We start from the raw sequence: 1,153,433 nt of genomic DNA on the forward strand, positions 1-1,153,433 counted from the left end.
GTGAAATCTAAAAATTCAAACTGTTACTAGAAATGAACGCTTCAACATAGAAGAATGAAATTTGGGGAACCAAGTCGCCTTAGTGTACTGATCATTACCTGAAAGTATCATCCAGTTTGGGTGAAAAAATATTTGCTGAGATTTCTGGAGATTCGTAATTTTTGGAAGCTTGGCAACCCCTTCCCATGAAAGTGTTTCTCGCCAGTCACTGCTTAGGGCTACATCAAGAGGAAACAAAACGTAGAGATAGAACGTGAAACTACTTTGTTGTGTCAAGTTTCAAGAAGCTAGCACAAACCGTGTTGGATTTAGAGTTCCAAATACATCTATCAATATAGGAGAAAACAGAGTGAAATCTAAAAATTCAAACTGTTACTGGAAATGAACGCTTCAACATAGAAGAACGAAATTTGGGGAACCAAGTCGCCTTAGTGTACTGATCATTACCTGAAAGTATCATCCAGTTTGGGTGAAAAAATATTTGCTGAGATTTCTGGAGATTCGTAATTTTTGGAAGCTTGGCAACCCCTTCCCATGAAAGTGTTTCTCGCCAGTCACTGCTTAGGGCTACATCAAGAGGAAACAAAATGTAGAGACAGAACGTGAAACTACTTTGTTGTGTCAAGTTTCAAGAAGCTAGCACAAACCGTGTTGGATTTAGAGTTCCAAATACATCTATCAATATAGGAGAAAACAGAGTGAAATCTAAAAATTCAAACTGTTACAGGAAATGAACGCTTCAACATAGAAGAATGAAATTTGGGGAACCACGTCGCCTTAGTGTACTGATCATTACCTGAAAGTATCATCCAGTTTGGGTGGAAAAATATTTGCTGAGATTTCTGGAGATTCGTAATTTTTGGAAGCTTGGCAACCCCTTTCCATGAAAGTGTTTCTCGCCAGTCACTGCTTAGGGCTACATCAAGAGGAAACAAAACATAGAGATAGAACGTGAAACTAATTTGTTGTGTCAAGTTTCAAGAAGCTAGCACAAACCGTGTTCGATTTAGAGTTCCAAATACATCTATCAATATAGGAGAAAACAGAGTGAAACCTAAAAATTCAAACTGTTACTAAAAATGAACGCTTCAACATAGAAGAACGAAATTTGGGGAACCACGTCGCTTTAGGGTACTGATCATTACCTGAAAGTATCATCCAGTTTGGGTGAAAAAATATTTGCTGAGATTTCTGGAGATTCGTAATTTTTGGAAGCTTGGCAACCCCTTCCCATGATAGTGTTTCTCGCCAGTCACTGCTTAGGGCTACATCAAGAGGAAACAAAACGTAGAGATTGAACGTGAAACTACATTGTTGTGTCAAGTTTCAAGAAGCTAGCACAAACCGTGTTGGATTTAGAGTTCCAAATACAGCTATCAATATAGGAGAAAACAGAGTGAAACCTAAAAATTCAAACTGTTACTGGAAATGAACGCTTCAACATAGAAGAACGAAATTTGGGGAACCAAGTCGCCTTAGTGTACTGATCATTACCTGAAAGTATCATCCAGTTTGGGTGAAAAAATATTTGCTGAGATTTCTGGAGATTCGTAATTTTTGGAAGCTTGGCAACCCTTCCCATGAAAGTGTTTCTCGCCAGTCACTGCTTAGGGCTACATCAAGAGGAAACAAAACGTAGAGAAAGAACGTGAAACTACTTTGTTGTGTCAAGTTTCAAGAAGCTAGCACAAACCGTGTTGGATTTGGAGTTCCAAATACATCTATCAATATAGGAGAAAAGAGAGTGAAATCTAAAAATTCAAACTGTTACTGGAAATGAACGCTTCAACATAGAAGAATGAAATTTGGGGAACCAAGTCGCCTTAGTGTACTGATCATTACCTGAAAGTATCATCCAGTTTGGGTGAAAAAATATTTGCTGAAATTTCTGGAGATTCGTAATTTTTGGAAGCTTGGCAACCCCTTCCCATGAAAGTGTTTCTCGCCAGTCACTGCTTAGGGCTACATCAAGAGGAAACAAAACGTAGAGATAGAACGTGAAACTACTTTGTTGTGTCAAGTTTCAAGAAGCTAGCACAAACCGTGTTCGATTTGGAGTTCCAAATACATCTATCAATATAGTAGAAAACAGAGTGAAACCTGAAAATTCAAACTGTTACTGGAAATGAACGCTTCAACATAGAAGAACGAAATTTGGGGAACCACGTCGCCTTAGGGTACTGATCATTACCTGAAAGTATCATCCAGTTTGGGTGAAAAAATATTTGCTGAGATTTCTGGAGATTCGTAATTTTAGGAAGCTTGGCAACCCCTTCCCATGAAAGTGTTTCTCGCCAGTCACTGCTTAGGGCTACATCAAGAGGAAACAAAACGTAGAGATAGAACGTGAAACTACTTTGTTGTGTCAAGTTTCAAGAAGCTAGCACAAACCGTGTTGGATTTAGAGTTCCAAATACATCTATCAATATAGGAGAAAACAGAGTGAAAACTAAAAATTCAAACTGTTACTGGAAATGAACGCTTCAACATAGAAGAACGAAATTTGGGGAACCAAGTCGCCTTAGTGTACTGATCATTACCTGAAAGTATCATCCAGTTTGGGTGAAAAAATATTTGCTGAGATTTCTGGAGATTCGTAATTTTTGGGAGCTTGGCAACCCCTTCCCATGAAAGTGTTTCTCGCCAGTCACTGCTTAGGGCTACATCAAGAGGAAACAAAATGTAGAGAAAAAATGTGAAACTACTTTGTTGTGTCAAGTTTCAAGAAGCTAGCACAAACCGTGTTGGATTTAGAGTTCCAAACACATCTATCAATATAGGAGAAAAGAGAGTGAAATCTAAAAATTCAAACTGTTACTAGAAATGAACGCTTCAACATAGAAGAATGAAATTTGGGGAACCACGTAGCCTTAGTGTACTGATCATTACCTGAAAGTATCATCCAGTTTGGGTGAAAAAATATTTGCTGAGATTTCTGGAGATTCGTAATTTTTGGAAGCTTGGCAACCCCTTCCCATGAAAGTGTTTCTCGCCAGTCACTGCTTAGGGCTACATCAAGAGGAAACAAAACGTAGAGATAGAACGTGAAACTACTTTGTTGTGTCAAGTTTCAAGAAGCTAGCACAAACCGTGTTGGATTTAGAGTTCCAAATACATCTATCAATATAGGAGAAAAGAGAGTGAAATCTAAAAATTCAAACTGTTACTGGAAATGAACGGTTCAACATAGAAGAACGAAATTTGGGGAACCAAGTCGCCTTAGTGTACTGATCATTACCTGAAAGTATCATCCAGTTTGGGTGAAAAAATATTTGCTGAGATTTCTGGAGATTCGTAATTTTTGGAAGCTTGGCAACCCCTTCCCATGAAAGTGTTTCTCGCCAGTCACTGCTTAGGGCTACATCAAGAGGAAACAAAACATAGAGATAGAACGTGAAACTACTTTGTTGTGTCAAGTTTCAAGAAGCTAGCACAAACCGTGTTGGATTTAGAGTTCCAAATACATCTATCAATATAGGAGAAAACAGAGTGAAATCTAAAAATTCAAACTGTTACTGGAAATGAACGCTTCAACATAGAAGAATGAAATTTGGGGAACCAAGTCGCCTTAGTGTACTGATCATTACCTGAAAGTATCATCCAGTTTGGGTGAAAAAATATTTGCTGAGATTTCTGGAGATTCGTAATTTTTGGAAGCTTGGCAACCCCTTCCCATGAAAGTGTTTCTCGCCAGTCACTGCTTAGGGCTACATCAAGAGGAAACAAAATGTAGAGACAGAACGTGAAACTACTTTGTTGTGTCAAGTTTCAAGAAGCTAGCACAAACCGTGTTCGATTTAGAGTTCCAAATACATCTATCAATATAGGAGAAAACAGAGTGAGACCTAAAAATTCAAACTGTTACTGGAAATGAACGCTTCAACATAGAAGAACGAAATTTGGGGAACCACATCGCCTTAGTGTACTGATCATTACCTGAAAGTATCATCCAGTTTGGGTGAAAAAATATTTGCTGAGATTTCTGGAGATTCGTAATTTTTGGAAGCTTGGCAACCCCTTCCCATGAAAGTGTTTCTCGCCAGTCAATGCTTAGGGCTACATCAAGAGGAAACAAAACGTAGAGATTGAACGTGAAACTACATTCTTGTGTCAAGTTTCAAGAAGCTAGCACAAACCGTGTTGGATTTAGAGTTCCAAATACATCTATCAATATAGGAGAAAACAGAGTGAAACCTAAAAATTCAAACTGTTACTGGAAATGAACGCTTCAACATAGAAGAACGAAATTTGGGGAACCAAGTCGCCTTAGGGTACTGATCATTACCTGAAAGTATCATCCAGTTTGGGTGAAAAAATATTTGCTGAGATTTCTGGAGATTCGTAATTTTTGGAAGCTTGGCAACCCCTTCCCATGAAAGTGTTTCTCGCCAGTCAATGCTTAGGGCTACATCAAGAGGAAACAAAACGTAGAGATAGAACGTGAAACTACTTTGTTGTGTCAAGTTTCAAGAAGCTAGCACAAACCGTGTTGGATTTAGAGTTCCAAACACATCTATCAATATAGAGAAAAGAGAGTGAAATCTAAAAATTCAAACTGTTACTAGAAATGAACGCTTCAACATAGAAGAATGAAATTTGGGGAACCACGTCGCCTTAGTGTACTGATCATTACCTGAAAGTATCATCCAGTTTGGGTGAAAAAATATTTGCTGAGATTTCTGGAGATTCGTAATTTTTGGAAGCTTGGCAACCCCTTCCCATGAAAGTGTTTCTCGCCAGTCACTGCTTAGGGCTACATCAAGAGGAAACAAAACGTAGAGAAAGAACGTGAAACTACTTTGTTGTGTCAAGTTTCAAGAAGCTAGCACAAACCGTGTTGGATTTGGAGTTCCAAATACATCTATCAATATAGGAGAAAAGAGAGTGAAATCTAAAAATTCAAACTGTTACTGGAAATGAACGCTTCAACATAGAAGAATGAAATTTGGGGAACCAAGTCGCCTTAGTGTACTGATCATTACCTGAAAGTATCATCCAGTTTGGGTGAAAAAATATTTGCTGAAATTTCTGGAGATTCGTAATTTTTGGAAGCTTGGCAACCCCTTCCCATGAAAGTGTTTCTCGCCAGTCACTGCTTAGGGCTACATCAAGAGGAAACAAAACGTAGAGATAGAACGTGAAACTACTTTGTTGTGTCAAGTTTCAAGAAGCTAGCACAAACCGTGTTCGATTTGGAGTTCCAAATACATCTATCAATATAGGAGAAAACAGAGTGAAACCTGAAAATTCAAACTGTTACTGGAAATGAACGCTTCAACATAGAAGAACGAAATTTGGGGAACCACGTCGCCTTAGGGTACTGATCATTACCTGAAAGTATCATCCAGTTTGGGTGAAAAAATATTTGCTGAGATTTCTGGAGATTCGTAATTTTAGGAAGCTTGGCAACCCCTTCCCATGAAAGTGTTTCTCGCCAGTCACTGCTTAGGGCTACATCAAGAGGAAACAAAACGTAGAGATAGAACGTGAAACTACTTTGTTGTGTCAAGTTTCAAGAAGCTAGCACAAACCGTGTTGGATTTAGAGTTCCAAATACATCTATCAATATAGGAGAAAACAGAGTGAAAACTAAAAATTCAAACTGTTACTGGAAATGAACGCTTCAACATAGAAGAACGAAATTTGGGGAACCAAGTCGCCTTAGTGTACTGATCATTACCTGAAAGTATCATCCAGTTTGGGTGAAAAAATATTTGCTGAGATTTCTGGAGATTCGTAATTTTTGGGAGCTTGGCAACCCCTTCCCATGAAAGTGTTTCTCGCCAGTCACTGCTTAGGGCTACATCAAGAGGAAACAAAATGTAGAGAAAGAATGTGAAACTACTTTGTTGTGTCAAGTTTCAAGAAGCTAGCACAAACCGTGTTGGATTTAGAGTTCCAAACACATCTATCAATATAGGAGAAAAGAGAGTGAAATCTAAAAATTCAAACTGTTACTAGAAATGAACGCTTCAACATAGAAGAATGAAATTTGGGGAACCACGTAGCCTTAGTGTACTGATCATTACCTGAAAGTATCATCCAGTTTGGGTGAAAAAATATTTGCTGAGATTTCTGGAGATTCGTAATTTTTGGAAGCTTGGCAACCCCTTCCCATGAAAGTGTTTCTCGCCAGTCACTGCTTAGGGCTACATCAAGAGGAAACAAAACGTAGAGATAGAACGTGAAACTACTTTGTTGTGTCAAGTTTCAAGAAGCTAGCACAAACCGTGTTGGATTTAGAGTTCCAAATACATCTATCAATATAGGAGAAAAGAGAGTGAAATCTAAAAATTCAAACTGTTACTGGAAATGAACGGTTCAACATAGAAGAACGAAATTTGGGGAACCAAGTCGCCTTAGTGTACTGATCATTACCTGAAAGTATCATCCAGTTTGGGTGAAAAAATATTTGCTGAGATTTCTGGAGATTCGTAATTTTTGGAAGCTTGGCAACCCCTTCCCATGAAAGTGTTTCTCGCCAGTCACTGCTTAGGGCTACATCAAGAGGAAACAAAACGTAGAGATAGAACGTGAAACTACTTTGTTGTGTCAAGTTTCAAGAAGCTAGCACAAACCGTGTTGGATTTAGAGTTCCAAATACATCTATCAATATAGGAGAAAACAGAGTGAAATCTAAAAATTCAAACTGTTACTGGAAATGAACGCTTCAACATAGAAGAATGAAATTTGGGGAACCAAGTCGCCTTAGTGTACTGATCATTACCTGAAAGTATCATCCAGTTTGGGTGAAAAAATATTTGCTGAGATTTCTGGAGATTCGTAATTTTTGGAAGCTTGGCAACCCCTTCCCATGAAAGTGTTTCTCGCCAGTCACTGCTTAGGGCTACATCAAGAGGAAACAAAATGTAGAGACAGAACGTGAAACTACTTTGTTGTGTCAAGTTTCAAGAAGCTAGCACAAACCGTGTTCGATTTAGAGTTCCAAATACATCTATCAATATAGGAGAAAACAGAGTGAGACCTAAAAATTCAAACTGTTACTGGAAATGAACGCTTCAACATAGAAGAACGAAATTTGGGGAACCACATCGCCTTAGTGTACTGATCATTACCTGAAAGTATCATCCAGTTTGGGTGAAAAAATATTTGCTGAGATTTCTGGAGATTCGTAATTTTTGGAAGCTTGGCAACCCCTTCCCATGAAAGTGTTTCTCGCCAGTCAATGCTTAGGGCTACATCAAGAGGAAACAAAACGTAGAGATTGAACGTGAAACTACATTCTTGTGTCAAGTTTCAAGAAGCTAGCACAAACCGTGTTGGATTTAGAGTTCCAAATACATCTATCAATATAGGAGAAAACAGAGTGAAACCTAAAAATTCAAACTGTTACTGGAAATGAACGCTTCAACATAGAAGAACGAAATTTGGGGAACCAAGTCGCCTTAGGGTACTGATCATTACCTGAAAGTATCATCCAGTTTGGGTGAAAAAATATTTGCTGAGATTTCTGGAGATTCGTAATTTTTGGAAGCTTGGCAACCCCTTCCCATGAAAGTGTTTCTCGCCAGTCAATGCTTAGGGCTACATCAAGAGGAAACAAAACGTAGAGATAGAACGTGAAACTACTTTGTTGTGTCAAGTTTCAAGAAGCTAGCACAAACCGTGTTGGATTTAGAGTTCCAAACACATCTATCAATATAGAGAAAAGAGAGTGAAATCTAAAAATTCAAACTGTTACTAGAAATGAACGCTTCAACATAGAAGAATGAAATTTGGGGAACCACGTCGCCTTAGTGTACTGATCATTACCTGAAAGTATCATCCAGTTTGGGTGAAAAAATATTTGCTGAGATTTCTGGAGATTCGTAATTTTTGGAAGCTTGGCAACCCCTTCCCATGAAAGTGTTTCTCGCCAGTCACTGCTTAGGGCTACATCAAGAGGAAACAAAACGTAGAGAAAGAACGTGAAACAACTTTGTTGTGTCAAGTTTCAAGAAGCTAGCACAAACCGTGTTGGATTTAGAGTTCCAAATACATCTATCAATATAGGAGAAAAGAGAGTGAAATCTAAAAATTCAAACTGTTACTGGAAATGAACGGTTCAACATAGAAGAACGAAATTTGGGGAACCAAGTCGCCTTAGTGTACTGATCATTACCTGAAAGTATCATCCAGTTTGGGTGAAAAAATATTTGCTGAGATTTCTGGAGATTCGTAATTTTTGGAAGCTTGGCAACCCCTTCCCATGAAAGTGTTTCTCGCCAGTCACTGCTTAGGGCTACATCAAGAGGAAACAAAACGTAGAGATAGAACGTGAAACTACTTTGTTGTGTCAAGTTTCAAGAAGCTAGCACAAACCGTGTTGGATTTAGAGTTCCAAATACATCTATCAATATAGGAGAAAACAGAGTGAAATCTAAAAATTCAAACTGTTACTGGAAATGAACGCTTCAACATAGAAGAATGAAATTTGGGGAACCAAGTCGCCTTAGTGTACTGATCATTACCTGAAAGTATCATCCAGTTTGGGTGAAAAAATATTTGCTGAGATTTCTGGAGATTCGTAATTTTTGGAAGCTTGGCAACCCCTTCCCATGAAAGTGTTTCTCGCCAGTCACTGCTTAGGGCTACATCAAGAGGAAACAAAATGTAGAGACAGAACGAGAAACTACTTTGTTGTGTCAAGTTTCAAGAAGTGAGCACAAACCGTGTTCGATTTAGAGTTCCAAATACATCTATCAATATAGGAGAAAACAGAGTGAGACCTAAAAATTCAAACTGTTACTGGAAATGAACGCTTCAACATAGAAGAACGAAATTTGGGGAACCACATCGCCTTAGTGTACTGATCATTACCTGAAAGTATCATCCAGTTTGGGTGAAAAAATATTTGCTGAGATTTCTGGAGATTCGTAATTTTTGGAAGCTTGGCAACCCCTTCCCATGAAAGTGTTTCTCGCCAGTCAATGCTTAGGGCTACATCAAGAGGAAACAAAACGTAGAGATTGAACGTGAAACTACATTCTTGTGTCAAGTTTCAAGAAGCTAGCACAAACCGTGTTGGATTTAGAGTTCCAAATACATCTATCAATATAGGAGAAAACAGAGTGAAACCTAAAAATTCAAACTGTTACAGGAAATGAACGCTTCAACATAGAAGAACGAAATTTGGGGAACCAAGTCGCCTTAGGGTACTGATCATTACCTGAAAGTATCATCCAGTTTGGGTGAAAAAATATTTGCTGAGATTTCTGGAGATTCGTAATTTTTGGAAGCTTGGCAACCCCTTCCCATGAAAGTGTTTCTCGCCAGTCAATGCTTAGGGCTACATCAAGAGGAAACAAAACGTAGAGATAGAACGTGAAACTACTTTGTTGTGTCAAGTTTCAAGAAGCTAGCACAAACCGTGTTGGATTTAGAGTTCCAAATACATCTATCAATATAGGAGAAAAGAGAGTGAAACCTAAAAATTCAATCTGTTACTGGAAACGAAAGCTTCAACATAGAAGAACGAAATTTGGGGAACCAAGTCGCCTTAGTGTACTGATCATTACCTGAAAGTATCATCCAGTTTGGGTGAAAAAATATTTGCTGAGATTTCTGGAGATTCGTAATTTTTGGAAGCTTGGCAACCCCTTCCCATGAAAGTGTTTCTCGCCAGTCACTGCTTAGGGCTACATCAAGAGGAAAGAACAAATAGAGAAAGAACGTGAAACTACTTTGTTGTGTCAAGTTTCAAGAAGCTAGCACAAACCGTGTTGGATTTAGAGTTCCAAACACATCTATCAATATAGGAGAAAAGAGAGTGAAATCTAAAAATTCAAACTGTTACTAGAAATGAACGCTTCAACATAGAAGAATGAAATTTGGGGAACCAAGTCGCCTTAGTGTACTGATCATTACCTGAAAGTATCATCCAGTTTGGGTGAAAAAAATATTTGCTGAGATTTCTGGAGATTCGTAATTTTTGGAAGCTTGGCAACCCCTTCCCATGAAAGTGTTTCTCGCCAGTCACTGCTTAGGGCTACATCAAGAGGAAACAAAACGTAGAGAAAGAACGTGAAACTACTTTGTTGTGTCAAGTTTCAAGAAGCTAGCACAAACCGTGTTGTATTTAGAGTTCCAAATACATCTATCAATATAGGAGAAAACAGAGTGAAATCTAAAAATTCAAACTGTTACTGGAAATGAACGGTTCAACATAGAAGAACGAAATTTGGGGAACCAAGTCGCCTTAGTGTACTGATCATTACCTGAAAGTATCATCCAGTTTGGGTGAAAAAATATTTGCTGAGATTTCTGGAGATTCGTAATTTTTGGAAGCTTGGCAACCCCTTCCCATGAAAGTGTTTCTCGCCAGTCACTGCTTAGGGCTACATCAAGAGGAAACAAAACGTAGAGATAGAACGTGAAACTACTTTGTTGTGTCAAGTTTCAAGAAGCTAGCACAAACCGTGTTGGATTTAGAGTTCCAAATACATCTATCAATATAGGAGAAAACAGAGTGAAATCTAAAAATTCAAACTGTTACTGGAAATGAACGCTTCAACATAGAAGAATAAAATTTGGGGAACCACGTCGCCTTAGTGTACTGATCATTACCTGAAAGTATCATCCAGTTTGGGTGAAAAAATATTTGCTGAGATTTCTGGAGATTCGTAATTTTTGGAAGCTTGGCAACCCCTTCCCATGAAAGTGTTTCTCGCCAGTCACTGCTTAGGGCTACATCAAGAGGAAACAAAATGTAGAGACAGAACGTGAAACTACTTTGTTGTGTCAAGTTTCAAGAAGCTAGCACAAACCGTGTTCGATTTAGAGTTCCAAATACATCTATCAATATAGGAGAAAACAGAGTGAGACCTAAAAATTCAAACTCTTACTGGAAATGAACGCTTCAACATAGAAGAACGAAATTTGGGGAACCACATCGCCTTAGTGTACTGATCATTACCTGAAAGTATCATCCAGTTTGGGTGAAAAAATATTTGCTGAGATTTCTGGAGATTCGTAATTTTTGGAAGCTTGGCAACCCCTTCCCATGAAAGTGTTTCTCGCCAGTCAATGCTTAGGGCTACATCAAGAGGAAACAAAATGTAGAGATTGAACGTGAAACTACATTGTTGTGTCAAGTTTCAAGAAGCTAGCACAAACCGTGTTGGATTTAGAGTTCCAAATACATCTATCAATATAGGAGAAAACAGAGTGAAAACTAAAAATTCAAACTGTTACTGGAAATGAACGCTTCAACATAGAAGAACGAAATTTGGGGAACCAAGTCGCCTTAGTGTACTGATCATTACCTGAAAGTATCATCCAGTTTGGGTGAAAAAATATTTGCTGAGATTTCTGGAGATTCGTAATTTTTGGGAGCTTGGCAACCCCTTCCCATGAAAGTGTTTCTCGCCAGTCACTGCTTAGGGCTACATCAAGAGGAAACAAAACGTAGAGATTGAACGTGAAACTACATTGTTGTGTCAAGTTTCAAGAAGCTAGCACAAACCGTGTTGGATTTAGAGTTCCAAATACATCTATCAATATAGGAGAAAACAGAGTGAAAACTAAAAATTCAAACTGTTACTGGAAATGAACGCTTCAACATAGAAGAACGAAATTTGGGGAACCAAGTCGCCTTAGTGTACTGATCATTACCTGAAAGTATCATCCAGTTTGGGTGAAAAAATATTTGCTGAGATTTCTGGAGATTCGTAATTTTTGGGAGCTTGGCAACCCCTTCCCATGAAAGTGTTTCTCGCCAGTCACTGCTTAGGGCTACATCAAGAGGAAACAAAACGTAGAGAAAGAACGTGAAACTACTTTGTTGTGTCAAGTTTCAAGAAGCTAGCACAAACCGTGTTGGATTTAGAGTTCCAAACACATCTATCAATATAGGAGAAAAGAGAGTGAAATCTAAAAATTCAAACTGTTACTAGAAATGAACGCTTCAACATAGAAGAATGAAATTTGGGGAACCACGTCGCCCTAGTGTACTGATCATTACCTGAAAGTATCATCCAGTTTGGGTGAAAAAATATTTGCTGAGATTTCTGGAGATTCGTAATTTTTGGAAGCTTGGCAACCCCTTCCCATGAAAGTGTTTCTCGCCAGTCACTGCTTAGGGCTACATCAAGAGGAAACAAAACGTAGAGATAGAACGTGAAACTACTTTGTTGTGTCAAGTTTCAAGAAGCTAGCACAAACCGTGTTGGATTTAGAGTTCCAAATACATCTATCAATATAGGAGAAAACAGAGTGAAATCTAAAAATTCAAACTGTTAATGGAAATGAACGCTTCAACATAGAAGAATAAAATTTGGGGAACCACGTCGCCTTAGTGTACTGATCATTACCTGAAAGTATCATCCAGTTTGGGTGAAAAAATATTTGCTGAGATTTCTGGAGATTCGTAATTTTTGGAAGCTTGGCAACCCCTTCCCATGAAAGTGTTTCTCGCCAGTCACTGCTTAGGGCTACATCAAGAGGAAACAAAATGTAGAGACAGAACGTGAAACTACTTTGTTGTGTCAAGTTTCAAGAAGCTAGCACAAACCGTGTTCGATTTAGAGTTCCAAATACATCTATCAATATAGGAGAAAACAGAGTGAGACCTAAAAATTCAAACTCTTACTGGAAATGAACGCTTCAACATAGAAGAACGAAATTTGGGGAACCACATCGCCTTAGTGTACTGATCATTACCTGAAAGTATCATCCAGTTTGGGTGAAAAAATATTTGCTGAGATTTCTGGAGATTCGTAATTTTTGGAAGCTTGGCAACCCCTTACCATGAAAGTGTTTCTCGCCAGTCAATGCTTAGGGCTACATCAAGAGGAAACAAAACGTAGAGATTGAACGTGAAACTACATTGTTGTGTCAAGTTTCAAGAAGCTAGCACAAACCGTGTTGGATTTAGAGTTCCAAATACATCTATCAATATAGGAGAAAACAGAGTGAGACCTAAAAATTCAAACTGTTACTGGAAATGAACGCTTCAACATAGAAGAACGAAATTTGGGGAACCAAGTCGCCTTAGGGTACTGATCATTACCTGAAAGTATCATCCAGTTTGGGTGAAAAAATATTTGCTGAGATTTCTGGAGATTCGTAATTTTTGGAAGCTTGGCAACCCCTTCCCATGAAAGTGTTTCTCGCCAGTCAATGCTTAGGGCTACATCAAGAGGAAACAAAACGTAGAGATTGAACTTGAAACTACATTGTTGTGTCAAGTTTCAAGAAGCTAGCACAAACCGTGTTGGATTTAGAGTTCCAAATACATCTATCAATATAGGAGAAAACAGAGTGAAACCTAAAAATTCAAACTGTTACTGAAAATGAACGCTTCAACATAGAAGAACAAAATTTGGGGAACCAAGTCGCCTTAGGGTACTGATCATTACCTGAAAGTATCATCCAGTTTGGGTGAAAAAATATTTGCTGAGATTTCTGGAGATTCGTAATTTTTGGAAGCTTGGCAACCCCTTCCCATGAAAGTGTTTCTCGCCAGTCAATGCTTAGGGCTACATCAAGAGGAAACAAAATGTAGAGATTGAACTTGAAACTACATTGTTGTGTCAAGTTTCAAGAAGCTAGCACAAACCGTGTTGGATTTAGAGTTCCAAATACATCTATCAATATAGGAGAAAACAGAGTGAAACCTAAAAATTCAATCTGTTACTGGAAACGAAAGCTTCAACATAGAAGAACGAAATTTGGGGAACCAAGTCGCCTTAGTGTACTGATCATTACCTGAAAATATCATCCAGTTTGGGTGAAAAAATATTTGCTGAGATTTCTGGAGATTCGTAATTTTTGGAAGCTTGGCAACCCCTTCCCATGAAAGTGTTTCTCGCCAGTCACTGCTTAGGGCTACATCAAGAGGAAAGAAAACATAGAGAAAGAACGTGAAACTACTTTGTTGTGTCAAGTTTCAAGAAGCTAGCACAAACCGTGTTGGATTTAGAGTTCCAAACACATCCATCAATATAGGAGAAAAGAGAGTGAAATCTAAAAATTCAAACTGTTACTAGAAATGAACGCTTCAACATAGAAGAATGAAATTTGGGGAACCAAGTCGCCTTAGTGTACTGATCATTACCTGAAAGTATCATCCAGTTTGGGTGAAAAAATATTTGCTGAGATTTCTGGAGATTCGTAATTTTTGGAAGCTTGGCAACCCCTTCCCATGAAAGTGTTTCTCGCCAGTCACTGCTTAGGGCTACATCAAGAGGAAACAAAACGTAGAGAAAGAACGTGAAACTACTTTGTTGTGTCAAGTTTCAAGAAGCTAGCACAAACCGTGTTGTATTTAGACTTCCAAATACATCTATCAATATAGGAGAAAACAGAGTGAAATCTAAAAATTCAAACTGTTACTGGAAATGAACGGTTCAACATAGAAGAACGAAATTTGGGGAACCAAGTCGCCTTAGTGTACTGATCATTACCTGAAAGTATCATCCAGTATGGGTGAAAAAATATTTGCTGAGATTTCTGGAGATTCGTAATTTTTGGAAGCTTGGCAACCCCTTCCCATGAAAGTGTTTCTCGCCAGTCACTGCTTAGGGCTACATCAAGAGGAAACAAAATGTAGAGATAGAACGTGAAACTACTTTGTTGTGTCAAGTTTCAAGAAGCTAGCACAAACCGTGTTGGATTTAGAGTTCCAAATACATCTATCAATATAGGAGAAAACAGAGTGAAATCTAAAAATTCAAACTGTTACTGGAAATGAACGCTTCAACATAGAAGAATGAAATTTGGGGAACCACGTCGCCTTAGTGTACTGATCATTACCTGAAAGTATCATCCAGTTTGGGTGAAAAAATATTTGCTGAGATTTCTGGAGATTCGTAATTTTTGGAAGCTTGGCAACCCCTTCCCATGAAAGTGTTTCTCGCCAGTCACTGCTTAGGGCTACATCAAGAGGAAACAAAACGTAGAGATAGAACGTGAAACTACTTTGTTGTGTCAAGTTTCAAGAAGCTAGCACAAACCGTGTTCGATTTAGAGTTCCAAATACATCTATCAATATAGGAGAAAATAGAGTGAGACCTAAAAATTCAAACTGTTACTGGAAATGAACGCTTCAACATAGAAGAACGAAATTTGGGGAACCACGTCGCCTTAGTGTACTGATCATTACCTGAAAGTATCATCCAGTTTGGGTGAAAAAATATTTGCTGAGATTTCTGGAGATTCGTAATTTTTGGAAGCTTGGCAACCCCTTCCCATGAAAGTGTTTCTCGCCAGTCAATGCTTAGGGCTACATCAAGAGGAAACAAAACGTAGAGATTGAACTTGAAACTACATTGTTGTGTCAAGTTTCAAGAAGCTAGCACAAACCATGTTGGATTTAGAGTTCCAAATACATCTATCAATATAGGAGAAAACAGAGTGAAAACTAAAAATTCAAACTGTTACTGGAAATGAACGCTTCAACATAGAAGAACGAAATTTGGGGAACCAAGTCGCCTTAGTGTACTGATCATTACCTGAAAGTATCATCCAGTTTGGGTGAAAAAATATTTGCTGAGATTTCTGGAGATTCGTAATTTTTGGGAGCTTGGCAACCCCTTCCCATGAAAGTGTTTCTCGCCAGTCACTGCTTAGGGCTACATCAAGAGGAAACAAAACGTAGAGAAAGAACGTGAAACTACTTTGTTGTGTCAAGTTTCAAGAAGCTAGCACAAACCGTGTTGGATTTAGAGATCCAAATACATCTATCAATATAGGAGAAAAGAGAGTGAAATCTAAAAATTCAAACTGTTACTGGAAATGAACGGTTCAACATAGAAGAACGAAATTTGGGGAACCAAGTCGCCTTAGTGTACTGATCATTACCTGAAAGTATCATCCAGTTTGGGTGAAAAAATATTTGCTGAGATTTCTGGAGATTCGTAATTTTTGGAAGCTTGGCAACCCCTTCCCATGAAAGTGTTTCTCGCCAGTCACTGCTTAGGGCTACATCAAGAGGAAACAAAACGTAGAGATAGAACGTGAAACTACTTTGTTGTGTCAAGTTTCAAGAAGCTAGCACAAACCGTGTTGGATTTAGAGTTCCAAATACATCTATCAATATAGGAGAAAACAGAGTGAAAACTAAAAATTCAAACTGTTACTGGAAATGAACGCTTCAACATAGAAGAACGAAATTTGGGGAACCAAGTCGCCTTAGTGTACTGATCATTACCTGAAAGTATCATCCAGTTTGGGTGAAAAAATATTTGCTGAGATTTCTGGAGATTCGTAATTTTTGGGAGCTTGGCAACCCCTTCCCATGAAAGTGTTTCTCGCCAGTCACTGCTTAGGGCTACATCAAGAGGAAACAAAATGTAGAGAAAGAATGTGAAACTACTTTGTTGTGTCAAGTTTCAAGAAGCTAGCACAAACCGTGTTGGATTTAGAGTTCCAAACACATCTATCAATATAGGAGAAAAGAGAGTGAAATCTAAAAATTCAAACTGTTACTAGAAATGAACGCTTCAACATAGAAGAATGAAATTTGGGGAACCACGTAGCCTTAGTGTACTGATCATTACCTGAAAGTATCATCCAGTTTGGGTGAAAAAATATTTGCTGAGATTTCTGGAGATTCGTAATTTTTGGAAGCTTGGCAACCCCTTCCCATGAAAGTGTTTCTCGCCAGTCACTGCTTAGGGCTACATCAAGAGGAAACAAAACGTAGAGATAGAACGTGAAACTACTTTGTTGTGTCAAGTTTCAAGAAGCTAGCACAAACCGTGTTGGATTTAGAGTTCCAAATACATCTATCAATATAGGAGAAAAGAGAGTGAAATCTAAAAATTCAAACTGTTACTGGAAATGAACGGTTCAACATAGAAGAACGAAATTTGGGGAACCAAGTCGCCTTAGTGTACTGATCATTACCTGAAAGTATCATCCAGTTTGGGTGAAAAAATATTTGCTGAGATTTCTGGAGATTCGTAATTTTTGGAAGCTTGGCAACCCCTTCCCATGAAAGTGTTTCTCGCCAGTCACTGCTTAGGGCTACATCAAGAGGAAACAAAACGTAGAGATAGAACGTGAAACTACTTTGTTGTGTCAAGTTTCAAGAAGCTAGCACAAACCGTGTTGGATTTAGAGTTCCAAATACATCTATCAATATAGGAGAAAACAGAGTGAAATCTAAAAATTCAAACTGTTACTGGAAATGAACGCTTCAACATAGAAGAATGAAATTTGGGGAACCAAGTCGCCTTAGTGTACTGATCATTACCTGAAAGTATCATCCAGTTTGGGTGAAAAAATATTTGCTGAGATTTCTGGAGATTCGTAATTTTTGGAAGCTTGGCAACCCCTTCCCATGAAAGTGTTTCTCGCCAGTCACTGCTTAGGGCTACATCAAGAGGAAACAAAATGTAGAGACAGAACGTGAAACTACTTTGTTGTGTCAAGTTTCAAGAAGCTAGCACAAACCGTGTTCGATTTAGAGTTCCAAATACATCTATCAATATAGGAGAAAACAGAGTGAGACCTAAAAATTCAAACTGTTACTGGAAATGAACGCTTCAACATAGAAGAACGAAATTTGGGGAACCACATCGCCTTAGTGTACTGATCATTACCTGAAAGTATCATCCAGTTTGGGTGAAAAAATATTTGCTGAGATTTCTGGAGATTCGTAATTTTTGGAAGCTTGGCAACCCCTTCCCATGAAAGTGTTTCTCGCCAGTCAATGCTTAGGGCTACATCAAGAGGAAACAAAACGTAGAGATTGAACGTGAAACTACATTCTTGTGTCAAGTTTCAAGAAGCTAGCACAAACCGTGTTGGATTTAGAGTTCCAAATACATCTATCAATATAGGAGAAAACAGAGTGAAACCTAAAAATTCAAACTGTTACTGGAAATGAACGCTTCAACATAGAAGAACGAAATTTGGGGAACCAAGTCGCCTTAGGGTACTGATCATTACCTGAAAGTATCATCCAGTTTGGGTGAAAAAATATTTGCTGAGATTTCTGGAGATTCGTAATTTTTGGAAGCTTGGCAACCCCTTCCCATGAAAGTGTTTCTCGCCAGTCAATGCTTAGGGCTACATCAAGAGGAAACAAAACGTAGAGATAGAACGTGAAACTACTTTGTTGTGTCAAGTTTCAAGAAGCTAGCACAAACCGTGTTGGATTTAGAGTTCCAAACACATCTATCAATATAGAGAAAAGAGAGTGAAATCTAAAAATTCAAACTGTTACTAGAAATGAACGCTTCAACATAGAAGAATGAAATTTGGGGAACCACGTCGCCTTAGTGTACTGATCATTACCTGAAAGTATCATCCAGTTTGGGTGAAAAAATATTTGCTGAGATTTCTGGAGATTCGTAATTTTTGGAAGCTTGGCAACCCCTTCCCATGAAAGTGTTTCTCGCCAGTCACTGCTTAGGGCTACATCAAGAGGAAACAAAACGTAGAGAAAGAACGTGAAACTACTTTGTTGTGTCAAGTTTCAAGAAGCTAGCACAAACCGTGTTGGATTTAGAGTTCCAAATACATCTATCAATATAGGAGAAAAGAGAGTGAAATCTAAAAATTCAAACTGTTACTGGAAATGAACGGTTCAACATAGAAGAACGAAATTTGGGGAACCAAGTCGCCTTAGTGTACTGATCATTACCTGAAAGTATCATCCAGTTTGGGTGAAAAAATATTTGCTGAGATTTCTGGAGATTCGTAATTTTTGGAAGCTTGGCAACCCCTTCCCATGAAAGTGTTTCTCGCCAGTCACTGCTTAGGGCTACATCAAGAGGAAACAAAACGTAGAGATAGAACGTGAAACTACTTTGTTGTGTCAAGTTTCAAGAAGCTAGCACAAACCGTGTTGGATTTAGAGTTCCAAATACATCTATCAATATAGGAGAAAACAGAGTGAAATCTAAAAATTCAAACTGTTACTGGAAATGAACGCTTCAACATAGAAGAATGAAATTTGGGGAACCAAGTCGCCTTAGTGTACTGATCATTACCTGAAAGTATCATCCAGTTTGGGTGAAAAAATATTTGCTGAGATTTCTGGAGATTCGTAATTTTTGGAAGCTTGGCAACCCCTTCCCATGAAAGTGTTTCTCGCCAGTCACTGCTTAGGGCTACATCAAGAGGAAACAAAATGTAGAGACAGAACGTGAAACTACTTTGTTGTGTCAAGTTTCAAGAAGTGAGCACAAACCGTGTTCGATTTAGAGTTCCAAATACATCTATCAATATAGGAGAAAACAGAGTGAGACCTAAAAATTCAAACTGTTACTGGAAATGAACGCTTCAACATAGAAGAACGAAATTTGGGGAACCACATCGCCTTAGTGTACTGATCATTACCTGAAAGTATCATCCAGTTTGGGTGAAAAAATATTTGCTGAGATTTCTGGAGATTCGTAATTTTTGGAAGCTTGGCAACCCCTTCCCATGAAAGTGTTTCTCGCCAGTCAATGCTTAGGGCTACATCAAGAGGAAACAAAACGTAGAGATTGAACGTGAAACTACATTCTTGTGTCAAGTTTCAAGAAGCTAGCACAAACCGTGTTGGATTTAGAGTTCCAAATACATCTATCAATATAGGAGAAAACAGAGTGAAACCTAAAAATTCAAACTGTTACAGGAAATGAACGCTTCAACATAGAAGAACGAAATTTGGGGAACCAAGTCGCCTTAGGGTACTGATCATTACCTGAAAGTATCATCCAGTTTGGGTGAAAAAATATTTGCTGAGATTTCTGGAGATTCGTAATTTTTGGAAGCTTGGCAACCCCTTCCCATGAAAGTGTTTCTCGCCAGTCAATGCTTAGGGCTACATCAAGAGGAAACAAAACGTAGAGATAGAACGTGAAACTACTTTGTTGTGTCAAGTTTCAAGAAGCTAGCACAAACCGTGTTGGATTTAGAGTTCCAAATACATCTATCAATATAGGAGAAAAGAGAGTGAAACCTAAAAATTCAATCTGTTACTGGAAACGAAAGCTTCAACATAGAAGAACGAAATTTGGGGAACCAAGTCGCCTTAGTGTACTGATCATTACCTGAAAGTATCATCCAGTTTGGGTGAAAAAATATTTGCTGAGATTTCTGGAGATTCGTAATTTTTGGAAGCTTGGCAACCCCTTCCCATGAAAGTGTTTCTCGCCAGTCACTGCTTAGGGCTACATCAAGAGGAAAGAACAAATAGAGAAAGAACGTGAAACTACTTTGTTGTGTCAAGTTTCAAGAAGCTAGCACAAACCGTGTTGGATTTAGAGTTCCAAACACATCTATCAATATAGGAGAAAAGAGAGTGAAATCTAAAAATTCAAACTGTTACTAGAAATGAACGCTTCAACATAGAAGAATGAAATTTGGGGAACCAAGTCGCCTTAGTGTACTGATCATTACCTGAAAGTATCATCCAGTTTGGGTGAAAAAAATATTTGCTGAGATTTCTGGAGATTCGTAATTTTTGGAAGCTTGGCAACCCCTTCCCATGAAAGTGTTTCTCGCCAGTCACTGCTTAGGGCTACATCAAGAGGAAACAAAACGTAGAGAAAGAACGTGAAACTACTTTGTTGTGTCAAGTTTCAAGAAGCTAGCACAAACCGTGTTGTATTTAGAGTTCCAAATACATCTATCAATATAGGAGAAAACAGAGTGAAATCTAAAAATTCAAACTGTTACTGGAAATGAACGGTTCAACATAGAAGAACGAAATTTGGGGAACCAAGTCGCCTTAGTGTACTGATCATTACCTGAAAGTATCATCCAGTTTGGGTGAAAAAATATTTGCTGAGATTTCTGGAGATTCGTAATTTTTGGAAGCTTGGCAACCCCTTCCCATGAAAGTGTTTCTCGCCAGTCACTGCTTAGGGCTACATCAAGAGGAAACAAAACGTAGAGATAGAACGTGAAACTACTTTGTTGTGTCAAGTTTCAAGAAGCTAGCACAAACCGTGTTGGATTTAGAGTTCCAAATACATCTATCAATATAGGAGAAAACAGAGTGAAATCTAAAAATTCAAACTGTTACTGGAAATGAACGCTTCAACATAGAAGAATAAAATTTGGGGAACCACGTCGCCTTAGTGTACTGATCATTACCTGAAAGTATCATCCAGTTTGGGTGAAAAAATATTTGCTGAGATTTCTGGAGATTCGTAATTTTTGGAAGCTTGGCAACCCCTTCCCATGAAAGTGTTTCTCGCCAGTCACTGCTTAGGGCTACATCAAGAGGAAACAAAATGTAGAGACAGAACGTGAAACTACTTTGTTGTGTCAAGTTTCAAGAAGCTAGCACAAACCGTGTTCGATTTAGAGTTCCAAATACATCTATCAATATAGGAGAAAACAGAGTGAGACCTAAAAATTCAAACTCTTACTGGAAATGAACGCTTCAACATAGAAGAACGAAATTTGGGGAACCACATCGCCTTAGTGTACTGATCATTACCTGAAAGTATCATCCAGTTTGGGTGAAAAAATATTTGCTGAGATTTCTGGAGATTCGTAATTTTTGGAAGCTTGGCAACCCCTTCCCATGAAAGTGTTTCTCGCCAGTCAATGCTTAGGGCTACATCAAGAGGAAACAAAACGTAGAGATTGAACGTGAAACTACATTGTTGTGTCAAGTTTCAAGAAGCTAGCACAAACCGTGTTGGATTTAGAGTTCCAAATACATCTATCAATATAGGAGAAAACAGAGTGAAAACTAAAAATTCAAACTGTTACTGGAAATGAACGCTTCAACATAGAAGAACGAAATTTGGGGAACCAAGTCGCCTTAGTGTACTGATCATTACCTGAAAGTATCATCCAGTTTGGGTGAAAAAATATTTGCTGAGATTTCTGGAGATTCGTAATTTTTGGGAGCTTGGCAACCCCTTCCCATGAAAGTGTTTCTCGCCAGTCACTGCTTAGGGCTACATCAAGAGGAAACAAAACGTAGAGATTGAACGTGAAACTACATTGTTGTGTCAAGTTTCAAGAAGCTAGCACAAACCGTGTTGGATTTAGAGTTCCAAATACATCTATCAATATAGGAGAAAACAGAGTGAAAACTAAAAATTCAAACTGTTACTGGAAATGAACGCTTCAACATAGAAGAACGAAATTTGGGGAACCAAGTCGCCTTAGTGTACTGATCATTACCTGAAAGTATCATCCAGTTTGGGTGAAAAAATATTTGCTGAGATTTCTGGAGATTCGTAATTTTGGGGAGCTTGGCAACCCCTTCCCATGAAAGTGTTTCTCGCCAGTCACTGCTTAGGGCTACATCAAGAGGAAACAAAACGTAGAGAAAGAACGTGAAACTACTTTGTTGTGTCAAGTTTCAAGAAGCTAGCACAAACCGTGTTGGATTTAGAGTTCCAAACACATCTATCAATATAGGAGAAAAGAGAGTGAAATCTAAAAATTCAAACTGTTACTAGAAATGAACGCTTCAACATAGAAGAATGAAATTTGGGGAACCACGTCGCCCTAGTGTACTGATCATTACCTGAAAGTATCATCCAGTTTGGGTGAAAAAATATTTGCTGAGATTTCTGGAGATTCGTAATTTTTGGAAGCTTGGCAACCCCTTCCCATGAAAGTGTTTCTCGCCAGTCACTGCTTAGGGCTACATCAAGAGGAAACAAAACGTAGAGATAGAACGTGAAACTACTTTGTTGTGTCAAGTTTCAAGAAGCTAGCACAAACCGTGTTGGATTTAGAGTTCCAAATACATCTATCAATATAGGAGAAAACAGAGTGAAATCTAAAAATTCAAACTGTTAATGGAAATGAACGCTTCAACATAGAAGAATAAAATTTGGGGAACCACGTCGCCTTAGTGTACTGATCATTACCTGAAAGTATCATCCAGTTTGGGTGAAAAAATATTTGCTGAGATTTCTGGAGATTCGTAATTTTTGGAAGCTTGGCAACCCCTTCCCATGAAAGTGTTTCTCGCCAGTCACTGCTTAGGGCTACATCAAGAGGAAACAAAATGTAGAGACAGAACGTGAAACTACTTTGTTGTGTCAAGTTTCAAGAAGCTAGCACAAACCGTGTTCGATTTAGAGTTCCAAATACATCTATCAATATAGGAGAAAACAGAGTGAGACCTAAAAATTCAAACTCTTACTGGAAATGAACGCTTCAACATAGAAGAACGAAATTTGGGGAACCACATCGCCTTAGTGTACTGATCATTACCTGAAAGTATCATCCAGTTTGGGTGAAAAAATATTTGCTGAGATTTCTGGAGATTCGTAATTTTTGGAAGCTTGGCAACCCCTTACCATGAAAGTGTTTCTCGCCAGTCAATGCTTAGGGCTACATCAAGAGGAAACAAAACGTAGAGATTGAACGTGAAACTACATTGTTGTGTCAAGTTTCAAGAAGCTAGCACAAACCGTGTTGGATTTAGAGTTCCAAATACATCTATCAATATAGGAGAAAACAGAGTGAGACCTAAAAATTCAAACTGTTACTGGAAATGAACGCTTCAACATAGAAGAACGAAATTTGGGGAACCAAGTCGCCTTAGGGTACTGATCATTACCTGAAAGTATCATCCAGTTTGGGTGAAAAAATATTTGCTGAGATTTCTGGAGATTCGTAATTTTTGGAAGCTTGGCAACCCCGTCCCATGAAAGTGTTTCTCGCCAGTCACTGCTTAGGGCTACATCAAGAGGAAACAAAACGTAGAGATTGAACTTGAAACTACATTGTTGTGTCAAGTTTCAAGAAGCTAGCACAAACCGTGTTGGATTTAGAGTTCCAAATACATCTATCAATATAGGAGAAAACAGAGTGAAACCTAAAAATTCAAACTGTTACTGAAAATGAACGCTTCAACATAGAAGAACAAAATTTGGGGAACCAAGTCGCCTTAGGGTACTGATCATTACCTGAAAGTATCATCCAGTTTGGGTGAAAAAATATTTGCTGAGATTTCTGGAGATTCGTAATTTTTGGAAGCTTGGCAACCCCTTCCCATGAAAGTGTTTCTCGCCAGTCAATGCTTAGGGCTACATCAAGAGGAAACAAAATGTAGAGATTGAACTTGAAACTACATTGTTGTGTCAAGTTTCAAGAAGCTAGCACAAACCGTGTTGGATTTAGAGTTCCAAATACATCTATCAATATAGGAGAAAACAGAGTGAAACCTAAAAATTCAATCTGTTACTGGAAACGAAAGCTTCAACATAGAAGAACGAAATTTGGGGAACCAAGTCGCCTTAGTGTACTGATCATTACCTGAAAATATCATCCAGTTTGGGTGAAAAAATATTTGCTGAGATTTCTGGAGATTCGTAATTTTTGGAAGCTTGGCAACCCCTTCCCATGAAAGTGTTTCTCGCCAGTCACTGCTTAGGGCTACATCAAGAGGAAAGAAAACATAGAGAAAGAACGTGAAACTACTTTGTTGTGTCAAGTTTCAAGAAGCTAGCACAAACCGTGTTGGATTTAGAGTTCCAAACACATCCATCAATATAGGAGAAAAGAGAGTGAAATCTAAAAATTCAAACTGTTACTAGAAATGAACGCTTCAACATAGAAGAATGAAATTTGGGGAACCAAGTCGCCTTAGTGTACTGATCATTACCTGAAAGTATCATCCAGTTTGGGTGAAAAAATATTTGCTGAGATTTCTGGAGATTCGTAATTTTTGGAAGCTTGGCAACCCCTTCCCATGAAAGTGTTTCTCGCCAGTCACTGCTTAGGGCTACATCAAGAGGAAACAAAACGTAGAGAAAGAACGTGAAACTACTTTGTTGTGTCAAGTTTCAAGAAGCTAGCACAAACCGTGTTGTATTTAGACTTCCAAATACATCTATCAATATAGGAGAAAACAGAGTGAAATCTAAAAATTCAAACTGTTACTGGAAATGAACGGTTCAACATAGAAGAACGAAATTTGGGGAACCAAGTCGCCTTAGTGTACTGATCATTACCTGAAAGTATCATCCAGTATGGGTGAAAAAATATTTGCTGAGATTTCTGGAGATTCGTAATTTTTGGAAGCTTGGCAACCCCTTCCCATGAAAGTGTTTCTCGCCAGTCACTGCTTAGGGCTACATCAAGAGGAAACAAAATGTAGAGATAGAACGTGAAACTACTTTGTTGTGTCAAGTTTCAAGAAGCTAGCACAAACCGTGTTGGATTTAGAGTTCCAAATACATCTATCAATATAGGAGAAAACAGAGTGAAATCTAAAAATTCAAACTGTTACTGGAAATGAACGCTTCAACATAGAAGAATGAAATTTGGGGAACCACGTCGCCTTAGTGTACTGATCATTACCTGAAAGTATCATCCAGTTTGGGTGAAAAAATATTTGCTGAGATTTCTGGAGATTCGTAATTTTTGGAAGCTTGGCAACCCCTTCCCATGAAAGTGTTTCTCGCCAGTCACTGCTTAGGGCTACATCAAGAGGAAACAAAACGTAGAGATAGAACGTGAAACTACTTTGTTGTGTCAAGTTTCAAGAAGCTAGCACAAACCGTGTTCGATTTAGAGTTCCAAATACATCTATCAATATAGGAGAAAATAGAGTGAGACCTAAAAATTCAAACTGTTACTGGAAATGAACGCTTCAACATAGAAGAACGAAATTTGGGGAACCACGTCGCCTTAGTGTACTGATCATTACCTGAAAGTATCATCCAGTTTGGGTGAAAAAATATTTGCTGAGATTTCTGGAGATTCGTAATTTTTGGAAGCTTGGCAACCCCTTCCCATGAAAGTGTTTCTCGCCAGTCAATGCTTAGGGCTACATCAAGAGGAAACAAAACGTAGAGATTGAACTTGAAACTACATTGTTGTGTCAAGTTTCAAGAAGCTAGCACAAACTGTGTTGGATTTAGAGTTCCAAATACATCTATCAATATAGGAGAAAACAGAGTGAAACCTAAAAATTCAAACTGTTACTGAAAATGAACGCTTCAACATAGAAGAACAAAATTTGGGGAACCAAGTCGCCTTAGGGTACTGATCATTACCTGAAAGTATCATCCAGTTTGGGTGAAAAAATATTTGCTGAGATTTCTGGAGATTCGTAATTTTTGGAAGCTTGGCAACCCCTTCCCATGAAAGTGTTTCTCGCCAGTCAATGCTTAGGGCTACATCAAGAGGAAACAAAATGTAGAGATTGAACTTGAAACTACATTGTTGTGTCAAGTTTCAAGAAGCTAGCACAAACCGTGTTGGATTTAGAGTTCCAAATACATCTATCAATATAGGAGAAAACAGAGTGAAACCTAAAAATTCAATCTGTTACTGGAAACGAAAGCTTCAACATAGAAGAACGAAATTTGGGGAACCAAGTCGCCTTAGTGTACTGATCATTACCTGAAAATATCATCCAGTTTGGGTGAAAAAATATTTGCTGAGATTTCTGGAGATTCGTAATTTTTGGAAGCTTGGCAACCCCTTCCCATGAAAGTGTTTCTCGCCAGTCACTGCTTAGGGCTACATCAAGAGGAAAGAAAACATAGAGAAAGAACGTGAAACTACTTTGTTGTGTCAAGTTTCAAGAAGCTAGCACAAACCGTGTTGGATTTAGAGTTCCAAACACATCCATCAATATAGGAGAAAAGAGAGTGAAATCTAAAAATTCAAACTGTTACTAGAAATGAACGCTTCAACATAGAAGAATGAAATTTGGGGAACCAAGTCGCCTTAGTGTACTGATCATTACCTGAAAGTATCATCCAGTTTGGGTGAAAAAATATTTGCTGAGATTTCTGGAGATTCGTAATTTTTGGAAGCTTGGCAACCCCTTCCCATGAAAGTGTTTCTCGCCAGTCACTGCTTAGGGCTACATCAAGAGGAAACAAAACGTAGAGAAAGAACGTGAAACTACTTTGTTGTGTCAAGTTTCAAGAAGCTAGCACAAACCGTGTTGTATTTAGACTTCCAAATACATCTATCAATATAGGAGAAAACAGAGTGAAATCTAAAAATTCAAACTGTTACTGGAAATGAACGGTTCAACATAGAAGAACGAAATTTGGGGAACCAAGTCGCCTTAGTGTACTGATCATTACCTGAAAGTATCATCCAGTATGGGTGAAAAAATATTTGCTGAGATTTCTGGAGATTCGTAATTTTTGGAAGCTTGGCAACCCCTTCCCATGAAAGTGTTTCTCGCCAGTCACTGCTTAGGGCTACATCAAGAGGAAACAAAATGTAGAGATAGAACGTGAAACTACTTTGTTGTGTCAAGTTTCAAGAAGCTAGCACAAACCGTGTTGGATTTAGAGTTCCAAATACATCTATCAATATAGGAGAAAACAGAGTGAAATCTAAAAATTCAAACTGTTACTGGAAATGAACGCTTCAACATAGAAGAATGAAATTTGGGGAACCACGTCGCCTTAGTGTACTGATCATTACCTGAAAGTATCATCCAGTTTGGGTGAAAAAATATTTGCTGAGATTTCTGGAGATTCGTAATTTTTGGAAGCTTGGCAACCCCTTCCCATGAAAGTGTTTCTCGCCAGTCACTGCTTAGGGCTACATCAAGAGGAAACAAAACGTAGAGATAGAACGTGAAACTACTTTGTTGTGTCAAGTTTCAAGAAGCTAGCACAAACCGTGTTCGATTTAGAGTTCCAAATACATCTATCAATATAGGAGAAAATAGAGTGAGACCTAAAAATTCAAACTGTTACTGGAAATGAACGCTTCAACATAGAAGAACGAAATTTGGGGAACCACGTCGCCTTAGTGTACTGATCATTACCTGAAAGTATCATCCAGTTTGGGTGAAAAAATATTTGCTGAGATTTCTGGAGATTCGTAATTTTTGGAAGCTTGGCAACCCCTTCCCATGAAAGTGTTTCTCGCCAGTCACTGCTTAGGGCTACATCAAGAGGAAACAAAACGTAGAGATAGAACGTGAAACTACTTTGTTGTGTCAAGTTTCAAGAAGCTAGCACAAACCGTGTTCGATTTAGAGTTCCAAATACATCTATCAATATAGGAGAAAATAGAGTGAGACCTAAAAATTCAAACTGTTACTGGAAATGAACGCTTCAACATAGAAGAACGAAATTTGGGGAACCACGTCGCCTTAGTGTACTGATCATTACCTGAAAGTATCATCCAGTTTGGGTGAAAAAATATTTGCTGAGATTTCTGGAGATTCGTAATTTTTGGAAGCTTGGCAACCCCTTCCCATGAAAGTGTTTCTCGCCAGTCAATGCTTAGGGCTACATCAAGAGGAAACAAAACGTAGAGATTGAACTTGAAACTACATTGTTGTGTCAAGTTTCAAGAAGCTAGCACAAACCATGTTGGATTTAGAGTTCCAAATACATCTATCAATATAGGAGAAAACAGAGTGAAAACTAAAAATTCAAACTGTTACTGGAAATGAACGCTTCAACATAGAAGAACGAAATTTGGGGAACCAAGTCGCCTTAGTGTACTGATCATTACCTGAAAGTATCATCCAGTTTGGGTGAAAAAATATTTGCTGAGATTTCTGGAGATTCGTAATTTTTGGGAGCTTGGCAACCCCTTCCCATGAAAGTGTTTCTCGCCAGTCACTGCTTAGGGCTACATCAAGAGGAAACAAAACGTAGAGAAAGAACGTGAAACTACTTTGTTGTGTCAAGTTTCAAGAAGCTAGCACAAACCGTGTTGGATTTAGAGATCCAAATACATCTATCAATATAGGAGAAAAGAGAGTGAAATCTAAAAATTCAAACTGTTACTGGAAATGAACGGTTCAACATAGAAGAACGAAATTTGGGGAACCAAGTCGCCTTAGTGTACTGATCATTACCTGAAAGTATCATCCAGTTTGGGTGAAAAAATATTTGCTGAGATTTCTGGAGATTCGTAATTTTTGGAAGCTTGGCAACCCCTTCCCATGAAAGTGTTTCTCGCCAGTCACTGCTTAGGGCTACATCAAGAGGAAACAAAACGTAGAGATAGAACGTGAAACTACTTTGTTGTGTCAAGTTTCAAGAAGCTAGCACAAACCGTGTTGGATTTAGAGTTCCAAATACAGCTATCAATATAGGAGAAAACAGATTGAAATCTAAAAATTCAAACTGTTACAGGAAATGAACGCTTCAACATAGAAGAATGAAATTTGGGGAACCACGTCGCCTTAGTGTACTGATCATTACCTGAAAGTATCATCCTGTTTGGGTGAAAAAATATTTGCTGAGATTTCTGGAGATTCGTAATTTTTGGAAGCTTGGCAACCCCTTTCCATGAAAGTGTTTCTCGCCAGTCACTGCTTAGGGCTACATCAAGAGGAAACAAAACATAGAGATAGAACATGAAACTACTTTGTTGTGTCAAGTTTCAAGAAGCTAGCACAAACCGTGTTGGATTTAGAGTTCCAAATACATCTATCAATATAGGAGAAAACAGAGTGAAACCTAAAAATTCAAACTGTTACTGGAAATGAACGCTTCAACATAGAAGAACGAAATTTGGGGAACCACGTCGCCTTAGGGTACTGATCATTACCTGAAAGTATCATCCAGTTTGGGTGAAAAAATATTTGCTGAGATTTCTGGAGATTCGTAATTTTTGGAAGCTTGGCAACCCCTTCCCATGAAAGTGTTTCTCGCCAGTCACTGCTTAGGGCTACATCAAGAGGAAACAAAACGTAGAGATTGAACGTGAAACTACATTGTTGTGTCAAGTTTCAAGAAGCTAGCACAAACCGTGTTGGATTTAGAGTTCCAAATACAGCTATCAATATAGGAGAAAACAGAGTGAAACCTAAAAATTCAAACTGTTACTGGAAATGAACGCTTCAACATAGAAGAACGAAATTTGGGGAACCAAGTCGCCTTAGTGTACTGATCATTACCTGAAAGTATCATCCAGTTTGGGTGAAAAAATATTTGCTGAGATTTCTGGAGATTCGTAATTTTTGGAAGCTTGGCAACCCCTTCCCATGAAAGTGTTTCTCGCCAGTCACTGCTTAGGGCTACATCAAGAGGAAACAAAACGTAGAGAAAGAACGTGAAACTACTTTGTTGTGTCAAGTTTCAAGAAGCTAGCACAAACCGTGTTGGATTTGGAGTTCCAAATACATCTATCAATATAGGAGAAAAGAGAGTGAAATCTAAAAATTCAAATTGTTACTGGAAATGAACGCTTCAACATAGAAGAATGAAATTTGGGGAACCACGTCGCCTTAGTGTACTGATCATTACCTGAAAGTATCATCCAGTTTGGGTGAAAAAATATTTGCTGAGATTTCTGGAGATTCGTAATTTTTGGAAGCTTGGCAACCCCTTTCCATGAAAGTGTTTCTCGCCAGTCACTGCTTAGGGCTACATCAAGAGGAAACAAAACGTAGAGAAAGAACGTGAAACTACTTTGTTGTGTCAAGTTTCAAGAAGCTAGCACAAACCGTGTTGGATTTAGAGTTCCAAATACATCTATCAATATAGGAGAAAAGAGAGTGAAATCTAAAAATTCAAACTGTTACTGGAAATGAACGGTTCAACATAGAAGAACGAAATTTGGGGAACCAAGTCGCCTTAGTGTACTGATCATTACCTGAAAGTATCATCCAGTATGGGTGAAAAAATATTTGCTGAGATTTCTGGAGATTCGTAATTTTTGGAAGCTTAGCAACCCCTTCCCATGAAAGTGTTTCTCGCCAGTCACTGCTTAGGGCTACATCAAGAGGAAACAAAACGTAGAGATAGAACGTGAAACTACTTTGTTGTGTCAAGTTTCAAGAAGCTAGCACAAACCGTGTTGGATTTAGAGTTCCAAATACATCTATCAATATAGGAGAAAACAGAGTGAAATCTAAAAATTCAAACTGTTACTGGAAATGAACGCTTCAACATAGAAGAATGAAATTTGGGGAACCACGTCGCCTTAGTGTACTGATCATTACCTGAAAGTATCATCCAGTTTGGGTGAAAAAATATTTGCTGAGATTTCTGGAGATTCGTAATTTTTGGAAGCTTGGCAACCCCTTTCCATGAAAGTGTTTCTCGCCAGTCACTGCTTAGGGCTACATCAAGAGGAAACAAAACATAGAGATAGAACGTGAAAATAATTTGTTGTGTCAAGTTTCAAGAAGCTAGCACAAACGGTGTAGGATTTAGAGTTCCAAATACATCTATCAATATAGGAGAAAACAGAGTGAAACCAAATATTCAAACTGTTACTGGAAATGAACGCTTCAACATAGAAGAACGAAATTTGGGGAACCACGTCGCCTTAGGGTACTGATCATTACCTGAAAGTATCATCCAGTTTGGGTGAAAAAATATTTGCTGAGATTTCTGGAGATTCGTAATTTTTGGAAGCTTGGCAACCCCTTCCCATGAAAGTGTTTCTCGCCAGTCACTGCTTAGGGCTACATCAAGAGGAAACAAAACGTAGAGATTGAACGTGAAACTACATTGTTGTGTCAAGTTTCAAGAAGCTAGCACAAACCGTGTTGGATTTAGAGTTCCAAATACAGCTATCAATATAGGAGAAAACAGAGTGAAACCTAAAAATTCAAACTGTTACTGGAAATGAACGCTTCAACATAGAAGAACGAAATTTGGGGAACCAAGTCGCCTTAGTGTACTGATCATTACCTGAAAGTATCATCCAGTTTGGGTGAAAAAATATTTGCTGAGATTTCTGGAGATTCGTAATTTTTGGAAGCTTGGCAACCCTTCCCATGAAAGTGTTTCTCGCCAGTCACTGCTTAGGGCTACATCAAGAGGAAACAAAACGTAGAGAAAGAACGTGAAACTACTTTGTTGTGTCAAGTTTCAAGAAGCTAGCACAAACCGTGTTGGATTTGGAGTTCCAAATACATCTATCAATATAGGAGAAAAGAGAGTGAAATCTAAAAATTCAAACTGTTACTGGAAATGAACGCTTCAACATAGAAGAATGAAATTTGGGGAACCAAGTCGCCTTAGTGTACTATCATTACCTGAAAGTATCATCCAGTTTGGGTGAAAAAATATTTGCTGAAATTTCTGGAGATTCGTAATTTTTGGAAGCTTGGCAACCCCTTCCCATGAAAGTGTTTCTCGCCAGTCACTGCTTAGGGCTACATCAAGAGGAAACAAAACGTAGAGATAGAACGTGAAACTACTTTGTTGTGTCAAGTTTCAAGAAGCTAGCACAAACCGTGTTCGATTTGGAGTTCCAAATACATCTATCAATATAGGAGAAAACAGAGTGAAACCTGAAAATTCAAACTGTTACTGGAAATGAACGCTTCAACATAGAAGAACGAAATTAGGGGAACCACGTCGCCTTAGGGTACTGATCATTGCCTGAAAGTATCATCCAGTTTGGGTGAAAAAATATTTGCTGAGATTTCTGGAGATTCGTAATTTTTGGAAGCTTGGCAACCCCTTCCCATGAAAGTGTTTCTCGCCAGTCACTGCTTAGGGCTACATCAAGAGGAAACAAAACGTAGAGATTGAACATGAAACACATTGTTGTGTCAAGTTTCAAGAAGCTAGCACAAACCGTGTTGGATTTAGAGTTCCAAATACATCTATCAATATAGGAGAAAACAGAGTGAAATCTAAAAATTCAAACTGTTACTGGAAATGAACGCTTCAACATAGAAGAATGAAATTTGGGGAACCAAGTCGCCTTAGTGTACTGATCATTACCTGAAAGTATCATCCAGTTTGGGTGAAAAAATATTTGCTGAGATTTCTGGAGATTCGTAATTTTTGGAAGCTTGGCAACCCCTTCCCATGAAAGTGTTTCTCGCCAGTCACTGCTTAGGGCTACATCAAGAGGAAACAAAATGTAGAGATAGAACGTGAAACTACTTTGTTGTGTCAAGTTTCAAGAAGCTAGCACAAACCGTGTTCGATTTAGAGTTCCAAATACATCTATCAATATAGGAGAAAACAGATTGAGACCTAAAAATTCAAACTGTTATTGGAAATGAACGCTTCAACATAGAAGAACGAAATTTGGGGAACCACGTCGCCTTAGTGTACTGATCATTACCTGAAAGTATCATCCAGTTTGGGTGAAAAAATATTTGCTGAGATTTCTGGAGATTCGTAATTTTTGGAAGCTTGGCAACCCCTTCCCATGAAAGTGTTTCTCGCCAGTCAATGCTTAGGGCTACATCAAGAGGAAACAAAACGTAGAGATTGAACTTGAAACTACATTGTTGTGTCAAGTTTCAAGAAGCTAGCACAAACCATGTTGGATTTAGAGTTCCAAATACATCTATCAATATAGGAGAAAACAGAGTGAAACCTAAAAATTCAAACTGTTACTGGAAATGAACGCTTCAACATAGAAGAACGAAATTTGGGGAACCAAGTCGCCTTAGTGTACTGATCATTACCTGAAAGTATCATCCAGTTTGTGTGAAAAAATATTTGCTGAGATTTCTGGAGATTCGTAATTTTGGAAGCTTGGCAACCCCTTCCCATGAAAGTGTTTCTCGCCAGTCACTGCTTAGGGCTACATCAAGAGGAAACAAAACGTAGAGATAGAACGTGAAACTATTTTGTTGTGTCAAGTTTCAAGAAGCTAGCACAAACCATGTTGGATTTAGGGTTCCAAATACATCTATCAATATAGGAGAAAACAGAGTGAAACCTAAAAATTCAAACTGTTACTGGAAATGAAAGCTTCAACATAGAAGAACGAAATTTGGGGAACCACGTCGCCTTAGGGTACTGATCATTACCTGAAAGTATCATCCAGTTTGGGTGAAAAAATATTTGCTGAGATTTCTGGAGATTCGTAATTTTTGGAAGCTTGGCAACCCCTTCCCATGAAAGTGTTTCTCGCCAGTCACTGCTTAGGGCTACATCAAGAGGAAACAAAACGTAGAGATTGAACGTGAAACTACATTGTTGTGTCAAGTTTCAAGAAGCTAGCACAAACCGTGTTGGATTTAGAGTTCCAAATACAGCTATCAATATAGGAGAAAACAGAGTGAAACCTAAAAATTCAAACTGTTACTGGAAATGAACGCTTCAACATAGAAGAACGAAATTTGGGGAACCAAGTCGCCTTAGTGTACTGATCATTACCTGAAAGTATCATCCAGTTTGGGTGAAAAAATATTTGCTGAGATTTCTGGAGATTCGTAATTTTTGGAAGCTTGGCAACCCTTCCCATGAAAGTGTTTCTCGCCAGTCACTGCTTAGGGCTACATCAAGAGGAAACAAAACGTAGAGAAAGAACGTGAAACTACTTTGTTGTGTCAAGTTTCAAGAAGCTAGCACAAACCGTGTTGGATTTGGAGTTCCAAATACATCTATCAATATAGGAGAAAAGAGAGTGAAATCTAAAAATTCAAACTGTTACTGGAAATGAACGCTTCAACATAGAAGAATGAAATTTGGGGAACCAAGTCGCCTTAGTGTACTGATCATTACCTGAAAGTATCATCCAGTTTGGGTGAAAAAATATTTGCTGAAATTTCTGGAGATTCGTAATTTTTGGAAGCTTGGCAACCCCTTCCCATGAAAGTGTTTCTCGCCAGTCACTGCTTAGGGCTACATCAAGAGGAAACAAAACGTAGAGATAGAACGTGAAACTACTTTGTTGTGTCAAGTTTCAAGAAGCTAGCACAAACCGTGTTCGATTTGGAGTTCCAAATACATCTATCAATATAGGAGAAAACAGAGTGAAACCTGAAAATTCAAACTGTTACTGGAAATGAACGCTTCAACATAGAAGAACGAAATTAGGGGAACCACGTCGCCTTAGGGTACTGATCATTGCCTGAAAGTATCATCCAGTTTGGGTGAAAAAATATTTGCTGAGATTTCTGGAGATTCGTAATTTTTGGAAGCTTGCAACCCCTTCCCATGAAAGTGTTTCTCGCCAGTCACTGCTTAGGGCTACATCAAGAGGAAACAAAACGTAGAGATTGAACATGAAACACATTGTTGTGTCAAGTTTCAAGAAGCTAGCACAAACCGTGTTGGATTTAGAGTTCCAAATACATCTATCAATATAGGAGAAAACAGAGTGAAATCTAAAAATTCAAACTGTTACTGGAAATGAACGCTTCAACATAGAAGAATGAAATTTGGGGAACCAAGTCGCCTTAGTGTACTGATCATTACCTGAAAGTATCATCCAGTTTGGGTGAAAAAATATTTGCTGAGATTTCTGGAGATTCGTAATTTTTGGAAGCTTGGCAACCCCTTCCCATGAAAGTGTTTCTCGCCAGTCACTGCTTAGGGCTACATCAAGAGGAAACAAAATGTAGAGATAGAACGTGAAACTACTTTGTTGTGTCAAGTTTCAAGAAGCTAGCACAAACCGTGTTCGATTTAGAGTTCCAAATACATCTATCAATATAGGAGAAAACAGATTGAGACCTAAAAATTCAAACTGTTATTGGAAATGAACGCTTCAACATAGAAGAACGAAATTTGGGGAACCACGTCGCCTTAGTGTACTGATCATTACCTGAAAGTATCATCCAGTTTGGGTGAAAAAATATTTGCTGAGATTTCTGGAGATTCGTAATTTTTGGAAGCTTGGCAACCCCTTCCCATGAAAGTGTTTCTCGCCAGTCAATGCTTAGGGCTACATCAAGAGGAAACAAAACGTAGAGATTGAACTTGAAACTACATTGTTGTGTCAAGTTTCAAGAAGCTAGCACAAACCATGTTGGATTTAGAGTTCCAAATACATCTATCAATATAGGAGAAAACAGAGTGAAACCTAAAAATTCAAACTGTTACTGGAAATGAACGCTTCAACATAGAAGAACGAAATTTGGGGAACCAAGTCGCCTTAGTGTACTGATCATTACCTGAAAGTATCATCCAGTTTGTGTGAAAAAATATTTGCTGAGATTTCTGGAGATTCGTAATTTTGGAAGCTTGGCAACCCCTTCCCATGAAAGTGTTTCTCGCCAGTCACTGCTTAGGGCTACATCAAGAGGAAACAAAACGTAGAGATAGAACGTGAAACTATTTTGTTGTGTCAAGTTTCAAGAAGCTAGCACAAACCATGTTGGATTTAGGGTTCCAAATACATCTATCAATATAGGAGAAAACAGAGTGAAACCTAAAAATTCAAACTGTTACTGGAAATGAAAGCTTCAACATAGAAGAACGAAATTTGGGGAACCAAGTCGCCTTAGTGTACTGATCATTACCTGAAAGTATCATCCAGTTTGGGTGAAAAAATATTTGCTGAGATTTCTGGAGATTCGTAATTTTTGGAAGCTTGGCAACCCCTTCCCATGAAAGTGTTTCTCGCCAGTCACTGCTTAGGGCTACATCAAGAGGAAACAAAACATAGAGGAAGAACGTGAAACTACTTTGTTGTGTCAAGTTTCAAGAAGCTAGCACAAACCGTGTTGGATTTAGAGTTCCAAATACATCTATCAATATAGGAGAAAACAGAGTGAAACCTAAAAATTCAAACTGTTACTGGAAATGAACGCTTCAACATAGAAGAATGAAATTTGGGGAACCAAGTCGCCTTAGTGTACTGATCATTACCTGAAAGTCTCATCCAGTTTGGGTGAAAAAATATTTGCTGAGATTTCTGGAGATTCGTAATTTTTGGAAGCTTGGCAACCCCTTCCCATGAAAGTGTTTCTCGCCAGTCACTGCTTAGGGCTACATCAAGAGGAAACAAAACGTAGAGATAGAACGTGAAACTACTTTGTTGTGTCAAGTTTCAAGAAGCTAGCACAAACCGTGTTGGATTTAGAGTTCCAAATACATCTATCAATATAGGAGAAAAGAGAGTGAAATCTAAAAATTCAAACTGTTACTGGAAATGAACGCTTCAACATAGAAGAATGAAATTTGGGGAACCAAGTCGCCTTAGTGTACTGATCATTACCTGAAAGTATCATCCAGTTTGGGTGAAAAAATATTTGCTGAGATTTCTGGAGATTCGTAATTTTTGGAAGCTTGGCAACCCCTTCCCATGTAAGTGTTTCTCGCCAGTCACTGCTTAGGGCTACATCAAGAGGAAACAAAACGTAGAGATAGAACGTGAAACTACTTTGTTGTGTCAAGTTTCAAGAAGCTAGCACAAACCGTGTTCGATTTAGAGTTCCAAATACATCTATCAATATAGTAGAAAACAGAGTGAAACCTAAAAATTCAAACTGTTACTGGAAATGAACGCTTCAACATAGAAGAACGAAATTTGGGGAACCACGTCGCCTTAGGGTACTGATCATTACCTGAAAGTATCATCCAGTTTGGGTGAAAAAATATTTGCTGAGATTTCTGGAGATTCGTAATTTTTGGAAGCTTGGCAACCCCTTCCCATGATAGTGTTTCTCGCCAGTCACTGCTTAGGGCTACATCAAGAGGAAACAAAACGTAGAGATTGAACGTGAAACTACATTGTTGTGTGAAGTTTCAAGAAGCTAGCACAAACCGTGTTGGATTTAGAGTTCCAAATACATCTATCAATATAGGAGAAAACAGAGTGAAACCTAAAAATTCAAACTGTTACTGGAAATGAACGCTTCAACATAGAAGAACGAAATTTGGGGAACCAAGTCGCCTTAGTGTACTGATCATTACCTGAAAGTATCATCCAGTTTGGGTGAAAAAATATTTGCTGAGATTTCTGGAGATTCATAATTTTTGGAAGCTTGGCAACCCCTTCCCATGAAAGTGTTTCTCGCCAGTCACTGCTTAGGGCTACATCAAGAGGAAACAAAACGTAGAGATAGAACGTGAAACTACTTTGCTGTGTCAAGTTTCAAGAAGCTAGCACAAACCGTGTTGGATTTAGAGTTCCAAATACATCTATCAATATAGGAGAAAACAGAGTGAAATCTAAAAATTCAAACTGTTACTGGAAATGAACGCTTCAACATAGAAGAATGAAATTTGGGGAACCAAGTCGCCTTAGTGTACTGATCATTACCTGAAAGTATCATCCATTTTGGGTGAAAAAATATTTGCTGAGATTTCTGGAGATTCGTAATTTTTGGAAGCTTGGCAACCCCTTCCCATGAAAGTGTTTCTCGCCAGTCAATGCTTAGGGCTACATCAAGAGGAAACAAAACGTAGAGATTGAACGTGAAACTACATTGTTGTGTCAAGTTTCAAGAAGCTAGCACAAACCGTGTTGGATTTAGAGTTCCAAATACATCTATCAATATAGGAGAAAACAGAGTGAAACCTAAAAATTCAATCTGTTATTGGAAATGAACGCTTCAACATAGAAGAACGAAATTTGGGGAACCAAGTCGCCTTAGTGTACTGATCATTACCTGAAAGTATCATCCAGTTTGGGTGAAAAAATATTTGCTGAGATTTCTGGAGATTCGTAATTTTTGGAAGCTTGGCAACCCCTTCCCATGAAAGTGTTTCTCGCCAGTCACTGCTTAGGGCTACATCAAGAGGAAACAAAACGTAGAGATAGAACGTGAAACTACTTTGTTGTGTCAAGTTTCAAGAAGCTAGCACAAACCATGTTGGATTTAGAGTTCCAAATACATCTATCAATATAGGAGAAAACAGAGTGAAACCTAAAAATTCAAACTGTTACTGGAAATGAAAGCTTCAACATAGAAGAACGAAATTTGGGGAACCAAGTCGCCTTAGTGTACTGATCATTACCTAAAAGTATCATCCAGTTTGGGTGAAAAAATATTTGCTGAGATTTCTGGAGATTCGTAATTTTTGGAAGCTTGGCAACCCCTTCCCATGAAAGTGTTTCTCGCCAGTCACTGCTTAGGGCTACATCAAGAGGAAAGAAAACATAGAGAAAGAACGTGAAACTACTTTGTTCTGTCAAGTTTCAAGAAGCTAGCACAAACCGTGTTGGATTTAGAGTTCCAAACATATCTATCAATATAGGAGAAAAGAGAGTGAATTCTAAAAATTCAAACTGTTACTAGAAATGAACGCTTCAACATAGAAGAATGAAATTTGGGGAACCAAGTCGCCTTAGTGTACTGATCATTACCTGAAAGTATCATCCAGTTTGGGTGAAAAAATATTTGCTGAGATTTCTGGAGATTCGTAATTTTTGGAAGCTTGGCAACCCCTTCCCATGAAAGTGTTTCTCGCCAGTCACTGCTTAGGGCTACATCAAGAGGAAACAAAACGTAGAGAAAGAACGTGAAACTACTTTGTTGTGTCAAGTTTCAAGAAGCTAGCACAAACCGTGTTGGATTTAGAGTTCCAAATACATCTATCAATATAGGAGAAAACAGAGTGAAATCTAAAAATTCAAACTGTTACTGGAAATGAACGGTTCAACATAAAAGAACGAAATTTGGGGAACCAAGTCGCCTTAGTGTACTGATCATTACCTGAAAGTATCATCCAGTTTGGGTGAAAAAATATTTGCTGAGATTTCTGGAGATTCGTAATTTTTGGAAGCTTGGCAACCCCTTCCCATGAAAGTGTTTCTCGCCAGTCACTGCTTAGGGCTACATCAAGAGGAAACAAAACGTAGAGATAGAACGTGAAACTACTTTGTTGTGTCAAGTTTCAAGAAGCTAGCACAAACCGTGTTGGATTTAGAGTTCCAAATACATCTATCAATATAGGAGAAAACAGAGTGAAATCTAAAAATTCAAACTGTTACTGGAAATGAACGCTTCAACATAGAAGAATGAAATTTGGGGAACCACGTCGCCTTAGTGTACTGATCATTACCTGAAAGTATCATCCAGTTTGGGTGAAAAAATATTTGCTGAGATTTTTGGAGATTCGTAATTTTTGGAAGCTTGGCAACCCCTTCCCATGAAAGTGTTTCTCGCCAGTTACTGCTTAGGGCTACATCAAGAGGAAACAAAACGTAGAGATAGAACGTGAAACTACTTTGTTGTGTCAAGTTTCAAGAAGCTAGCACAAACCGTGTTCGATTTAGAGTTCCAAATACATCTATCAATATAGGAGAAAATAGAGTGAGACCTAAAAATTCAAACTGTTACTGGAAATGAACGCTTCAACATAGAAGAACGAAATTTGGGGAACCACGTCGCCTTAGTGTACTGATCATTACCTGAAAGTATCATCCAGTTTGGGTGAAAAAATATTTGCTGAGATTTCTGGAGATTCGTAATTTTTGGAAGCTTGGCAACCCCTTCCCATGAAAGTGTTTCTCGCCAGTCAATGCTTAGGGCTACATCAAGAGGAAATAAAACGTAGAGATTGAACTTGAAACTACATTGTTGTGTCAAGTTTCAAGAAGCTAGCACAAACCATGTTGGATTTAGAGTTCCAAATACATCTATCAATATAGGAGAAAACAGAGTGAAAACTAAAAATTCAAACTGTTACTGGAAATGAACGCTTCAACATAGAAGAACGAAATTTGGGGAACCAAGTCGCCTTAGTGTACTGATCATTACCTGAAAGTATCATCCAGTTTGGGTGAAAAAATATTTGCTGAGATTTCTGGAGATTCGTAATTTTTGGGAGCTTGGCAACCCCTTCCCATGAAAGTGTTTCTCGCCAGTCACTGCTTAGGGCTACATCAAGAGGAAACAAAATGTAGAGAAAGAACGTGAAACTACTTTGTTGTGTCAAGTTTCAAGAAGCTAGCACAAACCGTGTTGGATTTAGAGTTCCAAACACATCTACCAATATAGGAGAAAAGAGAGTGAAATCTAAAAATTCAAACTGTTACTAGAAATGAACGCTTCAACATAGAAGAATGAAATTTGGGGAACCACGTCGCCTTAGTGTACTGATCATTACCTGAAAGTATCATCCAGTTTGGGTGAAAAAATATTTGCTGAGATTTCTGGAGATTCGTAATTTTTGGAAGCTTGGCAACCCCTTCCCATGAAAGTGTTTCTCGCCAGTCACTGCTTAGGGCTACATCAAGAGGAAACAAAACGTAGAGAAAGAACGTGAAACTACTTTGTTGTGTCAAGTTTCAAGAAGCTAGCACAAAACGTGTTGGATTTAGAGTTCCAAATACATCTATCAATATAGGAGAAAAGAGAGTGAAATCTAAAAATTCAAACTGTTACTGGAAATGAACGGTTCAACATAGAAGAACGAAATTTGGGGAACCAAGTCGCCTTAGTGTACTGATCATTACCTGAAAGTATCATCCAGTTTGGGTGAAAAAATATTTGCTGAAATTTCTGGAGATTCGTAATTTTTGGAAGCTTGGCAACCCGTTCCCATGAAAGTGTTTCTCGCCAGTCACTGCTTAGGGCTACATCAAGAGGAAACAAAACGTAGAGATAGAACGTGAAACTACTTTGTTGTGTCAAGTTTCAAGAAGCTAGCACAAACCGTGTTGGATTTAGAGTTCCAAATACATCTATCAATATAGGAGAAAACAGAGTGAAACCTAAAAATTCAAACTGTTACTGGAAATGAACGCTTCAACATAGAAGAACGAAATTTGGGGAACCACGTCGCCTTAGGGTACTGATCATTACCTGAAAGTATCATCCAGTTTGGGTGAAAAAATATTTGCTGAGATTTCTGGAGATTCGTAATTTTTGGAAGCTTGGCAACCCCTTCCCATGAAAGTGTTTCTCGCCAGTCACTGCTTAGGGCTACATCAAGAGGAAACAAAACGTAGAGATTGAACGTGAAACTACATTGTTGTGTCAAGTTTCAAGAAGCTAGCACAAACCGTGTTGGATTTAGAGTTCCAAATACAGCTATCAATATAGGAGAAAACAGAGTGAAACCTAAAAATTCAAACTGTTACTGGAAATGAATGCTTCAACATAGAAGAACGAAATTTGGGGAACCAAGTCGCCTTAGTGTACTGATCATTACCTGAAAGTATCATCCAGTTTGGGTGAAAAAATATTTGCTGAGATTTCTGGAGATTCGTAATTTTTGGAAGCTTGGCAAACCCTTCCCATGAAAGTGTTTCTCGCCAGTCACTGCTTAGGGCTACATCAAGAGGAAACAAAACGTAGAGAAAGAACGTCAAACTACTTTGTTGTGTCAAGTTTCAAGAAGCTAGCACAAACCGTGTTGGATTTGGAGTTCCAAATACATCTATCAATATAGGAGAAAAGAGAGTGAAATCTAAAAATTCAAACTGTTACTGGAAATGAAAGCTTCAACATAGAAGAATGAAATTTGGGGAACCACGTCGCCTTAGTTTACTGATCATTACCTGAAAGTATCATCCAGTTTGGGTGAAAAAATATTTGCTGAGATTTCTGGAGATTCGTAATTTTTGGAAGCTTGGCAACCCCTTTCCATGAAAGTGTTTCTCGCCAGTCACTGCTTAAGGCTACATCAAGAGGAAACACAACGTAGAGAAAGAACCTGAAACTACTTTGTTGTGTCAAGTTTCAAGAAGCTAGCACAAACCGTGTTGGATTTAGAGTTCCAAATACATCTATCAATATAGGAGAAAACAGAGTGAAATCTAAAAATTCAAACTGTTACTGGAAATGAACGCTTCAACATAGAAGAATGAAATTTGGGGAACCACGTCGCCTTAGTGTACTGATCATTACCTGAAAGTATCATCCAGTTTGGGTGAAAAAATATTTGCTGAGATTTCTGGAGATTCGTAATTTTTGGAAGCTTGGCAACCCCTTTCCATGAAAGTGTTTCTCGCCAGTCACTGCTTAGGGCTACATCAAGAGGAAACAAAACGTAGAGATAGAACGTGAAACTAATTTGTTGTGTCAAGTTTCAAGAAGCTAGCACAAACCGTGTTGGATTCAGAGTTCCAAATACATCTATCAATATAGGAGAAAACAGAGTGAAACCTAAAAATTCAAACTGTTACTGGAAATGAACGCTTCAACATAGAAGAATGAAATTTGGGGAACCACGTCGCCTTAGGGTACTGATCATTACCTGAAAGTATCATCCACTTTGGGTGAAAAAATATTTGCTGAGATTTCTGGAGATTCGTAATTTTTGGAAGCTTGGCATCCCCTTCCCATGAAAGTGTTTCTCGCCAGTCAATGCTTAGGGCTACATCAAGAGGAAACAAAACGTAGAGATTGAACTTGAAACTACATTGTTGTGTCAAGTTTCAAGAAGCTAGCACAAACCGTGTTGGATTTAGAGTTCCAAATACATCTATCAATATAGGAGAAAACAGAGTGAAACCTAAAAATTCAATCTGTTACTGGAAATGAACGCTTTAACATAGAAGAACGAAATTTGGGGAACCAAGTCGCCTTAGTGTACTGATCATTACTTGAAAGTATCATCCAGTTTGGGTGAAAAAATATTTGCTGAGATTTCTGGAGATTCGTAATTTTTGGAAGCTTGGCAACCCCTTCTCATGAAAGTGTTTCTCGCCAGTCACTGCTTAGGGCTACATCAAGAGGAAACAAAACGTAGAGATTGAACTTGAAACTACATTGTTGTGTCAAGTTTCAAGAAGCTAGCACAAACCATGTTGGATTTAGAGTTCCAAATACATCTATCAATATAGGAGAAAACAGAGTGAAACCTAAAAATTCAAACTGTTACTGGAAATGAACGCTTCAACATAGAAGAACGAAATTTGGGGAACCAAGTCGCCTTAGTGTACTGATCATTACCTGAAAGTATCATCCAGTTTGGGTGAAAAAATATTTGCTGAGATTTCTGGAGATTCGTAATTTTTGGAAGCTTGGCAACCCCTTCCCATGAAAGTGTTTCTCGCCAGTCACTGCTTAGGGCTACATCAAGAGGAAAGAAAACATAGAGAAAGAACGTGAAACTACTTTGTTGTGTCAAGTTTCAAGAAGCTAGCACAAACCGTGTTGGATTTAGAGTTCCAAACACATCTATCAATATAGGAGAAAAGAGAGTGAAATCTAAAAATTCAAACTGTTACTAGAAATGAACGCTTCAACATAGAAGAATGAAATTTGGGGAACCAAGTCGCCTTAGTGTACTGATCATTACCTGAAAGTATCATCCAGTTTGGGTGAAAAAATATTTGCTGAGATTTCTGGAGATTCGTAATTTTTGGAAGCTTGGCAACCCCTTCCCATGAAAGTGTTTCTCGCCAGTCACTGCTTAGGGCTACATCAAGAGGAAACAAAACGTAGAGAAAGAACGTGAAACTACTTTGTTGTGTCAAGTTTCAAGAAGCTAGCACAAACCGTGTTGTATTTAGAGTTCCAAATACATCTATCAATATAGGAGAAAACAGAGTGAAATCTAAAAATTCAAACTGTTACTGGAAATGAACGGTTCAACATAGAAGAACGAAATTTGGGGAACCAAGTCGCCTTAGTGTACTGATCATTACCTGAAAGTATCATCCAGTTTGGGTGAAAAAATATTTGCTGAGATTTCTGGAGATTCGTAATTTTTGGAAGCTTGGCAACCCCTTCCCATGAAAGTGTTTCTCGCCAGTCACTGCTTAGGGCTACATCAAGAGGAAACAAAACGTAGAGATAGAACGTGAAACTACTTTGTTGTGTCAAGTTTCAAGAAGCTAGCACAAACCGTGTTGGATTTAGAGTTCCAAATACATCTATCAATATAGGAGAAAACAGAGTGAAATCTAAAATTTCAAACTGTTACTGGAAATGAACGCTTCAACATAGAAGAATGAAATTTGGGGAACCACGTCGCCTTAGTGTACTGATCATTACCTGAAAGTATCATCCAGTTTGGGTGAAAAAATATTTGCTGAGATTTCTGGAGATTCGTAATTTTTGGAAGCTTGGCAACCCCTTCCCATGAAAGTGTTTCTCGCCAGTCACTGCTTAGGGCTACATCAAGAGGAAACAAAACGTAGAGATAGAACGTGAAACTACTTTGTTGTGTCAAGTTTCAAGAAGATAGCACAAACCGTGTTCGATTTAGAGTTCCAAATACATCTATCAATATAGGAGAAAATAGAGTGAGACCTAAAAATTCAAACTGTTACTGGAAATGAACGCTTCAACATAGAAGAACGAAATTTGGGGAACCACGTCGCCTTAGTGTACTGATCATTACCTGAAAGTATCATCCAGTTTGGGTGAAAAAATATTTGCTGAGATTTCTGGAGATTCGTAATTTTGGAAGCTTGGCAACCCCTTCCCATGAAAGTGTTTCTCGCCAGTCACTGCTTAGGGCTACATCAAGAGGAAACAAAACATAGAGATAGAACGTGAAACTAATTTGTTGTGTCAAGTTTCAAGAAGCTAGCACAAACCGTGTTGGATTCAGAGTTCCAAATACATCTATCAATATAGGAGAAAACAGAGTGAAACCTAAAAATTCAAACTGTTACTGGAAATGAACGCTTCAACATAGAAGAACGAAATTTGGGGAACCACGTCGCCTTAGGGTACTGATCATTACCTGAAAGTATCATCCAGTTTGGGTGAAAAAATATTTGCTGAGATTTCTGGAGATTCGTAATTTTTGGAAGCTTGGCAACCCCTTCCCATGAAAGTGTTTCTCGCCAGTCACTGCTTAGGGCTACATCAAGAGGAAACAAAACGTAGAGATTGAACGTGAAACTACATTGTTGTGTCAAGTTTCAAGAAGCTAGCACAAACCGTGTTGGATTTAGAGTTCCAAATACAGCTATCAATATAGGAGAAAACAGAGTGAAACCTAAAAATTCAAACTGTTACTGGAAATGAATGCTTCAACATAGAAGAACGAAATTTGGGGAACCAAGTCGCCTTAGTGTACTGATCATTACCTGAAAGTATCATCCAGTTTGGGTGAAAAAATATTTGCTGAGATTTCTGGAGATTCGTAATTTTTGGAAGCTTGGCAACCCCTTCCCATGAAAGTGTTTCTCGCCAGTCACTGCTTAGGGCTACATCAAGAGGAAACAAAACGTAGAGAAAGAACGTCAAACTACTTTGTTGTGTCAAGTTTCAAGAAGCTAGCACAAACCGTGTTGGATTTGGAGTTCCAAATACATCTATCAATATAGGAGAAAAGAGAGTGAAATCTAAAAATTCAAACTGTTACTGGAAATGAAAGCTTCAACATAGAAGAATGAAATTTGGGGAACCACGTCGCCTTAGTTTACTGATCATTACCTGAAAGTATCATCCAGTTTGGGTGAAAAAATATTTGCTGAGATTTCTGGAGATTCGTAATTTTTGGAAGCTTGGCAACCCCTTTCCATGAAAGTGTTTCTCGCCAGTCACTGCTTAAGGCTACATCAAGAGGAAACACAACGTAGAGAAAGAACCTGAAACTACTTTGTTGTGTCAAGTTTCAAGAAGCTAGCACAAACCGTGTTGGATTTAGAGTTCCAAATACATCTATCAATATAGGAGAAAACAGAGTGAAACCTAAAAATTCAAACTGTTACTGGAAATGAACGCTTCAACATAGAAGAATGAAATTTGGGGAACCACGTCGCCTTAGTGTACTGATCATTACCTGAAAGTATCATCCAGTTTGGGTGAAAAAATATTTGCTGAGATTTCTGGAGATTCGTAATTTTTGGAAGCTTGGCAACCCCTTTCCATGAAAGTGTTTCTCGCCAGTCACTGCTTAGGGCTACATCAAGAGGAAACAAAACGTAGAGATAGAACGTGAAACTAATTTGTTGTGTCAAGTTTCAAGAAGCTAGCACAAACCGTGTTGGATTCAGAGTTCCAAATACATCTATCAATATAGGAGAAAACAGAGTGAAACCTAAAAATTCAAACTGTTACTGGAAATGAACGCTTCAACATAGAAGAACGAAATTTGGGGAACCACGTCGCCTTAGGGTACTGATCATTACCTGAAAGTATCATCCAGTTTGGGTGAAAAAATATTTGCTGAGATTTCTGGAGATTCGTAATTTTTGGAAGCTTGGCAACCCCTTCCCATGAAAGTGTTTCTCGCCAGTCACTGCTTAGGGCTACATCAAGAGGAAACAAAACGTAGAGATTGAACGTGAAACTACATTGTTGTGTCAAGTTTCAAGAAGCTAGCACAAACCGTGTTGGATTTAGAGTTCCAAATACAGCTATCAATATAGGAGAAAACAGAGTGAAACCTAAAAATTCAAACTGTTACTGGAAATGAACGCTTCAACATAGAAGAACGAAATTTGGGGAACCAAGTCGCCTTAGTGTACTGATCATTACCTGAAAGTATCATCCAGTTTGGGTGAAAAAATATTTGCTGAGATTTCTGGAGATTCGTAATTTTTGGAAGCTTGGCAACCCCTTCCCATGAAAGTGTTTCTCGCCAGTCACTGCTTAGGGCTACATCAAGAGGAAACAAAGCGTAGAGAAAGAACGTGAAACTACTTTGTTGTGTCAAGTTTCAAGAAGCTAGCACAAACCGTGTTGGATTTGGAATTCCAAATACATCTATCAATATAGGAGAAAAGAGAGTGAAATCTAAAAATTCAAACTGTTACTGGAAATGAACGCTTCAACATAGAAGAATGAAATTTGGGGAACCAAGTCGCCTTAGTGTACTGATCATTACCTGAAAGTATCATCCAGTTTGGGTGAAAAAATATTTGCTGAAATTTCTGGAGATTCGTAATTTTTGGAAGCTTGGCAACCCCTTCCCATGAAAGTGTTTCTCGCCAGTCACTGCTTAGGGCTACATCAAGAGGAAACAAAACGTAGAGATAGAACGTGAAACTACTTTGTTGTGTCAAGTTTCAAGAAGCTAGCACAAACCGTGTTCGATTTAGAGTTCCAAATACATCTATCAATATAGGAGAAAACAGAGTGAAACCTGAAAATTCAAACTGTTACTGGAAATGAACGCTTCAACATAGAAGAATGAAATTTGGGGAACCACGTCGCCTTAGGGTACTGATCATTACCTGAAAGTATCATCCACTTTGGGTGAAAAAATATTTGCTGAGATTTCTGGAGATTCGTAATTTTTGGAAGCTTGGCATCCCCTTCCCATGAAAGTGTTTCTCGCCAGTCACTGCTTAGGGCTACATCAAGAGGAAACAAAACGTAGAGATTGAACGTGAAACTACATTGTTGTGTCAAGTTTCAAGAAGCTAGCACAAACCGTGTTGGATTTAGAGTTCCAAATACAGCTATCAATATAGGAGAAAACAGAGTGAAACCTAAAAATTCAAACTGTTACTGGAAATGAATGCTTCAACATAGAAGAACGAAATTTGGGGAACCAAGTCGCCTTAGTGTACTGATCATTACCTGAAAGTATCATCCAGTTTGGGTGAAAAAATATTTGCTGAGATTTCTGGAGATTCGTAATTTTTGGAAGCTTGGCAACCCCTTCCCATGAAAGTGTTTCTCGCCAGTCACTGCTTAGGGCTACATCAAGAGGAAACAAAACGTAGAGAAAGAACGTCAAACTACTTTGTTGTGTCAAGTTTCAAGAAGCTAGCACAAACCGTGTTGGATTTGGAGTTCCAAATACATCTATCAATATAGGAGAAAAGAGAGTGAAATCTAAAAATTCAAACTGTTACTGGAAATGAAAGCTTCAACATAGAAGAATGAAATTTGGGGAACCACGTCGCCTTAGTTTACTGATCATTACCTGAAAGTATCATCCAGTTTGGGTGAAAAAATATTTGCTGAGATTTCTGGAGATTCGTAATTTTTGGAAGCTTGGCAACCCCTTTCCATGAAAGTGTTTCTCGCCAGTCACTGCTTAAGGCTACATCAAGAGGAAACACAACGTAGAGAAAGAACCTGAAACTACTTTGTTGTGTCAAGTTTCAAGAAGCTAGCACAAACCGTGTTGGATTTAGAGTTCCAAATACATCTATCAATATAGGAGAAAACAGAGTGAAACCTAAAAATTCAAACTGTTACTGGAAATGAACGCTTCAACATAGAAGAATGAAATTTGGGGAACCACGTCGCCTTAGTGTACTGATCATTACCTGAAAGTATCATCCAGTTTGGGTGAAAAAATATTTGCTGAGATTTCTGGAGATTCGTAATTTTTGGAAGCTTGGCAACCCCTTTCCATGAAAGTGTTTCTCGCCAGTCACTGCTTAGGGCTACATCAAGAGGAAACAAAACGTAGAGATAGAACGTGAAACTAATTTGTTGTGTCAAGTTTCAAGAAGCTAGCACAAACCGTGTTGGATTCAGAGTTCCAAATACATCTATCAATATAGGAGAAAACAGAGTGAAACCTAAAAATTCAAACTGTTACTGGAAATGAACGCTTCAACATAGAAGAACGAAATTTGGGGAACCACGTCGCCTTAGGGTACTGATCATTACCTGAAAGTATCATCCAGTTTGGGTGAAAAAATATTTGCTGAGATTTCTGGAGATTCGTAATTTTTGGAAGCTTGGCAACCCCTTCCCATGAAAGTGTTTCTCGCCAGTCACTGCTTAGGGCTACATCAAGAGGAAACAAAACGTAGAGATTGAACGTGAAACTACATTGTTGTGTCAAGTTTCAAGAAGCTAGCACAAACCGTGTTGGATTTAGAGTTCCAAATACAGCTATCAATATAGGAGAAAACAGAGTGAAACCTAAAAATTCAAACTGTTACTGGAAATGAACGCTTCAACATAGAAGAACGAAATTTGGGGAACCAAGTCGCCTTAGTGTACTGATCATTACCTGAAAGTATCATCCAGTTTGGGTGAAAAAATATTTGCTGAGATTTCTGGAGATTCGTAATTTTTGGAAGCTTGGCAACCCCTTCCCATGAAAGTGTTTCTCGCCAGTCACTGCTTAGGGCTACATCAAGAGGAAACAAAGCGTAGAGAAAGAACGTGAAACTACTTTGTTGTGTCAAGTTTCAAGAAGCTAGCACAAACCGTGTTGGATTTGGAATTCCAAATACATCTATCAATATAGGAGAAAAGAGAGTGAAATCTAAAAATTCAAACTGTTACTGGAAATGAACGCTTCAACATAGAAGAATGAAATTTGGGGAACCAAGTCGCCTTAGTGTACTGATCATTACCTGAAAGTATCATCCAGTTTGGGTGAAAAAATATTTGCTGAAATTTCTGGAGATTCGTAATTTTTGGAAGCTTGGCAACCCCTTCCCATGAAAGTGTTTCTCGCCAGTCACTGCTTAGGGCTACATCAAGAGGAAACAAAACGTAGAGATAGAACGTGAAACTACTTTGTTGTGTCAAGTTTCAAGAAGCTAGCACAAACCGTGTTCGATTTAGAGTTCCAAATACATCTATCAATATAGGAGAAAACAGAGTGAAACCTGAAAATTCAAACTGTTACTGGAAATGAACGCTTCAACATAGAAGAATGAAATTTGGGGAACCACGTCGCCTTAGGGTACTGATCATTACCTGAAAGTATCATCCACTTTGGGTGAAAAAATATTTGCTGAGATTTCTGGAGATTCGTAATTTTTGGAAGCTTGGCATCCCCTTCCCATGAAAGTGTTTCTCGCCAGTCAATGCTTAGGGCTACATCAAGAGGAAACAAAACGTAGAGATTGAACTTGAAACTACATTGTTGTGTCAAGTTTCAAGAAGCTAGCACAAACCGTGTTGGATTTAGAGTTCCAAATACATCTATCAATATAGGAGAAAACAGAGTGAAACCTAAAAATTCAATCTGTTACTGGAAATGAACGCTTTAACATAGAAGAACGAAATTTGGGGAACCAAGTCGCCTTAGTGTACTGATCATTACTTGAAAGTATCATCCAGTTTGGGTGAAAAAATATTTGCTGAGATTTCTGGAGATTCGTAATTTTTGGAAGCTTGGCAACCCCTTCTCATGAAAGTGTTTCTCGCCAGTCACTGCTTAGGGCTACATCAAGAGGAAACAAAACGTAGAGATTGAACTTGAAACTACATTGTTGTGTCAAGTTTCAAGAAGCTAGCACAAACCATGTTGGATTTAGAGTTCCAAATACATCTATCAATATAGGAGAAAACAGAGTGAAACCTAAAAATTCAAACTGTTACTGGAAATGAACGCTTCAACATAGAAGAACGAAATTTGGGGAACCAAGTCGCCTTAGTGTACTGATCATTACCTGAAAGTATCATCCAGTTTGGGTGAAAAAATATTTGCTGAGATTTCTGGAGATTCGTAATTTTTGGAAGCTTGGCAACCCCTTCCCATGAAAGTGTTTCTCGCCAGTCACTGCTTAGGGCTACATCAAGAGGAAACAAAACGTAGAGATTGAACGTGAAACTACATTGTTGTGTCAAGTTTCAAGAAGCTAGCACAAACCGTGTTGGATTTAGAGTTCCAAATACAGCTATCAATATAGGAGAAAACAGAGTGAAACCTAAAAATTCAAACTGTTACTGGAAATGAATGCTTCAACATAGAAGAACGAAATTTGGGGAACCAAGTCGCCTTAGTGTACTGATCATTACCTGAAAGTATCATCCAGTTTGGGTGAAAAAATATTTGCTGAGATTTCTGGAGATTCGTAATTTTTGGAAGCTTGGCAACCCCTTCCCATGAAAGTGTTTCTCGCCAGTCACTGCTTAGGGCTACATCAAGAGGAAACAAAACGTAGAGAAAGAACGTCAAACTACTTTGTTGTGTCAAGTTTCAAGAAGCTAGCACAAACCGTGTTGGATTTGGAGTTCCAAATACATCTATCAATATAGGAGAAAAGAGAGTGAAATCTAAAAATTCAAACTGTTACTGGAAATGAAAGCTTCAACATAGAAGAATGAAATTTGGGGAACCACGTCGCCTTAGTTTACTGATCATTACCTGAAAGTATCATCCAGTTTGGGTGAAAAAATATTTGCTGAGATTTCTGGAGATTCGTAATTTTTGGAAGCTTGGCAACCCCTTTCCATGAAAGTGTTTCTCGCCAGTCACTGCTTAAGGCTACATCAAGAGGAAACACAACGTAGAGAAAGAACCTGAAACTACTTTGTTGTGTCAAGTTTCAAGAAGCTAGCACAAACCGTGTTGGATTTAGAGTTCCAAATACATCTATCAATATAGGAGAAAACAGAGTGAAACCTAAAAATTCAAACTGTTACTGGAAATGAACGCTTCAACATAGAAGAATGAAATTTGGGGAACCACGTCGCCTTAGTGTACTGATCATTACCTGAAAGTATCATCCAGTTTGGGTGAAAAAATATTTGCTGAGATTTCTGGAGATTCGTAATTTTTGGAAGCTTGGCAACCCCTTTCCATGAAAGTGTTTCTCGCCAGTCACTGCTTAGGGCTACATCAAGAGGAAACAAAACGTAGAGATAGAACGTGAAACTAATTTGTTGTGTCAAGTTTCAAGAAGCTAGCACAAACCGTGTTGGATTCAGAGTTCCAAATACATCTATCAATATAGGAGAAAACAGAGTGAAACCTAAAAATTCAAACTGTTACTGGAAATGAACGCTTCAACATAGAAGAACGAAATTTGGGGAACCACGTCGCCTTAGGGTACTGATCATTACCTGAAAGTATCATCCAGTTTGGGTGAAAAAATATTTGCTGAGATTTCTGGAGATTCGTAATTTTTGGAAGCTTGGCAACCCCTTCCCATGAAAGTGTTTCTCGCCAGTCACTGCTTAGGGCTACATCAAGAGGAAACAAAACGTAGAGATTGAACGTGAAACTACATTGTTGTGTCAAGTTTCAAGAAGCTAGCACAAACCGTGTTGGATTTAGAGTTCCAAATACAGCTATCAATATAGGAGAAAACAGAGTGAAACCTAAAAATTCAAACTGTTACTGGAAATGAACGCTTCAACATAGAAGAACGAAATTTGGGGAACCAAGTCGCCTTAGTGTACTGATCATTACCTGAAAGTATCATCCAGTTTGGGTGAAAAAATATTTGCTGAGATTTCTGGAGATTCGTAATTTTTGGAAGCTTGGCAACCCCTTCCCATGAAAGTGTTTCTCGCCAGTCACTGCTTAGGGCTACATCAAGAGGAAACAAAGCGTAGAGAAAGAACGTGAAACTACTTTGTTGTGTCAAGTTTCAAGAAGCTAGCACAAACCGTGTTGGATTTGGAATTCCAAATACATCTATCAATATAGGAGAAAAGAGAGTGAAATCTAAAAATTCAAACTGTTACTGGAAATGAACGCTTCAACATAGAAGAATGAAATTTGGGGAACCACGTCGCCTTAGGGTACTGATCATTACCTGAAAGTATCATCCACTTTGGGTGAAAAAATATTTGCTGAGATTTCTGGAGATTCGTAATTTTTGGAAGCTTGGCATCCCCTTCCCATGAAAGTGTTTCTCGCCAGTCAATGCTTAGGGCTACATCAAGAGGAAACAAAACGTAGAGATTGAACTTGAAACTACATTGTTGTGTCAAGTTTCAAGAAGCTAGCACAAACCGTGTTGGATTTAGAGTTCCAAATACATCTATCAATATAGGAGAAAACAGAGTGAAACCTAAAAATTCAATCTGTTACTGGAAATGAACGCTTTAACATAGAAGAACGAAATTTGGGGAACCAAGTCGCCTTAGTGTACTGATCATTACTTGAAAGTATCATCCAGTTTGGGTGAAAAAATATTTGCTGAGATTTCTGGAGATTCGTAATTTTTGGAAGCTTGGCAACCCCTTCTCATGAAAGTGTTTCTCGCCAGTCACTGCTTAGGGCTACATCAAGAGGAAACAAAACGTAGAGATTGAACTTGAAACTACATTGTTGTGTCAAGTTTCAAGAAGCTAGCACAAACCATGTTGGATTTAGAGTTCCAAATACATCTATCAATATAGGAGAAAACAGAGTGAAACCTAAAAATTCAAACTGTTACTGGAAATGAACGCTTCAACATAGAAGAACGAAATTTGGGGAACCAAGTCGCCTTAGTGTACTGATCATTACCTGAAAGTATCATCCAGTTTGGGTGAAAAAATATTTGCTGAGATTTCTGGAGATTCGTAATTTTTGGAAGCTTGGCAACCCCTTCCCATGAAAGTGTTTCTCGCCAGTCACTGCTTAGGGCTACATCAAGAGGAAAGAAAACATAGAGAAAGAACGTGAAACTACTTTGTTGTGTCAAGTTTCAAGAAGCTAGCACAAACCGTGTTGGATTTAGAGTTCCAAACACATCTATCAATATAGGAGAAAAGAGAGTGAAATCTAAAAATTCAAACTGTTACTAGAAATGAACGCTTCAACATAGAAGAATGAAATTTGGGGAACCAAGTCGCCTTAGTGTACTGATCATTACCTGAAAGTATCATCCAGTTTGGGTGAAAAAATATTTGCTGAGATTTCTGGAGATTCGTAATTTTTGGAAGCTTGGCAACCCCTTCCCATGAAAGTGTTTCTCGCCAGTCACTGCTTAGGGCTACATCAAGAGGAAACAAAACGTAGAGAAAGAACGTGAAACTACTTTGTTGTGTCAAGTTTCAAGAAGCTAGCACAAACCGTGTTGTATTTAGAGTTCCAAATACATCTATCAATATAGGAGAAAACAGAGTGAAATCGAAAAATTCAAACTGTTACTGGAAATGAACGGTTCAACATAGAAGAACGAAATTTGGGGAACCAAGTCGCCTTAGTGTACTGATCATTACCTGAAAGTATCATCCAGTTTGGGTGAAAAAATATTTGCTGAGATTTCTGGAGATTCGTAATTTTTGGAAGCTTGGCAACCCCTTCCCATGAAAGTGTTTCTCGCCAGTCACTGCTTAGGGCTACATCAAGAGGAAACAAAACGTAGAGATAGAACGTGAAACTACTTTGTTGTGTCAAGTTTCAAGAAGCTAGCACAAACCGTGTTGGATTTAGAGTTCCAAATACATCTATCAATATAGGAGAAAACAGAGTGAAATCTAAAATTTCAAACTGTTACTGGAAATGAACGCTTCAACATAGAAGAATGAAATTTGGGGAACCACGTCGCCTTAGTGTACTGATCATTACCTGAAAGTATCATCCAGTTTGGGTGAAAAAATATTTGCTGAGATTTCTGGAGATTCGTAATTTTTGGAAGCTTGGCAACCCCTTCCCATGAAAGTGTTTCTCGCCAGTCACTGCTTAGGGCTACATCAAGAGGAAACAAAACGTAGAGATAGAACGTGAAACTACTTTGTTGTGTCAAGTTTCAAGAAGATAGCACAAACCGTGTTCGATTTAGAGTTCCAAATACATCTATCAATATAGGAGAAAATAGAGTGAGACCTAAAAATTCAAACTGTTACTGGAAATGAACGCTTCAACATAGAAGAACGAAATTTGGGGAACCACGTCGCCTTAGTGTACTGATCATTACCTGAAAGTATCATCCAGTTTGGGTGAAAAAATATTTGCTGAGATTTCTGGAGATTCGTAATTTTGGAAGCTTGGCAACCCCTTCCCATGAAAGTGTTTCTCGCCAGTCACTGCTTAGGGCTACATCAAGAGGAAACAAAACATAGAGATAGAACGTGAAACTAATTTGTTGTGTCAAGTTTCAAGAAGCTAGCACAAACCGTGTTGGATTCAGAGTTCCAAATACATCTATCAATATAGGAGAAAACAGAGTGAAACCTAAAAATTCAAACTGTTACTGGAAATGAACGCTTCAACATAGAAGAACGAAATTTGGGGAACCACGTTGCCTTAGGGTACTGATCATTACCTGAAAGTATCATCCAGTTTGGGTGAAAAAATATTTGCTGAGATTTCTGGAGATTCGTAATTTTTGGAAGCTTGGCAACCCCTTCCCATGAAAGTGTTTCTCGCCAGTCACTGCTTAGGGCTACATCAAGAGGAAACAAAACGTAGAGATTGAACGTGAAACTACATTGTTGTGTCAAGTTTCAAGAAGCTAGCACAAACCGTGTTGGATTTAGAGTTCCAAATACAGCTATCAATATAGGAGAAAACAGAGTGAAACCTAAAAATTCAAACTGTTACTGGAAATGAACGCTTCAACATAGAAGAACGAAATTTGGGGAACCAAGTCGCCTTAGTGTACTGATCATTACCTGAAAGTATCATCCAGTTTGGGTGAAAAAATATTTGCTGAGATTTCTGGAGATTCGTAATTTTTGGAAGCTTGGCAACCCCTTCCCATGAAAGTGTTTCTCGCCAGTCACTGCTTAGGGCTACATCAAGAGGAAACAAAACGTAGAGATAGAACGTGAAACTACTTTGTTGTGTCAAGTTTCAAGAAGCTAGCACAAACCGTGTTGGATTTAGAGTTCCAAATACATCTATCAATATAGGAGAAAACAGAGTGAAATCTAAAATTTCAAACTGTTACTGGAAATGAACGCTTCAACATAGAAGAATGAAATTTGGGGAACCACGTCGCCTTAGTGTACTGATCATTACCTGAAAGTATCATCCAGTTTGGGTGAAAAAATATTTGCTGAGATTTCTGGAGATTCGTAATTTTTGGAAGCTTGGCAACCCCTTCCCATGAAAGTGTTTCTCGCCAGTCACTGCTTAGGGCTACATCAAGAGGAAACAAAACGTAGAGATAGAACGTGAAACTACTTTGTTGTGTCAAGTTTCAAGAAGATAGCACAAACCGTGTTCGATTTAGAGTTCCAAATACATCTATCAATATAGGAGAAAATAGAGTGAGACCTAAAAATTCAAACTGTTACTGGAAATGAACGCTTCAACATAGAAGAACGAAATTTGGGGAACCACGTCGCCTTAGTGTACTGATCATTACCTGAAAGTATCATCCAGTTTGGGTGAAAAAATATTTGCTGAGATTTCTGGAGATTCGTAATTTTGGAAGCTTGGCAACCCCTTCCCATGAAAGTGTTTCTCGCCAGTCACTGCTTAGGGCTACATCAAGAGGAAACAAAACATAGAGATAGAACGTGAAACTAATTTGTTGTGTCAAGTTTCAAGAAGCTAGCACAAACCGTGTTGGATTCAGAGTTCCAAATACATCTATCAATATAGGAGAAAACAGAGTGAAACCTAAAAATTCAAACTGTTACTGGAAATGAACGCTTCAACATAGAAGAACGAAATTTGGGGAACCACGTCGCCTTAGGGTACTGATCATTACCTGAAAGTATCATCCAGTTTGGGTGAAAAAATATTTGCTGAGATTTCTGGAGATTCGTAATTTTTGGAAGCTTGGCAACCCCTTCCCATGAAAGTGTTTCTCGCCAGTCACTGCTTAGGGCTACATCAAGAGGAAACAAAACGTAGAGATTGAACGTGAAACTACATTGTTGTGTCAAGTTTCAAGAAGCTAGCAGAAACCGTGTTGGATTTAGAGTTCCAAATACAGCTATCAATATAGGAGAAAACAGAGTGAAACCTAAAAATTCAAACTGTTACTGGAAATGAACGCTTCAACATAGAAGAACGAAATTTGGGGAACCAAGTCGCCTTAGTGTACTGATCATTACCTGAAAGTATCATCCAGTTTGGGTGAAAAAATATTTGCTGAGATTTCTGGAGATTCGTAATTTTTGGAAGCTTGGCAACCCCTTCCCATGAAAGTGTTTCTCGCCAGTCACTGCTTAGGGCTACATCAAGAGGAAACAAAACGTAGATAAAGAACGTGAAACTACTTTGTTGTGTCAAGTTTCAAGAAGCTAGCACAAACCGTGTTGGATTTGGAGTTCCAAATACATCTATCAATATAGGAGAAAAGAGAGTGAAATCTAAAAATTCAAACTGTTACTGGAAATGAACGCTTCAACATAGAAGAATGAAATTTGGGGAACCAAGTCGCCTTAGTGTACTGATCATTACCTGAAAGTATCATCCAGTTTGGGTGAAAAAATATTTGCTGAAATTTCTGGAGATTCGTAATTTTTGGAAGCTTGGCAACCCCTTCCCATGAAAGTGTTTCTCGCCAGTCACTGCTTAGGGCTACATCAAGAGGAAACAAAACGTAGAGATAGAACGTGAAACTACTTTGTTGTGTCAAGTTTCAAGAAGCTAGCACAAACCGTGTTCGATTTAGAGTTCCAAATACATCTATCAATATAGGAGAAAACAGAGTGAAACCTGAAAATTCAAACTGTTACTGGAAATGAACGCTTCAACATAGAAGAATGAAATTTGGGGAACCACGTCGCCTTAGGGTACTGATCATTACCTGAAAGTATCATCCAGTTTGGGTGAAAAAATATTTGCTGAGATTTCTGGAGATTCGTAATTTTTGGAAGCTTGGCCTCCCCTTCCCATGAAAGTGTTTCTCGCCAGTCAATGCTTAGGGCTACATCAAGAGGAAACAAAACGTAGAGATTGAACTTGAAACTACATTGTTGTGTCAAGTTTCAAGAAGCTAGCACAAACCGTGTTGGATTTAGAGTTCCAAATACATCTATCAATATAGGAGAAAACAGAGTGAAACCTAAAAATTCAATCTGTTACTGGAAATGAACGCTTCAACATAGAAGAACGAAATTTGGGGAACCAAGTCGCCTTAGTGTACTGATCATTACTTGAAAGTATCATCCAGTTTGGGTGAAAAAATATTTGCTGAGATTTCTGGAGATTCGTAATTTTTGGAAGCTTGGCAACCCCTTCTCATGAAAGTGTTTCTCGCCAGTCACTGCTTAGGGCTACATCAAGAGGAAACAAAACGTAGAGATTGAACTTGAAACTACATTTTTGTGTCAAGTTTCAAGAAGCTAGCACAAACCATGTTGGATTTAGAGTTCCAAATACATCTATCAATATAGGAGAAAACAGAGTGAAACCTAAAAATTCAAACTGTTACTGGAAATGAACGCTTCAACATAGAAGAACGAAATTTGGGGAACCAAGTCGCCTTAGTGTACTGATCATTACCTGAAAGTATCATCCAGTTTGGGTGAAAAAATATTTGCTGAGATTTCTGGAGATTCGTAATTTTTGGAAGCTTGGCAACCCCTTCCCATGAAAGTGTTTCTCGCCAGTCACTGCTTAGGGCTACATCAAGAGGAAAGAAAACATAGAGAAAGAACGTGAAACTACTTTGTTGTGTCAAGTTTCAAGAAGCTAGCACAAACCGTGTTGGATTTAGAGTTCCAAACACATCTATCAATATAGGAGAAAAGAGAGTGAAATCTAAAAATTCAAACTGTTACTAGAAATGAACGCTTCAACATAGAAGAATGAAATTTGGGGAACCAAGTCGCCTTAGTGTACTGATCATTACCTGAAAGTATCATCCAGTTTGGGTGAAAAAATATTTGCTGAGATTTCTGGAGATTCGTAATTTTTGGAAGCTTGGCAACCCCTTCCCATGAAAGTGTTTCTCGCCAGTCACTGCTTAGGGCTACATCAAGAGGAAACAAAACGTAGAGAAAGAACGTGAAACTACTTTGTTGTGTCAAGTTTCAAGAAGCTAGCACAAACCGTGTTGTATTTAGAGTTCCAAATACATCTATCAATATAGGAGAAAACAGAGTGAAATCGAAAAATTCAAACTGTTACTGGAAATGAACGGTTCAACATAGAAGAACGAAATTTGGGGAACCAAGTCGCCTTAGTGTACTGATCATTACCTGAAAGTATCATCCAGTTTGGGTGAAAAAATATTTGCTGAGATTTCTGGAGATTCGTAATTTTTGGAAGCTTGGCAACCCCTTCCCATGAAAGTGTTTCTCGCCAGTCACTGCTTAGGGCTACATCAAGAGGAAACAAAACGTAGAGATAGAACGTGAAACTACTTAGTTGTGTCAAGTTTCAAGAAGCTAGCACAAACCGTGTTGGATTTAGAGTTCCAAATACATCTATCAATATAGGAGAAAACAGAGTGAAATCTAAAATTTCAAACTGTTACTGGAAATGAACGCTTCAACATAGAAGAATGAAATTTGGGGAACCACGTCGCCTTAGTGTACTGATCATTACCTGAAAGTATCATCCAGTTTGGGTGAAAAAATATTTGCTGAGATTTCTGGAGATTCGTAATTTTTGGAAGCTTGGCAACCCCTTCCCATGAAAGTGTTTCTCGCCAGTCACTGCTTAGGGCTACATCAAGAGGAAACAAAACGTAGAGATAGAACGTGAAACTACTTTGTTGTGTCAAGTTTCAAGAAGATAGCACAAACCGTGTTCGATTTAGAGTTCCAAATACATCTATCAATATAGGAGAAAATAGAGTGAGACCTAAAAATTCAAACTGTTACTGGAAATGAACGCTTCAACATAGAAGAACGAAATTTGGGGAACCACGTCGCCTTAGTGTACTGATCATTACCTGAAAGTATCATCCAGTTTGGGTGAAAAAATATTTGCTGAGATTTCTGGAGATTCGTAATTTTTGGAAGCTTGGCAACCCCTTCCCATGAAAGTGTTTCTCGCCAGTCACTGCTTAGGGCTACATCAAGAGGAAACAAAACGTAGAGATTGAACTTCAAACTACATTGTTGTGTCAAGTTTCAAGAAGCTAGCACAAACCATGTTGGATTTAGAGTTCCAAATACATCTATCAATATAGGAGAAAACAGAGTGAAAACTAAAAATTCAAACTGTTACTGGAAATGACGCTTCAACATAGAAGAACGAAATTTGGGGAACCAAGTCGCCTTAGTGTACTGATCATTACCTGAAAGTATCATCCAGTTTGGGTGAAAAAATATTTGCTGAGATTTCTGGAGATTCGTAATTTTTGGGAGCTTGGCAACCCCTTCCCATGAAAGTGTTTCTCGCCAGTCACTGCTTAGGGCTACATCAAGAGGAAACAAAACGTAGAGAAAGAACGTGAAACTACTTTGTTGTGTCAAGTTTCAAGAAGCTAGCACAAACCGTGTTGGATTTAGAGTTCCAAACACATCTATCAATATAGGAGAAAAGAGAGTGAAATCTAAAAATTCAAACTGTTACTAGAAATGAACGCTTCAACATAGAAGAATGAAATTTGGGGAACCACGTCGCCTTAGTGTACTGATCATTACCTGAAAGTATCATCCAGTTTGGGTGAAAAAATATTTGCTGAGATTTCTGGAGATTCGTAATTTTTGGAAGCTTGGCAACCCCTTCCGATGAAAGTGTTTCTCGCCAGTCACTGCTTAGGGCTACATCAAGAGGAAACAAAACGTAGAGATAGAACGTGAAACTACTTTGTTGTGTCAAGTTTCAAGAAGCTAGCACAAACCGTGTTGTATTATAGTTCCAAATACATCTATCAATATAGGAGAAAACAGAGTGAAACCTAAAAATTCAAACTGTTACTGGAAATAAACGCTTCAACATAGAAGAACGAAATTTGGGGAACCAAGTCGCCTTAGTGTACTGATCATTACCTGAAAGTATCATCCAGTTTGGGTGAAAAAATATTTGCTGAGATTTCTGGAGATTCGTAATTTTTGGAAGCTTGGCAACCCCTTCCCATGAAAGTTTTCTCGCCAGTCACTGCTTAGGGCTACATCAAGAGGAAACAAAACGTAGAGATAGAACGTGAAACTACTTTGTTGTGTCAAGTTTCAAGAAGCTAGCACAAACCGTGTTGGATTAAGAGTTCCATATACATCTATCAATATAGGAGAAAACAGAGTGAAACCTAAAAATTCAAACTGTTACTGGAAATGAACGCTTCAACATAGAAGAATGAAATTTGGGGAACCACGTCGCCTTAGTGTACTGATCATTACCTGAAAGTATCATCCAGTTTGGGTGAAAAAATATTTGCTGAGATTTCTGTAGATTCGTAATTTTTGGAAGCTTGGCAACCCCTTGCCATGAAAGTGTTTCTCGCCAGTCACTGCTTAGGGCTACATCAAGAGGAAACAAAACGTAGAGATAGAACTTGAAACTACTTTGTTGTGACAAGTTTCAAGAAGCTAGCACAAACCGTGTTGGATTAAGAGTTCCATATACATCTATCAATATAGGAGAAAACAGAGTGAAATCTAAAAATTCAAACTGTTACTGGAAATGAATGCTTCAAAATAGAAGAATGAAATTTGGGGAACCAAGTCGCCTTAGTGTACTGATCATTACCTGAAAGTATCATCCATTATGGGTGAAAAAATATTTGCTGAGATTTCTGGAGATTCGTAATTTTTGGAAGCTTGGCAACCCCTTCCCATGAAAGTGTTTCTCGCCAGTCACTGCCTAGGGCTACATCAAGAGGAAACAAAACGTAGAGGTAGAACGTGAAACTACTTTGTTGTGTCAAGTTTCAAGAAGCTAGCACAAACCGTGTTCGATTTAGAGTTCCAAATACATCTATCAATATAGGAGAAAACAGAGTGAGACCTAAAAATTCAAACTGTTACTGGAAATGAACGCTTCAACATAGAAGAACGAAATTTGGGGAACCACGTCGCCTTAGTGTACTGATCATTACCTGAAAGTATCATCCAGTTTGGGTGAAAAAATATTTGCTGAGATTTCTGGAGATTCGTAATTTTTGGAAGCTTGGCAACCCCTTCCCATGAAAGTGTTTCTCGCCAGTCACTGCTTAGGGCTACATCAAGAGGAAACAAAACGTAGAGATAGAACGTGAAACTACTTTGTTGTGTGAAGTTTCAAGAAGCTAGCACAAACCGTGTTCTATTTAGAGTTCCAAATACATCTATCAATATAGGAGAAAACAGAGTGAAACCTAAAAATTCAATCTGTTACTGGAAATGAAGGCTTCAACATAGAAGAACGAAATTTGGGGAACCAAGTCGCCTTAGTGTACTGATCATTACTTGAAAGTATCATCCAGTTTGGGTGAAAAAATATTTGCTGAGATTTCTGGAGATTCGTAATTTTTGGAAGCTTGGCAACCCCTTCTCATGAAAGTGTTTCTCGCCAGTCACTGCTTAGGGCTACATCAAGAGGAAACAAAACGTAGAGATTGAACTTGAAACTACATTGTTGTGTCAAGTTTCAAGAAGCTAGCACAAACCATGTTGGATTTAGAGTTCCAAATACATCTATCAATATAGGAGAAAACAGAGTGAAAACTAAAAATTCAAACTGTTACTGGAAATGACTCTTCAACATAGAAGAACGAAATTTGGGGAACCAAGTCGCCTTAGTGTACTGATCATTACCTGAAAGTATCATCCAGTTTGGGTGAAAAAATATTTGCTGAGATTTCTGGAGATTCGTAATTTTTGGGAGCTTGGCAACCCCTTCCCATGAAAGTGTTTCTCGCCAGTCACTGCTTAGGGCTACATCAAGAGGAAACAAAACGTAGAGAAAGAACGTGAAACTACTTTGTTGTGTCAAGTTTCAAGAAGCTAGCACAAACCCTGTTGGATTTAGAGTTCCAAACACATCTATCAATATAGGAGAAAACAGAGTGAAATCTAAAAATTCAAACTGTTACTAGAAATGAACGCTTCAACATAGAAGAATGAAATTTGGGGAACCACGTCGCCTTAGTGTACTGATCATTACCTGAAAGTATCATCCAGTTTGGGTGAAAAAATATTTGCTGAGATTTCTGGAGATTCGTAATTTTTGGAAGCTTGGCAACCCCTTCCGTTGAAAGTGTTTCTCGCCAGTCACTGCTTAGGGCTACATCAAGAGGAAACAAAACGTAGAGATAGAACGTGAAACTACTTTGTTGTGTCAAGTTTCAAGAAGCTAGCACAAACCGTGTTGGATTTAGAGTTCCAAATACATCTATCAATATAGGAGAAAACAGAGTGAAACCTAAAAATTCAAACTGTTACTGGAAATAAACGCTTCAACATAGAAGAACGAAATTTGGGGAACCAAGTCGCCTTAGTGTACTGATCATTACCTGAAAGTATCATCCAGTTTGGGTGAAAAAATATTTGCTGAGATTTCTGGAGATTCGTAATTTTTGGAAGCTTGGAAACCCCTTCCCATGAAAGTGTTTCATGCCAGTCACTGCTTAGGGCTACATCAAGAGGAAACAAAACGTAGAGATAGAACGTGAAACTACTTTGTTGTGTCAAGTTTCAAGAAGCTAGCACAAACCGTGTTGGATTTAGAGTTCCAAATACATCTATCAATATAGGAGAAAACAGAGTGAAACCTAAAATTTCAAACTGTTACTGGAAATGAACGCTTCAACATAGAAGAACGAAATTTGGGGAACCAAGTCGCCTTAGTGTACTGATCATTACCTGAAAGTATCATCCAGTTTGGGTGAAAAAATATTTGCTGAGATTTCTGGAGATTCGTAATTTTTGGAAGCTTGGCAACCCCTTCCCATGAAAGTGTTTCTCGCCAGTCACTGCTTAGGGCTACATCAAGAGGAAACAAAACGTAGAGATAGAACGTGAAACTACTTTGTTGTGTCAAGTTTCAAGAAGCTAGCACAAACCGTGTTTGATTTAGAGTTCCAAATATATCTATCAATATAGGAGAAAACAGAGTGAAATCTAAAAATTCAAACTGTTACTGGAAATGAACGCTTCAACATAGAAGAATGAAATTTGGGGAACCATGTCGCCTTAGTGTACTGATCATTACCTGAAAGTATCATCCAGTTTGGGTGAAAAAATATTTGCTGAGATTTCTGTAGATTCGTAATTTTTGGAAGCTTGGCAACCCCTTCCCATGAAAGTTTTTCTCGCCAGTCACTGCTTAGGGCTATATCAAGAGGAAACACAACGTAGAGATAGAACGTGAAACTACTTTGTTGTGTCAAGTTTCAAGAAGCTAACACAAACTGTGTTGGATTAAGTGTTCCATATACATCTATCAATATAGGAGAAAACAGAGTGAAACCTAAAAATTCAAACTGATACTGGAAATGAACGCTTCAACATAGAAGAACGAAATTTGGGGAACCAAGTCGCCTTAGTGTACTGATCATTACCTGAAAGTATCATCCAGTTTGGGTGAAAAAATATTCGCTGAGATTTCTGGAGATTCGTAATTTTTGGAAGCTTGGCAACCCCTTTCCATGAAAGTGTTTCTCGCCAGTCACTGCTTAGGGCTACATCAAGAGGAAACAAAACGTAGAGATAGAACGTGAAACTAGTTTGTTGTGTCAAGTTTCAAGAAGCTAGCACAAACCGTGTTGGATTTAGAGTTCCAAATACATCTATCAATATAGGAGAAAACAGAGTGAAACCTAAAAATTCCAACTGTTACTGGAAATGAACGCTTCAACATAGAAGAACAAAATTTGGGGAACCACGTCACCTTAGGGTACTGATCATTACCTGAAAGTATCATCCAGTTTGGGTGAAAAAATATTTGCTGAGATTTCTGGAGATTCGTAATTTTTGGAAGCTTGGCAACCCCTTCCCATGAAAGTGTTTCTCGCCAGTCACTGCTTAGGGCTACATCAAGAGGAAACAAAACGTAGAGATTGAACGTGAAACTACATTGTTGTGTCAAGTTTCAAGAAGCTAGCACAAACCGTGTTGGATTTAGAGTTCCAAATACATCTATCAATATAGGAGAAAACAGAGTGAAACCTAAAAATTCAAACTGTTACTGGAAATGAACGCTTCAACATAGAAGAACGAAATTTGGGGAAGCAAGTCGCCTTAGTGTACTGATCATAACCTGAAAGTATCATCCAGTTTGGGTGAAAAAATATTTGCTGAGATTTCTGGAGATTCGTAATTTTTGGAAGCTTGGCAACCCCTTCCCATGAAAGTGTTTCTCGCCAGTCACTGCTTAGGGCTACATCAAGAGGAAACAAAACGTAGAGAAAGAACGTGAAACTACTTTGTTGTGTCAAGTTTCAAGAAGCTAGCACAAACCGTGTTGGATTTAGTGTTCCAAATACATCTATCAATATAGGAGAAAAAAGAGTGAAACCTAAAAATTCAAACTGTTACTGGAAATGAACGCTTCAAAATAGAAGAACGAAATTTAGGGAACCACGTCGACTTAGTGTACTGATAATTACCTGAAAGTATCATCCAGTTTGGGTGAAAAAATATTTGCTGAGATTTCTGGAGATTCGTAATTTTTGGAAGCTTGGCAACCCCTTCCCATGAAAGTGTTTCTCGCCAGTCACTGCTTAGGGCTACATCAAGAGGAAACAAAACGTAGAGAGAGAACGTGAAACTACTTTGTTGTGTCAAGTTTCATGAAGCTAGCACAAACCGTGTTGGATTTAGAGTTCCAAATACGTCTATCAATATAGGAGAAAACAGAAAGAAACCTAAAAATTCAAACTGTTACTGGAAATGAACGCTTCAACATAGAAGAACGAAATTTGGGGAACCACGTCGCCTTAGTGTACTGATCATTACCTGAAAGTATCATCCAGTTTGGGTGAAAAAATGTTTGCTGAGATTTCTGGAGATTCGTAATTTTTGGAAGCTTGGCAACCCCTTTCCATGAAAGTGTTTCTCGCCAGTCACTGCTTAGGGCTACATCAAGAGGAAACTAAACGTAGAGATAGAATGTGAAACTACTTTGTTGTGTCAAGTTTCAAGAAGCTAGCACAAACCGTGTTGGATTTAGAGTTCCAAATACATCTATCAATATAGGAGAAAACAGAGTGAAACCTAAAATTTCAAACTGTTACTGGAAATGAACGCTTCAACATAGAAGAATGAAATTTGGGGAACCACGTCGCCTTAGTGTACTGATCATTACCTGAAAGTATCATCCAGTTTGGGTGAAAAAATATTTGCTGAGATTTCTGGAGATTCGTAATTTTTGGAAGCTTGGCAACCCCTTTCCATGAAAGTGTTTCTCGCCAGTCACTGCTTAGGGCTACATCAAGAGGAAACAAAACGTAGAGAAAGAACGTGAAACTACTTTGTTGTGTCAAGTTTCAAGAAGCTAGCACAAACCGTGTTGGATTTAGAGTTCCAAATACATCTATCAATATAGGAGAAAAGAGAGTGAAATCTAAAAATTCAAACTGTTACTGGAAATGAACGGTTCAACATAGAAGAACGAAATTTGGGGAACCAAGTCGCCTTAGTGTACTGATCATTACCTGAAAGTATCATCCAGTATGGGTGAAAAAATATTTGCTGAGATTTCTGGATATTCGTAATTTTTGGAAGCTTAGCAACCCCTTCCCATGAAAGTGTTTCTCGCCAGTCACTGCTTAGGGCTACATCAAGAGGAAACAAAACGTAGAGATAGAACGTGAAACTACTTTGTTGTGTCAAGTTTCAAGAAGCTAGCACAAACCGTGTTGGATTTAGAGTTCCAAATACATCTATCAATATAGGAGAAAACAGAGTGAAATCTAAAAATTCAAACTGTTACTGGAAATGAACGCTTCAACATAGAAGAATGAAATTTGGGGAACCACGTCGCCTTAGTGTACTGATCATTACCTGAAAGTATCATCCAGTTTGGGTGAAAAAATATTTGCTGAGATTTCTGGAGATTCGTAATTTTTGGAAGCTTGGCAACCCCTTTCCATTAAAGTGTTTCTCGCCAGTCACTGCTTAGGGCTACATCAAGAGGAAACAAAACATAGAGATAGAACGTGAAACTAATTTGTTGTGTCAAGTTTCAAGAAGCTAGCACAAACGGTGTTGGATTTAGAGTTCCAAATACATCTATCAATATAGGAGAAAACAGAGTGAAACCAAATATTCAAACTGTTACTGGAAATGAACGCTTCAACATAGAAGAACGAAATTTGGGGAACCACGTCGCCTTAGGGTACTGATCATTACCTGAAAGTATCATCCAGTTTGGGTGAAAAAATATTTGCTGAGATTTCTGGAGATTCGTAATTTTTGGAAGCTTGGCAAACCCTTCCCATGAAAGTGTTTCTCGCCAGTCACTGCTTAGGGCTACATCAAGAGGAAACAAAACGTAGAGATTGAACGTGAAACTACATTGTTGTGTCAAGTTTCAAGAAGCTAGCACAAACCGTGTTGGATTTAGAGTTCCAAATACAGCTATCAATATAGGAGAAAACAGAGTGAAACCTAAAAATTCAAACTGTTACTGGAAATGAACGCTTCAACATAGAAGAACGAAATTTGGGGAACCAAGTCGCCTTAGTGTACTGATCATTACCTGAAAGTATCATCCAGTTTGGGTGAAAAAATATTTGCTGAAATTTCTGGAGATTCGTAATTTTTGGAAGCTTGGCAACCCCTTCCCATGAAAGTGTTTCTCGCCAGTCACTGCTTAGGGCTACATCAAGAGGAAACAAAACGTAGAGATAGAACGTGAAACTACTTTGTTGTGTCAAGTTTCAAGAAGCTAGCACAAACCGTGTTCGATTTGGAGTTCCAAATACCTCTATCAATATAGGAGAAAACAGAGTGAAACCTGAAAATTCAAACTGTTACTGGAAATGAACGCTTCAACATAGAAGAACGAAATTAGGGGAACCACGTCGCCTTAGGGTACTGATCATTGCCTGAAAGTATCATCCAGTTTGGGTGAAAAAATATTTGCTGAGATTTCTGGAGATTCGTAATTTTTGGAAGCTTGGCAACCCCTTCCCATGAAAGTGTTTCTCGCCAGTCACTGCTTAGGGCTACATCAAGAGGAAACAAAACGTAGAGATTGAACATGAAACACATTGTTGTGTCAAGTTTCAAGAAGCTAGCACAAACCGTGTTGGATTTAGAGTTCCAAATACATCTATCAATATAGGAGAAAACAGAGTGAAATCTAAAAATTCAAACTGTTACTGGAAATGAACGCTTCAACATAGAAGAATGAAATTTGGGGAACCAAGTCGCCTTAGTGTACTGATCATTACCTGAAAGTATCATCCAGTTTGGGTGAAAAAATATTTGCTGAGATTTCTGGAGATTCGTAATTTTTGGAAGCTTGGCAACCCCTTCCCATGAAAGTGTTTCTCGCCAGTCACTGCTTAGGGCTACATCAAGAGGAAACAAAATGTAGAGATAGAACGTGAAACTACTTTGTTGTGTCAAGTTTCAAGAAGCTAGCACAAACCGTGTTCGATTTAGAGTTCCAAATACATCTATCAATATAGGAGAAAACAGATTGAGACCTAAAAATTCAAACTGTTATTGGAAATGAACGCTTCAACATAGAAGAACGAAATTTGGGGAACCACGTCGCCTTAGTGTACTGATCATTACCTGAAAGTATCATCCAGTTTGGGTGAAAAAATATTTGCTGAGATTTCTGGAGATTCGTAATTTTTGGAAGCTTGGCAACCCCTTCCCATGAAAGTGTTTCTCGCCAGTCAATGCTTAGGGCTACATCAAGAGGAAACAAAACGTAGAGATTGAACTTGAAACTACATTGTTGTGTCAAGTTTCAAGAAGCTAGCACAAACCATGTTGGATTTAGAGTTCCAAATACATCTATCAATATAGGAGAAAACAGAGTGAAACCTAAAAATTCAAACTGTTACTGGAAATGAACGCTTCAACATAGAAGAACGAAATTTGGGGAACCAAGTCGCCTTAGTGTACTGATCATTACCTGAAAGTATCATCCAGTTTGTGTGAAAAAATATTTGCTGAGATTTCTGGAGATTCGTAATTTTGGAAGCTTGGCAACCCCTTCCCATGAAAGTGTTTCTCGCCAGTCACTGCTTAGGGCTACATCAAGAGGAAACAAAACGTAGAGATAGAACGTGAAACTATTTTGTTGTGTCAAGTTTCAAGAAGCTAGCACAAACCATGTTGGATTTAGGGTTCCAAATACATCTATCAATATAGGAGAAAACAGAGTGAAACCTAAAAATTCAAACTGTTACTGGAAATGAAAGCTTCAACATAGAAGAACGAAATTTGGGGAACCAAGTCGCCTTAGTGTACTGATCATTACCTGAAAGTATCATCCAGTTTGGGTGAAAAAATATTTGCTGAGATTTCTGGAGATTCGTAATTTTTGGAAGCTTGGCAACCCCTTCCCATGAAAGTGTTTCTCGCCAGTCACTGCTTAGGGCTACATCAAGAGGAAACAAAACATAGAGGAAGAACGTGAAACTACTTTGTTGTGTCAAGTTTCAAGAAGCTAGCACAAACCGTGTTGGATTTAGAGTTCCAAATACATCTATCAATATAGGAGAAAACAGAGTGAAACCTAAAAATTCAAACTGTTACTGGAAATGAACGCTTCAACATAGAAGAATGAAATTTGGGGAACCAAGTTGCCTTAGTGTACTGATCATTACCTGAAAGTCTCATCCAGTTTGGGTGAAAAAATATTTGCTGAGATTTCTGGGGATTCGTAATTTTTGGAAGCTTGGCAACCCCTTCCCATGAAAGTGTTTCTCGCCAGTCACTGCTTAGGGCTACATCAAGAGGAAACAAAACGTAGAGAAAGAACGTGAAACTACTTTGTTGTGTCAAGTTTCAAGAAGCTAGCACAAACCGTGTTGTATTTAGAGTTCCAAATACATCTATCAATATAGGAGAAAACAGAGTGAAATCTAAAAATTCAAACTGTTACTGGAAATGAACGGTTCAACATAGAAGAACGAAATTTGGGGAACCAAGTCGCCTTAGTGTACTGATCATTACCTGAAAGTATCATCCAGTTTGGGTGAAAAAATATTTGCTGAGATTTCTGGAGATTCGTAATTTTTGGAAGCTTGGCAACCCCTTCCCATGAAAGTGTTTCTCGCCAGTCACTGCTTAGGGCTACATCAAGAGGAAACAAAACGTAGAGATAGAACGTGAAACTACTTTGTTGTGTCAAGTTTCAAGAAGCTAGCACAAACCGTGTTGGATTTAGAGTTCCAAATACATCTATCAATATAGGAGAAAACAGAGTGAAATCTAAAATTTCAAACTGTTACTGGAAATGAACGCTTCAACATAGAAGAATGAAATTTGGGGAACCACGTCGCCTTAGTGTACTGATCATTACCTGAAAGTATCATCCAGTTTGGGTGAAAAAATATTTGCTGAGATTTCTGGAGATTCGTAATTTTTGGAAGCTTGGCAACCCCTTCCCATGAAAGTGTTTCTCGCCAGTCACTGCTTAGGGCTACATCAAGAGGAAACAAAACGTAGAGATAGAACGTGAAACTACTTTGTTGTGTCAAGTTTCAAGAAGATAGCACAAACCGTGTTCGATTTAGAGTTCCAAATACATCTATCAATATAGGAGAAAATAGAGTGAGACCTAAAAATTCAAACTGTTACTGGAAATGAACGCTTCAACATAGAAGAACGAAATTTGGGGAACCACGTCGCCTTAGTGTACTGATCATTACCTGAAAGTATCATCCAGTTTGGGTGAAAAAATATTTGCTGAGATTTCTGGAGATTCGTAATTTTGGAAGCTTGGCAACCCCTTCCCATGAAAGTGTTTCTCGCCAGTCACTGCTTAGGGCTACATCAAGAGGAAACAAAACATAGAGATAGAACGTGAAACTAATTTGTTGTGTCAAGTTTCAAGAAGCTAGCACAAACCGTGTTGGATTCAGAGTTCCAAATACATCTATCAATATAGGAGAAAACAGAGTGAAACCTAAAAATTCAAACTGTTACTGGAAATGAACGCTTCAACATAGAAGAACGAAATTTGGGGAACCACGTTGCCTTAGGGTACTGATCATTACCTGAAAGTATCATCCAGTTTGGGTGAAAAAATATTTGCTGAGATTTCTGGAGATTCGTAATTTTTGGAAGCTTGGCAACCCCTTCCCATGAAAGTGTTTCTCGCCAGTCACTGCTTAGGGCTACATCAAGAGGAAACAAAACGTAGAGATTGAACGTGAAACTACATTGTTGTGTCAAGTTTCAAGAAGCTAGCACAAACCGTGTTGGATTTAGAGTTCCAAATACAGCTATCAATATAGGAGAAAACAGAGTGAAACCTAAAAATTCAAACTGTTACTGGAAATGAACGCTTCAACATAGAAGAACGAAATTTGGGGAACCAAGTCGCCTTAGTGTACTGATCATTACCTGAAAGTATCATCCAGTTTGGGTGAAAAAATATTTGCTGAGATTTCTGGAGATTCGTAATTTTTGGAAGCTTGGCAACCCCTTCCCATGAAAGTGTTTCTCGCCAGTCACTGCTTAGGGCTACATCAAGAGGAAACAAAACGTAGAGATAGAACGTGAAACTACTTTGTTGTGTCAAGTTTCAAGAAGCTAGCACAAACCGTGTTGGATTTAGAGTTCCAAATACATCTATCAATATAGGAGAAAACAGAGTGAAATCTAAAATTTCAAACTGTTACTGGAAATGAACGCTTCAACATAGAAGAATGAAATTTGGGGAACCACGTCGCCTTAGTGTACTGATCATTACCTGAAAGTATCATCCAGTTTGGGTGAAAAAATATTTGCTGAGATTTCTGGAGATTCGTAATTTTTGGAAGCTTGGCAACCCCTTCCCATGAAAGTGTTTCTCGCCAGTCACTGCTTAGGGCTACATCAAGAGGAAACAAAACGTAGAGATAGAACGTGAAACTACTTTGTTGTGTCAAGTTTCAAGAAGATAGCACAAACCGTGTTCGATTTAGAGTTCCAAATACATCTATCAATATAGGAGAAAATAGAGTGAGACCTAAAAATTCAAACTGTTACTGGAAATGAACGCTTCAACATAGAAGAACGAAATTTGGGGAACCACGTCGCCTTAGTGTACTGATCATTACCTGAAAGTATCATCCAGTTTGGGTGAAAAAATATTTGCTGAGATTTCTGGAGATTCGTAATTTTGGAAGCTTGGCAACCCCTTCCCATGAAAGTGTTTCTCGCCAGTCACTGCTTAGGGCTACATCAAGAGGAAACAAAACATAGAGATAGAACGTGAAACTAATTTGTTGTGTCAAGTTTCAAGAAGCTAGCACAAACCGTGTTGGATTCAGAGTTCCAAATACATCTATCAATATAGGAGAAAACAGAGTGAAACCTAAAAATTCAAACTGTTACTGGAAATGAACGCTTCAACATAGAAGAACGAAATTTGGGGAACCACGTCGCCTTAGGGTACTGATCATTACCTGAAAGTATCATCCAGTTTGGGTGAAAAAATATTTGCTGAGATTTCTGGAGATTCGTAATTTTTGGAAGCTTGGCAACCCCTTCCCATGAAAGTGTTTCTCGCCAGTCACTGCTTAGGGCTACATCAAGAGGAAACAAAACGTAGAGATTGAACGTGAAACTACATTGTTGTGTCAAGTTTCAAGAAGCTAGCAGAAACCGTGTTGGATTTAGAGTTCCAAATACAGCTATCAATATAGGAGAAAACAGAGTGAAACCTAAAAATTCAAACTGTTACTGGAAATGAACGCTTCAACATAGAAGAACGAAATTTGGGGAACCAAGTCGCCTTAGTGTACTGATCATTACCTGAAAGTATCATCCAGTTTGGGTGAAAAAATATTTGCTGAGATTTCTGGAGATTCGTAATTTTTGGAAGCTTGGCAACCCCTTCCCATGAAAGTGTTTCTCGCCAGTCACTGCTTAGGGCTACATCAAGAGGAAACAAAACGTAGATAAAGAACGTGAAACTACTTTGTTGTGTCAAGTTTCAAGAAGCTAGCACAAACCGTGTTGGATTTGGAGTTCCAAATACATCTATCAATATAGGAGAAAAGAGAGTGAAATCTAAAAATTCAAACTGTTACTGGAAATGAACGCTTCAACATAGAAGAATGAAATTTGGGGAACCAAGTCGCCTTAGTGTACTGATCATTACCTGAAAGTATCATCCAGTTTGGGTGAAAAAATATTTGCTGAAATTTCTGGAGATTCGTAATTTTTGGAAGCTTGGCAACCCCTTCCCATGAAAGTGTTTCTCGCCAGTCACTGCTTAGGGCTACATCAAGAGGAAACAAAACGTAGAGATAGAACGTGAAACTACTTTGTTGTGTCAAGTTTCAAGAAGCTAGCACAAACCGTGTTCGATTTAGAGTTCCAAATACATCTATCAATATAGGAGAAAACAGAGTGAAACCTGAAAATTCAAACTGTTACTGGAAATGAACGCTTCAACATAGAAGAATGAAATTTGGGGAACCACGTCGCCTTAGGGTACTGATCATTACCTGAAAGTATCATCCAGTTTGGGTGAAAAAATATTTGCTGAGATTTCTGGAGATTCGTAATTTTTGGAAGCTTGGCCTCCCCTTCCCATGAAAGTGTTTCTCGCCAGTCAATGCTTAGGGCTACATCAAGAGGAAACAAAACGTAGAGATTGAACTTGAAACTACATTGTTGTGTCAAGTTTCAAGAAGCTAGCACAAACCGTGTTGGATTTAGAGTTCCAAATACATCTATCAATATAGGAGAAAACAGAGTGAAACCTAAAAATTCAATCTGTTACTGGAAATGAACGCTTCAACATAGAAGAACGAAATTTGGGGAACCAAGTCGCCTTAGTGTACTGATCATTACTTGAAAGTATCATCCAGTTTGGGTGAAAAAATATTTGCTGAGATTTCTGGAGATTCGTAATTTTTGGAAGCTTGGCAACCCCTTCTCATGAAAGTGTTTCTCGCCAGTCACTGCTTAGGGCTACATCAAGAGGAAACAAAACGTAGAGATTGAACTTGAAACTACATTTTTGTGTCAAGTTTCAAGAAGCTAGCACAAACCATGTTGGATTTAGAGTTCCAAATACATCTATCAATATAGGAGAAAACAGAGTGAAACCTAAAAATTCAAACTGTTACTGGAAATGAACGCTTCAACATAGAAGAACGAAATTTGGGGAACCAAGTCGCCTTAGTGTACTGATCATTACCTGAAAGTATCATCCAGTTTGGGTGAAAAAATATTTGCTGAGATTTCTGGAGATTCGTAATTTTTGGAAGCTTGGCAACCCCTTCCCATGAAAGTGTTTCTCGCCAGTCACTGCTTAGGGCTACATCAAGAGGAAAGAAAACATAGAGAAAGAACGTGAAACTACTTTGTTGTGTCAAGTTTCAAGAAGCTAGCACAAACCGTGTTGGATTTAGAGTTCCAAACACATCTATCAATATAGGAGAAAAGAGAGTGAAATCTAAAAATTCAAACTGTTACTAGAAATGAACGCTTCAACATAGAAGAATGAAATTTGGGGAACCAAGTCGCCTTAGTGTACTGATCATTACCTGAAAGTATCATCCAGTTTGGGTGAAAAAATATTTGCTGAGATTTCTGGAGATTCGTAATTTTTGGAAGCTTGGCAACCCCTTCCCATGAAAGTGTTTCTCGCCAGTCACTGCTTAGGGCTACATCAAGAGGAAACAAAACGTAGAGAAAGAACGTGAAACTACTTTGTTGTGTCAAGTTTCAAGAAGCTAGCACAAACCGTGTTGTATTTAGAGTTCCAAATACATCTATCAATATAGGAGAAAACAGAGTGAAATCGAAAAATTCAAACTGTTACTGGAAATGAACGGTTCAACATAGAAGAACGAAATTTGGGGAACCAAGTCGCCTTAGTGTACTGATCATTACCTGAAAGTATCATCCAGTTTGGGTGAAAAAATATTTGCTGAGATTTCTGGAGATTCGTAATTTTTGGAAGCTTGGCAACCCCTTCCCATGAAAGTGTTTCTCGCCAGTCACTGCTTAGGGCTACATCAAGAGGAAACAAAACGTAGAGATAGAACGTGAAACTACTTAGTTGTGTCAAGTTTCAAGAAGCTAGCACAAACCGTGTTGGATTTAGAGTTCCAAATACATCTATCAATATAGGAGAAAACAGAGTGAAATCTAAAATTTCAAACTGTTACTGGAAATGAACGCTTCAACATAGAAGAATGAAATTTGGGGAACCACGTCGCCTTAGTGTACTGATCATTACCTGAAAGTATCATCCAGTTTGGGTGAAAAAATATTTGCTGAGATTTCTGGAGATTCGTAATTTTTGGAAGCTTGGCAACCCCTTCCCATGAAAGTGTTTCTCGCCAGTCACTGCTTAGGGCTACATCAAGAGGAAACAAAACGTAGAGATAGAACGTGAAACTACTTTGTTGTGTCAAGTTTCAAGAAGATAGCACAAACCGTGTTCGATTTAGAGTTCCAAATACATCTATCAATATAGGAGAAAATAGAGTGAGACCTAAAAATTCAAACTGTTACTGGAAATGAACGCTTCAACATAGAAGAACGAAATTTGGGGAACCACGTCGCCTTAGTGTACTGATCATTACCTGAAAGTATCATCCAGTTTGGGTGAAAAAATATTTGCTGAGATTTCTGGAGATTCGTAATTTTTGGAAGCTTGGCAACCCCTTCCCATGAAAGTGTTTCTCGCCAGTCACTGCTTAGGGCTACATCAAGAGGAAACAAAACGTAGAGATTGAACTTCAAACTACATTGTTGTGTCAAGTTTCAAGAAGCTAGCACAAACCATGTTGGATTTAGAGTTCCAAATACATCTATCAATATAGGAGAAAACAGAGTGAAAACTAAAAATTCAAACTGTTACTGGAAATGACGCTTCAACATAGAAGAACGAAATTTGGGGAACCAAGTCGCCTTAGTGTACTGATCATTACCTGAAAGTATCATCCAGTTTGGGTGAAAAAATATTTGCTGAGATTTCTGGAGATTCGTAATTTTTGGGAGCTTGGCAACCCCTTCCCATGAAAGTGTTTCTCGCCAGTCACTGCTTAGGGCTACATCAAGAGGAAACAAAACGTAGAGAAAGAACGTGAAACTACTTTGTTGTGTCAAGTTTCAAGAAGCTAGCACAAACCGTGTTGGATTTAGAGTTCCAAACACATCTATCAATATAGGAGAAAAGAGAGTGAAATCTAAAAATTCAAACTGTTACTAGAAATGAACGCTTCAACATAGAAGAATGAAATTTGGGGAACCACGTCGCCTTAGTGTACTGATCATTACCTGAAAGTATCATCCAGTTTGGGTGAAAAAATATTTGCTGAGATTTCTGGAGATTCGTAATTTTTGGAAGCTTGGCAACCCCTTCCGATGAAAGTGTTTCTCGCCAGTCACTGCTTAGGGCTACATCAAGAGGAAACAAAACGTAGAGATAGAACGTGAAACTACTTTGTTGTGTCAAGTTTCAAGAAGCTAGCACAAACCGTGTTGTATTATAGTTCCAAATACATCTATCAATATAGGAGAAAACAGAGTGAAACCTAAAAATTCAAACTGTTACTGGAAATAAACGCTTCAACATAGAAGAACGAAATTTGGGGAACCAAGTCGCCTTAGTGTACTGATCATTACCTGAAAGTATCATCCAGTTTGGGTGAAAAAATATTTGCTGAGATTTCTGGAGATTCGTAATTTTTGGAAGCTTGGCAACCCCTTCCCATGAAAGTTTTCTCGCCAGTCACTGCTTAGGGCTACATCAAGAGGAAACAAAACGTAGAGATAGAACGTGAAACTACTTTGTTGTGTCAAGTTTCAAGAAGCTAGCACAAACCGTGTTGGATTAAGAGTTCCATATACATCTATCAATATAGGAGAAAACAGAGTGAAACCTAAAAATTCAAACTGTTACTGGAAATGAACGCTTCAACATAGAAGAATGAAATTTGGGGAACCACGTCGCCTTAGTGTACTGATCATTACCTGAAAGTATCATCCAGTTTGGGTGAAAAAATATTTGCTGAGATTTCTGTAGATTCGTAATTTTTGGAAGCTTGGCAACCCCTTGCCATGAAAGTGTTTCTCGCCAGTCACTGCTTAGGGCTACATCAAGAGGAAACAAAACGTAGAGATAGAACTTGAAACTACTTTGTTGTGACAAGTTTCAAGAAGCTAGCACAAACCGTGTTGGATTAAGAGTTCCATATACATCTATCAATATAGGAGAAAACAGAGTGAAATCTAAAAATTCAAACTGTTACTGGAAATGAATGCTTCAAAATAGAAGAATGAAATTTGGGGAACCAAGTCGCCTTAGTGTACTGATCATTACCTGAAAGTATCATCCATTATGGGTGAAAAAATATTTGCTGAGATTTCTGGAGATTCGTAATTTTTGGAAGCTTGGCAACCCCTTCCCATGAAAGTGTTTCTCGCCAGTCACTGCCTAGGGCTACATCAAGAGGAAACAAAACGTAGAGGTAGAACGTGAAACTACTTTGTTGTGTCAAGTTTCAAGAAGCTAGCACAAACCGTGTTCGATTTAGAGTTCCAAATACATCTATCAATATAGGAGAAAACAGAGTGAGACCTAAAAATTCAAACTGTTACTGGAAATGAACGCTTCAACATAGAAGAACGAAATTTGGGGAACCACGTCGCCTTAGTGTACTGATCATTACCTGAAAGTATCATCCAGTTTGGGTGAAAAAATATTTGCTGAGATTTCTGGAGATTCGTAATTTTTGGAAGCTTGGCAACCCCTTCCCATGAAAGTGTTTCTCGCCAGTCACTGCTTAGGGCTACATCAAGAGGAAACAAAACGTAGAGATAGAACGTGAAACTACTTTGTTGTGTGAAGTTTCAAGAAGCTAGCACAAACCGTGTTCTATTTAGAGTTCCAAATACATCTATCAATATAGGAGAAAACAGAGTGAAACCTAAAAATTCAATCTGTTACTGGAAATGAAGGCTTCAACATAGAAGAACGAAATTTGGGGAACCAAGTCGCCTTAGTGTACTGATCATTACTTGAAAGTATCATCCAGTTTGGGTGAAAAAATATTTGCTGAGATTTCTGGAGATTCGTAATTTTTGGAAGCTTGGCAACCCCTTCTCATGAAAGTGTTTCTCGCCAGTCACTGCTTAGGGCTACATCAAGAGGAAACAAAACGTAGAGATTGAACTTGAAACTACATTGTTGTGTCAAGTTTCAAGAAGCTAGCACAAACCATGTTGGATTTAGAGTTCCAAATACATCTATCAATATAGGAGAAAACAGAGTGAAAACTAAAAATTCAAACTGTTACTGGAAATGACTCTTCAACATAGAAGAACGAAATTTGGGGAACCAAGTCGCCTTAGTGTACTGATCATTACCTGAAAGTATCATCCAGTTTGGGTGAAAAAATATTTGCTGAGATTTCTGGAGATTCGTAATTTTTGGGAGCTTGGCAACCCCTTCCCATGAAAGTGTTTCTCGCCAGTCACTGCTTAGGGCTACATCAAGAGGAAACAAAACGTAGAGAAAGAACGTGAAACTACTTTGTTGTGTCAAGTTTCAAGAAGCTAGCACAAACCCTGTTGGATTTAGAGTTCCAAACACATCTATCAATATAGGAGAAAACAGAGTGAAATCTAAAAATTCAAACTGTTACTAGAAATGAACGCTTCAACATAGAAGAATGAAATTTGGGGAACCACGTCGCCTTAGTGTACTGATCATTACCTGAAAGTATCATCCAGTTTGGGTGAAAAAATATTTGCTGAGATTTCTGGAGATTCGTAATTTTTGGAAGCTTGGCAACCCCTTCCGTTGAAAGTGTTTCTCGCCAGTCACTGCTTAGGGCTACATCAAGAGGAAACAAAACGTAGAGATAGAACGTGAAACTACTTTGTTGTGTCAAGTTTCAAGAAGCTAGCACAAACCGTGTTGGATTTAGAGTTCCAAATACATCTATCAATATAGGAGAAAACAGAGTGAAACCTAAAAATTCAAACTGTTACTGGAAATAAACGCTTCAACATAGAAGAACGAAATTTGGGGAACCAAGTCGCCTTAGTGTACTGATCATTACCTGAAAGTATCATCCAGTTTGGGTGAAAAAATATTTGCTGAGATTTCTGGAGATTCGTAATTTTTGGAAGCTTGGAAACCCCTTCCCATGAAAGTGTTTCATGCCAGTCACTGCTTAGGGCTACATCAAGAGGAAACAAAACGTAGAGATAGAACGTGAAACTACTTTGTTGTGTCAAGTTTCAAGAAGCTAGCACAAACCGTGTTGGATTTAGAGTTCCAAATACATCTATCAATATAGGAGAAAACAGAGTGAAACCTAAAATTTCAAACTGTTACTGGAAATGAACGCTTCAACATAGAAGAACGAAATTTGGGGAACCAAGTCGCCTTAGTGTACTGATCATTACCTGAAAGTATCATCCAGTTTGGGTGAAAAAATATTTGCTGAGATTTCTGGAGATTCGTAATTTTTGGAAGCTTGGCAACCCCTTCCCATGAAAGTGTTTCTCGCCAGTCACTGCTTAGGGCTACATCAAGAGGAAACAAAACGTAGAGATAGAACGTGAAACTACTTTGTTGTGTCAAGTTTCAAGAAGCTAGCACAAACCATGTTGGATTTAGAGTTCCAAATATATCTATCAATATAGGAGAAAACAGAGTGAAATCTAAAAATTCAAACTGTTACTGGAAATGAACGCTTCAACATAGAAGAATGAAATTTGGGGAACCATGTCGCCTTAGTGTACTGATCATTACCTGAAAGTATCATCCAGTTTGGGTGAAAAAATATTTGCTGAGATTTCTGTAGATTCGTAATTTTTGGAAGCTTGGCAACCCCTTCCCATGAAAGTTTTTCTCGCCAGTCACTGCTTAGGGCTATATCAAGAGGAAACACAACGTAGAGATAGAACGTGAAACTACTTTGTTGTGTCAAGTTTCAAGAAGCTAACACAAACTGTGTTGGATTAAGTGTTCCATATACATCTATCAATATAGGAGAAAACAGAGTGAAACCTAAAAATTCAAACTGATACTGGAAATGAACGCTTCAACATAGAAGAACGAAATTTGGGGAACCAAGTCGCCTTAGTGTACTGATCATTACCTGAAAGTATCATCCAGTTTGGGTGAAAAAATATTCGCTGAGATTTCTGGAGATTCGTAATTTTTGGAAGCTTGGCAACCCCTTTCCATGAAAGTGTTTCTCGCCAGTCACTGCTTAGGGCTACATCAAGAGGAAACAAAACGTAGAGATAGAACGTGAAACTAGTTTGTTGTGTCAAGTTTCAAGAAGCTAGCACAAACCGTGTTGGATTTAGAGTTCCAAATACATCTATCAATATAGGAGAAAACAGAGTGAAACCTAAAAATTCCAACTGTTACTGGAAATGAACGCTTCAACATAGAAGAACAAAATTTGGGGAACCACGTCACCTTAGGGTACTGATCATTACCTGAAAGTATCATCCAGTTTGGGTGAAAAAATATTTGCTGAGATTTCTGGAGATTCGTAATTTTTGGAAGCTTGGCAACCCCTTCCCATGAAAGTGTTTCTCGCCAGTCACTGCTTAGGGCTACATCAAGAGGAAACAAAACGTAGAGATTGAACGTGAAACTACATTGTTGTGTCAAGTTTCAAGAAGCTAGCACAAACCGTGTTGGATTTAGAGTTCCAAATACATCTATCAATATAGGAGAAAACAGAGTGAAACCTAAAAATTCAAACTGTTACTGGAAATGAACGCTTCAACATAGAAGAACGAAATTTGGGGAAGCAAGTCGCCTTAGTGTACTGATCATAACCTGAAAGTATCATCCAGTTTGGGTGAAAAAATATTTGCTGAGATTTCTGGAGATTCGTAATTTTTGGAAGCTTGGCAACCCCTTCCCATGAAAGTGTTTCTCGCCAGTCACTGCTTAGGGCTACATCAAGAGGAAACAAAACGTAGAGAAAGAACGTGAAACTACTTTGTTGTGTCAAGTTTCAAGAAGCTAGCACAAACCGTGTTGGATTTAGTGTTCCAAATACATCTATCAATATAGGAGAAAAAAGAGTGAAACCTAAAAATTCAAACTGTTACTGGAAATGAACGCTTCAAAATAGAAGAACGAAATTTAGGGAACCACGTCGACTTAGTGTACTGATAATTACCTGAAAGTATCATCCAGTTTGGGTGAAAAAATATTTGCTGAGATTTCTGGAGATTCGTAATTTTTGGAAGCTTGGCAACCCCTTCCCATGAAAGTGTTTCTCGCCAGTCAATGCTTAGGGCTACATCAAGAGGAAACAAAACGTAGAGAGAGAACGTGAAACTACTTTGTTGTGTCAAGTTTCATGAAGCTAGCACAAACCGTGTTGGATTTAGAGTTCCAAATACGTCTATCAATATAGGAGAAAACAGAAAGAAACCTAAAAATTCAAACTGTTACTGGAAATGAACGCTTCAACATAGAAGAACGAAATTTGGGGAACCACGTCGCCTTAGTGTACTGATCATTACCTGAAAGTATCATCCAGTTTGGGTGAAAAAATGTTTGCTGAGATTTCTGGAGATTCGTAATTTTTGGAAGCTTGGCAACCCCTTTCCATGAAAGTGTTTCTCGCCAGTCACTGCTTAGGGCTACATCAAGAGGAAACTAAACGTAGAGATAGAATGTGAAACTACTTTGTTGTGTCAAGTTTCAAGAAGCTAGCACAAACCGTGTTGGATTTAGAGTTCCAAATACATCTATCAATATAGGAGAAAACAGAGTGAAACCTAAAATTTCAAACTGTTACTGGAAATGAACGCTTCAACATAGAAGAATGAAATTTGGGGAACCACGTCGCCTTAGTGTACTGATCATTACCTGAAAGTATCATCCAGTTTGGGTGAAAAAATATTTGCTGAGATTTCTGGAGATTCGTAATTTTTGGAAGCTTGGCAACCCCTTTCCATGAAAGTGTTTCTCGCCAGTCCCTGCTTAGGGCTACATCAAGAGGAAACAAAACGTAGAGAAAGAACGTGAAACTACTTTGTTGTGTCAAGTTTCAAGAAGCTAGCACAAACCGTGTTGGATTTAGAGTTCCAAATACATCTATCAATATAGGAGAAAAGAGAGTGAAATCTAAAAATTCAAACTGTTACTGGAAATGAACGGTTCAACATAGAAGAACGAAATTTGGGGAACCAAGTCGCCTTAGTGTACTGATCATTACCTGAAAGTATCATCCAGTATGGGTGAAAAAATATTTGCTGAGATTTCTGGATATTCGTAATTTTTGGAAGCTTAGCAACCCCTTCCCATGAAAGTGTTTCTCGCCAGTCACTGCTTAGGGCTACATCAAGAGGAAACAAAACGTAGAGATAGAACGTGAAACTACTTTGTTGTGTCAAGTTTCAAGAAGCTAGCACAAACCGTGTTGGATTTAGAGTTCCAAATACATCTATCAATATAGGAGAAAACAGAGTGAAATCTAAAAATTCAAACTGTTACTGGAAATGAACGCTTCAACATAGAAGAATGAAATTTGGGGAACCACGTCGCCTTAGTGTACTGATCATTACCTGAAAGTATCATCCAGTTTGGGTGAAAAAATATTTGCTGAGATTTCTGGAGATTCGTAATTTTTGGAAGCTTGGCAACCCCTTTCCATTAAAGTGTTTCTCGCCAGTCACTGCTTAGGGCTACATCAAGAGGAAACAAAACATAGAGATAGAACGTGAAACTAATTTGTTGTGTCAAGTTTCAAGAAGCTAGCACAAACGGTGTTGGATTTAGAGTTCCAAATACATCTATCAATATAGGAGAAAACAGAGTGAAACCAAATATTCAAACTGTTACTGGAAATGAACGCTTCAACATAGAAGAACGAAATTTGGGGAACCACGTCGCCTTAGGGTACTGATCATTACCTGAAAGTATCATCCAGTTTGGGTGAAAAAATATTTGCTGAGATTTCTGGAGATTCGTAATTTTTGGAAGCTTGGCAAACCCTTCCCATGAAAGTGTTTCTCGCCAGTCACTGCTTAGGGCTACATCAAGAGGAAACAAAACGTAGAGATTGAACGTGAAACTACATTGTTGTGTCAAGTTTCAAGAAGCTAGCACAAACCGTGTTGGATTTAGAGTTCCAAATACAGCTATCAATATAGGAGAAAACAGAGTGAAACCTAAAAATTCAAACTGTTACTGGAAATGAACGCTTCAACATAGAAGAACGAAATTTGGGGAACCAAGTCGCCTTAGTGTACTGATCATTACCTGAAAGTATCATCCAGTTTGGGTGAAAAAATATTTGCTGAAATTTCTGGAGATTCGTAATTTTTGGAAGCTTGGCAACCCCTTCCCATGAAAGTGTTTCTCGCCAGTCACTGCTTAGGGCTACATCAAGAGGAAACAAAACGTAGAGATAGAACGTGAAACTACTTTGTTGTGTCAAGTTTCAAGAAGCTAGCACAAACCGTGTTCGATTTGGAGTTCCAAATACCTCTATCAATATAGGAGAAAACAGAGTGAAACCTGAAAATTCAAACTGTTACTGGAAATGAACGCTTCAACATAGAAGAACGAAATTAGGGGAACCACGTCGCCTTAGGGTACTGATCATTGCCTGAAAGTATCATCCAGTTTGGGTGAAAAAATATTTGCTGAGATTTCTGGAGATTCGTAATTTTTGGAAGCTTGGCAACCCCTTCCCATGAAAGTGTTTCTCGCCAGTCACTGCTTAGGGCTACATCAAGAGGAAACAAAACGTAGAGATTGAACATGAAACACATTGTTGTGTCAAGTTTCAAGAAGCTAGCACAAACCGTGTTGGATTTAGAGTTCCAAATACATCTATCAATATAGGAGAAAACAGAGTGAAATCTAAAAATTCAAACTGTTACTGGAAATGAACGCTTCAACATAGAAGAATGAAATTTGGGGAACCAAGTCGCCTTAGTGTACTGATCATTACCTGAAAGTATCATCCAGTTTGGGTGAAAAAATATTTGCTGAGATTTCTGGAGATTCGTAATTTTTGGAAGCTTGGCAACCCCTTCCCATGAAAGTGTTTCTCGCCAGTCACTGCTTAGGGCTACATCAAGAGGAAACAAAATGTAGAGATAGAACGTGAAACTACTTTGTTGTGTCAAGTTTCAAGAAGCTAGCACAAACCGTGTTCGATTTAGAGTTCCAAATACATCTATCAATATAGGAGAAAACAGATTGAGACCTAAAAATTCAAACTGTTATTGGAAATGAACGCTTCAACATAGAAGAACGAAATTTGGGGAACCACGTCGCCTTAGTGTACTGATCATTACCTGAAAGTATCATCCAGTTTGGGTGAAAAAATATTTGCTGAGATTTCTGGAGATTCGTAATTTTTGGAAGCTTGGCAACCCCTTCCCATGAAAGTGTTTCTCGCCAGTCAATGCTTAGGGCTACATCAAGAGGAAACAAAACGTAGAGATTGAACTTGAAACTACATTGTTGTGTCAAGTTTCAAGAAGCTAGCACAAACCATGTTGGATTTAGAGTTCCAAATACATCTATCAATATAGGAGAAAACAGAGTGAAACCTAAAAATTCAAACTGTTACTGGAAATGAACGCTTCAACATAGAAGAACGAAATTTGGGGAACCAAGTCGCCTTAGTGTACTGATCATTACCTGAAAGTATCATCCAGTTTGTGTGAAAAAATATTTGCTGAGATTTCTGGAGATTCGTAATTTTGGAAGCTTGGCAACCCCTTCCCATGAAAGTGTTTCTCGCCAGTCACTGCTTAGGGCTACATCAAGAGGAAACAAAACGTAGAGATAGAACGTGAAACTATTTTGTTGTGTCAAGTTTCAAGAAGCTAGCACAAACCATGTTGGATTTAGGGTTCCAAATACATCTATCAATATAGGAGAAAACAGAGTGAAACCTAAAAATTCAAACTGTTACTGGAAATGAAAGCTTCAACATAGAAGAACGAAATTTGGGGAACCAAGTCGCCTTAGTGTACTGATCATTACCTGAAAGTATCATCCAGTTTGGGTGAAAAAATATTTGCTGAGATTTCTGGAGATTCGTAATTTTTGGAAGCTTGGCAACCCCTTCCCATGAAAGTGTTTCTCGCCAGTCACTGCTTAGGGCTACATCAAGAGGAAACAAAACATAGAGGAAGAACGTGAAACTACTTTGTTGTGTCAAGTTTCAAGAAGCTAGCACAAACCGTGTTGGATTTAGAGTTCCAAATACATCTATCAATATAGGAGAAAACAGAGTGAAACCTAAAAATTCAAACTGTTACTGGAAATGAACGCTTCAACATAGAAGAATGAAATTTGGGGAACCAAGTTGCCTTAGTGTACTGATCATTACCTGAAAGTCTCATCCAGTTTGGGTGAAAAAATATTTGCTGAGATTTCTGGGGATTCGTAATTTTTGGAAGCTTGGCAACCCCTTCCCATGAAAGTGTTTCTCGCCAGTCACTGCTTAGGGCTACATCAAGAGGAAACAAAACGTAGAGATAGAACGTGAAACTACTTTGTTGTGTCAAGTTTCAAGAAGCTAGCACAAACCGTGTTGGATTTAGAGTTCCAAATACATCTATCAATATAGGAGAAAAGAGAGTGAAATCTAAAAATTCAAACTGTTACTGGAAATGAACGCTTCAACATAGAAGAATGAAATTTGGGGAACCAAGTCGCCTTAGTGTACTGATCATTACCTGAAAGTATCATCCAGTTTGGGTGAAAAAATATTTGCTGAGATTTCTGGAGATTCGTAATTTTTGGAAGCTTGGCAACCCCTTCCCATGTAAGTGTTTCTCGCCAGTCACTGCTTAGGGCTACATCAAGAGGAAACAAAACGTAGAGATAGAACGTGAAACTACTTTGTTGTGTCAAGTTTCAAGAAGCTAGCACAAACCGTGTTCGATTTAGAGTTCCAAATACATCTATCAATATAGGAGAAAACAGAGTGAAACCTAAAAATTCAAACTGTTACTGGAAATGAACGCTTCAACATAGAAGAACGAAATTTGGGGAACCACGTCGCCTTAGGGTACTGATCATTACCTGAAAGTATCATCCAGTTTGGGTGAAAAAATATTTGCTGAGATTTCTGGAGATTCGTAATTTTTGGAAGCTTGGCAACCCCTTCCCATGAAAGTGTTTCTCGCCAGTCACTGCTTAGGGCTACATCAAGAGGAAACAAAACGTAGAGATTGAACGTGAAACTACATTGTTGTGTGAAGTTTCAAGAAGCTAGCACAAACCGTGTTGGATTTAGAGTTCCAAATACATCTATCAATATAGGAGAAAACAGAGTGAAACCTAAAAATTCAAACTGTTACTGGAAATGAACGCTTCAACATAGAAGAACGAAATTTGGGGAACCAAGTCGCCTTAGTGTACTGATCATTACCAGAAAGTATCATCCAGTTTGGGTGAAAAAATATTTGCTGAGATTTCTGGAGATTCATAATTTTTGGAAGCTTGGCAACCCCTTCCCATGAAAGTGTTTCTCGCCAGTCACTGCTTAGGGCTACATCAAGAGGAAACAAAACGTAGAGATAGAACGTGAAACTACTTTGTTGTGTCAAGTTTCAAGAAGCTAGCACAAACCGTGTTCGATTTAGAGTTCCAAATACATCTATCAATATAGGAGAAAACAGAGTGAAACCTAAAAATTCAAACTGTTACTGGAAATGAACGCTTCAACATAGAAGAACGAAATTTGGGGAACCACGTCGCCTTAGGGTACTGATCATTACCTGAAAGTATCATCCAGTTTGGGTGAAAAAATATTTGCTGAGATTTCTGGAGATTCGTAATTTTTGGAAGCTTGGCAACCCCTTCCCATGAAAGTGTTTCTCGCCAGTCACTGCTTAGGGCTACATCAAGAGGAAACAAAACGTAGAGATTGAACGTGAAACACATTGTTGTGTCAAGTTTCAAGAAGCTAGCAAAAACCGTGTTGGATTTAGAGTTCCAAATACATCTATCAATATAGGAGAAAACAGAGTAAAACCTAAAAATTCAAACTGTTACTGGAAATGAACGCTTCAACATAGAAGAACGAAATTTGGGGAACCAAGTCGCCTTAGTGTACTGATCATTACCTGAAAGTATCATCCAGTTTGGGTGAAAAAATATTTGCTGAGATTTCTGGAGATTCATAATTTTTGGAAGCTTGGCAACCCCTTCCCATGAAAGTGTTTCTCGCCAGTCACTGCTTAGGGCTACATCAAGAGGAAACAAAACGTAGAGATAGAACGTGAAACTACTTTGCTGTGTCAAGTTTCAAGAAGCTAGCACAAACCGTGTTGGATTTAGAGTTCCAAATACATCTATCAATATAGGAGAAAACAGAGTGAAATCTAAAAATTCAAACTGTTACTGGAAATGAACGCTTCAACATAGAAGAATGAAATTTGGGGAACCAAGTCGCCTTAGTGTACTGATCATTACCTGAAAGTATCATCCATTTTGGGTGAAAAAATATTTGCTGAGATTTCTGGAGATTCGTAATTTTTGGAAGCTTGGCAACCCCTTCCCATGAAAGTGTTTCTCGCCAGTCAATGCTTAGGGCTACATCAAGAGGAAACAAAACGTAGAGATTGAACGTGAAACTACATTGTTGTGTCAAGTTTCAAGAAGCTAGCACAAACCGTGTTGGATTTAGAGTTCCAAATACATCTATCAATATAGGAGAAAACAGAGTGAAACCTAAAAATTCAATCTGTTATTGGAAATGAACGCTTCAACATAGAAGAACGAAATTTGGGGAACCAAGTCGCCTTAGTGTACTGATCATTACCTGAAAGTATCATCCAGTTTGGGTGAAAAAATATTTGCTGAGATTTCTGGAGATTCGTAATTTTTGGAAGCTTGGCAACCCCTTCCCATGAAAGTGTTTCTCGCCAGTCACTGCTTAGGGCTACATCAAGAGGAAACAAAACGTAGAGATAGAACATGAAACTACTTTGTTGTGTCAAGTTTCAAGAAGCTAGCACAAACCATGTTGGATTTAGAGTTCCAAATACATCTATCAATATAGGAGAAAACAGAGTGAAACCTAAAAATTCAAACTGTTACTGGAAATGAAAGCTTCAACATAGAAGAACGAAATTTGGGGAACCAAGTCGCCTTAGTGTACTGATCATTACCTGAAAGTATCATCCAGTTTGGGTGAAAAAATATTTGCTGAGATTTCTGGAGATTCGTAATTTTTGGAAGCTTGGCAACCCCTTCCCATGAAAGTGTTTCTCGCCAGTCACTGCTTAGGGCTACATCAAGAGGAAAGAAAACATAGAGAAAGAACGTGAAACTACTTTGTTCTGTCAAGTTTCAAGAAGCTAGCACAAACCGTGTTGGATTTAGAGTTCCAAACACATCTATCAATATAGGAGAAAAGAGAGTGAATTCTAAAAATTCAAACTGTTACTAGAAATGAACGCTTCAACATAGAAGAATGAAATTTGGGGAACCAAGTCGCCTTAGTGTACTGATCATTACCTGAAAGTATCATCCAGTTTGGGTGAAAAAATATTTGCTGAGATTTCTGGAGATTCGTAATTTTTGGAAGCTTGGCAACCCCTTCCCATGAAAGTGTTTCTCGCCAGTCACTGCTTAGGGCTACATCAAGAGGAAACAAAACGTAGAGAAAGAACGTGAAACTACTTTGTTGTGTCAAGTTTCAAGAAGCTAGCACAAACCGTGTTGGATTTAGAGTTCCAAATACATCTATCAATATAGGAGAAAACAGAGTGAAATCTAAAAATTCAAACTGTTACTGGAAATGAACGGTTCAACATAAAAGAACGAAATTTGGGGAACCAAGTCGCCTTAGTGTACTGATCATTACCTGAAAGTATCATCCAGTTTGGGTGAAAAAATATTTGCTGAGATTTCTGGAGATTCGTAATTTTTGGAAGCTTGGCAACCCCTTCCCATGAAAGTGTTTCTCGCCAGTCACTGCTTAGGGCTACATCAAGAGGAAACAAAACGTAGAGATAGAACGTGAAACTACTTTGTTGTGTCAAGTTTCAAGAAGCTAGCACAAACCGTGTTGGATTTAGAGTTCCAAATACATCTATCAATATAGGAGAAAACAGAGTGAAATCTAAAAATTCAAACTGTTACTGGAAATGAACGCTTCAACATAGAAGAATGAAATTTGGGGAACCACGTCGCCTTAGTGTACTGATCATTACCTGAAAGTATCATCCAGTTTGGGTGAAAAAATATTTGCTGAGATTTTTGGAGATTCGTAATTTTTGGAAGCTTGGCAACCCCTTCCCATGAAAGTGTTTCTCGCCAGTTACTGCTTAGGGCTACATCAAGAGGAAACAAAACGTAGAGGTAGAACGTGAAACTACTTTGTTGTGTCAAGTTTCAAGAAGCTAGCACAAACCGTGTTCGATTTAGAGTTCCAAATACATCTATCAATATAGGAGAAAATAGAGTGAGACCTAAAAATTCAAACTGTTACTGGAAATGAACACTTCAACATAGAAGAACGAAATTTGGGGAACCACGTCGCCTTAGTGTACTGATCATTACCTGAAAGTATCATCCAGTTTGGGTGAAAAAATATTTGCTGAGATTTCTGGAGATTCGTAATTTTTGGAAGCTTGGCAACCCCTTCCCATGAAAGTGTTTCTCGCCAGTCAATGCTTAGGGCTACATCAAGAGGAAATAAAACGTAGAGATTGAACTTGAAACTACATTGTTGTGTCAAGTTTCAAGAAGCTAGCACAAACCATGTTGGATTTAGAGTTCCAAATACATCTATCAATATAGGAGAAAACAGAGTGAAAACTAAAAATTCAAACTGTTACTGGAAATGAACGCTTCAACATAGAAGAACGAAATTTGGGGAACCAAGTCGCCTTAGTGTACTGATCATTACCTGAAAGTATCATCCAGTTTGGGTGAAAAAATATTTGCTGAGATTTCTGGAGATTCGTAATTTTTGGGAGCTTGGCAACCCCTTCCCATGAAAGTGTTTCTCGCCAGTCACTGCTTAGGGCTACATCTTAGGAAACAAAATGTAGAGAAAGAACGTGAAACTACTTTGTTGTGTCAAGTTTCAAGAAGCTAGCACAAACCGTGTTGGATTTAGAGTTCCAAACACATCTACCAATATAGGAGAAAAGAGAGTGAAATCTAAAAATTCAAACTGTTACTAGAAATGAACGCTTCAACATAGAAGAATGAAATTTGGGGAACCACGTCGCCTTAGTGTACTGATCATTACCTGAAAGTATCATCCAGTTTGGGTGAAAAAATATTTGCTGAGATTTCTGGAGATTCGTAATTTTTGGAAGCTTGGCAACCCCTTCCCATGAAAGTGTTTCTCGCCAGTCACTGCTTAGGGCTACATCAAGAGGAAACAAAACGTAGAGAAAGAACGTGAAACTACTTTGTTGTGTCAAGTTTCAAGAAGCTAGCACAAAACGTGTTGGATTTAGAGTTCCAAATACATCTATCAATATAGGAGAAAAGAGAGTGAAATCTAAAAATTCAAACTGTTACTGGAAATGAACGGTTCAACATAGAAGAACGAAATTTGGGGAACCAAGTCGCCTTAGTGTACTGATCATTACCTGAAAGTATCATCCAGTTTGGGTGAAAAAATATTTGCTGAAATTTCTGGAGATTCGTAATTTTTGGAAGCTTGGCAACCCGTTCCCATGAAAGTGTTTCTCGCCAGTCACTGCTTAGGGCTACATCAAGAGGAAACAAAACGTAGAGATAGAACGTGAAACTACTTTGTTGTGTCAAGTTTCAAGAAGCTAGCACAAACCGTGTTGGATTTAGAGTTCCAAATACATCTATCAATATAGGAGAAAACAGAGTGAAACCTAAAAATTCAAACTGTTACTGGAAATGAACGCTTCAACATAGAAGAACGAAATTTGGGGAACCACGTCGCCTTAGGGTACTGATCATTACCTGAAAGTATCATCCAGTTTGGGTGAAAAAATATTTGCTGAGATTTCTGGAGATTCGTAATTTTTGGAAGCTTGGCAACCCCTTCCCATGAAAGTGTTTCTCGCCAGTCACTGCTTAGGGCTACATCAAGAGGAAACAAAACGTAGAGATTGAACGTGAAACTACATTGTTGTGTCAAGTTTCAAGAAGCTAGCACAAACCGTGTTGGATTTAGAGTTCCAAATACAGCTATCAATATAGGAGAAAACAGAGTGAAACCTAAAAATTCAAACTGTTACTGGAAATGAATGCTTCAACATAGAAGAACGAAATTTGGGGAACCAAGTCGCCTTAGTGTACTGATCATTACCTGAAAGTATCATCCAGTTTGGGTGAAAAAATATTTGCTGAGATTTCTGGAGATTCGTAATTTTTGGAAGCTTGGCAACCCCTTCCCATGAAAGTGTTTCTCGCCAGTCACTGCTTAGGGCTACATCAAGAGGAAACAAAACGTAGAGAAAGAACGTCAAACTACTTTGTTGTGTCAAGTTTCAAGAAGCTAGCACAAACCGTGTTGGATTTGGAGTTCCAAATACATCTATCAATATAGGAGAAAAGAGAGTGAAATCTAAAAATTCAAACTGTTACTGGAAATGAAAGCTTCAACATAGAAGAATGAAATTTGGGGAACCACGTCGCCTTAGTTTACTGATCATTACCTGAAAGTATCATCCAGTTTGGGTGAAAAAATATTTGCTGAGATTTCTGGAGATTCGTAATTTTTGGAAGCTTGGCAACCCCTTTCCATGAAAGTGTTTCTCGCCAGTCACTGCTTAAGGCTACATCAAGAGGAAACACAACGTAGAGAAAGAACCTGAAACTACTTTGTTGTGTCAAGTTTCAAGAAGCTAGCACAAACCGTGTTGGATTTAGAGTTCCAAATACATCTATCAATATAGGAGAAAACAGAGTGAAATCTAAAAATTCAAACTGTTACTGGAAATGAACGCTTCAACATAGAAGAATGAAATTTGGGGAACCACGTCGCCTTAGTGTACTGATCATTACCTGAAAGTATCATCCAGTTTGGGTGAAAAAATATTTGCTGAGATTTCTGGAGATTCGTAATTTTTGGAAGCTTGGCAACCCCTTTCCATGAAAGTGTTTCTCGCCAGTCACTGCTTAGGGCTACATCAAGAGGAAACAAAACGTAGAGATAGAACGTGAAACTAATTTGTTGTGTCAAGTTTCAAGAAGCTAGCACAAACCGTGTTGGATTCAGAGTTCCAAATACATCTATCAATATAGGAGAAAACAGAGTGAAACCTAAAAATTCAAACTGTTACTGGAAATGAACGCTTCAACATAGAAGAACGAAATTTGGGGAACCACGTCGCCTTAGGGTACTGATCATTACCTGAAAGTATCATCCAGTTTGGGTGAAAAAATATTTGCTGAGATTTCTGGAGATTCGTAATTTTTGGAAGCTTGGCAACCCCTTCCCATGAAAGTGTTTCTCGCCAGTCACTGCTTAGGGCTACATCAAGAGGAAACAAAACGTAGAGATTGAACGTGAAACTACATTGTTGTGTCAAGTTTCAAGAAGCTAGCACAAACCGTGTTGGATTTAGAGTTCCAAATACAGCTATCAATATAGGAGAAAACAGAGTGAAACCTAAAAATTCAAACTGTTACTGGAAATGAACGCTTCAACATAGAAGAACGAAATTTGGGGAACCAAGTCGCCTTAGTGTACTGATCATTACCTGAAAGTATCATCCAGTTTGGGTGAAAAAATATTTGCTGAGATTTCTGGAGATTCGTAATTTTTGGAAGCTTGGCAACCCCTTCCCATGAAAGTGTTTCTCGCCAGTCACTGCTTAGGGCTACATCAAGAGGAAACAAAGCGTAGAGAAAGAACGTGAAACTACTTTGTTGTGTCAAGTTTCAAGAAGCTAGCACAAACCGTGTTGGATTTGGAATTCCAAATACATCTATCAATATAGGAGAAAAGAGAGTGAAATCTAAAAATTCAAACTGTTACTGGAAATGAACGCTTCAACATAGAAGAATGAAATTTGGGGAACCAAGTCGCCTTAGTGTACTGATCATTACCTGAAAGTATCATCCAGTTTGGGGGAAAAAATATTTGCTGAAATTTCTGGAGATTCGTAATTTTTGGAAGCTTGGCAACCCCTTCCCATGAAAGTGTTTCTCGCCAGTCACTGCTTAGGGCTACATCAAGAGGAAACAAAACGTAGAGATAGAACGTGAAACTACTTTGTTGTGTCAAGTTTCAAGAAGCTAGCACAAACCGTGTTCGATTTAGAGTTCCAAATACATCTATCAATATAGGAGAAAACAGAGTGAAACCTGAAAATTCAAACTGTTACTGGAAATGAACGCTTCAACATAGAAGAATGAAATTTGGGGAACCACGTCGCCTTAGGGTACTGATCATTACCTGAAAGTATCATCCAGTTTGGGTGAAAAAATATTTGCTGAGATTTCTGGAGATTCGTAATTTTTGGAAGCTTGGCAACCCCTTCCCATGAAAGTGTTTCTCGCCAGTCAATGCTTAGGGCTACATCAAGAGGAAACAAAACGGAGAGAGAGAACGTGAAACTACTTTGTTGTGTCAAGTTTCATGAAGCTAGCACAAACCGTGTTGGATTTAGAGTTCCAAATACGTCTATCAATATAGGAGAAAACAGAAAGAAACCTAAAAATTCAAACTGTTACTGGAAATGAACGCTTCAACATAGAAGAACGAAATTTGGGGAACCACGTCGCCTTAGTGTACTGATCATTACCTGAAAGTATCATCCAGTTTGGGTGAAAAAATGTTTGCTGAGATTTCTGGAGATTCGTAATTTTTGGAAGCTTGGCAACCCCTTTCCATGAAAGTGTTTCTCGCCAGTCACTGCTTAGGGCTACATCAAGAGGAAACTAAACGTAGAGATAGAATGTGAAACTACTTTGTTGTGTCAAGTTTCAAGAAGCTAGCACAAACCGTGTTGGATTTAGAGTTCCAAATACATCTATCAATATAGGAGAAAACAGAGTGAAACCTAAAAATTCAAACTGTTACTGGAAATGAACGCTTCAACATAGAAGAACGAAATTTGGGGAACCAAGTCGCCTTAGTGTACTGATCATTACCTGAAAGTATCATCCAGTTTGGGTGAAAAAATATTTGCTGAGATTTCTGGAGATTCGTAATTTTTGGAAGCTTGGCAACCCCTTCCCATGAAAGTGTTTCTCGCCAGTCACTGCTTAGGGCTACATCAAGAGGAAACAAAACGTAGAGATAGAACGTGAAACTACTTTGTTGTGTCAAGTTTCAAGAAGCTAGCACAAACCGTGTTCGATTTAGAGTTCCAAATACATCTATCAATATAGGAGAAAACAGAGTGAAACCTAAAAATTCAAACTGTTACTGGAAATGAACGCTTCAACATAGAAGAACGAAATTTGGGGAACCACGTCACCTTAGGGTACTGATCATTACCTGAAAGTATCATCCAGTTTGGGTGAAAAAATATTTGCTGAGATTTCTGGAGATTCGTAATTTTTGGAAGCTTGGCAACCCCTTCCCATGAAAGTGTTTCTCGCCAGTCACTGCTTAGGGCTACATCAAGAGGAAACAAAACGTAGAGATAGAACGTGAAACTACTTTGTTGTGTCAAGTTTCAAGAAGCTAGCACAAACCGTGTTGGATTTAGAGTTCCAAATACAGCTATCAATATAGGAGAAAACAGATTGAAATCTAAAAATTCAAACTGTTACAGGAAATGAACGCTTCAACATAGAAGAATGAAATTTGGGGAACCACGTCGCCTTAGTGTACTGATCATTACCTGAAAGTATCATCCTGTTTGGGTGAAAAAATATTTGCTGAGATTTCTGGAGATTCGTAATTTTTGGAAGCTTGGCAACCCCTTTCCATGAAAGTGTTTCTCGCCAGTCACTGCTTAGGGCTACATCAAGAGGAAACAAAACATAGAGATAGAACGTGAAACTACTTTGTTGTGTCAAGTTTCAAGAAGCTAGCACAAACCGTGTTGGATTTAGAGTTCCAAATACATCTATCAATATAGGAGAAAACAGAGTGAAACCTAAAAATTCAAACTGTTACTGGAAATGAACGCTTCAACATAGAAGAACGAAATTTGGGGAACCACGTCGCCTTAGGGTACTGATCATTACCTGAAAGTATCATCCAGTTTGGGTGAAAAAATATTTGCTGAGATTTCTGGAGATTCGTAATTTTTGGAAGCTTGGCAACCCCTTCCCATGAAAGTGTTTCTCGCCAGTCACTGCTTAGGGCTACATCAAGAGGAAACAAAACGTAGAGATTGAACGTGAAACTACATTGTTGTGTCAAGTTTCAAGAAGCTAGCACAAACCGTGTTGGATTTAGAGTTCCAAATACAGCTATCAATATAGGAGAAAACAGAGTGAAACCTAAAAATTCAAACTGTTACTGGAAATGAACGCTTCAACATAGAAGAACGAAATTTGGGGAACCAAGTCGCCTTAGTGTACTGATCATTACCTGAAAGTATCATCCAGTTTGGGTGAAAAAATATTTGCTGAGATTTCTGGAGATTCGTAATTTTTTAAGCTTGGCAACCCCTTCCCATGAAAGTGTTTCTCGCCAGTCACTGCTTAGGGCTACATCAAGAGGAAACAAAACGTAGAGAAAGAACGTGAAACTACTTTGTTGTGTCAAGTTTCAAGAAGCTAGCACAAACCGTGTTGGATTTGGAGTTCCAAATACATCTATCAATATAGGAGAAAAGAGAGTGAAATCTAAAAATTCAAATTGTTACTGGAAATGAACGCTTCAACATAGAAGAATGAAATTTGGGGAACCACGTCGCCTTAGTGTACTGATCATTACCTGAAAGTATCATCCAGTTTGGGTGAAAAAATATTTGCTGAGATTTCTGGAGATTCGTAATTTTTGGAAGCTTGGCAACCCCTTTCCATGAAAGTGTTTCTCGCCAGTCACTGCTTAGGGCTACATCAAGAGGAAACAAAACGTAGAGAAAGAACGTGAAACTACTTTGTTGTGTCAAGTTTCAAGAAGCTAGCACAAACCGTGTTGGATTTAGAGTTCCAAATACATCTATCAATATAGGAGAAAAGAGAGTGAAATCTAAAAATTCAAACTGTTACTGGAAATGAACGGTTCAACATAGAAGAACGAAATTTGGGGAACCAAGTCGCCTTAGTGTACTGATCATTACCTGAAAGTATCATCCAGTATGGGTGAAAAAATATTTGCTGAGATTTCTGGATATTCGTAATTTTTGGAAGCTTAGCAACCCCTTCCCATGAAAGTGTTTCTCGCCAGTCACTGCTTAGGGCTACATCAAGAGGAAACAAAACGTAGAGATAGAACGTGAAACTACTTTGTTGTGTCAAGTTTCAAGAAGCTAGCACAAACCGTGTTGGATTTAGAGTTCCAAATACATCTATCAATATAGGAGAAAACAGAGTGAAATCTAAAAATTCAAACTGTTACTGGAAATGAACGCTTCAACATAGAAGAATGAAATTTGGGGAACCACGTCGCCTTAGTGTACTGATCATTACCTGAAAGTATCATCCAGTTTGGGTGAAAAAATATTTGCTGAGATTTCTGGAGATTCGTAATTTTTGGAAGCTTGGCAACCCCTTTCCATTAAAGTGTTTCTCGCCAGTCACTGCTTAGGGCTACATCAAGAGGAAACAAAACATAGAGATAGAACGTGAAACTAATTTGTTGTGTCAAGTTTCAAGAAGCTAGCACAAACGGTGTTGGATTTAGAGTTCCAAATACATCTATCAATATAGGAGAAAACAGAGTGAAACCAAATATTCAAACTGTTACTGGAAATGAACGCTTCAACATAGAAGAACGAAATTTGGGGAACCACGTCGCCTTAGGGTACTGATCATTACCTGAAAGTATCATCCAGTTTGGGTGAAAAAATATTTGCTGAGATTTCTGGAGATTCGTAATTTTTGGAAGCTTGGCAACCCCTTCCCATGAAAGTGTTTCTCGCCAGTCACTGCTTAGGGCTACATCAAGAGGAAACAAAACGTAGAGATTGAACGTGAAACTACATTGTTGTGTCAAGTTTCAAGAAGCTAGCACAAACCGTGTTGGATTTAGAGTTCCAAATACAGCTATCAATATAGGAGAAAACAGAGTGAAACCTAAAAATTCAAACTGTTACTGGAAATGAACGCTTCAACATAGAAGAACGAAATTTGGGGAACCAAGTCGCCTTAGTGTACTGATCATTACCTGAAAGTATCATCCAGTTTGGGTGAAAAAATATTTGCTGAGATTTCTGGAGATTCGTAATTTTTGGAAGCTTGGCAACCCTTCCCATGAAAGTGTTTCTCGCCAGTCACTGCTTAGGGCTACATCAAGAGGAAACAAAACGTAGAGAAAGAACGTGAAACTACTTTGTTGTGTCAAGTTTCAAGAAGCTAGCACAAACCGTGTTGGATTTGGAGTTCCAAATACATCTATCAATATAGGAGAAAAGAGAGTGAAATCTAAAAATTCAAACTGTTACTGGAAATGAACGCTTCAACATAGAAGAATGAAATTTGGGGAACCAAGTCGCCTTAGTGTACTGATCATTACCTGAAAGTATCATCCAGTTTGGGTGAAAAAATATTTGCTGAAATTTCTGGAGATTCGTAATTTTTGGAAGCTTGGCAACCCCTTCCCATGAAAGTGTTTCTCGCCAGTCACTGCTTAGGGCTACATCAAGAGGAAACAAAACGTAGAGATAGAACGTGAAACTACTTTGTTGTGTCAAGTTTCAAGAAGCTAGCACAAACCGTGTTCGATTTAGAGTTCCAAATACATCTATCAATATAGGAGAAAACAGATTGAGACCTAAAAATTCAAACTGTTATTGGAAATGAACGCTTCAACATAGAAGAACGAAATTTGGGGAACCACGTCGCCTTAGTGTACTGATCATTACCTGAAAGTATCATCCAGTTTGGGTGAAAAAATATTTGCTGAGATTTCTGGAGATTCGTAATTTTTGGAAGCTTGGCAACCCCTTCCCATGAAAGTGTTTCTCGCCAGTCAATGCTTAGGGCTACATCAAGAGGAAACAAAACGTAGAGATTGAACTTGAAACTACATTGTTGTGTCAAGTTTCAAGAAGCTAGCACAAACCATGTTGGATTTAGAGTTCCAAATACATCTATCAATATAGGAGAAAACAGAGTGAAACCTAAAAATTCAAACTGTTACTGGAAATGAACGCTTCAACATAGAAGAACGAAATTTGGGGAACCAAGTCGCCTTAGTGTACTGATCATTACCTGAAAGTATCATCCAGTTTGTGTGAAAAAATATTTGCTGAGATTTCTGGAGATTCGTAATTTTGGAAGCTTGGCAACCCCTTCCCATGAAAGTGTTTCTCGCCAGTCACTGCTTAGGGCTACATCAAGAGGAAACAAAACGTAGAGATAGAACGTGAAACTATTTTGTTGTGTCAAGTTTCAAGAAGCTAGCACAAACCATGTTGGATTTAGGGTTCCAAATACATCTATCAATATAGGAGAAAACAGAGTGAAACCTAAAAATTCAAACTGTTACTGGAAATGAAAGCTTCAACATAGAAGAACGAAATTTGGGGAACCAAGTCGCCTTAGTGTACTGATCATTACCTGAAAGTATCATCCAGTTTGGGTGAAAAAATATTTGCTGAGATTTCTGGAGATTCGTAATTTTTGGAAGCTTGGCAACCCCTTCCCATGAAAGTGTTTCTCGCCAGTCACTGCTTAGGGCTACATCAAGAGGAAACAAAACATAGAGGAAGAACGTGAAACTACTTTGCTGTGTCAAGTTTCAAGAAGCTAGCACAAACCGTGTTGGATTTAGAGTTCCAAATACATCTATCAATATAGGAGAAAACAGAGTGAAACCTAAAAATTCAAACTGTTACTGGAAATGAACGCTTCAACATAGAAGAACGAAATTTGGGGAACCAAGTCGCCTTAGTGTACTGATCATTACCAGAAAGTATCATCCAGTTTGGGTGAAAAAATATTTGCTGAGATTTCTGGAGATTCATAATTTTTGGAAGCTTGGCAACCCCTTCCCATGAAAGTGTTTCTCGCCAGTCACTGCTTAGGGCTACATCAAGAGGAAACAAAACGTAGAGATAGAACGTGAAACTACTTTGTTGTGTCAAGTTTCAAGAAGCTAGCACAAACCGTGTTCGATTTAGAGTTCCAAATACATCTATCAATATAGGAGAAAACAGAGTGAAACCTAAAAATTCAAACTGTTACTGGAAATGAACGCTTCAACATAGAAGAACGAAATTTGGGGAACCACGTCGCCTTAGGGTACTGATCATTACCTGAAAGTATCATCCAGTTTGGGTGAAAAAATATTTGCTGAGATTTCTGGAGATTCGTAATTTTTGGAAGCTTGGCAACCCCTTCCCATGAAAGTGTTTCTCGCCAGTCACTGCTTAGGGCTACATCAAGAGGAAACAAAACGTAGAGATTGAACGTGAAACACATTGTTGTGTCAAGTTTCAAGAAGCTAGCAAAAACCGTGTTGGATTTAGAGTTCCAAATACATCTATCAATATAGGAGAAAACAGAGTAAAACCTAAAAATTCAAACTGTTACTGGAAATGAACGCTTCAACATAGAAGAACGAAATTTGGGGAACCAAGTCGCCTTAGTGTACTGATCATTACCTGAAAGTATCATCCAGTTTGGGTGAAAAAATATTTGCTGAGATTTCTGGAGATTCATAATTTTTGGAAGCTTGGCAACCCCTTCCCATGAAAGTGTTTCTCGCCAGTCACTGCTTAGGGCTACATCAAGAGGAAACAAAACGTAGAGATAGAACGTGAAACTACTTTGCTGTGTCAAGTTTCAAGAAGCTAGCACAAACCGTGTTGGATTTAGAGTTCCAAATACATCTATCAATATAGGAGAAAACAGAGTGAAATCTAAAAATTCAAACTGTTACTGGAAATGAACGCTTCAACATAGAAGAATGAAATTTGGGGAACCAAGTCGCCTTAGTGTACTGATCATTACCTGAAAGTATCATCCATTTTGGGTGAAAAAATATTTGCTGAGATTTCTGGAGATTCGTAATTTTTGGAAGCTTGGCAACCCCTTCCCATGAAAGTGTTTCTCGCCAGTCAATGCTTAGGGCTACATCAAGAGGAAACAAAACGTAGAGATTGAACGTGAAACTACATTGTTGTGTCAAGTTTCAAGAAGCTAGCACAAACCGTGTTGGATTTAGAGTTCCAAATACATCTATCAATATAGGAGAAAACAGAGTGAAACCTAAAAATTCAATCTGTTATTGGAAATGAACGCTTCAACATAGAAGAACGAAATTTGGGGAACCAAGTCGCCTTAGTGTACTGATCATTACCTGAAAGTATCATCCAGTTTGGGTGAAAAAATATTTGCTGAGATTTCTGGAGATTCGTAATTTTTGGAAGCTTGGCAACCCCTTCCCATGAAAGTGTTTCTCGCCAGTCACTGCTTAGGGCTACATCAAGAGGAAACAAAACGTAGAGATAGAACGTGAAACTACTTTGTTGTGTCAAGTTTCAAGAAGCTAGCACAAACCATGTTGGATTTAGAGTTCCAAATACATCTATCAATATAGGAGAAAACAGAGTGAAACCTAAAAATTCAAACTGTTACTGGAAATGAAAGCTTCAACATAGAAGAACGAAATTTGGGGAACCAAGTCGCCTTAGTGTACTGATCATTACCTGAAAGTATCATCCAGTTTGGGTGAAAAAATATTTGCTGAGATTTCTGGAGATTCGTAATTTTTGGAAGCTTGGCAACCCCTTCCCATGAAAGTGTTTCTCGCCAGTCACTGCTTAGGGCTACATCAAGAGGAAAGAAAACATAGAGAAAGAACGTGAAACTACTTTGTTCTGTCAAGTTTCAAGAAGCTAGCACAAACCGTGTTGGATTTAGAGTTCCAAACACATCTATCAATATAGGAGAAAAGAGAGTGAATTCTAAAAATTCAAACTGTTACTAGAAATGAACGCTTCAACATAGAAGAATGAAATTTGGGGAACCAAGTCGCCTTAGTGTACTGATCATTACCTGAAAGTATCATCCAGTTTGGGTGAAAAAATATTTGCTGAGATTTCTGGAGATTCGTAATTTTTGGAAGCTTGGCAACCCCTTCCCATGAAAGTGTTTCTCGCCAGTCACTGCTTAGGGCTACATCAAGAGGAAACAAAACGTAGAGAAAGAACGTGAAACTACTTTGTTGTGTCAAGTTTCAAGAAGCTAGCACAAACCGTGTTGGATTTAGAGTTCCAAATACATCTATCAATATAGGAGAAAACAGAGTGAAATCTAAAAATTCAAACTGTTACTGGAAATGAACGGTTCAACATAAAAGAACGAAATTTGGGGAACCAAGTCGCCTTAGTGTACTGATCATTACCTGAAAGTATCATCCAGTTTGGGTGAAAAAATATTTGCTGAGATTTCTGGAGATTCGTAATTTTTGGAAGCTTGGCAACCCCTTCCCATGAAAGTGTTTCTCGCCAGTCACTGCTTAGGGCTACATCAAGAGGAAACAAAACGTAGAGATAGAACGTGAAACTACTTTGTTGTGTCAAGTTTCAAGAAGCTAGCACAAACCGTGTTGGATTTAGAGTTCCAAATACATCTATCAATATAGGAGAAAACAGAGTGAAATCTAAAAATTCAATCTGTTACTGGAAATGAACGCTTCAACATAGAAGAATGAAATTTGGGGAACCACGTCGCCTTAGTGTACTGATCATTACCTGAAAGTATCATCCAGTTTGGGTGAAAAAATATTTGCTGAGATTTTTGGAGATTCGTAATTTTTGGAAGCTTGGCAACCCCTTCCCATGAAAGTGTTTCTCGCCAGTTACTGCTTAGGGCTACATCAAGAGGAAACAAAACGTAGAGATAGAACGTGAAACTACTTTGTTGTGTCAAGTTTCAAGAAGCTAGCACAAACCGTGTTCGATTTAGAGTTCCAAATACATCTATCAATATAGGAGAAAATAGAGTGAGACCTAAAAATTCAAACTGTTACTGGAAATGAACACTTCAACATAGAAGAACGAAATTTGGGGAACCACGTCGCCTTAGTGTACTGATCATTACCTGAAAGTATCATCCAGTTTGGGTGAAAAAATATTTGCTGAGATTTCTGGAGATTCGTAATTTTTGGAAGCTTGGCAACCCCTTCCCATGAAAGTGTTTCTCGCCAGTCAATGCTTAGGGCTACATCAAGAGGAAATAAAACGTAGAGATTGAACTTGAAACTACATTGTTGTGTCAAGTTTCAAGAAGCTAGCACAAACCATGTTGGATTTAGAGTTCCAAATACATCTATCAATATAGGAGAAAACAGAGTGAAAACTAAAAATTCAAACTGTTACTGGAAATGAACGCTTCAACATAGAAGAACGAAATTTGGGGAACCAAGTCGCCTTAGTGTACTGATCATTACCTGAAAGTATCATCCAGTTTGGGTGAAAAAATATTTGCTGAGATTTCTGGAGATTCGTAATTTTTGGGAGCTTGGCAACCCCTTCCCATGAAAGTGTTTCTCGCCAGTCACTGCTTAGGGCTACATCAAGAGGAAACAAAATGTAGAGAAAGAACGTGAAACTACTTTGTTGTGTCAAGTTTCAAGAAGCTAGCACAAACCGTGTTGGATTTAGAGTTCCAAACACATCTACCAATATAGGAGAAAAGAGAGTGAAATCTAAAAATTCAAACTGTTACTAGAAATGAACGCTTCAACATAGAAGAATGAAATTTGGGGAACCACGTCGCCTTAGTGTACTGATCATTACCTGAAAGTATCATCCAGTTTGGGTGAAAAAATATTTGCTGAGATTTCTGGAGATTCGTAATTTTTGGAAGCTTGGCAACCCCTTCCCATGAAAGTGTTTCTCGCCAGTCACTGCTTAGGGCTACATCAAGAGGAAACAAAACGTAGAGATAGAACGTGAAACTACTTTGTTGTGTCAAGTTTCAAGAAGCTAGCACAAACCGTGTTGGATTTAGAGTTCCAAATACATCTATCAATATAGGAGAAAACAGAGTGAAACCTAAAAATTCAAACTGTTACTGGAAATGAACGCTTCAACATAGAAGAACGAAATTTGGGGAACCACGTCGCCTTAGGGTACTGATCATTACCTGAAAGTATCATCCAGTTTGGGTGAAAAAATATTTGCTGAGATTTCTGGAGATTCGTAATTTTTGGAAGCTTGGCAACCCCTTCCCATGAAAGTGTTTCTCGCCAGTCACTGCTTAGGGCTACATCAAGAGGAAACAAAACGTAGAGATTGAACGTGAAACTACATTGTTGTGTCAAGTTTCAAGAAGCTAGCACAAACCGTGTTGGATTTAGAGTTCCAAATACAGCTATCAATATAGGAGAAAACAGAGTGAAACCTAAAAATTCAAACTGTTACTGGAAATGAATGCTTCAACATAGAAGAACGAAATTTGGGGAACCAAGTCGCCTTAGTGTACTGATCATTACCTGAAAGTATCATCCAGTTTGGGTGAAAAAATATTTGCTGAGATTTCTGGAGATTCGTAATTTTTGGAAGCTTGGCAACCCCTTCCCATGAAAGTGTTTCTCGCCAGTCACTGCTTAGGGCTACATCAAGAGGAAACAAAACGTAGAGAAAGAACGTCAAACTACTTTGTTGTGTCAAGTTTCAAGAAGCTAGCACAAACCGTGTTGGATTTGGAGTTCCAAATACATCTATCAATATAGGAGAAAAGAGAGTGAAATCTAAAAATTCAAACTGTTACTGGAAATGAAAGCTTCAACATAGAAGAATGAAATTTGGGGAACCACGTCGCCTTAGTTTACTGATCATTACCTGAAAGTATCATCCAGTTTGGGTGAAAAAATATTTGCTGAGATTTCTGGAGATTCGTAATTTTTGGAAGCTTGGCAACCCCTTTCCATGAAAGTGTTTCTCGCCAGTCACTGCTTAAGGCTACATCAAGAGGAAACACAACGTAGAGAAAGAACCTGAAACTACTTTGTTGTGTCAAGTTTCAAGAAGCTAGCACAAACCGTGTTGGATTTAGAGTTCCAAATACATCTATCAATATAGGAGAAAACAGAGTGAAATCTAAAAATTCAAACTGTTACTGGAAATGAACGCTTCAACATAGAAGAATGAAATTTGGGGAACCACGTCGCCTTAGTGTACTGATCATTACCTGAAAGTATCATCCAGTTTGGGTGAAAAAATATTTGCTGAGATTTCTGGAGATTCGTAATTTTTGGAAGCTTGGCAACCCCTTTCCATGAAAGTGTTTCTCGCCAGTCACTGCTTAGGGCTACATCAAGAGGAAACAAAACGTAGAGATAGAACGTGAAACTAATTTGTTGTGTCAAGTTTCAAGAAGCTAGCACAAACCGTGTTGGATTCAGAGTTCCAAATACATCTATCAATATAGGAGAAAACAGAGTGAAACCTAAAAATTCAAACTGTTACTGGAAATGAACGCTTCAACATAGAAGAACGAAATTTGGGGAACCACGTCGCCTTAGGGTACTGATCATTACCTGAAAGTATCATCCAGTTTGGGTGAAAAAATATTTGCTGAGATTTCTGGAGATTCGTAATTTTTGGAAGCTTGGCAACCCCTTCCCATGAAAGTGTTTCTCGCCAGTCACTGCTTAGGGCTACATCAAGAGGAAACAAAACGTAGAGATTGAACGTGAAACTACATTGTTGTGTCAAGTTTCAAGAAGCTAGCACAAACCGTGTTGGATTTAGAGTTCCAAATACAGCTATCAATATAGGAGAAAACAGAGTGAAACCTAAAAATTCAAACTGTTACTGGAAATGAACGCTTCAACATAGAAGAACGAAATTTGGGGAACCAAGTCGCCTTAGTGTACTGATCATTACCTGAAAGTATCATCCAGTTTGGGTGAAAAAATATTTGCTGAGATTTCTGGAGATTCGTAATTTTTGGAAGCTTGGCAACCCCTTCCCATGAAAGTGTTTCTCGCCAGTCACTGCTTAGGGCTACATCAAGAGGAAACAAAGCGTAGAGAAAGAACGTGAAACTACTTTGTTGTGTCAAGTTTCAAGAAGCTAGCACAAACCGTGTTGGATTTGGAATTCCAAATACATCTATCAATATAGGAGAAAAGAGAGTGAAATCTAAAAATTCAAACTGTTACTGGAAATGAACGCTTCAATATAGAAGAATGAAATTTGGGGAACCAAGTCGCCTTAGTGTACTGATCATTACCTGAAAGTATCATCCAGTTTGGGTGAAAAAATATTTGCTGAAATTTCTGGAGATTCGTAATTTTTGGAAGCTTGGCAACCCCTTCCCATGAAAGTGTTTCTCGCCAGTCACTGCTTAGGGCTACATCAAGAGGAAACAAAACGTAGAGATAGAACGTGAAACTACTTTGTTGTGTCAAGTTTCAAGAAGCTAGCACAAACCGTGTTCGATTTAGAGTTCCAAATACATCTATCAATATAGGAGAAAACAGAGTGAAACCTGAAAATTCAAACTGTTACTGGAAATGAACGCTTCAACATAGAAGAATGAAATTTGGGGAACCACGTCGCCTTAGGGTACTGATCATTACCTGAAAGTATCATCCAGTTTGGGTGAAAAAATATTTGCTGAGATTTCTGGAGATTCGTAATTTTTGGAAGCTTGGCCTCCCCTTCCCATGAAAGTGTTTCTCGCCAGTCAATGCTTAGGGCTACATCAAGAGGAAACAAAACGTAGAGATTGAACTTGAAACTACATTGTTGTGTCAAGTTTCAAGAAGCTAGCACAAACCGTGTTGGATTTAGAGTTCCAAATACATCTATCAATATAGGAGAAAACAGAGTGAAACCTAAAAATTCAATCTGTTACTGGAAATGAACGCTTCAACATAGAAGAACGAAATTTGGGGAACCAAGTCGCCTTAGTGTACTGATCATTACTTGAAAGTATCATCCAGTTTGGGTGAAAAAATATTTGCTGAGATTTCTGGAGATTCGTAATTTTTGGTAGCTTGGCAACCCCTTCTCATGAAAGTGTTTCTCGCCAGTCACTGCTTAGGGCTACATCAAGAGGAAACAAAACGTAGAGATTGAACTTGAAACTACATTGTTGTGTCAAGTTTCAAGAAGCTAGCACAAACCATGTTGGATTTAGAGTTCCAAATACATCTATCAATATAGGAGAAAACAGAGTGAAACCTAAAAATTCAAACTGTTACTGGAAATGAACGCTTCAACATAGAAGAACGAAATTTGGGGAACCAAGTCGCCTTAGTGTACTGATCATTACCTGAAAGTATCATCCAGTTTGGGTGAAAAAATATTTGCTGAGATTTCTGGAGATTCGTAATTTTTGGAAGCTTGGCAACCCCTTCCCATGAAAGTGTTTCTCGCCAGTCACTGCTTAGGGCTACATCAAGAGGAAAGAAAACATAGAGAAAGAACGTGAAACTACTTTGTTGTGTCAAGTTTCAAGAAGCTAGCACAAACCGTGTTGGATTTAGAGTTCCAAACACATCTATCAATATAGGAGAAAAGAGAGTGAAATCTAAAAATTCAAACTGTTACTAGAAATGAACGCTTCAACATAGAAGAATGAAATTTGGGGAACCAAGTCGCCTTAGTGTACTGATCATTACCTGAAAGTATCATCCAGTTTGGGTGAAAAAATATTTGCTGAGATTTCTGGAGATTCGTAATTTTTGGAAGCTTGGCAACCCCTTCCCATGAAAGTGTTTCTCGCCAGTCACTGCTTAGGGCTACATCAAGAGGAAACAAAACGTAGAGAAAGAACGTGAAACTACTTTGTTGTGTCAAGTTTCAAGAAGCTAGCACAAACCGTGTTGTATTTAGAGTTCCAAATACATCTATCAATATAGGAGAAAACAGAGTGAAATCTAAAAATTCAAACTGTTACTGGAAATGAACGGTTCAACATAGAAGAACGAAATTTGGGGAACCAAGTCGCCTTAGTGTACTGATCATTACCTGAAAGTATCATCCAGTTTGGGTGAAAAAATATTTGCTGAGATTTCTGGAGATTCGTAATTTTTGGAAGCTTGGCAACCCCTTCCCATGAAAGGGTTTCTCGCCAGTCACTGCTTAGGGCTACATCAAGAGGAAACAAAACGTAGAGATAGAACGTGAAACTACTTTGTTGTGTCAAGTTTCAAGAAGCTAGCACAAACCGTGTTGGATTTAGAGTTCCAAATACATCTATCAATATAGGAGAAAACAGAGTGAAATCTAAAATTTCAAACTGTTACTGGAAATGAACGCTTCAACATAGAAGAATGAAATTTGGGGAACCACGTCGCCTTAGTGTACTGATCATTACCTGAAAGTATCATCCAGTTTGGGTGAAAAAATATTTGCTGAGATTTCTGGAGATTCGTAATTTTTGGAAGCTTGGCAACCCCTTCCCATGAAAGTGTTTCTCGCCAGTCACTGCTTAGGGCTACATCAAGAGGAAACAAAACGTAGAGATAGAACGTGAAACTACTTTGTTGTGTCAAGTTTCAAGAAGATAGCACAAACCGTGTTCGATTTAGAGTTCCAAATACATCTATCAATATAGGAGAAAATAGAGTGAGACCTAAAAATTCAAACTGTTACTGGAAATGAACGCTTCAACATAGAAGAACGAAATTTGGGGAACCACGTCGCCTTAGTGTACTGATCATTACCTGAAAGTATCATCCAGTTTGGGTGAAAAAATATTTGCTGAGATTTCTGGAGATTCGTAATTTTGGAAGCTTGGCAACCCCTTCCCATGAAAGTGTTTCTCGCCAGTCACTGCTTAGGGCTACATCAAGAGGAAACAAAACATAGAGATAGAACGTGAAACTAATTTGTTGTGTCAAGTTTCAAGAAGCTAGCACAAACCGTGTTGGATTCAGAGTTCCAAATACATCTATCAATATAGGAGAAAACAGAGTGAAACCTAAAAATTCAAACTGTTACTGGAAATGAACGCTTCAACATAGAAGAACGAAAATGGGGAACCACGTCGCCTTAGGGTACTGATCATTACCTGAAAGTATCATCCAGTTTGGGTGAAAAAATATTTGCTGAGATTTCTGGAGATTCGTAATTTTTGGAAGCTTGGCAACCCCTTCCCATGAAAGTGTTTCTCGCCAGTCACTGCTTAGGGCTACATCAAGAGGAAACAAAACGTAGAGATTGAACGTGAAACTACATTGTTGTGTCAAGTTTCAAGAAGCTAGCACAAACCGTGTTGGATTTAGAGTTCCAAATACAGCTATCAATATAGGAGAAAACAGAGTGAAACCTAAAAATTCAAACTGTTACTGGAAATGAACGCTTCAACATAGAAGAACGAAATTTGGGGAACCAAGTCGCCTTAGTGTACTGATCATTACCTGAAAGTATCATCCAGTTTGGGTGAAAAAATATTTGCTGAGATTTCTGGAGATTCGTAATTTTTGGAAGCTTGGCAACCCCTTCCCATGAAAGTGTTTCTCGCCAGTCACTGCTTAGGGCTACATCAAGAGGAAACAAAACGTAGAGAAAGAACGTGAAACTACTTTGTTGTGTCAAGTTTCAAGAAGCTAGCACAAACCGTGTTGGATTTGGAGTTCCAAATACATCTATCAATATAGGAGAAAAGAGAGTGAAATCTAAAAATTCAAACTGTTACTGGAAATGAACGCTTCAACATAGAAGAATGAAATTTGGGGAACCAAGTCGCCTTAGTGTACTGATCATTACCTGAAAGTATCATCCAGTTTGGGTGAAAAAATATTGCTGAAATTTCTGGAGATTCGTAATTTTTGGAAGCTTGGCAACCCCTTCCCATGAAAGTGTTTCTCGCCAGTCACTGCTTAGGGCTACATCAAGAGGAAACAAAACGTAGAGATAGAACGTGAAACTACTTTGTTGTGTCAAGTTTCAAGAAGCTAGCACAAACCGTGTTCGATTTAGAGTTCCAAATACATCTATCAATATAGGAGAAAACAGAGTGAAACCTGAAAATTCAAACTGTTACTGGAAATGAACGCTTCAACATAGAAGAATGAAATTTGGGGAACCACGTCGCCTTAGGGTACTGATCATTACCTGAAAGTATCATCCAGTTTGGGTGAAAAAATATTTGCTGAGATTTCTGGAGATTCGTAATTTTTGGAAGCTTGGCCTCCCCTTCCCATGAAAGTGTTTCTCGCCAGTCAATGCTTAGGGCTACATCAAGAGGAAACAAAACGTAGAGATTGAACTTGAAACTACATTGTTGTGTCAAGTTTCAAGAAGCTAGCACAAACCGTGTTGGATTTAGAGTTCCAAATACATCTATCAATATAGGAGAAAACAGAGTGAAACCTAAAAATTCAATCTGTTACTGGAAATGAACGCTTCAACATAGAAGAACGAAATTTGGGGAACCAAGTCGCCTTAGTGTACTGATCATTACTTGAAAGTATCATCCAGTTTGGGTGAAAAAATATTTGCTGAGATTTCTGGAGATTCGTAATTTTTGGAAGCTTGGCAACCCCTTCTCATGAAAGTGTTTCTCGCCAGTCACTGCTTAGGGCTACATCAAGAGGAAACAAAACGTAGAGATTGAACTTGAAACTACATTGTTGTGTCAAGTTTCAAGAAGCTAGCACAAACCATGTTGGATTTAGAGTTCCAAATACATCTATCAATATAGGAGAAAACAGAGTGAAACCTAAAAATTCAAACTGTTACTGGAAATGAACGCTTCAACATAGAAGAACGAAATTTGGGGAACCAAGTCGCCTTAGTGTACTGATCATTACCTGAAAGTATCATCCAGTTTGGGTGAAAAAATATTTGCTGAGATTTCTGGAGATTCGTAATTTTTGGAAGCTTGGCAACCCCTTCCCATGAAAGTGTTTCTCGCCAGTCACTGCTTAGGGCTACATCAAGAGGAAAGAAAACATAGAGAAAGAACGTGAAACTACTTTGTTGTGTCAAGTTTCAAGAAGCTAGCACAAACCGTGTTGGATTTAGAGTTCCAAACACATCTATCAATATAGGAGAAAAGAGAGTGAAATCTAAAAATTCAAACTGTTACTAGAAATGAACGCTTCAACATAGAAGAATGAAATTTGGGGAACCAAGTCGCCTTAGTGTACTGATCATTACCTGAAAGTATCATCCAGTTTGGGTGAAAAAATATTTGCTGAGATTTCTGGAGATTCGTAATTTTTGGAAGCTTGGCAACCCCTTCCCATGAAAGTGTTTCTCGCCAGTCACTGCTTAGGGCTACATCAAGAGGAAACAAAACGTAGAGAAAGAACGTGAAACTACTTTGTTGTGTCAAGTTTCAAGAAGCTAGCACAAACCGTGTTGTATTTAGAGTTCCAAATACATCTATCAATATAGGAGAAAACAGAGTGAAATCTAAAAATTCAAACTGTTACTGGAAATGAACGGTTCAACATAGAAGAACGAAATTTGGGGAACCAAGTCGCCTTAGTGTACTGATCATTACCTGAAAGTATCATCCAGTTTGGGTGAAAAAATATTTGCTGAGATTTCTGGAGATTCGTAATTTTTGGAAGCTTGGCAACCCCTTCCCATGAAAGTGTTTCTCGCCAGTCACTGCTTAGGGCTACATCAAGAGGAAACAAAACGTAGAGATAGAACGTGAAACTACTTTGTTGTGTCAAGTTTCAAGAAGCTAGCACAAACCGTGTTGGATTTAGAGTTCCAAATACATCTATCAATATAGGAGAAAACAGAGTGAAATCTAAAATTTCAAACTGTTACTGGAAATGAACGCTTCAACATAGAAGAATGAAATTTGGGGAACCACGTCGCCTTAGTGTACTGATCATTACCTGAAAGTATCATCCAGTTTGGGTGAAAAAATATTTGCTGAGATTTCTGGAGATTCGTAATTTTTGGAAGCTTGGCAACCCCTTCCCATGAAAGTGTTTCTCGCCAGTCACTGCTTAGGGCTACATCAAGAGGAAACAAAACGTAGAGATAGAACGTGAAACTACTTTGTTGTGTCAAGTTTCAAGAAGATAGCACAAACCGTGTTCGATTTAGAGTTCCAAATACATCTATCAATATAGGAGAAAATAGAGTGAGACCTAAAAATTCAAACTGTTACTGGAAATGAACGCTTCAACATAGAAGAACGAAATTTGGGGAACCACGTCGCCTTAGTGTACTGATCATTACCTGAAAGTATCATCCAGTTTGGGTGAAAAAATATTTGCTGAGATTTCTGGAGATACGTAATTTTTGGAAGCTTGGCAACCCCTTCCCATGAAAGTGTTTCTCGCCAGTCACTGCTTAGGGCTACATCAAGAGGAAACAAAACGTAGAGATTGAACTTCAAACTACATTGTTGTGTCAAGTTTCAAGAAGCTAGCACAAACCATGTTGGATTTAGAGTTCCAAATACATCTATCAATATAGGAGAAAACAGAGTGAAAACTAAAAATTCAAACTGTTACTGGAAATGACGCTTCAACATAGAAGAACGAAATTTGGGGAACCAAGTCGCCTTAGTGTACTGATCATTACCTGAAAGTATCATCCAGTTTGGGTGAAAAAATATTTGCTGAGATTTCTGGAGATTCGTAATTTTTGGGAGCTTGGCAACCCCTTCCCATGAAAGTGTTTCTCGCCAGTCACTGCTTAGGGCTACATCAAGAGGAAACAAAACGTAGAGAAAGAACGTGAAACTACTTTGTTGTGTCAAGTTTCAAGAAGCTAGCACAAACCGTGTTGGATTTAGAGTTCCAAACACATCTATCAATATAGGAGAAAAGAGAGTGAAATCTAAAAATTCAAACTGTTACTAGAAATGAACGCTTCAACATAGAAGAATGAAATTTGGGGAACCACGTCGCCTTAGTGTACTGATCATTACCTGAAAGTATCATCCAGTTTGGGTGAAAAAATATTTGCTGAGATTTCTGGAGATTCGTAATTTTTGGAAGCTTGGCAACCCCTTCCGATGAAAGTGTTTCTCGCCAGTCACTGCTTAGGGATACATCAAGAGGAAACAAAACGTAGAGATAGAACGTGAAACTACTTTGTTGTGTCAAGTTTCAAGAAGCTAGCACAAACCGTGTTGTATTATAGTTCCAAATACATCTATCAATATAGGAGAAAACAGAGTGAAACCTAAAAATTCAAACTGTTACTGGAAATAAACGCTTCAACATAGAAGAACGAAATTTGGGGAACCAAGTCGCCTTAGTGTACTGATCATTACCTGAAAGTATCATCCAGTTTGGGTGAAAAAATATTTGCTGAGATTTCTGGAGATTCGTAATTTTTGGAAGCTTGGCAACCCCTTCCCATGAAAGTTTTCTCGCCAGTCACTGCTTAGGGCTACATCAAGAGGAAACAAAACGTAGAGATAGAACGTGAAACTACTTTGTTGTGTCAAGTTTCAAGAAGCTAGCACAAACCGTGTTGGATTAAGAGTTCCATATACATCTATCAATATAGGAGAAAACAGAGTGAAACCTAAAAATTCAAACTGTTACTGGAAATGAACGCTTCAACATAGAAGAATGAAATTTGGGGAACCACGTCGCCTTAGTGTACTGATCATTACCTGAAAGTATCATCCAGTTTGAGTGAAAAAATATTTGCTGAGATTTCTGTAGATTCGTAATTTTTGGAAGCTTGGCAACCCCTTGCCATGAAAGTGTTTCTCGCCAGTCACTGCTTAGGGCTACATCAAGAGGAAACAAAACGTAGAGATAGAACTTGAAACTACTTTGTTGTGACAAGTTTCAAGAAGCTAGCACAAACCGTGTTGGATTAAGAGTTCCATATACATCTATCAATATAGGAGAAAACAGAGTGAAATCTAAAAATTCAAACTGTTACTGGAAATGAATGCTTCAAAATAGAAGAATGAAATTTGGGGAACCAAGTCGCCTTAGTGTACTGATCATTACCTGAAAGTATCATCCATTATGGGTGAAAAAATATTTGCTGAGATTTCTGGAGATTCGTAATTTTTGGAAGCTTGGCAACCCCTTCCCATGAAAGTGTTTCTCGCCAGTCACTGCCTAGGGCTACATCAAGAGGAAACAAAACGTAGAGGTAGAACGTGAAACTACTTTGTTGTGTCAAGTTTCAAGAAGCTAGCACAAACCGTGTTCGATTTAGAGTTCCAAATACATCTATCAATATAGGAGAAAACAGAGTGAGACCTAAAAATTCAAACTGTTACTGGAAATGAACGCTTCAACATAGAAGAACGAAATTTGGGGAACCACGTCGCCTTAGTGTACTGATCATTACCTGAAAGTATCATCCAGTTTGGGTGAAAAAATATTTGCTGAGATTTCTGGAGATTCGTAATTTTTGGAAGCTTGGCAACCCCTTCCCATGAAAGTGTTTCTCGCCAGTCACTGCTTAGGGCTACATCAAGAGGAAACAAAACGTAGAGATAGAACGTGAAACTACTTTGTTGTGTCAAGTTTCAAGAAGCTAGCACAAACCGTGTTGGATTAAGAGTTCCATATACATCTATCAATATAGGAGAAAACAGAGTGAAACCTAAAAATTCAAACTGTTACTGGAAATGAACGCTTCAACATAGAAGAATGAAATTTGGGGAACCACGTCGCCTTAGTGTACTGATCATTACCTGAAAGTATCATCCAGTTTGAGTGAAAAAATATTTGCTGAGATTTCTGTAGATTCGTAATTTTTGGAAGCTTGGCAACCCCTTGCCATGAAAGTGTTTCTCGCCAGTCACTGCTTAGGGCTACATCAAGAGGAAACAAAACGTAGAGATAGAACTTGAAACTACTTTGTTGTGACAAGTTTCAAGAAGCTAGCACAAACCGTGTTGGATTAAGAGTTCCATATACATCTATCAATATAGGAGAAAACAGAGTGAAATCTAAAAATTCAAACTGTTACTGGAAATGAATGCTTCAAAATAGAAGAATGAAATTTGGGGAACCAAGTCGCCTTAGTGTACTGATCATTACCTGAAAGTATCATCCATTATGGGTGAAAAAATATTTGCTGAGATTTCTGGAGATTCGTAATTTTTGGAAGCTTGGCAACCCCTTCCCATGAAAGTGTTTCTCGCCAGTCACTGCCTAGGGCTACATCAAGAGGAAACAAAACGTAGAGGTAGAACGTGAAACTACTTTGTTGTGTCAAGTTTCAAGAAGCTAGCACAAACCGTGTTCGATTTAGAGTTCCAAATACATCTATCAATATAGGAGAAAACAGAGTGAGACCTAAAAATTCAAACTGTTACTGGAAATGAACGCTTCAACATAGAAGAACGAAATTTGGGGAACCACGTCGCCTTAGTGTACTGATCATTACCTGAAAGTATCATCCAGTTTGGGTGAAAAAATATTTGCTGAGATTTCTGGAGATTCGTAATTTTTGGAAGCTTGGCAACCCCTTCCCATGAAAGTGTTTCTCGCCAGTCACTGCTTAGGGCTACATCAAGAGGAAACAAAACGTAGAGATAGAACGTGAAACTACTTTGTTGTGTCAAGTTTCAAGAAGCTAGCACAAACCGTGTTCTATTTAGAGTTCCAAATACATCTATCAATATAGGAGAAAACAGAGTGAAACCTAAAAATTCAATCTGTTACTGGAAATGAAGGCTTCAACATAGAAGAACGAAATTTGGGGAACCAAGTCGCCTTAGTGTACTGATCATTACTTGAAAGTATCATCCAGTTTGGGTGAAAAAATATTTGCTGAGATTTCTGGAGATTCGTAATTTTTGGAAGCTTGGCAACCCCTTCTCATGAAAGTGTTTCTCGCCAGTCACTGCTTAGGGCTACATCAAGAGGAAACAAAACGTAGAGATTGAACTTGAAACTACATTGTTGTGTCAAGTTTCAAGAAGCTAGCACAAACCATGTTGGATTTAGAGTTCCAAATACATCTATCAATATAGGAGAAAACAGAGTGAAAACTAAAAATTCAAACTGTTACTGGAAATGACGCTTCAACATAGAAGAACGAAATTTGGGGAACCAAGTCGCCTTAGTGTACTGATCATTACCTGAAAGTATCATCCAGTTTGGGTGAAAAAATATTTGCTGAGATTTCTGGAGATTCGTAATTTTTGGGAGCTTGGCAACCCCTTCCCATGAAAGTGTTTCTCGCCAGTCACTGCTTAGGGCTACATCAAGAGGAAACAAAACGTAGAGAAAGAACGTGAAACTACTTTGTTGTGTCAAGTTTCAAGAAGCTAGCACAAACCCTGTTGGATTTAGAGTTCCAAACACATCTATCAATATAGGAGAAAACAGAGTGAAATCTAAAAATTCAAACTGTTACTAGAAATGAACGCTTCAACATAGAAGAATGAAATTTGGGGAACCACGTCGCCTTAGTGTACTGATCATTACCTGAAAGTATCATCCAGTTTGGGTGAAAAAATATTTGCTGAGATTTCTGGAGATTCGTAATTTTTGGAAGCTTGGCAACCCCTTCCGTTGAAAGTGTTTCTCGCCAGTCACTGCTTAGGGCTACATCAAGAGGAAACAAAACGTAGAGATAGAACGTGAAACTACTTTGTTGTGTCATGTTTCAAGAAGCTAGCACAAACCGTGTTGGATTTAGAGTTCCAAATACATCTATCAATATAGGAGAAAACAGAGTGAAACCTAAAAATTCAAACTGTTACTGGAAATAAACGCTTCAACATAGAAGAACGAAATTTGGGGAACCAAGTCGCCTTAGTGTACTGATCATTACCTGAAAGTATCATCCAGTTTGGGTGAAAAAATATTTGCTGAGATTTCTGGAGATTCGTAATTTTTGGAAGCTTGGAAACCCCTTCCCATGAAAGTGTTTCATGCCAGTCACTGCTTAGGGCTACATCAAGAGGAAACAAAACGTAGAGATAGAACGTGAAACTACTTTGTTGTGTCAAGTTTCAAGAAGCTAGCACAAACCGTGTTGGATTTAGAGTTCCAAATACATCTATCAATATAGGAGAAAACAGAGTGAAACCTAAAATTTCAAACTGTTACTGCAAATGAACGCTTCAACATAGAAGAACGAAATTTGGGGAACCAAGTCGCCTTAGTGTACTGATCATTACCTGAAAGTATCATCCAGTTTGGGTGAAAAAATATTTGCTGAGATTTCTGGAGATTCGTAATTTTTGGAAGCTTGGCAACCCCTTCCCATGAAAGTGTTTCTCGCCAGTCACTGCTTAGGGCTACATCAAGAGGAAACAAAACGTAGAGATAGAACGTGAAACTACTTTGTTGTGTCAAGTTTCAAGAAGCTAGCACAAACCGTGTTTGATTTAGAGTTCCAAATATATCTATCAATATAGGAGAAAACAGAGTGAAATCTAAAAATTCAAACTGTTACTGGAAATGAACGCTTCAACATAGAAGAATGAAATTTGGGGAACCATGTCGCCTTAGTGTACTGATCATTACCTGAAAGTATCATCCAGTTTGGGTGAAAAAATATTTGCTGAGATTTCTGTAGATTCGTAATTTTTGGAAGCTTGGCAACCCCTTCCCATGAAAGTTTTTCTCGCCAGTCACTGCTTAGGGCTATATCAAGAGGAAACACAACGTAGAGATAGAACGTGAAACTACTTTGTTGTGTCAAGTTTCAAGAAGCTAACACAAACTGTGTTGGATTAAGTGTTCCATATACATCTATCAATATAGGAGAAAACAGAGTGAAACCTAAAAATTCAAACTGATACTGGAAATGAACGCTTCAACATAGAAGAACGAAATTTGGGGAACCAAGTCGCCTTAGTGTACTGATCATTACCTGAAAGTATCATCCAGTTTGGGTGAAAAAATATTCGCTGAGATTTCTGGAGATTCGTAATTTTTGGAAGCTTGGCAACCCCTTTCCATGAAAGTGTTTCTCGCCAGTCACTGCTTAGGGCTACATCAAGAGGAAACAAAACATAGAGATAGAACGTGAAACTAGTTTGTTGTGTCAAGTTTCAAGAAGCTAGCACAAACCGTGTTGGATTTAGAGTTCCAAATACATCTATCAATATAGGAGAAAACAGAGTGAAACCTAAAAATTCAAACTGTTACTGGAAATGAACGCTTCAACATAGAAGAACAAAATTTGGGGAACCACGTCACCTTAGGGTACTGATCATTACCTGAAAGTATCATCCAGTTTGGGTGAAAAAATATTTGCTGAGATTTCTGGAGATTCGTAATTTTTGGAAGCTTGGCAACCCCTTCCCATGAAAGTGTTTCTCGCCAGTCACTGCTTAGGGCTACATCAAGAGGAAACAAAACGTAGAGATTGAACGTGAAACTACATTGTTGTGTCAAGTTTCAAGAAGCTAGCACAAACCGTGTTGGATTTAGAGTTCCAAATACATCTATCAATATAGGAGAAAACAGAGTGAAACCTAAAAATTCAAACTGTTACTGGAAATGAACGCTTCAACATAGAAGAACGAAATTTGGGGAACCAAGTCGCCTTAGTGTACTGATCATTACCTGAAAGTATCATCCAGTTTGGGTGAAAAAATATTTGCTGAGATTTCTGGAGATTCGTAATTTTTGGAAGCTTGGCAACCCCTTCCCATGAAAGTTTTTCTCGCCAGTCACTGCTTAGGGCTATATCAAGAGGAAACACAACGTAGAGATAGAACGTGAAACTACTTTGTTGTGTCAAGTTTCAAGAAGCTAGCACAAACTGTGTTGGATTAAGTGTTCCATATACATCTATCAATATAGGAGAAAACAGAGTGAAACCTAAAAATTCAAACTGTTACTGGAAATGAACGCTTCAACATAGAAGAACGAAATTTGGGGAACCAAGTCGCCTTAGTGTACTGATCATTACCTGAAAGTATCATCCAGTTTGGGTGAAAAAATATTTGCTGAGATTTCTGGAGATTCGTAATTTTTGGAAGCTTGGCAACCCCTTCCCATGAAAGTGTTTCTCGCCAGTCACTGCTTAGGGCTACATCAAGAGGAAACAAAACGTAGAGATAGAACGTGAAACTATTTTGTTGTGTCAAGTTTCAAGAAGCTAGCACAAACCGTGTTCGATTTAGAGTTCCAAATACATCTATCAATGTAGGAGAAAACAGAGTGAAACCTAAAAATTCAAACTGTTACTGGAAATGAACGCTTCAACATAGAAGAACGAAATTTGGGGAACCACGTCACCTTAGGGTACTGATCATTACCTGAAAGTATCATCCAGTTTGGGTGAAAAAATATTTGCTGAGATTTCTGGAGATTCGTAATTTTTGGAAGCTTGGCAACCCCTTCCCATGAAAGTGTTTCTCGCCAGTCACTGCTTAGGGCTACATCAAGAGGAAACAAAACGTAGAGATTGAACGTGAAACTACATTGTTGTGTCAAGTTTCAAGAAGCTAGCACAAACCGTGTTGGATTTAGAGTTCCAAATACATCTATCAATATAGGAGAAAACAGAGTGAAACCTAAAAATTCAAACTGTTACTGGAAATGAACGCTTCAACATAGAAGAACGAAATTTGGGGAACCAAGTCGCCTTAGTGTACTGATCATAACCTGAAAGTATCATCCAGTTTGGGTGAAAAAATATTTGCTGAGATTTCTGGAGATTCGTAATTTTTGGAAGCTTGGCAACCCCTTCCCATGAAAGTGTTTCTCGCCAGTCACTGCTTAGGGCTACATCAAGAGGAAACAAAACGTAGAGAAAGAACGTGAAACTACTTTGTTGTGTCAAGTTTCAAGAAGCTAGCACAAACCGTGTTGGATTTAGAGTTCCAAATACATCTATCAATATAGGAGAAAACAGAGTGAAACCTAAAAATTCAAACTGTTACTGGAAATGAACGCTTCAAAATAGAAGAACGAAATTTAGGGAACCACGTCGACTTAGTGTACTGATAATTACCTGAAAGTATCATCCAGTTTGGGTGAAAAAATATTTGCTGAGATTTCTGGAGATTCGTAATTTTTGGAAGCTTGGCAACCCCTTCCCATGAAAGTGTTTCTCGCCAGTCAATGCTTAGGGCTACATCAAGAGGAAACAAAACGTAGAGAGAGAACGTGAAACTACTTTGTTGTGTCAAGTTTCATGAAGCTAGCACAAACCGTGTTGGATTTAGAGTTCCAAATACGTCTATCAATATAGGAGAAAACAGAAAGAAACCTAAAAATTCAAACTGTTACTGGAAATGAACGCTTCAACATAGAAGAACGAAATTTGGGGAACCACGTCGCCTTAGTGTACTGATCATTACCTGAAAGTATCATCCAGTTTGGGTGAAAAAATGTTTGCTGAGATTTCTGGAGATTCGTAATTTTTGGAAGCTTGGCAACCCCTTTCCATGAAAGTGTTTCTCGCCAGTCACTGCTTAGGGCTACATCAAGAGGAAACTAAACGTAGAGATAGAATGTGAAACTACTTTGTTGTGTCAAGTTTCAAGAAGCTAGCACAAACCGTGTTGGATTTAGAGTTCCAAATACATCTATCAATATAGGAGAAAACAGAGTGAAACCTAAAAATTCAAACTGTTACTGGAAATGAACGCTTCAACATAGAAGAACGAAATTTGGGGAACCAAGTCGCCTTAGTGTACTGATCATTACCTGAAAGTATCATCCAGTTTGGGTGAAAAAATATTTGCTGAGATTTCTGGAGATTCGTAATTTTTGGAAGCTTGGCAACCCCTTCCCATGAAAGTGTTTCTCGCCAGTCACTGCTTAGGGCTACATCAAGAGGAAACAAAACGTAGAGATAGAACGTGAAACTACTTTGTTGTGTCAAGTTTCAAGAAGCTAGCACAAACCGTGTTCGATTTAGAGTTCCAAATACATCTATCAATATAGGAGAAAACAGAGTGAAACCTAAAAATTCAAACTGTTACTGGAAATGAACGCTTCAACATAGAAGAACGAAATTTGGGGAACCACGTCACCTTAGGGTACTGATCATTACCTGAAAGTATCATCCAGTTTGGGTGAAAAAATATTTGCTGAGATTTCTGGAGATTCGTAATTTTTGGAAGCTTGGCAACCCCTTCCCATGAAAGTGTTTCTCGCCAGTCACTGCTTAGGGCTACATCAAGAGGAAACAAAACGTAGAGATAGAACGTGAAACTACTTTGTTGTGTCAAGTTTCAAGAAGCTAGCACAAACCATGTTGGATTTAGAGTTCCAAATACATCTATCATTATAGGAGAAAACAGAGTGAAACCTAAAAATTCAAACTGTTACTGGAAATGAACGCTTCAACATAGAAGAACGAAATTTGGGGAACCAAGTCGCCTTAGTGTACTGATCATTACCTGAAAGTATCATCCAGTTTGGGTGAAAAAATATTTGCTGAGATTTCTGGAGATTCGTAATTTTTGGAAGCTTGGCAACCCCTTCCCATGAAAGTGTTTCTCGCCAGTCACTGCTTAGGGCTACATCAAGAGGAAACAAAACGTAGAGAAAGAACGTGAAACTACTTTGTTGTGTCAAGTTTCAAGAAGCTAGCACAAACCGTGTTGGATTTAGAGTTCCAAATACATCTATCAATATAGGAGAAAACAGAGTGAAACCTAAAAATTCAAACTGTTACTGGAAATGAACGCTTCAAAATAGAAGAACGAAATTTGGGGAACCACGTCGCCTTAGTGTACTGATCATTACCTGAAAGTATCATCCAGTTTGGGTGAAAAAATATTTGCTGAGATTTTTGGAGATTCGTAATTTTTGGAAGCTTGGCAACCCCTTCCCATGAAAGTGTTTCTCGCCAGTCAATGCTTAGGGCTACATCAAGAGGAAACAAAACGTAGAGATTGAACTTGAAACTACATTGTTGTGTCAAGTTTCAAGAAGCTAGCACAAACCGTGTTGGATTTAGAGTTCCAAATACATCTATCAATATAGGAGAAAACAGAGTGAAACCTAAAAATTCAAACTGTTACTGGAAAAGAACGCTTCAACATAGAAGAACGAAATTTGGGGAACCAAGTCGCCTTAGTGTACTGATCATTACCTGAAAGTATCATCCAGTTTGGGTGAAAAAATATTTGCTGAGATTTCTGGAGATTCGTAATTTTTGGAAGCTTGGCAACCCCTTCCCATGAAAGTGTTTCTCGCCAGTCACTGCTTAGGGCTACATCAAGAGGAAACAAAACGTAGAGATAGAACGTGAAACTACTTTGTTGTGTCAAGTTTCAAGAAGCTAGCACAAACCATGTTCGATTTAGAGTTCCAAATACATCTATCAATATAGGAGAAAACAGAGTGAAACCTGAAAATTCAAACTGTTACTGGAAATGAACGCTTCAACATAGAAGAACGAAATTTGGGGAACCACGTCGCCTTAGGGTACTGATCATTACCTGAAAGTATCATCCAGTTTGGGTGAAAAAACGTTTGCTGAGATTTCTGGATATTCGTAATTTTTGGAAGCTTGGCAACCCCTTCCCATGAAAGTGTTTCTCGCCAGTCACTGCTTGGGGCTATATCAAGAGGAAACAAAACGTAGAGATTGAACGTGAAACACATTATTGTGTCAAGTTTCAAGAAGCTAGCACAAACCGTGTTGGATTTAGAGTTCCAAATACATCTATCAATATAGGAGAAAACAAAGTAAAACCTAAAAATTCAAACTGTTACTGGAAATGAACGCTTCAACATAGAAGAACGAAATTTGGGGAACCAAGTCGCCTTAGTGTACTGATCATTACCTGAAAGTATCATCCAGTTTGGGTGAAAAAATATTTGCTGAGATTTCTGGAGATTCGTAATTTTTGGAAGCTTGGCAACCCCTTCCCATGAAAGTGTTTCTCGCCAGTCACTGCTTAGGGCTACATCAAGAGGAAACTAAACGTAGAGATAGAACGTGAAACTACTTTGTTGTGTCAAGTTTCAAGAAGCTAGCACAAACCGTGTTCGATTTAGAGTTCCAAATACATCTATCAATATAGGAGAAAACAGAGTGAAACCTGAAAATTCAAACTGTTACTGGAAATGAACGCTTCAACATAGAAGAACGAAATTTGGGGAACCACGTCGCCTTAGAGTACTGATCATTACCTGAAAGTATCATCCAGTTTGGGTGAAAAAACATTTGCTGAGATTTCTGGAGATTCGTAATTTTTGGAAGCTTGGCAACCCCTTCCCATGAAAGTGTTTCTCGCCAGTCACTGCTTGGGGCTACATCAAGAGGAAACAAAACGTAGAGATTGAACGTGAAACACATTATTGTGTCAAGTTTCAAGAAGCTAGCACAAACCGTGTTGGATTTAGAGTTCCAAATACATCTATCAATATAGGAGAAAACAGAGTAAAACCTAAAAATTCAAACTGTTACTGGAAATGAACGCTTCAACATAGAAGAACGAAATTTGGGGAACCAAGTCGCCTTAGTGTACTGATCATTACCTGAAAGTATCATCCAGTTTGGGTGAAAAAATATTTGCTGAGATTTCTGAAGATTCGTAATTTTTGGAAGCTTGGCAACCCCTTCCCATGAAAGTGTTTCTAGCCAGTCACTGCTTAGGGCTACATCAAGAGGAAACAAAACGTAGAGATAGAACGTGAAACTACTTTGTTGTGTCAAGTTTCAAGAAGCTAGCACAAACCGTGTTGGATTTAGAGTTCCAAATACATCTATCAATATAGGAGAAAACAGAGTGAAATCTAAAAATTCAAACTGTTACTGGAAATGAACGCTTCAACAGAGAAGAATGAAATTTTGGGAACCAAGTCGCCTTAGTGTACTGATCATTACCTGAAAGTATCATCCAGTTTGGGTGAAAAAATGTTTGCTGAGATTTCTGGAGATTCGTAATTTTTGGAAGCTTGGCAACCCCTTTCCATGAAAGTGTTTCTCGCCAGTCACTGCTTAGGGCTACATCAAGAGGAAACTAAACGTAGAGATAGAACGTGAAACTACTTTGTTGTGTCAAGTTTCAAGAAGCTAGCACAAACCGTGTTGGATTTAGAGTTCCAAATACATCTATCAATATAGGAGAAAACAGAGTGAAACCTAAAAATTCAAACTGTTACTGGAAATGAACGCTTCAACATAGAAGAACGAAATTTGGGGAACCAAGTCGCCTTAGTGTACTGATCATTACCTGAAAGTATCATCCAGTTTGGGTGAAAAAATATTTGCTGAGATTTCTGGAGATTCGTAATTTTTGGAAGCTTGGCAACCCCTTCCCATGAAAGTGTTTCTCGCCAGTCACTGCTTAGGGCTACATCAAGAGGAAACAAAACGTAGAGATAGAACGTGAAACTACTTTGTTGTGTCAAGTTTCAAGAAGCTAGCAAAAACCGTGTTCGATTTAGAGTTCCAAATACATCTATCAATATAGGAGAAAACAGAGTGAAACCTAAAAATTCAAACTGTTACTGGAAATGAACGCTTCAACATAGAAGAACGAAATTTGGGGAACCACGTCACCTTAGGGTACTGATCATTACCTGAAAGTATCATCCAGTTTGGGTGAAAAAATATTTGCTGAGATTTCTGGAGATTCGTAATTTTTGGAAGCTTGGCAACCCCTTCCCATGAAAGTGTTTCTCGCCAGTCACTGCTTAGGGCTACATCAAGAGGAAACAAAACGTAGAGATAGAACGTGAAACTACTTTGTTGTGTCAAGTTTCAAGAAGCTAGCACAAACCGTGTTTGATTTAGAGTTCCAAATACATCTATCAATATAGGAGAAAACAGAGTGAAATCTAAAAATTCAAACTGTTACTGGAAATGAACGCTTCAACATAGAAGAATGAAATTTGGGGAACCACGTCGCCTTAGTGTACTGATCATTACCTGAAAGTATCATCCAGTTTGGGTGAAAAAATATTTGCTGAGATTTCTGTAGATTCGTAATTTTTGGAAGCTTGGCAACCCCTTCCCATGAAAGTGTTTTTCGCCAGTCACTGCTTAGGGCTATATCAAGAGGAAACACAACGTAGAGATAGAACGTGAAACTACTTTGTTGTGTCAAGTTTCAAGAAGCTTGCACAAACTGTGTTGGATTAAGTGTTCCATATACATCTATCAATATAGGAGAAAACAGAGTGAAACCTAAAAATTCAAACTGATACTGGAAATGAACGCTTCAACATAGAAGAACGAAATTTGGGGAACCAAGTCGCCTTAGTGTACTGATCATTACCTGAAAGTATCATCCAGTTTGGGTTAAAAAATATTTGCTGAGATTTCTGGAGATTCGTAATTTTTGGAAGCTTGGCAACCCCTTCCCATGAAAGTGTTTCTCGCCAGTCACTGCTTAGGGCTACATCAAGAGGAAACAAAACGTAGAGATAGAACGTGAAACTACTTTGTTGTGTCAAGTTTCAAGAAGCTAGCACAAACCGTGTTTGATTTAGAGTTCCAAATACATCTATCAATATAGGAGAAAACAGAGTGAAATCTAAAAATTCAAACTGTTACTGGAAATGAACGCTTCAACATAGAAGAATGAAATTTGGGGAACCAAGTCGCCTTAGTGTACTGATCATTACCTGAAAGTATCATCCAGTTTGGGTGAAAAAATATTTGCTGAGATTTCTGGAGATTCGTAATTTTTGGAAGCTTGGCAACCCCTTCCCATGAAAGTTTTTCTCGCCAGTCACTGCTTAGGGCTATATCAAGAGGAAACACAACGTAGAGATAGAACGTGAAACTACTTTGTTGTGTCAAGTTTCAAGAAGCTAGCACAAACTGTGTTGGATTAAGTGTTCCATATACATCTATCAATATAGGAGAAAACAGAGTGAACCCTAAAAATTCAAACTGATACTGGAAATGAACGCTTCAACATAGAAGAACGAAATTTGGGGAACCAAGTCGCCTTAGTGTACTGATCATTACCTGAAAGTATCATCCAGTTTGGGTGAAAAAATATTCGCTGAGATTTCTGGAGATTCGTAATTTTTGGAAGCTTGGCAACCCCTTTCCATGAAAGTGTTTCTCGCCAGTCACTGCTTAGGGCTACATCAAGAGGAAACAAAACGTAGAGATAGAACGTGAAACTAGTTTGTTGTGTCAAGTTTCAAGAAGCTAGCACAAACCGTGTTGGATTTAGAGTTCCAAATACATCTATCAATATAGGAGAAAACAGAGTGAAACCTGAAAATTCAAACTGTTACTGGAAATGAATGCTTCAACATAGAAGAACGAAATTTGGGGAACTATGTCGCCTTAGTGTACTGATCATTATCTGAAAGTATCATCCAGTTTGGGTGAAAAAATATTTGCTGAGATTTCTGGAGATTCGTAATTTTTAGAAGCTTGGCAACCCCTTTCCATGAAAGTGTTTCTCGCCAGTCACTGCTTAGGGCTACATCAAGAGGAAACAAAACGTAGAGATAGAACGTGAAACTACTTTGTTGTGTCAAGTTTCAAGAAGCTAGCACAAACCGTGTTGGATTTAGAGTTCCAAATACATCTATCAATATAGGAGAAAACAGAGTGAAACCTGAAAATTCAAACTGTTACTGGAAATGAATGCTTCAACATAGAAGAACGAAATTTGGGGAACTATGTCGCCTTAGTGTACTGATCATTATCTGAAAGTATCATCCAGTTTGGGTGAAAAAATATTTGCTGAGATTTCTGGAGATTCGTAATTTTTAGAAGCTTGGCAACCCCTTTCCATGAAAGTTTTTCTCGCCAGTCACTGCTTAGGGCTACATCAAGAGGAAACAAAACGTAGAGATAGAACGTGAAACTACTTTGTTGTGTCAAGTTTCAAGAAGCTAGCACAAACCGTGTTGGATTTAGAGTTCCAAATACGTCTATCAATATAGGAGAAAACAGAAAGAAACCTAAAAATTCAAACTGTTACTAGAAATGAACGCTTCAACATAGAAGAACGAAATTTGGGGAACCACGTCGCCTTAGTGTACTGATCATTACCTGAAAGTATCATCCAGTTTGGGTGAAAAAATGTTTGCTGAGATTTCTGGAGATTCGTAATTTTTGGAAGCTTGGCAACCCCTTTCCATGAAAGTGTTTCTCGCCAGTCACTGCTTAGGGCTACATCAAGAGGAAACTAAACGTAGAGATAGAACGTGAAACTACTTTGTTGTGTCAAGTTTCAAGAAGCTAGCACAAACCGTGTTGGATTTAGAGTTCCAAATACATCTATCAATATAGGAGAAAACAGAGTGAAACCTAAAAATTCAAACTGTTACTGGAAATGAACGCTTCAACATAGAAGAACGAAATTTGGGGAACCAAGTCGCCTTAGTGTACTGATCATTACCTGAAAGTATCATCCAGTTTGGGTGAAAAAATATTTGCTGAGATTTCTGGAGATTCGTAATTTTTGGAAGCTTGGCAACCCCTTCCCATGAAAGTGTTTCTCGCCAGTCACTGCTTAGGGCTACATCAAGAGGAAACAAAACGTAGAGATAGAACGTGAAACTACTTTGTTGTGTCAAGTTTCAAGAAGCTAGCACAAACCGTGTTCGATTTAGAGTTCCAAATACATCTATCAATATAGGAGAAAACAGAGTGAAACCTAAAAATTCAAACTGTTACTGGAAATGAACGCTTCAACATAGAAGAACGAAATTTGGGGAACCACGTCACCTTAGGGTACTGATCATTACCTGAAAGTATCATCCAGTTTGGGTGAAAAAATATTTGCTGAGATTTCTGGAGATTCGTAATTTTTGGAAGCTTGGCAACCCCTTCCCATGAAAGTGTTTCTCGCCAGTCACTGCTTAGGGCTACATCAAGAGGAAACAAAACGTAGAGATTGAACGTGAAACTACATTGTTGTGTCAAGTTTCAAGAAGCTAGCACAAACCGTGTTGGATTTAGAGTTCCAAATACATCTATCAATATAGGAGAAAACAGAGTGAAACCTAAAAATTCAAACTGTTACTGGAAATGAACGCTTCAACATAGAAGAACGAAATTTGGGGAACCAAGTCGCCTTAGTGTACTGATCATAACCTGAAAGTATCATCCAGTTTGGGTGAAAAAATATTTGCTGAGATTTCTGGAGATTCGTAATTTTTGGAAGCTTGGCAACCCCTTCCCATGAAAGTGTTTCTCGCCAGTCACTGCTTAGGGCTACATCAAGAGGAAACAAAACGTAGAGATAGAACGTGAAACTACTTTGTTGTGTCAAGTTTCAAGAAGCTAGCACAAACCATGTTGGATTTAGAGTTCCAAATACATCTATCAATATAGGAGAAAACAGAGTGAAACCTAAAAATTCAAACTGATACTGGAAATGAACGCTTCAACATAGAAGAACGAAATTTGGGGAACCAAGTCGCCTTAGTGTACTGATCATTACCTGAAAGTATCATCCAGTTTGGGTGAAAAAATGTTTGCTGAGATTTCTGGAGATTCGTAATTTTTGGAAGCTTGGCAACCCCTTTCCATGAAAGTGTTTCTCGCCAGTCACTGCTTAGGGCTACATCAAGAGGAAACTAAACGTAGAGATAGAACGTGAAACTACTTTGTTGTGTCAAGTTTCAAGAAGCTAGCACAAACCGTGTTGGATTTAGAGTTCCAAATACATCTATCAATATAGGAGAAAACAGAGTGAAACCTAAAAATTCAAACTGTTACTGGAAATGAACGCTTCAACATAGAAGAACGAAATTTGGGGAACCAAGTCGCCTTAGTGTACTGATCATTACCTGAAAGTATCATCCAGTTTGGGTGAAAAAATATTTGCTGAGATTTCTGGAGATTCGTAATTTTTGGAAGCTTGGCAACCCCTTCCCATGAAAGTGTTTCTCGCCAGTCACTGCTTAGGGCTACATCAAGAGGAAACAAAACGTAGAGATAGAACGTGAAACTACTTTGTTGTGTCAAGTTTCAAGAAGCTAGCACAAACCGTGTTCGATTTAGAGTTCCAAATACATCTATCAATATAGGAGAAAACAGAGTGAAACCTAAAAATTCAAACTGTTACTGGAAATGAACGCTTCAACATAGAAGAACGAAATTTGGGGAACCACGTCACCTTAGGGTACTGATCATTACCTGAAAGTATCATCCAGTTTGGGTGAAAAAATATTTGCTGAGATTTCTGGAGATTCGTAATTTTTGGAAGCTTGGCAACCCCTTCCCATGAAAGTTTTTCTCGCCAGTCACTGCTTAGGGCTATATCAAGAGGAAACACAACGTAGAGATAGAACGTGAAACTACTTTGTTGTGTCAAGTTTCAAGAAGCTAGCACAAACCATGTTGGATTTAGAGTTCCAAATACATCTATCAATATAGGAGAAAAACAGAGTGAAACCTAAAAATTCAAACTGATACTGGAAATGAACGCTTCAACATAGAAGAACGAAATTTGGGGAACCAAGTCGCCTTAGTGTACTGATCATTACCTGAAAGTATCATCCAGTTTGGGTGAAAAAATATTCGCTGAGATTTCTGGAGATTCGTAATTTTTGGAAGCTTGGCAACCCCTTTCCATGAAAGTGTTTCTCGCCAGTCACTGCTTAGGGCTACATCAAGAGGAAACAAAACGTAGAGATAGAACGTGAAACTAGTTTGTTGTGTCAAGTTTCAAGAAGCTAGCACAAACCGTGTTGGATTTAGAGTTCCAAATACATCTATCAATATAGGAGAAAACAGAGTGAAACCTGAAAATTCAAACTGTTACTGGAAATGAATGCTTCAACATAGAAGAACGAAATTTGGGGAACTATGTCGCCTTAGTGTACTGATCATTATCTGAAAGTATCATCCAGTTTGGGTGAAAAAATATTTGCTGAGATTTCTGGAGATTCGTAATTTTTAGAAGCTTGGCAACCCCTTTCCATGAAAGTGTTTCTCGCCAGTCACTGCTTAGGGCTACATCAAGAGGACACAAAACGTAGAGATAGAACGTGAAACTACTTTGTTGTGTCAAGTTTCAAGAAGCTAGCACAAACCGTGTTGGATTTAGAGTTCCAAATACGTCTATCAATATAGGAGAAAACAGAAAAAAACCTAAAAATTCAAACTGTTACTAGAAATGAACGCTTCAACATAGAAGAACGAAATTTGGGGAACCACGTCGCCTTAGTGTACTGATCATTACCTGAAAGTATCATCCAGTTTGGGTGAAAAAATGTTTGCTGAGATTTCTGGAGATTCGTAATTTTTGGAAGCTTGGCAACCCCTTTCCATGAAAGTGTTTCTCGCCAGTCACTGCTTAGGGCTACATCAAGAGGAAACTAAACGTAGAGATAGAACGTGAAACTACTTTGTTGTGTCAAGTTTCAAGAAGCTAGCACAAACCGTGTTGGATTTAGAGTTCCAAATACATCTATCAATATAGGAGAAAACAGAGTGAAACCTAAAAATTCAAACTGTTACTGGAAATGAACGCTTCAACATAGAAGAACGAAATTTGGGGAACCAAGTCGCCTTAGTGTACTGATCATTACCTGAAAGTATCATCCAGTTTGGGTGAAAAAATATTTGCTGAGATTTCTGGAGATTCGTAATTTTTGGAAGCTTGGCAACCCCTTCCCATGAAAGTGTTTCTCGCCAGTCACTGCTTAGGGCTACATCAAGAGGAAACAAAACGTAGAGATAGAACGTGAAACTACTTTGTTGTGTCAAGTTTCAAGAAGCTAGCACAAACCGTGTTGGATTTAGAGTTCCAAATACATCTATCAATATAGGAGAAAACAGAGTGAAACCTAAAAATTCAAACTGTTACTGGAAATGAACGCTTCAACATAGAAGAACGAAATTTGGGGAACCAAGTCGCCTTAGTGTACTGATCATTACCTGAAAGTATCATCCAGTTTGGGTGAAAAAATATTTGCTGAGATTTCTGGAGATTCGTAATTTTTGGAAGCTTGGCAACCCCTTCCCATGAAAGTGTTTCTCGCCAGTCACTGCTTAGGGCTACATCAAGAGGAAACAAAACGTAGAGATAGAACGTGAAACTACTTTGTTGTGTCAAGTTTCAAGAAGCTAGCACAAACCGTGTTGGATTTAGAGTTCCAAATACATCTATCAATATAGGAGAAAACAGAGTGAAACCTAAAAATTCAAACTGTTACTGGAAATGAACGCTTCAACATAGAAGAACGAAATTTGGGGAACCAAGTCGCCTTAGTGTACTGATCATAACCTGAAAGTATCATCCAGTTTGGGTGAAAAAATATTTGCTGAGATTTCTGGAGATTCGTAATTTTTGGAAGCTTGGCAACCCCTTCCCATGAAAGTGTTTCTCGCCAGTCACTGCTTAGGGCTACATCAAGAGGAAACAAAACGTAGAGATAGAACGTGAAACTACTTTGTTGTGTCAAGTTTCAAGAAGCTAGCACAAACCATGTTGGATTTAGAGTTCCAAATACATCTATCAATATAGGAGAAAACAGAGTGAAACCTAAAAATTCAAACTGTTACTGGAAATGAACGCTTCAACATAGAAGAACGAAATTTGGGGAACCAAGTCGCCTTAGTGTACTGATCATTACCTGAAAGTATCATCCAGTTTGGGTGAAAAAATATTTGCTGAGATTTCTGGAGATTCGTAATTTTTGGAAGCTTGGCAACCCCTTTCCATGAAAGTGTTTCTCGCCAGTCACTGCTTAGGGCTACATCAAGAGGAAACTAAACGTAGAGATAGAACGTGAAACTACTTTGTTGTGTCAAGTTTCAAGAAGCTAGCACAAACCGTGTTGGATTTAGAGTTCCAAATACATCTATCAATATAGGAGAAAACAGAGTGAAACCTAAAAATTCAAACTGTTACTGGAAATGAACGCTTCAACATAGAAGAACGAAATTTGGGGAACCAAGTCGCCTTAGTGTACTGATCATTACCTGAAAGTATCATCCAGTTTGGGTGAAAAAATATTTGCTGAGATTTCTGGAGATTCGTAATTTTTGGAAGCTTGGCAACCCCTTCCCATGTAAGTGTTTCTCGCCAGTCACTGCTTAGGGCTACATCAAGAGGAAACAAAACGTAGAGATAGAACGTGAAACTACTTTGTTGTGTCAAGTTTCAAGAAGGTAGCACAAACCGTGTTCGATTTAGAGTTCCAAATACATCTATCAATATAGGAGAAAACAGAGTGAAACCTAAAAATTCAAACTGTTACTGGAAATGAACGCTTCAACATAGAAGAACGAAATTTGGGGAACCACGTCACCTTAGGGTACTGATCATTACCTGAAAGTATCATCCAGTTTGGGTGAAAAAATATTTGCTGAGATTTCTGGAGATTCGTAATTTTTGGAAGCTTGGCAACCCCTTCCCATGAAAGTGTTTCTCGCCAGTCACTGCCTAGGGCTACATCAAGAGGAAACAAAACGTAGAGATAGAACGTGAAACTACTTTGTTGTGTCAAGTTTCAAGAAGCTAGCACAAACCGTGTTCGATTTAGAGTTCCAAATACATCTATCAATATAGGAGAAAACAGAGTGAGACCTAAAAATTCAAACTGTTACTGGAAATGAACGCTTCAACATAGAAGAAGGAAATTTGGGGAACCACGTCGCCTTAGTGTAATGATCATTACCTGAAAGTATCATCCAGTTTGGGTGAAAAAATATTTGCTGAGATTTCTGGAGATTCGTAATTTTTGGAATCTTGGCAACCCCTTCCCATGAAAGTGTTTCTCGCCAGTCAATGCTTAGGGCTACATCAAGAGGAAACAAAACGTAGAGATTGAACGTGAAACTACATTGTTGTGTCAAGTTTCAAGAAGCTAGCACAAACCGTGTTGGATTTAGAGTTCCAAATACATCTATCAATATAGGAGAAAACAGAGTGAAACCTAAAAATTCAAACTGTTACTGGAAATGAACGCTTCAACATAGAAGAACGAAATTTGGGGAACCAAGTCGCCTTAGTGTACTGATCATTACCTGAAAGTATCATCCAGTTTGGGTGAAAAAATATTTGCTGAGATTTCTGGAGATTCGTAATTTTTGGAAGCTTGGCAACCCCTTCCCATGTAAGTGTTTCTCGCCAGTCACTGCTTAGGGCTACATCAAGAGGAAACAAAACGTAGAGATAGAACGTGAAACTACTTTGTTGTGTCAAGTTTCAAGAAAATTCAAACTGTTACTGGAAATGAACGCTTCAACATAGAAGAACGAAATTTGGGGAACCACGTCACCTTAGGGTACTGATCATTACCTGAAAGTATCATCCAGTTTGGGTGAAAAAATATTTGCTGAGATTTCTGGAGATTCGTAATTTTTGGAAGCTTGGCAACCCCTTCCCATGAAAGTGTTTCTCGCCAGTCACTGCTTAGGGCTACATCAAGAGGAAACAAAACGTAGAGATAGAACGTGAAACTACTTTGTTGTGTCAAGTTTCAAGAAGCTAGCACAAACCGTGTTGGATTTAGAGTTCCAAATACATCTATCAATATAGGAGAAAACAGAGTGAAACCTAAAAATTCAAACTGTTACTGGAAATGAACGCTTCAACATAGAAGAACGAAATTTGGGGAACCAAGTCGCCTTAGTGTACTGATCATTACCTGAAAGTATCATCCAGTTTGGGTGAAAAAATATTTGCTGAGATTTCTGGAGATTCGTAATTTTTGGAAGCTTGGCAACCCCTTCCCATGTAAGTGTTTCTCGCCAGTCACTGCTTAGGGCTACATCAAGAGGAAACAAAACGTAGAGATAGAACGTGAAACTACTTTGTTGTGTCAAGTTTCAAGAAAATTCAAACTGTTACTGGAAATGAACGCTTCAACATAGAAGAACGAAATTTGGGGAACCACGTCACCTTAGGGTACTGATCATTACCTGAAAGTATCATCCAGTTTGGGTGAAAAAATATTTGCTGAGATTTCTGGAGATTCGTAATTTTTGGAAGCTTGGCAACCCCTTCCCATGAAAGTGTTTCTCGCCAGTCACTGCTTAGGGCTACATCAAGAGGAAACAAAACGTAGAGATAGAACGTGAAACTACTTTGTTGTGTCAAGTTTCAAGAAGCTAGCACAAACCATGTTGGATTTAGAGTTCCAAATACATCTATCATTATAGGAGAAAACAGAGTGAAACCTAAAAATTCAAACTGTTACTGGAAATGAACGCTTCAACATAGAAGAACGAAATTTGGGGAACCAAGTCGCCTTAGTGTACTGATCATTACCTGAAAGTATCATCCAGTTTGGGTGAAAAAATATTTGCTGAGATTTCTGGAGATTCGTAATTTTTGGAAGCTTGGCAACCCCTTCCCATGAAAGTGTTTCTCGCCAGTCACTGCTTAGGGCTACATCAAGAGGAAACAAAACGTAGAGAAAGAACGTGAAACTACTTTGTTGTGTCAAGTTTCAAGAAGCTAGCACAAACCGTGTTGGATTTAGAGTTCCAAATACATCTATCAATATAGGAGAAAACAGAGTAAAACCTAAAAATTCAAACTGTTACTGGAAATGAACGCTTCAACATAGAAGAATGAAATTTGGGGAACCAAGTCGCCTTAGTGTACTGATCATTACCTGAAAGTATCATCCAGTTTGGGTGAAAAAATATTTGCTGATATTTCTGGAGATTCGTAATTTTTGGAAGCTTGGCAACCCCTTCCCATGAAAGTGTTTCTCGCCAGTCACTGCCTAGGGCTACATCAAGAGGAAACAAAACGTAGAGATAGAACGTGAAACTACTTTGTTGTGTCAAGTTTCAAGAAGCTAGCACAAACCGTGTTCGATTTAGAGTTCCAAATACATCTATCAATATAGGAGAAAACAGAGTGAGACCTAAAAATTCAAACTGTTACTGGAAATGAACGCTTCAACATAGAAGAAGGAAATTTGGGGAACCACGTCGCCTTAGTGTAATGATCATTACCTGAAAGTATCATCCAGTTTGGGTGAAAAAATATTTGCTGAGATTTCTGGAGATTCGTAATTTTTGGAATCTTGGCAACCCCTTCCCATGAAAGTGTTTCTCGCCAGTCAATGCTTAGGGCTACATCAAGAGGAAACAAAACGTAGAGATTGAACGTGAAACTACATTGTTGTGTCAAGTTTCAAGAAGCTAGCACAAACCGTGTTGGATTTAGAGTTCCAAATACATCTATCAATATAGGAGAAAACAGAGTGAAACCTAAAAATTCAAACTGTTACTGGAAATGAACGCTTCAACATAGAAGAACGAAATTTGGGGAACCAAGTCGCCTTAGTGTACTGATCATTACCTGAAAGTATCATCCAGTTTGGGTGAAAAAATATTTGCTGAGATTTCTGGAGATTCGTAATTTTTGGAAGCTTGGCAACCCCTTCCCATGAAAGTGTTTCTCGCCAGTCACTGCTTAGGGCTACATCAAGAGGAAACAAAACGTAGAGATAGAACGTGAAACTACTTTGTTGTGTCAAGTTTCAAGAAGCTAGCACAAACCGTGTTGGATTTAGAGTTCCAAATACATCTATCAATATAGGAGAAAACAGAGTTAAATCTAAAAATTCAAACTGTTACTGGAAATGAACGCTTCAACATAGAAGAATGAAAGTTGGGGAACCAAGTCGCCTTAGTGTACTGATCATTACCTGAAAGTATCATCCAGTTTGGGTGAAAAAATATTTGCTGAGATTTCTGGAGATTCGTAATTTTTGGAAGCTTGGCAACCCATTCCCATGAAAGTGTTTCTCGCCAGTCACTGCTTAGGGCTACATCAAGAGGAAACAAAACGTAGAGATAGAACGTGAAACTACTTTGTTGTGTCAAGTTTCAAGAAGCTAGCACAAACCGTGTTCGATTTAGAGTTCCAAATATATCTATCAATATAGGAGAAAACAGAGTGAGACCTAAAAATTCAAACTGTTACTGGAAATGAACGCTTCAACATAGAAGAACGAAATTTGGGGAACCACGTCGCCTTAGTGTACTGATCATTACCTGAAAGTATCATCCAGTTTGGGTGAAAAAATATTTGCTGAGATTTCTGGAGATTCGTAATTTTTGGAAGCTTGGCAACCCCTTCCCATGAAAGTGTTTCTCGCCAGTCAATGCTTAGGGCTACATCAAGAGGAAACAAAACGTAGAGATTAAACTTGAAACTATATTGTTGTGTCAAGTTTCAAGAAGCTAGCACAAACCGTGTTGGATTTGGAGTTCCAAATACATCTATCAATATAGGAGAAAACAGAGTGAAACCTAAAAATTCAATCTGTTACTGGAAATGAACGCTTCAACATAGAAGAACGAAATTTGGGGAACCAAGTCGCCTTAGTGTACTGATCATTACCTGAAAGTATCATCCAGTTTGGGTGAAAAAATATTTGCTGAGATTTCTGGAGATTCGTAATTTTTGGAAGCTTGGCAACCCCTTCCCATGAAAGTGTTTCTCGCCAGTCACTGCTTAGGGCTACATCAAGAGGAAACAAAACCTAGAGATAGAACGTGAAACTACTTTGTTGTGTCAAGTTTCAAGAAGCTAGCACAAACCATGTTGGATTTAGAGTTCCAAATACATCTATCAATATAGGAGAAAACAGAGTGAAACCTAAAAATTCAAACTGTTACTGGAAATGAACGCTTCAACATAGAAGAACGAAATTTGGGGAACCAAGTCGCCTTAGTGTACTGATCATTACCTGAAAGTATCATCCAGTTTGGGTGAAAAAATATTTGCTGAGATTTCTGGAGATTCGTAATTTTTGGAAGCTTGGCAACCCCTTCCCATGAAAGTGTTTCTCGCCAGTGACTGCTTAGGGCTACATCAAGAGGAAAGAAAACGTAGAGAAAGAACGTGAAACTACTTTGTTGTGTCAAGTTTCAAGAAGCTAGCACAAACCGTGTTGGATTTAGAGTTCCAAACACATCTATCAATATAGGAGAAAAGAGAGTGAAATCTAAAAATTCAAACTGTTACTGGAAATGAACGCTTCAACATAGAAGAATGAAATTTTGGGAACCAAGTCGCCTTAGTGTACTGATCATTACCTGAAAGTATCATCATTTTGGGTGAAAAAATATTTGCTGAGATTTCTGGAGATTCGTAATTTTTGGAAGCTTGGCAACCCCTTCCCATGAAAGTGTTTCTCGCCAGTCACTGCCTAGGGCTACATCAAGAGGAAACAAAACGTAGAGATAGAACGTGAAACTACTTTGTTGTTTCAAGTTTCAAGAAGCTAGCACAAACCGTGTTCGATTTAGAGTTCCAAATACATCTATCAATATAGGAGAAAACAGAGTGAGACCTAAAAATTCAAACTGTTACTGGAAATGAACGCTTCAACATAGAAGAAGGAAATTTGGGGAACCACGTCGCCTTAGTGTAATGATCATTACCTGAAAGTATCATCCAGTTTGGGTGAAAAAATATTTGCTGAGATTTCTGGAGATTCGTAATTTTTGGAATCTTGGCAACCCCTTCCCATGAAAGTGTTTCTCGCCAGTCAATGCTTAGGGCTACATCAAGAGGAAACAAAACGTAGAGATTGAACGTGAAACTACATTGTTGTGTCAAGTTTCAAGAAGCTAGCACAAACCGTGTTGGATTTAGAGTTCCAAATACATCTATCAATATAGGAGAAAACAGAGTGAAACTTAAAAATTCAAACTGTTACTGGAAATGAACGCTTCAACATAGAAGAACGAAATTTGGGGAACCAAGTCGCCTTAGTGTACTGATCATTACCTGAAAGTATCATCCAGTTTGGGTGAAAAAATATTTGCTGAGATTTCTGGAGATTCGTAATTTTTGGAAGCTTGGCAACCCCTTCCCATGAAAGTGTTTCTCGCCAGTCACTGCTTAGGGCTACATCAAGAGGAAACAAAACGTAGAGATAGAACGTGAAACTACTTTGTTGTGTCAAGTTTCAAGAAGCTAGCACAAACCGTGTTTGATTTAGAGTTCCAAATACATCTATCAATATAGGAGAAAACAGAGTGAAATCTAAAAATTCAAACTGTTACTGGAAATGAACGCTTCAACATAGAAGAATGAAATTTGGGGAACCAAGTCGCCTTAGTGTACTGATCATTACCTGAAAGTATCATCCAGTTTGGGTGAAAAAATATTTGCTGAGATTTCTGGAGATTCGTAATTTTTGGAAGCTTGGCAACCCCTTCCCATGAAAGTGTTTCTCGCCAGTCACTGCTTAGGGCTACATCAAGAGGAAACAAAACGTAGAGATAGAACGTGAAACTACTTTGTTGTGTCAAGTTTCAAGAAGCTAGCACAAACCGTGTTCGATTTAGAGTTCCAAATACATCTATCAATATAGGAGAAAACAGAGTTAAATCTAAAAATTCAAACTGTTACTGGAAATGAACGCTTCAACATAGAAGAATGAAATTTGGGGAACCAAGTCGCCTTAGTGTACTGATCATTACCTGAAAGTATCATCCAGTTTGGGTGAAAAAATATTTGCTGAGATTTCTGGAGATTCGTAATTTTTGGAAGCTTGGCAACCCCTTCCCATGAAAGTGTTTCTCGCCAGTCACTGCTTAGGGCTACATCAAGAGGAAACAAAATGTAGAGATAGAACGTGAAACTACTTTGTTGTGTCAAGTTTCAAGAAGCTAGCACAAACCGTGTTCGATTTAGAGTTCCAAATACATCTATCAATATAGGAGAAAACAGAGTGAGACCTAAAATTTCAAACTGTTACTGGAAATGAACGCTTCAACATAGAAGAACGAAATTTGGGGAACCACGTCGCCTTAGTGTACTGATCATTACCTGAAAGTATCATCCAGTTTGGGTGAAAAAATATTTGCTGAGATTTCTGGAGATTCGTAATTTTTGGAAGCTTGGCAACCCCTTCCCGTGAAAGTGTTTCTCGCCAGTCAATGCTTAGGGCTACATCAAGAGGAAACAAAACGTAGAGATTGAACTTGAAACTACATTGTTGTGTCAAGTTTCAAGAAGCTAGCACAAACCGTGTTGGATTTGGAGTTCCAAATACATCTATCAATATAGGAGAAAACAGAGTGAAACCTAAAAATTCAATCTGTTACTGGAAATGAACGCTTCAACATAGAAGAACGAAATTTGGGGAACCAAGTCGCCTTAGTGTACTGATCATTACCTGAAAGTATCATCCAGTTTGTGTGAAAAAATATTTGCTGAGATTTCTGGAGATTCGTAATTTTTGGAAGCTTGGCAACCCCTTCCCATGAAAGTGTTTCTCGCCAGTCACTGCTTAGGGCTACATCAAGAGGAAACAAAACGTAGAGATAGAACGTGAAACTACTTTGTTGTGTCAAGTTTCAAGAAGCTAGCTCAAACCATGTTGGATTTAGAGTTCCAAATACATCTATCAATATAGGAGAAAACAGAGTGAAACCTAAAAATTCAAACTGTTACTGGAAATGAACGCTTCAACATAGAAGAACGAAATTTGGGTTCCAAGTCGCCTTAGTGTACTGATCATTACCTGAAAGTATCATCCAGTTTGGGTGAAAAAATATTTGCTGAGATTTCTGGAGATTCGTAATTTTTGGAAGCTTGGCAACCCCTTCCCATGAAAGTGTTTCTCGCCAGTGACTGCTTAGGGCTACATCAAGAGGAAAGAAAACGTAGAGAAAGAACGTGAAACTACTTTGTTGTGTCAAGTTTCAAGAAGCTAGCACAAACCGTGTTGGATTTAGAGTTCCAAACACATCTATCAATATAGGAGAAAAGAGAGTGAAATCTAAAAATTCAAACTGTTACTAGAAATGAACGCTTCAACATAGAAGAATGAAATTTGGGGAACCACGTCGCCTTAGTGTACTGATCATTACCTGAAAGTATCATCCAGTTTGGGTGAAAAAATATTTGCTGAGATTTCTGGAGATTCGTAATTTTTGGAAGCTTGGCAACCCCTTTCCATGAAAGTGTTTCTCGCCAGTCACTGCTTAGGGCTACATCAAGAGGAAACAAAACGTAGAGAAAGAACGTGAAACTACTTTGTTGTGTCAAGTTTCAAGAAGCTAGCACAAACCGTGTTCGATTTAGAGTTCCAAATATATCTATCAATATAGGAGAAAACAGAGTGAGACCTAAAAATTCAAACTGTTACTGGAAATGAACGCTTCAACATAGAAGAACGAAATTTGGGGAACCACGTCGCCTTAGTGTACTGATCATTACCTGAAAGTATCATCCAGTTTGGGTGAAAAAATATTTGCTGAGATTTCTGGAGATTCGTAATTTTTGGAAGCTTGGCAACCCCTTCCCATGAAAGTGTTTCTCGCCAGTCACTGCTTAGGGCTACATCAAGAGGAAACAAAACGTAGAGATAGAACATGAAACTACTTTGTTGTGTCAAGTTTCAAGAAGCTAGCACAAACCGTGTTGGATTTAGAGTTCCAAATACATCTATCAATATAGGAGAAAACAGAGTGAAATCTAAAAATTCAAACTGTTACAGGAAATGAACGCTTCAACATAGAAGAATGAAATTTGGGGAACCACGTCGCCTTAGTGTACTGATCATTACCTGAAAGTATCATCCAGTTTGGGTGAAAAAATATTTGCTGAGATTTCTGGAGATTCGTAATTTTTGGAAGCTTGGCAACCCCTTTTCATGAAAGTGTTTCTCGCCAGTCACTGCTTAGGGCTACATCAAGAGGAAATAAAACATAGAGATAGAACGTGAAACTAATTTGTTGTGTCAAGTTTCAAGAAGCTAGCACAAACCGTGTTGGATTTAGAGTTCCAAATACATCTATCAATATAGGAGAAAACAGAGTGAAACCTAAAAATTCAAACTGTTACTGGAAATGAACGCTTCAACATAGAAGAACGAAATTTGGGGAACCACGTTACCTTAGGGTACTGATCATTACCTGAAAGTATCATCCAGTTTGGGTGAAAAAATATTTGCTGAGATTTCTGGAGATTCGTAATTTTTGGAAGCTTGGCAACCCCTTTCCATGAAAGTGTTTCTCGCCAGTCACTGCTTAGGGCTACATCAAGAGGAAAAAAAACATAGAGAAAGAACGTGAAACTGCTTTATTTTGTCAAGTTTCAAGAAGCTAGCACAAACCGTGTTGGATTTAGAGTTCCAAATACATTTATCAATATAGGAGAAAACAGAGTGAAACCTAAAAATTTAAACTGTTACTGAAATGAACGCTTCACCATAGAAGAACGAAATTTGGGGAACCAAGTCGGCTTAGTGTACTGACCATTACCTAAAAGTATCATCCAGTTTGGGTGAAAAAATATTTGCTGAGATTTCTGGAGATTCGTAATTTTTGGAAGCTTGGCAACCCCTTTCCATGAAAGTGTTTCTTGCCAGTCACTGCTTAGGGCTACATCAAGAGGAAACAAAACGTAGAGAAAGAACGTGAAACTACTTTGTTGTGTCAAGTTTCAAGAAGCTAGCACAAACCGTGTTGGATTTAGGGTTCCAAATACATCTATCAATATAGGAGAAAAGAGAGTGAAATCTAAAAATTCAAACTGTTACTGGAAATGACCGGTTCAACATAGAAGAACGAAATTTGGGGAACCAAGTCGCCTTAGTGTACTGATCATTACCTGAAAGTATCATCCAGTTTGGGTGAAAAAATATTTGCTGAGATTTCTGGAGATTCGTAATTTTTGGAAGCTTGGCAACCCCTTCCCATGAACGTGTTTCTCGCCAGTCACTGCTTAGGGCTACATCAAGAGGAAACAAAACGTAGAGATAGAACGTGAAACTACTTTGTTGTGTCAAGTTTCAAGAAGCTAGCACAAACCGTGTTGGATTTAGAGTTCCAAATACATCTATCAATATAGGAGAAAACAGAGTGAAATCTAAAAATTCAAACTGTTACTGGAAATGAACGCTTCAACATAGAAGAATGAAATTTGGGGAACCACGTCGCCTTAGGGTACTGATCATTACCTGAAAGTATCATCCAGTTTGGGTGAAAAAATATTTGCTGAGATTTCTGGAGATTCGTAATTTTTGGAAGCTTGGCAACCCCTTTCCATGAAAGTGTTTCTCGCCAGTCACTGCTTAGGGCTACATCAAGAGGAAAAAAAACATAGAGAAAGAACGTGAAACTGCTTTATTTTGTCAAGTTTCAAGAAGCTAGCACAAACCGTGTTGGATTTAGAGTTCCAAATACATTTATCAATATAGGAGAAAACAGAGTGAAACCTAAAAATTTAAACTGTTACTGGAAATGAACGCTTCACCATAGAAGAACGAACTTTGGGGAACCAAGTCGGCTTAGTGTACTGACCATTACCTAAAAGTATCATCCAGTTTGGGTGAAAAAATATTTGCTGAGATTTCTGGAGATTCGTAATTTTTGGAAGCTTGGCAACCCCTTTCCATGAAAGTGTTTCTCGCCAGTCACTGCTTAGGGCTACATCAAGAGGAAACAAAACGTAGAGAAAGAACGTGAAACTACTTTGTTGTGTCAAGTTTCAAGAAGCTAGCACAAACCGTGTTGGATTTAGGGTTCCAAATACATCTATCAATATAGGAGAAAAGAGAGTGAAATCTAAAAATTCAAACTGTTACTGGAAATGACCGGTTCAACATAGAAGAACGAAATTTGGGGAACCAAGTCGCCTTAGTGTACTGATCATTACCTGAAAGTATCATCCAGTTTGGGTGAAAAAATATTTGCTGAGATTTCTGGAGATTCGTAATTTTTGGAAGCTTGGCAACCCCTTCCCATGAAAGTGTTTCTCGCCAGTCACTGCTTAGGGCTACATCAAGAGGAAACAAAACGTAGAGATAGAACGTGAAACTACTTTGTTGTGTCAAGTTTCAAGAAGCTAGCACAAACCGTGTTGGATTTATAGTTCCAAATACATCTATCAATATAGGAGAAAACAGAGTGAAATCTAAAAATTCAAACTGTTACTGGAAATGAACGCTTCAACATAGAAGAATGAAATTTGGGGAACCACGTCGCCTTAGTGTACTGATCATTACCTGAAAGTATCATCCAGTTTGGGTGAAAAAATATTTGCTGAGATTTCTGGAGATTCGTAATTTTTGGAAGCTTGGCAACACCTTTCCATGAAAGTGTTTCTCGCCAGTCACTGCTTAGGGCTACATCAAGAGGAAACAAAACATAGAGATAGAACGTGAAACTAATTTGTTGTGTCAAGTTTCAAGAAGCTAGCACAAACCGTGTTGGATTTAGAGTTCCAAATACATCTATCAATATAGGAGAAAACAGAGTGAAACCTAAAAATTCAAACTATTACTGGAAATGAACGCTTCAACATAGAAGAACGAAATTTGGGGAACCACGTCGCCTTAGGGTACTGATCATTACCTGAAAGTATCATCCAGTTTGGGTGAAAAAATATTTGCTGAGATTTCTGGAGATTCGTAATTTTTGGAAGCTTGGCAACCCCTTCCCATGAAAGTGTTTCTCGCCAGTCACTGCTTAGGGCTACAACAAGGGGAAACAAAACATAGAGAAAGAACGTGAAACTACTTTGTTGTGTCAAGTTTCAAGAAGCTAGCACAAACCGTGTTGGATTTGGAGTTCCAAATACATCTATCAATATAGGAGAAAAGAGTGAAATCTAAAAATTCAAACTGTTACTGGAAATGAACGCTTCAACATAGAAGAATGAAATTTGGGGAACCAAGTCGCCTTAGTCTACTGATCATTACCTGAAAGTATCATCCAGTTTGGGTGAAAAAATATTTGCTGAAATTTCTGGAGATTCGTAATTTTTGGAAGCTTGGCAACCCTTTCCCATGAAAGTGTTTCTCGCCAGTCACTGCTTAGGGCTACATCAAGAGGAAACAAAACGTAGAGAAAGAACGTGAAACTACTTTGTTGTGTCAAGTTTCAAGAAGCTAGCACAAACCGTGTTGGATTTAGGGTTCCAAATACATCTATCAATATAGGAGAAAAGAGAGTGAAATCTAAAAATTCAAACTGTTACTGGAAATGACCGGTTCAACATAGAAGAACGAAATTTGGGGAACCAAGTCGCCTTAGTGTACTGATCATTACCTGAAAGTATCATCCAGTTTGGGTGAAAAAATATTTGCTGAGATTTCTGGAGATTCGTAATTTTTGGAAGCTTGGCAACCCCTTCCCATGAAAGTGTTTCTCGCCAGTCACTGCTTAGGGCTACATCAAGAGGAAACAAAACGTAGAGATAGAACGTGAAACTACTTTGTTGTGTCAAGTTTCAAGAAGCTAGCACAAACCGTGTTGGATTTAGAGTTCCAAATACATCTATCAATATAGGAGAAAACAGAGTGAAATCTAAAAATTCAAACTGTTACTGGAAATGAACGCTTCAACATAGAAGAATGAAATTTGGGGAACCACGTCGCCTTAGGGTACTGATCATTACCTGAAAGTATCATCCAGTTTGGGTGAAAAAATATTTGCTGAGATTTCTGGAGATTCGTAATTTTTGGAAGCTTGGCAACCCCTTTCCATGAAAGTGTTTCTCGCCAGTCACTGCTTAGGGCTACATCAAGAGGAAACAAAACATAGAGATAGAACGTGAAACTAATTTGTTGTGTCAAGTTTCAAGAAGCTAGCACAAACCGTGTTGGATTTAGAGTTCCAAATACATCTATCAATATAGGAGAAAACAGAGTGAAACCTAAAAATTCAAACTATTACTGGAAATGAACGCTTCAACATAGAAGAACGAAATTTGGGGAACCACGTCGCCTTAGGGTACTGATCATTACCTGAAAGTATCATCCAGTTTGGGTGAAAAAATATTTGCTTAGATTTCTGGAGATTCGTAATTTTTGGAAGCTTGGCAACCCCTTCCCATGAAAGTGTTTCTCGCCAGTCACTGCTTAGGGCTACAACAAGAGGAAACAAAACATAGAGAAAGAACGTGAAACTACTTTGTTGTGTCAAGTTTCAAGAAGCTAGCACAAACCGTGTTGGATTTGGAGTTCCAAATACATCTATCAATATAGGAGAAAAGAGAGTGAAATCTAAAAATTCAAACTGTTACTGGAAATGAACTCTTCAACATAGAAGAATGAAATTTGGGGAACCAAGTCGCCTTAGTCTACTGATCATTACCTGAAAGTATCATCCAGTTTGGGTGAAAAAATATTTGCTGAAATTTCTGGAGATTCGTAATTTTTGGAAGCTTGGCAACCCCTTCCCATGAAAGTGTTTCTCGCCAGTCACTGCTTAGGGCTACATCAAGAGGAAACAAAACGTAGAGATAGAACGTGAAACTACTTTGTTGTGTCAAGTTTCAAGAAGCTAGCACAAACCGTGTTCGATTTAGAGTTCCAAATACATCTATCAATATAGGAGAAAACAGAGTGAAACCTGAAAATTCAAACTGTTACTGGAAATGAACGCTTCAACATAGAAGAACGAAATTTGGGGAACCACGTCGCCTTAGTGTACTGATCATTACCTGAAAGTATCATCCAGTTTGGGTGAAAAAATATTTGCTGAGATTTCTGGAGATTCGTAATTTTTGGAAGCTTGGCAACCCCTTCCCATGAAAGTGTTTCTCGCCAGTCACTGCTTAGGGCTACATCAAGAGGAAAGAAAACATAGAGAAAGAATGTGAAACTACTTTGTTGTGTCAAGTTTCAAGAAGCTAGCACAAACCGTGTTGGATTTAGAGTTCCAAACACATCTATCAATATAGGAGAAAAGAGAGTGAAATCTAAAAATTCAAACTGTTACTAGAAATGAACGCTTCAACATAGAAGAATGAAATTTGGGGAACCAAGTCGCCTTAGTGTACTGATCATTACCTGAAAGTATCATCCAGTTTGGGTGAAAAAATATTTGCTGAGATTTCTGGAGATTCGTAATGTTTGGAAGCTTGGCAACCCCTTCCCATGAAAGTGTTTCTCGCCAGTCACTGCTTAGGGCTACATCAAGAGGAAACAAAACGTAGAGATAGAACGTGAAACTACTTTGTTGTGTCAAGTTTCAAGAAGCTAGCACAAACCGTGTTGGATTTAGAGTTCCAAATACATCTATCAATATAGGAGAAAACAGAGTGAAATCTAAAAATTCAAACTGTTACTGGAAATGAACGCTTCAACATAGAAGAATGAAATTTGGGGAACCAAGTCGCCTTAGTGTACTGATCATTACCTGAAAGTATCATCCATTTTGGGTGAAAAAATATTTGCTGAGATTTCTGGAGATTCGTAATTTTTGGAAGCTTGGCAACCCCTTCCCATGAAAGTGTTTCTCGCCAGTCACTGCTTAGGGCTACATCAAGAGGAAACAAAATGTAGAGATAGAACGTGAAACTACTTTGTTGTGTCAAGTTTCAAGAAGCTAGCACAAACCGTGTTCGATTTAGAGTTCCAAATACATCTATCAATATAGGAGAAAACAGAGTGAGACCTAAAAATTCAAACTGTTACTGGAAATGAACGCTTCAACATAGAAGAACGAAATTTGGGGAACCAAGTCGCCTTAGTGTACTGATCATTACCTGAAAGTATCATCCAGTTTGGGTGAAAAAATATTTGCTGAGATTTCTGGAGATTCGTAATTTTTGGAAGCTTGGCAACCCCTCCCCATGAAAGTGTTTCTCGCCAGTCACTGCTTAGGGCTACATCAAGAGGAAAGAAAACATAGAGAAAGAATGTGAAACTACTTTGTTGTGCCAAGTTTCAAGAAGCTAGCACAAACCGTGTTGGATTTAGAGTTCCAAACACATCTATCAATATAGGAGAAAAGAGAGTGAAATCTAAAAATTCAAACTGTTACTAGAAATTAACGCTTCAACATAGAAGAATGAAATTTGGGGAACCAAGTCGCCTTAGTGTACTGATCATTACCTGAAAGTATCATCCAGTTTGGGTGAAAAAATATTTGCTGAGATTTCTGGAGATTCGTAATTTTTGGAAGCTTGGCAACCCCTTCCCATGAAAGTGTTTCTCGCCAGTCACTGCTTAGGGCTACATCAAGAGGAAACAAAACGTAGAGATAGAACGTGAAACTACTTTGTTGTGTCAAGTTTCAAGAAGCTAGCACAAACCGTGTTGGATTTAGAGTTCCAAATACATCTATCAATATAGGAGAAAACAGAGTGAAATCTAAAAATTCAAACTGTTACTGGAAATGAACGCTTCAACATAGAAGAATGAAATTTGGGGAACCAAGTCGCCTTAGTGTACTGATCATTACCTGAAAGTATCATCCATTTTGGGTGAAAAAATATTTGCTGAGATTTCTGGAGATTCGTAATTTTTGGAAGCTTGGCAACCCCTTCCCATGAAAGTGTTTCTCGCCAGTCACTGATTAGGGCTACATCAAGAGGAAACAAAATGTAGAGATAGAACGTGAAACTACTTTGTTGTGTCAAGTTTCAAGAAGCTAGCACAAACCGTGTTCGATTTAGAGTTCCAAATACATCTATCAATATAGGAGAAAACAGAGTGAGACCTAAAAATTCAAACTGTTACTGGAAATGAACGCTTCAACATAGAAGAACGAAATTTGGGGAACCACGTCGCCTTAGTGTACTGATCATTACCTGAAAGTATCATCCAGTTTGGGTGAAAAAATATTTGCTGAGATTTCTGGAGATTCGTAATTTTTGGAAGCTTGGCAACCCCTTCCCATGAAAGTGTTTCTCGCCAGTCAATGCTTAGGGTTACATCAAGAGGAAACAAAACGTAGAGGTTGAACTTGAAACTACATTGTTGTGTCAAGTTTCAAGAAGCTAGCACAAACCGTGTTGGATTTAGTGTTCCAAATACATCTATCAATATAGGAGAAAACAGAGTGAAACCTAAAAATTCAATCTGTTACTGGAAATGAACGCTTCAACATAGAAGAACGAAATTTGGGGAACCAAGTCGCCTTAGTGTACTGATCATTACCTGAAAGTATCATCCAGTTTGGGTGAAAAAATATTTGCTGAGATTTCTGGAGATTCGTAATTTTTGGAAGCTTGGCAACCCCTTCCCATGAAAGTGTTTCTCGCCAGTCACTGCTTAGGGCTACATCAAGAGGAAACAAAACGTAGAGATAGAACGTGAAACTATTTTGTTGTGTCAAGTTTCAAGAAGCTAGCACAAACCATGTTGGATTTAGAGTTCCAAATACATCTATCAATATAGGAGAAAACAGAGTGAAACCTAAAAATTCAAACTGTTACTGGAAATGAAAGCTTCAACATAGAAGAACGAAATTTGGGGAACCAAGTCGCCTTAGTGTACTGATCATTACCTGAAAGTATCATCCAGTTTGGGTGAAAAAATATTTGCTGAGATTTCTGGAGATTCGTAATTTTTGGAAGCTTGGCAACCCCTTCCCATGAAAGTGTTTCTCGCCAGTCACTGCTTAGGGCTACATCAAGAGGAAAGAAAACATAGAGGAAGAACGTGAAACTACTTTGTTGTGTCAAGTTTCAAGAAGCTAGCAGAAACCGTGTTGGATTTAGAGTTCCAAATACATCTATCAATATAGTAGAAAAGAGAGTGAAATCTAAAAATTCAAACTGTTACTAGAAATGAACGCTTCAACATAGAAGAATGAAATTTGGGGAACCAAGTCGCCTTAGTGTACTGATCATTACCTGAAAGTCTCATCCAGTTTGGGTGAAAAAATATTTGCTGAGATTTCTGGAGATTCGTAATTTTTGGAAGCTTGGCAACCCCTTCCCATGAAAGTGTTTCTCGCCAGTCACTGCTTAGGGCTACATCAAGAGGAAACAAAACATAGAGAAAGAACGTGAAACTACTTTGTTGTGTCAAGTTTCAAGAAGCTAGCACAAACCGTGTTGGATTTAGAGTTCCAAATACATCTATCAATATAGGAGAAAAGAGAGTGAAATCTAAAAATTCAAACTGTTACTGGAAATGAACGCTTCAACATAGAAGAATGAAATTTGGGGAACCAAGTCGCCTTAGTGTACTGATCATTACCTGAAAGTATCATCCAGTTTGGGTGAAAAAATATTTGCTGAGATTTCTGGAGATTCGTAATTTTTGGAAGCTTGGCAACCCCTTCCCATGAAAGTGTTTCTCGCCAGTCACTGCTTAGTGCTACATCAAGAGGAAACAAAACGTAGAGATAGAACGTGAAACTACTTTGTTGTGTCAAGTTTCAAAAAGCTAGCACAAACCGTGTTCGATTTAGAGTTCCAAATACATCTATCAATATAGGAGAAAACAGAGTGAAACCTAAAAATTCAAACTGTTACTGGAAATGAACGCTTCAACATAGAAGAACGAAATTTGGGGAACCACGTCGCCTTAGGGTACTGATCATTACCTGAAAGTATCATCCAGTTTGGGTGAAAAAATATTTGCTGAGATTTCTGGAGATTCGTAATTTTTGGAAGCTTGGCAACCCCTTCCCATGAAAGTGTTTCTCGCCAGTCACTGCTTAGGGCTACATCAAGAGGAAAGAAAACATAGAGGAAGAACGTGAAACTACTTTGTTGTGTCAAGTTTCAAGAAGCTAGCACAAACCGTGTTGGATTTAGAGTTCCAAATACATCTATCAATATAGGAGAAAACAGAGTGAAATCTAAAAATTCAAACTGTTACTGGAAATGAACGCTACAACATAGAAGAATGAAATTTGGGGAACCAAGTCGCCTTAGTGTACTGATCATTACCTGAAAGTATCATCCAGTTTGGGTGAAAAAATATTTGCTGAGATTTCTGGAGATTCGTAATTTTTGGAAGCTTGGCAACCCCTTCCCATGAAAGTGTTTCTCGCCAGTCACTGCTTAGGGCTACATCAAGAGGAAACAAAATGTAGAGATAGAACGTGAAACTACTTTGTTGTGTCAAGTTTCAAGAAGCTAGCACAAACCGTGTTCGATTTAGAGTTCCAAATACATCTATCAATATAGGAGAAAACAGAGTGAGACCTAAAAATTCAAACTGTTACTGGAAATGAACGCTTCAACATAGAAGAACGAAATTTGGGGAACCACGTCGCCTTAGTGTACTGATCATTACCTGAAAGTATCATCCAGTTTGGGTGAAAAAATATTTGCTGAGATTTCTGGAGATTCGTAATTTTTGGAAGCTTGGCAACCCCTTCCCATGAAAGTGTTTCTCGCCAGTCAATGCTTAGGGCTACATCAAGAGGAAACAAAACGTAGAGATTGAACTTGAAACTACATTGTTGTGTCAAGTTTCAAGAAGCTAGCACAAACCATGTTGGATTTAGAATTCCAAATACATCTATCAATATAGGAGAAAACAGAGTGAAACCTAAAAATTCAAACTGTTACTGGAAATGAACGCTTCAACATAGAAGAACGAAATTTGGGGAACCAAGTCGCCTTAGTGTACTGATCATTACCTGAAAGTATCATCCAGTTTGGGTGAAAAAAAATTTGCTGAGATTTCTGGAGATTCGTAATTTTGGAAGCTTGGCAACCCCTTCCCATGAAAGTGTTTCTCGCCAGTCACTGCTTAGGGCTACATCAAGAGGAAACAAAACGTAGAGATAGAACGTGAAACTACTTTGTTGTGTCAAGTTTCAAGAAGCTAGCACAAACCATGTTGGATTTAGAGTTCCAAATACATCTATAAATATAGGAGAAAACAGAGTGAAACCTAAAAATTCAAACTGTTACTGGAAATGAACGCTTCAACATAGAAGAACGAAATTTGGGGAACCAAGTCGCCTTAGTGTACTGATCATTACCTGAAAGTATCATCCAGTTTGGGTGAAAAAATATTTGCTGAGATTTCTGGAGATTCGTAATTTTTGGAAGCTTGGCAACCCCTTCCCATGAAAGTGTTTCTCGCCAGTCACTGCTTAGGGCTACATCAAGAGGAAAGAAAACATAGAGAAAGAACGTGAAACTACTTTGTTGTGTCAAGTTTCAAGAAGCTAGCACAAACCGTGTTGCATTTAGAGTTCCAAACACATCTATCAATATAGGAGAAAAGAGAGTGAAATCTAAAAATTCAAACTGTTACTAGAAATGAACGCTTCAACATAGAAGAATGAAATTTGGGGAACCAAGTCGCCTTAGTGTACTGATCATTACCTGAAAGTATCATCCAGTTTGGGTGAAAAAATATTTGCTGAGATTTCTGGAGATTCGTAATTTTTGGAAGCTTGGCAACACCTTCCCATGAAAGTGTTTCTCGCCAGTCACTGCTTAGGGCTACGTCAAGAGGAAACAAAACGTAGAGATAGAACGTGAAACTACTTTGTTGTGTCAAGTTTCAAGAAGCTAGCACAAACCGTGTTGGATTTAGAGTTCCAAATACATCTATCAATATAGGAGAAAACAGAGTGAAATCTAAAAATTCAAACTGTTACTGGAAATGAACGCTTCAACATAGAAGAACGAAATTTGGGGAACCAAGTCGCCTTAGTGTACTGATCATTACCTGAAAGTATCATCCATTTTGGGTGAAAAAATATTTGCTGAGATTTCTGGAGATTCGTAATTTTTGGAAGCTTGGCAACCCCTTCCCATGAAAGTGTTTCTCGCCAGTCACTGCTTAGGGCTACATCAAGAGGAAACAAAATGTAGAGATAGAACGTGAAACTACTTTGTTGTGTCAAGTTTCAAGAAGCTAGCACAAACCGTGTTCGATTTAGAGTTCCAAACACATCTATCAATATAGGAGAAAACAGAGTGAGACCTAAAAATTCAAACTGTTACTGGAAATGAACGCTTCAACATAGAAAACGAAATTTGGGGAACCACGTCGCCTTAGTGTACTGATCATTACCTGAAAGTATCATCCAATTTGGGTGAAAAAATATTTGCTGAGATTTCTGGAGATTCGTAATTTTTGGAAGCTTGGCAACCCCTTCCCATAAAAGTGTTTCTCGCCAGTCACTGCTTAGGGCTACATCAAGAGGAAAGAAAACATAGAGGAAGAACGTGAAACTACTTTGTTGTGTCAAGTTTCAAGAAGCTAGCACAAACCGTGTTCGATTTAGAGTTCCAAATACATCTATCAATATAGGAGAAAACAGAGTGAGACCTAAAAATTCAAACTGTTACTGGAAATGAACGCTTCAACATAGAAGAACGAAATTTGGGGAACCACGTCGCCTTAGTGTACTGATCATTACCTGAAAGTATCATCCAGTTTGGGTGAAAAAATATTTGCTGAGATTTCTGGAGATTCGTAATTTTTGGAAGCTTGGCAACCCCTCCCCATGAAAGTGTTTCTCGCCAGTCAATGCTTAGGGCTACATCAAGAGGAAACAAAACATAGAGATTGAACTTGAAACTACATTGTTGTGTCAAGTTTCAAGAAGCTAGCACAAACCGTGTTGGATTTAGTGTTCCAAATACATCTATCAATATAGGAGAAAACAGAGTGAAACCTAAAAATTCAATCTGTTACTGGAAATGAACGCTTCAACATAGAAGAACGAAATTTGGGGAACCAAGTCGCCTTAGTGTACTGATCATTACCTGAAAGTATCATCCAGTTTGGGTGAAAAAATATTTGCTGAGATTTCTGGAGATTCGTAATTTTTGGAAGCTTGGCAACCCCTTCCCATGAAAGTGTTTCTCGCCAGTCACTGCTTAGGGCTACATCAAGAGGAAACAAAACGTAGAGATAGAACGTGAAACTATTTTGTTGTGTCAAGTTTCAAGAAGCTAGCACAAACCATGTTGGATTTAGAGTTCCAAATACATCTATCAATATAGGAGAAAACAGAGTGAAACCTAAAAATTCAAACTGTTACTGGAAATGAACGCTTCAACATAGAAGAACGAAATTTGGGGAACCAAGTCGCCTTAGTGTACTGATCATTACCTGAAAGTATCATCCAGTTTGGGTGAAAAAATATTTGCTGAGATTTCTGGAGATTCGTAATTTTTGGAAGCTTGGCAACCCCTTCCCATGAAAGTGTTTCTCGCCAGTCACTGCTTAGGGCTACATCAAGAGGAAAGAAAACATAGAGGAAGAACGTGAAACTACTTTGTTGTGTCAAGTTTCAAGAAGCTAGCAGAAACCGTGTTGGATTTAGAGTTCCAAATACATCTATCAATATAGGAGAAAAGACAGTGAAATCTAAAAATTCAAACTGTTACTAGAAATGAACGCTTCAACATAGAAGAATGAAATTTGGGGAACCAAGTCGCCTTAGTGTACTGATCATTACCTGAAAGTCTCATCCAGTTTGGGTGAAAAAATATTTGCTGAGATTTCTGGAGATTCGTAATTTTTGGAAGCTTGGCAACCCCTTCCCATGAAAGTGTTTCTCGCCAGTCACTGCTTAGGGCTACATCAAGAGGAAACAAAACGTAGAGAAAGAACGTGAAACTACTTTGTTGTGTCAAGTTTCAAGAAGCTAGCACAAACCGTGTTGGATTTAGAGTTCCAAATACATCTATCAATATAGGAGAAAAGAGAGTGAAATCTAAAAATTCAAACTGTTACTGGAAATGAACGCTTCAACATAGAAGAATGAAATTTGGGGAACCAAGTCGCCTTAGTGTACTGATCATTACCTGAAAGTATCATCCAGTTTGGGTGAAAAAATATTTGCTGAGATTTCTGGAGATTCGTAATTTTTGGAAGCTTGGCAACCCCTTCCGATGAAAGTGTTTCTCGCCAGTCACTGCTTAGGGCTACATCAAGAGGAAACAAAACGTAGAGATAGAACGTGAAACTACTTTGTTGTGTCAAGTTTCAAGAAGCTAGCACAAACCGTGTTCGATTTAGAGTTCCAAATACATCTATCAATATAGGAGAAAACAGAGTGAAACCTAAAAATTCAAACTGTTACTGGAAATGAACGCTTCAACATAGAAGAACGAAATTTGGGGAACCACGTCGCCTTAGGGTACTGATCATTACCTGAAAGTATCATCCAGTTTGGGTGAAAAAATATTTGCTGAGATTTCTGGAGATTCGTAATTTTTGGAAGCTTGGCAACCCCTTCCCATGAAAGTGTTTCTCGCCAGTCACTGCTTAGGGCTACATCAAGAGGAAACAAAACGTAGAGATTGAACGTGAAACTACATTGTTGTGTGAAGTTTCAAGAAGCTAGCACAAACCGTGTTGGATTTAGGGTTCCAAATACATCTATCAATATAGGAGAAAACAGAGTGAAACCTAAAAATTCAAACTGTTACTGGAAATGAACGCTTCAACATAGAAGAACGAAATTTGGGGAACCAAGTCGCCTTAGTGTACTGATCATTACCTGAAAGTATCATCCAGTTTGGGTGAAAAAATATTTGCTGAGATTTCTGGAGATTCATAATTTTTGGAAGCTTGGCAACCCCTTCCCATGAAAGTGTTTCTCGCCAGTCACTGCTTAGGGCTACATCAAGAGGAAACAAAACATAGAGAAAGAACGTGAAACTACTTTGTTGTGTCAAGTTTCAAGAAGCTAGCACAAACCGTGTTGGATTTAGAGTTCCAAATACATCTATCAATATAGGAGAAAAGAGAGTGAAATCTAAAAATTCAAACTGTTACTGGAAATGAACGCTTCAACATAGAAGAACGAAATTTGGGGAACCAAGTCGCCTTAGTGTACTGATCATTACCTGAAAGTATCATCCAGTTTGGGTGAAAAAATATTTGCTCAAATTTCTGGAGATTCATAATTTTTGGAAGCTTGGCAACCCCTTCCCATGAAAGTGTTTCTCGCCAGTCACTGCTTAGGGCTACATCAAGAGGAAACAAAACGTAGAGATAGAACGTGAAACTACTTTGTTGTGTCAAGTTTCAAGAAGCTAGCACAAACCGTGTTCGATTTAGAGTTCCAAATACATCTATCAATATAGGAGAAAACAGAGTGAAACCTAAAAATTCAAACTGTTACTGGAAATGAACGCTTCAACATAGAAGAACGAAATTTGGGGAACCACGTTGCCTTAGGGTACTGATCATTTCCTGAAAGTATCATCCAGTTTGGGTGAAAAAATATTTGCTGAGATTTCTGGAGATTCGTAATTTTTGGAAGCTTGGCAACCCCTTCCCATGAAAGTGTTTCTCGCCAGTCACTGCTTAGGGCTACATCAAGAGGAAACAAAACGTAGAGATTGAACGTGAAACACATTGTTGTGTCAAGTTTCAAGAAGCTAGCACAAACCGTGTTGGATTTAGAGTTCCAAATACATCTATAAATATAGGAGAAAACAGAGTAAAATCTAAAAATTCAAACTGTTACTGGAAATGAACGCTTCAACATAGAAGAACGAAATTTGGGGAACCAAGTCGCCTTAGTGTACTGATCATTACCTGAAAGTATCATCCAGTTTGGGTGAAAAAATATTTGCTGAGATTTCTGGAGATTCGTAATTTTTGGAAGCTTGGCAACCCCTTCCCATGAAAGTGTTTCTCGCCAGTCACTGCTTAGGGCTACATCAAGAGGAAACAAAACTTAGAGATAGAACATGAAACTACTTTGTTCTGTCAAGTTTCAAGAAGCTAGCACAAACCGTGTTGGATTTAGAGTTCCAAATACATCTATCAATATAGGAGAAAACAGAGTGAAATCTAAAAATTCAAACTGTTACTGGAAATGAACGCTTCAACATAGAAAAATGAAATTTGGGGAACCAAGTCGCCTTAGTGTACTGATCATTACCTGAAAGTATCATCCATTTTGGGTGAAAAAATATTTGCTGAGATTTCTGGAGATTCGTAATTTTTGGAAGCTTGGCAACCCCTTCCCATAAAAGTGTTTCTCGCCAGTCACTCCTTAGGGCTACATCAAGAGGAAACAAAACGTAGAGATAGAACGTGAAACTACTTTGTTGTGTCAAGTTTCAAGAAGCTAGCACAAACCGTGTTCGATTTAGAGTTCCAAATACATCTATCAATATAGGAGAAAACAGAGTGAGACCTAAAAATTCAAACTGTTACTGGAAATGAACGCTTCAACATAGAAGAACGAAATTTGGGGAACCACGTCGCCTTAGTGTACTGATCATTACCTGAAAGTATCATCCAGTTTGGGTGAAAAAATATTTGCTGAGATTTCTGGAGATTCGTAATTTTTGGAAGCTTGGCAACCCCTTCCCATGAAAGTGTTTCTCGCCACTCAATGCTTAGGGCTACATCAAGAGGAAACAAAACGTAGAGATTGATCGTGAAACTACATTGTTGTGTCAAGTTTCAAGAAGCTAGCACAAACCGTGTTGGATTTAGAGTTCCAAATACATCTATCAATATAGGAAAAAACAGAGTGAAACCTAAAAATTCAAACTGTTACTATAAATGAACGCTTCAACATAGAAGAACGAAATTTGGGGAACCAAGTCACCTTAGTGTACTGATCATTACCTGAAAGTATCATCCAGTTTGGGTGAAAAAATATTTGCTGAGATTTCTGGAGATTCGTAATTTTTGGAAGCTTGGCAACGCCTTCCCATGAAAGTGTTTCTCGCCAGTCACTGCTTAGGGCTACATCAAGAGGAAACAAAACGTAGAGATAGAACGTGAAACTACTTTGTTGTGTCAAGTTTGAAGAAGCTAGCACAAACCGTGTTGGATTTAGAGTTCCAAATACATCTATCAATATAGGAGAAAACAGAGTGAAATCTAAAAATTCAAACTGTTACTGGAAATGAACGCTTCAACATAGAAGAATGAAATTTGGGGAACCAAGTCGCCTTAGTGTACTGATCATTACATGAAAGAATCATCCAGTTTGGGTGAAAAAATATTTGCTGAGATTTCTGGAGATTCGTAATTTTTGGAAGCTTGGCAACCCCTTTCCATGAAAGTGTTTCTCGCCAGTCACTGCTTAGGGCTACATCAAGAGGAAACAAAACGTAGAGATTGAACGTGAAACTACTTTGTTGTGTCAAGTTTCAAGAAGCTAGCACAAACCGTGTTGGATTTAGAGTTCCAAATACATCTATCAATATAGGAGAAAACAGAGTGAAACCTAAAAATTCAAACTGTTACTGGAAATGAACGCTTCAACATAGAAGAACGAAATTTGGGGAACCAAGTCGCCTTAGTGTACTGATCATTACCTGAAAGTATCATCCAGTTTGGGTGAAAAAATATTTGCTGAGATTTCTGGAGATTCGTAATTTTTGGAAGCTTGGCAACCCCTTCCCATGAAAGTGTTTCTCGCCAGTCACTGCTTAGGGCTACATCAAGAGGAAAGAAACATAGAGAAAGAACGTGAAACTACTTTGTTGTGTCAAGTTTCAAGAAGCTAGCACAAACCGTGTTGGATTTAGAGTTCCAAATACATCTATCAATATAGGAGAAAACAGAGTGAAATCTAAAAATTCAAACTGTTACTGGAAATGAACGCTTCAACATAGAAGAATTAAATTTGGGGAACCAAGTCGCCTTAGTGTACTGATCATTACCTGAAAGTATCATCCAGTTTGGGTGAAAAAATATTTGCTGAGATTTCTGGAGATTCGTAATTTTTGGAAGCTTGGCAACCCCTTCCCATGAAAGTGTTTCTCGCCAGTCACTGCTTAGGGCTACATCAAGAGGAAACAAAATGTAGAGATAGAACTTGAAACTACTTTGTTGTGTCAAGTTTCAAGAAGCTAGCACAAACCGTGTTCGATTTAGAGTTCCAAATACATCTATCAATATAGGAGAAAACAGAGTGAGACCTAAAAATTCAAACTGTTACTGGAAATGAACACTTCAACATAGAAGAACGAAATTTGGGGAACCACATCGCCTTAGTGTACTGATCATTACCTGAAAGTATCATCCAGTTTGGGTGAAAAAAATATTTGCTGAGATTTCTGGAGATTCGTAATTTTTGGAAGCTTGGCAACCCCTTCCCATGAAAGTGTTTCTCGCCAGTCAATGCTTAGGGCTACATCAAGAGGAAACAAAACGTAGAGATTGAACGTGAATCTACATTGTTGTGTCAAGTTTCAAGAAGCTAGCACAAACCGTGTTGGATTTAGAGTTCCAAATACATCTATCAATATAGGAGAAAACAGAGTGAAACCTAAAAATTCAAACTGTTACTGGAAATGAACGCTTCAACATAGAAGAACGAAATTTGGGGAACCAAGTCGCCTTAGTGTACTGATCATTACCTGAAAGTATCATCCAGTTTGGGTGAAAAAATATTTGCTGAGATTTCTGGAGATTCGTAATTTTTGGAAGCTTGGCAACCCCTTCCCATGAAAGTGTTTCTCGCCAGTCAATGCTTAGGGCTACATCAAGAGGAAACAAAACGTAGAGATTGAACTTGAAACTACATTGTTGTGTCAAGTTTCAAGAAGCTAGCACAAACCGTGTTGGATTTAGAGTTCCAAATACATCTATCAATATAGGAGAAAACAGAGTGAAACCTAAAAATTCAATCTGTTACTGGAAATGAACGCTTCAACATAGAAGAACGAAATTTGGGGAACCAAGTCGCCTTAGTGTACTGATCATTACCTGAAAGTATCATCCAGTTTCGGTGAAAAAATATTTGCTGAGATTTCTGGAGATTCGTAATTTTTGGAAGCTTGGCAACCCCTACCCATGAAAGTGTTTCTCGCCAGTCACTGCTTAGGGCTACATCAAGAGGAAAGAAAACATAGAGAAAGAACGTGAAACTACTTTGTTGTGTCAAGTTTCAAGAAGCTAGCACAAACCATGTTGGATTTAGAGTTCCAAATACATCTATCAATATAGGAGAAAACAGAGTGAGACCTAAAAATTCAAACTGTTACTGGAAATGAACGCTTCAACATAGAAGAACGAAATTTGGGGAACCACATCGCCTTAGTGTACTGATCATTACCTGAAAGTATCATCCAGTTTGGGTGAAAAAATATTTGCTGAGATTTCTGGAGATTCGTAATTTTTGGAAGCTTGGCAACCCCTTCCCATGAAAGTGTTTCTCGCCAGTCAATGCTTAGGGCTACATCAAGAGGAAACAAAATGTAGAGATAGAACGTGAAACTACTTTGTTGTGTCAAGTTTCAAGAAGCTAGCAGAAACCGTGTTGGATTTAGAGTTCCAAACACATCTATCAATATAGGAGAAAAGAGAGTGAAATCTAAAAATTCAAACTGTTACTAGAAATGAATGCTTCAACATAGAAGAATGAAATTTGGGGAACCAAGTCGCCTTAGTGTACTGATCATTACCTGAAAGTCTCATCCAGTTTGGGTGAAAAAATATTTGCTGAGATTTCTGGAGATTCGTAATTTTTGGAAGCTTGGCAACCCCTTCCCATGAAAGTGTTTTTCGCCAGTCACTGCTTAGGGCTACATCAAGAGGAAACAAAACGTAGAGAAAGAACGTGAAACTACTTTGTTGTGTCAAGTTTCAAGAAGCTAGCACAAACCGTGTTGGATTTAGAGTTCCAAATACATCTATCAATATAGGAGAAAACAGAGTGAGACCTAAAAATTCAAACTGTTACTGGAAATGAACACTTCAACATAGAAGAACGAAATTTGGGGAACCACATCGCCTTAGTGTACTGATCATTACCTGAAAGTATCATCCAGTTTGGGTGAAAAAAATATTTGCTGAGATTTCTGGAGATTCGTAATTTTTGGAAGCTTGGAAACCCCTTCCCATGAAAGTGTTTCTCGCCAGTCAATGCTTAGGGCTACATCAAGAGGAAACAAAACGTAGAGATTGAACGTGAATCTACATTGTTGTGTCAAGTTTCAAGAAGCTAGCACAAACCGTGTTGGATTTAGAGTTCCAAATACATCTATCAATATAGGAGAAAACAGAGTGAAACCTAAAAATTCAAACTGTTACTGGAAATGAACGCTTCAACATAGAAGAACGAAATTTGGGGAACCAAGTCGCCTTAGTGTACTGATCATTACCTGAAAGTATCATCCAGTTTGGGTGAAAAAATATTTGCTGAGATTTCTGGAGATTCGTAATTTTTGGAAGCTTGGCAACCCCTTCCCATGAAAGTGTTTCTCGCCAGTCAATGCTTAGGGCTACATCAAGAGGAAACAAAACGTAGAGATTGAACTTGAAACTACATTGTTGTGTCAAGTTTCAAGAAGCTAGCACAAACCGTGTTGGATTTAGAGTTCCAAATACATCTATCAATATAGGAGAAAACAGAGTGAAACCTAAAAATTCAATCTGTTACTGGAAATGAACGCTTCAACATAGAAGAACGAAATTTGGGGAACCAAGTCGCCTTAGTGTACTGATCATTACCTGAAAGTATCATCCAGTTTCGGTGAAAAAATATTTGCTGAGATTTCTGGAGATTCGTAATTTTTGGAAGCTTGGCAACCCCTACCCATGAAAGTGTTTCTCGCCAGTCACTGCTTAGGGCTACATCAAGAGGAAAGAAAACATAGAGAAAGAACGTGAAACTACTTTGTTGTGTCAAGTTTCAAGAAGCTAGCACAAACCATGTTGGATTTAGAGTTCCAAATACATCTATCAATATAGGAGAAAACAGAGTGAGACCTAAAAATTCAAACTGTTACTGGAAATGAACGCTTCAACATAGAAGAACGAAATTTGGGGAACCACATCGCCTTAGTGTACTGATCATTACCTGAAAGTATCATCCAGTTTGGGTGAAAAAATATTTGCTGAGATTTCTGGAGATTCGTAATTTTTGGAAGCTTGGCAACCCCTTCCCATGAAAGTGTTTCTCGCCAGTCAATGCTTAGGGCTACATCAAGAGGAAACAAAATGTAGAGATAGAACGTGAAACTACTTTGTTGTGTCAAGTTTCAAGAAGCTAGCACAAACCGTGTTGGATTTAGAGTTCCAAACACATCTATCAATATAGGAGAAAAGAGAGTGAAATCTAAAAATTCAAACTGTTACTAGAAATGAATGCTTCAACATAGAAGAATGAAATTTGGGGAACCAAGTCGCCTTAGTGTACTGATCATTACCTGAAAGTCTCATCCAGTTTGGGTGAAAAAATATTTGCTGAGATTTCTGGAGATTCGTAATTTTTGGAAGCTTGGCAACCCCTTCCCATGAAAGTGTTTTTCGCCAGTCACTGCTTAGGGCTACATCAAGAGGAAACAAAACGTAGAGAAAGAACGTGAAACTACTTTGTTGTGTCAAGTTTCAAGAAGCTAGCACAAACCGTGTTGGATTTAGAGTTCCAAATACATCTATCAATATAGGAGAAAAGAGAGTGAAATCTAAAAATTCAAACTGTTACTGGAAATGAACGCTTCAACATAGAAGAATGAAATTTGGGGAACCAAGTCGCCTTAGTGTACTGATCATTACCTGAAAGTATCATCCAGTTTGGGTGAAAAAATATTTGCTGAGATTTCTGGAGATTCGTAATTTTTGGAAGCTTGGCAACCCCTTCCCATGAAAGTGTTTCTCGCCAGTCACTGCTTAGGGCTACATCAAGAGGAAACAAAACGTAGAGATAGAACGTGAAACTACTTTGTTGTGTCAAGTTTCAAGAAGCTAGCACAAACTGTGTTGGATTTAGAGTTCCAAATACATCTATCAATATAGGAGAAAACAGAGTGAAATCTAAAAATTCAAACTGTTACTGGAAATGAACGCTTCAACATAGAAGAATGAAATTTGGGGAACCAAGTCGCCTTAGTGTACTGATCATTACCTGAAAGTATCATCCAGTTTGGGTGAAAAAATATTTGCTGAGATTTCTGGAGATTCGTAATTTTTGGAAGCTTGGCAACCCCTTCCCATGAAAGTGTTTCTCGCCAGTCACTGCTTAGGGCTACATCAATAGGAAACAAAACGTAGAGATTGAACGTGAAACTACTTTGTTGTGTCAAGTTTCAAGAAGCTAGCACAAACCGTGTTGGATTGAGAGTTCCAAATACATCTATCAATATAGGAGAAAACAGAGTGAAACCTAAAAATTCAAACTGTTACTGGAAATGAACGCTTCAACATAGAAGAACGAAATTTGGGGAACCAAGTCGCCTTAGTGTACTGATCATTACCTGAAAGTATCATCCAGTTTGGGTGAAAAAATATTTGCTGAGATTTCTGGAGATTCGTAATTTTTGGAAGCCTGGCAACCCCTTCCCATGAAAGTGTTTCTCGCCAGTCACCGCTTAGGGCTACATCAAGAGGAAACAAAACGTAGAGATAGAACGTGAAACTACTTTGTTGTGTCAAGTTTCAAGAAGCTAGCACAAACCGTGTTGGATTGAGAGTTCCAAATACATCTATCACTATAGGAGAAAACAGAGTGAAACCTAAAAATTCAAACTGTTACTGGAAATGAACGCTTCAACATAGAAGAACGAACTTTGGGGAACCAAGTCGCCTTAGTGTACTGATCATTACCTGAAAGTATCATCCAGTTTGGGTGAAAAAATATTTGCTGAGATTTCTGGAGATTCGTAATTTTTGGAAGCTTGGCAACCCCTTCCCATGAAAGTGTTTCTCGCCAGTCACTGCTTAGGGCTACATCAAGAGGAAACAAAGCGTAGAGATAGAACGTGAAACTACTTTGTTGTGTCAAGTTTCAAGAAGCTAGCACAAACCGTGTTGGATTTAGAGTTTCAAATACATCTATCACTATAGGAGAAAACAGAGTGAAACCTAAAAATTGAAACTCTTACTGGAAATGAACGCTTCAACATAGAAGAACGAAATTTGGGGAACCAAGTTGCCTTAGTGTACTGATCATTACCTGAAAGTATCATCCAGTTTGGGTGAAAAAATATTTGCTGAGATTTCTGAGATTCGTAATTTTTGGAAGCTTGGCAACCCCTTCCCATGAAAGTGTTTCTCGCCAGTCACTGCTTAGGGCTACATCAAGAGGAAACAAAACGTAGAGATAGAACGTGAAACTACTTTGTTGTGTCAAGTTTCAAGAAGCTAGCACAAACCGTGTTGGATTTAGAGTTCCAAATACATCTATCACTATAGGAGAAAACAGAGTGAAACCTAAAAATTCAAACTGTTACTGGAAATGAACGCTTCAACATAGAAGAACGAAATTTGGGGAACCAAGTCGCCTTAGTGTACTGATCATTACCTGAAAGTATCATCCAGTTTGGGTGAAAAAATATTTGCTGAAATTTCTGAGATTCGTAATTTTTGGAAGCTTGGCAACCCCTTCCCATGAAAGTGTTTCTCGCCAGTCACTGCTTAGGGCTACATCAAGAGGAAACAAAACGTAGAGATAGAACGTGAAACTACTTTGTTGTGTCAAGTTTCAAGAAGCTAGCACAAACCGTGTTGGATTGAGAGTTCCAAATACATCTATCAATATAGGAGAAAACAGAGTGAAACCTAAAAATTCAAACTGTTACTGAAAATGAACGCTTCAACATAGAAGAACGAAATTTGGGGAACCAAGTCGCCTTAGTGTACTGATCATTACCTGAAAGTATCATCCAGTTTGGGTGAAAAAATATTTGCTGAGATTTCTGAGATTCGTAATTTTTGGAAGCTTGGCAACCCCTTCCCATGAAAGTGTTTCTCGCCAGTCAATGCTTAGGGCTACATCAAGAGGAAACAAAACGTAGAGATTGAACGTGAATCTACATTGTTGTGTCAAGTTTCAAGAAGCTAGCACAAACCGTGTTGGATTTAGAGTTCCAAATACATCTATCAATATAGGAGAAAACAGAGTGAAACCTAAAAATTCAAACTGTTACTGGAAATGAACGCTTCAACATAGAAGAACGAAATTTGGGGAACCAAGTCGCCTTAGTGTACTGATCATTACCTGAAAGTATCATCCAGTTTGGGTGAAAAAATATTTGCTGAGATTTCTGGAGATTCGTAATTTTTGGAAGCTTGGCAACCCCTTCCCATGAAAGTGTTTCTCGCCAGTCAATGCTTAGGGCTACATCAAGAGGAAACAAAACGTAGAGATTGAACTTGAAACTACATTGTTGTGTCAAGTTTCAAGAAGCTAGCACAAACCGTGTTGGATTTAGAGTTCCAAATACATCTATCAATATAGGAGAAAACAGAGTGAAACCTAAAAATTCAATCTGTTACTGGAAATGAACGCTTCAACATAGAAGAACGAAATTTGGGGAACCAAGTCGCCTTAGTGTACTGATCATTACCTGAAAGTATCATCCAGTTTCGGTGAAAAAATATTTGCTGAGATTTCTGGAGATTCGTAATTTTTGGAAGCTTGGCAACCCCTACCCATGAAAGTGTTTCTCGCCAGTCACTGCTTAGGGCTACATCAAGAGGAAAGAAAACATAGAGAAAGAACGTGAAACTACTTTGTTGTGTCAAGTTTCAAGAAGCTAGCACAAACCATGTTGGATTTAGAGTTCCAAATACATCTATCAATATAGGAGAAAACAGAGTGAGACCTAAAAATTCAAACTGTTACTGGAAATGAACGCTTCAACATAGAAGAACGAAATTTGGGGAACCAAGTCGCCTTAGTGTACTGATCATTACTTGAAAGTATCATCCAGTTTGGGTGAGAAAATATTTGCTGAGATTTCTGGAGATTCGTAATTTTTGGAAGCATGGCAACCCCTTCCCATGAAAGTGTTTCTCGCCAGTCACTGCTTAGGGCTACATCAAGAGGAAACAAAATGTAGAGATAGAACGTGAAACTACTTTGTTGTGTCAAGTTTCAAGAAGCTAGCACAAACCGTGTTGGATTTAGAGTTCCAAATACATCTATCAATATAGGAGAAAACAGAGTGAAACCTAAAAATTCAAACTGTTACTGGAAATGAACGCTTCAACATAGAAGAACGAAATTTGGGGAACCAAGTCGCCTTAGTGTACTGATCATTACCTGAAAGTATCATCCAGTTTGGGTGAAAAAATATTTGCTGAGATTTCTGGAGATTCGTAATTTTTGGAAGCTTGGCAACCCCTTCCCATGAAAGTGTTTCTCGCCAGTCACTGCTTAGGGCTACATCAAGAGGAAACAAAACGTAGAGATAGAACGTGAAACTACTTTGTTGTGTCAAGTTTCAAGAAGCTAGCACAAACCGTGTTGGATTGAGAGTTCCAAATACATCTATCACTATAGGAGAAAACAGAGTGAAACCTAAAAATTCAAACTGTTACTGGAAATGAACGCTTCAACATAGAAGAACGAAATTTGGGGAACCAAGTCGCCTTAGTGTACTGATCATTACCTGAAAGTATCATCCAGTTTGGGTGAAAAAATATTTGCTGAGATTTCTGGAGATTCGTAATTTTTGGAAGCTTGGCAACCCCTTCCCATGAAAGTTTCTCGCCAGTCACTGCTTAGGGCTACATCAAGAGGAAACAAAGCGTAGAGATAGAACGTGAAACTACTTTGTTGTGTCAAGTTTCAAGAAGCTAGCACAAACCGTGTTGGATTTAGAGTTTCAAATACATCTATCACTATAGGAGAAAACAGAGTGAAACCTAAAAATTGAAACTGTTACTGGAAATGAACGCTTCAACATAGAAGAACGAAATTTGGGGAACCAAGTCGCCTTAGTGTACTGATCATTACCTGAAAGTATCATCCAGTTTGGGTGAAAAAATATTTGCTGAGATTTCTGAGATTCGTAATTTTTGGAAGCTTGGCAACCCCTTTCCATGAAAGTGTTTCTCGCCAGTCACTGCTTAGGGCTACATCAAGAGGAAACAAAACGTAGAGATAGAACGTGAAACTACTTTGTTGTGTCAAGTTTCAAGAAGCTAGCACAAACCGTGTTGGATTTAGAGTTCCAAATACATCTATCAATATAGGAGAAAACAGAGTGAAACCTAAAAATTCAAACTGTTACTGAAAATGAACGCTTCAACATAGAAGAACGAAATTTGGGGAACCAAGTCGCCTTAGTGTACTGATCATTACCTGAAAGTATCATCCAGTTTGGGTGAAAAAATATTTGCTGAGATTTCTGGAGATTCGTAATTTTTGGAAGCTTGGCAACCCCTTCCCATGAAAGTGTTTCTCGCCAGTCACTGCTTAGGGCTACATCAAGAGGAAACAAAACGTAGAGATAGAACGTGAAACTACTTTGTTGTGTCAAGTTTCAAGAAGCTAGCACAAACCGTTTTGGATTTAGAGTTCCAAATACATCTATCAATATAGGAGAAAACAGAGTGAAACCTAAAAATTCAAACTGTTACTGGAAATGAACGCTTCAACATAGAAGAACGAAATTTGGGGAACCAAGGCGCCTTAGTGTACTGATTATTACCTGAAAGTATCATCCAGTTTGGGTGAAAAAATATTTGCTGAGATTTCTGGAGATTCGTAATTTTTGGAAGCTTGGCAACCCCTTCCCATGAAAGTGTTTCTCGCCAGTCACTGCTTAGGGCTACATCAAGAGGAAACAAAACGTAGAGAAAGAACATGAAACTACTTTGTTGTGTCAAGTTTCAAGAAGCTAGCACAAACCGTGTTGGATTTAGAGTTCCAAATACATCTATCAATATAGGAGAAAACAGAGTGAAACCTAAAAATTCAAACTGTTACTGGAAATGAACGCTTCAACATAGAAGAACGAAATTTGGGGAACCAAGTCGCCTTAGTGTACTGATCATTACCTGAAAGTATCATCCAGTTTGGGTGAAAAAATATTTTGAGATTTCTGGAGATTCGTAATTTTTGGAAGCTTGGCAACCCCTTCCCATGAAAGTTTCTCGCCAGTCACTGCTTAGGGCTACATTAAGAGGAAACAAAACATAGAGATAGAACGTGAAACTACTTTGTTGTGTCAAGTTTCAAGAAGCTAGCACAAACCGTGTTGGATTTAGAGTTCCAAATATATCTATCAATATAGGAGAAAACAGAGTGAAACCTAAAAATTCAAACTGTTACTGGAAATGAACGCTTCAACATAGAAGAACGAAATTTGGGGAACCAAGTCGCCTTAGTGTTCTGATCATTACCTGAAAGTATCATCCAGTTTGGGTGAAAAAATATTTGCTGAGATTTCTGGCGATTCGTAATTTTTGGAAGCTTGGCAACCCCTTCCCGTGAAAGGGTTTCTCGCCAGTCACTGCTTAGGGCTACATCAAGAGGAAACAAAACGTAGACATAGAACGTGAAACTACTTTGTTGTGTCAAGTTTCAAGAAGCTAGCACAAACCGTGTTGGGTTTAGAGTTCCAAATACATCTATCAATATAGGAGAAAACAGAGTGAAACCTAAAAATTCAAACTGTTACTGGAAATGAACGCTTCAACATAGAAGAACGAAATTTGGGGAACCAAGTCGCCTTAGTGTACTGATCATTACCTGAAAGTATCATCCAGTTTGGGTGAAAAAATATTTGCTGAGATTTCTGGAGATTCGTAATTTTTGGAAGCTTGGCAACCCCTTCCCATGAAAGTGTTTCTCGCCAGTCACTGCTTAGGGCTACATCAAGAGGAAACAAAACGTAGAGACAGAACGTGAAACTACTTTGTTGTGTCAAGTTTCAAGAAGCTAGCACAAACCATGTTGGATTGAGAGTTCCAAATACATCTATCAATATAGGAGAAAACAGAGTGAAACCTAAAAATTCAAACTGTTACTGGAAATGAACGCTTCAACATAGAAGAACGAAATTTGGGGAAACAAGTCGCCTTAGTGTACTGATCATTACCTGAAAGTATCATCCAGTTTGGGTGAAAAAATATTTGCTGAGATTTGTGGAGATTCGTAATTTTTGGAAGCTTGGCAACCCCTTCCCATGAAAGGGTTTCTCGCCAGTCACTGCTTAGGGCTACATCAAGAGGAAACAAAACGTAGAGATAGAACGTGAAACTACTTTGTTGTGTCAAGTTTCAAGAAGCTAGCACAAACCGTGTTGGATTTAGAGTTCCAAATACATCTATCAATATAGGAGAAAACAGAGTGAAACCTAAAAATTCAAACTGTTACTGGAAATGAACGCTTCAACATAGAAGAACGAAATTTGGGGAACCAAGTCGCCTTAGTGTACTGATCATTACCTGAAAGTATCATCCAGTTTGGGTGAAAAAATATTTGCTGAGATTTCTGGAGATTCGTAATTTTTGGAAGCTTGGCAACCCCTTCCCATGAAAGTGTTTCTCGCCAGTCACTGCTTAGGGCTACATCAAGAGGAAACAAAACGTAGAGATAGAACGTGAAACTACTTTGTTGTGTCAAGTTTCAAGAAGCTAGCACAAACCATGTTGGATTGAGAGTTGCAAATACATCTATCAATATAGGAGAAAACAGAGTGAAACCTAAAAATTCAAACTGTTACTGGAAATGAACGCTTCAACATAGAAGAACGAAATTTGGGGAACCAAGTCGCCTTAGTGTACTGATCATTACCTGAAAGTATCATCCAGTTTGGGTGAAAAAATATTTGCTGAGATTTCTGGAGATTCGTAATTTTTGGAAGCTTGGCAACCCCTTCCCATGAAAGGGTTTCTCGCCAGTCACTGCTTAGGGCTACATCAAGAGGAAACAAAGCGTAGAGATAGAACGTGAAACTACTTTGTTGTGTCAAGTTTCAAGAAGCTAGCACAAACCGTGTTGGATTTAGAGTTTCAAATACATCTATCACTATACGAGAAAACAGAGTGAAACCTAAAAACTCAAACTGTTACTGGAAATGAACGCTTCAACATAGAAGAACGAAATTTGGGGAACCAAGTCGCCTTAGTGTACTGATCATTACCTGAAATTATCATCCAGTTTGGGTGAAAAAATATTTGCTGAGATTTCTGAGATTCGTAATTTTTGGAAGCTTGGCAACCCCTTCCCATGAAAGTGTTTCTCGCCAGTCACTGCTTAGGGCTACATTAAGAGGAAACAAAACGTAGAGATAGAACGTGAAACTACTTTGTTGTGTCAAGTTTCAAGAAGCTAGCACAAACCGTGTTGGATTGAGAGTTCCAAATACATCTATCAATATATGAGAAAACAGAGTGAAACCTAAAAATTCAAACTGTTACTGGAAATGAACGCTTCAACATAGAAGAACGAAATTTGGGGAACCAAGTCGCCTTAGTGTACTGATCATTACTTGAAAGTATCATCCAGTTTGGGTGAAAAAATATTTGCTGAGATTTCTGGAGATTCGTAATTTTTGGAAGCTTGGCAACCCCTTCCCATGAAAGTGTTTCTCGCCAGTCACTGCTTAGGGCTACATCAAGAGGAAACAAAACGTAGAGATAGAACGTGAAACTACTTTGTTGTGTCAAGTTTCAAGAAGCTAGCACAAACCGTGTTGGATTTAGAGTTCCAAATACATCTATCAATATAGGAGAAAACAGAGTGAAACCTAAAAATTCAAACTGTTACTGGAAATGAACGCTTCAACATAGAAGAACGAAATTTGGGGAACCAAGTCGCCTTAGTGTACTGATCATTACCTGAAAGTATCATCCAGTTTGGGTGAAAAAATATTTGGTGAGATTTCTGGAGATTCGTAATTTTTGGAAGCTTGGCAACCCCTTCCCATGAAAGTGTTTCTCGCCAGTCACTGCTTAGGGCTACATCAAGAGGAAACAAAACGTAGAGATAGAACGTGAAACTACTTTGTTGTGTCAAGTTTCAAGAAGCTAGCACAAACCGTGTTGGATTTAGAGTTCCAAATATATCTATCAATATAGGAGAAAACAGAGTGAAACCTAAAAATTCAAACTGTTACTGGAAATGAACGCTTCAACATAGAAGAACGAAATTTGGGGAACCAAGTCGCCTTAGTGTACTGATCATTACCTGAAAGTATCATCCAGTATGGGTGAAAAAATATTTGCTGAGATTTCTGGAGATTCGTAATTTTTGGAAGCTTGGCAACCCCTTTTCATGAAAGTGTTTCTCGCCAGTCACTGCTTAGGGCTACATCAAGAGGAAACAAAACGTAGAGATAGAACGTGAAACTACTTTGTTGTGTCAAGTTTCAAGAAGCTAGCACAAACTGTGTTGGATTGAGAGTTCCAAATACATCTATCACTATAGGAGAAAACAGAGTGAAACCTAAAAATTCAAACTGTTACTGGAAATGAACGCTTCAAAATAGAAGAACGAAATTTGGGGAACCAAGTCGCCTTAGTGTACTGATCATTACCTGAAAGTATCATCCAGTATGGGTGAAAAAATATTTGCTGAGATTTCTGGAGATTCGTAATTTTTGGAAGCTTGGCAACCCCTTCCCATGAAAGTGTTTCTCGCCAGTCACTGCTTAGGGCTACATCAAGAGGAAACAAAACGTAGAGATAGAACGTGAAACTACTTTGTTGTGTCAAGTTTCAAGAAGCTAGCTCAAACCGTGTTGGATTGAGAGTTCCAAATACATCTATCAATATAGGAGAAAACAGAGTGAAACCTAAAAATTCAAACTGTTACTGGAAATGAACGCTTCAACATAGAAGAATGAAATTTGGGGAACTAAGTCGCCTTAGTGTACTGATCATTACTTGAAAGTATCATCCAGTTTAGGTGAAAAAATATTTGCTGAGATTTCTGGAGATTCGTAATTTTTGGAAGCTTGGCAACCCCTTCCCATGAAAGTGTTTCTCGCCAGTCACTGCTTAGGGCTACATCAAGAGGAAACAAAATGTAGAGATAGAACGTGAAACTACTTTGTTGTGTCAAGTTTCAAGAAGCTAGCACAAACCGTGTTGGATTTAGAGTTCCAAATACATCTATCAATATAGGAGAAAACAGAGTGAAACCTAAAAATTCAAACTGTTACTGGAAATGAACGCTTCAACATAGAAGAACGAAATTTGGGGAACCAAGTCGCCTTAGTGTACTGATCATTACCTGAAAGTATCATCCAGTTTGGGTGAAAAAATATTTGCTGAGATTTCTGGAGATTCGTAATTTTTGGAAGCTTGGCAACCCCTTCCCATGAAAGTGTTTCTCGCCAGTCACTGCTTAGGGCTACATCAAGAGGAAACAAAACGTAGAGATAGAACGTGAAACTACTTTGTTGTGTCAAGTTTCAAGAAGCTAGCACAAACCATGTTGGATTTAGAGTTCCAAATACATCTATCAATATAGGAGAAAACAGAGTGAAACCTAAAAATTCAAACTGTTACTGGAAATGAACGCTTCAACATAGAAGAACGAAATTTGGGGAACCAAGTCGCCTTAGTGTACTGATCATTACTTGAAAGTATCATCCAGTTTGGGTGAAAAAATATTTGCTGAGATTTCTGGAGATTCGTAATTTTTGGAAGCTTGGCAACCCCTTCCCATGAAAGTGTTTCTCGCCAGTCACTGCTTAGGGCTACATCAAGAGGAAACAAAACGTAGAGATAGAACGTGAAACTACTTTGTTGTGTCAAGTTTCAAGAAGCTAGCACAAACCGTGTTGGATTGAGAGTTCCAAATACATCTATCAATATAGGAGAAAACAGAGTGAAACCTAAAAATTCAAACTGTTACTGGAAATGAACGCTTCAACATAGAAGAACGAAATTTGGGGAACCAAGTCGCCTTAGTGTACTGATCATTACTTGAAAGTATCATCCAGTTTGGGTGAAAAAATATTTGCTGAGATTTGTGGAGATTCGTAATTTTTGGAAGCTTGGCAACCCCTTCCCATAAAAGTGTATCTCGCCAGTCACTGCTTAGGGCTACATCAAGAGGAAACAAAACGTAGACATAGAACGTGAAACTACATTGTTGTGTCAAGTTTCAAGAAGCTAGCACAAACCGTGTTGGATTGAGAGTTCCAAATACATCTATCAATATAGGAGAAAGCAGAGTGAAACCTAAAAATTCAAACTGTTACTGGAAATGAACGCTTCAACATAGAAGAACGAAATTTGGGGAACCAAGTCGCCTTAGTGTACTGATCATTACTTGAAAGTATCATCCAGTTTGGGTGAAAAAATATTTGCTGAGATTTGTGGAGATTCGTAATTTTTGGAAGCTTGGCAACCCCTTCCCATAAAAGTGTTTCTCGCCAGTCACTGCTTAGGGCTACATCAAGAGGAAACAAAATGTAGAGATAGAACGTGAAAGTACTTTGTTGTGTCAAGTTTCAAGAAGCTAGCACAAACCGTGTTGGATTTAGAGTTCCAAATACATCTATCACTATAGGAGAAAACAGAGTGAAACCTAAAAATTCAAACTGTTACTGGAAATGAACGCTTCAACATAGAAGAACGAAATTTGGGGAATCAAGTCGCCTTAGTGTACTGATCATTCCCTGAAAGTATCATCAAGAGTGGGTGAAAAAATATTTGCTGAGATTTCTGGAGATTCGTAATTTTTGGAAGCTTGGCAACCCCTTCCCATGAAAGTGTTTCTCGCCAGTCACTGCTTAAGGCTACATCAAGAGGAAACAAAACGTAGAGATAGAACGTGAAACTACTTTGTTGTGTCAAGTTTCAAGAAGCTAGCAGAAACCGTGTTGGATTTAGAGTTCCAAATACATCTATCAATATAGGAGAAAACAGAGTGAAACCTAAAAATTCAAACACTTACTGGAAATGAACGCTTCAACATAGAAGAACGAAATTTGGGGAACCAAGTCGCCTTAGTGTACTGATCATTACCTGAAAGTATCATCCAGTTTGGGTGAAAAAATATTTGCTGAGATTTCTGGAGATTCGTAATTTTTGGAAGCTTGGCAACCCCTTCCCATGAAAGTGTTTCTCGCCAGTCACTGCTTAGGGCTACATCAAGAGGAAACAAAGCGTTGAGATAGAACGTGAAACTACTTTGTTGTGTCAAGTTTCAAGAAGCTAGCACAAACCGTGTTGGATTTAGAGTTTCAAATACATCTATCACTATAGGAGAAAACAGAGTGAAACCTAAAAATTCAAACTGTTACTGGAAATGAACGCTTCAACATAGAAGAACGAAATTTGGGGAACCAAGTCGCCTTAGTGTACTGATCATTACCTGAAAGTATCATCCAGTTTGGGTGAAAAAATATTTGCTGAGATTTCTGAGATTCGTAATTTTTGGAAGCTTGGCAACCCCTTCCCATGAAAGTGTTTCTCGCCAGTCACTGCTTAGGGCTACATCAAGAGGAAACAAAACGTAGAGATAGAACGTGAAACTACTTTGTTGTGTCAAGTTTCAAGAAGCTAGCACAAACCGTGTTGGATTGAGAGTTCCAAATACATCTATCAATATAGGAGAAAACAGAGTGAAACCTAAAAATTCAAACGGTTACTGGAAATGAACGCTTCAACATAGAAGAACAAAATTTGGGGAACCAAGTCGCCTTAGTGTACTGATCATTACTTGAAAGTATCATCCAGTTTGGGTGAAAAAATATTTGCTGAGATTTCTGGAGATTCGTAATTTTTGGAAGCTTGGCAACCCCTTCCCATGAAAGTGTTTCTCGCCAGTCTCTGCTTAGGGCTACATCAAGAGGAAACAAAATGTAGAGATAGAACCTGAAACTACTTTGTTGTGTCAAGTTTCAAGAAGCTAGCACAAACCGTGTTGGATTTAGAGTTCCAAATACATCTATCAATATAGGAGAAAACAGAGTGAAACCTAAAAATTCAAACTGTTACTGGTAATGAACGCTTCAACATAGAAGAACGAAATTTGGGGAACCAAGTCGCCTTATTGTACTGATCATTACCTGAAAGTATCATCCAGTTTGGGTGAAAAAATATTTGCTGAGATTTCTGGAGATTCGTAATTTTTGGAAGCTTGGCAACCCCTTCCCATGAAAGTGTTTCTCGCCAGTCACTGCTTAGGGCTACATCAAGAGGAAACAAACGTAGAGATAGAACGTGAAACTACTTTGTTGTGTCAAGTTTCAAGAAGCTAGCACAAACCGTGTTGGATTGAGAGTTCCAAATACATCTATCACTATAGGAGAAAACAGAGTGAAACCTAAAAATTCAAACTGCTACTGGAAATGAACGCTTCAACATAGAAGAACAAAATTTGGGGAACCAAGTCGCCTTAGTGTACTGATCATTACCTGAAAGTATCATCCAGTTTGGGTGAAAAAATATTTGCTGAGATTTCTGGAGATTCGTAATTTTTGGAAGCTTGGCAACCCCTTCCCATGAAAGTGTTTCTCGCCAGTCACTGCTTAGGGCTACATCAAGAGGAAACAAAACGTAGAGATAGAACGTGAAACTACTTTGTTGTGTCAAGTTTCAAGAAGCTAGCACAAACCGTGTTGGATTGAGAGTTCCAAATACATCTATCAATATAGGAGAAAACAGAGTGAAACCTAAAAATTCAAACTGTTACTGGAAATGAACGCTTCAACATAGAAGAACGAAATTTGGGGAACCAAGTCGCCTTAGTGTACTGATCATTACCTGAAAGTATCATCCAGTTTGGGTGAAAAAATATTTGCTGAGATTTCTGGAGATTCGTAATTTTTGGAAGCTTGGCAACCCCTTCCCATGAAAGTGTTTCTCGCCATTCACTGCTTAGGGCTACATCAAGAGGAAACAAAACGTAGAGATAGAACGTGAAACTACTTTGTTGTGTCAAGTTTCAAGAAGCTAGCACAAACCGTGTTGGATTTAGAGTTCCAAATATATCTATCAATATAGGAGAAAACAGAGTGAAACCTAAAAATTCAAACTGTTACTGGAAATGAACGCTTCAACATAGAAGAACGAAATATGGGGAACCAAGTCGCCTTAGTGTACTGATCATTACCTGAAAGTATCATCCAGTATGGGTGAAAAAATATTTGCTGAGATTTCTGGAGATTCGTAATTTTTGAAAGCTTGGCAACCCCTTTTCATGAAAGTGTTTCTCGCCAGTCACTGCTTAGGGCTACATCAAGAGGAAACAAAACGTAGAGATAGAACGTGAAACTACTTTGTTGTGTCAAGTTTCAAGAAGCTAGCACAAACTGTGTTGGATTGAGAGTTCCAAATACATCTATCACTATAGGAGAAAACAGAGTGAAACCTAAAAATTCAAACTGTTACTGGAAATGAACGCTTCAACATAGAAGAACGAAATTTGGGGAACCAAGTCGCCTTAGTGTACTGATCATTACCTGAAAGTATCATCCAGTATGGGTGAAAAAATATTTGCTGAGATTTCTGGAGATTCGTAATTTTTGGAAGCTTGGCAACCCCTTCCCATGAAAGTGTTTCTCGCCAGTCACTGCTTAGGGCTACATCAAGAGGAAACAAAACGTAGAGATAGAACGTGAAACTACTTTGTTGTGTCAAGTTTCAAGAAGCTAGCACAAACCGTGTTGGATTGAGAGTTCCAAATACATCTATCAATATAGGAGAAAACAGAGTGAAACCTAAAAATTCAAACTGTTACTGGAAATGAACGCTTCAACATAGAAGAATGAAATTTGGGGAACCAAGTCGCCTTAGTGTACTGATCATTACTTGAAAGTATCATCCAGTTTAGGTGAAAAAATATTTGCTGAGATTTCTGGAGATTCGTAATTTTTGGAAGCTTGGCAACCCCTTCCCATGAAAGTGTTTCTCGCCAGTCACTGCTTAGGGCTACATCAAGAGGAAACAAAATGTAGAGATAGAACGTGAAACTACTTTGTTGTGTCAAGTTTCAAGAAGCTAGCACAAACCGTGTTGGATTTAGAGTTCCAAATACATCTATCACTATAGGAGAAAACAGAGTGAAACCTAAAAATTCAAACTGTTACTGGAAATGAACGCTTCAACATAGAAGAACGAAATTTGGGGAACCAAGTCGCCTTAGTGTACTGATCATTACCTGAAAGTATCATCCAGTTTGGGTGAAAAAATATTTGCTGAGATTTCTGGAGATTCGTAATTTTTGGAAGCTTGGCAACCCCTTCCCATGAAAGTGTTTCTCGCCAGTCACTGCTTAGGGCTACATCTAGAGGAAACAAAACGTAGAGATAGAACGTGAAACTACTTTGTTGTGTCAAGTTTCAAGAAGCTAGCACAAACCATGTTGGATTTAGAGTTCCAAATACATCTATCAATATAGGAGAAAACAGAGTGAAACCTAAAAATTCAAACTGTTACTGGAAATGAACGCTTCAACATAGAAGAACGAAATTTGGGGAACCAAGTCGCCTTAGTGTACTGATCATTACTTGAAAGTATCATCCAGTTTGGGTGAAAAAATATTTGCTGAGATTTCTGGAGATTCGTAATTTTTGGAAGCTTGGCAACCCCTTCCCATGAAAGTGTTTCTCGCCAGTCACTGCTTAGGGCTACATCAAGAGGAAACAAAACGTAGAGATAGAACGTGAAACTACTTTGTTGTGTCAAGTTTCAAGAAGCTAGCACAAACCGTGTTGGATTTAGAGTTTCAAATACATCTATCAATATAGGAGAAAACAGAGTGAAACCTAAAAATTCAAACTGTTACTGGAAATGAACGCTTCAACATAGAAGAACGAAATTTGGGGAACCAAGTCGCCTTAGTGTTCTGATCATTACTTGAAAGTATCATCCAGTTTGGGTGAAAAAATATTTGCTGAGATTTGTGGAGATTCGTAATTTTTGGAAGCTTGGCAACCCCTTCCCATAAAAGTGTTTCTCGCCAGTCACTGCTTAGGGCTACATCAAGAGGAAACAAAACGTAGACATAGAACGTGAAACTACATTGTTGTGTCAAGTTTCAAGAAGCTAGCACAAACCGTGTTGGATTGAGAGTTCCAAATACATCTATCAATATAGGAGAAAACAGAGTGAAACCTAAAAATTCAAACTGTTACTGGAAATGAACGCTTCAACATAGAAGAACGAAATTTGGGGAACCAAGTCGCCTTAGTGTACTGATCATTACTTGAAAGTATCATCCAGTTTGGGTGAAAAAATATTTGCTGAGATTTGTGGAGATTCGTAATTTTTGGAAGCTTGGCAACCCCTTCCCATAAAAGTGTTTCTCGCCAGTCACTGCTTAGGGCTACATCAAGAGGAAACAAAATGTAGAGATAGAACGTGAAAGTACTTTGTTGTGTCAAGTTTCAAGAAGCTAGCACAAACCGTGTTGGATTTAGAGTTCCAAATACATCTATCACTATAGGAGAAAACAGAGTGAAACCTAAAAATTCAAACTGTTACTGGAAATGAACGCTTCAACATAGAAGAACGAAATTTGGGGAACCAAGTCGCCTTAGTGTACTGATCATTACCTGAAAGTATCATCAAGAGTGGGTGAAAAAATATTTGCTGAGATTTCTGGAGATTCGTAATTTTTGGAAGCTTGGCAACCCCTTCCCATGAAAGTGTTTCTCGCCAGTCACTGCTTAAGGCTACATCAAGAGGAAACAAAACGTAGAGATAGAACGTGAAACTACTTTGTTGTGTCAAGTTTCAAGAAGCTAGCAGAAACCGTGTTGGATTTAGAGTTCCAAATACATCTATCAATATAGGAGAAAACAGAGTGAAACCTAAAAATTCAAACAGTTACTGGAAATGAACGCTTCAACATAGAAGAACGAAATTTGGGGAACCAAGTCGCCTTAGTGTACTGATCATTACCTGAAAGTATCATCCAGTTTGGGTGAAAAAATATTTGCTGAGATTTCTGGAGATTCGTAATTTTTGGAAGCTTGGCAACCCCTTCCCATGAAAGTGTTTCTCGCCAGTCACTGCTTAGGGCTACATCAAGAGGAAGCAAAGCGTTGAGATAGAACGTGAAACTACTTTGTTGTGTCAAGTTTCAAGAAGCTAGCACAAACCGTGTTGGATTTAGAGTTTCAAATACATCTATCACTATAGGAGAAAACAGAGTGAAACCTAAAAATTCAAACTGTTACTGGAAATGAACGCTTCAACATAGAAGAACGAAATTTGGGGAACCAAGTCGCCTTAGTGTACTGATCATTACCTGAAAGTATCATCCAGTTTGGGTGAAAAAATATTTGCTGAGATTTCTGAGATTCGTAATTTTTGGAAGCTTGGCAACCCCTTCCCATGAAAGTGTTTCTCGCCAGTCACTGCTTAGGGCTACATCAAGAGGAAACAAAACGTAGAGATAGAACGTGAAACTACTTTGTTGTGTCAAGTTTCAAGAAGCTAGCACAAACCGTGTTGGATTGAGAGTTCCAAATACATCTATCAATATAGGAGAAAACAGAGTGAAACCTAAAAATTCAAACTGTTACTGGAAATGAACGCTTCAACATAGAATAACGAAATTTGGGGAACCAAGTCGCCTTAGTGTACTGATCATTACCTGAAAGTATCATCCAGTTTGGGTGAAAAAATATTTGCTGAGATTTCTGGAGATTCGTAATTTTTGGAAGCTTGGCAACCCCTTCCCATGAAAGTGTTTCTCGCCAGTCACTGCTTAGGGCTACATCAAGAGGAAACAAACGTAGAGATAGAACGTGAATCTACTTTGTTGTGTCAAGTTTCAAGAAGCTAGCACAAACCGTGTTGGATTGAGAGTTCCAAATACATCTATCACTATAGGAGAAAACAGAGTGAAACCTAAAAATTCAAACTGTTACTGGAAATGAACGCTTCAACATAGAAGAACAAAATTTGGGGAACCAAGTCGCCTTAGTGTACTGATCATTACCTGAATGTATCATCCAGTTTGGGTGAAAAAATATTTGCTGAGATATCTGGAGATTCGTAATTTTTGGAAGCTTGGCAACCCCTTCCCATGAAAGTGTTTCTCGCCAGTCACTGCTTAGGGCTACATCAAGAGGAAACAAAACGTAGAGATAGAACGTGAAACTACTTTGTTGTGTCAAGTTTCAAGAAGCTAGCACAAACCGTGTTGGATTGAGAGTTCCAAATACATCTATCAATATAGGAGAAAACAGAGTGAAACGTAAAAATTCAAACTGTTACTGGAAATGAACGCTTCAACATAGAAGAACGAAATTTGGGGAACCAAGTCGCCTTAGTGTACTGATCATTACCTGAAAGTATCATCCAGTTTGGGTGAAAACATATTTGCTGAGATTTCTGGAGATTCGTAATTTTTGGAAGCTTGGCAACCACTTCCCATGAAAGTGTTTCTCGCCAGTCACTGCTTAGGGCTACATCAAGAGGAAACAAAACGTAGAGATAGAACGTGAAACTACTTTGTTGTGTCAAGTTTCAAGAAGCTAGCACAAACCATGTTGGATTGAGAGTTCCAAATACATCAATCAATATAGGAGAAAACAGAGTGAAACCTAAAAATTCAAACTGTTACTGGAAATGAACGCTTCAACATAGAAGAACGAAATTTGGGGAACCAAGTCGCCTTAGTGTACTGATCATTACCTGAAAGTATCATCCAGTTTGGGTTAAAAAATATTTGCTGAGATTTCTGGAGATTCGTAATTTTTGGAAGCTTGGCAACCCCTTCCCATGAAAGTGTTTCTCGCCAGTCACTGCTTAGGGCTACATCAAGACGAAACAAAGCGTAGAGATAGAACATGAAACTACTTTGTTGTGTCAAGTTTCAAGAAGCTAGCACAAACCGTGTTGGATTTAGAGTTTCAAATACATCTATCACTATAGGAGAAAACAGAGTTAAACCTAAAAATTCAAACTGTTACTGGAAATGAACGCTTCAACATAGAAGAACGAAATTTGGGGAACCAAGTCGCCTTAGTGTACTGATCATTACCTGAAAGTATCATCCAGTTTGGGTGAAAAAATATTTGCTGAGATTTCTGGAGATTCGTAATTTTTGGAAGCTTGGCAACCCCTTCCCATGAAAGTGTTTCTCGCCAGTCACTGCTTAGGGCTACATCAAGAGGAAACAAACGTAGAGATAGAACGTGAATCTACTTTGTTGTGTCAAGTTTCAAGAAGCTAGCACAAACCGTGTTGGATTGAGAGTTCCAAATACATCTATCACTATAGGAGAAAACAGAGTGAAACCTAAAAATTCAAACTGTTACTGGAAATGAACGCTTCAACATAGAAGAACAAAATTTGGGGAACCAAGTCGCCTTAGTGTACTGATCATTACCTGAATGTATCATCCAGTTTGGGTGAAAAAATATTTGCTGAGATATCTGGAGATTCGTAATTTTTGGAAGCTTGGCAACCCCTTCCCATGAAAGTGTTTCTCGCCAGTCACTGCTTAGGGCTACATCAAGAGGAAACAAAACGTAGAGATAGAACGTGAAACTACTTTGTTGTGTCAAGTTTCAAGAAGCTAGCACAAACCGTGTTGGATTGAGAGTTCCAAATACATCTATCAATATAGGAGAAAACAGAGTGAAACGTAAAAATTCAAACTGTTACTGGAAATGAACGCTTCAACATAGAAGAACGAAATTTGGGGAACCAAGTCGCCTTAGTGTACTGATCATTACCTGAAAGTATCATCCAGTTTGGGTGAAAACATATTTGCTGAGATTTCTGGAGATTCGTAATTTTTGGAAGCTTGGCAACCACTTCCCATGAAAGTGTTTCTCGCCAGTCACTGCTTAGGGCTACATCAAGAGGAAACAAAACGTAGAGATAGAACGTGAAACTACTTTGTTGTGTCAAGTTTCAAGAAGCTAGCACAAACCATGTTGGATTGAGAGTTCCAAATACATCAATCAATATAGGAGAAAACAGAGTGAAACCTAAAAATTCAAACTGTTACTGGAAATGAACGCTTCAACATAGAAGAACGAAATTTGGGGAACCAAGTCGCCTTAGTGTACTGATCATTACCTGAAAGTATCATCCAGTTTGGGTTAAAAAATATTTGCTGAGATTTCTGGAGATTCGTAATTTTTGGAAGCTTGGCAACCCCTTCCCATGAAAGTGTTTCTCGCCAGTCACTGCTTAGGGCTACATCAAGACGAAACAAAGCGTAGAGATAGAACATGAAACTACTTTGTTGTGTCAAGTTTCAAGAAGCTAGCACAAACCGTGTTGGATTTAGAGTTTCAAATACATCTATCACTATAGGAGAAAACAGAGTTAAACCTAAAAATTCAAACTGTTACTGGAAATGAACGCTTCAACATAGAAGAACGAAATTTGGGGAACCAAGTCGCCTTAGTGTACTGATCATTACCTGAAAGTATCATCCAGTTTGGGTGAAAAAATATTTGCTGAGATTTCTGGAGATTCGTAATTTTTGGAAGCTTGGCAACCCCTTCCCATGAAAGTGTTTCTCGCCAGTCACTGCTTAGGGCTACATCAAGAGGAAACAAAACGTAGAGATAGAACGTGAAACTACTTTGTTCTGTCAAGTTTCAAGAAGCTAGCACAAACCGTGTTGGATTTAGAGTTCCAAATACATCTATCAATATAGGAGAAAACAGAGTGAAACCTAAAAATTCAAACTGTTACTGGAAATGAACGCTTCAACATAGAAGAACGAATTTGGGGAACCAAGTCGCCTTAGTGTACTGATCATTACCTGAAAGTATCATCCAGTTTGGGTGAAAAAATATTTGCTGAGATTTCTGGAGATTCGTAATTTTTGGAAGCTTGGCAACCCCTTCCCATGAAAGTGTTTCTCGCCAGTCACTGTTTAGGGCTACATCAAGAGGAAACAAAACGTAGAGATAGAACGTGAAACTACTTTGTTTTGTCAAGTTTCAAGAAGCTAGCACAAACCGTGTTGGATTTAGAGTTCCAAATACATCTATCAATATAGGAGACAACAGAGTGAAACCTAAAAATTCGAACTGTTACTGGAAATGAACGCTTCAACATAGACAACGAAATTTGGGGAACCAAGTCGCCTTAGTGTACTGATCATTACCTGAAAGTATCATCCAGTTTGGGTGAAAACATATTTGCTGAGATTTCTGGAGATTCGTAATTTTTGGAAGCTTGGCAACCCCTTCCCATGAAAGTGTTTCTCGCCAGTCACTGCTTAGGGCTACATCAAGAGGAAACAAACGTAGAGAGAACGTGAAACTACTTTGTTGTGTCAAGTTTCAAGAAGCTAGCACAAACCGTGTTGGATTGAGAGTTCCAAATACATCTATCACTATAGGAGAAAACAGAGTGAAACCTAAAAATTCAAACTGTTACTGGAAATGAACGCTTCAACATAGAAGAACAAAATTTGGGGAACCAAGTCGCCTTAGTGTACTGATCATTACCTGAAAGTATCATCCAGTTTGGGTGAAAAAATATTTGCTGAGATTTCTGGAGATTCGTAATTTTTGGAAGCTTGGCAACCCCTTCCCATGAAAGTGTTTCTCGCCAGTCACTGCTTAGGGCTACATCAAGAGGAAACAAAACGTAGAGATAGAACGTGAAACTACTTTGTTGTGTCAAGTTTCAAGAAGCTAGCACAAACCGTGTTGGATTGAGAGTTCCAAATACATCTATCAATATAGGAGAAAACAGAGTGAAACCTAAAAATTCAAACTGTTACTGGAAATGAACGCTTCAACATAGAAGAACGAAATTTGGGGAACCAAGTCGCCTTAGTGTACTGATCATTACCTGAAAGTATCATCCAGTTTGGGTGAAAAAATATTTGCTGAGATTTCTGAGATTCGTAATTTTTGGAAGCTTGGCAACCCCTTCCCATGAAAGTGTTTCTCACCAGTCACTGCTTAGGGCTACATCAAGAGGAAACAAAACGTAGAGATAGAACGTGAAACTACTTTGTTGTGTCAAGTTTCAAGAAGCTAGCACAAACCGTGTTGGATTGAGAGTTCCAAATACATCTATCAATATAGGAGAAAACAGAGTGAAACCTAAAAATTCAAACTGTTACTGGAAATGAACGCTTCAACATAGAAGAACAAAATTTGGGGAAACAAGTCGCCTTAGTGTACTGATCATTACTTGAAAGTATCATCCAGTTTGGGTGAAAAAATATTTGCTGTGATTTCTGGAGATTCGTAATTTTTGGAAGCTTGGCAACCCCTTCCCATGAAAGTGTTTCTCGCCAGTCTCTGCTTAGGGCTACATCAAGAGGAAACAAAATGTAGAGATAGAACGTGAAACTACTTTGTTGTGTCAAGTTTCAAGAAGCTAGCACAAACCGTGTTGGATTTAGAGTTCCAAATACATCTATCAATATAGGAGAAAACAGAGTGAAACCTAAAAATTCAAACTGTTACTGGAAATGAACGCTTCAACATAGAAGAACGAAATTTGGGGAACCAAGTCGCCTTAGTGTACTGATCATTACCTGAAAGTATCATCCAGTTTGGGTTAAAAAATATTTGCTGAGATTTCTGGAGATTCGTAATTTTTGGAAGCTTGGAAACCCCTTCCCATGAAAGTGTTTCTCGCCAGTCACTGCTTAGGGCTACATCAAGACGAAACAAAGCGTAGAGATAGAACATGAAACTACTTTTTTGTGTCAAGTTTCAAGAAGCTAGCACAAACCGTGTTGGATTTAGAGTTTCAAATACATCTATCACTATAGGAGAAAACAGAGTGAAACCTAAAAATTCAAACTGTTACTGGAAATGAACGCTTCAACATAGAAGAACGAAATTTGGGGAACCAAGTCGCCTTAGTGTACTGATCATTACCTGAAAGTATCATCCAGTTTGGGTGAAAACATATTTGCTGAGATTTCTGGAGATTCGTAATTTTTGGAAGCTTGGCAACCCCTTCCCTTGAAAGTGTTTCTCGCCAGTCACTGCTTAGGGCTACATCAAGAGGAAACAAAACGTAGAGATAGAACGTGAAACTACTTTGTTGTGTCAAGTTTCAAGAAGCTAGCACAAACCCTGTTGGATTTAGAGTTCCAAATACATCTATCAATATAGGAGAAAACAGAGTGAAACCTAAAAATTCAAACTGTTACTGGAAATGAACGCTTCAACATAGAAGAACGAATTTGGGGAACCAAGTCGCCTTAGTGTACTGATCATTACCTGAAAGTATCATCCAGTTTGGGTGAAAACATATTTGCTGAGATTTCTGGAGATTCGTAATTTTTGGAAGCTTGGCAACCCCTTCCCATGAAAGTGTTTCTCGCCAGTCACTGTTTAGGGCTACATCAAGAGGAAACAAAACGTAGAGATAGAACGTGAAACTACTTTGTTGTGTCAAGTTTCAAGAAGCTAGCACAAACCGTGTTGGATTTAGAGTTCCAAATACATCTATCAATATAGGAGAAAACAGAGTGAAACCTAAAAATTCAAACTGTTACTGGAAATGAACGCTTCAACATAGAAGAACGAAATTTGGGGAACCAAGTTGCCTTAGTGTACTGATCATTACCTGAAAGTATCATCCAGTTTGGGTGAAAAAATATTTGCTGAGATTTCTGGAGATTCGTAATTTTTGGAAGCTTGGCAACCCCGTTCCATGTAAGTGTTTCTCGCCAGTCACTGCTTAGGGCTACATCAAGAGGAAACAAAATGTAGAGATAGAACGTGAAACTACTTTGTTGTGTCAAGTTTCAAGAAGCTAGCACAAACCGTGTTGGATTTAGAGTTCCAAATACATCTATCAATATAGGAGAAAACAGAGTGAAACGTAAAAATTCAAACTGTTACTGGAAATGAACGCTTCAACATAGAAGAACGAAATTTGGGGAACCAAGTCGCCTTAGTGTTCTTATCATTACCTGAAAGTATCATCCAGTTTGGGTGAAAAAATATTTGCTGAGATTTCTGGAGATTCGAATTTTTTGGAAGCTTGGCAACCCCTTCCCATGAAAGGGTTTCTCGCCAGTCACTGCTTAGGGCTACATCAAGAGGAAACAAAACGTAGAGATAGAACGTGAAACTACTTTGTTGTGTCAAGTTTCAAGAAGCTAGCACAAACCGTGTTGGATTTAGAGTTCCAAATACATCTATCAATATAGGAGAAAACAGAGTGAAACCTAAAAATTCAAACTGTTACTGGAAATGAACGCTTCAACATAGAAGAACGAAATTTGGGGAACCAAGTCGCCTTAGTGTACTGATCATTACCTGAAAGTATCATCCAGTTTGGGTGAAAAAATATTTGCTGAGATTTCTGGAGATTCGTAATTTTTGGAAGCTTGGCAACCCCTTTTCATGAAAGTGTTTCTCGCCAGTCACTGCTTAGGGCTACATCAAGAGGAAACAAAACGTAGAGATAGAACGTGAAACTACTTTTTTGTGTCAAGTTTCAAGAAGCTAGCACAAACCGTGTTGGATTTAGAGTTCCAAATACATCTATCAATATAGGAGAAAACAGAGTGAAACCTAAAAATTCAAACTGTTACTGGAAATGAACGCTTCAACATAGAAGAACGAAATTTGGGGAACCAAGTCGCCTTAGTGTACTGATCATTACCTGAAAGTATCATCCAGTTTGGGTGAAAACATATTTGCTGAGATTTCTGGAGATTCGTAATTTTTGGAAGCTTGGCAACCCCTTTTCATGAAAGTGTTTCTCGCCAGTCACTGCTTAGGGCTACATCAAGAGGAAACAAAACGTAGAGATAGAACGTGAAACTACTTTGTTGTGTCAAGTTTCAAGAAGCTAGCACAAACCATGTTGGATTTAGAGTTCCAAATACATCTATCAATATAGGAGAAAACAGAGTGAAACGTAAAAATTCAAACTGTTACTGGAAATGAACGCTTCAACATAGAAGAACGAAATTTGGGGAACCAAGTCGCCTTAGTGTACTGATCATTACCTGAAAGTATCATCCAGTTTGGGTGAAAAAATATTTGCTGAGATTTCTGGAGATTCGTAATTTGTGGAAGCTTGGCAACCCCTTCCCATGAAAGTGTTTCTCGCCAGTCACTGCTTAGGGCTACATCAAGAGGAAACAAAACGTAGAGATAGAACTTGAAACTACTTTGTTGTGTCAAGTTTCAAGAAGCTAGCACAAACCGTGTTGGATTTAGAGTTCCAAATACATCTATCAATATAGGAGAAAACAGAGTGAAACGTAAAAATTCAAACTGTTACTGGAAATGAACGCTTCAACATAGAAGAACGAAATTTGGGGAACCAAGTCGCCTTAGTGTTCTTATCATTACCTGAAAGTATCATCCAGTTTGGGTGAAAAAATATTTGCTGAGATTTCTGGAGATTCGAATTTTTTGGAAGCTTGGCAACCCCTTCCCATGAAAGGGTTTCTCGCCAGTCACTGCTTAGGGCTACATCAAGAGGAAACAAAACGTAGAGATAGAACGTGAAACTACTTTGTTGTGTCAAGTTTCAAGAAGCTAGCACAAACCGTGTTGGATTTAGAGTTCCAAATACATCTATCAATATAGGAGAAAACAGAGTGAAACCTAAAAATTCAAACTGTTACTGGAAATGAACGCTTCAACATAGAAGAACGAAATTTGGGGAACCAAGTCGCCTTAGTGTACTGATCATTACCTGAAAGTATCATCCAGTTTGGGTGAAAAAATATTTGCTGAGATTTCTGGAGATTCGTAATTTTTGGAAGCTTGGCAACCCCTTTTCATGAAAGTGTTTCTCGCCAGTCACTGCTTAGGGCTACATCAAGAGGAAACAAAACGTAGAGATAGAACGTGAAACTACTTTTTTGTGTCAAGTTTCAAGAAGCTAGCACAAACCGTGTTGGATTTAGAGTTCCAAATACATCTATCAATATAGGAGAAAACAGAGTGAAACCTAAAAATTCAAACTGTTACTGGAAATGAACGCTTCAACATAGAAGAACGAAATTTGGGGAACCAAGTCGCCTTAGTGTACTGATCATTACCTGAAAGTATCATCCAGTTTGGGTGAAAACATATTTGCTGAGATTTCTGGAGATTCGTAATTTTTGGAAGCTTGGCAACCCCTTTTCATGAAAGTGTTTCTCGCCAGTCACTGCTTAGGGCTACATCAAGAGGAAACAAAACGTAGAGATAGAACGTGAAACTACTTTGTTGTGTCAAGTTTCAAGAAGCTAGCACAAACCATGTTGGATTTAGAGTTCCAAATACATCTATCAATATAGGAGAAAACAGAGTGAAACGTAAAAATTCAAACTGTTACTGGAAATGAACGCTTCAACATAGAAGAACGAAATTTGGGGAACCAAGTCGCCTTAGTGTACTGATCATTACCTGAAAGTATCATCCAGTTTGGGTGAAAAAATATTTGCTGAGATTTCTGGAGATTCGTAATTTGTGGAAGCTTGGCAACCCCTTCCCATGAAAGTGTTTCTCGCCAGTCACTGCTTAGGGCTACATCAAGAGGAAACAAAACGTAGAGATAGAACTTGAAACTACTTTGTTGTGTCAAGTTTCAAGAAGCTAGCACAAACCGTGTTGGATTTAGAGTTCCAAATACATCTATCAATATAGGAGAAAACAGCGTGAAACCTAAAAATTCAAACTGTTACTGGAAATGAACGCTTCAACATAGAAGAACGAAATTTGGGGAACCAAGTCGCCTTAGTGTACTGATCATTACCTGAAAGTATCATCCAGTTTGGGTGAAAAAATATTTGCTGAGATTTCTGGAGATTCGTAATTTTTGGAAGCTTGGCAACCCCTTCCCATGAAAGTGTTTCTCGCCAGTCACTGCTTAGGGCTACATCAAGAGGAAACAAAACGTAGAGATAGAACGTGAAACTACTTTGTTGTGTCAAGTTTCAAGAAGCTAGCACAAACCGTGTTGGATTTAGAGTTCCAAATACATCTATCAATATAATAGAAAACAGAGTGAAACCTAAAAATTCAAACTGTTACTGGAAATGAACGCTTCAACATAGAAGAACGTAATTTGGGAAACCAAATCGCCTTAGTGTCCTGATCATTACCTGAAAGTATCATCCAGTTTGGGTGAAAAAATATTTGCTGAGATTTCTGGAGATTCGTAATTTTTGGAAGCTTGGCAACCTCGTTCCATGAAAGGGTTTCTCGCCAGTCCTGCTTAGGGCTACATCAAGAGGAAACAAAACGTAGAGATAGAACGTGAAACTACTTTGTTCTGTCAAGTTTCAAGAAGCTAGCACAAACCGTGTTGGATTTAGAGTTCCAAATACATCTATCAATATAGGAGAAAACAGCGTGAAACCTAAAAATTCAAACTGTTACTGGAAATGAACGCTTCAACATAGAAGAACGAAATTTGGGGAACCAAGTCGCCTTAGTGTACTGATCATTACCTGAAAGTATCATCCAGTTTGGGTGAAAAAATATTTGCTGAGATTTCTGGAGATTCGTAATTTTTGGAAGCTTGGCAACCCCTTCCCATGAAAGTGTTTCTCGCCAGTCACTGCTTAGGGCTACATCAAGAGGAAACAAAACGTAGAGATAGAACGTGAAACTACTTTGTTGTGTCAAGATTCAAGAAGCTAGCACAAACCGTGTTGGATTTAGAGTTCCAAATACATCTATCAATATAATAGAAAACAGAGTGAAACCTAAAAATTCAAACTGTTACTGGAAATGAACGCTTCAACATAGAAGAACGTAATTTGGGAAACCAAATCACCTTAGTGTCCTGATCATTACCTGAAAGTATCATCCAGTTTGGGTGAAAAAATATTTGCTGAGATTTCTGGAGATTCGTAATTTTTGGAAGCTTGGCAACCCCGTTCCATGAAAGGGTTTCTCGCCAGTCCTGCTTAGGGCTACATCAAGAGGAAACAAAACGTAGAGATAGAACGTGAAACTACTTTGTTGTGTCAAGTTTCAACAAGCTAGCACAAACCGTGTTGGATTTAGATTTTCAAATACATCTATCAATATAGGAGAAAACAGCGTGAAACCTAAAAATTCAAACTGTTACTGGAAATGAACGCTTCAACATAGAAGAACGAAATTTGGGGAACCAAGTCGCCTTAGTGTACTGATCATTACCTGAAAGTATCATCCAGTTTGGGTGAAAAAATATTTGCTGAGATTTCTGGAGATTCGTAATTTTTGGAAGCTTGGCAACCCCTTCCCATGAAAGTGTTTCTCGCCAGTCACTGCTTAGGGCTACATCAAGAGGAAACAAAACGTAGAGATAGAACGTGAAACTACTTTGTTGTGTCAAGTTTCAAGAAGCTAGCACAAACCGTGTTGGATTTAGAGTTCCAAATACATCTATCAATATAATAGAAAACAGAGTGAAACCTAAAAATTCAAACTGTTACTGGAAATGAACGCTTCAACATAGAAGAACGTAATTTGGGAAACCAAATCGCCTTAGTGTCCTGATCATTACCTGAAAGTATCATCCAGTTTGGGTGAAAAAATATTTGCTGAGATTTCTGGAGATTCGTAATTTTTGGAAGCTTGGCAACCCCGTTCCATGAAAGGGTTTCTCGCCAGTCCTGCTTAGGGCTACATCAAGAGGAAACAAAACGTAGAGATAGAACGTGAAACTACTTTGTTGTGTCAAGTTTCAAGAAGCTAGCACAAACCGTGTTGGATTTAGAGTTCCAAATACATCTATCAATATAGGAGAAAACAGAGTGAAACCTAAAAATTCAAACTGTTACTGGAAAAGAACGCTTCAACATAGAAGAACGAAATTTGGGGAACCAAGTCGCCTTAGTGTACTGATCATTACCTGAAAGTATCATCCAGTTTGGGTGAAAAAATATTTGCTGAGATTTCTGGAGATTCGTAATTTTTGGAAGCTTGGCAACCCCGTTCTATGAAAGGGTTTCTCGCCAGTCACTGCTTAGGGCTACATCAAGAGGAAACAAAACGTAGAGATAGAACGTGAAACTACTTTGTTGTGTCAAGTTTCAAGAAGCTAGCACAAACCGTGTTGGATTTAGAGTTCCAAATACATCTATCAATGTAGGAGAAAACAGAGTGAAACCTAAAAATTCAAACTGTTACTGGAAATGAACGCTTCAACATAGAAGAACGAAATTTGGGGAACCAAGTCGCCTTAGTGTACTGATCATTACCTGAAAGTATCATCCAGTTTGGGTGAAAACATATTTGCTGAGATTTCTGGAGATTCGTAATTTTTGGAAGCTTGGCAACCCCTTCCCATGAAAGTGTTTCTCGCCAGTCACTGCTTAGGGCTACATCAAGAGGAAACAAAACGTAGAGATAGAACGTGAAACTACTTTGTTGTGTCAAGTTTCAAGAAGCTAGCACAAACCATGTTGGATTTAGAGTTCCAAATACATCTATCAATATAGGAGAAAACAGAGTGAAACGTAAAAATTCAAACTGTTACTGGAAATGAACGCTTCAACATAGAAGAACGAAATTTGGGGAACCAAGTCGCCTTAGTGTACTGATCATTACCTGAAAGTATCATCCAGTTTGGGTGAAAAAATATTTGCTGAGATTTCTGGAGATTCGTAATTTGTGGAAGCTTGGCAACCCCTTCCCATGAAAGTGTTTCTCGCCAGTCACTGCTTAGGGCTACATCAAGAGGAAACAAAACGTAGAGATAGAACTTGAAACTACTTTGTTGTGTCAAGTTTCAAGAAGCTAGCACAAACCGTGTTGGATTTAGAGTTCCAAATACATCTATCAATATAGGAGAAAACAGCGTGAAACCTAAAAATTCAAACTGTTACTGGAAATGAACGCTTCAACATAGAAGAACGAAATTTGGGGAACCAAGTCGCCTTAGTGTACTGATCATTACCTGAAAGTATCATCCAGTTTGGGTGAAAAAATATTTGCTGAGATTTCTGGAGATTCGTAATTTTTGGAAGCTTGGCAACCCCTTCCCATGAAAGTGTTTCTCGCCAGTCACTGCTTAGGGCTACATCAAGAGGAAACAAAACGTAGAGATAGAACGTGAAACTACTTTGTTGTGTCAAGTTTCAAGAAGCTAGCACAAACCGTGTTGGATTTAGAGTTCCAAATACATCTATCAATATAATAGAAAACAGAGTGAAACCTAAAAATTCAAACTGTTACTGGAAATGAACGCTTCAACATAGAAGAACGTAATTTGGGAAACCAAATCGCCTTAGTGTCCTGATCATTACCTGAAAGTATCATCCAGTTTGGGTGAAAAAATATTTGCTGAGATTTCTGGAGATTCGTAATTTTTGGAAGCTTGGCAACCTCGTTCCATGAAAGGGTTTCTCGCCAGTCCTGCTTTGGGCTACATCAAGAGGAAACAAAACGTAGAGATAGAACGTGAAACTACTTTGTTGTGTCAAGTTTCAAGAAGCTAGCACAAACCGTGTTGGATTTAGAGTTCCAAATACATCTATCAATATAGGAGAAAACAGCGTGAAACCTAAAAATTCAAACTGTTACTGGAAATGAACGCTTCAACATAGAAGAACGAAATTTGGGGAACCAAGTCGCCTTAGTGTACTGATCATTACCTGAAAGTATCATCCAGTTTGGGTGAAAAAATATTTGCTGAGATTTCTGGAGATCGTAATTTTTGGAAGCTTGGCAACCCCTTCCCATGAAAGTGTTTCTCGCCAGTCACTGCTTAGGGCTACATCAAGAGGAAACAAAACGTAGAGATAGAACGTGAAACTACTTTGTTGTGTCAAGTTTCAAGAAGCTAGCACAAACCGTGTTGGATTTAGAGTTCCAAATACATCTATCAATATAATAGAAAACAGAGTGAAACCTAAAAATTCAAACTGTTACTGGAAATGAACGCTTCAACATAGAAGAACGTAATTTGGGAAACCAAATCGCCTTAGTGTCCTGATCATTACCTGAAAGTATCATCCAGTTTGGGTGAAAAAATATTTGCTGAGATTTCTGGAGATTCGTAATTTTTGGAAGCTTGGCAACCCCGTTCCATGAAAGGGTTTCTCGCCAGTCCTGCTTAGGGCTACATCAAGAGGAAACAAAACGTAGAGATAGAACGTGAAACTACATTGTTGTGTCAAGTTTCAAGAAGCTAGCACAAACCGTGTTGGATTTAGAGTTCCAAATACATCTATCAATATAGGAGAAAACAGAGTGAAACCTAAAAATTCAAACTGTTACTGGAAATGAACGCTTCAACATAGAAGAACGAAATTTGGGGAACCAAGTCGCCTTAGTGTACTGATCATTACCTGAAAGTATCATCCAGTTTGGGTGAAAAAATATTTGCTGAGATTTCTGGAGATTCGTAATTTTTGGAAGCTTGGCAACCCCGTTCAATGAAAGGGTTTCTCGCCAGTCACTGCTTAGGGCTACATTAAGAGGAAACAAAACGTAGAGATAGAACGTGAAACTACTTTGTTGTGTCAAGTTTCAAGAAGCTAGCACAAACCGTGTTGGATTTAGAGTTCCAAATACATCTATCAATATAGGAGAAAACAGAGTGAAACCTAAAAATTCAAACTGTTACTGGAAATGAACGCTTCAACATAGAAGAACGAAATTTGGGGAACCAAGTCACCTTAGTGTACTGATCATTACCTGAAAGTATCATCCAGTTTGGGTGAAAAAATATTTGCTGAGATTTCTGGAGATTCATAATTTTTGGAAGCTTGGCAACCCCTTCCCATGAAAGTGTTTCTCGCCAGTCACTGCTTAGGGCTACATCAAGAGGAAACAAAACATAGAGATAGAACGTGAAACTACATTGTTGTGTCAAGTTTCAAGAAGCTAGCACAAACCGTGTTGGATTTAGAGTTCCAAATACATCTATCAATATAGGAGAAAACAGAGTGAAACCTAAAATTTCAAACTGCTACTGGAAATTAACGCTTCAACATGGAAGAACGAAATTTGGGGAACCAAGTCGCCTTAGTGTACTGATCATTACCTGAAAGTATCATCCAGTTTGGGTGAAAACATATTTGCTGAGATTTCTGGAGATTCGTGATTTTTGGAAGCTTGGCAACCCCTTCCCATGAAAGTGTTTCTCGCCAGTCACTGCTTAGGGCTACATCAAGAGGAAACAAAACGTAGAGATAGAACGTGAAACTACTTTGTTGTGTCAAGTTTCAAGAAGCTAGCACAAACCGTGTTGGATTTAGAGTTCCAAATACATCTATCAATATAGGAGAAAACAGCGTGAAAACTAAAAATTCAAACTGTTACTAGAAATGAACGCTTCAACATAGAAGAACGAAATTTGGGGAACCAAGTCGCCTTAGTGTACTGATCATTACCTGAAAGTATCATCCAGTTTGGGTGAAAAAATATTTGCTGAGATTTCTGGAGATTCGTAATTTTTGGAAGCTTGGCATCCCCTTCCCATGAAAGTGTTTCTCGCCAGTCACTGCTTAGGGCTACATCAAGAGGAAACAAAACGTAGAGATAGAACGTGAAACTACTTTGTTGTGTCAAGTTTCAAGAAGCTAGCACAAACCGTGTTGGATTTAGTGTTCCAAATACATCTATCAATATAGGAGAAAACAGAGTGAAACCTAAAAATTCAAACTGTTACTGGAAATGAACGCTTCAACATAGAAGAATGAAATTTGGGGAACCATGTCGCCTTAGTGTACTGATCATTACCTGAAAGTATCATCCAGTTTGGGTGAAAAAATATTTGCTGAGATTTCTGGAGATTCGTAATTTTTGGAAGCTTGGCAACCCTTTCCCATGAAAGTGTTTCTCGCCAGTCACTGCTTAGGGCTACATCAAGAGGAAACAAAACGTAGAGATAGAACGTGAAACTACTTTGTTGTGTCAAGTTTCAAGAAGCTAGCACAAACCGTGTTGGATTTAGAGTTCCAAATACATCTATCAATATAGGAGAAAACAGCGTGAAACCTAAAAATTCAAACTGTTACTGGAAATGAACGCTTCAACATAGAAGAACAAAATTTGGGAAACCAAATCGCCTTAGTGTACTGATCATTACCTGAAAGTATCATCGAGTTTGGGTGAAAAAATATTTGCTGAGATTTCTGGAGATTCGTAATTTTTGGAAGCTTGGCAACCCCTTCCCATGAAAGTGTTTCTCGCCAGTCACTGCTTAGGGCTACATCAAGAGGAAACAAAACGTAGAGATAGAACTTGAAACTACTTTGTTGTGTCAAGTTTCAAGAAGCTAGCACAAACCGTGTTGGATTTAGAGTTCCAAATACATCTATCAATATAGGAGAAAACAGCGTGAAACCTAAAAATTCAAACTGTTACTAGAAATGAACGCTTCAACATAGAAGAACGAAATTTGGGGAACCAAGTCGCCTTAGTGTACTGATCATTACCTGAAAGTATCATCCAGTTTGGGTGAAAAAATATTTGCTGAGATTTCTGGAGATTCGTAATTTTTGGAAGCTTGGCAACCCCTTCCCATGAAAGTGTTTCTCGCCAGTCACTGCTTAGGGCTACATCAAGAGGAAACAAAACGTAGAGATAGAACGTGAAACTACTTTGTTGTGTCAAGTTTCAAGAAGCTAGCACAAACCGTGTTGGATTTAGAGTTCCAAATACATCTATCAATATAGGAGAAAACAGCGTGAAAACTAAAAATTCAAACTGTTACTAGAAATGAACGCTTCAACATAGAAGAACGAAATTTGGGGAACCAAGTCGCCTTAGTGTACTGATCATTACCTGAAAGTATCATCCAGTTTGGGTGAAAAAATATTTGCTGAGATTTCTGGAGATTCGTAATTTTTGGAAGCTTGGCATCCCCTTCCCATGAAAGTGTTTCTCGCCAGTCACTGCTTAGGGCTACATCAAGAGGAAACAAAACGTAGAGATAGAACGTGAAACTACTTTGTTGTGTCAAGTTTCAAGAAGCTAGCACAAACCGTGTTGGATTTAGTGTTCCAAATACATCTATCAATATAGGAGAAAACAGAGTGAAACCTAAAAATTCAAACTGTTACTGGAAATGAACGCTTCAACATAGAAGAACGAAATTTGGGGAACCAAGTCGCCTTAGTGTACTGATCATTACCTGAAAGTATCATCCAGTTTGGGTGAAAAAATATTTGCTTAGATTTCTGGAGATTCGTAATTTTTGGAAGCTTGGCAACCCTTTCCCATGAAAGTGTTTCTCGCCAGTCACTGCTTAGGGCTACATCAAGAGGAAACAAAACGTAGAGATAGAACGTGAAACTACTTTGTTGTGTCAAGTTTCAAGAAGCTAGCACAAACTGTGTTGGATTTAGAGTTCCAAATACATCTATCAATATAGTAGAAAACAGAGTGAAACCTAAAAATTCAAACTTTTACTGGAAATGAACGCTTCAACATAGAAGAACGTAATTTGGGAAACCAAATCGCCTTAGTGTACTGATCATTACCTGAAAGTATCATCCAGTTTGGGTGAAAAAATATTTGCTGAGATTTCTGGAGATTCGTAATTTTTGGAAGCTTGGCAACCCCGTTCCATGAAAGGGTTTCTCGCCAGTCCTGCTTAGGGCTACATCAAGAGGAAACAAAACGTAGAGATAGAACGTGAAACTACTTTGTTGTGTCAAGTTTCAAGAAGCTATCACAAACCGTGTTGGATGTAGAGTTCCAAATACATCTATCAATATATGAGAAAACAGAATGAAACCTAAAAATTCAAACTGTTACTGGAAATGAACGCTTCAACATAGAAGAACGAAATTTGGGGAACCACGTCGCCTTAGTGTACTGATCATTACCTGAAAGTATCATCCAGTTTGGGTGAAAAAATATTTGCTGTGATTCTGGAGATTCGTAATTTTTGGAAGCTTGGCAACCCCATCCAATGAAAGTGTTTCTCGCCAGTCACTGCTTAGGTCTACATCAAGAGGAAACAAAACGTAGAGATAGAACGTGAAACTACTTTGTTGTGTCAAGTTTCAAGAAGCTAGCACAAACCGTGTTGGATTTAGAGTTCCAAATACATCTATCAATATAGGAGAAAACAGCGTGAAACCTAAAAATTCAAACTGTTACTGGAAATGAACGCTTCAACATAGAAGAACAAAATTTGGGAAACCAAATTGCCTTAGTGTACTGATCATTACCTGAAAGTATCATCCAGTTTGGGTGAAAAAATATTTGCTGAGATTTCTGGAGATTCGTAATTTTTGGAAGCTTGGCAACCCCTTCCCATGAAAGTGTTTCTCGCCAGTCACTGCTTAGGGCTACATCAAGAGGAAACAAAACGTAGAGATAGAACTTGAAACTACTTTGTTGTGTCAAGTTTCAAGAAGCTAGCACAAACCGTGTTGGATTTAGAGTTCCAAATACATCTATCAATATAGGAGAAAACAGCGTGAAACCTAAAAATTCAAACTGTTACTAGAAATAAACGCTTCAACATAGAAGAACGAAATTTGGGGAACCAAGTCGCCTTAGTGTACTGATCATTACCTGAAAGTATCATCCAGTATGGGTGAAAAAATATTTGCTGAGATTTCTGCAGATTCATAATTTTTGGAAGCTTGGCAACCCCGTCCCATGAAAGTGTTTCTCGCCAGTCACTGCTTAGGGCTACATCAAGAGGAAAAAAAACATAGAGATAGAACGTGAAACTATTTTGTTGTGTCAAGATTCAAGAAGCTAGCACAAACCGTGTTGGATTTAGAGTTCCAAATACATCTATCAATATAGGAGAAAACAGAGTGAAACCTAAAAATTCAAACTGCTACTGGAAATGAACGCTTCAACATGGAAGAACGAAATTTGGGGAACCAAGTCGCCTTAGTGTACTGATCATTACCTGAAAGTATCATCCAGTTTGGGTGAAAAAATATTTGCTGAGATTTCTGGAGATTCGTAATTTTTGGAAGCTTGGCAACCCCTTCCCATGAAAGTGTTTCTCGCCAGTCACTGCATAGGGCTACATCAAGAGGAAACAAAACGTAGAGATAGAACGTGAAACTACTTTGTTGTGTCAAGTTTCAAGAAGCTAGCACAAACCGTGTTGGATTTAGAGTTCCAAATACATCTATCAATATAGGAGAAAACAGAGTGAAACCTAAAAATTCAAACTCTTACTGGAAATAAACGCTTCAACATAGAAGAACGAAATTTGGGGAACCAAGTCGCCTTAGTGTACTGATCATTACCTGAAAGTATCATCCAGTTTGGGTGAAAAAATATTTGCTGAGATTTCTGGAGATTCGTAATTTTTGGAAGCTTGGCAACCCCTTCCCATGAAAGGGTTTCTCGCCAGTCACTGCTTAGGGCTACATCAAGAGGAAACAAAACGTAGAGATAGAACGTGAAACTACTTTGTTGTGTCAAGTTTCAAGAAGCTAGCACAAACCGTGTTGGATTTAGAGTTCCAAATACATCTATCAATATAGGAGAAAACAGAGTGAAACCTAAAAATTTAAACTGTTACTGGAAATGAACGCTTCAACATAGAAGAACGAAATTTCGGGAACCAAGTCGCCTTAGTGTACTGATCATTACCTGAAAGTATCATCCAGTTTGGGTGAAAAAATATTTGCTGAGTTTTCTGGAGATTCGTAATTTTGGAAAGTGTGGCAACCCCTTCCCATGAAAGGGTTTCTCGCCAGTCACTGCTTAGGGCTACATCAAGAGGAAACAAAACGTAGAGATAGAACGTGAAACTACTTTGTTGTGTCAAGTTTCAAGAAGCTAGCACAAACCGTGTTGGATTTAGAGTTCCAAATACATCTATCAATATAGGAGAAAACAGAGTGAAACCTAAAAATTTAAACTGTTACTGGAAATGAACGCTTCAACATAGAAGAACGAAATTTCGGGAACCAAGTCGCCTTAGTGTACTGATCATTACCTGAAAGTATCATCCAGTTTGGGTGAAAAAATATTTGCTGAGTTTTCTGGAGATTCGTAATTTTGGAAAGTGTGGCAACCCCTTCCCATGAAAGTGTTTCTCGCCAGTCCTGCTTAGGGCTACATCAAGAGGAAACAAAACGTAGAGATAGAACGTGAAACTACTTTGTTCTGTCAAGTTTCAAGAAGCTAGCACAAACCGTGTTGGATTTAGAGTTCCAAATACATCTATCAATATAGGAGAAAATAGAGTGAAACCTAAAAATTCAAACTGTTACTGGAAATGAACGCTTCAACATAGAAGAACGAAATTTGGGGAACCAAGTCGCCTTAGTGTACTGATCATTACCTGAAAGTATCATCCAGTTTAGGTGAAAACATATTTGCTGAGATTTCTGGAGATTCGTAATTTTTGGAAGCTTGGCAACCCCTTCCCATGAAAGTGTTTCTCGCCAGTCACTGCTTAGGGCTACATCAAGAGGAAACAAAACACAGAGATAGAACGTGAAACTACTTTGTTGTGTCAAGTTTCAAGAAGCTAGCACAAACCGTGTTGGATTTAGAGTTCCAAATACATCTATCAATATAGGAGAAAACAGAGTGAAACCTAAAAATTCAAACTGTTACTGGAAATGAACGCTTCAACATAGAAGAACGAAATTTGGGGAACCAAGTCGCCTTAGTGTACTGATCATTACCTGAAAGTATCATCCAGTTTGGGTGAAAAAATATTTGCTGAGATTTCTGGAGATTCGTAATTTTTGGAAGCTTGGCAACCCCTTCCCATGAAAGTGTTTCTCGCCAGTCACTGCTTAGGGCTACATCAAGAGGAAACAAAACGTAGAGATAGAACGTGAAACTACTTTGTTGTGTCAAGTTTCAAGAAGCTAGCACAAACCGTGTTAGATTGAGAGTTCCAAATACATCTATCAATATAGGAGAAAACAGCGTGAAACCTAAAAATTCAAACTGTTACTGGAAATGAACGCTTCAACATAGAAGAACAAAATTTGGGAAACCAAATCGCCTTAGTGTACTGATCATTACCTGAAAGTATCATCCAGTTTGGGTGAAAAAATATTTGCTGAGATTTCTGGAGATTCGTAATTTTTGGAACCTTGGCAACCCCTTCCCATGAAAGTGTTTCTCGCCAGTCACTGCTTAGGACTACATCAAGAGGAAACAAAACGTAGAGATAGAACGTGAAACTACTTTGTTGTGTCAAGTTTCAAGAAGCTGGCACAAACCGTGTTGGATTTAGAGTTCCAAATACATCTATCAATATAGGAGAAAACAGAGTGAAACCTAAAAATTCAAACTGTTACTGGAAATGAACGCTTCAACATAGAAGAACGAAATTTGGGGAACCAAGTCGCCTTAGTGTACTGATCATTACCTGAAAGTATCATCCAGTTTGGGTGAAAAAATATTTGCTGAGATTTCTGGAGATTCGTAATTTTTGGAAGCTTGGCAACCCCTTCCCATGAAAGTGTTTCTCGCCAGTCACTGCTTAGGGCTACATCAAGAGGAAACAAAACGTAGAGATAGAACGTGAAACTACTTTGTTGTGTCAAGTTTCAAGAAGCTAGCACAAACCGTGTTGGATATAGAGTTCCAAATACATCTATCAATATAGGAGAAAACAGCGTGAAACCTAAAAATTCAAACTGTTACTGGAAATGAACGCTTCAACATGGAAGAACGAAATTTGGGGAACCAAGTCGCCTTAGTGTACTGATCATTACCTGAAAGTATCATCCAGTTTGGGTGAAAACATATTTGCTGAGATTTCTGGAGATTCGTAATTTTTGGAAGCTTGGCAACCCCTTCCCATGAAAGTGTTTCTCGCCAGTCACTGCTTAGGGCTACATCAAGAGGAAACAAAACACAGAGATAGATCTTGAAACTACTTTGTTATGTCAAGTTTCAAGAAGCTAGCACAAACCGTGTTGGATTTAGAGTTCCAAATACATCTATCAATATAGGAGAAAACAGCGTGAAACCTAAAAATTCAAACTGTTACTGGAAATGAACGCTTCAACATAGAAGAACGAAATTTGGGGAACCAAGTTGCCTTAGTGTACTGATCATTACCTGAAAGTATCATCCAGTTTGGGTGAAAAAATATTGCTGAGATTTCTGGAGATTCGTAATTTTTGGAAGCTTGGCAACCCCTTCCCATGAAAGGGTTTCTCGCCAGTCACTGCTTAGGGCTACATCAAGAGGAAACAATACGTAGAGATAGAACGTGAAACTACTTTGTTGTGTCAAGTTTCAAGAAGCTAGCACAAACCGTGTTGGATTTAGAGTTCCAAATACATCTATCAATATAGGAGAAAACAGAGTGAAACCTAAAAATTCAAACTGTTACTGGAAATGAACGCTTCAACATAGAAGAACGAAATTTGGGGAACCAAGTCGCCTTAGTGTACTGATCATTACCTGAAAGTATCATCCAGTTTGGGTGAAAAAATATTTGCTGAGATTTCTGGAGATTCGTAATTTTTGGAAGATTGGCAACCCCTTCCCATGAAAGTGTTTCTCGCCAGTCACTGCTTAGGGCTACATCAAGAGGAAACAAAACATAGAGATAGAACGTGAAACTACTTTGTTGTGTCAAGTTTCAAGAAGCTAGCACAAACCGTGTTGGATTTAGAGTTCCAAATACATCTATCAATATAGGAGAAAACAGAGTGAAACCTAAAAATTCAAACTGTTACTGGAAATGAACGCTTCAACATAGAAGAACGAAATTTGGGGAACCAAGTCGCCTTAGTGTACTGATCATTACCTGAAAGTATCATCCAGTTTGGGTGAAAAAATATTTGCTGAGATTTCTGGAGATTCGTAATTTTTGGAAGCTTGGCAACCCCTTCCCATGAAAGTGTTTCTCGCCAGTCACTGCTTAGGGCTACATCAAGAGGAAACAAAACGTAGAGATAGAACGTGAAACTACTTTGTTGTGTCAAGTTTCAAGAAGCTAGCACAATCCATGTTGGATTTAGAGTTCCAAATACATCTATCAATATAGGAGAAAACAGAGTGAAACCTAAAAATTCAAACTGTTACTGGAAATGAACGCTTCAACATAGAAGAACGAAATTTGGGGAACCAAGTCGCCTTAGTGTACTGATCATTACCTGAAAGTATCATCCAGTTTGGGTGAAAAAATATTTGCTGAGATTTCTGGAGATTCGTAATTTTTGGAAGCTTGGCAACCCCTTCCCATGAAAGTGTTTCTCGCCAGTCACTGCTTAGGGCTACATCAAGAGGAAACAAAACGTAGAGATAGAACTTGAAACTACTTTGTTGTGTCAAGTTTCAAGAAGCTAGCACAAACCGTGTTGGATTTAGAGTTCCAAATACATCTATCAATATAGGAGAAAACAGCGTGAAACCTAAAAATTCAAACTGTTACTGGAAATGAACACTTCAACATAGAAGAACGAAATTTGGGGAACCAAGTTGCCTTAGTGTACTGATCATTACCTGAAAGTATCATCCAGTTTGGGTGAAAAAATATTTGCTGAGATTTCTGGAGATTCGTAATTTTTGGAAGCTTGGCAACCCCTTCCCATGAAAGTGTTTCTCGCCAGTCACTGCTTAGGGCTACATCAAGAGGAAACAAAACGTAGAGATAGAACGTGAAACTACTTTGTTGTGTCAAGTTTCAAGAAGCTAGCACAAACCGTGTTGGATTTAGAGTTCCAAATACATCTATCAATATAGGAGAAAACAGAGTGAAACCTAAAAATTCAAACTGTTACTGGAAATGAACGCTTCAACATAGAAGAATGAAATTTGGGGAACCAAGTCGCCTTAGTGTACTGATCATTACCTGAAAGTATCATCCAGTTTGGGTGAAAAAATATTTGCTGAGATTTCTGGAGATTCGTAATTTTTGGAAGCTTGGCAACCCCTTCCCATGAAAGTGTTTCTTGCCAGTCACTGCTTAGGGCTACATCAAGAGGAAACAAAATGTAGAGATAGAACGTGAAACTACTTTGTTGTGTCAAGTTTCAAGAAGCTAGCACAAACCGTGTTGGATTTAGAGTTCCAAATACATCTATCAATATAGTAGAAAACAGAGTGAAACCTAAAAATTCAAACTGTTACTGGAAATGAACGCTTCAACATAGAAGAACGTAATTTGGGAAACCAAATCGCCTTAGTGTACTGATCATTACCTGAAAGTATCATCCAGTTTGGGTGAAAAAATATTTGCTGAGATTTCTGGAGATTCGTAATTTTTGGAAGCTTGGCAACCCCGTTCCATGAAAGGGTTTCTCGCCAGTCCTGCTTAGGGCTACATCAAGAGGAAACAAAACGTAGAGATAGAACATGAAACTACTTTGTTGTGTCAAGTTTCAAGAAGCTAGCACAAACCGTGTTGGATTTAGAGTTCCAAATACATCTATCAATATAGGAGAAAACAGAGTGAAACCTAAAAATTCAAACTGTTACTGGAAATGAACGCTTCAACATAGAAGAACGAAATTTGGGGAACCAAGTCGCCTTAGTGTACTGATCATTACCTGAAAGTATCATCCAGTTTGGGTGAAAAAATATTTGCTGAGATTTCTGGAGATTCGTAATTTTTGGAAGCTTGGCAACCCCTTCCCATGAAAGTGTTTCTCGCCAGTCACTGCTTAGGGCTACATCAAGAGGAAACAAAATGTAGAGATAGAACGTGAAACTACTTTGTTGTGTCAAGTTTCAAGAAGCTAGCACAAACCGTGTTGGATTTAGTGTTCCAAATACATCTATCAATATAGGAGAAAACAGAGTGAAACCTAAAAATTCAAACTGTTACTGGAAATGAACGCTTCAACATAGAAGAATGAAATTTGGGGAACCAAGTCACCTTAGTGTACTGATCATTACCTGAAAGTATCATCCAGTTTGGGTGAAAAAATATTTGCTGAGATTTCTGGAGATTCGTAATTTTTGGAAGCTTGGCAACCCCTTCCCATGAAAGTGTTTCTCGCCAGTCACTGCTTAGGGCTACATCAAGAGGAAACAAAACGTAGAGATAGAACGTGAAACTACTTTGTTGTGTCAAGTTTCAAGAAGCTAGCACAAACCGTGTTGGATTTAGAGTTCCAAATACATCTATCAATATAGTAGAAAACAGAGTGAAACCTAAAAATTCAAACTGCTACTGGAAATGAACGCTTCAACATAGAAGAACGAAATATGGGGAACCAAGTCGCCTTAGTGTACTGATCATTACCTGAAAGTATCATCCAGTTTGGGTGAAAAAATATTTGCTGAGATTTCTGGAGATTCGTAATTTTTGGAACCTTGGCAACCCCTTCCCATGAAAGTGTTTGACGCCAGTCACTGCTTAGGGCAACATCAAGAGGAAACAAAACGTAGAGATAGAACGTGAAACTACTTTGTTTTGTCAAGTTTCAAGAAGCTAGCACAAACCGTGTTGGATTTAGAGTTCCAAATACATCTATCAATATATGGGAAAACAGAGTGAAACCTAAAAATTCAAACTGTTACTGGAAATGAACGCTTCAACATAGAAGAACGAAATTTGGGGAACCAAGTCGCCTTAGTGTACTGATCATTACCTGAAAGTATCATCCAGTTTGGGTGAAAAAATATTTGCTGAGATTTCTGGAGATTCGTAATTTTTGGAAGCTTGGCAACCCCTTCCCATGAAAGTGTTTCTCGCCATCACTGCTTAGGGCTACATCAAGAGGAAACAAAACGTAGAGATAGAACGTGAAACTACTTTGTTGTGTCAAGTTTCAAGAAGCTAGCACAATCCATGTTGGATTTAGAGTTCCAAATACATCTATCAATATAGGAGAAAACAGAGTGAAACCTAAAAATTCAAACTGTTACTGGAAATGAACGCTTCAACATAGAAGAACGAAATTTGGGGAACCAAGTCGCCTTAGTGTACTGATCATTACCTGAAAGTATCATCCAGTTTGGGTGAAAAAATATTTGCTGAGATTTCTGGAGATTCGTAATTTTTGGAAGCTTGGCAACCCCGTTCCATGAAAGGGTTTCTCGCCAGTCCTGCTTAGGGCTACATCAAGAGGAAACAAAACGTAGAGATAGAACGTGAAACTACTTTGTTGTGTCAAGTTTCAAGAAGCTAGCACAAACCGTGTTGGATTTAGAGTTCCAAATACATCTATCAATATAGGAGAAAACAGAGTGAAACCTAAAAATTCAAACTGTTACTGGAAATGAACGCTTCAACATAGAAGAACGAAATTTGGGGAACCAAGTCGCCTTAGTGTACTGATCATTACCTGAAAGTATCATCCAGTTTGGGTGAAAAAATATTTGCTGAGATTTCTGGAGATTCGTAATTTTTGGAAGCTTGGCAACCCCTTCCCATGAAAGTGTTTCTCGCCAGTCACTGCTTAGGGCTACATCAAGAGGAAAAAAACGTAGAGATAGAACGTGAAACTACTTTGTTGTGTCAAGTTTCAAGAAGCTAGCACAATCCATGTTGGATATAGAGTTCCAAATACATCTATCAATATAGGAGAAAACAGAGTGAAACCTAAAAATTCAAACTGTTACTGGAAATGAACGCTTCAACATAGAAGAACGAAATTTGGGGAACCAAGTCACCTTAGTGTACTGATCATTACCTGAAAGTATCATCCAGTTTGGGTGAAAAAATATTTGCTGAGATTTCTGGAGATTCGTAATTTTTGGAAGCTTGGCAACCCCTTCCCATGAAAGTGTTTCTCGCCAGTCACTGCTTAGGGCTACATCAAGAGGAAACAAAATGTAGAGATAGAACGTGAAACTACTTTGTTGTGTCAAGTTTCAAGAAGCTAGCACAAACCGTGTTGGATTTAGTGTTCCAAATACATCTATCAATATAGGAGAAAACAGAGTGAAACCTAAAAATTCAAACTGTTACTGGAAATGAACGCTTCAACATAGAAGAATGAAATTTGGGGAACCAAGTCACCTTAGTGTACTGATCATTACCTGAAAGTATCATCCAGTTTGGGTGAAAAAATATTTGCTGAGATTTCTGGAGATTCGTAATTTTTGGAAGCTTGGCAACCCCTTCCCATGAAAGTGTTTCTCGCCAGTCACTGCTTAGGGCTACATCAAGAGGAAACAAAACGTAGAGATAGAACGTGAAACTACTTTGTTGTGTCAAGTTTCAAGAAGCTAGCACAAACCGTGTTGGATTTAGAGTTCCAAATACATCTATCAATATAGTAGAAAACAGAGTGAAACCTAAAAATTCAAACTGCTACTGGAAATGAACGCTTCAACATAGAAGAACGAAATATGGGGAACCAAGTCGCCTTAGTGTACTGATCATTACCTGAAAGTATCATCCAGTTTGGGTGAAAAAATATTTGCTGAGATTACTGGAGATTCGTAATTTTTGGAACCTTGGCAACCCCTTCCCATGAAAGTGTTTGACGCCAGTCACTGCTTAGGGCAACATCAAGAAGAAACAAAACGTAGAGATAGAACGTGAAACTACTTTGTTTTGTCAAGTTTCAAGAAGCTAGCACAAACCGTGTTGGATTTAGAGTTCCAAATACATCTATCAATATATGGGAAAACAGAGTGAAACCTAAAAATTCAAACTGTTACTGGAAATGAACGCTTCAACATAGAAGAACGAAATTTGGGGAACCAAGTCACCTTAGTGTACTGATCATTACCTGAAAGTATCATCCAGTTTGGGTGAAAAAATATTTGCTGAGATTTCTGGAGATTCGTAATTTTTGGAAGCTTGGCAACCCCTTCCCATGAAAGTGTTTCTCGCCAGTCACTGCTTAGGGCTACATCAAGAGGAAACAAAACGTAGAGATAGAACGTGAAACTACTTTGTTGTGTCAAGTTTCAAGAAGCTAGCTCAAACCGTGTTGGATTTAGTGTTCCAAATACATCTATCAATATAGGAGAAAACAGAGTGAAACCTAAAAATTCAAACTGTTACTGGAAATGAACGCTTCAACATAGAAGAATGAAATTTGGGGAACCAAGTCGCCTTAGTGTACTGATCATTACCTGAAAGTATCATCCAGTTTGGGTGAAAAAATATTTGCTGAGATTTCTGGAGATTCGTAATTTTTGGAAGCTTGGCAACCCCTTCCCATGAAAGTGTTTCTTGCCAGTCACTGCTTAGGGCTACATCAAGAGGAAACAAAACGTAGAGATAGAACGTGAAACTACTTTGTTGTGTCAAGTTTCAAGAAGCTAGCACAAACCGTGTTGGATTTAGAGTTCCAAATACATCTATCAATATAGTAGAAAACAGAGTGAAACCTAAAAATTCAAACTGTTACTGGAAATGAACGCTTCAACATAGAAGAACGTAATTTGGGAAACCAAATCGCCTTAGTGTACTCATCATTACCTGAAAGTATCATCCAGTTTGGGTGAAAAAATATTTGCTGAGATTTCTGGAGATTCGTAATTTTTGGAAGCTTGGCAACCCCGTTCCATGAAAGGGTTTCTCGCCAGTCCTGCTTAGGGCTACATCAAGAGGAAACAAAACGTAGAGATAGAACGTGAAACTACTTTGTTGTGTCAAGTTTCAAGAAGCTAGCACAAACCGTGTTGGATTTAGAGTTCCAAATACATCTATCAATATAGGAGAAAACAGAGTGAAACCTAAAAATTCAAACTGTTACTGGAAATGAACGCTTCAACATAGAAGAACGAAATTTGGGGAACCAAGTCGCCTTAGTGTACTGATCATTACCTGAAAGTATCATCCAGTTTGGGTGAAAAAATATTTGCTGAGATTTCTGGAGATTCGTAATTTTTGGAAGCTTGGCAACCCCTTCCCATGAAAGTGTTTCTCGCCAGTCACTGCTTAGGGCTACATCAAGAGGAAAAAAACGTAGAGATAGAACGTGAAACTACTTTGTTGTGTCAAGTTTCAAGAAGCTAGCACAATCCATGTTGGATTTAGAGTTCCAAATACATCTATCAATATAGGAGAAAACAGAGTGAAACCTAAAAATTCAAACTGTTACTGGAAATGAACGCTTCAACATAGAAGAACGAAATTTGGGGAACCAAGTCGCCTTAGTGTACTGATCATTACCTGAAAGTATCATCCAGTTTGGGTGAAAAAATATTTGCTGAGATTTCTGGAGATTCGTAATTTTTGGAAGCTTGGCAACCCCTTCCCATGAAAGTGTTTCTCGCCAGTCACTGCTTAGGGCTACATCAAGAGGAAACAAAACGTAGAGATAGAACGTGAAAGTACTTTGTTGTGTCAAGTTTCAAGAAGCTAGCACAAACCGTGTTGGATTTAGAGTTCCAAATACATCTATCAATATAGGAGAAAACAGAGTGAAACCTAAAAATTCAAACTGTTACTGGAAATGAACGCTTCAACATAGAAGAACAAAATTTGGGAAACCAAATCGCCTTAGTGTACTGATCATTACCTGAAAGTATCATCCAGTTTGGGTAAAAAAATATTTGCTGAGATTTCTGGAGATTCGTAATTTTTGGAAGCTTGGCAACCCCTTCCCATGAAAGTGTTTCACGCCAGTCACTGCTTAGGGCTACATCAAGAGGAAACAAAACGTAGAGATAGAACGAGAAACTACTTTGTAGTGTCACGTTTCAAGAAGCTAGCACAAACCGTGTTGTATTTAGAGTTCCAAATACATCTATCAATATAGGAGAAAACAGAGTGAAACCTAAAAATTCAAACTGTTACAGGAAATGAACGCTTCAACATAGAAGAACGAAATTTGGGGAACCATGTCGCCTCAGTGTACTGATCATTAACTGAAAGTATCATCAGTTTGGGTGAAAAAATATTTGCTGAGATTTCTGGAGATTCGTAATTTTTGGAAGCTTGGCAACCCCTTCCCATGAAAGTGTTTCTCGCCAGTCACTGCTTAGGGATACGTCAAGAGGAAACAAAACGTAGAGATAGAACGTGAAACTACTTTGTTGTGTCAAGTTTCAAGAAGCTAGCACAAACCGTGTTGGATTTAGAGTTCCAAATACATCTATCAATATAGGAGAAAACAGAGTGAAACCTAAAAATTCAAACTTTTACTGGAAATGAACGCTTCAACATAGAAGAACGAAATATGGGGAACCAAGTCGCCTTAGTGTACTGATCATTACCTGAAAGTATCATCCAGTTTGGGTGAAAAAATATTTGCTGAGATTTCTGGAGATTCGTAATTTTTGGAACCTTGGCAACCCCTTCCCATGAAAGTGTTTGACGCCAGTCACTGCTTAGGGCAACATCAAGAGGAAACAAAACGTAGAGATAGAACGTGAAACTACTTTGTTTTGTCAAGTTTCAAGAAGCTAGCACAAACCGTGTTGGATTTAGAGTTCCAAATACATCTATCAATATATGGGAAAACAGAGTGAAACCTAAAAATTCAAACTGTTACTGGAAATGAACGCTTCAACATAGAAGAACGAAATTTGGGGAACCAAGTCGCCTTAGTGTAATGATCATTACCTGAAAGTATCATCCAGTTTGGGTGAAAAAATATTTGCTGAGATTTCTGGAGATTCGTAATTTTTCGAAGCTTGGCAACCCCTTCCCATGAAAGTGTTTCTCGCCAGTCACTGCTTAGGGCTACGTCAAGAGGAAACAAAACGTAGAGATAGAACGTGAAACTACTTTGTTGTGTCAAGTTTCAAGAAGCTAGCACAAACCGTGTTGGATTTAGAGTTCCAAATACATCTATCAATATAGGAGAAAACAGAGTGAAACCTAAAAATTCAAACTGTTACTGGAAATGAACGCTTCAACAAAGAAGAACGAAATTTGGGGAACCACGTCGCCTTAGTGTACTGATCATTACCTGAAAGTATCATCCAGTTTGGGTGAAAAAATATTTGCTGAGATTTCTGGAGATTCGTAATTTTTGGAAGCTTGACAACCCCTTCCCATGAAAGTGTTTCTCGCCAGTCACTGCTTAGGGCTACATCAAGAGGAAACAAAACGTAGAGATAGAACATGAAACTACATTGTTGTGTCAAGTTTCAAGAAGCTAGCACAAACCGTGTTGGATTTAGAGTTCCAAATACATCTATCAATATAGGAGAAAATAGAGTGAAACCTAAAAATTCAAACTGTTACTGGAAATGAACGCTTCAACATAGAAGAACGAAATTTGGGGAACCACGTCGCCTTAGTGTACTGATCATTAACTCAAAGTATCATCCAGGTTGGGTGAAAAAATATTTGCTGAGATTTCTGGAGATTCGTAATTTTTGGAAGCTTGGCAACCCCGTTCCATGAAAGTGTTTCTCTCCAGTCACTGCTTAGGGCTACATCAAGAGGAAACAAAACACAGAGATAAAACGTGAAACTACTTTGTTGTGTCAAGTTTCAAGAAGCTAGCACAAACCGTGTTGGATTTAGAGTTCCAAATACATCTATCAATATAGGAGAAAACAGAGTGAAACCTAAAAATTCAAACTGTTACTGGAAATGAACGCTTCAACATAGAAGAACGAAATATGGGGAACCAAGTCGCCTTAGTGTACTGATCATTACCTGAAAGTATCATCCAGTTTGGGTGAAAAAAATATTTGCTGAGATTTCTGGAGATTCGTAATTTTTGGAACCTTGGCAACCCCTTCCCATGAAAGTGTTTGACGCCAGTCACTGCTTAGGGCAACATCAAGAGGAAACAAAACGTAGAGATAGAACGTGAAACTACTTTGTTTTGTCAAGTTTCAAGAAGCTAGCACAAACCGTGTTGGATTTAGAGTTCCAAATACATCTATCAATATGGCAGAAAACAGAGTGAAACCTAAAAATTCAAACTGTTACTGGAAATGAACGCTTCAATATAGAAGAACGAAATTTGGGGAACCACGTCACCTTAGTGTACTGATCATTACCTGAAAGTATCATCCAGTTTGGGTGAAAAAATATTTGCTGAGATTTCTGGAGATTCGTAATTTTTCGAAGCTTGGCAACCCCGTTCCATGAAAGTGTTTCTCGCCAGTCACTGCTTAGGGCTACATCAAGAGGAAACAAAACATAGAGATAGAACGTGAAACTACTTTGTTGTGTCAAGTTTCAAGAAGCTAGCACAAACCGTGTTGGATTTAGAGTTCCAAATACATCTATCAATATAGGAAAAAACGGAGTGAAACCTAAAAATTCAAACTGTTACTGGAAATGAACGCTTCAACATAGAAGAACGAAATTTGGGGAACCACGTCGCCTTAGTGTACTGATCATTACCTGAAAGTATCATCCAGTTTGGGTGAAAATATATTTGCTGAGATTTCTGGAGATTCGTAAGTTTTGGAAGCTTGGCAACCCCTTCCCATGAAAGTGTTTCTCGCCAGTCACTACTTAGGGCTACGTCAAGAGGAAACAAAACGTAGAGATAGAACGTGAAACTACTTTGTTGTGTCAAGTTTCAAGAAGCTAGCACAAACCGTGTTGGATTTAGAGTTCCAAATACATCTATCAATATAGGAGAAAACAGAGTGAAACCTAAAAATTCAAACTGTTACTGGAAATGAACGCTTCAACAAAGAAGAACGAAATTTGGGGAACCACGTCGCCTTAGTGTACTGATCATTACCTGAAAGTATCATCCAGTTTGGGTGAAAAAATATTTGCTGAGATTTCTGGAGATTCGTAATTTTTCGAAGCTTGGCAACCCCTTCCCATGAAAGTGTTTCTCGCCAGTCACTGCTTAGGGCTACATCAAGAGGAAACAAAACGTAGAGATAGAATGTGAAACTACTTTGTTGTGTCAAGTTTCAAGAAGCTAGCACAAACCGTGTTGGATTTAGAGTTCCAAATACATCTATCAATATATGGGAAAACAGAGTGAAACCTAAAAATTCAAACTGTTACTGGAAATGAACGCTTCAACATAGAAGAACGAAATTTGGGGAACCACGTCGCCTTAGTGTACTGATCATTACCTGAAAGTATCATCCAGTTTGGGTGAAAAAATATTTGCTGAGATTTCTGGAGATTCGTAATTTTTGGAAGCTTGGCAACCCCTTCCCATGAAAGTGTTTCTCGCCAGTCACTGCTTAGGGCTACATCAAGAGGAAACAAAACGTAGAGATAGAACGTGAAACTACTTTGTTGTGTCAAGTTTCAAGAAGCTAGCACAAACCGTGTTGGATTTAGAGTTCCAAATACATCTACCAATATAGGAGAAAACAGAGTGAAACCTAAAAATTCAAACTGTTACTGGAAATGAATGCTTCAACATAGAAGAACGAAATTTGGAGAACCAAGTCGCCTTAGTGTACTGATCATTACCTGAAAGTATCATCCAGTTTGGGTCAAAAAATATTTGCTGAGATTTCTGGAGATTCGTAATTTTTGGAAGCTTGGCAACCCCTTCCCATGAAAGTGTTTCTCGCCAGTCACTGCTTAGGGCTACATCAAGAGCAAACAAAACGTAGAGATACAACGTGAAACTACTTTGTTGTGTCAAGTTTCAAGAAGCTAGCACAAACCGTGTTGGATTTAGAGTTCCAAATACCTCTATCAATATAGGAGAAAACAGAGTGAAACCTTAAAATTCAAACTGTTACTGGAAATGAATGCTTCAACATAGAAGAACGAAATTTGGGGAACCAAGTCGCCTTAGTGTACTGATCATTAACTGAAAGTATCATCCAGTTTGGGTGAAAAAATATTTGCTGAGATTTCTGGAGATTCGTAATTTTTGGAAGCTTGGCAACCCCTTCCCATGAAAGTGTTTCTCGCCAGTCACTGCTTAGGACTACATCAAGAGGAAACAAAACGTAGAGATACAAAGTGTAACTACTTTGTTGTGTCAATTTTCAAGAAGCTAGCACAAACCGTGTTGGATTTAGAGTTCCAAATACCTCTATCAATATAGGAGAAAACAGAGTGAAACCTAAAAATTCAAACTGTTACTGGAAATGAACGCTTCAACATAGAAGAACGAAATTTGGGGAACCAAGTCGCCTTAGTGCACTGATCATTACCTGAAAGTATCATCCAGTTTGGGTGAAAAAATATTTGCTGAGATTTCTGGAGATTCGTAATTTTTGGAAGCTTGGCAACCCCTTCCCATGAAAGTGTTTCTCGCCAGTCACTGCTTAGGGCTACATCAAGAGGAAACAAAACGTAGAGATAGAACGTGAAACTACTTCGTTGTGTCAAGTTTCAAGAAGCTAGCACAAACCGTGTTTTATTTAGAGTTCCAAATACATCTATCAATATAGGAGAAAACAGAGTGAAACCTAAAAATTCAAACTGATACTGGAAATGAATGCTTCAACATAGAAGAACGAAATTTGGGGAACCAAGTCGCCTTAGTGTACTGATCATTACCTGAAAGTATCATCCAGTTTGGGTGAAAAAATATTTGCTGAGATTTCTGGAGATTCGTAATTTTTGGAAGCTTGGCAACCCCTTCCCATGAAAGTGTTTCTCGCCAGTCACTGCTTAGGGCTACATCAAGAGGAAACAAAACGTAGAGATAGAACGTGAAACTACATTGTTGTGTCAAGTTTCAAGAAGCTAGCACAAACCCTGTTGGATTTAGAGTTCCAAATACATCTATCAATATAGGAGAAAACAGAGTGAAACCTAAAAATTCAAACTGTTACTGGAAATGAACGCTTCAACATAGAACAACGAAATTTGGGGAACCAAGTCGCCTTCGTGTACTGATCATTACCTGAACGTATCATCCAGTTTGGGTGAAAAAATATTTGCTGAGATTTCTGGAGATTCGTAATTTTTGGAAGCTTGGCAGTCCCTTCCCATGAAAGTGTTTCTCGCCAGTCACTGCTTAGGGCTACATCAAGAGGAAACAAATCATAGAGATAGAACGTGAAACTACTTTGTTGTGTCAATTTTCAAGAAGCTAGCACAAACCGTGTTGGATTTAGAGTTCCAAATACATCTATCAATATAGGAGAAAACAGAGTGAAAAATAAAAATTCAAACTGTTACTGGAAATGAACGCTTCAACATAGAAGAACGAAATTTGGGGAACCCAGTCGCCTTAGTGTACTGATCATTACCTGAAAGTATCATCCAGTTTGGGTGAAAGAATATTTGCTGAGATTTCTGGAGATTCGTAATTTTTGGAAGCATGGCAACCCCTTCCCATGAAAGTGTTTCACGCAAGTCACTGCTTAGGGCTACATCAAGAGGAAACAAAACGTAGAGATAGAACGTGAAACTATTTTGTTGTGTCAAGTTTCAAGTAGCTAGCACAAACCGGGTTGGATTTAGAGTTCCAAATACATCTATCAATATAGGAGAAAACAGAGTGAAACCTAAAAATTCAAACTGTTACTGGAAATGAACGCTTCAACATAGAAGAACGAAATTTGGGGAACAAAGTCTCCTTAGTGTACTGATCATTACCTGAAAGTATCATCCAGTTTGGGTGAAAACATATTTGCTGAGATTTCTGGAGATTCGTAATTTTTGGAAGCTTGGCAATCCCTTCCCATGAAAGTGTTTCACGCCAGTCACTGCTTACGGCAATATCAAGAGGAAACAAAACGCAGAGATAGAACGTGAAACTACTTTGTTTTGTCAAGTTTCAAGAAGCTAGCACAAACCGTGTTGGATTTAGAGTTCCAAATACATCTATCAATATATGGGAAAACAGAGTGAAACCTAAAAATTCAAACTGTTACTGGAAATGAACGCTTCAACATAGAAGAACGAAATTTGGGGAACCAAGTCGCCTTAGTGTACTGATCATTACCTGAAAGTATCATCCAGTTTGGGTGAAAAAATATTTGCTGAGATTTCTGGAGATTCGTAATTTTTGGAAGCTTGGCAACCCCTTCCCATGAAAGTGTTTCTCGCCAGTCACTGCTTAGGGCTACATCAAGAGGAAACAAAACGTAGAGATAGAACGTGAAACTACTTTGTTGTGTCAAGTTTCAAGAAGCTAGCACAATCCATGTTGGATTTAGAGTTCCAAATACATCTATCAATATAGGAGAAAACAGAGTGAAACCTAAAAATTCAAACTGTTACTGGAAATGAACGCTTCAACATAGAAGAACGAAATTTGGGGAACCAAGTCGCCTTAGTGTACTGATCATTACCTGAAAGTATCATCCAGTTTGGGTGAAAAAATATTTGCTGAGATTTCTGGAGATTCGTAATTTTTGGAAGCTTGGCAACCCCTTCCCATGAAAGTGTTTCTCGCCAGTCACTGCTTAGGGCTACATCAAGAGGAAACAAAACGTAGAGATAGAACGTGAAAGTACTTTGTTGTGTCAAGTTTCAAGAAGCTAGCACAAACCGTGTTGGATTTAGAGTTCCAAATACATCTATCAATATAGGAGAAAACAGAGTGAAACCTAAAAATTCAAACTGTTACTGGAAATGAACGCTTCAACATAGAAGAACAAAATTTGGGAAACCAAATCGCCTTAGTGTACTGATCATTACCTGAAAGTATCATCCAGTTTGGGTAAAAAAATATTTGCTGAGATTTCTGGAGATTCGTAATTTTTGGAAGCTTGGCAACCCCTTCCCATGAAAGTGTTTCACGCCAGTCACTGCTTAGGGCTACATCAAGAGGAAACAAAACGTAGAGATAGAACGAGAAACTACTTTGTAGTGTCATGTTTCAAGAAGCTAGCACAAACCGTGTTGTATTTAGAGTTCCAAATACATCTATCAATATAGGAGAAAACAGAGTGAAACCTAAAAATTCAAACTGTTACAGGAAATGAACGCTTCAACATAGAAGAACGAAATTTGGGGAACCATGTCGCCTTAGTGTACTGATCATTAACTGAAAGTATCATCAGTTTGGGTGAAAAAATATTTGCTGAGATTTCTGGAGATTCGTAATTTTTGGAAGCTTGGCAACCCCTTCCCATGAAAGTGTTTCTCGCCAGTCACTGCTTAGGGATACGTCAAGAGGAAACAAAACGTAGAGATAGAACGTGAAACTACTTTGTTGTGTCAAGTTTCAAGAAGCTAGCACAAACCGTGTTGGATTTAGAGTTCCAAATACATCTATCAATATAGGAGAAAACAGAGTGAAACCTAAAAATTCAAACTGTTACTGGAAATGAACGCTTCAACATAGAAGAACGAAATATGGGGAACCAAGTCGCCTTAGTGTACTGATCATTACCTGAAAGTATCATCCAGTTTGGGTGAAAAAATATTTGCTGAGATTTCTGGAGATTCGTAATTTTTGGAACCTTGGCAACCCCTTCCCATGAAAGTGTTTGACGCCAGTCACTGCTTAGGGCAACATCAAGAGGAAACAAAACGTAGAGATAGAACGTGAAACTACTTTGTTTTGTCAAGTTTCAAGAAGCTAGCACAAACCGTGTTGGATTTAGAGTTCCAAATACATCTATCAATATATGGGAAAACAGAGTGAAACCTAAAAATTCAAACTGTTACTGGAAATGAACGCTTCAACATAGAAGAACGAAATTTGGGGAACCAAGTCGCCTTAGTGTAATGATCATTACCTGAAAGTATCATCCAGTTTGGGTGAAAAAATATTTGCTGAGATTTCTGGAGATTTGTAATTTTTCGAAGCTTGGCAACCCCTTCCCATGAAAGTGTTTCTCGCCAGTCACTGCTTAGGGCTACGTCAAGAGGAAACAAAACGTAGAGATAGAACGTGAAACTACTTTGTTGTGTCAAGTTTCAAGAAGCTAGCACAAACCGTGTTGGATTTAGAGTTCCAAATACATCTATCAATATAGGAGAAAACAGAGTGAAACCTAAAAATTCAAACTGTTACTGGAAATGAACGCTTCAACAAAGAAGAACGAAATTTGGGGAACCACGTCGCCTTAGTGTACTGATCATTACCTGAAAGTATCATCCAGTTTGGGTGAAAAAATATTTGCTGAGATTTCTGGAGATTCGTAATTTTTGGAAGCTTGACAACCCCTTCCCATGAAAGTGTTTCTCGCCAGTCACTGCTTAGGGCTACATCAAGAGGAAACAAAACGTAGAGATAGAACATGAAACTACATTGTTGTGTCAAGTTTCAAGAAGCTAGCACAAACCGTGTTGGATTTAGAGTTCCAAATACATCTATCAATATAGGAGAAAACAGAGTGAAACCTAAAAATTCAAACTGTTACTGGAAATGAACGCTTCAACATAGAAGAACGAAATTTGGGGAACCACGTCGCCTTAGTGTACTGATCATTAACTCAAAGTATCATCCAGGTTGGGTGAAAAAATATTTGCTGAGATTTCTGGAGATTCGTAATTTTTGGAAGCTTGGCAACCCCGTTCCATGAAAGTGTTTCTCTCCAGTCACTGCTTAGGGCTACATCAAGAGGAAACAAAACACAGAGATAAAACGTGAAACTACTTTGTTGTGTCAAGTTTCAAGAAGCTAGCACAAACCGTGTTGGATTTAGAGTTCCAAATACATCTATCAATATAGGAGAAAACAGAGTGAAACCTAAAAATTCAAACTGTTACTGGAAATGAACGCTTCAACATAGAAGAACGAAATATGGGGAACCAAGTCGCCTTAGTGTACTGATCATTACCTGAAAGTATCATCCAGTTTGGGTGAAAAAAATATTTGCTGAGATTTCTGGAGATTCGTAATTTTTGGAACCTTGGCAACCCCTTCCCATGAAAGTGTTTGACGCCAGTCACTGCTTAGGGCAACATCAAGAGGAAACAAAACGTAGAGATAGAACGTGAAACTACTTTGTTTTGTCAAGTTTCAAGAAGCTAGCACAAACCGTGTTGGATTTAGAGTTCCAAATACATCTATCAATATGGCAGAAAACAGAGTGAAACCTAAAAATTCAAACTGTTACTGGAAATGAACGCTTCAATATAGAAGAACGAAATTTGGGGAACCACGTCACCTTAGTGTACTGATCATTACCTGAAAGTATCATCCAGTTTGGGTGAAAAAATATTTGCTGAGATTTCTGGAGATTCGTAATTTTTCGAAGCTTGGCAACCCCGTTCCATGAAAGTGTTTCTCGCCAGTCACTGCTTAGGGCTACATCAAGAGGAAACAAAACATAGAGATAGAACGTGAAACTACTTTGTTGTGTCAAGTTTCAAGAAGCTAGCACAAACCGTGTTGGATTTAGAGTTCCAAATACATCTATCAATATAGGAAAAAACGGAGTGAAACCTAAAAATTCAAACTGTTACTGGAAATGAACGCTTCAACATAGAAGAACGAAATTTGGGGAACCACGTCGCCTTAGTGTACTGATCATTACCTGAAAGTATCATCCAGTTTGGGTGAAAATATATTTGCTGAGATTTCTGGAGATTCGTAAGTTTTGGAAGCTTGGCAACCCCTTCCCATGAAAGTGTTTCTCGCCAGTCACTGCTTAGGGCTACGTCAAGAGGAAACAAAACGTAGAGATAGAACGTGAAACTACTTTGTTGTGTCAAGTTTCAAGAAGCTAGCACAAACCGTGTTGGATTTAGAGTTCCAAATACATCTATCAATATAGGAGAAAACAGAGTGAAACCTAAAAATTCAAACTGTTACTGGAAATGAACGCTTCAACAAAGAAGAACGAAATTTGGGGAACCACGTCGCCTTAGTGTACTGATCATTACCTGAAAGTATCATCCAGTTTGGGTGAAAAAATATTTGCTGAGATTTCTGGAGATTCGTAATTTTTCGAAGCTTGGCAACCCCTTCCCATGAAAGTGTTTCTCGCCAGTCACTGCTTAGGGCTACATCAAGAGGAAACAAAACGTAGAGATAGAATGTGAAACTACTTTGTTGTGTCAAGTTTCAAGAAGCTAGCACAAACCGTGTTGGATTTAGAGTTCCAAATACATCTATCAATATATGGGAAAACAGAGTGAAACCTAAAAATTCAAACTGTTACTGGAAATGAACGCTTCAACATAGAAGAACGAAATTTGGGGAACCACGTCGCCTTAGTGTACTGATCATTACCTGAAAGTATCATCCAGTTTGGGTGAAAAAATATTTGCTGAGATTTCTGGAGATTCGTAATTTTTGGAAGCTTGGCAACCCCTTCCCATGAAAGTCTTTCTCGCCAGTCACTGCTTAGGGCTACATCAAGAGGAAACAAAACGTAGAGATAGAACGTGAAACTACTTTGTTGTGTCAAGTTTCAAGAAGCTAGCACAAACCGTGTTGGATTTAGAGTTCCAAATACATCTACCAATATAGGAGAAAACAGAGTGAAACCTAAAAATTCAAACTGTTACTGGAAATGAATGCTTCAACATAGAAGAACGAAATTTGGAGAACCAAGTCGCCTTAGTGTACTGATCATTACCTGAAAGTATCATCCAGTTTGGGTCAAAAAATATTTGCTGAGATTTCTGGAGATTCGTAATTTTTGGAAGCTTGGCAACCCCTTCCCATGAAAGTGTTTCTCGCCAGTCACTGCTTAGGGCTACATCAAGAGCAAACAAAACGTAGAGATACAACGTGAAACTACTTTGTTGTGTCAAGTTTCAAGAAGCTAGCACAAACCGTGTTGGATTTAGAGTTCCAAATACCTCTATCAATATAGGAGAAAACAGAGTGAAACCTTAAAATTCAAACTGTTACTGGAAATGAATGCTTCAACATAGAAGAACGAAATTTGGGGAACCAAGTCGCCTTAGTGTACTGATCATTAACTGAAAGTATCATCCAGTTTGGGTGAAAAAATATTTGCTGAGATTTCTGGAGATTCGTAATTTTTGGAAGCTTGGCAACCCCTTCCCATGAAAGTGTTTCTCGCCAGTCACTGCTTAGGACTACATCAAGAGGAAACAAAACGTAGAGATACAAAGTGTAACTACTTTGTTGTGTCAATTTTCAAGAAGCTAGCACAAACCGTGTTGGATTTAGAGTTCCAAATACCTCTATCAATATAGGAGAAAACAGAGTGAAACCTAAAAATTCAAACTGTTACTGGAAATGAACGCTTCAACATAGAAGAACGAAATTTGGGGAACCAAGTCGCCTTAGTGCACTGATCATTACCTGAAAGTATCATCCAGTTTGGGTGAAAAAATATTTGCTGAGATTTCTGGAGATTCGTAATTTTTGGAAGCTTGGCAACCCCTTCCCATGAAAGTGTTTCTCGCCAGTCACTGCTTAGGGCTACATCAAGAGGAAACAAAACGTAGAGATAGAACGTGAAACTACTTCGTTGTGTCAAGTTTCAAGAAGCTAGCACAAACCGTCTTTTATTTAGAGTTCCAAATACATCTATCAATATAGGAGAAAACAGAGTGAAACCTAAAAATTCAAACTGATACTGGAAATGAATGCTTCAACATAGAAGAACGAAATTTGGGGAACCAAGTCGCCTTAGTGTACTGATCATTACCTGAAAGTATCATCCAGTTTGGGTGAAAAAATATTTGCTGAGATTTCTGGAGATTCGTAATTTTTGGAAGCTTGGCAACCCCTTCCCATGAAAGTGTTTCTCGCCAGTCACTGCTTAGGGCTACATCAAGAGGAAACAAAACGTAGAGATAGAACGTGAAACTACATTGTTGTGTCAAGTTTCAAGAAGCTAGCACAAACCCTGTTGGATTTAGAGTTCCAAATACATCTATCAATATAGGAGAAAACAGAGTGAAACCTAAAAATTCAAACTGTTACTGGAAATGAACGCTTCAACATAGAACAACGAAATTTGGGGAACCAAGTCGCCTTCGTGTACTGATCATTACCTGAACGTATCATCCAGTTTGGGTGAAAAAATATTTGCTGAGATTTCTGGAGATTCGTAATTTTTGGAAGCTTGGCAGTCCCTTCCCATGAAAGTGTTTCTCGCCAGTCACTGCTTAGGGCTACATCAAGAGGAAACAAATCATAGAGATAGAACGTGAAACTACTTTGTTGTGTCAATTTTCAAGAAGCTAGCACAAACCGTGTTGGATTTAGAGTTCCAAATACATCTATCAATATAGGAGAAAACAGAGTGAAAAATAAAAATTCAAACTGTTACTGGAAATGAACGCTTCAACATAGAAGAACGAAATTTGGGGAACCCAGTCGCCTTAGTGTACTGATCATTACCTGAAAGTATCATCCAGTTTGGGTGAAAGAATATTTGCTGAGATTTCTGGAGATTCGTAATTTTTGGAAGCATGGCAACCCCTTCCCATGAAAGTGTTTCACGCAAGTCACTGCTTAGGGCTACATCAAGAGGAAACAAAACGTAGAGATAGAACGTGAAACTATTTTGTTGTGTCAAGTTTCAAGTAGCTAGCACAAACCGGGTTGGATTTAGAGTTCCAAATACATCTATCAATATAGGAGAAAACAGAGTGAAACCTAAAAATTCAAACTGTTACTGGAAATGAACGCTTCAACATAGAAGAACGAAATTTGGGGAACAAAGTCTCCTTAGTGTACTGATCATTACCTGAAAGTATCATCCAGTTTGGGTGAAAACATATTTGCTGAGATTTCTGGAGATTCGTAATTTTTGGAAGCTTGGCAATCCCTTCCCATGAAAGTGTTTCACGCCAGTCACTGCTTAGGGCAATATCAAGAGGAAACAAAACGCAGAGATAGAACGTGAAACTACTTTGTTTTGTCAAGTTTCAAGAAGCTAGCACAAACCGTGTTGGATTTAGAGTTCCAAATACATCTATCAATATATGGGAAAACAGAGTGAAACCTAAAAATTCAAACTGTTACTGGAAATGAACGCTTCAACATAGAAGAACGAAATTTGGGGAACCAAGTCGCCTTAGTGTACTGATCATTACCTGAAAGTATCATCCAGTTTGGGTGAAAAAATATTTGCTGAGATTTCTGGAGATTCGTAATTTTTGGAAGCTTGGCAACCCCTTCCCATGAAAGTGTTTCTCGCCAGTCACTGCTTAGGGCTACATCAAGAGGAAACAAAACGTAGAGATAGAACGTGAAACTACTTTGTTGTGTCAAGTTTCAAGAAGCTAGCACAATCCATGTTGGATTTAGAGTTCCAAATACATCTATCAATATAGGAGAAAACAGAGTGAAACCTAAAAATTCAAACTGTTACTGGAAATGAACGCTTCAACATAGAAGAACGAAATTTGGGGAACCAAGTCGCCTTAGTGTACTGATCATTACCTGAAAGTATCATCCAGTTTGGGTGAAAAAATATTTGCTGAGATTTCTGGAGATTCGTAATTTTTGGAAGCTTGGCAACCCCTTCCCATGAAAGTGTTTCTCGCCAGTCACTGCTTAGGGCTACATCAAGAGGAAACAAAACGTAGAGATAGAACGTGAAAGTACTTTGTTGTGTCAAGTTTCAAGAAGCTAGCACAAACCGTGTTGGATTTAGAGTTCCAAATACATCTATCAATATAGGAGAAAACAGAGTGAAACCTAAAAATTCAAACTGTTACTGGAAATGAACGCTTCAACATAGAAGAACAAAATTTGGGAAACCAAATCGCCTTAGTGTACTGATCATTACCTGAAAGTATCATCCAGTTTGGGTAAAAAAATATTTGCTGAGATTTCTGGAGATTCGTAATTTTTGGAAGCTTGGCAACCCCTTCCCATGAAAGTGTTTCACGCCAGTCACTGCTTAGGGCTACATCAAGAGGAAACAAAACGTAGAGATAGAACGAGAAACTACTTTGTAGTGTCACGTTTCAAGAAGCTAGCACAAACCGTGTTGTATTTAGAGTTCCAAATACATCTATCAATATAGGAGAAAACAGAGTGAAACCTAAAAATTCAAACTGTTACAGGAAATGAACGCTTCAACATAGAAGAACGAAATTTGGGGAACCATGTCGCCTTAGTGTACTGATCATTAACTGAAAGTATCATCAGTTTGGGTGAAAAAATATTTGCTGAGATTTCTGGAGATACGTAATTTTTGGAAGCTTGGCAACCCCTTCCCATGAAAGTGTTTCTCGCCAGTCACTGCTTAGGGATACGTCAAGAGGAAACAAAACGTAGAGATAGAACGTGAAACTACTTTGTTGTGTCAAGTTTCAAGAAGCTAGCACAAACCGTGTTGGATTTAGAGTTCCAAATACATCTATCAATATAGGAGAAAACAGAGTGAAACCTAAAAATTCAAACTGTTACTGGAAATGAATGCTTCAACAAAGAAGAACGAAATTTGGGGAACCACGTCGCCTTAGTGTACTGATCATTACCTGAAAGTATCATCCAGTTTGGGTGAAAAAATATTTGCTGAGATTTCTGGAGATTCGTAATTTTTGGAAGCTTGACAACCCCTTCCCATGAAAGTGTTTCTCGCCAGTCACTGCTTAGGGCTACATCAAGAGGAAACAAAACGTAGAGATAGAACATGAAACTACATTGTTGTGTCAAGTTTCAAGAAGCTAGCACAAACCGTGTTGGATTTAGAGTTCCAAATACATCTATCAATATAGGAGAAAACAGAGTGAAACCTAAAAATTCAAACTGTTACTGGAAATGAACGCTTCAACATAGAAGAACGAAATTTGGGGAACCACGTCGCCTTAGTGTACTGATCATTAACTCAAAGTATCATCCAGGTTGGGTGAAAAAATATTTGCTGAGATTTCTGGAGATTCGTAATTTTTGGAAGCTTGGCAACCCCGTTCCATGAAAGTGTTTCTCTCCAGTCACTGCTTAGGGCTACATCAAGAGGAAACAAAACACAGAGATAAAACGTGAAACTACTTTGTTGTGTCAAGTTTCAAGAAGCTAGCACAAACCGTGTTGGATTTAGAGTTCCAAATACATCTATCAATATAGGAGAAAACAGAGTGAAACCTAAAAATTCAAACTGTTACTGGAAATGAACGCTTCAACATAGAAGAACGAAATATGGGGAACCAAGTCGCCTTAGTGTACTGATCATTACCTGAAAGTATCATCCAGTTTGGGTGAAAAAAATATTTGCTGAGATTTCTGGAGATTCGTAATTTTTGGAACCTTGGCAACCCCTTCCCATGAAAGTGTTTGACGCCAGTCACTGCTTAGGGCAACATCAAGAGGAAACAAAACGTAGAGATAGAACGTGAAACTACTTTGTTTTGTCAAGTTTCAAGAAGCTAGCACAAACCGTGTTGGATTTAGAGTTCCAAATACATCTATCAATATGGCAGAAAACAGAGTGAAACCTAAAAATTCAAACTGTTACTGGAAATGAACGCTTCAATATAGAAGAACGAAATTTGGGGAACCACGTCACCTTAGTGTACTGATCATTACCTGAAAGTATCATCCAGTTTGGGTGAAAAAATATTTGCTGAGATTTCTGGAGATTCGTAATTTTACGAAGCTTGGCAACCCCGTTCCATGAAAGTGTTTCTCGCCAGTCACTGCTTAGGGCTACATCAAGAGGAAACAAAACATAGAGATAGAACGTGAAACTACTTTGTTGTGTCAAGTTTCAAGAAGCTAGCACAAACCGTGTTGGATTTAGAGTTCCAAATACATCTATCAATATAGGAAAAAACGGAGTGAAACCTAAAAATTCAAACTGTTACTGGAAATGAACGCTTCAACATAGAAGAACGAAATTTGGGGAACCACGTCGCCTTAGTGTACTGATCATTACCTGAAAGTATCATCCAGTTTGGGTGAAAATATATTTGCTGAGATTTCTGGAGATTCGTAATTTTTGGAAGCTTGGCAACCCCTTCCCATGAAAGTGTTTCTCGCCAGTCACTGCTTAGGGCTACGTCAAGAGGAAACAAAACGTAGAGATAGAACGTGAAACTACTTTGTTGTGTCAAGTTTCAAGAAGCTAGCACAAACCGTGTTGGATTTAGAGTTCCAAATACATCTATCAATATAGGAGAAAACAGAGTGAAACCTAAAAATTCAAACTGTTACTGGAAATGAACGCTTCAACAAAGAAGAACGAAATTTGGGGAACCACGTCGCCTTAGTGTACTGATCATTACCTGAAAGTATCATCCAGTTTGGGTGAAAAAATATTTGCTGAGATTTCTGGAGATTCGTAATTTTTCGAAGCTTGGCAACCCCTTCCCATGAAAGTGTTTCTCGCCAGTCACTGCTTAGGGCTACATCAAGAGGAAACAAAACGTAGAGATAGAATGTGAAACTACTTTGTTGTGTCAAGTTTCAAGAAGCTAGCACAAACCGTGTTGGATTTAGAGTTCCAAATACATCTATCAATATATGGGAAAACAGAGTGAAACCTAAAAATTCAAACTGTTACTGGAAATGAACGCTTCAACATAGAAGAACGAAATTTGGGGAACCACGTCGCCTTAGTGTACTGATCATTACCTGAAAGTATCATCCAGTTTGGGTGAAAAAATATTTGCTGAGATTTCTGGAGATTCGTAATTTTTGGAAGCTTGGCAACCCCTTCCCATGAAAGTGTTTCTCGCCAGTCACTGCTTAGGGCTACATCAAGAGGAAACAAAACGTAGAGATAGAACGTGAAACTACTTCGTTGTGTCAAGTTTCAAGAAGCTAGCACAAACCGTGTTTTATTTAGAGTTCCAAATACATCTATCAATATAGGAGAAAACAGAGTGAAACCTAAAAATTCAAACTGATACTGGAAATGAATGCTTCAACATAGAAGAACGAAATTTGGGGAACCAAGTCGCCTTAGTGTACTGATCATTACCTGAAAGTATCATCCAGTTTGGGTGAAAAAATATTTGCTGAGATTTCTGGAGATTCGTAATTTTTGGAAGCTTGGCAACCCCTTCCCATGAAAGTGTTTCTCGCCAGTCACTGCTTAGGGCTACATCAAGAGGAAACAAAACGTAGAGATAGAATGTGAAACTACTTTGTTGTGTCAAGTTTCAAGAAGCTAGCACAAACCGTGTTGGATTTAGAGTTCCAAATACATCTATCAATATATGGGAAAACAGAGTGAAACCTAAAAATTCAAACTGTTACTGGAAATGAACGCTTCAACATAGAAGAACGAAATTTGGGGAACCACGTCGCCTTAGTGTACTGATCATTACCTGAAAGTATCATCCAGTTTGGGTGAAAAAATATTTGCTGAGATTTCTGGAGATTCGTAATTTTTGGAAGCTTGGCAACCCCTTCCCATGAAAGTGTTTCTCGCCAGTCACTGCTTAGGGCTACATCAAGAGGAAACAAAACGTAGAGATAGAACGTGAAACTACTTCGTTGTGTCAAGTTTCAAGAAGCTAGCACAAACCGTGTTTTATTTAGAGTTCCAAATACATCTATCAATATAGGAGAAAACAGAGTGAAACCTAAAAATTCAAACTGATACTGGAAATGAATGCTTCAACATAGAAGAACGAAATTTGGGGAACCACGTCGCCTTAGTGTACTGATCATTACCTGAAAGTATCATCCAGTTTGGGTGAAAAAATATTTGCTGAGATTTCTGGAGATTCGTAATTTTTGGAAGCTTGGCAACCCCTTCCCATGAAAGTGTTTCTCGCCAGTCACTGCTTAGGGCTACATCAAGAGGAAACAAAACGTAGAGATAGAACGTGAAACTACATTGTTGTGTCAAGTTTCAAGAAGCTAGCACAAACCCTGTTGGATTTAGAGTTCCAAATACATCTATCAATATAGGAGAAAACAGAGTGAAACCTAAAAATTCAAACTGTTACTGGAAATGAACGCTTCAACATAGAACAACGTAATTTGGGGAACCAAGTCGCCTTCGTGTACTGATCATTACCTGAACGTATCATCCAGTTTGGGTGAAAAAATATTTGCTGAGATTTCTGGAGATTCGTAATTTTTGGAAGCTTGGCAGTCCCTTCCCATGAAAGTGTTTCTCGCCAGTCACTGCTTAGGGCTACATCAAGAGGAAACAAATCATAGAGATAGAACGTGAAACTACTTTGTTGTGTCAATTTTCAAGAAGCTAGCACAAACCGTGTTGGATTTAGAGTTCCAAATACATCTATCAATATAGGAGAAAACAGAGTGAAAAATAAAAATTCAAACTGTTACTGGAAATGAACGCTTCAACATAGAAGAACGAAATTTGGGGAACCCAGTCGCCTTAGTGTACTGATCATTACCTGAAAGTATCATCCAGTTTGGGTGAAAGAATATTTGCTGAGATTTCTGGAGATTCGTAATTTTTGGAAGCATGGCAACCCCTTCCCATGAAAGTGTTTCACGCAAGTCACTGCTTAGGGCTACATCAAGAGGAAACAAAACGTAGAGATAGAACGTGAAACTATTTTGTTGTGTCAAGTTTCAAGTAGCTAGCACAAACCGGGTTGGATTTAGAGTTCCAAATACATCTATCAATATAGGAGAAAACAGAGTGAAACCTAAAAATTCAAACTGTTACTGGAAATGAACGCTTCAACATAGAAGAACGAAATTTGGGGAACAAAGTCTCCTTAGTGTACTGATCATTACCTGAAAGTATCATCCAGTTTGGGTGAAAACATATTTGCTGAGATTTCTGGAGATTCGTAATTTTTGGAAGCTTGGCAATCCCTTCCCATGAAAGTGTTTCACGCCAGTCACTGCTTAGGGCAATATCAAGAGGAAACAAAACGCAGAGATAGAACGTGAAACTACTTTGTTTTGTCAAGTTTCAAGAAGCTAGCACAAACCGTGTTGGATTTAGAGTTCCAAATACATCTATCAATATATGGGAAAACAGAGTGAAACCTAAAAATTCAAACTGTTACTGGAAATGAACGCTTCAACATAGAAGAACAAAATTTGGGGAACCAAGTCGCCTTAGTGTACTGATCATTACCTGAAAGTATCATCCAGTTTGGGTGAAAAAATATTTGCTGAGATTTCTGGAGATTCGTAATTTTTGGAAGCTTGGCAACCCCTTCCCATGAAAGTGTTTCTCGCCAGTCACTGCTTAGGGCTACATCAAGAGGAAACAAAACGTAGAGATAGAACGTGAAACTACTTTGTTGTGTCAAGTTTCAAGAAGCTAGCACAATCCATGTTGGATTTAGAGTTCCAAATACATCTATCAATATAGGAGAAAACAGAGTGAAACCTAAAAATTCAAACTGTTACTGGAAATGAACGCTTCAACATAGAAGAACGAAATTTGGGGAACCAAGTCGCCTTAGTGTACTGATCATTACCTGAAAGTATCATCCAGTTTGGGTGAAAAAATATTTGCTGAGATTTCTGGAGATTCGTAATTTTTGGAAGCTTGGCAACCCCTTCCCATGAAAGTGTTTCTCGCCAGTCACTGCTTAGGGCTACATCAAGAGGAAACAAAACGTAGAGATAGAACGTGAAAGTACTTTGTTGTGTCAAGTTTCAAGAAGCTAGCACAAACCGTGTTGGATTTAGAGTTCCAAATACATCTATCAATATAGGAGAAAACAGAGTGAAACCTAAAAATTCAAACTGTTACTGGAAATGAACGCTTCAACATAGAAGAACAAAATTTGGGAAACCAAATCGCCTTAGTGTACTGATCATTACCTGAAAGTATCATCCAGTTTGGGTAAAAAAATATTTGCTGAGATTTCTGGAGATTCGTAATTTTTGGAAGCTTGGCAACCCCTTCCCATGAAAGTGTTTCACGCCAGTCACTGCTTAGGGCTACATCAAGAGGAAACAAAACGTAGAGATAGAACGAGAAACTACTTTGTAGTGTCACGTTTCAAGAAGCTAGCACAAACCGTGTTGTATTTAGAGTTCCAAATACATCTATCAATATAGGAGAAAACAGAGTGAAACCTAAAAATTCAAACTGTTACAGGAAATGAACGCTTCAACATAGAAGAACGAAATTTGGGGAACCATGTCGCCTTAGTGTACTGATCATTAACTGAAAGTATCATCAGTTTGGGTGAAAAAATATTTGCTGAGATTTCTGGAGATTTGTAATTTTTGGAAGCTTGGCAACCCCTTCCCATGAAAGTGTTTCTCGCCAGTCACTGCTTAGGGATACGTCAAGAGGAAACAAAACGTAGAGATAGAACGTGAAACTACTTTGTTGTGTCAAGTTTCAAGAAGCTAGCACAAACCGTGTTGGATTTAGAGTTCCAAATACATCTATCAATATAGGAGAAAACAGAGTGAAACCTAAAAATTCAAACTGTTACTGGAAATGAACGCTTCAACATAGAAGAACGAAATATGGGGAACCAAGTCGCCTTAGTGTACTGATCATTACCTGAAAGTATCATCCAGTTTGGGTGAAAAAATATTTGCTGAGATTTCTGGAGATTCGTAATTTTTGGAACCTTGGCAACCCCTTCCCATGAAAGTGTTTGACGCCAGTCACTGCTTAGGGCAACATCAAGAGGAAACAAAACGTAGAGATAGAACGTGAAACTACTTTGTTTTGTCAAGTTTCAAGAAGCTAGCACAAACCGTGTTGGATTTAGAGTTCCAAATACATCTATCAATATATGGGAATACAGAGTGAAACCTAAAAATTCAAACTGTTACTGGAAATGAACGCTTCAACATAGAAGAACGAAATTTGGGGAACCAAGTCGCCTTAGTGTAATGATCATTACCTGAAAGTATCATCCAGTTTGGGTGAAAAAATATTTGCTGAGATTTCTGGAGATTCGTAATTTTTCGAAGCTTGGCAACCCCTTCCCATGAAAGTGTTTCTCGCCAGTCACTGCTTAGGGCTACGTCAAGAGGAAACAAAACGTAGAGATAGAACGTGAAACTACTTTGTTGTGTCAAGTTTCAAGAAGCTAGCACAAACCGTGTTGGATTTAGAGTTCCAAATACATCTATCAATATAGGAGAAAACAGAGTGAAACCTAAAAATTCAAACTGTTACTGGAAATGAACGCTTCAACAAAGAAGAACGAAATTTGGGGAACCACGTCGCCTTAGTGTACTGATCATTACCTGAAAGTATCATCCAGTTTGGGTGAAAAAATATTTGCTGAGATTTCTGGAGATTCGTAATTTTTGGAAGCTTGACAACCCCTTCCCATGAAAGTGTTTCTCGCCAGTCACTGCTTAGGGCTACATCAAGAGGAAACAAAACGTAGAGATAGAACATGAAACTACATTGTTGTGTCAAGTTTCAAGAAGCTAGCACAAACCGTGTTGGATTTAGAGTTCCAAATACATCTATCAATATAGGAGAAAACAGAGTGAAAAATAAAAATTCAAACTGTTACTGGAAATGAACGCTTCAACATAGAAGAACGAAATTTGGGGAACCCAGTCGCCTTAGTGTACTGATCATTACCTGAAAGTATCATCCAGTTTGGGTGAAAGAATATTTGCTGAGATTTCTGGAGATTCGTAATTTTTGGAAGCATGGCAACCCCTTCCCATGAAAGTGTTTCACGCAAGTCACTGCTTAGGGCTACATCAAGAGGAAACAAAACGTAGAGATAGAACGTGAAACTATTTTGTTGTGTCAAGTTTCAAGTAGCTAGCACAAACCGGGTTGGATTTAGAGTTCCAAATACATCTATCAATATAGGAGAAAACAGAGTGAAACCTAAAAATTCAAACTGTTACTGGAAATGAACGCTTCAACATAGAAGAACGAAATTTGGGGAACAAAGTCTCCTTAGTGTACTGATCATTACCTGAAAGTATCATCCAGTTTGGGTGAAAACATATTTGCTGAGATTTCTGGAGATTCGTAATTTTTGGAAGCTTGGCAATCCCTTCCCATGAAAGTGTTTCACGCCAGTCACTGCTTAGGGCAATATCAAGAGGAAACAAAACGCAGAGATAGAACGTGAAACTACTTTGTTTTGTCAAGTTTCAAGAAGCTAGCACAAACCGTGTTGGATTTAGAGTTCCAAATACATCTATCAATATATGGGAAAACAGAGTGAAACCTAAAAATTCAAACTGTTACTGGAAATGAACGCTTCAACATAGAAGAACGAAATTTGGGGAACCAAGTCGCCTTAGTGTACTGATCATTACCTGAAAGTATCATCCAGTTTGGGTGAAAAAATATTTGCTGAGATTTCTGGAGATTCGTAATTTTTGGAAGCTTGGCAACCCCTTCCCATGAAAGTGTTTCTCGCCAGTCACTGCTTAGGGCTACATCAAGAGGAAACAAAACGTAGAGATAGAACGTGAAACTACTTTGTTGTGTCAAGTTTCAAGAAGCTAGCACAATCCATGTTGGATTTAGAGTTCCAAATACATCTATCAATATAGGAGAAAACAGAGTGAAACCTAAAAATTCAAACTGTTACTGGAAATGAACGCTTCAACATAGAAGAACGAAATTTGGGGAACCAAGTCGCCTTAGTGTACTGATCATTACCTGAAAGTATCATCCAGTTTGGGTGAAAAAATATTTGCTGAGATTTCTGGAGATTCGTAATTTTTGGAAGCTTGGCAACCCCTTCCCATGAAAGTGTTTCTCGCCAGTCACTGCTTAGGGCTACATCAAGAGGAAACAAAACGTAGAGATAGAACGTGAAAGTACTTTGTTGTGTCAAGTTTCAAGAAGCTAGCACAAACCGTGTTGGATTTAGAGTTCCAAATACATCTATCAATATAGGAGAAAACAGAGTGAAACCTAAAAATTCAAACTGTTACTGGAAATGAACGCTTCAACATAGAAGAACAAAATTTGGGAAACCAAATCGCCTTAGTGTACTGATCATTACCTGAAAGTATCATCCAGTTTGGGTAAAAAAATATTTGCTGAGATTTCTGGAGATTCGTAATTTTTGGAAGCTTGGCAACCCCTTCCCATGAAAGTGTTTCACGCCAGTCACTGCTTAGGGCTACATCAAGAGGAAACAAAACGTAGAGATAGAACGAGAAACTACTTTGTAGTGTCACGTTTCAAGAAGCTAGCACAAACCGTGTTGTATTTAGAGTTCCAAATACATCTATCAATATAGGAGAAAACAGAGTGAAACCTAAAAATTCAAACTGTTACAGGAAATGAACGCTTCAACATAGAAGAACGAAATTTGGGGAACCATGTCGCCTTAGTGTACTGATCATTAACTGAAAGTATCATCAGTTTGGGTGAAAAAATATTTGCTGAGATTTCTGGAGATTCGTAATTTTTGGAAGCTTGGCAACCCCTTCCCATGAAAGTGTTTCTCGCCAGTCACTGCTTAGGGATACGTCAAGAGGAAACAAAACGTAGAGATAGAACGTGAAACTACTTTGTTGTGTCAAGTTTCAAGAAGCTAGCACAAACCGTGTTGGATTTAGAGTTCCAAATACATCTATCAATATAGGAGAAAACAGAGTGAAACCTAAAAATTCAAACTGTTACTGGAAATGAACGCTTCAACATAGAAGAACGAAATATGGGGAACCAAGTCGCCTTAGTGTACTGATCATTACCTGAAAGTATCATCCAGTTTGGGTGAAAAAATATTTGCTGAGATTTCTGGAGATTCGTAATTTTTGGAACCTTGGCAACCCCTTCCCATGAAAGTGTTTGACGCCAGTCACTGCTTAGGGCAACATCAAGAGGAAACAAAACGTAGAGATAGAACGTGAAACTACTTTGTTTTGTCAAGTTTCAAGAAGCTAGCACAAACCGTGTTGGATTTAGAGTTCCAAATACATCTATCAATATATGGGAAAACAGAGTGAAACCTAAAAATTCAAACTGTTACTGGAAATGAACGCTTCAACATAGAAGAACGAAATTTGGGGAACCAACTCGCCTTAGTGTAATGATCATTACCTGAAAGTATCATCCAGTTTGGGTGAAAAAATATTTGCTGAGATTTCTGGAGATTCGTAATTTTTCGAAGCTTGGCAACCCCTTCCCATGAAAGTGTTTCTCGCCAGTCACTGCTTAGGGCTACGTCAAGAGGAAACAAAACGTAGAGATAGAACGTGAAACTACTTTGTTGTGTCAAGTTTCAAGAAGCTAGCACAAACCGTGTTGGATTTAGAGTTCCAAATACATCTATCAATATAGGAGAAAACAGAGTGAAACCTAAAAATTCAAACTGTTACTGGAAATGAACGCTTCAACAAAGAAGAACGAAATTTGGGGAACCACGTCGCCTTAGTGTACTGATCATTACCTGAAAGTATCATCCAGTTTGGGTGAAAAAATATTTGCTGAGATTTCTGGAGATTCGTAATTTTTGGAAGCTTGACAACCCCTTCCCATGAAAGTGTTTCTCGCCAGTCACTGCTTAGGGCTACATCAAGAGGAAACAAAACGTAGAGATAGAACATGAAACTACATTGTTGTGTCAAGTTTCAAGAAGCTAGCACAAACCGTGTTGGATTTAGAGTTCCAAATACATCTATCAATATAGGAGAAAACAGAGTGAAACCTAAAAATTCAAACTGTTACTGGAAATGAACGCTTCAACATAGAAGAACGAAATTTGGGGAACCACGTCGCCTTAGTGTACTGATCATTAACTCAAAGTATCATCCAGGTTGGGTGAAAAAATATTTGCTGAGATTTCTGGAGATTCGTAATTTTTGGAAGCTTGGCAACCCCGTTCCATGAAAGTGTTTCTCTCCAGTCACTGCTTAGGGCTACATCAAGAGGAAACAAAACACAGAGATAAAACGTGAAACTACTTTGTTGTGTCAAGTTTCAAGAAGCTAGCACAAACCGTGTTGGATTTAGAGTTCCAAATACATCTATCAATATAGGAGAAAACAGAGTGAAACCTAAAAATTCAAACTGTTACTGGAAATGAACGCTTCAACATAGAAGAACGAAATATGGGGAACCAAGTCGCCTTAGTGTACTGATCATTACCTGAAAGTATCATCCAGTTTGGGTGAAAAAAATATTTGCTGAGATTTCTGGAGATTCGTAATTTTTGGAACCTTGGCAACCCCTTCCCATGAAAGTGTTTGACGCCAGTCACTGCTTAGGGCAACATCAAGAGGAAACAAAACGTAGAGATAGAACGTGAAACTTCTTTGTTTTGTCAAGTTTCAAGAAGCTAGCACAAACCGTGTTGGATTTAGAGTTCCAAATACATCTATCAATATGGCAGAAAACAGAGTGAAACCTAAAAATTCAAACTGTTACTGGAAATGAACGCTTCAATATAGAAGAACGAAATTTGGGGAACCACGTCACCTTAGTGTACTGATCATTACCTGAAAGTATCATCCAGTTTGGGTGAAAAAATATTTGCTGAGATTTCTGGAGATTCGTAATTTTTCGAAGCTTGGCAACCCCGTTCCATGAAAGTGTTTCTCGCCAGTCACTGCTTAGGGCTACATCAAGAGGAAACAAAACATAGAGATAGAACGTGAAACTACTTTGTTGTGTCAAGTTTCAAGAAGCTAGCACAAACCGTGTTGGATTTAGAGTTCCAAATACATCTATCAATATAGGAAAAAACGGAGTGAAACCTAAAAATTCAAACTGTTACTGGAAATGAACGCTTCAACATAGAAGAACGAAATTTGGGGAACCACGTCGCCTTAGTGTACTGATCATTACCTGAAAGTATCATCCAGTTTGGGTGAAAATATATTTGCTGAGATTTCTGGAGATTCGTAATTTTTGGAAGCTTGGCAACCCCTTCCCATGAAAGTGTTTGACGCCAGTCACTGCTTAGGGCAACATCAAGAGGAAACAAAACGTAGAGATAGAACGTGAAACTACTTTGTTTTGTCAAGTTTCAAGAAGCTAGCACAAACCGTGTTGGATTTAGAGTTCCAAATACATCTATCAATATATGGGAAAACAGAGTGAAACCTAAAAATTCAAACTGTTACTGGAAATGAACGCTTCAACATAGAAGAACGAAATTTGGGGAACCAAGTCGCCTTAGTGTAATGATCATTACCTGAAAGTATCATCCAGTTTGGGTGAAAAAATATTTGCTGAGATTTCTGGAGATTCGTAATTTTTCGAAGCTTGGCAACCCCTTCCCATGAAAGTGTTTCTCGCCAGTCACTGCTTAGGGCTACGTCAAGAGGAAACAAAACGTAGAGATAGAACGTGAAACTACTTTGTTGTGTCAAGTTTCAAGAAGCTAGCACAAACCGTGTTGGATTTAGAGTTCCAAATACATCTATCAATATAGGAGAAAACAGAGTGAAACCTAAAAATTCAAACTGTTACTGGAAATGAACGCTTCAACAAAGAAGAACGAAATTTGGGGAACCACGTCGCCTTAGTGTACTGATCATTACCTGAAAGTATCATCCAGTTTGGGTGAAAAAATATTTGCTGAGATTTCTGGAGATTCGTAATTTTTGGAAGCTTGACAACCCCTTCCCATGAAAGTGTTTCTCGCCAGTCACTGCTTAGGGCTACATCAAGAGGAAACAAAACGTAGAGATAGAACATGAAACTACATTGTTGTGTCAAGTTTCAAGAAGCTAGCACAAACCGTGTTGGATTTAGAGTTCCAAATACATCTATCAATATAGGAGAAAACAGAGTGAAACCTAAAAATTCAAACTGTTACTGGAAATGAACGCTTCAACATAGAAGAACGAAATTTGGGGAACCACGTCGCCTTAGTGTACTGATCATTAACTCAAAGTATCATCCAGGTTGGGTGAAAAAATATTTGCTGAGATTTCTGGAGATTCGTAATTTTTGGAAGCTTGGCAACCCCGTTCCATGAAAGTGTTTCTCTCCAGTCACTGCTTAGGGCTACATCAAGAGGAAACAAAACACAGAGATAAAACGTGAAACTACTTTGTTGTGTCAAGTTTCAAGAAGCTAGCACAAACCGTGTTGGATTTAGAGTTCCAAATACATCTATCAATATAGGAGAAAACAGAGTGAAACCTAAAAATTCAAACTGTTACTGGAAATGAACGCTTCAACATAGAAGAACGAAATATGGGGAACCAAGTCGCCTTAGTGTACTGATCATTACCTGAAAGTATCATCCAGTTTGGGTGAAAAAAATATTTGCTGAGATTTCTGGAGATTCGTAATTTTTGGAACCTTGGCAACCCCTTCCCATGAAAGTGTTTGACGCCAGTCACTGCTTAGGGCAACATCAAGAGGAAACAAAACGTAGAGATAGAACGTGAAACTACTTTGTTTTGTCAAGTTTCAAGAAGCTAGCACAAACCGTGTTGGATTTAGAGTTCCAAATACATCTATCAATATGGCAGAAAACAGAGTGAAACCTAAAAATTCAAACTGTTACTGGAAATGAACGCTTCAATATAGAAGAACGAAATTTGGGGAACCACGTCACCTTAGTGTACTGATCATTACCTGAAAGTATCATCCAGTTTGGGTGAAAAAATATTTGCTGAGATTTCTGGAGATTCGTAATTTTTCGAAGCTTGGCAACCCCGTTCCATGAAAGTGTTTCTCGCCAGTCACTGCTTAGGGCTACATCAAGAGGAAACAAAACATAGAGATAGAACGTGAAACTACTTTGTTGTGTCAAGTTTCAAGAAGCTAGCACAAACCGTGTTGGATTTAGAGTTCCAAATACATCTATCAATATAGGAAAAAACGGAGTGAAACCTAAAAATTCAAACTGTTACTGGAAATGAACGCTTCAACATAGAAGAACGAAATTTGGGGAACCACGTCGCCTTAGTGTACTGATCATTACCTGAAAGTATCATCCAGTTTGGGTGAAAATATATTTGCTGAGATTTCTGGAGATTCGTAATTTTTGGAAGCTTGGCAACCCCTTCCCATGAAAGTGTTTCTCGCCAGTCACTGCTTAGGGCTACGTCAAGAGGAAACAAAACGTAGAGATAGAACGTGAAACTACTTTGTTGTGTCAAGTTTCAAGAAGCTAGCACAAACCGTGTTGGATTTAGAGTTCCAAATACATCTATCAATATAGGAGAAAACAGAGTGAAACCTAAAAATTCAAACTGTTACTGGAAATGAACACTTCAACAAAGAAGAACGAAATTTGGGGAACCACGTCGCCTTAGTGTACTGATCATTACCTGAAAGTATCATCCAGTTTGGGTGAAAAAATATTTGCTGAGATTTCTGGAGATTCGTAATTTTTCGAAGCTTGGCAACCCCTTCCCATGAAAGTGTTTCTCGCCAGTCACTGCTTAGGGCTACATCAAGAGGAAACAAAACGTAGAGATAGAATGTGAAACTACTTTGTTGTGTCAAGTTTCAAGAAGCTAGCACAAACCGTGTTGGATTTAGAGTTCCAAATACATCTATCAATATATGGGAAAACAGAGTGAAACCTAAAAATTCAAACTGTTACTGGAAATGAACGCTTCAACATAGAAGAACGAAATTTGGGGAACCACGTCGCCTTAGTGTACTGATCATTACCTGAAAGTATCATCCAGTTTGGGTGAAAAAATATTTGCTGAGATTTCTGGAGATTCGTAATTTTTGGAAGCTTGGCAACCCCTTCCCATGAAAGTGTTTCTCGCCAGTCACTGCTTAGGGCTACATCAAGAGGAAACAAAACGTAGAGATAGAACGTGAAACTACTTTGTTGTGTCAAGTTTCAAGAAGCTAGCACAAACCGTGTTGGATTTAGAGTTCCAAATACATCTACCAATATAGGAGAAAACAGAGTGAAACCTAAAAATTCAAACTGTTACTGGAAATGAATGCTTCAACATAGAAGAACGAAATTTGGAGAACCAAGTCGCCTTAGTGTACTGATCATTACCTGAAAGTATCATCCAGTTTGGGTCAAAAAATATTTGCTGAGATTTCTGGAGATTCGTAATTTTTGGAAGCTTGGCAACCCCTTCCCATGAAAGTGTTTCTCGCCAGTCACTGCTTAGGGCTACATCAAGAGCAAACAAAACGTAGAGATACAACGTGAAACTACTTTGTTGTGTCAAGTTTCAAGAAGCTAGCACAAACCGTGTTGGATTTAGAGTTCCAAATACCTCTATCAATATAGGAGAAAACAGAGTGAAACCTTAAAATTCAAACTGTTACTGGAAATGAATGCTTCAACATAGAAGAACGAAATTTGGGGAACCAAGTCGCCTTAGTGTACTGATCATTAACTGAAAGTATCATCCAGTTTGGGTGAAAAAATATTTGCTGAGATTTCTGGAGATTCGTAATTTTTGGAAGCTTGGCAACCCCTTCCCATGAAAGTGTTTCTCGCCAGTCACTGCTTAGGACTACATCAAGAGGAAACAAAACGTAGAGATACAAAGTGTAACTACTTTGTTGTGTCAATTTTCAAGAAGCTAGCACAAACCGTGTTGGATTTAGAGTTCCAAATACCTCTATCAATATAGGAGAAAACAGAGTGAAACCTAAAAATTCAAACTGTTACTGGAAATGAACGCTTCAACATAGAAGAACGAAATTTGGGGAACCAAGTCGCCTTAGTGCACTGATCATTACCTGAAAGTATCATCCAGTTTGGGTGAAAAAATATTTGCTGAGATTTCTGGAGATTCGTAATTTTTGGAAGCTTGGCAACCCCTTCCCATGAAAGTGTTTCTCGCCAGTCACTGCTTAGGGCTACATCAAGAGGAAACAAAACGTAGAGATTGAACGTGAAACACATTGTTGTGTCAAGTTTCAAGAAGCTAGCACAAACCGTGTTGGATTTAGAGTTCCAAATACATCTATCAATATAGGAGAAAACAGAGTGAAACCTAAAAATTCAAACTGATACTGCAAATGAATGCTTCAACATAGAAGAACGAAATTTGGGGAACCAAGTCGCCTTAGTGTACTGATCATTACCTGAAAGTATCATCCAGTTTGGGTGAAAAAATATTTGCTGAGATTTCTGGAGATTCGTAATTTTTGGAAGCTTGGCAACCCCTTCCCATGAAAGTGTTTCTCGCCAGTCACTGCTTAGGGCTACATCAAGAGGAAACAAAACGTAGAGATAGAACGTGAAACTACATTGTTGTGTCAAGTTTCAAGAAGCTAGCACAAACCCTGTTGGATTTAGAGTTCCAAATACATCTATCAATATAGGAGAAAACAGAGTGAAACCTAAAAATTCAAACTGTTACTGGAAATGAACGCTTCAACATAGAACAACGAAATTTGGGGAACCAAGTCGCCTTCGTGTACTGATCATTACCTGAACGTATCATCCAGTTTGGGTGAAAAAATATTTGCTGAGATTTCTGGAGATTCGTAATTTTTGGAAGCTTGGCAGTCCCTTCCCATGAAAGTGTTTCTCGCCAATCACTGCTTAGGGCTACATCAAGAGGAAACAAATCATAGAGATAGAACGTGAAACTACTTTGTTGTGTCAATTTTCAAGAAGCTAGCACAAACCGTGTTGGATTTAGAGTTCCAAATACATCTATCAATATAGGAGAAAACAGAGTGAAAAATAAAAATTCAAACTGTTACTGGAAATGAACGCTTCAACATAGGTGAACGAAATTTGGGGAACCCAGTCGCCTTAGTGTACTGATCATTACCTGAAAGTATCATCCAGTTTGGGTGAAAGAATATTTGCTGAGATTTCTGGAGATTCGTAATTTTTGGAAGCATGGCAACCCCTTCCCATGAAAGTGTTTCACGCAAGTCACTGCTTAGGGCTACATCAAGAGGAAACAAAACGTAGAGATAGAACGTGAAACTATTTTGTTGTGTCAAGTTTCAAGTAGCTAGCACAAACCGGGTTGGATTTAGTGTTCCAAATACATCTATCAATATAGGAGAAAACAGAGTGAAACCTAAAAATTCAAACTGTTACTGGAAATGAACGCTTCAACATAGAAGAACGAAATTTGGGGAACAAAGTCTCCTTAGTGTACTGATCATTACCTGAAAGTATCATCCAGTTTGGGTGAAAACATATTTGCTGAGATTTCTGGAGATTCGTAATTTTTGGAAGCTTGGCAATCCCTTCCCATGAAAGTGTTTCACGCCAGTCACTGCTTAGGGCAATATCAAGAGGAAACAAAACGCAGAGATAGAACGTGAAACTACTTTGTTTTGTCAAGTTTCAAGAAGCTAGCACAATCCGTGTTGGATTTAGAGTTCCAAATACATCTATCAATATAGCAGAAAACAGAGTGAAACCTAAAAATTCAAACTCTTACTGGGACTGAACGCTTCAATATAGAAGAACGAAATTTGGGGAACCACGTCGCCTTAGTGTACTGATCATTACCTGAAAGTATCATCCAGTTTGGGTGAAAAAATATTTGCTGAGATTTCTGGAGATTCGTAATTTTTGGAAGCTTGGCAACCCCGTTCCATGAAAGTGTTTCTCGCCAGTCACTGCTTAGGGCTACATCAAGTGGAAACAAAACATAGAGATAGAACGTGAAACTACTTTGTTGTGTCAAGTTTCAAGAAGCTAGCACAAACCGTGTTGGATTTGGAGTTCCAAATACATCTATCAATATAGGAGAAAACAGAGTGAAACCTAAAAATTCAAACTGTTACTGGAAATGAACGCTTCAACATAGAAGAACGAAATTTGGGGAACCCAGTCGCGTTCGTGTACTGATCATTACCTGAACGTATCATCCAGTTTGGGTGAAAAAATATTTGCTGAGATTTCTGGAGATTCGTAATTTTTGGAAGCTTGGCAACCCCTTCCCATGTAAGTGTTTCTCGCCAGTCACTGCTTAGGGCTACATCAAGAGGAAACAAAACGTAGAGATAGAACGTGAAACTACTTTGTTGTGTCAAGTTTCAAGAAGCTACCTCAAACCGTGTTGGATTTAGAGTTCCAAATACATCTATCAATATAGGAGAAAACAGAGTGAAACCTAAAAATTCAAACTGTTACTGGAAATGAACGCTTCAACATAGAAGAACGAAATTTGGGGAACCAAGTCGCCTTAGTGTACTGATCATTACCTGAAAGTATCATCCAGTTTGGGTCAAAAAATATTTGCTGAGATTTCTGGAGATTCGTCATTTTTGGAAGCTTGGCAACCCCTTCCCATGAAAGTGTTTCATGCCAGTCACTGCTTAGGGCTACATCAAGAGGAAACAAAACGTAGAGATAGAATGTGAAACTACTTTGTTGTGTCAAGTTTCAAGAAGCTAGCACAAACCGTGTTGGATTTAGAGTTCCATATACATCTATCAATATAGCAGAAAACAGAGTGAAACCTAAAAATTAAAACTGTTACTGGAAATGAACGCTTCATCATAGAAGAACGAAATTTGGGGAACCCAGTCGCCTTAGTGTACTGATCATTACCTGAAAGTATCATCCAGTTTGGGTGAAAAAATATTTGCTGAGATTTCTGGAGATTCGTAATTTTTAAGCTTGACAACCCCTTCCCATGAAAGTGTTTCTCGCCAGTCACTGCTTAGGGCTACATCAAGAGGAAACAAAACGTAGAGATAGAACATGAAACTACTTTGTTGTGTCAAGTTTCAAGAAGCTAGCACAAACCGTGTTGGATTTAGAGTTCCAAATACCTCTATCAATATAGGAGAAAACAGATTGAAACGTAAAAATTCAAACTGTTACTGGAAATGAACGCTACAACATAGAAGAACGAAATTTGGGGAACCACGTCGCCTTAGTGTACTGATCATTACCTGAAAGTATCATCCAGTTTGGGTGAAAAAATATTTGCTGAGATTTCTGGAGATTCGTAATTTTTGGAAGCTTGGCAACCCCTTTCCATGAAAGTGTTTCTCGCCAGTCACTGCTTAGGGCTACATCAAGAGGAAACAAAACGTAGAGATAGAACGTGAAACTACTTTGTTGTGTCAAGTTTCAAGAAGCTAGCACAAACCGTGTTGGATTTAGAGTTCCAAATACCTCTATCAATATAGGAGAAAACAGAGTGAAACCTAAAAATTCAAACTGTTACTGGAAATGAACGCTTCAACATAGAAGAACGAAATTTGGGGAACCCAGTCGCCGTAGTGTACTTATCATTACCTGAACGTATCACCCAGTTTGGGTGAAAAAATATTTGCTGAGATTTCTGGAGATTCGTAATTTTTGGAAGCTTGGCAACCCCTTCCCATAAAAGTGTTTCTCGCCAGTCACTGCTTAGGGCTACATCAAGAGGAAACAAAACGTAGAGATAGAACGTGAAACTACTTTGTTGTGTCAAGTTTCAAGAAGCTAGCACAAACCGTGTTTGATTTAGAGTTCCAAATACATCTATCAATATAGGAGAAAACAGAGTGAAACCTAAAAATTCAAACTGATACTGGAAATGAACGCTTCAACATAGAAGAACGAAATTTGGGGAACCAAGTCGCCTTAGTGTACTGATCATTACCTGAAAGTATCATCCAGTTTGGGTGAAAAAATATTTGCTGAGATTTCTGGAGATTCGTAATTTTTGGAAGCTTGGCAACCCCTTCCCATGAAAGTGTTTCTCGCCAGTCACTGCTTAGGGCTACATCAAGAGGAAACAAAACGTAGAGATAGAACGTGAAACTACTTTGTTGTGTCAAGTTTCAAGAAGCTAGCACAAACTGTGTTGGATTTAGAGTTCCAAATACCTCTATCAATATAGGAGAAAACAGAGTGAAACCTAAAAATTCAAACTGTTACTGGAAATGAACGCTTCAACATAGAAGAACGAAATTTGGGGAACCAAGTCGCCTTAGTGTACTGATCATTACCTGAAAGTATCATCCAGTTTGGGTGAAAAAATATTTGCTGAGATTTCTGGAGATTCGTAATTTTTGGAAGCTTGGCAACCCCTTCAATGAAAGTGTTTCTCGCCAGTCACTGCTTAGGGCTACATCAAGAGGAAACAAAACGTAGAGATAGAACGTGAAACTACTTTGTTGTGTCAAGTTTCAAGAAGCTAGCACAAACCCTGTTGGATTTAGAGTTCCAAATACATCTATCAATATAGGAGAAAACAGAGTGAAACCTAAAAATTCAAACTGTTACTGGAAATGAACGCGTCAACATAGAAGAACGAAATTTGGGGAACCAAGTCGCCTTCGTGTACTGATCATTACCTGAACGTATCATCCAGTTTGGGTGAAAAAATATTTGCTGAGATTTCTGGAGGTTCGTAATTTTTGGAAGCTTGGCAGTCCCTTCCCATGAAAGTGTTTCTCGCCAGTCACTGCTTAGGGCTACATCAAGAGGAAACAAATCATAGAGATAGAACGTGAAACTACTTTTTTGTGTCAATTTTCAAGAAGCTAGCACAAACCGTGTTGGATTTAGAGTTCCAAATACATCTATCAATATAGGAGAAAACAGAGTGAAAAATAAAAATTCAAACTGTTACTGGAAATGAACGCTTCAACATAGAAGAACGAAATTTGGGGAACCCAGTCGCCTTAGTGTACTGATCATTATTTGAAAGTATCATCCAGTTTGGGTGAAAAAATATTTGCTGAGATTTCTGGAGATTCGTAATTTTTGGAAGCATGGCAACCCCTTCCCATGAAAGTGTTTCACGCAAGTCACTGCTTAGGGCTACATCAAGAGGAAACAAAACGTAGAGATAGAACGTGAAACTATTTTGTTGTGTCAAGTTTCAAGAAGCTAGCACAAACCGGGTTGGATTTAGAGTTCCAAATACATCTATCAATATAGGAGAAAACAGAGTGAAACCTAAAAATTCAAACTGTTACTGGAATAGAACGCTTCAACATAGAAGAACGAAATTTGGGGAACAAAGTCTCCTTAGTGTACTGATCATTACCTGAAAGTATCATCCAGTTTGGGTGAAAAAATATTTGCTGAGATTTCTGGAGATTCGTAATTTTTGGAAGCTTGGCAATCCCTTCCCATGAAAGTGTTTCACGCCAGTCACTGCTTAGGGCAATATCAAGAGGAAACAAAACACAGAGATAGAACGTGAAACTACTTTGTTTTGTCAAGTTTCAAGAAGCTAGCACAAACCGTGTTGGATTTAGAGTTCCAAATACATCTATCAATATAGCAGAAAACAGAGTGAAACCTAAAAATTCAAACTGTTACTGGAACTGAACGCTTCAATATAGAAGAACGAAATTTGGAGAACCACGTCGCATTAGTGTACTGATCATTATCTGAAAGTATCATCCAGTTTGGGTGAAAAAATATTTGCTGAGATTTCTGGAGATTCGTAATTTTTGGAAGCTTGGCAACCCCTTCCCATGAAAGTGTTTCACGCCAGTCACTGCTTAGGGCTACATCAAGAGGAAACAAAACGTAGAGATAGAATGTGAAACTACTTTGTTGTGTCAAGTTTCAAGAAGCTAGCACAAACCGTGTTGGATTCAGAGTTCCATATACATCTATCAATATAGCAGAAAACAGAGTGAAACCTAAAAATTCAAACTGTTACTGGAAATGAACGCTTCAACATAGAAGAACGAAATTTGGGGAACACAGTCGCCTTAGTGTACTGATCATTACCTGAAAGTATCATCCAGTTTGGGTGGAAAAATATTTGCTGAGATTTCTGGAGATTCGTAATTTTTGGAAGCTTGACAACCCCTTCCCATGAAAGTGTTTCTCGCCAGTCACTGCTTAGGGCTACATCAAGAGGAAACAAAACGTAGAGATAGAACATGAAACTACTTTGTTGTGTCAAGTTTCAAGAAGCTAGCACAAACCGTGTTGGATTTAGAGTTCCAAATACATCTATCAATATAGGAGAAAACAGAGTGAAACCTAAAAATTCAAACTGTTACTGGAAATGAACGCTTCAACATAGAAGAACGAAATTTGGGGAACCAAGTCACGTTAGTGTACTGATCATTACCTGAAAGTATCATCCAGTTTGGGTGAAAAAATATTTGCTGAGATTTTGGGAGATTCGTAATTTTTGGAAGCTTGGCAACCCCTTCCCATGAAAGTGTTTTTCGCCAGTCACTGCTTAGGGCTACATCAAGAGGAAACAAAACATAGAGATAGAACGTGAAACTACTTTGCTGTGTGAAGTTTCAAGAAGCTAGCACAAACCGTGTTGGATTTAGAGTTCCAAATACATCTATCAATATAGGAGAAAACAGAGTGAAACCTAAAAATTCAAACTGTTACTGGAAATGAACGCTTCAACATAGAAGAATGAAAATTGGGGAACCAAGTCGCCTTAGTGTACTGATCATTACCTGAAAGTATCATCCAGTTTGGGTGAAAAAATATTTGCTGAGATTTCTGGAGATTCGTAATTTTTGGAAGCTTGGCAATCCCTTCCCATGAAATTGTTTCACGCCAGTCACTGCTTAGGGCAATATCAAGAGGAAACAAAACGCAGAGATAGAACGTGAATCTACTTTGTTTTGTCAAGTTTCAAGAAGCTAGCACAAACCGTGTTGGATTTAGATTTCCAAATACATCTATCAATATAGCAGAAAACAGAGTGAAACCTAAAAATTCAAACAGTTACTGGAACTGAACGCTTCAATATAGAAGAACGAAATTTGGGGAACCACGTCGCCTTAGTGTACTGATCATTACCTGAAAGTATCATCCAGTTTGGGTGAAAAAATATTTGCTGAGATTTCTGGAGATTCGTAATTTTTGGAAGCTTGGCAACCCCGTTCCATGAAAGTGTTTCTCGCCAGTCACTGCTTAGGGCTACAACAAGAGGAAAAAAAACGTAGAGATAGAACGTGAAACTACTTTGTTGTGTCAAGTTTCAAGAAGCTAGCACAAACCGTGTTGGATTTAGAGTTCCAAGTACATCTATCAATATAGGAGAAAACAGAGTGAAACCTAAAAATTCAAACTGTTACTGGAAATGAACGCTTCAACATAGAAGAACGAAATTTGGGGAACCCAGTCGCCTGAGTGTACTGATCATTACCTGAACGTATCATCCAGTTTGGGTGAAAAAGTATTTGCTGAGATTTCTGGAGATTCGTAATTTTTGGAAGCTTGGCAACCCCTTCCCATGAAAGTGTTTCTCGCCAGTCACTGCTTAGGGCTACATCAAGAGGAAACAAAACGTAGAGATAGAACGTGAAACTACTTTGTTGTGTCAAGTTTCAAGAAGCTAGCTCAAACCGTGTTGGATTTAGAGTTCAAAATACATCTATCAATATAGGAGAAAACAGAGTGAAACCTAAAAATTCAAACTGTTACTGGAAATGAACGCTTCAACATAGAAGAACGAAATTTGGGGAACCCAGTCGCCTTAGTGTACTGATCATTACCTGAAAGTATCATCCAGTTTGGGTGAAAAAATATTTGCTGAGATTTCTGGAGATTCGTAATTTTTGGAAGCTTGGCAATCCCTTCCCATGAAAGTGTTTCACGCCAGTCACTGCTTAGGGCAATATCAAGAGGAAACAAAACACAGAGATAGAACGTGAAACTACTTTGTTTTGTCAAGTTTCAAGAAGCTAGCACAAACCGTGTTGGATTTAGAGTTCCAAATACATCAATCAATATAGCAGAAAACAGAGTGAAACCTAAAAATTCAAACTGTTACTGGAACTGAACGCTTCAATATAGAAGAACGAAATTTGGGGAACCACGTCGCATTAGTGTACTGATCATTATCTGAAAGTATCATCCAGTTTGGGTGAAAAAATATTTGCTGAGATTTCTGGAGATTCGTAATTTTTGGAAGCTTGGCAACCCCTTCCCATGAAAGTGTTTCACGCCAGTCACTGCTTAGGGCTGCATCAAGAGGAAACAAAACGTAGAGATAGAATGTGAAACTACTTTGTTGTGTCAAGTTTCAAGAAGCTAGCACAAACCGTGTTGGATTTAGAGTTCCATATACATCTATCAATATAGCAGAAAACAGAGTGAAACCTAAAAATTCAAACTGTTACTGGAAATGAACGCTTCAACATAGAAGAACGAAATTTGGGGAACCCAGTCGCCTTAGTGTACTGATCATTACCTGAAAGTATCATCCAGTTTGGGTGGAAAAATATTTGCTGAGATTTCTGGAGATTCGTAATTTTTGGAAGCTTGACAACCCCTTCCCATGAAAGTGTTTCTCGCCAGTCACTGCTTAGGGCTACATCAAGAGGAAACAAAACGTAGAGATAGAACATGAAACTACTTTGTTGTGTCAAGTTTCAAGAAGCTAGCACAAACCGTGTTGGATTTAGAGTTCCAAATACATCTATCAATATAGGAGAAAACAGAGTGAAACCTAAAAATTCAAACTGTTACTGGAAATGAACGCTTCAACATAGAAGAACGAAATTTGGGGAACCAAGTCACGTTAGTGTACTGATCATTACCTGAAAGTATCATCCAGTTTGGGTGAAAAAATATTTGCTGAGATTTTGGGAGATTCGTAATTTTTGGAAGCTTGGCAACCCCTTCCCATGAAAGTGTTTTTCGCCAGTCACTGCTTAGGGCTACATCAAGAGGAAACAAAACATAGAGATAGAACGTGAAACTACTTTGCTGTGTCAAGTTTCAAGAAGCTAGCACAAACCGTGTTGGATTTAGAGTTCCATATACATCTATCAATATAGCAGAAAACAGAGTGAAACCTAAAAATTCAAACTGTTACTGGAAATGAACGCTTCAACATAGAAGAATGAAAATTGGGGAACCAAGTCGCCTTAGTGTACTGATCATTACCTGAAAGTATCATCCAGTTTGGGTGAAAAAATATTTGCTGAGATTTCTGGAGATTCGTAATTTTTGGAAGCTTGGCAATCCCTTCCCATGAAATTGTTTCACGCCAGTCACTGCTTAGGGCAATATCAAGAGGAAACAAAACGCAGAGATAGAACGTGAATCTACTTTGTTTTGTCAAGTTTCAAGAAGCTAGCACAAACCGTGTTGGATTTAGAGTTCCAAATACCTCTATCAATATAGGAGAAAACAGAGTGAAACCTTAAAATTCAAACTGTTACTGGAAATGAATGCTTCAACATAGAAGAACGAAATTTGGGGAACCAAGTCGCCTTAGTGTACTGATCATTAACTGAAAGTATCATCCAGTTTGGGTGAAAAAATATTTGCTGAGATTTCTGGAGATTCGTAATTTTTGGAAGCTTGGCAACCCCTTCCCATGAAAGTGTTTCTCGCCAGTCACTGCTTAGGACTACATCAAGAGGAAACAAAACGTAGAGATACAAAGTGTAACTACTTTGTTGTGTCAATTTTCAAGAAGCTAGCACAAACCGTGTTGGATTTAGAGTTCCAAATACCTCTATCAATATAGGAGAAAACAGAGTGAAACCTAAAAATTCAAACTGTTACTGGAAATGAACGCTTCAACATAGAAGAACGAAATTTGGGGAACCAAGTCGCCTTAGTGCACTGATCATTACCTGAAAGTATCATCCAGTTTGGGTGAAAAAATATTTGCTGAGATTTCTGGAGATTCGTAATTTTTGGAAGCTTGGCAACCCCTTCCCATGAAAGTGTTTCTCGCCAGTCACTGCTTAGGGCTACATCAAGAGGAAACAAAACGTAGAGATAGAACGTGAAACTACTTCGTTGTGTCAAGTTTCAAGAAGCTAGCACAAACCGTGTTTTATTTAGAGTTCCAAATACATCTATCAATATAGGAGAAAACAGAGTGAAACCTAAAAATTCAAACTGATACTGGAAATGAATGCTTCAACATAGAAGAACGAAATTTGGGGAACCAAGTCGCCTTAGTGTACTGATCATTACCTGAAAGTATCATCCAGTTTGGGTGAAAAAATATTTGCTGAGATTTCTGGAGATTCGTAATTTTTGGAAGCTTGGCAACCCCTTCCCATGAAAGTGTTTCTCGCCAGTCACTGCTTAGGGCTACATCAAGAGGAAACAAAACGTAGAGATAGAACGTGAAACTACATTGTTGTGTCAAGTTTCAAGAAGCTAGCACAAACCCTGTTGGATTTAGAGTTCCAAATACATCTATCAATATAGGAGAAAACAGAGTGAAACCTAAAAATTCAAACTGTTACTGGAAATGAACGCTTCAACATAGAACAACGAAATTTGGGGAACCAAGTCGCCTTCGTGTACTGATCATTACCTGAACGTATCATCCAGTTTGGGTGAAAAAATATTTGCTGAGATTTCTGGAGATTCGTAATTTTTGGAAGCTTGGCAGTCCCTTCCCATGAAAGTGTTTCTCGCCAGTCACTGCTTAGGGCTACATCAAGAGGAAACAAATCATAGAGATAGAACGTGAAACTACTTTGTTGTGTCAATTTTCAAGAAGCTAGCACAAACCGTGTTGGATTTAGAGTTCCAAATACATCTATCAATATAGGAGAAAACAGAGTGAAAAATAAAAATTCAAACTGTTACTGGAAATGAACGCTTCAACATAGAAGAACGAAATTTGGGGAACCCAGTCGCCTTAGTGTACTGATCATTACCTGAAAGTATCATCCAGTTTGGGTGAAAGAATATTTGCTGAGATTTCTGGAGATTCGTAATTTTTGGAAGCATGGCAACCCCTTCCCATGAAAGTGTTTCACGCAAGTCACTGCTTAGGGCTACATCAAGAGGAAACAAAACGTAGAGATAGAACGTGAAACTATTTTGTTGTGTCAAGTTTCAAGTAGCTAGCACAAACCGGGTTGGATTTAGAGTTCCAAATACATCTATCAATATAGGAGAAAACAGAGTGAAACCTAAAAATTCAAACTGTTACTGGAAATGAACGCTTCAACATAGAAGAACGAAATTTGGGGAACAAAGTCTCCTTAGTGTACTGATCATTACCTGAAAGTATCATCCAGTTTGGGTGAAAACATATTTGCTGAGATTTCTGGAGATTCGTAATTTTTGGAAGCTTGGCAATCCCTTCCCATGAAAGTGTTTCACGCCAGTCACTGCTTAGGGCAATATCAAGAGGAAACAAAACGCAGAGATAGAACGTGAAACTACTTTGTTTTGTCAAGTTTCAAGAAGCTAGCACAATCCGTGTTGGATTTAGAGTTCCAAATACATCTATCAATATAGCAGAAAACAGAGTGAAACCTAAAAATTCAAACTCTTACTGGGACTGAACGCTTCAATATAGAAGAACGAAATTTGGGGAACCACGTCGCCTTAGTGTACTGATCATTACCTGAAAGTATCATCCAGTTTGGGTGAAAAAATATTTGCTGAGATTTCTGGAGATTCGTAATTTTTGGAAGCTTGGCAACCCCGTTCCATGAAAGTGTTTCTCGCCAGTCACTGCTTAGGGCTACATCAAGAGGAAACAAAACATAGAGATAGAACGTGAAACTACTTTGTTGTGTCAAGTTTCAAGAAGCTAGCACAAACCGTGTTGGATTTAGAGTTCCAAATACATCTATCAATATAGGAGAAAACAGAGTGAAACCTAAAAATTCAAACTGTTACTGGAAATGAACGCTTCAACATAGAAGAACGAAATTTGGGGAACCCAGTCGCGTTCGTGTACTGATCATTACCTGAACGTATCATCCAGTTTGGGTGAAAAAATATTTGCTGAGATTTCTGGAGATTCGTAATTTTTGGAAGCTTGGCAACCCCTTCCCATGTAAGTGTTTCTCGCCAGTCACTGCTTAGGGCTACATCAAGAGGAAACAAAACGTAGAGATAGAACGTGAAACTACTTTGTTGTGTCAAGTTTCAAGAAGCTACCTCAAACCGTGTTGGATTTAGAGTTCCAAATACATCTATCAATATAGGAGAAAACAGAGTGAAACCTAAAAATTCAAACTGTTACTGGAAATGAACGCTTCAACATAGAAGAACGAAATTTGGGGAACCAAGTCGCCTTAGTGTACTGATCATTACCTGAAAGTATCATCCAGTTTGGGTCAAAAAATATTTGCTGAGATTTCTGGAGATTCGTCATTTTTGGAAGCTTGGCAACCCCTTCCCATGAAAGTGTTTCATGCCAGTCACTGCTTAGGGCTACATCAAGAGGAAACAAAACGTAGAGATAGAATGTGAAACTACTTTGTTGTGTCAAGTTTCAAGAAGCTAGCACAAACCGTGTTGGATTTAGAGTTCCATATACATCTATCAATATAGCAGAAAACAGAGTGAAACCTAAAAATTAAAACTGTTACTGGAAATGAACGCTTCAACATAGAAGAACGAAATTTGGGGAACCCAGTCGCCTTAGTGTACTGATCATTACCTGAAAGTATCATCCAGTTTGGGTGAAAAAATATTTGCTGAGATTTCTGGAGATTCGTAATTTTTAAGCTTGACAACCCCTTCCCATGAAAGTGTTTCTCGCCAGTCACTGCTTAGGGCTACATCAAGAGGAAACAAAACGTAGAGATAGAACATGAAACTACTTTGTTGTGTCAAGTTTCAAGAAGCTAGCACAAACCGTGTTGGATTTAGAGTTCCAAATACCTCTATCAATATAGGAGAAAACAGATTGAAACGTAAAAATTCAAACTGTTACTGGAAATGAACGCTACAACATAGAAGAACGAAATTTGGGGAACCACGTCGCCTTAGTGTACTGATCATTACCTGAAAGTATCATCCAGTTTGGGTGAAAAAATATTTGCTGAGATTTCTGGAGATTCGTAATTTTTGGAAGCTTGGCAACCCCTTTCCATGAAAGTGTTTCTCGCCAGTCACTGCTTAGGGCTACATCAAGAGGAAACAAAACGTAGAGATAGAACGTGAAACTACTTTGTTGTGTCAAGTTTCAAGAAGCTAGCACAAACCGTGTTGGATTTAGAATTCCAAATACCTCTATCAATATAGGAGAAAACAGAGTGAAACCTAAAAATTCAAACTGTTACTGGAAATGAACGCTTCAACATAGAAGAACGAAATTTGGGGAATCCAGTCGCCGTAGTGTACTTATCATTACCTGAACGTATCACCCAGTTTGGGTGAAAAAATATTTGCTGAGATTTCTGGAGATTCGTAATTTTTGGAAGCTTGGCAACCCCTTCCCATAAAAGTGTTTCTCGCCAGTCACTGCTTAGGGCTACATCAAGAGGAAACAAAACGTAGAGATAGAACGTGAAACTACTTTGTTGTGTCAAGTTTCAAGAAGCTAGCACAAACCGTGTTTGATTTAGAGTTCCAAATACATCTATCAATATAGGAGAAAACAGAGTGAAACCTAAAAATTCAAACTGATACTGGAAATGAACGCTTCAACATAGAAGAACGAAATTTGGGGAACCAAGTCGCCTTAGTGTACTGATCATTACCTGAAAGTATCATCCAGTTTGGGTGAAAAAATATTTGCTGAGATTTCTGGAGATTCGTAATTTTTGGAAGCTTGGCAACCCCTTCCCATGAAAGTGTTTCTCGCCAGTCACTGCTTAGGGCTACATCAAGAGGAAACAAAACGTAGAGATAGAACGTGAAACTACTTTGTTGTGTCAAGTTTCAAGAAGCTAGCACAAACTGTGTTGGATTTAGAGTTCCAAATACCTCTATCAATATAGGAGAAAACAGAGTGAAACCTAAAAATTCAAACTGTTACTGGAAATGAACGCTTCAACATAGAAGAACGAAATTTGGGGAACCAAGTCGCCTTAGTGTACTGATCATTACCTGAAAGTATCATCCAGTTTGGGTGAAAAAATATTTGCTGAGATTTCTGGAGATTCGTAATTTTTGGAAGCTTGGCAACCCCTTCAATGAAAGTGTTTCTCGCCAGTCACTGCTTAGGGCTACATCAAGAGGAAACAAAACGTAGAGATAGAACATGAAACTACTTTGTTGTGTCAAGTTTCAAGAAGCTAGCACAAACCGTGTTGGATTTAGAGTTCCAAATACATCTATCAATATAGGAGAAAACAGAGTGAAACCTAAAAATTCAAACTGTTACTGGAAATGAACGCTTCAACATAGAAGAACGATACTTGTGGAACCAAGTCGCCTTAGTGTACTGATCATTACCTGAAAGTATCATTAAGTTTGTGTGAAAAAATATTTGCTGAGATTTCTTGAGACTCGTAGTTTTTGGAAGCTTGGCAACCCCTTTCCATGAAAGTGTTTCTCGCCAGTCACTGCTTAGGGCTACATCAAGAGAAAACAAAACATAGAGATAGAACGTGAAACTACTTTGTTGTGTCAAGTTTCAAGAAGCTAGCACAAACCGTGTTGGATTTAGAGTTCCAAATACATCTATCAATATAGGAGAAAACAGAGTGAAACCTAAAAATTCAAACTGTTACTGGAAATGAACGCTTCAACATAGAAGAACGAAATTTGGGGAACCAAGTCGCCTTAGTGTACTGATCATTACCTGAAAGTATCATCCAGTTTGGGTGAAAAAATATTTGCTGAGATTTCTGGAGATTCGTAATTTTTGGAAGCTTGGCAACCCCTTCCCATGAAAGTGTTTCTCGCCAGTCACTGCTTAGGGCTACATCAAGAGGAAACAAAACATAGAGATAGAACGTGAATCTACTTTGTTGTGTCAAGTTTCAAGAAGCTAGCACAAACCGTGTTGGATTTAGAGTTCCAAATACATCTATCAATATAGGAGAAAACAGAGTGAAACCTAAAAATTCAAACTGTTACTGGAAATGAACGCTTCAACATAGAAGAACGAAATTTGGGGAACCAAGTCGCCTTAGTGTACTGATCATTACCTGAAAGTATCATCCAGTTTGGGAGAAAAAATATTTGCTGAGATTTCTGGAGATTCGTAATTTTTGGAAGCTTGGCAATCAATTCCCATGAAATTGTTTCACGCCAGTCACTGCTTAGGGCAATATCAAGAGGAAACAAAACGCAGAGATAGAACGTGAATCTACTTTGTTTTGTCAAGTTTCAAGAAGCTAGCACAAACCGTGTTGGATTTAGATTTCCAAATACATCTATCAATATAGCAGAAAACAGAGTGAAACCTAAAAATTCAAACTGTTACTGGAAATGAACGCTTCAACATAGAAGAACGAAATTTGGGGAACCCAGTCGCCTTAGTGTACTGATCATTACCTGAAAGTATCATCCAGTTTGGGTGGAAAAATATTTGCTGAGATTTCTGGAGATTCGTAATTTTTGGAAGCTTGACAACCCCTTCCCATGAAAGTGTTTCTCGCCAGTCACTGCTTAGGGCTACATCAAGAGGAAACAAAACGTAGAGATAGAACATGAAACTACTTTGTTGTGTCAAGTTTCAAGAAGCTAGCACAAACCGTGTTGGATTTAGAGTTCCAAATACATCTATCAATATAGGAGAAAACAGAGTGAAACCTAAAAATTCAAACTGTTACTGGAAATGAACGCTTCAACATAGAAGAACGAAATTTGGGGAACCAAGTCACGTTAGTGTACTGATCATTACCTGAAAGTATCATCCAGTTTGGGTGAAAAAATATTTGCTGAGATTTTGGGAGATTCGTAATTTTTGGAAGCTTGGCAACCCCTTCCCATGAAAGTGTTTTTCGCCAGTCACTGCTTAGGGCTACATCAAGAGGAAACAAAACATAGAGATAGAATGTGAAACTACTTTGCTGTGTCAAGTTTCAAGAAGCTAGCACAAACCGTGTTGGATTTAGAGTTCCAAATACATCTATCAATATAGGAGAAAACAGAGTGAAACCTAAAAATTCAAACTGTTACTGGAAATGAACGCTTCAACATAGAAGAATGAAAATTGGGGAACCAAGTCGCCTTAGTGTACTGATCATTACCTGAAAGTATCATCCAGTTTGGGTGAAAAAATATTTGCTGAGATTTCTGGAGATTCGTAATTTTTGGAAGCTTGGCAATCCCTTCCCATGAAATTGTTTCACGCCAGTCACTGCTTAGGGCAATATCAAGAGGAAACAAAACGCAGAGATAGAACGTGAATCTACTTTGTTTTGTCAAGTTTCAAGAAGCTAGCACAAACCGTGTTGGATTTAGATTTCCAAATACATCTATCAATATAGCAGAAAACAGAGTGAAACCTAAAAATTCAAACAGTTACTGGAACTGAACGCTTCAATATAGAAGAACGAAATTTGGGGAACCACGTCGCCTTAGTGTACTGATCATTACCTGAAAGTATCATCCAGTTTGGGTGAAAAAATATTTGCTGAGATTTCTGGAGATTCGTAATTTTTGGAAGCTTGGCAACCCCGTTCCATGAAAGTGTTTCTCGCCAGTCACTGCTTAGGGCTACAACAAGAGGAAAAAAAACGTAGAGATAGAACGTGAAACTACTTTGTTGTGTCAAGTTTCAAGAAGCTAGCACAAACCGTGTTGGATTTAGAGTTCCAAGTACATCTATCAATATAGGAGAAAACAGAGTGAAACCTAAAAATTCAAACTGTTACTGGAAATGAACGCTTCAACATAGAAGAACGAAATTTGGGGAACCCAGTCGCCTGAGTGTACTGATCATTACCTGAACGTATCATCCAGTTTGGGTGAAAAAGTATTTGCTGAGATTTCTGGAGATTCGTAATTTTTGGAAGCTTGGCAACCCCTTCCCATGAAAGTGTTTCTCGCCAGTCACTGCTTAGGGCTACATCAAGAGGAAACAAAACGTAGAGATAGAACGTGAAACTACTTTGTTGTGTCAAGTTTCAAGAAGCTAGCTCAAACCGTGTTGGATTTAGAGTTCCAAATACATCTATCAATATAGGAGAAAACAGAGTGAAACCTAAAAATTCAAACTGTTACTGGAAATGAACGCTTCAACATAGAAGAACGAAATTTGGGGAACCCAGTCGCCTTAGTGTACTGATCATTACCTGAAAGTATCATCCAGTTTGGGTGAAAAAATATTTGCTGAGATTTCTGGAGATTCGTAATTTTTGGAAGCTTGGCAATCCCTTCCCATGAAAGTGTTTCACGCCAGTCACTGCTTAGGGCAATATCAAGAGGAAACAAAACACAGAGATAGAACGTGAAACTACTTTGTTTTGTCAAGTTTCAAGAAGCTAGCACAAACCGTGTTGGATTTAGAGTTCCAAATACATCAATCAATATAGCAGAAAACAGAGTGAAACCTAAAAATTCAAACTGTTACTGGAACTGAACGCTTCAATATAGAAGAACGAAATTTGGGGAACCACGTCGCATTAGTGTACTGATCATTATCTGAAAGTATCATCCAGTTTGGGTGAAAAAATATTTGCTGAGATTTCTGGAGATTCGTAATTTTTGGAAGCTTGGCAACCCCTTCCCATGAAAGTGTTTCACGCCAGTCACTGCTTAGGGCTGCATCAAGAGGAAACAAAACGTAGAGATAGAATGTGAAACTACTTTGTTGTGTCAAGTTTCAAGAAGCTAGCACAAACCGTGTTGGATTTAGAGTTCCATATACATCTATCAATATAGCAGAAAACAGAGTGAAACCTAAAAATTCAAACTGTTACTGGAAATGAACGCTTCAACATAGAAGAACGAAATTTGGGGAACCCAGTCGCCTTAGTGTACTGATCATTACCTGAAAGTATCATCCAGTTTGGGTGGAAAAATATTTGCTGAGATTTCTGGAGATTCGTAATTTTTGGAAGCTTGACAACCCCTTCCCATGAAAGTGTTTCTCGCCAGTCACTGCTTAGGGCTACATCAAGAGGAAACAAAACGTAGAGATAGAACATGAAACTACTTTGTTGTGTCAAGTTTCAAGAAGCTAGCACAAACCGTGTTGGATTTAGAGTTCCAAATACATCTATCAATATAGGAGAAAACAGAGTGAAACCTAAAAATTCAAACTGTTACTGGAAATGAACGCTTCAACATAGAAGAACGAAATTTGGGGAACCAAGTCACGTTAGTGTACTGATCATTACCTGAAAGTATCATCCAGTTTGGGTGAAAAAATATTTGCTGAGATTTTGGGAGATTCGTAATTTTTGGAAGCTTGGCAACCCCTTCCCATGAAAGTGTTTTTCGCCAGTCACTGCTTAGGGCTACATCAAGAGGAAACAAAACATAGAGATAGAACGTGAAACTACTTTGCTGTGTCAAGTTTCAAGAAGCTAGCACAAACCGTGTTGGATTTAGAGTTCCATATACATCTATCAATATAGCAGAAAACAGAGTGAAACCTAAAAATTCAAACTGTTACTGGAAATGAACGCTTCAACATAGAAGAATGAAAATTGGGGAACCAAGTCGCCTTAGTGTACTGATCATTACCTGAAAGTATCATCCAGTTTGGGTGAAAAAATATTTGCTGAGATTTCTGGAGATTCGTAATTTTTGGAAGCTTGGCAATCCCTTCCCATGAAATTGTTTCACGCCAGTCACTGCTTAGGGCAATATCAAGAGGAAACAAAACGCAGAGATAGAACGTGAATCTACTTTGTTTTGTCAAGTTTCAAGAAGCTAGCACAAACCGTGTTGGATTTAGATTTCCAAATACATCTATCAATATAGCAGAAAACAGAGTGAAACCTAAAAATTCAAATAGTTACTGGAACTGAACGCTTCAATATAGAAGAACGAAATTTGGGGAACCACGTCGCCTTAGTGTACTGATCATTACCTGAAAGTATCATCCAGTTTGGGTGAAAAAATATTTGCTGAGATTTCTGGAGATTCGTAATTTTTGGAAGCTTGGCAACCCCGTTCCATGAAAGTGTTTCTCGCCAGTCACTGCTTAGGGCTACAACAAGAGGAAAAAAAACGTAGAGATAGAACGTGAAACTACTTTGTTGTGTCAAGTTTCAAGAAGCTAGCACAAACCGTGTTGGATTTAGAGTTCCAAATACATCTATCAATATAGGAGAAAACAGAGTGAAACCTAAAAATTCAAACTGTTACTGGAAATGAACGCTTCAACATAGAAGAACGAAATTTGGGGAACCCAGTCGCCTGAGTGTACTGATCATTACCTGAACGTATCATCCAGTTTGGGTGAAAAAGTATTTGCTGAGATTTCTGGAGATTCGTAATTTTTGGAAGCTTGGCAACCCCTTCCCATGTAAGTGTTTCTCGCCAGTCACTGCTTAGGGCTACATCAAGAGGAAACAAAACGTAGAGATAGAACGTGAAACTACTTTGTTGTGTCAAGTTTCAAGAAGCTAGCTCAAACCGTGTTGGATTTAGAGTTCCAAATACATCTATCAATATAGGAGAAAACAGAGTGAAACCTAAAAATTCAAACTGTTACTGGAAATGAACGCTTCAACATAGAAGAACGAAATTTGGGGAACCCAGTCGCCTTAGTGTACTGATCATTACCTGAAAGTATCATCCAGTTTGGGTGAAAAAATATTTGCTGAGATTTCTGGAGATTCGTAATTTTTGGAAGCTTGACAACCCCTTCCCATGAAAGTGTTTCTCGCCAGTCACTGCTTAGGGCTACATCAAGAGGAAACAAAACGTAGAGATAGAACATGAAACTACTTTGTTGTGTCAAGTTTCAAGAAGCTAGCACAAACCGTGTTGGATTTAGAGTTCCAAATACATCTATCAATATAGGAGAAAACAGAGTGAAACCTAAAAATTCAAACTGTTACTGGAAATGAACGCTTCAACATAGAAGAACGAAATTTGGGGAACCAAGTCACGTTAGTGTACTGATCATTACCTGAAAGTATCATCCAGTTTGGGTGAAAAAATATTTGCTGAGATTTCTGGAGATTCGTAATTTTTGGGAGCTTGGCAACCCCTTCCCATGAAAATGTTTCTCGCCAGTCACTGCTTAGGGCTACATCAAGAGGAAACAAAGCGTAGAGATAGAACGTGAAACTACTTTGTTGTGTCAAGTTTCAAGAAGCTAGCACAAACCGTGTTGGATTTAGAGTTCCAAATACATCTATCAATATAGGAGAAAACAGAGTGAATCCTAAAAATTGAAACTGTTACTGGAAATGAACGCTTCAACATAGAAGAACGAAATTTGGGAAACCAAGTCGCCTTAGTATACTGATCATTACCTGAAAGTATCATCCAGTTTGGGTGAAAAAATATTTGCTGAGATTTCTGGAGATTCGTAATTTTTGAAAGCTTGGCAACCCCTTCCCATGAAAGTGTTTCACGCCAGTCACTGCTTAGGGCTACATCAAGTGGAAACAAAACGTAGAGATAGAATGTGAAACTACTTTGTTGTGTCGAGTTTCAAGAAGCTAGCACAAACCGTGTTGGGTTTAGAGATCCATATACATCTATCAATATAGCAGAAAACAGAGTGAAACCTAAAAATTCAAACTGTTACTGGAAATGAACGCTTCAACATAGAATAACGAAATTTGGGGAACCCAGTCGCCTTAGTGTACTGATCATTACCTGAAAGTATCATCCAATTTGGGTGAAAAAATATTTGCTGAGATTTCTGGAGATTCGTAATTTTTGGAAGCTTGACAACCTCTTCCCATGAAAGTGTTTCTCGCCAGTCACTGCTTAGGGCTACATCAAGAGGAAACAAAACGTAGAGATAGAACATGAAACTACTTTGTTGTGTCAAGTTTCAAGAAGCTAGCACAAACCGTGTTGGATTTAGAGTTCCAAATACATCTATCAATATAGGAGAAAACAGAGTGAAACCTAAAAATTCAAACTGTTACTGGAAATGAACGCTTCAACATAGAAGAACGATACTTGTGGAACCAAGTCGCCTTAGTGTACTGATCATTACCTGAAAGTATCATCCAGTTTGGGTGAAAAAATATTTGCTGAGATTTCTGGAGATTCGTAATTTTTGGAAGCTTGGCAACCCCGTTCCATGAAAGTGTTTCTCGCCAGTCACTGCTTAGGGCTACATCAAGAGGAAACAAAACATAGAGATAGAACGTGAAACTACTTTGTTGTGTCAAGTTTCAAGAAGCTAGCACAAACCGTGTTGGATTTAGAGTTCCAAATACATCTATCTATATAGGAGAAAACAGAGTGAAACCTAAAAATTCAAACTGTTACTGGAAATGAACGCTTCAACATAGAAGAACGAAATTTGGGGAACCCAGTCTCCTGAGTGTACTGATCATTACCTGAACGTATCATCCAGTTTGGGTGAAAAAATATTTGCTGAGATTTCTGGAGATTCGTAATTTTTGGAAGCTTGGCAACCCCTTCCCATGAAAGTGTTTCTCGCCAGTCACTGCTTAGGGCTACATCAAGAGGAAACAAAACGTAGAGATAGAACGTGAAACTACTTTGTTGTGTCAAGTTTCAAGAAGGTAGCTCAAACCTTGTTGGATTTAGAATTCCAAATACATCTATCAATATAGGAGAAAACAGAGTGAAACCTAAAAATTCAAACTGTTACTGGAAATGAACGCTTCAACATAGAAGAACGAAATTTGGGGAACCAAGTCGCCTTAGTGTACTGATAATTACCTGAAAGTATCATCCAGTTTGGGTGAAAAAATATTTGCTGAGATTTCTGGAGATTCGTAATTTTTGGGAGCTTGGCAAACCCTTCCCATGAAAATGTTTCTCGCCAGTCACTGCTTAGGGCTACATCAAGAGGAATCAAAGCGTTGAGATAGAAAGTGAAAGTACTTTGTTGTGTCAAGTTTCAAGAAGCTAGCACAATCCGTATTGGATTTAGAGTTCCAAATACATCTATCAATATAGGAGAAAACAGAGTGAATCCTAAAAATTGAAACTGTTACTGGAAATGAACGCTTCAACATAGAAGAACGAAATTTGGGAAACCAAGTCGCCTTAGTGTACTGATCATTACCTGAAAGTATCATCCAGTTTGGGTCAAAAAATATTTGCTGAGATTTCTGGAGATTCGTAATTTTTGGAAGCTTGGCAACCCCTTCCCATGAAAGTGTTTCACGCCAGTCACTGCTTAGGGCTACATCAAGAGGAAACAAAACGTAGAGATAGAATGTGAAACTACTTTGTTGTGTCAAGTTTCAAGAAGCTAGCACAAACCGTGTTGGATTTAGAGTTCCATATACATCTATCAATATAGCAGAAAACAGAGTGAAACCTAAAAATTCAAACTGTTACTGGAAATGAACGCTTCAACATAGAAGAACGAAATTTGGGGAACCCAGTCGCCTTAGTGTACTGATCATTACCTGAAAGTATCATCCAGTTTGGGTGAAAAAATATTTGCTGAGATTTCTGGAGATTCGTAATTTTTGGAAGCTTGACAACCCCTTCCCATGAAAGTGTTTCTCGACACTCACTGCTTAGGGCTACATCAAGAGGAAACAAAACGTAGAGATAGAACATGAAACTACTTTGTTGTGTCAAGTTTCAAGAAGCTAGCACAAACCGTGTTGGATTTAGAGTTCCAAATACATCTATCAATATAGGAGAAAACAGAGTGAAACCTAAAAATTCAAACTGTTACTGGAAATGAACGCTTCAACATAGAAGAACGATACTTGTGGAACCAAGTCGCCTTAGTGTACTGATCATTACCTGAAAGTATCATTAAGTTTGTGTGAAAAAATATTTGCTGAGATTTCTTGAGACTCGTAGTTTTTGGAAGCTTGGCAACCCCTTTCCATGAAAGTGTTTCTCGCCAGTCACTGCTTAGGGCTACATCAAGAGAAAACAAAACATAGAGATAGAACGTGAAACTACTTTGTTGTGTCAAGTTTCAAGAAGCTAGCACAAACCGTGTTGGATTTAGAGTTCCAAATACATCTATCAATATAGGAGAAAACAGAGTGAAACCTAAAAATTCAAACTGTTACTGGAAATGAACGCTTCAACATAGAAGAACGAAATTTGGGGAACCAAGTCGCCTTAGTGTACTGATCATTACCTGAAAGTAACATCCAGTTTGGGTGAAAAAATATTTGCTGAGATTTCTGGAGATTCGTAATTTTTGGAAGCTTGGCAACCCCTTCCCATGAAAGTGTTTCTCGCCAGTCACTGCTTAGGGCTACATCAAGAGGAAACAAAACATAGAGATAGAACGTGAATCTACTTTGTTGTGTCAAGTTTCAAGAAGCTAGCACAAACCGTGTTGGATTTAGAGTTCCAAATACATCTATCAATATAGGAGAAAACAGAGTGAAACCTAAAAATTCAAACTGTTACTGGAAATGAACGCTTCAACATAGAAGAACGAAATTTGGGGAACCAAGTCGCCTTAGTGTACTGATCATTACCTGAAAGTATCATCCAGTTTGGGAGAAAAAATATTTGCTGAGATTTCTGGAGATTCGTAATTTTTGGAAGCTTGGCAATCCCTTCCCATGAAATTGTTTCACGCCAGTCACTGCTTAGGGCAATATCAAGAGGAAACAAAACGCAGAGATAGAACGTGAATCTACTTTGTTTTGTCAAGTTTCAAGAAGCTAGCACAAACCGTGTTGGATTTAGATTTCCAAATACATCTATCAATATAGCAGAAAACAGAGTGAAACCTAAAAATTCAAACACTTACTGGAACTGAACGCTTCAATATAGAAGAACGAAATTTGGGGAACCACGTCGCCTTAGTGTACTGATCATTACCTGAAAGTATCATCCAGTTTGGGTGAAAAAATATATGCTGAGATTTCTGGAGATTCGTAATTTTTGGAAGCTTGGCAACCCCGTTCCATGAAAGTGTTTCTCGCCAGTCACTGCTTAGGGCTACATCAAGAGGAAACAAAACATAGAGATAGAACGTGAAACTACTTTGTTGTGTCAAGTTTCAAGAAGCTAGCACAAACCGTGTTGGATTTAGAGTTCCAAATACATCTATCAATATAGGAGAAAACAGAGTGAAACCTAAAAATTCAAACTGTTACTGGAAATGAACGCTTCAACATAGAAGAACGAAATTTGGGGAACCCAGTCGCTGAGTGTACTGATCATTACCTGAACGTATCATCCAGTTTGGGTGAAAAAATATTTGCTGAGATATCTGGAGATTCGTAATTTTTGGAAGCTTGGCAACCCCTTCCCATGAAAGTGTTTCTCGCCAGTCACTGCTTAGGGCTACATCAAGAGGAAACAAAACGTAGAGATAGAACGTGAAACTACTTTGTTGTGTCAAGTTTCAAGAAGCTAGCTCAAACCGTGTTGCATTTAGAGTTCCAAATACATCTATCAATATAGGAGAAAACAGAGTGAAACCTAAAAATTCAAACTGTTACTGGAAATGAACGCTTCAACATAGAAGAACGAAATTTGGGGAACCCAGTCGCCTGAGTGTACTGATCATTACCTGAACGTATCATCCAGTTTGGGTGAAAAAATATTTGCTGAGATTTCTGGAGATTCGTAATTTTTGGAAGCTTGGCAACCCCTTCCCATGAAAGTGTTTCTCGCCAGTCACTGCTTAGGGCTACATCAAGAGGAAACAAAACGTAGAGATAGAACGTGAAACTACTTTGTTGTGTCAAGTTTCAAGAAGCTAGCTCAAACCGTGTTGGATTTAGAGTTCCAAATACATCTATCAATATAGGAGAAAACAGAGTGAAACCTAAAAATTCAAAATGTTACTGGAAATGAATGCTTCAACATAGAAGAACTAAATTTGGGGAACCAAGTCGCCTTAGTGTACTGATCATTACCTGAAAGTATCATCCAGTTTGGGTCAAAAAATATTTGCTGAGATTTCTGGAGATTCGTAATTTTGGGAAGCTTGGCAACCCCTTCCCATGAAAGTGTTTCACGCCAGTCACTGCTTAGGGCTACATCAAGAGGAAACAAAACGTAGAGATAGAATGTGAAACTACTTTGTTGTGTCAAGTTTCAAGAAGCTAGCACAAACCGTGTTGGATTTAGAGTTCCATATACATCTATCAATATAGCAGAAAACAGAGTGAAACCTAAAAATTCAAACTGTTACTGGAAATGAACGCTTCAACATAGAAGAACGAAATTTGGGGAACCCAGTCGCCTTAGTGTACTGATCATTACCTGAAAGTATCATCCAGTTTGGGTGAAAAAATATTTGCTGAGATTTCTGGAGATTCGTAATTTTTGGAAGCTTGACAACCCCTTCCCATGAAAGTGTTTCTCGCCAGTCACTGCTTAGGGCTACATCAAGAGGAAACAAAACGTAGAGATAGAACATGAAACTACTTTGTTGTGTCAAGTTTCAAGAAGCTAGCACACACCGTGTTGGATTTAGAGTTCCAAATACATCTATCAATATAGGAGAAAACAGAGTGAAACCTAAAAATTCAACCTGTTACTGGAAATGAACGCTTCAACATAGAAGAACGATACTTGTGGAACCAAGTCGCCTTAGTGTACTGATCATTACCTGAAAGTATCATCCAGTTTGTGTGAAAAAATATTTGCTGAGATTTCTGGAGACTCGTAGTTTTTGGAAGCTTGGCAACCCCTTTCCATGAAAGTGTTTCTCGCCAGTCACTGCTTAGGGCTACATCAAGAGGAAACAAAACATAGAGATAGAACGTGAAACTACTTTGTTGTGTCAAGTTTCAAGAAGCTAGCACAAACCGTGTTGGATTTAGAGTTCCAAATACATCTATCAATATAGGAGAAAACAGAGTGAAACCTAAAAATTCAAACTGTTACTGGAAATGAACGCTTCAACATAGAAGAACGAAATTTGGGGAACCAAGTCGCCTTAGTGTACTGATCATTACCTGAAAGTATCATCCAGTTTGGGTGAAAAAATATTTGCTGAGATTTCTGGAGATTTGTAATTTTTGGAAGCTTGGCAACCCCTTCCCATGAAAGTGTTTCACTCCAGTCACTGCTTAGGGCAATATCAAGAGGAAACAAAACGCAGAGATAGAACGTGAAACTACTTTGTTTTGTCAAGTTTCAAGAAGCTAGCACAAACCGTGTTGGATTTAGAGTTCCAAATACATCTATCAATATAGCAGAAAACAGAGTGAAACCTAAAAATTCAAACTGTTACTGGAACTGAACGCTTCAATATAGAAGAACGAAATTTGGGGAACCACGTCGCCTTAGTGTACTGATCATTACCTGAAAGTATCATCCAGTTTGGGTTTAAGAATATTTGCTGAGATTTCTGGAGATTCGTAATTTTTGGAAGCTTGGCAACCCCGTTCCATGAAAGTGTTTCTCGCCAGTCACTGCTTAGGGCTACATCAAGAGGAAACAAAGCGTAGAGATAGAACGTGAAACTGCTTTGTTGTGTCAAGTTTCAAGAAGCTAGCACAAACCGTGTTGGATTTAGAGTTCCAAATACATCTATCAATATAGGAGAAAACAGAGTGAAACCTAAAAATTCAAACTGTTACTGGAAATGAATGCTTCAACATAGAAAAACGAAATTTGGGGAACCAAGTCGCCTGAGTGTACTGAACATTACCTGAACGTATCATCCATTTTGGGTGAAAAAATATTTGCTGAGATTTCTGGAGATTCGTAATTTTTGGAAGCTTAGCAACCCCTTCCCATGAAAGTGTTTCTCGCCAGTCACTGCTTAGGGCTACATCAAGAGGAAACAAAACGTAGAGAGTAACGTGAAACTACTTTGTTGTGTCAAGTTTCAAGAAGCTAGCACAAACCGTGTTGGATTTAGAGTTCCAAATACCTCTATCAATATAGGAGAAAACAGAGTGAAACCTAAAAATTCAAACTGTTACTGGAAATGAACGCTTCAACATAGAAGAACGAAATTTGGGGAACCAAGTCGCCTTAGTGTACTGATCATTACCTGAAAGTATCATCCAGTTTGGGTGAAAAAATATTTGCTGAGATTTCTGGAGATTCGTAATTTTTGGAAGCTTGGCAACCCCTTCCCATGAAAGTGTTTCTCGCCAGTCACTGCTTAGGGCTACATCAAGAGGAAACAAAACGTAGAGATAGAACGTGAAACTACTTTGTTGTGTCAAGTTTCAAGAAGCTAGCTCAAACCGTGTTGGATTTAGTGTTCCAAATACATCTATCAATATAGGAGAAAACAGAGTGAAACCTAAAAATTCAAACTGTTACTGGAAATGAACGCTTCAACATAAGAACGAAATTTGGGGAACCCAGTCGCCTGAGTGTACTGATCATTACCTGAACGTATCATCCAGTTTGGGTGAAAAAATATTTGCTGAGATTTCTGGAGATTCGTAATTTTTGGAAGCTTGGCAACCCCTTCCCATGAAAGTGTTTCTCGCCAGTCACTGCTTAGGGCTACATCAAGAGGAAACAAAACGTAGAGATAGAACGTGAAACTACTTTGTTGTGTCAAGTTTCAAGAAGCTAGCTCAAACCGTGTTGGATTTAGAGTTCCAAATACATATATCAATATAGGAGAAAACAGAGTGAAACCTAAAAATTCAAACTGTTACTGGAAATGAACGCTTCAACATAGAAGAACGAAATTTGGGGAACCAAGTCGCCTTAGTGTACTGATCATTACCTGAAAGTATCATCCAGTTTGGGTCAAAAAATATTTGCTGAGATTTCTGGAGATTCGTAATTTTGGGAAGCTTGGCAACCCCTTCCCATGAAAGTGTTTCACGCCAGTCACTGCTTAGGGCTACATCAAGAGGAAACAAAACGTAGAGATAGAATGTGAAACTACTTTGTTGTGTCAAGTTTCAAGAAGCTAGCACAAACCGTGTTGGATTTAGAGTTCCATATACATCTATCAATATAGGAGAAAACAGAGTGAAACCTAAAAATTCAAACTGTTACTGGAAATGAACGCTTCAACATAGAAGAACGAAATTTGGGGAACCCAGTCGCCTTAGTGTACTGATCATTACCTGAAAGTATCATCCAGTTTGTGTGAAAAAATATTTGCTGAGATTTCTGGAGACTCGTAGTTTTTGGAAGCTTGGCAACCCCTTTCCATGAAAGTGTTTCTCGCCAGTCACTGCTTAGGGCTACATCAAGAGGAAACAAAACATAGAGATAGAACGTGAAACTACTTTGTTGTGTCAAGTTTCAAGAAGCTAGCACAAACCGTGTTGGATTTAGAGTTCCAAATACATCTATCAATATAGGAGAAAACAGAGTGAAACCTAAAAATTCAAACTGTTACTGGAAATAAACGCTTCAACATAGAAGAACGAAATTTGGGGAACCAAGTCGCCTTAGTGTACTGATCATTACCTGAAAGTATCATCCAGTTTGGGTGAAAAAATATTTGCTGAGATTTCTGGAGATTCGTAATTTTTGGAAGCTTGGCAACCCCTTCCCATGAAAGTGTTTCACGCCAGTCACTGCTTAGGGCAATATCAAGAGGAAACAAAACGCAGAGATAGAACGTGAAACAACTTTGTTTTGTCAAGTTTCAAGAAGCTAGCACAAACCGTGTTGGATTTAGAGTTCCAAATACATCTATCAATATAGCAGAAAACAGAGTGAAACCTAAAAATTCAAACTGTTACTGGAACTGAACGCTTCAATATAGAAGAACGAAATTTGGGGAACCACGTCGCCTTAGTGTACTGATCATTACCTGAAAGTATCATCCAGTTTGGGTGAAAAAATATTTGCTGAGATTTCTGGAGATTCGTAATTTTTGGAAGCTTGGCAACCCCGTTCCATGAAAGTGTTTCTCGCCAGTCACTGCTTAGGGCTACATCAAGAGGAAACAAAGCGTAGAGATAGAACGTGAAACTACTTTGTTGTGTCAAGTTTCAAGAAGCTAGCACAAACCGTGTTGGATTTAGAGTTCCAAATACATCTATCAATATAGGAGAAAACAGAGTGAAACCTAAAAATTCAAACTGTTACTGGAAATGAACGCTTCAACATAGAAGAACGAAATTTGGGGAACCAAGTCGCCTTAGTGTACTGATCATTACCTGAAAGTATAATCCAGTTTGGGTGAAAAAATATTTGCTGAGATTTCTGGAGATTCGTAATTTTTGGAAGCTTGGCAACCCCTTCCCATGAAAGTGTTTTTCGCCAGTCACTGCTTAGGGCTACATCAAGAGGAAACAAAACGTAGAGATAGAACGTGAAACTACTTTGTTGTGTCAAGTTTCAAGAAGCTAGCACAAACCGTGTTGGATTTAGAGTTCCAAATACATCTATCAATATAGGAGAAAACAGAGTGAAACCTAAAAATTCAAACTGTTACTGGAAATGAACGCTTCAACATAGAAGAACGAAATTTGGGGAACCAAGTCGCCTTAGTGTACTGATCATTACCTGAAAGTATCATCCAGTTTGGGTGAAAAAATATTTGCTGAGATTTCTGGAGATTCGTAATTTTTGGAAGCTTGGCAACCCCTTCCCATGAAAGTGTTTCTCGCCAGTCACTGCTTAGGGCTACATCAAGAGGAAACAAAACGTAGAGATAGAACGTGAAACTACTTTGTTGTGTCAAGTTTCAAGAAGCTAGCTCAAACCGTGTTGGATTTAGTGTTCCAAATACATCTATCAATATAGGAGAAAACAGAGTGAAACCTAAAAATTCAAACTGTTACTGGAAATGAACGCTTCAACATAAGAACGAAATTTGGGGAACCCAGTCGCCTGAGTGTACTGATCATTACCTGAACGTATCATCCAGTTTGGGTGAAAAAATATTTGCTGAGATTTCTGGAGATTCGTAATTTTTGGAAGCTTGGCAACCCCTTCCCATGAAAGTGTTTCTCGCCAGTCACTGCTTAGGGCTACATCAAGAGGAAACAAAACGTAGAGATAGAACGTGAAACTACTTTGTTGTGTCAAGTTTCAAGAAGCTAGCTCAAACCGTGTTGGATTTAGAGTTCCAAATACATATATCAATATAGGAGAAAACAGAGTGAAACCTAAAAATTCAAACTGTTACTGGAAATGAACGCTTCAACATAGAAGAACGAAATTTGGGGAACCAAGTCGCCTTAGTGTACTGATCATTACCTGAAAGTATCATCCAGTTTGGGTCAAAAAATATTTGCTGAGATTTCTGGAGATTCGTAATTTTGGGAAGCTTGGCAACCCCTTCCCATGAAAGTGTTTCACGCCAGTCACTGCTTAGGGCTACATCAAGAGGAAACAAAACGTAGAGATAGAATGTGAAACTACTTTGTTGTGTCAAGTTTCAAGAAGCTAGCACAAACCGTGTTGGATTTAGAGTTCCATATACATCTATCAATATAGGAGAAAACAGAGTGAAACCTAAAAATTCAAACTGTTACTGGAAATGAACGCTTCAACATAGAAGAACGAAATTTGGGGAACCCAGTCGCCTTAGTGTACTGATCATTACCTGAAAGTATCATCCAGTTTGTGTGAAAAAATATTTGCTGAGATTTCTGGAGACTCGTAGTTTTTTGGAAGCTTGGCAACCCCTTTCCATGAACGTGTTTCTCGCCAGTCACTGCTTAGGGCTACATCAAGAGGAAACAAAACATAGAGATAGAACGTGAAACTACTTTGTTGTGTCAAGTTTCAAGAAGCTAGCACAAACCGTGTTGGATTTAGAGTTCCAAATACATCTATCAATATAGGAGAAAACAGAGTGAAACCTAAAAATTCAAACTGTTACTGGAAATAAACGCTTCAACATAGAAGAACGAAATTTGGGGAACCAAGTCGCCTTAGTGTACTGATCATTACCTGAAAGTATCATCCAGTTTGGGTGAAAAAATATTTGCTGAGATTTCTGGAGATTCGTAATTTTTGGAAGCTTGGCAACCCCTTCCCATGAAAGTGTTTCACGCCAGTCACTGCTTAGGGCAATATCAAGAGGAAACAAAACGCAGAGATAGAACGTGAAACAACTTTGTTTTGTCAAGTTTCAAGAAGCTAGCACAAACCGTGTTGGATTTAGAGTTCCAAATACATCTATCAATATAGCAGAAAACAGAGTGAAACCTAAAAATTCAAACTGTTACTGGAACTGAACGCTTCAATATAGAAGAACGAAATTTGGGGAACCACGTCGCCTTAGTGTACTGATCATTACCTGAAAGTATCATCCAGTTTGGGTGAAAAAATATTTGCTGAGATTTCTGGAGATTCGTAATTTTTGGAAGCTTGGCAACCCCGTTCCATGAAAGTGTTTCTCGCCAGTCACTGCTTAGGGCTACATCAAGAGGAAACAAAGCGTAGAGATAGAACGTGAAACTACTTTGTTGTGTCAAGTTTCAAGAAGCTAGCACAAACCGTGTTGGATTTAGAGTTCCAAATACATCTATCAATATAGGAGAAAACAGAGTGAAACCTAAAAATTCAAACTGTTACTGGAAATGAACGCTTCAACATAGAAGAACGAAATTTGGGGAACCAAGTCGCCTTAGTGTACTGATCATTACCTGAAAGTATAATCCAGTTTGGGTGAAAAAATATTTGCTGAGATTTCTGGAGATTCGTAATTTTTGGAAGCTTGGCAACCCCTTCCCATGAAAGTGTTTTTCGCCAGTCACTGCTTAGGGCTACATCAAGAGGAAACAAAACGTAGAGATAGAACGTGAAACTACTTTGTTGTGTCAAGTTTCAAGAAGCTAGCACAAACCGTGTTGGATTTAGAGTTCCAAATACATCTATCAATATAGGAGAAAACAGAGTGAAACCTAAAAATTCAAACTGTTACTGGAAATGAACGCTTCAACATAGAAGAACGAAATTTGGGGAACCACGTCGCCTTAGTGTACTGATCATTACCTGAAAGTATCATCCAGTTTGGGTGAAAAAATATTTGCTGAGATTTCTGGAGATTCGTAATTTTTGGAAGCTTGGCAACCCCTTCCCATGAAAGTGTTTCTCGCCAGTCACTGCTTAGGGCTACATCAAGAGGAAACAAAGCATAGAGAAAGAACGTGAATCTACTTTGTTGTGTCAAGTTTCAAGAAGCTAGCACAAACCGTGTTCGATTTAGAGTTCCAAATACATCTATCAATATAGCAGAAAACAGAGTGAAACCTAAAAATAAAAACTGTTACTGGAACTGAACGCTTCAATATACAAGAACGAAATTTGGAGAACCACGTCGCCTTAGTGTACTGATCATTACCTGAAAGTATCATCCAGTTTGGGTGAAAAAATATTTGCTGAGATTTCTGGAGATTCGTAATTTTTGGAAGCTTGGCAACCCCGTTTTATGAAAGTGTTTCTCACCAGTCACTGCTTAGGGCTACATCAAGAGGAAACAGAACATAGAGATAGAACTTGAAACTACTTTGTTGTGTCAAGTTTCAAGAAGCTAGCACAAACCGTGTTGGATTTAGAGTTCCAAATACATCTATCAATATAGCAGAAAACAGAGTGAAACCTAAAAATTCAAACTGTTACTGGAACTGAACGCTTCAATATAGAAGAACGAAATTTGGGGAACCACGTCGCCTTAGTGTACTGATCATTACCTGAAAGTATCATCCAGTTTGGGTGAAAAAATATTTGCTGAGATTTCTGGAGATTCGTAATTTTTGGAAGCTTGGCAACCCCGTTCCATGAAAGTGTTTCTCGCCAGTCACTGCTTAGGGCTACATCAAGAGGAAACAAAGCGTAGAGATAGAACGTGAAACTACTTTGTTGTGTCAAGTTTCAAGAAGCTAGCACAAACCGTGTTGGATTGAGAGTTCCAAATACATCTATCAATATAGGAGAAAACAGAGTGAAACCTAAAAATTCAAACTGTTACTGGAAATGAACGCTTCAACATAGAAGAACGAAATTTGGGGAACCAAGTCGCCTTAGTGTACTGATCATTACCTGAAAGTATAATCCAGTTTGGGTGAAAAAATATTTGCTGAGATTTCTGGAGATTCGTAATTTTTGGAAGCTTGGCAACCCCTTCCCATGAAAGTGTTTTTCGCCAGTCACTGCTTAGGGCTACATCAAGAGGAAACAAAACGTAGAGATAGAACATGAAACTACTTTGTTGTGTCAAGTTTCAAGGAGCTAGCACAAACCGTGTTGGATTTACAGTTCCATATACATCTATCAATATAGCAGAAAACAGAGTGAAACCTAAAAATTCAAACTGTTACTGGAAATGAACGCTTCAACATAGAAGAACGAAATTTGGGGAACCCAGTCGCCTTAGTGTACTGATCATTACCTGAAAGTATCATCCAGTTTGGGTGAAAAAATATTTGCTGAGATTTCTGGAGATTCGTAATTTTTGGAAGCTTGACAACCCCTTCCCATGAAAGTGTTTCTCGCCAGTCACTGCTTAGGGCTACATCAAGAGGAAACAAAGCATAGAGAAAGAACGTGAATCTACTTTGTTGTGTCAAGTTTCAAGAAGCTAGCACAAACCGTGTTCGATTTAGAGTTCCAAATACATCTATCAATATAGCAGAAAACAGAGTGAAACCTAAAAATTCAAACTGTTACTGGAACTGAACGCTTCAATATACAAGAACGAAATTTGGAGAACCACGTCGCCTTAGTGTACTGATCATTACCTGAAAGTATCATCCAGTTTGGGTGAAAAAATATTTGCTGAGATTTCTGGAGATTCGTAATTTTTGGAAGCTTGGCAACCCCGTTTTATGAAAGTGTTTCTCACCAGTCACTGCTTAGGGCTACATCAAGAGGAAACAGAACATAGAGATAGAACTTGAAACTACTTTGTTGTGTCAAGTTTCAAGAAGCTAGCACAAACCGTGTTGGATTTAGAGTTCCAAATACATCTATCAATATAGCAGAAAACAGAGTGAAACCTAAAAATTCAAACTGTTACTGGAACTGAACGCTTCAATATAGAAGAACGAAATTTGGGGAACCACGTCGCCTTAGTGTACTGATCATTACCTGAAAGTATCATCCAGTTTGGGTGAAAAAATATTTGCTGAGATTTCTGGAGATTCGTAATTTTTGGAAGCTTGGCAACCCCGTTCCATGAAAGTGTTTCTTGCCAGTCACTGCTTAGGGCTACATCAAGAGGAAACAAAGCGTAGAGATAGAACGTGAAACTACTTTGTTGTGTCAAGTTTCAAGAAGCTAGCACAAACCGTGTTGGATTTAGAGTTCCAAATACATCTATCAATATAGGAGAAAACAGAGTGAAACCTAAAAATTCAAACTGTTACTGGAAATGAACGCTTCAACATAGAAGAACGAAATTTGGGGAACCAAGTCGCCTTAGTGTACTGATCATTACCTGAAAGTATAATCCAGTTTGGGTGAAAAAATATTTGCTGAGATTTCTGGAGATTCGTAATTTTTGGAAGCTTGGCAACCCCTTCCCATGAAAGTTTTTTCGCCAGTCACTGCTTAGGGCTACATCAAGAGGAAACAAAACGTAGAGATAGAACGTGAAACTACTTTGTTGTGTCAAGTTTCAAGAAGCTAGCACAAACCGTGTTGGATTTACAGTTCCATATACATCTATCAATATAGCAGAAAACAGAGTGAAACCTAAAAATTCAAACTGTTACTGGAAATGAACGCTTCAACATAGAAGAACGAAATTTGGGGAACCCAGTCGCCTTAGTGTACTGATCATTACCTGAAAGTATCATCCAGTTTGGGTGAAAAAATATTTGCTGAGATTTCTGGAGATTCGTAATTTTTGGAAGCTTGACAACCCCTTCCCATGAAAGTGTTTCTCGCCAGTCACTGCTTAGGGCTACCTCAAGAGGAAACAAAACGTAGAGATAGAACATGAAACTACTTTGTTGTGTCAAGTTTCAAGAAGCTAGCACACACCGTGTTGGATTTAGAGTTCCAAATACATCTATCAATATAGGAGAAAACAGAGTGAAACCTAAAAATTCAACCTGTTACTGGAAATGAACGCTTCAACATAGAAGAACGATACTTGTGGAACCAAGTCGCCTTAGTGTACTGATCATTACCTGAAAGTATCATCCAGTTTGTGTGAAAAAATATTTGCTGAGATTTCTGGAGATTCGTAATTTTTGGAAGCTTGGCAACCCCGTTCCATGAAAGTGTTTCTCGCCAGTCACTGCTTAGGGCTACATCAAGAGGAAACAAAGCGTAGAGATAGAACGTGAAACTATTTTGTTGTGTCAAGTTTCAAGAAGCTAGCACAAACCGTGTTGGATTTAGAGTTCCAAATACATCTATCAATATAGGAGAAAACAGAGTGAAACCTAAAAATTCAAACTGTTACTGGAAATGAACGCTTCAACATAGAAGAACGAAATTTGGGGAACCAAGTCGCCTTAGTGTACTGATCATTACCTGAAAGTATAATCCAGTTTGGGTGAAAAAATATTTGCTGAGATTTCTGGAGATTCGTAATTTTTGGAAGCTTGGCAACCCCTTCCCATGAAAGTGTTTTTCGCCAGTCACTGCTTAGGGCTACATCAAGAGGAAACAAAACGTAGAGATAGAACGTGAAACTACTTTGTTGTGTCAAGTTTCAAGAAGCTAGCACAAACCGTGTTGGATTTACAGTTCCATATACATCTATCAATATAGCAGAAAACAGAGTGAAACCTAAAAATTCAAACTGTTACTGGAAATGAACGCTTCAACATAGAAGAACGAAATTTGGGGAACCCAGTCGCCTTAGTGTACTGATCATTACCTGAAAGTATCATCCAGTTTGGGTGAAAAAATATTTGCTTAGATTTCTGGAGATTCGTAATTTTTGGAAGCTTGACAACCCCTTCCCATGAAAGTGTTTCTCGCCAGTCACTGCTTAGGGCTACATCAAGAGGAAACAAAACGTAGAGATAGAACATGAAACTACTTTGTTGTGTCAAGTTTCAAGAAGCTAGCACACACCGTGTTGGATTTAGAGTTCCAAATACATCTATCAATATAGGAGAAAACAGAGTGAAACCTAAAAATTCAACCTGTTACTGGAAATGAACGCTTCAACATAGAAGAACGATACTTGTGGAACCAAGTCGCCTTAGTGTACTGATCATTACCTGAAAGTATCATCCAGTTTGTGTGAAAAAATATTTGCTGAGATTTCTGGAGACTCGTAGTTTTTGGAAGCTTGGCAACCCCTTTCCATGAAAGTGTTTCTCGCCAGTCACTGCTTAGGGCTACATCAAGAGGAAACAAAACATAGAGATAGAACGTGAAACTACTTTGTTGTGTCAAGTTTCAAGAAGCTAGCACAAACCGTGTTGGATTTAGAGTTCCAAATACATCTATCAATATAGGAGAAAATAGAGTGAAACCTAAAAATTCAAACTGTTACTGGAAATGAACGCTTCAACATAGAAGAACGAAATTTGGGGAACCAAGTCGCCTTAGTGTACTGATCATTACCTGAAAGTATCATCCAGTTTGGGTGAAAAAATATTTGCTGAGATTTCTGGAGATTCGTAATTTTTGGAAGCTTGGCAACCCCTTCCCATGAAAGTGTTTCACGCCAGTCACTGCTTAGGGCAATATCAAGAGGAAACAAAACACAGAGATAGAACGTGAAACTACTTTGTTTTGTCAAGTTTCAAGAAGCTAGCACAAACCGTGTTGGATTTAGAGTTCCAAATACATCTATCAATATAGCAGAAAACAGAGTGAAACCTAAAAATTCAAACTGTTACTGGAACTGAACGCTTCAATATAGAAGAACGAAATTTGGGGAACCACGTCGCCTTAGTGTACTGATCATTACCTGAAAGTATCATCCAGTTTGGGTGAAAAAATATTTGCTGAGATTTCTGGAGATTCGTAATTTTTGGAAGCTTGGCAACCCCGTTCCATGAATGTGTTTCTCGCCAGTCACTGCTTAGGGCTACATCAAGAGGAAACAAAGCGTAGAGATAGAACGTGAAACTACTTTGTTGTGTCAAGTTTCAAGAAGCTAGCACAAACCGTGTTGGATTTAGAGTTCCAAATACATCTATCAATATAGGAGAAAACAGAGTGAAACCTAAAAATTCAAACTGTTACTGGAAATGAACGCTTCAACATAGAAGAACGAAATTTGGGGAACCAAGTCGCCTTAGTGTACTGATCATTACCTGAAAGTATAATCCAGTTTGGGTGAAAAAATATTTGCTGAGATTTCTGGAGATTCGTAATTTTTGGAAGCTTGGCAACCCCTTCCCATGAAAGTGTTTTTCGCCAGTCACTGCTTAGGGCTACATCAAGAGGAAACAAAACGTAGAGATAGAACGTGAAACTACTTTGTTGTGTCAAGTTTCAAGAAGCTAGCACAAACCGTGTTGGATTTAGAGTTCCAAATACATCTATCAATATAGGAGAAAACAGAGTGAAACCTAAAAATTCAAACTGTTACTGGAAATGAACGCTTCAACATAGAAGAACGAAATTTGGGGAACCACGTCGCCTTAGTGTACTGATCATTACCTGAAAGTATCATCCAGTTTGGGTGAAAAAATAATTGCTGAGATTTCTGGAGATTCGTAATTTTTGGAAGCTTGGCAACCCCTTCCCATGAAAGTGTTTCTCGCCAGTCACTGCTTAGGGCTACATCAAGAGGAAACAAAGCATAGAGATAGAACGTGAATCTACTTTGTTGTGTCAAGTTTCAAGAAGCTAGCACAAACCGTGTTCGATTTAGAGTTCCAAATACATCTATCAATATAGCAGAAAACAGAGTGAAACCTAAAAATTCAAACTGTTACTGGAACTGAACGCTTCAATATACAAGAACGAAATTTGGAGAACCACGTCGCCTTAGTGTACTGATCATTACCTGAAAGTATCATCCAGTTTGGGTGAAAAAATATTTGCTGAGATTTCTGGAGATTCGTAATTTTTGGAAGCTTGGCAACCCCGTTTTATGAAAGTGTTTCTCACCAGTCACTGCTTAGGGCTACATCAAGAGGAAACAGAACATAGAGATAGAACTTGAAACTACTTTGTTGTGTCAAGTTTCAAGAAGCTAGCACAAACCGTGTTGGATTTAGAGTTCCAAATACATCTATCAATATAGGAGAAAACAGAGTGAAACCTAAAAATTCAAACTGTTACTGGAAATGAACGCTTCAACATAGAAGAACAAAATTTGGGGAACCAAGTCGCCTGAGTGTACTGAACATTACCTGAACGTATCATCCAGTTTGGGTGAAAAAATATTTGCTGAGATTTCTGGAGATTCGTAATTTTTGGAAGCTTAGCAACCCCTTCCCATGAAAGTGTTTCTCGCCAGTCACCGCTTAGGGCTACATCAAGAGGAAACAAAACGTAGAGAGTAACGTGAAACTACTTTGTTGTGTCAAGTTTCAAGAAGCTAGCACAAACCGTGTTGGATTTAGAGTTCCAAATACATCTATCAATATAGGAGAAAACAGAGTGAAACCTAAAAATTCAAACTGTTACTGGAAATGAACGCTTAACATAGAAGAACGAAATTTGGGGAACCAAGTCGCCTGAGTGTACTGAACATTACCTGAACGTATCATCCAGTTTGGGTGAAAAAATATTTGCTGAGATTTCTGGAGATTCGTAATTTTTGGAAGCTTAGCAACCCCTTCCCATGAAAGTGTTTCTCGCCAGTCACTGCTTAGGGCTACATCAAGAGGAAACAAAACGTAGAGAGTAACGTGAAACTACTTTGTTGTGTCAAGTTTCAAGAAGCTAGCACAAACCGTGTTGGATTTAGAGTTCCAAATACCTCTATCAATATAGGAGAAAACAGAGTGAAACCTAAAAATTCAAACTGTTACTGGAAATGAACGCTTCAACATAGAAGAACGAAATTTGGGGAACCAAGTCGCCTTAGTGTACTGATCATTACCTGAAAGTATCATCCAGTTTGTGTGAAAAAATATTTGCTGAGATTTCTGGAGATTCGTAGTTTTTGGAAGCTTGGCAACCCCTTTCCATGAAAGTGTTTCTCGCCAGTCACTGCTTAGGGCTACATCAAGAGGAAACAAAACATAGAGATAGAACGTGAAACTACTTTGTTGTGTCAAGTTTCAAGAAGCTAGCACAAACCGTGTTGGATTTAGAGTTCCAAATACATCTATCAATATAGGAGAAAACAGAGTGAAACCTAAAAATTCAAACTGTTACTGTAAATGAATGCTTCAACATAGAAGAACGAAATTTGGGGAACCAAGTCGCCTTAGTGTACTGATCATTACCTGAAAGTATCATCCAGTTTGGGTGAAAAAATATTTGCTGAGATTTCTGGAGATTCGTAATTTTTGGAAGCTTGGCAACCCCGTTCCATGAAAGTGTTTCTCGCCAGTCACTGCTTAGGGCTACATCAAGAGGAAACAAAACATAGAGATAGAACGTGAAACTACTTTGTTGTGTCAAGTTTCAAGAAGCTAGCACAAACCGTGTTGGATTTAGAGTTCCAAATACATCTATCAATATAGGAGAAAACAGAGTGAAACCTAAAAATTCAAACTGTTACTGGAAATGAACGCTTCAACATAGAAGAACGAAATTTGGGGAACCACGTCGCCTTAGTGTACTGATCATTACCTGAAAGTATCATCCAGTTTGGGTGAAAAAATATTTGCTGAGATTTCTGGAGATTCGTAATTTTTGGAAGCTTGGCAAACCCTTCCCATGAAAGTGTTTCACGCCAGTCACTGCTTAGGGCTACATCAAGAGGAAACAAAACGTAGAGATAGAACGTGAAACTACTTTGTTGTGTCAAGTTTCAAGAAGCTAGCACAAACCGTGTTGGATTTAGAGTTCCAAATACATCTATCAATATAGGAGAAAACAGAGTGAAACCTAAAAATTCAAACTGTTACTGGAAATGAACGCTTCAACATAGAAGAACGAAATTTGGGGAACCACGTCGCCTTAGTGTACTGATCATTACCTGAAAGTATCATCCAGTTTGGGTGAAAAAATATTTGCTGAGATTTCTGGAGATTCGTAATTTTTGGAAGCTTGGCAACCCCTTCCCATGAAAGTGTTTCTCGCCAGTCACTGCTTAGGGCTACATCAAGAGGAAACAAAGCATAGAGATAGAACGTGAATCTACTTTGTTGTGTCAAGTTTCAAGAAGCTAGCACAAACCGAGTTCGATTTAGAGTTCCAAATACATCTATCAATATAGCAGAAAACAGAGTGAAACCTAAAAATTCAAACTGTTACTGGAACTGAACGCTTCAATATACAAGAACGAAATTTGGAGAACCACGTCGCCTTAGTGTACTGATCATTACCTGAAAGTATCATCCAGTTTGGGTGAAAAAATATTTGCTGAGATTTCTGGAGATTCGTAATTTTTGAAAGCTTGGCAACCCCGTTTTATGAAACTGTTTCTCGCCAGTCACTGCTTAGGGCTACATCAAGAGGAAACAGAACATAGAGATAGAACGTGAAACTACTTTGTTGTGTCAAGTTTCAAGAAGCTAGCACAAACCGTGTTGGATTTAGAGTTCCAAATACATCTATCAATATAGGAGAAAACAGAGTGAAACCTAAAAATTCAAACTGTTACTGGAAATGAACGCTTCAACATAGAAGAACGAAATTTGGGGAACCAAGTCGCCTGAGTGTACTGAACATTACCTGAACGTATCATCCAGTTTGGGTGAAAAAATATTTGCTGAGATTTCTGGAGATTCGTAATTTTTGGAAGCTTAGCAACCCCTTCCCATGAAAGTGTTTCTCGCCAGTCACTGCTTAGGGCTACATCAAGAGGAAACAAAATGTAGAGAGTAATGTGAAACTACTTTGTTGTGTCAAGTTTCAAGAAGCTAGCACAAACCGTGTTGGATTTAGAGTTCCAAATACCTCTATCAATATAGGAGAAAACAGAGTGAAACCTAAAAATTCAAACTGTTACTGGAAATGAACGCTTCAAAATAGAAGAACGAAATTTGGGGAACCAAGTCGCCTTAATGTACTGATCATTACCTGAAAGTATCATCCAGTTTGGGTGAAAAAATATTTGCTGAGATTTCTGGAGATTCGTAATTTTTGGAAGCTTGGCAACCCCTTCCCATGAAAGTGTTTCTCGCCAGTCACTGCTTAGGGCTATATCAAGAGGAAACAAAACGTAGAGATAGAACGTGAAACTACTTTGTTGTGTCAAGTTTCAAGAAGCTAGCTCAAACCGTGTTGGATTTAGAGTTCCAAATACATCTATCAATATAGGAGAAAACAGAGTGAAACCTAAAAATTCAAACTGTTACTGTAAATGAATGCTTCAACATAGAAGAACGAAATTTGGGGAACCAAGTCGCCTTAGTGTACTGATCATTACCTGAAAGTATCATCCAGTTTGGGTGAAAAAATATTTGCTGAGATTTCTGGAGATTCGTAATTTTTGGAAGCTTGGCAACCCCGTTCCATGAAAGTGTTTCTCGCCAGTCACTGCTTAGGGCTACATCAAGAGGAAACAAAACATAGAGATAGAACGTGAAACTACTTTGTTGTGTCAAGTTTCAAGAAGCTAGCACAAACCGTGTTGGATTTAGAGTTCCAAATACATCTATCAATATAGGAGAAAACAGAGTGAAACCTAAAAATTCAAACTGTTACTGGAAATGAACGCTTCAACATAGAAGAACGAAATTTGGGGAACCAAGTCGCCTTAGTGTACTGATCATTACCTGAAAGTATCATCCAGTTTGGGTGAAAAAATATTTGCTGAGATTTCTGGAGATTCGTAATTTTTGGAAGCTTGGCAACCCCTTCCCATGAAAGTGTTTCACGCCAGTCACTGCTTAGGGCTACATCAAGTGGAAATAAAACGTAGAGATAGAACATGAAACTACTTTGTTGTTTCAAGTTTCAAGAAGCTAGCACAAACCGTGTTGGATTTAGAGTTCCAAATACATCTATCAATATAGGAGAAAACAGAGTGAAACCTAAAAATTCAAACTGTTACTGGAAATGAACGCTTCAACATAGAAGAACGAAATTTGGGGAACCAAGTCGCCTTAGTGTACTGATAATTACCTGAAAGTATAATCCAGTTTGGGTGAAAAAATATTTGCTGAGATTTCTGGAGATTCGTAATTTTTGGAAGCTTGGCAACCCCTTCCCATGAAAGTGTTTTTCGCCAGTCACTGCTTAGGGCTACATCAAGAGGAAAGAAAACATAGAGATAGAACGTGAAACTACTTTGTTGTGTCAAGTTTCAAGAAGCTAGCACAAACCGTGTTGGATTTAGAGTTCCAAATACATCTATCAATATAGGAGAAAACAGAGTGAAACTTAAAAATTCAAACTGTTACTGGAAATGAACGCTTCAACATAGAAGAACGAAATTTGGGGAACCAAGTCGACTTAGTGTACTGATCATTACCTGAAAGTATCATCCAGTTTGGGTGAAAAAATATTTGCTGAGATTTCTGGAGATTCGTAATTTTTGGAAGCTTGGCAAACCCTTCCCATGAAAGTGTTTCACGCCAGTCACTGCTTAGGGCTACATCAAGAGGAAACAAAACGTAGAGATAGAACGTGAAACTACTTTGTTGTGTCAAGTTTCAAGAAGCTAGCACAAACCGTGTTGGATTTAGAGTTCCAAATACATCTATCAATATAGGAGAAAACAGAGTGAAACCTAAAAATTCAAACTGTTACTGGAAATGAACGCTTCAACATAGAAGAACGAAATTTGGGGAACCACGTCGCCTTAGTGTACTGATCATTACCTGAAAGTATCATCCAGTTTGGGTGAAAAAATATTTGCTGAGATTTCTGGAGATTCGTAATTTTTGGAAGCTTGGCAACCCCTTCCCATGAAAGTGTTTCTCGCCAGTCACTGCTTAGGGCTACATCAAGAGGAAACAAAGCATAGAGATAGAACGTGAAACTACTTTGTTGTGTCAAGTTTCAAGAAGCTAGCACAAACCGTGTTCGATTTAGAGTTCCAAATACATCTATCAATATAGCAGAAAACAGAGTGAAACCAAAAATTCAAACTGTTACTGGAACTGAACGCTTCAATATACAAGAACGAAATTTGGAGAACCACGTCGCCTTAGTGTACTGATCATTACCTGAAAGTATCATCCAGATTGGGTGAAAAAATATTTGCTGAGATTTCTGGAGATTCGTAATTTTTGGAAGCTTGGCAACCCCGTTTTATGAAAGTGTTTCTCGCCAGTCACTGCTTAGGGCTACATCAAGAGGAAACAGAACATAGAGATAGAACGTGAAACTACTTTGTTGTGTCAAGTTTCAAGAAGCTAGCACAAACCGTGTTGGATTTAGAGTTCCAAATACATCTATCAATATAGGAGAAAACAGAGTGAAACCTAAAAATTCAAACTGTTACTGGAAATGAACGCTTCAACATAGAAGAACGAAATTTGGGGAACCAAGTCGCCTGAGTGTACTGAACATTACCTGAACGTATCATCCAGTTTGGGTGAAAAAATATTTGCTGAGATTTCTGGAGATTCGTAATTTTTGGAAGCTTAGCAACCCCTTCCCATGAAAGTGTTTCTCGCCAGTCACTGCTTAGGGCTACATCAAGAGGAAACAAAACGTAGAGAGTAACGTGAAACTACTTTGTTGTGTCAAGTTTTAAGAAGCTAGCACAAACCGTGTTGGATTTAGAGTTCCAAATACCTCTATCAATATAGGAGAAAACAGAGTGAAACCTAAAAATTCAAACTGTTACTGGAAATGAACGCTTCAACATAGAAGAACGAAATTTGGGGAACCAAGTCGCCTTAATGTACTGATCATTACCTGAAAGTATCATCCAGTTTGGGTGAAAAAATATTTGCTGAGATTTCTGGAGATTCGTAATTTTTGGAAGCTTGGCAACCCCGTTCCATGAAAGTGTTTCTCGCCAGTCACTGCTTAGGGCTACATCAAGAGGAAACAAAACATAGAGATAGAACGTGAAACTACTTTGTTGTGTCAAGTTTCAAGAAGCTAGCACAAACCGTGTTGGATTTAGAGTTCCAAATACATCTATCAATATAGGAGAAAACAGAGTGAAACCTAAAAATTCAAACTGTTACTGGAAATGAACGCTTCAACATAGAAGAACGAAATTTGGGGAACCAAGTCGCCTTAGTGTACTGATCATTACCTGAAAGTATCATCCAGTTTGGGTGAAAAAATATTTGCTGAGATTTCTGGAGATTCGTAATTTTTGGAAGCTTGGCAACCCCTTCCCATGAAAGTGTTTCACGCCAGTCACTGCTCAGGGCTACATCAAGTGGAAATAAAACGTAGAGATAGAACATGAAACTACTTTGTTGTTTCAAGTTTCAAGAAGCTAGCACAAACCGTGTTGGATTTAGAGTTCCAAATACATCTATCAATATAGGAGAAAACAGAGTGAAACCTAAAAATTCAAACTGTTACTGGAAATGAACGCTTCAACATAGAAGAACGAAATTTGGGGAACCACGTCGCCTTAGTGTACTGATCATTACCTGAAAGTATCATCCAGTTTGGGTGAAAAAATATTTGCTGAGATTTCTGGAGATTCGTAATTTTTGGAAGCTTGGCAACCCCTTCCCATGAAAGTGTTTCTCGCCAGTCACTGCTTAGGGCTACATCAAGAGGAAACAAAGCATAGAGATAGAACGTGAAACTACTTTGTTGTGTCAAGTTTCAAGAAGCTAGCACAAACCGTGTTCGATTTAGAGTTCCAAATACATCTATCAATATAGCAGAAAACAGAGTGAAACCAAAAATTCAAACTGTTACTGGAACTGAACGCTTCAATATACAAGAACGAAATTTGGAGAACCACGTCGCCTTAGTGTACTGATCATTACCTGAAAGTATCATCCAGATTGGGTGAAAAAATATTTGCTGAGATTTCTGGAGATTCGTAATTTTTGGAAGCTTGGCAACCCCGTTTTATGAAAGTGTTTCTCGCCAGTCACTGCTTAGGGCTACATCAAGAGGAAACAGAACATAGAGATAGAACGTGAAACTACTTTGTTGTGTCAAGTTTCAAGAAGCTAGCACAAACCGTGTTGGATTTAGAGTTCCAAATACATCTATCAATATAGGAGAAAACAGAGTGAAACCTAAAAATTCAAACTGTTACTGGAAATGAACGCTTCAACATAGAAGAACGAAATTTGGGGAACCAAGTCGCCTGAGTGTACTGAACATTACCTGAACGTATCATCCAGTTTGGGTGAAAAAATATTTGCTGAGATTTCTGGAGATTCGTAATTTTTGGAAGCTTAGCAACCCCTTCCCATGAAAGTGTTTCTCGCCAGTCACTGCTTAGGGCTACATCAAGAGGAAACAAAACGTAGAGAGTAACGTGAAACTACTTTGTTGTGTCAAGTTTCAAGAAGCTAGCACAAACCGTGTTGGATTTAGAGTTCCAAATACCTCTATCAATATAGGAGAAAACAGAGTGAAACCTAAAAATTCAAACTGTTACTGGAAATGAACGCTTCAACATAGAAGAACGAAATTTGGGGAACCAAGTCGACTTAGTGTACTGATCATTACCTGAAAGTATAATCCAGTTTGGGTGAAAAAATATTTGCTGAGATTTCTGGAGATTCGTAATTTTTGGAAGCTTGGCAACCCCTTCCCATGAAAGTGTTTTTCGCCAGTCACTGCTTAGGGCTACATCAAGAGGAAAGAAAACATAGAGATAGAACGTGAAACTACTTTGTTGTGTCAAGTTTCAAGAAGCTAGCACAAACCGTGTTGGATTTAGAGTTCCAAATACATCTATCAATATAGGAGAAAACAGAGTGAAACTTAAAAATTCAAACTGTTACTGGAAATGAACGCTTCAACATAGAAGAACGAAATTTGGGGAACCAAGTCGACTTAGTGTACTGATCATTACCTGAAAGTATCATCCAGTTTGGGTGAAAAAATATTTGCTGAGATTTCTGGAGATTCGTAATTTTTGGAAGCTTGGCAAACCCTTCCCATGAAAGTGTTTCACGCCAGTCACTGCTTAGGGCTACATCAAGAGGAAACAAAACGTAGAGATAGAACGTGAAACTACTTTGTTGTGTCAAGTTTCAAGAAGCTAGCACAAACCGTGTTGGATTTAGAGTTCCAAATACATCTATCAATATAGGAGAAAACAGAGTGAAACCTAAAAATTCAAACTGTTACTGGAAATGAACGCTTCAACATAGAAGAACGAAATTTGGGGAACCACGTCGCCTTAGTGTACTGATCATTACCTGAAAGTATCATCCAGTTTGGGTGAAAAAATATTTGCTGAGATTTCTGGAGATTCGTAATTTTTGGAAGCTTGGCAACCCCTTCCCATGAAAGTGTTTCTCGCCAGTCACTGCTTAGGGCTACATCAAGAGGAAACAAAGCATAGAGATAGAACGTGAAACTACTTTGTTGTGTCAAGTTTCAAGAAGCTAGCACAAACCGTGTTCGATTTAGAGTTCCAAATACATCTATCAATATAGCAGAAAACAGAGTGAAACCAAAAATTCAAACTGTTACTGGAACTGAACGCTTCAATATACAAGAACGAAATTTGGAGAACCACGTCGCCTTAGTGTACTGATCATTACCTGAAAGTATCATCCAGATTGGGTGAAAAAATATTTGCTGAGATTTCTGGAGATTCGTAATTTTTGGAAGCTTGGCAACCCCGTTTTATGAAAGTGTTTCTCGCCAGTCACTGCTTAGGGCTACATCAAGAGGAAACAGAACATAGAGATAGAACGTGAAACTACTTTGTTGTGTCAAGTTTCAAGAAGCTAGCACAAACCGTGTTGGATTTAGAGTTCCAAATACATCTATCAATATAGGAGAAAACAGAGTGAAACCTAAAAATTCAAACTGTTACTGGAAATGAACGCTTCAACATAGAAGAACGAAATTTGGGGAACCAAGTCGCCTGAGTGTACTGAACATTACCTGAACGTATCATCCAGTTTGGGTGAAAAAATATTTGCTGAGATTTCTGGAGATTCGTAATTTTTGGAAGCTTAGCAACCCCTTCCCATGAAAGTGTTTCTCGCCAGTCACTGCTTAGGGCTACATCAAGAGGAAACAAAACGTAGAGAGTAACGTGAAACTACTTTGTTGTGTCAAGTTTCAAGAAGCTAGCACAAACCGTGTTGGATTTAGAGTTCCAAATACCTCTATCAATATAGGAGAAAACAGAGTGAAACCTAAAAATTCAAACTGTTACTGGAAATGAACGCTTCAACATAGAAGAACGAAATTTGGGGAACCAAGTCGCCTTAATGTACTGATCATTACCTGAAAGTATCATCCAGTTTGGGTGAAAAAATATTTGCTGAGATTTCTGGAGATTCGTAATTTTTGGAAGCTTGGCAACCCCTTCCCATGAAAGTGTTTCTCGCCAGTCACTGCTTAGGGCTACATCAATAGGAAACAAAACGTAGATATAGAACGTGAAACTACTTTGTTGTGTCAAGTTTCAAGAAGCTAGCTCAAACCGTGTTGGATTTAGTGTTCCAAATACATCTATCAATATAGGAGAAAACAGAGTGAAACCTAAAAATTCAAACTGTTACTGGAAATGAACGCTTCAACATAGAAGAACGAAATTTGGGGAACCAAGTCGCCTTAGTGTACTGATCATTACCTGAAAGTATCATCCAGTTTGGGTGAAAAAATATTTGCTGAGATTTCTGGAGATTCGTAATTTTTGGGAGCTTGGCAACCCCTTCCCATGAAAATGTTTCTCGCCAGTCACTGCTTAGGGCTACATCAAGAGGAAACAAAGCGTAGAGATAGAACGTGAAACTACTTTGTTGTGTCAAGTTTCAAGAAGCTAGCACAAATCGTGTTGGATTTAGAGTTCCAAATACATCTATCAATATAGGAGAAAACAGAGTGAAACCTAAAAATTCAAACTGTTACTGTGAATGAATGCTTCAACATAGAAGAACGAAATTTGGGGAACCAAGTCGCCTTAGTGTACTGATCATTACCTGAAAGTATCATCCAGTTTGGGTGAAAAAATATTTGCTGAGATTTCTGGAGATTCGTAATTTTTGGAAGCTTGGCAACCCCGTTCCATGAAAGTGTTTCTCGCCAGTCACTGCTTAGGGCTACATCAAGAGGAAACAAAGCGTAGAGATAGAACGTGAAACTACTTTGTTGTGTCAAGTTTCAAGAAGCTAGCACAAACCGTGTTGGATTTAGAGTTCCAAATACATCTATCAAAATAGGAGAAAACAGAGTGAAACCTAAAAATTCAAACTGTTACTGGAAATGAACGCTTCAACATAGAAGAACGAAATTTGGGGAACCAAGTCGCCTTAGTGTACTGATAATTACCTGAAAGTATAATCCAGTTTGGGTGAAAAAATATTTGCTGAGATTTCTGGAGATTCGTAATTTTTGGAAGCTTGGCAACCCCTTCCCATGAAAGTGTTTTTCGCCAGTCACTGCTTAGGGCTACATCAAGAGGAAAGAAAACATAGAGATAGAACGTGAAACTACTTTGTTGTGTCAAGTTTCAAGAAGCTAGCACAAACCGTGTTGGATTTAGAGTTCCAAATACATCTATCAATATAGGAGAAAACAGAGTGAAACTTAAAAATTCAAACTGTTACTGGAAATGAACGCTTCAACATAGAAGAACGAAATTTGGGGAACCAAGTCGACTTAGTGTACTGATCATTACCTGAAAGTATCATCCAGTTTGGGTGAAAAAATATTTGCTGAGATTTCTGGAGATTCGTAATTTTTGGAAGCTTGGCAAACCCTTCCCATGAAAGTGTTTCACGCCAGTCACTGCTTAGGGCTACATCAAGAGGAAACAAAACGTAGAGATAGAACGTGAAACTACTTTGTTGTGTCAAGTTTCAAGAAGCTAGCACAAACCGTGTTGGATTTAGAGTTCCAAATACATCTATCAATATAGGAGAAAACAGAGTGAAACCTAAAAATTCAAACTGTTACTGGAAATGAACGCTTCAACATAGAAAAACGAAATTTGGGGAACCAAGTCGCCTGAGTGTACTGAACATTACCTGAACGTATCATCCAGTTTGGGTGAAAAAATATTTGCTGAGATTTCTGGAGATTCGTAATTTTTGGAAGCTTAGCAACCCCTTCCCATGAAAGTGTTTCTCGCCAGTCACTGCTTAGGGCTACATCAAGAGGAAACAAAACGTAGAGAGTAACGTGAAACTACTTTGTTGTGTCAAGTTTCAAGAAGCTAGCACAAACCGTGTTGGATTTAGAGTTCCAAATACCTCTATCAATATAGGAGAAAACAGAGTGAAACCTAAAAATTCAAACTGTTACTGGAAATGAACGCTTCAACATAGAAGAACGAAATTTGGGGAACCAAGTCGCCTTAATGTACTGATCATTACCTGAAAGTATCATCCAGTTTGGGTGAAAAAATATTTGCTGAGATTTCTGGAGATTCGTAATTTTTGGAAGCTTGGCAACCCCTTCCCATGAAAGTGTTTCTCGCCAGTCACTGCTTAGGGCTACATCAAGAGGAAACAAAACGTAGATATAGAACGTGAAACTACTTTGTTGTGTCAAGTTTCAAGAAGCTAGCTCAAACCGTGTTGGATTTAGTGTTCCAAATACATCTATCAATATAGGAGAAAACAGAGTGAAACCTAAAAATTCAAACTGTTACTGGAAATGAACGCTTCAACATAGAAGAACGAAATTTGGGGAACCAAGTCGCCTTAGTGTACTGATCATTACCTGAAAGTATCATCCAGTTTGGGTGAAAAAATATTTGCTGAGATTTCTGGAGATTCGTAATTTTTGGGAGCTTGGCAACCCCTTCCCATGAAAATGTTTCTCGCCAGTCACTGCTTAGGGCTACATCAAGAGGAAACAAAGCGTAGAGATAGAACGTGAAACTACTTTGTTGTGTCAAGTTTCAAGAAGCTAGCACAAACCGTGTTGGATTTAGAGTTCCAAATACATCTATCAATATAGGAGAAAACAGTGTGAAACCTAAAAATTCAAACTGTTACTGGAAATGAACGCTTCAACATAGAAGAACGAAATTTGGGGAACCACGTCGCCTTAGTGTACTGATCATTACCTGAAAGTATCATCCAGTTTGGGTGAAAAAATACTTGCTGAGATTTCTGGAGATTCGTAATTTTTGGAAGCTTGGCAACCCCTTCCCATGAAAGTGTTTCTCGCCAGTCACTGCTTAGGGCTACATCAAGAGGAAACAAAACGTAGAGATAGAACGTGAAACTACTTTGTTGTGTCAAGTTTCAAGAAGCTAGCACAAACCGTGTTGGATTAAGAGTTCCAAATACATCTATCAATATAGGAGAAAACAGAGTGAAACCTAAAAATTCAAACTGTTACTGGAAATGAACGCTTCAACATAGAAGAACGAAATTTGGGGAACCAAGTTGCCTTAGTGTCCTGATCATTACCTGAAAGTATCATCCAGTTTGGGTGAAAAAATATTTGCTGAGATTTCTGGAGATTCGTAATTTTTGGAAGCTTGGCAACCCCTTCCCATGACAGTGTTTCACGCCAGTCACTGCTTAGGGCTACATCAAGAGGAAACAAAACGTAGAGATAGAACGTGAAACTACTTTGTTGTGTCAAGTTTCAAGAAGCTAGCACAAACCGTGTTGGATTTAGAGTTCCAAATACATCTATCAATATAGGAGAAAACAGAGTGAAACCTAAAAATTCAAACTGTTACTGGAAATGAACGCTTCAACATAGAAGAACGAAATTTGGGGAACCACGTCGCCTTAGTGTACTGATCATTACCTGAAAGTATCATCCAGTTTGGGTGAAAAAATATTTGCTGAGATTTCTGGAGATTCGTAATTTTTGGAAGCTTGGCAACCCCTTCCCATAAAAGTGTTTCTCGCCAGTCACTGCTTAGGGCTACATCAAGAGGAAACAAAGCATAGAGATAGAACGTGAAACTACTTTGTTGTGTCAAGTTTCAAGAAGCTAGCACAAACCGTGTTGGATTTAGAGTTCCAAATACATCTATCAATATAGGAGAAAACAGAGTGAAACCTAAAAATTCAAACTGTTACTGGAAATGAACGCTTCAACATAGAAGAACGAAATTTGGGGAACCACGTCGCCTTAGTGTACTGATCATTACCTGAAAGTATCATCCAGTTTGGGTGAAAAAATACTTGCTGAGATTTCTGGAGATTCGTAATTTTTGGAAGCTTGGCAACCCCTTCCATGAAAGTGTTTCTCGCCAGTCACTGCTTAGGGCTACATCAAGAGGAAACAAAACGTAGAGATAGAACGTGAAACTACTTTGTTGTGTCAAGTTTCAAGAAGCTACCACAAACCGTGTTGGATTAAGAGTTCCAAATACATCTATCAATATAGGAGAAAACAGAGTGAAACCTAAAAATTCAAACTGTTACTGGAAATGAACGCTTCAACATAGAAGAACGAAATTTGGGGAACCAAGTCGCCTTAGTGTACTGATCATTACCTGAAAGTATCATCCAGTTTGGGTGAAAAAATATTTGCTGAGATTTCTGGAGATTCGTAATTTTTGGAAGCTTGGCAACCCCTTCCCATGACAGTGTTTCACGCCAGTCACTGCTTAGGGCTACATCAAGAGGAAACAAAACGTAGAGAGTAATGTGAAACTACTTTGTTGTGTCAAGTTTCAAGAAGCTAGCACAAACCGTGTTGGATTTAGAGTTCCAAATACCTCTATCAATATAGGAGAAAACAGAGTGAAACCTAAAAATTCAAACTGTTACTGGAAATGAACGCTTCAACATAGAAGAACGAAATTTGGGGAACCAAGTCGCCTTAATGTACTGATCATTACCTGAAAGTATCATCCAGTTTGGGTGAAAAAATATTTGCTGAGATTTCTGGAGATTCGTAATTTTTGGAAGCTTGGCAACCCCGTTCCATGAAAGTGTTTCTCGCCAGTCACTGCTTAGGGCTACATCAAGAGGAAACAAAACATAGAGATAGAACGTGAAACTACTTTGTTGTGTCAAGTTTCAAGAAGCTAGCACAAACCGTGTTGGATTTAGAGTTCCAAATACATCTATCAATATAGGAGAAAACAGAGTGAAACCTAAAAATTCAAACTGTTACTGGAAATGAACGCTTCAACATAGAAGAACGAAATTTGGGGAACCAAGTCGCCTTAGTGTACTGATCATTACCTGAAAGTATCATCCAGTTTGGGTGAAAAAATATTTGCTGAGATTTCTGGAGATTCGTAATTTTTGGAAGCTTGGCAACCCCTTCCCATGAAAGTGTTTCACGCCAGTCACTGCTTAGGGCTACATCAAGTGGAAATAAAACGTAGAGATAGAACATGAAACTACTTTGTTGTTTCAAGTTTCAAGAAGCTAGCACAAACCGTGTTGGATTTAGAGTTCCAAATACATCTATCAATATAGGAGAAAACAGAGTGAAACCTAAAAATTCAAACTGTTACTGGAAATGAACGCTTCAACATAGAAGAACCAAATTTGGGGAACCAAGTCGCCTTAGTGTACTGATAATTACCTGAAAGTATAATCCAGTTTGGGTGAAAAAATATTTGCTGAGATTTCTGGAGATTCGTAATTTTTGGAAGCTTGGCAACCCCTTCCCATGAAAGTGTTTCACGCCAGTCACTGCTTAGGGCTACATCAAGAGGAAACAAAACGTAGAGATAGAACGTGAAACTACTTTGTTGTGTCAAGTTTCAAGAAGCTAGCACAAACCGTGTTGGATTTAGAGTTCCAAATACATCTATCAATATAGGAGAAAACAGAGTGAAACCTAAAAATTCAAACTGTTACTGGAAATGAACGCTTCAACATAGAAGAACGAAATTTGGGGAACCACGTCGCCTTAGTGTACTGATCATTACCTGAAAGTATCATCCAGTTTGGGTGAAAAAATATTTGCTGAGATTTCTGGAGATTCGTAATTTTTGGAAGCTTGGCAACCCCTTCCCATGAAAGTGTTTCTTGCCAGTCACTGCTTAGGGCTACATCAAGAGGAAACAAAACGTAGAGAGTAACGTGAAACTACTTTGTTGTGTCAAGTTTCAAGAAGCTAGCACAAACCGTGTTGGATTTAGAGTTCCAAATACCTCTATCAATATAGGAAAAAACAGAGTGAAACCTAAAAATTCAAACTGTTACTGGAAATGAACGCTTCAACATAGAAGAACGAAATTTGGGGAACCAAGTCGCCTTAATGTACTGATCATTACCTGAAAGTATCATCCAGTTTGGGTGAAAAAATATTTGCTGAGATTTCTGGAGATTCGTAATTTTTGGAAGCTTGGCAACCCCTTCCCATGAAAGTGTTTCTCGCCAGTCACTGCTTAGGGCTACATCAAGAGGAAACAAAACGTAGATATAGAACGTGAAACTACTTTGTTGTGTCAAGTTTCAAGAAGCTAGCTCAAACCGTGTTGGATTTAGTGTTCCAAATACATCTATCAATATAGGAGAAAACAGAGTGAAACCTAAAAATTCAAACTGTTACTGGAAATGAACGCTTCAACATAGAAGAACGAAATTTGGGGAACCAAGTCGCCTTAGTGTACTGATCATTACCTGAAAGTATCATCCAGTTTGGGTGAAAAAATATTTGCTGAGATTTCTGGAGATTCGTAATTTTTGGGAGCTTGGCAACCCCTTCCCATGAAAATGTTTCTCGCCAGTCACTGCTTAGGGCTACATCAAGAGGAAACAAAGCGTAGAGATAGAACGTGAAACTACTTTGTTGTGTCAAGTTTCAAGAAGCAAGCACAAACCGTGTTGGATTTAGAGTTCCAAATACATCTATCAATATAGGAGAAAACAGAGTGAAACCTAAAAATTCAAACTGTTACTGGAAATGAACGCTTCAACATAGAAGAACGAAATTTGGGGAACCACGTCGCCTTAGTGTACTGATCATTACCTGAAAGTATCATCCAGTTTGGGTGAAAAAATACTTGCTGAGATTTCTGGAGATTCGTAATTTTTGGAAGCTTGGCAACCCCTTCCCATGAAAGTGTTTCTCGCCAGTCACTGCTTAGGGCTACATCAAGAGGAAACAAAACGTAGAGATAGAACGTGAAACTACTTTGTTGTGTCAAGTTTCAAGAAGCTAGCACAAACCGTGTTGGATTAAGAGTTCCAAATACATCTATCAATATAGGAGAAAACAGAGTGAAACCTAAAAATTCAAACTGTTACTGGAAATGAACGCTTCAACATAGAAGAACGAAATTTGGGGAACCAAGTCGCCTTAGTGTCCTGATCATTACCTGAAAGTATCATCCAGTTTGGGTGAAAAAATATTTGCTGAGATTTCTGGAGATTCGTAATTTTTGGAAGCTTTGCAACCCCTTCCCATGACAGTGTTTCACGCCAGTCACTGCTTAGGGCTACATCAAGAGGAAACAAAACGTAGAGATAGAACGTGAAACTACTTTGTTGTGTCAAGTTTCAAGAAGCTAGCACAAACCGTGTTGGATTTAGAGTTCCAAATACATCTATCAATATAGGAGAAAACAGAGTGAAACCTAAAAATTCAAACTGTTACTGGAAATGAGCGCTTCAACATAGAAGAACGAAATTTGGGGAACCAGGTCGCCTTAGTGTACTGATCATTACCTGAAAGTATCATCCAGTTTGGGTGAAAAAATATTTTCTTAGATTTCTGGCGTTTCGTAATTTTTGCAAGCTTGGCAACCCCTTCCCATGAAAGTGTTTCACGCCAGTCACTGCTTAGGGCTACATCAAGAGGAAACAAAACATAGAGATAGAACGTGAAACTACTTTGTTGTGTCAAGTTTCAAGAAGCTAGCACAAACCGTGTTGGATTTAGTGTTCCAAATACATCTATCAATATAGGAGAAAACAGAGTGAAACCTAAAAATTCAAACTGTTACTGGAAATGAACGCTTCAACACAGTCGAACGAAATTTGGGGAACCAAGTCGCCTTAGTTTACTGATCATTACCTGAAACTATCATCCAGTTTGGGTGAAAAAATATTTGCTGAGATTTCTGGAGATTCGTAATTTTTGGAAGCTTGGCAACTCCTTGCCATGAAAGTGTTTCTCGCCAGTCACTGCTTAGGGCTACATCAAGAGGAAACAAAACGTAGAGATAGAACGTGAAACTACTTTGTTGTGTCAAGTTTCAAGAAGCTAGCACAAACCGTGTTGGATTTAGAGTTCCCAATACATCTATCAATATAGGAGAAAACAGAGTGAAACCTAAAAATTCAAACTGTTACTGGAAATGAACGCTTCAACATAGAAGAACGAAATTTGGGGAACCACGTCGCCTTAGTGTACTGATCATTACCTGAAAGTATCATCCAGTTTGGGTGAAAAAATATTTGCTGAGATTTCTGGAGATTCGTAATTTTTGGAAGCTTGGCAACCCCTTCCCATGAAAGTGTTTCTCGCCAGTCACTGCTTAGGGCTACATCAAGAGGAAACAAAACGTAGAGAGTAACGTGAAACTACTTTGTTGTGTCAAGTTTCAAGAAGCTAGCACAAACCGTGTTGGATTTAGAGTTCCAAATACCTCTATCAATATAGGAGAAAACAGAGTGAAACCTAAAAATTCAAACTGTTACTGGAAATGAACGCTTCAACATAGAAGAACGAAATTTGGGGAACCAAGTCGCCTTAATGTACTGATCATTACCTGAAAGTATCATCCAGTTTGGGTGAAAAAATATTTGCTGAGATTTCTGGAGATTCGTAATTTTTGGAAGCTTGGCAACCCCTTCCCATGAAAGTGTTTCTCGCCAGTCACTGCTTAGGGCTACATCAAGAGGAAACAAAACGTAGATATAGAACGTGAAACTACTTTGTTGTGTCAAGTTTCAAGAAGCTAGCTCAAACCGTGTTGGATTTAGTGTTCCAAATACATCTATCAATATAGGAGAAAACAGAGTGAAACCTAAAAATTCAAACTGTTACTGGAAATGAACGCTTCAACACAGTAGAACGAAATTTGGGGAACCAAGTCGCCTTAGTTTACTGATCATTACCTGAAAGTATCATCCAGTTTGGGTGAAAAAATATTTGCTGAGATTTCTGGAGATTCGTAATTTTTGGAAGCTTGGCAACTCCTTGCCATGAAAGTGTTTCTCGCCAGTCACTGCTTAGGGCTACATAAAGAGGAAACAAAACGTAGAGATAGAACGTGAAACTACTTTGTTGTGTCAAGTTTCAAGAAGCTAGCACAAACCGTGTTGGATTTAGAGTTCCAAATACATCTATCAATATAGGAGAACACAGAGTGAAACCTAAAAATTCAAACTGTTACTGGAAATGAACGCTTCAACATAGAAGAACGAAATTTGGGGAACCACGTCGCCTTAGTGTACTGATCATTACCTGAAAGTATCATCCAGTTTGGGTGAAAAAATACTTGCTGAGATTTCTGGAGATTCGTAATTTTTGGAAGCTTGGCAACCCCTTCCCATGAAAGTGTTTCTCGCCAGTCACTGCTTAGGGCTACATCAAGAAGAAACCAAACGTAGAGATAGAACGTGAAACTACTTTGTTGTGTCAAGTTTCAAGAAGCTAGCACAAACCGTGTTGGATTAAGAGTTCCAAATACATCTATCAATATAGGAGAAAACAGAGTGAAACCTAAAAATTCAAACTGTTACTGGAAATGAACGCTTCAACATAGAAGAACGAAATTTGGGGAACCAAGTCGCCTTAGTGTACTGATCATTACCTGAAAGTATCATCCAGTTTGGGTGAAAAAATATTTGCTGAGATTTCTGGAGATTCGTAATTTTTGGAAGCTTTGCAACCCCTTCCCATGACAGTGTTTCACGCCAGTCACTGCTTAGGGCTACATCAAGAGGAAACAAAACGTAGAGAGTAATGTGAAACTACTTTGTTGTGTCAAGTTTCAAGAAGCTAGCACAAACCGTGTTGGATTTAGAGTTCCAAATACCTCTATCAATATAGGAGAAAACAGAGTGAAACCTAAAAATTCAAACTGTTACTGGAAATGAACGCTTCAACATAGAAGAACGAAATTTGGGGAACCAGGTCGCCTTAGTGTACTGATCATTACCTGAAAGTATCATCCAGTTTGGGTGAAAAAATATTTGCTTAGATTTCTGGCGTTTCGTAATTTTTGCAAGCTTGGCAACCCCTTCCCATGAAAGTGTTTCACGCCAGTCACTGCTTAGGGCTACATCAAGAGGAAACAAAACATAGAGATAGAACGTGAAACTACTTTGTTGTGTCAAGTTTCAAGAAGCTAGCACAAACCGTGTTGGATTTAGAGTTCCAAATACATCTATCAATATAGGAGAAAACAGAGTGAAACCTAAAAATTCAAACTGTTACTGGAAATGAACGCTTCAACACAGTAGAACGAAATTTGGGGAACCAAGTCGCCTTAGTTTACTGATCATTACCTGAAACTATCATCCAGTTTGGGTGAAAAAATATTTGCTGAGATTTCTGGAGATTCGTAATTTTTGGAAGCTTGGCAACGCCTTGCCATGAAAGTGTTTCTCGCCAGTCACTGCTTAGGGCTACATAAAGAGGAAACAAAACGTAGAGATAGAACGTGAAACTACTTTGTTGTGTCAAGTTTCAAGAAGCTAGCACAAACCGTGTTGGATTTAGAGTTCCAAATACATCTATCAATATAGGAGAAAACAGAGTGAAACCTAAAAATTCAAACTGTTACTGGAAATGAACGCTTCAACATAGAAGAACGAAATTTGGGGAACCACGTCGCCTTAGTGTACTGATCATTACCTGAAAGTATCATCCAGTTTGGGTGAAAAAATACTTGCTGAGATTTCTGGAGATTCGTAATTTTTGGAAGCTTGGCAACCCCTTCCCATGACAGTGTTTCACGCCAGTCACTGCTTAGGGCTACATCAAGAGGAAACAAAACGTAGAGATAGAACGTGAAACTACTTTGTTGTGTCAAGTTTCAAGAAGCTAGCACAATCCGTGTTGGATTTAGAGTTCCAAATACATCTATCAATATAGGAGAAAACAGAGTGAAACCTAAAAATTCAAACTGTTACTGGAAATGAACGCTTCAACATAGAAGAACGAAATTTGGGGAACCAAGTCGCCTTAGTGTACTGATCATTACCTGAAAGTATCATCCAGTTTGGGTGAAAAAATATTTGCTGAGATTTCTGGAGATTCGTAATTTTTGGAAGCTTGGCAACCCCTTCCCATGAAAGTGTTTCTCGCCAGTCACTGCTTAGGGCTACATCAAGAGGAAACAAAACGTAGAGATAGAACGTGAAACTACTTTGTTGTGTCAAGTTTCAAGAAGCTAGCACAAACCGTGTTGGATTGAGAGTTCCAAATACATCTATCAATATAGGAGAAAACAGAGTGAAACCTAAAAATTCAAACTGTTACTGGAAATGAACGCTTCAACATAGAAGAACGAAATTTGGGGAACCAAGTCGCCTTAGTGTACTGATCATTACCTGAAAGTATCATCCAGTTTGGGTGAAAAAATATTTGCTGAGATTTCTGGAGATTCGTAATTTTTGGAAGCTTGGCAACCCCTTCCCATGAAAGTGTTTCTCGCCAGTCACTGCTTAGGGCTACATCAAGAGGAAACAAAACGTAGAGATAGAACGTGAAACTACTTTGTTGTGTCAAGTTTCAAGAAGCTAGCACAAACCGTGTTGGATTGAGAGTTCCAAATACATCTATCACTATAGGAGAAAACAGAGTGAAACCTAAAAATTCAAACTGTTACTGGAAATGAACGCTTCAACATAGAAGAACGAAATTTTGGGAACCAAGTCGACTTAGTGTACTGATCATTACCTGAAAGTATCATCCAGTTTGGGTGAAAAAATATTTGCTGAGATTTCTGGAGATTCGTAATTTTTGGAAGCTTGGCAACCCCTTCCCATGAAAGTGTTTCTCGCCAGTCACTGCTTAGGGCTACATCAAGAGGAAACAAAACGTAGAGATAGAACGTGAAACTACTTTGTTGTGTCAAGTTTCAAGAAGCTAGCACAAACCGAGTTGGATTGAGAGTTCCAAATACATCTATCACTATAGGAGAAAACAGAGTGAAACCTAAAAATTCAAACTGTTACTGGAAATGAACGCTTCAACATAGAAGAACGAAATTTGGGGAACCAAGTTGCCTTAGTGTACTGATCATTACCTGAAAGTATCATCCAGTTTGGGTGAAAAAATATTTGCTGAGATTTCTGGAGATTCGTAATTTTCAGAAGCTTGGCAACCCCTTCCCATGAAAGTGTTTCTCGCCAGTCACTGCTTAGGGCTACATCAAGCGGAAACAAAACGTAGAGATAGAACGTGAAACTACTTTGTTGTGTCAAGTTTCAAGAAGCTAGCACAAACCGTGTTGGATTTAGAGTTCCAAATACATCTATCACTATACGAGAAAACAGAGTGAAACCTAAAAATTCAAACTGTTACTGGAAATGAACGCTTCAACATAGAAGAACGAAATTTGGGGAACCAAGTCGCCTTAGTGTACTGATCATTACCTGAAAGTATCATCCAGTTTGGGTGAAAAAATATTTGCTGAGATTTCTGAGATTCGTAATTTTTGGAAGCTTGGCAACCCCTTCCCATGAAAGTGTTTCTCGCCAGTCACTGCTTAGGGCTACATCAAGAGGAAACAAAACGTAGAGATAGAACGTGAAACTACTTTGTTGTGTCAAGTTTCAAGAAGCTAGCACAAACCGTGTTGGATTGCGAGTTCCAAATACATCTATCAATATTGGAGAAAACAGAGTGAAACCTAAAAATTCAAACTGTTACTGGAAATGAACGCTTCAACATAGAAGAACGAAATTTGGGGAACCAAGTCGCCTTAGTGTACTGATCATTACCTGAAAGTATCATCCAGTTTGGGTGAAAAAATATTTGCTGAGATTTCTGGAGATTCGTAATTTTTGGAAGCTTGGCAACCCTTTCCCATGAAAGTGTTTCTCGCCAGTCACTGCTTAGGGCTACATCAAGAGGAAACAAAACGTAGAGATAGAACGTGAAACTACTTTGTTGTGTCAAGTTTCAAGAAGCTAGCACAAACCGTGTTGGATTGAGAGTTCCAAATACATCTATTACAATAGGAGAAAACAGAGTGAAACCTAAAAATTCAAACTGTTACTGGAAATGAACGCTTCAACATAGAAGAACGAAATTTGGGGAACCAAGTCGCCTTAGTGTACTGATCATTACCTGAAAGTATCATCCAGTTTGGGTGAAAAAATATTTGCTGAGATTTCTGGAGATTCGTAATTTTTGGAAGCTTGGCAACCCCTTCCCATGAAAGTGTTTCTCGCCAGTCACTGCTTAGGGCTACATCAAGAGGAAACAAAACGTAGAGATAGAACGTGAAACTACTTTGTTGTGTCAAGTTTCAAGAAGCTAGCACAAACCGTGTTGGATTTAGAGTTCCAAATATATCTATCAATATAGGAGAAAACAGAGTGAAACCTAAAAATTCAAACTGTTACTGGAAATGAACGCTTCAACATAGAAGAACGAAATTTTGGGAACCAAGTCGACTTAGTGTACTGATCATTACCTGAAAGTATCATCCAGTTTGGGTGAAAAAATATTTGCTGAGATTTCTGGAGATTCGTAATTTTTGGAAACTTGGCAACCCCTTCCCATGAAAGTGTTTCTCGCCAGTCACTGCTTAGGGCTACATCAAGAGGAAACAAATCGTAGAGATAGAACGTGAAACTACTTTGTTGTGTCAAGTTTCAAGAAGCTAGCACAAACCGAGTTGGATTGAGAGTTCCAAATACATCTATCACTATAGGAGAAAACAGAGTGAAACCTAAAAATTCAAACTGTTACTGGAAATGAACGCTTCAACATAGAAGAACGAAATTTGGGGAACCAAGTCGCCTTAGTGTACTGATCATTACCTGAAAGTATCATCCAGTTTGGGTGAAAAAATATTTGCTGAGATTTCTGGAGATTCGTAATTTTCGGAAGCTTGGCAACCCCTTCCCATGAAAGTGTTTCTCGCCAGTCACTGCTTAGGGCTACATCAAGAGGAAACAAAACGTAGAGATAGAACATGAAACTACTTTGTTGTGTCAAGTTTCAAGAAGCTAGCACAAACCGTGTTGGATTTAGAGTTCCAAATACATCTATCACTATACGAGAAAACAGAGTGAAACCTAAAAATTCAAACTGTTACTGGAAATGAACGCTTCAACATAGAAGAACGAAATTTGGGGAACCAAGTCGCCTTAGTTTACTGATCATTACCTGAAAGTATCATCCAGTTTGGGTGAAAAAATATTTGCTGAGATTTCTGGAGATTCGTAATTTTTGGAAGCTTGGCAACCCCTTCCCATGAAAGTGTTTCTCGCCAGTCACTGCTTAGGGCTACATCATGAGGAAACAAAACGTAGAGATAGAACGTGAAACTACTTTGTTGTGTCAAGTTTCAAGAAGCTAGCACAAACCGTGTTGGATTGAGAGTTTCAAATACATCTATCACTATAGGAGAAAACAGAGTGAAACCTAAAAATTCAAACTGTTACTGGAAATGAACGCTTCAACATAGAAGAACGAAATTTGGGGAACCAAGTCGCCTTAGTGTACTGATCATTACCTGAAAGTATCATCCAGTTTGGGTGAAAAAATATTTGCTGAGATTTCTGGAGATTCGTAATTTTCGGAAGCTTGGCAACCCCTTCCCATGAAAGTGTTTCTCGCCAGTCACTGCTTAGGGCTACATCAAGAGGAAACAAAACGTAGAGATAGAACGTGAAACTACTTTGTTGTGTCAAGTTTCAAGAAGCTAGCACAAACCGTGTTGGATTTAGAGTTCCAAATACATCTATCACTATAGGAGAAAACAGAGTGAAACCTAAAAATTCAAACTGTTACTGGAAATGAACGCTTCAACATAGAAGAACGAAATTTGGGGAACCAAGTCGCCTTAGTGTACTGATCATTACCTGAAAGTATCATCCAGTTTGGGTGAAAAAATATTTGCTGAGATTTCTGGAGATTCGTAATTTTTGGAAGCTTGGCAACCCCTTCCCATGAAAGTGTTTCTCGCCAGTCACTGCTTAGGGCTACATCAAGAGGAAACAAAGCGTAGAGATAGAACATGAAACTACTTTGTTGTGTCAAGTTTCAAGAAGCTAGCACAAACCGTGTTGGATTTAGAGTTCCAAATACATCTATCACTATAGGAGAAAACAGAGTGAAACCTAAAAATTCAAACTGTTACTGGAAATGAACGCTTCAGCATAGAAGAACGAAATTTGGGGAACCAAGTCGCCTTAGTGTACTGATCATTACCTGAAAGTATCATCCAGTTTGGGTGAAAAAATATTTGCTGAGATTTCTGGAGATTCGTAATTTTCGGAAGCTTGGCAACCCCTTCCCATGAAAGTGTTTCTCGCCAGTCACTGCTTAGGGCTACATCAAGAGGAAACAAAACGTAGAGATAGAACGTGAAACTACTTTGTTGTGTCAAGTTTCAAGAAGCTAGCACAAACCGTGTTGGATTTAGAGTTCCAAATACATCTATCAATATAGGAGAAAACAGAGTGAAACCTAAAAATTCAAACTGTTACTGGAAATGAATGCTTCAACATAGAAGAACGAAATTTGGGGAACCAAGTCGCCTTAGTGTACTGATCATTACCTGAAAGTATCATCCAGTTTGGGTGAAAAAATATTTGCTGAGATTTCTGGAGATTCGTAATTTTCGGAAGCTTGGCAACCCTTTCCCATGAAAGTGTTTCTCGCCAGTCACTGCTTAGGGCTACATCAAGAGGAAACAAAACGTAGAGATAGAACGTGAAACTACTTTGTTGTGTCAAGTTTCAAGAAGCTAGCACAAACCGTGTTGGATTGAGAGTTCCAAATACATCTATCAATATAGGAGAAAACAGAGTGAAACCTAAAAATTCAAACTGTTACTGGAAATGAACGCTTCAACATAGAAGAACGAAATTTGGGGAACCAAGTCGCCTTAGTGTACTGATCATTACCTGAAAGTATCATCCAGTTTGGGTGAAAAAATATTTGCTGAGATTTCTGGAGATTCGTAATTTTTGGAAGCTTGGCAACCCCTTCCCATGAAAGTGTTTCTCGCCAGTCACTGCTTAGGGCTACATCAAGAGGAAACAAAGCGTAGAGATAGAACGTGAAACTACTTTGTTGTGTCAAGTTTCAAGAAGCTATCACAAACCGTGTTGGATTTAGAGTTTCAAATACATCTATCACTATAGGAGAAAACAGAGTGAAACCTAAAAATTCAAACTGTTACTGGAAATGAACGCTTCAACATAGAAGAACGAAATTTGGGGAACCAAGTCGCCTTAGTGTACTGATCATTACCTGAAAGTATCATCCTGTTTGGGTGAAAAAATATTTGCTGAGATTTCTGAGATTCGTAATTTTTGGAAGCTTGGCAACCCCTTCCCATGAAAGTGTTTCTCGCCAGTCACTGCTTAGGGCTACATCAAGAGGAAACAAAACATAGAGATAGAACGTGAAACTACTTTGTTGTGTCAAGTTTCAAGAAGCTAGCACAAACCGTGTTGGATTGAGAGTTCCAAATACATCTATCACTATAGGAGAAAACAGAGTGAAACCTAAAAATTCAAACTGTTACTGGAAATGAACGCTTCAACATAGAAGAACGAAATTTGGGGAACCAAGTCGCCTTAGTGTACTGATCATTACCTGAAAGTATCATCCAGTTTGGGTGAAAAAATATTTGCTGAGATTTCTGGAGATTCGTAATTTTTGGAAGCTTGGCAACCCCTTCCCATGAAAGTGTTTCTCGCCAGTCACTGCTTAGGGCTACATCAAGAGGAAACAAAACGTAGAGATAGAACGTGAAACTACTTTGTTGTGTCAAGTTTCAAGAAGCTAGCACAAACCGTGTTGGATTGAGAGTTCCAAATACATCTATCACTATAGGAGAAAACAGAGTGAAACCTAAAAATTCAAACTGTTACTGGAAATGAACGCTTCAACATAGAAGAACGAAATTTGGGGAACCAAGTCGCCTTAGTGTACTGATCATTACCTGAAAGTATCATCCAGTTTGGGTGAAAAAATATTTGCTGAGATTTCTGGAGATTCGTAATTTTTGGAAGCTTGGCAACCCCTTCCCATGAAAGTGTTTCTCGCCAGTCACTGCTTAGGGCTACATCAAGAGGAAACAAAATGTAGAGATAGAACGTGAAACTACTTTGTTGTGTCAAGTTTCAAGAAGCTAGCACAAACCGTGTTGGATTTAGAGTTTCAAATACATCTATCACTATAGGAGAAAACAGAGTTAAACCTAAAAATTCAAACTGTTACTGGAAATGAACGCTTCAACATAGAAGAACGAAATTTGGGGAACCAAGTCGCCTTAGTGTACTGATCATTACCTGAAAGTATCATCCAGTTTGGGTGAAAAAATATTTGCTGAGATTTCTGAGATTCGTAATTTTTGGAAGCTTGGCAACCCCTTCCCATGAAAGTGTTTCTCGCCAGTCACTGCTTAGGGCTACATCAAGAGGAAACAAAACGTAGAGATAGAACGTGAAACTACTTTGTTGTGTCAAGTTTCAAGAAGCTAGCACAAACCGTGTTGGATTTAGAGTTTCAAATACATCTATCACTATAGGAGAAAACAGAGTGAAACCTAAAAATTCAAACTGTTACTGGAAATGAACGCTTCAACATAGAAGAACGAAATTTGGGGAACCAAGTCGCCTTAGTTTACTGATCATTACCTGAAAGTATCATCCAGTTTGGGTGAAAAAATATTTGCTGAGATTTCTGGAGATTCGTAATTTTTGGAAGCTTGGCAACCCCTTCCCATGAAAGTGTTTCTCGCCAGTCACTGCTTAGGGCTACATCAAGAGGAAACAAAGCGTAGAGATAGAACGTGAAACTACTTTGTTGTGTCAAGTTTCAAGAAGCTATCACAAACCGTGTTGGATTTAGAGTTTCAAATACATCTATCACTATAGGAGAAAACAGAGTGAAACCTAAAAATTCAAACTGTTACTGGAAATGAACGCTTCAACATAGAAGAACGAAATTTGGGGAACCAAGTCGCCTTAGTGTACTGATCATTACCTGAAAGTATCATCCAGTTTGGGTGAAAAAATATTTGCTGAGATTTCTGGAGATTCGTAATTTTTGGAAGCTTGGCAACCCCTTCCCATGAAAGTGTTTCTCGCCAGTCACTGCTTAGGGCTACATCAAGAGGAAACAAAACGTAGAGATAGAACGTGAAACTACTTTGTTGTGTCAAGTTTCAAGAAGCTAGCACAAACCGAGTTGGATTGAGAGTTCCAAATACATCTATCACTATAGGAGAAAACAGAGTGAAACCTAAAAATTCAAACTGTTACTGGAAATGAACGCTTCAACATAGAAGAACGAAATTTGGAGAACCAAGTCGCCTTAGTGTACTGATCATTACCTGAAAGTATGATCCAGTTTGGGTGAAAAAATATTTGCTGAGATTTCTGGAGATTCGTAATTTTTGGAAGCTTGGCAACCCCTTCCCATGAAAGTGTTTCTCGCCAGTCACTGCTTAGGGCTACATCAAGAGGAAACAAAACGTAGAGATAGAACGTGAAACTACTTTGTTGTGTCAAGTTTCAAGAAGCTATCACAAACCGTGTTGGATTTAGAGTTTCAAATACATCTATCACTATAGGAGAAAACAGAGTGAAACCTAAAAATTCAAACTGTTACTGGAAATGAACGCTTCAACATAGAAGAACGAAATTTGGGGAACCAAGTCGCCTTAGTGTACTGATCATTACCTGAAAGTATCATCCTGTTTGGGTGAAAAAATATTTGCTGAGATTTCTGAGATTCGTAATTTTTGGAAGCTTGGCAACCCCTTCCCATGAAAGTGTTTCTCGCCAGTCACTGCTTAGGGCTACATCAAGAGGAAACAAAACGTAGAGATAGAACGTGAAACTACTTTGTTGTGTCAAGTTTCAAGAAGCTAGCACAAACCGTGTTGGATTGAGAGTTCCAAATACATCTATCACTATAGGAGAAAACAGAGTGAAACCTAAAAATTCAAACTGTTACTGGAAATGAACGCTTCAACATAGAAGAACGAAATTTGGGGAACCAAGTCGCCTTAGTGTACTGATCATTACCTGAAAGTATCATCCAGTTTGGGTGAAAAAATATTTGCTGAGATTTCTGGAGATTCGTAATTTTTGGAAGCTTGGCAACCCCTTCCCATGAAAGTGTTTCTCGCCAGTCACTGCTTAGGGCTACATCAAGAGGAAACAAAGCATAGAGATAGAACGTGAAACTACTTTGTTGTGTCAAGTTTCAAGAAGCTAGCACAAACCGTGTTGGATTTAGAGTTTCAAATACATCTATCACTATAGGAGAAAACAGAGTGAAACCTAAAAATTCAAACTGTTACTGGAAATGAACGCTTCAACATAGAAGAACGAAATTTGGGGAACCAAGTCGCCTTAGTGTACTGATCATTACCTGAAAGTATCATCCAGTTTGGGTGAAAAAATATTTGCTGAGATTTCTGAGATTCGTAATTTTTGGAAGCTTGGCAACCCCTTCCCATGAAAGTGTTTCTCGCCAGTCACTGCTTAGGGCTACATCAAGAGGAAACAAAACGTAGAGATAGAACGTGAAACTACTTTGTTGTGTCAAGTTTCAAGAAGCTAGCACAAACCGTGTTGGATTTAGAGTTTCAAATACATCTATCACTATAGGAGAAAACAGAGTGAAACCTAAAAATTCAAACTGTTACTGGAAATGAACGCTTCAACATAGAAGAACGAAATTTGGGGAACCAAGTCGCCTTAGTTTACTGATCATTACCTGAAAGTATCATCCAGTTTGGGTGAAAAAATATTTGCTGAGATTTCTGGAGATTCGTAATTTTTGGAAGCTTGGCAACCCCTTCCCATGAAAGTGTTTCTCGCCAGTCACTGCTTAGGGCTACATCAAGAGGAAACAAAGCGTAGAGATAGAACGTGAAACTACTTTGTTGTGTCAAGTTTCAAGAAGCTAGCACAAACCGTGTTGGATTTAGAGTTTCAAATACATCTATCACTATAGGAGAAAACAGAGTGAAACCTAAAAATTCAAACTGTTACTGGAAATGAACTCTTCAACATAGAAGAACGAAATTTGGGGAACCAAGTCGCCTTAGTGTACTGATCATTACCTGAAAGTATCATCCAGTTTGGGTGAAAAAATATTTGCTGAGATTTCTGGAGATTCGTAATTTTTGGAAGCTTGGCAACCCCTTCCCATGAAAGTGTTTCTCGCCAGTCACTGCTTAGGGCTACATCAAGAGGAAACAAAACGTAGAGATAGAACGTGAAACTACTTTGTTGTGTCAAGTTTCAAGAAGCTAGCACAAACCGTGTTGGATTGAGAGTTCCAAATACATCTATCAATATAGGAGAAAACAGAGTGAAACCTAAAAATTCAAACTGTTACTGGAAATGAACGCTTCAACATAGAAGAACGAAATTTGGGGAACCAAGTCGCCTTAGTGTACTGATCATTGCCTGAAAGTATCATCCAGTTTGGGTGAAAAAATATTTGCTGAGATTTCTGGAGATTCGTAATTTTTGGAAGCTTGGCAACCCCTTCCCATGAAAGTGTTTCTCGCCAGTCACTGCTTAGGGCTACATCAAGAGGAAACAAAGTGTAGAGATAGAACGTGAAACTACTTTGTTGTGTCAAGTTTCAAGAAGCTAGCACAAACCGTGTTGGATTTAGAGTTTCAAATACATCTATCACTATAGGAGAAAACAGAGTGAAACCTAAAAATTCAAACTGTTACTGGAAATGAACGCTTCAACATAGAAGAACGAAATTTGGGGAACCAAGTCGCCTTAGTGTACTGATCATTACCTGAAAGTATCATCCAGTTTGGGTGAAAAAATATTTGCTGAGATTTCTGAGATTCGTAATTTTTGGAAGCTTGGCAACCCCTTCCCATGAAAGTGTTTCTCGCCAGTCACTGCTTAGGGCTACATCAAGAGGAAACAAAACGTAGAGATAGAACGTGAAACTACTTTGTTGTGTCAAGTTTCAAGAAGCTAGCACAAACCGTGTTGGATTGAGAGTTCCAAATACATCTATTACAATAGGAGAAAACAGAGTGAAACCTAAAAATTCAAACTGTTACTGGAAATGAACGCTTCAACATAGAAGAACGAAATTTGGGGAACCAAGTCGCCTTAGTGTACTGATCATTACCTGAAAGTATCATCCAGTTTGGGTGAAAAAATATTTGCTGAGATTTCTGGAGATTCGTAATTTTTGGAAGCTTGGCAACCCCTTCCCATGAAAGTGTTTCTCGCCAGTCACTGCTTAGGGCTACATCAAGAGGAAACAAAACGTAGAGATAGAACGTGAAACTACTTTGTTGTGTCAAGTTTCAAGAAGCTAGCACAAACCGTGTTGGATTTAGAGTTCCAAATATATCTATCAATATAGGAGAAAACAGAGTGAAACCTAAAAATTCAAACTGTTACTGGAAATGAACGCTTCAACATAGAAGAACGAAATTTTGGGAACCAAGTCGACTTAGTGTACTGATCATTACCTGAAAGTATCATCCAGTTTGGGTGAAAAAATATTTGCTGAGATTTCTGGAGATTCGTAATTTTTGGAAACTTGGCAACCCCTTCCCATGAAAGTGTTTCTCGCCAGTCACTGCTTAGGGCTACATCAAGAGGAAACAAATCGTAGAGATAGAACGTGAAACTACTTTGTTGTGTCAAGTTTCAAGAAGCTAGCACAAACCGAGTTGGATTGAGAGTTCCAAATACATCTATCACTATAGGAGAAAACAGAGTGAAACCTAAAAATTCAAACTGTTACTGGAAATGAACGCTTCAACATAGAAGAACGAAATTTGGGGAACCAAGTCGCCTTAGTGTACTGATCATTACCTGAAAGTATCATCCAGTTTGGGTGAAAAAATATTTGCTGAGATTTCTGGAGATTCGTAATTTTCGGAAGCTTGGCAACCCCTTCCCATGAAAGTGTTTCTCGCCAGTCACTGCTTAGGGCTACATCAAGAGGAAACAAAACGTAGAGATAGAACATGAAACTACTTTGTTGTGTCAAGTTTCAAGAAGCTAGCACAAACCGTGTTGGATTTAGAGTTCCAAATACATCTATCACTATACGAGAAAACAGAGTGAAACCTAAAAATTCAAACTGTTACTGGAAATGAACGCTTCAACATAGAAGAACGAAATTTGGGGAACCAAGTCGCCTTAGTTTACTGATCATTACCTGAAAGTATCATCCAGTTTGGGTGAAAAAATATTTGCTGAGATTTCTGGAGATTCGTAATTTTTGGAAGCTTGGCAACCCCTTCCCATGAAAGTGTTTCTCGCCAGTCACTGCTTAGGGCTACATCATGAGGAAACAAAACGTAGAGATAGAACGTGAAACTACTTTGTTGTGTCAAGTTTCAAGAAGCTAGCACAAACCGTGTTGGATTGAGAGTTTCAAATACATCTATCACTATAGGAGAAAACAGAGTGAAACCTAAAATTTCAAACTGTTACTGGAAATGAACGCTTCAACATAGAAGAACGAAATTTGGGGAACCAAGTCGCCTTAGTGTACTGATCATTACCTGAAAGTATCATCCAGTTTGGGTGAAAAAATATTTGCTGAGATTTCTGGAGATTCGTAATTTTTGGAAGCTTGGCAACCCCTTCCCATGAAAGTGTTTCTCGCCAGTCACTGCTTAGGGCTACATCAAGAGGAAACAAAACGTAGAGATAGAACGTGAAACTACTTTGTTGTGTCAAGTTTCAAGAAGCTAGCACAAACCGTGTTGGATTTAGAGTTTCAAATACATCTATCACTATAGGAGAAAACAGAGTGAAACCTAAAAATTCAAACTGTTACTGGAAATGAACGCTTCAACATAGAAGAACGAAATTTGGGGAACCAAGTCGCCTTAGTGTACTGATCATTACCTGAAAGTATCATCCAGTTTGGGTGAAAAAATATTTGCTGAGATTTCTGAGATTCGTAATTTTTGGAAGCTTGGCAACCCCTTCCCATGAAAGTGTTTCTCGCCAGTCACTGCTTAGGGCTACATCAAGAGGAAACAAAACGTAGAGATAGAACGTGAAACTACTTTGTTGTGTCAAGTTTCAAGAAGCTAGCACAAACCGTGTTGGATTTAGAGTTCCAAATACATCTATCAATATAGGAGAAAACAGAGTGAAACCTAAAAATTCAAACTGTTACTGGAAATGAACGCTTCAACATAGAAGAACGAAATTTGGGGAACCAAGTCGCCTTAGTGTACTGATCATTACCTGAAAGTATCATCCAGTTTGGGTGAAAAAATATTTGCTGAGATTTCTGGAGATTCGTAATTTTTGGAAGCTTGGCAACCCCTTCCCATGAAAGTGTTTCTCGCCAGTCACTGCTTAGGGCTACATCAAGAGGAAACAAAACGTAGAGATAGAACGTGAAACTACTTTGTTGTGTCAAGTTTCAAGAAGCTAGCACAAACCGTGTTGGATTGAGAGTTCCAAATACATCTATCACTATAGGAGAAAACAGAGTGAAACCTAAAAATTCAAACTGTTACTGGAAATGAACGCTTCAACATAGAAGAACGAAATTTGGGGAACCAAGTCGCCTTAGTGTACTGATCATTACCTGAAAGTATCATCCAGTTTGGGTGAAAAAATATTTGCTGAGATTTCTGGAGATTCGTAATTTTCGGAAGCTTGGCAACCCCTTCCCATGAAAGTGTTTCTCGCCAGTCACTGCTTAGGGCTACATCAAGAGGAAACAAAACGTAGAGATAGAACGTGAAACTACTTTGTTGTGTCAAGTTTCAAGAAGCTAGCACAAACCGTGTTGGATTTAGAGTTCCAAATACATCTATCACTATAGGAGAAAACAGAGTGAAACCTAAAAATTCAAACTGTTACTGGAAATGAACGCTTCAACATAGAAGAACGAAATTTGGGGAACCAAGTCGCCTTAGTGTACTGATCATTACCTGAAAGTATCATCCAGTTTGGGTGAAAAAATATTTGCTGAGATTTCTGGAGATTCGTAATTTTTGGAAGCTTGGCAACCCCTTCCCATGAAAGTGTTTCTCGCCAGTCACTGCTTAGGGCTACATCAAGAGGAAACAAAGCGTAGAGATAGAACATGAAACTACTTTGTTGTGTCAAGTTTCAAGAAGCTAGCACAAACCGTGTTGGATTTAGAGTTCCAAATACATCTATCACTATAGGAGAAAACAGAGTGAAACCTAAAAATTCAAACTGTTACTGGAAATGAACGCTTCAACATAGAAGAACGAAATTTGGGGAACCAAGTCGCCTTAGTGTACTGATCATTACCTGAAAGTATCATCCAGTTTGGGTGAAAAAATATTTGCTGAGATTTCTGGAGATTCGTAATTTTCGGAAGCTTGGCAACCCCTTCCCATGAAAGTGTTTCTCGCCAGTCACTGCTTAGGGCTACATCAAGAGGAAACAAAACGTAGAGATAGAACGTGAAACTACTTTGTTGTGTCAAGTTTCAAGAAGCTAGCACAAACCGTGTTGGATTTAGAGTTCCAAATACATCTATCAATATAGGAGAAAACAGAGTGAAACCTAAAAATTCAAACTGTTACTGGAAATGAATGCTTCAACATAGAAGAACGAAATTTGGGGAACCAAGTCGCCTTAGTGTACTGATCATTACCTGAAAGTATCATCCAGTTTGGGTGAAAAAATATTTGCTGAGATTTCTGGAGATTCGTAATTTTCGGAAGCTTGGCAACCCTTTCCCATGAAAGTGTTTCTCGCCAGTCACTGCTTAGGGCTACATCAAGAGGAAACAAAACGTAGAGATAGAACGTGAAACTACTTTGTTGTGTCAAGTTTCAAGAAGCTAGCACAAACCGTGTTGGATTGAGAGTTCCAAATACATCTATCACTATAGGAGAAAACAGAGTGAAACCTAAAAATTCAAACTGTTACTGGAAATGAACGCTTCAACATAGAAGAACGAAATTTGGGGAACCAAGTCGCCTTAGTGTACTGATCATTACCTGAAAGTATCATCCAGTTTGGGTGAAAAAATATTTGCTGAGATTTCTGGAGATTCGTAATTTTTGGAAGCTTGGCAACCCCTTCCCATGAAAGTGTTTCTCGCCAGTCACTGCTTAGGGCTACATCAAGAGGAAACAAAACGTAGAGATAGAACGTGAAACTACTTTGTTGTGTCAAGTTTCAAGAAGCTATCACAAACCGTGTTGGATTTAGAGTTTCAAATACATCTATCACTATAGGAGAAAACAGAGTGAAACCTAAAAATTCAAACTGTTACTGGAAATGAACGCTTCAACATAGAAGAACGAAATTTGGGGAACCAAGTCGCCTTAGTGTACTGATCATTACCTGAAAGTATCATCCTGTTTGGGTGAAAAAATATTTGCTGAGATTTCTGAGATTCGTAATTTTTGGAAGCTTGGCAACCCCTTCCCATGAAAGTGTTTCTCGCCAGTCACTGCTTAGGGCTACATCAAGAGGAAACAAAACGTAGAGATAGAACGTGAAACTACTTTGTTGTGTCAAGTTTCAAGAAGCTAGCACAAACCGTGTTGGATTGAGAGTTCCAAATACATCTATCACTATAGGAGAAAACAGAGTGAAACCTAAAAATTCAAACTGTTACTGGAAATGAACGCTTCAACATAGAAGAACGAAATTTGGGGAACCAAGTCGCCTTAGTGTACTGATCATTACCTGAAAGTATCATCCAGTTTGGGTGAAAAAATATTTGCTGAGATTTCTGGAGATTCGTAATTTTTGGAAGCTTGGCAACCCCTTCCCATGAAAGTGTTTCTCGCCAGTCACTGCTTAGGGCTACATCAAGAGGAAACAAAACGTAGAGATAGAACGTGAAACTACTTTGTTGTGTCAAGTTTCAAGAAGCTAGCACAAACCGTGTTGGATTGAGAGTTCCAAATACATCTATCACTATAGGAGAAAACAGAGTGAAACCTAAAAATTCAAACTGTTACTGGAAATGAACGCTTCAACATAGAAGAACGAAATTTGGGGAACCAAGTCGCCTTAGTGTACTGATCATTACCTGAAAGTATCATCCAGTTTGGGTGAAAAAATATTTGCTGAGATTTCTGGAGATTCGTAATTTTTGGAAGCTTGGCAACCCCTTCCCATGAAAGTGTTTCTCGCCAGTCACTGCTTAGGGCTACATCAAGAGGAAACAAAATGTAGAGATAGAACGTGAAACTACTTTGTTGTGTCAAGTTTCAAGAAGCTAGCACAAACCGTGTTGGATTTAGAGTTTCAAATACATCTATCACTATAGGAGAAAACAGAGTTAAACCTAAAAATTCAAACTGTTACTGGAAATGAACGCTTCAACATAGAAGAACGAAATTTGGGGAACCAAGTCGCCTTAGTGTACTGATCATTACCTGAAAGTATCATCCAGTTTGGGTGAAAAAATATTTGCTGAGATTTCTGAGATTCGTAATTTTTGGAAGCTTGGCAACCCCTTCCCATGAAAGTGTTTCTCGCCAGTCACTGCTTAGGGCTACATCAAGAGGAAACAAAACGTAGAGATAGAACGTGAAACTACTTTGTTGTGTCAAGTTTCAAGAAGCTAGCACAAACCGTGTTGGATTTAGAGTTTCAAATACATCTATCACTATAGGAGAAAACAGAGTGAAACCTAAAAATTCAAACTGTTACTGGAAATGAACGCTTCAACATAGAAGAACGAAATTTGGGGAACCAAGTCGCCTTAGTTTACTGATCATTACCTGAAAGTATCATCCAGTTTGGGTGAAAAAATATTTGCTGAGATTTCTGGAGATTCGTAATTTTTGGAAGCTTGGCAACCCCTTCCCATGAAAGTGTTTCTCGCCAGTCACTGCTTAGGGCTACATCAAGAGGAAACAAAGCGTAGAGATAGAACGTGAAACTACTTTGTTGTGTCAAGTTTCAAGAAGCTATCACAAACCGTGTTGGATTTAGAGTTTCAAATACATCTATCACTATAGGAGAAAACAGAGTGAAACCTAAAAATTCAAACTGTTACTGGAAATGAACGCTTCAACATAGAAGAACGAAATTTGGGGAACCAAGTCGCCTTAGTGTACTGATCATTACCTGAAAGTATCATCCAGTTTGGGTGAAAAAATATTTGCTGAGATTTCTGGAGATTCGTAATTTTTGGAAGCTTGGCAACCCCTTCCCATGAAAGTGTTTCTCGCCAGTCACTGCTTAGGGCTACATCAAGAGGAAACAAAACGTAGAGATAGAACGTGAAACTACTTTGTTGTGTCAAGTTTCAAGAAGCTAGCACAAACCGAGTTGGATTGAGAGTTCCAAATACATCTATCACTATAGGAGAAAACAGAGTGAAACCTAAAAATTCAAACTGTTACTGGAAATGAACGCTTCAACATAGAAGAACGAAATTTGGAGAACCAAGTCGCCTTAGTGTACTGATCATTACCTGAAAGTATGATCCAGTTTGGGTGAAAAAATATTTGCTGAGATTTCTGGAGATTCGTAATTTTTGGAAGCTTGGCAACCCCTTCCCATGAAAGTGTTTCTCGCCAGTCACTGCTTAGGGCTACATCAAGAGGAAACAAAACGTAGAGATAGAACGTGAAACTACTTTGTTGTGTCAAGTTTCAAGAAGCTATCACAAACCGTGTTGGATTTAGAGTTTCAAATACATCTATCACTATAGGAGAAAACAGAGTGAAACCTAAAAATTCAAACTGTTACTGGAAATGAACGCTTCAACATAGAAGAACGAAATTTGGGGAACCAAGTCGCCTTAGTGTACTGATCATTACCTGAAAGTATCATCCTGTTTGGGTGAAAAAATATTTGCTGAGATTTCTGAGATTCGTAATTTTTGGAAGCTTGGCAACCCCTTCCCATGAAAGTGTTTCTCGCCAGTCACTGCTTAGGGCTACATCAAGAGGAAACAAAACGTAGAGATAGAACGTGAAACTACTTTGTTGTGTCAAGTTTCAAGAAGCTAGCACAAACCGTGTTGGATTGAGAGTTCCAAATACATCTATCACTATAGGAGAAAACAGAGTGAAACCTAAAAATTCAAACTGTTACTGGAAATGAACGCTTCAACATAGAAGAACGAAATTTGGGGAACCAAGTCGCCTTAGTGTACTGATCATTACCTGAAAGTATCATCCAGTTTGGGTGAAAAAATATTTGCTGAGATTTCTGAGATTCGTAATTTTTGGAAGCTTGGCAACCCCTTCCCATGAAAGTGTTTCTCGCCAGTCACTGCTTAGGGCTACATCAAGAGGAAACAAAACGTAGAGATAGAACGTGAAACTACTTTGTTGTGTCAAGTTTCAAGAAGCTAGCACAAACCGTGTTGGATTTAGAGTTTCAAATACATCTATCACTATAGGAGAAAACAGAGTGAAACCTAAAAATTCAAACTGTTACTGGAAATGAACGCTTCAACATAGAAGAACGAAATTTGGGGAACCAAGTCGCCTTAGTTTACTGATCATTACCTGAAAGTATCATCCAGTTTGGGTGAAAAAATATTTGCTGAGATTTCTGGAGATTCGTAATTTTTGGAAGCTTGGCAACCCCTTCCCATGAAAGTGTTTCTCGCCAGTCACTGCTTAGGGCTACATCAAGAGGAAACAAAGCGTAGAGATAGAACGTGAAACTACTTTGTTGTGTCAAGTTTCAAGAAGCTATCACAAACCGTGTTGGATTTAGAGTTTCAAATACATCTATCACTATAGGAGAAAACAGAGTGAAACCTAAAAATTCAAACTGTTACTGGAAATGAACGCTTCAACATAGAAGAACGAAATTTGGGGAACCAAGTCGCCTTAGTGTACTGATCATTACCTGAAAGTATCATCCAGTTTGGGTGAAAAAATATTTGCTGAGATTTCTGGAGATTCGTAATTTTTGGAAGCTTGGCAACCCCTTCCCATGAAAGTGTTTCTCGCCAGTCACTGCTTAGGGCTACATCAAGAGGAAACAAAACGTAGAGATAGAACGTGAAACTACTTTGTTGTGTCAAGTTTCAAGAAGCTAGCACAAACCGAGTTGGATTGAGAGTTCCAAATACATCTATCACTATAGGAGAAAACAGAGTGAAACCTAAAAATTCAAACTGTTACTGGAAATGAACGCTTCAACATAGAAGAACGAAATTTGGGGAACCAAGTCGCCTTAGTGTACTGATCATTACCTGAAAGTATCATCCTGTTTGGGTGAAAAAATATTTGCTGAGATTTCTGAGATTCGTAATTTTTGGAAGCTTGGCAACCCCTTCCCATGAAAGTGTTTCTCGCCAGTCACTGCTTAGGGCTACATCAAGAGGAAACAAAACGTAGAGATAGAACGTGAAACTACTTTGTTGTGTCAAGTTTCAAGAAGCTAGCACAAACCGTGTTGGATTGAGAGTTCCAAATACATCTATCACTATAGGAGAAAACAGAGTGAAACCTAAAAATTCAAACTGTTACTGGAAATGAACGCTTCAACATAGAAGAACGAAATTTGGGGAACCAAGTCGCCTTAGTGTACTGATCATTACCTGAAAGTATCATCCTGTTTGGGTGAAAAAATATTTGCTGAGATTTCTGAGATTCGTAATTTTTGGAAGCTTGGCAACCCCTTCCCATGAAAGTGTTTCTCGCCAGTCACTGCTTAGGGCTACATCAAGAGGAAACAAAACGTAGAGATAGAACGTGAAACTACTTTGTTGTGTCAAGTTTCAAGAAGCTAGCACAAACCGTGTTGGATTTAGAGTTTCAAATACATCTATCACTATAGGAGAAAACAGAGTGAAACCTAAAAATTCAAACTGTTACTGGAAATGAACGCTTCAACATAGAAGAACGAAATTTGGGGAACCAAGTCGCCTTAGTTTACTGATCATTACCTGAAAGTATCATCCAGTTTGGGTGAAAAAATATTTGCTGAGATTTCTGGAGATTCGTAATTTTTGGAAGCTTGGCAACCCCTTCCCATGAAAGTGTTTCTCGCCAGTCACTGCTTAGGGCTACATCAAGAGGAAACAAAGCGTAGAGATAGAACGTGAAACTACTTTGTTGTGTCAAGTTTCAAGAAGCTATCACAAACCGTGTTGGATTTAGAGTTTCAAATACATCTATCACTATAGGAGAAAACAGAGTGAAACCTAAAAATTCAAACTGTTACTGGAAATGAACGCTTCAACATAGAAGAACGAAATTTGGGGAACCAAGTCGCCTTAGTGTACTGATCATTACCTGAAAGTATCATCCAGTTTGGGTGAAAAAATATTTGCTGAGATTTCTGGAGATTCGTAATTTTTGGAAGCTTGGCAACCCCTTCCCATGAAAGTGTTTCTCGCCAGTCACTGCTTAGGGCTACATCAAGAGGAAACAAAACGTAGAGATAGAACGTGAAACTACTTTGTTGTGTCAAGTTTCAAGAAGCTAGCACAAACCGAGTTGGATTGAGAGTTCCAAATACATCTATCACTATAGGAGAAAACAGAGTGAAACCTAAAAATTCAAACTGTTACTGGAAATGAACGCTTCAACATAGAAGAACGAAATTTGGAGAACCAAGTCGCCTTAGTGTACTGATCATTACCTGAAGGTATGATCCAGTTTGGGTGAAAAAATATTTGCTGAGATTTCTGGAGATTCGTAATTTTTGGAAGCTTGGCAACCCCTTCCCATGAAAGTGTTTCTCGCCAGTCACTGCTTAGGGCTACATCAAGAGGAAACAAAACGTAGAGATAGAACGTGAAACTACTTTGTTGTGTCAAGTTTCAAGAAGCTATCACAAACCGTGTTGGATTTAGAGTTTCAAATACATCTATCACTATAGGAGAAAACAGAGTGAAACCTAAAAATTCAAACTGTTACTGGAAATGAACGCTTCAACATAGAAGAACGAAATTTGGGGAACCAAGTCGCCTTAGTGTACTGATCATTACCTGAAAGTATCATCCTGTTTGGGTGAAAAAATATTTGCTGAGATTTCTGAGATTCGTAATTTTTGGAAGCTTGGCAACCCCTTCCCATGAAAGTGTTTCTCGCCAGTCACTGCTTAGGGCTACATCAAGAGGAAACAAAACGTAGAGATAGAACGTGAAACTACTTTGTTGTGTCAAGTTTCAAGAAGCTAGCACAAACCGTGTTGGATTGAGAGTTCCAAATACATCTATCACTATAGGAGAAAACAGAGTGAAACCTAAAAATTCAAACTGTTACTGGAAATGAACGCTTCAACATAGAAGAACGAAATTTGGGGAACCAAGTCGCCTTAGTGTACTGATCATTACCTGAAAGTATCATCCAGTTTGGGTGAAAAAATATTTGCTGAGATTTCTGGAGATTCGTAATTTTTGGAAGCTTGGCAACCCCTTCCCATGAAAGTGTTTCTCGCCAGTCACTGCTTAGGGCTACATCAAGAGGAAACAAAGCATAGAGATAGAACGTGAAACTACTTTGTTGTGTCAAGTTTCAAGAAGCTAGCACAAACCGTGTTGGATTTAGAGTTTCAAATACATCTATCACTATAGGAGAAAACAGAGTGAAACCTAAAAATTCAAACTGTTACTGGAAATGAACGCTTCAACATAGAAGAACGAAATTTGGGGAACCAAGTCGCCTTAGTGTACTGATCATTACCTGAAAGTATCATCCAGTTTGGGTGAAAAAATATTTGCTGAGATTTCTGAGATTCGTAATTTTTGGAACCTTGGCAACCCCTTCCCATGAAAGTGTTTCTCGCCAGTCACTGCTTAGGGCTACATCAAGAGGAAACAAAACGTAGAGATAGAACGTGAAACTACTTTGTTGTGTCAAGTTTCAAGAAGCTAGCACAAACCGTGTTGGATTTAGAGTTTCAAATACATCTATCACTATAGGAGAAAACAGAGTGAAACCTAAAAATTCAAACTGTTACTGGAAATGAACGCTTCAACATAGAAGAACGAAATTTGGGGAACCAAGTCGCCTTAGTTTACTGATCATTACCTGAAAGTATCATCCAGTTTGGGTGAAAAAATATTTGCTGAGATTTCTGGAGATTCGTAATTTTTGGAAGCTTGGCAACCCCTTCCCATGAAAGTGTTTCTCGCCAGTCACTGCTTAGGGCTACATCAAGAGGAAACAAAGCGTAGAGATAGAACGTGAAACTACTTTGTTGTGTCAAGTTTCAAGAAGCTATCACAAACCGTGTTGGATTTAGAGTTTCAAATACATCTATCACTATAGGAGAAAACAGAGTGAAACCTAAAAATTCAAACTGTTACTGGAAATGAACTCTTCAACATAGAAGAACGAAATTTGGGGAACCAAGTCGCCTTAGTGTACTGATCATTACCTGAAAGTATCATCCAGTTTGGGTGAAAAAATATTTGCTGAGATTTCTGGAGATTCGTAATTTTTGGAAGCTTGGCAACCCCTTCCCATGAAAGTGTTTCTCGCCAGTCACTGCTTAGGGCTACATCAAGAGGAAACAAAACGTAGAGATAGAACGTGAAACTACTTTGTTGTGTCAAGTTTCAAGAAGCTAGCACAAACCGTGTTGGATTGAGAGTTCCAAATACATCTATCAATATAGGAGAAAACAGAGTGAAACCTAAAAATTCAAACTGTTACTGGAAATGAACGCTTCAACATAGAAGAACGAAATTTGGGGGACCAAGTCGCCTTAGTGTACTGATCATTGCCTGAAAGTATCATCCAGTTTGGGTGAAAAAATATTTGCTGAGATTTCTGGAGATTCGTAATTTTTGGAAGCTTGGCAACCCCTTCCCATGAAAGTGTTTCTCGCCAGTCACTGCTTAGGGCTACATCAAGAGGAAACAAAGTGTAGAGATAGAACGTGAAACTACTTTGTTGTGTCAAGTTTCAAGAAGCTAGCACAAACCGTGTTGGATTTAGAGTTTCAAATACATCTATCACTATAGGAGAAAACAGAGTGAAACCTAAAAATTCAAACTGTTACTGGAAATGAACGCTTCAACATAGAAGAACGAAATTTGGGGAACCAAGTCGCCTTAGTGTACTGATCATTACCTGAAAGTATCATCCAGTTTGGGTGAAAAAATATTTGCTGAGATTTCTGGAGATTCGTTATTTTTGGAAGCTTGGCAACCCCTTCCCATGAAAGTGTTTCTCGCCAGTCACTGCTTAGGGCTACATCAAGAGGAAACAAAGCGTAGAGATAGAACGTGAAACTACTTTGTTGTGTCAAGTTTCAAGAAGCTAGCACAAACCGTGTTGGATTTAGAGTTTCAAATACATCTATCACTATAGGAGAAAACAGAGTGAAACCTAAAAATTCAAACTGTTACTGGAAATGAACGCTTCAACATAGAAGAACGAAATTTGGGGAACCAAGTCGCCTTAGTGTACTGATCATTACCTGAAAGTATCATCCAGTTTGGGTGAAAAAATATTTGCTGAGATTTCTGGAGATTCGTTATTTTTGGAAGCTTGGCAACCCCTTCCCATGAAAGTGTTTCTCGCCAGTCACTGCTTAGGGCTACATCAAGAGGAAACAAAGCATAGAGATAGAACGTGAAACTACTTTGTTGTGTCAAGTTTCAAGAAGCTAGCACAAACCGTGTTGGATTTAGAGTTTCAAATACATCTATCACTATAGGAGAAAACAGAGTGAAACCTAAAAATTCAAACTGTTACTGGAAATGAACGCTTCAACATAGAAGAACGAAATTTGGGGAACCAAGTCGCCTTAGTGTACTGATCATTACCTGAAAGTATCATCCAGTTTGGGTGAAAAAATATTTGCTGAGATTTCTGGAGATTCGTAATTTTTGGAAGCTTGGCAACCCCTTCCCATGAAAGTGTTTCTCGCCAGTCACTGCTTAGGGCTACATCAAGAGGAAACAAAGCGTAGAGATAGAACGTGAAACTACTTTGTTGTGTCAAGTTTCAAGAAGCTATCACAAACCGTGTTGGATTTAGAGTTTCAAATACATCTATCACTATAGGAGAAAACAGAGTGAAACCTAAAAATTCAAACTGTTACTGGAAATGAACGCTTCAACATAGAAGAACGAAATTTGGGGAACCAAGTCGCCTTAGTGTACTGATCATTACCTGAAAGTATCATCCAGTTTGGGTGAAAAAATATTTGCTGAGATTTCTGAGATTCGTAATTTTTGGAAGCTTGGCAACCCCTTCCCATGAAAGTGTTTCTCGCCAGTCACTGCTTAGGGCTACATCAAGAGGAAACAAAACGTAGAGATAGAACGTGAAACTACTTTGTTGTGTCAAGTTTCAAGAAGCTAGCACAAACCGAGTTGGATTGAGAGTTCCAAATACATCTATCACTATAGGAGAAAACAGAGTGAAACCTAAAAATTCAAACTGTTACTGGAAATGAACGCTTCAACAGAGAAGAACGAAATTTGGGGAACCAAGTCGCCTTAGTGTACTGATCATTACCTGAAAGTATCATCCAGTTTGGGTGAAAAAATATTTGCTGAGATTTCTGGAGATTCGTAATTTTCGGAAGCTTGGCAACCCCTTCCCATGAAAGTGTTTCTCGCCAGTCACTGCTTAGGGCTACATCAAGAGGAAACAAAACGTAGAGATAGAACATGAAACTACTTTGTTGTGTCAAGTTTCAAGAAGCTAGCACAAACCGTGTTGGATTTAGAGTTCCAAATACATCTATCACTATAGGAGAAAACAGAGTGAAACCTAAAAATTCAAACTGTTACTGGAAATGAACGCTTCAACATAGAAGAACGAAATTTGGGGAACCAAGTCGCCTTAGTGTACTGATCATTACCTGAAAGTATCATCCAGTTTGGGTGAAAAAATATTTGCTGAGATTTCTGGAGATTCGTAATTTTTGGAAGCTTGGCAACCCCTTCCCATGAAAGTGTTTCTCGCCAGTCACTGCTTAGGGCTACATCAAGAGGAAACAAAACGTAGAGATAGAACGTGAAACTACTTTGTTGTGTCAAGTTTCAAGAAGCTAGCACAAACCGTGTTGGATTGAGAGTTCCAAATACATCTATCAATATAGGAGAAAACAGAGTGAAACCTAAAAATTCAAACTGTTACTGGAAATGAACGCTTCAACATAGCAGAACGAAATTTGGGGAACCAAGTCGCCTTAGTGTACTGATCATTACCTGAAAGTATCATCCAGTTTGGGTGAAAAAATATTTGCTGAGATTTCTGAGATTCGTAATTTTTGGAAGCTTGGCAACCCCTTCCCATGAAAGTGTTTCTCGCCAGTCACTGCTTAGGGCTACATCAAGAGGAAACAAAACGTAGAGATAGAACGTGAAACTACTTTGTTGTGTCAAGTTTCAAGAAGCTAGCACAAACCGTGTTGGATTTAGAGTTCCAAATACATCTATCAATATAGGAGAAAACAGAGTGAAACCTAAAAATTCAAACTGTTACTGGAAATGAACGCTTCAACATAGAAGAACGAAATTTGGGGAACCAAGTCGCCTTAGTGTACTGATCATTACCTGAAAGTATCATCCAGTTTGGGTGAAAAAATATTTGCTGAGATTTCTGGAGATTCGTAATTTTTGGAAGCTTGGCAACCCCTTCCCATGAAAGTGTTTCTCGCCAGTCACTGCTTAGGGCTACATCAAGAGGAAACAAAACGTAGAGATAGAACGTGAAACTACTTTGTTGTGTCAAGTTTCAAGAAGCTAGCACAAACCGTGTTGGATTGAGAGTTCCAAATACATCTATCACTATAGGAGAAAACAGAGTGAAACCTAAAAATTCAAACTGTTACTGGAAATGAACGCTTCAACATAGAAGACCGAAATTTGGGGAACCAAGTCGCCTTAGTTTACTGATCATTACCTGAAAGTATCATCCAGTTTGGGTGAAAAAATATTTGCTGAGATTTCTGGAGATTCATAATTTTTGGAAGCTTGGCAACCCCTTCCCATGAAAGTGTTTCTCGCCAGTCACTGCTTAGGGCTACATCAAGAGGAAACAAAATGTAGAGATAGAACGTGAAACTACTTTGTTGTGTCAAGTTTCAAGAAGCTAGCACAAACCGTGTTGGATTTAGAGTTCCAAATACATCTATCAATATAGGAGAAAACAGAGTGAAACCTAAAAATTCAAACTGTTACTGGAAATGAACGCTTCAACATAGAAGAACGAAATTTGGGGAACCAAGTCGCCTTAGTGTACTGATCATTACCTGAAAGTATCATCCAGTTTGGGTGAAAAAATATTTGCTGAGATTTCTGGAGATTCGTAATTTTTGGAAGCTTGGCAACCCCTTCCCATGAAAGTGTTTCTCGCCAGTCACTGCTTAGGGCTACATCAAGAGGAAACAAAGTGTAGAGATAGAACGTGAAACTACTTTGTTGTGTCAAGTTTCAAGAAGCTAGCACAAACCGTGTTGGATTTAGAGTTTCAAATACATCTATCACTATAGGAGAAAACAGAGTGAAACCTAAAAATTCAAACTGTTACTGGAAATGAACGCTTCAACATAGAAGAACGAAATTTGGGGAACCAAGTCGCCTTAGTGTACTGATCATTACCTGAAAGTATCATCCAGTTTGGGTGAAAAAATATTTGCTGAGATTTCTGGAGATTCGTAATTTTTGGAAGCTTGGCAACCCCTTCCCATGAAAGTGTTTCTCGCCAGTCACTGCTTAGGGCTACATCAAGAGGAAACAAAGCATAGAGATAGAACGTGAAACTACTTTGTTGTGTCAAGTTTCAAGAAGCTAGCACAAACCGTGTTGGATTTAGAGTTTCAAATACATCTATCACTATAGGAGAAAACAGAGTGAAACCTAAAAATTCAAACTGTTACTGGAAATGAACGCTTCAACATAGAAGAACGAAATTTGGGGAACCAAGTCGCCTTAGTGTACTGATCATTACCTGAAAGTATCATCCAGTTTGGGTGAAAAAATATTTGCTGAGATTTCTGAGATTCGTAATTTTTGGAACCTTGGCAACCCCTTCCCATGAAAGTGTTTCTCGCCAGTCACTGCTTAGGGCTACATCAAGAGGAAACAAAACGTAGAGATAGAACGTGAAACTACTTTGTTGTGTCAAGTTTCAAGAAGCTAGCACAAACCGTGTTGGATTTAGAGTTTCAAATACATCTATCACTATAGGAGAAAACAGAGTGAAACCTAAAAATTCAAACTGTTACTGGAAATGAACGCTTCAGCATAGAAGAACGAAATTTGGGGAACCAAGTCGCCTTAGTTTACTGATCATTACCTGAAAGTATCATCCAGTTTGGGTGAAAAAATATTTGCTGAGATTTCTGGAGATTCGTAATTTTTGGAAGCTTGGCAACCCCTTCCCATGAAAGTGTTTCTCGCCAGTCACTGCTTAGGGCTACATCAAGAGGAAACAAAACGTAGAGATAGAACGTGAAACTACTTTGTTGTGTCAAGTTTCAAGAAGCTAGCACAAACCGTGTTGGATTTAGAGTTCCAAATACATCTATCACTATAGGAGAAAACAGAGTGAAACCTAAAAATTCAAACTGTTACTGGAAATGAACGCTTCAACATAGAAGAACGAAATTTGGGGAACCAAGTCGCCTTAGTGTACTGATCATTACCTGAAAGTATCATCCAGTTTGGGTGAAAAAATATTTGCTGAGATTTCTGGAGATTCGTAATTTTTGGAAGCTTGGCAACCCCTTCCCATGAAAGTGTTTCTCGCCAGTCACTGCTTAGGGCTACATCAAGAGGAAACAAAACGTAGAGATAGAACGTGAAACTACTTTGTTGTGTCAAGTTTCAAGAAGCTAGCACAAACCGTGTTGGATTGAGAGTTCCAAATACATCTATCAATATAGGAGAAAACAGAGTGAAACCTAAAAATTCAAACTGTTACTGGAAATGAACGCTTCAACATAGAAGAACGAAATTTGGGGAACCAAGTCGCCTTAGTGTACTGATCATTAACTGAAAGTATCATCCAGTTTGGGTGAAAAAATATTTGCTGAGATTTCTGGAGATTCGTAATTTTTGGAATCTTGGCAACCCCTTCCCATGAAAGTGTTTCTCGCCAGTCACTGCTTAGGGCTACATCAAGAGGAAACAAAGCGTAGAGATAGAACGTGAAACTACTTTGTTGTGTCAAGTTTCAAGAAGCTATCACAAACCGTGTTGGATTTAGAGTTTCAAATACATCTATCACTATAGGAGAAAACAGAGTGAAACCTAAAAATTCAAACTGTTACTGGAAATGAACGCTTCAACATAGCAGAACGAAATTTGGGGAACCAAGTCGCCTTAGTGTACTGATCATTACCTGAAAGTATCATCCAGTTTGGGTGAAAAAATATTTGCTGAGATTTCTGAGATTCGTAATTTTTGGAAGCTTGGCAACCCCTTCCCATGAAAGTGTTTCTCGCCAGTCACTGCTTAGGGCTACATCAAGAGGAAACAAAACGTAGAGATAGAACGTGAAACTACTTTGTTGTGTCAAGTTTCAAGAAGCTAGCACAAACCGTGTTGGATTGAGAGTTCCAAATACATCTATCAATATAGGAGAAAACAGAGTGAAACCTAAAAATTCAAACTGTTACTGGAAATGAACGCTTCAACATAGAAGAACGAAATTTGGGGAACCAAGTCGCCTTAGTGTACTGATCATTACCTGAAAGTATCATCCAGTTTGGGTGAAAAAATATTTGCTGAGATTTCTGGAGATTCGTAATTTTTGGAAGCTTGGCAACCACTTCCCATGAAAGTGTTTCTCGCCAGTCACTGCTTAGGGCTACATCAAGAGGAAACAAAACGTAGAGATAGAACGTGAAACTACTTTGTTGTGTCAAGTTTCAAGAAGCTAGCACAAACCGTGTTGGATTGAGAGTTCCAAATACATCTATCACTATAGGAGAAAACAGAGTGAAACCTAAAAATTCAAACTGTTACTGGAAATGAACGCTTCAACATAGAAGAACGAAATTTGGGGAACCAAGTCGCCTTAGTGTACTGATCATTACCTGAAAGTATCATCCAGTTTGGGTGAAAAAATATTTGCTGAGATTTCTGGAGATTCGTAATTTTTGGAAGCTTGGCAACCCCTTCCCATGAAAGTGTTTCTCGCCAGTCACTGCTTAGGGCTACATCAAGAGGAAACAAAATGTAGAGATAGAACGTGAAACTACTTTGTTGTGTCAAGTTTCAAGAAGCTAGCACAAACCGTGTTGGATTTAGAGTTCCAAATACATCTATCAATATAGGAGAAAACAGAGTGAAACCTAAAAATTCAAACTGTTACTGGAAATGAACGCTTCAACATAGAAGAACGAAATTTGGGGAACCAAGTCGCCTTAGTGTACTGATCATTACCTGAAAGTATCATCCAGTTTGGGTGAAAAAATATTTGCTGAGATTTCTGGAGATTCGTAATTTTTGGAAGCTTGGCAACCCCTTCCCATGAAAGTGTTTCTCGCCAGTCACTGCTTAGGGCTACATCAAGAGGAAACAAAGTGTAGAGATAGAACGTGAAACTACTTTGTTGTGTCAAGTTTCAAGAAGCTAGCACAAACCGTGTTGGATTTAGAGTTTCAAATACATCTATCACTATAGGAGAAAACAGAGTGAAACCTAAAAATTCAAACTGTTACTGGAAATGAACGCTTCAACATAGAAGAACGAAATTTGGGGAACCAAGTCGCCTTAGTGTACTGATCATTACCTGAAAGTATCATCCAGTTTGGGTGAAAAAATATTTGCTGAGATTTCTGGAGATTCGTAATTTTTGGAAGCTTGGCAACCCCTTCCCATGAAAGTGTTTCTCGCCAGTCACTGCTTAGGGCTACATCAAGAGGAAACAAAGCATAGAGATAGAACGTGAAACTACTTTGTTGTGTCAAGTTTCAAGAAGCTAGCACAAACCGTGTTGGATTTAGAGTTTCAAATACATCTATCACTATAGGAGAAAACAGAGTGAAACCTAAAAATTCAAACTGTTACTGGAAATGAACGCTTCAACATAGAAGAACGAAATTTGGGGAACCAAGTCGCCTTAGTGTACTGATCATTACCTGAAAGTATCATCCAGTTTGGGTGAAAAAATATTTGCTGAGATTTCTGAGATTCGTAATTTTTGGAAGCTTGGCAACCCCTTCCCATGAAAGTGTTTCTCGCCAGTCACTGCTTAGGGCTACATCAAGAGGAAACAAAACGTAGAGATAGAACGTGAAACTACTTTGTTGTGTCAAGTTTCAAGGAGCTAGCACAAACCGTGTTGGATTTAGAGTTTCAAATACATCTATCACTATAGGAGAAAACAGAGTGAAACCTAAAAATTCAAACTGTTACTGGAAATGAACGCTTCAACATAGAAGAACGAAATTTGGGGAACCAAGTCGCCTTAGTTTACTGATCATTACCTGAAAGTATCATCCAGTTTGGGTGAAAAAATATTTGCTGAGATTTCTGGAGATTCGTAATTTTTGGAAGCTTGGCAACCCCTTCCCATGAAAGTGTTTCTCGCCAGTCACTGCTTAGGGCTACATCAAGAGGAAACAAAGCGTAGAGATAGAACGTGAAACTACTTTGTTGTGTCAAGTTTCAAGAAGCTATCACAAACCGTGTTGGATTTAGAGTTTCAAATACATCTATCACTATAGGAGAAAACAGAGTGAAACCTAAAAATTCAAACTGTTACTGGAAATGAACGCTTCAACATAGAAGAACGAAATTTGGGAAACCAAGTCGCCTTAGTGTACTGATCATTACCTGAAAGTATCATCCAGTTTGGGTGAAAAAATATTTGCTGAGATTTCTGAGATTCGTAATTTTTGGAAGCTTGGCAACCCCTTCCCATGAAAGTGTTTCTCGCCAGTCACTGCTTAGGGCTACATCAAGAGGAAACAAAACGTAGAGATAGAACGTGAAACTACTTTGTTGTGTCAAGTTTCAAGAAGCTAGCACAAACCGTGTTGGATTTAGAGTTCCGAATACATCTATCAATATAGGAGAAAACATAGTGAAACCTAAAAATTCAAACTGTTACTGGAAATGAACGCTTCAACATAGAAGAACGAAATTTGGGGAACCAAGTCGCCTTAGTGTACTGATCATTACCTGAAAGTATCATCCAGTTTGGGTGAAAAAATATTTGCTGAGATTTCTGGAGATTCGTAATTTTTGGAAGCTTGGCAACCCCTTCCCATGAAAGTGTTTCTCGCCAGTCACTGCTTAGGGCTACATCAAGAGGAAACAAAACGTTGAGATAGAACGTGAAACTACTTTGTTGTGTCAAGTTTCAAGAAGCTAGCACAAACCGTGTTGGATTGAGAGTTCCAAATACATCTATTACTATAGGAGAAAACAGAGTGAAACCTAAAAATTCAAACTGTTACTGGAAATGAACGCTTCAACATAGAAGAACGAAATTTGGGGAACCAAGTCGCCTTAGTGTACTGATCATTACCTGAAAGTATCATCCAGTTTGGGTGAAAAAATATTTGCTGAGATTTCTGGAGATTCGTAATTTTTGGAAGCTTGGCAACCCCTTCCCATGAAAGTGTTTCTCGCCAGTCACTGCTTAGGGCTACATCAAGAGGAAACAAAACGTAGAGATAGAACGTGAAACTACTTTGTTGTGTCAAGTTTCAAGAAGCTAGCACAAACCGTGTTGGATTTAGAGTTCCAAATACATCTATCAATATAGGAGAAAACAGAGTGAAACCTAAAAATTCAAACTGTTACTGGAAATGAACGCTTCAACATAGAAGAACGAAATTTGGGGAACCAAGTCGCCTTAGTGTACTGATCATTACCTGAAAGTATCATCCAGTTTGGGTGAAAAAATATTTGCTGAGATTTCTGGAGATTCGTAATTTTTGGAAGCTTGGCAACCCCTTCCCATGAAAGTGTTTCTCGCCAGTCACTGCTTAGGGCTACATCAAGAGGAAACAAAACGTAGAGATAGAACGTGAAACTACTTTGTTGTGTCAAGTTTCAAGAAGCTAGCACAAACCGAGTTGGATTGAGAGTTCCAAATACATCTATCACTATAGGAGAAAACAGAGTGAAACCTAAAAATTCAAACTGTTACTGGAAATGAACGCTTCAACATAGAAGAACGAATTTTGGGGAACCAAGTCGCCTTAGTGTACTGATCATTACCTGAAAGTATCATCCAGTTTGGGTGAAAAAATATTTGCTGAGATTTCTGAGATTCCTAATTTTTGGAAGCTTGGCAACCCCTTCCCATGAAAGTGTTTCTCGCCAGTCACTGCTTAGGGCTACATCAAGAGGAAACAAAACGTAGAGATAGAACGTGAAACTACTTTGTTGTGTCAAGTTTCAAGAAGCTAGCACAAACCGTGTTGGATTGAGAGTTCCAAATACATCTATCAATATAGGAGAAAACAGAGTGAAACCTAAAAATTCAAACTGTTACTGGAAATGAACGCTTCAACATAGAAGAACGAAATTTGGGGAACCAAGTCGCCTTAGTGTACTGATCATTACCTGAAAGTATCATCCAGTTTGGGTGAAAAAATATTTGCTGAGATTTCTGGAGATTCGTAATTTTTGGAAGCTTGGCAACCCCTTCCCATGAAAGTGTTTCTCGCCAGTCACTGCTTAGGGCTACATCAAGAGGAAACAAAACGTAGAGATAGAACGTGAAACTACTTTGTTGTGTCAAGTTTCAAGAAGCTAGCACAAACCGTGTTGGATTTAGAGTTCCAAATACATCTATCACTATAGGAGAAAACAGAGTGAAACCTAAAAATTCAAACTGTTACTGGAAATGAACGCTTCAACATAGAAGAACGAATTTTGGGGAACCAAGTCGCCTTAGTGTACTGATCATTACCTGAAAGTATCATCCAGTTTGGGTGAAAAAATATTTGCTGAGATTTCTGAGATTCGTAATTTTTGGAAGCTTGGCAACCCCTTCCCATGAAAGTGTTTCTCGCCAGTCACTGCTTAGGGCTACATCAAGAGGAAACAAAACGTAGAGATAGAACGTGAAACTACTTTGTTGTGTCAAGTTTCAAGAAGCTAGCACAAACCGTGTTGGATTGAGAGTTCCAAATACATCTATCAATATAGGAGAAAACAGAGTGAAACCTAAAAATTCAAACTGTTACTGGAAATGAACGCTTCAACATAGCAGAACGAAATTTGGGGAACCAAGTCGCCTTAGTGTACTGATCATTACCTGAAAGTATCATCCAGTTTGGGTGAAAAAATATTTGCTGAGATTTCTGGAGATTCGTAATTTTCGGAAGCTTGGCAACCCCTTCCCATGAAAGTGTTTCTCGCCAGTCACTGCTTAGGGCTACATCAAGAGGAAACAAAACGTAGAGATAGAACGTGAAACTACTTTGTTGTGTCAAGTTTCAAGAAGCTAGCACAAACCGAGTTGGATTGAGAGTTCCAAATACATCTATCACTATAGGAGAAAACAGAGTGAAACCTAAAAATTCAAACTGTTACTGGAAATGAACGCTTCAACATAGCAGAACGAAATTTGGGGAACCAAGTCGCCTTAGTGTACTGATCATTACCTGAAAGTATCATCCAGTTTGGGTGAAAAAATATTTGCTGAGATTTCTGGAGATTCGTAATTTTCGGAAGCTTGGCAACCCCTTCCCATGAAAGTGTTTCTCGCCAGTCACTGCTTAGGGCTACATCAAGAGGAAACAAAACGTAGAGATAGAACGTGAAACTACTTTGTTGTGTCAAGTTTCAAGAAGCTAGCACAAACCGAGTTGGATTGAGAGTTCCAAATACATCTATCACTATACGAGAAAACAGAGTGAAACCTAAAAATTCAAACTGTTACTGGAAATGAACGCTTCAACATAGAAGAACGAAATTTGGGGAACCAAGTCGCCTTAGTGTACTGATCATTACCTGAAAGTATCATCCAGTTTGGGTGAAAAAATATTTGCTGAGATTTCTGGAGATTCGTAATTTTCGGAAGCTTGGCAACCCCTTCCCATGAAAGTGTTTCTCGCCAGTCACTGCTTAGGGCTACATCAAGAGGAAACAAAACGTAGAGATAGAACGTGAAACTACTTTGTTGTGTCAAGTTTCAAGAAGCTAGCACAAACCGTGTTGGATTTAGAGTTCCAAATACATCTATCAATATAGGAGAAAACAGAGTGAAACCTAAAAATTCAAACTGTTACTGGAAATGAACGCTTCAACATAGAAGAACGAAATTTGGGGAACCAAGTCGCCTTAGTGTACTGATCATTACCTGAAAGTATCATCCAGTTTGGGTGAAAAAATATTTGCTGAGATATCTGGAGATTCGTAATTTTTGGAAGCTTGTCAACCCCTTCCCATGAAAGTGTTTCTCGCCAGTCACTGCTTAGGGCTACATCAAGAGGAAACAAAACGTAGAGATAGAACGTGAAACTACTTTGTTGTGTCAAGTTTCAAGAAGCTAGCACAAACCGTGTTGGATTTAGAGTTCCAAATACATCTATCACTATAGGAGAAAACAGAGTGAAACCTAAAAATTCAAACTGTTACTGGAAATGAACGCTTCAACATAGAAGAACGAAATTTGGGGAACCAAGTCACCTTAGTGTACTGATCATTACCTGAAAGTATCATCCAGTTTGGGTGAAAAAATATTTGCTGAGATTTCTGAGATTCGTAATTTTTGGAAGCTTGGCAACCCCTTCCCATGAAAGTGTTTCTCGCCAGTCACTGCTTAGGGCTACATCAAGAGGAAACAAAACGTAGAGATAGAACGTGAAACTACTTTGTTGTGTCAAGTTTCAAGAAGCTAGCACAAACCGTGTTGGATTGAGAGTTCCAAATACATCTATCAATATAGGAGAAAACAGAGTGAAACCTAAAAATTCAAACTGTTACTGGAAATGAACGCTTCAACATAGAAGAACGAAATTTGGGGAACCAAGTCGCCTTAGTGTACTGATCATTACCTGAAAGTATCATCCAGTTTGGTTGAAAAAATATTTGCTGAGATTTCTGGAGATTCGTAATTTTCGGAAGCTTGGCAACCCCTTCCCATGAAAGTGTTTCTCGCCAGTCACTGCTTAGGGCTACATCAAGAGGAAACAAAACGTAGAGATAGAACGTGAAACTACTATGTTGTGTCAAGTTTCAAGAAGCTAGCACAAACCGTGTTGGATTTAGAGTTCCAAATACATCTATCAATATAGGAGAAAACAGAGTGAAACCTAAAAATTCAAACTGTTACTGGAAATGAACGCTTCAACATAGAAGAACGAAATTTGGGGAACCAAGTCACCTTAGTGTACTGATCATTACCTGAAAGTATCATCCAGTTTGGGTGAAAAAATATTTGCTGAGATTTCTGGAGATTCGTAATTTTTGGAAGCTTGGCAACCCCTTCCCATGAAAGTGTTTCTCGCCAGTCACTGCTTAGGGCTACATCAAGAGGAAACAAAGCGTAGAGATAGAACGTGAAACTACTTTGTTGTGTCAAGTTTCAAGAAGCTATCACAAACCGTGTTGGATTTAGAGTTTCAAATACATCTATCACTATAGGAGAAAACAGAGTGAAACCTAAAAATTCAAACTGTTACGGGAAAAGAACGCTTCAACATAGAAGAACGAAATTTGGGGAACCAAGTCGCCTTAGTGTACTGATCATTACCTGAAAGTATCATCCAGTTTGGGTGAAAAAATATTTGCTGAGATTTCTGGAGATTCGTAATTTTTGGAAGCTTGGCAACCCCTTCCCATGAAAGTGTTTCTCGCCAGTCACTGCTTAGGGCTACATCAAGAGGAAACAAAACGTAGAGATAGAACGTGAAACTACTTTGTTGTGTCAAGTTTCAAGAAGCTAGCACAAACCGTGTTGGATTCAGAGTTCCAAATACATCTATCAATATAGGAGAAAACAGAGTGAAACCTAAAAATTCAAACTGTTACTGGAAATGAACGCTTCAACATAGAAGAACGAAATTTGGGGAACCAAGTCGCCTTAGTGTACTGATCATTACCTGAAAGTATCATCCAGTTTGGGTGAAAAAATATTTGCTGAGATTTCTGGAGATTCGTAATTTTTGGAAGCTTGGCAACCCCTTCCCATGAAAGTGTTTCTCGCCAGTCACTGCTTAGGGCTACATCAAGAGGAAACAAAACGTAGAGATAGAACGTGAAACTACTTTGTTGTGTCAATTTCAAGAAGCTAGCACAAACCGTGTTGGATTGAGAGTTCCAAATACATCTATCACTATAGGAGAAAACAGAGTGAAACCTAAAAATTCAAACTGTTACTGGAAATGAACGCTTCAACATAGAAGAACGAAATTTGGGGAACCAAGTCGCCTTAGTGTACTGATCATTACCTGAAAGTATCATCCAGTTTGGGTGAAAAAATATTTGCTGAGATTTCTGGAGATTCGTAATTTTTGGAAGCTTGGCAACCCCTTCCCATGAAAGTGTTTCTCGCCAGTCACTGCTTAGGGCTACATCAAGAGGAAACAAAACGTAGAGATAGAACGTGAAACTACTTTGTTGTGTCAAGTTTCAAGAAGCTAGCACAAACCGTGTTGGATTTAGAGTTCCAAATACATCTATCAATATAGGAGAAAACAGAGTGAAACCTAAAAATTCAAACTGTTACTGGAAATGAACGCTTCAACATAGAAGAACGAAATTTGGGGAACCAAGTCGCCTTAGTGTACTGATCATTACCTGAAAGTATCATCCAGTTTGGGTGAAAAAATATTTGCTGAGATATCTGGAGATTCGTAATTTTTGGAAGCTTGTCAACCCCTTCCCATGAAAGTGTTTCTCGCCAGTCACTGCTTAGGGCTACATCAAGAGGAAACAAAACGTAGAGATAGAACGTGAAACTACTTTGTTGTGTCAAGTTTCAAGAAGCTAGCACAAACCGTGTTGGATTTAGAGTTCCAAATACATCTATCACTATAGGAGAAAACAGAGTGAAACCTAAAAATTCAAACTGTTACTGGAAATGAACGCTTCAACATAGAAGAACGAAATTTGGGGAACCAAGTCACCTTAGTGTACTGATCATTACCTGAAAGTATCATCCAGTTTGGGTGAAAAAATATTTGCTGAGATTTCTGAGATTCGTAATTTTTGGAAGCTTGGCAACCCCTTCCCATGAAAGTGTTTCTTGCCAGTCACTGCTTAGGGCTACATCAAGAGGAAACAAAACGTAGAGATAGAACGTGAAACTACTTTGTTGTGTCAAGTTTCAAGAAGCTAGCACAAACCGTGTTGGATTGAGAGTTCCAAATACATCTATCAATATAGGAGAAAACAGAGTGAAACCTAAAAATTCAAACTGTTACTGGAAATGAACGCTTCAACATAGAAGAACGAAATTTGGGGAACCAAGTCGCCTTAGTGTACTGATCATTACCTGAAAGTATCATCCAGTTTGGGTGAAAAAATATTTGCTGAGATTTCTGGAGATTCGTAATTTTCGGAAGCTTGGCAACCCCTTCCCATGAAAGTGTTTCTCGCCAGTCACTGCTTAGGGCTACATCAAGAGGAAACAAAACGTAGAGATAGAACGTGAAACTACTATGTTGTGTCAAGTTTCAAGAAGCTAGCACAAACCGTGTTGGATTTAGAGTTCCAAATACATCTATCAATATAGGAGAAAACAGAGTGAAACCTAAAAATTCAAACTGTTACTGGAAATGAACGCTTCAACATAGAAGAACGAAATTTGGGGAACCAAGTCACCTTAGTGTACTGATCATTACCTGAAAGTATCATCCAGTTTGGGTGAAAAAATATTTGCTGAGATTTCTGGAGATTCGTAATTTTTGGAAGCTTGGCAACCCCTTCCCATGAAAGTGTTTCTCGCCAGTCACTGCTTAGGGCTACATCAAGAGGAAACAAAGCGTAGAGATAGAACGTGAAACTACTTTGTTGTGTCAAGTTTCAAGAAGCTATCACAAACCGTGTTGGATTTAGAGTTTCAAATACATCTATCACTATAGGAGAAAACAGAGTGAAACCTAAAAATTCAAACTGTTACGGGAAAAGAACGCTTCAACATAGAAGAACGAAATTTGGGGAACCAAGTCGCCTTAGTGTACTGATCATTACCTGAAAGTATCATCCAGTTTGGGTGAAAAAATATTTGCTGAGATTTCTGGAGATTCGTAATTTTTGGAAGCTTGGCAACCCCTTCCCATGAAAGTGTTTCTCGCCAGTCACTGCTTAGGGCTACATCAAGAGGAAACAAAACGTAGAGATAGAACGTGAAACTACTTTGTTGTGTCAAGTTTCAAGAAGCTAGCACAAACCGTGTTGGATTGAGAGTTCCAAATACATCTATCAATATAGGAGAAAACAGAGTGAAACCTAAAAATTCAAACTGTTACTGGAAATGAACGCTTCAACATAGAAGAACGAAATTTGGGGAACCAAGTCGCCTTAGTGTACTGATCATTACCTGAAAGTATCATCCAGTTTGGGTGAAAAAATATTTGCTGAGATTTCTGGAGATTCGTAATTTTTGGAAGCTTGGCAACCCCTTCCCATGAAAGTGTTTCTCGCCAGTCACTGCTTAGGGCTACATCAAGAGGAAACAAAACGTAGAGATAGAACGTGAAACTACTTTGTTGTGTCAAGTTTCAAGAAGCTAGCACAAACCGTGTTGGATTGAGAGTTCCAAATACATCTATCACTATAGGAGAAAACAGAGTGAAACCTAAAAATTCAAACTGTTACTGGAAATGAACGCGTCAACATAGAAGAACGAAATTTGGGGAACCAAGTCGCCTTAGTGTACTGATCATTACCTGAAAGTATCATCCAGTTTGGGTGAAAAAATATTTGCTGAGATTTCTGGAGATTCGTAATTTTTGGAAGCTTGGCAACCCCTTCCCATGAAAGTGTTTCTCGCCAGTCACTGCTTAGGGCTACATCAAGAGGAAACAAAGCGTAGAGATAGAACGTGAAACTACTTTGTTGTGTCAAGTTTCAAGAAGCTAGCACAAACCGTGTTGGATTGAGAGTTCCAAATACATCTATCAATATAGGAGAAAACAGAGTGAAACCTAAAAATTCAAACTGTTACTGGAAATGAACGCTTCAATTTGGGGAACCAAGTCGCCTTAGTGTACTGATCATTACCTGAAAGTATCATCCAGTTTGGGTGAAAAAATGTTTGCTGAGATTTCTGGAGATTCGTAATTTTGGGAAACTTGGCATCCCCTTCCCATGAAAGTGTTTCTCGCCAGTCACTGCTTAGGGCTACATCAAGAGGAAACAAAACGTAGAGATAGAACGTGAAACTACTTTGTTGTGTCAAGTTTCAAGAAGCTAGCACAAACCGTGTTGGATTTAGAGTTCCAAATACATCTATCAATATAGGAGAAAACAGAGTGAAACCTAAAAATTCAAACTGTTACTGGAAATGAACGCTTCAACATAGAAGAACGAAATTTGGGGAACCAAGTCGCCTTAGTGTACTGATCATTACCTGAAAGTATCATCCAGTTTGGGTGAAAAAATGTTTGCTGAGATTTCTGGAGATTCGTAATTTTGGGAAGCTTGGCAACCCCTTCCCATGAAAGTGTTTCTCGCCAGTCACTGCTTAGGGCTACATCAAGAGGAAACAAAACGGAGAGATAGAACGTGAAACTACTTTGTTGTGTCAAGTTTCAAGAAGCTAGCACAAACCGTGTTGGATTTAGAGTTCCAAATACATCTATCAATATAGGAGAAAACAGAGTGAAACCTAAAAATTCAAACTGTTACTGGAAATGAACGCTTCAACATAGAAGAACGAAATTTGGGGAACCAAGTCGCCTTAGTGTACTGATCATTACCTGAAAGTATCATCCAGTTTGGGTGAAAAATATTTGCTGAGATTTCTGGAGATTCGTAATTTTGGGAAACTTGGCATCCCCTTCCCATGAAAGTGTTTCTCGCCAGTCACTGCTTAGGGCTACATCAAGAGGAAAGAAAACTTAGAGATAGAACGTGAAACTACTTTGTTGTGTCAAGTTTCAAGAAGCTAGCACAAACCGTGTTGGATTTAGAGTTCCAAATACATCTATCAATATAGGAGAAAACAGAGTGAAACCTAAAAATTCAAACTGTTACTGGAAATGAACGCTTCAACATAGAAGAACGAAATTTGGGGAACCAAGTCGCCTTAGTGTACTGATCATTACCTGAAAGTATCATCCAGTTTGGGTGAAAAAATATTTGCTGAGATTTCTGGAGATTCGTAATTTTGGGAAGCTTGGCAACCCCTTCCCATGAAAGTGTTTCTCGCCAGTCACTGTTTAGGGCTACATCAAGAGGAAACAAAACGTAGAGATAGAACGTGAAACTACTTTGTTGTGTCAAGTTTCAAGAAGCTAGCACAAACCGTGTTGGATTTAGAGTTCCAAATACATCTATCAATATAGGAGAAAACAGAGTGAAACCTAAAAATTCAAACTGTTACTGGAAATGAACGCTTCAACATAGAAGAACGAAATTTGGGGAACCAAGTCGCCTTAGTGTACTGATCATTACCTGAAAGTATCATCCAGTTTGGGTGAAAAAATGTTTGCTGAGATTTCTGGAGATTCGTAATTTTGGGAAACTTGGCAACCCCTTCCCATGAAAGTGTTTCTCTCCAGTCACTGCTTAGGGCTACATCAAGAGGAAACACAAGGTAGAGATAGAACGTGAAACTACTTTGTTGTGTCAAGTTTCAAGAAGCTAGCACAAACCGTGTTGGATTTAGAGTTCCAAATACATCTATCAATATAGGAGAAAACAGAGTGAAACCTAAAAATTCAAACTGTTAGTGGAAATGAACGCTTCAACATAGAAGAACGAAATTTGGGGAACCAAGTCGCCTTAGTGTACGGATCATTACCTGAAAGTATCATCCAGTTTGGGTGAAAAAATGTTTGCTGAGATTTCTGGAGATTCGTAATTTTGGGAAGCTTGGCAACCCCTTCCCATGAAAGTGTTTCTCGCCAGTCACTGCTTAGGGCTACATCAAGAGGAAACAAAACGGAGAGATAGAACGTGAAACTACTTTGTTGTGTCAAGTTTCAAGAAGCTAGCACAAACCGTGTTGGATTTAGAGTTCCAAATACATCTATCAATATAGGAGAAAACAGAGTGAAACCTAAAAATTCAAACTGTTACTGGAAATGAACGCTTCAACATAGAAGAACGAAATTTGGGGAACCAAGTCGCCTTAGTGTACTGATCATTACCTGAAAGTATCATCCAGTTTGGGTGAAAAAATGTTTGCTGAGATTTCTGGAGATTCGTAATTTTGGGAAACTTGGCAACCCCTTCCCATGAAAGTGTTTCTCTCCAGTCACTGCTTAGGGCTACATCAAGAGGAAACACAACGTAGAGATAGAACGTGAAACTACTTTGTTGTGTCAAGTTTCAAGAAGCTAGCACAAACCGTGTTGGATTTAGAGTTCCAAATACATCTATCAATATAGGAGAAAACAGAGTGAAACCTAAAAATTCAAACTGTTAGTGGAAATGAACGCTTCAATATAGAAGAACGAAATTTGGGGAACCAAGTCGCCTTAGTGTACGGATCATTACCTGAAAGTATCATCCAGTTTGGGTGAAAAAATGTTTGCTGAGATTTCTGGAGATTCGTAATTTTGGGAAGCTTGGCAACCCCTTCCCATGAAAGTGTTTCTCGCCAGTCACTGCTTAGGGCTACATCAAGAGGAAACAAAACGGAGAGATAGAACGTGAAACTACTTTGTTGTGTCAAGTTTCAAGAAGCTAGCACAAACCGTGTTGGATTTAGAGTTCCAAATACATCTATCAATATAGGAGAAAACAGAGTGAAACCTAAAAATTCAAACTGTTACTGGAAATGAACGCTTCAACATAGAAGAACGAAATTTGGGGAACCAAGTCGCCTTAGTGTACTGATCATTACCTGAAAGTATCATCCAGTTTGGGTGAAAAAATGTTTGCTGAGATTTCTGGAGATTCGTAATTTTGGGAAACTTGGCAACCCCTTCCCATGAAAGTGTTTCTCTCCAGTCACTGCTTAGGGCTACATCAAGAGGAAACAAAACGTAGAGATAGAACGTGAAACTACTTTGTTGTGTCAACTTTAAAGAAGCTAGCACAAACCGTGTTGGATTTAGAGTTCCAAATACATCTATCAATATAGGAGAAAACAGAGTGAAACCTAAAAATTCAAACTGTTACTGGAAATGAACGCTTCAACATAGAAGAACGAAATTTGGGGAACCAAGTCGCCTTAGTGTACTGATCATTACCTGAAAGTATCATCCAGTTTGGGTGAAAAAATGTTTGCTGAGATTTCTGGAGATTCGTAATTTTGGGAAACTTGGCATCCCCTTCCCATGAAAGTGTTTCTCGCCAGTCACTGCTTAGGGCTACATCAAGAGGAAACAAAACGTAGAGATAGAACGTGAAACTACTTTGTTGTGTCAAGTTTCAAGAAGCTAGCACAAACCGTGTTGGATTTAGAGTTCCAAATACATCTATCAATATAGGAGAAAACAGAGTGAAACCTAAAAATTCAAACTGTTACTGGAAATGAACGCTTCAACATAGAAGAACGAAATTTGGGGAACCAAGTCGCCTTAGTGTACTGATCATTACCTGAAAGTATCATCCAGTTTGGGTGAAAAAATGTTTGCTGAGATTTCTGGAGATTCGTAATTTTGGGAAGCTTGGCAACCCCTTCCCATGAAAGTGTTTCTCGCCAGTCACTGCTTAGGGCTACATCAAGAGGAAACAAAACGGAGAGATAGAACGTGAAACTACTTTGTTGTGTCAAGTTTCAAGAAGCTAGCACAAACCGTGTTGGATTTAGAGTTCCAAATACATCTATCAATATAGGAGAAAACAGAGTGAAACCTAAAAATTCAAACTGTTACTGGAAATGAACGCTTCAACATAGAAGAACGAAATTTGGGGAACCAAGTCGCCTTAGTGTACTGATCATTACCTGAAAGTATCATCCAGTTTGGGTGAAAAAATATTTGCTGAGATTTCTGGAGATTCGTAATTTTAGGAAACTTGGCATCCCCTTCCCATGAAAGTGTTTCTCTCCAGTCACTGCTTAGGGCTACATCAAGAGGAAAGAAAACTTAGAGATAGAACGTGAAACTACTTTGTTGTGTCAAGTTTCAAGAAGCTAGCACAAACCGTGTTGGATTTAGAGTTCCAAATACATCTATCAATATAGGAGAAAACAGAGTGAAACCTAAAAATTCAAACTGTTACTGGAAATGAACGCTTCAACATAGAAGAACGAAATTTGGGGAACCAAGTCGCCTTAGTGTACTGATCATTACCTGAAAGTATCATCCAGTTTGGGTGAAAAAATATTTGCTGAGATTTCTGGAGATTCGTAATTTTGGGAAGCTTGGCAACCCCTTCCCATGAAAGTGTTTCTCGCCAGTCACTGTTTAGGGCTACATCAAGAGGAAACAAAACGTAGAGATAGAACGTGAAACTACTTTGTTGTGTCAAGTTTCAAGAAGCTAGCACAAACCGTGTTGGATTTAGAGTTCCAAATACATCTATCAATATAGGAGAAAACAGAGTGAAACCTAAAAATTCAAACTGTTACTGGAAATGAACGCTTCAACATAGAAGAACGAAATTTGGGGAACCAAGTCGCCTTAGTGTACTGATCATTACCTGAAAGTATCATCCAGTTTGGGTGAAAAAATGTTTGCTGAGATTTCTGGAGATTCGTAATTTTGGGAAACTTGGCAACCCCTTCCCATGAAAGTGTTTCTCTCCAGTCACTGCTTAGGGCTACATCAAGAGGAAACACAAGGTAGAGATAGAACGTGAAACTACTTTGTTGTGTCAAGTTTCAAGAAGCTAGCACAAACCGTGTTGGATTTAGAGTTCCAAATACATCTATCAATATAGGAGAAAACAGAGTGAAACCTAAAAATTCAAACTGTTAGTGGAAATGAACGCTTCAACATAGAAGAACGAAATTTGGGGAACCAAGTCGCCTTAGTGTACGGATCATTACCTGAAAGTATCATCCAGTTTGGGTGAAAAAATGTTTGCTGAGATTTCTGGAGATTCGTAATTTTGGGAAGCTTGGCAACCCCTTCCCATGAAAGTGTTTCTCGCCAGTCACTGCTTAGGGCTACATCAAGAGGAAACAAAACGGAGAGATAGAACGTGAAACTACTTTGTTGTGTCAAGTTTCAAGAAGCTAGCACAAACCGTGTTGGATTTAGAGTTCCAAATACATCTATCAATATAGGAGAAAACAGAGTGAAACCTAAAAATTCAAACTGTTACTGGAAATGAACGCTTCAACATAGAAGAACGAAATTTGGGGAACCAAGTCGCCTTAGTGTACTGATCATTACCTGAAAGTATCATCCAGTTTGGGTGAAAAAATGTTTGCTGAGATTTCTGGAGATTCGTAATTTTGGGAAACTTGGCAACCCCTTCCCATGAAAGTGTTTCTCTCCAGTCACTGCTTAGGGCTACATCAAGAGGAAACACAACGTAGAGATAGAACGTGAAACTACTTTGTTGTGTCAAGTTTCAAGAAGCTAGCACAAACCGTGTTGGATTTAGAGTTCCAAATACATCTATCAATATAGGAGAAAACAGAGTGAAACCTAAAAATTCAAACTGTTAGTGGAAATGAACGCTTCAACATAGAAGAACGAAATTTGGGGAACCAAGTCGCCTTAGTGTACGGATCATTACCTGAAAGTATCATCCAGTTTGGGTGAAAAAATGTTTGCTGAGATTTCTGGAGATTCGTAATTTTGGGAAGCTTGGCAACCCCTTCCCATGAAAGTGTTTCTCGCCAGTCACTGCTTAGGGCTACATCAAGAGGAAACAAAACGGAGAGATAGAACGTGAAACTACTTTGTTGTGTCAAGTTTCAAGAAGCTAGCACAAACCGTGTTGGATTTAGAGTTCCAAATACATCTATCAATATAGGAGAAAACAGAGTGAAACCTAAAAATTCAAACTGTTACTGGAAATGAACGCTTCAACATAGAAGAACGAAATTTGGGGAACCAAGTCGCCTTAGTGTACTGATCATTACCTGAAAGTATCATCCAGTTTGGGTGAAAAAATGTTTGCTGAGATTTCTGGAGATTCGTAATTTTGGGAAACTTGGCATCCCCTTCCCATGAAAGTGTTTCTCGCCAGTCACTGCTTAGGGCTACATCAAGAGGAAACAAAACGTAGAGATAGAACGTGAAACTACTTTGTTGTGTCAAGTTTCAAGAAGCTAGCACAAACCGTGTTGGATTTAGAGTTCCAAATACATCTATCAATATAGGAGAAAACAGAGTGAAACCTAAAAATTCAAACTGTTACTGGAAATGAACGCTTCAACATAGAAGAACGAAATTTGGGGAACCAAGTCGCCTTAGTGTACTGATCATTACCTGAAAGTATCATCCAGTTTGGGTGAAAAAATGTTTGCTGAGATTTCTGGAGATTCGTAATTTTGGGAAGCTTGGCATCCCCTTCCCATGAAAGTGTTTCTCGCCAGTCACTGCTTAGGGCTACATCAAGAGGAAACAAAACGTAGAGATAGAACGTGAAACTACTTTGTTGTGTCAAGTTTCAAGAAGCTAGCAAAAACCGTGTTGGATTTAGAGTTCCAAATACATCTATCAATATAGGAGAAAACAGAGTGAAACCTAAAAATTCAAACTGTTACTGGAAATGAACGCTTCAACATAGAAGAACGAAATTTGGGGAACCAAGTCGCCTTAGTGTACTGATCATTACCTGAAAGTATCATCCAGTTTGGGTGAAAAAATATTTGCTGAGATTTCTGGAGATTCGTAATTTTGGGAAGCTTGGCAACCCCTTCCCATGAAAGTGTTTCTCGCCAGTCACTGCTTAGGGCTACATCAAGAGGAAACAAAACGTAGAGATAAAACGTGAAACTACTTTGTTGTGTCAAGTTTCAAGAAGCTAGCACAAACCGTGTTGGATTTAGAGTTCCAAATACATCTATCAATATAGGAGAAAACAGAGTGAAACCTAAAAATTCAAACTGTTACTGGAAATGAACGCTTCAACATAGAAGAACGAAATTTGGGGAACCAAGTCGCCTTAGTGTACTGATCATTACCTGAAAGTATCATCCAGTTTGGGTGAAAAAATGTTTGCTGAGATTTCTGGAGATTCGTAATTTTGGGAAGCTTGGCAACCCCTTCCCATGAAAGTGTTTCTCGCCAGTCACTGCTTAGGGCTACATCAAGAGGAAACAAAACGGAGAGATAGAACGTGAAACTACTTTGTTGTGTCAAGTTTCAAGAAGCTAGCACAAACCGTGTTGGATTTAGAGTTCCAAATACATCTATCAATATAGGAGAAAACAGAGTGAAACCTAAAAATTCAAACTGTTACTGGAAATGAACGCTTCAACATAGAAGAACGAAATTTGGGGAACCAAGTCGCCTTAGTGTACTGATAATTACCTGAAAGTATCATCCAGTTTGGGTGAAAAAATGTTTGCTGAGATTTCTGGAGATTCGTAATTTTGGGAAGCTTGGCAACCCCTTCCCATGAAAGTGTTTCTCGCCAGTCACTGCTTAGGGCTACATCAAGAGGAAACAAAACGGAGAGATAGAACGTGAAACTACTTTGTTGTGTCAAGTTTCAAGAAGCTAGCACAAACCGTGTTGGATTTAGAGTTCCAAATACATCTATCAATATAGGAGAAAACAGAGTGAAACCTAAAAATTCAAACTGTTACTGGAAATGAACGCTTCAACATAGAAGAACGAAATTTGGGGAACCAAGTCGCCTTAGTGTACTGATCATTACCTGAAAGTATCATCCAGTTTGGGTGAAAAAATGTTTGCTGAGATTTCTGGGGATTCGTAATTTTGGGAAGCTTGGCATCCCCTTCCCATGAAAGTGTTTCTCGCCAGTCACTGCTTAGGGCTACATCAAGAGGAAACAAAACGTAGAGATAGAACGTGAAACTACTTTGTTGTGTCAAGTTTCAAGAAGCTAGCAAAAACCGTGTTGGATTTAGAGTTCCAAATACATCTATCAATATAGGAGAAAACAGAGTGAAACCTAAAAATTCAAACTGTTACTGGAAATGAACGCTTCAACATAGAAGAACGAAATTTGGGGAACCAAGTCGCCTTAGTGTACTGATAATTACCTGAAAGTATCATCCAGTTTGGGTGAAAAAATGTTTGCTGAGATTTCTGGAGATTCGTAATTTTGGGAAGCTTGGCAACCCCTTCCCATGAAAGTGTTTCTCGCCAGTCACTGCTTAGGGCTACATCAAGAGGAAACAAAACGGAGAGATAGAACGTGAAACTACTTTGTTGTGTCAACTTTCAAGAAGCTAGCACAAACCGTGTTGGATTTAGAGTTCCAAATACATCTATCAATATAGGAGAAAACAGAGTGAAACCTAAAAATTCAAACTGTTACTGGAAATGAACGCTTCAACATAGAAGAACGAAATTTGGGGAACCAAGTCGCCTTAGTGTACTGATCATTACCTGAAAGTATCATCCAGTTTGGGTGAAAAAATATTTGCTGAGATTTCTGGAGATTCGTAATTTTGGGAAGCTTGGCAACCCCTTCCCATGAAAGTGTTTCTCGCCAGTCACTGCTTAGGGCTACATCAAGAGGAAACAAAACGTAGAGATAGAACGTGAAACTACTTTGTTGTGTCAACTTTAAAGAAGCTAGCACAAACCGTGTTGGATTTAGAGTTCCAAATACATCTATCAATATAGGAGAAAACAGAGTGAAACCTAAAAATTCAAACTGTTACTGGAAATGAACGCTTCAACATAGAAGAACGAAATTTGGGGAACCAAGTCGCCTTAGTGTACTGATCATTACCTGAAAGTATCATCCAGTTTGGGTGAAAAAATGTTTCCTGAGATTTCTGGAGATTCGTAATTTTGGGAAACTTGACATCCCCTTCCCATGAAAGTGTTTCTCGCCAGTCACTGCTTAGGGCTACATCAAGAGGAAACAAAACGTAGAGATAGAACGTGAAACTACTTTGTTGTGTCAAGTTTCAAGAAGCTAGCACAAACCGTGTTGGATTTAGAGTTCCAAATACATCTATCAATATAGGAGAAAACAGAGTGAAACCTAAAAATTCAAACTGTTACTGGAAATGAACGCTTCAACATAGAAGAACGAAATTTGGGGAACCAAGTCGCCTTAGTGTACTGATCATTACCTGAAAGTATCATCCAGTTTGGGTGAAAAAATGTTTGCTGAGATTTCTGGAGATTCGTAATTTTGGGAAGCTTGGCATCCCCTTCCCATGAAAGTGTTTCTCGCCAGTCACTGCTTAGGGCTACATCAAGAGGAAACAAAACGTAGAGATAGAACGTGAAACTACTTTGTTGTGTCAAGTTTCAAGAAGCTAGCAAAAACCGTGTTGGATTTAGAGTTCCAAATACATCTATCAATATAGGAGAAAACAGAGTGAAACCTAAAAATTCAAACTGTTACTGGAAATGAACGCTTCAACATAGAAGAACGAAATTTGGGGAACCAAGTCGCCTTAGTGTACTGATCATTACCTGAAAGTATCATCCAGTTTGGGTGAAAAAATATTTGCTGAGATTTCTGGAGATTCGTAATTTTGGGAAGCTTGGCAACCCCTTCCCATGAAAGTGTTTCTCGCCAGTCACTGCTTAGGGCTACATCAAGAGGAAACAAAACGTAGAGATAGAACGTGAAACTACTTTGTTGTGTCAAGTTTCAAGAAGCTAGCACAAACCGTGTTGGATTTAGAGTTCCAAATACATCTATCAATATAGGAGAAAACAGAGTGAAACCTAAAAATTCAAACTGTTACTGGAAATGAACGCTTCAACATAGAAGAACGAAATTTGGGGAACCAAGTCGCCTTAGTGTACTGATCATTACCTGAAAGTATCATCCAGTTTGGGTGAAAAAATGTTTGCTGAGATTTCTGGAGATTCGTAATTTTGGGAAGCTTGGCAACCCCTTCCCATGAAAGTGTTTCTCGCCAGTCACTGCTTAGGGCTACATCAAGAGGAAACAAAACGGAGAGATAGAACGTGAAACTACTTTGTTGTGTCAAGTTTCAAGAAGCTAGCACAAACCGTGTTGGATTTAGAGTTCCAAATACATCTATCAATATAGGAGAAAACAGAGTGAAACCTAAAAATTCAAACTGTTACTGGAAATGAACGCTTCAACATAGAAGAACGAAATTTGGGGAACCAAGTCGCCTTAGTGTACTGATAATTACCTGAAAGTATCATCCAGTTTGGGTGAAAAAATGTTTGCTGAGATTTCTGGAGATTCGTAATTTTGGGAAGCTTGGCAACCCCTTCCCATGAAAGTGTTTCTCGCCAGTCACTGCTTAGGGCTACATCAAGAGGAAACAAAACGGAGAGATAGAACGTGAAACTACTTTGTTGTGTCAAGTTTCAAGAAGCTAGCACAAACCGTGTTGGATTTAGAGTTCCAAATACATCTATCAATATAGGAGAAAACAGAGTGAAACCTAAAAATTCAAACTGTTACTGGAAATGAACGCTTCAACATAGAAGAACGAAATTTGGGGAACCAAGTCGCCTTAGTGTACGGATCATTACCTGAAAGTATCATCCAGTTTGGGTGAAAAAATGTTTGCTGAGATTTCTGGAGATTCGTAATTTTGGGAAACTTGACATCCCCTTCCCATGAAAGTGTTTCTCGCCAGTCACTGCTTAGGGCTACATCAAGAGGAAACAAAACGTAGAGATAGAACGTGAAACTACTTTGTTGTGTCAAGTTTCAAGAAGCTAGCACAAACCGTGTTGGATTTAGAGTTCCAAATACATCTATCAATATAGGAGAAAACAGAGTGAAACCTAAAAATTCAAACTGTTACTGGAAATGAACGCTTCAACATAGAAGAACGAAATTTGGGGAACCAAGTCGCCTTAGTGTACTGATCATTACCTGAAAGTATCATCCAGTTTGGGTGAAAAAATGTTTGCTGAGATTTCTGGAGATTCGTAATTTTGGGAAGCTTGGCATCCCCTTCCCATGAAAGTGTTTCTCGCCAGTCACTGCTTAGGGCTACATCAAGAGGAAACAAAACGTAGAGATAGAACGTGAAACTACTTTGTTGTGTCAAGTTTCAAGAAGCTAGCAAAAACCGTGTTGGATTTAGAGTTCCAAATACATCTATCAATATAGGAGAAAACAGAGTGAAACCTAAAAATTCAAACTGTTACTGGAAATGAACGCTTCAACATAGAAGAACGAAATTTGGGGAACCAAGTCGCCTTAGTGTACTGATCATTACCTGAAAGTATCATCCAGTTTGGGTGAAAAAATATTTGCTGAGATTTCTGGAGATTCGTAATTTTGGGAAGCTTGGCAACCCCTTCCCATGAAAGTGTTTCTCGCCAGTCACTGCTTAGGGCTACATCAAGAGGAAACAAAACGGAGAGATAGAACGTGAAACTACTTTGTTGTGTCAAGTTTCAAGAAGCTAGCACAAACCGTGTTGGATTTAGAGTTCCAAATACATCTATCAATATAGGAGAAAACAGAGTGAAACCTAAAAATTCAAACTGTTACTGGAAATGAACGCTTCAACATAGAAGAACGAAATTTGGGGAACCAAGTCGCCTTAGTGTACTGATAATTACCTGAAAGTATCATCCAGTTTGGGTGAAAAAATGTTTGCTGAGATTTCTGGAGATTCGTAATTTTGGGAAGCTTGGCAACCCCTTCCCATGAAAGTGTTTCTCGCCAGTCACTGCTTAGGGCTACATCAAGAGGAAACAAAACGGAGAGATAGAACGTGAAACTACTTTGTTGTGTCAAGTTTCAAGAAGCTAGCACAAACCGTGTTGGATTTAGAGTTCCAAATACATCTATCAATATAGGAGAAAACAGAGTGAAACCTAAAAATTCAAACTGTTACTGGAAATGAACGCTTCAACATAGAAGAACGAAATTTGGGGAACTAAGTCGCCTTAGTGTACTGATAATTACCTGAAAGTATCATCCAGTTTGGGTGAAAAAATGTTTGCTGAGATTTCTGGAGATTCGTAATTTTGGGAAGCTTGGCAACGCCTTCCCATGAAAGTGTTTCTCGCCAGTCACTGCTTAGGGCTACATCAAGAGGAAACAAAACGTAGAGATAGAACGTGAAACTACTTTGTTGTGTCAAGTTTCAAGAAGCTAGCACAAACCGTGTTGGATTTAGAGTTCCAAATACATCTAACAATATAGGAGAAAACAGAGTGAAACCTAAAAATTCAAACTGTTACTGGAAATGAACGCTTCAACATAGAAGAACGAAATTTGGGGAACCAAGTCGCCTTAGTGTACTGATCATTACCTGAAAGTATCATCCAGTTTGGGTGAAAAAATGTTTGCTGAGATTTCTGGAGATTCGTAATTTTGGGAAGCTTGGCAACCCCTTCCCATGAAAGTGTTTCTCGCCAGTCACTGCTTAGGGCTACATCAAGAGGAAACAAAACGGAGAGATAGAACGTGAAACTACTTTGTTGTGTCAAGTTTCAAGAAGCTAGCACAAACCGTGTTGGATTTAGAGTTCCAAATACATCTATCAATATAGGAGAAAACAGAGTGAAACCTAAAAATTCAAACTGTTACTGGAAATGAACGCTTCAACATAGAAGAACGAAATTTGGGGAACCAAGTCGCCTTAGTGTACTGATCATTACCTGAAAGTATCATCCAGTTTGGGTGAAAAAATATTTGCTGAGATTTCTGGAGATTCGTAATTTTGGGAAACTTGGCATCCCCTTCCCATGAAAGTGTTTCTCGCCAGTCACTGCTTAGGGCTACATCAAGAGGAAAGAAAACTTAGAGATAGAACGTGAAACTACTTTGTTGTGTCAAGTTTCAAGAAGCTAGCACAAACCGTGTTGGATTTAGAGTTCCAAATACATCTATCAATATAGGAGAAAACAGAGTGAAACCTAAAAATTCAAACTGTTACTGGAAATGAACGCTTCAACATAGAAGAACGAAATTTGGGGAACCAAGTCGCCTTAGTGTACTGATCATTACCTGAAAGTATCATCCAGTTTGGGTGAAAAAATATTTGCTGAGATTTCTGGAGATTCGTAATTTTGGGAAGCTTGGCAACCCCTTCCCATGAAAGTGTTTCTCGCCAGTCACTGTTTAGGGCTACATCAAGAGGAAACAAAACGTAGAGATAGAACGTGAAACTACTTTGTTGTGTCAAGTTTCAAGAAGCTAGCACAAACCGTGTTGGATTTAGAGTTCCAAATACATCTATCAATATAGGAGAAAACAGAGTGAAACCTAAAAATTCAAACTGTTACTGGAAATGAACGCTTCAACATAGAAGAACGAAATTTGGGGAACCAAGTCGCCTTAGTGTACTGATCATTACCTGAAAGTATCATCCAGTTTGGGTGAAAAAATGTTTGCTGAGATTTCTGGAGATTCGTAATTTTGGGAAACTTGGCAACCCCTTCCCATGAAAGTGTTTCTCTCCAGTCACTGCTTAGGGCTACATCAAGAGGAAACACAACGTAGAGATAGAACGTGAAACTACTTTGTTGTGTCAAGTTTCAAGAAGCTAGCACAAACCGTGTTGGATTTAGAGTTCCAAATACATCTATCAATATAGGAGAAAACAGAGTGAAACCTAAAAATTCAAACTGTTAGTGGAAATGAACGCTTCAACATAGAAGAACGAAATTTGGGGAACCAAGTCGCCTTAGTGTACGGATCATTACCTGAAAGTATCATCCAGTTTGGGTGAAAAAATGTTTGCTGAGATTTCTGGAGATTCGTAATTTTGGGAAGCTTGGCAACCCCTTCCCATGAAAGTGTTTCTCGCCAGTCACTGCTTAGGGCTACATCAAGAGGAAACAAAACGGAGAGATAGAACGTGAAACTACTTTGTTGTGTCAAGTTTCAAGAAGCTAGCACAAACCGTGTTGGATTTAGAGTTCCAAATACATCTATCAATATAGGAGAAAACAGAGTGAAACCTAAAAATTCAAACTGTTACTGGAAATGAACGCTTCAACATAGAAGAACGAAATTTGGGGAACCAAGTCGCCTTAGTGTACTGATCATTACCTGAAAGTATCATCCAGTTTGGGTGAAAAAATGTTTGCTGAGATTTCTGGAGATTCGTAATTTTGGGAAACTTGGCAACCCCTTCCCATGAAAGTGTTTCTCTCCAGTCACTGCTTAGGGCTACATCAAGAGGAAACACAACGTAGAGATAGAACGTGAAACTACTTTGTTGTGTCAAGTTTCAAGAAGCTAGCACAAACCGTGTTGGATTTAGAGTTCCAAATACATCTATCAATATAGGAGAAAACAGAGTGAAACCTAAAAATTCAAACTGTTACTGGAAATGAACGCTTCAACATAGAAGAACGAAATTTGGGGAACCAAGTCGCCTTAGTGTACGGATCATTACCTGAAAGTATCATCCAGTTTGGGTGAAAAAATGTTTGCTGAGATTTCTGGAGATTCGTAATTTTGGGAAGCTTGGCAACCCCTTCCCATGAAAGTGTTTCTCGCCAGTCACTGCTTAGGGCTACATCAGGAGGAAACAAAACGGAGAGATAGAACGTGAAACTACTTTGTTGTGTCAAGTTTCAAGAAGCTAGCACAAACCGTGTTGGATTTAGAGTTCCAAATACATCTATCAATATAGGAGAAAACAGAGTGAAACCTAAAAATTCAAACTGTTACTGGAAATGAACGCTTCAACATAGAAGAACGAAATTTGGGGAACCAAGTCGCCTTAGTGTACTGATCATTACCTGAAAGTATCATCCAGTTTGGGTGAAAAAATGTTTGCTGAGATTTCTGGAGATTCGTAATTTTGGGAAACTTGGCAACCCCTTCCCATGAAAGTGTTTCTCTCCAGTCACTGCTTAGGGCTACATCAAGAGGAAACAAAACGTAGAGATAGAACGTGAAACTACTTTGTTGTGTCAACTTTAAAGAAGCTAGCACAAACCGTGTTGGATTTAGAGTTCCAAATACATCTATCAATATAGGAGAAAACAGAGTGAAACCTAAAAATTCAAACTGTTACTGGAAATGAACGCTTCAACATAGAAGAACGAAATTTGGGGAACCAAGTCGCCTTAGTGTACTGATCATTACCTGAAAGTATCATCCAGTTTGGGTGAAAAAATGTTTGCTGAGATTTCTGGAGATTCGTAATTTTGGGAAACTTGGCATCCCCTTCCCATGAAAGTGTTTCTCGCCAGTCACTGCTTAGGGCTACATCAAGAGGAAACAAAACGTAGAGATAGAACGTGAAACTACTTTGTTGTGTCAAGTTTCAAGAAGCTAGCACAAACCGTGTTGGATTTAGAGTTCCAAATACATCTATCAATATAGGAGAAAACAGAGTGAAACCTAAAAATTCAAACTGTTACTGGAAATGAACGCTTCAACATAGAAGAACGAAATTTGGGGAACCAAGTCGCCTTAGTGTACTGATCATTACCTGAAAGTATCATCCAGTTTGGGTGAAAAAATGTTTGCTGAGATTTCTGGAGATTCGTAATTTTGGGAAGCTTGGCATCCCCTTCCCATGAAAGTGTTTCTCGCCAGTCACTGCTTAGGGCTACATCAAGAGGAAACAAAACGTAGAGATAGAACGTGAAACTACTTTGTTGTGTCAAGTTTCAAGAAGCTAGCACAAACCGTGTTGGATTTAGAGTTCCAAATACATCTATCAATATAGGAGAAAACAGAGTGAAACCTAAAAATTCAAACTGTTACTGGAAATGAACGCTTCAACATAGAAGAACGAAATTTGGGGAACCAAGTCGCCTTAGTGTACTGATCATTACCTGAAAGTATCATCCAGTTTGGGTGAAAAAATATTTGCTGAGATTTCTGGAGATTCGTAATTTTGGGAAGCTTGGCAACCCCTTCCCATGAAAGTGTTTCTCGCCAGTCACTGCTTAGGGCTACATCAAGAGGAAACAAAACGTAGAGATAGAACGTGAAACTACTTTGTTGTGTCAAGTTTCAAGAAGCTAGCACAAACCGTGTTGGATTTAGAGTTCCAAATACATCTATCAATATAGGAGAAAACAGAGTGAAACCTAAAAATTCAAACTGTTACTGGAAATGAACGCTTCAACATAGAAGAACGAAATTTGGGGAACCAAGTCGCCTTAGTGTACTGATCATTACCTGAAAGTATCATCCAGTTTGGGTGAAAAAATGTTTGCTGAGATTTCTGGAGATTCGTAATTTTGGGAAGCTTGGCAACCCCTTCCCATGAAAGTGTTTCTCGCCAGTCACTGCTTAGGGCTACATCAAGAGGAAACAAAACGGAGAGATAGAACGTGAAACTACTTTGTTGTGTCAAGTTTCAAGAAGCTAGCACAAACCGTGTTGGATTTAGAGTTCCAAATACATCTATCAATATAGGAGAAAACAGAGTGAAACCTAAAAATTCAAACTGTTACTGGAAATGAACGCTTCAACATAGAAGAACGAAATTTGGGGAACCAAGTCGCCTTAGTGTACTGATAATTACCTGAAAGTATCATCCAGTTTGGGTGAAAAAATGTTTGCTGAGATTTCTGGAGATTCGTAATTTTGGGAAGCTTGGCACCGCCTTCCCATGAAAGTGTTTCTCGCCAGTCACTGCTTAGGGCTACATCAAGAGGAAACAAAACGTAGAGATAGAACGTGAAACTACTTTGTTGTGTCAAGTTTCAAGAAGCTAGCACAAACCGTGTTGGATTTAGAGTTCCAAATACATCTAACAATATAGGAGAAAACAGAGTGAAACCTAAAAATTCAAACTGTTACTGGAAATGAACGCTTCAACATAGAAGAACGAAATTTGGGGAACCAAGTCGCCTTAGTGTACTGATCATTACCTGAAAGTATCATCCAGTTTGGGTGAAAAAATGTTTGCTGAGATTTCTGGAGATTCGTAATTTTGGGAAGCTTGGCAACCCCTTCCCATGAAAGTGTTTCTCGCCAGTCACTGCTTAGGGCTACATCAAGAGGAAACAAAACGGAGAGATAGAACGTGAAACTACTTTGTTGTGTCAAGTTTCAAGAAGCTAGCACAAACCGTGTTGGATTTAGAGTTCCAAATACATCTATCAATATAGGAGAAAACAGAGTGAAACCTAAAAATTCAAACTGTTACTGGAAATGAACGCTTCAACATAGAAGAACGAAATTTGGGGAACCAAGTCGCCTTAGTGTACTGATCATTACCTGAAAGTATCATCCAGTTTGGGTGAAAAAATATTTGCTGAGATTTCTGGAGATTCGTAATTTTGGGAAACTTGGCATCCCCTTCCCATGAAAGTGTTTCTCGCCAGTCACTTCTTAGGGCTACATCAAGAGGAAAGAAAACTTAGAGATAGAACGTGAAACTACTTTGTTGTGTCAAGTTTCAAGAAGCTAGCACAAACCGTGTTGGATTTAGAGTTCCAAATACATCTATCAATATAGGAGAAAACAGAGTGAAACCTAAAAATTCAAACTGTTACTGGAAATGAACGCTTCAACATAGAAGAACGAAATTTGGGGAACCAAGTCGCCTTAGTGTACTGATCATTACCTGAAAGTATCATCCAGTTTGGGTGAAAAAATATTTGCTGAGATTTCTGGAGATTCGTAATTTTGGGAAGCTTGGCAACCCCTTCCCATGAAAGTGTTTCTCGCCAGTCACTGTTTAGGGCTACATCAAGAGGAAACAAAATGTAGAGATAGAACGTGAAACTACTTTGTTGTGTCAAGTTTCAAGAAGCTAGCACAAACCATGTTGGATTTAGAGTTCCAAATACATCTATCAATATAGGAGAAAACAGAGTGAAACCTAAAAATTCAAACTGTTACTGGAAATGAACGCTTCAACATAGAAGAACGAAATTTGGGGAACCAAGTCGCCTTAGTGTACTGATCATTACCTGAAAGTATCATCCAGTTTGGGTGAAAAAATGTTTGCTGAGATTTCTGGAGATTCGTAATTTTGGGAAGCTTGGCAACCCCTTCCCATGAAAGTCTTTCTCGCCAGTCACTGCTTAGGGCTACATCAAGAGGAAACAAAACGGAGAGATAGAACGTGAAACTACTTTGTTGTGTCAAGTTTCAAGAAGCTAGCACAAACCGTGTTGGATTTAGAGTTCCAAATACATCTATCAATATAGGAGAAAACAGAGTGAAACCTAAAAATTCAAACTGTTACTGGAAATGAACGCTTCAACATAGAAGAATGAAATTTGGGGAACCAAGTCGCCTTCGTGTACTGATCATTACCTGAAAGTATCATCCAGTTTGGGTGAAAAAATGTTTGCTGAGATTTCTGGAGATTCGTAATTTTGGGAAGCTTGGCAACCCCTTCCCATGAAAGTGTTTCTCGCCAGTCACTGCTTAGGGCTACATCAAGAGGAAACAAAACGGAGAGATAGAACGTGAAACTACTTTGTTGTGTCAAGTTTCAAGAAGCTAGCACAAACCGTGTTGGATTTAGAGTTCCAAATACATCTATCAATATAGGAGAAAACAGAGTGAAACCTAAAAATTCAAACTGTTACTGGAAATGAACGCTTCAACATAGAAGAACGAAATTTGGGGAACCAAGTCGCCTTAGTGTACTGATCATTACCTGAAAGTATCATCCAGTTTGGGTGAAAAAATGTTTGCTGAGATTTCTGGAGATTCGTAATTTTGGGAAACTTGGCAACCCCTTCCCATGAAAGTCTTTCTCGCCAGTCACTGCTTAGGGCTACATCAAGAGGAAACAAAACGGAGAGATAGAACGTGAAACTACTTTGTTGTGTCAAGTTTCAAGAAGCTAGCACAAACCGTGTTGGATTTAGAGTTCCAAATACATCTATCAATATAGGAGAAAACAGAGTGAAACCTAAAAATTCAAACTGTTACTGGAAATGAACGCTTCAACATAGAAGAACGAAATTTGGGGAACCAAGTCGCCTTCGTGTACTGATCATTACCTGAAAGTATCATCCAGTTTGGGTGAAAAAATGTTTGCTGAGATTTCTGGAGATTCGTAATTTTGGGAAGCTTGGCAACCCCTTCCCATGAAAGTGTTTCTCGCCAGTCACTGCTTAGGGCTACATCAAGAGGAAACAAAACGGAGAGATAGAACGTGAAACTACTTTGTTGTGTCAAGTTTCAAGAAGCTAGCACAAACCGTGTTGGATTTAGAGTTCCAAATACATCTATCAATATAGGAGAAAACAGAGTGAAACCTAAAAATTCAAACTGTTACTGGAAATGAACGCTTCAACATAGAAGAACGAAATTTGGGGAACCAAGTCGCCTTAGTGTACTGATCATTACCTGAAAGTATCATCCAGTTTGGGTGAAAAAATGTTTGCTGAGATTTCTGGAGATTCGTAATTTTGGGAAGCTTGGCAACCCCTTCCCATGAAAGTGTTTCTCGCCAGTCACTGCTTAGGGCTACATCAAGAGGAAACAAAACGTAGAGATAGAACGTGAAACTACTTTGTTGTGTCAAGTTTCAAGAAGCTAGCACAAACCGTGTTGGATTTAGAGTTCCAAATACATCTATCAATATAGGAGAAAACAGAGTGAAACCTAAAAATTCAAACTGTTACTGGAAATGAACGCTTCAACATAGAAGAACGAAATTTGGGGAACCAAGTCGCCTTAGTGTACTGATCATTACCTGAAAGTATCATCCAGTTTGGGTGAAAAAATGTTTGCTGAGATTTCTGGAGATTCGTAATTTTGGGAAACTTGGCAACGCCTTCCCATGAAAGTGTTTCTCGCCAGTCACTGCTTAGGGCTACATCAAGAGGAAACAAAACGTAGAGATAGAACGTGAAACTACTTTGTTGTGTCAACTTTCAAGAAGCTAGCACAAACCGTGTTGGATTTAGAGTTCCAAATACATCTATCAATATAGGAGAAAACAGAGTGAAACCTAAAAATTCAAACTGTTACTGGAAATGAACGCTTCAACATAGAAGAACGAAATTTGGGGAACCAAGTCGCCTTAGTGTACTGATCATTACCTGAAAGTATCATCCAGTTTGGGTGAAAAAATGTTTGCTGAGATTTCTGGAGATTCGTAATTTTGGGAAGCTTGGCAACCCCTTCCCATGAAAGTGTTTCTCGCCAGTCACTGCTTAGGGCTACATCAAGAGGAAAAAAAACGTAGAGATAGAACGTGAAACTACTTTGTTGTGTCAAGTTTCAAGAAGCTAGCACAAACCGTGTTGGATTTAGAGTTCCAAATACATCTATCAATATAGGAGAAAACAGAGTGAAACCTAAAAATTCAAACTGTTACTGGAAATGAACGCTTCAACATAGAAGAACGAAATTTGGGGAACCAAGTCGCCTTAGTGTACTGATAATTACCTGAAAGTATCATCCAGTTTGGGTGAAAAAATGTTTGCTGAGATTTCTGGAGATTCGTAATTTTGGGAAGCTTGGCAACCCCTTCCCATGAAAGTGTTTCTCGCCAGTCACTGCTTAGGGCTACATCAAGAGGAAACAAAACGGAGAGATAGAACGTGAAACTACTTTGTTGTGTCAAGTTTCAAGAAGCTAGCACAAACCGTGTTGGATTTAGAGTTCCAAATACATCTATCAATATAGGAGAAAACAGAGTGAAACCTAAAAATTCAAACTGTTACTGGAAATGAACGCTTCAACATAGAAGAACGAAATTTGGGGAACCAAGTCGCCTTAGTGTACTGATCATTACCTGAAAGTATCATCCAGTTTGGGTGAAAAAATGTTTGCTGAGATTTCTGGAGATTCGTAATTTTGGGAAGCTTGGCAACCCCTTCCCATGAAAGTCTTTCTCGCCAGTCACTGCTTAGGGCTACATCAAGAGGAAACAAAACGGAGAGATAGAACGTGAAACTACTTTGTTGTGTCAAGTTTCAAGAAGCTAGCACAAACCGTGTTGGATTTAGAGTTCCAAATACATCTATCAATATAGGAGAAAACAGAGTGAAACCTAAAAATTCAAACTGTTACTGGAAATGAACGCTTCAACATAGAAGAATGAAATTTGGGGAACCAAGTCGCCTTCGTGTACTGATCATTACCTGAAAGTATCATCCAGTTTGGGTGAAAAAATGTTTGCTGAGATTTCTGGAGATTCGTAATTTTGGGAAGCTTGGCAACCCCTTCCCATGAAAGTGTTTCTCGCCAGTCACTGCTTAGGGCTACATCAAGAGGAAACAAAACGGAGAGATAGAACGTGAAACTACTTTGTTGTGTCAAGTTTCAAGAAGCTAGCACAAACCGTGTTGGATTTAGAGTTCCAAATACATCTATCAATATAGGAGAAAACAGAGTGAAACCTAAAAATTCAAACTGTTACTGGAAATGAACGCTTCAACATAGAAGAACGAAATTTGGGGAACCAAGTCGCCTTAGTGTACTGATCATTACCTGAAAGTATCATCCAGTTTGGGTGAAAAAATGTTTGCTGAGATTTCTGGAGATTCGTAATTTTGGGAAACTTGGCAACCCCTTCCCATGAAAGTCTTTCTCGCCAGTCACTGCTTAGGGCTACATCAAGAGGAAACAAAACGGAGAGATAGAACGTGAAACTACTTTGTTGTGTCAAGTTTCAAGAAGCTAGCACAAACCGTGTTGGATTTAGAGTTCCAAATACATCTATCAATATAGGAGAAAACAGAGTGAAACCTAAAAATTCAAACTGTTACTGGAAATGAACGCTTCAACATAGAAGAACGAAATTTGGGGAACCAAGTCGCCTTCGTGTACTGATCATTACCTGAAAGTATCATCCAGTTTGGGTGAAAAAATGTTTGCTGAGATTTCTGGAGATTCGTAATTTTGGGAAGCTTGGCAACCCCTTCCCATGAAAGTGTTTCTCGCCAGTCACTGCTTAGGGCTACATCAAGAGGAAACAAAACGGAGAGATAGAACGTGAAACTACTTTGTTGTGTCAAGTTTCAAGAAGCTAGCACAAACCGTGTTGGATTTAGAGTTCCAAATACATCTATCAATATAGGAGAAAACAGAGTGAAACCTAAAAATTCAAACTGTTACTGGAAATGAACGCTTCAACATAGAAGAACGAAATTTGGGGAACCAAGTCGCCTTAGTGTACTGATCATTACCTGAAAGTATCATCCAGTTTGGGTGAAAAAATGTTTGCTGAGATTTCTGGAGATTCGTAATTTTGGGAAGCTTGGCAACCCCTTCCCATGAAAGTGTTTCTCGCCAGTCACTGCTTAGGGCTACATCAAGAGGAAACAAAACGTAGAGATAGAACGTGAAACTACTTTGTTGTGTCAAGTTTCAAGAAGCTAGCACAAACCGTGTTGGATTTAGAGTTCCAAATACATCTATCAATATAGGAGAAAACAGAGTGAAACCTAAAAATTCAAACTGTTACTGGAAATGAACGCTTCAACATAGAAGAACGAAATTTGGGGAACCAAGTCGCCTTAGTGTACTGATCATTACCTGAAAGTATCATCCAGTTTGGGTGAAAAAATGTTTGCTGAGATTTCTGGAGATTCGTAATTTTGGGAAACTTGGCATCCCCTTCCCATGAAAGTGTTTCTCGCCAGTCACTGCTTAGGGCTACATCAGGAGGAAACAAAACGGAGAGATAGAACGTGAAACTACTTTGTTGTGTCAAGTTTCAAGAAGCTAGCACAAACCGTGTTGGATTTAGAGTTCCAAATACATCTATCAATATAGGAGAAAACAGAGTGAAACCTAAAAATTCAAACTGTTACTGGAAATGAACGCTTCAACATAGAAGAACGAAATTTGGGGAACCAAGTCGCCTTAGTGTACTGATCATTACCTGAAAGTATCATCCAGTTTGGGTGAAAAAATGTTTGCTGAGATTTCTGGAGATTCGTAATTTTGGGAAGCTTGGCAACCCCTTCCCATGAAAGTGTTTCTCGCCAGTCACTGCTTAGGGCTACATCAAGAGGAAACAAAACGTAGAGATAGAACGTGAAACTACTTTGTTGTGTCAAGTTTCAAGAAGCTAGCACAAACCGTGTTGGATTTAGAGTTCCAAATACATCTATCAATATAGGAGAAAACAGAGTGAAACCTAAAAATTCAAACTGTTACTGGAAATGAACGCTTCAACATAGAAGAACGAAATTTGGGGAACCAAGTCGCCTTAGTGTACTGATCATTACCTGAAAGTATCATCCAGTTTGGGTGAAAAAATGTTTGCTGAGATTTCTGGAGATTCGTAATTTTGGGAAACTTGGCATCCCCTTCCCATGAAAGTGTTTCTCGCCAGTCACTGCTTAGGGCTACATCAAGAGGAAACAAAACGTAGAGATAGAACGTGAAACTACTTTGTTGTGTCAAGTTTCAAGAAGCTAGCACAAACCGTGTTGGATTTAGAGTTCCAAATACATCTATCAATATAGGAGAAAACAGAGTGAAACCTAAAAATTCAAACTGTTACTGGAAATGAACGCTTCAACATAGAAGAACGAAATTTGGGGAACCAAGTCGCCTTAGTGTACTGATCATTACCTGAAAGTATCATCCAGTTTGGGTGAAAAAATGTTTGCTGAGATTTCTGGAGATTCGTAATTTTGGGAAGCTTGGCATCCCCTTCCCATGAAAGTGTTTCTCGCCAGTCACTGCTTAGGGCTACATCAAGAGGAAACAAAACGTAGAGATAGAACGTGAAACTACTTTGTTGTGTCAAGTTTCAAGAAGCTAGCACAAACCGTGTTGGATTTAGAGTTCCAAATACATCTATCAATATAGGAGAAAACAGAGTGAAACCTAAAAATTCAAACTGTTACTGGAAATGAACGCTTCAACATAGAAGAACGAAATTTGGGGAACCAAGTCGCCTTAGTGTACTGATCATTACCTGAAAGTATCATCCAGTTTGGGTGAAAAAATATTTGCTGAGATTTCTGGAGATTCGTAATTTTGGGAAGCTTGGCAACCCCTTCCCATGAAAGTGTTTCTCGCCAGTCACTGCTTAGGGCTACATCAAGAGGAAACAAAACGTAGAGATAGAACGTGAAACTACTTTGTTGTGTCAAGTTTCAAGAAGCTAGCACAAACCGTGTTGGATTTAGAGTTCCAAATACATCTATCAATATAGGAGAAAACAGAGTGAAACCTAAAAATTCAAACTGTTACTGGAAATGAACGCTTCAACATAGAAGAACGAAATTTGGGGAACCAAGTCGCCTTAGTGTACTGATCATTACCTGAAAGTATCATCCAGTTTGGGTGAAAAAATGTTTGCTGAGATTTCTGGAGATTCGTAATTTTGGGAAGCTTGGCAACCCCTTCCCATGAAAGTGTTTCTCGCCAGTCACTGCTTAGGGCTACATCAAGAGGAAACAAAACGGAGAGATAGAACGTGAAACTACTTTGTTGTGTCAAGTTTCAAGAAGCTAGCACAAACCGTGTTGGATTTAGAGTTCCAAATACATCTATCAATATAGGAGAAAACAGAGTGAAACCTAAAAATTCAAACTGTTACTGGAAATGAACGCTTCAACATAGAAGAACGAAATTTGGGGAACCAAGTCGCCTTAGTGTACTGATAATTACCTGAAAGTATCATCCAGTTTGGGTGAAAAAATGTTTGCTGAGATTTCTGGAGATTCGTAATTTTGGGAAGCTTGGCACCGCCTTCCCATGAAAGTGTTTCTCGCCAGTCACTGCTTAGGGCTACATCAAGAGGAAACAAAACGTAGAGATAGAACGTGAAACTACTTTGTTGTGTCAAGTTTCAAGAAGCTAGCACAAACCGTGTTGGATTTAGAGTTCCAAATACATCTAACAATATAGGAGAAAACAGAGTGAAACCTAAAAATTCAAACTGTTACTGGAAATGAACGCTTCAACATAGAAGAACGAAATTTGGGGAACCAAGTCGCCTTAGTGTACTGATCATTACCTGAAAGTATCATCCAGTTTGGGTGAAAAAATGTTTGCTGAGATTTCTGGAGATTCGTAATTTTGGGAAGCTTGGCAACCCCTTCCCATGAAAGTGTTTCTCGCCAGTCACTGCTTAGGGCTACATCAAGAGGAAACAAAACGGAGAGATAGAACGTGAAACTACTTTGTTGTGTCAAGTTTCAAGAAGCTAGCACAAACCGTGTTGGATTTAGAGTTCCAAATACATCTATCAATATAGGAGAAAACAGAGTGAAACCTAAAAATTCAAACTGTTACTGGAAATGAACGCTTCAACATAGAAGAACGAAATTTGGGGAACCAAGTCGCCTTAGTGTACTGATCATTACCTGAAAGTATCATCCAGTTTGGGTGAAAAAATATTTGCTGAGATTTCTGGAGATTCGTAATTTTGGGAAACTTGGCATCCCCTTCCCATGAAAGTGTTTCTCGCCAGTCACTTCTTAGGGCTACATCAAGAGGAAAGAAAACTTAGAGATAGAACGTGAAACTACTTTGTTGTGTCAAGTTTCAAGAAGCTAGCACAAACCGTGTTGGATTTAGAGTTCCAAATACATCTATCAATATAGGAGAAAACAGAGTGAAACCTAAAAATTCAAACTGTTACTGGAAATGAACGCTTCAACATAGAAGAACGAAATTTGGGGAACCAAGTCGCCTTAGTGTACTGATCATTACCTGAAAGTATCATCCAGTTTGGGTGAAAAAATATTTGCTGAGATTTCTGGAGATTCGTAATTTTGGGAAGCTTGGCAACCCCTTCCCATGAAAGTGTTTCTCGCCAGTCACTGTTTAGGGCTACATCAAGAGGAAACAAAATGTAGAGATAGAACGTGAAACTACTTTGTTGTGTCAAGTTTCAAGAAGCTAGCACAAACCATGTTGGATTTAGAGTTCCAAATACATCTATCAATATAGGAGAAAACAGAGTGAAACCTAAAAATTCAAACTGTTACTGGAAATGAACGCTTCAACATAGAAGAACGAAATTTGGGGAACCAAGTCGCCTTAGTGTACTGATCATTACCTGAAAGTATCATCCAGTTTGGGTGAAAAAATGTTTGCTGAGATTTCTGGAGATTCGTAATTTTGGGAAGCTTGGCAACCCCTTCCCATGAAAGTCTTTCTCGCCAGTCACTGCTTAGGGCTACATCAAGAGGAAACAAAACGGAGAGATAGAACGTGAAACTACTTTGTTGTGTCAAGTTTCAAGAAGCTAGCACAAACCGTGTTGGATTTAGAGTTCCAAATACATCTATCAATATAGGAGAAAACAGAGTGAAACCTAAAAATTCAAACTGTTACTGGAAATGAACGCTTCAACATAGAAGAACGAAATTTGGGGAACCAAGTCGCCTTCGTGTACTGATCATTACCTGAAAGTATCATCCAGTTTGGGTGAAAAAATGTTTGCTGAGATTTCTGGAGATTCGTAATTTTGGGAAGCTTGGCAACCCCTTCCCATGAAAGTGTTTCTCGCCAGTCACTGCTTAGGGCTACATCAAGAGGAAACAAAACGGAGAGATAGAACGTGAAACTACTTTGTTGTGTCAAGTTTCAAGAAGCTAGCACAAACCGTGTTGGATTTAGAGTTCCAAATACATCTATCAATATAGGAGAAAACAGAGTGAAACCTAAAAATTCAAACTGTTACTGGAAATGAACGCTTCAACATAGAAGAACGAAATTTGGGGAACCAAGTCGCCTTAGTGTACTGATCATTACCTGAAAGTATCATCCAGTTTGGGTGAAAAAATGTTTGCTGAGATTTCTGGAGATTCGTAATTTTGGGAAACTTGGCAACCCCTTCCCATGAAAGTCTTTCTCGCCAGTCACTGCTTAGGGCTACATCAAGAGGAAACAAAACGGAGAGATAGAACGTGAAACTACTTTGTTGTGTCAAGTTTCAAGAAGCTAGCACAAACCGTGTTGGATTTAGAGTTCCAAATACATCTATCAATATAGGAGAAAACAGAGTGAAACCTAAAAATTCAAACTGTTACTGGAAATGAACGCTTCAACATAGAAGAACGAAATTTGGGGAACCAAGTCGCCTTCGTGTACTGATCATTACCTGAAAGTATCATCCAGTTTGGGTGAAAAAATGTTTGCTGAGATTTCTGGAGATTCGTAATTTTGGGAAGCTTGGCAACCCCTTCCCATGAAAGTGTTTCTCGCCAGTCACTGCTTAGGGCTACATCAAGAGGAAACAAAACGGAGAGATAGAACGTGAAACTACTTTGTTGTGTCAAGTTTCAAGAAGCTAGCACAAACCGTGTTGGATTTAGAGTTCCAAATACATCTATCAATATAGGAGAAAACAGAGTGAAACCTAAAAATTCAAACTGTTACTGGAAATGAACGCTTCAACATAGAAGAACGAAATTTGGGGAACCAAGTCGCCTTAGTGTACTGATCATTACCTGAAAGTATCATCCAGTTTGGGTGAAAAAATGTTTGCTGAGATTTCTGGAGATTCGTAATTTTGGGAAGCTTGGCAACCCCTTCCCATGAAAGTGTTTCTCGCCAGTCACTGCTTAGGGCTACATCAAGAGGAAACAAAACGTAGAGATAGAACGTGAAACTACTTTGTTGTGTCAAGTTTCAAGAAGCTAGCACAAACCGTGTTGGATTTAGAGTTCCAAATACATCTATCAATATAGGAGAAAACAGAGTGAAACCTAAAAATTCAAACTGTTACTGGAAATGAACGCTTCAACATAGAAGAACGAAATTTGGGGAACCAAGTCGCCTTAGTGTACTGATCATTACCTGAAAGTATCATCCAGTTTGGGTGAAAAAATGTTTGCTGAGATTTCTGGAGATTCGTAATTTTGGGAAACTTGGCAACGCCTTCCCATGAAAGTGTTTCTCGCCAGTCACTGCTTAGGGCTACATCAAGAGGAAACAAAACGTAGAGATAGAACGTGAAACTACTTTGTTGTGTCAACTTTCAAGAAGCTAGCACAAACCGTGTTGGATTTAGAGTTCCAAATACATCTATCAATATAGGAGAAAACAGAGTGAAACCTAAAAATTCAAACTGTTACTGGAAATGAACGCTTCAACATAGAAGAACGAAATTTGGGGAACCAAGTCGCCTTAGTGTACTGATCATTACCTGAAAGTATCATCCAGTTTGGGTGAAAAAATGTTTGCTGAGATTTCTGGAGATTCGTAATTTTGGGAAGCTTGGCAACCCCTTCCCATGAAAGTGTTTCTCGCCAGTCACTGCTTAGGGCTACATCAAGAGGAAAAAAAACGTAGAGATAGAACGTGAAACTACTTTGTTGTGTCAAGTTTCAAGAAGCTAGCACAAACCGTGTTGGATTTAGAGTTCCAAATACATCTATCAATATAGGAGAAAACAGAGTGAAACCTAAAAATTCAAACTGTTACTGGAAATGAACGCTTCAACATAGAAGAACGAAATTTGGGGAACCAAGTCGCCTTAGTGTACTGATAATTACCTGAAAGTATCATCCAGTTTGGGTGAAAAAATGTTTGCTGAGATTTCTGGAGATTCGTAATTTTGGGAAGCTTGGCAACCCCTTCCCATGAAAGTGTTTCTCGCCAGTCACTGCTTAGGGCTACATCAAGAGGAAACAAAACGGAGAGATAGAACGTGAAACTACTTTGTTGTGTCAAGTTTCAAGAAGCTAGCACAAACCGTGTTGGATTTAGAGTTCCAAATACATCTATCAATATAGGAGAAAACAGAGTGAAACCTAAAAATTCAAACTGTTACTGGAAATGAACGCTTCAACATAGAAGAACGAAATTTGGGGAACCAAGTCGCCTTAGTGTACTGATAATTACCTGAAAGTATCATCCAGTTTGGGTGAAAAAATGTTTGCTGAGATTTCTGGAGATTCGTAATTTTGGGAAGCTTGGCAACGCCTTCCCATGAAAGTGTTTCTCGCCAGTCACTGCTTAGGGCTACATCAAGAGGAAACAAAACGTAGAGATAGAACGTGAAACTACTTTGTTGTGTCAAGTTTCAAGAAGCTAGCACAAACCGTGTTGGATTTAGAGTTCCAAATACATCTAACAATATAGGAGAAAACAGAGTGAAACCTAAAAATTCAAACTGTTACTGGAAATGAACGCTTCAACATAGAAGAACGAAATTTGGGGAACCAAGTCGCCTTAGTGTACTGATCATTACCTGAAAGTATCATCCAGTTTGGGTGAAAAAATGTTTGCTGAGATTTCTGGAGATTCGTAATTTTGGGAAGCTTGGCAACCCCTTCCCATGAAAGTGTTTCTCGCCAGTCACTGCTTAGGGCTACATCAAGAGGAAACAAAACGGAGAGATAGAACGTGAAACTACTTTGTTGTGTCAAGTTTCAAGAAGCTAGCACAAACCGTGTTGGATTTAGAGTTCCAAATACATCTATCAATATAGGAGAAAACAGAGTGAAACCTAAAAATTCAAACTGTTACTGGAAATGAACGCTTCAACATAGAAGAACGAAATTTGGGGAACCAAGTCGCCTTAGTGTACTGATCATTACCTGAAAGTATCATCCAGTTTGGGTGAAAAAATATTTGCTGAGATTTCTGGAGATTCGTAATTTTGGGAAACTTGGCATCCCCTTCCCATGAAAGTGTTTCTCGCCAGTCACTTCTTAGGGCTACATCAAGAGGAAAGAAAACTTAGAGATAGAACGTGAAACTACTTTGTTGTGTCAAGTTTCAAGAAGCTAGCACAAACCGTGTTGGATTTAGAGTTCCAAATACATCTATCAATATAGGAGAAAACAGAGTGAAACCTAAAAATTCAAACTGTTACTGGAAATGAACGCTTCAACATAGAAGAACGAAATTTGGGGAACCAAGTCGCCTTAGTGTACTGATCATTACCTGAAAGTATCATCCAGTTTGGGTGAAAAAATATTTGCTGAGATTTCTGGAGATTCGTAATTTTGGGAAGCTTGGCAACCCCTTCCCATGAAAGTGTTTCTCGCCAGTCACTGTTTAGGGCTACATCAAGAGGAAACAAAATGTAGAGATAGAACGTGAAACTACTTTGTTGTGTCAAGTTTCAAGAAGCTAGCACAAACCATGTTGGATTTAGAGTTCCAAATACATCTATCAATATAGGAGAAAACAGAGTGAAACCTAAAAATTCAAACTGTTACTGGAAATGAACGCTTCAACATAGAAGAACGAAATTTGGGGAACCAAGTCGCCTTAGTGTACTGATCATTACCTGAAAGTATCATCCAGTTTGGGTGAAAAAATGTTTGCTGAGATTTCTGGAGATTCGTAATTTTGGGAAGCTTGGCAACCCCTTCCCATGAAAGTCTTTCTCGCCAGTCACTGCTTAGGGCTACATCAAGAGGAAACAAAACGGAGAGATAGAACGTGAAACTACTTTGTTGTGTCAAGTTTCAAGAAGCTAGCACAAACCGTGTTGGATTTAGAGTTCCAAATACATCTATCAATATAGGAGAAAACAGAGTGAAACCTAAAAATTCAAACTGTTACTGGAAATGAACGCTTCAACATAGAAGAATGAAATTTGGGGAACCAAGTCGCCTTCGTGTACTGATCATTACCTGAAAGTATCATCCAGTTTGGGTGAAAAAATGTTTGCTGAGATTTCTGGAGATTCGTAATTTTGGGAAGCTTGGCAACCCCTTCCCATGAAAGTGTTTCTCGCCAGTCACTGCTTAGGGCTACATCAAGAGGAAACAAAACGGAGAGATAGAACGTGAAACTACTTTGTTGTGTCAAGTTTCAAGAAGCTAGCACAAACCGTGTTGGATTTAGAGTTCCAAATACATCTATCAATATAGGAGAAAACAGAGTGAAACCTAAAAATTCAAACTGTTACTGGAAATGAACGCTTCAACATAGAAGAACGAAATTTGGGGAACCAAGTCGCCTTAGTGTACTGATCATTACCTGAAAGTATCATCCAGTTTGGGGGAAAAAATGTTTGCTGAGATTTCTGGAGATTCATAATTTTGGGAAACTTGGCAACCCCTTCCCATGAAAGTCTTTCTCGCCAGTCACTGCTTAGGGCTACATCAAGAGGAAACAAAACGGAGAGATAGAACGTGAAACTACTTTGTTGTGTCAAGTTTCAAGAAGCTAGCACAAACCGTGTTGGATTTAGAGTTCCAAATACATCTATCAATATAGGAGAAAACAGAGTGAAACCTAAAAATTCAAACTGTTACTGGAAATGAACGCTTCAACATAGAAGAACGAAATTTGGGGAACCAAGTCGCCTTCGTGTACTGATCATTACCTGAAAGTATCATCCAGTTTGGGTGAAAAAATGTTTGCTGAGATTTCTGGAGATTCGTAATTTTGGGAAGCTTGGCAACCCCTTCCCATGAAAGTGTTTCTCGCCAGTCACTGCTTAGGGCTACATCAAGAGGAAACAAAACGGAGAGATAGAACGTGAAACTACTTTGTTGTGTCAAGTTTCAAGAAGCTAGCACAAACCGTGTTGGATTTAGAGTTCCAAATACATCTATCAATATAGGAGAAAACAGAGTGAAACCTAAAAATTCAAACTGTTACTGGAAATGAACGCTTCAACATAGAAGAACGAAATTTGGGGAACCAAGTCGCCTTAGTGTACTGATCATTACCTGAAAGTATCATCCAGTTTGGGTGAAAAAATGTTTGCTGAGATTTCTGGAGATTCGTAATTTTGGGAAGCTTGGCAACCCCTTCCCATGAAAGTGTTTCTCGCCAGTCACTGCTTAGGGCTACATCAAGAGGAAACAAAACGTAGAGATAGAACGTGAAACTACTTTGTTGTGTCAAGTTTCAAGAAGCTAGCACAAACCGTGTTGGATTTAGAGTTCCAAATACATCTATCAATATAGGAGAAAACAGAGTGAAACCTAAAAATTCAAACTGTTACTGGAAATGAACGCTTCAACATAGAAGAACGAAATTTGGGGAACCAAGTCGCCTTAGTGTACTGATCATTACCTGAAAGTATCATCCAGTTTGGGTGAAAAAATGTTTGCTGAGATTTCTGGAGATTCGTAATTTTGGGAAACTTGGCAACCCCTTCCCATGAAAGTGTTTCTCGCCAGTCACTGCTTAGGGCTACATCAAGAGGAAACAAAACGTAGAGATAGAACGTGAAACTACTTTGTTGTGTCAACTTTCAAGAAGCTAGCACAAACCGTGTTGGATTTAGAGTTCCAAATACATCTATCAATATAGGAGAAAACAGAGTGAAACCTAAAAATTCAAACTGTTACTGGAAATGAACGCTTCAACATAGAAGAACGAAATTTGGGGAACCAAGTCGCCTTAGTGTACTGATCATTACCTGAAAGTATCATCCAGTTTGGGTGAAAAAATGTTTGCTGAGATTTCTGGAGATTCGTAATTTTGGGAAGCTTGGCAACCCCTTCCCATGAAAGTGTTTCTCGCCAGTCACTGCTTAGGGCTACATCAAGAGGAAAAAAAACGTAGAGATAGAACGTGAAACTACTTTGTTGTGTCAAGTTTCAAGAAGCTAGCACAAACCGTGTTGGATTTAGAGTTCCAAATACATCTATCAATATAGGAGAAAACAGAGTGAAACCTAAAAATTCAAACTGTTACTGGAAATGAACGCTTCAACATAGAAGAACGAAATTTGGGGAACCAAGTCGCCTTAGTGTACGGATCATTACCTGAAAGTATCATCCAGTTTGGGTGAAAAAATGTTTGCTGAGATTTCTGGAGATTCGTAATTTTGGGAAGCTTGGCAACCCCTTCCCATGAAAGTGTTTCTCGCCAGTCACTGCTTAGGGCTACATCAGGAGGAAACAAAACGGAGAGATAGAACGTGAAACTACTTTGTTGTGTCAAGTTTCAAGGAGCTAGCACAAACCGTGTTGGATTTAGAGTTCCAAATACATCTATCAATATAGGAGAAAACAGAGTGAAACCTAAAAATTCAAACTGTTACTGGAAATGAACGCTTCAACATAGAAGAACGAAATTTGGGGAACCAAGTCGCCTTAGTGTACTGATCATTACCTGAAAGTATCATCCAGTTTGGGTGAAAAAATATTTGCTGAGATTTCTGGAGATTCGTAATTTTGGGAAACTTGGCATCCCCTTCCCATGAAAGTGTTTCTCGCCAGTCACTGCTTAGGGCTACATCAAGAGGAAAGAAAACTTAGAGATAGAACGTGAAACTACTTTGTTGTGTCAAGTTTCAAGAAGCTAGCACAAACCGTGTTGGATTTAGAGTTCCAAATACATCTATCAATATAGGAGAAAACAGAGTGAAACCTAAAAATTCAAACTGTTACTGGAAATGAACGCTTCAACATAGAAGAACGAAATTTGGGGAACCAAGTCGCCTTAGTGTACTGATCATTACCTGAAAGTATCATCCAGTTTGGGTGAAAAAATATTTGCTGAGATTTCTGGAGATTCGTAATTTTGGGAAGCTTGGCAACCCCTTCCCATGAAAGTGTTTCTCGCCAGTCACTGTTTAGGGCTACATCAAGAGGAAACAAAACGTAGAGATAGAACGTGAAACTACTTTGTTGTGTCAAGTTTCAAGAAGCTAGCACAAACCATGTTGGATTTAGAGTTCCAAATACATCTATCAATATAGGAGAAAACAGAGTGAAACCTAAAAATTCAAACTGTTACTGGAAATGAACGCTTTAACATAGAAGAACGAAATTTGGGGAACCAAGTCGCCTTAGTGTACTGATCATTACCTGAAAGTATCATCCAGTTTGGGTGAAAAAATGTTTGCTGAGATTTCTGGAGATTCGTAATTTTGGGAAGCTTGGCAACCCCTTCCCATGAAAGTCTTTCTCGCCAGTCACTGCTTAGGGCTACATCAAGAGGAAACAAAACGTAGAGATAGAACGTGAAACTACTTTGTTGTGTCAAGTTTCAAGGAGCTAGCACAAACCGTGTTGGATTTAGAGTTCCAAATACATCTATCAATATAGGAGAAAACAGAGTGAAACCTAAAAATTCAAACTGTTACTGGAAATGAACGCTTCAACATAGAAGAATGAAATTTGGGGAACCAAGTCGCCTTCGTGTACTGATCATTACCTGAAAGTATCATCCAGTTTGGGTGAAAAAATGTTTGCTGAGATTTCTGGAGATTCGTAATTTTGGGAAGCTTGGCAACCCCTTCCCATGAAAGTGTTTCTCGCCAGTCACTGCTTAGGGCTACATCAAGAGGAAACAAAACGGAGAGATAGAACGTGAAACTACTTTGTTGTGTCAAGTTTCAAGAAGCTAGCACAAACCGTGTTGGATTTAGAGTTCCAAATACATCTATCAATATAGGAGAAAACAGAGTGAAACCTAAAAATTCAAACTGTTACTGGAAATGAACGCTTCAACATAGAAGAACGAAATTTGGGGAACCAAGTCGCCTTAGTGTACTGATCATTACCTGAAAGTATCATCCAGTTTGGGTGAAAAAATGTTTGCTGAGATTTCTGGAGATTCGTAATTTTGGGAAGCTTGGCAACCCCTTCCCATGAAAGTCTTTCTCGCCAGTCACTGCTTAGGGCTACATCAAGAGGAAACAAAACGGAGAGATAGAACGTGAAACTACTTTGTTGTGTCAAGTTTCAAGAAGCTAGCACAAACCGTGTTGGATTTAGAGTTCCAAATACATCTATCAATATAGGAGAAAACAGAGTGAAACCTAAAAATTCAAACTGTTACTGGAAATGAACGCTTCAACATAGAAGAACGAAATTTGGGGAACCAAGTCGCCTTCGTGTACTGATCATTACCTGAAAGTATCATCCAGTTTGGGTGAAAAAATGTTTGCTGAGATTTCTGGAGATTCGTAATTTTGGGAAGCTTGGCAACCCCTTCCCATGAAAGTGTTTCTCGCCAGTCACTGCTTAGGGCTACATCAAGAGGAAACAAAACGGAGAGATAGAACGTGAAACTACTTTGTTGTGTCAAGTTTCAAGAAGCTAGCACAAACCGTGTTGGATTTAGAGTTCCAAATACATCTATCAATATAGGAGAAAACAGAGTGAAACCTAAAAATTCAAACTGTTACTGGAAATGAACGCTTCAACATAGAAGAACGAAATTTGGGGAACCAAGTCGCCTTAGTGTACTGATCATTACCTGAAAGTATCATCCAGTTTGGGTGAAAAAATGTTTGCTGAGATTTCTGGAGATTCGTAATTTTGGGAAGCTTGGCAACCCCTTCCCATGAAAGTGTTTCTCGCCAGTCACTGCTTAGGGCTACATCAAGAGGAAACAAAACGTAGAGATAGAACGTGAAACTACTTTGTTGTGTCAAGTTTCAAGAAGCTAGCACAAACCGTGTTGGATTTAGAGTTCCAAATACATCTATCAATATAGGAGAAAACAGAGTGAAACCTAAAAATTCAAACTGTTACTGGAAATGAACGCTTCAACATAGAAGAACGAAATTTGGGGAACCAAGTCGCCTTAGTGTACTGATCATTACCTGAAAGTATCATCCAGTTTGGGTGAAAAAATGTTTGCTGAGATTTCTGGAGATTCGTAATTTTGGGAAACTTGGCAACCCCTTCCCATGAAAGTGTTTCTCGCCAGTCACTGCTTAGGGCTACATCAAGAGGAAACAAAACGTAGAGATAGAACGTGAAACTACTTTGTTGTGTCAACTTTCAAGAAGCTAGCACAAACCGTGTTGGATTTAGAGTTCCAAATACATCTATCAATATAGGAGAAAACAGAGTGAAACCTAAAAATTCAAACTGTTACTGGAAATGAACGCTTCAACATAGAAGAACGAAATTTGGGGAACCAAGTCGCCTTAGTGTACTGATCATTACCTGAAAGTATCATCCAGTTTGGGTGAAAAAATGTTTGCTGAGATTTCTGGAGATTCGTAATTTTGGGAAGCTTGGCAACCCCTTCCCATGAAAGTGTTTCTCGCCAGTCACTGCTTAGGGCTACATCAAGAGGAAAAAAAACGTAGAGATAGAACGTGAAACTACTTTGTTGTGTCAAGTTTCAAGAAGCTAGCACAAACCGTGTTGGATTTAGAGTTCCAAATACATCTATCAATATAGGAGAAAACAGAGTGAAACCTAAAAATTCAAACTGTTACTGGAAATGAACGCTTCAACATAGAAGAACGAAATTTGGGGAACCAAGTCGCCTTAGTGTACGGATCATTACCTGAAAGTATCATCCAGTTTGGGTGAAAAAATGTTTGCTGAGATTTCTGGAGATTCGTAATTTTGGGAAGCTTGGCAACCCCTTCCCATGAAAGTGTTTCTCGCCAGTCACTGCTTAGGGCTACATCAGGAGGAAACAAAACGGAGAGATAGAACGTGAAACTACTTTGTTGTGTCAAGTTTCAAGAAGCTAGCACAAACCGTGTTGGATTTAGAGTTCCAAATACATCTATCAATATAGGAGAAAACAGAGTGAAACCTAAAAATTCAAACTGTTACTGGAAATGAACGCTTCAACATAGAAGAACGAAATTTGGGGAACCAAGTCGCCTTAGTGTACTGATCATTACCTGAAAGTATCATCCAGTTTGGGTGAAAAAATGTTTGCTGAGATTTCTGGAGATTCGTAATTTTGGGAAACTTGGCAACCCCTTCCCATGAAAGTGTTTCTCTCCAGTCACTGCTTAGGGCTACATCAAGAGGAAACAAAACGTAGAGATAGAACGTGAAACTACTTTGTTGTGTCAACTTTAAAGAAGCTAGCACAAACCGTGTTGGATTTAGAGTTCCAAATACATCTATCAATATAGGAGAAAACAGAGTGAAACCTAAAAATTCAAACTGTTACTGGAAATGAACGCTTCAACATAGAAGAACGAAATTTGGGGAACCAAGTCGCCTTAGTGTACTCATCATTACCTGAAAGTATCATCCAGTTTGGGTGAAAAAATGTTTGCTGAGATTTCTGGAGATTCGTAATTTTGGGAAACTTGGCATCCCCTTCCCATGAAAGTGTTTCTCGCCAGTCACTGCTTAGGGCTACATCAAGAGGAAACAAAACGTAGAGATAGAACGTGAAACTACTTTGTTGTGTCAAGTTTCAAGAAGCTAGCACAAACCGTGTTGGATTTAGAGTTCCAAATACATCTATCAATATAGGAGAAAACAGAGTGAAACCTAAAAATTCAAACTGTTACTGGAAATGAACGCTTCAACATAGAAGAACGAAATTTGGGGAACCAAGTCGCCTTAGTGTACTGATCATTACCTGAAAGTATCATCCAGTTTGGGTGAAAAAATGTTTGCTGAGATTTCTGGAGATTCGTAATTTTGGGAAGCTTGGCATCCCCTTCCCATGAAAGTGTTTCTCGCCAGTCACTGCTTAGGGCTACATCAAGAGGAAACAAAACGTAGAGATAGAACGTGAAACTACTTTGTTGTGTCAAGTTTCAAGAAGCTAGCACAAACCGTGTTGGATTTAGAGTTCCAAATACATCTATCAATATAGGAGAAAACAGAGTGAAACCTAAAAATTCAAACTGTTACTGGAAATGAACGCTTCAACATAGAAGAACGAAATTTGGGGAACCAAGTCGCCTTAGTGTACTGATCATTACCTGAAAGTATCATCCAGTTTGGGTGAAAAAATATTTGCTGAGATTTCTGGAGATTCGTAATTTTGGGAAGCTTGGCAACCCCTTCCCATGAAAGTGTTTCTCGCCAGTCACTGCTTAGGGCTACATCAAGAGGAAACAAAACGTAGAGATAGAACGTGAAACTACTTTGTTGTGTCAAGTTTCAAGAAGCTAGCACAAACCGTGTTGGATTTAGAGTTCCAAATACATCTATCAATATAGGAGAAAACAGAGTGAAACCTAAAAATTCAAACTGTTACTGGAAATGAACGCTTCAACATAGAAGAACGAAATTTGGGGAACCAAGTCGCCTTAGTGTACTGATCATTACCTGAAAGTATCATCCAGTTTGGGTGAAAAAATGTTTGCTGAGATTTCTGGAGATTCGTAATTTTGGGAAGCTTGGCAACCCCTTCCCATGAAAGTGTTTCTCGCCAGTCACTGCTTAGGGCTACATCAAGAGGAAACAAAACGGAGAGATAGAACGTGAAACTACTTTGTTGTGTCAAGTTTCAAGAAGCTAGCACAAACCGTGTTGGATTTAGAGTTCCAAATACATCTATCAATATAGGAGAAAACAGAGTGAAACCTAAAAATTCAAACTGTTACTGGAAATGAACGCTTCAACATAGAAGAACGAAATTTGGGGAACCAAGTCGCCTTAGTGTACTGATAATTACCTGAAAGTATCATCCAGTTTGGGTGAAAAAATGTTTGCTGAGATTTCTGGAGATTCGTAATTTTGGGAAGCTTGGCAACCCCTTCCCATGAAAGTGTTTCTCGCCAGTCACTGCTTAGGGCTACATCAAGAGGAAACAAAACGGAGAGATAGAACGTGAAACTACTTTGTTGTGTCAAGTTTCAAGAAGCTAGCACAAACCGTGTTGGATTTAGAGTTCCAAATACATCTATCAATATAGGAGAAAACAGAGTGAAACCTAAAAATTCAAACTGTTACTGGAAATGAACGCTTCAACATAGAAGAACGAAATTTGGGGAACCAAGTCGCCTTAGTGTACTGATAATTACCTGAAAGTATCATCCAGTTTGGGTGAAAAAATGTTTGCTGAGATTTCTGGAGATTCGTAATTTTGGGAAGCTTGGCAACGCCTTCCCATGAAAGTGTTTCTCGCCAGTCACTGCTTAGGGCTACATCAAGAGGAAACAAAACGTAGAGATAGAACGTGAAACTACTTTGTTGTGTCAAGTTTCAAGAAGCTAGCACAAACCGTGTTGGATTTAGAGTTCCAAATACATCTAACAATATAGTAGAAAACAGAGTGAAACCTAAAAATTCAAACTGTTACTGGAAATGAACGCTTCAACATAGAAGAACGAAATTTGGGGAACCAAGTCGCCTTAGTGTACTGATCATTACCTGAAAGTATCATCCAGTTTGGGTGAAAAAATGTTTGCTGAGATTTCTGGAGATTCGTAATTTTGGGAAGCTTGGCAACCCCTTCCCATGAAAGTGTTTCTCGCCAGTCACTGCTTAGGGCTACATCAAGAGGAAACAAAACGGAGAGATAGAACGTGAAACTACTTTGTTGTGTCAAGTTTCAAGAAGCTAGCACAAACCGTGTTGGATTTAGAGTTCCAAATACATCTATCAATATAGGAGAAAACAGAGTGAAACCTAAAAATTCAAACTGTTACTGGAAATGAACGCTTCAACATAGAAGAACGAAATTTGGGGAACCAAGTCGCCTTAGTGTACTGATCATTACCTGAAAGTATCATCCAGTTTGGGTGAAAAAATATTTGCTGAGATTTCTGGAGATTCGTAATTTTGGGAAACTTGGCATCCCCTTCCCATGAAAGTGTTTCTCGCCAGTCACTGCTTAGGGCTACATCAAGAGGAAAGAAAACTTAGAGATAGAACGTGAAACTACTTTGTTGTGTCAAGTTTCAAGAAGCTAGCACAAACCGTGTTGGATTTAGAGTTCCAAATACATCTATCAATATAGGAGAAAACAGAGTGAAACCTAAAAATTCAAACTGTTACTGGAAATGAACGCTTCAACATAGAAGAACGAAATTTGGGGAACCAAGTCGCCTTAGTGTACTGATCATTACCTGAAAGTATCATCCAGTTTGGGTGAAAAAATATTTGCTGAGATTTCTGGAGATTCGTAATTTTGGGAAGCTTGGCAACCCCTTCCCATGAAAGTGTTTCTCGCCAGTCACTGTTTAGGGCTACATCAAGAGGAAACAAAACGTAGAGATAGAACGTGAAACTACTTTGTTGTGTCAAGTTTCAAGAAGCTAGCACAAACCATGTTGGATTTAGAGTTCCAAATACATCTATCAATATAGGAGAAAACAGAGTGAAACCTAAAAATTCAAACTGTTACTGGAAATGAACGCTTCAACATAGAAGAACGAAATTTGGGGAACCAAGTCGCCTTAGTGTACTGATCATTACCTGAAAGTATCATCCAGTTTGGGTGAAAAAATGTTTGCTGAGATTTCTGGAGATTCGTAATTTTGGGAAGCTTGGCAACCCCTTCCCATGAAAGTGTTTCTCGCCAGTCACTGCTTAGGGCTACATCAAGAGGAAACAAAACGGAGAGATAGAACGTGAAACTACTTTGTTGTGTCAAGTTTCAAGAAGCTAGCACAAACCGTGTTGGATTTAGAGTTCCAAATACATCTATCAATATAGGAGAAAACAGAGTGAAACCTAAAAATTCAAACTGTTACTGGAAATGAACGCTTCAACATAGAAGAACGAAATTTGGGGAACCAAGTCGCCTTAGTGTACTGATCATTACCTGAAAGTATCATCCAGTTTGGGTGAAAAAATGTTTGCTGAGATTTCTGGAGATTCGTAATTTTGGGAAGCTTGGCAACCCCTTCCCATGAAAGTGTTTCTCGCCAGTCACTGCTTAGGGCTACATCAAGAGGAAACAAAACGGAGAGATAGAACGTGAAACTACTTTGTTGTGTCAAGTTTCAAGAAGCTAGCACAAACCGTGTTGGATTTAGAGTTCCAAATACATCTATCAATATAGGAGAAAACAGAGTGAAACCTAAAAATTCAAACTGTTACTGGAAATGAACGCTTCAACATAGAAGAACGAAATTTGTGGAACCAAGTCGCCTTAGTGTACTGATCATTACCTGAAAGTATCATCCAGTTTGGGTGAAAAAATGTTTGCTGAGATTTCTGGAGATTTGTAATTTTGGGAAGCTTGGCAACCCCTTCCCATGAAAGTGTTTCTCGCCAGTCACTGCTTAGGGCTACATCAAGAGGAAACAAAACGGAGAGATAGAACGTGAAACTACTTTGTTGTGTCAAGTTTCAAGAAGCTAGCACAAACCGTGTTGGATTTAGAGTTCCAAATACATCTATCAATATAGGAGAAAACAGAGTGAAACCTAAAAATTCAAACTGTTACTGGAAATGAACGCTTCAACATAGAAGAACGAAATTTGGGGAACCAAGTCGCCTTCGTGTACTGATCATTACCTGAAAGTATCATCCAGTTTGGGTGAAAAAATGTTTGCTGAGATTTCTGGAGATTCGTAATTTTGGGAAGCTTGGCAACCCCTTCCCATGAAAGTGTTTCTCGCCAGTCACTGCTTAGGGCTACATCAAGAGGAAACAAAACGGAGAGATAGAACGTGAAACTACTTTGTTGTGTCAAGTTTCAAGAAGCTAGCACAAACCGTGTTGGATTTAGAGTTCCAAATACATCTATCAATATAGGAGAAAACAGAGTGAAACCTAAAAATTCAAACTGTTACTGGAAATGAACGCTTCAACATAGAAGAACGAAATTTGGGGAACCAAGTCGCCTTAGTGTACTGATCATTACCTGAAAGTATCATCCAGTTTGGGTGAAAAAAATGTTTGCTGAGATTTCTGGAGATTCGTAATTTTGGGAAGCTTGGCAACCCCTTCCCATGAAAGTGTTTCTCGCCAGTCACTGCTTAGGGCTACATCAAGAGGAAACAAAACGTAGAGATAGAACGTGAAACTACTTTGTTGTGTCAAGTTTCAAGAAGCTAGCACAAACCGTGTTGGATTTAGAGTTCCAAATACATCTATCAATATAGGAGAAAACAGAGTGAAACCTAAAAATTCAAACTGTTACTGGAAATGAACGCTTCAACATAGAAGAACGAAATTTGGGGAACCAAGTCGCCTTAGTGTACTGATCATTACCTGAAAGTATCATCCAGTTTGGGTGAAAAAATGTTTGCTGAGATTTCTGGAGATTCGTAATTTTGGGAAACTTGGCAACCCCTTCCCATGAAAGTGTTTCTCGCCAGTCACTGCTTAGGGCTACATCAAGAGGAAACAAAACGTAGAGATAGAACGTGAAACTACTTTGTTGTGTCAACTTTCAAGAAGCTAGCACAAACCGTGTTGGATTTAGAGTTCCAAATACATCTATCAATATAGGAGAAAACAGAGTGAAACCTAAAAATTCAAACTGTTACTGGAAATGAACGCTTCAACATAGAAGAACGAAATTTGGGGAACCAAGTCGCCTTAGTGTACTGATCATTACCTGAAAGTATCATCCAGTTTGGGTGAAAAAATGTTTGCTGAGATTTCTGGAGATTCGTAATTTTGGGAAACTTGGCAACCCCTTCCCATGAAAGTGTTTCTCGCCAGTCACTGCTTAGGGCTACATCAAGAGGAAACAAAACGTAGAGATAGAACGTGAAACTACTTTGTTGTGTCAAGTTTCAAGAAGCTAGCACAAACCGTGTTGGATTTAGAGTTCCAAATACATCTATCAATATAGGAGAAAACAGAGTGAAACCTAAAAATTCAAACTGTTACTGGAAATGAACGCTTCAACATAGAAGAACGAAATTTGGGGAACCAAGTCGCCTTAGTGTACTGATCATTACCTGAAAGTATCATCCAGTTTGGGTGAAAAAATGTTTGCTGAGATTTCTGGAGATTCGTAATTTTGGGAAGCTTGGCAACCCCTTCCCATGAAAGTGTTTCTCGCCAGTCACTGCTTAGGGCTACATCAAGAGGAAACAAAACGGAGAGATAGAACGTGAAACTACTTTGTTGTGTCAAGTTTCAAGAAGCTAGCACAAACCGTGTTGGATTTAGAGTTCCAAATACATCTATCAATATAGGAGAAAACAGAGTGAAACCTAAAAATTCAAACTGTTACTGGAAATGAACGCTTCAACATAGAAGAACGAAATTTGGGGAACCAAGTCGCCTTAGTGTACTGATCATTACCTGAAAGTATCATCCAGTTTGGGTGAAAAAATGTTTGCTGAGATTTCTGGAGATTCGTAATTTTGGGAAGCTTGGCAACCCCTTCCCATGAAAGTGTTTCTCGCCAGTCACTGCTTAGGGCTACATCAAGAGGAAACAAAACGTAGAGATAGAACGTGAAACTACTTTGTTGTGTCAAGTTTCAAGAAGCTAGCACAAACCGTGTTGGATTTAGAGTTCCAAATACATCTATCAATATAGGAGAAAACAGAGTGAAACCTAAAAATTCAAACTGTTACTGGAAATGAACGCTTCAACATAGAAGAACGAAATTTGGGGAACCAAGTCGCCTTAGTGTACTGATCATTACCTGAAAGTATCATCCAGTTTGGGTGAAAAAATGTTTGCTGAGATTTCTGGAGATTCGTAATTTTGGGAAGCTTGGCAACCCCTTCCCATGAAAGTGTTTCTCGCCAGTCACTGCTTAGGGCTACATCAAGAGGAAACAAAACGGAGAGATAGAACGTGAAACTACTTTGTTGTATCAAGTTTCAAGAAGCTAGCACAAACCGTGTTGGATTTAGAGTTCCAAATACATCTATCAATATAGGAGAAAACAGAGTGAAACCTAAAAATTCAAACTGTTACTGGAAATGAACGCTTCAACATAGAAGAACGAAATTTGGGGAACCAAGTCGCCTTAGTGTACTGATCATTACCTGAAAGTATCATCCAGTTTGGGTGAAAAAATATTTGCTGAGATTTCTGGAGATTCGTAATTTTGGGAAGCTTGGCAACCCCTTCCCATGAAAGTGTTTCTCGCCAGTCACTGCTTAGGGCTACATCAAGAGGAAACAAAACGTAGAGATAGAACGTGAAACTACTTTGTTGTGTCAAGTTTCAAGAAGCTAGCACAAACCGTGTTGGATTTAGAGTTCCAAATACATCTATCAATATAGGAGAAAACAGAGTGAAACCTAAAAATTCAAACTGTTACTGGAAATGAACGCTTCAACATAGAAGAACGAAATTTGGGGAACCAAGTCGCCTTAGTGTACTGATCATTACCTGAAAGTATCATTCAGTTTGGGTGAAAAAATGTTTGCTGAGATTTCTGGAGATTCGTAATTTTGGGAAGCTTGGCAACCCCTTCCCATGAAAGTGTTTCTCGCCAGTCACTGCTTAGGGCTACATCAAGAGGAAACAAAACGGAGAGATAGAACGTGAAACTACTTTGTTGTATCAAGTTTCAAGAAGCTAGCACAAACCGTGTTGGATTTAGAGTTCCAAATACATCTATCAATATAGGAGAAAACAGAGTGAAACCTAAAAATTCATACTGTTACTGGAAATGAACGCTTCAACATAGAAGAACGAAATTTGGGGAACCAAGTCGCCTTAGTGTACTGATCATTACCTGAAAGTATCATCCAGTTTGGGTGAAAAAATATTTGCTGAGATTTCTGGAGATTCGTAATTTTGGGAAGCTTGGCAACCCCTTCCCATGAAAGTGTTTCTCGCCAGTCACTGCTTAGGGCTACATCAAGAGGAAACAAAACGTAGAGATAGAACGTGAAACTACTTTGTTGTGTCAACTTTAAAGAAGCTAGCACAAACCGTGTTGGATTTAGAGTTCCAAATACATCTATCAATATAGGAGAAAACAGAGTGAAACCTAAAAATCCAAACTGTTACTGGAAATGAACGCTTCAACATAGAAGAACGAAATTTGGGGAACCAAGTCGCCTTAGTGTACTGATCATTACCTGAAAGTATCATCCAGTTTGGGTGAAAAAATATTTGCTGAGATTTCTGGAGATTCGTAATTTTGGGAAACTTGGCATCCCCTTCCCATGAAAGTGTTTCTCGCCAGTCACTGCTTAGGGCTACATCAAGAGGAAACAAAACGTAGAGATAGAACGTGAAACTACTTTGTTGTGTCAAGTTTCAAGAAGCTAGCACAAACCGTGTTGGATTTAGAGTTCCAAATACATCTATCAATATAGGAGAAAACAGAGTGAAACCTAAAAATTCAAACTGTTACTGGAAATGAACGCTTCAACATAGAAGAACGAAATTTGGGGAACCAAGTCGCCTTAGTGTACTGATCATTACCTGAAAGTATCATCCAGTTTGGGTGAAAAAATGTTTGCTGAGATTTCTGGAGATTCGTAATTTTGGGAAGCTTGGCAACCCCTTCCCATGAAAGTGTTTCTCGCCAGTCACTGCTTAGGGCTACATCAAGAGGAAACAAAACGGAGAGATAGAACGTGAAACTACTTTGTTGTGTCAAGTTTCAAGAAGCTAGCACAAACCGTGTTGGATTTAGAGTTCCAAATACATCTATCAATATAGGAGAAAACAGAGTGAAACCTAAAAATTCAAACTGTTACTGGAAATGAACGCTTCAACATAGAAGAACGAAATTTGGGGAACCAAGTCGCCTTAGTGTACTGATCATTACCTGAAAGTATCATCCAGTTTGGGTGAAAAAATATTTGCTGAGATTTCTGGAGATTCGTAATTTTTGGAAGCTTGGCAACCCCTTCCGATGAAAGTGTTTCTCACCAGTCACTGCTTAGGGCTACATCAAGAGGAAACAAAACGTAGAGATAGAACGTGAAACTACTTTGTTGTGTCAAGTTTCAAGAAGCTAGCACAAACCGTGTTGGATTTAGAGTTCCAAATACATCTATCAATATAGGAGAAAACAGAGTGAAACCTAAAAATTCAAACTGTTACTGGAAATGAACGCTTCAACATAGAAGAACGAAATTTGGGGAACCAAGTCGCCTTAGTGTACTGATCATTACCTGAAAGTATCATCCAGTTTGGGTGAAAAAATATTTGCTGAGATTTCTGGAGATTCGTAATTTTGGGAAACTTGGCATCCCCTTCCCATGAAAGTGTTTCTCGCCAGTCACTGCTTAGGGCTACATCAAGAGGAAACAAAACATAGAGATAGAACTTGAAACTACTTTGTTGTGTGAAGTTTCAAGAAGCTAGCAAAAACCGTGTTGGATTTAGAGTTCCAAATACATCTATCAATATAGGAGAAAACAGAGTGAAACCTAAAAATTCAAACTGTTACTGGAAATGAACGCTTCAACATAGAAGAACGAAATTTGGGGAACCAAGTCGCCTTAGTGTACTGATCATTACCTGAAAGTATCATCCAGTTTGGGTGAAAAAATGTTTGCTGAGATTTCTGGAGATTCGTAATTTTGGGAAGCTTGGCAACCCCTTCCCATGAAAGTGTTTCTCGCCAGTCACTGCTTAGGGCTACATCAAGAGGAAACAAAACGGAGAGATAGAACGTGAAACTACTTTGTTGTGTCAAGTTTCAAGAAGCTAGCACAAACCGTGTTGGATTTAGAGTTCCAAATACATCTATCAATATAGGAGAAAACAGAGTGAAACCTAAAAATTCAAACTGTTACTGGAAATGAACGCTTCAACATAGAAGAACGAAATTTGGGGAACCAAGTCGCCTTAGTGTACTGATCATTACCTGAAAGTATCATCCAGTTTGGGTGAAAAAATGTTTGCTGAGATTTCTGGAGATTCGTAATTTTGGGAAGCTTGGCAACCCCTTCCCATTAAAGTGTTTCTCGCCAGTCACTGCTTAGGGCTACATCAAGAGGAAACAAAACGGAGAGATAGAACGTGAAACTACTTTGTTGTGTCAAGTTTCAAGAAGCTAGCACAAACCGTGTTGGATTTAGAGTTCCAAATACATCTATCAATATAGGAGAAAACAGAGTGAAACCTAAAAATTCAAACTGTTACTGGAAATGAACGCTTCAACATAGAAGAACGAAATTTGGGGAACCAAGTCGCCTTAGTGTACTGATCATTACCTGAAAGTATCATCCAGTTTGGGTGAAAAAATGTTTGCTGAGATTTCTGGAGATTCGTAATTTTGGGAAGCTTGGCAACCCATTCCCATGAAAGTGTTTCTCGCCAGTCACTGCTTAGGGCTACATCAAGAGGAAACAAAACGTAGAGATAGAACGTGAAACTACTTTGTTGTGTCAAGTTTCAAGAAGCTAGCACAAACCGTGTTGGATTTAGAGTTCCAAATACATCTATCAATATAGGAGAAAACAGAGTGAAACCTAAAAATTCAAACTGTTACTGGAAATGAACGCTTCAACATAGAAGAACGAAATTTGGGGAACCAAGTCGCCTTAGTGTACTGATCATTACCTGAAAGTATCATCCAGTTTGGGTGAAAAAATATTTGCTGAGATTTCTGGAGATTCGTAATTTTGGGAAACTTCGCATCCCCTTCCCATGAAAGTGTTTCTCGCCAGTCACTGCTTAGGGCTACATCAAGAGGAAACAAAACGTAGAGATAGAACGTGAAACTACTTTGTTGTGTCAAGTTTCAAGAAGCTAGCAAAAACCGTGTTGGATTTAGAGTTCCAAATACATCTATCAATATAGGAGAAAACAGAGTGAAACCTAAAAATTCAAACTGTTACTGGAAATGAACGCTTCAACATAGAAGAACGAAATTTGGGGAACCAAGTCGCCTTAGTGTACTGATCATTACCTGAAAGTATCATCCAGTTTGGGTGAAAAAATATTTGCTGAGATTTCTGGAGATTCGTAATTTTGGGAAACTTCGCATCCCTTCCCATGAAAGTGTTTCTCGCCAGTCACTGCTTAGGGCTACATCAAGAGGAAAACAAAACGTAGAGATAGAACGTGAAACTACTTTGTTGTGTCAAGTTTCAAGAAGCTAGCAAAACCGTGTTGGATTTAGAGTTCCAAATACATCTATCAATATAGGAGAAAACAGAGTGAAACCTAAAAATTCAAACTGTTACTGGAAATGAACGCTTCAACATAGAAGAACGAAATTTGGGGAACCAAGTCGCCTTAGTGTACTGATCATTACCTGAAAGTATCATCCAGTTTGGGTGAAAAAATATTTGCTGAGATTTCTGGAGATTCGTAATTTTTGGAAGCTTGGCAACCCCTTCCGATGAAAGTGTTTCTCACCAGTCACTGCTTAGGGCTACATCAAGAGGAAACAAAACGTAGAGATAGAACGTGAAACTACTTTGTTGTGTCAAGTTTCAAGAAGCTAGCACAAACCGTGTTGGATTTAGAGTTCCAAATACATCTATCAATATAGGAGAAAACAGAGTGAAACCTAAAAATTCAAACTGTTACTGGAAATGAACGCTTCAACATAGAAGAACGAAATTTGGGGAACCAAGTCGCCTTAGTGTACTGATCATTACCTGAAAGTATCATCCAGTTTGGGTGAAAAAATGTTTGCTGAGATTTCTGGAGATTCGTAATTTTGGGAAGCTTGGCATCCCCTTCCCATGAAAGTGTTTCTCGCCAGTCACTGCTTAGGGCTACATCAAGAGGAAACAAAACTTAGAGATAGAACGTGAAACTACTTTGTTGTGTCAAGTTTCAAGAAGCTAGCACAAACCGTGTTGGATTTAGAGTTCCAAATACATCTATCAATATAGGAGAAAACAGAGTGAAACCTAAAAATTCAAACTGTTACTGGAAATGAACGCTTCAACATAGAAGAACGAAATTTGGGGAACCAAGTCGCCTTAGTGTACTGATCATTACCTGAAAGTATCATCCAGTTTAGGTGAAAAAATATTTGCTGAGATTTCTGGAGATTCATAATTTTGGGAAGCTTGGCAACCCCTTCCCATGAAAGTGTTTCTCGCCAGTCACTGCTTAGGGCTACATCAAGAGGAAACAAAACGTAGAGATAGAACGTGAAACTACTTTGTTGTGTCAAGTTTCAAGAAGCTAGCACAAACCCTGTTGGATTTAGAGTTCCAAATACATCTATCAATATAGGAGAAAACAGAGTGAAACCTAAAAATTCAAACTGTTACTGGAAATGAACGCTTCAACATAGAAGAACGTAATCTGGGGAACCAAGTCACCTTAGTGTACTGATCATTACCTGAAAGTATCATCCAGTTTGGGTGAAAAAATGTTTGCTGAGATTTCTGGAGATTCGTAATTTTGGGAAGTTGGCAACCCCTTCCCATGAAAGTGTTTCTCGCCAGTCACTGCTTAGGGCTACATCAAGAGGAAACAAAACGTAGAGATAGAACGTGAAACTACTTTGTTGTGTCAAGTTTCAAGAAGCTAGCACAAACCGTGTTGGATTTAGAGTTCCAAATACATCTATCAATATAGGAGAAAACAGAGTGAAACCTAAAAATTCAAACTGTTACTGGAAATGAACGCTTCAACATAGAAGAACGAAATTTGGGGAACCAAGTCGCCTTAGTGTACTGATCATTACCTGAAAGTATCATCCAGTTTGGGTGAAAAAATGTTTGCTGAGATTTCTGGAGATTCGTAATTTTGGGAAGCTTGGCAACCCCTTCCCATGAAAGTGTTTCTCGCCAGTCACTGCTTAGGGCTACATCAAGAGGAAACAAAACGTAGAGATAGAACGTGAAACTACTTTGTTGTGTCAAGTTTCAAGAAGCTAGCACAAACCGTGTTGGATTTAGAGTTCCAAATACATCTATCAATATAGGAGAAAACAGAGTGAAACCTAAAAATTCAAACTGTTACTGGAAATGAACGCTTCAACATAGAAGAACGAAATTTGGGGAACCAAGTCGCCTTAGTGTACTGATCATTACCTGAAAGTATCATCCAGTTTGGGTGAAAAAATGTTTGCTGAGATTTCTGGAGATTCGTAATTTTGGGAAGCTTGGCAACCCCTTCCCATGAAAGTGTTTCTCGCCAGTCACTGCTTAGGGCTACATCAAGAGGAAACAAAACGTAGAGATAGAACGTGAAACTACTTTGTTGTGTCAAGTTTCAAGAAGCTAGCACAAACCGTGTTGGATTTAGAGTTCCAAATACATCTATCAATATAGGAGAAAACAGAGTGAAACCTAAAAATTCAAACTGTTACTGGAAATGAACGCTTCAACATAGAAGAACGAAATTTGGGGAACCAAGTCGCCTTAGTGTACTGATCATTACCTGAAAGTATCATCCAGTTTGGGTGAAAAAATGTTTGCTGAGATTTCTGGAGATTCGTAATTTTGGGAAACTTGGCAACCCCTTCCCATGAAAGTGTTTCTCGCCAGTCACTGCTTAGGGCTACATCAAGAGGAAACAAAACGTAGAGATAGAACGTGAAACTACTTTGTTGTGTCAAGTTTCAAGAAGCTAGCACAAACCGTGTTGGATTTAGAGTTCCAAATACATCTATCAATATAGGAGAAAACAGAGTGAAACCTAAAAATTCAAACTGTTACTGGAAATGAACGCTTCAACATAGAAGAACGAAATTTGGGGAACCAAGTCGCCTTAGTGTACTGATCATTACCTGAAAGTATCATCCAGTTTGGGTGAAAAAATGTTTGCTGAGATTTCTGGAGATTCGTAATTTTGGGAAGCTTGGCAACCCCTTCCCATGAAAGTGTTTCTCGCCAGTCACTGCTTAGGGCTACATCAAGAGGAAACAAAACGTAGAGACAGAACGTGAAACTACTTTGTTGTGTCAAGTTTCAAGAAGCTAGCACAAACCGTGTTGGATTTAGAGTTCCAAATACATCTATCAATATAGGAGAAAACAGAGTGAAACCTAAAAATTCAAACTGTTACTGGAAATGAACGCTTCAACATAGAAGAACGAAATTTGGGGAACCAAGTCGCCTTAGTGTACTGATCATTACCTGAAAGTATCATCCAGTTTGGGTGAAAAAATATTTGCTGAGATTTCTGGAGATTCATAATTTTGGGAAGCTTGGCAACCCCTTCCCATGAAAGTGTTTCTCGCCAGTCACTGCTTAGGGCTACATCAAGAGGAAACAAAACGTAGAGATAGAACGTGAAACTACTTTCTTGTGTCAAGTTTCAAGAAGCTAGCACAAACCGTGTTGGATTTAGAGTTCCAAATACATCTATCAATATAGGAGAAAACAGAGTGAAACCTAAAAATTCAAACTGTTACTGGAAATGAACGCTTCAACATAGAAGAACGTAATCTGGGGAACCAAGTCACCTTAGTGTACTGATCATTACCTGAAAGTATCATCCAGTTTGGGTGAAAAAATGTTTGCTGAGATTTCTGGAGATTCGTAATTTTGGGAAGTTGGCAACCCCTTCCCATGAAAGTGTTTCTCGCCAGTCACTGCTTAGGGCTACATCAAGAGGAAACAAAACGTAGAGATAGAACGTGAAACTACTTTGTTGTGTCAAGTTTCAAGAAGCTAGCACAAACCGTGTTGGATTTAGAGTTCCAAATACATCTATCAATATAGGAGAAAACAGAGTGAAACCTAAAAATTCAAACTGTTACTGGAAATGAACGCTTCAACATAGAAGAACGAAATTTGGGGAACCAAGTCGCCTTAGTGTACTGATCATTACCTGAAAGTATCATCCAGTTTGGGTGAAAAAATGTTTGCTGAGATTTCTGGAGATTCGTAATTGTGGGAAGCTTGGCAACCCCTTCCCATGAAAGTGTTTCTCGCCAGTCACTGCTTAGGGCTACATCAAGAGGAAACAAAACGTAGAGATAGAACGTGAAACTACTTTGTTGTGTCAAGTTTCAAGAAGCTAGCACAAACCGTGTTGGATTTAGAGTTCCAAATACATCTATCAATATAGGAGAAAACAGAGTGAAACCTAAAAATTCAAACTGTTACTGGAAATGAACGCTTCAACATAGAAGAACGAAATTTGGGGAACCAAGTCGCCTTAGTGTACTGATCATTACCTGAAAGTATCATCCAGTTTGGGTGAAAAAATGTTTGCTGAGATTTCTGGAGATTCGTAATTTTGGGAAGCTTGGCAACCCCTTCCCATGAAAGTGTTTCTCGCCAGTCACTGCTTAGGGCTACATCAAGAGGAAACAAAACGTAGAGATAGAACGTGAAACTACTTTGTTGTGTCAAGTTTCAAGAAGCTAGCACAAACCGTGTTGGATTTAGAGTTCCAAATACATCTATCAATATAGGAGAAAACAGAGTGAAACCTAAAAATTCAAACTGTTACTGGAAATGAACGCTTCAACATAGAAGAATGAAATTTGGGGAACCAAGTCGCCTTAGTGTACTGATCATTACCTGAAAGTATCATCCAGTTTGGGTGAAAAAATGTTTGCTGAGATTTCTGGAGATTCGTAATTTTGGGAAACTTGGCAACCCCTTCCCATGAAAGTGTTTCTCGCCAGTCACTGCTTAGGGCTACATCAAGAGGAAACAAAACGTAGAGATAGAACGTGAAACTACTTTGTTGTGTCAAGTTTCAAGAAGCTAGCACAAACCGTGTTGGATTTAGAGTTCCAAATACATCTATCAATATAGGAGAAAACAGAGTGAAACCTAAAAATTCAAACTGTTACTGGAAATGAACGCTTCAACATAGAAGAACGAAATTTGGGGAACCAAGTCGCCTTAGTGTACTGATCATTACCTGAAAGTATCATCCAGTTTGGGTGAAAAAATGTTTGCTGAGATTTCTGGAGATTCGTAATTTTGGGAAGCTTGGCAACCCCTTCCCATGAAAGTGTTTCTCGCCAGTCACTGCTTAGGGCTACATCAAGAGGAAACAAAACGTAGAGACAGAACGTGAAACTACTTTGTTGTGTCAAGTTTCAAGAAGCTAGCACAAACCGTGTTGGATTTAGAGTTCCAAATACATCTATCAATATAGGAGAAAACAGAGTGAAACCTAAAAATTCAAACTGTTACTGGAAATGAACGCTTCAACATAGAAGAACGAAATTTGGGGAACCAAGTCGCCTTAGTGTACTGATCATTACCTGAAAGTATCATCCAGTTTGGGTGAAAAAATGTTTGCTGAGATTTCTGGAGATTCGTAATTTTGGGAAGCTTGGCAACCCCTTCCCATGAAAGTGTTTCTCGCCAGTCACTGCTTAGGGCTACATCAATAGGAAACAAAACGGAGAGATAGAACGTGAAACTACTTTGTTGTGTCAAGTTTCAAGAAGCTAGCACAAACCGTGTTGGATTTAGAGTTCCAAATACATCTATCAATATAGGAGAAAACAGAGTGAAACCTAAAAATTCAAACTGTTACTGGAAATGAACGCTTCAACATAGAAGAACGAAATTTGGGGAACCAAGTCGCCTTAGTGTACTGATCATTACCTGAAAGTATCATCCAGTTTGGGTGAAAAAATGTTTGCTGAGATTTCTGGAGATTCGTAATTTTGGGAAACTTGGCAACCCCTTCCCATGAAAGTGTTTCTCTCCAGTCACTGCTTAGGGCTACATCAAGAGGAAACACAACGTAGAGATAGAACGTGAAACTACTTTGTTGTGTCAAGTTTCAAGAAGCTAGCACAAACCGTGTTGGATTTAGAGTTCCAAATACATCTATCAATATAGGAGAAAACAGAGTGAAACCTAAAAATTCAAACTGTTAGTGGAAATGAACGCTTCAACATAGAAGAACGAAATTTGGGGAACCAAGTCGCCTTAGTGTACGGATCATTACCTGAAAGTATCATCCAGTTTGGGTGAAAAAATGTTTGCTGAGATTTCTGGAGATTCGTAATTTTGGGAAACTTGGCAACCCCTTCCCATGAAAGTGTTTTTCGCCAGTCACTGCTTAGGGCTACATCAAGAGGAAACAAAACGTAGAGATAGAACGTGAAACTACTTTGTTGTGTCAAGTTTCAAGAAGCTAGCACAAACCGTGTTGGATTTAGAGTTCCAAATACATCTATCAATATAGGAGAAAACAGAGTGAAACCTAAAAATTCAAACTGTTACTGGAAATGAACGCTTCAACATAGAAGAACGAAATTTGGGGAACCAAGTCGCCTTAGTGTACTGATCATTACCTGAAAGTATCATCCAGTTTGGGTGAAAAAATATTTGCTGAGATTTCTGGAGATTCGTAATTTTGGGAAGCTTGGCAACCCCTTCCCATGAAAGTGTTTCTCGCCAGTCACTGCTTAGGGCTACATCAAGAGGAAACAAAACGTAGAGATAGAAAGTGAAACTACTTTGTTGTGTCAACTTTAAAGAAGCTAGCACAAACCGTGTTGGATTTAGAGTTCCAAATACATCTATCAATATAGGAGAAAACAGAGTGAAACCTAAAAATCCAAACTGTTACTGGAAATGAACGCTTCAACATAGAAGAACGAAATTTGGGGAACCAAGTCGCCTTAGTGTACTGATCATTACCTGAAAGTATCATCCAGTTTGGGTGAAAAAATATTTGCTGAGATTTCTGGAGATTCGTAATTTTGGGAAACTTGGCATCCCCTTCCCATGAAAGTGTTTCTCGCCAGTCACTGCTTAGGGCTACATCAAGAGGAAACAAAACTTAGAGATAGAACGTGAAACTACTTTGTTGTGTCAAGTTTCAAGAAGCTAGCACAAACCGTGTTGGATTTAGAGTTCCAAATACATCTATCAATATAGGAGAAAACAGAGTGAAACCTAAAAATTCAAACTGTTACTGGAAATGAACGCTTCAACATAGAAGAACGAAATTTGGGGAACCAAGTCGCCTTAGTGTACTGATCATTACCTGAAAGTATCATCCAGTTTGGGTGAAAAAATATTTGCTGAGATTTCTGGAGATTCGTAATTTTTGGAAGCTTGGCAACCCCTTCCGATGAAAGTGTTTCTCACCAGTCACTGCTTAGGGCTACATCAAGAGGAAACAAAACGTAGAGATAGAACGTGAAACTACTTTGTTGTGTCAAGTTTCAAGAAGCTAGCACAAACCGTGTTGGATTTAGAGTTCCAAATACATCTATCAATATAGGAGAAAACAGAGTGAAACCTAAAAATTCAAACTGTTACTGGAAATGAACGCTTCAACATAGAAGAACGAAATTTGGGGAACCAAGTCGCCTTAGTGTACTGATCATTACCTGAAAGTATCATCCAGTTTGGGTGAAAAAATATTTGCTGAGATTTCTGGAGATTCGTAATTTTGGGAAGCTTGGCAACCCCTTCCCATGAAAGTGTTTCTCGCCAGTCACTGCTTAGGGCTACATCAAGAGGAAACAAAACGTAGAGATAGAACGTGAAACTACTTTGTTGTGTCAACTTTAAAGAAGCTAGCACAAACCGTGTTGGATTTAGAGTTCCAAATACATCTATCAATATAGGAGAAAACAGAGTGAAACCTAAAAATCCAAACTGTTACTGGAAATGAACGCTTCAACATAGAAGAACGAAATTTGGGGAACCAAGTCGCCTTAGTGTACTGATCATTACCTGAAAGTATCATCCAGTTTGGGTGAAAAAATATTTGCTGAGATTTCTGGAGATTCGTAATTTTGGGAAACTTGGCATCCCCTTCCCATGAAAGTGTTTCTCGCCAGTCACTGCTTAGGGCTACATCAAGAGGAAACAAAACATAGAGATAGAACGTGAAACTACTTTGTTGTGTCAAGTTTCAAGAAGCTAGCACAAACCGTGTTGGATTTAGAGTTCCAAATACATCTATCAATATAGGAGAAAACAGAGTGAAACCTAAAAATTCAAACTGTTACTGGAAATGAACGCTTCAACATAGAAGAACGAAATTTGGGGAACCAAGTCGCCTTAGTGTACTGATCATTACCTGAAAGTATCATCCAGTTTGGGTGAAAAAATATTTGCTGAGATTTCTGGAGATTCGTAATTTTTGGAAGCTTGGCAACCCCTTCCGATGAAAGTGTTTCTCACCAGTCACTGCTTAGGGCTACATCAAGAGGAAACAAAACGTAGAGATAGAACGTGAAACTACTTTGTTGTGTCAAGTTTCAAGAAGCTAGCACAAACCGTGTTGGATTTAGAGTTCCAAATACATCTATCAATATAGGAGAAAACAGAGTGAAACCTAAAAATTCAAACTGTTACTGGAAATGAACGCTTCAACATAGAAGAACGAAATTTGGGGAACCAAGTCGCCTTAGTGTACTGATCATTACATGAAAGTATCATCCAGTTTGGGTGAAAAAATATTTGCTGAGATTTCTGGAGATTCGTAATTTTGGGAAGCTTGGCAACCCCTTCCCATGAAAGTGTTTCTCGCCAGTCACTGCTTAGGGCTACATCAAGAGGAAACAAAACGTAGAGATAGAACGTGAAACTACTTTGTTGTGTCAAGTTTCAAGAAGCTAGCACAAACCGTGTTGGATTTAGAGTTCCAAATACATCTATCAATATAGGAGAAAACAGAGTGAAACCTAAAAATTCAAACTGTTACTGGAAATGAACGCTTCAACATAGAAGAACGAAATTTGGGGAACCAAGTCGCCTTAGTGTACTGATCATTACCTGAAAGTATCATCCAGTTTGGGTGAAAAAATATTTGCTGAGATTTCTGGAGATTCGTAATTTTGGGAAACTTGGCATCCCCTTCCCATGAAAGTGTTTCTCGCCAGTCACTGCTTAGGGCTACATCAAGAGGAAACAAAACATAGAGATAGAACTTGAAACTACTTTGTTGTGTGAAGTTTCAAGAAGCTAGCAAAAACCGTGTTGGATTTAGAGTTCCAAATACATCTATCAATATAGGAGAAAACAGAGTGAAACCTAAAAATTCAAACTGTTACTGGAAATGAACGCTTCAACATAGAAGAACGAAATTTGGGGAACCAAGTCGCCTTAGTGTACTGATCATTACCTGAAAGTATCATCCAGTTTGGGTGAAAAAATGTTTGCTGAGATTTCTGGAGATTCGTAATTTTGGGAAGCTTGGCAACCCCTTCCCATGAAAGTGTTTCTCGCCAGTCACTGCTTAGGGCTACATCAAGAGGAAACAAAACGTATAGATAGAACGTGAAACTACTTTGTTGTGTCAAGTTTCAAGAAGCTAGCACAAACCGTGTTGGATTTAGAGTTCCAAATACATCTATCAATATAGGAGAAAACAGAGTGAAACCTAAAAATTCAAACTGTTACTGGAAATGAACGCTTCAACATAGAAGAACGAAATTTGGGGAACCAAGTCGCCTTAGTGTACTGATCATTACCTGAAAGTATCATCCAGTTTGGGTGAAAAAATGTTTGCTGAGATTTCTGGAGATTCGTAATTTTGGGAAGCTTGGCAACCCCTTCCCATGAAAGTGTTTCTCGCCAGTCACTGCTTAGGGCTACATCAAGAGGAAACAAAACGTAGAGATAGAACGTGAAACTACTTTGTTGTGTCAAGTTTCAAGAAGCTAGCACAAACCGTGTTGGATTTAGAGTTCCAAATACATCTATCTATATAGGAGAAAACAGAGTGAAACCTAAAAATTCAAACTGTTACTGGAAATGAACGCTTCAACATAGAAGAACGAAATTTGGGGAACCAAGTCGCCTTAGTGTACTGATCATTACCTGAAAGTATCATCCAGTTTGGGTGAAAAAATGTTTGCTGAGATTTCTGGAGATTCGTAATATTGGGAAACTTGGCAACCCCTTCCGATGAAAGTGTTTCTCTCCAGTCACTGCTTAGGGCTACATCAAGAGGAAACACAACGTAGAGATAGAACGTGAAACTACTTTGTTGTGTCAAGTTTCAAGAAGCTAGCACAAACCGTGTTGGATTTAGAGTTCCAAATACATCTATCAATATAGGAGAAAACAGAGTGAAACCTAAAAATTCAAACTGTTACTGGAAATGAACGCTTCAACATAGAAGAACGAAATTTGGGGAACCAAGTCGCCTTAGTGTACGGATCATTACCTGAAAGTATCATCCAGTTTGGGTGAAAAAATGTTTGCTGAGATTTCTGGAGATTCGTAATTTTGGGAAACTTGGCAACCCCTTCCCATGAAAGTGTTTTTCGCCAGTCACTGCTTAGGGCTACATCAAGAGGAAACAAAACGTAGAGATAGAACGTGAAACTACTTTGTTGTGTCAAGTTTCAAGAAGCTAGCACAAACCGTGTTGGATTTAGAGTTCCAAATACATCTATCAATATAGGAGAAAAAAGAGTGAAACCTAAAAATTCAAACTGTTACTGGAAATGAACGCTTCAACATAGAAGAACGAAATTTGGGGAACCAAGTCGCCTTAGTGTACTGATCATTACCTGAAAGTATCATCCAGTTTGGGTGAAAAAATATTTGCTGAGATTTCTGGAGATTCGTAATTTTGGGAAGCTTGGCAACCCCTTCCCATGAAAGTGTTTCTCGCCAGTCACTGCTTAGGGCTACATCAAGAGGAAACAAAACGTAGAGATAGAAGGTGAAACTACTTTGTTGTGTCAACTTTAAAGAAGCTAGCACAAACCGTGTTGGATTTAGAGTTCCAAATACATCTATCAATATAGGAGAAAACAGAGTGAAACCTAAAAATCCAAACTGTTACTGGAAATGAACGCTTCAACATAGAAGAACGAAATTTGGGGAACCAAGTCGCCTTAGTGTACTGATCATTACCTGAAAGTATCATCCAGTTTGGGTGAAAAAATATTTGCTGAGATTTCTGGAGATTCGTAATTTTGGGAAACTTGGCATCCCCTTCCCATGAAAGTGTTTCTCGCCAGTCACTGCTTAGGGCTACATCAAGAGGAAACAAAACATAGAGATAGAACTTGAAACTACTTTGTTGTGTGAAGTTTCAAGAAGCTAGCACAAACCGTGTTGGATTTAGAGTTCCAAATACATCTATCAATATAGGAGAAAACAGAGTGAAACCTAAAAATTCAAACTGTTACTGGAAATGAACGCTTCAACATAGAAGAACGAAATTTGGGGAACCAAGTCGCCTTAGTGTACTGATCATTACCTGAAAGTATCATCCAGTTTGGGTGAAAAAATATTTGCTGAGATTTCTGGAGATTCGTAATTTTTGGAAGCTTGGCAACCCCTTCCGATGAAAGTGTTTCTCACCAGTCACTGCTTAGGGCTACATCAAGAGGAAACAAAACGTAGAGATAGAACGTGAAACTACTTTGTTGTGTCAACTTTAAAGAAGCTAGCACAAACCGTGTTGGATTTAGAGTTCCAAATACATCTATCAATATAGGAGAAAACAGAGTGAAACCTAAAAATCCAAACTGTTACTGGAAATGAACGCTTTAACATAGAAGAACGAAATTTGGGGAACCAAGTCGCCTTAGTGTACTGATCATTACCTGAAAGTATCATCCAGTTTGGGTGAAAAAATATTTGCTGAGATTTCTGGAGATTCGTAATTTTGGGAAACTTGGCATCCCCTTCCCATGAAAGTGTTTCTCGCCAGTCACTGCTTAGTGCTACATCAAGAGGAAACAAAACATAGAGATAGAACTTGAAACTACTTTGTTGTGTGAAGTTTCAAGAAGCTAGCAAAAACCGTGTTGGATTTAGAGTTCCAAATACATCTATCAATATAGGAGAAAACAGAGTGAAACCTAAAAATTCAAACTGTTACTGGAAATGAACGCTTCAACATAGAAGAACGAAATTTGGGGAACCAAGTCGCCTTAGTGTACTGATCATTACCTGAAAGTATCATCCAGTTTGGGTGAAAAAATATTTGCTGAGATTTCTGGAGATTCGTAATTTTTGGAAGCTTGGCAACCCCTTCCGATGAAAGTGTTTCTCACCAGTCACTGCTTAGGGCTACATCAAGAGGAAACAAAACGTAGAGATAGAACGTGAAACTACTTTGTTGTGTCAAGTTTCAAGAAGCTAGCACAAACCGTGTTGGATTTAGAGTTCCAAATACATCTATCAATATAGGAGAAAACAGAGTGAAACCTAAAAATTCAAACTGTTACTGGAAATGAACGCTTCAACATAGAAGAACGAAATTTGGGGAACCAAGTCGCCTTAGTGTACTGATCATTACCTGAAAGTATCATCCAGTTTGGGTGAAAAAATATTTGCTGAGATTTCTGGAGATTCGTAATTTTGGGAAACTTGGCATCCCCTTCCCATGAAAGTGTTTCTCGCCAGTCACTGCTTAGGGCTACATCAAGAGGAAACAAAACATAGAGATAGAACTTGAAACTACTTTGTTGTGTGAAGTTTCAAGAAGCTAGCAAAAACCGTGTTGGATTTAGAGTTCCAAATATATCTATCAATATAGGAGAAAACAGAGTGAAACCTAAAAATTCAAACTGTTACTGGAAATGAACGCTTCAACATAGAAGAACGAAATTTGGGGAACCAAGTCGCCTTAGTGTACTGATCATTACCTGAAAGTATCATCCAGTTTGGGTGAAAAAATGTTTGCTGAGATTTCTGGAGATTCGTAATTTTGGGAAGCTTGGCAACCCCTTCCCATGAAAGTGTTTCTCGCCAGTCACTGCTTAGGGCTACATCAAGAGGAAACAAAACGTAGAGATAGAACGTGAAACTACTTTGTTGTGTCAAGTTTCAAGAAGCTAGCAAAAACCGTGTTGGATTTAGAGTTCCAAATACATCTATCAATATAGGAGAAAACAGAGTGAAACCTAAAAATTCAAACTGTTACTGGAAATGAACGCTTCAACATAGAAGAACGAAATTTGGGGAACCAAGTCGCCTTAGTGTACTGATCATTACCTGAAAGTATCATCCAGTTTGGGTGAAAAAATGTTTGCTGAGATTTCTGGAGATTCGTAATTTTGGGAAGCTTGGCAACCCCTTCCCATGAAAGTGTTTCTCGCCAGTCACTGCTTAGGGCTACATCAAGAGGAAACAAAACGGAGAGATAGAACGTGAAACTACTTTGTTGTGTCAAGTTTCAAGAAGCTAGCACAAACCGTGTTGGATTTAGAGTTCCAAATACATCTATCAATATAGGAGAAAACAGAGTGAAACCTAAAAATTCAAACTGTTACTGGAAATGAACGCTTCAACATAGAAGAACGAAATTTGGGGAACCAAGTCGCCTTAGTGTACTGATCATTACCTGAAAGTATCATCCAGTTTGGGTGAAAAAATGTTTGCTGAGATTTCTGGAGATTCGTAATTTTGGGAAACTTGGCAACCCCTTCCCATGAAAGTGTTTCTCTCCAGTCACTGCTTAGGGCTACATCAAGAGGAAACACAACGTAGAGATAGAACGTGAAACTACTTTGTTGTGTCAAGTTTCAAGAAGCTAGCACAAACCGTGTTGGATTTAGAGTTCCAAATACATCTATCAATATAGGAGAAAACAGAGTGAAACCTAAAAATTCAAACTGTTACTGGAAATGAACGCTTCAACATAGAAGAACGAAATTTGGGGAACCAAGTCGCCTTAGTGTACTGATCATTACCTGAAAGTATCATCCAGTTTGGGTGAAAAAATATTTGCTGAGATTTCTGGAGATTCGTAATTTTTGGAAGCTTGGCAACCCCTTCCGATGAAAGTGTTTCTCACCAGTCACTGCTTAGGGCTACATCAAGAGGAAACAAAACGTAGAGACAGAACGTGAAACTACTTTGTTGTGTCAAGTTTCAAGAAGCTAGCACAAACCGTGTTGGATTTAGAGTTCCAAATACATCTATCAATATAGGAGAAAACAGAGTGAAACCTAAAAATTCAAACTGTTACTGGAAATGAACGCTTCAACATAGAAGAACGAAATTTGTGGAACCAAGTCGCCTTAGTGTACTGATCATTACCTGAAAGTATCATCCAGTTTGGGTGAAAAAATGTTTGCTGAGATTTCTGGAGATTCGTAATTTTGGGAAGCTTGGCAACCCCTTCCCATGAAAGTGTTTCTCGCCAGTCACTGCTTAGGGCTACATCAAGAGGAAACAAAACGGAGAGATAGAACGTGAAACTACTTTGTTGTGTCAAGTTTCAAGAAGCTAGCACAAACCGTGTTGGATTTAGAGTTCCAAATACATCTATCAATATAGGAGAAAACAGAGTGAAACCTAAAAATTCAAACTGTTACTGGAAATGAACGCTTCAACATAGAAGAACGAAATTTGGGGAACCAAGTCGCCTTAGTGTACTGATAATTACCTGAAAGTATCATCCAGTTTGGGTGAAAAAATGTTTGCTGAGATTTCTGGAGATTCGTAATTTTGGGAAGCTTGGCAACCCCTTCCCATGAAAGTGTTTCTCGCCAGTCACTGCTTAGGGCTACATCAAGAGGAAACACAACGTAGAGATAGAACGTGAAACTACTTTGTTGTGTCAAGTTTCAAGAAGCTAGCACAAACCGTGTTGGATTTAGAGTTCCAAATACATCTATTAATATAGGAGAAAACAGAGTGAAACCTAAAAATTCAAACTGTTACTGGAAATGAACGCTTCAACATGGAAGAACGAAATTTGGGGAACCAAGTCGCCTTAGTGTACGGATCATTACCTGAAAGTATCATCCAGTTTGGGTGAAAAAATGTTTGCTGAGATTTCTGGAGATTCGTAATTTTGGGAAACTTGGCAACCCCTTCCCATGAAAGTGTTTTTCGCCAGTCACTGCTTAGGGCTACATCAAGAGGAAACAAAACGTAGAGATAGAACGTGAAACTACTTTGTTGTGTCAACTTTAAAGAAGCTAGCACAAACCGTTTTGGATTTAGAGTTCCAAATACATCTATCAATATAGGAGAAAACAGAGTGAAACCTAAAAATCCAAACTGTTACTGGAAATGAACGCTTCAACATAGAAGAACGAAATTTGGGGAACCAAGTCGCCTTAGTGTACTGATCATTACCTGAAAGTATCATCCAGTTTGGGTGAAAAAATATTTGCTGAGATTTCTGGAGATTCGTAATTTTGGGAAACTTGGCATCCCCTTCCCATGAAAGTGTTTCTCGCCAGTCACTGCTTAGGGCTACATCAAGAGGAAACAAAACTTAGAGATAGAACGTGAAACTACTTTGTTGTGTCAAGTTTCAAGAAGCTAGCACAAACCGTGTTGGATTTAGAGTTCCAAATACATCTATCAATATAGGAGAAAACAGAGTGAAACCTAAAAATTCAAACTGTTACTGGAAATGAACGCTTCAACATAGAAGAACGAAATTTGGGGAACCAAGTCGCCTTAGTGTGCTGATCATTACCTGAAAGTATCATCCAGTTTGGTGAAAAAATATTTGCTGAGATTTCTGGAGATTCGTAATTTTTGGAAGCTTGGCAACCCCTTCCGATGAAAGTGTTTCTCTCCAGTCACTGCTTAGGGCTACATCAAGAGGAAACAAAACGTAGAGATAGAACGTGAAACTACTTTGTTGTGTCAAGTTTCAAGAAGCTAGCACAAACCGTGTTGGATTTAGAGTTCCAAATACATCTATCAATATAGGAGAAAACAGAGTGAAACCTAAAAATTCAAACTGTTACTGGAAATGAACGCTTCAACATAGAAGAACGAAATTTGGGGAACCAAGTCGCCTTAGTGTACTGATCATTACCTGAAAGTATCATCCAGTTTGGGTGAAAAAATGTTTGCTGAGATTTCTGGAGATTCGTAATTTTGGGAAACTTGGCAACCCCTTCCCATGAAAGTGTTTCTCTCCAGTCACTGCTTAGGGCTACATCAAGAGGAAACACAACGTAGAGATAGAACGTGAAACTACTTTGTTGTGTCAAGTTTCAAGAAGCTAGCACAAACCGTGTTGGATTTAGAGTTCCAAATACATCTATCAATATAGGAGAAAACAGAGTGAAACCTAAAAATTCAAACTGTTACTGGAAATGAACGCTTCAACATAGAAGAACGAAATTTGGGGAACCAAGTCGCCTTAGTGTACTGATCATTACCTGAAAGTATCATCCAGTTTGGGTGAAAAAATATTTGCTGAGATTTCTGGAGATTCGTAATTTTTGGAAGCTTGGCAACCCCTTCCGATGAAAGTGTTTCTCACCAGTCACTGCTTAGGGCTACATCAAGAGGAAACAAAACGTAGAGATAGAACGTGAAACTACTTTGTTGTGTCAAGTTTCAAGAAGCTAGCACAAACCGTGTTGGATTTAGAGTTCCAAATACATCTATCAATATAGGAGAAAACAGAGTGAAACCTAAAAATTCAAACTGTTACTGGAAATGAACGCTTCAACATAGAAGAACGAAATTTGTGGAACCAAGTCGCCTTAGTGTACTGATCATTACCTGAAAGTATCATCCAGTTTGGGTGAAAAAATGTTTGCTGAGATTTCTGGAGATTCGTAATTTTGGGAAGCTTGGCAACCCCTTCCCATGAAAGTGTTTCTCGCCAGTCACTGCTTAGGGCTACATCAAGAGGAAACAAAACGGAGAGATAGAACGTGAAACTACTTTGTTGTGTCAAGTTTCAAGAAGCTAGCACAAACCGTGTTGGATTTAGAGTTCCAAATACATCTATCAATATAGGAGAAAACAGAGTGAAACCTAAAAATTCAAACTATTACTGGAAATGAACGCTTCAACATAGAAGAACGAAATTTGGGGAACCAAGTCGCCTTAGTGTACTGATCATTACCTGAAAGTATCATCCAGTTTGGTGAAAAAATATTTGCTGAGATTTCTGGAGATTCGTAATTTTTGGAAGCTTGGCAACCCCTTCCGATGAAAGTGTTTCTCACCAGTCACTGCTTAGGGCTACATCAAGAGGAAACAAAACGTAGAGATAGAACGTGAAACTACTTTGTTGTGTCAAGTTTCAAGAAGCTAGCACAAACCGTGTTGGATTTAGAGTTCCAAATACATCTATCAATATAGGAGAAAACAGAGTGAAACCTAAAAATTCAAACTGTTACTGGAAATGAACGCTTCAACATAGAAGAACGAAATTTGGGGAACCAAGTCGCCTTAGTGTACTGATCATTACCTGAAAGTATCATCCAGTTTGGGTGAAAAAATATTTGCTGAGATTTCTGGAGATTCGTAATTTTGGGAAACTTGGCATCCCCTTCCCATGAAAGTGTTTCTCGCCAGTCACTGCTTAGGGCTACATCCAGAGGAAACAAAACATAGAGATAGAACTTGAAACTACTTTGTTGTGTGAAGTTTCAAGAAGCTAGCAAAAACCGTGTTGGATTTAGAGTTCCAAATACATCTATCAATATAGGAGAAAACAGAGTGAAACCTAAAAATTCAAACTGTTACTGGAAATGAACGCTTCAACATAGAAGAACGAAATTTGGGGAACCAAGTCGCCTTAGTGTACTGATCATTACCTGAAAGTATCATCCAGTTTGGGTGAAAAAATGTTTGCTGAGATTTCTGGAGATTCGTAATTTTGGGAAGCTTGGCAACCCCTTCCCATGAAAGTGTTTCTCGCCAGTCACTGCTTAGGGCTACATCAAGAGGAAACAAAACGGAGAGATAGAACGTGAAACTACTTTGTTGTGTCAAGTTTCAAGAAGCTAGCACAAACCGTGTTGGATTTAGAGTTCCAAATACATCTATCAATATAGGAGAAAACAGAGTGAAACCTAAAAATTCAAACTGTTACTGGAAATGAACGCTTCAACATAGAAGAACGAAATTTGGGGAACCAAGTCGCCTTAGTGTACTGATCATTACCTGAAAGTATCATCCAGTTTGGGTGAAAAAATGTTTGCTGAGATTTCTGGAGATTCGTAATTTTGGGAAACTTGGCAACCCCTTCCCATGAAAGTGTTTCTCTCCAGTCACTGCTTAGGGCTACATCAAGAGGAAACACAACGTAGAGATAGAACGTGAAACTACTTTGTTGTGTCAAGTTTCAAGAAGCTAGCACAAACCGTGTTGGATTTAGAGTTCCAAATACATCTATCAATATAGGAGAAAACAGAGTGAAACCTAAAAATTCAAACTGTTACTGGAAATGAACGCTTCAACATAGAAGAACGAAATTTGGGGAACCAAGTCGCCTTAGTGTACTGATCATTACCTGAAAGTATCATCCAGTTTGGGTGAAAAAATATTTGCTGAGATTTCTGGAGATTCGTAATTTTTGGAAGCTTGGCAACCCCTTCCGATGAAAGTGTTTCTCACCAGTCACTGCTTAGGGCTACATCAAGAGGAAACAAAACGTAGAGACAGAACGTGAAACTACTTTGTTGTGTCAAGTTTCAAGAAGCTAGCACAAACCGTGTTGGATTTAGAGTTCCAAATACATCTATCAATATAGGAGAAAACAGAGTGAAACCTAAAAATTCAAACTGTTACTGGAAATGAACGCTTCAACATAGAAGAACGAAATTTGTGGAACCAAGTCGCCTTAGTGTACTGATCATTACCTGAAAGTATCATCCAGTTTGGGTGAAAAAATGTTTGCTGAGATTTCTGGAGATTCGTAATTTTGGGAAGCTTGGCAACCCCTTCCCATGAAAGTGTTTCTCGCCAGTCACTGCTTAGGGCTACATCAAGAGGAAACAAAACGGAGAGATAGAACGTGAAACTACTTTGTTGTGTCAAGTTTCAAGAAGCTAGCACAAACCGTGTTGGATTTAGAGTTCCAAATACATCTATCAATATAGGAGAAAACAGAGTGAAACCTAAAAATTCAAACTGTTACTGGAAATGAACGCTTCAACATAGAAGAACGAAATTTGGGGAACCAAGTCGCCTTAGTGTACTGATAATTACCTGAAAGTATCATCCAGTTTGGGTGAAAAAATGTTTGCTGAGATTTCTGGAGATTCGTAATTTTGGGAAGCTTGGCAACCCCTTCCCATGAAAGTGTTTCTCGCCAGTCACTGCTTAGGGCTACATCAAGAGGAAACACAACGTAGAGATAGAACGTGAAACTACTTTGTTGTGTCAAGTTTCAAGAAGCTAGCACAAACCGTGTTGGATTTAGAGTTCCAAATACATCTATTAATATAGGAGAAAACAGAGTGAAACCTAAAAATTCAAACTGTTACTGGAAATGAACGCTTCAACATGGAAGAACGAAATTTGGGGAACCAAGTCGCCTTAGTGTACGGATCATTACCTGAAAGTATCATCCAGTTTGGGTGAAAAAATGTTTGCTGAGATTTCTGGAGATTCGTAATTTTGGGAAACTTGGCAACCCCTTCCCATGAAAGTGTTTTTCGCCAGTCACTGCTTAGGGCTACATCAAGAGGAAACAAAACGTAGAGATAGAACGTGAAACTACTTTGTTGTGTCAAGTTTCAAGAAGCTAGCACAAACCGTGTTGGATTTAGAGTTCCAAATACATCTATCAATATAGGAGAAAACAGAGTGAAACCTAAAAATTCAAACTGTTACTGGAAATGAACGCTTCAACATAGAAGAACGAAATTTGGGGAACCAAGTCGCCTTAGTGTACTGATCATTACCTGAAAGTATCATCCAGTTTGGGTGAAAAAATATTTGCTGAGATTTCTGGAGATTCGTAATTTTGGGAAACTTGGCATCCCCTTCCCATGAAAGTGTTTCTCGCCAGTCACTGCTTAGGGCTACATCAAGAGGAAAAAAAACGTAGAGATAGAACGTGAAACTACTTTGTTGTGTCAAGTTTCAAAAAGCTAGCACAAACCGTGTTGGATTTAGAGTTCCAAATACATCTATCAATATAGGAGAAAACAGAGTGAAACCTAAAAATTCAAACTGTTACTGGAAATGAACGCTTCAACATAGAAGAACGAAATTTGGGGAACCAAGTCGCCTTAGTGTACTGATCATTACCTGAAAGTATCATCCAGTTTGGGTGAAAAAATATTTGCTGAGATTTCTGGAGATTCGTAATTTTTGGAAGCTTGGCAACCCCTTCCGATGAAAGTGTTTCTCACCAGTCACTGCTTAGGGCTACATCAAGAGGAAACAAAACGTAGAGATAGAACGTGAAACTACTTTGTTGTGTCAACTTTAAAGAAGCTAGCACAAACCGTTTTGGATTTAGAGTTCCAAATACATCTATCAATATAGGAGAAAACAGAGTGAAACCTAAAAATCCAAACTGTTACTGGAAATGAACGCTTCAACATAGAAGAACGAAATTTGGGGAACCAAGTCGCCTTAGTGTACTGATCATTACCTGAAAGTATCATCCAGTTTGGGTGAAAAAATATTTGCTGAGATTTCTGGAGATTCGTAATTTTGGGAAACTTGGCATCCCCTTCCCATGAAAGTGTTTCTCGCCAGTCACTGCTTAGGGCTACATCAAGAGGAAACAAAACTTAGAGATAGAACGTGAAACTACTTTGTTGTGTCAAGTTTCAAGAAGCTAGCACAAACCGTGTTGGATTTAGAGTTCCAAATACATCTATCAATATAGGAGAAAACAGAGTGAAACCTAAAAATTCAAACTGTTACTGGAAATGAACGCTTCAACATAGAAGAACGAAATTTGGGGAACCAAGTCGCCTTAGTGTGCTGATCATTACCTGAAAGTATCATCCAGTTTGGTGAAAAAATATTTGCTGAGATTTCTGGAGATTCGTAATTTTTGGAAGCTTGGCAACCCCTTCCGATGAAAGTGTTTCTCTCCAGTCACTGCTTAGGGCTACATCAAGAGGAAACAAAACGTAGAGATAGAACGTGAAACTACTTTGTTGTGTCAAGTTTCAAGAAGCTAGCACAAACCGTGTTGGATTTAGAGTTCCAAATACATCTATCAATATAGGAGAAAACAGAGTGAAACCTAAAAATTCAAACTGTTACTGGAAATGAACGCTTCAACATAGAAGAACGAAATTTGGGGAACCAAGTCGCCTTAGTGTACTGATCATTACCTGAAAGTATCATCCAGTTTGGGTGAAAAAATGTTTGCTGAGATTTCTGGAGATTCGTAATTTTGGCAAACTTGGCAACCCCTTCCCATGAAAGTGTTTCTCTCCAGTCACTGCTTAGGGCTACATCAAGAGGAAACACAACGTAGAGATAGAACGTGAAACTACTTTGTTGTGTCAAGTTTCAAGAAGCTAGCACAAACCGTGTTGGATTTAGAGTTCCAAATACATCTATCAATATAGGAGAAAACAGAGTGAAACCTAAAAATTCAAACTGTTACTGGAAATGAACGCTTCAACATAGAAGAACGAAATTTGGGGAACCAAGTCGCCTTAGTGTACTGATCATTACCTGAAAGTATCATCCAGTTTGGGTGAAAAAATATTTGCTGAGATTTCTGGAGATTCGTAATTTTTGGAAGCTTGGCAACCCCTTCCGATGAAAGTGTTTCTCACCAGTCACTGCTTAGGGCTACATCAAGAGGAAACAAAACGTAGAGATAGAACGTGAAACTACTTTGTTGTGTCAAGTTTCAAGAAGCTAGCACAAACCGTGTTGGATTTAGAGTTCCAAATACATCTATCAATATAGGAGAAAACAGAGTGAAACCTAAAAATTCAAACTGTTACTGGAAATGAACGCTTCAACATAGAAGAACGAAATTTGTGGAACCAAGTCGCCTTAGTGTACTGATCATTACCTGAAAGTATCATCCAGTTTGGGTGAAAAAATGTTTGCTGAGATTTCTGGAGATTCGTAATTTTGGGAAGCTTGGCAACCCCTTCCCATGAAAGTGTTTCTCGCCAGTCACTGCTTAGGGCTACATCAAGAGGAAACAAAACGGAGAGATAGAACGTGAAACTACTTTGTTGTGTCAAGTTTCAAGAAGCTAGCACAAACCGTGTTGGATTTAGAGTTCCAAATACATCTATCAATATAGGAGAAAACAGAGTGAAACCTAAAAATTCAAACTGTTACTGGAAATGAACGCTTCAACATAGAAGAACGAAATTTGGGGAACCAAGTCGCCTTAGTGTACTGATAATTACCTGAAAGTATCATCCAGTTTGGGTGAAAAAATGTTTGCTGAGATTTCTGGAGATTCGTAATTTTGGGAAGCTTGGCAACGCCTTCCCATGAAAGTGTTTCTCGCCAGTCACTGCTTAGGGCTACATCAAGAGGAAACACAACGTAGAGATAGAACGTGAAACTACTTTGTTGTGTCAAGTTTCAAGAAGCTAGCACAAACCGTGTTGGATTTAGAGTTCCAAATACATCTATTAATATAGGAGAAAACAGAGTGAAACCTAAAAATTCAAACTGTTACTGGAAATGAACGCTTCAACATGGAAGAACGAAATTTGGGGAACCAAGTCGCCTTAGTGTACGGATCATTACCTGAAAGTATCATCCAGTTTGGGTGAAAAAATGTTTGCTGAGATTTCTGGAGATTCGTAATTTTGGGAAACTTGGCAACCCCTTCCCATGAAAGTGTTTTTCGCCAGTCACTGCTTAGGGCTACATCAAGAGGAAACAAAACGTAGAGATAGAACGTGAAACTACTTTGTTGTGTCAAGTTTCAAGAAGCTAGCACAAACCGTGTTGGATTTAGAGTTCCAAATACATCTATCAATATAGGAGAAAACAGAGTGAAACCTAAAAATTCAAACTGTTACTGGAAATGAACGCTTCAACATAGAAGAACGAAATTTGGGGAACCAAGTCGCCTTAGTGTACTGATCATTACCTGAAAGTATCATCCAGTTTGGGTGAAAAAATATTTGCTGAGATTTCTGGAGATTCGTAATTTTTGGAAGCTTGGCAACCCCTTCCGATGAAAGTGTTTCTCACCAGTCACTGCTTAGGGCTACATCAAGAGGAAACAAAACGTAGAGATAGAACGTGAAACTACTTTGTTGTGTCAACTTTAAAGAAGCTAGCACAAACCGTTTTGGATTTAGAGTTCCAAATACATCTATCAATATAGGAGAAAACAGAGTGAAACCTAAAAATCCAAACTGTTACTGGAAATGAACGCTTCAACATAGAAGAACGAAATTTGGGGAACCAAGTCGCCTTAGTGTACTGATCATTACCTGAAAGTATCATCCAGTTTGGGTGAAAAAATATTTGCTGAGATTTCTGGAGATTCGTAATTTTGGGAAACTTGGCATCCCCTTCCCATGAAAGTGTTTCTCGCCAGTCACTGCTTAGGGCTACATCAAGAGGAAACAAAACTTAGAGATAGAACGTGAAACTACTTTGTTGTGTCAAGTTTCAAGAAGCTAGCACAAACCGTGTTGGATTTAGAGTTCCAAATACATCTATCAATATAGGAGAAAACAGAGTGAAACCTAAAAATTCAAACTGTTACTGGAAATGAACGCTTCAACATAGAAGAACGAAATTTGGGGAACCAAGTCGCCTTAGTGTGCTGATCATTACCTGAAAGTATCATCCAGTTTGGTGAAAAAATATTTGCTGAGATTTCTGGAGATTCGTAATTTTTGGAAGCTTGGCAACCCCTTCCGATGAAAGTGTTTCTCTCCAGTCACTGCTTAGGGCTACATCAAGAGGAAACAAAACGTAGAGATAGAACGTGAAACTACTTTGTTGTGTCAAGTTTCAAGAAGCTAGCACAAACCGTGTTGGATTTAGAGTTCCAAATACATCTATCAATATAGGAGAAAACAGAGTGAAACCTAAAAATTCAAACTGTTACTGGAAATGAACGCTTCAACATAGAAGAACGAAATTTGGGGAACCAAGTCGCCTTAGTGTACTGATCATTACCTGAAAGTATCATCCAGTTTGGGTGAAAAAATGTTTGCTGAGATTTCTGGAGATTCGTAATTTTGGGAAGCTTGGCAACCCCTTCCCATGAAAGTGTTTCTCGCCAGTCACTGCTTAGGGCTACATCAAGAGGAAACAAAACGGAGAGATAGAACGTGAAACTACTTTGTTGTGTCAAGTTTCAAGAAGCTAGCACAAACCGTGTTGGATTTAGAGTTCCAAATACATCTATCAATATAGGAGAAAACAGAGTGAAACCTAAAAATTCAAACTGTTACTGGAAATGAACGCTTCAACATAGAAGAACGAAATTTGGGGAACCAAGTCGCCTTAGTGTACTGATCATTACCTGAAAGTATCATCCAGTTTGGGTGAAAAAATGTTTGCTGAGATTTCTGGAGATTCGTAATTTTGGGAAACTTGGCAACCCCTTCCCATGAAAGTGTTTCTCTCCAGTCACTGCTTAGGGCTACATCAAGAGGAAACACAACGTAGAGATAGAACGTGAAACTACTTTGTTGTGTCAAGTTTCAAGAAGCTAGCACAAACCGTGTTGGATTTAGAGTTCCAAATACATCTATCAATATAGGAGAAAACAGAGTGAAACCTAAAAATTCAAACTGTTACTGGAAATGAACGCTTCAACATAGAAGAACGAAATTTGGGGAACCAAGTCGCCTTAGTGTACGGATCATTACCTGAAAGTATCATCCAGTTTGGGTGAAAAAATGTTTGCTGAGATTTCTGGAGATTCGTAATTTTGGGAAACTTGGCAACCCCTTCCCATGAAAGTGTTTCTCGCCAGTCACTGCTTAGGGCTACATCAAGAGGAAACAAAACGTAGAGATAGAACGTGAAACTACTTTGTTGTGTCAAGTTTCAAGAAGGTAGCACAAACCGTGTTGGATTTAGAGTTCCAAATACATCTATCAATATAGGAGAAAACAGAGTGAAACCTAAAAATTCAAACTGTTACTGGAAATGAACGCTTCAACATAGAAGAACGAAATTTGGGGAACCAAGTCGCCTTAGTGTACTGATCATTACCTGAAAGTATCATCCAGTTTGGGTGAAAAAATATTTGCTGAGATTTCTGGAGATTCGTAATTTTGGGAAGCTTGGCAACCCCTTCCCATGAAAGTGTTTCTCGCCAGTCACTGCTTAGGGCTACATCAAGAGGAAACAAAACGTAGAGATAGAACATGAAACTACTTTGTTGTGTCAACTTTAAAGAAGCTAGCACAAACCGTGTTGGATTTAGAGTTCCAAATACATCTATCAATATAGGAGAAAACAGAGTGAAACCTAAAAATCCAAACTGTTACTGGAAATGAACGCTTCAACATAGAAGAACGAAATTTGGGGAACCAAGTCGCCTAAGTGTACTGATCATTACCTGAAAGTATCATCCAGTTTGGGTTAAAAAATATTTGCTGAGATTTCTGGAGATTCGTAATTTTGGGAAACTTGGCATCCCCTTCCCATGAAAGTGTTTCTCGCCAGTCACTGCTTAGGGCTACATCAAGAGGAAACAAAACGTAGAGATAGAACGTGAAACTACTTTGTTGTGTCAAGTTTCAAGAAGCTAGCACAAACCGTGTTGGATTTAGAGTTCCAAATACATCTATCAATATAGGAGAAAACAGAGTGAAACCTAAAAATTCAAACTGTTACTGGAAATGAACGCTTCAACATAGAAGAACGAAATTTGGGGAACCAAGTCGCCTTAGTGTACTGATCATTACCTGAAAGTATCATCCAGTTTGGGTGAAAAAATATTTGCTGAGATTTCTGGAGATTCGTAATTTTTGGAAGCTTGGCAACCCCTTCCGATGAAAGTGTTTCTCACCAGTCACTGCTTAGGGCTACATCAAGAGGAAACAAAACGTAGAGATAGAACGTGAAACTACTTTGTTGTGTCAAGTTTCAAGAAGCTAGCACAAACCGTGTTGGATTTAGAGTTCCAAATACATCTATCAATATAGGAGAAAACAGAGTGAAACCTAAAAATTCAAACTGTTACTGGAAATGAACGCTTCAACATAGAAGAACGAAATTTGTGGAACCAAGTCGCCTTAGTGTACTGATCATTACCTGAAAGTATCATCCAGTTTGGGTGAAAAAATGTTTGCTGAGATTTCTGGAGATTCGTAATTTTGGGAAGCTTGGCAACCCCTTCCCATGAAAGTGTTTCTCGCCAGTCACTGCTTAGGGCTACATCAAGAGGAAACAAAACGGAGAGATAGAACGTGAAACTACTTTGTTGTGTCAAGTTTCAAGAAGCTAGCACAAACCGTGTTGGATTTAGAGTTCCAAATACATCTATCAATATAGGAGAAAACAGAGTGAAACCTAAAAATTCAAACTGTTACTGGAAATGAACGCTTCAACATAGAAGAACGAAATTTGGGGAACCAAGTCACCTTAGTGTACTGATCATTACCTGAAAGTATCATCCAGTTTGGGTGAAAAAATGTTTGCTGAGATTTCTGGAGATTCGTAATTTTGGGAAGCTTGCAACGCCTTCCCATGAAAGTGTTTCTCGCCAGTCACTGCTTAGGGCTACATCAAGAGGAAACACAACGTAGAGATAGAACGTGAAACTACTTTGTTGTGTCAAGTTTCAAGAAGCTAGCACAAACCGTGTTGGATTTAGAGTTCCAAATACATCTATCAATATAGGAGAAAACAGAGTGAAACCTAAAAATTCAAACTGTTACTGGAAATGAACGCTTCAACATAGAAGAACGAAATTTGGGGAACCAAGTCGCCTTAGTGTACTGATCATTACCTGAAAGTATCATCCAGTTTGGGTGAAAAAATGTTTGCTGAGATTTCTGGAGATTCGTAATTTTGGGAAGCTTGGCAACCCCTTCCCATGAAAGTGTTTCTCGCCAGTCACTGCTTAGGGCTACATCAAGAGGAAACAAAACGTAGAGATAGAACATGAAACTACTTTGTTGTGTCAACTTTAAAGAAGCTAGCACAAACCGTGTTGGATTTAGAGTTCCAAATACATCTATCAATATAGGAGAAAACAGAGTGAAACCTAAAAATCCAAACTGTTACTGGAAATGAACGCTTCAACATAGAAGAACGAAATTTGGGGAACCAAGTCGCCTAAGTGTACTGATCATTACCTGAAAGTATCATCCAGTTTGGGTTAAAAAATATTTGCTGAGATTTCTGGAGATTCGTAATTTTGGGAAACTTGGCATCCCCTTCCCATGAAAGTGTTTCTCGCCAGTCACTGCTTAGGGCTACATCAAGAGGAAACAAAACGTAGAGATAGAACGTGAAACTACTTTGTTGTGTCAAGTTTCAAGAAGCTAGCACAAACCGTGTTGGATTTAGAGTTCCAAATACATCTATCAATATAGGAGAAAACAGAGTGAAACCTAAAAATTCAAACTGTTACTGGAAATGAACGCTTCAACATAGAAGAACGAAATTTGGGGAACCAAGTCGCCTTAGTGTACTGATCATTACCTGAAAGTATCATCCAGTTTGGGTGAAAAAATATTTGCTGAGATTTCTGGAGATTCGTAATTTTTGGAAGCTTGGCAACCCCTTCCGATGAAAGTGTTTCTCACCAGTCACTGCTTAGGGCTACATCAAGAGGAAACAAAACGTAGAGATAGAACGTGAAACTACTTTGTTGTGTCAAGTTTCAAGAAGCTAGCACAAACCGTGTTGGATTTAGAGTTCCAAATACATCTATCAATATAGGAGAAAACAGAGTGAAACCTAAAAATTCAAACTGTTACTGGAAATGAACGCTTCAACATAGAAGAACGAAATTTGTGGAACCAAGTCGCCTTAGTGTACTGATCATTACCTGAAAGTATCATCCAGTTTGGGTGAAAAAATGTTTGCTGAGATTTCTGGAGATTCGTAATTTTGGGAAGCTTGGCAACCCCTTCCCATGAAAGTGTTTCTCGCCAGTCACTGCTTAGGGCTACATCAAGAGGAAACAAAACGGAGAGATAGAACGTGAAACTACTTTGTTGTGTCAAGTTTCAAGAAGCTAGCACAAACCGTGTTGGATTTAGAGTTCCAAATACATCTATCAATATAGGAGAAAACAGAGTGAAACCTAAAAATTCAAACTGTTACTGGAAATGAACGCTTCAACATAGAAGAACGAAATTTGGGGAACCAAGTCACCTTAGTGTACTGATCATTACCTGAAAGTATCATCCAGTTTGGGTGAAAAAATGTTTGCTGAGATTTCTGGAGATTCGTAATTTTGGGAAGCTTGCAACGCCTTCCCATGAAAGTGTTTCTCGCCAGTCACTGCTTAGGGCTACATCAAGAGGAAACACAACGTAGAGATAGAACGTGAAACTACTTTGTTGTGTCAAGTTTCAAGAAGCTAGCACAAACCGTGTTGGATTTAGAGTTCCAAATACATCTATCAATATAGGAGAAAACAGAGTGAAACCTAAAAATTCAAACTGTTACTGGAAATGAACGCTTCAACATAGAAGAACGAAATTTGGGGAACCAAGTCGCCTTAGTGTACTGATCATTACCTGAAAGTATCATCCAGTTGGGGTGAAAAAATGTTTGCTGAGATTTCTGGAGATTCGTAATTTTGGGAAGCTTGGCAACCCCTTCCCATGAAAGTGTTTCTCGCCAGTCACTGCTTAGGGCTACATCAAGAGGAAACAAAACGTAGAGATAGAACATGAAACTACTTTGTTGTGTCAACTTTAAAGAAGCTAGCACAAACCGTGTTGGATTTAGAGTTCCAAATACATCTATCAATATAGGAGAAAACAGAGTGAAACCTAAAAATCCAAACTGTTACTGGAAATGAACGCTTCAACATAGAAGAACGAAATTTGGGGAACCAAGTCGCCTTAGTGTACTGATCATTACCTGAAAGTATCATCCAGTTTGGGTGAAAAAATATTTGCTGAGATTTCTGGAGATTCGTAATTTTGGGAAACTTGGCATCCCCTTCCCATGAAAGTGTTTCTCGCCAGTCACTGCTTAGGGCTACATCAAGAGGAAACAAAACGTAGAGATAGAACGTGAAACTACTTTGTTGTGTCAAGTTTCAAGAAGCTAGCACAAACCGTGTTGGATTTAGAGTTCCAAATACATCTATCAATATAGGAGAAAACAGAGTGAAACCTAAAAATTCAAACTGTTACTGGAAATGAACGCTTCAACATAGAAGAACGAAATTTGGGGAACCAAGTCGCCTTAGTGTACTGATCATTACCTGAAAGTATCATCCAGTTTGGGTGAAAAAATATTTGCTGAGATTTCTGGAGATTCGTAATTTTTGGAAGCTTGGCAACCCCTTCCGATGAAAGTGTTTCTCACCAGTCACTGCTTAGGGCTACATCAAGAGGAAACAAAACGTAGAGATAGAACGTGAAACTACTTTGTTGTGTCAAGTTTCAAGAAGCTAGCACAAACCGTGTTGGATTTAGAGTTCCAAATACATCTATCAATATAGGAGAAAACAGAGTGAAACCTAAAAATTCAAACTGTTACTGGAAATGAACGCTTCAACATAGAAGAACGAAATTTGTGGAACCAAGTCGCCTTAGTGTACTGATCATTACCTGAAAGTATCATCCAGTTTGGGTGAAAAAATGTTTGCTGAGATTTCTGGAGATTCGTAATTTTGGGAAGCTTGGCAACCCCTTCCCATGAAAGTGTTTCTCGCCAGTCACTGCTTAGGGCTACATCAAGAGGAAACAAAACGGAGAGATAGAACGTGAAACTACTTTGTTGTGTCAAGTTTCAAGAAGCTAGCACAAACCGTGTTGGATTTAGAGTTCCAAATACATCTATCAATATAGGAGAAAACAGAGTGAAACCTAAAAATTCAAACTGTTACTGGAAATGAACGCTTCAACATAGAAGAACGAAATTTGGGGAACCAAGTCACCTTAGTGTACTGATCATTACCTGAAAGTATCATCCAGTTTGGGTGAAAAAATGTTTGCTGAGATTTCTGGAGATTCGTAATTTTGGGAAGCTTGCAACGCCTTCCCATGAAAGTGTTTCTCGCCAGTCACTGCTTAGGGCTACATCAAGAGGAAACACAACGTAGAGATAGAACGTGAAACTACTTTGTTGTGTCAAGTTTCAAGAAGCTAGCACAAACCGTGTTGGATTTAGAGTTCCAAATACATCTATCTATATAGGAGAAAACAGAGTGAAACCTAAAAATTCAAACTGTTACTGGAAATGAACGCTTCAACATAGAAGAACGAAATTTGGGGAACCAAGTCGCCTTAGTGTACTGATCATTACCTGAAAGTATCATCCAGTTTGGGTGAAAAAATGTTTGCTGAGATTTCTGGAGATTCGTAATTTTGGGAAGCTTGGCATCCCCTTCCCATGAAAGTGTTTTTCGCCAGTCACTGCTTAGGGCTACATCAAGAGGAAACAAAACGTAGAGATAGAACGTGAAACTACTTTGTTGTGTCAAGTTTCAAGAAGCTAGCACAAACCGTGTTGGATTTAGAGTTCCAAATACATCTATCAATATAGGAGAAAACAGAGTGAAACCTAAAAATTCAAACTGTTACTGGAAATGAACGCTTCAACATAGAAGAACGAAATTTGGGGAACCAAGTCGCCTTAGTGTACTGATCATTACCTGAAAGTATCATCCAGTTTGGGTGAAAAAATATTTGCTGAGATTTCTGGAGATTCGTAATTTTGGGAAGCTTGGCAACCCCTTCCCATGAAAGTGTTTCTCGCCAGTCACTGCTTAGGGCTACATCAAGAGGAAACAAAACGTAGAGATAGAACGTGAAACTACTTTGTTGTGTCAAGTTTCAAGAAGCTAGCACAAACCGTGTTGGATTTAGAGTTCCAAATACATCTATCAATATAGGAGAAAACAGAGTGAAACCTAAAAATTCAATCTGTTACTGGAGATGAACGCTTCAACATAGAAGAACGAAATTTGTGGAACCAAGTCGCCTTAGTGTACTGATCATTACCTGAAAGTATCATCCAGTTTGGGTGAAAAAATGTTTGCTGAGATTTCTGGAGATTCGTAATTTTGGGAAGCGTGGCAACCCCTTCCCATGAAAGTGTTTCTCGCCAGTCACTGCTTAGGGCTACATCAAGAGGAAACAAAACGGAGAGATAGAACGTGAAACTACTTTGTTGTGTCAAGTTTCAAGAAGCTAGCACAAACCGTGTTGGATTTAGAGTTCCAAATACATCTATCAATATAGGAGAAAACAGAGTGAAACCTAAAAATTCAAACTGTTACTGGAAATGAACGCTTCAACATAGAAGAACGAAATTTGGGGAACCAAGTCGCCTTAGTGTACTGATCATTACCTGAAAGTATCATCCATTTTGGGTGAAAAAATATTTGCTGAGATTTCTGGAGATTCGTAATTTTGGGAAGCGTGGCAACCCCTTCCCATGAAAGTGTTTCTCGCCAGTCACTGCTTAGGGCTACATCAAGAGGAAACAAAACGGAGAGATAGAACGTGAAACTACTTTGTTGTGTCAAGTTTCAAGAAGCTAGCACAAACCGTGTTGGATTTAGAGTTCCAAATACATCTATCAATATAGGAGAAAACAGAGTGAAACCTAAAAATTCAAACTGTTACTGGAAATGAACGCTTCAACATAGAAGAACGAAATTTGGGGAACCAAGTCGCCTTAGTGTACTGATCATTACCTGAAAGTATCATCCATTTTGGGTGAAAAAATATTTGCTGAGATTTCTGGAGATTCGTAATTTTTGGAAGCTTGGCAACCCCTTCCGATGAAAGTGTTTCTCGCCAGTCACTGCTTAGGGCTACATCAAGAGGAAACAAAACGTAGACATAGAACGTGAAACTACTTTGTTGTGTCAAGTTTCAAGAAGCTAGCACAAACCGTGTTGGATTTAGAGTTCCAAATACATCTGTCAATATAGGAGAAAACAGAGTGAAACCTAAAAATTCAAACTGTTACTGGAAATGAACGCTTCAACATAGAAGAACGAAATTTGGGGAACCAAGTCGCCTTAGTGTACTGATCATTACCTGAAAGTATCATCCAGTTTGGGTGAAAAAATGTTTGCGGAGATTTCTGGAGATTCGTAATTTTGGGAAACTTGGCAACCCCTTCCCATGAAAGTGTTTCTCGCCAGTCACTGCTTAGGGATACATCAAGAGGAAACAAAACGTAGAGATAGAACGTGAAACTACTTTGTTGTGTCAAGTTTCAAGAAGCTAGCACAAACCGTGTTGGATTTAGAGTTCCAAATACATCTATCAATATAGGAGAAAACAGAGTGAAACCTAAAAATTCAAACTGTTACTGGAAATGAACGCTTCAACATAGAAGAACGAAATTTGGGGAACCAAGTCGCCTTACTGTACTGATCATTACCTGAAAGTATCATCCAGTTTGGGTGAAAAAATATTTGCTGAGATTTCTGGAGATTCGTAATTTTGGGAAGCTTGGCAACCCCTTCCCATGAAAGTGTTTCTCGCCAGTCACTGCTTAGGGCTACATCAAGAGGAAACAAAACGTAGAGATAGAACGTGAAACTACTTTGTTGTGTCAAGTTTCAAGAAGCTAGCACAAACCGTGTTGGATTTAGAGTTCCAAATACATCTATCAATATAGGAGAAAACAGAGTGAAACCTAAAAATTCAAACTGTTACTGGAAATGAACGCTTCAACATAGAAGAACGAAATTTGGGGAACCAAGTCGCCTTAGTGTACTGATCATTACCTGAAAGTATCATCCAGTTTGGGTGAAAAAATGTTTGCGGAGATTTCTGGAGATTCGTAATTTTGGGAAACTTGGCAACCCCTTCCCATGAAAGTGTTTCTCGCCAGGAGGGCTACATCAAGAGGAAAGAAAACGTAGAGATAGAACGTGAAACTACTTTGTTGTGTCAAGTTTCAAGAAGCTAGCACAAACCGTGTTGGATTTAGAGTTCCAAATACATCTATCAATATAGGAGAAAACAGAATGAAACCTAAAAATTTAAACTGTTACTGGAAATGAACGCTTCAACATAGAAGAACGAAATTTGGGGAACCAAGTCGCCTTAGTGTACTGATAATTACCTGAAAGTATCATCCAGTTTGGGTGAAAAAATGTTTGCTGAGATTTCTGGAGATTCGTAATTTTGGGAAGCTTGGCAACGCCTTCCCATGAAAGTGTTTCTCGCCAGTCACTGCTTAGGGCTACATCAAGAGGAAACAAAACGTAGAGATAGAACGTGAAACTACTTTGTTGTGTCAAGTTTCAAGAAGCTAGCACAAACCGTGTTGGGTTTAGAGTTCCAAATACATCTATCAATATAGGAGAAAACAGAGTGAAACCTAAAAATTCAAACTGTTACTGGAAATGAACGCTTCAACATAGAAGAACGAAATTTGGGGAACCAAGTCGCCTTAGTGTACTGATCATTACCTGAAAGTATCATCCAGTTTGGGTGAAAAAATGTTTGCGGAGATTTCTGGAGATTCGTAATTTTGGGAAACTTGGCAACCCCTTCCCATGAAAGTGTTTCTCGCCAGTCACTGCTTAGGGCTACATCAAGAGGAAACAAAACGTAGAGATAGAACGTGAAACTACTTTGTTGTGTCAAGTTTCAAGAAGCTAGCACAAACCGTGTTGGATTTAGAGTTCCAAATACATCTATCAATATAGGAGAAAACAGAGTGAAACCTAAAAATTCAAACTGTTACTGGAAATGAACGCTTCAACATAGAAGAACGAAATTTGGGGAACCGAGTCGCCTTACTGTACTGATCATTACCTGAAAGTATCATCCAGTTTGGGTGAAAAAATATTTGCTGAGATTTCTGGAGATTCGTAATTTTGGGAAACTTGGCATCCCCTTCCCATGAAAGTGTTTCTCGCCAGTCACTGCTTAGGGCTACATCAAGAGGAAACAAAACATAGAGATAGAACTTGAAACTACTTTGTTGTGTGAAGTTTCAAGAAGCTAGCAAAAACCGTGTTGGATTTAGAGTTCCAAATACATCTATCAATATAGGAGAAAACAGAGTGAAACCTAAAAATTCAAACTGTTACTGGAAATGAACGCTTCAACATAGAAGAACGAAATTTGGGGAACCAAGTCGCCTTAGTGTACTGATCATTACCTGAAAGTATCATCCAGTTTGGGTGAAAAAATGTTTGCTGAGATTTCTGGAGATTCGTAATTTTGGGAAGCTTGGCAACCCCTTCCCATGAAAGTGTTTCTCGCCAGTCACTGCTTAGGGCTACATCAAGAGGAAACAAAACGTAGAGATAGAACGTGAAACTACTTTGTTGTGTCAAGTTTCAAGAAGCTAGCACAAACCGTGTTGGATTTAGAGTTCCAAATACATCTATCAATATAGGAGAAAACAGAGTGAAACCTAAAAATTCAAACTGTTACTGGAAATGAACGCTTCAACATAGAAGAACGAAATTTGGGGAACCAAGTCGCCTTAGTGTACTGATAATTACCTGAAAGTATCATCCAGTTTGGGTGAAAAAATGTTTGCTGAGATTTCTGGAGATTCGTAATTTTGGGAAGCTTGGCAACGCCTTCCCATGAAAGTGTTTCTCGCCAGTCACTGCTTAGGGCTACATCAAGAGGAAACAAAACGTAGAGATAGAACGTGAAACTACTTTGTTGTGTCAAGTTTCAAGAAGCTAGCACAAACCGTGTTGGGTTTAGAGTTCCAAATACATCTATCAATATAGGAGAAAACAGAGTGAAACCTAAAAATTCAAACTGTTACTGGAAATGAACGCTTCAACATAGAAGAACGAAATTTGGGGAACCAAGTCGCCTTAGTGTACTGATCATTACCTGAAAGTATCATCCAGTTTGGGTGAAAAAATGTTTGCGGAGATTTCTGGAGATTCGTAATTTTGGGAAACTTGGCAACCCCTTCCCATGAAAGTGTTTCTCGCCAGTCACTGCTTAGGGCTACATCAAGAGGAAACAAAACGTAGAGATAGAACGTGAAACTACTTTGTTGTGTCAAGTTTCAAGAAGCTAGCACAAACCGTGTTGGATTTAGAGTTCCAAATACATCTATCAATATAGGAGAAAACAGAGTGAAACCTAAAAATTCAAACTGTTACTGGAAATGAACGCTTCAACATAGAAGAACGAAATTTGGGGAACCAAGTCGCCTTACTGTACTGATCATTACCTGAAAGTATCATCCAGTTTGGGTGAAAAAATATTTGCTGAGATTTCTGGAGATTCGTAATTTTGGGAAACTTGGCATCCCCTTCCCATGAAAGTGTTTCTCGCCAGTCACTGCTTAGGGCTACATCAAGAGGAAACAAAACATAGAGATAGAACTTGAAACTACTTTGTTGTGTGAAGTTTCAAGAAGCTAGCAAAAACCGTGTTGGATTTAGAGTTCCAAATACATCTATCAATATAGGAGAAAACAGAGTGAAACCTAAAAATTCAAACTGTTACTGGAAATGAACGCTTCAACATAGAAGAACGAAATTTGGGGAACCAAGTCGCCTTACTGTACTGATCATTACCTGAAAGTATCATCCAGTTTGGGTGAAAAAATATTTGCTGAGATTTCTGGAGATTCGTAATTTTGGGAAACTTGGCATCCCCTTCCCATGAAAGTGTTTCTCGCCAGTCACTGCTTAGGGCTACATCAAGAGGAAACAAAACATAGAGATAGAACTTGAAACTACTTTGTTGTGTGAAGTTTCAAGAAGCTAGCAAAAACCGTGTTGGATTTAGAGTTCCAAATACATCTATCAATATAGGAGAAAACAGAGTGAAACCTAAAAATTCAAACTGTTACTGGAAATGAACGCTTCAACATAGAAGAACGAAATTTGGGGAACCAAGTCGCCTTAGTGTACTGATCATTACCTGAAAGTATCATCCAGTTTGGGTGAAAAAATGTTTGCTGAGATTTCTGGAGATTCGTAATTTTGGGAAGCTTGGCAACCCCTTCCCATGAAAGTGTTTCTCGCCAGTCACTGCTTAGGGCTACATCAAGAGGAAACAAAACGTAGAGATAGAACGTGAAACTACTTTGTTGTGTCAAGTTTCAAGAAGCTAGCACAAACCGTGTTGGATTTAGAGTTCCAAATACATCTATCAATATAGGAGAAAACAGAGTGAAACCTAAAAATTCAAACTGTTACTGGAAATGAACGCTTCAACATAGAAGAACGAAATTTGGGGAACCAAGTCGCCTTAGTGTACTGATCATTACCTGAAAGTATCATCCAGTTTGGGTGAAAAAATGTTTGCTGAGATTTCTGGAGATTCGTAATTTTGGGAAGCTTGGCAACCCCTTCCCATGAAAGTGTTTCTCGCCAGTCACTGCTTAGGGCTACATCAAGAGGAAACAAAACGTAGAGATAGAACGTGAAACTACTTTGTTGTGTCAAGTTTCAAGAAGCTAGCACAAACCGTGTTGGATTTAGAGTTCCAAATACATCTATCAATATAGGAGAAAACAGAGTGAAACCTAAAAATTCAAACTGTTACTGGAAATGAACGCTTCAACATAGAAGAACGAAATTTGGGGAACCAAGTCGCCTTAGTGTACTGATCATTACCTGAAAGTATCATCCAGTTTGGGTGAAAAAATGTTTGCTGAGATTTCTGGAGATTCGTAATTTTGGGAAACTTGGCAACCCCTTCCCATGAAAGTGTTTCTCTCCAATCACTGCTCATGGCTACATCAAGAGGAAACACAACGTAGAGATAGAACGTGAAACTACTTTGTTGTGTCAAGTTTCAAGAAGCTAGCACAAACCGTGTTGGATTTAGAGTTCCAAATACATCTATCAATATAGGAGAAAACAGAGTGAAACCTAAAAATTCAAACTGTTACTGGAAATGAACGCTTCAACATAGAAGAACGAAATTTGGGGAACCAAGTCGCCTTAGTGTACGGATCATTACCTGAAAGTATCATCCAGTTTGGGTGAAAAAATGTTTGCTGAGATTTCTGGAGATTCGTAATTTTGGGAAACTTGACAACCCCTTCCCATGAAAGTGTTTTTCGCCAGTCACTGCTTAGGGCTACATCAAGAGGAAACAAAACATAGAGATAGAACGTGAAACTACTTTGTTGTGTCAAGTTTCAAGAAGCTAGCACAAACCGTGTTGGATTTAGAGTTCCAAATACATCTATCAATATAGGAGAAAACAGAGTGAAACCTAAAAATTCAAACTGTTACTGGAAATGAACGCTTCAACATAGAAGAACGAAATTTGGGGAACCAAGTCGCCTTAGTGTACTGATCATTACCTGAAAGTATCATCCAGTTTGGGTGAAAAAATATTTGCTGAGATTTCTGGAGATTCGTAATTTTGGGAAGCTTGGCAACCCCTTCCCATGAAAGTGTTTCTCGCCAGTCACTGCTTAGTGCTACATCAAGAGGAAACAAAACGTAGAGATAGAACGTGAAACTACTTTGTTGTGTCAACTTTAAAGAAGCTAGCACAAACCGTGTTGGATTTAGAGTTCCAAATACATCTATCAATATAGGAGAAAACAGAGTGAAACCTAAAAATCCAAACTGTTACTGGAAATGAACGCTTCAACATAGAAGAACGAAATTTGGGGAACCAAGTCGCCTTAGTGTACTGATCATTACCTGAAAGTATCATCCAGTTTGGGTGAAAAAATATTTGCTGAGATTTCTGGAGATTCGTAATTTTGGGAAACTTGGCATCCCCTTCCCATGAAAGTGTTTCTCGCCAGTCACTGCTTAGGGCTACATCAAGAGGAAACAAAACGTAGAGATAGAACGTGAAACTACTTTGTTGTGTCAAGTTTCAAGAAGCTAGCACAAACCGTGTTGGATTTAGAGTTCCAAATACATCTATCAATATAGGAGAAAACAGAGTGAAACCTAAAAATTCAAACTGTTACTGGAAATGAACGCTTCAACATAGAAGAACGAAATTTGGGGAACCAAGTCGCCTTAGTGTACTGATCATTACCTGAAAGTATCATCCAGTTTGGGTGAAAAAATATTTGCTGAGATTTCTGGAGATTCGTAATTTTTGGAAGCTTGGCAACCCCTTCCGATGAAAGTGTTTCTCACCAGTCACTGCTTAGGGCTACATCAAGAGGAAACAAAACGTAGAGATAGAACGTGAAACTACTTTGTTGTGTCAAGTTTCAAGAAGCTAGCACAAACCGTGTTGGATTTAGAGTTCCAAATACATCTATCAATATAGGAGAAAACAGAGTGAAACCTAAAAATTCAAACTGTTACTGGAAATGAACGCTTCAACATAGAAGAACGAAATTTGGGGAACCAAGTCGCCTTAGTGTACTGATCATTACCTGAAAGTATCATCCAGTTTGGGTGAAAAAATATTTGCTGAGATTTCTGGAGATTCGTAATTTTTGGAAGCTTGGCAACCCCTTCCGATGAAAGTGTTTCTCACCAGTCACTGCTTAGGGCTACATCAAGAGGAAACAAAACGTAGAGATAGAACGTGAAACTACTTTGTTGTGTCAAGTTTCAAGAAGCTAGCACAAACCGTGTTGGATTTAGAGTTCCAAATACATCTATCAATATAGGAGAAAACAGAGTGAAACCTAAAAATCCAAACTGTTACTGGAAATGAACGCTTCAACGTAGAAGAACGAAATTTGGGGAACCAAGTCGCCTTAGTTTACTGATCATTACCTGAAAGTATCATCCAGTTTGGGTGAAAAAATATTTGCTGAGATTTCTGGAGATTCGTAATTTTGGGAAACTTGGCATCCCCTTCCCATGAAAGTGTTTCTCGCCAGTCACTGCTTAGGGCTACATCAAGAGGAAACAAAACGTCGAGATAGAACGTGAAACTACTTTGTTGTGTCAAGGTTCAAGAAGCTAGCAAAAACCGTGTTGGATTTAGAGTTCCAAATACATCTATCAATATAGGAGAAAACAGAGTGAAACCTAAAAATTCAAACTGTTACTGGAAATGAACGCTTCAACATAGAAAAACGAAATTTGGGGAACCAAGTCGCCTTAGTGTACTGATCATTACCTGAAAGTATCATCCAGTTTGGGTGAAAAAATATTTGCTGAGATTTCTGGAGATTCGTAATTTTGGGAAGCTTGGCAACCCCTTCCCATGAAAGTGTTTCTCGCCAGTCACTGCTTAGGGCTACATCAAGAGGAAACAAAACGTAGAGATAGAACGTGAAACTACTTTGTTGTGTCAAGTTTCAAGAAGCTAGCACAAACCGTGTTGGATTTAGAGTTCCAAATACATCTGTCAATATAGGAGAAAACAGAGTGAAACCTAAAAATTCAAACTGTTACTGGAAATGAACGCTTCAACATAGAAGAACGAAATTTGGGGAACCAAGTCGCCGTAGTGTACTGATCATTACCTGAAAGTATCATCCAGTTTGGGTGAAAAAATGTTTGCTTAGATTTCTGGAGATTCGTAATTTTGGGAAACTTGGCAACCCCTTCCCATGAAAGTGTTTCTCGCCAGGCATTGCTTAGGGCTACATCAAGAGGAAAGAAAACGTAGAGATAGAACGTGAAACTACTTTGTTGTGTCAAGTTTCAAGAAGCTAGCACAAACCGTGTTGGATTTAGAGTTCCAAATACATCTATCAATATAGGAGAAAACAGAGTGAAACCTAAAAATTCAAACTGTTACTGGAAATGAACGCTTCAACATAGAAGAACGAAATTTGGGGAACCAAGTCGCCTTAGTGTACTGATAATTACCTGAAAGTATCATCCAGTTTGGGTGAAAAAATGTTTGCTGAGATTTCTGGAGATTCGTAATTTTGGGAAGCTTGGCAACGCCTTCCCATGAAAGTGTTTCTCGCCAGTCACTGCTTAGGGCTACATCAAGAGGAAACAAAACGTAGAGATAGAACGTGAAACTACTTTGTTGTGTCAAGTTTCAAGAAGCTAGCACAAACCGTGTTGGATTTAGAGTTCCAAATACATCTGTCAATATAGGAGAAAACAGAGTGAAACCTAAAAATTCAAACTGTTACTGGAAATGAACGCTTCAACATAGAAGAACGAAATTTGGGGAACCAAGTCGCCTTAGTGTACTGATCATTACCTGAAAGTATCATCCAGTTTGGGTGAAAAAATGTTTGCTTAGATTTCTGGAGATTCGTAATTTTGGGAAACTTGGCAACCCCTTCCCATGAAAGTGTTTCTCGCCAGGCATTGCTTAGGGCTACATCAAGAGGAAAGAAAACGTAGAGATAGAACGTGAAACTACTTTGTTGTGTCAAGTTTCAAGAAGCTAGCACAAACCGTGTTGGATTTAGAGTTCCAAATACATCTATCAATATAGGAGAAAACAGAGTGAAACCTAAAAATCCAAACTGTTACTGGAAATGAACGCTTCAACGTAGAAGAACGAAATTTGGGGAACCAAGTCGCCTTAGTTTACTGATCATTACCTGAAAGTATCATCCAGTTTGGGTGAAAAAATATTTGCTGAGATTTCTGGAGATTCGTAATTTTGGGAAACTTGGCATCCCCTTCCCATGAAAGTGTTTCTCGCCAGTCACTGCTTAGGGCTACATCAAGAGGAAACAAAACGTCGAGATAGAACGTGAAACTACTTTGTTGTGTCAAGGTTCAAGAAGCTAGCACAAACCGTGTTGGATTTAGAGTTCCAAATACATCTATCAATATAGGAGAAAACAGAGTGAAACCTAAAAATTCAAACTGTTACTGGAAATGAACGCTTCAACATAGAAAAACGAAATTTGGGGAACCAAGTCGCCTTAGTGTACTGATCATTACCTGAAAGTATCATCCAGTTTGGGTGAAAAAATATTTGCTGAGATTTCTGGAGATTCGTAATTTTTGGAAGCTTGGCAACCCCTTCCGATGAAAGTGTTTCTCACCAGTCACTGCTTAGGGCTACATCAAGAGGAAACAAAACGTAGAGATAGAACGTGAAACTACTTTGTTGTGTCAAGTTTCAAGAAGCTAGCACAAACCGTGTTGGATTTAGAGTTCCAAATACATCTATCAATATAGGAGAAAACTGAGTGAAACCTAAAAATTCAAACTGTTACTGGAAATGAACGCTTCAACATAGAAGAACGAAATTTGGGGAACCAAGTCGCCTTAGTGTACTGATCATTACCTGAAAGTATCATCCAGTTTGGGTGAAAAAATGTTTGCTGAGATTTCTGGAGATTCGTAATTTTGGGAAGCTTGGCATCCCCTTCCCATGAAAGTGTTTTTCGCCAGTCACTGCTTAGGGCTACATCAAGAGGAAACAAAACGTAGAGATAGAACGTGAAACTACTTTGTTGTGTCAAGTTTCAAGAAGCTAGCACAAACCGTGTTGGATTTAGAGTTCCAAATACATCTATCAATATAGGAGAAAACAGAGTGAAACCTAAAAATTCAAACTGTTACTGGAAATGAACGCTTCAACATAGAAGAACGAAATTTGGGGAACCAAGTCGCCTTAGTGTACGGATCATTACCTGAAAGTATCATCCAGTTTGGGTGAAAAAATATTTGCTGAGATTTCTGGAGATTCGTAATTTTGGGAAGCTTGGCAACCCCTTCCCATGAAAGTGTTTCTCGCCAGTCACTGCTTAGGGCTACATCAAGAGGAAACAAAACGTAGAGATAGAACGTGAAACTACTTTGTTGTGTCAAGTTTCAAGAAGCTAGCACAAACCGTGTTGGATTTAGAGTTCCAAATACATCTATCAATATAGGAGAAAACAGAGTGAAACCTAAAAATTCAAACTGTTACTGGAAATGAACGCTTCAACATAGAAGAACGAAATTTGGGGAACCAAGTCGCCTTAGTGTACGGATCATTACCTGAAAGTATCATCCAGTTTGGGTGAAAAAATGTTTGCTGAGATTTCTGGAGATTCGTAATTTTGGGAAACTTGGCAACCCCTTCCCATGAAAGTGTTTTTCGCCAGTCACTGCTTAGGGCTACATCAAGAGGAAACAAAACGTAGAGATAGAACGTGAAACTACTTTGTTGTGTCAAGTTTCAAGAAGCTAGCACAAACCGTGTTGGATTTAGAGTTCCAAATACATCTATCAATATAGGAGAAAACAGAGTGAAACCTAAAAATTCAAACTGTTACTGGAAATGAACGCTTCAACATAGAAGAACGAAATTTGGGGAACCAAGTCGCCTTAGTGTACTGATCATTACCTGAAAGTATCATCCAGTTTGGCTGAAAAAATATTTGCTGAGATTTCTGGAGATTCGTAATTTTGGGAAGCTTGGCAACCCCTTCCCATGAAAGTGTTTCTCGCCAGTCACTGCTTAGGGCTACATCAAGAGGAAACAAAACTTAGAGATAGAACGTGAAACTACTTTGTTGTGTCAAGTTTCAAGAAGCTAGCACAAACCGTGTTGGATTTAGAGTTCCAAATACATCTATCAATATAGGAGAAAACAGAGTGAAACCTAAAAATTCAAACTGTTACTGGAAATGAACGCTTCAACATAGAAAAACGAAATTTGGGGAACCAAGTCGCCTTAGTGTACTGATCATTACCTGAAAGTATCATCCAGTTTGGGTGAAAAAATATTTGCTGAGATTTCTGGAGATTCGTAATTTTTGGAAGCTTGGCAACCCCTTCCGATGAAAGTGTTTCTCACCAGTCACTGCTTAGGGCTACATCAAGAGGAAACAAAACGTAGAGATAGAACGTGAAACTACTTTGTTGTGTCAAGTTTCAAGAAGCTAGCACAAACCGTGTTGGATTTAGAGTTCCAAATACATCTATCAATATAGGAGAAAACTGAGTGAAACCTAAAAATTCAAACTGTTACTGGAAATGAACGCTTCAACATAGAAGAACGAAATTTGGGGAACCAAGTCGCCTTAGTGTACTGATCATTACCTGAAAGTATCATCCAGTTTGGGTGAAAAAATGTTTGCTGAGATTTCTGGAGATTCGTAATTTTGGGAAGCTTGGCATCCCCTTCCCATGAAAGTGTTTTTCGCCAGTCACTGCTTAGGGCTACATCAAGAGGAAACAAAACGTAGAGATAGAACGTGAAACTACTTTGTTGTGTCAAGTTTCAAGAAGCTAGCACAAACCGTGTTGGATTTAGAGTTCCAAATACATCTATCAATATAGGAGAAAACAGAGTGAAACCTAAAAATTCAAACTGTTACTGGAAATGAACGCTTCAACATAGAAGAACGAAATTTGGGGAACCAAGTCGCCTTAGTGTACTGATCATTACCTGAAAGTATCATCCAGTTTGGGTGAAAAAATATTTGCTGAGATTTCTGGAGATTCGTAATTTTGGGAAGCTTGGCAACCCCTTCCCATGAAAGTGTTTCTCGCCAGTCACTGCTTAGGGCTACATCAAGAGGAAACAAAACGTAGAGATAGAACGTGAAACTACTTTGTTGTGTCAAGTTTCAAGAAGCTAGCACAAACCGTGTTGGATTTAGAGTTCCAAATACATCTATCAATATAGGAGAAAACAGAGTGAAACCTAAAAATTCAAACTGTTACTGGAAATGAACGCTTCAACATAGAAGAACGAAATTTGGGGAACCAAGTCGCCTTAGTGTACGGATCATTACCTGAAAGTATCATCCAGTTTGGGTGAAAAAATGTTTGCTGAGATTTCTGGAGATTCGTAATTTTGGGAAACTTGGCAACCCCTTCCCATGAAAGTGTTTTTCGCCAGTCACTGCTTAGGGCTACATCAAGAGGAAACAAAACGTAGAGATAGAACGTGAAACTACTTTGTTGTGTCAAGTTTCAAGAAGCTAGCACAAACCGTGTTGGATTTAGAGTTCCAAATACATCTATCAATATAGGAGAAAACAGAGTGAAACCTAAAAATTCAAACTGTTACTGGAAATGAACGCTTCAACATAGAAGAACGAAATTTGGGGAACCAAGTCGCCTTAGTGTACTGATCATTACCTGAAAGTATCATCCAGTTTGGGTGAAAAAATATTTGCTGAGATTTCTGGAGATTCGTAATTTTGGGAAGCTTGGCAACCCCTTCCCATGAAAGTGTTTCTCGCCAGTCACTGCTTAGGGCTACATCAAGATGAAACAAAACGTAGAGATAGAACGTGAAACTACTTTGTTGTGTCAAGTTTCAAGAAGCTAGCACAAACCGTGTTGGATTTAGAGTTCCAAATACATCTGTCAATATAGGAGAAAACAGAGTGAAACCTAAAAATTCAAACTGTTACTGGAAATGAACGCTTCAACATAGAAGAACGAAATTTGGGGAACCAAGTCGCCTTAGTGTACTGATCATTACCTGAAAGTATCATCCAGTTTGGGTGAAAAAATATTTGCTGAGATTTCTGGAGATTCGTAATTTTGGGAAGCTTGGCAACCCCTTCCCATGAAAGTGTTTCTCGCCAGTCACTGCTTAGGGCTACATCAAGAGGAAACAAAACGTAGAGATAGAACGTGAAACTACTTTGTTGTGTCAAGTTTCAAGAAGCTAGCACAAACCGTGTTGGATTTAGAGTTCCAAATACATCTGTCAATATAGGAGAAAACAGAGTGAAACCTAAAAATTCAAACTGTTACTGGAAATGAACGCTTCAACATAGAAGAACGAAATTTGGGGAACCAAGTCGCCGTAGTGTACTGATCATTACCTGAAAGTATCATCCAGTTTGGGTGAAAAAATGTTTGCTTAGATTTCTGGAGATTCGTAATTTTGGGAAACTTGGCAACCCCTTCCCATGAAAGTGTTTCTCGCCAGGCATTGCTTAGGGCTACATCAAGAGGAAAGAAAACGTAGAGATAGAACGTGAAACTACTTTGTTGTGTCAAGTTTCAAGAAGCTAGCACAAACCGTGTTGGATTTAGAGTTCCAAATACATCTATCAATATAGGAGAAAACAGAGTGAAACCTAAAAATTCAAACTGTTACTGGAAATGAACGCTTCAACATAGAAGAACGAAATTTGGGGAACCAAGTCGCCTTAGTGTACTGATAATTACCTGAAAGTATCATCCAGTTTGGGTGAAAAAATGTTTGCTGAGATTTCTGGAGATTCGTAATTTTGGGAAGCTTGGCAACGCCTTCCCATGAAAGTGTTTCTCGCCAGTCACTGCTTAGGGCTACATCAAGAGGAAACAAAACGTAGAGATAGAACGTGAAACTACTTTGTTGTGTCAAGTTTCAAGAAGCTAGCACAAACCGTGTTGGATTTAGAGTTCCAAATACATCTGTCAATATAGGAGAAAACAGAGTGAAACCTAAAAATTCAAACTGTTACTGGAAATGAACGCTTCAACATAGAAGAACGAAATTTGGGGAACCAAGTCGCCGTAGTGTACTGATCATTACCTGAAAGTATCATCCAGTTTGGGTGAAAAAATGTTTGCTTAGATTTCTGGAGATTCGTAATTTTGGGAAACTTGGCAACCCCTTCCCATGAAAGTGTTTCTCGCCAGGCATTGCTTAGGGCTACATCAAGAGGAAAGAAAACGTAGAGATAGAACGTGAAACTACTTTGTTGTGTCAAGTTTCAAGAAGCTAGCACAAACCGTGTTGGATTTAGAGTTCCAAATACATCTATCAATATAGGAGAAAACAGAGTGAAACCTAAAAATTCAAACTGTTACTGGAAATGAACGCTTCAACATAGAAGAACGAAATTTGGGGAACCAAGTCGCCTTAGTGTACTGATAATTACCTGAAAGTATCATCCAGTTTGGGTGAAAAAATGTTTGCTGAGATTTCTGGAGATTCGTAATTTTGGGAAGCTTGGCAACGCCTTCCCATGAAAGTGTTTCTCGCCAGTCACTGCTTAGGGCTACATCAAGAGGAAACAAAACGTAGAGATAGAACGTGAAACTACTTTGTTGTGTCAAGTTTCAAGAAGCTAGCACAAACCGTGTTGGGTTTAGAGTTCCAAATACATCTATCAATATAGGAGAAAACAGAGTGAAACCTAAAAATTCAAACTGTTACTGGAAATGAACGCTTCAACATAGAAGAACGAAATTTGGGGAACCAAGTCGCCTTAGTGTACTGATCATTACCTGAAAGTATCATCCAGTTTGGGTGAAAAAATGTTTGCGGAGATTTCTGGAGATTCGTAATTTTGGGAAACTTGGCAACCCCTTCCCATGAAAGTGTTTCTCGCCAGTCACTGCTTAGGGCTACATCAAGAGGAAACAAAACGTAGAGATAGAACGTGAAACTACTTTGTTGTGTCAAGTTTCAAGAAGCTAGCACAAACCGTGTTGGATTTAGAGTTCCAAATACATCTATCAATATAGGAGAAAACAGAGTGAAACCTAAAAATTCAAACTGTTACTGGAAATGAACGCTTCAACATAGAAGAACGAAATTTGGGGAACCAAGTCGCCTTACTGTACTGATCATTACCTGAAAGTATTATCCAGTTTGGGTGAAAAAATATTTGCTGAGATTTCTGGAGATTCGTAATTTTGGGAAACTTGGCATCCCCTTCCCATGAAAGTGTTTCTCGCCAGTCACTGCTTAGGGCTACATCAAGAGGAAACAAAACATAGAGATAGAACTTGAAACTACTTTGTTGTGTGAAGTTTCAAGAAGCTAGCAAAAACCGTGTTGGATTTAGAGTTCCAAATACATCTATCAATATAGGAGAAAACAGAGTGAAACCTAAAAATTCAAACTGTTACTGGAAATGAACGCTTCAACATAGAAGAACGAAATTTGGGGAACCAAGTCGCCTTAGTGTACTGATCATTACCTGAAAGTATCATCCAGTTTGGGTGAAAAAATGTTTGCTGAGATTTCTGGAGATTCGTAATTTTGGGAAGCTTGGCAACCCCTTCCCATGAAAGTGTTTCTCGCCAGTCACTGCTTAGGGCTACATCAAGAGGAAACAAAACGTAGAGATAGAACGTGAAACTACTTTGTTGTGTCAAGTTTCAAGAAGCTAGCACAAACCGTGTTGGATTTAGAGTTCCAAATACATCTATCAATATAGGAGAAAACAGAGTGAAACCTAAAAATTCAAACTGTTACTGGAAATGAACGCTTCAACATAGAAGAACGAAATTTGGGGAACCAAGTCGCCTTAGTGTACGGATCATTACCTGAAAGTATCATCCAGTTTGGGTGAAAAAATGTTTGCTGAGATTTCTGGAGATTCGTAATTTTGGGAAACTTGGCAACCCCTTCCCATGAAAGTGTTTCTCGCCAGTCACTGCTTAGGGCTACATCAAGAGGAAACAAAACGTAGAGATAGAACGTGAAACTACTTTGTTGTGTCAAGTTTCAAGAAGCTAGCACAAACCGTGTTGGATTTAGAGTTCCAAATACATCTATCAATATAGGAGAAAACAGAGTGAAACCTAAAAATTCAAACTGTTACTGGAAATGACCGCTTCAACATAGAAGAACGAAATTTGGGGAACCAAGTCGCCTTAGTGTACTGATCATTACCTGAAAGTATCATCCAGTTTGGGTGAAAAAATATTTGCTGAGATTTCTGGAGATTCGTAATTTTGGGAAGCTTGGCAACCCCTTCCGATGAAAGTGTTTCTCACCAGTCACTGCTTAGGGCTACATCAAGAGGAAAAAAAACGTAGAGATAGAACGTGAAACTACTTTGTTGTGTCAAGTTTCAAGAAGCTAGCACAAACCGTGTTGGATTTAGAGTTCCAAATACATCTATCAATATAGGAGAAAACAGAGTGAAACCTAAAAATTCAAACTGTTACTGGAAATGAACGCTTCAACATAGAAGAACGAAATTTGGGGAACCAAGTCGCCTTAGTGTACTGATCATTACCTGAAAGTATCATCCAGTTTGGGTGAAAAAATGTTTGCTGAGATTTCTGGAGATTCGTAATTTTGGGAAGCTTGGCATCCCCTTCCCATGAAAGTGTTTTTCGCCAGTCACTGCTTAGGGCTACATCAAGAGGAAACAAAACGTAGAGATAGAACGTGAAACTACTTTGTTGTGTCAAGTTTCAAGAAGCTAGCACAAACCGTGTTGGATTTAGAGTTCCAAATACATCTATCAATATAGGAGAAAACAGAGTGAAACCTAAAAATTCAAACTGTTACTGGAAATGAACGCTTCAACATAGAAGAACGAAATTTGGGGAACCAAGTCGCCTTAGTGTACTGATCATTACCTGAAAGTATCATCCAGTTTGGGTGAAAAAATGTTTGCTGAGATTTCTGGAGATTCGTAATTTTGGGAAGCTTGGCAACCCCTTCCCATGAAAGTGTTTCTCGCCAGTCACTGCTTAGGGCTACATCAAGAGGAAACAAAACGTAGAGATAGAACGTGAAACTACTTTGTTGTGTCAAGTTTCAAGAAGCTAGCACAAACCGTGTTGGATTTAGAGTTCCAAATACATCTATCAATATAGGAGAAAACAGAGTGAAACCTAAAAATTCAAACTGTTACTGGAGATGAACGCTTCAACATAGAAGAACGAAATTTGGGGAACCAAGTCGCCTTAGTGTACTGATCATTACCTGAAAGTATCATCCAGTTTGGGTGAAAAAATGTTTGCTGAGATTTCTGGAGATTCGTAATTTTGGGAAGCTTGGCAACCCCTTCCCATGAAAGTGTTTCTCGCCAGTCACTGCTTAGGGCTACATCAAGAGGAAACAAAACGGAGAGATAGAACGTGAAACTACTTTGTTGTGTCAAGTTTCAAGAAGCTAGCACAAACCGTGTTGGATTTAGAGTTCCAAATACATCTATCAATATAGGAGAAAACAGAGTGAAACCTAAAAATTCAAACTGTTACTGGAAATGAACGCTTCAACATAGAAGAACGAAATTTGGGGAACCAAGTCGCCTTAGTGTACTGATAATTACCTGAAAGTATCATCCAGTTTGGGTGAAAAAATGTTTGCTGAGATTTCTGGAGATTCGTAATTTTGGGAAGCTTGGCAACGCCTTCCCATGAAAGTGTTTCTCGCCAGTCACTGCTTAGGGCTACATCAAGAGGAAACAAAACGTAGAGATAGAACGTGAAACTACTTTGTTGTGTCAAGTTTCAAGAAGCTAGCACAAACCGTGTTGGATTTAGAGTTCCAAATACATCTATCAATATAGGAGAAAACAGAGTGAAACCTAAAAATTCAAATTGTTACTGGAAATGAACGCTTCAACATAGAAGAACGAAATTTGGGGAACCAAGTCGCCTTAGTGTACTGATCATTACCTGAAAGTATCATCCATTTTGGGTGAAAAAATATTTGCTGAGATTTCTGGAGATTCGTAATTTTTGGAAGCTTGGCAACCCCTTCCGATGAAAGTGTTTCTCGCCAGTCACTGCTTAGGGCTACATCAAGAGGAAACAAAACGTAGAGATAGAACGTGAAACTACTTTGTTGTGTCAAGTTTCAAGAAGCTAGCACAAACCGTGTTGGATTTAGAGTTCCAAATACATCTGTCAATATAGGAGAAAACAGAGTGAAACCTAAAAATTCAAACTGTTACTGGAAATGAACGCTTCAACATAGAAGAACGAAATTTGGGGAACCAAGTCGCCTTAGTGTACTGATCATTACCTGAAAGTATCATCCAGTTTGGGTGAAAAAATGTTTGCTGAGATTTCTGGAGATTCGTAATTTTGGGAAACTTGGCAACCCCTTCCCATGAAAGTGTTTCTCTCCAGTCACTGCTTAGGGCTACATCAAGAGGAAACACAACGTAGAGATAGAACGTGAAACTACTTTGTTGTGTCAAGTTTCAAGAAGCTAGCACAAACCGTGTTGGATTTAGAGTTCCAAATACATCTATCAATATAGGAGAAAACAGAGTGAAACCTAAAAATTCAAACTGTTACTGGAAATGAACGCTTCAACATAGAAGAACGAAATTTGGGGAACCAAGTCGCCTTAGTGTACGGATCATTACCTGAAAGTATCATCCAGTTTGGGTGAAAAAATGTTTGCTGAGATTTCTGGAGATTCGTAATTTTGGGAAACTTGGCAACCCCTTCCCATGAAAGTGTTTTTCGCCAGTCAATGCTTAGGGCTACATCAAGAGGAAACAAAACGTAGAGATAGAACATGAAACTACTTTGTTGTGTCAAGTTTCAAGAAGCTAGCACAAACCGTGTTGGATTTAGAGTTCCAAATACATCTATCAATATAGGAGAAAACAGAGTGAAACCTAAAAATTCAAACTGTTACTGGAAATGAACGCTTCAACATAGAAGAACGAAATTTGGGGAACCAAGTCGCCTTAGTGTACTGATCATTACCTGAAAGTATCATCCAGTTTGGGTGAAAAAATATTTGCTGAGATTTCTGGAGATTCATAATTTTGGGAAGCTTGGCAACCCCTTCCCATGAAAGTGTTTCTCGCCAGTCACTGCTTAGGGCTACATCAAGAGGAAACAAAACGTAGAGATAGAACGTGAAACTACTTTGTTGTGTCAACTTTAAAGAAGCTAGCACAAACCGTGTTGGATTTAGAGTTCCAAATACATCTATCAATATAGGAGAAAACAGAGTGAAACCTAAAAATCCAAACTGTTACTGGAAATGAACGCTTCAACATAGAAGAACGAAATTTGGGGAACCAAGTCGCCTTAGTGTACTGATCATTACCTGAAAGTATCATCCAGTTTGGGTGAAAAAATATTTGCTGAGATTTCTGGAGATTCGTAATTTTGGGAAACTTGGCATCCCCTTCCCATGAAAGTGTTTCTCGCCAGTCACTGCTTAGGGCTACATCAAGAGGAAACAAAACGGAGAGATAGAACGTGAAACTACTTTGTTGTGTCAAGTTTCAAGAAGCTAGCACAAACCGTGTTGGATTTAGAGTTCCAAATACATCTATCAATATAGGAGAAAACAGAGTGAAACCTAAAAATTCAAACTGTTACTGGAAATGAACGCTTCAACATAGAAGAACGAAATTTGGGGAACCAAGTCGCCTTAGTGTACTGATCATTACCTGAAAGTATCATCCAGTTTGGGTGAAAAAATATTTGCTGAGATTTCTGGAGATTCGTAATTTTTGGAAGCTTGGCAACCCCTTCCGATGAAAGTGTTTCTCACCAGTCACTGCTTAGGGCTACATCAAGAGGAAACAAAACGTAGAGATAGAACGTGAAACTACTTTCTTGTGTCAAGTTTCAAGAAGCTAGCACAAACCGTGTTGGATTTAGAGTTCCAAATACATCTATCAATATAGGAGAAAACAGAGTGAAACCTAAAAATTCAAACTGTTACTGGAAATGAACGCTTCAACATAGAAGAACGAAATTTGGGGAACCAAGTCGCCTTAGTGTACTGATCATTACCTGAAAGTATCATCCAGTTTGGGTGAAAAAATATTTGCTGAGATTTCTGGAGATTCGTAATTTTGGGAAACTTGGCATCCCCTTCCCATGAAAGTGTTTCTCGCCAGTCACTGCTTAGGGCTACATCAAGAGGAAAGAAAACATAGAGATAGAACTTGAAACTACTTTGTTGTGTGAAGTTTCAAGAAGCTAGCAAAAACCGTGTTGGATTTAGAGTTCCAAATACATCTATCAATATAGGAGAAAACAGAGTGAAACCTAAAAATTCAAACTGTTACTGGAAATGAACGCTTCAACATAGAAGAACGAAATTTGGGGAACCAAGTCGCCTTAGTGTACTGATCATTACCTGAAAGTATCATCCAGTTTGGGTGAAAAAATATTTGCTGAGATTTCTGGAGATTCGTAATTTTTGGAAGCTTGGCAACCCCTTCCGATGAAAGTGTTTCTCACCAGTCACTGCTTAGGGCTACATCAAGAGGAAACAAAACGTAGAGATAGAACGTGAAACTACTTTGTTGTGTCAAGTTTCAAGAAGCTAGCACAAACCGTGTTGGATTTAGAGTTCCAAATACATCTATCAATATAGGAGAAAACAGAGTGAAACCTAAAAATTCAAACTGTTACTGGAAATGAACGCTTCAACATAGAAGAACGAAATTTGGGGAACCAAGTCGCCTTAGTGTACTGATCATTACCTGAAAGTATCATCCAGTTTGGGTGAAAAAATGTTTGCTGAGATTTCTGGAGATTCGTAATTTTGGGAAGCTTGGCATCCCCTTCCCATGAAAGTGTTTTTCGCCAGTCACTGCTTAGGGCTACATCAAGAGGAAACAAAACGTAGAGATAGAACGTGAAACTACTTTGTTGTGTCAAGTTTCAAGAAGCTAGCACAAACCGTGTTGGATTTAGAGTTCCAAATACATCTATCAATATAGGAGAAAACAGAGTGAAACCTAAAAATTCAAACTGTTACTGGAAATGAACGCTTCAACATAGAAGAACGAAATTTGGGGAACCAAGTCGCCTTAGTGTACTGATCATTACCTGAAAGTATCATCCAGTTTGGGTGAAAAAATATTTGCTGAGATTTCTGGAGATTCGTAATTTTGGGAAGCTTGGCAACCCCTTCCCATGAAAGTGTTTCTCGCCAGTCACTGCTTAGGGCTACATCAAGAGGAAACAAAACGTAGAGATAGAACGTGAAACTACTTTGTTGTGTCAAGTTTCAAGAAGCTAGCACAAACCGTGTTGGATTTAGAGTTCCAAATACATCTATCAATATAGGAGAAAACAGAGTGAAACCTAAAAATTCAAACTGTTACTGGAGATGAACGCTTCAACATAGAAGAACGAAATTTGTGGAACCAAGTCGCCTTAGTGTACTGATCATTACCTGAAAGTATCATCCAGTTTGGGTGAAAAAATGTTTGCTGAGATTTCTGGAGATTCGTAATTTTGGGAAGCTTGGCAACCCCTTCCCATGAAAGTGTTTCTCGCCAGTCACTGCTTAGGGCTACATCAAGAGGAAACAAAACGTAGAGATAGAACGTGAAACGACTTTGTTGTGTCAAGTTTCAAGAAGCTAGCACAAACCGTGTTGGATTTAGAGTTCCAAATACATCTATCAATATAGGAGAAAACAGAGTGAAACCTAAAAATTCAAACTGTTACTGGAAATGAACGCTTCAACATAGAAGAACGAAATTTGGGGAACCAAGTCGCCTTAGTGTACTGATAATTACCTGAAAGTATCATCCAGTTTGGGTGAAAAAATGTTTGCTGAGATTTCTGGAGATTCGTAATTTTGGGAAGCTTGGCAACGCCTTCCCATGAAAGTGTTTCTCGCCAGTCACTGCTTAGGGCTACATCAAGAGGAAACAAAACGTAGAGATAGAACGTGAAACTACTTTGTTGTGTCAAGTTTCAAGAAGCTAGCACAAACCGTGTTGGATTTAGAGTTCCAAATACATCTATCAATATAGGAGAAAACAGAGTGAAACCTAAAAATTCAAACTGTTACTGGAAATGAACGCTTCAACATAGAAGAACGAAATTTGGGGAACCAAGTCGCCTTAGTGTACTGATCATTACCTGAAAGTATCATCCATTTTGGGTGAAAAAATATTTGCTGAGATTTCTGGAGATTCGTAATTTTTGGAAGCTTGGCAACCCCTTCCGATGAAAGTGTTTCTCGCCAGTCACTGCTTAGGGCTACATCAAGAGGAAACAAAACGTAGAGATAGAACGTGAAACTACTTTGTTGTGTCAAGTTTCAAGAAGCTAGCACAAACCGTGTTGGATTTAGAGTTCCAAATACATCTGTCAATATAGGAGAAAACAGAGTGAAACCTAAAAATTCAAACTGTTACTGGAAATGAACGCTTCAACATAGAAGAACGAAATTTGGGGAACCAAGTCGCCTTAGTGTACTGATCATTACCTGAAAGTATCATCCAGTTTGGGTGAAAAAATGTTTGCGGAGATTTCTGGAGATTCGTAATTTTGGGAAACTTGGCAACCCCTTCCCATGAAAGTGTTTCTCGCCAGTCACTGCTTAGGGCTACATCAAGAGGAAACAAAACGTAGAGATAGAACGTGAAACTACTTTGTTGTGTCAAGTTTCAAGAAGCTAGCACAAACCGTGTTGGATTTAGAGTTCCAAATACATCTATCAATATAGGAGAAAACAGAGTGAAACCTAAAAATTCAAACTGTTACTGGAAATGAACGCTTCAACATAGAAGAACGAAATTTGGGGATCCAAGTCGCCTTACTGTACTGATCATTACCTGAAAGTATCATCCAGTTTGGGTGAAAAAATATTTGCTGAGATTTCTGGAGATTCGTAATTTTGGGAAGCTTGGCAACCCCTTCCCATGAAAGTGTTTCTCGCCAGTCACTGCTTAGGGCTACATCAAGAGGAAACAAAACGTAGAGATAGAACGTGAAACTACTTTGTTGTGTCAAGTTTCAAGAAGCTAGCACAAACCGTGTTGGATTTAGAGTTCCAAATACATCTATCAATATAGGAGAAAACAGAGTGAAACCTAAAAATTCAAACTGTTACTGGAAATGAACGCTTCAACATAGAAGAACGAAATTTGGGGAACCAAGTCGCCTTAGTGTACTGATCATTACCTGAAAGTATCATCCAGTTTGGGTGAAAAAATATTTGCTGAGATTTCTGGAGATTCGTAATTTTGGGAAACTTGGCATCCCCTTCCCATGAAAGTGTTTCTCGCCAGTCACTGCTTAGGGCTACATCAAGAGGAAACAAAACGTAGAGATAGAACGTGAAACTACTTTGTTGTGTGAAGTTTCAAGAAGCTAGCAAAAACCGTGTTGGATTTAGAGTTCCAAATACATCTATCAATATAGGAGAAAACAGAGTGAAACCTAAAAATTCAAACTGTTACTGGAAATGAACGCTTCAACATAGAAGAACGAAATTTGGGGAACCAAGTCGCCTTAGTGTACTGATCATTACCTGAAAGTATCATCCAGTTTGGGTGAAAAAATATTTGCTGAGATTTCTGGAGATTCGTAATTTTTGGAAGCTTGGCAACCCCTTCCGATGAAAGTGTTTCTCGCCAGTCACTGCTTAGGGCTACATAAAGAGGAAACAAAACGTAGAGATAGAACGTGAAACTACTTTGTTGTGTCAAGTTTCAAGAAGCTAGCACAAACCGTGTTGGATTTAGAGTTCCAAATACATCTATCAATATAGGAGAAAACAGAGTGAAACCTAAAAATTCAAACTGTTACTGGAAATGAACGCTTCAACATAGAAGAACGAAATTTGGGGAACCAAGTCGCCTTAGTGTACTGATCATTACCTGAAAGTATCATCCAGTTTGGGTGAAAAAATGTTTGCTGAGATTTCTGGAGATTCGTAATTTTGGGAAGCTTGGCATCCCCTTCCCATGAAAGTGTTTCTCGCCAGTCACTGCTTAGGGCTACATCAAGAGGAAACAAAACTTAGAGATAGAACGTGAAACTACTTTGTTGTGTCAAGTTTCAAGAAGCTAGCACAAACCGTGTTGGATTTAGAGTTCCAAATACATCTATCAATATAGGAGAAAACAGAGTGAAACCTAAAAATTCAAACTGTTACTGGAAATGAACGCTTCAACATAGAAGAACGAAATTTGGGGAACCAAGTCGCCTTAGTGTACTGATCATTACCTGAAAGTATCATCCAGTTTGGGTGAAAAAATGTTTGCTGAGATTTCTGGAGATTCGTAATTTTGGGAAGCTTGGCAACCCCTTCCCATGAAAGTGTTTCTCGCCAGTCACTGCTTAGGGCTACATCAAGAGGAAACAAAACGTAGAGATAGAACGTGAAACTACTTTCTTGTGTCAAGTTTCAAGAAGCTAGAACAAACCGTGTTGGATTTAGAGTTCCAAATACATCTATCAATATAGGAGAAAACAGAGTGAAACCTAAAAATTCAAACTGTTACTGGAAATGAACGCTTCAACATAGAAGAACGAAATTTGGGGAACCAAGTCGCCTTAGTGTACTGATCATTACCTGAAAGTATCATCCAGTTTGGGTGAAAAAATATTTGCTGAGATTTCTGGAGATTCGTAATTTTGGGAAGCTTGGCAACCCCTTCCGATGAAAGTGTTTCTCGCCAGTCACTGCTTAGGGCTACATCAAGAGGAAACAAAACGTAGAGATAGAACGTGAAACTACTTTCTTGTGTCAAGTTTCAAGAAGCTAGAACAAACCGTGTTGGATTTAGAGTTCCAAATACATCTATCAATATAGGAGAAAACAGAGTGAAACCTAAAAATTCAAACTGTTACTGGAAATGAACGCTTCAACATAGAAGAACGTAATCTGGGGAACCAAGTCGCCTTAGTATACTGATCATTACCTGAAAGTATCATCCAGTTTGGGTGAAAAAATGTTTGCTGAGATTTCTGGAGATTCGTAATTTTGGGAAGCTTGGCAACCCCTTCCCATGAAAGTGTTTCTCGCCAGTCACTGCTTAGGGCTACATCAAGAGGAAACAAAACGTCGAGATAGAACGTGAAACTACTTTGTTGTGTCAAGTTTCAAGAAGCTAGCACAAACCGTGTTGGATTTAGAGTTCCAAATACATCTATCAATAAAGGAGAAAACAGAGTGAAACCTAAAAATTCAAACTCTTACTGGAAATGAACGCTTCAACATAGAAGAACGAAATTTGGGGAACCAAGTCGCCTTAGTGTACTGATCATTACCTGAAAGTATCATCCAGTTTGGGTGAAAAAATGTTTGCTGAGATTTCTGGAGATTCGTAATTTTGGGAAACTTGGCAACCCCTTCCCATGAAAGTGTTTCTCGCCAGTCACTGCTTAGGGCTACATCAAGAGGAAACAAAACGGAGAGATAGAACGTGAAACTACTTTGTTGTGTCAAGTTTCAAGAAGCTAGCACAAACCGTGTTGGATTTAGAGTTCCAAATACATCTATCAATATAGGAGAAAACAGAGTGAAACCTAAAAATTCAAACTGTTACTGGAAATGAACGCTTCAACATAGAAGAACGAAATTTGGGGAACCAAGTCGCCGTAGTGTACTGATCATTACCTGAAAGTATCATCCAGTTTGGGTGAAAAAATGTTTGCTGAGATTTCTGGAGATTCGTAATTTTGGGAAACTTGGCAACCCCTTCCCATGAAAGTGTTTCTCGCCAGTCACTGCTTAGGGCTACATCAAGAGGAAACAAAACGTAGAGATAGAACGTGAAACTACTTTGTTGTGTCAAGTTTCAAGAAGCTAGCACAAACCGTGTTGGATTTAGAGTTCCAAATACATCTATCAATATAGGAGAAAACAGAGTGAAACCTAAAAATTCAAACTGTTACTGGAAATGAACGCTTCAACATAGAAGAACGAAATTTGGGGAACCAAGTCGCCTTAGTGTACTGATCATTACCTGAAAGTATCATCCAGTTTGGGTGAAAAAATGTTTGCTGAGATTTCTGGAGATTCGTAATTTTGGGAAGCTTGGCAACCCCTTCCCATGAAAGTGTTTCTCGCCAGTCACTGCTTAGGGCTACATCAAGAGGAAACAAAACGTAGAGATAGAACGTGAAACTACTTTGGTGTGTCAAGTTTCAAGAAGCTAGCACAAACCGTGTTGGATTTAGAGTTCCAAATACATCTATCAATATAGGAGAAAACAGAGTGAAACCTAAAAATTCAAACTGTTACTGGAAATGAACGCTTCAACATAGAAAAACGAAATTTGGGGAACCAAGTCGCCTTAGTGTACTGATCATTACCTGAAAGTATCATCCAGTTTGGGTGAAAAAATGTTTGCTGAGATTTCTGGAGATTCGTAATTTTGGGAAGCTTGGCAACCCCTTCCCATGAAAGTGTTTCTCGCCAGTCACTGCTTAGGGCTACATCAAGAGGAAACAAAACGTAGAGATAGAACGTGAAACTACTTTGTTGTGTCAAGTTTCAAGAAGCTAGCACAAACCGTGTTGGATTTAGAGTTCCAAATACATCTATCAATATAGGAGAAAACAGAGTGAAACCTAAAAATTCAAACTGTTACTGGAAATGAACGCTTCAACATAGAAGAACGAAATTTGGGGAACCAAGTCGCCTTAGTGTACTGATCATTACCTGAAAGTATCATCCAGTTTGGGTGAAAAAATATTTGCTGAGATTTCTGGAGATTCGTAATTTTGGGAAGCTTGGCAACCCCTTCCGATGAAAGTGTTTCTCGCCAGTCACTGCTTAGGGCTACATCAAGAGGAAACAAAACGTAGAGATAGAACGTGAAACTACTTTCTTGTGTCAAGTTTCAAGAAGCTAGAACAAACCGTGTTGGATTTAGAGTTCCAAATACATCTATCAATATAGGAGAAAACAGAGTGAAACCTAAAAATTCAAACTGTTACTGGAAATGAACGCTTCAACATAGAAGAACGTAATCTGGGGAACCAAGTCGCCTTAGTATACTGATCATTACCTGAAAGTATCATCCAGTTTGGGTGAAAAAATGTTTGCTGAGATTTCTGGAGATTCGTAATTTTGGGAAGCTGGCAACCCCTTCCCATGAAAGTGTTTCTCGCCAGTCACTGCTTAGGGCTACATCAAGAGGAAACAAAACGTCGAGATAGAACGTGAAACTACTTTGTTGTGTCAAGTTTCAAGAAGCTAGCACAAACCGTGTTGGATTTAGAGTTCCAAATACATCTATCAATATAGGAGAAAACAGAGTGAAACCTAAAAATTCAAACTCTTACTGGAAATGAACGCTTCAACATAGAAGAACGAAATTTGGGGAACCAAGTCGCCTTAGTGTACTGATCATTACCTGAAAGTATCATCCAGTTTGGGTGAAAAAATGTTTGCTGAGATTTCTGGAGATTCGTAATTTTGGGAAACTTGGCAACCCCTTCCCATGAAAGTGTTTCTCGCCAGTCACTGCTTAGGGCTACATCAAGAGGAAACAAAACGGAGAGATAGAACGTGAAACTACTTTGTTGTGTCAAGTTTCAAGAAGCTAGCACAAACCGTGTTGGATTTAGAGTTCCAAATACATCTATCAATATAGGAGAAAACAGAGTGAAACCTAAAAATTCAAACTGTTACTGGAAATGAACGCTTCAACATAGAAGAACGAAATTTGGGGAACCAAGTCGCCGTAGTGTACTGATCATTACCTGAAAGTATCATCCAGTTTGGGTGAAAAAATGTTTGCTGAGATTTCTGGAGATTCGTAATTTTGGGAAACTTGGCAACCCCTTCCCATGAAAGTGTTTCTCGCCAGTCACTGCTTAGGGCTACATCAAGAGGAAACAAAACGTAGAGATAGAACGTGAAACTACTTTGTTGTGTCAAGTTTCAAGAAGCTAGCACAAACCGTGTTGGATTTAGAGTTCCAAATACATCTATCAATATAGGAGAAAACAGAGTGAAACCTAAAAATTCAAACTGTTACTGGAAATGAACGCTTCAACATAGAAGAACGAAATTTGGGGAACCAAGTCGCCTTAGTGTACTGATCATTACCTGAAAGTATCATCCAGTTTGGGTGAAAAAATGTTTGCTGAGATTTCTGGAGATTCGTAATTTTGGGAAGCTTGGCAACCCCTTCCCATGAAAGTGTTTCTCGCCAGTCACTGCTTAGGGCTACATCAAGAGGAAACAAAACGTAGAGATAGAACGTGAAACTACTTTGGTGTGTCAAGTTTCAAGAAGCTAGCACAAACCGTGTTGGATTTAGAGTTCCAAATACATCTATCAATATAGGAGAAAACAGAGTGAAACCTAAAAATTCAAACTGTTACTGGAAATGAACGCTTCAACATAGAAAAACGAAATTTGGGGAACCAAGTCGCCTTAGTGTACTGATCATTACCTGAAAGTATCATCCAGTTTGGGTGAAAAAATGTTTGCTGAGATTTCTGGAGATTCGTAATTTTGGGAAGCTTGGCAACCCCTTCCCATGAAAGTGTTTCTCGCCAGTCACTGCTTAGGGCTACATCAAGAGGAAACAAAACGTAGAGATAGAACGTGAAACTACTTTGTTGTGTCAAGTTTCAAGAAGCTAGCACAAACCGTGTTGGATTTAGAGTTCCAAATACATCTATCAATATAGGAGAAAACAGAGTGAAACCTAAAAATTCAAACTGTTACTGGAAATGAACGCTTCAACATAGAAGAACGAAATTTGGGGAACCAAGTCGCCTTAGTGTACTGATCATTACCTGAAAGTATCATCCAGTTTGGGTGAAAAAATATTTGCTGAGATTTCTGGAGATTCGTAATTTTGGGAAGCTTGGCAACCCCTTCCGATGAAAGTGTTTCTCGCCAGTCACTGCTTAGGGCTACATCAAGAGGAAACAAAACGTAGAGATAGAACGTGAAACTACTTTCTTGTGTCAAGTTTCAAGAAGCTAGAACAAACCGTGTTGGATTTAGAGTTCCAAATACATCTATCAATATAGGAGAAAACAGAGTGAAACCTAAAAATTCAAACTGTTACTGGAAATGAACGCTTCAACATAGAAGAACGTAATCTGGGGAACCAAGTCGCCTTAGTATACTGATCATTACCTGAAAGTATCATCCAGTTTGGGTGAAAAAATGTTTGCTGAGATTTCTGGAGATTCGTAATTTTGGGAAGCTTGGCAACCCCTTCCCATGAAAGTGTTTCTCGCCAGTCACTGCTTAGGGCTACATCAAGAGGAAACAAAACATAGAGATAGAACGTGAAACTACTTTCTTGTGTCAAGTTTCAAGAAGCTAGAACAAACCGTGTTGGATTTAGAGTTCCAAATACATCTATCAATATAGGAGAAAACAGAGTGAAACCTAAAAATTCAAACTGTTACTGGAAATGAACGCTTCAACATAGAAGAACGAAATTTGGGGAACCAAGTCGCCTTAGTGTACTGATCATTACCTGAAAGTATCATCCAGTTTGGGTGAAAAAATATTTGCTGAGATTTCTGGAGATTCGTAATTTTGGGAAGCTTGGCAACCCCTTCCCATGAAAGTGTTTCTCGCCAGTCACTGCTTAGGGCTACATCAAGAGGAAACAAAACGTAGAGATAGAACGTGAAACTACTTTCTTGTGTCAAGTTTCAAGAAGCTAGAACAAACCGTGTTGGATTTAGAGTTCCAAATACATCTATCAATATAGGAGAAAACAGAGTGAAACCTAAAAATTCAAACTGTTACTGGAAATGAACGCTTCAACATAGAAGAACGAAATTTGGGGAACCAAGTCGCCTTAGTGTACTGATCATTACCTGAAAGTATCATCCAGTTTGGGTGAAAAAATATTTGCTGAGATTTCTGGAGATTCGTAATTTTGGGAAGCTTGGCAACCCCTTCCGATGAAAGTGTTTCTCGCCAGTCACTGCTTAGGGCTACATCAAGAGGAAACAAAACGTAGAGATAGAACGTGAAACTACTTTCTTGTGTCAAGTTTCAAGAAGCTAGAACAAACCGTGTTGGATTTAGAGTTCCAAATACATCTATCAATATAGGAGAAAACAGAGTGAAACCTAAAAATTCAAACTGTTACTGGAAATGAACGCTTCAACATAGAAGAACGTAATCTGGGGAACCAAGTCGCCTTAGTATACTGATCATTACCTGAAAGTATCATCCAGTTTGGGTGAAAAAATGTTTGCTGAGATTTCTGGAGATTCGTAATTTTGGGAAGCTTGGCAACCCCTTCCCATGAAAGTGTTTCTCGCCAGTCACTGCTTAGGGCTACATCAAGAGGAAACAAAACGTCGAGATAGAACGTGAAACTACTTTGTTGTGTCAAGTTTCAAGAAGCTAGCACAAACCGTGTTGGATTTAGAGTTCCAAATACATCTATCAATATAGGAGAAAACAGAGTGAAACCTAAAAATTCAAACTCTTACTGGAAATGAACGCTTCAACATAGAAGAACGAAATTTGGGGAACCAAGTCGCCTTAGTGTACTGATCATTACCTGAAAGTATCATCCAGTTTGGGTGAAAAAATGTTTGCTGAGATTTCTGGAGATTCGTAATTTTGGGAAACTTGGCAACCCCTTCCCATGAAAGTGTTTCTCGCCAGTCACTGCTTAGGGCTACATCAAGAGGAAACAAAACGGAGAGATAGAACGTGAAACTACTTTGTTGTGTCAAGTTTCAAGAAGCTAGCACAAACCGTGTTGGATTTAGAGTTCCAAATACATCTATCAATATAGGAGAAAACAGAGTGAAACCTAAAAATTCAAACTGTTACTGGAAATGAACGCTTCAACATAGAAGAACGAAATTTGGGGAACCAAGTCGCCGTAGTGTACTGATCATTACCTGAAAGTATCATCCAGTTTGGGTGAAAAAATGTTTGCTGAGATTTCTGGAGATTCGTAATTTTGGGAAACTTGGCAACCCCTTCCCATGAAAGTGTTTCTCGCCAGTCACTGCTTAGGGCTACATCAAGAGGAAACAAAACGTAGAGATAGAACGTGAAACTACTTTGTTGTGTCAAGTTTCAAGAAGCTAGCACAAACCGTGTTGGATTTAGAGTTCCAAATACATCTATCAATATAGGAGAAAACAGAGTGAAACCTAAAAATTCAAACTGTTACTGGAAATGAACGCTTCAACATAGAAGAACGAAATTTGGGGAACCAAGTCGCCTTAGTGTACTGATCATTACCTGAAAGTATCATCCAGTTTGGGTGAAAAAATGTTTGCTGAGATTTCTGGAGATTCGTAATTTTGGGAAGCTTGGCAACCCCTTCCCATGAAAGTGTTTCTCGCCAGTCACTGCTTAGGGCTACATCAAGAGGAAACAAAACGTAGAGATAGAACGTGAAACTACTTTGGTGTGTCAAGTTTCAAGAAGCTAGCACAAACCGTGTTGGATTTAGAGTTCCAAATACATCTATCAATATAGGAGAAAACAGAGTGAAACCTAAAAATTCAAACTGTTACTGGAAATGAACGCTTCAACATAGAAAAACGAAATTTGGGGAACCAAGTCGCCTTAGTGTACTGATCATTACCTGAAAGTATCATCCAGTTTGGGTGAAAAAATGTTTGCTGAGATTTCTGGAGATTCGTAATTTTGGGAAGCTTGGCAACCCCTTCCCATGAAAGTGTTTCTCGCCAGTCACTGCTTAGGGCTACATCAAGAGGAAACAAAACGTAGAGATAGAACGTGAAACTACTTTGTTGTGTCAAGTTTCAAGAAGCTAGCACAAACCGTGTTGGATTTAGAGTTCCAAATACATCTATCAATATAGGAGAAAACAGAGTGAAACCTAAAAATTCAAACTGTTACTGGAAATGAACGCTTCAACATAGAAGAACGAAATTTGGGGAACCAAGTCGCCTTAGTGTACTGATCATTACCTGAAAGTATCATCCAGTTTGGGTGAAAAAATATTTGCTGAGATTTCTGGAGATTCGTAATTTTGGGAAGCTTGGCAACCCCTTCCCATGAAAGTGTTTCTCGCCAGTCACTGCTTAGGGCTACATCAAGAGGAAACAAAACATAGAGATAGAACGTGAAACTACTTTCTTGTGTCAAGTTTCAAGAAGCTAGAACAAACCGTGTTGGATTTAGAGTTCCAAATACATCTATCAATATAGGAGAAAACAGAGTGAAACCTAAAAATTCAAACTGTTACTGGAAATGAACGCTTCAACATAGAAGAACGAAATTTGGGGAACCAAGTCGCCTTAGTGTACTGATCATTACCTGAAAGTATCATCCAGTTTGGGTGAAAAAATATTTGCTGAGATTTCTGGAGATTCGTAATTTTGGGAAGCTTGGCAACCCCTTCCGATGAAAGTGTTTCTCGCCAGTCACTGCTTAGGGCTACATCAAGAGGAAACAAAACGTAGAGATAGAACGTGAAACTACTTTGTTGTGTCAAGTTTCAAGAAGCTAGCACAAACCGTGTTGGATTTAGAGTTCCAAATACATCTATCAATATAGGAGAAAACAGAGTGAAACCTAAAAATTCAAACTGTTACTGGAAATGAACGCTTCAACATAGAAGAACGTAATCTGGGGAACCAAGTCGCCTTAGTATACTGATCATTACCTGAAAGTATCATCCAGTTTGGGTGAAAAAATGTTTGCTGAGATTTCTGGAGATTCGTAATTTTGGGAAGCTGGCAACCCCTTCCCATGAAAGTGTTTCTCGCCAGTCACTGCTTAGGGCTACATCAAGAGGAAACAAAACGTCGAGATAGAACGTGAAACTACTTTGTTGTGTCAAGTTTCAAGAAGCTAGCACAAACCGTGTTGGATTTAGAGTTCCAAATACATCTATCAATATAGGAGAAAACAGAGTGAAACCTAAAAATTCAAACTGTTACTGGAAATGAACGCTTCAACATAGAAGAACGAAATTTGGGGAACCAAGTCGCCGTAGTGTACTGATCATTACCTGAAAGTATCATCCAGTTTGGGTGAAAAAATGTTTGCTGAGATTTCTGGAGATTCGTAATTTTGGGAAACTTGGCAACCCCTTCCCATGAAAGTGTTTCTCGCCAGTCACTGCTTAGGGCTACATCAAGAGGAAACAAAACGTCGAGATAGAACGTGAAACTACTTTGTTGTGTCAAGTTTCAAGAAGCTAGCACAAACCGTGTTGGATTTAGAGTTCCAAATACATCTATCAATATAGGAGAAAACAGAGTGAAACCTAAAAATTCAAACTGTTACTGGAAATGAACGCTTCAACATAGAAGAACGAAATTTGGGGAACCAAGTCGCCTTAGTGTACTGATCATTACCTGAAAGTATCATCCAGTTTGGGTGAAAAAATGTTTGCTGAGATTTCTGGAGATTCGTAATTTTGGGAAGCTTGGCAACCCCTTCCCATGAAAGTGTTTCTCGCCAGTCACTGCTTAGGGCTACATCAAGAGGAAACAAAACATAAAGATAGAACGTGAAACTACTTTCTTGTGTCAAGTTTCAAGAAGCTAGAACAAACCGTGTTGGATTTAGAGTTCCAAATACATCTATCAATATAGGAGAAAACAGAGTGAAACCTAAAAATTCAAACTGTTACTGGAAATGAACGCTTCAACATAGAAGAACGAAATTTGGGGAACCAAGTCGCCTTAGTGTACTGATCATTACCTGAAAGTATCATCCAGTTTGGGTGAAAAAATATTTGCTGAGATTTCTGGAGATTCGTAATTTTGGGAAGCTTAGCAACCCCTTCCGATGAAAGTGTTTCTCGCCAGTCACTGCTTAGGGCTACATCAAGAGGAAACAAAACGTAGAGATAGAACGTGAAACTACTTTCTTGTGTCAAGTTTCAAGAAGCTAGAACAAACCGTGTTGGATTTAGAGTTCCAAATACATCTATCAATATAGGAGAAAACAGAGTGAAACCTAAAAATTCAAACTGTTACTGGAAATGAACGCTTCAACATAGAAGAACGTAATCTGGGGAACCAAGTCGCCTTAGTATACTGATCATTACCTGAAAGTATCATCCAGTTTGGGTGAAAAAATGTTTGCTGAGATTTCTGGAGATTCGTAATTTTGGGAAGCTTGGCAACCCCTTCCCATGAAAGTGTTTCTCGCCAGTCACTGCTTAGGGCTACATCAAGAGGAAACAAAACGTCGAGATAGAACGTGAAACTACTTTGTTGTGTCAAGTTTCAAGAAGCTAGCACAAACCGTGTTGGATTTAGAGTTCCAAATACATCTATCAATATAGGAGAAAACAGAGTGAAACCTAAAAATTCAAACTGTTACTGGAAATGAACGCTTCAACATAGAAGAACGAAATTTGGGGAACCAAGTCGCCTTAGTGTACTGATCATTACCTGAAAGTATCATCCAGTTTGGGTGAAAAAATGTTTGCTGAGATTTCTGGAGATTCGTAATTTTGGGAAACTTGGCAACCCCTTCCCATGAAAGTGTTTCTCGCCAGTCACTGCTTAGGGCTACATCAAGAGGAAACAAAACGGAGAGATAGAACGTGAAACTACTTTGTTGTGTCAAGTTTCAAGAAGCTAGCACAAACCGTGTTGGATTTAGAGTTCCAAATACATCTATCAATATAGGAGAAAACAGAGTGAAACCTAAAAATTCAAACTGTTACTGGAAATGAACGCTTCAACATAGAAGAACGAAATTTGGGGAACCAAGTCGCCGTAGTGTACTGATCATTACCTGAAAGTATCATCCAGTTTGGGTGAAAAAATGTTTGCTGAGATTTCTGGAGATTCGTAATTTTGGGAAACTTGGCAACCCCTTCCCATGAAAGTGTTTCTCGCCAGTCACTGCTTAGGGCTACATCAAGAGGAAACAAAACGTCGAGATAGAACGTGAAACTACTTTGTTGTGTCAAGTTTCAAGAAGCTAGCACAAACCGTGTTGGATTTAGAGTTCCAAATACATCTATCAATATAGGAGAAAACAGAGTGAAACCTAAAAATTCAAACTGTTACTGGAAATGAACGCTTCAACATAGAAGAACGAAATTTGGGGAACCAAGTCGCCTTAGTGTACTGATCATTACCTGAAAGTATCATCCAGTTTGGGTGAAAAAATGTTTGCTGAGATTTCTGGAGATTCGTAATTTTGGGAAGCTTGGCATCCCCTTCCCATGAAAGTGTTTCTCGCCAGTCACTGCTTAGGGCTACATCAAGAGGAAACAAAACGTAGAGATAGAACGTGAAACTACTTTGTTGTGTCAAGTTTCAAGAAGCTAGCACAAACCGTGTTGGATTTAGAGTTCCAAATACATCTATCAATATAGGAGAAAACAGAGTGAAACCTAAAAATTCAAACTGTTACTGGAAATGAACGCTTCAACATAGAAGAACGAAATTTGGGGAACCAAGTCGCCTTAGTGTACTGATCATTACCTGAAAGTATCATCCAGTTTGGGTGAAAAAATATTTGCTGAGATTTCTGGAGATTCGTAATTTTGGGAAGCTTGGCAACCCCTTCCCATGAAAGTGTTTCTCGCCAGTCACTGCTTAGGGCTACATCAAGAGGAAACAAAACGTAGAGATAGAACGTGAAACTACTTTCTTGTGTCAAGTTTCAAGAAGCTAGAACAAACCGTGTTGGATTTAGAGTTCCAAATACATCTATCAATATAGGAGAAAACAGAGTGAAACCTAAAAATTCAAACTGTTACTGGAAATGAACGCTTCAACATAGAAGAACGAAATTTGGGGAACCAAGTCGCCTTAGTGTACTGATCATTACCTGAAAGTATCATCCAGTTTGGGTGAAAAAATATTTGCTGAGATTTCTGGAGATTCGTAATTTTGGGAAGCTTGGCAACCCCTTCCGATGAAAGTGTTTCTCGCCAGTCACTGCTTAGGGCTACATCAAGAGGAAACAAAACGTAGAGATAGAACGTGAAACTACTTTCTTGTGTCAAGTTTCAAGAAGCTAGAACAAACCGTGTTGGATTTAGAGTTCCAAATACATCTATCAATATAGGAGAAAACAGAGTGAAACCTAAAAATTCAAACTGTTACTGGAAATGAACGCTTCAACATAGAAGAACGTAATCTGGGGAACCAAGTCGCCTTAGTATACTGATCATTACCTGAAAGTATCATCCAGTTTGGGTGAAAAAATGTTTGCTGAGATTTCTGGAGATTCGTAATTTTGGGAAGCTTGGCAACCCCTTCCCATGAAAGTGTTTCTCGCCAGTCACTGCTTAGGGCTACATCAAGAGGAAACAAAACGTCGAGATAGAACGTGAAACTACTTTGTTGTGTCAAGTTTCAAGAAGCTAGCACAAACCGTGTTGGATTTAGAGTTCCAAATACATCTATCAATATAGGAGAAAACAGAGTGAAACCTAAAAATTCAAACTCTTACTGGAAATGAACGCTTCAACATAGAAGAACGAAATTTGGGGAACCAAGTCGCCTTAGTTTACTGATCATTACCTGAAAGTATCATCCAGTTTGGGTGAAAAAATGTTTGCTGAGATTTCTGGAGATTCGTAATTTTGGGAAACTTGGCAACCCCTTCCCATGAAAGTGTTTCTCGCCAGTCACTGCTTAGGGCTACATCAAGAGGAAACAAAACGGAGAGATAGAACGTGAAACTACTTTGTTGTGTCAAGTTTCAAGAAGCTAGCACAAACCGTGTTGGATTTAGAGTTCCAAATACATCTATCAATATAGGAGAAAACAGAGTGAAACCTAAAAATTCAAACTGTTACTGGAAATGAACGCTTCAACATAGAAGAACGAAATTTGGGGAACCAAGTCGCCTTAGTGTACTGATCATTACCTGAAAGTATCATCCAGTTTGGGTGAAAAAATATTTGCTGAGATTTCTGGAGATTCGTAATTTTGGGAAGCTTGGCAACCCCTTCCCATGAAAGTGTATCTCGCCAGTCACTGCTTAGGGCTACATCAAGAGGAAACAAAACGTAGAGATAGAACGTGAAACTACTTTGTTGTGTCAAGTTTCAAGAAGCTAGCACAAACCGTGTTGGATTTAGAGTTCCAAATACATCTATCAATATAGGAGAAAACAGAGTGAAACCTAAAAATTCAAACTGTTACTGGAAATGAACGCTTCAACATAGAAGAACGAAATTTGGCGAACCAAGTCGACTTAGTGTACTGATCATTACCTGAAAGTATCATCCTGTTTGGGTGAAAAAATATTTGCTGAGATTTCTGGAGATTCGTAATTTTGGGAAGCTTGGCAACCCCTTCCCATGAAAGTGTTTCTCGCCAGTCACTGCTTAGGGCTACATCAAGAGGAAACAAAACGTAGAGATAGAACGTGAAACTACTTTCTTGTGTCAAGTTTCAAGAAGCTAGCACAAACCGTGTTGGATTTAGAGTTCCAAATACATCTATCAATATAGGAGAAAACAGAGTGAAACCTAAAAATTCAAACTGTTACTGGAAATGAACGCTTCAACATAGAAGAACGAAATTTGGGGAACCAAGTCGCCTTAGTGTACTGATCATTACCTGAAAGTATCATCCAGTTTGGGTGAAAAAATATTTGCTGAGATTTCTGGAGATTCGTAATTTTGGGAAGCTTGGCAACCCCTTCCGATGAAAGTGTTTCTCGCCAGTCACTGCTTAGGGCTACATCAAGAGGAAACAAAACGTAGAGATAGAACGTGAAACTACTTTCTTGTGTCAAGTTTCAAGAAGCTAGAACAAACCGTGTTGGATTTAGAGTTCCAAATACATCTATCAATATAGGAGAAAACAGAGTGAAACCTAAAAATTCAAACTGTTACTGGAAATGAACGCTTCAACATAGAAGAACGTAATCTGGGGAACCAAGTCGCCTTAGTATACTGATCATTACCTGAAAGTATCATCCAGTTTGGGTGAAAAAATGTTTGCTGAGATTTCTGGAGATTCGTAATTTTGGGAAGCTTGGCAACCCCTTCCCATGAAAGTGTTTCTCGCCAGTCACTGCTTAGGGCTACATCAAGAGGAAACAAAACGTAGAGATAGAACGTGAAACTACTTTGTTGTGTCAAGTTTCAAGAAGCTAGCACAAACCGTGTTGGATTTAGAGTTCCAAATACATCTATCAATATAGGAGAAAACAGAGTGAAACCTAAAAATTCAAACTGTTACTGGAAATGAACGCTTCAACATAGAAGAACGAAATTTGGGGAACCAAGTCGCCTTAGTGTACTGATCATTACCTGAAAGTATCATCCAGTTTGGGTGAAAAAATGTTTGCTGAGATTTCTGGAGATTCGTAATTTTGGGAAACTTGGCAACCCCTTCCCATGAAAGTGTTTCTCGCCAGTCACTGCTTAGGGCTACATCAAGAGGAAACAAAACGGAGAGATAGAACGTGAAACTACTTTGTTGTGTCAAGTTTCAAGAAGCTAGCACAAACCGTGTTGGATTTAGAGTTCCAAATACATCTATCAATATAGGAGAAAACAGAGTGAAACCTAAAAATTCAAACTGTTACTGGAAATGAACGCTTCAACATAGAAGAACGAAATTTGGGGAACCAAGTCGCCGTAGTGTACTGATCATTACCTGAAAGTATCATCCAGTTTGGGTGAAAAAATGTTTGCTGAGATTTCTGGAGATTCGTAATTTTGGGAAACTTGGCAACCCCTTCCCATGAAAGTGTTTCTCGCCAGTCACTGCTTAGGGCTACATCAAGAGGAAACAAAACGTCGAGATAGAACGTGAAACTACTTTGTTGTGTCAAGTTTCAAGAAGCTAGCACAAACCGTGTTGGATTTAGAGTTCCAAATACATCTATCAATATAGGAGAAAACAGAGTGAAACCTAAAAATTCAAACTGTTACTGGAAATGAACGCTTCAACATAGAAGAACGAAATTTGGGGAACCAAGTCGCCTTAGTGTACTGATCATTACCTGAAAGTATCATCCAGTTTGGGTGAAAAAATGTTTGCTGAGATTTCTGGAGATTCGTAATTTTGGGAAGCTTGGCATCCCCTTCCCATGAAAGTGTTTCTCGCCAGTCACTGCTTAGGGCTACATCAAGAGGAAACAAAACTTAGAGATAGAACGTGAAACTACTTTGTTGTGTCAAGTTTCAAGAAGCTAGCACAAACCGTGTTGGATTTAGAGTTCCAAATACATCTATCAATATAGGAGAAAACAGAGTGAAACCTAAAAATTCAAACTGTTACTGGAAATGAACGCTTCAACATAGAAGAACGAAATTTGGGGAACCAAGTCGCCTTAGTGTACTGATCATTACCTGAAAGTATCATCCAGTTTGGGTGAAAAAATATTTGCTGAGATTTCTGGAGATTCGTAATTTTGGGAAGCTTGGCAACCCCTTCCCATGAAAGTGTTTCTCGCCAGTCACTGCTTAGGGCTACATCAAGAGGAAACAAAACGTAGAGATAGAACGTGAAACTACTTTCTTGTGTCAAGTTTCAAGAAGCTAGAACAAACCGTGTTGGATTTAGAGTTCCAAATACATCTATCAATATAGGAGAAAACAGAGTGAAACCTAAAAATTCAAACTGTTACTGGAAATGAACGCTTCAACATAGAAGAACGAAATTTGGGGAACCAAGTCGCCTTAGTGTACTGATCATTACCTGAAAGTATCATCCAGTTTGGGTGAAAAAATATTTGCTGAGATTTCTGGAGATTCGTAATTTTGGGAAGCTTGGCAACCCCTTCCCATGAAAGTGTTTCTCGCCAGTCACTGCTTAGGGCTACATCAAGAGGAAACAAAACGTAGAGATAGAACGTGAAACTACTTTGTTGTGTCAAGTTTCAAGAAGCTAGCACAAACCGTGTTGGATTTAGAGTTCCAAATACATCTATCAATATAGGAGAAAACAGAGTGAAACCTAAAAATTCAAACTGTTACTGGAAATGAACGCTTCAACATAGAAGAACGAAATTTGGGGAACCAAGTCGCCTTAGTGTACTGATCATTACCTGAAAGTATCATCCAGTTTGGGTGAAAAAATGTTTGCTGAGATTTCTGGAGATTCGTAATTTTGGGAAGCTTGGCAACCCCTTCCCATGAAAGTGTTTCTCGCCAGTCACTGCTTAGGGCTACATCAAGAGGAAACAAAACGTCGAGATAGAACGTGAAACTACTTTGTTGTGTCAAGTTTCAAGAAGCTAGCACAAACCGTGTTGGATTTAGAGTTCCAAATACATCTATCAATATAGGAGAAAACAGAGTGAAACCTAAAAATTCAAACTCTTACTGGAAATGAACGCTTCAACATAGAAGAACGAAATTTGGGGAACCAAGTCGCCTTAGTTTACTGATCATTACCTGAAAGTATCATCCAGTTTGGGTGAAAAAATGTTTGCTGAGATTTCTGGAGATTCGTAATTTTGGGAAACTTGGCAACCCCTTCCCATGAAAGTGTTTCTCGCCAGTCACTGCTTAGGGCTACATCAAGAGGAAACAAAACGGAGAGATAGAACGTGAAACTACTTTGTTGTGTCAAGTTTCAAGAAGCTAGCACAAACCGTGTTGGATTTAGAGTTCCAAATACATCTATCAATATAGGAGAAAACAGAGTGAAACCTAAAAATTCAAACTGTTACTGGAAATGAACGCTTCAACATAGAAGAACGAAATTTGGGGAACCAAGTCGCCGTAGTGTACTGATCATTACCTGAAAGTATCATCCAGTTTGGGTGAAAAAATGTTTGCTGAGATTTCTGGAGATTCGTAATTTTGGGAAACTTGGCAACCCCTTCCCATGAAAGTGTTTCTCGCCAGTCACTGCTTAGGGCTACATCAAGAGGAAACAAAACGTAGAGATAGAACGTGAAACTACTTTGTTGTGTCAAGTTTCAAGAAGCTAGCACAAACCGTGTTGGATTTAGAGTTCCAAATACATCTATCAATATAGGAGAAAACAGAGTGAAACCTAAAAATTCAAACTGTTACTGGAAATGAACGCTTCAACATAGAAGAAGGAAATTTGGGGAACCAAGTCGCCTTAGTGTACTGATCATTACCTGAAAGTATCATCCAGTTTGGGTGAAAAAATGTTTGCTGAGATTTCTGGAGATTCGTAATTTTGGGAAGCTTGGCAACCCCTTCCCATGAAAGTGTTTCTCGCCAGTCACTGCTTAGGGCTACATCAAGAGGAAACAAAACGTCGAGATAGAACGTGAAACTACTTTGTTGTGTCAAGTTTCAAGAAGCTAGCACAAACCGTGTTGGATTTAGAGTTCCAAATACATCTATCAATATAGGAGAAAACAGAGTGAAACCTAAAAATTCAAACTGTTACTGGAAATGAACGCTTCAACATAGAAGAACGAAATTTGGGGAACCAAGTCGCCTTAGTGTACTGATCATTACCTGAAAGTATCATCCAGTTTGGGTGAAAAAATGTTTGCTGAGATTTCTGGAGATTCGTAATTTTGGGAAGCTTGGCAACCCCTTCCCATGAAAGTGTTTCTCGCCAGTCACTGCTTAGGGCTACATCAAGAGGAAACAAAACGGAGAGATAGAACGTGAAACTACTTTGTTGTGTCAAGTTTCAAGAAGCTAGCACAAACCGTGTTGGATTTAGAGTTCCAAATACATCTATCAATATAGGAGAAAACAGAGTGAAACCTAAAAATTCAAACTGTTACTGGAAATGAACGCTTCAACATAGAAGAACGAAATTTGGGGAACCAAGTCGCCTTAGTGTACTGATCATTACCTGAAAGTATCATCCAGTTTGGGTGAAAAAATGTTTGCTGAGATTTCTGGAGATTCGTAATTTTGGGAAACTTGTCAACCCCTTCCCATGAAAGTGTTTCTCGCCAGTCACTGCTTAGGGCTACATCAAGAGGAAACAAAACGGAGAGATAGAACGTGAAACTACTTTGTTGTGTCAAGTTTCAAGAAGCTAGCACAAACCGTGTTGGATTTAGAGTTCCAAATACATCTATCAATATAGGAGAAAACAGAGTGAAACCTAAAAATTCAAACTGTTACTGGAAATGAACGCTTCAACATAGAAGAACGAAATTTGGGGAACCAAGTCGCCGTAGTGTACTGATCATTACCTGAAAGTATCATCCAGTTTGGGTGAAAAAATGTTTGCTGAGATTTCTGGAGATTCGTAATTTTGGGAAACTTGGCAACCCCTTCCCATGAAAGTGTTTCTCGCCAGTCACTGCTTAGGGCTACATCAAGAGGAAACAAAACGTCGAGATAGACCGTGAAACTACTTTGTTGTGTCAAGTTTCAAGAAGCTAGCACAAACCGTGTTGGATTTAGAGTTCCAAATACATCTATCAATATAGGAGAAAACAGAGTGAAACCTAAAAATTCAAACTGTTACTGGAAATGAACGCTTCAACATAGAAGAACGAAATTTGGGGAACCAAGTCGCCTTAGTGTACTGATCATTACCTGAAAGTATCATCCAGTTTGGGTGAAAAAATGTTTGCTGAGATTTCTGGAGATTCGTAATTTTGGGAAGCTTGGCATCCCCTTCCCATGAAAGTGTTTCTCGCCAGTCACTGCTTAGGGCTACATCAAGAGGAAACAAAACTTAGAGATAGAACGTGAAACTACTTTGTTGTGTCAAGTTTCAAGAAGCTAGCACAAACCGTGTTGGATTTAGAGTTCCAAATACATCTATCAATATAGGAGAAAACAGAGTGAAACCTAAAAATTCAAACTGTTACTGGAAATGAACGCTTCAACATAGAAGAACGAAATTTGGGGAACCAAGTCGCCTTAGTGTACTGATCATTACCTGAAAGTATCATCCAGTTTGGGTGAAAAAATGTTTGCTGAGATTTCTGGAGATTCGTAATTTTGGGAAGCTTGGCAACCCCTTCCCATGAAAGTGTTTCTCGCCAGTCACTGCTTAGGGCTACATCAAGAGGAAACAAAACGTCGAGATAGAACGTGAAACTACTTTGTTGTGTCAAGTTTCAAGAAGCTAGCACAAACCGTGTTGGATTTAGAGTTCCAAATACATCTATCAATATAGGAGAAAACAGAGTGAAACCTAAAAATTCAAACTGTTACTGGAAATGAACGCTTCAACATGGAAGAACGAAATTTGGGGAACCAAGTCGCCTTAGTGTACTGATCATTACCTGAAAGTATCATCCAGTTTGGGTGAAAAAATGTTTGCTGAGATTTCTGGAGATTCGTAATTTTGGGAAGCTTGGCAACCCCTTCCCATGAAAGTGTTTCTCGCCAGTCACTGCTTAGGGCTACATCAAGAGGAAACAAAACGGAGAGATAGAACGTGAAACTACTTTGTTGTGTCAAGTTTCAAGAAGCTAGCACAAACCGTGTTGGATTTAGAGTTCCAAATACATCTATCAATATAGGAGAAAACAGAGTGAAACCTAAAAATTCAAACTGTTACTGGAAATGAACGCTTCAACATAGAAGAACGAAATTTGGGGAACCAAGTCGCCTTAGTGTACTGATCATTACCTGAAAGTATCATCCAGTTTGGGTGAAAAAATGTTTGCTGAGATTTCTGGAGATTCGTAATTTTGGGAAACTTGGCAACCCCTTCCCATGAAAGTGTTTCTCGCCAGTCACTGCTTAGGGCTACATCAAGAGGAAACAAAACGGAGAGATAGAACGTGAAACTACTTTGTTGTGTCAAGTTTCAAGAAGCTAGCACAAACCGTGTTGGATTTAGAGTTCCAAATACATCTATCAATATAGGAGAAAACAGAGTGAAACCTAAAAATTCAAACTGTTACTGGAAATGAACGCTTCAACATAGAAGAACGAAATTTGGGGAACCAAGTCGCCGTAGTGTACTGATCATTACCTGAAAGTATCATCCAGTTTGGGTGAAAAAATGTTTGCTGAGATTTCTGGAGATTCGTAATTTTGGGAAACTTGGCAACCCCTTCCCATGAAAGTGTTTCTCGCCAGTCACTGCTTAGGGCTACATCAAGAGGAAACAAAACGTCGAGATAGACCGTGAAACTACTTTGTTGTGTCAAGTTTCAAGAAGCTAGCACAAACCGTGTTGGATTTAGAGTTCCAAATACATCTATCAATATAGGAGAAAACAGAGTGAAACCTAAAAATTCAAACTGTTACTGGAAATGAACGCTTCAACATAGAAGAACGAAATTTGGGGAACCAAGTCGCCTTAGTGTACTGATCATTACCTGAAAGTATCATCCAGTTTGGGTGAAAAAATGTTTGCTGAGATTTCTGGAGATTCGTAATTTTGGGAAGCTTGGCATCCCCTTCCCATGAAAGTGTTTCTCGCCAGTCACTGCTTAGGGCTACATCAAGAGGAAACAAAACTTAGAGATAGAACGTGAAACTACTTTGTTGTGTCAAGTTTCAAGAAGCTAGCACAAACCGTGTTGGATTTAGAGTTCCAAATACATCTATCAATATAGGAGAAAACAGAGTGAAACCTAAAAATTCAAACTGTTACTGGAAATGAACGCTTCAACATAGAAGAACGAAATTTGGGGAACCAAGTCGCCTTAGTGTACTGATCATTACCTGAAAGTATCATCCAGTTTGGGTGAAAAAATATTTGCTGAGATTTCTGGAGATTCGTAATTTTGGGAAGCTTGGCAACCCCTTCCCATGAAAGTGTTTCTCGCCAGTCACTGCTTAGGGCTACATCAAGAGGAAACAAAACGTAGAGATAGAACGTGAAACTACTTTCTTGTGTCAAGTTTCAAGAAGCTAGAACAAACCGTGTTGGATTTAGAGTTCCAAATACATCTATCAATATAGGAGAAAACAGAGTGAAACCTAAAAATTCAAACTGTTACTGGAAATGAACGCTTCAACATAGAAGAACGAAATTTGGGGAACCAAGTCGCCTTAGTGTACTGATCATTACCTGAAAGTATCATCCAGTTTGGGTGAAAAAATATTTGCTGAGATTTCTGGAGATTCGTAATTTTGGGAAGCTTGGCAACCCCTTCCGATGAAAGTGTTTCTCGCCAGTCACTGCTTAGGGCTACATCAAGAGGAAACAAAACGTAGAGATAGAACGTGAAACTACTTTCTTGTGTCAAGTTTCAAGAAGCTAGAACAAACCGTGTTGGATTTAGAGTTCCAAATACATCTATCAATATAGGAGAAAACAGAGTGAACCTAAAAATTCAAACTGTTACTGGAAATGAACGCTTCAACATAGAAGAACGTAATCTGGGGAACCAAGTCGCCTTAGTATACTGATCATTACCTGAAAGTATCATCCAGTTTGGGTGAAAAAATGTTTGCTGAGATTTCTGGAGATTCGTAATTTTGGGAAGCTTGGCAACCCCTTCCCATGAAAGTGTTTCTCGCCAGTCACTGCTTAGGGCTACATCAAGAGGAAACAAAACGTCGAGATAGAACGTGAAACTACTTTGTTGTGTCAAGTTTCAAGAAGCTAGCACAAACCGTGTTGGATTTAGAGTTCCAAATACATCTATCAATATAGGAGAAAACAGAGTGAAACCTAAAAATTCAAACTCTTACTGGAAATGAACGCTTCAACATAGAAGAACGAAATTTGGGGAACCAAGTCGCCTTAGTTTACTGATCATTACCTGAAAGTATCATCCAGTTTGGGTGAAAAAATGTTTGCTGAGATTTCTGGAGATTCGTAATTTTGGGAAACTTGGCAACCCCTTCCCATGAAAGTGTTTCTCGCCAGTCACTGCTTAGGGCTACATCAAGAGGAAACAAAACGGAGAGATAGAACGTGAAACTACTTTGTTGTGTCAAGTTTCAAGAAGCTAGCACAAACCGTGTTGGATTTAGAGTTCCAAATACATCTATCAATATAGGAGAAAACAGAGTGAAACCTAAAAATTCAAACTGTTACTGGAAATGAACGCTTCAACATAGAAGAACGAAATTTGGGGAACCAAGTCGCCGTAGTGTACTGATCATTACCTGAAAGTATCATCCAGTTTGGGTGAAAAAATGTTTGCTGAGATTTCTGGAGATTCGTAATTTTGGGAAACTTGGCAACCCCTTCCCATGAAAGTGTTTCTCGCCAGTCACTGCTTAGGGCTACATCAAGAGGAAACAAAACGTAGAGATAGAACGTGAAACTACTTTGTTGTGTCAAGTTTCAAGAAGCTAGCACAAACCGTGTTGGATTTAGAGTTCCAAATACATCTATCAATATAGGAGAAAACAGAGTGAAACCTAAAAATTCAAACTGTTACTGGAAATGAACGCTTCAACATAGAAGAACGAAATTTGGGGAACCAAGTCGCCGTAGTGTACTGATCATTACCTGAAAGTATCATCCAGTTTGGGTGAAAAAATGTTTGCTGAGATTTCTGGAGATTCGTAATTTTGGGAAGCTTGGCATCCCCTTCCCATGAAAGTGTTTCTCGCCAGTCACTGCTTAGGGCTACATCAAGAGGAAACAAAACTTAGAGATAGAACGTGAAACTACTTTGTTGTGTCAAGTTTCAAGAAGCTAGCACAAACCGTGTTGGATTTAGAGTTCCAAATACATCTATCAATATAGGAGAAAACAGAGTGAAACCTAAAAATTCAAACTGTTACTGGAAATGAACGCTTCAACATAGAAGAACGAAATTTGGGGAACCAAGTCGCCTTAGTGTACTGATCATTACCTGAAAGTATCATCCAGTTTGGGTGAAAAAATATTTGCTGAGATTTCTGGAGATTCGTAATTTTGGGAAGCTTGGCAACCCCTTCCCATGAAAGTGTTTCTCGCCAGTCACTGCTTAGGGCTACATCAAGAGGAAACAAAACGTAGAGATAGAACGTGAAACTACTTTCTTGTGTCAAGTTTCAAGAAGCTAGAACAAACCGTGTTGGATTTAGAGTTCCAAATACATCTATCAATATAGGAGAAAACAGAGTGAAACCTAAAAATTCAAACTGTTACTGGAAATGAACGCTTCAACATAGAAGAACGAAATTTGGGGAACCAAGTCGCCTTAGTGTACTGATCATTACCTGAAAGTATCATCCAGTTTGGGTGAAAAAATATTTGCTGAGATTTCTGGAGATTCGTAATTTTGGGAAGCTTGGCAACCCCTTCCGATGAAAGTGTTTCTCGCCAGTCACTGCTTAGGGCTACATCAAGAGGAAACAAAACGTAGAGATAGAACGTGAAACTACTTTCTTGTGTCAAGTTTCAAGAAGCTAGAACAAACCGTGTTGGATTTAGAGTTCCAAATACATCTATCAATATAGGTGAAAACAGAGTGAACCTAAAAATTCAAACTGTTACTGGAAATGAACGCTTCAACATAGAAGAACGTAATCTGGGGAACCAAGTCGCCTTAGTATACTGATCATTACCTGAAAGTATCATCCAGTTTGGGTGAAAAAATGTTTGCTGAGATTTCTGGAGATTCGTAATTTTGGGAAGCTTGGCAACCCCTTCCCATGAAAGTGTTTCTCGCCAGTCACTGCTTAGGGCTACATCAAGAGGAAACAAAACGTCGAGATAGAACGTGAAACTACTTTGTTGTGTCAAGTTTCAAGAAGCTAGCACAAACCGTGTTGGATTTAGAGTTCCAAATACATCTATCAATATAGGAGAAAACAGAGTGAAACCTAAAAATTCAAACTCTTACTGGAAATGAACGCTTCAACATAGAAGAACGAAATTTGGGGAACCAAGTCGCCTTAGTTTACTGATCATTACCTGAAAGTATCATCCAGTTTGGGTGAAAAAATGTTTGCTGAGATTTCTGGAGATTCGTAATTTTGGGAAACTTGGCAACCCCTTCCCATGAAAGTGTTTCTCGCCAGTCACTGCTTAGGGCTACATCAAGAGGAAACAAAACGGAGAGATAGAACGTGAAACTACTTTGTTGTGTCAAGTTTCAAGAAGCTAGCACAAACCGTGTTGGATTTAGAGTTCCAAATACATCTATCAATATAGGAGAAAACAGAGTGAAACCTAAAAATTCAAACTGTTACTGGAAATGAACGCTTCAACATAGAAGAACGAAATTTGGGGAACCAAGTCGCCGTAGTGTACTGATCATTACCTGAAAGTATCATCCAGTTTGGGTGAAAAAATGTTTGCTGAGATTTCTGGAGATTCGTAATTTTGGGAAACTTGGCAACCCCTTCCCATGAAAGTGTTTCTCGCCAGTCACTGCTTAGGGCTACATCAAGAGGAAACAAAACGTAGAGATAGAACGTGAAACTACTTTGTTGTGTCAAGTTTCAAGAAGCTAGCACAAACCGTGTTGGATTTAGAGTTCCAAATACATCTATCAATATAGGAGAAAACAGAGTGAAACCTAAAAATTCAAACTGTTACTGGAAATGAACGCTTCAACATAGAAGAACGAAATTTGGGGAACCAAGTCGCCTTAGTGTACTGATCATTACCTGACAGTATCATCCAGTTTGGGTGAAAAAATGTTTGCTGAGATTTCTGGAGATTCGTAATTTTGGGAAGCTTGGCAACCCCTTCCCATGAAAGTGTTTCTCGCCAGTCACTGCTTAGGGCTACATCAAGAGGAAACAAAACGTCGAGATAGAACGTGAAACTACTTTGTTGTGTCAAGTTTCAAGAAGCTAGCACAAACCGTGTTGGATTTAGAGTTCCAAATACATCTATCAATATAGGAGAAAACAGAGTGAAACCTAAAAATTCAAACTCTTACTGGAAATGAACGCTTCAACATAGAAGAACGAAATTTGGGGAACCAAGTCGCCTTAGTGTACTGATCATTACCTGAAAGTATCATCCAGTTTGGGTGAAAAAATGTTTGCTGAGATTTCTGGAGATTCGTAATTTTGGGAAACTTGGCAACCCCTTCCCATGAAAGTGTTTCTCGCCAGTCACTGCTTAGGGCTACATCAAGAGGAAACAAAACGGAGAGATAGAACGTGAAACTACTTTGTTGTGTCAAGTTTCAAGAAGCTAGCACAAACCGTGTTGGATTTAGAGTTCCAAATACATCTATCAATATAGGAGAAAACAGAGTGAAACCTAAAAATTCAAACTGTTACTGGAAATGAACGCTTCAACATAGAAGAACGAAATTTGGGGAACCAAGTCGCCGTAGTGTACTGATCATTACCTGAAAGTATCATCCAGTTTGGGTGAAAAAATGTTTGCTGAGATTTCTGGAGATTCGTAATTTTGGGAAACTTGGCAACCCCTTCCCATGAAAGTGTTTCTCGCCAGTCACTGCTTAGGGCTACATCAAGAGGAAACAAAACGTAGAGATAGAACGTGAAACTACTTTGTTGTGTCAAGTTTCAAGAAGCTAGCACAAACCGTGTTGGATTTAGAGTTCCAAATACATCTATCAATATAGGAGAAAACAGAGTGAAACCTAAAAATTCAAACTGTTACTGGAAATGAACGCTTCAACATAGAAGAACGAAATTTGGGGAACCAAGTCGCCTTAGTGTACTGATCATTACCTGAAAGTATCATCCAGTTTGGGTGAAAAAATGTTTGCTGAGATTTCTGGAGATTCGTAATTTTGGGAAGCTTGGCAACCCCTTCCCATGAAAGTGTTTCTCGCCAGTCACTGCTTAGGGCTACATCAAGAGGAAACAAAACGTAGAGATAGAACGTGAAACTACTTTGTTGTGTCAAGTTTCAAGAAGCTAGCACAAACCGTGTTGGATTTAGAGTTCCAAATACATCTATCAATATAGGAGAAAACAGAGTGAAACCTAAAAATTCAAACTGTTACTGGAAATGAACGCTTCAACATACAAAAACGAAATTTGGGGAACCAAGTCGCCTTAGTGTACTGATCATTACCTGAAAGTATCATCCAGTTTGGGTGAAAAAATGTTTGCTGAGATTTCTGGAGATTCGTAATTTTGGGAAGCTTGGCAACCCCTTCCCATGAAAGTGTTTCTCGCCAGTCACTGCTTAGGGCTACATCAAGAGGAAACAAAACGTAGAGATAGAACGTGAAACTACTTTGTTGTGTCAAGTTTCAAGAAGCTAGCACAAACCGTGTTGGATTTAGAGTTCCAAATACATCTATCAATATAGGAGAAAACAGAGTGAAACCTAAAAATTCAAACAGTTACTGGAAATGAACGCTTCAACATAGAAGAACGAAATTTGGGGAACCAAGTCACCTTAGTGTACTGATCATTACCTGAAAGTATCATCCAGTTTGGGTGAAAAAATATTTGCTGAGATTTCTGGAGATTCGTAATTTTGGGAAGCTTGGCAACCCCTTCCCATGAAAGTGTTTCTCGCCAGTCACTGCTTAGGGCTACATCAAGAGGAAACAAAACGTAGAGATAGAACGTGAAACTACTTTCTTGTGTCAAGTTTCAAGAAGCTAGAACAAACCGTGTTGGATTTAGAGTTCCAAATACATCTATCAATATAGGAGAAAACAGAGTGAAACCTAAAAATTCAAACTGTTACTGGAAATGAACGCTTCAACATAGAAGAACGTAATCTGGGGAACCAAGTCGCCTTAGTATACTGATCATTACCTGAAAGTATCATCCAGTTTGGGTGAAAAAATGTTTGCTGAGATTTCTGGAGATTCGTAATTTTGGGAAGCTTGGCAACCCCTTCCCATGAAAGTGTTTCTCGCCAGTCACTGCTTAGGGCTACATCAAGAGGAAACAAAACGTCGAGATAGAACGTGAAACTACTTTGTTGTGTCAAGTTTCAAGAAGCTAGCACAAACCGTGTTGGATTTAGAGTTCCAAATACATCTATCAATATAGGAGAAAACAGAGTGAAACCTAAAAATTCAAACTGTTACTGGAAATGAACGCTTCAACATAGAAGAACGAAATTTGGGGAACCAAGTCGCCTTAGTGTACTGATCATTACCTGAAAGTATCATCCAGTTTGGGTGAAAAAATGTTTGCTGAGATTTCTGGAGATTCGTAATTTTGGGAAACTTGGCAACCCCTTCCCATGAAAGTGTTTCTCGCCAGTCACTGCTTAGGGCTACATCAAGAGGAAACAAAACGGAGAGATAGAACGTGAAACTACTTTGTTGTGTCAAGTTTCAAGAAGCTAGCGCAAACCGTGTTGGATTTAGAGTTCCAAATACATCTATCAATATAGGAGAAAACAGAGTGAAACCTAAAAATTCAAACTGTTACTGGAAATGAACGCTTCAACATAGAAGAACGAAATTTGGGGAACCAAGTCGCCGTAGTGTACTGATCATTACCTGAAAGTATCATCCAGTTTGGGTGAAAAAATGTTTGCTGAGATTTCTGGAGATTCGTAATTTTGGGAAACTTGGCAACCCCTTCCCATGAAAGTGTTTCTCGCCAGTCACTGCTTAGGGCTACATCAAGAGGAAACAAAACGTCGAGATAGAACGTGAAACTACTTTGTTGTGTCAAGTTTCAAGAAGCTAGCACAAACCGTGTTGGATTTAGAGTTCCAAATACATCTATCAATATAGGAGAAAACAGAGTGAAACCTAAAAATTCAAACTGTTACTGGAAATGAACGCTTCAACATAGAAGAACGAAATTTGGGGAACCAAGTCGCCTTAGTGTACTGATCATTACCTGAAAGTATCATCCAGTTTGGGTGAAAAAATGTTTGCTGAGATTTCTGGAGATTCGTAATTTTGGGAAACTTGGCAACCCCTTCCCATGAAAGTGTTTCTCGCCAGTCACTGCTTAGGGCTACATCAAGAGGAAACAAAACGGAGAGATAGAACGTGAAACTACTTTGTTGTGTCAAGTTTCAAGAAGCTAGCACAAACCGTGTTGGATTTAGAGTTCCAAATACATCTATCAATATAGGAGAAAACAGAGTGAAACCTAAAAATTCAAACTGTTACTGGAAATGAACGCTTCAACATAGAAGAACGAAATTTGGGGAACCAAGTCGCCGTAGTGTACTGATCATTACCTGAAAGTATCATCCAGTTTGGGTGAAAAAATGTTTGCTGAGATTTCTGGAGATTCGTAATTTTGGGAAACTTGGCAACCCCTTCCCATGAAAGTGTTTCTCGCCAGTCACTGCTTAGGGCTACATCAAGAGGAAACAAAACGTCGAGATAGAACGTGAAACTACTTTGTTGTGTCAAGTTTCAAGAAGCTAGCACAAACCGTGTTGGATTTAGAGTTCCAAATACATCTATCAATATAGGAGAAAACAGAGTGAAACCTAAAAATTCAAACTGTTACTGGAAATGAACGCTTCAACATAGAAGAACGAAATTTGGGGAACCAAGTCGCCTTAGTGTACTGATCATTACCTGAAAGTATCATCCAGTTTGGGTGAAAAAATGTTTGCTGAGATTTCTGGAGATTCGTAATTTTGGGAAGCTTGGCAACCCCTTCCCATGAAAGTGTTTCTCGCCAGTCACTGCTTAGGGCTACATCAAGAGGAAACAAAACGTCGAGATAGAACGTGAAACTACTTTGTTGTGTCAAGTTTCAAGAAGCTAGCACAAACCGTGTTGGATTTAGAGTTCCAAATACATCTATCAATATAGGAGAAAACAGAGTGAAACCTAAAAATTCAAACAGTTACTGGAAATGAACGCTTCAACATAGAAGAACGAAATTTGGGGAACCAAGTCACCTTAGTGTACTGATCATTACCTGAAAGTATCATCCAGTTTGGGTGAAAAAATATTTGCTGAGATTTCTGGAGATTCGTAATTTTGGGAAGCTTGGCAACCCCTTCCCATGAAAGTGTTTCTCGCCAGTCACTGCTTAGGGCTACATCAAGAGGAAACAAAACGTAGAGATAGAACGTGAAACTACTTTCTTGTGTCAAGTTTCAAGAAGCTAGAACAAACCGTGTTGGATTTAGAGTTCCAAATACATCTATCAATATAGGAGAAAACAGAGTGAAACCTAAAAATTCAAACTGTTACTGGAAATGAACGCTTCAACATAGAAGAACGTAATCTGGGGAACCAAGTCGCCTTAGTATACTGATCATTACCTGAAAGTATCATCCAGTTTGGGTGAAAAAATGTTTGCTGAGATTTCTGGAGATTCGTAATTTTGGGAAGCTTGGCAACCCCTTCCCATGAAAGTGTTTCTCGCCAGTCACTGCTTAGGGCTACATCAAGAGGAAACAAAACGTCGAGATAGAACGTGAAACTACTTTGTTGTGTCAAGTTTCAAGAAGCTAGCACAAACCGTGTTGGATTTAGAGTTCCAAATACATCTATCAATATAGGAGAAAACAGAGTGAAACCTAAAAATTCAAACTGTTACTGGAAATGAACGCTTCAACATAGAAGAACGAAATTTGGGGAACCAAGTCGCCTTAGTGTACTGATCATTACCTGAAAGTATCATCCAGTTTGGGTGAAAAAATGTTTGCTGAGATTTCTGGAGATTCGTAATTTTGGGAAACTTGGCAACCCCTTCCCATGAAAGTGTTTCTCGCCAGTCACTGCTTAGGGCTACATCAAGAGGAAACAAAACGGAGAGATAGAACGTGAAACTACTTTGTTGTGTCAAGTTTCAAGAAGCTAGCGCAAACCGTGTTGGATTTAGAGTTCCAAATACATCTATCAATATAGGAGAAAACAGAGTGAAACCTAAAAATTCAAACTGTTACTGGAAATGAACGCTTCAACATAGAAGAACGAAATTTGGGGAACCAAGTCGCCGTAGTGTACTGATCATTACCTGAAAGTATCATCCAGTTTGGGTGAAAAAATGTTTGCTGAGATTTCTGGAGATTCGTAATTTTGGGAAACTTGGCAACCCCTTCCCATGAAAGTGTTTCTCGCCAGTCACTGCTTAGGGCTACATCAAGAGGAAACAAAACGTCGAGATAGAACGTGAAACTACTTTGTTGTGTCAAGTTTCAAGAAGCTAGCACAAACCGTGTTGGATTTAGAGTTCCAAATACATCTATCAATATAGGAGAAAACAGAGTGAAACCTAAAAATTCAAACTGTTACTGGAAATGAACGCTTCAACATAGAAGAACGAAATTTGGGGAACCAAGTCGCCTTAGTGTACTGATCATTACCTGAAAGTATCATCCAGTTTGGGTGAAAAAATGTTTGCTGAGATTTCTGGAGATTCGTAATTTTGGGAAACTTGGCAACCCCTTCCCATGAAAGTGTTTCTCGCCAGTCACTGCTTAGGGCTACATCAAGAGGAAACAAAACGGAGAGATAGAACGTGAAACTACTTTGTTGTGTCAAGTTTCAAGAAGCTAGCACAAACCGTGTTGGATTTAGAGTTCCAAATACATCTATCAATATAGGAGAAAACAGAGTGAAACCTAAAAATTCAAACTGTTACTGGAAATGAACGCTTCAACATAGAAGAACGAAATTTGGGGAACCAAGTCGCCGTAGTGTACTGATCATTACCTGAAAGTATCATCCAGTTTGGGTGAAAAAATGTTTGCTGAGATTTCTGGAGATTCGTAATTTTGGGAAACTTGGCAACCCCTTCCCATGAAAGTGTTTCTCGCCAGTCACTGCTTAGGGCTACATCAAGAGGAAACAAAACGTAGAGATAGAACGTGAAACTACTTTGTTGTGTCAAGTTTCAAGAAGCTAGCACAAACCGTGTTGGATTTAGAGTTCCAAATACATCTATCAATATAGGAGAAAACAGAGTGAAACCTAAAAATTCAAACTGTTACTGGAAATGAACGCTTCAACATAGAAGAACGAAATTTGGGGAACCAAGTCGCCTTAGTGTACTGATCATTACCTGAAAGTATCATCCAGTTTGGGTGAAAAAATGTTTGCTGAGATTTCTGGAGATTCGTAATTTTGGGAAGCTTGGCAACCCCTTCCCATGAAAGTGTTTCTCGCCAGTCACTGCTTAGGGCTACATCAAGAGGAAACAAAACGTCGAGATAGAACGTGAAACTACTTTGTTGTGTCAAGTTTCAAGAAGCTAGCACAAACCGTGTTGGATTTAGAGTTCCAAATACATCTATCAATATAGGAGAAAACAGAGTGAAACCTAAAAATTCAAACTGTTACTGGAAATGAACGCTTCAACATAGAAGAACGAAATTTGGGGAACCAAGTCGCCTTAGTGTACTGATCATTACCTGAAAGTATCATCCAGTTTGGGTGAAAAAATGTTTGCTGAGATTTCTGGAGATTCGTAATTTTGGGAAGCTTGGCAACCCCTTCCCATGAAAGTGTTTCTCGCCAGTCACTGCTTAGGGCTACATCAAGAGGAAACAAAACGGAGAGATAGAACGTGAAACTACTTTGTTGTGTCAAGTTTCAAGAAGCTAGCACAAACCGTGTTGGATTTAGAGTTCCAAATACATCTATCAATATAGGAGAAAACAGAGTGAAACCTAAAAATTCAAACTGTTACTGGAAATGAACGCTTCAACATAGAAGAACGAAATTTGGGGAACCAAGTCGCCTTAGTGTACTGATCATTACCTGAAAGTATCATCCAGTTTGGGTGAAAAAATGTTTGCTGAGATTTCTGGAGATTCGTAATTTTGGGAAACTTGGCAACCCCTTCCCATGAAAGTGTTTCTCGCCAGTCACTGCTTAGGGCTACATCAAGAGGAAACAAAACGGAGAGATAGAACGTGAAACTACTTTGTTGTGTCAAGTTTCAAGAAGCTAGCACAAACCGTGTTGGATTTAGAGTTCCAAATACATCTATCAATATAGGAGAAAACAGAGTGAAACCTAAAAATTCAAACTGTTACTGGAAATGAACGCTTCAACATAGAAGAACGAAATTTGGGGAACCAAGTCGCCGTAGTGTACTGATCATTACCTGAAAGTATCATCCAGTTTGGGTGAAAAAATCTTTGCTGAGATTTCTGGTAATTCGTAATTTTGGGAAACTTGGCAACCCCTTCCCATGAAAGTGTTTCTCGCCAGTCACTGCTTAGGGCTACATCAAGAGGAAACAAAACGTCGAGATAGACCGTGAAACTACTTTGTTGTGTCAAGTTTCAAGAAGCTAGCACAAACCGTGTTGGATTTAGAGTTCCAAATACATCTATCAATATAGGAGAAAACAGAGTGAAACCTAAAAATTCAAACTGTTACTGGAAATGAACGCTTCAACATAGAAGAACGAAATTTGGGGAACCAAGTCGCCGTAGTGTACTGATCATTACCTGAAAGTATCATCCAGTTTGGGTGAAAAAATGTTTGCTGAGATTTCTGGAGATTCGTAATTTTGGGAAGCTTGGCATCCCCTTCCCATGAAAGTGTTTCTCGCCAGTCACTGCTTAGGGCTACATCAAGAGGAAACAAAACTTAGAGATAGAACGTGAAACTACTTTGTTGTGTCAAGTTTCAAGAAGCTAGCACAAACCGTGTTGGATTTAGAGTTCCAAATACATCTATCAATATAGGAGAAAACAGAGTGAAACCTAAAAATTCAAACTGTTACTGGAAATGAACGCTTCAACATAGAAGAACGAAATTTGGGGAACCAAGTTGCCTTAGTGTACTGATCATTACCTGAAAGTATCATCCAGTTTGGGTGAAAAAATATTTGCTGAGATTTCTGGAGATTCGTAATTTTGGGAAGCTTGGCAACCCCTTCCCATGAAAGTGTTTCTCGCCAGTCACTGCTTAGGGCTACATCAAGAGGAAACAAAACGTAGAGATAGAACGTGAAACTACTTTCTTGTGTCAAGTTTCAAGAAGCTAGAACAAACCGTGTTGGATTTAGAGTTCCAAATACATCTATCAATATAGGAGAAAACAGAGTGAAACCTAAAAATTCAAACTGTTACTGGAAATGAACGCTTCAACATAGAAGAACGAAATTTGGGGAACCAAGTCGCCTTAGTGTACTGATCATTACCTGAAAGTATCATCCAGTTTGGGTGAAAAAATATTTGCTGAGATTTCTGGAGATTCGTAATTTTGGGAAGCTTGGCAACCCCTTCCGATGAAAGTGTTTCTCGCCAGTCACTGCTTAGGGCTACATCAAGAGGAAACAAAACGTAGAGATAGAACGTGAAACTACTTTCTTGTGTCAAGTTTCAAGAAGCTAGAACAAACCGTGTTGGATTTAGAGTTCCAAATACATCTATCAATATAGGAGAAAACAGAGTGAAACCTAAAAATTCAAACTGTTACTGGAAATGAACGCTTCAACATAGAAGAACGTAATCTGGGGAACCAAGTCGCCTTAGTATACTGATCATTACCTGAAAGTATCATCCAGTTTGGGTGAAAAAATGTTTGCTGAGATTTCTGGAGATTCGTAATTTTGGGAAGCTTGGCAACCCCTTCCCATGAAAGTGTTTCTCGCCAGTCACTGCTTAGGGCTACATCAAGAGGAAACAAAACGTCGAGATAGAACGTGAAACTACTTTGTTGTGTCAAGTTTCAAGAAGCTAGCACAAACCGTGTTGGATTTAGAGTTCCAAATACATCTATCAATATAGGAGAAAACAGAGTGAAACCTAAAAATTCAAACTCTTACTGGAAATGAACGCTTCAACATAGAAGAACGAAATTTGGGGAACCAAGTTGCCTTAGTTTACTGATCATTACCTGAAAGTATCATCCAGTTTGGGTGAAAAAATGTTTGCTGAGATTTCTGGAGATTCGTAATTTTGGGAAACTTGGCAACCCCTTCCCATGAAAGTGTTTCTCGCCAGTCACTGCTTAGGGCTACATCAAGAGGAAACAAAACGGAGAGATAGAACGTGAAACTACTTTGTTGTGTCAAGTTTCAAGAAGCTAGCACAAACCGTGTTGGATTTAGAGTTCCAAATACATCTATCAATATAGGAGAAAACAGAGTGAAACCTAAAAATTCAAACTGTTACTGGAAATGAACGCTTCAACATAGAAGAACGAAATTTGGGGAACCAAGTCGCCGTAGTGTACTGATCATTACCTGAAAGTATCATCCAGTTTGGGTGAAAAAATGTTTGCTGAGATTTCTGGAGATTCGTAATTTTGGGAAGCTTGGCAACCCCTTCCCATGAAAGTGTTTCTCGCCAGTCACTGCTTAGGGCTACATCAAGAGGAAACAAAACGTCGAGATAGAACGTGAAACTACTTTGTTGTGTCAAGTTTCAAGAAGCTAGCACAAACCGTGTTGGATTTAGAGTTCCAAATACATCTATCAATATAGGAGAAAACAGAGTGAAACCTAAAAATTCAAACTCTTACTGGAAATGAACGCTTCAACATAGAAGAACGAAATTTGGGGAACCAAGTCGCCTTAGTGTACTGATCATTACCTGAAAGTATCATCCAGTTTGGGTGAAAAAATGTTTGCTGAGATTTCTGGAGATTCGTAATTTTGGGAAACTTGGCAACCCCTTCCCATGAAAGTGTTTCTCGCCAGTCACTGCTTAGGGCTACATCAAGAGGAAACAAAACGGAGAGATAGAACGTGAAACTACTTTGTTGTGTCAAGTTTCAAGAAGCTAGCACAAACCGTGTTGGATTTAGAGTTCCAAATACATCTATCAATATAGGAGAAAACAGAGTGAAACCTAAAAATTCAAACTGTTACTGGAAATGAACGCTTCAACATAGAAGAACGAAATTTGGGGAACCAAGTCGCCGTAGTGTACTGATCATTACCTGAAAGTATCATCCAGTTTGGGTGAAAAAATGTTTGCTGAGATTTCTGGAGATTCGTAATTTTGGGAAACTTGGCAACCCCTTCCCATGAAAGTGTTTCTCGCCAGTCACTGCTTAGGGCTACATCAAGAGGAAACAAAACGTAGAGATAGAACGTGAAACTACTTTGTTGTGTCAAGTTTCAAGAAGCTAGCACAAACCGTGTTGGATTTAGAGTTCCAAATACATCTATCAATATAGGAGAAAACAGAGTGAAACCTAAAAATTCAAACTGTTACTGGAAATGAACGCTTCAACATAGAAGAACGAAATTTGGGGAACCAAGTTGCCTTAGTGTACTGATCATTACCTGAAAGTATCATCCAGTTTGGGTGAAAAAATGTTTGCTGAGATTTCTGGAGATTCGTAATTTTGGGAAGCTTGGCAACCCCTTCCCATGAAAGTGTTTCTCGCCAGTCACTGCTTAGGGCTACATCAAGAGGAAACAAAACGTCGAGATAGAACGTGAAACTACTTTGTTGTGTCAAGTTTCAAGAAGCTAGCACAAACCGTGTTGGATTTAGAGTTCCAAATACATCTATCAATATAGGAGAAAACAGAGTGAAACCTAAAAATTCAAACTGTTACTGGAAATGAACGCTTCAACATAGAAAAACGAAATTTGGGGAACCAAGTCGCCTTAGTGTACTGATCATTACCTGAAAGTATCATCCAGTTTGGGTGAAAAAATGTTTGCTGAGATTTCTGGAGATTCGTAATTTTGGGAAGCTTGGCAACCCCTTCCCATGAAAGTGTTTCTCGCCAGTCACTGCTTAGGGCTACATCAAGAGGAAACAAAACGTCGAGATAGAACGTGAAACTACTTTGTTGTGTCAAGTTTCAAGAAGCTAGCACAAACCGTGTTGGATTTAGAGTTCCAAATACATCTATCAATATAGGAGAAAACAGAGTGAAACCTAAAAATTCAAACTGTTACTGGAAATGAACGCTTCAACATAGAAGAACGAAATTTGGGGAACCAAGTCGCCTTAGTGTACTGATCATTACCTGAAAGTATCATCCAGTTTGGGTGAAAAAATATTTGCTGAGATTTCTGGAGATTCGTAATTTTGGGAAGCTTGGCAACCCCTTCCCATGAAAGTGTTTCTCGCCAGTCACTGCTTAGGGCTACATCAAGAGGAAACAAAACGTAGAGATAGAACGTGAAACTACTTTCTTGTGTCAAGTTTCAAGAAGCTAGAACAAACCGTGTTGGATTTAGAGTTCCAAATACATCTATCAATATAGGAGAAAACAGAGTGAAACCTAAAAATTCAAACTGTTACTGGAAATGAACGCTTCAACATAGAAGAACGTAATCTGGGGAACCAAGTCGCCTTAGTATACTGATCATTACCTGAAAGTATCATCCAGTTTGGGTGAAAAAATGTTTGCTGAGATTTCTGGAGATTCGTAATTTTGGGAAGCTTGGCAACCCCTTCCCATGAAAGTGTTTCTCGCCAGTCACTGCTTAGGGCTACATCAAGAGGAAACAAAACGTCGAGATAGAACGTGAAACTACTTTGTTGTGTCAAGTTTCAAGAAGCTAGCACAAACCGTGTTGGATTTAGAGTTCCAAATACATCTATCAATATAGGAGAAAACAGAGTGAAACCTAAAAATTCAAACTGTTACTGGAAATGAACGCTTCAACATAGAAGAACGAAATTTGGGGAACCAAGTCGCCTTAGTGTACTGATCATTACCTGAAAGTATCATCCAGTTTGGGTGAAAAAATGTTTGCTGAGATTTCTGGAGATTCGTAATTTTGGGAAACTTGGCAACCCCTTCCCATGAAAGTGTTTCTCGCCAGTCACTGCTTAGGGCTACATCAAGAGGAAACAAAACGGAGAGATAGAACGTGAAACTACTTTGTTGTGTCAAGTTTCAAGAAGCTAGCACAAACCGTGTTGGATTTAGAGTTCCAAATACATCTATCAATATAGGAGAAAACAGAGTGAAACCTAAAAATTCAAACTGTTACTGGAAATGAACGCTTCAACATAGAAGAACGAAATTTGGGGAACCAAGTCGCCGTAGTGTACTGATCATTACCTGAAAGTATCATCCAGTTTGGGTGAAAAAATGTTTGCTGAGATTTCTGGAGATTCGTAATTTTGGGAAACTTGGCAACCCCTTCCCATGAAAGTGTTTCTCGCCAGTCACTGCTTAGGGCTACATCAAGAGGAAACAAAACGTCGAGATAGAACGTGAAACTACTTTGTTGTGTCAAGTTTCAAGAAGCTAGCACAAACCGTGTTGGATTTAGAGTTCCAAATACATCTATCAATATAGGAGAAAACAGAGTGAAACCTAAAAATTCAAACTGTTACTGGAAATGAACGCTTCAACATAGAAGAACGAAATTTGGGGAACCAAGTCGCCTTAGTGTACTGATCATTACCTGAAAGTATCATCCAGTTTGGGTGAAAAAATGTTTGCTGAGATTTCTGGAGATTCGTAATTTTGGGAAACTTGGCAACCCCTTCCCATGAAAGTGTTTCTCGCCAGTCACTGCTTAGGGCTACATCAAGAGGAAACAAAACGGAGAGATAGAACGTGAAACTACTTTGTTGTGTCAAGTTTCAAGAAGCTAGCACAAACCGTGTTGGATTTAGAGTTCCAAATACATCTATCAATATAGGAGAAAACAGAGTGAAACCTAAAAATTCAAACTGTTACTGGAAATGAACGCTTCAACATAGAAGAACGAAATTTGGGGAACCAAGTCGCCGTAGTGTACTGATCATTACCTGAAAGTATCATCCAGTTTGGGTGAAAAAATGTTTGCTGAGATTTCTGGAGATTCGTAATTTTGGGAAACTTGGCAACCCCTTCCCATGAAAGTGTTTCTCGCCAGTCACTGCTTAGGGCTACATCAAGAGGAAACAAAACGTAGAGATAGAACGTGAAACTACTTTGTTGTGTCAAGTTTCAAGAAGCTAGCACAAACCATGTTGGATTTAGAGTTCCAAATACATCTATCAATATAGGATAAAACAGAGTGAAACCTAAAAATTCAAACTGTTACTGGAAATGAACGCTTCAACATAGAAGAACGAAATTTGGGGAACCAAGTCGCCTTAGTGTACTGATCATTACCTGAAAGTATCATCCAGTTTGGGTGAAAAAATGTTTGCTGAGATTTCTGGAGATTCGTAATTTTGGGAAGCTTGGCAACCCCTTCCCATGAAAGTGTTTCTCGCCAGTCACTGCTTAGGGCTACATCAAGAGGAAACAAAACGTAGAGATAGAACGTGAAACTACTTTGTTGTGTCAAGTTTCAAGAAGCTAGCACAAACCGTGTTGGATTTAGAGTTCCAAATACATCTATCAATATAGGAGAAAACAGAGTGAAACCTAAAAATTCAAACTGTTACTGGAAATGAACGCTTCAACATAGAAAAACGAAATTTGGGGAACCAAGTCGCCTTAGTGTACTGATCATTACCTGAAAGTATCATCCAGTTTGGGTGAAAAAATATTTGCTGAGATTTCTGGAGATTCGTAATTTTGGGAAACTTGGCATCCCCTTCCCATGAAAGTGTTTCTCGCCAGTCACTGCTTAGGGCTACATCAAGAGGAAACAAAACATAGAGATAGAACGTGAAACTACTTTGTTGTGTGAAGTTTCAAGAAGCTAGCAAAAACCGTGTTGGATTTAGAGTTCCAAATATATCTATCAATATAGGAGAAAACAGAGTGAAACCTAAAAATTCAAACTGTTACTGGAAATGAACGCTTCAACATAGAAGAACGAAATTTGGGGAACCAAGTCGCCTTAGTGTACTGATCATTACCTGAAAGTATCATCCAGTTTGGGTGAAAAAATATTTGCTGAGATTTCTGGAGATTCGTAATTTTGGGAAGCTTGGCAACCCCTTCCGATGAAAGTGTTTCTCGCCAGTCACTGCTTAGGGCTACATCAAGAGGAAACAAAACGTAGAGATAGAACGTGAAACTACTTTGTTGTGTCAAGTTTCAAGAAGCTAGCACAAACCGTGTTGGATTTAGAGTTCCAAATACATCTATCAATATAGGAGAAAACAGAGTGAAACCTAAAAATTCAAACTGTTACTGGAAATGAACGCTTCAACATAGAAGAACGTAATCTGGGGAACCAAGTCGCCTTAGTGTACTGATCATTACCTGAAAGTATCATCCAGTTTGGGTGAAAAAATGTTTGCTGAGATTTCTGGAGATTCGTAATTTTGGGAAGCTTGGCAACCCCTTCCCATGAAAGTGTTTCTCGCCAGTCACTCCTTAGGGCTACATCAAGAGGAAACAAAACGTAGAGATAGAACGTGAAACTACTTTGTTGTGTCAAGTTTCAAGAAGCTAGCACAAACCGTGTTGGATTTAGAGTTCCAAATACATCTATCAATATAGGAGAAAACAGAGTGAAACCTAAAAATTCAAACTGTTACTGGAAATGAACGCTTCAACATAGAAGAACGAAATTTGGGGAACCAAGTCGCCTTTGTGTACTGATCATTACCTGAAAGTATCATCCAGTTTGGGTGAAAAAATGTTTGCTGAGATTTCTGGAGATTCGTAATTTTGGGAAACTTGGCAACCCCTTCCCATGAAAGTGTTTCTCGCCAGTCACTGCTTAGGGCTACATCAAGAGGAAACAAAACGTAGAGATAGAACGTGAAACTACTTTGTTGTGTCAAGTTTCAAGAAGCTAGCACAAACCGTGTTGGATTTAGAGTTCCAAATACATCTATCAATATAGGAGAAAACAGAGTGAAACCTAAAAATTCAAACTGTTACTGGAAATGAACGCTTCAACATAGAAGAACGAAATTTGGGGAACCAAGTCGCCTTAGTGTACTGATCATTACCTGAAAGTATCATCCAGTTTGGGTGAAAAAATGTTTGCTGAGATTTCTGGAGATTCGTAATTTTGGGAAGCTTGGCAACCCCTTCCCATGAAAGTGTTTCTCGCCAGTCACTGCTTAGGGCTACATCAAGAGGAAACAAAACGTCGAGATAGAACGTGAAACTACTTTGTTGTGTCAAGTTTCAAGAAGCTAGCACAAACCGTGTTGGATTTAGAGTTCCAAATACATCTATCAATATAGGAGAAAACAGAGTGAAACCTAAAAATTCAAACTGTTACTGGAAATGAACGCTTCAACATAGAAGAACGAAATTTGGGGAACCAAGTCGCCTTAGTGTACTGATCATTACCTGAAAGTATCATCCAGTTTGGGTGAAAAAATGTTTGCTGAGATTTCTGGAGATTCGTAATTTTGGGAAGCTTGGCAACCCCTTCCCATGAAAGTGTTTCTCGCCAGTCACTGCTTAGGGCTACATCAAGAGGAAACAAAACGGAGAGATAGAACGTGAAACTACTTTGTTGTGTCAAGTTTCAAGAAGCTAGCACAAACCGTGTTGGATTTAGAGTTCCAAATACATCTATCAATATAGGAGAAAACAGAGTGAAACCTAAAAATTCAAACTGTTACTGGAAATGAACGCTTCAACATAGAAGAACGAAATTTGGGGAACCAAGTCGCCTTAGTGTACTGATCATTACCTGAAAGTATCATCCAGTTTGGGTGAAAAAATGTTTGCTGAGATTTCTGGAGATTCGTAATTTTGGGAAACTTGGCAACCCCTTCCCATGAAAGTGTTTCTCGCCAGTCACTGCTTAGGGCTACATCAAGAGGAAACAAAACGGAGAGATAGAACGTGAAACTACTTTGTTGTGTCAAGTTTCAAGAAGCTAGCACAAACCGTGTTGGATTTAGAGTTCCAAATACATCTATCAATATAGGAGAAAACAGAGTGAAACCTAAAAATTCAAACTGTTACTGGAAATGAACGCTTCAACATAGAAGAACGAAATTTGGGGAACCAAGTCGCCGTAGTGTACTGATCATTACCTGAAAGTATCATCCAGTTTGGGTGAAAAAATCTTTGCTGAGATTTCTGGTAATTCGTAATTTTGGGAAACTTGGCAACCCCTTCCCATGAAAGTGTTTCTCGCCAGTCACTGCTTAGGGCTACATCAAGAGGAAACAAAACGTCGAGATAGACCGTGAAACTACTTTGTTGTGTCAAGTTTCAAGAAGCTAGCACAAACCGTGTTGGATTTAGAGTTCCAAATACATCTATCAATATAGGAGAAAACAGAGTGAAACCTAAAAATTCAAACTGTTACTGGAAATGAACGCTTCAACATAGAAGAACGAAATTTGGGGAACCAAGTCGCCGTAGTGTACTGATCATTACCTGAAAGTATCATCCAGTTTGGGTGAAAAAATGTTTGCTGAGATTTCTGGAGATTCGTAATTTTGGGAAGCTTGGCATCCCCTTCCCATGAAAGTGTTTCTCGCCAGTCACTGCTTAGGGCTACATCAAGAGGAAACAAAACTTAGAGATAGAACGTGAAACTACTTTGTTGTGTCAAGTTTCAAGAAGCTAGCACAAACCGTGTTGGATTTAGAGTTCCAAATACATCTATCAATATAGGAGAAAACAGAGTGAAACCTAAAAATTCAAACTGTTACTGGAAATGAACGCTTCAACATAGAAGAACGAAATTTGGGGAACCAAGTTGCCTTAGTGTACTGATCATTACCTGAAAGTATCATCCAGTTTGGGTGAAAAAATATTTGCTGAGATTTCTGGAGATTCGTAATTTTGGGAAGCTTGGCAACCCCTTCCCATGAAAGTGTTTCTCGCCAGTCACTGCTTAGGGCTACATCAAGAGGAAACAAAACGTAGAGATAGAACGTGAAACTACTTTCTTGTGTCAAGTTTCAAGAAGCTAGAACAAACCGTGTTGGATTTAGAGTTCCAAATACATCTATCAATATAGGAGAAAACAGAGTGAAACCTAAAAATTCAAACTGTTACTGGAAATGAACGCTTCAACATAGAAGAACGAAATTTGGGGAACCAAGTCGCCTTAGTGTACTGATCATTACCTGAAAGTATCATCCAGTTTGGGTGAAAAAATATTTGCTGAGATTTCTGGAGATTCGTAATTTTGGGAAGCTTGGCAACCCCTTCCGATGAAAGTGTTTCTCGCCAGTCACTGCTTAGGGCTACATCAAGAGGAAACAAAACGTAGAGATAGAACGTGAAACTACTTTCTTGTGTCAAGTTTCAAGAAGCTAGAACAAACCGTGTTGGATTTAGAGTTCCAAATACATCTATCAATATAGGAGAAAACAGAGTGAAACCTAAAAATTCAAACTGTTACTGGAAATGAACGCTTCAACATAGAAGAACGTAATCTGGGGAACCAAGTCGCCTTAGTATACTGATCATTACCTGAAAGTATCATCCAGTTTGGGTGAAAAAATGTTTGCTGAGATTTCTGGAGATTCGTAATTTTGGGAAGCTTGGCAACCCCTTCCCATGAAAGTGTTTCTCGCCAGTCACTGCTTAGGGCTACATCAAGAGGAAACAAAACGTCGAGATAGAACGTGAAACTACTTTGTTGTGTCAAGTTTCAAGAAGCTAGCACAAACCGTGTTGGATTTAGAGTTCCAAATACATCTATCAATATAGGAGAAAACAGAGTGAAACCTAAAAATTCAAACTCTTACTGGAAATGAACGCTTCAACATAGAAGAACGAAATTTGGGGAACCAAGTTGCCTTAGTTTACTGATCATTACCTGAAAGTATCATCCAGTTTGGGTGAAAAAATGTTTGCTGAGATTTCTGGAGATTCGTAATTTTGGGAAACTTGGCAACCCCTTCCCATGAAAGTGTTTCTCGCCAGTCACTGCTTAGGGCTACATCAAGAGGAAACAAAACGGAGAGATAGAACGTGAAACTACTTTGTTGTGTCAAGTTTCAAGAAGCTAGCACAAACCGTGTTGGATTTAGAGTTCCAAATACATCTATCAATATAGGAGAAAACAGAGTGAAACCTAAAAATTCAAACTGTTACTGGAAATGAACGCTTCAACATAGAAGAACGAAATTTGGGGAACCAAGTCGCCGTAGTGTACTGATCATTACCTGAAAGTATCATCCAGTTTGGGTGAAAAAATGTTTGCTGAGATTTCTGGAGATTCGTAATTTTGGGAAGCTTGGCAACCCCTTCCCATGAAAGTGTTTCTCGCCAGTCACTGCTTAGGGCTACATCAAGAGGAAACAAAACGTCGAGATAGAACGTGAAACTACTTTGTTGTGTCAAGTTTCAAGAAGCTAGCACAAACCGTGTTGGATTTAGAGTTCCAAATACATCTATCAATATAGGAGAAAACAGAGTGAAACCTAAAAATTCAAACTCTTACTGGAAATGAACGCTTCAACATAGAAGAACGAAATTTGGGGAACCAAGTCGCCTTAGTGTACTGATCATTACCTGAAAGTATCATCCAGTTTGGGTGAAAAAATGTTTGCTGAGATTTCTGGAGATTCGTAATTTTGGGAAACTTGGCAACCCCTTCCCATGAAAGTGTTTCTCGCCAGTCACTGCTTAGGGCTACATCAAGAGGAAACAAAACGGAGAGATAGAACGTGAAACTACTTTGTTGTGTCAAGTTTCAAGAAGCTAGCACAAACCGTGTTGGATTTAGAGTTCCAAATACATCTATCAATATAGGAGAAAACAGAGTGAAACCTAAAAATTCAAACTGTTACTGGAAATGAACGCTTCAACATAGAAGAACGAAATTTGGGGAACCAAGTCGCCGTAGTGTACTGATCATTACCTGAAAGTATCATCCAGTTTGGGTGAAAAAATGTTTGCTGAGATTTCTGGAGATTCGTAATTTTGGGAAACTTGGCAACCCCTTCCCATGAAAGTGTTTCTCGCCAGTCACTGCTTAGGGCTACATCAAGAGGAAACAAAACGTAGAGATAGAACGTGAAACTACTTTGTTGTGTCAAGTTTCAAGAAGCTAGCACAAACCGTGTTGGATTTAGAGTTCCAAATACATCTATCAATATAGGAGAAAACAGAGTGAAACCTAAAAATTCAAACTGTTACTGGAAATGAACGCTTCAACATAGAAGAACGAAATTTGGGGAACCAAGTTGCCTTAGTGTACTGATCATTACCTGAAAGTATCATCCAGTTTGGGTGAAAAAATGTTTGCTGAGATTTCTGGAGATTCGTAATTTTGGGAAGCTTGGCAACCCCTTCCCATGAAAGTGTTTCTCGCCAGTCACTGCTTAGGGCTACATCAAGAGGAAACAAAACGTCGAGATAGAACGTGAAACTACTTTGTTGTGTCAAGTTTCAAGAAGCTAGCACAAACCGTGTTGGATTTAGAGTTCCAAATACATCTATCAATATAGGAGAAAACAGAGTGAAACCTAAAAATTCAAACTGTTACTGGAAATGAACGCTTCAACATAGAAAAACGAAATTTGGGGAACCAAGTCGCCTTAGTGTACTGATCATTACCTGAAAGTATCATCCAGTTTGGGTGAAAAAATGTTTGCTGAGATTTCTGGAGATTCGTAATTTTGGGAAGCTTGGCAACCCCTTCCCATGAAAGTGTTTCTCGCCAGTCACTGCTTAGGGCTACATCAAGAGGAAACAAAACGTCGAGATAGAACGTGAAACTACTTTGTTGTGTCAAGTTTCAAGAAGCTAGCACAAACCGTGTTGGATTTAGAGTTCCAAATACATCTATCAATATAGGAGAAAACAGAGTGAAACCTAAAAATTCAAACTGTTACTGGAAATGAACGCTTCAACATAGAAGAACGAAATTTGGGGAACCAAGTCGCCTTAGTGTACTGATCATTACCTGAAAGTATCATCCAGTTTGGGTGAAAAAATATTTGCTGAGATTTCTGGAGATTCGTAATTTTGGGAAGCTTGGCAACCCCTTCCCATGAAAGTGTTTCTCGCCAGTCACTGCTTAGGGCTACATCAAGAGGAAACAAAACGTAGAGATAGAACGTGAAACTACTTTCTTGTGTCAAGTTTCAAGAAGCTAGAACAAACCGTGTTGGATTTAGAGTTCCAAATACATCTATCAATATAGGAGAAAACAGAGTGAAACCTAAAAATTCAAACTGTTACTGGAAATGAACGCTTCAACATAGAAGAACGTAATCTGGGGAACCAAGTCGCCTTAGTATACTGATCATTACCTGAAAGTATCATCCAGTTTGGGTGAAAAAATGTTTGCTGAGATTTCTGGAGATTCGTAATTTTGGGAAGCTTGGCAACCCCTTCCCATGAAAGTGTTTCTCGCCAGTCACTGCTTAGGGCTACATCAAGAGGAAACAAAACGTCGAGATAGAACGTGAAACTACTTTGTTGTGTCAAGTTTCAAGAAGCTAGCACAAACCGTGTTGGATTTAGAGTTCCAAATACATCTATCAATATAGGAGAAAACAGAGTGAAACCTAAAAATTCAAACTGTTACTGGAAATGAACGCTTCAACATAGAAGAACGAAATTTGGGGAACCAAGTCGCCTTAGTGTACTGATCATTACCTGAAAGTATCATCCAGTTTGGGTGAAAAAATGTTTGCTGAGATTTCTGGAGATTCGTAATTTTGGGAAACTTGGCAACCCCTTCCCATGAAAGTGTTTCTCGCCAGTCACTGCTTAGGGCTACATCAAGAGGAAACAAAACGGAGAGATAGAACGTGAAACTACTTTGTTGTGTCAAGTTTCAAGAAGCTAGCACAAACCGTGTTGGATTTAGAGTTCCAAATACATCTATCAATATAGGAGAAAACAGAGTGAAACCTAAAAATTCAAACTGTTACTGGAAATGAACGCTTCAACATAGAAGAACGAAATTTGGGGAACCAAGTCGCCGTAGTGTACTGATCATTACCTGAAAGTATCATCCAGTTTGGGTGAAAAAATGTTTGCTGAGATTTCTGGAGATTCGTAATTTTGGGAAACTTGGCAACCCCTTCCCATGAAAGTGTTTCTCGCCAGTCACTGCTTAGGGCTACATCAAGAGGAAACAAAACGTCGAGATAGAACGTGAAACTACTTTGTTGTGTCAAGTTTCAAGAAGCTAGCACAAACCGTGTTGGATTTAGAGTTCCAAATACATCTATCAATATAGGAGAAAACAGAGTGAAACCTAAAAATTCAAACTGTTACTGGAAATGAACGCTTCAACATAGAAGAACGAAATTTGGGGAACCAAGTCGCCTTAGTGTACTGATCATTACCTGAAAGTATCATCCAGTTTGGGTGAAAAAATGTTTGCTGAGATTTCTGGAGATTCGTAATTTTGGGAAACTTGGCAACCCCTTCCCATGAAAGTGTTTCTCGCCAGTCACTGCTTAGGGCTACATCAAGAGGAAACAAAACGGAGAGATAGAACGTGAAACTACTTTGTTGTGTCAAGTTTCAAGAAGCTAGCACAAACCGTGTTGGATTTAGAGTTCCAAATACATCTATCAATATAGGAGAAAACAGAGTGAAACCTAAAAATTCAAACTGTTACTGGAAATGAACGCTTCAACATAGAAGAACGAAATTTGGGGAACCAAGTCGCCGTAGTGTACTGATCATTACCTGAAAGTATCATCCAGTTTGGGTGAAAAAATGTTTGCTGAGATTTCTGGAGATTCGTAATTTTGGGAAACTTGGCAACCCCTTCCCATGAAAGTGTTTCTCGCCAGTCACTGCTTAGGGCTACATCAAGAGGAAACAAAACGTAGAGATAGAACGTGAAACTACTTTGTTGTGTCAAGTTTCAAGAAGCTAGCACAAACCATGTTGGATTTAGAGTTCCAAATACATCTATCAATATAGGATAAAACAGAGTGAAACCTAAAAATTCAAACTGTTACTGGAAATGAACGCTTCAACATAGAAGAACGAAATTTGGGGAACCAAGTCGCCTTAGTGTACTGATCATTACCTGAAAGTATCATCCAGTTTGGGTGAAAAAATGTTTGCTGAGATTTCTGGAGATTCGTAATTTTGGGAAGCTTGGCAACCCCTTCCCATGAAAGTGTTTCTCGCCAGTCACTGCTTAGGGCTACATCAAGAGGAAACAAAACGTAGAGATAGAACGTGAAACTACTTTGTTGTGTCAAGTTTCAAGAAGCTAGCACAAACCGTGTTGGATTTAGAGTTCCAAATACATCTATCAATATAGGAGAAAACAGAGTGAAACCTAAAAATTCAAACTGTTACTGGAAATGAACGCTTCAACATAGAAAAACGAAATTTGGGGAACCAAGTCGCCTTAGTGTACTGATCATTACCTGAAAGTATCATCCAGTTTGGGTGAAAAAATATTTGCTGAGATTTCTGGAGATTCGTAATTTTGGGAAACTTGGCATCCCCTTCCCATGAAAGTGTTTCTCGCCAGTCACTGCTTAGGGCTACATCAAGAGGAAACAAAACATAGAGATAGAACGTGAAACTACTTTGTTGTGTGAAGTTTCAAGAAGCTAGCAAAAACCGTGTTGGATTTAGAGTTCCAAATATATCTATCAATATAGGAGAAAACAGAGTGAAACCTAAAAATTCAAACTGTTACTGGAAATGAACGCTTCAACATAGAAGAACGAAATTTGGGGAACCAAGTCGCCTTAGTGTACTGATCATTACCTGAAAGTATCATCCAGTTTGGGTGAAAAAATATTTGCTGAGATTTCTGGAGATTCGTAATTTTGGGAAGCTTGGCAACCCCTTCCGATGAAAGTGTTTCTCGCCAGTCACTGCTTAGGGCTACATCAAGAGGAAACAAAACGTAGAGATAGAACGTGAAACTACTTTGTTGTGTCAAGTTTCAAGAAGCTAGCACAAACCGTGTTGGATTTAGAGTTCCAAATACATCTATCAATATAGGAGAAAACAGAGTGAAACCTAAAAATTCAAACTGTTACTGGAAATGAACGCTTCAACATAGAAGAACGTAATCTGGGGAACCAAGTCGCCTTAGTGTACTGATCATTACCTGAAAGTATCATCCAGTTTGGGTGAAAAAATGTTTGCTGAGATTTCTGGAGATTCGTAATTTTGGGAAGCTTGGCAACCCCTTCCCATGAAAGTGTTTCTCGCCAGTCACTCCTTAGGGCTACATCAAGAGGAAACAAAACGTAGAGATAGAACGTGAAACTACTTTGTTGTGTCAAGTTTCAAGAAGCTAGCACAAACCGTGTTGGATTTAGAGTTCCAAATACATCTATCAATATAGGAGAAAACAGAGTGAAACCTAAAAATTCAAACTGTTACTGGAAATGAACGCTTCAACATAGAAGAACGAAATTTGGGGAACCAAGTCGCCTTTGTGTACTGATCATTACCTGAAAGTATCATCCAGTTTGGGTGAAAAAATGTTTGCTGAGATTTCTGGAGATTCGTAATTTTGGGAAACTTGGCAACCCCTTCCCATGAAAGTGTTTCTCGCCAGTCACTGCTTAGGGCTACATCAAGAGGAAACAAAACGTAGAGATAGAACGTGAAACTACTTTGTTGTGTCAAGTTTCAAGAAGCTAGCACAAACCGTGTTGGATTTAGAGTTCCAAATACATCTATCAATATAGGAGAAAACAGAGTGAAACCTAAAAATTCAAACTGTTACTGGAAATGAACGCTTCAACATAGAAGAACGTAATCTGGGGAACCAAGTCGCCTTAGTGTACTGATCATTACCTGAAAGTATCATCCAGTTTGGGTGAAAAAATGTTTGCTGAGATTTCTGGAGATTCGTAATTTTGGGAAGCTTGGCAACCCCTTCCCATGAAAGTGTTTCTCGCCAGTCACTGCTTAGGGCTACATCAAGAGGAAACAAAACGTAGAGATAGAACGTGAAACTACTTTCTTGTGTCAAGTTTCAAGAAGCTAGCACAAACCGTGTTGGATTTAGAGTTCCAAATACATCTATCAATATAGGAGAAAACAGAGTGAAACCTAAAAATTCAAACTGTTACTGGAAATGAACGCTTCAACATAGAAGAACGTAATCTGGGGAACCAAGTTGCCTTAGTGTACTGATCATTACCTGAAAGTATCATCCAGTTTGGGTGAAAAAATGTTTGCTGAGATTTCTGGAGATTCGTAATTTTGGGAAGCTTGGCAACCCCTTCCCATGAAAGTGTTTCTCGCCAGTCACTCCTTAGGGCTACATCAAGAGGAAACAAAACGTAGAGATAGAACGTGAAACTACTTTGTTGTGTCAAGTTTCAAGAAGCTAGCACAAACCGTGTTGGATTTAGAGTTCCAAATACATCTATCAATATAGGAGAAAACAGAGTGAAACCTAAAAATTCAAACTGTTACTGGAAATGAACGCTTCAACATAGAAGAACGAAATTTGGGGAACCAAGTGGCCTTTGTGTACTGATCATTACCTGAAAGTATCATCCAGTTTGGGTGAAAAAATGTTTGCTGAGATTTCTGGAGATTCGTAATTTTGGGAAACTTGGCAACCCCTTCCCATGAAAGTGTTTCTCGCCAGTCACTGCTTAGGGCTACATCAAGAGGAAACAAAACGGAGAGATAGAACGTGAAACTACTTTGTTGTGTCAAGTTTCAAGAAGCTAGCACAAACCGTGTTGGATTTAGAGTTCCAAATACATCTATCAATATAGGAGAAAACAGAGTGAAACCTAAAAATTCAAACTGTTACTGGAAATGAACGCTTCAACATAGAAGAACGAAATTTGGGGAACCAAGTCGCCGTAGTGTACTGATCATTACCTGAAAGTATCATCCAGTTTGGGTGAAAAAATGTTTGCTGAGATTTCTGGAGATTCGTAATTTTGGGAAGCTTGGCAACCCCTTCCCATTAAAGTGTTTCTCGCCAGTCACTGCTTAGGGCTACATCAAGAGGAAACAAAACGTAGAGATAGAACGTGAAAATACTTTGTTGTGTCAAGTTTCAAGAAGCTAGCACAAACCGTGTTGGATTTAGAGTTCCAAATACATCTATCAATATAGGAGAAAACAGAGTGAAACCTAAAAATCCAAACTGTTACTGGAAATGAACGCTTCAACATAGAAGAACGAAATTTGGGGAACCAAGTCGCTTTAGTTTACTGATCATTACCTGAAAGTATCATCCAGTTTGGGTGAAAAAATATTTGCTGAGATTTCTGGAGATTCGTAATTTTTGGAAGCTTGGCAACCCATTCCGATGAAAGTGTTTCTCACCAGTCACTGCTTAGGGCTACATCAAGAGGAAACAAAACGTAGAGATAGAACGTGAAACTACTTTGTTGTGTCAAGTTTCAAGAAGCTAGCACAAACCGTGTTGGATTTAGAGTTCCAAATACATCTATCAATATAGGAGAAAACAGAGTGAAACCTAAAAATTCAAACTGTTACTGGAAATGAACGCTTCAACATAGAAGAACGAAATTTGGGGAACCAAGTCGACGTAGTGTACTGATCATTACCTGAAAGTATCATCCAGTTTGGGTGAAAAAATGTTTGCTGAGATTTCTGGAGATTCGTAATTTTTGGAAGCTTGGCAACCCCTTCCGATGAAAGTGTTTCTCGCCAGTCACTGCTTAGGGCTACATCAAGAGGAAACAAAACGTCGAGATAGAACGTGAAACTACTTTGTTGTGTCAAGTTTCAAGAAGCTAGCACAAACCGTGTTGGATTTAGAGTTCCAAATACATCTATCAATATAGGAGAAAACAGAGTGAAACCTAAAAATTCAAACTGTTACTGGAAATGAACGCTTCAACATAGAAGAACGAAATTTGGGGAACCAAGTCGCCTTAGTGTACTGATCATTACCTGAAAGTATCATCCAGTTTGGGTGAAAAAATGTTTGCTGAGATTTCTGGAGATTCGTAATTTTGGGAAGCTTGGCATCCCCTTCCCATGAAAGTGTTTCTCGCCAGTCACTGCTTAGGGCTACATCAAGAGGAAACAAAACGTAGAGATAGAACGTGAAACTACTTTGTTGTGTCAAGTTTCAAGAAGCTAGCACAAACCGTGTTGGATTTAGAGTTCCAAATACATCTATCAATATAGGAGAAAACAGAGTGAAACCTAAAAATTCAAACTGTTACTGGAAATGAACGCTTCAACATAGAAGAACGAAATTTGGGGAACCAAGTCGCCTTAGTGTACTGATCATTACCTGAAAGTATCATCCAGTTTGGGTGAAAAAATATTTGCGGAGATTTCTGGAGATTCGTAATTTTGGGAAGCTTGGCAACCCCTTCCCATGAAAGTGTTTCTCGCCAGTCACTGCTTAGGGCTACATCAAGAGGAAACAAAACGTAGAGATAGAACGTGAAACTACTTTCTTGTGTCAAGTTTCAAGAAGCTAGAACAAACCGTGTTGGATTTAGAGTTCCAAATACATCTATCAATATAGGAGAAAACAGAGTGAAACCTAAAAATTCAAACTGTTACTGGAAATGAACGCTTCAACATAGAAGAACGTAATCTGGGGAACCAAGTCGCCTTAGTGTACTGATCATTACCTGAAAGTATCATCCAGTTTGGGTGAAAAAATGTTTGCTGAGATTTCTGGAGATTCGTAATTTTGGGAAGCTTGGCAACCCCTTCCCATGAAAGTGTTTCTCGCCAGTCACTGCTTAGGGCTACATCAAGAGGAAACAAAACGTAGAGATAGAACGTGAAACTACTTTGTTGTGTCAAGTTTCAAGAAGCTAGCACAAACCGTGTTGGATTTAGAGTTCCAAATACATCTATCAATATAGGAGAAAACAGAGTGAAACCTAAAAATTCAAACTGTTACTGGAAATGAACGCTTCAACATAGAAGAACGAAATTTGGGGAACCAAGTCGCCTTTGTGTACTGATCATTACCTGAAAGTATCATCCAGTTTGGGTGAAAAAATGTTTGCTGAGATTTCTGGAGATTCGTAATTTTGGGAAACTTGGCAACCCCTTCCCATGAAAGTGTTTCTCGCCAGTCACTGCTTAGGGCTACATCAAGAGGAAACAAAACGGAGAGATAGAACGTGAAACTACTTTGTTGTGTCAAGTTTCAAGAAGCTAGCACAAACCGTGTTGGATTTAGAGTTCCAAATACATCTATCAATATAGGAGAAAACAGAGTGAAACCTAAAAATTCAAACTGTTACTGGAAATGAACGCTTCATCATAGAAGAACGAAATTTGGGGAACCAAGTCGCCGTAGTGTACTGATCATTACCTGAAAGTATCATCCAGTTTGGGTGAAAAAATGTTTGCTGAGATTTCTGGAGATTCGTAATTTTGGGAAGCTTGGCATCCCCTTCCCATGAAAGTGTTTCTCGCCAGTCACTGCTTAGGGCTACATCAAGAGGAAACAAAACGTAGAGATAGAACGTGAAACTACTTTGTTGTGTCAAGTTTCAAGAAGCTAGCACAAACCGTGTTGGATTTAGAGTTCCAAATACATCTATCAATATAGGAGAAAACAGAGTGAAACCTAAAAATTCAAACTGTTACTGGAAATGAACGCTTCAACATAGAAGAACGAAATTTGGGGAACCAAGTCGCCTTAGTGTACTGATCATTACCTGAAAGTATCATCCAGTTTGGGTGAAAAAATATTTGCTGAGATTTCTGGAGATTCGTAATTTTGGGAAGCTTGGCAACCCCTTCCCATGAAAGTGTTTCTCGCCAGTCACTGCTTAGGGCTACATCAAGAGGAAACAAAACGTAGAGATAGAACGTGAAACTACTTTCTTGTGTCAAGTTTCAAGAAGCTAGAACAAACCGTGTTGGATTTAGAGTTCCAAATACATCTATCAATATAGGAGAAAACAGAGTGAAACCTAAAAATTCAAACTGTTACTGGAAATGAACGCTTCAACATAGAAGAACGTAATCTGGGGAACCAAGTCGCCTTAGTGTACTGATCATTACCTGAAAGTATCATCCAGTTTGGGTGAAAAAATGTTTGCTGAGATTTCTGGAGATTCGTAATTTTGGGAAGCTTGGCAACCCCTTCCCATGAAAGTGTTTCTCGCCAGTCACTGCTTAGGGCTACATCAAGAGGAAACAAAACGTAGAGATAGAACGTGAAACTACTTTGTTGTGTCAAGTTTCAAGAAGCTAGCACAAACCGTGTTGGATTTAGAGTTCCAAATACATCTATCAATATAGGAGAAAACAGAGTGAAACCTAAAAATTCAAACTGTTACTGGAAATGAACGCTTCAACATAGAAGAACGAAATTTGGGGAACCAAGTCGCCTTTGTGTACTGATCATTACCTGAAAGTATCATCCAGTTTGGGTGAAAAAATGTTTGCTGAGATTTCTGGAGATTCGTAATTTTGGGAAACTTGGCAACCCCTTCCCATGAAAGTGTTTCTCGCCAGTCACTGCTTAGGGCTACATCAAGAGGAAACAAAACGGAGAGATAGAACGTGAAACTACTTTGTTGTGTCAAGTTTCAAGAAGCTAGCACAAACCGTGTTGGATTTAGAGTTCCAAATACATCTATCAATATAGGAGAAAACAGAGTGAAACCTAAAAATTCAAACTGTTACTGGAAATGAACGCTTCAACATAGAAGAACGAAATTTGGGGAACCAAGTCGCCGTAGTGTACTGATCATTACCTGAAAGTATCATCCAGTTTGGGTGAAAAAATGTTTGCTGAGATTTCTGGAGATTCGTAATTTTGGGAAGCTTGGCAACCCCTTCCCATGAAAGTGTTTCTCGCCAGTCACTGCTTAGGGCTACATCAAGAGGAAACAAAACGGAGAGATAGAACGTGAAACTACTTTGTTGTGTCAAGTTTCAAGAAGCTAGCACAAACCGTGTTGGATTTAGAGTTCCAAATACATCTATCAATATAGGAGAAAACAGAGTGAAACCTAAAAATCCAAACTGTTACTGGAAATGAACGCTTCAACATAGAAGAACGAAATTTGGGGAACCAAGTCGCCTTAGTTTACTGATCATTACCTGAAAGTATCATCCAGTTTGGGTGAAAAAATATTTGCTGAGATTTCTGGAGATTCGTAATTTTTGGAAGCTTGGCAACCCCTTCCGATGAAAGTGTTTCTCGCCAGTCACTGCTTAGGGCTACATCAAGAGGAAACAAAACGTAGAGATAGAACGTGAAACTACTTTGTTGTGTCAAGTTTCAAGAGGCTAGCACAAACCGTGTTGGATTTAGAGTTCCAAATACATCTATCAATATAGGAGAAAACAGAGTGAAACCTAAAAATTCAAACTGTTACTGGAAATGAACGCTTCAACATAGAAGAACGAAATTTGGGGAACCAAGTCGCCTTAGTGTACTGATAATTACCTGAAAGTATCATCCAGTTTGGGTGAAAAAATGTTTGCTGAGATTTCTGGAGATTCGTAATTTTGGGAAGCTTGGCAACCCCTTCCCATGAAAGTGTTTCTCGCCAGTCACTGCTTAGGGCTACATCAAGAGGAAATAAAACGTAGAGATAGAACGTGAAACTACTTTGTTGTGTCAAGTTTCAAGAAGCTAGCACAAACCGTGTTGGATTTAGAGTTCCAAATACATCTATCAATATAGGAGAAAACAGAGTGAAACCTAAAAATTCAAACTCTTACTGGAAATGAACGCTTCAACATAGAAGAACGAAATTTGGGGAACCAAGTCGCCTTAGTGTACTGATCATTACCTGAAAGTATCATCCAGTTTGGGTGAAAAAATGTTTGCTGAGATTTCTGGAGATTCGTAATTTTTGGAAGCTTGGCAACCCCTTCCGATGAAAGTGTTTCTCGCCAGTCACTGCTTAGGGCTACATCAAGAGGAAACAAAACGTAGAGATAGAACGTGAAACTACTTTGTTGTGTCAAGTTTCAAGAAGCTAGCACAAACCGTGTTGGATTTAGAGTTCCAAATACATCTATCAATATAGGAGAAAACAGAGTGAAACCTAAAAATTCAAACTGTTACTGGAAATGAACACTTCAACATAGAAGAACGAAATTTGGGGAACCAAGTCGCCTTAGTGTACTGATCATTACCTGAAAGTATCATCCAGTTTGGGTGAAAAAATATTTGCTGAGATTTCTGGAGATTCGTAATTTTGGGAAGCTTGGCAACCCCTTCCCATGAAAGTGTTTCTCGCCAGTCACTGCTTAGGGCTACATCAAGAGGAAACAAAACGTAGAGATAGAACGTGAAACTACTTTCTTGTGTCAAGTTTCAAGAAGCTAGAACAAACCGTGTTGGATTTAGAGTTCCAAATACATCTATCAATATAGGAGAAAACAGAGTGAAACCTAAAAATTCAAACTGTTACTGGAAATGAACGCTTCAACATAGAAGAACGTAATCTGGGGAACCAAGTCGCCTTAGTGTACTGATCATTACCTGAAAGTATCATCCAGTTTGGGTGAAAAAATGTTTGCTGAGATTTCTGGAGATTCGTAATTTTGGGAAGCTTGGCAACCCCTTCCCATGAAAGTGTTTCTCGCCAGTCACTGCTTAGGGCTACATCAAGAGGAAACAAAACGTCGAGATAGAACGTGAAACTACTTTGTTGTGTCAAGTTTCAAGAAGCTAGCACAAACCGTGTTGGATTTAGAGTTCCAAATACATCTATCAATATAGGAGAAAACAGAGTGAAACCTAAAAATTCAAACTCTTACTGGAAATGAACGCTTCAACATAGAAGAACGAAATTTGGGGAACCAAGTCGCCTTTGTGTACTGATCATTACCTGAAAGTATCATCCAGTTTGGGTGAAAAAATGTTTGCTGAGATTTCTGGAGATTCGTAATTTTGGGAAGCTTGGCAACCCCTTCCCATGAAAGTGTTTCTCGCCAGTCACTGCTTAGGGCTACATCAAGAGGAAACAAAACGTAGAGATAGAACGTGAAACTACTTTGTTGTGTGAAGTTTCAAGAAGCTAGCAAAAACCGTGTTGGATTTAGAGTTCCAAATACATCTATCAATATAGGAGAAAACAGAGTGAAACCTAAAAATTCAAACTGTTACTGGAAATGAACGCTTCAACATAGAAGAACGAAATTTGGGGAACCAAGTCGCCTTAGTGTACTGATCATTACCTGAAAGTATCATCCAGTTTGGGTGAAAAAATATTTGCTGAGATTTCTGGAGATTCGTAATTTTTGGAAGCTTGGCAACCCCTTCCGATGAAAGTGTTTCTCACCAGTCACTGCTTAGGGCTACATCAAGAGGAAACAAAACGTAGAGATAGAACGTGAAACTACTTTGTTGTGTCAAGTTTCAAGAAGCTAGCACAAACCGTGTTGGATTTAGAGTTCCAAATACATCTACAATATAGGAGAAAACAGAGTGAAACCTAAAAATTCAAACTGTTACTGGAAATGAACGCTTCAACATAGAAGAACGAAATTTGGGGAACCAAGTCGCCTTAGTGTACTGATCATTACCTGAAAGTATCATCCAGTTTGGGTGAAAAAATATTTGCTGAGATTTCTGGAGATTCGTAATTTTTGGAAGCTTGGCAACCCCTTCCGATGAAAGTGTTTCTCGCCAGTCACTGCTTAGGGCTACATCAAGAGGAAACAAAACGTAGAGATAGAACGTGAAACTACTTTGTTGTGTCAAGTTTCAAGAAGCTAGCACAAACCGTGTTGGATTTAGAGTTCCAAATACATCTATCAATATAGGAGAAAACAGAGTGAAACCTAAAAATTCAAACTGTTACTGGAAATGAACGCTTCAACATAGAAGAACGAAATTTGGGGAACCAAGTCGCCTTAGTGTACTGATCATTACCTGAAAGTATCATCCAGTTTGGGTGAAAAAATATTTGCTGAGATTTCTGGAGATTCGTAATTTTGGGAAGCTTGGCAACCCCTTCCCATGAAAGTGTTTCTCGCCAGTCACTGCTTAGGGCTACATCAAGAGGAAACAAAACGTAGAGATAGAACGTGAAACTACTTTCTTGTGTCAAGTTTCAAGAAGCTAGAACAAACCGTGTTGGATTTAGAGTTCCAAATACATCTATCAATATAGGAGAAAACAGAGTGAAACCTAAAAATTCAAACTGTTACTGGAAATGAACGCTTCAACATAGAAGAACGATATTTGGGGAACCAAGTCGCCTTAGTGTACTGATCATTACCTGAAAGTATCATCCAGTTTGGGTGAAAAAATGTTTGCTGAGATTTCTGGAGATTCGTAATTTTGGGAAGCTTGGCATCCCCTTCCCATGAAAGTGTTTCTCGCCAGTCACTGCTTAGGGCTACATCAAGAGGAAACAAAACTTAGAGATAGAACGTGAAACTACTTTGTTGTGTCAAGTTTCAAGAAGCTAGCACAAACCGTGTTGGATTTAGAGTTCCAAATACATCTATCAATATAGGAGAAAACAGAGTGAAACCTAAAAATTCAAACTGTTACTGGAAATGAACGCTTCAACATAGAAGAACGAAATTTGGGGAACCAAGTCGCCTTAGTGTACTGATCATTACCTGAAAGTATCATCCAGTTTGGGTGAAAAAATATTTGCTGAGATTTCTGGAGATTCGTAATTTTGGGAAGCTTGGCAACCCCTTCCCATGAAAGTGTTTCTCGCCAGTCACTGCTTAGGGCTACATCAAGAGGAAACAAAACGTAGAGATAGAACGTGAAACTACTTTCTTGTGTCAAGTTTCAAGAAGCTAGAACAAACCGTGTTGGATTTAGAGTTCCAAATACATCTATCAATATAGGAGAAAACAGAGTGAAACCTAAAAATTCAAACTGTTACTGGAAATGAACGCTTCAACATAGAAGAACGTAATCTGGGGAACCAAGTCGCCTTAGTGTACTGATCATTACCTGAAAGTATCATCCAGTTTGGGTGAAAAAATGTTTGCTGAGATTTCTGGAGATTTGTAATTTTGGGAAGCTTGGCAACCGCTTCCCATGAAAGTGTTTCTCGCCAGTCACTGCTTAGGGCTACATCAAGAGGAAACAAAACGTAGAGATAGAACGTGAAACTACTTTGTTGTGTCAAGTTTCAAGAAGCTAGCACAAACCGTGTTGGATTTAGAGTTCCAAATACATCTATCAATATAGGAGAAAACAGAGTGAAACCTAAAAATTCAAACTGTTACTGGAAATGAACGCTTCAACATAGAAGAACGAAATTTGGGGAACCAAGTCGCCTTAGTGTACTGATCATTACCTGAAAGTATCATCCAGTTTGGGTGAAAAAATGTTTGCTGAGATTTCTGGAGATTCGTAATTTTGGGAAGCTTGGCAACCCCTTCCCATGAAAGTGTTTCTCGCCAGTCACTGCTTAGGGCTACATCAAGAGGAAACAAAACGTAGAGATAGAACGTGAAACTACTTTGTTGTGTCAAGTTTCAAGAAGCTAGCACAAACCGTGTTGGATTTAGAGTTCCAAATACATCTATCAATATAGGAGAAAACAGAGTGAAACCTAAAAATTCAAACTGTTACTGGAAATGAACGCTTCAACATAGAAGAACGAAATTTGGGGAACCAAGTCGCCGTAGTGTACTGATCATTACCTGAAAGTATCATCCAGTTTGGGTGAAAAAATGTTTGCTGAGATTTCTGGAGATTCGTAATTTTGGGAAGCTTGGCAACCCCTTCCCATTAAAGTGTTTCTCGCCAGTCACTGCTTAGGGCTACATCAAGAGGAAACAAAACGTAGAGATAGAACGTGAAAATACTTTGTTGTGTCAAGTTTCAAGAAGCTAGCACAAACCGTGTTGGATTTAGAGTTCCAAATACATCTATCAATATAGGAGAAAACAGAGTGAAACCTAAAAATCCAAACTGTTACTGGAAATGAACGCTTCAACATAGAAGAACGAAATTTGGGGAACCAAGTCGCCTTAGTTTACTGATCATTACCTGAAAGTATCATCCAGTTTGGGTGAAAAAATATTTGCTGAGATTTCTGGAGATTCGTAATTTTTGGAAGCTTGGCAACCCCTTCCGATGAAAGTGTTTCTCACCAGTCACTGCTTAGGGCTACATCAAGAGGAAACAAAACGTAGAGATAGAACGTGAAACTACTTTGTTGTGTCAAGTTTCAAGAAGCTAGCACAAACCGTGTTGGATTTAGAGTTCCAAATACATCTATCAATATAGGAGAAAACAGAGTGAAACCTAAAAATTCAAACTGTTACTGGAAATGAACGCTTCAACATAGAAGTACGAAATTTGGGGAACCAAGTCGCCTTAGTGTACTGATCATTACCTGAAAGTATCATCCAGTTTGGGTGAAAAAATATTTGCTGAGATTTCTGGAGATTCGTAATTTTGGGAAGCTTGGCAACCCCTTCCCATGAAAGTGTTTCTCGCCAGTCACTGCTTAGGGCTACATCAAGAGGAAACAAAACGTAGAGATAGAACGTGAAACTACTTTCTTGTGTCAAGTTTCAAGAAGCTAGAACAAACCGTGTTGGATTTAGAGTTCCAAATACATCTATCAATATAGGAGAAAACAGAGTGAAACCTAAAAATTCAAACTGTTACTGGAAATGAACGCTTCAACATAGAAGAACGTAATCTGGGGAACCAAGTGGCCTTAGTGTACTGATCATTACCTGAAAGTATCATCCAGTTTGGGTGAAAAAATGTTTGCTGAGATTTCTGGAGATTCGTAATTTTGGGAAGCTTGGCAACCCCTTCCCATGAAAGTGTTTCTCGCCAGTCACTGCTTAGGGCTACATCAAGAGGAAACAAAACGTCGAGATAGAACATGAAACTACTTTGTTGTGTCAAGTTTCAAGAAGCTAGCACAAACCGTGTTGGATTTAGAGTTCCAAATACATCTATCAATATAGGAGAAAACAGAGTGAAACCTAAAAATTCAAACTGTTACTGGAAATGAACGCTTCAACATAGAAGAACGAAATTTGGGGAACCAAGTCGCCTTAGTGTACTGATCATTACCTGAAAGTATCATCCAGTTTGGGTGAAAAAATGTTTGCTGAGATTTCTGGAGATTCGTAATTTTGGGAAACTTGGCAACCCCTTCCCATGAAAGTGTTTCTCGCCAGTCACTGCTTAGGGCTACATCAAGAGGAAACAAAACGTAGAGATAGAACGTGAAACTACTTTCTTGTGTCAAGTTTCAAGAAGCTAGAACAAACCGTGTTGGATTTAGAGTTCCAAATACATCTATCAATATAGGAGAAAACAGAGTGAAACCTAAAAATTCAAACTGTTACTGGAAATGAACGCTTCAACATAGAGGAACGTAATCTGGGGAACCAAGTCACCTTAGTGTACTGATCATTACCTGAAAGTATCATCCAGTTTGGGTGAAAAAATGTTTGCTGAGATTTCTGGAGATTCGTAATTTTGGGAAGCTTGGCAACCCCTTCTCATGAAAGTGTTTCTCGCCAGTCACTGCTTAGGGCTACATCAAGAGGAAACAAAACGTCGAGATAGAACGTGAAACTACTTTGTTGTGTCAAGTTTCAAGAAGCTAGCACAAACCGTGTTGGATTTAGAGTTCCAAATACATCTATCAATATAGGAGAAAACAGAGTGAAACCTAAAAATTCAAACTGTTACTGGAAATGAACGCTTCAACATAGAAGAACGAAATTTGGGGAACCAAGTCGCCTTAGTGTACTGATCATTACCTGAAAGTATCATCCAGTTTGGGTGAAAAAATGTTTGCTGAGATTTCTGGAGATTCGTAATTTTGGGAAACTTGGCAACCCCTTCCCATGAAAGTGTTTCTCGCCAGTCACTGCTTAGGGCTACATCAAGAGGAAACAAAACGTAGAGATAGAACGTGAAACTACTTTGTTGTGTCAAGTTTCAAGAAGCTAGCACAAACCGTGTTGGATTTAGAGTTCCAAATACATCTATCAATATAGGAGAAAACAGAGTGAAACCTAAAAATTCAAACTGTTACTGAAAATGAACGCTTCAACATAGAAGAACGAAATTTGGGGAACCAAGTCGCCTTAGTGTACTGATCATTACCTGAAAGTATCATCCAGTTTGGGTGAAAAAATGTTTGCTGAGATTTCTGGAGATTCGTAATTTTGGGAAGCTTGGCAACCCCTTCCCATGAAAGTGTTTCTCGCCAGTCACTGCTTAGGGCTACATCAAGAGGAAACAAAACGTAGAGATAGAACGTGAAACTACTTTGTTGTGTCAAGTTTCAAGAAGCTAGCACAAACCGTGTTGGATTTAGAGTTCCAAATACATCTATCAATATAGGAGAAAACAGAGTGAAACCTAAAAATTCAAACTGTTACTGGAAATGAACGCTTCAACATAGAAGAACGAAATTTGGGGAACCAAGTCGCCTTAGTGTACTGATCATTACCTGAAAGTATCATCCAGTTTGGGTGAAAAAATATTTGCTGAGATTTCTGGAGATTCGTAATTTTGGGAAACTTGGCATCCCCTTCCCATGAAAGTGTTTCTCGCCAGTCACTGCTTAGGGCTACATCAAGAGGAAACAAAACATAGAGATAGAACGTGAAACTACTTTGTTGTGTGAAGTTTCAAGAAGCTAGCACAAACCGTGTTGGTTTTAGAGTTCCAAATACATCTATCAATATAGGAGAAAACAGAGTGAAACCTAAAAATTCAAACTGTTACTGGAAATGAACGCTTCAACATAGAAGAACGAAATTTGGGGAACCAAGTCGCCTTAGTGTACTGATCATAACCTGAAAGTATCATCCAGTTTGGGTGAAAAAATATTTGCTGAGATTTCTGGAGATTCGTAATTTTTGGAAGCTTGGCAACCCCTTCCGATGAAAGTGTTTCTCGCCAGTCACTGCTTAGGGCTACATCAAGAGGAAACAAAACGTAGAGATAGAACGTGAAACTACTTTGTTGTGTCAAGTTTCAAGAAGCTAGCACAAACCGTGTTGGATTTAGAGTTCCAAATACATCTATCAATATAGGAGAAAACAGAGTGAAACCTAAAAATTCAAACTGTTACTGGAAATGAACGCTTCAACATAGAAGAACGAAATTTGGGGAACCAAGTCGCCTTAGTGTACTGATCATTACCTGAAAGTATCATCCAGTTTGGGTGAAAAAATGTTTGCTGAGATTTCTGGAGATTCGTAATTTTGGGAAGCTTGGCATCCCCTTCCCATGAAAGTGTTTCTCGCCAGTCACTGCTTAGGGCTACATCAAGAGGAAACAAAACGTAGAGATAGAACGTGAAACTACTTTGTTGTGTCAAGTTTCAAGAAGCTAGCACAAACCGTGTTGGATTTAGAGTTCCAAATACATCTATCAATATAGGAGAAAACAGAGTGAAACCTAAAAATTCAAACTGTTACTGGAAATGAACGCTTCAACATAGAAGAACGAAATTTGGGGAACCAAGTCGCCTTTGTGTACTGATCATTACCTGAAAGTATCATCCAGTTTGGGTGAAAAAATATTTGCTGAGATTTCTGGAGATTCGTAATTTTGGGAAGCTTGGCAACCCCTTCCCATGAAAGTGTTTCTCGCCAGTCACTGCTTAGGGCTACATCAAGAGGAAACAAAACGTAGAGATAGAACGTGAAACTACTTTCTTGTGTCAAGTTTCAAGAAGCTAGCACAAACCGTGTTGGATTTAGAGTTCCAAATACATCTATCAATATAGGAGAAAACAGAGTGAAACCTAAAAATTCAAACTGTTACTGGAAATGAACGCTTCAACATAGAAGAACGAAATTTGGGGAACCAAGTCGCCTTAGTGTACTGATCATTACCTGAAAGTATCATCCAGTTTGGGTGAAAAAATATTTGCTGAGATTTCTGGAGATTCGTAATTTTGGGAAACTTGGCATCCCCTTCCCATGAAAGTGTTTCTCGCCAGTCACTGCTTAGGGCTACATCAAGAGGAAACAAAACATAGAGATAGAACGTGAAACTACTTTGTTGTGTGAAGTTTCAAGAAGCTAGCAAAAACCGTGTTGGATTTAGAGTTCCAAATACATCTATCAATATAGGAGAAAACAGAGTGAAACCTAAAAATTCAAACTGTTACTGGAAATGAACGCTTCAACATAGAAGAACGAAATTTGGGGAACCAAGTCGCCTTAGTGTACTGATCATTACCTGAAAGTATCATCCAGTTTGGGTGAAAAAATATTTGCTGAGATTTCTGGAGATTCGTAATTTTTGGAAGCTTGGCAACCCCTTCCGATGAAAGTGTTTCTCGCCAGTCACTGCTTAGGGCTACATCAAGAGGAAACAAAACGTAGAGATAGAACGTGAAACTACTTTGTTGTGTCAAGTTTCAAGAAGCTAGCACAAACCGTGTTGGATTTAGAGTTCCAAATACATCTATCAATATAGGAGAAAACAGAGTGAAACCTAAAAATTCAAACTGTTACTGGAAATGAACGCTTCAACATAGAAGAACGAAATTTGGGGAACCAAGTCGCCTTAGTGTACTGATCATTACCTGAAAGTATCATCCAGTTTGGGTGAAAAAATGTTTGCTGAGATTTCTGGAGATTCGTAATTTTGGGAAGCTTGGCATCCCCTTCCCATGAAAGTGTTTCTTGCCAGTCACTGCTTAGGGCTACATCAAGAGGAAACAAAACTTAGAGATAGAACGTGAAACTACTTTGTTGTGTCAAGTTTCAAGAAGCTAGCACAAACCGTGTTGGATTTAGAGTTCCAAATACATCTATCAATATAGGAGAAAACAGAGTGAAACCTAAAAATTCAAACTGTTACTGGAAATGAACGCTTCAACATAGAAGAACGAAATTTGGGGAACCAAGTCGCCTTAGTGTACTGATCATTACCTGAAAGTATCATCCAGTTTGGGTGAAAAAATATTTGCTGAGATTTCTGGAGATTCGTAATTTTGGGAAGCTTGGCAACCCCTTCCCATGAAAGTGTTTCTCGCCAGTCACTGCTTAGGGCTACATCAAGAAGAAACAAAACGTAGAGATAGAACGTGAAACTACTTTCTTGTGTCAAGTTTCAAGAAGCTAGAACAAACCGTTTTGGATTTAGAGTTCCAAATACATCTATCAATATAGGAGAAAACAGAGTGAAACCTAAAAATTCAAACTGTTACTGGAAATGAACGCTTCAACATAGAAGAACGAAATTTGGGGAACCAAGTCGCCTTAGTGTACTGATCATTACCTGAAAGTATCATCCAGTTTGGGTGAAAAAATATTTGCTGAGATTTCTGGAGATTCGTAATTTTGAGAAGCTTGGCAACCCCTTCCGATGAAAGTGTTTCTCGCCAGTCACTGCTTAGGGCTACATCAAGAGGAAACAAAACGTAGAGATAGAACGTGAAACTACTTTCTTGTGTCAAGTTTCAAGAAGCTAGAACAAACCGTGTTGGATTTAGAGTTCCAAATACATCTATCAATATAGGAGAAAACAGAGTGAAACCTAAAAATTCAAACTGTTACTGGAAATGAACGCTTCAACATAGAAGAATGTAATCTGGGGAACCAAGTCGCCTTAGTATACTGATCATTACCTGAAAGTATCATCCAGTTTGGGTGAAAAAATGTTTGCTGAGATTTCTGGAGATTCGTAATTTTGGGAAGCTTGGCAACCCCTTCCCATGAAAGTGTTTCTCGCCAGTCACTGCTTAGGGCTACATCAAGAGGAAACAAAACGTCGAGATAGAACGTGAAACTACTTTGTTGTGTCAAGTTTCAAGAAGCTAGCACAAACCGTGTTGGATTTAGAGTTCCAAATACATCTCTCAATATAGGAGAAAACAGAGTGAAACCTAAAAATTCAAACTGTTACTGGAAATGAACGCTTCAACATAGAAGAACGTAATCTGGGGAACCAAGTCGCCTTAGTGTACTGATCATTACCTGAAAGTATCATCCAGTTTGGGTGAAAAAATGTTTGCTGAGATTTCTGGAGATTCGTAATTTTGGGAAGCTTGGCAACCCCTTCCCATGAAAGTGTTTCTCGCCAGTCACTGCTTAGGGCTACATCAAGAGGAAACAAAACGTAGAGATAGAACGTGAAACTACTTTGTTGTGTCAAGTTTCAAGAAGCTAGCACAAACCGTGTTGGATTTAGAGTTCCAAATACATCTATCAATATAGGAGAAAACAGAGTGAAACCTAAAAATTCAAACTGTTACTGGAAATGAACGCTTCAACATAGAAGAACGTAATCTGGGGTACCAAGTCGCCTTAGTGTACTGATCATTACCTGAAAGTATCATCCAGTTTGGGTGAAAAAATGTTTGCTGAGATTTCTGGAGATTCGTAATTTTGGGAAGCTTGGCAACCCCTTCCCATGAAAGTGTTTCTCGCCAGTCACTCCTTAGGGCTACATCAAGAGGAAACAAAACGTAGAGATAGAACGTGAAACTACTTTGTTGTGTCAAGTTTCAAGAAGCTAGCACAAACCGTGTTGGATTTAGAGTTCCAAATACATCTATCAATATAGGAGAAAACAGAGTGAAACCTAAAAATTCAAACTGTTACTGGAAATGAACGCTTCAACATAGAAGAACGAAATTTGGGGAACCAAGTCGCCTTTGTGTACTGATCATTACCTGAAAGTATCATCCAGTTTGGGTGAAAAAATGTTTGCTGAGATTTCTGGAGATTCGTAATTTTGGGAAACTTGGCAACCCCTTCCCATGAAAGTGTTTCTCGCCAGTCACTGCTTAGGGCTACATCAAGAGGAAACAAAACGGAGAGATAGAACGTGAAACTACTTTGTTGTGTCAAGTTTCAAGAAGCTAGCACAAACCGTGTTGGATTTAGAGTTCCAAATACATCTATCAATATAGGAGAAAACAGAGTGAAACCTAAAAATTCAAACTGTTACTGGAAATGAACGCTTCAACATAGAAGAACGAAATTTGGGGAACCAAGTCGCCGTAGTGTACTGATCATTACCTGAAAGTATCATCCAGTTTGGGTGAAAAAATGTTTGCTGAGATTTCTGGAGATTCGTAATTTTGGGAAGCTTGGCATCCCCTTCCCATGAAAGTGTTTCTCGCCAGTCACTGCTTAGGGCTACATCAAGAGGAAACAAAACGTAGAGATAGAACGTGAAACTACTTTGTTGTGTCAAGTTTCAAGAAGCTAGCACAAACCGTGTTGGATTTAGAGTTCCAAATACATCTATCAATATAGGAGAAAACAGAGTGAAACCTAAAAATTCAAACTGTTACTGGAAATGAACGCTTCAACATAGAAGAACGAAATTTGGGGAACCAAGTCGCCTTAGTGTACTGATCATTACCTGAAAGTATCATCCAGTTTGGGTGAAAAAATATTTGCTGAGATTTCTGGAGATTCGTAATTTTGGGAAGCTTGGCAACCCCTTCCCATGAAAGTGTTTCTCGCCAGTCACTGCTTAGGGCTACATCAAGAGGAAACAAAACGTAGAGATAGAACGTGAAACTACTTTCTTGTGTCAAGTTTCAAGAAGCTAGAACAAACCGTGTTGGATTTAGAGTTCCAAATACATCTATCAATATAGGAGAAAACAGAGTGAAACCTAAAAATTCAAACTGTTACTGGAAATGAACGCTTCAACATAGAAGAACGTAATCTGGGGAACCAAGTCGCCTTAGTGTACTGATCATTACCTGAAAGTATCATCCAGTTTGGGTGAAAAAATGTTTGCTGAGATTTCTGGAGATTCGTAATTTTGGGAAGCTTGGCAACCCCTTCCCATGAAAGTGTTTCTCGCCAGTCACTGCTTAGGGCTACATCAAGAGGAAATAAAACGTAGAGATAGAACGTGAAACTACTTTGTTGTGTCAAGTTTCAAGAAGCTAGCACAAACCGTGTTGGATTTAGAGTTCCAAATACATCTATCAATATAGGAGAAAACAGAGTGAAACCTAAAAATTCAAACTCTTACTGGAAATGAACGCTTCAACATAGAAGAACGAAATTTGGGGAACCAAGTCGCCTTAGTGTACTGATCATTACCTGAAAGTATCATCCAGTTTGGGTGAAAAAATGTTTGCTGAGATTTCTGGAGATTCGTAATTTTTGGAAGCTTGGCAACCCCTTCCGATGAAAGTGTTTCTCGCCAGTCACTGCTTAGGGCTACATCAAGAGGAAACAAAACGTAGAGATAGAACGTGAAACTACTTTGTTGTGTCAAGTTTCAAGAAGCTAGCACAAACCGTGTTGGATTTAGAGTTCCAAATACATCTATCAATATAGGAGAAAACAGAGTGAAACCTAAAAATTCAAACTGTTACTGGAAATGAACACTTCAACATAGAAGAACGAAATTTGGGGAACCAAGTCGCCTTAGTGTACTGATCATTACCTGAAAGTATCATCCAGTTTGGGTGAAAAAATATTTGCTGAGATTTCTGGAGATTCGTAATTTTGGGAAGCTTGGCAACCCCTTCCCATGAAAGTGTTTCTCGCCAGTCACTGCTTAGGGCTACATCAAGAGGAAACAAAACGTAGAGATAGAACGTGAAACTACTTTCTTGTGTCAAGTTTCAAGAAGCTAGAACAAACCGTGTTGGATTTAGAGTTCCAAATACATCTATCAATATAGGAGAAAACAGAGTGAAACCTAAAAATTCAAACTGTTACTGGAAATGAACGCTTCAACATAGAAGAACGTAATCTGGGGAACCAAGTCGCCTTAGTGTACTGATCATTACCTGAAAGTATCATCCAGTTTGGGGGAAAAAATGTTTGCTGAGATTTCTGGAGATTCGTAATTTTGGGAAGCTTGGCAACCCCTTCCCATGAAAGTGTTTCTCGCCAGTCACTGCTTAGGGCTACATCAAGAGGAAACAAAACGTCGAGATAGAACGTGAAACTACTTTGTTGTGTCAAGTTTCAAGAAGCTAGCACAAACCGTGTTGGATTTAGAGTTCCAAATACATCTATCAATATAGGAGAAAACAGAGTGAAACCTAAAAATTCAAACTCTTACTGGAAATGAACGCTTCAACATAGAAGAACGAAATTTGGGGAACCAAGTCGCCTTAGTGTACTGATCATTACCTGAAAGTATCATCCAGTTTGGGTGAAAAAATGTTTGCTGAGATTTCTGGAGATTCGTAATTTTGGGAAGCTTGGCAACCCCTTCCCATGAAAGTGTTTCTCGCCAGTCACTGCTTAGGGCTACATCAAGAGGAAACAAAACGTAGAGATAGAACGTGAAACTACTTTGTTGTGTGAAGTTTCAAGAAGCTAGCAAAAACCGTGTTGGATTTAGAGTTCCAAATACATCTATCAATATAGGAGAAAACAGAGTGAAACCTAAAAATTCAAACTGTTACTGGAAATGAACGCTTCAACATAGAAGAACGAAATTTGGGGAACCAAGTCGCCTTAGTGTACTGATCATTACCTGAAAGTATCATCCAGTTTGGGTGAAAAAATATTTGCTGAGATTTCTGGAGATTCGTAATTTTTGGAAGCTTGGCAACCCCTTCCGATGAAAGTGTTTCTCACCAGTCACTGCTTAGGGCTACATCAAGAGGAAATAAAACGTAGAGATAGAACGTGAAACTACTTTGTTGTGTCAAGTTTCAAGAAGCTAGCACAAACCGTGTTGGATTTAGAGTTCCAAATACATCTACAATATAGGAGAAAACAGAGTGAAACCTAAAAATTCAAACTGTTACTGGAAATGAACGCTTCAACATAGAAGAACGAAATTTGGGGAACCAAGTCGCCTTAGTGTACTGATCATTACCTGAAAGTATCATCCAGTTTGGGTGAAAAAATATTTGCTGAGATTTCTGGAGATTCGTAATTTTTGGAAGCTTGGCAACCCCTTCCGATGAAAGTGTTTCTCGCCAGTCACTGCTTAGGGCTACATCAAGAGGAAACAAAACGTAGAGATAGAACGTGAAACTACTTTGTTGTGTCAAGTTTCAAGAAGCTAGCACAAACCGTGTTGGATTTAGAGTTCCAAATACATCTATCAATATAGGAGAAAACAGAGTGAAACCTAAAAATTCAAACTGTTACTGGAAATGAACGCTTCAACATAGAAGAACGAAATTTGGGGAACCAAGTCGCCTTAGTGTACTGATCATTACCTGAAAGTATCATCCAGTTTGGGTGAAAAAATATTTGCTGAGATTTCTGGAGATTCGTAATTTTGGGAAGCTTGGCAACCCCTTCCCATGAAAGTGTTTCTCGCCAGTCACTGCTTAGGGCTACATCAAGAGGAAACAAAACGTAGAGATAGAACGTGAAACTACTTTCTTGTGTCAAGTTTCAAGAAGCTAGAACAAACCGTGTTGGATTTAGAGTTCCAAATACATCTATCAATATAGGAGAAAACAGAGTGAAACCTAAAAATTCAAACTGTTACTGGAAATGAACGCTTCAACATAGAAGAACGATATTTGGGGAACCAAGTCGCCTTAGTGTACTGATCATTACCTGAAAGTATCATCCAGTTTGGGTGAAAAAATGTTTGCTGAGATTTCTGGAGATTCGTAATTTTGGGAAGCTTGGCATCCCCTTCCCATGAAAGTGTTTCTCGCCAGTCACTGCTTAGGGCTACATCAAGAGGAAACAAAACTTAGAGATAGAACGTGAAACTACTTTGTTGTGTCAAGTTTCAAGAAGCTAGCACAAACCGTGTTGGATTTAGAGTTCCAAATACATCTATCAATATAGGAGAAAACAGAGTGAAACCTAAAAATTCAAACTGTTACTGGAAATGAACGCTTCAACATAGAAGAACGAAATTTGGGGAACCAAGTCGCCTTAGTGTACTGATCATTACCTGAAAGTATCATCCAGTTTGGGTGAAAAAATATTTGCTGAGATTTCTGGAGATTCGTAATTTTGGGAAGCTTGGCAACCCCTTCCCATGAAAGTGTTTCTCGCCAGTCACTGCTTAGGGCTACATCAAGAGGAAACAAAACGTAGAGATAGAACGTGAAACTACTTTCTTGTGTCAAGTTTCAAGAAGCTAGAACAAACCGTGTTGGATTTAGAGTTCCAAATACATCTATCAATATAGGAGAAAACAGAGTGAAACCTAAAAATTCAAACTGTTACTGGAAATGAACGCTTCAACATAGAAGAACGTAATCTGGGGAACCAAGTCGCCTTAGTGTACTGATCATTACCTGAAAGTATCATCCAGTTTGGGTGAAAAAATGTTTGCTGAGATTTCTGGAGATTTGTAATTTTGGGAAGCTTGGCAACCGCTTCCCATGAAAGTGTTTCTCGCCAGTCACTGCTTAGGGCTACATCAAGAGGAAACAAAACGTAGAGATAGAACGTGAAACTACTTTGTTGTGTCAAGTTTCAAGAAGCTAGCACAAACCGTGTTGGATTTAGAGTTCCAAATACATCTATCAATATAGGAGAAAACAGAGTGAAACCTAAAAATTCAAACTGTTACTGGAAATGAACGCTTCAACATAGAAGAACGAAATTTGGGGAACCAAGTCGCCTTAGTGTACTGATCATTACCTGAAAGTATCATCCAGTTTGGGTGAAAAAATGTTTGCTGAGATTTCTGGAGATTCGTAATTTTGGGAAGCTTGGCAACCCCTTCCCATGAAAGTGTTTCTCGCCAGTCACTGCTTAGGGCTACATCAAGAGGAAACAAAACGTAGAGATAGAACGTGAAACTACTTTGTTGTGTCAAGTTTCAAGAAGCTAGCACAAACCGTGTTGGATTTAGAGTTCCAAATACATCTATCAATATAGGAGAAAACAGAGTGAAACCTAAAAATTCAAACTGTTACTGGAAATGAACGCTTCAACATAGAAGAACGAAATTTGGGGAACCAAGTCGCCTTTGTGTACTGATCATTACCTGAAAGTATCATCCAGTTTGGGTGAAAAAATGTTTGCTGAGATTTCTGGAGATTCGTAATTTTGGGAAACTTGGCAACCCCTTCCCATGAAAGTGTTTCTCGCCAGTCACTGCTTAGGGCTACATCAAGAGGAAACAAAACGGAGAGATAGAACGTGAAACTACTTTGTTGTGTCAAGTTTCAAGAAGCTAGCACAAACCGTGTTGGATTTAGAGTTCCAAATACATCTATCAATATAGGAGAAAACAGAGTGAAACCTAAAAATTCAAACTGTTACTGGAAATGAACGCTTCAACATAGAAGAACGAAATTTGGGGAACCAAGTCGCCGTAGTGTACTGATCATTACCTGAAAGTATCATCCAGTTTGGGTGAAAAAATGTTTGCTGAGATTTCTGGAGATTCGTAATTTTGGGAAGCTTGGCAACCCCTTCCCATTAAAGTGTTTCTCGCCAGTCACTGCTTAGGGCTACATCAAGAGGAAACAAAACGTAGAGATAGAACGTGAAAATACTTTGTTGTGTCAAGTTTCAAGAAGCTAGCACAAACCGTGTTGGATTTAGAGTTCCAAATACATCTATCAATATAGGAGAAAACAGAGTGAAACCTAAAAATCCAAACTGTTACTGGAAATGAACGCTTCAACATAGAAGAATGAAATTTGGGGAACCAAGTCGCCTTAGTTTACTGATCATTACCTGAAAGTATCATCCAGTTTGGGTGAAAAAATATTTGCTGAGATTTCTGGAGATTCGTAATTTTTGGAAGCTTGGCAACCCCTTCCGATGAAAGTGTTTCTCACCAGTCACTGCTTAGGGCTACATCAAGAGGAAACAAAACGTAGAGATAGAACGTGAAACTACTTTGTTGTGTCAAGTTTCAAGAAGCTAGCACAAACCGTGTTGGATTTAGAGTTCCAAATACATCTATCAATATAGGAGAAAACAGAGTGAAACCTAAAAATTCAAACTGTTACTGGAAATGAACGCTTCAACATAGAAGAACGAAATTTGGGGAACCAAGTCGCCTTAGTGTACTGATCATTACCTGAAAGTATCATCCAGTTTGGGTGAAAAAATATTTGCTGAGATTTCTGGAGATTCGTAATTTTGGGAAGCTTGGCAACCCCTTCCCATGAAAGTGTTTCTCGCCAGTCACTGCTTAGGGCTACATCAAGAGGAAACAAAACGTAGAGATAGAACGTGAAACTACATTCTTGTGTCAAGTTTCAAGAAGCTAGAACAAACCGTGTTGGATTTAGAGTTCCAAATACATCTATCAATATAGGAGAAAACAGAGTGAAACCTAAAAATTCAAACTGTTACTGGAAATGAACGCTTCAACATAGAAGAACGTAATCTGGGGAACCAAGTGGCCTTAGTGTACTGATCATTTCCTGAAAGTATCATCCAGTTTGGGTGAAAAAATGTTTGCTGAGATTTCTGGAGATTCGTAATTTTGGGAAGCTTGGCAACCCCTTCCCATGAAAGTGTTTCTCGCCAGTCACTGCTTAGGGCTACATCAAGAGGAAACAAAACGTCGAGATAGAACATGAAACTACTTTGTTGTGTCAAGTTTCAAGAAGCTAGCACAAACCGTGTTGGATTTAGAGTTCCAAATACATCTATCAATATAGGAGAAAACAGAGTGAAACCTAAAAATTCAAACTGTTACTGGAAATGAACGCTTCAACATAGAAGAACGAAATTTGGGGAACCAAGTCGCCTTAGTGTACTGATCATTACCTGAAAGTATCATCCAGTTTGGGTGAAAAAATGTTTGCTGAGATTTCTGGAGATTCGTAATTTTGGGAAACTTGGCAACCCCTTCCCATGAAAGTGTTTCTCGCCAGTCACTGCTTAGGGCTACATCAAGAGGAAACAAAACGTAGAGATAGAACGTGAAACTACTTTCTTGTGTCAAGTTTCAAGAAGCTAGAACAAACCGTGTTGGATTTAGAGTTCCAAATACATCTATCAATATAGGAGAAAACAGAGTGAAACCTAAAAATTCAAACTGTTACTGGAAATGAACGCTTCAACATAGAGGAACGTAATCTGGGGAACCAAGTCACCTTAGTGTACTGATCATTACCTGAAAGTATCATCCAGTTTGGGTGAAAAAATGTTTGCTGAGATTTCTGGAGATTCGTAATTTTGGGAAGCTTGGCAACCCCTTCTCATGAAAGTGTTTCTCGCCAGTCACTGCTTAGGGCTACATCAAGAGGAAACAAAACGTCGAGATAGAACGTGAAACTACTTTGTTGTGTCAAGTTTCAAGAAGCTAGCACAAACCGTGTTGGATTTAGAGTTCCAAATACATCTATCAATATAGGAGAAAACAGAGTGAAACCTAAAAATTCAAACTGTTACTGGAAATGAACGCTTCAACATAGAAGAACGAAATTTGGGGAACCAAGTCGCCTTAGTGTACTGATCATTACCTGAAAGTATCATCCAGTTTGGGTGAAAAAATGTTTGCTGAGATTTCTGGAGATTCGTAATTTTGGGAAACTTGGCAACCCCTTCCCATGAAAGTGTTTCTCGCCAGTCACTGCTTAGGGCTACATCAAGAGGAAACAAAACGTAGAGATAGAACGTGAAACTACTTTGTTGTGTCAAGTTTCAAGAAGCTAGCACAAACCGTGTTGGATTTAGAGTTCCAAATACATCTATCAATATAGGAGAAAACAGAGTGAAACCTAAAAATTCAAACTGTTACTGAAAATGAACGCTTCAACATAGAAGAACGAAATTTGGGGAACCAAGTCGCCTTAGTGTACTGATCATTACCTGAAAGTATCATCCAGTTTGGGTGAAAAAATGTTTGCTGAGATTTCTGGAGATTCGTAATTTTGGGAAGCTTGGCAACCCCTTCCCATGAAAGTGTTTCTCGCCAGTCACTGCTTAGGGCTACATCAAGAGGAAACAAAACGTAGAGATAGAACGTGAAACTACTTTGTTGTGTCAAGTTTCAAGAAGCTAGCACAAACCGTGTTGGATTTAGAGTTCCAAATACATCTATCAATATAGGAGAAAACAGAGTGAAACCTAAAAATTCAAACTGTTACTGGAAATGAACGCTTCAACATAGAAGAACGAAATTTGGGGAACCAAGTCGCCTTAGTGTACTGATCATTACCTGAAAGTATCATCCAGTTTGGGTGAAAAAATATTTGCTGAGATTTCTGGAGATTCGTAATTTTGGGAAACTTGGCATCCCCTTCCCATGAAAGTGTTTCTCGCCAGTCACTGCTTAGGGCTACATCAAGAGGAAACAAAACATAGAGATAGAACGTGAAACTACTTTGTTGTGTGAAGTTTCAAGAAGCTAGCACAAACCGTGTTGGTTTTAGAGTTCCAAATACATCTATCAATATAGGAGAAAACAGAGTGAAACCTAAAAATTCAAACTGTTACTGGAAATGAACGCTTCAACATAGAAGAACGAAATTTGGGGAACCAAGTCGCCTTAGTGTACTGATCATTACCTGAAAGTATCATCCAGTTTGGGTGAAAAAATATTTGCTGAGATTTCTGGAGATTCGTAATTTTTGGAAGCTTGGCAACCCCTTCCGATGAAAGTGTTTCTCGCCAGTCACTGCTTAGGGCTACATCAAGAGGAAACAAAACGTAGAGATAGAACGTGAAACTACTTTGTTGTGTCAAGTTTCAAGAAGCTAGCACAAACCGTGTTGGATTTAGAGTTCCAAATACATCTATCAATATAGGAGAAAACAGAGTGAAACCTAAAAATTCAAACTGTTACTGGAAATGAACGCTTCAACATAGAAGAACGAAATTTGGGGAACCAAGTCGCCTTAGTGTACTGATCATTACCTGAAAGTATCATCCAGTTTGGGTGAAAAAATGTTTGCTGAGATTTCTGGAGATTCGTAATTTTGGGAAGCTTGGCATCCCCTTCCCATGAAAGTGTTTCTCGCCAGTCACTGCTTAGGGCTACATCAAGAGGAAACAAAACGTAGAGATAGAACGTGAAACTACTTTGTTGTGTCAAGTTTCAAGAAGCTAGCACAAACCGTGTTGGATTTAGAGTTCCAAATACATCTATCAATATAGGAGAAAACAGAGTGAAACCTAAAAATTCAAACTGTTACTGGAAATGAACGCTTCAACATAGAAGAACGAAATTTGGGGAACCAAGTCGCCTTTGTGTACTGATCATTACCTGAAAGTATCATCCAGTTTGGGTGAAAAAATATTTGCTGAGATTTCTGGAGATTCGTAATTTTGGGAAGCTTGGCAACCCCTTCCCATGAAAGTGTTTCTCGCCAGTCACTGCTTAGGGCTACATCAAGAGGAAACAAAACGTAGAGATAGAACATGAAACTACTTTCTTGTGTCAAGTTTCAAGAAGCTAGCACAAACCGTGTTGGATTTAGAGTTCCAAATACATCTATCAATATAGGAGAAAACAGAGTGAAACCTAAAAATTCAAACTGTTACTGGAAATGAACGCTTCAACATAGAAGAACGAAATTTGGGGAACCAAGTCGCCTTAGTGTACTGATCATTACCTGAAAGTATCATCCAGTTTGGGTGAAAAAATATTTGCTGAGATTTCTGGAGATTCGTAATTTTGGGAAGCTTGGCAACCCCTTCCGATGAAAGTGTTTCTCGCCAGTCACTGCTTAGGGCTACATCAAGAGGAAACAAAACGTAGAGATAGAACGTGAAACTACTTTGTTGTGTCAAGTTTCAAGAAGCTAGCACAAACCGTGTTGGATTTAGAGTTCCAAATACATCTATCAATATAGGAGAAAACAGAGTGAAACCTAAAAATTCAAACTGTTACTGGAAATGAACGCTTCAACATAGAAGAACGAAATTTGGGGAACCAAGTCGCCTTAGTGTACTGATCATTACCTGAAAGTATCATCCAGTTTGGGTGAAAAAATGTTTGCTGAGATTTCTGGAGATTCGTAATTTTGGGAAGCTTGGCATCCCCTTCCCATGAAAGTGTTTCTTGCCAGTCACTGCTTAGGGCTACATCAAGAGGAAACAAAACTTAGAGATAGAACGTGAAACTACTTTGTTGTGTCAAGTTTCAAGAAGCTAGCACAAACCGTGTTGGATTTAGAGTTCCAAATACATCTATCAATATAGGAGAAAACAGAGTGAAACCTAAAAATTCAAACTGTTACTGGAAATGAACGCTTCAACATAGAAGAACGAAATTTGGGGAACCAAGTCGCCTTAGTGTACTGATCATTACCTGAAAGTATCATCCAGTTTGGGTGAAAAAATATTTGCTGAGATTTCTGGAGATTCGTAATTTTGGGAAGCTTGGCAACCCCTTCCCATGAAAGTGTTTCTCGCCAGTCACTGCTTAGGGCTACATCAAGAGGAAACAAAACGGAGAGATAGAACGTGAAACTACTTTCTTGTGTCAAGTTTCAAGAAGCTAGAACAAACCGTTTTGGATTTAGAGTTCCAAATACATCTATCAATATAGGAGAAAACAGAGTGAAACCTAAAAATTCAAACTGTTACTGGAAATGAACGCTTCAACATAGAAGAACGAAATTTGGGGAACCAAGTCGCCTTAGTGTACTGATCATTACCTGAAAGTATCATCCAGTTTGGGTGAAAAAATATTTGCTGAGATTTCTGGAGATTCGTAATTTTGAGAAGCTTGGCAACCCCTTCCGATGAAAGTGTTTCTCGCCAGTCACTGCTTAGGGCTACATCAAGAGGAAACAAAACGTAGAGATAGAACGTGAAACTACTTTCTTGTGTCAAGTTTCAAGAAGCTAGAACAAACCGTGTTGGATTTAGAGTTCCAAATACATCTATCAATATAGGAGAAAACAGAGTGAAACCTAAAAATTCAAACTGTTACTGGAAATGAACGCTTCAACATAGAAGAACGTAATCTGGGGAACCAAGTCGCCTTAGTATACTGATCATTACCTGAAAGTATCATCCAGTTTGGGTGAAAAAATGTTTGCTGAGATTTCTGGAGATTCGTAATTTTGGGAAGCTTGGCAACCCCTTCCCATGAAAGTGTTTCTCGCCAGTCACTGCTTAGGGCTACATCAAGAGGAAACAAAACGTCGAGATAGAACGTGAAACTACTTTGTTGTGTCAAGTTTCAAGAAGCTAGCACAAACCGTGTTGGATTTAGAGTTCCAAATACATCTCTCAATATAGGAGAAAACAGAGTGAAACCTAAAAATTCAAACTGTTACTGGAAATGAACGCTTCAACATAGAAGAACGTAATCTGGGGAACCAAGTCGCCTTAGTGTACTGATCATTACCTGAAAGTATCATCCAGTTTGGGTGAAAAAATGTTTGCTGAGATTTCTGGAGATTCGTAATTTTGGGAAGCTTGGCAACCCCTTCCCATGAAAGTGTTTCTCGCCAGTCACTGCTTAGGGCTACATCAAGAGGAAACAAAACGTAGAGATAGAACGTGAAACTACTTTGTTGTGTCAAGTTTCAAGAAGCTAGCACAAACCGTGTTGGATTTAGAGTTCCAAATACATCTATCAATATAGGAGAAAACAGAGTGAAACCTAAAAATTCAAACTGTTACTGGAAATGAACGCTTCAACATAGAAGAACGTAATCTGGGGTACCAAGTCGCCTTAGTGTACTGATCATTACCTGAAAGTATCATCCAGTTTGGGTGAAAAAATGTTTGCTGAGATTTCTGGAGATTCGTAATTTTGGGAAGCTTGGCAACCCCTTCCCATGAAAGTGTTTCTCGCCAGTCACTCCTTAGGGCTACATCAAGAGGAAACAAAACGTAGAGATAGAACGTGAAACTACTTTGTTGTGTCAAGTTTCAAGAAGCTAGCACAAACCGTGTTGGATTTAGAGTTCCAAATACATCTATCAATATAGGAGAAAACAGAGTGAAACCTAAAAATTCAAACTGTTACTGGAAATGAACGCTTCAACATAGAAGAACGAAATTTGGGGAACCAAGTCGCCTTTGTGTACTGATCATTACCTGAAAGTATCATCCAGTTTGGGTGAAAAAATGTTTGCTGAGATTTCTGGAGATTCGTAATTTTGGGAAACTTGGCAACCCCTTCCCATGAAAGTGTTTCTCGCCAGTCACTGCTTAGGGCTACATCAAGAGGAAACAAAACGGAGAGATAGAACGTGAAACTACTTTGTTGTGTCAAGTTTCAAGAAGCTAGCACAAACCGTGTTGGATTTAGAGTTCCAAATACATCTATCAATATAGGAGAAAACAGAGTGAAACCTAAAAATTCAAACTGTTACTGGAAATGAACGCTTCAACATAGAAGAACGAAATTTGGGGAACCAAGTCGCCGTAGTGTACTGATCATTACCTGAAAGTATCATCCAGTTTGGGTGAAAAAATGTTTGCTGAGATTTCTGGAGATTCGTAATTTTGGGAAGCTTGGCATCCCCTTCCCATGAAAGTGTTTCTCGCCAGTCACTGCTTAGGGCTACATCAAGAGGAAACAAAACGTAGAGATAGAACGTGAAACTACTTTGTTGTGTCAAGTTTCAAGAAGCTAGCACAAACCGTGTTGGATTTAGAGTTCCAAATACATCTATCAATATAGGAGAAAACAGAGTGAAACCTAAAAATTCAAACTGTTACTGGAAATGAACGCTTCAACATAGAAGAACGAAATTTGGGGAACCAAGTCGCCTTAGTGTACTGATCATTACCTGAAAGTATCATCCAGTTTGGGTGAAAAAATATTTGCTGAGATTTCTGGAGATTCGTAATTTTGGGAAGCTTGGCAACCCCTTCCCATGAAAGTGTTTCTCGCCAGTCACTGCTTAGGGCTACATCAAGAGGAAACAAAACGTAGAGATAGAACGTGAAACTACTTTCTTGTGTCAAGTTTCAAGAAGCTAGAACAAACCGTGTTGGATTTAGAGTTCCAAATACATCTATCAATATAGGAGAAAACAGAGTGAAACCTAAAAATTCAAACTGTTACTGGAAATGAACGCTTCAACATAGAAGAACGTAATCTGGGGAACCAAGTCGCCTTAGTGTACTGATCATTACCTGAAAGTATCATCCAGTTTGGGTGAAAAAATGTTTGCTGAGATTTCTGGAGATTCGTAATTTTGGGAAGCTTGGCAACCCCTTCCCATGAAAGTATTTCTCGCCAGTCACTGCTTAGGGCTACATCAAGAGGAAACAAAACGTAGAGATAGAACGTGAAACTACTTTGTTGTGTCAAGTTTCAAGAAGCTAGCACAAACCGTGTTGGATTTAGAGTTCCAAATACATCTATCAATATAGGAGAAAACAGAGTGAAACCTAAAAATTCAAACTGTTACTGGAAATGAACGCTTCAACATAGAAGAACGTAATTTGGGGAACCAAGTCGCCTTAGTGTGCTGATCATTACCTGAAAGTATTATCCAGTTTGGGTGAAAAAATGTTTGCTGAGATTTCTGGAGATTCGTAATTTTGGGAAGCTTGGCAACCCCTTCCCATGAAAGTGTTTCTCGCCAGTCACTCCTTAGGGCTACATCAAGAGGAAACAAAACGTAGAGATAGAACGTGAAACTACTTTGTTGTGTCAAGTTTCAAGAAGCTAGCACAAACCGTGTTGGATTTAGAGTTCCAAATACATCTATCAATATAGGAGAAAACAGAGTGAAACCTAAAAATTCAAACTGTTACTGGAAATGAACGCTTCAACATAGAAGAACGAAATTTGGGGAACCAAGTCGCCTTTGTGTACTGATCATTACCTGAAAGTATCATCCAGTTTGGGTGAAAAAATGTTTGCTGAGATTTCTGGAGATTCGTAATTTTGGGAAACTTGGCAACCCCTTCCCATGAAAGTGTTTCTCGCCAGTCACTGCTTAGGGCTACATCAAGAGGAAACAAAACGGAGAGATAGAACGTGAAACTACTTTGTTGTGTCAAGTTTCAAGAAGCTAGCACAAACCGTGTTGGATTTAGAGTTCCAAATACATCTATCAATATAGGAGAAAACAGAGTGAAACCTAAAAATTCAAACTGTTACTGGAAATGAACGCTTCAACATAGAAGAACGAAATTTGGGGAACCAAGTCGCCGTAGTGTACTGATCATTACCTGAAAGTATCATCCAGTTTGGGTGAAAAAATGTTTGCTGAGATTTCTGGAGATTCGTAATTTTGGGAAGCTTGGCAACCCCTTCCCATGAAAGTGTTTCTCGCCAGTCACTGCTTAGGGCTACATCAAGAGGAAACAAAACGTAGAGATAGAACGTGAAAATACTTTGTTGTGTCAAGTTTCAAGAAGCTAGCACAAACCGTGTTGGATTTAGAGTTCCAAATACATCTATCAATATAGGAGAAAACAGAGTGAAACCTAAAAATCCAAACTGTTACTGGAAATGAACGCTTCAACATAGAAGAACGAAATTTGGGGAACCAAGTCGCCTTAGTTTACTGATCATTACCTGAAAGTATCATCCAGTTTGGGTGAAAAAATATTTGCTGAGATTTCTGGAGATTCGTAATTTTTGGAAGCTTGGCAACCCCTTCCGATGAAAGTGTTTCTCGCCAGTCACTGCTTAGGGCTACATCAAGAGGAAACAAAACGTAGAGATAGAACGTGAAACTACTTTGTTGTGTCAAGTTTCAAGAAGCTAGCACAAACCGTGTTGGATTTAGAGTTCCAAATACATCTATCAATATAGGAGAAAACAGAGTGAAACCTAAAAATTCAAACTGTTACTGGAAATGAACGCTTCAACATAGAAGAACGAAATTTGGGGAACCAAGTCGCCTTAGTGTACTGATAATTACCTGAAAGTATCATCCAGTTTGGGTGAAAAAATGTTTGCTGAGATTTCTGGAGATTCGTAATTTTGGGAAGCTTGGCAACCCCTTCCCATGAAAGTGTTTCTCGCCAGTCACTGCTTAGGGCTACATCAAGAGGAAATAAAACGTAGAGATAGAACGTGAAACTACTTTGTTGTGTCAAGTTTCAAGAAGCTAGCACAAACCGTGTTGGATTTAGAGTTCCAAATACATCTATCAATATAGGAGAAAACAGAGTGAAACCTAAAAATTCAAACTCTTACTGGAAATGAACGCTTCAACATAGAAGAACGAAATTTGGGGAACCAAGTCGCCTTAGTGTACTGATCATTACCTGAAAGTATCATCCAGTTTGGGTGAAAAAATGTTTGCTGAGATTTCTGGAGATTCGTAATTTTGGGAAGCTTGGCATCCCCTTCCCATGAAAGTGTTTCTCGCCAGTCACTGCTTAGGGCTACATCAAGAGGAAACAAAACGTAGAGATAGAACGTGAAACTACTTTGTTGTGTCAAGTTTCAAGAAGCTAGCACAAACCGTGTTGGATTTAGAGTTCCAAATACATCTATCAATATAGGAGAAAACAGAGTGAAACCTAAAAATTCAAACTGTTACTGGAAATGAACACTTCAACATAGAAGAACGATATTTGGGGAACCAAGTCGCCTTAGTGTACTGATCATTACCTGAAAGTATCATCCAGTTTGGGTGAAAAAATATTTGCTGAGATTTCTGGAGATTCGTAATTTTGGGAAGCTTGGCAACCCCTTTCCATGAAAGTGTTTCTCGCCAGTCACTGCTTAGGGCTACATCAAGAGGAAACAAAACGTAGAGATAGAACGTGAAACTACTTTCTTGTGTCAAGTTTCAAGAAGCTAGAACAAACCGTGTTGGATTTAGAGTTCCAAATACATCTATCAATATAGGAGAAAACAGAGTGATACCTAAAAATTCAAACTGTTACTGGAAATGAACGCTTCAACATAGAAGAACGTAATCTGGGGAACCAAGTCGCCTTAGTGTACTGATCATTACCTGAAAGTATCATCCAGTTTGGGTGAAAAAATGTTTGCTGAGATTTCTGGAGATTCGTAATTTTGGGAAGCTTGGCAACCCCTTCCCATGAAAGTGTTTCTCGCCAGTCACTGCTTAGGGCTACATCAAGAGGAAACAAAACGTCGAGATAGAACGTGAAACTACTTTGTTGTGTCAAGTTTCAAGAAGCTAGCACAAACCGTGTTGGATTTAGAGTTCCAAATACATCTATCAATATAGGAGAAAACAGAGTGAAACCTAAAAATTCAAACTGTTACTGGAAATGAACGCTTCAACATAGAAGAACGAAATTTGGGGAACCAAGTCGCCTTAGTGTACTGATCATTACCTGAAAGTATCATCCAGTTTTCGTGAAAAAATGTTTGCTGAGATTTCTGGAGATTCGTAATTTTGGGAAACTTGGCAACCCCTTCCCATGAAAGTGTTTCTCGCCAGTCACTGCTTAGGGCTACATCAAGAGGAAACAAAACAGAGAGATAGAACGTGAAACTACTTTGTTGTGTCAAGTTTCAAGAAGCTAGCACAAACCGTGTTGGATTTAGAGTTCCAAATACATCTATCAATATAGGAGAAAACAGAGTGAAACCTAAAAATTCAAACTGTTACTGGAAATGAACGCTTCAACATAGAAGAACGAAATTTGGGGAACCAAGTTGCCGTAGTGTACTGATCATTACCTGAAAGTATCATCCAGTTTGGGTGAAAAAATGTTTGCTGAGATTTCTGGAGATTCGTAATTTTGGGAAGCTTGGCAACCCCTTCCCATGAAAGTGTTTCTCGCCAGTCACTGCTTAGGGCTACATCAAGAGGAAACAAAACGTAGAGATAGAACGTGAAAATACTTTGTTGTGTCAAGTTTCAAGAAGCTAGCACAAACCGTGTTGGATTTAGAGTTCCAAATACATCTATCAATATAGGAGAAAACAGAGTGAAACCTAAAAATCCAAACTGTTACTGGAAATGAACGCTTCAACATAGAAGAACGAAATTTGGGGAACCAAGTCGCCTTAGTTTACTGATCATTACCTGAAAGTATCATCCAGTTTGGGTGAAAAAATATTTGCTGAGATTTCTGGAGATTCGTAATTTTTGGAAGCTTGGAAACCCCTTCCGATGAAAGTGTTTCTCGCCAGTCACGGCTTAGGGCTACATCAAGAGGAAACAAAACGTAGAGATAGAACGTGAAACTACTTTGTTGTGTCAAGTTTCAAGAAGCTAGCACAAACCGTGTTGGATTTAGAGTTCCAAATACATCTATCAATATAGGAGAAAACAGAGTGAAACCTAAAAATTCAAACTGTTACTGGAAATGAACGCTTCAACATAGAAGAACGAAATTTGGGGAACCAAGTCGCCTTAGTGTACTGATAATTACCTGAAAGTATCATCCAGTTTGGGTGAAAAAATGTTTGCTGAGATTTCTGGAGATTCGTAATTTTGGGAAGCTTGGCAACCCCTTCCCATGAAAGTGTTTCTCGCCAGTCACTGCTTAGGGCTACATCAAGAGGAAATAAAACGTAGAGATAGAACGTGAAACTACTTTGTTGTGTCAAGTTTCAAGAAGCTAGCACAAACCGTGTTGGATTTAGAGTTCCAAATACATCTATCAATATAGGAGAAAACAGAGTGAAACCTAAAAATTCAAACTCTTACTGGAAATGAACGCTTCAACATAGAAGAACGAAATTTGGGGAACCAAGTCGCCTTAGTGTACTGATCATTACCTGAAAGTATCATCCAGTTTGGGTGAAAAAATGTTTGCTGAGATTTCTGGAGATTCGTAATTTTGGGAAGCTTGGCATCCCCTTCCCATGAAAGTGTTTCTCGCCAGTCACTGCTTAGGGCTACATCAAGAGGAAACAAAACGTAGAGATAGAACGTGAAACTACTTTGTTGTGTCAAGTTTCAAGAAGCTAGCACAAACCGTGTTGGATTTAGAGTTCCAAATACATCTATCAATATAGGAGAAAACAGAGTGAAACCTAAAAATTCAAACTGTTACTGGAAATGAACACTTCAACATAGAAGAACGAAATTTGGGGAACCAAGTCGCCTTAGTGTACTGATCATTACCTGAAAGTATCATCCAGTTTGGGTGAAAAAATATTTGCTGAGATTTCTGGAGATTCGTAATTTTGGGAAGCTTGGCAACCCCTTTCCATGAAAGTGTTTCTCGCCAGTCACTGCTTAGTGCTACATCAAGAGGAAACAAAACGTAGAGATAGAACGTGAAACTACTTTCTTGTGTCAAGTTTCAAGAAGCTAGAACAAACCGTGTTGGATTTAGAGTTCCAAATACATCTATCAATATAGGAGAAAACAGAGTGAAACCTAAAAATTCAAACTGTTACTGGAAATGAACGCTTCAACATAGAAGAACGTAATCTGGGGAACCAAGTCGCCTTAGTGTACTGATCATTACCTGAAAGTATCATCCAGTTTGGGTGAAAAAATGTTTGCTGAGATTTCTGGAGATTCGTAATTTTGGGAAGCTTGGCAACCCCTTCCCATGAAAGTGTTTCTCGCCAGTCACTGCTTAGGGCTACATCAAGAGGAAACAAAACGTCGAGATAGAACGTGAAACTACTTTGTTGTGTCAAGTTTCAAGAAGCTAGCACAAACCGTGTTGGATTTAGAGTTCCAAATACATCTATCAATATAGGAGAAAACAGAGTGAAACCTAAAAATTCAAACTGTTACTGGAAATGAACGCTTCAACATAGAAGAACGAAATTTGGGGAACCAAGTCGCCTTAGTGTACTGATCATTACCTGAAAGTATCATCCAGTTTTCGTGAAAAAATGTTTGCTGAGATTTCTGGAGATTCGTAATTTTGGGAAACTTGGCAACCCCTTCCCATGAAAGTGTTTCTCGCCAGTCACTGCTTAGGGCTACATCAAGAGGAAACAAAACGGAGAGATAGAACGTGAAACTACTTTGTTGTGTCAAGTTTCAAGAAGCTAGCACAAACCGTGTTGGATTTAGAGTTCCAAATACATCTATCAATATAGGAGAAAACAGAGTGAAACCTAAAAATTCAAACTGTTACTGGAAATGAACGCTTCAACATAGAAGAACGAAATTTGGGGAACCAAGTCGCCGTAGTGTACTGATCATTACCTGAAAGTATCATCCAGTTTGGGTGAAAAAATGTTTGCTGAGATTTCTGGAGATTCGTAATTTTGGGAAACTTGGCAACCCCTTCCCATGAAAGTGTTTCTCGCCAGTCACTGCTTAGGGCTACATCAAGAGGAAACAAAACGTAGAGATAGAACGTGAAACTACTTTGTTGTGTCAAGTTTCAAGAAGCTAGCACAAACCGTGTTGGATTTAGAGTTCCAAATACATCTATCAATATAGGAGAAAACAGAGTGAAACCTAAAAATTCAAACTGTTACTGGAAATGAACGCTTCAACATAGAAGAACGAAATTTGGGGAACCAAGTCGCCTTAGTGTACTGATCATTACCTGAAAGTATCATCCAGTTTGGGTGAAAAAATATTTGCTGAGATTTCTGGAGATTCGTAATTTTGGGAAACTTGGCATCCCCTTCCCATGAAAGTGTTTCTCGCCAGTCACTGCTTAGGGCTACATCAAGAGGAAACAAAACATAGAGATAGAACGTGAAACTACTTTGTTGTGTGAAGTTTCAAGAAGCTAGCAAAAACCGTGTTGGATTTAGAGTTCCAAATACATCTATCAATATAGGAGAAAACAGAGTGAAACCTAAAAATTCAAACTGTTACTGGAAATGAACGCTTCAACATAGAAGAACGAAATTTGGGGAACCAAGTCGCCTTAGTGTACTGATCATTACCTGAAAGTATCATCCAGTTTGGGTGAAAAAATATTTGCTGAGATTTCTGGAGATTCGTAATTTTTGGAAGCTTGGCAACCCCTTCCGATGAAAGTGTTTCTCACCAGTCACTGCTTAGGGCTACATCAAGAGGAAACAAAACGTAGAGATAGAACGTGAAACTACTTTGTTGTGTCAAGTTTCAAGAAGCTAGCACAAACCGTGTTGGATTTAGAGTTCCAAATACATCTATCAATATAGGAGAAAACAGAGTGAAACCTAAAAATTCAAACTGTTACTGGAAATGAACGCTTCAACATAGAAGAACGAAATTTGGGGAACCAAGTCGCCTTAGTGTACTGATCATTACCTGAAAGTATCATCCAGTTTGGGTGAAAAAATATTTGCTGAGATTTCTGGAGATTCGTAATTTTTGGAAGCTTGGCAACCCCTTCCGATGAAAGTGTTTCTCGCCAGTCACTGCTTAGGGCTACATCAAGAGGAAACAAAACGTAGAGATAGAACGTGAAACTACTTTGTTGTGTCAAGTTTCAAGAAGCTAGCACAAACCGTGTTGGATTTAGAGTTCCAAATACATCTATCAATATAGGAGAAAACAGAGTGAAACCTAAAAATTCAAACTGTTACTGGAAATGAACGCTTCAACATAGAAGAACGAAATTTGGGGAACCAAGTCGCCTTAGTGTACTGATCATTACCTGAAAGTATCATCCAGTTTGGGTGAAAAAATATTTGCTGAGATTTCTGGAGATTCGTAATTTTGGAAGCTTGGCAACCCCTTCCCATGAAAGTGTTTCTCGCCAGTCACTGCTTAGGGCTACATCAAGAGGAAACAAAACGTAGAGATAGAACGTGAAACTACTTTCTTGTGTCAAGTTTCAAGAAGCTAGAACAAACCGTGTTGGATTTAGAGTTCCAAATACATCTATCAATATAGGAGAAAACAGAGTGAAACCTAAAAATTCAAACTGTTACTGGAAATGAACGCTTCAACATAGAAGAACGATATTTGGGGAACCAAGTCGCCTTAGTGTACTGATCATTACCTGAAAGTATCATCCAGTTTGGGTGAAAAAATGTTTGCTGAGATTTCTGGAGATTCGTAATTTTGGGAAGCTTGGCATCCCCTTCCCATGAAAGTGTTTCTCGCCAGTCACTGCTTAGGGCTACATCAAGAGGAAACAAAACTTAGAGATAGAACGTGAAACTACTTTGTTGTGTCAAGTTTCAAGAAGCTAGCACAAACCGTGTTGGATTTAGAGTTCCAAATACATCTATCAATATAGGAGAAAACAGAGTGAAACCTAAAAATTCAAACTGTTACTGGAAATGAACGCTTCAACATAGAAGAACGAAATTTGGGGAACCAAGTCGCCTTAGTGTACTGATCATTACCTGAAAGTATCATCCAGTTTGGGTGAAAAAATATTTGCTGAGATTTCTGGAGATTCGTAATTTTGGGAAGCTTGGCAACCCCTTCCCATGAAAGTGTTTCTCGCCAGTCACTGCTTAGGGCTACATCAAGAGGAAACAAAACGTAGAGATAGAACGTGAAACTACTTTCTTGTGTCAAGTTTCAAGAAGCTAGAACAAACCGTGTTGGATTTAGAGTTCCAAATACATCTATCAATATAGGAGAAAACAGAGTGAAACCTAAAAATTCAAACTGTTACTGGAAATGAACGCTTCAACATAGAAGAACGTAATCTGGGGAACCAAGTCGCCTTAGTGTACTGATCATTACCTGAAAGTATCATCCAGTTTGGGTGAAAAAATGTTTGCTGAGATTTCTGGAGATTTGTAATTTTGGGAAGCTTGGCAACCGCTTCCCATGAAAGTGTTTCTCGCCAGTCACTGCTTAGGGCTACATCAAGAGGAAACAAAACGTAGAGATAGAACGTGAAACTACTTTGTTGTGTCAAGTTTCAAGAAGCTAGCACAAACCGTGTTGGATTTAGAGTTCCAAATACATCTATCAATATAGGAGAAAACAGAGTGAAACCTAAAAATTCAAACTGTTACTGGAAATGAACGCTTCAACATAGAAGAACGAAATTTGGGGAACCAAGTCGCCTTAGTGTACTGATCATTACCTGAAAGTATCATCCAGTTTGGGTGAAAAAATGTTTGCTGAGATTTCTGGAGATTCGTAATTTTGGGAAGCTTGGCAACCCCTTCCCATGAAAGTGTTTCTCGCCAGTCACTGCTTAGGGCTACATCAAGAGGAAACAAAACGGAGTGATAGAACGTGAAACTACTTTGTTGTGTCAAGTTTCAAGAAGCTAGCACAAACCGTGTTGGATTTAGAGTTCCAAATACATCTATCAATATAGGAGAAAACAGAGTGAAACCTAAAAATTCAAACTGTTACTGGAAATGAACGCTTCAACATAGAAGAACGAAATTTGGGGAACCAAGTCGCCTTAGTGTACTGATCATTACCTGAAAGTATCATCCAGTTTGGGTGAAAAAATGTTTGCTGAGATTTCTGGAGATTCGTAATTTTGGGAAGCTTGGCAACCCCTTCCCATGAAAGTGTTTCTCGCCAGTCACTGCTTAGGGCTACATCAAGAGGAAACAAAACGTAGAGATAGAATGTGAAACTACTTTGTTGTGTCAAGTTTCAAGAAGCTAGCACAAACCGTGTTGGATTTAGAGTTCCAAATACATCTATCAATATAGGAGAAAACAGAGTGAAACCTAAAAATTCAAACTGTTACTGGAAATGAACGCTTCAACATAGAAGAACGAAATTTGGGGAACCAAGTCGCCTTTGTGTACTGATCATTACCTGAAAGTATCATCCAGTTTGGGTGAAAAAATGTTTGCTGAGATTTCTGGAGATTCGTAATTTTGGGAAACTTGGCAACCCCTTCCCATGAAAGTGTTTCTCGCCAGTCACTGCTTAGGGCTACATCAAGAGGAAACAAAACGGAGAGATAGAACGTGAAACTACTTTGTTGTGTCAAGTTTCAAGAAGCTAGCACAAACCGTGTTGGATTTAGAGTTCCAAATACATCTATCAATATAGGAGAAAACAGAGTGAAACCTAAAAATTCAAACTGTTACTGGAAATGAACGCTTCAACATAGAAGAACGAAATTTGGGGAACCAAGTCGCCTTAGTGTACTGATCATTACCTGAAAGTATCATCCAGTTTGGGTGAAAAAATATTTGCTGAGATTTCTGGAGATTCGTAATTTTTGGAAGCTTGGCAACCCCTTCCGATGAAAGTGTTTCTCACCAGTCACTGCTTAGGGCTACATCAAGAGGAAACAAAACGTAGAGATAGAACGTGAAACTACTTTGTTGTGTCAAGTTTCAAGAAGCTAGCACAAACCGTGTTGGATTTAGAGTTCCAAATACATCTATCAATATAGGAGAAATTAGAGTGAAACCTAAAAATTCAAACTGTTACTGGAAATGAACGCTTCAACATAGAAGAACGAAATTTGGGGAACCAAGTCGCCTTAGTGTACTGATCATTACCTGAAAGTATCATCCAGTTTGGGTGAAAAAATATTTGCTGAGATTTCTGGAGATTCGTAATTTTTGGAAGCTTGGCAACCCCTTCCGATGAAAGTGTTTCTCGCCAGTCACTGCTTAGGGCTACATCAAGAGGAAACAAAACGTAGAGATAGAACGTGAAACTACTTTGTTGTGTCAAGTTTCAAGAAGCTAGCACAAACCGTGTTGGATTTAGAGTTCCAAATACATCTATCAATATAGGAGAAAACAGAGTGAAACCTAAAAATTCAAACTGTTACTGGAAATGAACGCTTCAACATAGAAGAACGAAATTTGGGGAACCAAGTCGCCTTAGTGTACTGATCATTACCTGAAAGTATCATCCAGTTTGGGTGAAAAAATATTTGCTGAGATTTCTGGAGATTCGTAATTTTGGGAAGCTTGGCAACCCCTTCCCATGAAAGTGTTTCTCGCCAGTCACTGCTTAGGGCTACATCAAGAGGAAACAAAACGTAGAGATAGAACGTGAAACTACTTTCTTGTGTCAAGTTTCAAGAAGCTAGAACAAACCGTGTTGGATTTAGAGTTCCAAATACATCTATCAATATAGGAGAAAACAGAGTGAAACCTAAAAATTCAAACTGTTACTGGAAATGAACGCTTCAACATAGAAGAACGATATTTGGGGAACCAAGTCGCCTTAGTGTACTGATCATTACCTGAAAGTATCATCCAGTTTGGGTGAAAAAATGTTTGCTGAGATTTCTGGAGATTCGTAATTTTGGGAAGCTTGGCATCCCCTTCCCATGAAAGTGTTTCTCGCCAGTCACTGCTTAGGGCTACATCAAGAGGAAACAAAACATAGAGATAGAACGTGAAACTACTTTGTTGTGTCAAGTTTCAAGAAGCTAGCACAAACCGTGTTGGATTTAGAGTTCCAAATACATCTATCAATATAGGAGAAAACAGAGTGAAACCTAAAAATTCAAACTGTTACTGGAAATGAACGCTTCAACATAGAAGAACGAAATTTGGGGAACCAAGTCGCCTTAGTGTACTGATCATTACCTGAAAGTATCATCCAGTTTGGGTGAAAAAATATTTGCTGAGATTTCTGGAGATTCGTAATTTTGGGAAGCTTGGCAACCCCTTCCCATGAAAGTGTTTCTCGCCAGTCACTGCTTAGGGCTACATCAAGAGGAAACAAAACGTAGAGATAGAACGTGAAACTACTTTCTTGTGTCAAGTTTCAAGAAGCTAGAACAAACCGTGTTGGATTTAGAGTTCCAAATACATCTATCAATATAGGAGAAAACAGAGTGAAACCTAAAAATTCAAACTGTTACTGGAAATGAACGCTTCAACATAGAAGAACGAAATTTGGGGAACCAAGTCGCCTTAGTGTACTGATCATTACCTGAAAGTATCATCCAGTTTGGGTGAAAAAATGTTTGCTGAGATTTCTGGAGATTCGTAATTTTGGGAAGCTTGGCAACCCCTTCCCATGAAAGTGTTTCTCGCCAGTCACTGCTTAGGGCTACATCAAGAGGAAACAAAACGGAGTGATAGAACGTGAAACTACTTTGTTGTGTCAAGTTTCAAGAAGCTAGCACAAACCGTGTTGGATTTAGAGTTCCAAATACATCTATCAATATAGGAGAAAACAGAGTGAAACCTAAAAATTCAAACTGTTACTGGAAATGAACGCTTCAACATAGAAGAACGAAATTTGGGGAACCAAGTCGCCTTAGTGTACTGATCATTACCTGAAAGTATCATCCAGTTTGGGTGAAAAAATGTTTGCTGAGATTTCTGGAGATTCGTAATTTTGGGAAGCTTGGCAACCCCTTCCCATGAAAGTGTTTCTCGCCAGTCACTGCTTAGGGCTACATCAAGAGGAAACAAAACGTAGAGATAGAATGTGAAACTACTTTGTTGTGTCAAGTTTCAAGAAGCTAGCACAAACCGTGTTGGATTTAGAGTTCCAAATACATCTATCAATATAGGAGAAAACAGAGTGAAACCTAAAAATTCAAACTGTTACTGGAAATGAACGCTTCAACATAGAAGAACGAAATTTGGGGAACCAAGTCGCCTTTGTGTACTGATCATTACCTGAAAGTATCATCCAGTTTTCGTGAAAAAATGTTTGCTGAGATTTCTGGAGATTCGTAATTTTGGGAAACTTGGCAACCCCTTCCCATGAAAGTGTTTCTCGCCAGTCACTGCTTAGGGCTACATCAAGAGGAAACAAAACGGAGAGATAGAACGTGAAACTACTTTGTTGTGTCAAGTTTCAAGAAGCTAGCACAAACCGTGTTGGATTTAGAGTTCCAAATACATCTATCAATATAGGAGAAAACAGAGTGAAACCTAAAAATTCAAACTGTTACTGGAAATGAACGCTTCAACATAGAAGAACGAAATTTGGGGAACCAAGTCGCCGTAGTGTACTGATCATTACCTGAAAGTATCATCCAGTTTGGGTGAAAAAATGTTTGCTGAGATTTCTGGAGATTCGTAATTTTGGGAAGCTTGGCAACCCCTTCCCATTAAAGTGTTTCTCGCCAGTCACTGCTTAGGGCTACATCAAGAGGAAACAAAACGTAGAGATAGAACGTGAAAATACTTTGTTGTGTCAAGTTTCAAGAAGCTAGCACAAACCGTGTTGGATTTAGAGTTCCAAATACATCTATCAATATAGGAGAAAACAGAGTGAAACCTAAAAATCCAAACTGTTACTGGAAATGAACGCTTCAACATAGAAGAACGAAATTTGGGGAACCAAGTCGCCTTAGTTTACTGATCATTACCTGAAAGTATCATCCAGTTTGGGTGAAAAAATATTTGCTGAGATTTCTGGAGATTCGTAATTTTTGGAAGCTTGGCAACCCCTTCCGATGAAAGTGTTTCTCACCAGTCACTGCTTAGGGCTACATCAAGAGGAAACAAAACGTAGAGATAGAACGTGAAACTACTTTGTTGTGTCAAGTTTCAAGAAGCTAGCACAAACCGTGTTGGATTTAGAGTTCCAAATACATCTATCAATATAGGAGAAAACAGAGTGAAACCTAAAAATTCAAACTGTTACTGGAAATGAACGCTTCAACATAGAAGAACGAAATTTGGGGAACCAAGTCGCCTTAGTGTACTGATCATTACCTGAAAGTATCATCCAGTTTGGGTGAAAAAATATTTGCTGAGATTTCTGGAGATTCGTAATTTTGGGAAGCTTGGCAACCCCTTCCCATGAAAGTGTTTCTCGCCAGTCACTGCTTAGGGCTACATCAAGAGGAAACAAAACGTAGAGATAGAACGTGAAACTACTTTCTTGTGTCAAGTTTCAAGAAGCTAGAACAAACCGTGTTGGATTTAGAGTTCCAAATACATCTATCAATATAGGAGAAAACAGAGTGAAACCTAAAAATTCAAACTGTTACTGGAAATGAACGCTTCAACATAGAAGAACGTAATCTGGGGAACCAAGTGGCCTTAGTGTACTGATCATTACCTGAAAGTATCATCCAGTTTGGGTGAAAAAATGTTTGCTGAGATTTCTGGAGATTCGTAATTTTGGGAAGCTTGGCAACCCCTTCCCATGAAAGTGTTTCTCGCCTGTCACTGCTTAGGGCTACATCAAGAGGAAACAAAACGTAGAGATAGAACGTGAAACTACTTTGTTGTGTCAAGTTTCAAGAAGCTAGCACAAACCGTGTTGGATTTAGAGTTCCAAATACATCTATCAATATAGGAGAAAACAGAGTGAAACCTAAAAATTCAAACTGTTACTGGAAATGAACGCTTCAACATAGAAGAACGTAATCTGGGGAACCAAGTCGCCTTAGTGTACTGATCATTACCTGAAAGTATCATCCAGTTTGGGTGAAAAAATGTTTGCTGAGATTTCTGGAGATTCGTAATTTTGGGAAGCTTGGCAACCCCTTCCCATGAAAGTGTTTCTCGCCAGTCACTCCTTAGGGCTACATCAAGAGGAAACAAAACGTAGAGATAGAACGTGAAACTACTTTGTTGTGTCAAGTTTCAAGAAGCTAGCACAAACCGTGTTGGATTTAGAGTTCCAAATACATCTATCAATATAGGAGAAAACAGAGTGAAACCTAAAAATTCAAACTGTTACTGGAAATGAACGCTTCAACATAGAAGAACGATATTTGGGGAACCAAGTCGCCTTAGTGTACTGATCATTACCTGAAAGTATCATCCAGTTTGGGTGAAAAAATGTTTGCTGAGATTTCTGGAGATTCGTAATTTTGGGAAGCTTGGCATCCCCTTCCCATGAAAGTGTTTCTCGCCAGTCACTGCTTAGGGCTACATCAAGAGGAAACAAAACGTAGAGATAGAACGTGAAACTACTTTGTTGTGTCAAGTTTCAAGAAGCTAGCACAAACCGTGTTGGATTTAGAGTTCCAAATACATCTATCAATATAGGAGAAAACAGAGTGAAACCTAAAAATTCAAACTGTTACTGGAAATGAACGCTTCAACATAGAAGAACGAAATTTGGGGAACCAAGTCGCCTTAGTGTACTGATCATTACCTGAAAGTATCATCCAGTTTGGGTGAAAAAATATTTGCTGAGATTTCTGGAGATTCGTAATTTTGGGAAGCTTGGCAACCCCTTCCCATGAAAGTGTTTCTCGCCAGTCACTGCTTAGGGCTACATCAAGAGGAAACAAAACGTAGAGATAGAACGTGAAACTACTTTCTTGTGTCAAGTTTCAAGAAGCTAGAACAAACCGTGTTGGATTTAGAGTTCCAAATACATCTATCAATATAGGAGAAAACAGAGTGAAACCTAAAAATTCAAACTGTTACTGGAAATGAACGCTTCAACATAGAAGAACGTAATCTGGGGAACCAAGTCGCCTTAGTGTACTGATCATTACCTGAAAGTATCATCCAGTTTGGGTGAAAAAATGTTTGCTGAGATTTCTGGAGATTTGTAATTTTGGGAAGCTTGGCAACCGCTTCCCATGAAAGTGTTTCTCGCCAGTCACTGCTTAGGGCTACATCAAGAGGAAACAAAACGTAGAGATAGAACGTGAAACTACTTTGTTGTGTCAAGTTTCAAGAAGCTAGCACAAACCGTGTTGGATTTAGAGTTCCAAATACATCTATCAATATAGGAGAAAACAGAGTGAAACCTAAAAATTCAAACTGTTACTGGAAATGAACGCTTCAACATAGAAGAACGAAATTTGGGGAACCAAGTCGCCTTAGTGTACTGATCATTACCTGAAAGTATCATCCAGTTTGGGTGAAAAAATGTTTGCTGAGATTTCTGGAGATTCGTAATTTTGGGAAGCTTGGCAACCCCTTCCCATGAAAGTGTTTCTCGCCAGTCACTGCTTAGGGCTACATCAAGAGGAAACAAAACGGAGTGATAGAACGTGAAACTACTTTGTTGTGTCAAGTTTCAAGAAGCTAGCACAAACCGTGTTGGATTTAGAGTTCCAAATACATCTATCAATATAGGAGAAAACAGAGTGAAACCTAAAAATTCAAACTGTTACTGGAAATGAACGCTTCAACATAGAAGAACGAAATTTGGGGAACCAAGTCGCCTTAGTGTACTGATCATTACCTGAAAGTATCATCCAGTTTGGGTGAAAAAATGTTTGCTGAGATTTCTGGAGATTCGTAATTTTGGGAAGCTTGGCAACCCCTTCCCATGAAAGTGTTTCTCGCCAGTCACTGCTTAGGGCTACATCAAGAGGAAACAAAACGTAGAGATAGAACGTGAAAATACTTTGTTGTGTCAAGTTTCAAGAAGCTAGCACAAACCGTGTTGGATTTAGAGTTCCAAATACATCTATCAATATAGGAGAAAACAGAGTGAAACCTAAAAATCCAAACTGTTACTGGAAATGAACGCTTCAACATAGAAGAACGAAATTTGGGGAACCAAGTCGCCTTAGTTTACTGATCATTACCTGAAAGTATCATCCAGTTTGGGTGAAAAAATATTTGCTGAGATTTCTGGAGATTCGTAATTTTTGGAAGCTTGGCAACCCCTTCCGATGAAAGTGTTTCTCACCAGTCACTGCTTAGGGCTACATCAAGAGGAAACACAACGTAGAGATAGAACGTGAAACTACTTTGTTGTGTCAAGTTTCAAGAAGCTAGCACAAACCGTGTTGGATTTAGAGTTCCAAATACATCTATCAATATAGGAGAAAACAGAGTGAAACCTAAAAATTCAAACTGTTACTGGAAATGAACGCTTCAACATAGAAGAACGAAATTTGGGGAACCAAGTCGCCTTAGTGTACTGATCATTACCTGAAAGTATCATCCAGTTTGGGTGAAAAAATATTTGCTGAGATTTCTGGAGATTCGTAATTTTGGGAAGCTTGGCAACCCCTTCCCATGAAAGTGTTTCTCGCCAGTCACTGCTTAGGGCTACATCAAGAGGAAACAAAACGTAGAGATAGAACGTGAAACTACTTTCTTGTGTCAAGTTTCAAGAAGCTAGAACAAACCGTGTTGGATTTAGAGTTCCAAATACATCTATCAATATAGGAGAAAACAGAGTGAAACCTAAAAATTCAAACTGTTACTGGAAATGAACGCTTCAACATAGAAGAACGTAATCTGGGGAACCAAGTGGCCTTAGTGTACTGATCATTACCTGAAAGTATCATCCAGTTTGGGTGAAAAAATGTTTGCTGAGATTTCTGGAGATTCGTAATTTTGGGAAGCTTGGCAACCCCTTCCCATGAAAGTGTTTCTCGCCAGTCACTGCTTAGGGCTACATCAAGAGGAAACAAAACGTAGAGATAGAACGTGAAACTACTTTGTTGTGTCAAGTTTCAAGAAGCTAGCACAAACCGTGTTGGATTTAGAGTTCCAAATACATCTATCAATATAGGAGAAAACAGAGTGAAACCTAAAAATTCAAACTGTTACTGGAAATGAACGCTTCAACATAGAAGAACGTAATCTGGGGAACCAAGTCGCCTTAGTGTACTGATCATTACCTGAAAGTATCATCCAGTTTGGGTGAAAAAATGTTTGCTGAGATTTGTGGAGATTCGTAATTTTGGGAAGCTTGGCAACCCCTTCCCATGAAAGTGTTTCTCGCCAGTCACTCCTTAGGGCTACATCAAGAGGAAACAAAACGTAGAGATAGAACGTGAAACTACTTTGTTGTGTCAAGTTTCAAGAAGCTAGCAAAAACCGTGTTGGATTTAGAGTTCCAAATACATCTATCAATATAGGAGAAAACAGAGTGAAACCTAAAAATTCAAACTGTTACTGGAAATGAACGCTTCAACATAGAAGAACGAAATTTGGGGAACCAAGTCGCCTTTGTGTACTGATCATTACCTGAAAGTATCATCCAGTTTGGGTGAAAAAATGTTTGCTGAGATTTCTGGAGATTCGTAATTTTGGGAAACTTGGCAACCCCTTCCCATGAAAGTGTTTCTCGCCAGTCACTGCTTAGGGCTACATCAAGAGGAAACAAAACGGAGAGATAGAACGTGAAACTACTTTGTTGTGTCAAGTTTCAAGAAGCTAGCACAAACCGTGTTGGATTTAGAGTTCCAAATACATCTATCAATATAGGAGAAAACAGAGTGAAACCTAAAAATTCAAACTGTTACTGGAAATGAACGCTTCAACATAGAAGAACGAAATTTGGGGAACCAAGTCGCCGTAGTGTACTGATCATTACCTGAAAGTATCATCCAGTTTGGGTGAAAAAATGTTTGCTGAGATTTCTGGAGATTCGTAATTTTGGGAAGCTTGGCAACCCCTTCCCATTAAAGTGTTTCTCGCCAGTCACTGCTTAGGGCTACATCAAGAGGAAACAAAACGTAGAGATAGAACGTGAAAATACTTTGTTGTGTCAAGTTTCAAGAAGCTAGCACAAACCGTGTTGGATTTAGAGTTCCAAATACATCTATCAATATAGGAGAAAACAGAGTGAAACCTAAAAATCCAAACTGTTACTGGAAATGAACGCTTCAACATAGAAGAACGAAATTTGGGGAACCAAGTCGCCTTAGTTTACTGATCATTACCTGAAAGTATCATCCAGTTTGGGTGAAAAAATATTTGCTGAGATTTCTGGAGATTCGTAATTTTTGGAAGCTTGGCAACCCCTTCCGATGAAAGTGTTTCTCACCAGTCACTGCTTAGGGCTACATCAAGAGGAAACAAAACGTAGAGATAGAACGTGAAACTACTTTGTTGTGTCAAGTTTCAAGAAGCTAGCACAAACCGTGTTGGATTTAGAGTTCCAAATACATCTATCAATATAGGAGAAAACAGAGTGAAACCTAAAAATTCAAACTGTTACTGGAAATGAACGCTTCAACATAGAAGAACGAAATTTGGGGAACCAAGTCGCCTTAGTGTACTGATCATTACCTGAAAGTATCATCCAGTTTGGGTGAAAAAATATTTGCTGAGATTTCTGGAGATTCGTAATTTTGGGAAGCTTGGCAACCCCTTCCCATGAAAGTGTTTCTCGCCAGTCACTGCTTAGGGCTACATCAAGAGGAAACAAAACGTAGAGATAGAACGTGAAACTACTTTCTTGTGTCAAGTTTCAAGAAGCTAGAACAAACCGTGTTGGATTTAGAGTTCCAAATACATCTATCAATATAGGAGAAAACAGAGTGAAACCTAAAAATTCAAACTGTTACTGGAAATGAACGCTTCAACATAGAAGAACGTAATCTGGGGAACCAAGTGGCCTTAGTGTACTGATCATTACCTGAAAGTATCATCCAGTTTGGGTGAAAAAATGTTTGCTGAGATTTCTGGAGATTCGTAATTTTGGGAAGCTTGGCAACCCCTTCCCATGAAAGTGTTTCTCGCCAGTCACTGCTTAGGGCTACATCAAGAGGAAACAAAACGTCGAGATAGAACGTGAAACTACTTTGTTGTGTCAAGTTTCAAGAAGCTAGCACAAACCGTGTTGGATTTAGAGTTCCAAATACATCTATCAATATAGGAGAAAACAGAGTGAAACCTAAAAATTCAAACTGTTACTGGAAATGAACGCTTCAACATAGAAGAACGAAATTTGGGGAACCAAGTCGCCTTAGTGTACTGATCATTACCTGAAAGTATCATCCAGTTTGGGTGAAAAAATGTTTGCTGAGATTTCTGGAGATTCGTAATTTTGGGAAACTTGGCAACCCCTTCCCATGAAAGTGTTTCTCGCCAGTCACTGCTTAGGGCTACATCAAGAGGAAACAAAACGTAGAGATAGAACGTGAAACTACTTTCTTGTGTCAAGTTTCAAGAAGCTAGAACAAACCGTGTTGGATTTAGAGTTCCAAATACATCTATCAATATAGGAGAAAACAGAGTGAAACCTAAAAATTCAAACTGTTACTGGAAATGAACGCTTCAACATAGAAGAACGAAATCTGGGGAACCAAGTCACCTTAGTGTACTGATCATTACCTGAAAGTATCATCCAGTTTGGGTGAAAAAATGTTTGCTGAGATTTCTGGAGATTCGTAATTTTGGGAAGCTTGGCAACCCCTTCTCATGAAAGTGTTTCTCGCCAGTCACTGCTTAGGGCTACATCAAGAGGAAACAAAACGTCGAGATAGAACGTGAAACTACTTTGTTGTGTCAAGTTTCAAGAAGCTAGCACAAACCGTGTTGGATTTAGAGTTCCAATACATCTATCAATATAGGAGAAAACAGAGTGAAACCTAAAAATTCAAACTGTTACTGGAAATGAACGCTTCAACATAGAAGAACGAAATTTGGGGAACCAAGTCGCCTTAGTGTACTGATCATTACCTGAAAGTATCATCCAGTTTGGGTGAAAAAATGTTTGCTGCGATTTCTGGAGATTCGTAATTTTGGGAAACTTGGCAACCCCTTCCCATGAAAGTGTTTCTCGCCAGTCACTGCTTAGGGCTACATCAAGAGGAAACAAAACGTAGAGATAGAACGTGAAACTACTTTGTTGTGTCAAGTTTCAAGAAGCTAGCACAAACCGTGTTGGATTTAGAGTTCCAAATACATCTATCAATATAGGAGAAAACAGAGTGAAACCTAAAAATTCAAACTGTTACTGAAAATGAACGCTTCAACATAGAAGAACGAAATTTGGGGAACCAAGTCGCCTTAGTGTACTGATCATTACCTGAAAGTATCATCCAGTTTGGGTGAAAAAATGTTTGCTGAGATTTCTGGAGATTCGTAATTTTGGGAAGCTTGGCAACCCCTTCCCATGAAAGTGTTTCTCGCAAGTCACTGCTTAGGGCTACATCAAGAGGAAACAAAACGTAGAGATAGAACGTGAAACTACTTTGTTGTGTGAAGTTTCAAGAAGCTAGCACAAACCGTGTTGGATTTAGAGTTCCAAATACATCTATCAATATAGGAGAAAACAGAGTGAAACCTAAAAATTCAAACTGTTACTGGAAATGAACGCTTCAACATAGAAGAACGAAATTTGGGGAACCAAGTCGCCTTAGTGTACTGATCATTACCTGAAAGTATCATCCAGTTTGGGTGAAAAAATATTTGCTGAGATTTCTGGAGATTCGTAATTTTTGGAAGCTTGGCAACCCCTTCCGATGAAAGTGTTTCTCGCCAGTCACTGCTTAGGGCTACATCAAGAGGAAACAAAACGTAGAGATAGAACGTGAAACTACTTTGTTGTGTCAAGTTTCAAGAAGCTAGCACAAACCGTGTTGGATTTAGAGTTCCAAATACATCTATCAATATAGGAGAAAACAGAGTGAAACCTAAAAATTCAAACTGTTACTGGAAATGAACGCTTCAACATAGAAGAACGAAATTTGGGGAACCAAGTCGCCTTAGTGTACTGATCATTACCTGAAAGTATCATCCAGTTTGGGTGAAAAAATGTTTGCTGAGATTTCTGGAGATTCGTAATTTTGGGAAGCTTGGCAACCCCTTCCCATGAAAGTGTTTCTCGCCAGTCACTGCTTAGGGCTACATCAAGAGGAAACAAAACGTAGAGATAGAACGTGAAACTACTTTGTTGTGTCAAGTTTCAAGAAGCTAGCACAAACCGTGTTGGATTTAGAGTTCCAAATACATCTATCAATATAGGAGAAAACAGAGTGAAACCTAAAAATTCAAACTGTTACTGGAAATGAACGCTTCAACATAGAAGAACGAAATTTGGGGAACCAAGTCGCCTTAGTGTACTGATCATTACCTGAAAGTATCATCCAGTTTGGGTGAAAAAATATTTGCTGAGATTTCTGGAGATTCGTAATTTTGGGAAACTTGGCATCCCCTTCCCATGAAAGTGTTTCTCGCCAGTCACTGCTTAGGGCTACATCAAGAGGAAACAAAACGTAGAGATAGAACGTGAAACTACTTTGTTGTGTGAAGTTTCAAGAAGCTAGCACAAACCGTGTTGGTTTTAGAGTTCCAAATACATCTATCAATATAGGAGAAAACAGAGTGAAACCTAAAAATTCAAACTGTTACTGGAAATGAACGCTTCAACATAGAAGAACGAAATTTGGGGAACCAAGTCGCCTTAGTGTACTGATCATTACCTGAAAGTATCATCCAGTTTGGGTGAAAAAATGTTTGCTGAGATTTCTGGAGATTCGTAATTTTGGGAAGCTTGGCATCCCCTTCCCATGAAAGTGTTTCTCGCCAGTCACTGCTTAGGGCTACATCAAGAGGAAACAAAACGTAGAGATAGAACGTGAAACTACTTTGTTGTGTCAAGTTTCAAGAAGCTAGCACAAACCGTGTTGGATTTAGAGTTCCAAATACATCTATCAATATAGGAGAAAACAGAGTGAAACCTAAAAATTCAAACTGTTACTGGAAATGAACGCTTCAACATAGAAGAACGAAATTTGGGGAACCAAGTCGCCTTAGTGTACTGATCATTACCTGAAAGTATCATCCAGTTTGGGTGAAAAAATATTTGCTGAGATTTCTGGAGATTCGTAATTTTGGGAAGCTTGGCAACCCCTTCCCATGAAAGTGTTTCTCGCCAGTCACTGCTTAGGGCTACATCAAGAGGAAACAAAACGTAGAGATAGAACGTGAAACTTCTTTCTTGTGTCAAGTTTCAAGAAGCTAGCACAAACCGTGTTGGATTTAGAGTTCCAAATACATCTATCAATATAGGAGAAAACAGAGTGAAACCTAAAAATTCAAACTGTTACTGGAAATGAACGCTTCAACATAGAAGAACGAAATTTGGGGAACCAAGTCGCCTTAGTGTACTGATCATTACCTGAAAGTATCATCCAGTTTGGGTGAAAAAATATTTGCTGAGATTTCTGGAGATTCGTAATTTTGGGAAACTTGGCATCCCCTTCCCATGAAAGTGTTTCTCGCCAGTCACTGCTTAGGGCTACATCAAGAGGAAACAAAACATAGAGATAGAACGTGAAACTACTTTGTTGTGTGAAGTTTCAAGAAGCTAGCAAAAACCGTGTTGGATTTAGAGTTCCAAATACATCTATCAATATAGGAGAAAACAGAGTGAAACCTAAAAATTCAAACTGTTACTGGAAATGAACGCTTCAACATAGAAGAACGAAATTTGGGGAACCAAGTCGCCTTAGTGTACTGATCATTACCTGAAAGTATCATCCAGTTTGGGTGAAAAAATATTTGCTGAGATTTCTGGAGATTCGTAATTTTTGGAAGCTTGGCAACCCCTTCCGATGAAAGTGTTTCTCGCCAGTCACTGCTTAGGGCTACATCAAGAGGAAACAAAACGTAGAGATAGAACGTGAAACTACTTTGTTGTGTCAAGTTTCAAGAAGCTAGCACAAACCGTGTTGGATTTAGAGTTCCAAATACATCTATCAATATAGGAGAAAACAGAGTGAAACCTAAAAATTCAAACTGTTACTGGAAATGAACGCTTCAACATAGAAGAACGAAATTTGGGGAACCAAGTCGCCTTAGTGTACTGATCATTACCTGAAAGTATCATCCAGTTTGGGTGAAAAAATGTTTGCTGAGATTTCTGGAGATTCGTAATTTTGGGAAGCTTGGCATCCCCTTCCCATGAAAGTGTTTCTTGCCAGTCACTGCTTAGGGCTACATCAAGAGGAAACAAAACTTAGAGATAGAACGTGAAACTACTTTGTTGTGTCAAGTTTCAAGAAGCTAGCACAAACCGTGTTGGATTTAGAGTTCCAAATACATCTATCAATATAGGAGAAAACAGAGTGAAACCTAAAAATTCAAACTGTTACTGGAAATGAACGCTTCAACATAGAAGAACGTAATCTGGGGAACCAAGTCGCCTTAGTGTACTGATCATTACCTGAAAGTATCATCCAGTTTGGGTGAAAAAATATTTGCTGAGATTTCTGGAGATTCGTAATTTTGGGAAGCTTGGCAACCCCTTCCCATGAAAGTGTTTCTCGCCAGTCACTGCTTAGGGCTACATCAAGAGGAAACAAAACGTAGAGATAGAACGTGAAACTACTTTCTTGTGTCAAGTTTCAAGAAGCTAGAACAAACCGTGTTGGATTTAGAGTTCCAAATACATCTATCAATATAGGAGAAAACAGAGTGAAACCTAAAAATTCAAACTGTTACTGGAAATGAACGCTTCAACATAGAAGAACGAAATTTGGGGAACCAAGTCGCCTTAGTGTACTGATCATTACCTGAAAGTATCATCCAGTTTGGGTGAAAAAATATTTGCTGAGATTTCTGGAGATTCGTAATTTTGAGAAGCTTGGCAACCCCTTCCGATGAAAGTGTTTCTCGCCAGTCACTGCTTAGGGCTACATCAAGAGGAAACAAAACGTAGAGATAGAACGTGAAACTACTTTCTTGTGTCAAGTTTCAAGAAGCTAGAACAAACCGTGTTGGATTTAGAGTTCCAAATACATCTATCAATATAGGAGAAAACAGAGTGAAACCTAAAAATTCAAACTGTTACTGGAAATGAACGCTTCAACATAGAAGAACGTAATCTGGGGAACTAAGTCGCCTTAGTGTACTGATCATTACCTGAAAGTATCATCCAGTTTGGGTGAAAAAATGTTTGCTGAGATTTCTGGAGATTCGTAATTTTGGGAAGCTTGGCAACCCCTTCCCATGAAAGTGTTTCTCGCCAGTCACTGCTTAGGGCTACATCAAGAGGAAACAAAACGTAGAGATAGAACGTGAAACTACTTTGTTGTGTCAAGTTTCAAGAAGCTAGCACAAACCGTGTTGGATTTAGAGTTCCAAATACATCTATCAATATAGGAGAAAACAGAGTGAAACCTAAAAATTCAAACTGTTACTGGAAATGAACGCTTCAACATAGAAGAACGTAATCTGGGGAACCAAGTCGCCTTAGTGTACTGATCATTACCTGAAAGTATCATCCAGTTTGGGTGAAAAAATGTTTGCTGAGATTTCTGGAGATTCGTAATTTTGGGAAGCTTGGCAACCCCTTCCCATGAAAGTGTTTCTCGCCAGTCACTCCTTAGGGCTACATCAAGAGGAAACAAAACGTAGAGATAGAACGTGAAACTACTTTGTTGTGTCAAGTTTCAAGAAGCTAGCACAAACCGTGTTGGATTTAGAGTTCCAAATACATCTATCAATATAGGAGAAAACAGAGTGAAACCTAAAAATTCAAACTGTTACTGGAAATGAACGCTTCAACATAGAAGAACGAAATTTGGGGAACCAAGTCGCCTTTGTGTACTGATCATTACCTGAAAGTATCATCCAGTTTGGGTGAAAAAATGTTTGCTGAGATTTCTGGAGATTCGTAATTTTGGGAAACTTGGCAACCCCTTCCCATGAAAGTGTTTCTCGCCAGTCACTGCTTAGGGCTACATCAAGAGGAAACAAAACGGAGAGATAGAACGTGAAACTACTTTGTTGTGTCAAGTTTCAAGAAGCTAGCACAAACCGTGTTGGATTTAGAGTTCCAAATACATCTATCAATATAGGAGAAAACAGAGTGAAACCTAAAAATTCAAACTGTTACTGGAAATGAACGCTTCAACATAGAAGAACGAAATTTGGGGAACCAAGTCGCCGTAGTGTACTGATCATTACCTGAAAGTATCATCCAGTTTGGGTGAAAAAATGTTTGCTGAGATTTCTGGAGATTCGTAATTTTGGGAAGCTTGGCAACCCCTTCCCATGAAAGTGTTTCTCGCCAGTCACTGGTTAGGGCTACATCAAGAGGAAACAAAACGTAGAGATAGAACGTGAAAATACTTTGTTGTGTCAAGTTTCAAGAAGCTAGCACAAACCGTGTTGGATTTAGAGTTCCAAATACATCTATCAATATAGGAGAAAACAGAGTGAAACCTAAAAATCCAAACTGTTACTGGAAATGAACGCTTCAACATAGAAGAACGAAATTTGGGGAACCAAGTCGCCTTAGTTTACTGATCATTACCTGAAAGTATCATCCAGTTTGGGTGAAAAAATATTTGCTGAGATTTCTGGAGATTCGTAATTTTTGGAAGCTTGGCAACCCCTTCCGATGAAAGTGTTTCTCGCCAGTCACTGCTTAGGGCTACATCAAGAGGAAACAAAACGTAGAGATAGAACGTGAAACTACTTTGTTGTGTCAAGTTTCAAGAAGCTAGCACAAACCGTGTTGGATTTAGAGTTCCAAATACATCTATCAATATAGGAGAAAACAGAGTGAAACCTAAAAATTCAAACTGTTACTGGAAATGAACGCTTCAACATAGAAGAACGAAATTTGGGGAACCAAGTCGCCTTAGTGTACTGATAATTACCTGAAAGTATCATCCAGTTTGGGTGAAAAAATGTTTGCTGAGATTTCTGGAGATTCGTAATTTTGGGAAGCTTGGCAACCCCTTCCCATGAAAGTGTTTCTCGCCAGTCACTGCTTAGGGCTACATCAAGAGGAAATAAAACGTAGAGATAGAACATGAAACTACTTTGTTGTGTCAAGTTTCAAGAAGCTAGCACAAACCGTGTTGGATTTAGAGTTCCAAATACATCTATCAATATAGGAGAAAACAGAGTGAAACCTAAAAATTCAAACTCTTACTGGAAATGAACGCTTCAACATAGAAGAACGAAATTTGGGGAACCAAGTCGCCTTAGTGTACTGATCATTACCTGAAAGTATCATCCAGTTTGGGTGAAAAAATATTTGCTGAGATTTCTGGAGATTCGTAATTTTGGGAAGCTTGGCATCCCCTTCCCATGAAAGTGTTTCTCGCCAGTCACTGCTTAGGGCTACATCAAGAGGAAACAAAACGTAGAGATAGAACGTGAAACTACTTTGTTGTGTCAAGTTTCAAGAAGCTAGCACAAACCGTGTTGGATTTAGAGTTCCAAATACATCTATCAATATAGGAGAAAACAGAGTGAAACCTAAAAATTCAAACTGTTACTGGAAATGAACGCTTCAACATAGAAGAACGTAATCTGGGGAACCAAGTCGCCTTAGTGTACTGATCATTACCTGAAAGTATCATCCAGTTTGGGTGAAAAAATGTTTGCTGAGATTTCTGGAGATTCGTAATTTTGGGAAGCTTGGCAACCCCTTCCCATGAAAGTGTTTCTCGCCAGTCACTGCTTAGGGCTACATCAAGAGGAAACAAAACGTAGAGATAGAACGTGAAACTACTTTGTTGTGTCAAGTTTCAAGAAGCTAGCACAAACCGTGTTGGATTTAGAGTTCCAAATACATCTATCAATATAGGAGAAAACAGAGTGAAACCTAAAAATTCAAACTGTTACTGGAAATGAACGCTTCAACATAGAAGAACGTAATCTGGGGAACCAAGTCGCCTTAGTGTACTGATCATTACCTGAAAGTATCATCCAGTTTGGGTGAAAAAATATTTGCTGAGATTTCTGGAGATTCGTAATTTTGGGAAGCTTGGCAACCCCTTCCCATGAAAGTGTTTCTCGCCAGTCACTCCTTAGGGCTACATCAAGAGGAAACAAAACGTAGAGATAGAACGTGAAACTACTTTGTTGTGTCAAGTTTCAAGAAGCTAGCACAAACCGTGTTGGATTTAGAGTTCCAAATACATCTATCAATATAGGAGAAAACAGAGTGAAACCTAAAAATTCAAACTGTTACTGGAAATGAACGCTTCAACATAGAAGAACGAAATTTGGGGAACCAAGTCGCCTTTGTGTACTGATCATTACCTGAAAGTATCATCCAGTTTGGGTGAAAAAATGTTTGCTGAGATTTCTGGAGATTCGTAATTTTGGGAAACTTGGCAACCCCTTCCCATGAAAGTGTTTCTCGCCAGTCACTGCTTAGGGCTACATCAAGAGGAAACAAAACGGAGAGATAGAACGTGAAACTACTTTGTTGTGTCAAGTTTCAAGAAGCTAGCACAAACCGTGTTGGATTTAGAGTTCCAAATACATCTATCAATATAGGAGAAAACAGAGTGAAACCTAAAAATTCAAACTGTTACTGGAAATGAACGCTTCAACATAGAAGAACGAAATTTGGGGAACCAAGTCGCCGTAGTGTACTGATCATTACCTGAAAGTATCATCCAGTTTGGGTGAAAAAATGTTTGCTGAGATTTCTGGAGATTCGTAATTTTGGGAAGCTTGGCAACCCCTTCCCATGAAAGTGTTTCTCGCCAGTCACTGGTTAGGGCTACATCAAGAGGAAACAAAACGTAGAGATAGAACGTGAAAATACTTTGTTGTGTCAAGTTTCAAGAAGCTAGCACAAACCGTGTTGGATTTAGAGTTCCAAATACATCTATCAATATAGGAGAAAACAGAGTGAAACCTAAAAATTCAAACTGTTACTGGAAATGAACGCTTCAACATAGAAGAACGAAATTTGGGGAACCAAGTCGCCTTAGTGTACTGATAATTACCTGAAAGTATCATCCAGTTTGGGTGAAAAAATGTTTGCTGAGATTTCTGGAGATTCGTAATTTTGGGAAACTTGGCATCCCCTTCCCATGAAAGTGTTTCTCGCCAGTCACTGCTTAGGGCTACATCAAGAGGAAACAAAACATAGAGATAGAACGTGAAACTACTTTGTTGTGTGAAGTTTCAAGAAGCTAGCAAAAACCGTGTTGGATTTAGAGTTCCAAATACATCTATCAATATAGGAGAAAACAGAGTGAAACCTAAAAATTCAAACTGTTACTGGAAATGAACGCTTCAACATAGAAGAACGAAATTTGGGGAACCAAGTCGCCTTAGTGTACTGATCATTACCTGAAAGTATCATCCAGTTTGGGTGAAAAAATATTTGCTGAGATTTCTGGAGATTCGTAATTTTTGGAAGCTTGGCAACCCCTTCCGATGAAAGTGTTTCTCGCCAGTCACTGCTTAGGGCTACATCAAGAGGAAACAAAACGTAGAGATAGAACGTGAAACTACTTTGTTGTGTCAAGTTTCAAGAAGCTAGCACAAACCGTGTTGGATTTAGAGTTCCAAATACATCTATCAATATAGGAGAAAACAGAGTGAAACCTAAAAATTCAAACTGTTACTGGAAATGAACGCTTCAACATAGAAGAACGAAATTTGGGGAACCAAGTCGCCTTAGTGTACTGATCATTACCTGAAAGTATCATCCAGTTTGGGTGAAAAAATGTTTGCTGAGATTTCTGGAGATTCGTAATTTTGGGAAGCTTGGCATCCCCTTCCCATGAAAGTGTTTCTTGCCAGTCACTGCTTAGGGCTACATCAAGAGGAAACAAAACTTAGAGATAGAACGTGAAACTACTTTGTTGTGTCAAGTTTCAAGAAGCTAGCACAAACCGTGTTGGATTTAGAGTTCCAAATACATCTATCAATATAGGAGAAAACAGAGTGAAACCTAAAAATTCAAACTGTTACTGGAAATGAACGCTTCAACATAGAAGAACGTAATCTGGGGAACCAAGTCGCCTTAGTGTACTGATCATTACCTGAAAGTATCATCCAGTTTGGGTGAAAAAATATTTGCTGAGATTTCTGGAGATTCGTAATTTTGGGAAGCTTGGCAACCCCTTCCCATGAAAGTGTTTCTCGCCAGTCACTGCTTAGGGCTACATCAAGAGGAAACAAAACGTAGAGATAGAACGTGAAACTACTTTCTTGTGTCAAGTTTCAAGAAGCTAGAACAAATCGTGTTGGATTTAGAGTTCCAAATACATCTATCAATATAGGAGAAAACAGAGTGAAACCTAAAAATTCAAACTGTTACTGGAAATGAACGCTTCAACATAGAAGAACGAAATTTGGGGAACCAAGTCGCCTTAGTGTACTGATCATTACCTGAAAGTATCATCCAGTTTGGGTGAAAAAATATTTGCTGAGATTTCTGGAGATTCGTAATTTTGAGAAGCTTGGCAACCCCTTCCGATGAAAGTGTTTCTCGCCAGTCACTGCTTAGGGCTACATCAAGAGGAAACAAAACGTAGAGATAGAACGTGAAACTACTTTCTTGTGTCAAGTTTCAAGAAGCTAGAACAAACCGTGTTGGATTTAGAGTTCCAAATACATCTATCAATATAGGAGAAAACAGAGTGAAACCTAAAAATTCAAACTGTTACTGGAAATGAACGCTTCAACATAGAAGAACGTAATCTGGGGAACTAAGTCGCCTTAGTGTACTGATCATTACCTGAAAGTATCATCCAGTTTGGGTGAAAAAATGTTTGCTGAGATTTCTGGAGATTCGTAATTTTGGGAAGCTTGGCAACCCCTTCCCATGAAAGTGTTTCTCGCCAGTCACTGCTTAGGGCTACATCAAGAGGAAACAAAACGTAGAGATAGAACGTGAAACTACTTTGTTGTGTCAAGTTTCAAGAAGCTAGCACAAACCGTGTTGGATTTAGAGTTCCAAATACATCTATCAATATAGGAGAAAACAGAGTGAAACCTAAAAATTCAAACTGTTACTGGAAATGAACGCTTCAACATAGAAGAACGTAATCTGGGGAACCAAGTCGCCTTAGTGTACTGATCATTACCTGAAAGTATCATCCAGTTTGGGTGAAAAAATGTTTGCTGAGATTTCTGGAGATTCGTAATTTTGGGAAGCTTGGCAACCCCTTCCCATGAAAGTGTTTCTCGCCAGTCACTCCTTAGGGCTACATCAAGAGGAAACAAAACGTAGAGATAGAACGTGAAAATACTTTGTTGTGTCAAGTTTCAAGAAGCTAGCACAAACCGTGTTGGATTTAGAGTTCCAAATACATCTATCAATATAGGAGAAAACAGAGTGAAACCTAAAAATTCAAACTGTTACTGGAAATGAACGCTTCAACATAGAAGAACGAAATTTGGGGAACCAAGTCGCCTTTGTGTACTGATCATTACCTGAAAGTATCATCCAGTTTGGGTGAAAAAATGTTTGCTGAGATTTCTGGAGATTCGTAATTTTGGGAAACTTGGCAACCCCTTCCCATGAAAGTGTTTCTCGCCAGTCACTGCTTAGGGCTACATCAAGAGGAAACAAAACGGAGAGATAGAACGTGAAACTACTTTGTTGTGTCAAGTTTCAAGAAGCTAGCACAAACCGTGTTGGATTTAGAGTTCCAAATACATCTATCAATATAGGAGAAAACAGAGTGAAACCTAAAAATTCAAACTGTTACTGGAAATGAACGCTTCAACATAGAAGAACGAAATTTGGGGAACCAAGTCGCCGTAGTGTACTGATCATTACCTGAAAGTATCATCCAGTTTGGGTGAAAAAATGTTTGCTGAGATTTCTGGAGATTCGTAATTTTGGGAAGCTTGGCAACCCCTTCCCATGAAAGTGTTTCTCGCCAGTCACTGGTTAGGGCTACATCAAGAGGAAACAAAACGTAGAGATAGAACGTGAAAATACTTTGTTGTGTCAAGTTTCAAGAAGCTAGCACAAACCGTGTTGGATTTAGAGTTCCAAATACATCTATCAATATAGGAGAAAACAGAGTGAAACCTAAAAATCCAAACTGTTACTGGAAATGAACGCTTCAACATAGAAGAACGAAATTTGGGGAACCAAGTCGCCTTAGTTTACTGATCATTACCTGAAAGTATCATCCAGTTTGGGTGAAAAAATATTTGCTGAGATTTCTGGAGATTCGTAATTTTTGGAAGCTTGGCAACCCCTTCCGATGAAAGTGTTTCTCGCCAGTCACTGCTTAGGGCTACATCAAGAGGAAACAAAACGTAGAGATAGAACGTGAAACTACTTTGTTGTGTCAAGTTTCAAGAAGCTAGCACAAACCGTGTTGGATTTAGAGTTCCAAATACATCTATCAATATAGGAGAAAACAGAGTGAAACCTAAAAATTCAAACTGTTACTGGAAATGAACGCTTCAACATAGAAGAACGAAATTTGGGGAACCAAGTCGCCTTAGTGTACTGATAATTACCTGAAAGTATCATCCAGTTTGGGTGAAAAAATGTTTGCTGAGATTTCTGGAGATTCGTAATTTTGGGAAGCTTGGCAACCCCTTCCCATGAAAGTGTTTCTCGCCAGTCACTGCTTAGGGCTACATCAAGAGGAAATAAAACGTAGAGATAGAACATGAAACTACTTTGTTGTGTCAAGTTTCAAGAAGCTAGCACAAACCGTGTTGGATTTAGAGTTCCAAATACATCTATCAATATAGGAGAAAACAGAGTGAAACCTAAAAATTCAAACTCTTACTGGAAATGAACGCTTCAACATAGAAGAACGAAATTTGGGGAACCAAGTCGCCTTAGTGTACTGATCATTACCTGAAAGTATCATCCAGTTTGGGTGAAAAAATATTTGCTGAGATTTCTGGAGATTCGTAATTTTGGGAAGCTTGGCATCCCCTTCCCATGAAAGTGTTTCTCGCCAGTCACTGCTTAGGGCTACATCAAGAGGAAACAAAACGTAGAGATAGAACGTGAAACTACTTTGTTGTGTCAAGTTTCAAGAAGCTAGCACAAACCGTGTTGGATTTAGAGTTCCAAATACATCTATCAATATAGGAGAAAACAGAGTGAAACCTAAAAATTCAAACTGTTACTGGAAATGAACGCTTCAACATAGAAGAACGTAATCTGGGGAACCAAGTCGCCTTAGTGTACTGATCATTACCTGAAAGTATCATCCAGTTTGGGTGAAAAAATGTTTGCTGAGATTTCTGGAGATTCGTAATTTTGGGAAGCTTGGCAACCCCTTCCCATGAAAGTGTTTCTCGCCAGTCACTGCTTAGGGCTACATCAAGAGGAAACAAAACGTAGAGATAGAACGTGAAACTACTTTGTTGTGTCAAGTTTCAAGAAGCTAGCACAAACCGTGTTGGATTTAGAGTTCCAAATACATCTATCAATATAGGAGAAAACAGAGTGAAACCTAAAAATTCAAACTGTTACTGGAAATGAACGCTTCAACATAGAAGAACGTAATCTGGGGAACCAAGTCGCCTTAGTGTACTGATCATTACCTGAAAGTATCATCCAGTTTGGGTGAAAAAATGTTTGCTGAGATTTCTGGAGATTCGTAATTTTGGGAAGCTTGGCAACCCCTTCCCATGAAAGTGTTTCTCGCCAGTCACTCCTTAGGGCTACATCAAGAGGAAACAAAACGTAGAGATAGAACGTGAAACTACTTTGTTGTGTCAAGTTTCAAGAAGCTAGCACAAACCGTGTTGGATTTAGAGTTCCAAATACATCTATCAATATAGGAGAAAACAGAGTGAAACCTAAAAATTCAAACTGTTACTGGAAATGAACGCTTCAACATAGAAGAACGAAATTTGGGGAACCAAGTCGCCTTTGTGTACTGATCATTACCTGAAAGTATCATCCAGTTTGGGTGAAAAAATGTTTGCTGAGATTTCTGGAGATTCGTAATTTTGGGAAACTTGGCAACCCCTTCCCATGAAAGTGTTTCTCGCCAGTCACTGCTTAGGGCTACATCAAGAGGAAACAAAACGGAGAGATAGAACGTGAAACTACTTTGTTGTGTCAAGTTTCAAGAAGCTAGCACAAACCGTGTTGGATTTAGAGTTCCAAATACATCTATCAATATAGGAGAAAACAGAGTGAAACCTAAAAATTCAAACTGTTACTGGAAATGAACGCTTCAACATAGAAGAACGAAATTTGGGGAACCAAGTCGCCGTAGTGTACTGATCATTACCTGAAAGTATCATCCAGTTTGGGTGAAAAAATGTTTGCTGAGATTTCTGGAGATTCGTAATTTTGGGAAGCTTGGCAACCCCTTCCCATGAAAGTGTTTCTCGCCAGTCACTGGTTAGGGCTACATCAAGAGGAAACAAAACGTAGAGATAGAACGTGAAAATACTTTGTTGTGTCAAGTTTCAAGAAGCTAGCACAAACCGTGTTGGATTTAGAGTTCCAAATACATCTATCAATATAGGAGAAAACAGAGTGAAACCTAAAAATCCAAACTGTTACTGGAAATGAACGCTTCAACATAGAAGAACGAAATTTGGGGAACCAAGTCGCCTTAGTTTACTGATCATTACCTGAAAGTATCATCCAGTTTGGGTGAAAAAATATTTGCTGAGATTTCTGGAGATTCGTAATTTTTGGAAGCTTGGCAACCCCTTCCGATGAAAGTGTTTCTCGCCAGTCACTGCTTAGGGCTACATCAAGAGGAAACAAAACGTAGAGATAGAACGTGAAACTACTTTGTTGTGTCAAGTTTCAAGAAGCTAGCACAAACCGTGTTGGATTTAGAGTTCCAAATACATCTATCAATATAGGAGAAAACAGAGTGAAACCTAAAAATTCAAACTGTTACTGGAAATGAACGCTTCAACATAGAAGAACGAAATTTGGGGAACCAAGTCGCCTTAGTGTACTGATAATTACCTGAAAGTATCATCCAGTTTGGGTGAAAAAATGTTTGCTGAGATTTCTGGAGATTCGTAATTTTGGGAAGCTTGGCAACCCCTTCCCATGAAAGTGTTTCTCGCCAGTCACTGCTTAGGGCTACATCAAGAGGAAATAAAACGTAGAGATAGAACGTGAAACTACTTTGTTGTGTCAAGTTTCAAGAAGCTAGCACAAACCGTGTTGGATTTAGAGTTCCAAATACATGTATCAATATAGGAGAAAACAGAGTGAAACCTAAAAATTCAAACTCTTACTGGAAATGAACGCTTCAACATAGAAGAACGAAATTTGGGGAACCAAGTCGCCTTAGTGTACTGATCATTACCTGAAAGTATCATCCAGTTTGGGTGAAAAAATGTTTGCTGAGATTTCTGGAGATTCGTAATTTTGGGAAGCTTGGCATCCCCTTCCCATGAAAGTGTTTCTCGCCAGTCACTGCTTAGGGCTACATCAAGAGGAAACAAAACGTAGAGATAGAACGTGAAACTACTTTGTTGTGTCAAGTTTCAAGAAGCTAGCACAAACCGTGTTGGATTTAGAGTTCCAAATACATCTATCAATATAGGAGAAAACAGAGTGAAACCTAAAAATTCAAACTGTTACTGGAAATGAACGCTTCAACATAGAAGAACGTAATCTGGGGAACCAAGTCGCCTTAGTGTACTGATCATTACCTGAAAGTATCATCCAGTTTGGGTGAAAAAATGTTTGCTGAGATTTCTGGAGATTCGTAATTTTGGGAAGCTTGGCAACCCCTTCCCATGAAAGTGTTTCTCGCCAGTCACTGCTTAGGGCTACATCAAGAGGAAACAAAACGTAGAGATAGAACGTGAAAATACTTTGTTGTGTCAAGTTTCAAGAAGCTAGCACAAACCGTGTTGGATTTAGAGTTCCAAATACATCTATCAATATAGGAGAAAACAGAGTGAAACCTAAAAATTCAAACTGTTACTGGAAATGAACGCTTCAACATAGAAGAACGTAATCTGGGGAACCAAGTCGCCTTAGTGTACTGATCATTATCTGAAAGTATCATCCAGTTTGGGTGAAAAAATGTTTGCTGAGATTTCTGGAGATTCGTAATTTTGGGAAGCTTGGCAACCCCTTCCCATGAAAGTGTTTCTCGCCAGTCACTCCTTAGGGCTACATCAAGAGGAAACAAAACGTAGAGATAGAACGTGAAACTACTTTGTTGTGTCAAGTTTCAAGAAGCTAGCACAAACCGTGTTGGATTTAGAGTTCCAAATACATCTATCAATATAGGAGAAAACAGAGTGAAACCTAAAAATTCAAACTGTTACTGGAAATGAACGCTTCAACATAGAAGAACGAAATTTGGGGAACCAAGTCGCCTTTGTGTACTGATCATTACCTGAAAGTATCATCCAGTTTGGGTGAAAAAATGTTTGCTGAGATTTCTGGAGATTCGTAATTTTGGGAAACTTGGCAACCCCTTCCCATGAAAGTGTTTCTCGCCAGTCACTGCTTAGGGCTACATCAAGAGGAAACAAAACGGAGAGATAGAACGTGAAACTACTTTGTTGTGTCAAGTTTCAAGAAGCTAGCACAAACCGTGTTGGATTTAGAGTTCCAAATACATCTATCAATATAGGAGAAAACAGAGTGAAACCTAAAAATTCAAACTGTTACTGGAAATGAACGCTTCAACATAGAAGAACGAAATTTGGGGAACCAAGTCGCCGTAGTGTACTGATCATTACCTGAAAGTATCATCCAGTTTGGGTGAAAAAATGTTTGCTGAGATTTCTGGAGATTCGTAATTTTGGGAAGCTTGGCAACCCCTTCCCATGAAAGTGTTTCTCGCCAGTCACTGGTTAGGGCTACATCAAGAGGAAACAAAACGTAGAGATAGAACGTGAAAATACTTTGTTGTGTCAAGTTTCAAGAAGCTAGCACAAACCGTGTTGGATTTAGAGTTCCAAATACATCTATCAATATAGGAGAAAACAGAGTGAAACCTAAAAATCCAAACTGTTACTGGAAATGAACGCTTCAACATAGAAGAACGAAATTTGGGGAACCAAGTCGCCTTAGTTTACTGATCATTACCTGAAAGTATCATCCAGTTTGGGTGAAAAAATATTTGCTGAGATTTCTGGAGATTCGTAATTTTTGGAAGCTTGGCAACCCCTTCCGATGAAAGTGTTTCTCGCCAGTCACTGCTTAGGGCTACATCAAGAGGAAACAAAACGTAGAGATAGAACGTGAAACTACTTTGTTGTGTCAAGTTTCAAGAAGCTAGCACAAACCGTGTTGGATTTAGAGTTCCAAATACATCTATCAATATAGGAGAAAACAGAGTGAAACCTAAAAATTCAAACTGTTACTGGAAATGAACGCTTCAACATAGAAGAACGAAATTTGGGGAACCAAGTCGCCTTAGTGTACTGATAATTACCTGAAAGTATCATCCAGTTTGGGTGAAAAAATGTTTGCTGAGATTTCTGGAGATTCGTAATTTTGGGAAGCTTGGCAACCCCTTCCCATGAAAGTGTTTCTCGCCAGTCACTGCTTAGGGCTACATCAAGAGGAAATAAAACGTAGAGATAGAACGTGAAACTACTTTGTTGTGTCAAGTTTCAAGAAGCTAGCACAAACCGTGTTGGATTTAGAGTTCCAAATACATGTATCAATATAGGAGAAAACAGAGTGAAACCTAAAAATTCAAACTCTTACTGGAAATGAACGCTTCAACATAGAAGAACGAAATTTGGGGAACCAAGTCGCCTTAGTGTACTGATCATTACCTGAAAGTATCATCCAGTTTGGGTGAAAAAATGTTTGCTGAGATTTCTGGAGATTCGTAATTTTGGGAAGCTTGGCATCCCTTCCCATGAAAGTGTTTCTCGCCAGTCACTGCTTAGGGCTACATCAAGAGGAAACAAAACGTAGAGATAGAACGTGAAACTACTTTGTTGTGTCAAGTTTCAAGAAGCTAGCACAAACCGTGTTGGATTTAGAGTTCCAAATACATCTATCAATATAGGAGAAAACAGAGTGAAACCTAAAAATTCAAACTGTTACTGGAAATGAACGCTTCAACATAGAAGAACGTAATCTGGGGAACCAAGTCGCCTTAGTGTACTGATCATTACCTGAAAGTATCATCCAGTTTGGGTGAAAAAATGTTTGCTGAGATTTCTGGAGATTCGTAATTTTGGGAAGCTTGGCAACCCCTTCCCATGAAAGTGTTTCTCGCCAGTCACTGCTTAGGGCTACATCAAGAGGAAACAAAACGTAGAGATAGAACGTGAAACTACTTTGTTGTGTCAAGTTTCAAGAAGCTAGCACAAACCGTGTTGGATTTAGAGTTCCAAATACATCTATCAATATAGGAGAAAACAGAGTGAAACCTAAAAATTCAAACTGTTACTGGAAATGAACGCTTCAACATAGAAGAACGTAATCTGGGGAACCAAGTCGCCTTAGTGTACTGATCATTACCTGAAAGTATCATCCAGTTTGGGTGAAAAAATGTTTGCTGAGATTTCTGGAGATTCGTAATTTTGGGAAGCTTGGCAACCCCTTCCCATGAAAGTGTTTCTCGCCAGTCACTCCTTAGGGCTACATCAAGAGGAAACAAAACGTAGAGATAGAACGTGAAACTACTTTGTTGTGTCAAGTTTCAAGAAGCTAGCACAAACCGTGTTGGATTTAGAGTTCCAAATACATCTATCAATATAGGAGAAAACAGAGTGAAACCTAAAAATTCAAACTGTTACTGGAAATGAACGCTTCAACATAGAAGAACGAAATTTGGGGAACCAAGTCGCCTTTGTGTACTGATCATTACCTGAAAGTATCATCCAGTTTGGGTGAAAAAATGTTTGCTGAGATTTCTGGAGATTCGTAATTTTGGGAAACTTGGCAACCCCTTCCCATGAAAGTGTTTCTCGCCAGTCACTGCTTAGGGCTACATCAAGAGGAAACAAAACGGAGAGATAGAACGTGAAACTACTTTGTTGTGTCAAGTTTCAAGAAGCTAGCACAAACCGTGTTGGATTTAGAGTTCCAAATACATCTATCAATATAGGAGAAAACAGAGTGAAACCTAAAAATTCAAACTGTTACTGGAAATGAACGCTTCAACATAGAAGAACGAAATTTGGGGAACCAAGTCGCCGTAGTGTACTGATCATTACCTGAAAGTATCATCCAGTTTGGGTGAAAAAATGTTTGCTGAGATTTCTGGAGATTCGTAATTTTGGGAAGCTTGGCAACCCCTTCCCATGAAAGTGTTTCTCGCCAGTCACTGGTTAGGGCTACATCAAGAGGAAACAAAACGTAGAGATAGAACGTGAAAATACTTTGTTGTGTCAAGTTTCAAGAAGCTAGCACAAACCGTGTTGGATTTAGAGTTCCAAATACATCTATCAATATAGGAGAAAACAGAGTGAAACCTAAAAATCCAAACTGTTACTGGAAATGAACGCTTCAACATAGAAGAACGAAATTTGGGGAACCAAGTCGCCTTAGTTTACTGATCATTACCTGAAAGTATCATCCAGTTTGGGTGAAAAAATGTTTGCTGAGATTTCTGGAGATTCGTAATTTTGGGAAGCTTGGCAACCCCTTCCGATGAAAGTGTTTCTCGCCAGTCACTGCTTAGGGCTACATCAAGAGGAAACAAAACGTAGAGATAGAACGTGAAACTACTTTGTTGTGTCAAGTTTCAAGAAGCTAGCACAAACCGTGTTGGATTTAGAGTTCCAAATACATCTATCAATATAGGAGAAAACAGAGTGAAACCTAAAAATTCAAACTGTTACTGGAAATGAACGCTTCAACATAGAAGAACGAAATTTGGGGAACCAAGTCGCCTTAGTGTACTGATAATTACCTGAAAGTATCATCCAGTTTGGGTGAAAAAATGTTTGCTGAGATTTCTGGAGATTCGTAATTTTGGGAAGCTTGGCATCCCCTTCCCATGAAAGTGTTTCTCGCCAGTCACTGCTTAGGGCTACATCAAGAGGAAACAAAACGTAGAGATAGAACGTGAAACTACTTTGTTGTGTCAAGTTTCAAGAAGCTAGCACAAACCGTGTTGGATTTAGAGTTCCAAATACATCTATCAATATAGGAGAAAACAGAGTGAAACCTAAAAATTCAAACTGTTACTGGAAATGAACGCTTCAACATAGAAGAACGAAATTTGGGGAACCAAGTCGCCTTAGTGTACTGATCATTACCTGAAAGTATCATCCAGTTTGGGTGAAAAAATGTTTTCTGAGATTTCTGGAGATTCGTAATTTTGGGAAACTTGGCAACCCCTTCCCATGAAAGTGTTTCTCGCCAGTCACTGCTTAGGGCTACATCAAAAGGAAACAAAACGGAGAGATAGAACGTGAAACTACTTTGTTGTGTCAAGTTTCAAGAAGCTAGCACAAACCGTGTTGGATTTAGAGTTCCAAATACATCTATCAATATAGGAGAAAACAGAGTGAAACCTAAAAATTCAAACTGTTACTGGAAATGAACGCTTCAACATAGAAGAACGAAATTTGGGGAACCAAGTCGCCGTAGAGTACTGATCATTACCTGAAAGTATCATCCAGTTTGGGTGAAAAAATGTTTGCTGAGATTTCTGGAGATTCGTAATTTTGGGAAACTTGGCAACCCCTTCCCATGAAAGTGTTTCTCGCCAGTCACTTCTTAGGGCTACATCAAGAGGAAACAAAACTTAGAGATAGAACGTGAAACTACTTTGTTGTGTCAAGTTTCAAGAAGCTAGCACAAACCGTGTTGGATTTAGAGTTCCAAATACATCTATCAATATAGGAGAAAACAGAGTGAAACCTAAAAATTCAAACTGTTACTGGAAATGAACGCTTCAACATAGAAGAACGAAATTTGGGGAACCAAGTCGCCTTAGTGTACTGATCATTACCTGAAAGTATCATCCAGTTTGGGTGAAAAAATATTTGCTGAGATTTCTGGAGATTCGTAATTTTGGGAAACTTGGCATCCCCTTCCCATGAAAGTGTTTCTCGCCAGTCACTGCTTAGGGCTACATCAAGAGGAAACAAAACATAGAGATAGAACGTGAAACTACTTTGTTGTGTGAAGTTTCAAGAAGCTAGCAAAAACCGTGTTGGATTTAGAGTTCCAAATACATCTATCAATATAGGAGAAAACAGAGTGAAACCTAAAAATTCAAACTGTTACTGGAAATGAACGCTTCAACATAGAAGAACGAAATTTGGGGAACCAAGTCGCCTTAGTGTACTGATCATTACCTGAAAGTATCATCCAGTTTGGGTGAAAAAATATTTGCTGAGATTTCTGGAGATTCGTAATTTTTGGAAGCTTGGCAACCCCTTCCGATGAAAGTGTTTCTCACCAGTCACTGCTTAGGGCTACATCTAGAGGAAACAAAACGTAGAGATAGAACGTGAAACTACTTTGTTGTGTCAAGTTTCAAGAAGCTAGCACAAACCGTGTTGGATTTAGAGTTCCAAATACATCTATCAATATAGGAGAAAACAGAGTGAAACCTAAAAATTCAAACTGTTACTGGAAATGAACGCTTCAACATAGAAGAACGAAATTTGGGGAACCAAGTCGCCTTAGTGTACTGATCATTACCTGAAAGTATCATCCAGTTTGGGTGAAAAAATGTTTGCTGAGATTTCTGGAGATTCGTAATTTTGGGAAGCTTGGCAACCCCTTCCCATGAAAGTGTTTCTCGCCAGTCACTGCTTAGGGCTACATCAAGAGGAAACAAAACGGAGTGATAGAACGTGAAACTACTTTGTTGTGTCAAGTTTCAAGAAGCTAGCACAAACCGTGTTGGATTTAGAGTTCCAAATACATCTATCAATATAGGAGAAAACAGAGTGAAACCTAAAAATTCAAACTGTTACTGGAAATGAACGCTTCAACATAGAAGAACGAAATTTGGGGAACCAAGTCGCCTTAGTGTACTGATCATTACCTGAAAGTATCATCCAGTTTGGGTGAAAAAATGTTTGCTGAGATTTCTGGAGATTCGTAATTTTGGGAAGCTTGGCAACCCCTTCCCATGAAAGTGTTTCTCGCCAGTCACTGCTTAGGGCTACATCAAGAGGAAACAAAACGTAGAGATAGAACGTGAAACTACTTTGTTGTGTCAAGTTTCAAGAAGCTAGCACAAACCGTGTTGGATTTAGAGTTCCAAATACATCTATCAATATAGGAGAAAACAGAGTGAAACCTAAAAATTCAAACTGTTACTGGAAATGAACGCTTCAACATAGAAGAACGAAATTTGGGGAACCAAGTCGCCTTTGTGTACTGATCATTACCTGAAAGTATCATCCAGTTTGGGTGAAAAAATGTTTGCTGAGATTTCTGGAGATTCGTAATTTTGGGAAACTTGGCAACCCCTTCCCATGAAAGTGTTTCTCGCCAGTCACTGCTTAGGGCTACATCAAGAGGAAACAAAACGGAGAGATAGAACGTGAAACTACTTTGTTGTGTCAAGTTTCAAGAAGCTAGCACAAACCGTGTTGGATTTAGAGTTCCAAATACATCTATCAATATAGGAGAAAACAGAGTGAAACCTAAAAATTCAAACTGTTACTGGAAATGAACGCTTCAACATAGAAGAACGAAATTTGGGGAACCAAGTCGCCGTAGTGTACTGATCATTACCTGAAAGTATCATCCAGTTTGGGTGAAAAAATGTTTGCTGAGATTTCTGGAGATTCGTAATTTTGGGAAGCTTGGCAACCCCTTCCCATTAAAGTGTTTCTCGCCAGTCACTGCTTAGGGCTACATCAAGAGGAAACAAAACGTAGAGATAGAACGTGAAAATACTTTGTTGTGTCAAGTTTCAAGAAGCTAGCAAAAACCGTGTTGGATTTAGAGTTCCAAATACATCTATCAATATAGGAGAAAACAGAGTGAAACCTAAAAATCCAAACTGTTACTGGAAATGAACGCTTCAACATAGAAGAACGAAATTTGGGGAACCAAGTCGCCTTAGTTTACTGATCATTACCTGAAAGTATCATCCAGTTTGGGTGAAAAAATATTTGCTGAGATTTCTGGAGATTCGTAATTTTTGGAAGCTTGGCAACCCCTTCCGATGAAAGTGTTTCTCACCAGTCACTGCTTAGGGCTACATCAAGAGGAAACAAAACGTAGAGATAGAACGTGAAACTACTTTGTTGTGTCAAGTTTCAAGAAGCTAGCACAAACCGTGTTGGATTTAGAGTTCCAAATACATCTATCAATATAGGAGAAAACAGAGTGAAACCTAAAAATTCAAACTGTTAGTGGAAATGAACGCTTCAACATAGAAGAACGAAATTTGGGGAACCAAGTCGCCTTAGTGTACTGATCATTACCTGAAAGTATCATCCAGTTTGGGTGAAAAAATATTTGCTGAGATTTCTGGAGATTCGTAATTTTGGGAAGCTTGGCAACCCCTTCCCATGAAAGTGTTTCTCGCCAGTCACTGCTTAGGGCTACATCAAGAGGAAACAAAACGTAGAGATAGAACGTGAAACTACTTTCTTGTGTCAAGTTTCAAGAAGCTAGAACAAACCGTGTTGGATTTAGAGTTCCAAATACATCTATCAATATAGGAGAAAACAGAGTGAAACCTAAAAATTCAAACTGTTACTGGAAATGAACGCTTCAACATAGAAGAACGTAATCTGGGGAACCAAGTGGCCTTAGTGTACTGATCATTACCTGAAAGTATCATCCAGTTTGGGTGAAAAAATATTTGCTGAGATTTCTGGAGATTCGTAATTTTGGGAAGCTTGGCAACCCCTTCCCATGAAAGTGTTTCTCGCCAGTCACTGCTTAGGGCTACATCAAGAGGAAACAAAACGTCGAGATAGAACGTGAAACTACTTTGTTGTGTCAAGTTTCAAGAAGCTAGCACAAACCGTGTTGGATTTAGAGTTCCAAATACATCTATCAATATAGGAGAAAACAGAGTGAAACCTAAAAATTCAAACTGTTACTGGAAATGAACGCTTCAACATAGAAGAACGAAATTTGGGGAACCAAGTCGCCTTAGTGTACTGATCATTACCTGAAAGTATCATCCAGTTTGGGTGAAAAAATGTTTGCTGAGATTTCTGGAGATTCGTAATTTTGGGAAACTTGGCAACCCCTTCCCATGAAAGTGTTTCTCGCCAGTCACTGCTTAGGGCTACATCAAGAGGAAACAAAACGTAGAGATAGAACGTGAAACTACTTTCTTGTGTCAAGTTTCAAGAAGCTAGAACAAACCGTGTTGGATTTAGAGTTCCAAATACATCTATCAATATAGGAGAAAACAGAGTGAAACCTAAAAATTCAAACTGTTACTGGAAATGAACGCTTCAACATAGAGGAACGTAATCTGGGGAACCAAGTCACCTTAGTGTACTGATCATTACCTGAAAGTATCATCCAGTTTGGGTGAAAAAATGTTTGCTGAGATTTCTGGAGATTCGTAATTTTGGGAAGCTTGGCAACCCCTTCTCATGAAAGTGTTTCTCGCCAGTCACTGCTTAGGGCTACATCAAGAGGAAACAAAACGTCGAGATAGAACGTGAAACTACTTTGTTGTGTCAAGTTTCAAGAAGCTAGCACAAACCGTGTTGGATTTAGAGTTCCAAATACATCTATCAATATAGGAGAAAACAGAGTGAAACCTAAAAATTCAAACTGTTACTGGAAATGAACGCTTCAACATAGAAGAACGAAATTTGGGGAACCAAGTCGCCTTAGTGTACTGATCATTACCTGAAAGTATCATCCAGTTTGGGTGAAAAAATGTTTGCTGAGATTTCTGGAGATTCGTAATTTTGGGAAACTTGGCAACCCCTTCCCATGAAAGTGTTTCTCGCCAGTCACTGCTTAGGGCTACATCAAGAGGAAACAAAACGTAGAGATAGAACGTGAAACTACTTTGTTGTGTCAAGTTTCAAGAAGCTAGCACAAACCGTGTTGGATTTAGAGTTCCAAATACATCTATCAATATAGGAGAAAACAGAGTGAAACCTAAAAATTCAAACTGTTACTGAAAATGAACGCTTCAACATAGAAGAACGAAATTTGGGGAACCAAGTCGCCTTAGTGTACTGATCATTACCTGAAAGTATCATCCAGTTTGGGTGAAAAAATGTTTGCTGAGATTTCTGGAGATTCGTAATTTTGGGAAGCTTGGCAACCCCTTCCCATGAAAGTGTTTCTCGCCAGTCACTGCTTAGGGCTACATCAAGAGGAAACAAAACGTAGAGATAGAACGTGAAACTACTTTCTTGTGTCAAGTTTCAAGAAGCTAGCACAAACCGTGTTGGATTTAGAGTTCCAAATACATCTATCAATATAGGAGAAAACAGAGTGAAACCTAAAAATTCAAACTGTTACTGGAAATGAACGCTTCAACATAGAAGAACGAAATTTGGGGAACCAAGTCGCCTTAGTGTACTGATCATTACCTGAAAGTATCATCCAGTTTGGGTGAAAAAATATTTGCTGAGATTTCTGGAGATTCGTAATTTTGGGAAACTTGGCATCCCCTTCCCATGAAAGTGTTTCTCGCCAGTCACTGCTTAGGGCTACATCAAGAGGAAACAAAACGTAGAGATAGAACGTGAAACTACTTTGTTGTGTGAAGTTTCAAGAAGCTAGCAAAAACCGTGTTGGATTTAGAGTTCCAAATACATCTATCAATATAGGAGAAAACAGAGTGAAACCTAAAAATTCAAACTGTTACTGGAAATGAACGCTTCAACATAGAAGAACGAAATTTGGGGAACCAAGTCGCCTTAGTGTACTGATCATTACCTGAAAGTATCATCCAGTTTGGGTGAAAAAATATTTGCTGAGATTTCTGGAGATTCGTAATTTTGGGAAGCTTGGCAACCCCTTCCCATGAAAGTGTTTCTCGCCAGTCACTGCTTAGGGCTACATCAAGAGGAAACAAAACGTAGAGATAGAACGTGAAACTACTTTGTTGTGTCAAGTTTCAAGAAGCTAGCACAAACCGTGTTGGATTTAGAGTTCCAAATACATCTATCAATATAGGAGAAAACAGAGTGAAACCTAAAAATTCAAACTGTTACTGGAAATGAACGCTTCAACATAGAAGAACGAAATTTGGGGAACCAAGTCGCCTTAGTGTACTGATCATTACCTGAAAGTATCATCCAGTTTGGGTGAAAAAATGTTTGCTGAGATTTCTGGAGATTCGTAATTTTGGGAAACTTGGCAACCCCTTCCCATGAAAGTGTTTCTCGCCAGTCACTGCTTAGGGCTACATCAAGAGGAAACAAAACGTAGAGATAGAACGTGAAACTACTTTCTTGTGTCAAGTTTCAAGAAGCTAGAACAAACCGTGTTGGATTTAGAGTTCCAAATACATCTATCAATATAGGAGAAAACAGAGTGAAACCTAAAAATTCAAACTGTTACTGGAAATGAACGCTTCAACATAGAGGAACGTAATCTGGGGAACCAAGTCACCTTAGTGTACTGATCATTACCTGAAAGTATCATCCAGTTTGGGTGAAAAAATGTTTGCTGAGATTTCTGGAGATTCGTAATTTTGGGAAGCTTGGCAACCCCTTCTCATGAAAGTGTTTCTCGCCAGTCACTGCTTAGGGCTACATCAAGAGGAAACAAAACGTCGAGATAGAACGTGAAACTACTTTGTTGTGTCAAGTTTCAAGAAGCTAGCACAAACCGTGTTGGATTTAGAGTTCCAAATACATCTATCAATATAGGAGAAAACAGAGTGAAACCTAAAAATTCAAACTGTTACTGGAAATGAACGCTTCAACATAGAAGAACGAAATTTGGGGAACCAAGTCGCCTTAGTGTACTGATCATTACCTGAAAGTATCATCCAGTTTGGGTGAAAAAATGTTTGCTGAGATTTCTGGAGATTCGTAATTTTGGGAAACTTGGCAACCCCTTCCCATGAAAGTGTTTCTCGCCAGTCACTGCTTAGGGCTACATCAAGAGGAAACAAAACGTAGAGATAGAACGTGAAACTACTTTGTTGTGTCAAGTTTCAAGAAGCTAGCACAAACCGTGTTGGATTTAGAGTTCCAAATACATCTATCAATATAGGAGAAAACAGAGTGAAACCTAAAAATTCAAACTGTTACTGAAAATGAACGCTTCAACATAGAAGAACGAAATTTGGGGAACCAAGTCGCCTTAGTGTACTGATCATTACCTGAAAGTATCATCCAGTTTGGGTGAAAAAATGTTTGCTGAGATTTCTGGAGATTCGTAATTTTGGGAAGCTTGGCAACCCCTTCCCATGAAAGTGTTTCTCGCCAGTCACTGCTTAGGGCTACATCAAGAGGAAACAAAACGTAGAGATAGAACGTGAAACTACTTTGTTGTGTCAAGTTTCAAGAAGCTAGCACAAACCGTGTTGGATTTAGAGTTCCAAATACATCTATCAATATAGGAGAAAACAGAGTGAAACCTAAAAATTCAAACTGTTACTGGAAATGAACGCTTCAACATAGAAGAACGAAATTTGGGGAACCAAGTCGCCTTAGTGTACTGATCATTACCTGAAAGTATCATCCAGTTTGGGTGAAAAAATATTTGCTGAGATTTCTGGAGATTCGTAATTTTGGGAAACTTGGCATCCCCTTCCCATGAAAGTGTTTCTCGCCAGTCACTGCTTAGGGCTACATCAAGAGGAAACAAAACGTAGAGATAGAACGTGAAACTACTTTGTTGTGTGAAGTTTCAAGAAGCTAGCAAAAACCGTGTTGGATTTAGAGTTCCAAATACATCTATCAATATAGGAGAAAACAGAGTGAAACCTAAAAATTCAAACTGTTACTGGAAATGAACGCTTCAACATAGAAGAACGAAATTTGGGGAACCAAGTCGCCTTAGTGTACTGATCATTACCTGAAAGTATCATCCAGTTTGGGTGAAAAAATATTTGCTGAGATTTCTGGAGATTCGTAATTTTGGGAAGCTTGGCAACCCCTTCCCATGAAAGTGTTTCTCGCCAGTCACTGCTTAGGGCTACATCAAGAGGAAACAAAACGTAGAGATAGAACGTGAAACTACTTTGTTGTGTCAAGTTTCAAGAAGCTAGCACAAACCGTGTTGGATTTAGAGTTCCAAATACATCTATCAATATAGGAGAAAACAGAGTGAAACCTAAAAATTCAAACTGTTACTGGAAATGAACGCTTCAACATAGAAGAACGAAATTTGGGGAACCAAGTCGCCTTAGTGTACTGATCATTACCTGAAAGTATCATCCAGTTTGGGTGAAAAAATGTTTGCTGAGATTTCTGGAGATTCGTAATTTTGGGAAGCTTGGCATCCCCTTCCCATGAAAGTGTTTCTTGCCAGTCACTGCTTAGGGCTACATCAAGAGGAAACAAAACTTAGAGATAGAACGTGAAACTACTTTGTTGTGTCAAGTTTCAAGAAGCTAGCACAAACCGTGTTGGATTTAGAGTTCCAAATACATCTATCAATATAGGAGAAAACAGAGTGAAACCTAAAAATTCAAACTGTTACTGGAAATGAACGCTTCAACATAGAAGAACGAAATTTGGGGAACCAAGTCGCCTTAGTGTACTGATAATTACCTGAAAGTATCATCCAGTTTGGGTGAAAAAATATTTGCTGAGATTTCTGGAGATTCGTAATTTTGGGAAGCTTGGCAACCCCTTCCCATGAAAGTGTTTCTCGCCAGTCACTGCTTAGGGCTACATCAAGAGGAAACAAAACGTAGAGATAGAACGTGAAACTACTTTCTTGTGTCAAGTTTCAAGAAGCTAGAACAAACCGTGTTGGATTTAGAGTTCCAAATACATCTATCAATATAGGAGAAAACAGAGTGAAACCTAAAAATTCAAACTGTTACTGGAAATGAACGCTTCAACATAGAAGAACGAAATTTGGGGAACCAAGTCGCCTTAGTGTACTGATCATTACCTGAAAGTATCATCCAGTTTGGGTGAAAAAATATTTGCTGAGATTTCTGGAGATTCGTAATTTTGAGAAGCTTGGCAACCCCTTCCGATGAAAGTGTTTCTCGCCAGTCACTGCTTAGGGCTACATCAAGAGGAAACAAAACGTAGAGATAGAACGTGAAACTACTTTCTTGTGTCAAGTTTCAAGAAGCTAGAACAAACCGTGTTGGATTTAGAGTTCCAAATACATCTATCAATATAGGAGAAAACAGAGTGAAACCTAAAAATTCAAACTGTTACTGGAAATGAACGCTTCAACATAGAAGAACGTAATCTGGGGAACCAAGTCGCCTTAGTATACTGATCATTACCTGAAAGTATCATCCAGTTTGGGTGAAAAAATGTTTGCTGAGATTTCTGGAGATTCGTAATTTTGGGAAGCTTGGCAACCCCTTCCCATGAAAGTGTTTCTCGCCAGTCACTGCTTAGGGCTACATCAAGAGGAAACAAAACTTAGAGATAGAACGTGAAACTACTTTGTTGTGTCAAGTTTCAAGAAGCTAGCACAAACCGTGTTGGATTTAGAGTTCCAAATACATCTATCAATATAGGAGAAAACAGAGTGAAACCTAAAAATTCAAACTGTTACTGGAAATGAACGCTTCAACATAGAAGAACGAAATTTGGGGAACCAAGTCGCCTTAGTGTACTGATAATTACCTGAAAGTATCATCCAGTTTGGGTGAAAAAATATTTGCTGAGATTTCTGGAGATTCGTAATTTTGGGAAGCTTGGCAACCCCTTCCCATGAAAGTGTTTCTCGCCAGTCACTGCTTAGGGCTACATCAAGAGGAAACAAAACGTAGAGATAGAACGTGAAACTACTTTCTTGTGTCAAGTTTCAAGAAGCTAGAACAAACCGTGTTGGATTTAGAGTTCCAAATACATCTATCAATATAGGAGAAAACAGAGTGAAACCTAAAAATTCAAACTGTTACTGGAAATGAACGCTTCAACATAGAAGAACGAAATTTGGGGAACCAAGTCGCCTTAGTGTACTGATCATTACCTGAAAGTATCATCCAGTTTGGGTGAAAAAATATTTGCTGAGATTTCTGGAGATTCGTAATTTTGAGAAGCTTGGCAACCCCTTCCGATGAAAGTGTTTCTCGCCAGTCACTGCTTAGGGCTACATCAAGAGGAAACAAAACGTAGAGATAGAACGTGAAACTACTTTCTTGTGTCAAGTTTCAAGAAGCTAGAACAAACCGTGTTGGATTTAGAGTTCCAAATACATCTATCAATATAGGAGAAAACAGAGTGAAACCTAAAAATTCAAACTGTTACTGGAAATGAACGCTTCAACATAGAAGAACGTAATCTGGGGAACCAAGTCGCCTTAGTATACTGATCATTACCTGAAAGTATCATCCAGTTTGGGTGAAAAAATGTTTGCTGAGATTTCTGGAGATTCGTAATTTTGGGAAGCTTGGCAACCCCTTCCCATGAAAGTGTTTCTCGCCAGTCACTGCTTAGGGCTACATCAAGAGGAAACAAAACGTCGAGATAGAACGTGAAACTACTTTGTTGTGTCAAGTTTCAAGAAGCTAGCACAAACCGTGTTGGATTTAGAGTTCCAAATACATCTCTCAATATAGGAGAAAACAGAGTGAAACATAAAAATTCAAACTGTTACTGGAAATGAACGCTTCAACATACAAGAACGAAATTTGGGGAACCAAGTCGCCTTAGTGTACTGATCATTACCTGAAAGTATCATCCAGTTTGGGTGAAAAAATGTTTGCTGAGATTTCTGGAGATTCGTAATTTTGGGAAGCTTGGCAACCCCTTCCCATGAAAGTGTTTCTCGCCAGTCACTGCTTAGGGCTACATCAAGAGGAAACAAAACGTAGAGATAGAACGTGAAACTACTTTCTTGTGTCAAGTTTCAAGAAGCTAGAACAAACCGTGTTGGATTTAGAGTTCCAAATACATCTATCAATATAGGAGAAAACAGAGTGAAACCTAAAAATTCAAACTGTTACTGGAAATGAACGCTTCAACATAGAAGAACGTAATCTGGGGAACCAAGTCGCCTTAGTATACTGATCATTACCTGAAAGTATCATCCAGTTTGGGTGAAAAAATGTTTGCTGAGATTTCTGGAGATTCGTAATTTTGGGAAGCTTGGCAACCCCTTCCCATGAAAGTGTTTCTCGCCAGTCACTGCTTAGGGCTACATCAAGAGGAAACAAAACGTCGAGATAGAACGTGAAACTACTTTGTTGTGTCAAGTTTCAAGAAGCTAGCACAAACCGTGTTGGATTTAGAGTTCCAAATACATCTCTCAATATAGGAGAAAACAGAGTGAAACATAAAAATTCAAACTGTTACTGGAAATGAACGCTTCAACATACAAGAACGAAATTTGGGGAACCAAGTCGCCTTAGTGTACTGATCATTACCTGAAAGTATCATCCAGTTTGGGTGAAAAAATGTTTGCTGAGATTTCTGGAGATTCGTAATTTTGGGAAGCTTGGCAACCCCTTCCCATGAAAGTGTTTCTCGCCAGTCACTGCTTAGGGCTACATCAAGAGGAAACAAAACGTCGAGATAGAACGTGAAACTACTTTGTTGTGTCAAGTTTCAAGAAGCTAGCAAAAACCGTGTTGGATTTAGAGTTCCAAATACATCTATCAATATAGGAGAAAACAGAGTGAAACCTAAAAATTCAAACTGTTACTGGAAATGAACGCTTCAACATAGAAGAACGAAATTTGGGGAACCAAGTCGCCTTTGTGTACTGATCATTACCTGAAAGTATCATCCAGTTTGGGTGAAAAAATGTTTGCTGAGATTTCTGGAGATTCGTAATTTTGGGAAGCTTGGCAACCCCTTCCCATGAAAGTGTTTCTCGCCAGTCACTGCTTAGGGCTACATCAAGAGGAAACAAAACGTCGAGATAGAACGTGAAACTACTTTGTTGTGTCAAGTTTCAAGAAGCTAGCACAAACCGTGTTGGATTTAGAGTTCCAAATACATCTCTCAATATAGGAGAAAACAGAGTGAAACATAAAAATTCAAACTGTTACTGGAAATGAACGCTTCAACATACAAGAACGAAATTTGGGGAACCAAGTCGCCTTAGTGTACTGATCATTACCTGAAAGTATCATCCAGTTTGGGTGAAAAAATGTTTGCTGAGATTTCTGGAGATTCGTAATTTTGGGAAGCTTGGCAACCCCTTCCCATGAAAGTGTTTCTCGCCAGTCACTGCTTAGGGCTACATCAAGAGGAAACAAAACGTAGAGATAGAACGTGAAACTACTTTCTTGTGTCAAGTTTCAAGAAGCTAGAACAAACCGTGTTGGATTTAGAGTTCCAAATACATCTATCAATATAGGAGAAAACAGAGTGAAACCTAAAAATTCAAACTGTTACTGGAAATGAACGCTTCAACATAGAAGAACGTAATCTGGGGAACCAAGTCGCCTTAGTATACTGATCATTACCTGAAAGTATCATCCAGTTTGGGTGAAAAAATGTTTGCTGAGATTTCTGGAGATTCGTAATTTTGGGAAGCTTGGCAACCCCTTCCCATGAAAGTGTTTCTCGCCAGTCACTGCTTAGGGCTACATCAAGAGGAAACAAAACGTCGAGATAGAACGTGAAACTACTTTGTTGTGTCAAGTTTCAAGAAGCTAGCACAAACCGTGTTGGATTTAGAGTTCCAAATACATCTCTCAATATAGGAGAAAACAGAGTGAAACATAAAAATTCAAACTGTTACTGGAAATGAACGCTTCAACATACAAGAACGAAATTTGGGGAACCAAGTCGCCTTAGTGTACTGATCATTACCTGAAAGTATCATCCAGTTTGGGTGAAAAAATGTTTGCTGAGATTTCTGGAGATTCGTAATTTTGGGAAGCTTGGCAACCCCTTCCCATGAAAGTGTTTCTCGCCAGTCACTGCTTAGGGCTACATCAAGAGGAAACAAAACGTCGAGATAGAACGTGAAACTACTTTGTTGTGTCAAGTTTCAAGAAGCTAGCAAAAACCGTGTTGGATTTAGAGTTCCAAATACATCTATCAATATAGGAGAAAACAGAGTGAAACCTAAAAATTCAAACTGTTACTGGAAATGAACGCTTCAACATAGAAGAACGAAATTTGGGGAACCAAGTCGCCTTTGTGTACTGATCATTACCTGAAAGTATCATCCAGTTTGGGTGAAAAAATGTTTGCTGAGATTTCTGGAGATTCGTAATTTTGGGAAACTTGGCAACCCCTTCCCATGAAAGTGTTTCTCGCCAGTCACTGCTTAGGGCTACATCAAGAGGAAACAAAACGGAGAGATAGAACGTGAAACTACTTTGTTGTGTCAAGTTTCAAGAAGCTAGCACAAACCGTGTTGGATTTAGAGTTCCAAATACATCTATCAATATAGGAGAAAACAGAGTGAAACCTAAAAATTCAAACTGTTACTGGAAATGAACGCTTCAACATAGAAGAACGAAATTTGGGGAACCAAGTCGCCGTAGTGTACTGATCATTACCTGAAAGTATCATCCAGTTTGGGTGAAAAAATGTTTGCTGAGATTTCTGGAGATTCGTAATTTTGGGAAGCTTGGCAACCCCTTCCCATTAAAGTGTTTCTCGCCAGTCACTGCTTAGGGCTACATCAAGAGGAAACAAAACGTAGAGATAGAACGTGAAACTATTTTCTTGTGTCAAGTTTCAAGAAGCTAGCACAAACCGTGTTGGATTTAGAGTTCCAAATACATCTATCAATATAGGAGAAAACAGAGTGAAACCTAAAAATTCAAACTGTTACTGGAAATGAACGCTTCAACATAGAAGAACGAAATTTGGGGAACCAAGTCGCCTTAGTGTACTGATCATAACCTGAAAGTATCATCCAGTTTGGGTGAAAAAATATTTGCTGAGATTTCTGGAGATTCGTAATTTTTGGAAGCTTGGCAACCCCTTCCGATGAAAGTGTTTCTCGCCAGTCACTGCTTAGGGCTACATCAAGAGGAAACAAAACGTAGAGATAGAACGTGAAACTACTTTGTTGTGTCACGTTTCAAGAAGCTAGCACAAACCGTGTTGGATTTAGAGTTCCAAATACATCTATCAATATAGGAGAAAACAGAGTGAAACCTAAAAATTCAAACTGTTACTGGAAATGAACGCTTCAACATAGAAGAACGAAATTTGGGGAACCAAGTCGCCTTAGTGTACTGATCATTACCTGAAAGTATCATCCAGTTTGGGTGAAAAAATGTTTGCTGAGGTTTCTGGAGATTCGTAATTTTGGGAAGCTTGGCATCCCCTTCCCATGAAAGTGTTTCTCGCCAGTCACTGCTTAGGGCTACATCAAGAGGAAACAAAACTTAGAGATAGAACGTGAAACTACTTTGTTGTGTCAAGTTTCAAGAAGCTAGCACAAACCGTGTTGGATTTAGTGTTCCAAATACATCTATCAATATAGGAGAAAACAGAGTGAAACCTAAAAATTCAAACTGTTACTGGAAATGAACGCTTCAACATAGAAGAACGAAATTTGGGGAACCAAGTCGCCTTAGTGTACTGATCATTACCTGAAAGTATCATCCAGTTTGGGTGAAAAAATATTTGCTGAGATTTCTGGAGATTCGTAATTTTGGGAAGCTTGGCAACCCCTTCCCATGAAAGTGTTTCTCGCCAGTCACTGCTTAGGGCTACATCAAGAGGAAACAAAACGTAGAGATAGAACGTGAAACTACTTTCTTGTGTCAAGTTTCAAGAAGCTAGAACAAACCGTGTTGGATTTAGAGTTCCAAATACATCTATCAATATAGGAGAAAACAGAGTGAAACCTAAAAATTCAAACTGTTACTGGAAATGAACGCTTCAACATAGAAGAACGAAATTTGGGGAACCAAGTCGCCGTAGTGTACTGATCATTACCTGAAAGTATCATCCAGTTTGGGTGAAAAAATGTTTGCTGAGATTTCTGGAGATTCGTAATTTTGGGAAGCTTGGCAACCCCTTCCCATGAAAGTGTTTCTCGCCAGTCACTGCTTAGGGCTACATCAAGAGGAAACAAAACGTCGAGATAGAACGTGAAAATACTTTGTTGTGTCAAGTTTCAAGAAGCTAGCACAAACCGTGTTGGATTTAGAGTTCCAAATACATCTATCAATATAGGAGAAAACAGAGTGAAACCTAAAAATCCAAACTGTTACTGGAAATGAACGCTTCAACATAGAAGAACGAAATTTGGGGAACCAAGTCGCCTTAGTTTACTGATCATTACCAGAAAGTATCATCCAGTTTGGGTGAAAAAATATTTGCTGAGATTTCTGGAGATTCGTAATTTTTGGAAGCTTGGCAACCCCTTCCGATGAAAGTGTTTCTCACCAGTCACTGCTTAGGGCTACATCAAGAGGAAACAAAACGTAGAGATAGAACGTGAAACTACTTTGTTGTGTCAAGTTTCAAGAAGCTAGCACAAAACGTGTTGGATTTAGAGTTCCAAATACATCTATCAATATAGGAGAAAACAGTGTGAAACCTAAAATTTCAAACTGTTACTGGAAATGAACGCTTCAACATTGAAGAACGAAATTTGGGGAACCAAGTCGCCTTAGTGTACTGATAATTACCTGAAAGTATCATCCAGTTTGGGTGAAAAAATGTTTGCTGAGATTTCTGGAGATTCGTAATTTTGGGAAGCTTGGCAACCCCTTCCCATGAAAGTGTTTCTCGCCAGTCACTGCTTAGGGCTACATCAAGAGGAAACAAAACGTAGAGATAGAACGTGAAACTACTTTCTTGTGTCAAGTTTCAAGAAGCTAGCACAAACCGTGTTGGATTTAGAGTTCCAAATACATCTATCAATATAGGAGAAAACAGAGTGAAACCTAAAAATTCAAACTCTTACTGGAAATGAACGCTTCAACATAGAAGAACGTAATCTGGGGAACCAAGTCGCCTTAGTGTACTGATCATTACCTGAAAGTATCATCCAGTTTGGGTGAAAAAATATTTGCTGAGATTTCTGGAGATTCGTAATTTTGGGAAGCTTGGCAACCCCTTCCCATGAAAGTGTTTCTCGCCAGTCACTGCTTAGGGCTACATCAAGAGGAAACAAAACGTAGAGATAGAACGTGAAACTACTTTGTTGTGTCAAGTTTCAAGAAGCTAGCACAAACCGTGTTGGATTTAGAGTTCCAAATACATCTATCAATATAGGAGAAAACAGAGTGAAACCTAAAAATTCAAACTGTTACTGGAAATGAACGCTTCAACATAGAAGAACGAAATTTGGGGAACCAAGTCGCCTTAGTGTACTGATCATTACCTGAAAGTATCATCCAGTTTGGGTGAAAAAATGTTTGCTGAGATTTCTGGAGATTCGTAGTTTTGGGAAACTTGGCAACCCCTTCCCATGAAAGTGTTTCTCGCCAGTCACTGCTTAGGGCTACATCAAGAGGAAACAAAACGGAGAGATAGAACGTGAAACTACTTTGTTGTGTCAAGTTTCAAGAAGCTAGCACAAACCGTGTTGGATTTAGAGTTCCAAATACATCTATCAATATAGGAGAAAACAGAGTGAAACCTAAAAATTCAAACTCTTACTGGAAATGAACGCTTCAACATAGAAGAACGAAATTTGGGGAACCAAGTCGCCTTAGTGTACTGATCATTACCTGAAAGTATCATCCAGTTTGGGTGAAAAAATGTTTGCTGAGATTTCTGGAGATTCGTAATTTTGGGAAGCTTGGCATCCCCTTCCCATGAAAGTGTTTCTCGCCAGTCACTGCTTAGGGCTACATCAAGAGGAAACAAAACGTAGAGATAGAACGTGAAACTACTTTGTTGTGTCAAGTTTCAAGAAGCTAGCACAAACCGTGTTGGATTTAGAGTTCCAAATACATCTATCAATATAGGAGAAAACAGAGTGAAACCTAAAAATTCAAACTGTTACTGGAAATGAACGCTTCAACATAGAAGAACGAAATTTGGGGAACCAAGTCGCCTTAGTGTACTGATCATTACCTGAAAGTATCATCCAGTTTGGGTGAAAAAATATTTGCTGAGATTTCTGGAGATTCGTAATTTTGGGAAGCTTGGCAACCCCTTCCCATGAAAGTGTTTCTCGCCAGTCACTGCTTAGGGCTACATCAAGAGGAAACAAAACGTAGAGATAGAACGTGAAACTACTTTCTTGTGTCAAGTTTCAAGAAGCTAGAACAAACCGTGTTGGATTTAGAGTTCCAAATACATCTATCAATATAGGAGAAAACAGAGTGAAACCTAAAAATTCAAACTGTTACTGGAAATGAACGCTTCAACATAGAAGAACGTAATCTGGGGAACCAACTCGCCTTAGTGTACTGATCATTACCTGAAAGTATCATCCAGTTTGGGTGAAAAAATGTTTGCTGAGATTTCTGGAGATTCGTAATTTTGGGAAGCTTGGCAACCCCTTCCCATGAAAGTGTTTCTCGCCAGTTACTGCTTAGGGCTACATCAAGAGGAAACAAAACATAGAGATAGAACGTGAAACTACTTTGTTGTGTGAAGTTTCAAGAAGCTAGCAAAAACCGTGTTGGATTTAGAGTTCCAAATACATCTATCAATATAGGAGAAAACAGAGTGAAACCTAAAAATTCAAACTGTTACTGGAAATGAACGCTTCAACATAGAAAAACGAAATTTGGGGAACCAAGTCGCCTTAGTGTACTGATCATTACCTGAAAGTATCATCCAGTTTGGGTGAAAAAATGTTTGCTGAAATTTCTGGAGATTCGTAATTTTGGGAAGCTTGGCAACCCCTTCCCATGAAAGTGTTTCTCGCCAGTCACTGCTTAGGGCTACATCAAGAGGAAACAAAACGTAGAGATAGAACGTGAAACTACTTTGTTGTGTCAAGTTTCAAGAAGCTAGCACAAACCGTGTTGGATTTAGAGTTCCAAATACATCTATCAATATAGGAGAAAACAGAGTGAAACCTAAAAATTCAAACTGTTACTGGAAATGAACGCTTCAACATAGAAAAACGAAATTTGGGGAACCAAGTCGCCTTAGTGTACTGATCATTACCTGAAAGTATCATCCAGTTTGGGTGAAAAAATGTTTGCTGAAATTTCTGGAGATTCGTAATTTTGGGAAGCTTGGCAACCCCTTCCCATGAAAGTGTTTCTCGCCAGTCACTGCTTAGGGCTACATCAAGAGGAAACAAAACGTAGAGATAGAACGTGAAACTACTTTGTTGTGTCAAGTTTCAAGAAGCTAGCACAAACCGTGTTGGATTTAGAGTTCCAAATACATCTATCAATATAGGAGAAAACAGAGTGAAACCTAAAAATTCAAACTGTTACTGGAAATGAACGCTTCAACATAGAAAAACGAAATTTGGGGAACCAAGTAGCCTTAGTGTACTGATCATTACCTGAAAGTATCATCCAGTTTGGGTGAAAAAATATTTGCTGAGATTTCTGGAGATTCGTAATTTGGGAAACTTGGCATCCCCTTCCCATGAAAGTGTTTCTCGCCAGTTACTGCTTAGGGCTACATCAAGAGGAAACAAAACATAGAGATAGAACGTGAAACTACTTTGTTGTGTGAAGTTTCAAGAAGCTAGCAAAAACCGTGTTGGATTTAGAGTTCCAAATACATCTATCAATATAGGAGAAAACAGAGTGAAACCTAAAAATTCAAACTGTTACTGGAAATGAACGCTTCAACATAGAAGAACGAAATTTGGGGAACCAAGTCGCCTTAGTGTACTGATCATTACCTGAAAGTATCATCCAGTTTGGGTGAAAAAATATTTGCTGAGATTTCTGGAGATTCGTAATTTTTGGAAGCTTGGCAACCCCTTCCGATGAAAGTGTTTCTCGCCAGTCACTGCTTAGGGCTACATCAAGAGGAAACAAAACTTAGAGATAGAACGTGAAACTACTTTGTTGTGTCAAGTTTCAAGAAGCTAGCACAAACCGTGTTGGATTTAGAGTTCCAAATACATCTATCAATATAGGAGAAAACAGAGTGAAACCTAAAAATTCAAACTGTTATTGGAAATGAACGCTTCAACATAGAAGAACGAAATTTGGGGAACCAAGTCGCCTTAGTGTACTGATAATTACCTGAAAGTATCATCCAGTTTGGGTGAAAAAATGTTTGCTGAGATTTCTGGAGATTCGTAATTTTGGGAAGCTTGGCAACCCCTTCCCATGAAAGTGTTTCTCGCCAGTCACTGCTTAGGGCTACATCAAGAGGAAATAAAACGTAGAGATAGAACGTGAAACTACTTTGTTGTGTCAAGTTTCAAGAAGCTAGCACAAACCGTGTTGGATTTAGAGTTCCAAATACATCTATCAATATAGGAGAAAACAGAGTGAAACCTAAAAATTCAAACTCTTACTGGAAATGAACGCTTCAACATAGAAGAACGAAATTTGGGGAACCAAGTCGCCTTAGTGTACTGATCATTACCTGAAAGTATCATCCAGTTTGGGTGAAAAAATGTTTGCTGAGATTTCTGGAGATTCGTAATTTTGGGAAGCTTGGCATCCCCTTCCCATGAAAGTGTTTCTCGCCAGTCACTGCTTAGGGCTACATCAAGAGGAAACAAAACGTAGAGATAGAACGTGAAACTACTTTGTTGTGTCAAGTTTCAAGAAGCTAGCACAAACCGTGTTGGATTTAGAGTTCCAAATACATCTATCAATATAGGAGAAAACAGAGTGAAACCTAAAAATTCAAACTGTTACTGGAAATGAACACTTCAACATAGAAGAACGAAATTTGGGGAACCAAGTCGCCTTAGTGTACTGATCATTACCTGAAAGTATCATCCAGTTTGGGTGAAAAAATATTTGCTGAGATTTCTGGAGATTCGTAATTTTGGGAAGCTTGGCAACCCCTTCCCATGAAAGTGTTTCTCGCCAGTCACTGCTTAGGGCTACATCAAGAGGAAACAAAACGTAGAGATAGAACGTGAAACTACTTTCTTGTGTCAAGTTTCAAGAAGCTAGAACAAACCGTGTTGGATTTAGAGTTCCAAATACATCTATCAATATAGGAGAAAACAGAGTGAAACCTAAAAATTCAAACTGTTACTGGAAATGAACGCTTCAACATAGAAGAACGTAATCTGGGGAACCAAGTCGCCTTAGTGTACTGATCATTACCTGAAAATATCATCCAGTTTGGGTGAAAAAATGTTTGCTGAGATTTCTGGAGATTCGTAATTTTGGGAAGCTTGGCAACCCCTTCCCATGAAAGTGTTTCTCGCCAGTCACTGCTTAGGGCTACATCAAGAGGAAACAAAACGTCGAGATAGAACGTGAAACTACTTTGTTGTGTCATGTTTCAAGAAGCTAGCACAAACCGTGTTGGATTTAGAGTTCCAAATACATCTATCAATATAGGAGAAAACAGAGTGAAACCTAAAAATTCAAACTGTTACTGGAAAGGAACGCTTCAACATAGAAGAACGAAATTTGGGGAACCAAGTCGCCTTAGTGTACTGATCATTACCTGAAAGTATCATCCAGTTTGGGTGAAAAAATGTTTGCTGAGATTTCTGGAGATTCGTAATTTTGGGAAGCTTGGCAACCCCTTCCCATGAAAGTGTTTCTCGCCAGTCACTGCTTAGGGCTACATCAAGAGGAAACAAAACGGAGAGATAGAACGTGAAACTACTTTGTTGTGTCAAGTTTCAAGAAGCTAGCACAAACCGTGTTGGATTTAGAGTTCCAAATACATCTATCAATATAGGAGAAAACAGAGTGAAACCTAAAAATTCAAACTGTTACTGGAAATGAACGCTTCAACATAGAAAAACGAAATTTGGGGAACCAAGTCGCCTTAGTGTACTGATCATTACCTGAAAGTATCATCCAGTTTGGGTGAAAAAATATTTGCTGAGATTTCTGGAGATTCGTAATTTTGGGAAACTTGGCATCCCCTTCCCATAAAAGTGTTTCTCGCCAGTTACTGCTTAGGGCTACATCAAGAGGAAACAAAACATAGAGATAGAACGTGAAACTACTTTGTTGTGTGAAGTTTCAAGAAGCTAGCAAAAACCGTGTTGGATTTAGAGTTCCAAATACATCTATCAATATAGGAGAAAACAGAGTGAAACCTAAAAATTCAAACTGTTACTGGAAATGAACGCTTCAACATAGAAGAACGAAATTTGGGGAACCAAGTCGCCTTAGTGTACTGATCATTACCTGAAAGTATCATCCAGTTTGGGTGAAAAAATGTTTGCTGAGATTTCTGGAGATTCGTAATTTTGGGAAGCTTGGCAACCCCTTCCCATGAAAGTGTTTCTCGCCAGTCACTGCTTAGGGCTACATCAAGAGGAAACAAAACGTCGAGATAGAACGTGAAACTACTTTGTTGTGTCAAGTTTCAAGAAGCTAGCACAAACCGTGTTGGATTTAGAGTTCCAAATACATCTATCAATATAGGAGAAAACAGAGTGAAACCTAAAAATTCAAACTGTTACTGGAAATGAACGCTTCAACATAGAAGAACGAAATTTGGGGAACCAAGTCGCCTTAGTGTACTGATCATTACCTGAAAGTATCATCCAGTTTGGGTGAAAAAATGTTTGCTGAGATTTCTGGAGATTCGTAATTTTGGGAAACTTGGCAACCCCTTCCCATGAAAGTGTTTCTCGCCAGTCACTGCTTAGGGCTACATCAAGAGGAAACAAAACGGAGAGATAGAACGTGAAACTACTTTGTTGTGTCAAGTTTCAAGAAGCTAGCACAAACCGTGTTGGATTTAGAGTTCCAAATACATCTATCAATATAGGAGAAAACAGAGTGAAACCTAAAAATTCAAACTGTTACTGGAAATGAACGCTTCAACATAGAAGAACGAAATTTGGGGAACCAAGTCGCCGTAGTGTACTGATCATTACCTGAAAGTATCATCCAGTTTGGGTGAAAAAATGTTTGCTGAGATTTCTGGAGATTCGTAATTTTGGGAAACTTGGCAACCCCTTCCCATGAAAGTGTTTCTCGCCAGTCACTGCTTAGGGCTACATCAAGAGGAAACAAAACGTAGAGATAGAACGTGAAACTACTTTGTTGTGTCAAGTTTCAAGAAGCTAGCACAAACCTTGTTGGATTTAGAGTTCCAAATACATCTATCAATATAGGAGAAAACAGAGTGAAACCTAAAAATTCAAACTCTTACTGGAAATGAACGCTTCAACATAGAAGAACGAAATTTGGGGAACCAAGTCGCCTTAGTGTACTGATCATTACCTGAAAGTATCATCCAGTTTGGGTGAAAAAATGTTTGCTGAGATTTCTGGAGATTCGTAATTTTGGGAAACTTGGCATCCCCTTCCCATGAAAGTGTTTCTCGCCAGTCACTGCTTAGGGCTACATCAAGAGGAAACAAAACATAGAGATAGAACGTGAAACTACTTTGTTGTGTGAAGTTTCAAGAAGCTAGCAAAAACCGTGTTGGATTTAGAGTTCCAAATACATCTATCAATATAGGAGAAAACAGAGTGAAACCTAAAAATTCAAACTGTTACTGGAAATGAACGCTTCAACATAGAAGAACGAAATTTGGGGAACCAAGTCGCCTTAGTGTACTGATCATTACCTGAAAGTATCATCCAGTTTGGGTGAAAAAATATTTGCTGAGATTTCTGGAGATTCGTAATTTTTGGAAGCTTGGCAACCCCTTCCGATGAAAGTGTTTCTCACCAGTCACTGCTTAGGGCTACATCAAGAGGAAACAAAACGTAGAGATAGAACGTGAAACTACTTTGTTGTGTCAAGTTTCAAGAAGCTAGCACAAACCGTGTTGGATTTAGAGTTCCAAATACATCTATCAATATAGGAGAAAACAGAGTGAAACCTAAAAATTCAAACTGTTACTGGAAATGAACGCTTCAACATAGAAGAACGAAATTTGGGGAACCAAGTCGCCTTAGTGTACTCATCATTACCTGAAAGTATCATCCAGTTTGGGTGAAAAAATGTTTGCTGAGATTTCTGGAGATTCGTAATTTTGGGAAGCTTGGCAACCCCTTCCCATGAAAGTGTTTCTCGCCAGTCACTGCTTAGGGCTACATCAAGAGGAAACAAAACGGAGTGATAGAACGTGAAACTACTTTGTTGTGTCAAGTTTCAAGAAGCTAGCACAAACCGTGTTGGATTTAGAGTTCCAAATACATCTATCAATATAGGAGAAAACAGAGTGAAACCTAAAAATTCAAACTGTTACTGGAAATGAACGCTTCAACATAGAAGAACGAAATTTGGGGAACCAAGTCGCCTTAGTGTACTGATCATTACCTGAAAGTATCATCCAGTTTGGGTGAAAAAATGTTTGCTGAGATTTCTGGAGATTCGTAATTTTGGGAAGCTTGGCAACCCCTTCCCATGAAAGTGTTTCTCGCCAGTCACTGCTTAGGGCTACATCAAGAGGAAACAAAACGTAGAGATAGAACGTGAAACTACTTTGTTGTGTCAAGTTTCAAGAAGCTAGCACAAACCGTGTTGGATTTAGAGTTCCAAATACATCTATCAATATAGGAGAAAACAGAGTGAAACCTAAAAATTCAAACTGTTACTGGAAATGAACGCTTCAACATAGAAGAACGAAATTTGGGGAACCAAGTCGCCTTTGTGTACTGATCATTACCTGAAAGTATCATCCAGTTTGGGTGAAAAAATGTTTGCTGAGATTTCTCGAGATTCGTAATTTTGGGAAACTTGGCAACCCCTTCCCATGAAAGTGTTTCTCGCCAGTCACTGCTTAGGGCTACATCAAGAGGAAACAAAACGGAGAGATAGAACGTGAAACTACTTTGTTGTGTCAAGTTTCAAGAAGCTAGCACAAAGCGTGTTGGATTTAGAGTTCCAAATACATCTATCAATATAGGAGAAAACAGAGTGAAACCTAAAAATTCAAACTGTTACTGGAAATGAACGCTTCAACATAGAAGAACGAAATTTGGGGAACCAAGTCGCCGTAGTGTACTGATCATTACCTGAAAGTATCATCCAGTTTGGGTGAAAAAATGTTTGCTGAGATTTCTGGAGATTCGTAATTTTGGGAAGCTTGGCAACCCCTTCCCATGAAAGTGTTTCTCGCCAGTCACTGCTTAGGGCTACATCAAGAGGAAACAAAACGTAGAGATAGAACGTGAAAATACTTTGTTGTGTCAAGTTTCAAGAAGCTAGCACAAACCGTGTTGGATTTAGAGTTCCAAATACATCTATCAATATAGGAGAAAACAGAGTGAAACCTAAAAATCCAAACTGTTACTGGAAATGAACGCTTCAACATAGAAGAACGAAATTTGGGGAACCAAGTCGCCTTAGTTTACTGATCATTACCTGAAAGTATCATCCAGTTTGGGTGAAAAAATATTTGCTGAGATTTCTGGAGATTCGTAATTTTTGGAAGCTTGGCAACCCCTTCCGATGAAAGTGTTTCTCACCAGTCACTGCTTAGGGCTACATCAAGAGGAAACAAATCGTAGAGATAGAACGTGAAACTACTTTGTTGTGTCAAGTTTCAAGAAGCTAGCACAAACCGTGTTGGATTTAGAGTTCCAAATACATCTATCAATATAGGAGAAAACAGAGTGAAACCTAAAAATTCAAACTGTTACTGGAAATGAACGCTTCAACATAGAAGAACGAAATTTGGGGAACCAAGTCGCCTTAGTGTACTGATCATTACCTGAAAGTATCATCCAGTTTGGGTGAAAAAATATTTGCTGAGATTTCTGGAGATTCGTAATTTTGGGAAGCTTGGCAACCCCTTCCCATGAAAGTGTTTCTCGCCAGTCACTGCTTAGGGCTACATCAAGAGGAAACAAAACGTAGAGATAGAACGTGAAACTACTTTCTTGTGTCAAGTTTCAAGAAGCTAGAACAAACCGTGTTGGATTTAGAGTTCCAAATACATCTATCAATATAGGAGAAAACAGAGTGAAACCTAAAAATTCAAACTGTTACTGGAAATGAACGCTTCAACATAGAAGAACGTAATCTGGGGAACCAAGTCGCCTTAGTGTACTGATCATTACCTGAAAGTATCATCCAGTTTGGGTGAAAAAATGTTTGCTGAGATTTCTGGAGATTCGTAATTTTGGGAAGCTTGGCAACCCCTTCCCATGAAAGTGTTTCTCGCCAGTCACTGCTTAGGGCTACATCAAGAGGAAACAAAACGTCGAGATAGAACGTGAAACTACTTTGTTGTGTCAAGTTTCAAGAAGCTAGCACAAACCGTGTTGGATTTAGAGTTCCAAATACATCTATCAATATAGGAAAAAACAGAGTGAAACCTAAAAATTCAAACTGTTACTGGAAATGAACGCTTCAACATAGAAGAACGAAATTTGGGGAACCAAGTCGCCGTAGTGTACTGATCATTACCTGAAAGTATCATCCAGTTTGGGTGAAAAAATGTTTGCTGAGATTTCTGGAGATTCGTAATTTTGGGAAGCTTGGCAACCCCTTCCCATGAAAGTGTTTCTCGCCAGTCACTGCTTAGGGCTACATCAAGAGGAAACAAAACTTCGAGATAGAACGTGAAACTACTTTGTTGTGTCAAGTTTCAAGAAGCTAGCACAAACCGTGTTGGATTTAGAGTTCCAAATACATCTATCAATATAGGAGAAAACAGAGTGAAACCTAAAAATTCAAACTGTTACTGGAAATGAACGCTTCAACATAGAAGAACGAAATTTGGGGAACCAAGTCGCCGTAGTGTACTGATCATTACCTGAAAGTATCATCCAGTTTGGGTGAAAAAATGTTTGCTGAGATTTCTGGAGATTCGTAATTTTGGGAAGCTTGGCAACCCCTTCCCATGAAAGTGTTTCTCGCCAGTCACTGCTTAGGGCTACATCAAGAGGAAACAAAACGTAGAGATAGAACGTGAAACTACTTTGTTGTGTCAAGTTTCAAGAAGCTAGCACAAACCGTGTTGGATTTAGAGTTCCAAATACATCTATCAATATAGGAGAAAACAGAGTGAAACCTAAAAATCCAAACTGTTACTGGAAATGAACGCTTCAACATAGAAGAACGAAATTTGGGGAACCAAGTCGCCTTAGTGTACTGATCATTACCTGAAAGTATCATCCAGTTTGGGTGAAAAAATATTTGCTGAGATTTCTGGAGATTCGTAATTTTGGGAAGCTTGGCAACCCCTTCCCATGAAAGTGTTTCTCGCCAGTCACTGCTTAGGGCTACATCAAGAGGAAACAAAACGTAGAGATAGAACGTGAAACTACTTTCTTGTGTCAAGTTTCAAGAAGCTAGAACAAACCGTGTTGGATTTAGAGTTCCAAATACATCTATCAATATAGGAGAAAACAGAGTGAAACCTAAAAATTCAAACTGTTACTGGAAATGAACGCTTCAACATAGAAGAACGTAATCTGGGGAACCAAGTCGCCTTAGTGTACTGATCATTACCTGAAAGTATCATCCAGTTTGGGTGAAAAAATGTTTGCTGAGATTTCTGGAGATTCGTAATTTTGGGAAGCTTGGCAACCCCTTCCCATGAAAGTGTTTCTCGCCAGTCACTGCTTAGGGCTACATCAAGAGGAAACAAAACGTCGAGATAGAACGTGAAACTACTTTGTTGTGTCAAGTTTCAAGAAGCTAGCACAAACCGTGTTGGATTTAGAGTTCCAAATACATCTATCAATATAGGAGAAAACAGAGTGAAACCTACAAATTCAAACTGTTACTGGAAATGAACGCTTCAACATAGAAGAACGAAATTTGGGGAACCAAGTCGCCTTAGTGTACTGATCATTACCTGAAAGTATCATCCAGTTTGGGTGAAAAAATGTTTGCTGAGATTTCTGGAGATTCGTAATTTTGGGAAGCTTGGCAACCCCTTCCCATGAAAGTGTTTCTCGCCAGTCACTGCTTAGGGCTACATCAAGAGGAAACAAAACGGAGTGATAGAACGTGAAACTACTTTGTTGTGTCAAGTTTCAAGAAGCTAGCACAAACCGTGTTGGATTTAGAGTTCCAAATACATCTATCAATATAGGAGAAAACAGAGTGAAACCTAAAAATTCAAACTCTTACTGGAAATGAACGCTTCAACATAGAAGAACGAAATTTGGGGAACCAAGTCGCCTTAGTGTACTGATCATTACCTGAAAGTATCATCCAGTTTGGGTGAAAAAATGTTTGCTGAGATTTCTGGAGATTCGTAATTTTGGGAAGCTTTCAACCCCTTCCCATGAAAGTGTTTCTCGCCAGTCACTGCTTAGGGCTACATCAAGAGGAAACAAAACGTAGAGATAGAACGTGAAACTACTTTGTTGTGTCAAGTTTCAAGAAGCTAGCACAAACCGTGTTGGATTTAGAGTTCCAAATACATCTATCAATATAGGAGAAAACAGAGTGAAACCTAAAAATTCAAACTGTTACTGGAAATGAACGCTTCAACATAGAAGAACGAAATTTGGGGAACCAAGTCGCCTTTGTGTACTGATCATTACCTGAAAGTATCATCCAGTTTGGGTGAAAAAATGTTTGCTGAGATTTCTGGAGATTCGTAATTTTGGGAAACTTGGCAACCCCTTCCCATGAAAGTGTTTCTCGCCAGTCACTGCTTAGGGCTACATCAAGAGGAAACAAAACGGAGAGATAGAACGTGAAACTACTTTGTTGTGTCAAGTTTCAAGAAGCTAGCACAAACCGTGTTGGATTTAGAGTTCCAAATACATCTACCAATATAGGAGAAAACAGAGTGAAACCTAAAAATTCAAACTGTTACTGGAAATGAACGCTTCAACATAGAAGAACGAAATTTGGGGAACCAAGTCGCCGTAGTGTACTGATCATTACCTGAAAGTATCATCCAGTTTGGGTGAAAAAATGTTTGCTGAGATTTCTGGAGATTCGTAATTTTGGGAAGCTTGGCAACCCCTTCCCATGAAAGTGTTTCTCGCCAGTCACTGCTTAGGGCTACATCAAGAGGAAACAAAACGTAGAGATAGAACGTGAAAATACTTTGTTGTGTCAAGTTTCAAGAAGCTAGCACAAACCGTGTTGGATTTAGAGTTCCAAATACATCTATCAATATAGGAGAAAACAGAGTGAAACCTAAAAATTCAAACTGTTACTGGAAATGAACGCTTCAACATAGAAGAACGAAATTTGGGGAACCAAGTCGCCTTAGTGTACTGATCATTACCTGAAAGTATCATCCAGTTTGGGTGAAAAAATGTTTGCTGAGATTTCTGCAGATTCGTAATTTTGGGAAGCTTGGCAACCCCTTCCCATGAAAGTGTTTCTCGCCAGTCACTGCTTAGGGCTACATCAAGAGGAAACAAAACGTAGAGATAGAACGTGAAACTACTTTGTTGTGTCAAGTTTCAAGAAGCTAGCACAAACCGTGTTGGATTTAGAGTTCCAAATACATCTATCAATATAGGAGAAAACAGAGTGAAACCTAAAAATTCAAACTGTTACTGGAAATGAACGCTTCAACATAGAAGAACGAAATTTGGGGAACCAAGTCGCCTTTGTGTACTGATCATTACCTGAAAGTATCATCCAGTTTGGGTGAAAAAATGTTTGCTGAGATTTCTCGAGATTCGTAATTTTGGGAAACTTGGCAACCCCTTCCCATGAAAGTGTTTCTCGCCAGTCACTGCTTAGGGCTACATCAAGAGGAAACAAAACGGAGAGATAGAACGTGAAACTACTTTGTTGTGTCAAGTTTCAAGAAGCTAGCACAAAGCGTGTTGGATTTAGAGTTCCAAATACATCTATCAATATAGGAGAAAACAGAGTGAAACCTAAAAATTCAAACTGTTACTGGAAATGAACGCTTCAACATAGAAGAACGAAATTTGGGGAACCAAGTCGCCGTAGTGTACTGATCATTACCTGAAAGTATCATCCAGTTTGGGTGAAAAAATGTTTGCTGAGATTTCTGGAGATTCGTAATTTTGGGAAGCTTGGCAACCCCTTCCCATGAAAGTGTTTCTCGCCAGTCACTGCTTAGGGCTACATCAAGAGGAAACAAAACGTAGAGATAGAACGTGAAAATACTTTGTTGTGTCAAGTTTCAAGAAGCTAGCACAAACCGTGTTGGATTTAGAGTTCCAAATACATCTATCAATATAGGAGAAAACAGAGTGAAACCTAAAAATCCAAACTGTTACTGGAAATGAACGCTTCAACATAGAAGAACGAAATTTGGGGAACCAAGTCGCCTTAGTTTACTGATCATTACCTGAAAGTATCATCCAGTTTGGGTGAAAAAATATTTGCTGAGATTTCTGGAGATTCGTAATTTTTGGAAGCTTGGCAACCCCTTCCGATGAAAGTGTTTCTCACCAGTCACTGCTTAGGGCTACATCAAGAGGAAACAAATCGTAGAGATAGAACGTGAAACTACTTTGTTGTGTCAAGTTTCAAGAAGCTAGCACAAACCGTGTTGGATTTAGAGTTCCAAATACATCTATCAATATAGGAGAAAACAGAGTGAAACCTAAAAATTCAAACTGTTACTGGAAATGAACGCTTCAACATAGAAGAACGAAATTTGGGGAACCAAGTCGCCTTAGTGTACTGATCATTACCTGAAAGTATCATCCAGTTTGGGTGAAAAAATATTTGCTGAGATTTCTGGAGATTCGTAATTTTGGGAAGCTTGGCAACCCCTTCCCATGAAAGTGTTTCTCGCCAGTCACTGCTTAGGGCTACATCAAGAGGAAACAAAACGTAGAGATAGAACGTGAAACTACTTTCTTGTGTCAAGTTTCAAGAAGCTAGAACAAACCGTGTTGGATTTAGAGTTCCAAATACATCTATCAATATAGGAGAAAACAGAGTGAAACCTAAAAATTCAAACTGTTACTGGAAATGAACGCTTCAACATAGAAGAACGTAATCTGGGGAACCAAGTCGCCTTAGTGTACTGATCATTACCTGAAAGTATCATCCAGTTTGGGTGAAAAAATGTTTGCTGAGATTTCTGGAGATTCGTAATTTTGGGAAGCTTGGCAACCCCTTCCCATGAAAGTGTTTCTCGCCAGTCACTGCTTAGGGCTACATCAAGAGGAAACAAAACGTCGAGATAGAACGTGAAACTACTTTGTTGTGTCAAGTTTCAAGAAGCTAGCACAAACCGTGTTGGATTTAGAGTTCCAAATACATCTATCAATATAGGAGAAAACAGAGTGAAACCTAAAAATTCAAACTGTTACTGGAAATGAACGCTTCAACATAGAAGAACGAAATTTGGGGAACCAAGTCGCCGTAGTGTACTGATCATTACCTGAAAGTATCATCCAGTTTGGGTGAAAAAATGTTTGCTGAGATTTCTGGAGATTCGTAATTTTGGGAAGCTTGGCAACCCCTTCCCATGAAAGTGTTTCTCGCCAGTCACTGCTTAGGGCTACATCAAGAGGAAACAAAACTTCGAGATAGAACGTGAAACTACTTTGTTGTGTCAAGTTTCAAGAAGCTAGCACAAACCGTGTTGGATTTAGAGTTCCAAATACATCTATCAATATAGGAGAAAACAGAGTGAAACCTAAAAATCCAAACTGTTACTGGAAATGAACGCTTCAACATAGAAGAACGAAATTTGGGGAACCAAGTCGCCTTAGTGTACTGATCATTACCTGAAAGTATCATCCAGTTTGGGTGAAAAAATATTTGCTGAGATTTCTGGAGATTCGTAATTTTGGGAAGCTTGGCAACCCCTTCCCATGAAAGTGTTTCTCGCCAGTCACTGCTTAGGGCTACATCAAGAGGAAACAAAACGTAGAGATAGAACGTGAAACTACTTTCTTGTGTCAAGTTTCAAGAAGCTAGAACAAACCGTGTTGGATTTAGAGATCCAAATACATCTATCAATATAGGAGAAAACAGAGTGAAACCTAAAAATTCAAACTGTTACTGGAAATGAACGCTTCAACATAGAAGAACGTAATCTGGGGAACCAAGTCGCCTTAGTGTACTGATCATTACCTGAAAGTATCATCCAGTTTGGGTGAAAAAATGTTTGCTGAGATTTCTGGAGATTCGTAATTTTGGGAAGCTTGGCAACCCCTTCCCATGAAAGTGTTTCTCGCCAGTCACTGCTTAGGGCTACATCAAGAGGAAACAAAACGTCGAGATAGAACGTGAAACTACTTTGTTGTGTCAAGTTTCAAGAAGCTAGCACAAACCGTGTTGGATTTAGAGTTCCAAATACATCTATCAATATAGGAGAAAACAGAGTGAAACCTAAAAATTCAAACTGTTACTGGAAATGAACGCTTCAACATAGAAGAACGAAATTTGGGGAACCAAGTCGCCTTAGTGTACTGATCATTACCTGAAAGTATCATCCAGTTTGGGTGAAAAAATGTTTGCTGAGATTTCTGGAGATTCGTAATTTTGGGAAGCTTGGCAACCCCTTCCCATGAAAGTGTTTCTCGCCAGTCACTGCTTAGGGCTACATCAAGAGGAAACAAAACGGAGTGATAGAACGTGAAACTACTTTGTTGTGTCAAGTTTCAAGAAGCTAGCACAAACCGTGTTGGATTTAGAGTTCCAAATACATCTATCAATATAGGAGAAAACAGAGTGAAACCTAAAAATTCAAACTCTTACTGGAAATGAACGCTTCAACATAGAAGAACGAAATTTGGGGAACCAAGTCGCCTTAGTGTACTGATCATTACCTGAAAGTATCATCCAGTTTGGGTGAAAAAATGTTTGCTGAGATTTCTGGAGATTCGTAATTTTGGGAAGCTTGGCAACCCCTTCCCATGAAAGTGTTTCTCGCCAGTCACTGCTTAGGGCTACATCAAGAGGAAACAAAACGTAGAGATAGAACGTGAAACTACTTTGTTGTGTCAAGTTTCAAGAAGCTAGCACAAACCGTGTTGGATTTAGAGTTCCAAATACATCTATCAATATAGGAGAAAACAGAGTGAAACCTAAAAATCCAAACTGTTACTGGAAATGAACGCTTCAACATAGAAGAACGAAATTTGGGGAACCAAGTCGCCTTTGTGTACTGATCATTACCTGAAAGTATCATCCAGTTTGGGTGAAAAAATGTTTGCTGAGATTTCTGGAGATTCGTAATTTTGGGAAACTTGGCAACCCCTTCCCATGAAAGTGTTTCTCGCCAGTCACTGCTTAGGGCTACATCAAGAGGAAACAAAACGGAGAGATAGAACGTGAAACTACTTTGTTGTGTCAAGTTTCAAGAAGCTAGCACAAACCGTGTTGGATTTAGAGTTCCAAATACATCTACCAATATAGGAGAAAACAGAGTGAAACCTAAAAATTCAAACTGTTACTGGAAATGAACGCTTCAACATAGAAGAACGAAATTTGGGGAACCAAGTCGCCGTAGTGTACTGATCATTACCTGAAAGTATCATCCAGTTTGGGTGAAAAAATGTTTGCTGAGATTTCTGGAGATTCGTAATTTTGGGAAGCTTGGCAACCCCTTCCCATGAAAGTGTTTCTCGCCAGTCACTGCTTAGGGCTACATCAAGAGGAAACAAAACGTAGAGATAGAACGTGAAAATACTTTGTTGTGTCAAGTTTCAAGAAGCTAGCACAAACCGTGTTGGATTTAGAGTTCCAAATACATCTATCAATATAGGAGAAAACAGAGTGAAACCTAAAAATTCAAACTGTTACTGGAAATGAACGCTTCAACATAGAAGAACGAAATTTGGGGAACCAAGTCGCCTTAGTGTACTGATCATTACCTGAAAGTATCATCCAGTTTGGGTGAAAAAATGTTTGCTGAGATTTCTGGAGATTCGTAATTTTGGGAAGCTTGGCAACCCCTTCCCATGAAAGTGTTTCTCGCCAGTCACTGCTTAGGGCTACATCAAGAGGAAACAAAACGTAGAGATAGAACGTGAAACTACTTTGTTGTGTCAAGTTTCAAGAAGCTAGCACAAACCGTGTTGGATTTAGAGTTCCAAATACATCTATCAATATAGGAGAAAACAGAGTGAAACCTAAAAATTCAAACTGTTACTGGAAATGAACGCTTCAACATAGAAGAACGAAATTTGGGGAACCAAGTCGCCTTTGTGTACTGATCATTACCTGAAAGTATCATCCAGTTTGGGTGAAAAAATGTTTGCTGAGATTTCTCGAGATTCGTAATTTTGGGAAACTTGGCAACCCCTTCCCATGAAAGTGTTTCTCGCCAGTCACTGCTTAGGGCTACATCAAGAGGAAACAAAACGGAGAGATAGAACGTGAAACTACTTTGTTGTGTCAAGTTTCAAGAAGCTAGCACAAAGCGTGTTGGATTTAGAGTTCCAAATACATCTATCAATATAGGAGAAAACAGAGTGAAACCTAAAAATTCAAACTGTTACTGGAAATGAACGCTTCAACATAGAAGAACGAAATTTGGGGAACCAAGTCGCCGTAGTGTACTGATCATTACCTGAAAGTATCATCCAGTTTGGGTGAAAAAATGTTTGCTGAGATTTCTGGAGATTCGTAATTTTGGGAAGCTTGGCAACCCCTTCCCATGAAAGTGTTTCTCGCCAGTCACTGCTTAGGGCTACATCAAGAGGAAACAAAACGTAGAGATAGAACGTGAAAATACTTTGTTGTGTCAAGTTTCAAGAAGCTAGCACAAACCGTGTTGGATTTAGAGTTCCAAATACATCTATCAATATAGGAGAAAACAGAGTGAAACCTAAAAATCCAAACTGTTACTGGAAATGAACGCTTCAACATAGAAGAACGAAATTTGGGGAACCAAGTCGCCTTAGTTTACTGATCATTACCTGAAAGTATCATCCAGTTTGGGTGAAAAAATATTTGCTGAGATTTCTGGAGATTCGTAATTTTTGGAAGCTTGGCAACCCCTTCCGATGAAAGTGTTTCTCACCAGTCACTGCTTAGGGCTACATCAAGAGGAAACAAATCGTAGAGATAGAACGTGAAACTACTTTGTTGTGTCAAGTTTCAAGAAGCTAGCACAAACCGTGTTGGATTTAGAGTTCCAAATACATCTATCAATATAGGAGAAAACAGAGTGAAACCTAAAAATTCAAACTGTTACTGGAAATGAACGCTTCAACATAGAAGAACGAAATTTGGGGAACCAAGTCGCCTTAGTGTACTGATCATTACCTGAAAGTATCATCCAGTTTGGGTGAAAAAATATTTGCTGAGATTTCTGGAGATTCGTAATTTTGGGAAGCTTGGCAACCCCTTCCCATGAAAGTGTTTCTCGCCAGTCACTGCTTAGGGCTACATCAAGAGGAAACAAAACGTAGAGATAGAACGTGAAACTACTTTCTTGTGTCAAGTTTCAAGAAGCTAGAACAAACCGTGTTGGATTTAGAGTTCCAAATACATCTATCAATATAGGAGAAAACAGAGTGAAACCTAAAAATTCAAACTGTTACTGGAAATGAACGCTTCAACATAGAAGAACGTAATCTGGGGAACCAAGTCGCCTTAGTGTACTGATCATTACCTGAAAGTATCATCCAGTTTGGGTGAAAAAATGTTTGCTGAGATTTCTGGAGATTCGTAATTTTGGGAAGCTTGGCAACCCCTTCCCATGAAAGTGTTTCTCGCCAGTCACTGCTTAGGGCTACATCAAGAGGAAACAAAACGTCGAGATAGAACGTGAAACTACTTTGTTGTGTCAAGTTTCAAGAAGCTAGCACAAACCGTGTTGGATTTAGAGTTCCAAATACATCTATCAATATAGGAGAAAACAGAGTGAAACCTAAAAATTCAAACTGTTACTGGAAATGAACGCTTCAACATAGAAGAACGAAATTTGGGGAACCAAGTCGCCGTAGTGTACTGATCATTACCTGAAAGTATCATCCAGTTTGGGTGAAAAAATGTTTGCTGAGATTTCTGGAGATTCGTAATTTTGGGAAGCTTGGCAACCCCTTCCCATGAAAGTGTTTCTCGCCAGTCACTGCTTAGGGCTACATCAAGAGGAAACAAAACTTCGAGATAGAACGTGAAACTACTTTGTTGTGTCAAGTTTCAAGAAGCTAGCACAAACCGTGTTGGATTTAGAGTTCCAAATACATCTATCAATATAGGAGAAAACAGAGTGAAACCTAAAAATTCAAACTGTTACTGGAAATGAACGCTTCAACATAGAAGAACGAAATTTGGGGAACCAAGTCGCCGTAGTGTACTGATCATTACCTGAAAGTATCATCCAGTTTGGGTGAAAAAATGTTTGCTGAGATTTCTGGAGATTCGTAATTTTGGGAAGCTTGGCAACCCCTTCCCATGAAAGTGTTTCTCGCCAGTCACTGCTTAGGGCTACATCAAGAGGAAACAAAACGTAGAGATAGAACGTGAAACTACTTTGTTGTGTCAAGTTTCAAGAAGCTAGCACAAACCGTGTTGGATTTAGAGTTCCAAATACATCTATCAATATAGGAGAAAACAGAGTGAAACCTAAAAATCCAAACTGTTACTGGAAATGAACGCTTCAACATAGAAGAACGAAATTTGGGGAACCAAGTCGCCTTAGTGTACTGATCATTACCTGAAAGTATCATCCAGTTTGGGTGAAAAAATATTTGCTGAGATTTCTGGAGATTCGTAATTTTGGGAAGCTTGGCAACCCCTTCCCATGAAAGTGTTTCTCGCCAGTCACTGCTTAGGGCTACATCAAGAGGAAACAAAACGTAGAGATAGAACGTGAAACTACTTTCTTGTGTCAAGTTTCAAGAAGCTAGAACAAACCGTGTTGGATTTAGAGTTCCAAATACATCTATCAATATAGGAGAAAACAGAGTGAAACCTAAAAATTCAAACTGTTACTGGAAATGAACGCTTCAACATAGAAGAACGTAATCTGGGGAACCAAGTCGCCTTAGTGTACTGATCATTACCTGAAAGTATCATCCAGTTTGGGTGAAAAAATGTTTGCTGAGATTTCTGGAGATTCGTAATTTTGGGAAGCTTGGCAACCCCTTCCCATGAAAGTGTTTCTCGCCAGTCACTGCTTAGGGCTACATCAAGAGGAAACAAAACGTCGAGATAGAACGTGAAACTACTTTGTTGTGTCAAGTTTCAAGAAGCTAGCACAAACCGTGTTGGATTTAGAGTTCCAAATACATCTATCAATATAGGAGAAAACAGAGTGAAACCTAAAAATTCAAACTGTTACTGGAAATGAACGCTTCAACATAGAAGAACGAAATTTGGGGAACCAAGTCGCCTTAGTGTACTGATCATTACCTGAAAGTATCATCCAGTTTGGGTGAAAAAATGTTTGCTGAGATTTCTGGAGATTCGTAATTTTGGGAAGCTTGGCAACCCCTTCCCATGAAAGTGTTTCTCGCCAGTCACTGCTTAGGGCTACATCAAGAGGAAACAAAACGGAGTGATAGAACGTGAAACTACTTTGTTGTGTCAAGTTTCAAGAAGCTAGCACAAACCGTGTTGGATTTAGAGTTCCAAATACATCTATCAATATAGGAGAAAACAGAGTGAAACCTAAAAATTCAAACTCTTACTGGAAATGAACGCTTCAACATAGAAGAACGAAATTTGGGGAACCAAGTCGCCTTAGTGTACTGATCATTACCTGAAAGTATCATCCAGTTTGGGTGAAAAAATGTTTGCTGAGATTTCTGGAGATTCGTAATTTTGGGAAGCTTTCAACCCCTTCCCATGAAAGTGTTTCTCGCCAGTCACTGCTTAGGGCTACATCAAGAGGAAACAAAACGTAGAGATAGAACGTGAAACTACTTTGTTGTGTCAAGTTTCAAGAAGCTAGCACAAACCGTGTTGGATTTAGAGTTCCAAATACATCTATCAATATAGGAGAAAACAGAGTGAAACCTAAAAATTCAAACTGTTACTGGAAATGAACGCTTCAACATAGAAGAACGAAATTTGGGGAACCAAGTCGCCTTTGTGTACTGATCATTACCTGAAAGTATCATCCAGTTTGGGTGAAAAAATGTTTGCTGAGATTTCTGGAGATTCGTAATTTTGGGAAACTTGGCAACCCCTTCCCATGAAAGTGTTTCTCGCCAGTCACTGCTTAGGGCTACATCAAGAGGAAACAAAACGGAGAGATAGAACGTGAAACTACTTTGTTGTGTCAAGTTTCAAGAAGCTAGCACAAACCGTGTTGGATTTAGAGTTCCAAATACATCTACCAATATAGGAGAAAACAGAGTGAAACCTAAAAATTCAAACTGTTACTGGAAATGAACGCTTCAACATAGAAGAACGAAATTTGGGGAACCAAGTCGCCTTAGTGTACTGATCATTACCTGAAAGTATCATCCAGTTTGGGTGAAAAAATGTTTGCTGAGATTTCTGGAGATTCGTAATTTTGGGAAGCTTGGCAACCCCTTCCCATGAAAGTGTTTCTCGCCAGTCACTGCTTAGGGCTACATCAAGAGGAAACAAAACGTAGAGATAGAACGTGAAAATACTTTGTTGTGTCAAGTTTCAAGAAGCTAGCACAAACCGTGTTGGATTTAGAGTTCCAAATACATCTATCAATATAGGAGAAAACAGAGTGAAACCTAAAAATCCAAACTGTTACTGGAAATGAACGCTTCAACATAGAAGAACGAAATTTGGGGAACCAAGTCGCCTTAGTGTACTGATCATTACCTGAAAGTATCATCCAGTTTGGGTGAAAAAATATTTGCTGAGATTTCTGGAGATTCGTAATTTTTGGAAGCTTGGCAACCCCTTCCGATGAAAGTGTTTCTCGCCAGTCACTGCTTAGGGCTACATCAAGAGGAAACAAAACTTAGAGATAGAACGTGAAACTACTTTGTTGTGTCAAGTTTCAAGAAGCTAGCACAAACCGTGTTGGATTTAGAGTTCCAAATACATCTATCAATATAGGAGAAAACAGAGTGAAACCTAAAAATTCAAACTGTTACTGGAAATGAACGCTTCAACATAGAAGAACGAAATTTGGGGAACCAAGTCGCCTTAGTGTACTGATAATTACCTGAAAGTATCATCCAGTTTGGGTGAAAAAATGTTTGCTGAGATTTCTGGAGATTCGTAATTTTGGGAAGCTTGGCAACCCCTTCCCATGAAAGTGTTTCTCGCCAGTCACTGCTTAGGGCTACATCAAGAGGAAATAAAACGTAGAGATAGAACGTGAAACTACTTTGTTGTGTCAAGTTTCAAGAAGCTAGCACAAACCGTGTTGGATTTAGAGTTCCAAATACATCTATCAATATAGGAGAAAACAGAGTGAAACCTAAAAATTCAAACTCTTACTGGAAATGAACGCTTCAACATAGAAGAACGAAATTTGGGGAACCAAGTCGCCTTAGTGTACTGATCATTACCTGAAAGTATCATCCAGTTTGGGTGAAAAAATGTTTGTTGAGATTTCTGGAGATTCGTAATTTTGGGAAGCTTGGCATCCCCTTCCCATGAAAGTGTTTCTCGCCAGTCACTGCTTAGGGCTACATCAAGAGGAAACAAAACGTAGAGATAGAACGTGAAACTACTTTGTTGTGTCAAGTTTCAAGAAGCTAGCACAAACCGTGTTGGATTTAGAGTTCCAAATACATCTATCAATATAGGAGAAAACAGAGTGAAACCTAAAAATTCAAACTGTTACTGGAAATGAACACTTCAACATAGAAGAACGAAATTTGGGGAACCAAGTCGCCTTAGTGTACTGATCATTACCTGAAAGTATCATCCAGTTTGGGTGAAAAAATATTTGCTGAGATTTCTGGAGATTCGTAATTTTGGGAAGCTTGGCAACCCCTTCCCATGAAAGTGTTTCTCGCCAGTCACTGCTTAGGGCTACATCAAGAGGAAACAAAACGTAGAGATAGAACGTGAAACTACTTTCTTGTGTCAAGTTTCAAGAAGCTAGAACAAACCGTGTTGGATTTAGAGTTCCAAATACATCTATCAATATAGGAGAAAACAGAGTGAAACCTAAAAATTCAAACTGTTACTGGAAATGAACGCTTCAACATAGAAGAACGAAATTTGGGGAACCAAGTCGCCTTAGTGTACTGATCATTACCTGAAAGTATCATCCAGTTTGGGTGAAAAAATGTTTGTTGAGATTTCTGGAGATTCGTAATTTTGGGAAGCTTGGCATCCCCTTCCCATGAAAGTGTTTCTCGCCAGTCACTGCTTAGGGCTACATCAAGAGGAAACAAAACGTCGAGATAGAACGTGAAACTACTTTGTTGTGTCAAGTTTCAAGAGGCTAGCACAAACCGTGTTGGATTTAGAGTTCCAAAAACATCTATCAATATAGGAGAAAACAGAGTGAAACCTAAAAATTCAAACTGTTACTGGAAATGAACGCTTCAACATAGAAGAACGTAATCTGGGGAACCAACTCGCCTTAGTGTACTGATCATTACCTGAAAGTATCATCCAGTTTGGGTGAAAAAATGTTTGCTGAGATTTCTGGAGATTCGTAATTTTGGGAAGCTTGGCAACCCCTTCCCATGAAAGTGTTTCTCGCCAGTTACTGCTTAGGGCTACATCAAGAGGAAACAAAACATAGAGATAGAACGTGAAACTACTTTGTTGTGTGAAGTTTCAAGAAGCTAGCAAAAACCGTGTTGGATTTAGAGTTCCAAATACATCTATCAATATAGGAGAAAACAGAGTGAAACCTAAAAATTCAAACTGTTACTGGAAATGAACGCTTCAACATAGAAAAACGAAATTTGGGGAACCAAGTCGCCTTAGTGTACTGATCATTACCTGAAAGTATCATCCAGTTTGGGTGAAAAAATGTTTGCTGAAATTTCTGGAGATTCGTAATTTTGGGAAGCTTGGCAACCCCTTCCCATGAAAGTGTTTCTCGCCAGTCACTGCTTAGGGCTACATCAAGAGGAAACAAAACGTAGAGATAGAACGTGAAACTACTTTGTTGTGTCAAGTTTCAAGAAGCTAGCACAAACCGTGTTGGATTTAGAGTTCCAAATACATCTATCAATATAGGAGAAAACAGAGTGAAACCTAAAAATTCAAACTGTTACTGGAAATGAACGCTTCAACATAGAAAAACGAAATTTGGGGAACCAAGTCGCCTTAGTGTACTGATCATTACCTGAAAGTATCATCCAGTTTGGGTGAAAAAATGTTTGCTGAAATTTCTGGAGATTCGTAATTTTGGGAAGCTTGGCAACCCCTTCCCATGAAAGTGTTTCTCGCCAGTCACTGCTTAGGGCTACATCAAGAGGAAACAAAACGTAGAGATAGAACGTGAAACTACTTTGGTGTGTCAAGTTTCAAGAAGCTAGCACAAACCGTGTTGGATTTAGAGTTCCAAATACATCTATCAATATAGGAGAAAACAGAGTGAAACCTAAAAATTCAAACTGTTACTGGAAATGAACGCTTCAACATAGAAAAACGAAATTTGGGGAACCAAGTCGCCTTAGTGTACTGATCATTACCTGAAAGTATCATCCAGTTTGGGTGAAAAAATATTTGCTGAGATTTCTGGAGATTCGTAATTTTGGGAAACTTGGCATCCCCTTCCCATGAAAGTGTTTCTCGCCAGTTACTGCTTAGGGCTACCTCAAGAGGAAACAAAACATAGAGATAGAACGTGAATCTACTTTGTTGTGTGAAGTTTCAAGAAGCTAGCAAAAACCGTGTTGGATTTAGAGTTCCAAATACATCTATCAATATAGGAGAAAACAGAGTGAAACCTAAAAATTCAAACTGTTACTGGAAATGAACGCTTCAACATAGAAGAACGAAATTTGGGGAACCAAGTCGCCTTAGTGTACTGATCATTACCTGAAAGTATCATCCAGTTTGGGTGAAAAAATATTTGCTGAGATTTCTGGAGATTCGTAATTTTTGGAAGCTTGGCAACCCCTTCCGATGAAAGTGTTTCTCGCCAGTCACTGCTTAGGGCTACATCAAGAGGAAACAAAACTTAGAGATAGAACGTGAAACTACTTTGTTGTGTCAAGTTTCAAGAAGCTAGCACAAACCGTGTTGGATTTAGAGTTCCAAATACATCTATCAATATAGGAGAAAACAGAGTGAAACCTAAAAATTCAAACTGTTATTGGAAATGAACGCTTCAACATAGAAGAACGAAATTTGGGGAACCAAGTCGCCTTAGTGTACTGATAATTACCTGAAAGTATCATCCAGTTTGGGTGAAAAAATGTTTGCTGAGATTTCTGGAGATTCGTAATTTTGGGAAGCTTGGCAACCCCTTCCCATGAAAGTGTTTCTCGCCAGTCACTGCTTAGGGCTACATCAAGAGGAAATAAAACGTAGAGATAGAACGTGAAACTACTTTGTTGTGTCAAGTTTCAAGAAGCTAGCACAAACCGTGTTGGATTTAGAGTTCCAAATACATCTATCAATATAGGAGAAAACAGAGTGAAACCTAAAAATTCAAACTCTTACTGGAAATGAACGCTTCAACATAGAAGAACGAAATTTGGGGAACCAAGTCGCCTTAGTGTACTGATCATTACCTGAAAGTATCATCCAGTTTGGGTGAAAAAATGTTTGCTGAGATTTCTGGAGATTCGTAATTTTGGGAAGCTTGGCATCCCCTTCCCATGAAAGTGTTTCTCGCCAGTCACTGCTTAGGGCTACATCAAGAGGAAACAAAACGTAGAGATAGAACGTGAAACTACTTTGTTGTGTCAAGTTTCAAGAAGCTAGCACAAACCGTGTTGGATTTAGAGTTCCAAATACATCTATCAATATAGGAGAAAACAGAGTGAAACCTAAAAATTCAAACTGTTACTGGAAATGAACACTTCAACATAGAAGAACGAAATTTGGGGAACCAAGTCGCCTTAGTGTACTGATCATTACCTGAAAGTATCATCCAGTTTGGGTGAAAAAATATTTGCTGAGATTTCTGGAGATTCGTAATTTTGGGAAGCTTGGCAACCCCTTCCCATGAAAGTGTTTCTCGCCAGTCACTGCTTAGGGCTACATCAAGAGGAAACAAAACGTAGAGATAGAACGTGAAACTACTTTCTTGTGTCAAGTTTCAAGAAGCTAGAACAAACCGTGTTGGATTTAGAGTTCCAAATACATCTATCAATATAGGAGAAAACAGAGTGAAACCTAAAAATTCAAACTGTTACTGGAAATGAACGCTTCAACATAGAAGAACGTAATCTGGGGAACCAAGTCGCCTTAGTGTACTGATCATTACCTGAAAATATCATCCAGTTTGGGTGAAAAAATGTTTGCTGAGATTTCTGGAGATTCGTAATTTTGGGAAGCTTGGCAACCCCTTCCCATGAAAGTGTTTCTCGCCAGTCACTGCTTAGGGCTACATCAAGAGGAAACAAAACGTCGAGATAGAACGTGAAACTACTTTGTTGTGTCAAGTTTCAAGAAGCTAGCACAAACCGTGTTGGATTTAGAGTTCCAAATACATCTATCAATATAGGAGAAAACAGAGTGAAACCTAAAAATTCAAACTGTTACTGGAAAGGAACGCTTCAACATAGAAGAACGAAATTTGGGGAACCAAGTCGCCTTAGTGTACTGATCATTACCTGAAAGTATCATCCAGTTTGGGTGAAAAAATGTTTGCTGAGATTTCTGGAGATTCGTAATTTTGGGAAGCTTGGCAACCCCTTCCCATGAAAGTGTTTCTCGCCAGTCACTGCTTAGGGCTACATCAAGAGGAAACAAAACGGAGAGATAGAACGTGAAACTACTTTGTTGTGTCAAGTTTCAAGAAGCTAGCACAAACCGTGTTGGATTTAGAGTTCCAAATACATCTATCAATATAGGAGAAAACAGAGTGAAACCTAAAAATTCAAACTGTTACTGGAAATGAACGCTTCAACATAGAAAAACGAAATTTGGGGAACCAAGTCGCCTTAGTGTACTGATCATTACCTGAAAGTATCATCCAGTTTGGGTGAAAAAATATTTGCTGAGATTTCTGGAGATTCGTAATTTTGGGAAACTTGGCATCCCCTTCCCATAAAAGTGTTTCTCGCCAGTTACTGCTTAGGGCTACATCAAGAGGAAACAAAACATAGAGATAGAACGTGAAACTACTTTGTTGTGTGAAGTTTCAAGAAGCTAGCAAAAACCGTGTTGGATTTAGAGTTCCAAATACATCTATCAATATAGGAGAAAACAGAGTGAAACCTAAAAATTCAAACTGTTACTGGAAATGAACGCTTCAACATAGAAGAACGAAATTTGGGGAACCAAGTCGCCTTAGTGTACTGATCATTACCTGAAAGTATCATCCAGTTTGGGTGAAAAAATGTTTGCTGAGATTTCTGGAGATTCGTAATTTTGGGAAGCTTGGCAACCCCTTCCCATGAAAGTGTTTCTCGCCAGTCACTGCTTAGGGCTACATCAAGAGGAAACAAAACGTCGAGATAGAACGTGAAACTACTTTGTTGTGTCAAGTTTCAAGAAGCTAGCACAAACCGTGTTGGATTTAGAGTTCCAAATACATCTATCAATATAGGAGAAAACAGAGTGAAACCTAAAAATTCAAACTGTTACTGGAAATGAACGCTTCAACATAGAAGAACGAAATTTGGGGAACCAAGTCGCCTTAGTGTACTGATCATTACCTGAAAGTATCATCCAGTTTGGGTGAAAAAATGTTTGCTGAGATTTCTGGAGATTCGTAATTTTGGGAAACTTGGCAACCCCTTCCCATGAAAGTGTTTCTCGCCAGTCACTGCTTAGGGCTACATCAAGAGGAAACAAAACGGAGAGATAGAACGTGAAACTACTTTGTTGTGTCAAGTTTCAAGAAGCTAGCACAAACCGTGTTGGATTTAGAGTTCCAAATACATCTATCAATATAGGAGAAAACAGAGTGAAACCTAAAAATTCAAACTGTTACTGGAAATGAACGCTTCAACATAGAAGAACGAAATTTGTGGAACCAAGTCGCCGTAGTGTACTGATCATTACCTGAAAGTATCATCCAGTTTGGGTGAAAAAATGTTTGCTGAGATTTCTGGAGATTCGTAATTTTGGGAAACTTGGCAACCCCTTCCCATGAAAGTGTTTCTCGCCAGTCACTGCTTAGGGCTACATCAAGAGGAAACAAAACGTAGAGATAGAACGTGAAAATACTTTGTTGTGTCAAGTTTCAAGAAGCTAGCACAAACCTTGTTGGATTTAGAGTTCCAAATACATCTATCAATATAGGAGAAAACAGAGTGAAACCTAAAAATTCAAACTCTTACTGGAAATGAACGCTTCAACATAGAAGAACGAAATTTGGGGAACCAAGTCGCCTTAGTGTACTGATCATTACCTGAAAGTATCATCCAGTTTGGGTGAAAAAATATTTGCTGAGATTTCTGGAGATTCGTAATTTTGGGAAACTTGGCATCCCCTTCCCATGAAAGTGTTTCTCGCCAGTCACTGCTTAGGGCTACATCAAGAGGAAACAAAACATAGAGATAGAACGTGAAACTACTTTGTTGTGTGAAGTTTCAAGAAGCTAGCAAAAACCGTGTTGGATTTAGAGTTCCAAATACATCTATCAATATAGGAGAAAACAGAGTGAAACCTAAAAATTCAAACTGTTACTGGAAATGAACGCTTCAACATAGAAGAACGAAATTTGGGGAACCAAGTCGCCTTAGTGTACTGATCATTACCTGAAACTATCATCCAGTTTGGGTGAAAAAATATTTGCTGAGATTTCTGGAGATTCGTAATTTTTGGAAGCTTGGCAACCCCTTCCGATTAAAGTGTTTCTCACCAGTCACTGCTTAGGGCTACATCAAGAGGAAACAAAACGTAGAGATAGAACGTGAAACTACTTTGTTGTGTCAAGTTTCAAGAAGCTAGCACAAACCGTGTTGGATTTAGAGTTCCAAATACATCTATCAATATAGGAGAAAACAGAGTGAAACCTAAAAATTCAAACTGTTACTGGAAATGAACGCTTCAACATAGAAGAACGAAATTTGGGGAACCAAGTCGCCTTAGTGTACTCATCATTACCTGAAAGTATCATCCAGTTTGGGTGAAAAAATGTTTGCTGAGATTTCTGGAGATTCGTAATTTTGGGAAGCTTGGCAACCCCTTCCCATGAAAGTGTTTCTCGCCAGTCACTGCTTAGGGCTACATCAAGAGGAAACAAAACGGAGTGATAGAACGTGAAACTACTTTGTTGTGTCAAGTTTCAAGAAGCTAGCACAAACCGTGTTGGATTTAGAGTTCCAAATACATCTATCAATATAGGAGAAAACAGAGTGAAACCTAAAAATTCAAACTGTTACTGGAAATGAACGCTTCAACATAGAAGAACGAAATTTGGGGAACCAAGTCGCCTTAGTGTACTGATCATTACCTGAAAGTATCATCCAGTTTGGGTGAAAAAATGTTTGCTGAGATTTCTGGAGATTCGTAATTTTGGGAAGCTTGGCAACCCCTTCCCATGAAAGTGTTTCTCGCCAGTCACTGCTTAGGGCTACATCAAGAGGAAACAAAACGTAGAGATAGAACGTGAAAATACTTTGTTGTGTCAAGTTTCAAGAAGCTAGCACAAACCGTGTTGGATTTAGAGTTCCAAATACATCTATCAATATAGGAGAAAACAGAGTGAAACCTAAAAATTCAAACTGTTACTGGAAATGAACGCTTCAACATAGAAGAACGAAATTTGGGGAACCAAGTCGCCTTAGTGTACTGATCATTACCTGAAAGTATCATCCAGTTTGGGTGAAAAAATGTTTGCTGAGATTTCTGCAGATTCGTAATTTTGGGAAGCTTGGCAACCCCTTCCCATGAAAGTGTTTCTCGCCAGTCACTGCTTAGGGCTACATCAAGAGGAAACAAAACGTAGAGATAGAACGTGAAACTACTTTGTTGTGTCAAGTTTCAAGAAGCTAGCACAAACCGTGTTGGATTTAGAGTTCCAAATACATCTATCAATATAGGAGAAAACAGAGTGAAACCTAAAAATTCAAACTGTTACTGGAAATGAACGCTTCAACATAGAAGAACGAAATTTGGGGAACCAAGTCGCCTTTGTGTACTGATCATTACCTGAAAGTATCATCCAGTTTGGGTGAAAAAATGTTTGCTGAGATTTCTCGAGATTCGTAATTTTGGGAAACTTGGCAACCCCTTCCCATGAAAGTGTTTCTCGCCAGTCACTGCTTAGGGCTACATCAAGAGGAAACAAAACGGAGAGATAGAACGTGAAACTACTTTGTTGTGTCAAGTTTCAAGAAGCTAGCACAAAGCGTGTTGGATTTAGAGTTCCAAATACATCTATCAATATAGGAGAAAACAGAGTGAAACCTAAAAATTCAAACTGTTACTGGAAATGAACGCTTCAACATAGAAGAACGAAATTTGGGGAACCAAGTCGCCGTAGTGTACTGATCATTACCTGAAAGTATCATCCAGTTTGGGTGAAAAAATGTTTGCTGAGATTTCTGGAGATTCGTAATTTTGGGAAGCTTGGCAACCCCTTCCCATGAAAGTGTTTCTCGCCAGTCACTGCTTAGGGCTACATCAAGAGGAAACAAAACGTAGAGATAGAACGTGAAAATACTTTGTTGTGTCAAGTTTCAAGAAGCTAGCACAAACCGTGTTGGATTTAGAGTTCCAAATACATCTATCAATATAGGAGAAAACAGAGTGAAACCTAAAAATCCAAACTGTTACTGGAAATGAACGCTTCAACATAGAAGAACGAAATTTGGGGAACCAAGTCGCCTTAGTTTACTGATCATTACCTGAAAGTATCATCCAGTTTGGGTGAAAAAATATTTGCTGAGATTTCTGGAGATTCGTAATTTTTGGAAGCTTGGCAACCCCTTCCGATGAAAGTGTTTCTCACCAGTCACTGCTTAGGGCTACATCAAGAGGAAACAAATCGTAGAGATAGAACGTGAAACTACTTTGTTGTGTCAAGTTTCAAGAAGCTAGCACAAACCGTGTTGGATTTAGAGTTCCAAATACATCTATCAATATAGGAGAAAACAGAGTGAAACCTAAAAATTCAAACTGTTACTGGAAATGAACGCTTCAACATAGAAGAACGAAATTTGGGGAACCAAGTCGCCTTAGTGTACTGATCATTACCTGAAAGTATCATCCAGTTTGGGTGAAAAAATATTTGCTGAGATTTCTGGAGATTCGTAATTTTGGGAAGCTTGGCAACCCCTTCCCATGAAAGTGTTTCTCGCCAGTCACTGCTTAGGGCTACATCAAGAGGAAACAAAACGTAGAGATAGAACGTGAAACTACTTTCTTGTGTCAAGTTTCAAGAAGCTAGAACAAACCGTGTTGGATTTAGAGTTCCAAATACATCTATCAATATAGGAGAAAACAGAGTGAAACCTAAAAATTCAAACTGTTACTGGAAATGAACGCTTCAACATAGAAGAACGTAATCTGGGGAACCAAGTCGCCTTAGTGTACTGATCATTACCTGAAAGTATCATCCAGTTTGGGTGAAAAAATGTTTGCTGAGATTTCTGGAGATTCGTAATTTTGGGAAGCTTGGCAACCCCTTCCCATGAAAGTGTTTCTCGCCAGTCACTGCTTAGGGCTACATCAAGAGGAAACAAAACGTCGAGATAGAACGTGAAACTACTTTGTTGTGTCAAGTTTCAAGAAGCTAGCACAAACCGTGTTGGATTTAGAGTTCCAAATACATCTATCAATATAGGAGAAAACAGAGTGAAACCTAAAAATTCAAACTGTTACTGGAAATGAACGCTTCAACATAGAAGAACGAAATTTGGGGAACCAAGTCGCCGTAGTGTACTGATCATTACCTGAAAGTATCATCCAGTTTGGGTGAAAAAATGTTTGCTGAGATTTCTGGAGATTCGTAATTTTGGGAAGCTTGGCAACCCCTTCCCATGAAAGTGTTTCTCGCCAGTCACTGCTTAGGGCTACATCAAGAGGAAACAAAACTTCGAGATAGAACGTGAAACTACTTTGTTGTGTCAAGTTTCAAGAAGCTAGCACAAACCGTGTTGGATTTAGAGTTCCAAATACATCTATCAATATAGGAGAAAACAGAGTGAAACCTAAAAATCCAAACTGTTACTGGAAATGAACGCTTCAACATAGAAGAACGAAATTTGGGGAACCAAGTCGCCTTAGTGTACTGATCATTACCTGAAAGTATCATCCAGTTTGGGTGAAAAAATATTTGCTGAGATTTCTGGAGATTCGTAATTTTGGGAAGCTTGGCAACCCCTTCCCATGAAAGTGTTTCTCGCCAGTCACTGCTTAGGGCTACATCAAGAGGAAACAAAACGTAGAGATAGAACGTGAAACTACTTTCTTGTGTCAAGTTTCAAGAAGCTAGAACAAACCGTGTTGGATTTAGAGTTCCAAATACATCTATCAATATAGGAGAAAACAGAGTGAAACCTAAAAATTCAAACTGTTACTGGAAATGAACGCTTCAACATAGAAGAACGTAATCTGGGGAACCAAGTCGCCTTAGTGTACTGATCATTACCTGAAAGTATCATCCAGTTTGGGTGAAAAAATGTTTGCTGAGATTTCTGGAGATTCGTAATTTTGGGAAGCTTGGCAACCCCTTCCCATGAAAGTGTTTCTCGCCAGTCACTGCTTAGGGCTACATCAAGAGGAAACAAAACGTCGAGATAGAACGTGAAACTACTTTGTTGTGTCAAGTTTCAAGAAGCTAGCACAAACCGTGTTGGATTTAGAGTTCCAAATACATCTATCAATATAGGAGAAAACAGAGTGAAACCTAAAAATTCAAACTGTTACTGGAAATGAACGCTTCAACATAGAAGAACGAAATTTGGGGAACCAAGTCGCCTTAGTGTACTGATCATTACCTGAAAGTATCATCCAGTTTGGGTGAAAAAATGTTTGCTGAGATTTCTGGAGATTCGTAATTTTGGGAAGCTTGGCAACCCCTTCCCATGAAAGTGTTTCTCGCCAGTCACTGCTTAGGGCTACATCAAGAGGAAACAAAACGGAGTGATAGAACGTGAAACTACTTTGTTTTGTCAAGTTTCAAGAAGCTAGCACAAACCGTGTTGGATTTAGAGTTCCAAATACATCTATCAATATAGGAGAAAACAGAGTGAAACCTAAAAATTCAAACTCTTACTGGAAATGAACGCTTCAACATAGAAGAACGAAATTTGGGGAACCAAGTCGCCTTAGTGTACTGATCATTACCTGAAAGTATCATCCAGTTTGGGTGAAAAAATGTTTGCTGAGATTTCTGGAGATTCGTAATTTTGGGAAGCTTTCAACCCCTTCCCATGAAAGTGTTTCTCGCCAGTCACTGCTTAGGGCTACATCAAGAGGAAACAAAACGTAGAGATAGAACGTGAAACTACTTTGTTGTGTCAAGTTTCAAGAAGCTAGCACAAACCGTGTTGGATTTAGAGTTCCAAATACATCTATCAATATAGGAGAAAACAGAGTGAAACCTAAAAATTCAAACTGTTACTGGAAATGAACGCTTCAACATAGAAGAACGAAATTTGGGGAACCAAGTCGCCTTTGTGTACTGATCATTACCTGAAAGTATCATCCAGTTTGGGTGAAAAAATGTTTGCTGAGATTTCTGGAGATTCGTAATTTTGGGAAACTTGGCAACCCCTTCCCATGAAAGTGTTTCTCGCCAGTCACTGCTTAGGGCTACATCAAGAGGAAACAAAACGGAGAGATAGAACGTGAAACTACTTTGTTGTGTCAAGTTTCAAGAAGCTAGCACAAACCGTGTTGGATTTAGAGTTCCAAATACATCTACCAATATAGGAGAAAACAGAGTGAAACCTAAAAATTCAAACTGTTACTGGAAATGAACGCTTCAACATAGAAGAACGAAATTTGGGGAACCAAGTCGCCGTAGTGTACTGATCATTACCTGAAAGTATCATCCAGTTTGGGTGAAAAAATGTTTGCTGAGATTTCTGGAGATTCGTAATTTTGGGAAGCTTGGCAACCCCTTCCCATGAAAGTGTTTCTCGCCAGTCACTGCTTAGGGCTACATCAAGAGGAAACAAAACGTAGAGATAGAACGTGAAAATACTTTGTTGTGTCAAGTTTCAAGAAGCTAGCACAAACCGTGTTGGATTTAGAGTTCCAAATACATCTATCAATATAGGAGAAAACAGAGTGAAACCTAAAAATTCAAACTGTTACTGGAAATGAACGCTTCAACATAGAAGAACGAAATTTGGGGAACCAAGTCGCCTTAGTGTACTGATCATTACCTGAAAGTATCATCCAGTTTGGGTGAAAAAATGTTTGCTGAGATTTCTGGAGATTCGTAATTTTGGGAAGCTTGGCAACCCCTTCCCATGAAAGTGTTTCTCGCCAGTCACTGCTTAGGGCTACATCAAGAGGAAACAAAACGTAGAGATAGAACGTGAAACTACTTTGTTGTGTCAAGTTTCAAGAAGCTAGCACAAACCGTGTTGGATTTAGAGTTCCAAATACATCTATCAATATAGGAGAAAACAGAGTGAAACCTAAAAATTCAAACTGTTACTGGAAATGAACGCTTCAACATAGAAGAACGAAATTTGGGGAACCAAGTCGCCTTTGTGTACTGATCATTACCTGAAAGTATCATCCAGTTTGGGTGAAAAAATGTTTGCTGAGATTTCTCGAGATTCGTAATTTTGGGAAACTTGGCAACCCCTTCCCATGAAAGTGTTTCTCGCCAGTCACTGCTTAGGGCTACATCAAGAGGAAACAAAACGGAGAGATAGAACGTGAAACTACTTTGTTGTGTCAAGTTTCAAGAAGCTAGCACAAAGCGTGTTGGATTTAGAGTTCCAAATACATCTATCAATATAGGAGAAAACAGAGTGAAACCTAAAAATTCAAACTGTTACTGGAAATGAACGCTTCAACATAGAAGAACGAAATTTGGGGAACCAAGTCGCCGTAGTGTACTGATCATTACCTGAAAGTATCATCCAGTTTGGGTGAAAAAATGTTTGCTGAGATTTCTGGAGATTCGTAATTTTGGGAAGCTTGGCAACCCCTTCCCATGAAAGTGTTTCTCGCCAGTCACTGCTTAGGGCTACATCAAGAGGAAACAAAACGTAGAGATAGAACGTGAAAATACTTTGTTGTGTCAAGTTTCAAGAAGCTAGCACAAACCGTGTTGGATTTAGAGTTCCAAATACATCTATCAATATAGGAGAAAACAGAGTGAAACCTAAAAATCCAAACTGTTACTGGAAATGAACGCTTCAACATAGAAGAACGAAATTTGGGGAACCAAGTCGCCTTAGTTTACTGATCATTACCTGAAAGTATCATCCAGTTTGGGTGAAAAAATATTTGCTGAGATTTCTGGAGATTCGTAATTTTTGGAAGCTTGGCAACCCCTTCCGATGAAAGTGTTTCTCACCAGTCACTGCTTAGGGCTACATCAAGAGGAAACAAATCGTAGAGATAGAACGTGAAACTACTTTGTTGTGTCAAGTTTCAAGAAGCTAGCACAAACCGTGTTGGATTTAGAGTTCCAAATACATCTATCAATATAGGAGAAAACAGAGTGAAACCTAAAAATTCAAACTGTTACTGGAAATGAACGCTTCAACATAGAAGAACGAAATTTGGGGAACCAAGTCGCCTTAGTGTACTGATCATTACCTGAAAGTATCATCCAGTTTGTGTGAAAAAATATTTGCTGAGATTTCTGGAGATTCGTAATTTTGGGAAGCTTGGCAACCCCTTCCCATGAAAGTGTTTCTCGCCAGTCACTGCTTAGGGCTACATCAAGAGGAAACAAAACGTAGAGATAGAACGTGAAACTACTTTCTTGTGTCAAGTTTCAAGAAGCTAGAACAAACCGTGTTGGATTTAGAGTTCCAAATACATCTATCAATATAGGAGAAAACAGAGTGAAACCTAAAAATTCAAACTGTTACTGGAAATGAACGCTTCAACATAGAAGAACGTAATCTGGGGAACCAAGTCGCCTTAGTGTACTGATCATTACCTGAAAGTATCATCCAGTTTGGGTGAAAAAATGTTTGCTGAGATTTCTGGAGATTCGTAATTTTGGGAAGCTTGGCAACCCCTTCCCATGAAAGTGTTTCTCGCCAGTCACTGCTTAGGGCTACATCAAGAGGAAACAAAACGTCGAGATAGAACGTGAAACTACTTTGTTGTGTCAAGTTTCAAGAAGCTAGCACAAACCGTGTTGGATTTAGAGTTCCAAATACATCTATCAATATAGGAGAAAACAGAGTGAAACCTAAAAATTCAAACTGTTACTGGAAATGAACGCTTCAACATAGAAGAACGAAATTTGGGGAACCAAGTCGCCGTAGTGTACTGATCATTACCTGAAAGTATCATCCAGTTTGGGTGAAAAAATGTTTGCTGAGATTTCTGGAGATTCGTAATTTTGGGAAGCTTGGCAACCCCTTCCCATGAAAGTGTTTCTCGCCAGTCACTGCTTAGGGCTACATCAAGAGGAAACAAAACTTCGAGATAGAACGTGAAACTACTTTGTTGTGTCAAGTTTCAAGAAGCTAGCACAAACCGTGTTGGATTTAGAGTTCCAAATACATCTATCAATATAGGAGAAAACAGAGTGAAACCTAAAAATTCAAACTGTTACTGGAAATGAACGCTTCAACATAGAAGAACGAAATTTGGGGAACCAAGTCGCCGTAGTGTACTGATCATTACCTGAAAGTATCATCCAGTTTGGGTGAAAAAATGTTTGCTGAGATTTCTGGAGATTCGTAATTTTGGGAAGCTTGGCAACCCCTTCCCATGAAAGTGTTTCTCGCCAGTCACTGCTTAGGGCTACATCAAGAGGAAACAAAACGTAGAGATAGAACGTGAAACTACTTTGTTGTGTCAAGTTTCAAGAAGCTAGCACAAACCGTGTTGGATTTAGAGTTCCAAATACATCTATCAATATAGGAGAAAACAGAGTGAAACCTAAAAATTCAAACTGTTACTGGAAATGAACGCTTCAACATAGAAGAACGAAATTTGGGGAACCAAGTCGCCTTAGTGTACTGATCATTACCTGAAAGTATCATCCAGTTTGGGTGAAAAAATGTTTGCTGAGATTTCTGGAGATTCGTAATTTTGGGAAGCTTGGCAACCCCTTCCCATGAAAGTGTTTCTCGCCAGTCACTGCTTAGGGCTACATCAAGAGGAAACAAAACGGAGTGATAGAACGTGAAACTACTTTGTTGTGTCAAGTTTCAAGAAGCTAGCACAAACCGTGTTGGATTTAGAGTTCCAAATACATCTATCAATATAGGAGAAAACAGAGTGAAACCTAAAAATTCAAACTCTTACTGGAAATGAACGCTTCAACATAGAAGAACGAAATTTGGGGAACCAAGTCGCCTTAGTGTACTGATCATTACCTGAAAGTATCATCCAGTTTGGGTGAAAAAATGTTTGCTGAGATTTCTGGAGATTCGTAATTTTGGGAAGCTTTCAACCCCTTCCCATGAAAGTGTTTCTCGCCAGTCACTGCTTAGGGCTACATCAAGAGGAAACAAAACGTAGAGATAGAACGTGAAACTACTTTGTTGTGTCAAGTTTCAAGAAGCTAGCACAAACCGTGTTGGATTTAGAGTTCCAAATACATCTATCAATATAGGAGAAAACAGAGTGAAACCTAAAAATTCAAACTGTTACTGGAAATGAACGCTTCAACATAGAAGAACGAAATTTGGGGAACCAAGTCGCCTTTGTGTACTGATCATTACCTGAAAGTATCATCCAGTTTGGGTGAAAAAATGTTTGCTGAGATTTCTGGAGATTCGTAATTTTGGGAAACTTGGCAACCCCTTCCCATGAAAGTGTTTCTCGCCAGTCACTGCTTAGGGCTACATCAAGAGGAAACAAAACGGAGAGATAGAACGTGAAACTACTTTGTTGTGTCAAGTTTCAAGAAGCTAGCACAAACCGTGTTGGATTTAGAGTTCCAAATACATCTACCAATATAGGAGAAAACAGAGTGAAACCTAAAAATTCAAACTGTTACTGGAAATGAACGCTTCAACATAGAAGAACGAAATTTGGGGAACCAAGTCGCCGTAGTGTACTGATCATTACCTGAAAGTATCATCCAGTTTGGGTGAAAAAATGTTTGCTGAGATTTCTGGAGATTCGTAATTTTGGGAAGCTTGGCAACCCCTTCCCATGAAAGTGTTTCTCGCCAGTCACTGCTTAGGGCTACATCAAGAGGAAACAAAACGTAGAGATAGAACGTGAAAATACTTTGTTGTGTCAAGTTTCAAGAAGCTAGCACAAACCGTGTTGGATTTAGAGTTCCAAATACATCTATCAATATAGGAGAAAACAGAGTGAAACCTAAAAATCCAAACTGTTACTGGAAATGAACGCTTCAACATAGAAGAACGAAATTTGGGGAACCAAGTCGCCTTAGTGTACTGATCATTACCTGAAAGTATCATCCAGTTTGGGTGAAAAAATATTTGCTGAGATTTCTGGAGATTCGTAATTTTTGGAAGCTTGGCAACCCCTTCCGATGAAAGTGTTTCTCGCCAGTCACTGCTTAGGGCTACATCAAGAGGAAACAAAACTTAGAGATAGAACGTGAAACTACTTTGTTGTGTCAAGTTTCAAGAAGCTAGCACAAACCGTGTTGGATTTAGAGTTCCAAATACATCTATCAATATAGGAGAAAACAGAGTGAAACCTAAAAATTCAAACTGTTACTGGAAATGAACGCTTCAACATAGAAGAACGAAATTTGGGGAACCAAGTCGCCTTAGTGTACTGATAATTACCTGAAAGTATCATCCAGTTTGGGTGAAAAAATGTTTGCTGAGATTTCTGGAGATTCGTAATTTTGGGAAGCTTGGCAACCCCTTCCCATGAAAGTGTTTCTCGCCAGTCACTGCTTAGGGCTACATCAAGAGGAAATAAAACGTAGAGATAGAACGTGAAACTACTTTGTTGTGTCAAGTTTCAAGAAGCTAGCACAAACCGTGTTGGATTTAGAGTTCCAAATACATCTATCAATATAGGAGAAAACAGAGTGAAACCTAAAAATTCAAACTCTTACTGGAAATGAACGCTTCAACATAGAAGAACGAAATTTGGGGAACCAAGTCGCCTTAGTGTACTGATCATTACCTGAAAGTATCATCCAGTTTGGGTGAAAAAATGTTTGCTGAGATTTCTGGAGATTCGTAATTTTGGGAAGCTTGGCATCCCCTTCCCATGAAAGTGTTTCTCGCCAGTCACTGCTTAGGGCTACATCAAGAGGAAACAAAACGTAGAGATAGAACGTGAAACTACTTTGTTGTGTCAAGTTTCAAGAAGCTAGCACAAACCGTGTTGGATTTAGAGTTCCAAATACATCTATCAATATAGGAGAAAACAGAGTGAAACCTAAAAATTCAAACTGTTACTGGAAATGAACACTTCAACATAGAAGAACGAAATTTGGGGAACCAAGTCGCCTTAGTGTACTGATCATTACCTGAAAGTATCATCCAGTTTGGGTGAAAAAATATTTGCTGAGATTTCTGGAGATTCGTAATTTTGGGAAGCTTGGCAACCCCTTCCCATGAAAGTGTTTCTCGCCAGTCACTGCTTAGGGCTACATCAAGAGGAAACAAAACGTAGAGATAGAACGTGAAACTACTTTCTTGTGTCAAGTTTCAAGAAGCTAGAACAAACCGTGTTGGATTTAGAGTTCCAAATACATCTATCAATATAGGAGAAAACAGAGTGAAACCTAAAAATTCAAACTGTTACTGGAAATGAACGCTTCAACATAGAAGAACGTAATCTGGGGAACCAACTCGCCTTAGTGTACTGATCATTACCTGAAAGTATCATCCAGTTTGGGTGAAAAAATGTTTGCTGAAATTTCTGGAGATTCGTAATTTTGGGAAGCTTGGCAACCCCTTCCCATGAAAGTGTTTCTCGCCAGTCACTGCTTAGGGCTACATCAAGAGGAAACAAAACGTAGAGATAGAACGTGAAACTACTTTGTTGTGTCAAGTTTCAAGAAGCTAGCACAAACCGTGTTGGATTTAGAGTTCCAAATACATCTATCAATATAGGAGAAAACAGAGTGAAACCTAAAAATTCAAACTGTTACTGGAAATGAACGCTTCAACATAGAAAAACGAAATTTGGGGAACCAAGTCGCCTTAGTGTACTGATCATTACCTGAAAGTATCATCCAGTTTGGGTGAAAAAATGTTTGCTGAAATTTCTGGAGATTCGTAATTTTGGGAAGCTTGGCAACCCCTTCCCATGAAAGTGTTTCTCGCCAGTCACTGCTTAGGGCTACATCAAGAGGAAACAAAACGTAGAGATAGAACGTGAAACTACTTTGGTGTGTCAAGTTTCAAGAAGCTAGCACAAACCGTGTTGGATTTAGAGTTCCAAATACATCTATCAATATAGGAGAAAACAGAGTGAAACCTAAAAATTCAAACTGTTACTGGAAATGAACGCTTCAACATAGAAAAACGAAATTTGGGGAACCAAGTCGCCTTAGTGTACTGATCATTACCTGAAAGTATCATCCAGTTTGGGTGAAAAAATATTTGCTGAGATTTCTGGAGATTCGTAATTTTGGGAAACTTGGCATCCCCTTCCCATGAAAGTGTTTCTCGCCAGTTACTGCTTAGGGCTACCTCAAGAGGAAACAAAACATAGAGATAGAACGTGAATCTACTTTGTTGTGTGAAGTTTCAAGAAGCTAGCAAAAACCGTGTTGGATTTAGAGTTCCAAATACATCTATCAATATAGGAGAAAACAGAGTGAAACCTAAAAATTCAAACTGTTACTGGAAATGAACGCTTCAACATAGAAGAACGAAATTTGGGGAACCAAGTCGCCTTAGTGTACTGATCATTACCTGAAAGTATCATCCAGTTTGGGTGAAAAAATATTTGCTGAGATTTCTGGAGATTCGTAATTTTTGGAAGCTTGGCAACCCCTTCCGATGAAAGTGTTTCTCGCCAGTCACTGCTTAGGGCTACATCAAGAGGAAACAAAACTTAGAGATAGAACGTGAAACTACTTTGTTGTGTCAAGTTTCAAGAAGCTAGCACAAACCGTGTTGGATTTAGAGTTCCAAATACATCTATCAATATAGGAGAAAACAGAGTGAAACCTAAAAATTCAAACTGTTATTGGAAATGAACGCTTCAACATAGAAGAACGAAATTTGGGGAACCAAGTCGCCTTAGTGTACTGATAATTACCTGAAAGTATCATCCAGTTTGGGTGAAAAAATGTTTGCTGAGATTTCTGGAGATTCGTAATTTTGGGAAGCTTGGCAACCCCTTCCCATGAAAGTGTTTCTCGCCAGTCACTGCTTAGGGCTACATCAAGAGGAAATAAAACGTAGAGATAGAACGTGAAACTACTTTGTTGTGTCAAGTTTCAAGAAGCTAGCACAAACCGTGTTGGATTTAGAGTTCCAAATACATCTATCAATATAGGAGAAAACAGAGTGAAACCTAAAAATTCAAACTCTTACTGGAAATGAACGCTTCAACATAGAAGAACGAAATTTGGGGAACCAAGTCGCCTTAGTGTACTGATCATTACCTGAAAGTATCATCCAGTTTGGGTGAAAAAATGTTTGCTGAGATTTCTGGAGATTCGTAATTTTGGGAAGCTTGGCATCCCCTTCCCATGAAAGTGTTTCTCGCCAGTCACTGCTTAGGGCTACATCAAGAGGAAACAAAACGTAGAGATAGAACGTGAAACTACTTTGTTGTGTCAAGTTTCAAGAAGCTAGCACAAACCGTGTTGGATTTAGAGTTCCAAATACATCTATCAATATAGGAGAAAACAGAGTGAAACCTAAAAATTCAAACTGTTACTGGAAATGAACACTTCAACATAGAAGAACGAAATTTGGGGAACCAAGTCGCCTTAGTGTACTGATCATTACCTGAAAGTATCATCCAGTTTGGGTGAAAAAATATTTGCTGAGATTTCTGGAGATTCGTAATTTTGGGAAGCTTGGCAACCCCTTCCCATGAAAGTGTTTCTCGCCAGTCACTGCTTAGGGCTACATCAAGAGGAAACAAAACGTAGAGATAGAACGTGAAACTACTTTCTTGTGTCAAGTTTCAAGAAGCTAGAACAAACCGTGTTGGATTTAGAGTTCCAAATACATCTATCAATATAGGAGAAAACAGAGTGAAACCTAAAAATTCAAACTGTTACTGGAAATGAACGCTTCAACATAGAAGAACGTAATCTGGGGAACCAAGTCGCCTTAGTGTACTGATCATTACCTGAAAATATCATCCAGTTTGGGTGAAAAAATGTTTGCTGAGATTTCTGGAGATTCGTAATTTTGGGAAGCTTGGCAACCCCTTCCCATGAAAGTGTTTCTCGCCAGTCACTGCTTAGGGCTACATCAAGAGGAAACAAAACGTCGAGATAGAACGTGAAACTACTTTGTTGTGTCAAGTTTCAAGAAGCTAGCACAAACCGTGTTGGATTTAGAGTTCCAAATACATCTATCAATATAGGAGAAAACAGAGTGAAACCTAAAAATTCAAACTGTTACTGGAAAGGAACGCTTCAACATAGAAGAACGAAATTTGGGGAACCAAGTCGCCTTAGTGTACTGATCATTACCTGAAAGTATCATCCAGTTTGGGTGAAAAAATGTTTGCTGAGATTTCTGGAGATTCGTAATTTTGGGAAGCTTGGCAACCCCTTCCCATGAAAGTGTTTCTCGCCAGTCACTGCTTAGGGCTACATCAAGAGGAAACAAAACGGAGAGATAGAACGTGAAACTACTTTGTTGTGTCAAGTTTCAAGAAGCTAGCACAAACCGTGTTGGATTTAGAGTTCCAAATACATCTATCAATATAGGAGAAAACAGAGTGAAACCTAAAAATTCAAACTGTTACTGGAAATGAACGCTTCAACATAGAAAAACGAAATTTGGGGAACCAAGTCGCCTTAGTGTACTGATCATTACCTGAAAGTATCATCCAGTTTGGGTGAAAAAATATTTGCTGAGATTTCTGGAGATTCGTAATTTTGGGAAACTTGGCATCCCCTTCCCATAAAAGTGTTTCTCGCCAGTTACTGCTTAGGGCTACATCAAGAGGAAACAAAACATAGAGATAGAACGTGAAACTACTTTGTTGTGTGAAGTTTCAAGAAGCTAGCAAAAACCGTGTTGGATTTAGAGTTCCAAATACATCTATCAATATAGGAGAAAACAGAGTGAAACCTAAAAATTCAAACTGTTACTGGAAATGAACGCTTCAACATAGAAGAACGAAATTTGGGGAACCAAGTCGCCTTAGTGTACTGATCATTACCTGAAAGTATCATCCAGTTTGGGTGAAAAAATGTTTGCTGAGATTTCTGGAGATTCGTAATTTTGGGAAGCTTGGCAACCCCTTCCCATGAAAGTGTTTCTCGCCAGTCACTGCTTAGGGCTACATCAAGAGGAAACAAAACGTCGAGATAGAACGTGAAACTACTTTGTTGTGTCAAGTTTCAAGAAGCTAGCACAAACCGTGTTGGATTTAGAGTTCCAAATACATCTATCAATATAGGAGAAAACAGAGTGAAACCTAAAAATTCAAACTGTTACTGGAAATGAACGCTTCAACATAGAAGAACGAAATTTGGGGAACCAAGTCGCCTTAGTGTACTGATCATTACCTGAAAGTATCATCCAGTTTGGGTGAAAAAATGTTTGCTGAGATTTCTGGAGATTCGTAATTTTGGGAAACTTGGCAACCCCTTCCCATGAAAGTGTTTCTCGCCAGTCACTGCTTAGGGCTACATCAAGAGGAAACAAAACGGAGAGATAGAACGTGAAACTACTTTGTTGTGTCAAGTTTCAAGAAGCTAGCACAAACCGTGTTGGATTTAGAGTTCCAAATACATCTATCAATATAGGAGAAAACAGAGTGAAACCTAAAAATTCAAACTGTTACTGGAAATGAACGCTTCAACATAGAAGAACGAAATTTGTGGAACCAAGTCGCCGTAGTGTACTGATCATTACCTGAAAGTATCATCCAGTTTGGGTGAAAAAATGTTTGCTGAGATTTCTGGAGATTCGTAATTTTGGGAAACTTGGCAACCCCTTCCCATGAAAGTGTTTCTCGCCAGTCACTGCTTAGGGCTACATCAAGAGGAAACAAAACGTAGAGATAGAACGTGAAACTACTTTGTTGTGTCAAGTTTCAAGAAGCTAGCACAAACCTTGTTGGATTTAGAGTTCCAAATACATCTATCAATATAGGAGAAAACAGAGTGAAACCTAAAAATTCAAACTCTTACTGGAAATGAACGCTTCAACATAGAAGAACGAAATTTGGGGAACCAAGTCGCCTTAGTGTACTGATCATTACCTGAAAGTATCATCCAGTTTGGGTGAAAAAATATTTGCTGAGATTTCTGGAGATTCGTAATTTTGGGAAACTTGGCATCCCCTTCCCATGAAAGTGTTTCTCGCCAGTCACTGCTTAGGGCTACATCAAGAGGAAACAAAACATAGAGATAGAACGTGAAACTACTTTGTTGTGTGAAGTTTCAAGAAGCTAGCAAAAACCGTGTTGGATTTAGAGTTCCAAATACATCTATCAATATAGGAGAAAACAGAGTGAAACCTAAAAATTCAAACTGTTACTGGAAATGAACGCTTCAACATAGAAGAACGAAATTTGGGGAACCAAGTCGCCTTAGTGTACTGATCATTACCTGAAAGTATCATCCAGTTTGGGTGAAAAAATATTTGCTGAGATTTCTGGAGATTCGTAATTTTTGGAAGCTTGGCAACCCCTTCCGATGAAAGTGTTTCTCACCAGTCACTGCTTAGGGCTACATCAAGAGGAAACAAAACGTAGAGATAGAACGTGAAACTACTTTGTTGTGTCAAGTTTCAAGAAGCTAGCACAAACCGTGTTGGATTTAGAGTTCCAAATACATCTATCAATATAGGAGAAAACAGAGTGAAACCTAAAAATTCAAACTGTTACTGGAAATGAACGCTTCAACATAGAAGAACGAAATTTGGGGAACCAAGTCGCCTTAGTGTACTCATCATTACCTGAAAGTATCATCCAGTTTGGGTGAAAAAATGTTTGCTGAGATTTCTGGAGATTCGTAATTTTGGGAAGCTTGGCAACCCCTTCCCATGAAAGTGTTTCTCGCCAGTCACTGCTTAGGGCTACATCAAGAGGAAACAAAACGGAGTGATAGAACGTGAAACTACTTTGTTGTGTCAAGTTTCAAGAAGCTAGCACAAACCGTGTTGGATTTAGAGTTCCAAATACATCTATCAATATAGGAGAAAACAGAGTGAAACCTAAAAATTCAAACTGTTACTGGAAATGAACGCTTCAACATAGAAGAACGAAATTTGGGGAACCAAGTCGCCTTAGTGTACTGATCATTACCTGAAAGTATCATCCAGTTTGGGTGAAAAAATGTTTGCTGAGATTTCTGGAGATTCGTAATTTTGGGAAGCTTGGCAACCCCTTCCCATGAAAGTGTTTCTCGCCAGTCACTGCTTAGGGCTACATCAAGAGGAAACAAAACGTAGAGATAGAACGTGAAACTACTTTGTTGTGTCAAGTTTCAAGAAGCTAGCACAAACCGTGTTGGATTTAGAGTTCCAAATACATCTATCAATATAGGAGAAAACAGAGTGAAACCTAAAAATTCAAACTGTTACTGGAAATGAACGCTTCAACATAGAAGAACGAAATTTGGGGAACCAAGTCGCCTTTGTGTACTGATCATTACCTGAAAGTATCATCCAGTTTGGGTGAAAAAATGTTTGCTGAGATTTCTCGAGATTCGTAATTTTGGGAAACTTGGCAACCCCTTCCCATGAAAGTGTTTCTCGCCAGTCACTGCTTAGGGCTACATCAAGAGGAAACAAAACGGAGAGATAGAACGTGAAACTACTTTGTTGTGTCAAGTTTCAAGAAGCTAGCACAAACCGTGTTGGATTTAGAGTTCCAAATACATCTATCAATATAGGAGAAAACAGAGTGAAACCTAAAAATTCAAACTGTTACTGGAAATGAACGCTTCAACATAGAAGAACGAAATTTGGGGAACCAAGTCGCCGTAGTGTACTGATCATTACCTGAAAGTATCATCCAGTTTGGGTGAAAAAATGTTTGCTGAGATTTCTGGAGATTCGTAATTTTGGGAAGCTTGGCAACCCCTTCCCATGAAAGTGTTTCTCGCCAGTCACTGGTTAGGGCTACATCAAGAGGAAACAAAACGTAGAGATAGAACGTGAAAATACTTTGTTGTGTCAAGTTTCAAGAAGCTAGCACAAACCGTGTTGGATTTAGAGTTCCAAATACATCTATCAATATAGGAGAAAACAGAGTGAAACCTAAAAATCCAAACTGTTACTGGAAATGAACGCTTCAACATAGAAGAACGAAATTTGGGGAACCAAGTCGCCTTAGTTTACTGATCATTACCTGAAAGTATCATCCAGTTTGGGTGAAAAAATATTTGCTGAGATTTCTGGAGATTCGTAATTTTTGGAAGCTTGGCAACCCCTTCCGATGAAAGTGTTTCTCACCAGTCACTGCTTAGGGCTACATCAAGAGGAAACAAATCGTAGAGATAGAACGTGAAACTACTTTGTTGTGTCAAGTTTCAAGAAGCTAGCACAAACCGTGTTGGATTTAGAGTTCCAAATACATCTATCAATATAGGAGAAAACAGAGTGAAACCTAAAAATTCAAACTGTTACTGGAAATGAACGCTTCAACATAGAAGAACGAAATTTGGGGAACCAAGTCGCCTTAGTGTACTGATCATTACCTGAAAGTATCATCCAGTTTGGGTGAAAAAATATTTGCTGAGATTTCTGGAGATTCGTAATTTTGGGAAGCTTGGCAACCCCTTCCCATGAAAGTGTTTCTCGCCAGTCACTGCTTAGGGCTACATCAAGAGGAAACAAAACGTAGAGATAGAACGTGAAACTACTTTCTTGTGTCAAGTTTCAAGAAGCTAGAACAAACCGTGTTGGATTTAGAGTTCCAAATACATCTATCAATATAGGAGAAAACAGAGTGAAACCTAAAAATTCAAACTGTTACTGGAAATGAACGCTTCAACATAGAAGAACGTAATCTGGGGAACCAAGTCGCCTTAGTGTACTGATCATTACCTGAAAGTATCATCCAGTTTGGGTGAAAAAATATTTGCTGAGATTTCTGGAGATTCGTAATTTTTGGAAGCTTGGCAACCCCTTCCGATGAAAGTGTTTCTCACCAGTCACTGCTTAGGGCTACATCAAGAGGAAACAAATCGTAGAGATAGAACGTGAAACTACTTTGTTGTGTCAAGTTTCAAGAAGCTAGCACAAACCGTGTTGGATTTAGAGTTCCAAATACATCTATCAATATAGGAGAAAACAGAGTGAAACCTAAAAATTCAAACTGTTACTGGAAATGAACGCTTCAACATAGAAGAACGAAATTTGGGGAACCAAGTCGCCTTAGTGTACTGATCATTACCTGAAAGTATCATCCAGTTTGGGTGAAAAAATATTTGCTGAGATTTCTGGAGATTCGTAATTTTGGGAAGCTTGGCAACCCCTTCCCATGAAAGTGTTTCTCGCCAGTCACTGCTTAGGGCTACATCAAGAGGAAACAAAACGTAGAGATAGAACGTGAAACTACTTTCTTGTGTCAAGTTTCAAGAAGCTAGAACAAACCGTGTTGGATTTAGAGTTCCAAATACATCTATCAATATAGGAGAAAACAGAGTGAAACCTAAAAATTCAAACTGTTACTGGAAATGAACGCTTCAACATAGAAGAACGTAATCTGGGGAACCAAGTCGCCTTAGTGTACTGATCATTACCTGAAAGTATCATCCAGTTTGGGTGAAAAAATGTTTGCTGAGATTTCTGGAGATTCGTAATTTTGGGAAGCTTGGCAACCCCTTCCCATGAAAGTGTTTCTCGCCAGTCACTGCTTAGGGCTACATCAAGAGGAAACAAAACGTCGAGATAGAACGTGAAACTACTTTGTTGTGTCAAGTTTCAAGAAGCTAGCACAAACCGTGTTGGATTTAGAGTTCCAAATACATCTATCAATATAGGAGAAAACAGAGTGAAACCTAAAAATTCAAACTGTTACTGGAAATGAACGCTTCAACATAGAAGAACGAAATTTGGGGAACCAAGTCGCCGTAGTGTACTGATCATTACCTGAAAGTATCATCCAGTTTGGGTGAAAAAATGTTTGCTGAGATTTCTGGAGATTCGTAATTTTGGGAAGCTTGGCAACCCCTTCCCATGAAAGTGTTTCTCGCCAGTCACTGCTTAGGGCTACATCAAGAGGAAACAAAACTTCGAGATAGAACGTGAAACTACTTTGTTGTGTCAAGTTTCAAGAAGCTAGCACAAACCGTGTTGGATTTAGAGTTCCAAATACATCTATCAATATAGGAGAAAACAGAGTGAAACCTAAAAATTCAAACTGTTACTGGAAATGAACGCTTCAACATAGAAGAACGAAATTTGGGGAACCAAGTCGCCGTAGTGTACTGATCATTACCTGAAAGTATCATCCAGTTTGGGTGAAAAAATGTTTGCTGAGATTTCTGGAGATTCGTAATTTTGGGAAGCTTGGCAACCCCTTCCCATGAAAGTGTTTCTCGCCAGTCACTGCTTAGGGCTACATCAAGAGGAAACAAAACGTAGAGATAGAACGTGAAACTACTTTGTTGTGTCAAGTTTCAAGAAGCTAGCACAAACCGTGTTGGATTTAGAGTTCCAAATACATCTATCAATATAGGAGAAAACAGAGTGAAACCTAAAAATCCAAACTGTTACTGGAAATGAACGCTTCAACATAGAAGAACGAAATTTGGGGAACCAAGTCGCCTTAGTGTACTGATCATTACCTGAAAGTATCATCCAGTTTGGGTGAAAAAATATTTGCTGAGATTTCTGGAGATTCGTAATTTTGGGAAGCTTGGCAACCCCTTCCCATGAAAGTGTTTCTCGCCAGTCACTGCTTAGGGCTACATCAAGAGGAAACAAAACGTAGAGATAGAACGTGAAACTACTTTCTTGTGTCAAGTTTCAAGAAGCTAGAACAAACCGTGTTGGATTTAGAGTTCCAAATACATCTATCAATATAGGAGAAAACAGAGTGAAACCTAAAAATTCAAACTGTTACTGGAAATGAACGCTTCAACATAGAAGAACGTAATCTGGGGAACCAAGTCGCCTTAGTGTACTGATCATTACCTGAAAGTATCATCCAGTTTGGGTGAAAAAATGTTTGCTGAGATTTCTGGAGATTCGTAATTTTGGGAAGCTTGGCAACCCCTTCCCATGAAAGTGTTTCTCGCCAGTCACTGCTTAGGGCTACATCAAGAGGAAACAAAACGTCGAGATAGAACGTGAAACTACTTTGTTGTGTCAAGTTTCAAGAAGCTAGCACAAACCGTGTTGGATTTAGAGTTCCAAATACATCTATCAATATAGGAGAAAACAGAGTGAAACCTAAAAATTCAAACTGTTACTGGAAATGAACGCTTCAACATAGAAGAACGAAATTTGGGGAACCAAGTCGCCTTAGTGTACTGATCATTACCTGAAAGTATCATCCAGTTTGGGTGAAAAAATGTTTGCTGAGATTTCTGGAGATTCGTAATTTTGGGAAGCTTGGCAACCCCTTCCCATGAAAGTGTTTCTCGCCAGTCACTGCTTAGGGCTACATCAAGAGGAAACAAAACGGAGTGATAGAACGTGAAACTACTTTGTTTTGTCAAGTTTCAAGAAGCTAGCACAAACCGTGTTGGATTTAGAGTTCCAAATACATCTATCAATATAGGAGAAAACAGAGTGAAACCTAAAAATTCAAACTCTTACTGGAAATGAACGCTTCAACATAGAAGAACGAAATTTGGGGAACCAAGTCGCCTTAGTGTACTGATCATTACCTGAAAGTATCATCCAGTTTGGGTGAAAAAATGTTTGCTGAGATTTCTGGAGATTCGTAATTTTGGGAAGCTTTCAACCCCTTCCCATGAAAGTGTTTCTCGCCAGTCACTGCTTAGGGCTACATCAAGAGGAAACAAAACGTAGAGATAGAACGTGAAACTACTTTGTTGTGTCAAGTTTCAAGAAGCTAGCACAAACCGTGTTGGATTTAGAGTTCCAAATACATCTATCAATATAGGAGAAAACAGAGTGAAACCTAAAAATTCAAACTGTTACTGGAAATGAACGCTTCAACATAGAAGAACGAAATTTGGGGAACCAAGTCGCCTTTGTGTACTGATCATTACCTGAAAGTATCATCCAGTTTGGGTGAAAAAATGTTTGCTGAGATTTCTGGAGATTCGTAATTTTGGGAAACTTGGCAACCCCTTCCCATGAAAGTGTTTCTCGCCAGTCACTGCTTAGGGCTACATCAAGAGGAAACAAAACGGAGAGATAGAACGTGAAACTACTTTGTTGTGTCAAGTTTCAAGAAGCTAGCACAAACCGTGTTGGATTTAGAGTTCCAAATACATCTACCAATATAGGAGAAAACAGAGTGAAACCTAAAAATTCAAACTGTTACTGGAAATGAACGCTTCAACATAGAAGAACGAAATTTGGGGAACCAAGTCGCCGTAGTGTACTGATCATTACCTGAAAGTATCATCCAGTTTGGGTGAAAAAATGTTTGCTGAGATTTCTGGAGATTCGTAATTTTGGGAAGCTTGGCAACCCCTTCCCATGAAAGTGTTTCTCGCCAGTCACTGGTTAGGGCTACATCAAGAGGAAACAAAACGTAGAGATAGAACGTGAAAATACTTTGTTGTGTCAAGTTTCAAGAAGCTAGCACAAACCGTGTTGGATTTAGAGTTCCAAATACATCTATCAATATAGGAGAAAACAGAGTGAAACCTAAAAATTCAAACTGTTACTGGAAATGAACGCTTCAACATAGAAGAACGAAATTTGGGGAACCAAGTCGCCTTAGTGTACTGATCATTACCTGAAAGTATCATCCAGTTTGGGTGAAAAAATGTTTGCTGAGATTTCTGGAGATTCGTAATTTTGGGAAGCTTGGCAACCCCTTCCCATGAAAGTGTTTCTCGCCAGTCACTGCTTAGGGCTACATCAAGAGGAAACAAAACGTAGAGATAGAACGTGAAACTACTTTGTTGTGTCAAGTTTCAAGAAGCTAGCACAAACCGTGTTGGATTTAGAGTTCCAAATACATCTATCAATATAGGAGAAAACAGAGTGAAACCTAAAAATTCAAACTGTTACTGGAAATGAACGCTTCAACATAGAAGAACGAAATTTGGGGAACCAAGTCGCCTTTGTGTACTGATCATTACCTGAAAGTATCATCCAGTTTGGGTGAAAAAATGTTTGCTGAGATTTCTCGAGATTCGTAATTTTGGGAAACTTGGCAACCCCTTCCCATGAAAGTGTTTCTCGCCAGTCACTGCTTAGGGCTACATCAAGAGGAAACAAAACGGAGAGATAGAACGTGAAACTACTTTGTTGTGTCAAGTTTCAAGAAGCTAGCACAAAGCGTGTTGGATTTAGAGTTCCAAATACATCTATCAATATAGGAGAAAACAGAGTGAAACCTAAAAATTCAAACTGTTACTGGAAATGAACGCTTCAACATAGAAGAACGAAATTTGGGGAACCAAGTCGCCGTAGTGTACTGATCATTACCTGAAAGTATCATCCAGTTTGGGTGAAAAAATGTTTGCTGAGATTTCTGGAGATTCGTAATTTTGGGAAGCTTGGCAACCCCTTCCCATGAAAGTGTTTCTCGCCAGTCACTGCTTAGGGCTACATCAAGAGGAAACAAAACGTAGAGATAGAACGTGAAAATACTTTGTTGTGTCAAGTTTCAAGAAGCTAGCACAAACCGTGTTGGATTTAGAGTTCCAAATACATCTATCAATATAGGAGAAAACAGAGTGAAACCTAAAAATCCAAACTGTTACTGGAAATGAACGCTTCAACATAGAAGAACGAAATTTGGGGAACCAAGTCGCCTTAGTTTACTGATCATTACCTGAAAGTATCATCCAGTTTGGGTGAAAAAATATTTGCTGAGATTTCTGGAGATTCGTAATTTTTGGAAGCTTGGCAACCCCTTCCGATGAAAGTGTTTCTCACCAGTCACTGCTTAGGGCTACATCAAGAGGAAACAAATCGTAGAGATAGAACGTGAAACTACTTTGTTGTGTCAAGTTTCAAGAAGCTAGCACAAACCGTGTTGGATTTAGAGTTCCAAATACATCTATCAATATAGGAGAAAACAGAGTGAAACCTAAAAATTCAAACTGTTACTGGAAATGAACGCTTCAACATAGAAGAACGAAATTTGGGGAACCAAGTCGCCTTAGTGTACTGATCATTACCTGAAAGTATCATCCAGTTTGGGTGAAAAAATATTTGCTGAGATTTCTGGAGATTCGTAATTTTGGGAAGCTTGGCAACCCCTTCCCATGAAAGTGTTTCTCGCCAGTCACTGCTTAGGGCTACATCAAGAGGAAACAAAACGTAGAGATAGAACGTGAAACTACTTTCTTGTGTCAAGTTTCAAGAAGCTAGAACAAACCGTGTTGGATTTAGAGTTCCAAATACATCTATCAATATAGGAGAAAACAGAGTGAAACCTAAAAATTCAAACTGTTACTGGAAATGAACGCTTCAACATAGAAGAACGTAATCTGGGGAACCAAGTCGCCTTAGTGTACTGATCATTACCTGAAAGTATCATCCAGTTTGGGTGAAAAAATGTTTGCTGAGATTTCTGGAGATTCGTAATTTTGGGAAGCTTGGCAACCCCTTCCCATGAAAGTGTTTCTCGCCAGTCACTGCTTAGGGCTACATCAAGAGGAAACAAAACGTCGAGATAGAACGTGAAACTACTTTGTTGTGTCAAGTTTCAAGAAGCTAGCACAAACCGTGTTGGATTTAGAGTTCCAAATACATCTATCAATATAGGAGAAAACAGAGTGAAACCTAAAAATTCAAACTGTTACTGGAAATGAACGCTTCAACATAGAAGAACGAAATTTGGGGAACCAAGTCGCCGTAGTGTACTGATCATTACCTGAAAGTATCATCCAGTTTGGGTGAAAAAATGTTTGCTGAGATTTCTGGAGATTCGTAATTTTGGGAAGCTTGGCAACCCCTTCCCATGAAAGTGTTTCTCGCCAGTCACTGCTTAGGGCTACATCAAGAGGAAACAAAACTTCGAGATAGAACGTGAAACTACTTTGTTGTGTCAAGTTTCAAGAAGCTAGCACAAACCGTGTTGGATTTAGAGTTCCAAATACATCTATCAATATAGGAGAAAACAGAGTGAAACCTAAAAATTCAAACTGTTACTGGAAATGAACGCTTCAACATAGAAGAACGAAATTTGGGGAACCAAGTCGCCGTAGTGTACTGATCATTACCTGAAAGTATCATCCAGTTTGGGTGAAAAAATGTTTGCTGAGATTTCTGGAGATTCGTAATTTTGGGAAGCTTGGCAACCCCTTCCCATGAAAGTGTTTCTCGCCAGTCACTGCTTAGGGCTACATCAAGAGGAAACAAAACGTAGAGATAGAACGTGAAACTACTTTGTTGTGTCAAGTTTCAAGAAGCTAGCACAAACCGTGTTGGATTTAGAGTTCCAAATACATCTATCAATATAGGAGAAAACAGAGTGAAACCTAAAAATCCAAACTGTTACTGGAAATGAACGCTTCAACATAGAAGAACGAAATTTGGGGAACCAAGTCGCCTTAGTGTACTGATCATTACCTGAAAGTATCATCCAGTTTGGGTGAAAAAATATTTGCTGAGATTTCTGGAGATTCGTAATTTTGGGAAGCTTGGCAACCCCTTCCCATGAAAGTGTTTCTCGCCAGTCACTGCTTAGGGCTACATCAAGAGGAAACAAAACGTAGAGATAGAACGTGAAACTACTTTCTTGTGTCAAGTTTCAAGAAGCTAGAACAAACCGTGTTGGATTTAGAGTTCCAAATACATCTATCAATATAGGAGAAAACAGAGTGAAACCTAAAAATTCAAACTGTTACTGGAAATGAACGCTTCAACATAGAAGAACGTAATCTGGGGAACCAAGTCGCCTTAGTGTACTGATCATTACCTGAAAGTATCATCCAGTTTGGGTGAAAAAATGTTTGCTGAGATTTCTGGAGATTCGTAATTTTGGGAAGCTTGGCAACCCCTTCCCATGAAAGTGTTTCTCGCCAGTCACTGCTTAGGGCTACATCAAGAGGAAACAAAACGTCGAGATAGAACGTGAAACTACTTTGTTGTGTCAAGTTTCAAGAAGCTAGCACAAACCGTGTTGGATTTAGAGTTCCAAATACATCTATCAATATAGGAGAAAACAGAGTGAAACCTAAAAATTCAAACTGTTACTGGAAATGAACGCTTCAACATAGAAGAACGAAATTTGGGGAACCAAGTCGCCTTAGTGTACTGATCATTACCTGAAAGTATCATCCAGTTTGGGTGAAAAAATGTTTGCTGAGATTTCTGGAGATTCGTAATTTTGGGAAGCTTGGCAACCCCTTCCCATGAAAGTGTTTCTCGCCAGTCACTGCTTAGGGCTACATCAAGAGGAAACAAAACGGAGTGATAGAACGTGAAACTACTTTGTTGTGTCAAGTTTCAAGAAGCTAGCACAAACCGTGTTGGATTTAGAGTTCCAAATACATCTATCAATATAGGAGAAAACAGAGTGAAACCTAAAAATTCAAACTCTTACTGGAAATGAACGCTTCAACATAGAAGAACGAAATTTGGGGAACCAAGTCGCCTTAGTGTACTGATCATTACCTGAAAGTATCATCCAGTTTGGGTGAAAAAATGTTTGCTGAGATTTCTGGAGATTCGTAATTTTGGGAAGCTTTCAACCCCTTCCCATGAAAGTGTTTCTCGCCAGTCACTGCTTAGGGCTACATCAAGAGGAAACAAAATGTAGAGATAGAACGTGAAACTACTTTGTTGTGTCAAGTTTCAAGAAGCTAGCACAAACCGTGTTGGACTTAGAGTTCCAAATACATCTATCAATATAGGAGAAAACAGAGTGAAACCTAAAAATTCAAACTGTTACTGGAAATGAACGCTTCAACATAGAAGAACGAAATTTGGGGAACCAAGTCGCCTTTGTGTACTGATCATTACCTGAAAGTATCATCCAGTTTGGGTGAAAAAATGTTTGCTGAGATTTCTGGAGATTCGTAATTTTGGGAAACTTGGCAACCCCTTCCCATGAAAGTGTTTCTCGCCAGTCACTGCTTAGGGCTACATCAAGAGGAAACAAAACGGAGAGATAGAACGTGAAACTACTTTGTTGTGTCAAGTTTCAAGAAGCTAGCACAAACCGTGTTGGATTTAGAGTTCCAAATACATCTACCAATATAGGAGAAAACAGAGTGAAACCTAAAAATTCAAACTGTTACTGGAAATGAACGCTTCAACATAGAAGAACGAAATTTGGGGAACCAAGTCGCCGTAGTGTACTGATCATTACCTGAAAGTATCATCCAGTTTGGGTGAAAAAATGTTTGCTGAGATTTCTGGAGATTCGTAATTTTGGGAAGCTTGGCAACCCCTTCCCATGAAAGTGTTTCTCGCCAGTCACTGCTTAGGGCTACATCAAGAGGAAACAAAACGTAGAGATAGAACGTGAAAATACTTTGTTGTGTCAAGTTTCAAGAAGCTAGCACAAACCGTGTTGGATTTAGAGTTCCAAATACATCTATCAATATAGGAGAAAACAGAGTGAAACCTAAAAATCCAAACTGTTACTGGAAATGAACGCTTCAACATAGAAGAACGAAATTTGGGGAACCAAGTCGCCTTAGTTTACTGATCATTACCTGAAAGTATCATCCAGTTTGGGTGAAAAAATGTTTGCTGAGATTTCTGGAGATTCGTAATTTTGGGAAGCTTGGCAACCCCTTCTGATGAAAGTGTTTCTCACCAGTCACTGCTTAGGGCTACATCAAGAGGAAACAAAACGTAGAGATAGAACGTGAAACTACTTTGTTGTGTCAAGTTTCAAGAAGCTAGCACAAACCGTGTTGGATTTAGAGTTCCAAATACATCTATCAATATAGGAGAAAACAGAGTGAAACCTAAAAATTCAAACTGTTACTGGAAATGAACGCTTCAACATAGAAGAACGAAATTTGGGGAACCAAGTCGCCTTAGTGTACTGATCATTACCTGAAAGTATCATCCAGTTTGGGTGAAAAAATGTTTGCTGAGATTTCTGGAGATTCGTAATTTTGGGAAGCTTGGCAACCCCTTCCCATGAAAGTGTTTCTCGCCAGTCACTGCTTAGGGCTACATCAAGAGGAAACAAAACGGAGTGATAGAACGTGAAACTACTTTGTTGTGTCAAGTTTCAAGAAGCTAGCACAAACCGTGTTGGATTTAGAGTTCCAAATACATCTATCAATATAGGAGAAAACAGAGTGAAACCTAAAAATTCAAACTCTTACTGGAAATGAACGCTTCAACATAGAAGAACGAAATTTGGGGAACCAAGTCGCCTTAGTGTACTGATCATTACCTGAAAGTATCATCCAGTTTGGGTGAAAAAATGTTTGCTGAGATTTCTGGAGATTCGTAATTTTGGGAAGCTTGGCAACCCCTTCCCATGAAAGTGTTTCTCGCCAGTCACTGCTTAGGGCTACATCAAGAGGAAACAAAACGTCGAGATAGAACGTGAAACTACTTTGTTGTGTCAAGTTTCAAGAAGCTAGCACAAACCGTGTTGGATTTAGAGTTCCAAATACATCTATCAATATAGGAGAAAACAGAGTGAAACCTAAAAATTCAAACTGTTACTGGAAATGAACGCTTCAACATAGAAGAACGAAATTTGGGGAACCAAGTCGCCTTAGTGTACTGATCATTACCTGAAAGTATCATCCAGTTTGGGTGAAAAAATGTTTGCTGAGATTTCTGGAGATTCGTAATTTTGGGAAGCTTGGCAACCCCTTCCCATGAAAGTGTTTCTCGCCAGTCACTGCTTAGGCCTACATCAAGACGAAACAAAACGGAGTGATAGAACGTGAAACTACTTTGTTGTGTCAAGTTTCAAGAAGCTAGCACAAACCGTGTTGGATTTAGAGTTCCAAATACATCTATCAATATAGGAGAAAACAGAGTGAAACCTAAAAATTCAAACTCTTACTGGAAATGAACGCTTCAACATAGAAGAACGAAATTTGGGGAACCAAGTCGCCTTAGTGTACTGATCATTACCTGAAAGTATCATCCAGTTTGGGTGAAAAAATGTTTGCTGAGATTTCTGGAGATTCGTAATTTTGGGAAGCTTGGCAACCCCTTCCCATGAAAGTGTTTCTCGCCAGTCACTGCTTAGGGCTACATCAAGAGGAAACAAAATGTAGAGATAGAACGTGAAACTACTTTGTTGTGTCAAGTTTCAAGAAGCTAGCACAAACCGTGTTGGATTTAGAGTTCCAAATACATCTATCAATATAGGAGAAAACAGAGTGAAACCTAAAAATTCAAACTGTTACTGGAAATGAACGCTTCAACATAGAAGAACGAAATTTGGGGAACCAAGTCGCCTTTGTGTACTGATCATTACCTGAAAGTATCATCCAGTTTGGGTGAAAAAATGTTTGCTGAGATTTCTGGAGATTCGTAATTTTGGGAAACTTGGCAACCCCTTCCCATGAAAGTGTTTCTCGCCAGTCACTGCTTAGGGCTACATCAAGAGGAAACAAAACGGAGAGATAGAACGTGAAACTACTTTGTTGTGTCAAGTTTCAAGAAGCTAGCACAAACCGTGTTGGATTTAGAGTTCCAAATACATCTATCAATATAGGAGAAAACAGAGTGAAACCTAAAAATTCAAACTGTTACTGGAAATGAACGCTTCAACATAGAAGAACGAAATTTGGGGAACCAAGTCGCCGTAGTGTACTGATCATTACCTGAAAGTATCATCCAGTTTGGGTGAAAAAATGTTTGCTGAGATTTCTGGAGATTCGTAATTTTGGGAAGCTTGGCAACCCCTTCCCATGAAAGTGTTTCTCGCCAGTCACTGCTTAGGGCTACATCAAGAGGAAACAAAACGTAGAGATAGAACGTGAAAATACTTTGTTGTGTCAAGTTTCAAGAAGCTAGCACAAACCGTGTTGGATTTAGAGTTCCAAATACATCTATCAATATAGGAGAAAACAGAGTGAAACCTAAAAATCCAAACTGTTACTGGAAATGAACGCTTCAACATAGAAGAACGAAATTTGGGGAACCAAGTCGCCTTAGTTTACTGATCATTACCTGAAAGTATCATCCAGTTTGGGTGAAAAAATATTTGCTGAGATTTCTGGAGATTCGTAATTTTTGGAAGCTTGGCAACCCCTTCCGATGAAAGTGTTTCTCACCAGTCACTGCTTAGGGCTACATCAAGAGGAAACAAAACGTAGAGATAGAACGTGAAACTACTTTGTTGTGTCAAGTTTCAAGAAGCTAGCACAAACCGTGTTGGATTTAGAGTTCCAAATACATCTATCAATATAGGAGAAAACAGAGTGAAACCTAAAAATTCAAACTGTTACTGGAAATGAACGCTTCAACATAGAAGAACGAAATTTGGGGAACCAAGTCGCCTTAGTGTACTGATCATTACCTGAAAGTATCATCCAGTTTGGGTGAAAAAATATTTGCTGAGATTTCTGGAGATTCGTAATTTTGGGAAGCTTGGCAACCCCTTCCCATGAAAGTGTTTCTCGCCAGTCACTGCTTAGGGCTACATCAAGAGGAAACAAAACGTAGAGATAGAACGTGAAACTACTTTCTTGTGTCAAGTTTCAAGAAGCTAGAACAAACCGTGTTGGATTTAGAGTTCCAAATACATCTATCAATATAGGAGAAAACAGAGTGAAACCTAAAAATTCAAACTGTTACTGGAAATGAACGCTTCAACATAGAAGAACATAATCTGGGGAACCAAGTCGCCTTAGTGTACTGATCATTACCTGAAAGTATCATCCAGTTTGGGTGAAAAAATGTTTGCTGAGATTTCTGGAGATTCGTAATTTTGGGAAGCTTGGCAACCCCTTCCCATGAAAGTGTTTCTCGCCAGTCACTGCTTAGGGCTACATCAAGAGGAAACAAAACGTCGAGATAGAACGTGAAACTACTTTGTTGTGTCAAGTTTCAAGAAGCTAGCACAAACCGTGTTGGATTTAGAGTTCCAAATACATCTATCAATATAGGAGAAAAGAGAGTGAAACCTAAAAATTCAAACTGTTACTGGAAATGAACGCTTCAACATAGAAGAACGAAATTTGGGGAACCAAGTCGCCTTAGTGTACTGATCATTACCTGAAAGTATCATCCAGTTTGGGTGAAAAAATGTTTGCTGAGATTTCTGGAGATTCGTAATTTTGGGAAACTTGGCAACCCCTTCCCATGAAAGTGTTTCTCGCCAGTCACTGCTTAGGGCTACATCAAGAGGAAACAAAACGTAGAGATAGAACGTGAAACTACTTTGTTGTGTCAAGTTTCAAGAAGCTAGCACAAACCGTGTTGGATTTAGAGTTCCAAATACATCTATCAATATAGGAGAAAACAGAGTGAAACCTAAAAATTCAAACTGTTACTGGAAATGAACGCTTCAACATAGAAGAACGAAATTTGGGGAACCAAGTCGCCTTAGTGTACTGATCATTACCTGAAAGTATCATCCAGTTTGGGTGAAAAAATATTTGCTGAGATTTCTGGAGATTCGTAATTTTGGGAAACTTGGCATCCCCTTCCCATGAAAGTGTTTCTCGCCAGTCACTGCTTAGGGCTACATCAAGAGGAAACAAAACGTCGAGATAGAACGTGAAACTACTTTGTTGTGTCAAGTTTCAAGAAGCTAGCACAAACCGTGTTGGATTTAGAGTTCCAAATACATCTATCAATATAGGAGAAAACAGAGTGAAACCTAAAAATTCAAACTGTTACTGGAAATGAACGCTTCAACATAGAAGAACGAAATTTGGGGAACCAAGTCGCCTTAGTGTACTGATCATTACCTGAAAGTATCATCCAGTTTGGGTGAAAAAATATTTGCTGAGATTTCTGGAGATTCGTAATTTTTGGAAGCTTGGCAACCCCTTCTGATGAAAGTGTTTCTCGCCAGTCACTGCTTAGGGCTACATCAAGAGGAAACAAAACGTCGAGATAGAACGTGAAACTACTTTGTTGTGTCAAGTTTCAAGAAGCTAGCACAAACCGTGTTGGATTTAGAGTTCCAAATACATCTATCAATATAGGAGAAAACAGAGTGAAACCTAAAAATTCAAACTGTTACTGGAAATGAACGCTTCAACATAGAAGAACGAAATTTGGGGAACCAAGTCGCCTTAGTGTACTGATCATTACCTGAAAGTATCATCCAGTTTGGGTGAAAAAATGTTTGAGGAGATTTCTGGAGATTCGTAATTTTGGGAAGCTTGGCATCCCCTTCCCATGAAAGTGTTTCTCGCCAGTCACTGCTTAGGGCTACATCAAGAGGAAACAAAACTTAGAGATAGAACGTGAAACTACTTTGTTGTGTCAAGTTTCAAGAAGCTAGCACAAACCGTGTTGGATTTAGAGTTCCAAATACATCTATCAATATAGGAGAAAACAGAGTGAAACTAAAAATTCAAACTGTTACTGGAAATGAACGCTTCAACATAGAAGAACGAAATTTGGGGAACCAAGTCGCCTTAGTGTACTGATCATTACCTGAAAGTATCATCCAGTTTGGGTGAAAAAATATTTGCTGAGATTTCTGGAGATTCGTAATTTTGGGAAGCTTGGCAACCCCTTCCCATGAAAGTGTTTCTCGCCAGTCACTGCTTAGGGCTACATCAAGAGGAAACAAAACGTAGAGATAGAACGTGAAACTACTTTCTTGTGTCAAGTTTCAAGAAGCTAGAACAAACCGTGTTGGATTTAGAGTTCCAAATACATCTATCAATATAGGAGAAAACAGAGTGAAACCTAAAAATTCAAACTGTTACTGGAAATGAACGCTTCAACATAGAAGAACGTAATCTGGGGAACCAAGTCGCCTTAGTGTACTGATCATTACCTGAAAGTATCATCCAGTTTGGGTGAAAAAATGTTTGAGGAGATTTCTGGAGATTCGTAATTTTGGGAAGCTTGGCATCCCCTTCCCATGAAAGTGTTTCTCGCCAGTCACTGCTTAGGGCTACATCAAGAGGAAACAAAACTTAGATATAGAACGTGAAACTACTTTGTTGTGTCAAGTTTCAAGAAGCTAGCACAAACCGTGTTGGATTTAGAGTTCCAAATACATCTATCAATATAGGAGAAAACAGAGTGAAACCTAAAAATTCAAACTGTTACTGGAAATGAACGCTTCAACATAGAAGAACGAAATTTGGGGAACCAAGTCGCCTTAGTGTACTGATCATTACCTGAAAGTATCATCCAGTTTGGGTGAAAAAATATTTGCTGAGATTTCTGGAGATTCGTAATTTTGGGAAGCTTGGCAACCCCTTCCCATGAAAGTGTTTCTCGCCAGTCACTGCTTAGGGCTACATCAAGAGGAAACAAAACGTAGAGATAGAACGTGAAACTACTTTCTTGTGTCAAGTTTCAAGAAGCTAGAACAAACCGTGTTGGATTTAGAGTTCCAAATACATCTATCAATATAGGAGAAAACAGAGTGAAACCTAAAAATTCAAACTGTTACTGGAAATGAACGCTTCAACATAGAAGAACGTAATCTGGGGAACCAAGTCGCCTTAGTGTACTGATCATTACCTGAAAGTATCATCCAGTTTGGGTGAAAAAATGTTTGCTGAGATTTCTGGAGATTCGTAATTTTGGGAAGCTTGGCAACCCCTTCCCATGAAAGTGTTTCTCGCCAGTCACTGCTTAGGGCTACATCAAGAGGAAACAAAACGTAGAGATAGAACGTGAAACTACTTTGTTGTGTCAAGTTTCAAGAAGCTAGCACAAACCGTGTTGGATTTAGAGTTCCAAATACATCTATCAATATAGGAGAAAACAGAGTGAAACCTAAAAATTCAAACTGTTACTGGAAATGAACGCTTCAACATAGAAGAACGAAATTTGGGGAACCAAGTCGCCTTAGTGTACTGATCATTACCTGAAAGTATCATCCAGTTTGGGTGAAAAAATGTTTGCTGAGATTTCTGGAGATTCGTAATTTTGGGAAGCTTGGCAACCCCTTCCCATGAAAGTGTTTCTCGCCAGTCACTGCTTAGGGCTACATCAAGAGGAAACAAAACGGAGTGATAGAACGTGAAACTACTTTGTTGTGTCAAGTTTCAAGAAGCTAGCACAAACCGTGTTGGATTTAGAGTTCCAAATACATCTATCAATATAGGAGAAAACAGAGTGAAACCTAAAAATTCAAACTGTTACTGGAAATGAACGCTTCAACATAGAAGAACGAAATTTGGGGAACCAAGTCGCCTTAGTGTACTGATCATTACCTGAAAGTATCATCCAGTTTGGGTGAAAAAATGTTTGCTGAGATTTCTGGAGATTCGTAATTTTGGGAAGCTTGGCAACCCCTTCCCATGAAAGTGTTTCTCGCCAGTCACTGCTTAGGGCTACATCAAGAGGAAACAAAACGGAGAGATAGAACGTGAAACTACTTTGTTGTGTCAAGTTTCAAGAAGCTAGCACAAACCGTGTTGGATTTAGAGTTCCAAATACATCTATCAATATAGGAGAAAACAGAGTGAAACCTAAAAATTCAAACTGTTACTGGAAATGAACGCTTCAACATAGAAGAACGAAATTTGGGGAACCAAGTCGCCTTTGTGTACTGATCATTACCTGAAAGTATCATCCAGTTTGGGTGAAAAAATGTTTGCTGAGATTTCTGGAGATTCGTAATTTTGGGAAACTTGGCAACCCCTTCCCATGAAAGTGTTTCTCGCCAGTCACTGCTTAGGGCTACATCAAGAGGAAACAAAACGGAGAGATAGAACGTGAAACTACTTTGTTGTGTCAAGTTTCAAGAAGCTAGCACAAACCGTGTTGGATTTAGAGTTCCAAATACATCTATCAATATAGGAGAAAACAGAGTGAAACCTAAAAATTCAAACTGTTACTGGAAATGAACGCTTCAACATAGAAGAACGAAATTTGGGGAAACAAGTGGCCGTAGTGTACTGATCATTACCTGAAAGTATCATCCATTTTCGGTGAAAAAATGTTTGCTGAGATTTCTGGAGATTCGTAATTTTGGGAAGCTTGGCAACCCCTTCCCATGAAAGTGTTTCTCGCCAGTCACTGCTTAGGGCTACATCAAGAGGAAACAAAACGTCGAGATAGAACGTGAAACTACTTTGTTGTGTCAAGTTTCAAGAAGCTAGCACAAACCGTGTTGGATTTAGAGTTCCAAATACATCTATCAATATAGGAGAAAACAGAGTGAAACCTAAAAATTCAAACTGTTACTGGAAATGAACGCTTCAACAAAGAAGAACGAAATTTGGGGAACCAAGTCGCCTTAGTGTACTGATCATTACCTGAAAGTATCATCCAGTTTGGGTGAAAAAATGTTTGCTGAGATTTCTGGAGATTCGTAATTTTGGGAAACTTGGCAACCCCTTCCCATGAAAGTGTTTCTCGCCAGTCACTGCTTAGGGCTACATCAAGAGGAAACAAAACGGAGAGATAGAACGTGAAACTACTTTGTTGTGTCAAGTTTCAAGAAGCTAGCACAAACCGTGTTGGATTTAGAGTTCCAAATACATCTATCAATATAGGAGAAAACAGAGTGAAACCTAAAAATTCAAACTGTTACTGGAAATGAACGCTTCAACATAGAAGAACGAAATTTGGGGAACCAAGTCGCCTTAGTGTACTGATCATTACCTGAAAGTATCATCCAGTTTGGGTGAAAAAATGTTTGCTGAGATTTCTGGAGATTCGTAATTTTGGGAAGCTTGGCAACCCCTTCCCATGAAAGTGTTTCTCGCCAGTCACTGCTTAGGGCTACATCAAGAGGAAACAAAACGTAGAGATAGAACGTGAAACTACTTTGTTGTGTCAAGTTTCAAGAAGCTAGCACAAACCGTGTTGGATTTAGAGTTCCAAATACATCTATCAATATAGGAGAAAACAGAGTGAAACCTAAAAATTCAAACTGTTACTGGAAATGAACGCTTCAACATAGAAGAACGAAATTTGGGGAACCAAGTCGCCTTTGTGTACTGATCATTACCTGAAAGTATCATCCAGTTTGGGTGAAAAAATGTTTGCTGAGATTTCTGGAGATTCGTAATTTTGGGAAACTTGGCAACCCCTTCCCATGAAAGTGTTTCTCGCCAGTCACTGCTTAGGGCTACATCAAGAGGAAACAAAACGGAGAGATAGAACGTGAAACTACTTTGTTGTGTCAAGTTTCAAGAAGCTAGCACAAACCGTGTTGGATTTAGAATTCCAAATACATCTATCAATATAGGAGAAAACAGAGTGAAACCTAAAAATTCAAACTGTTACTGGAAATGAACGCTTCAACATAGAAGAACGAAATTTGGGGAACCAAGTCGCCGTAGTGTACTGATCATTACCTGAAAGTATCATCCAGTTTGGGTGAAAAAATGTTTGCTGAGATTTCTGGAGATTCGTAATTTTTGGAAGCTTGGCAACCCCTTCCCATGAAAGTGTTTCTCGCCAGTCACTGCTTAGGGCTACATCAAGAGGAAACAAAACGTAGAGATAGAACGTGAAAATACTTTGTTGTGTCAAGTTTCAAGAAGCTAGCACAAACCGTGTTGGATTTAGAGTTCCAAATACATCTATCAATATAGGAGAAAATAGAGTGAAACCTAAAAATCCAAACTGTTACTGGAAATGAACGCTTCAACATAGAAGAACGAAATTTGGGGAACCAAGTCGCCTTAGTTTACTGATCATTACCTGAAAGTATCATCCAGTTTGGGTGAAAAAATATTTGCTGAGATTTCTGGAGATTCGTAATTTTTGGAAGCTTGGCAACCCCTTCCGATGAAAGTGTTTCTCACCAGTCACTGCTTAGGGCTACATCAAGAGGAAACAAAACGTAGAGATAGAACGTGAAACTACTTTGTTGTGTCAAGTTTCAAGAAGCTAGCACAAACCGTGTTGGATTTAGAGTTCCAAATACATCTATCAATATAGGAGAAAACAGAGTGAAACCTAAAAATTCAAACTGTTACTGGAAATGAACGCTTCAACATAGAAGAACGAAATTTGGGGAACCAAGTCGCCTTAGTGTACTGATAATTACCTGAAAGTATCATCCAGTTTGGGTGAAAAAATGTTTGCTGAGATTTCTGGAGATTCGTAATTTTGGGAAGCTTGGCAACCCCTTCCCATGAAAGTGTTTCTCGCCAGTCACTGCTTAGGGCTACATCAAGAGGAAATAAAACGTAGAGATAGAACGTGAAACTACTTTGTTGTGTCAAGTTTCAAGAAGCTAGCACAAACCGTGTTGGATTTAGAGTTCCAAATACATCTATCAATATAGGAGAAAACAGAGTGAAACCTAAAAATTCAAACTCTTACTGGAAATGAACGCTTCAACATAGAAGAACGAAATTTGGGGAACCAAGTCGCCTTAGTGTACTGATCATTACCTGAAAGTATCATCCAGTTTGGGTGAAAAAATGTTTGCTGAGATTTCTGGAGATTCGTAATTTTGGGAAGCTTGGCATCCCCTTCCCATGAAAGTGTTTCTCGCCAGTCACTGCTTAGGGCTACATCAAGAGGAAACAAAACGTAGAGATAGAATGTGAAACTACTTTGTTGTGTCAAGTTTCAAGAAGCTAGCACAAACCGTGTTGGATTTAGAGTTCCAAATACATCTATCAATATAGGAGAAAACAGAGTGAAACCTAAAAATTCAAACTCTTACTGGAAATGAACGCTTCAACATAGAAGAACGAAATTTGGGGAACCAAGTCGCCTTAGTGTACTGATCATTACCTGAAAGTATCATCCAGTTTGGGTGAAAAAATATTTGCTGAGATTTCTGGAGATTCGTAACTTTGGGAAGCTTGGCAACCCCTTCCCATGAAAGTGTTTCTCGCCAGTCACTGCTTAGGGCTACATCAAGAGGAAACAAAACGTAGAGATAGAACGTGAAACTACTTTCTTGTGTCAAGTTTCAAGAAGCTAGAACAAACCGTGTTGGATTTAGAGTTCCAAATACATCTATCAATATAGGAGAAAACAGAGTGAAACCTAAAAATTCAAACTGTTACTGGAAATGAACGCTTCAACATAGAAGAACGTAATCTGGGGAACCAAGTCGCCTTAGTGTACTGATCATTACCTGAAAGTATCATCCAGTTTGGGTGAAAAAATGCTGAGATTTCTGGAGATTCATAATTTTGGGAAGCTTGGCAACCCCTTCCCATGAAAGTGTTTCTCGCCAGTCACTGCTTAGGGCTACATCAAGAGGAAACAAAACGTAGAGATAGAACGTGAAACTACTTTGTTGTGTCAAGTTTCAAGAAGCTAGCACAAACCGTGTTGGATTTAGAGTTCCAAATACATCTATCAATATAGGAGACAACAGAGTGAAACCTAAAAATTCAAACTGTTACTGGAAATGAACGCTTCAACATAGAAGAACGAAATTTGGGGAACCAAGTCGCCTTAGTGTACTGATCATTACCTGAAAGTATCATCCAGTTTGGGTGAAAAAATGTTTGCTGAGATTTCTGGAGATTCGTAATTTTGGGAAGCTTGGCAACCCCTTCCCATGAAAGTGTTTCTCGCCAGTCACTGCTTAGGTCTACATCAAGAGGAAACAAAACGGAGTGATAGAACGTGAAACTACTTTGTTGTGTCAAGTTTCAAGAAGCTAGCACAAACCGTGTTGGATTTAGAGTTCCAAATACATCTATCAATATAGGAGAAAACAGAGTGAAACCTAAAAATTCAAACTGTTACTGGAAATGAACGCTTCAACATAGAAGAACGAAATTTGGGGAACCAAGTCGCCTTAGTGTACTGATAATTACCTGAAAGTATCATCCAGTTTGGGTGAAAAAATGTTTGCTGAGATTTCTGGAGATTCGTAATTTTGGGAAGCTTGGCAACCCCTTCCCATGAAAGTGTTTCTCGCCAGTCACTGCTTAGGGCTACATCAAGAGGAAATAAAACGTAGAGATAGAACGTGAAACTACTTTGTTGTGTCAAGTTTCAAGAAGCTAGCACAAACCGTGTTGGATTTAGAGTTCCAAATACATCTATCAATATAGGAGAAAACAGAGTGAAACCTAAAAATTCAAACTCTTACTGGAAATGAACGCTTCAACATAGAAGAACGAAATTTGGGGAACCAAGTCGCCTTAGTGTACTGATCATTACCTGAAAGTATCATCCAGTTTGGGTGAAAAAATGTTTGCTGAGATTTCTGGAGATTCGTAATTTTGGGAAGCTTGGCATCCCCTTCCCATGAAAGTGTTTCTCGCCAGTCACTGCTTAGGGCTACATCAAGAGGAAACAAAACGTAGAGATAGAATGTGAAACTACTTTGTTGTGTCAAGTTTCAAGAAGCTAGCACAAACCGTGTTGGATTTAGAGTTCCAAATACATCTATCAATATAGGAGAAAACAGAGTGAAACCTAAAAATTCAAACTCTTACTGGAAATGAACGCTTCAACATAGAAGAACGAAATTTGGGGAACCAAGTCGCCTTAGTGTACTGATCATTACCTGAAAGTATCATCCAGTTTGGGTGAAAAAATATTTGCTGAGATTTCTGGAGATTCGTAACTTTGGGAAGCTTGGCAACCCCTTCCCATGAAAGTGTTTCTCGCCAGTCACTGCTTAGGGCTACATCAAGAGGAAACAAAACGTAGAGATAGAACGTGAAACTACTTTCTTGTGTCAAGTTTCAAGAAGCTAGAACAAACCGTGTTGGATTTAGAGTTCCAAATACATCTATCAATATAGGAGAAAACAGAGTGAAACCTAAAAATTCAAACTGTTACTGGAAATGAACGCTTCAACATAGAAGAACGTAATCTGGGGAACCAAGTCGCCTTAGTGTACTGATCATTACCTGAAAGTATCATCCAGTTTGGGTGAAAAAATGCTGAGATTTCTGGAGATTCGTAATTTTGGGAAGCTTGGCAACCCCTTCCCATGAAAGTGTTTCTCGCCAGTCACTGCTTAGGGCTACATCAAGAGGAAACAAAACGTAGAGATAGAACGTGAAACTACTTTGTTGTGTCAAGTTTCAAGAAGCTAGCACAAACCGTGTTGGATTTAGAGTTCCAAATACATCTATCAATATAGGAGACAACAGAGTGAAACCTAAAAATTCAAACTGTTACTGGAAATGAACGCTTCAACATAGAAGAACGAAATTTGGGGAACCAAGTCGCCTTAGTGTACTGATCATTACCTGAAAGTATCATCCAGTTTGGGTGAAAAAATGTTTGCTGAGATTTCTGGAGATTCGTAATTTTGGGAAGCTTGGCAACCCCTTCCCATGAAAGTGTTTCTCGCCAGTCACTGCTTAGGTCTACATCAAGAGGAAACAAAACGGAGTGATAGAACGTGAAACTACTTTGTTGTGTCAAGTTTCAAGAAGCTAGCACAAACCGTGTTGGATTTAGAGTTCCAAATACATCTATCAATATAGGAGAAAACAGAGTGAAACCTAAAAATTCAAACTGTTACTGGAAATGAACGCTTCAACATAGAAGAACGAAATTTGGGGAACCAAGTCGCCTTAGTGTACTGATAATTACCTGAAAGTATCATCCAGTTTGGGTGAAAAAATGTTTGCTGAGATTTCTGGAGATTCGTAATTTTGGGAAGCTTGGCAACCCCTTCCCATGAAAGTGTTTCTCGCCAGTCACTGCTTAGGGCTACATCAAGAGGAAATAAAACGTAGAGATAGAACGTGAAACTACTTTGTTGTGTCAAGTTTCAAGAAGCTAGCACAAACCGTGTTGGATTTAGAGTTCCAAATACATCTATCAATATAGGAGAAAACAGAGTGAAACCTAAAAATTCAAACTCTTACTGGAAATGAACGCTTCAACATAGAAGAACGAAATTTGGGGAACCAAGTCGCCTTAGTGTACTGATCATTACCTGAAAGTATCATCCAGTTTGGGTGAAAAAATGTTTGCTGAGATTTCTGGAGATTCGTAATTTTGGGAAGCTTGGCATCCCCTTCCCATGAAAGTGTTTCTCGCCAGTCACTGCTTAGGGCTACATCAAGAGGAAACAAAACGTAGAGATAGAATGTGAAACTACTTTGTTGTGTCAAGTTTCAAGAAGCTAGCACAAACCGTGTTGGATTTAGAGTTCCAAATACATCTATCAATATAGGAGAAAACAGAGTGAAACCTAAAAATTCAAACTCTTACTGGAAATGAACGCTTCAACATAGAAGAACGAAATTTGGGGAACCAAGTCGCCTTAGTGTACTGATCATTACCTGAAAGTATCATCCAGTTTGGGTGAAAAAATATTTGCTGAGATTTCTGGAGATTCGTAACTTTGGGAAGCTTGGCAACCCCTTCCCATGAAAGTGTTTCTCGCCAGTCACTGCTTAGGGCTACATCAAGAGGAAACAAAACGTAGAGATAGAACGTGAAACTACTTTCTTGTGTCAAGTTTCAAGAAGCTAGAACAAACCGTGTTGGATTTAGAGTTCCAAATACATCTATCAATATAGGAGAAAACAGAGTGAAACCTAAAAATTCAAACTGTTACTGGAAATGAACGCTTCAACATAGAAGAACGTAATCTGGGGAACCAAGTCGCCTTAGTGTACTGATCATTACCTGAAAGTATCATCCAGTTTGGGTGAAAAAATGTTTGCTGAGATTTCTGGAGATTCGTAATTTTGGGAAGCTTGGCAACCCCTTCCCATGAAAGTGTTTCTCGCCAGTCACTGCTTAGGGCTACATCAAGAGGAAACAAAACGTAGAGATAGAACGTGAAACTACTTTGTTGTGTCAAGTTTCAAGAAGCTAGCACAAACCGTGTTGGATTTAGAGTTCCAAATACATCTATCAATATAGGAGACAACAGAGTGAAACCTAAAAATTCAAACTGTTACTGGAAATGAACGCTTCAACATAGAAGAACGAAATTTGGGGAACCAAGTCGCCTTAGTGTACTGATCATTACCTGAAAGTATCATCCAGTTTGGGTGAAAAAATGTTTGCTGAGATTTCTGGAGATTCGTAATTTTGGGAAGCTTGGCAACCCCTTCCCATGAAAGTGTTTCTCGCCAGTCACTGCTTAGGGCTACATCAAGAGGAAACAAAACGGAGTGATAGAACGTGAAACTACTTTGTTGTGTCAAGTTTCAAGAAGCTAGCACAAACCGTGTTGGATTTAGAGTTCCAAATACATCTATCAATATAGGAGAAAACAGAGTGAAACCTAAAAATTCAAACTGTTACTGGAAATGAACGCTTCAACATAGAAGAACGAAATTTGGGGAACCAAGTCGCCTTAGTGTACTGATCATTACCTGAAAGTATCATCCAGTTTGGGTGAAAAAATGTTTGCTGAGATTTCTGGAGATTCGTAATTTTGGGAAGCTTGGCAACCCCTTCCCATGAAAGTGTTTCTCGCCAGTCACTGCTTAGGGCTACATCAAGAGGAAACAAAACGTAGAGATAGAACGTGAAACTACTTTGTTGTGTCAAGTTTCAAGAAGCTAGCACAAACCGTGTTGGATTTAGAGTTCCAAATACATCTATCAATATAGGAGAAAACAGAGTGAAACCTAAAAATTCAAACTGTTACTGGAAATGAACGCTTCAACATAGAAGAACGAAATTTGGGGAACCAAGTCGCCTTTGTGTACTGATCATTACCTGAAAGTATCATCCAGTTTGGGTGAAAAAATGTTTGCTGAGATTTCTGGAGATTCGTAATTTTGGGAAACTTGGCAACCCCTTCCCATGAAAGTGTTTCTCGCCAGTCACTGCTTAGGGCTACATCAAGAGGAAACAAAACGTAGAGTTAGAACGTGAAACTACTTTGTTGTGTCAAGTTTCAAGAAGCTAGCACAAACCGTGTTGGATTTAGAGTTCCAAATACATCTATCAATATAGGAGAAAACAGAGTGAAACCTAAAAATTCAAACTGTTACTGGAAATGAACGCTTCAACATAGAAGAACGAAATTTGGGGAACCAAGTCGCCTTAGTGTACTGATCATTACCTGAAAGTATCATCCAGTTTGGGTGAAAAAATGTTTGCTGAGATTTCTGGAGATTCGTAATTTTGGGAAGCTTGGCAACCCCTTCCCATGAAAGTGTTTCTCGCCAGTCACTGCTTAGGGCTACATCAAGAGGAAACAAAACGTCGAGATAGAACGTGTAACTACTTTGTTGTGTCAAGTTTCAAGAAGCTAGCACAAACCGTGTTGGATTTAGAGTTCCAAATACATCTATCAATATAGGAGAAAACAGAGTGAAACCTAAAAATTCAAACTGTTACTGGAAATGAACGCTTCAACATAGAAGAACGAAATTTGGGGAACCAAGTCGCCTTTGTGTACTGATCATTACCTGAAAGTATCATCCAGTTTGGGTGAAAAAATGTTTGCTGAGATTTCTGGAGATTCGTAATTTTGGGAAACTTGGCAACCCCTTCCCATGAAAGTGTTTCTCGCCAGTCACTGCTTAGGGCTACATCAAGAGGAAACAAAACGTCGAGATAGAACGTGAAACTACTTTGTTGTGTCAAGTTTCAAGAAGCTAGCACAAACCGTGTTGGATTTAGAGTTCCAAATACATCTATCAATATAGGAGAAAACAGAGTGAAACCTAAAAATTCAAACTGTTACTGGAAATGAACGCTTCAACAAAGAAGAACGAAATTTGGGGAACCAAGTCGCCTTAGTGTACTGATCATTACCTGAAAGTATCATCCAGTTTGGGTGAAAAAATGTTTGCTGAGATTTCTGGAGATTCGTAATTTTGGGAAACTTGGCAACCCCTTCCCATGAAAGTGTTTCTCGCCAGTCACTGCTTAGGGCTACATCAAGAGGAAACAAAACGGAGAGATAGAACGTGAAACTACTTTGTTGTGTCAAGTTTCAAGAAGCTAGCACAAACCGTGTTGGATTTAGAGTTCCAAATACATCTATCAATATAGGAGAAAACAGAGTGAAACCTAAAAATTCAAACTGTTACTGGAAATGAACGCTTCAACATAGAAGAACGAAATTTGGGGAACCAAGTCGCCTTAGTGTACTGATCATTACCTGAAAGTATCATCCAGTTTGGGTGAAAAAATGTTTGCTGAGATTTCTGGAGATTCGTAATTTTGGGAAGCTTGGCAACCCCTTCCCATGAAAGTGTTTCTCGCCAGTCACTGCTTAGGGCTACATCAAGAGGAAACAAAACGTAGAGATAGAACGTGAAACTACTTTGTTGTGTCAAGTTTCAAGAAGCTAGCACAAACCGTGTTGGATTTAGAGTTCCAAATACATCTATCAATATAGGAGAAAACAGAGTGAAACCTAAAAATTCAAACTGTTACTGGAAATGAACGCTTCAACATAGAAGAACGAAATTTGGGGAACCAAGTCGCCTTTGTGTACTGATCATTACCTGAAAGTATCATCCAGTTTGGGTGAAAAAATGTTTGCTGAGATTTCTGGAGATTCGTAATTTTGGGAAACTTGGCAACCCCTTCCCATGAAAGTGTTTCTCGCCAGTCACTGCTTAGGGCTACATCAAGAGGAAACAAAACGGAGAGATAGAACGTGAAACTACTTTGTTGTGTCAAGTTTCAAGAAGCTAGCACAAACCGTGTTGGATTTAGAGTTCCAAATACATCTATCAATATAGGAGAAAACAGAGTGAAACCTAAAAATTCAAACTGTTACTGGAAATGAACGCTTCAACATAGAAGAACGAAATTTGGGGAACCAAGTGGCCGTAGTGTACTGATCATTACCTGAAAGTATCATCCAGTTTGGGTGAAAAAATGTTTGCTGAGATTTCTGGAGATTCGTAATTTTGGGAAGCTTGGCAACCCCTTCCCATGAAAGTGTTTCTCGCCAGTCACTGCTTAGGGCTACATCAAGAGGAAACAAAACGTAGAGATAGAACGTGAAAATACTTTGTTGTGTCAAGTTTCAAGAAGCTAGCACAAACCGTTTTGGATTTAGAGTTCCAAATACATCTATCAATATAGGAGAAAACAGAGTGAAACCTAAAAATCCAAACTGTTACTGGAAATGAACGCTTCAACATAGAAGAACGAAATTTGGGGAACCAAGTCGCCTTAGTTTACTGATCATTACCTGAAAGTATCATCCAGTTTGGGTGAAAAAATGTTTGCTGAGATTTCTGGAGATTCGTAATTTTGGGAAGCTTGGCAACCCCTTCCCATGAAAGTGTTTCTCACCAGTCACTGCTTAGGGCTACATCAAGAGGAAACAAAACGTAGAGATAGAACGTGAAACTACTTTGTTGTGTCAAGTTTCAAGAAGCTAGCACAAACCGTGTTGGATTTAGAGTTCCAAATACATCTATCAATATAGGAGAAAACAGAGTGAAACCTAAAAATTCAAACTGTTACTGGAAATGAACGCTTCAACATAGAAGAACGAAATTTGGGGAACCAAGTCGCCTTAGTGTACTGATAATTACCTGAAAGTATCATCCAGTTTGGGTGAAAAAATGTTTGCTGAGATTTCTGGAGATTCGTAATTTTGGGAAGCTTGGCAACCCCTTCCCATGAAAGTGTTTCTCGCCAGTCACTGCTTAGGGCTACATCAAGAGGAAATAAAACGTAGAGATAGAACGTGAAACTACTTTGTTGTGTCAAGTTTCAAGAAGCTAGCACAAACCGTGTTGGATTTAGAGTTCCAAATACATCTATCAATATAGGAGAAAACAGAGTGAAACCTAAAAATTCAAACTCTTACTGGAAATGAACGCTTCAACATAGAAGAACGAAATTTGGGGAACCAAGTCGCCTTAGTGTACTGATCATTACCTGAAAGTATCATCCAGTTTGGGTGAAAAAATGTTTGCTGAGATTTCTGGAGATTCGTAATTTTGGGAAGCTTGGCATCCCCTTCCCATGAAAGTGTTTCTCGCCAGTCACTGCTTAGGGCTACATCAAGAGGAAACAAAACGTAGAGATAGAACGTGAAACTACTTTGTTGTGTCAAGTTTCAAGAAGCTAGCACAAACCGTGTTGGATTTAGAGTTCCAAATACATCTATCAATATAGGAGAAAACAGAGTGAAACCTAAAAATTCAAACTGTTACTGGAAATGAACGCTTCAACATAGAAGAACGAAATTTGGGGAACCAAGTCGCCTTAGTGTACTGATCATTACCTGAAAGTATCATCCAGTTTGGGTGAAAAAATGTTTGCTGAGATTTCTGGAGATTCGTAATTTTTGGAAGCTTGGCAACCCCTTCCCATGAAAGTGTTTCTCGCCAGTCACTGCTTAGGGCTACATCAAGAGGAAACAAAACGGAGAGATAGAACGTGAAACTACTTTGTTGTGTCAAGTTTCAAGAAGCTAGCACAAACCGTGTTGGATTTAGAGTTCCAAATACATCTATCAATATAGGAGAAAACAGAGTGAAACCTAAAAATTCAAACTGTTACTGGAAATGAACGCTTCAACATAGAAGAACGAAATTTGGGGAACCAAGTCGCCGTAGTGTACTGATCATTACCTGAAAGTATCATCCAGTTTGGGTGAAAAAATGTTTGCTGAGATTTCTGGAGATTCGTAATTTTGGGAAACTTGGCAACCCCTTCCCATGAAAGTGTTTCTCGCCAGTCACTGCTTAGGGCTACATCAAGAGGAAACAAAACGTAGAGATAGAACGTGAAACTACTTTGTTGTGTCAAGTTTCAAGAAGCTAGCACAAACCGTGTTGGATTTAGAGTTCCAAATACATCTATCAATATAGGAGAAAACAGAGTGAAACCTAAAAATTCAAACTGTTACTGGAAATGAACGCTTCAACATAGAAGAACGAAATTTGGGGAACCAAGTCGCCTTTGTGTACTGATCATTACCTGAAAGTATCATCCAGTTTGGGTGAAAAAATATTTGCTGAGATTTCTGGAGATTCGTAATTTTGGGAAACTTGGCATCCCCTTCCCATGAAAGTGTTTCTCGCCAGTCACTGCTTAGGGCTACATCAAGAGGAAACAAAACATAGAGATAGAACGTGAAACTACTTTGTTGTGTGAAGTTTCAAGAAGCTAGCACAAACCGTGTTGGATTTAGAGTTCCAAATACATCTATCAATATAGGAGAAAACAGAGTGAAACCTAAAAATTCAAACTGTTACTGGAAATGAACGCTTCAACATAGAAGAACGAAATTTGGGGAACCAAGTCGCCTTAGTGTACTGATCATTACCTGAAAGTATCATCCAGTTTGGGTGAAAAAATATTTGCTGAGATTTCTGGAGATTCGTAATTTTTGGAAGCTTGGCAACCCCTTCCGATGAAAGTGTTTCTCACCAGTCACTGCTTAGGGCTACATCAAGAGGAAACAAAACGTAGAGATAGAACGTGAAACTACTTTGTTGTGTCAAGTTTCAAGAAGCTAGCACAAACCGTGTTGGATTTAGAGTTCCAAATACATCTATCAATATAGGAGAAAACAGAGTGAAACCTAAAAATTCAAACTGTTACTGGAAATGAACGCTTCAACATAGAAGAACGAAATTTGGGGAATCAAGTCGCCTTAGTGTACTGATCATTACCTGAAAGTATCATCCAGTTTGGGTGAAAAAATATTTGCTGAGATTTCTGGAGATTCGTAAATTTTGGAAGCTTGGCAACCCCTTCCGATGAAAGTGTTTCTCGCCAGTCACTGCTTAGGGCTACATCAAGAGGAAACAAAACGTAGAGATAGAACGTGAAACTACTTTGTTGTGTCAAGTTTCAAGAAGCTAGCACAAACCGTGTTGGATTTAGAGTTCCAAATACATCTATCAATATAGGAGAAAACAGAGTGAAACCTAAAAATTCAAACTGTTACTGGAAATGAACGCTTCAACATAGAAGAACGAAATTTGGGGAACCAAGTCGCCTTAGTGTACTGATCATTACCTGAAAGTATCATCCAGTTTGGGTGAAAAAATGTTTGCTGAGATTTCTGGAGATTCGTAATTTTGGGAAACTTGGCAACCCCTTCCCATGAAAGTGTTTCTCGCCAGTCACTGCTTAGGGCTACATCAAGAGGAAACAAAACATAGAGATAGAACGTGAAACTACTTTGTTGTGTCAAGTTTCAAGAAGCTAGCACAAACCGTGTTGGATTTAGAGTTCCAAATACATCTATCAATATAGGAGAAAACAGAGTGAAACCTAAAAATTCAAACTGTTACTGGAAATGAACGCTTCAACATAGAAGAACGAAATTTGGGGAACCAAGTGGCCGTAGTGTACTGATCATTACCTGAAAGTATCATCCAGTTTGGGTGAAAAAATGTTTGCTGAGATTTCTGGAGATTCGTAATTTTGGGAAGCTTGGCAACCCCTTCCCATGAAAGTGTTTCTCGCCAGTCACTGCTTAGGGCTACATCAAGAGGAAACAAAACGTAGAGATAGAACGTGAAAATACTTTGTTGTGTCAAGTTTCAAGAAGCTAGCACAAACCGTGTTGGATTTAGAGTTCCAAATACATCTATCAATATAGGAGAAAACAGAGTGAAACCTAAAAATCCAAACTGTTACTGGAAATGAACGCTTCAACATAGAAGAACGAAATTTGGGGAACCAAGTCTCCTTAGTTTACTGATCATTACCTGAAAGTATCATCCAGTTTGGGTGAAAAAATATTTGCTGAGATTTCTGGAGATTCGTAATTTTTGGAAGCTTGGCAACCCCTTCCGATGAAAGTGTTTCTCACCAGTCACTGCTTAGGGCTACATCAAGAGGAAACAAAACGTAGAGATAGAACGTGAAACTACTTTGTTGTGTCAAGTTTCAAGAAGCTAGCACAAACCGTGTTGGATTTAGAGTTCCAAATACATCTATCAATATAGGAGAAAACAGAGTGAAACCTAAAAATTCAAACTGTTACTGGAAATGAACGCTTCAACATAGAAGAACGAAATTTGGGGAACCAAGTCGCCTTAGTGTACTGATAATTACCTGAAAGTATCATCCAGTTTGGGTGAAAAAATGTTTGCTGAGATTTCTGGAGATTCGTAATTTTGGGAAGCTTGGCAACCCCTTCCCATGAAAGTGTTTCTCGCCAGTCACTGCTTAGGGCTACATCAAGAGGAAATAAAACGTAGAGATAGAACGTGAAACTACTTTGTTGTGTCAAGTTTCAAGAAGCTAGCACAAACCGTGTTGGATTTAGAGTTCCAAATACATCTATCAATATAGGAGAAAACAGAGTGAAACCTAAAAATTCAAACTGTTACTGGAAATGAACGCTTCAACATAGAAGAACGAAATTTGGGGAACCAAGTCGCCTTAGTGTACTGATCATTACCTGAAAGTATCATCCAGTTTGGGTGAAAAAATGTTTGCTGAGATTTCTGGAGATTCGTAATTTTGGGAAGCTTGGCATCCCCTTCCCATGAAAGTGTTTCTCGCCAGTCACTGCTTAGGGCTACATCAAGAGGAAACAAAACGTAGAGATAGAACGTGAAACTACTTTGTTGTGTCAAGTTTCAAGAAGCTAGCACAAACCGTGTTGGATTTAGAGTTCCAAATACATCTATCAATATAGGAGAAAACAGAGTGAAACCTAAAAATTCAAACTGTTACTGGAAATGAACGCTTCAACATAGAAGAACGAAATTTGGGGAACCAAGTCGCCTTAGCGTACTGATCATTACCTGAAAGTATCATCCAGTTTGGGTGAAAAAATATTTGCTGAGATTTCTGGAGATTCGTAATTTTGGGAAGCTTGGCAACCCCTTCCCATGAAAGTGTTTCTCGCCAGTCACTGCTTAGGGCTACATCAAGAGGAAACAAAACGTAGAGATAGAACGTGAAACTACTTTCTTGTGTCAAGTTTCAAGAAGCTAGAACAAACCGTGTTGGATTTAGAGTTCCAAATACATCTATCAATATAGGAGAAAACAGAGTGAAACCTAAAAATTCAAACTGTTACTGGAAATGAACGCTTCAACATAGAAGAACGTAATCTGGGGAACCAAGTCGCCTTAGTGTACTGATCATTACCTGAAAGTATCATCCAGTTTGGGTGAAAAAATGTTTGCTGAGATTTCTGGAGATTCGTAATTTTGGGAAGCTTGGCAACCCCTTCCCATGAAAGTGTTTCTCGCCAGTCACTGCTTAGGGCTACATCAAGAGGAAACAAAACGTAGAGATAGAACGTGAAACTACTTTGTTGTGTCAAGTTTCAAGAAGCTAGCACAAACCGTGTTGGATTTAGAGTTCCAAATACATCTATCAATATAGGAGGAAACAGAGTGAAACCTAAAAATTCAAACTGTTACTGGAAATGAACGCTTCAACATAGAAGAACGAAATTTGGGGAACCAAGTCGCCTTAGTGTACTGATCATTACCTGAAAGTATCATCCAGTTTGGGTGAAAAAATGTTTGCTGAGATTTCTGGAGATTCGTAATTTTGGGAAACTTGGCAACCCCTTCCCATGAAAGTGTTTCTCGCCAGTCACTGCTTAGGGCTACATCAAGAGGAAACAAAACGGAGAGATAGAACGTGAAACTACTTTGTTGTGTCAAGTTTCAAGAAGCTAGCACAAACCGTGTTGGATTTAGAGTTCCAAATACATCTATCAATATAGGAGAAAACAGAGTGAAACCTAAAAATTCAAACTGTTACTGGAAATGAACGCTTCAACATAGAAGAACGAAATTTGGGGAACCAAGTCGCCGTAGTGTACTGATCATTACCTGAAAGTATCATCCAGTTTGGGTGAAAAAATGTTTGCTGAGATTTCTGGAGATTCGTAATTTTGGGAAACTTGGCAACCCCTTCCCATGAAAGTGTTTCTCGCCAGTCACTGCTTAGGGCTACATCAAGAGGAAACAAAACGTAGAGATAGAACGTGAAACTACATTGTTGTGTCAAGTTTCAAGAAGCTAGCACAAACCGTGTTGGATTTAGAGTTCCAAATACATCTATCAATATAGGAGAAAACAGAGTGAAACCTAAAAATTCAAACTGTTACTGGAAATGAACGCTTCAACATAGAAGAACGAAATTTGGGGAACCAAGTCGCCTTTGTGTACTGATCATTACCTGAAAGTATCATCCAGTTTGGGTGAAAAAATATTTGCTGAGATTTCTGGAGATTCGTAATTTTGGGAAACTTGGCATCCCCTTCCCATGAAAGTGTTTCTCGCCAGTCACTGCTTAGGGCTACATCAAGAGGAAACAAAACATAGAGATAGAACGTGAAACTACTTTGTTGTGTGAAGTTTCAAGAAGCTAGCAAAAACCGTGTTGGATTTAGAGTTCCAAATACATCTATCAATATAGGAGAAAACAGAGTGAAACCTAAAAATTCAAACTGTTACTGGAAATGAACGCTTCAACATAGAAGAACGAAATTTGGGGAACCAAGTCGCCTTAGTGTACTGATCATTACCTGAAAGTATCATCCAGTTTGGGTGAAAAAATATTTGCTGAGATTTCTGGAGATTCGTAATTTTTGGAAGCTTGGCAACCCCTTCCGATGAAAGTGTTTCTCACCAGTCACTGCTTAGGGCTACATCAAGAGGAAACAAAACGTAGAGATAGAACGTGAAACTACTTTGTTGTGTCAAGTTTCAAGAAGCTAGCACAAACCGTGTTGGATTTAGAGTTCCAAATACATCTATCAATATAGGAGAAAACAGAGTGAAACCTAAAAATTCAAACTGTTACTGGAAATGAACGCTTCAACATAGAAGAACGAAATTTGGGGAACCAAGTCGCCTTAGTGTACTGATCATTACCTGAAAGTATCATCCAGTTTGGGTGAAAAAATGTTTGCTGAGATTTCTGGAGATTCGTAATTTTTGGAAGCTTGGCAACCCCTTCCCATGAAAGTGTTTCTCGCCAGTCACTGCTTAGGGCTACATCAAGAGGAAACAAAACGTAGAGATAGAACGTGAAACTACTTTGTTGTGTCAAGTTTCAAGAAGCTAGCACAAACCGTGTTGGATTTAGAGTTCCAAATACATCTATCAATATAGGAGAAAACAGAGTGAAACCTAAAAATTCAAACTGTTACTGGAAATGAACGCTTCAACATAGAAGTACGAAATTTGGGGAACCAAGTCGCCTTAGTGTACTGATCATTACCTGAAAGTATCATCCAGTTTGGGTGAAAAAATATTTGCTGAGATTTCTGGAGATTCGTAATTTTGGGAAGCTTGGCAACCCCTTCCCATGAAAGTGTTTCTCGCCAGTCACTGCTTAGGGCTACATCAAGAGGAAACAAAACGTAGAGATAGAACGTGAAACTACTTTCTTGTGTCAAGTTTCAAGAAGCTAGAACAAACCGTGTTGGATTTAGAGTTCCAAATACATCTATCAATATAGGAGAAAACAGAGTGAAACCTAAAAATTCAAACTGTTACTGGAAATGAACGCTTCAACATAGAAGAACGAAATTTGGGGAACCAAGTCGCCGTAGTGTACTGATCATTACCTGAAAGTATCATCCAGTTTGGGTGAAAAAATGTTTGCTGAGATTTCTGGAGATTCGTAATTTTGGGAAGCTTGGCAACCCCTTCCCATGAAAGTGTTTCTCGCCAGTCACTGCTTAGGGCTACATCAAGAGGAAACAAAACGTAGAGATAGAACGTGAAACTACTTTGTTGTGTCAAGTTTCAAGAAGCTAGCACAAACCGTGTTGGATTTAGAGTTCCAAATACATCTATCAATATAGGAGAAAACAGAGTGAAACCTAAAAATCCAAACTGTTACTGGAAATGAACGCTTCAACATAGAAGAACGAAATTTGGGGAACCAAGTCGCCTTAGTTTACTGATCATTACCTGAAAGTATCATCCAGTTTGGGTGAAAAAATATTTGCTGAGATTTCTGGAGATTCGTAATTTTGGGAAACTTGGCATCCCCTTCCCATGAAAGTGTTTCTCGCCAGTCACTGCTTAGGGCTACATCAAGAGGAAACAAAACTTAGAGATAGAACGTGAAACTACTTTGTTGTGTCAAGTTTCAAGAAGCTAGCACAAACCGTGTTGGATTTAGAGTTCCAAATACATCTATCAATATAGGAGAAAACAGAGTGAAACCTAAAAATTCAAACTGTTACTGGAAATGAACGCTTCAACATAGAAGAACGAAATTTGGGGAACCAAGTCGCCTTAGTGTACTGATAATTACCTGAAAGTATCATCCAGTTTGGGTGAAAAAATGTTTGCTGAGATTTCTGGAGATTCGTAATTTTGGGAAGCTTGGCAACCCCTTCCCATGAAAGTGTTTCTCGCCAGTCACTGCTTAGGGCTACATCAAGAGGAAATAAAACGTAGAGATAGAACGTGAAACTACTTTGTTGTGTCAAGTTTCAAGAAGCTAGCACAAACCGTGTTGGATTTAGAGTTCCAAATACATCTATCAATATAGGAGAAAACAGAGTGAAACCTAAAAATCCAAACTGTTACTGGAAATGAACGCTTCAACATAGAAGAACGAAATTTGGGGAACCAAGTCGCCTTAGTTTACTGATCATTACCTGAAAGTATCATCCAGTTTGGGTGAAAAAATATTTGCTGAGATTTCTGGAGATTCGTAATTTTGGGAAACTTGGCATCCCCTTCCCATGAAAGTGTTTCTCACCAGTCACTGCTTAGGGCTACATCAAGAGGAAACAAAACTTAGAGATAGAACGTGAAACTACTTTGTTGTGTCAAGTTTCAAGAAGCTAGCACAAACCGTGTTGGATTTAGAGTTCCAAATACATCTATCAATATAGGAGAAAACAGAGTGAAACCTAAAAATTCAAACTCTTACTGGAAATGAACGCTTCAACATAGAAGAACGAAATTTGGGGAACCAAGTCGCCTTAGTGTACTGATAATTACCTGAAAGTATCATCCAGTTTGGGTGAAAAAATGTTTGCTGAGATTTCTGGAGATTCGTAATTTTGGGAAGCTTGGCAACCCCTTCCCATGAAAGTGTTTCTCGCCAGTCACTGCTTAGGGCTACATCAAGAGGAAATAAAACGTAGAGATAGAACGTGAAACTACTTTGTTGTGTCAAGTTTCAAGAAGCTAGCACAAACCGTGTTGGATTTAGAGTTCCAAATACATCTATCAATATAGGAGAAAACAGAGTGAAACCTAAAAATCCAAACTGTTACTGGAAATGAACGCTTCAACATAGAAGAACGAAATTTGGGGAACCAAGTCGCCTTAGTTTACTGATCATTACCTGAAAGTATCATCCAGTTTGGGTGAAAAAATATTTGCTGAGATTTCTGGAGATTCGTAATTTTGGGAAACTTGGCATCCCCTTCCCATGAAAGTGTTTCTCGCCAGTCACTGCTTAGGGCTACATCAAGAGGAAACAAAACGTCGAGATAGAACGTGAAACTACTTTGTTGGGTCAAGTTTCAAGAAGCTAGCACAAACCGTGTTGGATTTAGAGTTCCAAATACATCTATCAATATAGGAGAAAACAGAGTGAAACCTAAAAATTCAAACTGTTACTGGAAATGAACGCTTCAACATAGAAGAACGAAATTTGGGGAACCAAGTCGCCTTAGTGTACTGATAATTACCTGAAAGTATCATCCAGTTTGGGTGAAAAAATGTTTGCTGAGATTTCTGGAGATTCGTAATTTTGGGAAGCTTGGCAACCCCTTCCCATGAAAGTGTTTCTCGCCAGTCACTGCTTAGGGCTACATCAAGAGGAAATAAAACGTAGAGATAGAACGTGAAACTACTTTGTTGTGTCAAGTTTCAAGAAGCTAGCACAAACCGTGTTGGATTTAGAGTTCCAAATACATCTATCAATATAGGAGAAAACAGAGTGAAACCTAAAAATTCAAACTCTTACTGGAAATGAACGCTTCAACATAGAAGAACGAAATTTGGGGAACCAAGTCGCCTTAGTGTACTGATAATTACCTGAAAGTATCATCCAGTTTGGGTGAAAAAATGTTTGCTGAGATTTCTGGAGATTCGTAATTTTGGGAAGCTTGGCAACCCCTTCCCATGAAAGAGTTTCTCGCCAGTCACTGCTTAGGGCTACATCAAGAGGAAATAAAACGTAGAGATAGAACGTGAAACTACTTTGTTGTGTCAAGTTTCAAGAAGCTAGCACAAACCGTGTTGGATTTAGAGTTCCAAATACATCTATCAATATAGGAGAAAACAGAGTGAAACCTAAAAATTCAAACTCTTACTGGAAATGAACGCTTCAACATAGAAGAACGAAATTTGGGGAACCAAGTCGCCTTAGTGTACTGATCATTACCTGAAAGTATCATCCAGTTTGGGTGAAAAAATGTTTGCTGAGATTTCTGGAGATTCGTAATTTTGGGAAGCTTTGCATCCCCTTCCCATGAAAGTGTTTCTCGCCAGTCACTGCTTAGGGCTACATCAAGAGGAAACAAAACTTAGAGATAGAACGTGAAACTACTTTGTTGTGTCAAGTTTCAAGAAGCTAGCACAAACCGTGTTGGATTTAGAGTTCCAAATACATCTATCAATATAGGAGAAAACAGAGTGAAACCTAAAAATTCAAACTGTTACTGGAAATGAACGCTTCAACATAGAAGAACGAAATTTGGGGAACCAAGTCGCCTTAGTGTACTGATCATTACCTGAAAGTATCATCCAGTTTGGGTGAAAAAATGTTTGCTGAGATTTCTGGAGATTCGTAATTTTGGGAAGCTTGGCATCCCCTTCCCATGAAAGTGTTTCTCGCCAGTCACTGCTTAGGGCTACATCAAGAGGAAACAAAACTTAGAGATAGAACGTGAAACTACTTTGTTGTGTCAAGTTTCAAGAAGCTAGCACAAACCGTGTTGGATTTAGAGTTCCAAATACATCTATCAATATAGGAGAAAACAGAGTGAAACCTAAAAATTCAAACTGTTACTGGAAATGAACGCTTCAACATAGAAGAACGAAATTTGGGGAACCAAGTCGCCTTAGTGTACTGATCATTACCTGAAAGTATCATCCAGTTTGGGTGAAAAAATATTTGCTGAGATTTCTGGAGATTCGTAATTTTGGGAAGCTTGGCAACCCCTTCCCATGAAAGTGTTTCTCGCCAGTCACTGCTTAGGGCTACATCAAGAGGAAACAAAACGTAGAGATAGAACGTGAAACTACTTTCTTGTGTCAAGTTTCAAGAAGCTAGAACAAACCGTGTTGGATTTAGAGTTCCAAATACATCTATCAATATAGGAGAAAACAGAGTGAAACCTAAAAATTCAAACTGTTACTGGAAATGAACGCTTCAACATAGAAGAACGAAATTTGGGGAACCAAGTCGCCGTAGTGTACTGATCATTACCTGAAAGTATCATCCAGTTTGGGTGAAAAAATATTTGCTGAGATTTCTGGAGATACGTAATTTTGGGAAACTTGGCATCCCCTTCCCATGAAAGTGTTTCTCGCCAGTCACTGCTTAGGGCTACATCAAGAGGAAACAAAACATAGAGATAGAACGTGAAACTACTTTGTTGTGTGAAGTTTCAAGAAGCTAGCAAAAACCGTGTTGGATTTAGAGTTCCAAATACATCTATCAATATAGGAGAAAACAGAGTGAAACCTAAAAATTCAAACTGTTACTGGAAATGAACGCTTCAACATAGAAGAACGAAATTTGGGGAACCAAGTCGCCTTAGTGTACTGATAATTACCTGAAAGTATCATCCAGTTTGGGTGAAAAAATATTTGCTGAGATTTCTGGAGATTCGTAATTTTTGGAAGCTTGGCAACCCCTTCCGATGAAAGTGTTTCTCATCAGTCACTGCTTAGTCACTGCTTAGGGCTACATCAAGAGGAAACAAAACGTAGAGATAGAACGTGAAACTACTTTGTTGTGTCAAGTTTCAAGAAGCTAGCACAAACCGTGTTGGATTTAGAGTTCCAAATACATCTATCAATATAGGAGAAAACAGAGTGAAACCTAAAAATTCAAACTCTTACTGGAAATGAACGCTTCAACATAGAAGAACGAAATTTGGGGAACCAAGTCGCCTTAGTGTACTGATCATTACCTGAAAGTATCATCCAGTTTGGGTGAAAAAATGTTTGCTGAGATTTCTGGAGATTCGTAATTTTGGGAAGCTTGGCAACCCCTTCCCATGAAAGTGTTTCTCGCCAGTCACTGCTTAGGGCTACATCAAGAGGAAACAAAACGTAGAGATAGAACGTGAAACTACTTTGTTGTGTCAAGTTTCAAGAAGCTAGAACAAACCGTGTTGGATTTAGAGTTCCAAATACATCTATCAATATAGGAGAAAACAGAGTGAAACCTAAAAATTCAAACTGTTACTGGAAATGAACGCTTCAACATAGAAGAACGAAATTTGGGGAACCAAGTCGCCTTAGTGTACTGATCATTACCTGAAAGTATCATCCAGTTTGGGTGAAAAAATATTTGCTGAGATTTCTGGAGATTCGTAATTTAGGGAAGCTTGGCAACCCCTTCCCATGAAAGTGTTTCTCGCCAGTCACTGCTTAGGGCTACATCAAGAGGAAACAAAACGTAGAGATAGAACGTGAAACTACTTTGTTGTGTCAAGTTTCAAGAAGCTAGCACAAACCGTGTTGGATTTAGAGTTCCAAATACATCTATCAATATAGGAGAAAACAGAGTGAAACCTAAAAATTCAAACTGTTACTGGAAATGAACGCTTCAACATAGAAGAACGAAATTTGGAGAACCAAGTCGCCTTAGTGTACTGATCATTACCTGAAAGTATCATCCAGTTTGGGTGAAAAAATGTTTGCTGAGATTTCTGGAGATTCGTAATTTTGGGAAGCTTGGCAACCCCTTCCCATGAAAGTGTTTCTCGCCAGTCACTGCTTAGGGCTACATCAAGAGGAAACAAAACGGAGTGATAGAACGTGAAACTACTTTGTTGTGTCAAGTTTCAAGAAGCTAGCACAAACCGTGTTGGATTTAGAGTTCCAAATACATCTATCAATATAGGAGAAAACAGAGTGAAACCTAAAAATTCAAACTGTTACTGGAAATGAACGCTTCAACATAGAAGAACGAAATTTGGGGAACCAAGTCGCCTTAGTGTACTGATCATTACCTGAAAGTATCATCCAGTTTGGGTGAAAAAATGTTTGCTGAGATTTCTGGAGATTCGTAATTTTGGGAAACTTGGCAACCCCTTCCCATGAAAGTGTTTCTCGCCAGTCACTGCTTTGGGCTACATCAAGAGGAAACAAAACGTAGAGATAGAACGTGAAACTACTTTGTTGTGTCAAGTTTCAAGAAGCTAGCACAAACCGTGTTGGATTTAGAGTTCCAAATACATCTATCAATATAGGAGAAAACAGAGTGAAACCTAAAAATTCAAACTGTTACTGGAAATGAACGCTTCAACATAGAAGAACGAAATTTGGGGAACCAAGTCGCCTTTGTGTACTGATCATTACCTGAAAGTATCATCCAGTTTGGGTGAAAAAATGTTTGCTGAGATTTCTGGAGATTCGTAATTTTGGGAAACTTGGCAACCCCTTCCCATGAAAGTGTCTCTCGCCAGTCAATGCTTAGGGCTACATCAAGAGGAAACAAAACGTAGAGATAGAACGTGAAACTACTTTGTTGTGTCAAGTTTCAAGAAGCTAGCACAAACCGTGTTGGATTTAGAGTTCCAAATACATCTATCAATATAGGAGAAAACAGAGTGAAACCTAAAAATTCAAACTGTTACTGGAAATGAACGCTTCAACATAGAAGAACGAAATTTGGGGAACCAAGTGGCCGTAGTGTACTGATCATTACCTGAAAGTATCATCCAGTTTGGGTGAAAAAATGTTTGCTGAGATTTCTGGAGATTCGTAATTTTGGGAAGCTTGGCAACCCCTTCCCATGAAAGTGTTTCTCGCCAGTCACTGCTTAGGGCTACATCAAGAGGAAACAAAACGTAGAGATAGAACGTGAAAATACTTTGTTGTGTCAAGTTTCAAGAAGCTAGCACAAACCGTGTTGGATTTAGAGTTCCAAATACATCTATCAATATAGGAGAAAACAGAGTGAAACCTAAAAATCCAAACTGTTACTGGAAATGAACGCTTCAACATAGAAGAACGAAATTTGGGGAACCAAGTCGCCTTAGTTTACTGATCATTACCTGAAAGTATCATCCAGTTTGGGTGAAAAAATATTTGCTGAGATTTCTGGAGATTCGTAATTTTTGGAAGCTTGGCAACCCCTTCCGATGAAAGTGTTTCTCACCAGTCACTGCTTAGGGCTACATAAAGAGGAAACAAAACGTAGAGATAGAACGTGAAACTACTTTGTTGTGTCAAGTTTCAAGAAGCTAGCACAAACCGTGTTGGATTTAGAGTTCCAAATACATCTATCAATATAGGAGAAAACAGAGTGAAACCTAAAAATTCAAACTGTTACTGGAAATGAACGCTTCAACATAGAAGAACGAAATTTGGGGAACCAAGTCGCCTTAGTGTACTGATCATTACCTGAAAGTATCATCCAGTTTGGGTGAAAAAATGTTTGCTGAGATTTCTGGAGATTCGTAATTTTGGGAAGCTTGGCAACCCCTTCCCATGAAAGTGTTTCTCGCCAGTCACTGCTTAGGGCTACATCAAGAGGAAATAAAACGTAGAGATAGAACGTGAAACTACTTTGTTGTGTCAAGTTTCAAGAAGCTAGCACAAACCGTGTTGGATTTAGAGTTCCAAATACATCTATCAATATAGGAGAAAACAGAGTGAAACCTAAAAATTCAAACTCTTACTGGAAATGAACGCTTCAACATAGAAGAACGAAATTTGGGGAACCAAGTCGCCTTAGTGTACTGATCATTACCTGAAAGTATCATCCAGTTTGGGTGAAAAAATGTTTGCTGAGATTTCTGGAGATTCGTAATTTTGGGAAGCTTGGCATCCCCTTCCCATGAAAGTGTTTCTCGCCAGTCACTGCTTAGGGCTACATCAAGAGGAAACAAAACGTAGAGATAGAACGTGAAACTACTTTGTTGTGTCAAGTTTCAAGAAGCTAGCACAAACCGTGTTTGATTTAGAGTTCCAAATACATCTATCAATATAGGAGAAAACAGAGTGAAACCTAAAAATTCAAACTGTTACTGGAAATGAACGCTTCAACATAGAAGAACGAAATTTGGGGAACCAAGTCGCCTTAGTGTACTGATCATTACCTGAAAGTATCATCCAGTTTGGGTGAAAAAATATTTGCTGAGATTTCTGGAGATTCGTAATTTTGGGAAGCTTGGCAACCCCTTCCCATGAAAGTGTTTCTCGCCAGTCACTGCTTAGGGCTACATCAAGAGGAAACAAAACGTAGAGATAGAACGTGAAACTACTTTCTTGTGTCAAGTTTCAAGAAGCTAGAACAAACCGTGTTGGATTTAGAGTTCCAAATACATCTATCAATATAGGAGAAAACAGAGTGAAACCTAAAAATTCAAACTGTTACTGGAAATGAACGCTTCAACATAGAAGAACGTAATCTGGGGAACCAAGTCGCCTTAGTGTACTGATCATTACCTGAAAGTATCATCCAGTTTGGGTGAAAAAATGTTTGCTGAGATTTCTGGAGATTCGTAATTTTGGGAAGCTTGGCAAACCCTTCCCATGAAAGTGTTTCTCGCCAGTCACTGCTTAGGGCTACATCAAGAGGAAACAAAACGTCGAGATAGAACGTGAAACTACTTTGTTGTGTCAAGTTTCAAGAAGCTAGCACAAACCGTGTTGGATTTAGAGTTCCAAATACATCTATCAATATAGGAGGAAACAGAGTGAAACCTAAAAATTCAAACTGTTACTGGAAATGAACGCTTCAACATAGAAGAACGAAATCTGGGGAACCAAGTCGCCTTAGTGTACTGATCATTACCTGAAAGTATCATCCAGTTTGGGTGAAAAAATGTTTGCTGAGATTTCTGGAGATTCGTAATTTTGGGAAACTTGGCAACCCCTTCCCATGAAAGTGTTTCTCGCCAGTCACTGCTTAGGGCTACATCAAGAGGAAACAAAACGGAGAGATAGAACGTGAAACTACTTTGTTGTGTCAAGTTTCAAGAAGCTAGCACAAACCGTGTTGGATTTAGAGTTCCAAATACATCTATCAATATAGGAGAAAACAGAGTGAAACCTAAAAATTCAAACTGTTACTGGAAATGAACGCTTCAACATAGAAGAACGAAATTTGGGGAACCAAGTCGCCGTAGTGTACTGATCATTACCTGAAAGTATCATCCAGTTTGGGTGAAAAAATGTTTGCTGAGATTTCTGGAGATTCGTAATTTTGGGAAACTTGGCAACCCCTTCCCATGAAAGTGTTTTTCGCCAGTCACTGCTTAGGGCTACATCAAGAGGAAACAAAACGTAGAGATAGAACGTGAAACTACTTTGTTGTGTCAAGTTTCAAGAAGCTAGCACAAACCGTGTTGGATTTAGAGTTCCAAATACATCTATCAATATAGGAGAAAACAGAGTGAAACCTAAAAATTCAAACTGTTACTGGAAATGAACGCTTCAACATAGAAGAACGAAATTTGGGGAACCAAGTCGCCTTTGTGTACTGATCATTACCTGAAAGTATCATCCAGTTTGGGTGAAAAAATATTTGCTGAGATTTCTGGAGATTCGTAATTTTGGGAAGCTTGGCAACCCCTTCCCATGAAAGTGTTTCTCGCCAGTCACTGCTTTGGGCTACATCAAGAGGAAACAAAACGTAGAGATAGAACGTGAAACTACTTTGTTGTGTCAAGTTTCAAGAAGCTAGCACAAACCGTGTTGGATTTAGAGTTCCAAATACATCTATCAATATAGGAGAAAACAGAGTGAAACCTAAAAATTCAAACTGTTACTGGAAATGAACGCTTCAACATAGAAGAACGAAATTTGGGGAACCAAGTCGCCTTTGTGTACTGATCATTACCTGAAAGTATCATCCAGTTTGGGTGAAAAAATGTTTGCTGAGATTTCTGGAGATTCGTAATTTTGGGAAACTTGGCAACCCCTTCCCATGAAAGTGTCTCTCGCCAGTCAATGCTTAGGGCTACATCAAGAGGAAACAAAATGTAGAGATAGAACGTGAAACTACTTTGTTGTGTCAAGTTTCAAGAAGCTAGCACAAACCGTGTTGGATTTAGAGTTCCAAATACATCTATCAATATAGGAGAAAACAGAGTGAAACCTAAAAATTCAAACTGTTACTGGAAATGAACGCTTCAACATAGAAGAACGAAATTTGGGGAACCAAGTGGCCGTAGTGTACTGATCATTACCTGAAAGTATCATCCAGTTTGGGTGAAAAAATGTTTGCTGAGATTTCTGGAGATTCGTAATTTTGGGAAGCTTGGCAACCCCTTCCCATGAAAGTGTTTCTCGCCAGTCACTGCTTAGGGCTACATCAAGAGGAAACAAAACGTAGAGATAGAACGTGAAAATACTTTGTTGTGTCAAGTTTCAAGAAGCTAGCACAAACCGTGTTGGATTTAGAGTTCCAAATACATCTATCAATATAGGAGAAAACAGAGTGAAACCTAAAAATCCAAACTGTTACTGGAAATGAACGCTTCAACATAGAAGAACGAAATTTGGGGAACCAAGTCGCCTTAGTTTACTGATCATTACCTGAAAGTATCATCCAGTTTGGGTGAAAAAATATTTGCTGAGATTTCTGGAGATTCGTAATTTTTGGAAGCTTGGCAACCCCTTCCGATGAAAGTGTTTCTCACCAGTCACTGCTTAGGGCTACATAAAGAGGAAACAAAACGTAGAGATAGAACGTGAAACTACATTGTTGTGTCAAGTTTCAAGAAGCTAGCACAAACCGTGTTGGATTTAGAGTTCCAAATACATCTATCAATATAGGAGAAAACAGAGTGAAACCTAAAAATTCAAACTGTTACTGGAAATGAACGCTTCAACATAGAAGAACGAAATTTGGGGAACCAAGTCGCCTTAGTGTACTGATAATTACCTGAAAGTATCATCCAGTTTGGGTGAAAAAATGTTTGCTGAGATTTCTGGAGATTCGTAATTTTGGGAAGCTTGGCAACCCCTTCCCATGAAAGTGTTTCTCGCCAGTCACTGCTTAGGGCTACATCAAGAGGAAATAAAACGTAGAGATAGAACGTGAAACTACTTTGTTGTGTCAAGTTTCAAGAAGCTAGCACAAACCGTGTTGGATTTAGAGTTCCAAATACATCTATCAATATAGGAGAAAACAGAGTGAAACCTAAAAATTCAAACTCTTACTGGAAATGAACGCTTCAACATAGAAGAACGAAATTTGGGGAACCAAGTCGCCTTAGTGTACTGATCATTACCTGAAAGTATCATCCAGTTTGGGTGAAAAAATGTTTGCTGAGATTTCTGGAGATTCGTAATTTTGGGAAGCTTGGCATCCCCTTCCCATGAAAGTGTTTCTCGCCAGTCACTGCTTAGGGCTACATCAAGAGGAAACAAAACATAGAGATAGAACGTGAAACTACTTTGTTGTGTCAAGTTTCAAGAAGCTAGCACAAACCGTGTTTGATTTAGAGTTCCAAATACATCTATCAATATAGGAGAAAACAGAGTGAAACCTAAAAATTCAAACTGTTACTGGAAATGAACGCTTCAACATAGAAGAACGAAATTTGGGGAACCAAGTCGCCTTAGTGTACTGATCATTACCTGAAAGTATCATCCAGTTTGGGTGAAAAAATATTTGCTGAGATTTCTGGAGATTCGTAATTTTGGGAAGCTTGGCAACCCCTTCCCATGAAAGTGTTTCTCGCCAGTCACTGCTTAGGGCTACATCAAGAGGAAACAAAACGTAGAGATAGAACGTGAAACTACTTTCTTGTGTCAAGTTTCAAGAAGCTAGAACAAACCGTGTTGGATTTAGAGTTCCAAATACATCTATCAATATAGGAGAAAACAGAGTGAAACCTAAAAATTCAAACTGTTACTGGAAATGAACGCTTCAACATAGAAGAACGTAATCTGGGGAACCAAGTCGCCTTAGTGTACTGATCATTACCTGAAAGTATCATCCAGTTTGGGTGAAAAAATGTTTGCTGAGATTTCTGGAGATTCGTAATTTTGGGAAGCTTGGCAAACCCTTCCCATGAAAGTGTTTCTCGCCAGTCACTGCTTAGGGCTACATCAAGAGGAAACAAAACGTCGAGATAGAACGTGAAACTACTTTGTTGTGTCAAGTTTCAAGAAGCTAGCACAAACCGTGTTGGATTTAGAGTTCCAAATACATCTATCAATATAGGAGGAAACAGAGTGAAACCTAAAAATTCAAACTGTTACTGGAAATGAACGCTTCAACATAGAAGAACGAAATTTGGGGAACCAAGTCGCCTTAGTGTACTGATCATTACCTGAAAGTATCATCCAGTTTGGGTGAAAAAATGTTTGCTGAGATTTCTGGAGATTCGTAATTTTGGGAAACTTGGCAACCCCTTCCCATGAAAGTGTTTCTCGCCAGTCACTGCTTAGGGCTACATCAAGAGGAAACAAAACGGAGAGATAGAACGTGAAACTACTTTGTTGTGTCAAGTTTCAAGAAGCTAGCACAAACCGTGTTGGATTTAGAGTTCCAAATACATCTATCAATATAGGAGAAAACAGAGTGAAACCTAAAAATTCAAACTGTTACTGGAAATGAACGCTTCAACATAGAAGAACGAAATTTGGGGAACCAAGTCGCCGTAGTGTACTGATCATTACCTGAAAGTATCATCCAGTTTGGGTGAAAAAATGTTTGCTGAGATTTCTGGAGATTCGTAATTTTGGGAAACTTGGCAACCCCTTCCCATGAAAGTGTTTCTCGCCAGTCACTGCTTAGGGCTACATCAAGAGGAAACAAAACGTAGAGATAGAACGTGAAACTACTTTGTTGTGTCAAGTTTCAAGAAGCTAGCACAAACCGTGTTGGATTTAGAGTTCCAAATACATCTATCAATATAGGAGAAAACAGAGTGAAACCTAAAAATTCAAACTGTTACTGGAAATGAACGCTTCAACATAGAAGAACGAAATTTGGGGAACCAAGTCGCCTTTGTGTACTGATCATTACCTGAAAGTATCATCCAGTTTGGGTGAAAAAATATTTGCTGAGATTTCTGGAGATTCGTAATTTTGGGAAGCTTGGCAACCCCTTCCCATGAAAGTGTTTCTCGCCAGTCACTGCTTTGGGCTACATCAAGAGGAAACAAAACGTAGAGATAGAACGTGAAACTACTTTGTTGTGTCAAGTTTCAAGAAGCTAGCACAAACCGTGTTGGATTTAGAGTTCCAAATACATCTATCAATATAGGAGAAAACAGAGTGAAACCTAAAAATTCAAACTGTTACTGGAAATGAACGCTTCAACATAGAAGAACGAAATTTGGGGAACCAAGTCGCCTTTGTGTACTGATCATTACCTGAAAGTATCATCCAGTTTGGGTGAAAAAATGTTTGCTGAGATTTCTGGAGATTCGTAATTTTGGGAAACTTGGCAACCCCTTCCCATGAAAGTGTCTCTCGCCAGTCAATGCTTAGGGCTACATCAAGAGGAAACAAAATGTAGAGATAGAACGTGAAACTACTTTGTTGTGTCAAGTTTCAAGAAGCTAGCACAAACCGTGTTGGATTTAGAGTTCCAAATACATCTATCAATATAGGAGAAAACAGAGTGAAACCTAAAAATTCAAACTGTTACTGGAAATGAACGCTTCAACATAGAAGAACGAAATTTGGGGAACCAAGTGGCCGTAGTGTACTGATCATTACCTGAAAGTATCATCCAGTTTGGGTGAAAAAATGTTTGCTGAGATTTCTGGAGATTCGTAATTTTGGGAAGCTTGGCAACCCCTTCCCATGAAAGTGTTTCTCGCCAGTCACTGCTTAGGGCTACATCAAGAGGAAACAAAACGTAGAGATAGAACGTGAAAATACTTTGTTGTGTCAAGTTTCAAGAAGCTAGCACAAACCGTGTTGGATTTAGAGTTCCAAATACATCTATCAATATAGGAGAAAACAGAGTGAAACCTAAAAATCCAAACTGTTACTGGAAATGAACGCTTCAACATAGAAGAACGAAATTTGGGGAACCAAGTCGCCTTAGTTTACTGATCATTACCTGAAAGTATCATCCAGTTTGGGTGAAAAAATATTTGCTGAGATTTCTGGAGATTCGTAATTTTTGGAAGCTTGGCAACCCCTTCCGATGAAAGTGTTTCTCACCAGTCACTGCTTAGGGCTACATAAAGAGGAAACAAAACGTAGAGATAGAACGTGAAACTACTTTGTTGTGTCAAGTTTCAAGAAGCTAGCACAAACCGTGTTGGATTTAGAGTTCCAAATACATCTATCAATATAGGAGAAAACAGAGTGAAACCTAAAAATTCAAACTGTTACTGGAAATGAACGCTTCAACATAGAAGAACGAAATTTGGGGAACCAAGTCGCCTTAGTGTACTGATAATTACCTGAAAGTATCATCCAGTTTGGGTGAAAAAATGTTTGCTGAGATTTCTGGAGATTCGTAATTTTGGGAAGCTTGGCAACCCCTTCCCATGAAAGTGTTTCTCGCCAGTCACTGCTTAGGGCTACATCAAGAGGAAATAAAACGTAGAGATAGAACGTGAAACTACTTTGTTGTGTCAAGTTTCAAGAAGCTAGCACAAACCGTGTTGGATTTAGAGTTCCAAATACATCTATCAATATAGGAGAAAACAGAGTGAAACCTAAAAATTCAAACTCTTACTGGAAATGAACGCTTCAACATAGAAGAACGAAATTTGGGGAACCAAGTCGCCTTAGTGTACTGATCATTACCTGAAAGTATCATCCAGTTTGGGTGAAAAAATGTTTGCTGAGATTTCTGGAGATTCGTAATTTTGGGAAGCTTGGCATCCCCTTCCCATGAAAGTGTTTCTCGCCAGTCACTGCTTAGGGCTACATCAAGAGGAAACAAAACGTAGAGATAGAACGTGAAACTACTTTGTTGTGTCAAGTTTCAAGAAGCTAGCACAAACCGTGTTTGATTTAGAGTTCCAAATACATCTATCAATATAGGAGAAAACAGAGTGAAACCTAAAAATTCAAACTGTTACTGGAAATGAACGCTTCAACATAGAAGAACGAAATTTGGGGAACCAAGTCGCCTTAGTGTACTGATCATTACCTGAAAGTATCATCCAGTTTGGGTGAAAAAATATTTGCTGAGATTTCTGGAGATTCGTAATTTTGGGAAGCTTGGCAACCCCTTCCCATGAAAGTGTTTCTCGCCAGTCACTGCTTAGGGCTACATCAAGAGGAAACAAAACGTAGAGATAGAACGTGAAACTACTTTCTTGTGTCAAGTTTCAAGAAGCTAGAACAAACCGTGTTGGATTTAGAGTTCCAAATACATCTATCAATATAGGAGAAAACAGAGTGAAACCTAAAAATTCAAACTGTTACTGGAAATGAACGCTTCAACATAGAAGAACGTAATCTGGGGAACCAAGTCGCCTTAGTGTACTGATCATTACCTGAAAGTATCATCCAGTTTGGGTGAAAAAATGTTTGCTGAGATTTCTGGAGATTCGTAATTTTGGGAAGCTTGGCAAACCCTTCCCATGAAAGTGTTTCTCGCCAGTCACTGCTTAGGGCTACATCAAGAGGAAACAAAACGTCGAGATAGAACGTGAAACTACTTTGTTGTGTCAAGTTTCAAGAAGCTAGCACAAACCGTGTTGGATTTAGAGTTCCAAATACATCTATCAATATAGGAGGAAACAGAGTGAAACCTAAAAATTCAAACTGTTACTGGAAATGAACGCTTCAACATAGAAGAACGAAATTTGGGGAACCAAGTCGCCTTAGTGTACTGATCATTACCTGAAAGTATCATCCAGTTTGGGTGAAAAAATGTTTGCTGAGATTTCTGGAGATTCGTAATTTTGGGAAACTTGGCAACCCCTTCCCATGAAAGTGTTTCTCGCCAGTCACTGCTTAGGGCTACATCAAGAGGAAACAAAACGGAGAGATAGAACGTGAAACTACTTTGTTGTGTCAAGTTTCAAGAAGCTAGCACAAACCGTGTTGGATTTAGAGTTCCAAATACATCTATCAATATAGGAGAAAACAGAGTGAAACCTAAAAATTCAAACTGTTACTGGAAATGAACGCTTCAACATAGAAGAACGAAATTTGGGGAACCAAGTCGCCGTAGTGTACTGATCATTACCTGAAAGTATCATCCAGTTTGGGTGAAAAAATGTTTGCTGAGATTTCTGGAGATTCGTAATTTTGGGAAACTTGGCAACCCCTTCCCATGAAAGTGTTTCTCGCCAGTCACTGCTTAGGGCTACATCAAGAGGAAACAAAACGTAGAGATAGAACGTGAAACTACTTTGTTGTGTCAAGTTTCAAGAAGCTAGCACAAACCGTGTTGGATTTAGAGTTCCAAATACATCTATCAATATAGGAGAAAACAGAGTGAAACCTAAAAATTCAAACTGTTACTGGAAATGAACGCTTCAACATAGAAGAACGAAATTTGGGGAACCAAGTCGCCTTTGTGTACTGATCATTACCTGAAAGTATCATCCAGTTTGGGTGAAAAAATATTTGCTGAGATTTCTGGAGATTCGTAATTTTGGGAAACTTGGCATCCCCTTCCCATGAAAGTGTTTCTCGCCAGTCACTGCTTAGGGCTACATCAAGAGGAAACAAAACATAGAGATAGAACGTGAAACTACTTTGTTGTGTGAAGTTTCAAGAAGCTAGCAAAAACCGTGTTGGATTTAGAGTTCCAAATACATCTATCAATATAGGAGAAAACAGAGTAAAACCTAAAAATTCAAACTGTTACTGGAAATGAACGCTTCAACATAGAAGAACGAAATTTGGGGAACCAAGTCGCCTTAGTGTACTGATCATTACCTGAAAGTATCATCCAGTTTGGGTGAAAAAATATTTGCTGAGATTTCTGGAGATTCGTAATTTTTGGAAGCTTGGCAACCCCTTCCGATGAAAGTGTTTCTCACCAGTCACTGCTTAGGGCTACATCAAGAGGAAACAAAACGTAGAGATAGAACGTGAAACTACTTTGTTGTGTCAAGTTTCAAGAAGCTAGCACAAACCGTGTTGGATTTAGAGTTCCAAATACATCTATCAATATAGGAGAAAACAGAGTGAAACCTAAAAATTCAAACTGTTACTGGAAATGAACGCTTCAACATAGAAGAACGAAATTTGGGGAACCAAGTCGCCTTAGTGTACTGATCATTACCTGAAAGTATCATCCAGTTTGGGTGAAAAAATATTTGCTGAGATTTCTGGAGATTCGTAATTTTTGGAAGCTTGGCAACCCCTTCCGATGAAAGTGTTTCTCGCCAGTCACTGCTTAGGGCTACATCAAGAGGAAACAAAACGTAGAGATAGAACGTGAAACTACTTTGTTGTGTCAAGTTTCAAGAAGCTAGCACAAACCGTGTTGGATTTAGAGTTCCAAATACATCTATCAATATAGGAGAAAACAGAGTGAAACCTAAAAATTCAAACTGTTACTGGAAATGAACGCTTCAACATAGAAGAACGAAATTTGGGGAACCAAGTCGCCTTAGTGTACTGATCATTACCTGAAAGTATCATCCAGTTTGGGTGAAAAAATGTTTGCTGAGATTTCTGGAGATTCGTAATTTTGGGAAGCTTGGCAACCCCTTCCCATGAAAGTGTTTCTCGCCAGTCACTGCTTAGGGCTACATCAAGAGGAAACAAAACGTAGAGATAGAACGTGAAACTACTTTGTTGTGTCAAGTTTCAAGAAGCTAGCACAAACCGTGTTGGATTTAGAGTTCCAAATACATCTATCAATATAGGAGAAAACAGAGTGAAACCTAAAAATTCAAACTGTTACTGGAAATGAACGCTTCAACATAGAAGAACGAAATTTGGGGAACCAAGTCGCCGTAGTGTACTGATCATTACCTGAAAGTATCATCCAGTTTGGGTGAAAAAATGTTTGCTGAGATTTCTGGAGATTCGTAATTTTGGGAAGCTTGGCAACCCCTTCCCATGAAAGTGTTTCTCGCCAGTCACTGCTTAGGGCTACATCAAGAGGAAACAAAACGTAGAGATAGAACGTGAAAATACTTTGTTGTGTCAAGTTTCAAGAAGCTAGCACAAACCGTGTTGGATTTAGAGTTCCAAATACATCTATCAATATACGAGAAAACAGAGTGAAACCTAAAAATCCAAACTGTTACTGGAAATGAACGCTTCAACATAGAAGAACGAAATTTGGGGAACCAAGTCGCCTTAGTTTACTGATCATTACCTGAAAGTATCATCCAGTTTGGGTGAAAAAATATTTGCTGAGATTTCTGGAGATTCGTAATTTTTGGAAGCTTGGCAACCCCTTCCGATGAAAGTGTTTCTCACCAGTCACTGCTTAGGGCTACATCAAGAGGAAACAAAACGTAGAGATAGAACGTGAAACTACTTTGTTGTGTCAAGTTTCAAGAAGCTAGCACAAACCATGTTGGATTTAGAGTTCCAAATACATCTATCAATATAGGAGAAAACAGAGTGAAACCTAAAAATTCAAACTGTTACTGGAAATGAACGCTTCAACATAGAAGAACGAAATTTGGGGAACCAAGTCGCCTTAGTGTACTGATAATTACCTGAAAGTATCATCCAGTTTGGGTGAAAAAATGTTTGCTGAGATTTCTGGAGATTCGTAATTTTGGGAAGCTTGGCAACCCCTTCCCATGAAAGTGTTTCTCGCCAGTCACTGCTTAGGGCTACATCAAGAGGAAATAAAACGTAGAGATAGAACGTGAAACTACTTTGTTGTGTCAAGTTTCAAGAAGCTAGCACAAACCGTGTTGGATTTAGAGTTCCAAATACATCTATCAATATAGGAGAAAACAGAGTGAAACCTAAAAATTCAAACTCTTACTGGAAATGAACGCTTCAACATAGAAGAACGAAATTTGGGGAACCAAGTCGCCTTAGTGTACTGATCATTACCTGAAAGTATCATCCAGTTTGGGTGAAAAAATGTTTGCTGAGATTTCTGGAGATTCGTAATTTTGGGAAGCTTGGCATCACCTTCCCATGAAAGTGTTTCTCGCCAGTCACTGCTTAGGGCTACATCAAGAGGAAACAAAACGTAGAGATAGAACGTGAAACTACTTTGTTGTGTCAAGTTTCAAGAAGCTAGCACAAACCGTGTTGGATTTAGAGTTCCAAATACATCTATCAATATAGGAGAAAACAGAGTGAAACCTAAAAATTCAAACTGTTACTGGAAATGAACGCTTCAACATAGAAGAACGAAATTTGGGGAACCAAGTCGCCTTAGTGTACTGATCATTACCTGAAAGTATCATCCAGTTTGGGTGAAAAAATATTTGCTGAGATTTCTGGAGATTCGTAATTTTGGGAAGCTTGGCAACCCCTTCCCATGAAAGTGTTTCTCGCCAGTCACTGCTTAGGGCTACATCAAGAGGAAACAAAACGTAGAGATAGAACGTGAAACTACTTTCTTGTGTCAAGTTTCAAGAAGGTAGAACAAACCGTGTTGGATTTAGAGTTCCAAATACATCTATCAATATAGGAGAAAACAGAGTGAAACCTAAAAATTCAAACTGTTACTGGAAATGAACGCTTCAACATAGAAGAACGTAATCTGGGGAACCAAGTCGCCTTAGTGTACTGATCATTACCTGAAAGTATCATCCAGTTTGGGTGAAAAAATGTTTGCTGAGATTTCTGGAGATTCGTAATTTTGGGAAGCTTGGCAACCCCTTCCCATGAAAGTGTTTCTCGCCAGTCACTGCTTAGGGCTACATCAAGAGGAAACAAAATGTAGAGATAGAACGTGAAACTACTTTGTTGTGTCAAGTTTCAAGAAGCTAGCACAAACCGTGTTGGATTTAGAGTTCCAAATACATCTATCAATATAGGAGGAAACAGAGTGAAACCTAAAAATTCAAACTGTTACTGGAAATGAACGCTTCAACATAGAAGAACGAAATTTGGGGAACCAAGTCGCCTTAGTGTACTGATCATTACCTGAAAGTATCATCCAGTTTGGGTGAAAAAATGTTTGCTGAGATTTCTGGAGATTCGTAATTTTGGGAAACTTGGCAACCCCTTCCCATGAAAGTGTTTCTCGCCAGTCACTGCTTAGGGCTACATCAAGAGGAAACAAAACGGAGAGATAGAACGTGAAACTACTTTGTTGTGTCAAGTTTCAAGAAGCTAGCACAAACCGTGTTGGATTTAGAGTTCCAAATACATCTATCAATATAGGAGAAAACAGAGTGAAACCTAAAAATTCAAACTGTTACTGGAAATGAACGCTTCAACATAGAAGAACGAAATTTGGGGAACCAAGTCGCCGTAGTGTACTGATCATTACCTGAAAGTATCATCCAGTTTGGGTGAAAAAATGTTTGCTGAGATTTCTGGAGATTCGTAATTTTGGGAAGCTTGGCAACCCCTTCCCATGAAAGTGTTTCTCGCCAGTCACTGCTTAGGGCTACATCAAGAGGAAACAAAACGTAGAGATAGAACGTGAAAATACTTTGTTGTGTCAAGTTTCAAGAAGCTAGCACAAACCGTGTTGGATTTAGAGTTCCAAATACATCTATCAATATACGAGAAAACAGAGTGAAACCTAAAAATCCAAACTGTTACTGGAAATGAACGCTTCAACATAGAAGAACGAAATTTGGGGAACCAAGTCGCCTTAGTTTACTGATCATTACCTGAAAGTATCATCCAGTTTGGGTGAAAAAATATTTGCTGAGATTTCTGGAGATTCGTAATTTTTGGAAGCTTGGCAACCCCTTCCGATGAAAGTGTTTCTCACCAGTCACTGCTTAGGGCTACATCAAGAGGAAACAAAACGTAGAGATAGAACGTGAAACTACTTTGTTGTGTCAAGTTTCAAGAAGCTAGCACAAACCATGTTGGATTTAGAGTTCCAAATACATCTATCAATATAGGAGAAAACAGAGTGAAACCTAAAAATTCAAACTGTTACTGGAAATGAACGCTTCAACATAGAAGAACGAAATTTGGGGAACCAAGTCGCCTTAGTGTACTGATAATTACCTGAAAGTATCATCCAGTTTGGGTGAAAAAATGTTTGCTGAGATTTCTGGAGATTCGTAATTTTGGGAAGCTTGGCAACCCCTTCCCATGAAAGTGTTTCTCGCCAGTCACTGCTTAGGGCTACATCAAGAGGAAATAAAACGTAGAGATAGAACGTGAAACTACTTTGTTGTGTCAAGTTTCAAGAAGCTAGCACAAACCGTGTTGGATTTAGAGTTCCAAATACATCTATCAATATAGGAGAAAACAGAGTGAAACCTAAAAATTCAAACTCTTACTGGAAATGAACGCTTCAACATAGAAGAACGAAATTTGGGGAACCAAGTCGCCTTAGTGTACTGATCATTACCTGAAAGTATCATCCAGTTTGGGTGAAAAAATGTTTGCTGAGATTTCTGGAGATTCGTAATTTTGGGAAGCTTGGCATCACCTTCCCATGAAAGTGTTTCTCGCCAGTCACTGCTTAGGGCTACATCAAGAGGAAACAAAACGTAGAGATAGAACGTGAAACTACTTTGTTGTGTCAAGTTTCAAGAAGCTAGCACAAACCGTGTTGGATTTAGAGTTCCAAATACATCTATCAATATAGGAGAAAACAGAGTGAAACCTAAAAATTCAAACTGTTACTGGAAATGAACGCTTCAACATAGAAGAACGAAATTTGGGGAACCAAGTCGCCTTAGTGTACTGATCATTACCTGAAAGTATCATCCAGTTTGGGTGAAAAAATATTTGCTGAGATTTCTGGAGATTCGTAATTTTGGGAAGCTTGGCAACCCCTTCCCATGAAAGTGTTTCTCGCCAGTCACTGCTTAGGGCTACATCAAGAGGAAACAAAACGTAGAGATAGAACGTGAAACTACTTTCTTGTGTCAAGTTTCAAGAAGGTAGAACAAACCGTGTTGGATTTAGAGTTCCAAATACATCTATCAATATAGGAGAAAACAGAGTGAAACCTAAAAATTCAAACTGTTACTGGAAATGAACGCTTCAACATAGAAGAACGTAATCTGGGGAACCAAGTCGCCTTAGTGTACTGATCATTACCTGAAAGTATCATCCAGTTTGGGTGAAAAAATGTTTGCTGAGATTTCTGGAGATTCGTAATTTTGGGAAGCTTGGCAACCCCTTCCCATGAAAGTGTTTCTCGCCAGTCACTGCTTAGGGCTACATCAAGAGGAAACAAAATGTAGAGATAGAACGTGAAACTACTTTGTTGTGTCAAGTTTCAAGAAGCTAGCACAAACCGTGTTGGATTTAGAGTTCCAAATACATCTATCAATATAGGAGGAAACAGAGTGAAACCTAAAAATTCAAACTGTTACTGGAAATGAACGCTTCAACATAGAAGAACGAAATTTGGGGAACCAAGTCGCCTTAGTGTACTGATCATTACCTGAAAGTATCATCCAGTTTGGGTGAAAAAATGTTTGCTGAGATTTCTGGAGATTCGTAATTTTGGGAAACTTGGCAACCCCTTCCCATGAAAGTGTTTCTCGCCAGTCACTGCTTAGGGCTACATCAAGAGGAAACAAAACGGAGAGATAGAACGTGAAACTACTTTGTTGTGTCAAGTTTCAAGAAGCTAGCACAAACCGTGTTGGATTTAGAGTTCCAAATACATCTATCAATATAGGAGAAAACAGAGTGAAACCTAAAAATTCAAACTGTTACTGGAAATGAACGCTTCAACATAGAAGAACGAAATTTGGGGAACCAAGTCGCCGTAGTGTACTGATCATTACCTGAAAGTATCATCCAGTTTGGGTGAAAAAATGTTTGCTGAGATTTCTGGAGATTCGTAATTTTGGGAAACTTGGCAACCCCTTCCCATGAAAGTGTTTCTCGCCAGTCACTGCTTAGGGCTACATCAAGAGGAAACAAAACGTAGAGATAGAACGTGAAACTACTTTGTTGTGTCAAGTTTCAAGAAGCTAGCACAAACCGTGTTGGATTTAGAGTTCCAAATACATCTATCAATATAGGAGAAAACAGAGTGAAACCTAAAAATTCAAACTGTTACTGGAAATGAACGCTTCAACATAGAAGAACGAAATTTGGGGAACCAAGTCGCCTTTGTGTACTGATCATTACCTGAAAGTATCATCCAGTTTGGGTGAAAAAATATTTGCTGAGATTTCTGGAGATTCGTAATTTTGGGAAACTTGGCATCCCCTTCCCATGAAAGTGTTTCTCGCCAGTCACTGCTTAGGGCTACATCAAGAGGAAACAAAACATAGAGATAGAACGTGAAACTACTTTGTTGTGTGAAGTTTCAAGAAGCTAGCAAAAACCGTGTTGGATTTAGAGTTCCAAATACATCTATCAATATAGGAGAAAACAGAGTGAAACCTAAAAATTCAAACTGTTACTGGAAATGAACGCTTCAACATAGAAGAACGAAATTTGGGGAACCAAGTCGCCTTAGTGTACTGATCATTACCTGAAAGTATCATCCAGTTTGGGTGAAAAAATATTTGCTGAGATTTCTGGAGATTCGTAATTTTTGGAAGGTTGGCAACCCCTTCCGATGAAAGTGTTTCTCACCAGTCACTGCTTAGGGCTACATCAAGAGGAAACAAAACGTCGAGATAGAACGTGAAACTACTTTGTTGTGTCAAGTTTCAAGAAGCTAGCACAAACCGTGTTGGATTTAGAGTTCCAAATACATCTATCAATATAGGAGAAAACAGAGTGAAACCTAAAAATTCAAACTGTTACTGGAAATGAACGCTTCAACATAGAAGAACGAAATTTGGGGAACCAAGTCGCCTTAGTGTACTGATCATTACCTGAAAGTATCATCCAGTTTGGGTGAAAAAATATTTGCTGAGATTTCTGGAGATTCGTAATTTTTGGAAGCTTGGCAACCCCTTCCGATGAAAGTGTTTCTCGCCAGTCACTGCTTAGGGCTACATCAAGAGGAAACAAAACGTAGAGATAGAACGTGAAACTACTTTGTTGTGTCAAGTTTCAAGAAGCTAGCACAAACCGTGTTGGATTTAGAGTTCCAAATACATCTATCAATATAGGAGAAAACAGAGTGAAACCTAAAAATTCAAACTGTTACTGGAAATGAACGCTTCAACATAGAAGTACGAAATTTGGGGAACCAAGTCGCCTTAGTGTACTGATCATTACCTGAAAGTATCATCCAGTTTGGGTGAAAAAATATTTGCTGAGATTTCTGGAGATTCGTAATTTTGGGAAGCTTGGCAACCCCTTCCCATGAAAGTGTTTCTCGCCAGTCACTGCTTAGGGCTACATCAAGAGGAAACAAAACGTAGAGATAGAACGTGAAACTACTTTCTTGTGTCAAGTTTCAAGAAGCTAGAACAAACCGTGTTGGATTTAGAGTTCCAAATACATCTATCAATATAGGAGAAAACAGAGTGAAACCTAAAAATTCAAACTGTTACTGGAAATGAACGCTTCAACATAGAAGAACGAAATTTGGGGAACCAAGTCGCCGTAGTGTACTGATCATTACCTGAAAGTATCATCCAGTTTGGGTGAAAAAATGTTTGCTGAGATTTCTGGAGATTCGTAATTTTGGGAAGCTTGGCAACCCCTTCCCATGAAAGTGTTTCTCGCCAGTCACTGCTTAGGGCTACATCAAGAGGAAACAAAACGTAGAGATAGAACGTGAAAATACTTTGTTGTGTCAAGTTTCAAGAAGCTAGCACAAACCGTGTTGGATTTAGAGTTCCAAATACGTCTATCAATATAGGAGAAAACAGAGTGAAACCTAAAAATCCAAACTGTTACTGGAAATGAACGCTTCAACATAGAAGAACGAAATTTGGGGAACCAAGTCGCCTTAGTTTACTGATCATTACCTGAAAGTATCATCCAGTTTGGGTGAAAAAATATTTGCTGAGATTTCTGGAGATTCGTAATTTTGGGAAACTTGGCATCCCCTTCCCATGAAAGTGTTTCTCGCCAGTCACTGCTTAGGGCTACATCAAGAGGAAACAAAACTTAGAGATAGAACGTGAAACTACTTTGTTGTGTCAAGTTTCAAGAAGCTAGCACAAACCGTGTTGGATTTAGAGTTCCAAATACATCTATCAATATAGGAGAAAACAGAGTGAAACCTAAAAATTCAAACTGTTACTGGAAATGAACGCTTCAACATAGAAGAACGAAATTTGGGGAACCAAGTCGCCTTAGTGTACTGATAATTACCTGAAAGTATCATCCAGTTTGGGTGAAAAAATGTTTGCTGAGATTTCTGGAGATTCGTAATTTTGGGAAGCTTGGCAACCCCTTCCCATGAAAGTGTTTCTCGCCAGTCACTGCTTAGGGCTACATCAAGAGGAAATAAAACGTAGAGATAGAACGTGAAACTACTTTGTTGTGTCAAGTTTCAAGAAGCTAGCACAAACCGTGTTGGATTTAGAGTTCCAAATACATCTATCAATATAGGAGAAAACAGAGTGAAACCTAAAAATTCAAACTCTTACTGGAAATGAACGCTTCAACATAGAAGAACGAAATTTGGGGAACCAAGTCGCCTTAGTGTACTGATAATTACCTGAAAGTATCATCCAGTTTGGGTGAAAAAATGTTTGCTGAGATTTCTGGAGATTCGTAATTTTGGGAAGCTTGGCAACCCCTTCCCATGAAAGTGTTTCTCGCCAGTCACTGCTTAGGGCTACATCAAGAGGAAATAAAACGTAGAGATAGAACGTGAAACTACTTTGTTGTGTCAAGTTTCAAGAAGCTAGCACAAACCGTGTTGGATTTAGAGTTCCAAATACATCTATCAATATAGGAGAAAACAGAGTGAAACCTAAAAATTCAAACTCTTACTGGAAATGAACGCTTCAACATAGAAGAACGAAATTTGGGGAACCAAGTCGCCTTAGTGTACTGATCATTACCTGAAAGTATCATCCAGTTTGGGTGAAAAAATGTTTGCTGAGATTTCTGGAGATTCGTAATTTTGGGAAGCTTGGCATCCCCTTCCCATGAAAGTGTTTCTCGCCAGTCACTGCTTAGGGCTACATCAAGAGGAAACAAAACTTAGAGATAGAACGTGAAACTACTTTGTTGTGTCAAGTTTCAAGAAGCTAGCACAAACCGTGTTGGATTTAGAGTTCCAAATACATCTATCAATATAGGAGAAAACAGAGTGAAACCTAAAAATTCAAACTGTTACTGGAAATGAACGCTTCAACATAGAAGAACGAAATTTGGGGAACCAAGTCGCCTTAGTGTACTGATCATTACCTGAAAGTATCATCCAGTTTGGGTGAAAAAATGTTTGCTGAGATTTCTGGAGATTCGTAATTTTGGGAAGCTTGGCAACCCCTTCCCATGAAAGTGTTTCTCGCCAGTCACTGCTTAGGGCTACATCAAGAGGAAATAAAACGTAGAGATAGAACGTGAAACTACTTTGTTGTGTCAAGTTTCAAGAAGCTAGCACAAACCGTGTTGGATTTAGAGTTCCAAATACATCTATCAATATAGGAGAAAACAGAGTGAAACCTAAAAATTCAAACTCTTACTGGAAATGAACGCTTCAACATAGAAGAACGAAATGGGGAACCAAGTCGCCTTAGTGTACTGATAATTACCTGAAAGTATCATCCAGTTTGGGTGAAAAAATGTTTGCTGAGATTTCTGGAGATTCGTAATTTTGGGAAGCTTGGCAACCCCTTCCCATGAAAGTGTTTCTCGCCAGTCACTGCTTAGGGCTACATCAAGAGGAAATAAAACGTAGAGATAGAACGTGAAACTACTTTGTTGTGTCAAGTTTCAAGAAGCTAGCACAAACCGTGTTGGATTTAGAGTTCCAAATACATCTATCAATATAGGAGAAAACAGAGTGAAACCTAAAAATTCAAACTCTTACTGGAAATGAACGCTTCAACATAGAAGAACGAAATTTGGGGAACCAAGTCGCCTTAGTGTACTGATCATTACCTGAAAGTATCATCCAGTTTGGGTGAAAAAATGTTTGCTGAGATTTCTGGAGATTCGTAATTTTGGGAAGCTTGGCATCCCCTTCCCATGAAAGTGTTTCTCGCCAGTCACTGCTTAGGGCTACATCAAGAGGAAACAAAACTTAGAGATAGAACGTGAAACTACTTTGTTGTGTCAAGTTTCAAGAAGCTAGCACAAACCGTGTTGGATTTAGAGTTCCAAATACATCTATCAATATAGGAGAAAACAGAGTGAAACCTAAAAATTCAAACTGTTACTGGAAATGAACGCTTCAACATAGAAGAACGAAATTTGGGGAACCAAGTCGCCTTAGTGTACTGATAATTACCTGAAAGTATCATCCAGTTTGGGTGAAAAAATGTTTGCTGAGATTTCTGGAGATTCGTAATTTTGGGAAGCTTGGCAACCCCTTCCCATGAAAGTGTTTCTCGCCAGTCACTGCTTAGGGCTACATCAAGAGGAAATAAAACGTAGAGATAGAACGTGAAACTACTTTGTTGTGTCAAGTTTCAAGAAGCTAGCACAAACCGTGTTGGATTTAGAGTTCCAAATACATCTATCAATATAGGAGAAAACAGAGTGAAACCTAAAAATTCAAACTCTTACTGGAAATGAACGCTTCAACATAGAAGAACGAAATGGGGAACCAAGTCGCCTTAGTGTACTGATAATTACCTGAAAGTATCATCCAGTTTGGGTGAAAAAATGTTTGCTGAGATTTCTGGAGATTCGTAATTTTGGGAAGCTTGGCAACCCCTTCCCATGAAAGTGTTTCTCGCCAGTCACTGCTTAGGGCTACATCAAGAGGAAATAAAACGTAGAGATAGAACGTGAAACTACTTTGTTGTGTCAAGTTTCAAGAAGCTAGCACAAACCGTGTTGGATTTAGAGTTCCAAATACATCTATCAATATAGGAGAAAACAGAGTGAAACCTAAAAATTCAAACTCTTACTGGAAATGAACGCTTCAACATAGAAGAACGAAATTTGGGGAACCAAGTCGCCTTAGTGTACTGATCATTACCTGAAAGTATCATCCAGTTTGGGTGAAAAAATGTTTGCTGAGATTTCTGGAGATTCGTAATTTTGGGAAGCTTGGCATCCCCTTCCCATGAAAGTGTTTCTCGCCAGTCACTGCTTAGGGCTACATCAAGAGGAAACAAAACTTAGAGATAGAACGTGAAACTACTTTGTTGTGTCAAGTTTCAAGAAGCTAGCACAAACCGTGTTGGATTTAGAGTTCCAAATACATCTATCAATATAGGAGAAAACAGAGTGAAACCTAAAAATTCAAACTGTTACTGGAAATGAACGCTTCAACATAGAAGAACGAAATTTGGGGAACCAAGTCGCCTTAGTGTACTGATCATTACCTGAAAGTATCATCCAGTTTGGGTGAAAAAATGTTTGCTGAGATTTCTGGAGATTCGTAATTTTGGGAAGCTTGGCATCCCCTTCCCATGAAAGTGTTTCTCGCCAGTCACTGCTTAGGGCTACATCAAGAGGAAACAAAACTTAGAGATAGAACGTGAAACTACTTTGTTGTGTCAAGTTTCAAGAAGCTAGCACAAACCGTGTTGGATTTAGAGTTCCAAATACATCTATCAATATAGGAGAAAACAGAGTGAAACCTAAAAATTCAAACTGTTACTGGAAATGAACGCTTCAACATAGAAGAACGAAATTTGGGGAACCAAGTCGCCTTAGTGTACTGATCATTACCTGAAAGTATCATCCAGTTTGGGTGAAAAAATATTTGCTGAGATTTCTGGAGATTCGTAATTTTGGGAAGCTTGGCAACCCCTTCCCATGAAAGTGTTTCTCGCCAGTCACTGCTTAGGGCTACATCAAGAGGAAACAAAACGTAGAGATAGAACGTGAAACTACTTTCTTGTGTCAAGTTTCAAGAAGCTAGAACAAACCGTGTTGGATTTAGAGTTCCAAATACATCTATCAATATAGGAGAAAACAGAGTGAAACCTAAAAATTCAAACTGTTACTGGAAATGAACGCTTCAACATAGAAGAACGAAATTTGGGGAACCAAGTCGCCGTAGTGTACTGATCATTACCTGAAAGTATCATCCAGTTTGGGTGAAAAAATATTTGCTGAGATTTCTGGAGATACGTAATTTTGGGAAACTTGGCATCCCCTTCCCATGAAAGTGTTTCTCGCCAGTCACTGCTTAGGGCTACATCAAGAGGAAACAAAACATAGAGATAGAACGTGAAACTACTTTGTTGTGTGAAGTTTCAAGAAGCTAGCAAAAACCGTGTTGGATTTAGAGTTCCAAATACATCTATCAATATAGGAGAAAACAGAGTGAAACCTAAAAATTCAAACTGTTACTGGAAATGAACGCTTCAACATAGAAGAACGAAATTTGGGGAACCAAGTCGCCTTAGTGTACTGATCATTACCTGAAAGTATCATCCAGTTTGGGTGAAAAAATATTTGCTGAGATTTCTGGAGATTCGTAATTTTGGGAAGCTTGGCAACCCCTTCCCATGAAAGTGTTTCTCGCCAGTCACTGCTTAGGGCTACATCAAGAGGAAACAAAACGTAGTGATAGAACGTGAAACTACTTTGTTGTGTCAAGTTTCAAGAAGCTAGAACAAACCGTGTTGGATTTAGAGTTCCAAATACATCTATCAATATAGGAGAAAACAGAGTGAAACCTAAAAATTCAAACTGTTACTGGAAATGAACGCTTCAACATAGAAGAACGAAATTTGGGGAACCAAGTCGCCGTAGTGTACTGATCATTACCTGAAAGTATCATCCAGTTTGGGTGAAAAAATATTTGCTGAGATTTCTGGAGATTCGTAATTTTGGGAAGCTTGGCAACCCCTTCCCATGAAAGTGTTTCTCGCCAGTCACTGCTTAGGGCTACATCAAGAGGAAACAAAACGTAGAGATAGAACGTGAAAATACTTTGTTGTGTCAAGTTTCAAGAAGCTAGCACAAACCGTGTTGGATTTAGAGTTCCAAATACATCTATCAATATAGGAGAAAACAGAGTGAAACCTAAAAATCCAAACTGTTACTGGAAATGAACGCTTCAACATAGAAGAACGAAATTTGGGTAACCAAGTCGCCTTAGTTTACTGATCATTACCTGAAAGTATCATCCAGTTTGGGTGAAAAAATATTTGCTGAGATTTCTGGAGATTCGTAATTTTGGGAAACTTGGCATCCCCTTCCCATGAAAGTGTTTCTCGCCAGTCACTGCTTAGGGCTACATCAAGAGGAAACAAAACTTAGAGATAGAACGTGAAACTACTTTGTTGTGTCAAGTTTCAAGAAGCTAGCACAAACCGTGTTGGATTTAGAGTTCCAAATACATCTATCAATATAGGAGAAAACAGAGTGAAACCTAAAAATTCAAACTGTTACTGGAAATGAACGCTTCAACATAGAAGAACGAAATTTGGGGAACCAAGTCGCCTTAGTGTACTGATCATTACCTGAAAGTATCATCCAGTTTGGGTGAAAAAATATTTGCTGAGATTTCTGGAGATTCGTAATTTTTGGAAGCTTGGCAACCCCTTCCGATGAAAGTGTTTCTCACCAGTCACTGCTTAGTCACTGCTTAGGGCTACATCAAGAGGAAACAAAACGGAGAGATAGAACGTGAAACTACTTTGTTGTGTCAAGTTTCAAGAAGCTAGCACAAACCGTGTTGGATTTAGAGTTCCAAATACATCTATCAATATAGGAGAAAACAGAGTGAAACCTAAAAATTCAAACTGTTACTGGAAATGAACGCTTCAACATAGAAGAACGAAATTTGGGGAACCAAGTCGCCTTAGTGTACTGATCATTACCTGAAAGTATCATCCAGTTTGGGTGAAAAAATGTTTGCTGAGATTTCTGGAGATTCGTAATTTTGGGAAGCTTGGCATCCCCTTCCCATGAAAGTGTTTCTCGCCAGTCACTGCTTAGGGCTACATCAAGAGGAAACAAAACTTAGAGATAGAACGTGAAACTACTTTGTTGTGTCAAGTTTCAAGAAGCTAGCACAAACCGTGTTGGATTTAGAGTTCCAAATACATCTATCAATATAGGAGAAAACAGAGTGAAACCTAAAAATTCAAACTGTTACTGGAAATGAACGCTTCAACATAGAAGAACGAAATTTGGGGAACCAAGTCGCCTTAGTGTACTGATCATTACCTGAAAGTATCATCCAGTTTGGGTGAAAAAATATTTGCTGAGATTTCTGGAGATTCGTAATTTTGGGAAGCTTGGCAACCCCTTCCCATGAAAGTGTTTCTCGCCAGTCACTGCTTAGGGCTACATCAAGAGGAAACAAAACGTAGAGATAGAACGTGAAACTACTTTCTTGTGTCAAGTTTCAAGAAGCTAGAACAAACCGTGTTGGATTTAGAGTTCCAAATACATCTATCAATATAGGAGAAAACAGAGTGAAACCTAAAAATTCAAACTGTTACTGGAAATGAACGCTTCAACATAGAAGAACGAAATTTGGGGAACCAAGTCGCCGTAGTGTACTGATCATTACCTGAAAGTATCATCCAGTTTGGGTGAAAAAATATTTGCTGAGATTTCTGGAGATACGTAATTTTGGGAAACTTGGCATCCCCTTCCCATGAAAGTGTTTCTCGCCAGTCACTGCTTAGGGCTACATCAAGAGGAAACAAAACATAGAGATAGAACGTGAAACTACTTTGTTGTGTGAAGTTTCAAGAAGCTAGCAAAAACCGTGTTGGATTTAGAGTTCCAAATACATCTATCAATATAGGAGAAAACAGAGTGAAACCTAAAAATTCAAACTGTTACTGGAAATGAACGCTTCAACATAGAAGAACGAAATTTGGGGAACCAAGTCGCCTTAGTGTACTGATCATTACCTGAAAGTATCATCCAGTTTGGGTGAAAAAATATTTGCTGAGATTTCTGGAGATTCGTAATTTTGGGAAGCTTGGCAACCCCTTCCCATGAAAGTGTTTCTCGCCAGTCACTGCTTAGGGCTACATCAAGAGGAAAGAAAACGTAGAGATAGAACGTGAAACTACTTTGTTGTGTCAAGTTTCAAGAAGCTAGAACAAACCGTGTTGGATTTAGAGTTCCAAATACATCTATCAATATAGGAGAAAACAGAGTGAAACCTAAAAATTCAAACTGTTACTGGAAATGAACGCTTCAACATAGAAGAACGAAATTTGGGGAACCAAGTCGCCGTAGTGTACAGATCATTACCTGAAAGTATCATCCAGTTTGGGTGAAAAAATATTTGCTGAGATTTCTGGAGATTCGTAATTTTGGGAAGCTTGGCAACCCCTTCCCATGAAAGTGTTTCTCGCCAGTCACTGCTTAGGGCTACATCAAGAGGAAACAAAACGTAGAGATAGAACGTGAAAATACTTTGTTGTGTCAAGTTTCAAGAAGCTAGCACAAACCGTGTTGGATTTAGAGTTCCAAATACATCTATCAATATAGGAGAAAACAGAGTGAAACCTAAAAATCCAAACTGTTACTGGAAATGAACGCTTCAACATAGAAGAACGAAATTTGGGTAACCAAGTCGCCTTAGTTTACTGATCATTACCTGAAAGTATCATCCAGTTTGGGTGAAAAAATATTTGCTGAGATTTCTGGAGATTCGTAATTTTTGGAAACTTGGCATCCCCTTCCCATGAAAGTGTTTCTCGCCAGTCACTGCTTAGGGCTACATCAAGAGGAAACAAAACTTAGAGATAGAACGTGAAACTACTTTGTTGTGTCAAGTTTCAAGAAGCTAGCACAAACCGTGTTGGATTTAGAGTTCCAAATACATCTATCAATATAGGAGAAAACAGAGTGAAACCTAAAAATTCAAACTGTTACTGGAAATGAACGCTTCAACATAGAAGAACGAAATTTGGGGAACCAAGTCGCCTTAGTGTACTGATCATTACCTGAAAGTATCATCCAGTTTGGGTGAAAAAATATTTGCTGAGATTTCTGGAGATTCGTAATTTTTGGAAGCTTGGCAACCCCTTCCGATGAAAGTGTTTCTCACCAGTCACTGCTTAGTCACTGCTTAGGGCTACATCAAGAGGAAACAAAACGGAGAGATAGAACGTGAAACTACTTTGTTGTGTCAAGTTTCAAGAAGCTAGCACAAACCGTGTTGGATTTAGAGTTCCAAATACATCTATCAATATAGGAGAAAACAGAGTGAAACCTAAAAATTCAAACTGTTACTGGAAATGAACGCTTCAACATAGAAGAACGAAATTTGGGGAACCAAGTCGCCTTAGTGTACTGATCATTACCTGAAAGTATCATCCAGTTTGGGTGAAAAAATGTTTGCTGAGATTTCTGGAGATTCGTAATTTTGGGAAGCTTGGCATCCCCTTCCCATGAAAGTGTTTCTCGCCAGTCACTGCTTAGGGCTACATCAAGAGGAAACAAAACTTAGAGATAGAACGTGAAACTACTTTGTTGTGTCAAGTTTCAAGAAGCTAGCACAAACCGTGTTGGATTTAGAGTTCCAAATACATCTATCAATATAGGAGAAAACAGAGTGAAACCTAAAAATTCAAACTGTTACTGGAAATGAACGCTTCAACATAGAAGAACGAAATTTGGGGAACCAAGTCGCCTTAGTGTACTGATCATTACCTGAAAGTATCATCCAGTTTGGGTGAAAAAATATTTGCTGAGATTTCTGGAGATTCGTAATTTTGGGAAGCTTGGCAACCCCTTCCCATGAAAGTGTTTCTCGCCAGTCACTGCTTAGGGCTACATCAAGAGGAAACAAAACGTAGAGATAGAACGTGAAACTACTTTCTTGTGTCAAGTTTCAAGAAGCTAGAACAAACCGTGTTGGATTTAGAGTTCCAAATACATCTATCAATATAGGAGAAAACAGAGTGAAACCTAAAAATTCAAACTGTTACTGGAAATGAACGCTTCAACATAGAAGAACGAAATTTGGGGAACCAAGTCGCCGTAGTGTACTGATCATTACCTGAAAGTATCATCCAGTTTGGGTGAAAAAATGTTTGCTGAGATTTCTGGAGATTCGTAATTTTGGGAAGCTTGGCAACCCCTTCCCATGAAAGTGTTTCTCGCCAGTCACTGCTTAGGGCTACATCAAGAGGAAAGAAAACGTAGAGATAGAACGTGAAACTACTTTGTTGTGTCAAGTTTCAAGAAGCTAGAACAAACCGTGTTGGATTTAGAGTTCCAAATACATCTATCAATATAGGAGAAAACAGAGTGAAACCTAAAAATTCAAACTGTTACTGGAAATGAACGCTTCAACATAGAAGAACGAAATTTGGGGAACCAAGTCGCCGTAGTGTACAGATCATTACCTGAAAGTATCATCCAGTTTGGGTGAAAAAATATTTGCTGAGATTTCTGGAGATTCGTAATTTTGGGAAGCTTGGCAACCCCTTCCCATGAAAGTGTTTCTCGCCAGTCACTGCTTAGGGCTACATCAAGAGGAAACAAAACGTAGAGATAGAACGTGAAAATACTTTGTTGTGTCAAGTTTCAAGAAGCTAGCACAAACCGTGTTGGATTTAGAGTTCCAAATACATCTATCAATATAGGAGAAAACAGAGTGAAACCTAAAAATCCAAACTGTTACTGGAAATGAACGCTTCAACATAGAAGAACGAAATTTGGGTAACCAAGTCGCCTTAGTTTACTGATCATTACCTGAAAGTATCATCCAGTTTGGGTGAAAAAATATTTGCTGAGATTTCTGGAGATTCGTAATTTTTGGAAACTTGGCATCCCCTTCCCATGAAAGTGTTTCTCGCCAGTCACTGCTTAGGGCTACATCAAGAGGAAACAAAACTTAGAGATAGAACGTGAAACTACTTTGTTGTGTCAAGTTTCAAGAAGCTAGCACAAACCGTGTTGGATTTAGAGTTCCAAATACATCTATCAATATAGGAGAAAACAGAGTGAAACCTAAAAATTCAAACTGTTACTGGAAATGAACGCTTCAACATAGAAGAACGAAATTTGGGGAACCAAGTCGCCTTAGTGTACTGATCATTACCTGAAAGTATCATCCAGTTTGGGTGAAAAAATATTTGCTGAGATTTCTGGAGATTCGTAATTTTTGGAAGCTTGGCAACCCCTTCCGATGAAAGTGTTTCTCACCAGTCACTGCTTAGTCACTGCTTAGGGCTACATCAAGAGGAAACAAAACGGAGAGATAGAACGTGAAACTACTTTGTTGTGTCAAGTTTCAAGAAGCTAGCACAAACCGTGTTGGATTTAGAGTTCCAAATACATCTATCAATATAGGAGAAAACAGAGTGAAACCTAAAAATTCAAACTGTTACTGGAAATGAACGCTTCAACATAGAAGAACGAAATTTGGGGAACCAAGTCGCCTTAGTGTACTGATCATTACCTGAAAGTATCATCCAGTTTGGGTGAAAAAATATTTGCTGAGATTTCTGGAGATTCGTAATTTTGGGAAGCTTGGCAACCCCTTCCCATGAACGTGTTTCTCGCCAGTCACTGCTTAGGGCTACATCAAGAGGAAACAAAACGTAGAGATAGAACGTGAAACTACTTTCTTGTGTCAAGTTTCAAGAAGCTAGAACAAACCGTGTTGGATTTAGAGTTCCAAATACATCTATCAATATAGGAGAAAACAGAGTGAAACCTAAAAATAAAAACTGTTACTGGAAATGAACGCTTCAACATAGAAGAACGAAATTTGGGGAACCAAGTCGCCTTAGTGTACTGATCATTACCTGAAAGTATCATCCAGTTTGGGTGAAAAAATGTTTGCTGAGATTTCTGGAGATTCGTAATTTTGGGAAGCTTGGCATCCCCTTCCCATGAAAGTGTTTCTCGCCAGTCACTGCTTAGGGCTACATCAAGAGGAAACAAAACTTAGAGATAGAACGTGAAACTACTTTGTTGTGTCAAGTTTCAAGAAGCTAGCACAAACCGTGTTGGATTTAGAGTTCCAAATACATCTATCAATATAGGAGAAAACAGAGTGAAACCTAAAAATTCAAACTGTTACTGGAAATGAACGCTTCAACATAGAAGAACGAAATTTGGGGAACCAAGTCGCCTTAGTGTACTGATCATTACCTGAAAGTATCATCCAGTTTGGGTGAAAAAATATTTGCTGAGATTTCTGGAGATTCGTAATTTTGGGAAGCTTGGCAACCCCTTCCCATGAAAGTGTTTCTCGCCAGTCACTGCTTAGGGCTACATCAAGAGGAAACAAAACGTAGAGATAGAACGTGAAACTACTTTCTTGTGTCAAGTTTCAAGAAGCTAGAACAAACCGTGTTGGATTTAGAGTTCCAAATACATCTATCAATATAGGAGAAAACAGAGTGAAACCTAAAAATTCAAACTGTTACTGGAAATGAACGCTTCAACATAGAAGAACGAAATTTGGGGAACCAAGTCGCCGTAGTGTACTGATCATTACCTGAAAGTATCATCCAGTTTGGGTGAAAAAATGTTTGCTGAGATTTCTGGAGATTCGTAATTTTGGGAAGCTTGGCAACCCCTTCCCATGAAAGTGTTTCTCGCCAGTCACTGCTTAGGGCTACATCAAGAGGAAAGAAAACGTAGAGATAGAACGTGAAACTACTTTGTTGTGTCAAGTTTCAAGAAGCTAGAACAAACCGTGTTGGATTTAGAGTTCCAAATACATCTATCAATATAGGAGAAAACAGAGTGAAACCTAAAAATTCAAACTGTTACTGGAAATGAACGCTTCAACATAGAAGAACGAAATTTGGGGAACCAAGTCGCCGTAGTGTACAGATCATTACCTGAAAGTATCATCCAGTTTGGGTGAAAAAATATTTGCTGAGATTTCTGGAGATTCGTAATTTTGGGAAGCTTGGCAACCCCTTCCCATGAAAGTGTTTCTCGCCAGTCACTGCTTAGGGCTACATCAAGAGGAAACAAAACGTAGAGATAGAACGTGAAAATACTTTGTTGTGTCAAGTTTCAAGAAGCTAGCACAAACCGTGTTGGATTTAGAGTTCCAAATACATCTATCAATATAGGAGAAAACAGAGTGAAACCTAAAAATCCAAACTGTTACTGGAAATGAACGCTTCAACATAGAAGAACGAAATTTGGGTAACCAAGTCGCCTTAGTTTACTGATCATTACCTGAAAGTATCATCCAGTTTGGGTGAAAAAATATTTGCTGAGATTTCTGGAGATTCGTAATTTTTGGAAACTTGGCATCCCCTTCCCATGAAAGTGTTTCTCGCCAGTCACTGCTTAGGGCTACATCAAGAGGAAACAAAACTTAGAGATAGAACGTGAAACTACTTTGTTGTGTCAAGTTTCAAGAAGCTAGCACAAACCGTGTTGGATTTAGAGTTCCAAATACATCTATCAATATAGGAGAAAACAGAGTGAAACCTAAAAATTCAAACTGTTACTGGAAATGAACGCTTCAACATAGAAGAACGAAATTTGGGGAACCAAGTCGCCTTAGTGTACTGATCATTACCTGAAAGTATCATCCAGTTTGGGTGAAAAAATATTTGCTGAGATTTCTGGAGATTCGTAATTTTTGGAAGCTTGGCAACCCCTTCCGATGAAAGTGTTTCTCACCAGTCACTGCTTAGTCACTGCTTAGGGCTACATCAAGAGGAAACAAAACGGAGAGATAGAACGTGAAACTACTTTGTTGTGTCAAGTTTCAAGAAGCTAGCACAAACCGTGTTGGATTTAGAGTTCCAAATACATCTATCAATATAGGAGAAAACAGAGTGAAACCTAAAAATTCAAACTGTTACTGGAAATGAACGCTTCAACATAGAAGAACGAAATTTGGGGAACCAAGTCGCCTTAGTGTACTGATCATTACCTGAAAGTATCATCCAGTTTGGGTGAAAAAATGTTTGCTGAGATTTCTGGAGATTCGTAATTTTGGGAAGCTTGGCATCCCCTTCCCATGAAAGTGTTTCTCGCCAGTCACTGCTTAGGGCTACATCAAGAGGAAACAAAACTTAGAGATAGAACGTGAAACTACTTTGTTGTGTCAAGTTTCAAGAAGCTAGCACAAACCGTGTTGGATTTAGAGTTCCAAATACATCTATCAATATAGGAGAAAACAGAGTGAAACCTAAAAATTCAAACTGTTACTGGAAATGAACGCTTCAACATAGAAGAACGAAATTTGGGGAACCAAGTCGCCTTAGTGTACTGATCATTACCTGAAAGTATCATCCAGTTTGGGTGAAAAAATATTTGCTGAGATTTCTGGAGATTCGTAATTTTGGGAAGCTTGGCAACCCCTTCCCATGAAAGTGTTTCTCGCCAGTCACTGCTTAGGGCTACATCAAGAGGAAACAAAACGTAGAGATAGAACGTGAAACTACTTTCTTGTGTCAAGTTTCAAGAAGCTAGAACAAACCGTGTTGGATTTAGAGTTCCAAATACATCTATCAATATAGGAGAAAACAGAGTGAAACCTAAAAATTCAAACTGTTACTGGAAATGAACGCTTCAACATAGAAGAACGAAATTTGGGGAACCAAGTCGCCGTAGTGTACTGATCATTACCTGAAAGTATCATCCAGTTTGGGTGAAAAAATGTTTGCTGAGATTTCTGGAGATTCGTAATTTTGGGAAGCTTGGCAACCCCTTCCCATGAAAGTGTTTCTCGCCAGTCACTGCTTAGGGCTACATCAAGAGGAAACAAAACGTAGAGATAGAACGTGAAAATACTTTGTTGTGTCAAGTTTCAAGAAGCTAGCACAAACCGTATTGGATTTAGAGTTCCAAATACATCTATCAATATAGGAGAAAACAGAGTGAAACCTAAAAATCCAAACTGTTACTGGAAATGAACGCTTCAACATAGAAGAACGAAATTTGGGGAACCAAGTCGCCTTAGTTTACTGATCATTACCTGAAAGTATCATCCAGTTTGGGTGAAAAAATATTTGCTGAGATTTCTGGAGATTCGTAATTTTGGGAAACTTGGCATCCCCTTCCCATGAAAGTGTTTCTCGCCAGTCACTGCTTAGGGCTACATCAAGAGGAAACAAAACGTAGAGATAGAACGTGAAACTACTTTGTTGTGTCAAGTTTCAAGAAGCTAGCACAAACCGTGTTGGATTTAGAGTTCCAAATACATCTATCAATATAGGAGAAAACAGAGTGAAACCTAAAAATTCAAACTGTTACTGGAAATGAACGCTTCAACATAGAAGAACGAAATTTGGGGAACCAAGTCGCCTTAGTGTACTGATCATTACCTGAAAGTATCATCCAGTTTGGGTGAAAAAATATTTGCTGAGATTTCTGGAGATTCGTAATTTTTGGAAGCTTGGCAACCCCTTCCGATGAAAGTGTTTCTCACCAGTCACTGCTTAGGGCTACATCAAGAGGAAACAAAACGGAGAGATAGAACGTGAAACTACTTTGTTGTGTCAAGTTTCAAGAAGCTAGCACAAACCGTGTTGGATTTAGAGTTCCAAATACATGTATCAATATAGGAGAAAACAGAGTGAAACCTAAAAATTCAAACTGTTACTGGAAATGAACGCTTCAACATAGAAGAACGAAATTTGGGGAACCAAGTCGCCTTAGTGTACTGATAATTACCTGAAAGTATCATCCAGTTTGGGTGAAAAAATGTTTGCTGAGATTTCTGGAGATTCGTAATTTTGGGAAGCTTGGCAACCCCTTCCCATGAAAGTGTTTCTCGCCAGTCACTGCTTAGGGCTACATCAAGAGGAAATAAAACGTAGAGATAGAACGTGAAACTACTTTGTTGTGTCAAGTTTCAAGAAGCTAGCACAAACCGTGTTGGATTTAGAGTTCCAAATACATCTATCAATATAGGAGAAAACAGAGTGAAACCTAAAAATTCAAACTCTTACTGGAAATGAACGCTTCAACATAGAAGAACGAAATTTGGGGAACCAAGTCGCCTTAGTGTACTGATCATTACCTGAAAGTATCATCCAGTTTGGGTGAAAAAATGTTTGCTGAGATTTCTGGAGATTCGTAATTTTGGGAAGCTTGGCATCCCCTTCCCATGAAAGTGTTTCTCGCCAGTCACTGCTTAGGGCTACATCAAGAGGAAACAAAACTTAGAGATAGAACGTGAAACTACTTTGTTGTGTCAAGTTTCAAGAAGCTAGCACAAACCGTGTTGGATTTAGAGTTCCAAATACATCTATCAATATAGGAGAAAACAGAGTGAAACCTAAAAATCCAAACTGTTACTGGAAATGAACGCTTCAACATAGAAGAACGAAATTTGGGGAACCAAGTCGCCTTAGTTTACTGATCATTACCTGAAAGTATCATCCAGTTTGGGTGAAAAAATATTTGCTGAGATTTCTGGAGATTCGTAATTTTGGGAAACTTGGCATCCCCTTCCCATGAAAGTGTTTCTCGCCAGTCACTGCTTAGGGCTACATCAAGTGGAAACAAAACTTAGAGATAGAACGTGAAACTACTTTGTTGTGTCAAGTTTCAAGAAGCTAGCACAAACCGTGTTGGATTTAGAGTTCCAAATACATCTATCAATATAGGAGAAAACAGAGTGAAACCTAAAAATTCAAACTGTTACTGGAAATGAACGCTTCAACATAGAAGAACGAAATTTGGGGAACCAAGTCGCCTTAGTGTACTGATCATTACCTGAAAGTATCATCCAGTTTGGGTGAAAAAATATTTGCTGAGATTTCTGGAGATTCGTAATTTTTGGAAGCTTGGCAACCCCTTCCGATGAAAGTGTTTCTCACCAGTCACTGCTTAGGGCTACATCAATAGGAAACAAAACGGAGAGATAGAACGTGAAACTACTTTGTTGTGTCAAGTTTCAAGAAGCTAGCACAAACCGTGTTGGATTTAGAGTTCCAAATACATGTATCAATATAGGAGAAAACAGAGTGAAACCTAAAAATTCAAACTGTTACTGGAAATGAACGCTTCAACATAGAAGAACGAAATTTGGGGAACCAAGTCGCCTTAGTGTACTGATAATTACCTGAAAGTATCATCCAGTTTGGGTGAAAAAATGTTTGCTGAGATTTCTGGAGATTCGTAATTTTGGGAAGCTTGGCAACCCCTTCCCATGAAAGTGTTTCTCGCCAGTCACTGCTTAGGGCTACATCAAGAGGAAATAAAACGTAGAGATAGAACGTGAAACTACTTTGTTGTGTCAAGTTTCAAGAAGCTAGCACAAACCGTGTTGGATTTAGAGTTCCAAATACATCTATCAATATAGGAGAAAACAGAGTGAAACCTAAAAATTCAAACTCTTACTGGAAATGAACGCTTCAACATAGAAGAACGAAATTTGGGGAACCAAGTCGCCTTAGTGTACTGATCATTACCTGAAATTATCATCCAGTTTGGGTGAAAAAATGTTTGCTGAGATTTCTGGAGATTCGTAATTTTGGGAAGCTTGGCATCCCCTTCCCATGAAAGTGTTTCTCGCCAGTCACTGCTTAGGGCTACATCAAGAGGAAACAAAACTTAGAGATAGAACGTGAAACTACTTTGTTGTGTCAAGTTTCAAGAAGCTAGCACAAACCGTGTTGGATTTAGAGTTCCAAATACATCTATCAATATAGGAGACAACAGAGTGAAACCTAAAAATTCAAACTGTTACTGGAAATGAACGCTTCAACATAGAAGAACGAAATTTGGGGAACCAAGTCGCCTTAGTGTACTGATCATTACCTGAAAGTATCATCCAGTTTGGGTGAAAAAATATTTGCTGAGATTTCTGGAGATTCGTAATTTTGGGAAGCTTGGCAACCCCTTCCCATGAAAGTGTTTCTCGCCAGTCACTGCTTAGGGCTACATCAAGAGGAAACAAAACGTAGAGATAGAACGTGAAACTACTTTGTTGTGTCAAGTTTCAAGAAGCTAGCACAAACCGTGTTGGATTTAGAGTTCCAAATACATCTATCAATATAGGAGAAAACAGAGTGAAACCTAAAAATTCAAACTGTTACTGGAAATGAACGCTTCAACATAGAAGAACGTAATCTGGGGAACCAAGTCGCCTTAGTGTACTGATCATTACCTGAAAGTATCATCCAGTTTGGGTGAAAAAATGTTTGCTGAGATTTCTGGAGATTCGTAATTTTGGGAAGCTTGGCAACCCCTTCCCATGAAAGTGTTTCTCGCCAGTCACTGCTTAGGGCTACATCAAGAGGAAACAAAACGGAGAGATAGAACGTGAAACTACTTTGTTGTGTCAAGTTTCAAGAAGCTAGCACAAACCGTGTTGGATTTAGAGTTCCAAATACATCTATCAATATAGGAGAAAACAGAGTGAAACCTAAAAATTCAAACTGTTACTGGAAATGAACGCTTCAACATAGAAGAACGAAATTTGGGGAACCAAGTCGCCGTAGTGTACTGATCATTACCTGAAAGTATCATCCAGTTTGGGTGAAAAAATGTTTGCTGAGATTTCTGGAGATTCGTAATTTTGGGAAACTTGGCAACCCCTTCCCATGAAAGTGTTTCTCGCCAGTCACTGCTTAGGGCTACATCAAGAGGAAACAAAACGGAGAGATAGAACGTGAAACTACTTTGTTGTGTCAAGTTTCAAGAAGCTAGCACAAACCGTGTTGGATTTAGAGTTCCAAATACATCTATCAATATAGGAGAAAACAGAGTGAAACCTAAAAATTCAAACTGTTACTGGAAATGAACGCTTCAACATAGAAGAACGAAATTTGGGGAACCAAGTCGCCTTAGTGTACTGATCATTACCTGAAAGTATCATCCAGTTTGGGTGAAAAAATGTTTGCTGAGATTTCTGGAGATTCGTAATTTTGGGAAGCTTGGCAACCCCTTCCCATGAAAGTGTTTCTCGCCAGTCACTGCTTAGGGCTACATCAAGAGGAAACAAAACGTAGAGATAGAACGTGAAACTACTTTGTTGTGTCAAGTTTCAAGAAGCTAGCACAAACCGTGTTGGATTTAGAGTTCCAAATACATCTATCAATATAGGAGAAAACAGAGTGAAACCTAAAAATTCAAACTGTTACTGGAAATGAACGCTTCAACATAGAAGAACGAAATTTGGGGAACCAAGTCGCCTTAGTGTACTGATCATTACCTGAAAGTATCATCCAGTTGGGGGGAAAAAATGTTTGCTGAGATTTCTGGAGATTCGTAATTTTGGGAAGCTTGGCATCCCCTTCCCATGAAAGTGTTTCTCGCCAGTCACTGCTTAGGGCTACATCAAGAGGAAACAAAACGGAGAGATAGAACGTGAAACTACTTTGTTGTGTCAAGTTTCAAGAAGCTAGCACAAACCGTGTTGGATTTAGAGTTCCAAATACATCTATCAATATAGGAGAAAACAGAGTGAAACCTAAAAATTCAAACTGTTACTGGAAATGAACGCTTCAACATAGAAGAACGAAATTTGGGGAACCAAGTCGCCTTAGTGTACTGATCATTACCTGAAAGTATCATCCAGTTTGGGTGAAAAAATATTTGCTGAGATTTCTGGAGATTCGTAATTTTGGGAAGCTTGGCAACCCCTTCCCATGAACGTGTTTCTCGCCAGTCACTGCTTAGGGCTACATCAAGAGGAAACAAAACGTAGAGATAGAACGTGAAACTACTTTCTTGTGTCAAGTTTCAAGAAGCTAGAACAAACCGTGTTGGATTTAGAGTTCCAAATACATCTATCAATATAGGAGAAAACAGAGTGAAACCTAAAAATAAAAACTGTTACTGGAAATGAACGCTTCAACATAGAAGAACGAAATTTGGGGAACCAAGTCGCCTTAGTGTACTGATCATTACCTGAAAGTATCATCCAGTTTGGGTGAAAAAATGTTTGCTGAGATTTCTGGAGATTCGTAATTTTGGGAAGCTTGGCAACCCCTTCCCATGAAAGTGTTTCTCGCCAGTCACTGCTTAGGGCTACATCAAGAGGAAACAAAACTTAGAGATAGAACGTGAAACTACTTTGTTGTGTCAAGTTTCAAGAAGCTAGCACAAACCGTGTTGGATTTAGAGTTCCAAATACATCTATCAATATAGGAGACAACAGAGTGAAACCTAAAAATTCAAACTGTTACTGGAAATGAACGCTTCAACATAGAAGAACGAAATTTGGGGAACCAAGTCGCCTTAGTGTACTGATCATTACCTGAAAGTATCATCCAGTTTGGGTGAAAAAATATTTGCTGAGATTTCTGGAGATTCGTAATTTTGGGAAGCTTGGCAACCCCTTCCCATGAAAGTGTTTCTCGCCAGTCACTGCTTAGGGCTACATCAAGAGGAAACAAAACGTAGAGATAGAACGTGAAACTACTTTGTTGTGTCAAGTTTCAAGAAGCTAGCACAAACCGTGTTGGATTTAGAGTTCCAAATACATCTATCAATATAGGAGAAAACAGAGTGAAACCTAAAAATTCAAACTGTTACTGGAAATGAACGCTTCAACATAGAAGAACGTAATCTGGGGAACCAAGTCGCCTTAGTGTACTGATCATTACCTGAAAGTATCATCCAGTTTGGGTGAAAAAATGTTTGCTGAGATTTCTGGAGATTCGTAATTTTGGGAAGCTTGGCAACCCCTTCCCATGAAAGTGTTTCTCGCCAGTCACTGCTTAGGGCTACATCAAGAGGAAACAAAACGGAGAGATAGAACGTGAAACTACTTTGTTGTGTCAAGTTTCAAGAAGCTAGCACAAACCGTGTTGGATTTAGAGTTCCAAATACATCTATCAATATAGGAGAAAACAGAGTGAAACCTAAAAATTCAAACTGTTACTGGAAATGAACGCTTCAACATAGAAGAACAAAATTTGGGGAACCAAGTCGCCGTAGTGTACTGATCATTACCTGAAAGTATCATCCAGTTTGGGTGAAAAAATGTTTGCTGAGATTTCTGGAGATTCGTAATTTTGGGAAACTTGGCAACCCCTTCCCATGAAAGTGTTTCTCGCCAGTCACTGCTTAGGGCTACATCAAGAGGAAACAAAACGGAGAGATAGAACGTGAAACTATTTTGTTGTGTCAAGTTTCAAGAAGCTAGCACAAACCGTGTTGGATTTAGAGTTCCAAATACATGTATCAATATAGGAGAAAACAGAGTGAAACCTAAAAATTCAAACTGTTACTGGAAATGAACGCTTCAACATAGAAGAACGAAATTTGGGGAACCAAGTCGCCTTAGTGTACTGATCATTACCTGAAAGTATCATCCAGTTTGGGTGAAAAAATGTTTGCTGAGATTTCTGGAGATTCGTAATTTTGGGAAGCTTGGCAACCCCTTCCCATGAAAGTGTTTCTCGCCAGTCACTGCTTAGGGCTACATCAAGAGGAAACAAAACGTAGAGATAGAACGTGAAACTACTTTGTTGTGTCAAGTTTCAAGAAGCTAGCACAAACCGTGTTGGATTTAGAGTTCCAAATACATCTATCAATATAGGAGAAAACAGAGTGAAACCTAAAAATTCAAACTGTTACTGGAAATGAACGCTTCAACATAGAAGAACGAAATTTGGGGAACCAAGTCGCCTTAGTGTACTGATCATTACCTGAAAGTATCATCCAGTTTGGGTGAAAAAATGTTTGCTGAGATTTCTGGAGATTCGTAATTTTGGGAAGCTTGGCATCCCCTTCCCATGAAAGTGTTTCTCGCCAGTCACTGCTTAGGGCTACATCAAGAGGAAACAAAACGGAGAGATAGAACGTGAAACTACTTTGTTGTGTCAAGTTTCAAGAAGCTAGCACAAACCGTGTTGGATTTAGAGTTCCAAATACATCTATCAATATAGGAGAAAACAGAGTGAAACCTAAAAATTCAAACTGTTACTGGAAATGAACGCTTCAACATAGAAGAACGAAATTTGGGGAACCAAGTCGCCTTAGTGTACTGATCATTACCTGAAAGTATCATCCAGTTTGGGTGAAAAAATATTTGCTGAGATTTCTGGAGATTCGTAATTTTGGGAAGCTTGGCAACCCCTTCCCATGAACGTGTTTCTCGCCAGTCACTGCTTAGGGCTACATCAAGAGGAAACAAAACGTAGAGATAGAACGTGAAACTACTTTCTTGTGTCAAGTTTCAAGAAGCTAGAACAAACCGTGTTGGATTTAGAGTTCCAAATACATCTATCAATATAGGAGAAAACAGAGTGAAACCTAAAAATTCAAACTGTTACTGGAAATGAACGCTTCAACATAGAAGAACGAAATTTGGGGAACCAAGTCGCCTTAGTGTACTGATCATTACCTGAAAGTATCATCCAGTTTGGGTGAAAAAATGTTTGCTGAGATTTCTGGAGATTCGTAATTTTGGGAAGCTTGGCAACCCCTTCCCATGAAAGTGTTTCTCGCCAGTCACTGCTTAGGGCTACATCAAGAGGAAATAAAACGTAGAGATAGAACGTGAAACTACTTTGTTGTGTCAAGTTTCAAGAAGCTAGCACAAACCGTGTTGGATTTAGAGTTCCAAATACATCTATCAATATAGGAGAAAACAGAGTGAAACCTAAAAATTCAAACTCTTACTGGAAATGAACGCTTCAACATAGAAGAACGAAATTTGGGGAACCAAGTCGCCTTAGTGTACTGATCATTACCTGAAAGTATCATCCAGTTTGGGTGAAAAAATGTTTGCTGAGATTTCTGGAGATTCGTAATTTTGGGAAGCTTGGCATCCCCTTCCCATGAAAGTGTTTCTCGCCAGTCACTGCTTAGGGCTACATCAAGAGGAAACAAAACTTAGAGATAGAACGTGAAACTACTTTGTTGTGTCAAGTTTCAAGAAGCTAGCACAAACCGTGTTGGATTTAGAGTTCCAAATACATCTATCAATATAGGAGAAAACAGAGTGAAACCTAAAAATCCAAACTGTTACTGGAAATGAACGCTTCAACATAGAAGAACGAAATTTGGGGAACCAAGTCGCCTTAGTTTACTGATCATTACCTGAAAGTATCATCCAGTTTGGGTGAAAAAATATTTGCTGAGATTTCTGGAGATTCGTAATTTTGGGAAACTTGGCATCCCCTTCCCATGAAAGTGTTTCTCGCCAGTCACTGCTTAGGGCTACATCAAGTGGAAACAAAACTTAGAGATAGAACGTGAAACTACTTTGTTGTGTCAAGTTTCAAGAAGCTAGCACAAACCGTGTTGGATTTAGAGTTCCAAATACATCTATCAATATAGGAGAAAACAGAGTGAAACCTAAAAATTCAAACTGTTACTGGAAATGAACGCTTCAACATAGAAGAACGAAATTTGGGGAACCAAGTCGCCTTAGTGTACTGATCATTACCTGAAAGTATCATCCAGTTTGGGTGAAAAAATATTTGCTGAGATTTCTGGAGATTCGTAATTTTTGGAAGCTTGGCAACCCCTTCCGATGAAAGTGTTTCTCACCAGTCACTGCTTAGGGCTACATCAATAGGAAACAAAACGGAGAGATAGAACGTGAAACTACTTTGTTGTGTCAAGTTTCAAGAAGCTAGCACAAACCGTGTTGGATTTAGAGTTCCAAATACATGTATCAATATAGGAGAAAACAGAGTGAAACCTAAAAATTCAAACTGTTACTGGAAATGAACGCTTCAACATAGAAGAACGAAATTTGGGGAACCAAGTCGCCTTAGTGTACTGATAATTACCTGAAAGTATCATCCAGTTTGGGTGAAAAAATGTTTGCTGAGATTTCTGGAGATTCGTAATTTTGGGAAGCTTGGCAACCCCTTCCCATGAAAGTGTTTCTCGCCAGTCACTGCTTAGGGCTACATCAAGAGGAAATAAAACGTAGAGATAGAACGTGAAACTACTTTGTTGTGTCAAGTTTCAAGAAGCTAGCACAAACCGTGTTGGATTTAGAGTTCCAAATACATCTATCAATATAGGAGAAAACAGAGTGAAACCTAAAAATTCAAACTCTTACTGGAAATGAACGCTTCAACATAGAAGAACGAAATTTGGGGAACCAAGTCGCCTTAGTGTACTGATCATTACCTGAAATTATCATCCAGTTTGGGTGAAAAAATGTTTGCTGAGATTTCTGGAGATTCGTAATTTTGGGAAGCTTGGCATCCCCTTCCCATGAAAGTGTTTCTCGCCAGTCACTGCTTAGGGCTACATCAAGAGGAAACAAAACTTAGAGATAGAACGTGAAACTACTTTGTTGTGTCAAGTTTCAAGAAGCTAGCACAAACCGTGTTGGATTTAGAGTTCCAAATACATCTATCAATATAGGAGACAACAGAGTGAAACCTAAAAATTCAAACTGTTACTGGAAATGAACGCTTCAACATAGAAGAACGAAATTTGGGGAACCAAGTCGCCTTAGTGTACTGATCATTACCTGAAAGTATCATCCAGTTTGGGTGAAAAAATATTTGCTGAGATTTCTGGAGATTCGTAATTTTGGGAAGCTTGGCAACCCCTTCCCATGAAAGTGTTTCTCGCCAGTCACTGCTTAGGGCTACATCAAGAGGAAACAAAACGTAGAGATAGAACGTGAAACTACTTTGTTGTGTCAAGTTTCAAGAAGCTAGCACAAACCGTGTTGGATTTAGAGTTCCAAATACATCTATCAATATAGGAGAAAACAGAGTGAAACCTAAAAATTCAAACTGTTACTGGAAATGAACGCTTCAACATAGAAGAACGTAATCTGGGGAACCAAGTCGCCTTAGTGTACTGATCATTACCTGAAAGTATCATCCAGTTTGGGTGAAAAAATGTTTGCTGAGATTTCTGGAGATTCGTAATTTTGGGAAGCTTGGCAACCCCTTCCCATGAAAGTGTTTCTCGCCAGTCACTGCTTAGGGCTACATCAAGAGGAAACAAAACGGAGAGATAGAACGTGAAACTACTTTGTTGTGTCAAGTTTCAAGAAGCTAGCACAAACCGTGTTGGATTTAGAGTTCCAAATACATCTATCAATATAGGAGAAAACAGAGTGAAACCTAAAAATTCAAACTGTTACTGGAAATGAACGCTTCAACATAGAAGAACGAAATTTGGGGAACCAAGTCGCCGTAGTGTACTGATCATTACCTGAAAGTATCATCCAGTTTGGGTGAAAAAATGTTTGCTGAGATTTCTGGAGATTCGTAATTTTGGGAAACTTGGCAACCCCTTCCCATGAAAGTGTTTCTCGCCAGTCACTGCTTAGGGCTACATCAAGAGGAAACAAAACGGAGAGATAGAACGTGAAACTACTTTGTTGTGTCAAGTTTCAAGAAGCTAGCACAAACCGTGTTGGATTTAGAGTTCCAAATACATCTATCAATATAGGAGAAAACAGAGTGAAACCTAAAAATTCAAACTGTTACTGGAAATGAACGCTTCAACATAGAAGAACGAAATTTGGGGAACCAAGTCGCCTTAGTGTACTGATCATTACCTGAAAGTATCATCCAGTTTGGGTGAAAAAATGTTTGCTGAGATTTCTGGAGATTCGTAATTTTGGGAAGCTTGGCAACCCCTTCCCATGAAAGTGTTTCTCGCCAGTCACTGCTTAGGGCTACATCAAGAGGAAACAAAACGTAGAGATAGAACGTGAAACTACTTTGTTGTGTCAAGTTTCAAGAAGCTAGCACAAACCGTGTTGGATTTAGAGTTCCAAATACATCTATCAATATAGGAGAAAACAGAGTGAAACCTAAAAATTCAAACTGTTACTGGAAATGAACGCTTCAACATAGAAGAACGAAATTTGGGGAACCAAGTCGCCTTAGTGTACTGATCATTACCTGAAAGTATCATCCAGTTGGGGGGAAAAAATGTTTGCTGAGATTTCTGGAGATTCGTAATTTTGGGAAGCTTGGCATCCCCTTCCCATGAAAGTGTTTCTCGCCAGTCACTGCTTAGGGCTACATCAAGAGGAAACAAAACGGAGAGATAGAACGTGAAACTACTTTGTTGTGTCAAGTTTCAAGAAGCTAGCACAAACCGTGTTGGATTTAGAGTTCCAAATACATCTATCAATATAGGAGAAAACAGAGTGAAACCTAAAAATTCAAACTGTTACTGGAAATGAACGCTTCAACATAGAAGAACGAAATTTGGGGAACCAAGTCGCCTTAGTGTACTGATCATTACCTGAAAGTATCATCCAGTTTGGGTGAAAAAATATTTGCTGAGATTTCTGGAGATTCGTAATTTTGGGAAGCTTGGCAACCCCTTCCCATGAACGTGTTTCTCGCCAGTCACTGCTTAGGGCTACATCAAGAGGAAACAAAACGTAGAGATAGAACGTGAAACTACTTTCTTGTGTCAAGTTTCAAGAAGCTAGAACAAACCGTGTTGGATTTAGAGTTCCAAATACATCTATCAATATAGGAGAAAACAGAGTGAAACCTAAAAATAAAAACTGTTACTGGAAATGAACGCTTCAACATAGAAGAACGAAATTTGGGGAACCAAGTCGCCTTAGTGTACTGATCATTACCTGAAAGTATCATCCAGTTTGGGTGAAAAAATGTTTGCTGAGATTTCTGGAGATTCGTAATTTTGGGAAGCTTGGCAACCCCTTCCCATGAAAGTGTTTCTCGCCAGTCACTGCTTAGGGCTACATCAAGAGGAAACAAAACTTAGAGATAGAACGTGAAACTACTTTGTTGTGTCAAGTTTCAAGAAGCTAGCACAAACCGTGTTGGATTTAGAGTTCCAAATACATCTATCAATATAGGAGACAACAGAGTGAAACCTAAAAATTCAAACTGTTACTGGAAATGAACGCTTCAACATAGAAGAACGAAATTTGGGGAACCAAGTCGCCTTAGTGTACTGATCATTACCTGAAAGTATCATCCAGTTTGGGTGAAAAAATATTTGCTGAGATTTCTGGAGATTCGTAATTTTGGGAAGCTTGGCAACCCCTTCCCATGAAAGTGTTTCTCGCCAGTCACTGCTTAGGGCTACATCAAGAGGAAACAAAACGTAGAGATAGAACGTGAAACTACTTTGTTGTGTCAAGTTTCAAGAAGCTAGCACAAACCGTGTTGGATTTAGAGTTCCAAATACATCTATCAATATAGGAGAAAACAGAGTGAAACCTAAAAATTCAAACTGTTACTGGAAATGAACGCTTCAACATAGAAGAACGTAATCTGGGGAACCAAGTCGCCTTAGTGTACTGATCATTACCTGAAAGTATCATCCAGTTTGGGTGAAAAAATGTTTGCTGAGATTTCTGGAGATTCGTAATTTTGGGAAGCTTGGCAACCCCTTCCCATGAAAGTGTTTCTCGCCAGTCACTGCTTAGGGCTACATCAAGAGGAAACAAAACGGAGAGATAGAACGTGAAACTACTTTGTTGTGTCAAGTTTCAAGAAGCTAGCACAAACCGTGTTGGATTTAGAGTTCCAAATACATCTATCAATATAGGAGAAAACAGAGTGAAACCTAAAAATTCAAACTGTTACTGGAAATGAACGCTTCAACATAGAAGAACAAAATTTGGGGAACCAAGTCGCCGTAGTGTACTGATCATTACCTGAAAGTATCATCCAGTTTGGGTGAAAAAATGTTTGCTGAGATTTCTGGAGATTCGTAATTTTGGGAAACTTGGCAACCCCTTCCCATGAAAGTGTTTCTCGCCAGTCACTGCTTAGGGCTACATCAAGAGGAAACAAAACGGAGAGATAGAACGTGAAACTATTTTGTTGTGTCAAGTTTCAAGAAGCTAGCACAAACCGTGTTGGATTTAGAGTTCCAAATACATGTATCAATATAGGAGAAAACAGAGTGAAACCTAAAAATTCAAACTGTTACTGGAAATGAACGCTTCAACATAGAAGAACGAAATTTGGGGAACCAAGTCGCCTTAGTGTACTGATCATTACCTGAAAGTATCATCCAGTTTGGGTGAAAAAATGTTTGCTGAGATTTCTGGAGATTCGTAATTTTGGGAAGCTTGGCAACCCCTTCCCATGAAAGTGTTTCTCGCCAGTCACTGCTTAGGGCTACATCAAGAGGAAACAAAACGTAGAGATAGAACGTGAAACTACTTTGTTGTGTCAAGTTTCAAGAAGCTAGCACAAACCGTGTTGGATTTAGAGTTCCAAATACATCTATCAATATAGGAGAAAACAGAGTGAAACCTAAAAATTCAAACTGTTACTGGAAATGAACGCTTCAACATAGAAGAACGAAATTTGGGGAACCAAGTCGCCTTAGTGTACTGATCATTACCTGAAAGTATCATCCAGTTTGGGTGAAAAAATGTTTGCTGAGATTTCTGGAGATTCGTAATTTTGGGAAGCTTGGCATCCCCTTCCCATGAAAGTGTTTCTCGCCAGTCACTGCTTAGGGCTACATCAAGAGGAAACAAAACGGAGAGATAGAACGTGAAACTACTTTGTTGTGTCAAGTTTCAAGAAGCTAGCACAAACCGTGTTGGATTTAGAGTTCCAAATACATCTATCAATATAGGAGAAAACAGAGTGAAACCTAAAAATTCAAACTGTTACTGGAAATGAACGCTTCAACATAGAAGAACGAAATTTGGGGAACCAAGTCGCCTTAGTGTACTGATCATTACCTGAAAGTATCATCCAGTTTGGGTGAAAAAATATTTGCTGAGATTTCTGGAGATTCGTAATTTTGGGAAGCTTGGCAACCCCTTCCCATGAACGTGTTTCTCGCCAGTCACTGCTTAGGGCTACATCAAGAGGAAACAAAACGTAGAGATAGAACGTGAAACTACTTTCTTGTGTCAAGTTTCAAGAAGCTAGAACAAACCGTGTTGGATTTAGAGTTCCAAATACATCTATCAATATAGGAGAAAACAGAGTGAAACCTAAAAATTCAAACTGTTACTGGAAATGAACGCTTCAACATAGAAGAACGAAATTTGGGGAACCAAGTCGCCTTAGTGTACTGATCATTACCTGAAAGTATCATCCAGTTTGGGTGAAAAAATGTTTGCTGAGATTTCTGGAGATTCGTAATTTTGGGAAGCTTGGCAACCCCTTCCCATGAAAGTGTTTCTCGCCAGTCACTGCTTAGGGCTACATCAAGAGGAAACAAAACGGAGTGATAGAACGTGAAACTACTTTGTTGTGTCAAGTTTCAAGAAGCTAGCACAAACCGTGTTGGATTTAGAGTTCCAAATACATCTATCAATATAGGAGAAAACAGAGTGAAACCTAAAAATTCAAACTGTTACTGGAAATGAACGCTTCAACATAGAAGAACGAAATTTGGGGAACCAAGTCGCCTTAGTGTACTGATCATTACCTGAAAGTATCATCCAGTTTGGGTGAAAAAATGTTTGCTGAGATTTCTGGAGATTCGTAATTTTGGGAAGCTTGGCAACCCCTTCCCATGAAAGTGTTTCTCGCCAGTCACTGCTTAGGGCTACATCAAGAGGAAACAAAACGGAGAGATAGAACGTGAAACTACTTTGTTGTGTCAAGTTTCAAGAAGCTAGCACAAACCGTGTTGGATTTAGAGTTCCAAATACATCTATCAATATAGGAGAAAACAGAGTGAAACCTAAAAATTCAAACTGTTACTGGAAATGAACGCTTCAACATAGAAGAACGAAATTTGGGGAACCAAGTCGCCTAGGTGTACTGATCATTACCTGAAAGTATCATCCAGTTTGGGTGAAAAAATATTTGCTGAGATTTCTGGAGATTCGTAATTTTGGGAAGCTTGGCAACCCCTTCCCATGAAAGTGTTTCTCGCCAGTCACTGCTTAGGGCTACATCAAGAGGAAACAAAACGTAGAGATAGAACGTGAAACTACTTTGTTGTGTCAAGTTTCAAGAAGCTAGCACAAACCGTGTTGGATTTAGAGTTCCAAATACATCTATCAATATAGGAGAAAACAGAGTGAAACCTAAAAATTCAAACTGTTACTGGAAATGAACGCTTCAACATAGAAGAACGTAATCTGGGGAACCAAGTCGCCTTAGTGTACTGATCATTACCTGAAAGTATCATCCAGTTTGGGTGAAAAAATGTTTGCTGAGATTTCTGGAGATTCGTAATTTTGGGAAGCTTGGCAACCCCTTCCCATGAAAGTGTTTCTCGCCAGTCACTGCTTAGGGCTACATCAAGAGGAAACAAAACGGAGAGATAGAACGTGAAACTACTTTGTTGTGTCAAGTTTCAAGAAGCTAGCACAAACCGTGTTGGATTTAGAGTTCCAAATACATCTATCAATATAGGAGAAAACAGAGTGAAACCTAAAAATTCAAACTGTTACTGGAAATGAACGCTTCAACATAGAAGAACGAAATTTGGGGAACCAAGTCGCCGTAGTGTACTGATCATTACCTGAAAGTATCATCCAGTTTGGGTGAAAAAATGTTTGCTGAGATTTCTGGAGATTCGTAATTTTGGGAAACTTGGCAACCCCTTCCCATGAAAGTGTTTCTCGCCAGTCACTGCTTAGGGCTACATCAAGAGGAAACAAAACGGAGAGATAGAACGTGAAACTACTTTGTTGTGTCAAGTTTCAAGAAGCTAGCACAAACCGTGTTGGATTTAGAGTTCCAAATACATCTATCAATATAGGAGAAAACAGAGTGAAACCTAAAAATTCAAACTGTTACTGGAAATGAACGCTTCAACATAGAAGAACGAAATTTGGGGAACCAAGTCGCCTTAGTGTACTGATCATTACCTGAAAGTATCATCCAGTTTGGGTGAAAAAATGTTTGCTGAGATTTCTGGAGATTCGTAATTTTGGGAAGCTTGGCAACCCCTTCCCATGAAAGTGTTTCTCGCCAGTCACTGCTTAGGGCTACATCAAGAGGAAACAAAACGTAGAGATAGAACGTGAAACTACTTTGTTGTGTCAAGTTTCAAGAAGCTAGCACAAACCGTGTTGGATTTAGAGTTCCAAATACATCTATCAATATAGGAGAAAACAGAGTGAAACCTAAAAATTCAAACTGTTACTGGAAATGAACGCTTCAACATAGAAGAACGAAATTTGGGGAACCAAGTCGCCTTAGTGTACTGATCATTACCTGAAAGTATCATCCAGTTTGGGTGAAAAAATGTTTGCTGAGATTTCTGGAGATTCGTAATTTTGGGAAGCTTGGCATCCCCTTCCCATGAAAGTGTTTCTCGCCAGTCACTGCTTAGGGCTACATCAAGAGGAAACAAAACGGAGAGATAGAACGTGAAACTACTTTGTTGTGTCAAGTTTCAAGAAGCTAGCACAAACCGTGTTGGATTTAGAGTTCCAAATACATCTATCAATATAGGAGAAAACAGAGTGAAACCTAAAAATTCAAACTGTTACTGGAAATGAACGCTTCAACATAGAAGAACGAAATTTGGGGAACCAAGTCGCCTTAGTGTACTGATCATTACCTGAAAGTATCATCCAGTTTGGGTGAAAAAATATTTGCTGAGATTTCTGGAGATTCGTAATTTTGGGAAGCTTGGCAACCCCTTCCCATGAACGTGTTTCTCGCCAGTCACTGCTTAGGGCTACATCAAGAGGAAACAAAACGTAGAGATAGAACGTGAAACTACTTTCTTGTGTCAAGTTTCAAGAAGCTAGAACAAACCGTGTTGGATTTAGAGTTCCAAATACATCTATCAATATAGGAGAAAACAGAGTGAAACCTAAAAATAAAAACTGTTACTGGAAATGAACGCTTCAACATAGAAGAACGAAATTTGGGGAACCAAGTCGCCTTAGTGTACTGATCATTACCTGAAAGTATCATCCAGTTTGGGTGAAAAAATGTTTGCTGAGATTTCTGGAGATTCGTAATTTTGGGAAGCTTGGCAACCCCTTCCCATGAAAGTGTTTCTCGCCAGTCACTGCTTAGGGCTACATCAAGAGGAAACAAAACTTAGAGATAGAACGTGAAACTACTTTGTTGTGTCAAGTTTCAAGAAGCTAGCACAAACCGTGTTGGATTTAGAGTTCCAAATACATCTATCAATATAGGAGACAACAGAGTGAAACCTAAAAATTCAAACTGTTACTGGAAATGAACGCTTCAACATAGAAGAACGAAATTTGGGGAACCAAGTCGCCTTAGTGTACTGATCATTACCTGAAAGTATCATCCAGTTTGGGTGAAAAAATATTTGCTGAGATTTCTGGAGATTCGTAATTTTGGGAAGCTTGGCAACCCCTTCCCATGAAAGTGTTTCTCGCCAGTCACTGCTTAGGGCTACATCAAGAGGAAACAAAACGTAGAGATAGAACGTGAAACTACTTTGTTGTGTCAAGTTTCAAGAAGCTAGCACAAACCGTGTTGGATTTAGAGTTCCAAATACATCTATCAATATAGGAGAAAACAGAGTGAAACCTAAAAATTCAAACTGTTACTGGAAATGAACGCTTCAACATAGAAGAACGTAATCTGGGGAACCAAGTCGCCTTAGTGTACTGATCATTACCTGAAAGTATCATCCAGTTTGGGTGAAAAAATGTTTGCTGAGATTTCTGGAGATTCGTAATTTTGGGAAGCTTGGCAACCCCTTCCCATGAAAGTGTTTCTCGCCAGTCACTGCTTAGGGCTACATCAAGAGGAAACAAAACGGAGAGATAGAACGTGAAACTACTTTGTTGTGTCAAGTTTCAAGAAGCTAGCACAAACCGTGTTGGATTTAGAGTTCCAAATACATCTATCAATATAGGAGAAAACAGAGTGAAACCTAAAAATTCAAACTGTTACTGGAAATGAACGCTTCAACATAGAAGAACAAAATTTGGGGAACCAAGTCGCCGTAGTGTACTGATCATTACCTGAAAGTATCATCCAGTTTGGGTGAAAAAATGTTTGCTGAGATTTCTGGAGATTCGTAATTTTGGGAAACTTGGCAACCCCTTCCCATGAAAGTGTTTCTCGCCAGTCACTGCTTAGGGCTACATCAAGAGGAAACAAAACGGAGAGATAGAACGTGAAACTATTTTGTTGTGTCAAGTTTCAAGAAGCTAGCACAAACCGTGTTGGATTTAGAGTTCCAAATACATCTATCAATATAGGAGAAAACAGAGTGAAACCTAAAAATTCAAACTGTTACTGGAAATGAACGCTTCAACATAGAAGAACGAAATTTGGGGAACCAAGTCGCCTTAGTGTACTGATCATTACCTGAAAGTATCATCCAGTTTGGGTGAAAAAATGTTTGCTGAGATTTCTGGAGATTCGTAATTTTGGGAAGCTTGGCAACCCCTTCCCATGAAAGTGTTTCTCGCCAGTCACTGCTTAGGGCTACATCAAGAGGAAACAAAACGTAGAGATAGAACGTGAAACTACTTTGTTGTGTCAAGTTTCAAGAAGCTAGCACAAACCGTGTTGGATTTAGAGTTTCAAATACATCTATCAATATAGGAGAAAACAGAGTGAAACCTAAAAATTCAAACTGTTACTGGAAATGAACGCTTCAACATAGAAGAACGAAATTTGGGGAACCAAGTCGCCTTAGTGTACTGATCATTACCTGAAAGTATCATCCAGTTTGGGTGAAAAAATGTTTGCTGAGATTTCTGGAGATTCGTAATTTTGGGAAGCTTGGCATCCCCTTCCCATGAAAGTGTTTCTCGCCAGTCACTGCTTAGGGCTACATCAAGAGGAAACAAAACGGAGAGATAGAACGTGAAACTACTTTGTTGTGTCAAGTTTCAAGAAGCTAGCACAAACCGTGTTGGATTTAGAGTTCCAAATACATCTATCAATATAGGAGAAAACAGAGTGAAACCTAAAAATTCAAACTGTTACTGGAAATGAACGCTTCAACATAGAAGAACGAAATTTGGGGAACCAAGTCGCCTTAGTGTACTGATCATTACCTGAAAGTATCATCCAGTTTGGGTGAAAAAATATTTGCTGAGATTTCTGGAGATTCGTAATTTTGGGAAGCTTGGCAACCCCTTCCCATGAACGTGTTTCTCGCCAGTCACTGCTTAGGGCTACATCAAGAGGAAACAAAACGTAGAGATAGAACGTGAAACTACTTTCTTGTGTCAAGTTTCAAGAAGCTAGAACAAACCGTGTTGGATTTAGAGTTCCAAATACATCTATCAATATAGGAGAAAACAGAGTGAAACCTAAAAATTCAAACTGTTACTGGAAATGAACGCTTCAACATAGAAGAACGAAATTTGGGGAACCAAGTCGCCTTAGTGTACTGATCATTACCTGAAAGTATCATCCAGTTTGGGTGAAAAAATGTTTGCTGAGATTTCTGGAGATTCGTAATTTTGGGAAGCTTGGCAACCCCTTCCCATGAAAGTGTTTCTCGCCAGTCACGGCTTAGGGCTACATCAAGAGGAAACAAAACGGAGTGATAGAACGTGAAACTACTTTGTTGTGTCAAGTTTCAAGAAGCTAGCACAAACCGTGTTGGATTTAGAGTTCCAAATACATCTATCAATATAGGAGAAAACAGAGTGAAACCTAAAAATTCAAACTGTTACTGGAAATGAACGCTTCAACATAGAAGAACGAAATTTGGGGAACCAAGTCGCCTTAGTGTACTGATCATTACCTGAAAGTATCATCCAGTTTGGGTGAAAAAATGTTTGCTGAGATTTCTGGAGATTCGTAATTTTGGGAAGCTTGGCAACCCCTTCCCATGAAAGTGTTTCTCGCCAGTCACTGCTTAGGGCTACATCAAGAGGAAACAAAACGTAGAGATAGAACGTGAAACTACTTTGTTGTGTCAAGTTTCAAGAAGCTAGCACAAACCGTGTTGGATTTAGAGTTCCAAATACATCTATCAATATAGGAGAAAACAGAGTGAAACCTAAAAATTCAAACTGTTACTGGAAATGAACGCTTCAACATAGAAGAACGAAATTTGGGGAACCAAGTCGCCTTAGTGTACTGATCATTACCTGAAAGTATCATCCAGTTTGGGTGAAAAAATGTTTGCTGAGATTTCTGGAGATTCGTAATTTTGGGAAACTTGGCAACCCCTTCCCATGAAAGTGTTTCTCGCCAGTCACTGCTTAGGGCTACATCAAGAGGAAACAAAACGTAGAGATAGAACGTGAAACTACTTTGTTGTGTCAAGTTTCAAGAAGCTAGAACAAACCGTGTTGGATTTAGAGTTCCAAATACATCTATCAATATAGGAGAAAACAGAGTGAAACCTAAAAATTCAAACTGTTACTGGAAATGAACGCTTCAACATAGAAGAACGAAATTTGGGGAACCAAGTCGCCTTAGTGTACTGATCATTACCTGAAAGTATCATCCAGTTTGGGTGAAAAAATGTTTGCTGAGATTTCTGGAGATTCGTAATTTTGGGAAGCTTGGCAACCCCTTCCCATGAAAGTGTTTCTCGCCAGTCACTGCTTAGGGCTACATCAAGAGGAAACAAAACTTAGAGATAGAACGTGAAACTACTTTGTTGTGTCAAGTTTCAAGAAGCTAGCACAAACCGTGTTGGATTTAGAGTTCCAAATACATCTATCAATATAGGAGAAAACAGAGTGAAACCTAAAAATTCAAACTGTTACTGGAAATGAACGCTTCAACATAGAAGAACGAAATTTGGGGAACCAAGTCGCCTTAGTGTACTAATCATTACCTGAAAGTATCATCCAGTTTGGGTGAAAAAATGTTTGCTGAGATTTCTGGAGATTCGTAATTTTGGGAAACTTGGCAACCCCTTCCCATGAAAGTGTTTCTCGCCAGTCACTGCTTAGGGCTACATCAAGAGGAAACAAAACGGAGAGATAGAACGTGAAACTACTTTGTTGTGTCAAGTTTCAAGAAGCTAGCACAAACCGTGTTGGATTTAGAGTTCCAAATACATCTATCAATATAGGAGAAAACAGAGTGAAACCTAAAAATTCAAACTGTTACTGGAAATGAACGCTTCAACATAGAAGAACGAAATTTGGGGAACCAAGTCGCCGTAGTGTACTGATCATTACCTGAAAGTATCATCCAGTTTGGGTGAAAAAATGTTTGCTGAGATTTCTGGAGATTCGTAATTTTGGGAAGCTTGGCAACCCCTTCCCATGAAAGTGTTTCTCGCCAGTCACTGCTTAGGGCTACATCAAGAGGAAACAAAACGTAGAGATAGAACGTGAAAATACTTTGTTGTGTCAAGTTTCAAGAAGCTAGCACAAACCGTGTTGGATTTAGAGTTCCAAATACATCTATCAATATAGGAGAAAACAGAGTGAAACCTAAAAATCCAAACTGTTACTGGAAATGAACGCTTCAACGTAGAAGAACGAAATTTGGGGAACCAAGTCGCCTTAGTTTACTGATCATTACCTGAAAGTATCATCCAGTTTGGGTGAAAAAATATTTGCTGAGATTTCTGGAGATTCGTAATTTTGGGAAACTTGGCATCCCCTTCCCATGAAAGTGTTTCTCGCCAGTCACTGCTTAGGGCTACATCAAGAGGAAACAAAACTTAGAGATAGAACGTGAAACTACTTTGTTGTGTCAAGTTTCAAGAGGCTAGCACAAACCGTGTTGGATTTAGAGTTCCAAATACATCTATCCATATAGGAGAAAACAGAGTGAAACCTAAAAATTCAAACTCTTACTGGAAATGAACGCTTCAAAATAGAAGAACGAAATTTGGGGAACCAAGTCGCCTTAGTGTACTGATCATTACCTGAAAGTATCATCCAGTTTGGGTGAAAAAATGTTTGCTGAGATTTCTGGAGATTCGTAATTTTGGGAAGCTTGGCAACCCCTTCCCATGAAAGTGTTTCTCGCCAGTCACTGCTTAGGGCTACATCAAGAGGAAACAAAACGTAGAGATAGAACGTGAAACTACTTTGTTGTGTCAAGTTTCAAGAAGCTAGCACAAACCGTGTTGGATTTAGAGTTCCAAATACATCTATCAATATAGGAGAAAACAGAGTGAAACCTAAAAATTCAAACTGTTACTGGAAATGAACGCTTCAACATAGAAGAACGAAATTTGGGGAACCAAGTCGCCTTAGTGTACTGATCATTACCTGAAAGTATCATCCAGTTTGGGTGAAAAAATGTTTGCTGAGATTTCTGGAGATTCGTAATTTTGGGAAACTTGGCAACCCCTTCCCATGAAAGTGTTTCTCGCCAGTCACTGCTTAGGGCTACATCAAGAGGAAACAAAACGTAGAGATAGAACGTGAAACTACTTTGTTGTGTCAAGTTTCAAGAAGCTAGCACAAACCGTGTTGGATTTAGAGTTCCAAATACATCTATCAATATAGGAGAAAACAGAGTGAAACCTAAAAATTCAAACTGTTACTGGAAATGAACGCTTCAACATAGAAGAACGAAATTTGGGGAACCAAGTCGCCTTAGTGTACTGATCATTACCTGAAAGTATCATCCAGTTTGGGTGAAAAAATGTTTGCTGAGATTTCTGGAGATTCGTAATTTTGGGAAGCTTGGCAACCCCTTCCCATGAAAGTGTTTCTCGCCAGTCACTGCTTAGGGCTACATCAAGAGGAAACAAAACGGAGAGATAGAACGTGAAACTACTTTGTTGTGTCAAGTTTCAAGAAGCTAGCACAAACCGTGTTGGATTTAGAGTTCCAAATACATCTATCAATATAGGAGAAAACAGAGTGAAACCTAAAAATTCAAACTGTTACTGGAAATGAACGCTTCAACATAGAAGAACGAAATTTGGGGAACCAAGTCGCCTTAGTGTACTGATCATTACCTGAAAGTATCATCCAGTTTGGGTGAAAAAATATTTGCTGAGATTTCTGGAGATTCGTAATTTTGGGAAGCTTGGCAACCCCTTCCCATGAACGTGTTTCTCGCCAGTCACTGCTTAGGGCTACATCAAGAGGAAACAAAACGTAGAGATAGAACGTGAAACTACTTTCTTGTGTCAAGTTTCAAGAAGCTAGAACAAACCGTGTTGGATTTAGAGTTCCAAATACATCTATCAATATAGGAGAAAACAGAGTGAAACCTAAAAATTCAAACTGTTACTGGAAATGAACGCTTCAACATAGAAGAACGAAATTTGGGGAACCAAGTCGCCTTAGTGTACTGATCATTACCTGAAAGTATCATCCAGTTTGGGTGAAAAAATGTTTGCTGAGATTTCTGGAGATTCGTAATTTTGGGAAGCTTGGCAACCCCTTCCCATGAAAGTGTTTCTCGCCAGTCACGGCTTAGGGCTACATCAAGAGGAAACAAAACGGAGTGATAGAACGTGAAACTACTTTGTTGTGTCAAGTTTCAAGAAGCTAGCACAAACCGTGTTGGATTTAGAGTTCCAAATACATCTATCAATATAGGAGAAAACAGAGTGAAACCTAAAAATTCAAACTGTTACTGGAAATGAACGCTTCAACATAGAAGAACGAAATTTGGGGAACCAAGTCGCCTTAGTGTACTGATCATTACCTGAAAGTATCATCCAGTTTGGGTGAAAAAATGTTTGCTGAGATTTCTGGAGATTCGTAATTTTGGGAAGCTTGGCAACCCCTTCCCATGAAAGTGTTTCTCGCCAGTCACTGCTTAGGGCTACATCAAGAGGAAACAAAACGTAGAGATAGAACGTGAAACTACTTTGTTGTGTCAAGTTTCAAGAAGCTAGCACAAACCGTGTTGGATTTAGAGTTCCAAATACATCTATCAATATAGGAGAAAACAGAGTGAAACCTAAAAATTCAAACTGTTACTGGAAATGAACGCTTCAACATAGAAGAACGAAATTTGGGGAACCAAGTCGCCTTAGTGTACTGATCATTACCTGAAAGTATCATCCAGTTTGGGTGAAAAAATGTTTGCTGAGATTTCTGGAGATTCGTAATTTTGGGAAACTTGGCAACCCCTTCCCATGAAAGTGTTTCTCGCCAGTCACTGCTTAGGGCTACATCAAGAGGAAACAAAACGTAGAGATAGAACGTGAAACTACTTTGTTGTGTCAAGTTTCAAGAAGCTAGAACAAACCGTGTTGGATTTAGAGTTCCAAATACATCTATCAATATAGGAGAAAACAGAGTGAAACCTAAAAATTCAAACTGTTACTGGAAATGAACGCTTCAACATAGAAGAACGAAATTTGGGGAACCAAGTCGCCTTAGTGTACTGATCATTACCTGAAAGTATCATCCAGTTTGGGTGAAAAAATGTTTGCTGAGATTTCTGGAGATTCGTAATTTTGGGAAGCTTGGCAACCCCTTCCCATGAAAGTGTTTCTCGCCAGTCACTGCTTAGGGCTACATCAAGAGGAAACAAAACTTAGAGATAGAACGTGAAACTACTTTGTTGTGTCAAGTTTCAAGAAGCTAGCACAAACCGTGTTGGATTTAGAGTTCCAAATACATCTATCAATATAGGAGAAAACAGAGTGAAACCTAAAAATTCAAACTGTTACTGGAAATGAACGCTTCAACATAGAAGAACGAAATTTGGGGAACCAAGTCGCCTTAGTGTACTAATCATTACCTGAAAGTATCATCCAGTTTGGGTGAAAAAATGTTTGCTGAGATTTCTGGAGATTCGTAATTTTGGGAAACTTGGCAACCCCTTCCCATGAAAGTGTTTCTCGCCAGTCACTGCTTAGGGCTACATCAAGAGGAAACAAAACGGAGAGATAGAACGTGAAACTACTTTGTTGTGTCAAGTTTCAAGAAGCTAGCACAAACCGTGTTGGATTTAGAGTTCCAAATACATCTATCAATATAGGAGAAAACAGAGTGAAACCTAAAAATTCAAACTGTTACTGGAAATGAACGCTTCAACATAGAAGAACGAAATTTGGGGAACCAAGTCGCCGTAGTGTACTGATCATTACCTGAAAGTATCATCCAGTTTGGGTGAAAAAATGTTTGCTGAGATTTCTGGAGATTCGTAATTTTGGGAAGCTTGGCAACCCCTTCCCATGAAAGTGTTTCTCGCCAGTCACTGCTTAGGGCTACATCAAGAGGAAACAAAACGTAGAGATAGAACGTGAAAATACTTTGTTGTGTCAAGTTTCAAGAAGCTAGCACAAACCGTGTTGGATTTAGAGTTCCAAATACATCTATCAATATAGGAGAAAACAGAGTGAAACCTAAAAATCCAAACTGTTACTGGAAATGAACGCTTCAACGTAGAAGAACGAAATTTGGGGAACCAAGTCGCCTTAGTTTACTGATCATTACCTGAAAGTATCATCCAGTTTGGGTGAAAAAATATTTGCTGAGATTTCTGGAGATTCGTAATTTTGGGAAACTTGGCATCCCCTTCCCATGAAAGTGTTTCTCGCCAGTCACTGCTTAGGGCTACATCAAGAGGAAACAAAACTTAGAGATAGAACGTGAAACTACTTTGTTGTGTCAAGTTTCAAGAGGCTAGCACAAACCGTGTTGGATTTAGAGTTCCAAATACATCTATCCATATAGGAGAAAACAGAGTGAAACCTAAAAATTCAAACTCTTACTGGAAATGAACGCTTCAAAATAGAAGAACGAAATTTGGGGAACCAAGTCGCCTTAGTGTACTGATCATTACCTGAAAGTATCATCCAGTTTGGGTGAAAAAATGTTTGCTGAGATTTCTGGAGATTCGTAATTTTGGGAAGCTTGGCAACCCCTTCCCATGAAAGTGTTTCTCGCCAGTCACTGCTTAGGGCTACATCAAGAGGAAACAAAACGGAGTGATAGAACGTGAAACTACTTTGTTGTGTCAAGTTTCAAGAAGCTAGCACAAACCGTGTTGGATTTAGAGTTCCAAATACATCTATCAATATAGGAGAAAACAGAGTGAAACCTAAAAATTCAAACTGTTACTGGAAATGAACGCTTCAACATAGAAGAACGAAATTTGGGGAACCAAGTCGCCTTAGTGTACTGATCATTACCTGAAAGTATCATCCAGTTTGGGTGAAAAAATGTTTGCTGAGATTTCTGGAGATTCGTAATTTTGGGAAGCTTGGCAACCCCTTCCCATGAAAGTGTTTCTCGCCAGTCACTGCTTAGGGCTACATCAAGAGGAAACAAAACGGAGTGATAGAACGTGAAACTACTTTGTTGTGTCAAGTTTCAAGAAGCTAGCACAAACCGTGTTGGATTTAGAGTTCCAAATACATCTATCAATATAGGAGAAAACAGAGTGAAACCTAAAAATTCAAACTGTTACTGGAAATGAACGCTTCAACATAGAAGAACGAAATTTGGGGAACCAAGTCGCCTTAGTGTACTGATCATTACCTGAAAGTATCATCCAGTTTGGGTGAAAAAATGTTTGCTGAGATTTCTGGAGATTCGTAATTTTGGGAAACTTGGCAACCCCTTCCCATGAAAGTGTTTCTCGCCAGTCACTGCTTAGGGCTACATCAAGAGGAAACAAAACATAGAGATAGAACGTGAAACTACTTTGTTGTGTCAAGTTTCAAGAAGCTAGAACAAACCGTGTTGGATTTAGTTCCAAATACATCTATCAATATAGGAGAAAACAGAGTGAAACCTAAAAATTCAAACTGTTACTGGAAATGAACGCTTCAACATAGAAGAACGAAATTTGGGGAACCAAGTCGCCTTAGTGTACTGATCATTACCTGAAAGTATCATCCAGTTTGGGTGAAAAAATGTTTGCTGAGATTTCTGGAGATTCGTAATTTTGGGAAGCTTGGCAACCCCTTCCCATGAAAGTGTTTCTCGCCAGTCACTGCTTAGGGCTACATCAAGAGGAAACAAAACGTAGAGATAGAACGTGAAACTACTTTGTTGTGTCAAGTTTCAAGAAGCTAGCACAAACCGTGTTGGATTTAGAGTTCCAAATACATCTATCAATATAGGAGAAAACAGAGTGAAACCTAAAAATTCAAACTGTTACTGGAAATGAACGCTTCAACATAGAAGAACGAAATTTGGGGAACCAAGTCGCCTTAGTGTACTGATCATTACCTGAAAGTATCATCCAGTTTGGGTGAAAAAATGTTTGCTGAGATTTCTGGAGATTCGTAATTTTGGGAAACTTGGCAACCCCTTCCCATGAAAGTGTTTCTCGCCAGTCACTGCTTAGGGCTACATCAAGAGGAAACAAAACGTAGAGATAGAACGTGAAACTACTTTGTTGTGTCAAGTTTCAAGAAGCTAGCACAAACCGTGTTGGATTTAGAGTTCCAAATACATCTATCAATATAGGAGAAAACAGAGTGAAACCTAAAAATTCAAACTGTTACTGGAAATGAACGCTTCAACATAGAAGAACGAAATTTGGGGAACCAAGTCGCCTTAGTGTACTGATCATTACCTGAAAGTATCATCCAGTTTGGGTGAAAAAATGTTTGCTGAGATTTCTGGAGATTCGTAATTTTGGGAAGCTTGGCAACCCCTTCCCATGAAAGTGTTTCTCGCCAGTCACTGCTTAGGGCTACATCAAGAGGAAACAAAACGGAGAGATAGAACGTGAAACTACTTTGTTGTGTCAAGTTTCAAGAAGCTAGCACAAACCGTGTTGGATTTAGAGTTCCAAATACATCTATCAATATAGGAGAAAACAGAGTGAAACCTAAAAATTCAAACTGTTACTGGAAATGAACGCTTCAACATAGAAGAACGAAATTTGGGGAACCAAGTCGCCTTAGTGTACTGATCATTACCTGAAAGTATCATCCAGTTTGGGTGAAAAAATATTTGCTGAGATTTCTGGAGATTCGTAATTTTGGGAAGCTTGGCAACCCCTTCCCATGAACGTGTTTCTCGCCAGTCACTGCTTAGGGCTACATCAAGAGGAAACAAAACGTAGAGATAGAACGTGAAACTACTTTCTTGTGTCAAGTTTCAAGAAGCTAGAACAAACCGTGTTGGATTTAGAGTTCCAAATACATCTATCAATATAGGAGAAAACAGAGTGAAACCTAAAAATTCAAACTGTTACTGGAAATGAACGCTTCAACATAGAAGAACGAAATTTGGGGAACCAAGTCGCCTTAGTGTACTGATCATTACCTGAAAGTATCATCCAGTTTGGGTGAAAAAATGTTTGCTGAGATTTCTGGAGATTCGTAATTTTGGGAAGCTTGGCAACCCCTTCCCATGAAAGTGTTTCTCGCCAGTCACGGCTTAGGGCTACATCAAGAGGAAACAAAACGGAGTGATAGAACGTGAAACTACTTTGTTGTGTCAAGTTTCAAGAAGCTAGCACAAACCGTGTTGGATTTAGAGTTCCAAATACATCTATCAATATAGGAGAAAACAGAGTGAAACCTAAAAATTCAAACTGTTACTGGAAATGAACGCTTCAACATAGAAGAACGAAATTTGGGGAACCAAGTCGCCTTAGTGTACTGATCATTACCTGAAAGTATCATCCAGTTTGGGTGAAAAAATGTTTGCTGAGATTTCTGGAGATTCGTAATTTTGGGAAGCTTGGCAACCCCTTCCCATGAAAGTGTTTCTCGCCAGTCACTGCTTAGGGCTACATCAAGAGGAAACAAAACGTAGAGATAGAACGTGAAACTACTTTGTTGTGTCAAGTTTCAAGAAGCTAGCACAAACCGTGTTGGATTTAGAGTTCCAAATACATCTATCAATATAGGAGAAAACAGAGTGAAACCTAAAAATTCAAACTGTTACTGGAAATGAACGCTTCAACATAGAAGAACGAAATTTGGGGAACCAAGTCGCCTTAGTGTACTGATCATTACCTGAAAGTATCATCCAGTTTGGGTGAAAAAATGTTTGCTGAGATTTCTGGAGATTCGTAATTTTGGGAAACTTGGCAACCCCTTCCCATGAAAGTGTTTCTCGCCAGTCACTGCTTAGGGCTACATCAAGAGGAAACAAAACGTAGAGATAGAACGTGAAACTACTTTGTTGTGTCAAGTTTCAAGAAGCTAGAACAAACCGTGTTGGATTTAGAGTTCCAAATACATCTATCAATATAGGAGAAAACAGAGTGAAACCTAAAAATTCAAACTGTTACTGGAAATGAACGCTTCAACATAGAAGAACGAAATTTGGGGAACCAAGTCGCCTTAGTGTACTGATCATTACCTGAAAGTATCATCCAGTTTGGGTGAAAAAATGTTTGCTGAGATTTCTGGAGATTCGTAATTTTGGGAAGCTTGGCAACCCCTTCCCATGAAAGTGTTTCTCGCCAGTCACTGCTTAGGGCTACATCAAGAGGAAACAAAACTTAGAGATAGAACGTGAAACTACTTTGTTGTGTCAAGTTTCAAGAAGCTAGCACAAACCGTGTTGGATTTAGAGTTCCAAATACATCTATCAATATAGGAGAAAACAGAGTGAAACCTAAAAATTCAAACTGTTACTGGAAATGAACGCTTCAACATAGAAGAACGAAATTTGGGGAACCAAGTCGCCTTAGTGTACTAATCATTACCTGAAAGTATCATCCAGTTTGGGTGAAAAAATGTTTGCTGAGATTTCTGGAGATTCGTAATTTTGGGAAACTTGGCAACCCCTTCCCATGAAAGTGTTTCTCGCCAGTCACTGCTTAGGGCTACATCAAGAGGAAACAAAACGGAGAGATAGAACGTGAAACTACTTTGTTGTGTCAAGTTTCAAGAAGCTAGCACAAACCGTGTTGGATTTAGAGTTCCAAATACATCTATCAATATAGGAGAAAACAGAGTGAAACCTAAAAATTCAAACTGTTACTGGAAATGAACGCTTCAACATAGAAGAACGAAATTTGGGGAACCAAGTCGCCGTAGTGTACTGATCATTACCTGAAAGTATCATCCAGTTTGGGTGAAAAAATGTTTGCTGAGATTTCTGGAGATTCGTAATTTTGGGAAGCTTGGCAACCCCTTCCCATGAAAGTGTTTCTCGCCAGTCACTGCTTAGGGCTACATCAAGAGGAAACAAAACGTAGAGATAGAACGTGAAAATACTTTGTTGTGTCAAGTTTCAAGAAGCTAGCACAAACCGTGTTGGATTTAGAGTTCCAAATACATCTATCAATATAGGAGAAAACAGAGTGAAACCTAAAAATCCAAACTGTTACTGGAAATGAACGCTTCAACGTAGAAGAACGAAATTTGGGGAACCAAGTCGCCTTAGTTTACTGATCATTACCTGAAAGTATCATCCAGTTTGGGTGAAAAAATATTTGCTGAGATTTCTGGAGATTCGTAATTTTGGGAAACTTGGCATCCCCTTCCCATGAAAGTGTTTCTCGCCAGTCACTGCTTAGGGCTACATCAAGAGGAAACAAAACTTAGAGATAGAACGTGAAACTACTTTGTTGTGTCAAGTTTCAAGAGGCTAGCACAAACCGTGTTGGATTTAGAGTTCCAAATACATCTATCCATATAGGAGAAAACAGAGTGAAACCTAAAAATTCAAACTCTTACTGGAAATGAACGCTTCAAAATAGAAGAACGAAATTTGGGGAACCAAGTCGCCTTAGTGTACTGATCATTACCTGAAAGTATCATCCAGTTTGGGTGAAAAAATGTTTGCTGAGATTTCTGGAGATTCGTAATTTTGGGAAGCTTGGCAACCCCTTCCCATGAAAGTGTTTCTCGCCAGTCACTGCTTAGGGCTACATCAAGAGGAAACAAAACGGAGTGATAGAACGTGAAACTACTTTGTTGTGTCAAGTTTCAAGAAGCTAGCACAAACCGTGTTGGATTTAGAGTTCCAAATACATCTATCAATATAGGAGAAAACAGAGTGAAACCTAAAAATTCAAACTGTTACTGGAAATGAACGCTTCAACATAGAAGAACGAAATTTGGGGAACCAAGTCGCCTTAGTGTACTGATCATTACCTGAAAGTATCATCCAGTTTGGGTGAAAAAATGTTTGCTGAGATTTCTGGAGATTCGTAATTTTGGGAAGCTTGGCAACCCCTTCCCATGAAAGTGTTTCTCGCCAGTCACTGCTTAGGGCTACATCAAGAGGAAACAAAACGGAGTGATAGAACGTGAAACTACTTTGTTGTGTCAAGTTTCAAGAAGCTAGCACAAACCGTGTTGGATTTAGAGTTCCAAATACATCTATCAATATAGGAGAAAACAGAGTGAAACCTAAAAATTCAAACTGTTACTGGAAATGAACGCTTCAACATAGAAGAACGAAATTTGGGGAACCAAGTCGCCTTAGTGTACTGATCATTACCTGAAAGTATCATCCAGTTTGGGTGAAAAAATGTTTGCTGAGATTTCTGGAGATTCGTAATTTTGGGAAACTTGGCAACCCCTTCCCATGAAAGTGTTTCTCGCCAGTCACTGCTTAGGGCTACATCAAGAGGAAACAAAACATAGAGATAGAACGTGAAACTACTTTGTTGTGTCAAGTTTCAAGAAGCTAGAACAAACCGTGTTGGATTTAGTTCCAAATACATCTATCAATATAGGAGAAAACAGAGTGAAACCTAAAAATTCAAACTGTTACTGGAAATGAACGCTTCAACATAGAAGAACGAAATTTGGGGAACCAAGTCGCCTTAGTGTACTGATCATTACCTGAAAGTATCATCCAGTTTGGGTGAAAAAATGTTTGCTGAGATTTCTGGAGATTCGTAATTTTGGGAAGCTTGGCAACCCCTTCCCATGAAAGTGTTTCTCGCCAGTCACTGCTTAGGGCTACATCAAGAGGAAACAAAACGTAGAGATAGAACGTGAAACTACTTTGTTGTGTCAAGTTTCAAGAAGCTAGCACAAACCGTGTTGGATTTAGAGTTCCAAATACATCTATCAATATAGGAGAAAACAGAGTGAAACCTAAAAATTCAAACTGTTACTGGAAATGAACGCTTCAACATAGAAGAACGAAATTTGGGGAACCAAGTCGCCTTAGTGTACTGATCATTACCTGAAAGTATCATCCAGTTTGGGTGAAAAAATGTTTGCTGAGATTTCTGGAGATTCGTAATTTTGGGAAACTTGGCAACCCCTTCCCATGAAAGTGTTTCTCGCCAGTCACTGCTTAGGGCTACATCAAGAGGAAACAAAACGGAGAGATAGAACGTGAAACTACTTTGTTGTGTCAAGTTTCAAGAAGCTAGCACAAACCGTGTTGGATTTAGAGTTCCAAATACATCTATCAATATAGGAGAAAACAGAGTGAAACCTAAAAATTCAAACTGTTACTGGAAATGAACGCTTCAACGTAGAAGAACGAAATTTGGGGAACCAAGTCGCCGTAGTGTACTGATCATTACCTGAAAGTATCATCCAGTTTGGGTGAAAAAATGTTTGCTGAGATTTCTGGAGATTCGTAATTTTGGGAAGCTTGGCATCCCCTTCCCATGAAAGTGTTTCTCGCCAGTCACTGCTTAGGGCTACATCAAGAGGAAACAAAACGTAGAGATAGAACGTGAAAATACTTTGTTGTGTCAAGTTTCAAGAAGCTAGAACAAACCGTGTTGGATTTAGAGTTCCAAATACATCTATCAATATAGGAGAAAACAGAGTGAAACCTAAAAATTCAAACTGTTACTGGAAATGAACGCTTCAACATAGAAGAACGAAATTTGGGGAACCAAGTCGCCTTAGTGTACTGATCATTACCTGAAAGTATCATCCAGTTTGGGTGAAAAAATATTTGCTGAGATTTCTGGAGATTCGTAATTTTGGGAAGCTTGGCAACCCCTTCCCATGAAAGTGTTTCTCGCCAGTCACTGCTTAGGGCTACATCAAGAGGAAACAAAACGGAGAGATAGAACGTGAAACTACTTTGTTGTGTCAAGTTTCAAGAAGCTAGCACAAACCGTGTTGGATTTAGAGTTCCAAATACATCTATCAATATAGGAGAAAACAGAGTGAAACCTAAAAATTCAAACTGTTACTGGAAATGAACGCTTCAACGTAGAAGAACGAAATTTGGGGAACCAAGTCGCCGTAGTGTACTGATCATTACCTGAAAGTATCATCCAGTTTGGGTGAAAAAATGTTTGCTGAGATTTCTGGAGATTCGTAATTTTGGGAAGCTTGGCATCCCCTTCCCATGAAAGTGGTTCTCGCCAGTCACTGCTTAGGGCTACATCAAGAGGAAACAAAACGTAGAGATAGAACGTGAAACTACTTTGTTGTGTCAAGTTTCAAGAAGCTAGAACAAACCGTGTTGGATTTAGAGTTCCAAATACATCTATCAATATAGGAGAAAACAGAGTGAAACCTAAAAATTCAAACTGTTACTGGAAATGAACGCTTCAACATAGAAGAACGAAATTTGGGGAACCAAGTCGCCTTAGTGTACTGATCATTACCTGAAAGTATCATCCAGTTTGGGTGAAAAAATATTTGCTGAGATTTCTGGAGATTCGTAATTTTGGGAAGCTTGGCAACCCCTTCCCATGAAAGTGTTTCTCGCCAGTCACTGCTTAGGGCTACATCAAGAGGAAACAAAACGGAGAGATAGAACGTGAAACTACTTTGTTGTGTCAAGTTTCAAGAAGCTAGCACAAACCGTGTTGGATTTAGAGTTCCAAATACATCTATCAATATAGGAGAAAACAGAGTGAAACCTAAAAATTCAAACTGTTACTGGAAATGAACGCTTCAACATAGAAGAACGAAATTTGGGGAACCAAGTCGCCGTAGTGTACTGATCATTACCTGAAAGTATCATCCAGATTGGGTGAAAAAATGTTTGCTGAGATTTCTGGAGATTCGTAATTTTGGGAAGCTTGGCAACCCCTTCCCATGAAAGTGTTTCTCGCCAGTCACTGCTTAGGGCTACATCAAGAGGAAACAAAACGTAGAGATAGAACGTGAAAATACTTTGTTGTGTCAAGTTTCAAGAAGCTAGCACAAACCGTGTTGGATTTAGAGTTCCAAATACATCTATCAATATAGGAGAAAACAGAGTGAAACCTAAAAATCCAAACTGTTACTGGAAATGAACGCTTCAACGTAGAAGAACGAAATTTGGGGAACCAAGTCGCCTTAGTTTACTGATCATTACCTGAAAGTATCATCCAGTTTGGGTGAAAAAATATTTGCTGAGATTTCTGGAGATTCGTAATTTTGGGAAACTTGGCATCCCCTTCCCATGAAAGGGTTTCTCGCCAGTCACTGCTTAGGGCTACATCAAGAGGAAACAAAACTTAGAGATAGAACGTGAAACTACTTTGTTGTGTCAAGTTTCAAGAGGCTAGCACAAACCGTGTTGGATTTAGAGTTCCAAATACATCTATCAATATAGGAGAAAACAGAGTGAAACCTAAAAATTCAAACTGTTACTGGAAATGAACGCTTCAACATAGGAGAACGAAATTTGGGGAACCAAGTCGCCTTAGTGTACTGATCATTACCTGAATGTATCATCCAGTTTGGGTGAAAAAATGTTTGCTGAGATTTCTGGAGATTCGTAATTTTGGGAAGCTTGGCAACCCCTTCCCATGAAAGTGTTTCTCGCCAGTCACTGCTTAGGGCTACATCAAGAGGAAACAAAACGGAGTGATAGAACGTGAAACTACTTTGTTGTGTCAAGTTTCAAGAAGCTAGCACAAACCGTGTTGGATTTAGAGTTCCAAATACATCTATCAATATAGGAGAAAACAGAGTGAAACCTAAAAATTCAAACTGTTACTGGAAATGAACGCTTCAACATAGAAGAACGAAATTTGGGGAACCAAGTCGCCTTAGTGTACTGATCATTACCTGAAAGTATCATCCAGTTTGGGTGAAAAAATGTTTGCTGAGATTTCTGGAGATTCGTAATTTTGGGAAACTTGGCAACCCCTTCCCATGAAAGTGTTTCTCGCCAGTCACTGCTTAGGGCTACATCAAGAGGAAACAAAACATAGAGATAGAACGTGAAACTACTTTGTTGTGTCAAGTTTCAAGAAGCTAGAACAAACCGTGTTGGATTTAGTTCCAAATACATCTATCAATATAGGAGAAAACAGAGTGAAACCTAAAAATTCAAACTGTTACTGGAAATGAACGCTTCAACATAGAAGAACGAAATTTGGGGAACCAAGTCGCCTTAGTGTACTGATCATTACCTGAAAGTATCATCCAGTTTGGGTGAAAAAATGTTTGCTGAGATTTCTGGAGATTCGTAATTTTGGGAAGCTTGGCAACCCCTTCCCATGAAAGTGTTTCTCGCCAGTCACTGCTTAGGGCTACATCAAGAGGAAACAAAACGTAGAGATAGAACGTGAAACTACTTTGTTGTGTCAAGTTTCAAGAAGCTAGCACAAACCGTGTTGGATTTAGAGTTCCAAATACATCTATCAATATAGGAGAAAACAGAGTGAAACCTAAAAATTCAAACTGTTACTGGAAATGAACGCTTCAACATAGAAGAACGAAATTTGGGGAACCAAGTCGCCTTAGTGTACTGATCATTACCTGAAAGTATCATCCAGTTTGGGTGAAAAAATGTTTGCTGAGATTTCTGGAGATTCGTAATTTTGGGAAACTTGGCAACCCCTTCCCATGAAAGTGTTTCTCGCCAGTCACTGCTTAGGGCTACATCAAGAGGAAACAAAACGTAGAGATAGAACGTGAAACTACTTTGTTGTGTCAAGTTTCAAGAAGCTAGCACAAACCGTGTTGGATTTAGAGTTCCAAATACATCTATCAATATAGGAGAAAACAGAGTGAAACCTAAAAATTCAAACTGTTACTGGAAATGAACGCTTCAACATAGAAGAACGAAATTTGGGGAACCAAGTCGCCTTAGTGTACTGATCATTACCTGAAAGTATCATCCAGTTTGGGTGAAAAAATGTTTGCTGAGATTTCTGGAGATTCGTAATTTTGGGAAGCTTGGCAACCCCTTCCCATGAAAGTGTTTCTCGCCAGTCACTGCTTAGGGCTACATCAAGAGGAAACAAAACGGAGAGATAGAACGTGAAACTACTTTGTTGTGTCAAGTTTCAAGAAGCTAGCACAAACCGTGTTGGATTTAGAGTTCCAAATACATCTATCAATATAGGAGAAAACAGAGTGAAACCTAAAAATTCAAACTGTTACTGGAAATGAACGCTTCAAAATAGAAGAACGAAATTTGGGGAACCAAGTCGCCTTAGTGTACTGATCATTACCTGAAAGTATCATCCAGTTTGGGTGAAAAAATGTTTGCTGAGATTTCTGGAGATTCGTAATTTTGGGAAACTTGGCAACCCCTTCCCATGAAAGTGTTTCTCGCCAGTCACTGCTTAGGGCTACATCAAGAGGAAACAAAACGGAGAGATAGAACGTGAAACTACTTTGTTGTGTCAAGTTTCAAGAAGCTAGCACAAACCGTGTTGGATTTAGAGTTCCAAATACATCTATCAATATAGGAGAAAACAGAGTGAAACCTAAAAATTCAAACTGTTACTGGAAATGAACGCTTCAACGTAGAAGAACGAAATTTGGGGAACCAAGTCGCCGTAGTGTACTGATCATTACCTGAAAGTATCATCCAGTTTGGGTGAAAAAATGTTTGCTGAGATTTCTGGAGATTCGTAATTTTGGGAAGCTTGGCATCCCCTTCCCATGAAAGTGTTTCTCGCCAGTCACTGCTTAGGGCTACATCAAGAGGAAACAAAACGTAGAGATAGAACGTGAAAATACTTTGTTGTGTCAAGTTTCAAGAAGCTAGAACAAACCGTGTTGGATTTAGAGTTCCAAATACATCTATCAATATAGGAGAAAACAGAGTGAAACCTAAAAATTCAAACTGTTACTGGAAATGAACGCTTCAACATAGAAGAACGAAATTTGGGGAACCAAGTCGCCTTAGTGTACTGATCATTACCTGAAAGTATCATCCAGTTTGGGTGAAAAAATATTTGCTGAGATTTCTGGAGATTCGTAATTTTGGGAAGCTTGGCAACCCCTTCCCATGAAAGTGTTTCTCGCCAGTCACTGCTTAGGGCTACATCAAGAGGAAACAAAACGGAGAGATAGAACGTGAAACTACTTTGTTGTGTCAAGTTTCAAGAAGCTAGCACAAACCGTGTTGGATTTAGAGTTCCAAATACATCTATCAATATAGGAGAAAACAGAGTGAAACCTAAAAATTCAAACTGTTACTGGAAATGAACGCTTCAACGTAGAAGAACGAAATTTGGGGAACCAAGTCGCCGTAGTGTACTGATCATTACCTGAAAGTATCATCCAGTTTGGGTGAAAAAATGTTTGCTGAGATTTCTGGAGATTCGTAATTTTGGGAAGCTTGGCAACCCCTTCCCATGAAAGTGTTTCTCGCCAGTCACTGCTTAGGGCTACATCAAGAGGAAACAAAACGGAGAGATAGAACGTGAAACTACTTTGTTGTGTCAAGTTTCAAGAAGCTAGCACAAACCGTGTTGGATTTAGAGTTCCAAATACATCTATCAATATAGGAGAAAACAGAGTGAAACCTAAAAATTCAAACTGTTACTGGAAATGAACGCTTCAAAATAGAAGAACGAAATTTGGGGAACCAAGTCGCCTTAGTGTACTGATCATTACCTGAAAGTATCATCCAGTTTGGGTGAAAAAATGTTTGCTGAGATTTCTGGAGATTCGTAATTTTGGGAAACTTGGCAACCCCTTCCCATGAAAGTGTTTCTCGCCAGTCACTGCTTAGGGCTACATCAAGAGGAAACAAAACGGAGAGATAGAACGTGAAACTACTTTGTTGTGTCAAGTTTCAAGAAGCTAGCACAAACCGTGTTGGATTTAGAGTTCCAAATACATCTATCAATATAGGAGAAAACAGAGTGAAACCTAAAAATTCAAACTGTTACTGGAAATGAACGCTTCAACGTAGAAGAACGAAATTTGGGGAACCAAGTCGCCGTAGTGTACTGATCATTACCTGAAAGTATCATCCAGTTTGGGTGAAAAAATGTTTGCTGAGATTTCTGGAGATTCGTAATTTTGGGAAGCTTGGCATCCCCTTCCCATGAAAGTGTTTCTCGCCAGTCACTGCTTAGGGCTACATCAAGAGGAAACAAAACGTAGAGATAGAACGTGAAAATACTTTGTTGTGTCAAGTTTCAAGAAGCTAGAACAAACCGTGTTGGATTTAGAGTTCCAAATACATCTATCAATATAGGAGAAAACAGAGTGAAACCTAAAAATTCAAACTGTTACTGGAAATGAACGCTTCAACATAGAAGAACGAAATTTGGGGAACCAAGTCGCCTTAGTGTACTGATCATTACCTGAAAGTATCATCCAGTTTGGGTGAAAAAATATTTGCTGAGATTTCTGGAGATTCGTAATTTTGGGAAGCTTGGCAACCCCTTCCCATGAAAGTGTTTCTCGCCAGTCACTGCTTAGGGCTACATCAAGAGGAAACAAAACGGAGAGATAGAACGTGAAACTACTTTGTTGTGTCAAGTTTCAAGAAGCTAGCACAAACCGTGTTGGATTTAGAGTTCCAAATACATCTATCAATATAGGAGAAAACAGAGTGAAACCTAAAAATTCAAACTGTTACTGGAAATGAACGCTTCAACGTAGAAGAACGAAATTTGGGGAACCAAGTCGCCGTAGTGTACTGATCATTACCTGAAAGTATCATCCAGTTTGGGTGAAAAAATGTTTGCTGAGATTTCTGGAGATTCGTAATTTTGGGAAGCTTGGCATCCCCTTCCCATGAAAGTGGTTCTCGCCAGTCACTGCTTAGGGCTACATCAAGAGGAAACAAAACGTAGAGATAGAACGTGAAACTACTTTGTTGTGTCAAGTTTCAAGAAGCTAGAACAAACCGTGTTGGATTTAGAGTTCCAAATACATCTATCAATATAGGAGAAAACAGAGTGAAACCTAAAAATTCAAACTGTTACTGGAAATGAACGCTTCAACATAGAAGAACGAAATTTGGGGAACCAAGTCGCCTTAGTGTACTGATCATTACCTGAAAGTATCATCCAGTTTGGGTGAAAAAATATTTGCTGAGATTTCTGGAGATTCGTAATTTTGGGAAGCTTGGCAACCCCTTCCCATGAAAGTGTTTCTCGCCAGTCACTGCTTAGGGCTACATCAAGAGGAAACAAAACGGAGAGATAGAACGTGAAACTACTTTGTTGTGTCAAGTTTCAAGAAGCTAGCACAAACCGTGTTGGATTTAGAGTTCCAAATACATCTATCAATATAGGAGAAAACAGAGTGAAACCTAAAAATTCAAACTGTTACTGGAAATGAACGCTTCAACATAGAAGAACGAAATTTGGGGAACCAAGTCGCCGTAGTGTACTGATCATTACCTGAAAGTATCATCCAGATTGGGTGAAAAAATGTTTGCTGAGATTTCTGGAGATTCGTAATTTTGGGAAGCTTGGCAACCCCTTCCCATGAAAGTGTTTCTCGCCAGTCACTGCTTAGGGCTACATCAAGAGGAAACAAAACGTAGAGATAGAACGTGAAAATACTTTGTTGTGTCAAGTTTCAAGAAGCTAGCACAAACCGTGTTGGATTTAGAGTTCCAAATACATCTATCAATATAGGAGAAAACAGAGTGAAACCTAAAAATCCAAACTGTTACTGGAAATGAACGCTTCAACGTAGAAGAACGAAATTTGGGGAACCAAGTCGCCTTAGTTTACTGATCATTACCTGAAAGTATCATCCAGTTTGGGTGAAAAAATATTTGCTGAGATTTCTGGAGATTCGTAATTTTGGGAAACTTGGCATCCCCTTCCCATGAAAGGGTTTCTCGCCAGTCACTGCTTAGGGCTACATCAAGAGGAAACAAAACTTAGAGATAGAACGTGAAACTACTTTGTTGTGTCAAGTTTCAAGAGGCTAGCACAAACCGTGTTGGATTTAGAGTTCCAAATACATCTATCAATATAGGAGAAAACAGAGTGAAACCTAAAAATTCAAACTGTTACTGGAAATGAACGCTTCAACATAGGAGAACGAAATTTGGGGAACCAAGTCGCCTTAGTGTACTGATCATTACCTGAAAGTATCATCCAGTTTGGGTGAAAAAATGTTTGCTGAGATTTCTGGAGATTCGTAATTTTGGGAAGCTTGGCATCCCCTTCCCATGAAAGTGTTTCTCGCCAGTCACTGCTTAGGGCTACATCAAGAGGAAACAAAACTTAGAGATAGAACGTGAAACTACTTTGTTGTGTCAAGTTTCAAGAAGCTAGCACAAACCGTGTTGGATTTAGAGTTCCAAATACATCTATCAATATAGGAGAAAACAGAGTGAAACCTAAAAATTCAAACTGTTACTGGAAATGAACGCTTCAACATAGAAGAACGAAATTTGGGGAACCAAGTCGCCTTAGTGTACTGATCATTACCTGAAAGTATCATCCAGTTTGGGTGAAAAAATGTTTGCTGAGATTTCTGGAGATTCGTAATTTTGGGAAGCTTGGCAACCCCTTCCCATGAAAGTGTTTCTCGCCAGTCACTGCTTAGGGCTACATCAAGAGGAAACAAAACGTAGAGATAGAACGTGAAAATACTTTGTTGTGTCAAGTTTCAAGAAGCTAGCACAAACCGTGTTGGATTTAGAGTTCCAAATACATCTATCAATATAGGAGAAAACAGAGTGAAACCTAAAAATTCAAACTGTTACTGGAAATGAACGCTTCAACATAGAAGAACGAAATTTGGGGAACCAAGTCGCCTTCGTGTACTGATCATTACCTGAAAGTATCATCCAGTTTGGGTGAAAAAATGTTTGCTGAGATTTCTGGAGATTCGTAATTTTGGGAAGCTTGGCAACCCCTTCCCATGAAAGTGTTTCTCGCCAGTCACTGCTTAGGGCTACATCAAGAGGAAACAAAACGGAGTGATAGAACGTGAAACTACTTTGTTGTGTCAAGTTTCAAGAAGCTAGCACAAACCGTGTTGGATTTAGAGTTCCAAATACATCTATCAATATAGGAGAAAACAGAGTGAAACCTACAAATTCAAACTGTTACTGGAAATGAACGCTTCAACATAGAAGAACGAAATTTGGGGAACCAAGTCGCCTTCGTGTACTGATCATTACCTGAAAGTATCATCCAGTTTGGGTGAAAAAATGTTTGCTGAGATTTCTGGAGATTCGTAATTTTGGGAAGCTTGGCAACCCCTTCCCATGAAAGTGTTTCTCGCCAGTCACTGCTTAGGGCTACATCAAGAAGAAACAAAACGTAGAGATAGAACGTGAAACTACTTTGTTGTGTCAAGTTTCAAGAAGCTAGCACAAACCGTGTTGGATTTAGAGTTCCAAATACATCTATCAATATAGGAGAAAACAGAGTGAAACCTAAAAATTCAAACTGTTACTGGAAATGAACGCTTCAACATAGAAGAACGAAATTTGGGGAACCAAGTCGCCTTAGTGTACTGATCATTACCTGAAAGTATCATCCAGTTTGGGTGAAAAAATGTTTGCTGAGATTTCTGGAGATTCGTAATTTTGGGAAACTTGGCATCCCCTTCCCATGAAAGTGTTTCTCGCCAGTCACTGCTTAGGGCTACATCAAGAGGAAACAAAACGTAGAGATAGAACGTGAAACTACTTTGTTGTGTCAAGTTTCAAGAAGCTAGAACAAACCGTGTTGGATTTAGAGTTCCAAATACATCTATCAATATAGGAGAAAACAGAGTGAAACCTAAAAATTCAAACTGTTACTGGAAATGAACGCTTCAACGTAGAAGAACGAAATTTGGGGAACCAAGTCGCCTTCGTGTACTGATCATTACCTGAAAGTATCATCCAGTTTGGGTGAAAAAATGTTTGCTGAGATTTCTGGAGATTCGTAATTTTGGGAAGCTTGGCAACCCCTTCCCATGAAAGTGTTTCTCGCCAGTCACTGCTTAGGGCTACATCAAGAGGAAACAAAACGTAGAGATAGAACGTGAAACTACTTTGTTGTGTCAAGTTTCAAGAAGCTAGCACAAACCGTGTTGGATTTAGAGTTCCAAATACATCTATCAATATAGGAGAAAACAGAGTGAAACCTAAAAATCCAAACTGTTACTGGAAATGAACGCTTCAACGTAGAAGAACGAAATTTGGGGAACCAAGTCGCCGTAGTGTACTGATCATTACCTGAAAGTATCATCCAGTTTGGGTGAAAAAATATTTCCTGAGATTTCTGGAGATTCGTAATTTTGGGAAACTTGGCATCCCCTTCCCATGAAAGTGTTTCTCGCCAGTCACTGCTTAGGGCTACATCAAGAGGAAACAAAACTTAGAGATAGAACGTGAAACTACTTTGTTGTGTCAAGGTTCAAGAGGCTAGCACAAACCGTGTTGGATTTAGAGTTCCAAATACATCTATCAATATAGGAGAAAACAGAGTGAAACCTAAAAATTCAAACTGTTACTGGAAATGAACGCTTCAACGTAGAAGAACGAAATTTGGGGAACCAAGTCGCCTTAGTGTACTGATCATTACCTGAAAGTATCATCCAGTTTGGGTGAAAAAATGTTTGCTGAGATTTCTGGAGATTCGTAATTTTGGGAAGCTTGGCAACCCCTTCCCATGAAAGTGTTTCTCGCCAGTCACTCCTTAGGGCTACATCAAGAGGAAACAAAACGTAGAGATAGAACGTGAAAATACTTTGTTGTGTCAAGTTTCAAGAAGCTAGCACAAACCGTGTTGGATTTAGAGTTCCAAATACATCTATCAATATAGGAGAAAACAGAGTGAAACCTAAAAATTCAAACTGTTACTGGAAATGAACGCTTCAACATAGAAGAACGAAATTTGGGGAACCAAGTCGCCTTAGTGTACTGATCATTACCTGAAAGTATCATCCAGTTTGGGTGAAAAAATATTTGCTGAGATTTCTGGAGATTCGTAATTTTGGGAAGCTTGGCAACCCCTTCCCATGAAAGTGTTTCTCGCCAGTCACTGCTTAGGGCTACATCAAGAGGAAAAAAAACGTCGAGATAGAACGTGAAACTACTTTGTTGTGTCAAGTTTCAAGAAGCTAGCACAAACCGTGTTGGATTTAGAGTTCCAAATACATCTATCAATATAGGAGAAAACAGAGTGAAACCTAAAAATTCAAACTGTTACTGGAAATGAACGCTTCAACATAGAAGAACGAAATTTGGGGAACCAAGTCGCCTTAGTGTACTGATCATTACCTGAAAGTATCATCCAGTTTGGGTGAAAAAATGTTTGCTGAGATTTCTGGAGATTCGTAATTTTGGGAAACTTGGCAACCCCTTCCCATGAAAGTGTTTCTCGCCAGTCACTGCTTAGGGCTACATCAAGAGGAAACAAAACGGAGAGATAGAACGTGAAACTACTTTGTTGTGTCAAGTTTCAAGAAGCTAGCACAAACCGTGTTGGATTTAGAGTTCCAAATACATCTATCAATATAGGAGAAAACAGAGTGAAACCTAAAAATTCAAACTGTTACTGGAAATGAACGCTTCAACATAGAAGAACGAAATTTGGGGAACCAAGTCGCCTTAGTGTACTGATCATTACCTGAAAGTATCATCCAGTTTGGGTGAAAAAATGTTTGCTGAGATTTCTGGAGATTCGTAATTTTGGGAAGCTTGGCATCCCCTTCCCATGAAAGTGTTTCTCGCCAGTCACTGCTTAGGGCTACATCAAGAGGAAACAAAACATAGAGATAGAACGTGAAACTACTTTGTTGTGTGAAGTTTCAAGAAGCTAGCAAAAACCGTGTTGGATTTAGAGTTCCAAATACATCTATCAATATAGGAGAAAACAGAGTGAAACCTAAAAATTCAAACTGTTACTGGAAATGAACGCTTCAACATAGAAGAATGAAATTTGGGGAACCAAGTCGCCTTAGTGTACTGATCATTACCTGAAAGTATCATCCAGTTTGGGTGAAAAAATATTTGCTGAGATTTCTGGAGATTCGTAATTTTTGGAAGCTTGGCAACCCCTTCCGATGAAAGTGTTTCTCACCAGTCACTGCTTAGGGCTACATCAAGAGGAAACAAAACGTAGAGATAGAACGTGAAACTACTTTGTTGTGTCAAGTTTCAAGAAGCTAGCACAAACCGTGTTGGATTTAGAGTTCCAAATACATCTATCAATATAGGAGAAAACAGAGTGAAACCTAAAAATTCAAACTCTTACTGGAAATGAACGCTTCAACATAGAAGAACGAAATTTGGGGAACCAAGTCGCCTTAGTGTACTGATCATTACCTGAAAGTATCATCCAGTTTGGGTGAAAAAATGTTTGCTGAGATTTCTGGAGATTCGTAATTTTGGGAAGCTTGGCATCCCCTTCCCATGAAAGTGTTTCTCGCCAGTCACTGCTTAGGGCTACATCAAGAGGAAACAAAACTTAGAGATAGAACGTGAAACTACTTTGTTGTGTCAAGTTTCAAGAAGCTAGCACAAACCGTGTTGGATTTAGAGTTCCAAATACATCTATCAATATAGGAGAAAACAGAGTGAAACCTAAAAATTCAAACTGTTACTGGAAATGAACGCTTCAACATAGAAGAACGAAATTTGGGGAACCAAGTCGCCTTAGTGTACTGATCATTACCTGAAAGTATCATCCAGTTTGGGTGAAAAAATATTTGCTGAGATTTCTGGAGATTCGTAATTTTGGGAAGCTTGGCAACCCCTTCCCATGAAAGTGTTTCTCGCCAGTCACTGCTTAGGGCTACATCAAGAGGAAACAAAACGTAGAGATAGAACGTGAAACTACTTTCTTGTGTCAAGTTTCAAGAAGCTAGAACAAACCGTGTTGGATTTAGAGTTCCAAATACATCTATCAATATAGGAGAAAACAGAGTGAAACCTAAAAATTCAAACTGTTACTGGAAATGAACGCTTCAACATAGAAGAACGTAATCTGGGGAACCAAGTCGCCTTAGTGTACTGATCATTACCTGAAAGTATCATCCAGTTTGGGTGAAAAAATGTTTGCTGAGATTTCTGGAGATTCGTAATTTTGGGAAACTTGGCAACCCCTTCCCATGAAAGTGTTTCTCGCCAGTCACTGCTTAGGGCTACATCAAGAGGAAACAAAACTTAGAGATAGAACGTGAAACTACTTTGTTGTGTCAAGTTTCAAGAGGCTAGCACAAACCGTGTTGGATTTAGAGTTCCAAATACATCTATCAATATAGGAGAAAACAGAGTGAAACCTAAAAATTCAAACTGTTACTGGAAATGAACGCTTCAACATAGAAGAACGAAATTTGGGGAACCTAGTCGCCTTAGTGTACTGATCATTACCTGAAAGTATCATCCAGTTTGGGTGAAAAAATGTTTGCTGAGATTTCTGGAGATTCGTAATTTTGGGAAGCTTGGCAACCCCTTCCCATGAAAGTGTTTCTCGCCAGTCACTGCTTAGGGCTACATCAAGAGGAAACAAAACTTAGAGATAGAACGTGAAACTACTTTGTTGTGTCAAGTTTCAAGAAGCTAGCACAAACCGTGTTGGATTTAGAGTTCCAAATACATCTATCAATATAGGAGAAAACAGAGTGAAACCTAAAAATTCAAACTGTTACTGGAAATGAACGCTTCAACATAGAAGAACGTAATCTGGGGAACCAAGTCGCCTTAGTGTACTGATCATTACCTGAAAGTATCATCCAGTTTGGGTGAAAAAATGTTTGCTGAGATTTCTGGAGATTCGTAATTTTGGGAAGCTTGGCAACCCCTTCCCATGAAAGTGTTTCTCGCCAGTCACTGCTTAGGGCTACATCAAGAGGAAACAAAACTTAGAGATAGAACGTGAAACTACTTTGTTGTGTCAAGTTTCAAGAAGCCAGCACAAACCGTGTTGGATTTAGAGTTCCAAATACATCTATCAATATAGAAGAAAACAGAGTGAAACCTAAAAATTCAAACTGTTACTGGAAATGAACGCTTCAACATAGAAGAACGCAATTTGGGGAACCAAGTCGCCTTAGTGTACTGATCATTACCTGAAAGTATCATCCAGTTTGGGTGAAAAAATGTTTGCTGAGATTTCTGGAGATTCGTAATTTTGGGAAGCTTGGCAACCCCTTCCCATGAAAGTGTTTCTCGCCAGTCACTGCTTAGGGCTACATCAAGAGGAAACAAAACGTCGAGATAGAACGTGAAACTACTTTGTTGTGTCAAGTTTCAAGAAGCTAGCACAAACCGTGTTGGATTTAGAGTTCCAAATACATCTATCAATATAGGAGAAAACAGAGTGAAACCTAAAAATTCAAACTGTTACTGGAAATGAACGCTTCAACATAGAAGAACGAAATTTGGGGAACCAAGTCGCCTTAGTGTACTGATCATTACCTGAAAGTATCATCCAGTTTGGGTGAAAAAATGTTTGCTGAGATTTCTGGAGATTCGTAATTTTGGGAAACTTGGCAACCCCTTCCCATGAAAGTGTTTCTCGCCAGTCACTGCTTAGGGCTACATCAAGAGGAAACAAAACGGAGAGATAGAACGTGAAACTACTTTGTTGTGTCAAGTTTCAAGAAGCTAGCACAAACCGTGTTGGATTTAGAGTTCCAAATACATCTATCAATATAGGAGAAAACAGAGTGAAACCTAAAAATTCAAACTGTTACTGGAAATGAACGCTTCAACATAGAAGAACGAAATTTGGGGAACCAAGTCGCCTTAGTGTACTGATCATTACCTGAAAGTATCATCCAGTTTGGGTGAAAAAATATTTGCTGAGATTTCTGGAGATTCGTAATTTTGGGAAGCTTGGCAACCCCTTCACATGAAAGTGTTTCTCGCCAGTCACTGCTTAGGGCTACATCAAGAGGAAACAAAACATAGAGATAGAACGTGAAACTACTTTGTTGTGTGAAGTTTCAAGAAGCTAGCAAAAACCGTGTTGGATTTAGAGTTCCAAATACATCTATCAATATAGGAGAAAACAGAGTGAAACCTAAAAATTCAAACTCTTACTGGAAATGAACGCTTCAACATAGAAGAACGAAATTTGGGGAACCAAGTCGCCTTAGTGTACTGATCATTACCTGAAAGTATCATCCAGTTTGGGTGAAAAAATATTTGCTGAGATTTCTGGAGATTCGTAATTTTGGGAAACTTGGCATCCCCTTCCCATGAAAGTGTTTCTCGCCAGTCACTGCTTAGGGCTACATCAAGAGGAAACAAAACTTAGAGATAGAACGTGAAACTACTTTGTTGTGTCAAGTTTCAAGAAGCTAGCACAAACCGTGTTGGATTTAGAGTTCCAAATACATCTATCAATATAGGAGAAAACAGAGTGAAACCTAAAAATTCAAACTGTTACTGGAAATGAACGCTTCAACATAGAAGAACGAAATTTGGGGAACCAAGTCGCCTTAGTGTACTGATCATTACCTGAAAGTATCATCCAGTTTGGGTGAAAAAATATTTGCTGAGATTTCTGGAGATTCGTAATTTTGGGAAGCTTGGCAACCCCTTCCCATGAAAGTGTTTCTCGCCAGTCACTGCTTAGGGCTACATCAAGAGGAAACAAAACTTCGAGATAGAACGTGAAACTACTTTGTTGTGTCAAGTTTCAAGAAGCTAGCACAAACCGTGTTGGATTTAGAGTTCCAAATACATCTATCAATATAGGAGAAAACAGAGTGAAACCTAAAAATTCAAACTGTTACTGGAAATAAACGCTTCAACATAGAAGAACGTAATCTGGGGAACCAAGTCGCCTTAGTGTACTGATCATTACCTGAAAGTATCATCCAGTTTGGGTGAAAAAATGTTTGCTGAGATTTCTGGAGATTCGTAATTTTGGGAAGCTTGGCAACCCCTTCCCATGAAAGTGTTTCTCGCCAGTCACTGCTTAGGGCTACATCAAGAGGAAACAAAACGTCGAGATAGAACGTGAAACTACTTTGTTGTGTCAAGTTTCAAGAAGCTAGCACAAACCGTGTTGGATTTAGAGTTCCAAATACATCTATCAATATAGGAGAAAAGAGAGTGAAACCTAAAAATCCAAACTGTTACTGGAAATGAACGCTTCAACGTAGAAGAACGAAATTTGGGGAACCAAGTCGCCTTAGTTTACTGATCATTACCTGAAAGTATCATCCAGTTTGGGTGAAAAAATATTTGCTGAGATTTCTGGAGATTCGTAATTTTGGGAAACTTGGCATCCCCTTCCCATGAAAGTGTTTCTCGCCAGTCACTGCTTAGGGCTACATCAAGAGGAAACAAAACTTAGAGATAGAACGTGAAACTACTTTGTTGTGTCAAGTTTCAAGAGGCTAGCACAAACCGTGTTGGATTTAGAGTTCCAAATACATCTATCAATATAGGAGAAAACAGAGTGAAACCTAAAAATTCAAACTGTTACTGGAAATGAACGCTTCAACATAGAAGAACGAAATTTGGGGAACCAAGTCGCCTTAGTGTACTGATCATTACCTGAAAGTATCATCCAGTTTGGGTGAAAAAATGTTTGCTGAGATTTCTGGAGATTCGTAATTTTGGGAAGCTTGGCAACCCCTTCCCATGAAAGTGTTTCTCGCCAGTCACTGCTTAGGGCTACATCAAGAGGAAACAAAACGGAGAGATAGAACGTGAAACTACTTTGTTGTGTCAAGTTTCAAGAAGCTAGCACAAACCGTGTTGGATTTAGAGTTCCAAATACATCTATCAATATAGGAGAAAACAGAGTGAAACCTAAAAATTCAAACTGTTACTGGAAATGAACGCTTCAAAATAGAAGAACGAAATTTGGGGAACCAAGTCGCCTTAGTGTACTGATCATTACCTGAAAGTATCATCCAGTTTGGGTGAAAAAATATTTGGTGAGATTTCTGGAGATTCGTAATTTTGGGAAGCTTGGCTACCCCTTCACATGAAAGTGTTTCTCGCCAGTCACTGCTTAGGGCTACATCAAGAGGAAACAAAACGTAGAGATAGAACGTGAAACTACTTTGTTGTGTCAAGTTTCAAGAAGCTAGCACAAACCGTGTTGGATTTAGAGTTCCAAATAAATCTATCAATATAGGAGAAAACAGAGTGAAACCTAAAAATTCAAACTGTTACTGGAAATGAACGCTTCAACATAGAAGAACGAAATTTGGGGAACCAAGTCGCCTTAGTGTACTGATCATTACCTGAAAGTATCATCCAGTTTGGGTGAAAAAATGTTTGCTGAGATTTCTGGAGATTCGTAATTTTGGGAAACTTGGCAACCCCTTCCCATGAAAGTGTTTCTCGCCAGTCACTGCTTAGGGCTACATCAAGAGGAAACAAAACGGAGAGATAGAACGTGAAACTACTTTGTTGTGTCAAGTTTCAAGAAGCTAGCACAAACCGTGTTGGATTTAGAGTTCCAAATACATCTATCAATATAGGAGAAAACAGAGTGAAACCTAAAAATTCAAACTGTTACTGGAAATGAACGCTTCAACATAGAAGAACGAAATTTGGGGAACCAAGTCGCCTTAGTGTACTGATCATTACCTGAAAGTATCATCCAGTTTGGGTGAAAAAATGTTTGCTGAGATTTCTGGAGATTCGTAATTTTGGGAAACTTGGCAACCCCTTCCCATGAAAGTGTTTCTCGCCAGTCACTGCTTAGGGCTACATCAAGAGGAAACAAAACGGAGAGATAGAACGTGAAACTACTTTGTTGTGTCAAGTTTCAAGAAGCTAGCACAAACCGTGTTGGATTTAGAGTTCCAAATACATCTATCAATATAGGAGAAAACAGAGTGAAACCTAAAAATTCAAACTGTTACTGGAAATGAACGCTTCAACATAGAAGAACGAAATTTGGGGAACCAAGTCGCCTTTGTGTACTGATCATTACCTGAAAGTATCATCCAGTTTGGGTGAAAAAATATTTGCTGAGATTTCTGGAGATTCGTAATTTTGGGAAGCTTGGCAACCCCTTCCCATGAAAGTGTTTCTCGCCAGTCACTGCTTAGGGCTACATCAAGAGGAAACAAAACTTAGAGATAGAACGTGAAACTACTTTGTTGTGTCAAGTTTCAAGAAGCTAGCACAAACCGTGTTGGATTTAGAGTTCCAAATACATCTATCAATATAGGAGAAAACAGAGTGAAACCTAAAAATTCAAACTGTTACTGGAAATGAACGCTTCAACATAGAAGAACGAAATTTGGGGAACCAAGTCGCCTTAGTGTACTGATCATTACCTGAAAGTATCATCCAGTTTGGGTGAAAAAATATTTGCTGAGATTTCTGGAGATTCGTAATTTTGGGAAGCTTGGCAACCCCTTCCCATGAAAGTGTTTCTCGCCAGTCACTGCTTAGGGCTACATCAAGAGGAAACAAAACGTAGAGATAGAACGTGAAACTACTTTCTTGTGTCAAGTTTCAAGAAGCTAGCACAAACCGTGTTGGATTTAGAGTTCCAAATACATCTATCAATATAGGAGAAAACAGAGTGAAACCTAAAAATTCAAACTGTTACTGGAAATGAACGCTTCAACATAGAAGAACGTAATCTGGGGAACCAAGTCGCCTTAGTGTACTGATCATTACCTGAAAGTATCATCCAGTTTGGGTGAAAAAATGTTTGCTGAGATTTCTGGAGATTCGTAATTTTGGGAAGCTTGGCAACCCCTTCCCATGAAAGTGTTTCTCGCCAGTCACTGCTTAGGGCTACATCAAGAGGAAACAAAACGTCGAGATAGAACGTGAAACTACTTTGTTGTGTCAAGTTTCAAGAAGCTAGCACAAACCGTGTTGGATTTAGAGTTCCAAATACATCTATCAATATAGGAGAAAACAGAGTGAAACCTAAAAATTCAAACTGTTACTGGAAATGAACGCTTCAACATAGAAGAACGAAATTTGGGGAACCAAGTCGCCTTAGTGTACTGATCATTACCTGAAAGTATCATCCAGTTTGGGTGAAAAAATATTTGCTGAGATTTCTGGAGATTCGTAATTTTGGGAAGCTTGGCAACCCCTTCCCATGAAAGTGTTTCTCGCCAGTCACTGCTTAGGGCTACATCAAGAGGAAACAAAACGTAGAGATAGAACGTGAAACTACTTTCTTGTGTCAAGTTTCAAGAAGCTAGAACAAACCGTGTTGGATTTAGAGTTCCAAATACATCTATCAATATAGGAGAAAACAGAGTGAAACCTAAAAATTCAAACTGTTACTGGAAATGAACGCTTCAACATAGAAGAACGAAATTTGGGGAACCAAGTCGCCTTCGTGTACTGATCATTACCTGAAAGTATCATCCAGTTTGGGTGAAAAAATGTTTGCTGAGATTTCTGGAGATTCGTAATTTTGGGAAGCTTGGCAACCCCTTCCCATGAAAGTGTTTCTCGCCAGTCACTGCTTAGGGCTACATCAAGAGGAAACAAAACGGAGTGATAGAACGTGAAACTACTTTGTTGTGTCAAGTTTCAAGAAGCTAGCACAAACCGTGTTGGATTTAGAGTTCCAAATACATCTATCAATATAGGAGAAAACAGAGTGAAACCTAAAAATTCAAACTGTTACTGGAAATGAACGCTTCAACATAGAAGAACGAAATTTGGGGAACCAAGTCGCCTTAGTGTACTGATCATTACCTGAAAGTATCATCCAGTTTGGGTGAAAAAATGTTTGCTGAGATTTCTGGAGATTCGTAATTTTGGGAAGCTTGGCAACCCCTTCCCATGAAAGTGTTTCTCGCCAGTCACTGCTTAGGGCTACATCAAGAGGAAACAAAACTTAGAGATAGAACGTGAAACTACTTTGTTGTGTCAAGTTTCAAGAAGCTAGCACAAACCGTGTTGGATTTAGAGTTCCAAATACATCTATCAATATAGGAGAAAACAGAGTGAAACCTAAAAATTCAAACTGTTACTGGAAATGAACGCTTCAACATAGAAGAACGAAATTTGGGGAACCAAGCCGCCTTAGTGTACTGATCATTACCTGAAAGTATCATCCAGTTTGGGTGAAAAAATATTTGCTGAGATTTCTGGAGATTCGTAATTTTGGGAAGCTTGGCAACCCCTTCCCATGAAAGTGTTTCTCGCCAGTCACTGCTTAGGGCTACATCAAGAGGAAACAAAACGGAGAGATAGAACGTGAAACTACTTTGTTGTGTCAAGTTTCAAGAAGCTAGCACAAACCGTGTTGGATTTAGAGTTCCAAATACATCTATCAATATAGGAGAAAAGAGAGTGAAACCTAAAAATCCAAACTGTTACTGGAAATGAACGCTTCAACGTAGAAGAACGAAATTTGGGGAACCAAGTCGCCTTAGTTTACTGATCATTACCTGAAAGTATCATCCAGTTTGGGTGAAAAAATATTTGCTGAGATTTCTGGAGATTCGTAATTTTGGGAAACTTGGCATCCCCTTCCCATGAAAGTGTTTCTCGCCAGTCACTGCTTAGGGCTACATCAAGAGGAAACAAAACTTAGAGATAGAACGTGAAACTACTTTGTTGTGTCAAGTTTCAAGAGGCTAGCACAAACCGTGTTGGATTTAGAGTTCCAAATACATCTATCAATATAGGAGAAAACAGAGTGAAACCTAAAAATTCAAACTGTTACTGGAAATGAACGCTTCAACATAGAAGAACGAAATTTGGGGAACCAAGTCGCCTTAGTGTACTGATCATTACCTGAAAGTATCATCCAGTTTGGGTGAAAAAATGTTTGCTGAGATTTCTGGAGATTCGTAATTTTGGGAAGCTTGGCAACCCCTTCCCATGAAAGTGTTTCTCGCCAGTCACTGCTTAGGGCTACATCAAGAGGAAACAAAACTTAGAGATAGAACGTGAAACTACTTTGTTGTGTCAAGTTTCAAGAAGCTAGCACAAACCGTGTTGGATTTAGAGTTCCAAATACATCTATCAATATAGGAGAAAACAGAGTGAAACCTAAAAATTCAAACTGTTACTGGAAATGAACGCTTCAACATAGAAGAACGAAATTTGGGGAACCAAGTCGCCTTAGTGTACTGATCATTACCTGAAAGTATCATCCAGTTTGGGTGAAAAAATATTTGCTGAGATTTCTGGAGATTCGTAATTTTGGGAAGCTCGGCTACCCCTTCACATGAAAGTGTTTCTCGCCAGTCACTGCTTAGGGCTACATCAAGAGGAAACAAAACGTAGAGATAGAACGTGAAACTACTTTGTTGTGTCAAGTTTCAAGAAGCTAGCACAAACCGTGTTGGATTTAGAGTTCCAAATACATCTATCAATATAGGAGAAAACAGAGTGAAACCTAAAAATTCAAACTGTTACTGGAAATGAACGCTTCAACATAGAAGAACGAAATTTGGGGAACCAAGTCGCCTTAGTGTACTGATCATTACCTGAAAGTATCATCCAGTTTGGGTGAAAAAATGTTTGCTGAGATTTCTGGAGATTCGTAATTTTGGGAAACTTGGCAACCCCTTCCCATGAAAGTGTTTCTCGCCAGTCACTGCTTAGGGCTACATCAAGAGGAAACAAAACGGAGAGATAGAACGTGAAACTACTTTGTTGTGTCAAGTTTCAAGAAGCTAGCACAAACCGTGTTGGATTTAGAGTTCTAAATACATCTATCAATATAGGAGAAAACAGAGTGAAACCTAAAAATTCAAACTGTTACTGGAAATGAACGATTCAACATAGAAGAACGAAATTTGGGGAACCAAGTCGCCTTAGTGTACTGATCATTACCTGAAAGTATCATCCAGTTTGGGTGAAAAAATGTTTGCTGAGATTTCTGGAGATTCGTAATTTTGGGAAACTTGGCAACCCCTTCCCATGAAAGTGTTTCTCGCCAGTCACTGCTTAGGGCTACATCAAGAGGAAACAAAACGGAGAGATAGAACGTGAAACTACTTTGTTGTGTCAAGTTTCAAGAAGCTAGCACAAACCGTGTTGGATTTAGAGTTCCAAATACATCTATCAATATAGGAGAAAACAGAGTGAAACCTAAAAATTCAAACTGTTACTGGAAATGAACGCTTCAACATAGAAGAACGAAATTTGGGGAACCAAGTCGCCTTAGTGTACTGATCATTACCTGAAAGTATCATCCAGTTTGGGTGAAAAAATATTTGCTGAGATTTCTGGAGATTCGTAATTTTGGGAAGCTCGGCTACCCCTTCACATGAAAGTGTTTCTCGCCAGTCACTGCTTAGGGCTACATCAAGAGGAAACAAAACGTAGAGATAGAACGTGAAACTACTTTGTTGTGTCAAGTTTCAAGAAGCTAGCACAAACCGTGTTGGATTTAGAGTTCCAAATACATCTATCAATATAGGAGAAAACAGAGTGAAACCTAAAAATTCAAACTGTTACTGGAAATGAACGCTTCAACATAGAAGAACGAAATTTGGGGAACCAAGTCGCCTTAGTGTACTGATCATTACCTGAAAGTATCATCCAGTTTGGGTGAAAAAATGTTTGCTGAGATTTCTGGAGATTCGTAATTTTGGGAAACTTGGCAACCCCTTCCCATGAAAGTGTTTCTCGCCAGTCACTGCTTAGGGCTACATCAAGGGGAAACAAAACGGAGAGATAGAACGTGAAACTACTTTGTTGTGTCAAGTTTCAAGAAGCTAGCACAAACCGTGTTGGATTTAGAGTTCTAAATACATCTATCAATATAGGAGAAAACAGAGTGAAACCTAAAAATTCAAACTGTTACTGGAAATGAACGCTTCAACATAGAAGAACGAAATTTGGGGAACCAAGTCGCCTTAGTGTACTGATCATTACCTGAAAGTATCATCCAGTTTGGGTGAAAAAATGTTTGCTGAGATTTCTGGAGATTCGTAATTTTGGGAAACTTGGCAACCCCTTCCCATGAAAGTGTTTCTCGCCAGTCACTGCTTAGGGCTACATCAAGAGGAAACAAAACGGAGAGATAGAACGTGAAACTACTTTGTTGTGTCAAGTTTCAAGAAGCTAGCACAAACCGTGTTGGATTTAGAGTTCCAAATACATCTATCAATATAGGAGAAAACAGAGTGAAACCTAAAAATTCAAACTGTTACTGGAAATGAACGCTTCAACATAGAAGAACGAAATTTGGGGAACCAAGTCGCCTTAGTGTACTGATCATTACCTGAAAGTATCATCCAGTTTGGGTGAAAAAATGTTTGCTGAGATTTCTGGAGATTCGTAATTTTGGGAAGCTTGGCAACCCCTTCCCATGAAAGTGTTTCTCGCCAGTCACTGCTTAGGGCTACATCAAGAGGAAACAAAACTTAGAGATAGAACGTGAAACTACTTTGTTGTGTCAAGTTTCAAGAAGCTAGCACAAACCGTGTTGGATTTAGAGTTCCAAATACATCTATCAATATAGGAGAAAACAGAGTGAAACCTAAAAATTCAAACTGTTACTGGAAATGAACGCTTCAACATAGAAGAACAAAATTTGGGGAACCAAGTCGCCTTAGTGTACTGATCATTACCTGAAAGTATCATCCAGTTTGGGTGAAAAAATATTTGCTGAGATTTCTGGAGATTCGTAATTTTGGGAAGCTTGGCAACCCCTTCCCATGAAAGTGTTTCTCGCCAGTCACTGCTTAGGGCTACATCAAGAGGAAACAAAACGTAGAGATAGAACGTGAAACTACTTTCTTGTGTCAAGTTTCAAGAAGCTAGCACAAACCATGTTGGATTTATAGTTCCAAATACATCTATCAATATAGGAGAAAACAGAGTGAAACCTAAAAATTCAAACTGTTACTGGAAATGAACGCTTCAACATAGAAGAACGTAATCTGGGGAACCAAGTCGCCTTAGTGTACTGATCATTACCTGAAAGTATCATCCAGTTTGGGTGAAAAAATGTTTGCTGAGATTTCTGGAGATTCGTAATTTTGGGAAGCTTGGCAACCCCTTCCCATGAAAGTGTTTCTCGCCAGTCACTGCTTAGGGCTACATCAAGAGGAAACAAAACTTAGAGATAGAACGTGAAACTACTTTGTTGTGTCAAGTTTCAAGAAGCTAGCACAAACCGTGTTGGATTTAGAGTTCCAAATACATCTATCAATATAGGAGAAAACAGAGTGAAACCTAAAAATTCAAACTGTTACTGGAAATGAACGCTTCAACATAGAAGAACGAAATTTGGGGAACCAAGTCGCCTTAGTGTACTGATCATTACCTGAAAGTATCATCCAGTTTGGGTGAAAAAATATTTGCTGAGATTTCTGGAGATTCGTAATTTTGGGAAGCTTGGCAACCCCTTCCCATGAAAGTGTTTCTCGCCAGTCACTGCTTAGGGCTACATCAAGAGGAAACACAACGTAGAGATAGAACGTGAAACTACTTTCTTGTGTCAAGTTTCAAGAAGCTAGAACAAACCGTGTTGGATTTAGAGTTCCAAATACATCTATCAATATAGGAGAAAACAGAGTGAAACCTAAAAATTCAAACTGTTACTGGAAATGAACGCTTCAACATAGAAGAACGAAATTTGGGGAACCAAGTCGCCTTCGTGTACTGATCATTACCTGAAAGTATCATCCAGTTTGGGTGAAAAAATGTTTGCTGAGATTTCTGGAGATTCGTAATTTTGGGAAGCTTGGCAACCCCTTCCCATGAAAGTGTTTCTCTCCAGTCACTGCTTAGGGCTACATCAAGAGGAAACAAAACGGAGTGATAGAACGTGAAACTACTTTGTTGTGTCAAGTTTCAAGAAGCTAGCACAAACCGTGTTGGATTTAGAGTTCCAAATACATCTATCAATATAGGAGAAAACAGAGTGAAACCTAAAAATTCAAACTGTTACTGGAAATGAACGCTTCAACATAGAAGAACGAAATTTGGGGAACCAAGTCGCCTTAGTGTACTGATCATTACCTGAAAGTATCATCCAGTTTGGGTGAAAAAATGTTTGCTGAGATTTCTGGAGATTCGTAATTTTGGGAAGCTTGGCAACCCCTTCCCATGAAAGTGTTTCTCGCCAGTCACTGCTTAGGGCTACATCAAGAGGAAACAAAACATCGAGATAGAACGTGAAACTACTTTGTTGTGTCAAGTTTCAAGAAGCTAGCACAAACCGTGTTGGATTTAGAGTTCCAAATACATCTATCAATATAGGAGAAAACAGAGTGAAACCTAAAAATTCAAACTGTTACTGGAAATGAACGCTTCAACATAGAAGAACGAAATTTGGGGAACCAAGTCGCCTTAGTGTACTGATCATTACCTGAAAGTATCATCCAGTTTGGGTGAAAAAATGTTTGCTGAGATTTCTGGAGATTCGTAATTTTGGGAAACTTGGCAACCCCTTCCCATGAAAGTGTTTCTCGCCAGTCACTGCTTAGGGCTACATCAAGAGGAAACAAAACGGAGAGATAGAACGTGAAACTACTTTGTTGTGTCAAGTTTCAAGAAGCTAGCACAAACCGTGTTGGATTTAGAGTTCCAAATACATCTATCAATATAGGAGAAAACAGAGTGAAACCTAAAAATTCAAACTGTTACTGGAAATGAACGCTTCAACATAGAAGAACGAAATTTGGGGAACCAAGTCGCCGTAGTGTACTGATCATTACCTGAAAGTATCATCCAGTTTGGGTGAAAAAATGTTTGCTGAGATTTCTGGAGATTCGTAATTTTGGGAAGCTTGGCAACCCCTTCCCATGAAAGTGTTTCTCGCCAGTCACTGCTTAGGGCTACATCAAGAGGAAACAAAACGTAGAGATAGAACGTGAAAATACTTTGTTGTGTCAAGTTTCAAGAAGCTAGCACAAACCGTGTTGGATTTAGAGTTCCAAATACATCTATCAATATAGGAGAAAACAGAGTGAAACCTAAAAATCCAAACTGTTACTGGAAATGAACGCTTCAACGTAGAAGAACGAAATTTGGGGAACCAAGTCGCCTTAGTTTACTGATCATTACCTGAAAGTATCATCCAGTTTGGGTGAAAAAATATTTGCTGAGATTTCTGGAGATTCGTAATTTTGGGAAACTTGGCATCCCCTTCCCATGAAAGTGTTTCTCGCCAGTCACTGCTTAGGGCTACATCAAGAGGAAACAAAACTTAGAGATAGAACGTGAAACTACTTTGTTGTGTCAAGTTTCAAGAGGCTAGCACAAACCGTGTTGGATTTAGAGTTCCAAATACATCTATCAATATAGGAGAAAACAGAGTGAAACCTAAAAATTCAAACTGTTACTGGAAATGAACGCTTCAACATAGAAGAACGAAATTTGGGGAACCAAGTCGCCTTAGTGTACTGATCATTACCTGAAAGTATCATCCAGTTTGGGTGAAAAAATGTTTGCTGAGATTTCTGGAGATTCGTAATTTTGGGAAGCTTGGCATCCCCTTCCCATGAAAGTGTTTCTCGCCAGTCACTGCTTAGGGCTACATCAAGAGGAAACAAAACTTAGAGATAGAACGTGAAACTACTTTGTTGTGTCAAGTTTCAAGAAGCTAGCACAAACCGTTTTGGATTTAGAGTTCCAAATACATCTATCAATATAGGAGAAAACAGAGTGAAACCTAAAAATTCAAACTGTTACTGGAAATGAACGCTTCAACATAGAAGAACGAAATTTGGGGAACCAAGTCGCCTTAGTGTACTGATCATTACATGAAAGTATCATCCAGTTTGGGTGAAAAAATGTTTCCTGAGATTTCTGGAGATTCGTAATTTTGGGAAGCTTGGCAACCCCTTCCCATGAAAGTGTTTCTCGCCAGTCACTGCTTAGGGCTACATCAAGAGGAAACAAAACGTCGAGATAGAACGTGAAACTACTTTGTTGTGTCAAGTTTCAAGAAGCTAGCACAAACCGTGTTGGATTTAGAGTTCCAAATACATCTATCAATATAGGAGAAAACAGAGTGAAACCTAAAAATTCAAACTGTTACTGGAAATGAACGCTTCAACATAGAAGAACGAAATTTGGGGAACCAAGTCGCCTTAGTGTACTGATCATTACCTGAAAGTATCATCCAGTTTGGGTGAAAAAATGTTTGCTGAGATTTCTGGAGATTCGTAATTTTGGGAAGCTTGGCAACCCCTTCCCATGAAAGTGTTTCTCGCCAGTCACTGCTTAGGGCTACATCAAGAGGAAACAAAACGTAGAGATAGAACGTGAAACTACTTTGTTGTGTCAAGTTTCAAGAAGCTAGCACAAACCGTGTTGGATTTAGAGTTCCAAATACATCTGTCAATATAGGAGAAAACAGAGTGAAACCTAAAAATTCAAACTGTTACTGGAAATGAACGCTTCAACATAGAAGAACGAAATTTGGGGAACCAAGTCGCCTTAGTGTACTGATCATTACCTGAAAATATCATCCAGTTTGGGTGAAAAAATGTTTGCTGAGATTTCTGGAGATTCGTAATTTTGGGAAACTTGGCAACCCCTTCCCATGAAAGTGTTTCTCGCCAGTCACTGCTTAGGGCTACATCAAGAGGAAACAAAACGTAGAGATAGAATGTGAAACTACTTTGTTGTGTCAAGTTTCAAGAAGCTAGAACTAACCGTGTTGGATTTAGAGTTCCAAATACATCTATCAATATAGGAGAAAACAGAGTGAAACCTAAAAATTCAAACTGTTACTGGAAATGAACGCTTCAACATAGAAGAACGAAATTTGGGGAACCAAGTCGCCTTACTGTACTGATCATTACCTGAAAGTATCATCCAGTTTGGGTGAAAAAATGTTTGCTGAGATTTCTGGAGATTCGTAATTTTGGGAAGCTTGGCAACCCCTTCCCATGAAAGTGTTTCTCGCCAGTCACTGCTTAGGGCTACATCAAGAGGAAACAAAACGTAGAGATAGAACGTGAAACTACTTTGTTGTGTCAAGTTTCAAGAAGCTAGCACAAACCGTGTTGGATTTAGAGTTCCAAATACATCTATCAATATAGGAGAAAACAGAGTGAAACCTAAAAATTCAAACTGTTACTGGAAATGAACGCTTCAACATAGAAGAACGAAATTTGGGGAACCAAGTCGCCTTAGTGTACTGATCATTACCTGAAAGTATCATCCAGTTTGGGTGAAAAAATGTTTGCTGAGATTTCTGGAGATTCGTAATTTTGGGAAACTTGGCAACCCCTTCCCATGAAAGTGTTTCTCGCCAGTCACTGCTTAGGGCTACATCAAGAGGAAACAAAACGGAGAGATAGAACGTGAAACTACTTTGTTGTGTCAAGTTTCAAGAAGCTAGCACAAACCGTGTTGGATTTAGAGTTCCAAATACATCTATCAATATAGGAGAAAACAGAGTGAAACCTAAAAATTCAAACTGTTACTGGAAATGAACGCTTCAACATAGAAGAACGAAATTTGGGGAACCAAGTCGCCGTAGTGTACTGATCATTACCTGAAAGTATCATCCAGTTTGGGTGAAAAAATGTTTGCTGAGATTTCTGGAGATTCGTAATTTTGGGAAGCTTGGCAACCCCTTCCCATGAAACTGTTTCTCGCCAGTCACTGCTTAGGGCTACATCAAGAGGAAACAAAACGTAGAGATAGAACGTGAAAATACTTTGTTGTGTCAAGTTTCAAGAAGCTAGCACAAACCGTGTTGGATTTAGAGTTCCAAATACATCTATCAATATAGGAGAAAACAGAGTGAAACCTAAAAATCCAAACTGTTACTGGAAATGAACGCTTCAACGTAGAAGAACGAAATTTGGGGAACCAAGTCGCCTTAGTTTACTGATCATTACCTGAAAGTATCATCCAGTTTGGGTGAAAAAATATTTGCTGAGATTTCTGGAGATTCGTAATTTTGGGAAACTTGGCATCCCCTTCCCATGAAAGTGTTTCTCGCCAGTCACTGCTTAGGGCTACATCAAGAGGAAACAAAACTTAGAGATAGAACGTGAAACTACTTTGTTGTGTCAAGTTTCAAGAGGCTAGCACAAACCGTGTTGGATTTAGAGTTCCAAATACATCTATCAATATAGGAGAAAACAGAGTGAAACCTAAAAATTCAAACTGTTACTGGAAATGAACGCTTCAACATAGAAGAACGAAATTTGGGGAACCAAGTCGCCTTAGTGTACTGATCATTACCTGAAAGTATCATCCAGTTTGGGTGAAAAAATGTTTGCTGAGATTTCTGGAGATTCGTAATTTTGGGAAGCTTGGCATCCCCTTCCCATGAAAGTGTTTCTCGCCAGTCACTGCTTAGGGCTACATCAAGAGGAAACAAAACTTAGAGATAGAACGTGAAACTACTTTGTTGTGTCAAGTTTCAAGAAGCTAGCACAAACCGTTTTGGATTTAGAGTTCCAAATACATCTATCAATATAGGAGAAAACAGAGTGAAACCTAAAAATTCAAACTGTTACTGGAAATGAACGCTTCAACATAGAAGAACGAAATTTGGGGAACCAAGTCGCCTTAGTGTACTGATCATTACATGAAAGTATCATCCAGTTTGGGTGAAAAAATGTTTCCTGAGATTTCTGGAGATTCGTAATTTTGGGAAGCTTGGCAACCCCTTCCCATGAAAGTGTTTCTCGCCAGTCACTGCTTAGGGCTACATCAAGAGGAAACAAAACGTCGAGATAGAACGTGAAACTACTTTGTTGTGTCAAGTTTCAAGAAGCTAGCACAAACCGTGTTGGATTTAGAGTTCCAAATACATCTATCAATATAGGAGAAAACAGAGTGAAACCTAAAAATTCAAACTGTTACTGGAAATGAACGCTTCAACATAGAAGAACGAAATTTGGGGAACCAAGTCGCCTTAGTGTACTGATCATTACCTGAAAGTATCATCCAGTTTGGGTGAAAAAATGTTTGCTGAGATTTCTGGAGATTCGTAATTTTGGGAAGCTTGGCAACCCCTTCCCATGAAAGTGTTTCTCGCCAGTCACTGCTTAGGGCTACATCAAGAGGAACCAAAACGTAGAGATAGAACGTGAAACTACTTTGTTGTGTCAAGTTTCAAGAAGCTAGCACAAACCGTGTTGGATTTAGAGTTCCAAATACATCTGTCAATATAGGAGAAAACAGAGTGAAACCTAAAAATTCAAACTGTTACTGGAAATGAACGCTTCAACATAGAAGAACGAAATTTGGGGAACCAAGTCGCCTTAGTGTACTGATCATTACCTGAAAATATCATCCAGTTTGGGTGAAAAAATGTTTGCTGAGATTTCTGGAGATTCGTAATTTTGGGAAACTTGGCAACCCCTTCCCATGAAAGTGTTTCTCGCCAGTCACTGCTTAGGGCTACATCAAGAGGAAACAAAACGTAGAGATAGAATGTGAAACTACTTTGTTGTGTCAAGTTTCAAGAAGCTAGAACTAACCGTGTTGGATTTAGAGTTCCAAATACATCTATCAATATAGGAGAAAACAGAGTGAAACCTAAAAATTCAAACTGTTACTGGAAATGAACGCTTCAACATAGAAGAACGAAATTTGGGGAACCAAGTCGCCTTACTGTACTGATCATTACCTGAAAGTATCATCCAGTTTGGGTGAAAAAATGTTTGCTGAGATTTCTGGAGATTCGTAATTTTGGGAAGCTTGGCAACCCCTTCCCATGAAAGTGTTTCTCGCCAGTCACTGCTTAGGGCTACATCAAGAGGAAACAAAACGTAGAGATAGAACGTGAAACTACTTTGTTGTGTCAAGTTTCAAGAAGCTAGCACAAACCGTGTTGGATTTAGAGTTCCAAATACATCTATCAATATAGGAGAAAACAGAGTGAAACCTAAAAATTCAAACTGTTACTGGAAATGAACGCTTCAAAATAGAAGAACGAAATTTGGGGAACCAAGTCGCCTTAGTGTACTGATCATTACCTGAAAGTATCATCCAGTTTGGGTGAAAAAATGTTTGCTGAGGTTTCTGGAGATTCGTAATTTTGGGAAGCTTGGCAACCCCTTCCCATGAAAGTGTTTCTCGCCAGTCACTGCTTAGGGCTACATCAAGAGGAAACAAAACGTCGAGATAGAACGTGAAACTACTTTGTTGTGTCAAGTTTCAAGAAGCTAGCACAATCCGTGTTGGATTTAGAGTTCCAAATACATCTATCAATATAGGAGAAAACAGAGTGAAACCTAAAAATTCAAACTGTTACTGGAAATGAACGCTTCAACATAGAAGAACGAAATTTGGGGAACCAAGTCGCCTTAGTGTACTGATCATTACCTGAAAGTATCATCCAGTTTGGGTGAAAAAATGTTTGCTGAGATTTCTGGAGATTCGTAATTTTGGGAAACTTGGCAACCCCTTCCCATGAAAGTGTTTCTCGCCAGTCACTGCTTAGGGCTACATCAAGAGGAAACAAAACGGAGAGATAGAACGTGAAACTACTTTGTTGTGTCAAGTTTCAAGAAGCTAGCACAAACCGTGTTGGATTTAGAGTTCCAAATACATCTATCAATATAGGAGAAAAGAGAGTGAAACCTAAAAATCCAAACTGTTACTGGAAATGAACGCTTCAACGTAGAAGAACGAAATTTGGGGAACCAAGTCGCCTTAGTTTACTGATCATTACCTGAAAGTATCATCCAGTTTGGGTGAAAAAATATTTGCTGAGATTTCTGGAGATTCGTAATTTTGGGAAACTTGGCATCCCCTTCCCATGAAAGTGTTTCTCGCCAGTCACTGCTTAGGGCTACATCAAGAGGAAACAAAACTTAGAGATAGAACGTGAAACTACTTTGTTGTGTCAAGTTTCAAGAGGCTAGCACAAACCGTGTTGGATTTAGAGTTCCAAATACATCTATCAATATAGGAGAAAACAGAGTGAAACCTAAAAATTCAAACTGTTACTGGAAATGAACGCTTCAACATAGAAGAACGAAATTTGGGGAACCAAGTCGCCTTAGTGTACTGATCATTACCTGAAAGTATCATCCAGTTTGGGTGAAAAAATGTTTGCTGAGATTTCTGGAGATTCGTAATTTTGGGAAGCTTGGCAACCCCTTCCCATGAAAGTGTTTCTCGCCAGTCACTGCTTAGGGCTACATCAAGAGGAAACAAAACTTAGAGATAGAACGTGAAACTACTTTGTTGTGTCAAGTTTCAAGAAGCTAGCACAAACCGTGTTGGATTTAGAGTTCCAAATACATCTATCAATATAGGAGAAAACAGAGTGAAACCTAAAAATTCAAACTGTTACTGGAAATGAACGCTTCAACATAGAAGAACGAAATTTGGGGAACCAAGTCGCCTTAGTGTACTGATCATTACCTGAAAGTATCATCCAGTTTGGGTGAAAAAATATTGGCTGAGATTTCTGGAGATTCGTAATTTTTGGAAGCTTGGCAACCCCTTCCGATGAAAGTGTTTCTCACCAGTCACTGCTTAGGGCTACATCAAGAGGAAACAAAACGTAGAGATAGAACGTGAAACTACTTTGTTGTGTCAAGTTTCAAGAAGCTAGCACAAACCGTGTTGGATTTAGAGTTCCAAATACATCTATCAATATAGGAGAAAACAGAGTGAAACCTAAAAATTCAAACTGTTACTGGAAATGAACGCTTCAACATAGAAGAACGAAATTTGGGGAACCAAGTCGCCTTAGTGTACTGATCATTACCTGAAAGTATCATCCAGTTTGGGTGAAAAAATATTTGCTGAGATTTCTGGAGATTCGTAATTTTGGGAAGCTTGGCAACCCCTTCCCATGAAAGTGTTTCTCGCCAGTCACTGCTTAGGGCTACATCAAGAGGAAACAAAACGTAGAGATAGAACGTGAAACTACTTTCTTGTGTCACGTTTCAAGAAGCTAGAACAAACCGTGTTGGATTTAGAGTTCCAAATACATCTATCAATATAGGAGAAAACAGAGTGAAACCTAAAAATTCAAACTGTTACTGGAAATGAACGCTTCAACATAGAAGAACGAAATTTGGGGAACCAAGTCGCCTTAGTGTACTGATCATTACATGAAAGTATCATCCAGTTTGGGTGAAAAAATATTTGCTGAGATTTCTGGAGATTCGTAATTTTGGGAAGCTTGGCAACCCCTTCCCATGAAAGTGTTTCTCGCCAGTCACTGCTTAGGGCTACATCAAGAGGAAACAAAACGTAGAGATAGAACGTGAAACTACTTTCTTGTGTCAAGTTTCAAGAAGCTAGAACAAACCGTGTTGGATTTAGAGTTCCAAATACATCTATCAATATAGGAGAAAACAGAGTGAAACCTAAAAATTCAAACTGTTACTGGAAATGAACGCTTCAACATAGAAGAACGAAATTTGGGGAACCAAGTCGCCTTAGTGTACTGATCATTACCTGAAAGTATCATCCAGTTTGGGTGAAAAAATGTTTGCTGAGATTTCTGGAGATTCGTAATTTTGGGAAGCTTGGCAACCCCTTCCCATGAAAGTGTTTCTCGCCAGTCACTGCTTAGGGCTACATCAAGAGGAAACAAAACGGAGTGATAGAACGTGAAACTACTTTGTTGTGTCAAGTTTCAAGAAGCTAGCACAAACCGTGTTGGATTTAGAGTTCCAAATACATCTATCAATATAGGAGAAAACAGAGTGAAACCTAAAAATTCAAACTGTTACTGGAAATGAACGCTTCAACATAGAAGAACGAAATTTGGGGAACCAAGTCGCCTTAGTGTACTGATCATTACCTGAAAGTATCATCCAGTTTGGGTGAAAAAATGTTTGCTGAGATTTCTGGAGATTCGTAATTTTGGGAAGCTTGGCAACCCCTTCCCATGAAAGTGTTTCTCGCCAGTCACTGCTTAGGGCTACATCAAGAGGAAACAAAACGTAGAGATAGAACGTGAAACTACTTTGTTGTGTCAAGTTTCAAGAAGCTAGCACAAACCGTGTTGGATTTAGAGTTCCAAATACATCTATCAATATAGGAGAAAACAGAGTGAAACCTAAAAATTCAAACTGTTACTGGAAATGAACGCTTCAACATAGAAGAACGAAATTTGGGGAACCAAGTCGCCTTAGTGTACTGATCATTACCTGAAAGTATCATCCAGTTTGGGTGAAAAAATGTTTGCTGAGATTTCTGGAGATTCGTAATTTTGGGAAGCTTGGCAACCCCTTCCCATGAAAGTGTTTCTCGCCAGTCACTGCTTAGGGCTACATCAAGAGGAAACAAAACGTAGAGATAGAACGTGAAACTACTTTGTTGTGTCAAGTTTCAAGAAGCTAGCACAAACCGTGTTGGATTTAGAGTTCCAAATACATCTATCAATATAGGAGAAAACAGAGTGAAACCTAAAAATTCAAACTGTTACTGGAAATGAACGCTTCAAAATAGAAGAACGAAATTTGGGGAACCAAGTCGCCTTAGTGTACTGATCATTACCTGAAAGTATCATCCAGTTTGGGTGAAAAAATGTTTGCTGAGATTTCTGGAGATTCGTAATTTTGGGAAGCTTGGCAACCCCTTCCCATGAAAGTGTTTCTCGCCAGTCACTGCTTAGGGCTACATCAAGAGGAAACAAAACGTCGAGATAGAACGTGAAACTACTTTGTTGTGTCAAGTTTCAAGAAGCTAGCACAAACCGTGTTGGATTTAGAGTTCCAAATACATCTATCAATATAGGAGAAAACAGAGTGAAACCTAAAAATTCAAACTGTTACTGGAAATGAACGCTTCAACATAGAAGAACGAAATTTGGGGAACCAAGTCGCCTTAGTGTACTGATCATTACCTGAAAGTATCATCCAGTTTGGGTGAAAAAATGTTTGCTGAGATTTCTGGAGATTCGTAATTTTGGGAAGCTTGGCATCCCCTTCCCATGAAAGTGTTTCTCGCCAGTCACTGCTTAGGGCTACATCAAGAGGAAACAAAACTTAGAGATAGAACGTGAAACTACTTTGTTGTGTCAAGTTTCAAGAAGCTAGCACAAACCGTGTTGGATTTAGAGTTCCAAATACATCTATCAATATAGGAGAAAACAGAGTGAAACCTAAAAATTCAAACTGTTACTGGAAATGAACGCTTCAACATAGAAGAACGAAATTTGGGGAACCAAGTCGCCTTAGTGTACTGATCATTACATGAAAGTATCATCCAGTTTGGGTGAAAAAATGTTTCCTGAGATTTCTGGAGATTCGTAATTTTGGGAAGCTTGGCAACCCCTTCCCATGAAAGTGTTTCTCGCCAGTCACTGCTTAGGGCTACATCAAGAGGAAACAAAACGGAGTGATAGAACGTGAAACTACTTTGTTGTGTCAAGTTTCAAGAAGGTAGCACAAACCGTGTTGGATTTAGAGTTCCAAATACATCTATCAATATAGGAGAAAACAGAGTGAAACCTAAAAATTCAAACTGTTACTGGAAATGAACGCTTCAACATAGAAGAACGAAATTTGGGGAACCAAGTCGCCTTAGTGTACTGATCATTACCTGAAAGTATCATCCAGTTTGGGTGAAAAAATGTTTGCTGAGATTTCTGGAGATTCGTAATTTTGGGAAGCTTGGCAACCCCTTCCCATGAAAGTGTTTCTCGCCAGTCACTGCTTAGGGCTACATCAAGAGGAATCAAAACGTAGAGATAGAACGTGAAACTACTTTGTTGTGTCAAGTTTCAAGAAGCTAGCACAAACCGTGTTGGATTTAGAGTTCCAAATACATCTGTCAATATAGGAGAAAACAGAGTGAAACCTAAAAATTCAAACTGTTACTGGAAATGAACGCTTCAACATAGAAGAACGAAATTTGGGGAACCAAGTCGCCTTAGTGTACTGATCATTACCTGAAAGTATCATCCAGTTTGGGTGAAAAAATGTTTGCTGAGATTTCTGGAGATTCGTAATTTTGGGAAGCTTGGCAACCCCTTCCCATGAAAGTGTTTCTCGCCAGTCACTGCTTAGGGCTACATCAAGAGGAAACAAAACGGAGTGATAGAACGTGAAACTACTTTGTTGTGTCAAGTTTCAAGAAGCTAGCACAAACCGTGTTGGATTTAGAGTTCCAAATACATCTATCAATATAGGAGAAAACAGAGTGAACCTAAAAATTCAAACTGTTACTGGAAATGAACGCTTCAACATAGAAGAACGAAATTTGGGGAACCAAGTCGCCGTACTGTACTGATCATTACCTGAAAGTATCATCCAGTTTGGGTGAAAAAATGTTTGCTGAGATTTCTGGAGATTCGTAATTTTGGGAAGCTTGGCAACCCCTTCCCATGAAAGTGTTTCTCGCCAGTCACTGCTTAGGGCTACATCAAGAGGAAACAAAACGTAGAGATAGAACGTGAAACTACTTTGTTGTGTCAAGTTTCAAGAAGCTAGCACAAACCGTGTTGGATTTAGAGTTCCAAATACATCTATCAATATAGGAGAAAACAGAGTGAAACCTAAAAATTCAAACTGTTACTGGAAATGAACACTTCAAAATAGAAGAACGAAATTTGGGGAACCAAGTCGCCTTAGTGTACTGATCATTACCTGAAAGTATCATCCAGTTTGGGTGAAAAAATGTTTGCTGAGGTTTCTGGAGATTTGTAATTTTGGGAAGCTTGGCAACCGCTTCCCATGAAAGTGTTTCTCGCCAGTCACTGCTTAGGGCTACATCAAGAGGAAACAAAACGTCGAGATAGAACGTGAAACTACTTTGTTGTGTCAAGTTTCAAGAGGCTAGCACAAACCGTGTTGGATTTAGAGTTCCAAATACATCTATCAATATAGGAGAAAACAGAGTGAAACCTAAAAATTCAAACTGTTACTGGAAATGAACGCTTCAACATAGAAGAACGAAATTTGGGGAACCAAGTCGCCTTAGTGTACTGATCATTACCTGAAAGTATCATCCAGTTTGGGTGAAAAAATGTTTGCTGAGATTTCTGGAGATTCGTAATTTTGGGAAGCTTGGCAACCCCTTCCCATGAAAGTGTTTCTCGCCAGTCACTGCTTAGGGCTACATCAAGAGGAAACAAAACTTAGAGATAGAACGTGAAACTACTTTGTTGTGTCAAGTTTCAAGAAGCTAGCACAAACCGTGTTGGATTTAGAGTTCCAAATACATCTATCAATATAGGAGAAAACAGAGTGAAACCTAAAAATTCAAACTGTTACTGGAAATGAACGCTTCAACATAGAAGAACGAAATTTGGGGAACCAAGTCGCCTTAGTGTACTGATCATTACCTGAAAGTATCATCCAGTTTGGGTGAAAAAATATTGGCTGAGATTTCTGGAGATTCGTAATTTTTGGAAGCTTGGCAACCCCTTCCGATGAAAGTGTTTCTCACCAGTCACTGCTTAGGGCTACATCAAGAGGAAACAAAACGTAGAGATAGAACGTGAAACTACTTTGTTGTGTCAAGTTTCAAGAAGCTAGCACAAACCGTGTTGGATTTAGAGTTCCAAATACATCTATCAATATAGGAGAAAACAGAGTGAAACCTAAAAATTCAAACTGTTACTGGAAATGAACGCTTCAACATAGAAGAACGAAATTTGGGGAACCAAGTCGCCTTAGTGTACTGATCATTACCTGAAAGTATCATCCAGTTTGGGTGAAAAAATATTTGCTGAGATTTCTGGAGATTCGTAATTTTGGGAAGCTTGGCAACCCCTTCCCATGAAAGTGTTTCTCGCCAGTCACTGCTTAGGGCTACATCAAGAGGAAACAAAACGTAGAGATAGAACGTGAAACTACTTTCTTGTGTCAAGTTTCAAGAAGCTAGAACAAACCGTGTTGGATTTAGAGTTCCAAATACATCTATCAATATAGGAGAAAACAGAGTGAAACCTAAAAATTCAAACTGTTACTGGAAATGAACGCTTCAACATAGAAGAACGAAATTTGGGGAACCAAGTCGCCTTAGTGTACTGATCATTACCTGAAAGTATCATCCAGTTTGGGTGAAAAAATGTTTGCTGAGATTTCTGGAGATTCGTAATTTTGGGAAGCTTGGCAACCCCTTCCCATGAAAGTGTTTCTCGCCAGTCACTGCTTAGGGCTACATCAAGAGGAAACAAAACGGAGTGATAGAACGTGAAACTACTTTGTTGTGTCAAGTTTCAAGAAGCTAGCACAAACCGTGTTGGATTTAGAGTTCCAAATACATCTATCAATATAGGAGAAAACAGAGTGAAACCTAAAAATTCAAACTGTTACTGGAAATGAACGCTTCAACATAGAAGAACGAAATTTGGGGAACCAAGTCGCCTTAGTGTACTGATCATTACCTGAAAGTATCATCCAGTTTGGGTGAAAAAATGTTTGCTGAGATTTCTGGAGATTCGTAATTTTGGGAAGCTTGGCAACCCCTTCCCATGAAAGTGTTTCTCGCCAGTCACTGCTTAGGGCTACATCAAGAGGAAACAAAACGTAGAGATAGAACGTGAAACTACTTTGTTGTGTCAAGTTTCAAGAAGCTAGCACAAACCGTGTTGGATTTAGAGTTCCAAATACATCTATCAATATAGGAGAAAACAGAGTGAAACCTAAAAATTCAAACTGTTACTGGAAATGAACGCTTCAACATAGAAGAACGAAATTTGGGGAACCAAGTCGCCTTAGTGTACTGATCATTACCTGAAAGTATCATCCAGTTTGGGTGAAAAAATGTTTGCTGAGATTTCTGGAGATTCGTAATTTTGGGAAGCTTGGCAACCCCTTCCCATGAAAGTGTTTCTCGCCAGTCACTGCTTAGGGCTACATCAAGAGGAAACAAAACGTAGAGATAGAACGTGAAACTACTTTGTTGTGTCAAGTTTCAAGAAGCTAGCACAAACCGTGTTGGATTTAGAGTTCCAAATACATCTATCAATATAGGAGAAAACAGAGTGAAACCTAAAAATTCAAACTGTTACTGGAAATGAACGCTTCAACATAGAAGAACGAAATTTGGGGAACCAAGTCGCCTTAGTGTACTGATCATTACCTGAAAGTATCATCCAGTTTGGGTGAAAAAATATTGGCTGAGATTTCTGGAGATTCGTAATTTTTGGAAGCTTGGCAACCCCTTCCGATGAAAGTGTTTCTCACCAGTCACTGCTTAGGGCTACATCAAGAGGAAACAAAACGTAGAGATAGAACGTGAAACTACTTTGTTGTGTCAAGTTTCAAGAAGCTAGCACAAACCGTGTTGGATTTAGAGTTCCAAATACATCTATCAATATAGGAGAAAACAGAGTGAAACCTAAAAATTCAAACTGTTACTGGAAATGAACGCTTCAACATAGAAGAACGAAATTTGGGGAACCAAGTCGCCTTAGTGTACTGATCATTACCTGAAAGTATCATCCAGTTTGGGTGAAAAAATATTTGCTGAGATTTCTGGAGATTCGTAATTTTGGGAAGCTTGGCAACCCCTTCCCATGAAAGTGTTTCTCGCCAGTCACTGCTTAGGGCTACATCAAGAGGAAACAAAACGTAGAGATAGAACGTGAAACTACTTTCTTGTGTCAAGTTTCAAGAAGCTAGAACAAACCGTGTTGGATTTAGAGTTCCAAATACATCTATCAATATAGGAGAAAACAGAGTGAAACCTAAAAATTCAAACTGTTACTGGAAATGAACGCTTCAACATAGAAGAACGAAATTTGGGGAACCAAGTCGCCTTAGTGTACTGATCATTACCTGAAAGTATCATCCAGTTTGGGTGAAAAAATGTTTGCTGAGATTTCTGGAGATTCGTAATTTTGGGAAGCTTGGCAACCCCTTCCCATGAAAGTGTTTCTCGCCAGTCACTGCTTAGGGCTACATCAAGAGGAAACAAAACGGAGTGATAGAACGTGAAACTACTTTGTTGTGTCAAGTTTCAAGAAGCTAGCACAAACCGTGTTGGATTTAGAGTTCCAAATACATCTATCAATATAGGAGAAAACAGAGTGAAACCTAAAAATTCAAACTGTTACTGGAAATGAACGCTTCAACATAGAAGAACGAAATTTGGGGAACCAAGTCGCCTTAGTGTACTGATCATTACCTGAAAGTATCATCCAGTTTGGGTGAAAAAATGTTTGCTGAGATTTCTGGAGATTCGTAATTTTGGGAAGCTTGGCAACCCCTTCCCATGAAAGTGTTTCTCGCCAGTCACTGCTTAGGGCTACATCAAGAGGAAACAAAACGTAGAGATAGAACGTGAAACTACTTTGTTGTGTCAAGTTTCAAGAAGCTAGCACAAACCGTGTTGGATTTAGAGTTCCAAATACATCTATCAATATAGGAGAAAACAGAGTGAAACCTAAAAATTCAAACTGTTACTGGAAATGAACGCTTCAACATAGAAGAACGAAATTTGGGGAACCAAGTCGCCTTAGTGTACTGATCATTACCTGAAAGTATCATCCAGTTTGGGTGAAAAAATGTTTGCTGAGATTTCTGGAGATTCGTAATTTTGGGAAGCTTGGCAACCCCTTCCCATGAAAGTGTTTCTCGCCAGTCACTGCTTAGGGCTACATCAAGAGGAAACAAAACGTAGAGATAGAACGTGAAACTACTTTGTTGTGTCAAGTTTCAAGAAGCTAGCACAAACCGTGTTGGATTTAGAGTTCCAAATACATCTATCAATATAGGAGAAAACAGAGTGAAACCTAAAAATTCAAACTGTTACTGGAAATGAACGCTTCAAAATAGAAGAACGAAATTTGGGGAACCAAGTCGCCTTAGTGTACTGATCATTACCTGAAAGTATCATCCAGTTTGGGTGAAAAAATGTTTGCTGAGATTTCTGGAGATTCGTAATTTTGGGAAGCTTGGCAACCCCTTCCCATGAAAGTGTTTCTCGCCAGTCACTGCTTAGGGCTACATCAAGAGGAAACAAAACGTCGAGATAGAACGTGAAACTACTTTGTTGTGTCAAGTTTCAAGAAGCTAGCACAAACCGTGTTGGATTTAGAGTTCCAAATACATCTATCAATATAGGAGAAAACAGAGTGAAACCTAAAAATTCAAACTGTTACTGGAAATGAACGCTTCAACATAGAAGAACGAAATTTGGGGAACCAAGTCGCCTTAGTGTACTGATCATTACCTGAAAGTATCATCCAGTTTGGGTGAAAAAATGTTTGCTGAGATTTCTGGAGATTCGTAATTTTGGGAAGCTTGGCATCCCCTTCCCATGAAAGTGTTTCTCGCCAGTCACTGCTTAGGGCTACATCAAGAGGAAACAAAACTTAGAGATAGAACGTGAAACTACTTTGTTGTGTCAAGTTTCAAGAAGCTAGCACAAACCGTGTTGGATTTAGAGTTCCAAATACATCTATCAATATAGGAGAAAACAGAGTGAAACCTAAAAATTCAAACTGTTACTGGAAATGAACGCTTCAACATAGAAGAACGAAATTTGGGGAACCAAGTCGCCTTAGTGTACTGATCATTACATGAAAGTATCATCCAGTTTGGGTGAAAAAATGTTTCCTGAGATTTCTGGAGATTCGTAATTTTGGGAAGCTTGGCAACCCCTTCCCATGAAAGTGTTTCTCGCCAGTCACTGCTTAGGGCTACATCAAGAGGAAACAAAACGGAGTGATAGAACGTCAAACTACTTTGTTGTGTCAAGTTTCAAGAAGCTAGCACAAACCGTGTTGGATTTAGAGTTCCAAATACATCTATCAATATAGGAGAAAACAGAGTGAAACCTAAAAATTCAAACTGTTACTGGAAATGAACGCTTCAACATAGAAGAACGAAATTTGGGGAACCAAGTCGCCTTAGTGTACTGATCATTACCTGAAAGTATCATCCAGTTTGGGTGAAAAAATGTTTGCTGAGATTTCTGGAGATTCGTAATTTTGGGAAGCTTGGCAACCCCTTCCCATGAAAGTGTTTCTCGCCAGTCACTGCTTAGGGCTACATCAAGAGGAAACAAAACGTAGAGATAGAACGTGAAACTACTTTGTTGTGTCAAGTTTCAAGAAGCTAGCACAAACCGTGTTGGATTTAGAGTTCCAAATACATCTGTCAATATAGGAGAAAACAGAGTGAAACCTAAAAATTCAAACTGTTACTGGAAATGAACGCTTCAACATAGAAGAACGAAATTTGGGGAACCAAGTCGCCTTAGTGTACTGATCATTACCTGAAAGTATCATCCAGTTTGGGTGAAAAAATGTTTGCTGAGATTTCTGGAGATTCGTAATTTTGGGTAACTTGGCAACCCCTTCCCATGAAAGTGTTTCTCGCCAGTCACTGCTTAGGGCTACATCAAGAGGAAACAAAACGTAGAGATAGAATGTGAAACTACTTTGTTGTGTCAAGTTTCAAGAAGCTAGAACTAACCGTGTTGGATTTAGAGTTCCAAATACATCTATCAATATAGGAGAAAACAGAGTGAACCTAAAAATTCAAACTGTTACTGGAAATGAACGCTTCAACATAGAAGAACGAAATTTGGGGAACCAAGTCGCCGTACTGTACTGATCATTACCTGAAAGTATCATCCAGTTTGGGTGAAAAAATGTTTGCTGAGATTTCTGGAGATTCGTAATTTTGGGAAGCTTGGCAACCCCTTCCCATGAAAGTGTTTCTCGCCAGTCACTGCTTAGGGCTACATCAAGAGGAAACAAAACGTAGAGATAGAACGTGAAACTACTTTGTTGTGTCAAGTTTCAAGAAGCTAGCACAAACCGTGTTGGATTTAGAGTTCCAAATACATCTATCAATATAGGAGAAAACAGAGTGAAACCTAAAAATTCAAACTGTTACTGGAAATGAACGCTTCAAAATAGAAGAACGAAATTTGGGGAACCAAGTCGCCTTAGTGTACTGATCATTACCTGAAAGTATCATCCAGTTTGGGTGAAAAAATGTTTGCTGAGGTTTCTGGAGATTCGTAATTTTGGGAAGCTTGGCAACCCCTTCCCATGAAAGTGTTTCTCGCCAGTCACTGCTTAGGGCTACATCAAGAGGAAACAAAACGTCGAGATAGAACGTGAAACTACTTTGTTGTGTCAAGTTTCAAGAAGCTAGCACAAACCGTGTTGGATTTAGAGTTCCAAATACATCTATCAATATAGGAGAAAACAGAGTGAAACCTAAAAATTCAAACTGTTACTGGAAATGAACGCTTCAACATAGAAGAACGAAATTTGGGGAACCAAGTCGCCTTAGTGTACTGATCATTACCTGAAAGTATCATCCAGTTTGGGTGAAAAAATGTTTGCTGAGATTTCTGGAGATTCGTAATTTTGGGAAACTTGGCAACCCCTTCCCATGAAAGTGTTTCTCGCCAGTCACTGCTTAGGGCTACATCAAGAGGAAACAAAACGGAGAGATAGAACGTGAAACTACTTTGTTGTGTCAAGTTTCAAGAAGCTAGCACAAACCGTGTTGGATTTAGAGTTCCAAATACATCTATCAATATAGGAGAAAAGAGAGTGAAACCTAAAAATCCAAACTGTTACTGGAAATGAACGCTTCAACGTAGAAGAACGAAATTTGGGGAACCAAGTCGCCTTAGTTTACTGATCATTACCTGAAAGTATCATCCAGTTTGGGTGAAAAAATATTTGCTGAGATTTCTGGAGATTCGTAATTTTGGGAAACTTGGCATCCCCTTCCCATGAAAGTGTTTCTCGCCAGTCACTGCTTAGGGCTACATCAAGAGGAAACAAAACTTAGAGATAGAACGTGAAACTACTTTGTTGTGTCAAGTTTCAAGAGGCTAGCACAAACCGTGTTGGATTTAGAGTTCCAAATACATCTATCAATATAGGAGAAAACAGAGTGAAACCTAAAAATTCAAACTGTTACTGGAAATGAACGCTTCAACATAGAAGAACGAAATTTGGGGAACCAAGTCGCCTTAGTGTACTGATCATTACCTGAAAGTATCATCCAGTTTGGGTGAAAAAATGTTTGCTGAGATTTCTGGAGATTCGTAATTTTGGGAAGCTTGGCAACCCCTTCCCATGAAAGTGTTTCTCGCCAGTCACTGCTTAGGGCTACATCAAGAGGAAACAAAACTTAGAGATAGAACGTGAAACTACTTTGTTGTGTCAAGTTTCAAGAAGCTAGCACAAACCGTGTTGGATTTAGAGTTCCAAATACATCTATCAATATAGGAGAAAACAGAGTGAAACCTAAAAATTCAAACTGTTACTGGAAATGAATGCTTCAACATAGAAGAACGAAATTTGGGGAACCAAGTCGCCTTAGTGTACTGATCATTACCTGAAAGTATCATCCAGTTTGGGTGAAAAAATATTGGCTGAGATTTCTGGAGATTCGTAATTTTTGGAAGCTTGGCAACCCCTTCCGATGAAAGTGTTTCTCACCAGTCACTGCTTAGGGCTACATCAAGAGGAAACAAAACGTAGAGATAGAACGTGAAACTACTTTGTTGTGTCAAGTTTCAAGAAGCTAGCACAAACCGTGTTGGATTTAGAGTTCCAAATACATCTATCAATATAGGAGAAAACAGAGTGAAACCTAAAAATTCAAACTGTTACTGGAAATGAACGCTTCAACATAGAAGAACGAAATTTGGGGAACCAAGTCGCCTTAGTGTACTGATCATTACCTGAAAGTATCATCCAGTTTGGGTGAAAAAATATTTGCTGAGATTTCTGGAGATTCGTAATTTTGGGAAGCTTGGCAACCCCTTCCCATGAAAGTGTTTCTCGCCAGTCACTGCTTAGGGCTACATCAAGAGGAAACAAAACGTAGAGATAGAACGTGAAACTACTTTCTTGTGTCACGTTTCAAGAAGCTAGAACAAACCGTGTTGGATTTAGAGTTCCAAATACATCTATCAATATAGGAGAAAACAGAGTGAAACCTAAAAATTCAAACTGTTACTGGAAATGAACGCTTCAACATAGAAGAACGAAATTTGGGGAACCAAGTCGCCTTAGTGTACTGATCATTACCTGAAAGTATCATCCAGTTTGGGTGAAAAAATGTTAGCTGAGATTTCTGGAGATTCGTAATTTTGGGAAGCTTGGCAACCCCTTCCCATGAAAGTGTTTCTCGCCAGTCACTGCTTAGGGCTACATCAAGAGGAAACAAAACGGAGTGATAGAACGTGAAACCACTTTGTTTTGTCAAGTTTCAAGAAGCTAGCACAAACCGTGTTGGATTTAGAGTTCCAAATACATCTATCAATATAGGAGAAAACAGAGTGAAACCTAAAAATTCAAACTGTTACTGGAAATGAACGCTTCAACATAGAAGAACGAAATTTGGGGAACCAAGTCGCCGTAGTGTACTGATCATTACCTGAAAGTATCATCCAGTTTGGGTGAAAAAATGTTTGCTGAGATTTCTGGAGATTCGTAATTTTGGGAAGCTTGGCAACCCCTTCCCATGAAAGTGTTTCTCGCCAGTCACTGCTTAGGGCTACATCAAGAGGAAACAAAACGTAGAGATAGAACGTGAAAATACTTTGTTGTGTCAAGTTTCAAGAAGCTAGCACAAACCGTGTTGGATTTAGAGTTCCAAATACATCTATCAATATAGGAGAAAACAGAGTGAAACCTAAAAATCCAAACTGTTACTGGAAATGAACGCTTCAACGTAGAAGAACGAAATTTGGGGAACCAAGTCGCCTTAGTTTACTGATCATTACCTGAAAGTATCATCCAGTTTGGGTGAAAAAATATTTGCTGAGATTTCTGGAGATTCGTAATTTTGGGAAACTTGGCATCCCCTTCCCATGAAAGTGTTTCTCGCCAGTCACTGCTTAGGGCTACATCAAGAGGAAACAAAACTTAGAGATAGAACGTGAAACTACTTTGTTGTGTCAAGTTTCAAGAGGCTAGCACAAACCGTGTTGGATTTAGAGTTCCAAATACATCTATCAATATAGGAGAAAACAGAGTGAAACCTAAAAATTCAAACTGTTACTGGAAATGAACGCTTCAACATAGAAGAACGAAATTTGGGGAACCAAGTCGCCTTAGTGTACTGATCATTACCTGAAAGTATCATCCAGTTTGGGTGAAAAAATGTTTGCTGAGATTTCTGGAGATTCGTAATTTTGGGAAGCTTGGCATCCCCTTCCCATGAAAGTGTTTCTCGCCAGTCACTGCTTAGGGCTACATCAAGAGGAAACAAAACTTAGAGATAGAACGTGAAACTACTTTGTTGTGTCAAGTTTCAAGAAGCTAGCACAAACCGTGTTGGATTTAGAGTTCCAAATACATCTATCAATATAGGAGAAAACAGAGTGAAACCTAAAAATTCAAACTGTTACTGGAAATGAACGCTTCAACATAGAAGAACGAAATTTGGGGAACCAAGTCGCCTTAGTGTACTGATCATTACATGAAAGTATCATCCAGTTTGGGTGAAAAAATATTTGCTGAGATTTCTGGAGATTCGTAATTTTGGGAAGCTTGGCAACCCCTTCCCATGAAAGTGTTTCTCGCCAGTCACTGCTTAGGGCTACATCAAGAGGAAACAAAACGTAGAGATAGAACGTGAAACTACTTTGTTGTGTCAAGTTTCAAGAAGCTAGCACAAACCGTGTTGGATTTAGAGTTCCAAATACATCTATCAATATAGGAGAAAACAGAGTGAAACCTAAAAATTCAAACTGTTACTGGAAATGAACGCTTCAACATAGAAGAACGAAATTTGGGGAACCAAGTCGCCTTAGTGTACTGATCATTACCTGAAAGTATCATCCAGTTTGGGTGAAAAAATGTTTGCTGAGATTTCTGGAGATTCGTAATTTTGGGAAGCTTGGCAACCCCTTCCCATGAAAGTGTTTCTCGCCAGTCACTGCTTAGGGCTACATCAAGAGGAAACAAAACGTAGAGATAGAACGTGAAACTACTTTGTTGTGTCAAGTTTCAAGAAGCTAGCACAAACCGTGTTGGATTTAGAGTTCCAAATACATCTATCAATATAGGAGAAAACAGAGTGAAACCTAAAAATTCAAACTGTTACTGGAAATGAACGCTTCAAAATAGAAGAACGAAATTTGGGGAACCAAGTCGCCTTAGTGTACTGATCATTACCTGAAAGTATCATCCAGTTTGGGTGAAAAAATGTTTGCTGAGATTTCTGGAGATTCGTAATTTTGGGAAGCTTGGCAACCCCTTCCCATGAAAGTGTTTCTCGCCAGTCACTGCTTAGGGCTACATCAAGAGGAAACAAAACGTCGAGATAGAACGTGAAACTACTTTGTTGTGTCAAGTTTCAAGAAGCTAGCACAAACCGTGTTGGATTTAGAGTTCCAAATACATCTATCAATATAGGAGAAAACAGAGTGAAACCTAAAAATTCAAACTGTTACTGGAAATGAACGCTTCAACATAGAAGAACGAAATTTGGGGAACCAAGTCGCCTTAGTGTACTGATCATTACCTGAAAGTATCATCCAGTTTGGGTGAAAAAATGTTTGCTGAGATTTCTGGAGATTCGTAATTTTGGGAAACTTGGCAACCCCTTCCCATGAAAGTGTTTCTCGCCAGTCACTGCTTAGGGCTACATCAAGAGGAAACAAAACGTAGAGATAGAACGTGAAAATACTTTGTTGTGTCAAGTTTCAAGAAGCTAGCACAAACCGTGTTGGATTTAGAGTTCCAAATACATCTATCAATATAGGAGAAAACAGAGTGAAACCTAAAAATTCAAACTGTTACTGGAAATGAACGCTTCAACATAGAAGAACGAAATTTGGGGAACCAAGTCGCCTTAGTGTACTGATCATTACCTGAAAGTATCATCCAGTTTGGGTGAAAAAATGTTTGCTGAGATTTCTGGAGATTCGTAATTTTGGGAAGCTTGGCAACCCCTTCCCATGAAAGTGTTTCTCGCCAGTCACTGCTTAGGGCTACATCAAGAGGAAACAAAACGTAGAGATAGAACGTGAAACTACTTTGTTGTGTCAAGTTTCAAGAAGCTAGCACAAACCGTGTTGGATTTAGAGTTCCAAATACATCTATCAATATAGGAGAAAACAGAGTGAAACCTAAAAATTCAAACTGTTACTGGAAATGAACGCTTCAACATAGAAGAACGAAATTTGGGGAACCAAGTCGCCTTAGTGTACTTATCATTACCTGAAAGTATCATCCAGTTTGGGTGAAAAAATATTTGCTGAGATTTCTGGAGATTCGTAATTTTGGGAAGCTTGGCAACCCCTTCCCATGAAAGTGTTTCTCGCCAGTCACTGCTTAGGGCTACATCAAGAGGAAACAAAACGTAGAGATAGAACGTGAAACTACTTTCTTGTGTCACGTTTCAAGAAGCTAGAACAAACCGTGTTGGATTTAGAGTTCCAAATACATCTATCAATATAGGAGAAAACAGAGTGAAACCTAAAAATTCAAACTGTTACTGGAAATGAACGCTTCAACATAGAAGAACGAAATTTGGGGAACCAAGTCGCCTTAGTGTACTGATCATTACCTGAAAGTATCATCCAGTTTGGGTGAAAAAATGTTAGCTGAGATTTCTGGAGATTCGTAATTTTGGGAAGCTTGGCAACCCCTTCCCATGAAAGTGTTTCTCGCCAGTCACTGCTTAGGGCTACATCAAGAGGAAACAAAACGGAGTGATAGAACGTGAAACTACTTTGTTTTGTCAAGTTTCAAGAAGCTAGCACAAACCGTGTTGGATTTAGAGTTCCAAATACATCTATCAATATAGGAGAAAACAGAGTGAAACCTAAAAATTCAAACTGTTACTGGAAATGAACGCTTCAACATAGAAGAACGAAATTTGGGGAACCAAGTCGCCGTAGTGTACTGATCATTACCTGAAAGTATCATCCAGTTTGGGTGAAAAAATGTTTGCTGAGATTTCTGGAGATTCGTAATTTTGGGAAGCTTGGCAACCCCTTCTCATGAAAGTGTTTCTCGCCAGTCACTGCTTAGGGCTACATCAAGAGGAAACAAAACGTAGAGATAGAACGTGAAAATACTTTGTTGTGTCAAGTTTCAAGAAGCTAGCACAAACCGTGTTGGATTTAGAGTTCCAAATACATCTATCAATATAGGAGAAAACAGAGTGAAACCTAAAAATCCAAACTGTTACTGGAAATGAACGCTTCAACGTAGAAGAACGAAATTTGGGGAACCAAGTCGCCTTAGTTTACTGATCATTACCTGAAAGTATCATCCAGTTTGGGTGAAAAAATATTTGCTGAGATTTCTGGAGATTCGTAATTTTGGGAAACTTGGCATCCCCTTCCCATGAAAGTGTTTCTCGCCAGTCACTGCTTAGGGCTACATCAAGAGGAAACAAAACTTAGAGATAGAACGTGAAACTACTTTGTTGTGTCAAGTTTCAAGAGGCTAGCACAAACCGTGTTGGATTTAGAGTTCCAAATACATCTATCAATATAGGAGAAAACAGAGTGAAACCTAAAAATTCAAACTGTTACTGGAAATGAACGCTTCAACATAGAAGAACGAAATTTGGGGAACCAAGTCGCCTTAGTGTACTGATCATTACCTGAAAGTATCATCCAGTTTGGGTGAAAAAATGTTTGCTGAGATTTCTGGAGATTCGTAATTTTGGGAAGCTTGGCATCCCCTTCCCATGAAAGTGTTTCTCGCCAGTCACTGCTTAGGGCTACATCAAGAGGAAACAAAACTTAGAGATAGAACGTGAAACTACTTTGTTGTGTCAAGTTTCAAGAAGCTAGCACAAACCGTGTTGGATTTAGAGTTCCAAATACATCTATCAATATAGGAGAAAACAGAGTGAAACCTAAAAATTCAAACTGTTACTGGAAATGAACGCTTCAACATAGAAGAACGAAATTTGGGGAACCAAGTCGCCTTAGTGTACTGATCATTACATGAAAGTATCATCCAGTTTGGGTGAAAAAATATTTGCTGAGATTTCTGGAGATTCGTAATTTTGGGAAGCTTGGCAACCCCTTCCCATGAAAGTGTTTCTCGCCAGTCACTGCTTAGGGCTACATCAAGAGGAAACAAAACGTAGAGATAGAACGTGAAACTACTTTGTTGTGTCAAGTTTCAAGAAGCTAGCACAAACCGTGTTGGATTTAGAGTTCCAAATACATCTATCAATATAGGAGAAAACAGAGTGAAACCTAAAAATTCAAACTGTTACTGGAAATGAACGCTTCAACATAGAAGAACGAAATTTGGGGAACCAAGTCGCCTTAGTGTACTGATCATTACCTGAAAGTATCATCCAGTTTGGGTGAAAAAATGTTTGCTGAGATTTCTGGAGATTCGTAATTTTGGGAAGCTTGGCAACCCCTTCCCATGAAAGTGTTTCTCGCCAGTCACTGCTTAGGGCTACATCAAGAGGAAACAAAACGTAGAGATAGAACGTGAAACTACTTTGTTGTGTCAAGTTTCAAGAAGCTAGCACAAACCGTGTTGGATTTAGAGTTCCAAATACATCTATCAATATAGGAGAAAACAGAGTGAAACCTAAAAATTCAAACTGTTACTGGAAATGAACGCTTCAAAATAGAAGAACGAAATTTGGGGAACCAAGTCGCCTTAGTGTACTGATCATTACCTGAAAGTATCATCCAGTTTGGGTGAAAAAATGTTTGCTGAGATTTCTGGAGATTCGTAATTTTGGGAAGCTTGGCAACCCCTTCCCATGAAAGTGTTTCTCGCCAGTCACTGCTTAGGGCTACATCAAGAGGAAACAAAACGTCGAGATAGAACGTGAAACTACTTTGTTGTGTCAACTTTCAAGAAGCTAGCACAAACCGTGTTGGATTTAGAGTTCCAAATACATCTATCAATATAGGAGAAAACAGAGTGAAACCTAAAAATTCAAACTGTTACTGGAAATGAACGCTTCAACATAGAAGAACGAAATTTGGGGAACCAAGTCGCCTTAGTGTACTGATCATTACCTGAAAGTATCATCCAGTTTGGGTGAAAAAATGTTTGCTGAGATTTCTGGAGATTCGTAATTTTGGGAAACTTGGCAACCCCTTCCCATGAAAGTGTTTCTCGCCAGTCACTGCTTAGGGCTACATCAAGAGGAAACAAAACGTAGAGATAGAACGTGAAAATACTTTGTTGTGTCAAGTTTCAAGAAGCTAGCACAAACCGTGTTGGATTTAGAGTTCCAAATACATCTATCAATATAGGAGAAAACAGAGTGAAACCTAAAAATCCAAACTGTTACTGGAAATGAACGCTTCAACGTAGAAGAACGAAATTTGGGGAACCAAGTCGCCTTAGTTTACTGATCATTACCTGAAAGTATCATCCAGTTTGGGTGAAAACATATTTGCTGAGATTTCTGGAGATTCGTAATTTTGGGAAACTTGGCATCCCCTTCCCATGAAAGTGTTTCTCGCCAGTCACTGCTTAGGGCTACATCAAGAGGAAACAAAACTTAGAGATAGAACGTGAAACTACTTTGTTGTGTCAAGTTTCAAGAGGCTAGCACAAACCGTGTTGGATTTAGAGTTCCAAATACATCTATCAATATAGGAGAAAACAGAGTGAAACCTAAAAATTCAAACTGTTACTGGAAATGAACGCTTCAACATAGAAGAACGAAATTTGGGGAACCAAGTCGCCTTAGTGTACTGATCATTACCTGAAAGTATCATCCAGTTTGGGTGAAAAAATGTTTGCTGAGATTTCTGGAGATTCGTAATTTTGGGAAGCTTGGCAACCCCTTCCCATGAAAGTGTTTCTCGCCAGTCACTGCTTAGGGCTACATCAAGAGGAAACAAAACTTAGAGATAGAACGTGAAACTACTTTGTTGTGTCAAGTTTCAAGAAGCTAGCACAAACCGTGTTGGATTTAGAGTTCCAAATACATCTATCAATATAGGAGAAAACAGAGTGAAACCTAAAAATTCAAACTGTTACTGGAAATGAACGCTTCAACATAGAAGAACGAAATTTGGGGAACCAAGTCGCCTTAGTGTACTGATCATTACCTGAAAGTATCATCCAGTTTGGGTGAAAAAATATTGGCTGAGATTTCTGGAGATTCGTAATTTTTGGAAGCTTGGCAACCCCTTCCGATGAAAGTGTTTCTCACCAGTCACTGCTTAGGGCTACATCAAGAGGAAACAAAACGTAGAGATAGAACGTGAAACTACTTTGTTGTGTCAAGTTTCAAGAAGCTAGCACAAACCGTGTTGGATTTAGAGTTCCAAATACATCTATCAATATAGGAGAAAACAGAGTGAAACCTAAAAATTCAAACTCTTACTGGAAATGAACGCTTCAACATAGAAGAACGAAATTTGGGGAACCAAGTCGCCTTAGTGTACTGATCATTACCTGAAAGTATCATCCAGTTTGGGTGAAAAAATGTTTGCTGAGATTTCTGGAGATTCGTAATTTTGGGAAGCTTGGCAACCCCTTCCCATGAAAGTGTTTCTCGCCAGTCACTGCTTAGGGCTACATCAAGAGGAAACAAAACGTAGAGATAGAACGTGAAACTACTTTGTTGTGTCAAGTTTCAAGAAGCTAGCACAAACCGTGTTGGATTTAGAGTTCCAAATACATCTATCAATATAGGAGAAAACAGAGTGAAACCTAAAAATTCAAACTGTTACTGGAAATGAACGCTTCAACATAGAAGAACGAAATTTGGGGAACCAAGTCGCCTTAGTGTACTGATCATTACCTGAAAGTATCATCCAGTTTGGGTGAAAAAATGTTTGCTGAGATTTCTGGAGATTCGTAATTTTGGGAAACTTGGCAACCCCTTCCCATGAAAGTGTTTCTCGCCAGTCACTGCTTAGGGCTACATCAAGAGGAAACAAAACGGAGAGATAGAACGTGAAATTACTTTGTTGTGTCAAGTTTCCAGAAGCTAGCACAAACCGTGTTGGATTTAGAGTTCCAAATACATCTATCAATATAGGAGAAAACAGAGTGAAACCTAAAAATTCAAACTGTTACTGGAAATGAACGCTTCAACATAGAAGAACGAAATTTGGGGAACCAAGTCGCCGTAGTGTACTGATCATTACCTGAAAGTATCATCCAGTTTGGGTGAAAAAATGTTTGCTGAGATTTCTGGAGATTCGTAATTTTGGGAAGCTTGGCAACCCCTTCCCATGAAAGTGTTTCTCGCCAGTCACTGCTTAGGGCTACATCAAGAGGAAACAAAACGTAGAGATAGAACGTGAAAATACTTTGTTGTGTCAAGTTTCAAGAAGCTAGCACAAACCGTGTTGGATTTAGAGTTCCAAATACATCTATCAATATAGGAGAAAACAGAGTGAAACCTAAAAATCCAAACTGTTACTGGAAATGAACGCTTCAACGTAGAAGAACGAAATTTGGGGAACCAAGTCGCCTTAGTGTACTGATCATTACCTGAAAGTATCATCCAGTTTGGGTGAAAAAATATTTGCTGAGATTTCTGGAGATTCGTAATTTTGGGAAACTTGGCATCCCCTTCCCATGAAAGTGTTTCTCGCCAGTCACTGCTTAGGGCTACATCAAGAGGAAACAAAACGTAGAGATAGAACGTGAAACTACTTTGTTGTGTCAAGTTTCAAGAGGCTAGCACAAACCGTGTTGGATTTAGAGTTCCAAATACATCTATCAATATAGGAGAAAACAGAGTGAAACCTAAAAATTCAAACTGTTACTGGAAATGAACGCTTCAACATAGAAGAACGAAATTTGGGGAACCAAGTCGCCTTAGTGTACTGATCATTACCTGAAAGTATCATCCAGTTTGGGTGAAAAAATGTTTGCTGAGATTTCTGGAGATTCGTAATTTTGGGAAGCTTGGCATCCCCTTCCCATGAAAGTGTTTCTCGCCAGTCACTGCTTAGGGCTACATCAAGAGGAAACAAAACTTAGAGATAGAACGTGAAACTACTTTGTTGTGTCAAGTTTCAAGAAGCTAGCACAAACCGTGTTGGATTTAGAGTTCCAAATACATCTATCAATATAGGAGAAAACAGAGTGAAACCTAAAAATTCAAACTGTTACTGGAAATGAACGCTTCAACATAGAAGAAGGAAATTTGGGGAACCAAGTCGCCTTAGTGTACTGATCATTACATGAAAGTATCATCCAGTTTGGGTGAAAAAATATTTGCTGAGATTTCTGGAGATTCGTAATTTTGGGAAGCTTGGCAACCCCTTCCCATGAAAGTGTTTCTCGCCAGTCACTGCTTAGGGCTACATCAAGAGGAAACAAAACGTAGAGATAGAACGTGAAACTACTTTCTTGTGTCAAGTTTCAAGAAGCTAGAACAAACCGTGTTGGATTTAGAGTTCCAAATACATCTATCAATATAGGAGAAAACAGAGTGAAACCTAAAAATTCAAACTGTTACTGGAAATGAACGCTTCAACATAGAAGAACGAAATTTGGGGAACCAAGTCGCCTTAGTGTACTGATCATTACCTGAAAGTATCATCCAGTTTGGGTGAAAAAATGTTTGCTGAGATTTCTGGAGATTCGTAATTTTGGGAAGCTTGGCAACCCCTTCCCATGAAAGTGTTTCTCGCCAGTCACTGCTTAGGGCTACATCAAGAGGAAACAAAACGGAGTGATAGAACGTGAAACTACTTTGTTGTGTCAAGTTTCAAGAAGCTAGCACAAACCGTGTTGGATTTAGAGTTCCAAATACATCTATCAATATAGGAGAAAACAGAGTGAAACCTAAAAATTCAAACTGTTACTGGAAATGAACGCTTCAACATAGAAGAACGAAATTTGGGGAACCAAGTCGCCTTAGTGTACTGATCATTACCTGAAAGTATCATCCAGTTTGGGTGAAAAAATGTTTGCTGAGATTTCTGGAGATTCGTAATTTTGGGAAGCTTGGCAACCCCTTCCCATGAAAGTGTTTCTCGCCAGTCACTGCTGAGGGCTACACCAAGAGGAAACAAAACGTAGAGATAGAACGTGAAACTACTTTGTTGTGTCAAGTTTCAAGAAGCTAGCACAAACCGTGTTGGATTTAGAGTTCCAAATACATCTATCAATATAGGAGAAAACAGAGTGAAACCTAAAAATTCAAACTGTTACTGGAAATGAACGCTTCAACATAGAAGAACGAAATTTTGGGAACCAAGTCGCCTTAGTGTACTGATCATTACCTGAAAGTATCATCCAGTTTGGGTGAAAAAATGTTTGCTGAGATTTCTGGAGATTCGTAATTTTGGGAAGCTTGGCAACCCCTTCCCATGAAAGTGTTTCTCGCCAGTCACTGCTTAGGGCTACATCAAGAGGAAACAAAACGTAGAGATAGAACGTGAAAATACTTTGTTGTGTCAAGTTTCAAGAAGCTAGCACAAACCGTGTTGGATTTAGAGTTCCAAATACATCTATCAATATAGGAGAAAAGAGAGTGAAACCTAAAAATCCAAACTGTTACTGGAAATGAACGCTTCAACGTAGAAGAACGAAATTTGGGGAACCAAGTCGCCTTAGTTTACTGATCATTACCTGAAAGTATCATCCAGTTTGGGTGAAAAAATATTTGCTGAGATTTCTGGAGATTCGTAATTTTGGGAAACTTGGCATCCCCTTCCCATGAAAGTGTTTCTCGCCAGTCACTGCTTAGGGCTACATCAAGAGGAAACAAAACTTAGAGATAGAACGTGAAACTACTTTGTTGTGTCAAGTTTCAAGAGGCTAGCACAAACCGTGTTGGATTTAGAGTTCCAAATACATCTATCAATATAGGAGAAAACAGAGTGAAACCTAAAAATTCAAACTGTTACTGGAAATGAACGCTTCAACATAGAAGAACGAAATTTGGGGAACCAAGTCGCCTTAGTGTACTGATCATTACCTGAAAGTATCATCCAGTTTGGGTGAAAAAATGTTTGCTGAGATTTCTGGAGATTCGTAATTTTGGGAAGCTTGGCAACCCCTTCCCATGAAAGTGTTTCTCGCCAGTCACTGCTTAGGGCTACATCAAGAGGAAACAAAACTTAGAGATAGAACGTGAAACTACTTTGTTGTGTCAAGTTTCAAGAAGCTAGCACAAACCGTGTTGGATTTAGAGTTCCAAATACATCTATCAATATAGGAGAAAACAGAGTGAAACCTAAAAATTCAAACTGTTACTGGAAATGAACGCTTCAACATAGAAGAACGAAATTTGGGGAACCAAGTCGCCTTAGTGTACTGATCATTACCTGAAAGTATCATCCAGTTTGGGTGAAAAAATATTGGCTGAGATTTCTGGAGATTCGTAATTTTTGGAAGCTTGGCAACCCCTTCCGATGAAAGTGTTTCTCACCAGTCACTGCTTAGGGCTACATCAAGAGGAAACAAAACGTAGAGATAGAACGTGAAACTACTTTGTTGTGTCAAGTTTCAAGAAGCTAGCACAAACCGTGTTGGATTTAGAGTTCCAAATACATCTATCAATATAGGAGAAAACAGAGTGAAACCTAAAAATTCAAACTGTTACTGGAAATGAACGCTTCAACATAGAAGAACGAAATTTGGGGAACCAAGTCGCCTTAGTGTACTGATCATTACCTGAAAGTATCATCCAGTTTGGGTGAAAAAATATTTGCTGAGATTTCTGGAGATTCGTAATTTTGGGAAGCTTGGCAACCCCTTCCCATGAAAGTGTTTCTCGCCAGTCACTGCTTAGGGCTACATCAAGAGGAAACAAAACGTAGAGATAGAACGTGAAACTACTTTCTTGTGTCAAGTTTCAAGAAGCTAGAACAAACCGTGTTGGATTTAGAGTTCCAAATACATCTATCAATATAGGAGAAAACAGAGTGAAACCTAAAAATTCAAACTGTTACTGGAAATGAACGCTTCAACATAGAAGAACGAAATTTGGGGAACCAAGTCGCCTTAGTGTACTGATCATTACCTGAAAGTATCATCCAGTTTGGGTGAAAAAATGTTTGCTGAGATTTCTGGAGATTCGTAATTTTGGGAAGCTTGGCAACCCCTTCCCATGAAAGTGTTTCTCGCCAGTCACTGCTTAGGGCTACATCAAGAGGAAACAAAACGGAGTGATAGAACGTGAAACTACTTTGTTGTGTCAAGTTTCAAGAAGCTAGCACAAACCGTGTTGGATTTAGAGTTCCAAATACATCTATCAATATAGGAGAAAACAGAGTGAAACCTAAAAATTCAAACTGTTACTGGAAATGAACGCTTCAACATAGAAGAACGAAATTTGGGGAACCAAGTCGCCGTAGTATACTGATCATTACCTGAAAGTATCATCCAGTTTGGGTGAAAAAATGTTTGCTGAGATTTCTGGAGATTCGTAATTTTGGGAAGCTTGGCAACCCCTTCCCATGAAAGTGTTTCTCGCCAGTCACTGCTTAGGGCTACATCAAGAGGAAACAAAACGTAGAGATAGAACGTGAAAATACTTTGTTGTGTCAAGTTTCAAGAAGCTAGCACAAACCGTGTTGGATTTAGAGTTCCAAATACATCTATCAATATAGGAGAAAACAGAGTGAAACCTAAAAATCCAAACTGTTACTGGAAATGAACGCTTCAACGTAGAAGAACGTAATTTGGGGAACCAAGTCGCCTTAGTTTACTGATCATTACCTGAAAGTATCATCCAGTTTGGGTGAAAAAATATTTGCTGAGATTTCTGGAGATTCGTAATTTTGGGAAACTTGGCATCCCCTTCCCATGAAAGTGTTTCTCGCCAGTCACTGCTTAGGGCTACATCAAGAGGAAACAAAACTTAGAGATAGAACGTGAAACTACTTTGTTGTGTCAAGTTTCAAGAGGCTAGCACAAACCGTGTTGGATTTAGAGTTCCAAATACATCTATCAATATAGGAGAAAACAGAGTGAAACCTAAAAATTCAAACTGTTACTGGAAATGAACGCTTCAACATAGAAGAACGAAATTTGGGGAACCAAGTCGCCTTAGTGTACTGATCATTACCTGAAAGTATCATCCAGTTTGGGTGAAAAAATGTTTGCTGAGATTTCTGGAGATTCGTAATTTTGGGAAGCTTGGCAACCCCTTCCCTTGAAAGTGTTTCTTGCCAGTCACTGCTTAGGGCTACATCAAGAGGAAACAAAACTTAGAGATAGAACGTGAAACTACTTTGTTGTGTCAAGTTTCAAGAAGCTAGCACAAACCGTGTTGGATTTAGAGTTCCAAATACATCTATCAATATAGGAGAAAACAGAGTGAAACCTAAAAATTCAAACTGTTACTGGAAATGAACGCTTCAACATAGAAGAACGAAATTTGGGGAACCAAGTCGCCTTAGTTTACTGATCATTACCTGAAAGTATCATCCAGTTTGGGTGAAAAAATATTTGCTGAGATTTCTGGAGATTCGTAATTTTGGGAAACTTGGCATCCCCTTCCCATGAAAGTGTTTCTCGCCAGTCACTGCTTAGGGCTACATCAAGAGGAAACAAAACTTAGAGATAGAACGTGAAACTACTTTGTTGTGTCAAGTTTCAAGAGGCTAGCACAAACCGTGTTGGATTTAGAGTTCCAAATACATCTATCAATATAGGAGAAAACAGAGTGAAACCTAAAAATTCAAACTGTTACTGGAAATGAACGCTTCAACATAGAAGAACGAAATTTGGGGAACCAAGTCGCCTTAGTGTACTGATCATTACCTGAAAGTATCATCCAGTTTGGGTGAAAAAATATTTGCTGAGATTTCTGGAGATTCGTAATTTTTGGAAGCTTGGCAAGCCCTTCCGATGAAAGTGTTTCTCACCAGTCACTGCTTAGGGCTACATCAAGAGGAAACAAAACGTAGAGATAGAACGTGAAACTACTTTGTTGTGTCAAGTTTCAAGAAGCTAGCACAAACCGTGTTGGATTTAGAGTTCCAAATACATCTATCAATATAGGAGAAAACAGAGTGAAACCTAAAAATTCAAACTGTTACTGGAAATGAACGCTTCAACATAGAAGAACGAAATTTGGGGAACCAAGTCGCCTTAGTGTACTGATCATTACCTGAAAGTATCATCCAGTTTGGGTGAAAAAATATTTGCTGAGATTTCTGGAGATTCGTAATTTTGGGAAGCTTGGCAACCCCTTCCCATGAAAGTGTTTCTCGCCAGTCACTGCTTAGGGCTACATCAAGAGGAAACAAAACGTAGAGATAGAACGTGAAACTACTTTCTTGTGTCAAGTTTCAAGAAGCTAGAACAAACCGTGTTGGATTTAGAGTTCCAAATACATCTATCAATATAGGAGAAAACAGAGTGAAACCTAAAAATTCAAACTGTTACTGGAAATGAACGCTTCAACATAGAAGAACGAAATTTGGGGAACCAAGTCGCCTTCGTGTACTGATCATTACCTGAAAGTATCATCCAGTTTGGGTGAAAAAATGTTTGCTGAGATTTCTGGAGATTCGTAATTTTGGGAAGCTTGGCAACCCCTTCCCATGAAAGTGTTTCTCTCCAGTCACTGCTTAGGGCTACATCAAGAGGAAACAAAACGGAGTGATAGAACGTGAAACTACTTTGTTGTGTCAAGTTTCAAGAAGCTAGCACAAACCGTGTTGGATTTAGAGTTCCAAATACATCTATCAATATAGGAGAAAACAGAGTGAAACCTAAAAATTCAAACTGTTACTGGAAATGAACGCTTCAACATAGAAGAACGAAATTTGGGGAACCAAGTCGCCTTAGTGTACTGATCATTACCTGAAAGTATCATCCAGTTTGGGTGAAAAAATGTTTGCTGAGATTTCTGGAGATTCGTAATTTTGGGAAGCTTGGCAACCCCTTCCCATGAAAGTGTTTCTCGCCAGTCACTGCTTAGGGCTACATCAAGAGGAAACAAAACTTAGAGATAGAACGTGAAACTACTTTGTTGTGTCAAGTTTCAAGAAGCTAGCACAAACCGTGTTGGATTTAGAGTTCCAAATACATCTATCAATATAGGAGAAAACAGAGTGAAACCTAAAAATTCAAACTGTTACTGGAAATGAACGCTTCAACATAGAAGAACGAAATTTGGGGAACCAAGTCGCCTTAGTGTACTGATCATTACCTGAAAGTATCATCCAGTTTGGGTGAAAAAATATTTGCTGAGATTTCTGGAGATTCGTAATTTTGGGAAGCTTGGCAACCCCTTCCCATGAAAGTGTTTCTCGCCTGTCACTGCTTAGGGCTACATCAAGAGGAAACAAAACGTAGAGATAGAACGTGAAACTACTTTCTTGTGTCAAGTTTCAAGAAGCTAGAACAAACCGTGTTGGATTTAGAGTTCCAAATACATCTATCAATATAGGAGAAAACAGAGTGAAACCTAAAAATTCAAACTGTTACTGGAAATGAACGCTTCAACATAGAAGAACGAAATTTGGGGAACCAAGTCGCCTTAGTGTACTGATCATTACCTGAAAGTATCATCCAGTTTGGGTGAAAAAATGTTTGCTGAGATTTCTGGAGATTCGTAATTTTGGGAAACTTGGCAACCCCTTCCCATGAAAGTGTTTCTCGCCAGTCACTGCTTAGGGCTACATCAAGAGGAAACAAAACGGAGAGATAGAACGTGAAACTACTTTGTTGTGTCAAGTTTCCAGAAGCTAGCACAAACCGTGTTGGATTTAGAGTTCCAAATACATCTATCAATATAGGAGAAAACAGAGTGAAACCTAAAAATTCAAACTGTTACTGGAAATGAACGCTTCAACATAGAAGAACGAAATTTGGGGAACCAAGTCGCCGTAGTGTACTGATCATTACCTGAAAGTATCATCCAGTTTGGGTGAAAAAATGTTTGCTGAGATTTCTGGAGATTCGTAATTTTGGGAAGCTTGGCAACCCCTTCCCATGAAAGTGTTTCTCGCCAGTCACTGCTTAGGGCTACATCAAGAGGAAACAAAACGTAGAGATAGAACGTGAAAATACTTTGTTGTGTCAAGTTTCAAGAAGCTAGCACAAACCGTGTTGGATTTAGAGTTCCAAATACATCTATCAATATAGGAGAAAACAGAGTGAAACCTAAAAATCCAAACTGTTACTGGAAATGAACGCTTCAACGTAGAAGAACGAAATTTGGGGAACCAAGTCGCCTTAGTTTACTGATCATTACCTGAAAGTATCATCCAGTTTGGGTGAAAAAATATTTGCTGAGATTTCTGGAGATTCGTAATTTTGGGAAACTTGGCATCCCCTTCCCATGAAAGTGTTTCTCGCCAGTCACTGCTTAGGGCTACATCAAGAGGAAACAAAACGTAGAGATAGAACGTGAAACTACTTTCTTGTGTCAAGTTTCAAGAAGCTAGAACAAACCGTGTTGGATTTAGAGTTCCAAATACATCTATCAATATAGGAGAAAACAGAGTGAAACCTAAAAATTCAAACTGTTACTGGAAATGAACGCTTCAACATAGAAGAACGAAATTTGGGGAACCAAGTCGCCTTAGTGTACTGATCATTACCTGAAAGTATCATCCAGTTTGGGTGAAAAAATGTTTGCTGAGATTTCTGGAGATTCGTAATTTTGGGAAACTTGGCAACCCCTTCCCATGAAAGTGTTTCTCGCCAGTCACTGCTTAGGGCTACATCAAGAGGAAACAAAACGGAGAGATAGAACGTGAAACTACTTTGTTGTGTCAAGTTTCAAGAAGCTAGCACAAACCGTGTTGGATTTAGAGTTCCAAATACATCTATCAATATAGGAGAAAACAGAGTGAAACCTAAAAATTCAAACTGTTACTGGAAATGAACGCTTCAACATAGAAGAACGAAATTTGGGGAACCAAGTCGCCGTAGTGTACTGATCATTACCTGAAAGTATCATCCAGTTTGGGTGAAAAAATGTTTGCTGAGATTTCTGGAGATTCGTAATTTTGGGAAGCTTGGCAACCCCTTCCCATGAAAGTGTTTCTCGCCAGTCACTGCTTAGGGCTACATCAAGAGGAAACAAAACGTAGAGATAGAACGTGAAAATACTTTGTTGTGTCAAGTTTCAAGAAGCTAGCACAAACCGTGTTGGATTTAGAGTTCCAAATACATCTATCAATATAGGAGAAAACAGAGTGAAACCTAAAAATCCAAACTGTTACTGGAAATGAACGCTTCAACGTAGAAGAACGAAATTTGGGGAACCAAGTCGCCTTAGTTTACTGATCATTACCTGAAAGTATCATCCAGTTTGGGTGAAAAAATGTTTGCTGAGATTTCTGGAGATTCGTAATTTTGGGAAACTTGGCAACCCCTTCCCATGAAAGTGTTTCTCGCCAGTCACTGCTTAGGGCTACATCAAGAGGAAACAAAACGTAGAGATAGAATGTGAAACTACTTTGTTGTGTCAAGTTTCAAGAAGCTAGAACAAACCGTGTTGGATTTAGAGTTCCAAATACATCTATCAATATAGGAGAAAACAGAGTGAAACCTAAAAATTCAAACTGTTACTGGAAATGAACGCTTCAACATAGAAGAACGAAATTTGGGGAACCAAGTCGCCTTAGTGTACTGATCATTACCTGAAAGTATCATCCAGTTTGGGTGAAAAAATGTTTGCTGAGATTTCTGGAGATTCGTAATTTTGGGAAGCTTGGCAACCCCTTCCCATGAAAGTGTTTCTCGCCAGTCACTGCTTAGGGCTACATCAAGAGGAAACAAAACGTAGAGATAGAACGTGAAACTACTTTGTTCTGTCAAGTTTCAAGAAGCTAGCACAAACCGTGTTGGATTTAGAGTTCCAAATACATCTATCAATATAGGAGAAAACAGAGTGAAACCTAAAAATTCAAACTGTTACTGGAAATGAACGCTTCAAAATAGAAGAACGAAATTTGGGGAACCAAGTCGCCTTAGTGTACTGATCATTACCTGAAAGTATCATCCAGTTTGGGTGAAAAAATGTTTGCTGAGGTTTCTGGAGATTCGTAATTTTGGGAAGCTTGGCAACCCCTTCCCATGAAAGTGTTTCTCGCCAGTCACTGCTTAGGGCTACATCAAGAGGAAACAAAACGTCGAGATAGAACGTGAAACTACTTTGTTGTGTCAAGGTTCAAGAAGCTAGCACAAACCGTGTTGGATTTAGAGTTCCAAATACATCTATCAATATAGGAGAAAACAGAGTGAAACCTAAAAATTCAAACTGTTACTGGAAATGAACGCTTCAACATAGAAGAACGAAATTTGGGGAACCAAGTCGCCTTAGTGTACTGATCATTACCTGAAAGTATCATCCAGTTTGGGTGAAAAAATGTTTGCTGAGATTTCTGGAGATTCGTAATTTTGGGAAGCTTGGCAACCCCTTCCCATGAAAGTGTTTCTCGCCAGTCACTGCTTAGGGCTACATGAAGAGGAAACAAAACTTAGAGATAGAACGTGAAACTACTTTGTTGTGTCAAGTTTCAAGAAGCTAGCACAAACCGTGTTGGATTTAGAGTTCCAAATACATCTATCAATATAGGAGAAAACAGAGTGAAACCTAAAAATTCAAACTGTTACTGGAAATGAACGCTTCAACATAGAAGAACGAAATTTGGGGAACCAAGTCGCCTTAGTGTACTGATCATTACCTGAAAGTATCATCCAGTTTGGGTGAAAAAATATTGGCTGAGATTTCTGGAGATTCGTAATTTTTGGAAGCTTGGCAACCCCTTCCGATGAAAGTGTTTCTCACCAGTCACTGCTTAGGGCTACATCAAGAGGAAACAAAACGTAGAGATAGAACGTGAAACTACTTTGTTGTGTCAAGTTTCAAGAAGCTAGCACAAACCGTGTTGGATTTAGAGTTCCAAATACATCTATCAATATAGGAGAAAACAGAGTGAAACCTAAAAATTCAAACTGTTACTGGAAATGAACGCTTCAACATAGAAGAACGAAATTTGGGGAACCAAGTCGCCTTAGTGTACTGATCATTACCTGAAAGTATCATCCAGTTTGGGTGAAAAAATATTTGCTGAGATTTCTGGAGATTCGTAATTTTGGGAAGCTTGGCAACCCCTTCCCATGAAAGTGTTTCTCGCCAGTCACTGCTTAGGGCTACATCAAGAGGAAACAAAACGTAGAGATGGAACGTGAAACTACTTTCTTGTGTCAAGTTTCAAGAAGCTAGAACAAACCGTGTTGGATTTAGAGTTCCAAATACATCTATCAATATAGGAGAAAACAGAGTGAAACCTAAAAATTCAAACTGTTACTGGAAATGAACGCTTCAACATAGAAGAACGAAATTTGGGGAACCAAGTCGCCTTAGTGTACTGATCATTACCTGAAAGTATCATCCAGTTTGGGTGAAAAAATGTTTGCTGAGATTTCTGGAGATTCGTAATTTTGGGAAGCTTGGCAACCCCTTCCCATGAAAGTGTTTCTCGCCAGTCACTGCTTAGGGCTACATCAAGAGGAAACAAAACGGAGTGATAGAACGTGAAACTACTTTGTTGTGTCAAGTTTCAAGAAGGTAGCACAAACCGTGTTGGATTTAGAGTTCCAAATACATCTATCAATATAGGAGAAAACAGAGTGAAACCTAAAAATTCAAACTGTTACTGGAAATGAACGCTTCAACATAGAAGAACGAAATTTGGGGAACCAAGTCGCCGTAGTGTACTGATCATTACCTGAAAGTATCATCCAGTTTGGGTGAAAAAATGTTTGCTGAGATTTCTGGAGATTCGTAATTTTGGGAAGCTTGGCAACCCCTTCCCATGAAAGTGTTTCTCGCCAGTCACTGCTTAGGGCTACATCAAGAGGAAACAAAACGTAGAGATAGAACGTGAAAATACTTTGTTGTGTCAAGTTTCAAGAAGCTAGCACAAACCGTGTTGGATTTAGAGTTCCAAATACATCTATCAATATAGGAGAAAACAGAGTGAAACCTAAAAATCCAAACTGTTACTGGAAATGAACGCTTCAACGTAGAAGAACGAAATTTGGGGAACCAAGTCGCCTTAGTTTACTGATCATTACCTGAAAGTATCATCCAGTTTGGGTGAAAAAATATTTGCTGAGATTTCTGGAGATTCGTAATTTTGGGAAACTTGGCATCCCCTTCCCATGAAAGTGTTTCTCGCCAGTCACTGCTTAGGGCTACATCAAGAGGAAACAAAACTTAGAGATAGAACGTGAAACTACTTTGTTGTGTCAAGTTTCAAGAGGCTAGCACAAACCGTGTTGGATTTAGAGTTCCAAATACATCTATCAATATAGGAGAAAACAGAGTGAAACCTAAAAATTCAAACTGTTACTGGAAATGAACGCTTCAACATAGAAGAACGAAATTTGGGGAACCAAGTCGCCTTAGTGTACTGATCATTACCTGAAAGTATCATCCAGTTTGGGTGAAAAAATGTTTGCTGAGATTTCTGGAGATTCGTAATTTTGGGAAGCTTGGCAACCCCTTCCCATGAAAGTGTTTCTCGCCAGTCACTGCTTAGGGCTACATCAAGAGGAAACAAAACTTAGAGATAGAACGTGAAACTACTTTGTTGTGTCAAGTTTCAAGAAGCTAGCACAAACCGTGTTGGATTTAGAGTTCCAAATACATCTATCAATATAGGAGAAAACAGAGTGAAACCTAAAAATTCAAACTGTTACTGGAAATGAACGCTTCAACATAGAAGAACGAAATTTGGGGAACCAAGTCGCCTTAGTGTACTGATCATTACCTGAAAGTATCATCCAGTTTGGGTGAAAAAATATTGGCTGAGATTTCTGGAGATTCGTAATTTTTGGAAGCTTGGCAACCCCTTCCGATGAAAGTGTTTCTCACCAGTCACTGCTTAGGGCTACATCAAGAGGAAACAAAACGTAGAGATAGAACGTGAAACTACTTTGTTGTGTCAAGTTTCAAGAAGCTAGCACAAACCGTGTTGGATTTAGAGTTCCAAATACATCTATCAATATAGGAGAAAACAGAGTGAAACCTAAAAATTCAAACTGTTACTGGAAATGAACGCTTCAACATAGAAGAACGAAATTTGGGGAACCAAGTCGCCTTAGTGTACTGATCATTACCTGAAAGTATCATCCAGTTTGGGTGAAAAAATATTTGCTGAGATTTCTGGAGATTCGTAATTTTGGGAAGCTTGGCAACCCCTTCCCATGAAAGTGTTTCTCGCCAGTCACTGCTTAGGGCTACATCAAGAGGAAACAAAACGTAGAGATGGAACGTGAAACTACTTTCTTGTGTCAAGTTTCAAGAAGCTAGAACAAACCGTGTTGGATTTAGAGTTCCAAATACATCTATCAATATAGGAGAAAACAGAGTGAAACCTAAAAATTCAAACTGTTACTGGAAATGAACGCTTCAACATAGAAGAACGAAATTTGGGGAACCAAGTCGCCTTAGTGTACTGATCATTACCTGAAAGTATCATCCAGTTTGGGTGAAAAAATGTTTGCTGAGATTTCTGGAGATTCGTAATTTTGGGAAGCTTGGCAACCCCTTCCCATGAAAGTGTTTCTCGCCAGTCACTGCTTAGGGCTACATCAAGAGGAAACAAAACGGAGTGATAGAACGTGAAACTACTTTGTTGTGTCAAGTTTCAAGAAGCTAGCACAAACCGTGTTGGATTTAGAGTTCCAAATACATCTATCAATATAGGAGAAAACAGAGTGAAACCTAAAAATTCAAACTGTTACTGGAAATGAACGTTTCAACATAGAAGAACGAAATTTGGGGAACCAAGTCGCCTTAGTGTACTGATCATTACCTGAAAGTATCATCCAGTTTGGGTGAAAAAATGTTTGCTGAGATTTCTGGAGATTCGTAATTTTGGGAAGCTTGGCAACCCCTTCCCATGAAAGTGTTTCTCGCCAGTCACTGCTTAGGGCTACATCAAGAGGAAACAAAACTTAGAGATAGAACGTGAAACTACTTTGTTGTGTCAAGTTTCAAGAAGCTAGCACAAACCGTGTTGGATTTAGAGTTCCAAATACATCTATCAATATAGGAGAAAACAGAGTGAAACCTAAAAATTCAAACTGTTACTGGAAATGAACGCTTCAACATAGAAGAACGAAATTTGGGGAACCAAGTCGCCTTAGTGTACTGATCATTACCTGAAAGTATCATCCAGTTTGGGTGAAAAAATGTTTGCTGAGATTTCTGGAGATTCGTAATTTTGGGAAACTTGGCAACCCCTTCCCATGAAAGTGTTTCTCGCCAGTCACTGCTTAGGGCTACATCAAGAGGAAACAAAACTTAGAGATTGAACGTGAAACTACTTTGTTGTGTCAAGTTTCAAGAAGCTAGCACAAACCGTGTTGGATTTAGAGTTCCAAATACATCTATCAATATAGGAGAAAACAGAGTGAAACCTAAAAATTCAAACTGTTACTGGAAATGAACGCTTCAACATAGAAGAACGAAATTTGGGGAACCAAGTCGCCGTAGTGTACTGATCATTACCTGAAAGTATCATCCAGTTTGGGTGAAAAAATGTTTGCTGAGATTTCTGGAGATTCGTAATTTTGGGAAGCTTGACAACCCCTTCCCATGAAAGTGTTTCTCGCCAGTCACTGCTTAGGGCTACATCAAGAGGAAACAAAACGGAGAGATAGAACGTGAAACTACTTTGTTGTGTCAAGTTTCAAGAAGCTAGCACAAACCGTGTTGGATTTAGAGTTCCAAATACATCTATCAATATAGGAGAAAACAGAGTGAAACCTAAAAATTCAAACTGTTACTGGAAATGAACGCTTCAACATAGAAGAACGAAATTTGGGGAACCAAGTCGCCGTAGTGTACTGATCATTACCTGAAAGTATCATCCAGTTTGGGTGAAAAAATGTTTCCTGAGATTTCTGGAGATTCGTAATTTTGGGAAGCTTGGCAACCCCTTCCCATGAAAGTGTTTCTCGCCAGTCACTGCTTAGGGCTACATCAAGAGGAAACAAAACGTAGAGATAGAACGTGAAAATACTTTGTTGTGTCAAGTTTCAAGAAGCTAGCACAAACCGTGTTGGATTTAGAGTTCCAAATACATCTATCAATATAGGAGAAAACAGAGTGAAACCTAAAAATCCAAACTGTTACTGGAAATGAACGCTTCAACGTAGAAGAACGAAATTTGGGGAACCAAGTCGCCTTAGTTTACTGATCATTACCTGAAAGTATCATCCAGTTTGGGTGAAAAAATATTTGCTGAGATTTCTGGAGATTCGTAATTTTGGGAAACTTGGCATCCCCTTCCCATGAAAGTGTTTCTCGCCAGTCACTGCTTAGGGCTACATCAAGAGGAAACAACACGTCGAGATAGAACGTGAAACTACTTTGTTGTGTCAAGGTTCAAGAAGCTAGCACAAACCGTGTTGGATTTAGAGTTCCAAATACATCTATCAATATAGGAGAAAACAGAGTGAAACCTAAAAATTCAAACTGTTACTGGAAATGAACGCTTCAACATAGAAAAACGAAATTTGGGGAACCAAGTCGCCTTAGTGTACTGATCATTACCTGAAAGTATCATCCAGTTTGGGTGAAAAAATGTTTGCTGAGATTTCTGGAGATTCGTAATTTTGGGAAACTTGGCAACCCCTTCCCATGAAAGTGTTTCTCGCCAGTCACTGCTTAGGGCTACATCAAGAGGAAACAAAACGTAGAGATAGAACGTGAAAATACTTTGTTGTGTCAAGTTTCAAGAAGCTAGCACAAACCGTGTTGGATTTAGAGTTCCAAATACATCTATCAATATAGGAGAAAAGAGAGTGAAACCTAAAAATCCAAACTGTTACTGGAAATGAACGCTTCAACGTAGAAGAACGAAATTTGGGGAACCAAGTCGCCTTAGTTTACTGATCATTACCTGAAAGTATCATCCAGTTTGGGTGAAAAAATATTTGCTGAGATTTCTGGAGATTCGTAATTTTGGGAAACTTGGCATCCCCTTCCCATGAAAGTGTTTCTCGCCAGTCACTGCTTAGGGCTACATCAAGAGGAAACAAAACTTAGAGATAGAACGTGAAACTACTTTGTTGTGTCAAGTTTCAAGAGGCTAGCACAAACCGTGTTGGATTTAGAGTTCCAAATACATCTATCAATATAGGAGAAAACAGAGTGAAACCTAAAAATTCAAACTGTTACTGGAAATGAACGCTTCAACATAGAAGAACGAAATTTGGGGAACCAAGTCGCCTTAGTGTACTGATCATTACCTGAAAGTATCATCCAGTTTGGGTGAAAAAATATTTGCTGAGATTTCTGGAGATTCGTAATTTTGGGAAGCTTGGCAACCCCTTCCCATGAAAGTGTTTCTCGCCAGTCACTGCTTAGGGCTACATCAAGAGGAAACAAAACTTAGAGATAGAACGTGAAACTACTTTGTTGTGTCAAGTTTCAAGAAGCTAGCACAAACCGTGTTGGATTTAGAGTTCCAAATACATCTATCAATATAGGAGAAAACAGAGTGAAACCTAAAAATTCAAACTGTTACTGGAAATGAACGCTTCAACATAGAAGAACGAAATTTGGGGAACCAAGTCGCCTTAGTGTACTGATCATTACCTGAAAGTATCATCCAGTTTGGGTGAAAAAATATTGGCTGAGATTTCTGGAGATTCGTAATTTTTGGAAGCTTGGCAACCCCTTCCGATGAAAGTGTTTCTCACCAGTCACTGCTTAGGGCTACATCAAGAGGAAACAAAACGTAGAGATAGAACGTGAAACTACTTTGTTGTGTCAAGTTTCAAGAAGCTAGCACAAACCGTGTTGGATTTAGAGTTCCAAATACATCTATCAATATAGGAGAAAACAGAGTGAAACCTAAAAATTCAAACTGTTACTGGAAATGAACGCTTCAACATAGAAGAACGAAATTTGGGGAACCAAGTCACCTTAGTGTACTGATCATTACCTGAAAGTATCATCCAGTTTGGGTGAAAAAATATTTGCTGAGATTTCTGGAGATTCGTAATTTTTGGAAGCTTGGCAACCCCTTCCCATGAAAGTGTTTCTCGCCAGTCACTGCTTAGGGCTACATCAAGAGGAAACAAAACGTAGAGATAGAACGTGAAACTACTTTCTTGTGTCAAGTTTCAAGAAGCTAGAACAAACCGTGTTGGATTTAGAGTTCCAAATACATCTATCAATATAGGAGAAAACAGAGTGAAACCTAAAAATTCAAACTGTTACTGGAAATGAACGCTTCAACATAGAAGAACGAAATTTGGGGAACCAAGTCGCCTTAGTGTACTGATCATTACCTGAAAGTATCATCCAGTTTGGGTGAAAAAATGTTTGCTGAGATTTCTGGAGATTCGTAATTTTGGGAAGCTTGGCAACCCCTTCCCATGAAAGTGTTTCTCGCCAGTCACTGCTTAGGGCTACATCAAGAGGAAACAAAACGGAGTGATAGAACGTGAAACTACTTTGTTGTGTCAAGTTTCAAGAAGCTAGCACAAACCGTGTTGGATTTAGAGTTCCAAATACATCTATCAATATAGGAGAAAACAGAGTGAAACCTAAAAATTCAAACTGTTACTGGAAATGAACGCTTCAACATAGAAGAACGAAATTTGGGGAACCAAGTCGCCGTAGTGTACTGATCATTACCTGAAAGTATCATCCAGTTTGGGTGAAAAAATGTTTGCTGAGATTTCTGGAGATTCGTAATTTTGGGAAGCTTGGCAACCCCTTCCCATGAAAGTGTTTCTCGCCAGTCACTGCTTAGGGCTACATCAAGAGGAAACAAAACGTAGAGATAGAACGTGAAAATACTTTGTTGTGTCAAGTTTCAAGAAGCTAGCAAAAACCGTGTTGGATTTAGAGTTCCAAATACATCTATCAATATAGGAGAAAACAGAGTGAAACCTAAAAATCCAAACTGTTACTGGAAATGAACGCTTCAACGTAGAAGAACGAAATTTGGGGAACCAAGTCGCCTTAGTTTACTGATCATTACCTGAAAGTATCATCCAGTTTGGGTGAAAAAATATTTGCTGAGATTTCTGGAGATTCGTAATTTTGGGAAACTTGGCATCCCCTTCCCATGAAAGTGTTTCTTGCCAGTCACTGCTTAGGGCTACATCAAGAGGAAACAAAACTTAGAGATAGAACGTGAAACTACTTTGTTGTGTCAAGTTTCAAGAGGCTAGCACAAACCGTGTTGGATTTAGAGTTCCAAATACATCTATCAATATAGGAGAAAACAGAGTGAAACCTAAAAATTCAAACTGTTACTGGAAATGAACGCTTCAACATAGAAGAACGAAATTTGGGGAACCAAGTCGCCTTAGTGTACTGATCATTACCTGAAAGTATCATCCAGTTTGGGTGAAAAAATGTTTGCTGAGATTTCTGGAGATTCGTAATTTTGGGAAGCTTGGCAACCCCTTCCCATGAAAGTGTTTCTCGCCAGTCACTGCTTAGGGCTACATCAAGAGGAAACAAAACGGAGTGATAGAACGTGAAACTACTTTGTTGTGTCAAGTTTCAAGAAGCTAGCACAAACCGTGTTGGATTTAGAGTTCCAAATACATCTATCAATATAGGAGAAAACAGAGTGAAACCTAAAAATTCAAACTGTTACTGGAAATGAACGCTTCAACATAGAAGAACGAAATTTGGGGAACCAAGTCGCCTTAGTGTACTGATCATTACCTGAAAGTATCATCCAGTTTGGGTGAAAAAATGTTTGCTGAGATTTCTGGAGATTCGTAATTTTGGGAAGCTTGGCAACCCCTTCCCATGAAAGTGTTTATCGCCAGTCACTGCTTAGGGCTACATCAAGAGGAAACAAAATGTAGAGATAGAACGTGAAACTACTTTGTTGTGTCAAGTTTCAAGAAGCTAGCACAAACCGTGTTGGATTTAGAGTTCCAAATACATCTATCAATATAGGAGAAAACAGAGTGAAACCTAAAAATTCAAACTGTTACTGGAAATGAACGCTTCAACATAGAAGAACGAAATTTGGGGAACCAAGTCGCCTTAGTGTACTGATCATTACCTGAAAGTATCATCCAGTTTGGGTGAAAAAATGTTTGCTGAGATTTCTGGAGATTCGTAATTTTGGGAAACTTGGCAACCCCTTCCCATGAAAGTGTTTCTCGCCAGTCACTGCTTAGGGCTACATCAAGAGGAAACAAAACTTAGAGATTGAACGTGAAACTACTTTGTTGTGTCAAGTTTCAAGAAGCTAGCACAAACCGTGTTGGATTTAGAGTTCCAAATACATCTATCAATATAGGAGAAAACAGAGTGAAACCTAAAAATTCAAACTGTTACTGGAAATGAACGCTTCAACATAGAAGAACGAAATTTGGGGAACCAAGTCGCCTTAGTGTACTGATCATTACCTGAAAGTATCATCCAGTTTGGGTGAAAAAATATTTGCTGAGATTTCTGGAGATTCGTAATTTTGGGAAGCTTGACAACCCCTTCCTATGAAAGTGTTTCTCGCCAGTCACTGCTTAGGGCTACATCAAGAGGAAACAAAACGGAGAGATAGAACGTGAAACTACTTTGTTGTGTCAAGTTTCAAGAAGCTAGCACAAACCGTGTTGGATTTAGAGTTCCAAATACATCTATCAATATAGGAGAAAACAGAGTGATACCTAAAAATTCAAACTGTTACTGGAAATGAACGCTTCAACATAGAAGAACGAAATTTGGGGAACCAAGTCGCCGTAGTGTACTGATCATTACCTGAAAGTATCATCCAGTTTGGGTGAAAAAATGTTTGCTGAGATTTCTGGAGATTCGTAATTTTGGGAAGCTTGGCAACCCCTTCCCATGAAAGTGTTTCTCGCCAGTCACTGCTTAGGGCTACATCAAGAGGAAACAAAACGTAGAGATAGAACGTGAAAATACTTTGTTGTGTCAAGTTTCAAGAAGCTAGCACAAACCGTGTTGGATTTAGAGTTCCAAATACATCTATCAATATAGGAGAAAACAGAGTGAAACCTAAAAATCCAAACTGTTACTGGAAATGAACGCTTCAACGTAGAAGAACGAAATTTGGGGAACCAAGTCGCCTTAGTTTACTGATCATTACCTGAAAGTATCATCCAGTTTGGGTGAAAAAATATTTGCTGAGATTTCTGGAGATTCGTAATTTTGGGAAACTTGGCATCCCCTTCCCATGAAAGTGTTTCTCGCCAGTCACTGCTTAGGGCTACATCAAGAGGAAACAAAACGTAGAGATAGAACGTGAAACTACTTTGTTGTGTCAAGTTTCAAGAAGCTAGAACAAACCGTGTTGGATTTAGAGTTCCAAATACATCTATCAATATAGGAGAAAACAGAGTGAAACCTAAAAATTCAAACTGTTACTGGAAATGAACGCTTCAACATAGAAGAACGAAATTTGGGGAACCAAGTCGCCTTAGTGTACTGATCATTACCTGAAAGTATCATCCAGTTTGGGTGAAAAAATATTTGCTGAGATTTCTGGAGATTCGTAATTTTGGGAAGCTTGGCAACCCCTTCCCATGAAAGTGTTTCTCGCCAGTCACTGCTTAGGGCTACATCAAGAGGAAACAAAACGGAGAGATAGAACGTGAAACTACTTTGTTGTGTCAAGTTTCAAGAAGCTAGCACAAACCGTGTTGGATTTAGAGTTCCAAATACATCTATCAATATAGGAGAAAACAGAGTGAAACCTAAAAATTCAAACTGTTACTGGAAATGAATGCTTCAACATAGAAGAACGAAATTTGGAGAACCAAGTCGCCGTAGTGTACTGATCATTACCTGAAAGTATCATCCAGTTTGGGTGAAAAAATGTTTGCTGAGATTTCTGGAGATTCGTAATTTTGGGAAGCTTGGCAACCCCTTCCCATGAAAGTGTTTCTCGCCAGTCACTGCTTAGGGCTACATCAAGAGGAAACAAAACGTAGAGATAGAACGTGAAAATACTTTGTTGTGTCAAGTTTCAAGAAGCTAGCACAAACCGTGTTGGATTTAGAGTTCCAAATACATCTATCAATATAGGAGAAAACAGAGTGAAACCTAAAAATCCAAACTGTTACTGGAAATGAACGCTTCAACGTAGAAGAACGAAATTTGGGGAACCAAGTCGCCTTAGTTTACTGATCATTACCTGAAAGTATCATCCAGTTTGGGTGAAAAAATATTTGCTGAGATTTCTGGAGATTCGTAATTTTGGGAAACTTGGCATCCCCTTCCCATGAAAGTGTTTCTCGCCAGTCACTGCTTAGGGCTACATCAAGAGGAAACAGAACTTAGAGATAGAACGTGAAACTACTTTGTTGTGTCAAGTTTCAAGAGGCTAGCACAAACCGTGTTGGATTTAGAGTTCCAAATACATCTATCAATATAGGAGAAAACAGAGTGAAACCTAAAAATTCAAACTGTTACTGGAAATGAACGCTTCAACATAGAAGAACGAAATTTGGGGATCCAAGTCGCCTTAGTGTACTGATCATTACCTGAAAGTATCATCCAGTTTGGGTGAAAAAATGTTTGCTGAGATTTCTGGAGATTCGTAATTTTGGGAAGCTTGGCAACCCCTTCCCATGAAAGTGTTTCTCGCCAGTCACTGCTTAGGGCTACATCAAGAGGAAACAAAACTTAGAGATAGAACGTGAAACTACTTTGTTGTGTCAAGTTTCAAGAAGCTAGCACAAACCGTGTTGGATTTAGAGTTCCAAATACATCTATCAATATAGGAGAAAACAGAGTGAAACCTAAAAATTCAAACTGTTACTGGAAATGAACGCTTCAACATAGAAGAACGAAATTTGGGGAACCAACTCGCCTTAGTGTACTGATCATTACCTGAAAGTATCATCAAGTTTGGGTGAAAAAATATTTGCTGAGATTTCTGGAGATTCGTAATTTTGGGAAGCTTGGCAACCCCTTCCCATGAAAGTGTTTCTCGCCAGTCACTGCTTAGGGCTACATCAAGAGGAAACAAAACGGAGAGATAGAACGTGAAACTACTTTGTTGTGTCAAGTTTCAAGAAGCTAGCACAAACCGTGTTGGATTTAGAGTTCCAAATACATCTATCAATATAGGAGAAAACAGAGTGAAACCTAAAAATTCAAACTGTTACTGGAAATGAACGCTTCAACATAGAAGAACGAAATTTGGGGAACCAAGTCGCCGTAGTGTACTGATCATTACCTGAAAGTATCATCCAGTTTGGGTGAAAAAATGTTTGCTGAGATTTCTGGAGATTCGTAATTTTGGGAAGCTTGGCAACCCCTTCCCATGAAAGTGTTTCTCGCCAGTCACTGCTTAGGGCTACATCAAGAGGAAACAAAACGTCGAGATAGAACGTGAAACTACTTTGTTGTGTCAAGTTTCAAGAAGCTAGCACAAACCGTGTTGGATTTAGAGTTCCAAATACATCTATCAATATAGGAGAAAACAGAGTGAAACCTAAAAATTCAAACTGTTACTGGAAATGAACGCTTCAACATAGAAGAACGAAATTTGGGGAACCAAGTCGCCGTAGTGTACTGATCATTACCTGAAAGTATCATCCAGTTTGGGTGAAAAAATGTTTGCTGAGATTTCTGGAGATTCGTAATTTTGGGAAGCTTGGCAACCCCTTCCCATGAAAGTGTTTCTCGCCAGTCACTGCTTAGGGCTACATCAAGAGGAAACAAAACGTAGAGATAGAACGTGAAAATACTTTGTTGTGTCAAGTTTCAAGAAGCTAGCACAAACCGTGTTGGATTTAGAGTTCCAAATACATCTATCAATATAGGAGAAAACAGAGTGAAACCTAAAAATCCAAACTGTTACTGGAAATGAACGCTTCAACGTAGAAGAACGAAATTTGGGGAACCAAGTCGCCTTAGTTTACTGATCATTACCTGAAAGTATCATCCAGTTTGGGTGAAAAAATATTTGCTGAGATTTCTGGAGATTCGTAATTTTGGGAAACTTGGCATCCCCTTCCCATGAAAGTGTTTCTCGCCAGTCACTGCTTAGGGCTACATCAAGAGGAAACAAAACGTAGAGATAGAACGTGAAACTACTTTGTTGTGTCAAGTTTCAAGAAGCTAGAACAAACCGTGTTGGATTTAGAGTTCCAAATACATCTATCAATATAGGAGAAAACAGAGTGAAACCTAAAAATTCAAACTGTTACTGGAAATGAACGCTTCAACATAGAAGAACGAAATTTGGGGAACCAAGTCGCCTTAGTGTACTGATCATTACCTGAAAGTATCATCCAGTTTGGGTGAAAAAATATTTGCTGAGATTTCTGGAGATTCGTAATTTTGGGAAGCTTGGCAACCCCTTCCCATGAAAGTGTTTCTCGCCAGTCACTGCTTAGGGCTAATCAAGAGGAAACAAAACGGAGAGATAGAACGTGAAACTACTTTGTTGTGTCAAGTTTCAAGAAGCTAGCACAAACCGTGTTGGATTTAGAGTTCCAAATACATCTATCAATATAGGAGAAAACAGAGTGAAACCTAAAAATTCAAACTGTTACTGGAAATGAACGCTTCAACATAGAAGAACGAAATTTGGGGAACCAAGTCGCCGTAGTGTACTGATCATTACCTGAAAGTATCATCCAGTTTGGGTGAAAAAATGTTTGCTGAGATTTCTGGAGATTCGTAATTTTGGGAAGCTTGGCAACCCCTTCCCATGAAAGTGTTTCTCGCCAGTCACTGCTTAGGGCTACATCAAGAGGAAACAAAACGTAGAGATAGAACGTGAAAATACTTTGTTGTGTCAAGTTTCAAGAAGCTAGCACAAACCGTGTTGGATTTAGAGTTCCAAATACATCTATCAATATAGGAGAAAACAGAGTGAAACCTAAAAATCCAAACTGTTACTGGAAATGAACGCTTCAACGTAGAAGAACGAAATTTGGGGAACCAAGTCGCCTTAGTTTACTGATCATTACCTGAAAGTATCATCCAGTTTGGGTGAAAAAATATTTGCTGAGATTTCTGGAGATTCGTAATTTTGGGCAACTTGGCATCCCCTTCCCATGAAAGTGTTTCTCGCCAGTCACTGCTTAGGGCTACATCAAGAGGAAACAAAACTTAGAGATAGAACGTGAAACTACTTTGTTGTGTCAAGTTTCAAGAGGCTAGCACAAACCGTGTTGGATTTAGAGTTCCAAATACATCTATCAATATAGGAGAAAACAGAGTGAAACCTAAAAATTCAAACTGTTACTGGAAATGAACGCTTCAACATAGAAGAACGAAATTTGGGGAACCAAGTCGCCTTAGTGTACTGATCATTACCTGAAAGTATCATCCAGTTTGGGTGAAAAAAATGTTTGCTGAGATTTCTGGAGATTCGTAATTTTGGGAAGCTTGGCATCCCCTTCCCATGAAAGTGTTTCTCGCCAGTCACTGCTTAGGGCTACATCAAGAGGAAACAAAACTTAGAGATAGAACGTGAAACTACTTTGTTGTGTCAAGTTTCAAGAAGCTAGCACAAACCGTGTTGGATTTAGAGTTCCAAATACATCTATCAATATAGGAGAAAACAGAGTGAAACCTAAAAATTCAAACTGTTACTGGAAATGAACGCTTCAACATAGAAGAACGAAATTTGGGGAACCAAGTCGCCTTAGTGTACTGATCATTACCTGAAAGTATCATCCAGTTTGGGTGAAAAAATATTTGCTGAGATTTCTGGAGATTCGTAATTTTGGGAAGCTTGGCAACCCCTTCACATGAAAGTGTTTCTCGCCAGTCACTGCTTAGGGCTACATCAAGAGGAAACAAAACGTAGAGATAGAACGTGAAACTACTTTCTTGTGTCAAGTTTCAAGAAGCTAGAACAAACCGTGTTGGATTTAGAGTTCCAAATACATCTATCAATATAGGAGAAAACAGAGTGAAACCTAAAAATTCAAACTGTTACTGGAAATGAACGCTTCAACATAGAAGAATGTAATCTGGGGAACCAAGTCGCCTTAGTGTACTGATCATTACCTGAAAGTATCATCCAGTTTGGGTGAAAAAATGTTTGCTGAGATTTCTGGAGATTCGTAATTTTGGGAAGCTTGGCAACCCCTTCCCATGAAAGTGTTTCTCGCCAGTCACTGCTTAGGGCTACATCAAGAGGAAACAAAACGTCGAGATAGAACGTGAAACTACTTTGTTGTGTCAAGTTTCAAGAAGCTAGCACAAACCGTGTTGGATTTAGAGTTCCAAATACATCTATCAATATAGGAGAAAACAGAGTGAAACCTAAAAATTCAAACTGTTACTGGAAATGAACGCTTCAACATAGAAGAACGAAATTTGGGGAACCAAGTCGCCTTAGTGTACTGATCATTTCCTTGAAAGTATCATCCAGTTTGGGTGAAAAAATGTTTGCTGATATTTCTGGAGATTCGTAATTTTGGGAAACTTGGCAACCCCTTCCCATGAAAGTGTTTCTCGCCAGTCACTGCTTAGGGCTACATCAAGAGGAAACAAAACATCGAGATAGAACGTGAAACTACTTTGTTGTGTCAAGTTTCAAGAAGCTAGCACAAACCGTGTTGGATTTAGAGTTCCAAATACATCTATCAATATAGGAGAAAACAGAGTGAAACCTAAAAATTCAAACTGTTACTGGAAATGAACGCTTCAACATAGAAGAACGAAATTTGGGGAACCAAGTCGCCTTAGTGTACTGATCATTACCTGAAAGTATCATCCAGTTTGGGTGAAAAAATGTTTGCTGAGATTTCTGGAGATTCGTAATTTTGGGAAGCTTGGCAACCCCTTCCCATGAAAGTGTTTATCGCCAGTCACTGCTTAGGGCTACATCAAGAGGAAACAAAATGTAGAGATAGAACGTGAAACTACTTTGTTGTGTCAAGTTTCAAGAAGCTAGCACAAACCGTGTTGGATTTAGAGTTCCAAATACATCTATCAATATAGGAGAAAACAGAGTGAAACCTAAAAATTCAAACTGTTACTGGAAATGAACGCTTCAACATAGAAGAACGAAATTTGGGGAACCAAGTCGCCTTAGTGTACTGATCATTACCTGAAAGTATCATCCAGTTTGGGTGAAAAAATGTTTGCTGAGATTTCTGGAGATTCGTAATTTTGGGAAACTTGGCAACCCCTTCCCATGAAAGTGTTTCTCGCCAGTCACTGCTTAGGGCTACATCAAGAGGAAACAAAACTTAGAGATTGAACGTGAAACTACTTTGTTGTGTCAAGTTTCAAGAAGCTAGCACAAACCGTGTTGGATTTAGAGTTCCAAATACATCTATCAATATAGGAGAAAACAGAGTGAAACCTAAAAATTCAAACTGTTACTGGAAATGAACGCTTCAACATAGAAGAACGAAATTTGGGGAACCAAGTCGCCTTAGTGTACTGATCATTACCTGAAAGTATCATCCAGTTTGGGTGAAAAAATATTTGCTGAGATTTCTGGAGATTCGTAATTTTGGGAAGCTTGACAACCCCTTCCCATGAAAGTGTTTCTCGCCAGTCACTGCTTAGGGCTACATCAAGAGGAAACAAAACGGAGAGATAGAACGTGAAACTACTTTGTTGTGTCAAGTTTCAAGAAGCTAGCACAAACCGTGTTGGATTTAGAGTTCCAAATACATCTATCAATATAGGAGAAAACAGAGTGATACCTAAAAATTCAAACTGTTACTGGAAATGAACGCTTCAACATAGAAGAACGAAATTTGGGGAACCAAGTCGCCGTAGTGTACTGATCATTACCTGAAAGTATCATCCAGTTTGGGTGAAAAAATGTTTGCTGAGATTTCTGGAGATTCGTAATTTTGGGAAGCTTGGCAACCCCTTCCCATGAAAGTGTTTCTCGCCAGTCACTGCTTAGGGCTACATCAAGAGGAAACAAAACGTAGAGATAGAACGTGAAAATACTTTGTTGTGTCAAGTTTCAAGAAGCTAGCACAAACCGTGTTGGATTTAGAGTTCCAAATACATCTATCAATATAGGAGAAAACAGAGTGAAACCTAAAAATCCAAACTGTTACTGGAAATGAACGCTTCAACGTAGAAGAACGAAATTTGGGGAACCAAGTCGCCTTAGTTTACTGATCATTACCTGAAAGTATCATCCAGTTTGGGTGAAAAAATATTTGCTGAGATTTCTGGAGATTCGTAATTTTGGGAAACTTGGCATCCCCTTCCCATGAAAGTGTTTCTCGCCAGTCACTGCTTAGGGCTACATCAAGAGGAAACAAAACGTAGAGATAGAACGTGAAACTACTTTGTTGTGTCAAGTTTCAAGAAGCTAGAACAAACCGTGTTGGATTTAGAGTTCCAAATACATCTATCAATATAGGAGAAAACAGAGTGAAACCTAAAAATTCAAACTGTTACTGGAAATGAACGCTTCAACATAGAAGAATGTAATCTGGGGAACCAAGTCGCCTTAGTGTACTGATCATTACCTGAAAGTATCATCCAGTTTGGGTGAAAAAATGTTTGCTGAGATTTCTGGAGATTCGTAATTTTGGGAAGCTTGGCAACCCCTTCCCATGAAAGTGTTTCTCGCCAGTCACTGCTTAGGGCTACATCAAGAGGAAACAAAACGTCGAGATAGAACGTGAAACTACTTTGTTGTGTCAAGTTTCAAGAAGCTAGCACAAACCGTGTTGGATTTAGAGTTCCAAATACATCTATCAATATAGGAGAAAACAGAGTGAAACCTAAAAATTCAAACTGTTACTGGAAATGAACGCTTCAACATAGAAGAACGAAATTTGGGGAACCAAGTCGCCTTAGTGTACTGATCATTTCCTTGAAAGTATCATCCAGTTTGGGTGAAAAAATGTTTGCTGATATTTCTGGAGATTCGTAATTTTGGGAAACTTGGCAACCCCTTCCCATGAAAGTGTTTCTCGCCAGTCACTGCTTAGGGCTACATCAAGAGGAAACAAAACATCGAGATAGAACGTGAAACTACTTTGTTGTGTCAAGTTTCAAGAAGCTAGCACAAACCGTGTTGGATTTAGAGTTCCAAATACATCTATCAATATAGGAGAAAACAGAGTGAAACCTAAAAATTCAAACTGTTACTGGAAATGAACGCTTCAACATAGAAGAACGAAATTTGGGGAACCAAGTCGCCTTAGTGTACTGATCATTACCTGAAAGTATCATCCAGTTTGGGTGAAAAAATGTTTGCTGAGATTTCTGGAGATTCGTAATTTTGGGAAGCTTGGCAACCCCTTCCCATGAAAGTGTTTATCGCCAGTCACTGCTTAGGGCTACATCAAGAGGAAACAAAATGTAGAGATAGAACGTGAAACTACTTTGTTGTGTCAAGTTTCAAGAAGCTAGCACAAACCGTGTTGGATTTAGAGTTCCAAATACATCTATCAATATAGGAGAAAACAGAGTGAAACCTAAAAATTCAAACTGTTACTGGAAATGAACGCTTCAACATAGAAGAACGAAATTTGGGGAACCAAGTCGCCTTAGTGTACTGATCATTACCTGAAAGTATCATCCAGTTTGGGTGAAAAAATGTTTGCTGAGATTTCTGGAGATTCGTAATTTTGGGAAACTTGGCAACCCCTTCCCATGAAAGTGTTTCTCGCCAGTCACTGCTTAGGGCTACATCAAGAGGAAACAAAACTTAGAGATTGAACGTGAAACTACTTTGTTGTGTCAAGTTTCAAGAAGCTAGCACAAACCGTGTTGGATTTAGAGTTCCAAATACATCTATCAATATAGGAGAAAACAGAGTGAAACCTAAAAATTCAAACTGTTACTGGAAATGAACGCTTCAACATAGAAGAACGAAATTTGGGGAACCAAGTCGCCTTAGTGTACTGATCATTACCTGAAAGTATCATCCAGTTTGGGTGAAAAAATATTTGCTGAGATTTCTGGAGATTCGTAATTTTGGGAAGCTTGACAACCCCTTCCCATGAAAGTGTTTCTCGCCAGTCACTGCTTAGGGCTACATCAAGAGGAAACAAAACGGAGAGATAGAACGTGAAACTACTTTGTTGTGTCAAGTTTCAAGAAGCTAGCACAAACCGTGTTGGATTTAGAGTTCCAAATACATCTATCAATATAGGAGAAAACAGAGTGATACCTAAAAATTCAAACTGTTACTGGAAATGAACGCTTCAACATAGAAGAACGAAATTTGGGGAACCAAGTCGCCGTAGTGTACTGATCATTACCTGAAAGTATCATCCAGTTTGGGTGAAAAAATGTTTGCTGAGATTTCTGGAGATTCGTAATTTTGGGAAGCTTGGCAACCCCTTCCCATGAAAGTGTTTCTCGCCAGTCACTGCTTAGGGCTACATCAAGAGGAAACAAAACGTAGAGATAGAACGTGAAAATACTTTGTTGTGTCAAGTTTCAAGAAGCTAGCACAAACCGTGTTGGATTTAGAGTTCCAAATACATCTATCAATATAGGAGAAAACAGAGTGAAACCTAAAAATCCAAACTGTTACTGGAAATGAACGCTTCAACGTAGAAGAACGAAATTTGGGGAACCAAGTCGCCTTAGTTTACTGATCATTACCTGAAAGTATCATCCAGTTTGGGTGAAAAAATATTTGCTGAGATTTCTGGAGATTCGTAATTTTGGGAAACTTGGCATCCCCTTCCCATGAAAGTGTTTCTCGCCAGTCACTGCTTAGGGCTACATCAAGAGGAAACAAAACGTAGAGATAGAACGTGAAACTACTTTGTTGTGTCAAGTTTCAAGAAGCTAGAACAAACCGTGTTGGATTTAGAGTTCCAAATACATCTATCAATATAGGAGAAAACAGAGTGAAACCTAAAAATTCAAACTGTTACTGGAAATGAACGCTTCAACATAGAAGAACGAAATTTGGGGAACCAAGTCGCCTTAGTGTACTGATCATTACCTGAAAGTATCATCCAGTTTGGGTGAAAAAATATTTGCTGAGATTTCTGGAGATTCGTAATTTTGGGAAGCTTGGCAACCCCTTCCCATGAAAGTGTTTCTCGCCAGTCACTGCTTAGGGCTACATCAAGAGGAAACAAAACGGAGAGATAGAACGTGAAACTACTTTGTTGTGTCAAGTTTCAAGAAGCTAGCACAAACCGTGTTGGATTTAGAGTTCCAAATACATCTATCAATATAGGAGAAAACAGAGTGAAACCTAAAAATTCAAACTGTTACTGGAAATGAACGCTTCAACATAGAAGAACGAAATTTGGAGAACCAAGTCGCCGTAGTGTACTGATCATTACCTGAAAGTATCATCCAGTTTGGGTGAAAAAATGTTTGCTGAGATTTCTGGAGATTCGTAATTTTGGGAAGCTTGGCAACCCCTTCCCATGAAAGTGTTTCTCGCCAGTCACTGCTTAGGGCTACATCAAGAGGAAACAAAACGTAGAGATAGAACGTGAAAATACTTTGTTGTGTCAAGTTTCAAGAAGCTAGCACAAACCGTGTTGGATTTAGAGTTCCAAATACATCTATCAATATAGGAGAAAACAGAGTGAAACCTAAAAATCCAAACTGTTACTGGAAATGAACGCTTCAACGTAGAAGAACGAAATTTGGGGAACCAAGTCGCCTTAGTTTACTGATCATTACCTGAAAGTATCATCCAGTTTGGGTGAAAAAATATTTGCTGAGATTTCTGGAGATTAGTAATTTTGGGAAACTTGGCATCCCCTTCCCATGAAAGTGTTTCTCGCCAGTCACTGCTTAGGGCTACATCAAGAGGAAACAGAACTTAGAGATAGAACGTGAAACTACTTTGTTGTGTCAAGTTTCAAGAGGCTAGCACAAACCGTGTTGGATTTAGAGTTCCAAATACATCTATCAATATAGGAGAAAACAGAGTGAAACCTAAAAATTCAAACTGTTACTGGAAATGAACGCTTCAACATAGAAGAACGAAATTTGGAGAACCAAGTCGCCGTAGTGTACTGATCATTACCTGAAAGTATCATCCAGTTTGGGTGAAAAAATGTTTGCTGAGATTTCTGGAGATTCGTAATTTTGGGAAGCTTGGCAACCCCTTCCCATGAAAGTGTTTCTCGCCAGTCACTGCTTAGGGCTACATCAAGAGGAAACAAAACGTAGAGATAGAACGTGAAAATACTTTGTTGTGTCAAGTTTCAAGAAGCTAGCACAAACCGTGTTGGATTTAGAGTTCCAAATACATCTATCAATATAGGAGAAAACAGAGTGAAACCTAAAAATCCAAACTGTTACTGGAAATGAACGCTTCAACGTAGAAGAACGAAATTTGGGGAACCAAGTCGCCTTAGTTTACTGATCATTACCTGAAAGTATCATCCAGTTTGGGTGAAAAAATATTTGCTGAGATTTCTGGAGATTCGTAATTTTGGGAAACTTGGCATCCCCTTCCCATGAAAGTGTTTCTCGCCAGTCACTGCTTAGGGCTACATCAAGAGGAAACAGAACTTAGAGATAGAACGTGAAACTACTTTGTTGTGTCAAGTTTCAAGAGGCTAGCACAAACCGTGTTGGATTTAGAGTTCCAAATACATCTATCAATATAGGAGAAAACAGAGTGAAACCTAAAAATTCAAACTGTTACTGGAAATGAACGCTTCAACATAGAAGAACGAAATTTGGGGATCCAAGTCGCCTTAGTGTACTGATCATTACCTGAAAGTATCATCCAGTTTGGGTGAAAAAATGTTTGCTGAGATTTCTGGAGATTCGTAATTTTGGGAAGCTTGGCAACCCCTTCCCATGAAAGTGTTTCTCGCCAGTCACTGCTTAGGGCTACATCAAGAGGAAACAAAACTTAGAGATAGAACGTGAAACTACTTTGTTGTGTCAAGTTTCAAGAAGCTAGCACAAACCGTGTTGGATTTAGAGTTCCAAATACATCTATCAATATAGGAGAAAACAGAGTGAAACCTAAAAATTCAAACTGTTACTGGAAATGAACGCTTCAACATAGAAGAACGAAATTTGGGGAACCAACTCGCCTTAGTGTACTGATCATTACCTGAAAGTATCATCAAGTTTGGGTGAAAAAATATTTGCTGAGATTTCTGGAGATTCGTAATTTTGGGAAGCTTGGCAACCCCTTCCCATGAAAGTGTTTCTCGCCAGTCACTGCTTAGGGCTACATCAAGAGGAAACAAAACGGAGAGATAGAACGTGAAACTACTTTGTTGTGTCAAGTTTCAAGAAGCTAGCACAAACCGTGTTGGATTTAGAGTTCCAAATACATCTATCAATATAGGAGAAAACAGAGTGAAACCTAAAAATTCAAACTGTTACTGGAAATGAACGCTTCAACATAGAAGAACGAAATTTGGGGAACCAAGTCGCCGTAGTGTACTGATCATTACCTGAAAGTATCATCCAGTTTGGGTGAAAAAATGTTTGCTGAGATTTCTGGAGATTCGTAATTTTGGGAAGCTTGGCAACCCCTTCCCATGAAAGTGTTTCTCGCCAGTCACTGCTTAGGGCTACATCAAGAGGAAACAAAACTTCGAGATAGAACGTGAAACTACTTTGTTGTGTCAAGTTTCAAGAAGCTAGCACAAACCGTGTTGGATTTAGAGTTCCAAATACATCTATCAATATAGGAGAAAACAGAGTGAAACCTAAAAATTCAAACTGTTACTGGAAATGAACGCTTCAACATAGAAGAACGAAATTTGGGGAACCAAGTCGCCGTAGTGTACTGATCATTACCTGAAAGTATCATCCAGTTTGGGTGAAAAAATGTTTGCTGAGATTTCTGGAGATTCGTAATTTTGGGAAGCTTGGCAACCCCTTCCCATGAAAGTGTTTCTCGCCAGTCACTGCTTAGGGCTACATCAAGAGGAAACAAAACTTAGAGATAGAACGTGAAACTACTTTGTTGTGTCAAGTTTCAAGAAGCTAGCACAAACCGTGTTGGATTTAGAGTTCCAAATACATCTATCAATATAGGAGAAAACAGAGTGAAACCTAAAAATTCAAACTGTTACTGGAAATGAACGCTTCAACATAGAAGAACGAAATTTGGGGAACCAACTCGCCTTAGTGTACTGATCATTACCTGAAAGTATCATCAAGTTTGGGTGAAAAAATATTTGCTGAGATTTCTGGAGATTCGTAATTTTGGGAAGCTTGGCAACCCCTTCCCATGAAAGTGTTTCTCGCCAGTCACTGCTTAGGGCTACATCAAGAGGAAACAAAACGGAGAGATAGAACGTGAAACTACTTTGTTGTGTCAAGTTTCAAGAAGCTAGCACAAACCGTGTTGGATTTAGAGTTCCAAATACATCTATCAATATAGGAGAAAACAGAGTGAAACCTAAAAATTCAAACTGTTACTGGAAATGAACGCTTCAACATAGAAGAACGAAATTTGGGGAACCAAGTCGCCGTAGTGTACTGATCATTACCTGAAAGTATCATCCAGTTTGGGTGAAAAAATGTTTGCTGAGATTTCTGGAGATTCGTAATTTTGGGAAGCTTGGCAACCCCTTCCCATGAAAGTGTTTCTCGCCAGTCACTGCTTAGGGCTACATCAAGAGGAAACAAAACTTCGAGATAGAACGTGAAACTACTTTGTTGTGTCAAGTTTCAAGAAGCTAGCACAAACCGTGTTGGATTTAGAGTTCCAAATACATCTATCAATATAGGAGAAAACAGAGTGAAACCTAAAAATTCAAACTGTTACTGGAAATGAACGCTTCAACATAGAAGAACGAAATTTGGGGAACCAAGTCGCCGTAGTGTACTGATCATTACCTGAAAGTATCATCCAGTTTGGGTGAAAAAATGTTTGCTGAGATTTCTGGAGATTCGTAATTTTGGGAAGCTTGGCAACCCCTTCCCATGAAAGTGTTTCTCGCCAGTCACTGCTTAGGGCTACATCAAGAGGAAACAAAACGTAGAGATAGAACGTGAAAATACTTTGTTGTGTCAAGTTTCAAGAAGCTAGCACAAACCGTGTTGGATTTAGAGTTCCAAATACATCTATCAATATAGGAGAAAACAGAGTGAAACCTAAAAATCCAAACTGTTACTGGAAATGAACGCTTCAACGTAGAAGAACGAAATTTGGGGAACCAAGTCGCCTTAGTTTACTGATCATTACCTGAAAGTATCATCCAGTTTGGGTGAAAAAATATTTGCTGAGATTTCTGGAGATTCGTAATTTTGGGAAACTTGGCATCCCCTTCCCATGAAAGTGTTTCTCGCCAGTCACTGCTTAGGGCTACATCAAGAGGAAACAAAACGTAGAGATAGAACGTGAAACTACTTTGTTGTGTCAAGTTTCAAGAAGCTAGAACAAACCGTGTTGGATTTAGAGTTCCAAATACATCTATCAATATAGGAGAAAACAGAGTGAAACCTAAAAATTCAAACTGTTACTGGAAATGAACGCTTCAACATAGAAGAACGAAATTTGGGGAACCAAGTCGCCTTAGTGTACTGATCATTACCTGAAAGTATCATCCAGTTTGGGTGAAAAAATATTTGCTGAGATTTCTGGAGATTCGTAATTTTGTGAAGCTTGGCAACCCCTTCCCATGAAAGTGTTTCTCGCCAGTCACTGCTTAGGGCTAATCAAGAGGAAACAAAACGGAGAGATAGAACGTGAAACTACTTTGTTGTGTCAAGTTTCAAGAAGCTAGCACAAACCGTGTTGGATTTAGAGTTCCAAATACATCTATCAATATAGGAGAAAACAGAGTGAAACCTAAAAATTCAAACTGTTACTGGAAATGAACGCTTCAACATAGAAGAACGAAATTTGGGGAACCAAGTCGCCGTAGTGTACTGATCATTACCTGAAAGTATCATCCAGTTTGGGTGAAAAAATGTTTGCTGAGATTTCTGGAGATTCGTAATTTTGGGAAGCTTGGCAACCCCTTCCCATGAAAGTGTTTCTCGCCAGTCACTGCTTAGGGCTACATCAAGAGGAAACAAAACGTAGAGATAGAACGTGAAAATACTTTGTTGTGTCAAGTTTCAAGAAGCTAGCACAAACCGTGTTGGATTTAGAGTTCCAAATACATCTATCAATATAGGAGAAAACAGAGTGAAACCTAAAAATCCAAACTGTTACTGGAAATGAACGCTTCAACGTAGAAGAACGAAATTTGGGGAACCAAGTCGCCTTAGTTTACTGATCATTACCTGAAAGTATCATCCAGTTTGGGTGAAAAAATATTTGCTGAGATTTCTGGAGATTCGTAATTTTGGGAAACTTGGCATCCCCTTCCCATGAAAGTGTTTCTCGCCAGTCACTGCTTAGGGCTACATCAAGAGGAAACAAAACGTAGAGATAGAACGTGAAACTACTTTGTTGTGTCAAGTTTCAAGAAGCTAGAACAAACCGTGTTGGATTTAGAGTTCCAAATACATCTATCAATATAGGAGAAAACAGAGTGAAACCTAAAAATTCAAACTGTTACTGGAAATGAACGCTTCAACATAGAAGAACGAAATTTGGGGAACCAAGTCGCCTTAGTGTACTGATCATTACCTGAAAGTATCATCCAGTTTGGGTGAAAAAATATTTGCTGAGATTTCTGGAGATTCGTAATTTTGGGAAGCTTGGCAACCCCTTCCCATGAAAGTGTTTCTCGCCAGTCACTGCTTAGGGCTACATCAAGAGGAAACAAAACGGAGAGATAGAACGTGAAACTACTTTGTTGTGTCAAGTTTCAAGAAGCTAGCACAAACCGTGTTGGATTTAGAGTTCCAAATACATCTATCAATATAGGAGAAAACAGAGTGAAACCTAAAAATTCAAACTGTTACTGGAAATGAACGCTTCAACATAGAAGAACGAAATTTGGAGAACCAAGTCGCCGTAGTGTACTGATCATTACCTGAAAGTATCATCCAGTTTGGGTGAAAAAATGTTTGCTGAGATTTCTGGAGATTCGTAATTTTGGGAAGCTTGGCAACCCCTTCCCATGAAAGTGTTTCTCGCCAGTCACTGCTTAGGGCTACATCAAGAGGAAACAAAACGTAGAGATAGAACGTGAAAATACTTTGTTGTGTCAAGTTTCAAGAAGCTAGCACAAACCGTGTTGGATTTAGAGTTCCAAATACATCTATCAATATAGGAGAAAACAGAGTGAAACCTAAAAATCCAAACTGTTACTGGAAATGAACGCTTCAACGTAGAAGAACGAAATTTGGGGAACCAAGTCGCCTTAGTTTACTGATCATTACCTGAAAGTATCATCCAGTTTGGGTGAAAAAATATTTGCTGAGATTTCTGGAGATTCGTAATTTTGGGAAACTTGGCATCCCCTTCCCATGAAAGTGTTTCTCGCCAGTCACTGCTTAGGGCTACATCAAGAGGAAACAGAACTTAGAGATAGAACGTGAAACTACTTTGTTGTGTCAAGTTTCAAGAGGCTAGCACAAACCGTGTTGGATTTAGAGTTCCAAATACATCTATCAATATAGGAGAAAACAGAGTGAAACCTAAAAATTCAAACTGTTACTGGAAATGAACGCTTCAACATAGAAGAACGAAATTTGGAGAACCAAGTCGCCGTAGTGTACTGATCATTACCTGAAAGTATCATCCAGTTTGGGTGAAAAAATGTTTGCTGAGATTTCTGGAGATTCGTAATTTTGGGAAGCTTGGCAACCCCTTCCCATGAAAGTGTTTCTCGCCAGTCACTGCTTAGGGCTACATCAAGAGGAAACAAAACGTAGAGATAGAACGTGAAAATACTTTGTTGTGTCAAGTTTCAAGAAGCTAGCACAAACCGTGTTGGATTTAGAGTTCCAAATACATCTATCAATATAGGAGAAAACAGAGTGAAACCTAAAAATCCAAACTGTTACTGGAAATGAACGCTTCAACGTAGAAGAACGAAATTTGGGGAACCAAGTCGCCTTAGTTTACTGATCATTACCTGAAAGTATCATCCAGTTTGGGTGAAAAAATATTTTCTGAGATTTCTGGAGATTCGTAATTTTGGGAAACTTGGCATCCCCTTCCCATGAAAGTGTTTCTCGCCAGTCACTGCTTAGGGCTACATCAAGAGGAAACAGAACTTAGAGATAGAACGTGAAACTACTTTGTTGTGTCAAGTTTCAAGAGGCTAGCACAAACCGTGTTGGATTTAGAGTTCCAAATACATCTATCAATATAGGAGAAAACAGAGTGAAACCTAAAAATTCAAACTGTTACTGGAAATGAACGCTTCAACATAGAAGAACGAAATTTGGGGATCCAAGTCGCCTTAGTGTACTGATCATTACCTGAAAGTATCATCCAGTTTGGGTGAAAAAATGTTTGCTGAGATTTCTGGAGATTCGTAATTTTGGGAAGCTTGGCAACCCCTTCCCATGAAAGTGTTTCTCGCCAGTCACTGCTTAGGGCTACATCAAGAGGAAACAAAACTTAGAGATAGAACGTGAAACTACTTTGTTGTGTCAAGTTTCAAGAAGCTAGCACAAACCGTGTTGGATTTAGAGTTCCAAATACATCTATCAATATAGGAGAAAACAGAGTGAAACCTAAAAATTCAAACTGTTACTGGAAATGAACGCTTCAACATAGAAGAACGAAATTTGGGGAACCAACTCGCCTTAGTGTACTGATCATTACCTGAAAGTATCATCAAGTTTGGGTGAAAAAATATTTGCTGAGATTTCTGGAGATTCGTAATTTTGGGAAGCTTGGCAACCCCTTCCCATGAAAGTGTTTCTCGCCAGTCACTGCTTAGGGCTACATCAAGAGGAAACAAAACGGAGAGATAGAACGTGAAACTACTTTGTTGTGTCAAGTTTCAAGAAGCTAGCACAAACCGTGTTGGATTTAGAGTTCCAAATACATCTATCAATATAGGAGAAAACAGAGTGAAACCTAAAAATTCAAACTGTTACTGGAAATGAACGCTTCAACATAGAAGAACGAAATTTGGGGAACCAAGTCGCCGTAGTGTACTGATCATTACCTGAAAGTATCATCCAGTTTGGGTGAAAAAATGTTTGCTGAGATTTCTGGAGATTCGTAATTTTGGGAAGCTTGGCAACCCCTTCCCATGAAAGTGTTTCTCGCCAGTCACTGCTTAGGGCTACATCAAGAGGAAACAAAACTTCGAGATAGAACGTGAAACTACTTTGTTGTGTCAAGTTTCAAGAAGCTAGCACAAACCGTGTTGGATTTAGAGTTCCAAATACATCTATCAATATAGGAGAAAACAGAGTGAAACCTAAAAATTCAAACTGTTACTGGAAATGAACGCTTCAACATAGAAGAACGAAATTTGGGGAACCAAGTCGCCGTAGTGTACTGATCATTACCTGAAAGTATCATCCAGTTTGGGTGAAAAAATGTTTGCTGAGATTTCTGGAGATTCGTAATTTTGGGAAGCTTGGCAACCCCTTCCCATGAAAGTGTTTCTCGCCAGTCACTGCTTAGGGCTACATCAAGAGGAAACAAAACTTAGAGATAGAACGTGAAACTACTTTGTTGTGTCAAGTTTCAAGAAGCTAGCACAAACCGTGTTGGATTTAGAGTTCCAAATACATCTATCAATATAGGAGAAAACAGAGTGAAACCTAAAAATTCAAACTGTTACTGGAAATGAACGCTTCAACATAGAAGAACGAAATTTGGGGAACCAACTCGCCTTAGTGTACTGATCATTACCTGAAAGTATCATCAAGTTTGGGTGAAAAAATATTTGCTGAGATTTCTGGAGATTCGTAATTTTGGGAAGCTTGGCAACCCCTTCCCATGAAAGTGTTTCTCGCCAGTCACTGCTTAGGGCTACATCAAGAGGAAACAAAACGGAGAGATAGAACGTGAAACTACTTTGTTGTGTCAAGTTTCAAGAAGCTAGCACAAACCGTGTTGGATTTAGAGTTCCAAATACATCTATCAATATAGGAGAAAACAGAGTGAAACCTAAAAATTCAAACTGTTACTGGAAATGAACGCTTCAACATAGAAGAACGAAATTTGGGGAACCAAGTCGCCGTAGTGTACTGATCATTACCTGAAAGTATCATCCAGTTTGGGTGAAAAAATGTTTGCTGAGATTTCTGGAGATTCGTAATTTTGGGAAGCTTGGCAACCCCTTCCCATGAAAGTGTTTCTCGCCAGTCACTGCTTAGGGCTACATCAAGAGGAAACAAAACTTCGAGATAGAACGTGAAACTACTTTGTTGTGTCAAGTTTCAAGAAGCTAGCACAAACCGTGTTGGATTTAGAGTTCCAAATACATCTATCAATATAGGAGAAAACAGAGTGAAACCTAAAAATTCAAACTGTTACTGGAAATGAACGCTTCAACATAGAAGAACGAAATTTGGGGAACCAAGTCGCCGTAGTGTACTGATCATTACCTGAAAGTATCATCCAGTTTGGGTGAAAAAATGTTTGCTGAGATTTCTGGAGATTCGTAATTTTGGGAAGCTTGGCAACCCCTTCCCATGAAAGTGTTTCTCGCCAGTCACTGCTTAGGGCTACATCAAGAGGAAACAAAACGTAGAGATAGAACGTGAAAATACTTTGTTGTGTCAAGTTTCAAGAAGCTAGCACAAACCGTGTTGGATTTAGAGTTCCAAATACATCTATCAATATAGGAGAAAACAGAGTGAAACCTAAAAATCCAAACTGTTACTGGAAATGAACGCTTCAACGTAGAAGAACGAAATTTGGGGAACCAAGTCGCCTTAGTTTACTGATCATTACCTGAAAGTATCATCCAGTTTGGGTGAAAAAATATTTGCTGAGATTTCTGGAGATTCGTAATTTTGGGAAACTTGGCATCCCCTTCCCATGAAAGTGTTTCTCGCCAGTCACTGCTTAGGGCTACATCAAGAGGAAACAAAACGTAGAGATAGAACGTGAAACTACTTTGTTGTGTCAAGTTTCAAGAAGCTAGAACAAACCGTGTTGGATTTAGAGTTCCAAATACATCTATCAATATAGGAGAAAACAGAGTGAAACCTAAAAATTCAAACTGTTACTGGAAATGAACGCTTCAACATAGAAGAACGAAATTTGGGGAACCAAGTCGCCTTAGTGTACTGATCATTACCTGAAAGTATCATCCAGTTTGGGTGAAAAAATATTTGCTGAGATTTCTGGAGATTCGTAATTTTGTGAAGCTTGGCAACCCCTTCCCATGAAAGTGTTTCTCGCCAGTCACTGCTTAGGGCTAATCAAGAGGAAACAAAACGGAGAGATAGAACGTGAAACTACTTTGTTGTGTCAAGTTTCAAGAAGCTAGCACAAACCGTGTTGGATTTAGAGTTCCAAATACATCTATCAATATAGGAGAAAACAGAGTGAAACCTAAAAATTCAAACTGTTACTGGAAATGAACGCTTCAACATAGAAGAACGAAATTTGGGGAACCAAGTCGCCGTAGTGTACTGATCATTACCTGAAAGTATCATCCAGTTTGGGTGAAAAAATGTTTGCTGAGATTTCTGGAGATTCGTAATTTTGGGAAGCTTGGCAACCCCTTCCCATGAAAGTGTTTCTCGCCAGTCACTGCTTAGGGCTACATCAAGAGGAAACAAAACGTAGAGATAGAACGTGAAAATACTTTGTTGTGTCAAGTTTCAAGAAGCTAGCACAAACCGTGTTGGATTTAGAGTTCCAAATACATCTATCAATATAGGAGAAAACAGAGTGAAACCTAAAAATCCAAACTGTTACTGGAAATGAACGCTTCAACGTAGAAGAACGAAATTTGGGGAACCAAGTCGCCTTAGTTTACTGATCATTACCTGAAAGTATCATCCAGTTTGGGTGAAAAAATATTTGCTGAGATTTCTGGAGATTCGTAATTTTGGGCAACTTGGCATCCCCTTCCCATGAAAGTGTTTCTCGCCAGTCACTGCTTAGGGCTACATCAAGAGGAAACAAAACTTAGAGATAGAACGTGAAACTACTTTGTTGTGTCAAGTTTCAAGAGGCTAGCACAAACCGTGTTGGATTTAGAGTTCCAAATACATCTATCAATATAGGAGAAAACAGAGTGAAACCTAAAAATTCAAACTGTTACTGGAAATGAACGCTTCAACATAGAAGAACGAAATTTGGGGAACCAAGTCGCCTTAGTGTACTGATCATTACCTGAAAGTATCATCCAGTTTGGGTGAAAAAATGTTTGCTGAGATTTCTGGAGATTCGTAATTTTGGGAAGCTTGGCATCCCCTTCCCATGAAAGTGTTTCTCGCCAGTCACTGCTTAGGGCTACATCAAGAGGAAACAAAACTTAGAGATAGAACGTGAAACTACTTTGTTGTGTCAAGTTTCAAGAAGCTAGCACAAACCGTGTTGGATTTAGAGTTCCAAATACATCTATCAATATAGGAGAAAACAGAGTGAAACCTAAAAATTCAAACTGTTACTGGAAATGAACGCTTCAACATAGAAGAACGAAATTTGGGGAACCAAGTCGCCTTAGTGTACTGATCATTACCTGAAAGTATCATCCAGTTTGGGTGAAAAAATATTTGCTGAGATTTCTGGAGATTCGTAATTTTGGGAAGCTTGGCAACCCCTTCACATGAAAGTGTTTCTCGCCAGTCACTGCTTAGGGCTACATCAAGAGGAAACAAAACGTAGAGATAGAACGTGAAACTACTTTCTTGTGTCAAGTTTCAAGAAGCTAGAACAAACCGTGTTGGATTTAGAGTTCCAAATACATCTATCAATATAGGAGAAAACAGAGTGAAACCTAAAAATTCAAACTGTTACTGGAAATGAACGCTTCAACATAGAAGAATGTAATCTGGGGAACCAAGTCGCCTTAGTGTACTGATCATTACCTGAAAGTATCATCCAGTTTGGGTGAAAAAATGTTTGCTGAGATTTCTGGAGATTCGTAATTTTGGGAAGCTTGGCAACCCCTTCCCATGAAAGTGTTTCTCGCCAGTCACTGCTTAGGGCTACATCAAGAGGAAACAAAACGTCGAGATAGAACGTGAAACTACTTTGTTGTGTCAAGTTTCAAGAAGCTAGCACAAACCGTGTTGGATTTAGAGTTCCAAATACATCTATCAATATAGGAGAAAACAGAGTGAAACCTAAAAATTCAAACTGTTACTGGAAATGAACGCTTCAACATAGAAGAACGAAATTTGGGGAACCAAGTCGCCTTAGTGTACTGATCATTACCTGAAAGTATCATCCTGTTTGGGTGAAAAAATGTTTGCTGAGATTTCTGGAGATTCGTAATTTTGGGAAACTTGGCAACCCCTTCCCATGAAAGTGTTTCTCGCCAGTCACTGCTTAGGGCTACATCAAGAGGAAACAAAACGGAGAGATAGAACGTGAAACTACTTTGTTGTGTCAAGTTTCAAGAAGCTAGCACAAACCGTGTTGGATTTAGAGTTCCAAATACATCTATCAATATAGGAGAAAACAGAGTGAAACCTAAAAATTCAAACTGTTACTGGAAATGAACGCTTCAACATAGAAGAACGAAATTTGGGGAACCAAGTCGCCTTAGTGTACTCATCATTACCTGAACGTATCATCCAGTTTGGGTGAAAAAATGTTTGCTGAGATTTCTGGAGATTCGTAATTTTGGGAAGCTTGGCATCCCCTTCCCATGAAAGTGTTTCTCGCCAGTCACTGCTTAGGGCTACATCAAGAGGAAACAAAACATAGAGATAGAACGTGAAACTACTTTGTTGTGTGAAGTTTCAAGAAGCTAGCAAAAACCGTGTTGGATTTAGAGTTCCAAATACATCTATCAATATAGGAGAAAACAGAGTGAAACCTAAAAATTCAAACTGTTACTGGAAATGAACGCTTCAACATAGAAGAACGAAATTTGGGGAACCAAGTCGCCTTAGTGTACTGATCATTACCTGAAAGTATCATCCAGTTTGGGTGAAAAAATATTTGCTGAGATTTCTGGAGATTCGTAATTTTTGGAAGCTTGGCAACCCCTTCCCATGAAAGTGTTTCTCGCCAGTCACTGCTTAGGGCTACATCAAGAGGAAACAAAACGTAGAGATAGAACGTGAAAATACTTTGTTGTGTCAAGTTTCAAGAAGCTAGCACAAACCGTGTTGGATTTAGAGTTCCAAATACATCTATCAATATAGGAGAAAACAGAGTGAAACCTAAAAATCCAAACTGTTACTGGAAATGAACGCTTCAACGTAGAAGAACGAAATTTGGGGAACCAAGTCGCCTTAGTTTACTGATCATTACCTGAAAGTATCATCCAGTTTGGGTGAAAAAATATTTGCTGAGATTTCTGGAGATTCGTAATTTTGGGAAACTTGGCATCCCCTTCCCATGAAAGTGTTTCTCGCCAATCACTGCTTAGGGCTACATCAAGAGGAAACAAAACTTAGAGATAGAACGTGAAACTACTTTGTTGTGTCAAGTTTCAAGAAGCTAGAACAAACCGTGTTGGATTTAGAGTTCCAAATACATCTATCAATATAGGAGAAAACAGAGTGAAACCTAAAAATTCAAACTGTTACTGGAAATGAACGCTTCAACATAGAAGAACGAAATTTGGGGAACCAAGTCGCCTTAGTGTACTGATCATTACCTGAAAGTATCATCCAGTTTGGGTGAAAAAATATTTGCTGAGATTTCTGGAGATTCGTAATTTTGGGAAGCTTGGCAACCCCTTCCCATGAAAGTGTTTCTCGCCAGTCACTGCTTAGGGCTACATCAAGAGGAAACAAAACGGAGAGATAGAACGTGAAACTACTTTGTTGTGTCAAGTTTCAAGAAGCTAGCACAAACCGTGTTGGATTTAGAGTTCCAAATACATCTATCAATATAGGAGAAAACAGAGTGAAACCTAAAAATTCAAACTGTTACTGGAAATGAATGCTTCAACATAGAAGAACGAAATTTGGGGAACCAAGTCGCCGTAGTGTACTGATCATTACCTGAAAGTATCATCCAGTTTGGGTGAAAAAATGTTTGCTGAGATTTCTGGAGATTCGTAATTTTGGGAAGCTTGGCAACCCCTTCCCATGAAAGTGTTTCTCGCCAGTCACTGCTTAGGGCTACATCAAGAGGAAACAAAACGTAGAGATAGAACGTGAAAATCCTTTGTTGTGTCAAGTTTCAAGAAGCTAGCACAAACCGTGTTGGATTTAGAGTTCCAAATACATCTATCAATATAGGAGAAAACAGAGTGAAACCTAAAAATCCAAACTGTTACTGGAAATGAACGCTTCAACGTAGAAGAACGAAATTTGGGGAACCAAGTCGCCTTAGTTTACTGATCATTACCTGAAAGTATCATCCAGTTTGGGTGAAAAAATATTTGCTGAGATTTCTGGAGATTCGTAATTTTGGGAAACTTGGCATCCCCTTCCCATGAAAGTGTTTCTCGCCAGTCACTGCTTAGGGCTACATCAAGAGGAAACAAAACTTAGAGATAGAACGTGAAACTACTTTGTTGTGTCAAGTTTCAAGAGGCTAGCACAAACCGTGTTGGATTTAGAGTTCCAAATACATCTATCAATATAGGAGAAAACAGAGTGAAACCTAAAAATTCAAACTGTTACTGGAAATGAACGCTTCAACATAGAAGAACGAAATTTGGGGAACCAAGTCGCCTTAGTGTACTGATCATTACCTGAAAGTATCATCCAGTTTGGGTGAAAAAATGTTTGCTGAGATTTCTGGAGATTCGTAATTTTGGGAAGCTTGGCATCCCCTTCCCATGAAAGTGTTTCTCGCCAGTCACTGCTTAGGGCTACATCAAGAGGAAACAAAACTTAGAGATAGAACGTGAAACTACTTTGTTGTGTCAAGTTTCAAGAAGCTAGCACAAACCGTGTTGGATTTAGAGTTCCAAATACATCTATCAATATAGGAGAAAACAGAGTGAAACCTAAAAATTCAAACTGTTACTGGAAATGAACGCTTCAACATAGAAGAACGAAATTTGGGGAACCAAGTCGCCTTAGTGTACTGATCATTACCTGAAAGTATCATCCAGTTTGGGTGAAAAAATATTTGCTGAGATTTCTGGAGATTCGTAATTTTGGGAAGCTTGGCAACCCCTTCACATGAAAGTGTTTCTCGCCAGTCACTGCTTAGGGCTACATCAAGAGGAAACAAAACGTAGAGATAGAACGTGAAACTACTTTCTTGTGTCAAGTTTCAAGAAGCTAGAACAAACCGTGTTGGATTTAGAGTTCCAAATACATCTATCAATATAGGAGAAAACAGAGTGAAACCTAAAAATTCAAACTGTTACTGGAAATGAACGCTTCAACATAGAAGAACGTAATCTGGGGAACCAAGTCGCCTTAGTGTACTGATCATTACCTGAAAGTATCATCCAGTTTGGGTGAAAAAATGTTTGCTGAGATTTCTGGAGATTCGTAATTTTGGGAAGCTTGGCAACCCCTTCCCATGAAAGTGTTTCTCGCCAGTCACTGCTTAGGGCTACATCAAGAGGAAACAAAACGTCGAGATAGAACGTGAAACTACTTTGTTGTGTCAAGTTTCAAGAAGCTAGCACAAACCGTGTTGGATTTAGAGTTCCAAATACATCTATCAATATAGGAGAAAACAGAGTGAAACCTAAAAATTCAAACTGTTACTGGAAATGAACGCTTCAACATGGAAGAACGAAATTTGGGGAACCAAGTCGCCTTAGTGTACTGATCATTACCTGAAAGTATCATCCAGTTTGGGTGAAAAAATGTTTGCTGAGATTTCTGGAGATTCGAAATTTTGGGAAACTTGGCAACCCCTTCCCATGAAAGTGTTTCTCGCCAGTCACTGCTTAGGGCTACATCAAGAGGAAACAAAACGGAGAGATAGAACGTGAAACTACTTTGTTGTGTCAAGTTTCAAGAAGCTAGCACAAACCGTGTTGGATTTAGAGTTCCAAATACATCTATCAATATAGGAGAAAACAGAGTGAAACCTAAAAATTCAAACTGTTACTGGAAATGAACGCTTCAACATAGAAGAACGAAATTTGGGGAACCAAGTCGCCTTAGTGTACTGATCATTACCTGAACGTATCATCCAGTTTGGGTGAAAAAATGTTTGCTGAGATTTCTGGAGATTCGTAATTTTGGGAAGCTTGGCATCCCCTTCCCATGAAAGTGTTTCTCGCCAGTCACTGCTTAGGGCTACATCAAGAGGAAACAAAACATAGAGATAGAACGTGAAACTACTTTGTTGTGTGAAGTTTCAAGAAGCTAGCAAAAACCGTGTTGGATTTAGAGTTCCAAATACATCTATCAATATAGGAGAAAACAGAGTGAAACCTAAAAATTCAAACTGTTACTGGAAATGAACGCTTCAACATAGAAGAACGAAATTTGGGGAACCAAGTCGCCTTAGTGTACTGATCATTACCTGAAAGTATCATCCAGTTTGGGTGAAAAAATATTTGCTGAGATTTCTGGAGATTCGTAATTTTTGGAAGCTTGGCAACCCCTTCCCATGAAAGTGTTTCTCGCCAGTCACTGCTTAGGGCTACATCAAGAGGAAACAAAACGTAGAGATAGAACGTGAAAATACTTTGTTGTGTCAAGTTTCAAGAAGCTAGCACAAACCGTGTTGGATTTAGAGTTCCAAATACATCTATCAATATAGGAGAAAACAGAGTGAAACCTAAAAATCCAAACTGTTACTGGAAATGAACGCTTCAACGTAGAAGAACGAAATTTGGGGAACCAAGTCGCCTTAGTTTACTGATCATTACCTGAAAGTATCATCCAGTTTGGGTGAAAAAATATTTGCTGAGATTTCTGGAGATTCGTAATTTTGGGAAACTTGGCATCCCCTTCCCATGAAAGTGTTTCTCGCCAGTCACTGCTTAGGGCTACATCAAGAGGAAACAAAACGTAGAGATAGAACGTGAAACTACTTTGTTGTGTCAAGTTTCAAGAAGCTAGAACAAACCGTGTTGGATTTAGAGTTCCAAATACATCTATCAATATAGGAGAAAACAGAGTGAAACCTAAAAATTCAAACTGTTACTGGAAATGAACGCTTCAACATAGAAGAACGAAATTTGGGGAACCAAGTCGCCTTAGTGTACTGATCATTACCTGAAAGTATCATCCAGTTTGGGTGAAAAAATATTTGCTGAGATTTCTGGAGATTCGTAATTTTGGGAAGCTTGGCAACCCCTTCCCATGAAAGTGTTTCTCGCCAGTCACTGCTTAGGGCTACATCAAGAGGAAACAAAACGGAGAGATAGAACGTGAAACTACTTTGTTGTGTCAAGTTTCAAGAAGCTAGCACAAACCGTGTTGGATTTAGAGTTCCAAATACATCTATCAATATAGGAGAAAACAGAGTGAAACCTAAAAATTCAAACTGTTACTGGAAATGAATGCTTCAACATAGAAGAACGAAATTTGGGGAACCAAGTCGCCGTAGTGTACTGATCATTACCTGAAAGTATCATCCAGTTTGGGTGAAAAAATGTTTGCTGAGATTTCTGGAGATTCATAATTTTGGGAAGCTTGGCAACCCCTTCCCATGAAAGTGTTTCTCGCCAGTCACTGCTTAGGGCTACATCAAGAGGAAACAAAACGTAGAGATAGAACGTGAAAATACTTTGTTGTGTCAAGTTTCAAGAAGCTAGCACAAACCGTGTTGGATTTAGAGTTCCAAATACATCTATCAATATAGGAGAAAACAGAGTGAAACCTAAAAATCCAAACTGTTACTGGAAATGAACGCTTCAACGTAGAAGAACGAAATTTGGGGAACCAAGTCGCCTTAGTTTACTGATCATTACCTGAAAGTATCATCCAGTTTGGGTGAAAAAATATTTGCTGAGATTTCTGGAGATTCGTAATTTTGGGAAACTTGGCATCCCCTTCCCATGAAAGTGTTTCTCGCCAGTCACTGCTTAGGGCTACATCAAGAGGAAACAAAACTTAGAGATAGAACGTGAAACTACTTTGTTGTGTCAAGTTTCAAGAGGCTAGCACAAACCGTGTTGGATTTAGAGTTCCAAATACATCTATCAATATAGGAGAAAACAGAGTGAAACCTAAAAATTCAAACTGTTACTGGAAATGAACGCTTCAACATAGAAGAACGAAATTTGGGGAACCAAGTCGCCTTAGTGTACTGATCATTACCTGAAAGTATCATCCAGTTTGGGTGAAAAAATGTTTGCTGAGATTTCTGGAGATTCGTAATTTTGGGAAGCTTGGCATCCCCTTCCCATGAAAGTGTTTCTCGCCAGTCACTGCTTAGGGCTACATCAAGAGGAAACAAAACTTAGAGATAGAACGTGAAACTACTTTGTTGTGTCAAGTTTCAAGAAGCTAGCACAAACCGTGTTGGATTTAGAGTTCCAAATACATCTATCAATATAGGAGAAAACAGAGTGAAACCTAAAAATTCAAACTGTTACTGGAAATGAACGCTTCAACATAGAAGAACGAAATTTGGGGAACCAAGTCGCCTTAGTGTACTGATCATTACCTGAAAGTATCATCCAGTTTGGGTGAAAAAATGTTTGCTGAGATTTCTGGAGATTCGTAATTTTGGGAAACTTGGCAACCCCTTCCCATGAAAGTGTTTCTCGCCAGTCACTGCTTAGGGCTACATCAAGAGGAAACAAAACGGAGAGATAGAACGTGAAACTACTTTGTTGTGTCAAGTTTCAAGAAGCTAGCACAAACCGTGTTGGCTTTAGAGTTCCAAATACATCTATCAATATAGGAGAAAACAGAGTGAAACCTAAAAATTCAAACTGTTACTGGAAATGAACGCTTCAACATAGAAGAACGAAATTTGGGGAACCAAGTCGCCGTAGTGTACTGATCATTACCTGAAAGTATCATCCAGTTTGGGTGAAAAAATGTTTGCTGAGATTTCTGGAGATTCGTAATTTTGGGAAGCTTGGCAACCCCTTCCCATGAAAGTGTTTCTCGCCAGTCACTGCTTAGGGCTACATCAAGAGGAAACAAAACGTAGAGATAGAACGTGAAAATACTTTGTTGTGTCAAGTTTCAAGAAGCTAGCACAAACCGTGTTGGATTTAGAGTTCCAAATACATCTATCAATATAGGAGAAAACAGAGTGAAACCTAAAAATCCAAACTGTTACTGGAAATGAACGCTTCAACGTAGAAGAACGAAATTTGGGGAACCAAGTCGCCTTAGTTTACTGATCATTACCTGAAAGTATCATCCAGTTTGGGTGAAAAAATATTTGCTGAGATTTCTGGAGATTCGTAATTTTGGGAAACTTGGCATCCCCTTCCCATGAAAGTGTTTCTCGCCAGTCACTGCTTAGGGCTACATCAAGAGGAAACAAAACGTAGAGATAGAACGTGAAACTACTTTGTTGTGTCAAGTTTCAAGAAGCTAGAACAAACCGTGTTGGATTTAGAGTTCCAAATACATCTATCAATATAGGAGAAAACAGAGTGAAACCTAAAAATTCAAACTGTTACTGGAAATGAACGCTTCAACATAGAAGAACGAAATTTGGGGAACCAAGTCGCCTTAGTGTACTGATCATTACCTGAAAGTATCATCCAGTTTGGGTGAAAAAATATTTGCTGAGATTTCTGGAGATTCGTAATTTTGGGAAGCTTGGCAACCCCTTCCCATGAAAGTGTTTCTCGCCAGTCACTGCTTAGGGCTACATCAAGAGGAAACAAAACGGAGAGATAGAACGTGAAACTACTTTGTTGTGTCAAGTTTCAAGAAGCTAGCACAAACCGTGTTGGATTTAGAGTTCCAAATACATCTATCAATATAGGAGAAAACAGAGTGAAACCTAAAAATTCAAACTGTTACTGGAAATGAACGCTTCAACATAGAAGAACGAAATTTGGGGAACCAAGTCGTCGTAGTGTACTGATCATTACCTGAAAGTATCATCCAGTTTGGGTGAAAAAATGTTTGCTGAGATTTCTGGAGATTCGTAATTTTGGGAAGCTTGGCAACCCCTTCCCATGAAAGTGTTTCTCGCCAGTCACTGCTTAGGGCTACATCAAGAGGAAACAAAACGTAGAGATAGAACGTGAAACTACTTTGTTGTGTCAAGTTTCAAGAGGCTAGCACAAACCGTGTTGGATTTAGAGTTCCAAATACATCTATCAATATAGGAGAAAACAGAGTGAAACCTAAAAATTCAAACTGTTACTGGAAATGAACGCTTCAACATTGAAGAACGAAATTTGGGGAACCAAGTCGCCTTAGTGTACTGATCATTACCTGAAAGTATCATCCAGTTTGGGTGAAAAAATGTTTGCTGAGATTTCTGGAGATTCGTAATTTTGGGAAGCTTGGCATCCCCTTCCCATGAAAGTGTTTCTCGCCAGTCACTGCTTAGGGCTACATCAAGAGGAAACAAAACTTAGAGATAGAACGTGAAACTACTTTGTTGTGTCAAGTTTCAAGAAGCTAGCACAAACCGTGTTGGATTTAGAGTTCCAAATACATCTATCAATATAGGAGAAAACAGAGTGAAACCTAAAAATTCAAACTGTTACTGGAAATGAACGCTTCAACATAGAAGAACGAAATTTGGGGAACCAAGTCGCCTTAGTGTACTGATCATTACCTGAAAGTATCATCCAGTTTGGGTGAAAAAATATTTGCTGAGATTTCTGGAGATTCGTAATTTTGGGAAGCTTGGCAACCCCTTCACATGAAAGTGTTTCTCGCCAGTCACTGCTTAGGGCTACATCAAGAGGAAACAAAACGTAGAGATAGAACGTGAAACTACTTTCTTGTGTCAAGTTTCAAGAAGCTAGAACAAACCGTGTTGGATTTAGAGTTCCAAATACATCTATCAATATAGGAGAAAACAGAGTGAAACCTAAAAATTCAAACTGTTACTGGAAATGAACGCTTCAACATAGAAGAACGAAATTTGGGGAACCAAGTCGCCTTAGTGTACTGATCATTACCTGAACGTATCATCCAGTTTGGGTGAAAAAATGTTTGCTGAGATTTCTGGAGATTCGTAATTTTGGGAAGCTTGGCATCCCCTTCCCATGAAAGTGTTTCTCGCCAGTCACTGCTTAGGGCTACATCAAGAGGAAACAAAACATAGAGATAGAACGTGAAACTACTTTGTTGTGTGAAGTTTCAAGAAGCTAGCAAAAACCGTGTTGGATTTAGAGTTCCAAATACATCTATCAATATAGGAGAAAACAGAGTGAAACGTAAAAATTCAAACTGTTACTGGAAATGAACGCTTCAACATAGAAGAACGAAATTTGGGGAACCAAGTCGCCTTAGTGTACTGATCATTACCTGAAAGTATCATCCAGTTTGGGTGAAAAAATATTTGCTGAGATTTCTGGAGATTCGTAATTTTGGGAAGCTTGGCAACCCCTTCCCATGAAAGTGTTTCTCGCCAGTCACTGCTTAGGGCTACATCAAGAGGAAACAAAACGTAGAGATAGAACGTGAAACTACTTTCTTGTGTCAAGTTTCAAGAAGCTAGAACAAACCGTGTTGGATTTAGAGTTCCAAATACATCTATCAATATAGGAGAAAACAGAGTGAAACCTAAAAATTCAAACTGTTACTGGAAATGAACGCTTCAACATAGAAGAACGAAATTTGGGGAACCAAGTCGCCTTCGTGTACTGATCATTACCTGAAAGTATCATCCAGTTTGGGTGAAAAAATGTTTGCTGAAATTTCTGGAGATTCGTAATTTTGGGAAGCTTGGCAACCCCTTCCCATGAAAGTGTTTCTCGCCAGTCACTGCTTAGGGCTACATCAAGAGGAAACAAAACGGAGTGATAGAACGTGAAACTACTTTGTTGTGTCAAGTTTCAAGAAGCTAGCACAAACCGTGTTGGATTTAGAGTTCCAAATACATCTATCAATATAGGAGAAAACAGAGTGAAACCTAAAAATTCAAACTGTTACTGGAAATGAACGCTTCAACATAGAAGAACGAAATTTGGGGAACCAAGTCGCCTTCGTGTACTGATCATTACCTGAAAGTATCATCCAGTTTGGGTGAAAAAATGTTTGCTGAAATTTCTGGAGATTCGTAATTTTGGGAAGCTTGGCAACCCCTTCCCATGAAAGTGTTTCTCGCCAGTCACTGCTTAGGGCTACATCAAGAGGAAACAAAACTTAGAGATAGAACGTGAAACTACTTTGTTGTGTCAAGTTTCAAGAAGCTAGCACAAACCGTGTTGGATTTAGAGTTCCAAATACATCTATCAATATAGGAGAAAACAGAGTGAAACCTAAAAATTCAAACTGTTACTGGAAATGAACGCTTCAACATAGAAGAACGAAATTTGGGGAACCAAGTCGCCTTTGTGTACTGATCATTACCTGAAGGTATCATCCAGTTTGGGTGAAAAAATGTTTGCTGAGATTTCTGGAGATTCGTAATTTTGGGAAACTTGGCAACCCCTTCCCATGAAAGTGTTTCTCGCCAGTCACTGCTTAGGGCTACATCAAGAGGAAACAAAACGGAGAGATAGAACGTGAAAATACTTTGTTGTGTCAAGTTTCAAGAAGCTAGAACAAACCGTGTTGGATTTAGAGTTCCAAATACATCTATCAATATAGGAGAAAACAGAGTGAAACCTAAAAATTCAAACTGTTACTGGAAATGAACGCTTCAACATAGAAGAACGAAATTTGGGGAACCAAGTCGCCTTAGTGTACTGATCATTACCTGAAAGTATCATCCAGTTTGGGTGAAAAAATGTTTGCTGAGATTTCTGGAGATTCGTAATTTTGGGAAGCTTGGCAACCCCTTCCCATGAAAGTGTTTCTCGCCAGTCACTGCTTAGGGCTACATCAAGAGGAAACAAAACGTAGAGGTAGAACGTGAAACTACTTTGTTGTGTCAAGTTTCAAGAAGCTAGCACAAACCGTGTTGGATTTAGAGTTCCAAATACATCTATCAATATAGGAGAAAACAGAGTGAAACCTAAAAATTCAAACTGTTACTGGAAATGAACGCTTCAAAATAGAAGAACGAAATTTGGGGAACCAAGTCGCCTTAGTGTACTGATCATTACCTGAAAGTATCATCCAGTTTGGGTGAAAAAATGTTTGCTGAGATTTCTGGAGATTCGTAATTTTGGGAAACTTGGCAACCCCTTCCCATGAAAGTGTTTCTCGCCAGTCACTGCTTAGGGCTACATCAAGAGGAAACAAAACGTAGAGATAGAACGTGAAACTACTTTGTTGTGTCAAGTTTCAAGAAGCTAGCACAAACCGTGTTGGATTTAGAGTTCCAAATACATCTATCAATATAGGAGAAAACAGAGTGAAACCTAAAAATTCAAACTGTTACTGGAAATGAACGCTTCAACATAGAAGAACGAAATTTGGGGAACCAAGTCGCCGTAGTGTACTGATCATTACCTGAAAGTATCATCCAGTTTGGGTGAAAAAATGTTTGCTGAGATTTCTGGAGATTCGTAATTTTGGGAAGCTTGGCAACCCCTTCCCATGAAAGTGTTTCTCGCCAGTCACTGCTTAGGGCTACATCAAGAGGAAACAAAACGTAGAGATAGAACGTGAAAATACTTTGTTGTGTCAAGTTTCAAGAAGCTAGCACAAACCGTGTTGGATTTAGAGTTCCAAATACATCTATCAATATAGGAGAAAACAGAGTGAAACCTAAAAATCCAAACTGTTACTGGAAATGAACGCTTCAACGTAGAAGAACGAAATTTGGGGAACCAAGTCGCCTTAGTTTACTGATCATTACCTGAAAGTATCATCCAGTTTGGGTGAAAAAATATTTGCTGAGATTTCTGGAGATTCGTAATTTTGGGAAACTTGGCATCCCCTTCCCATGAAAGTGTTTCTCGCCAGTCACTGCTTAGGGCTACATCAAGAGGAAACAAAACGTAGAGATAGAACGTGAAACTACTTTGTTGTGTCAAGTTTCAAGAAGCTAGAACAAACCGTGTTGGATTTAGAATTCCAAATACATCTATCAATATAGGAGAAAACAGAGTGAAACCTAAAAATTCAAACTGTTACTGGAAATGAACGCTTCAACATAGAAGAACGAAATTTGGGGAACCAAGTCGCCTTAGTGTACTGATCATTACCTGAAAGTATCATCCAGTTTGGGTGAAAAAATATTTGCTGAGATTTCTGGAGATTCGTAATTTTGGGAAGCTTGGCAACCCCTTCCCATGAAAGTGTTTCTCGCCAGTCACTGCTTAGGGCTACATCAAGAGGAAACAAAACGTAGAGATAGAACGTGAAAATACTTTGTTGTGTCAAGTTTCAAGAAGCTAGCACAAACCGTGTTGGATTTAGAGTTCCAAATACATCTATCAATATAGGAGAAAACAGAGTGAAACCTAAAAATCCAAACTGTTACTGGAAATGAACGCTTCAACGTAGAAGAACGAAATTTGGGGAACCAAGTCGCCTTAGTTTACTGATCATTACCTGAAAGTATCATCCAGTTTGGGTGAAAAAATATTTGCTGAGATTTCTGGAGATTCGTAATTTTGGGCAACTTGGCATCCCCTTCCCATGAAAGTGTTTCTCGCCAGTCACTGCTTAGGGCTACATCAAGAGGAAACAAAACTTAGAGATAGAACGTGAAACTACTTTGTTGTGTCAAGTTTCAAGAGGCTAGCACAAACCGTGTTGGATTTAGAGTTCCAAATACATCTATCAATATAGGAGAAAACAGAGTGAAACCTAAAAATTCAAACTGTTACTGGAAATGAACGCTTCAACATAGAAGAACGAAATTTGGGGAACCAAGTCGCCTTAGTGTACTGATCATTACCTGAAAGTATCATCCAGTTTGGGTGAAAAAATGTTTGCTGAGATTTCTGGAGATTCGTAATTTTGGGAAGCTTGGCATCCCCTTCCCATGAAAGTGTTTCTCGCCAGTCACTGCTTAAGGCTACATCAAGAGGAAACAAAACTTAGAGATAGAACGTGAAACTACTTTGTTGTGTCAAGTTTCAAGAAGCTAGCACAAACCGTGTTGGATTTAGAGTTCCAAATACATCTATCAATATAGGAGAAAACAGAGTGAAACCTAAAAATTCAAACTGTTACTGGAAATGAACGCTTCAACATAGAAGAACGAAATTTGGGGAACCAAGTCGCCTTAGTGTACTGATCATTACCTGAAAGTATCATCCAGTTTGGGTGAAAAAATATTTGCTGAGATTTCTGGAGATTCGTAATTTTGGGAAGCTTGGCAACCCCTTCACATGAAAGTGTTTCTCGCCAGTCACTGCTTAGGGCTACATCAAGAGGAAACAAAACGTAGAGATAGAACGTGAAACTACTTTCTTGTGTCAAGTTTCAAGAAGCTAGAACAAACCGTGTTGGATTTAGAGTTCCAAATACATCTATCAATATAGGAGAAAACAGAGTGAAACCTAAAAATTCAAACTGTTACTGGAAATGAACGCTTCAACATAGAAGAATGTAATCTGGGGAACCAAGTCGCCTTAGTGTACTGATCATTACCTGAAAGTATCATCCAGTTTGGGTGAAAAAATGTTTGCTGAGATTTCTGGAGATTCGTAATTTTGGGAAGCTTGGCAACCCCTTCCCATGAAAGTGTTTCTCGCCAGTCACTGCTTAGGGCTACATCAAGAGGAAACAAAACGTCGAGATAGAACGTGAAACTACTTTGTTGTGTCAAGTTTCAAGAAGCTAGCACAAACCGTGTTGGATTTAGAGTTCCAAATACATCTATCAATATAGGAGAAAACAGAGTGAAACCTAAAAATTCAAACTGTTACTGGAAATGAACGCTTCAACATAGAAGAACGAAATTTGGGGAACCAAGTCGCCTTAGTGTACTGATCATTACCTGAAAGTATCATCCAGTTTGGGTGAAAAAATGTTTGCTGAGATTTCTGGAGATTCGTAATTTTGGGAAACTTGGCAACCCCTTCCCATGAAAGTGTTTCTCGCCAGTCACTGCTTAGGGCTACATCAAGAGGAAACAAAACGGAGAGATAGAACGTGAAACTACTTTGTTGTGTCAAGTTTCAAGAAGCTAGCACAAACCGTGTTGGATTTAGAGTTCCAAATACATCTATCAATATAGGAGAAAACAGAGTGAAACCTAAAAATTCAAACTGTTACTGGAAATGAACGCTTCAACATAGAAGAACGAAATTTGGGGAACCAAGTCGCCTTAGTGTACTGATCATTACCTGAACGTATCATCCAGTTTGGGTGAAAAAATGTTTGCTGAGATTTCTGGAGATTCATAATTTTGGGAAGCTTGGCATCCCCTTCCCATGAAAGTGTTTCTCGCCAGTCACTGCTTAGGGCTACATCAAGAGGAAACAAAACATAGAGATAGAACGTGAAACTACTTTGTTGTGTGAAGTTTCAAGAAGCTAGCAAAAACCGTGTTGGATTTAGAGTTCCAAATACATCTATCAATATAGGAGAAAACAGAGTGAAACCTAAAAATTCAAACTGTTACTGGAAATGAACGCTTCAACATAGAAGAACGAAATTTGGGGAACCAAGTCGCCTTAGTGTACTGATCATTACCTGAAAGTATCATCCAGTTTGGGTGAAAAAATATTTGCTGAGATTTCTGGAGATTCGTAATTTTTGGAAGCTTGGCAACCCCTTCCCATGAAAGTGTTTCTCGCCAGTCACTGCTTAGGGCTACATCAAGAGGAAACAAAACGTAGAGATAGAACGTGAAAATACTTTGTTGTGTCAAGTTTCAAGAAGCTAGCACAAACCGTGTTGGATTTAGAGTTCCAAATACATCTATCAATATAGGAGAAAACAGAGTGAAACCTAAAAATCCAAACTGTTACTGGAAATGAACGCTTCAACGTAGAAGAACGAAATTTGGGGAACCAAGTCGCCTTAGTTTACTGATCATTACCTGAAAGTATCATCCAGTTTGGGTGAAAAAATATTTGCTGAGATTTCTGGAGATTCGTAATTTTGGGAAACTTGGCATCCCCTTCCCATGAAAGTGTTTCTCGCCAATCACTGCTTAGGGCTACATCAAGAGGAAACAAAACGTAGAGATAGAACGTGAAACTACTTTGTTGTGTCAAGTTTCAAGAAGCTAGAACAAACCGTGTTGGATTTAGAGTTCCAAATACATCTATCAATATAGGAGAAAACAGAGTGAAACCTAAAAATTCAAACTGTTACTGGAAATGAACGCTTCAACATAGAAGAACGAAATTTGGGGAACCAAGTCGCCTTAGTGTACTGATCATTACCTGAAAGTATCATCCAGTTTGGGTGAAAAAATATTTGCTGAGATTTCTGGAGATTCGTAATTTTGGGAAGCTTGGCAACCCCTTCCCATGAAAGTGTTTCTCGCCAGTCACTGCTTAGGGCTACATCAAGAGGAAACAAAACGGAGAGATAGAACGTGAAACTACTTTGTTGTGTCAAGTTTCAAGAAGCTAGCACAAACCGTGTTGGATTTAGAGTTCCAAATACATCTATCAATATAGGAGAAAACAGAGTGAAACCTAAAAATTCAAACTGTTACTGGAAATGAATGCTTCAACATAGAAGAACGAAATTTGGGGAACCAAGTCGCCGTAGTGTACTGATCATTACCTGAAAGTATCATCCAGTTTGGGTGAAAAAATGTTTGCTGAGATTTCTGGAGATTCGTAATTTTGGGAAGCTTGGCAACCCCTTCCCATGAAAGTGTTTCTCGCCAGTCACTGCTTAGGGCTACATCAAGAGGAAACAAAACGTAGAGATAGAACGTGAAAATACTTTGTTGTGTCAAGTTTCAAGAAGCTAGCACAAACCGTGTTGGATTTAGAGTTCCAAATACATCTATCAATATAGGAGAAAACAGAGTGAAACCTAAAAATTCAAACTGTTACTGGAAATGAACGCTTCAACATAGAAGAACGAAATTTGGGGAACCAAGTCGCCTTAGTGTACTGATCATTACCTGAAAGTATCATCCAGTTTGGGTGAAAAAATATTTGCTGAGATTTCTGGAGATTCGTAATTTTGGGAAGCTTGGCAACCCCTTCACATGAAAGTGTTTCTCGCCAGTCACTGCTTAGGGCTACATCAAGAGGAAACAAAACGTAGAGATAGAACGTGAAACTACTTTCTTGTGTCAAGTTTCAAGAAGCTAGAACAAACCGTGTTGGATTTAGAGTTCCAAATACATCTATCAATATAGGAGAAAACAGAGTGAAACCTAAAAATTCAAACTGTTACTGGAAATGAACGCTTCAACATAGAAGAATGTAATCTGGGGAACCAAGTCGCCTTAGTGTACTGATCATTACCTGAAAGTATCATCCAGTTTGGGTGAAAAAATGTTTGCTGAGATTTCTGGAGATTCGTAATTTTGGGAAGCTTGGCAACCCCTTCCCATGAAAGTGTTTCTCGCCAGTCACTGCTTAGGGCTACATCAAGAGGAAACAAAACGTCGAGATAGAACGTGAAACTACTTTGTTGTGTCAAGTTTCAAGAAGCTAGCACAAACCGTGTTGGATTTAGAGTTCCAAATACATCTATCAATATAGGAGAAAACAGAGTGAAACCTAAAAATTCAAACTGTTACTGGAAATGAACGCTTCAACATAGAAGAACGAAATTTGGGGAACCAAGTCGCCTTAGTGTACTGATCATTACCTGAAAGTATCATCCAGTTTGGGTGAAAAAATGTTTGCTGAGATTTCTGGAGATTCGTAATTTTGGGAAACTTGGCAACCCCTTCCCATGAAAGTGTTTCTCGCCAGTCACTGCTTAGGGCTACATCAAGAGGAAACAAAACGGAGAGATAGAACGTGAAACTACTTTGTTGTGTCAAGTTTCAAGAAGCTAGCACAAACCGTGTTGGATTTAGAGTTCCAAATACATCTATCAATATAGGAGAAAACAGAGTGAAACCTAAAAATTCAAACTGTTACTGGAAATGAACGCTTCAACATAGAAGAACGAAATTTGGGGAACCAAGTCGCCTTAGTGTACTGATCATTACCTGAACGTATCATCCAGTTTGGGTGAAAAAATGTTTGCTGAGATTTCTGGAGATTCGTAATTTTGGGAAGCTTGGCATCCCCTTCCCATGAAAGTGTTTCTCGCCAGTCACTGCTTAGGGCTACATCAAGAGGAAACAAAACATAGAGATAGAACGTGAAACTACTTTGTTGTGTGAAGTTTCAAGAAGCTAGCAAAAACCGTGTTGGATTTAGAGTTCCAAATACATCTATCAATATAGGAGAAAACAGAGTGAAACCTAAAAATTCAAACTGTTACTGGAAATGAACGCTTCAACATAGAAGAACGAAATTTGGGGAACCAAGTCGCCTTAGTGTACTGATCATTACCTGAAAGTATCATCCAGTTTGGGTGAAAAAATATTTGCTGAGATTTCTGGAGATTCGTAATTTTTGGAAGCTTGGCAACCCCTTCCCATGAAAGTGTTTCTCGCCAGTCACTGCTTAGGGCTACATCAAGAGGAAACAAAACGTAGAGATAGAACGTGAAAATACTTTGTTGTGTCAAGTTTCAAGAAGCTAGCACAAACCGTGTTGGATTTAGAGTTCCAAATACATCTATCAATATAGGAGAAAACAGAGTGAAACCTAAAAATCCAAACTGTTACTGGAAATGAACGCTTCAACGTAGAAGAACGAAATTTGGGGAACCAAGTCGCCTTAGTTTACTGATCATTACCTGAAAGTATCATCCAGTTTGGGTGAAAAAATATTTGCTGAGATTTCTGGAGATTCGTAATTTTGGGAAACTTGGCATCCCCTTCCCATGAAAGTGTTTCTCGCCAATCACTGCTTAGGGCTACATCAAGAGGAAACAAAACGTAGAGATAGAACGTGAAACTACTTTGTTGTGTCAAGTTTCAAGAAGCTAGAACAAACCGTGTTGGATTTAGAGTTCCAAATACATCTATCAATATAGGAGAAAACAGAGTGAAACCTAAAAATTCAAACTGTTACTGGAAATGAACGCTTCAACATAGAAGAACGAAATTTGGGGAACCAAGTCGCCTTAGTGTACTGATCATTACCTGAAAGTATCATCCAGTTTGGGTGAAAAAATATTTGCTGAGATTTCTGGAGATTCGTAATTTTGGGAAGCTTGGCAACCCCTTCCCATGAAAGTGTTTCTCGCCAGTCACTGCTTAGGGCTACATCAAGAGGAAACAAAACGGAGAGATAGAACGTGAAACTACTTTGTTGTGTCAAGTTTCAAGAAGCTAGCACAAACCGTGTTGGATTTAGAGTTCCAAATACATCTATCAATATAGGAGAAAACAGAGTGAAACCTAAAAATTCAAACTGTTACTGGAAATGAATGCTTCAACATAGAAGAACGAAATTTGGGGAACCAAGTCGCCGTAGTGTACTGATCATTACCTGAAAGTATCATCCAGTTTGGGTGAAAAAATGTTTGCTGAGATTTCTGGAGATTCGTAATTTTGGGAAGCTTGGCAACCCCTTCCCATGAAAGTGTTTCTCGCCAGTCACTGCTTAGGGCTACATCAAGAGGAAACAAAACGTAGAGATAGAACGTGAAAATACTTTGTTGTGTCAAGTTTCAAGAAGCTAGCACAAACCGTGTTGGATTTAGAGTTCCAAATACATCTATCAATATAGGAGAAAACAGAGTGAAACCTAAAAATCCAAACTGTTACTGGAAATGAACGCTTCAACGTAGAAGAACGAAATTTGGGGAACCAAGTCGCCTTAGTTTACTGATCATTACCTGAAAGTATCATCCAGTTTGGGTGAAAAAATATTTGCTGAGATTTCTGGAGATTCGTAATTTTGGGAAACTTGGCATCCCCTTCCCATGAAAGTGTTTCTCGCCAGTCACTGCTTAGGGCTACATCAAGAGGAAACAAAACTTAGAGATAGAACGTGAAACTACTTTGTTGTGTCAAGTTTCAAGAGGCTAGCACAAACCGTGTTGGATTTAGAGTTCCAAATACATCTATCAATATAGGAGAAAACAGAGTGAAACCTAAAAATTCAAACTGTTACTGGAAATGAACGCTTCAACATAGAAGAACGAAATTTGGGGAACCAAGTCGCCTTAGTGTACTGATCATTACCTGAAAGTATCATCCAGTTTGGGTGAAAAAATGTTTGCTGAGATTTCTGGAGATTCGTAATTTTGGGAAGCTTGGCAACCCCTTCCCATGAAAGTGTTTCTCGCCAGTCACTGCTTAGGGCTACATCAAGAGGAAACAAAACGTAGAGGTAGAACGTGAAACTACTTTGTTGTGTCAAGTTTCAAGAAGCTAGCACAAACCGTGTTGGATTTAGAGTTCCAAATACATCTATCAATATAGGAGAAAACAGAGTGAAACCTAAAAATTCAAACTGTTACTGGAAATGAACGCTTCAAAATAGAAGAACGAAATTTGGGGAACCAAGTCGCCTTAGTGTACTGATCATTACCTGAAAGTATCATCCAGTTTGGGTGAAAAAATGTTTGCTGAGATTTCTGGAGATTCGTAATTTTGGGAAACTTGGCAACCCCTTCCCATGAAAGTGTTTCTCGCCAGTCACTGCTTAGGGCTACATCAAGAGGAAACAAAACGTAGAGATAGAACGTGAAACTACTTTGTTGTGTCAAGTTTCAAGAAGCTAGCACAAACCGTGTTGGATTTAGAGTTCCAAATACATCTATCAATATAGGAGAAAACAGAGTGAAACCTAAAAATTCAAACTGTTACTGGAAATGAACGCTTCAACATAGAAGAACGAAATTTGGGGAACCAAGTCGCCGTAGTGTACTGATCATTACCTGAAAGTATCATCCAGTTTGGGTGAAAAAATGTTTGCTGAGATTTCTGGAGATTCGTAATTTTGGGAAGCTTGGCAACCCCTTCCCATGAAAGTGTTTCTCGCCAGTCACTGCTTAGGGCTACATCAAGAGGAAACAAAACGTAGAGATAGAACGTGAAAATACTTTGTTGTGTCAAGTTTCAAGAAGCTAGCACAAACCGTGTTGGATTTAGAGTTCCAAATACATCTATCAATATAGGAGAAAACAGAGTGAAACCTAAAAATCCAAACTGTTACTGGAAATGAACGCTTCAACGTAGAAGAACGAAATTTGGGGAACCAAGTCGCCTTAGTTTACTGATCATTACCTGAAAGTATCATCCAGTTTGGGTGAAAAAATATTTGCTGAGATTTCTGGAGATTCGTAATTTTGGGAAACTTGGCATCCCCTTCCCATGAAAGTGTTTCTCGCCAGTCACTGCTTAGGGCTACATCAAGAGGAAACAAAACGTAGAGATAGAACGTGAAACTACTTTGTTGTGTCAAGTTTCAAGAAGCTAGAACAAACCGTGTTGGATTTAGAATTCCAAATACATCTATCAATATAGGAGAAAACAGAGTGAAACCTAAAAATTCAAACTGTTACTGGAAATGAACGCTTCAACATAGAAGAACGAAATTTGGGGAACCAAGTCGCCTTAGTGTACTGATCATTACCTGAAAGTATCATCCAGTTTGGGTGAAAAAATATTTGCTGAGATTTCTGGAGATTCGTAATTTTGGGAAGCTTGGCAACCCCTTCCCATGAAAGTGTTTCTCGCCAGTCACTGCTTAGGGCTACATCAAGAGGAAACAAAACGTAGAGATAGAACGTGAAAATACTTTGTTGTGTCAAGTTTCAAGAAGCTAGCACAAACCGTGTTGGATTTAGAGTTCCAAATACATCTATCAATATAGGAGAAAACAGAGTGAAACCTAAAAATCCAAACTGTTACTGGAAATGAACGCTTCAACGTAGAAGAACGAAATTTGGGGAACCAAGTCGCCTTAGTTTACTGATCATTACCTGAAAGTATCATCCAGTTTGGGTGAAAAAATATTTGCTGAGATTTCTGGAGATTCGTAATTTTGGGCAACTTGGCATCCCCTTCCCATGAAAGTGTTTCTCGCCAGTCACTGCTTAGGGCTACATCAAGAGGAAACAAAACTTAGAGATAGAACGTGAAACTACTTTGTTGTGTCAAGTTTCAAGAGGCTAGCACAAACCGTGTTGGATTTAGAGTTCCAAATACATCTATCAATATAGGAGAAAACAGAGTGAAACCTAAAAATTCAAACTGTTACTGGAAATGAACGCTTCAACATAGAAGAACGAAATTTGGGGAACCAAGTCGCCTTAGTGTACTGATCATTACCTGAAAGTATCATCCAGTTTGGGTGAAAAAATGTTTGCTGAGATTTCTGGAGATTCGTAATTTTGGGAAGCTTGGCATCCCCTTCCCATGAAAGTGTTTCTCGCCAGTCACTGCTTAAGGCTACATCAAGAGGAAACAAAACTTAGAGATAGAACGTGAAACTACTTTGTTGTGTCAAGTTTCAAGAAGCTAGCACAAACCGTGTTGGATTTAGAGTTCCAAATACATCTATCAATATAGGAGAAAACAGAGTGAAACCTAAAAATTCAAACTGTTACTGGAAATGAACGCTTCAACATAGAAGAACGAAATTTGGGGAACCAAGTCGCCTTAGTGTACTGATCATTACCTGAAAGTATCATCCAGTTTGGGTGAAAAAATATTTGCTGAGATTTCTGGAGATTCGTAATTTTGGGAAGCTTGGCAACCCCTTCACATGAAAGTGTTTCTCGCCAGTCACTGCTTAGGGCTACATCAAGAGGAAACAAAACGTAGAGATAGAACGTGAAACTACTTTCTTGTGTCAAGTTTCAAGAAGCTAGAACAAACCGTGTTGGATTTAGAGTTCCAAATACATCTATCAATATAGGAGAAAACAGAGTGAAACCTAAAAATTCAAACTGTTACTGGAAATGAACGCTTCAACATAGAAGAATGTAATCTGGGGAACCAAGTCGCCTTAGTGTACTGATCATTACCTGAAAGTATCATCCAGTTTGGGTGAAAAAATGTTTGCTGAGATTTCTGGAGATTCGTAATTTTGGGAAGCTTGGCAACCCCTTCCCATGAAAGTGTTTCTCGCCAGTCACTGCTTAGGGCTACATCAAGAGGAAACAAAACGTCGAGATAGAACGTGAAACTACTTTGTTGTGTCAAGTTTCAAGAAGCTAGCACAAACCGTGTTGGATTTAGAGTTCCAAATACATCTATCAATATAGGAGAAAACAGAGTGAAACCTAAAAATTCAAACTGTTACTGGAAATGAACGCTTCAACATAGAAGAACGAAATTTGGGGAACCAAGTCGCCTTAGTGTACTGATCATTACCTGAAAGTATCATCCAGTTTGGGTGAAAAAATGTTTGCTGAGATTTCTGGAGATTCGTAATTTTGGGAAACTTGGCAACCCCTTCCCATGAAAGTGTTTCTCGCCAGTCACTGCTTAGGGCTACATCAAGAGGAAACAAAACGGAGAGATAGAACGTGAAACTACTTTGTTGTGTCAAGTTTCAAGAAGCTAGCACAAACCGTGTTGGATTTAGAGTTCCAAATACATCTATCAATATAGGAGAAAACAGAGTGAAACCTAAAAATTCAAACTGTTACTGGAAATGAACGCTTCAACATAGAAGAACGAAATTTGGGGAACCAAGTCGCCTTAGTGTACTGATCATTACCTGAACGTATCATCCAGTTTGGGTGAAAAAATGTTTGCTGAGATTTCTGGAGATTCATAATTTTGGGAAGCTTGGCATCCCCTTCCCATGAAAGTGTTTCTCGCCAGTCACTGCTTAGGGCTACATCAAGAGGAAACAAAACATAGAGATAGAACGTGAAACTACTTTGTTGTGTGAAGTTTCAAGAAGCTAGCAAAAACCGTGTTGGATTTAGAGTTCCAAATACATCTATCAATATAGGAGAAAACAGAGTGAAACCTAAAAATTCAAACTGTTACTGGAAATGAACGCTTCAACATAGAAGAACGAAATTTGGGGAACCAAGTCGCCTTAGTGTACTGATCATTACCTGAAAGTATCATCCAGTTTGGGTGAAAAAATATTTGCTGAGATTTCTGGAGATTCGTAATTTTTGGAAGCTTGGCAACCCCTTCCCATGAAAGTGTTTCTCGCCAGTCACTGCTTAGGGCTACATCAAGAGGAAACAAAACGTAGAGATAGAACGTGAAAATACTTTGTTGTGTCAAGTTTCAAGAAGCTAGCACAAACCGTGTTGGATTTAGAGTTCCAAATACATCTATCAATATAGGAGAAAACAGAGTGAAACCTAAAAATCCAAACTGTTACTGGAAATGAACGCTTCAACGTAGAAGAATGAAATTTGGGGAACCAAGTCGCCTTAGTTTACTGATCATTACCTGAAAGTATCATCCAGTTTGGGTGAAAAAATATTTGCTGAGATTTCTGGAGATTCGTAATTTTGGGAAACTTGGCATCCCCTTCCCATGAAAGTGTTTCTCGCCAATCACTGCTTAGGGCTACATCAAGAGGAAACAAAACGTAGAGATAGAACGTGAAACTACTTTGTTGTGTCAAGTTTCAAGAAGCTAGAACAAACCGTGTTGGATTTAGAGTTCCAAATACATCTATCAATATAGGAGAAAACAGAGTGAAACCTAAAAATTCAAACTGTTACTGGAAATGAACGCTTCAACATAGAAGAACGAAATTTGGGGAACCAAGTCGCCTTAGTGTACTGATCATTACCTGAAAGTATCATCCAGTTTGGGTGAAAAAATATTTGCTGAGATTTCTGGAGATTCGTAATTTTGGGAAGCTTGGCAACCCCTTCCCATGAAAGTGTTTCTCGCCAGTCACTGCTTAGGGCTACATCAAGAGGAAACAAAACGGAGAGATAGAACGTGAAACTACTTTGTTGTGTCAAGTTTCAAGAAGCTAGCACAAACCGTGTTGGATTTAGAGTTCCAAATACATCTATCAATATAGGAGAAAACAGAGTGAAACCTAAAAATTCAAACTGTTACTGGAAATGAATGCTTCAACATAGAAGAACGAAATTTGGGGAACCAAGTCGCCGTAGTGTACTGATCATTACCTGAAAGTATCATCCAGTTTGGGTGAAAAAATGTTTGCTGAGATTTCTGGAGATTCGTAATTTTGGGAAGCTTGGCAACCCCTTCCCATGAAAGTGTTTCTCGCCAGTCACTGCTTAGGGCTACATCAAGAGGAAACAAAACGTAGAGATAGAACGTGAAAATACTTTGTTGTGTCAAGTTTCAAGAAGCTAGCACAAACCGTGTTGGATTTAGAGTTCCAAATACATCTATCAATATAGGAGAAAACAGAGTGAAACCTAAAAATTCAAACTGTTACTGGAAATGAACGCTTCAACATAGAAGAACGAAATTTGGGGAACCAAGTCGCCTTAGTGTACTGATCATTACCTGAAAGTATCATCCAGTTTGGGTGAAAAAATATTTGCTGAGATTTCTGGAGATTCGTAATTTTGGGAAGCTTGGCAACCCCTTCACATGAAAGTGTTTCTCGCCAGTCACTGCTTAGGGCTACATCAAGAGGAAACAAAACGTAGAGATAGAACGTGAAACTACTTTCTTGTGTCAAGTTTCAAGAAGCTAGAACAAACCGTGTTGGATTTAGAGTTCCAAATACATCTATCAATATAGGAGAAAACAGAGTGAAACCTAAAAATTCAAACTGTTACTGGAAATGAACGCTTCAACATAGAAGAATGTAATCTGGGGAACCAAGTCGCCTTAGTGTACTGATCATTACCTGAAAGTATCATCCAGTTTGGGTGAAAAAATGTTTGCTGAGATTTCTGGAGATTCGTAATTTTGGGAAGCTTGGCAACCCCTTCCCATGAAAGTGTTTCTCGCCAGTCACTGCTTAGGGCTACATCAAGAGGAAACAAAACGTCGAGATAGAACGTGAAACTACTTTGTTGTGTCAAGTTTCAAGAAGCTAGCACAAACCGTGTTGGATTTAGAGTTCCAAATACATCTATCAATATAGGAGAAAACAGAGTGAAACCTAAAAATTCAAACTGTTACTGGAAATGAACGCTTCAACATAGAAGAACGAAATTTGGGGAACCAAGTCGCCTTAGTGTACTGATCATTACCTGAAAGTATCATCCAGTTTGGGTGAAAAAATGTTTGCTGAGATTTCTGGAGATTCGTAATTTTGGGAAACTTGGCAACCCCTTCCCATGAAAGTGTTTCTCGCCAGTCACTGCTTAGGGCTACATCAAGAGGAAACAAAACGGAGAGATAGAACGTGAAACTACTTTGTTGTGTCAAGTTTCAAGAAGCTAGCACAAACCGTGTTGGATTTAGAGTTCCAAATACATCTATCAATATAGGAGAAAACAGAGTGAAACCTAAAAATTCAAACTGTTACTGGAAATGAACGCTTCAACATAGAAGAACGAAATTTGGGGAACCAAGTCGCCTTAGTGTACTGATCATTACCTGAACGTATCATCCAGTTTGGGTGAAAAAATGTTTGCTGAGATTTCTGGAGATTCGTAATTTTGGGAAGCTTGGCATCCCCTTCCCATGAAAGTGTTTCTCGCCAGTCACTGCTTAGGGCTACATCAAGAGGAAACAAAACATAGAGATAGAACGTGAAACTACTTTGTTGTGTGAAGTTTCAAGAAGCTAGCAAAAACCGTGTTGGATTTAGAGTTCCAAATACATCTATCAATATAGGAGAAAACAGAGTGAAACCTAAAAATTCAAACTGTTACTGGAAATGAACGCTTCAACATAGAAGAACGAAATTTGGGGAACCAAGTCGCCTTAGTGTACTGATCATTACCTGAAAGTATCATCCAGTTTGGGTGAAAAAATATTTGCTGAGATTTCTGGAGATTCGTAATTTTTGGAAGCTTGGCAACCCCTTCCCATGAAAGTGTTTCTCGCCAGTCACTGCTTAGGGCTACATCAAGAGGAAACAAAACGTAGAGATAGAACGTGAAAATACTTTGTTGTGTCAAGTTTCAAGAAGCTAGCACAAACCGTGTTGGATTTAGAGTTCCAAATACATCTATCAATATAGGAGAAAACAGAGTGAAACCTAAAAATCCAAACTGTTACTGGAAATGAACGCTTCAACGTAGAAGAACGAAATTTGGGGAACCAAGTCGCCTTAGTTTACTGATCATTACCTGAAAGTATCATCCAGTTTGGGTGAAAAAATATTTGCTGAGATTTCTGGAGATTCGTAATTTTGGGAAACTTGGCATCCCCTTCCCATGAAAGTGTTTCTCGCCAATCACTGCTTAGGGCTACATCAAGAGGAAACAAAACGTAGAGATAGAACGTGAAACTACTTTGTTGTGTCAAGTTTCAAGAAGCTAGAACAAACCGTGTTGGATTTAGAGTTCCAAATACATCTATCAATATAGGAGAAAACAGAGTGAAACCTAAAAATTCAAACTGTTACTGGAAATGAACGCTTCAACATAGAAGAACGAAATTTGGGGAACCAAGTCGCCTTAGTGTACTGATCATTACCTGAAAGTATCATCCAGTTTGGGTGAAAAAATATTTGCTGAGATTTCTGGAGATTCGTAATTTTGGGAAGCTTGGCAACCCCTTCCCATGAAAGTGTTTCTCGCCAGTCACTGCTTAGGGCTACATCAAGAGGAAACAAAACGGAGAGATAGAACGTGAAACTACTTTGTTGTGTCAAGTTTCAAGAAGCTAGCACAAACCGTGTTGGATTTAGAGTTCCAAATACATCTATCAATATAGGAGAAAACAGAGTGAAACCTAAAAATTCAAACTGTTACTGGAAATGAATGCTTCAACATAGAAGAACGAAATTTGGGGAACCAAGTCGCCGTAGTGTACTGATCATTACCTGAAAGTATCATCCAGTTTGGGTGAAAAAATGTTTGCTGAGATTTCTGGAGATTCGTAATTTTGGGAAGCTTGGCAACCCCTTCCCATGAAAGTGTTTCTCGCCAGTCACTGCTTAGGGCTACATCAAGAGGAAACAAAACGTAGAGATAGAACGTGAAAATACTTTGTTGTGTCAAGTTTCAAGAAGCTAGCACAAACCGTGTTGGATTTAGAGTTCCAAATACATCTATCAATATAGGAGAAAACAGAGTGAAACCTAAAAATCCAAACTGTTACTGGAAATGAACGCTTCAACGTAGAAGAACGAAATTTGGGGAACCAAGTCGCCTTAGTTTACTGATCATTACCTGAAAGTATCATCCAGTTTGGGTGAAAAAATATTTGCTGAGATTTCTGGAGATTCGTAATTTTGGGAAACTTGGCATCCCCTTCCCATGAAAGTGTTTCTCGCCAGTCACTGCTTAGGGCTACATCAAGAGGAAACAAAACTTAGAGATAGAACGTGAAACTACTTTGTTGTGTCAAGTTTCAAGAGGCTAGCACAAACCGTGTTGGATTTAGAGTTCCAAATACATCTATCAATATAGGAGAAAACAGAGTGAAACCTAAAAATTCAAACTGTTACTGGAAATGAACGCTTCAACATAGAAGAACGAAATTTGGGGAACCAAGTCGCCTTAGTGTACTGATCATTACCTGAAAGTATCATCCAGTTTGGGTGAAAAAATGTTTGCTGAGATTTCTGGAGATTCGTAATTTTGGGAAGCTTGGCATCCCCTTCCCATGAAAGTGTTTCTCGCCAGTCACTGCTTAGGGCTACATCAAGAGGAAACAAAACTTAGAGATAGAACGTGAAACTACTTTGTTGTGTCAAGTTTCAAGAAGCTAGCACAAACCGTGTTGGATTTAGAGTTCCAAATACATCTATCAATATAGGAGAAAACAGAGTGAAACCTAAAAATTCAAACTGTTACTGGAAATGAACGCTTCAACATAGAAGAACGAAATTTGGGGAACCAAGTCGCCTTAGTGTACTGATCATTACCTGAAAGTATCATCCAGTTTGGGTGAAAAAATATTTGCTGAGATTTCTGGAGATTCGTAATTTTGGGAAGCTTGGCAACCCCTTCACATGAAAGTGTTTCTCGCCAGTCACTGCTTAGGGCTACATCAAGAGGAAACAAAACGTAGAGATAGAACGTGAAACTACTTTCTTGTGTCAAGTTTCAAGAAGCTAGAACAAACCGTGTTGGATTTAGAGTTCCAAATACATCTATCAATATAGGAGAAAACAGAGTGAAACCTAAAAATTCAAACTGTTACTGGAAATGAACGCTTCAACATAGAAGAACGTAATCTGGGGAACCAAGTCGCCTTAGTGTACTGATCATTACCTGAAAGTATCATCCAGTTTGGGTGAAAAAATGTTTGCTGAGATTTCTGGAGATTCGTAATTTTGGGAAGCTTGGCAACCCCTTCCCATGAAAGTGTTTCTCGCCAGTCACTGCTTAGGGCTACATCAAGAGGAAACAAAACGTAGAGATAGAACGTGAAAATACTTTGTTGTGTCAAGTTTCAAGAAGCTAGCACAAACCGTGTTGGATTTAGAGTTCCAAATACATCTATCAATATAGGAGAAAACAGAGTGAAACCTAAAAATTCAAACTGTTACTGGAAATGAACGCTTCAACATAGAAGAACGAAATTTGGGGAACCAAGTCGCCTTAGTGTACTGATCATTACCTGAAAGTATCATCCAGTTTGGGTGAAAAAATGTTTGCTGAGATTTCTGGAGATTCGAAATTTTGGGAAACTTGGCAACCCCTTCCCATGAAAGTGTTTCTCGCCAGTCACTGCTTAGGGCTACATCAAGAGGAAACAAAACGGAGAGATAGAACGTGAAACTACTTTGTTGTGTCAAGTTTCAAGAAGCTAGCACAAACCGTGTTGGATTTAGAGTTCCAAATACATCTATCAATATAGGAGAAAACAGAGTGAAACCTAAAAATTCAAACTGTTACTGGAAATGAACGCTTCAACATAGAAGAACGAAATTTGGGGAACCAAGTCGCCTTAGTGTACTGATCATTACCTGAACGTATCATCCAGTTTGGGTGAAAAAATGTTTGCTGAGATTTCTGGAGATTCGTAATTTTGGGAAGCTTGGCATCCCCTTCCCATGAAAGTGTTTCTCGCCAGTCACTGCTTAGGGCTACATCAAGAGGAAACAAAACATAGAGATAGAACGTGAAACTACTTTGTTGTGTGAAGTTTCAAGAAGCTAGCAAAAACCGTGTTGGATTTAGAGTTCCAAATACATCTATCAATATAGGAGAAAACAGAGTGAAACCTAAAAATTCAAACTGTTACTGGAAATGAACGCTTCAACATAGAAGAACGAAATTTGGGGAACCAAGTCGCCTTAGTGTACTGATCATTACCTGAAAGTATCATCCAGTTTGGGTGAAAAAATATTTGCTGAGATTTCTGGAGATTCGTAATTTTTGGAAGCTTGGCAACCCCTTCCCATGAAAGTGTTTCTCGCCAGTCACTGCTTAGGGCTACATCAAGAGGAAACAAAACGTAGAGATAGAACGTGAAACTACTTTGTTGTGTCAAGTTTCAAGAAGCTAGCACAAACCGTGTTGGATTTAGAGTTCCAAATACATCTATCAATATAGGAGAAAACAGAGTGAAACCTAAAAATCCAAACTGTTACTGGAAATGAACGCTTCAACGTAGAAGAACGAAATTTGGGGAACCAAGTCGCCTTAGTTTACTGATCATTACCTGAAAGTATCATCCAGTTTGGGTGAAAAAATATTTGCTGAGATTTCTGGAGATTCGTAATTTTGGGAAACTTGGCATCCCCTTCCCATGAAAGTGTTTCTCGCCAGTCACTGCTTAGGGCTACATCAAGAGGAAACAAAACGTAGAGATAGAACGTGAAACTCCTTTGTTGTGTCAAGTTTCAAGAAGCTAGAACAAACCGTGTTGGATTTAGAGTTCCAAATACATCTATCAATATAGGAGAAAACAGAGTGAAACCTAAAAATTCAAACTGTTACTGGAAATGAACGCTTCAACATAGAAGAACGAAATTTGGGGAACCAAGTCGCCTTAGTGTACTGATCATTACCTGAAAGTATCATCCAGTTTGGGTGAAAAAATATTTGCTGAGATTTCTGGAGATTCGTAATTTTGGGAAGCTTGGCAACCCCTTCCCATGAAAGTGTTTCTCGCCAGTCACTGCTTAGGGCTACATCAAGAGGAAACAAAACGGAGAGATAGAACGTGAAACTACTTTGTTGTGTCAAGTTTCAAGAAGCTAGCACAAACCGTGTTGGATTTAGAGTTCCAAATACATCTATCAATATAGGAGAAAACAGAGTGAAACCTAAAAATTCAAACTGTTACTGGAAATGAATGCTTCAACATAGAAGAACGAAATTTGGGGAACCAAGTCGCCGTAGTGTACTGATCATTACCTGAAAGTATCATCCAGTTTGGGTGAAAAAATGTTTGCTGAGATTTCTGGAGATTCATAATTTTGGGAAGCTTGGCAACCCCTTCCCATGAAAGTGTTTCTCGCCAGTCACTGCTTAGGGCTACATCAAGAGGAAACAAAACGTAGAGATAGAACGTGAAAATACTTTGTTGTGTCAAGTTTCAAGAAGCTAGCACAAACCGTGTTGGATTTAGAGTTCCAAATACATCTATCAATATAGGAGAAAACAGAGTGAAACCTAAAAATCCAAACTGTTACTGGAAATGAACGCTTCAACGTAGAAGAACGAAATTTGGGGAACCAAGTCGCCTTAGTTTACTGATCATTACCTGAAAGTATCATCCAGTTTGGGTGAAAAAATATTTGCTGAGATTTCTGGAGATTCGTAATTTTGGGAAACTTGGCATCCCCTTCCCATGAAAGTGTTTCTCGCCAGTCACTGCTTAGGGCTACATCAAGAGGAAACAAAACTTAGAGATAGAACGTGAAACTACTTTGTTGTGTCAAGTTTCAAGAGGCTAGCACAAACCGTGTTGGATTTAGAGTTCCAAATACATCTATCAATATAGGAGAAAACAGAGTGAAACCTAAAAATTCAAACTGTTACTGGAAATGAACGCTTCAACATAGAAGAACGAAATTTGGGGAACCAAGTCGCCTTAGTGTACTGATCATTACCTGAAAGTATCATCCAGTTTGGGTGAAAAAATGTTTGCTGAGATTTCTGGAGATTCGTAATTTTGGGAAGCTTGGCATCCCCTTCCCATGAAAGTGTTTCTCGCCAGTCACTGCTTAGGGCTACATCAAGAGGAAACAAAACTTAGAGATAGAACGTGAAACTACTTTGTTGTGTCAAGTTTCAAGAAGCTAGCACAAACCGTGTTGGATTTAGAGTTCCAAATACATCTATCAATATAGGAGAAAACAGAGTGAAACCTAAAAATTCAAACTGTTACTGGAAATGAACGCTTCAACATAGAAGAACGAAATTTGGGGAACCAAGTCGCCTTAGTGTACTGATCATTACCTGAAAGTATCATCCAGTTTGGGTGAAAAAATGTTTGCTGAGATTTCTGGAGATTCGTAATTTTGGGAAACTTGGCAACCCCTTCCCATGAAAGTGTTTCTCGCCAGTCACTGCTTAGGGCTACATCAAGAGGAAACAAAACGGAGAGATAGAACGTGAAACTACTTTGTTGTGTCAAGTTTCAAGAAGCTAGCACAAACCGTGTTGGCTTTAGAGTTCCAAATACATCTATCAATATAGGAGAAAACAGAGTGAAACCTAAAAATTCAAACTGTTACTGGAAATGAACGCTTCAACATAGAAGAACGAAATTTGGGGAACCAAGTCGCCGTAGTGTACTGATCATTACCTGAAAGTATCATCCAGTTTGGGTGAAAAAATGTTTGCTGAGATTTCTGGAGATTCGTAATTTTGGGAAGCTTGGCAACCCCTTCCCATGAAAGTGTTTCTCGCCAGTCACTGCTTAGGGCTACATCAAGAGGAAACAAAACGTAGAGATAGAACGTGAAAATACTTTGTTGTGTCAAGTTTCAAGAAGCTAGCACAAACCGTGTTGGATTTAGAGTTCCAAATACATCTATCAATATAGGAGAAAACAGAGTGAAACCTAAAAATCCAAACTGTTACTGGAAATGAACGCTTCAACGTAGAAGAACGAAATTTGGGGAACCAAGTCGCCTTAGTTTACTGATCATTACCTGAAAGTATCATCCAGTTTGGGTGAAAAAATATTTGCTGAGATTTCTGGAGATTCGTAATTTTGGGAAACTTGGCATCCCCTTCCCATGAAAGTGTTTCTCGCCAGTCACTGCTTAGGGCTACATCAAGAGGAAACAAAACGTAGAGATAGAACGTGAAACTACTTTGTTGTGTCAAGTTTCAAGAAGCTAGAACAAACCGTGTTGGATTTAGAGTTCCAAATACATCTATCAATATAGGAGAAAACAGAGTGAAACCTAAAAATTCAAACTGTTACTGGAAATGAACGCTTCAACATAGAAGAACGAAATTTGGGGAACCAAGTCGCCTTAGTGTACTGATCATTACCTGAAAGTATCATCCAGTTTGGGTGAAAAAATATTTGCTGAGATTTCTGGAGATTCGTAATTTTGGGAAGCTTGGCAACCCCTTCCCATGAAAGTGTTTCTCGCCAGTCACTGCTTAGGGCTACATCAAGAGGAAACAAAACGGAGAGATAGAACGTGAAACTACTTTGTTGTGTCAAGTTTCAAGAAGCTAGCAAAAACCGTGTTGGATTTAGAGTTCCAAATACATCTATCAATATAGGAGAAAACAGAGTGAAACCTAAAAATTCAAACTGTTACTGGAAATGAACGCTTCAACATAGAAGAACGAAATTTGGGGAACCAAGTCGCCGTAGTGTACTGATCATTACCTGAAAGTATCATCCAGTTTGGGTGAAAAAATGTTTGCTGAGATTTCTGGAGATTCGTAATTTTGGGAAGCTTGGCAACCCCTTCCCATGAAAGTGTTTCTCGCCAGTCACTGCTTAGGGCTACATCAAGAGGAAACAAAACGTAGAGATAGAACGTGAAACTACTTTGTTGTGTCAAGTTTCAAGAGGCTAGCACAAACCGTGTTGGATTTAGAGTTCCAAATACATCTATCAATATAGGAGAAAACAGAGTGAAACCTAAAAATTCAAACTGTTACTGGAAATGAACGCTTCAACATTGAAGAACGAAATTTGGGGAACCAAGTCGCCTTAGTGTACTGATCATTACCTGAAAGTATCATCCAGTTTGGGTGAAAAAATGTTTGCTGAGATTTCTGGAGATTCGTAATTTTGGGAAGCTTGGCATCCCCTTCCCATGAAAGTGTTTCTCGCCAGTCACTGCTTAGGGCTACATCAAGAGGAAACAAAACTTAGAGATAGAACGTGAAACTACTTTGTTGTGTCAAGTTTCAAGAAGCTAGCACAAACCGTGTTGGATTTAGAGTTCCAAATACATCTATCAATATAGGAGAAAACAGAGTGAAACCTAAAAATTCAAACTGTTACTGGAAATGAACGCTTCAACATAGAAGAACGAAATTTGGGGAACCAAGTCGCCTTAGTGTACTGATCATTACCTGAAAGTATCATCCAGTTTGGGTGAAAAAATATTTGCTGAGATTTCTGGAGATTCGTAATTTTGGGAAGCTTGGCAACCCCTTCACATGAAAGTGTTTCTCGCCAGTCACTGCTTAGGGCTACATCAAGAGGAAACAAAACGTAGAGATAGAACGTGAAACTACTTTCTTGTGTCAAGTTTCAAGAAGCTAGAACAAACCGTGTTGGATTTAGAGTTCCAAATACATCTATCAATATAGGAGAAAACAGAGTGAAACCTAAAAATTCAAACTGTTACTGGAAATGAACGCTTCAACATAGAAGAACGTAATCTGGGGAACCAAGTCGCCTTAGTGTACTGATCATTACCTGAAAGTATCATCCAGTTTGGGTGAAAAAATGTTTGCTGAGATTTCTGGAGATTCGTAATTTTGGGAAGCTTGGCAACCCCTTCCCATGAAAGTGTTTCTCGCCAGTCACTGCTTAGGGCTACATCAAGAGGAAACAAAACGTCGAGATAGAACGTGAAACTACTTTGTTGTGTCAAGTTTCAAGAAGCTAGCACAAACCGTGTTGGATTTAGAGTTCCAAATACATCTATCAATATAGGAGAAAACAGAGTGAAACCTAAAAATTCAAACTGTTACTGGAAATGAACGCTTCAACATAGAAGAACGAAATTTGGGGAACCAAGTCGCCTTAGTGTACTGATCATTACCTGAAAGTATCATCCAGTTTGGGTGAAAAAATGTTTACTGAGATTTCTGGAGATTCGTAATTTTGGGAAACTTGGCAACCCCTTCCCATGAAAGTGTTTCTCGCCAGTCACTGCTTAGGGCTACATCAAGAGGAAACAAAACGGAGAGATAGAACGTGAAACTACTTTGTTGTGTCAAGTTTCAAGAAGCTAGCACAAACCGTGTTGGATTTAGAGTTCCAAATACATCTATCAATATAGGAGAAAACAGAGTGAAACCTAAAAATTCAAACTGTTACTGGAAATGAACGCTTCAACATAGAAGAACGAAATTTGGGGAACCAAGTCGCCTTAGTGTACTGATCATTACCTGAACGTATCATCCAGTTTGGGTGAAAAAATGTTTGCTGAGATTTCTGGAGATTCGTAATTTTGGGAAGCTTGGCATCCCCTTCCCATGAAAGTGTTTCTCGCCAGTCACTGCTTAGGGCTACATCAAGAGGAAACAAAACATAGAGATAGAACGTGAAACTACTTTGTTGTGTGAAGTTTCAAGAAGCTAGCAAAAACCGTGTTGGATTTAGAGTTCCAAATACATCTATCAATATAGGAGAAAACAGAGTGAAACGTAAAAATTCAAACTGTTACTGGAAATGAACGCTTCAACATAGAAGAACGAAATTTGGGGAACCAAGTCGCCTTAGTGTACTGATCATTACCTGAAAGTATCATCCAGTTTGGGTGAAAAAATATTTGCTGAGATTTCTGGAGATTCGTAATTTTGGGAAGCTTGGCAACCCCTTCCCATGAAAGTGTTTCTCGCCAGTCACTGCTTAGGGCTACATCAAGAGGAAACAAAACGTAGAGATAGAACGTGAAACTACTTTCTTGTGTCAAGTTTCAAGAAGCTAGAACAAACCGTGTTGGATTTAGAGTTCCAAATACATCTATCAATATAGGAGAAAACAGAGTGAAACCTAAAAATTCAAACTGTTACTGGAAATGAACGCTTCAACATAGAAGAACGAAATTTGGGGAACCAAGTCGCCTTCGTGTACTGATCATTACCTGAAAGTATCATCCAGTTTGGGTGAAAAAATGTTTGCTGAAATTTCTGGAGATTCGTAATTTTGGGAAGCTTGGCAACCCCTTCCCATGAAAGTGTTTCTCGCCAGTCACTGCTTAGGGCTACATCAAGAGGAAACAAAACGGAGTGATAGAACGTGAAACTACTTTGTTGTGTCAAGTTTCAAGAAGCTAGCACAAACCGTGTTGGATTTAGAGTTCCAAATACATCTATCAATATAGGAGAAAACAGAGTGAAACCTAAAAATTCAAACTGTTACTGGAAATGAACGCTTCAACATAGAAGAACGAAATTTGGGGAACCAAGTCGCCTTAGTGTACTGATCATTACCTGAAAGTATCATCCAGTTTGGGTGAAAAAATGTTTGCTGAGATTTCTGGAGATTCGTAATTTTGGGAAGCTTGGCAACCCCTTCCCATGAAAGTGTTTCTCGCCAGTCACTGCTTAGGGCTACATCAAGAGGAAACAAAACGTAGAGATAGAACGTGAAACTACTTTGTTGTGTCAAGTTTCAAGAAGCTAGCACAAACCGTGTTGGATTTAGAGTTCCAAATACATCTATCAATATAGGAGAAAACAGAGTGAAACCTAAAAATTCAAACTGTTACTGGAAATGAACGCTTCAACATAGAAGAACGAAATTTGGGGAACCAAGTCGCCTTTGTGTACTGATCATTACCTGAAAGTATCATCCAGTTTGGGTGAAAAAATGTTTGCTGAGATTTCTGGAGATTCGTAATTTTGGGAAACTTGGCAACCCCTTCCCATGAAAGTGTTTCTCGCCAGTCACTGCTTAGGGCTACATCAAGAGGAAACAAAACGGAGAGATAGAACGTGAAAATACTTTGTTGTGTCAAGTTTCAAGAAGCTAGAACAAACCGTGTTGGATTTAGAGTTCCAAATACATCTATCAATATAGGAGAAAACAGAGTGAAACCTAAAAATTCAAACTGTTACTGGAAATGAACGCTTCAACATAGAAGAACGAAATTTGGGGAACCAAGTCGCCTTAGTGTACTGATCATTACCTGAAAGTATCATCCAGTTTGGGTGAAAAAATGTTTGCTGAGATTTCTGGAGATTCGTAATTTTGGGAAGCTTGGCAACCCCTTCCCATGAAAGTGTTTCTCGCCAGTCACTGCTTAGGGCTACATCAAGAGGAAACAAAACGTAGAGGTAGAACGTGAAACTACTTTGTTGTGTCAAGTTTCAAGAAGCTAGCACAAACCGTGTTGGATTTAGAGTTCCAAATACATCTATCAATATAGGAGAAAACAGAGTGAAACCTAAAAATTCAAACTGTTACTGGAAATGAACGCTTCAAAATAGAAGAACGAAATTTGGGGAACCAAGTCGCCTTAGTGTACTGATCATTACCTGAAAGTATCATCCAGTTTGGGTGAAAAAATGTTTGCTGAGATTTCTGGAGATTCGTAATTTTGGGAAACTTGGCAACCCCTTCCCATGAAAGTGTTTCTCGCCAGTCACTGCTTAGGGCTACATCAAGAGGAAACAAAACGTAGAGATAGAACGTGAAACTACTTTGTTGTGTCAAGTTTCAAGAAGCTAGCACAAACCGTGTTGGATTTAGAGTTCCAAATACATCTATCAATATAGGAGAAAACAGAGTGAAACCTAAAAATTCAAACTGTTACTGGAAATGAACGCTTCAACATAGAAGAACGAAATTTGGGGAACCAAGTCGCCGTAGTGTACTGATCATTACCTGAAAGTATCATCCAGTTTGGGTGAAAAAATGTTTGCTGAGATTTCTGGAGATTCGTAATTTTGGGAAGCTTGGCAACCCCTTCCCATGAAAGTGTTTCTCGCCAGTCACTGCTTAGGGCTACATCAAGAGGAAACAAAACGTAGAGATAGAACGTGAAAATACTTTGTTGTGTCAAGTTTCAAGAAGCTAGCACAAACCGTGTTGGATTTAGAGTTCCAAATACATCTATCAATATAGGAGAAAACAGAGTGAAACCTAAAAATCCAAACTGTTACTGGAAATGAACGCTTCAACGTAGAAGAACGAAATTTGGGGAACCAAGTCGCCTTAGTTTACTGATCATTACCTGAAAGTATCATCCAGTTTGGGTGAAAAAATATTTGCTGAGATTTCTGGAGATTCGTAATTTTGGGAAACTTGGCATCCCCTTCCCATGAAAGTGTTTCTCGCCAGTCACTGCTTAGGGCTACATCAAGAGGAAACAAAACGTAGAGATAGAACGTGAAACTACTTTGTTGTGTCAAGTTTCAAGAAGCTAGAACAAACCGTGTTGGATTTAGAATTCCAAATACATCTATCAATATAGGAGAAAACAGAGTGAAACCTAAAAATTCAAACTGTTACTGGAAATGAACGCTTCAACATAGAAGAACGAAATTTGGGGAACCAAGTCGCCTTAGTGTACTGATCATTACCTGAAAGTATCATCCAGTTTGGGTGAAAAAATATTTGCTGAGATTTCTGGAGATTCGTAATTTTGGGAAGCTTGGCAACCCCTTCCCATGAAAGTGTTTCTCGCCAGTCACTGCTTAGGGCTACATCAAGAGGAAACAAAACGTAGAGATAGAACGTGAAAATACTTTGTTGTGTCAAGTTTCAAGAAGCTAGCACAAACCGTGTTGGATTTAGAGTTCCAAATACATCTATCAATATAGGAGAAAACAGAGTGAAACCTAAAAATCCAAACTGTTACTGGAAATGAACGCTTCAACGTAGAAGAACGAAATTTGGGGAACCAAGTCGCCTTAGTTTACTGATCATTACCTGAAAGTATCATCCAGTTTGGGTGAAAAAATATTTGCTGAGATTTCTGGAGATTCGTAATTTTGGGAAACTTGGCATCCCCTTCCCATGAAAGTGTTTCTCGCCAGTCACTGCTTAGGGCTACATCAAGAGGAAACAAAACTTAGAGATAGAACGTGAAACTACTTTGTTGTGTCAAGTTTCAAGAGGCTAGCACAAACCGTGTTGGATTTAGAGTTCCAAAAACATCTATCAATATAGGAGAAAACAGAGTGAAACCTAAAAATTCAAACTGTTACTGGAAATGAACGCTTCAACATAGAAGAACGAAATTTGGGGAACCAAGTCGCCTTAGTGTACTGATCATTACCTGAAAGTATCATCCAGTTTGGGTGAAAAAATGTTTGCTGAGATTTCTGGAGATTCGTAATTTTGGGAAGCTTGGCAACCCCTTCCCATGAAAGTGTTTCTCGCCAGTCACTGCTTAGGGCTACATCAAGAGGAAACAAAACGTCGAGATAGAACGTGAAACTACTTTGTTGTGTCAAGTTTCAAGAAGCTAGCACAAACCGTGTTGGATTTAGAGTTCCAAATACATCTATCAATATAGGAGAAAACAGAGTGAAACCTAAAAATTCAAACTGTTACTGGAAATGAACGCTTCAACATAGAAGAACGAAATTTGGGGAACCAAGTCGCCGTAGTGTACTGATCATTACCTGAAAGTATCATCCAGTTTGGGTGAAAAAATATTTGCTGAGATTTCTGGAGATTCGTAATTTTGGGAAGCTTGGCAACCCCTTCACATGAAAGTGTTTCTCGCCAGTCACTGCTTAGGGCTACATCAAGAGGAAACAAAACGTAGAGATAGAACGTGAAACTACTTTCTTGTGTCAAGTTTCAAGAAGCTAGAACAAACCGTGTTGGATTTAGAGTTCCAAATACATCTATCAATATAGGAGAAAACAGAGTGAAACCTAAAAATTCAAACTGTTACTGGAAATGAACGCTTCAACATAGAAGAACGTAATCTGGGGAACCAAGTCGCCTTAGTGTACTGATCATTACCTGAAAGTATCATCCAGTTTGGGTGAAAAAATGTTTGCTGAGATTTCTGGAGATTCGTAATTTTGGGAAGCTTGGCAACCCCTTCCCATGAAAGTGTTTCTCGCCAGTCACTGCTTAGGGCTACATCAAGAGGAAACAAAACGTCGAGATAGAACGTGAAACTACTTTGTTGTGTCAAGTTTCAAGAAGCTAGCACAAACCGTGTTGGATTTAGAGTTCCAAATACATCTATCAATATAGGAGAAAACAGAGTGAAACCTAAAAATTCAAACTGTTACTGGAAATGAACGCTTCAACATAGAAGAACGAAATTTGGGGAACCAAGTCGCCTTAGTGTACTGATCATTACCTGAAAGTATCATCCAGTTTGGGTGAAAAAATGTTTGCTGAGATTTCTGGAGATTCGTAATTTTGGGAAACTTGGCAACCCCTTCCCATGAAAGTGTTTCTCGCCAGTCACTGCTTAGGGCTACATCAAGAGGAAACAAAACGGAGAGATAGAACGTGAAAATACTTTGTTGTGTCAAGTTTCAAGAAGCTAGCACAAACCGTGTTGGATTTAGAGTTCCAAATACATCTATCAATATAGGAGAAAACAGAGTGAAACCTAAAAATTCAAACTGTTACTGGAAATGAACGCTTCAACATAGAAGAACGAAATTTGGGGAACCAAGTCGCCTTAGTGTACTGATCATTACCTGAAAGTATCATCCAGTTTGGGTGAAAAAATATTTGCTGAGATTTCTGGAGATTCGTAATTTTGGGAAGCTTGGCATCCCCTTCCCATGAAAGTGTTTCTCGCCAGTCACTGCTTAGGGCTACATCAAGAGGAAACAAAACATAGAGATAGAACGTGAAACTACTTTGTTGTGTGAAGTTTCAAGAAGCTAGCAAAAACCGTGTTGGATTTAGAGTTCCAAATACATCTATCAATATAGGAGAAAACAGAGTGAAACCTAAAAATTCAAACTGTTACTGGAAATGAACGCTTCAACATAGAAGAATGAAATTTGGGGAACCAAGTCGCCTTAGTGTACTGATCATTACCTGAAAGTATCATCCAGTTTGGGTGAAAAAATATTTGCTGAGATTTCTGGAGATTCGTAATTTTTGGAAGCTTGGCAACCCCTTCCGATGAAAGTGTTTCTCACCAGTCACTGCTTAGGGCTACATCAAGAGGAAACAAAACGTAGAGATAGAACGTGAAACTACTTTGTTGTGTCAAGTTTCAAGAAGCTAGCACAAACCGTGTTGGATTTAGAGTTCCAAATACATCTATCAATATAGGAGAAAACAGAGTGAAACCTAAAAATTCAAACTCTTACTGGAAATGAACGCTTCAACATAGAAGAACGAAATTTGGGGAACCAAGTCGCCTTAGTGTACTGATCATTACCTGAAAGTATCATCCAGTTTGGGTGAAAAAATGTTTGCTGAGATTTCTGGAGATTCGTAATTTTGGGAAGCTTGGCATCCCCTTCCCATGAAAGTGTTTCTCGCCAGTCACTGCTTAGGGCTACATCAAGAGGAAACAAAACGGAGTGATAGAACGTGAAACTACTTTGTTGTGTCAAGTTTCAAGAAGCTAGCACAAACCGTGTTGGATTTAGAGTTCCAAATACATCTATCAATATAGGAGAAAACAGAGTGAAACCTAAAAATTCAAACTGTTACTGGAAATGAACGCTTCAACATAGAAGAACGAAATTTGGGGAACCAAGTCGCCGTAGTGTACTGATCATTACCTGAAAGTATCATCCAGTTTGGGTGAAAAAATGTTTGCTGAGATTTCTGGAGATTCGTAATTTTGGGAAGCTTGGCAACCCCTTCCCATGAAAGTGTTTCTCGCCAGTCACTGCTTAGGGCTACATCAAGAGGAAACAAAACGTAGAGATAGAACGTGAAAATACTTTGTTGTGTCAAGTTTCAAGAAGCTAGCACAAACCGTGTTGGATTTAGAGTTCCAAATACATCTATCAATATAGGAGAAAACAGAGTGAAACCTAAAAATCCAAACTGTTACTGGAAATGAACGCTTCAACGTAGAAGAACGAAATTTGGGGAACCAAGTCGCCTTAGTTTACTGATCATTACCTGAAAGTATCATCCAGTTTGGGTGAAAAAATATTTGCTGAGATTTCTGGAGATTCGTAATTTTGGGAAACTTGGCATCCCCTTCCCATGAAAGTGTTTCTCGCCAGTCACTGCTTAGGGCTACATCAAGAGGAAACAAAACGTAGAGATAGAACGTGAAACTACTTTGTTGTGTCAAGTTTCAAGAAGCTAGAACAAACCGTGTTGGATTTAGAATTCCAAATACATCTATCAATATAGGAGAAAACAGAGTGAAACCTAAAAATTCAAACTGTTACTGGAAATGAACGCTTCAACATAGAAGAACGAAATTTGGGGAACCAAGTCGCCTTAGTGTACTGATCATTACCTGAAAGTATCATCCAGTTTGGGTGAAAAAATATTTGCTGAGATTTCTGGAGATTCGTAATTTTGGGAAGCTTGGCAACCCCTTCCCATGAAAGTGTTTCTCGCCAGTCACTGCTTAGGGCTACATCAAGAGGAAACAAAACGTAGAGATAGAACGTGAAAATACTTTGTTGTGTCAAGTTTCAAGAAGCTAGCACAAACCGTGTTGGATTTAGAGTTCCAAATACATCTATCAATATAGGAGAAAACAGAGTGAAACCTAAAAATCCAAACTGTTACTGGAAATGAACGCTTCAACGTAGAAGAACGAAATTTGGGGAACCAAGTCGCCTTAGTTTACTGATCATTACCTGAAAGTATCATCCAGTTTGGGTGAAAAAATATTTGCTGAGATTTCTGGAGATTCGTAATTTTGGGAAACTTGGCATCCCCTTCCCATGAAAGTGTTTCTCGCCAGTCACTGCTTAGGGCTACATCAAGAGGAAACAAAACTTAGAGATAGAACGTGAAACTACTTTGTTGTGTCAAGTTTCAAGAGGCTAGCACAAACCGTGTTGGATTTAGAGTTCCAAAAACATCTATCAATATAGGAGAAAACAGAGTGAAACCTAAAAATTCAAACTGTTACTGGAAATGAACGCTTCAACATAGAAGAACGAAATTTGGGGAACCAAGTCGCCTTAGTGTACTGATCATTACCTGAAAGTATCATCCAGTTTGGGTGAAAAAATGTTTGCTGAGATTTCTGGAGATTCGTAATTTTGGGAAGCTTGGCAACCCCTTCCCATGAAAGTGTTTCTCGCCAGTCACTGCTTAGGGCTACATCAAGAGGAAACAAAACGTCGAGATAGAACGTGAAACTACTTTGTTGTGTCAAGTTTCAAGAAGCTAGCACAAACCGTGTTGGATTTAGAGTTCCAAATACATCTATCAATATAGGAGAAAACAGAGTGAAACCTAAAAATTCAAACTGTTACTGGAAATGAACGCTTCAACATAGAAGAACGAAATTTGGGGAACCAAGTCGCCGTAGTGTACTGATCATTACCTGAAAGTATCATCCAGTTTGGGTGAAAAAATATTTGCTGAGATTTCTGGAGATTCGTAATTTTGGGAAGCTTGGCAACCCCTTCACATGAAAGTGTTTCTCGCCAGTCACTGCTTAGGGCTACATCAAGAGGAAACAAAACGTAGAGATAGAACGTGAAACTACTTTCTTGTGTCAAGTTTCAAGAAGCTAGAACAAACCGTGTTGGATTTAGAGTTCCAAATACATCTATCAATATAGGAGAAAACAGAGTGAAACCTAAAAATTCAAACTGTTACTGGAAATGAACGCTTCAACATAGAAGAACGTAATCTGGGGAACCAAGTCGCCTTAGTGTACTGATCATTACCTGAAAGTATCATCCAGTTTGGGTGAAAAAATGTTTGCTGAGATTTCTGGAGATTCGTAATTTTGGGAAGCTTGGCAACCCCTTCCCATGAAAGTGTTTCTCGCCAGTCACTGCTTAGGGCTACATCAAGAGGAAACAAAACGTCGAGATAGAACGTGAAACTACTTTGTTGTGTCAAGTTTCAAGAAGCTAGCACAAACCGTGTTGGATTTAGAGTTCCAAATACATCTATCAATATAGGAGAAAACAGAGTGAAACCTAAAAATTCAAACTGTTACTGGAAATGAACGCTTCAACATAGAAGAACGAAATTTGGGGAACCAAGTCGCCTTAGTGTACTGATCATTACCTGAAAGTATCATCCAGTTTGGGTGAAAAAATGTTTGCTGAGATTTCTGGAGATTCGTAATTTTGGGAAACTTGGCAACCCCTTCCCATGAAAGTGTTTCTCGCCAGTCACTGCTTAGGGCTACATCAAGAGGAAACAAAACGGAGAGATAGAACGTGAAAATACTTTGTTGTGTCAAGTTTCAAGAAGCTAGCACAAACCGTGTTGGATTTAGAGTTCCAAATACATCTATCAATATAGGAGAAAACAGAGTGAAACCTAAAAATTCAAACTGTTACTGGAAATGAACGCTTCAACATAGAAGAACGAAATTTGGGGAACCAAGTCGCCTTAGTGTACTGATCATTACCTGAAAGTATCATCCAGTTTGGGTGAAAAAATATTTGCTGAGATTTCTGGAGATTCGTAATTTTGGGAAGCTTGGCATCCCCTTCCCATGAAAGTGTTTCTCGCCAGTCACTGCTTAGGGCTACATCAAGAGGAAACAAAACATAGAGATAGAACGTGAAACTACTTTGTTGTGTGAAGTTTCAAGAAGCTAGCAAAAACCGTGTTGGATTTAGAGTTCCAAATACATCTATCAATATAGGAGAAAACAGAGTGAAACCTAAAAATTCAAACTGTTACTGGAAATGAACGCTTCAACATAGAAGAATGAAATTTGGGGAACCAAGTCGCCTTAGTGTACTGATCATTACCTGAAAGTATCATCCAGTTTGGGTGAAAAAATATTTGCTGAGATTTCTGGAGATTCGTAATTTTTGGAAGCTTGGCAACCCCTTCCGATGAAAGTGTTTCTCACCAGTCACTGCTTAGGGCTACATCAAGAGGAAACAAAACGTAGAGATAGAACGTGAAACTACTTTGTTGTGTCAAGTTTCAAGAAGCTAGCACAAACCGTGTTGGATTTAGAGTTCCAAATACATCTATCAATATAGGAGAAAACAGAGTGAAACCTAAAAATTCAAACTCTTACTGGAAATGAACGCTTCAACATAGAAGAACGAAATTTGGGGAACCAAGTCGCCTTAGTGTACTGATCATTACCTGAAAGTATCATCCAGTTTGGGTGAAAAAATGTTTGCTGAGATTTCTGGAGATTCGTAATTTTGGGAAGCTTGGCATCCCCTTCCCATGAAAGTGTTTCTCGCCAGTCACTGCTTAGGGCTACATCAAGAGGAAACAAAACGGAGTGATAGAACGTGAAACTACTTTCTTGTGTCAAGTTTCAAGAAGCTAGAACAAACCGTGTTGGATTTAGAGTTCCAAATACATCTATCAATATAGGAGAAAACAGAGTGAAACCTAAAAATTCAAACTGTTACTGGAAATGAACGCTTCAACATAGAAGAACGAAATTTGGGGAACCAACTCGCCTTCGTGTACTGATCATTACCTGAAAGTATCATCCAGTTTGGGTGAAAAAATGTTTGCTGAGATTTCTGGAGATTCGTAATTTTGGGAAGCTTGGCAACCCCTTCCCATGAAAGTGTTTCTCGCCAGTCACTGCTTAGGGCTACATCAAGAGGAAACAAAACGGAGTGATAGAACGTGAAACTACTTTGTTGTGTCAAGTTTCAAGAAGCTAGCACAAACCGTGTTGGATTTAGAGTTCCAAATACATCTATCAATATAGGAGAAAACAGAGTGAAACCTAAAAATTCAAACTGTTACTGGAAATGAACGCTTCAACATAGAAGAACGAAATTTGGGGAACCAAGTCGCCTTAGTGTACTGATCATTACCTGAAAGTATCATCCAGTTTGGGTGAAAAAATGTTTGCTGAGATTTCTGGAGATTCGTAATTTTGGGAAGCTTGGCATCCCCTTCCCATGAAAGTGTTTCTCGCCAGTCACTGCTTAGGGCTACATCAAGAGGAAACAAAACGTCGAGATAGAACGTGAAACTACTTTGTTGTGTCAAGTTTCAAGAAGCTAGCACAAACCGTGTTGGATTTAGAGTTCCAAATACATCTATCAATATAGGAGAAAACAGAGTGAAACCTAAAAATTCAAACTGTTACTGGAAATGAACGCTTCAACATAGAAGAACGAAATTTGGGGAACCAAGTCGCCTTAGTGTACTGATCATTACCTGAAAGTATCATCCAGTTTGGGTGAAAAAATGTTTGCTGAGATTTCTGGAGATTCGTAATTTTGGGAAACTTGGCAACCCCTTCCCATGAAAGTGTTTCTCGCCAGTCACTGCTTAGGGCTACATCAAGAGGAAACAAAACGTCGAGATAGAACGTGAAACTACTTTGTTGTGTCAAGTTTCAAGAAGCTAGCACAAACCGTGTTGGATTTAGAGTTCCAAATACATCTATCAATATAGGAGAAAACAGAGTGAAACCTAAAAATTCAAACTGTTACTGGAAATGAACGTTTCAACATAGAAGAACGAAATTTGGGGAACCAAGTCGCCTTAGTGTACTGATCATTACCTGAAAGTATCATCCAGTTTGGGTGAAAAAATATTTGCTGAGATTTCTGGAGATTCGTAATTTTGGGAAGCTTGGCAACCCCTTCACATGAAAGTGTTTCTCGCCAGTCACTGCTTAGGGCTACATCAAGAGGAAACAAAACGTAGAGATAGAACGTGAAACTACTTTCTTGTGTCAAGTTTCAAGAAGCTAGAACAAACCGTGTTGGATTTAGAGTTCCAAATACATCTATCAATATAGGAGAAAACAGAGTGAAACCTAAAAATTCAAACTGTTACTGGAAATGAACGCTTCAACATAGAAGAACGTAATCTGGGGAACCAAGTCGCCTTAGTGTACTGATCATTACCTGAAAGTATCATCCAGTTTGGGTGAAAAAATGTTTGCTGAGATTTCTGGAGATTCGTAATTTTGGGAAGCTTGGCAACCCCTTCCCATGAAAGTGTTTCTCGCCAGTCACTGCTTAGGGCTACATCAAGAGGAAACAAAACGTCGAGATAGAACGTGAAACTACTTTGTTGTGTCAAGTTTCAAGAAGCTAGCACAAACCGTGTTGGATTTAGAGTTCCAAATACATCTATCAATATAGGAGAAAACAGAGTGAAACCTAAAAATTCAAACTGTTACTGGAAATGAACGCTTCAACATAGAAGAACGAAATTTGGGGAACCAAGTCGCCTTAGTGTACTGATCATTACCTGAAAGTATCATCCAGTTTGGGTGAAAAAATGTTTGCTGAGATTTCTGGAGATTCGTAATTTTGGGAAACTTGGCAACCCCTTCCCATGAAAGTGTTTCTCGCCAGTCACTGCTTAGGGCTACATCAAGAGGAAACAAAACGGAGAGATAGAACGTGAAACTACTTTGTTGTGTCAAGTTTCAAGAAGCTAGCACAAACCGTGTTGGATTTAGAGTTCCAAATACATCTATCAATATAGGAGAAAACAGAGTGAAACCTAAAAATTCAAACTGTTACTGGAAATGAACGCTTCAACATAGAAGAACGAAATTTGGGGAACCAAGTCGCCTTAGTGTACTGATCATTACCTGAACGTATCATCCAGTTTGGGTGAAAAAATGTTTGCTGAGATTTCTGGAGATTCGTAATTTTGGGAAGCTTGGCATCCCCTTCCCATGAAAGTGTTTCTCGCCAGTCACTGCTTAGGGCTACATCAAGAGGAAACAAAACATAGAGATAGAACGTGAAACTACTTTGTTGTGTGAAGTTTCAAGAAGCTAGCAAAAACCGTGTTGGATTTAGAGTTCCAAATACATCTATCAATATAGGAGAAAACAGAGTGAAACCTAAAAATTCAAACTGTTACTGGAAATGAACGCTTCAACATAGAAGAATGAAATTTGGGGAACCAAGTCGCCTTAGTGTACTGATCATTACCTGAAAGTATCATCCAGTTTGGGTGAAAAAATATTTGCTGAGATTTCTGGAGATTCGTAATTTTTGGAAGCTTGGCAACCCCTTCCGATGAAAGTGTTTCTCACCAGTCACTGCTTAGGGCTACATCAAGAGGAAACAAAACGTAGAGATAGAACGTGAAACTACTTTGTTGTGTCAAGTTTCAAGAAGCTAGCACAAACCGTGTTGGATTTAGAGTTCCAAATACATCTATCAATATAGGAGAAAACAGAGTGAAACCTAAAAATTCAAACTCTTACTGGAAATGAACGCTTCAACATAGAAGAACGAAATTTGGGGAACCAAGTCGCCTTAGTGTACTGATCATTACCTGAAAGTATCATCCAGTTTGGGTGAAAAAATATTTGCTGAGATTTCTGGAGATTCGTAATTTTGGGAAGCTTGGCATCCCCTTCCCATGAAAGTGTTTCTCGCCAGTCACTGCTTAGGGCTACATCAAGAGGAAACAAAACATAGAGATAGAACGTGAAACTACTTTGTTGTGTGAAGTTTCAAGAAGCTAGCAAAAACCGTGTTGGATTTAGAGTTCCAAATACATCTATCAATATAGGAGAAAACAGAGTGAAACCTAAAAATTCAAACTGTTACTGGAAATGAACGCTTCAACATAGAAGAATGAAATTTGGGGAACCAAGTCGCCTTAGTGTACTGATCATTACCTGAAAGTATCATCCAGTTTGGGTGAAAAAATATTTGCTGAGATTTCTGGAGATTCGTAATTTTTGGAAGCTTGGCAACCCCTTCCGATGAAAGTGTTTCTCACCAGTCACTGCTTAGGGCTACATCAAGAGGAAACAAAACGTAGAGATAGAACGTGAAACTACTTTGTTGTGTCAAGTTTCAAGAAGCTAGCACAAACCGTGTTGGATTTAGAGTTCCAAATACATCTATCAATATAGGAGAAAACAGAGTGAAACCTAAAAATTCAAACTCTTACTGGAAATGAACGCTTCAACATAGAAGAACGAAATTTGGGGAACCAAGTCGCCTTAGTGTACTGATCATTACCTGAAAGTATCATCCAGTTTGGGTGAAAAAATGTTTGCTGAGATTTCTGGAGATTCGTAATTTTGGGAAGCTTGGCATCCCCTTCCCATGAAAGTGTTTCTCGCCAGTCACTGCTTAGGGCTACATCAAGAGGAAACAAAACGGAGTGATAGAACGTGAAACTACTTTGTTGTGTCAAGTTTCAAGAAGCTAGCACAAACCGTGTTGGATTTAGAGTTCCAAATACATCTATCAATATAGGAGAAAACAGAGTGAAACCTAAAAATTCAAACTGTTACTGGAAATGAACGCTTCAACATAGAAGAACGAAATTTGGGGAACCAAGTCGCCTTAGTGTACTGATCATTACCTGAAAGTATCATCCAGTTTGGGTGAAAAAATATTTGCTGAGATTTCTGGAGATTCGTAATTTTGGGAAGCTTGGCAACCCCTTCCCATGAAAGTGTTTCTCGCCAGTCACTGCTTAGGGCTACATCAAGAGGAAACAAAACGTAGAGATAGAACGTGAAACTACTTTCTTGTGTCAAGTTTCAAGAAGCTAGAACAAACCGTGTTGGATTTAGAGTTCCAAATACATCTATCAATATAGGAGAAAACAGAGTGAAACCTAAAAATTCAAACTGTTACTGGAAATGAACGCTTCAACATAGAAGAACGAAATTTGGGGAACCAACTCGCCTTCGTGTACTGATCATTACCTGAAAGTATCATCCAGTTTGGGTGAAAAAATGTTTGCTGAGATTTCTGGAGATTCGTAATTTTGGGAAGCTTGGCAACCCCTTCCCATGAAAGTGTTTCTCGCCAGTCACTGCTTAGGGCTACATCAAGAGGAAACAAAACGGAGTGATAGAACGTGAAACTACTTTGTTGTGTCAAGTTTCAAGAAGCTAGCACAAACCGTGTTGGATTTAGAGTTCCAAATACATCTATCAATATAGGAGAAAACAGAGTGAAACCTAAAAATTCAAACTGTTACTGGAAATGAACGCTTCAACATAGAAGAACGAAATTTGGGGAACCAAGTCGCCTTAGTGTACTGATCATTACCTGAAAGTATCATCCAGTTTGGGTGAAAAAATGTTTGCTGAGATTTCTGGAGATTCGTAATTTTGGGAAGCTTGGCATCCCCTTCCCATGAAAGTGTTTCTCGCCAGTCACTGCTTAGGGCTACATCAAGAGGAAACAAAACGTCGAGATAGAACGTGAAACTACTTTGTTGTGTCAAGTTTCAAGAAGCTAGCACAAACCGTGTTGGATTTAGAGTTCCAAATACATCTATCAATATAGGAGAAAACAGAGTGAAACCTAAAAATTCAAACTGTTACTGGAAATGAACGCTTCAACATAGAAGAACGAAATTTGGGGAACCAAGTCGCCTTAGTGTACTGATCATTACCTGAAAGTATCATCCAGTTTGGGTGAAAAAATGTTTGCTGAGATTTCTGGAGATTCGTAATTTTGGGAAGCTTGGCAACCCCTTCCCATGAAAGTGTTTCTCGCCAGTCACTGCTTAGGGCTACATCAAGAGGAAACAAAACTTAGAGATAGAACGTGAAACTACTTTGTTGTGTCAAGTTTCAAGAAGCTAGCACAAACCGTGTTGGATTTAGAGTTCCAAATACATCTATCAATATAGGAGAAAACAGAGTGAAACCTAAAAATTCAAACTGTTACTGGAAATGAACGTTTCAACATAGAAGAACGAAATTTGGGGAACCAAGTCGCCTTAGTGTACTGATCATTACCTGAAAGTATCATCCAGTTTGGGTGAAAAAATATTTGCTGAGATTTCTGGAGATTCGTAATTTTGGGAAGCTTGGCAACCCCTTCACATGAAAGTGTTTCTCGCCAGTCACTGCTTAGGGCTACATCAAGAGGAAACAAAACGTAGAGATAGAACGTGAAACTACTTTCTTGTGTCAAGTTTCAAGAAGCTAGAACAAACCGTGTTGGATTTAGAGTTCCAAATACATCTATCAATATAGGAGAAAACAGAGTGAAACCTAAAAATTCAAACTGTTACTGGAAATGAACGCTTCAACATAGAAGAACGTAATCTGGGGAACCAAGTCGCCTTAGTGTACTGATCATTACCTGAAAGTATCATCCAGTTTGGGTGAAAAAATGTTTGCTGAGATTTCTGGAGATTCGTAATTTTGGGAAGCTTGGCAACCCCTTCCCATGAAAGTGTTTCTCGCCAGTCACTGCTTAGGGCTACATCAAGAGGAAACAAAACGTCGAGATAGAACGTGAAACTACTTTGTTGTGTCAAGTTTCAAGAAGCTAGCACAAACCGTGTTGGATTTAGAGTTCCAAATACATCTATCAATATAGGAGAAAACAGAGTGAAACCTAAAAATTCAAACTGTTACTGGAAATGAACGCTTCAACATAGAAGAACGAAATTTGGGGAACCAAGTCGCCTTAGTGTACTGATCATTACCTGAAAGTATCATCCAGTTTGGGTGAAAAAATGTTTGCTGAGATTTCTGGAGATTCGTAATTTTGGGAAACTTGGCAACCCCTTCCCATGAAAGTGTTTCTCGCCAGTCACTGCTTAGGGCTACATCAAGAGGAAACAAAACGGAGAGATAGAACGTGAAACTACTTTGTTGTGTCAAGTTTCAAGAAGCTAGCACAAACCGTGTTGGATTTAGAGTTCCAAATACATCTATCAATATAGGAGAAAACAGAGTGAAACCTAAAAATTCAAACTGTTACTGGAAATGAACGCTTCAACATAGAAGAACGAAATTTGGGGAACCAAGTCGCCTTAGTGTACTGATCATTACCTGAACGTATCATCCAGTTTGGGTGAAAAAATGTTTGCTGAGATTTCTGGAGATTCGTAATTTTGGGAAGCTTGGCATCCCCTTCCCATGAAAGTGTTTCTCGCCAGTCACTGCTTAGGGCTACATCAAGAGGAAACAAAACATAGAGATAGAACGTGAAACTACTTTGTTGTGTGAAGTTTCAAGAAGCTAGCAAAAACCGTGTTGGATTTAGAGTTCCAAATACATCTATCAATATAGGAGAAAACAGAGTGAAACCTAAAAATTCAAACTGTTACTGGAAATGAACGCTTCAACATAGAAGAATGAAATTTGGGGAACCAAGTCGCCTTAGTGTACTGATCATTACCTGAAAGTATCATCCAGTTTGGGTGAAAAAATATTTGCTGAGATTTCTGGAGATTCGTAATTTTTGGAAGCTTGGCAACCCCTTCCGATGAAAGTGTTTCTCACCAGTCACTGCTTAGGGCTACATCAAGAGGAAACAAAACGTAGAGATAGAACGTGAAACTACTTTGTTGTGTCAAGTTTCAAGAAGCTAGCACAAACCGTGTTGGATTTAGAGTTCCAAATACATCTATCAATATAGGAGAAAACAGAGTGAAACCTAAAAATTCAAACTCTTACTGGAAATGAACGCTTCAACATAGAAGAACGAAATTTGGGGAACCAAGTCGCCTTAGTGTACTGATCATTACCTGAAAGTATCATCCAGTTTGGGTGAAAAAATATTTGCTGAGATTTCTGGAGATTCGTAATTTTGGGAAGCTTGGCAACCCCTTCCCATGAAAGTGTTTCTCGCCAGTCACTGCTTAGGGCTACATCAAGAGGAAACAAAACGTAGAGATAGAACGTGAAACTACTTTCTTGTGTCAAGTTTCAAGAAGCTAGAACAAACCGTGTTGGATTTAGAGTTCCAAATACATCTATCAATATAGGAGAAAACAGAGTGAAACCTAAAAATTCAAACTGTTACTGGAAATGAACGCTTCAACATAGAAGAACGAAATTTGGGGAACCAAGTCGCCTTCGTGTACTGATCATTACCTGAAAGTATCATCCAGTTTGGGTGAAAAAATGTTTGCTGAAATTTCTGGAGATTCGTAATTTTGGGAAGCTTGGCAACCCCTTCCCATGAAAGTGTTTCTCGCCAGTCACTGCTTAGGGCTACATCAAGAGGAAACAAAACGGAGTGATAGAACGTGAAACTACTTTGTTGTGTCAAGTTTCAAGAAGCTAGCACAAACCGTGTTGGATTTAGAGTTCCAAATACATCTATCAATATAGGAGAAAACAGAGTGAAACCTAAAAATTCAAACTGTTACTGGAAATGAACGCTTCAACATAGAAGAACGAAATTTGGGGAACCAAGTCGCCTTAGTGTACTGATCATTACCTGAAAGTATCATCCAGTTTGGTTGAAAAAATGTTTGCTGAGATTTCTGGAGATTCGTAATTTTGGGAAGCTTGGCAACCCCTTCCCATGAAAGTGTTTCTCGCCAGTCACTGCTTAGGGCTACATCAAGAGGAAACAAAACGTAGAGATAGAACGTGAAACTACTTTGTTGTGTCAAGTTTCAAGAAGCTAGCACAAACCGTGTTGGATTTAGAGTTCCAAATACATCTATCAATATAGGAGAAAACAGAGTGAAACCTAAAAATTCAAACTGTTACTGGAAATGAACGCTTCAACATAGAAGAACGAAATTTGGGGAACCAAGTCGCCTTTGTGTACTGATCATTACCTGAAAGTATCATCCAGTTTGGGTGAAAAAATGTTTGCTGAGATTTCTGGAGATTCGTAATTTTGGGAAACTTGGCAACCCCTTCCCATGAAAGTGTTTCTCGCCAGTCACTGCTTAGGGCTACATCAAGAGGAAACAAAACGTAGAGATAGAACGTGAAACTACTTTGTTGTGTCAAGTTTCAAGAAGCTAGAACAAACCGTGTTGGATTTAGAGTTCCAAATACATCTATCAATATAGGAGAAAACAGAGTGAAACCTAAAAATTCAAACTGTTACTGGAAATGAACGCTTCAACATAGAAGAACCAAATTTGGGGAACCAAGTCGCCTTAGTGTACTGATCATTACCTGAAAGTATCATCCAGTTTGGGTGAAAAAATGTTTGCTGAGATTTCTGGAGATTCGTAATTTTGGGAAGCTTGGCAACCCCTTCCCATGAAAGTGTTTCTCGCCAGTCACTGCTTAGGGCTACATCAAGAGGAAACAAAACGTAGAGGTAGAACGTGAAACTACTTTGTTGTGTCAAGTTTCAAGAAGCTAGCACAAACCGTGTTGGATTTAGAGTTCCAAATACATCTATCAATATAGGAGAAAACAGAGTGAAACCTAAAAATTCAAACTGTTACTGGAAATGAACGCTTCAAAATAGAAGAACGAAATTTGGGGAACCAAGTCGCCTTAGTGTACTGATCATTACCTGAAAGTATCATCCAGTTTGGGTGAAAAAATGTTTGCTGAGATTTCTGGAGATTCGTAATTTTGGGAAACTTGGCAACCCCTTCCCATGAAAGTGTTTCTCGCCAGTCACTGCTTAGGGCTACATCAAGAGGAAACAAAACGTAGAGATAGAACGTGAAACTACTTTGTTGTGTCAAGTTTCAAGAAGCTAGCACAAACCGTGTTGGATTTAGAGTTCCAAATACATCTATCAATATAGGAGAAAACAGAGTGAAACCTAAAAATTCAAACTGTTACTGGAAATGAACGCTTCAACATAGAAGAACGAAATTTGGGGAACCAAGTCGCCTTAGTGTACTGATCATTACCTGAAAGTATCATCCAGTTTGGGTGAAAAAATATTTGCTGAGATTTCTGGAGATTCGTAATTTTGGGAAACTTGGCATCCCCTTCCCATGAAAGTGTTTCTCGCCAGTCACTGCTTAGGGCTACATCAAGAGGAAACAAAACTTAGAGATAGAACGTGAAACTACTTTGTTGTGTCAAGTTTCAAGAGGCTAGCACAAACCGTGTTGGATTTAGAGTTCCAAAAACATCTATCAATATAGGAGAAAACAGAGTGAAACCTAAAAATTCAAACTGTTACTGGAAATGAACGCTTCAACATAGAAGAACGAAATTTGGGGAACCAAGTCGCCTTAGTGTACTGATCATTACCTGAAAGTATCATCCAGTTTGGGTGAAAAAATGTTTGCTGAGATTTCTGGAGATTCGTAATTTTGGGAAGCTTGGCAACCCCTTCCCATGAAAGTGTTTCTCGCCAGTCACTGCTTAGGGCTACATCAAGAGGAAACAAAACGTCGAGATAGAACGTGAAACTACTTTGTTGTGTCAAGTTTCATGAAGCTAGCACAAACCGTGTTGGATTTAGAGTTCCAAATACATCTATCAATATAGGAGAAAACAGAGTGAAACCTAAAAATTCAAACTGTTACTGGAAATGAACGCTTCAACATAGAAGAACGAAATTTGGGGAACCAAGTCGCCTTAGTGTACTGATCATTACCTGAAAGTATCATCCAGTTTGGGTGAAAAAATATTTGCTGAGATTTCTGGAGATTCGTAATTTTGGGAAGCTTGGCAACCCCTTCACATGAAAGTGTTTCTCGCCAGTCACTGCTTAGGGCTACATCAAGAGGAAACAAAACGTAGAGATAGAACGTGAAACTACTTTCTTGTGTCAAGTTTCAAGAAGCTAGAACAAACCGTGTTGGATTTAGAGTTCCAAATACATCTATCAATATAGGAGAAAACAGAGTGAAACCTAAAAATTCAAACTGTTACTGGAAATGAACGCTTCAACATAGAAGAACGTAATCTGGGGAACCAAGTCGCCTTAGTGTACTGATCATTACCTGAAAGTATCATCCAGTTTGGGTGAAAAAATGTTTGCTAAGATTTCTGGAGATTCGTAATTTTGGGAAGCTTGGCAACCCCTTCCCATGAAAGTGTTTCTCGCCAGTCACTGCTTAGGGCTACATCAAGAGGAAACAAAACGTCGAGATAGAACGTGAAACTACTTTGTTGTGTCAAGTTTCAAGAAGCTAGCACAAACCGTGTTGGATTTAGAGTTCCAAATACATCTATCAATATAGGAGAAAACAGAGTGAAACCTAAAAATTCAAACTGTTACTGGAAATGAACGCTTCAACATAGAAGAACGAAATTTGGGGAACCAAGTCGCCTTAGTGTACTGATCATTACCTGAAAGTATCATCCAGTTTGGGTGAAAAAATGTTTGCTGAGATTTCTGGAGATTCGTAATTTTGGGAAACTTGGCAACCCCTTCCCATGAAAGTGTTTCTCGCCAGTCACTGCTTAGGGCTACATCAAGAGGAAACAAAACGGAGAGATAGAACGTGAAAATACTTTGTTGTGTCAAGTTTCAAGAAGCTAGCACAAACCGTGTTGGATTTAGAGTTCCAAATACATCTATCAATATAGGAGAAAACAGAGTGAAACCTAAAAATTCAAACTGTTACTGGAAATGAACGCTTCAACATAGAAGAACGAAATTTGGGGAACCAAGTCGCCTTAGTGTACTGATCATTACCTGAAAGTATCATCCAGTTTGGGTGAAAAAATATTTGCTGAGATTTCTGGAGATTCGTAATTTTGGGAAGCTTGGCATCCCCTTCCCATGAAAGTGTTTCTCGCCAGTCACTGCTTAGGGCTACATCAAGAGGAAACAAAACATAGAGATAGAACGTGAAACTACTTTGTTGTGTGAAGTTTCAAGAAGCTAGCAAAAACCGTGTTGGATTTAGAGTTCCAAATACATCTATCAATATAGGAGAAAACAGAGTGAAACCTAAAAATTCAAACTGTTACTGGAAATGAACGCTTCAACATAGAAGAATGAAATTTGGGGAACCAAGCCGCCTTAGTGTACTGATCATTACCTGAAAGTATCATCCAGTTTGGGTGAAAAAATATTTGCTGAGATTTCTGGAGATTCGTAATTTTTGGAAGCTTGGCAACCCCTTCCGATGAAAGTGTTTCTCACCAGTCACTGCTTAGGGCTACATCAAGAGGAAACAAAACGTAGAGATAGAACGTGAAACTACTTTGTTGTGTCAAGTTTCAAGAAGCTAGCACAAACCGTGTTGGATTTAGAGTTCCAAATACATCTATCAATATAGGAGAAAACAGAGTGAAACCTAAAAATTCAAACTCTTACTGGAAATGAACGCTTCAACATAGAAGAACGAAATTTGGGGAACCAAGTCGCCTTAGTGTACTGATCATTACCTGAAAGTATCATCCAGTTTGGGTGAAAAAATGTTTGCTGAGATTTCTGGAGATTCGTAATTTTGGGAAGCTTGGCATCCCCTTCCCATGAAAGTGTTTCTCGCCAGTCACTGCTTAGGGCTACATCAAGAGGAAACAAAACGGAGTGACAGAACGTGAAACTACTTTGTTGTGTCAAGTTTCAAGAAGCTAGCACAAACCGTGTTGGATTTAGAGTTCCAAATACATCTATCAATATAGGAGAAAACAGAGTGAAACCTAAAAATTCAAACTGTTACTGGAAATGAACGCTTCAACATAGAAGAACGAAATTTGGGGAACCAAGTCGCCTTAGTGTACTGATCATTACCTGAAAGTATCATCCAGTTTGGGTGAAAAAATATTTGCTGAGATTTCTGGAGATTCGTAATTTTGGGAAGCTTGGCAACCCCTTCCCATGAAAGTGTTTCTCGCCAGTCACTGCTTAGGGCTACATCAAGAGGAAACAAAACGTAGAGATAGAACGTGAAACTACTTTCTTGTGTCAAGTTTCAAGAAGCTAGAACAAACCGTGTTGGATTTAGAGTTCCAAATACATCTATCAATATAGGAGAAAACAGAGTGAAACCTAAAAATTCAAACTGTTACTGGAAATGAACGCTTCAACATAGAAGAACGAAATTTGGGGAACCAACTCGCCTTCGTGTACTGATCATTACCTGAAAGTATCATCCAGTTTGGGTGAAAAAATGTTTGCTGAGATTTCTGGAGATTCGTAATTTTGGGAAGCTTGGCAACCCCTTCCCATGAAAGTGTTTCTCGCCAGTCACTGCTTAGGGCTACATCAAGAGGAAACAAAACGGAGTGATAGAACGTGAAACTACTTTGTTGTGTCAAGTTTCAAGAAGCTAGCACAAACCGTGTTGGATTTAGAGTTCCAAGTACATCTATCAATATAGGAGAAAACAGAGTGAAACCTAAAAATTCAAACTGTTACTGGAAATGAACGCTTCAACATAGAAGAACGAAATTTGGGGAACCAAGTCGCCTTAGTGTACTGATCATTACCTGAAAGTATCATCCAGTTTGGGTGAAAAAATGTTTGCTGAGATTTCTGGAGATTCGTAATTTTGGGAAGCTTGGCATCCCCTTCCCATGAAAGTGTTTCTCGCCAGTCACTGCTTAGGGCTACATCAAGAGGAAACAAAACGTCGAGATAGAACGTGAAACTACTTTGTTGTGTCAAGTTTCAAGAAGCTAGCACAAACCGTGTTGGATTTAGAGTTCCAAATACATCTATCAATATAGGAGAAAACAGAGTGAAACCTAAAAATTCAAACTGTTACTGGAAATGAACGCTTCAACATAGAAGAACGAAATTTGGGGAACCAAGTCGCCTTAGTGTACTGATCATTACCTGAAAGTATCATCCAGTTTGGGTGAAAAAATGTTTCCTGAGATTTCTGGAGATTCGTAATTTTGGGAAACTTGGCAACCCCTTCCCATGAAAGTGTTTCTCGCCAGTCACTGCTTAGGGCTACATCAAGAGGAAACAAAACGGAGAGATAGAACGTGAAACTACTTTGTTGTGTCAAGTTTCAAGAAGCTAGCACAAACCGTGTTGGATTTAGAGTTCCAAATACATCTATCAATATAGGAGAAAACAGAGTGAAACCTAAAAATCCAAACTGTTACTGGAAATGAACGCTTCAACGTAGAAGAACGAAATTTGGGGAACCAAGTCGCCTTAGTTTACTGATCATTACCTGAAAGTATCATCCAGTTTGGGTGAAAAAATATTTGCTGAGATTTCTGGAGATTCGTAATTTTGGGAAACTTGGCATCCCCTTCCAATGAAAGTGTTTCTCGCCAGTCACTGCTTAGGGCTACATCAAGAGGAAACAAAACTTAGAGATAGAACGTGAAACTTCTTTGTTGTGTCAAGTTTCAAGAAGCTAGCACAAACCGTGTTGGATTTAGAGTTCCAAATACATCTATCAATATAGGAGAAAACAGAGTGAAACCTAAAAATTCAAACTGTTACTGGAAATGAACGCTTCAACATAGAAGAACGAAATTTGGGGAACCAAGTCGCCTTAGTGTACTGATCATTACCTGAAAGTATCATCCAGTTTGGGTGAAAAAATATTTGCTGAGATTTCTGGAGATTCGTAATTTTGGGAAGCTTGGCAACCCCTTCACATGAAAGTGTTTCTCGCCAGTCACTGCTTAGGGCTACATCAAGAGGAAACAAAACGTAGAGATAGAACGTGAAACTACTTTCTTGTGTCAAGTTTCAAGAAGCTAGAACAAACCGTGTTGGATTTAGAGTTCCAAATACATCTATCAATATAGGAGAAAACAGAGTGAAACCTAAAAATTCAAACTGTTACTGGAAATGAACGCTTCAACATAGAAGAACGTAATCTGGGGAACCAAGTCGCCTTAGTGTACTGGTCATTACCTGAAAGTATCATCCAGTTTGGGTGAAAAAATGTTTGCTGAGATTTCTGGAGATTCGTAATTTTGGGAAGCTTGGCAACCCCTTCCCATGAAAGTGTTTCTCGCCAGTCACTGCTTAGGGCTACATCAAGAGGAAACAAAACGTCGAGATAGAACGTGAAACTACTTTGTTGTGTCAAGTTTCAAGAAGCTAGCACAAACCGTGTTGGATTTAGAGTTCCAAATACATCTATCAATATAGGAGAAAACAGAGTGAAACCTAAAAATTCAAACTGTTACTGGAAATGAACGCTTCAACATAGAAGAACGAAATTTGGGGAACCAAGTCGCCTTAGTGTACTGATCATTACCTGAAAGTATCATCCAGTTTGGGTGAAAAAATGTTTGCTGAGATTTCTGGAGATTCGTAATTTTGGGAAGCTTGGCATCCCCTTCCCATGAAAGTGTTTCTCGCCAGTCACTGCTTAGGGCTACATCAAGAGGAAACAAAACGGAGTGATAGAACGTGAAACTACTTTGTTGTGTCAAGTTTCAAGAAGCTAGCACAAACCGTGTTGGATTTAGAGTTCCAAATACATCTATCAATATAGGAGAAAACAGAGTGAAACCTAAAAATTCAAACTGTTACTGGAAATGAACGCTTCAACATAGAAGAACGAAATTTGGGGAACCAAGTCGCCGTAGTGTACTGATCATTACCTGAAAGTATCATCCAGTTTGGGTGAAAAAATGTTTGCTGAGATTTCTGGAGATTCGTAATTTTGGGAAGCTTGGCATCCCCTTCCCATGAAAGTGTTTCTCGCCAGTCACTGCTTAGGGCTACATCAAGAGGAAACAAAACGTCGAGATAGAACGTGAAACTACTTTGTTGTGTCAAGTTTCAAGAAGCTAGCACAAACCGTGTTGGATTTAGAGTTCCAAATACATCTATCAATATAGGAGAAAACAGAGTGAAACCTAAAAATTCAAACTGTTACTGGAAATGAACGCTTCAACATAGAAGAACGAAATTTGGGGAACCAAGTCGCCTTAGTGTACTGATCATTACCTGAAAGTATCATCCAGTTTGGGTGAAAAAATGTTTCCTGAGATTTCTGGAGATTCGTAATTTTGGGAAACTTGGCAACCCCTTCCCATGAAAGTGTTTCTCGCCAGTCACTGCTTAGGGCTACATCAAGAGGAAACAAAACGGAGAGATAGAACGTGAAACTACTTTGTTGTGTCAAGTTTCAAGAAGCTAGCACAAACCGTGTTGGATTTAGAGTTCCAAATACATCTATCAATATAGGAGAAAACAGAGTGAAACCTAAAAATTCAAACTGTTACTGGAAATGAACGCTTCAACATAGAAGAACGAAATTTGGGGAACCAAGTCGCCGTAGTGTACTGATCATTACCTGAAAGTATCATCCAGTTTGGGTGAAAAAATGTTTGCTGAGATTTCTGGAGATTCGTAATTTTGGGAAGCTTGGCAACCCCTTCCCAATAAAGTGTTTCTCGCCAGTCACTGCTTAGGGCTACATCAAGAGGAAACAAATCGTAGAGATAGAACGTGAAACTACTTTGTTGTGTCAAGTTTCAAGAAGCTAGCACAAACCGTGTTGGATTTAGAGTTCCAAATACATCTATCAATATAGGAGAAAACAGAGTGAAACCTAAAAATTCAAACTGTTACTGGAAATGAACGCTTCAACATAGAAGAACGAAATTTGGGGAACCAAGTCGCCTTAGTGTACTGATCATTACCTGAAAGTATCATCCAGTTTGGGTGAAAAAATGTTTGCTGAGATTTCTGGAGATTCGTAATTTTGGGAAACTTGGCAACCCCTTCCCATGAAAGTGTTTCTCGCCAGTCACTGCTTAGGGCTACATCAAGAGGAAACAAAACGGAGAGATAGAACGTGAAAATACTTTGTTGTGTCAAGTTTCAAGAAGCTAGCACAAACCGTGTTGGATTTAGAGTTCCAAATACATCTATCAATATAGGAGAAAACAGAGTGAAACCTAAAAATTCAAACTGTTACTGGAAATGAACGCTTCAACATAGAAGAACGAAATTTGGGGAACCAAGTCGCCTTAGTGTACTGATCATTACCTGAAAGTATCATCCAGTTTGGGTGAAAAAATGTTTGCTGAGATTTCTGGAGATTCGTAATTTTGGGAAGCTTGGCAACCCCTTCCCATGAAAGTGTTTCTCGCCAGTCACTGCTTAGGGCTACATCAAGAGGAAACAAAACGTAGAGATAGAACGTGAAACTACTTTCTTGTGTCAAGTTTCAAGAAGCTAGAACAAACCGTGTTGGATTTAGAGTTCCAAATACATCTATCAATATAGGAGAAAACAGAGTGAAACCTAAAAATTCAAACTGTTACTGGAAATGAACGCTTCAACATAGAAGAACGAAATTTGGGGAACCAACTCGCCTTCGTGTACTGATCATTACCTGAAAGTATCATCCAGTTTGGGTGAAAAAATGTTTGCTGAGATTTCTGGAGATTCGTAATTTTGGGAAGCTTGGCAAACCCTTCCCATGAAAGTGTTTCTCGCCAGTCACTGCTTAGGGCTACATCAAGAGGAAACAAAACGGAGTGATAGAACGTGAAACTACTTTGTTGTGTCAAGTTTCAAGAAGCTAGCACAAACCGTGTTGGATTTAGAGTTCCAAATACATCTATCAATATAGGAGAAAACAGAGTGAAACCAAAAATTCAAACTGTTACTGGAAATGAACGCTTCAACATAGAAGAACGAAATTTGGGGAACCAAGTCGCCTTAGTGTACTGATCATTACCTGAAAGTATCATCCAGTTTGGGTGAAAAAATGTTTGCTGAGATTTCTGGAGATTCGTAATTTTGGAAAATTGGCATCCCCTTCCCATGAAAGTGTTTCTCGCCAGTCACTGCTTAGGGCTACATCAAGAGGAAACAAAACGTCGAGATAGAACGTGAAACTACTTTGTTGTGTCAAGTTTCAAGAAGCTAGCACAAACCGTGTTGGATTTAGAGTTCCAAATACATCTATCAATATAGGAGAAAACAGAGTGAAACCTAAAAATTCAAACTGTTACTGGAAATGAACGCTTCAACATAGAAGAACGAAATTTGGGGAACCAAGTCGCCGGAGTGTACTGATCATTACCTGAAAGTATCATCCAGTTTGGGTGAAAAAATATTTGCTGAGATTTCTGGAGATTCGTAATTTTTGGAAGCTTGGCAACCCCTTCCGATGAAAGTGTTTCTCACCAGTCACTGCTTAGGGCTACATCAAGAGGAAACAAAACGTAGAGATAGAACGTGAAACTACTTTGTTGTGTCAAGTTTCAAGAAGCTAGCACAAACCGTGTTGGATTTAGAGTTCCAAATACATCTATCAATATAGGAGAAAACAGAGTGAAACCTAAAAATTCAAACTCTTACTGGAAATGAACGCTTCAACATAGAAGAACGAAATTTGGGGAACCAAGTCGCCTTAGTGTACTGATCATTACCTGAAAGTATCATCCAGTTTGGGTGAAAAAATGTTTGCTGAGATTTCTGGAGATTCGTAATTTTGGGAAGCTTGGCATCCCCTTCCCATGAAAGTGTTTCTCGCCAGTCACTGCTTAGGGCTACATCAAGAGGAAACAAAACGGAGTGATAGAACGTGAAACTACTTTGTTGTGTCAAGTTTCAAGAAGCTAGCACAAACCGTGTTGGATTTAGAGTTCCAAATACATCTATCAATATAGGAGAAAACAGAGTGAAACCTAAAAATTCAAACTGTTACTGGAAATGAACGCTTCAACATAGAAGAACGAAATTTGGGGAACCAAGTCGCCTTAGTGTACTGATCATTACCTGAAAGTATCATCCAGTTTGGGTGAAAAAATATTTGCTGAGATTTCTGGAGATTCGTAATTTTGGGAAGCTTGGCAACCCCTTCCCATGAAAGTGTTTCTCGCCAGTCACTGCTTAGGGCTACATCAAGAGGAAACAAAACGTAGAGATAGAACGTGAAACTACTTTCTTGTGTCAAGTTTCAAGAAGCTAGAATGAACCGTGTTGGATTTAGAGTTCCAAATACATCTATCAATATAGGAGAAAACAGAGTGAAACCTAAAAATTCAAACTGTTACTGGAAATGAACGCTTCAACATAGAAGAACGAAATTTGGGGAACCAACTCGCCTTCGTGTACTGATCATTACCTGAAAGTATCATCCAGTTTGGGTGAAAAAATGTTTGCTGAGATTTCTGGAGATTCGTAATTTTGGGAAGCTTGGCAACCCCTTCCCATGAAAGTGTTTCTCGCCAGTCACTGCTTAGGGCTACATCAAGAGGAAACAAAACGGAGTGATAGAACGTGAAACTACTTTGTTGTGTCAAGTTTCAAGAAGCTAGCACAAACCGTGTTGGATTTAGAGTTCCAAATACATCTATCAATATAGGAGAAAACAGAGTGAAACCTAAAAATTCAAACTGTTACTGGAAATGAACGCTTCAACATAGAAGAACGAAATTTGGGGAACCAAGTCGCCTTAGTGTACTGATCATTACCTGAAAGTATCATCCAGTTTGGGTGAAAAAATGTTTGCTGAGATTTCTGGAGATTCGTAATTTTGGGAAGCTTGGCATCCCCTTCCCATGAAAGTGTTTCTCGCCAGTCACTGCTTAGGGCTACATCAAGAGGAAACAAAACGTCGAGATAGAACGTGAAACTACTTTGTTGTGTCAAGTTTCAAGAAGCTAGCACAAACCGTGTTGGATTTAGAGTTCCAAATACATCTATCAATATAGGAGAAAACAGAGTGAAACCTAAAAATTCAAACTGTTACTGGAAATGAACGCTTCAACATAGAAGAACGAAATTTGGGGAACCAAGTCGCCTTAGTGTACTGATCATTACCTGAAAGTATCATCCAGTTTGGGTGAAAAAATGTTTCCGGAGATTTCTGGAGATTCGTAATTTTGGGAAACTTGGCAACCCCTTCCCATGAAAGTGTTTCTCGCCAGTCACTGCTTAGGGCTACATCAAGAGGAAACAAAACGGAGAGATAGAACGTGAAACTACTTTGTTGTGTCAAGTTTCAAGAAGCTAGCACAAACCGTGTTGGATTTAGAGTTCCAAATACATCTATCAATATAGGAGAAAACAGAGTGAAACCTAAAAATTCAAACTGTTACTGGAAATGAACGCTTCAACATAGAAGAACGAAATTTGGGGAACCAAGTCGCCGTAGTGTACTGATCATTACCTGAAAGTATCATCCAGTTTGGGTGAAAAAATGTTTGCTGAGATTTCTGGAGATTCGTAATTTTGGGAAGCTTGGCAACCCCTTCCCATGAAAGTGTTTCTCGCCAGTCACTGCTTAGGGCTACATCAAGAGGAAACAAAACGTAGAGATAGAACGTGAAAATACTTTGTTGTGTCAAGTTTCAAGAAGCTAGCACAAACCGTGTTGGATTTAGAGTTCCAAATACATCTATCAATATAGGAGAAAACAGAGTGAAACCTAAAAATCCAAACTGTTACTGGAAATGAACGCTTCAACGTAGAAGAACGACATTTGGGGAACCAAGTCGCCTTAGTTTACTGATCATTACCTGAGAGTATCATCCAGTTTGGGTGAAAAAATATTTCCTGAGATTTCTGGAGATTCGTAATTTTGGGAAACTTGGCATCCCCTTCCCATGAAAGTGTTTCTCGGCAGTCACTGCTTAGGGCTACATCAAGAGGAAACAAAACTTAGAGATAGAACGTGAAACTACTTTGTTGTGTCAAGTTTCAAGAGGCTAGCACAAACCGTGTTGGATTTAGAGTTCCAAATACATCTATCAATATAGGAGAAAACAGAGTGAAACCTAAAAATTCAAACTGTTACTGGAAATGAACGCTTCAACATAGAAGAACGAAATTTGGGGAACCAAGTCGCCTTAGTGTACTGATCATTACCTGAAAGTATCATCCAGTTTGGGTGAAAAAATATTTGCTGAGATTTCTGGAGATTCGTAATTTTGGGAAGCTTGGCAACCCCTTCCCATGAAAGTGTTTCTCGCCAGTCACTGCTTAGGGCTACATCAAGAGGAAACAAAACTTAGAGATAGAACGTGAAACTACTTTGTTGTGTCAAGTTTCAAGAAGCTAGCACAAACCGTGTTGGATTTAGAGTTCCAAATACATCTATCAATATAGGAGAAAACAGAGTGAAACCTAAAAATTCAAACTGTTACTGGAAATGAACGCTTCAACATAGAAGAACGAAATTTGGGGAACCAAGTCGCCTTAGTGTACTGATCATTACCTGAAAGTATCATCCAGTTTGGGTGAAAAAATATTTGCTGAGATTTCTGGAGATTCGTAATTTTGGGAAGCTTGGCAACCCCTTCACATGAAAGTGTTTCTCGCCAGTCACTGCTTAGGGCTACATCAAGAGGAAACAAAACGTAGAGATAGAACGTGAAACTACTTTCTTGTGTCAAGTTTCAAGAAGCTAGAACAAACCGTGTTGGATTTAGAGTTCCAAATACATCTATCAATATAGGAGAAAACAGAGTGAAACCTAAAAATTCAAACTGTTACTGGAAATGAACGCTTCAACATAGAAGAACGTAATCTGGGGAACCAAGTCGCCTTAGTGTACTGATCATTACCTGAAAGTATCATCCAGTTTGGGTGAAAAAATGTTTGCTGAGATTTCTGGAGATTCGTAATTTTGGGAAGCTTGGCAACCCCTTCCCATGAAAGTGTTTCTCGCCAGTCACTGCTTAGGGCTACATCAAGAGGAAACAAAACGTCGAGATAGAACGTGAAACTACTTTGTTGTGTCAAGTTTCAAGAAGCTAGCACAAACCGTGTTGGATTTAGAGTTCCAAATACATCTATCAATATAGGAGAAAACAGAGTGAAACCTAAAAATTCAAACTGTTACTGGAAATGAACGCTTCAACATAGAAGAACGAAATTTGGGGAACCAAGTCGCCTTAGTGTACTGATCATTACCTGAAAGTATCATCCAGTTTGGGTGAAAAAATGTTTGCTGAGATTTCTGGAGATTCGTAATTTTGGGAAACTTGGCAACCCCTTCCCATGAAAGTGTTTCTCGCCAGTCACTGCTTAGGGCTACATCAAGAGGAAACAAAACGGAGAGATAGAACGTGAAAATACTTTGTTGTGTCAAGTTTCAAGAAGCTAGCACAAACCGTGTTGGATTTAGAGTTCCAAATACATCTATCAATATAGGAGAAAACAGAGTGAAACCTAAAAATTCAAACTGTTACTGGAAATGAACGCTTCAACAGAGAAGAACGAAATTTGGGGAACCAAGTCGCCTTAGTGTACTGATCATTACCTGAAAGTATCATCCAGTTTGGGTGAAAAAATGTTTGCTGAGATTTCTGGAGATTCGTAATTTTGGGAAGCTTGGCATCCCCTTCCCATGAAAGTGTTTCTCGCCAGTCACTGCTTAGGGCTACATCAAGAGGAAACAAAACATAGAGATAGAACGTGAAACTACTTTGTTGTGTGAAGTTTCAAGAAGCTAGCAAAAACCGTGTTGGATTTAGAGTTCCAAATACATCTATCAATATAGGAGAAAACAGAGTGAAACCTAAAAATTCAAACTGTTACTGGAAATGAACGCTTCAACATAGAAGAATGAAATTTGGGGAACCAAGTCGCCTTAGTGTACTGATCATTACCTGAAAGTATCATCCAGTTTGGGTAAAAAATATTTGCTGAGATTTCTGGAGATTCGTAATTTTGGGAAGCTTGGCAACCCCTTCCGATGAAAGTGTTTCTCACCAGTCACTGCTTAGGGCTACATCAAGAGGAAACAAAACGTAGAGATAGAACGTGAAACTACTTTGTTGTGTCAAGTTTCAAGAAGCTAGCACAAACCGTGTTGGATTTAGAGTTCCAAATACATCTATCAATATAGGAGAAAACAGAGTGAAACCTAAAAATTCAAACTCTTACTGGAAATGAACGCTTCAACATAGAAGAACGAAATTTGGGGAACCAAGTCGCCTTAGTGTACTGATCATTACCTGAAAGTATCATCCAGTTTGGGTGAAAAAATGTTTGCTGAGATTTCTGGAGATTCGTAATTTTGGGAAGCTTGGCATCCCCTTCCCATGAAAGTGTTTCTCGCCAGTCACTGCTTAGGGCTACATCAAGAGGAAACAAAACTTAGAGATAGAACGTGAAACTACTTTGTTGTGTCAAGTTTCAAGAAGCTAGCACAAACCGTGTTGGATTTAGAGTTCCAAATACATCTATCAATATAGGAGAAAACAGAGTGAAACCTAAAAATTCAAACTGTTATTGGAAATGAACGCTTCAACATAGAAGAACGAAATTTGGGGAACCAAGTCGCCTTAGTGTACTGATCATTACCTGAAAGTATCATCCACTTTGGGTGAAAAAATATTTGCTGAGATTTCTGGAGATTCGTAATTTTGGGAAGCTTGGCAACCCCTTCCCATGAAAGTGTTTCTCGCCAGTCACTGCTTAGGGCTACATCAAGAGGAAACAAAACGGAATGATAGAACGTGAAACTACTTTGTTGTGTCAAGTTTCAAGAAGCTAGCACAAACCGTGTTGGATTTAGAGTTCCAAATACATCTATCAATATAGGAGAAAACAGAGTGAAACCTAAAAATTCAAACTGTTACTGGAAATGAACGCTTCAACATAGAAGAACGAAATTTGGGGAACCAAGTCGCCTTAGTGTACTGATCATTACCTGAAAGTATCATCCAGTTTGGGTGAAAAAATGTTTGCTGAGATTTCTGGAGATTCGTAATTTTGGGAAGCTTGGCAACCCCTTCCCATGAAAGTGTTTCTCGCCAGTCACTGCTTAGGGCTACATCAAGAGGAAACAAAACGTCGAGATAGAACGTGAAACTACTTTGTTGTGTCAAGTTTCAAGAAGCTAGCACAAACCGTGTTGGATTTAGAGTTCCAAATACATCTATCAATATAGGAGAAAACAGAGTGAAACCTAAAAATTCAAACTGTTACTGGAAATGAACGCTTCAACATAGAAGAACGAAATTTGGGGAACCAAGTCGCCTTAGTGTACTGATCATTACCTGAAAGTATCATCCAGTTTGGGTGAAAAAATGTTTGCTGAGATTTCTGGAGATTCGTAATTTTGGGAAACTTGGCAACCCCTTCCCATGAAAGTGTTTCTCGCCAGTCACTGCTTAGGGCTACATCAAGAGGAAACAAAACGGAGAGATAGAACGTGAAACTACTTTGTTGTGTCAAGTTTCAAGAAGCTAGCACAAACCGTGTTGGATTTAGAGTTCCAAATACATCTATCAATATAGGAGAAAACAGAGTGAAACCTAAAAATTCAAACTGTTACTGGAAATGAACGCTTCAACATAGAAGAACGAAATTTGGGGAACCAAGTCGCCGTAGTGTACTGATCATTACCTGAAAGTATCATCCAGTTTGGGTGAAAAAATGTTTGCTGAGATTTCTGGAGATTCGTAATTTTGGGAAGCTTGGCAACCCCTTCCCATGAAAGTGTTTCTCGCCAGTCACTGCTTAGGGCTACATCAAGAGGAAACAAAACGTAGAGATAGAACGTGAAAATACTTTGTTGTGTCAAGTTTCAAGAAGCTAGCACAAACCGTGTTGGATTTAGAGTTCCAAATACATCTATCAATATAGGAGAAAACAGAGTGAAACCTAAAAATCCAAACTGTTACTGGAAATGAACGCTTCAACGTAGAAGAACGAAATTTGGGGAACCAAGTCGCCTTAGTTTACTGATCATTACCTGAAAGTATCATCCAGTTTGGGTGAAAAAATATTTGCTGAGATTTCTGGAGATTCGTAATTTTGGGAAACTTGGCATCCCCTTCCCATGAAAGTGTTTCTCGCCAGTCACTGCTTAGGGCTACATCAAGAGGAAACAAAACTTAGAGATAGAACGTGAAACTACTTTGTTGTGTCAAGTTTCAAGAGGCTAGCACAAACCGTGTTGGATTTAGAGTTCCAAATACATCTATCAATATAGGAGAAAACAGAGTGAAACCTAAAAATTCAAACTGTTACTGGAAATGAACGCTTCAACATAGAAGAACGAAATTTGGGGAACCAAGTCGCCTTAGTGTACTGATCATTACCTGAAAGTATCATCCAGTTTGGGTGAAAAAAATGTTTGCTGAGATTTCTGGAGATTCGTAATTTTGGGAAGCTTGGCATCCCCTTCCCATGAAAGTGTTTCTCGCCAGTCACTGCTTAGGGCTACATCAAGAGGAAACAAAACTTAGAGATAGAACGTGAAACTACTTTGTTGTGTCAAGTTTCAAGAAGCTAGCACAAACCGTGTTGGATTTAGAGTTCCAAATACATCTATCAATATAGGAGAAAACAGAGTGAAACCTAAAAATTCAAACTGTTACTGGAAATGAACGCTTCAACATAGAAGAACGAAATTTGGGGAACCAAGTCGCCTTAGTGTACTGATCATTACCTGAAAGTATCATCCAGTTTGGGTGAAAAAATATTTGCTGAGATTTCTGGAGATTCGTAATTTTGGGAAGCTTGGCAACCCCTTCCCATGAAAGTGTTTCTCGCCAGTCACTGCTTAGGGCTACATCAAGAGGAAACAAAACGTAGAGATAGAACGTGAAACTACTTTCTTGTGTCAAGTTTCAAGAAGCTAGAACAAACCGTGTTGGATTTAGAGTTCCAAATACATCTATCAATATAGGAGAAAACAGAGTGAAACCTAAAAATTCAAACTGTTACTGGAAATGAACGCTTCAACATAGAAGAACGAAATTTGGGGAACCAAGTCGCCTTAGTGTACTGATCATTACCTGAAAGTATCATCCAGTTTGGGTGAAAAAATGTTTGCTGAGATTTCTGGAGATTCGTAATTTTGGGAAGCTTGGCAACCCCTTCCCATGAAAGTGTTTCTCGCCAGTCACTGCTTAGGGCTACATCAAGAGGAAACAAAACGGAGTGATAGAACGTGAAACTACTTTGTTGTGTCAAGTTTCAAGAAGCTAGCACAAACCGTGTTGGATTTAGAGTTCCAAATACATCTATCAATATAGGAGAAAACAGAGTGAAACCTAAAAATTCAAACTGTTACTGGAAATGAACGCTTCAACATAGAAGAACGAAATTTGGGGAACCAAGTCGCCTTAGTGTACTGATCATTACCTGAAAGTATCATCCAGTTTGGGTGAAAAAATGTTTGCTGAGATTTCTGGAGATTCGTAATTTTGGGAAGCTTGGCAACCCCTTCCCATGAAAGTGTTTCTCGCCAGTCACTGCTTAGGGCTACATCAAGAGGAAACAAAACGTAGAGATAGAACGTGAAACTACTTTGTTGTGTCAAGTTTCAAGAAGCTAGCACAAACCGTGTTGGATTTAGAGTTCCAAATACATCTATCAATATAGGAGAAAACAGAGTGAAACCTAAAAATTCAAACTGTTACTGGAAATGAACGCTTCAACATAGAAGAACGAAATTTGGGGAACCAAGTCGCCTTAGTGTACTGATCATTACCTGAAAGTATCATCCAGTTTGGGTGAAAAAATGTTTGCTGAGATTTCTGGAGATTCGTAATTTTGGGAAACTTGGCAACCCCTTCCCATGAAAGTGTTTCTCGCCAGTCACTGCTTAGGGCTACATCAAGAGGAAACAAAACGTAGAGATAGAACGTGAAACTACTTTCTTGTGTCAAGTTTCAAGAAGCTAGAACAAACCGTGTTGGATTTAGAGTTCCAAATACATCTATCAATATAGGAGAAAACAGAGTGAAACCTAAAAATTCAAACTGTTACTGGAAATGAACGCTTCAACATAGAAGAACGAAATTTGGGGAACCAAGTCGCCTTAGTGTACTGATCATTACCTGAAAGTATCATCCAGTTTGGGTGAAAAAATGTTTGCTGAGATTTCTGGAGATTCGTAATTTTGGGAAGCTTGGCAACCCCTTCCCATGAAAGTGTTTCTCGCCAGTCACTGCTTAGGGCTACATCAAGAGGAAACAAAACGTAGAGATAGAACGTGAAACTACTTTGTTGTGTCAAGTTTCAAGAAGCTAGCACAAACCGTGTTGGATTTAGAGTTCCAAATACATCTATCAATATAGGAGAAAACAGAGTGAAACCTAAAAATTCAAACTGTTACTGGAAATGAACGCTTCAAAATAGAAGAACGAAATTTGGGGAACCAAGTCGCCTTAGTGTACTGATCATTACCTGAAAGTATCATCCAGTTTGGGTGAAAAAATGTTTGCTGAGATTTCTGGAGATTCGTAATTTTGGGAAACTTGGCAACCCCTTCCCATGAAAGTGTTTCTCGCCAGTCACTGCTTAGGGCTACATCAAGAGGAAACAAAACGGAGAGATAGAACGTGAAACTACTTTGTTGTGTCAAGTTTCAAGAAGCTAGCACAAACCGTGTTGGATTTAGAGTTCCAAATACATCTATCAATATAGGAGAAAACAGAGTGAAACCTAAAAATTCAAACTGTTACTGGAAATGAACGCTTCAACATAGAAGAACGAAATTTGGGGAACCAAGTCGCCGTAGTGTACTGATCATTACCTGAAAGTATCATCCAGTTTGGGTGAAAAAATGTTTGCTGAGATTTCTGGAGATTCGTAATTTTGGGAAGCTTGGCAACCCCTTCCCATGAAAGTGTTTCTCGCCAGTCACTGCTTAGGGCTACATCAAGAGGAAACAAAACGTAGAGATAGAACGTGAAAATACTTTGTTGTGTCAAGTTTCAAGAAGCTAGCACAAACCGTGTTGGATTTAGAGTTCCAAATACATCTATCAATATAGGAGAAAACAGAGTGAAACCTAAAAATCCAAACTGTTACTGGAAATGAACGCTTCAACGTAGAAGAACGAAATTTGGGGAACCAAGTCGCCTTAGTTTACTGATCATTACCTGAAAGTATCATCCAGTTTGGGTGAAAAAATATTTGCTGAGATTTCTGGAGATTCGTAATTTTGGGAAACTTGGCATCCCCTTCCCATGAAAGTGTTTCTCGCCAGTCACTGCTTAGGGCTACATCAAGAGGAAACAAAACTTAGAGATAGAACGTGAAACTACTTTGTTGTGTCAAGTTTCAAGAGGCTAGCACAAACCGTGTTGGATTTAGAGTTCCAAATACATCTATCAATATAGGAGAAAACAGAGTGAAACCTAAAAATTCAAACTGTTACTGGAAATGAACGCTTCAACATAGAAGAACGAAATTTGGGGAACCAAGTCGCCTTAGTGTACTGATCATTACCTGAAAGTATCATCCAGTTTGGGTGAAAAAATGTTTGCTGAGATTTCTGGAGATTCGTAATTTTGGGAAGCTTGGCAACCCCTTCCCATGAAAGTGTTTCTCGCCAGTCACTGCTTAGGGCTACATCAAGAGGAAACAAAACTTAGAGATAGAACGTGAAACTACTTTGTTGTGTCAAGTTTCAAGAAGCTAGCACAAACCGTGTTGGATTTAGAGTTCCAAATACATCTATCAATATAGGAGAAAACAGAGTGAAACCTAAAAATTCAAACTGTTACTGGAAATGAACGCTTCAACATAGAAGAACGAAATTTGGGGAACCAAGTCGCCTTAGTGTACTGATCATTACCTGAAAGTATCATCCAGTTTGGGTGAAAAAATATTTGCTGAGATTTCTGGAGATTCGTAATTTTGGGAAGCTTGGCAACCCCTTCCCATGAAAGTGTTTCTCGCCAGTCACTGCTTAGGGCTACATCAAGAGGAAACAAAACGTAGAGATAGAACGTGAAACTACTTTCTTGTGTCAAGTTTCAAGAAGCTAGAACAAACCGTGTTGGATTTAGAGTTCCAAATACATCTATCAATATAGGAGAAAACAGAGTGAAACCTAAAAATTCAAACTGTTACTGGAAATGAACGCTTCAACATAGAAGAACGAAATTTGGGGAACCAAGTCGCCTTAGTGTACTGATCATTACCTGAAAGTATCATCCAGTTTGGGTGAAAAAATGTTTGCTGAGATTTCTGGAGATTCGTAATTTTGGGAAGCTTGGCAACCCCTTCCCATGAAAGTGTTTCTCACCAGTCACTGCTTAGGGCTACATCAAGAGGAAACAAAACGTAGAGATAGAACGTGAAACTACTTTGTTGTGTCAAGTTTCAAGAAGCTAGCACAAACCGTGTTGGATTTAGAGTTCCAAATACATCTATCAATATAGGAGAAAACAGAGTGAAACCTAAAAATTCAAACTGTTACTGGAAATGAACGTTTCAACATAGAAGAACGAAATTTGGGGAACCAAGTCGCCTTAGTGTACTGATCATTACCTGAAAGTATCATCCAGTTTGGGTGAAAAAATGTTTGCTGAGATTTCTGGAGATTCGTAATTTTGGGAAGCTTGGCAACCCCTTCCCATGAAAGTGTTTCTCGCCAGTCACTGCTTAGGGCTACATCAAGAGGAAACAAAACGTAGAGATAGAACGTGAAACTACTTTGTTGTGTCAAGTTTCAAGAAGCTAGCACAAACCGTGTTGGATTTAGAGTTCCAAATACATCTATCAATATAGGAGAAAACAGAGTGAAACCTAAAAATTCAAACTGTTACTGGAAATGAACGCTTCAACATAGAAGAACGAAATTTGGGGAACCAAGTCGCCTTAGTGTACTGATCATTACCTGAAAGTATCATCCAGTTTGGGTGAAAAAATATTTGCTGACATTTCTGGAGATTCGTAATTTTGGGAAGCTTGGCAACCCCTTCCCATGAAAGTGTTTCTCGCCAGTCACTGCTTAGGGCTACATCAAGAGGAAACAAAACGGAGTGATAGAACGTGAAACTACTTTGTTGTGTCAAGTTTCAAGAAGCTAGCACAAACCGTGTTGGATTTAGAGTTCCAAATACATCTATCAATATAGGAGAAAACAGAGTGAAACCTAAAAATTCAAACTGTTACTGGAAATGAACGCTTCAACATAGAAGAACGAAATTTGGGGAACCAAGTCGCCTTAGTGTACTGATCATTACCTGAAAGTATCATCCAGTTTGGGTGAAAAAATGTTTGCTGAGATTTCTGGAGATTCGTAATTTTGGGAAGCTTGGCAACCCCTTCCCATGAAAGTGTTTCTCGCCAGTCACTGCTTAGGGCTACATCAAGAGGAAACAAAACGTAGAGATAGAACGTGAAACTACTTTGTTGTGTCAAGTTTCAAGAAGCTAGCACAAACCGTGTTGGATTTAGAGTTCCAAATACATCTATCAATATAGGAGAAAACAGAGTGAAACCTAAAAATTCAAACTGTTACTGGAAATGAACGCTTCAAAATAGAAGAACGAAATTTGGGGAACCAAGTCGCCTTAGTGTACTGATCATTACCTGAAAGTATCATCCAGTTTGGGTGAAAAAATGTTTGCTGAGATTTCTGGAGATTCGTAATTTTGGGAAACTTGGCAACCCCTTCCCATGAAAGTGTTTCTCGCCAGTCACTGCTTAGGGCTACATCAAGAGGAAACAAAACGGAGAGATAGAACGTGAAACTACTTTGTTGTGTCAAGTTTCAAGAAGCTAGCACAAACCGTGTTGGATTTAGAGTTCCAAATACATCTATCAATATAGGAGAAAACAGAGTGAAACCTAAAAATTCAAACTGTTACTGGAAATGAACGCTTCAACATAGAAGAACGAAATTTGGGGAACCAAGTCGCCGTAGTGTACTGATCATTACCTGAAAGTATCATCCAGTTTGGGTGAAAAAATGTTTGCTGAGATTTCTGGAGATTCGTAATTTTGGGAAGCTTGGCAACCCCTTCCCATGAAAGTGTTTCTCGCCAGTCACTGCTTAGGGCTACATCAAGAGGTAACAAAACGGAGAGATAGAACGTGAAAATACTTTGTTGTGTCAAGTTTCAAGAAGCTAGCACAAACCGTGTTGGATTTAGAGTTCCAAATACATCTATCAATATAGGAGAAAACAGAGTGAAACCTAAAAATCCAAACTGTTACTGGAAATGAACGCTTCAACGTAGAAGAACGAAATTTGGGGAACCAAGTCGCCTTAGTTTACTGATCATTACCTGAAAGTATCATCCAGTTTGGGTGAAAAAATATTTGCTGAGATTTCTGGAGATTCGTAATTTTGGGAAACTTGGCATCCCCTTCCCATGAAAGTGTTTCTCGCCAGTCACTGCTTAGGGCTACATCAAGAGGAAACAAAACTTAGAGATAGAACGTGAAACTACTTTGTTGTGTCAAGTTTCAAGAGGCTAGCACAAACCGTGTTGGATTTAGAGTTCCAAATACATCTATCAATATAGGAGAAAACAGAGTGAAACCTAAAAATTCAAACTGTTACTGGAAATGAACGCTTCAACATAGAAGAACGAAATTTGGGGAACCAAGTCGCCTTAGTGTACTGATCATTACCTGAAAGTATCATCCAGTTTGGGTGAAAAAATGTTTGCTGAGATTTCTGGAGATTCGTAATTTTGGGAAGCTTGGCAACCCCTTCCCATGAAAGTGTTTCTCGCCAGTCACTGCTTAGGGCTACATCAAGAGGAAACAAAACTTAGAGATAGAACGTGAAACTACTTTGTTGTGTCAAGTTTCAAGAAGCTAGCACAAACCGTGTTGGATTTAGAGTTCCAAATACATCTATCAATATAGGAGAAAACAGAGTGAAACCTAAAAATTCAAACTGTTACTGGAAATGAACGCTTCAACATAGAAGAACGAAATTTGGGGAACCAAGTCGCCTTAGTGTACTGATCATTACCTGAAAGTATCATCCAGTTTGGGTGAAAAAATATTTGCTGAGATTTCTGGAGATTCGTAATTTTGGGAAGCTTGGCAACCCCTTCCCATGAAAGTGTTTCTCGCCAGTCACTGCTTAGGGCTACATCAAGAGGAAACAAAACGTAGAGATAGAACGTGAAACTACTTTCTTGTGTCAAGTTTCAAGAAGCTAGCACAAACCGTGTTGGATTTAGAGTTCCAAATACATCTATCAATATAGGAGAAAACAGAGTGAAACCTAAAAATTCAAACTGTTACTGGAAATGAACGCTTCAACATAGAAGAACGAAATTTGGGGAACCAAGTCGCCTTAGTGTACTGATCATTACCTGAAAGTATCATCCAGTTTGGGTGAAAAAATGTTTGCTGAGATTTCTGGAGATTCGTAATTTTGGGAAGCTTGGCAACCCCTTCCCATGAAAGTGTTTCTCGCCAGTCACTGCTTAGGGCTACATCAAGAGGAAACAAAACGGAGTGATAGAACGTGAAACTACTTTGTTGTGTCAAGTTTCAAGAAGCTAGCACAAACCGTGTTGGATTTAGAGTTCCAAATACATCTATCAATATAGGAGAAAACAGAGTGAAACCTAAAAATTCAAACTGTTACTGGAAATGAACGCTTCAACATAGAAGAACGAAATTTGGGGAACCAAGTCGCCTTAGTGTACTGATCATTACCTGAAAGTATCATCCAGTTTGGGTGAAAAAATGTTTGCTGAGATTTCTGGAGATTCGTAATTTTGGGAAGCTTGGCAACCCCTTCCCATGAAAGTGTTTCTCGCCAGTCACTGCTTAGGGCTACATCAAGAGGAAACAAAACGTAGAGATAGAACGTGAAACTACTTTGTTGTGTCAAGTTTCAAGAAGCTAGCACAAACCGTGTTGGATTTAGAGTTCCAAATACATCTATCAATATAGGAGAAAACAGAGTGAAACCTAAAAATTCAAACTGTTACTGGAAATGAACGCTTCAACATAGAAGAACGAAATTTGGGGAACCAAGTCGCCTTAGTGTACTGATCATTACCTGAAAGTATCATCCAGTTTGGGTGAAAAAATATTTGCTGAGATTTCTGGAGATTCGTAATTTTGGGAAGCTTGGCAACCCCTTCCCATGAAAGTGTTTCTCGCCAGTCACTGCTTAGGGCTACATCAAGAGGAAACAAAACGGAGTGATAGAACGTGAAACTACTTTGTTGTGTCAAGTTTCAAGAAGCTAGCACAAACCGTGTTGGATTTAGAGTTCCAAATACATCTATCAATATAGGAGAAAACAGAGTGAAACCTAAAAATTCAAACTGTTACTGGAAATGAACGCTTCAACATAGAAGAACGAAATTTGGGGAACCAAGTCGCCTTAGTGTACTGATCATTACCTGAAAGTATCATCCAGTTTGGGTGAAAAAATGTTTGCTGAGATTTCTGGAGATTCGTAATTTTGGGAAGCTTGGCAACCCCTTCCCATGAAAGTGTTTCTCGCCAGTCACTGCTTAGGGCTACATCAAGAGGTAACAAAACGGAGAGATAGAACGTGAAAATACTTTGTTGTGTCAAGTTTCAAGAAGCTAGCACAAACCGTGTTGGATTTAGAGTTCCAAATACATCTATCAATATAGGAGAAAACAGAGTGAAACCTAAAAATCCAAACTGTTACTGGAAATGAACGCTTCAACGTAGAAGAACGAAATTTGGGGAACCAAGTCGCCTTAGTTTACTGATCATTACCTGAAAGTATCATCCAGTTTGGGTGAAAAAATATTTGCTGAGATTTCTGGAGATTCGTAATTTTGGGAAACTTGGCATCCCCTTCCCATGAAAGTGTTTCTCGCCAGTCACTGCTTAGGGCTACATCAAGAGGAAACAAAACTTAGAGATAGAACGTGAAACTACTTTGTTGTGTCAAGTTTCAAGAGGCTAGCACAAACCGTGTTGGATTTAGAGTTCCAAATACATCTATCAATATAGGAGAAAACAGAGTGAAACCTAAAAATTCAAACTGTTACTGGAAATGAACGCTTCAACATAGAAGAACGAAATTTGGGGAACCAAGTCGCCTTAGTGTACTGATCATTACCTGAAAGTATCATCCAGTTTGGGTGAAAAAATGTTTGCTGAGATTTCTGGAGATTCGTAATTTTGGGAAGCTTGGCAACTCCTTCCCATGAAAGTGTTTCTCGCCAGTCACTGCTTAGGGCTACATCAAGAGGAAACAAAACTTAGAGATAGAACGTGAAACTACTTTGTTGTGTCAAGTTTCAAGAAGCTAGCACAAACCGTGTTGGATTTAGAGTTCCAAATACATCTATCAATATAGGAGAAAACAGAGTGAAACCTAAAAATTCAAACTGTTACTGGAAATGAACGCTTCAACATAGAAGAACGAAATTTGGGGAACCAAGTCGCCTTAGTGTACTGATCATTACCTGAAAGTATCATCCAGTTTGGGTGAAAAAATATTTGCTGAGATTTCTGGAGATTCGTAATTTTGGGAAGCTTGGCAACCCCTTCCCATGAAAGTGTTTCTCGCCAGTCACTGCTTAGGGCTACATCAAGAGGAAACAAAACGTAGAGATAGAACGTGAAACTACTTTCTTGTGTCAAGTTTCAAGAAGCTAGAACAAACCGTGTTGGATTTAGAGTTCCAAATACATCTATCAATATAGGAGAAAACAGAGTGAAACCTAAAAATTCAAACTGTTACTGGAAATGAACGCTTCAACATAGAAGAACGAAATTTGGGGAACCAAGTCGCCTTAGTGTACTGATCATTACCTGAAAGTATCATCCAGTTTGGGTGAAAAAATGTTTGCTGAGATTTCTGGAGATTCGTAATTTTGGGAAGCTTGGCAACCCCTTCCCATGAAAGTGTTTCTCGCCAGTCACTGCTTAGGGCTACATCAAGAGGTAACAAAACGGAGAGATAGAACGTGAAAATACTTTGTTGTGTCAAGTTTCAAGAAGCTAGCACAAACCGTGTTGGATTTAGAGTTCCAAATACATCTATCAATATAGGAGAAAACAGAGTGAAACCTAAAAATCCAAACTGTTACTGGAAATGAACGCTTCAACGTAGAAGAACGAAATTTGGGGAACCAAGTCGCCTTAGTTTACTGATCATTACCTGAAAGTATCATCCAGTTTGGGTGAAAAAATATTTGCTGAGATTTCTGGAGATTCGTAATTTTGGGAAACTTGGCATCCCCTTCCCATGAAAGTGTTTCTCGCCAGTCACTGCTTAGGGCTACATCAAGAGGAAACAAAACTTAGAGATAGAACGTGAAACTACTTTGTTGTGTCAAGTTTCAAGAGGCTAGCACAAACCGTGTTGGATTTAGAGTTCCAAATACATCTATCAATATAGGAGAAAACAGAGTGAAACCTAAAAATTCAAACTGTTACTGGAAATGAACGCTTCAACATAGAAGAACGAAATTTGGGGAACCAAGTCGCCTTAGTGTACTGATCATTACCTGAAAGTATCATCCAGTTTGGGTGAAAAAATGTTTGCTGAGATTTCTGGAGATTCGTAATTTTGGGAAGCTTGGCAACTCCTTCCCATGAAAGTGTTTCTCGCCAGTCACTGCTTAGGGCTACATCAAGAGGAAACAAAACTTAGAGATAGAACGTGAAACTACTTTGTTGTGTCAAGTTTCAAGAAGCTAGCACAAACCGTGTTGGATTTAGAGTTCCAAATACATCTATCAATATAGGAGAAAACAGAGTGAAACCTAAAAATTCAAACTGTTACTGGAAATGAACGCTTCAACATAGAAGAACGAAATTTGGGGAACCAAGTCGCCTTAGTGTACTGATCATTACCTGAAAGTATCATCCAGTTTGGGTGAAAAAATATTTGCTGAGATTTCTGGAGATTCGTAATTTTGGGAAGCTTGGCAACCCCTTCCCATGAAAGTGTTTCTCGCCAGTCACTGCTTAGGGCTACATCAAGAGGAAACAAAACGTAGAGATAGAACGTGAAACTACTTTCTTGTGTCAAGTTTCAAGAAGCTAGAACAAACCGTGTTGGATTTAGAGTTCCAAATACATCTATCAATATAGGAGAAAACAGAGTGAAACCTAAAAATTCAAACTGTTACTGGAAATGAACGCTTCAACATAGAAGAACGAAATTTGGGGAACCAAGTCGCCTTAGTGTACTGATCATTACCTGAAAGTATCATCCAGTTTGGGTGAAAAAATGTTTGCTGAGATTTCTGGAGATTCGTAATTTTGGGAAGCTTGGCAACCCCTTCCCATGAAAGTGTTTCTCGCCAGTCACTGCTTAGGGCTACATCAAGAGGAAACAAAACGGAGTGATAGAACGTGAAACTACTTTGTTGTGTCAAGTTTCAAGAAGCTAGCACAAACCGTGTTGGATTTAGAGTTCCAAATACATCTATCAATATAGGAGAAAACAGAGTGAAACCTAAAAATTCAAACTGTTACTGGAAATGAACGCTTCAACATAGAAGAACGAAATTTGGGGAACCAAGTCGCCTTAGTGTACTGATCATTACCTGAAAGTATCATCCAGTTTGGGTGAAAAAATGTTTGCTGAGATTTCTGGAGATTCGTAATTTTGGGAAGCTTGGCAACCCCTTCCCATGAAAGTGTTTCTCGCCAGTCACTGCTTAGGGCTACATCAAGAGGAAACAAAACTTAGAGATAGAACGTGAAACTACTTTGTTGTGTCAAGTTTCAAGAAGCTAGCACAAACCGTGTTGGATTTAGAGTTCCAAATACATCTATCAATATAGGAGAAAACAGAGTGAAACCTAAAAATTCAAACTGTTACTGGAAATGAACGCTTCAACATAGAAGAACGAAATTTGGGGAACCAAGTCGCCTTAGTGTACTGATCATTACCTGAAAGTATCATCCAGTTTGGGTGAAAAAATATTTGCTGAGATTTCTGGAGATTCGTAATTTTGGGAAGCTTGGCAACCCCTTCCCATGAAAGTGTTTCTCGCCAGTCACTGCTTAGGGCTACATCAAGAGGAAACAAAACGGAGTGATAGAACGTGAAACTACTTTGTTGTGTCAAGTTTCAAGAAGCTAGCACAAACCGTGTTGGATTTAGAGTTCCAAATACATCTATCAATATAGGAGAAAACAGAGTGAAACCTAAAAATTCAAACTGTTACTGGAAATGAACGCTTCAACATAGAAGAACGAAATTTGGGGAACCAAGTCGCCTTAGTGTACTGATCATTACCTGAAAGTATCATCCAGTTTGGGTGAAAAAATGTTTGCTGAGATTTCTGGAGATTCGTAATTTTGGGAAGCTTGGCAACCCCTTCCCATGAAAGTGTTTCTCGCCAGTCACTGCTTAGGGCTACATCAAGAGGAAACAAAACGTAGAGATAGAACGTGAAACTACTTTGTTGTGTCAAGTTTCAAGAAGCTAGCACAAACCGTGTTGGATTTAGAGTTCCAAATACATCTATCAATATAGGAGAAAACAGAGTGAAACCTAAAAATTCAAACTGTTACTGGAAATGAACGCTTCAACATAGAAGAACGAAATTTGGGGAACCAAGTCGCCTTAGTGTACTGATCATTACCTGAAAGTATCATCCAGTTTGGGTGAAAAAATGTTTGCTGAGATTTCTGGAGATTCGTAATTTTGGGAAACTTGGCAACCCCTTCCCATGAAAGTGTTTCTCGCCAGTCACTGCTTAGGGCTACATCAAGAGGAAACAAAAACGTAGAGATAGAACGTGAAACTACTTTGTTGTGTCAAGTTTCAAGAAGCTAGAACAAACCGTGTTGGATTTAGAGTTCCAAATACATCTATCAATATAGGAGAAAACAGAGTGAAACCTAAAAATTCAAACTGTTACTGGAAATGAACGCTTCAACATAGAAGAACGAAATTTGGGGAACCAAGTCGCCTTAGTGTACTGATCATTACCTGAAAGTATCATCCAGTTTGGGTGAAAAAATGTTTGCTGAGATTTCTGGAGATTCGTAATTTTGGGAAGCTTGGCAACCCCTTCCCATGAAAGTGTTTCTCGCCAGTCACTGCTTAGGGCTACATCAAGAGGAAACAAAACGTAGAGATAGAACGTGAAACTACTTTGTTGTGTCAAGTTTCAAGAAGCTAGCACAAACCGTGTTGGATTTAGAGTTCCAAATACATCTATCAATATAGGAGAAAACAGAGTGAAACCTAAAAATTCAAACTGTTACTGGAAATGAACGCTTCAACATAGAAGAACGAAATTTGGGGAACCAAGTCGCCTTAGTGTACTGATCATTACCTGAAAGTATCATCCAGTTTGGGTGAAAAAATGTTTGCTGAGATTTCTGGAGATTCGTAATTTTGGGAAACTTGGCAACCCCTTCCCATGAAAGTGTTTCTCGCCAGTCACTGCTTAGGGCTACATCAAGAGGAAACAAAACGGAGAGATAGAACGTGAAACTACTTTGTTGTGTCAAGTTTCAAGAAGCTAGCACAAACCGTGTTGGATTTAGAGTTCCAAATACATCTATCAATATAGGAGAAAACAGAGTGAAACCTAAAAATCCAAACTGTTACTGGAAATGAACGCTTCAACGTAGAAGAACGAAATTTGGGGAACCAAGTCGCCTTAGTTTACTGATCATTACCTGAAAGTATCATCCAGTTTGGGTGAAAAAATATTTGCTGAGATTTCTGGAGATTCGTAATTTTGGGAAACTTAACATCCCCTTCCCATGAAAGTGTTTCTCGCCAGTCACTGCTTAGGGCTACATCAAGAGGAAACAAAACTTAGAGATAGAACGTGAAACTAGTTTGTTGTGTCAAGTTTCAAGAGGCTAGCACAAACCGTGTTGGATTTAGAGTTCCAAATACATCTATCAATATAGGAGAAAACAGAGTGAAACCTAAAAATTCAAACTGTTACTGAAAATGAACGCTTCAACATAGAAGAACGAAATTTGGGGAACCAAGTCGCCTTAGTGTACTGATCATTACCTGAAAGTATCATCCAGTTTGGGTGAAAAAATGTTTGCTGAGATTTCTGGAGATTCGTAATTTTGGGAAGCTTGGCAACCCCTTCCCATGAAAGTGTTTCTCGCCAGTCACTGCTTAGGGCTACATCAAGAGGAAACAAAACGTAGAGATAGAACGTGAAACTACTTTGTTGTGTCAAGTTTCAAGAAGCTAGCACAAACCGTGTTGGATTTAGAGTTCCAAATACATCTATCAATATAGGAGAAAACAGAGTGAAACCTAAAAATTCAAACTGTTACTGGAAATGAACGCTTCAACATAGAAGAACGAAATTTGGGGAACCAAGTCGCCTTAGTGTACTGATCATTACCTGAAAGTATCATCCAGTTTGGGTGAAAAAATGTTTGCTGAGATTTCTGGAGATTCGTAATTTTGGGAAACTTGGCAACCCCTTCCCCTGAAAGTGTTTCTCGCCAGTCACTGCTTAGGGCTACATCAAGAGGAAACAAAACGTAGAGATAGAACGTGAAACTACTTTCTTGTGTCAAGTTTCAAGAAGCTAGAACAAACCGTGTTGGATTTAGAGTTCCAAATACATCTATCAATATAGGAGAAAACAGAGTGAAACCTAAAAATTCAAACTGTTACTGGAAATGAACGCTTCAACATAGAAGAACGAAATTTGGGGAACCAAGTCGCCTTAGTTTACTGATCATTACCTGAAAGTATCATCCAGTTTGGGTGAAAAAATATTTGCTGAGATTTCTGGAGATTCGTAATTTTGGGAAACTTAACATCCCCTTCCCATGAAAGTGTTTCTCGCCAGTCACTGCTTAGGGCTACATCAAGAGGAAACAAAACTTAGAGATAGAACGTGAAACTACTTTGTTGTGTCAAGTTTCAAGAGGCTAGCACAAACCGTGTTGGATTTAGAGTTCCAAATACATCTATCAATATAGGAGAAAACAGAGTGAAACCTAAAAATTCAAACTGTTACTGAAAATGAACGCTTCAACATAGAAGAACGAAATTTGGGGAACCAAGTCGCCTTAGTGTACTGATCATTACCTGAAAGTATCATCCAGTTTGGGTGAAAAAATATTGGCTGAGATTTCTGGAGATTCGTAATTTTTGGAAGCTTGGCAACCCCTTCCGATGAAAGTGTTTCTCACCAGTCACTGCTTAGGGCTACATCAAGAGGAAACAAAACGTAGAGATAGAACGTGAAACTACTTTGTTGTGTCAAGTTTCAAGAAGCTAGCACAAACCGTGTTGGATTTAGAGTTCCAAATACATCTATCAATATAGGAGAAAACAGAGTGAAACCTAAAAATTCAAACTGTTACTGGAAATGAACGCTTCAACATAGAAGAACGAAATTTGGGGAACCAAGTCGCCTTAGTGTACTGATCATTACCTGAAAGTATCATCCAGTTTGGGTGAAAAAATATTTGCTGAGATTTCTGGAGATTCGTAATTTTGGGAAGCTTGGCAACCCCTTCCCATGAAAGTGTTTCTCGCCAGTCACTGCTTAGGGCTACATCAAGAGGAAACAAAACGTAGAGATAGAACGTGAAACTACTTTCTTGTGTCAAGTTTCAAGAAGCTAGAACAAACCGTGTTGGATTTAGAGTTCCAAATACATCTATCAATATAGGAGAAAACAGAGTGAAACCTAAAAATTCAAACTGTTACTGGAAATGAACGCTTCAACATAGAAGAACGAAATTTGGGGAACCAAGTCGCCTTAGTGTACTGATCATTACCTGAAAGTATCATCCAGTTTGGGTGAAAAAATGTTTGCTGAGATTTCTGGAGATTCGTAATTTTGGGAAGCTTGGCAACCCCTTCCCATGAAAGTGTTTCTCGCCAGTCACTGCTTAGGGCTACATCAAGAGGAAACAAAACGGAGTGATAGAACGTGAAACTACTTTGTTGTGTCAAGTTTCAAGAAGCTAGCACAAACCGTGTTGGATTTAGAGTTCCAAATACATCTATCAATATAGGAGAAAACAGAGTGAAACCTAAAAATTCAAACTGTTACTGGAAATGAACGCTTCAACATAGAAGAACGAAATTTGGGAAACCAAGTCGCCTTAGTGTACTGATCATTACCTGAAAGTATCATCCAGTTTGGGTGAAAAAATGTTTGCTGAGATTTCTGGAGATTCGTAATTTTGGGAAGCTTGGCAACCCCTTCCCATGAAAGTGTCTCGCCAGTCACTGCTTAGGGCTACATCAAGAGGAAACAAAACGTAGAGATAGAACGTGAAACTACTTTGTTGTGTCAAGTTTCAAGAAGCTAGCACAAACCGTGTTGGATTTAGAGTTCCAAATACATCTATCAATATAGGAGAAAACAGAGTGAAACCTAAAAATTCAAACTGTTACTGGAAATGAACGCTTCAACATAGAAGAACGAAATTTGGGGAACCAAGTCGCCTTAGTGTACTGATCATTACCTGAAAGTATCATCCAGTTTGGGTGAAAAAATGTTTGCTGAGATTTCTGGAGATTCGTAATTTTGGGAAACTTGGCAACCCCTTCCCATGAAAGTGTTTCTCGCCAGTCACTGCTTAGGGCTACATCAAGAGGAAACAAAACGGAGAGATAGAACGTGAAACTACTTTGTTGTGTCAAGTTTCAAGAAGCTAGCACAAACCGTGTTGGATTTAGAGTTCCAAATACATCTATCAATATAGGAGAAAACAGAGTGAAACCTAAAAATTCAAACTGTTACTGGAAATGAACGCTTCAACATAGAAGAACGAAATTTGGGGAACCAAGTCGCCGTAGTGTACTGATCATTACCTGAAAGTATCATCCAGTTTGGGTGAAAAAATGCTTGCTGAGATTTCTGGAGATTCGTAATTTTGGGAAGCTTGGCAACCCCTTCCCATGAAAGTGTTTCTCGCCAGTCACTGCTTAGGGCTACATCAAGAGGAAACAAAACGTAGAGATAGAACGTGAAACTACTTTGTTGTGTCAAGTTTCAAGAAGCTAGCACAAACCGTGTTGGAATTAGAGTTCCAAATACATCTATCAATATAGGAGAAAACAGAGTGAAACCTAAAAATCCAAACTGTTACTGGAAATGAACGCTTCAACGTAGAAGAACGAAATTTGGGGAACCAAGTCGCCATAGTTTACTGATCATTACCTGAAAGTATCATCCAGTTTGGGTGAAAAAATGTTTGCTGAGATTTCTGGAGATTCGTAATTTTGGGAAGCTTGGCAACCCCTTCCCATGAAAGTGTTTCTCGCCAGTCACTGCTTAGGGCTACATCAAGAGGAAACAAAACTTAGAGATAGAACGTGAAACTACTTTGTTGTGTCAAGTGTCAAGAAGCTAGCACAAACCGTGTTGGATTTAGAGTTCCAAATACATCTATCAATATAGGAGAAAACAGAGTGAAACCTAAAAATTCAAACTGTTACTGGAAATGAACGCTTCAACATAGAAGAACGAAATTTGGGGAACCAAGTCGCCTTAGTGTACTGATCATTACCTGAAAGTATCATCCAGTTTGGGTGAAAAAATATTGGCTGAGATTTCTGGAGATTCGTAATTTTTGGAAGCTTGGCAACCCCTTCAGATGAAAGTGTTTCTCACCAGTCACTGCTTAGGGCTACATCAAGAGGAAACAAAACATAGAGATAGAACGTGAAACTACTTTGTTGTGTCAAGTTTCAAGAAGCTAGCACAAACCGTGTTGGATTTAGAGTTCCAAATACATCTATCAATATAGGAGAAAACAGAGTGAAACCTAAAAATTCAAACTGTTACTGGAAATGAACGCTTCAACATAGAAGAACGAAATTTGGGGAACCAAGTCGCCTTAGTGTACTGATCATTACCTGAAAGTATCATCCAGTTTGGGTGAAAAAATATTTGCTGAGATTTCTGGAGATTCGTAATTTTGGGAAGCTTGGCAACCCCTTCCCATGAAAGTGTTTCTCGCCAGTCACTGCTTAGGGCTACATCAAGAGGAAACAAAACGTAGAGATAGAACGTGAAACTACTTTCTTGTGTCAAGTTTCAAGAAGCTAGAACAAACCGTGTTGGATTTAGAGTTCCAAATACATCTATCAATATAGGAGAAAACAGAGTGAAACCTAAAAATTCAAACTGTTACTGGAAATGAACGCTTCAACATAGAAGAACGAAATTTGGGGAACCAAGTCGCCTTAGTGTACTGATCATTACCTGAAAGTATCATCCAGTTTGGGTGAAAAAATGTTTGCTGAGATTTCTGGAGATTCGTAATTTTGGGAAGCTTGGCAACCCCTTCCCATGAAAGTGTTTCTCGCCAGTCACTGCTTAGGGCTACATCAAGAGGAAACAAAACGGAGTGATAGAACGTGAAACTACTTTGTTGTGTCAAGTTTCAAGAAGCTAGCACAAACCGTGTTGGATTTAGAGTTCCAAATACATCTATCAATATAGGAGAAAACAGAGTGAAACCTAAAAATTCAAACTGTTACTGGAAATGAACGCTTCATCATAGAAGAACGAAATTTGGGGAACCAAGTCGCCTTAGTGTACTGATCATTACCTGAAAGTATCATCCAGTTTGGGTGAAAAAATGTTTGCTGAGATTTCTGGAGATTCGTAATTTTGGGAAGCTTGGCAACCCCTTCCCATGAAAGTGTTTCTCGCCAGTCACTGCTTAGGGCTACATCAAGAGGAAACAAAACGTAGAGATAGAACGTGAAACTACTTTGTTGTGTCAAGTTTCAAGAAGCTAGCACAAACCGTGTTGGATTTAGAGTTCCAAATACATCTATCAATATAGGAGAAAACAGAGTGAAACCTAAAAATTCAAACTGTTACTGGAAATGAACGCTTCAACATAGAAGAACGAAATTTGGGGAACCAAGTCGCCTTAGTGTACTGATCATTACCTGAAAGTATCATCCAGTTTGGGTGAAAAAATGTTTGCTGAGATTTCTGGAGATTCGTAATTTTGGGAAACTTGGCAACCCCTTCCCATGAAAGTGTTTCTCGCCAGTCACTGCTTAGGGCTACATCAAGAGGAAACAAAACGGAGAGATAGAACGTGAAACTACTTTGTTGTGTCAAGTTTCAAAAAGCTAGCACAAACCGTGTTGGATTTAGAGTTCCAAATACATCTATCAATATAGGAGAAAACAGAGTGAAACCTAAAAATTCAAACTGTTACTGGAAATGAACGCTTCAACATAGAAGAACGAAATTTGGGGAACCAAGTCGCCGTAGTGTACTGATCATTACCTGAAAGTATCATCCAGTTTGGGTGAAAAAATGCTTGCTGAGATTTCTGGAGATTCGTAATTTTGGGAAGCTTGGCAACCCCTTCCCATGAAAGTGTTACTCGCCAGTCACTGCTTAGGGCTACATCAAGAGGAAACAAAACGTAGAGATAGAACGTGAAACTACTTTGTTGTGTCAAGTTTCAAGAAGCTAGCACAAACCGTGTTGGATTTAGAGTTCCAAATACATCTATCAATATAGGAGAAAACAGAGTGAAACCTAAAAATCCAAACTGTTACTGGAAATGAACGCTTCAACGTAGAAGAACGAAATTTGGGGAACCAAGTCGCCTTAGTTTACTGATCATTACCTGAAAGTATCATCCAGTTTGGGTGAAAAAATATTTGCTGAGATTTCTGGAGATTCGTAATTTTGGGAAACTTGGCATCCCCTTCCCATGAAAGTGTTTCTCGCCAGTCACTGCTTAGGGCTACATCAAGAGGAAACAAAACTTAGAGATAGAACGTGAAACTACTTTGTTGTGTCAAGTTTCAAGAGGCTAGCACAAACCGTGTTGGATTTAGAGTTCCAAATACATCTATCAATATAGGAGAAAACAGAGTGAAACCTAAAAATTCAAACTGTTACTGGAAATGAACGCTTCAACATAGAAGAACGAAATTTGGGGAACCAAGTCGCCTTAGTGTACTGATCATTACCTGAAAGTATCATCCAGTTTGGGTGAAAAAATGTTTGCTGAGATTTCTGGAGATTCGTAATTTTTGGAAGCTTGGCAACCCCTTCCCATGAAAGTGTTTCTCGCCAGTCACTGCTTAGGGCTACATCAAGAGGAAACAAAACTTAGAGATAGAACGTGAAACTACTTTGTTGTGTCAAGTTTCAAGAAGCTAGCACAAACCGTGTTGGATTTAGAGTTCCAAATACATCTATCAATATAGGAGAAAACAGAGTGAAACCTAAAAATTCAAACTGTTACTGGAAATGAACGCTTCAACATAGAAGAACGAAATTTGGGGAACCAAGTCGCCTTAGTGTACTGATCATTACCTGAAAGTATCATCCAGTTTGGGTGAAAAAATATTTGCTGAGATTTCTGGAGATTCGTAATTTTGGGAAGCTTGGCAACCCCTTCACATGAAAGTGTTTCTCGCCAGTCACTGCTTAGGGCTACATCAAGAGGAAACAAAACGTAGAGATAGAACGTGAAACTACTTTCTTGTGTCAAGTTTCAAGAAGCTAGAACAAACCGTGTTGGATTTAGAGTTCCAAATACATCTATCAATATAGGAGAAAACAGAGTGAAACCTAAAAATTCAAACTGTTACTGGAAATGAACGCTTCAACATAGAAGAACGTAATCTGGGGAACCAAGTCGCCTTAGTGTACTGATCATTACCTGAAAGTATCATCCAGTTTGGGTGAAAAAATGTTTGCTGAGATTTCTGGAGATTCGTAATTTTGGGAAGCTTGGCAACCCCTTCCCATGAAAGTGTTTCTCGCCAGTCACTGCTTAGGGCTACATCAAGAGGAAACAAAACGTAGAGATAGAACGTGAAACTACTTTGTTGTGTCAAGTTTCAAAAAGCTAGCACAAACCGTGTTGGATTTAGAGTTCCAAATACATCTATCAATATAGGAGAAAACAGAGTGAAACCTAAAAATCCAAACTGTTACTGGAAATGAACGCTTCAACGTAGAAGAACGAAATTTGGGGAACCAAGTCGCCTTAGTTTACTGATCATTACCTGAAAGTATCATCCAGTTTGGGTGAAAAAATATTTGCTGAGATTTCTGGAGATTCGTAATTTTGGGAAACTTGGCATCCCCTTCCCATGAAAGTGTTTCTCGCCAGTCACTGCTTAGGGCTACATCAAGAGGAAACAAAACGTAGAGATAGAACGTGAAACTACTTTGTTGTGTCAAGTTTCAAGAGGCTAGCACAAACCGTGTTGGATTTAGAGTTCCAAATACATCTATCAATATAGGAGAAAACAGAGTGAAACCTAAAAATTCAAACTGTTACTGGAAATGAACGCTTCAACATAGAAGAACGAAATTTGGGGAACCAAGTCGCCTTAGTGTACTGATCATTACCTGAAAGTATCATCCAGTTTGGGTGAAAAAATGTTTGCTGAGATTTCTGGAGATTCGTAATTTTGGGAAGCTTGGCAACCCCTTCCCATGAAAGTGTTTCTCGCCAGTCACTGCTTAGGGCTACATCAAGAGGAAACAAAACTTAGAGATAGAACGTGAAACTACTTTCTTGTGTCAAGTTTCAAGAAGCTAGCACAAACCGTGTTGGATTTAGAGTTCCAAATACATCTATCAATATAGGAGAAAACAGAGTGAAACCTAAAAATTCAAACTGTTACTGGAAATGAACGCTTCAACATAGAAGAACGAAATTTGGGGAACCAAGTCGCCTTAGTGTACTGATCATTACCTGAAAGTATCATCCAGTTTGGGTGAAAAAATATTGGCTGAGATTTCTGGAGATTCGTAATTTTTGGAAGCTTGGCAACCCCTTCCGATGAAAGTGTTTCTCACCAGTCACTGCTTAGGGCTACATCAAGAGGAAACAAAACGTAGAGATAGAACGTGAAACTACTTTGTTGTGTCAAGTTTCAAGAAGCTAGCACAAACCGTGTTGGATTTAGAGTTCCAAATACATCTATCAATATAGGAGAAAACAGAGTGAACCTAAAAATTCAAACTGTTACTGGAAATGAACGCTTCAACATAGAAGAACGAAATTTGGGGAACCAAGTCGCCTTAGTGTACTGATCATTACCTGAAAGTATCATCCAGTTTGGGTGAAAAAATATTTGCTGAGATTTCTGGAGATTCGTAATTTTGGGAAGCTTGGCAACCCCTTCCCATGAAAGTGTTTCTCGCCAGTCACTGCTTAGGGCTACATCAAGAGGAAACAAAATGTAGAGATAGAACGTGAAACTACTTTCTTGTGTCAAGTTTCAAGAAGCTGGAACAAACCGTGTTGGATTTAGAGTTCCAAATACATCTATCAATATAGGAGAAAACAGAGTGAAACCTAAAAATTCAAACTGTTACTGGAAATGAACGCTTCAACATAGAAGAACGAAATTTGGGGAACCAAGTCGCCTTAGTGTACTGATCATTACCTGAAAGTATCATCCAGTTTGGGTGAAAAAATGTTTGCTGAGATTTCTGGAGATTCGTAATTTTGGGAAGCTTGGCAACCCCTTCCCATGAAAGTGTTTCTCGCCAGTCACTGCTTAGGGCTACATCAAGAGGAAACAAAACGGAGTGATAGAACGTGAAACTACTTTGTTGTGTCAAGTTTCAAGAAGCTAGCACAAACCGTGTTGGATTTAGAGTTCCAAATACATCTATCAATATAGGAGAAAACAGAGTGAAACCTAAAAATTCAAACTGTTACTGGAAATGAACGCTTCAACATAGAAGAACGAAATTTGGGGAACCAAGTCGCCTTAGTGTACTGATCATTACCTGAAAGTATCATCCAGTTTGGGTGAAAAAATGTTTGCTGAGATTTCTGGAGATTCGTAATTTTGGGAAGCTTGGCAACCCCTTCCCATGAAAGTGTTTCTCGCCAGTCACTGCTTAGGGCTACATCAAGAGGAAACAAAACGTAGAGATAGAACGTGAAACTACTTTGTTGTGTCAAGTTTCAAGAAGCTAGCACAAACCGTGTTGGATTTAGAGTTCCAAATACATCTATCAATATAGGAGAAAACAGAGTGAAACCTAAAAATTCAAACTGTTACTGGAAATGAACGCTTCAACATAGAAGAACGAAATTTGTGGAACCAAGTCGCCTTAGTGTACTGATCATTACCTGAAAGTATCATCCAGTTTGGGTGAAAAAATGTTTGCTGAGATTTCTGGAGATTCGTAATTTTGGGAAGCTTGGCAACCCCTTCCCATGAAAGTGTTTCTCGCCAGTCACTGCTTAGGGCTACATCAAGAGGAAACAAAACTTAGAGATAGAACGTGAAACTACTTTGTTGTGTCAAGTTTCAAGAAGCTAGCACAAACCGTGTTGGATTTAGAGTTCCAAATACATCTATCAATATAGGAGAAAACAGAGTGAAACCTAAAAATTCAAACTGTTACTGGAAATGAACGCTTCAACATAGAAGAACGAAATTTGGGGAACCAAGTCGCCTTAGTGTACTGATCATTACCTGAAAGTATCATCCAGTTTGGGTGAAAAAATATTGGCTGAGATTTCTGGAGATTCGTAATTTTTGGAAGCTTGGCAACCCCTTCCGATGAAAGTGTTTCTCACCAGTCACTGCTTAGGGCTACATCAAGAGGAAACAAAACGTAGAGATAGAACGTGAAACTACTTTGTTGTGTCAAGTTTCAAGAAGCTAGCACAAACCGTGTTGGATTTAGAGTTCCAAATACATCTATCAATATAGGAGAAAACAGAGTGAACCTAAAAATTCAAACTGTTACTGGAAATGAACGCTTCAACATAGAAGAACGAAATTTGGGGAACCAAGTCGCCTTAGTGTACTGATCATTACCTGAAAGTATCATCCAGTTTGGGTGAAAAAATATTTGCTGAGATTTCTGGAGATTCGTAATTTTGGGAAGCTTGGCAACCCCTTCACATGAAAGTGTTTCTCGCCAGTCACTGCTTAGGGCTACATCAAGAGGAAACAAAACGTAGAGATAGAACGTGAAACTACTTTCTTGTGTCAAGTTTCAAGAAGCTAGAACAAACCGTGTTGGATTTAGAGTTCCAAATACATCTATCAATATAGGAGAAAACAGAGTGAAACCTAAAAATTCAAACTGTTACTGGAAATGAACGCTTCAACATAGAAGAACGTAATCTGGGGAACCAAGTCGCCTTAGTGTACTGATCATTACCTGAAAGTATCATCCAGTTTGGGTGAAAAAATGTTTGCTGAGATTTCTGGAGATTCGTAATTTTGGGAAGCTTGGCAACCCCTTCCCATGAAAGTGTTTCTCGCCAGTCACTGCTTAGGGCTACATCAAGAGGAAACAAAACGTAGAGATAGAACGTGAAACTACTTTGTTGTGTCAAGTTTCAAAAAGCTAGCACAAACCGTGTTGGATTTAGAGTTCCAAATACATCTATCAATATAGGAGAAAACAGAGTGAAACCTAAAAATCCAAACTGTTACTGGAAATGAACGCTTCAACGTAGAAGAACGAAATTTGGGGAACCAAGTCGCCTTAGTTTACTGATCATTACCTGAAAGTATCATCCAGTTTGGGTGAAAAAATATTTGCTGAGATTTCTGGAGATTCGTAATTTTGGGAAACTTGGCATCCCCTTCCCATGAAAGTGTTTCTCGCCAGTCACTGCTTAGGGCTACATCAAGAGGAAACAAAACGTAGAGATAGAACGTGAAACTACTTTGTTGTGTCAAGTTTCAAGAGGCTAGCACAAACCGTGTTGGATTTAGAGTTCCAAATACATCTATCAATATAGGAGAAAACAGAGTGAAACCTAAAAATTCAAACTGTTACTGGAAATGAACGCTTCAACATAGAAGAACGAAATTTGTGGAACCAAGTCGCCTTAGTGTACTGATCATTACCTGAAAGTATCATCCAGTTTGGGTGAAAAAATGTTTGCTGAGATTTCTGGAGATTCGTAATTTTGGGAAGCTTGGCAACCCCTTCCCATGAAAGTGTTTCTCGCCAGTCACTGCTTAGGGCTACATCAAGAGGAAACAAAACTTAGAGATAGAACGTGAAACTACTTTGTTGTGTCAAGTTTCAAGAAGCTAGCACAAACCGTGTTGGATTTAGAGTTCCAAATACATCTATCAATATAGGAGAAAACAGAGTGAAACCTAAAAATTCAAACTGTTACTGGAAATGAACGCTTCAACATAGAAGAACGAAATTTGGGGAACCAAGTCGCCTTAGTGTACTGATCATTACCTGAAAGTATCATCCAGTTTGGGTGAAAAAATATTGGCTGAGATTTCTGGAGATTCGTAATTTTTGGAAGCTTGGCAACCCCTTCCGATGAAAGTGTTTCTCACCAGTCACTGCTTAGGGCTACATCAAGAGGAAACAAAACGTAGAGATAGAACGTGAAACTACTTTGTTGTGTCAAGTTTCAAGAAGCTAGCACAAACCGTGTTGGATTTAGAGTTCCAAATACATCTATCAATATAGGAGAAAACAGAGTGAACCTAAAAATTCAAACTGTTACTGGAAATGAACGCTTCAACATAGAAGAACGAAATTTGGGGAACCAAGTCGCCTTAGTGTACTGATCATTACCTGAAAGTATCATCCAGTTTGGGTGAAAAAATATTTGCTGAGATTTCTGGAGATTCGTAATTTTGGGAAGCTTGGCAACCCCTTCCCATGAAAGTGTTTCTCGCCAGTCACTGCTTAGGGCTACATCAAGAGGAAACAAAATGTAGAGATAGAACGTGAAACTACTTTCTTGTGTCAAGTTTCAAGAAGCTGGAACAAACCGTGTTGGATTTAGAGTTCCAAATACATCTATCAATATAGGAGAAAACAGAGTGAAACCTAAAAATTCAAACTGTTACTGGAAATGAACGCTTCAACATAGAAGAACGAAATTTGGGGAACCAAGTCGCCTTAGTGTACTGATCATTACCTGAAAGTATCATCCAGTTTGGGTGAAAAAATGTTTGCTGAGATTTCTGGAGATTCGTAATTTTGGGAAGCTTGGCAACCCCTTCCCATGAAAGTGTTTCTCGCCAGTCACTGCTTAGGGCTACATCAAGAGGAAACAAAACGGAGTGATAGAACGTGAAACTACTTTGTTGTGTCAAGTTTCAAGAAGCTAGCACAAACCGTGTTGGATTTAGAGTTCCAAATACATCTATCAATATAGGAGAAAACAGAGTGAAACCTAAAAATTCAAACTGTTACTGGAAATGAACGCTTCAACATAGAAGAACGAAATTTGGGGAACCAAGTCGCCTTAGTGTACTGATCATTACCTGAAAGTATCATCCAGTTTGGGTGAAAAAATGTTTGCTGAGATTTCTGGAGATTCGTAATTTTGGGAAGCTTGGCAACCCCTTCCCATGAAAGTGTTTCTCGCCAGTCACTGCTTAGGGCTACATCAAGAGGAAACAAAACGTAGAGATAGAACGTGAAACTACTTTGTTGTGTCAAGTTTCAAGAAGCTAGCACAAACCGTGTTGGATTTAGAGTTCCAAATACATCTATCAATATAGGAGAAAACAGAGTGAAACCTAAAAATTCAAACTGTTACTGGAAATGAACGCTTCAACATAGAAGAACGAAATTTGTGGAACCAAGTCGCCTTAGTGTACTGATCATTACCTGAAAGTATCATCCAGTTTGGGTGAAAAAATGTTTGCTGAGATTTCTGGAGATTCGTAATTTTGGGAAGCTTGGCAACCCCTTCCCATGAAAGTGTTTCTCGCCAGTCACTGCTTAGGGCTACATCAAGAGGAAACAAAACGTAGAGATAGAACGTGAAACTACTTTCTTGTGTCAAGTTTCAAGAAGCTAGAACAAACCGTGTTGGATTTAGAGTTCCAAATACATCTATCAATATAGGAGAAAACAGAGTGAAACCTAAAAATTCAAACTGTTACTGGAAATGAACGCTTCAACATAGAAGAACGTAATCTGGGGAACCAAGTCGCCTTAGTGTACTGATCATTACCTGAAAGTATCATCCAGTTTGGGTGAAAAAATGTTTGCTGAGATTTCTGGAGATTCGTAATTTTGGGAAGCTTGGCAACCCCTTCCCATGAAAGTGTTTCTCGCCAGTCACTGCTTAGGGCTACATCAAGAGGAAACAAAACGTCGAGATAGAACGTGAAACTACTTTGTTGTGTCAAGTTTCAAGAAGCTAGCACAAACCGTGTTGGATTTAGAGTTCCAAATACATCTATCAATATAGGAGAAAACAGAGTGAAACCTAAAAATCCAAACTGTTACTGGAAATGAACGCTTCAACGTAGAAGAACGAAATTTGGGGAACCAAGTCGCCTTAGTTTACTGATCATTACCTGAAAGTATCATCCAGTTTGGGTGAAAAAATATTTGCTGAGATTTCTGGAGATTCGTAATTTTGGGAAACTTGGCATCCCCTTCCCATGAAAGTGTTTCTCGCCAGTCACTGCTTAGGGCTACATCAAGAGGAAACAAAACGTAGAGATAGAACGTGAAACTACTTTCTTGTGTCAAGTTTCAAGAGGCTAGCACAAACCGTGTTGGATTTAGAGTTCCAAATACATCTATCAATATAGGAGAAAACAGAGTGAAACCTAAAAATTCAAACTGTTACTGGAAATGAACGCTTCAACATAGAAGAACGAAATTTGGGGAACCAAGTCGCCTTAGTGTACTGATCATTACCTGAAAGTATCATCCAGTTTGGGTGAAAAAATGTTTGCTGAGATTTCTGGAGATTCGTAATTTTGGGAAGCTTGGCAACCCCTTCCCATGAAAGTGTTTCTCGCCAGTCACTGCTTAGGGCTACATCAAGAGGAAACAAAACGTAGAGATAGAACGTGAAACTACTTTCTTATGTCAAGTTTCAAGAAGCTAGAACAAACCGTGTTGGATTTAGAGTTCCAAATACATCTATCAATACAGGAGAAAACAGAGTGAAACCTAAAAATTCAAACTGTTACTGGAAATGAACGCTTCAACATAGAAGAACGTAATCTGGGGAACCAAGTCGCCTTAGTGTACTGATCATTACCTGAAAGTATCATCCAGTTTGGGTGAAAAAATGTTTGCTGAGATTTCTGGAGATTCGTAATTTTGGGAAGCTTGGCAACCCCTTCCCATGAAAGTGTTTCTCGCCAGTCACTGCTTAGGGCTACATCAAGAGGAAACAAAACGTCGAGATAGAACGTGAAACTACTTTGTTGTGTCAAGTTTCAAGAAGCTAGCACAAACCGTGTTGGATTTAGAGTTCCAAATACATCTATCAATATAGGAGAAAACAGAGTGAAACCTAAAAATCCAAACTGTTACTGGAAATGAACGCTTCAACGTAGAAGAACGAAATTTGGGGAACCAAGTCGCCTTAGTTTACTGATCATTACCTGAAAGTATCATCCAGTTTGGGTGAAAAAATATTTGCTGAGATTTCTGGAGATTCGTAATTTTGGGAAACTTGGCATCCCCTTCCCATGAAAGTGTTTCTCGCCAGTCACTGCTTAGGGCTACATCAAGAGGAAACAAAATGTAGAGATAGAACGTGAAGCTACTTTCTTGTGTCAAGTTTCAAGAGGCTAGCACAAACCGTGTTGGATTTAGAGTTCCAAATACATCTATCAATATAGGAGAAAACAGAGTGAAACCTAAAAATTCAAACTGTTACTGGAAATGAACGCTTCAACATAGAAGAACGAAATTTGGGGAACCAAGTCGCCTTAGTGTACTGATCATTACCTGAAAGTATCATCCAGTTTGGGTGAAAAAATGTTTGCTGAGATTTCTGGAGATTCGTAATTTTGGGAAGCTTGGCAACCCCTTCCCATGAAAGTGTTTCTCGCCAGTCACTGCTTAGGGCTACATCAAGAGGAAACAAAACTTAGAGATAGAACGTGAAACTACTTTGTTGTGTCAAGTTTCAAGAAGCTAGCACAAACCGTGTTGGATTTAGAGTTCCAAATACATCTATCAATATAGGAGAAAACAGAGTGAAACCTAAAAATTCAAACTGTTACTGGAAATGAACGCTTCAACATAGAAGAACGAAATTTGGGGAACCAAGTCGCCTTAGTGTACTGATCATTACCTGAAAGTATCATCCAGTTTGGGTGAAAAAATATTGGCTGAGATTTCTGGAGATTCGTAATTTTTGGAAGCTTGGCAACCCCTTCCGATGAAAGTATTTCTCACCAGTCACTGCTTAGGGCTACATCAAGAGGAAACAAAACGTAGAGATAGAACGTGAAACTACTTTGTGGTGTCAAGTTTCAAGAAGCTAGCACAAACCGTGTTGGATTTAGAGTTCCAAATACATCTATCAATATAGGAGAAAACAGAGTGAAACCTAAAAATTCAAACTGTTACTGGAAATGAACGCTTCAACATAGAAGAACGAAATTTGGGGAACCAAGTCGCCTTAGTGTACTGATCATTACCTGAGAGTATCATCCAGTTTGGGTGAAAAAATATTTGCTGAGATTTCTGGAGATTCGTAATTTTGGGAAGCTTGGCAACCCCTTCCCATGAAAGTGTTTCTCGCCAGTCACTGCTTAGGGCTACATCAAGAGGAAACAAAACGTAGAGATAGAACGTGAAACTACTTTCTTGTGTCAAGTTTCAAGAAGCTAGAACAAACTGTGTTGGATTTAGAGTTCCAAATACATCTATCAATATAGGAGAAAACAGAGTGAAACCTAAAAATTCAAACTGTTACTGGAAATGAACGCTTCAACATAGAAGAACGAAATTTGGGGAACCAAGTCGCCTTAGTGTACTGATCATTACCTGAAAGTATCATCCAGTTTGGGTGAAAAAATGTTTGCTGAGATTTCTGGAGATTCGTAATTTTGGGAAACTTGGCAACCCCTTCCCATGAAAGTGTTTCTCGCCAGTCACTGCTTAGGGCTACATCAAGAGGAAACAAAACGGAGTGATAGAACGTGAAACTACTTTGTTGTGTCAAGTTTCAAGAAGCTAGCACAAACCGTGTTGGATTTAGAGTTCCAAATACATCTATCAATATAGGAGAAAACAGAGTGAAACCTAAAAATTCAAACTGTTACTGGAAATGAACGCTTCAACATAGAAGAACGAAATTTGGGGAACCAAGTCGCCTTAGTGTACTGATCATTACCTGAAAGTATCATCCAGTTTGGGTGAAAAAATGTTTGCTGAGATTTCTGGAGATTCGTAATTTTGGGAAGCTTGGCAACCCCTTCCCATGAAAGTGTTTCTCGCCAGTCACTGCTTAGGGCTACATCAAGAGGAAACAAAACGTAGAGATAGAACGTGAAACTACTTTGTTGTGTCAAGTTTCAAGAAGCTAGCACAAACCGTGTTGGATTTAGAGTTCCAAATACATCTATCAATATAGGAGAAAACAGAGTGAAACCTAAAAATTCAAACTGTTACTGGAAATGAACGCTTTAACATAGAAGAACGAAATTTGGGGAACCAAGTCGCCTTAGTGTACTGATCATTACCTGAAAGTATCATCCAGTTTGTGTGAAAAAATGTTTGCTGAGATTTCTGGAGATTCGTAATTTTGGGAAGCTTGGCAACCCCTTCCCATGAAAGTGTTTCTCGCCAGTCACTGCTTAGGGCTACATCAAGAGGAAACAAAACGTAGAGATAGAACGTGAAACTACTTTGTTGTGTCAAGTTTCAAGAAGCTAGCACAAACCGTGTTGGATTTAGAGTTCCAAATACATCTATCAATATAGGAGAAAACACAGTGAAACCTAAAAATTCAAACTGTTACTGGAAATGAACGCTTCAACATAGATGAACAAAATTTGGGGAACCAAGTCGCCTTAGTGTACTGATCATTACCTGAAAGTATCATCCAGTTTGGGTGAAAAAATGTTTGCTGAGATTTCTGGAGATTCGTAATTTTGGGAAACTTGGCAACCCCTTCCCATGAAAGTGTTTCTCGCCAGTCACTGCTTAGGGCTACATCAAGAGGAAACAAAACGGAGAGATAGAACGTGAAACTACTTTGTTGTGTCAAGTTTCAAGAAGCTAGCACAAACCGTGTTGGATTTAGAGTTCCAAATACATCTATCAATATAGGAGAAAACAGAGTGAAACCTAAAAATTCAAACTGTTACTGGAAATGAACGCTTCAACATAGAAGAACGAAATTTGGGGAACCAAGTCGCCGTAGTGTACTGATCATTACCTGAAAGTATCATCCAGTTTGGGTGAAAAAATGTTTGCTGAGATTTCTGGAGATTCGTAATTTTGGGAAGCTTGGCAACCCCTTCCCATGAAAGTGTTTCTCGCCAGTCACTGCTTAGGGCTACATCAAGAGGAAACAAAACGGAGTGATAGAACGTGAAACTACTTTGTTGTGTCAAGTTTCAAGAAGCTAGCACAAACCGTGTTGGATTTAGAGTTCCAAATACATCTATCAATATAGGAGAAAACAGAGTGAAACCTAAAAATTCAAACTGTTACTGGAAATGAACGCTTCAACATAGAAGAACGAAATTTGGGGAACCAAGTCGCCTTAGTGTACTGATCATTACCTGAAAGTATCATCCAGTTTGGGTGAAAAAATGTTTGCTGAGATTTCTGGAGATTCGTAATTTTGGGAAGCTTGGCAACCCCTTCCCATGAAAGTGTTTCTCGCCAGTCACTGCTTAGGGCTACATCAAGAGGAAACAAAACGTAGAGATAGAACGTGAAACTACTTTGTTGTGTCAAGTTTCAAGAAGCTAGCACAAACCGTGTTGGATTTAGAGTTCCAAATACATCTATCAATATAGGAGAAAACAGAGTGAAACCTAAAAATCAAACTGTTACTGGAAATGAACGCTTCAACATAGAAGAACGAAATTTGGGGAACCAAGTCGCCTTAGTGTACTGATCATTACCTGAAAGTATCATCCAGTTTGGGTGAAAAAATATTTGCTGAGATTTCTGGAGATTCGTAATTTTGGGAAGCTTGGCAACCCCTTCCCATGAAAGTGTTTCTCGCCAGTCACTGCTTAGGGCTACATCAAGAGGAAACAAAACGTAGAGATAGAACGTGAAACTACATTGTTGTGTCAAGTTTCAAGAAGCTAGCACAAACCGTGTTGGATTTAGAGTTCCAAATACATCTATCAATATAGGAGAAAACAGAGTGAAACCTAAAAATTCAAACTGTTACTGGAAATGAACGCTTCAACATAGAAGAACGAAATTTGGGGAACCAAGTCGCCTTAGTGTACTGATCATTACCTGAAAGTATCATCCAGTTTGGGTGAAAAAATGTTTGCTGAGATTTCTGGAGATTCGTAATTTTGGGAAGGTTGGCAACCCCTTCCCATGAAAGTGTTTCTCGCCAGTCACTGCTTAGGGCTACATCAAGAGGAAACAAAACTTAGAGATAGAACGTGAAACTACTTTGTTGTGTCAAGTTTCAAGAAGCTAGCACAAACCGTGTTGGATTTAGAGTTCCAAATACATCTATCAATATAGGAGAAAACAGAGTGAAACCTAAAAATTCAAACTGTTACTGGAAATGAACGCTTCAACATAGAAGAACGAAATTTGGGGAACCAAGTCGCCTTAGTGTACTGATCATTACCTGAAAGTATCATCCAGTTTGGGTGAAAAAATATTTGCTGAGATTTCTGGAGATTCGTAATTTTGGGAAACTTGGCATCCCCTTCCCATGAAAGTGTTTCTCGCCAGTCACTGCTTAGGGCTACATCAAGAGGAAACAAAACGTAGAGATAGAACGTGAAACTACTTTCTTGTGTCAAGTTTCAAGAGGCTAGCACAAACCGTGTTGGATTTAGAGTTCCAAATACATCTATCAATATAGGAGAAAACAGAGTGAAACCTAAAAATTCAAACTGTTACTGGAAATGAACGCTTCAACATAGAAGAACGAAATTTGGGGAACCAAGTCGCCTTAGTGTACTGATCATTACCTGAAAGTATCATCCAGTTTGGGTGAAAAAATGTTTGCTGAGATTTCTGGAGATTCGTAATTTTGGGAAGCTTGGCAACCCCTTCCCATGAAAGTGTTTCTCGCCAGTCACTGCTTAGGGCTACATCAAGAGGAAACAAAACTTAGAGATAGAACGTGAAACTACGTTCTTGTGTCAAGTTTCAAGAAGCTAGAACAAACCGTGTTGGATTTAGAGTTCCAAATACATCTATCAATACAGGAGAAAACAGAGTGAAACCTAAAAATTCAAACTGTTACTGGAAATGAACGCTTCAACATAGAAGAACGTAATCTGGGGAACCAAGTCGCCTTAGTGTACTGATCATTACCTGAAAGTATCATCCAGTTTGGGTGAAAAAATGTTTGCTGAGATTTCTGGAGATTCGTAATTTTGGGAAGCTTGGCAACCCCTTCCCATGAAAGTGTTTCTCGCCAGTCACTGCTTAGGGCTACATCAAGAGGAAACAAAACGTCGAGATAGAACGTGAAACTACTTTGTTGTGTCAAGTTTCAAGAAGCTAGCACAAACTGTGTTGGATTTAGAGTTCCAAATACATCTATCAATATAGGATTAAACAGAGTGAAACCTAAAAATCCAAACTGTTACTGGAAATGAACGCTTCAACGTAGAAGAACGAAATTTGGGGAACCAAGTCGCCTTAGTTTACTGATCATTACCTGAAAGTATCATCCAGTTTGGGTGTAAAAATATTTGCTGAGATTTCTGGAGATTCGTAATTTTGGGAAACTTGGCATCCCCTTCCCATGAAAGTGTTTCTCGCCAGTCACTGCTTAGGGCTACATCAAGAGGAAACAAAACGTAGAGATAGAACGTGAAACTACTTTCTTGTGTCAAGTTTCAAGAGGCTAGCACAAACCGTGTTGGATTTAGAGTTCCAAATACATCTATCAATATAGGAGAAAACAGAGTGAAACCTAAAAATTCAAACTGTTACTGGAAATGAACGCTTCAACATAGAAGAACGAAATTTGGGGAACCAAGTCGCCTTAGTGTACTGATCATTACCTGAAAGTATCATCCAGTTTGGGTGAAAAAATGTTTGCTGAGATTTCTGGAGATTCGTAATTTTGGGAAGCTTGGCAACCCCTTCCCATGAAAGTGTTTCTCGCCAGTCACTGCTTAGGGCTACATCAAGAGGAAACAAAACTTAGAGATAGAACGTGAAACTACTTTGTTGTGTCAAGTTTCAAGAAGCTAGCACAAACCGTGTTGGATTTAGAGTTCCAAATACATCTATCAATATAGGAGAAAACAGAGTGAAACCTAAAAATTCAAACTGTTACTGGAAATGAACGCTTCAACATAGAAGAACGAAATTTGGGGAACCAAGTCGCCTTAGTGTACTGATCATTACCTGAAAGTATCATCCAGTTTGGGTGAAAAAATATTGGCTGAGATTTCTGGAGATTCGTAATTTTTGGAAGCTTGGCAACCCCTTCCGATGAAAGTGTTTCTCACCAGTCACTGCTTAGGGCTACATCAAGAGGAAACAAAACGTAGAGATAGAACGTGAAACTACTTTGTTGTGTCAAGTTTCAAGAAGCTAGCACAAACCGTGTTGGATTTAGAGTTCCAAATACATCTATCAATATAGGAGAAAACAGAGTGAAACCTAAAAATTCAAACTGTTACTGGAAATGAACGCTTCAACATAGAAGAACGAAATTTGGGGAACCAAGTCGCCTTAGTGTACTGATCATTACCTGAAAGTATCATCCAGTTTGGGTGAAAAAATATTTGCTGAGATTTCTGGAGATTCGTAATTTTGGGAAGCTTGGCAACCCCTTCCCATGAAAGTGTTTCTCGCCAGTCACTGCTTAGGGCTACATCAAGAGGAAACAAAACGTAGAGATAGAACGTGAAACTACTTTCTTGTGTCAAGTTTCAAGAAGCTAGAACAAACCGTGTTGGATTTAGAGTTCCAAATACATCTATCAATATAGGAGAAAACAGAGTGAAACCTAAAAATTCAAACTGTTACTGGAAATGAACGCTTCAACATAGAAGAACGAAATTTGGTGAACCAAGTCGCCTTAGTGTACTGATCATTACCTGAAAGTATCATCCAGTTTGGGTGAAAAAATGTTTGCTGAGATTTCTGGAGATTCGTAATTTTGGGAAGCTTGGCAACCCCTTCCCATGAAAGTGTTTCTCGCCAGTCACTGCTTAGGGCTACATCAAGAGGAAACAAAACTTAGAGATAGAACGTGAAACTACTTTGTTGTGTCAAGTTTCAAGAAGCTAGCACAAACCGTGTTGGATTTAGAGTTCCAAATACATCTATCAATATAGGAGAAAACAGAGTGAAACCTAAAAATTCAAACTGTTACTGGAAATGAACGCTTCAACATAGAAGAACGAAATTTGGGGAACCAAGTCGCCTTAGTGTACTGATCATTACCTGAAAGTATCATCCAGTTTGGGTGAAAAAATGTTTGCTGAGATTTCTGGAGATTCGTAATTTTGGGAAGCTTGGCAACCCCTTCCCATGAAAGTGTTTCTCGCCAGTCACTGCTTAGGGCTACATCAAGAGGAAACAAAACGTAGAGATAGAACGTGAAACTACTTTGTTGTGTCAAGTTTCAAGAAGCTAGCACAAACCGTGTTGGATTTAGAGTTCCAAATACATCGATCAATATAGGAGAAAACAGAGTGAAACCTAAAAATTCAAACTGTTACTGGAAATGAACGCTTCAACATAGAAGAACGAAATTTGGGGAACCAAGTCGCCTTAGTGTACTGATCATTACCTGAAAGTATCATCCAGTTTGGGTGAAAAAATGTTTGCTGAGATTTCTGGAGATTCGTAATTTTGGGAAGCTTGGCAACCCCTTCCCATGAAAGTGTTTCTCGCCAGTCACTGCTTAGGGCTACATCAAGAGGAAACAAAACGTAGAGATAGAACGTGAAACTACTTTGTTGTGTCAAGTTTCAAGAAGCTAGCACAAACCGTGTTGGATTTAGAGTTCCAAATACATCTATCAATATAGGAGAAAACAGAGTGAAACCTAAAAATTCAAACTGTTACTGGAAATGAACGCTTCAACATAGAAGAACGAAATTTGGGGAACCAAGTCGCCTTAGTGTACTGATCATTACCTGAAAGTATCATCCAGTTTGGGTGAAAAAATGTTTGCTGAGATTTCTGGAGATTCGTAATTTTGGGAAACTTGGAAACCCCTTCCCATGAAAGTGTTTCTCGCCAGTCACTGCTTAGGGCTACATCAAGAGGAAACAAAACGGAGAGATAGAACGTGAAACTACTTTGTTGTGTCAAGTTTCAAGAAGCTAGCACAAACCGTGTTGGATTTAGAGTTCCAAATACATCTATCAATATAGGAGAAAACAGAGTGAAACCTAAAAATTCAAACTGTTACTGGAAATGAACGCTTCAACATAGAAGAACGAAATTTGGGGAACCAAGTCGCCGTAGTGTACTGATCATTACCTGAAAGTATCATCCAGTTTGGGTGAAAAAATGTTTGCTGAGATTTCTGGAGATTCGTAATTTTGGGAAGCTTGGCAACCCCTTCCCATGAAAGTGTTTCTCGCCAGTCACTGCTTAGGGCTACATCAAGAGGAAACAAAACGGAGTGATAGAACGTGAAACTACTTTGTTGTGTCAAGTTTCAAGAAGCTAGCACAAACCGTGTTGGATTTAGAGTTCCAAATACATCTATCAATATAGGAGAAAACAGAGTGAAACCTAAAAATTCAAACTGTTACTGGAAATGAACGCTTCAACATAGAAGAACGAAATTTGGGGAACCAAGTCGCCTTAGTGTACTGATCATTACCTGAAAGTATCATCCAGTTTGGGTGAAAAAATGTTTGCTGAGATTTCTGGAGATTCGTAATTTTGGGAAGCTTGGCAACCCCTTCCCATGAAAGTGTTTCTCGCCAGTCACTGCTTAGGGCTACATCAAGAGGAAACAAAACGTAGAGATAGAACGTGAAACTACTTTGTTGTGTCAAGTTTCAAGAAGCTAGCACAAACCGTGTTGGATTTAGAGTTCCAAATACATCGATCAATATAGGAGAAAACAGAGTGAAACCTAAAAATTCAAACTGTTACTGGAAATGAACGCTTCAACATAGAAGAACGAAATTTGGGGAACCAAGTCGCCTTAGTGTACTGATCATTACCTGAAAGTATCATCCAGTTTGGGTGAAAAAATGTTTGCTGAGATTTCTGGAGATTCGTAATTTTGGGAAGCTTGGCAACCCCTTCCCATGAAAGTGTTTCTCGCCAGTCACTGCTTAGGGCTACATCAAGAGGAAACAAAACGTAGAGATAGAACGTGAAACTACTTTGTTGTGTCAAGTTTCAAGAAGCTAGCACAAACCGTGTTGGATTTAGAGTTCCAAATACATCTATCAATATAGGAGAAAACAGAGTGAAACCTAAAAATTCAAACTGTTACTGGAAATGAACGCTTCAACATAGAAGAACGAAATTTGGGGAACCAAGTCGCCTTAGTGTACTGATCATTACCTGAAAGTATCATCCAGTTTGGGTGAAAAAATGTTTGCTGAGATTTCTGGAGATTCGTAATTTTGGGAAACTTGGAAACCCCTTCCCATGAAAGTGTTTCTCGCCAGTCACTGCTTAGGGCTACATCAAGAGGAAACAAAACGGAGAGATAGAACGTGAAACTACTTTGTTGTGTCAAGTTTCAAGAAGCTAGCACAAACCGTGTTGGATTTAGAGTTACAAATACATCTATCAATATAGGAGAAAACAGAGTGAAACCTAAAAATTCAAACTGTTACTGGAAATGAACGCTTCAACATAGAAGAACGAAATTTGGGGAACCAAGTCGCCGTAGTGTACTGATCATTACCTGAAAGTATCATCCAGTTTGGGTGAAAAAATGTTTGCTGAGATTTCTGGAGATTCGTAATTTTGGGAAGCTTGGCAACCCCTTCCCATGAAAGTGTTTCTCGCCAGTCACTGCTTAGGGCTACATCAAGAGGAAACAAAACGGAGTGATAGAACGTGAAACTACTTTGTTGTGTCAAGTTTCAAGAAGCTAGCACAAACCGTGTTGGATTTAGAGTTCCAAATACATCTATCAATATAGGAGAAAACAGAGTGAAACCTAAAAATTCAAACTGTTACTGGAAATGAACGCTTCAACATAGAAGAACGAAATTTGGGGAACCAAGTCGCCTTAGTGTACTGATCATTACCTGAAAGTATCATCCAGTTTGGGTGAAAAAATGTTTGCTGAGATTTCTGGAGATTCGTAATTTTGGGAAGCTTGGCAACCCCTTCCCATGAAAGTGTTTCTCGCCAGTCACTGCTTAGGGCTACATCAAGAGGAAACAAAACGTAGAGATAGAACGTGAAACTACTTTGTTGTGTCAAGTTTCAAGAAGCTAGCACAAACCGTGTTGGATTTAGAGTTCCAAATACATCTATCAATATAGGAGAAAACAGAGTGAAACCTAAAAATTCAAACTGTTACTGGAAATGAACGCTTCAACATAGAAGAACGAAATTTGGGGAACCAAGTCGCCTTAGTGTACTGATCATTACCTGAAAGTATCATCCAGTTTGGGTGAAAAAATGTTTGCTGAGATTTCTGGAGATTCGTAATTTTGGGAAACTTGGCAACCCCTTCCCATGAAAGTGTTTCTCGCCAGTCACTGCTTAGGGCTACATCAAGAGGAAACAAAACGGAGAGATAGAACGTGAAACTACTTTGTTGTGTCAAGTTTCAAGAAGCTAGCACAAACCGTGTTGGATTTAGAGTTCCAAATACATCTATCAATATAGGAGAAAACAGAGTGAAACCTAAAAATTCAAACTGTTACTGGAAATGAACGCTTCAACATAGAAGAACGAAATTTGGGGAACCAAGTCGCCTTAGTGTACTGATCATTACCTGAAAGTATCATCCAGTTTGGGTGAAAAAATGTTTGCTGAGATTTCTGGAGATTCGTAATTTTGGGAAGCTTGGCAACCCCTTCCCATGAAAGTGTTTCTCGCCAGTCACTGCTTAGGGCTACATCAAGAGGAAACAAAACTTAGAGATAGAACGTGAAACTACTTTGTTGTGTCAAGTTTCAAGAAGCTAGCACAAACCGTGTTGGATTTAGAGTTCCAAATACATCTATCAATATAGGAGAAAACAGAGTGAAACCTAAAAATTCAAACTGTTACTGGAAATGAACGCTTCAACATAGAAGAACGAAATTTGGGGAACCAAGTCGCCTTAGTGTACTGATCATTACCTGAAAGTATCATCCAGTTTGGGTGAAAAAATGTTTGCTGAGATTTCTGGAGATTCGTAATTTTGGGAAACTTGGCAACCCCTTCCCATGAAAGTGTTTCTCGCCAGTCACTGCTTAGGGCTACATCAAGAGGAAACAAAACGGAGAGATAGAACGTGAAACTACTTTGTTGTGTCAAGTTTCAAGAAGCTAGCACAAACCGTGTTGGATTTAGAGTTCCAAATACATCTATCAATATAGGAGAAAACAGAGTGAAACCTAAAAATTCAAACTGTTACTGGAAATGAACGCTTCAACATAGAAGAACGAAATTTGGGGAACCAAGTCGCCGTAGTGTACTGATCATTACCTGAAAGTATCATCCAGTTTGGGTGAAAAAATGTTTGCTGAGATTTCTGGAGATTCGTAATTTTGGGAAGCTTGGCAACCCCTTCCCATGAAAGTGTTTCTCGCCAGTCACTGCTTAGGGCTACATCAAGAGGAAACAAAACGTAGAGATAGAACGTGAAAATACTTTGTTGTGTCAAGTTTCAAGAAGCTAGCACAAACCGTGTTGGATTTAGAGTTCCAAATACATCTATCAATATAGGAGAAAACAGAGTGAAACCTAAAAATCCAAACTGTTACTGGAAATGAACGCTTCAACATAGAAGAACGAAATTTGGGGAACCAAGTCGCCTTAGTGTACTGATCATTACCTGAAAGTATCATCCAGTTTGGGTGAAAAAATGTTTGCTGAGATTTCTGGAGATTCGTAATTTTGGGAAGCTTGGCAACCCCTTCCCATGAAAGTGTTTCTCGCCAGTCACTGCTTAGGGCTACATCAAGAGGAAACAAAACTTAGAGATAGAACGTGAAACTACTTTGTTGTGTCAAGTTTCAAGAAGCTAGCACAAACCGTGTTGGATTTAGAGTTCCAAATACATCTATCAATATAGGAGAAAACAGAGTGAAACCTAAAAATTCAAACTGTTACTGGAAATGAACGCTTCAACATAGAAGAACGAAATTTGGGGAACCAAGTCGCCTTAGTGTACTGATCATTACCTGAAAGTATCATCCAGTTTGGGTGAAAAAATGTTTGCTGAGATTTCTGGAGATTCGTAATTTTGGGAAACTTGGCAACCCCTTCCCATGAAAGTGTTTCTCGCCAGTCACTGCTTAGGGCTACATCAAGAGGAAACAAAACGGAGAGATAGAACGTGAAACTACTTTGTTGTGTCAAGTTTCAAGAAGCTAGCACAAACCGTGTTGGATTTAGAGTTCCAAATACATCTATCAATATAGGAGAAAACAGAGTGAAACCTAAAAATTCAAACTGTTACTGGAAATGAACGCTTCAACATAGAAGAACGAAATTTGGGGAACCAAGTCGCCGTAGTGTACTGATCATTACCTGAAAGTATCATCCAGTTTGGGTGAAAAAATGTTTGCTGAGATTTCTGGAGATTCGTAATTTTGGGAAGCTTGGCAACCCCTTCCCATGAAAGTGTTTCTCGCCAGTCACTGCTTAGGGCTACATCAAGAGGAAACAAAACGTAGAGATAGAACGTGAAAATACTTTGTTGTGTCAAGTTTCAAGAAGCTAGCACAAACCGTGTTGGATTTAGAGTTCCAAATACATCTATCAATATAGGAGAAAACAGAGTGAAACCTAAAAATCCAAACTGTTACTGGAAATGAACGCTTCAACGTAGAAGAACGAAATTTGGGGAACCAAGTCGACTTAGTTTACTGATCATTACCTGAAAGTATCATCCAGTTTGGGTGAAAAAATATTTGCTGAGATTTCTGGAGATTCGTAATTTTGGGAAACTTGGCATCCCCTTCCCATGAAAGTGTTTCTCGCCAGTCACTGCTTAGGGCTACATCAAGAGGAAACAAAACTTAGAGATAGAACGTGAAACTACTTTGTTGTGTCAAGTTTCAAGAGGCTAGCACAAACCGTGTTGGATTTAGAGTTCCAAATACATCTATCAATATAGGAGAAAACAGAGTGAAACCTAAAAATTCAAACTGTTACTGGAAATGAACGCTTCAACATAGAAGAACGAAATTTGGGGAACCAAGTCGCCTTAGTGTACTGATCATTACCTGAAAGTATCATCCAGTTTGGGTGAAAAAATGTTTGCTGAGATTTCTGGAGATTCGTAATTTTGGGAAGCTTGGCATCCCCTTCCCATGAAAGTGTTTCTCGCCAGTCACTGCTTAGGGCTACATCAAGAGGAAACAAAACTTAGAGATAGAACGTGAAACTACTTTGTTGTGTGAAGTTTCAAGAAGCTAGCACAAACCGTGTTGGATTTAGAGTTCCAAATACATCTATCAATATAGGAGAAAACAGAGTGAAACCTAAAAATTCAAACTGTTACTGGAAATGAACGCTTCAACATAGAAGAACGAAATTTGGGGAACCAAGTCGCCTTAGTGTACTGATCATTACCTGAAAGTATCATCCAGTTTGGGTGAAAAAATATTTGCTGAGATTTCTGGAGATTCGTAATTTTGGGAAGCTTGGCAACCCCTTCCCATGAAAGTGTTTCTCGCCAGTCACTGCTTAGGGCTACATCAAGAGGAAACAAAACGTAGAGATAGAACGTGAAACTACTTTCTTGTGTCAAGTTTCAAGAAGCTAGAACAAACCGTGTTGGATTTAGAGTTCCAAATACATCTATCAATATAGGAGAAAACAGAGTGAAACCTAAAAATTCAAACTGTTACTGGAAATGAACGCTTCAACATAGAAGAACGAAATTTGGGGAACCAAGTCGCCTTAGTGTACTGATCATTACCTGAAAGTATCATCCAGTTTGGGTGAAAAAATGTTTGCTGAGATTTCTGGAGATTCGTAATTTTGGGAAGCTTGGCAACCCCTTCCCATGAAAGTGTTTCTCACCAGTCACTGCTTAGGGCTACATCAAGAGGAAACAAAACGGAGTGATAGAACGTGAAACTACTTTGTTGTGTCAAGTTTCAAGAAGCTAGCACAAACCGTGTTGGATTTAGAGTTCCAAATACATCTATCAATATAGGAGAAAACAGAGTGAAACCTAAAAATTCAAACTGTTACTGGAAATGAACGCTTCAACATAGAAGAACGAAATTTGGGGAACCAAGTCGCCTTAGTGTACTGATCATTACCTGAAAGTATCATCCAGTTTGGGTGAAAAAATGTTTGCTGAGATTTCTGGAGATTCGTAATTTTGGGAAGCTTGGCAACCCCTTCCCATGAAAGTGTTTCTCGCCAGTCACTGCTTAGGGCTACATCAAGAGGAAACAAAACGTAGAGATAGAACGTGAAACTACTTTGTTGTGTCAAGTTTCAAGAAGCTAGCACAAACCGTGTTGGATTTAGAGTTCCAAATACATCTATCAATATAGGAGAAAACAGAGTGAAACCTAAAAATTCAAACTGTTACTGGAAATGAACGCTTCAACATAGAAGAACGAAATTTGGGGAACCAAGTCGCCTTAGTGTACTGATCATTACCTGAAAGTATCATCCAGTTTGGGTGAAAAAATGTTTGCTGAGATTTCTGGAGATTCGTAATTTTGGGAAACTTGGCAACCCCTTCCCATGAAAGTGTTTCTCGCCAGTCACTGCTTAGGGCTACATCAAGAGGAAACAAAACGTAGAGATAGAACGTGAAACTACTTTGTTGTGTCAAGTTTCAAGAAGCTAGAACAAACCGTGTTGGATTTAGAGTTCCAAATACATCTATCAATATAGGAGAAAACAGAGTGAAACCTAAAAATTCAAACTGTTACTGGAAATGAACGCTTCAACATAGAAGAACGAAATTTGGGGAACCAAGTCGCCTTAGTGTACTGATCATTACCTGAAAGTATCATCCAGTTTGGGTGAAAAAATGTTTGCTGAGATTTCTGGAGATTCGTAATTTTGGGAAGCTTGGCAACCCCTTCCCATGAAAGTGTTTCTCGCCAGTCACTGCTTAGGGCTACATCAAGAGGAAACAAAACGGAGAGATAGAACGTGAAACTACTTTGTTGTGTCAAGTTTCAAGAAGCTAGCACAAACCGTGTTGGATTTAGAGTTCCAAATACATCTATCAATATAGGAGAAAACAGAGTGAAACCTAAAAATTCAAACTGTTACTGGAAATGAACGCTTCAAAATAGAAGAACGAAATTTGGGGAACCAAGTCGCCTTAGTGTACTGATCATTACCTGAAAGTATCATCCAGTTTGGGTGAAAAAATGTTTGCTGAGATTTCTGGAGATTCGTAATTTTGGGAAACTTGGCAACCCCTTCCCATGAAAGTGTTTCTCGCCAGTCACTGCTTAGGGCTACATCAAGAGGAAACAAAACGGAGAGATAGAATGTGAAACTACTTTGTTGTGTCAAGTTTCAAGAAGCTAGCACAAACCGTGTTGGATTTAGAGTTCCAAATACATCTATCAATATAGGAGAAAACAGAGTGAAACCTAAAAATTCAAACTGTTACTGGAAATGAACGCTTCAACATAGAAGAACGAAATTTGGGGAACCAAGTCGCCGTAGTGTACTGATCATTACCTGAAAGTATCATCCAGTTTGGGTGAAAAAATGTTTGCTGAGATTTCTGGAGATTCTTAATTTTGGGAAGCTTGGCAACCCCTTCCCATGAAAGTGTTTCTCGCCAGTCACTGCTTAGGGCTACATCAAGAGGAAACAAAACGTAGAGATAGAACGTGAAAATACTTTGTTGTGTCAAGTTTCAAGAAGCTAGCACAAACCGTGTTGGATTTAGAGTTCCAAATACATCTATCAATATAGGAGAAAACAGAGTGAAACCTAAAAATCCAAACTGTTACTGGAAATGAACGCTTCAACGTAGAAGAACGAAATTTGGGGAACCAAGTCGCCTTAGTTTACTGATCATTACCTGAAAGTATCATCCAGTTTGGGTGAAAAAATATTTGCTGAGATTTCTGGAGATTCGTAATTTTGGGAAACTTGGCATCCCCTTCCCATGAAAGTGTTTCTCGCCAGTCACTGCTTAGGGCTACATCAAGAGGAAACAAAACTTAGAGATAGAACGTGAAACTACTTTGTTGTGTCAAGTTTCAAGAGGCTAGCACAAACCGTGTTGGATTTAGAGTTCCAAATACATCTATCAATATAGGAGAAAACAGAGTGAAACCTAAAAATTCAAACTGTTACTGGAAATGAATGCTTCAACATAGAAGAACGAAATTTGGGGAACCAAGTCGCCTTAGTGTACTGATCATTACCTGAAAGTATCATCCAGTTTGGGTGAAAAAATGTTTGCTGAGATTTCTGGAGATTCGTAATTTTGGGAAGCTTGGCAACCCCTTCCCATGAAAGTGTTTCTCGCCAGTCACTGCTTAGGGCTACATCAAGAGGAAACAAAACGTAGAGATAGAACGTGAAACTACTTTGTTGTGTCAAGTTTCAAGAAGCTAGCACAAACCGTGTTGGATTTAGAGTTCCAAATACATCTATCAATATAGGAGAAAACAGAGTGAAACCTAAAAATTCAAACTGTTACTGGAAATGAACGCTTCAACATAGAAGAACGAAATTTGGGGAACCAAGTCGCCTTAGTGTACTGATCATTACCTGAAAGTATCATCCAGTTTGGGTGAAAATATATTGGCTGAGATTTCTGGAGATTCGTAATTTTTGGAAGCTTGGCAACCCCTTCCGATGAAAGTGTTTCTCACCAGTCACTGCTTAGGGCTACATCAAGAGGAAACAAAACGTAGAGATAGAACGTGAAACTACTTTGTTGTGTCAAGTTTCAAGAAGCTAGCACAAACCGTGTTGGATTTAGAGTTCCAAATACATCTATCAATATAGGAGAAAACAGAGTGAAACCTAAAAATTCAAACTGTTACTGGAAATGAACGCTTCAACATAGAAGAACGAAATTTGGGGAACCAAGTCGCCTTAGTGTACTGATCATTACCTGAAAGTATCATCCAGTTTGGGTGAAAAAATATTTGCTGAGATTTCTGGAGATTCGTAATTTTGGGAAGCTTGGCAACCCCTTCCCATGAAAGTGTTTCTCGCCAGTCACTGCTTAGGGCTACATCAAGAGGAAACAAAACGTAGAGATAGAACGTGAAACTACTTTCTTGTGTCAAGTTTCAAGAAGCTAGAACAAACCGTGTTGGATTTAGAGTTCCAAATACATCTATCAATATAGGAGAAAACAGAGTGAAACCTAAAAATTCAAACTGTTACTGGAAATGAACGCTTCAACATAGAAGAATGAAATTTGGGGAACCAAGTCGCCTTAGTGTACTGATCATTACCTGAAAGTATCATCCAGTTTGGGTGAAAAAATGTTTGCTGAGATTTCTGGAGATTCGTAATTTTGGGAAGCTTGGCAACCCCTTCCCATGAAAGTGTTTCTCGCCAGTCACTGCTTAGGGCTACATCAAGAGGAAACAAAACTTAGAGATAGAACGTGAAACTACTTTGTTGTGTCAAGTTTCAAGAAGCTAGCACAAACCGTGTTGGATTTAGAGTTCCAAATACATCTATCAATATAGGAGAAAACAGAGTGAAACCTAAAAATTCAAACTGTTACTGGAAATGAACGCTTCAACATAGAAGAACGAAATTTGGGGAACCAAGTCGCCTTAGTGTACTGATCATTACCTGAAAGTATCATCCAGTTTGGGTGAAAAAATGTTTGCTGAGATTTCTGGAGATTCGTAATTTTGGGAAGCTTGGCAACCACTTCCCATGAAAGTGTTTCTCGCCAGTCACTGCTTAGGGCTACATCAAGAGGAAACAAAACGTAGAGATAGAACGTGAAACTACTTTGTTGTGTCAAGTTTCAAGAAGCTAGCACAAACCGTGTTGGATTTAGAGTTCCAAATACATCTATCAATATAGGAGAAAACAGAGTGAAACCTAAAAATTCAAACTGTTACTGGAAATGAACGCTTCAACATAGAAGAACGAAATTTGGGGAACCAAGTCGCCTTAGTGTACTGATCATTACCTGAAAGTATCATCCAGTTTGGGTGAAAAAATGTTTGCTGAGATTTCTGGAGATTCGTAATTTTGGGAAGCTTGCCAACCCCTTCCCATGAAAGTGTTTCTCGCCAGTCACTGCTTAGGGCTACATCAAGAGGAAACAAAACGGAGTGATAGAACGTGAAACTACTTTGTTGTGTCAAGTTTCAAGAAGCTAGCAGAAACCGTGTTGGATTTAGAGTTCCAAATACATCTATCAATATAGGAGAAAACAGAGTGAAACCTAAAAATTCAAACTGTTACTGGAAATGAACGCTTCAACATAGAAGAACGAAATTTGGGGAACCAAGTCGCCTTAGTGTACTGATCATTACCTGAAAGTATCATCCAGTTTGGGTGAAAAAATGTTTGCTGAGATTTCTGGAGATTCGTAATTTTGGGAAGCTTGGCAACCCCTTCCCATGAAAGTGTTTCTCGCCAGTCACTGCTTAGGGCTACATCAAGAGGAAACAAAACGTAGAGATAGAACGTGAAACTACTTTGTTGTGTCAAGTTTCAAGAAGCTAGCACAAACCGTGTTGGATTTAGAGTTCCAAATACATCTATCAATATAGGAGAAAACAGAGTGAAACCTAAAAATTCAAACTGTTACTGGAAATGAACGCTTCAACATAGAAGAACGAAATTTGGGGAACCAAGTCGCCTTAGTGTACTGATCATTACCTGAAAGTATCATCCAGTTTGGGTGAAAAAATGTTTGCTGAGATTTCTGGAGATTCGTAATTTTGGGAAACTTGGCAACCTCTTCCCATGAAAGTGTTTCTCGCCAGTCACTGCTTAGGGCTACATCAAGAGGAAACAAAACGTAGAGATAGAACGTGAAACTACTTTGTTGTGTCAAGTTTCAAGAAGCTAGAACAAACCGTGTTGGATTTAGAGTTCCAAATACATCTATCAATATAGGAGAAAACAGAGTGAAACCTAAAAATTCAAACTGTTACTGGAAATGAACGCTTCAACATAGAAGAACGAAATTTGGGGAACCAAGTCGCCTTAGTGTACTGATCATTACCTGAAAGTATCATCCAGTTTGGGTGAAAAAATGTTTGCTGAGATTTCTGGAGATTCGTAATTTTGGGAAGCTTGGCAACCCCTTCCCATGAAAGTGTTTCTCGCCAGTCACTGCTTAGGGCTACATCAAGAGGAAACAAAACGTAGAGATAGAACGTGAAACTACTTTGTTGTGTCAAGTTTCAAGAAGCTAGCACAAACCGTGTTGGATTTAGAGTTCCAAATACATCTATCAATATAGGAGAAAACAGAGTGAAACCTAAAAATTCAAACTGTTACTGGAAATGAACGCTTCAACATAGAAGAACGAAATTTGGGGAACCAAGTCGCCTTAGTGTACTGATCATTACCTGAAAGTATCATCCAGTTTGGGTGAAAAAATGTTTGCTGAGATTTCTGGAGATTCGTAATTTTGGGAAGCTTGGCAACCCCTTCCCATGAAAGTGTTTCTCGCCAGTCACTGCTTAGGGCTACATCAAGAGGAAACAAAACGGAGAGATAGAACGTGAAACTACTTTGTTGTGTCAAGTTTCAAGAAGCTAGCACAAACCGTGTTGGATTTAGAGTTCCAAATACATCTATCAATATAGGAGAAAACAGAGTGAAACCTAAAAATTCAAACTGTTACTGGAAATGAACGCTTCAACATAGAAGAACGAAATTTGGGGAACCAAGTCGCCGTAGTGTACTGATCATTACCTGAAAGTATCATCCAGTTTGGGTGAAAAAATGTTTGCTGAGATTTCTGGAGATTCGTAATTTTGGGAAGCTTGGCAACCCCTTCCCATGAAAGTGTTTCTCGCCAGTCACTGCTTAGGGCTACATCAAGAGGAAACAAAACTTAGAGATAGAACGTGAAACTACTTTGTTGTGTCAAGTTTCAAGAAGCTAGCACAAACCGTGTTGGATTTAGAGTTCCAAATACATCTATCAATATAGGAGAAAACAGAGTGAAACCTAAAAATTCAAACTGTTACTGGAAATGAACGCTTCAACATAGAAGAACGAAATTTGGGGAACCAAGTCGCCTTAGTGTACTGATCATTACCTGAAAGTATCATCCAGTTTGGGTGAAAAAATATTTGCTGAGATTTCTGGAGATTCGTAATTTTGGGAAGCTTGGCAACCCCTTCACATGAAAGTGTTTCTCGCCAGTCACTGCTTAGGGCTACATCAAGAGGAAACAAAACGTAGAGATAGAACGTGAAACTACTTTCTTGTGTCAAGTTTCAAGAAGCTAGAACAAACCGTGTTGGATTTAGAGTTCCAAATACATCTATCAATATAGGAGAAAACAGAGTGAAACCTAAAAATTCAAACTGTTACTGGAAATGAACGCTTCAACATAGAAGAACGTAATCTGGGGAACCAAGTCGCCTTAGTGTACTGATCATTACCTGAAAGTATCATCCAGTTTGGGTGAAAAAATGCTTGCTGAGATTTCTGGAGATTCGTAATTTTGGGAAGCTTGGCAACCCCTTCCCATGAAAGTGTTTCTCGCCAGTCACTGCTTAGGGCTACATCAAGAGGAAACAAAACGTCGAGATAGAACGTGAAACTACTTTGTTGTGTCAAGTTTCAAGAAGCTAGCACAAACCGTGTTGGATTTAGAGTTCCAAATACATCTATCAATATAGGAGAAAACAGAGTGAAACCTAAAAATCCAAACTGTTACTGGAAATGAACGCTTCAACGTAGAAGAACGAAATTTGGGGAACCAAGTCGCCTTAGTTTACTGATCATTACCTGAAAGTATCATCCAGTTTGGGTGAAAAAATATTTGCTGAGATTTCTGGAGATTCGTAATTTTGGGAAACTTGGCATCCCCTTCCCATGAAAGTGTTTCTCGCCAGTCACTGCTTAGGGCTACATCAAGAGGAAACAAAACGTAGAGATAGAATGTGAAACTACTTTGTTGTGTCAAGTTTCAAGAGGCTAGCACAAACCGTGTTGGATTTAGAGTTCCAAATACATCTATCAATATAGGAGAAAACAGAGTGAAACCTAAAAATTCAAACTGTTACTGGAAATGAACGCTTCAACATAGAAGAACGAAATTTGGGGAACCAAGTCGCCTTAGTGTACTGATCATTACCTGAAAGTATCATCCAGTTTGGGTGAAAAAATGTTTGCTGAGATTTCTGGAGATTCGTAATTTTGGGAAGCTTGCCAACCCCTTCCCATGAAAGTGTTTCTCGCCAGTCACTGCTTAGGGCTACATCAAGAGGAAACAAAACGGAGTGATAGAACGTGAAACTACTTTGTTGTGTCAAGTTTCAAGAAGCTAGCAGAAACCGTGTTGGATTTAGAGTTCCAAATACATCTATCAATATAGGAGAAAACAGAGTGAAACCTAAAAATTCAAACTGTTACTGGAAATGAACGCTTCAACATAGAAGAACGAAATTTGGGGAACCAAGTCGCCTTAGTGTACTGATCATTACCTGAAAGTATCATCCAGTTTGGGTGAAAAAATGTTTGCTGAGATTTCTGGAGATTCGTAATTTTGGGAAGCTTGGCAACCCCTTCCCATGAAAGTGTTTCTCGCCAGTCACTGCTTAGGGCTACATCAAGAGGAAACAAAACGTAGAGATAGAACGTGAAACTACTTTGTTGTGTCAAGTTTCAAGAAGCTAGCACAAACCGTGTTGGATTTAGAGTTCCAAATACATCTATCAATATAGGAGAAAACAGAGTGAAACCTAAAAATTCAAACTGTTACTGGAAATGAACGCTTCAACATAGAAGAACGAAATTTGGGGAACCAAGTCGCCTTAGTGTACTGATCATTACCTGAAAGTATCATCCAGTTTGGGTGAAAAAATGTTTGCTGAGATTTCTGGAGATTCGTAATTTTGGGAAACTTGGCAACCCCTTCCCATGAAAGTGTTTCTCGCCAGTCACTGCTTAGGGCTACATCAAGAGGAAACAAAACGTAGAGATAGAACGTGAAACTACTTTGTTGTGTCAAGTTTCAAGAAGCTAGAACAAACCGTGTTGGATTTAGAGTTCCAAATACATCTATCAATATAGGAGAAAACAGAGTGAAACCTAAAAATTCAAACTGTTACTGGAAATGAACGCTTCAACATAGAAGAACGAAATTTGGGGAACCAAGTCGCCTTAGTGTACTGATCATTACCTGAAAGTATCATCCAGTTTGGGTGAAAAAATGTTTGCTGAGATTTCTGGAGATTCGTAATTTTGGGAAGCTTGGCAACCCCTTCCCATGAAAGTGTTTCTCGCCAGTCACTGCTTAGGGCTACATCAAGAGGAAACAAAACTTAGAGATAGAACGTGAAACTACTTTGTTGTGTCAAGTTTCAAGAAGCTAGCACAAACCGTGTTGGATTTAGAGTTCCAAATACATCTATCAATATAGGAGAAAACAGAGTGAAACCTAAAAATTCAAACTGTTACTGGAAATGAACGCTTCAACATAGAAGAACGAAATTTGGGGAACCAAGTCGCCTTAGTGTACTGATCATTACCTGAAAGTATCATCCAGTTTGGGTGAAAAAATATTGGCTGAGATTTCTGGAGATTCGTAATTTTTGGAAGCTTGGCAACCCCTTCCGATGAAAGTGTTTCTCACCAGTCACTGCTTAGGGCTACATCAAGAGGAAACAAAACGTAGAGATAGAACGTGAAACTACTTTGTTGTGTCAAGTTTCAAGAAGCTAGCACAAACCGTGTTGGATTTAGAGTTCCAAATACATCTATCAATATAGGAGAAAACAGAGTGAAACCTAAAAATTCAAACTGTTACTGGAAATGAACGCTTCAACATAGAAGAACGAAATTTGGGGAACCAAGTCGCCTTAGTGTACTGATCATTACCTGAAAGTATCATCTAGTTTGGGTGAAAAAATATTGGCTGAGATTTCTGGAGATTCGTAATTTTTGGAAGCTTGGCAACCCCTTCCGATGAAAGTGTTTCTCACCAGTCACTGCTTAGGGCTACATCAAGAGGAAACAAAACGTAGAGATAGAACGTGAAACTACTTTGTTGTGTCAAGTTTCAAGAAGCTAGCACAAACCGTGTTGGATTTAGAGTTCCAAATACATCTATCAATATAGGAGAAAACAGAGTGAAACCTAAAAATTCAAACTGTTACTGGAAATGAACGCTTCAACATAGAAGAACGAAATTTGGGGAACCAAGTCGCCTTAGTGTACTGATCATTACCTGAAAGTATCATCCAGTTTGGGTGAAAAAATGTTTGCTGAGATTTCTGGAGATTCGTAATTTTGGGAAGCTTGGCAACCCCTTCCCATGAAAGTGTTTCTCGCCAGTCACTGCTTAGGGCTACATCAAGAGGAAACAAAACGGAGTGATAGAACGTGAAACTACTTTGTTGTGTCAAGTTTCAAGAAGCTAGCACAAACCGTGTTGGATTTAGAGTTCCAAATACATCTATCAATATAGGAGAAAACAGAGTGAAACCTAAAAATTCAAACTGTTACTGGAAATGAACGCTTCAACATAGAAGAACGAAATTTGGGGAACCAAGTCGCCTTAGTGTACTGATCATTACCTGAAAGTATCATCCAGTTTGGGTGAAAAAATGTTTGCTGAGATTTCTGGAGATTCGTAATTTTGGGAAGCTTGGCAACCCCTTCCCATGAAAGTGTTTCTCGCCAGTCACTGCTTAGGGCTACATCAAGAGGAAACAAAACGTAGAGATAGAACGTGAAAATACTTTGTTGTGTCAAGTTTCAAGAAGCTAGCACAAACCGTGTTGGATTTAGAGTTCCAAATACATCTATCAATATAGGAGAAAACAGAGTGAAAGCTAAAAATCCAAACTGTTACTGGAAATGAACGCTTCAACGTAGAAGAACGAAATTTGGGGAACCAAGTCGCCTTAGTTTACTGATCATTACCTGAAAGTATCATCCAGTTTGGGTGAAAAAATATTTGCTGAGATTTCTGGAGATTCGTAATTTTGGGAAACTTGGCATCCCCTTCCCATGAAAGTGTTTCTCGCCAGTCACTGCTTAGGGCTACATCAAGAGGAAACAAAACGTAGAGATAGAACGTGAAACTACTTTGTTGTGTCAAGTTTCAAGAGGCTAGCACAAACCGTGTTGGATTTAGAGTTCCAAATACATCTATCAATATAGGAGAAAACAGAGTGAAACCTAAAAATTCAAACTGTTACTGGAAATGAACGCTTCAACATAGAAGAACGAAATTTGGGGAACCAAGTCGCCTTAGTGTACTGATCATTACCTGAAAGTATCATCCAGTTTGGGTGAAAAAATGTTTGCTGAGATTTCTGGAGATTCGTAATTTTGGGAAGCTTGGCAACCCCTTCCCATGAAAGTGTTTCTCGCCAGTCACTGCTTAGGGCTACATCAAGAGGAAACAAAACTTAGAGATAGAACGTGAAACTACTTTGTTGTGTCAAGTTTCAAGAAGCTAGCACAAACCGTGTTGGATTTAGAGTTCCAAATACATCTATCAATATAGGAGAAAACAGAGTGAAACCTAAAAATTCAAACTGTTACTGGAAATGAACGCTTCAACATAGAAGAACGAAATTTGGGGAACCAAGTCGCCTTAGTGTACTGATCATTACCTGAAAGTATCATCCAGTTTGGGTGAAAAAATATTGGCTGAGATTTCTGGAGATTCGTAATTTTTGGAAGCTTGGCAACCCCTTCCGATGAAAGTGTTTCTCACCAGTCACTGCTTAGGGCTACATCAAGAGGAAACAAAACGTAGAGATAGAACGTGAAACTACTTTGTTGTGTCAAGTTTCAAGAAGCTAGCACAAACCGTGTTGGATTTAGAGTTCCAAATACATCTATCAATATAGGAGAAAACAGAGTGAAACCTAAAAATTCAAACTGTTACTGGAAATGAACGCTTCAACATAGAAGAACGAAATTTGGGGAACCAAGTCGCCTTAGTGTACTGATCATTACCTGAAAGTATCATCCAGTTTGGGTGAAAAAATATTTGCTGAGATTTCTGGAGATTCGTAATTTTGGGAAGCTTGGCAACCCCTTCCCATGAAAGTGTTTCTCGCCAGTCACTGCTTAGGGCTACATCAAGAGGAAACAAAACGTAGAGATAGAACGTGAAACTACTTTCTTGTGTCAAGTTTCAAGAAGCTAGAACAAACCGTGTTGGATTTAGAGTTCCAAATACATCTATCAATATAGGAGAAAACAGAGTGAAACCTAAAAATTCAAACTGTTACTGGAAATGAACGCTTCAACATAGAAGAACGAAATTTGGGGAACCAAGTCGCCTTAGTGTACTGATCATTACCTGAAAGTATCATCCAGTTTGGGTGAAAAAATGTTTGCTGAGATTTCTGGAGATTCGTAATTTTGGGAAGCTTGGCAACCCCTTCCCATGAAAGTGTTTCTCGCCAGTCACTGCTTAGGGCTACATCAAGAGGAAACAAAACTTAGAGATAGAACGTGAAACTACTTTGTTGTGTCAAGTTTCAAGAAGCTAGCACAAACCGTGTTGGATTTAGAGTTCCAAATACATCTATCAATATAGGAGAAAACAGAGTGAAACCTAAAAATTCAAACTGTTACTGGAAATGAACGCTTCAACATAGAAGAACGAAATTTGGGGAACCAAGTCGCCTTAGTGTACTGATCATTACCTGAAAGTATCATCCAGTTTGGGTGAAAAAATATTGGCTGAGATTTCTGGAGATTCGTAATTTTGGGAAGCTTGGCAACCCCTTCCCATGAAAGTGTTTCTCGCCAGTCACTGCTTAGGGCTACATCAAGAGGAAACAAAACGGAGTGATAGAACGTGAAACTACTTTGTTGTGTCAAGTTTCAAGAAGCTAGCACAAACCGTGTTGGATTTAGAGTTCCAAATACATCTATCAATATAGGAGAAAACAGAGTGAAACCTAAAAATTCAAACTGTTACTGGAAATGAACGCTTCAACATAGAAGAACGAAATTTGGGGAACCAAGTCGCCTTAGTGTACTGATCATTACCTGAAAGTATCATCCAGTTTGGGTGAAAAAATGTTTGCTGAGATTTCTGGAGATTCGTAATTTTGGGAAGCTTGGCAACCCCTTCCCATGAAAGTGTTTCTCGCCAGTCACTGCTTAGGGCTACATCAAGAGGAAACAAAATGTAGAGATAGAACGTGAAACTACTTTGTTGTGTCAAGTTTCAAGAAGCTAGCACAAACCGTGTTGGATTTAGAGTTCCAAATACATCTATCAATATAGGAGAAAACAGAGTGAAACCTAAAAATTCAAACTGTTACTGGAAATGAACGCTTCAACATAGAAGAACGAAATTTGGGGAACCAAGTCGCCTTAGTGTACTGATCATTACCTGAAAGTATCATCCAGTTTGGGTGAAAAAATGTTTGCTGAGATTTCTGGAGATTCGTAATTTTGGGAAGCTTGGCAACCCCTTCCCATGAAAGTGTTTCTCGCCAGTCACTGCTTAGGGCTACATCAAGAGGAAACAAAACGTAGAGATAGAACGTGAAACTACTTTCTTGTGTCAAGTTTCAAGAAGCTAGAACAAACCGTGTTGGATTTAGAGTTCCAAATACATCTATCAATATAGGAGAAAACAGAGTGAAACCTAAAAATTCAAACTGTTACTGGAAATGAACGCTTCAACATAGAAGAACGTAATCTGGGGAACCAAGTCGCCTTAGTGTACTGATCATTACCTGAAAGTATCATCCAGTTTGGGTGAAAAAATGTTTGCTGAGATTTCTGGAGATTCGTAATTTTGGGAAGCTTGGCAACCCCTTCCCATGAAAGTGTTTCTCGCCAGTCACTGCTTAGGGCTACATCAAGAGGAAACAAAACGTCGAGATAGAACGTGAAACTACTTTGTTGTGTCAAGTTTCAAGAAGCTAGCACAAACCGTGTTGGATTTAGAGTTCCAAATACATCTATCAATATAGGAGAAAACAGAGTGAAACCTAAAAATCCAAACTGTTACTGGAAATGAACGCTTCAACGTAGAAGAACGAAATTTGGGGAACCAAGTCGCCTTAGTTTACTGATCATTACCTGAAAGTATCATCCAGTTTGGGTGAAAAAATATTTGCTGAGATTTCTGGAGATTCGTAATTTTGGGAAACTTGGCATCCCCTTCCCATGAAAGTGTTTCTCGCCAGTCACTGCTTAGGGCTACATCAAGAGGAAACAAAACGTAGAGATAGAACGTGAAACTACTTTCTTGTGTCAAGTTTCAAGAGGCTAGCACAAACCGTGTTGGATTTAGAGTTCCAAATACATCTATCAATATAGGAGAAAACAGAGTGAAACCTAAAAATTCAAACTGTTACTGGAAATGAACGCTTCAACATAGAAGAACGAAACTTGGGGAACCAAGTCGCCTTAGTGTACTGATCATTACCTGAAAGTATCATCCAGTTTGGGTGAAAAAATGTTTGCTGAGATTTCTGGAGATTCGTAATTTTGGGAAGCTTGGCAACCCCTTCCCATGAAAGTGTTTCTCGCCAGTCACTGCTTAGGGCTACATCAAGAGGAAACAAAACGTAGAGATAGAACGTAAAACTACTTTGTTGTGTCAAGTTTCAAGAAGCTAGAACAAACCGTGTTGGATTTAGAGTTCCAAATACATCTATCAATACAGGAGAAAACAGAGTGAAACCTAAAAATTCAAACTGTTACTGGAAATGAACGCTTCAACATAGAAGAACGTAATCTGGGGAACCAAGTCGCCTTAGTGTACTGATCATTACCTGAAAGTATCATCCAGTTTGGGTGAAAAAATGTTTGCTGAGATTTCTGGAGATTCGTAATTTTGGGAAGCTTGGCAACCCCTTCCCATGAAAGTGTTTCTCGCCAGTCACTGCTTAGGGCTACATCAAGAGGAAACAAAACGTCGAGATAGAACGTGAAACTACTTTGTTGTGTCAAGTTTCAAGAAGCTAGCACAAACCGTGTTGGATTTAGAGTTCCAAATACATCTATCAATATAGGAGAAAACAGAGTGAAACCTAAAAATCCAAACTGTTACTGGAAATGAACGCTTCAACGTAGAAGAACGAAATTTGGGGAACCAAGTCGCCTTAGTTTACTGATCATTACCTGAAAGTATCATCCAGTTTGGGTGAAAAAATATTTGCTGAGATTTCTGGAGATTCGTAATTTTGGGAAACTTGGCATCCCCTTCCCATGAAAGTGTTTCTCGCCAGTCACTGCTTAGGGCTACATCAAGAGGAAACAAAACGTAGAGATAGAACGTGAAACTACTTTCTTGTGTCAAGTTTCAAGAGGCTAGCACAAACCGTGTTGGATTTAGAGTTCCAAATACATCTATCAATATAGGAGAAAACAGAGTGAAACCTAAAAATTCAAACTGTTACTGGAAATGAACGCTTCAACATAGAAGAACGAAATTTGGGGAACCAAGTCGCCTTAGTGTACTGATCATTACCTGAAAGTATCATCCAGTTTGGGTGAAAAAATGTTTGCTGAGATTTCTGGAGATTCGTAATTTTGGGAAGCTTGGCAACCCCTTCCCATGAAAGTGTTTCTCGCCAGTCACTGCTTAGGGCTACATCAAGAGGAAACAAAACTTAGAGATAGAACGTGAAACTACTTTGTTGTGTCAAGTTTCAAGAAGCTAGCACAAACCGTGTTGGATTTAGAGTTCCAAATACATCTATCAATATAGGAGAAAACAGAGTGAAACCTAAAAATTCAAACTGTTACTGGAAATGAACGCTTCAACATAGAAGAACGAAATTTGGGGAACCAAGTCGCATTAGTGTACTGATCATTACCTGAAAGTATCATCCAGTTTGGGTGAAAAAATATTGGCTGAGATTTCTGGAGATTCGTAATTTTTGGAAGCTTGGCAACCCCTTCCGATGAAAGTGTTTCTCACCAGTCACTGCTTAGGGCTACATCAAGAGGAAACAAAACGTAGAGATAGAACGTGAAACTACTTTGTTGTGTCAAGTTTCAAGAAGCTAGCACAAACCGTGTTGGATTTAGAGTTCCAAATACATCTATCAATATAGGAGAAAACAGAGTGAAACCTAAAAATTCAAACTGTTACTGGAAATGAACGCTTCAACATAGAAGAACGAAATTTGGGGAACCAAGTCGCCTTAGTGTACTGATCATTACCTGAATGTATCATCCAGTTTGGGTGAAAAAATATTTGCTGAGATTTCTGGAGATTCGTAATTTTGGGAAGCTTGGCAACCCCTTCCCATGAAAGTGTTTCTCGCCAGTCACTGCTTAGGGCTACATCAAGAGGAAACAAAACGTAGAGATAGAACGTGAAACTACTTTCTTGTGTCAAGTTTCAAGAAGCTAGAACAAACCGTGTTGGATTTAGAGTTCCAAATACATCTATCAATATAGGAGAAAACAGAGTGAAACCTAAAAATTCAAACTGTTACTGGAAATGAACCCTTCAACATAGAAGAACGAAATTTGGGGAACCAAGTCGCCTTAGTGTACTGATCATTACCTGAAAGTATCATCCAGTTTGGGTGAAAAAATGTTTGCTGAGATTTCTGGAGATTCGTAATTTTGGGAAGCTTGGCAACCCCTTCCCATGAAAGTGTTTCTCGCCAGTGACTGCTTAGGGCTACAACAAGAGGAAACAAAACGGAGTGATAGAACGTGAAACTACTTTGTTGTGTCAAGTTTCAAGAAGCTAGCACAAACCGTGTTGGATTTAGAGTTCCAAATACATCTATCAATATAGGAGAAAACAGAGTGAAACCTAAAAATTCAAACTGTTACTGGAAATGAACGCTTCAACATAGAAGAACGAAATTTGGGGAACCAAGTCGCCTTAGTGTACTGATCATTACCTGAAAGTATCATCCAGTTTGGGTGAAAAAATGTTTGCTGAGATTTCTGGAGATTCGTAATTTTGGGAAGCTTGGCAACCCCTTCCCATGAAAGTGTTTCTCGCCAGTCACTGCTTAGGGCTACATCAAGAGGAAACAAAACGTAGAGATAGAACGTGAAACTACTTTGTTGTGTCAAGTTTCAAGAAGCTAGCACAAACCGTGTTGGATTTAGAGTTCCAAATACATCTATCAATATAGGAGAAAACAGAGTGAAACCTAAAAATTCAAACTGTTACTGGAAATGAACGCTTCAACATAGAAGAACGAAATTTGGGGAACCAAGTCGCCTTAGTGTACTGATCATTACCTGAAAGTATCATCCAGTTTGGGTGAAAAAATGTTTGCTGAGATTTCTGGAGATTCGTAATTTTGGAAAGCTTGGCAACCCCTTCCCATGAAAGTGTTTCTCGCCAGTCACTGCTTAGGGCTACATCAAGAGGAAACAAAACGTAGAGATAGAACGTGAAACTACTTTGTTGTGTCACGTTTCAAGAAGCTAGCACAAACCGTGTTGGATTTAGAGTTCCAAATACATCTATCAATATAGGAGAAAACAGAGTGAAACCTAAAAATTCAAACTGTTACTGGAAATGAACGCTTCAACATAGAAGAACGAAATTTGGGGAACCAAGTCGCCTTAGTGTACTGATCATTACCTGAAAGTATCATCCAGTTTGGGTGAAAAAATGTTTGCTGAGATTTCTGGAGATTCGTAATTTTGGGAAGCTTGGCAACCCCTTCCCATGAAAGTGTTTCTCGCCAGTCACTGCTTAGGGCTACATCAAGAGGAAACAAAACTTAGAGATAGAACGTGAAACTACTTTGTTGTGTCAAGTTTCAAGAAGCTAGCACAAACCGTGTTGGATTTAGAGTTCCAAATACATCTATCAATATAGGAGAAAACAGAGTGAAACCTAAAAATTCAAACTGTTACTGGAAATGAACGCTTCAACATAGAAGAACGAAATTTGGGGAACCAAGTCGCCTTAGTGTACTGATCATTACCTGAAAGTATCATCCAGTTTGGGTGAAAAAATATTTGCTGAGATTTCTGGAGATTCGTAATTTTGGGAAGCTTGGCAACCCCTTCACATGAAAGTGTTTCTCGCCAGTCACTGCTTAGGGCTACATCAAGAGGAAACAAAACGTAGAGATAGAACGTGAAACTACTTTCTTGTGTCAAGTTTCAAGAAGCTAGAACAAACCGTGTTGGATTTAGAGTTCCAAATACATCTATCAATATAGGAGAAAACAGAGTGAAACCTAAAAATTCAAACTGTTACTGGAAATGAACGCTTCAACATAGAAGAACGTAATCTGGGGAACCAAGTCGCCTTAGTGTACTGATCATTACCTGAAAGTATCATCCAGTTTGGGTGAAAAAATGCTTGCTGAGATTTCTGGAGATTCGTAATTTTGGGAAGCTTGGCAACCCCTTCCCATGAAAGTGTTTCTCGCCAGTCACTGCTTAGGGCTACATCAAGAGGAAACAAAACGTCGAGATAGAACGTGAAACTACTTTGTTGTGTCAAGTTTCAAGAAGCTAGCACAAACCGTGTTGGATTTAGAGTTCCAAATACATCTATCAATATAGGAGAAAACAGAGTGAAACCTAAAAATCCAAACTGTTACTGGAAATGAACGCTTCAACGTAGAAGAACGAAATTTGGGGAACCAAGTCGCCTTAGTTTACTGATCATTACCTGAAAGTATCATCCAGTTTGGGTGAAAAAATATTTGCTGAGATTTCTGGAGATTCGTAATTTTGGGAAACTTGGCATCCCCTTCCCATGAAAGTGTTTCTCGCCAGTCACTGCTTAGGGCTACATCAAGAGGAAACAAAACGTAGAGATAGAACGTGAAACTACTTTGTTGTGTCAAGTTTCAAGAGGCTAGCACAAACCGTGTTGGATTTAGAGTTCCAAATACATCTATCAATATAGGAGAAAACAGAGTGAAACCTAAAAATTCAAACTGTTACTGGAAATGAACGCTTCAACATAGAAGAACGAAATTTGGGGAACCAAGTCGCCTTAGTGTACTGATCATTACCTGAAAGTATCATCCAGTTTGGGTGAAAAAATGTTTGCTGAGATTTCTGGAGATTCGTAATTTTGGGAAGCTTGGCAACCCCTTCCCATGAAAGTGTTTCTCGCCAGTCACTGCTTAGGGCTACATCAAGAGGAAACAAAACTTAGAGATAGAACGTGAAACTACTTTGTTGTGTCAAGTTTCAAGAAGCTAGCACAAACCGTGTTGGATTTAGAGTTCCAAATACATCTATCAATATAGGAGAAAACAGAGTGAAACCTAAAAATTCAAACTGTTACTGGAAATGAACGCTTCAACATAGAAGAACGAAATTTGGGGAACCAAGTCGCCTTAGTGTACTGATCATTACCTGAAAGTATCATCCAGTTTGGGTGAAAAAATATTTGCTGAGATTTCTGGAGATTCGTAATTTTGGGAAGCTTGGCAACCCCTTCACATGAAAGTGTTTCTCGCCAGTCACTGCTTAGGGCTACATCAAGAGGAAACAAAACGTAGAGATAGAACGTGAAACTACTTTCTTGTGTCAAGTTTCAAGAAGCTAGAACAAACCGTGTTGGATTTAGAGTTCCAAATACATCTATCAATATAGGAGAAAACAGAGTGAAACCTAAAAATTCAAACTGTTACTGGAAATGAACGCTTCAACATAGAAGAACGTAATCTGGGGAACCAAGTCGCCTTAGTGTACTGATCATTACCTGAAAGTATCATCCAGTTTGGGTGAAAAAATGCTTGCTGAGATTTCTGGAGATTCGTAATTTTGGGAAGCTTGGCAACCCCTTCCCATGAAAGTGTTTCTCGCCAGTCACTGCTTAGGGCTACATCAAGAGGAAACAAAACGTCGAGATAGAACGTGAAACTACTTTGTTGTGTCAAGTTTCAAGAAGCTAGCACAAACCGTGTTGGATTTAGAGTTCCAAATACATCTATCAATATAGGAGAAAACAGAGTGAAACCTAAAAATCCAAACTGTTACTGGAAATGAACGCTTCAACGTAGAAGAACGAAATTTGGGGAACCAAGTCGCCTTAGTTTACTGATCATTACCTGAAAGTATCATCCAGTTTGGGTGAAAAAATATTTGCTGAGATTTCTGGAGATTCGTAATTTTGGGAAACTTGGCATCCCCTTCCCATGAAAGTGTTTCTCGCCAGTCACTGCTTAGGGCTACATCAAGAGGAAACAAAACGTAGAGATAGAACGTGAAACTACTTTGTTGTGTCAAGTTTCAAGAGGCTAGCACAAACCGTGTTGGATTTAGAGTTCCAAATACATCTATCAATATAGGAGAAAACAGAGTGAAACCTAAAAATTCAAACTGTTACTGGAAATGAACGCTTCAACATAGAAGAACGAAATTTGGGGAACCAAGTCGCCTTAGTGTACTGATCATTACCTGAAAGTATCATCCAGTTTGGGTGAAAAAATGTTTGCTGAGATTTCTGGAGATTCGTAATTTTGGGAAGCTTGGCAACCCCTTCCCATGAAAGTGTTTCTCGCCAGTCACTGCTTAGGGCTACATCAAGAGGAAACAAAACTTAGAGATAGAACGTGAAACTACTTTGTTGTGTCAAGTTTCAAGAAGCTAGCACAAACCGTGTTGGATTTAGAGTTCCAAATACATCTATCAATATAGGAGAAAACAGAGTGAAACCTAAAAATTCAAACTGTTACTGGAAATGAACGCTTCAACATAGAAGAACGAAATTTGGGGAACCAAGTCGCCTTAGTGTACTGATCATTACCTGAAAGTATCATCCAGTTTGGGTGAAAAAATATTTGCTGAGATTTCTGGAGATTCGTAATTTTGGGAAGCTTGGCAACCCCTTCACATGAAAGTGTTTCTCGCCAGTCACTGCTTAGGGCTACATCAAGAGGAAACAAAACGTAGAGATAGAACGTGAAACTACTTTCTTGTGTCAAGTTTCAAGAAGCTAGAACAAACCGTGTTGGATTTAGAGTTCCAAATACATCTATCAATATAGGAGAAAACAGAGTGAAACCTAAAAATTCAAACTGTTACTGGAAATGAACGCTTCAACATAGAAGAACGTAATCTGGGGAACCAAGTCGCCTTAGTGTACTGATCATTACCTGAAAGTATCATCCAGTTTGGGTGAAAAAATGTTTGCTGAGATTTCTGGAGATTCGTAATTTTGGGAAGCTTGGCAACCCCTTCCCATGAAAGTGTTTCTCGCCAGTCACTGCTTAGGGCTACATCAAGAGGAAACAAAACGTCGAGATAGAACGTGAAACTACTTTGTTGTGTCAAGTTTCAAGAAGCTAGCACAAACCGTGTTGGATTTAGAGTTCCAAATACATCTATCAATATAGGAGAAAACAGAGTGAAACCTAAAAATCCAAACTGTTACTGGAAATGAACGCTTCAACGTAGAAGAACGAAATTTGGGGAACCAAGTCGCCTTAGTTTACTGATCATTACCTGAAAGTATCATCCAGTTTGGGTGAAAAAATATTTGCTGAGATTTCTGGAGATTCGTAATTTTGGGAAACTTGGCATCCCCTTCCCATGAAAGTGTTTCTCGCCAGTCACTGCTTAGGGCTACATCAAGAGGAAACAAAACGTAGAGATAGAACGTGAAACTACTTTGTTGTGTCAAGTTTCAAGAGGCTAGCACAAACCGTGTTGGATTTAGAGTTCCAAATATATCTATCAATATAGGAGAAAACAGAGTGAAACCTAAAAATTCAAACTGTTACTGGAAATGAACGCTTCAACATAGAAGAACGAAATTTGGGGAACCAAGTCGCCTTAGTGTACTGATCATTACCTGAAAGTATCATCCAGTTTGGGTGAAAAAATGTTTGCTGAGATTTCTGGAGATTCGTAATTTTGGGAAGCTTGGCAACCCCTTCCCATGAAAGTGTTTCTCGCCAGTCACTGCTTAGGGCTACATCAAGAGGAAACAAAACTTAGAGATAGAACGTGAAACTACTTTGTTGTGTCAAGTTTCAAGAAGCTAGCACAAACCGTGTTGGATTTAGAGTTCCAAATACATCTATCAATATAGGAGAAAACAGAGTGAAACCTAAAAATTCAAACTGTTACTGGAAATGAACGCTTCAACATAGAAGAACGAAATTTGGGGAACCAAGTCGCCTTAGTGTACTGATCATTACCTGAAAGTATCATCCAGTTTGGGTGAAAAAATATTGGCTGAGATTTCTGGAGATTCGTAATTTTTGGAAGCTTGGCAACCCCTTCCGATGAAAGTGTTTCTCACCAGTCACTGCTTAGGGCTACATCAAGAGGAAACAAAAAGTAGAGATAGAACGTGAAACTACTTTGTTGTGTCAAGTTTCAAGAAGCTAGCACAAACCGTGTTGGATTTAGAGTTCCAAATACATCTATCAATATAGGAGAAAACAGAGTGAAACCTAAAAATTCAAACTGTTACTGGAAATGAACGCTTCAACATAGAAGAACGAAATTTGGGGAACCAAGTCGCCTTAGTGTACTGATCATTACCTGAAAGTATCATCCAGTTTGGATGAAAAAATATTTGCTGAGATTTCTGGAGATTCGTAATTTTGGGAAGCTTGGCAACCCCTTCCCATGAAAGTGTTTCTCGCCAGTCACTGCTTAGGGCTACATCAAGAGGAAACAAAACGTAGAGATAGAACGTGAAACTACTTTCTTGTGTCAAGTTTCAAGAAGCTAGAACAAACCGTGTTGGATTTAGAGTTCCAAATACATCTATCAATATAGGAGAAAACAGAGTGAAACCTAAAAATTCAAACTGTTACTGGAAATGAACGCTTCAACATAGAAGAACGAAATTTGGGGAACCAAGTCGCCTTAGTGTACTGATCATTACCTGAAAGTATCATCCAGTTTGGGTGAAAAAATGTTTGCTGAGATTTCTGGAGATTCGTAATTTTGGGAAGCTTGGCAACCCCTTCCCATGAAAGTGTTTCTCGCCAGTCACTGCTTAGGGCTACATCAAGAGGAAACAAAACGTAGAGATAGAACGTGAAACTACTTTGTTGTGTCAAGTTTCAAGAAGCTAGAACAAACCGTGTTGGATTTAGAATTCCAAATACATCTATCAATACAGGAGAAAACAGAGTGAAACCTAAAAATTCAAACTGTTACTGGAAATGAACGCTTCAACATAGAAGAACGTAATCTGGGGAACCAAGTCGCCTTAGTGTACTGATCATTACCTGAAAGTATCATCCAGTTTGGGTGAAAAAATATTGGCTGAGATTTCTGGAGATTCGTAATTTTTGGAAGCTTGGCAACCCCTTCCGATGAAAGTGTTTCTCGCCAGTCACTGCTTAGGGCTACATCAAGAGGAAACAAAACGTAGAGATAGAACGTGAAACTACTTTGTTGTGTCAAGTTTCAAGAAGCTAGCACAAACCGTGTTGGATTTAGAGTTCCAAATACATCTATCAATATAGGAGAAAACAGAGTGAAACCTAAAAATTCAAACTGTTACTGGAAATGAACGCTTCAACATAGAAGAACGAAATTTGGGGAACCAAGTCGCCTTAGTGTACTGATCATTACCTGAAAGTATCATCCAGTTTGGGTGAAAAAATGTTTGCTGAGATTTCTGGAGATTCGTAATTTTGGGAAGCTTGGCAACCCCTTCCCATGAAAGTGTTTCTCGCCAGTCACTGCTTAGGGCTACATCAAGAGGAAACAAAACGTAGAGATAGAACGTGAAACTACTTTCTTGTGTCAAGTTTCAAGAAGCTAGAACAAACCGTGTTGGATTTAGAGTTCCAAATACATCTATCAATATAGGAGAAAACAGAGTGAAACCTAAAAATTCAAACTGTTACTGGAAATGAACGCTTCAACATAGAAGAACGAAATTTGGGGAACCAAGTCGCCTTAGTGTACTGATCATTACCTGAAAGTATCATCCAGTTTGGGTGAAAAAATGTTTGCTGAGATTTCTGGAGATTCGTAATTTTGGGAAGCTTGGCAACCCCTTCCCATGAAAGTGTTTCTCGCCAGTCACTGCTTAGGGCTACATCAAGAGGAAACAAAACGGAGTGATAGAACGTGAAACTACTTTGTTGTGTCAAGTTTCAAGAAGCTAGCACAAACCGTGTTGGATTTAGAGTTCCAAATACATCTATCAATATAGGAGAAAACAGAGTGAAACCTAAAAATTCAAACTGTTACTGGAAATGAACGCTTCAACATAGAAGAACGAAATTTGGGGAACCAAGTCGCCTTAGTGTACTGATCATTACCTGAAAGTATCATCCAGTTTGGGTGAAAAAATGTTTGCTGAGATTTCTGGAGATTCGTAATTTTGGGAAGCTTGGCAACCCCTTCCCATGAAAGTGTTTCTCGCCAGTCACTGCTTAGGGCTACATCAAGAGGAAACAAAACGTAGAGATAGAACGTGAAACTACTTTGTTGTGTCACGTTTCAAGAAGCTAGCACAAACCGTGTTGGATTTAGAGTTCCAAATACATCTATCTATATAGGAGAAAACAGAGTGAAACCTAAAAATTCAAACTGTTACTGGAAATGAACGCTTCAACATAGAAGAACGAAATTTGGGGAACCAAGTCGCCTTAGTGTACTGATCATTACCTGAAAGTATCATCCAGTTTGGGTGAAAAAATGTTTGCTGAGATTTTTGGAGATTCGTAATTTTGGGAAACTTGGCAACCCCTTCCCATGAAAGTGTTTCTCGCCAGTCACTGCTTAGGGCTACATCAAGAGGAAACAAAACGGAGAGATAGAACGTGAAACTACTTTGTTGTGTCAAGTTTCAAGAAGCTAGCACAAACCGTGTTGGATTTAGAGTTCCAAATACATCTATCAATATAGGAGAAAACAGAGTGAAACCTAAAAATTCAAACTGTTACTGGAAATGAACGCTTCAACATAGAAGAACGAAATTTGGGGAACCAAGTCGCCGTAGTGTACTGATCATTACCTGAAAGTTTCATCCAGTTTGGGTGAAAAAATGTTTGCTGAGATTTCTGGAGATTCGTAATTTTGGGAAGCTTGGCAACCCCTTCCCATGAAAGTGTTTCTCGCCAGTCACTGCTTAGGGCTATATCAAGAGGAAACAAAACGGAGTGATAGAACGTGAAACTACTTTGTTGTGTCAAGTTTCAAGAAGCTAGCACAAACCGTGTTGGATTTAGAGTTCCAAATACATCTATCAATATAGGAGAAAACAGAGTGAAACCTAAAAATTCAAACTGTTACTGGAAATGAACGCTTCAACATAGAAGAACGAAATTTGGGGAACCAAGTCGCCTTAGTGTACTGATCATTACCTGAAAGTATCATCCAGTTTGGGTGAAAAAATGTTTGCTGAGATTTCTGGAGATTCGTAATTTTGGGAAGCTTGGCAACCCCTTCCCATGAAAGTGTTTCTCGCCAGTCACTGCTTAGGGCTACATCAAGAGGAAACAAAACGTAGAGATAGAACGTGAAACTACTTTGTTGTGTCAAGTTTCAAGAAGCTAGCACAAACCGTGTTGGATTTAGAGTTCCAAATACATCTATCAATATAGGAGAAAACAGAGTGAAACCTAAAAATTCAAACTGTTACTGGAAATGAACGCTTCAACATAGAAGAACGAAATTTGGGGAACCAAGTCGCCTTAGTGTACTGATCATTACCTGAAAGTATCATCCAGTTTGGGTGAAAAAATGTTTGCTGAGATTTCTGGAGATTCGTAATTTTGGGAAGCTTGGCAACCCCTTCCCATGAAAGTGTTTCTCGCCAGTCACTGCTTAGGGCTACATCAAGAGGAAACAAAACGTAGAGATAGAACGTGAAACTACTTTCTTGTGTCAAGTTTCAAGAAGCTAGAACAAACCGTGTTGGATTTAGAGTTCCAAATACATCTATCAATATAGGAGAAAACAGAGTGAAACCTAAAAATTCAAACTGTTACTGGAAATGAACGCTTCAACATAGAAGAACGTAATCTGGGGAACCAAGTCGCCTTAGTGTACTGATCATTACCTGAAAGTATCATCCAGTTTGGGTGAAAAAATGCTTGCTGAGATTTCTGGAGATTCGTAATTTTGGGAAGCTTGGCAACCCCTTCCCATGAAAGTGTTTCTCGCCAGTCACTGCTTAGGGCTACATCAAGAGGAAACAAAACGTAGAGATAGAACGTGAAACTACTTTGTTGTGTCAAGTTTCAAGAAGCTAGCACAAACCGTGTTGGATTTAGAGTTCCAAATACATCTATCAATATAGGAGAAAACAGAGTGAAACCTAAAAATCCAAACTGTTACTGGAAATGAACGCTTCAACGTAGAAGAACGAAATTTGGGGAACCAAGTCGCCTTAGTTTACTGATCATTACCTGAAAGTATCATCCAGTTTGGGTGAAAAAATATTTGCTGAGATTTCTGGAGATTCGTAATTTTGGGAAACTTGGCATCCCCTTCCCATGAAAGTGTTTCTCGCCAGTCACTGCTTAGGGCTACATCAAGAGGAAACAAAACGTAGAGATAGAACGTGAAACTACTTTCTTGTGTCAAGTTTCAAGAGGCTAGAACAAACCGTGTTGGATTTAGAGTTCCAAATACATCTATCAATATAGGAGAAAACAGAGTGAAACCTAAAAATTCAAACTGTTACTGGAAATGAACGCTTCAACATAGAAGAACGAAATTTGGGGAACCAAGTCGCCTTAGTGTACTGATCATTACCTGAAAGTATCATCCAGTTTGGGTGAAAAAATGTTTGCTGAGATTTCTGGAGATTCGTAATTTTGGGAAGCTTGGCAACCCCTTCCCATGAAAGTGTTTCTCGCCAGTCACTGCTTAGGGCTACATCAAGAGGAAACAAAACTTAGAGATAGAACGTGAAACTACTTTGTTGTGTCAAGTTTCAAGAAGCTAGCACAAACCGTGTTGGATTTAGAGTTCCAAATACATCTATCAATATAGGAGAAAACAGAGTGAAACCTAAAAATTCAAACTGTTACTGGAAATGAACGCTTCAACATAGAAGAACGAAATTTGGGGAACCAAGTCGCCTTAGTGTACTGATCATTACCTGAAAGTATCATCCAGTTTGGGTGAAAAAATATTGGCTGAGATTTCTGGAGATTCGTAATTTTTGGAAGCTTGGCAACCCCTTCCGATGAAAGTGTTTCTCACCAGTCACTGCTTAGGGCTACATCAAGAGGAAACAAAACGTAGAGATAGAACGTGAAACTACTTTGTTGTGTCAAGTTTCAAGAAGCTAGCACAAACCGTGTTGGATTTAGAGTTCCAAATACATCTATCAATATAGGAGAAAACAGAGTGAAACCTAAAAATTCAAACTGTTACTGGAAATGAACGCTTCAACATAGAAGAACGAAATTTGGGGAACCATGTCGCCTTAGTGTACTGATCATTACCTGAAAGTATCATCCAGTTTGGGTGAAAAAATATTTGCTGAGATTTCTGGAGATTCGTAATTTTGGGAAGCTTGGCAACCCCTTCCCATGAAAGTGTTTCTCGCCAGTCACTGCTTAGGGCTACATCAAGAGGAAACAAAACGTAGAGATAGAACGTGAAACTACTTTCTTGTGTCAAGTTTCAAGAAGCTAGAACAAACCGTGTTGGATTTAGAGTTCCAAATACATCTATCAATATAGGAGAAAACAGAGTGAAACCTAAAAATTCAAACTGTTACTGGAAATGAACGCTTCAACATAGAAGAACGAAATTTGGGGAACCAAGTCGCCTTAGTGTACTGATCATTACCTGAAAGTATCATCCAGTTTGGGTGAAAAAATGTTTGCTGAGATTTCTGGAGATTCGTAATTTTGGGAAGCTTGGCAACCCCTTCCCATGAAAGTGTTTCTCGCCAGTCACTGCTTAGGGCTACATCAAGAGGAAACAAAACGGAGTGATAGAACGTGAAACTACTTTGTTGTGTCAAGTTTCAAGAAGCTAGCACAAACCGTGTTGGATTTAGAGTTCCAAATACATCTATCAATATAGGAGAAAACAGAGTGAAACCTAAAAATTCAAACTGTTACTGGAAATGAACGCTTCAACATAGAAGAACGAAATTTGGGGAACCAAGTCGCCTTAGTGTACTGATCATTACCTGAAAGTATCATCCAGTTTGGGTGAAAAAATGTTTGCTGAGATTTCTGGAGATTCGTAATTTTGGGAAGCTTGGCAACCCCTTCCCATGAAAGTGTTTCTCGCCAGTCACTGCTTAGGGCTACATCAAGAGGAAACAAAACGTAGAGATAGAACGTGAAACTACTTTGTTGTGTCAAGTTTCAAGAAGCTAGCACAAACCGTGTTGGATTTAGAGTTCCAAATACATCTATCAATATAGGAGAAAAAAGAGTGAAACCTAAAAATTCAAACTGCTACTGGAAATGAACGCTTCAACATAGAAGAACGTAATCTGGGGAACCAAGTCGCCTTAGTGTACTGATCATTACCTGAAAGTATCATCCAGTTTGGGTGAAAAAATGTTTGCTGAGATTTCTGGAGATTCGTAATTTTGGGAAGCTTGGCAACCCCTTCCCATGAAAGTGTTTCTCGCCAGTCACTGCTTAGGGCTACATCAAGAGGAAACAAAACGTCGAGATAGAACGTGAAACTACTTTGTTGTGTCAAGTTTCAAGAAGCTAGCACAAACCGTGTTGGATTTAGAGTTCCAAATACATCTATCAATATAGGAGAAAACAGAGTGAAACCTAAAAATCCAAACTGTTACTGGAAATGAACGCTTCAACGTAGAAGAACGAAATTTGGGAAACCAAGTCGCCTTAGTTTACTGATCATTACCTGAAAGTATCATCCAGTTTGGGTGAAAAAATATTTGCTGAGATTTCTGGAGATTCGTAATTTTGGGAAACTTGGCATCCCCTTCCCATGAAAGTGTTTCTCGCCAGTCACTGCTTAGGGCTACATCAAGAGGAAACAAAACGTAGAGATAGAACGTGAAACTACTTTCTTGTGTCAAGTTTCAAGAGGCTAGCACAAACCGTGTTGGATTTAGAGTTCCAAATACATCTATCAATATAGGAGAAAACAGAGTGAAACCTAAAAATTCAAACTGTTACTGGAAATGAACGCTTCAACATAGAAGAACGAAATTTGGGGAACCAAGTCGCCTTAGTGTACTGATCATTACCTGAAAGTATCATCCAGTTTGGGTGAAAAAATGTTTGCTGAGATTTCTGGAGATTCGTAATTTTGGGAAGCTTGGCAACCCCTTCCCATGAAAGTGTTTCTCGCCAGTCACTGCTTAGGGCTACATCAAGAGGAAACAAAACTTAGAGATAGAACGTGAAACTACTTTGTTGTGTCAAGTTTCAAGAAGCTAGCACAAACCGTGTTGGATTTAGAGTTCCAAATACATCTATCAATATAGGAGAAAACAGAGTGAAACCTAAAAATTCAAACTGTTACTGGAAATGAACGCTTCAACATAGAAGAACGAAATTTGGGGAACCAAGTCGCCTTAGTGTACTGATCATTACCTGAAAGTATCATCCAGTTTGGGTGAAAAAATATTGGCTGAGATTTCTGGAGATTCGTAATTTTGGGAAGCTTGGCAACCCCTTCCCATGAAAGTGTTTCTCGCCAGTCACTGCTTAGGGCTACATCAAGAGGAAACAAAACGTAGAGATAGAACGTGAAACTACTTTCTTGTGTCAAGTTTCAAGAAGCTAGCACAAACCGTGTTGGATTTAGAGTTCCAAATACATCTATCAATATAGGAGAAAACAGAGTGAAACCTAAAAATTCAAACTGTTACTGGAAATGAACGCTTCAACATAGAAGAACGAAATTTGGGGAACCAAGTCGCCTTAGTGTACTGATCATTACCTGAAAGTATCATCCAGTTTGGGTGAAAAAATGTTTGCTGAGATTTCTGGAGATTCGTAATTTTGGGAAGCTTGGCAACCCCTTCCCATGAAAGTGTTTCTCGCCAGTCACTGCTTAGGGCTACATCAAGAGGAAACAAAACGTAGAGATAGAACGTGAAACTACTTTGTTGTGTCAAGTTTCAAGAAGCTAGCACAAACCGTGTTGGATTTAGAGTTCCAAATACATCTATCAATATAGGAGAAAACAGAGTGAAACCTAAAAATTCAAACTGTTACTGGAAATGAACGCTTCAACATAGAAGAACGAAATTTGGGGAACCAAGTCGCCGTAGTGTACTGATCATTACCTGAAAGTATCATCCAGTTTGGGTGAAAAAATGTTTGCTGAGATTTCTGGAGATTCGTAATTTTGGGAAGCTTGGCAACCCCTTCCCATGAAAGTGTTTCTCGCCAGTCACTGCTTAGGGCTACATCAAGAGGAAACAAAACGGAGTGATAGAACGTGAAACTACTTTGTTGTGTCAAGTTTCAACAAGCTAGCACAAACCGTGTTGGATTTAGAGTTCCAAATACATCTATCAATATAGGAGAAAACAGAGTGAAACCTAAAAATTCAAACTGTTACTGGAAATGAAAGCTTCAACATAGAAGAACGAAATTTGGGGAACCAAGTCGCCTTAGTGTACTGATCATTACCTGAAAGTATCATCCAGTTTGGGTGAAAAAATGTTTGCTGAGATTTCTGGAGATTCGTAATTTTGGGAAGCTTGGCAACCCCTTCCCATGAAAGTGTTTCTCGCCAGTCACTGCTTAGGGCTACATCAAGAGGAAACAAAACGTAGAGATAGAACGTGAAACTACTTTGTTGTGTCAAGTTTCAAGAAGCTAGCACAAACCGTGTTGGATTTAGAGTTCCAAATACATCTATCAATATAGGAGAAAACAGAGTGAAACCTAAAAATTCAAACTGTTACTGGAAATGAACGCTTCAACATAGAAGAACGTAATCTGGGGAACCAAGTCGCCTTAGTGTACTGATCATTACCTGAAAGTATCATCCAGTTTGGGTGAAAAAATGTTTGCTGAGATTTCTGGAGATTCTTAATTTTGGGAAGCTTGGCAACCCCTTCCCATGAAAGTGTTTCTTGCCAGTCACTGCTTAGGGCTACATCAAGAGGAAACAAAACGTCGAGATAGAACGTGAAACTACTTTGTTGTGTCAAGTTTCAAGAAGCTAGCACAAACCGTGTTGGATTTAGAGTTCCAAATACATCTATCAATATAGGAGAAAACAGAGTGAAACCTAAAAATCCAAACTGTTACTGGAAATGAACGCTTCAACGTAGAAGAACGAAATTTGGGGAACCAAGTCGCCTTAGTTTACTGATCATTACCTGAAAGTATCATCGAGTTTGGGTGAAAAAATATTTGCTGAGATTTCTGGAGATTCGTAATTTTGGGAAACTTGGCATCCCCTTCCCATGAAAGTGTTTCTCGCCAGTCACTGCTTAGGGCTACATCAAGAGGAAACAAAACGTAGAGATAGAACGTGAAACTACTTTCTTGTGTCAAGTTTCAAGAGGCTAGCACAAACCGTGTTGGATTTAGAGTTCCAAATACATCTATCAATATAGGAGAAAACAGAGTGAAACCTAAAAATTCAAACTGTTACTGGAAATGAACGCTTCAACATAGAAGAACGAAATTTGGGGAACCAAGTCGCCTTAGTGTACTGATCATTACCTGAAAGTATCATCCAGTTTGGGTGAAAAAATGTTTGCTGAGATTTCTGGAGATTCGTAATTTTGGGAAGCTTGGCAACCCCTTCCCATGAAAGTGTTTCTCGCCAGTCACTGCTTAGGGGTACATCAAGAGGAAACAAAACATAGAGATAGAACGTGAAACTACTTTCTTGTGTCAAGTTTCAAGAAGCTAGAACAAACCGTGTTGGATTTAGAGTTCCAAATACATCTATCAATACAGGAGAAAACAGAGTGAAACCTAAAAATTCAAACTGTTACTGGAAATGAACGCTTCAACATAGAAGAACGTAATCTGGGGAACCAAGTCGCCTTAGTGTACTGATCATTACCTGAAAGTATCATCCAGTTTGGGTGAAAAAATGTTTGCTGAGATTTCTGGAGATTCGTAATTTTGGGAAGCTTGGCAACCCCTTCCCATGAAAGTGTTTCTCGCCAGTCACTGCTTAGGGCTACATCAAGAGGAAACAAAACGTCGAGATAGAACGTGAAACTACTTTGTTGTGTCAAGTTTCAAGAAGCTAGCACAAACCGTGTTGGATTTAGAGTTCCAAATACATCTATCAATATAGGAGAAAACAGAGTGAAACCTAAAAATCCAAACTGTTACTGGAAATGAACGCTTCAACGTAGAAGAACGAAATTTGGGGAACCAAGTCGCCTTAGTTTACTGATCATTACCTGAAAGTATCATCGAGTTTGGGTGAAAAAATATTTGCTGAGATTTCTGGAGATTCGTAATTTTGGGAAACTTGGCATCCCCTTCCCATGAAAGTGTTTCTCGCCAGTCACTGCTTAGGGCTACATCAAGAGGAAACAAAACGTAGAGATAGAACGTGAAACTACTTTGTTGTGTCAAGTTTCAAGAGGCTAGCACAAACCGTGTTGGATTTAGAGTTCCAAATACATCTATCAATATAGGAGAAAACAGAGTGAAACCTAAAAATTCAAACTGTTACTGGAAATGAACGCTTCAACATAGAAGAACGAAATTTGGGGAACCAAGTCGCCTTAGTGTACTGATCATTACCTGAAAGTATCATCCAGTTTGGGTGAAAAAATGTTTGCTGAGATTTCTGGAGATTCGTAATTTTGGGAAGCTTGGCAACCCCTTCCCATGAAAGTGTTTCTCGCCAGTCACTGCTTAGGGCTACATCAAGAGGAAACAAAACGTAGAGATAGAACGTGAAACTACTTTCTTGTGTCAAGTTTCAAGAAGCTAGCACAAACCGTGTTGGATTTAGAGTTCCAAATACATCTATCAATATAGGAGAAAACAGAGTGAAACCTAAAAATTCAAACTGTTACTGGAAATGAACGCTTCAACATAGAAGAACGAAATTTGGGGAACCAAGTCGCCTTAGTGTACTGATCATTACCTGAAAGTATCATCCAGTTTGGGTGAAAAAATGTTTGCTGAGATTTCTGGAGATTCGTAATTTTGGGAAGCTTGGCAACCCCTTCCCATGAAAGTGTTTCTCGCCAGTCACTGCTTAGGGCTACATCAAGAGGAAACAAAACGGAGAGATAGAACGTGAAACTACTTTGTTGTGTCAAGTTTCAAGAAGCTAGCACAAACCGTGTTGGATTTAGAGTTCCAAATACATCTATCAATATAGGAGAAAACAGAGTGAAACCTAAAAATTCAAACTGTTACTGGAAATGAACGCTTCAACATAGAAGAACGAAATTTGGGGAACCAAGTCGCCGTAGTGTACTGATCATTACCTGAAAGTATCATCCAGTTTCGGTGAAAAAATGTTTGCTGAGATTTCTGGAGATTCGTAATTTTGGGAAGCTTGGCAACCCCTTCCCATGAAAGTGTTTCTCGCCAGTCACTGCTTAGGGCTACATCAAGAGGAAACAAAACGGAGTGATAGAACGTGAAACTACTTTGTTGTGTCATGTTTCAAGAAGCTAGCACAAACCGTGTTGGATTTAGAGTTCCAAATACATCTATCAATATAGGAGAAAACAGAGTGAAACCTAAAAATTCAAACTGTTACTGGAAATGAACGCTTCAACATAGAAGAACGAAATTTGGGGAACCAAGTCGCCTTAGTGTACTGATCATTACCTGAAAGTATCATCCAGTTTGGGTGAAAAAATGTTTGCTGAGATTTCTGGAGATTCGTAATTTTGGGAAACTTGGCAACCCCTTCCCATGAAAGTGTTTCTCGCCAGTCACTGCTTAGAGCTACATCAAGAGGAAACAAAACGGAGAGATAGAACGTGAAACTACTTTGTTGTGTCAAGTTTCAAGAAGCTAGCACAAACCGTGTTGGATTTAGAGTTCCAAATACATCTATCAATATAGGAGAAAACAGAGTGAAACCTAAAAATTCAAACTGTTACTGGAAATGAACGCTTCAACATAGAAGAACGAAATTTGGGGAACCAAGTCGCCTTAGTGTACTGATCATTACCTGAAAGTATCATCCAGTTTGGGTGAAAAAATGTTTGCTGAGATTTCTGGAGATTCGTAATTTTGGGAAGCTTGGCAACCCCTTCCCATGAAAGTGTTTCTCGCCAGTCACTGCTTAGGGCTACATCAAGAGGAAACAAAACGTAGAGATAGAACGTGAAACTACTTTGTTGTGTCAAGTTTCAAGAAGCTAGCACAAACCGTGTTGGATTTAGAGTTCCAAATACATCTATCAATATAGGAGAAAACAGAGTGAAACCTAAAAATTCAAACTGTTACTGGAAATGAACGCTTCAACATAGAAGAACGAAATTTGGGGAACCAAGTCGCCTTAGTGTACTGATCATTACCTGAAAGTATCATCCAGTTTGGGTGAAAAAATGTTTGCTGAGATTTCTGGAGATTCGTAATTTTGGGAAGCTTGGCAACCCCTTCCCATGAAAGTGTTTCTCGCCAGTCACTGCTTAGGGCTACATCAAGAGGAAACAAAACGTAGAGATAGAACGTGAAACTACTTTGTTGTGTCAAGTTTCAAGAAGCTAGCACAAACCGTGTTGGATTTAGAGTTCCAAATACATCTATCAATATAGGAGAAAACAGAGTGAAACCTAAAAATTCAAACTGTTACTGGAAATGAACGCTTCAACATAGAAGAACGAAATTTGGGGAACCAAGTCGCCTTAGTGTACTGATCATTACCTGAAAGTATCATCCAGTTTGGGTGAAAAAATGTTTGCTGAGATTTCTGGAGATTCGTAATTTTGGGAAACTTGGCAACCCCTTCCCATGAAAGTGTTTCTCGCCAGTCACTGCTTAGGGCTACATCAAGAGGAAACAAAACGGAGAGATAGAACGTGAAACTACTTTGTTGTGTCAAGTTTCAAGAAGCTAGCACAAACCGTGTTGGATTTAGAGTTCCAAATACATCTATCAATATAGGAGAAAACAGAGTGAAACCTAAAAATTCAAACTGTTACTGGAAATGAACGCTTCAACATAGAAGAACGAAATTTGGGGAACCAAGTCGCCGTAGTGTACTGATCATTACCTGAAAGTATCATCCAGTTTGGGTGAAAAAATGTTTGCTGAGATTTCTGGAGATTCGTAATTTTGGGAAGCTTGGCAACCCCTTCCCATGAAAGTGTTTCTCGCCAGTCACTGCTTAGGGCTACATCAAGAGGAAACAAAACAGAGTGATAGAACGTGAAACTACTTTGTTGTGTCAAGTTTCAAGAAGCTAGCACAAACCGTGTTGGATTTAGAGTTCCAAATACATCTATCAATATAGGAGAAAACAGAGTGAAACCTAAAAATTCAAACTGTTACTGGAAATGAACGCTTCAACATAGAAGAACGAAATTTGGGGAACCAAGTCGCCTTAGTGTACTGATCATTACCTGAAAGTATCATCCAGTTTGGGTGAAAAAATGTTTGCTGAGATTTCTGGAGATTCGTAATTTTGGGAAGCTTGGCAATCCCTTCCCATGAAAGTGTTTCTCGCAAGTCACTGCTTAGGGATACATCAAGAGGAAACAAAACGTAGAGATAGAACGTGAAACTACTTTGTTGTGTCAAGTTTCAAGAAGCTAGCACAAACCGTGTTGGATTTAGAGTTCCAAATACATCTATCAATATAGGAGAAAACAGAGTGAAACCTAAAAATTCAAACTGTTACTGGAAATGAACGCTTCAACATAGAAGAACGAAATTTGGGGAACCAAGTCGCCTTAGTGTACTGATCATTACCTGAAAGTATCATCCAGTTTGGGTGAAAAAATGTTTGCTGAGATTTCTGGAGATTCGTAATTTTGGGAAACTTGGCAACCCCTTCCCATGAAAGTGTTTCTCGCCAGTCACTGCTTAGGGCTACATCAAGAGGAAACAAAACGGAGAGATAGAACGTGAAACTACTTTGTTGTGTCAAGTTTCAAGAAGCTAGCACAAACCGTGTTGGATTTAGAGTTCCAAATACATCTATCAATATAGGAGAAAACAGAGTGAAACCTAAAAATTCAAACTGTTACTGGAAATGAACGCTTCAACATAGAAGAACGAAATTTGGGGAACCAAGTCGCCTTAGTGTACTGATCATTACCTGAAAGTATCATCCAGTTTGGGTGAAAAAATGTTTGCTGAGATTTGTGGAGATTCGTAATTTTGGGAAGCTTGGCAACCCCTTCCCATGAAAGTGTTTCTCGCCAGTCACTGCTTAGGGCTACATCAAGAGGAAACAAAACGTAGAGATAGAACGTGAAACTACTTTGTTGTGTCAAGTTTCAAGAAGCTAGCACAAACCGTGTTGGATTTAGAGTTCCAAATACATCTATCAATATAGGAGAAAACAGAGTGAAACCTAAAAATTCAAACTGTTACTGGAAATGAACGCTTCAACATAGAAGAACGAAATTTGGGGAACCAAGTCGCCTTAGTGTACTGATCATTACCTGAAAGTATCATCCAGTTTGGGTGAAAAAATGTTTGCTGAGATTTCTGGAGATTCGTAATTTTGGGAAACTTGGCAACCCCTTCCCATGCAAGTGTTTCTCGCCAGTCACTGCTTAGGGCTACATCAAGAGGAAACAAAACGGAGAGATAGAACGTGAAACTACTTTGTTGTGTCAAGTTTCAAGAAGCTAGCACAAACCGTGTTGGATTTAGAGTTCCAAATACATCTATCAATATAGGAGAAAAGAGAGTGAAACCTAAAAATTCAAACTGTTACTGGAAATGAACGCTTCAACATAGAAGAACGAAATTTGGGGAACCAAGTCGCCGTAGTGTACTGATCATTACCTGAAAGTATCATCCAGTTTGGGTGAAAAAATGTTTGCTGAGATTTCTGGAGATTCGTAATTTTGGGAAGCTTGGCAACCCCTTCCCATGAAAGTGTTTCTCGCCAGTCACTGCTTAGGGCTACATCAAGAGGAAACAAAACGTAGAGATAGAACGTGAAAATACTTTGTTGTGTCAAGTTTCAAGAAGCTAGCACAAACCGTGTTGGATTTAGAGTTCCAAATACATCTATCAATATAGGAGAAAACAGAGTGAAACCTAAAAATCCAAACTGTTACTGGAAATGAACGCTTCAACGTAGAAGAACGAAATTTGGGGAACCAAGTCGCCTTAGTTTACTGATCATTACCTGAAAGTATCATCCAGTTTGGGTGAAAAAATATTTGCTGAGATTTCTGGAGATTCGTAATTTTGGGAAACTTGGCATCCCCTTCCCATGAAAGTGTTTCTCGCCAGTCACTGCTTAGGGCTACATCAAGAGGAAACAAAACTTAGAGATAGAACGTGAAACTACTTTGTTGTGTCAAGTTTCAAGAGGCTAGCACAAACCGTGTTGGATTTAGAGTTCCAAATACATCTATCAATATAGGAGAAAACAGAGTGAAACCTAAAAATTCAAACTGTTACTGGAAATGAACGCTTCAACATAGAAGAACGAAATTTGGGGAACCAAGTCGCCTTAGTGTACTGATCATTACCTGAAAGTATCATCCAGTTTGGGTGAAAAAATGTTTGCTGAGATTTCTGGAGATTCGTAATTTTGGGAAGCTTGGCAACCCCTTCCCATGAAAGTGTTTCTCGCCAGTCACTGCTTAGGGCTACATCAAGAGGAAACAAAACTTAGAGATAGAACGTGAAACTACTTTGTTGTGTCAAGTTTCAAGAAGCTAGCACAAACCGTGTTGGATTTAGAGTTCCAAATACATCTATCAATATAGGAGAAAACAGAGTGAAACCTAAAAATTCAAACTGTTACTGGAAATGAACGCTTCAACATAGAAGAACGAAATTTGGGGAACCAAGTCGCCTTAGTGTACTGATCATTACCTGAAAGTTTCATCCAGTTTGGGTGAAAAAATATTTGCTGAGATTTCTGGAGATTCGTAATTTTGGGAAGCTTGGCAACCCCTTCACATGAAAGTGTTTCTCGCCAGTCACTGCTTAGGGCTACATCAAGAGGAAACAAAACGTAGAGATAGAACGTGAAACTACTTTCTTGTGTCAAGTTTCAAGAAGCTAGAACAAACCGTGTTGGATTTAGAGTTCCAAATACATCTATCAATATAGGAGAAAACAGAGTGAAACCTAAAAATTCAAACTGTTACTGGAAATGAACGCTTCAACATAGAAGAACGTAATCTGGGGAACCAAGTCGCCTTAGTGTACTGATCATTACCTGAAAGTATCATCCAGTTTGGGTGAAAAAATGTTTGCTGAGATTTCTGGAGATTCGTAATTTTGGGAAGCTTGGCAACCCCTTCCCATGAAAGTGTTTCTCGCCAGTCACTGCTTAGGGCTACATCAAGAGGAAACAAAACGTCGAGATAGAACGTGAAACTACTTTGTTGTGTCAAGTTTCAAGAAGCTAGCACAAACCGTGTTGGATTTAGAGTTCCAAATACATCTATCAATATAGGAGAAAACAGAGTGAAACCTAAAAATTCAAACTGTTACTGGAAATGAACGCTTCAACATAGAAGAACGAAATTTGGGGAACCAAGTCGCCTTAGTGTACTGATCATTACCTGAAAGTATCATCCAGTTTGGGTTAAAAAATTTTTGCTGAGATTTCTGGAGATTCGTAATTTTGGGAAACTTGGCAACCCCTTCCCATGAAAGTGTTTCTCGCCAGTCACTGCTTAGGGCTACATCAAGAGGAAACAAAACATAGAGATAGAACGTGAAACTACTTTGTTGTGTGAAGTTTCAAGAAGCTAGCAAAAACCGTGTTGGATTTAGAGTTCCAAATACATCTATCAATATAGGAGAAAACAGAGTGAAACCTAAAAATTCAAACTGTTACTGGAAATGAATGCTTCAACATAGAAGAATGAAATTTGGGGAACCAAGTCGCCTTAGTGTACTGATCATTACCTGAAAGTATCATCCAGTTTGGGTGAAAAAATATTTGCTGAGATTTCTGGAGATTCGTAATTTTTGGAAGCTTGGCAACCCCTTCCGATGAAAGTGTTTCTCACCAGTCACTGCTTAGGGCTACATCAAGAGGAAACAAAACGTAGAGATAGAACGTGAAACTACTTTGTTGTGTCAAGTTTCAAGAAGCTAGCACAAACCGTGTTGGATTTAGAGTTCCAAATACATCTATCAATATAGGAGAAAACAGAGTGAAACCTAAAAATTCAAACTGTTACTGGAAATGAACGCTTCAACATAGAAGAACGAAATTTGGGGAACCAAGTCGCCTTAGTGTACTGATCATTACCTGAAAGTATCATCCAGTTTGGGTGAAAAAATGTTTGCTGAGATTTCTGGAGATTCGTAATTTTGGGAAACTTGGCAACCCCTTCCCATGAAAGTGTTTCTCGCCAGTCACTGCTTAGGGCTACATCAAGAGGAAACAAAACGGAGAGATAGAACGTGAAACTACTTTGTTGTGTCAAGTTTCAAGAAGCTAGCACAAACCGTGTTGGATTTAGAGTTCCAAATACATCTATCAATATAGGAGAAAACAGAGTGAAACCTAAAAATTCAAACTGTTACTGGAAATGAACGCTTCAACATAGAAGAACGAAATTTGGGGAACCAAGTCGCCTTAGTGTACTGATCATTACCTGAAAGTATCATCCAGTTTGGGTGAAAAAATGTTTGCTGAGATTTCTGGAGATTCGTAATTTTGGGAAGCTTGGCAACCCCTTCCCATGAAAGTGTTTCTCGCCAGTCACTGCTTAGGGCTACATCAAGAGGAAACAAAACGTCGAGATAGAACGTGAAACTACTTTGTTGTGTCAAGTTTCAAGAAGCTAGCACAAACCGTGTTGGATTTAGAGTTCCAAATACATCTATCAATATAGGAGAAAACAGAGTGAAACCTAAAAATTCAAACTGTTACTGGAAATGAACGCTTCAACATAGAAGAACGAAATTTGGGGAACCAAGTCGCCTTAGTGTACTGATCATTACCTGAAAGTATCATCCAGTTTGGGTGAAAAAATGTTTGCTGAGATTTCTGGAGATTCGTAATTTTGGGAAGCTTGGCAACCCCTTCCCATGAAAGTGTTTCTCGCCAGTCACTGCTTAGGGCTACATCAAGAGGAAACAAAACTTAGAGATAGAACGTGAAACTACTTTGTTGTGTCAAGTTTCAAGAAGCTAGCACAAACCGTGTTGGATTTAGAGTTCCAAATACATCTATCAATATAGGAGAAAACAGAGTGAAACCTAAAAATTCAAACTGTTACTGGAAATGAACGCTTCAACATAGAAGAACGAAATTTGGGGAACCAAGTCGCCTTAGTGTACTGATCATTACCTGAAAGTATCATCCAGTTTGGGTGAAAAAATATTTGCTGAGATTTCTGGAGATTCGTAATTTTGGGAAGCTTGGCAACCCCTTCACATGAAAGTGTTTCTCGCCAGTCACTGCTTAGGGCTACATCAAGAGGAAACAAAACGTAGAGATAGAACGTGAAACTACTTTCTTGTGTCAAGTTTCAAGAAGCTAGAACAAACCGTGTTGGATTTAGAGTTCCAAATACATCTATCAATATAGGAGAAAACAGAGTGAAACCTAAAAATTCAAACTGTTACTGGAAATGAACGCTTCAACATAGAACAACGTAATCTGGGGAACCAAGTCGCCTTAGTGTACTGATCATTACCTGAAAGTATCATCCAGTTTGGGTGAAAAAATGTTTGCTGAGATTTCTGGAGATTCGTAATTTTGGGAAGCTTGGCAACCCCTTCCCATGAAAGTGTTTCTCGCCAGTCACTGCTTAGGGCTACATCAAGAGGAAACAAAACGTCGAGATAGAACGTGAAACTACTTTGTTGTGTCAAGTTTCAAGAAGCTAGCACAAACCGTGTTGGATTTAGAGTTCCAAATACATCTATCAATATAGGAGAAAACAGAGTGAAACCTAAAAATTCAAACTGTTACTGGAAATGAACGCTTCAACATAGAAGAACGAAATTTGGGGAACCAAGTCGCCTTAGTGTACTGATCATTACCTGAAAGTATCATCCAGTTTAGGTTAAAAAATTTTTGCTGAGATTTCTGGAGATTCGTAATTTTGGGAAACTTGGCAACCCCTTCCCATGAAAGTGTTTCTCGCCAGTCACTGCTTAGGGCTACATCAAGAGGAAACAAAACGTAGAGATAGAACGTGAAACTACTTTGTTGTGTCAAGTTTCAAGAAGCTAGCACAAACCGTGTTGGATTTAGAGTTCCAAATACATCTATCAATATAGGAGAAAACAGAGTGAAACCTAAAAATTCAAACTGTTACTGGAAATGAACGCTTCAACATAGAAGAACGAAATTTGGGGAACCAAGTCGCCTTAGTGTACTGATCATTACCTGAAAGTATCATCCAGTTTGGGTGAAAAAATGTTTGCTGAGATTTCTGGAGATTCGTAATTTTGGGAAACTTGGCAACCCCTTCCCATGAAAGTGTTTCTCGCCAGTCACTGCTTAGGGCTACATCAAGAGGAAACAAAACATAGAGATAGAACGTGAAACTACTTTGTTGTGTGAAGTTTCAAGAAGCTAGCAAAAACCGTGTTGGATTTAGAGTTCCAAATACATCTATCAATATAGGAGAAAACAGAGTGAAACCTAAAAATTCAAACTGTTACTGGAAATGAACGCTTCAACATAGAAGAATGAAATTTGGGGAACCAAGTCGCCTTAGTGTACTGATCATTACCTGAAAGTATCATCCAGTTTGGGTGAAAAAATATTTGCTGAGATTTCTGGAGATTCGTAATTTTTGGAAGCTTGGCAACCCCTTCCGATGAAAGTGTTTCTCACCAGTCACTGCTTAGGGCTACATCAAGAGGAAACAAAACGTAGAGATAGAACGTGAAACTACTTTGTTGTGTCAAGTTTCAAGAAGCTAGCACAAACCGTGTTGGATTTAGAGTTCCAAATACATCTATCAATATAGGAGAAAACAGAGTGAAACCTAAAAATTCAAACTGTTACTGGAAATGAACGCTTCAACATAGAAGAACGAAATTTGGGGAACCAAGTCGCCTTAGTGTACTGATCATTACCTGAAAGTATCATCCAGTTTGGGTGAAAAAATGTTTGCTGAGATTTCTGGAGATTCGTAATTTTGGGAAGCTTGGCAACCCCTTCCCATGAAAGTGTTTCTCGCCAGTCACTGCTTAGGGCTACATCAAGAGGAAACAAAACGGAGAGATAGAACGTGAAACTACTTTGTTGTGTCAAGTTTCAAGAAGCTAGCACAAACCGTGTTGGATTTAGAGTTCCAAATACATCTATCAATATAGGAGAAAACAGAGTGAAACCTAAAAATTCAAACTGTTACTGGAAATGAACGCTTCAACATAGAAGAACGAAATTTGGGGAACCAAGTCGCATTAGTGTACTGATCATTACCTGAAAGTATCATCCAGTTTGGGTGAAAAAATGTTTGCTGAGATTTCTGGAGATTCGTAATTTTGGGAAACTTGGCAACCCCTTCCCATGAAAGTGTTTCTCGCCAGTCACTGCTTAGGGCTACATCAAGAGGAAACAAAACATAGAGATAGAACGTGAAACTACTTTGTTGTGTGAAGTTTCAAGAAGCTAGCAAAAACCGTGTTGGATTTAGAGTTCCAAATACATCTATCAATATAGGAGAAAACAGAGTGAAACCTAAAAATTCAAACTGTTACTGGAAATGAACGCTTCAACATAGAAGAATGAAATTTGGGGAACCAAGTCGCCTTAGTGTACTGATCATTACCTGAAAGTATCATCCAGTTTGGGTGAAAAAATATTTGCTGAGATTTCTGGAGATTCGTAATTTTTGGAAGCTTGGCAACCCCTTCCGATGAAAGTGTTTCTCACCAGTCACTGCTTAGGGCTACATCAAGAGGAAACAAAACGTAGAGATAGAACGTGAAACTACTTTGTTGTGTCAAGTTTCAAGAAGCTAGCACAAACCGTGTTGGATTTAGAGTTCCAAATACATCTATCAATATAGGAGAAAACAGAGTGAAACCTAAAAATTCAAACTGTTACTGGAAATGAACGCTTCAACATAGAAGAACGAAATTTGGGGAACCAAGTCGCCTAAGTGTACTGATCATTACCTGAAAGTATCATCCAGTTTGGGTGAAAAAATGTTTGCTGAGATTTCTGGAGATTCGTAATTTTGGGAAACTTGGCAACCCCTTCCCATGAAAGTGTTTCTCGCCAGTCACTGCTTAGGGCTACATCAAGAGGAAACAAAACGGAGAGATAGAACGTGAAACTACTTTGTTGTGTCAAGTTTCAAGAAGCTAGCACAAACCGTGTTGGATTTAGAGTTCCAAATACATCTATCAATATAGGAGAAAACAGAGTGAAACCTAAAAATTCAAACTGTTACTGGAAATGAACGCTTCAACATAGAAGAACGAAATTTGGGGAACCAAGTCGCCTTAGTGTACTGATCATTACCTGAAAGTATCATCCAGTTTGGGTGAAAAAATGTTTGCTGAGATTTCTGGAGATTCGTAATTTTGGGAAGCTTGGCAACCCCTTCCCATGAAAGTGTTTCTCGCCAGTCACTGCTTAGGGCTACATCAAGAGGAAACAAAACGTAGAGATAGAACGTGAAACTACTTTGTTGTGTCAAGTTTCAAGAAGCTAGCACAAACCGTGTTGGATTTAGAGTTCCAAATACATCTATCAATATAGGAGAAAACAGAGTGAAACCTAAAAATTCAAACTGTTACTGGAAATGAACGCTTCAACATAGAAGAACGAAATTTGGGGAACCAAGTCGCCTTAGTGTACTGATCATTACCTGAAAGTATCATCCAGTTTGGGTGAAAAAATGTTTGCTGAGATTTCTGGAGATTCGTAATTTTGGGAAGCTTGGCAACCCCTTCCCATGAAAGTGTTTCTCGCCAGTCACTGCTTAGGGCTACATCAAGAGGAAACAAAACTTAGAGATAGAACGTGAAACTACTTTGTTGTGTCAAGTTTCAAGAAGCTAGCACAAACCGTGTTGGATTTAGAGTTCCAAATACATCTATCAATATAGGAGAAAACAGAGTGAAACCTAAAAATTCAAACTGTTACTGGAAATGAACGCTTCAACATAGAAGAACGAAATTTGGGGAACCAAGTCGCCTTAGTGTACTGATCATTACCTGAAAGTATCATCCAGTTTGGGTGAAAAAATATTTGCTGAGATTTCTGGAGATTCGTAATTTTGGGAAGCTTGGCAACCCCTTCACATGAAAGTGTTTCTCGCCAGTCACTGCTTAGGGCTACATCAAGAGGAAACAAAACGTAGAGATAGAACGTGAAACTACTTTCTTGTGTCAAGTTTCAAGAAGCTAGAACAAACCGTGTTGGATTTAGAGTTCCAAATACATCTATCAATATAGGAGAAAACAGAGTGAAACCTAAAAATTCAAACTGTTACTGGAAATGAACGCTTCAACATAGAACAACGTAATCTGGGGAACCAAGTCGCCTTAGTGTACTGATCATTACCTGAAAGTATCATCCAGTTTGGGTGAAAAAATGTTTGCTGAGATTTCTGGAGATTCGTAATTTTGGGAAGCTTGGCAACCCCTTCCCATGAAAGTGTTTCTCGCCAGTCACTGCTTAGGGCTACATCAAGAGGAAACAAAACGTCGAGATAGAACGTGAAACTACTTTGTTGTGTCAAGTTTCAAGAAGCTAGCACAAACCGTGTTGGATTTAGAGTTCCAAATACATCTATCAATATAGGAGAAAACAGAGTGAAACCTAAAAATTCAAACTGTTACTGGAAATGAACGCTTCAACATAGAAGAACGAAATTTGGGGAACCAAGTCGCCTTAGTGTACTGATCATTACCTGAAAGTATCATCCAGTTTAGGTTAAAAAATTTTTGCTGAGATTTCTGGAGATTCGTAATTTTGGGAAACTTGGCAACCCCTTCCCATGAAAGTGTTTCTCGCCAGTCACTGCTTAGGGCTACATCAAGAGGAAACAAAACGTAGAGATAGAACGTGAAACTACTTTGTTGTGTCAAGTTTCAAGAAGCTAGCACAAACCGTGTTGGATTTAGAGTTCCAAATACATCTATCAATATAGGAGAAAACAGAGTGAAACCTACAAATTCAAACTGTTACTGGAAATGAACGCTTCAACATAGAAGAACGAAATTTGGGGAACCAAGTCGCCTTAGTGTACTGATCATTACCTGAAAGTATCATCCAGTTTGGGTGAAAAAATGTTTGCTGAGATTTCTGGAGATTCGTAATTTTGGGAAGCTTGGCAACCCCTTCCCATGAAAGTGTTTCTCGCCAGTCACTGCTTAGGGCTACATCAAGAGGAAACAAAACGGAGAGATAGAACGTGAAAATACTTTGTTGTGTCAAGTTTCAAGAAGCTAGCACAAACCGTGTTGGATTTAGAGTTCCAAATACATCTATCAATATAGGAGAAAACAGAGTGAAACCTAAAAATTCAAACTGTTACTGGAAATGAACGCTTCAACATAGAAGAACGAAATTTGGGGAACCAAGTCGCCTTAGTGTACTGATCATTACCTGAAAGTATCATCCAGTTTGGGTGAAAAAATGTTTGCTGAGATTTCTGGAGATTCGTAATTTTGGGAAGCTTGGCAACCCCTTCCCATGAAAGTGTTTCTCGCCAGTCACTGCTTAGGGCTACATCAAGAGGAAACAAAACGTAGAGATAGAACGTGAAACTACTTTGTTGTGTCAAGTTTCAAGAAGCTAGCACAAACCGTGTTGGATTTAGAGTTCCAAATACATCTATCAATATAGGAGAAAACAGAGTGAAACCTAAAAATTCAAACTGTTACTGGAAATGAACGCTTCAACATAGAAGAACGAAATTTGGGGAACCAAGTCGCCTTAGTGTACTGATCATTACCTGAAAGTATCATCCAGTTTGGGTGAAAAAATGTTTGCTGAGATTTCTGGAGATTCGTAATTTTGGGAAACTTGGCAACCCCTTCCCATGAAAGTGTTTCTCGCCAGTCACTGCTTAGAGCTACATCAAGAGGAAACAAAACGGAGAGATAGAACGTGAAACTACTTTGTTGTGTCAAGTTTCAAGAAGCTAGCACAAACCGTGTTGGATTTAGAGTTCCAAATACATCTATCAATATAGGAGAAAACAGAGTGAAACCTAAAAATTCAAACTGTTACTGGAAATGAACGCTTCAACATAGAAGAACGAAATTTGGGGAACCAAGTCGCCTTAGTGTACTGATCATTACCTGAAAGTATCATCCAGTTTGGGTGAAAAAATGTTTGCTGAGATTTCTGGAGATTCGTAATTTTGGGAAGCTTGGCAACCCCTTCCCATGAAAGTGTTTCTCGCCAGTCACTGCTTAGGGCTACATCAAGAGGAAACAAAACGTAGAGATAGAACGTGAAACTACTTTGTTGTGTCAAGTTTCAAGAAGCTAGCACAAACCGTGTTGGATTTAGAGTTCCAAATACATCTATCAATATAGGAGAAAACAGAGTGAAACCTAAAAATTCAAACTGTTACTGGAAATGAACGCTTCAACATAGAAGAACGAAATTTGGGGAACCAAGTCGCCTTAGTGTACTGATCATTACCTGAAAGTATCATCCAGTTTGGGTGAAAAAATGTTTGCTGAGATTTCTGGAGATTCGTAATTTTGGGAAACTTGGCAACCCCTTCCCATGAAAGTGTTTCTCGCCAGTCACTGCTTAGAGCTACATCAAGAGGAAACAAAACGGAGAGATAGAACGTGAAACTACTTTGTTGTGTCAAGTTTCAAGAAGCTAAAACAAACCGTGTTGGATTTAGAGTTCCAAATACATCTATCAATATAGGAGAAAACAGAGTGAAACCTAAAAATTCAAACTGTTACTGGAAATGAACGCTTCAACATAGAAGAACGAAATTTGGGGAACCAAGTCGCCGTAGTGTACTGATCATTACCTGAAAGTATCATCCAGTTTGGGTGAAAAAATGTTTGCTGAGATTTCTGGAGATTCGTAATTTTGGGAAGCTTGGCAACCCCTTCCCATGAAAGTGTTTCTCGCCAGTCACTGCTTAGGGCTACATCAAGAGGAAACAAAACGTAGAGATAGAACGTGAAAATACTTTGTTGTGTCAAGTTTCAAGAAGCTAGCACAAACCGTGTTGGATTTAGAGTTCCAAATACATCTATCAATATAGGAGAAAACAGAGTGAAACCTTAAAATCCAAACTGTTACTGGAAATGAACGCTTCAACGTAGAAGAACGAAATTTGGGGAACCAAGTCGCCTTAGTTTACTGATCATTACCTGAAAGTATCATCCAGTTTGGGTGAAAAAATATTTGCTGAGATTTCTGGAGATTCGTAATTTTGGGAAACTTGGCATCCCCTTCCCATGAAAGTGTTTCTCGCCAGTCACTGCTTAGGGCTACATCAAGAGGAAACAAAACGTAGAGATAGAACGTGAAACTACTTTGTTGTGTCAAGTTTCAAGAGGCTAGCACAAACCGTGTTGGATTTAGAGTTCCAAATACATCTATCAATATAGGAGAAAACAGAGTGAAACCTAAAAATTCAAACTGTTACTGGAAATGAACGCTTCAACATAGAAGAACGAAATTTGGGGAACCAAGTCGCCTTAGTGTACTGATCATTACCTGAAAGTATCATCCAGTTTGGGTGAAAAAATGTTTGCTGAGATTTCTGGAGATTCGTAATTTTGGGAAGCTTGGCAACCCCTTCCCATGAAAGTGTTTCTCGCCAGTCACTGCTTAGGGCTACATCAAGAGGAAACAAAACTTAGAGATAGAACGTGAAACTACTTTGTTGTGTCAAGTTTCAAGAAGCTAGCACAAACCGTGTTGGATTTAGAGTTCCAAATACATCTATCAATATAGGAGAAAACAGAGTGAAACCTAAAAATTCAAACTGTTACTGGAAATGAACGCTTCAACATAGAAGAACGAAATTTGGGGAACCAAGTCGCCTTAGTGTACTGATCATTACCTGAAAGTATCATCCAGTTTGGGTGAAAAAATATTTGCTGAGATTTCTGGAGATTCGTAATTTTGGGAAGCTTGGCAACCCCTTCACATGAAAGTGTTTCTCGCCAGTCACTGCTTAGGGCTACATCAAGAGGAAACAAAACGTAGAGATAGAACGTGAAACTACTTTCTTGTGTCAAGTTTCAAGAAGCTAGAACAAACCGTGTTGGATTTAGAGTTCCAAATACATCTATCAATATAGGAGAAAACAGAGTGAAACCTAAAAATTCAAACTGTTACTGGAAATGAACGCTTCAACATAGAAGAACGTAATCTGGGGAACCAAGTCGCCTTCGTGTACTGATCATTACCTGAAAGTATCATCCAGTTTGGGTGAAAAAATGTTTGCTGAGATTTCTGGAGATTCGTAATTTTGGGAAGCTTGGCAACCCCTTCCCATGAAAGTGTTTCTCGCCAGTCACTGCTTAGGGCTACATCAAGAGGAAACAAAACGTTGAGACAGAACGTGAAACTACTTTGTTGTGTCAAGTTTCAAGAAGCTAGCACAAACCGTGTTGGATTTAGAGTTCCAAATACATCTATCAATATAGGAGAAAACAGAGTGAAACCTAAAAATTCAAACTGTTACTGGAAATGAACGCTTCAACATAGAAGAACGAAATTTGGGGAACCAAGTCGCCTTAGTGTACTGATCATTACCTGAAAGTATCATCCAGTTTGGGTTAAAAAATTTTTGCTGGGATTTCTGGAGATTCGTAATTTTGGGAAACTTGGCAACCCCTTCCCATGAAAGTGTTTCTCTCCAGTCACTGCTTAGGGCTACATCAAGAGGAAACAAAACGTAGAGATAGAACGTGAAACTACTTTGTTGTGTCAAGTTTCAAGAAGCTAGCACAAACCGTGTTGGATTTAGAGTTCCAAATACATCTATCAATATAGGAGAAAACAGAGTGAAACCTAAAAATTCAAACTGTTACTGGAAATGAACGCTTCAACATAGAAGAACGAAATTTGGGGAACCAAGTCGCCTTAGTGTACTGATCATTACCTGAAAGTATCATCCAGTTTGGGTGAAAAAATGTTTGCTGAGATTTCTGGAGATTCGTAATTTTGGGAAGCTTGGCATCCCCTTCCCATGAAAGTGTTTCTCGCCAGTCACTGCTTAGGGCTACATCAAGAGGAAACAAAACTTAGAGATAGAACGTGAAACTACTTTGTTGTGTGAAGTTTCAAGAAGCTAGCAAAAACCGTGTTGGATTTAGAGTTCCAAATACATCTATCAATATAGGAGAAAACAGAGTGAAACCTAAAAATTCAAACTGTTACTGGAAATGAACGCTTCAACATAGAAGAATGAAATTTGGGGAACCAAGTCGCCTTAGTGTACTGATCATTACCTGAAAGTATCATCCAGTTTGGGTGAAAAAATATTTGCTGAGATTTCTGGAGATTCGTAATTTTTGGAAGCTTGGCAACCCCTTCCGATGAAAGTGTTTCTCACCAGTCACTGCTTAGGGCTACATCAAGAGGAAACAAAACGTAGAGATAGAACGTGAAACTACTTTGTTGTGTCAAGTTTCAAGAAGCTAGCACAAACCGTGTTGGATTTAGAGTTCCAAATACATCTATCAATATAGGAGAAAACAGAGTGAAACCTAAAAATTCAAACTCTTACTGGAAATGAACGCTTCAACATAGAAGAACGAAATTTGGGGAACCAAGTCGCCTTAGTGTACTGATCATTACCTGAAAGTATCATCCAGTTTGGGTGAAAAAATGTTTGCTGAGATTTCTGGAGATTCGTAATTTTGGGAAGCTTGGCATCCCCTTCCCATGAAAGTGTTTCTCGCCAGTCACTGCTTAGGGCTACATCAAGAGGAAACAAAACTTAGAGATAGAACGTGAAACTACTTTGTTGTGTCAAGTTTCAAGAAGCTAGCACAAACCGTGTTGGATTTAGAGTTCCAAATACATCTATCAATATAGGAGAAAACAGAGTGAAACCTAAAAATTCAAACTGTTACTGGAAATGAACGCTTCAACATAGAAGAACGAAATTTGGGGAACCAAGTCGCCTTAGTGTACTGATCATTACCTGAAAGTATCATCCAGTTTGGGTGAAAAAATATTTGCTGAGATTTCTGTAGATTCGTAATTTTGGGAAGCTTGGCAACCCCTTCCCATGAAAGTGTTTCTCGCCAGTCACTGCTTAGGGCTACATCAAGAGGAAACAAAACGTAGAGATAGAACGTGAAACTACTTTCTTGTGTCAAGTTTCAAGAAGCTAGAACAAACCGTGTTGGATTTAGAGTTCCAAATACATCTATCAATATAGGAGAAAACAGAGTGAAACCTAAAAATTCAAACTGTTACTGGAAATGAACGCTTCAACATAGAAGAACGAAATTTGGGGAACCAAGTCGCCTTCGTGTACTGATCATTACCTGAAAGTATCATCCAGTTTGGGTGAAAAAATGTTTGCTGAGATTTCTGGAGATTCGTAATTTTGGGAAGCTTGGCAACCCCTTCCCATGAAAGTGTTTCTCGCCAGTCACTGCTTAGGGCTACATCAAGAGGAAACAAAACGGAGTGATAGAACGTGAAACTACTTTGTTGTGTCAAGTTTCAAGAAGCTAGCACAAACCGTGTTGGATTTAGAGTTCCAAATACATCTATCAATATAGGAGAAAACAGAGTGAAACCTAAAAATTCAAACTGTTACTGGAAATGAACGCTTCAACATAGAAGAACGAAATTTGGGGAACCAAGTCGCCTTAGTGTACTGATCATTACCTGAAAGTATCATCCAGTTTGGGTGAAAAAATATTTGCTGAGATTTCTGGAGATTCGTAATTTTGGGAAGCTTGGCAACCCCTTCACATGAAAGTGTTTCTCGCCAGTCACTGCTTAGGGCTACATCAAGAGGAAACAAAACGTAGAGATAGAACGTGAAACTACTTTCTTGTGTCAAGTTTCAAGAAGCTAGAACAAACCGTGTTGGATTTAGAGTTCCAAATACATCTATCAATATAGGAGAAAACAGAGTGAAACCTAAAAATTCAAACTGTTACTGGAAATGAACGCTTCAACATAGAAGAACGTAATCTGGGGAACCAAGTCGCCTTCGTGTACTGATCATTACCTGAAAGTATCATCCAGTTTGGGTGAAAAAATGTTTGCTGAGATTTCTGGAGATTCGTAATTTTGGGAAGCTTGGCAACCCCTTCCCATGAAAGTGTTTCTCGCCAGTCACTGCTTAGGGCTACATCAAGAGGAAACAAAACGTCGAGACAGAACGTGAAACTACTTTGTTGTGTCAAGTTTCAAGAAGCTAGCACAAACCGTGTTGGATTTAGAGTTCCAAATACATCTATCAATATAGGAGAAAACAGAGTGAAACCTAAAAATTCAAACTGTTACTGGAAATGAACGCTTCAACATAGAAGAACGAAATTTGGGGAACCAAGTCGCCTTAGTGTACTGATCATTACCTGAAAGTATCATCCAGTTTGGGTTAAAAAATTTTTGCTGGGATTTCTGGAGATTCGTAATTTTGGGAAACTTGGCAACCCCTTCCCATGAAAGTGTTTCTCTCCAGTCACTGCTTAGGGCTACATCAAGAGGAAACAAAACGTAGAGATAGAACGTGAAACTACTTTGTTGTGTCAAGTTTCAAGAAGCTAGCACAAACCGTGTTGGATTTAGAGTTCCAAATACATCTATCAATATAGGAGAAAACAGAGTGAAACCTAAAAATTCAAACTGTTACTGGAAATGAACGCTTCAACATAGAAGAACGAAATTTGGGGAACCGAGTCGCCTTAGTGTACTGATCATTACCTGAAAGTATCATCCAGTTTGGGTGAAAAAATGTTTGCTGAGATTTCTGGAGATTCGTAATTTTGGGAAGCTTGGCATCCCCTTCCCATGAAAGTGTTTCTCGCCAGTCACTGCTTAGGGCTACATCAAGAGGAAACAAAACTTAGAGATAGAACGTGAAACTACTTTGTTGTGTGAAGTTTCAAGAAGCTAGCAAAAACCGTGTTGGATTTAGAGTTCCAAATACATCTATCAATATAGGAGAAAACAGAGTGAAACCTAAAAATTCAAACTGTTACTGGAAATGAACGCTTCAACATAGAAGAACGAAATTTGGGGAACCAAGTCGCCTTCGTGTACTGATCATTACCTGAAAGTATCATCCAGTTTGGGTGAAAAAATGTTTGCTGAGATTTCTGGAGATTCGTAATTTTGGGAAGCTTGGCAACCCCTTCCCATGAAAGTGTTTCTCGCCAGTCACTGCTTAGGGCTACATCAAGAGGAAACAAAACGGAGTGATAGAACGTGAAACTACTTTGTTGTGTCAAGTTTCAAGAAGCTAGCACAAACCGTGTTGGATTTAGAGTTCCAAATACATCTATCAATATAGGAGAAAACAGAGTGAAACCTAAAAATTCAAACTGTTACTGGAAATGAACGCTTCAACATAGAAGAACGAAATTTGGGGAACCAAGTCGCCTTAGTGTACTGATCATTACCTGAAAGTATCATCCAGTTTGGGTGAAAAAATGTTTGCTGAGATTTCTGGAGATTCGTAATTTTGGGAAGCTTGGCAACCCCTTCCCATGAAAGTGTTTCTCGCCAGTCACTGCTTAGGGCTACATCAAGAGGAAACAAAACGTAGAGATAGAATGTGAAACTACTTTGTTGTGTCAAGTTTCAAGAAGCTAGCACAAACCGTGTTGGATTTAGAGTTCCAAATACATCTATCAATATAGGAGAAAACAGAGTGAAACCTAAAAATTCAAACTCTTACTGGAAATGAACGCTTCAACATAGAAGAACGAAATTTGGGGAACCAAGTCGCCTTAGTGTACTGATCATTACCTGAAAGTATCATCCAGTTTGGGTGAAAAAATGTTTGCTGAGATTTCTGGAGATTCGTAATTTTGGGAAACTTGGCAACCCCTTCCCATGAAAGTGTTTCTCGCCAGTCACTGCTTAGGGCTACATCAAGAGGAAACAAAACGGAGAGATAGAACGTGAAACTACTTTGTTGTGTCAAGTTTCAAGAAGCTAGCACAAACCGTGTTGGATTTAGAGTTCCAAATACATCTATCAATATAGGAGAAAACAGAGTGAAACCTAAAAATTCAAACTGTTACTGGAAATGAACGCTTCAACATAGAAGAACGAAATTTGGGGAACCAAGTCGCCGTAGTGTACTGATCATTACCTGAAAGTATCATCCAGTTTGGGTGAAAAAATGTTTGCTGAGATTTCTGGAGATTCGTAATTTTGGGAAGCTTGGCAACCCCTTCCCATGAAAGTGTTTCTCGCCAGTCACTGCTTAGGGCTACATCAAGAGGTAACAAAACGGAGAGATAGAACGTGAAACTACTTTGTTGTGTCAAGTTTCAAGAAGCTAGCACAAACCGTGTTGGATTTAGAGTTCCAAATACATCTATCAATATAGGAGAAAACAGAGTGAAACCTAAAAATTCAAACTGTTACTGGAAATGAACGCTTCAACATAGAAGAACGAAATTTGGGGAACCAAGTCGCCGTAGTGTACTGATCATTACCTGAAAGTATCATCCAGTTTGGGTGAGAAAATGTTTGCTGAGATTTCTGGAGATTCGTAATTTTGGGAAGCTTGGCAACCCCTTCCCATGAAAGTGTTTCTCGCCAGTCACTGCTTAGGGCTACATCAAGAGGAAACAAAACGTCGAGATAGAACGTGAAAATACTTTGTTGTGTCAAGTTTCAAGAAGCTAGCACAAACCGTGTTGGATTTAGAGTTCCAAATACATCTATCAATATAGGAGAAAACAGAGTGAAACCTAAAAATCCAAACTGTTACTGGAAATGAACGCTTCAACATAGAAGAACGAAATTTGGGGAACCAAGTCGCCTTAGTTTACTGATCATTACCTGAAAGTATCATCCAGTTTGGGTGAAAAAATATTTGATGAGATTTCTGGAGATTCGTAATTTTGGGAAACTTGGCATCCCCTTCCCATGAAAGTGTTTCTCGCCAGTCACTGCTTAGGGCTCCATCAAGAGGAAACAAAACTTAGAGATAGAACGTGAAACTACTTTGTTGTGTCAAGTTTCAAGAAGCTAGCACAAACCGTGTTGCATTTAGAGTTCCAAATACATCTATCAATATAGGAGAAAACAGAGTGAAACCTAAAAATTCAAACTGTTACTGGAAATGAACGCTTCAACATAGAAGAACGAAATTTGGGGAACCAAGTCGCCGTAGTGTACTGATCATTACCTGAAAGTATCATCCAGTTTGGGTGAAAAAATATTTGCTGAGATTTCTGGAGATTCGTAATTTTTGGAAGCTTGGCAACCCCTTCCGATGAAAGTGTTTCTCACCAGTCACTGCTTAGGGCTACATCAAGAGGAAACAAAACGTAGAGATAGAACGTGAAACTACTTTGTTGTGTCAAGTTTCAAGAAGCTAGCACAAACCGTGTTGGATTTAGAGTTCCAAATACATCTATCAATATAGGAGAAAACAGAGTGAAACCTAAAAATTCAAACTGTTACTGGAAATGAACGCTTCAACATAGAAGAACGAAATTTGGGGAACCAAGTCGCCTTAGTGTACTGATAATTACCTGAAAGTATCATCCAGTTTGGGTGAAAAAATGTTTGCTGAGATTTCTGGAGATTCGTAATTTTGGGAAGCTTGGCAACCCCTTCCCATGAAAGTGTTTCTCGCCAGTCACTGCTTAGGGCTACATCAAGAGGAAATAAAACGTAGAGATAGAACGTGAAACTACTTTGTTGTGTCAAGTTTCAAGAAGCTAGCACAAACCGTGTTGGATTTAGAGTTCCAAATACATCTATCAATATAGGAGAAAACAGAGTGAAACCTAAAAATTCAAACTCTTACTGGAAATGAACGCTTCAACATAGAAGAACGAAATTTGGGGAACCAAGTCGCCTTAGTGTACTGATCATTACCTGAAAGTATCATCCAGTTTGGGTGAAAAAATGTTTGCTGCGATTTCTGGAGATTCGTAATTTTGGGAAGCTTGGCATCCCCTTCCCATGAAAGTGTTTCTCGCCAGTCACTGCTTAGGGCTACATCAAGAGGAAACAAAACTTAGAGATAGAACGTGAAACTACTTTGTTGTGTCAAGTTTCAAGAAGCTAGCACAAACCGTGTTGGATTTAGAGTTCCAAATACATCTATCAATATAGGAGAAAACAGAGTGAAACCTAAAAATTCAAACTGTTACTGGAAATGAACGCTTCAACATAGAAGAACGAAATTTGGGGAACCAAGTCGCCTTAGTGTACTGATCATTACCTGAAAGTATCATCCAGTTTGGGTGAAAAAATATTTGCTGAGATTTCTGGAGATTCGTAATTTTGGGAAGCTTGGCAACCCCTTCCCATGAAAGTGTTTCTCGCCAGTCACTGCTTAGGGCTACATCAAGAGGAAAAAAAACGTAGAGATAGAACGTGAAACTACTTTCTTGTGTCAAGTTTCAAGAAGCTAGAACAAACCGTGTTGGATTTAGAGTTCCAAATACATCTATCAATATAGGAGAAAACAGAGTGAAACCTAATAATTCAAACTGTTACTGGAAATGAACGCTTCAACATAGAAGAACGTAATCTGGGGAACCAAGTCGCCTTAGTGTACTGATCATTACCTGAAAGTATCATCCAGTTTGGGTGAAAAAATGTTTGCTGAGATTTCTGGAGATTCGTAATTTTGGGAAGCTTGGCAACCCCTTCCCATGAAAGTGTTTCTCGCCAGTCACTGCTTAGGGCTACATCAAGAGGAAACAAAACGTCGAGATAGAACGTGAAACTACTTTGTTGTGTCAAGTTTCAAGAAGCTAGCACAAACCGTGTTGGATTTAGAGTCCAAATACATCTATCAATATAGGAGAAAACAGAGTGAAACCTAAAAATTCAAACTGTTACTGGAAATGAACGCTTCAACATAGAAGAACGAAATTTGGGGAACCAAGTCGCCTTAGTGTACTGATCATTACCTGAAAGTATCATCCAGTTTGGGTGAAAAAATGTTTGCTGAGATTTCTGGAGATTCGTAATTTTGGGAAACTTGGCAACCCCTTCCCATGAAAGTGTTTCTCGCCAGTCACTAGTTAGGGCTACATCAAGAGGAAACAAAACGGAGAGATAGAACGTGAAACTACTTTGTTGTGTCAAGTTTCAAGAAGCTAGCACAAACCGTGTTGGATTTAGAGTTCCAAATACATCTATCAATATAGGAGAAAACAGAGTGAAACCTAAAAATTCAAACTCTTACTGGAAATGAACGCTTCAACATAGAAGAACGAAATTTGGGGAACCAAGTCGCCGTAGTGTACTGATCATTACCTGAAAGTATCATCCAGTTTGGGTGAAAAAATGTTTGCTGAGATTTCTGGAGATTCGTAATTTTGGGAAACTTGGCAACCCCTTCCCATGAAAGTGTTTCTCGCCAGTCACTGCTTAGGGCTACATCAAGAGGAAACAAAACGTAGAGATAGAACGTGAAACTACTTTGTTGTGTCAAGTTTCAAGAAGCTAGCACAAACCGTGTTGGATTTAGAGTTCCAAATACATCTATCAATATAGGAGAAAACAGAGTGAAACCTAAAAATTCAAACTGTTACTGGAAATGAACGCTTCAACATAGAAGAACGTAATCTGGGGAACCAAGTCGCCTTAGTGTACTGATCATTACCTGAAAGTATCATCCAGTTTGGGTGAAAAAATGTTTGCTGAGATTTCTGGAGATTCGTAATTTTGGGAAGCTTGGCAACCCCTTCCCATGAAAGTGTTTCTCGCCAGTCACTGCTTAGGGCTACATCAAGAGGAAACAAAACGTCGAGATAGAACGTGAAACTACTTTGTTGTGTCAAGTTTCAAGAAGCTAGCACAAACCGTGTTGGATTTAGAGTTCCAAATACATCTATCAATATAGGAGAAAACAGAGTGAAACCTAAAAATTCAAACTGTTACTGGAAATGAACGCCTCAACATAGAAGAACGAAATTTGGGGAACCAAGTCGCCTTAGTGTACTGATCATTACCTGAAAGTATCATCCAGTTTGGGTGAAAAAATATTTGCTGAGATTTCTGGAGATTCGTAATTTTGGGAAACTTGGCAACCCCTTCCCATGAAAGTGTTTCTCGCCAGTCACTGCTTAGGGCTACATCAAGAGGAAACAAAACTTAGAGATAGAACGTGAAACTACTTTGTTGTGTCAAGTTTCAAGAAGCTAGCACAAACCGTGTTGGATTTAGAGTTCCAAATACATCTATCAATATAGGAGAAAACAGAGTGAAACCTAAAAATTCAAACTGTTACTGGAAATGAACGCTTCAACATAGAAGAACGAAATTTGGGGAACCAAGTCGCCTTAGTGTACTGATCATTACCTGAAAGTATCATCCAGTTTGGGTGAAAAAATATTTGCTGAGATTTCTGGAGATTCGTAATTTTGGGAAACTTGGCATCCCCTTCCCATGAAAGTGTTTCTCGCCAGTCACTGCTTAGGGGTACATCAAGAGGAAACAAAACATAGAGATAGAACTTGAAACTACTTTGTTGTGTGAAGTTTCAAGAAGCTAGCAAAAACCGTGTTGGATTTAGAGTTCCAAATACATCTATCAATATAGGAGAAAACAGAGTGAAACCTAAAAATTCAAACTGTTACTGGAAATGAACGCTTCAACATAGAAGAACGAAATTTGGGGAACCAAGTCGCCTTAGTGTACTGATCATTACCTGAAAGTATCATCCAGTTTGGGTGAAAAAATATTTGCTGAGATTTCTGGAGATTCGTAATTTTTGGAAGCTTGGCAACCCCTTCCGATGAAAGTGTTTCTCACCAGTCACTGCTTAGGGCTACATCAAGAGGAAACAAAACGTAGAGATAGAACGTGAAACTACTTTGTTGTGTCAAGTTTCAAGAAGCTAGCACAAACCGTGTTGGATTTAGAGTTCCAAATACATCTATCAATATAGGAGAAAACAGAGTGAAACCTAAAAATTCAAACTGCTACTGGAAATGAACGCTTCAACATAGAAGAACGAAATTTGGGGAACCAAGTCGCCTTAGTGTACTGATCATTACCTGAAAGTATCATCCAGTTTGGGTGAAAAAATGTTTGCTGAGATTTCTGGAGATTCGTAATTTTGGGAAGCTTGGCATCCCCTTCCCATGAAAGTGTTTCTCGCCAGTCACTGCTTAGGGCTACATCAAGAGGAAACAAAACGTCGAGATAGAACGTGAAACTACTTTGTTGTGTCAAGTTTCAAGAAGCTAGCACAAACCGTGTTGGATTTAGAGTTCCAAATACATCTATCAATATAGGAGAAAACAGAGTGAAACCTAAAAATTCAAACTGTTACTGGAAATGAACGCTTCAACATAGAAGAACGTAATCTGGGGAACCAAGTCGCCTTAGTGTACTGATCATTACCTGAAAGTATCATCCAGTTTGGGTGAAAAAATATTTGCTGAGATTTCTGGAGATTCGTAATTTTGGGAAGCTTGGCAACCCCTTCCCATGAAAGTGTTTCTCGCCAGTCACTGCATAGGGCTACATCAAGAGGAAACAAAACGTAGAGATAGAACGTGAAACTACTTTGTTGTGTCAAGTTTCAAGAAGCTAGCACAAACCGTGTTGGATTTAGAGTTCCAAATACATCTATCAATATAGGAGAAAACAGAGTGAAACCTAAAAATTCAAACTGTTACTGGAAATGAACGCTTCAACATAGAAGAACGAAATTTGGGGAACCAAGTCGCCTTAGTGTACTGATCATTACCTGAAAGTATCATCCAGTTTGGGTGAAAAAATATTTGCTGAGATTTCTGGAGATTCGTAATTTTGGGAAACTTGGCATCCCCTTCCCATGAAAGTGTTTCTCGCCAGTCACTGCTTAGGGGTACATCAAGAGGAAACAAAACATAGAGATAGAACTTGAAACTACTTTGTTGTGTGAAGTTTCAAGAAGCTAGCAAAAACCGTGTTGGATTTAGAGTTCCAAATACATCTATCAATATAGGAGAAAACAGAGTGAAACCTAAAAATTCAAACTGTTACTGGAAATGAACGCTTCAACATAGAAGAACGAAATTTGGGGAACCAAGTCGCCTTAGTGTACTGATCATTACCTGAAAGTATCATCCAGTTTGGGTGAAAAAATATTTGCTGAGATTTCTGGAGATTCGTAATTTTGGGAAGCTTGGCAACCCCTTCCCATGAAAGTGTTTCTCGCCAGTCACTGCTTAGGGCTACATCAAGAGGAAACAAAACGTAGAGATAGAACGTGAAACTACTTTGTTGTGTCAAGTTTCAAGAAGCTAGCACAAACCGTGTTGGATTTAGAGTTCCAAATACATCTATCAATATAGGAGAAAACAGAGTGAAACCTAAAAATTCAAACTGTTACTGGAAATGAACGCTTCAACATAGAAGAACGAAATTTGGGGAACCAAGTCGCCTTAGTGTACTGATCATTACCTGAAAGTATCATCCAGTTTGGGTGAAAAAATGTTTGCTGAGATTTCTGGAGATTCGTAATTTTGGGAAGCTTGGCAACCCCTTCCCATGAAAGTGTTTCTCGCCAGTCACTGCTTAGGGCTACATCAAGAGGAAACAAAACGGAGAGATAGAACGTGAAACTACTTTGTTGTGTCAAGTTTCAAGAAGCTAGCACAAACCGTGTTGGATTTAGAGTTCCAAATACATCTATCAATATAGGAGAAAACAGAGTGAAACCTAAAAATTCAAACTGTTACTGGAAATGAACGCTTCAACATAGAAGAACGAAATTTGGGGAACCAAGTCGCCTTAGTGTACTGATCATTACCTGAAAGTATCATCCAGTTTGGGTGAAAAAATGTTTGCTGAGATTTCTGGAGATTCGTAATTTTGGGAAGCTTGGCAACGCCTTCCCATGAAAGTGTTTCTCGCCAGTCACTGCTTAGGGCTACATCAAGAGGAAACAAAACGTAGAGATAGAACGTGAAACTACTTTGTTGTGTCAAGTTTCAAGAAGCTAGCACAAACCGTGTTGGATTTAGAGTTCCAAATACATCTATCAATATAGGAGAAAACAGAGTGAAACCTAAAAATTCAAACTGTTACTGGAAATGAACGCTTCAACGTAGAAGAACGAAATTTGGGGAACCAAGTCGCCTTAGTGTACTGATCATTACCTGAAAGTATCATCCATTTTGGGTGAAAAAATATTTGCTGAGATTTCTGGAGATTCGTAATTTTTGGAAGCTTGGCAACCCCTTCCGATGAAAGTGTTTCTCGCCAGTCACTGCTTAGGGCTACATCAAGAGGAAACAAAACGTAGAGATAGAACGTGAAAATACTTTGTTGTGTCAAGTTTCAATAAGCTAGCACAAACCGTGTTGGATTTAGAGTTCCAAATACATCTATCAATATAGGAGAAAACAGAGTGAAACCTAAAAATTCAAACTGTTACTGGAAATGAACGCTTCAACATAGAAGAACGTAATTTGGGGAACCAAGTCGCCTTAGTGTACTGATCATTACCTGAAAGTATCATCCAGTTTGGGTGAAAAAATGTTTGCTGAGATTTCTGGAGATTCGTAATTTTGGGAAGCTTGGCAACCCCTTCCCATGAAAGTGTTTCTCGCCAGTCACTGCTTAGGGCTACATCAAGAGGAAACAAAACGTAGAGATAGAACGTGAAACTACTTTGTTGTGTCAAGTTTCAAGAAGCTAGCACAAACCGTGTTGGATTTAGAGTTCCAAATACATCTATCAATATAGGAGAAAACAGAGTGAAACCTAAAAATTCAAACTGTTACTGGAAATGAACGCTTCAACATAGAAGAACGTAATTTGGGGAACCAAGTCGCCTTAGTGTACTGATCATTACCTGAAAGTATCATCCAGTTTGGGTGAAAAAATGTTTGCTGAGATTTCTGGAGATTCGTAATTTTGGGAAGCTTGGCAACCCCTTCCCATGAAAGTGTTTCTCGCCAGTCACTGCTTAGGGCTACATCAAGAGGAAACAAAACGTAGAGATAGAACGTGAAACTACTTTGTTGTGTCAAGTTTCAAGAAGCTAGCACAAACCGTGTTGGATTTAGAGTTCCAAATACATCTATCAATATAGGAGAAAACAGAGTGAAACCTAAAAATTCAAACTGTTACTGGAAATGAACGCTTCAACATAGAAGAACGAAATTTGGGGAACCAAGTCGCCTTAGTGTACTGATCATTACCTGAAAGTATCATCCAGTTTGGGTGAAAAAATATTTGCTGAGATTTCTGGAGATTCGTAATTTTGGGAAGCTTGGCAACCCCTTCCCATGAAAGTGTTTCTCGCCAGTCACTGCTTAGGGCTACATCAAGAGGAAACAAAACGTAGAGATAGAACGTGAAACTACTTTGTTGTGTCAAGTTTCAAGAAGCTAGCACAAACCGTGTTGGATTTAGAGTTCCAAATACATCTATCAATATAGGAGAAAACAGAGTGAAACCTAAAAATTCAAACTGTTACTGGAAATGAACGCTTCAACATAGAAGAACGAAATTTGGGGAACCAAGTCGCCTTAGTGTACTGATCATTACCTGAAAGTATCATCCAGTTTGGGTGAAAAAATGTTTGCTGAGATTTCTGGAGATTCGTAATTTTGGGAAGCTTGGCAACCCCTTCCCATGAAAGTGTTTCTCGCCAGTCACTGCTTAGGGCTACATCAAGAGGAAACAAAACGTAGAGATAGAACGTGAAACTACTTTGTTGTGTCAAGTTTCAAGAAGCTAGCACAAACCGTGTTGGATTTAGAGTTCCAAATACATCTATCAATATAGGAGAAAACAGAGTGAAACCTAAAAATTCAAACTGTTACTGGAAATGAACGCTTCAACATAGAAGAACGAAATTTGGGGAACCAAGTCGCCTTAGTGTACTGATCATTACCTGAAAGTATCATCCAGTTTGGGTGAAAAAATGTTTGATGAGATTTCTGGAGATTCGTAATTTTGGGAAACTTGGCAACCCCTTCCCATGAAAGTGTTTCTCGCCAGTCACTGCTTAGGGCTACATCAAGAGGAAACAAAACGTAGAGATAGAACGTGAAACTACTTTGTTGTGTCAAGTTTCAAGAAGCTAGCACAAACCGTGTTGGATTTAGAGTTCCAAATACATCTATCAATATAGGAGAAAACAGAGTGAAACCTAAAAATTCAAACTGTTACTGGAAATGAACGCTTCAACATAGAAGAACGAAATTTGGGGAACCAAGTCGCCTTAGTGTACTGATCATTACCTGAAAGTATCATCCAGTTTGGGTGAAAAAATGTTTGCTGAGATTTCTGGAGATTCGTAATTTTGGGAAGCTTGGCAACCCCTTCCCATGAAAGTGTTTCTCGCCAGTCACTGCTTAGGGCTACATCAAGAGGAAACAAAACGTAGAGATAGAACGTGAAACTACTTTGTTGTGTCAAGTTTCAAGAAGCTAGCACAAACCGTGTTGGATTTAGAGTTCCAAATACATCTATCAATATAGGAGAAAACAGAGTGAAACCTAAAAATTCAAACTGTTACTGGAAATGAACGCTTCAACATAGAAGAACGAAATTTGGGGAACCAAGTCGCCTTAGTGTACTGATCATTACCTGAAAGTATCATCCAGTTTGGGTGAAAAAATGTTTGCTGAGATTTCTGGAGATTCGTAATTTTGGGAAGCTTGGCAACCCCTTCCCATGAAAGTGTTTCTCGCCAGTCACTGCTTAGGGCTACATCAAGAGAAAACAAAACGTAGAGATACAACGTGAAACTACTTTGTTGTGTCAAGTTTCAAGAAGCTAGCACAAACCGTGTTGGATTTAGAGTTCCAAATACATCTATCAATATAGGAGAAAACAGAGTGAAACCTAAAAATTCAAACTGTTACTGGAAATGAACGCTTCAACATAGAAGAACGAAATTTGGGGAACCAAGTCGCCTTAGTGTACTGATCATTACCTGAAAGTATCATCCAGTTTGGGTGAAAAAATGTTTGCTGAGATTTCTGGAGATTCGTAATTTTGGGAAGCTTGGCAACCCCTTCACATGAAAGTGTTTCTCGCCAGTCACTGCTTAGGGCTACATCAAGAGGAAACAAAACGTAGAGATAGAACGTGAAACTACTTTGTTGTGTCAAGTTTCAAGAAGCTAGCACAAACCGTGTTGGATTTAGAGTTCCAAATACATCTATCAATATAGGAGAAAACAGAGTGAAACCTAAAAATTCAAACTCTTACTGGAAATGAACGCTTCAACATAGAAGAACGAAATTTGGGGAACCAAGTCGCCTTAGTGTACGGATCATTACCTGAAAGTATCATCCAGTTTGGGTGAAAAAATGTTTGCTGAGATTTCTGGAGATTCGTAATTTTGGGAAGCTTGGCAACGCCTTCCCATGAAAGTGTTTCTCGCCAGTCACTGCTTAGGGCTACATCAAGAGGAAACAAAACGTAGAGATAGAACGTGAAACTACTTTGTTGTGTCAAGTTTCAAGAAGCTAGCACAAACCGTGTTGGATTTAGAGTTCCAAATACATCTATCAATATAGGAGAAAACAGAGTGAAACCTAAAAATTCAAACTGTTACTGGAAATGAACGCTTCAACATAGAAGAACGAAATTTGGGGAACCAAGTCGCCTTAGTGTACTGATCATTACCTGAAAGTATCATCCATTTTGGGTGAAAAAATATTTGCTGAGATTTCTGGAGATTCGTAATTTTTGGAAGCTTGGCAACCCCTTCCGATGAAAGTGTTTCTCGCCAGTTACTGCTTAGGGCTACATCAAGAGGAAACAAAACGTAGAGATAGAACGTGAAACTACTTTGTTGTGTCAAGTTTCAAGAAGCTAGCACAAACCGTGTTGGATTTAGAGTTCCAAATACATCTATCAATATAGGAGAAAACAGAGTGAAACCTAAAAATTCAAACTGTTACTGGAAATGAACGCTTCAACATAGAAGAACGTAATTTGGGGAACCAAGTCGCCTTAGTGTACTGATCATTACCTGAAAGTATCATCCAGTTTGGGTGAAAAAATGTTTGCTGAGATTTCTGGAGATTCGTAATTTTGGGAAGCTTGGCAACCCCTTCCCATGAAAGTGTTTCTCGCCAGTCACTGCTTAGGGCTACATCAAGAGGAAACAAAACGTAGAGATAGAACGTGAAACTACTTTGTTGTGTCAAGTTTCAAGAAGCTAGCACAAACCGTGTTGGATTTAGAGTTCCAAATACATCTATCAATATAGGAGAAAACAGAGTGAAACCTAAAAATTCAAACTGTTACTGGAAATGAACGCTTCAACATAGAAGAACGAAATTTGGGGAACCAAGTCGCCTTAGTGTACTGATAATTACCTGAAAGTATCGTCCAGTTTGGGTGAAAAAATATTTGCTGAGATTTCTGGAGATTCGTAATTTTGGGAAGCTTGGCAACCCCTTCCCATGAAAGTGTTTCTCGCCAGTCACTGCTTAGGGCTACATCAAGAGGAAACAAAACGGAGAGATAGAACGTGAAACTACTTTGTTGTGTCAAGTTTCAAGAAGCTAGCACAAACCGTGTTGGATTTAGAGTTCCAAATACATCTATCAATATAGGAGAAAACAGAGTGAAACCTAAAAATTCAAACTGTTACTGGAAATGAACGCTTCAACATAGAAGAACGAAATTTGGGGAACCAAGTCGCCTTAGTGTACGGATCATTACCTGAAAGTATCATCCAGTTTGGGTGAAAAAATGTTTGCTGAGATTTCTGGAGATTCGTAATTTTGGGAAGCTTGTCAACGCCTTCCCATGAAAGTGTTTCTCGCCAGTCACTGCTTAGGGCTACATCAAGAGGAAACAAAACGTAGAGATAGAACGTGAAACTACTTTGTTGTGTCAAGTTTCAAGAAGCTAGCACAAACCGTGTTGGATTTAGAGTTCCAAATACATCTATCAATATAGGAGAAAACAGAGTGAAACCTAAAAATTCAAACTGTTACTGGAAATGAACGCTTCAACATAGAAGAACGAAATTTGGGGAACCAAGTCGCCTTAGTGTACTGATCATTACCTGAAAGTATCATCCAGTTTGGGTGAAAAAATATTTGCTGAGATTTCTGGAGATTCGTAATTTTGGGAAGCTTGGCAACCCCTTCCCATGAAAGTGTTTCTCGCCAGTCACTGCTTAGGGCTACATCAAGAGGAAACAAAACGTAGAGATAGAACGTGAAACTACTTTGTTGTGTCAAGTTTCAAGAAGCTAGCACAAACCGTGTTGGATTTAGAGTTCCAAATACATCTATCAATATAGGAGAAAACAGAGTGAAACCTAAAAATCCAAACTGTTACTGGAAATGAACGCTTCAACATAGAAGAACGAAATTTGGGGAACCAAGTCGCCTTAGTGTACTGATCATTACCTGAAAGTATCATCCAGTTTGGGTGAAAAAATATTTGCTGAGATTTCTGGAGATTCGTAATTTTGGGAAACTTGGCATCCCCTTCCCATGAAAGTGTTTCTCGCCAGTCACTGCTTAGGGCTACATCAAGAGGAAACAAAACTTAGAGATAGAACGTGAAACTACTTTGTTGTGTCAAGTTTCAAGAAGCTAGCACAAACCGTGTTGGATTTAGAGTTCCAAATACATCTATCAATATAGGAGAAAACAGAGTGAAACCTAAAAATTCAAACTGTTACTGGAAATGAACGCTTCAACATAGAAGAACGAAATTTGGGGAACCAAGTCGCCTTAGTGTACTGATCATTACCTGAAAGTATCATCCAGTTTGGGTGAAAAAATATTTGCTGAGATTTCTTGAGATTCGTAATTTTTGGAAGCTTGGCAACCCCTTCCGATGAAAGTGTTTCTCACCAGTCACTGCTTAGGGCTACATCAAGAGGAAACAAAACGTAGACATAGAACGTGAAACTACTTTGTTGTGTCAAGTTTCAAGAAGCTAGCACAAACCGTGTTGGATTTAGAGTTCCAAATACATCTATCAATATAGGAGAAAACAGAGTGAAACCTAAAAATTCAAACTGTTACTGGAAATGAACGCTTCAACATAGAAGAACGTAATTTGGGGAACCAAGTCGCCTTAGTGTACTGATCATTACCTGAAAGTATCATCCAGTTTGGGTGAAAAAATGTTTGCTGAGATTTCTGGAGATTCGTAATATTGGGAAGCTTGGCAACCCCTTCCCATGAAAGTGTTTCTCGCCAGTCACTGCTTAGGGCTACATCAAGAGGAAACAAAACGTAGAGATAGAACGTGAAACTACTTTGTTGTGTCAAGTTTCAAGAAGCTAGCACAAACCGTGTTGAATTTAGAGTTCCAAATACATCTATCAATATAGGAGAAAACAGAGTGAAACCTAAAAATTCAAACTGTTACTGGAAATGAACGCTTCAACATAGAAGAACGTAATTTGGGGAACCAAGTCGCCTTAGTGTACTGATCATTACCTGAAAGTATCATCCAGTTTGGGTGAAAAAATGTTTGCTGAGATTTCTGGAGATTCGTAATTTTGGGAAGCTTGGCAACCCCTTCCCATGAAAGTGTTTCTCGCCAGTCACTGCTTAGGGCTACATCAAGAGGAAACAAAACGTAGAGATAGAACGTGAAACTACTTTGTTGTGTCAAGTTTCAAGAAGCTAGCACAAACCGTGTTGGATTTAGAGTTCCAAATACATCTATCAATATAGGAGAAAACAGAGTGAAACCTAAAAATTCAAACTGTTACTGGAAATGAACGCTTCAACATAGAAGAACGAAATTTGGGGAACCAAGTCGCCTTAGTGTACTGATCATTACCTGAAAGTATCATCCAGTTTGGGTGAAAAAATATTTGCTGAGATTTCTGGAGATTCGTAATTTTGGGAAGCTTGGCAACCCCTTCCCATGAAAGTGTTTCTCGCCAGTCACTGCTTAGGGCTACATCAAGAGGAAACAAAACTTAGAGATAGAACGTGAAACTACTTTGTTGTGTCAAGTTTCAAGAAGCTAGCACAAACCGTGTTGGATTTAGAGTTCCAAATACATCTATCAATATAGGAGAAAACAGAGTGAAACCTAAAAATTCAAACTGTTACTGGAAGTGAACGCTTCAACATAGAAGAACGAAATTTGGGGAACCAAGTCGCCTTAGTGTACTGATCATTACCTGAAAGTATCATCCAGTTTGGGTGAAAAAATGTTTGCTGAGATTTCTGGAGATTCGTAATTTTGGGAAGCTTGGCAACCCCTTCCCATGAAAGTGTTTCTCGCCAGTCACTGCTTAGGGCTACATCAAGAGGAAACAAAACGTAGAGATAGAACGTGAAACTACTTTGTTGTGTCAAGTTTCAAGAAGCTAGCACAAACCGTGTTGGATTTAGAGTTCCAAATACATCTATCAATATAGGAGAAAACAGAGTGAAACCTAAAAATTCAAACTGTTACTGGAAATGAACGCTTCAACATAGAAGAACGAAATTTGGGGAACCAAGTCGCCTTAGTGTACTGATCATTACCTGAAAGTATCATCCAGTTTGGGTGAAAAAATATTTGCTGACATTTCTGGAGATTCGTAATTTTGGGAAGCTTGGCAACCCCTTCCCATGAAAGTGTTTCTCGCCAGTCACTGCTTAGGGCTACATCAAGAGGAAACAAAACGTAGAGATAGAACGTGAAACTATTTTGTTGTGTCAAGTTTCAAGAAGCTAGCACAAACCGTGTTGGATTTAGAGTTCCAAATACATCTATCAATATAGGAGAAAACAGAGTGAAACCTAAAAATTCAAACTGTTACTGGAAATGAACGCTTCAACATAGAAGAACGAAATTTGGGGAACCAAGTCGCCTTAGTGTACTGATCATTACCTGAAAGTATCATCCAGTTTGGGTGAAAAAATGTTTGCGGAGATTTCTGGAGATTCGTAATTTTGGGAAACTTGGCAACCCCTTCCCATGAAAGTGTTTCTCGCCAGTCACTGCTTAGGGCTACATCAAGAGGAAACAAAACGTAGAGATAGAACGTGAAACTACTTTGTTGTGTCAAGTTTCAAGAAGCTAGCACAAACCGTGTTGGATTTAGAGTTCCAAATACATCTATCAATATAGGAGAAAACAGAGTGAAACCTAAAAATTCAAACTGTTACTGGAAATGAACGCTTCAACATAGAAGAACGAAATTTGGGGAACCAAGTCGCCTTAGTGTACTGATCATTACCTGAAAGTATCATCCAGTTTGGGTGAAAAAATATTTGCTGAGATTTCTGGAGATTCGTAATTTTGGGAAGCTTGGCAACCCCTTCCCATGAAAGTGTTTCTCGCCAGTCACTGCTTAGGGCTACATCAAGAGGAAACAAAACGGAGAGATAGAACGTGAAACTACTTTGTTGTGTCAAGTTTCAAGAAGCTAGCACAAACCGTGTTGGATTTAGAGTTCCAAATACATCTATCAATATAGGAGAAAACAGAGTGAAACCTACAAATTCAAACTGTTACTGGAAATGAACGCTTCAACATAGAAGAACGAAATTTGGGGAACCAAGTCGCCTTAGTGTACTGATCATTACCTGAAAGTATCATCCAGTTTGGGTGAAAAAATGTTTGCTGAGATTTCTGGAGATTCGTAATTTTGGGAAGCTTGGCAACCCCTTCCCATGAAAGTGTTTCTCGCCAGTCACTGCTTAGGGCTACATCAAGAGGAAACAAAACGGAGAGATAGAATGTGAAACTACTTTGTTGTGTCAAGTTTCAAGAAGCTAGCACAAACCGTGTTGGATTTAGAGTTCCAAATACATCTATCAATATAGGAGAAAACAGAGTGAAACCTAAAAATTCAAACTGTTACTGGAAATGAACGCTTCAACATAGAAGAACGAAATTTGGGGAACCAAGTCGCCTTAGTGTACTGATAATTACCTGAAAGTATCATCCAGTTTGGGTGAAAAAATGTTTGCTGAGATTTCTGGAGATTCGTAATTTTGGGAAGCTTGGCAACGCCTTCCCATGAAAGTGTTTCTCGCCAGTCACTGCTTAGGGCTACATCAAGAGGAAACAAAACGTAGAGATAGAACGTGAAACTACTTTTTTGTGTCAAGTTTCAAGAAGCTAGCACAAACCGTGTTGGATTTAGAGTTCCAAATACATCTGTCAATATAGGAGAAAACAGAGTGAAACCTAAAAATTCAAACTGTTACTGGAAATGAACGCTTCAACATAGAAGCACGAAATTTGGGGAACCAAGTCGCCTTAGTGTACTGATCATTACCTGAAAGTATCATCCAGTTTGGGTGAAAAAATGTTTGCTTAGATTTCTGGAGATTCGTAATTTTGGGAAACTTGGCAACCCCTTCCCATGAAAGTGTTTCTCGCCAGGCATTGCTTAGGGCTACATCAAGAGGAAAGAAAACGTAGAGATAGAACGTGAAACTACTTTGTTGTGTCAAGTTTCAAGAAGCTAGCACAAACCGTGTTGGATTTAGAGTTCCAAATACATCTATCAATATAGGAGAAAACAGAGTGAAACCTAAAAATTCAAACTGTTACTGGAAATGAACGCTTCAACATAGAAGAACGAAATTTGGGGAACCAAGTCGCCTTAGTGTACTGATCAATACCTGAAAGTATCATCCAGTTTGGGTGAAAAAATGTTTGCGGAGATTTCTGGAGATTCGTAATTTTGGGAAACTTGGCAACCCCTTCCCATGAAAGTGTTTCTCGCCAGTCACTGCTTAGGGCTACATCAAGAGGAAACAAAACGTAGAGATAGAACGTGAAACTACTTTGTTGTGTCAAGTTTCAAGAAGCTAGCACAAACCGTGTTGGATTTAGAGTTCCAAATACATCTATCAATATAGGAGAAAACAGAGTGAAACCTAAAAATTCAAACTGTTACTGGAAATGAACGCTTCAACATAGAAGAACGAAATTTGGGGAACCAAGTCGCCTTAGTGTACTGATCATTACCTGAAAGTATCATCCAGTTTGGGTGAAAAAATATTGGCTGAGATTTCTGGAGATTCGTAATTTTGGGAAGCTTGGCAACCCCTTCCCATGAAAGTGTTTCTCGCCAGTCACTGCTTAGGGCTACATCAAGAGGAAACAAAACGTAGAGATAGAACGTGAAACTATTTTGTTGTGTCAAGTTTCAAGAAGCTAGCACAAACCGTGTTGGATTTAGAGTTCCAAATACATCTATCAATATAGGAGAAAACAGAGTGAAACCTAAAAATTCAAACTGTTACTGGAAATGAACGCTTCAACATAGAAGAACGAAATTTGGGGAACCAAGTCGCCTTAGTGTACTGATCATTACCTGAAAGTATCATCCAGTTTGGGTGAAAAAATGTTTGCGGAGATTTCTGGAGATTCGTAATTTTGGGAAGCTTGGCAACCCCTTCCCATGAAAGTGTTTCTCGCCAGTCACTGCTTAGGGCTACATCAAGAGGAAACAAAACGTAGAGATAGAACGTGAAACTACTTTGTTGTGTCAAGTTTCAAGAAGCTAGAACAAACCGTGTTGGATTTAGAGTTCCAAATACATCTATCAATATAGGAGAAAACAGAGTGAAACCTAAAAATTCAAACTGTTACTGGAAATGAACGCTTCAACATAGAAGAACGAAATTTGGGGAACCAAGTCGCCTTAGTGTACTGATCATTACCTGAAAGTATCATCCAGTTTGGGTGAAAAAATATTGGCTGAGATTTCTGGAGATTCGTAATTTTGGGAAGCTTGGCAACCCCTTCCCATGAAAGTGTTTCTCGCCAGTCACTGCTTAGGGCTACATCAAGAGGAAACAAAACGTAGAGATAGAACGTGAAACTACTTTGTTGTGTCAAGTTTCAAGAAGCTAGCACAAACCGTGTTGGATTTAGAGTTCCAAATACATCTATCAATATAGGAGAAAACAGAGTCAAACCTAAAAATTCAAACTGTTACTGGAAATGAACGCTTCAACATAGAAGAATGAAATTTGGGGAACCAAGTCACCTTAGTGTACTGATCATTACCTGAAAGTATCATCCAGTTTGGGTGAAAAAATATTTGCTGAGATTTCTGGAGATTCGTAATTTTGGGAAGCTTGGCAACCCCTTCCCATGAAAGTGTTTCTCGCCAGTCACTGCTTAGGGCTACATCAAGAGGAAACAAAACGTAGAGATAGAACGTGAAACTACTTTGTTGTGTCAAGTTTCAAGAAGCTAGAACAAACCGTGTTGGATTTAGAGTTCCAAATACATCTATCAATATAGGAGAAAACAGAGTGAAACCTAAAAATTCAAACTGTTACTGGAAATGAACGCTTCAACATAGAAGAACGAAATTTGGGGAACCAAGTCACCTTAGTGTACTGATCATTACCTGAAAGTATCATCCAGTTTGGGTGAAAAAATGTTTGCTGAGATTTCTGGAGATTCGTAATTTTGGGAAGCTTGGCAACCCCTTCCCATGAAAGTGTTTCTCGCCAGTCACTGCTTAGGGCTACATCAAGAGGAAACAAAACGTAGAGATAGAACGTGAAACTACTTTGTTGTGTCAAGTATCAAGAAGCTAGCACAAACCGTGTTGGATTTAGAGTTCCAAATACATCTATCAATATAGGAGAAAACAGAGTGAAACCTAAAAATTCAAACTGTTACTGGAAATGAACGCTTCAACATAGAAGAACGAAATTTGGGGAACCAAGTCGCCTTAGTGTACTGATCATTACCTGAAAGTATCATCCAGTTTGGGTGAAAAAATATTTGCTGAGATTTCTGGAGATTCGTAATTTTGGGAAGCTTGGCAACCCCTTCCCATGAAAGTGTTTCTCGCCAGTCACTGCTTAGGGCTACATCAAGAGGAAACAAAACGTAGAGATAGAACGTGAAACTACTTTGTTGTGTCAAGTTTCAAGAAGCTAGCACAAACCGTGTTGGATTTAGAGTTCCAAATACATCTATCAATATAGGAGAAAACAGAGTGAAACCTAAAAATTCAAACTGTTACTGGAAATGAACGCTTCAACATAGAAGAACGAAATTTGGGGAACCAAGTCGCCTTAGTGTACTGATCATTACCTGAAAGTATCATCCAGTTTGGGTGAAAAAATGTTTGCTGAGATTTCTGGAGATTCGTAATTTTGGGAAGCTTGGCAACCCCTTCCCATGAAAGTGTTTCTCGCCAGTCACTGCTTAGGGCTACATCAAGAGGAAACAAAACGTAGAGATAGAACGTGAAACTACTTTGTTGTGTCAAGTTTCAAGAAGCTAGCACAAACCGTGTTGGATTTAGAGTTCCAAATACATCTATCAATATAGGAGAAAACAGAGTGAAACCTAAAAATTCAAACTCTTACTGGAAATGAACGCTTCAACATAGAAGAACGAAATTTGGGGAACCAAGTCGCCTTAGTGTACTGATCATTACCTGAAAGTATCATCCAGTTTGGGTGAAAAAATGTTTGCTGAGATTTCTGGAGATTCGTAATTTTGGGAAGCTTGGCATCCCCTTCCCATGAAAGTGTTTCTCGCCAGTCACTGCTTAGGGCTACATCAAGAGGAAACAAAACTTAGAGATAGAACGTGAAACTACTTTGTTGTGTCAAGTTTCAAGAAGCTAGCACAAACCGTGTTGGATTTAGAGTTCCAAATACATCTATCAATATAGGAGAAAACAGAGTCAAACCTAAAAATTCAAACTGTTACTGGAAATGAACGCTTCAACATAGAAGAACGAAATTTGGGGAACCAAGTCGCCTTAGTGTACTGATCATTACCTGAAAGTATCATCCAGTTTGGGTGAAAAAATATTGGCTGAGATTTCTGGAGATTCGTAATTTTGGGAAACTTGGCAACCCCTTCCCATGAAAGTGTTTCTCGCCAGTCACTGCTTAGGGCTACATCAAGAGGAAACAAAACGTAGAGATAGAACGTGAAACTACTTTCTTGTGTCAAGTTTCAAGAAGCTAGAACAAACCGTGTTGGATTTAGAGTTCCAAATACATCTATCAATATAGGAGAAAACAGAGTGAAACCTAAAAATTCAAACTGTTACTGGAAATGAACGCTTCAACATAGAAGAACGTAATCTGGGGAACCAAGTCGCCTTAGTGTACTGATCATTACATGAAAGTATCATCCAGTTTGGGTGAAAAAATATTGGCTGAGATTTCTGGAGATTCGTAATTTTGGGAAGCTTGGCAACCCCTTCCCATGAAAGTGTTTCTCGCCAGTCACTGCTTAGGGCTACATCAAGAGGAAACAAAACGTCGAGATAGAACGTGAAACTACTTTGTTGTGTCAAGTTTCAAGAAGCTAGCACAAACCGTGTTGGATTTAGAGTTCCAAATACATCTATCAATATAGGAGAAAACAGAGTGAAACCTAAAAATTCAAACTGTTATTGGAAATGAACGCTTCAACATAGAAGAACGAAATTTGGGGAACCAAGTCGCCTTAGTGTACTGATCATTACCTGAAAGTATCATCCAGTTTGGGTGAAAAAATGTTTGCTGAGATTTCTGGAGATTCGTAATTTTGGGAAACTTGGCAACCCCTTCCCATGAAAGTGTTTCTCGCCAGTCACTGCTTAGGGCTACATCAAGAGGAAACAAAACGGAGAGATAGAACGTGAAACTACTTTGTTGTGTCAAGTTTCAAGAAGCTAGCACAAACCGTGTTGGATTTAGAGTTCCAAATACATCTATCAATATAGGAGAAAACAGAGTGAAACCTAAAAATTCAAACTGTTACTGGAAATGAACGCTTCAACATAGAAGAACGAAATTTGGGGAACCAAGTCGCCGTAGTGTACTGATCATTACCTGAAAGTATCATCCAGTTTGGGTGAAAAAATGTTTGCGGAGATTTCTGGAGATTCGTAATTTTGGGAAACTTGGCAACCCCTTCCCATGAAAGTGTTTCTCGCCAGTCACTGCTTAGGGCTACATCAAGAGGAAACAAAACCTAGAGATAGAACGTGAAACTACTTTGTTGTGTCAAGTTTCAAGAAGCTAGCACAAACCGTGTTGGATTTAGAGTTCCAAATACATCTATCAATATAGGAGAAAACAGAGTGAAACCTAAAAATTCAAACTGTTACTGGAAATGAACGCTTCAACATAGAAGAACGAAATTTGGGGAACCAAGTCGCCTTAGTGTACTGATCATTACCTGAAAGTATCATCCAGTTTGGGTGAAAAAATGTTTGCTGAGATTTCTGGAGATTCGTAATTTTGGGAAGCTTGGCAACCCCTTCCCATGAAAGTGTTTCTCGCCAGTCACTGCTTAGGGCTACATCAAGAGGAAACAAAACGTCGAGATAGAACGTGAAACTACTTTGTTGTGTCAAGTTTCAAGAAGCTAGCACAAACCGTGTTGGATTTAGAGTTCCAAATACATCTATCAATATAGGAGAAAACAGAGTGAAACCTAAAAATTCAAACTGTTACTGGAAATGAACGCTTCAACATAGAAGAACGAAATTTGGGGAACCAAGTCGCCTTAGTGTACTGATCATTACCTGAAAGTATCATCCAGTTTGGGTGAAAAAATATTTGCTGAGATTTCTGGAGATTCGTAATTTTGGGAAACTTGGCATCCCCTTCCCATGAAAGTGTTTCTCGCCAGTCACTGCTTAGGGCTACATCAAGAGGAAACAAAACGTAGAGATAGAACGTGAAACTACTTTGTTGTGTCAAGTTTCAAGAAGCTAGCACAAACCGTGTTGGATTTAGAGTTCCAAATACATCTATCAATATAGGAGAAAACAGAGTGAAACCTACAAATTCAAACTGTTACTGGAAATGAACGCTTCAACATAGAAGAACGAAATTTGGGGAACCAAGTCGCCTTAGTGTACTGATCATTACCTGAAAGTATCATCCAGTTTGGGTGAAAAAATGTTTGCTGAGATTTCTGGAGATTCGTAATTTTGGGAAGCTTGGCAACCCCTTCCCATGAAAGTGTTTCTCGCCAGTCACTGCTTAGGGCTACATCAAGAGGAAACAAAACGTAGAGATAGAACGTGAAACTACTTTGTTGTGTCAAGTTTCAAGAAGCTAGCACAAACCGTGTTGGATTTAGAGTTCCAAATACATCTGTCAATATAGGAGAAAACAGAGTGAAACCTAAAAATTCAAACTGTTACTGGAAATGAACGCTTCAACATAGAAGCACGAAATTTGGGGAACCAAGTCGCCTTAGTGTACTGATCATTACCTGAAAGTATCATCCAGTTTGGGTGAAAAAATGTTTGCTTAGATTTCTGGAGATTCGTAATTTTGGGAAACTTGGCAACCCCTTCCCATGAAAGTGTTTCTCGCCAGGCATTGCTTAGGGCTACATCAAGAGGAAAGAAAACGTAGAGATAGAACGTGAAACTACTTTGTTGTGTCAAGTTTCAAGAAGCTAGCACAAACCGTGTTGGATTTAGAGTTCCAAATACATCTATCAATATAGGAGAAAACAGAGTGAAACCTAAAAATTCAAACTGTTACTGGAAATGAACGCTTCAACATAGAAGAACGAAATTTGGGGAACCAAGTCGCCTTAGTGTACTGATCATTACCTGAAAGTATCATCCAGTTTGGGTGAAAAAATGTTTGCGGAGATTTCTGGAGATTCGTAATTTTGGGAAACTTGGCAACCCCTTCCCATGAAAGTGTTTCTCGCCAGTCACTGCTTAGGGCTACATCAAGAGGAAACAAAACGTCGAGATAGAACGTGAAACTACTTTGTTGTGTCAAGTTTCAAGAAGCTAGCACAAACCGTGTTGGATTTAGAGTTCCAAATACATCTATCAATATAGGAGAAAACAGAGTGAAACCTAAAAATTCAAACTGTTACTGGAAATGAACGCTTCAACATAGAAGAACGAAATTTGGGGAACCAAGTCGCCTTAGTGTACTGATCATTACCTGAAAGTATCATCCAGTTTGGGTGAAAAAATATTGGCTGAGATTTCTGGAGATTCGTAATTTTGGGAAGCTTGGCAACCCCTTCCCATGAAAGTGTTTCTCGCCAGTCACTGCTTAGGGCTACATCAAGAGGAAACAAAACGTAGAGATAGAATGTGAAACTATTTTGTTGTGTCAAGTTTCAAGAAGCTAGCACAAACCGTGTTGGATTTAGAGTTCCAAATACATCTATCAATATAGGAGAAAACAGAGTGAAACCTAAAAATTCAAACTGTTACTGGAAATGAACGCTTCAACATAGAAGAACGAAATTTGGGGAACCAAGTCGCCTTAGTGTACTGATCATTACCTGAAAGTATCATCCAGTTTGGGTGAAAAAATGTTTGCGGAGATTTCTGGAGATTCGTAATTTTGGGAAGCTTGGCAACCCCTTCCCATGAAAGTGTTTCTCGCCAGTCACTGCTTAGGGCTACATCAAGAGGAAACAAAACGTAGAGATAGAACGTGAAACTACTTTGTTGTGTCAAGTTTCAAGAAGCTAGAACAAACCGTGTTGGATTTAGAGTTCCAAATACATCTATCAATATAGGAGAAAACAGAGTGAAACCTAAAAATTCAAACTGTTACTGGAAATGAACGCTTCAACATAGAAGAACGAAATTTGGGGAACCAAGTCGCCTTAGTGTACTGATCATTACCTGAAAGTATCATCCAGTTTGGGTGAAAAAATATTGGCTGAGATTTCTGGAGATTCGTAATTTTGGGAAGCTTGGCAACCCCTTCCCATGAAAGTGTTTCTCGCCAGTCACTGCTTAGGGCTACATCAAGAGGAAACAAAACGTAGAGATAGAACGTGAAACTACTTTGTTGTGTCAAGTTTCAAGAAGCTAGCACAAACCGTGTTGGATTTAGAGTTCCAAATACATCTATCAATATAGGAGAAAACAGAGTCAAACCTAAAAATTCAAACTGTTACTGGAAATGAACGCTTCAACATAGAAGAATGAAATTTGGGGAACCAAGTCACCTTAGTGTACTGATCATTACCTGAAAGTATCATCCAGTTTGGGTGAAAAAATATTTGCTGAGATTTCTGGAGATTCGTAATTTTGGGAAGCTTGGCAACCCCTTCCCATGAAAGTGTTTCTCGCCAGTCACTGCTTAGGGCTACATCAAGAGGAAACAAAACGTAGAGATAGAACGTGAAACTACTTTGTTGTGTCAAGTTTCAAGAAGCTAGAACAAACCGTGTTGGATTTAGAGTTCCAAATACATCTATCAATATAGGAGAAAACAGAGTGAAACCTAAAAATTCAAACTGTTACTGGAAATGAACGCTTCAACATAGAAGAACGTAATTTGGGGAACCAAGTCACCTTAGTGTACTGATCATTACCTGAAAGTATCATCCAGTTTGGGTGAAAAAATGTTTGCTGAGATTTCTGGAGATTCGTAATTTTGGGAAGCTTGGCAACCCCTTCCCATGAAAGTGTTTCTCGCCAGTCACTGCTTAGGGCTACATCAAGAGGAAACAAAACGTCGAGATAGAACGTGAAACTACTTTGTTGTGTCAAGTTTCAAGAAGCTAGCACAAACCGTGTTGGATTTAGAGTTCCAAATACATCTATCAATATAGGAGAAAACAGAGTGAAACCTAAAAATTCAAACTGTTACTGGAAATGAACGCTTCAACATAGAAGAACGAAATTTGGGGAACCAAGTCGCCTTAGTGTACTGATCATTACCTGAAAGTATCATCCAGTTTGGGTGAAAAAATATTTGCTGAGATTTCTGGAGATTCGTAATTTTGGGAAGCTTGGCAACCCCTTCCCATGAAAGTGTTTCTCGCCAGTCACTGCTTAGGGCTACATCAAGAGGAAACAAAACGGAGAGATAGAACGTGAAACTACTTTGTTGTGTCAAGTTTCAAGAAGCTAGCACAAACCGTGTTGGATTTAGAGTTCCAAATACATCTATCAATATAGGAGAAAACAGAGTGATACCTACAAATTCAAACTGTTACTGGAAATGAACGCTTCAACATAGAAAACGAAATTTGGGGAACCAAGTCGCCTTAGTGTACTGATCATTACCTGAAAGTATCATCCAGTTTGGGTGAAAAAATGTTTGCTGAGATTTCTGGAGATTCGTAATTTTGGGAAGCTTGGCAACCCCTTCCCATGAAAGTGTTTCTCGCCAGTCACTGCTTAGGGCTACATCAAGAGGAAACAAAACGTAGAGATAGAACGTGAAACTACTTTGTTGTGTCAAGTTTCAAGAAGCTAGCACAAACCGTGTTGGATTTAGAGTTCCAAATACATCTATCAATATAGGAGAAAACAGAGTGAAACCTAAAAATTCAAACTGTTACTGGAAATGAACGCTTCAACATAGAAGAACGAAATTTGGGGAACCAAGTCGCCTTAGTGTACTGATCATTACCTGAAAGTATCATCCAGTTTGGGTGAAAAAATATTGGCTGAGATTTCTGGAGATTCGTAATTTTGGGAAGCTTGGCAACCCCTTCCCATGAAAGTGTTTCTCGCCAGTCACTGCTTAGGGCTACATCAAGAGGAAACAAAACGTAGAGATAGAACGTGAAACTACTTTGTTGTGTCAAGTTTCAAGAAGCTAGCACAAACCGTGTTGGATTTAGAGTTCCAAATACATCTATCAATATAGGAGAAAACAGAGTGATACCTACAAATTCAAACTGTTACTGGAAATGAACGCTTCAACATAGAAGAACGAAATTTGGGGAACCAAGTCGCCTTAGTGTACTGATCATTACCTGAAAGTATCATCCAGTTTGGGTGAAAAAATGTTTGCTGAGATTTCTGGAGATTCGTAATTTTGGGAAGCTTGGCAACCCCTTCCCATGAAAGTGTTTCTCGCCAGTCACTGCTTAGGGCTACATCAAGAGGAAACAAAACGTAGAGATAGAACGTGAAACTACTTTGTTGTGTCAAGTTTCAAGAAGCTAGCACAAACCGTGTTGGATTTAGAGTTCCAAATACATCTATCAATATAGGAGAAAACAGAGTGAAACCTAAAAATTCAAACTGTTACTGGAAATGAACGCTTCAACATAGAAGAACGAAATTTGGGGAACCAAGTCGCCTTAGTGTACTGATCATTACCTGAAAGTATCATCCAGTTTGGGTGAAAAAATATTGGCTGAGATTTCTGGAGATTCGTAATTTTGGGAAGCTTGGCAACCCCTTCCCATGAAAGTGTTTCTCGCCAGTCACTGCTTAGGGCTACATCAAGAGGAAACAAAACGTAGAGATAGAACGTGAAACTACTTTGTTGTGTCAAGTTTCAAGAAGCTAGCACAAACCGTGTTGGATTTAGAGTTCCAAATACATCTATCAATATAGGAGAAAACAGAGTGAAACCTAAAAATTCAAACTGTTACTGGAAATGAACGCTTCAACATAGAAGAACGAAATTTGGGGAACCAAGTCGCCTTAGTGTACTGATCATTACCTGAAAGTATCATCCAGTTTGGGTGAAAAAATATTGGCTGAGATTTCTGGAGATTCGTAATTTTGGGAAGCTTGGCAACCCCTTCCCATGAAAGTGTTTCTCGCCAGTCACTGCTTAGGGCTACATCAAGAGGAAACAAAACGTAGAGATAGAACGTGAAACTACTTTGTTGTGTCAAGTTTCAAGAAGCTAGCACAAACCGTGTTGGATTTAGAGTTCCAAATACATCTATCAATATAGGAGAAAACAGAGTGAAACCTAAAAATTCAAACTGTTACTGGAAATGAACGCTTCAACATAGAAGAACGAAATTTGGGGAACCAAGTCGCCTTAGTGTACTGATCATTACCTGAAAGTATCATCCAGTTTGGGTGAAAAAATGTTTGCGGAGATTTCTGGAGATTCGTAATTTTGGGAAACTTGGCAACCCCTTCCCATGAAAGTGTTTCTCGCCAGTCACTGCTTAGGGCTACATCAAGAGGAAACAAAACGTAGAGATAGAACGTGAAACTACTTTGTTGTGTCAAGTTTCAAGAAGCTAGCACAAACCGTGTTGGATTTAGAGTTCCAAATACATCTATCAATATAGGAGAAAACAGAGTGAAACCTAAAAATTCAAACTGTTACTGGAAATGAACGCTTCAACATAGAAGAACGAAATTTGGGGAACCAAGTCGCCTTAGTGTACTGATCATTACCTGAAAGTATCATCCAGTTTGGGTGAAAAAATATTTGCTGAGATTTCTGGAGATTCGTAATTTTGGGAAGCTTGGCAACCCCTTCCCATGAAAGTGTTTCTCGCCAGTCACTGCTTAGGGCTACATCAAGAGGAAACAAAACGTAGAGATAGAACGTGAAACTACTTTGTTGTGTCAAGTTTCAAGAAGCTAGAACAAACCGTGTTGGATTTAGAGTTCCAAATACATCTATCAATATAGGAGAAAACAGAGTGAAACCTAAAAATTCAAACTGTTACTGGAAATGAACGCTTCAACATAGAAGAACGAAATTTGGGGAACCAAGTCGCCTTAGTGTACTGATCATTACCTGAAAGTATCATCCAGTTTGGGTGAAAAAATATTGGCTGAGATTTCTGGAGATTCGTAATTTTGGGAAGCTTGGCAACCCCTTCCCATGAAAGTGTTTCTCGCCAGTCACTGCTTAGGGCTACATCAACAGGAAACAAAACGTAGAGATAGAACGTGAAACTACTTTGTTGTGTCAAGTTTCAAGAAGCTAGCACAAACCGTGTTGGATTTAGAGTTCCAAATACATCTATCAATATAGGAGAAAACAGAGTCAAACCTAAAAATTCAAACTGTTACTGGAAATGAACGCTTCAACATAGAAGAACGAAATTTGGGGAACCAAGTCGCCTTAGTGTACTGATCATTACCTGAAAGTATCATCCAGTTTGGGTGAAAAAATATTGGCTGAGATTTCTGGAGATTCGTAATTTTGGGAAGCTTGGCAACCCCTTCCCATGAAAGTGTTTCTCGCCAGTCACTGCTTAGGGCTACATCAAGAGGAAACAAAACGTAGAGATAGAACGTGAAACTACTTTGTTGTGTCAAGTTTCAAGAAGCTAGCACAAACCGTGTTGGATTTAGAGTTCCAAATACATCTATCAATATAGGAGAAAACAGAGTCAAACCTAAAAATTCAAACTGTTACTGGAAATGAACGCTTCAACATAGAAGAATGAAATTTGGGGAACCAAGTCACCTTAGTGTACTGATCATTACCTGAAAATATCATCCAGTTTGGGTGAAAAAATATTTGCTGAGATTTCTGGAGATTCGTAATTTTGGGAAGCTTGGCAACCCCTTCCCATGAAAGTGTTTCTCGCCAGTCACTGCTTAGGGCTACATCAAGAGGAAACAAAACGTAGAGATAGAACGTGAAACTACTTTGTTGTGTCAAGTTTCAAGAAGCTAGAACAAACCGTGTTGGATTTAGAGTTCCAAATACATCTATCAATATAGGAGAAAACAGAGTGAAACCTAAAAATTCAAACTGTTACTGGAAATGAACGCTTCAACATAGAAGAACGTAATTTGGGGAACCAAGTCACCTTAGTGTACTGATCATTACCTGAAAGTATCATCCAGTTTGGGTGAAAAAATGTTTGCTGAGATTTCTGGAGATTCGTAATTTTGGGAAGCTTGGCAACCCCTTCCCATGAAAGTGTTTCTCGCCAGTCACTGCTTAGGGCTACATCAAGAGGAAACAAAACGGAGAGATAGAACGTGAAAATACTTTGTTGTGTCAAGTATCAAGAAGCTAGCACAAACCGTGTTGGATTTAGAGTTCCAAATACATCTATCAATATAGGAGAAAACAGAGTGAAACCTAAAAATTCAAACTGTTACTGGAAATGAACGCTTCAACATAGAAGAACGAAATTTGGGGAACCAAGTCGCCTTAGTGTACTGATCATTACCTGAAAGTATCATCCAGTTTGGGTGAAAAAATATTTGCTGAGATTTCTGGAGATTCGTAATTTTGGGAAGCTTGGCAACCCCTTCCCATGAAAGTGTTTCTCGCCAGTCACTGCTTAGGGCTACATCAAGAGGAAACAAAACGGAGAGATAGAACGTGAAACTACTTTGTTGTGTCAAGTTTCAAGAAGCTAGCACAAACCGTGTTGGATTTAGAGTTCCAAATACATCTATCAATATAGGAGAAAACAGAGTGATACCTACAAATTCAAACTGTTACTGGAAATGAACGCTTCAACATAGAAGAACGAAATTTGGGGAACCAAGTCGCCTTAGTGTACTGATCATTACCTGAAAGTATCATCCAGTTTGGGTGAAAAAATGTTTGCTGAGATTTCTGGAGATTCGTAATTTTGGGAAGCTTGGCAACCCCTTCCCATGAAAGTGTTTCTCGCCAGTCACTGCTTAGGGCTACATCAAGAGGAAACAAAACGTAGAGATAGAACGTGAAACTACTTTGTTGTGTCAAGTTTCAAGAAGCTAGCACAAACCGTGTTGGATTTAGAGTTCCAAATACATCTATCAATATAGGAGAAAACAGAGTCAAACCTAAAAATTCAAACTGTTACTGGAAATGAACGCTTCAACATAGAAGAACGAAATTTGGGGAACCAAGTCGCCTTAGTGTACTGATCATTACCTGAAAGTATCATCCAGTTTGGGTGAAAAAATATTTGCTGAGATTTCTGGAGATTCGTAATTTTGGGAAGCTTGGCAACCCCTTCCCATGAAAGTGTTTCTCGCCAGTCACTGCTTAGGGCTACATCAAGAGGAAACAAAACGTAGAGATAGAACGTGAAACTACTTTGTTGTGTCAAGTTTCAAGAAGCTAGAACAAACCGTGTTGGATTTAGAGTTCCAAATACATCTATCAATATAGGAGAAAACAGAGTGAAACCTAAAAATTCAAACTGTTACTGGAAATGAACGCTTCAACATAGAAGAACGAAATTTGGGGAACCAAGTCGCCTTAGTGTACTGATCATTACCTGAAAGTATCATCCAGTTTGGGTGAAAAAATATTGGCTGAGATTTCTGGAGATTCGTAATTTTGGGAAGCTTGGCAACCCCTTCCCATGAAAGTGTTTCTCGCCAGTCACTGCTTAGGGCTACATCAACAGGAAACAAAACGTAGAGATAGAACGTGAAACTACTTTGTTGTGTCAAGTTTCAAGAAGCTAGCACAAACCGTGTTGGATTTAGAGTTCCAAATACATCTATCAATATAGGAGAAAACAGAGTCAAACCTAAAAATTCAAACTGTTACTGGAAATGAACGCTTCAACATAGAAGAACGAAATTTGGGGAACCAAGTCGCCTTAGTGTACTGATCATTACCTGAAAGTATCATCCAGTTTGGGTGAAAAAATATTGGCTGAGATTTCTGGAGATTCGTAATTTTGGGAAGCTTGGCAACCCCTTCCCATGAAAGTGTTTCTCGCCAGTCACTGCTTAGGGCTACATCAAGAGGAAACAAAACGTAGAGATAGAACGTGAAACTACTTTGTTGTGTCAAGTTTCAAGAAGCTAGCACAAACCGTGTTGGATTTAGAGTTCCAAATACATCTATCAATATAGGAGAAAACAGAGTCAAACCTAAAAATTCAAACTGTTACTGGAAATGAACGCTTCAACATAGAAGAATGAAATTTGGGGAACCAAGTCACCTTAGTGTACTGATCATTACCTGAAAATATCATCCAGTTTGGGTGAAAAAATATTTGCTGAGATTTCTGGAGATTCGTAATTTTGGGAAGCTTGGCAACCCCTTCCCATGAAAGTGTTTCTCGCCAGTCACTGCTTAGGGCTACATCAAGAGGAAACAAAACGTAGAGATAGAACGTGAAACTACTTTGTTGTGTCAAGTTTCAAGAAGCTAGAACAAACCGTGTTGGATTTAGAGTTCCAAATACATCTATCAATATAGGAGAAAACAGAGTGAAACCTAAAAATTCAAACTGTTACTGGAAATGAACGCTTCAACATAGAAGAACGTAATTTGGGGAACCAAGTCACCTTAGTGTACTGATCATTACCTGAAAGTATCATCCAGTTTGGGTGAAAAAATGTTTGCTGAGATTTCTGGAGATTCGTAATTTTGGGAAGCTTGGCAACCCCTTCCCATGAAAGTGTTTCTCGCCAGTCACTGCTTAGGGCTACATCAAGAGGAAACAAAACGGAGAGATAGAACGTGAAAATACTTTGTTGTGTCAAGTATCAAGAAGCTAGCACAAACCGTGTTGGATTTAGAGTTCCAAATACATCTATCAATATAGGAGAAAACAGAGTGAAACCTAAAAATTCAAACTGTTACTGGAAATGAACGCTTCAACATAGAAGAACGAAATTTGGGGAACCAAGTCGCCTTAGTGTACTGATCATTACCTGAAAGTATCATCCAGTTTGGGTGAAAAAATATTTGCTGAGATTTCTGGAGATTCGTAATTTTGGGAAGCTTGGCAACCCCTTCCCATGAAAGTGTTTCTCGCCAGTCACTGCTTAGGGCTACATCAAGAGGAAACAAAACGGAGAGATAGAACGTGAAACTACTTTGTTGTGTCAAGTTTCAAGAAGCTAGCACAAACCGTGTTGGATTTAGAGTTCCAAATACATCTATCAATATAGGAGAAAACAGAGTGATACCTACAAATTCAAACTGTTACTGGAAATGAACGCTTCAACATAGAAGAACGAAATTTGGGGAACCAAGTCGCCTTAGTGTACTGATCATTACCTGAAAGTATCATCCAGTTTGGGTGAAAAAATGTTTGCTGAGATTTCTGGAGATTCGTAATTTTGGGAAGCTTGGCAACCCCTTCCCATGAAAGTGTTTCTCGCCAGTCACTGCTTAGGGCTACATCAAGAGGAAACAAAACGTAGAGATAGAACGTGAAACTACTTTGTTGTGTCAAGTTTCAAGAAGCTAGCACAAACCGTGTTGGATTTAGAGTTCCAAATACATCTATCAATATAGGAGAAAACAGAGTGAAACCTAAAAATTCAAACTGTTACTGGAAATGAACGCTTCAACATAGAAGAACGAAATTTGGGGAACCAAGTCGCCTTAGTGTACTGATCATTACCTGAAAGTATCATCCAGTTTGGGTGAAAAAATATTGGCTGAGATTTCTGGAGATTCGTAATTTTGGGAAGCTTGGCAACCCCTTCCCATGAAAGTGTTTCTCGCCAGTCACTGCTTAGGGCTACATCAAGAGGAAACAAAACGTAGAGATAGAACGTGAAACTATTTTGTTGTGTCAAGTTTCAAGAAGCTAGCACAAACCGTGTTGGATTTAGAGTTCCAAATACATCTATCAATATAGGAGAAAACAGAGTGAAATCTAAAAATTCAAACTGTTACTGGAAATGAACGCTTCAACATAGAAGAACGAAATTTGGGGAACCAAGTCGCCTTAGTGTACTGATCATTACCTGAAAGTATCATCCAGTTTGGGTGAAAAAATGTTTGCGGAGATTTCTGGAGATTCGTAATTTTGGGAAGCTTGGCAACCCCTTCCCATGAAAGTGTTTCTCGCCAGTCACTGCTTAGGGCTACATCAAGAGGAAACAAAACGTAGAGATAGAACGTGAAACTACTTTGTTGTGTCAAGTTTCAAGAAGCTAGAACAAACCGTGTTGGATTTAGAGTTCCAAATACATCTATCAATATAGGAGAAAACAGAGTGAAACCTAAAAATTCAAACTGTTACTGGAAATGAACGCTTCAACATAGAAGAACGAAATTTGGGGAACCAAGTCGCCTTAGTGTACTGATCATTACCTGAAAGTATCATCCAGTTTGGGTGAAAAAATATTGGCTGAGATTTCTGGAGATTCGTAATTTTGGGAAGCTTGGCAACCCCTTCCCATGAAAGTGTTTCTCGCCAGTCACTGCTTAGGGCTACATCAAGAGGAAACAAAACGTAGAGATAGAACGTGAAACTACTTTGTTGTGTCAAGTTTCAAGAAGCTAGCACAAACCGTGTTGGATTTAGAGTTCCAAATACATCTATCAATATAGGAGAAAACAGAGTCAAACCTAAAAATTCAAACTGTTACTGGAAATGAACGCTTCAACATAGAAGAACGAAATTTGGGGAACCAAGTCGCCTTAGTGTACTGATCATTACCTGAAAGTATCATCCAGTTTGGGTGAAAAAATATTGGCTGAGATTTCTGGAGATTCGTAATTTTGGGAAGCTTGGCAACCCCTTCCCATGAAAGTGTTTCTCGCCAGTCACTGCTTAGGGCTACATCAAGAGGAAACAAAACGTAGAGATAGAAGGTGAAACTACTTTGTTGTGTCAAGTTTCAAGAAGCTAGCACAAACCGTGTTGGATTTAGAGTTCCAAATACATCTATCAATATAGGAGAAAACAGAGTCAAACCTAAAAATTCAAACTGTTACTGGAAATGAACGCTTCAACATAGAAGAACGAAATTTGGGGAACCAAGTCGCCTTAGTGTACTGATCATTACCTGAAAGTATCATCCAGTTTGGGTGAAAAAATGTTTGCGGAGATTTCTGGAGATTCATAATTTTGGGAAACTTGGCAACCCCTTCCCATGAAAGTGTTTCTCGCCAGTCACTGCTTAGGGCTACATCAAGAGGAAACAAAACGTAGAGATAGAACGTGAAACTACTTTGTTGTGTCAAGTTTCAAGAAGCTAGCACAAACCGTGTTGGATTTAGAGTTCCAAATACATCTATCAATATAGGAGAAAACAGAGTCAAACCTAAAAATTCAAACTGTTACTGGAAATGAACGCTTCAACATAGAAGAACGAAATTTGGGGAACCAAGTCGCCTTAGTGTACTGATCATTACCTGAAAGTATCATCCAGTTTGGGTGAAAAAATATTTGCTGAGATTTCTGGAGATTCGTAATTTTGGGAAGCTTGGCAACCCCTTCCCATGAAAGTGTTTCTCGCCAGTCACTGCTTAGGGCTACATCAAGAGGAAACAAAACGTAGAGATAGAACGTGAAACTACTTTGTTGTGTCAAGTTTCAAGAAGCTAGAACAAACCGTGTTGGATTTAGAGTTCCAAATACATCTATCAATATAGGAGAAAACAGAGTGAAACCTAAAAATTCAAACTGTTACTGGAAATGAACGCTTCAACATAGAAGAACGTAATTTGGGGAACCAAGTCGCCTTAGTGTACTGATCATTACCTGAAAGTATCATCCAGTTTGGGTGAAAAAATGTTTGCTGAGATTTCTGGAGATTCGTAATTTTGGGAAGCTTGGCAACCCCTTCCCATGAAAGTGTTTCTCGCCAGTCACTGCTTAGGGCTACATCAAGAGGAAACAAAACGTAGAGATAGAACGTGAAACTACTTTGTTGTGTCAAGTTTCAAGAAGCTAGCACAAACCGTGTTGGATTTAGAGTTCCAAATACATCTATCAATATAGGAGAAAACAGAGTGAAACCTAAAAATTCAAACTGTTACTGGAAATGAACGCTTCAACATAGAAGAACGAAATTTGGGGAACCAAGTCGCCTTAGTGTACTGATCATTACCTGAAAGTATCATCCAGTTTGGGTGAAAAAATATTTGCTGAGATTTCTGGAGATTCGTAATTTTGGGAAGCTTGGCAACCCCTTCCCATGAAAGTGTTTCTCGCCAGTCACTGCTTAGGGCTACATCAAGAGGAAACAAAACGGAGAGATAGAACGTGAAACTACTTTGTTGTGTCAAGTTTCAAGAAGCTAGCACAAACCGTGTTGGATTTAGAGTTCCAAATACATCTATCAATATAGGAGAAAACAGAGTGAAACCTACAAATTCAAACTGTTACTGGAAATGAACGCTTCAACATAGAAGAACGTAATTTGGGGAACCAAGTCGCCTTAGTGTACTGATCATTACCTGAAAGTATCATCCAGTTTGGGTGAAAAAATGTTTGCGGAGATTTCTGGAGATTCGTAATTTTGGGAAGCTTGGCAACCCCTTCCCATGAAAGTGTTTCTCGCCAGTCACTGCTTAGGGCTACATCAAGAGGAAACAAAACGTAGAGATAGAACGTGAAACTACTTTGTTGTGTCAAGTTTCAAGAAGCTAGCACAAACCGTGTTGGATTTAGAGTTCCAAATACATCTATCAATATAGGAGAAAACAGAGTGAAACCTAAAAATTCAAACTGTTACTGGAAATGAACGCTTCAACATAGAAGAACGAAATTTGGGGAACCAAGTCGCCTTAGTGTACTGATCATTACCTGAAAGTATCATCCAGTTTGGGTGAAAAAATATTTGCTGAGATTTCTGGAGATTCGTAATTTTGGGAAGCTTGGCAACCCCTTCCCATGAAAGTGTTTCTCGCCAGTCACTGCTTAGGGCTACATCAAGAGGAAACAAAACGGAGAGATAGAACGTGAAACTACTTTGTTGTGTCAAGTTTCAAGAAGCTAGCACAAACCGTGTTGGATTTAGAGTTCCAAATACATCTATCAATATAGGAGAAAACAGAGTGAAACCTACAAATTCAAACTGTTACTGGAAATGAACGCTTCAACATAGAAGAACGAAATTTGGGGAACCAAGTCGCCTTAGTGTACTGATCATTACCTGAAAGTATCATCCAGTTTGGGTGAAAAAATGTTTGCTGAGATTTCTGGAGATTCGTAATTTTGGGAAGCTTGGCAACCCCTTCCCATGAAAGTGTTTCTCGCCAGTCACTGCTTAGGGCTACATCAAGAGGAAACAAAACGTAGAGATAGAACGTGAAACTACTTTGTTGTGTCAAGTTTCAAGAAGCTAGCACAAACCGTGTTGGATTTAGAGTTCCAAATACATCTATCAATATAGGAGAAAACAGAGTGAAACCTAAAAATTCAAACTGTTACTGGAAATGAACGCTTCAACATAGAAGAACGAAATTTGGGGAACCAAGTCGCCTTAGTGTACTGATCATTACCTGAAAGTATCATCCAGTTTGGGTGAAAAAATATTTGCTGAGATTTCTGGAGATTCGTAATTTTGGGAAGCTTGGCAACCCCTTCCCATGAAAGTGTTTCTCGCCAGTCACTGCTTAGGGCTACATCAAGAGGAAACAAAACGGAGAGATAGAACGTGAAACTACTTTGTTGTGTCAAGTTTCAAGAAGCTAGCACAAACCGTGTTGGATTTAGAGTTCCAAATACATCTATCAATATAGGAGAAAACAGAGTGAAACCTAAAAATTCAAACTCTTACTGGAAATGAACGCTTCAACATAGAAGAACGAAATTTGGGGAACCAAGTCGCCTTAGTGTACTGATCATCACCTGAAAGTATCATCCAGTTTGGGTGAAAAAATGTTTGCTGAGATTTCTGGAGATTCGTAATTTTGGGAAGCTTGGCAACCCCTTCCCATGAAAGTGTTTCTCGCCAGTCACTGCTTAGGGCTACATCAAGAGGAAACAAAACGTCGAGATAGAACGTGAAACTACTTTGTTGTGTCAAGTTTCAAGAAGCTAGCACAAACCGTGTTGGATTTAGAGTTCCAAATACATCTATCAATATAGGAGAAAACAGAGTGAAACCTAAAAATTCAAACTGTTACTGGAAATGAACGCTTCAACATAGAAGAACGAAATTTGGGGAACCAAGTCGCCATAGTGTACTGATAATTACCTAAAAGTATCATCCAGTTTGGGTGAAAAAATGTTTGATGAGATTTCTGGAGATTCGTAATTTTGGGAAGCTTGGCAACCCCTTCCCATGAAAGTGTTTCTCGCCAGTCACTGCTTAGGGCTACATCAAGAGGAAATAAAAGGTAGAGATAGAACGTGAAACTACTTTGTTGTGTCAAGTTTCAAGAAGCTAGCACAAACCGTGTTGGATTTAGAGTTCCAAATACATCTATCAATATAGGAGAAAACAGAGTGAAACCTAAAAATTCAAACTCTTACTGGAAATGAACGCTTCAACATAGAAGAACGAAATTTGGGGAACCAAGTCGCCTTAGTGTACTGATCATTACCTGAAAGTATCATCCAGTTTGGGTGAAAAAATGTTTGCTGAGATTTCTGGAGATTCGTAATTTTGGGAAGCTTGGCATCCCCTTCCCATGAAAGTGTTTCTCGCCAGTCACTGCTTAGGGCTACATCAAGAGGAAACAAAACTTAGAGATAGAACGTGAAACTACTTTGTTGTGTCAAGTTTCAAGAAGCTAGCACAAACCGTGTTGGATTTAGAGTTCCACATACATCTATCAATATAGGAGAAAACAGAGTGAAACCTAAAAATTCAAACTGTTACTGGAAATGAACGCTTCAACATAGAAGAACGAAATTTGGGGAACCAAGTCGCCTTAGTGTACTGATCATTACCTGAAAGTATCATCCAGTTTGGGTGAAAAAATATTGGCTGAGATTTCTGGAGATTCGTAATTTTGGGAAACTTGGCAACCCCTTCCCATGAAAGTGTTTCTCGCCAGTCACTGCTTAGGGCTACATCAAGAGGAAACAAAACGTAGAGATAGAACGTGAAACTACTTTCTTGTGTCAAGTTTCAAGAAGCTAGAACAAACCGTGTTGGATTTAGAGTTCCAAATACATCTATCAATATAGGAGAAAACAGAGTGAAACCTAAAAATTCAAACTGTTACTGGAAATGAACGCTTCAACATAGAAGAACGTAATCTGGGGAACCAAGTCGCCTTAGTGTACTGATCATTACATGAAAGTATCATCCAGTTTGGGTGAAAAAATGTTTGCTGAGATTTCTGGAGATTCGTAATTTTGGGAAGCTTGGCAACCCCTTCCCATGAAAGTGTTTCTCGCCAGTCACTGCTTAGGGCTACATCAAGAGGAAACAAAACGTCGAGATAGAACGTGAAACTACTTTGTTGTGTCAAGTTTCAAGAAGCTAGCACAAACCGTGTTGGATTTAGAGTTCCAAATACATCTATCAATATAGGAGAAAACAGAGTGAAACCTAAAAATTCAAACTGTTATTGGAAATGAACGCTTCAACATAGAAGAACGAAATTTGGGGAACCAAGTCGCCTTAGTGTACTGATCATTACCTGAAAGTATCATCCAGTTTGGGTGAAAAAATGTTTGCTGAGATTTCTGGAGATTCGTAATTTTGGGAAACTTGGCAACCCCTTCCCATGAAAGTGTTTCTCGCCAGTCACTGCTTAGGGCTACATCAAGAGGAAACAAAACGGAGAGATAGAACGTGAAACTACTTTGTTGTGTCAAGTTTCAAGAAGCTAGCACAAACCGTGTTGGATTTAGAGTTCCAAATACATCTATCAATATAGGAGAAAACAGAGTGAAACCTAAAAATTCAAACTGTTACTGGAAATGAACGCTTCAACATAGAAGAACGAAATTTGGGGAACCAAGTCGCCGTAGTGTACTGATCATTACCTGAAAGTATCATCCAGTTTGGGTGAAAAAATGTTTGCTGAGATTTCTGGAGATTCGTAATTTTGGGAAACTTGGCAACTCCTTCCCATGAAAGTGTTTCTCGCCAGTCACTGCTTAGGGCTACATCAAGAGGAAACAAAACCTAGAGATAGAACGTGAAACTACTTTGTTGTGTCAAGTTTCAAGAAGCTAGCACAAACCGTGTTGGATTTAGAGTTCCAAATACATCTATCAATATAGGAGAAAACAGAGTGAAACCTAAAAATTCAAACTGTTACTGGAAATGAACGCTTCAACATAGAAGAACGAAATTTGGGGAACCAAGTCGCCTTAGTGTACTGATCATTACCTGAAAGTATCATCCAGTTTGGGTGAAAAAATGTTTGCTGAGATTTCTGGAGATTCGTAATTTTGGGAAGCTTGGCAACCCCTTCCCATGAAAGTGTTTCTCGCCAGTCACTGCTTAGGGCTACATCAAGAGGAAACAAAACGTCGAGATAGAACGTGAAACTACTTTGTTGTGTCAAGTTTCAAGAAGCTAGCACAAACCGTGTTGGATTTAGAGTTCCAAATACATCTATCAATATAGGAGAAAACAGAGTGAAACCTAAAAATTCAAACTGTTACTGGAAATGAACGCTTCAACATAGAAGAACGAAATTTGGGGAACCAAGTCGCCTTAGTGTACTGATCATTACCTGAAAGTATCATCCAGTTTGGGTGAAAAAATATTTGCTGAGATTTCTGGAGATTCGTAATTTTGGGAAACTTGGCATCCCCTTCCCATGAAAGTGTTTCTCACCAGTCACTGCTTAGGGCTACATCAAGAGGAAACAAAATGTAGAGATAGAACGTGAAACTACTTTGTTGTGTCAAGTTTCAAGAAGCTAGCACAAACCGTGTTGGATTTAGAGTTCCAAATACATCTATCAATATAGGAGAAAACAGAGTGAAACCTAAAAATTCAAACTGTTACTGGAAATGAACGCTTCAACATAGAAGAACGTAATCTGGGGAACCAAGTCGCCTTAGTGTACTGATCATTACCTGAAAGTATCATCCAGTTTGGGTGAAAAAATGTTTGCTGAGATTTCTGGAGATTCGTGATTTTTGGAAGCTTGGCAACCCCTTCCCATGAAAGTGTTTCTCGCCAGTCACTGCTTAGGGCTACATCAAGAGGAAACAAAACGTCGAGATAGAACGTGAAACTACTTTGTTGTGTCAAGTTTCAAGAAGCTAGCACAAACCGTGTTGGATTTAGAGTTCCAAATACATCTATCAATATAGGAGAAAACAGAGTGAAACCTAAAAATTCAAACTGTTACTGGAAATGAACGCTTCAACATAGAAGAACGAAATTTGGGGAACCAAGTCGCCTTAGTGTACTGATCATTACCTGAAAGTATCATCCAGTTTGGGTGAAAAAATGTTTGCTGAGATTTCTGGAGATTCGTAATTTTGGGAAACTTGGCAACCCCTTCCCATGAAAGTGTTTCTCGCCAGTCACTGCTTAGGGCTACATCAAGAGGAAACAAAACGGAGAGATAGAACGTGAAACTACTTTGTTGTGTCAAGTTTCAAGAAGCTAGCACAAACCGTGTTGGATTTAGAGTTCCAAATACATCTATCAATATAGGAGAAAACAGAGTGAAACCTAAAAATTCAAACTCTTACTGGAAATGAACGCTTCAACATAGAAGAACGAAATTTGGGGAACCAAGTCGCCGTAGTGTACTGATCATTACCTGAAAGTATCATCCAGTTTGGGTGAAAAAATATTTGCTGAGATTTCTGGAGATTCGTAATTTTGGGAAGCTTGGCAACCCCTTCCCATGAAAGTGTTTCTCGCCAGTCACTGCTTAGGGCTACATCAAGAGGAAACAAAACGTAGCGATAGAACGTGAAACTACTTTCTTGTGTCAAGTTTCAAGAAGCTAGCACAAACCGTGTTGGATTTAGAGTTCCAAATACATCTATCAATATAGGAGAAAACAGAGTGAAACCTAAAAATTCAAACTGTTACTGGAAATGAACGCTTCAACATAGAAGAACGTAATCTGGGGAACCAAGTCGCCTTAGTGTACTGATCATTACCTGAAAGTATCATCCAGTTTGGGTGAAAAAATGTTTGCTGAGATTTCTGGAGATTCGTGATTTTTGGAAGCTTGGCAACCCCTTCCCATGAAAGTGTTTCTCGCCAGTCACTGCTTAGGGCTACATCAAGAGGAAACAAAACGTCGAGATAGAACGTGAAACTACTTTGTTGTGTCAAGTTTCAAGAAGCTAGCACAAACCGTGTTGGATTTAGAGTTCCAAATACATCTATCAATATAGGAGAAAACAGAGTGAAACCTAAAAATTCAAACTGTTACTGGAAATGAACGCTTCAACATAGAAGAACGAAATTTGGGGAACCAAGTCGCCTTAGTGTACTGATCATTACCTGAAAGTATCATCCAGTTTGGGTGAAAAAATGTTTGCTGAGATTTCTGGAGATTCGTAATTTTGGGAAACTTGGCAACCCCTTCCCATGAAAGTGTTTCTCGCCAGTCACTGCTTAGGGCTACATCAAGAGGAAACAAAACGGAGAGATAGAACGTGAAACTACTTTGTTGTGTCAAGTTTCAAGAAGCTAGCACAAACCGTGTTGGATTTAGAGTTCCAAATACATCTATCAATATAGGAGAAAACAGAGTGAAACCTAAAAATTCAAACTCTTACTGGAAATGAACGCTTCAACATAGAAGAACGAAATTTGGGGAACCAAGTCGCCGTAGTGTACTGATCATCACCTGAAAGTATCATCCAGTTTGGGTGAAAAAATGTTTGCTGAGATTTCTGGAGATTCGTAATTTTGGGAAACTTGGCAACCCCTTCCCATGAAAGTGTTTCTCGCCAGTCACTGCTTAGGGCTACATCAAGAGGAAACAAAACATAGAGATAGAACGTGAAACTACTTTGTTGTGTCAAGTTTCAAGAAGCTAGCACAAACCGTGTTGGATTTAGAGTTCCAAATACATCTATCAATATAGGAGAAAACAGAGTGAAACCTAAAAATTCAAACTGTTACTGGAAATGAACGCTTCAACATAGAAGAACGAAATTTGGGGAACCAAGTCGCCATAGTGTACTGATAATTACCTAAAAGTATCATCCAGTTTGGGTGAAAAAATGTTTGCTGAGATTTCTGGAGATTCGTAATTTTGGGAAGCTTGGCAACCCCTTCCCATGAAAGTGTTTCTCGCCAGTCACTGCTTAGGGCTACATCAAGAGGAAATAAAAGGTAGAGATAGAACGTGAAACTACTTTGTTGTGTCAAGTTTCAAGAAGCTAGCACAAACCGTGTTGGATTTAGAGTTCCAAATACATCTATCAATATAGGAGAAAACAGAGTGAAACCTAAAAATTCAAACTCTTACTGGAAATGAACGCTTCAACATAGAAGAACGAAATTTGGGGAACCAAGTCGCCTTAGTGTACTGATCATTACCTGAAAGTATCATCCAGTTTGGGTGAAAAAATGTTTGCTGAGATTTCTGGAGATTCGTAATTTTGGGAAGCTTGGCATCCCCTTCCCATGAAAGTGTTTCTCGCCAGTCACTGCTTAGGGCTACATCAAGAGGAAACAAAACTTAGAGATAGAACGTGAAACTACTTTGTTGTGTCAAGTTTCAAGAAGCTAGCACAAACCGTGTTGGATTTAGAGTTCCAAATACATCTATCAATATAGGAGAAAACAGAGTGAAACCTAAAAATTCAAACTGTTACTGGAAATGAACGCTTCAACATAGAAGAACGAAATTTGGGGAACCAAGTCGCCTTAGTGTACTGATCATTACCTGAAAGTATCATCCAGTTTGGGTGAAAAAATATTGGCTGAGATTTCTGGAGATTCGTAATTTTGGGAAACTTGGCAACCCCTTCCCATGAAAGTGTTTCTCGCCAGTCACTGCTTAGGGCTACATCAAGAGGAAACAAAACGTAGAGATAGAACGTGAAACTACTTTCTTGTGTCAAGTTTCAAGAAGCTAGAACAAACCGTGTTGGATTTAGAGTTCCAAATACATCTATCAATATAGGAGAAAACAGAGTGAAACCTAAAAATTCAAACTGTTACTGGAAATGAACGCTTCAACATAGAAGAACGTAATCTGGGGAACCAAGTCGCCTTAGTGTACTGATCATTACATGAAAGTATCATCCAGTTTGGGTGAAAAAATGTTTGCTGAGATTTCTGGAGATTCGTAATTTTGGGAAGCTTGGCAACCCCTTCCCATGAAAGTGTTTCTCGCCAGTCACTGCTTAGGGCTACATCAAGAGGAAACAAAACGTCGAGATAGAACGTGAAACTACTTTGTTGTGTCAAGTTTCAAGAAGCTAGCACAAACCGTGTTGGATTTAGAGTTCCAAATACATCTATCAATATAGGAGAAAACAGAGTGAAACCTAAAAATTCAAACTGTTATTGGAAATGAACGCTTCAACATAGAAGAACGAAATTTGGGGAACCAAGTCGCCTTAGTGTACTGATCATTACCTGAAAGTATCATCCAGTTTGGGTGAAAAAATGTTTGCTGAGATTTCTGGAGATTCGTAATTTTGGGAAACTTGGCAACCCCTTCCCATGAAAGTGTTTCTCGCCAGTCACTGCTTAGGGCTACATCAAGAGGAAACAAAACGGAGAGATAGAACGTGAAACTAATTTGTTGTGTCAAGTTTCAAGAAGCTAGCACAAACCGTGTTGGATTTAGAGTTCCAAATACATCTATCAATATAGGAGAAAACAGAGTGAAACCTAAAAATTCAAACTGTTACTGGAAATGAACGCTTCAACATAGAAGAACGAAATTTGGGGAACCAAGTCGCCGTAGTGTACTGATCATTACCTGAAAGTATCATCCAGTTTGGGTGAAAAAATGTTTGCTGAGATTTCTGGAGATTCGTAATTTTGGGAAACTTGGCAACTCCTTCCCATGAAAGTGTTTCTCGCCAGTCACTGCTTAGGGCTACATCAAGAGGAAACAAAACCTAGAGATAGAACGTGAAACTACTTTGTTGTGTCAAGTTTCAAGAAGCTAGCACAAACCGTGTTGGAGTTAGAGTTCCAAATACATCTATCAATATAGGAGAAAACAGAGTGAAACCTAAAAATTCAAACTGTTACTGGAAATGAACGCTTCAACATAGAAGAACGAAATTTGGGGAACCAAGTCGCCTTAGTGTACTGATCATTACCTGAAAGTATCATCCAGTTTGGGTGAAAAAATGTTTGCTGAGATTTCTGGAGATTCGTAATTTTGGGAAGCTTGGCATCCCCTTCCCATGAAAGTGTTTCTCGCCAGTCACTGCTTAGGGCTACATCAAGAGGAAACAAAACTTAGAGATAGAACGTGAAACTACTTTGTTGTGTCAAGTTTCAAGAAGCTAGCACAAACCGTGTTGGATTTAGAGTTCCAAATACATCTATCAATATAGGAGAAAACAGAGTGAAACCTAAAAATTCAAACTGTTACTGGAAATGAACGCTTCAACATAGAAGAACGAAATTTGGGGAACCAAGTCGCCTTAGTGTACTGATCATTACCTGAAAGTATCATCCAGTTTGGGTGAAAAAATATTTGCTGAGATTTCTGGAGATTCGTAATTTTGGGAAGCTTGGCAACCCCTTCCCATGAAAGTGTTTCTCGCCAGTCACTGCTTAGGGCTACATCAAGAGGAAACAAAACGTAGAGATAGAACGTGAAACTACTTTCTTGTGTCAAGTTTCAAGAAGCTAGCACAAACCGTGTTGGATTTAGAGTTCCAAATACATCTATCAATATAGGAGAAAACAGAGTGAAACCTAAAAATTCAAACTGTTACTGGAAATGAACGCTTCAACATAGAAGAACGTAATCTGGGGAACCAAGTCGCCTTAGTGTACTGATCATTACCTGAAAGTATCATCCAGTTTGGGTGAAAAAATGTTTGCTGAGATTTCTGGAGATTCGTGATTTTTGGAAGCTTGGCAACCCCTTCCCATGAAAGTGTTTCTCGCCAGTCACTGCTTAGGGCTACATCAAGAGGAAACAAAACGTCGAGATAGAACGTGAAACTACTTTGTTGTGTCAAGTTTCAAGAAGCTAGCACAAACCGTGTTGGATTTAGAGTTCCAAATACATCTATCAATATAGGAGAAAACAGAGTGAAACCTAAAAATTCAAACTGTTACTGGAAATGAACGCTTCAACATAGAAGAACGAAATTTGGGGAACCAAGTCGCCTTAGTGTACTGATCATTACCTGAAAGTATCATCCAGTTTGGGTGAAAAAATGTTTGCTGAGATTTCTGGAGATTCGTAATTTTGGGAAACTTGGCAACCCCTTCCCATGAAAGTGTTTCTCGCCAGTCACTGCTTAGGGCTACATCAAGAGGAAACAAAACGGAGAGATAGAACGTGAAACTACTTTGTTGTGTCAAGTTTCAAGAAGCTAGCACAAACCGTGTTGGATTTAGAGTTCCAAATACATCTATCAATATAGGAGAAAACAGAGTGAAACCTAAAAATTTAAACTCTTACTGGAAATGAACGCTTCAACATAGAAGAACGAAATTTGGGGAACCAAGTCGCCGTAGTGTACTGATCATTACCTGAAAGTATCATCCAGTTTGGGTGAAAAAATGTTTGCTGAGATTTCTGGAGATTCGTAATTTTGGGAAACTTGGCAACCCCTTCCCATGAAAGTGTTTCTCGCCAGTCACTGCTTAGGGCTACATCAAGAGGAAACAAAACGTCGAAATAGAACGTGAAACTACTTTGTTGTGTCAAGTTTCAAGAAGCTAGCACAAACCGTGTTGGATTTAGAGTTCCAAATACATCTATCAATATAGGAGAAAACAGAGTGAAACCTAAAAATTCAAACTGTTACTGGAAATGAACGCTTCAACATAGAAGAACGAAATTTGGGGAATCAAGTCGCCTTAGTGTACTGATCATTACCTGAAAGTATCATCCAGTTTGGGTGAAAAAAATATTTGCTGAGATTTCTGGAGATTCGTAATTTTGGGAAACTTGGCATCCCCTTCCCATGAAAGTGTTTCTCACCAGTCACTGCTTAGGGCTACATCAAGAGGAAACAAAACGTAGAGACAGAACGTGAAACTACTTTGTTGTGTCAAGTTTCAAGAAGCTAGCACAAACCGTGTTGGATTTAGAGTTCCAAATACATCTATCAATATAGGAGAAAACAGAGTGAAACCTAAAAATTCAAACTGTTACTGGAAATGAACGCTTCAACATAGAAGAACGAAATTTGGGGAACCAAGTCGCCTTAGTGTACTGATCATTACCTGAAAGTATCATCCAGTTTGGGTGAAAAAATATTTGCTGAGATTTCTGGAGATTCGTAATTTTGGGAAGCTTGGCAACCCCTTCCCATGAAAGTGTTTCTCGCCAGTCACTGCTTAGGGCTACATCAAGAGGAAACAAAACGTAGAGATAGAACGTGAAACTACTTTCTTGTGTCAAGTTTCAAGAAGCTAGAACAAACCGTGTTGGATTTAGAGTTCCAAATACATCTATCAATATAGGAGAAAACAGAGTGAAACCTAAAAATTCAAACTGTTACTGGAAATGAACGCTTCAACATAGAAGAACGTAATCTGGGGAACCAAGTTGCCTTAGTGTACTGATCATTACCTGAAAGTATTATCCAGTTTGGGTGAAAAAATGTTTGCTGAGATTTCTGGAGATTCGTAATTTTGGGAAGCTTGGCAACCCCTTCCCATGAAAGTGTTTCTCGCCAGTCACTGCTTAGGGCTACATCAAGAGGAAACAAAACGTAGAGATAGAACGTGAAACTACTTTGTTGTGTCAAGTTTCAAGAAGCTAGCACAAACCGTGTTGGATTTAGAGTTCCAAATACATCTATCAATATAGGAGAAAACAGAGTGAAACCTAAAAATTCAAACTGTTACTGGAAATGAACGCTTCAACATAGAAGAACGAAATTTGGGGAACCAAGTCGCCTTAGTGTACTGATCATTACCTGAAAGTATCATCCAGTTTGGGTGAAAAAATGTTTGCTGAGATTTCTGGAGATTCGTAATTTTGGGAAGCTTGGCAACGCCTTCCCATGAAAGTGTTTCTCGCCAGTCACTGCTTAGGGCTACATCAAGAGGAAACAAAACGTAGAGATAGAACGTGAAACTACTTTGTTGTGTCAAGTTTCAAGAAGCTAGCACAAACCGTGTTGGATTTAGAGTTCCAAATACATCTGTCAATATAGGAGAAAACAGAGTGAAACCTAAAAATTCAAACTGTTACTGGAAATGAACGCTTCAACATAGAAGAACGAAATTTGGGGAACCAAGTCGCTTTAGTGTACTGATCATTACCTGAAAGTATCATCCAGTTTGGGTGAAAAAATGTTTGCTTAGATTTCTGGAGATTCGTAATTTTGGGAAACTTGGCAACCCCTTCCCATGAAAGTGTTTCTCGCCAGGCATTGCTTAGGGCTACATCAAGAGGAAAGAAAACGTAGAGATAGAACGTGAAACTACTTTGTTGTGTCAAGTTTCAAGAAGCTAGCACAAACCGTGTTGGATTTAGAGTTCCAAATACATCTATCAATATAGGAGAAAACAGAGTGAAACCTAAAAATTCAAACTGTTACTGGAAATGAACGCTTCAACATAGAAGAACGAAATTTGGGGAACCAAGTCGCCTTAGTGTACTGATCATTACCTGAAAGTATCATCCAGTTTGGGTGAAAAAATGTTTGCGGAGATTTCTGGAGATTCGTAATTTTGGGAAACTTGGCAACCCCTTCCCATGAAAGTGTTTCTCGCCAGTCACTGCTTAGGGCTACATCAAGAGGAAACAAAACGTAGAGATAGAACGTGAAACTACTTTGTTGTGTCAAGTTTCAAGAAGCTAGCACAAACCGTGTTGGATTTAGAGTTCCAAATACATCTATCAATATAGGAGAAAACAGAGTGAAACCTAAAAATTCAAACTGTTACTGGAAATGAACGCTTCAACATAGAAGAACGAAATTTGGGGAACCAAGTCGCCTTAGTGTACTGATCATTACCTGAAAGTATCATCCAGTTTGGGTGAAAAAATGTTTGCGGAGATTTCTGGAGATTCGTAATTTTGGGAAGCTTGGCAACCCCTTCCCATGAAAGTGTTTCTCGCCAGTCACTGCTTAGGGCTACATCAAGAGGAAACAAAACGTAGAGATAGAACGTGAAACTATTTTGTTGTGTCAAGTTTCAAGAAGCTAGCACAAACCGTGTTGGATTTAGAGTTCCAAATACATCTATCAATATAGGAGAAAACAGAGTGAAACCTACAAATTCAAACTGTTACTGGAAATGAACGCTTCAACATAGAAGAACGAAATTTGGGGAACCAAGTCGCCTTAGTGTACTGATCATTACCTGAAAGTATCATCCAGTTTGGGTGAAAAAATGTTTGCTGAGATTTCTGGAGATTCGTAATTTTGGGAAGCTTGGCAACCCCTTCCCATGAAAGTGTTTCTCGCCAGTCACTGCTTAGGGCTACATCAAGAGGAAACAAAACGTAGAGATAGAACGTGAAACTACTTTGTTGTGTCAAGTTTCAAGAAGCTAGCACAAACCGTGTTGGATTTAGAGTTCCAAATACATCTATCAATATAGGAGAAAACAGAGTGAAACCTAAAAATTCAAACTGTTACTGGAAATGAACGCTTCAACATAGAAGAACGAAATTTGGGGAACCAAGTCGCCTTAGTGTACTGATCATTACCTGAAAGTATCATCCAGTTTGGGTGAAAAAATATTGGCTGAGATTTCTGGAGATTCGTAATTTTGGGAAGCTTGGCAACCCCTTCACATGAAAGTGTTTCTCGCCAGTCACTGCTTAGGGCTACATCAAGAGGAAACAAAACGTAGAGATAGAACGTGAAACTACTTTGTTGTGTGAAGTTTCAAGAAGCTAGCACAAACCGTGTTGGATTTAGAGTTCCAAATACATCTATCAATATAGGAGAAAACAGAGTCAAACCTAAAAATTCAAACTGTAACTGGAAATGAACGCTTCAACATAGAAGAACGAAATTTGGGGAACCAAGTCGCCTTAGTGTACTGATCATTACCTGAAAGTATCATCCAGTTTGGGTGAAAAAATGTTTGCGGAGATTTCTGGAGATTCGTAATTTTGGGAAGCTTGGCAACCCCTTCCCATGAAAGTGTTTCTCGCCAGTCACTGCTTAGGGCTACATCAAGAGGAAACAAAACGTAGAGATAGAACGTGAAACTATTTTGTTGTGTCAAGTTTCAAGAAGCTAGCACAAACCGTGTTGGATTTAGAGTTCCAAATACATCTATCAATATAGGAGAAAACAGAGTGAAACCTACAAATTCAAACTGTTACTGGAAATGAACGCTTCAACATAGAAGAACGAAATTTGGGGAACCAAGTCGCCTTAGTGTACTGATCATTACCTGAAAGTATCATCCAGTTTGGGTGAAAAAATGTTTGCTGAGATTTCTGGAGATTCGTAATTTTGGGAAGCTTGGCAACCCCTTCCCATGAAAGTGTTTCTCGCCAGTCACTGCTTAGGGCTACATCAAGAGGAAACAAAACGTAGAGATAGAACGTGAAACTACTTTGTTGTGTCAAGTTTCAAGAAGCTAGCACAAACCGTGTTGGATTTAGAGTTCCAAATACATCTATCAATATAGGAGAAAACAGAGTGAAACCTAAAAATTCAAACTGTTACTGGAAATGAACGCTTCAACATAGAAGAACGAAATTTGGGGAACCAAGTCGCCTTAGTGTACTGATCATTACCTGAAAGTATCATCCAGTTTGGGTGAAAAAATGTTTGCTGAGATTTCTGGAGATTCGTAATTTTGGGAAGCTTGGCAACCCCTTCCCATGAAAGTGTTTCTCGCCAGTCACTGCTTAGGGCTACATCAAGAGGAAACAAAACGTAGAGATAGAACGTGAAACTACTTTGTTGTGTCAAGTTTCAAGAAGCTAGCACAAACCGTGTTGGATTTAGAGTTCCAAATACATCTATCAATATAGGAGAAAACAGAGTGAAACCTAAAAATTCAAACTGTTACTGGAAATGAACGCTTCAACATAGAAGAACGAAATTTGGGGAACCAAGTCGCCTTAGTGTACTGATCATTACCTGAAAGTATCATCCAGTTTGGGTGAAAAAATATTGGCTGAGATTTCTGGAGATTCGTAATTTTGGGAAGCTTGGCAACCCCTTCACATGAAAGTGTTTCTCGCCAGTCACTGCTTAGGGCTACATCAAGAGGAAACAAAACGTAGAGATAGAACGTGAAACTACTTTGTTGTGTGAAGTTTCAAGAAGCTAGCACAAACCGTGTTGGATTTAGAGTTCCAAATACATCTATCAATATAGGAGAAAACAGAGTGAAACCTAAAAATTCAAACTGTAACTGGAAATGAACGCTTCAACATAGAAGAACGAAATTTGGGGAACCAAGTCGCCTTAGTGTACTGATCATTACCTGAAAGTATCATCCAGTTTGGGTGAAAAAATGTTTGCGGAGATTTCTGGAGATTCGTAATTTTGGGAAGCTTGGCAACCCCTTCCCATGAAAGTGTTTCTCGCCAGTCACTGCTTAGGGCTACATCAAGAGGAAACAAAACGTAGAGATAGAACGTGAAACTATTTTGTTGTGTCAAGTTTCAAGAAGCTAGCACAAACCGTGTTGGATTTAGAGTTCCAAATACATCTATCAATATAGGAGAAAACAGAGTGAAACCTACAAATTCAAACTGTTACTGGAAATGAACGCTTCAACATAGAAGAACGAAATTTGGGGAACCAAGTCGCCTTAGTGTACTGATCATTACCTGAAAGTATCATCCAGTTTGGGTGAAAAAATGTTTGCTGAGATTTCTGGAGATTCGTAATTTTGGGAAGCTTGGCAACCCCTTCCCATGAAAGTGTTTCTCGCCAGTCACTGCTTAGGGCTACATCAAGAGGAAACAAAACGTAGAGATAGAACGTGAAACTACTTTGTTGTGTCAAGTTTCAAGAAGCTAGCACAAACCGTGTTGGATTTAGAGTTCCAAATACATCTATCAATATAGGAGAAAACAGAGTGAAACCTAAAAATTCAAACTGTTACTGGAAATGAACGCTTCAACATAGAAGAACGAAATTTGGGGAACCAAGTCGCCTTAGTGTACTGATCATTACCTGAAAGTATCATCCAGTTTGGGTGAAAAAATGTTTGCTGAGATTTCTGGAGATTCGTAATTTTGGGAAGCTTGGCAACCCCTTCCCATGAAAGTGTTTCTCGCCAGTCACTGCTTAGGGCTACATCAAGAGGAAACAAAACGTAGAGATAGAACGTGAAACTACTTTGTTGTGTCAAGTTTCAAGAAGCTAGCACAAACCGTGTTGGATTTAGAGTTCCAAATACATCTATCAATATAGGAGAAAACAGAGTCAAACCTAAAAATTCAAACTGTTACTGGAAATGAACGCTTCAACATAGAAGAACGAAATTTGGGGAACCAAGTCGCCTTAGTGTACTGATCATTACCTGAAAGTATCATCCAGTTTGGGTGAAAAAATATTTGCTGAGATTTCTGGAGATTCGTAATTTTGGGAAGCTTGGCAACCCCTTCCCATGAAAGTGTTTCTCGCCAGTCACTGCTTAGGGCTACATCAAGAGGAAACAAAACGTAGAGATAGAACGTGAAACTACTTTGTTGTGTCAAGTTTCAAGAAGCTAGCACAAACCGTGTTGGATTTAGAGTTCCAAATACATCTATCAATATAGGAGAAAACAGAGTGAAACCTAAAAATTCAAACTGTTACTGGAAATGAACGCTTCAACATAGAAGAACGTAATTTGGGGAACCAAGTCGCCTTAGTGTACTGATCATTACCTGAAAGTATCATCCAGTTTGGGTGAAAAAATGTTTGCTGAGATTTCTGGAGATTCGTAATTTTGGGAAGCTTGGCAACCCCTTCCCATGAAAGTGTTTCTCGCCAGTCACTGCTTAGGGCTACATCAAGAGGAAACAAAACGTAGAGATAGAACGTGAAACTACTTTGTTGTGTCAAGTTTCAAGAAGCTAGCACAAACCGTGTTGGATTTAGAGTTCCAAATACATCTATCAATATAGGAGAAAACAGAGTGAAACCTAAAAATTCAAACTGTTACTGGAAATGAACGCTTCAACATAGAAGAACGAAATTTGGGGAACCAAGTCGCCTTAGTGTACTGATCATTACCTGAAAGTATCATCCAGTTTGGGTGAAAAAATATTTGCTGAGATTTCTGGAGATTCGTAATTTTGGGAAGCTTGGCAACCCCTTCCCATGAAAGTGTTTCTCGCCAGTCACTGCTTAGGGCTACATCAAGAGGAAACAAAACGGAGAGATAGAACGTGAAACTACTTTGTTGTGTCAAGTTTCAAGAAGCTAGCACAAACCGTGTTGGATTTAGAGTTCCAAATACATCTATCAATATAGGAGAAAACAGAGTGATACCTACAAATTCAAACTGTTACTGGAAATGAACGCTTCAACATAGAAGAACGAAATTTGGGGAACCAAGTCGCCTTAGTGTACTGATCATTACCTGAAAGTATCATCCAGTTTGGGTGAAAAAATGTTTGCTGAGATTTCTGGAGATTCGTAATTTTGGGAAGCTTGGCAACCCCTTCCCATGAAAGTGTTTCTCGCCAGTCACTGCTTAGGGCTACATCAAGAGGAAACAAAACGTAGAGATAGAACGTGAAACTACTTTGTTGTGTCAAGTTTCAAGAAGCTAGCACAAACCGTGTTGGATTTAGAGTTCCAAATACATCTATCAATATAGGAGAAAACAGAGTGAAACCTAAAAATTCAAACTGTTACTGGAAATGAACGCTTCAACATAGAAGAACGAAATTTGGGGAACCAAGTCGCCTTAGTGTACTGATCATTACCTGAAAGTATCATCCAGTTTGGGTGAAAAAATATTGGCTGAGATTTCTGGAGATTCGTAATTTTGGGAAGCTTGGCAACCCCTTCCCATGAAAGTGTTTCTCGCCAGTCACTGCTTAGGGCTACATCAAGAGGAAACAAAACGTAGAGATAGAACGTGAAACTATTTTGTTGTGTCAAGTTTCAAGAAGCTAGCACAAACCGTGTTGGATTTAGAGTTCCAAATACATCTATCAATATAGGAGAAAACAGAGTGAAACCTAAAAATTCAAACTGTTACTGGAAATGAACGCTTCAACATAGAAGAACGAAATTTGGGGAACCAAGTCGCCTTAGTGTACTGATCATTACCTGAAAGTATCATCCAGTTTGGGTGAAAAAATGTTTGCGGAGATTTCTGGAGATTCGTAATTTTGGGAAGCTGGGCAACCCCTTCCCATGAAAGTGTTTCTCGCCAGTCACTGCTTAGGGCTACATCAAGAGGAAACAAAACGTAGAGATAGAACGTGAAACTACTTTGTTGTGTCAAGTTTCAAGAAGCTAGCACAAACCGTGTTGGATTTAGAGTTCCAAATACATCTATCAATATAGGAGAAAACAGAGTGAAACCTAAAAATTCAAACTGTTACTGGAAATGAACGCTTCAACATAGAAGAACGTAATTTGGGGAACCAAGTCGCCTTAGTGTACTGATCATTACCTGAAAGTATCATCCAGTTTGGGTGAAAAAATGTTTGCTGAGATTTCTGGAGATTCGTAATTTTGGGAAGCTTGGCAACCCCTTCCCATGAAAGTGTTTCTCGCCAGTCACTGCTTAGGGCTACATCAAGAGGAAACAAAACGTAGAGATAGAACGTGAAACTACTTTGTTGTGTCAAGTTTCAAGAAGCTAGCACAAACCGTGTTGGATTTAGAGTTCCAAATACATCTATCAATATAGGAGAAAACAGAGTGAAACCTAAAAATTCAAACTGTTACTGGAAATGAACGCTTCAACATAGAAGAACGAAATTTGGGGAACCAAGTCGCCTTAGTGTACTGATCATTACCTGAAAGTATCATCCAGTTTGGGTGAAAAAATATTTGCTGAGATTTCTGGAGATTCGTAATTTTGGGAAGCTTGGCAACCCCTTCCCATGAAAGTGTTTCTCGCCAGTCACTGCTTAGGGCTACATCAAGAGGAAACAAAACGGAGAGATAGAACGTGAAACTACTTTGTTGTGTCAAGTTTCAAGAAGCTAGCACAAACCGTGTTGGATTTAGAGTTCCAAATACATCTATCAATATAGGAGAAAACAGAGTGATACCTACAAATTCAAACTGTTACTGGAAATGAACGCTTCAACATAGAAGAACGAAATTTGGGGAACCAAGTCGCCTTAGTGTACTGATCATTACCTGAAAGTATCATCCAGTTTGGGTGAAAAAATGTTTGCTGAGATTTCTGGAGATTCGTAATTTTGGGAAGCTTGGCAACCCCTTCCCATGAAAGTGTTTCTCGCCAGTCACTGCTTAGGGCTACATCAAGAGGAAACAAAACGTAGAGATAGAACGTGAAACTACTTTGTTGTGTCAAGTTTCAAGAAGCTAGCACAAACCGTGTTGGATTTAGAGTTCCAAATACATCTATCAATATAGGAGAAAACAGAGTGAAACCTAAAAATTCAAACTGTTACTGGAAATGAACGCTTCAACATAGAAGAACGAAATTTGGGGAACCAAGTCGCCTTAGTGTACTGATCATTACCTGAAAGTATCATCCAGTTTGGGTGAAAAAATGTTTGCGGAGATTTCTGGAGATTCGTAATTTTGGGAAGCTGGGCAACCCCTTCCCATGAAAGTGTTTCTCGCCAGTCACTGCTTAGGGCTACATCAAGAGGAAACAAAACGTAGAGATAGAACGTGAAACTACTTTGTTGTGTCAAGTTTCAAGAAGCTAGCACAAACCGTGTTGGATTTAGAGTTCCAAATACATCTATCAATATAGGAGAAAACAGAGTGAAACCTAAAAATTCAAACTGTTACTGGAAATGAACGCTTCAACATAGAAGAACGTAATTTGGGGAACCAAGTCGCCTTAGTGTACTGATCATTACCTGAAAGTATCATCCAGTTTGGGTGAAAAAATGTTTGCTGAGATTTCTGGAGATTCGTAATTTTGGGAAGCTTGGCAACCCCTTCCCATGAAAGTGTTTCTCGCCAGTCACTGCTTAGGGCTACATCAAGAGGAAACAAAACGTAGAGATAGAACGTGAAACTACTTTGTTGTGTCAAGTTTCAAGAAGCTAGCACAAACCGTGTTGGATTTAGAGTTCCAAATACATCTATCAATATAGGAGAAAACAGAGTGAAACCTAAAAATTCAAACTGTTACTGGAAATGAACGCTTCAACATAGAAGAACGAAATTTGGGGAACCAAGTCGCCTTAGTGTACTGATCATTACCTGAAAGTATCATCCAGTTTGGGTGAAAAAATATTTGCTGAGATTTCTGGAGATTCGTAATTTTGGGAAGCTTGGCAACCCCTTCCCATGAAAGTGTTTCTCGCCAGTCACTGCTTAGGGCTACATCAAGAGGAAACAAAACGGAGAGATAGAACGTGAAACTACTTTGTTGTGTCAAGTTTCAAGAAGCTAGCACAAACCGTGTTGGATTTAGAGTTCCAAATACATCTATCAATATAGGAGAAAACAGAGTGATACCTACAAATTCAAACTGTTACTGGAAATGAACGCTTCAACATAGAAGAACGAAATTTGGGGAACCAAGTCGCCTTAGTGTACTGATCATTACCTGAAAGTATCATCCAGTTTGGGTGAAAAAATGTTTGCTGAGATTTCTGGAGATTCGTAATTTTGGGAAGCTTGGCAACCCCTTCCCATGAAAGTGTTTCTCGCCAGTCACTGCTTAGGGCTACATCAAGAGGAAACAAAACGTAGAGATAGAACGTGAAACTACTTTGTTGTGTCAAGTTTCAAGAAGCTAGCACAAACCGTGTTGGATTTAGAGTTCCAAATACATCTATCAATATAGGAGAAAACAGAGTGAAACCTAAAAATTCAAACTGTTACTGGAAATGAACGCTTCAACATAGAAGAACGAAATTTGGGGAACCAAGTCGCCTTAGTGTACTGATCATTACCTGAAAGTATCATCCAGTTTGGGTGAAAAAATATTGGCTGAGATTTCTGGAGATTCGTAATTTTGGGAAGCTTGGCAACCCCTTCCCATGAAAGTGTTTCTCGCCAGTCACTGCTTAGGGCTACATCAAGAGGAAACAAAACGTAGAGATAGAACGTGAAACTATTTTGTTGTGTCAAGTTTCAAGAAGCTAGCACAAACCGTGTTGGATTTAGAGTTCCAAATACATCTATCAATATAGGAGAAAACAGAGTGAAACCTAAAAATTCAAACTGTTACTGGAAATGAACGCTTCAACATAGAAGAACGAAATTTGGGGAACCAAGTCGCCTTAGTGTACTGATCATTACCTGAAAGTATCATCCAGTTTGGGTGAAAAAATGTTTGCGGAGATTTCTGGAGATTCGTAATTTTGGGAAGCTGGGCAACCCCTTCCCATGAAAGTGTTTCTCGCCAGTCACTGCTTAGGGCTACATCAAGAGGAAACAAAACGTAGAGATAGAACGTGAAACTACTTTGTTGTGTCAAGTTTCAAGAAGCTAGAACAAACCGTGTTGGATTTAGAGTTCCAAATACATCTATCAATATAGGAGAAAACAGAGTGAAACCTAAAAATTCAAACTGTTACTGGAAATGAACGCTTCAACATAGAAGAACGAAATTTGGGGAACCAAGTCGCCTTAGTGTACTGATCATTACCTGAAAGTATCATCCAGTTTGGGTGAAAAAATATTGGCTGAGATTTCTGGAGATTCGTAATTTTGGGAAGCTTGGCAACCCCTTCCCATGAAAGTGTTTCTCGCCAGTCACTGCTTAGGGCTACATCAAGAGGAAACAAAACGTAGAGATAGAACGTGAAACTACTTTGTTGTGTCAAGTTTTAAGAAGCTAGCACAAACCGTGTTGGATTTAGAGTTCCAAATAAATCTATCAATATAGGAGAAAACAGAGTGAAACCTAAAAATTCAAACTGTTACTGGAAATGAACGCTTCAACATAGAAGAACGAAATTTGGGGAACCAAGTCGCATTAGTGTACTGATCATTACCTGAAAGTATCATCCAGTTTGGGTGAAAAAATGTTTGCTGAGATTTCTGGAGATTCGTAATTTTGGGAAACTTGGCAACCCCTTCCCATGAAAGTGTTTCTCGCCAGTCACTGCTTAGGGCTACATCAAGAGGAAACAAAACGTAGAGATAGAACGTGAAACTACTTTGTTGTGTCAAGTTTCAAGAAGCTAGCACAAACCGTGTTGGATTTAGAGTTCCAAATACATCTATCAATATAGGAGAAAACAGAGTGAAACCTAAAAATTCAAACTGTTACTGGAAATGAACGCTTCAACATAGAAGAACGAAATTTGGGGAACCAAGTCGCCTTAGTGTACTGATCATTACCTGAAAGTATCATCCAGTTTGGGTGAAAAAATGTTTGCGGAGATTTCTGGAGATTCGTAATTTTGGGAAACTTGGCAACCCCTTCCCATGAAAGTGTTTCTCGCCAGTCACTGCTTAGGGCTACATCAAGAGGAAACAAAACGTAGAGATAGAACGTGAAACTACTTTGTTGTGTCAAGTTTCAAGAAGCTAGCACAAACCGTGTTGGATTTAGAGTTCCAAATACATCTATCAATATAGGAGAAAACAGAGTGAAACCTAAAAATTCAAACTGTTACTGGAAATGAACGCTTCAACATAGAAGAACGAAATTTGGGGAACCAAGTCGCCTTAGTGTACTGATCATTACCTGAAAGTATCATCCAGTTTGGGTGAAAAAATGTTTGCGGTGATTTCTGGAGATTCGTAATTTTGGGAAGCTTGGCAACCCCTTCCCATGAAAGTGTTTCTCGCCAGTCACTGCTTAGGGCTACATCAAGAGGAAACAAAACGTAGAGATAGAACGTGAAACTATTTTGTTGTGTCAAGTTTCAAGAAGCTAGCACAAACCGTGTTGGATTTAGAGTTCCAAATACATCTATCAATATAGGAGAAAACAGAGTGAAACCTACAAATTCAAACTGTTACTGGAAATGAACGCTTCAACATAGAAGAACGAAATTTGGGGAACCAAGTCACCTTAGTGTACTGATCATTACCTGAAAGTATCATCCAGTTTGGGTGAAAAAATGTTTGCTGAGATTTCTGGAGATTCGTAATTTTGGGAAGCTTGGCAACCCCTTCCCATGAAAGTGTTTCTCGCCAGTCACTGCTTAGGGCTACATCAAGAGGAAACAAAACGTAGAGATAGAACGTGAAACTACTTTGTTGTGTCAAGTTTCAAGAAGCTAGCACAAACCGTGTTGGATTTAGAGTTCCAAATACATCTATCAATATAGGAGAAAACAGAGTGAAACCTAAAAATTCAAACTGTTACTGGAAATGAACGCTTCAACATAGAAGAACGAAATTTGGGGAACCAAGTCGCCTTAGTGTACTGATCATTACCTGAAAGTATCATCCAGTTTGGGTGAAAAAATATTGGCTGAGATTTCTGGAGATTCGTAATTTTGGGAAGCTTGGCAACCCCTTCCCATGAAAGTGTTTCTCGCCAGTCACTGCTTAGGGCTACATCAAGAGGAAACAAAACGTAGAGATAGAACGTGAAACTATTTTGTTGTGTCAAGTTTCAAGAAGCTAGCACAAACCGTGTTGGATTTAGAGTTCCAAATACATCTATCAATATAGGAGAAAACAGAGTGAAACCTACAAATTCAAACTGTTACTGGAAATGAACGCTTCAACATAGAAGAACGAAATTTGGGGAACCAAGTCGCCTTAGTGTACTGATCATTACCTGAAAGTATCATCCAGTTTGGGTGAAAAAATGTTTGCTGAGATTTCTGGAGATTCGTAATTTTGGGAAGCTTGGCAACCCCTTCCCATGAAAGTGTTTCTCGCCAGTCACTGCTTAGGGCTACATCAAGAGGAAACAAAACGTAGAGATAGAACGTGAAACTACTTTGTTGTGTCAAGTTTCAAGAAGCTAGCACAAACCGTGTTGGATTTAGAGTTCCAAATACATCTATCAATATAGGAGAAAACAGAGTGAAACCTAAAAATTCAAACTGTTACTGGAAATGAACGCTTCAACATAGAAGAACGAAATTTGGGGAACCAAGTCGCCTTAGTGTACTGATCATTACCTGAAAGTATCATCCAGTTTGGGTGAAAAAATGTTTGCTGAGATTTCTGGAGATTCGTAATTTTGGGAAGCTTGGCAACCCCTTCCCATGAAAGTGTTTCTCGCCAGTCACTGCTTAGGGCTACATCAAGAGGAAACAAAACGTAGAGATAGAACGTGAAACTACTTTGTTGTGTCAAGTTTCAAGAAGCTAGCACAAACCGTGTTGGATTTAGAGTTCCAAATACATCTATCAATATAGGAGAAAACAGAGTCAAACCTAAAAATTCAAACTGTTACTGGAAATGAACGCTTCAACATAGAAGAACGAAATTTGGGGAACCAAGTCGCCTTAGTGTACTGATCATTACCTGAAAGTATCATCCAGTTTGGGTGAAAAAATATTTGCTGAGATTTCTGGAGATTCGTAATTTTGGGAAGCTTGGCAACCCCTTCCCATGAAAGTGTTTCTCGCCAGTCACTGCTTAGGGCTACATCAAGAGGAAACAAAACGGAGAGATAGAACGTGAAACTACTTTGTTGTGTCAAGTTTCAAGAAGCTAGCACAAACCGTGTTGGATTTAGAGTTCCAAATACATCTATCAATATAGGAGAAAACAGAGTGATACCTACAAATTCAAACTGTTACTGGAAATGAACGCTTCAACATAGAAGAACGAAATTTGGGGAACCAAGTCGCCTTAGTGTACTGATCATTACCTGAAAGTATCATCCAGTTTGGGTGAAAAAATGTTTGCTGAGATTTCTGGAGATTCGTAATTTTGGGAAGCTTGGCAACCCCTTCCCATGAAAGTGTTTCTCGCCAGTCACTGCTTAGGGCTACATCAAGAGGAAACAAAACGTAGAGATAGAACGTGAAACTACTTTGTTGTGTCAAGTTTCAAGAAGCTAGCACAAACCGTGTTGGATTTAGAGTTCCAAATACATCTATCAATATAGGAGAAAACAGAGTGAAACCTAAAAATTCAAACTGTTACTGGAAATGAACGCTTCAACATAGAAGAACGAAATTAGGGGAACCAAGTCGCCTTAGTGTACTGATCATTACCTGAAAGTATCATCCAGTTTGGGTGAAAAAATATTGGCTGAGATTTCTGGAGATTCGTAATTTTGGGAAGCTTGGCAACCCCTTCCCATGAAAGTGTTTCTCGCCAGTCACTGCTTAGGGCTACATCAAGAGGAAACAAAACGTAGAGATAGAACGTGAAACTATTTTGTTGTGTCAAGTTTCAAGAAGCTAGCACAAACCGTGTTGGATTTAGAGTTCCAAATACATCTATCAATATAGGAGAAAACAGAGTGAAACCTAAAAATTCAAACTGTTACTGGAAATGAACGCTTCAACATAGAAGAACGAAATTTGGGGAACCAAGTCGCCTTAGTGTACTGATCATTACCTGAAAGTATCATCCAGTTTGGGTGAAAAAATGTTTGCGGAGATTTCTGGAGATTCGTAATTTTGGGAAGCTGGGCAACCCCTTCCCATGAAAGTGTTTCTCGCCAGTCACTGCTTAGGGCTACATCAAGAGGAAACAAAACGTAGAGATAGAACATGAAACTACTTTGTTGTGTCAAGTTTCAAGAAGCTAGAACAAACCGTGTTGGATTTAGAGTTCCAAATACATCTATCAATATAGGAGAAAACAGAGTGAAACCTAAAAATTCAAACTGTTACTGGAAATGAACGCTTCAACATAGAAGAACGAAATTTGGGGAACCAAGTCGCCTTAGTGTACTGATCATTACCTGAAAGTATCATCCAGTTTGGGTGAAAAAATATTGGCTGAGATTTCTGGAGATTCGTAATTTTGGGAAGCTTGGCAACCCCTTCCCATGAAAGTGTTTCTCGCCAGTCACTGCTTAGGGCTACATCAAGAGGAAACAAAACGTAGAGATAGAACGTGAAACTACTTTGTTGTGTCAAGTTTTAAGAAGCTAGCACAAACCGTGTTGGATTTAGAGTTCCAAATACATCTATCAATATAGGAGAAAACAGAGTGAAACCTAAAAATTCAAACTGTTACTGGAAATGAACGCTTCAACATAGAAGAACGAAATTTGGGGAACCAAGTCGCCTTAGTGTACTGATCATTACCTGAAAGTATCATCCAGTTTGGGTGAAAAAATGTTTGCGGAGATTTCTGGAGATTCGTAATTTTGGGAAACTTGGCAACCCCTTCCCATGAAAGTGTTTCTCGCCAGTCACTGCTTAGGGCTACATCAAGAGGAAACAAAACGTAGAGATAGAACGTGAAACTACTTTGTTGTGTCAAGTTTCAAGAACCTAGCACAAACCGTGTTGGATTTAGAGTTCCAAATACATCTATCAGTATAGGAGAAAACAGAGTCAAACCTAAAAATTCAAACTGTTACTGGAAATGAACGCTTCAACATAGAAGAACGAAATTTGGGGAACCAAGTCGCCTTAGTGTACTGATCATTACCTGAAAGTATCATCCAGTTTGGGTGAAAAAATATTTGCTGAGATTTCTGGAGATTCGTAATTTTGGGAAGCTTGGCAACCCCTTCCCATGAAAGTGTTTCTCGCCAGTCACTGCTTAGGGCTACATCAAGAGGAAACAAAACGTAGAGATAGAACGTGAAACTACTTTGTTGTGTCAAGTTTCAAGAAGCTAGAACAAACCGTGTTGGATTTAGAGTTCCAAATACATCTATCAATATAGGAGAAAACAGAGTGAAACCTAAAAATTCAAACTGTTACTGGAAATGAACGCTTCAACATAGAAGAACGTAATTTGGGGAACCAAGTCGCCTTAGTGTACTAAACATTACCTGAAAGTATCATCCAGTTTGGGTGAAAAAATGTTTGCTGAGATTTCTGGAGATTCGTAATTTTGCGAAGCTTGGCAACCCCTTCCCATGAAAGTGTTTCTCGCCAGTCACTGCTTAGGGCTACATCAAGAGGAAACAAAACGTAGAGATAGAACGAGAAACTACTTTGTTGTGTCAAGTTTCAAGAAGCTAGCACAAACCGTGTTGGATTTAGAGTTCCAAATATATCTATCAATATAGGAGAAAACAGAGTGAAACCTAAAAATTCAAACTGTTACTGGAAATGAACGATTCAACATAGAAGAACGAAATTTGGGGAACCAAGTCGCCTTAGTGTACTGATCATTACCTGAAAGTATCATCCAGTTTGGGTGAAAAAATGTTTGCTGAGATTTCTGGAGATTCGTAATTTTGGGAAGCTTGGCAACCCCTTCCCATGAAAGTGTTTCTCGCCAGTCACTGCTTAGGGCTACATCAAGAGGAAACAAAACGTCGAGATAGAACGTGAAACTACTTTGTTGTGTCAAGTTTCAAGAAGCTAGCACAAACCGTGTTGGATTTAGAGTTCCAAATACATCTATCAATATAGGAGAAAACAGAGTGAAACCTAAAAATTCAAACTGTTACTGGAAATGAACGCTTCAACATAGAAGAACGAAATTTGGGGAACCAAGTCGCCTTAGTGTACTGATCATTACCTGAAAGTATCATCCAGTTTGGGTGAAAAAATATTGGCTGAGATTTCTGGAGATTCGTAATTTTGGGAAGCTTGGCAACCCCTTCCCATGAAAGTGTTTCTCGCCAGTCACTGCTTAGGGCTACATCAAGAGGAAACAAAACGTAGAGATAGAACGTGAAACTACTTTGTTGTGTCAAGTTTCAAGAAGCTAGCACAAACCGTGTTGGATTTAGAGTTCCAAATACATCTATCAATATAGGAGAAAACAGAGTCAAACCTAAAAATTCAAACTGTTACTGGAAATGAACGCTTCAACATAGAAGAACGAAATTTGGGGAACCAAGTCGCCTTAGTGTACTGATCATTACCTGAAAGTATCATCCAGTTTGGGTGAAAAAATGTTTGCTGAGATTTCTGGAGATTCGTAATTTTGGGAAGCTTGGCAACCCCTTCCCATGAAAATGTTTCTCGCCAGTCACTGCTTAGGGCTACATCAAGAGGAAACAAAACGTCGAGATAGAACGTGAAACTACTTTGTTGTGTCAAGTTTCAAGAAGCTAGCACAAACCGTGTTGGATTTAGAGTTCCAAATACATCTATCAATATAGGAGAAAACAGAGTGAAACCTAAAAATTCAAACTGTTACTGGAAATGAACGCTTCAACATAGAAGAACGAAATTTGGGGAACCAAGTCGCCTTAGTGTACTGATCATTACCTGAAAGTATCATCCAGTTTGTGTGAAAAAATGTTTCCTGAGATTTCTAGAGATTCGTAATTTTGGGAAGCTTGGCAACCCCTTCCCATGAAAGTGTTTCTCACCAGTCACTGCTTAGGGCTACATCAAGAGGAAACAAAACGTAGAGATAGAACGTGAAACTACTTTGTTGTGTCAAGTTTCAAGAAGCTAGCACAAACCGTGTTGGATTTAGAGTTCCAAATACATCTATCAATATAGGAGAAAACAGAGTGAAACCTAAAAATTCAAACTGTTACTGGAAATGAACGCTTCAACATAGAAGAACGAAATTTGGGGAACCAAGTCGCCTTAGTGTACTGATCATTACCTGAAAGTATCATCCAGTTTGGGTGAAAAAATGTTTGCTGAGATTTCTGGAGATTCGTAATTTTGGGAAGCTTGGCAACCCCTTCCCATGAAAGTGTTTCTCGCCAGTCACTGCTTAGGGCTACATCAAGAGGAAACAAAACGTCGAGATAGAACGTGAAACTACTTTGTTGTGTCAAGTTTCAAGAAGCTAGCACAAACCGTGTTGGATTTAGAGTTCCAAATACATCTATCAATATAGGAGAAAACAGAGTGAAACCTAAAAATTCAAACTGTTACTGGAAATGAACGCTTCAACATAGAAGAACGAAATTTGGGGAACCAAGTCGCCTTAGTGTACTGATCATTACCTGAAAGTATCATCCAGTTTGGGTGAAAAAATATTTGCTGAGATTTCTGGAGATTCGTAATTTTGGGAAACTTGGCATCCCCTTCCCATGAAAGTGTTTCTCACCAGTCACTGCTTAGGGCTACATCAAGAGGAAACAAAACGTAGAGATAGAACGTGAAACTACTTTGTTGTGTCAAGTTTCAAGAAGCTAGCACAAACCGTGTTGGATTTAGAGTTCCAAATACATCTATCAATATAGGAGAAAACAGAGTGAAACCTAAAAATTCAAACTGTTACTGGAAATGAACGCTTCAACATAGAAGAACGAAATTTGGGGAACCAAGTCGCCTTAGTGTACTGATCATTACCTGAAAGTATCCTCCAGTTTGGGTGAAAAAATGTTTGCTGAGATTTCTGGAGATTCGTAATTTTGGGAAGCTTGGCATCCCCTTCCCATGAAAGTGTTTCTCGCCAGTCACTGCTTAGGGCTACATCAAGAGGAAACAAAACGTAGAGATAGAACGTGAAACTACTTTGTTGTGTCAAGTTTCAAGAAGCTAGCACAAACCGTGTTGGATTTAGAGTTCCAAATACATCTATCAATATAGGAGAAAACAGAGTGAAACCTAAAAATTCAAACTGTTACTGGAAATGAACGCTTCAACATAGAAGAACGAAATTTGGGGAACCAAGTCGCCTTAGTGTACTGATCATTACCTGAAAGTATCATCCAGTTTGGGTGAAAAAATGTTTGCTTAGATTTCTGGAGATTCGTAATTTTGGGAAACTTGGCAACCCCTTCCCATGAAAGTGTTTCTCGCCAGGCATTGCTTAGGGCTACATCAAGAGGAAAGAAAACGTAGAGATAGAACGTGAAACTACTTTGTTGTGTCAAGTTTCAAGAAGCTAGCACAAACCGTGTTGGATTTAGAGTTCCAAATACATCTATCAATATAGGAGAAAACAGAGTGAAACCTAAAAATTCAAACTGTTACTGGAAATGAACGCTTCAACATAGAAGAACGAAATTTGGGGAACCAAGTCGCCTTAGTGTACTGATCATTACCTGAAAGTATCATCCAGTTTGGGTGAAAAAATGTTTGCTGAGATTTCTGGAGATTCGTAATTTTGGGAAACTTGGCAACCCCTTCCCATGAAAGTGTTTCTCGACAGTCACTGCTTAGGGCTACATCAAGAGGAAACAAAACGTAGAGATAGAACGTGAAACTACTTTGTTGTGTCAAGTTTCAAGAAGCTAGCACAAACCGTGTTGGATTTAGAGTTCCAAATACATCTATCAATATAGGAGAAAACAGAGTGAAACCTAAAAATTCAAACTGTTACTGGAAATGAACGCTTCAACATAGAAGAACGAAATTTGGGGAACCAAGTCGCCTTAGTGTACTGATCATTACCTGAAAGTATCATCCAGTTTGGGTGAAAAAATGTTTGCGGAGATTTCTGGAGATTCGTAATTTTGGGAAGCTTGGCAACCCCTTCCCATGAAAGTGTTTCTCGCCAGTCACTGCTTAGGGCTACATCAAGAGGAAACAAAACGTAGAGATAGAACGTGAAACTATTTTGTTGTGTCAAGTTTCAAGAAGCTAGCACAAACCGTGTTGGATTTAGAGTTCCAAATACATCTATCAATATAGGAGAAAACAGAGTGAAACCTACAAATTCAAACTGTTACTGGAAATGAACGCTTCAACATAGAAGAACGAAATTTGGGGAACCAAGTCGCCTTAGTGTACTGATCATTACCTGAAAGTATCATCCAGTTTGGGTGAAAAAATGTTTGCTGAGATTTCTGGAGATTCGTAATTTTGGGAAGCTTGGCAACCCCTTCCCATGAAAGTGTTTCTCGCCAGTCACTGCTTAGGGCTACATCAAGAGGAAACAAAACGTAGAGATAGAACGTGAAACTACTTTGTTGTGTCAAGTTTCAAGAAGCTAGCACAAACCGTGTTGGATTTAGAGTTCCAAATACATCTATCAATATAGGAGAAAACAGAGTGAAACCTAAAAATTCAAACTGTTACTGGAAATGAACGCTTCAACATAGAAGAACGAAATTTGGGGAACCAAGTCGCCTTAGTGTACTGATCATTACCTGAAAGTATCATCCAGTTTGGGTGAAAAAATATTTGCTGAGATTTCTGGAGATTCGTAATTTTGGGAAACTTGGCATCCCCTTCCCATGAAAGTGTTTCTCACCAGTCACTGCTTAGGGCTACATCAAGAGGAAACAAAACGTAGAGATAGAACGTGAAACTACTTTGTTGTGTCAAGTTTCAAGAAGCTAGCACAAACCGTGTTGGATTTAGAGTTCCAAATACATCTATCAATATAGGAGAAAACAGAGTCAAACCTAAAAATTCAAACTGTTACTGGAAATGAACGCTTCAACATAGAAGAACGAAATTTGGGGAACCAAGTCGCCTTAGTGTACTGATCATTACCTGAAAGTATCCTCCAGTTTGGGTGAAAAAATGTTTGCTGAGATTTCTGGAGATTCGTAATTTTGGGAAGCTTGGCATCCCCTTCCCATGAAAGTGTTTCTCGCCAGTCACTGCTTAGGGCTACATCAAGAGGAAACAAAACGTAGAGATAGAACGTGAAACTACTTTGTTGTGTCAAGTTTCAAGAAGCTAGCACAAACCGTGTTGGATTTAGAGTTCCAAATACATCTATCAATATAGGAGAAAACAGAGTGAAACCTAAAAATTCAAACTGTTACTGGAAATGAACGCTTCAACATAGAAGAACGAAATTTGGGGAACCAAGTCGCCTTAGTGTACTGATCATTACCTGAAAGTATCATCCAGTTTGGGTGAAAAAATGTTTGCTTAGATTTCTGGAGATTCGTAATTTTGGGAAACTTGGCAACCCCTTCCCATGAAAGTGTTTCTCGCCAGGCATTGCTTAGGGCTACATCAAGAGGAAAGAAAACGTAGAGATAGAACGTGAAACTACTTTGTTGTGTCAAGTTTCAAGAAGCTAGCACAAACCGTGTTGGATTTAGAGTTCCAAATACATCTATCAATATAGGAGAAAACAGAGTGAAACCTAAAAATTCAAACTGTTACTGGAAATGAACGCTTCAACATAGAAGAACGAAATTTGGGGAACCAAGTCGCCTTAGTGTACTGATCATTACCTGAAAGTATCATCCAGTTTGGGTGAAAAAATGTTTGCTGAGATTTCTGGAGATTCGTAATTTTGGGAAGCTTGGCAACCCCTTCCCATGAAAGTGTTTCTCGCCAGTCACTGCTTAGGGCTACATCAAGAGGAAACAAAACGTAGAGATAGAACGTGAAACTACTTTGTTGTGTCAAGTTTCAAGAAGCTAGCACAAACCGTGTTGGATTTAGAGTTCCAAATACATCTATCAATATAGGAGAAAACAGAGTCAAACCTAAAAATTCAAACTGTTACTGGAAATGAACGCTTCAACATAGAAGAACGAAATTTGGGGAACCAAGTCGCCTTAGTGTACTGATCATTACCTGAAAGTATCATCCAGTTTGGGTGAAAAAATATTTGCTGAGATTTCTGGAGATTCGTAATTTTGGGAAGCTTGGCAACCCCTTCCCATGAAAGTGTTTCTCGCCAGTCACTGCTTAGGGCTACATCAAGAGGAAACAAAACGTAGAGATAGAACGTGAAACTACTTTGTTGTGTCAAGTTTCAAGAAGCTAGAACAAACCGTGTTGGATTTAGAGTTCCAAATACATCTATCAATATAGGAGAAAACAGAGTGAAACCTAAAAATTCAAACTGTTACTGGAAATGAACGCTTCAACATAGAAGAACGTAATTTGGGGAACCAAGTCGCCTTAGTGTACTGATCATTACCTGAAAGTATCATCCAGCTTGGGTGAAAAAATGTTTGCTGAGATTTCTGGAGATTCGTAATTTTGGGAAGCTTGGCAACCCCTTCCCATGAAAGTGTTTCTCGCCAGTCACTGCTTAGGGCTACATCAAGAGGAAACAAAACGTAGAGATAGAACGTGAAACTACTTTGTTGTGTCAAGTTTCAAGAAGCTAGCACAAACCGTGTTGGATTTAGAGTTCCAAATACATCTATCAATATAGGAGAAAACAGAGTGAAACCTAAAAATTCAAACTGTTACTGGAAATGAACGCTTCAACATAGAAGAACGAAATTTGGGGAACCAAGTCGCCTTAGTGTACTGATCATTACCTGAAAGTATCATCCAGTTTGGGTGAAAAAATATTTGCTGAGATTTCTGGAGATTCGTAATTTTGGGAAGCTTGGCAACCCCTTCCCATGAAAGTGTTTCTCGCCAGTCACTGCTTAGGGCTACATCAAGAGGAAACAAAACGGAGAGATAGAACGTGAAACTACTTTGTTGTGTCAAGTTTCAAGAAGCTAGCACAAACCGTGTTGGATTTAGAGTTCCAAATACATCTATCAATATAGGAGAAAACAGAGTGATACCTACAAATTCAAACTGTTACTGGAAATGAACGCTTCAACATAGAAGAACGAAATTTGGGGAACCAAGTCGCCTTAGTGTACTGATCATTACCTGAAAGTATCATCCAGTTTGGGTGAAAAAATGTTTGCTGAGATTTCTGGAGATTCGTAATTTTGGGAAGCTTGGCAACCCCTTCCCATGAAAGTGTTTCTCGCCAGTCACTGCTTAGGGCTACATCAAGAGGAAACAAAACGTAGAGATAGAACGTGAAACTACTTTGTTGTGTCAAGTTTCAAGAAGCTAGCACAAACCGTGTTGGATTTAGAGTTCCAAATACATCTATCAATATAGGAGAAAACAGAGTGAAACCTAAAAATTCAAACTGTTACTGGAAATGAACGCTTCAACATAGAAGAACGAAATTTGGGGAACCAAGTCGCCTTAGTGTACTGATCATTACCTGAAAGTATCATCCAGTTTGGGTGAAAAAATATTGGCTGAGATTTCTGGAGATTCGTAATTTTGGGAAGCTTGGCAACCCCTTCCCATGAAAGTGTTTCTCGCCAGTCACTGCTTAGGGCTACATCAAGAGGAAACAAAACGTAGAGATAGAACGTGAAACTACTTTGTTGTGTCAAGTTTCAAGAAGCTAGCACAAACCGTGTTGGATTTAGAGTTCCAAATACATCTATCAATATAGGAGAAAACAGAGTCAAACCTAAAAATTCAAACTGTTACTGGAAATGAACGCTTCAACATAGAAGAACGAAATTTGGGGAACCAAGTCGCCTTAGTGTACTGATCATTACCTGAAAGTATCATCCAGTTTGGGTGAAAAAATGTTTGCTGAGATTTCTGGAGATTCGTAATTTTGGGAAGCTTGGCAACCCCTTCCCATGAAAGTGTTTCTCGCCAGTCACTGCTTAGGGCTACATCAAGAGGAAACAAAACGTCGAGATAGAACGTGAAACTACTTTGTTGTGTCAAGTTTCAAGAAGCTAGCACAAACCGTGTTGGATTTAGAGTTCCAAATACATCTATCAATATAGGAGAAAACAGAGTGAAACCTAAAAATTCAAACTGTTACTGGAAATGAACGCTTCAACATAGAAGAACGAAATTTGGGGAACCAAGTCGCCTTAGTGTACTGATCATTACCTGAAAGTATCATCCAGTTTGGGTGAAAAAATATTTGCTGAGATTTCTGGAGATTCGTAATTTTGGGAAACTTGGCATCCCCTTCCCATGAAAGTGTTTCTCACCAGTCACTGCTTAGGGCTACATCAAGAGGAAACAAAACGTAGAGATAGAACGTGAAACTACTTTGTTGTGTCAAGTTTCAAGAAGCTAGCACAAACCGTGTTGGATTTAGAGTTCCAAATACATCTATCAATATAGGAGAAAACAGAGTGAAACCTAAAAATTCAAACTGTTACTGGAAATGAACGCTTCAACATAGAAGAACGAAATTTGGGGAACCAAGTCGCCTTAGTGTACTGATCATTACCTGAAAGTATCCTCCAGTTTGGGTGAAAAAATGTTTGCTGAGATTTCTGGAGATTCGTAATTTTGGGAAGCTTGGCATCCCCTTCCCATGAAAGTGTTTCTCGCCAGTCACTGCTTAGGGCTACATCAAGAGGAAACAAAACGTAGAGATAGAACGTGAAACTACTTTGTTGTGTCAAGTTTCAAGAAGCTAGCACAAACCGTGTTGGATTTAGAGTTCCAAATACATCTATCAATATAGGAGAAAACAGAGTGAAACCTAAAAATTCAAACTGTTACTGGAAATGAACGCTTCAACATAGAAGAACGAAATTTGGGGAACCAAGTCGCCTTAGTGTACTGATCATTACCTGAAAGTATCATCCAGTTTGGGTGAAAAAATGTTTGCTTAGATTTCTGGAGATTCGTAATTTTGGGAAACTTGGCAACCCCTTCCCATGAAAGTGTTTCTCGCCAGGCATTGCTTAGGGCTACATCAAGAGGAAAGAAAACGTAGAGATAGAACGTGAAACTACTTTGTTGTGTCAAGTTTCAAGAAGCTAGCACAAACCGTGTTGGATTTAGAGTTCCAAATACATCTATCAATATAGGAGAAAACAGAGTGAAACCTAAAAATTCAAACTGTTACTGGAAATGAACGCTTCAACATAGAAGAACGAAATTTGGGGAACCAAGTCGCCTTAGTGTACTGATCATTACCTGAAAGTATCATCCAGTTTGGGTGAAAAAATGTTTGCTGAGATTTCTGGAGATTCGTAATTTTGGGAAACTTGGCAACCCCTTCCCATGAAAGTGTTTCTCGCCAGTCACTGCTTAGGGCTACATCAAGAGGAAACAAAACGTAGAGATAGAACGTGAAACTACTTTGTTGTGTCAAGTTTCAAGAAGCTAGCACAAACCGTGTTGGATTTAGAGTTCCAAATACATCTATCAATATAGGAGAAAACAGAGTGAAACCTAAAAATTCAAACTGTTACTGGAAATGAACGCTTCAACATAGAAGAACGAAATTTGGGGAACCAAGTCGCCTTAGTGTACTGATCATTACCTGAAAGTATCATCCAGTTTGGGTGAAAAAAGGTTTGCGGAGATTTCTGGAGATTCGTAATTTTGGGAAGCTTGGCAACCCCTTCCCATGAAAGTGTTTCTCGCCAGTCACTGCTTAGGGCTACATCAAGAGGAAACAAAACGTAGAGATAGAACGTGAAACTATTTTGTTGTGTCAAGTTTCAAGAAGCTAGCACAAACCGTGTTGGATTTTGAGTTCCAAATACATCTATCAATATAGGAGAAAACAGAGTGAAACCTACAAATTCAAACTGTTACTGGAAATGAACGCTTCAACATAGAAGAACGAAATTTGGGGAACCAAGTCGCCTTAGTGTACTGATCATTACCTGAAAGTATCATCCAGTTTGGGTGAAAAAATGTTTGCTGAGATTTCTGGAGATTCGTAATTTTGGGAAGCTTGGCAACCCCTTCCCATGAAAGTGTTTCTCGCCAGTCACTGCTTAGGGCTACATCAAGAGGAAACAAAACGTAGAGATAGAACGTGAAACTACTTTGTTGTGTCAAGTTTCAAGAAGCTAGCACAAACCGTGTTGGATTTAGAGTTCCAAATACATCTATCAATATAGGAGAAAACAGAGTGAAACCTAAAAATTCAAACTGTTACTGGAAATGAACGCTTCAACATAGAAGAACGAAATTTGGGGAACCAAGTCGCCTTAGTGTACTGATCATTACCTGAAAGTATCATCCAGTTTGGGTGAACAAATATTGGCTGAGATTTCTGGAGATTCGTAATTTTGGGAAGCTTGGCAACCCCTTCCCATGAAAGTGTTTCTCGCCAGTCACTGCTTAGGGCTACATCAAGAGGAAACAAAACGTAGAGATAGAACGTGAAACTACTTTGTTGTGTCAAGTTTCAAGAAGCTAGCACAAACCGTGTTGGATTTAGAGTTCCAAATACATCTATCAATATAGGAGAAAACAGAGTCAAACCTAAAAATTCAAACTGTTACTGGAAATGAACGCTTCAACATAGAAGAACGAAATTTGGGGAACCAAGTCGCCTTAGTGTACTGATCATTACCTGAAAGTATCATCCAGTTTGGGTGAAAAAATATTTGCTGAGATTTCTGGAGATTCGTAATTTTGGGAAGCTTGGCAACCCCTTCCCATGAAAGTGTTTCTCGCCAGTCACTGCTTAGGGCTACATCAAGAGGAAACAAAACGTAGAGATAGAACGTGAAACTACTTTGTTGTGTCAAGTTTCAAGAAGCTAGAACAAACCGTGTTGGATTTAGAGTTCCAAATACATCTATCAATATAGGAGAAAACAGAGTGAAACCTAAAAATTCAAACTGTTACTGGAAATGAACGCTTCAACATAGAAGAACGTAATTTGGGGAACCAAGTCGCCTTAGTGTACTGATCATTACCTGAAAGTATCATCCAGCTTGGGTGAAAAAATGTTTGCTGAGATTTCTGGAGATTCGTAATTTTGGGAAGCTTGGCAACCCCTTCCCATGAAAGTGTTTCTCGCCAGTCACTGCTTAGGGCTACATCAAGAGGAAACAAAACGTAGAGATAGAACGTGAAACTACTTTGTTGTGTCAAGTTTCAAGAAGCTAGCACAAACCGTGTTGGATTTAGAGTTCCAAATACATCTATCAATATAGGAGAAAACAGAGTCAAACCTAAAAATTCAAACTGTTACTGGAAATGAACGCTTCAACATAGAAGAACGAAATTTGGGGAACCAAGTCGCCTTAGTGTACTGATCATTACCTGAAAGTATCATCCAGTTTGGGTGAAAAAATATTTGCTGAGATTTCTGGAGATTCGTAATTTTGGGAAGCTTGGCAACCCCTTCCCATGAAAGTGTTTCTCGCCAGTCACTGCTTAGGGCTACATCAAGAGGAAACAAAACGTAGAGATAGAACGTGAAACTACTTTGTTGTGTCAAGTTTCAAGAAGCTAGCACAAACCGTGTTGGATTTAGAGTTCCAAATACATCTATCAATATAGGAGAAAACAGAGTGATACCTACAAATTCAAACTGTTACTGGAAATGAACGCTTCAACATAGAAGAACGAAATTTGGGGAACCAAGTCGCCTTAGTGTACTGATCATTACCTGAAAGTATCATCCAGTTTGGGTGAAAAAATGTTTGCTGAGATTTCTGGAGATTCGTAATTTTGGGAAGCTTGGCAACCCCTTCCCATGAAAGTGTTTCTCGCCAGTCACTGCTTAGGGCTACATCAAGAGGAAACAAAACGTAGAGATAGAACGTGAAACTACTTTGTTGTGTCAAGTTTCAAGAAGCTAGCACAAACCGTGTTGGATTTAGAGTTCCAAATACATCTATCAATATAGGAGAAAACAGAGTCAAACCTAAAAATTCAAACTGTTACTGGAAATGAACGCTTCAACATAGAAGAACGAAATTTGGGGAACCAAGTCGCCTTAGTGTACTGATCATTACCTGAAAGTATCATCCAGTTTGGGTGAAAAAATATTGGCTGAGATTTCTGGAGATTCGTAATTTTGGGAAGCTTGGCAACCCCTTCCCATGAAAGTGTTTCTCGCCAGTCACTGCTTAGGGCTACATCAAGAGGAAACAAAACGTAGAGATAGAACGTGAAACTATTTTGTTGTGTCAAGTTTCAAGAAGCTAGCACAAACCGTGTTGGATTTAGAGTTCCAAATACATCTATCAATATAGGAGAAAACAGAGTGAAACCTAAAAATTCAAACTGTTACTGGAAATGAACGCTTCAACATAGAAGAACGAAATTTGGGGAACCAAGTCGCCTTAGTGTACTGATCATTACCTGAAAGTATCATCCAGTTTGGGTGTAAAAATGTTTGCGGAGATTTCTGGAGGTTCGTAATTTTGGGAAGCTTGGCAACCCCTTCCCATGAAAGTGTTTCTCGCCAGTCACTGCTTAGGGCTACATCAAGAGGAAACAAAACGTAGAGATAGAACGTGAAACTACTTTGTTGTGTCAAGTTTCAAGAAGCTAGCACAAACCGTGTTGGATTTAGAGTTCCAAATACATCTATCAATATAGGAGAAAACAGAGTGAAACCTAAAAATTCAAACTGTTACTGGAAATGAACGCTTCAACATAGAAGAACGAAATTTGGGGAACCAAGTCGCCTTAGTGTACTGATCATTACCTGAAAGTATCATCCAGTTTGGGTGAAAAAATGTTTGCTGAGATTTCTGGAGATTCGTAATTTTGGGAAGCTTGGCAACCCCTTCCCATGAAAGTGTTTCTCGCCAGTCACTGCTTAGGGCTACATCAAGAGGAAACAAAACGTCGAGATAGAACGTGAAACTACTTTGTTGTGTCAAGTTTCAAGAAGCTAGCACAAACCGTGTTGGATTTAGAGTTCCAAATACATCTATCAATATAGGAGAAAACAGAGTGAAACCTAAAAATTCAAACTGTTACTGGAAATGAACGCTTCAACATAGAAGAACGTAATTTGGGGAACCAAGTCGCCTTAGTGTACTGATCATTACCTGAAAGTATCATCCAGTTTGGGTGAAAAAATGTTTGCTGAGATTTCTGGAGATTCGTAATTTTGGGAAGCTTGGCAACCCCTTCCCATGAAAGTGTTTCTCGCCAGTCACTGCTTAGGGCTACATCAAGAGGAAACAAAACGTAGAGATAGAACGTGAAACTACTTTGTTGTGTCAAGTTTCAAGAAGCTAGCACAAACCGTGTTGGATTTAGAGTTCCAAATACATCTATCAATATAGGAGAAAACAGAGTGAAACCTAAAAATTCAAACTGTTACTGGAAATGAACGCTTCAACATAGAAGAACGAAATTTGGGGAACCAAGTCGCCTTAGTGTACTGATCATTACCTGAAAGTATCATCCAGTTTGGGTGAAAAAATATTTGCTGAGATTTCTGGAGATTCGTAATTTTGGGAAGCTTGGCAACCCCTTCCCATGAAAGTGTTTCTCGCCAGTCACTGCTTAGGGCTACATCAAGAGGAAACAAAACGTAGAGATAGAACGTGAAACTACTTTCTTGTGTCAAGTTTCAAGAAGCTAGAACAAACCGTGTTGGATTTAGAGTTCCAAATACATCTATCAATATAGGAGAAAACAGAGTGAAACCTAAAAATTCAAACTGTTACTGGAAATGAACGCTTCAACATAGAAGAACGTAATCTGGGGAACCAAGTCGCCTTAGTGTACTGATCATTACCTGAAAGTATCATCCAGTTTGGGTGAAAAAATGTTTGCTGAGATTTCTGGAGATTCGTAATTTTGGGAAGCTTGGCAACCCCTTCCCATGAAAGTGTTTCTCGCCAGTCACTGCTTAGGGCTACATCAAGAGGAAACAAAACGTCGAGATAGAACGTGAAACTACTTTGTTGTGTCAAGTTTCAAGAAGCTAGCACAAACCGTGTTGGATTTAGAGTTCCAAATACATCTATCAATATAGGAGAAAACAGAGTCAAACCTAAAAATTCAAACTGTTACTGGAAATGAACGCTTCAACATAGAAGAACGAAATTTGGGGAACCAAGTCGCCTTAGTGTACTGATCATTACCTGAAAGTATCATCCAGTTTGGGTGAAAAAATGTTTGCTGAGATTTCTGGAGATTCGTAATTTTGGGAAGCTTGGCAACCCCTTCCCATGAAAGTGTTTCTCGCCAGTCACTGCTTAGGGCTACATCAAGAGGAAACAAAACGTAGAGATAGAACGTGAAACTACTTTGTTGTGTCAAGTTTCAAGAAGCTAGCACAAACCGTGTTGGATTTAGAGTTCCAAATACATCTGTCAATATAGGAGAAAACAGACTGAAACCTAAAAATTCAAACTGTTACTGGAAATGAACGCTTCAACATAGAAGAACGAAATTTGGGGAACCAAGTCGCCTTAGTGTACTGATCATTACCTGAAAGTATCATCCAGTTTGGGTGAAAAAATGTTTGCTTAGATTTCTGGAGATTCGTAATTTTGGGAAACTTGGCAACCCCTTCCCATGAAAGTGTTTCTCGCCAGGCATTGCTTAGGGCTACATCAAGAGGAAAGAAAACGTAGAGATAGAACGTGAAACTACTTTGTTGTGTCAAGTTTCAAGAAGCTAGCACAAACCGTGTTGGATTTAGAGTTCCAAATACATCTATCAATATAGGAGAAAACAGAGTGAAACCTAAAAATTCAAACTGTTACTGGAAATGAACGCTTCAACATAGAAGAACGAAATTTGGGGAACCAAGTCGCCTTAGTGTACTGATCATTACCTGAAAGTATCATCCAGTTTGGGTGAAAAAATGTTTGCGGAGATTTCTGGAGATTCGTAATTTTGGGAAGCTTGGCAACCCCTTCCCATGAAAGTGTTTCTCGCCAGTCACTGCTTAGGGCTACATCAAGAGGAAACAAAACGTAGAGATAGAACGTGAAACTATTTTGTTGTGTCAAGTTTCAAGAAGCTAGCACAAACCGTGTTGGATTTAGAGTTCCAAATACATCTATCAATATAGGAGAAAACAGAGTGAAACCTACAAATTCAAACTGTTACTGGAAATGAACGCTTCAACATAGAAGAACGAAATTTGGGGAACCAAGTCGCCTTAGTGTACTGATCATTACCTGAAAGTATCATCCAGTTTGGGTGAAAAAATGTTTGCTGAGATTTCTGGAGATTCGTAATTTTGGGAAGCTTGGCAACCCCTTCCCATGAAAGTGTTTCTCGCCAGTCACTGCTTAGGGCTACATCAAGAGGAAACAAAACGTAGAGATAGAACGTGAAACTACTTTGTTGTGTCAAGTTTCAAGAAGCTAGCACAAACCGTGTTGGATTTAGAGTTCCAAATACATCTATCAATATAGGAGAAAACAGAGTGAAACCTAAAAATTCAAACTGTTACTGGAAATGAACGCTTCAACATAGAAGAACGAAATTTGGGGAACCAAGTCGCCTTAGTGTACTGATCATTACCTGAAAGTATCATCCAGTTTGGGTGAAAAAATATTGGCTGAGATTTCTGGAGATTCGTAATTTTGGGAAGCTTGGCAACCCCTTCCCATGAAAGTGTTTCTCGCCAGTCACTGCTTAGGGCTACATCAAGAGGAAACAAAACGTAGAGATAGAACGTGAAACTACTTTGTTGTGTCAAGTTTCAAGAAGCTAGAACAAACCGTGTTGGATTTAGAGTTCCAAATACATCTATCAATATAGGAGAAAACAGAGTGAAACCTAAAAATTCAAACTGTTACTGGAAATGAACGCTTCAACATAGAAGAACGTAATTTGGGGAACCAAGTCGCCTTAGTGTACTGATCATTACCTGAAAGTATCATCCAGCTTGGGTGAAAAAATGTTTGCTGAGATTTCTGGAGATTCGTAATTTTGGGAAGCTTGGCAACCCCTTCCCATGAAAGTGTTTCTCGCCAGTCACTGCTTAGGGCTACATCAAGAGGAAACAAAACGTAGAGATAGAACGTGAAACTACTTTGTTGTGTCAAGTTTCAAGAAGCTAGCACAAACCGTGTTGGATTTAGAGTTCCAAATACATCTATCAATATAGGAGAAAACAGAGTGAAACCTAAAAATTCAAACTGTTACTGGAAATGAACGCTTCAACATAGAAGAACGAAATTTGGGGAACCAAGTCGCCTTAGTGTACTGATCATTACCTGAAAGTATCATCCAGTTTGGGTGAAAAAATATTTGCTGAGATTTCTGGAGATTCGTAATTTTGGGAAGCTTGGCAACCCCTTCCCATGAAAGTGTTTCTCGCCAGTCACTGCTTAGGGCTACATCAAGAGGAAACAAAACGGAGAGATAGAACGTGAAACTACTTTGTTGTGTCAAGTTTCAAGAAGCTAGCACAAACCGTGTTGGATTTAGAGTTCCAAATACATCTATCAATATAGGAGAAAACAGAGTGATACCTAAAAATTCAAACTGTTACTGGAAATGAACGCTTCAACATAGAAGAACGAAATTTGGGGAACCAAGTCGCCTTAGTGTACTGATCATTACCTGAAAGTATCATCCAGTTTGGGTGAAAAAATGTTTGCGGAGATTTCTGGAGATTCGTAATTTTGGGAAGCTTGGCAACCCCTTCCCATGAAAGTGTTTCTCGCCAGTCACTGCTTAGGGCTACATCAAGAGGAAACAAAACGTAGAGATAGAACGTGAAACTACTTTGTTGTGTCAAGTTTCAAGAAGCTAGAACAAACCGTGTTGGATTTAGAGTTCCAAATACATCTATCAATATAGGAGAAAACAGAGTGAAACCTAAAAATTCAAACTGTTACTGGAAATGAACGCTTCAACATAGAAGAACGAAATTTGGGGAACCAAGTCGCCTTAGTGTACTGATCATTACCTGAAAGTATCATCCAGTTTGGGTGAAAAAATATTGGCTGAGATTTCTGGAGATTCGTAATTTTGGGAAGCTTGGCAACCCCTTCCCATGAAAGTGTTTCTCGCCAGTCACTGCTTAGGGCTACATCAAGAGGAAACAAAACGTAGAGATAGAACGTGAAACTACTTTGTTGTGTCAAGTTTCAAGAAGCTAGCACAAACCGTGTTGGTTTTAGAGTTCCAAATACATCTATCAGTATAGGAGAAAACAGAGTCAAACCTAAAAATTCAAACTGTTACTGGAAATGAACGCTTCAACATAGAAGAACGAAATTTGGGGAACCAAGTCGCCTTAGTGTACTGATCATTACCTGAAAGTATCATCCAGTTTGGGTGAAAAAATATTTGCTGAGATTTCTGGAGATTCGTAATTTTGGGAAGCTTGGCAACCCCTTCCCATGAAAGTGTTTCTCGCCAGTCACTGCTTAGGGCTACATCAAGAGGAAACAAAACGTAGAGATAGAACGTGAAACTAATTTGTTGTGTCAAGTTTCAAGAAACTAGAACAAACCGTGTTGGATTTAGAGTTCCAAATACATCTATCAATATAGGAGAAAACAGAGTGAAACCTAAAAATTCAAACTGTTACTGGAAATGAACGCTTCAACATAGAAGAACGTAATTTGGGGAACCAAGTCGCCTTAGTGTACTGATCATTACCTGAAAGTATCATCCAGTTTGGGTGAAAAAATGTTTGCTGAGATTTCTGGAGATTCGTAATTTTGCGAAGCTTGGCAACCCCTTCCCATGAAAGTGTTTCTCGCCAGTCACTGCTTAGGGCTACATCAAGAGGAAACAAAACGTAGAGATAGAACGTGAAACTACTTTGTTGTGTCAAGTTTCAAGAAGCTAGCACAAACCGTGTTGGATTTAGAGTTCCAAATACATCTATCAATATAGGAGAAAACAGAGTGAAACCTAAAAATTCAAACTGTTACTGGAAATGAACGCTTCAACATAGAAGAACGAAATTTGGGGAACCAAGTCGCCTTAGTGTACTGATCATTACCGGAAAGTATCATCTAGTTTGGGTGAAAAAATATTTGCTGAGATTTCTGGAGATTCGTAATTTTGGGAAGCTTGGCAACCCCTTCCCATGAAAGTGTTTCTCACCAGTCACTGCTTAGGGCTACATCAAGAGGAAACAAAACGGAGAGATAGAACGTGAAACTACTTTGTTGTGTCAAGTTTCAAGAAGCTAGCACAAACCGTGTTGGATTTAGAGTTCCAAATACATCTATCAATATAGGAGAAAACAGAGTGATACCTACAAATTCAAACTGTTACTGGAAATGAACGCTTCAACATAGAAGAACGAAATTTGGGGAACCAAGTCGCCTTAGTGTACTGATCATTACCTGAAAGTATCATCCAGTTTGGGTGAAAAAATGTTTGCTGAGATTTCTAGAGATTCGTAATTTTGGGAAGCTTGGCAACCCCTTCCCATGAAAGTGTTTCTCGCCAGTCACTGCTTAGGGCTACATCAAGAGGAAACAAAACGTAGAGATAGAACGTGAAACTACTTTGTTGTGTCAAGTTTCAAGAAGCTAGCACAAACCGTGTTGGATTTAGAGTTCCAAATACATCTATCAATATAGGAGAAAACAGAGTGAAACCTAAAAATTCAAACTGTTACTGGAAATGAACGCTTCAACATAGAAGAACGAAATTTGGGGAACCAAGTCGCCTTAGTGTACTGATCATTACCTGAAAGTATCATCCAGTTTGGGTGAAAAAATGTTTGCGGAGATTTCTGGAGATTCGTAATTTTGGGAAGCTTGGCAACCCCTTCCCATGAAAGTGTTTCTCGCCAGTCACTGCTTAGGGCTACATCAAGAGGAAACAAAACGTAGAGATAGAACGTGAAACTACTTTGTTGTGTCAAGTTTCAAGAAGCTAGAACAAACCGTGTTGGATTTAGAGTTCCAAATACATCTATCAATATAGGAGAAAACAGAGTGAAACCTAAAAATTCAAACTGTTACTGGAAATGAACGCTTCAACATAGAAGAACGTAATTTGGGGAACCAAGTCGCCTTAGTGTACTGATCATTACCTGAAAGTATCATCCAGTTTGGGTGAAAAAATGTTTGCTGAGATTTCTGGAGATTCGTAATTTTGGGAAGCTTGGCAACCCCTTCCCATGAAAGTGTTTCTCGCCAGTCACTGCTTAGGGCTACATCAAGAGGAAACAAAACGTAGAGATAGAACGTGAAACTACTTTGTTGTGTCAAGTTTCAAGAAGCTAGCACAAACCGTGTTGGATTTAGAGTTCCAAATACATCTATCAATATAGGAGAAAACAGAGTGAAACCTAAAAATTCAAACTGTTACTGGAAATGAACGCTTCAACATAGAAGAACGAAATTTGGGGAACCAAGTCGCCTTAGTGTACTGATCATTACCTGAAAGTATCATCCAGTTTGGGTGAAAAAATGTTTGCTGAGATTTCTGGAGATTCGTAATTTTGGGAAGCTTGGCAACCCCTTCCCATGAAAGTGTTTCTCGCCAGTCACTGCTTAGGGCTACATCAAGAGGAAACAAAACGTAGAGATAGAACGTGAAACTACTTTGTTGTGTCAAGTTTCAAGAAGCTAGCACAAACCGTGTTGGATTTAGAGTTGCAAATACATCTATCAATATAGGAGAAAACAGAGTGAAACCTAAAAATTCAAACTGTTACTGGAAATGAACGCTTCAACATAGAAGAACGAAATTTGGGGAACCAAGTCGCCTTAGTGTACTGATCATTACCTGAAAGTATCATCCAGTTTGGGTGAAAAAATATTTGCTGAGATTTCTGGAGATTCGTAATTTTGGGAAGCTTGGCAACCCCTTCCCATGAAAGTGTTTCTCGCCAGTCACTGCTTAGGGCTACATCAAGAGGAAACAAAACGGAGAGATAGAACGTGAAACTACTTTGTTGTGTCAAGTTTCAAGAAGCTAGCACAAACCGTGTTGGATTTAGAGTTCCAAATACATCTATCAATATAGGAGAAAACAGAGTGAAACCTAAAAATTCAAACTCTTACTGGAAATGAACGCTTCAACATAGAGGAACGAAATTTGGGGAACCAAGTCGCCTTAGTGTACTGATCATTACCTGAAAGTATCATCCAGTTTGGGTGAAAAAATGTTTGCTGAGATTTCTGGAGATTCGTAATTTTGGGAAGCTTGGCAACCCCTTCCCATGAAAGTGTTTCTCGCCAGTCACTGCTTAGGGCTACATCAAGAGGAAACAAAACGTCGAGATAGAACGTGAAACTACTTTGTTGTGTCAAGTTTCAAGAAGCTAGCACAAACCGTGTTGGATTTAGAGTTCCAAATACATCTATCAATATACGAGAAAACAGAGTGAAACCTAAAAATTCAAACTGTTACTGGAAATGAACGCTTCAACATAGAAGAACGAAATTTGGGGAACCAAGTCGCCTTAGTGTACTGATCATTACCTGAAAGTATCATCCAGTTTGGGTGAAAAAATGTTTGCTGAGATTTCTGGAGATTCGTAATTTTGGGAAGCTTGGCAACCCCTTCCCATGAAAGTGTTTCTCGCCAGTCACTGCTTAGGGCTACATCAAGAGGAAACAAAACGTAGAGATAGAACGTGAAACTACTTTGTTGTGTCAAGTTTCAAGAAGCTAGCACAAACCGTGTTGGATTTAGAGTTCCAAATACATCTATCAATATAGGAGAAAACAGAGTGAAACCTAAAAATTCAAACTGTTACTGGAAATGAACGCTTCAACATAGAAGAACGAAATTTGGGGAACCAAGTCGCCTTAGTGTACTGATCATTACCTGAAAGTATCATCCAGTTTGGGTGAAAAAATGTTTGCTGAGATTTCTGGAGATTCGTAATTTTGGGAAACTTGGCAACCCCTTCCCATGAAAGTGTTTCTCGCCAGTCACTGCTTAGGGCTACATCAAGAGGAAACAAAACGTAGAGATAGAACGTGAAACTACTTTGTTGTGTCAAGTTTCAAGAAGCTAGCACAAACCGTGTTGGATTTAGAGTTCCAAATACATCTATCAATATAGGAGAAAACAGAGTGAAACCTAAAAATTCAAACTGTTACTGGAAATGAACGCTTCAACATAGAAGAACGAAATTTGGGGAACCAAGTCGCCTTAGTGTACTGATCATTACCTGAAAGTATCATCCAGTTTGGGTGAAAAAATGTTTGCTGAGTTTTCTGGAGATTCGTAATTTTGGGAAGCTTGGCAACCCCTTCCCATGAAAGTGTTTCTCGCCAGTCACTGCTTAGGGCTACATCAAGAGGAAACAAAACGGAGAGATAGAACGTGAAACTACTTTGTTGTGTCAAGTTTCAAGAAGCTAGCACAAACCGTGTTGGATTTAGAGTTCCAAATACATCTATCAATATAGGAGAAAACAGAGTGAAACCTAAAAATTCAAACTGTTACTGGAAATGAACGCTTCAACATAGAAGAACGAAATTTGGGGAACCAAGTCGCCTTAGTGTACTGATCATTACCTGAAAGTATCATCCAGTTTGGGTGAAAAAATGTTTGCTGAGATTTCTGGAGATTCGTAATTTTGGGAAGCTTGGCAACCCCTTCCCATGAAAGTGTTTCTCGCCAGTCACTGCTTAGGGCTACATCAAGAGGAAACAAAACGTAGAGATAGAACGTGAAACTACTTTGTTGTGTCAAGTTTCAAGAAGCTAGCACAAACCGTGTTGGATTTAGAGTTCCAAATACATCTATCAATATAGGAGAAAACAGAGTGAAACCTAAAAATTCAAACTGTTACTGGAAATGAACGCTTCAACATAGAAGAACGAAATTTGGGGAACCAAGTCGCCTTAGTGTACTGATCATTACCTGAAAGTATCATCCAGTTTGGGTGAAAAAATATTTGCTGAGATTTCTGGAGATTCGTAATTTTGGGAAACTTGGCATCCCCTTCCCATGAAAGTGTTTCTCACCAGTCACTGCTTAGCGCTACATCAAGAGGAAACAAAACGTAGAGATAGAACGTGAAACTACTTTGTTGTGTCAAGTTTCAAGAAGCTAGCACAAACCGTGTTGGATTTAGAGTTCCAAATACATCTATCAATATAGGAGAAAACAGAGTGAAACCTAAAAATTCAAACTGTTACTGGAAATGAACGCTTCAACATAGAAGAACGTAATTTGGGGAACCAAGTCGCCTTAGTGTACTGATCATTACCTGAAAGTATCATCCAGTTTGGGTGAAAAAATGTTTGCTGAGATTTCTGGAGATTCGTAATTTTGGGAAGCTTGGCAACCCCTTCCCATGAAAGTGTTTCTCGCCAGTCACTGCTTAGGGCTACATCAAGAGGAAACAAAACGGAGAGATAGAACGTGAAACTACTTTGTTGTGTCAAGTTTCAAGAAGCTAGCACAAACCGTGTTGGATTTAGAGTTCCAAATACATCTATCAATATAGGAGAAAACAGAGTGAAACCTAAAAATTCAAACTGTTACTGGAAATGAACGCTTCAACATAGAAGAACGAAATTTGGGGAACCAAGTCGCCTTAGTGTACTGATCATTACCTGAAAGTATCATCCAGTTTGGGTGAAAAAATATTTGCTGAGATTTCTGGAGATTCGTAATTTTGGGAAGCTTGGCAACCCCTTCCCATGAAAGTGTTTCTCGCCAGTCACTGCTTAGGGCTACATCAAGAGGAAACAAAACGTAGAGATAGAACGTGAAACTACTTTCTTGTGTCAAGTTTCAAGAAGCTAGAACAAACCGTGTTGGATTTAGAGTTCCAAATACATCTATCAATATAGGAGAAAACAGAGTGAAACCTAAAAATTCAAACTGTTACTGGAAATGAACGCTTCAACATAGAAGAACGTAATCTGGGGAACCAAGTCGCCTTAGTGTACTGATCATTACCTGAAAGTATCATCCAGTTTGGGTGAAAAAATGTTTGCTGAGATTTCTGGAGATTCGTAATTTTGGGAAGCTTGGCAACCCCTTCCCATGAAAGTGTTTCTCGCCAGTCACTGCTTAGGGCTACATCAAGAGGAAACAAAACGTCGAGATAGAACGTGAAACTACTTTGTTGTGTCAAGTTTCAAGAAGCTAGCACAAACCGTGTTGGATTTAGAGTTCCAAATACATCTATCAATATAGGAGAAAACAGAGTGAAACCTAAAAATTCAAACTGTTACTGGAAATGAACGCTTCAACATAGAAGAACGAAATTTGGGGAACCAAGTCGCCTTAGTGTACTGATCATTACCTGAAAGTATCATCCAGTTTGGGTGAAAAAATGTTTGCTGAGATTTCTGGAGATTCGTAATTTTGGGAAACTTGGCAACCCCTTCCCATGAAAGTGTTTCTCGCCAGTCACTGCTTAGGGCTACATCAAGAGGAAACAAAACGGAGAGATAGAACGTGAAACTACTTTGTTGTGTCAAGTTTCAAGAAGCTAGCACAAACCGTGTTGGATTTAGAGTTCCAAATACATCTATCAATATAGGAGAAAACAGAGTGAAACCTAAAAATTCAAACTGTTACTGGAAATGAACGCTTCAACATAGAAGAACGAAATTTGGGGAACCAAGTCGCCGTAGTGTACTGATCATTACCTGAAAGTATCATCCAGTTTGGGTGAAAAAATGTTTGCTGAGATTTCTGGAGATTCGTAATTTTGGGAAACTTGGCAACCCCTTCCCATGAAAGTGTTTCTCGCCAGTCACTGCTTAGGGCTACATCAAGAGGAAACAAAACGTAGAGATAGAACGTGAAACTACTTTCTTGTGTCAAGTTTCAAGAAGCTAGCACAAACCGTGTTGGATTTAGAGTTCCAAATACATCTATCAATATAGGAGAAAACAGAGTGAAACCTAAAAATTCAAACTGTTACTGGAAATGAACGCTTCAACATAGAAGAACGAAATTTGGGGAACCAAGTCGCCTTAGTGTACTGATCATTACCTGAAAGTATCATCCAGTTTGGGTGAAAAAATGTTTGCTGAGATTTCTGGAGATTCGTAATTTTGGGAAGCTTGGCAACCCATTCCCATGAAAGTGTTTCTCGCCAGTCACTGCTTAGGGCTACATCAAGAGGAAACAAAACGTCGAGATAGAACGTGAAACTACTTTGTTGTGTCAAGTTTCAAGAAGCTAGCACAAACCGTGTTGGATTTAGAGTTCCAAATACATCTATCAATATAGGAGAAAACAGAGTGAAACCTAAAAATTCAAACTGTTACTGGAAATGAACGCTTCAACATAGAAGAACGAAATTTGGGGAACCAAGTCGCCTTAGTGTACTGATCATTACCTGAAAGTATCATCCAGTTTGGGTGAAAAAATGTTTGCTGAGATTTCTGGAGATTCGTAATTTTGGGAAGCTTGGCAACCCCTTCCCATGAAAGTGTTTCTCGCCAGTCACTGCTTAGGGCTACATCAAGAGGAAATAAAACGTAGAGATAGAACGTGAAACTACTTTGTTGTGTCAAGTTTCAAGAAGCTAGCACAAACCGTGTTGGATTTAGAGTTCCAAATACATCTATCAATATAGGAGAAAACAGAGTGAAACCTAAAAATTCAAACTCTTACTGGAAATGAACGCTTCAACATAGAAGAACGAAATTTGGGGAACCAAGTCGCCTTAGTGTACTGATCATTACCTGAAAGTATCATCCAGTTTGGGTGAAAAAATGTTTGCTGAGATTTCTGGAGATTCGTAATTTTGGGAAGCTTGGCATCCCCTTCCCATGAAAGTGTTTCTCGCCAGTCACTGCTTAGGGCTACATCAAGAGGAAACAAAACTTAGAGATAGAACGTGAAACTACTTTGTTGTGTCAAGTTTCAAGAAGCTAGCACAAACCGTGTTGGATTTAGAGTTCCAAATACATCTATCAATATAGGAGAAAACAGAGTGAAACCTAAAAATTCAAACTGTTACTGGAAATGAACGCTTCAACATAGAAGAACGAAATTTGGGGAACCAAGTCGCCTTAGTGTACTGATCATTACCTGAAAGTATCATCCAGTTTGGGTGAAAAAATATTTGCTGAGATTTCTGGAGATTCGTAATTTTGGGAAGCTTGGCAACCCCTTCCCATGAAAGTGTTTCTCGCCAGTCACTGCTTAGGGCTACATCAAGAGGAAACAAAACGTAGAGATAGAACGTGAAACTACTTTCTTGTGTCAAGTTTCAAGAAGCTAGAACAAACCGTGTTGGATTTAGAGTTCCAAATACATCTATCAATATAGGAGAAAACAGAGTGAAACCTAAAAATTCAAACTGTTACTGGAAATGAACGCTTCAACATAGAAGAACGTAATCTGGGGAACCAAGTCGCCTTAGTGTACTGATCATTACCTGAAAGTATCATCCAGTTTGGGTTAAAAAATGTTTGCTGAGATTTCTGGAGATTCGTAATTTTGGGAAGCTTGGCAACCCCTTCCCATGAAAGTGTTTCTCGCCAGTCACTGCTTAGGGCTACATCAAGAGGAAACAAAACGTCGAGATAGAACGTGAAACTACTTTGTTGTGTCAAGTTTCAAGAAGCTAGCACAAACCGTGTTGGATTTAGAGTTCCAAATACATCTATCAATATAGGAGAAAACAGAGTGAAACCTAAAAATTCAAACTCTTACTGGAAATGAACGCTTCAACATAGAAGAACGAAATTTGGGGAACCAAGTCGCCTTAGTGTACTGATCATTACCTGAAAGTATCATCCAGTTTGGGTGAAAAAATGTTTGCTGAGATTTCTGGAGATTCGTAATTTTGGGAAGCTTGGCATCCCCTTCCCATGAAAGTGTTTCTCGCCAGTCACTGCTTAGGGCTACATCAAGAGGAAACAAAACGTAGAGATAGAACGTGAAACTACTTTGTTGTGTCAAGTTTCAAGAAGCTAGCACAAACCGTGTTGGATTTAGAGTTCCAAATACATCTATCAATATAGGAGAAAACAGAGTGAAACCTAAAAATTCAAACTGTTACTGGAAATGAACGCTTCAACATAGAAGAACGTAATTTGGGGAACCAAGTCGCCTTAGTGTACTGATCATTACCTGAAAGTATCATCCAGTTTGGGTGAAAAAATGTTTGCTGAGATTTCTGGAGATTCGTAATTTTGGGAAGCTTGGCAACCCCTTCCCATGAAAGTGTTTCTCGCCAGTCACTGCTTAGGGCTACATCAAGAGGAAATAAAACGTAGAGATAGAACGTGAAACTACTTTGTTGTGTCAAGTTTCAAGAAGCTAGCACAAACCGTGTTGGATTTAGAGTTCCAAATACATCTATCAATATAGGAGAAAACAGAGTGAAACCTAAAAATTCAAACTCTTACTGGAAATGAACGCTTCAACATAGAAGAACGAAATTTGGGGAACCAAGTCGCCTTAGTGTACTGATCATTACCTGAAAGTATCATCCAGTTTGGGTGAAAAAATGTTTGCTGAGATTTCTGGAGATTCGTAATTTTGGGAAGCTTGGCATCCCCTTCCCATGAAAGTGTTTCTCGCCAGTCACTGCTTAGGGCTACATCAAGAGGAAACAAAACTTAGAGATAGAACGTGAAACTACTTTGTTGTGTCAAGTTTCAAGAAGCTAGCACAAACCGTGTTGGATTTAGAGTTCCAAATACATCTATCAATATAGGAGAAAACAGAGTGAAACCTAAAAATTCAAACTGTTACTGGAAATGAACGCTTCAACATAGAAGAACGAAATTTGGGGAACCAAGTCGCCTTAGTGTACTGATCATTACCTGAAAGTATCATCCAGTTTGGGTGAAAAAATATTTGCTGAGATTTCTGGAGATTCGTAATTTTGGGAAGCTTGGCAACCCCTTCCCATGAAAGTGTTTCTCGCCAGTCACTGCTAAGGGCTACATCAAGAGGAAACAAAACGTAGAGATAGAACGTGAAACTACTTTCTTGTGTCAAGTTTCAAGAAGCTAGAACAAACCGTGTTGGATTTAGAGTTCCAAATACATCTATCAATATAGGAGAAAACAGAGTGAAACCTAAAAATTCAAACTGTTACTGGAAATGAACGCTTCAACATAGAAGAACGTAATCTGGGGAACCAAGTCGCCTTAGTGTACTGATCATTACCTGAAAGTATCATCCAGTTTGGGTGAAAAAATGTTTGCTGAGATTTCTGGAGATTCGTAATTTTGGGAAGCTTGGCAACCCCTTCCCATGAAAGTGTTTCTCGCCAGTCACTGCTTAGGGCTACATCAAGAGGAAACAAAACGGAGAGATAGAACGTGAAACTACTTTGTTGTGTCAAGTTTCAAGAAGCTAGCACAAACCGTGTTGGATTTAGAGTTCCAAATACATCTATCAATATAGGAGAAAACAGAGTGAAACCTAAAAATTCAAACTGTTACTGGAAATGAACGCTTCAACATAGAAGAACGAAATTTGGGGAACCAAGTCGCCTTAGTGTACTGATCATTACCTGAAAGTATCATCCAGTTTGGGTGAAAAAATGTTTGCTGAGATTTCTGGAGATTCGTAATTTTGGGAAACTTGGCAACCCCTTCCCATGAAAGTGTTTCTCGCCAGTCACTGCTTAGGGCTACATCAAGAGGAAACAAAACGGAGAGATAGAACGTGAAACTACTTTGTTGTGTCAAGTTTCAAGAAGCTAGCACAAACCGTGTTGGATTTAGAGTTCCAAATACATCTATCAATATAGGAGAAAACAGAGTGAAACCTAAAAATTCAAACTGTTACTGGAAATGAACGCTTCAACATAGAAGAACGAAATTTGGGGAACCAAGTCGCCGTAGTGTACTGATCATTACCTGAAAGTATCATCCAGTTTGGGTGAAAAAATATTTGCTGAGATTTCTGGAGATTCGTAATTTTGGGAAGCTTGGCAACCCCTTCCCATGAAAGTGTTTCTCGCCAGTCACTGCTTAGGGCTACATCAAGAGGAAACAAAACGTCGAGATAGAACGTGAAACTACTTTGTTGTGTCAAGTTTCAAGAAGCTAGCACAAACCGTGTTGGATTTAGAGTTCCAAATACATCTATCAATATAGGAGAAAACAGAGTGAAACCTAAAAATTCAAACTGTTACTGGAAATGATCGCTTCAACATAGAAGAACGAAATTTGGGGAACCAAGTCGCCTTAGTGTACTGATAATTACCTGAAAGTATCATCCAGTTTGGGTGAAAAAATGTTTGCTGAGATTTCTGGAGATTCGTAATTTTTGGAAGCTTGGCAACCCCTTCCCATGAAAGTGTTTCTCGCCAGTCACTGCTTAGGGCTACATCAAGAGGAAATAAAACGGAGAGATAGAACGTGAAACTACTTTGTTGTGTCAAGTTTCAAGAAGCTAGCACAAACCGTGTTGGATTTAGAGTTCCAAATACATCTATCAATATAGGAGAAAACAGAGTGAAACCTAAAAATTCAAACTCTTACTGGAAATGAACGCTTCAACATAGAAGAACGAAATTTGGGGAACCAAGTCGCCTTAGTGTACTGATCATTACCTGAAAGTATCATCCAGTTTGGGTGAAAAAATGTTTGCTGAGATTTCTGGAGATTCGTAATTTTGGGAAGCTTGGCATCCCCTTCCCATGAAAGTGTTTCTCGCCAGTCACTGCTTAGGGCTACATCAAGAGGAAACAAAACGTCGAGATAGAACGTGAAACTACTTTGTTGTGTCAAGTTTCAAGAAGCTAGCACAAACCGTGTTGGATTTAGAGTTCCAAATACATCTATCAATATAGGAGAAAACAGAGTGAAACCTAAAAATTCAAACTGTTACTGGAAATGAACGCTTCAACATAGAAGAACGAAATTTGGGGAACCAAGTCGCCTTAGTGTACTGATCATTACCTGAAAGTATCATCCAGTTTGGGTGAAAAAATATTTGCTGAGATTTCTGGAGATTCGTAATTTTGGGAAGCTTGGCAACCCCTTCCCATGAAAGTGTTTCTCGCCAGTCACTGCTTAGGGCTACATCAAGAGGAAACAAAACGTAGAGATAGAACGTGAAACTACTTTCTTGTGTCAAGTTTCAAGAAGCTAGAACAAACCGTGTTGGATTTAGAGTTCCAAATACATCTATCAATATAGGAGAAAACAGAGTGAAACCTAAAAATTCAAACTGTTACTGGAAATGAACACTTCAACATAGAAGAACGTAATCTGGGGAACCAAGTCGCCTTAGTGTACTGATCATTATCTGAAAGTATCATCCAGTTTGGGTGAAAAAATGTTTGCTGAGATTTCTGGAGATTCGTAATTTTGGGAAGCTTGGCAACCCCTTCCCATGAAAGTGTTTCTCGCCAGTCACTGCTTAGGGCTACATCAAGAGGAAACAAAACGTCGAGATAGAACGTGAAACTACTTTGTTGTGTCAAGTTTCAAGAAGCTAGCACAAACCGTGTTGGATTTAGAGTTCCAAATACATCTATCAATATAGGAGAAAACAGAGTGAAACCTAAAAATTCAAACTCTTACTGGAAATGAACGCTTCAACATAGAAGAACGAAATTTGGGGAACCAAGTCGCCTTAGTGTACTGATCATTACCTGAAAGTATCATCCAGTTTGGGTGAAAAAATGTTTGCTGAGATTTCTGGAGATTCGTAATTTTGGGAAGCTTGGCATCCCCTTCCCATGAAAGTGTTTCTCGCCAGTCACTGCTTAGGGCTACATCAAGAGGAAACAAAACGTCGAGATAGAACGTGAAACTACTTTGTTGTGTCAAGTTTCAAGAAGCTAGCACAAACCGTGTTGGATTTAGAGTTCCAAATACATCTATCAATATAGGAGAAAACAGAGTGAAACCTAAAAATTCAAACTGTTACTGGAAATGAACGCTTCAACATAGAAGAACGAAATTTGGGGAACCAAGTCGCCTTAGTGTACTGATCATTACCTGAAAGTATCATCCAGTTTGGGTGAAAAAATATTTGCTGAGATTTCTGGAGATTCGTAATTTTGGGAAGCTTGGCAACCCCTTCCCATGAAAGTGTTTCTCGCCAGTCACTGCTTAGGGCTACATCAAGAGGAAACAAAACGTAGAGATAGAACGTGAAACTACTTTCTTGTGTCAAGTTTCAAGAAGCTAGAACAAACCGTGTTGGATTTAGAGTTCCAAATACATCTATCAATATAGGAGAAAACAGAGTGAAACCTAAAAATTCAAACTGTTACTGGAAATGAACGCTTCAACATAGAAGAACGTAATCTGGGGAACCAAGTCGCCTTAGTGTACTGATCATTACCTGAAAGTATCATCCAGTTTGGGTGAAAAAATGTTTGCTGAGATTTCTGGAGATTCGTAATTTTGGGAAGCTTGGCAACCCCTTCCCATGAAAGTGTTTCTCGCCAGTCACTGCTTAGGGCTACATCAAGAGGAAACAAAACGTCGAGATAGAACGTGAAACTACTTTGTTGTGTCAAGTTTCAAGAAGCTAGCACAAACCGTGTTGGATTTAGAGTTCCAAATACATCTATCAATATAGGAGAAAACAGAGTGAAACCTAAAAATTCAAACTGTTACTGGAAATGAACGCTTCAACATAGAAGAACGAAATTTGGGGAACCAAGTCGCCTTAGTGTACTGATCATTACCTGAAAGTATCATCCAGTTTGGGTGAAAAAATGTTTGCTGAGATTTCTGGAGATTCGTAATTTTGGGAAGCTTGGCATCCCCTTCCCATGAAAGTGTTTCTCGCCAGTCACTGCTTAGGGCTACATCAAGAGGAAACAAAACGGAGAGATAGAACGTGAAACTACTTTGTTGTGTCAAGTTTCAAGAAGCTAGCACAAACCGTGTTGGATTTAGAGTTCCAAATACATCTATCAATATAGGAGAAAACAGAGTGAAACCTAAAAATTCAAACTGTTACTGGAAATGAACGCTTCAACATAGAAGAACGAAATTTGGGGAACCAAGTCGCCTTAGTGTACTGATAATTACCTGAAAGTATCATCCAGTTTGGGTGAAAAAATGTTTGCTGAGATTTCTGGAGATTCGTAATTTTGGGAAGCTTGGCAACCCCTTCCCATGAAAGTGTTTCTCGCCAGTCACTGCTTAGGGCTACATCAAGAGGAAATAAAACGTAGAGATAGAACGTGAAACTACTTTGTTGTGTCAAGTTTCAAGAAGCTAGCACAAACCGTGTTGGATTTAGAGTTCCAAATACATCTATCAATATAGGAGAAAACAGAGTGAAACCTAAAAATTCAAACTCTTACTGGAAATGAACGCTTCAACATAGAAGAACGAAATTTGGGGAACCAAGTCGCCTTAGTGTACTGATCATTACCTGAAAGTATCATCCAGTTTGGGTGAAAAAATGTTTGCTGAGATTTCTGGAGATTCGTAATTTTGGGAAGCTTGGCATCCCCTTCCCATGAAAGTGTTTCTCGCCAGTCACTGCTTAGGGCTACATCAAGAGGAAACAAAACTTAGAGATAGAACGTGAAACTACTTTGTTGTGTCAAGTTTCAAGAAGCTAGCACAAACCGTGTTGGATTTAGAGTTCCAAATACATCTATCAATATAGGAGAAAATAGAGTGAAACCTAAAAATTCAAACTGTTACTGGAAATGAACGCTTCAACATAGAAGAACGAAATTTGGGGAACCAAGTCGCCTTAGTGTACTGATCATTACCTGAAAGTATCATCCAGTTTGGGTGAAAAAATATTTGCTGAGATTTCTGGAGATTCGTAATTTTGGGAAACTTGGCAACCCCTTCCCATGAAAGTGTTTCTCGCCAGTCACTGCTTAGGGCTACATCAAGAGGAAACAAAACGGAGAGATAGAACGTGAAACTACTTTGTTGTGTCAAGTTTCAAGAAGCTAGCACAAACCGTGTTGGATTTAGAGTTCCAAATACATCTATCAATATAGGAGAAAACAGAGTGAAACCTAAAAATTCAAACTGTTACTGGAAATGAACGCTTCAACATAGAAGAACGAAATTTGGGGAACCAAGTCGCCTTAGTGTACTGATCATTACCTGAAAGAATCATCCAGTTTGGGTGAAAAAATGTTTGCTGAGATTTCTGGAGATTCGTAATTTTGGGAAGCTTGGCAACCCCTTCCCATGAAAGTGTTTCTCGCCAGTCACTGCTTAGGGCTACATCAAGAGGAAACAAAACGTCGAGATAGAACGTGAAACTACTTTGTTGTGTCAAGTTTCAAGAAGCTAGCACAAACCGTGTTGGATTTAGAGTTCCAAATACATCTATCAATATAGGAGAAAACAGAGTGAAACCTAAAAATTCAAACTGTTACTGGAAATGAACGCTTCAACATAGAAGAACGTAATCTGGGGAACCAAGTCGCCTTAGTGTACTGATCATTATCTGAAAGTATCATCCAGTTTGGGTGAAAAAATTTTTGCTGAGATTTCTGGAGATTCGTAATTTTGGGAAGCTTGGCAACCCCTTCCCATGAAAGTGTTTCTCGCCAGTCACTGCTTAGGGCTACATCAAGAGGAAACAAAACGTCGAGATAGAACGTGAAACTACTTTGTTGTGTCAAGTTTCAAGAAGCTAGCACAAACCGTGTTGGATTTAGAGTTCCAAATACATCTATCAATATAGGAGAAAACAGAGTGAAACCTAAAAATTCAAACTCTTACTGGAAATGAACGCTTCAACATAGAAGAACGAAATTTGGGGAACCAAGTCGCCTTAGTGTACTGATCATTACCTGAAAGTATCATCCAGTTTGGGTGAAAAAATGTTTGCTGAGATTTCTGGAGATTCGTAATTTTGGGAAGCTTGGCATCCCCTTCCCATGAAAGTGTTTCTCGCCAGTCACTGCTTAGGGCTACATCAAGAGGAAACAAAACGTCGAGATAGAACGTGAAACTACTTTGTTGTGTCAAGTTTCAAGAAGCTAGCACAAACCGTGTTGGATTTAGAGTTCCAAATACATCTATCAATATAGGAGAAAACAGAGTGAAACCTAAAAATTCAAACTGTTACTGGAAATGAACGCTTCAACATAGAAGAACGAAATTTGGGGAACCAAGTCGCCTTAGTGTACTGATCATTACCTGAAAGTATCATCCAGTTTGGGTGAAAAAATATTTGCTGAGATTTCTGGAGATTCGTAATTTTGGGAAGCTTGGCAACCCCTTCCCATGAAAGTGTTTCTCGCCAGTCACTGCTTAGGGCTACATCAAGAGGAAACAAAACGTAGAGATAGAACGTGAAACTACTTTCTTGTGTCAAGTTTCAAGAAGCTAGAACAAACCGTGTTGGATTTAGAGTTCCAAATACATCTATCAATATAGGAGAAAACAGAGTGAAACCTAAAAATTCAAACTGTTACTGGAAATGAACGCTTCAACATAGAAGAACGTAATCTGGGGAACCAAGTCGCCTTAGTGTACTGATCATTACCTGAAAGTATCATCCAGTTTGGGTGAAAAAATGTTTGCTGAGATTTCTGGAGATTCGTAATTTTGGGAAGCTTGGCAACCCCTTCCCATGAAAGTGTTTCTCGCCAGTCACTGCTTAGGGCTACATCAAGAGGAAACAAAACGTCGAGATAGAACGTGAAACTACTTTGTTGTGTCAAGTTTCAAGAAGCTAGCACAAACCGTGTTGGATTTAGAGTTCCAAATACATCTATCAATATAGGAGAAAACAGAGTGAAACCTAAAAATTCAAACTGTTACTGGAAATGAACGCTTCAACATAGAAGAACGAAATTTGGGGAACCAAGTCGCCTTAGTGTACTGATCATTACCTGAAAGTATCATCCAGTTTGGGTGAAAAAATGTTTGCTGAGATTTCTGGAGATTCGTAATTTTGGGAAGCTTGGCATCCCCTTCCCATGAAAGTGTTTCTCGCCAGTCACTGCTTAGGGCTACATCAAGAGGAAACAAAACGGAGAGATAGAACGTGAAACTACTTTGTTGTGTCAAGTTTCAAGAAGCTAGCACAAACCGTGTTGGATTTAGAGTTCCAAATACATCTATCAATATAGGAGAAAACAGAGTGAAACCTAAAAATTCAAACTGTTACTGGAAATGAACGCTTCAACATAGAAGAACGAAATTTGGGGAACCAAGTCGCCTTAGTGTACTGATAATTACCTGAAAGTATCATCCAGTTTGGGTGAAAAAATGTTTGCTGAGATTTCTGGAGATTCGTAATTTTGGGAAGCTTGGCAACCCCTTCCCATGAAAGTGTTTCTCGCCAGTCACTGCTTAGGGCTACATCAAGAGGAAATAAAACGTAGAGATAGAACGTGAAACTACTTTGTTGTGTCAAGTTTCAAGAAGCTAGCACAAACCGTGTTGGATTTAGAGTTCCAAATACATCTATCAATATAGGAGAAAACAGAGTGAAACCTAAAAATTCAAACTCTTACTGGAAATGAACGCTTCAACATAGAAGAACGAAATTTGGGGAACCAAGTCGCCTTAGTGTACTGATCATTACCTGAAAGTATCATCCAGTTTGGGTGAAAAAATGTTTGCTGAGATTTCTGGAGATTCGTAATTTTGGGAAGCTTGGCATCCCCTTCCCATGAAAGTGTTTCTCGCCAGTCACTGCTTAGGGCTACATCAAGAGGAAACAAAACTTAGAGATAGAACGTGAAACTACTTTGTTGTGTCAAGTTTCAAGAAGCTAGCACAAACCGTGTTGGATTTAGAGTTCCAAATACATCTATCAATATAGGAGAAAACAGAGTGAAACCTAAAAATTCAAACTGTTACTGGAAATGAACGCTTCAACATAGAAGAACGAAATTTGGGGAACCAAGTCGCCTTAGTGTACTGATCATTACCTGAAAGTATCATCCAGTTTGGGTGAAAAAATATTTGCTGAGATTTCTGGAGATTCGTAATTTTGGGAAGCTTGGCATCCCCTTCCCATGAAAGTGTTTCTCGCCAGTCACTGCTTAGGGCTACATCAAGAGGAAACAAAACTTAGAGATAGAACGTGAAACTACTTTGTTGTGTCAAGTTTCAAGAAGCTAGCACAAACCGTGTTGGATTTAGAGTTCCAAATACATCTATCAATATAGGAGAAAATAGAGTGAAACCTAAAAATTCAAACTGTTACTGGAAATGAACGCTTCAACATAGAAGAACGAAATTTGGGGAACCAAGTCGCCTTAGTGTACTGATCATTACCTGAAAGTATCATCCAGTTTGGGTGAAAAAATATTTGCTGAGATTTCTGGAGATTCGTAATTTTGGGAAACTTGGCAACCCCTTCCCATGAAAGTGTTTCTCGCCAGTCACTGCTTAGGGCTACATCAAGAGGAAACAAAACGGAGAGATAGAACGTGAAACTACTTTGTTGTGTCAAGTTTCAAGAAGCTAGCACAAACCGTGTTGGATTTAGAGTTCCAAATACATCTATCAATATAGGAGAAAACAGAGTGAAACCTAAAAATTCAAACTGTTACTGGAAATGAACGCTTCAACATAGAAGAACGAAATTTGGGGAACCAAGTCGCCGTAGTGTACTGATCATTACCTGAAAGTATCATCCAGTTTGGGTGAAAAAATGTTTGCTGAGATTTCTGGAGATTCGTAATTTTGGGAAACTTGGCAACCCCTTTCCATGAAAGTGTTTCTCGCCAGTCACTGCTTAGGGCTACATCAAGAGGAAACAAAACGTAGAGATAGAACGTGAAACTACTTTGTTGTGTCAAGTTTCAAGAAGCTAGCACAAACCGTGTTGGATTTAGAGTTCCAAATACATCTATCAATATAGGAGAAAACAGAGTGAAACCTAAAAATTCAAACTGTTACTGGAAATGAACGCTTCAACATAGAAGAACGAAATTTGGGGAACCAAGTCGCCTTAGTGTACTGATCATTACCTGAAAGAATCATCCAGTTTGGGTGAAAAAATGTTTGCTGAGATTTCTGGAGATTCGTAATTTTGGGAAGCTTGGCAACCCCTTCCCATGAAAGTGTTTCTCGCCAGTCACTGCTTAGGGCTACATCAAGAGGAAACAAAACGTCGAGATAGAACGTGAAACTACTTTGTTGTGTCAAGTTTCAAGAAGCTAGCACAAACCGTGTTGGATTTAGAGTTCCAAATACATCTATCAATATAGGAGAAAACAGAGTGAAACTTAAAATTCAAACTGTTACTGGAAATGAACGCTTCAACATAGAAGAACGTAATCTGGGGAACCAAGTCGCCTTAGTGTACTGATCATTATCTGAAAGTATCATCCAGTTTGGGTGAAAAAATGTTTGCTGAGATTTCTGGAGATTCGTAATTTTGGGAAGCTTGGCAACCCCTTCCCATGAAAGTGTTTCTCGCCAGTCACTGCTTAGGGCTACATCAAGAGGAAACAAAACGTCGAGATAGAACGTGAAACTACTTTGTTGTGTCAAGTTTCAAGAAGCTAGCACAAACCGTGTTGGATTTAGAGTTCCAAATACATCTATCAATATAGGAGAAAACAGAGTGAAACCTAAAAATTCAAACTCTTACTGGAAATGAACGCTTCAACATAGAAGAACGAAATTTGGGGAACCAAGTCGCCTTAGTGTACTGATCATTACCTGAAAGTATCATCCAGTTTGGGTGAAAAAATGTTTGCTGAGATTTCTGGAGATTCGTAATTTTGGGAAGCTTGGCATCCCCTTCCCATGAAAGTGTTTCTCGCCAGTCACTGCTTAGGGCTACATCAAGAGGAAACAAAACGTCGAGATAGAACGTGAAACTACTTTGTTGTGTCAAGTTTCAAGAAGCTAGCACAAACCGTGTTGGATTTAGAGTTCCAAATACATCTATCAATATAGGAGAAAACAGAGTGAAACCTAAAAATTCAAACTGTTACTGGAAATGAACGCTTCAACATAGAAGAACGAAATTTGGGGAACCAAGTCGCCTTAGTGTACTGATCATTACCTGAAAGTATCATCCAGTTTGGGTGAAAAAATATTTGCTGAGATTTCTGGAGATTCGTAATTTTGGGAAGCTTGGCAACCCCTTCCCATGAAAGTGTTTCTCGCCAGTCACTGCTTAGGGCTACATCAAGAGGAAACAAAACGTAGAGATAGAACGTGAAACTACTTTCTTGTGTCAAGTTTCAAGAAGCTAGAACAAACCGTGTTGGATTTAGAGTTCCAAATACATCTATCAATATAGGAGAAAACAGAGTGAAACCTAAAAATTCAAACTGTTACTGGAAATGAACGCTTCAACATAGAAGAACGTAATCTGGGGAACCAAGTCGCCTTAGTGTACTGATCATTACCTGAAAGTATCATCCAGTTTGGGTGAAAAAATGTTTGCTGAGATTTCTGGAGATTCGTAATTTTGGGAAGCTTGGCAACCCCTTCCCATGAAAGTGTTTCTCGCCAGTCACTGCTTAGGGCTACATCAAGAGGAAACAAAACGTCGAGATAGAACGTGAAACTACTTTGTTGTGTCAAGTTTCAAGAAGCTAGCACAAACCGTGTTGGATTTAGAGTTCCAAATACATCTATCAATATAGGAGAAAACAGAGTGAAACCTAAAAATTCAAACTGTTACTGGAAATGAACGCTTCAACATAGAAGAACGAAATTTGGGGAACCAAGTCGCCTTAGTGTACTGATCATTACCTGAAAGTATCATCCAGTTTGGGTGAAAAAATGTTTGCTGAGATTTCTGGAGATTCGTAATTTTGGGAAGCTTGGCATCCCCTTCCCATGAAAGTGTTTCTCGCCAGTCACTGCTTAGGGCTACATCAAGAGGAAACAAAACGGAGAGATAGAACGTGAAACTACTTTGTTGTGTCAAGTTTCAAGAAGCTAGCACAAACCGTGTTGGATTTAGAGTTCCAAATACATCTATCAATATAGGAGAAAACAGAGTGAAACCTAAAAATTCAAACTGTTACTGGAAATGAACGCTTCAACATAGAAGAACGAAATTTGGGGAACCAAGTCGCCTTAGTGTACTGATAATTACCTGAAAGTATCATCCAGTTTGGGTGAAAAAATGTTTGCTGAGATTTCTGGAGATTCGTAATTTTGGGAAGCTTGGCAACCCCTTCCCATGAAAGTGTTTCTCGCCAGTCACTGCTTAGGGCTACATCAAGAGGAAATAAAACGTAGAGATAGAACGTGAAACTACTTTGTTGTGTCAAGTTTCAAGAAGCTAGCACAAACCGTGTTGGATTTAGAGTTCCAAATACATCTATCAATATAGGAGAAAACAGAGTGAAACCTAAAAATTCAAACTCTTACTGGAAATGAACGCTTCAACATAGAAGAACGAAATTTGGGGAACCAAGTCGCCTTAGTGTACTGATCATTACCTGAAAGTATCATCCAGTTTGGGTGAAAAAATGTTTGCTGAGATTTCTGGAGATTCGTAATTTTGGGAAGCTTGGCATCCCCTTCCCATGAAAGTGTTTCTCGCCAGTCACTGCTTAGGGCTACATCAAGAGGAAACAAAACTTAGAGATAGAACGTGAAACTACTTTGTTGTGTCAAGTTTCAAGAAGCTAGCACAAACCGTGTTGGATTTAGAGTTCCAAATACATCTATCAATATAGGAGAAAATAGAGTGAAACCTAAAAATTCAAACTGTTACTGGAAATGAACGCTTCAACATAGAAGAACGAAATTTGGGGAACCAAGTCGCCTTAGTGTACTGATCATTACCTGAAAGTATCATCCAGTTTGGGTGAAAAAATATTTGCTGAGATTTCTGGAGATTCGTAATTTTGGGAAACTTGGCAACCCCTTCCCATGAAAGTGTTTCTCGCCAGTCACTGCTTAGGGCTACATCAAGAGGAAACAAAACGGAGAGATAGAACGTGAAACTACTTTGTTGTGTCAAGTTTCAAGAAGCTAGCACAAACCGTGTTGGATTTAGAGTTCCAAATACATCTATCAATATAGGAGAAAACAGAGTGAAACCTAAAAATTCAAACTGTTACTGGAAATGAACGCTTCAACATAGAAGAACGAAATTTGGGGAACCAAGTCGCCGTAGTGTACTGATCATTACCTGAAAGTATCATCCAGTTTGGGTGAAAAAATGTTTGCTGAGATTTCTGGAGATTCGAAATTTTGGGAATCTTGGCAACCCCTTTCCATGAAAGTGTTTCTCGCCAGTCACTGCTTAGGGCTACATCAAGAGGAAACAAAACGTAGAGATAGAACGTGAAACTACTTTGTTGTGTCAAGTTTCAAGAAGCTAGCACAAACCGTGTTGGATTTAGAGTTCCAAATACATCTATCAATATAGGAGAAAACAGAGTGAAACCTAAAAATTCAAACTGTTACTGGAAATGAACGCTTCAACATAGAAGAACGAAATTTGGGGAACCAAGTCGCCTTAGTGTACTGATCATTACCTGAAAGAATCATCCAGTTTGGGTGAAAAAATGTTTGCTGAGATTTCTGGAGATTCGTAATTTTGGGAAGCTTGGCAACCCCTTCCCATGAAAGTGTTTCTCGCCAGTCACTGCTTAGGGCTACATCAAGAGGAAACAAAACGTCGAGATAGAACGTGAAACTACTTTGTTGTGTCAAGTTTCAAGAAGCTAGCACAAACCGTGTTGGATTTAGAGTTCCAAATACATCTATCAATATAGGAGAAAACAGAGTGAAACCTAAAAATTCAAACTGTTACTGGAAATGAACGCTTCAACATAGAAGAACGAAATTTGGGGAACCAAGTCGCCTTAGTGTACTGATCATTACCTGAAAGTATCATCCAGTTTGGGTGAAAAAATATTTGCTGAGATTTCTGGAGATTCGTAATTTTGGGAAACTTGGCATCCCCTTCCCATGAAAGTGTTTCTCACCAGTCACTGCTTAGGGCTACATCAAGAGGAAACAAAACGTAGAGATAGAACGTGAAACTACTTTGTTGTGTCAAGTTTCAAGAAGCTAGCACAAACCGTGTTGGATTTAGAGTTCCAAATACATCTATCAATATAGGAGAAAACAGAGTGAAACCTAAAAATTCAAACTGTTACTGGAAATGAACGCTTCAACATAGAAGAACGAAATTTGGGGAACCAAGTCGCCTTAGTGTACTGATCATTACCTGAAAGTATCATCCAGTTTGGGTGAAAAAATATTTGCTGAGATTTCTGGAGATTCGTAATTTTGGGAAACTTGGCATCCCCTTCCCATGAAAGTGTTTCTCGCCAGTCACTGCTTAGGGCTACATCAAGAGGAAACAAAACATAGAGATAGAACTTGAAACTACTTTGTTGTGTGAAGTTTCAAGAAGCTAGCAAAAACCGTGTTGGATTTAGAGTTCCAAATACATCTATCAATATAGGAGAAAACAGAGTGAAACCTAAAAATTCAAACTGTTACTGGAAATGAACGCTTCAACATAGAAGAACGAAATTTGGGGAACCAAGTCGCCTTAGTGTACTGATCATTACCTGAAAGTATCATCCAGTTTGGGTGAAAAAATATTTGCTGAGATTTCTGGAGATTCGTAATTTTTGGAAGCTTGGCAACCCCTTCCGATGAAAGTGTTTCTCACCAGTCACTGCTTAGGGCTACATCAAGAGGAAACAAAACGTAGAGATAGAACGTGAAACTACTTTGTTGTGTCAAGTTTCAAGAAGCTAGCACAAACCGTGTTGGATTTAGAGTTCCAAATACATCTATCAATATAGGAGAAAACAGAGTGAAACCTAAAAATTCAAACTGTTACTGGAAATGAACGCTTCAACATAGAAGAACGAAATTTGGGGAACCAAGTCGCCGTAGTGTACTGATCATTACCTGAAAGTATCATCCAGTTTGGGTGAAAAAATGTTTGCTGAGATTTAAGGAGATTCGTAATTTTGGGAAACTTGGCAACCCCTTTCCATGAAAGTGTTTCTCGCCAGTCACTGCTTAGGGCTACATCAAGAGGAAACAAAACGTAGAGATAGAACGTGAAACTACTTTGTTGTGTCAAGTTTCAAGAAGCTAGCACAAACCGTGTTGGATTTAGAGTTCCAAATACATCTATCAATATAGGAGAAAACAGAGTGAAACCTAAAAATTCAAACTGTTACTGGAAATGAACGCTTCAACATAGAAGAACGAAATTTGGGGAACCAAGTCGCCTTAGTGTACTGATCATTACCTGAAAGTATCATCCAGTTTGGGTGAAAAAATGTTTGCTGAGATTTCTGGAGATTCGTAATTTTGGGAAGCTTGGCAACCCCTTCCCATGAAAGTGTTTCTCGCCAGTCACTGCTTAGGGCTACATCAAGAGGAAACAAAACGTAGAGATAGAACGTGAAACTACTTTGTTGTGTCAAGTTTCAAGAAGCTAGCACACACCGTGTTGGATTTAGAGTTCCAAATACATCTATCAATATAGGAGAAAACAGAGTGAAACCTAAAAATTCAAACTGTTACTGGAAATGAACGCTTCAACATAGAAGAACGAAATTTGGGGAACCAAGTCGCCTTAGTGTACTGATCATTACCTGAAAGTATCATCCAGTTTGGGTGAAAAAATATTTGCTGAGATTTCTGGAGATTCGTAATTTTGGGAAACTTGGCATCCCCTTCCCATGAAAGTGTTTCTCACCAGTCACTGCTTAGGGCTACATCAAGAGGAAACAAAATGTAGAGATAGAACGTGAAACTACTTTGTTGTGTCAAGTTTCAAGAAGCTAGCACAAACCGTGTTGGATTTAGAGTTCCAAATACATCTATCAATATAGGAGAAAACAGAGTGAAACCTAAAAATTCAAACTGTTACTGGAAATGAACGCTTCAACATAGAAGAACGAAATTTGGGGAACCAAGTCGCCTTAGTGTACTGATCATTACCTGAAAGTATCATCCAGTTTGGGTGAAAAAATATTTGCTGAGATTTCTGGAGATTCGTAATTTTGGGAAACTTGGCAACCCCTTCCCATGAAAGTGTTTCTCGCCAGTCACTGCTTAGGGCTACATCAAGAGGAAACAAAACGTCGAGATAGAACGTGAAACTACTTTGTTGTGTCAAGTTTCAAGAAGCTAGCACAAACCGTGTTGGATTTAGAGTTCCAAATACATCTATCAATATAGGAGAAAACAGAGTGAAACCTAAAAATTCAAACTGTTACTGGAAATGAACGCTTCAACATAGAAGAACGAAATTTGGGGAACCAAGTCGCCTTAGTGTACTGATCATTACCTGAAAGTATCATCCAGTTTGGGTGAAAAAATGTTTGCTGAGATTTCTGGAGATTCGTAATTTTGGGAAGCTTGGCATCCCCTTCCCATGAAAGTGTTTCTCGCCAGTCACTGCTTAGGGCTACATCAAGAGGAAACAAAACGGAGAGATAGAACGTGAAACTACTTTGTTGTGTCAAGTTTCAAGAAGCTAGCACAAACCGTGTTGGATTTAGAGTTCCAAATACATCTATCAATATAGGAGAAAACAGAGTGAAACCTAAAAATTCAAACTGTTACTGGAAATGAACGCTTCAACATAGAAGAACGAAATTTGGGGAACCAAGTCGCCTTAGTGTACTGATAATTACCTGAAAGTATCATCCAGTTTGGGTGAAAAAATGTTTGCTGAGATTTCTGGAGATTCGTAATTTTGGGAAGCTTGGCAACCCCTTCCCATGAAAGTGTTTCTCGCCAGTCACTGCTTAGGGCTACATCAAGAGGAAATAAAACGTAGAGATAGAACGTGAAACTACTTTGTTGTGTCAAGTTTCAAGAAGCTAGCACAAACCGTGTTGGATTTAGAGTTCCAAATACATCTATCAATATAGGAGAAAACAGAGTGAAACCTAAAAATTCAAACTCTTACTGGAAATGAACGCTTCAACATAGAAGAACGAAATTTGGGGAACCAAGTCGCCTTAGTGTACTGATCATTACCTGAAAGTATCATCCAGTTTGGGTGAAAAAATGTTTGCTGAGATTTCTGGAGATTCGTAATTTTGGGAAGCTTGGCATCCCCTTCCCATGAAAGTGTTTCTCGCCAGTCACTGCTTAGGGCTACATCAAGAGGAAACAAAACTTAGAGATAGAACGTGAAACTACTTTGTTGTGTCAAGTTTCAAGAAGGTAGCACAAACCGTGTTGGATTTAGAGTTCCAAATACATCTATCAATATAGGAGAAAATAGAGTGAAACCTAAAAATTCAAACTGTTACTGGAAATGAACGCTTCAACATAGAAGTACGAAATTTGGGGAACCAAGTCGCCTTAGTGTACTGATCATTACCTGAAAGTATCATCCAGTTTGGGTGAAACAATATTTGCTGAGATTTCTGGAGATTCGTAATTTTGGGAAACTTGGCAACCCCTTCCCATGAAAGTGTTTCTCGCCAGTCACTGCTTAGGGCTACATCAAGAGGAAACAAAACGGAGAGATAGAACGTGAAACTACTTTGTTGTGTCAAGTTTCAAGAAGCTAGCACAAACCGTGTTGGATTTAGAGTTCCAAATACATCTATCAATATAGGAGAAAACAGAGTGAAACCTAAAAATTCAAACTGTTACTGGAAATGAACGCTTCAACATAGAAGAACGAAATTTGGGGAACCAAGTCGCCGTAGTGTACTGATCATTACCTGAAAGTATCATCCAGTTTGGGTGAAAAAATGTTTGCTGAGATTTCTGGAGATTCGTAATTTTGGGAAACTTGGCAACCCCTTTCCATGAAAGTGTTTCTCGCCAGTCACTGCTTAGGGCTACATCAAGAGGAAACAAAACGTAGAGATAGAACGTGAAACTACTTTGTTGTGTCAAGTTTCAAGAAGCTAGCACAAACCGTGTTGGATTTAGAGTTCCAAATACATCTATCAATATAGGAGAAAACAGAGTGAAACCTAAAAATTCAAACTGTTACTGGAAATGAACGCTTCAACATAGAAGAACGAAATTTGGGGAACCAAGTCGCCTTAGTGTACTGATCATTACCTGAAAGAATCATCCAGTTTGGGTGAAAAAATGTTTGCTGAGATTTCTGGAGATTCGTAATTTTGGGAAGCTTGGCAACCCCTTCCCATGAAAGTGTTTCTCGCCAGTCACTGCTTAGGGCTACATCAAGAGGAAACAAAACGTCGAGATAGAACGTGAAACTACTTTGTTGTGTCAAGTTTCAAGAAGCTAGCACAAACCGTGTTGGATTTAGAGTTCCAAATACATCTATCAATATAGGAGAAAACAGAGTGAAACCTAAAAATTCAAACTGTTACTGGAAATGAACGCTTCAACATAGAAGAACGAAATTTGGGGAACCAAGTCGCCTTAGTGTACTGATCATTACCTGAAAGTATCATCCAGTTTGGGTGAAAAAATATTTGCTGAGATTTCTGGAGATTCGTAATTTTGGGAAACTTGGCATCCCCTTCCCATGAAAGTGTTTCTCACCAGTCACTGCTTAGGGCTACATCAATAGGAAACAAAACGTAGAGATAGAACGTGAAACTACTTTGTTGTGTCAAGTTTCAAGAAGCTAGCACAAACCGTGTTGGATTTAGAGTTCCAAATACATCTATCAATATAGGAGAAAACAGAGTGAAACCTAAAAATTCAAACTGTTACTGGAAATGAACGCTTCAACATAGAAGAACGAAATTTGGGGAACCAAGTCGCCTTAGTGTACTGATCATTACCTGAAAGTATCATCCAGTTTGGGTGAAAAAATATTTGCTGAGATTTCTGGAGATTCGTAATTTTGGGAAACTTGGCATCCCCTTCCCATGAAAGTGTTTCTCGCCAGTCACTGCTTAGGGCTACATCAAGAGGAAACAAAACATAGAGATAGAACTTGAAACTACTTTGTTGTGTGAAGTTTCAAGAAGCTAGCAAAAACCGTGTTGGATTTAGAGTTCCAAATACATCTATCAATATAGGAGAAAACAGAGTGAAACCTAAAAATTCAAACTGTTACTGGAAATGAACGCTTCAACATAGAAGAACGAAATTTGGGGAACCAAGTCGCCTTAGTGTACTGATCATTACCTGAAAGTATCATCCAGTTTGGGTGAAAAAATATTTGCTGAGATTTCTGGAGATTCGTAATTTTTGGAAGCTTGGCAACCCCTTCCAATGAAAGTGTTTCTCACCAGTCACTGCTTAGGGCTACATCAAGAGGAAACAAAACGTAGAGATAGAACGTGAAACTACTTTGTTGTGTCAAGTTTCAAGAAGCTAGCACAAACCGTGTTGGATTTAGAGTTCCAAATACATCTATCAATATAGGAGAAAACAGAGTGAAACCTAAAAATTCAAACTGTTACTGGAAATGAACGCTTCAACATAGAAGAACGAAATTTGGGGAACCAAGTCGCCGTAGTGTACTGATCATTACCTGAAAGTATCATCCAGTTTGGGTGAAAAAATGTTTGCTGAGATTTCTGGAGATTCGTAATTTTGGGAAACTTGGCAACCCCTTTCCATGAAAGTGTTTCTCGCCAGTCACTGCTTAGGGCTACATCAAGAGGAAACAAAACGTAGAGATAGAACGTGAAACTACTTTGTTGTGTCAAGTTTCAAGAAGCTAGCACAAACCGTGTTGGATTTAGAGTTCCAAATACATCTATCAATATAGGAGAAAACAGAGTGAAACCTAAAAATTCAAACTGTTACTGGAAATGAACGCTTCAACATAGAAGAACGAAATTTGGGGAACCAAGTCGCCTTAGTGTACTGATCATTACCTGAAAGTATCATCCAGTTTGGGTGAAAAAATGTTTGCTGAGATTTCTGGAGATTCGTAATTTTGGGAAGCTTGGCAACCCCTTCCCATGAAAGTGTTTCTCGCCAGTCACTGCTTAGGGCTACATCAAGAGGAAACAAAACGTAGAGATAGAACGTGAAACTACTTTGTTGTGTCAAGTTTCAAGAAGCTAGCACACACCGTGTTGGATTTAGAGTTCCAAATACATCTATCAATATAGGAGAAAACAGAGTGAAACCTAAAAATTCAAACTGTTACTGGAAATGAACGCTTCAACATAGAAGAACGAAATTTGGGGAACCAAGTCGCCTTAGTGTACTGATCATTACCTGAAAGTATCATCCAGTTTGGGTGAAAAAATATTTGCTGAGATTTCTGGAGATTCGTAATTTTGGGAAACTTGGCATCCCCTTCCCATGAAAGTGTTTCTCACCAGTCACTGCTTAGGGCTACATCAAGAGGAAACAAAATGTAGAGATAGAACGTGAAACTACTTTGTTGTGTCAAGTTTCAAGAAGCTAGCACAAACCGTGTTGGATTTAGAGTTCCAAATACATCTATCAATATAGGAGAAAACAGAGTGAAACCTAAAAATTCAAACTGTTACTGGAAATGAACGCTTCAACATAGAAGAACGAAATTTGGGGAACCAAGTCGCCTTAGTGTACTGATCATTACCTGAAAGTATCATCCAGTTTGGGTGAAAAAATATTTGCTGAGATTTCTGGAGATTCGTAATTTTGGGAAGCTTGGCAACCCCTTCCGATGAACGTGTTTCTCACCAGTCACTGCTTAGGGCTACATCAAGAGGAAACAAAACGGAGAGATAGAACGTGAAACTACTTTGTTGTGTCAAGTTTCAAGAAGCTAGCACAAACCGTGTTGGATTTAGAGTTCCAAATACATCTATCAATATAGGAGAAAACAGAGTGAAACCTAAAAATTCAAACTGTTACTGGAAATGAACGCTTCAACATAGAAGAACGAAATTTGGGGAACCAAGTCACCTTAGTGTACTGATAATTACCTGAAAGTATCATCCAGTTTGGGTGAAAAAATGTTTGCTGAGATTTCTGGAGATTCATAATTTTGGGAAGCTTGGCATCCCCTTCCCATGAAAGTGTTTCTCGCCAGTCACTGCTTAGGGCTACATCAAGAGGAAACAAAACGTAGAGATAGAACGTGAAACTACTTTGTTGTGTCAAGTTTCAAGAAGCTAGCACAAACCGTGTTGGATTTAGAGTTCCAAATACATCTATCAATATAGGAGAAAACAGAGTGAAACCTAAAAATTCAAACTGTTACTGGAAATGAACGCTTCAACATAGAAGAACGAAATTTGGGGAACCAAGTCGCCTTAGTGTACTGATTATTACCTGAAAGTATCATCCAGTTTGGGTGAAAAAATGTTTGCTGAGATTTCTGGAGATTCGTAATTTTGGGAAGCTTGGCAACCCCTTCCCATGAAAGTGTTTCTCGCCAGTCACTGCTTAGGGCTACATCAAGAGGAAACAAAACATAGAGATAGAACGTGAAACTACTTTGTTGTGTCAAGTTTCAAGAAGCTAGCACAAACCGTGTTGGATTTAGAGTTCCAAATACATCTATCAATATAGGAGAAAACAGAGTGAAACCTAAAAATTCAAACTGTTACTGGAAATGAACGCTTCAACATAGAAGAACGAAATTTGGGGAACCAAGTCGCCTTAGTGTACTGATCATTACCTGAAAGTATCATCCATTTTGGGTGAAAAAATATTTGCTGAGATTTCTGGAGATTCGTAATTTTTGGAAGCTTGGCAACCCCTTCCGATGAAAGTGTTTCTCGCCAGTCACTGCTTAGGGCTACATCAAGAGGAAACAAAACGTAGAGATAGAACGTGAAACTACTTTGTTGTGTCAAGTTTCAAGAAGCTAGCACAAACCGTGTTGGATTTAGAGTTCCAAATACATCTGTCAATATAGGAGAAAACAGAGTGAAACCTAAAAATTCAAACTGTTACTGGAAATGAACGCTTCAACATAGAAGAACGAAATTTGGGGAACCAAGTCGCCTTAGTGTACTGATAATTACCTGAAAGTATCATCCAGTTTGGGTGAAAAAATGTTTGCTGAGATTTCTGGAGATTCGTAATTTTGGGAAGCTTGGCAACCCCTTCCCATGAAAGTGTTTCTCGCCAGTCACTGCTTAGGGCTACATCAAGAGGAAACAAAACGTAGAGATAGAACGTGAAACTACTTTGTTGTGTCAAGTTTCAAGAAGCTAGCACAAACCGTGTTGGATTTAGAGTTCCAAATACATCTATCAATATAGGAGAAAACAGAGTGAAACCTAAAAATTCAAACTGTTACTGGAAATGAACGCTTCAACATAGAAGAACGAAATTTGGGGAACCAAGTCGCCTTAGTGTACTGATCATTACCTGAAAGTATCATCCATTTTGGGTGAAAAAATATTTGCTGAGATTTCTGGAGATTCGTAATTTTTGGAAGCTTGGCAACCCCTTCCGATGAAAGTGTTTCTCGCCAGTCACTGCTTAGGGCTACATCAAGTGGAAACAAAACGTAGAGATAGAACGTGAAACTACTTTGTTGTGTCAAGTTTCAAGAAGCTAGCACAAACCGTGTTGGATTTAGAGTTCCAAATACATCTGTCAATATAGGAGAAAACAGAGTGAAACCTAAAAATTCAAACTGTTACTGGAAATGAACGCTTCAACATAGAAGAACAAAATTTGGGGAACCAAGTCGCCTTAGTGTACTGATCATTACCTGAAAGTATCATCCAGTTTGGGTGAAAAAATGTTTGCTTAGATTTCTGGAGATTCGTAATTTTGGGAAACTTGGCAACCCCTTCCCATGAAAGTGTTTCTCGCCAGGCATTGCTTAGGGCTACATCAAGAGGAAACAAAACGTAGAGATAGAACGTGAAACTACTTTGTTGTGTCAAGTTTCAAGAAGCTAGCACAAACCGTGTTGGATTTAGAGTTCCAAATACATCTATCAATATAGGAGAAAACAGAGTGAAACCTAAAAATTCAAACTGTTACTGGAAATGAACGCTTCAACATAGAATAACGAAATTTGGGGAACCAAGTCGCCTTAGTGTACTGATCATTACCTGAAAGTATCATCCAGTTTGGGTGAAAAAATATTTGCTGAGATTTCTGGAGATTCGTAATTTTGGGAAGCTTGGCAACCCCTTCCCATGAAAGTGTTTCTCGCCAGTCACTGCTTAGGGCTACATCAAGAGGAAACAAAACGTAGAGATAGAACGTGAAACTACTTTCTTGTGTCAAGTTTCAAGAAGCTAGAACAAACCGTGTTGGATTTAGAGTTCCAAATACATCTATCAATATAGGAGAAAACAGAGTGAAACCTAAAAATTCAAACTGTTACTGGAAATGAACGCTTCAACATAGAAGAACGTAATCTGGGGAACCAAGTCGCCTTAGTGTACTGATCATTACCTGAAAGTATCATCCAGTTTGGGTGAAAAAATGTTTGCTGAGATTTCTGGAGATTCGTAATTTTGGGAAGCTTGGCAACCCCTTCCCATGAAAGTGTTTCTCGCCAGTCACTGCTTAGGGCTACATCAAGAGGAAACAAAACGTCGAGATAGAACGTGAAACTACTTTGTTGTGTCAAGTTTCAAGAAGCTAGCACAAACCGTGTTGGATTTAGAGTTCCAAATACATCTATCAATATAGGAGAAAACAGAGTGAAACCTAAAAATTGAAACTGTTACTGGAAATGAACGCTTCAACATAGAAGAACGAAATTTGGGGAACCAAGTCGCCTTAGTGTACTGATCATTACCTGAAAGTATCATCCAGTTTGGGTGAAAAAATGTTTGCTGAGATTTCTGGAGATTCGTAATTTTGGGAAACTTGGCAACCCCTTCCCATGAAAGTGTTTCTCGCCAGTCACTGCTTAGGGCTACATCAAGAGGAAACAAAACGGAGAGATAGAACGTGAAACTACTTTGTTGTGTCAAGTTTCAAGAAGCTAGCACAAACCGTGTTGGATTTAGAGTTCCAAATACATCTATCAATATAGGAGAAAACAGAGTGAAACCTAAAAATTCAAACTGTTACTGGAAATGAACGCTTCAACATAGAAGAACGAAATTTCGGGAACCAAGTCGCCGTAGTGTACTGATCATTACCTGAAAGTATCATCCAGTTTGGGTGAAAAAATGTTTGCTGAGATTTCTGGAGATTCGTAATTTTGGGAAACTTGGCAACCCCTTTCCATGAAAGTGTTTCTCGCCAGTCACTGCTTAGGGCTACATCAAGAGGAAACAAAACGTAGAGATAGAACGTGAAACTACTTTGTTGTGTCAAGTTTCAAGAAGCTAGCACAAACCGTGTTGGATTTAGAGTTCCAAATACATCTATCAATATAGGAGAAAACAGAGTGAAACCTAAAAATTCAAACTGTTACTGGAAATGATCGCTTCAACATAGAAGAACGAAATTTGGGGAACCAAGTCGCCTTAGTGTACTGATCATTACCTGAAAGTATCATCCAGTTTGGGTGAAAAAATGTTTGCTGAGATTTCTGGAGATTCGTAATGTTGGGAAGCTTGGCAACCCCTTCCCATGAAAGTGTTTCTCGCCAGTCACTGCTTAGGGCTACATCAAGAGGAAACAAAACGTAGAGATAGAACGTGAAACTACTTTGTTGTGTCAAGTTTCAAGAAGCTAGCACAAACCGTGTTGGATTTAGAGTTCCAAATACATCTATCAATATAGGAGAAAACAGAGTGAAACCTAAAAATTCAAACTGTTACTGGAAATGAACGCTTCAACATAGAAGAACGAAATTTGGGGAACCAAGTCGCCTTAGTGTACTGATCATTACCTGAAAGTATCATCCAGTTTGGGTGAAAAAATATTTGCTGAGATTTCTGGAGATTCGTAATTTTGGGAAACTTGGCATCCCCTTCCCATGAAAGTGTTTCTCGCCAGTCACTGCTTAGGGCTACATCAAGAGGAAACAAAACATAGAGATAGAACTTGAAACTACTTTGTTGTGTCAAGTTTCAAGAAGCTAGCAAAAACCGTGTTGGATTTAGAGTTCCAAATACATCTATCAATATAGGAGAAAACAGAGTGAAACCTAAAAATTCAAACTGTTACTGGAAATGAACGCTTCAACATAGAAGAACGAAATTTGGGGAACCAAGTCGCCTTAGTGTACTGATCATTACCTGAAAGTATCATCCAGTTTGGGTGAAAAAATATTTGCTGAGATTTCTGGAGATTCGTAATTTTTGGAAGCTTGGCCACCCCTTTTGATGAAAGTGTTTCTCACCAGTCACTGCTTAGGGCTACATCAAGAGGAAACAAAACGTAGAGATAGAACGTGAAACTACTTTGTTGTGTCAAGTTTCAAGAAGCTAGCACAAACCGTGTTGGATTTAGAGTACCAAATACATCTATCAATATAGGAGAAAACAGAGTGAAACCTAAAAATTCAAACTGTTACTGGAAATGAACGCTTCAACATAGAAGAACGAAATTTGGGGAACCAAGTCGCCTTAGTGTACTGATAATTACCTGAAAGTATCATCCAGTTTGGGTGAAAAAATGTTTGCTGAGATTTCTGGAGATTCGTAATTTTGGGAAGCTTGGCAACCCCTTCCCATGAAAGTGTTTCTCGCCAGTCACTGCTTAGGGCTACATCAAGAGGAAACAAAACGTAGAGATAGAACGTGAAACTACTTTGTTGTGTCAAGTTTCAAGAAGCTAGCACAAACCGTGTTGGATTTAGAGTTCCAAATACATCTATCAATATAGGAGAAAACAGAGTGAAACCTAAAAATTCAAACTGTTACTGGAAATGAACGCTTCAACATAGAAGAACGAAATTTGGGGAACCAAGTCGCCTTAGTGTACTGATCATTACCTGAAAGTATCATCCATTTTGGGTGAAAAAATATTTGCTGAGATTTCTGGAGATTCGTAATTTTTGGAAGCTTGGCAACCCCTTCCGATGAAAGTGTTTCTCACCAGTCACTGCTTAAGGCTACATCAAGAGGAAACAAAACGTAGAGATAGAACGTGAAACTACTTTGTTGTGTCAAGTTTCAAGAAGCTAGCACAAACCGTGTTGGATTTAGAGTTCCAAATACATCTGTCAATATAGGAGAAAACAGAGTGAAACCTAAAAATTCAAACTGTTACTGGAAATGAACGCTTCAACATAGAAGAACAAAATTTGGGGAACCAAGTCGCCTTAGTGTACTGATCATTACCTGAAAGTATCATCCAGTTTGGGTGAAAAAATGTTTGCTTAGATTTCTGGAGATTCGTAATTTTGGGAAACTTGGCAACCCCTTCCCATGAAAGTGTTTCTCGCCAGGCATTGCTTAGGGCTACATCAAGAGGAAACAAAACGTAGAGATAGAACGTGAAACTACTTTGTTGTGTCAAGTTTCAAGAAGCTAGCACAAACCGTGTTGGATTTAGAGTTCCAAATACATCTATCAATATAGGAGAAAACAGAGTGAAACCTAAAAATTCAAACTGTTACTGGAAATGAACGCTTCAACATAGAAGAACGAAATTTGGGGAACCAAGTCGCCTTAGTGTACTGATAATTACCTGAAAGTATCATCCAGTTTGGGTGAAAAAATGTTTGCTGAGATTTCTGGAGATTCGTAATTTTGGGAAGCTTGGCAACGCCTTCCCATGAAAGTGTTTCTCGCCAGTCACTGCTTAGGGCTACATCAAGAGGAAACAAAACGTAGAGATAGAACGTGAAACTACTTTGTTGTGTCAAGTTTCAAGAAGCTAGCACAAACCGTGTTGGGTTTAGAGTTCCAAATACATCTATCAATATAGGAGAAAACAGAGTGAAACCTAAAAATTCAAACTGTTACTGGAAATGAACGCTTCAACATAGAAGAACGAAATTTGGGGAACCAAGTCGCCTTAGTGTACTGATCATTACCTGAAAGTATCATCCAGTTTGGGTGAAAAAATGTTTGCTGAGATTTCTAGAGATTCGTAATTTTGGGAAGCTTGGCAACCCCTTCCCATGAAAGTGTTTCTCGCCAGTCACTGCTTAGGGCTACATCAAGAGGAAACAAAACGTAGAGATAGAACGTGAAACTACTTTGTTGTGTCAAGTTTCAAGAAGCTAGCACAAACCGTGTTGGATTTAGAGTTCCAAATACATCTATCAATATAGGAGAAAACAGAGTGAAACCTAAAAATTCAAACTGTTACTGGAAATGAACGCTTCAACATAGAAGAACGAAATTTGGGGAACCAAGTCGCCTTAGTGTACTGATCATTACCTGAAAGTATCATCCAGTTTGGGTGAAAAAATGTTTGCGGAGATTTCTGGAGATTCGTAATTTTGGGAAGCTTGGCAACCCCTTCCCATGAAAGTGTTTCTCGCCAGTCACTGCTTAGGGCTACATCAAGAGGAAACAAAACGTAGAGATAGAACGTGAAACTACTTTGTTGTGTCAAGTTTCAAGAAGCTAGAACAAACCGTGTTGGATTTAGAGTTCCAAATACATCTATCAATATAGGAGAAAACAGAGTGAAACCTAAAAATTCAAACTGTTACTGGAAATGAACGCTTCAACATAGAAGAACGTAATTTGGGGAACCAAGTCGCCTTAGTGTACTGATCATTACCTGAAAGTATCATCCAGTTTGGGTGAAAAAATGTTTGCTGAGATTTCTGGAGATTCGTAATTTTGGGAAGCTTGGCAACCCCTTCCCATGAAAGTGTTTCTCGCCAGTCACTGCTTAGGGCTACATCAAGAGGAAACAAAACGTAGAGATAGAACGTGAAACTACTTTGTTGTGTCAAGTTTCAAGAAGCTAGCACAAACCGTGTTGGATTTAGAGTTCCAAATACATCTATCAATATAGGAGAAAACAGAGTGAAACCTAAAAATTCAAACTGTTACTGGAAATGAACGCTTCAACATAGAAGAACGAAATTTGGGGAACCAAGTCGCCTTAGTGTACTGATCATTACCTGAAAGTATCATCCAGTTTGGGTGAAAAAATGTTTGCTGAGATTTCTGGAGATTCGTAATTTTGGGAAGCTTGGCAACCCCTTCCCATGAAAGTGTTTCTCGCCAGTCACTGCTTAGGGCTACATCAAGAGGAAACAAAACGTAGAGATAGAACGTGAAACTACTTTGTTGTGTCAAGTTTCAAGAAGCTAGCACAAACCGTGTTGGATTTAGAGTTGCAAATACATCTATCAATATAGGAGAAAACAGAGTGAAACCTAAAAATTCAAACTGTTACTGGAAATGAACGCTTCAACATAGAAGAACGAAATTTGGGGAACCAAGTCGCCTTAGTGTACTGATCATTACCTGAAAGTATCATCCAGTTTGGGTGAAAAAATATTTGCTGAGATTTCTGGAGATTCGTAATTTTGGGAAGCTTGGCAACCCCTTCCCATGAAAGTGTTTCTCGCCAGTCACTGCTTAGGGCTACATCAAGAGGAAACAAAACGGAGAGATAGAACGTGAAACTACTTTGTTGTGTCAAGTTTCAAGAAGCTAGCACAAACCGTGTTGGATTTAGAGTTCCAAATACATCTATCAATATAGGAGAAAACAGAGTGAAACCTAAAAATTCAAACTCTTACTGGAAATGAACGCTTCAACATAGAGGAACGAAATTTGGGGAACCAAGTCGCCTTAGTGTACTGATCATTACCTGAAAGTATCATCCAGTTTGGGTGAAAAAATGTTTGCTGAGATTTCTGGAGATTCGTAATTTTGGGAAGCTTGGCAACCCCTTCCCATGAAAGTGTTTCTCGCCAGTCACTGCTTAGGGCTACATCAAGAGGAAACAAAACGTCGAGATAGAACGTGAAACTACTTTGTTGTGTCAAGTTTCAAGAAGCTAGCACAAACCGTGTTGGATTTAGAGTTCCAAATACATCTATCAATATACGAGAAAACAGAGTGAAACCTAAAAATTCAAACTGTTACTGGAAATGAACGCTTCAACATAGAAGAACGAAATTTGGGGAACCAAGTCGCCTTAGTGTACTGATCATTACCTGAAAGTATCATCCAGTTTGGGTGAAAAAATGTTTGCTGAGATTTCTGGAGATTCGTAATTTTGGGAAGCTTGGCAACCCCTTCCCATGAAAGTGTTTCTCGCCAGTCACTGCTTAGGGCTACATCAAGAGGAAACAAAACGTAGAGATAGAACGTGAAACTACTTTGTTGTGTCAAGTTTCAAGAAGCTAGCACAAACCGTGTTGGATTTAGAGTTCCAAATACATCTATCAATATAGGAGAAAACAGAGTGAAACCTAAAAATTCAAACTGTTACTGGAAATGAACGCTTCAACATAGAAGAACGAAATTTGGGGAACCAAGTCGCCTTAGTGTACTGATCATTACCTGAAAGTATCATCCAGTTTGGGTGAAAAAATGTTTGCTGAGATTTCTGGAGATTCGTAATTTTGGGAAACTTGGCAACCCCTTCCCATGAAAGTGTTTCTCGCCAGTCACTGCTTAGGGCTACATCAAGAGGAAACAAAACGTAGAGATAGAACGTGAAACTACTTTGTTGTGTCAAGTTTCAAGAAGCTAGCACAAACCGTGTTGGATTTAGAGTTCCAAATACATCTATCAATATAGGAGAAAACAGAGTGAAACCTAAAAATTCAAACTGTTACTGGAAATGAACGCTTCAACATAGAAGAACGAAATTTGGGGAACCAAGTCGCCTTAGTGTACTGATCATTACCTGAAAGTATCATCCAGTTTGGGTGAAAAAATGTTTGCTGAGTTTTCTGGAGATTCGTAATTTTGGGAAGCTTGGCAACCCCTTCCCATGAAAGTGTTTCTCGCCAGTCACTGCTTAGGGCTACATCAAGAGGAAACAAAACGGAGAGATAGAACGTGAAACTACTTTGTTGTGTCAAGTTTCAAGAAGCTAGCACAAACCGTGTTGGATTTAGAGTTCCAAATACATCTATCAATATAGGAGAAAACAGAGTGAAACCTAAAAATTCAAACTGTTACTGGAAATGAACGCTTCAACATAGAAGAACGAAATTTGGGGAACCAAGTCGCCTTAGTGTACTGATCATTACCTGAAAGTATCATCCAGTTTGGGTGAAAAAATGTTTGCTGAGATTTCTGGAGATTCGTAATTTTGGGAAGCTTGGCAACCCCTTCCCATGAAAGTGTTTCTCGCCAGTCACTGCTTAGGGCTACATCAAGAGGAAACAAAACGTAGAGATAGAACGTGAAACTACTTTGTTGTGTCAAGTTTCAAGAAGCTAGCACAAACCGTGTTGGATTTAGAGTTCCAAATACATCTATCAATATAGGAGAAAACAGAGTGAAACCTAAAAATTCAAACTGTTACTGGAAATGAACGCTTCAACATAGAAGAACGAAATTTGGGGAACCAAGTCGCCTTAGTGTACTGATAATTACCTGAAAGTATCATCCAGTTTGGGTGAAAAAATGTTTGCTGAGATTTCTGGAGATTCGTAATTTTGGGAAGCTTGGCAACGCCTTCCCATGAAAGTGTTTCTCGCCAGTCACTGCTTAGGGCTACATCAAGAGGAAACAAAACGTAGAGATAGAACGTGAAACTACTTTGTTGTGTCAAGTTTCAAGAAGCTAGCACAAACCGTGTTGGGTTTAGAGTTCCAAATACATCTATCAATATAGGAGAAAACAGAGTGAAACCTAAAAATTCAAACTGTTACTGGAAATGAACGCTTCAACATAGAAGAACGAAATTTGGGGAACCAAGTCGCCTTAGTGTACTGATCATTACCTGAAAGTATCATCCAGTTTGGGTGAAAAAATGTTTGCTGAGATTTCTAGAGATTCGTAATTTTGGGAAGCTTGGCAACCCCTTCCCATGAAAGTGTTTCTCGCCAGTCACTGCTTAGGGCTACATCAAGAGGAAACAAAACGTAGAGATAGAACGTGAAACTACTTTGTTGTGTCAAGTTTCAAGAAGCTAGCACAAACCGTGTTGGATTTAGAGTTCCAAATACATCTATCAATATAGGAGAAAACAGAGTGAAACCTAAAAATTCAAACTGTTACTGGAAATGAACGCTTCAACATAGAAGAACGAAATTTGGGGAACCAAGTCGCCTTAGTGTACTGATCATTACCTGAAAGTATCATCCAGTTTGGGTGAAAAAATGTTTGCGGAGATTTCTGGAGATTCGTAATTTTGGGAAGCTTGGCAACCCCTTCCCATGAAAGTGTTTCTCGCCAGTCACTGCTTAGGGCTACATCAAGAGGAAACAAAACGGAGAGATAGAACGTGAAACTACTTTGTTGTGTCAAGTTTCAAGAAGCTAGAACAAACCGTGTTGGATTTAGAGTTCCAAATACATCTATCAATATAGGAGAAAACAGAGTGAAACCTAAAAATTCAAACTGTTACTGGAAATGAACGCTTCAACATAGAAGAACGTAATTTGGGGAACCAAGTCGCCTTAGTGTACTGATCATTACCTGAAAGTATCATCCAGTTTGGGTGAAAAAATGTTTGCTGAGATTTCTGGAGATTCGTAATTTTGGGAAGCTTGGCAACCCCTTCCCATGAAAGTGTTTCTCGCCAGTCACTGCTTAGGGCTACATCAAGAGGAAACAAAACGTAGAGATAGAACGTGAAACTACTTTGTTGTGTCAAGTTTCAAGAAGCTAGCACAAACCGTGTTGGATTTAGAGTTCCAAATACATCTATCAATATAGGAGAAAACAGAGTGAAACCTAAAAATTCAAACTGTTACTGGAAATGAACGCTTCAACATAGAAGAACGAAATTTGGGGAACCAAGTCGCCTTAGTGTACTGATCATTACCTGAAAGTATCATCCAGTTTGGGTGAAAAAATGTTTGCTGAGATTTCTGGAGATTCGTAATTTTGGGAAGCTTGGCAACCCCTTCCCATGAAAGTGTTTCTCGCCAGTCACTGCTTAGGGCTACATCAAGAGGAAACAAAACGTAGAGATAGAACGTGAAACTACTTTGTTGTGTCAAGTTTCAAGAAGCTAGCACAAACCGTGTTGGATTTAGAGTTGCAAATACATCTATCAATATAGGAGAAAACAGAGTGAAACCTAAAAATTCAAACTGTTACTGGAAATGAACGCTTCAACATAGAAGAACGAAATTTGGGGAACCAAGTCGCCTTAGTGTACTGATCATTACCTGAAAGTATCATCCAGTTTGGGTGAAAAAATATTTGCTGAGATTTCTGGAGATTCGTAATTTTGGGAAGCTTGGCAACCCCTTCCCATGAAAGTGTTTCTCGCCAGTCACTGCTTAGGGCTACATCAAGAGGAAACAAAACGGAGAGATAGAACGTGAAACTACTTTGTTGTGTCAAGTTTCAAGAAGCTAGCACAAACCGTGTTGGATTTAGAGTTCCAAATACATCTATCAATATAGGAGAAAACAGAGTGAAACCTAAAAATTCAAACTCTTACTGGAAATGAACGCTTCAACATAGAGGAACGAAATTTGGGGAACCAAGTCGCCTTAGTGTACTGATCATTACCTGAAAGTATCATCCAGTTTGGGTGAAAAAATGTTTGCTGAGATTTCTGGAGATTCGTAATTTTGGGAAGCTTGGCAACCCCTTCCCATGAAAGTGTTTCTCGCCAGTCACTGCTTAGGGCTACATCAAGAGGAAACAAAACGTCGAGATAGAACGTGAAACTACTTTGTTGTGTCAAGTTTCAAGAAGCTAGCACAAACCGTGTTGGATTTAGAGTTCCAAATACATCTATCAATATACGAGAAAACAGAGTGAAACCTAAAAATTCAAACTGTTACTGGAAATGAACGCTTCAACATAGAAGAACGAAATTTGGGGAACCAAGTCGCCTTAGTGTACTGATCATTACCTGAAAGTATCATCCAGTTTGGGTGAAAAAATGTTTGCTGAGATTTCTGGAGATTCGTAATTTTGGGAAGCTTGGCAACCCCTTCCCATGAAAGTGTTTCTCGCCAGTCACTGCTTAGGGCTACATCAAGAGGAAACAAAACGTAGAGATAGAACGTGAAACTACTTTGTTGTGTCAAGTTTCAAGAAGCTAGCACAAACCGTGTTGGATTTAGAGTTCCAAATACATCTATCAATATAGGAGAAAACAGAGTGAAACCTAAAAATTCAAACTGTTACTGGAAATGAACGCTTCAACATAGAAGAACGAAATTTGGGGAACCAAGTCGCCTTAGTGTACTGATCATTACCTGAAAGTATCATCCAGTTTGGGTGAAAAAATGTTTGCTGAGATTTCTGGAGATTCGTAATTTTGGGAAACTTGGCAACCCCTTCCCATGAAAGTGTTTCTCGCCAGTCACTGCTTAGGGCTACATCAAGAGGAAACAAAACGTAGAGATAGAACGTGAAACTACTTTGTTGTGTCAAGTTTCAAGAAGCTAGCACAAACCGTGTTGGATTTAGAGTTCCAAATACATCTATCAATATAGGAGAAAACAGAGTGAAACCTAAAAATTCAAACTGTTACTGGAAATGAACGCTTCAACATAGAAGAACGAAATTTGGGGAACCAAGTCGCCTTAGTGTACTGATCATTACCTGAAAGTATCATCCAGTTTGGGTGAAAAAATGTTTGCTGAGTTTTCTGGAGATTCGTAATTTTGGGAAGCTTGGCAACCCCTTCCCATGAAAGTGTTTCTCGCCAGTCACTGCTTAGGGCTACATCAAGAGGAAACAAAACGGAGAGATAGAACGTGAAACTACTTTGTTGTGTCAAGTTTCAAGAAGCTAGCACAAACCGTGTTGGATTTAGAGTTCCAAATACATCTATCAATATAGGAGAAAACAGAGTGAAACCTAAAAATTCAAACTGTTACTGGAAATGAACGCTTCAACATAGAAGAACGAAATTTGGGGAACCAAGTCGCCTTAGTGTACTGATCATTACCTGAAAGTATCATCCAGTTTGGGTGAAAAAATGTTTGCTGAGATTTCTGGAGATTCGTAATTTTGGGAAGCTTGGCAACCCCTTCCCATGAAAGTGTTTCTCGCCAGTCACTGCTTAGGGCTACATCAAGAGGAAACAAAACGTAGAGATAGAACGTGAAACTACTTTGTTGTGTCAAGTTTCAAGAAGCTAGCACAAACCGTGTTGGATTTAGAGTTCCAAATACATCTATCAATATAGGAGAAAACAGAGTGAAACCTAAAAATTCAAACTATTACTGGAAATGAACGCTTCAACATAGAAGAACGAAATTTGGGGAACCAAGTCGCCTTAGTGTACTGATCATTACCTGAAAGTATCATCCAGTTTGGGTGAAAAAATATTTGCTGAGATTTCTGGAGATTCGTAATTTTGGGAAACTTGGCATCCCCTTCCCATGAAAGTGTTTCTCACCAGTCACTGCTTAGGGCTACATCAAGAGGAAACAAAACGTAGAGATAGAACGTGAAACTACTTTGTTGTGTCAAGTTTCAAGAAGCTAGCACAAACCGTGTTGGATTTAGAGTTCCAAATACATCTATCAATATAGGAGAAAACAGAGTGAAACCTAAAAATTCAAACTGTTACTGGAAATGAACGCTTCAACATAGAAGAACGTAATCTGGGGAACCAAGTCGCCTTAGTGTACTGATCATTACCTGAAAGTATCATCCAGTTTGGGTGAAAAAATGTTTGCTGAGATTTCTGGAGATTCGTAATTTTGGGAAGCTTGGCAACCCCTTCCCATGAAAGTGTTTCTCGCCAGTCACTGCTTAGGGCTACATCAAGAGGAAACAAAACGTAGAGATAGAACGTGAAACTACTTTGTTGTGTCAAGTTTCAAGAAGCTAGCACAAACCGTGTTGGATTTAGAGTTCCAAATACATCTATCAATATAGGAGAAAACAGAGTGAAACCTAAAAATTCAAACTGTTACTGGAAATGAACGCTTCAACATAGAAGAACGAAATTTGGGGAACCAAGTCGCCTTAGTGTACTGATCATTACCTGAAAGTATCATCCAGTTTGGGTGAAAAAATGTTTGCTGAGATTTCTGGAGATTCGTAATTTTGGGAAGCTTGGCAACCCCTTCCCATGAAAGTGTTTCTCGCCAGTCACTGCTTAGGGCTACATCAAGAGGAAACAAAACGTAGAGATAGAACGTGAAACTACTTTGTTGTGTCAAGTTTCAAGAAGCTAGCACAAACCGTGTTGGATTTAGAGTTGCAAATACATCTATCAATATAGGAGAAAACAGAGTGAAACCTAAAAATTCAAACTGTTACTGGAAATGAACGCTTCAACATAGAAGAACGAAATTTGGGGAACCAAGTCGCCTTAGTGTACTGATCATTACCTGAAAGTATCATCCAGTTTGGGTGAAAAAATATTTGCTGAGATTTCTGGAGATTCGTAATTTTGGGAAGCTTGGCAACCCCTTCCCATGAAAGTGTTTCTCGCCAGTCACTGCTTAGGGCTACATCAAGAGGAAACAAAACGGAGAGATAGAACGTGAAACTACTTTGTTGTGTCAAGTTTCAAGAAGCTAGCACAAACCGTGTTGGATTTAGAGTTCCAAATACATCTATCAATATAGGAGAAAACAGAGTGAAACCTAAAAATTCAAACTCTTACTGGAAATGAACGCTTCAACATAGAGGAACGAAATTTGGGGAACCAAGTCGCCTTAGTGTACTGATCATTACCTGAAAGTATCATCCAGTTTGGGTGAAAAAATGTTTGCTGAGATTTCTGGAGATTCGTAATTTTGGGAAGCTTGGCAACCCCTTCCCATGAAAGTGTTTCTCGCCAGTCACTGCTTAGGGCTACATCAAGAGGAAACAAAACGTCGAGATAGAACGTGAAACTACTTTGTTGTGTCAAGTTTCAAGAAGCTAGCACAAACCGTGTTGGATTTAGAGTTCCAAATACATCTATCAATATACGAGAAAACAGAGTGAAACCTAAAAATTCAAACTGTTACTGGAAATGAACGCTTCAACATAGAAGAACGAAATTTGGGGAACCAAGTCGCCTTAGTGTACTGATCATTACCTGAAAGTATCATCCAGTTTGGGTGAAAAAATGTTTGCTGAGATTTCTGGAGATTCGTAATTTTGGGAAGCTTGGCAACCCCTTCCCATGAAAGTGTTTCTCGCCAGTCACTGCTTAGGGCTACATCAAGAGGAAACAAAACGTAGAGATAGAACGTGAAACTACTTTGTTGTGTCAAGTTTCAAGAAGCTAGCACAAACCGTGTTGGATTTAGAGTTCCAAATACATCTATCAATATAGGAGAAAACAGAGTGAAACCTAAAAATTCAAACTGTTACTGGAAATGAACGCTTCAACATAGAAGAACGAAATTTGGGGAACCAAGTCGCCTTAGTGTACTGATCATTACCTGAAAGTATCATCCAGTTTGGGTGAAAAAATGTTTGCTGAGTTTTCTGGAGATTCGTAATTTTGGGAAGCTTGGCAACCCCTTCCCATGAAAGTGTTTCTCGCCAGTCACTGCTTAGGGCTACATCAAGAGGAAACAAAACGGAGAGATAGAACGTGAAACTACTTTGTTGTGTCAAGTTTCAAGAAGCTAGCACAAACCGTGTTGGATTTAGAGTTCCAAATACATCTATCAATATAGGAGAAAACAGAGTGAAACCTAAAAATTCAAACTGTTACTGGAAATGAACGCTTCAACATAGAAGAACGAAATTTGGGGAACCAAGTCGCCTTAGTGTACTGATCATTACCTGAAAGTATCATCCAGTTTGGGTGAAAAAATGTTTGCTGAGATTTCTGGAGATTCGTAATTTTGGGAAGCTTGGCAACCCCTTCCCATGAAAGTGTTTCTCGCCAGTCACTGCTTAGGGCTACATCAAGAGGAAACAAAACGTAGAGATAGAACGTGAAACTACTTTGTTGTGTCAAGTTTCAAGAAGCTAGCACAAACCGTGTTGGATTTAGAGTTCCAAATACATCTATCAATATAGGAGAAAACAGAGTGAAACCTAAAAATTCAAACTATTACTGGAAATGAACGCTTCAACATAGAAGAACGAAATTTGGGGAACCAAGTCGCCTTAGTGTACTGATCATTACCTGAAAGTATCATCCAGTTTGGGTGAAAAAATATTTGCTGAGATTTCTGGAGATTCGTAATTTTGGGAAACTTGGCATCCCCTTCCCATGAAAGTGTTTCTCACCAGTCACTGCTTAGGGCTACATCAAGAGGAAACAAAACGTAGAGATAGAACGTGAAACTACTTTGTTGTGTCAAGTTTCAAGAAGCTAGCACAAACCGTGTTGGATTTAGAGTTCCAAATACATCTATCAATATAGGAGAAAACAGAGTGAAACCTAAAAATTCAAACTGTTACTGGAAATGAACGCTTCAACATAGAAGAACGTAATTTGGGGAACCAAGTCGCCTTAGTGTACTGATCATTACCTGAAAGTATCATCCAGTTTGGGTGAAAAAATGTTTGCTGAGATTTCTGGAGATTCGTAATTTTGGGAAGCTTGGCAACCCCTTCCCATGAAAGTGTTTCTCGCCAGTCACTGCTTAGGGCTACATCAAGAGGAAACAAAACGGAGAGATAGAACGTGAAACTACTTTGTTGTGTCAAGTTTCAAGAAGCTAGCACAAACCGTGTTGGATTTAGAGTTCCAAATACATCTATCAATATAGGAGAAAACAGAGTGAAACCTAAAAATTCAAACTGTTACTGGAAATGAACGCTTCAACATAGAAGAACGAAATTTGGGGAACCAAGTCGCCTTAGTGTACTGATCATTACCTGAAAGTATCATCCAGTTTGGGTGAAAAAATATTTGCTGAGATTTCTGGAGATTCGTAATTTTGGGAAGCTTGGCAACCCCTTCCCATGAAAGTGTTTCTCGCCAGTCACTGCTTAGGGCTACATCAAGAGGAAACAAAACGTAGAGATAGAACGTGAAACTACTTTCTTGTGTCAAGTTTCAAGAAGCTAGAACAAACCGTGTTGGATTTAGAGTTCCAAATACATCTATCAATATAGGAGAAAACAGAGTGAAACCTAAAAATTCAAACTGTTACTGGAAATGAACGCTTCAACATAGAAGAACGTAATCTGGGGAACCAAGTCGCCTTAGTGTACTGATCATTACCTGAAAGTATCATCCAGTTTGGGTGAAAAAATGTTTGCTGAGATTTCTGGAGATTCGTAATTTTGGGAAGCTTGGCAACCCCTTCCCATGAAAGTGTTTCTCGCCAGTCACTGCTTAGGGCTACATCAAGAGGAAACAAAACGTCGAGATAGAACGTGAAACTACTTTGTTGTGTCAAGTTTCAAGAAGCTAGCACAAACCGTGTTGGATTTAGAGTTCCAAATACATCTATCAATATAGGAGAAAACAGAGTGAAACCTAAAAATTCAAACTGTTACTGGAAATGAACGCTTCAACATAGAAGAACGAAATTTGGGGAACCAAGTCGCCTTAGTGTACTGATCATTACCTGAAAGTATCATCCAGTTTGGGTGAAAAAATGTTTGCTGAGATTTCTGGAGATTCGTAATTTTGGGAAACTTGGCAACCCCTTCCCATGAAAGTGTTTCTCGCCAGTCACTGCTTAGGGCTACATCAAGAGGAAACAAAACGGAGAGATAGAACGTGAAACTACTTTGTTGTGTCAAGTTTCAAGAAGCTAGCACAAACCGTGTTGGATTTAGAGTTCCAAATACATCTATCAATATAGGAGAAAACAGAGTGAAACCTAAAAATTCAAACTGTTACTGGAAATGAACGCTTCAACATAGAAGAACGAAATTTGGGGAACCAAGTCGCCGTAGTGTACTGATCATTACCTGAAAGTATCATCCAGTTTGGGTGAAAAAATGTTTGCTGAGATTTCTGGAGATTCGTAATTTTGGGAAAATTGGCAACCCCTTCCCATGAAAGTGTTTCTCGCCAGTCACTGCTTAGGGCTACATCAAGAGGAAACAAAACGTAGAGATAGAACGTGAAACTACTTTCTTGTGTCAAGTTTCAAGAAGCTAGCACAAACCGTGTTGGATTTAGAGTTCCAAATACATCTATCAATATAGGAGAAAACAGAGTGAAACCTAAAAATTCAAACTGTTACTGGAAATGAACGCTTCAACATAGAAGAACGAAATTTGGGGAACCAAGTCGCCTGAGTGTACTGATCATTACCTGAAAGTATCATCCAGTTTGGGTGAAAAAATGTTTGCTGAGATTTCTGGAGATTCGTAATTTTGGGAAGCTTGGCAACCCATTCCCATGAAAGTGTTTCTCGCCAGTCACTGCTTAGGGCTACATCAAGAGGAAACAAAACGTCGAGATAGAACGTGAAACTACTTTGTTGTGTCAAGTTTCAAGAAGCTAGCACAAACCGTGTTGGATTTAGAGTTCCAAATACATCTATCAATATAGGAGAAAACAGAGTGAAACCTAAAAATTCAAACTGTTACTGGAAATGAACGCTTCAACATAGAAGAACGAAATTTGGGGAACCAAGTCGCCTTAGTGTACTGATCATTACCTGAAAGTATCATCCAGTTTGGGTGAAAAAATGTTTGCTGAGATTTCTGGAGATTCGTAATTTTGGGAAGCTTGGCAACCCCTTCCCATGAAAGTGTTTCTCGCCAGTCACTGCTTAGGGCTACATCAAGAGGAAATAAAACGTAGAGATAGAACGTGAAACTACTTTGTTGTGTCAAGTTTCAAGAAGCTAGCACAAACCGTGTTGGATTTAGAGTTCCAAATACATCTATCAATATAGGAGAAAACAGAGTGAAACCTAAAAATTCAAACTCTTACTGGAAATGAACGCTTCAACATAGAAGAACGAAATTTGGGGAACCAAGTCGCCTTAGTGTACTGATCATTACCTGAAAGTATCATCCAGTTTGGGTGAAAAAATGTTTGCTGAGATTTCTGGAGATTCGTAATTTTGGGAAGCTTGGCATCCCCTTCCCATGAAAGTGTTTCTCGCCAGTCACTGCTTAGGGCTACATCAAGAGGAAACAAAACTTAGAGATAGAACGTGAAACTACTTTGTTGTGTCAAGTTTCAAGAAGCTAGCACAAACCGTGTTGGATTTAGAGTTCCAAATACATCTATCAATATAGGAGAAAACAGAGTGAAACCTAAAAATTCAAACTCTTACTGGAAATGAACGCTTCAACATAGAAGAACGAAATTTGGGGAACCAAGTCGCCTTAGTGTACTGATCATTACCTGAAAGTATCATCCAGTTTGGGTGAAAAAATATTTGCTGAGATTTCTGGAGATTCGTAATTTTGGGAAGCTTGGCAACCCCTTCCCATGAAAGTGTTTCTCGCCAGTCACTGCTTAGGGCTACATCAAGAGGAAACAAAACGTAGAGATAGAACGTGAAACTACTTTCTTGTGTCAAGTTTCAAGAAGCTAGAACAAACCGTGTTGGATTTAGAGTTCCAAATACATCTATCAATATAGGAGAAAACAGAGTGAAACCTAAAAATTCAAACTGTTACTGGAAATGAACGCTTCAACATAGAAGAACGTAATCTGGGGAACCAAGTCGCCTTAGTGTACTGATCATTACCTGAAAGTATCATCCAGTTTGGGTTAAAAAATGTTTGCTGAGATTTCTGGAGATTCGTAATTTTGGGAAGCTTGGCAACCCCTTCCCATGAAAGTGTTTCTCGCCAGTCACTGCTTAGGGCTACATCAAGAGGAAACAAAACGTCGAGATAGAACGTGAAACTACTTTGTTGTGTCAAGTTTCAAGAAGCTAGCACAAACCGTGTTGGATTTAGAGTTCCAAATACATCTATCAATATAGGAGAAAACAGAGTGAAACCTAAAAATTCAAACTCTTACTGGAAATGAACGCTTCAACATAGAAGAACGAAATTTGGGGAACCAAGTCGCCTTAGTGTACTGATCATTACCTGAAAGTATCATCCAGTTTGGGTGAAAAAATGTTTGCTGAGATTTCTGGAGATTCGTAATTTTGGGAAGCTTGGCATCCCCTTCCCATGAAAGTGTTTCTCGCCAGTCACTGCTTAGGGCTACATCAAGAGGAAACAAAACGTAGAGATAGAACGTGAAACTACTTTTTTGTGTCAAGTTTCAAGAAGCTAGCACAAACCGTGTTGGATTTAGAGTTCCAAATACATCTATCAATATAGGAGAAAACAGAGTGAAACCTAAAAATTCAAACTGTTACTGGAAATGAACGCTTCAACATAGAAGAACGTAATTTGGGGAACCAAGTCGCCTTAGTGTACTGATCATTACCTGAAAGTATCATCCAGTTTGGGTGAAAAAATGTTTGCTGAGATTTCTGGAGATTCGTAATTTTGGGAAGCTTGGCAACCCCTTCCCATGAAAGTGTTTCTCGCCAGTCACTGCTTAGGGCTACATCAAGAGGAAATAAAACGTAGAGATAGAACGTGAAACTACTTTGTTGTGTCAAGTTTCAAGAAGCTAGCACAAACCGTGTTGGATTTAGAGTTCCAAATACATCTATCAATATAGGAGAAAACAGAGTGAAACCTAAAAATTCAAACTGTTACTGGAAATGAACGCTTCAACATAGAAGAACGAAATTTGGGGAACCAAGTCGCCTTAGTGTACTGATCATTACCTGAAAGTATCATCCAGTTTGGGTGAAAAAATGTTTGCTGAGATTTCTGGAGATTCGTAATTTTGGGAAGCTTGGCATCCCCTTCCCATGAAAGTGTTTCTCGCCAGTCACTGCTTAGGGCTACATCAAGAGGAAACAAAACTTAGAGATAGAACGTGAAACTACTTTGTTGTGTCAAGTTTCAAGAAGCTAGCACAAACCGTGTTGGATTTAGAGTTCCAAATACATCTATCAATATAGGAGAAAACAGAGTGAAACCTAAAAATTCAAACTGTTACTGGAAATGAACGCTTCAACATAGAAGAACGAAATTTGGGGAACCAAGTCGCCTTAGTGTACTGATCATTACCTGAAAGTATCATCCAGTTTGGGTGAAAAAATATTTGCTGAGATTTCTGGAGATTCGTAATTTTGGGAAGCTTGGCAACCCCTTCCCATGAAAGTGTTTCTCGCCAGTCACTGCTAAGGGCTACATCAAGAGGAAACAAAACGTAGAGATAGAACGTGAAACTACTTTGTTGTGTCAAGTTTCAAGAAGCTAGCACAAACCGTGTTGGATTTAGAGTTCCAAATACATCTATCAATATAGGAGAAAACAGAGTGAAACCTAAAAATCCAAACTGTTACTGGAAATGAACGCTTCAACATAGAAGAACGAAATTTGGGGAACCAAGTCGCCTTAGTGTACTGATCATTACCTGAAAGTATCATCCAGTTTGGGTGAAAAAATATTTGCTGAGATTTCTGGAGATTCGTAATTTTGGGAAACTTGGCATCCCCTTCCCATGAAAGTGTTTCTCACCAGTCACTGCTTAGGGCTACATCAAGAGGAAACAAAACGTAGAGATAGAACGTGAAACTACTTTGTTGTGTCAAGTTTCAAGAAGCTAGCACAAACCGTGTTGGATTTAGAGTTCCAAATACATCTATCAATATAGGAGAAAACAGAGTGAAACCTAAAAATTCAAACTGTTACTGGAAATGAACGCTTCAACATAGAAGAACGTAATTTGGGGAACCAAGTCGCCTTAGTGTACTGATCATTACCTGAAAGTATCATCCAGTTTGGGTGAAAAAATGTTTGCTGAGATTTCTGGAGATTCGTAATTTTGGGAAGCTTGGCAACCCCTTCCCATGAAAGTGTTTCTCGCCAGTCACTGCTTAGGGCTACATCAAGAGGAAACAAAACGGAGAGATAGAACGTGAAACTACTTTGTTGTGTCAAGTTTCAAGAAGCTAGCACAAACCGTGTTGGATTTAGAGTTCCAAATACATCTATCAATATAGGAGAAAACAGAGTGAAACCTAAAAATTCAAACTGTTACTGGAAATGAACGCTTCAACATAGAAGAACGAAATTTGGGGAACCAAGTCGCCTTAGTGTACTGATCATTACCTGAAAGTATCATCCAGTTTGGGTGAAAAAATATTTGCTGAGATTTCTGGAGATTCGTAATTTTGGGAAGCTTGGCAACCCCTTCCCATGAAAGTGTTTCTCGCCAGTCACTGCTTAGGGCTACATCAAGAGGAAACAAAACGTAGAGATAGAACGTGAAACTACTTTCTTGTGTCAAGTTTCAAGAAGCTAGAACAAACCGTGTTGGATTTAGAGTTCCAAATACATCTATCAATATAGGAGAAAACAGAGTGAAACCTAAAAATTCAAACTGTTACTGGAAATGAACGCTTCAACATAGAAGAACGTAATCTGGGGAACCAAGTCGCCTTAGTGTACTGATCATTACCTGAAAGTATCATCCAGTTTGGGTGAAAAAATGTTTGCTGAGATTTCTGGAGATTCGTAATTTTGGGAAGCTTGGCAACCCCTTCCCATGAAAGTGTTTCTCGCCAGTCACTGCTTAGGGCTACATCAAGAGGAAACAAAACGTCGAGATAGAACGTGAAACTACTTTGTTGTGTCAAGTTTCAAGAAGCTAGCACAAACCGTGTTGGATTTAGAGTTCCAAATACATCTATCAATATAGGAGAAAACAGAGTGAAACCTAAAAATTCAAACTGTTACTGGAAATGAACGCTTCAACATAGAAGAACGAAATTTGGGGAACCAAGTCGCCTTAGTGTACTGATCATTACCTGAAAGTATCATCCAGTTTGGGTGAAAAAATGTTTGCTGAGATTTCTGGAGATTCGTAATTTTGGGAAACTTGGCAACCCCTTCCCATGAAAGTGTTTCTCGCCAGTCACTGCTTAGGGCTACATCAAGAGGAAACAAAACGGAGAGATAGAACGTGAAACTACTTTGTTGTGTCAAGTTTCAAGAAGCTAGCACAAACCGTGTTGGATTTAGAGTTCCAAATACATCTATCAATATAGGAGAAAACAGAGTGAAACCTAAAAATTCAAACTGTTACTGGAAATGAACGCTTCAACATAGAAGAACGAAATTTGGGGAACCAAGTCGCCGTAGTGTACTGATCATTACCTGAAAGTATCATCCAGTTTGGGTGAAAAAATGTTTGCTGAGATTTCTGGAGATTCGTAATTTTGGGAAACTTGGCAACCCCTTCCCATGAAAGTGTTTCTCGCCAGTCACTGCTTAGGGCTACATCAAGAGGAAACAAAACGTAGAGATAGAACGTGAAACTACTTTCTTGTGTCAAGTTTCAAGAAGCTAGCACAAACCGTGTTGGATTTAGAGTTCCAAATACATCTATCAATATAGGAGAAAACAGAGTGAAACCTAAAAATTCAAACTGTTACTGGAAATGAACGCTTCAACATAGAAGAACGAAATTTGGGGAACCAAGTCGCCTTAGTGTACTGATCATTACCTGAAAGTATCATCCAGTTTGGGTGAAAAAATGTTTGCTGAGATTTCTGGAGATTCGTAATTTTGGGAAGCTTGGCAACCCATTCCCATGAAAGTGTTTCTCGCCAGTCACTGCTTAGGGCTACATCAAGAGGAAACAAAACGTCGAGATAGAACGTGAAACTACTTTGTTGTGTCAAGTTTCAAGAAGCTAGCACAAACCGTGTTGGATTTAGAGTTCCAAATACATCTATCAATATAGGAGAAAACAGAGTGAAACCTAAAAATTCAAACTGTTACTGGAAATGAACGCTTCAACATAGAAGAACGAAATTTGGGGAACCAAGTCGCCTTAGTGTACTGATCATTACCTGAAAGTATCATCCAGTTTGGGTGAAAAAATGTTTGCTGAGATTTCTGGAGATTCGTAATTTTGGGAAGCTTGGCAACCCCTTCCCATGAAAGTGTTTCTCGCCAGTCACTGCTTAGGGCTACATCAAGAGGAAATAAAACGTAGAGATAGAACGTGAAACTACTTTGTTGTGTCAAGTTTCAAGAAGCTAGCACAAACCGTGTTGGATTTAGAGTTCCAAATACATCTATCAATATAGGAGAAAACAGAGTGAAACCTAAAAATTCAAACTCTTACTGGAAATGAACGCTTCAACATAGAAGAACGAAATTTGGGGAACCAAGTCGCCTTAGTGTACTGATCATTACCTGAAAGTATCATCCAGTTTGGGTGAAAAAATGTTTGCTGAGATTTCTGGAGATTCGTAATTTTGGGAAGCTTGGCATCCCCTTCCCATGAAAGTGTTTCTCGCCAGTCACTGCTTAGGGCTACATCAAGAGGAAACAAAACGTCGAGATAGAACGTGAAACTACTTTGTTGTGTCAAGTTTCAAGAAGCTAGCACAAACCGTGTTGGATTTAGAGTTCCAAATACATCTATCAATATAGGAGAAAACAGAGTGAAACCTAAAAATTCAAACTGTTACTGGAAATGAACGCTTCAACATAGAAGAACGAAATTTGGGGAACCAAGTCGCCTTAGTGTACTGATCATTACCTGAAAGTATCATCCAGTTTGGGTGAAAAAATATTTGCTGAGATTTCTGGAGATTCGTAATTTTGGGAAGCTTGGCAACCCCTTCCCATGAAAGTGTTTCTCGCCAGTCACTGCTTAGGGCTACATCAAGAGGAAACAAAACGTAGAGATAGAACGTGAAACTACTTTCTTGTGTCAAGTTTCAAGAAGCTAGAACAAACCGTGTTGGATTTAGAGTTCCAAATACATCTATCAATATAGGAGAAAACAGAGTGAAACCTAAAAATTCAAACTGTTACTGGAAATGAACGCTTCAACATAGAAGAACGTAATCTGGGGAACCAAGTCGCCTTAGTGTACTGATCATTACCTGAAAGTATCATCCAGTTTGGGTTAAAAAATGTTTGCTGAGATTTCTGGAGATTCGTAATTTTGGGAAGCTTGGCAACCCCTTCCCATGAAAGTGTTTCTCGCCAGTCACTGCTTAGGGCTACATCAAGAGGAAACAAAACGTCGAGATAGAACGTGAAACTACTTTGTTGTGTCAAGTTTCAAGAAGCTAGCACAAACCGTGTTGGATTTAGAGTTCCAAATACATCTATCAATATAGGAGAAAACAGAGTGAAACCTAAAAATTCAAACTCTTACTGGAAATGAACGCTTCAACATAGAAGAACGAAATTTGGGGAACCAAGTCGCCTTAGTGTACTGATCATTACCTGAAAGTATCATCCAGTTTGGGTGAAAAAATGTTTGCTGAGATTTCTGGAGATTCGTAATTTTGGGAAGCTTGGCATCCCCTTCCCATGAAAGTGTTTCTCGCCAGTCACTGCTTAGGGCTACATCAAGAGGAAACAAAACGTAGAGATAGAACGTGAAACTACTTTGTTGTGTCAAGTTTCAAGAAGCTAGCACAAACCGTGTTGGATTTAGAGTTCCAAATACATCTATCAATATAGGAGAAAACAGAGTGAAACCTAAAAATTCAAACTGTTACTGGAAATGAACGCTTCAACATAGAAGAACGTAATTTGGGGAACCAAGTCGCCTTAGTGTACTGATCATTACCTGAAAGTATCATCCAGTTTGGGTGAAAAAATGTTTGCTGAGATTTCTGGAGATTCGTAATTTTGGGAAGCTTGGCAACCCCTTCCCATGAAAGTGTTTCTCGCCAGTCACTGCTTAGGGCTACATCAAGAGGAAATAAAACGTAGAGATAGAACGTGAAACTACTTTGTTGTGTCAAGTTTCAAGAAGCTAGCACAAACCGTGTTGGATTTAGAGTTCCAAATACATCTATCAATATAGGAGAAAACAGAGTGAAACCTAAAAATTCAAACTCTTACTGGAAATGAACGCTTCAACATAGAAGAACGAAATTTGGGGAACCAAGTCGCCTTAGTGTACTGATCATTACCTGAAAGTATCATCCAGTTTGGGTGAAAAAATGTTTGCTGAGATTTCTGGAGATTCGTAATTTTGGGAAGCTTGGCATCCCCTTCCCATGAAAGTGTTTCTCGCCAGTCACTGCTTAGGGCTACATCAAGAGGAAACAAAACTTAGAGATAGAACGTGAAACTACTTTGTTGTGTCAAGTTTCAAGAAGCTAGCACAAACCGTGTTGGATTTAGAGTTCCAAATACATCTATCAATATAGGAGAAAACAGAGTGAAACCTAAAAATTCAAACTGTTACTGGAAATGAACGCTTCAACATAGAAGAACGAAATTTGGGGAACCAAGTCGCCTTAGTGTACTGATCATTACCTGAAAGTATCATCCAGTTTGGGTGAAAAAATATTTGCTGAGATTTCTGGAGATTCGTAATTTTGGGAAGCTTGGCAACCCCTTCCCATGAAAGTGTTTCTCGCCAGTCACTGCTAAGGGCTACATCAAGAGGAAACAAAACGTAGAGATAGAACGTGAAACTACTTTCTTGTGTCAAGTTTCAAGAAGCTAGAACAAACCGTGTTGGATTTAGAGTTCCAAATACATCTATCAATATAGGAGAAAACAGAGTGAAACCTAAAAATTCAAACTGTTACTGGAAATGAACGCTTCAACATAGAAGAACGAAATTTGGGGAACCAAGTCGCCTTAGTGTACTGATCATTACCTGAAAGTATCATCCAGTTTGGGTGAAAAAATGTTTGCTGAGATTTCTGGAGATTCGTAATTTTGGGAAGCTTGGCAACCCCTTCCCATGAAAGTGTTTCTCGCCAGTCACTGCTTAGGGCTACATCAAGAGGAAACAAAACGGAGAGATAGAACGTGAAACTACTTTGTTGTGTCAAGTTTCAAGAAGCTAGCACAAACCGTGTTGGATTTAGAGTTCCAAATACATCTATCAATATAGGAGAAAACAGAGTGAAACCTAAAAATTCAAACTGTTACTGGAAATGAACGCTTCAACATAGAAGAACGAAATTTGGGGAACCAAGTCGCCTTAGTGTACTGATCATTACCTGAAAGTATCATCCAGTTTGGGTGAAAAAATGTTTGCTGAGATTTCTGGAGATTCGTAATTTTGGGAAACTTGGCAACCCCTTCCCATGAAAGTGTTTCTCGCCAGTCACTGCTTAGGGCTACATCAAGAGGAAACAAAACGGAGAGATAGAACGTGAAACTACTTTGTTGTGTCAAGTTTCAAGAAGCTAGCACAAACCGTGTTGGATTTAGAGTTCCAAATACATCTATCAATATAGGAGAAAACAGAGTGAAACCTAAAAATTCAAACTGTTACTGGAAATGAACGCTTCAACATAGAAGAACGAAATTTGGGGAACCAAGTCGCCGTAGTGTACTGATCATTACCTGAAAGTATCATCCAGTTTGGGTGAAAAAATATTTGCTGAGATTTCTGGAGATTCGTAATTTTGGGAAGCTTGGCAACCCCTTCCCATGAAAGTGTTTCTCGCCAGTCACTGCTTAGGGCTACATCAAGAGGAAACAAAACGTCGAGATAGAACGTGAAACTACTTTGTTGTGTCAAGTTTCAAGAAGCTAGCACAAACCGTGTTGGATTTAGAGTTCCAAATACATCTATCAATATAGGAGAAAACAGAGTGAAACCTAAAAATTCAAACTGTTACTGGAAATGATCGCTTCAACATAGAAGAACGAAATTTGGGGAACCAAGTCGCCTTAGTGTACTGATAATTACCTGAAAGTATCATCCAGTTTGGGTGAAAAAATGTTTGCTGAGATTTCTGGAGATTCGTAATTTTTGGAAGCTTGGCAACCCCTTCCCATGAAAGTGTTTCTCGCCAGTCACTGCTTAGGGCTACATCAAGAGGAAATAAAACGGAGAGATAGAACGTGAAACTACTTTGTTGTGTCAAGTTTCAAGAAGCTAGCACAAACCGTGTTGGATTTAGAGTTCCAAATACATCTATCAATATAGGAGAAAACAGAGTGAAACCTAAAAATTCAAACTCTTACTGGAAATGAACGCTTCAACATAGAAGAACGAAATTTGGGGAACCAAGTCGCCTTAGTGTACTGATCATTACCTGAAAGTATCATCCAGTTTGGGTGAAAAAATGTTTGCTGAGATTTCTGGAGATTCGTAATTTTGGGAAGCTTGGCATCCCCTTCCCATGAAAGTGTTTCTCGCCAGTCACTGCTTAGGGCTACATCAAGAGGAAACAAAACGTCGAGATAGAACGTGAAACTACTTTGTTGTGTCAAGTTTCAAGAAGCTAGCACAAACCGTGTTGGATTTAGAGTTCCAAATACATCTATCAATATAGGAGAAAACAGAGTGAAACCTAAAAATTCAAACTGTTACTGGAAATGAACGCTTCAACATAGAAGAACGAAATTTGGGGAACCAAGTCGCCTTAGTGTACTGATCATTACCTGAAAGTATCATCCAGTTTGGGTGAAAAAATATTTGCTGAGATTTCTGGAGATTCGTAATTTTGGGAAGCTTGGCAACCCCTTCCCATGAAAGTGTTTCTCGCCAGTCACTGCTTAGGGCTACATCAAGAGGAAACAAAACGTAGAGATAGAACGTGAAACTACTTTCTTGTGTCAAGTTTCAAGAAGCTAGAACAAACCGTGTTGGATTTAGAGTTCCAAATACATCTATCAATATAGGAGAAAACAGAGTGAAACCTAAAAATTCAAACTGTTACTGGAAATGAACGCTTCAACATAGAAGAACGTAATCTGGGGAACCAAGTCGCCTTAGTGTACTGATCATTATCTGAAAGTATCATCCAGTTTGGGTGAAAAAATGTTTGCTGAGATTTCTGGAGATTCGTAATTTTGGGAAGCTTGGCAACCCCTTCCCATGAAAGTGTTTCTCGCCAGTCACTGCTTAGGGCTACATCAAGAGGAAACAAAACGTCGAGATAGAACGTGAAACTACTTTGTTGTGTCAAGTTTCAAGAAGCTAGCACAAACCGTGTTGGATTTAGAGTTCCAAATACATCTATCAATATAGGAGAAAACAGAGTGAAACCTAAAAATTCAAACTCTTACTGGAAATGAACGCTTCAACATAGAAGAACGAAATTTGGGGAACCAAGTCGCCTTAGTGTACTGATCATTACCTGAAAGTATCATCCAGTTTGGGTGAAAAAATGTTTGCTGAGATTTCTGGAGATTCGTAATTTTGGGAAGCTTGGCATCCCCTTCCCATGAAAGTGTTTCTCGCCAGTCACTGCTTAGGGCTACATCAAGAGGAAACAAAACGTCGAGATAGAACGTGAAACTACTTTGTTGTGTCAAGTTTCAAGAAGCTAGCACAAACCGTGTTGGATTTAGAGTTCCAAATACATCTATCAATATAGGAGAAAACAGAGTGAAACCTAAAAATTCAAACTGTTACTGGAAATGAACGCTTCAACATAGAAGAACGAAATTTGGGGAACCAAGTCGCCTTAGTGTACTGATCATTACCTGAAAGTATCATCCAGTTTGGGTGAAAAAATATTTGCTGAGATTTCTGGAGATTCGTAATTTTGGGAAGCTTGGCAACCCCTTCCCATGAAAGTGTTTCTCGCCAGTCACTGCTTAGGGCTACATCAAGAGGAAACAAAACGTAGAGATAGAACGTGAAACTACTTTCTTGTGTCAAGTTTCAAGAAGCTAGAACAAACCGTGTTGGATTTAGAGTTCCAAATACATCTATCAATATAGGAGAAAACAGAGTGAAACCTAAAAATTCAAACTGTTACTGGAAATGAACGCTTCAACATAGAAGAACGTAATCTGGGGAACCAAGTCGCCTTAGTGTACTGATCATTACCTGAAAGTATCATCCAGTTTGGGTGAAAAAATGTTTGCTGAGATTTCTGGAGATTCGTAATTTTGGGAAGCTTGGCAACCCCTTCCCATGAAAGTGTTTCTCGCCAGTCACTGCTTAGGGCTACATCAAGAGGAAACAAAACGTCGAGATAGAACGTGAAACTACTTTGTTGTGTCAAGTTTCAAGAAGCTAGCACAAACCGTGTTGGATTTAGAGTTCCAAATACATCTATCAATATAGGAGAAAACAGAGTGAAACCTAAAAATTCAAACTGTTACTGGAAATGAACGCTTCAACATAGAAGAACGAAATTTGGGGAACCAAGTCGCCTTAGTGTACTGATCATTACCTGAAAGTATCATCCAGTTTGGGTGAAAAAATGTTTGCTGAGATTTCTGGAGATTCGTAATTTTGGGAAGCTTGGCATCCCCTTCCCATGAAAGTGTTTCTCGCCAGTCACTGCTTAGGGCTACATCAAGAGGAAACAAAACGTCGAGATAGAACGTGAAACTACTTTGTTGTGTCAAGTTTCAAGAAGCTAGCACAAACCGTGTTGGATTTAGAGTTCCAAATACATCTATCAATATAGGAGACAACAGAGTGAAACCTAAAAATTCAAACTCTTACTGGAAATGAACGCTTCAACATAGAAGAACGAAATTTGGGGAACCAAGTCGCCTTAGTGTACTGATAATTACCTGAAAGTATCATCCAGTTTGGGTGAAAAAATGTTTGCTGAGATTTCTGGAGATTCGTAATTTTGGGAAGCTTGGCAACCCCTTCCCATGAAAGTGTTTCTCGCCAGTCACTGCTTAGGGCTACATCAAGAGGAAATAAAACGTAGAGATAGAACGTGAAACTACTTTGTTGTGTCAAGTTTCAAGAAGCTAGCACAAACCGTGTTGGATTTAGAGTTCCAAATACATCTATCAATATAGGAGAAAACAGAGTGAAACCTAAAAATTCAAACTCTTACTGGAAATGAACGCTTCAACATAGAAGAACGAAATTTGGGGAACCAAGTCGCCTTAGTGTACTGATCATTACCTGAAAGTATCATCCAGTTTGGGTGAAAAAATGTTTGCTGAGATTTCTGGAGATTCGTAATTTTGGGAAGCTTGGCATCCCCTTCCCATGAAAGTGTTTCTCGCCAGTCACTGCTTAGGGCTACATCAAGAGGAAACAAAACTTAGAGATAGAACGTGAAACTACTTTGTTGTGTCAAGTTTCAAGAAGCTAGCACAAACCGTGTTGGATTTAGAGTTCCAAATACATCTATCAATATAGGAGAAAATAGAGTGAAACCTAAAAATTCAAACTGTTACTGGAAATGAACGCTTCAACATAGAAGAACGAAATTTGGGGAACCAAGTCGCCTTAGTGTACTGATCATTACCTGAAAGTATCATCCAGTTTGGGTGAAAAAATATTTGCTGAGATTTCTGGAGATTCGTAATTTTGGGAAACTTGGCAACCCCTTCCCATGAAAGTGTTTCTCGCCAGTCACTGCTTAGGGCTACATCAAGAGGAAACAAAACGGAGAGATAGAACGTGAAACTACTTTGTTGTGTCAAGTTTCAAGAAGCTAGCACAAACCGTGTTGGATTTAGAGTTCCAAATACATCTATCAATATAGGAGAAAACAGAGTGAAACCTAAAAATTCAAACTGTTACTGGAAATGAACGCTTCAACATAGAAGAACGAAATTTGGGGAACCAAGTCGCCGTAGTGTACTGATCATTACCTGAAAGTATCATCCAGTTTGGGTGAAAAAATGTTTGCTGAGATTTCTGGAGATTCGTAATTTTGGGAAACTTGGCAACCCCTTTCCATGAAAGTGTTTCTCGCCAGTCACTGCTTAGGGCTACATCAAGAGGAAACAAAACGTAGAGATAGAACGTGAAACTACTTTGTTGTGTCAAGTTTCAAGAAGCTAGCACAAACCGTGTTGGATTTAGAGTTCCAAATACATCTATCAATATAGGAGAAAACAGAGTGAAACCTAAAAATTCAAACTGTTACTGGAAATGAACGCTTCAACATAGAAGAACGAAATTTGGGGAACCAAGTCGCCTTAGTGTACTGATCATTACCTGAAAGAATCATCCAGTTTGGGTGAAAAAATGTTTGCTGAGATTTCTGGAGATTCGTAATTTTGGGAAGCTTGGCAACCCCTTCCCATGAAAGTGTTTCTCGCCAGTCACTGCTTAGGGCTACATCAAGAGGAAACAAAACGTCGAGATAGAACGTGAAACTACTTTGTTGTGTCAAGTTTCAAGAAGCTAGCACAAACCGTGTTGGATTTAGAGTTCCAAATACATCTATCAATATAGGAGAAAACAGAGTGAAACCTAAAAATTCAAACTGTTACTGGAAATGAACGCTTCAACATAGAAGAACGTAATCTGGGGAACCAAGTCGCCTTAGTGTACTGATCATTATCTGAAAGTATCATCCAGTTTGGGTGAAAAAATGTTTGCTGAGATTTCTGGAGATTCGTAATTTTGGGAAGCTTGGCAACCCCTTCCCATGAAAGTGTTTCTCGCCAGTCACTGCTTAGGGCTACATCAAGAGGAAACAAAACGTCGAGATAGAACGTGAAACTACTTTGTTGTGTCAAGTTTCAAGAAGCTAGCACAAACCGTGTTGGATTTAGAGTTCCAAATACATCTATCAATATAGGAGAAAACAGAGTGAAACCTAAAAATTCAAACTCTTACTGGAAATGAACGCTTCAACATAGAAGAACGAAATTTGGGGAACCAAGTCGCCTTAGTGTACTGATCATTACCTGAAAGTATCATCCAGTTTGGGTGAAAAAATGTTTGCTGAGATTTCTGGAGATTCGTAATTTTGGGAAGCTTGGCATCCCCTTCCCATGAAAGTGTTTCTCGCCAGTCACTGCTTAGGGCTACATCAAGAGGAAACAAAACGTCGAGATAGAACGTGAAACTACTTTGTTGTGTCAAGTTTCAAGAAGCTAGCACAAACCGTGTTGGATTTAGAGTTCCAAATACATCTATCAATATAGGAGAAAACAGAGTGAAACCTAAAAATTCAAACTGTTACTGGAAATGAACGCTTCAACATAGAAGAACGAAATTTGGGGAACCAAGTCGCCTTAGTGTACTGATCATTACCTGAAAGTATCATCCAGTTTGGGTGAAAAAATATTTGCTGAGATTTCTGGAGATTCGTAATTTTGGGAAGCTTGGCAACCCCTTCCCATGAAAGTGTTTCTCGCCAGTCACTGCTTAGGGCTACATCAAGAGGAAACAAAACGTAGAGATAGAACGTGAAACTACTTTCTTGTGTCAAGTTTCAAGAAGCTAGAACAAACCGTGTTGGATTTAGAGTTCCAAATACATCTATCAATATAGGAGAAAACAGAGTGAAACCTAAAAATTCAAACTGTTACTGGAAATGAACGCTTCAACATAGAAGAACGTAATCTGGGGAACCAAGTCGCCTTAGTGTACTGATCATTACCTGAAAGTATCATCCAGTTTGGGTGAAAAAATGTTTGCTGAGATTTCTGGAGATTCGTAATTTTGGGAAGCTTGGCAACCCCTTCCCATGAAAGTGTTTCTCGCCAGTCACTGCTTAGGGCTACATCAAGAGGAAACAAAACGTCGAGATAGAACGTGAAACTACTTTGTTGTGTCAAGTTTCAAGAAGCTAGCACAAACCGTGTTGGATTTAGAGTTCCAAATACATCTATCAATATAGGAGAAAACAGAGTGAAACCTAAAAATTCAAACTGTTACTGGAAATGAACGCTTCAACATAGAAGAACGAAATTTGGGGAACCAAGTCGCCTTAGTGTACTGATCATTACCTGAAAGTATCATCCAGTTTGGGTGAAAAAATGTTTGCTGAGATTTCTGGAGATTCGTAATTTTGGGAAGCTTGGCATCCCCTTCCCATGAAAGTGTTTCTCGCCAGTCACTGCTTAGGGCTACATCAAGAGGAAACAAAACGGAGAGATAGAACGTGAAACTACTTTGTTGTGTCAAGTTTCAAGAAGCTAGCACAAACCGTGTTGGATTTAGAGTTCCAAATACATCTATCAATATAGGAGAAAACAGAGTGAAACCTAAAAATTCAAACTGTTACTGGAAATGAACGCTTCAACATAGAAGAACGAAATTTGGGGAACCAAGTCGCCTTAGTGTACTGATAATTACCTGAAAGTATCATCCAGTTTGGGTGAAAAAATGTTTGCTGAGATTTCTGGAGATTCGTAATTTTGGGAAGCTTGGCAACCCCTTCCCATGAAAGTGTTTCTCGCCAGTCACTGCTTAGGGCTACATCAAGAGGAAATAAAACGTAGAGATAGAACGTGAAACTACTTTGTTGTGTCAAGTTTCAAGAAGCTAGCACAAACCGTGTTGGATTTAGAGTTCCAAATACATCTATCAATATAGGAGAAAACAGAGTGAAACCTAAAAATTCAAACTCTTACTGGAAATGAACGCTTCAACATAGAAGAACGAAATTTGGGGAACCAAGTCGCCTTAGTGTACTGATCATTACCTGAAAGTATCATCCAGTTTGGGTGAAAAAATGTTTGCTGAGATTTCTGGAGATTCGTAATTTTGGGAAGCTTGGCATCCCCTTCCCATGAAAGTGTTTCTCGCCAGTCACTGCTTAGGGCTACATCAAGAGGAAACAAAACTTAGAGATAGAACGTGAAACTACTTTGTTGTGTCAAGTTTCAAGAAGCTAGCACAAACCGTGTTGGATTTAGAGTTCCAAATACATCTATCAATATAGGAGAAAACAGAGTGAAACCTAAAAATTCAAACTGTTACTGGAAATGAACGCTTCAACATAGAAGAACGAAATTTGGGGAACCAAGTCGCCTTAGTGTACTGATCATTACCTGAAAGTATCATCCAGTTTGGGTGAAAAAATATTTGCTGAGATTTCTGGAGATTCGTAATTTTGGGAAGCTTGGCATCCCCTTCCCATGAAAGTGTTTCTCGCCAGTCACTGCTTAGGGCTACATCAAGAGGAAACAAAACTTAGAGATAGAACGTGAAACTACTTTGTTGTGTCAAGTTTCAAGAAGCTAGCACAAACCGTGTTGGATTTAGAGTTCCAAATACATCTATCAATATAGGAGAAAATAGAGTGAAACCTAAAAATTCAAACTGTTACTGGAAATGAACGCTTCAACATAGAAGAACGAAATTTGGGGAACCAAGTCGCCTTAGTGTACTGATCATTACCTGAAAGTATCATCCAGTTTGGGTGAAAAAATATTTGCTGAGATTTCTGGAGATTCGTAATTTTGGGAAACTTGGCAACCCCTTCCCATGAAAGTGTTTCTCGCCAGTCACTGCTTAGGGCTACATCAAGAGGAAACAAAACGGAGAGATAGAACGTGAAACTACTTTGTTGTGTCAAGTTTCAAGAAGCTAGCACAAACCGTGTTGGATTTAGAGTTCCAAATACATCTATCAATATAGGAGAAAACAGAGTGAAACCTAAAAATTCAAACTGTTACTGGAAATGAACGCTTCAACATAGAAGAACGAAATTTGGGGAACCAAGTCGCCGTAGTGTACTGATCATTACCTGAAAGTATCATCCAGTTTGGGTGAAAAAATGTTTGCTGAGATTTCTGGAGATTCGTAATTTTGGGAAACTTGGCAACCCCTTTCCATGAAAGTGTTTCTCGCCAGTCACTGCTTAGGGCTACATCAAGAGGAAACAAAACGTAGAGATAGAACGTGAAACTACTTTGTTGTGTCAAGTTTCAAGAAGCTAGCACAAACCGTGTTGGATTTAGAGTTCCAAATACATCTATCAATATAGGAGAAAACAGAGTGAAACCTAAAAATTCAAACTGTTACTGGAAATGAACGCTTCAACATAGAAGAACGAAATTTGGGGAACCAAGTCGCCTTAGTGTACTGATCATTACCTGAAAGAATCATCCAGTTTGGGTGAAAAAATGTTTGCTGAGATTTCTGGAGATTCGTAATTTTGGGAAGCTTGGCAACCCCTTCCCATGAAAGTGTTTCTCGCCAGTCACTGCTTAGGGCTACATCAAGAGGAAACAAAACGTCGAGATAGAACGTGAAACTACTTTGTTGTGTCAAGTTTCAAGAAGCTAGCACAAACCGTGTTGGATTTAGAGTTCCAAATACATCTATCAATATAGGAGAAAACAGAGTGAAACCTAAAAATTCAAACTGTTACTGGAAATGAACGCTTCAACATAGAAGAACGTAATCTGGGGAACCAAGTCGCCTTAGTGTACTGATCATTATCTGAAAGTATCATCCAGTTTGGGTGAAAAAATGTTTGCTGAGATTTCTGGAGATTCGTAATTTTGGGAAGCTTGGCAACCCCTTCCCATGAAAGTGTTTCTCGCCAGTCACTGCTTAGGGCTACATCAAGAGGAAACAAAACGTCGAGATAGAACGTGAAACTACTTTGTTGTGTCAAGTTTCAAGAAGCTAGCACAAACCGTGTTGGATTTAGAGTTCCAAATACATCTATCAATATAGGAGAAAACAGAGTGAAACCTAAAAATTCAAACTCTTACTGGAAATGAACGCTTCAACATAGAAGAACGAAATTTGGGGAACCAAGTCGCCTTAGTGTACTGATCATTACCTGAAAGTATCATCCAGTTTGGGTGAAAAAATGTTTGCTGAGATTTCTGGAGATTCGTAATTTTGGGAAGCTTGGCATCCCCTTCCCATGAAAGTGTTTCTCGCCAGTCACTGCTTAGGGCTACATCAAGAGGAAACAAAACGTCGAGATAGAACGTGAAACTACTTTGTTGTGTCAAGTTTCAAGAAGCTAGCACAAACCGTGTTGGATTTAGAGTTCCAAATACATCTATCAATATAGGAGAAAACAGAGTGAAACCTAAAAATTCAAACTGTTACTGGAAATGAACGCTTCAACATAGAAGAACGAAATTTGGGGAACCAAGTCGCCTTAGTGTACTGATCATTACCTGAAAGTATCATCCAGTTTGGGTGAAAAAATATTTGCTGAGATTTCTGGAGATTCGTAATTTTGGGAAGCTTGGCAACCCCTTCCCATGAAAGTGTTTCTCGCCAGTCACTGCTTAGGGCTACATCAAGAGGAAACAAAACGTAGAGATAGAACGTGAAACTACTTTCTTGTGTCAAGTTTCAAGAAGCTAGAACAAACCGTGTTGGATTTAGAGTTCCAAATACATCTATCAATATAGGAGAAAACAGAGTGAAACCTAAAAATTCAAACTGTTACTGGAAATGAACGCTTCAACATAGAAGAACGTAATCTGGGGAACCAAGTCGCCTTAGTGTACTGATCATTACCTGAAAGTATCATCCAGTTTGGGTGAAAAAATGTTTGCTGAGATTTCTGGAGATTCGTAATTTTGGGAAGCTTGGCAACCCCTTCCCATGAAAGTGTTTCTCGCCAGTCACTGCTTAGGGCTACATCAAGAGGAAACAAAACGTCGAGATAGAACGTGAAACTACTTTGTTGTGTCAAGTTTCAAGAAGCTAGCACAAACCGTGTTGGATTTAGAGTTCCAAATACATCTATCAATATAGGAGAAAACAGAGTGAAACCTAAAAATTCAAACTGTTACTGGAAATGAACGCTTCAACATAGAAGAACGAAATTTGGGGAACCAAGTCGCCTTAGTGTACTGATCATTACCTGAAAGTATCATCCAGTTTGGGTGAAAAAATGTTTGCTGAGATTTCTGGAGATTCGTAATTTTGGGAAGCTTGGCATCCCCTTCCCATGAAAGTGTTTCTCGCCAGTCACTGCTTAGGGCTACATCAAGAGGAAACAAAACGGAGAGATAGAACGTGAAACTACTTTGTTGTGTCAAGTTTCAAGAAGCTAGCACAAACCGTGTTGGATTTAGAGTTCCAAATACATCTATCAATATAGGAGAAAACAGAGTGAAACCTAAAAATTCAAACTGTTACTGGAAATGAACGCTTCAACATAGAAGAACGAAATTTGGGGAACCAAGTCGCCTTAGTGTACTGATAATTACCTGAAAGTATCATCCAGTTTGGGTGAAAAAATGTTTGCTGAGATTTCTGGAGATTCGTAATTTTGGGAAGCTTGGCAACCCCTTCCCATGAAAGTGTTTCTCGCCAGTCACTGCTTAGGGCTACATCAAGAGGAAATAAAACGTAGAGATAGAACGTGAAACTACTTTGTTGTGTCAAGTTTCAAGAAGCTAGCACAAACCGTGTTGGATTTAGAGTTCCAAATACATCTATCAATATAGGAGAAAACAGAGTGAAACCTAAAAATTCAAACTCTTACTGGAAATGAACGCTTCAACATAGAAGAACGAAATTTGGGGAACCAAGTCGCCTTAGTGTACTGATCATTACCTGAAAGTATCATCCAGTTTGGGTGAAAAAATGTTTGCTGAGATTTCTGGAGATTCGTAATTTTGGGAAGCTTGGCATCCCCTTCCCATGAAAGTGTTTCTCGCCAGTCACTGCTTAGGGCTACATCAAGAGGAAACAAAACTTAGAGATAGAACGTGAAACTACTTTGTTGTGTCAAGTTTCAAGAAGCTAGCACAAACCGTGTTGGATTTAGAGTTCCAAATACATCTATCAATATAGGAGAAAATAGAGTGAAACCTAAAAATTCAAACTGTTACTGGAAATGAACGCTTCAACATAGAAGAACGAAATTTGGGGAACCAAGTCGCCTTAGTGTACTGATCATTACCTGAAAGTATCATCCAGTTTGGGTGAAAAAATATTTGCTGAGATTTCTGGAGATTCGTAATTTTGGGAAACTTGGCAACCCCTTCCCATGAAAGTGTTTCTCGCCAGTCACTGCTTAGGGCTACATCAAGAGGAAACAAAACGGAGAGATAGAACGTGAAACTACTTTGTTGTGTCAAGTTTCAAGAAGCTAGCACAAACCGTGTTGGATTTAGAGTTCCAAATACATCTATCAATATAGGAGAAAACAGAGTGAAACCTAAAAATTCAAACTGTTACTGGAAATGAACGCTTCAACATAGAAGAACGAAATTTGGGGAACCAAGTCGCCGTAGTGTACTGATCATTACCTGAAAGTATCATCCAGTTTGGGTGAAAAAATGTTTGCTGAGATTTCTGGAGATTCGTAATTTTGGGAAACTTGGCAACCCCTTTCCATGAAAGTGTTTCTCGCCAGTCACTGCTTAGGGCTACATCAAGAGGAAACAAAACGTAGAGATAGAACGTGAAACTACTTTGTTGTGTCAAGTTTCAAGAAGCTAGCACAAACCGTGTTGGATTTAGAGTTCCAAATACATCTATCAATATAGGAGAAAACAGAGTGAAACCTAAAAATTCAAACTGTTACTGGAAATGAACGCTTCAACATAGAAGAACGAAATTTGGGGAACCAAGTCGCCTTAGTGTACTGATCATTACCTGAAAGAATCATCCAGTTTGGGTGAAAAAATGTTTGCTGAGATTTCTGGAGATTCGTAATTTTGGGAAGCTTGGCAACCCCTTCCCATGAAAGTGTTTCTCGCCAGTCACTGCTTAGGGCTACATCAAGAGGAAACAAAACGTCGAGATAGAACGTGAAACTACTTTGTTGTGTCAAGTTTCAAGAAGCTAGCACAAACCGTGTTGGATTTAGAGTTCCAAATACATCTATCAATATAGGAGAAAACAGAGTGAAACCTAAAAATTCAAACTGTTACTGGAAATGAACGCTTCAACATAGAAGAACGAAATTTGGGGAACCAAGTCGCCTTAGTGTACTGATCATTACCTGAAAGTATCATCCAGTTTGGGTGAAAAAATATTTGCTGAGATTTCTGGAGATTCGTAATTTTGGGAAACTTGGCATCCCCTTCCCATGAAAGTGTTTCTCACCAGTCACTGCTTAGGGCTACATCAAGAGGAAACAAAACGTAGAGATAGAACGTGAAACTACTTTGTTGTGTCAAGTTTCAAGAAGCTAGCACAAACCGTGTTGGATTTAGAGTTCCAAATACATCTATCAATATAGGAGAAAACAGAGTGAAACCTAAAAATTCAAACTGTTACTGGAAATGAACGCTTCAACATAGAAGAACGAAATTTGGGGAACCAAGTCGCCTTAGTGTACTGATCATTACCTGAAAGTATCATCCAGTTTGGGTGAAAAAATATTTGCTGAGATTTCTGGAGATTCGTAATTTTGGGAAATTTGGCATCCCCTTCCCATGAAAGTGTTTCTCGCCAGTCACTGCTTAGGGCTACATCAAGAGGAAACAAAACATAGAGATAGAACTTGAAACTACTTTGTTGTGTGAAGTTTCAAGAAGCTAGCAAAAACCGTGTTGGATTTAGAGTTCCAAATACATCTATCAATATAGGAGAAAACAGAGTGAAACCTAAAAATTCAAACTGTTACTGGAAATGAACGCTTCAACATAGAAGAACGAAATTTGGGGAACCAAGTCGCCTTAGTGTACTGATCATTACCTGAAAGTATCATCCAGTTTGGGTGAAAAAATATTTGCTGAGATTTCTGGAGATTCGTAATTTTTGGAAGCTTGGCAACCCCTTCCGATGAAAGTGTTTCTCACCAGTCACTGCTTAGGGCTACATCAAGAGGAAACAAAACGTAGAGATAGAACGTGAAACTACTTTGTTGTGTCAAGTTTCAAGAAGCTAGCACAAACCGTGTTGGATTTAGAGTTCCAAATACATCTATCAATATAGGAGAAAACAGAGTGAAACCTAAAAATTCAAACTGTTACTGGAAATGAACGCTTCAACATAGAAGAACGAAATTTGGGGAACCAAGTCGCCGTAGTGTACTGATCATTACCTGAAAGTATCATCCAGTTTGGGTGAAAAAATGTTTGCTGAGATTTAAGGAGATTCGTAATTTTGGGAAACTTGGCAACCCCTTTCCATGAAAGTGTTTCTCGCCAGTCACTGCTTAGGGCTACATCAAGAGGAAACAAAACGTAGAGATAGAACGTGAAACTACTTTGTTGTGTCAAGTTTCAAGAAGCTAGCACAAACCGTGTTGGATTTAGAGTTCCAAATACATCTATCAATATAGGAGAAAACAGAGTGAAACCTAAAAATTCAAACTGTTACTGGAAATGAACGCTTCAACATAGAAGAACGAAATTTGGGGAACCAAGTCGCCTTAGTGTACTGATCATTACCTGAAAGTATCATCCAGTTTGGGTGAAAAAATGTTTGCTGAGATTTCTGGAGATTCGTAATTTTGGGAAGCTTGGCAACCCCTTCCCATGAAAGTGTTTCTCGCCAGTCACTGCTTAGGGCTACATCAAGAGGAAACAAAACGTAGAGATAGAACGTGAAACTACTTTGTTGTGTCAAGTTTCAAGAAGCTAGCACACACCGTGTTGGATTTAGAGTTCCAAATACATCTATCAATATAGGAGAAAACAGAGTGAAACCTAAAAATTCAAACTGTTACTGGAAATGAACGCTTCAACATAGAAGAACGAAATTTGGGGAACCAAGTCGCCTTAGTGTACTGATCATTACCTGAAAGTATCATCCAGTTTGGGTGAAAAAATATTTGCTGAGATTTCTGGAGATTCGTAATTTTGGGAAACTTGGCATCCCCTTCCCATGAAAGTGTTTCTCACCAGTCACTGCTTAGGGCTACATCAAGAGGAAACAAAATGTAGAGATAGAACGTGAAACTGCTTTGTTGTGTCAAGTTTCAAGAAGCTAGCACAAACCGTGTTGGATTTAGAGTTCCAAATACATCTATCAATATAGGAGAAAACAGAGTGAAACCTAAAAATTCAAACTGTTACTGGAAATGAACGCTTCAACATAGAAGAACGAAATTTGGGGAACCAAGTCGCCTTAGTGTACTGATCATTACCTGAAAGTATCATCCAGTTTGGGTGAAAAAATATTTGCTGAGATTTCTGGAGATTCGTAATTTTGGGAAACTTGGCAACCCCTTCCCATGAAAGTGTTTCTCGCCAGTCACTGCTTAGGGCTACATCAAGAGGAAACAAAACGTCGAGATAGAACGTGAAACTACTTTGTTGTGTCAAGTTTCAAGAAGCTAGCACAAACCGTGTTGGATTTAGAGTTCCAAATACATCTATCAATATAGGAGAAAACAGAGTGAAACCTAAAAATTCAAACTGTTACTGGAAATGAACGCTTCAACATAGAAGAACGAAATTTGGGGAACCAAGTCGCCTTAGTGTACTGATCATTACCTGAAAGTATCATCCAGTTTGGGTGAAAAAATGTTTGCTGAGATTTCTGGAGATTCGTAATTTTGGGAAGCTTGGCATCCCCTTCCCATGAAAGTGTTTCTCGCCAGTCACTGCTTAGGGCTACATCAAGAGGAAACAAAACGGAGAGATAGAACGTGAAACTACTTTGTTGTGTCAAGTTTCAAGAAGCTAGCACAAACCGTGTTGGATTTAGAGTTCCAAATACATCTATCAATATAGGAGAAAACAGAGTGAAACCTAAAAATTCAAACTGTTACTGGAAATGAACGCTTCAACATAGAAGAACGAAATTTGGGGAACCAAGTCGCCTTAGTGTACTGATAATTACCTGAAAGTATCATCCAGTTTGGGTGAAAAAATGTTTGCTGAGATTTCTGGAGATTCGTAATTTTGGGAAGCTTGGCAACCCCTTCCCATGAAAGTGTTTCTCGCCAGTCACTGCTTAGGGCTACATCAAGAGGAAATAAAACGTAGAGATAGAACGTGAAACTACTTTGTTGTGTCAAGTTTCAAGAAGCTAGCACAAACCGTGTTGGATTTAGAGTTCCAAATACATCTATCAATATAGGAGAAAACAGAGTGAAACCTAAAAATTCAAACTCTTACTGGAAATGAACGCTTCAACATAGAAGAACGAAATTTGGGGAACCAAGTCGCCTTAGTGTACTGATCATTACCTGAAAGTATCATCCAGTTTGGGTGAAAAAATGTTTGCTGAGATTTCTGGAGATTCGTAATTTTGGGAAGCTTGGCATCCCCTTCCCATGAAAGTGTTTCTCGCCAGTCACTGCTTAGGGCTACATCAAGAGGAAACAAAACTTAGAGATAGAACGTGAAACTACTTTGTTGTGTCAAGTTTCAAGAAGGTAGCACAAACCGTGTTGGATTTAGAGTTCCAAATACATCTATCAATATAGGAGAAAATAGAGTGAAACCTAAAAATTCAAACTGTTACTGGAAATGAACGCTTCAACATAGAAGTACGAAATTTGGGGAACCAAGTCGCCTTAGTGTACTGATCATTACCTGAAAGTATCATCCAGTTTGGGTGAAACAATATTTGCTGAGATTTCTGGAGATTCGTAATTTTGGGAAACTTGGCAACCCCTTCCCATGAAAGTGTTTCTCGCCAGTCACTGCTTAGGGCTACATCAAGAGGAAACAAAACGGAGAGATAGAACGTGAAACTACTTTGTTGTGTCAAGTTTCAAGAAGCTAGCACAAACCGTGTTGGATTTAGAGTTCCAAATACATCTATCAATATAGGAGAAAACAGAGTGAAACCTAAAAATTCAAACTGTTACTGGAAATGAACGCTTCAACATAGAAGAACGAAATTTGGGGAACCAAGTCGCCGTAGTGTACTGATCATTACCTGAAAGTATCATCCAGTTTGGGTGAAAAAATGTTTGCTGAGATTTCTGGAGATTCGTAATTTTGGGAAACTTGGCAACCCCTTTCCATGAAAGTGTTTCTCGCCAGTCACTGCTTAGGGCTACATCAAGAGGAAACAAAACGTAGAGATAGAACGTGAAACTACTTTGTTGTGTCAAGTTTCAAGAAGCTAGCACAAACCGTGTTGGATTTAGAGTTCCAAATACATCTATCAATATAGGAGAAAACAGAGTGAAACCTAAAAATTCAAACTGTTACTGGAAATGAACGCTTCAACATAGAAGAACGAAATTTGGGGAACCAAGTCGCCTTAGTGTACTGATCATTACCTGAAAGAATCATCCAGTTTGGGTGAAAAAATGTTTGCTGAGATTTCTGGAGATTCGTAATTTTGGGAAGCTTGGCAACCCCTTCCCATGAAAGTGTTTCTCGCCAGTCACTGCTTAGGGCTACATCAAGAGGAAACAAAACGTCGAGATAGAACGTGAAACTACTTTGTTGTGTCAAGTTTCAAGAAGCTAGCACAAACCGTGTTGGATTTAGAGTTCCAAATACATCTATCAATATAGGAGAAAACAGAGTGAAACCTAAAAATTCAAACTGTTACTGGAAATGAACGCTTCAACATAGAAGAACGAAATTTGGGGAACCAAGTCGCCTTAGTGTACTGATCATTACCTGAAAGTATCATCCAGTTTGGGTGAAAAAATATTTGCTGAGATTTCTGGAGATTCGTAATTTTGGGAAACTTGGCATCCCCTTCCCATGAAAGTGTTTCTCACCAGTCACTGCTTAGGGCTACATCAATAGGAAACAAAACGTAGAGATAGAACGTGAAACTACTTTGTTGTGTCAAGTTTCAAGAAGCTAGCACAAACCGTGTTGGATTTAGAGTTCCAAATACATCTATCAATATAGGAGAAAACAGAGTGAAACCTAAAAATTCAAACTGTTACTGGAAATGAACGCTTCAACATAGAAGAACGAAATTTGGGGAACCAAGTCGCCTTAGTGTACTGATCATTACCTGAAAGTATCATCCAGTTTGGGTGAAAAAATATTTGCTGAGATTTCTGGAGATTCGTAATTTTGGGAAACTTGGCATCCCCTTCCCATGAAAGTGTTTCTCGCCAGTCACTGCTTAGGGCTACATCAAGAGGAAACAAAACATAGAGATAGAACTTGAAACTACTTTGTTGTGTGAAGTTTCAAGAAGCTAGCAAAAACCGTGTTGGATTTAGAGTTCCAAATACATCTATCAATATAGGAGAAAACAGAGTGAAACCTAAAAATTCAAACTGTTACTGGAAATGAACGCTTCAACATAGAAGAACGAAATTTGGGGAACCAAGTCGCCTTAGTGTACTGATCATTACCTGAAAGTATCATCCAGTTTGGGTGAAAAAATATTTGCTGAGATTTCTGGAGATTCGTAATTTTTGGAAGCTTGGCAACCCCTTCCGATGAAAGTGTTTCTCACCAGTCACTGCTTAGGGCTACATCAAGAGGAAAAAAAACGTAGAGATAGAACGTGAAACTACTTTGTTGTGTCAAGTTTCAAGAAGCTAGCACAAACCGTGTTGGATTTAGAGTTCCAAATACATCTATCAATATAGGAGAAAACAGAGTGAAACCTAAAAATTCAAACTGTTACTGGAAATGAACGCTTCAACATAGAAGAACGAAATTTGGGGAACCAAGTCGCCGTAGTGTACTGATCATTACCTGAAAGTATCATCCAGTTTGGGTGAAAAAATGTTTGCTGAGATTTCTGGAGATTCGTAATTTTGGGAAACTTGGCAACCCCTTTCCATGAAAGTGTTTCTCGCCAGTCACTGCTTAGGGCTACATCAAGAGGAAACAAAACGTAGAGATAGAACGTGAAACTACTTTGTTGTGTCAAGTTTCAAGAAGCTAGCACAAACCGTGTTGGATTTAGAGTTCCAAATACATCTATCAATATAGGAGAAAACAGAGTGAAACCTAAAAATTCAAACTGTTACTGGAAATGAACGCTTCAACATAGAAGAACGAAATTTGGGGAACCAAGTCGCCTTAGTGTACTGATCATTACCTGAAAGTATCATCCAGTTTGGGTGAAAAAATGTTTGCTGAGATTTCTGGAGATTCGTAATTTTGGGAAGCTTGGCAACCCCTTCCCATGAAAGTGTTTCTCGCCAGTCACTGCTTAGGGCTACATCAAGAGGAAACAAAACGTAGAGATAGAACGTGAAACTACTTTGTTGTGTCAAGTTTCAAGAAGCTAGCACACACCGTGTTGGATTTAGAGTTCCAAATACATCTATCAATATAGGAGAAAACAGAGTGAAACCTAAAAATTCAAACTGTTACTGGAAATGAACGCTTCAACATAGAAGAACGAAATTTGGGGAACCAAGTCGCCTTAGTGTACTGATCATTACCTGAAAGTATCATCCAGTTTGGGTGAAAAAATATTTGCTGAGATTTCTGGAGATTCGTAATTTTGGGAAACTTGGCATCCCCTTCCCATGAAAGTGTTTCTCACCAGTCACTGCTTAGGGCTACATCAAGAGGAAACAAAATGTAGAGATAGAACGTGAAACTACTTTGTTGTGTCAAGTTTCAAGAAGCTAGCACAAACCGTGTTGGATTTAGAGTTCCAAATACATCTATCAATATAGGAGAAAACAGAGTGAAACCTAAAAATTCAAACTGTTACTGGAAATGAACGCTTCAACATAGAAGAACGAAATTTGGGGAACCAAGTCGCCTTAGTGTACTGATCATTACCTGAAAGTATCATCCAGTTTGGGTGAAAAAATATTTGCTGAGATTTCTGGAGATTCGTAATTTTGGGAAGCTTGGCAACCCCTTCCGATGAAAGTGTTTCTCACCAGTCACTGCTTAGGGCTACATCAAGAGGAAACAAAACGTAGAGATAGAACGTGAAACTACTTTGTTGTGTCAAGTTTCAAGAAGCTAGCACAAACCGTGTTGGATTTAGAGTTCCAAATACATCTATCAATATAGGAGAAAACAGAGTGAAACCTAAAAATTCAAACTGTTACTGGAAATGAACGCTTCAACATAGAAGAACGAAATTTGGGGAACCAAGTCACCTTAGTGTACTGATAATTACCTGAAAGTATCATCCAGTTTGGGTGAAAAAATGTTTGCTGAGATTTCTGGAGATTCATAATTTTGGGAAGCTTGGCATCCCCTTCCCATGAAAGTGTTTCTCGCCAGTCACTGCTTAGGGCTACATCAAGAGGAAACAAAACGTAGAGATAGAACGTGAAACTTCTTTGTTGTGTCAAGTTTCAAGAAGCTAGCACAAACCGTGTTGGATTTAGAGTTCCAAATACATCTATCAATATAGGAGAAAACAGAGTGAAACCTAAAAATTCAAACTGTTACTGGAAATGAACGCTTCAACATAGAAGAACGAAATTTGGGGAACCAAGTCGCCTTAGTGTACTGATTATTACCTGAAAGTATCATCCAGTTTGGGTGAAAAAATGTTTGCTGAGATTTCTGGAGATTCGTAATTTTGGGAAGCTTGGCAACCCCTTCCCATGAAAGTGTTTCTCGCCAGTCACTGCTTAGGGCTACATCAAGAGGAAACAAAACATAGAGATAGAACGTGAAACTACTTTGTTGTGTCAAGTTTCAAGAAGCTAGCACAAACCGTGTTGGATTTAGAGTTCCAAATACATCTATCAATATAGGAGAAAACAGAGTGAAACCTAAAAATTCAAACTGTTACTGGAAATGAACGCTTCAACATAGAAGAACGAAATTTGGGGAACCAAGTCGCCTTAGTGTACTGATCATTACCTGAAAGTATCATCCATTTTGGGTGAAAAAATATTTGCTGAGATTTCTGGAGATTCGTAATTTTTGGAAGCTTGGCAACCCCTTCCGATGAAAGTGTTTCTCGCCAGTCACTGCTTAGGGCTACATCAAGTGGAAACAAAACGTAGAGATAGAACGTGAAACTACTTTGTTGTGTCAAGTTTCAAGAAGCTAGCACAAACCGTGTTGGATTTAGAGTTCCAAATACATCTGTCAATATAGGAGAAAACAGAGTGAAACCTAAAAATTCAAACTGTTACTGGAAATGAACGCTTCAACATAGAAGAACAAAATTTGGGGAACCAAGTCGCCTTAGTGTACTGATCATTACCTGAAAGTATCATCCAGTTTGGGTGAAAAAATGTTTGCTTAGATTTCTGGAGATTCGTAATTTTGGGAAACTTGGCAACCCCTTCCCATGAAAGTGTTTCTCGCCAGGCATTGCTTAGGGCTACATCAAGAGGAAACAAAACGTAGAGATAGAACGTGAAACTACTTTGTTGTGTCAAGTTTCAAGAAGCTAGCACAAACCGTGTTGGATTTAGAGTTCCAAATACATCTATCAATATAGGAGAAAACAGAGTGAAACCTAAAAATTCAAACTGTTACTGGAAATGAACGCTTCAACATAGAATAACGAAATTTGGGGAACCAAGTCGCCTTAGTGTACTGATCATTACCTGAAAGTATCATCCAGTTTGGGTGAAAAAATATTTGCTGAGATTTCTGGAGATTCGTAATTTTGGGAAGCTTGGCAACCCCTTCCCATGAAAGTGTTTCTCGCCAGTCACTGCTTAGGGCTACATCAAGAGGAAACAAAACGTAGAGATAGAACGTGAAACTACTTTCTTGTGTCAAGTTTCAAGAAGCTAGAACAAACCGTGTTGGATTTAGAGTTCCAAATACATCTATCAATATAGGAGAAAACAGAGTGAAACCTAAAAATTCAAACTGTTACTGGAAATGAACGCTTCAACATAGAAGAACGTAATCTGGGGAACCAAGTCGCCTTAGTGTACTGATCATTACCTGAAAGTATCATCCAGTTTGGGTGAAAAAATGTTTGCTGAGATTTCTGGAGATTCGTAATTTTGGGAAGCTTGGCAACCCCTTCCCATGAAAGTGTTTCTCGCCAGTCACTGCTTAGGGCTACATCAAGAGGAAACAAAACGTCGAGATAGAACGTGAAACTACTTTGTTGTGTCAAGTTTCAAGAAGCTAGCACAAACCGTGTTGGATTTAGAGTTCCAAATACATCTATCAATATAGGAGAAAACAGAGTGAAACCTAAAAATTGAAACTGTTACTGGAAATGAACGCTTCAACATAGAAGAACGAAATTTGGGGAACCAAGTCGCCTTAGTGTACTGATCATTACCTGAAAGTATCATCCAGTTTGGGTGAAAAAATGTTTGCTGAGATTTCTGGAGATTCGTAATCCTGGGAAACTTGGCAACCCCTTCCCATGAAAGTGTTTCTCGCCAGTCACTGCTTAGGGCTACATCAAGAGGAAACAAAACGGAGAGATAGAACGTGAAACTACTTTGTTGTGTCAAGTTTCAAGAAGCTAGCACAAACCGTGTTGGATTTAGAGTTCCAAATACATCTATCAATATAGGAGAAAACAGAGTGAAACCTAAAAATTCAAACTGTTACTGGAAATGAACGCTTCAACATAGAAGAACGAAATTTCGGGAACCAAGTCGCCGTAGTGTACTGATCATTACCTGAAAGTATCATCCAGTTTGGGTGAAAAAATGTTTGCTGAGATTTCTGGAGATTCGTAATTTTGGGAAACTTGGCAACCCCTTTCCATGAAAGTGTTTCTCGCCAGTCACTGCTTAGGGCTACATCAAGAGGAAACAAAACGTAGAGATAGAACGTGAAACTACTTTGTTGTGTCAAGTTTCAAGAAGCTAGCACAAACCGTGTTGGATTTAGAGTTCCAAATACATCTATCAATATAGGAGAAAACAGAGTGAAACCTAAAAATTCAAACTGTTACTGGAAATGATCGCTTCAACATAGAAGAACGAAATTTGGGGAACCAAGTCGCCTTAGTGTACTGATCATTACCTGAAAGTATCATCCAGTTTGGGTGAAAAAATGTTTGCTGAGATTTCTGGAGATTCGTAATTTTGGGAAGCTTGGCAACCCCTTCCCATGAAAGTGTTTCTCGCCAGTCACTGCTTAGGGCTACATCAAGAGGAAACAAAACGTAGAGATAGAACGTGAAACTACTTTGTTGTGTCAAGTTTCAAGAAGCTAGCACAAACCGTGTTGGATTTAGAGTTGCAAATACATCTATCAATATAGGAGAAAACAGAGTGAAACCTAAAAATTCAAACTGTTACTGGAAATGAACGCTTCAACATAGAAGAACGAAATTTGGGGAACCAAGTCGCCTTAGTGTACTGATCATTACCTGAAAGTATCATCCAGTTTGGGTGAAAAAATATTTGCTGAGATTTCTGGAGATTCGTAATTTTGGGAAACTTGGCATCCCCTTCCCATGAAAGTGTTTCTCGCCAGTCACTGCTTAGGGCTACATCAAGAGGAAACAAAACATAGAGATAGAACTTGAAACTACTTTGTTGTGTCAAGTTTCAAGAAGCTAGCAAAAACCGTGTTGGATTTAGAGTTCCAAATACATCTATCAATATAGGAGAAAACAGAGTGAAACCTAAAAATTCAAACTGTTACTGGAAATGAACGCTTCAACATAGAAGAACGAAATTTGGGGAACCAAGTCGCCTTAGTGTACTGATCATTACCTGAAAGTATCATCCAGTTTGGGTGAAAAAATATTTGCTGAGATTTCTGGAGATTCGTAATTTTTGGAAGCTTGGCCACCCCTTTTGATGAAAGTGTTTCTCACCAGTCACTGCTTAGGGCTACATCAAGAGGAAACAAAACGTAGAGATAGAACGTGAAACTACTTTGTTGTGTCAAGTTTCAAGAAGCTAGCACAAACCGTGTTGGATTTAGAGTACCAAATACATCTATCAATATAGGAGAAAACAGAGTGAAACCTAAAAATTCAAACTGTTACTGGAAATGAACGCTTCAACATAGAAGAACGAAATTTGGGGAACCAAGTCGCCTTAGTGTACTGATCATTACCTGAAAGTATCATCCAGTTTGGGTGAAAAAATGTTTGCTGAGATTTCTGGAGATTCGTAATTTTGGGAAGCTTGGCAACCCCTTCCCATGAAAGTGTTTCTCGCCAGTCACTGCTTAGGGCTACATCAAGAGGAAACAAAACGTAGAGATAGAACGTGAAACTACTTTGTTGTGTCAAGTTTCAAGAAGCTAGCACAAACCGTGTTGGATTTAGAGTTCCAAATACATCTATCAATATAGGAGAAAACAGAGTGAAACCTAAAAATTCAAACTGTTACTGGAAATGAACGCTTCAACATAGAAGAACGAAATTTGGGGAACCAAGTCGCCTTAGTGTACTGATCATTACCTGAAAGTATCATCCATTTTGGGTGAAAAAATATTTGCTGAGATTTCTGGAGATTCGTAATTTTTGGAAGCTTGGCAACCCCTTCCGATGAAAGTGTTTCTCACCAGTCACTGCTTAAGGCTACATCAAGAGGAAACAAAACGTAGAGATAGAACGTGAAACTACTTTGTTGTGTCAAGTTTCAAGAAGCTAGCACAAACCGTGTTGGATTTAGAGTTCCAAATACATCTGTCAATATAGGAGAAAACAGAGTGAAACCTAAAAATTCAAACTGTTACTGGAAATGAACGCTTCAACATAGAAGAACAAAATTTGGGGAACCAAGTCGCCTTAGTGTACTGATCATTACCTGAAAGTATCATCCAGTTTGGGTGAAAAAATGTTTGCTTAGATTTCTGGAGATTCGTAATTTTGGGAAACTTGGCAACCCCTTCCCATGAAAGTGTTTCTCGCCAGGCATTGCTTAGGGCTACATCAAGAGGAAACAAAACGTAGAGATAGAACGTGAAACTACTTTGTTGTGTCAAGTTTCAAGAAGCTAGCACAAACCGTGTTGGATTTAGAGTTCCAAATACATCTATCAATATAGGAGAAAACAGAGTGAAACCTAAAAATTCAAACTGTTACTGGAAATGAACGCTTCAACATAGAAGAACGAAATTTGGGGAACCAAGTCGCCTTAGTGTACTGATAATTACCTGAAAGTATCATCCAGTTTGGGTGAAAAAATGTTTGCTGAGATTTCTGGAGATTCGTAATTTTGGGAAGCTTGGCAACGCCTTCCCATGAAAGTGTTTCTCGCCAGTCACTGCTTAGGGCTACATCAAGAGGAAACAAAACGTAGAGATAGAACGTGAAACTACTTTGTTGTGTCAAGTTTCAAGAAGCTAGCACAAACCGTGTTGGGTTTAGAGTTCCAAATACATCTATCAATATAGGAGAAAACAGAGTGAAACCTAAAAATTCAAACTGTTACTGGAAATGAACGCTTCAACATAGAAGAACGAAATTTGGGGAACCAAGTCGCCTTAGTGTACTGATCATTACCTGAAAGTATCATCCAGTTTGGGTGAAAAAATATTTGCTGAGATTTCTGGAGATTCGTAATTTTGGGAAGCTTGGCAACCCCTTCCCATGAAAGTGTTTCTCGCCAGTCACTGCTTAGGGCTACATCAAGAGGAAACAAAACGTAGAGATAGAACGTGAAACTACTTTGCTGTGTCAAGTTTCAAGAAGCTAGCACAAACCGTGTTGGATTTAGAGTTCCAAATACATCTATCAATATAGGAGAAAACAGAGTGAAACCTAAAAATTCAAACTGTTACTGGAAATGAACGCTTCAACATAGAAGAACGAAATTTGGGGAACCAAGTCGCCTTAGTGTACTGATCATTACCTGAAAGTATCATCCAGTTTGGGTGAAAAAATGTTTGCGGAGATTTCTGGAGATTCGTAATTTTGGGAAACTTGGCAACCCCTTCCCATGAAAGTGTTTCTCGCCAGTCACTGCTTAGGGCTACATCAAGAGGAAACAAAACGTAGAGATAGAACGTGAAACTACTTTGTTGTGTCAAGTTTCAAGAAGCTAGCACAAACCGTGTTGGATTTAGAGTTCCAAATACATCTATCAATATAGGAGAAAACAGAGTCAAACCTAAAAATTCAAACTGTTACTGGAAATGAACGCTTCAACATAGAAGAACGAAATTTGGGGAACCAAGTCGCCTTAGTGTACTGATCATTACCTGAAAGTATCATCCAGTTTGGGTGAAAAAATATTTGCTGAGATTTCTGGAGATTCGTAATTTTGGGAAGCTTGGCAACCCCTTCCCATGAAAGTGTTTCTCGCCAGTCACTGCTTAGGGCTACATCAAGGAAACAAAACGTAGAGATAGAACGTGAAACTACTTTGTTGTGTCAAGTTTCAAGAAGCTAGAACAAACCGTGTTGGATTTAGAGTTCCAAATACATCTATCAATATAGGAGAAAACAGAGTGAAACCTAAAAATTCAAACTGTTACTGGAAATGAACGCTTCAACATAGAAGAACGTAATTTGGGGAACCAAGTCGCCTTAGTGTACTGATCATTACCTGAAAGTATCATCCAGTTTGGGTGAAAAAATGTTTGCTGAGATTTCTGGAGATTCGTAATTTTGGGAAGCTTGGCAACCCCTTCCCATGAAAGTGTTTCTCGCCAGTCACTGCTTAGGGCTACATCAAGAGGAAACAAAACGTAGAGATAGAACGTGAAACTACTTTGTTGTGTCAAGTTTCAAGAAGCTAGCACAAACCGTGTTGGATTTAGAGTTCCAAATACATCTATCAATATAGGAGAAAACAGAGTGAAACCTAAAAATTCAAACTGTTACTGGAAATGAACGCTTCAACATAGAAGAACGAAATTTGGGGAACCAAGTCGCCTTAGTGTACTGATCATTACCTGAAAGTATCATCCAGTTTGGGTGAAAAAATATTTGCTGAGATTTCTGGAGATTCGTAATTTTGGGAAGCTTGGCAACCCCTTCCCATGAAAGTGTTTCTCGCCAGTCACTGCTTAGGGCTACATCAAGAGGAAACAAAACTTCGAGATAGAACGTGAAACTACTTTGTTGTGTCAAGTTTCAAGAAGCTAGCACAAACCGTGTTGGATTTAGAGTTCCAAATACATCTATCAATATAGGAGAAAACAGAGTGAAACCTACAAATTCAAACTGTTACTGGAAATGAACGCTTCAACATAGAAGAACGAAATTTGGGGAACCAAGTCGCCTTAGTGTACTGATCATTACCTGAAAGTATCATCCAGTTTGGGTGAAAAAATGTTTGCTGAGATTTCTGGAGATTCGTAATTTTGGGAAGCTTGGCAACCCCTTCCCATGAAAGTGTTTCTCGCCAGTCACTGCTTAGGGCTACATCAAGAGGAAACAAAACGTAGAGATAGAACGTGAAACTACTTTGTTGTGTCAAGTTTCAAGAAGCTAGCACAAACCGTGTTGGATTTAGAGTTCCAAATACATCTATCAATATAGGAGAAAACAGAGTGAAACCTAAAAATTCAAACTGTTACTGGAAATGAACGCTTCAACATAGAAGAACGAAATTTGGGGAACCAAGTCGCCTTAGTGTACTGATCATTACCTGAAAGTATCATCCAGTTTGGGTGAAAAAATGTTTGCTTAGATTTCTGGAGATTCGTAATTTTGGGAAACTTGGCAACCCCTTCCCATGAAAGTGTTTCTCGCCAGGCATTGCTTAGGGCTACATCAAGAGGAAAGAAAACGTAGAGATAGAACGTGAAACTACTTTGTTGTGTCAAGTTTCAAGAAGCTAGAACAAACCGTGTTGGATTTAGAGTTCCAAATACATCTATCAATATAGGAGAAAACAGAGTGAAACCTAAAAATTCAAACTGTTACTGGAAATGAACGCTTCAACATAGAAGAACGAAATTTGGGGAACCAAGTCGCCTTAGTGTACTGATAATTACCTGAAAGTATCATGAAGTTTGGGTGAAAAAATGTTTGCTGAGATTTCTGGAGATTCGTAATTTTGGGAAGCTTGGCAACGCCTTCCCATGAAAGTGTTTCTCGCCAGTCACTGCTTAGGGCTACATCAAGAGGAAACAAAACGTAGAGATAGAACGTGAAACTACTTTGTTGTGTCAAGTTTCAAGAAGCTAGCACAAACCGTGTTGGATTTAGAGTTCCAAATAAATCTATCAATATAGGAGAAAACAGAGTGAAACCTAAAAATTCAAACTGTTACTGGAAATGAACGCTTCAACATAGAAGAACGAAATTTGGGGAACCAAGTCGCCTTAGTGTACTGATCATTACCTGAAAGTATCATCCAGTTTGGGTGAAAAAATGTTTGCGGAGATTTCTGGAGATTCGTAATTTTGGGAAACTTGGCAACCCCTTCCCATGAAAGTGTTTCTCGCCAGTCACTGCTTAGGGCTACATCAAGAGGAAACAAAACGTAGAGATAGAACGTGAAACTACTTTGTTGTGTCAAGTTTCAAGAAGCTAGCACAAACCGTGTTGGATTTAGAGTTCCAAATACATCTATCAATATAGGAGAAAACAGAGTGAAACCTAAAAATTCAAACTGTTACTGGAAATGAACGCTTCAACATAGAAGAACGAAATTTGGGGAGCCAAGTCGCCTTAGTGTACTGATCATTACCTGAAAGTATCATCCAGTTTGGGTGAAAAAATATTTGCTGAGATTTCTGGAGATTCGTAATTTTGGGAAGCTTGGCAACCCCTTCCCATGAAAGTGTTTCTCGCCAGTCACTGCTTAGGGCTACATCAAGAGGAAACAAAACGTAGAGATAGAACGTGAAACTACTTTGTTGTGTCAAGTTTCAAGAAGCTAGCACAAACCGTGTTGGATTTAGAGTTCCAAATACATCTGTCAATATAGGAAAAAACAGAGTGAAACCTAAAAATTCAAACTGTTACTGGAAATGAACGCTTCAACATAGAAGAACGAAATTTGAGGAACCAAGTCGTCTTAGTGTACTGATCATTACCTGAAAGTATCATCCAGTTTGGGTGAAAAAATGTTTGCTGAGATTTCTGGAGATTCGTAATTTTGGGAAACTTGGCAACCCCTTCCCATGAAAGTGTTTCTCGCCAGGCATTGCTTAGGGCTACATCAAGAGGAAAGAAAACGTAGAGATAGAACGTGAAACTACTTTGTTGTGTCAAGTTTCAAGAAGCTAGCACAAACCGTGTTGGATTTAGAGTTCCAAATACATCTATCAATATAGGAGAAAACAGAGTGAAACCTAAAAATTCAAACTGTTACTGGAAATGAACGCTTCAACATAGAAGAACGAAATTTGGGGAACCAAGTCGCCTTAGTGTACTGATCATTACCTGAAAGTATCATCCAGTTTGGGTGAAAAAATGTTTGCGGAGATTTCTGGAGATTCGTAATTTTGGGAAACTTGGCAACCCCTTCCCATGAAAGTGTTTCTCGCCAGTCACTGCTTAGGGCTACATCAAGAGGAAACAAAACGTAGAGATAGAACGTGAAACTACTTTGTTGTGTCAAGTTTCAAGAAGCTAGCACAAACCGTGTTGGATTTAGAGTTCCAAATACATCTATCAATATAGGAGAGAACAGAGTGAAACCTAAAAATTCAAACTGTTACTGGAAATGAACGCTTCAACATAGAAGAACAAAATTTGGGGAACCAAGTCGCCTTAGTGTACTGATCATTACCTGAAAGTATCATCCAGTTTGGGTGAAAAAATATTGGCTGAGATTTCTGGAGATTCGTAATTTTGGGAAGCTTGGCAACCCCTTCCCATGAAAGTGTTTCTCGCCAGTCACTGCTTAGGGCTACATCAAGAGGAAACAAAACGTAGAGATAGAACGTGAAACTATTTTGTTGTGTCAAGTTTCAAGAAGCTAGCACAAACTGTGTTGGATTTAGAGTTCCAAATACATCTATCAATATAGGAGAAAACAGAGTGAAACCTAAAAATTCAAACTGTTACTGGAAATGAACGCTTCAACATAGAAGAACGAAATTTGGGGAACCAAGTCGCCTTAGTGTACTGATCATTACCTGAAAGTATCATCCAGTTTGGGTGAAAAAATGTTTGCGGAGATTTCTGGAGATTCGTAATTTTGGGAAGCTTGGCAACCCCTTCCCATGAAAGTGTTTCTCGCCAGTCACTGCTTAGGGCTACATCAAGAGGAAACAAAACGTAGAGATAGAACGTGAAACTACTTTGTTGTGTCAAGTTTCAAGAAGCTAGAACAAACCGTGTTGGATTTAGAGTTCCAAATACATCTATCAATATAGGAGAAAACAGAGTGAAACCTAAAAATTCAAACTGTTACTGGAAATGAACGCTTCAACATAGAAGAACGAAATTTGGGGAACCAAGTCGCCTTAGTGTACTGATCATTACCTGAAAGTATCATCCAGTTTGGGTGAAAAAATATTGGCTGAGATTTCTGGAGATTCGTAATTTTGGGAAGCTTGGCAACCCCTTCCCATGAAAGTGTTTCTCGCCAGTCACTGCTTAGGGCTACATCAAGAGGAAACAAAACGTAGAGATAGAACGTGAAACTACTTTGTTGTGTCAAGTTTCAAGAAGCTAGCACAAACCGTGTTGGATTTAGAGTTCCAAATACATCTATCAATATAGGAGAAAACAGAGTGAAACCTAAAAATTCAAACTGTTACTGGAAATGAACGCTTCAACATAGAAGAACGAAATTTGGGGAACCAAGTCGCCTTAGTGTACTGATCATTACCTGAAAGTATCATCCAGTTTGGGTGAAAAAATGTTTGCGGAGATTTCTGGAGATTCGTAATTTTGGGAAACTTGGCAACCCCTTCCCATGAAAGTGTTTCTCGCCAGTCACTGCTTAGGGCTACATCAAGAGGAAACAAAACGTAGAGATAGAACGTGAAACTACTTTGTTGTGTCAAGTTTCAAGAAGCTAGCACAAACCGTGTTGGATTTAGAGTTCCAAATACATCTATCAATATAGGAGAAAACAGAGTGAAACCTAAAAATTCAAACTGTTACTGGAAATGAACGCTTCAACATAGAAGAACAAAATTTGGGGAACCAAGTCGCCTTAGTGTACTGATCATTACCTGAAAGTATCATCCAGTTTGGGTGAAAAAATATTGGCTGAGATTTCTGGAGATTCGTAATTTTGGGAAGCTTGGCAACCCCTTCCCATGAAAGTGTTTCTCGCCAGTCACTGCTTAGGGCTACATCAAGAGGAAACAAAACGTAGAGATAGAACGTGAAACTACTTTGTTGTGTCAAGTTTCAAGAAGCTAGAACAAACCGTGTTGGATTTAGAGTTCCAAATACATCTATCAATATAGGAGAAAACAGAGTGAAACCTAAAAATTCAAACTGTTACTGGAAATGAACGCTTCAACATAGAAGATCGTAATTTGGGGAACCAAGTCGCCTTAGTGTACTGATCATTACCTGAAAGTATCATCCAGTTTGGGTGAAAAAATGTTTGCTGAGATTTCTGGAGATTCGTAATTTTGGGAAGCTTGGCAACCCCTTCCCATGAAAGTGTTTCTCGCCAGTCACTGCTTAGGGCTACATCAAGAGGAAACAAAACGGAGAGATAGAACGTGAAACTACTTTGTTGTGTCAAGTTTCAAGAAGCTAGCACAAACCGTGTTGGATTTAGAGTTCCAAATACATCTATCAATATAGGAGAAAACAGAGTGAAACCTAAAAATTCAAACTGTTACTGGAAATGAACGCTTCAACATAGAAGAACGAAATTTGGGGAACCAAGTCGCCTTAGTGTACTGATCATTACCTGAAAGTATCATCCAGTTTGGGTGAAAAAATATTTGCTGAGATTTCTGGAGATTCGTAATTTTGGGAAGCTTGGCAACCCCTTCACATGAAAGTGTTTCTCGCCAGTCACTGCTTAGGGCTACATCAAGAGGAAACAAAACGTAGAGATAGAACGTGAAACTACTTTCTTGTGTCAAGTTTCAAGAAGCTAGAACAAACCGTGTTGGATTTAGAGTTCCAAATACATCTATCAATATAGGAGAAAACAGAGTGAAACCAAAAAATTCAAACTGTTACTGGAAATGAACGCTTCAACATAGAAGAACGAAATTTGGGGAACCAAGTCGCCTTAGTGTACTGATCATTACCTGAAAGTATCATCCAGTTTGGGTGAAAAAATATTTGCTGAGATTTCTGGAGATTCGTAATTTTGGGAAGCTTGGCAACCCCTTCCGATGAAAGTGTTTCTCACCAGTCACTGCTTAGGGCTACATCAAGAGGAAACAAAACGTAGAGATAGAACGTGAAACTACTTTGTTTTGTCAAGTTTCAAGAAGCTAGCACAAACCGTGTTGGATTTAGAGTTCCAAATACATCTATCAATATAGGAGAAAACAGAGTGAAACCTAAAAATTCAAACTCTTACTGGAAATGAACGCTTCAACATAGAAGAACGAAATTTGGGGAACCAAGTCGCCTTAGTGTACTGATCATTACCTGAAAGTATCATCCAGTTTGGGTGAAAAAATGTTTGCTGAGATTTCTGGAGATTCGTAATTTTGGGAAGCTTGGCATCCCCTTCCCATGAAAGTGTTTCTCGCCAGTCACTGCTTAGGGCTACATCAAGAGGAAACAAAACGGAGAGATAGAACGTGAAACTACTTTGTTGTGTCAAGTTTCAAGAAGCTAGCACAAACCGTGTTGGATTTAGAGTTCCAAATACATCTATCAATATAGGAGAAAACAGAGTGAAACCTAAAAATTCAAACTGTTACTGGAAATGAACGCTTCAACATAGAAGAACGAAATTTGGGGAACCAAGTCGCCTTAGTGTACTGATCATTACCTGAAAGTATCATCCAGTTTGGGTGAAAAAATATTTGCTGAGATTTCTGGAGATTCGTAATTTTGGGAAGCTTGGCAACCCCTTCCCATGAAAGTGTTTCTCGCCAGTCACTGCTTAGGGCTACATCAAGAGGAAACAAAACGTAGAGATAGAACGTGAAACTACTTTCTTGTGTCGAGTTTCAAGAAGCTAGAACAAACCGTGTTGGATTTAGAGTTCCAAATACATCTATCAATATAGGAGAAAACAGAGTGAAACCTAAAAATTCAAACTGTTACTGGAAATGAACGCTTCAACATAGAAGAACGAAATTTGGGGAACCAAGTCGCCTTCGTGTACTGATCATTATCTGAAAGTATCATCCAGTTTGGGTGAAAAAAATGTTTGCTGAGATTTCTGGAGATTCGTAATTTTGGGAAGCTTGGCAACCCCTTCCCATGAAAGTGTTTCTCGCCAGTCACTGCTTAGGGCTACATCAAGAGGAAACAAAACGGAGTGATAGAACGTGAAACTACTTTGTTGTGTCAAGTTTCAAGAAGCTAGCACAAACCGTGTTGGATTTAGAGTTCCAAATACATCTATCAATATAGGAGAAAACAGAGTGAAACCTAAAAATTCAAACTCTTACTGGAAATGAACGCTTCAACATAGAAGAACGAAATTTGGGGAACCAAGTCGCCTTAGTGTACTGATCATTACCTGAAAGTATCATCCAGTTTGGGTGAAAAAATGTTTGCTGAGATTTCTGGAGATTCGTAATTTTGGGAAGCTTGGCAACCCCTTCCCATGAAAGTGTTTCTCGCCAGTCACTGCTTAGGGCTACATCAAGAGGAAACAAAACGTAGAGATAGAACGTGAAACTACTTTGTTGTGTCAAGTTTCAAGAAGCTAGCACAAACCGTGTTGGATTTAGAGTTCCAAATACATCTATCAATATAGGAGAAAACAGAGTGAAACCTAAAAATTCAAACTCTTACTGGAAATGAACGCTTCAACATAGAAGAACGAAATTTGGGGAACCAAGTCGCCTTAGTGTACTGATCATTACCTGAAAGTATCATCCAGTTTGGGTGAAAAAATGTTTGCTGAGATTTCTGGAGATTCGTAATTTTGGGAAACTTGGCAACCCCTTCCCATGAAAGTGTTTCTCGCCAGTCACTGCTTAGGGCTACATCAAGAGGAAACAAAACGGAGAGATAGAACGTGAAACTACTTTGTTGTGTCAAGTTTCAAGAAGCTAGCACAAACCGTGTTGGATTTAGAGTTCCAAATACATCTATCAATATAGGAGAAAACAGAGTGAAACCTAAAAATTCAAACTGTTACTGGAAATGAACGCTTCAACATAGAAGAACGAAATTTGGGGAACCAAGTCGCCGTAGTGTACTGATCATTACCTGAAAGTATCATCCAGTTTGGGTGAAAAAATGTTTGCTGAGATTTCTGGAGATTCGTAATTTTGGGAAGCTTGGCAACCCCTTCCCATGAAAGTGTTTCTCGCCAGTCACTGCTTAGGGCTACATCAAGAGGTAACAAAACGGAGAGATAGAACGTGAAACTACTTTGTTGTGTCAAGTTTCAAGAAGCTAGCACAAACCGTGTTGGATTTAGAGTTCCAAATACATCTATCAATATAGGAGAAAACAGAGTGAAACCTAAAAATTCAAACTGTTACTGGAAATGAACGCTTCAACATAGAAGAACGAAATTTGGGGAACCAAGTCGCCGTAGTGTACTGATCATTACCTGAAAGTATCATCCAGTTTGGGTGAAAAAATGTTTGCTGAGATTTCTGGAGATTCGTAATTTTGGGAAGCTTGGCAACCCCTTCCCATGAAAGTGTTTCTCGCCAGTCACTGCTTAGGGCTACATCAAGAGGAAACAAAACGTAGAGATAGAACGTGAAAATACTTTGTTGTGTCAAGTTTCAAGAAGCTAGCACAAACCGTGTTGGATTTAGAGTTCCAAATACATCTATCAATATAGGAGAAAACAGAGTGAAACCTAAAAATCCAAACTGTTACTGGAAATGAACGCTTCAACATAGAAGAACGAAATTTGGGGAACCAAGTCGCCTTAGTGTACTGATCATTACCTGAAAGTATCATCCAGTTTGGGTGAAAAAATATTTGCTGAGATTTCTGGAGATTCGTAATTTTGGGAAACTTGGCATCCCCTTCCCATGAAAGTGTTTCTCGCCAGTCACTGCTTAGGGGTACATCAAGAGGAAACAAAACTTAGAGATAGAACGTGAAACTACTTTGTTGTGTGAAGTTTCAAGAAGCTAGCACAAACCGTGTTGGATTTAGAGTTCCAAATACATCTATCAATATAGGAGAAAACAGAGTGAAACCTAAAAATTCAAACTGTTACTGGAAATGAACGCTTCAACATAGAAGAACGAAATTTGGGGAACCAAGTCGCCTTAGTGTACTGATCATTACCTGAAAGTATCATCCAGTTTGGGTGAAAAAATATTTGCTGAGATTTCTGGAGATTCGTAATTTTTGGAAGCTTGGCAACCCCTTCCGATGAAAGTGTTTCTCACCAGTCACTGCTTAGGGCTACATCAAGAGGAAACAAAACGTAGAGATAGAACGTGAAACTACTTTGTTGTGTCAAGTTTCAAGAAGCTAGCACAAACCGTGTTGGATTTAGAGTTCCAAATACATCTATCAATATAGGAGAAAACAGAGTGAAACCTAAAAATTCAAACTGTTACTGGAAATGAACGCTTCAACATAGAAGAACGAAATTTGGGGAACCAAGTCGCCTTAGTGTACTGATAATTACCTGAAAGTATCATCCAGTTTGGGTGAAAAAATGTTTGCTGAGATTTCTGGAGATTCGTAATTTTGGGAAGCTTGGCAACCCCTTCCCATGAAAGTGTTTCTCGCCAGTCACTGCTTAGGGCTACATCAAGAGGAAATAAAACGTAGAGATAGAACGTGAAACTACTTTGTTGTGTCAAGTTTCAAGAAGCTAGCACAAACCGTGTTGGATTTAGAGTTCCAAATACATCTATCAATATAGGAGTAAACAGAGTGAAACCTAAAAATTCAAACTCTTACTGGAAATGAACGTTTCAACATAGAAGAACGAAATTTGGGGAACCAAGTCGCCTTAGTGTACTGATCATTACCTCAAAGTATCATCCAGTTTGGGTGAAAAAATGTTTGCTGAGATTTCTGGAGATTCGTAATTTTGGGAAACTTGGCAACCCCTTCCCATGAAAGTGTTTCTCGCCAGTCACTGCTTAGGGCTACATCAAGAGGAAACAAAACGGAGAGATAGAACGTGAAACTACTTTGTTGTGTCAAGTTTCAAGAAGCTAGCACAAACCGTGTTGGATTTAGAGTTCCAAATACATCTATCAATATAGGAGAAAACAGAGTGAAACCTAAAAATTCAAACTGTTACTGGAAATGAACGCTTCAACATAGAAGAACGAAATTTGGGGAAGCAAGTCGCCGTAGTGTACTGATCATTACCTGAAAGTATCATCCAGTTTGGGTGAAAAAATGTTTGCTGAGATTTCTGGAGATTCGTAATTTTGGGAAGCTTGGCAACCCCTTCCCATGAAAGTGTTTCTCGCCAGTCACTGCTTAGGGCTGCATCAAGAGGTAACAAAACGGAGAGATAGAACGTGAAACTACTTTGTTGTGTCAAGTTTCAAGAAGCTAGCACAAACCGTGTTGGATTTAGAGTTCCAAATACATCTATCAATATAGGAGAAAACAGAGTGAAACCTAAAAATTCAAACTGTTACTGGAAATGAACGCTTCAACATAGAAGAACGAAATTTGGGGAACCAAGTCGCCGTAGTGTACTGATCATTACCTGAAAGTATCATCCAGTTTGGGTGAAAAAATGTTTGCTAGGATTTCTGGAGATTCGTAATTTTGGGAAGCTTGGCATCCCCTTCCCATGAAAGTGTTTCTCGCCAGTCACTGCTTAGGGCTACATCAAGAGGAAAAAAAACGTAGAGATAGAACGTGAAAATACTTTGTTGTGTCAAGTTTCAAGAAGCTAGCACAAACCGTGTTGGATTTAGAGTTCCAAATACATCTATCAATATAGGAGAAAACAGAGTGAAACCTAAAAATCCAAACTGTTACTGGAAATGAACGCTTCAACATAGAAGAACGAAATTTGGGGAACCAAGTCGCCTTAGTTTACTGATCATTACCTGAAAGTATCATCCAGTTTGGGTGAAAAAATATTTGCTGAGATTTCTGGAGATTCGTAATTTTGGGAAACTTGGCATCCCCTTCCCATGAAAGTGTTTCTCGCCAGTCACTGCTTAGGGCTACATCAAGAGGAAACAAAACTTAGAGATAGAACGTGAAACTACTTTGTTGTGTCAAGTTTCAAGAAGCTAGCACAAACCGTGTTGGATTTAGAGTTCCAAATACATCTATCAATATAGGAGAAAACAGAGTGAAACCTAAAAATTCAAACTGTTACTGGAAATGAACGCTTCAACATAGAAGAACGAAATTTGGGGAACCAAGTCGCCTTAGTGTACTGATCATTACCTGAAAGTATCATCCAGTTTGGGTGAAAAAATATTTGCTGAGATTTCTGGAGATTCGTAATTTTTGGAAACTTGGCAACCCCTTCCGATGAAAGTGTTTCTCACCAGTCACTGCTTAGGGCTACATCAAGAGGAAACAAAACGTAGAGATAGAACGTGAAACTACTTTGTTGTGTCAAGTTTCAAGAAGCTAGCACAAACCGTGTTGGATTTAGAGTTCCAAATACATCTATCAATATAGGAGAAAACAGAGTGAAACCTAAAAATTCAAACTGTTACTGGAAATGAACGCTTCAACATAGAAGAACGAAATTTGGGGAACCAAGTCGCCTTAGTGTACTGATAATTACCTGAAAGTATCATCCAGTTTGGGTGAAAAAATGTTTGCTGAGATTTCTGGAGATTCGTAAATTTGGGAAGCTTGGCAACCCCTTCCCATGAAAGTGTTTCTCGCCAGTCACTGCTTAGGGCTACATCAAGAGGAAATAAAACGTAGAGATAGAACGTGAAACTACTTTGTTGTGTCAAGTTTCAAGAAGCTAGCACAAACCGTGTTGGATTTAGAGTTCCAAATACATCTATCAATATAGGAGAAAACAGAGTGAAACCTAAAAATTCAAACTCTTACTGGAAATGAACGCTTCAACATAGAAGAACGAAATTTGGGGAACCAAGTCGCCTTAGTGTACTGATCATTACCTGAAAGTATCATCCAGTTTGGGTGAAAAAATGTTTGCTGAGATTTCTGGAGATTCGTAATTTTGGGAAGCTTGGCATCCCCTTCCCATGAAAGTGTTTCTCGCCAGTCACTGCTTAGGGCTACATCAAGAGGAAACAAAACTTAGAGATAGAACGTGAAACTACTTTGTTGTGTCAAGTTTCAAGAAGCTAGCACAAACCGTGTTGGATTTAGAGTTCCAAATACATCTATCAATATAGGAGAAAACAGAGTGAAACCTAAAAATTCAAACTGTTACTGGAAATGAACGCTTCAACATAGAAGAACGAAATTTGGGGAACCAAGTCGCCTTAGTGTACTGATCATTACCTGAAAGTATCATCCAGTTTGGGTGAAAAAATGTTTGCTGAGATTTCTGGAGATTCGTAATTTTGGGAAGCTTGGCAACCCCTTCCCATGAAAGTGTTTCTCGCCAGTCACTGCTTAGGGCTACATCAAGAGGAAACAAAACGTAGAGATAGAACGTGAAACTACTTTGTTGTGTCAAGTTTCAAGAAGCTAGCACAAACCGTGTTGGATTTAGAGTTCCAAATACATCTATCAATATAGGAGAAAACAGAGTGAAACCTAAAAATTCAAACTGTTACTGGAAATGAACGCTTCAACATAGAAGAACGAAATTTGGGGAACCAAGTCGCCTTAGTGTACTGATCATTACCTGAAAGTATCATCCAGTTTGGGTGAAAAAATGTTTGCTGAGATTTCTGGAGATTCGTAATTTTGGGAAACTTGGCAACCCCTTCCCATGAAAGTGTTTCTCGCCAGTCACTGCTTAGGGCTACATCAAGAGGAAACAAAACGGAGAGATAGAACGTGAAACTACTTTGTTGTGTCAAGTTTCAAGAAGCTAGCACAAACCGTGTTGGATTTAGAGTTCCAAATACATCTATCAATATATGAGAAAAGAGAGTGAAACCTAAAAATTCAAACTGTTACTGGAAATGAACGCTTCAACATAGAAGAACGAAATTTGGGGAACCAAGTCGCCGTAGTGTACTGATCATTACCTGAAAGTATCATCCAGTTTGGGTGAAAAAATGTTTGCTGAGATTTCTGGAGATTCGTAATTTTGGGAAACTTGGCAACCCCTTCCCATGAAAGTGTTTCTCGCCAGTCACTGCTTAGGGCTACATCAAGAGGTAACAAAACGGAGAGATAGAACGTGAAACTACTTTGTTGTGTCAAGTTTCAAGAAGCTAGCACAAACCGTGTTGGATTTAGAGTTCCAAATACATCTATCAATATAGGAGAAAACAGAGTGAAACCTAAAAATTCAAACTGTTACTGGAAATGAACGCTTCAACATAGAAGAACGAAATTTGGGGAACCAAGTCGCCGTAGTGTACTGATCATTACCTGAAAGTATCATCCAGTTTGGGTGAAAAAATGTTTGCTAGGATTTCTGGAGATTCGTAATTTTGGGAAGCTTGGCATCCCCTTCCCATGAAAGTGTTTCTCGCCAGTCACTGCTTAGGGCTACATCAAGAGGAAACAAAACGTAGAGATAGAACGTGAAACTACTTTGTTGTGTCAAGTTTCAAGAAGCTAGCACAAACCGTGTTGGATTTAGAGTTCCAAATACATCTATCAATATAGGAGAAAACAGAGTGAAACCTAAAAATCCAAACTGTTACTGGAAATGAACGCTTCAACATAGAAGAACGAAATTTGGGGAACCAAGTCGCCTTAGTTTACTGATCATTACCTGAAAGTATCATCCAGTTTGGGTGAAAAAATATTTGCTGAGATTTCTGGAGATTCGTAATTTTGGGAAACTTGGCATCCCCTTCCCATGAAAGTGTTTCTCGCCAGTCACTGCTTAGGGCTACATCAAGAGGAAACAAAACTTAGAGATAGAACGTGAAACTACTTTGTTGTGTCAAGTTTCAAGAAGCTAGCACAAACCGTGTTGGATTTAGAGTTCCAAATACATCTATCAATATAGGAGAAAACAGAGTGAAACCTAAAAATTCAAACTGTTACTGGAAATGAACGCTTCAACATAGAAGAACGAAATTTGGGGAACCAAGTCGCCTTAGTGTACTGATCATTACCTGAAAGTATCATCCAGTTTGGGTGAAAAAATATTTGCTGAGATTTCTGGAGATTCGTAATTTTTGGAAACTTGGCAACCCCTTCCGATGAAAGTGTTTCTCACCAGTCACTGCTTAGGGCTACATCAAGAGGAAACAAAACGTAGAGATAGAACGTGAAACTACTTTGTTGTGTCAAGTTTCAAGAAGCTAGCACAAACCGTGTTGGATTTAGAGTTCCAAATACATCTATCAATATAGGAGAAAACAGAGTGAAACCTAAAAATTCAAACTGTTACTGGAAATGAACGCTTCAACATAGAAGAACGAAATTTGGGGAACCAAGTCGCCTTAGTGTACTGATCATTACCTGAAAGTATCATCCAGTTTGGGTGAAAAAATGTTTGCTGAGATTTCTGGAGATTCGTAATTTTGGGAAACTTGGCAACCCCTTCCCATGAAAGTGTTTCTCGCCAGTCACTGCTTAGGGCTACATCAAGAGGAAACAAAACGGAGAGATAGAACGTGAAACTACTTTGTTGTGTCAAGTTTCAAGAAGCTAGCACAAACCGTGTTGGATTTAGAGTTCCAAATACATCTATCAATATATGAGAAAAGAGAGTGAAACCTAAAAATTCAAACTGTTACTGGAAATGAACGCTTCAACATAGAAGAACGAAATTTGGGGAACCAAGTCGCCGTAGTGTACTGATCATTACCTGAAAGTATCATCCAGTTTGGGTGAAAAAATGTTTGCTGAGATTTCTGGAGATTCGTAATTTTGGGAAACTTGGCAACCCCTTCCCATGAAAGTGTTTCTCGCCAGTCACTGCTTAGGGCTACATCAAGAGGAAACAAAACGTAGAGATAGAACGTGAAACTACTTTGTTGTGTCAAGTTTCAAGAAGCTAGCACAAACCGTGTTGGATTTAGAGTTCCAAATACATCTATCAATATAGGAGAAAACAGAGTGAAACCTAAAAATTCAAACTGTTACTGGAAATGAACGCTTCAACATAGAAGAACGAAATTTGGGGAACCAAGTCGCCTTAGTGTACTGATCATTACCTGAAAGTATCATCCAGTTTGGGTGAAAAAATGTTTCCTGAGATTTCTGGAGATTCGTAATTTTGGGAAACTTGGCAACCCCTTCCCATGAAAGTGTTTCTCGCCAGTCACTGCTTAGGGCTACATCAAGAGGAAACAAAACGGAGAGATAGAACGTGAAACTACTTTGTTGTGTCAAGTTTCAAGAAGCTAGCACAAACCGTGTTGGATTTAGAGTTCCAAATACATCTATCAATATAGGAGAAAACAGAGTGAAACCTAAAAATTCAAACTGTTACTGGAAATGAACGCTTCAACATAGAAGAACGAAATTTGGGGAACCAAGTCGCCGTAGTGTACTGATCATTACCTGAAAGTATCATCCAGTTTGGGTGAAAAAATGTTTGCTGAGATTTCTGGAGATTCGTAATTTTGGGAAGCTTGGCAACCCCTTCCCATGAAAGTGTTTCTCGCCAGTCACTGCTTAGGGCTACATCAAGAGGTAACAAAACGGAGAGATAGAACGTGAAACTACTTTGTTGTGTCAAGTTTCAAGAAGCTAGCACAAACCGTGTTGGATTTAGAGTTCCAAATACATCTATCAATATAGGAGAAAACAGAGTGAAACCTAAAAATTCAAACTGTTACTGGAAATGAACGCTTCAACATAGAAGAACGAAATTTGGGGAACCAAGTCGCCGTAGTGTACTGATCATTACCTGAAAGTATCATCCAGTTTGGGTGAAAAAATGTTTGCTGAGATTTCTGGAGATTCGTAATTTTGGGAAGCTTGGCAACCCCTTCCCATGAAAGTGTTTCTCGCCAGTCACTGCTTAGGGCTACATCAAGAGGAAACAAAACGGAGAGATAGAACGTGAAACTACTTTGTTGTGTCAAGTTTCAAGAAGCTAGCACAAACCGTGTTGGATTTAGAGTTCCAAATACATCTATCAATATAGGAGAAAACAGAGTGAAACCTAAAAATTCAAACTGTTACTGGAAATGAACGCTTCAACATAGAAGAACGAAATTTGGGGAACCAAGTCGCCTTAGTGTACTGATCATTACCTGAAAGTATCATCCAGTTTGGGTGAAAAAATGTTTGCTGAGATTTCTGGAGATTCGTAATTTTGGGAAACTTGGCAACCCCTTCCCATGAAAGTGTTTCTCGCCAGTCACTGCTTAGGGCTACATCAAGAGGAAACAAAACGGAGAGATAGAACGTGAAACTACTTTGTTGTGTCAAGTTTCAAGAAGCTAGCACAAACCGTGTTGGATTTAGAGTTCCAAATACATCTATCAATATAGGAGAAAACAGAGTGAAACCTAAAAATTCAAACTGTTACTGGAAATGAACGCTTCAACATAGAAGAACGAAATTTGGGGAACCAAGTCGCCTTAGTGTACTGATCATTACCTGAAAGTATCATCCAGTTTGGGTGAAAAAATGTTTGCTGAGATTTCTGAAGATTCGTAATTTTGGGAAGCTTGGCATCCCCTTCCCATGAAAGTGTTTCTCGCCAGTCACTGCTTAGGGCTACATCAAGAGGAAACAAAACATAGAGATAGAACGTGAAACTACTTTGTTGTGTGAAGTTTCAAGAAGCTAGCAAAAACCGTGTTGGATTTAGAGTTCCAAATACATCTATCAATATAGGAGAAAACAGAGTGAAACCTAAAAATTCAAACTGTTACTGGAAATGAACGCTTCAACATAGAAGAACGAAATTTGGGGAACCAAGTCGCCTTAGTGTACTGATCATTACCTGAAAGTATCATCCAGTTTGGGTGAAAAAATATTTGCTGAGATTTCTGGAGATTCGTAATTTTGGGAAGCTTGGCAACCCCTTCCCATGAAAGTGTTTCTCGCCAGTCACTGCTTAGGGCTACATCAAGAGGAAACAAAACGTAGAGATAGAACGTGAAACTACTTTCTTGTGTCAAGTTTCAAGAAGCTAGAACAAACCGTGTTGGATTTAGAGTTCCAAATACATCTATCAATATAGGAGAAAACAGAGTGAAACCTAAAAATTCAAACTGTTACTGGAAATGAACGCTTCAACATAGAAGAACGAAATTTGGGGAACCAAGTCGCCTTCGTGTACTGATCATTACCTGAAAGTATCATCCAGTTTGGGTGAAAAAATATTTCCTGAGATTTCTGGAGATTCGTAATTTTGGGAAGCTTGGCAACCCCTTCCCATGAAAGTGTTTCTCGCCAGTCACTGCTTAGGGCTACATCAAGAGGAAACAAAACGGAGTGATAGAACGTGAAACTACTTTGTTGTGTCAAGTTTCAAGAAGCTAGCACAAACCGTGTTGGATTTAGAGTTTCAAATACATCTATCAATATAGGAGAAAACAGAGTGAAACCTAAAAATTCAAACTCTTACTGGAAATGAACGCTTCAACATAGAAGAACGAAATTTGGGGAACCAAGTCGCCTTAGTGTACTGATCATTACCTGAAAGTATCATCCAGTTTGGGTGAAAAAATGTTTGCTGAGATTTCTGGAGATTCGTAATTTTGGGAAGCTTGGCAACGCCTTCCCATGAAAGTGTTTCTCGCCAGTCACTGCTTAGGGCTACATCAAGAGGAAACAAAACGTAGAGATAGAACGTGAAACTACTTTGTTGTGTCAAGTTTCAAGAAGCTAGCACAAACCGTGTTGGATTTAGAGTTCCAAATACATCTATCAATATAGGAGAAAACAGAGTGAAACCTAAAAATTCAAACTGTTACTGGAAATGAACGCTTCAACATAGAAGAACGAAATTTGGGGAACCAAGTCGCCTTAGTGTACTGATCATTACCTGAAAGTATCATCCAGTTTGGGTGAAAAAATGTTTGCTGAGATTTCTGGAGATTCGTAATTTTGGGAAACTTGGCAACCCCTTCCCATGAAAGTGTTTCTCGCCAGTCACTGCTTAGGGCTACATCAAGAGGAAACAAAACGGAGAGATAGAACGTGAAACTACTTTGTTGTGTCAAGTTTCAAGAAGCTAGCACAAACCGTGTTGGATTTAGAGTTCCAAATACATCTATCAATATAGGAGAAAACAGAGTGAAACCTAAAAATTCAAACTGTTACTGGAAATGAACGCTTCAACATAGAAGAACGAAATTTGGGGAACCAAGTCGCCGTAGTTTACTGATCATTACCTGAAAGTATCATCCAGTTTGGGTGAAAAAATGTTTGCTGAGATTTCTGGAGATTCGTAATTTTGGGAAGCTTGGCAACCCCTTCCCATGAAAGTGTTTCTCGCCAGTCACTGCTTAGGGCTACATCAAGAGGTAACAAAACGGAGAGATAGAACGTGAAACTACTTTGTTGTGTCAAGTTTCAAGAAGCTAGCACAAACCGTGTTGGATTTAGAGTTCCAAATACATCTATCAATATATGAGAAAAGAGAGTGAAACCTAAAAATTCAAACTGTTACTGGAAATGAACGCTTCAACATAGAAGAACGAAATTTGGGGAACCAAGTCGCCGTAGTGTACTGATCATTACCTGAAAGTATCATCCAGTTTGGGTGAAAAAATGTTTGCTGAGATTTCTGGAGATTCGTAATTTTGGGAAACTTGGCAACCCCTTCCCATGAAAGTGTTTCTCGCCAGTCACTGCTTAGGGCTACATCAAGAGGAAACAAAACGTAGAGATAGAACGTGAAACTACTTTGTTGTGTCAAGTTTCAAGAAGCTAGCACAAACCGTGTTGGATTTAGAGTTCCAAATACATCTATCAATATAGGAGAAAACAGAGTGAAACCTAAAAATTCAAACTGTTACTGGAAATGAACGCTTCAACATAGAAGAACGTAATCTGGGGAACCAAGTCGCCTTAGTGTACTGATCATTACCTGAAAGTATCATCCAGTTTGGGTGAAAAAATGTTTGCTGAGATTTCTGGAGATTCGTAATTTTGGGAAGCTTGGCAACCCCTTCCCATGAAAGTGTTTCTCGCCAGTCACTGCTTAGGGCTACATCAAGAGGAAACAAAACGGAGAGATAGAACGTGAAACTACTTTGTTGTGTCAAGTTTCAAGAAGCTAGCACAAACCGTGTTGGATTTAGAGTTCCAAATACATCTATCAATATAGGAGAAAACAGAGTGAAACCTAAAAATTCAAACTGTTACTGGAAATGAACGCTTCAACATAGAAGAACGTAATCTGGGGAACCAAGTCGCCTTAGTGTACTGATCATTACCTGAAAGTATCATCCAGTTTGGGTGAAAAAATGTTTGCTGAGATTTCTGGAGATTCGTAATTTTGGGAAGCTTGGCAACCCCTTCCCATGAAAGTGTTTCTCGCCAGTCACTGCTTAGGGCTACATCAAGAGGAAACAAAACGGAGAGATAGAACGTGAAACTACTTTGTTGTGTCAAGTTTCAAGAAGCTAGCACAAACCGTGTTGGATTTAGAGTTCCAAATACATCTATCAATATAGGAGAAAACAGAGTGAAACCTAAAAATTCAAACTGTTACTGGAAATGAACGCTTCAACATAGAAGAACGAAATTTGGGGAACCAAGTCGCCGTAGTGTACTGATCATTACCTGAAAGTATCATCCAGTTTGGGTGAAAAAATGTTTGCTGAGATTTCTGGAGATTCGTAATTTTGGGAAACTTGGCAACCCCTTCCCATGAAAGTGTTTCTCGCCAGTCACTGCTTAGGGCTACATCAAGAGGAAACAAAACGGAGAGATAGAACGTGAAACTACTTTGTTGTGTCAAGTTTCAAGAAGCTAGCACAAACCGTGTTGGATTTAGAGTTCCAAATACATCTATCAATATAGGAGAAAACAGAGTGAAACCTAAAAATTCAAACTGTTACTGGAAATGAACGCTTCAACATAGAAGAACGAAATTTGGGGAACCAAGTCGCCTTAGTGTACTGATCATTACCTGAAAGTATCATCCAGTTTGGGTGAAAAAATGTTTGCTGAGATTTCTGGAGATTCGTAATTTTTGGAAGCTTGGCAACCCCTTCCGATGAAAGTGTTTCTCACCAGTCACTGCTTAGGGCTACATCAAGAGGAAACAAAACGTAGAGATAGAACGTGAAACTACTTTGTTGTGTCAAGTTTCAAGAAGCTAGCACAAACCGTGTTGGATTTAGAGTTCCAAATACATCTATCAATATAGGAGATAACAGAGTGAAACCTAAAAATCCAAACTGTTACTGGAAATGAACGCTTCAACATAGAAGAACGAAATTTGGGGAACCAAGTCGCCTTAGTGTACTGATCATTACCTGAAAGTATCATCCAGTTTGGGTGAAAAAATATTTGCTGAGATTTCTGGAGATTCGTAATTTTGGGAAGCTTGGCAACCCCTTCCCATGAAAGTGTTTCTCGCCAGTCACTGCTTAGGGCTACATCAAGAGGAAACAAAACGTAGAGATAGAACGTGAAACTACTTTCTTGTGTCAAGTTTCAAGAAGCTAGAACAAACCATATTGGATTTAGAGTTCCAAATACATCTATCAATATAGGAGAAAACAGAGTGAAACCTAAAAATTCAAACTCTTACTGGAAATGAACGCTTCAACATAGAAGAACGAAATTTGGGGAACCAAGTCGCCTTAGTGTACTGATCATTACCTGAAAGTATCATCCAGTTTGGGTGAAAAAATGTTTGCTGAGATTTCTGGAGATTCGTAATTTTGGGAAGCTTGGCAACCCCTTCCCATGAAAGTGTTTCTCGCCAGTCACTGCTTAGGGCTACATCAAGAGGAAACAAAACGGAGTGATAGAACGTGAAACTACTTTGTTGTGTAAAGTTTCAAGAAGCTAGCACAAACCGTGTTGGATT

This window comes from Spermophilus citellus (genome assembly GCF_964194105.1).
Source record: "Spermophilus citellus genome assembly, chromosome: 2".
Lineage (NCBI taxonomy): Eukaryota > Metazoa > Chordata > Mammalia > Rodentia > Sciuridae > Spermophilus > Spermophilus citellus.